The sequence below is a fragment of the Sciurus carolinensis genome, chromosome 4 (assembly GCF_902686445.1).
Source record: "Sciurus carolinensis chromosome 4, mSciCar1.2, whole genome shotgun sequence".
Taxonomy (NCBI): Eukaryota; Metazoa; Chordata; class Mammalia; order Rodentia; family Sciuridae; genus Sciurus; species Sciurus carolinensis.
The window spans coordinates 66,779,574-67,933,006 of record NC_062216.1 but is presented as its reverse complement, the minus strand read 5'-3'; the positions used below and the strand labels follow the sequence as shown (position 1 = coordinate 67,933,006).

Here is a 1,153,433-nt window from a genome sequence, read left to right as displayed (position 1 = left end):
TTTTGATTGTTTCTTCTTTTATTGAATGCACTCCATGAAATAAATTTTCTTCTAAGTACTGCTTTCATAGTGTCCCAGAGATTTTGATATGCTGTTTCTTTGTTCTCATTCACCTCTAAGAATTTTTAAATTACCTTTCTGATGTCTTGTGTTATCCATTCATCATACAATAGCGTATTATTTAATGTCCAGGTTTTGGAGTAGTTTCTGATTTTTAGTCTGTCATTTATTTCTAATTTCAATCCATTATGATCTGATAGAATACAAGGTAGTATCTCTATCTTCTTGTACTTGCTAACATTAACTTTGTGGCATAGAATATGGTCTATTTTAGAGAAGTATCCATGTGCTGCTGAGAAGAAAGTGTATTCGCTCTTTGTTGGCTTGTATATTCTATGAATGTCCATTATGTCTAAATTATTGATTGTGTTATTGAGATCTATGGTTTCTTTGTTCAATTTTTGTTTGGAGGATCTGTCCAGTGGTGAGAGAGGTTTGTTAAAATCACCTAGTATTATTGTGTTGTGGTTTATTTGATTTCTGGAATTAAGAAGCATTTGTTTGACATATATGGATGAGCCAATGTTTGCCGCACAGATATTTATGATTGTTATATCTTGCCTATTTATTCTTCCCTTAAGCTGTATGAAATGTCCTTCTTTATCCCTTCTGCATAAGAAGAGTGCCTTAGCTGACTAAATTTGCCCCATACAATGGTACATTATCACCCCTTAGTGACGTCTTTAAAAAAAAAGGGGAAGGAATAAAATAAAGGTTGAAAAATGGGTTAAAGGAGGCAAATAATGCATCTGCCATTAGAGCTATCAACTCAGGAATTTTTTCAACTATGAAATCTTTTGAAGAAGTAATTTTCTTTCTCAAAATCCAGGTGACAACAATATTCCTTACTCCAGATTTGGCATTTTTTCATCATCACTGTCTTGAAAATCATCAACTGCTCCATCTACTCTGGTAAATCTGCATCCTCATCACCACACATGTTGTTCAACATCTCAGAGAAACGATCAAAATTAGACATGTGTTCATCTGAATCATCTTCCCATTCTTTCCAATTATTGAAGTCCACACTAAGCCAATTAAGCTTTGCCCTTTCTTTTGTTAACCTAGGTCATGATTGGCCAGACTCTCCTTTTGTAAACAACATAAATTGATCTGTCCGTTCTTTTATGCTTGAAATCATTTGGATCAATACAGTGAAAAGATCAATTTCATTTAAATGTTTAAAATTATCACTTCCTCCAAGACAACTGAAAGTAAGTTTGGATTTTTCAAAATTTACATTAACATCTTTACTGACTTCAACACAAAATTCAATGAAGACACAGTCCCTTCCATCATACCACTTTGCGGAAGCAGGCTGCATTGTGAACGGGGCAGGGGGACGGGCCAAGGGGTCCGCAAGCCTCTCTAGCAGCAGCTGCTGGGGAGTTGTCTCCTCTCGATGGCGACTCTGGCTTTTCCTTCAGGTTCGCAGCCTCTAGTCGCTTCCCGTAGGCGACCATGGCTGCAGGCTAGACCTAGATCCCCAGAATTCACCGCGCAGAGAGAGTGGCTCCTGGACCAAGAAGAGGAAAGTGTAGGAAAAGGGGCGCGAGGTCGGAGGATGAACCTGCGTGCGTGCGAGGGAGGAGTGCTGAGCTCTCTAATGTTTTTACCATTATTTACAATAGAATTCACACATTTAGGTAATCCAAAGAATTTAAACAAGTGTATACTGCAACATTACCCTAATCATAATCAAGATACATACCCACCTTTCCTCACCTCCTAAAGCTTCCATGGGCCCTTTTATATGCAGCTGATATTTGGATAATGGTGATCATAAGAATGCACTTTTCAGATTTCTGACTTCTGAGAACATAACAGGCCTACAGTCCTCACTTTTGTGATCTGAAATTCACTACTACATCTGAATTGAGGTTATATTACCCACATAGACCGTTCCCAGCCAATGAATGGAGGAGCAAAAATGCTAAGGCAGGTCCATTGTGTAGAACATGAAACTGTCCCATTATTGTTCTCTGTCCAGACTGGTGAAATCTCACTCTATGAATGCATAGTTTAGGGTTCACCCAAAGACTCAAGGTAACTCATGCAGATTTCTGGAGTTGTTTCTCTGCATAGCACCTGCCTCTCCGATACACAACCCACAAATTGCAGCTGCCTCAGCTTCCCTGAACTCTAACTCAACAAATTGACCTATTTGTGTGAGTTCCCTTTCCTTACTTTCTACTCCTTCCTTCAGAAAACTGGAAGAAGATCAAAGGTTGAGTTCATTTTTTTCTGCTCTCAATGATGAAAGTTCTATTATGGTTTAGATATGAGTAACCTCCCAAATCTCATGTGTAAGACAGTGCAAAAGTTTTTTGAGGTGAAATCATTAGATTACTAGAGGTGTAACCTGATCATTGAATTAATTCACTGATGTACTCTAATTGGGAAATAACTGTAGGCAGGAAGGAAGTATATCACTGGGGGTATATCTTTGGGATTTATATTTTGTCCCTGGTGAATAAAGCTATCTAGTCAGCCAACCATGGACTGAAACTCTGAAACTGTGAGTCAAAATATACTCATATCTAAACCATAGTAGGACTCTCATCCTGAGAGTGTAGAAACAAATGAACTCAACCTTTGACCTTCCAGTTTTCTGAGGAAAGGTAATTTTCCTCCTCTAGGTTGTCTTATCAGGTCTTTTGGTCACATTAATAAAAACTGACTAAAACAAAACCTGTACAGCCCATCATTTAATCTCTACAAATTTTAAATGCATTTTGTCCAGTTCAATAGTTATCTATGACAGTATGTTCAATCTGTTACAAGCTAATCATCAGAGCTTATAGCAGGAAGTTCCACAAATAATAGCAACAAATATTTATAACCCTACAAATAACACTTGGAATATCAATAAGAGTAATTAATATTTATTGAGATTCTCTCTACACTGTTTGCTAACCAGAGTGCTTTACATGTACTAAGTCACTTAATCTTCGCAACACCATATCAGGTTGATACTATTATCCCATTCAACTGATGAGAAAACTCAAATTTAGAGAGGTTAAGTAATGACTACCAGATGGATTGTAGAATATCCAATTAAATTTCTGTTTCAGATAAGTAATAATTTTTAGTATAAGCTTATCATATGCAATATTTGGGACATACTTATACTAAATAATTGTTATCTGAAATTCAATTTTAATTGTTATCTTACATTTTTGCTAATTCTGGCCATGGTAAACTTAACCAAGTTCCCGAAGCTAATCACTTTCATAGGAGGACTTGGAAACCAGAAGTTTGACTCCAAAACTCACATCCTTTATTACAGTGATGCTCTATCGTTAGAAAAAATTAACTACTTGGTAAGGCTTATAGATCTTTTTTCAAATCAGGTTTCTAAATTCAGGATTAGAAATGGCTTGCTGTATTCATTAAAAGAGAATTATCAGGTGGCTCCCATGTTATACCAGAGAAGAGGGGAGTGATGAGGCTCACCCATAGTAATGTTAGTGATACGAATTCCATCATTTGAACCCTCCCAGTTTTAAAATTAATATCAAAAGTTATCATCAGCCAGAATGTTGACTGTAACTATACCTACTTTTACAGGGTACTTTCAGAATACCTCTAATACTTGAGGTCCTATGTTTAGGACTAAAAAGGAGGAAAAACCAAGACATGAATCTTTGACCTTATGCACCTTACAATCTATAGACAAGACAGTTATAAACACATGATAATAGCCATAGCAATATTTAATACATGCTGGTTACTTCATACTTATTATAATCTTGACATTATAACTATTTACATATTCCATATGTAAAATAGAAATAGTAGTAGAGGTTTAAATAATCTGCCCAAAGTTAATTTATGAGACTGGGATTCAAACTTAGTTCTGTTTTATTCCAGAGGATAGGCTTTTCAAAAATAATTACATACTGCCTACACGAAACTTGACTAAGCCTCAAATGACAACTGCTGTAGCAAAGCTGTCAACTGAGTTAGGGAAACATTCAAAACTAGAACAACCTTCTTAATACTTAATAGAGGAATTATTCATCTTCATTACTGCTGATAAGTGACTATTAATTGTTGATGTTGTATTTATTAAAGCTATTATTTTTAAGATCTTCTGATGAGTAAACTGGTAACAGCATGACCCTATCACCATAACATAGTGGTAAAAGTCATTCAGATATGTGTAATTTCATTTAAATGGGTATTGATGATAGTAGTTATATTGTAAAATACTAACATCATAGTCACATAAAAATAATACTGTTGAAGAATAATTCTATGCCAATAAATCAGTCCAAAATAAATTGAAATACAAAACCACAAACTCAATAGCAACAGGTGTATTTTAAATTAAGAGTACAGGTGAAAAGAGGGGGCCTGATGGAGTAGTTCAACAGTGCCGTTTCATCCAGGATACTCCAGAGAAAACACATCAGCCAGGATATTGAATTACATGTGTGTGGACCTACTCCAGCTCTAGGGATATGGGAACTTTCCATTAAAGGTAAGTGAATGAAATATCAATAAAAATTGTGGCACTGAAAGCACAGTGAGAATCTGAGATGTCTATGAAAGGATTGAATACAGAGGAGAAGTTTGTATACCTGTATGTTCGGCATAGGGATAAAAATTTGTAATTAATAAAAAATGGGTTAAATATCTGCTGCTTACCGCCGACCAGCGGGACAAACGACATGTACTCTTCAGAAGTTCATGAAGCAGCTTCCACTTTATTCGGATAACACCCTCAATATATAAGCAGTCTCATGCATAAGCAATTGTAACCAGATATGTCCATCCAATCCTATTAAAGGTCAAGCGATCACAAGCTCAAGCATACATGTAAAATATATCTGTCCACGCGCTAGGCGGCTGAACTAATTATCATACAGCCAATGGTAAACGCTTCCTGTTTTTCTCAAGGCACATTCAGCATGCCCTTTGGCTCTCTGTCAGACGCCATCTTGGATGCATGTGGCGTAACCCTGGGCCCCGGGTCTTGCCCGCCACATTTCCCCCTTTCTGTTTATAAAAGAGACTGTGCCTGTCTTAGGTTGTCCACAGCAGAGCAACATCCTTACCCGTCATTGGACAATGAGGCTCTAGCCCTCATTTCCTGTCTTAGGTCGGTATGAGCTCCCCATGAATCTTACCCGTCTTTGACTACCAGTCCAGCATATTTAACCAGACTTGGGGGGATGAGCCAGCATCAATTGTGACGAGAGCTTGGCGAATAATGGCTGTTTCTCTGCGCCGATGTATATGCATTTTGTATAAACACTATATGCACAGAACAGATACAACACACAATAAACCTCCCACGGACAAAAACCCAAACCATTCTTTTCCCCATTGAACAGCGGACTGGAGAAATGTGGCCAATTGTTGTAAAAATAGGAGGATATAGAATAGAAGAGTTGTTAAGGGGTACAGGATAGGGCCACGTCTTTACTATCCCCCGTAGTTCACGCGAACTTGGTGAGAAATCGCCAACACCATCAGCGGGAGAAGCCTCCTCATCTTCTTCCTGTTTTTGGGTCTCTGTTGAGGCCTTGACCAATCTCTCCGGCACCAAAATTGGTGATTGTGCGTCCTGTGGGAAAACACAAACAGATCCTCGGGTCCAGATTAACACCGGATCTGGGCCTTTCCATTGTCCTGATAGAATGTCCTTCCAGAGCACTTGAGGTAGATGTTTCTTATTAGGCTCTGAATGATGGTCAGCAGCCGATAGGCCCTCAGAATCGAGATTCAAAAAATTTAGAAGAACAAGGCAACAGATAATTTGTCTTTTGGGGATCTGTATGATGCCCCTATTTCCCATTTTTGTTTAAAAAGCATGTTTTTAAGCGTTAAATGGGTGTGCTCAACAATGCTTTGTCCAGTAGGATTATAGGGAATTCCTGTGACATGTTGAATACCAAAGGTGGAACAAAACTGTTTAAAGACCTGAGACATATATCCAGGACCATTATCTGTTTTAATTTGTTTGGGAACTCCCAGGATGGAGAAAGAGTGTAAACAGTGTGTTATTACATCTTTGGTTTTTTTCTTCAGTATGAACAGAGGTCATAACAAATCCTGAAAAGGTATCAATAGACACATGAATGAATTGTAGTTTTCTAAATTCTGAATAATGAGTTACATCCATTTGCCAAATATGATTGGGCTGAAGCCCTTTTGGATTTACTCCTAATGAGAGGTTAGGAATAAGTGCGGCACATTTAGCACAAGACTTGACTATGTCCCGAGCTGTTGCCTTGGTAATTTTATAGTGTGTACATAGAGTGGAAGCATTTACATGAAACTTTGAATGAAAATTTTTTGCATTTTCAAGTGCATCAAAGATATGTGGGTCTCTGGTGGTCGTGTCTGTTAAATCATTGTGTAAACTTAGAGGACCTGGAAGGCCAGTATGAGCCTGAACATGCCCAATAAAAAAAGAATCTTTTCTGTCCCAGATAAGTTTTTGTAAGCATTGTAAATATTTAGTAATAGTGGAGGTGAGGGAAATCAGATCAGTTAATTCTAAATTTTGAACAGCATTAACAACGTATTTGCTATCAGAGAATAGGTTAAAAGGCTCATGGTGGGTTTTGAATACTTCTATAGCTACTAATAGTTCTGTTTGTTGTGCAGATAGAGTATTAAACAGCAATGTTTCTGTAACATTATCTATAGTAATAGCACCCATATCATTTTTTGATCCATCAGTATAAGGGTAACTCCTATAATAGGTTCTTTTCCGGTGACTTTAGGGAAAATTATAGGATGTTGACTCCAAAATTGGAGAAGAGGATCAGATGGCAAATGATTGTCAAACACAGCAGAAGTACTAGTAAAGACTATAGCCCATGAATTTGAAATATTAATAAGATATTGATACCCTGGAACCTAATAGACAATGTTGCCTTTTTGGCATCTCTTGTACGTTGCTGTGAAGTTCTTTATTACCAGTTATCTTTCCCTCTCCCTACCCCGACTGTCACAGAAGCTCAGTGGTATCATATGTGAACCCAAATCCAACACTGTGTTGGCACACCTGGGTTGGTCCCATCTCTATGGTGTTTGGCATAACAGAAATTGCTTCCCCCCTTCCAGTATAATAGGAACTTCTAACTCCCAACTCGTTATTGCTAGGATCTATGAAGTATATTATCCAAAAAACTCTCCTCACTGAAGTAATTAATACAATATTATTATTAAACATTTTGTTTAAATTCAGGTTAAATTTCTTAACAAGATAAATCAAATACTAAGGAAAAAATTTGCCATGTAAGGTTGAACCTTGGAAGGTCACAAATCATTGTTATATCTAATATATTTTTCAATCCCTAAGAATGAACTTTTGCCCCTTTAAGGGCAATAATGCTCCTCCAAAAATGCATTTTTAGAAGGAGATGCTTTCTTTTAAAATCAAACCGGGATGATAATCTTCCTGATTTGGGGGAGTGAGTATGTGCATATGAGATTTCCCTATATTTTTAGGTTCTTTTCAACCCTGAATTTCCATGATACTGTTTCCCAGATTCATGAAGATCCAAATGAAGATTCAAATCTCTTTTCCCTAAGCTAAACTTTTCCTACTTAGCAGGTTCTACATTTTCCAAGCCTAAGAGAACAATTATGAAATATCAGTAGTAAATCATAAAGAATGGCAAACAAAACAGTTTAGTGTAGGTTCAAATAACATTTGCACAATGTTTATCTGACCCAGTTAGTGATATTCATAACCACTGTCTGGTAATGTACTAGGTATAAATGACCTTACATTGTTTACAGTGAAACTTATTCAGGGAGTGTTAGATGAATTCAGGATCTTAAGTCAATTGAAGGTGCGACTCTATATTAAGCCATTGCCAAAGTTACCCGATGTCTGCCCCAGGCCATTTTCTCTTACTTTGGACTGAGTGAGCTGATAGCAGGAACTCTCAATTAGTCCTTCCATTAGGAAAACAGGGCTACCAAAGAAAGTCAGTCCTTAAGAGATTGAAAGACTCTGGTTTTAGTTCCTGGTCCTAATGACTATGGGAATAATTTTTTTTTTAATTTTTGAAAAAAAAATGGTCAAGAGATAAAGTTTTAAAGAAAGATCATTTAACTCACCTTTATCTAATTTTTTAATCTCTACAATACCATAATCAGTATCATTAAGCACTCAATGTGCCCTAACTAATAATGTGCCAAACTGTAACTTAAGCTCTAGTTACATGTAATGTAATAACATTAATTACATTAATTAATGTAATAACATTAATTCCCACAATTATTATCCTTATTTATAAATCAAGAAATGGAAGCTAAAGGATACTAAGAATGTGCCCATGTTCAAACTTTCTTGTAATTCTCTATATTAGACTACAGTTGTACCCCTCCTTTCACAAAGTACCTCTAGAGAAAAACTCCTTATCTCCTGAGGAGTTTTATTTCATGGTGTGATAGTGAAGAGAAAGGACTTTGAGGTCAACTGGGCCCATGTGAGAATTCTGTCCTACCTCCTATTGTTTATGAGCAAGTTAATTAATCTAAGTGTTCTCATTTAGAAAACAAGAATAAAAATGTCTTCATACTGGAATGTGAAGATTAAATGTGATCTTGCTTATAAGAGCCCTTATATTTAAATAGCACACATTAAAATAAGAGCTATTCACATAATGATACAGATAGTATCTCTCTACAAATGTACGTGATAATCATTAATTTTAAAAAAGGAACTAAAACAACTGGGAACAGGGAGTAAATAGGAACTTGGTCCTTTCCATTCAACTTTGCTGTGAGCCTAAAAATAAAGTTTATTAATTATAAAAAAATAGCCACAAAAATTTCATACATTAAAATAATTAAAGCCATCAGGTGCCAATTTTCACCTATTCAGTTATTAATGTTTTCAGAAATTGATTATTTCCACTATGAGTAGGATGAGATTAATTATTTCACAGAATATCATGAACATTGGACAATAAGTATCAAGAATCTTCAAAATGCATCAAGATAAGTATGTACTATATATGGTGTATATATATACATATTTGTATGAGTGTGCATGGTATAAATATGTCAACTATGTACATCAAATGTTTCTTCAAGCAAGGTTTATGATAGCAAAAAAATAGAAATAGCCCATATCTGTTTACAGGAGGATGCAGAACTATATTAATATGAAAAGAGGATCATGATATCTAAATTGTAGGAAAAAAGACGTGTATATCTACATTCAGAAAGCTATTTTTGTTTTGAAGAAAATGCAGCTTTATGTTCTAAAAGCAGTCATGGCCATGCATGGTATGAGGGTCAGGAAAACTTAAATGAATGGGAAGGCTTTGGATCTAAACAACTTTTATTTATAAAATCAATAACAAAAAGACAAACACAAAATAAAAGACAAGTATGTCCTTTCACTGCAATAACCACATGTAATCAGAGTGCTTCTTAAAGATCTTACCAAAGTAATGCTCTCCTTTTCAACCACTTCAGCTTTCTGAGGTCCATAAACTAGGAAGTCTCTGAGAAAATCTAGTATTTGTTCCTCCATAGAGGATAATTTAGATAGAAGATTCTCAATTTCCCAGAAACTGAGGTATTCTTTTTCTATAAAGTGTAATGAGATAGATAATAAGAATCAGAACCTACAGCAAACTGAATCCTTCATTATTTGAACATGCTTATCTGTGGGGAAGGAAAAGGCATTGGGGTATAGTTCAAAAAATATCAAATGGTACTTTTCCCTCTCTAGGAGGCAGGTATTTGAGGGCTATCTATAACTAGAAATGAGGTTACCTCATCAGTTCATAGTTTTTGAATAGAACATAGTTCCTTTCAATTTAAATACATAATAAAATGAGTAAAGGATTGTTGTTTCTACACTGTGAAAACAAATACATCTCATAGAGGTAGACACAGTCTAAAACTTCATTACAGATGCTCATGTTTTATGTACCATGATCGTTCCTTGAGCTCTGATATCTGCAGATGTAATGAATTTGCCTAATAAATTATTTATGGTATTTTCTCTGAAGGTAAACTAGACTACTAGATGCACAGAGTTTGGATACCGTGGGTCCCCCCTGCTGCTGCCACCACCCCCATCCCCAAGATCACACACCTGATTAGCTGTGAAAGGGAAGCCTTGAAGAAGAGGAGTCAGGTATACAAAACTTTTTTATGGAATGACCTTTATATGATTTATGTGATATTCTGTCAAGTTTGCTTGGTTTCCTGATTGACTGATTAGCATCACAACTTTTTAAAAATTGCCTTTATGGCAGAGGACTTCCCTATCCCATCCTCTACCCTTGGCAGGAATTGAAAAAGCCCCCATACTCAAGGTTTTCCTTCCCAACCAGCCCTAACTAGGCTCACATGAAAACCAGTTCCTTCATCTGTAAGATCACATATTACAGATGCTTTCAGTTAAAGGGCTTGAGGTTTTAGAGTTGTTCTCCCCTTCTTATTTTCACTTTGGTTATATCATTCTGTCCCTAAACAAGGACCTGTACAGATATGTGTGAGCCACTCTCTAGACAAACAATCTTTAAATCTGAGTACCAGATCAAAGAGTCTCTTGGAATGACATCATAACAAATCAACCTTCAGGATTTTTTAAAGATATTAAAATTCTACATATTCAATGCTTACAACTTTGTGAAAAGTACATTCCAAAAAAAGGGACTAAACAAAAACCAACAAAGAAAACAACTGTGTAAAATATACAGATGGGACTTTCTAAAATTATCTCAGGACTATAGTGCATTTTGGGGAGAAACAGTAATTACAAGTTTTTTAGTGATTATATGGCTATCAAATCTTCAATTTCTTTTTCAGTCAGTTTTGGTTATTTTTATTTTTCTAAGAATTTCCCAAGATTTCAAGTTTTGTTGTCATGAAGTTGTTCCTCATATTTCCTTCACTATGTTTCTGTTTTATTAATTTTGTCAAAGAACAAATGTTTAACAATATTATTCATTTATAATTTTAGTTTTTATTATATTAAATTGCAAATATATATATCTTTATTTTTCCCTTCTACTTGCTTCATTTTATTGATTTTTAAAACTTAAAAATTGTATGACTCATTAATTGAGTTTTCTTTTCCAATGTAAACATTTTAAGGATATAAAATTCCCTTTTTACTTCTGTCCCAAAACTCATTTCTGAATTATACTTAAACTTAACATGCCCTCCAACCTGGATCTTTTCCCACATATCTTTTTTGCAGTCACTGGTCTTATCAATCGGGACCAAACACTTGAGGCCATCCTTGACTTTCTTTGACTTTTCACCCTCCCTCCCACTCTATCCCCTTTCTTTCTGGGAATTGAATCCAGGGGAACTTTACTGTGGAGATATGTCTCCAGCCCTATTTATTTATTTGTTTATTCATTTATTTTTTGAGTCTGGGTATCACTAAGTTACTAAGAGTCTCACTCAGTTTCTAAGGTTAGCTTCAAACCTGCAATGCTCATACCTCAGACTCCTAAATCGCTAGGATTATAGATGTATGCCACCAAGTCCAGGCTTGACTTCTCTGTCATACCCTTTGTCCAATCAAGCCACAAATCCTATCATCAAAACCTTCAATTAATACAAACCCAACCACTCTCTCCTCACATCCTTTGCTAGCACTCTGCTCTACATGGCCACCAGTTCTCACTCAGGTACTGCAATAGCCTCCTAACTGATCTCCTTATCTTTAACCCTTTAAAGTCTGTCTATTTTCAACACAGGATCAGAGATATCCATTCACTACTTGGTGTCAAATAATCTATTGACTTCCCTTAATATTCAAGAGAAAAATCTCAATTCTGTAGAATGGCCTACAAAGTCCTGTCTGACTTAGCCACTTGCTACTTCTCTGACTCATTCTCTTACAGCTCTGCTCCAGTCAAATTGCTGGGATCTAACTCACAGTTCACCTCTTTAGCGAGGCCTTTCCTGATAGTTTGTTTTACAATTGCAGTCCACATACCTCACCACCCAATACTCCCTGAGCCCCTTCCCTGCTTCTCCTTCATGGTACATATCATTACTTGACATAGTTTACCTACTTATTTACATATTGTTTCTTTCACTCTAATGTAAACCCTATAATGCTATGGATTTTTGTGTGTGTGCATATGTCTGTTTCATTCATTGCTATCTTTGTAGTTATAATGATAGTGCATGTGGCATTTGGTAATTAATTGTGGAGTAAACAAAATTAACCCTTTGAAATCCTCATGAATTTTGTGGCCTAGAATATGGTCAATTTACATAAGTGTTTATTCATGAAAGAAAATATGGTCTACACCTCTTGTATATGGAACTCCATGTCCATTACACCACTGCCTCTGGAAACAAACTTTTAATTATTTTGTTCAAATCTTTTATTTCTTTATTGATATTTTATTTGCTCAATCTATCTATACAAAAGGAATTAAAAATCTCTTAACTGTGACAGCAGATTTGTCAGTTTTTGCTTTGTGTATATTGAGCTATGCTATACACATTTAAAATTGTTATATTTTTCCAGTGAATGGGCTTTTCTGTCAATATTTATCTCCAGTAATCTCTACTAATGATTCCTTAAAGACCATTTGCATAACATTACTATAACTACATTAGGTCTCTTTTGAGTATTCATTCTCATCTGGCATAAATTTTTTTCCTCTCTTCTCTGGTTGATACTTTCTGTATTTTAGGTACCTTGTAAAAACTTAAGAGGAAAATCTGTTACAATAATTTAAGATTTTGCAAAAGAAAAATCAAGCACACTTACATTGACAATAATTATTGGCTTTGGAGATTGACTTTTACTTCCTCTTTTAATGTTAACTATTTTCCATCTCTTTTTTCCATCCCTCTTCCTCTGCATGCTGCATCTTTCCCTAATTCTTGCCATTCTGGGGGATATGTTTTTCCTTAGCAAATTTTCCCTCTACTTGTATGAAAGTTATATACGCTATTTCTTTTCTTTTAGTGATTATCCCAGAAAGTCTACCACATATATTTTACGTAATAAAATCTAGAATTAGTAAGTATTTTTATCTTCCTCTTCAAAAATATAAGAACCTTCTAATACTTTACCTTTTTTTATCTCACACTTTCCTTCTTTCTGTTTTTATCAGAAAGGATGTTGCCCTTCAAGGGTCCAGGTTTCTATAGGATCAATGATCCAAACTCCCCTATTGCTTTCAGTTTGGTCTCCTGTCTTCTGAGTACACAATCTTTGTACACCAAGCACCTCACAGACAGGTGCCAGCAGTGCCCTAAGACAAACCTTGGGTTTGCTCACGCTTATGGAATCAAGCTTCTTTAACTTTACAACCTCTGAGCATGTTTCTTAGTTTCCTAAGAGATCAACCATGCTTTAAATAAATATTTTAAATGTATTATTTAGGAAGTTTTTCTCTGTAGATCATTCTATGTTGTTGCCTGACTGTCCTTAGTTAACATTGTATTCATATTCTTTGAATTGATTTCATACAAGTATTCCATTTACCAGGAATGTTCCACTAGAGCAAAGTGTAAGTGAAAATGCCTTCTAGAAATGGAGTTGGTTAACAACATTTTTAGTCACATAATTTTTGGGGGGCCTATCATACACTTCACACAACCTGAGAACCATTTCCAAAAGACTACTCTTAGTTTCTCCCAACAACTTATTATTAAAATTTTCAAACATGTAGCAAAGACAACAAAATAGACACATACTTCTGGATTGTATCATTATATTTTATAATATTGTTTCATCACATCTCTCCACCTATCTATTCTTCTATACATCCATCAGTTCATTTGTATTGTTTTTACATTGCAAAGAAAATATAAACATCAGTACATTTTCCCATAATGATTTCATAAATATAACGTTTTTAGTTCCAGGTAACAAAGCTTCCTTTCCCAAAATTCTGCCTACTATTTTCTAAGCATTTTCTTTTTTTTCTTTTTTTTATTATTGTAAACAAATGGGATACATGTTGATTCTCTATTTGTACATGGAGTCAAGGCATACCATTTGTGTAATCATAAATTTACATAGGACAATGTTGTTTGATTCATTCTGTTATTTTCCCTTCCCCCCACCCCTCCCACCCCTCTTTTCCCTCTATACAGTCCTTCCTTCCTCCATTCTTACCACCCTCCTTATCCCTAACCCTAAACCTAACCCTCACCCTAACGCTAACCCCTCCCACCCCCATTATATGTCCTCATCTGCTTATCAGCGAGATCATTCGTCCTTTAGTTTTTTAGGATTGGCTTATCTCACTTAGCATGATATTCTCCAATTTCATCCATTTGCCTGCAAATGCCATAATTTTATCATTCTTCATGGCAGAGTAATATTCCATTGTATATATATGCCACAGTTTTTTTATCCATTCATCAACTGAAGGGCATCTAGGTTGGTTCCACAATCTGGCTATGGTGAATTAAGCAACAATGAACATTGATGTGGCTGTATCTCTGTAGTATGCTGATTTTAAGTCCTTTGGGTATAGGCCAAGGAGTGGGATAGCTGGGTCAAATGGTGGTTCAATTCAATCATTCTGAGAAATCTCCATACTGTTTTCCAGAGTGGCTGCACTAATTTGCAACCCCACCAGCAATGTATGAGTGTTCCTGTTTCACCACATCCTCGCCAACACCTATTGTTGCTTGTGTTCTTGATAATCGCCATTCGAATTGGGGTGAGAGAAATCTTAGGGTAGTTGTGATTTGCATTTCTCTTATTACATGAGATGTTGAACATTTTTTCATATATCTGTTGATTGCTTATGTATCTTCTTCTGTGAAGTGTCGGTTCATTTCCTTAGCCCATTTGTTGATTGGGTTATTTGTATTCTTAGTGTAGAGTTTTTTGAGTTCTTTATAGATTCTGGAAATTAGCGCTCAATCAGAACTATGGCTGGAGAAGATATTTTCCCGCTCTGTAGGCTCTCTCTTCACATTACTGATAGTTTCCTTTGCTGAGAGAAAGCTTTTTAGTTTGAATCTATCCCAGTTGTTGATTCTTGCTTTTATTTCTTGTGCTATGGGAGTCCTGTTAAGGAAGTCTGATCCTAAGCCAACAAGTTCAAGGTTTGGACCTACTTTTTCTTCTTTAAGATGCAGGGTCTCCAATATCCTTAATGAACATCGACGCAAAAATTCTAAACAAAATTTTAGCAAATCGCATACAAAAACATATTAAAAAGATAGTGCACCATGATCAAGTGGGTTTCATCCCAGGGATGCAAGGTTGGTTCAACATCAGAAAATCAATAAATGTCATTCACCATATCAATAGACTTAAAGTCAAGAATCACATGATTATTTCGATAGATGCAGAAAAAGCATTTGATAAAATACAGCACCCCTTCATGCTCAAAACACTAGGAAAAATAGGGATAGTGGGAACATTCCTTAACATTGTAAAGGCCATCTACGCTAAACCCATTGCTAATATCATTCTAAATGGTGAAAAACTGAAAGCATTCCCTCTAAAAACTGGAACAAGGCAGGGATGCCCTCTTTCACCACTTCTATTCAATATCGTCCTTGAAACTCTAGCCAGAGCAATTAGACAGACCAAAGAAATTAAAGGGATACGAATAGGAAAAGAAGAACTCAAACTATCCCTGTTGGCTGATGATATGATGGTATACTTAGAGGAACCAGGAAATTCCACCAGAAAACTTTGAGATCTCATAAGTGAATTCAGTAAAGTAGTGGGATATAAGATCAATGCACATAAATCGAAGGCATTTTTATATATAAGTGATGAATCTTCAGAAAGAGAAATTAGGAAAACTACCCCATTCACAATAGCATCGAAAAAAATAAAGTATTTGGGAATCAATCTCACAAAAGAGGTGAAAGACCTCTACAATGAGAACTACAGAACACTAAAGAAAGAAATTCAAGAAAACCTTAGAAGATGGAAAGATCTCCCATGTTCTTGGATAGGAAGAATTAATATTGTCAAAATGGCCATACTACCAAAAGTGCTAAACAGATTCAATGCAATTCCAATTAAAATCCCAATGATGTACCTTACAGAAATAGAGCAAGCAATTATGAAATTCATCTGGAAGAATAAAAAAACCCAGAATAGCTAAAGCAATCCTTGGCAGAAAGAGTGAAGCAGGGGGTATCGCAATACCAGATCTTCAACTCTACTACAAAGCAATAGTAACAAAAACGGCATGGTATTGGTACCAAAATAGAAAGGTGGATCAATGGTACAGACACAAATCCAAATAAATACAATTTTCTCATACTAGACAAAGGGGCCAAAAATATGCAATGGAGAAAAGATAGCCACTTCAACAAATGGTGCTGGGAGAATTGGAAATCCATATGCAACAGAATGAAACTAAACCTATATCTCTCACCATGCACGAAACTAAACTCAAAATGGATTAAGGATCTCGGAATCAGACCAGAGACCTTGCATCTTATAGAAGAAAAAGTAGGTCCAGAGCTTCAACATGTCGGCTTAGGACCAGACTTCCTCAACAGGACTCCCATAGCACAAGAAATAAAAGCAAGAATTAATAACTGGGATAGATTCAAACTAAAAAGCTTTCTCTCAGCAAAGGAAACTATCAGCAATGCAAAGAAAGAGCCTACAGAGTGGGAGAAAATCTTTGCCAATCATACTTCAGATAGAGCGCTAATCTCCAGAATCTATAAAGAACTCAAAAAACTCTACACCAAGAATGTAAATAATCCAATTGACAAATGGGCTAAGGAAATGAATAGACACTTCACAGAAGAAGATATACAAGCAATCAACAAACATATGGAAAAATGTTCAACATCTCTAGTAATAAGAGAAATGCAAATCAAAACCACCCTAAGATTCCATCTCACCCCAATTAGAATGGCAATTATCAAGAATACAACCAACAACAGGTGTTGGCGAGGATGTGGGGAGAAAGGTACACTCTTACATTGCTGGTGGGGCTGCAAATTAGTGCAGCCACTCTCGAAAGCAGTGTGGAGATTCCTTAGAAAACTTGGAATGGAACCACCATTTGACCCAGCTATCCCACTCCTTGGCCTATACCCAAAGGACTTAAAATCAGCATATTACAGAGATACAGCCACATCAATGTTCATAGCTGCTCAGTTCACAATAGCCAGATTGTGGAACCAACCTAGATGTCCTTCAATTGATGAATGGATAAAGAAAATGTGGTATATATATACAATGGAATATTACTCAGCCATAAAGAACGATAAAATTATGGCATTTGCAGGCAAATGGATGAAACTGGAGAATATCATGCTAAGTGAGATAAGCCAATCTCAAAAAATCAAAGGAAGAATGATATCGCTAATAAGTGGATGATGACACATAATGGATGGTGGGAAGGGTTAGTGTTGGGGTTGGAGTTGGGTTTAGGGAGGGGGGCAGGAATGGAGGAAGGAAGGACTGTATAGATGGAGGGGAAGGGTGGGAGGGGACGGGGGAAGGGAAAAAATGGCAGAATGAATCAAACAACATTACCCTATGTAAATTTATGATTACACAAATGGTATGCCTTTACGCCATGTACAGACAGAGAAACAACATGTATCCCATTTGTTTACAATAAAAAAAAAAAAAAAAAAACGATGCAGGGTCTCTGGTCTGATCCCGAGGTCCTTGATCCATTGTGAATTGAGTTTTGTGTAGGCAGAGAGATAGGGTTTTAATTTCATTCTGTTGCATATGGTTTTCCAGTTTTCCCAGCACCATTTGTTGAAGAGGCTATCTTTTCTCCATTGCATATTTTTGGCACCTTGTCTAGTATGAGAAAATTACATTTATTTGGGTTTGTGTCCATGTCCTCTATTCTGTACCATTGATCTACCTGTCTATTTTGGTACCAATACCATGCCATTTTTGTTACTATTGCTTTGTAATAGAGTTGAAGATCTGGTATTGTGATACCCCCTGCTTTGCTCTTTCTACTGAGGATTGCTTTAGCTATTCTGGGTTTTTTATTCTTCCAGATGAATTTCATAATTGCTTGCTCTATTTCTGTAAGGTACTTCATTGGGATTTTAATTGGAATTGCATTGAATCTGTTTAGCACTTTAGGTAGTATGGCCATTTTCACAATATTAATTCTTCCTATCCAAGAACATGGGAGATCTTTCCATCTTCTAAGGTTTTCTTGAATTTCTTTCTTTAGTGTTCTGTAGTTCTCATTGTAGAGGTCTTTCACCTCTTTTGTGAGATTGATTCCCAAGTATTTTATTTTTTTCGATGCTATTGTGAATGGGGTAGTTTTCCTAATTTCTCTTTCTGAAGATTCATCACTTATGTATAAAAATGCATTGGATTTATGAGCATTGATCTTGTAACCTGCTACTTTACTGAATTCACTTATGTGTTATAAAAGTTTTCTGGTGGAATTTCCTGGTTCCTCTAAATATATAATCATGTCATCAGCCAACAGGGATAGTTTGAGTTCTTCTTTTCCAATTCGTATTCCTTTAATTTCTTTGGTTTGTATAATTGCTCTGGCTTGAGTCTCAAGGACAATGTTGAATAGAAGTGGTGAAAGAGGGCATCCCTGCCTTGTTCCAGTTGTTAGGGGGAAATGCTTTCACTTTTTCACAATTTAGAATGATACTGGTCACAGACTTCGTATAGATGGCCTTTACAATGTTAAGGAATGTTCCCACTATCCCAATTTTTTGTAGTGTTTTGAGCATGAAGGGATGCTATATTTTATCAAATGCTTTTTCTGCATCTATTGAAATAATCATGTGATTCTTACCTTTAAGTCTGTTCATATGGTGAATGACATTTATTGATTTCTGGATGTTGAACCAACCTTGCATCCCTGGGATAAAACCCACTTGATCATGGTGCACTATCTTTTTAATATATTTTTGTATGCGATTTGCTAAAATTTTGTTGAGAAGTTTTGCATTGATGTTCATTAAGGATATTGGTCTAAAATTTTCTTTCCTCGATGTGTCTCTGTCTGGTTTAAGTATCAGGGTGATGTTGACTTCATAGAATGAGTTTGGAAGGGTTCCTTCCTCTTCTATTTCATGGAATACTTTGAGGAGTATTGGAATGAGCTCTTCTGTGAAGGTCTTGTAGAACTCGGCTGAGAACCCATCTGGTCCTGGACTTTTCTTTGTTGGTAGGCTTTTGATGACCTCTTCTATTTCATTGCTTGAAATTGATTTATTTAAGTTGTGTATGTCCTCCTCGTTCAGTTTAGGTAATTCATATGTCTCTAGAAACTTGTTGATGTCTTCGAGGTTTTCTGTTTTGTTGGAGTATAGATTTTCAAAATAGCTTCTAATTATGTTTTGTATTTCAGTCGTGTCTGTGGTGATATTCCCTTGTTCATTCCGAATTTTAGTAATTTGAGTTTTCTTCCTCTTTCTCTCTGTTAGTGTTCCTAAGGGTTTATCAATTTTGTTTATTTTTTAAAGAACCAACTATTTATTTTGTTAATTTTTCCAATTGTATCTTTTGCTTCAATTTCATTGATTTCGGCTCTGATTTTAACTATTTCCTGTCTTCTACTACTTCTGGTATTGATCTGCTCTTCTTTTTCTAGGGCTTTGAGCTGTAGTATTAAATCCTTTATTTGTTGATCTCTACTTCTTTTGTTGAATGCGCCCCATGAAATAAATCTTCCTCTAAGTACTGCTTTCATAGTGTCCCAGAGATTTTGATATGATGTGTTATTGTTCTTGTTTACTTCTAAGAATTTTTTAATTTCCTTCATGATGTCTTCTGTTATCCATTCATCATATAATAGTGTATTATTTAATCTCCAGGTATTGGAGAAGTTTCTGTTTTTTATTCTGTCATTTATTTCTAATTTCAATCCATTATGATTTGATAGAGTACAAGGTAGTATCTCTATCTTCTTGTATTTGCTAACAGTAGCTTTGTGGCATAAAATATGGTCTATTTTAGAGAAGGATCCATGTGCTGCTGAGAAAAAAGTGTATTCACTCTTTGTTGGATGGTATATTCTATATATGTCAGTTAAGTCTAAATTGTTGATTGTGTTATTGAGATCTATGGTTTCTTTATTCAATTTTTGTTTGGAAGATCTATCCAGTGGTGAGAGAGGTGTGTTCAAATTGCCTAGTATTATTGTGTTGTGGTCTATTTGGTTTCTGGAATTGAGAAGGATTTGTTTGACATACATGGATGAGTCAAGATTCAGGGCATATATATTTATGATTGTTATGTCTTGCTGATTTATGCTTCCTTTAAGCAGTATGAAATGTCCTTCTTTATCCCTTCTGACTAGTTTTGGCTTGAAGTCCACATTATCTGAAATGAGGATGGATACTCCAGCTTTTTTGCTGTGTCCGTGTGCATGGTATGTTTTTTCCCATCCTTTCACCTTTAGTCTATGGGTATCTCTTTCTATGAGATGAGTCTCTTGCAGGCAGCATATTGTTGGATTTTTCTTTTTAATCCAATCTGCCAGTCTATGTCTTTTGATTGATGAGTTCAGGCCATTAACATTCAGGGTTATTATTGTGATATGATTTGTATTCCCAGTCATTTGACTCATTTTTATTTTTTGACATGATTTGGTTTCTCCTTTATTTGGCTATTCCTTTAGGCTAGTGCCTCCCATTGCTGATTTGCATTGTTGTTTTTCATCTCTTCCTCATGCAATATTTTGCTAAGAATGTTCTGTAATGCTGGCTTTCTTTTTGTAAATTCCTTTAGCTTTCGTTTATCATAGAAGGATCTTATTTCGTCATCAAATCTGAAAGTAAGTTTTGCTGGGTATAAGATTCTTGGTTGGCATCCATTTTCTTTCAGGGCTTGGTAAATGTTGTTCAGGCCCTTCTAGCTTTTAGGGTCTGGATTGAAAAATCTGCTGATATTCTTATTGGTTTCCCCCGAATGTAATTTGATTCTTTTTTCTTGCGGCCTTTAAAATTCTGTCGTTATTTTGTATGTTAGGTATTTTCATAATAATGTGCCTTGGTGTGGGTCTGCTGTAATTTTGTATATTTGGAGTTCTATAAGCCTCTTTTACTTGGTTTTCCATTTCATTCTTCGTAATTGGGAAATTTTCTGATATCATTTCCTTGAATAGATTGTTCATTCCTTTGGTTTGTTTCTCTAAGCGTTCCTCAATCCCAATAATTCTTAAATTTGGCCTTTTCATGATATCCCATAATTCTTGTAGATTCTGTTCATGATTTCTTACCATCTTCTCTGTTTGGTCAACTTTATTTTCAATATTAAATACTTTTTCTTCAATATCTGAGGTTCTGTCTTCCAGGTGTTCTATCCTATCGGTTATGCTTTCTATGGAGTTTTTAATTTGGTTTATGTTTCCTTCATTTCAAGGATTTCTGTTTTTTTTTTTTTCAGTATTTCTAACTCTTTATTGAATTGATCTCTTGCTTCCCGTATTTGCTCTTTTAACTGTTGATTGGTGCGATCATTTAATGCCTGCATTTGCTCTTTCATCTCCTCCTTCAATGCCTGCATTTGCTCTTTCATCTCCTCGTTTGCTTCCCTGATTGTTTTAATTATGTACATTCTGAACTCCCTTTCTGACATTTCTTCTGCTGTGCTGTCATTGGGTTTTATTGATATAGTATCTAGGTTTGTTTGGGACATTTTCTTCCCTTGTTTTCTCATATTGGTCAGATGTCAGTGGGACTCTGAGATATTGCAGATTTCCTCTATTGACTTATAGTGTCCCTGTAGATTTCCAGTGTATCACCTCCCAGCCTTCAGTAGCCTGAAGTCTTGGAGGAAGTTGATAATGCAGTGCTTCCGAAGAAATCCGCCCCTTGCCCACTACTGGTTCCAGGGCTTGGAGCTGGCTCGGTGTGGAAAGGCTCTCACTGGGGGGCCATCTCCGAGAAGCTGGAGAAGCTGACCGTGTGGGAGGAGCCCACTGCTGGAGTGCGTAGGGCTGCCTGGAGAAGACTCTAGCTGCCCTGCCCTACTCTGATAAGCCACCTCTATCCGGGCCTGCCACCCAGGCCGAGCTTCACCCGGTGGGGGAGACTCACCCGTGGCTCTATTTTAGTCCAAGTCTCTCAATGCCTCCCCTTCTTGAATCCTGGGTTCTGGTATGACTGGAGATGCAGTCACCCTCTAGTCCGCTATCTTGGATCGCCTTCTAAGCATTTTAAAAGCATGATTCTCTATGCCACAGTTGCGTTACATCATTGTGTCAGAAAACTATAATATTATAGTTAAGCAAAAAATAAATTTAAATCAGTTAATTACTAACTTTATAATACTTTGCTTTCATATGAGTAATATAAGCTTCATATGTGGCACACTCATTTGAGATGTTTCCACTTTCATCAAAATTTACACATTTTCATTATAGTTCCTATTTATTTATGATGAAAAACTCTAAATGTTTAGTACTTTTGGGATACTATTCAATTTAACTAAAGAGGAAAGGTGAACAATTACCTTCTACACTTATTTCAAACAAAGAAGGCTTTCTGTATTGTGTTTTTCAGCTTAATAATTTCTTAAAATCAGACTACTGTATCATCTCTTTACATTTGATTATAATAAACACTTTACCATATCAAGGCTTTGTTTCTGCTGCTTTCTATCTTTAATGTTAAGAACAAAGATTTACATATCTAGGGAACATTTTTTTTTTTTGAAACTGATAAACTTTACAAAATATTTAAAATGAGGAAGAGGTATATCTTACAGAATTATTTAGTTATATCATAAGGCAATCAAAGAAGACAGAAATTTTCCTATCATAAATTTGACATATAACATGACACTCTCCATAAATCTGAAAGCTCGTTGGTTATAGCAATATGATCATGCCATGTTGTCACTGTCACTGAACTTCAATGAGTAGATTGAATGAGAAAGGAACAAATTTGGTGACTGCACCAAGGTAGAATTTGTCCTGAAATTCTACCAAGTGAAGGCATATGGCATGAAGAAATGAAGAAAGCCCTTCCATGATCAAAAGGATAAAAATCATCAAAACTGCAGAGAGCAATCTCCAGGAACAACAGCAGGCTGCAGTAGGTCATGTCCACTTGCAGGCCCACTCACATCAGCATGGCCCACGGGACATCAGAGAGCTGTGCATGAGCCAAGCTGAGAGCCCAGAGTCACAGGTTGGATGTAGTATTTGATGGAGTGAATCACTTGTGTCATCAGTATATCTCCAAAATTAAACTCTTCACAGGTCATTTCTCAGCATCCATCTTCCATTTGGTTATTTCCCTCTTCTATATCCTGGTTTCCCAGAAAAGAAACTTCTTCTTTGCTATCTTTCCTTACAAGTGTGTAACCACTCTGGTTTACTCCAAAGCAGCTGTGCCCATTGTGCAACCATAACAAAAACAGTGGTTTTCCCAAGAAAAGAACAAGAACAGACAACACTGTGACAACCAGCAGCACTTTCTGCACGAAGTCCTGCCCTGGGTAGAGGCCACTTTGCTGAGAATATAAACATGTTGATGAATTCAATCAGGATGCTGAGAGCCTCCCTGGAAGTTTCTGCCAAAAACATGAACCACTTATAAACAATAATGAGGATAAGGTATCTGAAAATGCAGAGCATGAAAAGGAGCTCAGGGATGGAAGCCAGGAAAATACTGAATTTCTTTCTGAGGTGCTGTGTTGCCACCCGCAGCAACAATCCTGCGGGAATTTATCGGAGGTGGACATGAACTACTTTTATTATCTTTATCTGGGCTACTTCCTTGCTTGTTTGCTTGTTCGCTAGTTTATAGAGGAAGAGAGGTTTTGCTTAATTTTAGAGGTGCTACTCTTTCAGAGAGGCTACGCTTATCAAAGGTCTACTGCTTCTTAAAGGTGGGTCGCTTCTTGGAGATGGGGGGTGCGGCGTGCGGTGTGCGTCTCACAACCTGCGACCTAGAAGTGTGTTCTTGATCCTGCATTCTGTGAACTATCAGAGGTGCTGCTTATCCTCCGTCCTGCGATCTGCGATCTAGAGTTGTCTGCTTAGTCCTGCGTTCTGCGATCTAGAGGTGTGCCCTTAGTTCTCCATCCTGCGATCTGTGATCTGCGATCTCCTCACAGGCAAAGAGAATGTCTTATATACCTAAGGCAGCCAATCAGCTTAGGATTAAGTAGCACGGTTGGAGCATGCACCACGGTACCAATCAAGAAAGAATGAGGAATATCTGTTGACCACTAGCACAGAGGAGACATTAACTAATCAGGTAAAAGTAGATCACGCCGTGTTAACTCTAATTATGCGCCACCTCTTGGCCCAATGCCAGCCGCCATCTTAGGGCTACTTTAACATGTCTCTGCAGTGCTGGGTCAATCCCAAAGGGCTAAGGGCCTCAGAATGCTCCAGGAATGGCTGGGTCCAACTGCAAAATACTGTTGTGCCTCACGACGCTGTCATTCCAGAGCACTATCTTCTCATGCTCTTGAGGAGTGCTACTGGAGATGTATATGGCAGGTCACGCAGATCCACCTCAGGACAGCAGACCTCGGTGATGAAGCACTTGTTGGTCACATCAAAGCTGCACATGTTCAGCATGTGGTAAATGCCTTTCATCTTCACCTGGATGACGTGGCTGTACACCGACTCAGCGGCTTTACACAGCACTTGCCATCAATAATCCTCAGTTTTGTGCAGCACAGTGTAGAGATCCTGAATCTGAGTATTCAGCTCCTGCTGAATCTCTTTTCGCTCCTCAGCAGTGTTTGGATAGGGGTAGATGTGGCAGTGTTAACAGGCACATATCTTCTTGACCATGTGGCCAATCTGCTCTCCCCAAAAGGATATGAAGAACACGTAACATTTTATGACTTCTTCTTTTTCAGAATCTTCCAGGGACTTGTGCAGCTCTGCATGGTGTACCCTTTGTAGACCCTCCACAGCTCTTCTTCAAATGCGTCCACTTTTCCTTGGAGAATTAGGCCAGACACAAACCCCAGCTTTACCCCCAGCCTCTGCATACTGCTATAGTCCAGGGAAGAGTCATTCTCCAAGGACAGGAATTCTTCACAGGTGGGCTCAAACTCGACATTTTATTTAAGGAAGGTCCTTGTCACCCGAAGTATGTGAGTGTACTCGATCAGTTCAAGCAAGTTCATTCTCAGTTTCTCCCTGTTCTTGGTGACTTCTTTCAGTTCAACCTCGAGCTTCTGCAACTGCTCCTACATTTCTAGAACCTGTTTTGGAGAGGGTGCAGGAGGACTGGCCTCTCCCTCAGGCAGGGGAATATTAGCTCTAGCAATTTCCTGCACCAGATAACAGTCTCAGAACTAGACCAGGTGCTTCTCGCCCAGCGTGCTGAGGCACTCACAGGTCACAGGTCGTACCCGACCGCAGAAGAGCTGCACTAGGATGTGGGTTCCCTCAGGTACAGGGATCCCATGGCCTGCAGCCTGTGGCTGGAGGGACCCGGCAGAGGCTGCAGCTCTGGCCCCATGAGCACGCATGGTCAGCCTGGGAGGCCCAGGCCTCTGGCTCCTCCTGTAGCCTGCCATGGCCAGTCAGCATGGGCTGAGCTACAGGGGCCGCCTGTGTCTTGCCACTGCGGCCACCATGGCCACTGCTCCAGACGCCGCCTAGGGAACTTTTCTTTATGAAAATCAATCACTTTAAAAAGATTTTAGGGAAAGACATGAGAAATAAGTTTTAAAGTTCAGATTTGTTTGAATTTGGAGGAAAGCTTTCAGGTAAATTTTTATACTTGCTAAAACAAAAGAGGTCAAAAACCATAAAAACATGCTTGTGGAATTCCTTTACTGTCACAACAAAACCAAAACTATCTTCAGAACACTTACTTTAATAATCTACACAATATACTTGACCATTATCACAAATTCATACTATGGCTTTACCCTTTCCATTCTGAATGAAATTAATATCAATCTAATATTTTCTTCTTCCTTATCAGAAGAGTCCGGTTTGGACTCAGGCAATCTGAATCCCATGTGAGTGATCCTAGGTACCTCCCCAATCTCCACAAGGCTCCTTTTCTTCACCTTTAATTCCATATTCTGTATGATAATCTTTACTGATTAAGACTTATTTCATCATTTAATAACCTTTTAAAAAGGATATTAAGGGACTGGGGTTGTAGTCAGTGGTAGAGCAGTTGCCTGCCTAGCATGTGTGAGGCACTGAATTTGAACCTCAGCCCCACATACAAATAAATAAAATAAACGTTCATTGACAACTAAAAAAAAATTTTTTTAAAAGGTATTAAAATGACTAACCAAAGTACATGGAGTAATACAATTCTAGCCCTTCCCAAGTACAAAAAAGCCTTGGGTCTGTTTCTCTACCTGTAAGCAGGAGAACTTCTTGGCAGCAGATTAAACAAAAGAATGAGTCCAACTTAAGCTATCTCATTTAATTTCTTCTAAACTTGCTTTTCTTTTCTCATAATGCTATGTCTAGCCTACTATCAAAAGAAGAAATTATAAATATTTATTATAAATGAAATAGTAGAGAAGCATTAAAAAAATGAAACATGAAAAAGCAAGTACCCCACAAGGGAAAACATCTGATTTCAGATGTAACTACACAGAAAGCTAAAGTCTAATAATACTGATAGCATCGAGTCACTTTATCAAAAGTAGTTCCAAAAAACAATTAGAAAACTGCATTTGAGGAAAAAACAGGAAACAAAAAAATTTCACATTTGTAGAAAATGAGCATCCTAGGGTCAGCTGCATGGTTGCATAATAGAACATTTAGGCAAAAACCAAACAACTGCATAAAGTCAGAGGCCAAAGATACAGTAAGGCCATCAAAACCATCTCCAAAATATATGCTCCAAAAACATCTATTTCATTCATGCTCATCTTTTTAGACTCTTCAGGCAACAGCTTAACTAATTAAAATTACCCAGAAATGGGAAAAACAAAATAGCAATAAGAGCCAAGTCCTAAGTTCAAATAAATGTGACATCATCTCCAACAGTTTGGGCATATGCTCATTTATGGAAGCCAGCCTCATGCAGGTTGAAGAATCTCTCCAATATGCTAGTTATACAGATAAAAAGGCAAGATTCAATTACAGATATAATGCTTGCAATATATTTATACTTCAGCATATAAAAATACTGTTTCTAAAATCTTAACTGCTTTGTAAAGTTCAAAGTGTCACATTATATATAGAAAATTAATTGTAGAATATGAACATGTACACAACAAAACACCTCCTCAAGTCCTGACCAATCTGAACTTTCTCCCCCTTAGGGCAGTCAATCATATTTATCAACCATTTCCAGTTATTTTACAAGGTAGCATCTAAAATCTACATAGGAAATGACAGAAAAAAATGGTCTTAAGAGTAAGGAGCAGGGGATCAAGAAAACCAGTTCAAGATCTGGATAATCAGCAACCTGTTATTTGATCTAATCAAACCATTTACCATCTCTGACTCAGTTTATTCATTTGTCAAATGTGCTGAGGGAAAAAATGAGGGAATATGTTTCTAAGTGTTTGAAAGAGTAAAAGGCACTATAACAGATTCATTATTAGTAAAATTTTAAAACTCCAAAATCAATCGCTTAACATAATCTTTCTTTTGGTACACAGAATTGAAAATTCTATTATATTCTATTTTAAAATATACTGTATACAAAATTATAATATATATAGATATATATACACACAAACACACACACATATATATGCATATGTATATAGACACACACACACACACAAAAGAGTAACCATTTTTAACAGACCCTGATATGTACCACTCACCTTAAGAAATGGAACATTACTAATACCTTAGAGGATCCCTTGTGCCTGCCTTTTCTACCACATTTATTTTCTACTCTACACCATTCTAAATTTTGTGGCAATCACTTTCTTTTATTTATGGTATCACATCTATATACTTTAATCTCTTCTTCCATATGCATCCATTTATATTCCTTCCATCCATCCTTTCTGTTTTTTGAACTATATATATATGTGAAAAATATATACATATTATACTAAATATATTTGTCCTTCAACTTCTACAGTATTTTTCTCAGAGCAATTTTTTCACATTATCTTCTAATTTGTAGCGTATCTCAAGGTTAAAGGAACATATTACACCCAGAGAAAGCAGAGAAAATGAGGTACAGTAAAGTTAGTAATTTGCCCCATTATTTGACAATGAATGGACCTTTCTATAGTCATTCTGAAAGTAAATCAAACCAATAACTGTTGCAGAAATTCATAGTATATGCACATATTTTAATTTAAATGAAAACATTTCTCTAGTGCTAGGAAGAAAATTAGTTAATATTTTTATATTGATTTTACATAACTGGTATTTTTTGTTTAATATTGAAGGGGAAAGAATATTAAGGAATACTGATGATGTAAAAATCCCAAACAATACTCAAATATTTCCTTAAAAGGAAAATAAGAACAGATTAAATAAAAAATATCAAGAGAAGTGTTTTCTTTTAAGAGATGGACTACCAGAAAATAACCATATTATGGAATGTTCTAATTAAAGAAGATAGCTCCTGAAATTGGTAATCAGTTTGACAAAAATCAGTCTGAATATATCATTCACCTGAGCAAGTGGTGGAAGGCTCTCTTTGCACATCTGCTGATTTGGTCTCTACATTCCAAAACAGTTGTATCCAGCAGTGGTCATGTTGGAGCATAGAGCTCGCCTCAAGCTGGGCTGTGGAATTCATGCATAGCAGCACTAAAACAAGAGAAACTCCTTCAATTACAACAGAATACTCCTGTTTGCAGTCAGTCAGGTTTTGCAAACTTGAATCACATGTGAGCTTGTTGCAGGAAAGATGAAAGTAAACTATGACAACTGGTAGAAAAACAAACCTGTGTATAAACTTCCACTTGAGGCAAAACTGACAATGACTGAGCAACAAGCTGTCAATACTGAAGAAATCCATAGTGAACCAACTCTCACCACAAATGGGTAATGAAAACAGTGACTCATCAAAGTATCACGCTTTGAATTAGTGTTTCCTGTAAAATCAACTTGCAATGTGCTCAACATTTACTCTCTTCAGCTGAAAGGAGAAAACTAACCTTTTCACATGGGAAATTGAAATCAGTTGGGTAGAAATGTTTTTTAAAATGATACAAATAAAAATAGCTACAGGGAAGGAAGCATCTCTACAGCAATTTTAAGAGGGCAGTGAAAGTCCCTATATCTTTCTAAATCCTTCCCTAAGCAACAAGATTCTTGGTTTTGTCAATATGTAAAAGCTAACACCCTGGGAGAATAAAAGAGGACTGAAAAGCAGGTTTTGATAAACAAGTGGGATTGAGATGAGGGGGAATGCAAAAAATGTCTTGGTCTTCTATGGAGACATGCCTATGGGAGGGTGCTTCAGCCCAGAAACACCTGAAAGTTAAGCAGTTACCAATATGGTAAGAGTATGCATATGTAGGAGAACACTACAGTCCGTAGTTAGACTCCTCTGGTTTTTATGCTGCCAGTGCTGGGTTGAATAAACAATTCATTATTTAGCAAAGTTCTTTAGTTGTAGACACATTTGGGTTTGGAAGTATTAAATTGTCAGGGACCAAGAAGAAGTTCTCATTCTGAGGACGTTCTGACCTTTATGATAAGCAGCAGCCCAGGGAGCATTTTGCGGTTGCCTCCCCTGCACAAACACCCTGCAGCTGACTCAGGCATCCTGCAGCTGAAGGCTGATGGATTCCCGGAGCGCGCCCCCTCCCCACTCCCGGCTGATAGTTTTGCCTATGGCCCGCCCCCGCTTCTCTTCCGGGATTTCACCTTCCCGCCGGCGTGAACTTGCACCTTATCAGGAGCCCAAAAGAAAAACACAGCCAACCAGCCTGTGTCTCATCATACCCCTCATTCCCTCAGCATAAATACCCTTGAGAACAATAAAAATTTGCAGCTTGATCAGAATTCCTGTCTTGCTGTCACTCCCTGTGTCTCTTGTCCCTTCATTCCTTCTCTCTTAGGTTTGCCGTCCTGCGTTGATGTCCCGTGGGTCGGGACAGTTGGCGCCCAACGTGGTTGATTGGAACCTTTGCCAGAGAAGCGAACGCCGCCCTCCGGGGAAGACTTGGCCAAGCGGGATTCGGGATCGCCTCGGTAAACGCGACCGGGAGTCAGATCCAGGAGGAGAGTGAGGCCGGCGCAAGGTGAGTGACACACCATGGGACAAGCAGTTTCGTCACATGATTTGTTTCTGTCGGGTCTCCAGGAGGCCCTCAAGACTCGGGGAGCGCGTGTTAAGAAAAAGGACTTAAAATTATTCTTTTCATACATAGAGGATTTGTGTCCTTGGTTTCCCCTCGAGGGGTCAATTGATGGTAAAAGGTGGCTCAGAGTAGGAGACTGCCTCAAAGATTATTATGAGACTTTTGGTCCTCAAAAGGTGCCTGTCACTGCCTTTTCTTATTGGAATTTAATTAATGAGATTCTTAAAAGTTCACCCTTTAACAGTGGTACTTTAAAACTTGTAAAAATTGGGGAGCAGGCAATACAATCCACCTCTCGCCCCCCCCTCAGCATGCCCTTCAGTTAGTATTCAAATGCCCCCTACTCAGCCTTCTCAGGACCCTGGGACCCTCCCAGACCCCGGGACCCTCTCAGACCCCACCTTACCAAAAGAGTCCCCTAAAAATCCCCCTAAGATTTATCCGGTTTTAAATCCCTATGATGACGTGACCCCAGAGGAGGAGGCTACCCTGGAGGAGGCAGCAGCTCAACACCATTCTCCAGACCTGCCACCTCTTAAAAATCCACTTCCCACTTATACACCCCCTGCCTTTCGTGCTCCGGCCCTTCAGGGACCTACTGTCCCCCCCCCCCGATATTTTTTCCCCGCTTCCCTTGCCTAATCTAACCCCTTTACGTGAGTCTCTCCAACATAGGCGGGAACAAATCCAACTTTTAAAAGAACTAAAAGCCCTTGATGCCGAACTTCGCTCACTGGCCTTGGGCACGGAGTTAACACAAACTGGCCCCAAACCCCTTAATACTCGTAAGGTGAAGCCACGTGGTCAGCCTGTTCTTGCCTTTCCAGTCACTCGCAGTCAAGCAGATCAGCTCGCACAGACTAAAGCAGAGGGTCTAGAAGGAGGTCAGGAAAAGGAATCAGGGGAGGAACAAGAGGTAGAACCAGAGGGAGAACAAGAGGAGGACCAGGAATCAGGGGATGAGGAGGAGCCCACCTCTGGACAGAGTGGAGCCCTTGGTTCTTATAAAAGGCTGAGCCTCCGTTTTCTTGAAAGACTTAAAAAGGCTTGTGCTCAGTATGGTCCCACTGCACCTTATACACTGGCCTTGCTAGAGAACCATAGTACACAATGGCTCACCCCTAATGATTGGAAATTTTTGGCCCGAGCCACCCTCAGTGCAGGTGACTTCCTGTTGTGGAACGCAGACTTTAAGGAATACTGTCGGGAAACTGCCCAAAAAAATTCAACCAAGGCTTCCTCTAAATCCTGGACCTATGTTAAACTGGTGGGTAATGCGCCATTTGATACTAACCCTAAACAGGCACGCTTCCCTACTGGGCTCCTAGCACAGGTTCAAACTGCTGGTTTGCACGCTTGGAGACGGCTCCCTCAAAAGGGCTCGGCCACCACCTCCCTAGCAAAAATTCGTCAGGGTCCTGACGAGCCTTACAGTGACTTTGTTGCCCAGCTTAATCTACCTGCGGAGCGCTTACTTGGACCAAGTGAAAGCGAGAGCTCCTTTGTAAAATATCTTGCCTTTGAAAATGCCAACCCAATATGTCAAGATGTTCTTCGGCCCCATAAAGATAAAGGGGACCTTTCTGACTTCATTAGGCTGTGTGCTGGGGTAGGAACGGCCCATGCCATGGGTCTCGCTATTGGCGCCGCCTTCACCAAGGCCCTTCACAACCCTGGCCCACGTACTTGCTTTACTTGCAAACAACCTGGCCATTTTGCGCGAGAGTGCCCAACAGGGAGACTGGGTCAAGGACCCATATCTCCTCAAACAGGGGCTAAACCACCTCTGCTCATCCTTTGCCCTAAATGTGGTAAAGGTTGCCACTGGTCCAAGGAGTGTAGATCCAAGACCAATGTCCTTGGACAGCCTATTCCCTCTAACTTCTCGGGAAACTCCTCTCAGGGCCAGCCCCTGACCCCGACTGCCCCCAGAACAAACCCAGGGGCAATAAGGTTTGTTCCCTCTCAGACTCCCAACCCAATCCAGGCCCCCTGTCCTTCTCCACAAACACCTCCCTCCATCGCGCTACCCCAGGCAGCGCAGGATTGGACCTCTGTGCCTCCACCGATACAATATTAGACTCTATGCAAGGACCCCAAATAATACCCACTGGGGTTGTAGGCCCCCCTCCACCTCATATGTGTGCTCTTATTCTTGGGAGAGCTTCTACCACCTTACAAGGTGTTCAGGTCTTCCCTGGCATCATTGATAATGATTATACTGGAGAAATTAAAATACTGGCCACAGCTATTAACGGAATAGCGGCCATCCCTGCAGGAACAAGAATTGCACAATTAATACTCCTTCCCCTCAATTCAGGAAATACTCCCGCCGCCCAAAATTCACCACGAAACATGGCCTCTTTAGGTTCCTCTGATGTGTATTGGGTCCAACCTATCTCCCACAAAAGACCCACTCTTACCTTATTTATTGAAGGAAAGAAATTCCAAGGGATCCTAGATACTGGTGCGGATGCCACAGTTATTTCTCAAAAATATTGGCCATCAGAATGGCCCCTCACCTCATCACTAACTGACCTTAAAGGAATAGGGCAATCAAAAAACCCCTTAGTTAGCTCCAGGGTGCTCAATTGGACTGACACAAAAGATAACACAGGAAATAAAGGAACTGTTACCCACTTCATTGTTCCTGATCTCCCTGTCAACCTTTGGGGACGAGACATTCTAAGCCAAATGAAAGTTATTCTTGCTAGTCCCGACTCTTTAGTCACTCATCAAATGCTTCGTATGGGCTTTATCCCTGGTACAGGCCTTGGGAGGCTAGGACAAGGACAGGTTGAGCCTGTACAGCCCATACAAAAAACAGACAAATTTGGACTTGGGTATTTGGATTTTTAGTGTAGGTCCCTGACCCTCCTGTACCCCATGCAGACAAAATTATTTAGGAAACTCAAACTCCTGTGTGGGTGGATCAGTGGCCCCTTACCCAAGAAAAATTAGAGGCTGCCTCCATGTTAGTGCAGGAACAGTTGACAGCCGGCCATGTGGAACCCTCAACCTCACCCTGGAACACTCCTATTTTTGTTATTAAGAAGAAATCAGGCAAATGGCGCCTTTTACAGGATTTGCGCGCTATCAATAAGGTTATGCGCCCGATGGGGGCACTACAGTCAGGCATCTCTACACCGGTAGCTATTCCTAGGGACTATTATAAAATGGTCATTGACTTAAAAGATTGCTTTTTTACTATTCCTTTACATCCTGATGACAGACCCTATTTTGCTTTCAGCCTCCCCCGCATCAATTTTCAGGGCCCTATGCAAAGATTTCAATGGAAGGTCCTTCCCCAGGGTATGGCTAACAGCCCTAGTCTTTGCCAAAAATATGTTGCTCAAGCAGTAGACCCTGTGAGAGAGCAGTGGCCACAAGTTTATATATTACATTATATGGATGATTTGTTAATCGCTGCACCTAATACCTATGATCTTAACAATTGTTATTAGATCAAGAACAAGCAGCCCCAAGATGGTTACCAGAATGCCTGGTCAAACAGGTCAATGATTTACCACAACCCAGGGACGGAAACCTTCCCCCTGAGGATGAATCTTCCTCTCTTACAGATGCAGCCGACAATCTATGTGAAAAATCCCCTGAATGGCCAACCCTGTGACTGCACACCATTGCTTCTCTGGATAATGGCTGCCTGTTCACTGCTCTCCCACAGCCATGCAGGACTTGAGGACCCTGCTAAGGTCCCCTCCTTTGCTTGCTGCTTATCATATCTATAGGTCCTTTGATATTCAATGAGATCATGGCTTTTCTTAGAGCTCATATTGAGGCTATACTGGCGAAACCTATTCAGGTTCATTACCATCAACTGGAGATGATGAATCGTGATGGTGATCTTAAAAGACCATCACCCCTGTGAGCTGAACTGGACAGCCAATGACGGGTAAGATTCGTGAGAGCTCATACCAACCTAAGACAGGAAATGAGGGCTAGAGCCTCATTATCCAATGACGGGTAAGGATGTTGCTCTGTCACGGACAACCTAAGACAGGCGCAGTTCCCGAGGGATTGTCACTCCAGCGCTGTACCTGTACGGGCAAGTCACGCCCATGCCTCGCCACATAACCTTTATCACCCCTTTAAAATATGGCTCTCAGAATATGGTCAATAATTTTATATAAGAAAGGGGGAAATGTCAGGGACCAAGAAGAAGTTCTCATTCTGAGGACGTTCTGACCTTTATGATAAGCAGCAGCCCAGGGAGCATTTTGCGGTTGCCTCCCCTGCACAAACACCCTGCAGCTGACTCAGGCACCCTGCAGCTGAAGGCTGATGGATTCCCGGAGCGCGCCCCCTCCCCACTCCCGGCTGATAGTTTTGCCTATGGCCCGCCCCCGCTTCTCTTCCGGGATTTCACCTTCCCGCCGGCGTGAACTTGCACCTTATCAGGAGCCCAAAAGAAAAACACAGCCAACCAGCCTGTGTCTCATCATACCCCTCATTCCCTCAGCATAAATACCCTTGAGAACAATAAAAATTTGCAGCTTGATCAGAATTCCTGTCTTGCTGTCACTCCCTGTGTCTCTTGTCCCTTCATTCCTTCTCTCTTAGGTTTGCCGTCCTGCGTTGATGTCCCGCGGGTCGGGACATTAAATTCCTCATCAGAGTAATTGCTATGGACTTGGTTAAGCTGTTAGTAATTTTTTTAATCATAAATATAGACAGTAAAGTAAGATTAACTTTAGAGGCATTTTCTTTCAAAGCAGCAATTTAGATTAAAATCGAGTATAGCAATGCTATTGTGAAAACAAGCCAGATTCTCTTGCCATTGCTTGTTTTCTTGACAACATGTTTCATTCATCTGAAATGTTCCAACATACATGGAATACTTATAACTCCCAGCACAGTTATAGATTCATTAGATAGCCCAGTTTGATGTTTAAGGGAGAAATGAATATCTGAAAGATATCCACAACATGGCTCCAAATAAAAGAGCTCACTGAGTTTCACTAATAGAAGGAAAACAAAATACCATGTCAAATTTGTTAGCTTCAGATAGAATAGATCTCAACAGAGAAGAACTCTGAATGTTTCAGAAATGTGTTTTGCAAGGGGGATGCACATGTCTACTTAAAATGCATATATACTAATCCAGCACCATGCAAGCATTTTATTTTAATAGGCTACTATTATAAGAGTTCTTTTTATTTCCCTGTCTCAATATGGCTCCTTGAAAATATCCTTTTTAGAGCAAAACTCTGATAATGCTCATTTGTATATTCCCTAACGGTCTTTCTTACAACACAGTAAACTTACAACATAAATTCACTAAGGTGCTAGCTATTTCTCAGTGTCCTGAGAGTCAATATTTCATCTTTTCTATATTTCTTCTTAATGTGTAAATTTAGGATCTCTTATATAGATTTTATGTATCATTATAGGCTTTCTTTAGGGACTCTGCTTTTGTTTTTGTTATTTTTGGTTATGTACCCAATTTTGAGATCTTGAGTGTATCAATACTAACAAATAATTACTTGAGAGAGTTCTGCAGGCAGAAATATTACAGCAATATATTATACTTTAATAAACTTGAAGTTAAACTTTATTTTTATTGTTAACCAATATTCATTGAGTATCTACTGTGTGCCAAACATTGCAGAAGGCAGTGAGAGTGCACCAGTTCAGGGGTGAGGGGCAGCGGGGAAGCTGTGCAGGGATGGAACCCAGGGCCTCACACATGCCACACAAGCAAGCACTCTACCACTGGGCTACATCTCCAGCCCTTTTGCCAAATTTTGTTTGAGGCAGGAACTGGCTAAATTGTCCAGGAGGGCCTCAAACTTTCAATCCTCCTACTTCAGTATCCCCGGACCATCTCAACTGGCTTGTGGAAGGCATTTTCTTAGTGCAGAAACACTGAAATCTTCATGTATGGGCTTGTACTACCTCTAAAAATTCATTCAATTAATATCAAATGAATCATTATTATGGGATTTCTGTGAGTTGGGCCAAAACACATGATACAGACTTCTTGAAGGAGTATGTTATTACTGATTACTATTCTCTAAAATTACTAAAGTGAAGATTATCTATAGAACACTATCAAAACAACTTGCTTACTTTGGAAATGTAATAACAATGTAGTAAGGCCGGGCATGGTTGCACATGCCTATAATTCCAGCAGCTCAGGAGGCTGAGAAAGAAGGATCAAGAGTTCAAAATCAGCCTCAGCAATGGTGAGGAGCTAAGCAACTCAGTGAGACCTTATTTCTAAATTAAAAAAAAAAATACAAAATATGGCTGGGGATAGGGCTCAGTTGTTGAGTGCCCCTAAGTTCAATCTCCAGTACAAAAAAAAAATGTAATAAGGAAATCTATAAAAATGCACAGAAAATACTACAAAAGAAAATGTAAAGGACCTTTGGACATATATCTTGTTTTTTTCTATCTTATTTCCCATGGTCAATTTCTGGCCATGATTTCCCACCATTAATATCATTGCTTATCTCAAATATATAAAATGAAGTTGCAAATGTTTAGATGCAATTTACATTACATAAATGAATACCTCACAAAAGATTTAGTTGCATTATTGTATGTGATATATCTTGTGGGGTTTTTCTTCTTTTTATCTCTCTTTTGACAAACATGTAGGATCCCTGTTGGCAAAATTATTTATTGAGTAAAGGTGGGAAAAATCCAAGTAGACAGAATGGAGAGATGTATCAAAAGCATAAGTTAGGATAATGAAAATGTGATGGACTGACAGATCTGACTCCATGAGAATGTTATAGGCCAGACTCGAAGGGAAATGACTAAACAGACTCCATTTTGCTCTGAGGCTCCATGTTATGTAGGAAATAAGCTTCTCCCATGGGAACACCCTGCCTCTGTGCCCTTCATCAGTTACTTGGTGTGACATGTTTAATAATATACAATGGCAACTCCTATGTAGTAAAGAATTGCTCTCTTTTGATTCCTATTGCTCCTAAACAATGTACCATGTGAATAGTGACTGTGTGGATGATAGCAACCATTCTTTAGTTTGTACCTAGGTAAGGGTCATTCTGACCCACTTCCCCCTCTGTCGATGATCTCATGTTAATATGTAATTTTGAATCATAGCAACAGACACTTATGATTAATGTGATTTTTGGTATAAGAACCCCTACAACCCTGTGGTCAGGGCTGTTCTCCCAATAGCCATTTTTTGGGACATTGTGTGAGACAGTCAGCTGGTCAGCTTAATAAAGCCTATCAAATTTGGATTTCTCAGTGGTGATCGGTCTGTTCTTAAGTTGCGCCCCATAACAGAAAACAAGAAACAGCAACCTGGACTACAACTCTGACACACACAAAATGTGAGTGTTAAGGACTACTGTTTGGACAGAGAACTTGGATGTGACAAAAAAGGTATTGATGTCTAATGTGAAGGAGTAATAAAGGTCTTTGTTTGAGGCCCTTTGTCTACAGAACTGAGTACATGAAATTTCTCATCAAAGTTTGAAATCTGAGCATATTTTACACTGGCTGAATTGTACAGTGGCCGCATTGTGAATTCCAACACAAGTTATACCGAAAAGTTGTTCTTTATGTTGACAAATACTACACAATAAGCACTATTTGGGCAATTATCTGCTATCTGTTCCTTTCAGTTTTAACAGAGCATTAATGTTTTTGCCTTTCAATCTCCAATAACATCATTCAAAAACATCCTAAAAAAACTGACTCAAAAAAAGTACTCATGTATATACAAAACCAATTTATGAAACATATTTAGGTCTGACCTTCTCTCTCTGGAGTAAGCCTTTGTCTAAGGAGATGGTTCACAGTGGCACTCATGGTGATAAAGCACTGTGGGCCCAGAGTGTCCTCGTTTCTGCTGCTCAGGATGTTTATTGCTTCAAAGATCTCATCACAGTGAATGAATTGGCAGATGATGTCTACTAACCCCAGTTGTTCCTGAGTGAGGCTAACTGCCACAAAACATATAAAATTAGGTGAATCTTTCAAAATACAGAGTAACAAAAGCAAACAACTTTTCCATAAGGGAAAATGTTTTTTTTAAAAAACAATTATTACTTGCATTAAGTGCTAGTATATGGGTTTGGTCCCCTTCTCAACTAATACTTTCTATAAAATATCTTGGTACAACAGGAACACATTTATCCTTTTAAAATGAAAGAAAATCTACTTTTAATCTTAGAGGACCAAGAACATAAAAAGAAAAGTTCAGGGAAAGGCCTTCTCTTCTAGTTGTCTTCTACAGTCTTTAAAAAAACACTGATCTCATTTGAAACTAACAATTTCTGAGTGTTAAATGACAATAAATATGAGACCTTTAAAGCATGTTTCTGTTTTGTTTTTCATATTTTAAAAATGGCTAGCTATCTTGTTTGTCTTCATCCAGTGTTTACTGAGTCTACAAAAACTTTTCAGTACAAATAATCATAAAGCCAAATGAGAAAATGTGTGTGGAATTACTTTGTAAGTTATAAAGTACTATAGAATATTACTGCAAATCTTTTTATTACCATCATCATATATATCATATATTACTATCATCATTATAACCTTTTTATAGGTTATAGGATTTTTAAAAAGAAATTAGTTAATGAAAAAAATGAAATTCTTCACACTGAAGACAGAATTGGGGACGGCAATTAATGTAGAAATAGGGGAGCCCGTCAAATTGAGGAAACAGAGGCCATAAGAGTCATCTGCCTCTGGAAGTTAGAGACTGCCCCTGGGAGAATGGAATGTCAAGGATCTCCGGAGTCCATTGATTACCAAATTTACCTGCCCTTGTCAAGAATTGCAGGCAAGGAGCTGTGAATTAATGCACCCTGGGCCCTTGCCTGGCTGAATCACTTTGGCCCTCCCCCTGCCCCATCTTCTCACTTTTTATCTCACCTGCAAAACAGGGCCTAGTCACATAGGCAGGAAGGAGAGATAAGGGGGGAGAGAACTGGAGAACAAAAGAGACCTTAATCTGTAAAAGATGTAGGGTGTGCTCACATCTGGAGAATCTAGAACATGAGCCATGGCCCCCTTCTCCCTCCTAGGAGAAGTCTGTATTATTACTGCCTTTAAATAAAACCTGCTTAATATGCTTGCCTTGGCATGCTTCTCTGGTGTTCAAACTTCAACATTAGAGAGAGCAGAACTTGTCACCGATAAATAGCAGTATCAACACCAACTTCGGGTGCCATCAAAATAAACACTTGTGCTATATCTAACAGGATTTAAGTTGATAGGGAATTGCCCTAACTATAGTAAGCAGTAAAACCTGACTATTTCTTCTGGGTTGGTGCAATCAACAAAAGTGACTATCCAAGTCTTCATGAGCCTACAGTCAACACTGGAAGTCTTCTCCTTGGCAGTAGATATTAATGCACAAAACTTTGCAGGAAGCTGAAAATATTTGAGATTTGTTGATTCTATCCCTAAGCAATGTAAGCTCAAAGGCAGAACTGGTGGCCAAACAAAAATGGACAGAAAGCTGCAGAAGCAAGCTTTATTGGAATTTGGCTCTCGGGAGAAATTCCCAGCCCCCCAGGATACAGATCAGGGTGGAGAACTGGAGAAAACTGCACAGGGCCCCGGCTGCCCAGGGTCTTTGTAGGCTGGAATAGGTGGGGGTTCTGCTGAGTGATAGGTGGACGTAAGGGTCTGCCCCCATTTGATTGGTTGCTGTTTGGCACACTGCCCTCTGCCTCAGTCTTTTTGTTCTCCCTCATATAGCAGTTCAAATTCCAACCTAACATCCCGACCTTTTTGGCAATAGGGCACCAGAGTCCATCTGGCTACTTTCTGCATGTTAGGGTATATTGTGGAGAAAAAAAATGTTAGGGTTCTAGGTTGGTGGGGAGGCAGGTATAAGAGTGTAGGAGCATCTGGATGTATGTCACCCTGGCAACCTCACTCATGCAGTTCCGGGCAAACCTGAGAAGACAGGGAGCAATCATTAGTATAAATCCTATCACAAATAGGGGAGTAAGGATAGGGGTCATCCAGGTACCAGAGTGGAGTTCAGTCATTCTGGTCAGGGGTCATTTGATTCTTGTTGCTTCAACCTTTCATTTAGATGTCTGAGAATTTCAAATTTTTTTCATCAGATGGGTTTCACTGATGTAGTAATAACATTCTTCTCTTAAGAACAGACATGTTCCCCCTGTGTCCGCTGTCAGAAGATCTAGCGCTAGGCGGTTCTGTAAGGAAACTTGAGCAATAAATGTTCTCTTGTATGGATGCAGTGGGGGGGGGGGGCAACAGATGCCTCTACTGCCTTCTGAAGTTGCTGTTCTAGCTTTTGGGTGGCAGAGACTGCATAACCACGTCCTCTTATTGGTATAACCTGTGTTTAGTACAGATATCTATATTTCTGTGATTTAGGGCTAGATAATCATACTGGCAAGCATACACTAAGCCTACCTGTGTAACTTAGGAGGATCTTTAGATCTTAAAGTGATTAAAAACTGCTAACTCTGGCATTTTCTCTTTATAGTTATCAGGTACATCTGCCTAAGAATCTCACTTTTGTAGTTTCCAGTCTTTATTTATTCTATGGGGTTAACACAAGTGTACATCTTAGGTTGCATTTAACTATTGTTTCTTTTAAATGACCAAGAATGGCTATATTTCAGTTTTAACTGTTTTGCTAGGTGTTTAAGACCAAACTGGTCAAAATGACCTCTTCCTGTCAAAGAGTCAACTGAGTTCTTGCAGGAGTCACTCATAGGGAACTTGAGAGCAGTTTCTTAGCTCCGTTAGTCCTGTTCATTAGGCAGGGTCTCCTTGATGAGGTGGCTTCCCTTGGAAGCATCATGGATGTCTTCCTTTTCCAATGACCCTTCTCTGCAGCAGGTACACTCATTGGCTTTTCATCCTCCAGTGGTCTCATAAATCTCCTGGATCAAGAGGTCGTGTGGCCCAGAGTTGCAAAGCTCCTTAGAGAAGTTCTCTTGTTCCCTGGATTCAGGCTGACTCCGAGGGCAAGAGCCAAATACTGGTTTTCTTGACTCATTTGTTTTAATCTCAGTCTCGAAGTTTGATTTTAAACATCCAGCAAGCTAGTCTCACCAGTCATAAAGTAAGAGTACTGGGCTTTTAACTTCACTGTCTATAATTTTACAGTTATTCATCCCCTTTTATCTAATTGGGGTCTATATTATTTGTCCTATTGGTGATGGCTTACTATTTCAAGTTAATTTACATTGTTTGCTCTTGAAGCAGTACTTCTGCAAAAAATTAATCAGGCAACAGTTATAGAGTTTATAAGGAAAATACAAAATGGAATCACCAACAGTAAACCAGTTTGTGTAATAGCTATCTTGAATTTTGGCTGAGTTATTCATTATATCCCCTGTTTGAGATCATAGTAATCTTTACAATAAACATCAAACTTTTGAACACAACTGTAAATGAGCTAAAGTCTGGCTTATTTTGGAGCCATTCTAACATGCAGCAGGGTAGGAGGCAGGGCCTTATCTCAGGCAAGGTGGGGCTCCTCACAATGCTCAGGTAAAGTGTTCTAAATCTGAAGATGATTTTTGCCTCTTTTGCCATGACCACATGACCAAATTCTTAAGTTCAGTGAGGGGCAAAGGAGGACTGGAAAATAAAGATTTATAAACACAGATTTTAAAGATTAAGCTGAGGTCAGATGGAGCTCTGTCCTCTGAAGGAAATGCAGATCTAAAGAGTTATGTCAGCAATCTTTATATGTCTTATTATCAGGTTAAAGACTATGTAAGCATTATTTTTTGTTTTCAGGAAAAAGTTACACAGACTAGGACATCTATGTAACTTTTCCACAGCTGCAAAGTGCAATGTTAGGAGCTCTGTGTAGCTCTCAAGAAAGTCCACTGTCCAAAGTTACTGTAAGGCAGGCAGGAACCAGAGAAGAGAGCTGATGAAACACTGGTTATCTAGCAAAAGAATTCCTTCCTGCCCAAGAGCTGTGTGCCTGAGATCAAAGTCAGAGTTGATAGGACTCCTGCACAGAGCCTCCTTAGGGAGGGTACTGCCACAGCAGTTAGGAATCTTGTGCCCCTCTATAGAAACACTCCCAGGAACTAGGCATGCCACAGCCATGAGGTCATCAGACTCCAATCTTGGTCACTATTGTCCCATTTTTTGCTGTCGCCCTTCAAACTCTTTCTTAAATGTCATTTTAAGAAGTTTCTAAAGAATAAAACTTAACAGACACAATGTCAAGAGTAAATTAGTGTTTTTAAAAGAATCCTTGTCATTTTAACATATAGATTAAACTTTGGTTTATATCATTACCTTAGTATTTGACCTTAAGGAAAACCTTAAATAGCTTTAACTGATTGTCTCATGTACATATAACCAACTTAGTTACATGCAAACTCATTGAAATTTGCTCTTTGCTTACACACAGGGTTTAAGTGTTAAGAAAGTCTGTGTGTAAGCAAAGGACAAATTTCAACAAGTTTTATCACACAAAGACTTTCTTACCCAGAAACATTTTCTTTTCCCTTCTACTGAATTATTTCCATACTTAGAACACTCTATTTTTCTTTCCTCTCTGGTGACCCCTTTGTGGTGAGAAATTTGTGCTTCTTCCAATTAGGCAAATGTGAGTGAGCAATCAAGAAGGCATATTTGGAATTGTGTAGATTGTTAACCTGTTTACCATTGGATAGAATTAGGACCCTAATCAGAGCAAAGAGTTTGGCCTTTTGGGAAGTGGTCCCTTCTGGAAGGCAAATGGCTTCCAAAACTGAGGCACTGGTGACTACTGCATAAGTGGCTCTATGGTGTCCATCAGGACCCAGCACAGAACTGCCACCTACAAAAATGGTTAGGTCAGGTGAGCGGAGTGGGTAATCAAAGAGGTCTTCACAATGTGAATATAGGACCTCCAGCACCTGTGGACAGGAATGGCTGATGGCTGAAGGAGGAGAGTACAGTGGGAGAAGTGTAGTAGGGATCAGAGAAGAACAGAGTAATGGTCGAGTTTTCTATAAAAAGGAGATGAAATTCTTGAATCTGTGATGGGCTCAGGAGTGGAAGGGATTTATGGCTTAAGAGGTCCTGTAGTTGATGGGTGGAGAACACAGTTATTGGTTTGAGTAGGGTGAGTTTTAGATATTCCTTAGTTAATTCAGGTGCTGCCACCAGTCCTCAGAGACATGGGAGCTACCCATGAATGGTAGAATCAAGCTGCTTGGAGAGATATGCCATGGGTCTGTAGGAAGGTCTGGTTGGTTGGAGACCAGTGGCAACACCTTGTAAATTAATTAGATGTTTCCAAGAAACACATTTGAGTAATCCCACACATTAAATCCTTATTTTACTGTAAAAACCAAGATAATCAGATAGGTATCTTGAACATTATTTGTGGCCTCTTTTCTGTTGGAGAAAAGTTCTAGAAACAATTCATTAATATCAATTAACATTTTTAAACTTGACCACCTGGAGACTTGTGAGTTAAGTCATGATATTATGTACACGATTTATGAACCCACAACAGACAACACGATATACACAGAACACAAAAACAAAGCCCTTGTAGTTTTTATAGGTGAAATTTCCATTGCAATGTAACAGATGTTCAAAAACTGGAGTTCAATAAAAATAGGACTGATCAAAACATCAATGTTATAAGCTCAAAAAATATAGAATTTAAGAAAAAAAAAGAATCCTGGAAAAATGACAGGGCCGTTAATTATTACTTTGTTGGAATTCTGATAAAAGGCTTTTTTTTTTTTTTTTTTTGGACCTGTGGGGACAGTAATGAATGTTATGTGGACTTGGTCAGCAAGATCTTGTGGTGCCTGTTGGATGCAGGGTCGTTAGTCTGGGGTGAGAGCAGAAGAAAGACATGCTAAGTGAGATTATAAGTCTGGGAAAGATATCTAAATTCCTTAATATAAGCAGAGGAGTCAGCAGAAAAAGACCCTAAGCATTTCTCTAACTGGGAAAGATTCTGTAGTAAGAATGGAACATGGATTCACACAATGCCCTCTGCACCAGCCACCTCAGGAGGAGAAAGCAGCTCTTGGTTAGGCTGTAGGAGGGTCTGATGAAATCATGTGTTCAAGCACTAACAGGGGAGGAGGGAATGTAGTGGGTGGAGGGACGTTCTGGAGAAGGAGGGGAGGTGGGAGAGCTCTGAGGAGGAAAAGGAGGAGGAACTGCACCTGCAGGAGGAGGGGGTGGGTTTTCAGGAGGAGGACAGAAAGAGGAAGCAGAATTCTGGCCAGAGCATGAAGAGGGTGGGGTTTGGAACTGGCCCCAGTGATGATAACTTGGATGGTGGAACAGGTAGAAGAAAGGGCAGGGCGAGCGTCAAATTCCAAAAAGAAAAGCTTGCAAATGGTTGTGAGTGCCCTTTGGTGGCCATCTTGAGATCTAAAACATTTGGTGCCAAAACCCGAGATGCTGAGGCCAGGCCATGGTTGAATAAAAAACTAGCTGTTTACAGCTTAAGTCTTGGGGGAGTCCCAGTTTAGTAAAATTATGTTAGAGACAGTCCAAAGGAGTTTTGGGGTCCAATGAGCTACTGGTATTTCCCATTAGCCATCCAACTTTACCCAGATAGATGTACAGAAGCCAGAAAAAGGCTTGTGTACACTGGAAAAACAGCGGACAGGCCAAAAGCCAAAATGTCTTTCGACTTGGGGGTCCGGAACAGAAACGGGGGGCTAACTGGAGGCCAGAACGTCTCCACGGCAACCAGAGCTGAAAAGGAACAGATGGGGGGGGGTGTCTGTGGTGCGCGCAATGGACAGACCCCGTCTGAATCAGATGGTAAGATTGGGAATGTCAACAGGAAAAACCCCAGGGAACTTACCATCTGTTGCCGAATAAAGGGAAACGGGATGGAGCAGAACAGAGCAGAACTGAGCAGAATGGAACTTAATCTCCTGGTTCACCTGAGGGAGGGTGTGGACCTCAACTCCTGTGGGGGAAGCCCGAAAAACCTCCTGGGTTTCAGCACCAAATGTAGCTCCGGGGCATAGTTAGTGGCCAAATAAAATCAGACAGAAAGTGTCCGAAGCAAGTTTTATTGGAATTTGGCTCTCGGGTGAAATTCCAGGCCCCCAGCATACAGGTCAGGGTAGGGAGCTGGAGAAAACTGCACATGGCCCCGGGCTGCCCGTGTCTTTATAGGCCGGAATGGGCAGGGGTCCTACTGAGTGACAGGTGGAGATAAGGATCAGTGGAGTTTTCCTGCCTGTTTGATTGGTCTCCCGTGTGGCACGCTGCCTTTGCCTCAGTTGCTCTGCTCTCCCTCATATAGTCGCCCAAATTCCAACTTATCAAGACACTTCCACAATTCCTCTCCACCTGTGAGGCAGCCAAATTATGTGCTTCCAGAAATAATCACTGTGAAATATAGATACTTCCATTCCAAAAGTGAGAGACTGGAAAGAAAGAAAGACAGGTCCCAAGCAAGTTCAGAATCTAGTAAGGAAAATTCCATTTGACTTTAAGGTTGAGATGAGAGAGGTCTTGAAAAATAGTCAAAGAATGGCTTTTCCTGGGTAAGTACCTGGATATCCAAGAAATGAAATATTTCAGAGCACTTGTCCCATGGTAGCTATACAATAACGTAGTCTGTCAACACATCATCTAAGAATTGGTCATCATATTGAAAGTACAAAGGGGGAGACTGTACAGCAGTCTCAGGAACTGCAATGATCCAAGTGTATCCTGGGAGGAAAATATTAGAGAACCGTGGAATTTCCTGAGTGAGTGAAGGTGAATACTGAATAGAGACAGGGAAAACGTTAATGGGATTGTGAGGGAGTGTAAACTGTTTCATTATGGTGGTGGGATGTTAGTGTTCACAAAATGATAACTCTCAACTCCTCTCATTTCAAAGGCATTTAAAACTATGTTAACAAACACTAGGAGGTGGGGAATGAAGATAATTCGGACCACTTTTTCTCCGTTTAGAGACAGTCTATCTATATCCTTAAATGAATGGCTGCTGTTACCTCTTTTCAGGGCTTTTACAAAAAGAAACTCGACTGCAATTCAGGAGAAAGTTGGGTTACCTGAAACAAGGTGCCGGTTGTCCCTTAGATTCACCTTGTACAGCAAACGGATTGCATGCAGATATTAACATGCTTTTTCTCCTGTCCTGCTATAATCTCCATAGGAAAACGACCTACAGTGGCACAGGGTTTTTGCAATACTCCTGTGGGTAGCGACAGTGTTTCAGATCAAAGTGCTGCCTCGCACCCACGTTTCTTCGCACCATTTCTTCACAAAGCTAAGAGCAAGGGGAAAATTCAACTTAACTTTGGAGAAAGGCTGCCCACTGCATCCGCCACTCCAGTGACAACCCCAAGTACTCCCCATGACGGTGGCCCTCCTCGGATTTCGATAACCCGCAGCGAAGGAGAAGGCGAAAAACTGTAAGGTTTGGGAAGGAGGCGACTCCGCCCCTCCAGTCTCCAGCAGTCCACTTCCTAGGGCGAGCGTAGTCCAAGCGACTCTGCTCACTCTCACCTACAGTGCCCTCGCCAGAGCGGCCCTGGCGCTCCCCTCTCTGACCGCAGGCCTGTGCCTACGCCCCGCGCCTTCGACTAGGCTTGGGCACCGAGTTACCACTGAAGCTCTGAGTCATCCCGCTCTGACTCTGAACTGGCATCCCTTAAGAAGCACAGTGAGAATGCGGGACTTGGAACCCGCTCCCAGGCCGGAAGGCGGAGTCGCGCAGCAGGGTCTGGGGGCGGGTCTGGCAGGCGCGGCGTGATGACGCCAGGGGCGCCCGGCGCGTGGTGGCTGCTCCGGCGGCGGTTGTGGTAGTTGCGCAAGCGGCAGCGGCTCCAACGGCTGCCGCTTTCCCGGGGAGCTGACGGCCGAGATGGCTGCAGCTCGGAAGTCGGGCGGAACCTCACGCCTCGCTCCAGTCCCTGGCGCTGAGGCGACTGCCTTTCCCGCCCGACTCCTCCTCGCCCCCGGGGCCAGAGCGCAGGGCAGAGAGAACCCAGGAGGGTCGGAGCTGTAGGTGAGGCGTCAGGACCCCTCCGCGTCCATTGCCCGAACTAAGCCTTGTTCCATCTTCCACTTGTATTTATACCCACTTAAAATCAGGCCTCCCATCGCAGACGTCTGTAATACCTGGTCTGGGAGCTCAGAAATGAGCGGGGAGGGAAAAAGCGAAGGATTATTTTTCCCGTAGATCTTACCTTTGTTAATATTGTAACTGGTAAGTATAAAATAGAAAAAAAGTACAGTTAAAACATTTGCTCTATAATTTGTTAACCTTTAAAATTGAGTTCTTACACTTTGGGAAGATGGGTGTGGGTTTGAAAATGAGATCTACCGGAAACGCAGCTGAGCTAAATACAAACGTTCACAAATGAATGCTTTCAACAGAATCAGTAAATTAGAAAAACTTATCTAACCAATGACGTTTCATGCTACATTATGTAGTGTGATCAAACGTGATCATCCAAACTTTTCAAATTTACCGCTCTTATGAGAAAAAGCCCACATTTTCAGACTGTAAATAGCTGAATCTGCTAAAGATAATAAATAATGCCCCCTATCTGAAATTTTGCAGCCCTGTGAGACTGGCATTTGTGTGAGGCAGTGGAATAAAATTTTTCAGTTCCATGTCCTTCCTAAATAAAAAGCAGAAAATAAGCGGTTATTGTAAATTAACTGGAAGACAAAGTAGAAACTTTGCAAATACCTGCATGTTGTTTTCATAAAGAGATGACATTTTCCAACCATGGAGATGCCAGCCAATTTTCTGCTATTGTATGAAGTTGTTAAAACCGAAAGGAAGAATTGCCTCTTACACATACTGAAGTGCTTTGCATCATCTCATTTGAGGTAATTGGTGTAAGCATTTTGACATTTTTGCTGGGCACAGTGGCACACACCTGTAATCCCAGTGATTTCGGATGCTAAGGCAGGAGGATCAACAGTTCGGGGCCAGCCTCAACCACTTTGAAAGACCCTAAACAACTTAGTGAAAACCCATCTCAAAATTTTAAAAAAATTAAAAGAGCTGGGGATGTAGCTCAGTGGCTAGTGTCCTTGAGTCAGAGGACTGGAAAGTGCGATTAATAAAGATTATTTACCTGCATGGACTCTAACATTTGCTTGGGATCATTTTCTATTCTAGACGCTATTGTATTTTATTGGTTTCATTTAGGGGGGAATTTACTGTCATGCTAGGCAAGTTCTCCACTTCTGAGCTACACCCCAGCCCTATTTTGTGCTATTTTTAGACAGGATCTCACTTAGCTGCCCAGGCTGACCTCAAACTTGTGATCCTCTTGCTTCAGTCTTCCAAGTCATAGGGATTACAGAAAGGCACTACTGCACCTTGTCATAACTCCTGGTCATAACTCCCCCACCCTCAATTGAAGATTCAACCCATGTATCATGCTCCATGTAGAGCTTTTCTTGACTGCTGTTTTGAATTCAATGATTTCTGATCACTTGGTCAAAAGCTAGGGAAGGTTTCATGAGAAAAATGCCAGAATTAAAGAATGTCAACTTATTTCTTTCTACTTATATGCTAATTCTGGACTCATGATCATTATGAAACAGATTGAAATTAAGGACAACATTCTGCATCCCCCATCCTTCTAAAAACTGAAGGGCTGTACCCACCCCAGGCCTGGGGACACCAAGGAAGTTGGGAGTGCAGATTGCCCTCTGCCCCCACCTATCTAGCACAGGCTCACTAGACCTATGTCAGTGTAATACCTCGTTTTGGTTTATAAATTTTTAAGAGTTTCTGTGGGACCAGCAGGGGAAGGATCATAGCTGCTTCTCCCCAGTTTCACGAAATTGCATACAATTTATTTTTTTCTGTTTCCATCCTATTTTGTTATGCATGCAGGTGGTGGAATCCAGCTAGCCAAGATCTAGACAGGGTCTCTGGTCCATTCTGTGAACAATAATTCCTGCCCTGTAGAGAATATTCTAGATAAAGAAATACCCTGCTGACCTGATTCAACATTCCCCACCCAAAGTCATCCTGATTCCTCCTCTTGCCTGTGTCCCTGTCATATCTCATATCAAATGCAGCCCTAGGTTTGTCATAGAAAACAAATCAGAGATGCATTTGAGACACAACTGCCACTCATTTCCTCAGTCTTTGTGTTAATTCCCTCAGTACTATGAAGCACTGCCTTCTTGACCTTTTCCTTGTGTGACATGTGAACATTTGATTTTTCTAATTTTAAGAGCTGTTGTAAAGGAAAGGTTTTATAGGTAAGAAACTTCATCCCCTCTCATTTCTCTTTATGCCTTTTCTCACAAACTTCTCTTATGATGTGGTCATATGCAGCAAGAAGACCAGGGACTGTTGGATCACTAAAAATATCAGCTCTCAGCTCATGAACAAATCTTCACCCAACAGATGTCATTTGAAGTCTCAGTAGTATGGTATATGCCAGAACTGAGACCTGACATCATCACTAACCTCCCAACTGTGAGATCCATGAAGGTAGAAGGTGTATTTTTCAGATTAGAATGTCCTTTTCCTATGGAAAAAAACTGCATGGGTAGCCATAATTTTTGCAAATATTAGTTGGGCTTTTGCAACATATCAGAGCTTGTTCCAGTGCCCTCATGTTCCTTCCTGTGCCATCGATAGTTCTAATGGCTCTTTGTATCTATTGCTTCCCACATTATCAACTGTGGAAACCTTTTCAGAATTTATAACTTTCCTACAGTCTTGCTTGTGAGAAGCAAGACAATAATTTGCATTTTCTGACTCCACATCTAGTGATTTCCCAACTTCTTCCTGTTTTTTTGATCCTGAAAAATAGTCTCAACAGGCTCTCTGCACATGGCTGTGTCAGTTGTTTGTAGCAAAAGGGCAGACTAGGGCAGGAGGCCACATGTGGCAGGATATGTCCTGTACTCAGCTCAACACAATCTTTTTCTAATTTCTATAAAAGTTCCATATAGGCTTGGCTGAGAACCAAGTATGTTCCACCTCTGAAAAATAAGAAATTTAACATCCAGAGGTTTCTAATTGTAACTGATACTGACTGAGATGTTTTGTGGGTGCAGAATAGCTATCACTGCTCATGATCTTTCATTAACTTTCTTAGTTAATAAATGTTTATGCTTGTAATCATCACCAAGTGCTGTCCACATTTTTGGTTCTTTCTGTTCCTTCTACCCTGCTCAGGTCATAGGCCTTAGGTGTGGATGTGGACACATGATGGGGAATACCTGTTGGCATTGCTTAGCATCTCCACACTCAAGATGTCTTCATCAGTAGGATTGACCAGGCATTATCTTGCTTAACTGACCCATGTCTTCCCAAGAGGCTCTGTGGAGAGTTGGAAACTGTCATCTTCCTCCCTTCTCCACATGAGACTATTTAGTGCGCACCTGGCTTGTGTATTTCCTGCATTCTCCCCACCCAAAGTGGACCCTGTTCTTAGGTCTGTGCTGATGTTTATTCCACAGAACTCCAACCAGACAGCAGTTTCATTGTACCTGGGTTGGGAGTTGTTCTCAGGGATGTTTGTAAGTTCTTATCATAGGTGCAAAGTAGCAGCTGCTCAGATGGTTCCACCTCTCCTAAGGGGATCTTTTATAGTGATATTGCTCACCTCAGTGGGTGTTTGCACCAGAGAATAAACCATAGTTCAGTTTAAACAAAAGTTTTGACATTTTAACATTACTGGTTTGCTGCCTCTTTCCCCAGAAAAAGGAAGTTGAAGTATATCTTCCTGTGCAGAGTCTAGAGTAATGCATTTTTTAAAGTGTATTTGTTTCTGATGATTTCTTGAAAGAGAATTGTATTATGCATATGAGCTATTGACCAGCACCAAAGGAAAAGAAGGAATTGATTGTTACAATAGCATTTTTCCTGCTACTGTAAATTTCCATTTCTTTTTTCCTTTAGATTAAAAGTTCCTCTTTCAAGAAGACTTTGGTTTGGGCAGTCTGGGACCCCCACCCTTGGTAGGAGGACTAGCAGGAGCAGTGATGGAGATGTGGGGAAGAAGGGGAAAGATTAGGATGGTTCACTTGCCTGTTGCCCGTTGCTCCAGTGTAGTCTAGGTGGATAGATTCCCAGTGTGGCAGAGAACAGGGTTTCCTGAGGTGTCCCTTGAGTATGGCACAGTCTCTCATGAAGGAATGGGCTTAAGTTTCTCTCTTCAAATGAGGAAAGACTCCTGTGCCCAGGTTCCATCTTGCTGCTGCTTGACTGTTACTGGCCTGATGAAGGTTACGAGAAGCATCAACCTTCGCAGGCTCTCCAGATATATTCTTTGTCCTAAATTTGCACTCCAAGTCAGTTATTTGACTTATGCCATTGTACTTTGAAACCACCTGACAGTAATTGTCGGTGCTGCTGTTATGCACCAAACAGCAACCTTTAAGCCATCTGGATATATATTTTACTTTCACAATTCAGTGGTAATCCTTTCTTCTTTTAGATACTTGGAGTGTTAGGCTATTGAAATTGCAATAAATTCTTGAGATTTTTAGACATTTTAGGTGCTTGTCTGCTTCAGTTTACATGCTTTATTACATCATCTTGTTTGTGTTTACCAAGAATATTACAAGAATATGTAATGTCTAATAAAACAAATATGATGTGAAGTAAAAGTATCTGACTTGGCTTAGCCTAACACTGCCCAATCAGGCATACCCTTTAAACTTTTAATGGTTAAAAATTACTTGGAGTCCTGTTTTCAGTAAACTGAATAACCAATTCATTTGATGGAGACAGTTTTGACTAAGATGGTATGTTTTTATACTAGTTTTCCTTGAAGCTGTTGAGCATTTGGAGACAAAAATTTGAATAAATAGAATATTTATGGATCTCAGTATGAGAGTTGTAAAAAATGACTTGTGAGATCAGTTACTATCACACACTTAGGATAAATTTGATTGTCTTCTTTTAAGACAATTAAGTGGCAGTAAGTCTTTCTAAATAGTGTAAGAGCTGGTTGAGATGATGCTTGGAGTTTGCTATTATATCTTGCCAATTTTGTTTCACAATTGGTAACACAGGGAAAGAGGGATGTTACACAGGCCAGTTGGAATATGTGGATTCTATTACAGGATCAAAAAACATAGTCAAGAGAAACCCCTTGATTTACCCTGGGTCTGAAGTACTTTTGAACTTTAAAATCTTTTAATGTAAGTGATTTGAATGATTTTCCCAGTCACTTTTGTGTCTTATTCTGTTGAAGTTGGTGTTTTGATGGTTTATCAGAATTTGTCAGATTGTTCTGATTTTATAGATAATTATGCTGATTTAGTGGGAGGAGGCTGGGGGATTTTAAAACAGTTCCTTTCAAGTAATGTGGCTAGAGGTTTGAAATATTTTTAAAAAATATTTTAGAGGTTTTGTAGGTAGATGACATAATGCACACTTTACTGGAATGTGATTAAACTTTTAGTACTCTTGTGCTTATTAATTGAGTGAGTTCAATACTACTCCCTCATAGGAACGTTTGTGGGCCCATAATTAGGGTCAAGCCAAATAGTAGTAGTTGTCATGTTGACATTTCAGTTCAGGAACTGACTGGAAGTTCAGATAATCCCTGAAAAGTGTAGATAGAGGTGCATGTGTTCACTCAGTGTTTGTTGTGAGCTAACCACTGGGCTGATCTCTTTAATTATGATCTCGTTCTCCCATTACTCCTAAGAGGTAGGTGCTGTTCTGTTCTTCTAACTACACAGGAGGAGTAGGAGTCACACAGGTGTTGCCATTGCTGTGAAGCATGGAGTCAGGATCTGAAGGCAAACAGTCTGATGTGGAGCCTGTGTCCTTAACTCTTCCTCTAGACTGTCTGACATCTGGACATGCTCAGGGGTTTTTGGGTGTTGTTGAAGTTCAACCCTGCCCAGTGTTGATTTTAAAAGCCAATTGACCAGTCTAGTCCTCAGGAAATCTTCCTGTCCCTCATTCTTTGACTCCCTAGTAGACTCACACCAAGAGTGTTCTTGTGCAGGTTTAGTCTGTGTTTGTTTACCATGGTCACGCTCTAAACACACCAGTTGGTGTTCATAATGGACCATAGATCATGGCCAAATGGGCTGGTGGTTTTAAAAATACTACGTTTAATGTAGGAGAAAAGGTGGGGTGAGTTCACTCCTTCTTGGAGCAGTGGATTTGGGGGCTAAGGTGGGCAGGCCTCAGAGACAGGATGAGTGGTTTTAGGAACTCTCCAGAGTGTTTTGCTCACTTTCTCTCCTTGGAGATACAATCCCAATCCCAGAGATACAATCACTTTCTATAGTTGTTTTGAAATATTTATTACCTTGTGAAGTAACCTTATGTTAAAACCTACTGTTAGTCTCTAATCTGTGGCTTATGGCTAGGATCAGATGTTCAGAAACCTGTACCTGCTATTTAGAAAAAAAAAAAATCCTGGGGGATGGGGAGAGTGAGAATGAGGAGGTAGTGCGTATACCAGCTGAGTGTGTCATTGCTATCAGAGTTCACTTTTGGCTCTCCATACCCAGTTTGTGTGAAGAATGTTACTAGGACCTGAGGATCCTAATGTGTTTTTTATCAAAGTCGAATTAAGTAATTTTGATCAACCTAGTGCTAATGTGTAAACTCCTCAGGAGTTCTAATTGCTTAGTATTGCTTCTGTATCATTGTATGTAGTAGATGTTAAATGAATGCTGGTTAAGTCAGTAAATCTCCATTTTGTTAAATTAATGAAAGTGTATTAGTTTAGGTACTTTATTTCCAGTTTCTTTCAAAACATACCCATAACCACCAACTACTAGAGACAATCAGTTTTTCAGTTGAGTTACAAATAATAAAAATTGAGCTCTTAAATTTTGAATAACAATATAAAAAAGTGAAGCACTTATGACAGCAAAGAATACAAAATCAGTTTGATATCCCTAGTCTTCATCATAACTGCCATGGTCATACATTGTCAGAACCTGTTTCTTGTAAGCTCAGAGTCTGGGTGCTAGGTGAATGTGTTCAGTGATTTTGGTTTTAGAAGTGTTGGGAAGTTGTTAAAAGAGGTGTTTAGGGCTGGGGATATAGCTCAGCTGGTAGTGTGCTTGCCTCATAAGCACAAGGCCCTGGGTTCAATCCCCAGCACCGCAAAAAAAAAAAAAAAAAAAAAAAAGGTGTTTAAAAAGTTCTTCTTTTTTTTTTTTTCTTATTCCCTCTAGGTAGCACTGATTGAAACTAAACTGTACTGTCTTCCCAAAATTCCTAAAGAAATCTTGTCTGCACAGTTTACTATAATGCTGCTGGAGTAAGCAGTGGTTGCTTAATACATTTGAATGCCTAAGATTTCTTCATTAACTTTAATAATCTATAGCTTGCAGTTTAATTTTGTTATAGGTCTTTGGACAATAGTTGGTTTTTTCCCCAAGAAAGATTATTATTTGTTAAAGTGTTCAGCCATTGTGACATGTGGCCTGCAAGCAAACCAATATTTAAATGTAATAAGAGGAAGCCCTGGTGCACTAGTGTGGAAGGTCCTTCAAGCCCTGCAGAGCCTTCTGAATGGCACTTGCCTACTTGTTTGGGTAAATTTCTGTAGAAAATAAGACTACCTCTATAGAGGGGCATGGCCAGCTTCATTTTGGTTATGTGGGAGTTAGTGAAATAGCTGCAAATGGTGTGAGCCCTAAATGCAGTTTCAATTCCTGGAGGGCCTGAGTCTTTGCATTGCTGGTCCTATGAACTTGAGTGAAATTGGTTGAATTTTGGACTAATTTCTTAATCCCTTTCTAAAACTCCTGTTTAGGAAAAAACTATCACAGAAGTATGTGGGACAGGAAAGGGATTTTTAAGGGCACAATGTATATATGTATTAAATTGTGAGCTAAAAGTGATTTACCAAAATAGAGGTTCATAATGTTTGTAGTGTCTTCAGTGCTTTTTCTCAGTTAAAATTTTTATTGGGATGAAGTATCAACATGGAAATTTACAATTTTAACCATTTAAAAGTAGACAATCCAGTGGTTTTTAGTATATTCACAATGATATGCAACCATAACTGCTATGTAATTTCTGAACATGTTTATTGTCCCACAGATAAACTTCATACCCATTAAGTAGTCACTTTTCATTCTCCTTCCTCCTATGAAACCTTTGGCAACCACTAATTTATATCTGGACTTGTCTACTCTGGATGTTTTATGTAAATGAATAGCTTAATAAATAAATAGCATCTGTTCCTATCTAATTCCTTGACTAAGATCAACATATTAATGGGTCTAATGCTCTCATTAATCCCCCCAAATGCTGTATGTAATTAAATGATAATTAAGTGAACATAAGCATTTACTTAAATAGCAGGTATTTCCTTTTTCCAAATGAAGTCCTTTTTGATAATGAAAACTCAGTCCTTGTTGCCCACACCTATCCAATAATGGGTACAAGGTTTTGAGAAAAAGGAAAAAGGAGTTGGGTGTAGTGGTGTACACCTATAATCACAGTGACTTGGAGACTGAGGCAGAGTTGTAAACTAGAGGACTAGCAACTTAGTGAGACCCTGGGTTCAATTCCTAGTACTTCTCCCCACAAACACAGAAAAGAGCGGGTTTGGAGGGAAAGAAGTTATATTGTTAGCAAAGGAGAAACACAGGGTTCTCCTGTCCCAGCTATTATAATTCTGCCAGGGGAGAAGAATGGGTCTTTATTTCTTTTTGGTTGTTTAATTTGTTCTTTTTAGATATAAATTAAGTTTTTTGACATATTGTAATTATATATGGAGTATAACCTATTCTAATTAGGATCCCATTCTTGTGGTTGTACATGATGTGGAGTTTCACAGGTGGTGTAAGGAATGGGTTTTTAAAGAGGGGATTCAAAGGCTATGCTCCAGCTGTGCTCTGTTGGGAGTCATCCATTTGTAGCCATGAGAGATAGCTGTTTCTTGGATCTGCAAATGTTGACCCTGAAGTCTCGATTTCTTCATTCCTCTGGTCTGTTAGCCAAAGGACAGATAACTTGGCCTAGGATGGGAAGAAGGTTAATCTTGTTTTCCCCATAGTTAGGGAAGGGGAAGGGAGAAAAGGAAGGAAAAAACAAGTCAATTTTAAAATAAGTTGCAGTGACAGAGCAGCAAGGGTTGTATGCAAAGCAAGAGTTGGACCAGTTACACTTTAGCTCTGCTTGCTACAGCTGTGGTTTGCTTAGTTTATCATTGTGAGTTGTTCCAACTCCTCCTTTTTCCCTCCTGTTGTCTACCTTTCAGCCAATCTACTCTTCATCAGGGGAGAGGATCAAAATTCAGATCTATGAATGTGCTTTTCTCCAGAAGCAATACACGTGATGGGGGAGAACATATTGAAGGTGGCAAGAAAGGGAGACTCAAAGATAAGCATCTACTCATCTTCCTAGTCACGTGGCAACCTGATGAATTTGACTTCAGGGGGATCATTTCAGATCGTCAGTTTTATCACTTTGTAAGTACAAACTATTTGACTTGCTCCAGGTTCTGCAAACCTGATCATCACATTGAAAGGACACTCCATGTTCTAGGTCCCAGTCAGCACAGCTAATGATGCTGCTGGAAATGAACCCAGGAGTGGGAGTTGAGGTTCTCTGAGGCATCCTGAAGCACCTTAGAAGGTGATGTTGGATCCTGAGAGCTGAGGGCAGGGAGGATCAGACCTGCTGAGTGTCTGAAATATTCCATGACACCTTGATGTGCCAAGTATATTTTAGATAAGGAAACTTTTCCTCTTTAGCAGAGGCGTTTCTATCACTTACAACAATGGGGAAACATCCTCTGAATTGAAGTCACCCCTCAGTTATATCCACACTTGGACTATGTTATTTGAATAAAATCTGCCAACTTCCAGGGTATGCCCAGTTCCCATGGCTGGGATGTGTTCAACATTGGGAACTTTGTTTCTGATACAATGGACTATTTTCAGGTTAGCTTGGAGAGAGAGAGTGATAACCTTGCTTTTTACTCAAGAGAGTGTATCAGGCTGTTATGGGCTGTATCAGGATGGCAGTGGAAGGTAAAGATGCCATGAATGATTACATATATGATAAAAAATAATTTGGGAATACTTGCTGTTTGAGATGTCTTTTTCATTTAGATTTCACTATTGTATTCATGCCCTGCACCCCACCATGGCCAGGTGACTTGTCTTCTCCATAGGGACCAGGCTCTGAAACTAACACCTGTGATGGATTCAAGGGTGCCCTCACCATTCACAGCTGGATTTGCCACTTGCAGGTGGAAAAACAACCTACTGTCATCCTGCCCCCTCATCCAGTTAAATCATGCTGTTCCCTTCAGTGAAGACCATCAATTGCCTCTGTCCTGATTGTATCAAAAACTTATCTTCTACTTTATTTTTTTTTCTCATTTACTCATTGAGCAATATGTATTCATTTTATGCAGTTTTGGAAACATTTCAACTTTTGTTTCCTCTTTAAGGGAGATAATCTGAGAATCTGCTTAGTATAGAGAAGCTAAACTACCTTTTGTATCTACTTTTAATCAGTTTAAATGGGCACAGCAGATGTGAAGCTGCCTGGCAATGGGTGGTTTTTGAGGAAGCTTGGAAATAAGAGAGAAGAAAATTCTGTACAGTCCTGCCGGGTCTGGGCCATAACTGAAGCGAAGGGAGTAGAAGGAACTGTCAAGACAATCTGCTGCAAAGGAAGCAGGTGTTCTGCATTCTGCAATGGCCTTGAGCTCTGGATGGCCATTGCTTTTGCTGATTCCTCAGAAAGAGATTTTCCCCATTTCATTCAGTAAAACTAACAGCAATGGCACCTCAATGAGGCCACAGAGGAGGGTGTTGGGAACTGTGATGGACATGGCATAATCCCAGTTTCTTAATGAGAAGCAGCAGCCAATAGAAGTGGGAAATCAGCCTCCAGTCCAGCAAGGAAGCACATATGCCAGTGAGAAATGGGTAAGGGACCCCTGCAGCTCCAAGAAGGGCCTGCATGTGAACCCAAGTTTTAGGGCTTTCTTTCTTTCTCTCTTCCATTCTCTTCTGGAACTCTAATTATGTGCAGTGAACTTCCTTGTATGTATGTAGCTTGTTAGTGGAAAATCTGAAGATTGGCTCATATTAGGAAGGGATGAGACTTATTTTAACCCATGTAAAGAACCATGACTCAAATACACTCATTTTTAAAATAGAAAGTGAAGAAAAAAACTGAAATTTCACAATCAATTAGCAGAGTGCATTATTTTTCCTTTTTACAAGTCCTATATGAAAAAAGCACCAAGAATCAAAAGTGGAAATGAACAACTTGGTTCAGGTTGACTTTCTAGAGAGCAGTATGCCTCAGTTAAGAATGAAAACCATCATGCAAATAAGCATGTCACAAAGTGGGGTCTTCTGTTTGGAGGTGTAAAGGGGTAAATACAAGCCTGCCAATCATCAAGTCCTGTCTGTCTGTGCCATTTTCTGCAGGGTCAGGAACTCTTGTCAGTGATGAAGGCCAAGACACCTTGAGACCTTTAGTACAGAGGCATTGACAGTATTTGACTTTAACATCAAGAATGCCTCCTCTTGCTTCATGTCAGAAATAAATGTATAGTAATTTTTAAAACAACAGGAAGAGCTTATATACATGGTCATTTAGCATCAACTGAATTTGGCCAGGGCTGGTCTTTCATGTGGGCAGAACTGTAGCTCCCTGTGTGCCCAGTGATCTGAAGACCCTCTCACTCATCTCCCTGATACCCTTATTGTCTCCATTAAATCTGCTTCTTTGGTCAAGTTATTCATCTCAGGTTTTCCACTGAAGTGAACATTATCTCCTTAGGAAGAATAATGTGTTAACATGTTAGCGCCAAGTCCCATGAGCACATGGGGTAACAAAATGCATGAAAATAAACTTTCTGTTTTGAATAGTAAGGGATTAGATAACAATACCATAGCTGATTCTTTAGGGAAACCGAATGGCCTAATTGTTGAAAGTTTGAAATTATAAATGCTGGATACTTATCCTATGGATGAGATGGAAAGCCTGCTCCCCCACTGGCCACTCAACTGAGGTGGTTGAGGTGCCCAAGGGCAGCTTTTCCCTAAAGACTACCTACTCCAGTACCCTTGGAAATAAAGGCTGATTGTCTGCTCATCTGTAGGCAATGTCAGGATAACATGCCTTGTGGATTTTGGAAGGAGATGTATTTTGCAAGGAGAATGCTGAATAAGAGAAGTAGACAGGAAGCTTGTTTTCTGACTTTCTGGTTTCACTGTTACCAGGTACTGTGGACCAAATGGGGGTCTGTGGACTGTCCTGCCCCTGGAGTTCTGATGAGAAGATTCAAAAAGACCAACCCCCCCCACCAAAAAAGAAAGAGAGATTTCTTTGAAAGAGTAAGTAGCAACTATCATTGCAAGGGATAAATAACATTGTGCTGTTAGTCATATCCATGACCACAATGAGTTGTATATATTTTATCTTTTTCCATTTTTTTCCTTTTTTATTTAACAAACAGGGTCTTGCTATGTTGCCCAGGCTGGCCCCATATTCCTGGGCTCAAGTGAGCCTCCCTAATCACTGGGAGCCACCATGCTCAACAGAAACTCCTTCTTGCCAAAAGTTGATTACATCCTTAAATTAATGTACCCCCCCACCCCAAACATCTACCTTTGTGACCATTCTTGCTTGAATCATGCTTATTTAAGGCTATTGCTACAGAAATAGGGGGGCGCAACTTTTGTCTCTTCCCCTGGCCTGCTTGGAGAGCATTTGTGGGGATACTACTGATCTCTAGACACTGGAAACCACACAAATTACATCGTGGGAGGAGCATTAGCTCTAGGCATGGTCAAGTTTGGCATTCCTTGGTATATTTTGGGTCTGTAAGTCCTGAGAGTTTATACACCCAATTGTGGGCATTTGCCATGAAACACCAGGCAATGATTTGAGAGCTCAGTTGGGCTGGTTGTCTGCAGCTGTGGTCACCAGAGAAAGAGACTCACAGAACACCATCCTTTTTTCCCCAAAGGAACTGAACTCACCATAAAACTAAAGACTATTTCTGGACATCTCCTTCTATTAAAACATCCCCATGTCATGGATCTGCTCCAGGCTGAGCCAGTATGTCAACACTCAGGTTTTTTTTTTTTTTTTTTGCGGTGCTGGGGATTGAACCCAGGGCATTGTGCTTGGGAGGCAGGCACTCTACCAACTGAGCTATATCCCCAGCCCAACACTCAGTTTTTCTTAAAAATAAATCAGGTCTCACTTAACCCCCATGAGGCCCACATGATATAAGATGTGTATCCAAAGACAGTCAAACCCATCTTGTGAATAACAAATGACTCTAGAAGGGGTTTTGGTAAGCATTTGAGAGTCAGAGCAATTTGAATTTTGATAATGAAGAAAAAGGTCACAAGTTTACCTGGCAAAAAATCCACAAAGGAAATAGCAAACAAAATCTTCTTAGGCAATCCTCCCTTTTCTCTTCCTTCCTCCCTTTCTTTTTTACCATCCTGGAAGCTGCGGGGATAAGTAGAGAATCATCCACATCTGAAATCTGGGCCTGCCATGTCTTTCTGTATCCTGACTCACTGAGAGGCATCACAGCAAAGTTCCATTTGTGAAAAGGAGGAATGAATTTGAGGTGAGGTGGTGAAATCTGCATGGTTCTGACTGGGCATTAGGAGGTTTTCCTGGGACAATCAGCAGGAATCTTAATGAGATTTGCTAAGAGAAATGCACAATCTTCGTTATGCACCACAACTGGTATCCTGTTACTCAAGCTCAGAACTTCCACTACCATCTATCTTGTATCTCCCCTGTTGGGAGGGGGTTGAGGCATCAGGACCAGGCATCCATGGCAGCAGCTGGAGTTGGAAGCTGAAGGAGATGAAGGTGTTTCTGACACAATATGTACATCCATGGTGTGTGATAGATGCTGTAAGAAACCAAAAGCTAAGTCCTGGACACCCAGCCTGCTGGGACCCTATTGCCTAGACTGCTGAGCACTCCTGATGAAATCTTGGCCAGATATCCATTTTATATGAATGGTATAACTAGTTTTTTTTCTCAAATTACTAATCAGAAATATGACCAATAAACAGAAAAATTCTTATTTCCCGCCTCCCTGACTCTGATCTAGAATCTAAAACTCCCTTTAATTTGGCTATCCTTTCTGTTTTGGGTTGAATTATGTCCTCCAGAAATTCACATGCTGATATCCTAAACCCCTATACCTCAGAATGTGTCTGTATTTGAAGATAGTGTCTGAAAAAAAAAATAAACAAAAATGATTTCATGCAGATGGGCTCTTACTTCAATACAACTGATTGGTATCCTTATAAGAAGAATAAATTTGGACAGAGACACATACAGAAGGAAGACTACATGAAGAAGACAGCCGTCTGCAAGTCAAGAACTCAGGCCTAGAACTGATCCTTCCCTCATGGCTTATAAGGAACCAACCTCACCTACACCTCAATCTCAGATTTCTGCCTCCAGGACTGTGAAAAAATCATTATCCGTTGTTGAAGTCTGTGGTACTGTGTCAGGGAGCCCCAGGGGACTAAAATGTTATCTCTTCTCCCTCATTTCCTGTTGTTTCCTGCAGAAACTCTCCAACCAAGTCAGGCTGCCCTCCTCATTGTCCCTTGACTGTGCCATCTTTATGCCAACTCTGGGCTTTGGTCCATATGGTGTCATATACTGTGCCTTCTCCCTGGAGTACCTGATGACCTCCCCTCATCTATCAGGGGTCAGCAAAACACAGTGCATAAGCCAAACCCAACTTACCCTCTAGTTTTTAAACAAAGTTTTCCTGGGCATATCCATGGCCATCCATCTGCCATTGTGTGGCTGCTTCCATTTTACAGAGCAGAGCTGTATACCTGCAGAACTGCAGAGTTGCAGAGCTGCAGGAGAGACCATGTGGAGCCTGCAAAGCCTAAAATATTTACTGTCTGACCCTTCATGGAAAGAGTCAGCTAATCCCTGATCCATTTAAATATCATCCATTCCTGGAGGCTTCCAGGACTCTCTACTGCCCACCATGTTTCCTCTTCTGATCTCCTGCAACACTGAGCCTGAGAATTTTTAATAAAATCCTGAATTTAAGTTTTAGATCCACTCTATCGGAGGCCAAATGACTCTGGGTAATATTTAAACTTTCTGAGCCTACTTTCTTCACCTATAAAAAGGCAATGATATTATTCATTCAAAGAGTTTTGGGGGCTGGGGAGATAACTGGTAGAGTGCTTGCCTCTCAAGCACAAGGCCCTGAGTTTGATCCCCAGTACCGCAAAAAAATGCTTAAAAAAGAGTTTTGCTTAAGGGTTAAGTAGAATAATATTTGTAAAAAAAATTTGTAATATGGTAAATATATAAATATACTAATATCAAAACTAATATTAAACTGTTTTTCTTAAACTTTGGTTTATTTCACAAGTATTAGGCTTGTCTCCCTGACTAAACTTTAACTTTCTCAAGTCCAGAGGCTTTACCTTAGAATTCTGTGGATTCCTTTTCTGATCCTATGGAACTATCAGCACAGTTATCTTTGGGAAGTTTTATGTGTGCTCCTATATGCTCTTTATGTCTTTCCTCAGTCTCCATCCTTCTTCACCATGCCCTGTACCCTGAGATTTGACTTCTGTAAACTGTTTCAAGGAATACTCCTTCACTGGGCCTCCTGCTGGGGCTAGCCAAGGAGTAGCACTAACAAGGCACAGAAGGACTATTTTTGAGTCCAGGGCTCTTCTGGTCTCATCAGGCAACTTTTGAAATAGCTTTGCTCAAGCCCATATCTGTAGGGCTAATGATAACAACTGGTGATGTAGGTACTACAACAGGGCTGCCTTAGCCCTGTGGCAGGTGGAATTAGACATTCTGATTGTAGTTACTGCCCCAGGAGACTCTTTTAGGAGGAACTATGGTATGTTCCATCTGATTTACTTTTCTCTTGCAAAAAAACCAGCATGGGAACTTATTGCTCATTATTTATTTTTATATTATATATGTTATATAATATTATGTTACATATCATATTATATGTATATAATATAATAAAAGGGTAGACTTGGCATCAGGTATACCTGGGTTCAGATCCTGTATCTTATTAACTGCTTATTTTTAAAAAGTCAATGAATTCTCCAAGTCTCAATTTCATCATCATAAAATGGACACATATAATATGTCCCTCATGGGGTTAAGTCAGTTAATGTTTGTGAAGTACATGAAAGAGTAGCTGGCACATTTAGTGAATGATCAAAAAAAACTATTTTTAATATTAATATTATTACTATTAAGGTATAAATGTCTGACAATACAGTTATACACTCTGAAGGGACAAGATTTTAAATGACTGGGCTGGACTGGAGAGAGATTATGGACACGCATCAACCTTGGGAGCTAAAAGAATGTCCCCTCTCCAATCTAAAAATAGTACTATCCCTAAAAAATTGGGCTTCCAAAGGAGTCCTGAACAGACAGACCACCACAGTCCATGACCAGAAGACCCCTGTCTCTATACTGGACAAATTTATAAAGCCCCTTCCTTATCACAAGAGAGAGGGAGAGAATGAAAGAGAACTGAGAATGTGCTAGGGTCACTAAAAAAAGAAGAGCACAGATTGGAGGTTGCAGTCCTGGAAAGATTCCCCTTATTTAATAATCCTGTCCAGGGCCTCCTTGCTAGTGACACTCAGAAAACAGGAATAGCAGGAAGCAGAGGAGCACGCTTAGAAGCCTGGACTCTGAGCTAGGTAGCGTGACTTTGAATCCTGCTCTTCCCATTTGGAGCTATGTGACCTTGACATGTTACTTCAATCTTCCATGGTTTAGTCAAGTCAAGAGAACCAAAAATGTGGGCCAAGAGTAAAATGTCCTCTCTCTCTGACATACTAGAAACTATGGAAAACTAGAGTTATCTGTAGAAACTGGTTTGTTGCATATACGTCAAGAGAGTTCCTTGGAATGCTGGTCACACAACAGAACAAAGTAAGCTAATGAAGTCACCGTGTAGCTTAACCTATAAAACCCTTTTCCCTGTGGTAACTGCCACAGAACAGAGCATGATGGAAAGGACAGGTGCTATTTGTCCAGTCATCTACCAATGTACTTTATGGTGAAGTGTTGTGAGGGATGGAGGCATGATTTGTCCAGTCTATTGCCATTGGACATTCTCTATAAGGAAGTTTCAGCAAAACTTATGTCTTATACACTTTTGGGGGGATATTTTCTCTGGTCTTTTTGCAGTCTGTCCTCCTGCCCTAACACAAGTTTTTTGAAGACCATATACCATGTGAATTGCATAATGAATGATTTTGTACTGTATCATGGACATTATAGATGTCATGAGATTTTGAAGCTCTTATGAAAGAGTTCTGCTGCTTTTGTTTCAGCAGGTATTGAGCCTGTTTAATTTCAGGCAGAAATTCTGACCAGACTTATGTGGCTTCTGATTCAGTACCAGTTCTGGTTCAAAGCCATTGCTATTAAGTTTGTGCCCCCAGTAGCCAGTCATTTATGTAGTCTGTTCTGTATTTCAGTTCTTAAAGGACATGGTGTGCTGTGTAGGGAGACTCTGATGAGCTCAGGAGTTCATAAATGACTTTATAAGGTCACTTTCCTGAGCTGCTCTTGGTGTGCAGAACCTCTAGTCAGAAAGCTGGGGCTCTCTTTACCTTGCAGTGGTAGGAATTTTCATGATGGTACTCCATCTGGTGCTAAGTGGCAGGAAGGCAGAGAAGGAAGAACTAAAATAGAGGTTCCCCATTCTTCATAATTTGGACTTCTTTAACTCTCATCAGTGGTCTTTTTAGTGATTACTTCAGGAGAGCCTGGAAAGTAGAGAAATGTGAATTTCTCCACTTTCTTTGAGCATTTTGGGTTCTCTAGCTGCCTCCTGAGTGTTCGTTCACTGCAGGGCTTTTTTGGGGTTGTTTGTGGCCCACTGTCACTGACTGCCTTTCCTGCAGATGAGGACCCCAGTAGACACTGAGTCTCAAGCCCCTGGGTTATTAAGACAAGTAATGCTGTCCTTCCCCAGGGACAACTACTCCCTTTTTGACCCCTGGGGATTTCTCCTACTTTCTTCAAAGTTCAGCTACTAATTAAAAATATTTTTGGAATATTTCATGTAATACTTAAATGCATTTATAATGGTATTAATGCTGGGCTTGGATGTCAGTATTTATACAGTAAACAAGAAATATTAAATGATTATCATCAGCAGAGTGGCAGCCTGGTGACATGGGAAGAGGGAGTGAAGGGCTCCTGGGATCTGCATGCCTGGTGCTGCTTGACCATTTGCCAAGTCATTTGAACTGAGGCAAGTCAATGAGGCAAAGCTGTTTAGTTTTATCATCCATAAAATTTTCTTTTCTTAGTTTTTTGTTTAGTTTGTCCTCATTTCTATTCTTTTATTTTTTCTTCTTTATAATATCTTTGCACTTATTCTCCAGGTTTCTTTTTTTCTGGATATATATATCCACTTTTTTATCCATTGTGGATGAATTCCTGGTATGACTCTCCTCTTATATACCCTTTTAGCTGTAGTTATTCTTTTCAACCCACTGAATGTTTACCTACTATTTTTTTTTATAATAAAACAAGACTTTTTATTTCTTTGTTTTGGTTGAAGGCTGTTCTCTGCTGTTCAATCATTATTAGGTTACCTTTTGGGGGCTATCATCATTCCTTTGTCTATATTGATTTATTTTATAATATCAGTGTTTGAATTTGTAAGCACTTTAGAAAATGAATTCAATAAGTTTTTTAAGAAACCTCCTGTTCCAGCAACTTGGGAGACTGAGTCAGGAGGATCACAAGTTCAAAGCCAGCCTCAGCAACAGTAAAGCACTAAGCAACTCAGTGAGACCCTGAAATACAAAATAGGGCTGAGGATGGAGCTCAGTAGTTGAATGTCTCTGAGTTCAGTCCCTGGTACCCCGGCCCCAAAAGAAAACATCTAAGGATTCAGTTATATTCTCCCTATAGTTTTGTTCAGGTTGTATTAACTGTGTCATTGGATGCTAGATTCCAGTATCATTGAATGCAGAATTTTTTGTTTGTTTCTCAAATGTGGTTCATTTCTTATTCTGTCTTGGATTTCCTAGATGTGTGCTCAATCTTGATAATAATTTCTGGCATCTTTGTACAAGAGCCACTTTTGTACTGGGCTCTGATACAAAGATGCCAGAAATCTCTACCAAGAAAGCAGTGCATATATACTGTAACATCATTTCAGTAATTACTGGAGAGCATCCAGGGAAGTGTGGCTAGTTAGATATGCCAATAGCCAGTCTTTGGACTAAGGTCTCCCTGCTCTTCCTGGTTGTTAGTAGATACCTAGAGAACTATCCTCTCTCTCTGTTCAAGTAACTCCCTGTTGTGTTGGTTTGATACAGGCCCTACTGCATGTACCTTGGCAAAGGCAGGGTACAAGAAGAAACTCATCCCTGTGGTTGAACTACAGTACCCCCAAAACAGAGTCACCTGTACTCCCTAAATTCACAGTCCCCAAGTTCAGAGCATTGCCAGAGCAGATCAGTTCTCCAAAGTTTCATGAAAATCCACCTGTCAAACTTTTTCAGAAAAATCACTCGAAATGTGGGTACCTGCTTTGAATGAACTGCCTTTTAACAATGACACAGATGCTTCCAATTAAAACCAGGCTAGCATGCTCTGAGAAGCAGTTCTTCTTCATGCTATTTTACCCAGGGACAATTGCCAGTGTGCTCACTGAGATCAAAGTTAGTTCCTGCTCATTGAAGATGACAGCACAAACTGCTTCAATTGTGCATTTCCAAACCATTCTGGGACAACACATTCAGAACACATTTCACACCCAAAATGAAAGTCTGCTTGGAAGAGAGCCTGTGTTGCTAGGATCACCAACTTTAAGGAAGGAATTGGGACTGCTGAGGAGACCAATTCCCCAATGTAGTTTGGAAATCCATCTGTCAAAATGTTACAGAAAACTCACTTGAATTGCAGTGCCTGCATGGAACCAACTGCCATATACCAAAGGCAAAGATGCATCCAAGTGAAAACAGGCCTGCGGACAAAGTGAGTTCCTGCAAGACAAACCTGCCTGCACAAACTGCTTCAGTTCTGCACTTCTACACTTTTCTAGAAAAAGTGGCGTTGGGCATGGGTTTACTAATTAATGTAGTGGGAAAAACTTCAAGGCATTACAACTTCAGGCAGTGATATGGATATTGCTAGCAGCTTCTATCCTGTTTTTTTTGTAACCATGAGAGCAGACAGCAGAGGGTAAATTTGTAGTTAGGTCAGAGAAGTGGGAGTAAAACTGGGTCTCAGGGAGCTGTCTCTGTTAAAGCATTACAATCACCAAAGAGATGTTAAACCATTTACTCAGAGAGATGGCTTGAGGGTTTCTCAGGAATTGGGGACACCAAAGCCAACTCAAGCTCAAAGTGTATCCAAGTAAAAATTCCTTTGAGACATGAGCATGGAGGCACCCTGGTGGCACAAAGTTCCTAGGAAGTGGTTTTCCATGCTCAGTATAACAGGCATGCAAATGCTGCAACAGCCATGGTCCCCAGATGCTTGGCTACTGCTTGAGATGGTGGCTGACCTTGGTATCAACCACGGGGTGCTGGTTCTGCAGAAAGCAGGATGCTGGAGTTAGGTGGTCACGGTATGCTTCCACCAAGATTTAGAAATAGAGCTCTGGCAGTTCAAAAAATTACAAGATCAGAATCCCTGTAAGTAGGCCCTGACAGGGTAATGCAGGAGGCTGTGGGATGGAAGTTGAAGCTGCCATGGAGATCCCTGGGATTAAGAGATGCCAGTAACTGTGGATCATGTGCCCAGGAATGTTGCTGCCTGGGGATAGAGTGAGGCCATGGGACCAGGCTGCCCATGACCTTCAGAGCACACTGTGCGCAACCTTAAGTCCCAGATGCTGGATACGCAGATACAAGACTTGTTGGCCCAGCTGGGTTTTAATCTTGTTTTGGTCCCATCTCTTCTTTCTATGTACCTATTTCTCCCCTTTAAAATGGGAATATTTAATGTGTTCTGATGTATATTGGAGATATATGTTGATTTGGATTTTTACAAGGACTCATAACCAAGAATTTGACTTGAGACTCGAAGGAGACTTTTGAAGTTTTTGGCAATGAAAGCATTGTTAAGATTAGGGGGACTCTTGGAGATGCAGTGAGTGTATTATGCAAGGTGAAACAGACATAACTTTTTGGGGATCAGGTGTGGCATGTGATGGTTTGGAGATTAGGTGTTCCTCAAAAGCTCATGTGCAGAAATGTTCAGAGGCAAAAGTATTTGATTATCAGCATGGTTACCTAATCAATCAATCCATAAATCCTTTGGGTGGGTTAATAATTAGAAAGAACTACTGTATCAGGTTGTAACTGTGGGAAGGTGGGGCATGACTAGAAGATGGAGGTCACTAGTGGCATGTCCTTGGAGAAAATATTTTCTCATTATCCTTTTCTTACTCTGTGCTTTGTGGCTGCATGAGGTGAGCAGCTTTCCTTCAAAATGACCTTGTATCATGGTGGTGTTCTATACCTCAGGCCCAGAGCAATGGGACTGGGGCCCATGGACTGACACCTCTGAAACAAGGTGTTATGCATCACCCTGGGCCCAGAGCAATGCAGTCAGCTAAACATGGACTGAGACCTCTGAGAAATGTGATGCTGGGCAACAGGCAGAACATTGCATACCCTCAGTAAGGTTTAGAGAAATGGATATGCATATGTTTTAGTTAGGAGGAAAGGGTATTCGTCCCAAAAAAACTTATTTTACCTGAAGTGCTATCAAAGAGTCAGGCACTGGTAGTGGCTCAAGAATCCTGTGGGACAGTTCCAGGGTCATTCTAATGGTTTTCCAAATTGATAGTATAGTGGGAAACTATGGAAGAAAAATCAAGTAGAGTTATTTGGGGAAAATTGATGGTGGTTTCACTCTAGACGGATGTAGTCATGTCAAGCAGAATCCATACAGATATTATTTGGAGTCATATAGAATGACTGCCTAAATAACCAGAAGGAAAGCAGCCTCAGAATAACACTCTGAAGTGGTAAGAACAATTGTGTGGCAGGTGTGGGGAAAAAAGCAGAGTCCTGAGGAGCCTTAAGCTCAGACCAGTAGTGGAGAATGGGGGTGGTGCGACCTTCCTTTGACCACCCTGCTTGGCCCCAAGTCCTTTCTCCTTCACATGTTTCAGCCTGATGTCACAAGGGCTAAAGTCAACGGAGCACCTTTGGTCTCCAGAGGGGCTGGTGTCTCCGCCGAGCTCCTTTGGTCGTCTAACTAGTATCCGATCAGACGAGCAACAGGTGCCCAGAATGGGCAGCTTTTTTAATAAAAAAAAGTTTTGGGGCCTCACCATCTGGCCCTGTTGTGCCATCAGGCCCCATCTGCCTGTGACGTGATGCACTTACTCCTCACAGGGACCACTCTGCTGTTCCTGCCTCTGCTACCAGGCCTGTCTGCAGGAACTTCCACCAAGATCCCCGACCTCAGGTGCCTCACGCAGCTGGCTGCCAAAGAGGCCCTCTCCTGCAGGCAGTGTGTTCCAGTGTGGGGATCCTGCTGCCAGTGTCCTGGGGGTCCTCCTGCCAAAAACCAGTGTTATCATCTAGGGACTCGCGGATGTTTGGACCCTCGAGAACCGTAAGGATCCCTCCTCCTGCTCGGCGCAGCCCAGTCCTTCTGCCTTCATTTGCTCAGCAGTTCCACCAGGCTGAGGAGCCCATGACACCAGCTCATTTCCCTGTAGTTCCTTCGGAGGAAATAGAGCTCAGGACCCAAGAACAACTTGAAGAAGGCATGGTCCACCAAGAGAAAGAGGAGCAGGAGGAGGAGGGGGAGGTGGAGGAAGACCAGGAGGAGGAGAAGGTGGAGGTGGAGGAGCAGCAGGAGGAGGAGCAGGAATAGGAAGAGGAGGAGGAATGGAAGGAGGAGGGAAAAAGCTGTGACCCACAAGACAGACTGGAGGAGCAGGAAACAGGTGCCCTGAGCAAAGGGGAAGTAACCCCAGCAGATCCTGTGGAGACTCAGGGAGACCTCCATGTCCTGGAACCCAGTCCTGGGCCTCTGGAAGGAACCACCATTCCAGAGAGGGCCCAGGTGTCTCCCAAGAACTTGTCTTGTGGGAGCCCTACCATCTACATCTCCCAGGGCCCTATATCTCCCAGGGCCCTGACCCTGGTTAAAGCTGAGGCAGAGGCAGACCTGGGCTGCTCCTCAGTGCCAGACAAAAGGGCCAAGGAGAGCCTAGATGAACTCCATCCAGCCCATCTCAAGAGGCTCTAAGACATCCAGCAAGGGAGTTCAGGGCCAAAAACCTCCATGTGGTCCACCCCAGAGCTGTCCTCCACAAAGGGCTGCTACCTGGAGGTCCAAGAAAAGAAAACAACCCATGCCTGTGGCACTGCCATTGTTGATTCCTTGGCATGAAGATGGGCTGCCCCCACCTGCAAAGCGGCCACACCTGTGTTTTGAGGAGAGCTTAGGCCCCCTGTTGAGGGAGGTGCAGGGTCCAAACAGGAAGAATTTGGAGGACGATACAGATGTCTCCCAGGCGTCCAGCAAGGGAGTTTGGGCTAAACACCTTTCTGTTGTCCACCCCTTAGCTTTCCTCCACAAAGGGCTGCTACCTGGAGGCTGAGGAAAAGAAAACAACCCATACTGATGGCACTGCCATTGTTGGTGCCCTGGTCTCAAGATGAGCTGCCCCCACCTGCAAAGTGGCTACATCTGTGTTTTGAGGAGAGCTTATGCAGCCTGCTGAGGGAGGTGCAGGGTCCAAATAGGAAGAACTTGGGGGATGATTTGGAGTTCTCTCAGATATCCAGCAAGGGAGTTCAGGGCCAAAAGCCTTCCTGTGGCCCACCACAGAGCTGTCTTCCACAAAGGACTGCTACCTGGAGGCCCAGGAAAAGAAAAAAACCCATGCAGGTGGCCCTGCCATTGTTGATCCCCTGGCATGAACATGGGCTGCCCCCACCTGCTAAGCAACCACATCAGTGTCTTGAGAGGGCCTCAGGCACCCTGCTGATGGAGGTTCAGGGTTTAAAGAGAAAGAACTTGGGGGGTAGAAGAGAGGCTCTGGAGGCCCAAACCACCACTCAGTCGGTTCATTCTTTCTTCCCACCTGCAGTCCCTGCCTGGAATGCACACTCAGTGACCCCACTCAATGACCCCTCCCAGATGCCCCATATTCTTTCCAGCAACCAGGTGGAATTCCAGCTAGCTGGTCCCCTTAACCTATCTCTACCTCTACCTTCCCCTGTGTCAAATAAAGATGAGGGGGAAATCCCAAGTTCAATTCCACTGAATTGGGGTAGGTTGGTCACCTACCCCAACCCCAATCTCTACCCTTCTCTTGTCCTGCAACCCACACCTCTTCCCACTAACCCTCCTCCTCCTTTGAAGCCCAGTACCAAAGTGGGAGATGCTCCTAATGAGTTTCACCAAGCTACACACCTGCCAAGACCTGTGGCACCTCCCAGTTCCTACCTCCCCACACCTCATATCCCCTCCAACCCTAACCCCCCCCTGCAGATTGACATCCCCAATCCCTATGTGTATTGATTCTCCTCCTCCTCCTCCTCTTCCTATTCCTCTTCTTTCTCCTCATCCTCCTCCTCTTCCTCCTCCCCTTCTATTCCTCTTCTTATTCCTTTTCCTCCTCCTCTTCCTCCTCCTCTTCTTCCTCTTCTTTCTCCTCCTCCAGCTGCTCTTCTTCATCCTCTTCCCATCTTTCTCCTCTTTCTCCTCCTCTTTCTAACTCTTCTTTCTCTTCCTCCTCCTGTTCTTCCTCCTCCTAATGCCCCTTCTTATTTGACTGCTCCTTCTCCTCTTCCTCCTTCTCCTACATCTCCTCTTGTTCCTCCTCCTCTCCCTCCTCTTCCTCTCCCTCCTCTTCCTCCTCTTTCTCCTCCTCTTCCCCCTCCATATCTTCCTCCTGTTCTTTTTCCTCTTCCTCCTACTCTTTGTTCTCCTAATGCCCCTTCTCTTTTACCTGCTCCTCCTGCTCCTCTTATTCCTCCTCTTCCTTCTCCTCCTCGTTCCTTCCCAAGCCCTACTCTTGTCCCTTCCACACGCAACCTTGCTAGCCAGGGCCAGAATATAACTGCTACAACATCTCTACAACCACCAGAGGCAAATCATCAGCTCACCTTACCCAGCATCCCACTGTGCAGCCTGAGGACCTTGAGATGGACACTACCCCCTCTTTTATGGCAGTGATTTTTTCATTTTCTCCTGCTTCCTGTGACTGCTCCTGCCCACACCCCAGATTCGTGGCCCTAGGCAACACAGGCAGGCAGCTAGAGGAACTATCCCCACGGGCCCCCTAGTACCGTAGGTCACCTACCCCAACCCCAATCTCTACCCTTCTCTTGTCCTGCAACCCATACCTCAGGCTGCATCTAGGAGCCCTCAGCAAAGCAGAGCCTCTCTTAATGCCTCTATCCTTCTCATGCTGCCAGTTGTGACCCATTCACCCGGCAAAGAGGAGCTCTACACCTTCAGTCTCCAAGGCTGCCAGTGAAGAACCTATGGATACCACCCCTCCTTCATGGGTTGTTCTCTTCTAGTCACCTCCTTTTTCCAAAGCTTTTATACTGACTCAATTTGGTAAGCATGGCAGACACATTGACAGCTATTTCTATATTGTAGACATGGTGGCACTTATTTGATATTCTGATTTCTCTCAGCATTACTTTGGAGGTGAAGTGTGCTTTGCAAATGTTGGCTTTCAAGGTAATAGCTGGACATATAATCACCAATGAAGCAGTGGGTGCACACACACACATATACACATACACATACATGCACACACATACACACACACACACACACACACAGGAATGCCACAGTCTTTGACTCTAAATTTCAGAAGTAGGCAAACTTGAAAATTTTCTAAAACTATAAAGGAGACTAAAGAGATGTGATAAGTGTATGAACTAGGTGATTCTGGACTTAAACCAAGCATGGAGGATGCAAAATATTATTGAGAATTTTCTTAGGACAACTAACAAACCTGGGCTATACATTGAAGGAATGCATTGTATCTATGGTGGTTTCCTGAATTTAGGAAGGTTCCAGGGTTATGAGAGACAATGTGTTTTCCTGGACTATTCACAGCAGAGTAAAGGCATTAAAGTGTTCGGGGGTATGAGACACAAATATTCTTCTCAAACTGTTCAGAAAAATTGAATTAGGGAAAGAGGCAATGATAAAGGCTATGTGAAAAATCTGTGACTCATTGTAGCCATTCAAAATAATTCTCATGGGAAGACACCAACCAAATTTTGTCTAGGCAGTTTCAATGGTCTTCCCAACTATGAAGAAAAGTTTTGCATTCATTTGCAAATTTACTTCAATATTTCACATGTATAGATGAATCTTTCAGCTATTATTGTGCATGTCTTCTTCACTAATGATATGTTAAAACCTTTAAAATCTGTTTGTTCGACAAGATTGGTTTGACAAGATCGATTAGAAAATTTAGGACAGGCCATATAGGAATTCTCTTAACCAGTCTTATGACAGTTCTATAAACTTAAAATTATTGCAGAATAATCAATTTCTAGAAATTTCTAAAAATACTACAATGAACAAATAACAGTGGATTAGAATTGATGTAAGAATGAATGCATATTATGTCTATTTATAAAGAAGCATTGAGCTTTACAGGAGGGAATATGGCCAGTCCAGAAACAGGGCAGACATAAAGTTATGTAAGTCATCAGGAGTCTGACAGTACCATGATTTTGATCATAATGCAGCTCCATGATGTGTGTCCTCATGAGAACCCCGAGATACCCATTTAGATGCCCCTGTACATGATGCCTTGATTTTCTTCATATTCTTTATATTTAAGAAGTCTGAAGTAAAGCAGTTTTAATTTTCTCAGAAAGATTAAATTTTACCTTATTGGAGTAAGATATTTCTAACATGTGGGAGAGGAGAAGATACAGGGCATCTGGCCTAGTGACCCCAGTTGGGGATATTTGTCCAGAAATATACCAGTTATCCTTAGGGAGGTTCAGTATTCAGGGGCAAGCAGCAGAGAATTCAGTCCATCACATGTGAAAGCAGATCATTGCAGCACCCAGGAAATAAGGACCCTGCACTGCTCTGTCTTTTACATCCACACCCCTACACTTTTCATTTTAAACAGGACTATTTAAGTATGCCTGATTGAATTTTCTTCCAACAGTAATATCCAGTTTTTCTTTTTCTCAAGAGCAATGCATACCATTTTAGGATGAAAACAACTATTTTGTCAATAGTTCTTGTATTATGTTGAGCCTTTATAGTGTGTCTTATGCTCTGTGCAGAGCATCACATCATTTTCTGTAAGTTTCACAATTCTCCAAACCAGATATTATGAGCCCCATTTTAGGTTTGTGAAATGAGCCTTATGGAGGCTTAATTACTTTTCCAAGAAATACCAGAAGTGATTTCATTGGATTTGAAATCTGACTCAAATCTATAATTATTAACCTGTATACTAAACAAACTCTACAACATGAACTGCTTTATTAAGTGTTTGTTATAGGAAACATCACTAATTATGTATCATCCATGTGGTGATCACATGAACCAACTGTATTATAGTACCGTGACCATAAAATAACTAGTTTAAATAAATCATTCAATCTATTGAAAGCAGATAATGCAAAGCAGAGATATTTTCACAGATTATCTAACCTTACTAAGGAAAGAAAATTTAAAAAGAAAATACACTTTAGAAATCCCTTTTGAAAATTTAAAACTCTTGACAGGGCATGTACTTCTTAAGACTACAAAAGGAAATTCACTCCCAAATTGTGATAAATTTTAAAATGCAAGCTTTAAGTCCTGTTTGCCCTTAGCAATGCCAAAACATTATATCAAAGTTTTCTTTCCAAATACAATAATTTTTATGAGGAAAAATTTGAACTTATTATTGTTATTGTTAGTCAGATCATAGCTTCATTTGGAGTCAGATATTTCAAATTAGCTGGTTGCATCTTAAACTCTACCCCTTGTCCCTTACTTTCCTGATTGCATGTTAAGCAGTAACCCTGTCCCTTCATTTAAGGGAAGTTCAATTTCCCTAAATTATTGAAAAATATCAAGTTTCATTATTGGAGTTTTAAAAGACCTGAAAGAACATTAGTTTAATAACATGCTGAGCTTGGTTTCTGTTTCACTCATCATCTCCATGAAGGTTCTTCCCTGAGCTAACTGTTGTTGCATTAGGCTAAGACTTGTTGAACATTTGTTGACACTTGCCCTCAAAAAACTTGGAATTAAGCATAAGATATACATGAGCGGCTAGCTCTGACTGAGGGCAAGATGAAAGCACCCAACAGAGATGAAAATGAACGAAATGTACTTTTCCCTGGAAGTGTCTTTCTGACTCTAATTGATTTTTTTTCCTGCTCATTATCTGGCCATGCCTGCTTTGCATTAGGATGAGCTTACAACCTAGACCGGCCAATCAAATAACTCAGAGTTTCCCAATGTAACAAAGGACTCAACGTGGACACATGCTTCATTTGGAGACTATCCAAGTCCTGTGGTGGGTGACTGCTGCAAAAGTCAATTTCTCTCCCTCTCAGATCAAGAACTTAACATACTGTGAAAATCTGGGATTCCTGAGGACTGCTTTTCCACCTTGCTTGTGTGGAGGGTTTCTTTGAGACTGAAACAACTTGGAGGAAATCAGAGCCAAGACCTCGTATAAGAGAGAGATCCTTGAGGACTTTTGCCCTAGCACTGTTTTCAAGCAGTTCAAGTACTGAGTTTCCAATTACATGAGCTATTTTTTTTGTTTTAAAAATTCTCTTTTTAATAATAAGGTAACTCCAGTTTACTGTAACATGTATACTTTGAAAGTTTTTTAACCTTTTGATTCCATTAGAATAACCCTTATAGGATTTTCAAGATGGCGGACTAGAGGGTGACTGCATCTCCTGTCGCTCCAGAACTCAGAATTCAAGAAGGGGAGGTATTGAGAGACTCAGATTAACTCAGAGGAACCAGGAAGAGTGAAGAAGAAGGGGGTATCGCAATACAAGATCTTCAACTACACTACAAAGCAATAGTAACAAAAATGACATGGTACTGGCACCAAAATAGACAGGTAGATCAATGGTACAGAATAGAGGACATGGGCACACACCCAAATAAATACAATTTTCTCATACTAGACAAAGGGGCCAAAAATGTGCAATGGAGAAAAGATAGCCTCTTCAACAAATGGTGCTGGGAAAACTGGAAATGCATATGCAGCAGAATGAAACTAAAATCCTATCTCTCACCCTGCACAAAAATCAACTCAAAATGGATCAAGCACCTTGGAATCAGACCAGAGACCCTTCATCTTATGGAAGAAAAAGTAGGTTCAAATCTTCAACATGTTGGTCCAGGATCAGACTTCCTTAACAGGACTCCCATAGCACAAGAAATAAAAGCAAGAATCAATAATTGGGATAGATTCAAATTAAAAGCTTTCTCTCAGCAAAGGAAACTCTCAGCAATATGGAGAGAATGTCTACAGAGTGGGAGAAAATCTTTGCCACTCATACTTCAGATAGAGCACTAATGTCCAGAATATATAAAGAACTCATACAACTCTAAACCAAGAATATAAATAATCCAATCAACAAATGGGCTAAGGAAATGAACAGACGCTTCACAGAAGAAGATCTACAAGCAATCAACAGATACATTGAAAAAAATGTTCAAATTCTCTAGTAATAAGAGAAATGCAAATCAAAACCACCCTATGATTCCATGTCACCCAATTATAATGGCGATTATCAAGAATACAAGCAAAAATAGGTCTTGGCGAGGATGTGGGGAAAAAGGTACACTCATACATTGCTGGTGGGGTTACAAATAGTGCAGCCACTCTGGAAAGCAGTGTGGAGATTCCTCAGAAAGCTTGGAATGGAACCACCATTTGACCCAGCTATCCCACTCCTTGGCCTATACCCAAAGGACTTAAAATCAGCATACTACAAAGATGCAGCCACATCAATGTTCTTAGCTGCTCAATTCACTTTAGCCAGATTGTGGAACCAACCTATGCCCTTCAATTGATGAATGGATAAAGAAACTGTGGTATATATATACAATGGAATATTACTCAGCCATAAAGAATAAAAAAATTATGGCATTTGCAGGCAAATGGATGAAATTGGAAAATATGCTAAGTGAGAAAGTCAATCTCAAAAAACCAAAGGAAGAATGATCTCACTGATAAGCAGATGTTGACATATAATGGGGGGTAGGGGGCAAAAATGGAGGAAGAAGGGACTGTATGGAGGGAAAAGAGGGTGGGAGGGGTGGGGGAAGGGAAAAAAGAACAGAATGAATCAAACAACATTACCCCATGTAAATATATGATTACACAAATGGTATGCCTTTACTACAAACACAGAAAAAACATATATTCCATTTGTTTACAATAAACATTAATTAAAAAAAGAATAACCCTTAGCTTAAAACATCAATACATGTACAGTATAAAAAAAAATTTTTGTTTATACCCTTATTGGTAGTTTTATTAAATGTTTTGTTTTATTTTGATTTTTACTTTTGAAAAATTTCTCTTAAAAAATAAGAAAAAGTAGGGAAAGGTGAAGAACAAGAACCATGTTCTCCTTGCTGTTCTGGGCCTGGGCAGCAGGTGTCACCAACCTGTGAGGAAGACATATTAGGAATTTTCATAAGACAGCTGTGCAGAGTGTTGATAGAGGAACCTTATTTGTGCACAGGGATACTCCTCAGTATAACACAGATATCCCATTTGATTTCACAGCAGAAAACTATAAGAGGATAAAGGTGATTATAAAAAACTATCCAAAAGTGCATTAAGCAGCAGCTGTGCTTCCAGTCCAGGATATGGCTCAAAGGCAGAATGGGTGGTTGCCCATCTGTGCTCTGAACAATGTTGCAGAAGTTTTACAAGTACCTCCAATGAGAGTATATGAAGTAGCAACTTTTTTTTAATTTTAATTTCTTTTTATTGTAAACAAATGGGATACATGTTGTTTCTGTTTGTACATGGAGTAACAGCATACCATTTGCGTAATCACACATTTACATAGGGTAATGATGTTTGATTCATTCTGTTCTTTTTTCCTTCCCCCACCCCTCCATCCCTTTTTCCCTCTATACAGTCGCTCCTTCCTATATTCTTGCCTCTCTCCACCCCCCATGTGTCATCATCTGCTTATCAGTGAGATTATTCGCCTTTTGGAATTTTGAGATAGGCTTATCTCACTTAGCATGATTCTCCAATTTCATCCATTTGCCTGCAAATGCCATAATTTTGTTATTATTTATAGCTGAGTAATATTCCATTGTATGTGTATATATATATGTATATATACATATATACATATATATATATGTATATATATACATATACATACCACAGTTTCTTTATACATTCATCAATTGAAGGACATCTAGGTTGGTTCCACAGTCTGGCTATTGTGAATTGAGCAACTATGAACATTGATGTGGCTGTATCTCTGTAGTATGATGATTTAAAGTCCTTTGGGTATAGGCCAAGGAGTGGGATAGCTGGGTCAAATGGTGGTTCCATTCCAAGTTTTCTAAGGAATCTCCACACTGCTTTCCAGAGTGGCTGCACTAATTTGCAGTCCTACCAGCAATGTATGAGTGTACCTTTTTCCCCACATCCTCTACCACACCTATTGTTGCTTGTATTCTTGATAATTGCCATTCTAATTGGGGTGAGATGGAATCTTAGTGTAGTTTTGATTTGCATTTCTCTTATTACTGAAGATGTTGAACATTTTTTCATATGTTTGTTGATTGCTTGCAGATCTTCTGTGAAGCGTCTGTTCATATCCTTAGCCCATTTGTTGATTGGGTTATTTGTATTCTTCGTGTACAGTTTTTTGACTTTATAGATTCTGGAAATTAGTGCTCTATCTGAAGTATGAGTGGCAAAGATATTCTCCCACTCTGTAGGCTCTCTCTTCACATTGCTGATAGTTTCCTTTGCTGAGAGAAAGCTTTTTAGTTTGAATCTATCCCAGTTACTGATTCTTGCTTTTATTTCTTGTGCTATGGGAGTCCTCTTAAGGAAGTCTGATCCTAAACCAAAAGGTGAAGATTTGGACATACTTTTTCTTCTATTAGATGCAAGGTCTCTGGTCTGATTTCCAGGTACTTGATCTATTGTGAGTTGATTTTTGTGCAGGGTGAGAGATAGGGGTTTATTTCATTCTGTTGCATATGGATTTCCAGTTTTCCCAGCACCATTTGAAGAGGTTATCTTTTCTCCATTGCATATTTTTGGCATCTTTGTCTACTATGAGAAGATTGTATTTATGTGGATTTGTGTCCATGTCCTCTATTCTGTAACATTGATCTACCTGTCTATTTTGGTGCCAATACCATGGGGTTCTTCTTACTATTGCTTTGTAGTACAGTTGAAGTTCTGGTATTGCGATACCCCCTGCTTCATTCTTCCTGCTAAGGATTGCTTTAGCTATTCTGGGTTTTTTATTCTTCCAGATGAATTTCATGATTTTTTGCTCTATTTCTGCAAGGTACATCATTGGGATTTTAATTGGAATTGCATTGAATCTGTATAGCACTTTTGGTAGTATGGCCATTTTGAGAACATTACTTCTGCCCATCCAAGAACATGGGAGATCTTTCCATCTTCTAAGGTCTTCCTCAATTTCTTTCTTCAATGTTTTGTAGTTTTCATTGTAGACATTTTTTTTACCTCTTTGGTTAGATTGATGCCCAAGTATTTTTTTTTTTGAGGCTATTGCAAATGGAGTTGTTTTCCTCATTTCCCTTTCAGATGTTTCATCGCTTGCGTAAAAAAAAATGCTTTAGATTTATGCGTGTTGATTTTATAGCCTGATATTTTGCTGAATTCATTGATGAGGTCTAGAAGTTTTCTGGAGGAGTTTTTTGGATCCTCTAAATATAGAATCATGTCATCAGGAAATACTGACAGCTTAAGTTCCTCTTTTCCTATTTGTATCCCTTTAATTTCTTTAGTCTGCCTAACTGCTCTGGCTAGAGTTTTGAGGACAATGTTGAATAGAAATGGTGAAAGAGGACATCCCTGTCTTGTTCCCATTTTTAAAGGGAATGGTTTCAGTTTTTCTCCATTAAGAATGATGTTGGCCATGGGCTTAGCATAAATAGCCTTTACAAGGTTCAGGTATGTTCCTACTATCCCTATTTTTTCTAGTGTTTTGAGCATGAAGGGGTGTTGTATTTTGTCAAACGCTTTTTCTGCATCATTTGAAATTACCATATGATTCTTATCCTTAAGTCTATTGACATGATGGATTACGTTTATTGATTTACGGATGTTAAACCATCCTTGCATTCCAGGGATGAACCCCACTTGATCGTGGTGCATGATTTTCTTAATATGTTTTTGGATACGGTTTGCCAAAATTTTGTTAAGGATCTTTGCATCTATATTCATCAAGGATATTGGTCTAAAATGTTCCTTCCTTGATGTGTCTTTGCCTGGTTTGGGTATGAGGGTGATATTAGCTTCATAGAATGAGTTTGGTAGGGTACCCTCTTTTTCTATTTCCTGGAATACTTTGAGAAGTATTGGAATGAGATCTTCTTTGAAGGTCTTGTAGAACTCAGCTGAGAATCTGTCTGGTCCTGGCTTTCCTTGGATGGTAGGTTTTTAATGGCTTCTTCTATTTCATTGCTTAATATTGAACTGTTTATATTGTGTATATCCTCATGGTTCAGTTTGGGTGGAGCATATGTCTCTAGAAATTTGTCAATGTCTTTGGTAGTTTCTATTTTGTTGGAATACAGATTGTCAAAGTAGCTTCTAATTATGTTGTGTATCTCAGTGGTGTCTGTCGTGAGATTTCCTTTTTCATCACAAATTTTAGTAATTTGAATTTTCTCTCTCCTTCTCTTTGTTAGTGTGGCTAAGGGTTTGTCTATTTTGTTTACTTTTTCAAAGAACCAACTTTTTGTTTTGTCAATTTTTTGAATAGTTTCTTTTGTTCAATTTCATTGACTTCAGCTCTGATTTCAATTATTTCCTCTCTTCTACTACTTTTGCTGTTATTCTGTTCTTCTTTTTCTAGGGCTTTGAGCTGTAATTTTAGGTCATTTAGTTGTTGACTATTCATTCTTTTTTGGAATGCACTCCATGCAATGAATTTTCCTCGTAGTACTGCTTTCATAGTGTCCCAGAGATTTTGATATGTTGTATCGTCATTCTCATTGACCTCTAAGAATTTTTTATCTGCTCCCTGATGTTTTCTTTTATCCATGTTTCATTCAGTAGCATATTATTTAGTCTCCAGGTGTTGGAGTAATTTCTGTTTTTTTTTTTTTATTTTGTCATGATTCCTACTCTCAGTCCATTATGATCTGATAGAACACAAGGCAGTATCTCTATTTTTTTGCATTTCCTAAGGGCTGCTTTGTGGCATAACATATGATCTATTTTCGAGAAGGTTCCATGTGCTGCTGAGAAGAAGGTGAATCCACTTGTTGATGGATGGAATATTCTATATGTGTCTATTAAGTGTAGGTTATTGATTGTGTTATTGAGTTCTATGGTTTCTTTGGTTGGTTTATGTTGGAAGATCTATCTAGTGGTGACAGTGGTGCGTTAAAGTCACCCAGAATTATTGTGTTGTGGTCTATGTGATTGCCGAAATTGAGAAGGGTTTGTTTGATGTACAGGGAGGCACCATTGTTTGGGGCATAAATATTTACTATCGTTATGTCTTCCTGATTTATGGTTCCCTTAAGCAGTATGAAATGTCCTTCTTTATCCCTTCTGACTAACTTTGGCTTCAATTCCACTTTATCTGATATAAGGATGGAAACCCCTACTTTTTTACTGAGTCCATGTACATGGTAGGTTTTTTCCCCATCCTTTCACCTTTAGTCTGTGGATGTCTTTTTCTATGAGATGAGTCTCTTACAGGCAGCATATTGTTGGGTCTTTCTTTTTAATCCATTCTGCCAGTCTATGTCTTTTGATTGATGAGTTTAGGCCATTAATATGCAGTGTTATTATTGAGATATGATTTGTATTCCCATTCATTTGGCTTATTTTTGGTTTTTAAGTTGGCTTGGTTTCTCCTTTGAGTGGTTTTTCTGTAAGGTAGTTCCTCCCTTTGCTGACCTCCATTGTTGTTTTTCATTTCCTTCTCATGGAATATTTTGTTAAGAACATTCTGTAGTGCAGGCTTTCTATTTGTAAGTTCTTTTAACTTTTGTTTATCATGGAAGGATTTTATTTCATCTTCAAATCTGAAGGTTAGTTTTGCTGGGTATAGGATTCTTGGTTGGCAACAATGTTCTTTCAGAGCTTGAAATATGTTGTTCCAGGCCTTTCTAGCTTATGAACCCATCAGGGCAGGTAGAAACCTGAGCAGTATGGGATGGATCCCTCCCCAATTACCTCAGGGTGTCAGCTATGAGGGGATAAGGATGTGAGGGGTTGCACAAATGAGTTTCAATAAAGTAATGCCAACCTCTAAGATTAGGACTTCACAGCCAGGAGCAGTGAGGCTGGCCCACTGGGACAGTCCCTGTCAGTCAAACTCCTTATCAACCAATTAGGGGAGTATCAAATAACATGATAGACATGGTCTTGCCTTAGGAAAATCACTTTCTAAACCGTAGGACAAACCCTACCAAGGCAAGGAGAAAGCTCAAACATCTGCCAAAGAAATATGTGGATGATGTTACAGTAGAGCAAGCTGTACAGGAAATCATCTCCCTGGGAACCCCAAGTGGCTACCTGTTATGGTTTAGATATTACATGTCCCACAAAAGCTCATGTGTGAGACAATGCAAGAAATGATTGGGCTACAAAATGATTGGGCTATGAAAGCCTTAACCCAATCAGTGAATTAATTCCTTGATGGGATTAACTGAGTGGGAACTAAAGGTAAATGAAGGGTGTGGCTAGAGGAGGTGGACACTGGGGGTGTGACTTTGGGATATATATTTTGTATCTGGCAAGTGCATTCTCTCTCTCTCTCTGCTTTCTGATCATCATGTGAATCACTTCCCTCTGCTGCACTCTTCCTCCATGATGTTCTGCCTCACCCTGAGCCCCAAGGAATTCATTCCAGTCTTCTATGGACTGAGACTTCTGATACCATGAGCCCTCAAATAAACTTTTCTTCCTCTAAATTTGTTCTTATCATGTCTCTGGTCACAGCAATGAAAAAGCTGACTAAAACACAACCTCTGCAAAGATGCAAAGTGCAAAGTCAGAAAAGCATGACTCCCTGAGCAAAGACTCTATGGCTCCTAGGAAATTTACATTTCCAAAGGCAGATCCTCAGGGGTGTTGACTTGGAATGGAAGAAAATTGTATCCAAAAGGGTTCTCAGAGATCAGATAAATGAATCCCTCATTTGAACAGATGAAAAAGGGAAAGGGCAGAGGAAAAACCATGACTATGTGCCAAGCTGGTACCGTGTTGTCTAATCCTCACAAAAATTCCTAGGAGCAGATAGCATAAGCACCTTCCAGATCACTTGCCCAAAGTCACACAGCTGAAACATTGGAGGAGGAACTCAGGAGTGGTGAACCAGCATCCAAGCTCCTTCCAGCTGCTGGAAACCACCTCCTGCTGGGAGAATGCCCTCATCCCAGGTGACAAAGGGAAGGAGTGGCACATCTTGGTATCTTGACTGAATCCAGGGTGCTTCCTACTTCACATATACTTCTCCTGACAGGGTTCTGAGGGCACCTAAAGCAATATTTCATTAAAAGTCCCCAAGGCATAAATTTACTGTGATCTCTCTTTACAAAAAAATCTCAGATATGAATCATATCAACCCCCTCTCAGTACATTTCCAGGTATTCTCCAAATTCCTCTGTTGCATCAGAGTTGTTTGTCTTAACCACAGGTAGACAAATACAAGGCTCAGGTCTGGTCAGATTTCACAGTCAGCTTTTGGTTCATTCTTTTAAAGAATGAGGGTTGGTTCAGTAATACACCTGTGTGTTTGTTTCCTTTCAGATGTATAAAGGTAATGCTCAGCCAGTTGGCATGGGTGTGAGGAACCAAGAACTCTTATATTCTGCTGTTCAGAATCGGGATTCTTAAACACCTTTTGGCAAAATACAGCAAAAAGCATGATTTTCACCTATAAATCCCACAACTAGAATTCATCCTCAAGAATAATATTTCCAAAAAGGTGTATGTAGAATGAAGCTATTTATTATGCATATGCTACAAGGGTATATGTAGAAGAATAAAGTCATTCTTCACAATGCTATTGAATAACAGGGAACGCAACCTCAATGCATTTAAAATAGGGATTTAATGATGGTGTCTTCATAATACTCAGTATTACTGAGGAGATCCATATTTAATATTACAGGAGTATATTTGTGGTATATCATTAAAGAAAAAGTATGTGAAGTAACAGTATTTTTTAAAAATATACACTTCTATATTTCTATATCTGCATTGTAAACACAGGAAGAACATACACATGAAAGACATAGTGTCCCTGACATCTGAGATTATAAATGATTTATTTCTTTTTTCTCTTTTGCTTTTAAAAATCTTCCTTTTAATTTTTCTATAATGATTATATGTGATTTGTGTAATTTATGATTTCAAAATTATTCTTTAAATTAAAGCAAAAGCTATTACTCATATCCAGGGGAGAAACAATGGAAGAAAGCATTTTTTCATAAAATGATTTATAACTCATAGTCAGATGATCAGGTGAGTCCATAAAACCTGTTAAAGAGTTCAGAGTGATCAGTGTACTAGCTCTGTGGAAGGGAAGAGACAGGCAGAGGGTGGTCCCTGTCAAGTCTTTGGGCCTAGGAGGAGCCCTCACCGCCCCTATTTCACTTCCGGACGACCCCCCAAGGCCTCATACTCTCACGCCTTCCTGACCCTGGCCCCCCCCATATAGGTGCACCACATCAAAGCTACCTATTTCAAGCTCCCCTTCCCGGCCCAAACCCTATGCCCTCAGGCCTCACCCAGTGTCTGAGGACAACAGAAAGGCATCTGCCAGGAGAACAGCTCAGAGCAACCATCTGTGGTCACTGAGGAGACTGGCAGAAGAGTGACCATGCTCCTGCTGTACCAACTCCCATGGGATGGAGTGGGGCATGTCTGGCACACAGGCCATTTTGGGCTCCAAGGTACCCTGAGCATCACAGTCAGGACCCACTGACAGACATCCCTTTTCCCCCTCGGCATCTATTTCAGACTGTTCCTATCCTGCAAGGTATTCGTGATGGGGCCTCTTCTTGCTTTTGGCTTCATGGTAATGCTGTTATGTCCACACAGATACCCACTTCACTCATTTACAGACCCTGAAATCCAAATTCAGAAGGGGGTTGCTGCCAACTTAACTAGTCCCTTGAGAATCTATCTTAGAGTCTACAGTAGAAAAGACAAAAAAAAAAGGAGTTGTGCTTTTCCTGCTTTCCATCTGGCCAAGCAACCCCTGGACATAAAGTCAGTCAAGGCATGCTTGAATCAAGTCCAGCCTTGCTATAGAGAAGAGAATGTATGTTGGTGGTAGTGAAGGGAGGTCTGGGATGGTGAGAGGACCAGGCTGTGCAGAGGGGACTTCGGTACTGACAGCCTGCAACTTAGCCCTGAAACAGCCATTCTAGGTGCTAAAGTGGAGAAGTGGCATGATTAAGGAGATTTAGCTTGTGGCCTCATATGGGACATACTACAGAGAGTTAAGACCAGAAGCAGAGATCAAACCAGGGATCAAAGGACAAGTGAACTCATTGAAGAAAATTTCAGGACCTGGAATCAAAAGAACTGCAATTGGCCTTCCTCACCTGCTGTGGGTCCTGGAGAATGTGGTTTAGCTCCTCTAGGTAGCCTGTGGTTTCTGGGTGACACAGCCATGATAACCTGTCCTCAGATCTCAAATGTCTGCTGCCATGAGCCATGAGACTGGGCGCATTAAAAGTGCTTTGTTAAACTGTAGAGTGCTATGCAAATGTTAGCTATTATTATTGAATGGGTGAGACAGTATTTTGTCAGCAGCTTAGTTCCACACGGTTGAACACTGTGCTCCAAACATTTCACCAAATACCAAACAGGACTTTGTTATTTAGGGAAGAGATTCAGGAGCTTTCATGGAACACTGGAAAATCTAAACAGCAACCAAAAACGCAACTATCATAGCTTTCTGTGATAAGCATCTTCACTCTGGTGGGGTTGGGGAGTTAACAATCACTGGGACCCTCAGGCCCACACACCAGGAGGACTTGACTCCAAAAGAAGTCTAGGTCTAAAGGGAACAGCAAAGGAAAAGGAGAGTGCTCACATGGCCAAAACAAAAATCCTGACTTTGTGTGTTGTTTCTTGTGGTATACTCTGAATGCTCATCTATCTCCACAGGAGAAGAGACCCACGGAGACTACTGTGAAGAAGTACTGGTTCATTGCAATCTTGAGACCTTAACCTTGGAAGGGATCTTGTAGCAAGATTGTCTATCTGTCTTCCTCCTGCCAGTCTATAGGTTTCTTGGGAGTGGGTAGTATTCCCCTAGTATCTAGCAAAGGCCCTCATGCATAATTAGCCTTCTATACATATATTGGATGTTTTTATGGATGGATGAATGAATGATGGCTGGCTGGCTGGATGGATGGACAGGTGGATGGGTAGGATGGGCAGGTGGGTGGACAGATAGATAGGTAGTTAGATGGTGAATGAATAGAACATTTCTGATCCAATCTCTCATCAAGAAAATACCAACTTTTGCTTCCTCACTTTCAGAGGAAGTAACCTTTCCTTCCAGTTTCTTACACCAAAAGAAGCAAAATCTCCTCCTTGTATCCCTCACCTTTTACAACACATGTTCTCCATTGACTTCTCTGATCCATCATTTCTGCCCTTGAGGAGGTTGTTATGTTAATTCTTAAGGCTGACCCACCCAGAACCCTCTCTTGCAGAATGCCTTGGATGGCTCTTAAAAAGGAGGAACTGGCTAATGAGTTGGCCCTATTCCCATTTCAGCAGCACCAGCTCCTCCCTGGGTATGAGATGAAGACTTTCAGGGAAGAGAGGAAAAAACATTTCCATAGATTTCTATATAAAGATTTGTTTTCATTTACTTTTTCACTGAGCACAAAAGCTCCCCTTTAAGCCCTCCTCTCCTGGTGAACAGACTAGACTATTCCTGCCCATCAGGGTCACATATCTCTGGGCAGCAACTCACTGGGGGTTGAAAAATCTCAGATTCACAGTACCACAAAGCTGCTAAAAATAGGAATCATGTACCTGGGCCCCAAAACAGAACAGAGACAAACAAGGCTATTTAATAGAACCACTGCCCTATCTATCACACAAAAATCAAATAGGGGCTGTCCTTGTCCTCATTCATTTTGTCTTCAACTTATTAAAAACATCCCTAATCCTTTGGAAATTGGCGAGGTAGATGAACAGATGCAACACACAGAAAGACAGAGTCCAGAATAATCATGCCTAACACATTCTGGTTGTTTTTATTAGAAAATCCTATAGCTTAAAATTAGCATAAGGGTATTTTCACAGCAGTGGTAGAGAAATGAAACATCTCCATCCTTGCTTTGGTACTGGTTTCTCCCTTGAGAATCAATGTGGATTAGAATAGTTTGGGAAATTGTCACTGAGAAACAAAGAGAATGCTTAAGGGATTTTTGTGTTTTTGTTTTGTTTTTGTTTTCTTGGAGTGGTTTTGTATTTCCTTTTAAAGCTTTCGAGGTCTTCTTATGTTAAAGTTTGAAAAACCTTTTCCGGTACTTACAAACTATTTCTATTTGAGCAGCCTTAAGGATAAGTTTTGATTTTTTTTTCAACCTTACTTTTTTTGGGGAAAAACAGCTCCATGACTGCCAAGTATTCTTTTTGGTAAGAACTGTGAGAACTTACTTCATTCTGAATCTCCACTATAGAATTTACCATGAGATTCTACTTGTCATGCCTCATGACCCCAAAAGGAGCTTAAACAAGGTGGAGCAGATATTTTCAGGTGAGACACTGGGGCTCTAGGAGTAAATGCTCAGAGACAGTAGGTCCCAAGCAGACCCTCACCCAGGATTTCTGACTCCTTGCCCTGCCATACATGTGGAGAGGCCAGGAGGAAATGTATCTGAAAAAAGAGACTGGGGCTGACATGCTTTCCAGGGACAGGAGGCAGACCAAGGCGTAGATCCCCATTTCATCTCATGAACTGCTAAACTACTAGTCACAAAAAAATACCTGTCTTCTATACCTAAACTTCGTTCCACATTTCAGATGATATTTAGCTAATCTGCTCAACATAGAGTATATGACCTGAAGAAAAATACGTCTGGGGCTGGGGTTGTGGCTCAGTGGTAGAGGGGCAGGGGGATTACAAGTTTGAGATCAACCTCAGCCACTTAGCAAGACCCTCGATAACCTAGTAAGGTCCTGTCGAAAAATAAAAATGAAAAGGTAGCTCAGTGTCAGAGCACACCTGGGTTCAATCTCCAGAACCACCACCCCTTCCAAAACAAGAAAAAATAAAGATTGAAGGTCTCTAATCACAGTGTACTTTCAGTAGAATTGGGGGGAAGAGAATACTTGGGATGAACCCAGGGTTCTTGACCACTGAGCTACATTTCCAACTCTTTCTCATTTTGAGAGAGGGTCCTGCAACATTGCTGAGGGTCTCCCTGAGTTGCTGCAGCTGGCCTTGAACTTTAATCTTCCTATCTCTGTCTCCTGAATTACTGAGCTTACAGGTGTGCACCACTGTGCCTGGCTGACACTAGGAATTTTAAACAAGATTCAAAATGCCCTTCCTTCTAGAAATTTTTATGATTTCTATTAAACAACTCAGGTAAAAGAGAAAATATAACATGAAATTCTAAAAGTAATATTTAAAATAACGAGTTAATAGAGGAAAACTGATGGTGCTAAGCATTTTTTTTTAAGAAGCCAACACCACTTCCATTGGAACTTTTATAAAATTAGAGCTTTATAGTTACACGTAGCAAGTTGGGTTCATCTGGACAAACTCATATCTACATGGAAATCAATAGTGCTAAATATTTTTATCAAGAAACAAATGAAAGAATAAATGAAGTGCAACTCAAAGACATTAAAAATCATGAAACCAAACTAAAATAAATCACAAGGAAAGAATTAATAATGATAAAGGCAGAAATTAATGAGACAGAGCAAGGACTGGCAAACTTTTCCTAAATGACTAGTGTAAATATTTTAAGTTGTGGACCGTATGTTCTATGCAGCAACCACTCAACTCTTCTGCACCACCAAGGCAGCCAAGGACAATTTATAAATGAACAGATGCAGTTGTGGGTCAATAAAACTTTATTTACAAAAACAAGCAACTAGCCTGTCAGCCAGAGTTTACTAACGTATTAGGTAGAAGACAAACACAAACAAAAAAAAACTATAGCCCTGACTATCAAATAGAGATGTTTTTGAAAAAACATTAGTACCTTGACAGAAAATATAAATACTAAAATGCAGAAAAGGAAACGGCATAGGTAAAGTAATTAAACATTTAAACCACAGAGTTTTAAAAAATTATGAGACTACTTTTAAAATTTCTTTGCAATTAAAATAATGTCCTAGGCAAATACATATTTCCCAAAGTGGCTACTATTCAATTTAGAAATCTGAAGCACACGAAATTCCACAAATTAATCAACAAAGTTATTTAGGAATTACCCTGTGAAAAAGCAACTGGCCCAATTGGTTTGATAGGAGAATACTACCAAGCCTTCAAAGATCAGGTGTTCCCAATATTCCACAAATAATACCAAAGGATTGAAAATAAAGAACTTTTTATAATACAGAAAAACTAAAAAACAATATCATTCATGAATACCAATGGTGAAACATTAACAAACAAAATCTAACACCTGAATCTATCCTGGGAATACAAAGTTAGTTCATTTTATCAAATCCATTAATGTCATACATCAAACTAAGAGATCTAAAATGAATAAAATCCAAATGATTATAGATGTTTAAAACATTTTGACAGAATTCAACACCTATTCCTTATTGAAATACTCAAGAAAATGAAACTGGAGGATACTTTCTTAACATAAGAAAAAATATATAACTTATTCTTAATACTAGTATCTCTCTTAATGGGACATCGATGAGACCATTTCCACTAAGATCAGAAAGAACACAAGGATATCATTGTTTCTACTATTTTCATTGCTGCACTAGAGGCAAACTTTTGATACAACTTGATAAGTCAATACAACTTGATAAGTCAACTGAAGCAAGGGTTGGCAAACAATGCCTCATGGGCCAAATTGAACCTGCTGCCTGTTTCTGTAAATAAAGTTGACTGATTATTGCCTGTGGTTTAATATAGTCAGATTGTGATGGGCTGACAGATCTGGCTCCATGAGAATATTATAGGCCAGACTCTAAGGGAAATGACTAAACAGACTCCATTTTGCTCTGAGACTCCATGTTATGTAGGAAATAAGCTTCTCCCATGGGAACACCCTGCCTCTGTGCCCATCATCAGTTACTTAGGGTGACATGTTTAGCAATACAAAAATGAAAATTCCTATGTAAAGAAAAATTGCTCTCTTTTGATTCCTATTGCTCCTAAACAATGTACCATGTGAACAGTGATTGTGTGGATGTTAGTAACCATTCTTTAGTTTGTACCTAGGTAAGGATCATTTTGACCCACTTCCCCCTCTGTTGATGATCTCATGATGATAGTTTGTAATTTTGAATCACAGCAACAGACATTTATGATTGATATGATTTTTGATGTAAGAACCCCTACAACCCTATGGTTGGGGCTGTTCTCCCAATAGCCATTTTTGGGGGGCATTGTGTGAAACAGTCAGCTGGCCAGCTTAATAAAGACTTTCAAATTTGGACTTCTCAGTGGTGATGGGTCTATTCTTAAGTTGCGCCCCATAACACGGATCATATGGCCTGCAAAGATATGTTTCATATCTATCCAAATTTGCTACTTTCTGAACTTAGAGGCATAAAAGCTAATAAGTAAATGAAACTATCTCCAAGCCAGGCACGGTGGCACATGCCTATAATCCCAGAAACTTGGGAACCTGAGGCAGGAAGATGGCAAGTTTGAGGTCATCCCCAGCAACTTAGTGGTATCCTGTCTCAAAAGTAATAAATAAAAGAACTGGAGATGTAGCATGGGAGTAAAATGCCTCTGGGTTCAAAACAGTGCTTAGGAACAAAAAAACAACAACAAAAACAAAACCTATCTCCATTTTGCAGAAAGACAATGATAAAATCAATAATAATGCAATCAATGATAAAACTAATTCAAATATTTTAGAAGTTTAGTAAGGTGGATAATATAAAATTGACACACAGAAGTCAATAACATTCACATATACAAGCAATAATCAGTTAGTGGACAAAAGTGTTAATGAAAAACTAAATTCCCATTTACAATTTTAATAAGATGAAAATTGAATACTTAGTATTAAACATAACAAACTTGTAAAATTTATATGCCAGAAACTTTAAGACACTGAAACATAAAATAGCCTTGAACAAGTGGAATTCTTAGATCACTCAACATTATTAACATGTCAATTCTCCCTATATTAATTTATATCTTTGGGCTGGGGCTGTGGCTCAGTGCTGGAGTGCTCATCTCGCTTGTGTGGGGCACTGGGTTCAGTCCTTAACACCACATAAAAATAAACAAATAAATATTGTGTCCATCCACAACTAAAAACATATATATTAAAAAATTTATAAGTTTAATGTAATCCCAATAAAAATGCATGCTTTTATGGAGTTAGAAAATTTGATATTAAAGTTCATACATAAAAAAGCATATAAAAATATCCAAGGAAACTCTAAAAAAGAGAAACTATAGGGAGGTACTAGTTCCAATAGATGCTAAAACACACTACAAAGCCTTTAAAACTGTCATATTTGTAATTTCATTACATGGTTATTCGATTAATATCTGCTTTCTCATTAATCTGTAAACTTTGTGAAGGTAGGAACACCATGACTATCTTAGATATTATAATTTCTCCAAGCCACATCACGATGCCTGTGATGGTGGATGATGTAGTTAACACATAATAGGTAGGCAATATATTGGGGTACCAGTCCCACTGTTCTCTTGGAGTTCTCACTTGTATTGGGAACAGAAATGATATAGATAAAAAATAAGCAAAATGATGTGAAAAAGTCTTTTGATTAATGGTAAATATTAGGAAAAATGTAAAGAGTTGGTAATCATGGAAATCTGCCCTGGAAGGTTGTATTTGAGACCAGAGGGACAAGGTTAGTCATTTATGTGAAGATATTGTAAGGTGACAGAATACTCCGTGGGAAGTAAACTGTACATACAAAGGCCCAAGGGTGGAAACAAGTTTGAGAGGTTCAGGTAAGAGACAACCAATATAGATCTACTGTAAAAGGGGTCAGCAGGGGGAGGAGGTTTAATTATGTAGAACTTTAGTAGGCCATGCAATTAGGTCTTCATTCTAATTGTAGATAGAAGCCATTTTAGGGATTAGAGTATATGGTAGGCAGAATGACCTTCTAGAGATGTCCATGTCCTAATCTCTAGAATTTATGAATATGTTAAATTACATGGCAAAGGGGGAATTAAGGTAGCAGATAGAATTTAGACTGCTAATCACATCACTTTGAAATAGGGAATATTAACCTGGATATCAAGGTAGGTCTACTATAATCCTTAAATGTAGATAACAGAGAAAAATTGAGGTCAGAGTGATTCAGTGTGAAAAGGACTGAAATCACCACTGCTGGAAATGAACGAAGAAGACATGATCCAAAGAATACAGGTGATCTCTAGAAGTCTGAAAAGGGTGTAAAGTAGGCAATGAACATACAAAAGAATTAGGAGTTCCAAAATAAAGCAGTTACAACACCTAAGGGTTTAAATGAGATTTTTATACCATTATGTGAATGGACTAGCCATTATGTTTTTATTTTTAGACTTCATTCTTTTAATTTCATTAATAATTTAAATGGTAGGTTTTCATCTTTTCAACCTGGCTGACTGAGACTTTATTTGTTATATGTCATTAATATTTATTCAAATGTCTGGTTTCTTATATAAAAGCCACACAATTCAAAGCACAGCTTACAAAAAAATTCCCTCAGGATGAGAAGGGCATAATTACCTTTGGACTTGGTATTACCCTAAGCTAATTGTTATATTTCCAATAAATCAACTTCTCTAGTTGCCTCAATTTTCTCATTTGTGTTAGATTCTATATATTCAAGGTCTAAAATTCCTTATTATAGAGCAACTGAAGATTGTACTTACAGCAAATTTATCTACTTTGATGTTTACTATCATAAATTCTTTATAATACTGATTAGTTTGCTATTTATTTTATCTGAGTTCATATCTAAGAAACTCCAAATGAAATACTATCCTGTTAAAAATTGTTAAATTTTGGCTTGATTTACTTGATTCTCATCTAAGCAATTTTCCTTTAAGTAGGAACAAGAGAAAAAATATCCATGCATTCAGAATCTTGTGTGTCTGTAAAAAATATAACTGAATAAAATTTTCAGGGTTTATAAAACAAAGAAATTGTCAACAGAATGCCTGGCAATAGACCTACCAGAAAAAAAAAAATTACAGCCTATAATATGTGAGATTGGCTCAAAACAAACTGTCCCTGCCAACAGAAAATCTGACAATTATTCTGTTGTCTAATTTGACTTAGCCTAAATTGACCTTATTTATTCATCTCAGTCTTTTAATTCTTGTTAACTTGGCCTGAGAGGAAAACATATGGCACATGTGTAGGAAGTTCACTTCTGCATCTTACTGAAATAAATGTAGAGTAGACTGAGCATTTACATGTGTTGAGCTCTTAAGCTAGATTTAATGTGTATTAGGTAGAACTGGTTAAGCTCAGATTAGGCCCACCAGGTGTTTTCAGTTTCCTGCCTATAAACTAGAAATTCCCTAGAGACACATTTTTTTTTCTAAGTCTTAGTCTATTACTAAAATCCACAAATTTTAAATATTTCCAAAGAAGATAGTTTTAAGCTCTTTTAGAACATGAAAATGAAAATGTTATCAGCAACTTGGTAACTGAAGATATTTACAGGTTTCCACTGAATTTAAGGTTATGTTTAAGAAAGCTAGTGGAGATAATTTGAGATAGATAATACAAGTGGAAGAACAAAAAGTCTATTTCCATTGTCTCCATCCTAACATAGTCTACTTTTTAAAATTTTTTTCTAACCTACTGATGCTTATTGTGAAAGAAAAATTACATTTTATTATGGCTTTATGTGTCAAACATTGTGAGGAAATAAGTTCTTTATATATTCATAGCTCTTTTATGGAATTATAGTTCTCTAGTACTAGAACTAGTAAAACATAAACCTTACAAAATTCAGAATCCCAAAGTGTATGTATTTTAAAGAATAGTGTCTGAGCAAGGAGTATGATTTTCTTAACTAAGTCAAATTAAAAAACATAAAAGTATAATTTCATATATAAAGATTTATTCATATTGTATCTTCTGAAACCATTAAATCTTTATTAATGGACTTTATGTTGCATTACTGTTTGCTTGGTATCTGTCCTGTTCAAAGCTCAGATCATTCACACTTTATAAATTGTGATCAAAGATAAAATTTCAGGTATAGGAAGTTCTTATTAACCAAATACTTACTATGAGAACCTGAAGTTATGAGTTTATATGGAGCAACCAAAATCTTCATAACATGAAATATTTTTAAGAATTAGTTAACTATTGTAAACTCAATCCTATTTAAATACCACTCTCCAGAGAATAACTAGCATTTATTTCCATCTATGAAGTGCTAGTTCATCAGTATTTCCACTGATGATCAGCTAGCTAAATATTCAACACATTAATACAAACATTTCAAAACTGAACATCATACCAAATTTTTTTAATGAAATTGATAAAAAGATGTTGGAAAAATGTTCAGATGTCTGAAAACCACTGATAAATGAAAATATGATGTTTATACCAATTAATTGAAAAAGAAATTCCATGAGGATAATGAAATAAAATGAACTGCAAATGAGTACATCAAAGTATTAGTAGAAGTCCTCAAGAAAAATGAGGAAGATCTTGTATAATTATTTTTTTAAAAGTGACCATGAATACTGTGAAATTAAATAAGAAGGTAAAGATACCACATCATGCTACTAAACAATTTGGTCAGGAAAATAAGGACTACTCCCTACTCCCTACTCCCCAAATCAAGTAGATTTACTCTTTGTTCCTTGTAAGAATTTACACTGAGAAGAAATTTTATGTAGAAAATAAGTGTGTTTACTTATTTATTTTTGCAGATGCTGGGAATTGAAACCTGGGTCTCATATATGCTAAGCAAGCACTCTACCACTGAGCTATATTCCCAAACTCATATTTTATTAGTATAAGATAAAATAAGCTTTTCCATTTTTATCTTTTATTTTTTAATCAACTTAAGTTTTTTTCTTTTTCTTCCTGAAAGTAATTATCCTCAGATATGGACCTCCCATAAGTTCTTTAAGATGTCATCAATGTGCATTTTCAAAATCATGATATATATTCCATTGTGAACCAGGCAGAAATATCTATTTACATTTACTGTTCTTCACCATTTCCTTGGTCTAACTTTAATCTCTCTGACATATTCTTTCAAACTAGATTTGCACAATTTTCTGTGTTAAGAAAGAAAGTAAAACGTTAGGAAGTGAAGACTTTCAGGAGCTGGGAATATAGTGGTGGTAGAGCTTAGCATGCATGAGGCCCTGGGTTTGACCCCCAGTACTCTGAAAAGAAAAACTGAACAACTATGCTAATTTTGTACAAAGTGAATTTCAGAGCAAAGTAAATTAACTAACAAAGCACACTGACAATGATAAAAGAGATAATTTTACTGAGTAGGCATAACAATTCTAAACATGCATGTATCTGACAACACAGTGCATGAATCAAAAAAATTATGGAAGACACAATAGAAATATGCAAATCCAGTTTGAAACTGTATCACACTCCTCTAAGAATTTCTAGGAATATTGTGCATGCTAGTGCTAGTGCACTCTCTCTTTCTATAACTTCTGGGTGATCTAATCCAATTGTAAGGCATTAATTCTTAATTGTATTCACCTGACATTTTTTTTTGGTTGGGAGGGGTACCAGGGATTGAACTCAGGGGCACTCAATCATTAAGCTACATCCCCAACCTTATTTTGTATTTTATTTAGAGACAGGGTCCAACTGAGTTGGTTAGCCCCTAGCTTTTGTTGAATCTGGTTTTAAACTCTCCATCCTTCTGGCTCAGCCTTATAAACTGCTGGGATTACAGGCATGTACCACTGCACCCAGCTCTACCTCCAATTTTCTCTCCACCCGAATCATATTATAACTGCATCCAGCATTTTCTGACTTTCATGTGATGGAAAATAACCCTACCCCAAAATCTCGCTGTTCTCTCTTGACTTAGGATCTGTATTTGGCTCTTCTTCCCTTTTTAAACAGCAGCAATACAACACAACATGATCCTCACATACTTGTGCAATTGAAGAATTTTTATGTTCTTTTTAGACACCTCTAAAACCTAGGGTAGAGGATATCCTTTCTGTTGTAAGATAAATTGCTCTTTGTATTTATTTATTTTGATTCATTGTACGCAAATGGGTTACAACTGTTGTTTCTCTGGTTGTACATGAAGTAAAGTCGCACCACTTGTGTAATCATACATGTACATAGGGTAATGTTTGTCCCATTCTGTTATTTTTCCTTCACCCCACCCCCTCCCACCCTCTTTTTCCTCTATACAATCCATCCTTCCTCTATTCTTGCCTCCCTCCCATCCCCCATTATGTGTCATCATCCACTTATCAGAGAGATCATTCCACCTTTGGTTTTTTGGGATTGGCTTATCTCACTTAGCATGATATTTTCCAACTGCATCCATTTACCTGCAATTGCCATAATTTTATTATTCTTTATGGCCAAGTAATATTCCATTGTGTATATATACCACAGTTTCTTTATTCATTAATCAATTGAAGGGCATCTAGGTTGGTTCCACAATCTGGCTATTGTGAATTGAGCAGCTATGAACATTGATGTGGCTGCATCACTGTAGTATGCTGATTTCAGTTCCTTTGGGTATAGTCCAAGGAGTGGGATAGCTGGGTCAAATGGTGGTTCCATTCCAAGTTTTCTAAGGAATCTTCACACTGCTTTCCAGAGTGGCTGCACTAATTTGCAACCCCACCAGCAATGTATGAGTGTACCTTTTTCCCCACATCCTCGCCAACACCTGTTGTTGCTTGTATTCTTGATAATAGCCATTCTAATTGGGGTGAGATAGAATCTTAGGGTAGTTTTGATTTTCATTTCTCTTATTATTAGAGATTTTGAACATTTTTTTCACATATCTGTTGAGTGCTTATAGATCTTCTGTGAATTGTCTGCTTGTTTCCTTAGCCCATTTAATGAATGGGTTATTTGTATTCTTGGTGTAAAGTTTTTTAAGTTCTTTATAGATTCTGGAGATTAACGCTTTACCTGAAGTTTGTGTGGCAAAGATTTTCTCCCACTCTGTAGGCTCTCTCTTCACATTTTTGATAGTTTCCTTTGCTGAGAAAAAGTTTTTCTGTTTGAATCTATCCCAGCTAAATGGTTCTTCAAGGAAGAGAAAATAGAGTGAATCAGAGATGATTTCCACTTCAGATCCAGTGTCTACTCATTCCATGAAAAATGAATAAGCTTCTGTGAAATGAAAACCAAAAATCATTAATTTTTTTAACCTAAAGAAATTTCCACATAGCAAATTGTTCCACTAAACAACAGAATATATGTCCTTTGGAAGTGCACATGAACATTCATCATGAGAGACCATATCCTGGGTCACAAATTTAACATCTTTCATGGAATTAAACTAAGAATCAGGGGAATAAAAACAAAAATCTCTGAACACATGTAGATTTAAAACCACACTTATAAATAATACAGTGGTCAAAGAGGGAGTCTGAAGGAGATCAGAAAATATTATAAACAACAACAAAAATCGCAACTTATCAAAATTCATAGGATGCACCTTAATGCTTAGTGGAAATTTTTTATTAAATGCACACGTTAGAAAAAAGAGCTGTGTCTCAATCAATAATCTAAGCTTCTCATGAAAACTAGAATAAGAAATGCAAAATAAACTTATAGCAAACAGAAGGAAATAATAGGAACATACATAATTGAATTTGAAACCAGAAAAATAACATCATTGAAAGTAAAAGCTTATTTGAAAAATCAGTGAATATTATAAAACTAGTGAGACTGACAAAGAGAAAGAAGACAGGTTATTGATATCAGCAATGAAAGGGGATGTCATAATAGACCTCACAAATGTTAAATAGATGAATAATGTGAAGTACTCTGTATATAAATTTTATAAAGTTAGGATGAAATAATTCTTTGAAAAACCACAAACTTCAAAACTTGCCAAAAATTAAATAGATAACTTAAATACTTGTGTGACTATTAAATGAATTAAACTTATGGAGGTTTTTTTGTTTCTGTTTTTTGTTTTTTAATGGGGCTGGAGATGTAGCTCATGGTAGAGCACTTGCCTAGCATGGAAGAGGCCTGGATTCAATCCCCAGCACCATAAAAATAAAACGAAAAACAGTTCAGAAAAAAATATCTTTGGGTCCAGATGATTTCACTGGTTAATGCTTCCAAATATTTAGAGGAAACAATACCATCAATCTCTTTCAAGAAATATAAGGCAAGGACATGTACCCTACCCTATTTTCTGAAACTACCATCACCCAAACAATAAAATACAAAAATAGAAAATTAGACTGCTATCTCTCAAAAATATAGGAGCAAAAATACTACACAAAAGATTAGGAAATCTAATTCAGTAATAAATGTTGAACATTCCTAATCCACATATTTGAATTTCAAATACTCCAAAACACAACACTTTTTGAGTGTCAACATGATGCCACAAGTGTAAGATTCCACACCTGACCTCATTTTGGCAAGTCATGGTCAAAATGCAGGCACACTGAAGATATTTTATAAAATTACCTTTGTTCTATGTGTATGAGGTATATATGAAACATAAATGAATTCGGTTTAGCCTTGTGTTCATTCCCAAGATATCTCATTATGTATATGCAATTATTTAAAAAACTCCAAACACTTCTAATATTTTGGATAAGGAATATTCAATCTGTGTATAAAAACAATAATATACCACAATCAGTTGGGGTTTATCTTAGGAATGCAAGGCTCATTAATTATTCAAAAAAATCAAAGCAATGCACTGTATTTTTAATCTAAAAAAGAAAATTCAACTGATGAGATTACCTGGTACATAAAGACCATGACAAAATTTAGTACCCAGACATCGTTTAAAAAAGAAACTCAGAAAACTAGAAATACAAGGGAAATTATTGCAACCTTTATAGAGGATCTACAAGAAAGAAAAACAAAAACCCTATTGCTACAATCGTTCTTGATTTCTTGATAGAAAAAACTGAATGCTTTCCTCCTAAGATTGGAAACATTGTAAAAATGTCCTTTGTCCCCATACTTATTTTTTTCTATTACAGTCTGCATTTTGATTCATTGTACATAAATGGGGTATATCGTTTCATTTCTATGGTTGTGCATGATGTCGATTCATACCACTCGTGTAATCATACATGTATGCAGGGTAATCATCTCTCTCTCATTCCCCATACTTATTGAACACCATAATGAAAGTCTTTGCCAATGCAGTAAGGCAAGAAAAAAAGAAGGAAAACATACATTTCAAAAAAGAAGAAAAGAAATGATACCAGTTTGCAGACAAAATGCTTTTCTCATAGAATATTCCAAGGAATCTACAAGAAAAAAAGAAAAACTCCTACTGTCAGTGAGTTTAGCAAAGTTATAAGTTCAGGACAGAATAATCAACTATTTCTATATAATAGTAATATGCAATTGAAAACCAAATAGTTCTTTTAAATTACACTAGTTCTAAAATAAATGAAAGCAATTAGGAAAGGAGCACTCTGAATCATTAGATTATGTTATTATTATGTTAATTTTAGGTTTTCTACATTAATAGCAGATTATTTTTTAAATTAGGAAAGTAAAGTTTATTTGATAAGAAACTTTTACCACTCACATTAATTTCTTAATACCCAGGAGTACATAGCATCACATTTTGTTTCCACGAGTATTTCTCTTTAAAACTACAAATATAAAATATATTTTCTGTACAATAAAGTTTAACCTTAGTGCTTTTCAAAATGTCTTACAAAATACTTAATGGTGGAATACTTGAAAGTGACTTTCCATGTTTTTAAAATAGTGGTATTAAAATTATTAGGTTGTTGAAAGTGTCCAGAGAAATATTTAATTACATTTTTAAACATAGAAATTTGAAATAGTTAATACTTTGCTCATATTAAGCTTTATAGTATTATATCCACAACTTTCATCTAACCTTGAAAGTTTCTTTCTTAATTACTTGACTCATACCCTACAGACAAGACATTGACAGAAGGAATGAACCTGAAAAAGGCATCTGTGCTGGACCTTTGATGACTCCTGCCTGTAATGCAGAAGGTAATATTATTCAAGGTACTTAGAACATTCAAACTATAAGCCCTCAAAAAGTTATAAGTCATAAGAGTTTTCTACAAATGAGTGAAAATAAGAAAACCCAGAGCATTTCAAAACTCAGTATACGACTGCTTTTTGTTGATGTGATATAAAATGCCAAGCCACCTGATTATAACTAAGTCTATTTTTTAATAAGTATACAAATTCATACAGATGGATTTGAGAATCTTGTTAAAATGTTGATTCCTCCTTAGTAGATCTGGAGTGGGATCCATGATTCTGCATTTCTAATAAGTTCTCAAATTGATACATACTCAGCTAATCTGGAGACTACACTTTGAGTGGGCAAGCTCTAAGGATCACTGATAAAAATGGCATGATTCTTGCTCTGTTTAGTGGAAAATAAAGAAATGTACATATAAGTACTATAATTCAAGACAGTGGTATCCTTCTCACTCTCCTCTAGAGATGAATATGGCATGGTATACTCTTTCTTTTCGAATCCCTTGAAGAAGAGGTTACTCTGATAAACTATTACCTTAATTCATGTTCTGTTGCTCTAAACAGAATTCCTGAGACTAGGTAACTAGCAAAGGAAAGATGTTTATTCAGTGCTGTGTCTGGAGGACAGAGTTTCAAGATCTAGCAGCTACATCTGGGGAGGGCCTCATGCTTCAAGGGGCAGTCTCACTTGATAAAACCTGCTTTCATGGTAACTAATCCAGTCCCAAGCAAAAACTACATGATTCCATCTTAACAACCTGATTACCTTTTAAAGGTCCCACCACCTCTCGACACTGTTATCCTGAGCACCAAATTTCATTATGAGTTTCAGAAGAGACAAACCACATTCATTTTGAAATGCAAAATGGGGAAGACAGATGGAGAAGGACAAAGGAAACAAGTGAAATTAAGATGTTTTGTGTGGACTTTTTCTTCTGGAGAGTTTAGGAGAGAAATATATGAAAGCAACTTCAGCATCTGAAGCAGATAGCAGAGAAAATGAATTTTAAGAAGTATCATATAGGGACTGGGGTTGTGGCTCAGTGGTAGAGTGCTCACCTAGCACGTGTGAGGCACTGGGTTCAATCCTCAGCACCTCTTAAAAAATAATAATAAAGTTATTGTGTCCATGTACAACTAAAAAATATTTTAAAAAAGAAGTATCATATAGTACCAGGCATAGAATGACTAATCATATTTTTTCCCTTAAACTGAGGTCTACCAACTATTTGTCAGAAAGCCTATATACCACAGTCCCTACTGTGACCTAAAATATTGTCACTTCAACTTCTCAGATAATCCTCACCTGTAAAATCAAAATTTCACTAGAATGATTCTTACGTAGATAGGCAGGTAAATGAACAATTAAAAGAATTTTTTAAATTACTATAATATTTAAAATTTTTAATTTTTAATAATTTAAAATATATGATATTTAGTAGTAAAAAATGATATTTTACCTTTTTGAGTTTCTATTTTTCCTTGAGGAAAATAAGGAGATCATAGGTCAAGAGGAAAGTTGAAATTAGAAAGTTAGTGGTGCCTATGATATAACCAGAAGAATTACCTTCAAAAAGAAATAAAAATTTAGAAGAAAAAGCATCAGTGTGGTCAATATAGTTTCCTTCATGGTATTTAAGAAATGTGATTGAAAACCTGAGTTATTTCAAAACTACTTTTGGTTACTGGATTTTGTCTTTTTCACAGGTTTAAATGTTGTATAAGGCTAATGGTGCTAAGTTTTAAAAAAAGGTAGTGGAAGATGAGGATTGAAATGAAGGTTATGGGCCAGAGTGTAAACAGGCTTTGGTGTAAGGCTAAAGAGTTTATATTTATTTCAGTTATTAATGTTATTGCTTTGAAAGTTATGAAGCAGGTAAGTGAAATTATCAAAATCATAAGAATATTAATGCAATGGCCTTATCCCAAATTGATTGAAATGAGAAATGAAAAGGAAAAACTAAATAGCAAGTTTGTTATAATAAAGTAATAAAGGCCTCAAGTGAAAATTGAGATAGTGGGAACATCAAAGGATAAATTTGAGAGACATGATGATAAAAAAAATAGAAACAATATGACTTCTTGGATTCCTTTATCCAATACTTCATTAAATATTTATTGAATACCGATTATATGCTAGAAACTATGTTATACAATAGAATAGAAAGCATAGTCCTTTCCTACAAAGTATTCAGGGTAAATGATAGAAATGTAGTAAAATTCTTTAAGGCATTCTCCAAACTGCCCATAAAGTGGCTTTAAACTGTTTAGACCATTTATAATTTGTCTGCATTATCTCCATCCAGTATTATTTTGCACTACTCCACAATTCTTAGCATTTTTACTTTCTCATCATCTAAAACATAATATCTGCATGATTATATTTTCTCCCCATCACCTCTAGTAGCATTTGACATCGTTAATTATTTCTTCTTATAATATTCTCTTTGCCTTCTTTGTGCTCTAACCCACTGAATCCTCTTATCCCTTTTGACAGCCCCAATAATAACCATTTTGGAAACAGTAGACAAATAAAAGGAATTCTTTTAAGCCATCTAAAATAGGTGGAGAGTTAACAAATCTTATCCTGTCTTTCTGCCCTACTATATGTGAGCTGCAACACTTAAGCACCAAAGGATAAATGTAGTAAAAAAATAAATTTGATAAATATGGGTGATATTAGTAAAGGATATTCGAAGGAAGAGAACTAATGGGAAGGGAGTGTGTATGTGTGTGCATGCACATAAAAGTACAGACAAAGACAGAGAGACTGATTGTAAGAAATTGGCTTACACAATTAAGAACACTAACAAGTCCCAATATCTGCAGTTGGTAAGCTGGAAACCCAGGAGAGTCAATAGTGTAGTTAGCCAATTGTGCAGTGAAGGACAGTAGATTTGAGGCCCAGGAAAAGTAAAAAGGGATAACCCATGTCCTAGCTCAAAAGAAGTCAGACAGGGGTTCTCTTTCAGTCAAGGGTGATAGTAGCTGGACATGAAAATGTACAGAGGCAGGACAGGTTGGAATCTGTTGGCACTCAGTCGCTTTCCATAAAAATATTCAAAAAGAGTAACGGCTGATATTTCTCTTCCTCCTCCCAAATCTTGCACAAATTTCCCTTGACCATTTCTAACATGGAAATACACAGGGAAGGATACTCTGGGAAACATGGATCTAGCTTAGCCAAATTTATTTACACAGTATAATTATCAAGATGGTCATATTTTGTAACACAAAATAATAGGCAAGAATAATATAGAGGTAATATATGATGAGGAAGCTATGGAAACTAAATTAATACTATACACAGAAAAGTAAAAATAAACAAAAACCCTTATTGTTGATCAAGTTTGTTGAATTGAAAGTTAAACTGAAAACTAACAGTCAAAAGAGTAAGTGGAAATTAGCCCAAAGAGAAAACAGAAAACAAGCCTAAAGACAGAAACTTTTAATAGTTCTTCCCTTCTATCTTTGCAGAAATCATATATGAAACCAAATATCTGTGGAGGAGAACCAGTTTTGTTCTGCTTTATTTTTTAAATTTCTAATCCAATATGGATCAATACTTTGTAAAATATATGAAAAACAAAATTAAAATGCAAAATAATGTCCAAAAATATTTTAGATTAAATTACATAAAATTATCCCGTGAAACTGCCATAAAAATTCTTGTTTTTTTACCAATGTTTAGTTCTTTTTAACCACAAATAATCAGTTCACAGACCAGTAATAATGATTTGCAGACCAGTTATTGGTCTTTATTCCACAATTTGAGTAACACCAAACTAAGAGTAACTTTTACTGAATTTAGGCAGGAAGCTCAAGTAATACATTTGAGAAGAAATAATATAAACTGGATGAGTTTAAACCAAAGTGACCTAATGGGTATGAATTGTAAGGAACCTCAGAGACTAACGCTTACAATTATTATCTCTAAAACATCATAAGATGAACCCTGTGGCACAGGACTAAAATTCCAGGGACTCAGGAGGCTGAGACTACAGGATCACAAGTTTGAGACCAGCCTCAGCAATATAGCAATATCCTCAGCAACTCAGCAAGACCCTTTCTCAAATTTTTTCAAAGTTTCTTGAAAAGTGCCTGGATTGAGTCCCAAGTTTTGAAGGGTCTTTCTGTTTTGTTTTGTTTTTGTTTGTGATGCTATTGTGAATGGGATAGTTTTTCTAATTTCTCTTTCCATTAATTCATCATTGAGGTATAGGAACACAATTGATTTATGGGTATTCATTTTATATCCTGCTAATTTTTCTGAATTCATTTATGAGTTATAGAAATTTTATGGTGGATTTTTTGGAGTCTTCTAAATATAGAATCATGTTTTTGGCAAATAGTTTGAGTTCTTTTATTCCTATTCCAATCCCTTTAAATTTCTTTCTTTTGCCTAATTGCTCTGGCTAGATTTTCAAGGACATTGTTGAATAGAAGTGGTGAAAGAGGGCATCCTTGTCTTCTTCCAGTTTTTAGAGGAAATGCTTTCAATTTTCTCCATTTGGAATAATGTTGGTCTTGGGTTTAACATACATCTGTGTGTGTCTGTGTGTGTCTGTGTGTGTGTGTGTGTGTGTGTCTTCTACAATGTTGAGCTATGTTATAACTATTCCTAGTTTTTCTAGAGTTTTGAACATGAATGAATGTGGTATTTTGTCAAATGCTTTTTCTGCATTTATTGAAATAATCATGTAATTCTTGTCTTTAAATCTGTTGATGTGATGATGAATTACATTTATTGATTCCCCCATGTTGAACTGAAATTACTTTGTGGTGTGCTATATTTTTAATATGTTTTTTAATGTGATTCAAAACATCCTAAAGTAATTTGCCAGTATTTTATTAACAAAATTTGCATCTATGTTCATTAGGGATATTGGTCTGAAGTTTTCTTTCCTTGATGTGTCTTTCTCTGGTTTTGGTATCAAGGTGAGACTAGCTTCATAGAATGAGTTCATAGAATGGTTCCCTCCTTCTCTATTTCATAGAATAATTTGAGGAGGATTGGTGTGAATTCTTCTTTGAAGATCTGGTAGAACTCAACTGAGAATCAATCTGCTCCTGGGTGTTTCTTTATTGGTAGGCTTTTGATGGTGTCTTCAATTTCATTGCTTGAAATTGATGTTTTAAAATTTTCTATGTCCTCCTGATTCAATATGCATAGGTCATACATCTCTAGAAATTTGTCAATGTTTTTAAGATATTCTATTTTAATAGAGTATAAATATTCAAAATTGTTTCTGATTATCATCTGTATTTAAGTAATGTCCATTGTGATAGTTTCTTTTTCATCACAAATTTTAATAATTTGAGTTTTCTCTCTCTTATTCTTTGTTAGCTTGGCTAAGAGTTTATCAATTTTATTTATTTTTTCAAAGAACAAACTTTTGATTCCATTAATTTTTTTGAATTATTTTGTCTCAATTTCATTGATTTTGGTTCTGATTTTAGTTGTTTCCTGGCTTCTACAGTTACAATGAAAACTACAGAACTCTAAAGAAAGAAATTTAAGAAGACCTTAGAAAATGAAAATATTTCCCATGTTCTTGGATAGGCAGAGTTAATATTGTCAAAACGGCCATACTACCAAACGTGGTATACATATTTAAGGCCAGTCCTAATAAAATTCCAATGAAATTCTTCATAGAAATGAATAAAGTCACAAAATTCATTTGCAAAAATAAGAGGTCCAGAATAGCTGAAGCAAGCCTTAGCAAGAAAAATGGCACAGGAGGCATTATGATACCAGACCTCAAATTATACTACAAAAATGTAGTAACAAAAATGGCATGGTATTGGCACAAAAACAGACATGAAGACCAATGGAACAGAATAGAAGACACAGTGTCATACCAACATAAATGCAGTTATCTGACACTAGATAAAAGCACCATAAACATACATTGGAGAAAAGATAGCCTCTTTAACAAATGGTGCTGGGAAAACTGGAAATCCACATTTAGCAAAATAAAATTAAACCCCCATCTCTACCCCTGAACAAAACTCAATATGGATCAAGGACCTGGGCATTAGAACAGAGATCCTGTACCTTCTAGAAGAAAATGTAGGCCTAAATCTCCATCATGTCAGCTTAGGAACCAACTTCCTCAACAATACTCCTAAAGCACAAGCATGAGAAGTAAAATCAAGAATAAGAAAATGGGATGGTATCAACCTATAGTTTCTTTACAGCAAAGAAAACAGTAGAGAATGTTAAGTGAGAGCCTACAGAATGGGAGAAAATCTTTGCTACCAGCACCTCAGATAGAGCATTTATCTCCAGGATATACAAAGAACCTAAAAAACTTAACACCAAAAAACCCAACCAACCAAACAAACAAATCCTCAAATAACCCAATCAGTAAATAGGCTAAGGAACTGAATAGGACTTTGCCACACTTATAAAGCACAATATAGTGGTTTGTTTTGTCACAGAATTATATGGCAAAGTATTGTGTTTACTGTGCAATGACAACTTGACTATGCTTAAAAGAATTCATCATTATTATCACACAAAAGATTTTTTACATTATGCCCAGCCCACATGCAAATTATGGTCATAAAACTAGAAAATTTATAATGGAGTATAATTTATAATAGCTTTATTTCTTCACATCAACACACACAAAATGAACAGGATGCTACACCAAAAGCAAGTCTCTGAGTGGCTCATTTGGTAGTCAAGCAAGAAAAACCAATTGTTGAGTTAATTAAATAACATTTGGCTCAAATAACTGAAGAAATGTGCCCAGAGAAAATAAACATCAAAGACTATTATCTTTTTAGTGAATATGGTAACTCAAAAAGTTAAGGATATTAGAAGCAATATCAAGAACTGATTAGATATGCAGCAAAAAATCAAACAATGAAACATACAAAATCAAAGTAAATGATTTCAAGTGATCTGATCAACAGGTGTTAATGATTCTGCTCAACTGTTTTTCATTTGAGTAGTCCTAAGTGGCAAATTTGAAATAACTAAAGACTCAGTGTCATTGAAATGGTCTGTTTAAGAGAATGTTAAAAAAGAAAAAAGGCAAGACTATTAAAAAAAATAACTAAAAGAATAATCAAAGGCAAGAATATTAAAGGAGAAAAAGAAGGAAACTTATTATCCTAAAGCAGAATCTGATAAGATGTTTTACAATTGATGATGAAATATTTGCGGAGGAAAAAAGACTGTTGAACAAACTTACAATGTTTCTGAAATTTAAGATGCTTAAATCCTATGGTTCTTCACTATATTTGTTCCTCATCATTATGTACTTTGCAGGAAATATTTTACCCTGTTATATGTTACTGAACCAGCAGTGTTAATAGTGAACTTCATTCACTTTGATGGGTTTAACTGTTATCAGTTTTGATGACTTTTGTCAAAAATAGAGTTTGACTCTCTGGAGTTTCTCTACCACACAGAAGTTCAAAACCTTGACAAAATTTGGTTGTGATTTAGTTTTATTAAGTTCAGTGCCAAGACTGAAATTTTTCTGAATGAGAAGCACCATTAACCTCTTATTATCACAGTAAATGGCTCTAGAAATTAGACTCTGATGCAAACATGTAATATTTCTTAATCCATTTCATTGTTAATTGAGGTTTTTTAAATCACAATATGAAATAGTAGTGTCAAGAGTTAAAACAACAAATGAGATCTATATTCCTACAAGTTTAAAGTAGGTATATATACTGAGCTCAAACTATGGTTTGTGACTTCCTCACTACTACAACCTCTATGTCAGTTCATAATCTAAGTATAATTTTTAAAAATAATATCTCATGATTGTTACATCAAAATAGGTAATGGCAAAGCATTTTATAAACTCCAAAGTTATAATTGTTCTTTTTGACTTAATTTTTTAAAATATTCAAATAATAAATTTGTTTGAGGAAATGGTTTTCTAGCACATTCACACTCAAGAATGCTTATGTCAGAAAACTGAAAAACTAAACAGGTTTTTGTATAGAGTTTTGAAAAAGACAATTCCTATTCACAGAGATGTTTCTTATGATACCTCTTCTATAAATTAAATCATGATCCCCTGAAGGTATTTCTGTGGAAAGGTGAATGACATGTTCCAAATGAATTCCTTTCTGATAGTAATGCAGAAGAAGTTAGGAAGTTAGAGAGTTAGCTTATCTATTATCCTGTCTCTCTTAAGAGCCTCAAACCAACCTTTGGCAAATGGCAAACTGACAATAGTCAGTTTGAGTCTGCATTTCCTAGAAATGATGAGTACTAAAACTTGGCAATGTTAACTAAAATGAAATCTCATTATGATATCAACTGACCTTGTTCTTATCTGTTGTTAAGGGTCAGATGATTTCATACAGGGTTTACTGGTGGAGAACTTGAAAGCAACTTCTTAGCTCCTTTAGTGCCATTTGTTAGTTAGGGTCTCCTTGATGAGGTGAGTTCCTTTGGAAGCATGAGGGATGTCTCCCTTCTTCAATGACCCTCCTCTTTGCAGCAGGAGCATTGATTGGCTTCTCATCCTCTAGTGGTCTCATCAACATCCCTGGTCTGTGGCCCAGAGTTGCAAAGCTCCTTAGAGAAGCTATCCCATTCCCTGAGTTCAGGCTGACTCAGAGGGCAAGAGCTAAATACTGGTTTTCTTGACCCTTTTGTGTTAATCTTGATCTTAAACTTGATCTTAAACATCACAAAGCCAGTCTCACCAGTCATAAAGTAAGTATACTGGGCTTTAACTCTAATGTTTATGACTTTACAGTCATTTATTCCCTTTTATTTAATTGGGGCCTATATTATCTGTCCAATAGGATATGGCTTATTATCTCAAATTAATTTAGGTTGTTTGTTCTTGAAGTAGTAGTCTAATTGAAACACAGTTGAAACTCTTTGTATATAGAATTGTACCTGTTAGAACATAAGTCTTAGTAACCTCGTTTTTAGTGAAGACACAAAGCAATTTTTTAAGGAGTTAGCATTTTAACTTTGTAAATTAATCAGATGTCTCTAACAAACACTTTTGAGTAATCCCATACATGTCAAATCAAATTCATTCATCCTATTGTAAAAAAACCAAGATATAAGACAAGTGTATTGAACAGAATCTGACATCTCTTTCCTGTGGAAGAAAAGTTCTAGAAACAATGAATATTAGACATTTTATAGATATCAACATTTTACTAATTTGACCACTTAGAGACTTTTGAGGTACGTAATTTTAAAGACATTTACCTTTATTTGTTTACCCAATTTTAAATTGACCCTTCTTAAATCATGTGAATTAAAGGTATCTGGATCCATTTTTTAATTTTAATCCATGAGCACCATGTGTGGACACACATATATAGACAAACAACACTATATCAGACAACAGGATATACACATAACACCAAAGTAAAGATCTTATAGGCTTTTGTAGGTGAATCTCCATTGCAATGTGATAGATGTTGACGAGCTGGCTGGTTGACTGGCTAGGATGTTCGCAGACTGAAGATCTGGATTGTAAAATGGTGTGGCAGGGGGCAGAATACTGGCAGCAGCAAAATAGCGAATCTGATGCCAATAAGGTTATTTATTAAAAAAAAAAAAGAACCATTTAGAAACAACAAAAATTTCGCCAAAAAAATGATTAAAGTTGCAATATTTGATGGAATAAAATTCAATCATTAGAAACAAAGACTATGGGAGCACTGAAAAATGTTCAAATAGAAGCCAAAAATAAGAAAACAAAAGATGTGGAATCTTATATACAAAATTTTAGCTAGACTTAAAATAAGTAAATGTAGAAAAAAGATAACTGGAAGGAAATAATCTTAGCCATATTTTATGTGAGTGGTAAGACTGAGTAAATTTTTGTACTTCCAAATTTTGTGCTTCCCAAATTTTATTTAATGCATATGCTTTATTTTTAATAATGAATAAAAACTGAATACAAGACACTTTTTTTTTCACTGATTTTCAAAATATCCTTCTAAGGTAAACTGAGTATGAGTCAAGGTTATTTAGCATGGTAAAACCTATCATGGAAACCTTGGAAATGCCTTAAAGTCTTTTCAGTGGAATTTAAAGGAAAAGTTTGTGGCTTTTTAAAATAAGTTCTGTGATCACTGGAAAGAAAGAAGGGAAGGAATTAGGGAGGGAAAACACAAGGGAAGAAGGTAGAAGGGAAGAAAAGAGGGGGAAATAACTAAACCACATAACACTTCATGGTCTTACAGCTGTAATTATTTCCAGATACCAGGAAAATAAAATAATTTACCTAGAAATTCTGCCAGTTGAGAAACAAGACCAAAACCTAGATACAGGTTCCTTGATGACCATTCTAATGGTGTAGAAATTAGACTTTGATATGGCAGCTTATAGGCCAAGAGTTAGAGCTTGTGTTTAAAATGACAGCGCTTTTAATGTTTTGTTTTGTTTTTAAACAGAAAGAAAACCAAGATGGCAGACTAGAGAGTGACTGCATCTCATATTGCTCCAGAACTCAGGATTCAAGGAGGTATTGAGAGACTCAGGACCAACTCAGAGCTGCTGGGTGAGTCTCTCCCATTGGGCAAGGCTCGGCCTGGGCAGCAAGCCCAGACAGCGGGCAGCTTCTCGGAGCAGGGCCAGGCAGCAAGAGGCCTTCATGAACAGACAGCCTCCCACTTGCACACACAACCAGCCCCCACCCCCGGAAACAGCAGCGGGCCTGGTCCACAGGCAGATTCTCAGAACAGGGCCAGGCAGCGAGAGGCTTCTGCGAGCAGCCAGGCTCTCCCTTCTTGGCATGGACAGGCTCCCTCCGGCGGTAGGCCCGGTCCACAGGCAGCTTCTCAGAGCAGGACCGCCCAGTGAGAGGCTTTCAACACAGCCAGCCCCCACCCTGGACCCAGTGGCAGGCCCCCACAGCAGGCAGCTTCTTGGAACAGGGCTGGCCAGCTAGAGGCTTAGCGCACAACTAGGCTCCCCTGGCCAGGGCAGCACGCCAGACACAGGCCCAGACCAGCCATGCCCCAGCCCGCAGTCTAGCTCCTCTTTGGCAGACCATCTGTCAACAAGTGGAGGCACCTCTGCCCACTAGCAGGGAATATACCCCACCAGAAGGCCACCACCCCTAGAGGGGCAGCTTTCTTGGGGAGCACTGCATTATCAAGTTCCTCCAAGACTTCAGACTACTGAAGGCTGGGAGGTGATATCCAGGGAATATACAGGGACACTATAAGCCAATAGAGGAAATCTGTAATATTTCAGAGTTCCAATGATACCTGACCAATATGAGAAAACAAGGGAAGAAAATGTCCCAAACAAACCTAGATACTATATCAATAAAACCCAATGACAGCACAGCAGAACAAATGTCAGAAAGGGAATTCAGAATGTACATAATAAAAATGATCAGGGAAGCAAATGAGGAGATGAAAGAGCAAATGCAGACACTGAATAATGAGATGAAAGAGCAAATGCAGGCATTGAATGATCCCACCAATCAACAGTTAAAAGAGCAAATATGGGAAGCAAAAGATCATTTCAATAAAGAGTTACAGATACTGAAAAAAACCCAAACAGAAATCCTTGAAATGAAGGAAACAATAAATCAAATTAAAAACTCCATAGAAAACATAACCAATAGGATAGAACACATGGAAGACAGAACCTCAGACATTGAAGAAAAAATACTTAATCTTGAAATCAAAGTTGACCAAACAGAGAAGATGGTAAGAAATCATGAACAAAATCTACAAGAATTATGGGATATCGTGAAAAGGCCAAATTTAAGAATTATTGGGATTGAGGAAGGCTCAGAGAAACAAACCGAAGGAATGAACAATCTATTCAAGGAAATAGTATCAGAAAATTTCCTAAATCTGAAGAATGAAATGGAAAACCAAGTGCAAGAGGCTTATAGGACTCCAAATACACAAAATTACAACAGACCCACACCAAGGCACATTATAATGAAAATACATAACAGGCAAAATAAAGACAGAATTTTAAAGGCTGCGAGATAAAAGAATCAAAGTACATTCGGGGGAAACCAATACGGATGTCACCAGATTTTTGAAAGCTATAAGGGCCTGGAACAACATTTTTCAAACCCTGAAAGAAAACAGATGCCAAAAAAGAATCTTATATCCACCAAAACTTACTTTCAGATTTGACGATGAAATAAAATCCTTCCATGATAAACAAAAGCTAAAGGAATTTACAAAAAGAAAGCCAGCATTACCGAACATTCACGGGAAAAAATTCCATGAGGAAGAGATGAAAAACAAGAGCAGCAAAGGGGGGAACTATCCTAAAGGAACAACAAAATAAAGGAGAAACCAAGTTGTGCCAAAAAAAAAAAAAAATGAGCCAAATGACTGGGAATACAAATCATATCACAATAATAACCCTGAATGTTAATGGCCAGAACTCATCAATCAAAAAACATAGACTGGCAGATTGGATTAAAAAGAAAGATCCAACAATATGTTGCTTGCAAGAGACTCATCTCATAGAAAGAGATACCCATAGACTAAAGGTGAAAGGATGGGGAAAAACATACCATGCACATGGACTCAGCAAAAAACAGGAGTATCCATCCTTATATCAGATAAAGTGGAATTGAAGCCAAAGTTAGTCAGAAGGGATAAAGAAGGACATTACATACTTAAGGGAAGCATAAATCAGCAAGACATAACAATCATAAATATATATGCCCCGAACATTGGCTCATCCATGTACGTCAAACAAATCCTTCTTAATTCCAGAAATCAAATAGACCACAACACAATAATACTAGGAGATTTTAACACACCTCTCTCACCACTGGATAGATCTTCCAAACAAAAATTGAATAAAGAAACCATAGATCTCAATAACACAATCAATAATTTAGACATAACAGACATATATATAATGTATCATCCAACAAAGAGTGAATACACCTTCTTCTCAGCAGCACATGGATCCTTCTCTAAAATAGACCATATTTTATGCCATAAAGCGAATGTTAGCAAATACAAGAAGATAGAGATACTACCTTGTATTCTATCAGATCATAATGGATTGATATTAGAAATAAATGACAGAATAAAAATCAGAAACTACTCCAATACCTGGAGAATAAATAATACGTTATTGTATGATGAATGGACAATAGAAGACATCAGAGGGAAATAAAAATTCTTAGAAGTAAACCAGAACAAAGACACATCATATCAAAATATCTGGGACACTATGAAAGCAGTACTTAGAGGAAAATTTATTTCATGGAGCACATTCAATAAAAGAAGAAAAAAATAAACAAATAAATGACTTAACACTACAGCTCAAAGCCCTAGAAAAAGAAGAACAGAGCAACACCAAAATTAGTGGAAGGCAGGAAATATTTAAAATCAGAGCTGAAATCAATGAAATTGAAACAAAAGAAACAATACAAAAAATTGACAAAATAAATAGTTGGTTCTTTGAAAAAATAAACAAAATTGATAAACCCTTAGCCACACTAAAAGAGAAGGAGAGAGAAAACTCAAATTACTAAAATTCGGAATGAACAAGGAAATATCACAACAGATACAAGTGAAATACAAAACATAATTAGAAGCTATTTTGAAAATCTATACTCCAACAAAATAGAAAATCTCAAAGACATTAACAGGTTTCTAGAGACATATGAATTACCTAAACTGAACCAGGAGGACATACACAACATAAATAAATCAATTTCAAGCAATGAAATAGAAGAGGTCATCAAAAGCCTACCAAAAAAGAAAAGTCCGGGACCAGCCGGTTCTCAGCCGAGTTCTACAAAACCTTTAAAGAAGAGCTCATTCCAATACTCCTCAAAGTATTCCATGAAATAGAAGAGGAGGGAACCCTCCCAAACTCATTCTATGAAGTCAATATCACCCTGATACCTAAACCAGAGACACATCGAGGAAAGAAAATTTCAGACCAATATCCTTAATGAACATCGACGCAAAAATTCTCAACAAAATTTTAGCAAATCGCATACAAAAATAAATTATAAAGATAGTGCACCATGATCAAATGGGTTTTATCCCAGGGATGCAAGGTTGGTTCAACAACAGGAAATCAATAAATGTCATTCACCCTATCAACAGACTTAAAGTCAGAATCACATGATTATTTCAATAGATGCAGAAAAAGCATTAGATAAAATACAGCATCCCTTCATGTTCAAAACACTAGAAAAAATAGGGATAGTGGGAACATTCCTTAACATTGTAAGGCCATCTATGGGACTCCCATGGTCAATATCATTCTAAATGGTGAAAAACAAAGCATTTTCCCTAAAAACTGGAACAAGGCAGGGATGCCCTCTTTCACCACTTCTATTCAACATTGTCCTTGAAAATCTAGCCAGAGCAATTAGACCAAAGAAATTAAAGGGATACGAATTGGAAAGGAAGAACTCAAACTATCCCTATTTGCTGATGACATGATTATATATTTAGAGGAACCTGGAAATTCCACCAGAAAGCTTTTAGAACTCAAAAGTGAATTCAGTAAAGTAGCAGGTTATACGACTGATACTCATAAATCTAATGCATTTTTATACATAAATGATGAATCTTCAGAAAGAGAAGTTAGGAAAACTACCCCATGCACAATAGCTTTGAAAAAAATAAAATACTTGGGAATCAATCTAACAAAAGAGGTGAAAAACCTCTACAATGAGAACTACAGAACACTAAAGAAAGAAATTAAAGAAAACCTTAGAAGATGGAAAGATCTCCCATGTTCTTGGGTAGGCAGAATTAATATTGTCAAAATGGCCATACTACCAAAAGTGCTATACAGATTCAATGCAATTCCAATTAAAATCCCAATGACGTACCTTACAGAAATAGAGCAAGCAATCATGAAATTCATGAGGAAGAATAAGAAACCCAGAATAGCTAAAGCAGTCCTTAGCACAAACAGTGAAGCAGGAGGCATTGCAATACCAGATCTTCAACTATACTACAAAGCAATAGTAACAAAAACGACATGGTATTGGTACCAAAATAGACAGGTAGATCAATGGTACAGAATAGAGGACATGGACACAAACCCAAATAAATACAATTTTCTCATTCTAGACGAAGGTGCCAAAAATATGCAATTGAGAAAAGATAGCCTCTTCATCAAATGGTACTGGGAAAACTGGAAATGAATATGCAGCAGAATGAAAATAAACCCCTATTCTCACCCTGCTCAAAACACAACTCAAAATGGATCAAGGACCTCAGGATCAGACCAGAGACCCTGCATCTTATAGAAGAAAAAGTAGGTCCAAATCTTCAACTTGTTGGCTTAGGATCAGACTTCCTTAACAGGACTCCCGTAGCACAAGAAATAAAAGCAAGAATCAGTAACTGGTATAGATTCAAACTAAAAAGCTTTCTCTCAGCAAAGGAAAGTATCAGCAATGCGTAGAGAGAGCCTAAAGAGTGGGAGAAAATCTTTGCTACTCATACTTCAGATAGAGCACTAATCTCCAGAATCTATAAAGAACTCAAAAAACTGTACATGAAGAATACAAATAACCCAATCAACAAATGGGCTAAGGAAATTAACAGACACTTCAAAGAGGATCTACAAGCAATCAACAGATATATGAAAAAATGTTCAACATCTCTAGTAATAGGAAAATTGCAAATCAAATCCACCCTAAGATTCCATCTTGCCCCAATTAGAATGGCAATTATCAAGAAATCAAGCAACAATAGGTGTTGGAGAGGATGTGGGGAAAAAGGTACACTCATACATTGCTGGTGGGGCTGCAAATTAGTGCAGCCACTCTGGAAAGCAGTATGGAAATTCCTCAGATAGCTTGGAATGGAACCACCATTTGACCCAGCTATCCCACTCCTTGGCCAAAAGACTTAAAATCAGCATATTACAGAGATACAGCCACATCAATGTTCATAGCTGCTCAATTCACATTAGCCAGATTGTGGAACCAACCTAAATGTCCTTCAGTTGATGAATGAATAGAGAAACTGTGGTATATATATATATATATATATATATATATATATATACACACATACATATATATATATATGTTATATATATGGTATAACATATATATATATGTTATATATACACACAATGGAATATTACTCAGCCATAAAGAATGCTAAAAATATGGCATTTGCAGGCAAATGGATGAAATTTGAGAATATCATGCTAAAGTGAGATAAGCCAATCTTAAAAAACCAAAGGACGAATGATCTCGCTGATAAGTGGATGATGACACATAATGGGGGGTCAGAGGGGGGCAAGAATGGAGGAAGGAGGGACTGTATAGAGGGAAAAGAAGGGTGGGAAGGGTGGGGGGAAAGAAAAAATAGCAGAATGAATCAAACACCATTACCCTATGTAAATGTATGATTACACAAATGGTATTCCTTTACTTCATGTACAACCATAGAAACAACATGTATCCTATTTGTTTACAATAAAAAAGATAGAGAGAAGACAAAAATAAATAAATAAATAAATAAAAATAAAGGAAAAAAAAAGAAAAAAAGAAAGATACCTAAAACCGCTGAACATGCCAGCACACAAACAGAAACCGGGGCAGTATTAAATTATTCATTCTTCTTGTTACTTGCTTTTCCAGGGTCTTTTTTTTTGGGGGGGGTATGTGTACCTTATCATCTAAAGAGCTCCCACCGTGCGTGCGCGCACACACACACACACACACACACACACACACAAATGCACATGACTCTCCTACTTTCCACTCCATACCCATTTTCCTTGAGCTGTGACCATGTAAAATACTATGAATGCAGAGTTTATGAAGGTCTTCTTAGAAAAAAGAACTTTAAAGATAAAACTTAAGAAATACCTTTTTTTAAGCAGTGGTAGGGATCAAACCCATATATGTTAGGCATGCACTCTACCACTGGGATTCACACACAGCCTTTTATTATTTTAAATATTCTAAAACAATCACAAAAAATATTTTTAGATAAATTATTTTCACCTATACTGTAAGAAAAATATGTTTAATTAAGATGTGAATGCCTACTGTTATCTCTTCTCTCTTCACCTTTCATCTGTATGATTTCAGCTGCAAGTAGGTTACCCTCAAATTTTCAAAAAATGTTTGTATTGTATTATTTTTTAAATTATATTACTGTTCTTTAGTCTTGCCTTTAAACATACTCTAATTGCATTATTAAATCTGAATTTTCTGTACCTGATGATACTGATGGTGGTACATGGGAGGTTTTAAACATGGAAAGAATAATAAATGGGAAACAAATGAAGTTCTTGTTAATAGTTCTTTATGCCTTCATAACATGTTATAAGAGGCTTATGACAGTATAAATCTTTTCTATTTGATTCTTACCTCTGGAGTCACTATCAATTATTTGGTTAAAAAAATTTAAGACATGCATTTTATTTAGAACCTTTTAGAACACATAGTATTTTAAAATCTAATAAGGCAGAATCACAATTAACTGAAGTTTGTCGTTTTTTGTTGTACAAGTCCTCAGATGCTTCCATATTTCAACTATCATCTTGTCCTTCCTTCCTTGTCTTTTTATGCTTCATACATTTCTTGATTAATTTTTTTGAATACTATATAAGAATTTTAATAATGAATTAAGATATAAATCTTGTATATATATTTACAGTACATTTTAAGTAATTTTATTTCACTCTTTATATACTTGAAAATAGTAAAGATTTAAATGTGAAGTCTACATTTTGCTCTGCTTAAACATGATTTCAATTTAACTTAATTATTTTTGTCTATTTACTTGCAGGACAGTGGAGATGGTGATTCTCTCAGAATGGTTCACTATTCTACTTTCTGGTCAACTTCAAAAATTTTCCAGAGGAGAGAGAATATGTGATATTTTTCTTTCTGTGTCTTGCTTATTTCACTTCACATGATGTCTTTCTGTTTCATTAATTTTCCTGAAAATGACAGAATTCATTCTACTTTATGGCTAGGTAATTCTCCAATGTGTATATGTACCATATTTCTTTATTGAGTCATCTGTTGAGAGGCAACTAAGCTGATTCCATTCCTTGGTTATTGTGAATAATGCTGCAAAACATGAGTATGCAGGTATCATATTTGTATGCCAAATTCATCACCTTCACATATGTACCAAAGAGTGTTCACAGATCATATGGTAGTTCTATTTTTAGGTTGTGAAAAACCTCCATTATGTTTTCCATAACTGCTGTGCTAATTTATTTTCCCACCAACAATCTAGTTTTTATTTTTATTTTTCTTTTTCACAGTCCTGGGGACCAAACCTAGGCCCTCACACGTACTAGGCAATTGCTTTGCAACAGAGCTATATCCTTAACATCCAACCAACATTTATAAAGTTTCCTTTCCTTTTTTTAACTTGCTTGTCATTTTAAAAATTCATTCCTTTTCCCTCCTTATTTTGCTCTAGCATAGGGAGAAAATATTTTACCCTTGACATTCTAATTCTGGCTTATTTCACTTACCATGATTTTCTCCACTTCCAACCACCTATTGGCAAATGCCATAATTTCATTCTTTTATTTTTAGAAATATTGATCATCTTTAATAACATAATGATTTCATAATTCAACATGAAGCATTTTTGAAAACATACGAACATATATGGAGTTTCTTCTGAACCCAGAACTGAGAACTTCTAATGAAGTAGGACAAGCCTATAAGAAACCATTTCAGACCTGAGGACTCTAAAATGAAACCTGAGCCTCACTCACCAATAGGGTTACCAGCTCAAATTAAAAGAACTCTCTGATGGATCGGTGATGTTTATAAAAGAAATCATAATTTCATTCTTGCTTATGATTGAGTAAAATTCCATTGTGTACATACATTAGAGTTTCTTAATCCATTCATCTGGGCACGTGCTGCCCTTTCTTTTCCATTTTTTGGGAAGGGCTACTGCAGATTGAACCCAAGGGAACTTTACCACTGAGCTTTGTCCCCCATCTACAAACACACACATGCACACACACACATACACACTTACATATTTTTATTACACATTTTTAATTATGCATAGCATTTGTGTTCACTCAACAAACTCATATATGCATGGAAGTCAGTTCATGATTCCCCCTTTTCCCACACCCTTTCCCTCTCATTCTCCCTCCCCTCCTCTCCTATTCTCTTTCCTCTACTAAACTTTCTTTCACCCATCTATTTGTTTATATTTGATTGGTTAAATTTACTTATGCATAAAGGTGAAATTCCCTGGGGTGTATTATATATGTATACAACACAATTTTTTAAGAATTCATTCTGCATTGGCTCCCCTTATCTAGCCCTTCACTCTTCCTTGACCTCCTTCTACATCACTGATCTTCCCTTTATTTTTAGGATATCTTATACTTACCTCCCCCAATTCTTTATTTTAATTTAACTTTCACATATGAGAGAAAACATTTGACTTTTGGTTTATTTCACTTACCATGATATTCTCCATTTCCATTCATTTACCAGTAAATACCATAACTTCTTTTTTTATAATGGAGTGGAATTTATATATATAAATATATAGGCATATATGTATGTGCATATATATCTATACACACACACACATATTACACAATTTCTGAATCCATTCTTCTATTGAAGGGAACCTGGGTTGATTCCATAATTTAGCTATTGTAAACATTAGCTACATTTAGCTACTGTAAACATTGAGGTGTCTGTATCACTGTAGTACGCCTATTTTAGGTCACTTGGGAAACTACCAAGGAGTGATATAGCTGATTCTGATGGAGGCTTCAGTATGGAGGACTCTCCATTCTGCTTCCAAGAGTGTTGTACTAGTCTGCAGTCCCATCAACAATGTACAAGTATACCTTTTCCCCTACTACCTCAAAAGCATTATTATAGTTTATGTTGTTGATCATTGACATTCTGACTGGAGTTAAGATGAAATCTTAGTGTAGTTTTTAGTTGTATTCCCTGATTGCTAGAGATGTTGAACATTTTCAAAAAAATATTTTTGGGGCTTTTGTATTTCTTATTTTTTTCAGATAGGGAAAAATCAGCAGTTATTGCTGATAAAATTGGTTGGAAAGGACCAACTTTAGATTCTAGGGCCTTAGGAGTGTACATACAAGGTTTGTCCTGAATCATGATTAAGTTTGGTGCAAGTACACAATAATAGTAGCTTAAACAAAGGCAAGACTATTTCTCATCTACAAGTGCAAAGGGTCATCTTAGAGTACAGGATGGCTTCCCCTGCCCCAGTCATCATGTATACATTCCAGCTTAGAGGATAAAAGGGGGAAGAACAGGATATCTCCACTTAAAGACACACCATTTTTACTTTTATTCTATTATCTAGAACGGTCACTTAACTACATATAAGTAGGAAGAAAAGTATTCTGGTCAGTTTTGTACCTAGGTAAGAGTGAGAATTCTATTACAAAAAGAAAGGACAACTTACAGTCTCTGACACAATCCTAAATTAAACTCATTACAGCCAGGCAGACAACCATTGGCCTTGCCATAGGGAGGGGCGAGTTGCTTAACCCTGAGCAGACTTATTCAAGCCTAAATTGCTTGCAGGAGGGGAATATAGAAGTAGGGTCTGCGAGCCACACATGCTTGGTGGCCTCTGATTCCTCCCAAAGAGAGAGGCTAGAGAGTAGGAGTTACCTTCTTAATTGGTGTCTGGCTTTTCTAAGGTACAGTACAGTGAACTGTCATAAGGTAAGAAGGCAGTACATGACTTGGTGCCACAGTAACAAGGTTTCTGAGCTTCTCACCATCTAGTCTTTCTTTGTCTTTACAGTTCATTAGATTAAGAAATCTTCCCGAATAGTCATAAAAGAGCTCTCCTGGAAAAATGTCTTTGGCTGCAAAAAGTGCCAACCTAGGTACCATTGAGTCAATCTGGAAGAGAATCAACAGGCTTGGCTTATGAGAATGATGAAGGAACCTATCAGCATTCCCTACATAGGGAGGACTAAGGTAGGTCTCCATTACCTGCCTATTATAAACATGTTCACTGATGGCTATCATGTAATTTGAGTCATGTATTTTTCGTAAGTGAACTCTGTACTTCAGAAAATCCTAAAATCTCAACAGCATACTCATAGACAAAACTTCATTTTGGTATAAATTCCAAGGTACAAAGTCCCCAGTCTTTTTTCTCCATCCTGAATACCTGGAAGAGGAACTGAAGACCCCTCTGTATCACTGTTTCCGCAGTGGTCACCATGCTGGCACAGGACATTACATTAAAAAACAGGCATGGCATACTTGGTTTCTGATCCCATGTCCCTAAGATACCAACTGTCATCATAGTTATCATGGTGGAGATAGAAGCAAGTGCCAAAGAAGGTTATTCAAGTGGGATCAGTGTCTGCTCCAGGTCTGACTACATGACCAGGAGTATACTGGAAGGCTGCTGGCCCTGCCTCTGGGGGTCATGCACTGACAGGCAGGTTGTGAGCCACATCCAGCTATTCTGTCTAGGACTCAGTCTCTTTCTCAGACTCTGCGATCCCAACAGGCCTCTTCTCCACAACTTCTGTGAACACTTAACAGCCTCATTCTGAGCTACCTGCCCCAACTGTGTTTCTTCCTTTGAAAAATTTATGTTTAGTCATTTTGTCCATTTATTGGTCATGTTCTTTTCTTTTCTTTTCTTTTTTTGGTGTTAAGTTTTTTTGTGCTCTTTATATATTCTAGCTATTAATCCTCTATTGTCAAAGGACTAGCTGGTCAAGACTTTCTCCCATTCTGTAGGCTCTTTCTTTATGATCTTAATCATTTCTTTTGCCATTAAGAAGCTTTTTAGTTTGGTTACATCCCACTTATTTCTTCTTGCTTTTGTTTCTTGCATTTTGGGGTTCTTGCTAAACAAGTTGGTGTCAGCACATATATGATGGTGTGTTGAGGCTATGTTTTCTTTGATCCATTTTTTAATTTATTTTAAAAATTTTTTTTAGTTTTTACAGATTGCATTTTGATTCATTGTACACAAATGGGACACAACTTTTCATTTCCATAGTTGTACACAATGTATATTCACATAATTCATGTAATCATACATATACATAGAGTAATAATGTTTGTCTCAACTATCTTTCCTTCCCCACCCCCTCACACCCCATTTCCCTTTATACAACCCAAAGTTCCTCCATTCTTCTATTGCACCCTACCACTTCCCCTCATTATGTATCATCATTCACTTACAAAGAAAACATTTTGCCTTTAGATTTTGGGGACTTGGCTTATTTTACTTAGCATGATATTCTCCAACTCCATCCATTTAATAGCAAATGCCATAATTTTATTCTTTTTTATGGCTGCATAATATTCCATTGTGTATATGTACATTTTCTTTATTCATTCATCAATTGAAGGGCATCTTATGTTGGTTCCATAGTTTAGCTATTGTGAAGTGAGCTGCTATAAGCATTAATATGCCCGAGTCACTGAAGTATGCTCATTTTAAGACCTTTGGGTATAGATCGAGGAGTGGGATAGCTGAGTCAAAAGGTTCCATCCAACTTTAAGAATGTGATCATTTTATTGCAATGAAACAGAGTTCCCTAAATATCCAGTGTGAATTTTGTATAAAACTTCCTCTGGAACCTCCCTAAAACTATTATTGCTAGCCTATTAAGAAAAGCAGTTTACATGTTGCACATAATCTTCAAACCTGAGATCTAGGTCTAAAAACACCAAGTGAAAAATGGGATGCTGATAGTTCATTAAGGGATGACTCCCCTCCATAATGGAGAATTCAGTTTGATTCTGCATGTGGAACCTGTCTAAATTCCATTTAAAAAAAAATTAGTTGTAGATGGACACAATACCTGGATTTTATTTATTTATGCAGTGCTGAGGATTGAACCCAGTGTTCCACACATGTGAGGCAAGCACGCTACTACTGAGACACACCCCCAGCCCCTACAGAAAATTCTTCACTCCTTTTCTTTCTAGATGCATTCCCAAATCAGGTACTCGACCCAATTGAGCAGTGCACCTAATAACTCCTAGGAAGATAATGGACTTTGTGGTACAGCAGGGGTCAATTCTGTAATAGGACTTTGTTCCTCTGGAACCTTCCTGCCACAATACTTTCTGTGCTGCTCTAATAAGCTGTTTCCAATAATGCACATATTCTCCCATGTGGTGCACTGGCCCTAAGCTGCACATAGGAAGAATTTGATCAGGGTTCTGCAATGAAAAACAATTCCTATAAACCTTTGTGAGAATTACATATGAAAATTTATCTGGAATTCCCTAAACCACTATTCCCCTTCTTCTGTGAGAAACAGTTTGCAAATTGCACATAGGGTAAATATCTGAGAAATGGGCCTAAAAACCCAAGGGAAAAGTGAGATCCTTGGAGTTCATCAAGTCATGGCACTCAATGACAAAACTGAGGATTCAGTTTGATCATGCATGTGGAATCTGTCTGCAGAAACTGTTTCACTGCTGCTTTTTCTGCATGTTTTCCAAATGCAAATATTTGTCCTTTTTGAGAACTGTACCTATTAAACCCTTAGGTAGAAAGTGAACCTAGTGTTGCAGCAGGAGTCAATTCTGAGGAGCCTCTTGTGAATGAAGTTTGAATCTGCCACAGAAAGTACCCCACCCCTTGTGTTTCTCTGCTGCTTCAGTAAGCTGTTTCCAATAATCACATATTGACCTTGTTGTGAACCAGCCCTTAGCGTCCCATATTAATAAATATGACCCTGGTGCCACCACAAAAGGCAATTCCCTAAAGTAACATTGAGAACTATGTATAAAACATCCCCTGGAAGATTGCTGCAACTACATCTTTCCATTTCCTATGAAAAGAAGTTTGCAAATAGAACATTGGTTTGAAATATGAGAACTTGGCCTAAGAAGCCCAAGTGAAAAATGGGATCCATTTTTAATAGTTCCTCAAAGGAGAACTCCAAAGCAGAACTGAGAATTCAGTTTGATCCTGTGTGTGGATATTCTGTGGCTGTACCATCTCATTCCTGCTTTTCCTGTTTTCCACTATGAGATATTTATCCCTCTTGAGAAATGTACCTAATAAGGAGCTAGGAAGAAAGTGAACCTGAAGTTTCAACAGGAGTCAATTCCATAATATCCTCTTATGAATTAAGTTTGAATCTGCCACAGGAACTTCCCTGCCACTTGCCTTTAACTGGTGCTCCTATCAACCATTTCCAATAAGCACATATTCAACCTTGTTATGCACTGACCCATATAAAGAATGTGATCCAGTTGCTGCAATGAAGGATTATTCCCTAACATTCCATTGAAAATTATGGTTGAACCTTCCTTGGGACCTCTCTACAACTATTGTTTCCTGTCTCCAACAGAAAGAAGTTTACAAATTGCTCATAGTCTTTAAAGGTAATAACTGGAACAAAAAGTCTGAATAAAAGATATGATACACATGGTCCATCAAGGGATGACACCCTATGCCACAACTGAGAAATCAGTTTTGTTCTGTTTCTTGAACCTGTTTTCAAGGACCCTTCCACTCCTGCTCTTTCCATTTTCCAAATAAAGATATTTGCCATCATTGGGCACTGCACCTAATAAGTGTCTAAGGAGAAAGTGACCTGGTGTTTCTGGGCATGGTAGCAGATGCCTGTAATCCCAGTGACTTGGGGGGCTGAGACAGGTGTATCACAAATTCAAAGTCATCCACAGCTATTTAGTGAGGTCATAAGGAACTTAGTAAGACCCTGCCTCAAAAATAAAGATGGGCTTGGGATGTGACTCAGTGGTTAAGTGCCCCTGAGTTCAATCTCTAGTATCACTGTTCCCCCCAAAAGAAAGTGACCTTGTTTTGTAGCAGAAGTCAATTCTGTAAAAGTTCTATTTGAGGTAAGTTGGAATCTGCCACAGGAACCTCCTTACCACATGTTTTCATCTGAGACCCAGTAATTTGTTTCCAATAAGCACATATTTGGCCTTGTACACTGGACTAAAAATGCCCAGAGGAGGAATGTAACCATAATGCAGCAATGAAAGACAGTTCCATAGTTCCCTGTTGCAAATTATGGATGAAAATTCCTCTGTAGCATCCCTAAAATGACTCTTTCCCATCTCCTTGAAAAGCATTAAAAAAAAAGTGCATAGGACTGGGTGTAAAAACCCCAAGTGAAAAATGGGATCCTGATATTTCATCAAGGCACAATTCCCAATGACAGAATGGAGTTTTCAGTTTGATCCTAAATGTGGAATCTGTCTGCAGGAACCATTTCACTCCTGCTCTTTCTAGCTGTTTTCCAAATGCAGATATTTGGCAATGTTGGCCACTGTACATAATAAGCCCCAAGGAAGAAAATGAACCTGGTGTTGCCTCAGAAATCAGTTGTGTAAGAGCCTCTGTGAATTAACTTTGAATTGCCAAAGGAACCTCTCTGCCCCTTGCATTTCTCTGCTACTGCTATAAGCTGTTAACAAGAAGCACATATTGGGCCTTGGAGTACAATGTCCTTAAGTTGCACATATGAAGAATATGAGACAGATGCTGTCATGAAAGGCAATTCTCTAAAGTTTTATTGAGATTTATGGATGAAACTTCATTTGGAACCTCTGTATAAACTACAGCTTCCCATCTCTAAGAAAAGAAATTTACAATTTGCACATAGGCTTCAAATCTGAGAATTGGGCCGAAAAAGCAAGGGAAAGTGGGATCCTTATATTTCATCGAGGAGTAATTCCCAAAGCCATAACTGCACATTCAGTTTAATACTGCCTGTGAATACTCTTTGACTGTACCATTTCACTCCTGCTCTTTCTACCATTTGAACAATTTTAGATATGGGGCCTGTCGAGCACTGTAATTAATCAAACCCTTGAAGAAAGTGAGCTTGGTGTTTGAAATGGAGTCAATTTTTGTAAAAGCCTATTGTGAATTAAGTTTGAATCTACCACTGAAACCTCACTGTTACTTTCATTTTTCTGTTGTTTCAATAAACATTTTCCTACAGGACATATTCAGTCTTGAACTACATTGTTCCTAAGGCGCCCATAAGAATATGATTCCTGGGCTGCAATTAGAACAATTCCCTAAAACCCCAATAGTATTTACGTATAAAACTTCCTCTTGATCTTTCCTACAAGTACCATTTCCTATGTCCTTTAAAAAGTAGTTTTCAAATAGCACATAGGCTTCAAATCTGAGAACTGGGCCTGAAGATACAAGTAAAAGATGTGATCCAGATAGTTTATGGAGGGATGACTCACAAAGTCAGAATTGAAAATTCATTTCAATCCTCTATGTGAATACTCTGTGGCTGTACCAGTTCACACCTGCTCTGTTTCCCAGTGGCTAATGGTGAACACTGTTGAGTACTGTACACAAAAACTCCTACATACAAAGTGAACCAGGTGTTGCAGTAGGAATCATTTCTGCAAGAGCCCTCTGTGAATTAAGTTTAAATCTGAAACTTGAAACTCTCTGCCACTTTCATGTCTTTATCCAGTAAACCTTTTCCAAAAAGCACATATGCAGCCTTGTTGTATACTGGCACTAAGTTGCCCATAGATATAATGGGACCCTGGTTCTGCAACAAAAGATGAATCCCTCAGGTCCCATAGCAAATTATTTATAAAACTTCCTCTGGAACCTCCATTCAACTACATTTCCTGTCTCTATGAAAAGCAGTTTACAAATAGATGTGCCCAATCTACAAACAGACTTGAAGACCATGTGGTCTTCAATTTTGATAACTGTGTCTGAGAAGTTCAATTAAAAAATGAACTCCTGATAATCAAACAAAAGACGACTCCAGATGCCAGAATTGACAGTGCAGATTGATCCTTCATGTGAAAAATCTGTAGCTATACCATTTCACTCTTGGTCTTTCTAGCTATTTTCCTATTGCATATGTTGGGCCCTCTTGTGTACTGTAACTAATAAACCCCTAGGAAGAACATAAATCTGGTGCTGCAGCAGGAATCAATTCTGCTAGTGCTCTTTGTTAAGTTTGAATTTTCCACTGGAAACTACCTGCCACTTGCATTTCTCTGCTGCTCCCATAAGCCATTTCTAATAAGCATGCATTCAGAAAGGTGCATTGGGTCTCAGATGTCCGTAGGAAAACTGTGACCCTGGTGGTGCAATGAAAGACAGTTCCTAAAGATCCATTGTGAAATGGGTATAAAACTTCCTTCAGTACCTCCTGACAACTATCACTACCTGTCTCCTGTGAAAGTCAGTTTAGTAACTATACAGGTATCAAATCTGGGAACTGTGTCAAAAAATATCCAATGAAAACTGGGATCCTGATAGTTCATCAAACGACCACTCCCATTGCCAGAATTTAGATTTCAGTTGATCATAAGTGTGGAATATATCTGCAGGAAGCATTCACCACTCATGGTCTTTCTAGGTGTATTCCTAATGCAGATAATCAGTCATGTTGAGTTTGTACCTAATAAGTCTCTAGGGTAAAGGCAACCTGGTGTTTCAGCAGTAGTCATTTCTATAAAAGCCCTTGGTGAGTTAAGTTTGAATCTGCCTGTCACTTGCATTTGTCTGTATCTCCAATAAGCTACCTCTAATAAGCACATATTCAGCCTTATTGTGCTTTGTGCACTGGTCCTAAGGTGCACATACAAAGAATATGAACATGATTCTGAAATGATAATCTATTCACTAAATCCCCATTGTGAATTATGTAGAAACTTTCATCTGGAACCTCCCTACCACTTCCAGTATCCTATGAAAAACAGTTTACAAATTGTGTACAGGCTTCAAATCTAAGGACTCAGCAATTCAAAAAAGTTCAATTCAAAAATGGAGTCCTCATATTTCATCAAGGGGTGACTCCCAATGCCAGAATTGAGAATTCAGTTTGATCCTGCATGTGAAAATTCTGTGACTGTACCATTTCTTCCTTTTCTTTCTAGCTTCCCAAATGCAGATATTCTTCCAGGATGATCAGGTACCTAAAAATCCGCTAGGAAGAAACCAAACATTGTGTTGCAGCACAAGTCAATTCTGAAAAGCCTTTTGTGAATTAAGTTTTAATATGCCATGCCACTCTCAATTATCTGCTTACTCTGTAAATTTTTTGCAAATAGCCCATATTCAGCCTTGTTTTGCACTGCCCAGGTTCCCATAGAAGGAATTTTACCATGGTGATGCAAGGAAATAGAATTAGCTAATGTCTCACTAAGAATTACAGAACCTCTCTAAAACTATTATTTTCCATGTCCTATTAAAAGCAGTTAATGTAGTGAGCATAGGCTTTAAATCTGAGAACTAGATCTAAAAAACCCAACTGAAAAATTGAATCCTAAAAGTTCATTAAAAACTACTCATGAGGGCATTTCAAGATGGTGGACTAGAGGGTGGCTGCATTTCATGTTGCTCCAGGACTCAGGATTCAAGAAGAGGAGATATTGAGAGACTTGGGACCAACTCAAAGCTGTGGGGTGAGTCTCTCCCATTGAGGAGGCGTCCCGGATGGGGCGGTAGTCCCGGGATGCAGGGAACTTTGTGAAGTAGAGTTGCCCAACGAGACATCCCTCCCCCCATGGGAGCGCTGAACACGGAAAACTGGGAGCATCGTAGAGGAGGCCGCTCAGCATGACGCTGGGACTCGGAGCAACCACTGGGGCTCCGGGTGGTTGCCTAGAGGAGGATCTGTGCAACGAGCTGTTTAGACTCAGAGCGACCGCTCCTGAACACCGGGGGCCTGCCCGGAGGAGGAGGAGGAACGCTGCGGGTCGCTTGGACTTGGAGTGACTGCCTAGGGCTACGGGCAGTTGTCAGGAGGAGGAGGTGTGCAGTCAGTTGCTAGGACTCCTAGTGACCGCACCGGAACACCGGGTGGCTGCCCGGAGGAAGAGGCGTGCAGTGGGTCACTGGGACTCGGAGCGACTGTACGGGGCTCCAGGTGGCTGCTCAGAGGAGGGGCCACATAGCCAGGCGATTAGATGCAGAGCAAGGTCCCAGGACCTAGGAGGCTTCTAGGTGGAAGAGCCGCACAGAGACAAGCTGAGGGGCAGAGCGAAGGTTCCAGGACTGCGGGCAGATTCTCTGAGGAGAGGCAACCTAAGGAGACTCGTCTGCGAAGGGTGAGGCTTCCAGGCCCAGGAGGTAGGTCCGGACCCCTGGGAATGTTGCAGAGGAAGACAGCCCAGCCCAGGCAGTAGTTGTGGATTGTGGGGAACCTCTAGGAGGGGAACTGACTAGCAAGATCTCCCCACCGGGTGAGTCTTCCCTGATGGGTGAGGTTTTCCCACAAAGATGGTAAAACCAAAGACAAAGGAACAAACAGACCTTGCCTCAGCCCGCAGCCTAGTTCCACTTTGAATGACCATTGGTCAACAAGTGAAGGCACCTCTGCCCACTTGCAGGGAATATATCCCACGCGAAGGCCACCACCCATAGAGAGGCAGCTTCCTTGCGGAGCACCTTGTGGAGCATTATCAGCTTCCTCCAAGACTTCAGGCTACTGAAGGCTGGGAGGTGATATACTGGAAATCTACAGGGACACTATAAGTCAATAGAGGAAATCTGCAATATCTCAGAGTCCCACTGATACCTGACCAATATGAGAAAACAAGGGAAGAAAATGTCCCAAACAAACCAAGATACTATATAAATAAAACCCAAAGACAGCACAGCAGAAGAAATGTCAGAAAGGGAGTTCAGAATGTACATAATTAAAACAATCAGGGAAGCAAATGAGGAGATGAAAGAGCAAATGCAGACATTGAGGATGAGATGAAAGAGCAAATGCAGGCATTGAATAATCGCACCAATCAACAGTTAAAAGAGCAAATACGGGAAGCAAGAGATCAATAAACAGTTAGAGATACTGAAAAAAAAAAAAGCAAACAGAAATCCTTGAAATGAAGGAAACAATAATCCAAGTTAAAAACTCCATAGAAAGCATAACCAATAGGATAGAACACCTGGAAGACAGGACCTCAGATATTGAAGACAAAATATTTAATCTTGAAATCAAAGTTGAGCAAACAGAGAAGATGGTAAGAAATCATGAACAGAATCTACAAGAATTATAGGATATCATGAAAAGGCCAAATTAAAGAATTATTGGGATAGAGGAAGGCTTAGAGAAAGAAACCAAAGGAATGAACAATCTATTCAAGGAAATAATATCAGAAAATTTCCCAAATCTGAAGAATGAAATGGAAAACCAAGTATAAGAGGCCTATAGGACTCCAAATATACAAAATCACAACAAACCCACACCAAGGCACATTATTATGAAAATACCTAACATACAGAATTTTAAAGGCTGAGAGAGAAAAGAATCAAATTACATTCAGGGGGAAACCAATACGAATATCAGCAGATTTTTCAGTCCAGACCCTAAAAGCTAGAAGGGCCTGGAACAACATTTTTCAAGCCCTGAAAGAAAATGGATGACAACCAAGAATCTTACATCCAGGAAAACTTACCTTCAAGTTTGATGATGAAATAAAATCCTTCCATGATAAACAAAAGCTAAAGGAATTTACAAAAAGAAAGCCAGCATTACAGATATTAATAATATCTGTAATATTCCATGAGGAAGAGATGAAAAACAAAGAAGTAAATCAGCAAAGGGAGGAATATTCCATGAGGAAGAGATGAAAAACAAAGTAGTAAATCAGCAAAGGGAGGAATTATCCTAAAGGAATTGTCAAATAAAGGAAGAACCAAATAGTGTCAAAAAAATAAATAAATAAAATTTAAAAAGTGAACCAAATGACTGGGAATACAAATCATATCTAAATAATAACCCTGAATGTTAATGGCCTGAACTCATCAATCAAAAGACATAGACTGGCAGATTGGATTAAAAAGAAAGATCCAACAATATGTTGCCTGCAAGAGACTCACCTCATAGAAAGAGATTCCCATAGACTAAAGGTGAAAGGATGGGGAAAAACATACCATGCACATAGACTCAGCAGAAAAACTGGAGTATCCATCCTCATTTCAGATAATGTGGACTTCAAGCCAAAGTTAGTCAGAAGGGATAAAGAAGGACATTTCATACTGCCTAAGGGAAGCATAAATCAGCAAGACATAACAATCATAAACATCTATGCCCCAAAGAGTGGCTCATCCATGTATGTCAAACAAATCCTTCTCAATTTCAGAAACCAAATAGACCATAACACAATAATACTACGTGATTTTAACATGCCTCTCTCACCACTGGATAGATCTTCCAAACAAAAATTGAACAAAGAAACCATAGATCTCAATAACACAATCAATAATTTAGACTTAATGGACATATATAGATACCGTCCAACCAAGAGCGAATACACTTTCTTCTCAGCAGCACATGGATCCTTCTCTAAAATAGACCATATATTATGCCACAAAGCTAATATTAGCAAATACAAGAAGATAGAGACACTGCCTTGTATTCTATCAGATCATAATGGATTGAAGTTAGAAATAAATGAAAGAGTAAACAACAGAAACTACTCCAACACCTGGAGATTAAACAATATGCTATTATATGATGAATGGATAACAGAAGATATTAGGAAGGAAATTAAAAAATTCTTAGAGATAAATGAGAACAAAGAAACATCATATCAAAATCTCTGGGACACTATGAAAGCAGTACTTAGAGGAAAATTTATTTCATGGAGTGCATTCAATAAAAGAAGTAAAACTCATAAACGAATAATACAACAGCCCAAAGCCCTAGAAAAAGAAGAACAGACCAACACCAAAAGTACTAGAAGTCAGGTAATAGTTAAAATCAGAGATGAAATCAATGAAATTGAAACAAAAGAAACAATACAAAAAATTGACAAAATAAATAGTTGGTACTTTGAAAAAATAAACAAAATTGATAAACCTTTAGTCACACTAAGAAGATGAGAGAAAACACAAATTACTAAAATTCGGAATGAACAAGGAAATATCCCAACTGACACGATTGAAATACAAAACATAATTAGAAGCTATTTTGAAAATCTATACTCCAACAAAATAGAAAATTTCAAAGACATCAACAGGTTTCTAGAGACATATGAATTGCCTAAACTGAACAAGGAGGACATACACAATTTAAATAGAACAATTTCAATTAATGAAACAGAAGAAGTCATCAAAAGCCTACCAACAAAGAAAAGTCCAAGACCAGAAGAGTTCTCAGCCGAGTTCTACAAAACCTTTAAAGAAGAGCTCATTCCAATACTTTTCAAAGTATTCCATGAAATAGAAGAGGAGTGAATCCTCCCAAACTCGTTCTATGAAGCCAATAATACCCTGATACCTAAACCAGACAGAGACACATTGAGAAAGAAAATTTCAGACCAATATCCTTAATGAACATCGACGCAAAAATTCTCAACAAAATTATAGCAAATCGCACACAAAAACATATTAAAAAGATAGTACACCATGATCAAGTGGGTTTCATCCAAGGGAAGGAAGGTTGGTCCAACATCAGGAAATCAATAAATGTAATTCACCATATCAATAGACTTAAAGTCAAGAATCACATGATTATTTCAATAGATTCAGAAAAAGCATTGGATAAAATACAGCACCCCTTCATGCTCAAAACACTACAAAAAATAGGGATAGTGGGAATATTCCTTAACATTGTAAAGGACATCTATGCTCAGCCCATGGCTAATATCATTCTAAATGGTGAAAAACTGAAAGCATTCTCCCTAAAAAATGGAACAAGGCAGGGATGGCCTCTTTCAGCACTTCTATTCAACATTGTCCTTGAAACTCTAGCCAGAGCACTTAGACAATCCAAAGAAATTAAAGGGATACAAATAGGAAAAGAAGAACTCAAACTATCCCTATTTGCTGATGATATGATTATATATAGAGAGGAACCAGGAAATTCTACCAGAAAACTTTAGAACTCATAAGTGAATTCAGTAAAGTAGCAGGTTACAAGATCAATGCTCATAAATCCAATGCATTTTTATACATAAGTCATGAATATTCAGAAAGAGAAGTTAGGAAAACTACCCCATTCACAATAGCCTTGAAAAAAATAAAATACTTGGGAATGAATCTCACAAAAGAGGTGAAAGACCTCTACAATGAAAACTACAGAACACTAAAGAAAGAAATTAAAGAAAACCTTAGAAGATGAAAAGATCTCCCATGTTCTTGGATAGGCAGAAAAAATACTGTCAAAATGGCCATACTACCAAAAGTACTATACAGATTCAATGCAATTCCAATTAAAATCCCAATGACGTACCTTTCAGAAACAGAGCAAGCAATTATGAAATTCATCTGGAAGAATAAGAAACCCAGAATAGCTAAAAACAATCCTCAGTAGAAAGAGCGAAGCAGGGGATATCACAATACCAGATCTTCAACTCCACTACAAAGCAATAATAACAAAAACGGCATGGTATTGTTACCAAAATACAAAGGTAGATCAATGGTACAGAATGGAGGACACAGACACAAACCTAAGTAAATACAATTTTCTCATACTAGATAAAGGGGCCAAAAATATGCATTGGAGAAAAGATAGCCTCTTCAACAAATGATGCTGGGAAAACTGGAAAACCATATGCAACAGAATGCAATTAAACCCCTATCTCTCACCCTGCACAAAATTCAACTCAAAATGGATCAAGGACCTCGGAATCAGACCAGAGACCTGCATCTTACAGAAGAAAAAAGTAGGTTCAAATCTTCAACTTGTTGGCTTAGGATCAGACTTCCTTAACAGGACTCCCATAGCACAAGAAATAAAAGCAAGAATCAACAACTGGGATAGATTCAAACTAAAAAGCTTTCTCTCAGCAAAGGAAACTCTCAGTAATGTGAAGAGAGATCCTACAGAGTGGGAGAATATCTTTGCCACTCATACTTCAGATAGAGCACTAATTTCCAGAATATATAAAGAACTCATAAAACTCTACACCAAGAATACAAATAATCCAATCAACAAATGGGCTTCTTCTTCACAGAAGAAGATGTACAAGCAATCAATAGATATATGAAAAAATGTTCAACATCTTCAGTAATAAGAGAAATGCAAATCAAAACCACCCTAAGATTCCATCTCACCCCAATTAGAATCGCGATTATCAAGAACAGAAGCAACAATAGGTGTTGGCGAGGATGTGGGGAAAAAGGTACACTCATACATTGCTGGTGGGGTTGCAAATTAGTGCAGCCACTCTGGAAAGCAGTGTGAAGATTCCTTAGAAAACTTGGACTGGAACCACCATTTGACCTAGCTATCCCACTCCTTGGACTATACCCAAAGGAACTGAAATCAGCATACTACAGTGATGTAGCCACATCAATGTTCATAGCTGCTCAATTCACAATAGCCAGAATGTGGAACCAACCTAGATGCCCTTCAATTGATGAATGCATAAAGAAACTGTGGTATATATACACAATGAAATATTACTCGGCCATAAAGAATAATAAAATTATGGCAATTGCAGGTAAATGGATGCAGTTTGAAAATATCATGGTAAGTGAGATAAGCCAATCTCAGAAAACCAAAGGATGAAATATCTTGCTGATAAGTGGATGATGACATATAATGGGGGTGGGAGGGGTTAGTGTTAGGGTTAGAGTTAGGGTTAGGGAGGGGGGCAAGAATGGAGGAAGGAAGGACTATATAGAGGGAAAAGAGGGGTGGGAGGGGTGGGGGGAAGGGAAAAAATAACAGAATGAATCAAACAACATTACCCTATGTAAATTTATGATTACACAAATGGTATGCCTTTACTCCATGTACAGAGAAACAACATGTATCCCATTTGTTTACAATAAAAAAAAAACTACTCATGAGCCAGGCACCATGGATTACACCTTTAATCCCAGTGACTTGGGAAGCTGAGGCAGGAGGATAGAGAGTTCAAAGCCAGCCTCATTGATGGTGAGTGTAAAGCAATTCAGTGAGACCCTGTCTCTAAATAAATACCAAATAGGGCTGGGGATGTGGCTCAGTGGTTGAGTACCCCTGAGTTTAATCTCTGGTACCAAAAAAAACAAATAAACTAACAAAAAGCAAAACAAAACAAACATACAAAAAACTACCCATGACATTTGCTGGTAAATGAACGGATCTGGAGATTATAATGCTAAGTGAAATAAACCAATCTCAGAAAAACAAAGGTTGAATGTTCTCTCTGATATATGGATGCTAACGCACAACAAGGAAGGTGGGAAGGAGAAGAATAGAAGTTCAGTGGATTAGGCCAAGAAGAATGAAGGGAAGGGAGGAGAAAAGGAATAGGAAAGACAGTGAAATAAATCTGTGATGTAACTTTCCTGTGTACTTATATGAATATACCACAGTGAATCACCACATCATGTACAATCACAAGAGGAATCCTAATTAGAATAATATACTCGAATTTGCGATCCAAGATGGCGGACTAGAGGGTGACTGTACCTCCTGTCGCTCCAGAACCCAGGATTCAAGAAGGGGAGGCATTGAGAGACTCGGACTAACATAGAGGCATGGGGTGAGTATCCCCCACTGGGTGAGGCTTGGCCCAGGTGGCAGGCCCAGACAGGGGCGGCTTCTCAGAGCAGGGCAGGGCAGCTAGAGTCTTCCCCAGGCAGCCCTGATCCCTTCGGCGGCAGGCTTCTTTCATGGCCAGCTCCTCGGGCAGGCTGCCCAGTGAGAGCCTTTCTGCACAGAGCCAGCTCCATGTCCTGGAGCCAGCGAGCTCCAGCCCGCAGGCAGCCTCTGGGACCAGGGCAGGGCAGCCAGAGACTTCTCCAAGCAGCCCTGCTCCCTCCGGTGGTAGGCACCTTTCAAGGCTAGCTTCTCGGAGCAGACAGCCCAGTGAGAGCCTTTCCGCACAGAGCCAGCTCCAAGCCCTGGAACCAGTAGTGGCTAGGGGCAGCTTTCTTCGGAAGCACTGCATTATCAAGTTCCTCCAAGACTTCAGGCTACTGAAGGCTGGGAGGTGATATACTGGAAATCTACAGGGACACTATAAGTCAATAGAGGAAATCTGCAATATCTCAGAGTCCCACTGATACCTGACCAATATGAGAAAACAAGGGAAGAAAATGTCCCAAACAAACCTAGATACTATATAAATAAAACCCAAAGACAGCACAGCAGAAGAAATGTCAGAAAGGGAGTTCAGAATGTACATAATTAAAACAATCAGGGAAGCAAATGAGGAGATGAAAGAGCAAATGCAGACATTGAGGATGAGATGAAAGAGCAAATGCAGGCATTAAATGATCGCACCAATCAACAGTTAAAAGAGCAAATACGGGAAGCAAGAGATCAATTCAATAAACAGTTAGAGATACTGAAAAAAAAAAAAGCAAACAGAAATCCTTGAAATGAAGGAAACAATAAACCAAGTTGAAAACTCCATAGAAGGCATAACCAATAGGATAGAACACCTGGAAGACAAGACCTCAGATATTGAAGACAAAATATTTAATCTTGAAATCAAAGTTGAGCAAACAGAGAAGATGGTAAGAAATCATGAACAGAATCTACAAGAATTATGGGATATCATGAAAAGGCCAAATTAAAGAATTATTGGGATTGAGGAAGGCTTAGAGAAAGAAACCAAAGGAATGAACAATCTATTCAAGGAAATAATATCAGAAAATTTCCCAAATCTGAAGAATGAAATGGAAAACCAAGTATAAGAGGCCTATAGGACTCCAAATATACAAAATCACAACAGACCCACACCAAGGCACATTATTATGAAAATACCTAACATACAAAATACCTAACATACAAAATAAAGACAGAATTTTAAAGGCCGCGAGAGAAAAGAATCAAATTACATTTAGGGGAAACCAATAAGAATATCAGCAGATTTTTCAATCCAGACCCTAAAAGCTAGAAGGGCCTGGAACAACATTTTCAAGCCCTGAAAGAAAACAGATGCCAACCAAGAATCTTATACCCAGCAAAACTTACTTTCAGATATGACGACGAAATAAGATCCTTCCATGATAAAAAAAAAGCTAAAGGAATTTACAAAAAGAAAGCAGGCATTACAGAACATTGTCAGCAAAATATTCCATGAGGAAGAGATGAAAAACAAAGAAGCAAATCAGCAATGAGAGGAACTAGCCTAAAGGAATAGCCAAATAAAGGAGAAACCAAATCATGTCAAAAAACAAAAATGAGTCAAATGACTGGGAATACAAAGCATATGAGAATAATAACCCTGAATGCTTATGGTCTGAACTCATCAATCAAAAGACATAGACTGGCAGATGGGATTAAAAAGAAAAATCCAACAATATGCTGCCTGCAAGAGACTCATCTCATAGAAAGAGATACCCATAGACTAAAGGTGAAAGGATGCGGAAAAACATACCATGCACATGGACACAGCAAAAAAGCTGGAGTATCCATCCTCATTTCAGATAATGTGGACTTCAAGCCAAAACTAGTCAGAAGGGATAAAGAAGGACATTAAATACTGATTTCCAAGATGGGTATCAGAGTTTTATCCCTTCTCTGAAGCTCTTACTATATTTACATTGTAAACATTTCTCACCAGGCCTACAAGAAGATCCTAATTTGCTTTCTATCCCCATATTTCCTAATTTAATTATTTCTTTGATGATTAAAATCTCCTTCTATAAAACGTCTTTAGGCCACCTGGCAAACCTTCAAGCTCTTTCAACAGTCCCTCTCAAATATCTTTCTGCCTCAGCTTCTTGACAATCTTGGGTATTGTATTTCTGCACCAATGGGTTGTAGGGATGCACCAAATACTATCACATTTGTCTCTGTTCTTGCTCTTCCTCCTCTGGAAAGTCCTTAGTCCTTCACAGGTTTGGAAACCCTAGCACAGTACAAACTCAGTTTCCTTCATGACAACTTGTGTATGTTCCCAGCTAAAGGTAATTATTCTTTTCTCTATCCTTCAAATAGAGAAAATTCATATATGAGAGATGGAAAAAGATTCACCCTCAAATCCAAATCCATTCAGGAATCATGGTGATGTTAGAGGAAATTTAGGATTCAATAAAGCAAACAAATTAAAGAAAAGAAATATTTATTGGCTCAAGTGTTTTTTTTTTCTTGTTTTTTAATGTAGATAATATTTTATTCCTGAAATAATATATTTACAGTTGAATATAAATTAAGGGCCTGATTGCCCACCAAAGCCAGGTCCTTTGGTTGGTTCAGTCAAAGAGGTAAGACCTCCAGCTGGTCACAACAGAAATGTCCACTCCTTGGCCCAGGATTTGGAATTTTGCCCACTTTGTGCTGATCAATAATTTCTTCAATATCCTTTAGTGTCAGATACTCATAGTAGTTGTCATTTATTTGAACCATTGGTGCATTCACACAGGCCCCAAACATCCCAGGTCTCTAAGGGTGAAACGTTTGTCAGGAGTAGTTTCACCTATCTTTATTCCAAGCTTATTCTGAATGGCCTCCAGTATGCTGTCAGAGTTTTGAAGCATGCAAGGTGTGGTAGTGCAAACCTGAAAGTGATACTTTCCAACTGGCTTTTGATTATATATTGTATAAAAAGTTGCTACTTCATATACTCTCCTTGGAGGTATTTGTAAAACTTCTGCAACCTTGTTCACAGCAGAGATGAGCAACCACCCATTCTGCCTTTGGGCCAAATCCAGGACTAGAATTACAGCTGCTGCTTTATGCCCTTCTGGATAGTTTTTTATAATTGCCTCTATCCTCTTATAGATTTCTGGTGTGAAATCAAGTGGGATATCTGGGTTATTCTCAGGAGTATCCCTGTGCACAAACAAGTCTCCTCCAGCACCATTCTGCACAGCTGTCTTATGCAAATTCCTTATATGTCTTCCCCACAGGTTGGTGAGGGTTGCCACTCAGGCCCAGAACACCAAGGAGAAGAATTTGGCAGACTAAATTGTTTGCCTTTCCCTGTTTTTTCTTGGTTTTTAACAGAGATTTTTCAAAAGTAAAAATCAAAATAAAACATTTAACAAAACTATCAAATAAGGGTATAATGAAAAAAATGTTTTTATACAACTGTACATATATATATATGTTTTAAGCTAAGGGTTATTTTAACAGAATCAAAAGGTCAAAAAACTTTCAAAGTAAACATGTTATACTGAACTGGGGTTACCTTATTATTAAACTAAGAATTTTTTAAACTAAAAAAAAAATTAGCTCATGTAATTGAAAACTCAGTACTTGAGCTGCTTGAACACAGTGCTGGGGCAAATGTCCTCAAGGATCTCTCTCTCTCATTTGATGTCTTGGCTCTGATATCCTCCATGTTGACTCAGTCTCAAGGAAACCCTCCACACAAGCATTGTGGGAAAGCAGTTCTCAGGAACCCCAGATTTTCACAGTATGTTAAGTTCTTGATCTCAGAAGGAGAGAAATTATCTTTTGCAGCAGTCAGTCACCACAGGACTTGGATAGTCTCCATATGGAGTATGTGTCCACCTTGAGCCCTTTGTTACCTTGGGAAACTTTGAGTTATTTGATGGGCCGTTCTAGGTGGTAAGCTCATTCCTAAGGCAAAGGAGGTAGGGCCAGGTAATGAGAAGGAAAATAAAAATCATTTAGAGTCAGAAAGACACTTCCAGGGGAGAGTACATTTGGTTCATTGTCATCTCTGTTGGGGGCTTTCATCTTGCCCTCAGTCAGAGCTAGCCGCTCATGTATATCTTAAGCTTAATACCAAGATTGTTGAGGGCAAGTGTCAACAATGTTCAACAAGTCTTAGCCTAATGCAACAAAGGTACACTGAGTAAAGAACCTTCATGGAGACGATGAGTGAAACAGACTTGCCTCAGTTCAAATGACTTGGCAAACTGTCAAGCAGCACCAGGCATGTAGATCCCAGGAGCCCTGCACTCACTCTTCCCACATCACCAAGCTGCCACTCTGCTGATGATAATCACTTAGTATTTATTTTTCAGGTGTATAAATCCGGACATCCAAGTCCAGTATTATCCCATTAGAAATGCATTTAAGTACTACATGAAATATTCCAAAAATATTTTTAATTAGTAGTTGAGCTTTGAAGAAAGTAGGAGAAATCCCCAGGGGTCAAAAAATGAGTAGTTGTCCCTGGGGAAGGAGCGCATTACTCATCTTAATGACCCACGGACCTGAGCCTCAGTGTCTACTGGGATTCCCATTTGCAGGCAATGCAGTCAGTGATAGTGGACCACAAACAGCTCCAAAAGAATCCCTGCAGTGAACAAACACTCAGGAGACAGCAAGAGAACCCAAAATGCTCAAAGTGGGGAAATTTACATTTCTCTTCTTTCCAGTCTCTCCTAAAGTAGCCTCTAAAAAGACCCCTGATTAGAGTTATAGGAGCCCAAACTCTGAAGAATGGGGAGCCCTTATTCTAGTTCTTCCCTCTCTACGTTCCTGCCACTTAGCACCAGATGTGGTACCATCATGAAAATGCCTGCCACTTCAGGGTAAATAGAGTCCCAGTTTTCTGGTCAGAGGGCTGGAGAAAGGGAGTCTGGGAAACTGTGAGGTGCCGGGAGGTTGCACACCAAGAGCAGCTCAGGAAAGTGACTCTGTAAAGTCATTTACGAACTCCTGAGCTTACCAGAGTCTCCTTAAACAGCACACCCTGTCCTTTAAGAACTGAAATATAGAACAGACCACATAAATGACTGGCCACTGAGGGCACAAACTCAATAGCAAAGACTTTGAACCAGACCTGGTATAGAATCACAAGCCACAGAAGTCTGGTCAGACTTGCAGCCTGAAATTAAACAGGCTCATCAGCTGCTGAAACAAAAGCATCAGAACTCTTTCATAGGAGCTTCAAAGTCTCATGATATCTATAATGCCCATGATACAGTACAAAATCACTCATTATGCAATTCACATGGTATATGGTCTTCAGCACAGTTGTGCTAGGGTAGGAGGACAAACTGCAAAAAGACTAAAGAAAATATCCCCCAAAACTGTAGAAGACATAAGTTTTGCTGAAACTTTCTTATAGAAAAGGTCCAGTGGCAATGGACTGAATAAGTCATGCCTCCACCCCTCACAACAGTTCACCATAAAGTCCAGTGGTGGATGACTGGACAAATAGCACCTGTCCTTTCCACTGTGCTCTGTTGTGTGGCATTTACCACAGGGAAAAGGGTTTTATAGGTTAAGCTACACAGTGACTTCATTAACTTGCTTTGTTCTGTTGTATGACCAGCATTCCAAGGAACAACTGTCTTGGTGTATATGCAACAAACCAGTTTCTACAGATAACACCAGCTTTCCATAGTTTCTAGTATGGCAGAGAGAGAGAGGACCAGTGTCCTCTAAGATTATACTTATCTGGACATTTCAGTCTGGGCCCACATTCTTTGTTCCCTTGACGTGACTAAGCCATGGAGGTTTGAAGTAATATATGCCAAGGTTACATAGCTCCAAAGGGGAAGAGTCTAGATCAGAGTCCATGCTCCTAAGCATGTTGCTCTGCTTCCTGCTCTTCCTGTCTTCTGAGAGTCACTTGCAAGGAGGCCCTGGATAGGATTATTAAATAAGGGGAATCTTTCCAGGACTGCAACCTCCAATCTGTGTTCTTCTTTTCTTAGTGACCCTACCACATTCTCAGTTCTCTTTGATTCCCTCCTTCTCTCTTGTGATTAGAAAGGGCTTTATAAATTTGTCCAGTATAGAGACAGGGATCTTCTGGTCATGGACTATGGTGGCCTGTCTGTTCAGGACTCCTTTGGAAGCCCAATTTTTTAGGCCTAGTACTATTTTTAGATTGGAGAGGGGACATTCTTTTAGCTCCCAAGGTTGATGTGTGTCCCTAATCCCTCTCCAGTCCAGCCCAGTCATTTAAAATCTTGTCCCCTCAGAGTGTATAACAGTATTATCAGACATTTATACCTTGATAATATTAATATTAATAATAGTTTTGTTTTTGATTATTCACTACATGTACCAGCTACCCTCTCATGTAATTTACATACATTAACTGACTTGACCCCATGAGGGACATAGTATATGTGCCCATTTTATGATGATGAAAACAAGCAGCTAACAAGATCCAGGATCTGAATCCAGGTAGACCTGATGCCAAGTCTACCCTTTTATTATAATATATTATATACATATAATATGATATGTAACATAATATTATATAACATATATAATATAATAATAAATAGTGAGGAATAAGTTCCCATGCTGTTTTTTCTGCAAGAGAAAAGTAAATCAGATGAAACATATCATAGTTCCTCCTAAAAGAGTTTTCTGGGGCAGTAACTGCAATCAGAATGTCTAATTCCACCTGCCACAGGGCTAAGGCAGCCCTGTTGTAGTACCTACATCACTAGTTGTTATCATTAGCCCTATAGATATGGGCTTGAGCAAAGCTATTTCAGTAGTTGCCTGATGAGGCCAGAGAGCCCTGGACTCAAGACTAGTCCTTCTCTGCCATGTTAGTGCTACCCCTTGGCCAACCACAGCAGGAGGCCCAGTGAAGGAGAATTCCTTGATAGGGTTTACAGAAGTCAAATCTCAGGGTACCGGGCATGGTGGAGAAGGATGGAGATTGAGGAAAGACAAAAAGAGAGCATATAGGAGCACACTTAAAACTTGCCAAAGATAAAAAGTGTAACTATAGTTCCATAGTATCAGAATCAGAATCCACAGAATTCTACAGTACAGCCTCTGGACTTGAGAAAGTTAAAGTTTAGTCAGGGAGACAAACCTAATACTTGTGAAATAGAACAAAGTTTAAGAAAAACAGTTTAAATTTAGTTTTCATATTAGCATATTTATATGCTTATAATTTTGCAAAGTTCTTTTACAAATATTATTCCTTTTACCCAAAGCTCTTTGAGTGAATAATATCATTGTCTTTTGATAGGTGAAGAAACTTGGCTCAGAAATTTAAATATTACCCAGAGTCATTTGGCCGGAATAGAGTGGATCTAAAACTTGAATTCAGGTTTTTACTCACTCACGGTGTTGCAGGAGATCGGAAGAAGGAACTTGGTGGGCAGTAGAGAGTTCTGGAAGCCTCCAGGAATGGATGAGATTTTCATGGATCAGGGATTAGCTGCCTCTTTCTATGAAGGGTCAGGCAGTAAATATTTTAGGCTTTGCAGGCACCACGTGATCTCTCCTGCAGCTCAGCTCTGTAACATGGAAGCAGCCATACAATGCCAGATGGATGGCCATGGATATGCCCAGTAAAACTTTATTTACAAAACTAGAGGGCAAGCTGGATGTGGCTTAAGGTCTGTGCTTTGCTGACCCCTGATAGGTGAGGGTAGGAGGTCTGGCACTTCAGGGAGAAGGCATGGTATGTGACACCATATGGACCAAAGCCCAGAGTTGGCATAAAGATGGCACAGTCAAAGGACATGAGAAGTGCAGCCTGACATGGTTGGAGAGTTTCTGCAGGAAGCAACAGGAAATAAGGGTGAAGAGATAACATTTTGGTCCCCTGGGGCTGCCTGACACAGTACCACAGACTTCAACAACAATAATTTTCTCACAGTCCTGGAGGCAGAAGTCTTAGATCAAGGTGTAGGTGAGGTTGGTTCCTTATAAGTCATGAGGGAAGGATCAGTTCTAGGCCTGAGTTCTTGACTTGCAGATGGCTGTCTTCTTCATATGGTCTTACTTCTATATGTGCGTCTGTCCAAATTTATTCTTCTTATAAGAATACCAATCAGTTGTACTGAATTAAGGGCCCACTCCCATGACGTCATTTTAGTTTAATTATTTCTTTCAGACACTATTTTCAAATTCAGTCACATTCTGAGGTATAGGGGTTTAGGATATTAGCATATGAATTTTCTGGAGGACATAATTCAACCCATAATAGACAGGATAGCCAAATAATAGGGAGTTTTAGATTCTAGATCAGAGTCAGGGAGGTAAGAAATAAGAATTTTTTGGTTTGTTCATTATAATTCTGATTAGTAATTTGAGAAAAAGTACTAGTTATATCACTCATATAAAATGGGCATCTGGCCAATTAAACAACAGGCCAGGTTTCACTGGGAGTGCTTAGGAGCTATGCAATAAGGTCCCAGCAGGCTGGTTGTCCCAGGACTCAGCCCTTGGTTCCTTACAGCATCTACCACACACCATGTATGTTCAGGTTGTGTCAGAAACATCTTCAGTTCCTTCAGCTGCTTCCAAGGATGCCTGGTCCTGATGCCTCAACACCTTCCCAACACGGGAGATAAAAGATGGACAGTAGTACAAGTTCAGAGCTTGGGTAACAGGCTACCACTTGTGGTGCATAATAAAGACTGACATTTCTCTTAGCAAATCTCAGTAAGAGGCTAGCTATTCCTGTTGATTGTCCCAGGATAACCTCCCAATGGCCCATCCAGGACAACATCAAAGCTGTTTTGGGCAACCAAAAGATTCAGAACAAGGTAGATTTGGCCATCTCTCCTCAAATTCATTCCTCCTTTTCACACATGGAACTTTGCTGTGATGCCTCTCAGTAAGTCAGGATACAGAAAGATAGGGCAGGCCCAGATTTCAGATGTGGATGATTCTCTACTTATCTCCCCCAGCTTCCGGCATGGTATGAAAGAAAGGGAGGAAGGGAAAGATAAGGGAGGATTGCCTAAGAAGATTCTGTTTGCTATTTTCTTTATGTATTTATTGCCAGGTAAACTTGTGACCTTTTTCTTCATTATCAAAACTCAAATTGCTCTGATTCTCAAATGCTTACCAAAACCCCTTCTAGGGTCATTTGTTATTCACATGATGGATTTGGCTGTCTTTGGACACACACCTTATATCATGTGGGTGTCCTGGGGGTTAAGTGAGACCTCTTTTATTTTTAAGGAAAACATGAGTGTTGATGTACTGGCCTAACCTGGAGCAGATCCATGACATGGGGATTTGTTTTAATAGAAGAAGCTGTCCAGAGACAGTCTTTAGTTTTATAGAGAGCTCAGTTCCTTTGGGGAAAAAAAAGGAAAATGTTCTGTGAGACTCTCCCTCTAATGACCACAGCTGCAGACATCCAGGCCAACTGAGCTCTCATATCATTGCCTGGTGTTTCATGGCAGATGCCCACAATTGGGTGTATAAATCCTCAGGAATTACAGACCCAAATATACCAAGGAATGTCAAACTTGACCATGCCTAGAGTTAATGCTCCTCCCACAGGGTGATTTGTGTGGTTTCCAGTGTCAGGAGTGTCCTAAGTTGGAGAGGTCTTTTCTAATTGATAATCAAGCATACGTTAAGTCATAGACTTTGTATCTTCCATGTCCTTGAACTGAGTCTCTTCTCACCCATCTGGCTTGTCTTCATCCAAAAGAAAAGAAACTGAGAAAAGTCCATCCCTATTGTATTATCTATATAATCACCAGAAGTCATTTCCTGGACTATGGAAGGCCTGTGGAGACTTTTCTTCCAATTTCAGATTCTGTGACTGTGAGGGCTAGTGCTTTTTCTTAGCAGATGAGAAAATCTGGAAGAGCTAAACCAGTCACCCTTATGAACAAGCACTGGCTAAAATAAGAAACTTATGTCATATTAAAAGGGTGACAGAATTCTTTGACTTAAACTTTTATTTAGAATAATAAGCAACAACAAAAGAAATTGCTTCTTCTAAGCTACCAAGCTAGGTTCCAAGCTGGAAGACTCTCTTTTTGGGAAATGTAGCCCACTGTTGCCTTGGGAAGAGGCTAGATATTGACTGGACAGGTTGGCTCTTGTGGAATTAGATGGTTTATGTATAAGTCAACCTATTGAGATGAGGATTATCAGAATTGCTGGAAGAATGGTGGGGGATGGTATCCCTGCAGGCTTTCCCTCAGGTCACACTTAAACCTAATTTGGTAGATGTCACAGTCCAGCGCCTCCATTCTTATGTCTACAGTGCTAGTGTGAGTCTCAGCACATGACTGGTAGTGGCCATCCACTTAAAATTTGCCATTTCAGGTATCATCCTATGTGTCATTGAGGGAGGACCAGTGTGCACTGCCAGAATGTCCTCAGATCCATCTGGTAGTTCATGAAGGCATCAAAAATATTCTTTCTAGATCTGGGCTTGTGACTCAGTGGTGGCACACTTGCCTAGCATGTGTGAGACCCTGGGTTTGATCTCCATAAAATAAGTGTATTATGTCTACCTACAACTAAAAAATAAATTTAAAAAAAAAGTGGTATCAGTGGGCTATCATCTTAAAAAAAAAAAAAAAAGTCCTTTCTACAAATAAATCTGGACCCTGATCTTGAATGGAGTTCCTTAGAATTGGTGGGTGGAAAGTGGAGGGTTAAAGCCTTTTCAGGAAAACTCCTCTTCTTATAGTGAGTAACAGATGCCAATGGAAAGCTTCCACAGCTTTTCTGGGGCCACAGGGTTGAGGGTAGAGAAAAGACTCGATGGTCAGTGTTTTCCAGATGTGTCTTATAAGGTAAAATGATTGACAGATGCCCTCCCACATTCCAATTAGTTTACCATGTCTTTGGCAGTAAAATACTCTCTAGGTAGTCAGTCAAGAAAAGTCCTGAACTTGGCCTGGATCCCACAGATGGGCCAGCAGAGGCTCTGGCTACTTCATCCCAGCCAGTCCTCAGTATCAAGATTGTGGGTCACACACTAATGCTCTTCTGTTCCCCTTTCTCTTCCCACCCCCAATGCCTTGCCCAGTGTCCTTTGTCTCTTTCTGTGAGCATGCACACAAGTAAGACTGAATCTGTCAACACTGAAAATGTGGCTGGAGTTGCATGGAAGGAGAAAACTGTGGGGCCAGGCTGGCATGAGTAGGCATGGCAAACCCAGGTGCCTGCAGCTGTTCCTGGGGTGTGGGCAGGGAAGCTGGGTCCTGAAGTCAAGATGGATGGGCTCATCACTGGAGGGCAGATACTAGAAATAGAAGCAAGACACCTGAACCTCATGGGACAGCCTATGTGGAGAGAAGAGGTCCCTGGGATGAAGTATGACCCCAGACATGGGTTGAATCCTAAAACTGAAGCAAGTTTCAATGAGAAGTTTAAAAAGTGGGGAGCTCAAGCTGTGGAGGGCACAGTGGTTGGTGCACTGCCCTCTGTAGTAGAGACAAAGGGTGGGTCTGATAGTACTAAGACCAAGGTAGGCATGTTCCTATTTGATTTTTTTCTTTCTTTCTTTCTTTCTTTCTTTTTTTTTTTTTTTTTTTTGGTGTTGAAGAGTAGTAGGAAAGATTTTCTCCCATTGTTTAGCTTCTTTCTTTACAATTTAAAATTGTTTCCTTTGCTATGAAGATTTTTACTCATTTATTAAACTCTTAGCATTATTTCTGAGCTTTAGGGGTCCTATTGAAAAGTTGTTGCCTGTGTCTATATTCTGGAGAGTTGACCTTATATTTTATTTTACTAGTTGCATAGTTTCTGGTCTAATTCCAAGGACTTTGATCCATTTTGAGTTGATTTTTGTGCTGAACTAGATGATAATCTAGTCTCATTCTTCTACACATGGATAACCAGTTTTTCCAGAGCCATTTTTTAAAGGCTATCTTTTCTCCAATGAATATTTTTTGGCACCTTTATCAAGGATCAGATGCTATGACTGTGTCTGTGTGTTTGTCTCTGTGTCTTCTATTCTGTACCACTGATCAATGTATCTTGAAAAGACATTTCTCAAAAGAAGTACAAATGGCCAATAAACATATGAAAAAGTGTTCAACATCTTTAACTATCAGAGAATTGCAGGTCAAAACTTCATTGAGATTCCACCTTAACCCAGTCATGATGGCCATTATCAAGAAAACAAAAAGTAACAAATGCTGGGGAGGATACAGGGAAAAGCAAACTTTTATACACTGTTGGTGGGATTGTAAATTAGTACAGTCACTAAGGAAATCAGTATGGAGCTTCTTTAAAAACCAAAACTATATAACTACAACATGATCCAGTTATACCACTCCTGGGTATGTACTTGAAGAAATCAAAATCAGCATGCAATATAAATACATATATAGCCATGTTAATGAAGTACTATACACAATAACCAAGTTATGAAATCAGTCAATCAACAAATGAATTAAGAATATGTGATATATATATACATAATGGAGTATTACTGAGTCATATGGAAGAATAAAATCATGACATTCCCAGAAAAATGGATGGAACTAGAGATCTTCATATTAAGTGAAATAAGCCAGACTCTAAAAGACAAATATTACATGTTTTCTCTCATATGTAGAATCTAGGAGAAAAAAAAAGAAAACAGATGGGGGACTATCAGGAAAGAGAGAGGGGGAGGAGAGTCAAAAAAGGGTAATAAGGAGGGTGGATATGGTCAAAGTATATTATTCAAAGTATATTATATGCATGTACGAAAAATGTCACAAAGTAGCTCATTATTTTATAAAACTAATATTCACTAATAATTATAATTTTAAATGACTGTGTAAGTTGAAAAATAAAAAATGGTTGCTGTTATTTCTATCCATGCTGTTATGCATATCCATGTTGATGCATCTACTCTGTGCATACAAAATAAAATGCCCAATCACAGTGCTAGTATTATAATAGGCACTAAATATATTATGGTCTTTCCCCATCCCCTGCCTCCCTAACCCATCCCATACAGTGTTGGCATATGGGAGAAACAACATGGGTAGGAAGTTGAAGAGACAGTGAGAGACCAGCATTTTTAAAACTTAGAGTTAAGTCTCATGTAATAAGATGAGATCAGGAGGAGAAATTCTATGTGGTGAGAAGGCCTGGGTAAGGCAGGGGGGCAGACAGAAAAGAACTGCAAAACTTTATTGGGAAGGAACCACTGAGCAGGGAGTTGATGAAAGGAAAGAGCCATCAATCTTTGAAAAGAAAAAAATGATAATAAGGCTGGGTAAAATAGAAATTAACATCAAAATTTTAAAAATCAAAATAGAAAAAAATTTTAAAAGGACTGGATATGTAGTTCAGTGGTAAAACACCTCTGGGCTGCAACCCCATCTCAAATAATTAATAATAATAATAATAAAGCTTCTTTAGGTAATTCTATGTATAGCCAGGTTTGAGAATCACTGACAAAATATCCTAACCAAGAAACCAAAGGAACACAATTACAAATGAACCATAGATGAGCTTCAAGGTGTTTGTGTACTGCATGAACTTTTATGTAAATGTGTGTGCATGTGGGCTGTGCCCATTTTCTATACATAGGACTTAAACATTCATCAGATTCTTAAAAAGATTCTATGACCCCATAAAAGCAAAGATCCTCTGATCCAGAGTGGTCCTTATACTGAATGATAAGGCCACATGCAGTAAGGGGTCAAACTCTTAATATTTGGGACATTCAACATTCAAACTACAGAAATTGACTTAAATCATAATCAGAGGCAAGTTATCTGAAGTCACTGCTTTTATTTTCTTCTCTATCCTTTCTGTCTCTGACTGGTTGGTGGGTTGATCTTTCCGTTGAGCAGCTTTGCTTTTTCATTGTGGTTGATGTTCCCAACTTCTTCATTTTTGTTTCCCTCACATCTCCATGGAAAATGAACTTACTCAAGTAAATCCTTGCCCTAAATTCAATGTCCAACCCCTTAAATTCATACTCTATTCACATACACACAAAAAAAATTTCACAAAAAACCTAGAGATGAATATAAACTAGTTTAGAAAAATTCAGCACCCCACAAATGTTAAGAATCTGTGGGAATGTTCTGAAGAAGGTGGGATGGATAACAGTAGTATTTATTTGAATATCTAATAGCAAGCCAGAGGAAATTCCTCTCTTAGAAGTAGAAGATAGAGTACTAGGTAACATGGTACTTGGGCTCTACAAAATTAGGAAGACCAACCTGGTCAGCATGAAAAAGGTTGGGTTCAACTAATCTAAAAGTAACTAAATAGATAGCCCGACCAACATGAGCTGAAAAATGTCCACTGCCTAGAAATAAAACTTACAAAAATTGAGATCTCTACAGAGAAAACCGTAAAATTTTATAGAGAGGAAGTGAATATAAACTAGAGAGGTATTACATGAATTAGAAAACTCAGCATTATTCAGATGTCATTTCTCCTCAAACTGATCCATAAATTCAATACAATATTGAACTGAACTAGAATTCAAATTGACCTTTTACCCAAGGTGAGAAAGTGAAAAAAGTTACCTGTTTTATAGATTAGATGGTAGGGAAGGCACTAGTTTGAGCCCTGGAGATTGAAAAGGAACCAGAAGAAGATTATTTCAGACAGGGAAGAGCAAAGGTTCTATGGTAGGGACCAACTGTTTTGGGAACTGACAGTAATGAATTAGAAGGGGGAGTGGGCAGAGGCCCTTCAACATCAAAGGATGGGATGTGAATTGACTCTGACTGCGCTTGGAAGCTGCAGAGAACCAGGAATTAAGTGGGGGACTTATATAATCTGTGAACCAACATGTTGGCTGCTTATTGAAGGATGCTGTGTTGTGGGGTAAGAGAATAAGCTGTTAGGAACTTGCTAGAAAAACAGGTGAGCAGTAGAGATGAAGAGAGGTTGGCATCGTGGTGACATTATTTGATGGTGAATCAGATACAAGGATAGAGAAGGGGTATCCAGGATGGCTCAAAGGCTGTAGGCTTGTCCCTGGGTGGATGCACTGATGCTGAAATTTAGGAGGCTAAGAAGAAACCAGCCTAATGGGGGAACTAGAAGATCTATTTGGTTTTAAACTATCATGTAGGCTATTAAAATCTGGAGTTCATACTGGACATATATTTTAGGAGTGAGTGCCATATATTTCCCCCTGAAGTATAAACTCCAAGAATATTGTCCAAAAGCCTCCTTGTCCTGGGAAAGATGTTGAAAAATGGGCAGAATAGGCAGGAAAGTGGAGAAGGGAAGGAAAAGGAAAGGAGTCTGGAGGTTGAGATCCAGGAAAGGCCAAAATGAGAAATGAATAGGCAAATACTATTTTTTAGGATGACAGTCTGAGTGAGCAAATCCCAGCTATGGAGAAGAAACAGAGGAAGGATAGAGAGAGGTCAGAATGCTACCCTGCCATCCAGGGAGGGAGAAGGGTTCTGAAATGTGTTTGGTTTTTCCCTTATTTACATCTCATGAGCAGTACAGAGGATTGCATGGTTTTGTATTTCCTCACTGACCTAGAAAATCCAACTTACCAAAAAACCCTCAAGATTGGAAAGCAAGACTATTTCCTTTTAAAAATTGTATGTGGGGAGGCTGAAGAAGGAGGATGGCAAGTTCAAGTTCAGCCTCAGTAAATTAGTGAGACCCTAAGCAACTAAGTCAGACCCTGTCTCAAAATAGCACTTCTGGGTTCAATTCATAGTATCAAAAAATTAAAAATTAAAATTAAAATTATATGAAGGTTTAGACATCTTTTTAGGCTAGTGGTCTGAAATCCTTTTTGGACCCAAGGTCCCCATTTTTGCGACAAATACTTTATAATACCTCCTTAATTTTCCTGACATAAAATTTACAATTATGCACATAGTACAAAAATATGTAATTTCTTAACTGCAATGCAATTGGAAAAGTTTATGTTTAATAGGAGTAAGACTCCATTTCCCACAAAATTAGAAGACAAAGGAAGAACAAAGATAAGAGATCTTATACTAAAAGCTAAATATTATGAGTGAGCTATGCCGTTAAAGTAAACTGGACATGTTTGTGTCTTTCCACAATGTTGAAGCTGATTGACTAATATTTCATCAGCTTTAATTCACTCAGTATTCATGATTCACTTGGCAGCCATGAGCATAGCAATTACAAGTTCTTTTATTCCATACCAACTTTAATTGATAATGTCTATATCACTCAAGTCACACCTCACAGTTTAAACAATGATATATAGGTTATAAAACAGCTCAGAGAATGTTAAGAGTGGTCACAGAGTTTAAGAGGCAGAACTGAAAGCCAAAGGAGATAGGTGTTATATATAATAAAGAGGAAAGAGTCATAGCAGGTGGTCAGAGAAGATTTTAAAAACCCACAGAACATGTTTGAGGTGTGGAACTTGTTCAAGGCAAGGCACTGTTCAGGGTAAGGAGCCATTCCAGGTGAGGGTTCCAACAGCAGGCAGTTTCAAAGTGGGCCAGGTCAACCAGGAAGACCAAGGAGCCCTGGAGCCTGGGAAGTTAGTTAGGTACCTCTCCTTTTATGTTTATGCAAGAGGTTTGCATCATTTGTTGGCCTGATTTCCCTGACATGGGTTTGATATACCAATGCATCCATGTGCTTCCAATTTAATTCAAGAAGTTCAGAGATGATAATTTTTATTAGTGTTATTTATTTTTCTGTTTGTGCCTTATGATAGTGTTGTGAATGTTCTTTTTTTTTAAAGGCACTATTTTTTTTAAAATTGTAAACAAATGGGATACATGTTGCTTCTCTGTTTGTACATGGAATGTTCTTTTTTCTATGGTCTTAATGTTCAACATATCGTAGCTACTTGCCCAGATAAATAGGCAAGTCATTCTGCCTTAGAGCTTACACTCAAAATGGAATATCTCAAAGAAAACTTTATAAAATGGGGCAACTCAGGGCTACTCACAGTCTGAAAGCTGCTCTTCTATAAAATATGGAGTAACTCAGACCAGGTCACATCCTGCTCTCCATGCTGAAATTATACCCAGTGAGCCTTATTTGCCTTATAGCACCCTACATAAATCTTTCAAAAGTCATATGGGACATACCACACTTCACTGGGCAGAGATGTCCCACACACTGCATCCTTGTCCCTGCCCACTAAACACTAAATACCAGTTTTTCCCTCAAGGAATCATTGCAGTGCTTCTACTGAGTTCCAAGATGCCCCATGGAGGCCAGTGCTATCCCCACACTGGGAACCACTGCCTTAGGCTAAAGTGCAACTTCAGATTCAGCTTCCTACTGAATCTTAGTTAAAACCTACTTATCTAATTATTAGGAAACCACAATGTCTCTCAGAAATCCCTTAGGCCCAGAAACTCACCACACAAGTTAGTTAAAAGAAGCAGAAAAGAGAAGGAAGGGAGGTGCCTGGGCAAGGGACACAGCTACTCCTCCCACTCCTCAGGGACTCCAACATCAGCACAGAACCAGGAGGCCTGTGCTGTGTGGGTGCAGCTCCTGCCATTTCTTAGGACTTGATTGGAGAGTTGGCATTGCCCTGGAGATTATTTATTTGTGGAAGGCCTGCAGGGTACAGGAAGCACACAGTGCAGAGCAGACAGGCACAAATGTGTACGTCACGGACAGTCCTCCTCACTGCAGCTCCTACACCCAGAGATTTGCATATTGTTACAACATTGTGACAGGTTTCTTTCCTGCCTGGAGCTTGAGCACTGCAGAGTTACTATGAATGATAAAAGAATAATTATATGATGTGCACAAAGCCTTTGTGTAGGAAGGGTAGTATTAGTTACTACATTTAAATATTTAATGTGGAAAGTTATTCACTTTGTGTGAAAAAGCCTTGTGGGAAAGTACATGTAGTTCCCTGACTCTGTCCCTGCCACTGGGAAAGAAACTGGAACATACAGGGTCCAGTAGGGAAAATAGGGATTCCCAAGTCTCTAGGATGCTATGACATTAACCCATTCAAATGAGAGGCACTGCCAGGACACCTTGCCACTGCACTGGATCTGACTATTTTAGGGGCAGGAAGAGTCTTTTGTGATGTGAGGGGCTGCCAGGCAATGCAGAAAGACAGTCAGCAAAGCCAGGACCAAGTGACTTCCCAGGGATGATTCAAATATCCACAGTAAGAGTAACAATGGCAACAGACAGAAGGCACTAAGTACTTCCTCAGTGGCCAGAACCTGCAGGTGCTTTTCACATATGAACTCACATGATCCTATTCCTGTTTTTCAGGTAAGGAAGCTGAGGCATAGAGAGGTTAGGTAACATGCCTGTGCTACTCAAGTTGCATTCCTTGAAGTGAGAGCAATAGATCCTTTCATTCACATCTTAGTCACAGAAGTAGTGTAAGTCACTGACTCTAATGACTTCAGTTGGGTCATACTTGCCCCTTAGCAAAGGAGCAACTGGTTAGGTCAAAGAGGACATGGGATGGGGAACAAGGGAACAAAAAGGATGGGTAGTGGGAGCTGCTGAAAGTGTCAAACAGGAAGGGACCCATTTGATCTGGGTTTGGAATGCTCCCTCCAGGGCCCACAGGACCAAGTTCATTCCCATAATGAAGGGGTGAGCCTGTTCCACCCATTCACAAACACTCTCTGTTTCCTGCTTTCCCTTCTTCATATACATATACATTTGAACTTTAAGTTGCCTGATTCCTTCCATAGCAACATGTCTGCCCTGGTCCAGGGATACATCTATTCAATATTCTAGTCCAAGAGGAGTCCTTGGAAGAAATTAGTTAATTTATTACAGCATGAGTAATGAGAAGCAGACACTGAGATCCCCCAATCTGCCCAGCTGCACTGAAGCAGAGAAAGAACTTCCTGAGGCTCCCAAAGTGATCTTGGCTCATATCCCCCACCAGGTTTCTTCTGCTCCAGTGGGCAGGCCTCCATGTTTCAAAGGCCTAAAGGTAAAGAATCCCAGTGTTGGTGAGATAAATAAATGAATGTGTGAATAAATAAGTGAAGTCCTTCAAAACTGTTCCAGAGCAGTAAAAAGCTTATTTCCAAAGAAAAGGGTGAACCAAATTTATCCAGTTAAGTGTACAGGGCTGGGGGTGTAACTCAAAGGTTTGGCACGTACCTTGCATACCCAAGCATCAATTTCTTGGATGGATTTCCAACATCACCAAAAAAAAAAAAAAAAAAAGCATTGTTCAAAATCATGAGTTCAACCTACACTGCCACCATCTACTTGGGGCCTCCCCCAGTCCTTGTCCCAAATCCCCCAAACTGTCTCTCTTGCAGAATGTTCCTCCAGATGTTTCTGGATTAATACATCAGAGTATGGGACAGACTGAAATCAAGAGCCCTGGGTTAGGGTCCAGAAACCTTATCTTTGTAAGTTAGTCAGATATTCTTTCTATATTGTAGTTGATGGCATAGCTCAGAAAAGTTAAATGATAAACTTTGAGGTGATAAAGGACATAAAGTAAGAAAGAGCAAGAACCCATGCAGGACTGGGAAGATGATAAACATCCCATACTCTCCTATGACCTCAGCCTTGTGTCTCTGGCCCCAGTGTTGCTCCTCACAAAGGGAAGCCACTGCAGGGATAGTGCACCATCTGTTTAAAATCAGGGTGGGAGCCAGACATCATGGCACATACAAATAATCCCAGTGACTGGAAAGGCTGGGGCAGGAGGATTCCAAGTTCAAGGTCAACCTGGGCAACTTAGACCCTGTCTCAAAATAAAAAATAAAAAGGGCTGGGGTATGGGTCAGCAGTAGAGCACTCCTAAGTTCAATCCCCAGTATCACAAAAAATAATTAATTTTAAAAAATTTCTGGGCAGGTAAGTCTAGGGGTAGGACTTGAAGGTTGGATCAGGAGTGAAAGTGGTCTTGGTCATGGGGGCCAGAGCTGCCTTGATAGATGAGAAAGCAGAAGACAAAGAGGAAGTCTCCCTTTTCTCTTCTCTACCCACCTAAACTAGAGCACAAGGTTCAAGTCCCTCAGGTCCAGTCCCCTTGACTCTATCTAACTGGGAGCTGGATTTTTATACTACAGATTTTATAACTTTTTATATACTTCAAGACTATCAGAGTTGGAAGGGATCCTGGAGGTCACTAGTACCATCCATCCTCCTTTATAGGTCAAATTCTGAAGCCCCCCAAAATTGAAATAATGACATAGTCAGGTAGAATCAGGACAAGAACTAGAAGAAAAATCTCAACTCCCAAATTCAGTGTTCTTTGCATTATACCACACTGCCTCCCAATCTCTGGTAAATTCTTAAATTTTCTCTCATCATTAGCTCTATTGAGGGTTGGCATGTTTTGGGTACTGCAGGCTGTCACAATCACAGTGCACTTGTAATTCCTCAGCACTGGACTTCCTTGGAAAGGGGTGCTGAGCTCTTGGAAAGGGGCAGTTCTCTCCAATACAGGCCTCAGCTGGGAAGTATACGCTACAGCTTCCTCATCAGACCTCAAGGTGGACCCACTGCCCCTAGCCCAAGGACTCCCCAGAACAAGACTCTGGCTTTGTGTACTTTGTTGTTGAGACCATTAGGAATTTGGGCATGGGGCTGTCCATGACCAAAAAGTGACTTTCTAGTGAGTTTGGCCTCCCAGAATTTTTGAGACAGTGTAAAAATATTGAGAACAGAGATAATGGATGACAGCAGGCTGGGCACTGCCATTCTTTTACTCTCATTTCTGAATATTATTTTCAAACCCAAAATAAGTATTCTACCACTTTTTCTACACTGTCTGTCTATTCAAAAATACTAGGCAAATTGGGTTAATTGATTATAATCACTCAAGTCCACTGCTAAAATTCAGATAAGTCAGGGCAGGGAGCAGGTTAGGAATGGTTCTCCCACCCCTTAAAAGGCAGAAAGAGACCTTAGGACAGGAGTGGATGTCTTCTCTAAGGCAGCCCTAAGCACTCAAGACCCCAAGGCTTCCAAAGTGTGGCTCCCAGATCTGCATCATCTTAGGCATTTGCTAGAGATATAAATTTGAGAGCCCATCCTGGGCTTGCTGGATATATCAGAAACTGGGGTTGGACCCATTTTGATAAGCCCTCCAGTGATCCTGATGCAGCTGGAGTACTGATGCCATGATCTGGGAAGTGCCAAGATAGCAATTCCTACTAAGACTGGAGAAATGGGTTCACAGAAATTGATACTGAGAAGTGGGGTCCTTGCCACAATTAACCTGACCATGTTGTTCAGAAGCCTTTGAGACAGTTTGTGGGAGGAGTTTAGAAAGGTTTAGAGGTGCAGGCTGGGAAAGCTTTAGCATGTTATAAGAGGAGCTTAGTGGACAATTCTGGTGGGAGTTCAGAAATCTAGAATGCTGATAGGAATGCAGATGATACTCGTAGTGTTTCCCTAATGGAGGGAATTAAGTACTCTATTGGGGTGAACTAGGGTCATTTGTTACTTTCTGGCAGATGAAATTTCAAGGCTGAACAGCATTTAGGAATTGCCATAGATATTGCTATCTTTTAGCAGCTTTACTGTGAGAATCAGGAGCAGAAAGAAGAGCTGAAGGATTATAAAAACTTTGTCCAGAAAAGTGCATGTAAAACTGGGGCCAAGAAAATTGTGATTATAGCCACTAAAGAGACATTAAGTACTTTGCACAGAGACGAAAGGAAAATAATGGCTTGAGGGTATCTCTGAAAATTGCAAGGCCATCCCCATTTGAAAGCTCAAGGATGTAAAAAGGAAAATTTCTTTGAGAAAAGACTGTGGGGCATCTTGCTCATACAGGGGGCCTAGGAAGTTTTTTCAGCATGCTCAGCTGCACAGGCCCCCATGATTTCAGGGGGCTCAGCTACTGTGTGAGTTGGCAGCAGATATTAGAGTCATCAACATGGTGATGAGTCTGCAGGAGCGCAGGATGATAAGGTAAGGGGACATGAAGACTTCCACCAAGATTTCAGGCAAAGTGCACCAAGGTCAGAATTCCTGCAGGCTGTCCCTGAGGTCAAAGTTAAAAATGGAGACCCTGGGAATTAAGAGACGTCAGTAATGTGGACTGCCTGCTGAGTCAGGTTGAAAGAAAGCCCATGTGCACTACAACCAGCAAGGCTAAAGGGGTGGAATTGCCCATGCCCTATAGAGAGCATATCTCACCACCATGTGTCCTACATGCTGTATGTGGAGTTACAGGACCTATTTGCTCGGTTGGTTTTCTGTATTGTTTTGGTTCCAGTCCTTCTTTCTATCATCCTATTCCTCCCTTTTGGAATGGGAATGTTTACTCTATGTCATTGTATACTGGGCCTATGTAACTTACTTTTGATTTTATAGGAGCTTAGAGTCAAGAATTTGCCTTGAGTCTCAGATGTTACTTTGGACTTGGATTGTGGGGTAATGCTGAAACTGTTAAGACTATGAGACTACTGGAGACTACTAAGTACATTTTGCATTGTTTGATGGACATGAGCTTTTGGGGACCAGGGGTAGGATGTTATGGTCTGATATGAGATATCTCCCTAAAAGTTCCTGCTACAATGCAGGAATGATCAAAGGTGAAATGATTGTATTGTGAGAGCTATAACCCAATCAGTCCATCCTAGTTTGAATGGACTAACTGTAGGCATGTGGAGCATGACTGAAGGAGGTGCACTACTTGGGAGCATGCCCTGGAAGGGTTCTGGCTGCCAAGAATGGAGCAGCACTACTCCACCACATTCTTCCACCTACCATGTGTTGCCTCACATTAGACCCAAAGTCTAAACTGGCAATCTGTGGACTGAGACCTTGGAAACCAAGAGCACCAGATAAACTTTTCCTTCTCTATGTTGTTCTCAGGTATTTTGGTTACAGTTATGAAAAGCTGACTAACATACCATGATACCTAGTGACATAATTCAAACATCTGTATGAGTATTTATGAAGTTATATGTTATTTAAAAAATGTTTTGGCCTAAGTTTTTTAAGAAGTACGTTGAATTAAATTTTTTTTAAAAATCCAGGTTGAGTCACAGCAGCCTAAGTTTTGGGGAAGAGAAATTCATAGGTGAGAATTTCTTCAAAGACCTAATTGGGGTTATTGACTCAATTTCAGTGCTTTGTGGCTACATATGGTTTATAGGCTGCTTCTTGTTGCAAGTGGGGTACACTTCCAGACTTATTTGAGGCTGAAACTGGGCCAATAGATTCTGCTGCTGGCCCCCTCCATTCTCATCCTCTTCTTTTTTCAGTGCTGGGGGCCTCCTGCATGCTAGGCAAGTGCTCTGCCACTAAGCCATACCCCCAGTCCCACATTATCTATCTCCTAAGCTCACCTCTTAAAGTATTTATTTTCTTTCTTCTGAAAATGCACAGCTGTGCTCTACACTATGGAAATTCTGCAATCTTGGAAACTCATAAGTTCTTTGGTAAAACCTCCAAAGTGAAATGATGATGGGGGGAGTAGAAGAAAGCTTTATTCAGTTATTACTAAATACAAACTGTGAATAAAGAATAATGATAACAGAATGACCACACACACACACACACACACACACACACACACACAGACACACGCAAATTCAAAGTGATCACATCACATCTTAATCTCAATAAGAGTTCTTCTTAGTCAGTACAAAGGAAGTAACACCCTAATGTACAAAGAGAACAATCACAAAACGTGGGTCATAAAAAGCATAATTATATGCAAAAATCCAAAAAGCATTTATCCTAGCCATTTCTGTTCAAACATTAGGTATTAAAATATTATTTTTCTCTCTGCAAACCCTGACTAAATGCATCACCCCATTCCAGCAGATATGGCTGCCAGACCTTCCTTCTCTGTGGGTTTTTTAACTACTTCACACAGAGAGTTAGGCAGTTTGTTTCACTCTGATGTTGTGTTCAAGTGGTGAAAACCTGTATGTTCCCTGTGGAAATCATACTACAGACTTGATATAACACATACCACATCATGTAGTGACATGCTTTTCTTCTGCAATGCTTTTAAGTGCTTGCCAATGCAGTGTTCAAAAAAGGACCTTAGAGGTGATTCATGGTGACTTCTTGAATCAAAGAACACATCTGTACTGATTAGCAGAAAAACAGTATCTTGGTTTTAAATGAAAACAAATGGACAGCTTAAACTTAACAATGTGAAAAACAGATTGGACATAGCTAAAAACATTTTAAATATTGATGAACTTACTACGCATACAGTAGTTCTTTGTTTTTAGCATAAATATTTGAGTTGAATCAAATAATTACTTTCTAACAAATTTTAATCACAAAATTTAAGGTACTACATCATAATAAAACAATAAAGAAAAAAACACATAACATTCTTCTGAGTTTTTATTCCTTTTTTGTAAACCACCATTGTGGCGGGCGAGACCCGGGGCCCAAGGTTACACCACATGCATCCAAGATGGCAACTGGCAGAGAGCCAAAGGGCGTGCTGAATGCGCCTTGAGAAAAACAGGAAGCGTTTACCATTGGCTGTATGATAATTAGTTCAGCCGCCTAGCGCGTGGACAGATATATCTTACATGTATGCTTGAGCTCGTGATCACTTGACCTTTAATAGGATTGGATGGACATATCTGATTACAATTGCTTATGCATGAGATTGCTCATATATTGAGGGTGTTATCTGAATAAAGCAGAAGCTGCTTCATGAACTTCTGAAGAGTACATGTCGTTTGTCCCGCTGGTCGGCGGCAAGCAGCACACCATACAGGCTAACTGGCTATTGATTTGAGAAGTCTCCTGGCTCTCACACAAAACAACTATATTGGCAAAGGGAAAATAGAGCACCACAATAGGAAAAAAGTAGTTTTGATTTTATGAATAGTGTAAAAATATTTTTATTTTCCTACAAATGCTCAGCATTTCATTCATTAAGCATTTACCAAATAGATAACAATATACTCTACATTAGCTCATATATTACTTCTCATTCTTTTTGCTGATTCAAATCCTTAGATTCATAGTGGCAAAAAAGCAAATATCCATATTTTATGAAAACTATTTTCACTACAAAATCACTAATATTGGATAAACACAGCTTTTTCAGAAACATAAGTTTTTTCAAAAATTATTTCTAGGGGTTTGCAGGTGTGACTCAGTGATAAAGCACAGGGTAGTATACATAAAGCCCTGAGTTACATCCTCAGTACCACCTCAAAATCAAAAAGCCAAAATGCAAAATGCAAAAAAAAAAAAAAAAAAATTCACAAGCTAAAAGAATGAGAAAACTCTACTTGTAGGGTAATTGTAGGATAAGAATGGAAAAGAAGAGAATATGGCAATAAACAGTGAGATGAAACCAGGAGAGAAGCAATCTTTGCTGAATTGGCATTTTCTCAGTGAGGTCTCTTGATTAATATAAAAATGTCAAGCATGTAGATTTTCCTGTCTTACTTTTTATTCACAGTATGTAACTACCAAACAAACTACATCTTGATTGTTTGTCTAATTCCATTAGAATTTAAATTCCTTTGGGTCAAGGACTTTCTTCATTCATAGCAATCTACTCTAGAATAGAGCATGGTGTGTAATAAGAAATAAATATATATTTGAATGATGAATAATTGCTTGGTACAACCGGGTTGAATAAAAAGAAAATTTAGAGAAATGCTAGGATGGACAATTTTTTTTTTCAATACTGCAGAGTGAACCCAGGGCAACATGCATGCTAGAAAAGCACTCTACTCCTGAGCTATAACCCTAACCCAGGAATCTTTATTGCTGACAGAATACAAGTTGTCCTCCAGTGCAAACATCTTCAGTATTCACATCTATGAATATTACAAATGTATTCACCCTTTGATTTGGTAGTCCCAATTCAAGGGATTCAATTTATACAGAAACCTCTACATTTCACACGTGGATAGTGTTATTCACCACAGCCTTCCTTAGAGCAAATGCTAGAAACAACCCAATTTCCTCATGTAGCTTTCTGGTTAAATGAAAGAAGACCATACACATGATGAAAAGCATTGAAGTTGAGGGAGAAAGATCTGTGGTAGGCCCCAAATGTTCACTGAACCACTGCGGGTCTGTGAAGTCACATGACCAGTGCACTGTCAATGCCTGGGTCATCATGGCCACTGAGGACTAGACCCAGGACCTCCACCCAGATCAGTCATTGTCCAGAAACGGGGACTCTAGCTAATCTCTGGGGACACAGCCCTATTGCCGAGTGAACTCAAACCCTGCTCTACAGGGTTATCTAGAAAGGGACAAAACACAGGGAATTCTTTGTCCACACCAACTTCATTAGGAACCAAGGGAAAGACTTTTCCCACGAGAACATTTCACAGATGGGAAAACTGAGGACCAGTGAGGAGACAGTCAATGGGGATCATGAGTTGCAGGGCTATTCAGAGCATGAATTCCACATCCGGTCCTCCACAGGTCCCACCTGGGTTAATCATAAGCTGCTGGACTTGAACTTCTGCATGACCCTCATCCAAGCACCTGCTCCCAGCTGTCAGGCCACAGGCCTGTGACCTGCATTCCCTCATTTAATCTTTTCTTAAGTCAATGTATTATGAAGGGGGCCTGTGCATGTTCAGTGCTGCATTTCCAAGCCTCTAGAACAGATTCTGGCACACAGAAAGCACTTACTGTTTATTGAATAAATCAGTGTGATCCTCTCAAAAGCTCAACAAGTCAGGTGATCTTATGTTACACACAAGAAAATGGAGACACAAAGAATTATTGGGTTTATCCACCCATGCATTCATTCATTCCTCAGGCTCCTGTGTTCTCCCTGTTCCATGTTAGAATATAACCATGAACCCCTGACATGTTCCCTATCCTCAGAGCTCACAATCCAACAGGTGGGACAGCATCTCACCCCTGGGCCATGGTGGGGTTTTAAGATGGAGCCTCCCCATCTAAGATCTAGTACTGCCACAGACCCACAGGCACCTCCACCTCCAGAGCCAAAGATACCTCCATACAGCTGTGTACTTTCTGACACCAAACTATAGTGAGAATCAGTCCCAGGGAAGGAGTTAATTCTAGAACTGCCCCAACACTACTGGGTGAGATAGAGCCAGTTCCAGCACTTTCCCAGACACCATCTTTTGTTCTAATTCCACAGTTAGAGCACCAGATACTCTAGCATCCCCCACAGCACCAGTTCCAGAGCTACAGCCAACCAGTGCACCCTCCAGTACCGGCCCCTGAGTTATCACCAGGGCCAGATCCAGCACCAGAGACTTACAGCCATTCCTTTGACAACAGCCTTTTTGCTTTAATTTTCTTTTTCTCTTTCATATTCTTTATGGTTTATTATATTTTATGCTTAAAATGTAAACAAAAATTTAGTCTTCAAATCATTTTAAATCATTTCCAACTATACCATTCATGGGTATCAACTATATTCAAAAGCTCTGTGCTGTCATCAGTTCTATCCTCAGCATAAGTTCTGGAAAAATTTCAAATGTCAGATCCAGTTGCAGAAGTAGTGACAGAAAAAATAGTCACATTTTTGTCTAGAGACATTCTTGTCATTAGATGTGGTGCCAAGTGTCAGCAGTCACAGAGCTGTCAGCAGTCACAGACAACAGCCGTGTATAGCTGCAAATCAGGACAGGAACCAGCTCTGTAGCAGCTTCAGAAGATAGCTAGTGCCAGCACAGGATCATCTGCCTCCTATGGAGCTCAAGTCAGCTCTCCTCCCAGCATCATTGCTAGAGGCAGCACCACCTATAAAGCTAGAACCAAGTCTAGCACCAGCCATGTCAGCAGCTGTGGAGCTCCAGCCAGCTCTGCACCAATTACACAGGAGTGCCTCATGCCAGCAGAGTGTGCTTTGGGAAGGAACCCAATATCATGGGGATCCCTGTCTGCCCTTCCATGTGGGGCCCTTTCCTCTTCCACTTACTAGATTCATTCAGAATACAATGTCACAAACACAAACACACATGTACTCACACACACAACAGTGACTTGCTGAGGGAGGAGTTCAGAGGAGAAAAGGATACTGGGAAGGTGATGGGGAAATAAGGAAGATATATAGGCAGCTCTTCCATGGGGTAGGGGTGTACACTCTCATAGCAACAAGCCCAACAACAAGGGCATTGCATGAGAGGAGGGATATGCCAAGCTCATGGTGGGGGACCACCAGGTTCTCAGGGTCTGATAGGGTTGGGGAAAACCCCAGAGCACCCTCAAGAGGATGGACTGTGGGGTTTGGTGCTTACCAACCTGGTAAAGAGAAGTAGGATGAGACATCCTTTGTGTGGAGGGGGCCATCACCTCTCAGGAACCTCAATTTCCTGCTCTAAAAATTAGAGTTCTTGGATTGGGTGACCTAAGGGTCCCAAAAGCTGCTGGCAGTTTCTGGTGTCCTGTTTTTCATTGATGATCCATGGCCCACCAACATCCTTGGAAGATGCTATGATCTCTGCACATCTTCTGAGTAGAGAGCAGTCTAGGTCTTTGGGCACTGGGAACCTGGTCTTGAACAGCAGGAAGAACACTGGACCACTCCTCCAGGGTCAAGGTAAAACACTAAACTCATTGGAGCCTTGGGGTCCTCATTTGGAAATGGGGCCTGCATCATTGCCCTGGCTGAGATGAGTAACTTGGACACCCCAAGTCCAGCCAGTGTGGTAGGGGTACAAACTTGACTCTGCTGTCCCTCCATTACCCCTGGAAATGGAAGATTTGGCTCCTTTGCTTCCAGGGCCCTGGGGCCCACAGTATATCTGCACAACTAAGGTGAGGGTTGTGACACTGAGTTTCCTGCCTGGCTTTAGTGTTAACATTGGCCACTGGGGGCAGTAGTACCCACCATGCTCAATGGAACAAATGGAACCAGGGAACAGTCCCCAGGTCATGCTGTGTGCCCTGCCTCCCACTCAACCTCCCATCAATAGCATCTTATACTGCACACAGTACAAGCTGTTCAGGGGTATAATCAACTCTCAACTCTCCATTCAGCACTACGTCCTAGCACTAACCCGGCAGGGACCATACAGGCCCGGGTATGGCTCTGGAATGGACCACCATAGGCCCCACCTTCCAGGAGTTGCCAGTCTGTAGGTGGAGATGACCAAAAGCTCAAATCAAAAGTACATTAAAGAGCCAAGTCCTGTAGTGAAAATATAGCCTGTTGGTCAAGGTAACCCTGGGGTCACTAAGTATGAATCTGAGAATCTCAGTGAGGTGGCACTTCCGCTGAAAGCACAACAACAAGAGGGAGCCAATCTTGCTCAATTCTTGGAGCAATATTCCTGGAAAGGCTTGGCAGTGCTAAGACCAGCAGGCAAAGTGAGTTTGACCACAGAGAAGATAGGTGTGGCTGGAGAAGACCAGTGTGGCTGGAGAAAGCCTGGAAAGAGGGAGGAGGGGAAGGGCAGATGCTAGGGCCTAGACACCTCAGGAGCTATCCATTGCTGCAAGACAGCATTCACCTAACTCAACACTGACATTCACAGACAGTAATGATGTCACAGTTTCTGGCACCTGATCCAAGCCTGCTCAGCTCATGCCTTTGCCTCCAGGCCTCTCAAAATCCTGCAGTGAGGCTCAGCTGAGGTTATTGTCCTCCGAGCTAACTCCTCTGCTAATGGCAGGATCCAGTTTGGCTGAGCCCCAGTGATTTTTCTGTGTGTGTGTGTGTGGTCCAGGATATTATAGAATTTTTACCCCTGGGGTCATCCATAGGGCAGCTCAAAATATCTTAGCTTGATTCCCTATGAGGATGAGAGAGAGAGAGAAAGAGAGAAGAAGAACACAAGACAGAAATCAGACTTCCCATGATTCAGTCTTGGAAATGATATCCCATGACCTTTGCTAATATCCGTTCTTTAGAAGCCAGACACCAAGTCTAATCCACCTAGTTGGGAGGGAACTAAAAGCCTTCAGTACCAGGAGGCTGTGGCCACTGGAAGACCTTGTGGGGTGCACAATTTATGGGAGGAGACACATGTTCAGGGAAGCCATTAGAAGATCTATATCAGAGAGGAGTAATTTCTGAATCTCACTCACTTCAAACTTCCCATGGTGCAGAGTAGGAAATGTGGCCAAGAAGGAAAGTGACTTCCTTTAGACCTGTGTGGGAGCCAGATTTAACTGTGTTATGATGTCAATCTTTTCCCCTCCCCTTCTACTGACTGTCCCTTCTCTAAATCTCTGTGCATTATAGACATGTGACTCCAGGCTTAGGGTTTCATGGGTAATAAAGGTACTGATGGGCCATATATACTTGATGACATCCTCAGAAGAAGATGCTAGAATGACCCCCAGGGAGCAAGTGGGAAGTCTGGGGAGGACCTGAGAGGCACAATGACTTGTCCAAGGTCACAAAACTGGAAAAAGGGGGCAAGGTCTAAACCCAGCTCTGTCTACCCAAAGCTGGGTAACTGGGTATATCGAGGCTGCCTGAGGGATGATGGGCCAGGGTGTGCTGGTTTAACTGTGCCCACTTGTGCATGTATCATGGTGATACAGCCAACATCACAGGTGAACTTTGGAACAATCTTGTGTGAGGAAGAGGATCTGGTAAAGGACCCCATGAAGTAACCTCACTTCCTTGACACTGAACCAAACAGAACTTGGGACCATGGCAGCCAGGCACCCATATTGCAGAGCACCTACTGCAGGGAGCAGGGAGCTCAACTGTCTGGAGACCTCTGAGAAAGAGCAAAGATCTCTCATTGTCTTCCCAGTTGCCAAAGTTCAGGCCTCAGGAAACTACTGAGTAGGGACTTCACCCATGTCTGGAGATGCTGGGTAGGCCCTCTCCCCCATTGCCTCTGGAAATTTTCCTGGAAAAAGCCAGAAGTGACACAGGACAGCCCAGAGCAGGTTAGCATGATCTAGCCCACTACTCTGATCCCCCCACACCATGGATAGTCACAGATGCTCCCCGTGTGTGTGTGTGAGCAACTATGGAGGAAAATACTTTTGGAGCTCTTTTACTTCACTGTATGGACATTAGTCATTTTGCCCCTTCTTGGTTCCATCCAAGGGCAAAAATGAGTCAGTCCAAACACTGAATGAGTGTAGCAGGATGAGGACACTGGAGACAGGCATGGTGGAGAAGCTTGTGAACCACCTCGTACCTGCTCTATAGAGTGGGGACCCCTTCTTCATCCCTGCCCTCTTACACACCTACCAGTTTTATTAACACCCAGTAGGTGCTATGCAGAGAGCCCTAGGATGGCAGCTGGCACTGGGCCAAGAGGTGGCGCATAATTAGTGTTAACACGGCGTGATCTACTTTTGCCTGATTAATGTCTCCTCTGCGCTAGTGGTCAACAGATGTTCCTCATTCTTTCTTGATTGGTACCATGGTGCATGCTCCAACCATGCTACTTAATCCTAAGCTGATTGACTGCCTTAGGTATATAAGACATTCTCTTCGCCTGGGAAGAGATCGCAGATCACAGGACAGGGAACTAAGAACACACCTCTAGGTCGCTAGATCGCAGAATGAAGGTTGCAGTTCGCAGAATGCAGGACTAAGCAGACAACTCTAGGTCACAGATCGCAGAATGAAGGTTGCAGGCCGCAGGCCGCATGCCGCACACCACACCCAGCACCTCCAAGAAGCGACCCACCTTTAAAAAGCAGTAGACCTTTGATAAGCGTAGCCTCTCTGAAAGAGGAGCATCTCTAAAATTAAGCAAAGTCTCTCTTCCTCTAACCAAAGTCTCTCTTCCTCCAAGCAAAGCCTCTCTTCCTCTAAAACTAAAAGTAAGCAAAGCCTCTCTTCCTCTATAAACTAGCGAACAAGCAAGTAAGCAAGAAAGCAGCCCACTACAGATAAAGATAGTAGAAGTAGTTCAGTTCCAGTCCACCTCCGATAAATTACCACGGGATTGTTGCTGTGGGCGGCAACAGTGCTAGACCTGCTATACAAAAGGTGCACCACCACCAAGCCCAGCGGTACTTGCCCCTCCTGTCTGGGTCTTGGGAATGCCCTACAGTGCTCTGAGCCCCAGTCAGCTCAGTGGAAACTGGGGGTTTCAGAGGAACACCTTCCTAGGGTGTTTTGAGGATCAAGTGGGATGAGCCCTACAAGTGCTTGCTTCAGGCTTAGCTCTGTGCAATGGGTTGCCTGGGGGTGTGAGCTTCTCTGTGTGACTGCCCCTCCTCCATAAAGCAGCTCTATGCCTTAGGCCTTACTTCCTTGAGGTCTTGGGTAAAGCAGTTTCCCCACTTGGGAAAGAGGTTGAGGACTACCTCTGGGAGGGACCCCAATCTAGATATAGCTAGATATAGCCAGAGCAGGGCCCTCCTGGGGTGAACTGAGGGGAGCCTGGGTCACAGTGAGATTGAAGGAGCTGGTTGGCTTAATTCATTGCGTGAACTTATGAAACACCTACTATATGCAGGCACATTTCTAGGCATTGAGCATATCATTCAGGGATCTGTGTAGACAAACTTCCCAGCCCTCCTGGGCTTTAATTTCTGTCAGGAAATCAGCTAGTCCCACTAGGTATCCTGGCAGGTGAGGAGCACAGGACATCAAAGGAAACACCCTCCTGTTCTCCTCTAGGTGTGAGGGGGATGAACAAGAAGTGGGTAGGTTTTGGGTCTTCCAGAGTGAGGACACTTGGGAGTCTGGGGTAGAGGACAGCTGGGTTGTTTGGATTCACACTAGAGGGTTGAGTTCTGGGTCTTCACCTGCAGGAGGAGGAGAGAGACAGCTGTAGGTTGGATCCTGGGCACCCAGGGAGAAGCAGAGGGGAAGCTGGTGGCTCAGACCAGGGGCCCTGTGAGGATTCATCCCCACCACAGTCCATCCCAGTGAGACTTGGACAGGATATGCCAGAAAAAGCCTGTCCACACATGGAACTCACAATTCTGCTCTCTGTGCCCATCTGCACATGGGTATGTTACCCTGTAGGGGGCCTTGGAAGTGTCTAAGGGAAGGCCAGACCAGGTCCCTGATTGTTGTTTGTCTCTCTGCCCCCAGTGCTCCATCCTGCAACCATGGCTGAACAAACACCCTCAGAATTTCCTATGGTTCCCCAGACCTGGCAAATTTAAGACAACTCATGGCCTATTTGCTACCCAGTTCACTATTTGCTCACTCCAAGTTCACAGACTCCTGACCAAATAGGAGGACCTATATTTCAGTTAGGCTGAGCCATACAGTGGGGAGGCTCAGGATGGGTGACTGAAAGCATGTGAGGAGGGGGTCAGTGCTGGGCCCCAGAAGGTGTAAGTTTCAGGAGTTGACATTTAGTTAGGAACAGGACCACCCTGGACCCTGTAGGGAGGGCACCCTAGTCTGGGAAGACATCCTGTTGTGGGGACAGGGGCCAGGGCTTCTCTTGGGGGCAGGGGCCTTCTAGGAATGGGAAAGACTCAGGGAAAGGCAGTCATGTTTCAGATATAGAGCTGTCTCTGTCAGCAGCTTTCCTAATTCAATCCTTATATTTTGGGTAGCCCACAGACAGAGCCCCTGATCTTCAAGAAGAAGAACAATCAGTGCTATCATCAACACTGAAGGAAAGGTCAGCTCCAACACCATCACCAAAGAGAACCATGAGTCACAAGTCCAGCTACAAAGTAGGAGAAGCTCAGTACCAAGAAGACAGATCAGAGGACATTCTACCTCTGGCAGCACATATTCCAGCTGTAGATATGTGGCAGCTTGGGCCACCTCAGTGGAGGTACATCCACCTCCCCTTCCAGCAGCTGATCTTCAAGCCATGGGGGATTTAGAGGTTGCAGGTCCAGAAGGAGCCAAACCAGATTCTATTCCAACTCTGACAGCACATAGTCTGGATGCTCTAGATCCTGTGGTAACTGGGACAATATTTATTGGGGTAGAGCCCCCTTCTCCTAGGACAGCAGACCTTCCAGCCAATATGAAACAAGAGCTGGCAGGTTTCTACCTTTGACAGCATGTGGCCCAGCAGCTAAGGATCCTGGACAGGATTGGGTCACATCTATGGAGATACAGAAATCTTGCCTTGTGGCAGCAATTCTTCCGTCATTGGGAATCTAGAGCTTGCAGGTCCAGAAGCTGTTAAGCTACATTCCAACTCTGGCAGCACATGGTCTGGATGCCGTGGATCCTGATACAGTTGGAGAAACATTCATTGGGGTAAACCCAATACTCCTGGGGCAACAGACCTTCTAGACAATATGGAATAAGAGCTGGTGGGTTTATGTGAGGCTGAGTCAGAACTCATTTCACCTCTGGTAGCACATGGTCCAGCAGCTGAGGATCCCAGGAAATGGAGACACAGCCATCATCTCTCCTTCTGGAAGCTGATCTTCCAGTCATGGGAAAACTAGAGCTTGCAGGTCTAGAACCAGTCAAACCAGACTCAATTCCACTTATGGAAACACACCTCTGGCTGCCATGGATCAAGAGACCTTTCAGGCATCTTCCTCGGTGTCAGTTCCTGATCTTCACTCAGTGTCAGTTCCCCTACCACTTATATTCTTCCCTTCCCCTAAAATTTGTCCTGTTTATTTTTTCTTACACTCCTTTTTTTCCCATGCTTTATTTATTCTTAATAAAATTTAACCATTTTCTCATTTCAATTTGCATCCTGAATCCTCTCAGGACACTGCATAACCACCAGCATTGTCTGACTGCAGTCCAGGTCCTAAGCAGAGCACATGGGTCCTGTGGAGAGGATATGCACAGGTCTCCTGGAGGAGGTGAGACAGAAACTCCTTTGTATGGGGAAGACACATGTCAGGGTGTCCTAGAGGCAGGTGTCAGCACTCAGAACAGTTAATATATGTGACCATGTCAACTACTGTGTCAAAAATCAAGCAGCTAAATGCACTTTTTACAAGAATGGAAGACTTTGATAACAATGATAAGTTTATGGAATACCAGATGCCACTAAGTATGTCCTATTAATATCCTTATAGTTTCAATTTTTACATACATACACCCAACTCATCCATGCCTGGAATCTGCCTTAGAATAGAACAGGCCTCTGGGCATAAAGATGATCACAGAATTAGTGGTTCCCCTTCTGAAGAACACACTCAAAGTAAATACAAGTAGTGTCAAATTCAGCTCACTTAGGTAGAACCAAAACAAACAAGGAAAATCTTCAGTTTAGCAATGACATAGTACTGACCTGTTCTCCCATGGAAACCACTGCCTAGGGCTTCAGTTCAGAAGTGTGGCATTGGGTGTTGGGTCCATATTCGTGTGTCAATTTAACTGTTCTTTTGACTGTAAAAGTGATGCTTTGTGCTGGGTATGCTGGCACATACCTGAAATCTCAGCAACATGGGAGGTTGAAGCAGGAGGATAACAATTTCAATGCCAGCCTCAGCCACTTAGTCAGACTCTGTCTCAAAATAAAAAAAAAATGGATTGAGAAGTAGCTCAGCAAATTCAATCCCCATGACTGGGGAAAAATTTTTTAAAAACTTAAAAGTTTTTCACCATTTAGAATGATATTGGCCATGGGCTTCACATGGATGGCCTTTAAAATGTTAAGGAATGTTCCTACTATCCCTATTTTTTCTACTGTTTTGACCATGAAGGGATGCTGTATTTTATCTAATGCTTTTTCTCCATCTATTGAAATAATCGTGTGATTCTTAACTTTAAGTCTGTTGATATGCTGAATGACATTTATTGATTTCCAAATGTTGAACCAACCTTGCATCCCTGGGATAAATCCCACTTGATTGTGGTGCACTATCTTTTTAATATATTTTTGTATGCGATTTGCTAAAATTTTGTTGAGAATTTTTGCGTCAATGTTCATTAAGGATATTGGTCTGAAATTTTCTTTCCTAGATGTGTATCTGTCTGGTTTAGGAATCAGGGTGATATTGGCTTCATAGAATGAGTTTGGGAGGGTTCCCTCCTCTTCTATTTCATGGAATACTTTGAGGAGTATTAGAATGAGCTCTTCTTTAAAGCCTTTGTAGAACTCAGCTGAGAACCCATCTGGTCCCAGACTGTTCTTTGTTGGTAGGCTTTTGATGACCTCTTCTATTTCATTGCTTGAAATTGATTTATTTATGTTGTGTATGTTCTCCTGGTTCAGTTTAGGTAATTCATATGTCTCTAGAAACTTGTTGATGTCTTTGATGTTTTTTGTTTTATTGGAGTATAGATTTTCAAAATAGTTTCTAATTATGTTTTGTATTTCACTCGTGTGTGTTGTGATACTTCCTTGTTCATTCCGAATTTTAGTAATTTGAGTTTTCTCTCTCTTTCTCTTTGTTAGTATGGCTAAGCATTTATCAATTTTGTTTATTTTTTCAAAGAACAAACTCTTTTTTTGTCAATTTTTTTGATTTTTTTTCTTTCAATTTCGTTGATTTCAGCTCTGATTTTAACTATTTCCTGTCTTCTACTACTTTTGGCGTTGGTCTGCTCTTCTTTTTCTAGGGCTTTGTTCTGTAGCATTAAGCTGTCTATTTCTTAATTTTTTCTTCTTTTGTTGAATACGCTCTATGAAATAAATCTTCCTCTAAGTACTGCTTTCATAGTGTCCCAGAGATTTTGATATGATATGTCTTTGTTCTCGTTTACTTCTAAGAATTTTTTTTATTTCCCTCCTGATGTCTTCTGTTATCCATTCATCATGTAATAGCATATTATTTAATCTCCAGGTATTGGAGAAGTTTCTGTTTTTTATTCCCATGGCCAATATCATTCTAAATGGTGAAAAACTGAAAGCATTCCCTCTAAAAACTGGAACAAGGCAAGGATGCCCTCTTTCACCACTTCTATTCAACATCATCCTTGAAACTCTAGCCAGAGCAATTAGAAAAACCAAAGAAATTAAAGGGATATGAATAGGAAAAGAAGAACTCAAAATATCCCTGTTTGCTGATGATATGATTATATATTTAGAGGAACCTGGAAATTCCACCAGAAAACTTTTAGAACTCATAAGTGAATTCAGTAAAGTAGCAGGTTACAAGATCAATGCTCATAAATCCAGTGCATTTTTATACATAAGTGATGAATCTTCAGAAAGAGAAGTTTTGAAAATTACCCCATTCACAATAGCATCGAAAAAAATAAAATACTTGGTAATCAATTTCACTAAAGAGGTGAAAGACCTCTACAATGAGAATTACAGAACACTAAAGAAAGAAATTAAAGAAAATCTTAGATGGAAAGATCTACCATGTTCTTGGGTAGGCAGAATTAATATTGTCAAAATGGCCATACTACCAAAAGTGCTATACAGATTCAATGCAATTCCAATTAAAATTCCAATGACGTAATTACAGAAATAGAGCAAGGAATGATGAAATTCATATGGAAGAAGAAGAAACTCAGAATAGCTAAAGCAATCCTTAGCAGAAAGAGTGAAGCAGGGGGTATCACAATACCAGATCTTCAACTTTACTACAAAGCAATAGTAACAAAAACAGCATGATATTGGTACCAAAATAGATGGTAAATCAATGGTACAGAATAGAGGACATGGACACAAACCCAAATAAATACAATTTTCTCAGACTAGACAAGGTACCAAAAATATGCAATGGAGAAAAGATAGCCTCTTCAACAAATGGTGCTGGGAAAATTGGAAATCCATATGCAACAGAATGCAATTAAACCCCTATCTCTCATCCTGCAGAAAAATCAACGCATATTGGATCAAGGACCTCAGAATCAGACCAGAGACCCTGCATCTTACAGAAGAAAAAGTAGGTCCAAATCTTCAACTTGTTGGCTTAGGATCAGACTTCCTTAACAGGGCTCCCATAGCACAAGAAATAAAAGCAAGAATCAACAACCGGGATAGATTCAAACTAAAAAGCTTTCGCTCAGCAAAGGAAACTCTCAGTAATGTGAAGAGAGAGCCTACAGAGTGGGAGAATATGTTTGCCACTCATACTTCAGATAGAGCACTAATTTCCAGAATATACAAAGAACTCAAAAAACACTACATCAAGAATACAAATAATCCAATCAACAAATGGGCTAAGGAAATGAACAGACACTTCACAGAAGAAGATGTACAAGCAATCAACAGATACATGAAAAAATGTTCAACATCTCTAATAATAAGAGAAATGCAAATGAGAACTACCCTAAGATTCCATCTCACCCCAATTAGAATGGCAATTATCAAAAACACAAACAACAATAGGTGTTGGCGAGGATGTGGGGGAAAAGGTATACTCATGTCGCCACCCGTGGCAATAATTACATGGGTATTTATCGAAAGTGGACTGAAAATAAACCACTTTTCTTATATTCACTAATTTATAGAGGAAGAGAGACTTTGAGAGAAAGATAGGCTTTGCTTATAGAGAAAGTTTTAGAGAAAGACAGGCTTCTACGCTTATCAGAGATCTATTTCTTCTTAGAGTTTTGTTGCTTCTTCTTAGAGGTAAGTCCCGCATCCTGTGAACTAAGTGCTATCTATCTGCGATCTACGACCTAGAGGTGTGTTCTCAGTTTTCCGCTCTACCATCTGCCTTCTGCCGCTGCCTGCTTCTCTCTGCTAGCTGCTTTTTCTAGCTGCTTCTTCTCTTTGCTTCTTCTTACTGCTAGCTGCTTCTTCTCTGCTAGCTGCTTCTTTTCCCTGCTAGCTGTTTCTTCTGCTTCTTCTTACTGCTAGCTGCTGCTGCTTTTTGCCTTCTGCCTACTGCCCGATTATATTCCCTTCAGGAGGTGGAGGGTGGGGCCACACCAGTTGAGATCAGTCGAGGAGCCAGCTGCCCAATCACGGCAAGGTCAAAACAGGCAGGCCCGAGCAGGAGCACTCGGGAACACCTGTGCATGCGTTGTGTGCGTGGACTTAATTGAATACAGCCAATGATAAATCACCTGAGTGTGCTTATGTCAATTAACCTCCTCACTGCCGATGTGATCAAAACAACCTCTGGCTGGCCGCCAGGCGCCATCTCAGCACAGCCCACATGGCACAGCCCCCAACCCACTCATACATTGCTGGTGGGGTTGCAAATTAGTGCAGCCACTCTAGAAAGCAGTATGGAGATTCCTCAGAAAGCTTGGAATGGAACCACCATTTGACCCAGCTATCCCACTCCTTGGCTTATACCCAAAGGACTTACAATCAGCATATTACAGAGATACAACCACATCAATGTTCATAGCTGCTCAATTCACAATAGCCAGATTGTGAAACCAATCTAGATGTCCCTCAATTGATGAATGGATAAAGAAACTGTGGTATATATATACAATGGAATATTACTCAGTCATAAAGATGATAAAATTATGGCATTTGCAGGCAAATGGATGAAATTTGAGAATATCATGCTAAGTGAGATAAGTCAATCCCAAAAAAACCAAAGGACGAACGATCTCGCTGATAAGCGAGGATGACACATAATGGGGGGTGGGAGGGGTTAGTGTTAGGGTTAGGGTTAGGGTTAGGGTTAGGGAGGGGGCAAGAATGGAGGAAGGAAGGACTGTATAGAGGGAAAAGAGGGGTGGGGGTGGGGGGAAGGGAAAAAATAACAAAATGAATCAAACAACATTACCGTATGTAAATTTATGATTACACAAATGGTAAGCCTTTACTCCATGTACAGAGAAACAACATGTATCCCATTTGTTTACAATAAAAAAAAAAAAAACTTAAAAGGTTTGGGACAACAGCTCCGTTTAGAGCACCCAGACTTCAATCCTTACTACCTCAAAACAAAACAAAACAACAAAACAATGGGATGCTTTCTGGAAATCCCTTACATAAGAGAAATTATGATACTAACATATAATTTCTTCTTACCAAAACAGTTTTCTGTTCCTTAAGAGTTTAAATTCATCAGAAAAGAAAAACCTTTCTGCATTGGTCAGCATTCAGCACATACCACTCCAGGGCTGGGTATCATTTTGATGTGGGCAAAGGTTACAAACACTAAAACTAAATGGATGTTGACCATAGTATAAAGGTTGCCATATAAACTAAATCTTCCTGTGATGTATTATTTTCAATGTTTTTGAGTGAACTTTTTAAAAATAAAGACACATATCACAGGACAAACAAATTGAATCACACATACACCTACATCTACACTCACTCAAACATGCATTGATTATTACAATCAGATTCTCACTAAGGGAGAGAGTGTCATGCAAAAAGATTATTTGAATACAATAGTGAAATCTAAATGAAAAAGACATCTCAAACAGCAAGTACTCCTGAACTATTTTTTATTATATATGTAAACATGAATGGCATCTTTACCTTTCACTGTTAAATGAACACACTCAGCTGCCATCTTGATACAGCCCATAACAGCCTGATACACTCTTGAGTAAAAAGCAAGGTTATCACTCCCTCTCTCCAAGCTAACCTGAAAATAGTCCACTGTATCAAAAAACAAAGTTCCCAATAGTGAACACATCCCAGCCATGGGAACTGGGCATACCCTGCAGGTTGGTGGATTTTACTCAAATAACGTAATCCAAGTGTGGCTGTAACTGAGGAGTGACTTCAATTCAGAGGATGTTTCCCCATTGTTTTCAAAATGTTTGTTGTGAGTGATAGAAACGCCTCTGCTAAATATGGAAAACTTCCTCCTCTAAAAGACACTTGGCACATCAAGTTCTCATGGAATATTCCAGGCACTGAGCAGGTCTGCTCCTCCCTGCCCTCAGCTCTCAGGATCCAACATCACCTGCTAAGGTGCTTCAGGATGCCTCAGAGAACCTCAGCTCCCGCCCCTGGGTTCATTTCCAGCAGCATCATTAGCTGTGCTGACTGAGACCTAGAACATGGAGTGTCCTTTCAATGTGATGATCAGGTTTGCAGAACCTGGAGCAAATCAAACAGTGTGTACTTACAAAGATGATAAGACTGACGACCTGAAATGATCCACCTGAAGTCAAATTCATCAGGTTACCACGTGAATAAGAAGATGAGTAGATGCTTATCTTTGAGTCTCTCTTTCTTGCTACCTTCAATATGTTCTCCCCATCATGTGTGTGTTGCTTCTGGAGAAAAGTACAATTCACAAACCTGAATTTTTGACTCACCCTGATGAAGAGTAAATTGGTTGAAAGGTAGAAAACAGGAGGGAAAATGAGGAGCCAGAATAGTTCACATGATAAACTGAGCAAACCACAGCTGTAGCAAGCAAAGCTTAAGTTTAACAGGTTCAATTCTTGCTGCTCTGCCACTGCAGCTTATTTTAAAATTGTCCTGTTTTTTTCTTCCCTTTCTCCCTTTCCCCTTCCCTAATCATGGGGAAAGCAAGATTAACCTTTTTCTCATCCTAGGCCAAGTTATCTGTCCTTTGGCTAACAGACCAGAGGAATGGGTAGACATTTGCAGATCCAAGAAACAACTATCTCTCATGGCTACAAATGGATGACTCCCAACAGGGCACAGCTGGAGCATAGCCTTTGCATCCCCTCTTTAAAAACCCATTCCTTACACCACCTGTGAAACTCCACATCATGTACAACCACAAGAATGGGATCCTAATTAGAATAGGTTATACTCCATATATATATATATATATATATATATATATATATATGTATATATGTATATATGTGTATATATATATGTAATATGTCAAAACACAATTTATATCTAAAAAGAACAAATTTAAAAAGCAAAAAATTAATAAAATAAAAACCCACTCTACTCCCCTAACAGAATTACAGTAGCTGGGACAGGAGAATCCTGTGTTTCTTATTTGCTAACAATACAACTCCTTTCCCTCCAATTCCCCTCCTTTCTGTGTGTGGAGGGAAGTACTAGGGATTGAACCCAGGGGTACCCTACCACTGAGTCACATCTCTACTTCTTTTTATTTTTTGAGCCAGGGTCTCACTAAGTTGCCAGTCCTTGAGTTTACAGTTCTCCTACCTCAGTCTCCAGAGTCACTGGGATTACAGGTGTGCACCACCACAATGAACTTCTTTTTCCTTTTTCTCAAAATCTTGTCCTCATTATTGGATAGGTGTGGGCAACAAGGACTGAGCTGTCATTATCAAAAAGCACATCATTTGGAAAAAGGAAATACCTGCTGCTTAAGTAAATGCTTATATTCACTTAATTATCATTTAATTACATACAGCATTTGGGGGGTTAATGAGAGCATTAGACCCATTAATATGTTGATCTTAGTCAAGGAATTAGTTAGATAGGAACAGATGCTATTTATTTATTAAGCTATTCATTTACATAAAACATTCAGAGTAGACAAATCCAGACATAAGTTAGTGATTGCCAAAGGTTTAAGAGGAGGGAGGAGAATGAAAAGTGACTTCTTAATGGGTATGAAGTTTATCTGGGAGACAATAAACATGTTCAGAAATTGCATAGCACTTATGGTTGCATATCATTGTGAATATACTAAAAACCACTGAATTGTCTATTTTTAAATGGTTAAAATTGGGAATTTCCATGTTGATACTTCATCCCAATAAAAATTTTAACTGAGAAAAAGCACTGAAGACACTACAAACATTATGAACCTCTATTTTGATAAATCATTTGTAGCTTACCATTTAATATATACATTGTGTCCTTAAAAATCCCTTTCCTGTCCCACATACTTCTGTGATAGTTTTTTCCTGTAACAGGAGTTTCAGAAAGGGATTAAGAAATTGGTCCAAAATTCAACTGATTTCACTCAAGTTCATAGGACCAGCAATGCAGAGACTCAGGCCCTTCAGGAATGGACACTGCATTAGGGTTCACATCATTTCCTGCTATTTCAATAACTCCCATATAACCAAAATGAAGCTGGTCATGCCCCTCTATAGAGGTAGTCTCATTTTCTACAGAAATTTACCCAAAACAAGTAAGCAAGTGCCATTCACAAGGCTCTGCAGGACCCAAAGGACCTTCTACACTTAGTGTACCAGGGCTTCCTCTTATAACATTTAAATATTGGTTTGCTTGCAGGTCTCAGGTCACAATGGCTGAACACATTAACAAATAATAATCTTTCTTGGGAAAAAAACAACTATTGTCCAAAGACCTATAACAAAATTAAACTGCAAGCTATTGATTATTAAAGTCAATGAAGAAATCTTAGGCATTCAAATGTATTAAGCAACTACTGCTTACTCCAGCAGCATTATAGCAAACTGTGCAGACAATATTTCCTTAGGAATTTTGGGAAGAATACAGTTTAGTTTCAATCCGTGCTACCTAGAGGGATTAAGAAAAAAAAAAGAACTTTTTTAACACCTCTTTTAACAATCTCCCCACCTTCTAAAACCAAAATCACTCAATACATTCACAGCAATCACCTGGCACCCAGACTCTGAGCCTGCTAGAAAGTAACAGGTTCTGACAATGTATGACCATGGCAGTTATGATGAAGACTAGGAACTATCAACATTATTTTGTTTCCTTTGCTGTCATAAGTACTTCACTTTTTATACTGTTATTCAAAATGTAACAGCTCAATTCTTGTTATTTTTAACTCAACTGAAAAACTGATTGTCTCTAGTAGTTGGTGGTTATGGGTATGTTTTGAAAGTCTAGTAAGATATTGGAAATAGAGTAGCTAAACTAATACTCTTTCATTAATTTAAGAAAATGGAGATTTACTGACTTAACCAACATTCATTTAACATCTACTACATACAGTGATACAGAAGCAATACTAAGCAATTAGGACGTCTGAGGAGTTTACACATTAGCACTAGGTTGATCAAAATTACTTAATTTGACTTTGAAAAAAACACATTAGGATCCTCAGGTCCGAATAACATTCTTCACACAAACTGGGTATGGAGAGCCAAAAGTGAACTCTGATGGCAATGACACACTCAGCTGGTATACGTACTACCTCCTCATTCTCACTCTCCCCATCCCCCAGGATTTTTTTTTTCTAAATAGCAGGTACAGGTTTCTGAACATCTGATCCTAGCCATTAAGCCACAGATTAGAGACTAACAGTAGGTTTTAACATAAAGTTACTTCACAAGGTGATAAATATTTCAAAACAACTATAGAAAGTGATTGTATCTCTGGGATTGGGATTGTATCTCCAAGGAGAGAAAGTGAGCAAAACACTCTGGAGAGTTCCTAAAACCACTCATCCTGTCTCTGAGGCCTGCCCACCTTAGCCCCCAAATCCACTGCTCCAAGAAGAAGTGAACTCACCCCACCTTTTCTCCTACATTAAATGTAGTATTTTTAAAACCACCAGCCCATTTGGCCATGATCTATAGTCCATTATGAACACCAATTGTGTGTTTAGAGCGTGACCATGGTAAACAAACACAGACTAAACCTGCACAAGAACACTCTTGGGGAGTGAGTCTACTAGAGAGTCAAAGAATGAGGGACAGGAAGATTTCCTGAGGACTAGACTGGTCAGTTGGCTTTTAAAATCAACACTGGGCAGGGTTGAACTTCAACAACACCCAAAAACCCCTGAGCATGTCCAGATGTCAGACAGTCTAGAGGAAGAGTTAAGGACACAGGCTCCACATCAGACTGTTTGCCTTCAGATCCTGACTCCATGCTTCACAGCAATGGCAACACCTGTGTGACTCCTACTCCTCCTGTGTAGTTAGAAGAACAGAACAGCACCTACCTCTTAGGAGTAATGGGAGAACGAGATCATAATTAAAGAGATCAGTCCAGTGGTTAGCTCACAACAAACACTGAGTGAACACATGCACCTCTGTCTACACTTTTCAGGGATTATCTGAACTTCCAGTCAGTTCCTGAACTGAAATGTCAACATGACAACTACTACTATTTGGCTTGACCCTAATTATGGGCCCAAAAACGTTCCTATGAGGGAGTAGTATTGAACTCACTCAATTAATAAGCACAAGAGTACTAAAAGTTTAATCACATCCCAGTAAAGTGTGCATTATGTCATCTACCTACAAAACCTCTAAAATATTTTTTAAAAATATTTCAAACCTCTAGCAACACTACTTGAAAGGAATTGTTTTAAAATCCCCCAGCCTCCTCCCACTAAATCAGCATAATTATCTATAAAATCAGAACAATCTGACAAATTCTGATAAACCATCAAAAACACCAACTTCAACAGAATAAGACACAAAAGTGACTGGGAAAATCATTCAAATCACTTATTAAAAGGTTTTAAAGTTCAAAAGTACTTCAGACCCAGGGTAAATCAAGTAGTTTCTCTTGACTATTTGTTTTTTGATCCTGCACTAGCATCCACATATTATATTCCAATGGCCTGTGTAACATCTCTCTTTCCTATGTTACCAATTGTGAAACAAAATTGGCAAGAAATAATAGTGAACGCCAAGCATCATCTCAACCAGCTCTTACACTATTTAGAAGGACTTACTGCCACTTAATTGCCTTAAAAGAAGACAATCAAATTTATCCTAAGTGTGTGATAGTAACTGATCTCACAATCATTTTTTACAACTCTCATACTGAGATCCATAAATATTCTATTTATTCAAATTTTTGTCTCCAAATGCTCAACAGCTTCAAGGAAAACTAGTATAAAAACATACCATCTTAGTCAAAACTGTCTCCATCAAATGAATTGATTATTCAGTTTACTGAAAACAGGACTCCAAGTAATTTTTAACCATTAAAAGTTTAAAGGGTATGCCTGATTGGGGAAAAGCAGTGTTAGGCTAAGCCAAGTCAGATACTTTTACTTCACATCATATTTGTTTTATCAGACATTACATATTCTTGTAATATTCTTGGTAAACACAAACAAGATGATGTAATAAAGCATGTAAACTGAAGCAGACAAGCACCTAAAATGTCTAAAAATCTCAAGAATTTATTGCAATTTCAATAGCCTAACACTCCAAGTATCTAAAAGAAGAAAGGATTACCACTGAATTGTGAAAGTAAAATATATATCCAGATGGCTTAAAGGCTGCTGTTTGGTGCATAACAGCAGCACCGACAATTACTGTCAGGTGGTTTCAAAGTACAACAGCATAAGTCAAATAACTGGCTTGGAGTGCAACTTTATGACAAAGAATACATCTGGAGAGCCTGCGAAGGTTGATGCTTCTCATTAATTTCATCAGGCCAGCAACAGACAGTCAAGCAGCAGCAAGATGGAACCTGGGCACAGGAGTCTTTTTCTCATTTGAAGAGGGAATCTTAAGCCCATTCCTTCATGAGAGACTGGGCCATACTCAAGGGACACCTCAGGAAACCCTGTTCTCTGCCACACTGGGAATCTATCCACCTAGACTACACTGGAGCAAGCCGGGCAACAGGCAAATGAACCATCCTAATCTTTCCCCTTCTTCCCCACATCTCCATCACTGCTCCTGCTAGTCCTCCTACCAAGGGTGGGGGTCCCAGACTGCCCAAACCAAAGTCTTCTTGAAAGAGGAACTTTTAATCTAAAGGAAAAAAGAAATGGAAATTTACAATAGCAGGAAAAATGCTATTGTAACAATCAATTCCTTCTTTTCCTTTGGTGCTGGTCAATAGCTCATATGCATAGTACAATTCTCTTTCGAGAAATCATCAGAAACAAATGCACTTTTAAAAAAATACATTACTCTAAACTCTGCACAGGGAAGATATACTTCAACTTCCTTTTTCTGGGGAAAGAGGCAGCAAACCAGTAATGTTAAAATGTCAAAACTTTTGTTTAAACTGAACTATGGTTTATTCTACTGGTGCGAACAACACCCACTGAGGTGAGCAATATCACTATAAGAGATCCCCTTAGGAGAGGTGGAATCATGGGAGCAGCTGCTACTTTGCACCTATGACAAGACCTTACTAACATCCCTGAGAACAACTCCCACCCAAGCTATAATGTAACTGCTGTCTTGTTGGAGTTCTGTAGAATAAACATCAGCACAGACCTACAAACAGGTACCACTTTGGGTGGAGAGAATGCAGGAAATACACAGGCTAGGTGCACACTAAATAGTCTCATGTGGAGAAGGGAGGAACATGACAGTTTCCAACTCTCACTGGAGCCTCTTGGTAAAGGAGGTTACTACAACACAGCAACTGAATTTCACTCTTCCCTAATAGAGTCAGACTGTATTAATAAGGCAAGAATTAACGTCATTTTGTCATGATTGTCAAGGGAAGGGTTTATACTAGGAAGTTATGGATCAATTAAGCAAGATGTGCCTGGTCAATCCTACTGATCATGACATCTGAGTGTGGAGAGGCCAAGATATGCCAACAGGTATTCCCCACTGTGCTCCACATCCACACCAAAGGCCTATCACCTGAGAAGGGTAGAAGGAACAGAAAGGACCAAAAATGTGGAAGAGGAAAAACATGTCATGAGGACACATGTACTCAGCACTTAGTGATGATTATGAGCATAAACATTCATTAACTATGAAAGCTAAGGTAAGACTACCAGCAGTGATAGCTATTCTGCACCCACAAAACATCTCAGTCAGCATCTAAGTGGAAGACATCAGTTATAATTAGAAGCCTCTGGATGTTAAATTTCTTATTTTTCAGAGGTGGAACATACTTGGTTCTCAGTCAAGCCTATACAGTACTTTATAGAAATTAGAAAAGATTGTGTTGAGCAGAGTACAGGACATATCCTGCCATATGTGGCCTCCTGCCCCTGTCTGCCCTTTTGCTACAAACAATTGACACAACCATGTACAGAGAGCCTGTCAAGACTATTTTTCAGGGTCTAAAGAACAGTAAGAAGTTGGGAAAAGCACTAGATGTAGAGTCAGAAAATTCAAATTATTGTCTTGCTTCTCATGAGCAAGACTGTAGGAAAGTTATAAATTCTGAAAAGGTGTCCACAGTTGAAAATGTGAGAAGCAGTAGATACAAAGAGCCATTAGAACTATTGATGGCACAGGAAGGAACATGAAGGCACTGGAACAAGCTCTGATATGTTGCAAAAGTCCAACTAATATTTGCAAAAATTATGGCTACCTATGCAGTTTTTATCCTTAGGAAAAGGACATTCTAATCTGAAAAATACACCTTCTACCTTCATGGTTCTCACTGTTGGGAGGTTAGCAATGATGTCAGGTCTCAGTTTTGGCATATACCATACTACTGAGACTTCCAATGAGATTTGTTGGGTGAAGTTTTGTTCATGAACTGAGAGTTGATCTTATTAGTGATCCAACAGCCTCTGCTCTTCTTGTTGCATATGATCATATCATAAGAGAAGTTTCTCAGAAAAGGCATAAAGAGGAACGAGAGGGGATGAAGTTTCTTACCTATAAAAAGTTTTCTTTAAAATAGCTCTCAAAATTAGAAAAGTCAAATGTTCACATGTCAACTTATAAGGAAAAGGTCAAGAAGGCAGTATTTCATAGTATTGAGGGAATTAGCACAAAGACTGAGGAAATTAGTGGCAGTTGTGGCTGAAATGCGTCTCTGGTTTCATCGTTTTCTATGACAAATCTAGGGCTGCATTTATATTGAGATATGACAGGGACACAGGCAAGAGGAGGAATCAGGATGACTTTGGGTGGGGAATGCTGAATCAGGTCAGCAGGGTATTTCTTTATCTAGAATATTCTCCACAGGGCAGGAATTATTGTTCATGGCATAGACCAGAGACCCTGTCTAGATCTTAGCTAGCTGGATTCCACCACCTGCATGCATAACAAAATAGAACAGAAACAGAATAAAGTAAATTGTATGCAATTTGGTGAAACTGGGGAGAAGCAGCTATGATCCTTCCCCTGCTGGTCCCACAGAAACTCTTAAAAATTTATAAACCAAAACGAGGTATTACACTCTCATACATCTAGTGAGCCTGTGCTAGACAGGTGGGGGCAGAGGGCAATCTGCACTCCCAACTTCCTTGGTGTTCCCAGGCTAGGGGTGGGTACAGTCCTTCAGTTTTTAAAAGGATGTGGGATGCAGAAAGTTGTCCTTAATTTCAATCTGTTTCATAATGACCATGAGAGTCCATAATTAGCACATAAGTAGAAAGAAATAAGTTGACATTCTTTAATTCTGGCATTTTTCTCATGAAACCTTCCCTAGCTTTTGACCAAGTGATCAGAAATCATTGAATTCAAAACAGCAGTTAAGAAGAACTCTACATGGAGCATGATACATGGGTTGAATCTTCAATTGGGGGTCGGAGAGTTATGACCAGAATTATGACAAGGTGCAGTAGTGCCTTTCTGTAATCCCTATGACTTGGAAGACTGAAGCAAGAGGATCACAAGTTTGAGGTCAGCCTGGGCAGCTAAGTGAGATCCTGTCTAAAAATAACACAAAATAGAAAGGGTTGGGGCGTAGCTCAGTAGTGGAGCACTTGCCTAGCATGCCAGTAAATGACCCCCCTCCAAATGAAACCAATAAAATACAATAGCATGGAGAATAGAAAATGATTCCAAGCACATGTGAGAGTCCATGCAGGTAAGTAATCTTCATTAATCTCACTTTCCAGTCCTCTGACCTCCAACAACATAAATCAAGGTCCAACAAAACACAAACATACCTCCCAAAATGGGACCCTGAAAATCAGAATGTGGAGACACAGTGGATGGGCTGGGGCTGCAGCTCAGTGGTATAGCACTTGCTAGTGTGCTCCAGTCCCTGGGATCAACCACCTCCACTGTTAAAGATACAGTCCATAATAAAGCTGAAGACAAAGAAACACACTTGGATCTCTTCTTGATCAACCTCTAAAGGTATTTCTTTCAGAAAATTTTATTTTACAAAAGAAACTTCAAAAAGAAACCCATTGAAAACATACGATCCCAACTAGGCATAGTGGCACACACCTGTAATCCCAGCTACTTGGGAAACCGAGGCAGTAGCACTGCAAGTTTAAGATCAACCTTGCTAACTTAGCAAGACTCTATCTAAAAAAAAAAAAAAAGCTTAGATAGATGAAGGGATAAAATCCCCCTGGGTTCATTTCCAGTACCACAAAAAGGGGGGAAGAAAAACAAAACAGGTTGGTAATCACGGCAAAGTTTTTTTTTTTTTTTTTTTTATAAATTTCCATATTTACAAAGTAATTTGTTACATTGACTGAGGTAAATCTGAGATGACTTCTTATCAGCATGGGTGCCCTGCAGAGTGACACTGTGGCCCTCAAGCATGAAAGGACACAGTTGTACCCAATTAGCCTGAAAATGATGCTGATTCTCAACTGGCACCACCTGCTTTGGGTCTTTCTGGTTTCTTTCCCTGGCACTTAGGTTGTGAGTTATTCAGGTGAAGAAGCTTCCATTCTTGACCTCTGAAGGCCAAACTAGAACTTCGACAGCATCCTCAGTCTTGAGAGCTTCCAACTTTTTATTTCAGTGATATTTAGGATTAAGCAATAATATGTAACATTTTATTTCAGTGATAGTGTACTTAATTGCCCAAGAGCAATGATCCTCACCACATGGCAAGAAACACACAGTGGAGCTGGATGATCACTGCGAAGATTGAGGTCAGATATTGGGAAAAAAATGTGTCAGCCTAGGGGAATACAGTGAGCTTGTTATGAGAGGTGCTGCTGGCAAGTCACCATAGGGAAGCAGGGTGACCACTAACTAAACAGTCATCCTCCAATAGCCGGTACCTGCATTGCACTCCCAGGTTAGGGGACCCAAGGTCTCTGTGATGTATTTTCAAAGGTGCCTAAAGGTAGCATCTCTGCAAGCAGGAGCTATGGAAGCTTCAGGGGCTTGTCAGAGGTGGCAGGAGCCTCAGGGGTGCCCTTCCCTTGGAAATGAGATCAAAGAGTGTGGGAGAGAGAAGTGACGGTTTGATACCTGGGAGGTGGTGGGATGAGAGGAAGGGAGTCAGGGGGGGCGGGGAAGAGCCAAAAAGGAGCAGCTCTGAAACATCATGGCCATTGGGAAAGAGGAAACTCCACAGGATGAACGACTGAAAAGTTTGCAGCAGTGGAGCCCACAGCTAAATCATCTGCACTGGAATTTTCTACCCCTCCGTTTTCTAAATGAATCCCCTCCCTCTACAGTCATTGCCTTCAATGGAAGATGATGTTGCCTACAGTGGACATTTGGCAATGTCAGAGGCATTCTGAATTGTCCTCACTGGGAAGGGGCATCTGATGCGTGGGGACTGGAATGTTGCTGACCATCCTACCATGCACAAAATGCCCATAGCACCAAGGCAGAGAAACCCTGTTAGAGGGAATACTTTACTCACAAGAGTCTGAATCTAGCATGAGTCTAGGTCCTTGGAATTGACAATCAGACCAAGGAGAATGCCCCCTATGTCCAGCCCTAACATGTGGATCCCACTGCTGCCTAGTTGAAGGGTCACCCCCAATCCTCCCAGAGTGTTCCACAAATGTCCCACTGGCAGCTTCCAGTTCGAATTCAGCAAGAACAACTCAACCTTAGACCCTCTTTTCTTCTTTCTCTTCTGAAGCAGCAGCCACTTATTTTTCAAAGCCAGTTAAGACTCCAGCTGTCACTGCCAGCATGTCCGCAGCAGTAGCCCCTTCATACAGCAGCACCAACTTGCCAGATGACAGGACAGCCACTGCTTCTGTAGAGGGGATGGAGGGCCCCTTGCTAAGATTCTGCTTCCTCACAGGGATCTCCTTGTCACTTGGCAGTGCAGAGGGCTGTCAAACAGTTATCACGGTTGGAGACTCTAGGGGTCTGACCTGACCAGAGTTGTCACTGCACAAGATATTGCTATCTTCTGCAATGACTCCAGGGTATTCCTTCTCCTCAGACTCAAGACTAAAGATGGTGCCGCAGGAAAGGAGAAAAGTCATTACAAAGAATGGCCAATATTGTAAAAATATATGTCAAGTTGGAAAATAAATTATTTCCTGAAGTTTCCAGGAATAAATACATTGTATATATCTGCACAGTTTATGGACTGAATGCATTTATCTGTAGGCCATGCTGAGGAAGAATGTTTGACAGTCCTCTGGAGGGTTTCCTGAAAACTATGAACTACAAGATCACATACATTCAGTGTGATTCATATAACTGTTTCATTGATTAATGCAGGACAGCAGAAGAAACAAGGCAAGTTCCTGTACTCAGAGAACCTATCACTTTGTACAGTATGAAAATAACGTCATATTCAAAAGGCTACTTAAGACTTCAGATGAGAAGAATGAGTTCTTTTGGTGCAGGTGAGAGAACATGGGGGATAAACGAAAGCTCCACAGAGGAACCAGCACTTATACTGCACTCTGGAAGGTGGGAAGATTTTTTGATTATTTATTTGTGGTACTGGGGACTGAACCAGGAGCATTCCCACTGAACCACATCCCTGGCCTGCTTTTTGTTTTGAGATAGGGTCTCACTAAATTGCCCATGCAATCCTCCTTCCTCAGTCTCAAAAGTCATTGGGATTACAGGATTGTACCACTATACCCCAGGAAATGTCATGAAAAGGGTGGGAAGATTTTGATGGCAAAGGTCATGTGGAAGACACAATACCAGCAAAAGCATAGAGCTGTGGAAAAGTGGGGAGTGTAAGTAGACCTGTTTAATTACTGCAGAAGTGTATATGAAGTGTAGAAAGCTCAGCTGGGACAGGACCACAGAGGAAACTGAATGACAGAGAGCTAAACCTCTGAGACTTTATTCAATAGTCAATGGTTAGTCACTCAAATCTTTGCAATACAAAAGTAAAACAGTACTTGCCTGGCATGTAGAGGCACTGAATTCCATCCCTAGCACCCAATAACCCAAAGCAAATAATTTTTAAAATGAAGAAAATGTGTATGGTTTTCTGATAGGCACACAGGTAGGAACCCATAGACCCAGAAGGCATGAGGATCATTTGGAAGATCACTTGAGCCCAGGAGTTCAGGTAACAGAGACAACCTATCTCAAAAATTAAATAAAAATGAAATAAACTTCAAAAATTTATTTTTTAAAAAAATAGAACAATCAAAAAATAAAAATTTTAACCAAAACTTTTTTTTTTAAGTACTGGGGAAGGAACCTAGCACTTTGAACATGATAGGCAAGTGCTCTGGTCCTAAGGTACATCCCCAACCCTGCCCCACTTTTTAAATTTTATCATGGGGTCTAAATTGCCCTGAGTTGCATAGAACTCTGAATCCTACCTGAGCTTCCTGACTAAATGGGTTTACAGGTGTGCTATTTTGTCATTCTAATGCCAGAAGTACAATGACACAAAGTTACACACCACTCTTAGCTCTGAAATGCTAATTATAGTTAAGATGTGTAGTCCTAATTCAATCAATATTTCTAATCGCACATCAATTATTCCCTTCTTCTGCCTTCCCATTGCACTTTAAACATAACCTCCATCACTGATTGCACACAGTTATTCTCTTCATATAGGTCTGAAGCTTAAAAGGGCCTATGTTTTATTCAATGTGTGTATACTCAGCATCAAGCATGGTGCGTAACACAGCATATACCATCAATTAAAGCTCACTGTATACTACAACTTATCTCTGAGGAGCTTAAACAGAACTATATGCATCACCCATTAACCTTTAGAAAATTTTTATAAAATGAGCAGATACTATTACTGATTTAATTAGTAAGTTAGACCTTATAGATAATCTGAAGAATATGTGGGAAAGTGATTTCTCTAAGACCATGTCATTAGGGAAAAATAAACACTAGTGTGTCCCTTTCTACTTAAACAGGAAAATGAAGAGAAACAATATGAGTTGGGCTAGATGGAGTAGTACACACCTATAGTCCCAGCTACTCAGGAGGCTGAGGCAGGATGATCACTTGAGACCAGGAGGTCAAGACCAGCCTGGGCAACATAGAGACTCCATGCCAAAAACAGAAAAAGAACATGAGTTTGTGCTACCAATCACTACTCCATAAACCAGAACTCCACCTTTGATTGATAATCCACACAGATGTTTAAAGGGCATACAGAACTAACTCACCCTCATATGACAGGGGAAGATCAGTGGTTATGACTGAGACGCTTTCAGACTTAAAATATGGAGTTGGAACTATAAGACCAAGTTCAAGTTTGATGAATAGTGTCCATGGTTGAAATAATTAAGGCAAATTAGGATAAAATCACTTTTTTTTTTCATTTGTTTCCATTTTTGGTGTTGAGGATTGAACCCAAGGACACTATGCCACTGAGCTGCAACCCCAGCTCTTTTTTAAGACTTTTAAATTTTGAGAAGGGTTTTCACTAAGTTGTTTGTTTATCTTGCAAAATGGTTGAGGCTGGCCTCGAACTTTTGATCCTTCTGCCTTAGCATCCGAAATCACTGGGATTACAGGTGTGTGCCACTGTGCCCAGCAAGAAAGTCAAGATGCTTACACCAATCACCTCAAATGAAATGATGCAAAGCACTTCAGTATGTATAACAGGCATTTCTTCCCTTCAGTTTTAACTACTTCATACAATAGCAGAAAATTGGCTGGCACCTCCACGGTTGGAAAATGTCATCTCTTTATGAAAACAACATGCAGGACAGTTTCTACTTTGTCTGCCAGTTAATTTACAATAACCACTTATTTTATACTTTTTATTTAGGAAGGACATGGAACTGAAAAACTTAGTTACCCAGTTTTATTCAACTGCCTCACAAATAAGCACAAATGCCAGTCTCAAAGTGCTGCAAACTTTCAGATAAGAGACATTATTTACTATCTTTAGCAGATTCAGCTATTCACAGTCTGAAAATGTGGGCTTTTCCTTTTAAGAGCGATAAATTTGAAAAGTTTGGATGATCACGTTTGACACACTACATATTGTAGCGTGAAACGTCATTGGTTAGATAAGTTTTCCTAATTTACTCATTCTGTTGAAAGTATTAGTTTGTGAACGTTTGTATTTAGTTCAGCTGCGTTTACGGCAGATCTCATTTTCAAACCCACACCCATCTTCCCGAAGTGTAAGAACTCAATTTTAAAGGTTAACAAATTATAGAGCAAATGTTTTAACTGTACTTTTTTTCTACTTTATACTTACCAGTTACAATATTAACAAAGGTAAGGTCTACGGGAAAAATAATCCTTCGCTTTTCCCCTCCCCGCTCATTTCTGAGCTCCCAGACCAGGTATTACAGACGTCTGCGATGGGAGGCCTGATTTTAAGTGGGTATAAATACAAGTGGAAGATGGAACAAGGCTTAGTTCGGGCAATGGACGCGGAGGGGTCCTGACGCCTCACCTACAGCTCCGCCCCTCCCGGGTCCTCTCTGCCCTGCGCACTGGCCCCGGGGGCGAGGAGTCGGGCGTGAAAGGCAGAAGCCTCAGCGCCAGGGACTGGAGGGAGACGTGAGGTTCCGCCCGACTTCTGAGCGGCACCCATTACCGCCATCCCACGCTCCCGCGAACGCGGCAGCCTTTGGGACCCCTGCTGCCTGGGTGCAGCCACCAAGCGCTGGGCGCCCGTGGCGTCATCACGCCGCGCCTGCCAGACCCGCCCCCAGACCCTGCCGCGCGACTCCGCCTTTCGGCTTGGGAGCGAGTTCCAAGTCCCGCATTCTCACTGTGCTTCCTAAAGGGGCGCCAGTTCAGAGCCAGAGCGGGATGACTCGGAGCTTCAGTGGTAACTCGGTGCCCAAGCCTAGTCGAAGGCGCGGAGCGAGGCACAGGCCTGCGGTCAGAGAGGGGAGCGGCAGGGCCGCTCTGGCGAGGGCACTGTAGGTGAGAGTGAGCAGAGTCGCTTGGACTCTGCTCGCCCTAGGAACTTCTGCTCGCCTTGGACTGCTGGAGGTTGGAGGAGCCAAGTCGCCTCTTCCCAAACCTTAGTTTTTCACCTTCTCCTTCGCTGCGAGTTATCGAAATCAGTGGACGGCCACCGCCATGGGGAGTACTTGGTGTTGTCACTGGAGTGGCAGATGCAGTGGGCAGCCTTTCTTGAAATTTAGGTTGAATTTTCCTCTTGCCCTTAGCTTTGCGAAGAAATGTGGGCGCAAGGCAGCACTTTGGAACACTGTGGCTGCCCACACAAGAATCGCAAAAGCCCTCACCACTGTAGGTCGTTTTCCTGTGGAGATTATAAGAGGACAGGAGAAAAAGCATGTTAATGTCCGCATGCAATCCGTTTACTGTGCAAGGTGAATCTACCAGGCAACCGGTACCTTGTTTCAGGTAACCCAACTTTCTCCTTCTGAATTGCAGTCGAGTTTCTTTTGGACACTGTCGGCCCTGAAAAGAGGGTAACAGCAGCCATTCAATTAAGGATATAGGTAGACTGTCTCTAATAGGAGAAAAAGTAGTCTGAATTATCTTCATTCCACTCCTCCTAGTGTTTGTTAACATAGTTTTAAATGCCTTCGAAATGAGAGGAGTTGAGAGTTATCGTTTTGCAAACACTAACCTTCCACCACCGTAATTAAACAGTTTACACTCCCTCAAAATTCCATTCACGTTTTCCCTGGCTCTCTTCAGTGTTCACCTTCACTCATTCAGGAAATTCCATGGTTTCATTTCGTTCAGGTTCTCTAATTTTTTCCTCCCAGGAAACAGTTGGATCATTGCTCCTGGGACTGCTGTACAGTCTCCACCTTTGTACTTCCAATATGATGACCAATTCTTAGATGATGTGCTGCCAGACAAGGTGACTATATACCTACCATGGGACAAGCACCCTGAAATATTTCATTTCTTGGATATCCAGGTACTTACACAGGAAAAGCCACTCTTTGACTATTTTTTCAGGACCTCTCTCATCTCAGCCTTAAAGTCAAATGAAATTTTCCTTACTAGATTCTGGACTTTCTTGGGACCTATCCTTCTTTCTTCTTTCCAGTCTCTGACCTTTGGAATGGAAGTATCTATAGTGCACAGTGATTGTTTCTGGAAGCACATAATTTGTCTGCCTCACAGGTGGAGAGGAATCATGGAAGTGTCTTACTCCACTATGTTCATTCATTGCATGAATGTTACACATGCAATGTCATGTTAAAAAATACAGAAACATATGTAGAATATGATTTCATGAATACTACATACTTCAAAAATCAGTAAAACTGAATAATGTGTACAGGGAGGCACATATACATGGTAAAACTCTAAAGAAAATGAAGGACATTATTACCATAAAATCCAGGGTGAAGTCCAGCATTGTGGTGTGGACTGTAAGTGTAGCTCCAGTTACTAGAGAGCTGAGGCAGGAGAAACTCTTGAGCCCAGGAATTGGAGACTAGCCTGGACAACATAGCAAGACCCCCATCTCAAAAAAAGGAACTAAATCCAGGGCAGTGCTTCACTAATAGGATTGGAAAGGGATACATGCTAGTTTTCTGGGGCCCCATCAACTTTTCTTTCTTGACTTAGGTGATGAACACACGAAGAGTAATTTCACAATTTGTGAAGTTGTAGTTACGTGTTTTGTGAATATTTCTGGCCCTCCTTTTCCCTCCATGCCCTTCTATTCCTGCCTTCCTTCCCCTCCCATCTTGTGCTGGGTATGGAACCCAGGGCCTTGCCCATACTAGGGAAACACTCTACCATTAAGCTGTACTCCCAACCCCCATGTACCTACTTTTTTTCCTTTTGTTTTTCTTTTTTTTTTCTTTCTCTTTCTCTTCACTTCTCTCTCTCTCTCTCTCTCTCTCTCTCTCTCTCTCTCTCTCTCTCGGGGATTGAACCCCAGGGGACTCACTCTACCACTAAGTTGCATCTTCACCCATTTTATTTTTCTTTTGAGGAAAGGATCTTGCTAAATTAATTGCCCAGGGAAAACATAACAGGGGAAGGAGGAGAGAGAGAGAGGGAGAAAGAGAGAGGGAGAAAGAAAGGAAGGAAAGAAAAATGAAGGAAGGAAGAAAAGAAAAGCAGGAGGGAATGTGCCAGAAGAAAATCAGACTTTGCATAACTCAAATCTTGGAGTTGATATCCAATGACTTTTGCTGATTTCTGTTCCTCAGAAACCACATGTGAGTCCAATCCACGTAGATGAGCAGGGGCTACAGGACTTAGGCACCAGGAGTCTGCAGGCACTAGGACATTTATGGGCTGCCCATCTCATGAGAGGAGGCACTTGGGCCAATTTTAAATGTCCTAGGGAGTCATTAGAAGATTTATACTGGAGGAGGACAATCTCGGAATCTCAGTCACTTCAAACTTCCTGTGATACAGAGGGAAAAACAGCCAAGAGGGTAAGTGACTTTCCCTAGATCTCACTGTGACCCAGGGTTGAATTATGTGTCAATCTTTGTCTTTCCCATTCTAATGACTATTTCATCCCTAAGTTTTTGTGTTAGAGACTTGTGACTCCAGCCTTAGGGTACAATGACTTGCCTAAGGTCACACACCTAGAAAGAACAAGGGGCTGGGTCTGAACCCAGCTGTGTTTCCCTGAAGGTACATCCAGACCTGCCAGGGGGAAAGTGGGCCAGGCGTAACAGTGTCCACTTATGCATGTGTCATGGGGAGAGCAGGGCAAACCAGCATCCTAGGAGTCCTTTGGGGGCAGTCTTGTCTGAGGAATAGAATCAGGTAAGGGGACCCAAGGAAGTAACCTTACTTCTTTGACAATTGACCAAATAGACTTGGAACCTTGGCAGTCAGACACCCCCATTGCAGAGCCAGCCCCAACTAGCTCACTTGTCAAGAGGACAGAGGGTGATATTCTCTTTTTGTCTCCCGAATCACCAAGGCTCAGGCCTCAGAAAACCATTGGGGGGGACCTCACCCATATTGAGACACTGGGTCAGTTCTTGCCTGTGACACCTCTAGAGATTTTCCTGGAGGAGCCCAGAACAGAAGGGACACAGAAGAGCCCAGGGCAGGTCAGCACAGGCCAGCCTACCACTCTATTCCCTGCAACATCCCCAGAGCCATTCTAGGTGTGTGTGTGCAAGTGCGTGATTATGGACAAAACATTTTTGGTGCTATTTTCACTTCACCAGCGTTTTGCAGTTTGCTACTGTTTACATGGTAGAGCTATCCCTTCTTGGTCCTACCCTAGGAAAAAAGCAAACCAACTCCAACCCTGGTTGAGCCTATCAGGGTGAGGATCCTGGAGGCAGGTGTAGTGGAGAAGCTTGCAAACCTCTTGGTACCTAAGCTCTGGATCAAGGATCCCTTCTTCATTCCCAACTTTCTGAATACCTTCTGAAGATTCACCATCACCCAGCAGGTGCTAGACCTGCTGTACAAAAGATGCACACCACCTCCAAGCCCAGGAGAACTTGCCCCCTCCTGACTGGGTCTTGGGAAAGCCCTGCAGTGCTTGGAGCCCCAGTCAACTCTGGAAACAGGTTTCAGAAGAATACCATTCAAGGTTGTTTTCAGTACCCTACAAGTTGAATGAGCCCTACAAGTTCTTTTCCCAGGCCTAGCTAGCCCTATGGAATGTGCTCCCTGGGCTGTGTGGGCTTCTCTGTGTGACTGTCCCCTTACCTGTTCCCTGAGGCCCAAAGCAGAGAGCTTCCCCAGTTGGAAAGAAGGTTGAGAACTCCATTGAGGGACCTAACCTAGATGTAGCCAGAACAGGGATCTTTGGGGTGGACTAAGAGGCCCTGGGCCCAGTGAGATATCTGGGAAGGACCTGGTTGACTTCACAAACATATATGAAGCACCTACTATGTGCAAACACATATCCAGGCACCTAGTATATCATTCTGGGAGGAGTACAACTACACTGCCCAGCACTCCTGGGTTTCCATTCCTGTTGGGAAGTCAACCAGTCTCAGTAGGCATCCTGGCAGGTAAGGGGCAAAGGACATTTAAGGTGACACTTCTGGTCTCCTCTAGGTATGGAAACTTCCGCCTAGATTGTGAGGAGAATGATGAATAAGTAAAGCAGTGGATGGCCTTGGAGTCAGTAGGGAGGGCTCCTGTCTCCAGAGTGGAGATACTTGGGAGGCTGGGTTGGAGGACATCTGGGCAAACCCAGGGCTCCCACACTTGTTTGAATTCATACTAAAGGGCTGAGGTCTGAGGCTCCACCTGCAGGAAGAGGATAGAAACAGCTATAGGTGGGGCCCTGGGCACACAGTGAGCAAAGGGGAGGCTGGGACTCAGAGCCATGCCCTGTGAGGATCCATCCCCACCATAGCCCATCCCAGCCATGCTTGCTCACATCCTGGATTGAGGCTGGACAGGAGATATAGGCCTCACACCTCTGCCCTCCATGATGTCCTCCTATAGGGATAAGGGCTGGGGCTTCTTTGGGAGGCAGGGGTCTTCTGTAAATGGGAAAGGCTCAAGGAAAGTGAATTATGTTCAGGACCTTTTCTTATGCAGCTCTAGTGCCATCTCCAGATATAGAGCTGCCCCTGACAGCAGCCTTCCCAATTCAATTCTTAGATTTGAAGCAGCCCAGAGACAGAGCACTTGAGCTTGAGAAAAAGGAATAGTCATTGATACCAGCAACACTGGAGGAAGGGTTAGCTATGGCACCATCACCAGAGGGACAGCATGACAGCCTGAGCCATGAGAGGCCATGAGGCCACCTGTGAATCAGGCAGCTCAGTCCCAAGCAGCCAGGCCAGAGGACATGCCATATCTGGCAGCACATATTCTAACAGCTGTGGATAAAGAAGCAGCTGGGGCCACCTCTGTGGAGACAGCAATTTCTCCTTTTGGTAGCTGATCTTCCAGCTATGGGGGATCTAGAGCTTGCAGGTATAGAAGCACCCAAGCCAGACCCATTTCCACCTAGGGCAGCACACCTGGATGTAGAACCCTTTCAGGTGCCTCCCTTGGTGTTGGTTTCTGATCTTGGCTCAGTGCTAACCTCTTCACCACTGCTGTCCTCCTCTCCTGGAAAATTGTATTTTTAATTGTTTTCTTACACTCCTTTTTCCATGCTTGGAATATCCTTTTAAGTATTCTTAATAAAATTTAATTATTTTTTCATTTCAATTTGCATCCTGAACCCTCAGCATGCTGTGTAACCACCAGCACTGTCTAACTGCAGCCTGGAGCCCCAAGAAGATCACATGGATTCTGTGGGGAGGACATACACAGGCATCCTGGAGCAGATGACACAGAAGTTCCTTTGTATGGAGAAGACACATGTCAGGGTAACCTAGAGGCAGGTGTCAGCACTCAGGATAGTTGATGTCACAGGCCTGAGAAAGTGAGCTCAGGTTCTGTGCAGTCCCAGAGGTAGCGGGTCTGGATGACAGGTTGATGGACTCCCCATACCAACAGGGGGTAGAGACAGGCTTCCTGAAGAAACTTCCTGAAGAGTGCAACTGGACCTGCTCGTCATAGGGAACAGAGTGGACAGAGGCCAGAGCCCATAGCAGAAAAGGGCTGGTAGCATGGTGATATCAGCAGGAATGACTTAGGGTCGTTTTCCCTGCAGCAGCCTCTGTTCCCTGCCCCCATGTGACTTACGACATTGAGTCTTCTGAAGACTCTCTAATAAAGATGGAATGAGCACCCCATTACACTGATGGAGAAACTAAGGGTTTATGAACAACCCTCCTCTGCCCTATACGGTGGCAGAACCAGGATCTGAACTCAAGCCTGTGAGACTGTGGAGCCTGCATGACAAGTGGGATGCACTGAATGTCACAGGACTGACTTCTTGACTGTACTTCCTGAACCTTTGCTTCCGATGCCCAGAGAAAAGCCTTTTCCTGCCCTCAGAGAGGCTGCTGCTGGTACTGGAAGAGTCCAGGACCTAGGACCAGCCTTTTCCCACCCAGCTCTCAGTTCAGGCAGTGGGGATGGCTCTGTCCTCTGAGTTCACTGAGTGCAGAAGAAAAAACACACTAGTGCTCTTTTGTTAAAGAAAAAATAGTAATACATACAGTTTATTAAAGTGCACCCTTGGAGCATGGTGTTTACAGCAAGCAGCATCCTGTTTAAGAAAGGTTTGGTAAAGAACTACACGTATACCCTGGATGTAAAAACTTCCACTCAAAACAGGACTTCTTAATACCAAGGAAGTAACAGTTTGTGCAAAAGCCTGGCTAAATGGCCCAAAGGTTCTGGTCTAAGGTGCTGTTCTCAGACTAGCAAACTCTCGCCTCAATACATAGGTGTTTAGCTTTTTCAATGTGATTTCCTTTGTATTTGAGTCAAGAAGAATCATAGGCAATTAAAAGGTATGATGGTGACATAAGGGCCCATGTCAACCATTGTGACCAGAATCAAGTGGTTAAATGCACTTTTCCTCTTTCCAAGAAGTCAAGGCTTTGATAACACTTGGAAGTTCATGAAATGCCAGAAGCCACTGCATATGTTCCTATTAGTAGCCTTCTCTACTGAGCTCATACATGCCTTGAATTGGCCTCAGGAAAGAACAGACATCAGGGCATAAGACATGAATGCACAGTTAGACTTTTAAAATTCAGCAAATGAAGTGGTTTCCCTTTGGAGGACATGGTGAAAATAAATACAGTTACTGTCAGCCGAGCTCACTTAGGTAGAACTAAAACAAGGAAAAGTTTCAGATTATCAATGGCTCAACACTGGCCTGTTCTCACCGGAAAGCCATTGCCTGGAATAGTTTGAAAGTGTGGTGATAGGCATTGGGTCCATTTCATTTAGAACAGTAACTATATTATGGTTGCAAATGTGATTTTTTTTCTGGGTGCAGTGGTGCACACCTGGAAACCCAGCTACTTAGGAGGCTAAGACAGGAGGATCTCAAGTTCAAGGCTGAACTTAGTTCGAGGCCAACCTTGGAAACTCAGCCTGCTGAGTTTAGCAGGCTGAACTTAGTTCGAGACCAACCTTGGAAACTCAGCCTGTTCCAGTCTCAACATAAAATATGAAAAGAGCTAGGGATGTAGCTCAGTGGTAAAGTATCCCTGAATTCAATCACCAGTACCAAAAATAATAAAGTGCTGCAATTGCAGTTCAGTGGTGGACCATTCCTGGTTTCAATCCCTCCTACCTGAAAAAGAAAATGAAAAAAAAAAATAAATAAAAATAAACCTAATGTGATGCTTTGGGGGAACCATGTACACAGAACAATAAGATACTAACATATAATTTCTTCTTACCAAAACAGATTTCTGTTCTTAAGAGTTTAAATTCATCAGAAAAGAAAAACTTCTCTGCATTGGTCAGCATTCAGCACGTGCCAGTCCAGGGCTGGGTATCATTTTGATGTGACCAAAATGTTGCAAACACTAAAACTAAATGGATGTTGACCACATTATAAAGGTTGCCACCTAAAATAAATCTTCCAGTGATGTATTATTTTCAATGTTTTGGAGTGAAATTTTTAAAAATAAAGACACATATCACAGGACAAACAAGTTGAATCACACACCTACATCTACACTCACTCAAACATGCATTGGTTATTACAATCAGATTCTCACTAGGGGAGAGAGTGTCATGCAAAAAGACTATTTGAATACAATAGTGAAATCTAAATGAAAAAGACATCTCAAACAGCAAGTATTCCCAAACTATTTTTTATTATATATGTAATCATTCATGGCATCTTTACCTTCCATTGTTAAATGAACACACTCAGCTGCCAGATTGATACAGCCCATAATAGCATGATACACTCTTGAGTAAAAAGCAAGGTTATCACTCCCTCTCTCCAAGCTAACCTGAAAATAGTCCACTGTATCAAAAAACAAAGTTCCCAATAGTGAACACATCCCAGCCATGGGAACTGGGCATACCCTGCAGGTTGGTGGATTTTACTCAAATAACGTAATCCAAGTGTGGCTGTAACTGAGGAGTGACTTCAATTCAGAGGATGTTTCCCCATTGTTTTCAAAATGTTTGTTGTGAGTGATAGAAATGCCTCTGCTAAATATTGAAAACTTCTTCCTCTAAAAGACACTTGGCACATCAAGTTCTCATGGAATATTCCAGGCACTGAGCAGGTCTGCTCCTCCCTGCCCTCAGCTCTCAGGATCCAACATCACCTGCTAAGGTGCTTCAGGATGCCTCGGAGGGCCTCAGCTCCCACCCCTGGGTTCATTTCCAGCAGCATCATTAGCTGTGCTGACTGAGACCTAGAACATGGAGTGTCCTTTCAATGTGATGATCAGGTTTGCAGAACCTGGAGCAAATCAAACAGTGTGTACTTACAAAGATGATAAGACTGACGACCTGAAATGATCCACCTGAAGTCAAATTCATCAGGTTACCACGTGAATAAGATGAGTAGATGCTTATCTTTGAGTCTCCCTTTCTTGCTACCTTCAATATGTTCTCCCCATCATGTGTGTGTTGCTTCTGGAGAAAAGCACAATGCATAGACCTGAATTTTCTTCTCCCTGATGAAGAGTAAATTGGCTGAAAGGTAGACAACAGGAGGGAAAATGAGGAGCCAGAATAGTTCACAATGATAAACTGAGCAAACCACAGCCGTAGCAAGCAGAGCTAAAGGAACTTCATCTAGAAAAACCTGATGCTTAATAAAATGCTTATTTAACTTAATTACCATTTAATTCCAGCATTTGGGGGAGATGAAAGCATTGGAGTTGATAATAAACAGCTTAATCAAGGAATGAGGTATCAGTGTGCACTTTTAACCTGAAGAAAAAATAAATGGAAGGCTACAAAGCAGGAAAAATACAGGGCTAAGCAAGAGTAAATTCTTAATTCCTTTGGAGCTTCTCCATGGTTAATGTGCATAACACAATTTTCTTGCTAAAAATCATCAGAAACAAATGCACTTACTCTAGACTCTTCACAGAGAAGACATACTTCAACTTCCTTTTCCTGGGGAAGAAGGCAGCAAACCAATAACCTTAAAATGTCAAAATTTTTGTTTAAAATGCAAATTCAGTTTCTTCTAGTGTACCAAGAACACCCACCTAGGTGACCAATATCACTATAAAAGTTCTCCTCAGGAGAGGTGGGAACAGGGTAAGAGTCATCCGAGCAGCTGCTACTCTGAACCTATGACAAAGCCTTGAAAATATCCCTGAGACCAATCTCATTGGAGCTACAGTGAAGCCGCTGTCTGGTTGGGGTCTGTGGCATAAACATCCCCATGGGGAGGACTCCAATGGAGTGAACCAGGAAACATGCAAGCCAGGTAGGGGCCTAATAGTCTTGTGTAGAAAGGGAAGATGGGATGTAGTGGTATTTTAGGAACGTGACAGTTTCCAGCTCTTCATGGAACCTCTTGGAAAAGGAGGGAACTACAACACAGCAACTGAATTTTACCCTTTCTAGCTTTAGAGCCAGACTCTATTAGCAAGGCAAGAATTGACATGACATTGTGCTGTGGATGGAAAGGGAAGGGTTTACACTGGGAAGTCATAGGTCGGCTGAGCAAGATTGCGCTCAGTCAATCCTGTTCATGACCTCTCAGTGTGGAGAGGCCAAGCAATGCCTACAGGTATTCCCCACCTTACTCCACAGTCCCAGCACAAGGCTGATGGTCTCAGCAGGGGAGAAGGAACCGAGGAAGAAAAACTGCTCTGCTCATCACAGTCTTTTTCTAATTCCTATAAAGTACTGTGCAGGCTCTTCTGAAAGCCCAGCATGTTTCACTACAGAAAAACAAGGAGGGTGTCCAGGGCCTCTAATCACAGCTGATGTCTTTCCTTTAGATGCTGAATGAGATGTCTTGTGGGTGCTGAAGAGCTGTCAGTGCTGCTGGCCTCTCATTGGCTTTCTTGGTTAATGTGTTGAGTGGGAAAGGGAAGAGAGAAAAATGTGTTATGGTGCCACATGGCCCTGGCTCCCTTAGCACTGGTCATGACTCCACGTCAGGTTGTCCAACTTTGCTTATGAGCAAAACCACTCAACACATTAACCAAGAAAGCCAATGAGAGGCCAGCAGCACTGACAGCTCTTCAGCACCCACAAGGCATCTCATTCAGCACCTAAAGGAAAGACATCAGCTGCGATTAGAGACCCTGGACATCACCCTCCTTATTTTTCTGTAGTGAAACATGCTGGGCTTTCAGAAGAGCCTGCACAGTACCTTAGAGGAATCAGAAAAGAACTGTGATGAGCAGAGCACAGGCTGCCCTCTGACATTTTCAGCCTCTGCCACAGTCTACCCTTGTGCAGTAAGCAACTGGTAAAACTGTGTGCAGAGAGCCTGTCAAGACTGCTTTGCAGGATCATAAATCAGAACTTGGAAAAAAACACACTGAACTTTGAATAATTCAAATTATTGCCTTGCTTCTCACACAGAAGACTTTAGGAAAATTACAATTTCTTATGAGTTTTCCACAATCAGTAATATGGGAAGCTGGGCATATGAGTAGCCATCAGAACCATGACAGGGTTTGAAGGCACCTGAGGGCACTGGAACAAGCTCTGGCATGTTGCAAAAGCTCAACTAATATTTGCAAAAATTATGGCTCTGCAAAGTGTTTTTGTTTTCATTAGGAAGCAGACATTCTAATATGGAAAACACACCTCCTATGCACACAGACCTCACAGTTAGGAGGTTATCAGTAATGCCAGGTCTTTGTTCTGACATAGAGCATTTTGCTAAGACTTGCTGTGAGATAAGGTTGGGTGAAGGTTTGTTCATGGTCTGAAAGTTGATCCTTTTATTGATCAGATGGTCTCTGGCCCTCTTGCTGGCTATGACTCTCATGGGCCAGGCTATATGGGCAATGACAAGACTCCATTTTACCCTGAGACTCCATATCATGTAAGAAATGCTTCTCCTGTGGGAAAACCCACCTCTGTACACACCAGCAATTACTTAGCATAGCATATTAGCTACAAAAAGTGGCAACATTGTTCCTTCTGTTCTTATACACTGTATTTGTGCAATGTGCTCAAACTGCATAGAATGTTAATGTTTGTATAGGTGTTAGTAACCATTCTTTAATTGTACTCAACTAGGGTCATTTTGACCCAGTTCCCCTCTGCTTATGATTTTAGATCTCATGATTTTTGTTTATGGTTTTGAATCATAGCAATAGCCACTTATGATTCATGTACTGACATGCCTTACTTGTGGTATAAAAGGTGTAGACTTGCAGCATGCCCCTGAGTCCCACCAGCTAGTGAATCTAGACTGCCAGCTGGTGAATAAAGATGTTCCATCTCCTCTTTAAGATCAACTTGGTCTTGCTTTTCTCTCTCCTACTCACTTGCTTTCTCTCTCCTTGCTTTTCCACTCTCTCTAGTGCACGCCCTTTCTCTTTCCTTTCTCTTTTCCTCTCATTTTCTCTCTTACCCTGCAGGGAGTCACTGTTAGCTTAATAAACCCTCTTGTGTGATTTCCCATGTGTGGCTTGGTTTTCATGGGATTTCTTACATTGGTGCCGAAACCCAGAATGGGCTCTTCCACTGTCTCTTAAGCAAGTGGAACCCCATCTGATGCCTCAGTGCCCCCCAGACACAGCCTCACCTTCCATTTTTCCTGGACGCTCTGCTCTGCATCCATCACTGGACTTCAGATTGGTGAGTCCCCTAGGCGGGTTCCCCTAGGCCAATTTAAACACTCCTCTGCCAGCCTGAGAAGCGACCATTGATCCGGGACCCTCGAGGCGGTTGAGGGGTGGGGGTACCCCAGCCACAACTTTCATAGTTATGGCTGGCCCCTTAGTCGGTCTTATCTGCTGGGTGGATTCCTGATTTTATGGTGGAGATTCTCCCTCAGGGTTGAGGCTCATCTCGCGCTCACACTCACACTCGCACTCGTACTCGAAAACCCTGATATCAGGTCCTCAACCCTTCTCGGCTTTTGCCTGGCCCCACATTGATGCTTGTGTGATGACACCATCTATGTGCTGCCTTCTCGTCTCCAGTCAACTACTCTGGCCTCGGGAAGCCCTGGTCACAGACTTGGCTGTATCAATCTCCACCATGGGATCTGGGTCCTCCATTCCAGCAGATTCAGCCCTGGGAACCCTTCACCTGACCCCCGGATTAAAGCCATCAAAACTTAATGATATTTGGCTACAGTACCCTTTAGATAATCAATCCAAAACGGCGCGTAATGGCACACAGCTTCCATGAGCGAGCGGGCAAATGGAAAGGGATTCCTTATCTTCAGGTCTCTTCTTTCTTGCGCTTCTGTTCTCTTCCTGCAAACTTAAATGCCTCCTTCTTCTCCTCCTCTTAATCCCTCCTCCTCCTCCAACTTCGACTCAGCTGTTTCTGCTTCCATTCCCTGGCCCAGCCCACTTAGTCCTCCTGCCACGAGGTCCCACATATGCTGGTGTGGAGGGAGTTACCAGCCCAATAGTCAGTGTCATGTCCTGGTAAGGAGTATGATCTAGCAGCTCCATTCCTCACAAGTAGTGGGAGATAATGTTTCACAGTTTTCTGCATCCAAACCTGAATTGATAACTAACCCGGAAAAAGGGTTGAAATGCCCTAGGCTTCAAGTTTCTGCTAGAACCTGTTAGCTCCTTTCAGATTCAGATCCCAGTCAAGGCTTACATTGAAATGTAAATGGAGGAAGCCAGAATGCTCAGTGGGAGACCAGTCTCAAACCCAAGGAAAAAAGTGTCCATTTTAAATTTCTCCTGGGCTGCAACATAGATCACTTTATCTCTCCTTCTCATCTTTTCTCTCTGCCCTTCTCTTTCTCATTTTCTCATGCTATAATTAATGGCCATTATCATTTTTCTTCTAGGACTCTTGTTTTTCTTAAATGCTATATTTTTGAGCTCACAATTTTGATCCTACATATCTAGGTTAATGATTTTTTGATCAGTTCTTTTTATCCAACTCAAGTTATTTTTGAACATCTGTTACATTGCAATGGAGATAAACATTACAAGGCCTTTGATTTTGTGTTAAATATAAGTGCACATAAAATTAAAATTTTTAAAATGGATCCAAATACTTTTAATTCACATGATTTAAAAAGGTTCCATTTAAATTGGGTAAACTAATAGAAGTAAAATGTCCTTAAAATTAACTCACAAGTCTCTAGGTGGTCAAACTAATAAAATGTTGATGTTTATAAAATGTCTAACATCAATTTTTCTAGGACTTTTCTTCAACAGGAAAGAGACGGCAAATACTGTTGGTACACTTGTCTGATATCTTGTTTTTTTTACACTTGTCTGATATCTTTGTTTTTTTACAATAAGATGAGTGAATTAGAGTTGACATGTATGGGATTACTCAAATGTGTTTGTTACAGACATCTGATTAATTTATAAAGTTATTCCATGGAGTAACATACTTAAACTTTATTCTTTGTATATTAAATGTGTTCATATTTTCCAGGTATACAAGCCTTTAAAGCAGAAAATTTATCAAGCTGCTATTCTCCAAATTCTTTCATTCATGTTTAAGATATAATGTTAAATTGTTTTAACTAATGTTCATATAGACTCAGGCGTCAATATATGTAAACTTCTTAAAATGACATTTAAGAAAGAGTGTAATGTGCAGTAGCAAAAATAGGACAACAGTGATGAGATTGGAGTCTCTGACCTCATGACTGTGGCATGCCTGGTGCTTGGGAGTGTTCCTGAGCAGGGACACAAGATGCCTAACTGCTGTGGCAGTACTTTCCGTGGGGAGGCTTTATACAGGAGTCCTATCAGCTCTGACATTGATCTCAGTACACAGCTCTTGGGCAGGAAGGAATTCTTTTGCTAGATAACCAGTGTTTCATCAGCTCCCTTCTCTGGTTCCTGCCCACCTTACAGTAACTTTGGACAGTGGACTTCCTCGAGAGCTACACAGAGCTTCTAACATTGCACTTTGCAGCTCTGAGAAAAAAAAGTTACATTAATGTCCTAGTCTCTGTAACTTTCCTGAAAACAAATAATAATGCTTACATACATACATAAAGATTGCTGACATACCTCTTTAGATCTGCATTTCCATCAGAGAACAGAGCTCCATTTGATCTCAGCTTAATCTTCAAAATCTGGTGTTTATAAACCTTTATTTTCTAATACTCCTTTGCCCCTCACTGAACTTAATTTGGTCATGCTGGTCATGGCAAAAGAGGAAAAAATTAGCTTCAGGATTAGAACATTTTACCTACGATTTGTGAAAAACCCCGCCTTACCTGAGATAAGGCTCTGCCTCACAACCCTGCTGCACGTTAGAATGGCTCCAAAGTAAGCCATTTAACTCATTTAAAGTTGTGTTCAGAAGTTCGATGATTGTTGTAAAGATTACTGTGGTCTCAAACAGAGGATATAATGAATAACTCAGTCAAAATTCAAGATAGCTATTGCACAAACTGAATGTTTTACTGTTGGTGATTCCATTTTGTATTTTCCTTGTAAACTCTAATTGTTGCCTGATCAATATTTTGCAGAAGTACTGCTTCAAGAGCGAATGCCATAAATTAACTTGGAGTAATAAGCCATCATCTGTGGACAGATAATATAAACCCCAATTAGATAAAAGGGAGTAAATACTGTAAAGTCATAGACATTGAAATTAAAGCCCAGCACTCTTACTTTATGACTGGTGAGACTGGCTTGCTAGATGGTTAAGATCAAACTTAGAGATTGAGATTAAATACAGAGGCCAAGAAAAGCCAGTATTTGGGTCTTTCCCTCAGTCAGCCTGAATCCAGGCAACAAGAGGACTTCTCTAAGGAGTTTTGCAACTCTGGGTCACATGACCTCCCAATCAGGGAGATTGATGAGGCCACTAGAGGATGAAAAGCCAATCAGTGCACCTGCTGTAGAGGAGGATCAAGGAAAAAGGGAGACATTCCTGGTGCTTTCAAATGAAGCCACCTCATTGAGAAGACCTTGCCTAACGGACAGCACTAAAGCTAAGGCTCTCAAGTTTTCTACGAGACCCCTGTGGAACTCAGCTGACTCTTTAACAGACAGGAATAGGTCATTTTGACCAGCTTGATCTTAGACACCTAGAAAAACAGTTAAAATCAAAATAAAGCCATTCTTGGGCATTTAAAAGAAATAATAGTTAAATGTAACTTAAGATGTACACTTGTGTTAGCCCATTAGGGTAAAGACTAAAAGCTACAAAAGAGAGATTCTTAGGCAAATGTGCCTGATAACTATCAAGAGAAACTGCCAGAGTCAGAATTTTTTTAGTCAGTTTAAGGCCTACTGACCTTCCTAAGCTACATAGGTACATTTAATCTATGTTTGCTTGTATGATTATTTAGCCCTAAGTAACAGAAGTATAGAGATCTCTACTAAACACAGGTTAACTATATTTTCTGGGGACATCAATGACATTAAGATTTAAATGTTGTGTTTACATTCCTGATAACCTGGACAATGTTAAAGTTCCCAAATAAAGGCCTTGTCCTCTCCAGCCTTTGCTAGGCCTTGTTATGGGAACCTCTCAGTTCTTCCACCCCCTGCTGAGGAATTATTGACTTCTGTCATCTTTGTGATTTTCATTGGCATGTTCCAGATTCTGTAACATTTATATTGTATTAATCTCATTTCAGTACTTATGTCTTTCTGTTCTTCTCTCATAGAAGCACCCATCCCCAGATGCCTTTACAACCTGCTCTTCCCCAACCAGACTTCTACCATGGACCCCTCAATTAACCCGATTTCTAAAAAGGGAACTCCAAACTGCTTGCCCCACACTGCCCCCTTCCAGCTTGAAGAAGTCAGAGCGGTCATCGACCCCCCTTTCCCTACAGCAGTAAAGGAGTTCCTAAAATTAGAGGGGTGAATGAAGCCAGAATTTGGGACAGGCAGTTAGTGTAGAAATACGGGATCAGTCAAATCGAGGAAATGAAGTCCATGAAAACCATCTGCCTCTGGAAGTCTGAAAGTTGAAGACTGCCCCTGGGAGAATGCACTTTTTACATCTCACCTGCAAAACCAGGCCTAGTCACGTAGGCAGGAAGGAGAGATAAGCGGGGGAAAGAACTGGAGAAAAATAGATTTTCTTATAAAAACAGAAATGGGGAAACGTAATACAAAGTTGCTCCCTCGCCTTTCCACTGCATCACAACCTAGCTTGTTAGTCTGAAAGCTGCTCTCCCCACCCTTTATGCTGCACCCATATCCCCACCTCCCAACTACTTGTCAGTCTGTGAACATCCTAGCTAGCTATTGGTTCATCAGTCAGCTTGCAAGTATCTTTCTCTGTTATTGATCCCATGTTAGCCCGCCGGAATTAGGCTGCTTAAGGATAGCTTCCCCGCAATCTTTTCTTTTGCTTTTCTCTCTCCTACTCACTTGCTTTCTCTCTCCTCCTCACTTTTCCACTCTCTCTAGCGTGCGCCCTTTCTCTTTTCCTCTCATTTTCTCTCTTACCCTGCAGGGAGACACTCTGTTAGCTTAATAAACCCTCTTATGTGAAAAAAATAAATAAATAAATGATCAACTGGGTGAAGTGATCAACAAATATATGAAAAAGTGCTCATCATCCCTAGTAATGCATATTAAAACCACCCTAAGACTTCATCTAACTCCAATTAGAATGGCTATTATAAAGAACACAAGCAATAATAAGTGTTGGCATGGATGTGAGGAAAAAGGTACACTCATACATTGCTGGTGGGGCTGCAAATTGATATAGCCACACTGGAAAGCAGCATGGAGAATCCTCAGAAAGCTTAGAATGGACCCACCATTTGACCCAGCTATTCCACTCCTTGGCCTATACCCAAAGGACTTAAAATCAGCATACTACAGTGATGCAGCCACATCAATGTTCATAGCAGCTCAATTCACAATACCTAGATTGTGGAACCAACCTAGATGCCCTTCAATTGATGAATGGATAAACAAACTGTGGTATATATACACAATGGAATATTATTCAGTCATAAAGAAGAATAAAATTATGGCATTTGCAGGCAAATGAATGAAGTTGGAGAATATCATGCTAAGTAAGATAAGCAAATCACAAAAAACCAAAGGCTGAATGATCTCTCTGATAAGCAGATGATGATACATAATGGGGGATGGGAGGGAGGCAAAAATGGAGGAAGGACGGATTGTATAGAGGAAAGAGGGGTGGGAGAGATGGGGGAAGAGAACAATAACAGATTCAGAGAAACATCATTACTCTATGTACATGTATGATTACACAAATGGTATGACTCTACTTCATGAACAACCAAAGAAGTAAGTTTTACCCCATTTTTTTACAATGAATCAAAATAAATAAATTATAAAAAAAGAAATTACCCAATCCAAGAAGTAGAGTGAAAAATGGATTTAAAAAAACAAACTCAATAATGAGTAGGACAATTACGAATGATCAAAAACATAAATCAAAAATTCATTTTTGTGCTTTATTAGATCATTGTACATGCAGAGGTAAATTTTCCATCTACAAGTTGTTTCATTCATTTAAAAACATTGTTGTTGACATAATCATCAGATTTTTACCTATGAATAAATGTTTCATACCAAAAAAAATGAATACACCCATCACAACTACTGCAACTGTCATTGTTTTATGATAAAAATAGTTACAAATCAATGTTAATTTAGATAAAATAAAATGATTTTGTTTTTAAATTCTACCACAATTAAGAAAAATGGATTAATCTTCCAAAATGCAAATAAAGCCAATTTGAGCTCTAATGCTGAAAACTGAATAATTTTTTCTTGTCATTATTAATTTTTCTTAGTTTATTTATAGAATAATTTTGGTTTTGTAATTAAATTATCCAGTGAAGGCCACCATAATGATTAAACAAACAGAAAACTCCTACTACATTAGATTACATGTTTAATTATTTTCCCACACTCTGAAAATATTTTAAATACAATCACCTTTTGACTTAATTTTATCTAAAATTATTAAGGTCAGCAAATATCAAAATTAGTGAATGTACAGATTTCAATTAACCTACATGGCTTACATTCCACTTATATAAACAACTCATTTGCATGCATGCTATTTTCTACGTGCCAAGTCTTAAGTCTTAAGTGAAAAATAAAGTATTTAGGGCAAAAATTTCTGAAAATATTTTTTCATCACTAAAGGACAGACAAGACGTTTTTCAATATCTATCCTATATTTTCATAATGAGGAGGAATTGTTTATTGTGACCACAAATTTAAAAAATTTTTAAACTGTATGACACAACACTATGACAGAAATACACTTTAATTCAAAGCAATTAAAGTAATGCCCTTGGAGCTACAATCCAAATTGAAGTTGAGTTAATCCAGTACGTAGTCATTAAATTAATTGGGGACATAGGGAGAGTAAGAAATACCAGAAACCCCTGTTATCAAGACCCCCCCAAGTTACAGCTCCTCAGACGCTTTCAACCCATTTTTCACTGTTTAAAGATAATAAAATAAAACATAAAGCACCGTATGAAGTTGCATCATTTGCCTTCAGATATGATTTTCATGTCAGTAGGTTCATCCTAAGCAGTATTCCTTTTTCAGTCCAGAAACATGGGATTGAACAGTTAACTTAAAATTCCATTATGGAATTCCTCCTTCATTGGCCTTTCCAGGAAGATGTCCTGATTCGTTCTCTTTGCTCCATTTTAAATCTCACTTGAAAGCCAACTATTCCCTTGAATTGTTACAGTGGCAAACTTGATTAAGCATAAATACAATACGAAAGTAAGCATGACAATGATGAACAGCAAAGTGTCAGGATGATCCATTATATTAGAGATTAAATCTTCTGACTAATCACTGTCGTTCCTCAAAAGCATTTCTTTTTTAAAAAAATTTTTTAGTTGTAGAAGGACACAATACCTTTTTAAAATTTTGTTCTAATTAGTTATATATTACAGTAGAATGCATTTATGCATTTTGAGATATCATAAATAAGTAGAGTATAATTGCTCTTTTTTCTGATTGTACATGTTGTAGGATCACATCAGTCATGCAGTCATACATGTACAAAGTAAATAATGTCTGTTTCATTCCACTCTCCTTTCTACCCTCATACACCCTCCCCTCCCTTCACTCCCCTCTACCTAATCTAAAGTAACTCTATTAGCATTGCATATCAGAGAAAACATTTAGCCTTTGGTTTGAGGGGATTGGCTTCTTGCACTTAGCATGATGTTCTCCAACTCCATTCATTTACTGGCAAATGCCATATATTCATTCTTCTTTAAGGCTGAGTAATATTTCATTATATATATATATATATATATATATATATATATATATAAATATATGCCACATTCTATTATATATAATAGAATATATATAAATATATATATAAGTATATATATTTATATGTATAAAAATTTATACGTATATTTATATGTAAAAAATATATTTTACGTATAAATATATATAAATATATAATATATAATATATATTAATATATATATAAATATATGCCATATTCTATTATAATATGCCACATTTTCTTTATTCACTCATCTCTTGATGTTGGTTCCATAGTTTAGCAATTGTGAATTGAGCTGATCTAAACATTGATGTGGCTGCATCACTGTAGTATGCTGATTTTAAGTCCTTTGGGGATAAACCAAGGAGTGGGATGGCTGGGTCAAATAGTGGTTCCATTCCAGATTTTCTGAGGAATCTCCATACTGCTTTCCAGAGTGGTTACACCAATTTGCAGTCCCACCAGCAATGTATGTGTGAACATTTTCCCCCAAATTCTTGCCAACACTTATTGTTACTTGTATTCTTGATAATTGCCATTCTGACTGGAGTGAGATGAAATCTTAGAGTCATTTTGCATTTCTCTAATTCCTAGTGATGTTGAACCTTTTTTCCATATATATTTTTTCATTGTATTTCTTCTTCTGTGAAGTGTCTGTTCAGTTCCTTAGCCAATTTATTGATTGGGCTATTTGGGTTTTTTTTTTTTTTTTTTTTTGGTGTTTTTTGAGTTCTTTATGTATCCTATAGATTAATGCTTTATCTGAGGTGCATGTGGTGAAGATTTTCTCCCAATCTGTAGGCACTCTTATCACATTACTGATTGTTTCTTTTGCTGAGAAGAGGCTTTTTAGTTTGAATCCATCCCATTTATTGATTCTTGATTTTACTTCTTGCACTTGAGGGGCCTTGTTAAGGAAGTAAGATCCTAGACTGACATGGTGAAGGTTTTGGCCTGCCTTTTCTTCTATTAGTGCAGGGACTCTATTCTAGTGCCTAAGTCTTTGATCTATGTTGAGTTGAGTTTCATGCAAGGTGAGAGATAGAGGTTTAATTTTATTTTGTTACATGTGGCTTTCCATTTTTCCCACCACCATTTGTTGAATAGACTATCTTTTCTCCAATGAATGTTTTTGGTCCCTTTGTCTAGTATGAGATAACTGTATTTATGTGGGTTTGTATTTGTGGTCTTCTATTCTGCATCTTTGGTGTACAAGTCTGTTTTGATGCCAATATCATGTTATTTTTGTTACTATAGCCCTATAGTATAGTTTTAGAACTTGTTCAATACCTTTATTTTTATTTATTTATTTTTATGTGGTGCTGAGGATTTAACTCAGTGCCTCACACATGTATGTAAGTGCGCTACCACTGAGCTACAACCCCAGCCCTTGAAATCATTTATTTAGTCAAACTTAGTGTAATAAATGCTGTTATTTTGCAACAGCACATCATTGTAGGCTTTGCTTCAGATTTCAGAATAATTGGTTATCAGGGGGTTGTCCAAGCATTAATGGTGTGTGGCTCTTGGGTTTACAAGCCAAGATCCTAGACATGGCTTCTATTTTATCATTATCATTGAGATTTTCAGCAGAGGTTTTGAACAAAAGTATACTGTGTGTTTCGGCAAATTTTTGTGCCAAGTCTGTGGGCACCTGAATGGCATTTCTCAAGTCACATGCTCTCTCCCAATCAGTTGAACTGATGTGTTCTTATCAGCCTGACTCTCCCTGATTAGAAACCCTTATCTTCTCCCCTTCCCAACCGACGTCCCCTCCCTCAGCCTCTTGCCCCCTTCCTGCTGACCCAATAGCTCCAGATTCAATTGCCCCTCTATCACCAAGAACCACTGTGGGTTGTCTTTGAGAATGTATATGGGGTCGGATGGGAGGTGTATACACTGTGCTTTGACTTTGTCCAGTAAATCTTCAGATTATTTTTAAAAATCATGTTTCCTACAAAAGACTCTGGACCTCCTCCCTTCTTGAGTGGACTCTAGGTTTGCAGGCTGAACAAACCCTAAGATGTTTCCCTGGTGCTATTCCACACCATGAGTTTCAAGGCCAGACCTCTGTGCTTAGAACTTGTGTCATGCAGTTCTTGGCACTGGAGGCACTGTGGGGACAGCAACAAGGAAAAAATAGCAGTGGTGGGCTCTGCCTTCTACAGACCCATACAAAAGTCTGTGCAGGGGCACAGAGCCCTGTGACAGGAAAGTACAGGAAGGACAGCAAGCTGCTTCCCAGAATGGCAAAGAGAACCCATTGCAGTCCCAGGGGCTCCTTTGTGGAGTCAAATGCTGGTAAAACCTATATCACCAACCTGCCATGCTATCCCAAAATATTCATATTTTCAAAGAAAAACAAAAGATAAATATGTATTGTGTACATATATGTGTCCCAGGATGTAAAATTTCCATAGGAAAAGTGACTATATTTGGGGGGTAAGGAGGTAGGATACAGGAAAAGGAAGGAGCCTGAAACCACCAAGCAGATCCTTTCATTTATACAATGGTTTTCTATTTATGGTTCACTTTGCATTTATCTCATTTTTTTCTTCTTTTTTTAATTTGTTCTAATTAGTTATACATGATAATATAATGCATTTCAACACATTGTTCACAAATAGAGCACAACTTCTCTTTCCTCTGGATGTACATGATGCAGAGTCACATGGGTCATGCAATTATACATGTATATAGGGTAATAATGTCTGTCTCATTCCATCATTCTTCATACCCCAACACCCTCTCCCCTCACTACCCTCTGCTCAATCCAGTTCCTCCCTTCTTCCCTAACCACCCCCATTATATATCAGCATCCACTTATCAGAGAAAACATCCTGCCTTTGTTTCCTTTTGGGATTGGCTTATTTTGTTAAGCATGATATTCTCCAGCTTTATCCATTTACTAGTAAATGCCATAATATCATTCTTCTTTAAGGCTGGGTAATATTCCATCATGTATATATGCCACATTTTCTTTATCCATTTCATTTGTTGAAGAACACCTATGTTGGTTCCATAGTTTAACAATTGTGAATTGAGCTGATCTAAACATTGATGTGGCTGCATCACTGTGGTATGCTGATTTTAAGTCCTTTGGGTATAAACTGAGGAATGGGATAACTGGGTCAAATGGTGCTTCCATTCCAAGTTTTCTGAGGAATCTCCATACTGCTTTCCAGAGTGGTTACACCAATTTTCAGTCCCACTGGCAATGTATATGTGAACATTTTCCCCCAAATTCTTGCCAACATTTATTGTTATTTGTACTCTTGATAATTGCCATTCTGACTGGAGTGAGATGAAATCTTAGAGTCCTTTTGATTTGTATTTCTCTAATTGCTAGAGATGTTGAATATTTATTTTTCCCATATATTTGTTGATCAATTGTATTCTTCTGTGAAGTGTCTGTTCAGTTCCTTAGCCCATTTAATGGGGTTATTTTTTCTTTTTCTTTTTTTCCTTTTCTTTTTTGTTGTTGAGTTTTTTAAATTCTTTATATATCCTGGAGATTAGTGCTCTTTCTGTGGTGTGTGTTTTAAATATTTTCCCCCATTCTGTAGACTTTCTCTTCACATTATTGAATTTTTTTTAGTTATAAATGGACACAATACATTTATTTTATTGATTTATTTTTATGTGGTGCTGATGATTGAAGCCAGAGTCTCACACATACTAGGCAAGCACTCTACCTCTGAGCCAAAACACCAGCCCTGCATTTATCTCATTTAATTCTTAACTACCCTATAAATTTAACAGGCCAAAAAAAAAATCTCACTCCCAAATTGCTGATGCTAAAGGTAGCAATGGAGAGATTATGTATTTTTCCTGCCCCAGAGCTGGAATCCAGGCCTCTTATGTGTGGCCAGTTCACCTTGGCATAGTCCAGAGTTCCTCTATTTCTTAGTTCATGGTGCCCTTTGTTAAACATACAAATCTCACACATCTCCCCTTGGGTCCTCCCACTACCCATACTCTGAATCTAAAGGGGTATTTCAACTGCATGTGGGTTACAAAAATACAAGAATGGCCCTTCTCGCTAAAATTCCACTCTGGAGAATGGGGAAGGAAGCCAGTGAACTTTGTGGACTGGCTATGGGAACAGGCTGCTATTCCCCTTCCATCTCTCCACACTTTGGCTTTGTCCTTACTTGCTCTCTGCCTTTTCCTGCCCAGTCCTTTCCCCTCATCTCTTCCCACCATTCCTCCTCCACAAATCCATGTCCATCTCCCTTCGCACCAAAACCAAAATGGAAATTCTGTGACGAAATTTCTTTCAAAAAACAATATTTCCTTAATTTGCTCTTAAATCTGAAAACCACTGACACTTGCCCTCAGCTTTTGTATATCCCAGTTGACTTGTGCTTATTGGAACTTTGAACCTCTCATGACAAGAAACCTCTTCTTTCATCTTTATGAGACTCACTTTGACCTCCTTAAAATTCCTTCCTCCTTCACCATCTCCAGTGCCTCTGAGATTCGGCTTCTGATGACCTCTCCACAGCTGGCAGGCCACACTATAGTTACTGGGATGTGCAAATCTCCAGGTGGAAAAGGAGACAAATAGAGAGTAAGAACCCTACACACCCTGAGCCTGACATCCTAGCTCTTGGCCATGAACTTGGTGTCCAGAATCCACATGCTCATTTCTCTGTGCATAAATGATATTGTCCTCTGCCCTAGGTGACCTCCAGGTCTCCTCACAAAAACCCCAAACTCTCAGTCTTCAGCCACACTATGACATTGTCCCAACAGAACTAGCTGTCCTGTCCTGCAGATCAAAGAGAGATGAGACAGCAGGTGGAGAAGGCAGAGAAGCAGAGCTTGAGTGGGCAAAGGGGGCTGCCAGTTGGACCTGGACCTTCAGGTGGCTTTGAGTGGAATTTATATCATATCCTCCTACTAAGTTCTTGAAGAGAGATTAAAAAAAAAAAGAGTAAGTGTTCCTATGGCACAGCAGCCAGTAAAATATTCATATATCCCCATGACATTTCTTTGACCCCTGTTTCAAAGGAATAGGAAATCTCAGTGACCCTGTTGTCATGGTCATTATCTCAGTGGCAGTCCTTGGGATGCAGCAGTCCTTTTCTGCACAACCAAGGATCAGACTTCCCTGGAGGATATCAGAAGGACATCTGCCCCTTTCAAAGTTGTTCAACCCTGTGAATCACAAAAGCCCCATCATATTCTTTTCTGATACTAAAGATAGAACTTGGAGGACTCAACAGAGGTTTTGGTGTTTGTATTAGTCACACACTCCTGGGCAACAGCAGGCCAGGAAACAATGGAGGGCCTCACCATACCCACAAGCAGGGGAAATACATATGGGATAGGTTGCATGCTCACTGGGCAGGTAGATTTCTTCAGATGTTTTATGAGTACATTCTTTGACTTTACAACACGGTCATTTTGCTTGGATTCTCACATAAAATTGGAGATAAAGAAAGTGACCAGCTTACCCTCTCTTTTTCCTTCATTATCACATTCTTTAGAGAACTTCTTATCTTACTACAAGCTTTCCTAGGTATTAATCAGTGTTTGCCCCAACAAAAATCAACATGTTAAGGAAAGTGCAGCTGTGACCCATGACCCTGTCAAAATGCTAACACCCTGATCTCAAGAGAATGTCCTGGAAGACAACTTGGCTGCTATTCTAGCCTACCTACCTGCTGCTCAGCCCTGAATTCCTAGTAATTCTTGTCTCCTGACTATGCTTTAAAAATAATTTTTAAAAACTTTTTTATATTATGAAAAGCTATTTTTCAACTACCTCTTAAATCTCCATAGAGTGTGATGTGACAGATGGGAAAAAATTGCATGGATCCTCACACCATCCTCCTGGGAAAAATCCCCTCCACCTAGGAGAATCTCTCTCCCTGGCCTCTGGCATTCTCTGGGCTTCATCCCTCAGCCTCCTTGGTGAGGATAGAGCTTGTACTCAATGACAAGTAATAGTGGATAAATCCAGAAACAAAGACTTCATCTACTGAGTTGATGCTTCCAATATGACCCTGAACTTAATTTAGAAAAGGTTTTCCAGGGAAGATCTCCTGTTAGCAACCCAGAGCCATTCCATCATCACTGCCAGTTACACCACACCAAGGCAATTGGAATGAGGATACTGAAATGTGGTATTGGCTTTTGTTTTCTGTTTGCCCCAAGCTTGGAACCATTTGTGGGGACTCTGAAAATGTCCCACCTCTGCCTCAGCTATGAAAAAATTATCTCATTCCAATTATAACAACTGAAACAAACAAATTAAGTTAATTGCTCCAATATTTAAAATCCCTTGAATATTATCAGATCATTGTAAAACCAAGCTGAACAAATTGGCTGCTCAAAATTTTACTCCTTGCCTCTCATTAGTGCAGACAATGTCAGAATGTGGGGAAAGCAGCTCTGTTGGCTCCTCACAAAAGTGGAATGCTGGAAGGGTCTGCAACCTTATACGGTGAGTCTTCAGGGAAACTTATCAGCCCTTTCTTCGCCAGGAAGACCAACTATAGTTCAACTATAGTTAGAAAAACTATAAGCTAATCCAAAGGAACTGGGAGAAATTCAGGAGAGGGGCAGAGATTTGATGCACAAATATTCCAGGCTGCCAAGTGAGGCAAATGTAGATTCAAAAGCAGAACTCCTGCGTGGTAGTTTCTCAGAGCACCATCCCAGGTGCACATGAAGCTAAACAGTGCAAATCCTTCCCTGGGTCAAGCTTGGGACACACTGATGCCCAGTGCCAGTGAGTCCAAGCTCCCCTTCAGCTCACCAAGGAATCCCACTTGCAGGTAGGCAGTCACCAAAGACTCACATGACTGTAGAGATCATCTAGGAAGTGTCCTGCAGGGCTGCCTGGGTATCAGCAGATGGGGGTTCTCAGAGGACAAGGGCTTTCTTAGGCTTCTTCATTGTTCCCACATAGAACTCACACAGTGATTGCCTTCTGAGTGACTATGAATAGCTATTTATTTCTGAGACCATGGATCTTGTAAACAGTTTGTGTGAGATGTTAAAGGTAACAGAGCTCCAGCAGGTCAAAAGCATCCTCTGAACTGCATGGTTTTTATATTAATCTATGAGTTTCCAGATTCTTCCAAAGTGAAGCTCTTTGTAAAATTGTCCCTACTACCTGTTAGCTGCCCTTATATTCTACTGACTCTTCTTGCCTTCTATTACAGAGACACTCATAAGGATTGTCCACTAATATTTATTTTTAAAATAATGGGCCAGGCACAGTAGTACATGCCTCTAACCCCAGCAACTCAGGAGGATAAAGAAAGAGGATTGCAAGCTCAAGGTCAGCCTTGGCAACTTAGTGAGTCTCTTGGCAACTTAGCAAGATGCCATCTTAAATTTAAAAAAAAAACTTTGTAAAAGACAGTATGGCCAGGCATGATGGTGAATACCTATAATTCCATTGGCTCCAGAAGCTGAAGCAGGAAGAACACAAGTTCAAAGCCAGCCTCAGCAACTTATCAAGGTCCTAAGCAACTCAGAAAGAACCTGTCTCTAAATAAAATATTAAAAGGGCTGGGGATTTGACTCAGTGGTTCAATCCTGGGTTCAAATTCCAGCACATAAAACAAACAAACAAACAACAACAAAAATGGGTATGTAGTTCAGTAGTAAATTGCCCCTAGTTTCAATTTCCAGTACCAAGAAAAAATAATAATAATCAAGACAATTAGGTCTAAAGATAAATCTTAAAGTAAAATCTGATTAAATAGATGAGATTTTAATAGGAGCTATAAAAGACCAACAACAAGAACAAAATGAGAGAAAAGATAGCTGAGATGAAAGTTTACAAATTTAAATTAAGGATTCTAAGTGTCTAAGAGATAAAAATAAAGTTTTTTGTTTTGTTTTGTTTTGTTTTGTTTTAGTGGCCCAGTGAGGCCAGGTGAACCAGTAGGTTCTCTGAATTGTCTCCGTTTTGGTCCTATTCAGGAAGGGATTGCCCAGAGTTCTTAGCACCTATGTTGGTTTTTCAGGTAAATCTAAAAGGAAACAAAAGTCCACACCTTCTGGGAACTCTGCCTTATCCCCTGGCACTATAGGTAGTGCAGAATTCTTCCCTCTGCCCTCTCAGTTTCCATCCCACTGGATCCCAGAAACACAGACTCCTTATTTATCAACACAGGGAAGCTGGGAGTGCAGGAAGATGCCAGAAGATACCTAGACCTGACCATCATCTGTCATACACCTAGGGAAAAGGAAGTTGGGTGCTTTGATAAACAATTTCCTGTGTGGTGTGTGTGTACACATGTTTGTGTTTGTGTGTGTATGTGTCTGTGTGTGTGTGTGTGTGTGTGTGTGAGAGAGAGAGAGAGAGAGAGAAAGAGAGACTCTGCCTGTCTACCTGTGTTTCTATGTCCACTAGCCAAATCCTAGTTACCGCACTCCTTCTAGGCGTGAGGACTGACCCAGCAGCTGGTATTCTTCATGAAACAGAAGCTGAGATTTAGAATATTTCTGTAAATGACTAGAGGAGCATCCTTTGCTTCCTCTTCCCTAATCTCACCCTATATCACCACCATTCCCCCAAAACAGGAAATTCTACTAACTTTCTATGGGAAAATTTTTAAAAGAATTTGCTGAGAAATCTGTCACCAGGAAAGTATTTTCAGGTTGCAAGTAAATGTCTATTTAATGCAAATTTTTGTTCTTCAAAAATTTGATTACACATTTTCCTTGTTTGTGCCTTAAAAACAGAAATTCAAGGGGAACCAGCTGAAAGTGGGTGGTAAGAGAAGAATGAAGGCTCTGAAGAAAGGGAGTTCAGATGGTCAAGATCAGAAGGGGTTGGGCTCTGTGATGAATCCCAAGAAGCAGGGTCATCTTCCCAGAGATAGGCCCAGGGAAACTGGGAAGCGGCCCAGCCTGGGATAAGAACCTGAGCTCCTGCCCCCAAATGGGCTCAGCAGTCAGACCCAAGAGGGCAACTTCATTCCTGGGTGTTAATAATAATGTCCTAAATTGTGAGCAATTTAACACTAATTATTTCATGCCAGTTACCAAGGTTCTCCACACCTATGGACCTACAGCCAAGCAAGGCCTCCACCTTGAAAACAGCCCCTGCTGGGGAGAGGGCTGAGAGCCACCTCCTGGGTCCTCCTTCATGATACCTAGAACTAGTCTTCCCTTAAGGCTAAGAGCCTCTTTACTTAACCAAGATGGGCAAGACAGGCAAGGGGTGTGAGTAGGTGTTGCCTTGAACCAGCACTGCCCTGCCTGAGCTGAAGTGCAGAAGGCAGAAGGTAGAAGCCCTTGGAAGTTATCTTAGAATACAAGGCAGATTAAAAACAAAGTCCCAACTCAAAGTTCAGAAAACTGCATCTGCTTATCTATTATGGGTGTAAGTTGTTTAGATCATGCAGAGACAAATGCCTTGTGAGGCCTTGTTAGACAAGAGGTCCAGTAATGCACAGCCTGCATGCATTGTGGTGTCCCAGAGCCTGTCAGCCCACGCTTTTGTATTTCTTTCACTTGTTTCCTTGTACCCTCTCCTGCCACTGTGTTGCTCCTGTATTAGCCAAGACCTAGAATACTGGGCCATTTTGACCCATTACAGCTTATCTCTGTCTACCTTTCTTTAAAGCCAGCTGAACATACCCAATGCTCTCCCTCTATGGTAAGACCCACTCTCCAGACCATATGCCCAGTTTCTGTGAACCCTCTAACTCCCCCACTCTTACCCACTCCAACCTCCAGAGTCTCTGGGAGCCCAGCCTGCTCCCCTGCATGTAACCACTGTGTTCGTCATGTGCCTTGTCCTGCCTGTGCTCACATAAACTGGGAAAAGTCTATGTTTGTAATGATGTTCTGCCTCCCTGAGCTTCCTTTGGGAAGCTATGAATAAGTTTAAGTGGGGAACTTCAGCTGTGGGTGTTAAGAGTTTGATTTTCTCTATCTAATTAGCCACGGGGAGAGAACTCCTTTTCTCTCCCCCTGAGCTGCAGGGCCATTTCCTGTTGAACGCCCTGAGGACTAAGATGAAGCTTAATCTGACATGGGAAATTTGCACCTATGAGGACCACCATAGGAATTCCAGGAAAGAGGGGAAGAGACATATGATCTAGCCAAGAAACTTAGAGGAGGAAGAAGAGTTCCTACACTGGCATTTATGCCTGAGAGGGCTGTTGATCTACTAGTCATTCCAACCTGGTGCCCCTCTCATCTTTCTAAATTCCTGACGTTCATTTCTATCAAGCTAAACCCACATTTCTGCAGCAGACTGGATGCAGAAAAACAAACTCAGTCAATTGGACCACTCCTGATGTAGGAGTCTATGATCCCCTTTGGTTAAAGTGGAGGAGATGCCACTCAGTGTGACCTTGAAGTCTCCCTGTACAGACCCTTCTAAAAGGCTGCCATCAAACACTTCAAACTGAGCCAAGTGTGAGTTTTTTGAAAGAACAGTGCATAGATTCTGCAAATCCCAAATGTCAGCAGACAGGAGGCAAGGTTGAGTGGTGTGGTGGTGACCCCCATGTAGCCCATCAGAACCTGCCCAAAGGCTGCCAGGGAAAGGCTGAGCCGTGGACATCCTGCCCCACTTTGCAGGGACAGAACTTGGATCTGCCTTCTCATTGCCCTGTCATTCCATTTGCTATGGGAAATTGTCCTGACCTGAAGATAATGCGTTTATCCTTCTAGAGCAGCATTGGGAAGCTGCAGCTCAGGGGCAGGCTCTGATCATCTCAGTGGAAATCAAATGGCAAGCTTGGGTTTTGGGGTCCCAGTGGTTTTGTTTTAACTCATCAGATCCAGCTGTCCTGGACTTCTCAAACTCTTGACACCCACAGCTGAGTTTCCCCACTTAAACTAGTTCTTTCTTCCTTTTTCTTCTTTCCCAAACACAGTGGAACTGACAGCTGGGTTATAAAACCCTAGCCTCCTCTGTGTGCTCCTCTGGGGCAACAAATCCTTCTAAGGAAAGAAATAGAATTTCAAGCAGATACACAGGTGATAGAAATAGAGGTGGAAGACCATTGAAGACCTCAAAACACACTGGCAGTGGCTGGCCTAGGGACAGGACAAGTGATGTTGCTTGCAAGTCCCTCTCCAGGGCCTCTGAGTGCCCATGTAGCAGGCACCCAACATCCACTGTCTGCCACCTGCCTTGAAGGAGACAGGAGCACGAGCAGGAACCAATGCAACTCGGATTTTCAAACCTAAGAAATATTTTGACTCTTCTCCTTTGACTCTTCTCAGACCCTCTGGCTTGGTTTCTGTGTAGCAACCCCAGGGTGGAAATGAGCGTGCTATAAAATCTGCCTCTCAATTTCCCTGTCCTTGGATCTCCAGATCTGAGTAGGAGAATGGGTGGCTCCTGAAGCCATCCTGCCAGGTCAGGTTAGAGTGGAAGGACCTGTGGAGCCCTCAAGGGTTTGGGGCTAGTGGGATGTTCAGGGAGTGCAATCGGGCTTGGACAATGTTGGGGGAACAATGTAAAATAAAGGAAGAGGAAAAGAAAGGTGGAGTGGGCCGCCAGAGATGCCCCCTTCCTTGAGGGGAACCTGGAATGGGAACAGTAACAGGAAACTCGAGGGCCGGTTCTCTGCTGGTGCTGGCAGGGCTGGGTGAGCTGCACTAGCTCTGGGAAGTGGGAAGTGGCTCGCTTGAGGGTTGCCCAGCACCAGCTCTCCAGGCTCTGCAGCACAGCCTGCTGCTCCTGTGGGCAGGGAAGTTCGGGAAGGGGGAGGTCAGTTTCTGTTGTTCTTGGGACTGGAGGCAGAAGGAGACAGAGCACTCTGTCCTGCCTTTGGAGCCCTGGCCATGCATGTACCCACACCCTCAGGTTCCTCCAGGTCCCACAGCTGAAGGTGAGTCTTCAGCCAGTTGAGACCCCATCAACCCAATGTTGAAAACCCACCGCAGCTTGCCTTGGCCTCCATGCCAATTCCTTCCCTTCCCCTTCCCTCCAGGACTCTATGGAGGGAGATGATCCAACCTAAACAGATCCCTTGGTCCTCATAGAGAAAGGCCCAGATATTTCCAGGGTTCACTTCAAGTGACACCTTCCTACCTCCCCTGTCCTGTGTCCCCACCCCTTCCAGAGTCTTCCTCAGCCTGGGCAGGGTGAGAGCCTCCTAGAAGCCCCAGGGAAGAGGGGAGTAGAAGGTTGTCAGCTTCCTTCCTGTGAGGAAGGCAAATTCTGCAAGCCAGACCCTTGACAGCACCAGTAGCACCGCATTCTCCATTCTCTTCCCCTGTATCCACTCAGGGGCAAGGGCTGTGGGAAGCATGAGGAGGTGACACAAGAGAATGGCTGGAATCCAAAGAAGCCAGGGCTTGAAAACCCTCTAGTGGGCAGTCCACCCCACCCATCATGATTCCTGAATGCAATGATAGGGACAGCTACCACCCAGCCACCTGGCAAGCGCCAAAACCCACTCAGGATTTAGGATCCTCAGCAGAGCCAGACAAAGGAGAGCCAGGAACTCCAAGGGCAGTCGTCTATGGGCCTAGATTCCAAAGTATGTGATAGCTCCTTCTGGAACTTTCTGTTGCTCCAATCAGAGCATCACAACGTAGGAATGAAGGGGAACAGACGGGGATGGGATATCAGGACCTCTGTCTCAGGGCCTAGGCACAGCCTGACTCTGCAGAGACCACATGACTAGCTATTGACCCAGAAAGCTGGACACTGACCTCCCACTTGTGACCAGGGAGTGGGAACCTCAGGGAAGAGTCCAGTGCAGCTGACCCACCCTGGCCTGCCTCCCCTCAGTCAGACTGTTTCTCAGAGCACCCGCTCCTGTCCCACATTCTCTTACTGTGTTAACTGCACCTCCTGTTGCCAATGGCTTCCAGAATGCAGAAGAGAACTCCCGCATCTCCATCACCTTCTTCCGCCTCTTCTGGGACATGCACCTGGTCAAGTTGCTAAGTCGTGGGGAGGGAATCCTGACCCTGCTGTGGAACTTCATCAAGTCCCTCCAGGTAACAAGGCTACCTTACCAATGAGAGGAGAAAACCATCTGGCATCCTGGGCTGAGGTGGAGCTACCCTGCCCTCTCCTCTGGGGCTCCCTGGACCAAAGTTAGCACAGAAAGCTAGTGGCCTAGGGCTGGCCCTTCCTCTGCTGCTTAGCAGTTGTGGGAGCACAATGTCCATGGGGCACCTTGCTCTCCTCATTTCTGAGATGAGACAATGAAACTAGATCTGTGGTTTTCAAAAGCTGACTCCTGGAGCCCCACATTTCCCTGAAGGCAGGGTACAGACAGGGGAAGGACAGGGGAGGTTGAAGTGGTTCTGCTGTTGCCTTTCTCCTCAACTGGACAAAGGGGTTATGTGGGATGGAACAAATCAGAAAAACACAGGCTTAGATCATCTGCTACCCTCTCTGGCCCCCTCCAATTCCTGGAGTTTGGGAATATCCTTGCTGTCCGTACCTGGTTACGTCAGTAACCAAAGTCTAAGGGACCCTGCTATCACTCTACTCCAGGAAAGCAGCCCCCTTGAGGGACCCCAGGATTGCCTAACTACTGCATGGTTAATTTCCTTTTCTCGATCATCATTTTCCACCTGTAAAAACAGGCTCACAATCATACCTGGCAGCCCTGAGGAGTGTTATATAAGTGTGAAGTTAAAGAGAAGCACAGCTTTTAGGTCCCTGGGATTCCTTGGAGGTGACTGCAGAAGTCCCTAAGTGCTCCCCTGGCTTGGCACAAGTATCAATGTACAAGTACCACTCTCAGAGTCTCCAGGATGTGGACAATCATCATCTCTAAAGATCTATCTCCAGGTCCCCTGCCCTGGCCAGTCCAGGCCTCAGACAGGACATGAAGTTGGTCTCTGGTCCACGTGTGTCTCTAGCTGTGATTGCAGCCAGAGGACAGGTGCTCTGGAGCCCCATGCTTCCCTGCTTTGGAGACCCCTCCCAAAGTCACTCCCCCCAAGGCAGGGCCACAGGGACCATCTGCTGGACCAGCAGGCAAGGCCCCAGCCTGTTGTGCTCTGGGAACCACTGCTCCTCCAGACAAGCCCAGGCTGACTCCCCAACCCCCAGGTCGGGGAGGGGCAGCGCTCTGGGAATTTGAATCATCAATCCTAAGGGGAGCAGGAACAGGTCTGACCTGGTCACTGATCCCTGGGGTCTGACCTAGTCACTGATCCCTGGGGTCCAAAGCTGTGAGTGGCCATAGAGCACTCCCACCCCCATGTTTCCTTGGACTAGAAAGAGGCAACAGGCTGGATTGACTGTGAGGAATGGCACTTGATGAGGAGCCCAGTGTGGCTTGGTGGGAAAAGCATTGAGTGATCTTGCAGTGCCGTCTAGTGGTGCACGGCGGCTGGCGATGCATTTCCTTAGGATCCTGCATGGTGGACTCCAGGATCCCACAAAAGGAATTGGTGTGGAGGCCCATGGTGCCCACCCCCCGGGGAGATGGCTGTTGCTCTGGAACATTAAGTTGTTACATAATATGTCCAGTGAATAAAATGTGTGGCGCGTGACTTTGTGAGGTAGTGCACTAAGTACTCTGTAAGCCTCGAGTCATTTAAATGCCACAGAGTTTCCCAGAGGCCATTGTTGTCCCACACATCAGATGAGAAAACTGCACTTCGGAGAGGTTTGGTAACTTGCCCAAGCTCTGGGATCTGGAAAGTATTTTTAAAACAGTAAAACCTGCTCCCACAACTAGTGGAGCAAAGTCAGCTGAATAAAGAGGGGCCCGACCTGCCTCCTCCACCTCTCCATGGGTGTCAATGGTCTGGGTTTCAGTGCCAGTGTGGTGTGCATCTTCCACCACTCTCTCCTTCCTCGTGCAAATATTTATGCACAGTTGGAGAAGGTTCTGCTCCACCTCGACTCTTCTTACCTAAGCAGTATCACACTGCAGCCTGCTTTTAAAACAAAGCTAGGAGCCCAGATGGAACTCAGTAATAGAGCATTGCCTGCTGAGTTTCATCCCCAGCACCACAAAAAGTAAATAAAAACTAAAATGAGACGTCAGTGCCCATTTCTCAAGCTCTCCCCCAGGTGCCCAGTTCTTCTGTAGGGCTCTTGTAAGTGCCCTCTGCCCCAAGTCAGGCAGCAGCTGATGGCTGAAGAGATGGGGACCCAGTGCTCCCAGGACAGGGATCAAGCCTGCCTCTCCCCTGGGCCTAATGGTGTGCTCTATTCTTCCTTCCAGGCCCTGCCCTATGTGGCCCTTCTGATAGTGATGCTGTTCTTCATCTACGCAGTTATTGGGTTGCAGGTAGGAAGAGCGCCTCACCCAGCTCCTCCGCCAGGGTCCCAGGTCTGGGTTCTACAACTGGTAAGGGAAACTCAGATTTATGCAGTTGGCCTCATCAAAAAACAGCCCCTTCTCAGAAGCAGCAAGAAGGCCTCTGACCAGCAACCCCTGCTTTGTCCATGTCTGAAGAGCCTGAGAATTACCCTCTACCCAATGGCATTGACACACTGAGGACTGAGAGGCAAGAAGAGAGAGGGAAGGGAGGAAGGGAGGAAGGTAGTGTCTCCTCAAACACACAGTAATTACTGGGGCCTCCCTCACAGATGCCCACAGCTCCTTCTCCTTCCCCAATCCAGACTTCTCCAGCCTCTTTGGAGCTCCTGCATTCCCCTTCAGACTGAGCAGCACTTCCCCAGCCCAGCACTGCACACTGGCCAGGAGCCTAAGCAAACTCCCCACTTGCTCACTGCAGAAAGACTGAAGGTTCATAGGTCCAAACCTTTGTGATGAAAAGAGTTCCCCTGACTCCTGATTAAAGGGCCCAGTCTCCAGGATTGGCATAGCTTTAAAAGGCCAGGAAAAATAAAATAAAATAAAATAAAAGAGGAAGCCTCTTCTTGGGGGGAATCAATTAAGCTTGTCCAAGTCCCTGATCATCCATTCAATATCACTCTAATCCAAGAACCTATATTTGGACATAGGAGCTAAAATGGCAAAGGAAAGAAGGCAGTGAGCCCTGCATCCCTGCACAGGAGCAGGTCCTGGTCACAGCCTCCACTGCTGTCAGCCACAGCTCCTGCTGCCTGTGGGGAGTTATGCTGAGGTCCAAGGGCACAATTCTATTTACATGTGTCCATGGAGAACTGGGACCAAGAATGGGTGTGGCCGCAGGTACTGGCCAGGTCACATCATGAGACCCTGTTTGGGGTACAGGTCAGGCAATCCCTGAGTTCTGTAAAGAGACCATTGAAAAAGTGTTGGAAATCAGGGTCCTCTTTCTCACAGGTCACCGAATTTCTCTTCCTTTCTTCTGCTAGGTATTTGGAAAAATTGCCCTGAATGACACCACAGAGATCAACCGGAACAACAATTTTCAGACCTTCCCCCAAGCCGTGCTGCTGCTCTTCAGGTAGGCGTCCGAGGACACAGGTGCACACATACACACCTGCATGATGACCTGTGGCCTGGGTTAGAAGTAGAGCGAAGTGAGTAGGGAGAGGGAAAGGACAGAGTGGGCGCTACCCTCACTAACCCTCCCTGACTTGGAAGCCACTGCTTTCATTGTTATTCCTATTAACTTTCCATGAGCAACGTGTTGGACAACCTGTTGGACACTGACACCTGCTGGTTACCACCCAAAGTCATTTGGGATCAAAGTCAAATACTGAAAGCACCCTCACTTGAAATCTGAACAGCTTCAAAACCAAGTTTGCAACATGCTGATTTTGTGACCCAGAGCAGGACATCTACCTTCTCTGAGCCTCAGTTTCCCCATAAAACAAATATAGATGTTGATCACTATGCTAGTGTGTGTGCCATCTGCTGAGTTAGGTGGTTATATCCGCCTGCACTTACTTTTCATTTGTTTTAATTAGTTATACGTGCCAGTAGAATGCACTTTGACATGTCATATACAATGGAGTATAATTTCTTACATTCTTCTGATTATACATTATGTAGAATACCAACAGTCATATAGATTTATATACACTTTTAACCACACTGAAGTCAAACTTCAGCCTCCACACTTTTTGGAAGGCCACCACCTCTGGAAGTCTGGGAAGGGGTTGTTTCTCACAGTGCCCCTGAGTGACTCCATTCTGCAGCATGCTTCTCCTTCTCATTCAGGTCATGACAATTCCTGGACCAGATGATTTCTAAAGTCTATGATAGCTCATCTATTCTACATGTGGCACTAGGAGAGGTAGGGATTCCTGGAGTCCCCTTACCAAAGGGTCTGGGGACCCTGTAATCAGGTAATTCTCCCTTTCCATCTCTCACAGGACCCATTCCCCAAGCCTGAGTATCATAATTGCTCAAAAATGTAGTATAGCATACTAATGGACTCCCTAAATATCAGTCTGACATCACCACCTCCCTCAGTGTAAACTATCAGAATAGAAGGGCTGTAGTAAGCTGCCACTCAATAGTAGCACTCAAGCCAGTGCCACATTTAAAGGCAGAGTTGTACACAGATTTCAGCATGATCAACCTCAGCCCTTCTCCTCTCCTTTCCTAATGTTCTGGAAGACAGAAGACATTTCTTAAAAGAATAAATCCATAACAGTACTGAGGTTAGAAAAATAAACATAAACATGAGTTGCTTAGGTTCACCAGAATGTTAAGGGATTCTTAAATGGAAGAAAGCCAGTGAGATTCAACTGACAAAGGAACAAGACCTGAGGAGCACACACCTTCACAAGGGTTGAAACCATGGAGAAGTGAGAGCACCCTGGGGAATCTCTAAGCTCAGGGTTAACAGATACAAGGCACAGGAGAGTCCTGGGGTCATGGCCTTGAACCCCTGGTTCCTTAGTGACTAACTCTATTGGGGATAATTTGCTAGTTCTTGCAAGCTGGAAGCAGTGGCTCTTGACATTTCATCCCTGAACTTTGGAGTCTGTAGAGGCAGAGTGTGCCTCTCCCCTCAGGAAACCCACATCAGAAAAGATGCCACCTGCCCAGTCTACCTCCAGCACATCTTGTCTTTCTTTCCTGATTCCCAGAGAGGATCCTGGGAGGAGGACTTATCCAGAGAGGTATGAACCGAGTTCTCGATCACAAAGAGAAATCAACAATAATCAAAAGTATGTGGATGAAAACTACATCAAGAAAGAGAGGTTTCACACTTGACCCACAGATGAATGAGGAAAAGGAATAAATGGAATTTGTTCTATTTATTGAAATAAATATAATTCTCTTATGTCTAATATAAATACAATAAATAAAATTATATCTTTCAAGAGATCATAGAACATAACTCATCTGTTAAACTAGAAGTAGTAGCAGGAGCAGGAACAGCAGCCCTCACAAAAAAGAGCAAAGTCAGCTGGGCACAATGTAGCATGCCTATAGTCCCAGTGACATGGCATGCTGAAGCAGGAGGATCACAAGTACAAAGATGATCTCTGCAATTTAGTGAGGTCCAAGCTAGTCAATGAGACTCTGTCTTAAAATTAAAAAAATTAAAATAAAAGTAAAAAGGACTGGGGATATAGTTCAGGGGTAAAGTGCCCCCTGGACAAATCCAAAGTGGAGAGAGAGAGAAGTAAACTGTGTACTAAAAAGAGAAAAATACAAAGTTTGAAATATTTTTAAAAAGTAGGACGCATAAGAGAGGGGACACAGTTGAAGAATAAATTAATACACTGACAGATTAACCAGAGCATTCTCTTTTAATATATCCAAAGGATAAAGAAAATATGAAATGAAAGTTAAAACATGAAGGGTAAGGCCACAAAAATTCTATCTCTGTAAGATAAATTCCAGACAAAAAGAACAGAAGTAATGGAGAGAGTGAAATTAAAAAATGATCAATTAGAATTTTATATAAAACTATGTACCTTTAGTTTAAAATGGTCTACTATGTACAGAAGAGGGTAATTTTAAAAATCCTTAACTAGACACATTATGATTACTTTTTAGAATATGAACAGTAAAGAAGATGTTCTAAAATCTTACCAAGTGGAAAAACATCAACAAATTGAAGTTTTACAAGACCAGCATTACTCTGATATCAAAGTCAGAAAAAGATGCTACAGGGAACCAAAACCACAGATCAATACCCTTGATGAGCATATTTGCAAAAATCCTCAACAAAATACAAGCAAACTGAATTAAACCATACATTAAAAGCATCATTCCCACAATCAAGTGGGATTTAAACCACCAATGCAGGATTGGTTCAACATATGTAAATCAATAAATATGATACAGCACATTAACAAAATGAAGGATGAAAACCTTCTGATACTCTCCAAGATGCAGAAAAAGCATTTGACAAAGTTCAACCTCCATTCCTGATGAAACCTTTCAACAAATCAGGCATAGAAGTAAGTTAGTTACCTGAACCCAATAAATGCCATGTGTGTAAAGCCCGAAGTTACATCTACTCAATAGGCAAAAGATCAGGAACAGGGCAAGAATGCCTCCTCTCAGCTCTTCCATTCAACATAGTTTTCTAAGTTCTATCCTGAAATAAAAGACAGTCAAGTAGGACAGAGAGAAGTGAAAGTATCCTTTACTGATAACATGATCTCGTATAGAAAACCCTAAAGATTCCATACCAAGAAAACAGAAACAAAACAACACTGTTAGAACTCATAAATAAATTCAGTAATTTTCAGGCTACAAAATCAACACACAAAAATCAGTAGCATTTCTTTGCACTAACACTACCTGAAAAAGAAATTAACAAGCCAATAGCATTCACTAAAGCATGCAGAAATAAAAGTAAACTTAAACTAGGAGATGAAAGATCTGTATACTGAAAACTGTAAAACACTGATGGATTTAAAAAAAAAAAAAAACAGCTGGAGGCATCACACTACCTGACTTCAAAACCATTACAAAGCTACAGTAATCAAAACAGCCTGGTAGTCACATAAAGACAGACATAGTGGAGCAGGACAGAGATCCCAGAAGTAAACCCAACATTTATGGTCAATAGATTTTTGACACAAGTGCCAAGATCACTCAATGAAGAAAGAAGAGTCTTTCCAGTCTCTCCAGAATGGTGTTGCCAAAGAGAAGGAAGACTGCTTTGAAAGGCATCCACTGGTCTTGGACTTCTCTTCAACAGAAATGCACACTTGAAGCTAAAGGAATAATGCATTCAAAATTATAAGGAAAATGTACTTTTGAGTTGAGACTCCTATATGCAGTCCAATCAGTATTCAAGTAGCAATACAAAATCAACATTTCCGAAAATATAAATACCTCAGAAGCTTACTCTCTCGCATAAGCCTGCCTCATGGCAATTATACAAGGATGTACATTCACAGAATGAACAATAATCTAGAAAGAGAATGAGCAGAATCAAAATATGAGCTATAACATTTATAGTTATAAACATAGAAATTGTAAAATTTATATGAAGATTTTTGTAGTGCTAGAGAATGCGCCAAAAAAATTGATAAAGTTCAAAATCTTAATAACAATTTGGAGTAAAATTCCATATTATCTCAACAAGTTAGGAATGAGATAGTAGAAAATTGAGAACCATGAAACCATGCCGGGATTCTTCTCTGGTATCAGGAGAAGTAGATACTGTGTGACACTTTATACAACTAAGGAGAAAGTGTGTACAAACATATATAATAAATATTGAAAGTCAAAAACTAGAAAAATGGTACATTCCAAGCCACAAATGGAAAAAATGGACAAAGAAAACCTTAGCAATTTATGAAAAGGAAGGATGGGCAAAAGTACCAAAAAATAAAATAAAATGTGAAAATTGAAAAAATAAGAAGGCCAAACAAAGACAATAAGAATAAGGACATTAATGATTACCAAAAATTAAAAGAGTTAAATTTCTCCATAAAAGAACAATACTCTACTATTCACTTTAAGAAATCAACCAGTGCCTTGGGAGGCTGAGGAAGGAGGATCACAAGTTCCAAGCCAGCCTTAGCAACTTAGTGAGGCCCTAAAGCAATTTAGGGAGAACCTGTCTCAAAATACAAAAAAGGGAATAGGGCTGGGAATGTGGCTCACTGGTTAAGGGCTCCTGGGTTCAATCCCCAGTACAAAAAAAGGAAAATAAAGAAAAAGAAATTCTAGCTCTAGCCTATTTCTGAGAGAGACAGTAAAACAAAATGATCTAAAGAGGATGAAAATAAAGGGGTAGAGGAGGCAAAGCAGTGTTCAAAGTGCTGGTGTGACAACAGCAGAACCAGAACAAACAGAATCCCAGGGGAAGGCCTGGTACGAAGGGGGCGTTCGGCATTGAGGAAGGAATGATCCACCAAGGTCATTCCACCACATGACAGTCACAAAAACCACAGGAGCCTAACCGTGCAGGTTGCAAATGTGTCCAGTAGACCGGAATAGAACTCGAAGGAGAAAATAAGTACACACACACACACACACACACACACACATACACACATACACACACATACACACACACACACACACACATACACACACAATACACACACACACACACACACATACACACATACACACACACACACACACACACACATACACATATACACACACACACACACACACACACACACAGAGTGAGAGCTGAATGCTGGTCACAGAAAGTGACAGATCAGACAGGTCAAAGTAGAAGAAGGGTAAAGAAAAGCCAAATAATGCAGTTAACAGATTAGTAAATTCTACTATTTAAATGGTAAAAGACACATCCTTTATAAACACCTAGAAATAGTCACAAAAATTAGCCATAACTTAAGTCACAAAGCAGACTTTAACAAATACTAAAGTTCCTCTGACTTCAATATAGAAAATTAGAATTTAACCCTAAAAGCAATAGTCCCCCTGAAACCTCTCCATTAAAATATTTAATTTATTCTTCTAAATAGCTCAAAGTTGAAACTACAGCCACATAGCAATCATTGATAGTGTTGTATTCAGTATATGAGATGACCCATGGATACCAATGGAAAATTCAGAATGTAGACTTTATTCATTTTAAAAATTAAACTGATAGATGCCAAAAGAAAAGTGAAAAAATAGGAAGACTGAATTCATAAAATAAAAGCATGAATCACTGAAATATGAAATGAAAATAGATTTTATCAATAAACACTAAAGCTGAATTGCAAAACCCAATAAGTAAGACCTTTATCAAACCCAGATTTTTGTAAAAAGACACAACAATATCAGGCATACAAAAAGCAACATAATTATGGATGCAGAAGTGATTTTTAGAATGATAAGAGAGTTTTATGCTTTTTAAAAGGGCACCTCAGAGGTGATCAGCTTCTTGAAGATGCTGAACATCTTTCCAGCCACTAACTGGTAGAAACTCATTAAAACAGACCATGAACACAAACTTGGTACCTTTTATGAGAAGTGAATGGCCACAGAAGTTACTCCTGCCCTCTGAGAAGAGAATGGAAGGGTTATGTGTTTTGATTCAATGGTAGGAGTGACAAGGAGGTTTTCCTATGAAGCACAGCTATGTGCACCTCCAACTGAGTAAGGGCTATTCCTGTTACAGACCAAGGGGAACTGGAGGAAAACAAGTGCTGCTCTACTCAGGGTTGCACGGTGTTGAATGTTCTCCATTTGGTTATTGTGAGAAAGAATCTTCTTGGTTAGGCTGATACTACTGTGTTTCATCACCTGGGACTCAAAATAGCTAGCAAAACGCACAGATTTTCAAATATCTCTAAAGCATATGAAATCCACCAGTTTTTTTTTTTTTTTTTTTTGTGCGTGTGTGTGTGTGTGCGCGCGTGCATGCTTGCATAAACGCATGTTAGTTAGATTCATCACTTTGCCTAAATACCTGAGAGAATTCACTTAAAAAGAGAAAAAGGGGTTGGGTTGTAGTTGAGTGGTAGAACACTTGCCTAGCATGTGTGAGCACTGGATTTGATTCTCAGCATCACATAAAAATAAATAAATAAAATAAAGTTTAAAAAATGGGAGAAGAAGGTTTGTTTTGGCCCAGGGTTTCAGGGATTTCCATCCAGGGTTATTTGATGCCATTTCTTTGAGCCTGTGGTGAGGCAGAACATCATGATAGGAAGCTCATGGTGGAACAGAGTTGCTCACCTCGAGGTTCCAGGAAGCAAAGAAAGTGAGGAAGGGGACATGTTTCCAATATCTTCTTCAAGTGTATTTCCCCAATAACTTAACTTCCTTCCACTAGTCCCTACCTCCTCAAGGTTCCACCACCTCCCAACAGAGACACAGACCAGGGACCAAACCTTCAACATGTGTGCCCTCTGGGGACATCCCTGACCTGAACTACAGCAAAGGCCTCAACAAAGAATGTCAGAAACCTGGAACCAAAGTGTCCACAATTCAGCTTCTTGCTACTCCACCTGTATTGCAACACAGACACTACATGTCATCCTAAAGAATCAGGATGCTAAGAAAAATAAGCAAGAGGCCAAGAATATGCTAGACTCTGGGCCAAGAAAATGAAGTGGTCCAAGTAAAATGCCAGGAACAGACTTTCCAAATGGTAGAGGATGTACTCTCTGAGACTTGTCTGCCTCTGAGTTTGAGTCCAGTCAAAAACGAGATTTTCCAAGTCTAACAAATAAGATTGGACCTTAAAAAGGGGGTGTGGATATTATGAGCAAATTTATGTCAATATATTTAAAAATCTAAGTAAGGCTCTTATATAAGAAATATGAATTTTAAAAACTCCTAAGAAAAAAATCTTTTTGAAACAATACCTGGTAAATGTGTTAATCAGAGAAAATGAAAGTTTAGAAAATGAAATACTCATTTAAAAAGTTTCCCATGAATAAAACAATAAAAAAAAAACTGTCACAGATTCAATATAGATTCAACATAAGCATAGCCATCTCATATATGATGGAGGTTGGCGCCACTGCTACATTGAAATGCTCTAAATAAATAAATAATTAGCATTGATGACAATAGAAATTGAAAGGATAGTCAAAATTTTAGCCTCCAAAGAAGGCCAAGCTTCAATATTTTTATTTGTGAGTTCTAACAAACTTTACAAGAATAGATTGTTCCTATATTATAAAAAACTTTCCAGGACTAGAAAGAGGTGGGAAAGCTCCACATTCACCCCATAATATGAACATAAAGCTAATACTAATAAGAGAAGGAGAAAAGAAACAAGAAGTTTTAAAATTGAAAATATGAATGGTGATGGAGCTGTAGCTCAGTGATAGAGTACTTACACAGAATGAGTGTGTCCCTGGGTTCAAGCCCCAGAACAGGAAGAAGAGAAGAGAAGAGAAATACGTTGACATGACTGCCATTGTTTGAAAACAACAGACTAATCAAAGTAGAAAATACAAGCAAATCAATTAAAAATCTCTATAACAATGAATAGGATTAGTCAGGTGGGAAATAAACAAAGAGAAAGAATCACTATCATATACTTGAAATAACCAATTGGTAACTATCATAGATAAGAGCCTACATGCTATCTCTCTTTATAATACATATTATATTTCAAGTTTTATCCAATGCAATAAGAATAAATTGAAGGGCAAGACTGAGAGCAGAAACAAACAAACAAACAAAAAAAAAACAAAAAAATTTGCATATGCAGAATGTACAAGAGAAACTACAGATAAATTGTTCTAACTAGAAAGAAAGTTCAGCAAAAATCTGTATATAATCAAATATTTTGCACTATAGCAAACTGATATAAATTTTAAACTCTACCATTTTTTTTTAATGAGTCACTATGTTGCCCAGACTAGCATCAAAATCCTAGGATTCAGTGATTATCCTGCTTCAAACTCCCAAGTGGCTGGGACTGTTCGCTTATAATGCCATGCCAGACAAAAGGTACCATTTTAACTATGCAAGAAAATAAAGAAGGTACCTAGAAATAATGTAACAAGGATGTATGTAGGGGAATCATAAAATTTAATTGAAGACATTAAATAAGGACTACATAAATGGATGCCCTGTTGATGGTTGAAAGAATTTATATCCTAAAGATGTCAAGATTTTTCAATCTAAATTTTAGTGCAGTTTCATCAAGATTCTCAATAGAACTATTCCTAGAACTTGATAAAGTGTCTAAGGAATAGAAAAGGAAAGTGAACAATCAAGACAAATGAAAAAAAACAAACTGGAACTCACTCCCTCTGAGAGGACAAGACTCACTATCAACTATAATAATTAGGACAATGTGGTTACCGATGCTCCTAGGCAAGTCAGCCTACATAATAGAATGAAAAGGCTAGCACAAGACCCACACATCTAGGGAAACAGAATTTATGTCAGAAGGTCTCTTTCAAATCAGTAGGTAAGTAACATGAAGAAAATTTGTTATCTCTGCAGAAAAAGACGAAAACATATTCCAACCCACATCAAAAGAAAATTTGAATTAATGCATTATTGTGAAAAGGAAACTTAAGATGCTTGAGGAGGAGAATATCTTGATGCCTAGAATAGGAAAGGATTTATTAAAGGAGATGCAAAATCATAAAACATAGCACAAAAATTATAAATTTGACCAGACTAAAGTCAAATACTTAGATTTATCAAAACATACCATAAAAAAACCTAGAGGTAAGCCCCAGGCTGGAGGAGGATACTTGCAATACATATGCAAAACAAAGGATGATGATAAAAACCATCTACAGGAGGCAACAAATGAACAGGAAGACAATTCATGAAGCAAAAAGCAAAAACATGAAGTACAATTCAACATAAGGGAAAAGTAAACTTCTCAACCCACTGACCATGTTAAAACAAAAACAGCAATGAAATATCATTACACACCCATCCTGTGGGCAACACTCTTTAAAATTCACTAAACGCTAAGTGTTGATGCGTCTGAGGGGAATGGCATTGCTCCTACAGGGATGAGAGGGGTCTGAACTGGACAACACTTGGAGAGCATGCGCCACCTAGTAAAAATGAAGATATGTGTGTCTTCATCTGGCAGTCCCACCTCTTGGGCAGATATCCCAGATGTGGACATGCCTGGTCATCGCTGTGTTCATTTTAATAGAAAAAACTATTGAAAAACCTGGATGTCCCTTAAGAGCACGGTGATTTTTTAATGGCAGGTTCATGAAATGTACTCCCATAGAGCAGTTAAAATAAACTAGAGCAAAAATATATCCAAATGGTTAAAATCTCAAAACTTTGCAAAAGGGTTCCATTTGTTACACCTTTGTATAAATCTTTAGAACTTTCAAAATGATGTTGAATGTTTTCATATTTGGTGAGTATGTCTGAGCACTCAGGGAGTGATAAATACCAAATTGGTTTTACTAGTTCCTTTGGGGGAAGGATGCCGAAAGAGTTTCAGTTGCATGTGCGAGATTGGCTACATGGGTGCTGGGGCCTCTCGTCTCTCCTCCAGGTGTGCCACGGGGGAGGCCTGGCAGGACATCATGTTGGCCTGCATGCCAGGCAAGAAGTGTGCCCCAGAATCTGAGCCCAGTAACAGCACAGAAGGAGAGGCGCCCTGTGGCAGCAGCTTCGTAGTCTTCTACTTCATCAGTTTCTACATGCTCTGTGCCTTCCTGGTAAGGTGGGGGAACTAGGGAACTAGGAGAGTTTCAGGGCAGACAAAGCCCTTGACTGCAGCTCACTGTCAGCTGTCAAGAAACTGACTTAGGGAGACTGAGTCAGTGGTAATGTCCAGCCACACTGAGAGAAGAGCAGCAAGGCTGGGCCAGGGCACACTCAGCCATCCTCTTTCTTGTCCACATCCCCAGAGGACAAAGGGAATGTGTTGAGGCTCAGCAGAACTTACACATTTGGCACCTTGCTGAGGAGTGAAAGAAAGGTGGCAGATAAAGCCGCCCTCTGTCCTGGGCAGCCCTTCATGGCACCTTGGTACAAGGGATACTGTCCAGCCCACATGTAGGTTTCACCCCACACAATGCTCAGGGAAGTGGAGTCATGCTCATATGCAAGAGAACCAAGTTTTTGGAGCCAGTATTTTAAATGCTGACATATTGCTGGTATTTAGGAATGCTGGCTTCTGCCATGCCTGGGCTAAAAGTTGTATTCAAGTGGAAGAAAGTTCTTGTGGAGTTCCTCATGGTACCAACTGTTCCCTGCAGATCATCAACCTCTTTGTAGCTGTCATCATGGACAACTTTGACTACCTGACAAGGGACTGGTCCATCCTTGGTCCCCACCACCTGGATGAATTTAAGAGAATCTGGGCCGAGTATGATCCTGAGGCCAAGTAAGTTGCCACAGGGAAATCTTGACTCCCTGAGTTGAAAGGGGCATGTGTGACCATACCTGTGGAGGAGGTCATGATAGGTCAGCATCGGGTGGATCAGAGGGAAACAGTGAGCTGTAGGTGCCAGACCACAGGATAAAGGGTCGAGCGCCTGCAAGAGGAGACCAAAACCATTTGACTAGGTTGAGAATTTGTTCAGTGGAATGGAAGGACCTGACAGCCCAGCATCAGGAATAACTAGTAAATACTCACTTTAGGATATTTAGAGCCAAGACAACTGTGACTCTATTCCTGACTTAGGTCTAAGATACCCTCATCTGTTGATCATCTTTGATTGACATCCCATAAATTCCTCTTGGTCAGATGGTTAGTGTGTTGAAGTAGTAAGTACATATTGAGAATTTAATTGCAGTACTAAAATCCCTTCCACCTGGAACATAGCACTGACAGAAAATTGTCCATTAAAATCTGAACAGGTGCATATTGGTTTTGATACTATTTTTGGAATTTTACCTTGTGATTCTAAGGTCTGTCCTATTTGATCAGCAGGGCCACCCTATGGAGAGTACCCTCTGTGGGTGGACCCCCACCTCCCTGGTACATGAATCCTGGGCTGCAGACAGGAATTGTGGCCCTGAAGTTTCCTCCCCTCCTCTCCTTCCTCCTGCAGGGGTCGCATCAAACACCTAGATGTGGTGACCCTTCTCCGGCGTATTCAGCCCCCACTGGGGTTTGGGAAGCTGTGTCCTCACCGTGTAGCCTGCAAAGTAAGAGAAGATCTGGGTTCTGGCTCGTGGGAGAAAGAGAAACTATGGGGGGCAAGATGCCTGTTTATGTTGTGACTTTAGTCAGGCCAGAGATCCGTAAGGGAATAAAGATAGTAATGTATGTGCCTAAAGAAATGAGCCTGAGCAGATCATCTTGTAAGTATCCATCCAGCTCTAAGTTCTCAGATTCAATAAAGAACAACAGGGTGAAGCCTCATGTCCTACTGAGCCCTGTGCCCTGTCTGAATAAGGGACTTGCTCCACCCAGCAGGCTATAGCACCCTGGTCTCCTACAGAACCTCCAGCCTGGGGTGATGGGTAAGATCTTTCCCAGGAACCAGGGGCCAACAGAGGCCAGGCCTTGGTTTTAGGGATATGTAAAGCCCTAATATTGTAAGTAAAATTACTCAAACACTCACAAGGAGAGGCTCTGTCACTTTTACTAGATTTCTAAGTGAGTCTATGAAATAAGTTAAGACAAAAATGCTAAATTCTGTCAGACACACCTCCTATTTGACCCTAAGAGTGAGCATCCCCTAAGTTTGTGAGCTCCTGACCCTTCTCTTACTTCATTGTAGCTCCAACCATGCAGCCCAGCAATTGCTGAGGAATGTCACTCCCACTCTTATCCCTCTTCTTTCAACTCCCTGGACACTACCACTCTCACCACTCTGTATTCCCTGCTGGAATAATAAAGAGCTAAGAAAGATCTGGAGGGAAATGAGGTCAGAGAGCTACAGAGAGGAAAATCACAAATAGCAGAAAGATTCAGTTTTGTGGATAATCCACTCATAGAAAATGGAAAAGAGAGAGATTATAGAAACGTCTGCTTTGCTGGGTTTCATTCATATTATACAAAAATATGAGAGTTAAAGAGCCCTCTGTTAGTCTGCTTTCCATCACTGTGACAAAATAACAGAGAAAAGACTTATTATGAAGAAAATTTTATTTTGGCTCACAGTTTCTACCTGTGGTCACTTGGCCTTAATAACTTTGGACTGTGGTGGCACAGTACATCATGGCAGGAGCCCTTGGTGGATGAACACTCTTTACCCCATAGTGGCCAGGAAGAAAAGACCAAGACAGGAAGTTGCTAGGGTCCCAATATCCCCCAATGACTTAACTTCTTTCCACTAGGTCCCACATCCTAAAAGTTCTGCCATTTCCCAATAGTGCTGCAGACTGGCAACCAATCCTTCAGTACATGGGCCTGTGGGAGCTTTTGAAATTTGAACCATAACAAGCACAAATGAAATGTAAAGTAGAATCACAATGAGAAAAGAATATGCCCATCCATTTCAGGGGGCTGAAATGAACCCATGGAACCTCCAGACAGGACTGAGAGGACTGAGTACCAGACTTAAAATTTTCCAATTCACGCTACCCAAAAAGAGCCAATGTCTACAGAAAGGACAATCTTTCCTTTCCCAGCACAAGGTTAATAGGAGGACCCATGTGGTCTGAGAAGCAGCCCCCTGACCACACCCTAGTGTGGACACCATGATGAACATCGCACTGCTCTTTCTCATGAGGACCTGCTGTGTGCATACAGCTCTGTACCCAAGCAAGGGCAATGGAAGCACATTTGGGTGGGGGAGGGAAGAAGGGAAGAAGGTAATACTATCCCATCTAGAGTCAAGGAAGCTTCTGATCTGGTTTGATGGAGAGATAAAATTTTCAACACACAAAAAGAGGATGCTCTGCATCTCCCCCAAGCAAACCTCCCTCATCATTCACTTTCCTGGGATTTGGATGAATGCTGTCTATCTAGCAGGTGGCCACACAGCAGTACCTATGCACAGATGTTCTTCATGGCCAGCAGAAGCACACCCATAGGCCTGAGCTACACTGGAAGGGCCAGCAGGTAGGGTGAGATTAGCATCATTTTGTGGATCTTAGGTTCCAAAGAGGACAAAATTCCATCTGTCCCCCACTCTGTGGAGAAGGACAAGAGTCCTCACAGCAAAGCACAGATTCTCCCCAGAAAAGGTTTTGAGTACATTGCAAAAACTCACATTCACACCCAGTGTCTCCCAGCAGCACCCACACAAGTACCAGACACCCAGCATTTGTGCCATGGTGGTTCTTTAGGGCTTTTGAGAACCATCCTCTAACCTCTGTCTTTGACTCTCCTCCCCTCCAGCATCTGGTCTCCATGAACATGCCTCTGAACACTGATGGGACAGTCATGTTCAATGCCACTTGCTTGCCGTGGTCAGGACAGCCCTGAGAATCAAAACAGAAGGTAAGGATCATTCATGGACCACTGAAAAAGTCACTTGGAAGATCCAGACAACCAACCAGAGCAGAGTTCAACAGCATGCAAAGTGCCCACAGGACCTTTTCATCCAGTACAGCACAGAGCAGTGACACATAATAACATACATTCTGAAATTCTGTGACTAAAAGACCTGACCACAGCAATTGTCAAGGAGGAAATGTTTAATTGGGGGTTCATGTTTTCAGAGCTCTTAGTCCATAGAAAGCCAACTTCATTCTTTGGGGCTTGAGGAGAGGTAAAGCATCATAGCAGAAGAGTGTGGTGGACCCAAGTGGCTCACATGATGATCAGGAAGCAGAGAGAGACTCCACTTACTGATATAAAGTATGTACCCAAAGGTACACCCCCAATGCCCACCTCCTCCAGCCATGCCTTAACTGCCTCAGTTACCTCCCACTTAATCCCATCAGGGTGATTAATTCACTGATTGGGTTAAGGCTCTCATAACCCAATCACTGGTCCTCTAAACCTTCTTGCATTGTCTCAAACATGAGCTTTGGGGATACATCACATCCAAACCATAGCACTGAATCTTCAAGAAACCATGCTTACTCATATTTTCTTTGCTTTTGAATGACCTCCTGGCCTCTAGTTTATTTATTTTGAACTCTCCCTCTCCATCAAAGCCTAGAAATCATTCTGGGTGTTGTCTTAAGCTCGTAGGGTATAGTTCAAAATAGCAAAGGGGATGATTATTACCTGAAGCAGGACACAGCCCCAGCACCATCTCAAGGGATTTGCACTGAATACAGCTGGGTCTCTCAAATGCTCAACTCTCTTTTAAGTTAAAATGACCCATGTTGGGAAAGGGACAAATGACAGGTGCTGACTATGGTGGATTTCATCATATACCATTGTGCACACTGCACCTGACACAAGGTAAATAAACCCTTTGACAAGAAGGGGTTAAGGTCCTACCTGTGCTATACTACTCAGACAATGCCTCACCACAAAGACACTTCCACTGTTTCCCTTCTAGTTTGCAAGAGTTCAGGAGACCAGAGGTCTAAAAGTAAGGTGCAGGCAGGTGGGTTCCACCTGGAGGCTGGGAGAAGCTGTGCCTGCCACTCTCAGAGCTTCTGGTGGTGGCAAGTGACGCTTACTCTCCTGGGCTCACAGCCGAGTTACTGCATCTCTACCTCCCTCTTCACCTGGCCTTCCCCATGTTTTCCTATGTGCCCCCTCTGCTTTGTGTAAAGACACCATGAACATTGGACATAGGGCCCATGCTTATTCAATGTGACCTCATCTTAACAATTTACATCTGCTAGGACTCTTTTTCCAGTGAAGTCCTCATTACAAGCAGCCAGGTGGACATGAATTTTGGGGGGATGCTCTTTAGCCCAGTACAGAAGTTGATATCAGCACTGTTTTAATTAGGACTCAGATTGTGTATGTCAAAACCTCTGACTTCCTTCACCATGAAGAAAACTGATGGCCTCCATCAGAAACCCAGAAATTGTCCTCTGGCTTCAGTTACTGTTTGAATCTGACCTTCCACAAGGAACTCAAAAGTCCTCACTTCCTCTCCATGGTCACATCTGCTTGTTCTCCTAGGTGGCTTCAAACCTGGGTTTGAACACAGTCAATCTGGCTCCAGAGCTCTCCAACACACCCTACAGCCTACAGCTCTCCACGTGATAGCAGTGTCCATCACCTGTACTGCCTTCCTACCCCTGTTTAAAATGTTACACACTTTTTTTTTTTTTTACTTAAAACAACACCCAGTTTTAACTCACAGTTCCATAAATCAGAAGTTCAGTCAAGGATTAGCTGGGTTCTCTTCTCAGGATCTTGGGAGACCAAATCAGAGTATTAATCATGCTCTGCACCCTTCTGGAGGCTCTGGGGAAGACACCACCTCCAAGCTCATTCAGGTTGTTGATTCAGGATTTCATGTCCTGCCATTGTGAGTGTGCAGTCCTCACACACTTGCTGTCAGCTAGGAACCATTCTCAGTTTCTGGAAACTCAGTGCATTCTGTAGCATGGGCATTTGTGCTCTTCTAGTTAACCCAGGGTCCACCTCTCTCATTTTTCTCTCTGCTCCCAGCTGGTGAGAACCCTGGACTTTTAAAGGGCTCCTATGATTAGGTCAGGTCAGAGAGATCATCTCCCTGGCTGAAGGTCATAGGTGCCATTTGACATAACCAAATTTCAGGAGTATAATATATCCTATCCTCAATCCCAGGGATCATGCATCATGTGTATGATATTTTGGTGGGGCAGGTATCTCGCATAGCATCTAGAAGCCTGCTAGCATATCACTGTAATGGTCACATGCCTCAATTTTTCTTTCCCTCCACTATAATGTCTGTGTCCTGTGTCTCAACCCTGTAATCTCAGTCACTCAGGAGCCTGGGGCAGGAGGTTGATAAGTTTGAAGCCAGCCTCAGCAATTTAACAAGGCCTTAAGCAACTTAGTGAGACTCTGTTTCAATTTGTTTTTAAAAGAAAGATGTGCCTTAGTGGATAACCACCCCAGGTTTCAATCCTTTGTACAAAAAAAAAAAAAAAAAAAAAAGTATCTTGTCCCAGAATCATCTCATTAAGCCTGTTTTAGAAGTGGAGAAAGTAAGTCCAAAGAAAATGCAAAATTGCAGAACCCAATGATATCTGATTTCTTCTTCCACTGTTATGTGTCTACCTCCTCTCTGTGGGAGGCTGAGGAGGCAGAGCTTCCACTGAACCAGATGTGCACCCTACTGTACTTCCCTCCCATCCTGTTTCCCTTGGCAGCCCAGGGAGGTCCGTGAGAAATACCACTTGGTTCAGGGGAAAAAAAGCAAAAGCAAAGTTGGAAGTAATTTTGACAATAGATTACTTTTTCTGTAAATAAACAAATAAGTAAATAAGCCAAGGAACCAGTGGTAGCATCAGGTGTGGTGGTATGCATCTATAGTCCAGTGACTCCCTAAAGAAGGAATATTGTTTGAGTCCAGGAGTTCGAGATCAGATTGGTGTTAATGTATTAAAACCTTATATCCAAAAAGAAGAAGAGAGAAAGGAGAATAATAAGTAAGAATAAGAATATATTTCCTTATTTGCATGAAGAATTTCTAGAAAATTACTCAAAACGAAAATGTTTAGCTGCTAGAAGGAAGTAACAAGGCAGATAGGAATGTGGTGGAAGAGAGTCTGCACCATATTCCTTTTTATTTGTTTTTTCTCTATTAAACCTAAAAAATGAAATGGAAAAAGTAATTTTGTTTTCTGAAAAGTAAGTTACTGAGGTTTAATTGAATTCTTATTTTTCCCCAATTCTACTCTCTCTCTGTCTCAGATGATGAAGTCACTGTTGGCAAATTTTATGTCACCTTCCTGATCCAAGAATACTTCCAGAAATTCAAGAAGTGCAAGAGCTGGGACTTGTGGGAAAGCTCTCCTAGTGGAACACCCTGTCACTGCAGGAGCGGGGCTGGTGGGAAGGATCCACACCCAAGGATGGTACTGGTTGACTTCCTCAGTCCCTGGCCAGGGCCCAGATCTCTTAGCAGGGGGCTAAGTAAAAAATTTCCTGAGAGTGCTAAGCCTTTCTGAAGGCAGATATGAGGGGGGTGACAAACCCCTTTCCCTCCCAGTGTTCTTCCACACACACTCTGCCCTCCACTGTCCTGCCTGTACTCCCAGCACCCCCAGAGCTCCCATGCACTCTGCTGAGTTCCAGACAAGCCCCTGATCACTGGTGGTCTTCTGAGCATGACTCCACTCCTCCCAGATAGATGAATGGGATCTTCCAACCTAGGTGACAATAGGGAGTCCAGGGAAGCCCATCACCTGGTTCAGAGGTCCACCTGTTGGGTGGAGTAGCTGGGTAGAGGAGAACTAGGATCATGGCTAACTGTGAAGCTCAGTGGAAAAGCACCAGGTTTGTCATGTGTCCCTCTAGGTTCCAGGCTGAATTGCATACACTGTATGACACTGGGCTTGAGATCTGACGGGTTGTCTCTGGAGAGCTGACTGCTGAGGAGGAGCTGGACAAGGCCATGAAGGAGGCTATGTCCATTGTCTCTGAAGATGACATCTTCAGGGTAGTCACTCCTTTCCCAAATTCAGTTTGAGGCAAAAGAAGGGTGGGCCAAGAAAATCCAAGTGGAAAGGCTTAACTCTGTGGTGGCTCCAAGCCCTTCTGCTCAGCTGTCTTCTCATCCTCCACCCTCTGCAAGCTGACTCCTTGTCACATCAGTTCTCCCAGGACATGGCAGCTCTGAGCATCACTGGCTGTCAGAGACCTGGGGGAGACATGTTCCTAAGGGAAATGTTTCCTGGGAAGAACTTCCACAGTAAGAGTTGCAGAATGGTAGGCCGTGAGCCACTTCTAATCTGCTGACCTCTTTTACTGGCTGATACTTGAACATCTGGCACATTCAAGTAAAAATTTGGACTTCTGGCTTTAAATGGAAAAAGTCAGAGGATCTGGCCATATTTTGCTTGAGTTCCCACATAATGATAGAAGCTAGAACAGGTGGTGGTTGCGCTGTAGAGATGGGCATGTGCTGTCTAGTTTACCAAGTTTCCCTGAAGGCCTCTCATCCTCACTCTCATCACATACTGAATGGCACCAGGGACACAGGGCCGTGTTAACCCTGCCCCACCCAGACCCAGAAACTTGACTCTATAGTGGAAAAACAATGTTCTGATGGCCTGCTCTTCTCTGCCCTGCCTGTCCACTGATTCTCCCTCAAAGAAGGAGAGATAGTCAGGGTCTTTTCCTCCATCCTCTCTCCCATTTTGCATACAGAGGGCAGGAGGCCTGCTTGTCAACCACATCAACTACTACCAAAGTGACAATCAGAGTGCCTTCCACCAGAACTTCACTATCCAGCACCCTCTGCATATCAACAAAGCTGGTAACAACCAAGGTGACACTGAATCACCCTCCCATGAGAAACTCATAGACTCCACTTTCACCCCCAGCAGCTACTCATTCACTGGTGCCAATGCCAACATCAACAAGGCCAACAACACCACCCCGAGCTGCTTACCCACTCCATTGGACACCCCAGCACATGACCCCCTGGTCTCCTGCCATCCAGGTTCAGGAAGGCACATGTAAGTTCAATTTTAGGAGGAAATCAGGAAGATGGGCATTGTCGCCCATGATGAAGTCTCATGCACCCTAGCCTAGGGCACATCGCTGTGGAGAAGAGTTTTACCCTTAGGCCACAACCCCTTCTTCAAGCTTTAACAGAGGCTGCTATCCCAGAAGTCAGTGAGAGAGGTAGGAGCCAGGCTGCAACTCTGCACAGTCTATGCTCTGGGTCCCAGAAGTGCAGTATGGACTGTGCAGGTTTCCTGCTGCTTCCATCTGTAGCCCAGGCTCCCCAAGGCCAGGGAGGGAGAGGATACTGCTCTGCATCTTGCCACGTCATCCTTGATTGTGCTGCTCTTCCAGAGTAGTATAGTGAGGCACCAGCAGGGTGGACAGATCCCCAGCATGCCAGGTTCTTGGGCACATCACCTTTTTCCTGCCCTCCAGCTCACATACTCATCAAGAAATGTGAGTTTCTAGCGAAACCCCTGGACATGTGTCCTAAAGCTGCTTCCACACAAGGAGCAGCATACTTGCCCACTGGTTTTCCTGTGCCTTCATAACACCCATTTTCAAGTGACCATTCAGCCAGGCATGGTGGTGCACACCTGAATTCCCAGCAACTTGGGATGCTGAGGCAGGAGGATCACAAGCTCAAGGCCAGTCTCAGCAGCTTAGCAAACCCTTAAACAACTTATTGAGACCCTGCCTCAAAATAAAATATAGAAAGAGATGGTGTTGTGTCTCAGTGATAAAGTACACTTGGGTTCAATCCACACTACAAAAAACATCCAGTGGCCACTTGATCTGGGCACTTACCAGTGTCTGATACAGGCAAGTCACATTGGCCATCCATCCAATCTACTGTAGTCTCTGGAAGACTGGCTTCTTTTACCACCCAACAGCAGTGTTGGGTGTGTCTGGGGCTCAGGAGACACACTGACACCTTCTATGCTCAGGTGCCCAGCCTTGATCTGTGTGCTGATCTGGAAAGCTGGCTTCGCATAGAAGATCAAGTTTAAGGGCCTACCTGAGCTGACTTGATGGCCCTCTCCCTTTTCTGCATCCCAGCTCCTCCTCCACAATCTTCAAGGACTCAGTTTGGGGTACCACATTCTCCCCTGTGCACCTTGTCACAACCTCTTCTTGAAGAGGCTCATTTTTCCATCTTGGCCTCCCAGTTTAAATTAAATTACCTCCCTTGAGGAGTATTTTCATATTAAATTTTATTCCAGAAAATGTCCTCGATATGGTCATCTGTGTGGATTGTGCCTGTTGGTATTGTTCAGCACCCAGGACAAGCTTCTGTATGTGATAATGAGCTGAGCTTTCTTCGCTCCTTCCTCCCTTTTTACTTACCTACCTCTCTTCCTTCTTCCTGCATCTTCTCTTGAGAATCCACTCATGACATCACGGTAGTCAGTGTGATTAGACTGGTACATTCTTACCCTCCTAGAAGCATAGCTGAAGTTTATTATTCTTGGTCTGCCCAGAGTGAGAATTCCTCTAGGTCAGGGAAGAGCAAATGTCTGCTGCTTTTATACTGTGTTTAGGTTCATAAGGTCAGGAACCCAGAACCTTCCATTTTGTACCACTGTCTAGAGACTATGCTTCTTCATTCATACACCAGTAAGTCACCCTTCCACTCTGCAGACCACGGGGATGTGTAGATGTTTACAGTAAGAGCCTCTGTGACCCAGGCAATGACTCTCTGGCCTGCCTTTGTAGTTGTCTGAGTTCCTCCAAGTGTCCCTTGGCATCATTTCTTCCAATCCCAGGTAGTTCATTGAGTGTTCCTAGCCAAACCCCACTAAGCCTGGCTCATAGATCATGCTCTTATGTCTTCCGAGCTACCTGTGGAATTCATTGCCCACCTCTGGACACTGCCACAGCAAGACTATCACCAGGAGTACATTGGCACCAGGATGCCAGTGTGAGCCTTCTCCTCCTCCCTGGCACTTTGTCCTCAGGGCAATGTTTTATCGTGGTAGCTGTGGGATTGCATTCTCCCCTTGCAGCAATTTCATCATTGGGTTGAAATTTTTCATGTCCTTGGACTTTCTCTGCCACCCACTTACATTCACTGTTTTCTTTGGAGTTACCTATCTCTCCCTGTCTGCCCATCCTTGGGTCAGGTATTACCTGACTATATATTTACCTAGGCACAAAAGAGACTCAGATTAATGTGGGCTTAAAACAGGAGAATTGGATTCTTTGTTTGTATGAGTTCAAGTCCATATGAGGTTGTGTTCCACAAGGTCATCAGCAGGTCAGGCTCCTGTCTTTTTATTCCACCATCCTGGGCTAGTGTCCTTGTCTACATTTGGGGGTGGAATTTCAGCCAGTAGAGGTAGGAAAGTGAAAATGAAAGATGAGTCTTTGCCACAGAAAGGTACAATAATCTACCTTATCCGCAATTTCACTCTTCCAGGTTTCAGTTATCTGTAGTCAACTGTGAGCCAAAAATACTACACAGAAAATCCCAGAAACAAAAGAATTCATCGGTTTAATTAATTTTCAATAAAGTAGATTGTTATAGTTGTTCAATTTTATTACTAGTTTTTGTTGTGAATCTCTTACTCTGCTTTATTTGGTTTCTTATTTATTTTCCAGTAGTAGGGATTGAACCCAGGGGCATTCTACCACTAAGCCGCATCCCTAACCCTTATAATTTTTTATCATGAGGCCAGGTCTTGCTTATGCTGGCCTCAAACTTGTTATCCTTCTGTCTCAGCCTCTCAAGTTGCTGGTATTACAGGAATGCATCACCGTACCTGGCTTATTTTGTTTAATTGCTAACCTTCCTCATAGGTACAAATGTCCAGGAAAATACATGGCACACATAGGATTAGTACCAGCTGAGGTTTCAGGCATTCACTGGGAGTCTTAGAACATATGCCTTCAGATGACTTAGAAGGTACACATGTCACTTCTGCTCACATCTTATTAACCAGAATACTGTGGCTTCTGTAGAGACTGTGGAAGTGGCCTTATTCAGGGCAACCATGTGTCCAGCCAATGATTCTGGAAAAGAGCAGGATGGCTGTCTCTGCCATAAGCCAGTTCCATGGTGTGGGGAGCTCCCTTTCCACAGGGCTCTAGGCTCCCCTCATTGAAAAACAACAGTACCACCTCCTCCTGACAATCTGGATGCCTCTCCTCCCACAAAGATTCTCTCGTTGACTAAACTCTAGACAGGTCCCTCTGAGCCCTCTCCCCACTAGGCCTTAGCTTGGTCTGTGAGGATTTGAATGAGCATTAATGGGTTCACACATCCCTTCGATGTTGCTGGGCAAGATTCTAGTGAGCCCCAGCTCAGTCCTTCCCTGCTTCCTCATTCTCTCTTCACAGTCTCCAGAAACCTCCTTAGAGGTCAAAGTTGGGTTCAGTTCATGCTGGACTCTTCCCTATTGCAACAGTGTATCACTGGTTAAAATCTGCCCTTATCACTTTAGGGTCCAGCTTTGTTCATATTTGACACCAACCACCTTCCTTCCCTTGGTGGGGCTGGATTTCAAGATTCCCCTAACCCTTCCAGAGGGAAGGTGACTTTGAGGCTGTGGGATGCCTAAGACTGTCCAGAGTCCACTTGCTTCAAATGGGGCACAGAGCCCCAGCTTCACAGATTCCACAGCGACTGCTGCAAAATAATGGAAAAAGAATCGAATGGAGTAATGTCCACATCCAGCCCCTCGTGTACGGGCACTAAGGCGAGGCTGAATTGATGCTGCCCCTTTGCCTCCTTGTGGCTCTTGTCTGCTCCTCCTGCTTTAGTTAGAATGTGTGTCTCCTGCTTTAGGTGGGGGTGGTGCTGTGTGTTTCCTTTTCTGGAAGTAGTCCATCTTCCACTGACTCCTGCTGCCTCCTACAGATGGTATAATGGGGAGGAAGTCCAGAATGAGTCCTGAGAGGAGGGAGGATTGAGTTTTTTGATCAAAGCAATAGCGGCAGTTTTCCACATGCCAACCCTACCCTTCACGGAGGGTGCATTGAGTTTTTTGATTGAAGCAATAGCTGTAGTTTTCCACATGCCAAGACACAGTGATTGGAAAGGACCCCCACAATTGTAGCATCAGTACCCATTCAAATAAGACAGTGGCACCGTGATGTGAAAAGATTCTCTCTGGGTTATGGTGTGCTGTTTGTGTGTATACTGGCCATTTCTGGCATAGTGTTGCTCATGCCTCATATACACCTGTGAGGCCCATAAGTTACCCAGGGTTCAGATGAAAGTCACTGGGCCTCACTGGCTGTTGTACCTAGGATGTGTCCTGGCACTGCCATTGCCTCATCCTTTGGTGTTGAATTCTGGTCACATCCCCAGGGCAGTGTGGGCACATGCCTTCAGTGTCCTGATTCCTTAAAAGCCCCTAAATCCACCAGATGATATGATTGACTGGATCATTTCTGAGACTGGCTGGGCATCCTTCTTAGGGGAAGACTGCCATGGTTTTAAGTTTAGGGTATTCATTAGCTCTTCACAGCTCCCACCCCATAAAGAATGAAATGAGGTTCATAAATTTGGGAGAAAAATGAGGGAGTTTCCACAATGGCAATTATGTTTTTTTCAGTTAAAAGTCTGAGAGGAAAGTGTGGGAGAGAGGGGTTAGAATTTTGAACTAGTTGGAGAAGTTACAAATTCTATTTATTGAATATGCTTAGTCTATTCAAGAATCAGATGTTGGAACATCTGGATCCAGGAGTGCAAGAAGGAAAAAAATCCAGGCGGGAATGTCACCAGGGTTGCCCCTGCCCTAGCCCCTCCAGAGCAGGGTCTTAACCCCAGGAAAATCCCCCTTGGTAAACTAGAGGAGGCTGGATCTGTAGATTCTCCTCCCTCTGCTGCATGAACTTGGTGATTTGTAGAGCCCATAGAATGACAGGTGACACAGTCAGTGGGGCAGCCCTGTGAGAGATTCCAAAGCAGAAGGCAGTTGGTGGAAAGAACAGAGCTTTCCAGTTGAGGGAGAGGCCTCATGGAGGAAAGGCAAGAAATGGGACTCAGAGCTGTGGCCACAGTGGTACAGACTGGATCCAGACCTGCAGAAATTGGGCTGCAGCATGAGATCCCTGACTCTTACTCACCATTAGACTCATGGTATTGGGACTTTTGCACTTCAACCTAACTGGCGTTTTCAGCCACAAAACTGTTGTTGAAAGAAGAAAAACAAAAATCGTTGGAACACCAACGAGTTCATTGTCTATGAGAGAAGGCAGGTGAGGATGGGAGGATCCAGTGTGGTGGTCCCCCTTTTTCCCTGTGGTCGTTGTGCCATAGAGAGGAGTTATGACCATGTGAAGCAGGAGAGGTCCCACATTCCGGCTGCTGAGTTAGACAATTCTGGTTTCTAATCTTGGTACCTGTGTTCACTCAACTGTATAATTGTGGGGGAGTTGCTTAACCATTCTAAATCTGCATTTCCTTATTTGTAAAATAAGAATAATTAAGATTGTCTAAGGACTAGATGTGACAATGATCTTATAATTATCAGTTTGTAGAAAAGTGCCTGGCACCTAGTAAATACCAAATAAATGTATTGTTTTTTCCCTGTCCCCATTTACTTCTTTGGCACTTTTCTCTGTTCTTTACCCTCTTGGCGAGTGGATAGGGTCTCCACCAGTTCACTTTGAAGGCTTCCTCTCACAGTTCCTATGTATGATCTGCTAGAATGTGATCTGATTCTTAGGGGGTAATTTTTAAATATTGCTGAAAGAATGTAACTTCAAAGAATGTAACTTCAAAGCACTAATCATTCAATGAAAACAATATTATTTTTTAAAAATCCACAACACAATCAGAAAACATCCAAGTGTTGACAAGGATGTGGTGAACTCAGAATCCCTCACATGGTTAATGGGAATGTGAAATGGTGCAGCTACTCTGGTAAAGGTTATGACAATTCTTCAAGAAATGAGACGTGAATTTACTCTATTAGTCAGAAATTTCATTTCTGGTTATATACCCCAAACAAATACAGGAACTTGAACAGATACTTGTGCACTCATGTTCATAGAAGCTGTAATATTCATAATAGCCAAAAGGTGAGAAAAACTCAAGTATCCAATGACAGGTGAATAAGAGGAATAGACAAATAGAATGTGATCTATTTATACACTGGAATATTATTCAGCTCTTAAAGGAAACTCTGACATATGCTCTATCATGAATGAACCTTGAAGATATGCGAAGTGAATAGTCACAAAAGAACAACTACTGAGTAATTTCATTACAATATGTACTAGAATAGTCTAATTTGACTACTAAAAAGAGAATGGTGGTTTTCAGGGGCTGAGAAGGGAGTGGGGATGGAGAGTTGCTATTTAATGGGGACAGAGTTTCCATTTGAGAAGATGAAAAATTTCTGAAGATGGATGGTGGGAATGATTATATACTTAATGCCACGGAACTGTACATTTTAAAATGGTTCAAATGATAAATTTTACATTCTTCACATTTTACCACAATAGAAAAAAAGCACTTATTTAAAGTACTTTAAGCCTCACCTTTAATGACTGGGTTCTATCCTATATGAGAAATTAAGCTAATAAACACATTGCAAAGGCTTCCCCTTCTGTAGAGATGGTCTATCTAACCCACCAGCACTAGGCTTGCAGTTTCTGGGCCATCCACAGTGGTCAACATTGTTGTTACTGTAGATGAAGAATGGTCATGCGTCCGCTCTGTAGAACTGTGCACGGAAGTGGTGTGCACCATCAAGAAAGATGAGGGGATGTTGAGCTTCTTTTCTCTTCACTGTTAGGAAATTTTCTGGCAAAAATGCAAAGTATAGATTGCCACAGGGCACCTAGAACAGCCAAAGGAGAATTCTAAAATTTGTTTGTTCCTTCCACAGGGACTTGGTACTTTTTTACTTCATCTTCCTAACCCTCTTCTTCCTTATGGAAATCTTTTTTGGCTCAGATTCATCATAAGCATGTCAAGGAGAAGTCTGTGGAGTCAGCTGCAGGGGGAGTAGAGGAGGGATCTATGGTGGGAATCAGGAGGATGTCACCTGTTCAAAGAAACCCTGAACTTCCATTGGGAGAAGATGCTATTGCTGTTGTATCTCCTTCACTTCCTCCTGCAGATCGGCATCCAGTGTGTGCTTTTATTCTTTCTCGTGTATCAACACCTGCCCATGGAGAAAGAGAAACATCATTTACTGTGGCTCAGATGACTGCTCTGGCCCCTATCTCTATCTTATCATAGACAATCAGATATCCATCTACACCCTCCTCACCTTGTCTATGATGAACTTCCTTCTTTGCTTCACGTACAGTATTAACCATTACCTGATGAAGGCCTTACCATTACCAAGCTTTGGAATGATTAACAATTGGAAGAAACTGTGTGCTTCTCATGTAAAGCTTCTTCTCCCTCCTCTAAATTTTATGTTTGGGTTAGGGGCCCCTCCTTTTAATTTTTTTGGTTTTTCTCTTGTAAATAATAAGCATTCGCTGTTCTTATTTCCTCTCTCTACATCCAGGCTGACACTAACTATGGGGTGGGTGGTGGTATGCAACTGATAACATGGATGAGATATTTAGAATTTGCTGTCTAATGGGTCCTGCTCCAAAGTCTGACAGTGAACTTGGGACTTCATTCTTCATCTTCCAATTGCTTTAACTTGATATGTGTACCCTGGTCTCTCCAGTATTGGTTCTTCTCTAAAGGAAAATTATTAGCTGGACTTGCAGGGTGAGTTCATGCTGAGGTTCCCCAAGCTCCTAGCTCAGTCCTGCCACCTTACACTGGTCTCCAATGAGAATAAATTTGGATGATTTCTGTGGAAGAGAGGACAGGTGTGGCCAAGATGGGGTGAATTTTGATGGGAGCAATCCTCTGGATTTCAGTTTACTAGAATTGTGCCTTCCTTCCAGACCTGGCCCACCTATCTAGAGACACACCGGCTCAGCCCACATGGGTATATTAACCATCTATAGGACTCCCTGCTATGTCCTGTCATTTGCAAGCACAGGGGTTTAACCAGACCCAGCTGAAGTTCTTCTTGTTTGGGGGAGGGCAAAGATGAGGATCAGAGTGAGGACTCTGCAGTGGAGGTATGGTTAGTTGCCTCATCCTGTGCTAAGTGTATCAACCCAAAAGTTTGAGTGACCATTCTTTGCCTGAGGCTTGGGCTCCCTAGGGGCTGAGTATGAGATGTGGAGCCATTCCAAGAGCCACCCTTGATGGCTAGGCAAGTGACATGTGTGGTGTTCCCATGTCACCTAGTTGAAGGTGGTTGGGATTCTCCTCTGGCGTGGTCTTGGTCCCGAAGGATAACTGTGGTGTATAGACCCCAAGAAGGTCCCCAAGATTCCTCCTGATATCTTTGTCTCTGTGCGGTTCCTTCCCTTTATGTTGAGGCAGGGACTGTGGCTTGCTTGTAACTCAAAGAATATGATAAAGGATATCGCTCCTGTTATTATTATTAGCAGACTCTCCTTTGATGATTTTGAAAGAATAATTTGCCGTGTTCTGAGGACCTATAGAAGGAGTCACATGGTATGGAGTGGCAGGCCCCATAGGTTAAGGGCCCCCTCACCAGCACAACTGACAACCAGTCACACAACTGCAAAGAAAAAGGCTTCTGACCAAAACTTTGAAGTGGATTCTTCCCCAGACAATCCTCCAGATGAGAATATAGCCAAGCTTAGGACTTTGTTTAACATTGGGAGGCCATAAGCATTGGGAGGTTCATGCTTGGGTTCCTGACCCACGAAAACTATGACATGATATATGTATGTTGTTTTAAGTTTCTAAGTTTGTGGAAACCTCTTGTACATCAATAGAGAACTAACACACTGACTCTGAGACTCCCACAATGGTCCAGGAGCCAAGGGAGATTGGTGGTCTGGGCATTAAGCATCTGTGGAGAGGCTGTTCCTGTATCCCAACAATTCTCCTTTGCCTTCTCTGGCAGTTGACCCAGTCACATTGTAAGAGCCCTGAGCAAGTCTTAGCAGAGAGTGCCAGAGACTGAGACCACTGCTGCTCCAGCCCTTCCCCCAGGTTAGAATGCTCCTGTGAAAGTCAGTCCCAGGGCAATGTTCACCTTCCAGCCTGCTCTGCATTTGGGGTCAGCAAAGGGGACCTGAGATTCCAGAACCATACAAACATGTTATCCACTAGATCCACCAACACCTCTGGACACAAGGCTCAGCAGTTGGAACCTCATGATGCCACCTTTGGTGCTCATCTTGTGATGGCCTCGTTATGCACCAAATCACAGTTGCGCAGGACCCTATGAGTCCTGCTTTTGAAACTCAGTCAGGTTTTCAGGAAGACCAGCATCCTATAGAACCCCAATGCACTTCTGAAGATATGAGGAAGAGGGGTTACCTCTCAGATCTGAAGGATATTTCAGGGGTGAATCATAGCCAAGTGTTGCTTTATACCCAGGGCGTATGAAGAGTTGTTGGCACATAACAGGCTCAGTGAACACTTTGGGGGCATAAAGAGTAGAACCACATGCTTCTAGGATAATCTGATGAAAAATCCCAGCATCAGGTCCTCTGGCAAAGGAGAACAATTGACTGAATCCAGCTCCATTATCCAGTACAGTTGGAGAAAGGGTGGATTTAGAGCCGGGAACCAATAAATAGATAATTTGCACAGTCTACCCTTTTGGCTACTCATATGAATTCTTATAAACATATCTGCACTCCCAAATGACAATGAAGCAACTCTATTTCCACCTTACATGTTGCAGGTGTCCTTAGTACACGTGACAAAGCCTTTGCATTCTCCCATAAAGGAGATAAACCAGTTCCAAAAGACATTACATCCATTGCTGGCTATATTCGGTACTTTCAAGTTTAGTCACACTCCTATTGAAAACTTTGTTAGCTAATAACTATTGCAAAGTTCATCTTCAACAACTCATCTATAAAATAATAAAGAAAAGAACAGAGAAGAAAATAATTACTGTATAAAATACATGTGTACAAACAAAAAGCATGCAAAGCTTCTACCATCCTTGTGATTAGTCTTAAGGTCGTAGTTGATCTCTACATTTTCCTTCTCTGCTCTCCAATTTGCTCTTTGTCCTCAGTCTGAAGTTTAACTAGATGGGGTTTTTATTCTGGTGGTGTGATTCAAGCCCTCATTCTGAAGGGTCTGAATCCTCAAGTCTTGAATTTTTCTTTGGTTTATTTGCTATAGTTTGCAGGTAGCCTTTAACGTTGGGCATGGAAAACATGTGGGGTTCCAGATGCATTTCTCCTTGTTCCCCACCTGTGGCGCAACACGATGATCCATTGTGGATCAGTCACTCCTGCCACAGAAGTAACTCCCTTATGTCTGGTGGTTTGGTGGCATAGGAGCCCCACGTGGCCAAGTGACGGTCTCAGTTCCCGCATACATAGAATGATTGTTGTGCCCTTCAGTTTCCATGGGGAACTATGACTGCCCAACCAGAAGAGCTTAAGGTTGGTGGATGGGAAGAAAAAAAATCTGCTAATGTCTTATTAGGTGTAATAGTGAGAGGAGCTTCTCTGACTTTCAACCTTTTATACCCAGAAAAATATATTCTGTGTGATAAAAATACATTCAGCACCATATAGTGATCTTTGATTCAGAGCATATGCTGAAGCCCAAAAGCCATTCTTCCAGGGTACTGTCTTACCATCTACACTGTCACAGTGTTTTTAGTAAGCTAACTGCCACTGGTTTCTAGGTGAGGAGGACTGTGGTAAGATTCCATGGTCATGAGCTATTGCCACACTTGCTTTGCTCTAAGTTTTATTTTTTCTTTATTAGACACAATTCTATGGGGATAACCATGATGGTGAATGGGACAGTCCATGAGTCCACTGAGGGTCCTGGCAGAAACATTTAGGAAAATTCATATTCATAAAATGCATCTGCTCTAGTGAGGACAAATCTCCATTATCTCAATGAGGAAAGAGGTTCGGTGAAATAACTTGCCATCAGTTGACTGACTGGTTTCCTGGAGAAATGACTTCACTGGGCCTAAGTGTTGGTATCTTCCCTTGGTTGATGAGGCACTCAATGGGAGCAGGTCCCAGTTCAGTGGGGAGGCCCATATTGTTGGGCCCATGAGTAGCCAACATAGAGTATCATGGCCACTTTGTTCGTGAGTCCACTGAGCAATTAACAGATACCTGGGAAAAGAAGCTGACATGCACAAAGTGTGCCATCTTGTCCACTTGATTATTTAGAATTTTGCAGTGAATGGCCTTTGGTGTGCATCCATGTGGGACAATGTCCATGCCAATTCTGAGAAGACCTTCCATATTCTGTTCCTTCCAAGTCCCTGATCATCCATTTAGGCTGTTAGCAACTGCTTGTGAGACAAATAAATCTTTACTTTGGATCACCTTTCAGTCTAGCTAAGTGAATAAATATATGGGTTAAAATTCTGCCCACTTGAAGATTTTGTTTTATCCCTTCTCTCTCTACCCACAGGGTCATCCCTGAACGAGCCTCTTACGCTACAGATGCCTACTTTTGTGCAGTCAGTATATCTTACAAACCTATCTGCCTCTAGTTCTTCATTCCTTAGTAAATAGGTCTTATGGAATTCCCTATGAGGCCTTTGACCTGAATTGAAGAAGAAGACAATGTAGGAGGTGTTAGTTTTCAAGGAATCAGTCACTGACTCAAGTAACTTAACTGTATTTCATAGTTCCTTGAGTACTTGTACACTGTACTTTTATATAGCATCCCACTTGATAGATTGCTGCCATGCACACCCAACCTTAAGATTAACATAAGATGACACAGGATTCCTCTGGGAAGCTCAGCCTGCATGGCCACCTAACATTATTTGAATGGATGTTTAATCTCTTTCAAGAGCCTGTTGCAAGCCTGAAAGTGTTCTCAAAAGGAGAATAACTATGCACAGAAAAGGATATAAATGTACATTTGTAAATATCTGAGAGGATTACATAGTGATTATTCTACTGGTGCTTGACAGAGACTCCAAGGACATTATCATTTGCCATAGACACTTAGGAAATCATAGTATCAGTAGGAAAATAAGTAGAAGAGTAGGTTGCATTGCAGCCTGAATTTCTACAGGACTCTCCCTTACTCTAATCCTTATTCAACTCAATAATGTTGGCTTTATGGGCAACTTGGATAAAAGTCAGGACATATATTGCCTCCAAAATACACAAGTAGACTACCAACAATTAAGCCTCTTTTCTGTGTGTGTGTGGTTAAATGTTATAAAATGAAGCAACTTGCCTTTAATAATGAAGGGGATATCTCAATATTGCCCAGACAGAAATTTCACCAAGCTGGTGGGCTCCTAATTTTTGTGATGCTTATTTTCTACCATCTGGATATCATATGCCTTACTAAGGCATCTAAATTATTTTTTACTTCCTTCTTGTCATATGCAATCAGCATTATGTAATAATGTTAAAAATGTAGTAGACCAGTGTGATGTTTCATGAATTGACAACATGATTGGGATTTCTCTAGGCTGTGTTATGGTAGAGAGCAGGAGAGTTGATGGGGCTCTGAGACAAGGCTGTTAAAGTATTCCAGTGGTTCTTCTAGGTCAAAGCAGTGTACTTCTAGCTAGCTTTTACAAATTGCTGTGGAGGAAAAAAAAAACCATCAGCTAAGTCTGTTGATTTGCTCCAGTAAAGATACCACATCTGGAATAACAGTTACAATCAAATAACAACTGATTAACTTTATGATAACCCCCAGTCATTCTCTAACCCACATCCAACTTTGTACAAGACTCCAAAAGACATTTAAATGAAAATGTGACAGATATCACCACTTCCATTTCTCTCAAGTTTTTGATGTTGATGGTGATTTCTGTATTTCTTCTAGGGATGTGATATTCCTTGTAGCTTAATATCTTGGTAGAGGATAGAAGTTCTAGAAGCTTCCACTAGGCCCTCAATATCAAAAAATCACCCTTGTTATAGGAGTCTGAGAGCTAAGCTGAGGATTATTCCAGAATTTAAGTACATTTATTCCTGTTATATGTTCAGGAACTGAGTTAATAACCACAGAATGAGTCTATAGACCAACCAGGGTGGCTGGAAGTGGGATTGAGACTGACTCCATAAACTCAATAGGTGCCCACTTTGGTGGGAATATGTGGTGTCTTGGATTCTTAGAATAAGCATTAATTCAGAGCCAGGGTCTAATAATTTCTTAGTAATCCGAGTACTTCTTTTCTCTCAGTACTTGTACACTGTACTAAATGACTGCAGATCTCTTCAGGGAAGTCTTAGAGGAATATTTATTGTATATATACTTTGGCAATTCTGCATAGTCCTGCCTCTCAACCAAATCACTCTCACTCTTTAAACTGGCTTAGGTCTGGCCACTGGGTGAGAGGCCATAACTCTTCATGGCAGTGACTCAAACCAGTTCTTTAACCACCAGACCTGAACATTTTCCAGATGTATAAATCAGTTTGGCAAAACTTTCCTGTAAAGGGGCAGATCGTGAATATTTGGTCTCTTTGGCAATTTCTCAACTTTCCTGTTGTAGAGAAGTAGCCATAGACAATCTATAAGTAAACAGGTGTGATTGTGTTCCAGTAAAATTTCACTTACAAAATAAGCAGATGGTTGGACATGGGTCATAGTTTTTGATTTCTTATACAGACACAGCAATAATTTAGTAGGCTCCCAATTTATTTTATTACTTCACAATAAGTTAACTACTATGTGAGATCCATGTGAGTCAAAGCAATCCAAATAGCCACATGATAATGATGATCTTTATGACAAACATATTTCCTTAGGACACCCTATCTTGGCTGCTTTTTAGCCTCTGTTATTCTAGAATTCCATTAACCCTGCTTCAATCACAATAGTTTCCCCAATGTTATACATACTTGCTAAATGACAGTAGCCATAGAGTTTTGAAGTATGCAGGTGGCCCTTCTCTACTTTATTTTCAACATCTTACTGAATGAGGGCCTTCTGATCCTTCCCAGAGGATGTGGATGGGAGGTAGGTATGCATTTGACACAGCAGGATTTCCATCTTCCTAAGCCTTTGGATTTCTTTCTTCACAGCATGCTATGGAAACTCTGTCATCTCATCTCTGTTAAATGAAGGGCATAGCTGAGTCCAAATTTCAACCAACATGCCAACTGAGATCTCAGAACCACTTCCAACTGCACAATGTATAATATGGCATGTGGAATCTCTCTTCACTTCACCCATATAAATGAATCTGGTCAGACAGGGTTATATTGCACTCTCCTTAGTCTAACTCGCTTAAAATTCACTCAGACCCATATGCCCAAAGTTTTCTCTCACCATATATATTAGAAAAGTATTGCAATAATTTTAGTGAGTAAGCTATGTACCCCTGGGTCACACCACATTTGTGAGTTCCTGGAACATTCTGAGATTTGACCCATGTTATGGGTCCAGTGCATGGTGAATCATGAAGAGAGTGAGCATCTATTACCAAAAATCTGCCAAGATGAAGTTATCACAGGACATTCAAGCAAAGAAAGGCCAGTCATGCCCTACTTCCACCATGAAAGGGTGCTCAGAGTTGGAGATTTGGGATTTTTCAATTTTATTTGAATTCTAACCAGATTTCCCAATTTCAAGTTTCAGGGTCTCATTATTTCTCAATCCTGCCCTAATACTCACATAAAAATCTTGTAAAACCTATGATTTTGACTGCTGTTTTTACAGTCATTTGCAAAGTTAGATTTTTTGTTTAATTTTCAGCAATAATTCCCTATGGTTATAATAAATGAGATTATGTTAGGGTTGACTCCGAATATATCTGATTCTCAGACTCTGAACTTGAGCTTGTCTTTTCCTTTTTAGAAGTGATGCAATGCACTCAGAAAAGCTGATTCTATACCACAGTCCTGTTGCCATCACTATTGCCATAACAAAGTTCAGCAGTCATTGGTACTGCCAAGGCATTTAGCACTTTAATTATAATCAACCACAGATGGCAATTTAATTGATTGGAATGTTACTGTATGTCACATACAACTAGCATCTTGTTTCTTATTGGCGAGGAACTTAACACTACCCTCAAACCCAAACACATGATCAAACCCATTTCCAAATCTCATCTCTAAGAGTTTATCTCTTTAGATCACTCCTAGTACTAATTCTGTATCAGGGTCCAGGATCACACTGCCTTGGTGGTAAAGTAAATTGTCAAAGAAGATGGGTCTGAATTGGTCACAGGAATGGCCTACTGGGTGGAGGATAAATTTATTGGAAGGCATTATAGACTGGAACTGGTCTGCAAGGGCTATTAAGAAGAGCATGACCAGGATTTTAACACACCACTCTTCTGCTACCTGCCTAAAAACAGCACACCTACATTGGGAAGGAAGTCCCTTTATTCTGCAATGGCCTTGCAGTGTCCCTTCTGTATGCTGTATTGACAAATTCCCTATTAACAATGAACTGATAAAAGGAGAAATATATATAGGGTCAAACTCTGGTATCACAAAGCAATGAAAAGTATGGATTTAGAGTGGAAAAGCAATAAATCAATAACTGACAAGTGAATAAGTATGTCAATTTAATGGATGATAAGCTGGGGTAAGGAATGGAACAGGGACAATGTGGGAAATTTAGTCTGAGAGGTTGAGAGGTAGACAGGGTCAGCTCACTTAGGGCATGATAGATTCAAGTGCGATGGCAACACAAGAAACAGTGTAGAGAAGGGGTGCAATGTAATTCTTTCAAAAAGGTGAGTCTGATAATTATGTGGATTCTTAACTTTAGGGGACAAAAGGGGAGACAAGGGAATATCAAGTGCTCGTGCACATTCTTTCTTCACCCCTAACCAGGGTGAATGTGCAAATGTCTTATTGACTTGGAACAATGAAAGGCCAATGCACTCTACTCTCAAAAGTTCTAGTTCGAGACAACATATTATATTGTCACCCTATTTCTAACATGACTCCAAGTCTCTCCTTTCTTGAAAACAAGCCTGAAATTTCAAGATTATTGGTAAAACTTCTAGATAGGAAGGCATGTCATCACTCTTTTTGGAGAAAGATGAAGTACAGGGAATGTCTCAGGCCCCTTTCCTACCTCCAACACTAAGAATCCTCTCTTCCTTGCTTTTCTTATGGTGTTAAGCCCCAGCCCAAGATGCTCTGGAGGACTGGGGAGTGTCCCATTGACAATAGTCCTGTTCTGCAGAGCCTGAAACCCTCAAAGGGGTTTGCAGAAGTCCTTGTAGTTTTCTAATAAGACACCCACGATGGCAGCCATGTGCAGAAGATCAAGTGATCTTTATTTCCTCTGGACCTTGGAACAGAGGCGAGATCATCCACCTCAGGTGACTTCATTGCTTCCCTGCCAAATCAAAACTTCTAGGTAGGTGAAACAGGAGACACTTGCTTCATGATGCCTCTGTTCATTGTGCCTAACCCACTGCCCTCTTGCACCTTTGTCATACTTTCCCTCCCTTCTCCATGTCTCTCCCAGTGCTGTGTGACAGCTTTTGCCCCATTTCCCATCAAGCTCTGCTCTTGAATCTTTTATTTATACCTTCAGAACTTTCGTGGCCACTATGATGTTATGAAGTCATAGAAATATTTTGTCTCCCAGTGACCTTTGCATTTTAACAGGAGTCAAAGTCTAATATCTCTAATTCCCGATATTTGCTGTGCAGTTTGAATAAAATACACAGTGATGGGCTTCAATCTCCATGAAGTGGATTTAATCATCTTGGGCCCAGGGCTCTGTGTTTTATTTTTGTCCAAATATTCATTGTTGCATTATAATTATACACAGTACTGGGATTTGTTATTACATATTAATACATGCACATGGGGTAAGAATATAATTTAGGTGATATCATTCCCCAGTATTTCCCATTGCCTTCCCCTCCTATCTCCCCACTAATCTCTTTCTTCTAATCTGCTGGTATCCCTTCTATCTTCATGAGAATTCCTGCCATCACCTTATTTTTCTGTTTTGTTTTGTTTTGTTTTTTCTTTTTGCTCTCTAACTTCTACTAGGAGAGAAAAAATAACCCTTGACTTTAAGGTTGACTTATTTTGCTTAGCATATTGTTCTCAAGTTTCTTTCATTTTCACACAAATATTAGTTTCATTCTTTTATATGGCAAAATAAAACTCCATTCTGTGTGTGTGTGTGTGTGTGTGTGTGGGTGTGTGTTCCATAATTTGTCTATTGTGAATTTCCTGCTATAAACAGGAAGGCATGCTTTGCTATAATATGATGACTTCAATTCTTTACAATAAATATCAAGGAGTGGTATAGCTAAATTATATGGTGGTTCCATTTCTAGTGTTTTGAAGAGCCTCGATACTGATTTCTATGGTGGTTATACTAATTTAAAATTTCACTAAAAGTCTAAAAATACTTCTTTTCCCCCTGCCATTCTCCTCAGTATTTATGAGTGTTTGTATTCTGGATGATTGCCATTCTAACTGGTATGAGATGAAATCTCATGGTAGTTTTTACTTGCAATTCCCTAAGTTCTAAAAATGTTAAACACTTTTGTAAGCAAAAATAACCAAGGATGGGAGCAGATCTTGGAGCAGCAAACTGTCTTTATTAAGCAGGGGTGGAATGACACATTTTCAGGGTAGAAAATAGTGACTGATTACAAGAGGGGTCTGTGATTTATAGGTCTTAATGGGAGTTAATCATAGCAGAATGTTCAGTGTGACTTAATCATTAAAGACCTAGGACGTCCCAGCTGGGCAGTCAGGAAACTAGTTGTGCAGGTTCAAAGCTTCAATCAGGAAAACAGCTGTAAAAACTTAGACCCATTAATACTGGGATGAAAGTCCAGCACGCAGAGCAGATCCTTTGCCTTCTCCACCAGGGACTCAGTGTTTCTGGGAAAGGATGAAGACCCAGAGCCCAGAGTCCATTGTTTGCCTTCCTCTCCTTCTGTCATGGATCACACTGTTCGACCTTTCTCCCTAGGGACTGTCATTCCCCTTTTCTTGGGGGATGTTATTTTCCATATCCTTCAACTTTTGCATATATTTGTTGACTATTTGTACTTCTTTTGATAAGTGTCTGTTTAGTTCATTTGCTCAATTATTAATTGGTCTGTTTGTGGTTTTGGTATTAAGTTTATTGTGTTATTTATATAATCTGTATATTAACCCTTTGTCTGAACAGAAGCTAGAAAATATTTTCTCCCATTCTGTAGGTTCCTTCTTCGCATTTTTAATAGTTTCTGTTGCTGTGCAGAAGTTTATTAATTTGATAACATCCCATTTATTAATTTTTGGTATTATTTGGTGAACTTAGGGGTCCTGTTGAGAAAGTTGTTGCTTGTACTTATGTGCTGGAGTGTTCACCCTACATTTTCATCTAGGAGTTGCATAGTTCCTGGTCAAATTCCTAGTCCTTTGATCCATTTCGAGTTGACTTTTTTGTGCAGGGTGAGAGATAGAGATCTATTCTCATTCTTCTACATATGAATAATCAGTTTTCCTAGCACTACTTGTTAAAAAGGTTATCCTTTCTCCAACATGTGTTTGGCACTTCATCAAAGAACTGATGACTGTAGATGTGTGGACTTATCTCTGTCTTCTATTCTGTTCCATTGGTCTATGTGTCTGTTTTTATGCCAGTACTATGCTGTTTTGTTACTGTATCTCTGCAGTATAATTTGAAGTTGGGTATGGTGATGCCTTTTAGCATTGCTTTTTGGCTTAGATTGACTTTGGCAATTCTAGATCTGTTATTCTTCCAAATGAATTTTAGGACTCTTTTTTTCTAGTTCTGTGAAGAATGTTGTTGAAATTGATGGAGATTGATTCAATTTGTAGATTGCTTTTGGCAATATATATACTTTAACAATATTAATTCTGCCTGTCTGTGAACATGGGAGATCTTTCTGTCTTCTGAGGTCTTCTTCAATTTCTTTCTTCAGTGTTCTGTAATTTTAACCAATTCCTTGGTTAAATTTATCACTAAATTTTTGTTTTATTTTTGTGAAATTATTGTGAATGAGATGGTTTTCCTGATTTCTTTCTCAGCAGACTCATTATTGGTGTATAGAGAAGCTATTGATTTTTGTATGTTTATTTTGTATTCTGTTACTTTGCTAAATTTGTTTGTTAGATCTAGTAATCTTCTGGTGGAGCTTTTTGCATCTTCTAGGCATAGGGTTATATTATCTGCAAACAGGGAAAATTTGACTTTTTCTTTCATGTTTGTATTCCCTTTATTTCCTTCTCTTGCCTAATTGCTCTGGTTAGAATTTCTAGTTCTAAATTAAATAGGAGTGGTGAAAGTGAATGTCCTTGTCTTGTTCCTGATTTTGGAGGAAATGATGTTAGTTTTTTCCTATTCATTGTGATGTTGGTTTGGGGTTTGTCTTACACAAGTTTTATGATGGAGGTAAGTTCTTTCTATCCTTAAATTTTTCCTTGTTTTCTACCATTAATAGGAGCTGAATTTTGTCAAATGCCTTCCCTGCATCTTTTGAGATGATGACATGATTTTTTACTTTAATTCTATTTATATAGTGAATTATATTTACTGATTTGAACATGTTAAATCATCCTTGCATCTCTAAAATAAAATCAACTTGGTTATGGTGTTCAATCATCTCAATACTGTTGATGAATATGATTTATTAATGTTTTATTAAGGATCTTTGCATTTATGTTCATCAGGGTTATTGGCCTGTAGTTTTCTTTTCTTGATGTGTTCTTGTCTAGTTATCAGTATCAGGGAGATACTAGTTTCACAAAATTAACTTGGGAGTGTTCCTTACCTTTGTATTTAAGGAATAATTTGGGAATCATTGACATTAGTTCTTCTTTAAAGATATGGTAGAATTTGACTAAGAATCCATCTGATCCTGGACTTAATTTTGTTGGATGACTTTTTATAATTACTTAAATCTCATTGCATGTTATTGACATGTTTAGGGTTTCTATATCCACTTGGTTCTTTTCTGGCAGGACATATGTGTCCATTTTTAGTTGGTTTTCCAAGTAATTGGAGTATAAGTTTTCAAAATAATACCATATGATCCTCTGAAGTTCTGTGATGTCTGTGGGGATATTTTCCTTTTTTATCTCTTATTTGAATAACTTAGGGCTTCTCTCTTTTGGGGGATAGATTGCCTAAAGGTCTATCAATCTTTTTTATCTTTTCAAAGAGCCAATTCCTCACTTCATTGATTTTTTTTGTGCTTTTAAAATCCTCTATTTTATTAATTTTGTCTCTGACCTTAATAATTTCCTCCTTCTACTAGTTTTGGAATGAATTTGTTCTTGTTTGTCTAGGGCCTTGAGATACATCAATAAATTGCTTATTTGGAATCCTTATGCCTTTCTTATGTTGGTTCTCATAGCTATACACATTCCTCTTCGAACTGCCTTCATAGTGTCTCAGAGGTTCTGGTATGTTGTATCACTATTCTATGTGTTTCTAAGAATATTTTAATTACTCCCCTGATTTTTTTCTTTTACCCATTTATCATTCATAAGTGTGGTGATTATCAACAATATGCTGTCGACAAGAGACTCACATCTTAGGCAAAGTCATCCACAGACTGAATTGAAAGGATGGAAAAAATATAGCAGTCAAGTGGATGTTGTAAACAAGATCTTGTATCCTCATATCAGATAAAGTGGACTTCGAATCAAAGTTAATCAGAGGGACAAAGAAGGACATTTTAGACTCCTTAAGGGAATTATACAACAAGACATAACAATCATAAGTATTTATGCCCCAGACAATGGAGCATCTACTTACATCAAACAAACCCTTCTCAGTTTCAAGAAGCAAAAAGACCACCACACAATAATATGGATAATATGGGAGGACTATAACACAACTGTCTCCCCACTGGATAGATTTTCCAAACAAAAGCTAAATAAAGAAGCTATAGAATGAAAAAATGCAATTAATAATTTAGACTTGACACACATGTAGAGAACATTTCATCCATCAAAGACTGAATACAATTTTTTCCCATAGTACATGGATCCTTCTCTAAAATAGACCATATCTTAGGTCACAAAGCAACTCCTAGCGAATAGAAAAAAAATAGTTTTAATACCTTGCATTCCATCAGCTCATAATGGAAATTAGAAATCAAAAATAGAGGATACTCTAACACTTGGAGACTGAACAATATGCAATTTAATGATGAATTGATGGCAGAAGAAATCAGGGATGAAATAAAATATACTCAGAAGAAATGAGAATAGTGGCACAATATCAAAACCTCTGGGAGACTATGAAGGCAGTGCTAAGAGGAAAGTTCATTGCATTGAGCTCATTCATTAAAAGAATAGAAAACCAACAAATAAAAAAACTAACATTACATCCCAAAGTCCTAGAAAAGACAGGAAGTAACTGAAATCAGAGCTGAAATCAATGAAACTTAGACAAAAGAAAAATATCCAAAAAATTGACAAAACAGAAATTTGGTTCTTTGAAAAAAATCAATAAAATTGATAAACCTTTAGCCAAGCCAACAAAGAGAAAGAGACAGAGAACTCAACTTACTAATATTCAGGATGAAAAAGGAAATATCACAATGGACACTACTGAAATACAGATTATAATCAGAAACTATATTGAAAATTTATTGTCTAATAAAATAGAAAACCTCAAAGACATCAACACATTTCTAGAGACATATGACCCACCTAAATTGAATCAGGAGGACATAGAAAATTTAAACAGATCAATTTCAAGTGAAGAAATTGAAGACGTCATCATAAGCCTACCAAAAAGGAAAAGTGCTGGACCAGATGGTTTCTCGAATGAGTTCTACCTGACCTTCAAAGAAGAGCAAACACCAATGAAATAGAAAATGAGGGAACGCTTCCAAACTCATTCTGTGAGGCTAGTATTGCCCTGATACCCAAATAGACAAAGATACAACATGAAAGAAAACTGCAGACCAATATCCCTGATGAAGACTGATGCAAAAAATCTCAATAAAATACTGACAAATCACATACAAAAATACATATTTAAAAGAGAGTGCATCATGATCAAGTGGGATTCATCCCAGGAATGCAACTTTGCTCAACATATGGAAATCGATAAACATAATTCATCACATCAATAGAGTTAAGGACAAGAATTATATTATTATCACAACAGATGCAGAAAGAGCAGTTAATGAAATTTTGCACCCCTTCATGTTCAAAACACTAGAAAAACCAGCAATAGTAGGAACATACGTCAACATTGTAAAAACTATCTATGTTAAACAAAAGGTCAACATCATTCTAAATGGGGAAAATTGAAAGCCTTCCCTCCACAAACTGGAACAAGACAAGGATGCCCTCTTTTACCACTTCTATTCAACATCATCCTTGAAACTTTAGCTAGAGCAATTACAAGAAAGAAATTAAAGGATACAAATAGGAAAAAAGAACTCAAAACTATCACTATTTGCCAATGACATGATTCTATATTTAGAAGACCCAAAAAATTCCACCAGAAAACTTCTAGAACTAATAAATGAATTCATCAAAGTAGTAGGATATAAAATTAACACCCATAAATCAATTGTGTTCCTATATATCAGTGATGAATAAACTGAAAGAGAAATTAGGAAAACAATCCTGTTCACAATAGCCTCAAAAAACAAATTCTTAGGAATCAACCTAACAAAAGAGGTGAAAGACCTCTACAATGAAAACTACAGAAAACTAAAGAAAGAAATTGAAAACCATCTTACAAGATGGAAAGATCTCCCAGAAGTGCTATACAGATTTAATGCAATTCCTGTTAAAATTCCAATGATATTCTTCACAGAAATAGAAAAAAAGTCATGAAATTCATTTGGAAAAATAAGAAGTCTAAAATAGTCAAAGTGATCCCCAGTCAGAAAAATGAAGCAGGAAGCATCACAATACCAAACCTTAAGTTTTACTACAGAGCTATAGTAACAAAAACAACATGGTATTGGCACCAAAACAGACATGAAGACCAATGGTACAGAATAGAAGACCCAAAGACAAACCCACATAAATATCATTTTCTCATAATAGACAAAGGTACCATAAAATATATATTGGAGAAAAGATAGTTCCTTCAGCAAATGGTGCTGGGAAAACTGGAAATCCATATGTAACAAAATGAAATTAGACCCCTATCACTCACTCCTCACAAAAATGAACTCAAAGTGGATCAAGGAACTAGGTACTACACTAGAGAACCTGCATTACACTAGAAGAAAAAGTAGACCCAAATCTCCATCATGACAGCTTAGGAACAAAATTTCTTGACACGACTCCTAAAGCACAAGAAGTAAAATCAAAAACAGTAAATGAGGTGGTATCAAACTAAAAGATTTCTTCTCAGCAAGGAAATAACCAATAATGTGAAGAGAGAGCCTACAAAATGGGAGAAAACCCACATGTGCCTCAGATAGAGCATTATTCTCCAGGATATATAAAGAACTCAAAAAACTTAACACCAAAAATACAAATAACCCAGCAAATAAATGGGCAAAGAACCTGAACAGACACTTCCCAGAAAAAGAAGAACAATCAGTCAACAAATATATGAAAAAAAGTTCAACATCACTAGGAATTAGAAAAATGCAAATTAAAACTACACTGAGATTTCATCTTACTCTAGTCAGAATTGTAATTATCAAGGATACAAGTAAAAAAATGTTGGCAAGGATGTGGGGAAATGGTACACTCATACAATGCTTAGGGGCAGGGATTGCAAATTAGTGCAACAACTCTAGAAAGCAGTATGGAGATTCCTCAGAAAACTTGCAATGGAACCACCATTTGATCAGTCATCCCACTGCTGGGCATATACCCAAGGGATTTAAAATGTGCATATTATAGTTCCACAAGCCATATCAATGTTCATAGAAGCTTTATTCACAATAGCTATACTATGGAACCAACCTAGGTTCCCTTCAACAGAAAGGTGGTATATATACACAATGGAATGAATATATTACTCAGACATAAAGAAGAAGGAAATTATGGCACTAGCTGGTAAATGGATGGAACTGGAGACTATTATGCTAAGTGAAATAAGCCAATCCTACAAAACCAAAGGCCAGATATTCTCTCTGATAAGGGGACCTTGACTCATAATAGGCAGGGGTGAGTGAGGAGTGGAGGTTCGCTGGATTGGACAGGAAGGAGGTGGGGGACTGGAAGTAGGATGGGAATGGGAAAGAGAGTAGAATTAATCAGATATAAATTTCCTTTGTTCATATATGAATGCACAACCTTTGTTACTCCACATTATGTACAACCACAAGAATGGGAAGTTATACTCTATGTATGTATGATATGTCAAAATACATCCTACTGTAATGTACAAATAAAAAGAACAAATAAAAATAAGTGTAATGTTCAATCTCCATATGTTTACATTGTTTCAATAGTTTTTCTTGGTGTTGGTTTCTCATTTTGTTTCAATATAATCTGATAAAATGCAAGGGATTATACTTTTTTTTTTTACTTGCTCAGAGTGCCTGGTGGCTTAAAATATGGACAACTTTGTGAAGTTTCCATGAACAGCTGAGAAAAAAATGACTTTAACTCTTTTTGGATGAAATAGCCTCTAGATGTTTGCTAAGTCCATTTGATTTATAATACTTTTTTATGTCTCAAGAGTTTAATGAGTTTATGTCTGAATGATCTGTTGGTAAGAGAGGTGTGTGTTTAATTCAAATAGTGCCTGTTTTATGCAATTAGGTCCAGTGACATTTGGGGCATGAATATTTACTATCATTATATCTTCTTGTTGATTTGTTCCCTTTACCAGTACAAAGTGATCTTTGTGTCTTCTGATTAATTCTGGCTTGAAGCCTGCTTTGTTGCATATGAGAATACCTACTGCTGCTTGTCTTTAGGCTCTGTTTGCATGAAATATAATTTTCCATCTTTTATCTTTCAGTCCCTGACTGTCTGTGACTTTAAGGTGAGACTTTGCAAACAACATAACCAGGGTTTTATTTTTTAATGCATTCTAGCAGCCTATATGTGTGTGTGTGTGTGTGTGTGTGTGTGTGTGTGTGTGTGCATGTGTGTGTTTGTGTTTGTGTTTCACACCTGGGATTGAGCCAAGGGAGCACTTAACCTCTGAGTCACATCCCCAGCCCTTTTTAATCTTTTTATTTTGAGGCAGGGTATCACTAAAGTTGCTCCAAGTTGCTGAGTCTGGCTTTGAACTTATCATCCTTCTGCCTCAGCTTCCCAAGCATGTGCCACCGCACCTGGCAATCTAGGTGGTTTTTTGGGGGGGTGTGCCAGGGATTGAACTCAGGAGTGCACAACCACTGAGCAATATCCTCAGCCCTATTAGAGTCAGGGTCTCACTGAGTTGCTTAGTGCCTCACTTTTGCTGAGGCTGGGTTTGAACTCACTATCATCCTGTCTCAGCCTCCTGAGCTGCTGAGATTACAGGTGTGTGCCACCATGCCCAGCAGCATATGTATTTTGATAGTTGATTTTTAAATTAATTCCTGACATTTTGGTATATTTTTCTGTTTATTTCTCCTTTGCTTAGCTATTCTTCAAATGTGACTTGTTCATTTGCATGCTCTGGAGTTTTCTTTTTTTTTAATTCTTCTGTTTGTAAGGTTTAAGTATTTAACATAGCCCTGGTATAGTAGTACTCTCATATCCATTCCCCTGTTGTTGTTATTATTATCATTATTATTATTCCAAGGAGTGCTTAACAACTCAGTCACACTCCTAGGTCTTTTTTATTTTGAGACAGGATCTAAGTTGCTTAGGGCTTCACTAATGAATTTCTCTTCCACTTTTTTGTGTGGGTCTTTTGAGGGCATAGAATTCTTTTGGTAAAGTATTCTGGAATATCAGGTCACCATGATTTTTTTCCCAACATATTTCCAAATGGGTTTTGTAGTATAGTCTCCCTATAAGTTCTTTTGTGATGATTAGTGTATTTTGATGTCAGAACTTGAGGATTCCAATATCACAGTAGGTCTCATCAAAGTTAAATCATTTTTGTAGCTCGGGCAATTGTGTTATATATAGGGTATGTGGGATATATCCTCTGTAATTGATCTTATAGACTAAAATTCTGTTATGGGAGTGGCCTAGAGGCATAAGGAAGTGACCTATACTGAGACCTTTCATAGGAGTTCACAAACTTTGTGTTTTTTCTCTTTATTTTGTTGTGGAGCAATATCTATGAATAGGACCTGAGTATCCCCCACACATACACCAGTCATTCCTACTTGTGGCCTGGTTGTCAGTTGAGGACTTTTTTCCTACCCTATTCTTTTTACTAAAATGTAATTAAAGTTTGAGTGTAGTCAGTGCGTGGAATTGTGGGTGAAGCTCATCAGTTGAGTCTCTGCCCTCTGAACTCACAATATCCCAGTGGATTCCCAGTGCCCCGCAGAAAATGGGAAAACAAACAATAGTAACAACAGCAGTGAACAGCATACAGCATTAAGATGAGTACCTGGTGTCTACGATGTCACCTACAACACTACCACAAAAACAGGAATGGAACTGTCAGCAATTGCCAATAGCAACAATAATAAACTGCTGTGAACTAGACTGGTATTCAGTATGTTGCAGCAGGTGTCCACTATGCCACCACAGCACTAGAAACCACAACATGAATGGTGGGCGCAGGAATTATGTAAACAAAATAGTTTTAAAAGACGGTGAAAATATGTTTCATTAAGAGAAAAGACAATGGGGTAGCAAGTAAAAGAATGTTCAAAATGTGAGCAGAGAGAAAGCAGAAGTGACGTAGCAAGTGACAGCCATAGAAGAAAAGCTTAAGTAAGAAAAAAAAAATGAGAAAGCAAGAGACAGAGAGAGAGAGAGAGAGAGAGAGAGAGAGAGAGAGAGAGAGAGAGTCCTCTGAGAAAACACTCATCTGGACATTCCAGTCTGGGCCACTCTCATTGCTCCCTGACTTGGCAGGTTCTGGGGAATGGAAAGGGGTGTTTCAGGGACATGGCATTTTATTGTCCTCATTTCTTTTAAGGATGACACATGAGGAGACGGATTCCTAGTACTGCCTAGTCTGTAATTTTTCCAGAATCCCCTGGAACAAATTATTTTCACATAGAGAACGATTCTGGAAAATTTGTCTGAGTCAGTTTAAGTTATAAGAACAATAACAAAAGTATGTTGCATTTTGTAGACTTCAAAGCACTTTATACATGATCTTATCTCCCTCTTCCTTTCTTCCCGGCCTCCTGCCTTCTTTCCTTCCTTCATTCTAACCAGTTTAGTTTTCCCAGCTCTCCCATTCTATGGATCATCCATTTCATTCCTCCCATTCTGCCCACTTATCAGTCTTTGGCCAGTTTTCCATTAACACTTTCACTGCAGGGAGGAAGTGGATAGTAAGATTAAATGCTGACATGAAGTGAGGTGTTATCATTGGATTCAGATTTTCTGTTTGTTCCAACCTTCCTTCTTTTTGGAGGATCTGAGAAAATTGAGTATTAATACACTTTTGTGAATTCTAAGAACCAGTAATAAAGAAGGGATATGGAAAAACCAAAGCCTGAATGTTTTCTCTGATATGCAGATGCCAATTCACAATAAGGGAGCGTGTTAGGAAATAACAGAGTTACTTGAGATTAGGTAGAGGGGAGTGAAGGGAGGGGAAGGGGTATGAGGGTAGGAAGGACAGTAGAATGAAACAGACATTACTACCTCATGTACATATGTGACTGCATGACCAATGTAATCCCACAACATGTACAATCAGAAAAATGAGAAATTATTCTCTATGTATGATTTATCAAAATTAACAAATGTATTCTACTGTCATGAATAACTAATTAGAACAAATTAAAAAACTAATAAAAAAAAGAAGGGATACGGAAGAGGGAAGGAAACAAACCAAGGTTGACATTGTTAAGAAATTTATTTGCAATTCTTATTTTTTGTGTTTTTTGTTTGTTTTTTAAATAACATCATTCCGTAGATAAAAATGCAATCTTACAGGAATATACAATAGCTTCTCACACAGAGATGACCCTGAAGCTCTTCTGGAAAGGTTTCCCCTTCTAGATCCCTGGCCTTGCTCAAGGGCGAGAAGGCGTGGCAGGCGAGACCTTTAACAACGGGATGGTCTGATTACAGACTGTACAGCAATATTTAACCCAGGCAGACTGTGAAGTCCTTGAGACTGGAGGGGCAGGAGTGGGGGTGTGCAGGTGTGTGTGTGGGATGGTGACACAGAGGCACTGTCCACCTCTCGGCATCCCTCTCTCTGAACAGGTATGATACAGGTTGGGTTGGGGGCATGAAGGCGGTCCGAGCAGGAGGATGTGAGGACAGGATGGACAGGCTTCATCTGGACCCTCTTACATGGGGGGGCATTTTGCTCAGTAGCTCTGGCATGTTGAAGTAAAAGAGCAATGTTATGAAGGTAATAGTCATTCCAGTGCTTCAACCACTGGGATGTGTCACCCCAGATCTTAATGAACTTGTTCGTTTTTTTTCACTGGTTTTTCCAGATGATTACCATCACAGATATTTCCAAACCTGGTTATTCCTTTGTCACCCCTGGCCTATTTCAGTGCAGAACCTCTGTCCCACTATGGCATAGGAGAATCGCATGTGTTCTGGGAGGGTAGGACTCAGCTACAGAGTGGTGCCTGGACCATGGGTAGGGAAGCCGAGGGATGGATTCCGAACTCGGGTGGTGGGATGCAGCTGACGCAGGGTCGGGATGGTGTGGGGAAGCAGGGAAGTGCTCACAGCATTTGGACCTCTGAGATGCCTTCTCAAGGAGCCCTTTGCACAGCATTGTTAATTTACAAACCATCTGTCCTTGATTCTCAAGTCCCTGCCTGACTTTGTGTAGTTTCTCCATGTTGGGAAGTCTTGGGGGAGCATCTGGTGATCTATCCTTTTTTGTCCCTTTTACGCTCTACAGAAAGGAGACTTCTCTCTTCTCCTCTCGACAATTCAGGAGACACTTCTTCAAGGGGGTCTGAAACCTGCACCCTCAGGTTCCATGATAATTGAACCCCTGCTTACCCGGTGCCTGCTCACCCTCCTCTTCCTTACCCTCCTGCATATAATCCTGAGGGCTCTAAGAACACCAGGCAGGAATTCTCCAGACCCACGGAGTCACCAAGAACCATTCAGTCCATTTCTGCATGTCTTCACATAGAAATTACCTCTCTTAAAACCTACACCCTCTTCCACCAGAGCTTCCACCAGATAATGACCTTGAGGAAGACCATGAGTGATATTTTGAATGGAAAGTTGATATAAATGGCATGTTATCCATTCTGGAAGGTTCACACAAGTCAAATTATTTAGATTCTGAAAATTGGGGTGCACAGGATGCCCCACACAGGGGGCACACCCCTGAAGGAACAAGTACCTGATCTGAAGGGAGAGAATTTGGCTCTGGTGACATGACATATGAAACTTTTCTCTAATACCTGGCCTTTTTCCTGTGTTCCTTTTTGTTAGCAGAAATTTCAGAGAATTTTCCTGGGAAATCTCAACTCTGACTCCTCTCGAGGTTGCACTGTTTCATCATGCTGGGCACATCCAGCTACAATCTCCACTCCGGCTTCAGAAATGGATTAAAAGCGTTTTCTGATACACCCGAGTCCCAAGTCTTTACCAGCTCATGTGCTGTGGGTGAAACTTCTTCAGGTCATTGCAGGACAAAGTGTCAATTTAGGAGTGTTAGTATTTTCTCAGTGCAGGTAAATAATATTTATTCCATGATAATAATAGGTTCAGATGGCACCATTTCCACCCAAGGAAGTTGCTCTGGTTCTCTCAGTGTCCCCTCTACAGGGTCCTCACCCTTCTATGGAAAAGTCACTGATCAGGAGCTCAACCTCATGCTGGTACCTTATGGTGTGTGTGTGTGTGTGTGCATGAGAGATGAGAGACAGAGAGAGACAAAGAGAGACAAAGAGATATTGATTCAAGTGTCTCCCCAACACTGGGAATCTGGTAGAAAACTGCTTACTTGTTGTGTTGGTATCTGGTGCCACGAAACAATGTTTTGTTGCTTTGAAAAATAATAAATAAATAATATATAAAGTTAAAACAAAAAACTATAAAAATCTGCACAGGGACTCCTTTCAACTCTGACCCTCTTCTAGGCTGAGTGGAGGAGGACAGCAGGGAGTTGGGGAGGAAGGGAGAAGAAAGGACTTCCAAGAAGAGGCAGAAGTGCACCATCCCTGAACCCTGACAATCCTAGGTTACTTCCAGCTTCACAGCCTTCCCTTATATCACCACAACAAGCAGCTTCTGAAGAACCTGGCCTTAGGTGACTGAGATGGGGTTTCTCTGGTCTTTGACAGGAGCCTGCTACAGCCTGTCACTGGCTAACGCAGGGTAGGGGCGTCTGCCAGGTGACCTGACTCGGTGGGGAAGACAACCCCGGGTTGGAATTGTAATTTTCTCATTTTCTAAAGTAGATCCTTGAGGCTCTGGCCTCTCCATGGTGCTGGTCATTATGGGTGGCTGAACTGAGCACTTCTTTCCATCAAATGGGAACAGACACCTGGGGAGTCAACACCTGCCCTTCTCTTGCCTCAACGTCCCCTCTGGTTTTTTGTGCTGACATTTCTCTCAGAGGCAGGTCTTTAAAAGGCAGAATTTGCCTGCACTCTAAGAGCAAGTTTTGACTTCCTGAGTTTTAAGCATCTCTTCTGGAAGTCAGATGACCCTTTCTTAGCCACTTTGCTAAAGGGTTTCTAACCCCTAGACAATAAGATTTCAATTATTCTAGGTCCCTAGGTATAGAGATGCCATTTTCCTCGTTGGCAACATTTTCAATATGGGTTCATGAGGCTATCACCCTGACCACGAGGGTTCCACTCACACCTAGCCTAAATCCTCTATTTCTCTGCCTGTGGGCTCTGGGGGGTGGATCAACTGTCCCCTGTAGAGCAGCCACCATCCTCTGCTGACTTCCAGTCCCCTCCTTCTCAGGGTGTTCTAATCCTCACAAGGACATGGCTTTGCCATGGGAAGGCACACTCAGCAGATGCCCTCCTGTCTTCAACTGGTCAGTCCTGGATGGAGAAGGGCTATGAGAAAGTGACAGGCACCTGGAATTTAGAACCAGGGAAACAGGAGGGAGAATGACAGTCTTGCACCTGAACTTGATTATTCTAGTCAAAGGGAAGATTGAGGTTAGGAAGTGGGAATGGGGTATGCCTAACAGCTGCTGAACCAAAGCAGGGGAAATTTCATGAATCAAGCAGAAATCTAGGAAAAAGTCTCCTAGAATAAGGCAGAAAGGAGACAGCTGGCATCTTTCTCTGTTTGATGTGTGCATGCACTTGAAAAACTTTTAAAGATCAAGGTGTGGAAATAGAAAAGAAAGGGCTAGTCAGAGGAAAAACGAAGTTTTCCAAACTGCAGAATGTAACTGCACTCCTTCAAGTTCCTTGGTCCTCAGTCACTGGACACTTTTATCCTGGCACTCAGGGGCTGTCAGAAGGGCTGCAGAAGATGCCACTCTTTTTTTGGGTTTTGGTAGTACTGGGGATTGATTGAACCCAGGGATGCTCTATCACTGAACTACAACCCCCAGCCCCAGTCCTTTTTATTTTTTTTTTATTTTGAGACCAAGTTTTGATAAGTTAAGGAGGAGGCCGTGATCTTCCTACCTCAGCCTCCCAAGTTGCTGGGATTACAACCCTGTGCCACCACACCTAGCTTTGCTGATGCTATTCTTGTCAGGTGCAGGGAGAAGACCATTCTGGTCTTTTTCCCTGTGTTGGCTATGGAGAAGACAGCCCATGGAGGTGAGGGTGTACGACACTGAGGAGCTGTCATGAGCCCAGCCTGCAGTCCATGCCATTGCACAATGGCACTTGGTGATGCAGAGTGGAAGTTCAAAAGGAAAAGAGAAGCAGAATGAAAAGTATGAGTGTGTATGTGTGTGTGGGTGCAAGTGCATGCATATGTAAAAGCAATCAAAATTCCAAATTTCTTTCTAGGGTCCAAATGTAAGCAAGAATCAAATATCAATTCAAAAGGACTCCCCTCTCCTTCATAACCAAAATCTCAGCAGCACAGTGGTAGAAATTTTGGGAAACTGGATAAAGAATGACAACTAATCTTAATTTCTAAAAGACCTTGTCAGTACTGAAAGAAACCATGAGTGTCTGGGTGGGTTGAACATGGAAAACCATGAAGAAACACTGTTTCTAGACTCTGGTTAACTCAGGAGTATTGGGTATATTTTTCCATGTTTCCATGAATCAGTTCATGGAAGTGAAACTCATCTTCACCAAGGAATGGACAGTCCCCTACTGTAATTTCTAACCAACTGGAACTGGAAGAGATCCAGTGGGTAAATTCTGGGTAAACTGTTGGGTGCTAATTTCTCCCAAACAGTACTTTTTCAACTGTCATTAGTGTAATTGAAGGACACAGCACTAACAAGGTGATGTTCCAATGAACATAAGATATGCCCCCATAAAACCTGTTGCCTCCACCATTGTGAATTCCTGATACTCTCTCTCTTGTTGGGGTCCCACTCACTGACACATACATTAGTGTGGGTCTGGAGGGAATTCTGCTGTAGAGTGAGGAAAGGATGACCTGAGTCTGACAGTGTGACTTCTGTAAGGATCAGGGGTTCACCCAGTTTCCTCTCTCTAGCAGAACTAGCTCCATTTGGGTAGACCAGTTGTCTGAAGGTAGGCTACCCCACCCCTCCCATCAGTTTGAACTTAATTTCATCCTCTGCCAGTGTGGGAGTTACTGAGGAACCCAAACCTTTGTGCTGTGGGAGTGACCAGAAAAGACAGTCACCTCTTCCTAGGGGGATGCTCATGCCTCACTGCACCTCATGGAAAGGCTGCTCTTGGACAAGTACTGAGTCAGAGAACCACAGCAGAGAGGAGAGAGTGAAGACCTGAATGAAACATGTCCTGGTCTCTGAAAATAAGACGTGGTACACATATACCCTATCACAGGGGTTTGGAAGAATTGAGGGAAAAGGAAGTGAACACAAGATATGCAAAACAGTCATGTCTGAACCTGTTTGTGGATAGAAGAGTAATGACTTTCGCTGGGGATACCTTTGTGCATTGTACAAGTGAAAAGAAATATCCTTCCTTTCCCCCAACCACATATAGAAAAGCACTTGAGTTCAAAGGTAAAGCTTGTCACACTCCAAATACAAAATGGTTTACTTTACATGCAGCAAAATATACAAGAAGTGAATTCAAAAACAAACTTAATTCATTATATTCGCTTGGCACAATTGCAATTCAGTTTTAAAAAAATATTTGAAAAATACTGAAACTGACCTGAATTCAAGTATAACGGTTTCTTCAACAGAAACATTATCAATGCAATAAAACATTACACGGAATATATCGAAGCAAAATGCCTTCTTGAGTTTTTTTTTCTTAAATTTCTGTGTGTTTTTTAAATACAGTTCTAATGCCAACACGACTCACAATTGTATTTTTAAAATGAATATTATTGCATTGTTTTTGCATATCTTGTGGGACAGAAAATGCAAAGAGTTACTGATTCCCGTTTCAGAAGCAGAGAAAGTGGTTTGTTTTTGCTTTCAAATGGCCCTAGATTCAGATCTCCCCACAGTGAAGCCAGAAAGGGGAAACTCTGCACTCATCTGTGTGCATGGGCACACTGCGTGGGTGCATATACGCTCTCACAACATAGACATGCACACAAACAACCCACTACACACACACACACACACACACACACACACACACACTCTCGCTCAACACACACTCACGCTTCCTCTCGCCTGCACCCACCCACACACCCAGCATAAGAAGGAAACTAACCCAATCGCCCTTATGTGCAAGACTTATCAAGTGCATTCATTGCCAATTACCTTTAAATTATAAAACCAAACCAAACCAGAAAGAAAAGTTGTTACTACCTAAGGAAATTAACAAATTATAGAGCATACACGATGGCTGGTAAAACTCTCCTACAGCAGCTACTGAACCGTCCCTCCGTAGAAAAAGGAAACCGCAACTGTTTAAAGAATACAGTAAAACCAAACCTGGTTTACGTATGAAAAGTGAAAACAGTAAGGTGGGTGGATACAAAATTTGTAAACGCTCTTCTTCCTTCCCTCCCCCTGGGAAAACAAAAAATAAAATAAACCAGGAGGAAAAAAAAAAAAAGGAAAAAAGAAAACTGCAACATGCTGTCAAGAAAAAAATGTCAAACCACAAAACAAAAGAGCGCTCAAGGGAAGCTCAGCACCACCTCCTTCGGTGAGAGCCAGCGGCTCCTTCCCCGGGCAGCGCCAGCTCGGTCCTGTCCTGGCTCGCGCTGACGCTGGCCGGACTCTGATCTGCAGCTCTTGTGCCTCCTGCAGGCAAAAGGATCCTGTCGCGGCGAGCGGAGGTGGCTGGGGTTGCAGCCGCGGGACTCGGGGTGAAGACACCACGCTGCCCGAGACCCGGGCTCTGTGCGCCTGTCCTCCAGCGCTGCTTCCTCCTCCACCTTTCCTCGTCCTTCTCTGGTGGACTGGGCTCCTGCTGGAAGTCAGCTCCTCTTTCTTCTCCAAATGCACAGGGCCTGGCTTTATGGGGACAGTGAGGCTCATACAGAATGTGTGCAAATGATTTTTTACAAGCGAAGTTGAAAGACACCCGTTTACTCGAGGGTCCTTTCTGAGCGAGCCGCCGCAGGGAGCGTAGGTCCTTTCTGGCCGGAGGCGACGCCGACCCGGCGCAGGGCTGACAGCGCAGGACGTGCACCCGGGCCTCGCTCTTCGCCGAGATCTTCCGCCCGCTTCTCGCCCGTCGCTCGGTGGACACACTGCCTCGCAGCTTCTCTTGCCCCTGAAAAGCGGGCTCTCACACCACCCAGCTCTGCGTCTTGTCCCGACAGAAATGAATGAAGACGCTGTTCCGGTTAACTCCAGGTCACGAGAACAGTGAGGCACTTCTGAAACGAACCCATTAGGAACATTGAAACAAATAAAAAACCCGGCGTCTCCCAGCCCTGCGACTACAGGCTGCTGACGTAGACCCTGCTGTCCTGGAGCTCCTCCTCGCTCCGGCCTCGCCCCAGGGCGCGCGCACAGCTCCCGTCCTCCTCGCCGCCCGCCCTGTCCTGCCCCGGGTCCCTGCAGTTCACAAAAGGTAGTAGGGTGCCGTTGGGGCTCTGCTGGGCGCCCCCACTGAGGATGCTGTCGGCCGCGTTCTCCATCTCCTCTATTGTCATGTCGCAGGCGTCCGCCAGCTCCTGGGTCGTAACCTCGATGAACTTGGGATCTTGAGCAAACTGCCCCAGTCCTTCTGAAATCAAGACCTGCAGGGGAGGGTATGGAGAGAAGCAGAGCTGCCATTAGAGGGTGGAGACACTGTCGCAGCCTCTTGCTCTACCTCCCCGGGATTTCTCTAATTCCCTCCAGCACTTTTCCTTTGAAAAGGTTCCTAGGAAGCTTGTCATTCTGGTCACTCTGCTTTGGTTTGTTCCAGTATGTTAAAGGTCCCCTAAGATGTGCCAGACAGAGGAGAGCGGAATTGAGATTCTGGTTCTAAACCAGTGACTCTCAATTCTGGTTGTACATTAGAATCATTAAAGAGCTTGGCAAAATCTGTTTAATTTGTCATGGGTTTCCAGAGCTCTGCCAGTCATCCTGAACAGTCAGGGCTGAGAAACACAGATCTTGACATTCTATGCACAAAAGCAGTGGGAGCTCATATCTGTGGGGTGAGTAGTCACAGCATGCTGCTAGTTTTCTTAGGATTCGCTTCCTGTGACAGGACCCCATCACTCAGTGGTTTCTTTTTCCCTCTGCATGGCCCAGCCTCAGTAAGGCCAGCAGTATTTTGTGGGCTCAAAATGATATGCACCCCGGATCATTTTACAGACCCTGAGTGTGAAGGTCTTTCTCTCAGAAACTTGACATCCAGTTGATCTGGGAAAGAACCAATTCTTCATGGCAAGACCCTTTGCTGCCCTTGGCCTCTCCCTCCCCTGTTGGCAGTGCCACTTGGAGTCACCTACCGCTTCTACCAGGCTGCTGGCACTGCCATGGAACTGCCTCCCGGGGGCCCCAGCCTGAGTGGGCACCGTGAGGGAGACCGGCCGGGCTCTCCTGATAGTGCTGCTGCCCCCGCCGCAGGAGACGGTCTCCTCAGACCAGGAGCTACAGTGGATGGACGGGAAGCTGCTGTTGAGTTTCTCACTGGACTCGGCCCCTTCCAGCCGTAGGGTGGGGATGGGCTGTGGGGGCCAGGCTCGGCTACCAGGCGTGGCAGGTGGGGTGGCGCATGGCCTGGGGAACGTGGTGGGGGAATGGCTTCTCTGGAGGAGGGGGCTCAGGCCTGCCACTGCCAATGCCTGTGGACACAAAAAAGCAGTGTTACCCGGAGTGGTCAGGACTTGAGTAAGCTTTCTGAGCAGCTTTGCAACTATTATTTTTCAGTGAGTTCTGCCTGCTTGGAATTAACACTACCTCCATCTTTACCCATTGAAGTCTATCTCTCTGAGACCTGAGGTAAGTTTCAGCAATTTCAAGATATGTTTTAAGAGCACATCAGTCTGAACTGATAGGAGCAATTGTGTTGAATCAAGATTAACCGCTATCTAGTCCATCCCTGTCACCTCTTAGGTTTGAATTCTCTTGCTCTTGGTTTTCTCATCAGTAGAATATAGAGAATAATGATGATTGTATCATCTTGTATCATCTCTATCCATCTGCCTATGGGGTCAGTGTGAAGTTCAAGTGAAATAATAACCAGTAGGTTTCTTTTTTTTTTTATTTTTCCCATGACTTAGGTCATTAACAATGCTCTGCCACTGAATTATTGTTTAAATCTTCTACTGCATCATAACCAAATGATTGCATCCTCTGTCCCCAAGGCTCATGAGCATCCAGAGGGCAGGGCTCATGGCCTACACTGTTGCTGCCACCATGACTTACTCAGCAGTGTCAGCTGCTTGAATGTGAAGCATTCATGGGAGAGCATGACACCGTGGTGGGAAAGCCCAGCTCTGAGAGGCAAAGAAGATGAGAACATCACCACATAGGTGGAGGTAGCAGAAAGGCACAAAGAGGAGTCTACAAATAAGGAAGAGCTTCTCTCCTACTAGCATGATGAGAACATGGGTGAAACCAACTCCTAGAAATCATAAAATAGCACTCACAGGATCCCCACATCCTGCCATCCTCTCCTCCACAGCTCACATGGTCCCCAGCCTGGGGTTTCTGGGTCACTGAAGAACTAAGGGAAGTATAAGTCTGTACTCAATATTGCAGAAAGCCCAGTGGAAACCATCCTTTTAAGGCAATGCAACAGGCTAAGCAAAAGTAGCTTTGAGCTGAAATAATAACTTAGCTGAGCCACACCGGTCATCTTCTGATTATAAGCTCTGATTGGCAGTTGAATGCCTCTGGGTACAAAAAATGTCATTGAAAGCATAGGTTCAAGGTAAGGGAGTCTAGAATTAAAAACCTAAAGAGGTTAAGGAACTCAGGTTTAGTTCCCACTTTCCATGGAGGTGACAGACTGGCCTTGATCGCTCTTTGAAGTTTTTATAACTGGCAATATACTTTATACTGGTGCCTTGGATTTTGCCAGCTCAGTTCAAGCCAGCCACACCAAGAGTCCTTTTATATAGAGAATCTCCCTGGTTCTGTTCTCCTTGGATACCATTCCTACTCTTGATTGTGCTGCTGGCAGGTGCTTTGATTATTTCCATGTATCGGTGGATGGATTTCTGTGCAGTCCACTTTATAGGTGTATTCAGATCCTAGGGATGGCAACATCTGCCTGAGTGCATGTAATGTAAGCCAGTATCTGAGGGTGGGAACACTGGTGGCACCAAAAGGAGAATGCTTAGGAGGGATCCTGCAGCTCCTGGTCCCTCAGGATCATGAGAGGAGTTCCTGCCTACCACAGTTTCCTAGGTTTCTTAGATAAGGCATGAAAGAATTTGCTAAGGCTCTGCAGAGGAGTGGGTGGCCCTACTTCGAGTTGTTAGGGCCTGGGGTAGGATGTACCAGTGGTCTCAGACAGGGAAGACTGATGTGTATCTTGAGGATTCACCCACCTTTCTAGGGACTATCTGTCATGCGAAGTGCTGGCCAGTGGCCTGTCTAAAAGTGTGTGTACCTGATGATGGACCAGATGCAAGGGTAGGACTGTCTTCTGAGAGATGTCTCCCCCTTGATTCTTCTGTCGCTTCAGACACTCTAGGTGGAAGGAGGCCCTTCGACCTGCAAAGGCAGTCAAAGAACCAGGATCAGGGCAGCAAGAGGGGACATTGTCTTGGGACAATTCTGCTATAGTTTGGATCTTGAATGTCTCCCAAAGACTCAGACCCCAGTTAGGCAGCTTTGGGAGGTGGCAGAAACTTGAAGAGGTGGTGCGAGAGGGTTTACGTCAGTGGTGGTATGCCTTTGAAGGGGTTTATGGGATGGTTGTCTCTTTCTCTTTCTCTCTTTCCTTTCCCAGCCAGGAGGTGAATGAGATTCCACCATAATGTATGGCCTTACTCCAGGCCCAAAATCATTGGGATCAATTGTCCATGAACTGTCCTCTAAAACTGTGAGCCAGCATGAATTTTTCTTCTTTTTAATTTTTATTGTCTCAGGTATTTTGTTGCACCAAAAGAAAGCTGACTAACACAGACTCATGCCCAGGTGGTACAAGGAGTAGTGTCAGTGGCCCTGGATACACTCCTCTTCACCCCTTGCCTTATCTCTGAGACAGACAGAGTAGCATACGTGTAAATCCCATCCCAGCATGCCCTGCCTTTGGAATTCTGTCTTATTGCTTTGGAAATCTGCCCAGATCACTGCATGAAGATTGTCTAGGCCAGACCTCCACAGTTTCTCAATTATCCCTGGGTACCTGACAATGTCATCTTGGGAGTGACCGCTGGCCATATCTGGAGAGCAAGGCATGTCTTTACCTAGTGAGGCAGAGCGGAGGAAACCCCTCTTTGGAGATTGTCGGATGTCCCTCTTGTCCTCCTCTGGGGGTGTCAGCTGTCGATTTTCATCATCCTGGTAGGAGAACCTGGAACAGAATTCTTGGGGCTTGTTCCTGGAGGCTGAGCACCACGATGCATAGGCACAGCTGCCACCCCCACAAAGCAGTTTGCAGTTTTCCTAGTGAAGGAGCCATTGCACCCTTGTGCTTCCATACAGGTTTAGGGAAGGGGCATCAGGGACTTGCCACCCCACGACATTCTGCCCTGCTCTTGGCATCATAGGCCTGTTTGCTCTTTATGTACAGCTGTCTATCTCATGAGCCTTGTCTTTTTTTTTTGGAGGCGGGCAGTGCTCACATTAGGAATCAGAGCCAGGACCTGGCACATGCTAGGCCAGTGCTCTAGCACTGAGCTACACCCCCAGCCCTGAGTCTTGCATGTCTGATTTGAGGCAGTGGAATCACTCTTTGGTCAAAGGTATTGAGAAAGTTGGAAAAAATTCTAGGCTCACAGATTTCCTCAGGAGTGGCCTAGGCTTCAGATTTTACATGTGCTCATGCTGTTGACCTTGGCTATGCTCAGTGTTAGCCCAAACTTATCTCTCACTCCCCAGTTCCTTCCTGTCTTGGTAACGGTTCATCTACTTTGGTCAGTTTTTTTAATTTTTAATTTTAATGCTGATTCAACCCACTGAAGGGATTTCACAATCCCTAGTGGGCCAGCCTACAATCAGATGAGGCCACTGACTCTGTCCCTCATGTTATCCCTCACATCTTTTTAAAAGAATTTATTTTTTCATTTATTTATTGGTGCTGGAGACATGAACCAGGACCTTTCATGTGTTAGGTACCACTGAGCCTCCAGTACCTCTCACATCTGGAGGGCAGAGACTGCACAGCCCTCATTTCTTTGGATCCACCCTCTTCCTAGCAGTGACTGAGCCCTTGTAGATGTACAGGGAAGTTTGTTGAGGGCAAACCTGTTTTTATGCCTCCAAACCTTTCTCTCATTCTCAACTAGGTAAGCCCTCCTCCTCACACTTTCTTCTTATCCAAATCACCCCCACTCTTGCAGACAGAGCTCTGTTTGACCTATGTATGGAGCATGTTACAGTCACCCAGCCCTTGACCTTCTCTGAATGCCTGTATCCCTCAGCATTTGAACTACTCTGTGGGCAGTTAGTTACAAAACCTCCATGTTATTTCCCTCTTCTGAGTTCCTCTGAGCTTCCTAACTAGTTGGTAAAATAGCCTTGAGTTCCAAGCTGGTTTTCATGACCAGTAGAGCAGCCAGATGTACCAAGCACTTAGTAAGAGCCATAGAGATTAGAGAAATTGCTTTTCCTTATCTCTAGGATAATTGATCATGTATCCATTTGCATTCTCTAAAAGTCAACTTAGAGAATGCTATCGCTCAAGGAGCTTCTGGTTATTTCTTTAGGTTTTATACCTTGTGCCATTGAGTCAAAAAAGCAGAAGGCATCTCACTCCCCACCCCACATTTGCTGAGGGGGCCATGAAGGTGCAGGGAGGTTAACTGATTAGCCAAGTCACTAATCTTGACCAGTACTTCCATGTTCTCTTCACTCCTTCAATCCTTCTGTTAGCCAGGGAGAAAGGAGAGACCTTTGCCACTGTTCAACACAGTTCTCTGGACAGAAAGTCCTGGAGCCCAGGAAGCCACACAGGGAGCTGGCTGTGCCTGTGCCTATTTCAATGTCAAAGGGGTTGCAACCCCTTCCACTACCTGTCTCTTCAGCCACAATTTGCTGTTCTTCAAAACCTTAAGAGGCTAGTCCTTCCTCAGAGTAAAGTGTTTTCAGGAAAGTTTCTAAGACAGGGGATCTGAAACTGTTCAGAATGCAACCCACAGTCCCCAAAACACTTTACAAGGAGAACTGGTAGATACATGCATAACTAGTTAAGGAAATGTTTCACGAAATAATACTTACCCTCATGACATTTGATATATGCTATTATCTATACTAATGCTATTATCTATGCCAAGCTATCCTTTTATTTGTACTTATTTTTGTTTATTATTATTTTAATTTGCACATATTTATGTGATGATTTGATACGTATAGAATGTGTAATGATCAAATCAGGTCATTAATATTTTCTTCTCCTTAAACATTTAAAACTTTTTTCTTGATTGACATGGAATCATTGTACATATCCGTGGGGCCTGTGTTATATATTTCAGTACATGTGTACGGATGTACTGATCAAATCAGGATAATTAATTTTTCCATCTCCTTAGCTTTACTCTGTTTGGATCCTTCAAAGTTCCTCTCTTCAAGTTATTCATAAGTGTATTCACAAGTGTATAATTAGGCTATTTTTCTAAAAGAGAAGGGCATTGCAACCTTCTAATGGATCTAGATCTGCATTTTTAAAGCCCTTCTCCATACATTCCAGCAAGGGCGAACCCAGCAGCCCTAGATTTGCCAACAGTGCCCTCTTCTGGGCCGCTTTATTATAAACAGTTTCCTGAAACATTAGAGTGTCAATATACATTTGTGTGTACCAAGTCTCACTAGAAAATACATTTATGACTGCTGGTTGCAGCCAAAAATGTTTAAGAAACAATGATGAGAAGTTCTCCTGGAAGTATTTTATGGTGAGGAAAGGCCAAGCTGAAAGGGCTTCTGTGTGTGGGAGATGTGGGACTTCCTGTCCCTTTGCAGAGATCACAGATGTCGTGCAGATGTTTTACTGATGTGCAATCTCCTCCCCTCCCCAAATAATGTGCAGAGGAGAGATTTTGGTGACCTGCCCTGTATCCCCAGATTCTTCCTTCCACCCAGGGTGGCTGAGCAGGAGACGCAGGGCTTACATCTCTGTGGAGAGGAGGCTGGGCTCGCTGCAATACTCAGCGTCTTCGCTCATCTTCACGTTGTAGGTCTCATATCGGGACACCTCCTCTTGACACACCATGGCTATCTGGCTCTCCCGGGAGGGGCACCTGAGTGTGCAGGATGGAGAAAATTATAAGGAACTGCCACCCTTCCCCTCTGTCCTCAGCAAGCAAGGTGTCACCCATGCACATGCAGGCACACAGACACAATGGCTGAGGCCTCTGCTTCCTGCAGCTGCTGCTGAAGGCTTTTAAAGAAGGCCCTGGGCTGTACTACACAGGGTCAGGAGGGCCAACTATAGATGGCATGTCCCCGGCTCCGTGGAGTAAAGGCACAGAAAAGAAACCTCATGTAGAGAGGTTTGTTCTCTTGAGCTAAGGGGAATAGGCCTGAGTCTAACCCCTGCTGAGGCTCAGTCCCTGTTGAGTCTGAGTCCTACCTGAGCCCCACACCCTCCCACACCTGGAGGTTCCTTGGATTAGAATGCTTCCCCCTCTGGGACAGGGTTTTCTGCTTATTTGGTCACACCTTCTATAGCTCTGGGCTAAGTGTTCTTCCTCTCCTGTGGGTATGTAGCTCAGTACTTCCTGCCAGCTCTCTTTCTATGGATGCTGTATGCCTCAGACCCATAAAGTCACCTGAGAAAGCTTCCACTTTATCCTCTTAGAACTCAGAGCTTCTTACTTTGACCTTGACCCTGAGCAACACAGGGTCACCTGGTGAACAGCTGCAGATTGCCAAGGACCCCCCAGTCAGAGAGAATGATGACATGCTGGAAGATTTCCATGGAATGGGGAAAGAGGAGTGTGGAATGTGCTTTGGAGCTCAATGGGATGGGCTGAGGGAGGAGAATGGTAGCAGGCAGGCAACACTGCTCCTTTCAGGTCTGTGTGCAGGACATGGGGGCCTGTTCTTAGCAAAAGCAATGCCAGAACTGTGGCTGCCCTTAGCCTTGTGCTGAGACATAAAGGACAGGGCCCAGAGCTGGAACTCTGGCTGTGTTTACCTCTTCATCTGGTTAAGATTTAACACCTGTAGTTTTTATCAACTGTCATGGGAAAAGAGGCAACTGACATTTATGAGCACTTACTATTTGCTAGGCACAGTGTGTGTGTCATACGCCATTGATAGATACATCAGGGGGAGAAGAAAACCCCCTGATGACTGCTCCACAGCTCCTCTCTAAAAATCTCCCCTTATTTAATCTGTATCAAAATTTCATATGGAAATACTCTTCAAGGGAGGTAAGTTAGTTTAGACTGGGAGGCCAATGATGGAAAAATGAGCCTCTTCAAGAAGAGGTTGAGACAAGGTGCACAGGGGAGAATGTAGTACTCCAACTGAGTCCTTGAAGATTGTGGAGGAGGAGCTGGGAGGCAGAAAAGGGAGAGGGCCATCAAGTCAGCTCAGGTAGGCACTTAAACTTGATCTTCTATGCAAAGCCAGCCTTTCAGGTCAGCACATAGATCCAGTGCTGGGCACCTGAGCATAGAAGGTGTCAGTGTGTCTCCTGAGCCCCAGGACACACCCAACACTGCTGTTGGGTGGTAAAAGAAGCCAGTCTTCCAGAGACTACAGTAGATTGGATGGATGGCCAATGTGACTTGCCTGTATCAGACACTGGTAAGTGCCCAGATCAAGTGGCCACTGGACGTTTTTCGTAGTGGGGGTTGAACCCAAGTGCACTTTATCACTGAGACACATCCCCATCTCTTTTTATATTTTATTTCGAGGCAGGGTCTCAATAAGTTGTTTAAGGGTTTGCTAAGCTGCTGAGACTGGCCTTGAGCTTGTGATCCTCCTGCCTCAGCATCCCAAGTTGCTGGGAATTCAGATGTGCACCACCATGCCTGACTGCATGGCCACTTGAAAATGGGTGTTATGAAGGCACAGGAAAACCAGTGGGCAAGTATGCTGCTCCTTGTGTGGAAGCAGCTTTAGGACACATGTCCAGGGGTTTCGCTAGAAACTCACATTTCTTGATGAGTATGTGAGCTGGAGGGCAGGAAAAAGGTGATGTGCCCAAGAACCTGGCATGCTGGGAACCTGTCCAGCCTGCTGGTGCCTCACTATACTACTCTGGAAGAGCAGCACAATCAAGGATGACGTGGCAAGATGCAGAGCAGTGTCCTCTCCCTCCCTGGCCTTGGGGAGCCTGGGCTACAGATGGAAGCAGGCAGGAAACCTGCACAACCCAGGCTGCACTTCTGGGGCCCAGAGCACAGAAGCAGGCACCTACCATCCCAGTGTTTCATAGCAGTGCGTCCTACAGCACAGGGCCAGGTGGGGAGAAAAGAGTGAGTCAGGAGGGGGGAGTTGCAGTCAAGACCTCCAGGAGTGATTCTACCCTGGGGCAGATAGGTTGATGCTACACAAAAGGGCCACCTGCCCCCGGAAAAATCCCTGCCCAGGGGGTGGAGGAGGGGGTCTGAAGAAAAGGTGATCATACCTTTCCTGACTCGAGTGGGTGAAAGACCAGGTTTGGGCAGAGGTTTGGGAAAGGGCAGAGGGGATGGTTTCAGTCACATAGCCTGAATTCACATGTCTCAGAAGACCACAGGCCAGCATGCATTCACTCAGGAAGAATGAGGGGAGAGGGGCTCTGTCAGAGGCTTGGCAGCTCAGGACACAGCTGGCCCACTGGATGATGCCGACTTATCCTGCGTGTGGCTGCCATGTTGAATCAAGAGCGTGACTTGGGTGGAAGCCTGGCTCCGACCTCTCTTGCTGAGTTCTGGGGTAGCAGCCTCAACTGAAGCTTGAAGAGTGGTTGGGGGCCTGAGGGTGAAACTCTTCTCCATCTGGTGTGCCCTAGGCTAGGGTGCATGAGACCCCATCATGGGCTGCTTACCTCCTAGAGTTGAGCTTCCACGTGGACTCCTGCACCCGGATAGCAGGAGACAAGGGGGGCCCATGGCCCTCCACAGTGCTGACTGTGCTGGGGTAGCCGGTGGAGGGGGGGAAGCGGCCCAGGGCTGTGTTGTTGGCATTGTTGATGTTGGCATTGGAGCCAGTGGATGAGTAGCTGCTGGGAGTGAAAGTGGAGTCCACCAGTTTCTCATGGGAGGGTGATTCAGTGTCGCCTTGGTTGTTACCAGCTTTGTTGATATGCAGTGGGCGTTGGGTAGTGAAGGTCTGGGGGAAAGCGCTCCGGCTGTCGCTTTGGTAGTAGTTGACGTGATTGACAAGCAGGCCTCCTGCCCTCTGTAGGTAAGATGGGAGAGAAGGTGGAGGAAAAGACCCCTGACTGCCTCTCCTTCTTTGAGGGAGAAGCACTGGACAGGTAGGGCAGAGAAGTGCAGACTGTCAGAACATTGTTTTCCCACTATAGAGTCAAGTTTCTGGGTTTTGGGGCAGTGTTAGCATGGCACTGTGTCCCTGATGCCATTCGATATGTATAAGAGTGAGGATGATAAGTCATGGGCTAGATGGACTGATTTTACCTCACTGTGTGCTCTATAGCCCAGGAGATAGGCATGGGGCCGGGGAACAGGTGGAATAGGGACCTGGTTCCACAATGGTTGGTAGCTTCCTCTTTGCTATAGAAGGAATTTTAGCCAAACACCTTTGGGATGAAGCAGGTAGCTCAAATGACTGAAGAGAGCCCAAAGTAAGAGCTGTGGTCTTTTGGCCCAGCCAGGTTTAATTGCTACCAATGATCAGCCTTGGTCTCCAAGAGAGGAGAGACAGGCCTGGAGGGGAACTTGGTGATCCAGACAGCACATACCCATTCCACAGGGCAGCCACCACCTGTTCTAGCCTCTGCCACTATGTGGGAACACAAATACAACATGGCCAGGTCCTCTGGCTTTTTCTATGAAAAGCCAGAAGTCCAGATTTTTACTTGGACATACCAGATGTTGAGGTATCAGCAAGCAAAAGGGGTTGGCAGATTAGATGTGACCCATGGGCTACCACTTTGTAACTCTTACTGTAGAAGTTCTTCCCAGGAAACAGTTCTCTTAGGAACATGTCTACTCCCCAGTTCCCTGAGAGACAGTGACACTCAGAGTTGAAATGTCCTGGGAGGACTGATGTGACAAGGAGTCAGCTTGTAAAGGGTGGAGGATGAGGAGACAGCTGAGCAGAAGGGCTTGGAGCCAACACAGAGTTAAGCCTTTCTGTCTGGGTTTTCTTGGAAGAACCCTAGCCCACCCTTCTTTTGCTCCAAACTGAATTTGGTAAAGAAACACCTACCCTAAAGATGTCATCTTCGGAGGCAGCAGACACAGCCTCCTTCATGGCCTTGTCCAACTCCTCCTCAGCAGTCAGATCTCCAGAGATGGCCCGTCGGATCTCAGGCCCAATGTCATGCAGCGTACGCAAGCCAGCCTGGAACCCAGAGGGAACCGTGAGGATCCTGGTCCATTTGCACTGAGCTTCACAATTAGCCAAGACCCTAGTTCTCCTCCACCCAGTCACTCCACCGTGCAGGTGGACCTCTGAACCAGGTGATGGGCTTCCGTGGACCCCTTTTTGTCACCTAGGATGGAAGACTCCATTCATCTATCTGGAAGGAGTGGAGTCATGCTCAGAAGACCACCAGTGATCAGGGGTTGTCTGGAACTCAGCAGAGTGCATGGGAGCTCTGGAGATGCTGGGAGTACAGGCAGGACAGTGGAGGGCAGTGTGTGGGGAAGAATGCTGGGAGGAAAAGGGTTTGTCACCCCACCTCATATCTGCCTTCAGAAAGGCTTAGCACTCTCAGGAAGTTTCCTGCTCAGCCCCCTGGTAAGAGATCTGGGCCCCCAGTGCCTGAGGAGGGAAACCAGGGCCATCCTTGGGGTAAGGATCCTTCCTGCCAGCCCCTCACCTGCAGTGACAGGGCGTTCCTCTGGGAGGGCTTTCCCACGAGTCCCTGCTCTTTGCGCTTCTTGAATTTCCGGAAGTATTCTTGGATCAGGAAGGTGGCATAAAATTTGCCAACAGTGACTTCATCATCTGAGACACAGAGAGAGAGGAGAATTCGGGGGAAATGGGGATTCAGTTAAACTTCAGTAACTTACTTTTCAGCATCCAAAATTTCTTTAGTTTTTCAATTTAATTTTTTTAGCATAAAAAGAGAAAAAAAACAATAAAAAGGAATATGGTAAAAAGTCTCTTCCACCACATTCCTATCTGTTTAGTTACTTCCTTCTGTTTAGTTACTTCATTTTTATTAGTTTCTTGACTATTTTTCTAGAAATTCTTCATGCAAATAAGCGAATATATTCTTATTCTTACTTATTATTATCCTCTCTTTCTCTTTTACTTTTTTTGGAAACAAGGTCTCACTATGTTAAAACCTGGCTGATCTTGAATCCTGGCTCAAACAATCTTCCTTCCTCAGCCTGCTGTGAAGCTGGGACTATAGATGCATATCACCACACCTGGATGCTAACCAAGGCCCCTTGCCTTAGTTTTTTTTTTAACAGAAAAAGTAGCCTATTGTCAAAATTGCTTCCCTCCTTGCTTTTGGTTTTTCTCCCTGAACTGGCATTGCTAACCCTTATTTGATTCCACCCATGGTCGAATGGTGTCTCCTAAATCCAAACGTTTCTGCTTCAAGATTGGAGGGGGGGCAGTTTTGGAAGCAACACCTTCCCCTTGTTGAAGTTTGTTTTTTCTTCAAACCAGACAGATTGGGTTATCATACCATGTGTTCCTGCTGGCTAGGTACCTGAGATCATTCAGGATTAAATCACTGTCTGTCTTGGGCATGAGCCAGATGGTAGGGAAGCTGTAAGTACCAAAGGGAAATGTTTCATGTCCAGCAAGTGGGCCTTTTGCCCTGTCTCCTGTCCTTTGTGGTTGGGTTAGGCCTCTGGGCTTGTGATGGCACACCTGTTCCTAGCTGTCCTTGAGAATGACCAACTCCACAAAACTGATGGGCCTCCATCTGGCAGGGCCTCATCTCCACATGGGAGGGGAACCCTGGTGATCTCAGTCAGGGAAGTCAGAAGCCCATGTGGGGTCCCAGGTTTCCTCATCCTGGGTGTCTGCTCTGGATGCACCATGCAACCTTGGCTAGCTAATTAACCTCCAAGAATGTCAATTCCTTGAGCAAACTTCACAGAAATGTTATAAACATTAAATAAACAAAGTATGTACGATTTCAAATGGCATTTGACCTGTTCAGGATTCTTAGCCCATCTTGCTTTCCCTTTGGGAGGTGGTTCTCAACAGGGGTGTCACCACTTCAAGAAGCTTTGGAAATGTGTGGGTGCATGTGAGTACATTTCATCAGTTGATTTTAACTTCTTTCAGAGTTGTCTCTTAGCATTTAACTATTGAAAATATTTATTTTAATATACTTTATCTTGGAGTTAAAGCACCTTATTAACAAATATAAGAAGGTTATATATGATTTTCATTTGGGATCATAGTAGGGGCAGTCTCAACCATTTGTTATAAAAGGGACTTCTGCTTAGTAGAGATGAGGAGTACTGCTCTAGGATGAATGAGACAAATTTCAAAAGAGAGGAGGGATGTCAGGGGATTCTTCTTCCAGGGTTCTAGAATAATCCTAGAGCAATCAGTCCAGTGGCTAAGGGGAAACCTATAGTTTGCGGGGTTCCCTTAAAGTTCTACCAAACCTCTATGCATCACAGGGCTTCCCTGTCCCCATAATGCAAAATGAGAATTGCAGCAGACTTCTAAAATGACAGTCTATATCCTAGTTTGTGAAGGGCATTGCACCCTACTATCTTCTAAGCAATTGGACATTTGAGCTCCACAAGATGGGTCAGAAAAAAGGAAGTCCAAGAGAGCCCAGTGGCCTCAAGACATAGGTCTCAGGCTGTGGCCATGTTTCTAATGGTACCACAGCTGGAGTAGAGGAAGGCAGAGAAATCATGTGGGCTGGCAGGTGGCTGAGATGCGGGCATCCAGGGCACTTACCACCCGCAGGGGGCACTACTTGGTCCAGCAGCTTCATGCTGGTCCTCTTCCAGATCTTCTTGATAATGGCCCGCAGCTCCTCGTTGGCTTGCTCCAGGTTCCCTGAAGGAAAGGGTATATGAGGCTGAAAATGATCATCAGCCCCTTGTGGCCCCCTCCCAGGAAGTGGGTCTCTCCAAATATAGAGGGAAGCTGCTTCTGGGGCCTTTGCCCCACACCTCGCCCTGACTCATCAGTTTCTCTTCCTTTGTCAAGGCTACTTTTCTCCCCAGTCTTCACATTTCCACCTCCTTCCTCTTTCCATTTCCCTCTCTCTGTGTTTCCTTCTTTCTTCCTTTCCTCCGTAGCCCCATCCAGTGCCTGGACTGAGCTGTAGCCCCCCAACCCCGAGAGCTGCAGCAGCAACACTCACTCATCACCCCACCAGGATTGCAGTGGGCTGCTCCTCATGGGTGGTGTTTCATGGACCTCCCTGGGCTGCCACAGGAAACAGAGGATGGGAAGGAAGTACAGGGAAGGAAATACAGTGCAGGGGCACATCTGGGTCAGTGGGACGTCTGACTCCTAAGCCTCCCACAGGGCAGTGGTGGCAACACCTAACAGTGGAAGCAGAAATCTGAAGACATTGGGTTCTACAGTTCTGCATTTTCTTTGGGCTTTCTTTCTCCACAGGTAAAACAGGCTTAATGAGATGACTCTGGGAAAAGGGTCTTTTATTTTTTAACCAGGGATTCAACCCTGGGGTGCTTAACCACTGAGGAACATCCCCAGGCCTTTTTCTTTAAAAAAAAAAAAAAAAAAATCAAAACAGAGTCTCACTAAGTTGCTTAAGGTCTTGTGAAATTGCTGAGGCTGGTCTCAAACTTATCAGCCTCCTGCCCCAGCCTCCTGAGTGGATGAGATTACAGAGTTGAGCCACAGGACACAGGACTTTAGTGGGGGAAAGAAAAATTGAGACCTGTAGCAATTAGAGTGGTGTGCTAGGCAGGCTTCTAGATGCTATGCAAGATACTTTCCCCACCCCAATACCATACACATGATACATGATCCCTGAGACTGAGAATATGATACAATTTTACTCCTGATATTTGGGTATGTCAAATGGCACCTATGACCTTCAGCCAGGGAGATGATCTCTGTGACCTGACTTAAACACAGGAGCCCTTTAAAAGTCCAGGGTTCTCACCAGCTGGGAACAGAGAAAAAATGAGAGGTGGACCCTGGGTTAACTAGAAGAGCACAAATGCCCATGCTACAGAATGCACTGTTTCCAGGCTGAGAATGGTTCCCAGCTGACAACAAGTGTGTGAGGACTGCACACTCACAATGGCAGGACATGAAATCCTGAATCAACAACCTGAATGAGCTTGGAGGTGGTGTCTTCCCCAGAGCCTCCAGAAGGGTGCAGAGCATGATTAATACTCTGATTTGGTCTCCCAAGATCCTGAGAAGAGAACTCCCTGGCTGGTCTTCAGATTTATGGAACTGTGAGTTAAACTGGGTGTTGTTTTAAGTGAAAAAAAAGTGGAACATTTTAAACAGGGTTAGGAAGGCAGTACAGGTGATGGACACTGCTATCACATGGAGAGCTGTAGACTGTAGGGTGTGTTGGAGAGCTCTGGAGCCAGACTGACTGTGTTCAAACCCAGGTTTGAAGCCACCCAGGAGAACAAGCAGATGTGGCCATGGAGAGGACGTGAGGACTTTTGAGTTCCTTGTGGGAAGGTCAGATTCAAACAGTAACTGAAGCCAGAGGACAATTTCTGGGTTTCTGATGGAGGCCATCAGTTTTCTTCATGGTGAAGGAAGTCAGAGGTTTTGACATACACAATCTGAGTCCTAATTAAAACAGTGCTGATATCAACTTCTGTACTGGGCTAAAGAGCATCCCCCCAAAATTCATGTCCACCTGGCTGCTTGTAATGAGGACTTCACTGGAAAAAGAGTCCTAGCAGATGTAAATTGTTAAGATGAGGTCACATTGAATAAGCATGGGCCCTATGTCCAATGTTCATGGTGTCCTTACACAAAGCAGAGGGGGCACATAGGAAAACATGGGGAAGGCCAGGTGAAGAGGGAGGTAGAGATGCAGTAACTCGGCTGTGAGCCCAGGAGAGTAAGTGTCACTTGCCACCACCAGAAGCTCTGAGAGTGGCAGGCACAGCTTCTCCCAGCCTCCAGGTGGAACCCACCTGCCTGTACCTTACTTTTAGACCTCTGGTCTCCTGAACTGACTCTTGTTTTGAGGCATAATTTTTTATGGGAGATCCAGAAAACAAATAAGTCTTACAAAAGAATTTTTCATGTTTTTTTCCAGGCCTTCATTTATTCATAAGATCATAAGATCATAAGATCTATGTAACTGTGCAACATCACTGATCATTGCTTTATATTATCAAAGTATTTTTAAGGTTTTTCACTGGAAACAGAGAAGATCCTCTGAACTTGGTGTGAATTTCTCTCACTTCCTTCCACTCACAAAAGCCTGAAGGGTCAAGGCTACTATAAGTCTCATCCTCACAAATTTATATGTTTTCTCACATTTCTTTCTTTTGCCTCCAAGTCCTATGATTTTAACAAGTTCATGGAGAGCCTGGAGGCTCACCCTTTACTGGAGCATGACAGGTGCTTTGGTGGCTATTCTGAAATGTCTGGTTGCAAAGCTTTTCTTGAATTCTTGACTTGCCTATCATTCCCAGAGGCTGGCTTCTCCCTTTATCTCTGGACAAGTTTGACTACAGCAGACTTGCTGCTATTGCTGGTGGTACTTTGTTGGGACCTGGTTTGCTTGGACAGTGCAGCTTCAACATTGCTCAGTCAGTAAGTTTTGCTTCTCTATGGAACCCAAACTTATGAGCTTAGTTTACACCAAGGTTTCAATATCACAGTGTATTCCTTCCAGCAGTCACAGTGTCTTTCCTTCTTGGAGGAGAAAACCCCTCCAATGAACATAAACGAACTAATAGACATGGTAGAAAATATGGAAAGAACAAAACCAAAGGAAGAAGATTCCACCACTCAATATCCATATTAATATTCCATATTACTGTACTAACAAACTTTCTTCTGATTTCCTTCTGTTGTACAACACATGTTCATTACATGTCTGTCTAATTCTTTTTTGTCAGAAATAGGCTTACTGACCACCATTTTGGATTGAATTATTGCCGTGTTACTGATGGCATAGTTTTTAGCCTTTGCTTTCTTTTTTCATTTTATCAGCAGAACTTGGCCTATATTTATTTTTAAAGATTAGCTTATAATATTGACAGGCATCCTGCTGGACAGGTCCTCATTTCCCTTCCTTTCAGTGGTTTCAGCTATTCTCTGGAAGGACTTAACTGAAAGGAGGCACCTCTCCTGGTTATGCAGTAATCTAAATTCCCAGATGCCATTATCTTTCTTTATTTTACAAGTGAAGAGACAGAAATGAGACAGAATAAAGACTTACATGTATGCTGGTGAGAGAGCTGGGACACAGACAGGAACCTACCATCTCCCTGTATAGTGCTCCTTCTGTGGCACCAAAGGAAAACACTGCCTGGCAACGTGGGCTCCAGGGTGAGATGTAAGAAGGGGAAGAAAACACACTGCTCGTCTTGTGTGTATTTTCTCTTGTTACTGTACCAGTTGGTGTCAATCTACAGTTCACATATCAATCATCCACACAGCTGGTTCACAGTGCAGAACCCTGGCCCCACTCTCAGACACTCAGGATTGGTGAATTTGAGCTGGTACCAGGACTCAGCCTTTTGAACAGGTCCCAAGAGCTGATCCTGTATCTCATGGTCTTTTGACCACACTCTAAGAAGCACTATGAATGGCCAGAAGCTCTTAGAGAGCAAGGGCATCTTCTGAGGCATGCTTTATACAGATTTTGCAGAGTGGCTCAGAGAGCCTTTGTGAAAAAGACAGCAGATGACCTAAGATGGGGTCACTGTTAACACACATGGTGCCTCTTTGCAAACTAGAAGGGAACAGTGGAAGTGTCTTTGGGGTGAGGCATTGTCTGAGTAGTGTAGCACAGGTAGGACCTTAACTCCTTCTTATCAAAGGGCGTATTTACCTTGTGTCAGGTGCAGTGTGCACAATGGTATATGATGAAATCCACCATAGTCAGCACCTGTCATTTGTCCCTTTCCCAACATGGGTCATTTTAACTTAAAAGAGAGTTGAGCATTTGAGAGACCCAGCTGTATTCAGTGCAAATCCCTTGAGATGGTGCTGGGGCTGTGTCCTGCTTCAGGTAACAATCATCCCCTTTGCTATTTTGAACTATACCCTATGAGCTTAAGACAACACCCAGAATAATTTCTAGGCTTTGATGGAGAGGGAGAGTTCAAAATACATAAACTAGAGGCCAGGAGGTCATTCAAAAGCAAAGAAAACATGAGCAAGCATGGCTTCTTGAAGATTCAGTGCTATGGTTTGGATGTGATGTATCCCCAAAAGCTCATGTTTGAGACAATGCAAGGTTTAGAGGACCAGTGATTGGGTTATGAGAGCCTTAACCCAATCAGTGAATTAATCACCCTGATGGGATTAACTGGGAAGTAACTGAGGTAGGGAGTATATGGCTGAGGTAGGTAGGTATTGGGGGTGTGGCTTTGAGGTACCTATTTTATATCAGGCAAGTGGAGTCTTTCTCTGCTTCCTGATCATCATGTGAGCCACTTGCGTCTACCACACTCTTCTGCTATGATGCTCTGCCTCTCCTCAACTCCCAAGGAATGAAGTTGGCTTTCAATGGACTGAGACCTCTGAAAACATGAGCCCCCAAGTAAACATTTCCTCCTTTACAATTGCTGTGGTCAGGTCTTTTAGTCACAGAAATTCAGAATGTAGGTTATCTGTTGCTCTGTGCTGTATGGTGTGGGTAGGTCAAGTGAGCACTTTGCATGCTGCTGAGCTCCCCTTTGGTTGGTCAGCTGGATCTTCCAAGTGGATTTTCCAGTGGTCCATGGATGATCCTTACCTTCTGTTTTGATCCTCAGGGCTGTCCTGACCAGAGCAAACAAGGTGGCATTGAACATTACTGTCCCATCACTGTTCAGAGGCATGTTCATGGAGACCAGACGCTGGAGGGGAGGGAAGGCAAAGCCAGAGATTAGAGAATGGTTTTGAAAGGCCCTACAACCACCATGGCACAAATGCTGAGTGCCTGGTACTTGTGTGGGTGTTGCTGGGAGTCAGTGAGTGTGAAATGTGGGTTGTTGCAATGTACTCAAAACCTTTTCTGGGGAGAATCTGTGCTTTGCTGTGAGGACTCTTGCCTTCTCCATAGAGTGGGGGACAGATGGAATTTGTCCTCCTTGGACGTGCGCTTCCACAAAATGATGCTAAGCTCACCCTTCCTGCCGGCCCACCCAGTGTAGCCTAGGCCTATGGGTGTGCTTCTACTGGCCATGAAGAACAGCTGTGCAACAGGCACTGCTGGGTGGCCACCCTCTAGATAGACAGCATCCATCTGAATGCCAGGAAAGAGAATGATGAGGGAGGTTTGCTTGGGGGAAATGCAAAGCATCCTCTTTCTGTGTGTTGAAAGATTATCTCCACATCTAGCCAGATCAGAAGTTTGCTGACTCCAGATAGGATGGTATTACCTTCTCTCCTCCTCCCCACCTCCACCCCTGCAATGTGCTTCCATGGCCCTTGCTTGGGTGCATAGCAGTCAACACACAGGAGGTCCTCATGAGAAAGAGCAGTGTGATGCTCATCATGGTGTTCACACTAGGGTGTGGTCAGGGAGGCTGCTTCTCAGACCACATGGGGTCCTCCTATTAACCTTGTGCCAGGAAGGGTTGTCCTTTCCTGAGACACTGGATCTTTCTGAATCTCATGGGCAGTGTGAATAGGAAAGCTTCAGGTTCGGTACTCAGTTCCCCCCAACCCAGTTCTGTCTGGAGGTTTCCAAGGGTGCATTTCAGCCCCCTTTGGGAATATTCTTTTCCCATTGTGCTTCTACTTTACATTTGATTTGTGCTTGTTATGGTTTGGATCTCAAATGCTCCCAAAGTCCCATGTGCAGAAGGATTGGTCACCAGTCTATGGCACTATTGGGAAATGGCAGAACTTTTAGGACCTAGTGGAAGGAAGTGAGGTCATTGGGGGTATGCTCTTGAAGGGGATATTGGGAACCTAGCACTTTACTGTCTCTTTTCTTCCTGACCACCATGGGGTGAATAGTGTTCCTCCAACATGGGCTCTTGCCATTATGTAGTGTGCCACCACAGGCCGAAATTATTAAGGCCAAGTGACCACAGACTGAAACTGTGAGCCAAAATAAAATTTTCTTCATAATAAATGTTTTCTCTATTATTTTGTCAGTGATGGAAAGCAGACTAACAGAGTGCTCTTTATTTCTTATATTTTCTATAATCTGAATAAAACACACTAATGCATAAGGTTCTATAATCTCTCTATTTTCCATTATCTGAGTGGATTATCCACAGAACTGAAGCTTTCTGCCATTTGTGCTTTTCCTCTATGCAGCTCTCCAGTCTCATTTCCCCCCAGCTTTTTTCAGCTCATTATTATTCCAACAGGGAGTACAGAGTAATGAGAATGGAGGTGTCCAGGTAGTTGAAAGAAAAGGGACAAGAGTGGGAGTGACATACCTCAGCAATTGCTAGGCTGCATGGTTGAAGCTACAATAAGGTAAGAGAGGAGTCAGGGGCTCACAAATGTAGGGGATATTCACTATCAGGGTCAAGTAGGAGGTGTGTCTTATAGAACATAGCATTTTTGTCTTAACTTATAGATTAACTTAGAAATCTGGTGAAAGTGACAGAGCCTCTCCTTGTGAGTGTTTGCATAATTTTACTTACAATATTAGGGCTTTGCAGATCCCAGAAGCCAAAATGGACTCTCTAGTGGCCCCTGGCTCCTGGGAAAGATCTCCTTACCCATCACCCCAGGCTGGGGGTTCTGCAGGAGACCAGGGTGCTACAGCCTGCAATGTGGAGCAAGTCCTTTATTCAGACAGGGCTCAAGGCTCAGTAAGACATGAGGCTTCACCCTGTTGTTCCCTTACTCTGTCTGAGAACTTCCTTCTGGAAGAATCCTTACAATACAATCTGCTCAGGCTCATTTCTTTAGGTATATATATATATATATATATATTATTATCCTTATTTCTTTAAGGAGCTCTGGCCTGACTAAAGTCACAAAGTAAACAGGCATCTTGCCCCCCATAGTTTCTCTTTCTCCCACGACCCAGAACCCAGATCTTCTCTTACTTTGCAGGCTACACGGTGAGGACACAGCTTCCCAAACCCCAGTGGGGGCTGAATACGCCGGAGAAGGGTCACCACATCTAGGTGTTTGATGCGACCCCTGCAGGAGGAAGGAGAGGAGGGGAGGAAACTTCAGGGCCACAATTCCTGTCTGCAGCCCAGGATTCATGTACCAGGGAGGTGGGGGTCCACCCACAGAGGGTACTCTCCATAGGGTGGCCCTGCTGATCAAATAGGACAGACCTTAGAATCACAAGGTAAAATTCCAAAAACAGTATCAAAACCAATATGCACCTGTTCAGATTTTAATGGACAATTTTCTGTCAGTGCTATGTTCCAGGTGGAAGGGATTTTAGTACTGCAATTAAATTCTCAATATGTACTTACTACTTCAACACACTAACCATCTGACCAAGAGGAATTTATGGGATGTCAATCAAAGATCATCAACAGATGAGGGTATCTTAGACCTAAGTCAGGAATAGAGTCACAGTTGTCTTGGCTCTAAATATCCTAAAGTGAGTATTTACTAGTTATTCCTGATGCTGGGCTGTCAGGTCCTTCCATTCCACTGAACAAATTCTCAACCTAGTCAAATGGTTTTGGTCTCCTCTTGCAGGCGCTCGACCCTTTATCCTGTGGTCTGGCACCTACAGCTCACTGTTTCCCTCTGATCCACCCGATGCTGACCTATCATGACCTCCTCCACAGGTATGGTCACACATGCCCCTTTCAGCTCAGGGAGTCAAGATTTCCCTGTGGCAACTTACTTGGCCTCAGGATCATACTCGGCCCAGATTCTCTTAAATTCATCCAGGTGGTGGGGACCAAGGATTGACCAGTCCCTTGTCAGGTAGTCAAAGTTGTCCATGATGACAGCTACAAAGAGGTTGATGATCTGCAGGGAACAGTTGGTACCATGAGGAACTCCACAAGAACTTTCTTCCACTTGAATACAACTTTTAGCCCAGGCATGGCAGAAGCCAGCATTCCTAAATACCAGTAATATGTCAGCATTTAAAATACTGGCTCCAAAAACTTGGTTCTCTTGCATATGAGCATGACTCCACTTCCCTGAGCATTGTGTGGGGTGAAACCTACATGTGGGCTGGACAGTATCCCTTGTACCAAGGTGCCATGAAGGGCTGCCCAGGACAGAGGGCGGCTTTATCTGCCACCTTTCTTTCACTCCTCAGCAAGGTGCCAAATGTGTAAGTTCTGCTGAGCCTCAACACATCCCCTTTGTCCTCTGGGGATGTGGACAAGAAAGAGGATGGCTGAGTGTGCCCTGGCCCAACCTTGCTGCTCTTCTCTCAGTGTGGCTGGACATTACCACTGACTCAGTCTCCCTAAGTCAGTTTCTTGACAGCTGACAGTGAGCTGCAGTCAAGGGCTTTGTCTGCCCTGAAACTCTCCTAGTTCCCTAGTTCCCCCACCTTACCAGGAAGGCACAGAGCATGTAGAAACTGATGAAGTAGAAGACTGCGAAGCTGCTGCCACAGGGCGCCTCTCCTTCTGTGCTGTTACTGGGCTCAGATTCTGGGGCACACTTCTTGCCTGGCATGCAGGCCAACATGATGTCCTGCCAGGCCTCCCCCGTGGCACACCTGGAGGAGAGACGAGAGGCCCCAGCACCCATGTAGCCAATCTCGCACATGCAACTGAAACTCTTTCGGCATCCTTCCCCCAAAGGAACTAGTAAAACCAATTTGGTATTTATCACTCCCTGAGTGCTCAGACATATTCACCAAATATGAAAACATTCAGCATCATTTTGAAAGTTCTAAAGATTTATACAAAGGTGTAACAAATGGAACCCTTTTGCAAAGTTTTGAGATTTTAACCATTTGGATATATTTTTGCTCTAGTTTATTTTAACTGCTCTATGGGAGTACATTTCATGAACCTGCCATTAAAAAATCACCGTGCTCTTAAGGGACATCCAGGTTTTTCAATAGTTTTTTCTATTAAAATGAACACAGCGATGACCAGGCATGTCCACATCTGGGATATCTGCCCAAGAGGTGGGACTGCCAGATGAAGACACACATATCTTCATTTTTACTAGGTGGCGCATGCTCTCCAAGTGTTGTCCAGTTCAGACCCCTCTCATCCCTGTAGGAGCAATGCCATTCCCCTCAGACGCATCAACACTTAGCGTTCAGTGAATTTTAAAGAGTGTTGCCCACAGGATGGGTGTGTAATGATATTTCATTGCTGTTTTTGTTTTAACATGGTCAGTGGGTTGAGAAGTTTACATTTCCCTTATGTTGAATTGTACTTCATGTTTTTGCTTTTTGCTTCATGAATTGTCTTCCTGTTCATTTGTTGCCTCCTGTAGATGGTTTTTATCATCATCCTTTGTTTTGCATATGTATTGCAAGTATCCTCCTCCAGCCTGGGGCTTACCTCTAGGTTTTTTTATGGTATGTTTTGATAAATCTAAGTATTTGACTTTAGTCTGGTCAAATTTATAATTTTTGTGCTATGTTTTATGATTTTGCATCTCCTTTAATAAATCCTTTCCTATTCTAGGCATCAAGATATTCTCCTCCTCAAGCATCTTAAGTTTCCTTTTCACAATAATGCATTAATTCAAATTTTCTTTTGATGTGGGTTGGAATATGTTTTCGTCTTTTTCTGCAGAGATAACAAATTTTCTTCATGTTACTTACCTACTGATTTGAAAGAGACCTTCTGACATAAATTCTGTTTCCCTAGATGTGTGGGTCTTGTGCTAGCCTTTTCATTCTATTATGTAGGCTGACTTGCCTAGGAGCATCGGTAACCACATTGTCCTAATTATTATAGTTGATAGTGAGTCTTGTCCTCTCAGAGGGAGTGAGTTCCAGTTTGTTTTTTTTTCATTTGTCTTGATTGTTCACTTTCCTTTTCTATTCCTTAGACACTTTATCAAGTTCTAGGAATAGTTCTATTGAGAATCTTGATGAAACTGCACTAAAATTTAGATTGAAAAATCTTGACATCTTTAGGATATAAATTCTTTCAACCATCAACAGGGCATCCATTTATGTAGTCCTTATTTAATGTCTTCAATTAAATTTTATGATTCCCCTACATACATCCTTGTTACATTATTTCTAGGTACCTTCTTTATTTTCTTGTATAGTTAAAATGGTACCTTTTGTCTGGCATGGCATTATAAGCGAACAGTCCCAGCCACTTGGGAGTTTGAAGCAGGATAATCACTGAATCCTAGGATTTTGATGCTAGTCTGGGCAACATAGTGACTCATTAAAAAAAAAAATGGTAGAGTTTAAAATTTATATCAGTTTGCTATAGTGCAAAATATTTGATTATATACAGATTTTTGCTGAACTTTCTTTCTAGTTAGAACAATTTATCTGTAGTTTCTCTTGTACATTCTGCATATGCAAATTTTTTTGTTTTTTTTTTGTTTGTTTGTTTGTTTCTGCTCTCAGTCTTGCCCTTCAATTTATTCTTATTGCATTGGATAAAACTTGAAATATGTATTATAAAGAGAGATAGCATGTAGGCTCTTATCTATGATAGTTACCAATTGGTTATTTCAAGTATATGATAGTGATTCTTTCTCTTTGTTTATTTCCCACCTGACTAATCCTATTCATTGTTATAGAGATTTTTAATTGATTTGCTTGTATTTTCTACTTTGATTAGTCTGTTGTTTTCAAACAATGGCAGTCATGTCAACGTATTTCTCTTCTCTTCTCTTCTTCCTGTTCTGGGGCTTGAACCCAGGGACACACTCATTCTGTGTAAGTACTCTATCACTGAGCTACAGCTCCATCACCATTCATATTTTCAATTTTAAAACTTCTTGTTTCTTTTCTCCTTCTCTTATTAGTATTAGCTTTATGTTCATATTATGGGGTGAATGTGGAGCTTTCCCACCTCTTTCTAGTCCTGGAAAGTTTTTTATAATATAGGAACAATCTATTCTTGTAAAGTTTGTTAGAACTCACAAATAAAAATATTGAAGCTTGGCCTTCTTTGGAGGCTAAAATTTTGACTATCCTTTCAATTTCTATTGTCATCAATGCTAATTATTTATTTATTTAGAGCATTTCAATGTAGCAGTGGCGCCAACCTCCATCATATATGAGATGGCTATGCTTATGTTGAATCTATATTGAATCTGTGACAGTTTTTTTTTTTATTGTTTTATTCATGGGAAACTTTTTAAATGAGTATTTCATTTTCTAAACTTTCATTTTCTCTGATTAACACATTTACCAGGTATTGTTTCAAAAAGATTTTTTTCTTAGGAGTTTTTAAAATTCATATTTCTTATATAAGAGCCTTACTTAGATTTTTAAATATATTGACATAAATTTGCTCATAATATCCACACCCCCTTTTTAAGGTCCAATCTTATTTGTTAGACTTGGAAAATCTCGTTTTTGACTGGACTCAAACTCAGAGGCAGACAAGTCTCAGAGAGTACATCCTCTACCATTTGGAAAGTCTGTTCCTGGCATTTTACTTGGACCACTTCATTTTCTTGGCCCAGAGTCTAGCATATTCTTGGCCTCTTGCTTATTTTTCTTAGCATCCTGATTCTTTAGGATGACATGTAGTGTCTGTGTTGCAATACAGGTGGAGTAGCAAGAAGCTGAATTGTGGACACTTTGGTTCCAGGTTTCTGACATTCTTTGTTGAGGCCTTTGCTGTAGTTCAGGTCAGGGATGTCCCCAGAGGGCACACATGTTGAAGGTTTGGTCCCTGGTCTGTGTCTCTGTTGGGAGGTGGTGGAACCTTGAGGAGGTAGGGACTAGTGGAAGGAAGTTAAGTTATTGGGGAAATACACTTGAAGAAGATATTGGAAACATGTCCCCTTCCTCACTTTCTTTGCTTCCTGGAACCTCGAGGTGAGCAACTCTGTTCCACCATGAGCTTCCTATCATGATGTTCTGCCTCACCACAGGCTCAAAGAAATGGCATCAAATAACCCTGGATGGAAATCCCTGAAACCCTGGGCCAAAACAAACCTTCTTCTCCCATTTTTTAAACTTTATTTTATTTATTTATTTTTATGTGATGCTGAGAATCAAATCCAGTGCTCACACATGCTAGGCAAGTGTTCTACCACTCAACTACAACCCAACCCCTTTTTCTCTTTTTAAGTGAATTCTCTCAGGTATTTAGGCAAAGTGATGAATCTAACTAACATGCGTTTATGCAAGCATGCACGCGCGCACACACACACGCACAAAAAAAAAAAAAAAAAAACTGGTGGATTTCATATGCTTTAGAGATATTTGAAAATCTGTGCGTTTTGCTAGCTATTTTGAGTCCCAGGTGATGAAACACAGTAGTATCAGCCCAACCAAGAAGATTCTTTCTCACAATAACCAAATGGAGAACATTCAACACCGTGCAACCCTGAGTAGAGCAGCACTTGTTTTCCTCCAGTTCCCCTTGGTCTGTAACAGGAATAGCCCTTACTCAGTTGGAGGTGCACATAGCTGTGCTTCATAGGAAAACCTCCTTGTCACTCCTACCACTGAATCAAAACACATAACCCTTCCATTCTCTTCTCAGAGGGCAGGAGTAACTTCTGTGGCCATTCACTTCTCATAAAAGGTACCAAGTTTGTGTTCATGGTCTGTTTTAATGAGTTTCTACCAGTTAGTGGCTGGAAAGATGTTCAGCATCTTCAAGAAGCTGATCACCTCTGAGGTGCCCTTTTAAAAAGCATAAAACTCTCTTATCATTCTAAAAATCACTTCTGCATCCATAATTATGTTGCTTTTTGTATGCCTGATATTGTTGTGTCTTTTTACAAAAATCTGGGTTTGATAAAGGTCTTACTTATTGGGTTTTGCAATTCAGCTTTAGTGTTTATTGATAAAATCTATTTTCATTTCATATTTCAGTGATTCATGCTTTTATTTTATGAATTCAGTCTTCCTATTTTTTCACTTTTCTTTTGGCATCTATCAGTTTAATTTTTAAAATGAATAAAGTCTACATTCTGAATTTTCCATTGGTATCCATGGGTCATCTCATATACTGAATACAACACTATCAATGATTGCTATGTGGCTGTAGTTTCAACTTTGAGCTATTTAGAAGAATAAATTAAATATTTTAATGGAGAGGTTTCAGGGGGACTATTGCTTTTAGGGTTAAATTCTAATTTTCTATATTGAAGTCAGAGGAACTTTAGTATTTGTTAAAGTCTGCTTTGTGACTTAAGTTATGGCTAATTTTTGTGACTATTTCTAGGTGTTTATAAAGGATGTGTCTTTTACCATTTAAATAGTAGAATTTACTAATCTGTTAACTGCATTATTTGGCTTTTCTTTACCCTTCTTCTACTTTGACCTGTCTGATCTGTCACTTTCTGTGACCAGCATTCAGCTCTCACTCTGTGTGTGTGTGTGTATGTGTGTGTGTGTGTGTGTGTGTGTATGTGTGTGTGTGTGTGTGTATGTGTGTGTGTGTGTGTGTACTTATTTTCTCCTTCGAGTTCTATTCCGGTCTACTGGACACATTTCCAACCTGCACGGTTAGGCTCCTGTGGTTTTTGTGACTGTCATGTGGTGGAATGACCTTGGTGGATCATTCCTTCCTCAATGCCGAACGCCCCCTTCGTACCAGGCCTTCCCCTGGGATTCTGTTTGTTCTGGTTCTGCTGTTGTCACACCAGCACTTTGAACACTGCTTTGCCTCCTCTACCCCTTTATTTTCATCCTCTTTAGATCATTTTGTTTTACTGTCTCTCTCAGAAATAGGCTAGAGCTAGAATTTCTTTTTCTTTATTTTCCTTTTTTTGTACTGGGGATTGAACCCAGGAGCCCTTAACCAGTGAGCCACATTCCCAGTCCTATTCCCTTTTTTGTATTTTGAGACAGGTTCTCCCTAAATTGCTTTAGGGCCTCACTAAGTTGCTAAGGCTGGCTTTGAACTTGTGATCCTCCTTCCTCAGCCTCCCAAGGCACTGATTGATTTCTTAAAGTGAATAGTAGATATTGATCTTTTACGGAGAAATTTAACTTATTTAATTTTTAGTAATCATTAATGTCCTTATTGTTATTGTCTTTGTTTGGCCTTCTTATTTTATTTTTTCAATTTCCACATTTTACTTTAATTTTTGGTATTTTTGCCTGTCCTTCCTTTCCATAAATTGCTAAGGTTTTCTTTGTCCATTTTTTTCCATTTGTGTCTTGGAATGTACACATTCCACTTCCATTTTTCTAGTGTTTGACCTTTCAATATTCATTACATGTGTTTGTACACACTTTCCCCTTCACAGAGTATCCACTTCTCCTGATACAAGAGAAAAACCCTGGCATGGTTTCATGGTTCTCAATTTTCTAGTATCGCATTCCTAACTTGTTGAGATAATATGCAATTTTACTCCAAATTGTTATAAAGATTTTGACATTTCCCTTTATCAATTTTTTTGGTGCATTCTCTAGCACTATAAAAATCTTCATATAAATTTTATAATTTCTGTATTTATAAGTCATAACTATAAATGTCACAGCGTTTTTTAACTCATATCTTGATTCTGCTCATTCTCTTTCTAGATTCTTCTTCGTTCTGTGGATGCACATCCTTGTATAATTGCCATAGGCAATCTTATGTGAGAGAGTAAACTTCTGAGGTATTTATATTTTTGGAAATGTTGATTTTGTATTGCTACTTGAATACTGACTGGACTGTATTTAGGAATCTCAATTCAAAAGTACATTGTCCTTACAGTTTTGAACACATTATTCCATTAGCTTCAAGTGTGCACTTCTGTTGAGGAAAAATCCAAGGCCAGTTGATGCTTTTCAAAGCAGTCTTCCTTCTCTTTGGGAACACCATTCACTGGAGAGACTCTTCTTTCTCTATTGTGTGATCTTGGCACTTGTGTCAAAAATCTATTGACCATAAATGTTGGGTTTACTTCTGGGATCTCTGTCCTGCTCCATTAGTCAATGTGTCTGTCTTTATGTGACTACCAGGCTGTTTTGATTACTGTAGCTTTGTAATGGTTTTGAAGTCAGGTAGTGTGAGGCCTCCAGCTGTGCTGTTTTTTTTTTTTTTTTAATCCAGATTGCTGTGGCTATTCAGGGTCCTTGGGGGTTCCATAGACATTTTGTTTCTATTTCTGTGAACAATGACATTAGCATTTTGATAGGGATCGCAGTAAATTTGTAGACTACATTGGGTAGTATGGACATAATAATATTAAATCATAATCCATGCACACAGGACACCTTTCCATGCATTTGTGTTGCCAACAATTTCTTTCATCAGTGTTTTACAGTTTTCAGTATACAGATCTTTCATCTCCTAGTTTAAGTTTACTTTTATTTCTGCATGCTTTAGTGAATGCTATTGGTTTGTTAATTTCTTTTTCAGGTAGTGTTAGTGCAAAGAAATGCTACTGATTTTTGTGTGTTGATTTTGTAGCCTGAAAATTACTGAATTTATTTATGAGTTCTAACAGTGTTGTTTTGTTTCTGTTTTCTTGGTATGGAATCTTTAGGGTTTTCTATACGAGATCATGTTATCAGTAAAGGATACTTTCACTTCTCTCTGTCCTACTTGACTGTCTTTTATTTCAGGATAGAACTTAGAAAACTATGTTGAATGGAAGAGCTGAGAGGAGGCATTCTTGCCCTGTTCCTGATCTTTTGCCTATTGAGTAGATGTAACTTGGGGCTTTACACACATGGCATTTATTGGGTTCAGGTAACTAACTTACTTCTATGCCTGATTTGTTGAAAGGTTTCATCATGAATGGAGGTTGAACTTTGTCAAATGCTTTTTCTGCATCTTTGAGAGTATCAGAAGGTTTGGTTTTCTTCCTTCATTTTGTTAATGTGCTGTATCACATTTATTGATTTACATGTCGAACCAACCCTGCATTCCTGGTTTAAATCCCACTTGACTGTGGTAATGATGCTTTTAATGTATGGTTTAATTCAGTTTGCTTGTATTTTGTTGAGGATTTTTGCAAATATGCTCATCAAGGGTATTGATCTGTAGTTTTGGTTCCCTGTAGCATCTTTTTCTGACTTTGATATCAGAGTAATGCTGGTCTTGTGTAACTTCAATTTGTTGATATTTTCCCATTTTGTAAGATTTTAGAACATTTTCTTTACTGTTCACATTCTAAAACATACTCATAATGTGACCAGTTAAGGATTTTTAAAATTAACCTCCTCTGCACTTAGTAGGTCATTTCAAACTGAAGGTGCCTAGTTTTATTTAAAATTCTAATTGATCATTTTTTATTTCACTCTCTCCGTTCCTTCTGCCTTTTATCTCGAATTTCTCTTACAGAGATAGGATTTTTCTGGCCTTACTCTTCATGTTTTAACTTTCATTTCATATTTTCTTTATCCTTTGGATATATTAAAAGAGAATGCTCTGGTTAATCTGTCAGTGTATTAATTTATTCTTCAATGTGTCCCCTCTTTTATGCATCCTACTTTTTAAAAATATTTCAACCTTTGTATTTTTCTCTTTTTAGTACACAGTTTACTTCTCTCTCTCTCTACTTTGGATTTGTCCAGGGGGCACTTTACCCCTGAACTATATCCCCAGTCCTTTTTACTTTTATTTTAATTTTAAGACAGGGTCTCATTGACTAGCTTGGACCTCACTAAATTGCAGAGATCATCTTTGTACTTGTGATCTTCCTGCTTCAGCATGCCATGTCACTGGGACTATAGGCACGCTACATTGTGCCCAGCTGACTTTGCTCTTTTTTGTGAGGGCTGCTGTTCCTGCTCCTGCTACTACTTCTAGTTTAACAGATGAGTTATGTTCTATGACCTCTTGAAAGATATTAATTATATTTATTGTATTTATATTAGATATAAGAGAATTATATTTATTTCAATAAATAGAACAAATTCCATTTATTCCTTTTCCTCATTCATCTGTGGGTCAAGTGTGAGACCTCTATTGATGTAGTTTTCATCCACATACTTTTGATTATTGTTGATTTCTCTTTGTGATCGAGAACTCGGTTCATAGCTCTCTGGATAAGTCCTCCTCCCAGGATCCTCTCTGGGAATCAGGAAAGAAAGACAAGATGCGCTGGAGGTAGACTGGGCAGGTGGCATCTTTTCTGATGTGGGTTTCCTGAGGGGAGAGGCACACTCTGCCTCTACAGACTCCAAAGTTCAGGGATGAAATGTCAAGAGCCACTGCTTCCAGCTTGCCAGAACTAGCAAATTATCCCCAATAGAGTTAGTCACTAAGGAACCAGGGGTCCAAGGCCATGACTCCAGGTCTCTCCTGTGCCTTGTATCTGTTAACCTTGAGCTTAGAGATTCCCCAGGGTGCTCTCACTTCTCCATGGTTTCAACCCGTGTGAAGGTGTGTGCTCCTCAGGTCTTGTTCCTTTGTCAGTTGAATCCCACTGGCTTTCTTTCATTTAAGAATCCCTTAACATTCTGGTGAACCTAAGCAACTCATGTTTATTTTTCTAACCTCAGTACTGTTATGGATTTATTCTTTTAAGAAATGTCTTCTGTCTTCCAGAACATTAGGAAAGGAGAGGAGAAGGGCTGAGGTTGATCATGCTGAGATCTGTGTACAACTCTGCCTTTAAATGTGGCACTGGCTTGAGTGCTACTATTGAGTGGCAGCTTACTACAGCCCTTCTATTCTGATAGTTTACACTGAGGGAGGTGGTGATGTCAGACTGATATTTAGGGAGTCCATTAGTATGCTATACTACATTTTTGAGCAATTATGATACTCAGGCTTGGGGAATGGGTCCTGTGAGATATGAAAAGGGAGAATTATCTGATAGAGGGTCCCCAGACGCCTTGGTAAGGGGACTCCAGGAATCCCTACCTCTCCTAGTGCCACATGTAGAATAGATGAGCTATCATAGACTTTAGAAATCATCTGGTCCAGGAATTGTCATGACCTGAATGAGAAGGAGAAGCATGCTGCAGAATGGAGTCACTCAGGGGCACTGTGAGAAACAACCCCTTCCCAGACTTCCAGAGGTGGTGGCCTTCCAAGAAGTGTGGAGGCTGAAGGTTGACTTCAGTGTGGTTAAAAGTGTATATAAATCTATATGACTGTTGGTATTCTACATAATGTATAATCAGAAGAATGAAAGAAATTATACTCCATTGTATATGACATGTCAAAGTGCATTCTACTGGCACGTATAACTAATTAAAACAAATGAAAAGTAAGTGCAGGCGGATATAACCACCTAACTCAGCAGATGGCACACACGCTAGCATAGTGATCAACATCTATATTTGTTTTATGGGGAAACTGAGGCTCAGAGAAGGTAGATGTCCTGCTCTGGGTCACAAAGTCAGCATGCTGCAAACTAGGCTTTGAAGCTGTTCAGATTTCAAGTGAGGGTGCTTTCAGTATTTGACTTTGATCCCATAATGGCTTTGGGTGGTAACCAGCAGGTGTCAGTGTCCAACAGGTTGTCTAACACGTTGCTCATGGAAAGTTAATAGGAATAACAATGAAACCAGCGGCTTCTAAGTCAGGGAGGGGTAGTGAGGGGAGCACCCACTCTGTCCTTTCCCTCTCCCTACTCACTTCGCTCTACTTCTAACCCAGGCCACAGGTCATCATGCAGGTGTGTATGTGTGCACCTGTGTCCTCAGACGCCTACCTGAAGAGCAGCAGCACGGCTTGGGGGAAGGTCTGAAAATTGTTGTTCCGGTTGATCTCTGTGGTGTCATTCAGGGCAATTTTTCCAAACACCTAGCAGAAGAAAGGAAGAGAAATTCGGCCACCTGTGAGAAGAGGACCCTGATTTCCAACACTTTTTCAGTGTTGTCTTTATAGAACAAAGTGACTCAGGGATTGCCTGTCCAGTACCCCAAACAGAGTCTCCTGATGTGACCTGGCCAGCACCTGTGGCCACATCCATTCTTGGTCCCAGTTCTCCATGGACACATGTAAACAGAATTGTGTCCTTGGCCCTCAGCAAAGCTCCCCACAGGCAGCAGGAGCTGGGGCTGACAGCAGTGGAGGCTGTGACCAGGACCTGCTCCTGTGCAGGGATGCAGGGCTCACTGCCTTCTTTCCTTTGCCATTTTAGCTCCTATGTCCAAATATAGGTTCTTGGACCAGAGTGATATTGAAAGGATGATCAGGGGCTTGGACAACTTAATTGATTCCCCCCAAGAAGAGGCTTCCTCTTTTATTTTATTTTTTTTTCCTGGCTGTTTAAAGTTATGTCAATCCTGGAAACCGGTCCCTTTAATCAGGAGTCAGGGGAACTCTTTTCATCACAAAGGTTTGGACCTATGAACCTTCAGTCTTTCTGCAGTGAGCAAGTGCGGAGTTTGCTTAGGCTCCTGGCCAGTGTGCAGTGCTGGGCTGGGAAAGTGCTACCCAGTCTGAAGGGGAACTCAGAAGGAGCTCCAAAGAGGCTGGAGAAGTCTGGATTGGGGAAGGAGAAGGAGCTGTGGGCATCTGTGAGGGAGACCCCAGGAACTGCTGCATGTTTGAAGAGACACTACCTTCCTCCCTTCCCTCTCTCTTCTTGCCTCTCAGTCCTCAGTGTGTGAATGCCATTGGGTAGAGGGTAATTCTCAGGCTCTTCAGACATGGACAAAGCAGGGGTTGCTGGTCAGAGGCCTTCTTGCTGTTTCTGAGAAGGGGCTATTTTTTGATGAGGCCAACTGCATAAATCTGAGTTTCCCTTACCAGTTGTAGAACCCAGACCTGGGACCCTGGCGGAGGAGCTGGGTGAGGCGCTCTTCCTACCTGCATCCCAATAACTGCGTAGATGAAGAACAGCATCACTATCAGAAGGGCCACATAGGGCAGGGCCTGGAAGGAAGAATAGAGCACACCAATTAGGCGCAGGGGAGAGGCAGGCTGGATCCCTGTCCTGGGAGCACTGGGTCCCCATCTCTTCAGCCATCAGCTGCTGCCTGACTTGGGGCAGAGGGCACTTACAAGAGCCCTACAGAAGAACTGGGCACCTGGGAGAGAGCTTGAGAAATGGGCACTGACGTCTCATTTTAGTTTTTATTTACTTTTTGTGGTGCTGGGGATGAAACTCAGCAGGCAATGCTCTATTACTGAGTTCCATCTGGGCTCCTAGCTTTGTTTTAAAAGCAGGCTGCAGTGTGATGGATGCAGTGTGATACTGCTTATGCTTAGGTAAGAAGAGTCGAGGTGGAGCAGAACCTCCTCCAACTGTGCATAAATATTTGCACGAGGAAGGAGAGAGTGGTGGAAGATGCACACCACACTGGCCATTGACACCCAGGTCATTGACACCCATGGAGAGGTGGAGGAGGCAGGTCGGGCCCCTCTTTATTTGGCCTACTTTTGGTCCACTGGTTGTGGGAGCAGGTTTTACTGTTTTAAAAATACTTTCCAGATCCCAGAGCTTGGGCAAGTTACCAAACCTCTCCGAAGTGCAGTTTTCTCATCTGATGTTTGGGACAACAATGGCCTCTGGGAAACTCTGTAGCATTTAAATGACTCGAGGCTTACAGAGTGCTTAGTGCACTACCTCACAAAGTCACACGCCACACATTTTATTCTCTCAACATATTATGTAACAACTTAATGTTCCTGAGCAAAGGCCATCTCTCCGGGGGGCTGGGGGGGGGGCACCATGGGCCTCCACACCAATTCCTTTTGTGGGATCCTGGAGCCCAACATGCAGGATCCTAACGAAATGCATCGCCAGCCGCTGCACACCACTAGAGGGCACTGCAAGATCACTCAATACTTTTCCCACCAAGCCACACTGGGCTCCTCATCAAGTGCCATTCCTCACAGTCAATCCAGCCTGTTGCCTTTTTCTAGTCCAAGGAAACATGGGGGTGGGGGTGCTCTATGGCCACTCACAGCTTTGGACCCCAGGGATCAGTGACCAGGTCAGACCTCGTCCTGCTCCCATTAGGACTGATGATTCAAGTCCCCAGAGAGCTGCCCCTCCCCCAGCTCCTTGTTAGGTGGGGAGTCAGCCTGGGCTTGGCTGGAGGAGCAGTGGTTCCCAGAGTGCAATATGGGGCCTTGCCTGCTGGTCCAGCAGATGGTCTCTGTGGCCCTGCCTGGCAGGGAGTGACTTTGGGAGGGGACTTCAAAGTAGGAAAGCACTGGGCCCCAGAGCACCTGTCCTCTGGCTGCAACCACAGCTAGAGACACACGTGGACCAGAGACCAACTTCATTCCCTATCTGAGGCCTGGACTGGACAGGGCAGGGGACATGGAGATAGATCTTTAGAGATGATGATTCTCCACATCCTGGGAACTCTGAGAGTGGTACTTGCACAGGAGGAGGGAGGTCTGCCTTCTGTGCTAGGCCAGGGGAGCAGTTAGTGGCTTCTGCAGTCATCTCCAAGGAATCCCAGGGGCCTAACAGCTGTGCTTCTCTTTAACTTCATGCTTACATAACACTCCTCAGGGCTGCCAGGGGTGATCGTGAGCGTGTTTTTACAGGTGGAAAATGATGACCGAGAAAAGGAAATTAACCATGCAGTTGTTAGGCAATTCTGGGGCCCTTCAATGGGGCTGCTTTCCTGGAGTCGAGTGACACCAGGGTCCCTTAGAATTTGGCTACTGACATAACCAGGTAGGGTCAGCAGAGAGATTCCCAAAATGTAGGAATTGGAGGAGGCCAGAGAGGTTAGCAGATGATCTAGGCCTGTGCTTTTTTGATTTGCTCCACCCCATGTAATCCCTTTGTCCAGTAAATTCTTGAGGAGAAATACATAAATGAGAGGAGACAGCAGAACCACCTCAACCTCCCCTCTCCTCCCACCCTCCATACGCTGCCTTCAGGGAAATGTGGGGCTCTAGGAGTTGACTTTTGAAAACCACAGATCTAGTTTCATCCTCTCATCTAAGAAAAGAGGAGAGCAAGGTGCCCCGTGGGAAGTTGTGCTCACACTGCTGCTGGGCAGCAGAGGAAGGGCCAGTCCCAGGCTCCTTGCTTCCTTTGCCAGCTCTGGTCCAGGGAGCCCCAGAAGAGGGGGTAGGGGACCCAAGCTCAGCTCAGGATCCTAGAAGATTATCTCTGTATTGGAAAGGTGGCCTGGTTACCTGGAAGGACTTGATGAAGGTCCACAGCAGGGTCCGGATTCCCTCCCCACGGCTCAGCAGCTTGACCAGGCGCATGACCCGGAAGAGGCGGAAGAAGGTGATGGAGATGCGGGAGTTCTCTTCTGCATTCTGGAAGCCATTGGCAACAGGAGGTGCAGTTAACACAGCAAAAGAGGTGTGGGACAGAAGGGGGTGCTCTGAGAAATAGTCTCTGGCTGAGGAGAGTCAGGCTGGGTGGGTCAGCTGCACTGGACTCATCCCTCCGGTCCCCACTCCCTGGTCAAGAGGGGAGGTCAGTATCCAGCTTTCTGGGTCAACAGCCAGTCATGTGGTCTCTGCAGTCAGGCTGTGCCTAGGTCCTGAGCCTGAGGTCCTGATGCCCCACCTCTCTCTCTTCCCCTTCATACCTATTTTGTGATGCCCTGCATGGAGCAACAGAAAGTTCCAGAAGGAGCTACCACATACTTTGGAATCTAGGCCCAGAGCTGGCTGCCCTTGGAGTTTCTGGCTGTGCTCTGTCTGGATCTGCTGAGGGTCCTAAATCCTGAGTTGGACCCAGAACTCTGCAAGGAGGCTGGGTGGTAGCTGTCCCTGTGATTGCATTTAGGGTTCCAGAAGGGTGGTATGGGCTGCTCACAGAAGGGGTCTCAAACCCTGGATACTCTAGACTCCAGCAGTTCTCTCATGTCACCAACCCCTGCTACCCACAGCTCTTGCCCCTGAGTGGCTACAGGGGAACGGGCTGGGGAGTGCAGTACTGCGGGTGCTGGGCAAGGGTCTGGCTTGCAGTGCCTGACTTCCTTGCAGGAAGGAAGCTGACAGCCTTCTATTCCTCTCTTCTCTGGCCCTTGTGGGAGGCTCCAAACCTGTCCAGGTCATGGAAGACCCTGGGAGGGATCAGGGCACAGGACAGGGGAGGTAGGAAGGTGTCACTTGCAGTGAACCCTGGAAAAGTCTGGGCCTTTCTCTGTGAGGACCAAGGGATCTGTTTAGGTTGGATCATCTCCCTCCATAGAGTCCTGGAGGGAAGGGGAAAAGAAGCGGTCGGTCTCAAGGCCAAGGGAGACTGGGGTGGGCTTCTGACACTTGGGTTGCTGGGGGCTCAACTGGGTGAAGACTCACCTTCAGCTGTGGGACCTGGAGGAACCTGAGGGTGTGGGCACATGCCTGACCAGGGCTCCAAAGACAGGACAGACTGCCCTGTCTCCTTCTGCCTCCAGACCCAAGAACAACAGAAACTGACCTCCCCCTTCCCGTAACCCCCTGCCCAATGTAGCAGTAGGCTGTGCTGCAGAGCCTGGAGAGCTGGTGCTGGGCAACCCTCAAGCGAGCCACTTCCCACTTCCCAGAGCTAGTGCAGCTCACCCAGCCCTGCCAGCACCAGCAGAGAACCGGCCCTCGAGTTTCCTGTTACTGTTCCCATTCTAGGTTCACCTAAAGGAAGGAGGGGTCTCTGGTGGCCCCCTCCACCTCCCTTTTCCTATTCCTTTATTTTAAATTGTTCTCCTGACACCATCCAAGCCCAGTTACACTCCATGAACATCCCACTAGCCCAAAACCCTTGAGGGCTCCACAGGTCCTTTCAGTCTAGCCTGACCTGGCAGGATGGCTTCAGGAGCCACCCATCTCCTACTCAGATCTGGAGATCCAAGGGACAGGGAAATTCAGAGGCAGATTTTATAGCACGCTCATTTCCAACCTGGGGTTGCTACACAGAAACCAAGCCAGAGTGTCTGTCCTGGCTCTTGGCCCCTCCAAATAGGAGAAGAGTCAAAATATTTCTTAGGTTTCAAAATCCGAGCTGCATTGGTTCCTGCTCATGCTCCTGCCTCCTTCAAGGCAGGGGCAGACAGTGGATGTTGGGGGCTTGCTACATGGGCACTCAGAGGCCTTGGAGAGGGACCTGCAGGCAGCAGTCCTTGTCCTATCCCTAGGCCAGTACCTGCCTGTGTATTAAGGTCTTTGATCATCTCCACCTCTATTTCTATCACCTGTGTATCTGCTTGAAATTCTATTTCTCTCCTTAGAAGGATTTGTTGCCCCAGAGGAGCACACAGAGGAGGCTAGGGTTTTATAACCCAGCTGTCAGTTCCACTGTGTTTGGGAAAGGAGAAAAAGAAGAAAGAACAAACTTAAGTGGGAAACTTCAGCTGTGGGGGTCAAGAGTTTGAGAAGTTGGTGCCACCAGGACAGCTGGATCTGATGAGTTAAACCTGAGTTGCAGCTTCCCAATGCTGCTCTAGAAGGATAAGCACATTGCCTTCAGGTCAGGACAATTTCCCATAGCAAATGGAATGACAGGGCAATGAGAAGGCAGATCCAAGTTCTGTCCCTGCAAAGTGGGGCAGGATGTCCACGGCTCAGCCTTTCCCTGGCAGCCTTTGGCCAGGTTCTGATGGGCTACATGGGGGTCACCACCACACCACTCAACCTTGCCTTCTGTCTGCTGACATTTGGGATTTGCAGAATCTATGCACTGTTCTTTCAAAAAACTCACACTTGGCTCAGTTTGAAGTGTTTGATGGCAGCCTTTTAGAAGGGGCTGTACAGGGAAACTTCAAGGTCACACTGAGCGGCATCTCCTCCACTTTAACCAAAGGGGATCATAGACTCCTACATCAGGAGTGGTCCAATTGACTGAGTTTGTTTTTCCGTATCCAGTCTGCTGCAGAAATGTGGGTTTAGCTTGATAGAAATGAACATCAGGAATTTAGAAAGAGGAGAGGGGCACCATGGTTGGAATGACTAGTAGATCAACAGCCCTCTCAGGAACAAATGCCAGTGTAAAGCTACAGTTTTTGTGGTGGCCTTACACTCAGAGCCAAGGGAGGCTGGTAGTTGCAGACTTGGATAATAGGAACTCATCTTCCTCCTCTAAGTTTCTTGGCTAATCTCTGGAATCTCTATGGCAGTTCTTGCAGATGCACGCTGCAAATTTCCCATGTCAGATTAAGCTTTATCTTAGTTTCAAGGTGTTTAACAGGAAGTGACCCTTGGAACCAGTTCTCTCCCAGTGGCTTACTAGATAGACAAGATCACAAGGAATTACCACCCAAAGGAAGCTTGGAGAGGCAGAACACCATTACACACGCAGGCTTTACACAGCTCACGTGAGCACAGGCAGGGCAAGGCACATGACGAACACAGTGGTTACATGCAGGGGAGCAGGCTGGGCTCCCAGAGACTCTGGAGGTTGGAGTGGGTAAGAGTGGGGGAGTTAGAGGGTTCACAGAAACTGGGCACATGGTCTGGAGAGTGGGTCTTACCATAGAGGGAGAGCATTGGGTATGTTCAGCTGGCTTTAAAGAAAGGCAGACAGAGATAAGCTGTAATGAGTCTCCAACGAAGATGCCCGGTATTCTAGGTCTTGGCTAACACAGGAGCGACACAGTGGCAGGAGAGGGTACAAGGAAACAAGTGAAAGAAATACAAAAGCGTGGGCCTGGCAGGCTCTGGGACACCACAATGCGTGCAGGCTGTGCATTGCTGGGCCTTATGTCTAACAGGGCCTCACAAGGCATTCGTCATTGAGTAGAAACTAAACAACTCACGCCCATGATAGATGAGCAGATACAGTCTTCTGGACTTTGAGGATGGAGGTGTGGCTTTGTTTTCAATCTGCCTTGTATTCTAAGACAACCTCCGAGGATTTCTGCCTTCTGCCTTCAGCACTTCAGCTCATGCCAGGCAGTGCTGGTTGAAGGCAGCACCTGCTCGCACCCTGTGCCTGTCTTGCCCACCCTGGTTAAGCAAAGAGGCTCTTAGCCTTAAGGGAAGACTAGTTCTAGTTATCATGAAGGAGGACCCAGGAGGTGGCTCTCAGCCTTCTCCCCAGCAGGGGCTGTTCTCAAGGCAAAGACTCAGGCAGGACCTGGCCTTGCTTGGTTGGAGGCCCATAGGTGTGGAGAACCTTGGCCACTGGCATGAAATAATGAATTGCTCTTTCATCTTGAAAGCCCTACACACCATTTAGGATATTATTATTAACACCCCAGGAAGGAAGTTGCCCTCTTTGGTCTGACTGCTAAGCTCATTTAGGGACAGAAGCACAGGTGCATATTCCAGGCTGGGCCACTTCCTGGTTCCCTGTCCTTGTCCCTGTGAAGATGACTCTGTTTTTTGGAATCCAGCATACAGAGCTCAGCCCCTTCTAATCTTGACCATCTGAGCTGTAACTCTTTCTACAAAGTCGTCAGCCTGCTCTTACCCTGTCCCCACTTTCAGTTGGTTTCCTTTGTATTTCTGTTTTAAAGGTACAAATGAGGAAAATGTAGAACAGCACTTTTTAATATGTATGTGTGTGTGTGTGTATATATATATATACATATATATGTATATATATATATATATATATATATATATATATTAGTTGTAGGTGAACACAATACCTTTATTTTATTTTTGTGTGGTGCTGAGGATCAAACCCAGTGCCCCACGTATTCCAAGTGAGCGTTCTACCATTGAGCCACAACCCCAGCCCCTATAACAGTATTTTTGAAGGATAGAAAATGTGCCTAAGTAGACATTTGCTTGCAGCCTGAAAATACTTCTTTGGTAACAGATTTCTCAGAAAATTCTTTTTTAAAAAAATTTTCCCATAGAAAGTTAGTAGGATTTACTTTTGTGGGGAATGGTGGTGATATAGAGCGAGGTTAGGGAAGAGGAGGCAAGGGATGCTCCTTTAGTCAATGTACAGAACACATTCTAGATCTCAGCTTCTGTTTAGTGAAGATTACCAGCTGCCGGATCAATCCTCATGCCTGGAAGGTGTGGGGTCACTAGGATTTGGCTAGTGGGCTGATATTGGACATGGCAACAGACAGACATAGACGCACACACATACATACACACTCACACAAAGGAAATTTCTTGTCAAAGCACCCAACTTCCTTTTCCCTAGATGTGTGACAGGTTTAGATATCTTCTGGCATCTTCCTGCACCCCAGGCTCGTCTAGTGAGCGTTCCCTATGTGGATGGATGAGGAGTTCTGCATTTCTGGGATCCAGTGGGATGGGACCTGAGAGGGCAGAGGGAGGTATTCTGCACTATCTATAATATTGGGGAATAAGGCAGAGTTCCCAGAAGTTGTGGGCTCTTGCTTCTCTCTTAGATTCATCTGAAAACCAACACAGGTAGCTACTACTGCTCAGAACCCTGGGTGACCCTTCCTGAAGAGGACCAAAATGGAGACAATTCAGAGAGCCTACTGGTCCACCTGACCCACTGATTTACTAAAACACAACACAAAACAAAACCTTTATTTTACCTCTTAAACATTCAAAATTCTTAGATTTTTAAACTTTCATCTTTAGCCATCTTTTCTCCTGTTTCTTTTTATTTAGCCCTTTATATTTCCAATTAAATCTCATCTATTTAAATCCTATTTTACTTCAAGATTTAACTTGAAGTTGCAGGAGTTCTGCTTTTGAATCTACATTTGCCTCACTCAGCAGCCTGGAATACTTGTGCATCAAATCTCTGCCCCTCTCCCAGATTTCTCCCAGTTCCTTTGGATTAGCTTATAGTTTTCCTAACTATGGTCTTCCTGGGGAAGAAAGGGGTGGTAAGAGTCCCTGAAGACTTGCCCCCATATGCTTGTGGACCCTTCCAGGAGCCAACAAAGCTGCTTTTCCAGGCTGAACATTCTGGCTGATTTTTAATATGGCACTGTCTGCCCTGTTGGGAAGCAAGCAATAAAGTTTTGAGCAGTCAATTTGTTCAGTTTTGTTCTCCAATGATCTGGTAATTTAGGATTTCAAGATATTGGGGCAATTAACTTAATCTGTTCATGTCATCTGTATAAATGGAATACAATCATTTTTTCATAGCTGAGGCAGAGGTGGGACATTTTCAGAGGCCTCATGAGTGGTTCCAGGCTCAGAGCAAACAAAAAGCAAAAGCTGATACCACATTTCAATATTCTCATGCCGATTGCCTTGGTTTGGTGTAACTGGCAGTGATGGTGGAATAGCTCTGGCTTGCTAATGGGAGGTCTTCCCTGGAAAACCTTTTCTGAATTAAATTCAGAGTCAAATTTAAAAGCATCACCTCCATAGATGTAGTCTTTGTTTCTGGAATTATCCACTGTTTCCTTGTCATTGAGTACAAGCTCTAGACCTCACCGAGGAGACTGAAGGATAAAGTCCAGGGAACGCCAGAGGCCGGAAAGGGAGAGAATCCTAGGTGGAGGTGATTCCTAGGAGGATGGTGTGAGGATTCATGGAATTGTTTCCCAATTGTCACATTACACACTCTGGAGAGTTAAAAGGTAGTTGAAAAATATAATAATGTTCATAATATAAACATGATTAAAAATATTTTTAAAGTATACCCAAGGGGTAAGGTGTACTAGGAATTTAGGGAAGGGAAGCAGGTGGGTAGGCTAGAATACCCAGTCAAGTTGTCTTCCAGGACATCCTCTTGAGATCAGGGGGCTAAAGAGCATTTTGAAGGGGTCATGGGTCATGTCTGCACTGGCCTTGGTGTGTTGACTTTGAAAGGGGCAACCTTCTAATGCCCTCCAGGAAAGGATAGCTCTTGGCCATGCAGAGGATACCCCATCCCAAGGGCTATCATCGAGAAGCAATGGCCATGACACCAGGATCCCAGAGATTCCTTGTTCCTCTGAAATAGGGGTCAAGCAATGTCATGGGAATATGTGAGTCTTTTACTGACTGCTCTGCTGCAGAACACTTACTTTATTTACTTATTTTTAAATCTCTGATATAAATTCCATTCCAAGTCACCTGAAGGTCTGGGTCCAGCAGGCAGCCCTCTTCCCCCAAACACGCTCTGCTTCTCTGTCTACAATCACATCTCTGTTTGATCTGCAAGACAGGACTGCTGGTTCTGTTGGGGACACTGTCATGGTTTGGCAGAGGACTGAGGGGTTGGGGTTTTGTTGGTGAGAACTGTAGATCACCTAAGGAAGAGGACAATAATTTATGCTGTACACAGAGAAACCAGCATGTGGTAACAGACACCAAGTTCAAGGCCAGCAGTCAGGAGGTGCCAGTTCATGGTGTTTGGGGTTCTTACTATATTTTTGCCTCCTTTTCCACCAGGAGACTTGCATATCCCAGTAACTAGAGTGTGACCTACCAGGTGTGGAAGAGTCATTAGGGGCTGAATCTCAGAGGCACTGGAGATGGTGAAGGAGGAAGGAATTTTAAGAAGGCCAAAGTGAGCCTCATAAAGATGAGGTTACTTGTCATGAGAGATGCAAACTTCCAATAAGCACAAGTCAACTGGAATATATAGAAGCTGAGGGCAGTGTCAGGGGCTTTCATATTTAAGAGCAAATGAAGAAAAGATGGCTACTTGAAAGCCATGTTGCTACAAAATTCCCATTTTGGTTCTGGTGTGAATGGAGAGATGGACATGGATCTGTGGAGGAGGAGTGCTGGGCAGAGAAAGATGAGGGGAAAGGACTGGGCAGGGAAGAGCAGAGGGCAAGTAAGGACAAAGTCAAAGAGTGGGGAGAGGGGAGGGGAAGAGCACCCATTCCCCACAGCCAGCTCATGAAATCCACCGGCTTTCTCCTCTTTGTCCAGAGTGGCATTTCAGTGAGAAGGGTCCTTCTTGTATTTTTGTGGTGACTGCATGCAGTTGAAATGGCCCTTCATGTACAGAGCATGGAGATTGCTGGTTCCTGGCTCTCTCTGTCTTTTCATGCTGAATTAAGGAAGGGGGGACAGTTGTGACCAGCTTGTGCTATTAGCTATACAGTGGCTAGCTTAGGTGGCTATAGGAGGTTTAAGCCAGGAGTCACTCTGCTATTCATCTGCAACCAGATGGCTCCCTGGGTGCCATGACCTGCCAGAAACGCATACCAAACAAAACTGTTTACAAAATGGTCAGGGTGGTTTTATCCCTGCTGGGAAGGATAGCCAGTATCCGGTCATTCAAACAAACAGTCCCAATAAGAATAAATGAATGGAATCATCTCATCAGCGGTGTTACCAGTGTCAAAGAATTAGAGAGAGGGAGAGATAGAGATAGAGATAGAGATAGATAGATAGATAGATAGAGAGAGAGAGAGAGAGAGAGAGAGAAAGAAGAAGGAGGAGGAGGAGGAGGAGGAAGAAGAGGAGGAGGAGGGAGAGAGATTGAGAAGGGAAACAGCTGTACAGTAGGAAGGCAGAGATTCAATAAAGAAACAAACAACAAAAACAGGTTTCCCAGGTTTGAAACACTAAGTGTGAGGGTAGATGGGTGTCAACAGAAGTGGCTACACTTGAAGGTGCTGTGGACATTTCTGAGCCTGTCCATGATCAGCTCTCCTCACTACTAGCTCATGGAGTCAACTAGGTCCTCTTGCTTTAGAGGGTGCTGGCAAATGCACTGGCAGTAGCTTGCTGAGCCTGCAAGGACTAAATGACAGGCATTGGTGAGGCAAAACCAGGGAGGCTTCCTGGCTTCACTGAGGGCTGTGGGTGACCGCTTCTCTCCACTCTTCTATTTTTTGGGGGAAGGAGAGTATAAGTCAAAACAATGAGAAGAGGGAAGGAAAGGAAATAAAACGAGAAGGGGTCTTGACAAGAAGGCAGAGGGTAAGGGGAACAACTGGCAAGTCACGCCTGTGTCAGGACACTCAGGCCATCTAACAGTTGAATTAAGAACCCTGATCAGAATGTACATAAAACATGTTCCCAGGAACCTTTCAGGTCAAGCCTGCAGGATACTTCTCAAAACAACAGCTTTGGGGACAACTTCCTGTATCAGGCCACTTTACCAGGGCCATCTCTGTGTCCTTCTTCTCTGTCTGACCTCATAGTGCTCCAAAGCTGCTGCCCACACAGCAAGCCTCACCCTAGAGAGGCTTGGAGGTTCTTGCTTCCTCCATTTCCAACTGAACCACTGATGATGAGATGCATTGTCTCATTTCTAGCACTGAGTGTGGCTCTGCTAAATCCATCACGGGCCAGCTTTGTTTCTAAGCAGATTAGAAAACTGCCTTTAGGAACTCCTAGAAGGGTGGAGGATGGGGAAATACCCAAATAAAAATATCCCACCCACTCTGGTGGGATGTTGCTGGTATTATCTTTGTTAGATGTGCTAACAATTCAACCTACTGGTTGAACATGACTTTCCTCTCTTTAAAGTTAAAATTATTTTTGGAAAGGCAGCTTATTGAGTCACTACCACCTTAGTATGAATTAGTGTGCTGGAATCACTTCCTTTTGAAACAAAACACCTTGGTGGCATTTGTCTATTGGAGGGGCCACAGATGGTGCTGATAGTGGCAGGAAGTTGGAAGGGAGCCTCAAGGGCAACAGAAGGGGGGATCCAGCATTGGGAAAAAGGGATATAGGGAGATGGTCCAACCTATCAAGCTGTCCTGAGAACACCAATTTTATTTAATCCAGAACTAGCTCAGGTCACACCAAACACTGGTATCTAGACAAAGTCTGGCAATGGCACCATCTGAGTCCTCTACTAAACACAGGATTGGGACTCAGGGCCAGGTTCTAGGTTGGCCTTGATATGAAAATAAGCAAGGTATTTCCTGCTTTTGGTTTTGCATCCTTACCTATAAAATTATTCCCAGGCTCAAGTGCACAGTACATTCTCAAGTCACAGGTGAAGAACACATAGTTGGTATGGTCTGAGCTAGATCTAGGCCTCCAAAGTTGCTTCCACCCCACACTGGGATGAGTGCATTCTCTGACAATCTGCCACATTTGGTCCTCGTCACAGGTCTGGGGAGCCCTGGTCAGTCTTGTCCTCCTGGTGCCTGTTCTGACCCCTTTCTCTGCTCTGACAGGGAATAGAGAGGGGTGGTTTGGGCCACAGGCAGGCTCAGAGATGGCAGGGCCTCCTGCCCCACATCAGCATGGAGGATGGGACACAGGACTGGAGCAGTGAAGACTGAGTCTCCTGACTCAGTTCTGAGTGGGTGGGTGTGCAGGCAGAAGCAATTCTGACTCAGAATCTACCACTTTTCTCCATCATTCAGGACCCAAAGTCAGGGCAGGAGTCAACTTGCTCTATGATTTTTATGAGGAGCCAGTAAAGGGCAATTAACTTGGTAGAAAGATGCCAAGGTGGAAAGGGGTGAGGGATGAGGGTAAGGGAGATTTGGGGCCAGCATCTGACATGTCTATCCCTGAACACTTCCTTGCAGCAGAGCCCAGTGTGCCCCTGCCTCATTATTGTCCCCTCCATGTTATCCCTCCTCCCATTATCATTCTCAAGCTGCAGTTATCAATCAAGCAAGGGGAGTCCATGCTGCCTTATTCTTCTTTGGCCCTTGTCTCCTGGGCCCTACTGGTCAGGCACATGGGTGCTGGCTCAGAGTGCTTTCTCTCAAGGGCATCTGATCTTCTTTGGTTCAGTATCAGCAGAATCAACAGACACAGCGAAGTTAAGACAAGCAGCTCTGCCTAGTCAGACAGCATTCAGGAGGACCTCTGAGGGGCAGGAGCCACTGATGCCTACCCCTTGGCAATGCCACACATAGGCCAGCTTGGCTCAGGGATTTAGTCAATGGGCTCTGTGGAGATGCAAGAGTCAATTCTCTGACGGAAATGGCTTTGTCATCCATTAGCTGTATGATTTTGGGCAGATAGCAAACCCTGTCTGTGCCTTGATTTCCTGGTGCAGAGGGTCAGTCAGTCCCCGAGGATTTAATCCCATCTCGTGTGTCATGTCCTGGGCATGATGCCTGATCTGAACTCTCTGATCAGAGACTAGCTCTCATGTTGCCCTTCTCCTCTTCTCCTTCTCCTTTTCCACATTCTTCTCATCAGTTGAAGTCACAACACCATAATTATTTAGCTTCATTTTCCTGTTCTGGTCACTTTCATGCCTAACACCTTGCACTTAAGTAAATCCTTCAGTGTTTCCTCCTTTGAATTTTCCCAGAAGCCCCCTAGAGGCAGTGTTCTTTCTGCTCACACCATCTCTCTGCCTGCCCATACTTCTTTCCTGCCCCTTCTCTCTGATCCCCACATGAGCCACATCAAAGCCAAGGGATCTGGTCCCATAGGCATCAAAGCTCTAGGAAAGGAGAAAGGAAACATCCACCTCAAGCTATTGGAAAACGCCCGCTCAGTGCTGGCGTTGCAAGAGACCTGTCTTTCCTCCATTCCTTGGCACCCTCTTCCCATCCCATGGTTTGATGCCATCTATTTACCAATGACTCCATGATGGGACCTCAGATTGGTGTGTCCAGCTGTCTTTCTGATGCTTCCAGTCTAACAGACATGCCCAAGCTGAGCTCTGCTCTCTCTCATCCAAATGTGCTCCACCTCCAGTCTTTCCCAGCTCAAATCAACTCCATCCTTCTGCTGCTCAGCCAAAACCATATAGTCATCCTTATCTGTGTCTTGTCCCCCTACACCCACATCCAGTGTGACAGGAAACACTGTTAGTTCTTCTTTCCAAAGAGACCCAGAGTTTGGCCATTTTTCATAATGCTTCTGTTACTGCCTCATGCTTCCAGTCCCCCACCTGGATTACTGACTGCATTTGCCTTGTAAATGGTCTTCTGACTTCTGCCTTGACTCCTATAGACAACCACATGGTCCTTTAAATAACTGATTCAGATCATATGATACCTCTGCTCACAGCCACTAGGACATGCCCTTCTTGCCTAGGCCTGGCCCTTGTTCCCTCTACCAATCACCCCTACCCTTGCTCAGACTGCATTATCCACACTGGCTGCAGGACCCCCTCTCACAGTGGAAGTTCTTCTCCCAGATATCTGCATGGATAACTCCTCATATCCTTCACATCTTTGCTTGTTGACATGACACTTTCTTAAGAAAGTCTCTCTTATTTAAAATAGCACTTGCCTCCACTTCTCCCCAACAACTCTGGCCCTCTTATCTGGTGCTGTGCTTTTTTCCCAAAGCACTTGACATCTTCGAATATATTGTTTGGTTTCCTTATTTTCTGTGATTACTCTTGATTGTCTGTTGAGTCCTCTCTAGAGAGCCTGAGGAGGGAAGGTCCTTTTTGTTTTGACCACCCATGTATCACAGGTCCCTAATATAGTGCCTAACACATGGAACGTGAGACTGTAAATACTCTGGAATGAATGACTGATTGATGATTCCTGGAATTGGTGGGAAATCCATTTGCTGAGAGGGAGGTGCACCATAGCCTGGTAAAGGCAAAGAGGAAAGAAGAGATGGGTTTCAATGTAGGAAATATTTGGAGGAATACTGGGATAAATGAGGCATCTGGTGAGGGAAAGGAGAGTTGATTCCTAAGGCTTAAAGGAGTCAGACATGATGAATCACAGGTGGAAAAACCCTCATGGATTCCTCTGAAACTCAAGTGTGGATGAGTGTGGTTTGTATGCAAATAGAACACAAGTCAGATAATCCATGTCTTGTGATAACTGGATATCTAGAAAAATCTGGGAAGGCCTGGAGCAGAACCCAGGCAAACAAGAATTTCTAAAGGATCCTGTGTGACTGGGAAGAAGATCCTAGAGCTACCAACAGCTGCTAATAAACTGAAAGCAGAAGGGTGTGGGTAAAGGGAGCTACCTCCAGGACAAGGAACTATTGCTCAATAAATTGCCATCTGTAACATTGGCTGTTATCTGAGTGTAGGGTTACACCAGAACTCTGCTTCTGGCATAGGCCTGCTGAAGCTTCAGAGCTGTGGGCCATGGTCAATAGCCTGTGCTTGCTGTCATTGGGTTGTTCCTATTGGTTGTTACCATGAGCCTAATCATATCTGGGGAAGGAGTGCTTTAACAATGTCTGTGGGCTGTGAGTTACAATTGACTAGGGAGATGGTCTTGGACAGAGGCTAGGTCCTCCAAGTTATACCAGCAGGGGTTTCAGAAAGAATGTCATTGGCTTGGGTGCCACATTGGTCTAATCTTCCACAGGACTTTACAGTTTACATAGAGCTTACAAATAGATGCTCTTATGTGAGCTTCAAAAGCCACTGCTGGAAAGGTCATATTTTTCTGAAAGATGAGGAAGTTAAGTCTTAGGGCATTTTGGTAACTGAAGAAGCAAAATTCAAACACTTGCCAGTTTTCTGACTTCAAATCCAGCTCTTACTTTCCCCAATCACCCTTGGGTAATGTTACGTTTGCTCCTATTCAAAGACATTATTTGTGTGGGAGAAGGGAGAAAGTAACCCAGAAATAAGTGTTGTGTTTTGGACATCCTCTCTGGCTCTGCATCACTGACACTACTGCCATCTTCTCATAGAGGATCCTTCAGTGTGACTTTAAACACCCAAGGTCCTCAACAAGGGAGCAAGCAGAGCATGTCAGTGTGGGAGGGAGGCTGGGAGCAGAGAGAGGTGCACAAGGGTGCTGAGAAGTAATACCTTATTCAGAAAATGAAAAAAATTCTCTATGATTATTTAAAGTATGAATTACAGAAAGTAAAGTTTGAATAAGTCCTAGCAGGTGGGAGTATGCCAGGGGGTACATGTAAGAGTTGTACGTTTATCAAGGGCACAATGAGTAAGAACTATAGGGACTGTGGCTTAGGACCAGCTGAATTGGCCACACACAGGAGGCCTGGATTCTAGTTCTGGGGCAGCAAAGAGACAAAATCTCTCCATTATGACCTTTAGCACCAGCAACCTGGGGATGATATTTCCTTTTTTTTTTTTTTTTTTCTTTTTTTTTCTCCAGTCAAACTCACAGCATACTTAAGAATAAAATGCCATAAATGCAGACATGAACTATAAATAGAAAACCACTGAACACGTAGAAGGATCTGCCTCATGGTTTCAGGCTCCTCCCTTCTCCTGCACCCTACCTCCCTACTCCCTAAATATAACCAATTTTCCTATAGAAATTTTATATCTTAAGACATAGACAAATGTATACAGAGACACAAACAAAACATTTACCTTTTGTTTTTCCTTTGAAAGTATGAATAGTTTGAGATAGCATGGCAGATTGATACTATAGGTTTTGTCAGTATTTTACTCCACAAAGGAGCCCCTGGACTGCAATGGGTTCTCTTTGCCATCTTGGGAAGCAGTTCGCTGTCCTTCCTGCATTTTCCTATCATGGGGCTTTGAGCCCCTCTGCACAGACTTTTATATGAGTCTGTAAAAGGCCAAGCCCACCACTGCTATTTCTTTCCTGTTGATGTCCCCCAGTCCCTCCAGTGCCAAGCACTACAAGGCACAATTTTGGTCTTTAAACTCATGGTCTAGAATAGCACCAAGGAAACAACATAGGACTCATCAAGCCTGCAAAACTGGAAGTCCACTCAGGAAGGGAGAAGGTAGCAGCATTTGCAGGAAACCTGATTTTTAAAAAAAATAATCTGAAGATTTACTGGAAGAAATCAAGGTAAAGTGTACACAAACACGTGCACACGTGCACACACACATGCACACACACATGATAAAGACAGTCTAAGGCTCTTGGAGATAAAGGGGCAATCATTCTGAAGCTATAGGATGAGCAGGGCAGGGGCAAGAGGCTATGGAAGGATTAGGGAAGTATAACAGCCTCTTTCCAAGTCCACTGGCTAGAAGGGAGCAGACAGAGACTTCTAATCTGGGGGAATTAGGGCAATAAAATAACACATCAATTCAACTGATAGAGAGAGGGTAAGGATACACGACAGATGGGGCCTGGAGGGACTGAGTTTCAAACACTTTACATCAAAACTCTAGAGCATCTGCTCTGTGCTGTTATTCAATGATTCAGAGCATCAAAGTGTTAGGCAAACATTATCAAGTCTCTTAATAAAGGGAAAATAATGACAAAAAAATTTAAACAACACACGTTAAAGACTGACTGCAAGAGGGCTTGCCTATAGATAAAGAGAGAAGATTTAAACATGCCAAGTAACAAAAAGACATGTGCAGGAATTGGTAGGAATTGTATAGGAGGAGGCAACTCTTGAGAGGAGGAGGAGATAGGAGGCCTTACAGTGCAGGGGCTGGGGTTCTGTCTGAGGCCAAGGAGCCAGGGTAGGTTATAAGAGAGGGTGGTTTGAAGGAGGAAAAACTAGGCAGGTGCACCATTCAGTTCTCTGTGTAGGTTCATGTGGGAGTGAGATGCCCACACGCAGCCTGCTTCCACTGCAACCCAGAGAAAAAGTCTACCCAGAAGGGCTCTCAGTGGATCATCCAACCACCTGGCTCCTTAGTTTTTCCAGAGAAGTGGGTAACAGCAAGCAGTGGAATGTGATTGGTTCTCTTCTCCCAAATGAGCCTGGAGGGGACCAGGCTGGCTGCATGGGCTGCTCATGTTAAATGATAACAGAATCCATTCAACATGAAGATAAGCATGTGGTCTTGGGAGAAGGCAGGCTATGGCTGACAATGCAGGCAGAGTCATAGCCCCAACTCGGGGTGCTCTACTTTGAGAGAGCTCCTTTCCAAGATGCTAAAAGGATGGAAAGGAGAAAGCAGATGCAGTGGTCTGGAGGTGAGGATGGGGGTTAGAAGAGGTTTGGATCCTGGCCCAAGCAGTTACCCAGAAGTCATAAACAATCCTTCATTTTCTCACTCCATGATTCACATAGCTGCATCCTCCTATACAGTGTGAGGCATGCCAGGCTGATTGTAAAGGAAGAGAGAAAAAGATGCAGCAATCAACACTTAAAAGGAAAGGGGAAGTCCTAATGCGTTCCAAAAGTTAAAAAAAACAAAAAACAAAAATAAAAAAATCTCAAAACAAAGCAACAAGAAAAAAATTCTTTAAACAAGTTTAAATAAACAAAAATGAAATAAAAATAAGAAGGTGGGGAGGAGAAAATAAAAATGAAGGACAAAAACAAACCAGGGAGAGACAAATGGATGTTAGAGCAGGCACGGACAGTTAGGTTACAGACGCCATGTACTTACGTTTACCTCGGTGATTGCTATATCAACAATGCTACCCACAACAATCAAGGCGTCAAATGTATTCCATGCATCACAGAAATAGTGCTGCATGGGGCAGAGAAGCCGAGGAAAAGAGAGAGGAGGGGGAAAAAAACAAACCAACAACAAAGGAGAAAAACAAAACAAAAAGGGAAGAGGGAAAATGAAAAAAAAAAAAAGGTATGAAAGAAAGGAGAGAAGAGAAAAAAATGAGAAAAGAAAGAGGTTACGTGGGCATATTAAATACTCTCTTACCACTCTATAGTTCTGGCGGATCAAACCTGGGCAACCTGGTTTTCACGGGTGGAGAGGCCTGACAGAGCTGGGTTAGTTCCAGGGTGACGCAGGCTGGGGCCACCTGGGAGGGGAGCTGGGAGGTGCCTTTGGCCACACCACCTGCTCCCTCCACTCAGCTTGCTCGGAGCTCTCAGGCCCAGCACAGCCAGGCAGAGCTGGGACCAGTGGAAAAAAAGGAGGACAAACTCCCACTTTTTTTCCCCCACAGGACGACGGCAGTTTCAATAAAAAGCATGACTGGAGGCGGGTAAAAACAGGGAATTAAAAAAAAAAAAACATAAAAGGAGGTAGAGAGTGAGAAAGAGAAAGACAGAGGAACAGAGGAGGCAGAAGAGGTGGAAGGAAGAGGTTTCCTGGGGAGGGCAGAGTAATACTCACATTAGTTTCACTGAGAATGACATCAATTATGCTCCCAATCACGATGAGGAAGTCAAAAACATTCCAGGGATCACTAAAGTAACCCTACATGAGGGAGGGGCAGGCAGGATGGGGATTAAAAAGGAATATTAGACAGACAAGAACAGAGCAACATCACCATCAGAATCATTGTCCAGGCACCTCAGTGTCGCTGCTGTGGGTTCTGAACACCCTCACTCTGGCCAGAAACCCAGGAGCTCAGCAGGGGAGGAACATAAAAAAGACATCTAGACTAACTTTCTGTCCCACCTTCCCTTGGTCACAGAGTATATCCTACAGTTATCCACCTCTTGGCCTTCTTCACAGAGGGCTTCCCACCTCCCAGCAGGGGCAGGAGTGGGCATGGGCAGCAAGACCTTGCAAACCACAGTGGTGCGGTGACATGGCCAGACTCTTTTCAGTCCCTGTTTCAGCCTCTCCTACACCTCTGATTCTTTCTATTCAAAGGGTCTGTTGGGAGGAGGGGACACAGGAGGAGAATGGGCCAATGGGTCTATGTTCCTGTGGTGATAATGGACATGAAAAGCACCCTGAAAACCTCAGTAATCAGTGTGGCCAAATGAGTGACCAGGTTATCTGGGCTCAGACGTGACTCAAGGAAAGCTCAGGAACAAATCTATAGTAAGCTGGCCTCTATGGAGATCAAATCGGGCTGAACTTGTTGCTATGTTGGACATGCCCAAGGTCTCCAGGTGCAGTTCTGCCCTGGCAAAGGCTTAACTAAGTGGAAGGAGACAGAGCTGAGATCAGTCGTACAGTCCAGAAATGTCTTACATGGCTCTAGACAGTGCTATCAGGGCTGTCTCCTGAGGACCTCCCCAGGTTCCTTCCCTAACATTAGCATTCTGATATAAGGTCCCACCAAATGCAAATGCCACCCATAGTGAGTGAAGTTATCAAACACTTTCCTTGCAACAGTTTTGATACAGATGGGCTAAGAACATCTTAGAACATCTAAGCCAGGTCTAAGATACTGGCTTCTTAGAAAGGGAACAAAGGCATTAAAGCCATGGAGGGGAGATTCTGGCACAGAAGGGGAGGATCAATGTCTCTGTTTTACTACTTCACCTGTTAACATGATTTTGGGAGAAGGAAAACAATGAATATTTATGAAAGACTAGTTGGAGGAATTTGGACAACTGGTCAACCAAGGAATAGGTTCCACTCTATAGTTCTGGCGGATCAAACCTGAGCAACCTGGTTTTCACAGGTGGAGAGGCCTGATAGAGCTGGAGGAATAGTTTGTTCCAGATGCCACAGAATGTCATACGGATGGGTGAGTATTTTAAAAAGACCAGAAGAGGTTTATGGGTTTGTACCATTTACCTCTCTGGGGGCCTAAAGAGCAATGCATGATCTGTGACTACAGAGGACATACAGCCACAGTTCAGGAAACTCCGGTAGTAGGACAGTCATGTACCCCAGGGATGGAGTGAAAGGGCCTAGTACTGAAGAGATCTGTCTTCCTTAATAAGGGACATTTGCTCCTTTCATTTTGGAGGGAATATTCTGTAAAAGGAAAAGACATGGCTGGCCACATTTTTTCAGCAGGCCCAGCGTTTCCCTGTTCTCTGGGCTTCTAGGAGATAGAAATCTGGAGTTTGATTGGTGAGAGGGTATGAAACAGGAAGTATACTCTGAAGGGTTCCCAGATCTTGCCCTAGTTGTCTTGAAAGTTGTCAACTCTCCCTTTTTATTTCTCAAACACAAGAGCCAAGCCTCTGTGTTCTTCTGTTTCCTCCTGACTCCATCCAGTTCCCTTAACTTCTTCACTTCCCAACCATGCCCTCTGTCCAGAAAGATGGCAAGTCATGCTGTTCTAGGGCAGTAATTCTTAGAGTGGGAGGTCAGGTCATGGGGATGTGGCCGTTTGATTCCCAGGCTTTTCTGCCAAAAGAAAATAAATGCCACCTCAGAGATTTTGAACAGCTAGACCCAGGAAGCAGAGGCTGGCCAGGGCTGGGTCAAGGGAAGTTTGGCTTGAAGCTGTGGTTTTCGTCCTCGGTTTTCCAGAGTATTTTCTGAATATACTGGGGCCTTTAGGTAGACAGGGATTTCTTTCTCCCTGATAAGTCATATGCTATGAGCAGAAAGCAACAAAGTCCCTCCCAGGTTCTCAACTAACATTCACAGGGCAAATGGGGTACATTGAATTTGTTGGGGAGGGAGGTTGAGAATTAAGGCCCCAAATGAACTAAACACGTGTGTGCTTTAAAATTAGATTTTGCAAAACCCTGGGGTCTATCTCTAGATGTGAATACCATGTTCATGGGTGGAGATGTTTCAGAAAAGAGAGCAGAGAGGTCAGGAAAGAGAAGGGAGAGAGACAGGAACAAGAGAAGAATCCATGGATGCTCAGCACCAACCTAGAAAACATGGTAACCAAACATTATTAGGGTGCAGGGTCCAGAAAAGAGTTAGGAGGTTGGACATCTCAGTGCTGAAGAAAGGAGGATGAGTTGAAGACTTTCCAACCACCAAAGACACCTGAAACAAAATGGGTAAGTTGGCCATGGTCTGCAGCATCTCTGAGAGAGGAGAGAGGGGAGGGAAGAAAGGCAGAGAACACAGCAAAAGCTACATGTTGAAAACCAGATATACACACAAAGTTAATCTTTTGGTACATACCAGAGGGAGGGGTCAAGACATAAAGGGACCCTGTCACCCTCCAGGTTGTGCACCCCTTGGATTTCTTTGAGTACATGCAGACAGAAGGAAATATGAGATAGTCAATTCCTTCTTGATCACAACCCTCTCCCAAATATGGCCCTATACCAGCTTCCATTGAATCTGCTGAAATCTGCTGGGATCAGTGTTTCATGGTCAGCCATGCCCTCCCCAGGCTGTACCACTGGAGTTTTTGATTGACTTCTCTGTCCTGTGACCAGCTACCTGGTGATACTCCACTGGCAGCAGAAACCAATCAGTCCCCTTGTCGTTCAGGGATCCTCAGGGACGTAGCCCTGAGGAGAGTCACACAGCTGAAATGAAGCGGTGGGGAACATGTCTAGGAGGGTGAACAGAGTCCCTTTAAGCGGTAGCTTTTCACCTGGACCCATCCATCTACCTTCCCATCCCTCATCCCAGAGCCCATCAGTCCTCTAAGATGGGCCTTGACCAGGTTTCAGATCCAGTTTTTAGGTCTCTGCTCCCTTTGTTATTCTCTTCCTCCCACTATTTCAACATCCTCTTCTTCCAACCTCTTCCATGCCCAATTCCAGAAACAAAGCCCATGTCTGAAATTTTGCTCAACAGGATTCCAGGGACAACACCTGGTCAACTCCCTGTGGTTGGAGCCTGGGAGGAATATTTTTTCCCTGTACTCTGGAGTATAAGAGCCTGATGTCTCTCTTATTCTCTGTCACACACACCCACACGAACACACCCACATGCATATTCACACACTCACCTGTTTTGACCTGCCCCCTCATTTCCTGGAAAGCACTGGTAATTGGGGCTTGGGGTATAATAGAGAAGGGAGGGTGGGAAAAACTGTAAGACTTTTTCTTTTATGAAATCACTTTGATTTGGGCCCAGGTATTCCCTTTACCACTGGTGACTAGGTTCCAAACAGTGGGGAAGTCAGGATTGGTCCATAATAGGTTTTTCTGACTTTCCTTGAAGTGGCAAACCAAACCATACTATCCAACTCCTCAGAACACCTCAGAGTCACACAGGGTGAATCAGTCAGAAGGGATGGTGTTTATCACAGCTGCAAGTCTTCCCCTTGCCATCCTCAATCCTACGGATTGAGTGGATTTCCCCTTTCAGTCTCCAGCCTCTGGTCATACTAGGTAAGGTCACATTCAGCCAGACTTACAAGTAGCCACCATACAGGGCAGAATCCATTCTTTGATTAGGACTGACTGGTGTGGGCTGAGAAAATGTAGACCAAATGATATTAATTTCCCCAAATCATTATTAGGAAAAAATGTGACTGCAAATCATCCTGTGATGCATTCCATATGCACAAGAATTTTGGATTTTCTTCTTCTATTGTTTTGAATCTGTGCCTGGATTTGACTCTAGTCACTGGAGATATACCAAGTTGAAAGGGGCAGTATAGTGTTTAAGAGTATTATCTTTGAGGTAGATTGGTTCACATTCTGCTCTGCCACTTAATAGCTGGGTAACTTATTCAGTTTTCTGTTACTGTGACAAAATACTTGAGATAATAAACTTAATAGGGGGAAAGATTTATTTGATCTCATGGTTTTAAAGGTTTCAGTCCATGTTTGCTTAGTCATGTTTCTTTGGGCCTATGGTGTCACATTGATTATGGTAGAGAAGACCTGTTCTCCTTATGGTAGCTGGGAAAAAAATGGGGAGGGCTAGACTGGGGTCCTAGTATTCCCTTCAAGAACACACCTTCAATGGCCTAACTTCTTTCCCTTACACCCCCACTTCTTAAAAATTTCACCACCACCCAATAACACCATGGGTTTGTGATTGAGCCTCAACACATGTAACTTGGAGAACAGTCAAGATTCAAATTATAGTAGTCACTTTGAGCAAATAACTAAGCCTTCCTAGGCCTCTGTTTCCCCACCTAGCAAATGGGGTCAACCATAGGGTTAAGGTAAGGATTACATAAGGTCATACATCTAGCACTTAGAACTGTGCCTAATCTAAAATAAGCTTTACATTAAGTATTAGTTATGGTTGTGATTAACTAGAGTTGATCTGCTTCCCTCCTAGTTAGGTAAGATTCACAGTTCCAGTTTGGGGTATGGGATTGAGCAAAGGGAAAAGGAAAACCACGTGGATGAAAACAGGAGGAATGAGGTTTTAGGTTCTGGAATCTTGAACTCTCCTTTAGTCTGTCTCTAAGGTCTTTTTTGCCTATTCTCTGGGTCACTAGCATTAGGACACTCTTGAATGAATTCTGGCTGTTACTACTGGAGATGGATGATGGTATGTAGGTGGTCAAGGGTATATTTTGTTAGGTTTAAGTTCATGTACATGGTTAAATGCTAGGTTCTTAGAAATGCTATTGGACCAGGGAAAACATGAATTACTCTCCCTTTGGTTAGAGTGCTGGGAGGTGGGGTGGGCTGTCAGGGGTTCCCCACTTCCATTTCTGATGCCAGAGAGCAGAACTTCTGTGGGAGAGGTTATGGGCATAGGCTCCATAGGCTTCTGCCTAGAGCAGAAGCTTCCTCTGAGACGGTCTCAGAAGTAACAGGAGCCTTACAGCAGTTTGGCTGAAGAAAATCTGCACACAGTTTCATTTATAGCCTGGATTTGTGTGGTTTACTCTTAGGAATTCCAAAGTGAAAAGTTATTTTCCTGCCATTATCTGCTTTGTTTTGTTTTGTTTTTCTGTTCCTTCCTGTCCACCTTCATTATCTATCCAGATTGTTCTGGTAAAGAGAAAGGAAAGGAAATAAGCACAGAGGAGGAAACCAAGACACTTTTTCTGGCCCCTAAAGGGGATGCTGACTCGAATTTCAGTCTGTCCAGGGCACCTGTCTTGGGTTCTTCTTTGCCCAGGCTACACAGAGCATCAGAGAACTGAGGGGTAGTTGAGATTAGATGTGGAGCTGTTCACATTGAGACAGAGAAGGGGAAAGCAGAGAGACAGGCAAGGACAGGCTGAGCCTATGAGAGGGAGAGAAGACCCAGCTTCCAAGAAATGGAGATGGCACAGATGCAAAGGAATGACAGTTATTGATGAGAGGAAGAGATGGGGAAGGGGATTTGAGAAAGGCTGCTTAAGGTAGATGGCAGGAGAAGAGGAATTGGAGGAGGAGAGGGTGAAGAGGGGCAAAGACAGAGGGTGGAAAGTGGGGAGAAGTAGAGAGAGGAAGATAAAAGGGGTGAGGGGTGGAGAGAATGGGAGGAGAACAAGCAGGAAAAGAAATTGGGAGTGGGGCAGGGACATCAACTCCCCAGAGTTGGGTCCCAGGCCTCTAAAGTGAGCCTGCAACTCAGGAGAAAGAAACATCAGCCAACATGAAAGGAGAGGAAGTGACCACAGCCTCCTGGTGGAGGGAGGCCCTAAATGAGAGGGGACAGAGATGGCTTGTGCTCGACCTAGGACAGGGGTCCCTGAAAGAAAGCCAACCCTGACTTGAATGAGCATGCATCTGAGAGCAGGTCTGTGAGGCTGGTGCAGAGCAGAGATGGTTGGTGGTGAAGTGGAGTGGGAACCCTGATCTTTCCTGGGTTTCCAGGCTGTGGAGTCAGAGGTGGGGGCTGAATGAGCACGAAAGGCACTGAGTCTGCTGGAAGCAGCAGCAGCAAAGAAGCTGGAGTGTGTGTGTGAAGAGTTGATCCCATGGAACATCATGAACACAATGGTAACTGACACCAAGCAGAGATAATATCAATCGCATTACTTAGGATGCCATTTAGACAGAACAGCAATCATGGAAATTAGTGGCGTCTAGTGGGAAGGCATAACTGGGGTGCAGAGCTGCTTGCAGCCCAGTTTGGTAGGCAGTGCAGACTTCTGCCTTCACTCAGCCCATTCTGTAATATGTTAATTCCTGGGCCTGGAGCAACATCCTGCACAGATAGCTAGGGACTGTGGGACAAAGAGCAGCAGCAGGCAGGGGCCTGGGCCTTGTCCTAGTGAGAGGAGGCCCCAGGCAGTGGGAGTTCTTTCATGATTGTTGGAGAAATGCACTTGTGTGTGTGAGAGAGGGAGAGATCCTGGGATGGAACCCAGATCCTTGTGCATTTTAGGTAAGTGCTCCAACACTGAGCTATATCTGCCACCCCTGCAGAATATTAACTGGATACTTTTCTGCTCCCATTTTTCTTTGGAAATAAGTTTTTTTTCCTGCTCTGGGACACTTTTGCATGACTTCATTTTGGTATTCACATGTTAGTGCATTTATCTCACCAACACTAGGATCCTGGAACTGTGCAAGGTTGGGGTACAAAGGCCCAAATCAAACCTCCTGAAGCCTGGAGACCTGCCGACCAGAGCAGATGAAACCTGGGTTGGGGTCTGAGCTAAGCTCCTTTGGGGAGCCTCAGGAAGCTCTTTCTCTGCCTCAGTGTAGCTGGGCAGATTGGGGGATCTCAGTAGCTGCTTCTTATTACTTATGCTGTAATAAATGAGTTAATTTCTCAAAGGACTCCTCCTGGACTAGGGATTTGATGGATGTATTCTTGGAGCAGGGATATGTGTTGCCACGTAATCAGGCAACTTCAAGTTCAAATGCACATCACCATGTAATCTTTGAAGAAGGGAAAGCAGGGAACAGGGAGGGTCTCGAGTGGGTAGAAGAGGAGTAGGTTCACCCTTTAATTATGGGAATGAGCTTGGACCTGTGGCAGCCCTCTTCTAGGCCCTGGAGGGAACATTCTCCAAACCAGATCAGACAGGTCCCTTCCTGCTTGACACATGTCAATTGCTCCCACTAGCCATCCTTTTCATTCCCTTCTTCCCCGACCCCATGTCCTCCCTGACCTCACCAGTTAGTTGCTCCTTTGCAAAGGGGCAAGTAGGACCCACCTGAGGTCATTAGAGTCAGTTACCTGGACCACTTTCATGAATAAGATGCGAGTGAAATGATTGACTGCTCTCACTTCAAGGAGGAACCTTGAGTAGCACAGGCAAGTTACCTAACCTCTCTATGCCTCGGCTTCCTTACCTGCAAAGTGGGAGTAATAAAAGAACATGCCCTTGGGGGTGTGAGAATCATGTGAGTTCATAAGTAAAAGCACCTGTAAGTTCTGGCACTGAGGAAGTACTCAGTGATTTCTGTCCACTGCCATTGTTACTATTACTGGGGATGTTTGAATCATCCCTGGTTGCCTTCCTGCACTGCCTGGCAGCCCCTCACATTACAGAAGGATCCTGCCCCTAAAACAGTCAGATCCAGTGCAGTGGCTGGGTTTGCTGGCAGTGCCTCTGGTTTGAGTGGGTTAATGACATAGCATCCTAGAGACTTAGGAATCCTTCTTTTCCCTACTGGACCCTGAGTGTTCCAGTTTCTTTCCCAGTGACAGGGACAGATTCAGGGATCCACAGTGTACTTTCCCATTAGGTATTTTTTTAATGGAGTGAATGATTTTCCACATTAAATAATTAAATGTAATAGCTAATACTACCCTTCCCACATGAAGGCTTTATGCAAGTCATATAATTATTTTTTATCATTCATGGTAACTTTAAAATGCTCAAGCACCAGGCAGGAAAGAAACCTGTCACAATGTTGTAACAATACGCAAATCTCTGGGTGTAGGAGCTGCAGTGAGGAGGACTGTCCCCGACAAGCCCATTTGTGCCTGTCTGCTCTGCACTGTGTGCTTCCTGTACCCTGCAGGCCCTCCACAAATAAATAATCTCCAGGGCAATGCCAACTCTCCAATCAAGTCCTAAGAAATGGCAGGAGCTGCACCCACACAGCACAGGCCTCCTGGTTCTGTGCTGATGTTGGAGTCCCTGAGGGGTGGGAGGAGGAGGTGCTTTCCATGCACAGGCACCTCCCTCCCTTTTCCTCTTTTCTGCTCCTTTTTTTCCCCCTCCCCCCCCACCCCTCCCACCTCTCTTTTCCCTCTATACAGTCCCTCCTTCCTCCACTCTTGCCCCCCTCCCACCCCCTATTATGTGTCATCATCAGCTTATCAGTGAGATCATTCGTCTTTTGGATTTTTAAGATTGGCTTATCTCACTTAATATGATATGCTCCTTTTAAATAACATGTGTGGTGAGTTTCTGGGCCCAGGGGTTCTGCTGATGGTGGGAGACTCGGTGGTTTCTTAATAGTTTAGGGAAGCAGGTTTCAACTGATTCTATAGGAGGCTGAATTGAAGTTGCACGGACAGTGCTTCCCTGTGTGGAGAGAGCACTGGCCTCCAGGGGGCGACTTGGAGCTCACTAGGAGTATCAGTGATTCCTGGAGGCAAAACTAGTATTTAGTATTCAGTGGGTTGGGACAAGGATGCTGTATGTCCTGTAATGCGTGGGGCAGCTGTGTGTGTGTGTGTGTGTGTGTGTGTGAGTGTATATGACATTTGAAAGACCTTTAGGCAGGTTATCATATGCAAATAAGACTCACCAGTTATAACTTCAGTTTTTATTCTAAGGTCTCCTATCTTTGCTCTTCTATTTTCCTCTACTTTGGTGGAAAATGAATTCTTTCTTTTACTAAAATTTTCAACTGCATTATTGTTAAGAAACTATGTATATACATTGACATTATGTCTATGGATGTGAATTTTATGTCAGGAAAATTAAGTAGGTATTATAAAGGAACTTTCCAAAAAGGGAACTTTGGGTCCAGAAAGGATTGAAGACCAGTAGCCTTAAAGGATGTCCAGCCCTGCATACAGTTTTCAAGAGAAAATATTGCGCTTGCCTCTGAGGCTTTTAAAGTTGGATTTTCCAGGTCAGTGAGGAAATACAAATCCTCTGTACCACTCATCTAGGGAGGATGTGGATGGGGGGGAACCACACATTTCAGAGCTCTCTTCCCTCCCCAGATGCCAGGAAAGCACTCTGGCCTCTCTGTCCTTTCTGTTTCTTCTCCACAGCTGGATTTGCTCACTCAGACTCTTGTCCTAAGAAACACCACTTCCTTTCTCATTTTTCATTTTGGCCTTTTTGGTTCTCAACCTCCAGAATGCTTCTCCTTTTCTTCTTCCCTTCCCCTCTAGTTTCCTGCCTATTCTGCCCATTTTCCAACTTCTCTCCTAGGACCAGTGGCTCATGGACACTATTCTCAGAGCTGGACTCCTAAGTAGATTTCCAGTCCAGACTGCCCATCTGAACTCCAGATTTAAATAGGCAATGTGCCCTTTAAAAACCAAACAGATCTCTAAGATCCCCCTTTCTTCTGGTATCTTCCTAGTCTTCTCAATTTCAGCAAATTGAAGCACAAGTCCATCCACCCAGGGACAAGCCTGGAGCCTTTGAGCCCTTCTTAATATCTTTTCTCCATTCTTGTATCTGATTCACCATCAAATAATGTCACCACAGTGCCAACCTCTCTTCATCTCTACAGCTCACCTGTTTTTCCACCAGACTTCTAACAGCTTTTCTTCAACTTGGCATCCTTCCCTAAGCAGGCAACATGTTGGTTCAGAATGCAATCAGACTATATACATCCCCCACTCAATGCCCCTGTGGCTTCCAAGGGCTGTCCGAGTCAATCCACACCCCTTCCTTTGATCTTGAAGGACCTCCACCCACTCCCCCCCCCTCCTCACTCATTGTACTCAATTCCCAGAGAAAGCAGAGGAGGTCCCTACCACAGGGCCTTTGCTCTTTCTTTCTGCCTGAAATGCTCTTTTTCTGGTTCCTTCCCAATATGCAGGGCTCATGAATTAGATGTCCCATTACTCTTCTGGGTTATCCTATTTCCTGATCTATAACTTCTTCGTCATATCTCCTCTACAGGGCACCCTGCTATTGTGAGCCCTATAAAGATGGTGCTATGTCTCAACATCTTCACTGAGGTGCTCAGAAATGATTTATAGAAAGAAAAGATGAGAAAAGAAGAATGGATAAGTAGAAGTACACAGGGGTACATGTCAGTTATAAAGATACTGTACAGAGCTGCCTCTAGAAATAAGAGTCTCTTAAGGCAGGAAACGGGTTTTGAGTAGGGATTTCTGCACTGATTAAAGATCAATGATCTTAATGTTTTTTGACATTAATATTCTGATTCTTTTCATTATTTTCAGTTCTTTAGTTCTCATTCTTTCACTCATTCCTGTGGCTTTTGAGTTTCTTATATTTGTATTAAAACTCAAGAGTTTTTGGGAAGATTAAATGAATTAACATTTTTTAGGGTGCTTAGAGGTGTGGCATATCATACACAAACAACAACAACAACAACAACAACAACGAAACTACCCCTGCAATCATGGGGATGTTACAAAGACTATCTCTGACCTTCTGCTTCCTTAGACGTAAAATAGGAGACCATCATACTTGTCTTGTGGATGGAATGAGATAAGGGAAGTAAAGCATCTAGCTCAACATCTGGTTCTTCATAGATGCCTAGAATATATTACTTTCTTTCTTAACTTCCAAATGCCACTTAACCTCAGGCATAGAAACTGACACAAAATGAGTGAATATGTTTATCAATGGCTTATTTTTAAGCTGGACTATGAACGCTGGGTGGGACAGTTAATTTTCTAGTAATGAATTAGATGGTGAACTGGAGAGTGTACAAGAGCTAAGAGTAGACCAAAATCAGAAATTTCTGTTCTTTCAAAGTCAGTCTGGGCAAGTTTGAGCTCACCAGCATGACTTGTGTTCAATCGTGCCTTCCTGGTACCAATCACACTGCCTAGCATGTCAGGTGCTCAATAAATATTTGTTGGTTTTTTGGTAATTTTGGCTTGCAGCAAAATCGGCAAACATGACCTAGGTAAAGTGTCTTGAAATAAATGATATGAAGAATGAAAAGGCATAGGAAATAGAGAAAGAGAAGAAATACTGAAAAACTGAACTGAAATCTGGTGAGTCCAGTAATGAGTTGCATTAGCTTCAGGAAAGGGTGGGGATCATTTGAGATGGTCATAGCATGGTTGATGCTATATCTGACACATTAAGATGAACCCAGAAATTACATTAAGATGTACTGTAGTTTGAACCTTCAGTGTCCCTCAAAGGACCATGTGTTAAAGGCTTGGCCCCCAGCCAATGGCACTATTGGGAGATGGTGGAACCTACAGCAGGTGGGGCCTAGTGGGAAGAAGTAAGGTCAGTGAGGGTGTGCTCCTGAAGGGGATATTGGGTCCTAGTCCCTTCTCGTTTTGTCTTTTGCTTCTCAGTTGCCACAAGGTAAGCAGAATCCTCTGTTCCATGCTCCTGCCATAATGCACAACCTCATTACAGGCCCTGTTATGGTTTGGATATGAGGTGTCCCACAAAACTCCTATGTTAATGCATGAGCTTAATTAGATCGCCAGAGCTGTACCTCAGTTAATTAGATCATGAGAGCTGTAACTTAATCAATCCACCCTTATTTGAATGGACTAACTGTGTGGCAACTTTAGGCAGGTAGGATATGACTAGAGGAGGTGGGTCATTGGAGGTGTGCTGTGGAAGGGTTCATCTTTCCCACAGCCCCTTCCCTTACCTCTCTGCTTCCTGAATGTCATGAACAGAGCCACATTCCTCTGCCACGCCCTTCCACCATGATGTTCTGCCTCACCTCAGGCCCAGAGCGATAGAGTTGTCTGACCTTGGACTGAAACTTCTGAATCTTTGACCCCCAAATAAACTTTTCCTCCCTTAGGTTGTTTTTTTTCAGGTGTTTGGTCACAGAAATGAAAAGCTAACTAACATATGGTCCAAAAGCAATGGGGCCATTAGACCATGGACTGGAAGAAACTTCCAAAACTGTGAGGCAAAATAAACCTTTCCCACTTTTAAGTTGATTACCTCAGGAATTTTATCACAGAGATTGAAAGTGACCTAACACATGGCATCAGGCAGAAATCTGGGTGAAAATATAGAATAAATGAACTCTGGATGATAGATGAAAGACCACCAGAACAAAAAGGGATCCATTCAAAAAGGAATATGGACCAAAAAGAGCACAATAGGGCTGGAGGTTAATTTCCTTTGTACTGAGTTGGAGGTGTGGGTCCCCAGGCTATGGGATCCTGCTGCGTTTCATCTGGGTGGACCTGTCTTAGTTACTTTGTAGGCATGACCTTGCTGAGGATCACCAAGGCCTGCTCAGCAAGTCTTCCTATTTCATAGAGAAACTGAGAAAGGGAGGGAGTAAGTGCTTCCATGAGCTTCTTATCCCCTCTCCACTCACTCATTTAATATGAAGTGGGGGAGGGATTTAGGCTCCCCAGGTCTCAATCAACCAGAATCTTTTTTATAGTGGGATCTGGCAGCAGCAGATGACTAAGAAAAGAAATAATGCAACATTTCCTTTGTAAAAAATTAAAACCTCACAATAATTATTGCATCATGCAGAAATGTACAGTTAACTTAAAATTGTTAGAAGGCGGCAATTATTAGTGTGTGGTGCATTTATAGGCAGACAGGAAGTTGGAGAGAAAGTAAGTTTCAGCTGGCAATGCCATTATCTGGTAAAATCAAACCAAATTTCTAGAAGATTCTCAATTTCATAAAGAGAAAATGCCCCAACTTCATCCTTTTCTATTGGTCATCTCCTTTCCCTTTCCTTCTTGTGGTCCTTTACTGGGCTCTAAATACAGAGTCTTGAAATTTCTTTCAACAGTCCATGGAAGAGTGTGGAAATCACTCTCCTGCCCTCCTGCCCTCTAGGAAGGCTGGCGCAGGTCTGAGAGCATTGTGGAAGCAGAGTCCTCCTGGCCCTCAGGTTGCCATACTGTTGCAGAGCTGCTGTGTGTCAGTGTGCAAAAGCACACCCTGTCAGCTCTTAAATTGCTGAAGTTTCCATTCTGTCCTACCACAGTGCATTTAGTGGAACTCTGGCCCTGCCATTCTTCTCCCTGCATCTGTTGCCAAGGCTCCTGTGAGCTAGATTAGAGTCTTGCTGGCACTTTCTAGGTTTCTCCTGGAAACAATCAGTCTCCAGAGCAAAGACTATTTCTAAGAACAAGAGTATACAGAGAAAAGATGCTCTGGAAACCACTGGAGTTTGGGAAATCCCTGCACCACACAAGTGCAGAAAGAGGTAAGCTTTCTTACAGTTAACTGTACGGAAATGTACAGTTTGGGGGGGCAGGAGTTTGGGGGAGGCAGGAGTCACAGCTCCAATTTAGAGGGCCTTCTGCAAGGCAAGGTGGGGCCTAGGCAGAGAGGCAAGTGGATATTTAGATAGAAGAGGAAGGCTGCTTTTGTGCATAGAAAGTCCAAGGTCACAATTTCTCTCAGGCTCAAACACTTTCAAGAGCAGATGGGCCTTCAGATCTCTATAATGGCAATCATTAGAAAGACCATTCTAGAGTCTTCTGGTTCTTTCCTCTCATATCTCAGCTATTGGGTATGTGGGTGAGACCAAAGCAATGCTGTGCCCAGCACTGTGCTACAGGGAGTGGCCCAAGCAGACAGTGCACTTGACCTCCACAGTCCTGAGTAATTCTGATTCTGGAAGCCAGACCTCCTTCCAGTTATGACTCATCTCACTTCCAACCAGCAGAAGTCAACTGTTGGACTCCTCAGGATAACTGAGTGAAGATGGGAGGAGTTATCTTTTTTGTCAGCATCCATGATTGCTGCCAAGCTTACCTCTTTCTGCCCTATGAGAAGAAGCAAGGCTTCATTTCCATCTTTTCCTCTTTCCTAAAAGATAACTGGGGTTTCGAGTAAACCCCCAAAGCAGAGAATATATAGTAGCAGCTGAATTACTGTTCCAGGTTTAACTGATACTCTAGAAATGTCAGCCAAATTCTCTGTGTTTGGGGGAGGCAGGAGTCACAGCTCCAATTTAGAGGGGCTTCTGCAAGGCAAGGTGGAGCCTAGGCAGAGAGGCAGTGGTCAGGATGAGGATGCCAGGTGCAGCCAGGGTGGGGATACACACGGTAAGAAGTTCCTTCCACTCTGGAAGTGGCATCAAGGTCATCTGGCAGTGAGTCTTCAGTCAATCACTAGGATGGACAATGACAACGTTCTGTACCCAGGGGAAAGGGTCAGTTACAACCAGGTATGAGATTAGGGTTCTCAGATTTCAGTGTCACTAGGGTACTAAAATGCTAATTGGGAAACCTACTCAGAAGTCCCATGGCCTGGGAAAGAGTAGCTGGGTGCCTACCAGGAATAAACCCTGTACTGGGTTACAGAAGTAAGACAAATTCCAGACCATATCTTTAAGTATGGATCTCCTAAGGAACTTAGCATTCGTTAGGACCAGCTTAGAGTCTGGGTGGGACAAATTCTACAGGGAAGGGGCCTTGGTGCTTGAGCTACTCAAGAGCTGAGTAATCCAGAGATGACTGGATGAACTGACAGAGTCAAGAGAACAGCCACACTGGAAGATCTCAGGGAAAGAGATGACCTTACAGGTCACAAGGGTTTCCACTACTTCTGAGTCAATTTCTGGCAGAAAACAGCCAGATGGAAAGAGAGCGGGGAGGATGAACCATCTGGTTTCATGAAGCTGGAGCAGCTGGGATGACGATGCCAGGACAGATATAGGAGAGCAGAACCTGGGATGTCATGGGAAAGAAGCAGGACCAGAGCTTGGCTACCCAACATAGCAGTTGGCCACATATGGCTCTATAAATGTAAATTTAAATTAGTCTAAATGAAAAAAAATTAAGAATGATTTCTACAATGTGGCTACTACAGTAGCCACATTTCAAGTGTTCAACAGCCACAAGAGGCTAGTGGCTACATCATACATGGTGTATATAGAACATCTTTATTGTTGTGGAACATTCTGTGAGATATTGCTGCTCTAGAGGTTTCAATTCATCCTTTTGGTTTGAAATGCCTTTGAGTTCTAATTTGTACTGAAACATGAAAGGCTTGAGTTGCTTTTATTCAAGAAAGCTGGAGCCAGGAGGGTCAATGATTATCTTTACTCTGTTTCCATTGCCCTCTCTGGACTCTTCTTAGGCTAGGAGAAAGCTGAAAGTGAGGCCAAGGTTTTGATAACAGAGAGCTGCCAGGGACAAATCCCCTCTGGGGTCTTCCCACTGGGGAGGTAGTGAGAGGCAATGGGTACCAATTAGTTCTATGCAGGCAAAAGCCCAATAGGATGCTTCCAGTCAAGGGAGATGAGATGACTCTTAGAATTAGCAACAGTTGTTTCCCCACCCCTCCATGACCCACATGGGAGCTTAAGGGAAGGGGAATAGTTAGGAACCATCCATTTGGAGTGAGCGTCTGCCTTCCGGGAAAGATCTACTTTCGGTAAGCAGGAGAAGCATGCAGCCAGCCCCACCACTAGTTCATCATCAACTCCACTCTTCCTCTCTTTGTTGTTTTTGCTGAGACATTGTCAACAACAAGTTCCAGGAAACGAAGTGACATCATCTTGCCTTCTGGTACCCAAACCTGTGAGCTGAGAGTGGAGCTTCTGTGGCTAACACTACTTGCTCTACCAGGCTCCTGCACTCTTCCTCCATGGTGACCTCAGAGCTGCCAAAATGGGCAGAAACCTTGGGTCCATGCAGGGTCATCTTATTGGCCAAAAGTATCTGCTTGTGGCTCCCTTTTCTCCTCCCCTTCTCACCTTGGGAAAGGTCAATTTGGGAATTTTAATTTGTATTATCTTGAATCTATGGATTAGTTTGAGGAGAAATGAGATCTTAATAATATTGAGTTTTCCAATTCACAAACATCTCTCTCCATTTCAGTTTTTCCTCATTGGCTCTCTGTAAAATTTTATGATTTTCTCTATAGGATCTCAGCCACTGTTTCTTAGATTTATTCCTTGGCACTGGACATTTTTCAGTGCTTATCATAAAAGGTATCTTAAATTTTTCCCTGTCTTTGTTGATAAATTCCAGTTCATGTCAGGAAGACAATCTAGCTTGTCCAACCATTCCAACCTAACCTTTCTTCTTGCTGACCAGCTTGGTCTTGATAATCCTGTAGGGCTCTGGTACCATCCAGATATCTCCAGTTAGTTATCTTCTACTTCTAGGGAAGGAATTTTCTCTGGCTTGCTATTAGTCATTCAAATCAATACTACTACTATCCATTCCACTTTCTTCAGACCATCCCCACAGATTCCTAAAATTTGTGGGGGGCAGAATTTTTCTATACTAGTTTATGTTCATAGTTTTTTTGTGAAAATTTTTTAGTGTGAACAAAGTATGAATTTAGAGTTGGGCAGTTGGAGTTAGGGCAGGGATTTACTTGAGTAAATTCATTTTCCAAGGAGTGGTGGAGAGAACATGTAGAAATGAAGAAAATGGGAACATCAAGCACTGTGAAGACAATAAAAGAAGGAAGCAATAGTACAAACTGTCCTTCTGATAGATCATCCCACCAATCAGGCAGAGAGACAGGAAGGGGAGAGATGAAAATCCAAGTATTCACCCCTCAATTTCCTTCTGACTATGCTTAATGTCAACTGCGACAGTTTGGATATTGAATATCCCCTAAAGATCCTTGTGTTTGAAACTTAGTCCCCAGGGTGGCACTATTGGTGGCTGGTGGAATTGCTGGGGTTAGCAGGAGGTCCTTAGATCAAAGGGCTGTTCCCTTGAAAGGGACTATGAGAGCTTAGTCTGTTCTTTCTCTGCATTCTGGCTGCGCATGTGACTATTTTGCTCCTATACATCCTCTTGCCATGATACGCCACCGTATACCACTCTCACCAGATGTAGGCACCCTGCCTATACTTCCCAAACTATAAATAAATAACTCCTTTTCTCTTTATAAATTATTTTCTCCTGGTAGTCTGTAGTAGTATAGTGAAGCTGACTAATACATCAGTTTTCTACATTCTTACTGCTTAATTATCCTTTTCAGTAAGCTCATTTGTATGATATATCAACAATCATGCCATGTGAAATAGAAAGTTTGGAACAGGATTTTACTTAATGGTGGGATATGAATGTTTTTATGTATTTCAGATACACTGTTGGAAGTCATTGATTCTTAAGCAGGATTCTTAAGAATAGATATTTCTATCAGTTTCAAGGGGTTTCTGTTTTGGTTTTCTTCCTAAAAATTTGAGGATACTCTTCCTGGAATATATTCCTTTGTAAAGAACATTGCACAGTGACCTGACACTCCTCAATCCCCCTCCCAACTGGTCAACCTCTGCTCAGCTAGAGCCAGTGGCCTTTGTCCCTCTATTGTTACAAGTCACTTTAGTGGAATGTGTAGAAAAGATCCATTCTCTTTCTTTCCTTCCTGTACTGGAGACTGAATCCAGAGCCTCACACTAAGCTACATCCCTATATATCCCTAGCCATTTTTTAATTTGTTTTTTTTTACCACTAGGGATTGAACTCAGGGGCACTTGACCACTAAGCCATATCCCCAGCCCTATTGTTTTGTATTTTAGCTAGAGACAAGGTCTCCCTGAGTTGCTTAACCCCTCACTGTTGCTGAGGCTAGCTTTGAACTCACGATCCTCCTATCTCAACCTCTTGAGCTGCTGGGATCACAGGCATGTGCCACTGCACCCGGCTCCTAGTCTTTTTTATATTATGAGATAGAGTCTTGCCAAGTTGCCTAGGCGAGTCTTAAACTTGCAATCCTTCTGCTTCAGGCTCCCAAATAGCTAGGATTTCAGGTGTACACAACTGTGCCAGGCTCTTTTGTCTCTCCACCACAGGTTGACCTTCTTATGTGTGAAATGTAGATGGCTTCAAGATGCTCTCTTCCTTTGGGAATAGTGTCTCATGTTTTGCCATGTTTTTTTCATGATAGAAAACCAGGCTCTGAGGAAACTAGGAGGTACTTTATAATTCAGGATGCTCCAACTGGTTACTAGGAACCTAGTGGTTCCTTGATCTGCAGGACTTAGGTACGGTGTCTTTCAGGTTGAGACCCTTGAAAAGGTCAATTTCTTGTGTTTCCTAGGGCAGATTACCTAATCCACCACCTTGCTCATGAGACATAATTCAGGAAGTCCATTGTGCAGGGCTCTGCAGACTGCCTCAGACATCATCAGGAACACATCTGAGTCAACTGTGGGATGACTCAAGGCTTTGAAATATTTAAAGCATATGTCTCATGCCACCAGATAAAAATGATGCCAGTTTCCCTACTGAGAGGCTATCATCTGAGACTAAAGCTCAGCTTGGCAGTGATCCTATATCCCAGCCTTACCTTGTCATGCTGCTGTGGTAGTGAACCTGTCAGTACTCCTGGACCCCAGGGTTTAGAATAGGGCCATATGTGGGCAGAGATACTGTGGGTCCCACAGAAGAAAGTCAGGGCAATTTTCTGGTTATTTCTAGGTTAGGATATAATTTATCCCCTAAGTGGGACTGAACTTGGAAGTCAAAGTGATAAAGAATATAGTTATTTCTTTGAAAGAGGTGTGGAAACATCATTACTATTATCAAATGATGCTCTTTAGGAGTCTTGTTCTCTGAAGATTAGGCAAGATCCCTGGGAATTCTTTGAGCAAGAGGAAGAATCAGCACTGTAAGAATATTTTTGGTCTTATTTTTTTAAGTTATCCAAAGACTGTTTCCTTCTTTCTGAAAAGTACTCAGCTCAACACCTGACATGGAAAAATGTGTGTTCACAGTTTAGAAAACACCAACTATAAAGTCAGAGGTGCTAGATTCCAATAACAGTTCTGCTGCTTACGAGTAGCGTATCTGATATTGTGCACATCGCTTCTCTTCTCCCTGTTGAGTTTGTTAATACCTATTTTATGGGGATGTTTTAAGGACTACATACAATAATGTGTATGTAGCACATGGGACATTATAAAAAATGTTAGGTGACTGTTAATTCAAAGATGGTTATGGATATCCCATTAATGAATACAGATCTAATATCAAAGTTATTAGTTAATCCTGGAACAAGTAAAAACTTGAATAAACAGAAGATACGGACAGAGACTCATTCTTTTTGCTTCCTGTTGATCTGTGCTACATCTGGGGAAATTAGTGAAGAGGGAAAAAGAAGGCTCAGAAAACTGGAAAGTTTTTCTCAAGTCTGTCATTGTGCAATTCTCCAAACTTTCCTCCTCATCACTCTCCAAAAGATGTTGTGGTAGCCATGGGGGTCCCTAAGATGTTGTTAGAGCCTCCCTCAGAATTAACTGCTCAAGTTGTGAAGCCAAGGCTAGCAAATTCCTATGATTCTGACCTGTCTACAGGAGCCAAGGATGGAAGGCACTGCTCACACCAACCTGTCCTGTATCTTTCAGGACAATGGGGGCAGTGCTGGCTAGGAAGAGCACATGGCAGGTAATCCAATGTCCACATTGTCCATTCAGTCAGTGGTTCTAACATTCTATTTCTTTTAGGGAGATGCCTACAAGAGCAACACAAAAATTTACAGGTAACTACTCTTTCTATGCTGGAGGGAGTAAGGGAGCAATGACAAAGCCTCTGAGGGAGGGAACAGGAGGTATCTGTAGGCTGGAGCCCAGACTGCTAAATGAATGCAGCCCTGGTTGCATTTTTCACATGAGGTTGATTTGTATCACCAATTAAATGGGAGGAGGGTAGAACAGAGACCTGAGCAGATCTGGGGCTCTGATCTCAGAGAGGTTTGGTTTGCCAGTCCAAGGAATGGGAGAAGTGCCATGGCTCAGTTCATGGAAGAATCTGCTTCCTGTGGATCCCAGTCATGAGCTGAAATCCTGGTTCAGGGAGTTGACTTGGTTCAACTCTTGGCAGGTATATGAGTTGGGGCACTTATTGCTGGAGAAGCAATGGTTCTTCAGTGAAAATTTCTGTCCTTCACTCTCCTTCTTTAAGCACGTGAGCTCCCACACCCCATTTTCATCCTTTCCCTGATGCCTGTAAACCAGCCTTTTCTCAGAGGCCTACCTTGGGTTTGAAGGCAATGAGCTTCAGGATCATCTCCACAGTGAAGAGGCCGGTGAAGAGCATGTTGAGGATGTTCATGGCGATTTTGAACAGGCAGCTCTGGCCATAGTGCTGAATGAAGGGAAGATGAAAGGAATTATGAACATGAGAGAGGGATCAACTGCCTCCTTACCACCTTTGCCCAGACTTCCTGGAAACCCTCAACTCATCAGAGATCTTCCTGGAAACAATCCCCCAGAAGGACATCTACCTTTCCTTGGGCAGCCAGGTGGACTCAGGAGAGTCTCTAACTTCTTTGTCTCTCTACCATCTCTGAAAATAAGGGTTGGCAAAGTTCTGTACCCATTTTGATTGGGTGTGATGACTTTGTGGGGGCTTCTGGCACTCAAAAGCCCTGTCATGAGCTGACCTCCTTGCAGACAAGTGGGTACAGAATCCAACTCCACACCCATGCCATTCTGATACCAATGACTGCTTCAAGCTCACTCTCTTGGTTTTTCATTTCTTTCACTCTCTTCATTTTATAACCCAAGTACCCCATGGATTCGTTCATAAGGTCCCTGAGGGGATACTTTTCTATTTTCATATGGGAGAAGAGGATAGCTCTTTTGGTCTGTCTCTTTCCCTTGGATACTGGGAAAGTGAGCAGCGAGAAGGTATGCAGCTCTTTTACACTTTGCATCCTCTTATACCATCCTCTCTGTAAAGGACCAGGTTCCCCTTTGGACTGACCTGCATGGCCAAGCAGATGGTGTTGAGCAGGATGAGGACGAACATCAGGTACTCAAAGTAGGTGGAGTTGACCACATACCACACTTTGTACTGGTGCTGGTTCTTGGGGATGTACCTCCGCAGGGGGCGGGCCTTGAGTGCATATTCCACACACTGTCGCTGGGAGGGGGAAAAGGGAGGACAGGGATGGGAATGGGGAGAGAGTGGGGTTAGTTACCTGGATGATGTGGGGGGTGAAGGCAGAGAAAGGTGGGATGTACATGAAACCACATGCCTTGTAGTGGAGTTGGTCTTTAGAAGTCAGGAAAATAATCTATTGTTCTAGCTCACACACAGATTTCGGATGTAATTTGGGGAATGTTTTCATTTTCCATCATCACCTAATCAAGGAGAGAGTCCCTTCTTGTCAAATCTATCTAGATATTAAGCAAGGAACATGCATCTTCTTTCCTATATAGTAATGGCTGGTATACTGCTTAGCAGGTAGCTGGCACCTGATAAACAATGATTGACTCATTCTTGATCTTCTCCTTAATTTTTCCCACACTGAAGATTCCTGCTTCCATTTTTCTTTCCTATCCTAAATCAATCTTCCTTATTTAAAATGTCTAAGGATCAGAAGACATAGTTCACTGATGGGGAAGAGATTCTGGGCTAACTAGATTCTTGGGTTTCCAGCAATAATCAGTGTACTCCTCTACACAGATTCCCAAATCAGGAACCAGGAAGTCACTCCAATGTCAACCCTCAGTCGCCATGTCTAGTCCCCATGCCTTATAACTTTCCCTCCTTCTACTCTTCCCTTCTCTGCTATCATTAACCTCTCACGTACATTTTCTAATTGGCCTCCCTCCTCCCTGTCTTCCTTTCAATCCAAATTCCATATAGCCACTAGAATGATGAGTTCAAACCTAAGATATAGATATCAATATAAGATATAGATATAGATATAGATATCAAAACCTATGAGCTGTTCAGCTCTCCTAATTTGGATAGAGCTGACCATGCTGTGCTTGCTGGGCTCCCTCCTATAAGCAAAGATAGGAATGTATTTTCATTCTACTTTTCCCACTGGGAACAATGAGGAACTGTCCTTGGTGGCTATACCTACTTCCCACCTTGACTGCCTCATTATTCACCAGCAGAGCTGCCAGCTCTTTCTCACTGTCTAACAGAACATGTTTAAGTAGTTGTAATGACTGTCTCACTCCCACGTAACTCTACTTCCTGTCCTCACCTCCTGCACAGCCCTCTGTGTTTCATTTAAGAAACCATATAAGAGTGGTTTCCTAAAACTGTTCTCTGGCTCACCCCAAAGCTCTAGCTGCTTCATTGTTTTAATTTGTCTCCTTTCTTATCAATGGGGCCAACCCACTTGGGTACCTTCTAATTTGTCAATTTCTAGATAGGGTATAAGACATTTTTCACCCCATAGAGCTTAACATATATTTGTTGGCTACATATATCTGTCAGATCCTATATGGGCAAGGATTTGCACTCCCTTTGCATAGACCCCCTCAAAATGGAAAGCCATGTTCTTATTAGCTGAATACTTTTTCCAGGTCTGGAATTTGCAGGATCTGCATTTCTTTGACAAGAAGAGCAAGAACCCTGTACTGGTTGAGGAGAGGAAGGAGGACCTGGGGATCCAGAGATCTATCCTGAACTTTCACCTCTCTTCTGGGTAGGCCACAGGCTATTACCTGCTGCCATTCCTCACCTAGACCCTGCTTCCCTCCTTGCATTCCTCCTTTCCTTCCTAGAAAGCTACCTGGTTCTTGTCCAGCTCACAGTTCTTGTACTCTTGTTCTCCCTGCTCCTGGAATGTGACGATGACGAAACCCACGAAGATGTTCATCATGAAGAAGGCAATGATGATGATGTAGATGATGAAAAAGATGGAGATCTCCACGCGGTAGTTGTAGATGGGGCCCTTGTCTTCCGTGTGGGAGTCGATGGAGCGGTACAGCAGCCTGCAGGAGGAGACAGGCCCCACAGAGGGAACTGGAGAAGCAGTGTCACCTCTGTGGAATGATGGCAACTCGATTCCTAGGAATCCCTGGGATCAAGGGAAATGGCTCTGGGCTGGGAGGCAGAGGTCTGGATTCAAGTCTCAGTTCTGCCACTTCCTGGCCATGTGGCCTTGAGTAAATCACTTAATCTCTTGAGACTCAGATTCTTCATCTGTAAAATGGAGACAATTAATTCCCAACTTTCCTAACTTGTGGGGCAGTTGACATAATGTGTATGAAGGCATGTTGAAACTGTCAAGAACTATTTAAATGTAACGTGAATCATGGATATTGATTGCAAATTCAGAATTGTGGGTAAATACTGAAACAACTTTGCTAATTGGCATGGGCTCAGATGAGATTAGAGTGAATATAAAATAAATTGGAGAGAAAATATCCACTTAGATAAAAATACTAACATGACCCATGCTTCAGATCATCCAGAATGGTTTGGTTTTATACTTAAGTGGTTTACACATGTATGCCATTCATTTCGACCTAGGTTACATGTCTCATTAAGTTTGCTGTTCTGTGTGGACAGGGATTATTTCCTTCCTTTCCTTTGTAACCCTGTGAGTACTTGGTTGTACTCTAGGTCTCACCTATATTTTGCCATATAATGGCAAAATAATAATAATAATAATAATAATAATATAATGGTGAGAAACTCTCACCACATCTCACTCCCAGATGCCATGAGGGTAATGACAAAGACTTCTGACCTGGTGGCTCACGCTGAGGTTGGGAAGGGGGGCTAAAAAAGTACTAATTTTTGGTTGGAGTTTCTAAAATTTTGACTTCATGGGCTGTGACTGTAGCTCACTGGTAGAGTGCTTACTTAGCACATGCAAGACCCTGATTTTGACACCCAGGACCATGAAATAAGCAAAATAAAATAAAACATTGACATTTTCTAGAATGTTTCATTAGTGACTATGATTTATTGATTATTCTAGAAACATACTCTTATTTCAGGGAGAGGACACAAGTATGATCTCTGGGAAGGATTGAGGGACATTAACAAAACTTGGGCCACGGTGGACAGTCAGTGACTTGGGCCTCCAGTATCAGGGCAGATGGAACTTGGTTTTTGTACTCACTCTGGCCATCCCTCAAAGGTTGAGACAGTGAAGAGAGCCATCATGGCTGCCAGAACATTGTCGAAGTCAAACTTGCTGTTCTCCCAGCTACGGGGCTGGATGATGGGGTGGTCAACCTCTCCGTCTTTGTACGTGATGTAGTTACCCCTGAGAGAAGAGGAGAAAAAGTGATTCTGGCTTCTCCAACTCCCTTCACACTTGACCTGCTGCCAATGACTCCTGGCATGCGAGGTAGGATGGAGCTATCTAGAATGAAACCACACAATCCCAGTTATTGGGAAGAACTTCAGTAGGTAGAACCTTCAGGAAGAGATACTCTCATGTGTCACACAAGAATGAGATTACAAGTGGGTAATGGCCTAGCTATCCCTCCTCGGAGACCAAGTCCCCATGTCTCCAAGTGAGGCAGCCTGGGCACCCATTGCCCTCTGGCATATACTTACTTGCATTCTGCCTCAGTCTGTTTGGAACTATCTGAGCAGGTATAGAGCTTTCCCTAGAAGGCAAAAGAACAAGGTGATTAGAGATGTTCCTTAATCAATGAATCAGTCACAAAATGATTAATGAGCATCTCTATAGCCTAGCAGTGAGCTAGGATAGTGGGATAAAACATTCAAGAAGAACAGATTCCAGAAGAGGTAGATGTGACTCACATACATAGTGTAGCCAGAGAATAGAGACACTCAATGCTGCAAGTACCACTGGAATTCAAAAATAGGGAGCTCAAATCCAAGAAAGTTGAACTCTCAAGGAAGGTCTTGAGAAGAAGGAAAAAGTGGAGCTGGGGTTGGATGGGGGAGTTAGATGGGAGGAAATCAGTGAAAGTTTATGTGCTGGGTGGGGGAGGGCAGAGGAAGAATGCTTGGTGTGGGAAAATAACAGAACTAAAGAGATGAAGGCAGAAAAGAGAAGAAACTGTGAAGGACCCTGGCCTAGAACTAGGGGGTGAAGGTCGTATGTGATGCTACTGACAATAAGTAACTGCTGTAGGGTCTTAGTAAGTGACTGACTCCATTTCCAGACAGTGAAAAGTCCCTATTTTGTTCTGGCTGGGAAGAAGGGCAATGAACTAAAGAGTAGACAAAGCTGAGAGGGCAGGAGGACTTTAGTCTGGTGGAGTGATGCCTCCTTCCGGTTCCTCCCTCCTCTATTCTGGGAAGCTTGCGTGGGGTTGTGGATGGATATCACATTCACCCCAGTCTGACCTGGGCTGCTGTCCTCCTCTTGCTGTATCCACCAGTTCCCCTTCCCAGGAATGCTGATGGGGAGGGAAAGAGGCAGGAGAGCTCAGAACCAAGACTTTACCTTGAAGAGCTGGACCCCGATACAGGCAAACATGAACTGCAGCAGTGTGGTGACAATGACAATGTTCCCGATGGTCCGGATGGCGACAAACACACACTGAACCACGTGCTGCAGGGGGAAGAGGGGAAAGGGAAAGGGGACACAGTTTTAGGAGATTCCTGAAACATGAGCCTCCTTCAGTCAAGCCATGAGCCTCTCCTTGGAGGTAGCAGAAGCAGCCCTTGTGCCTCATGTGAGAAAAAACATGCTCAAAGAAGTAAAGTAACCTTCCCAAAGTCACATGGTGAGTGATGGAATTCAACAGAACATGAAGTCCCCCTTGGAGATTCACTTTCTAGGTGACTACCACGGCACAAGTCCCACAAACCTCTTTTTGATAGTGGTAGGCACACAGGGACCTCACCACCCAGTAATTCTAAGTTTCTGTTCCCTTTTGCAAAATTTTACTTAGGAACTCAGATTTCAAATTGTTGCTTGTTACTATTCCAGTCCTCATGGAAACAGGATTTGGAGTGGGACCAGTGTCTAAGCTCCAACATGGCAGACTCTAGGCCTGATCACTATCTCCTCCTTCCATCCCACCCCTCACCTCAGCTGAGATTCTACCAAGCAACAAGCCCATTGATGCTTCTTAGGTTGAAGGTTTTCCACCCAGGTTACACCCATCTCACCTTTAGCCCTTTGGCCCTGTTGATGGCCCTCAGGGGCCTGAGTACTCGCAGGACTCGCAAGATCTTCACAACATTGATTGCACTAGACCTGGAAGGAAAAAAGGGCATGTGGTAATTTCCCATGCTTCTGAAATGATGTGGACAGGTGGTGTCCTGACAGGCTGATCCCAGGCAAACTTGAATGTGAACTGGAGTCTGTCTGGAATATGTTTTACTTCTCTTTCACCTCTAAGAACCTGGGGCTTGCTGTGACTCTGGGACTTTCCTATTGGTGAGAGAATAGGGAAAGTAGGTTGTGGGTATAGGCCTGGGTTTTATCCCCAGCATGGAGACACAATAGAAAGTAGACATCAGTCATTAGCAATATAATGTGCTACTCAGGGAGACATCCTGAATTCAAGCCCCACTGTGTCCATTGACAACCAAATCACCTCAAGTCACATTTCCTAATTCTGTTGAGCCCTAGTTTCTCACCTGAAAAATGAGGCAGTGCTTAGCTCATAGGGATGCTGCAGGGATTAAATGAGAATTTTATGTGCATCATCTAGCCATGTGCTTGGCACTTAGGAACTGAATAAGTGGTGGCTTTTATTACCATGCCTGCTGAAGACATCAGTGTACATAAAGAAAGACAACAGTGGTGCAACATCAGGTCTCCGGTTAGAGGTGGTGGGGATGGAGAGTGGATTTTGGGGTGTAGATCTACCAACTCATAACAGTAGCCATACCCTACATATATATGTATGGCCCATTCTGGTTTCTGGAATGACTCCAAGAAAGCATGGCTTCCCCATGCCTAGGATAGCAAGACCAAGTCAGAGCTACCAGGAGCATCAGGCTGCTGCCACTCTCTGGTGGGAAGGACACAGGAGTGGCAGGTCCCCTCACAAGCCCATGGCAAGATGCCCAGATGGTTTATAGTTGTCCATCCAACCCAAGGAGAGGTTATGAAACACACCAGTTGCTGAGCAACTCTGAAGGATGTCCCAACTGTCCCTTGTTAACTCTGTGACTGAGATTTTTTTGAGCATTAGGAGAAGAGGCCTCATAATCTGCCTTGGGCACTAAAAAGCATATGATGCTTTGGCAAGTGCTAGTTTTATTCTTCACAGTTCAGAATGATGTACACAGGATCTATAGAAAGATCCAATTTCTCTAGTTCATGGACCTTTTATTCCCAAAGATTCAAAGGGCATTCCTATCTATCACTGCATCTTTTCCCCCAGTATCTCTAAAAGGAAGTCAGTATGTACTGAATCACAATGGAAAGGATTTAAAGGTCAGATAGAGAAAAAAAACTCAAAGGAGAAATTCTTAGTTCAAGGTGAACCAGTTATTTTAATGGTAGTGCCAGGATTAGAATCTAGATCTTTAGACTCCCAGGCAGAAAATTTTGAGTAATGTAATTGATATTACAAAAGAGGGCCTCACTTCCATGACCTCCATCTCATCCTAGAGGTTGACCAGGAAACAACCTTGTGATGGGAGACTCAGGATCCCTGGAATTTATACTTTCTCTGCCATTGGCATGAACTTTAGCAAGTTTCCTGATGTCCTGAATGTCGTATTTTCTATTTATAAGTTGATAACAGCACTTGCACTGTCTACCTCATAGATTTTTTTTTAGAGGACCATGGAAAAAGGTGTATGTGAAAATGTTTTGAAATTTACAGTACAGAACTGATAAGCTCAGCCTTTAGAATGTGGTAGAAACCTGTAATCATATCCTTTCAGACCTGAGGAAGGTTTGCAAACTTGACTGTACAGGGAAATCACCTGGAGAGTTTTCAAAACTCATGACACCAGACTGTACCCCAATCCAATAAAGTAAATCATTCTGAGGGTGGGATCCAGGTACATGTCATTATTTTAAATTTCCCAGTTGATTCGTCTGTGCATCCACGATCAAGAATCAGTAATTTATCTCTCTGTCCCTTTTCACCACACACATCAGGCACTTTGACTGAAGAGAGAGGCAAGAGGAAGGTAGAGAGGGGATGGTTCAGAAGGTCAGGGGCAGTTCATGGCAAGGGCACGATCTTGGCAGTGAAAGGGAAGCCAAGAGTCCCAGCATACAGTGGAGGAGGTAGGAAGGTAAGGGGGACACTTGTTTCTTTATAATGGAGCCTGGCCCTACCTGTTGTGGCAAAATATAGACATTTAAGCATATTTCTGAGGATCAACATATCTTCAAGTGTCACACCATTGAGCATATGGACACAAGAATCCAAAGCCATCATGTTGTGTGGCCTCAGAGGCCCTATGCTATTCACATCATAGTCCCACTGTGGTGACCCTGCAGAAAGGCTCTCCAGGGTTTGATATCTTTTCTGACACCCATTCCTAGTTGCATGCCCTCATCACGGGCTGAGGGAGATATACTCACTGAATGCCAAAGGAGATGAGGGACACGCTGACCACCAGCAGGTCCAAGATGTTGAAGTAGTTCCGGCAGAAAGAGCCCTTATGTAGGAAAGCCCCATAAGCAGTCATCTGCGGTAAGGGACAGAGAAACAGGGGTGTGAGTGACCTTAGTTCAGGTTCCACAGACCACCCACACCCCTCTTCACCCTTTCCTCCCAGGGTATCCCTTGAGCAAGTCACAAGCCCTGCCCAAGGGAACAGGAAGGACTGAGGAAGGAGACATAGTGACCAGAATTGGTTCTGCAAACATTCACTCAACCACCAAAGAATCCCACAGCTCAGGCTTTGTAAGGGCTCTTACTCTTACTAGACATCAGACTCTTACTATGGTGCTCAGAGCACTATTTTCAAATGCCCCCCCATCCCTCTCTGATTTTCCTGTTCCTTATCACAAGTCCATGATGGCTCCAGCACTTTAGGGCTCCTGAGTGATGCTATTTAGGCCAGGTATACCCTGTATACACATTTTCCATCCTCTTAACTTCAGGGCCATCTAGAATAATAGTCTCATCTGGGGGAAGGAGAGAGCATGTGCAAAAGGGTGACCAACTGTCACCCTTGCCCTGGGACTTAATCACATCACTAAAAAGTCCTGCATCCTATACAATAACTCTGGTCATTAGCAACCTTCTCCTTGGCCCTCAATAGTGCTTAGGATCTATGTCAAATGTTCTAAGCAAACGTAACTGTTTCCCTTCTAGACAGAATCTGGAGCTCTTTAAGGAAGGGCATGAGCCACGTGTTCAGAGAAGGTAATGTGGGACAAGGGTGAAGAATGCAAGTTCTGGAGCCAGACCACCTGGTCTGAATCCCAACCCTCCTGAATTTTATTTGTGTGGCCCTGAACAAGATTCTTAACTTCTCTGTGCCTTATTTTCCTCATCAAAAAATGAGGATGATGATAATATGTACCCCACTGGGTTGTTAGTATCAATGGAGTTAATGTATAAAAAATACTTAGGACACTCTCCTGCAGATGTTCTGCTCCATTTGTGTCACCTGTCACTGTGTCTTGGACTTGAATTCTGGATTCTCCCTGTTAAAGGAAGTTGAGTTTCCTTATCTATAAAATGGGGATGTGAGTCCCTTGTCTTTGTGAGGTTCATATAGGAAAACAAGGCAGGCCTTTGAACACTTTGAAAAAAGAGAACACATGAGATAATGATTATCATTTCAGGACCTGGCTATGATTACCTCCCTCAGAGCTGGAAGAAAGCTGTTCACTGTAGGTGCTCAACCAACAGCTTTACCATTTTGACTTGAATAAGGTGTCTGTGGATATACAGGATAAGGGCTGTGAAAGGCCATGGGCCATGAAGCATCAGCCAAAGAAAAAATTTGGAGTTGACGGCTGAGAGCAGCTCCCTGGTCATCTGGGGTCCAGTTTATCTCTTTGGAATCAGAGCAAGCCCAGGGTGGCATGTCTGCAGAACAATTCAAAAGTGAACACTGGGGGAAATTGGCAAAAATAGCTCTTGCAACCTAATTCTTTCTATTTATCTCCTGCAGCAGGGGATCACAGGGGATTCGGGCACCTGTGTTCTGCAACAGTTTTTAGAAGTAGGGAGATTATATAAAAGGTTGCAGGGGAATACAGTTGCCCCTCTCTCCTGAAGGCCTGCCATCTGGAAGGCACACTTTGTCTTGGTGAAGCCCTGGGACCACAGAGATTGAACTCAGGTGACTCCTGTAGCTTACATTCACCACAGAGACCCCTGTGCCTGCAGAAGGCTGAGCACCTTCCTCACCAACCTCACTTTTAGTCTTAGGTGATGTGGCTGGTCTCTCCTTGCTCTGGTTCCAGCAGAGCCCTCTGCATGTGAGAATAAGCATTCCTTAGATAGGTGAGCAACAGGGCTCAGAGAGCCAACTTCTGTCTTTTGGAGAAGACCAACCTTTTGGAAAGTATGCATGTGCATGTGGGTTGGGGACAAAGTAAGAGTAGCTGTGGGACAAGTGGGTGCTATAGAAAGGGGACATTTATCTGAAAGTCACGTGTGGCATTGAGGACACCAGAAAAGCCAGGTTATGGGATTCAGTGCAAGTTTTCCTTCTACCTTGATTTGCTGATTGCCCTCCTCCAAGTCCCTGGCTTCTAAAAGTTCTAAGTCATTAACCAGGAAAGGCCTCTTGCCAGGTAGTTCCACCCTGAGGAGGGAAAAGGGACAGGATGTAAGCTCACTAACTCTCTGAGCTGGAAGGGGAGCAATACCCTCCTCAGTCATAGGCAATTGCTGGTTCTCTAGGCAGCCCTTCCAATAACTAAATGTATCTTCTCTCTTCTCATTCCTATGCATTGGTTCTGGTTCTACTTTCTCTCTTTTCTCTATGACAGTCCTTTGCATTATCAAGGTAGCTGGTGTGGTTTGACATATGTTTTGTTTTCAAGGCCAAATCATCCTAGGTGCTCCCTGGTTCCTTAGGGTAAATGAGCCTCATGGATGGCCATCACAGCCGTGGGTTGGTGCAATGCTGGACCTTCAGGCTGGGCAGAGAGACCCAGTGAAAGGGACGTGCAGGAAGTGTACTGGGCATGGGGGTCGGTTGATACTCAGAAGCCGTGCGCATAAAAGAGACCAGAAGAGGAAGGAAGAGGAAGGGGAAGGAAGGTTGCCATGACAAAGCTTGCAGAGAGACTTTCAATTCTGCTTGTATGGCAACCTTGAAGGAGAAATGAGACCATTGAAATTCATGAGGGAAACTCTGTGGGGACCATGGGTCGTGAGAATGGGGGCCTTGGCGTTTTTCTTGTCCTGGGAAAGAACTTTAGGTGTCTGTGTGCCTCTTTGTATCTGAAGTTCAGGAAAAAAGCAACTCTCCATGGGAATATGGTTCCCAGCAGTGTCTTAATGCTGCACTATGACACTTGGTTCCTACTCCCTGACTCCAGGAACTAGGGTCCATCCAGATCTATTCTCCCAGAGCAGAAAGAAAAATTCAGAGTAACTTTCTTGGTGAGAAACAGAAGTGGCACAACTGGGCTACCAGAGGTCAAGGACACCATGGCAGGCACACAGAAACCACCACACTTCAAACTGTATCAGGACATGACAAAGTGTAAAAGGGTTGTACAGGATGGACCTTCATCAGGAAAGGAAGGTCTGCAGCTGTCAGAGGCACACTGCTGGGGTGGACATCAGTTGTGTCCAGCTATAGTGATAGATTGGAAGGGGGCCTGAGCTCCTTGGGAGGGGCACCCCAGATCAGCTTCCCAGAAAAATGATCCTCTAGCTGAAGCTCAGAGTCTGTAGTCCTTCTATTTGGGGTGAGGATCAAACTGGCCCCTTGCTCAGAGAGAAGCACACCTTACCCAAAGGTCTCAGTAGTTACATCCTGCATCTCAGGTAAATTGGCTTTGCAAGGCATTGGTTTAGAGGCTCTTAAGTATACTGCGAAAACTTAGAAATAAACTTGCTCATCCTGCTATTGTTCAGACATGGGCTCTATGTGTTTTGGGGGTAACCATGTAGGAGCAACTCCACAGATTTGAGCTGGGCCAGTAGCAGGCAGAGATGGGGCCTAGGTACTCAGGCTCCTTCCAACATTGGTCATCACTCCTTGTACTTTGCTCTGTAGGACAACTCTCCCTCTCCTGTGCTTGGGGCAAGGGCACTGTAACAAAAACTTTTCAGTGGCTCACTAAAGGGTCAGAAGTAATCTACAGCTGTCTGCTGAAAGGCCTTAGCTGGAAGACTGGCTCCCAGTCTTGATAATTTATGCGGTCCAACTCCAGCTTAGCCCTGATGTCTACTGCAAATACTGAGGAAGGTCTTGATAGACAGGCATCCAAAGAGAGCATCCAACATGACTCCTTTGTGCCCCAGAGCTTTTCCAGTTCTGGATTTTATGATGGTCTTTCTACTGGGCAGGAGGAGGGTGGGAGAATTCTAAGCAGGTCTCAGTCACCAACTGACTAGAGATGGTGCACGTGAGCATGTGTATGGGCACTGCTGATGGCCACAGTGCCAACCAGTGAGGGGATAGTATCAGTCATGACACAGCCAAAACTGCTTATTGGTGGTCAGAGGGGGTGCAGCCATGGGGTGGGTACTTCTCATTTCTGAAACTGGGTAAAGTGCATGGCACAAAGTGAGAGGCAGTAATTCTTCCAACTGCAGGCTTGACAGTCAAAAAGGGAGAGTGAAGGAAACAGAAGAGAGAAAAAGAGTCAGCCAGGGCAGAGGGAGATAAGGAAAGAAATGGACAGAGTGCATTGCTCAGGGTGCATTACCTTAAGGATAATTTCTAATGTAAAGATACTAGTGAAGACATAGTCTGCATTGCCTAGGATCTGAAAAATAAGCAGAATAGGATTAGTGGCTCCAAGAGTGAACCCAAAACCAACAGGAACATGTGTGTTAGCAGCAGACAGCAGCAGAGAACAAAGGCAGGCCAAAGGGAGGGAGGAAGAGGAGGAAAGAGGGTCATGGGCCTTTACCTTTAGAGCGATTTCAATGGTGAAAATGGTAGTAAAAACAATATCAAAATAAAACAGAATCTGCAAAACAAAAAGAAACAAGGATGGATGGAGAGGGGGTGGGAGGAAAGCAGGTTGGGAGGCCAGGTCAGCAGATGTTCACCAGAAAAGGAACTTCACTTCAAAACCACGTGGATGGCATGGAGCCTTTCCACACAGGGACAGATGCAAGGACTTGGAGAACAAGTGGCACAAAGTTAACACTGCATCTCAATGTGGGGCTAGCAGGTGGCTCAGGGTGGAGACACCAGGCAGGTGAGGGGAGCTTCAGGGAGGGTCTCAGCAGGTACTGGGTCTAGGCAGCTTCTGGCTGAACATTTTTCTCATTAACCCAACTTATTTACAAACCCAAATCCAACCAATGTGATTTTGTTAAAAGAGCAGAGAATGGGGTTTGTTTTTTTGTAGGGGGATTCAAATGCTTAATTCACATTGGTGTGAATGAATTAGCTAGCTTCCTACATTGGTGGAAATTTATGTGATTGTCCACCCTTTGGGGCATGAGCAGGTATCCCCCAGGTCTACCCTGGCTGAGGACAGACTACAGGATTTCATGCCTTCTTTATATCTCAGGGGATGGATCAGAGGTAGGGTCAATACCAGTCAACCACAGGGACATCCTGGACCAAGTGAGCTCCAGGAACAAGAGTTTTGGCATATGTATAGCTTCAGATCTGTGGGCCCTTTTCTTAATGCCCATCTGGTTGGGCTTGATGAAATTCTTATTCTATTCTAGTTTTTGATGTTCTAGTTTCTTAATTCTTATTCTAGTTTTTGATGTTCACCAGAGTCTTGGGTGGGTCTTCATATTTAGATCACCTCTGCAAAAGATCATGGAAACTATTACATTGGCACTTGTCATGGGCTCCTGTCTACCAATGCTTCTCAGGGAACACTGAGAGCAGGGTAGAAAGTCAGTGGCCAAGTTTTACTGAGTTTCCAGGTTAATAGAGTTTCCTGGGGAACATTCACAGGTAATCAAGGCCTGACCTTTGCCAGTTGTCAAAACAGCCTGAGACATTGGGCGCATGCTCTCTTACTTGCTTGTGGTCCCAAGATGGGTTTTTCTCAAAGCCCTAATCTCTTAAATCACTGTTTATTGTGCATCTGTTTAGGAGGTTTGGACCTGGGCTCCTGATAAAAAATGAAGTCAGCAACAGAAGTTGTGGGCCCAGTCACACTCCCAGAAGGAAGGGGTGCAGAGAACAAAAGGGAGTACATACATGGTTCCTGAAGGAGGTGTGCTGGACGGGGTCCTCAGCAGCTAGGGAAATGCTGCTGAGCAGAATGAAGAAGAGGATCAGGTTGGTGAAGATTGTGTCATTGACAATGCGGTGACACTGGAGGCGAAACCTGAATGGGAAGGAGGAGAGGAGAGAGACATGAGAGGAAAGATGTGGATATAGTTCCTTAGGTCTCAGGAGCTGTTCCCCTTAATTCCTTTCACCACCTTGCAAAAGGTGCTTACTGGTTTGGGGAGTGGTCTTCTCAGTCTGAAGTCTTACTGTTGCTGGGAATAACATCTCTGCATAATTTAGTTCTGAAACACCTTCACAGGTTGAAATATTTGACATTTTGGAGGGTTATATTGGAAATACCCAGGAATTTCTGGATTTTCAAGTATTGCTGTGACATTAACAACTAGTCTTTTCTTGGAGACTTCTTTTCCTCATCATTTGGAAAAAAATCACTCTATGATAACTATTTCATATTTTTTGGCCCAGGGAGAGCTACCTGGTTAGGGTATTTGCTCTTGTGTAACAGTTTCATGTGTGCAACTTGATTCCACATCTCAGCACAATTGCAAAGAACTGCCCACCCAGACCTGTAGACATTCATAGATACCTAAGTACCACAAATACCTAGAATGTGTTACATACAATCTCATCTTGACAACAGCACAGAAAGAAAAGTATAACTGTTATCACCTCCATTTCACAGACAACAGTCATGAAAACCAAGGAGTCTTGCCCACAAACATGGCCTATACTGTTGGGAAGACTGGGCTTGGTTCCAAGCCTTCAGACTTCCACCATGGGCATCATGGTTGACTTAATCCTGTGTTTTGGTCAGTTTTTTTGCTGCTGTGATGAAAAGATCTGACTAGAAAAATTTTAAAGGAGGAAAAGTTTATTTGAGGGTTTATGGCTCAGAGGTCTTACTCCATAGAAGGCCGGCTCGATTCCTTGGGCCTCAAGGTGAGGCAGAATATCATGGTGAAGGTATAGCACAGGGAAGCAGCTCACATCATCAGGAATCAGAGAGAGAGAGAGAGAGAGAGAGAGAGAGACTCCACTCTCCAGATACAAAATATACACCCCAAAGCCATGCCCCAATTCCAATCTCCTCCAGCCACACCCTACCATTTCAATTAATCCCATCAGGAATTAATCCATTGATTGGGTTAAGTCTCTTACAACCCAATCATTTCTCCTCTGAACCTTCTTGCATTGTCTCATGTGAGCTTTTGGGGGATACCTTACACCCAAACCATAACATCCTATAAGAGACCCACCTGCTGCAGAAGTACCAAGACCACTGGGAAGGACAAACTCTGAGACAGTGCTGGTTTCATGCAAATTAGACCATTTTCTTCAAACCAGCTAGCTAACCAACCAACCTGTCAGTCAACCAACCGACAAAATAATCAACCAGTCAGGCAACAGACCAACCAAGCAACCAGTCAATTCACCCACTAAACTGAGATCTGTGTATGGGCAGCTGGGAAGGGCTGAGAGGAACTGCCTGAGGATAGATTACCATACCAGGGAACTAAATTGTAAAGCAGTCTTGAGTTGGGGCTGGGAAGCCTGGGATTCAGAAACTGAGCCCTCAAGGGACATCTGGAAGAAAACTTCCCCAACCCCAATTTATACATTCAGAATTCTCACCAATGAACAGATCATGGAACACACAAAAAGACAAAACTATTAGGAGGGAAACCAGAAAGAACAACAAATAAGTGATTTAGACTCCAAAAGACTGGGCATTGTACATATCAATTATAAAATACAGAATAATTATATTTGAAACAATGGAATAAAAGACTCAACCACAAATATGATGAACCAACAGAAACTATTAGATATAGACAAATGGATCTAAAAAAACAAGTAACAAATGGAAGTAACCAGAATGCAAGAATATAATGGTAATGTAAAACACCTGGTTTAAACAGTAATAAATTTAAGACAAGCATCAGCAACCAGGAAAATAAATCAGAAGAAATCAGCCAGATTACTGAAAGAGAGGCAAGGACATGTAAGGCATGTTAAGAGAGAGGGAAGAGTGAGACAGGGACAGAATGAGAAGATCTAACACATGTCTAATTGGAGTACAAGGTGAAGGAACAGAGAATTGAGCAGAGGCAATAAAGATATGGCTGCTGATTTTTAAGAACTGAAGAATACAAATCCACAGAGTGAGGAAGCATAACATATTCTAAGCAAGACAAGAGACATCTATACCTAGACACAAGGTAGAAAAGGATTGGTTATTTACCAAGGAATAATAATTGGAATTCCAGCTGACTTCACAGTGAAATTACACTCTGATGGACCAAAACTATTGGTTGAAAGTTACATCCCCAGCAAAGTTATCTTTTAAGAACAAGAAATGAAAAAATTACAGATGAATACAGTCCAAGTAGGACCTTAAAGAACTAAAGGATAGAATGTGCCTTAGAAGGAAAAATGAGCTGAGCATGGTGGCACACACCTGTAATTCTAGTGGCTCAGGAGACTGAGGCAGGAGGATGGCAAGTTCAAAGTCAGCCTCAGCAAAATCGAGGTGCTAAGCAACTCAGTAAGACCCTGTCTCTAAATAAAATATGAAATAGGGCTGGGGATGTGACTCAGTGGCCGAGTGCCCCTGAGTTCAATTCTTGGTAACTCCCAACCCACAAAGAAAAGAAAGAAAGAAAACGTTTGCAGAATAGACTGACATGCATAAAAATGATCAACAAATAAAATAGTAAGCTATATGTAAATCTAAATACACTTTCCTAAATGATAATAATAATGATGACAATGCCTAACTTGTTGGGTTCTAAATAAAGTTAGGACTAAAAAATAACATGTAACTCAGGAAGAAATTAGTGAGTTAAAATACTCTAAAGTCCTTCCATTGTACAAGAGGAGGCTTAAGATATTGGTTAAGCTTTACATTTTGTTTAAACATAGTAAAGCATCAAAGGTGACCATTGGCCCATAGTAAAGCATCAAAGGTGACCATCTGAAGCACAAGACCCTGGGTTCAAATATCCAGCACTGCAAAAAACAAACAAACAAAAAACAATGAATAGTAATAAAGTTTACACATTTCAAAACCTGGAGAGAGTTCCACATTGTGGTGCACACCTGTAAGCCTAGAGACTTGGGAGACTGAAACAGGAGGATAGCAAGTTACAGGCTGACCTTAGTAATTTAGTGAGAACTTAAGAAACTTAGAAAGACCCCGAGACCCTGTCTTGATATAACATAAAAAGGGCTAGGGATGTAGCTCAGCAGTAAAGCACCCCTGCATTAAATCCCCAGAACCAGAACAAAAACAAAACGAGAAACAAACACACAAAACCTGTGAAAAACAATAAATGCAGAGACTTGGAGTGCAGCTCAATAGCACAGCATGTGGTCAGCATGTACTGAGACTCTGAGTTCAATCTCCAGCACCAACAAGTAAATAAGTGAAATAACATAAATATAGATATGCAAATATAAATAAATAAATGTAGATATCTAATTTGGAGTCCAGGACTCTCTTCCCTAACTCAGAGTCTGTTTACACAAATTGAAGGAGTTGGGAGAGCCCCAGGCTCCATGCACAGGTACAGGTAAGACATAGGCCTCTCCTCCGAAAGCAAAGGGAGCAGAGGGAGCAGAGTCCATCCTCCCCACCATTCCCACACACCTGTTGTTGGGACTGAAGATGAAAAATGCACTGGCTTCTGGCATGGGCACTGCCTTTTCCTTAAGGTGCAGCTCAGAGAGTGGTCGTGGGCGTGGCCCAACAGGCATTTCAGGCTCCTCCTCATCCTCTTCTCCTGTAAGAAAAAAAAAAAAAACCATTCTAAATTACTACCACTTCCACTGATTCTTATGACTGTGCAGCTCTTTCCAGAGACCTTCCTACTGGCAGGAATCAAGTCTTCACTTGTAGCTCTGAACATGTAGAGTGTCAATCAAGACAGACATTCTGGGGACTACTGGAACTCACGTCTGATAGGGACAGATTTCCCTATCAGTATGTATTGAGGGGTTGTAAGTAAAATAGCCAACTTGTCCTAGTTTGCTTCAACAGTCCTGGTTTTCCAGCTGAAGTTTCCACAGTCCAAGAAACCACCCCAGTCTTGTGCAAATGGGCATGCTTGGTCATCCTGGTTGAAAGGCACTGAAAGGGAACCAGATAAGACCAGACATTGCCATCTTGGCTGCAACCAGGAAAGGGAATGGCTTAGATTGTAAAACCTTATAAACAAGTTCATTCTTGAAAGTTCCAGGAATTTAAAACCAACACTTTCCCATTTCTGAAATTCCAACAGAAATCATGTGCTCTAAGGATAATAGGGCAACAGTGCTGACTGCAAAGTCCCCTCCACTAGATTCTATCCATGGCATTCCTTTGTGCTCCAGGTCAGTGTCCACATTAATGTAGACTGAAGTCAAAAAGCTTGCTCCTTTGCTTGCAGTCCCTTGCCCATAGGAAGAACCACTGTATGCCATGTTCTGACACATTCATGGTGTGATGGGCTGACAGATCTGACTCCATGAGAATGTCATAGGCCAGACTCGAAGGGAAATGACTAAACAGACTCCATTTTGCTCTGAGGCTCCATGTTATGTAGGAAATAAGCTTCTCCCATGGGAACACCCCGCCTCTGTGCCCATCATCAATTACTTGGTGTGACATGTTTAATAATATACAATGGCAGCTCCTATGTAGTGAAAATTGCTCTCTTTTGATTCCTATTGCTCCTAAGCAATGTACCATGTGAACAGTGATTGTGTGGATGTTAGTAACCATTCTTTAATTTGTACCTAGGTAAGCGTCATTTTGACCCACTTCCCCCTCTGTCGATGATCTCATTATGTTAATATGTAATTTTGAATCACAGCAACAGACACTTATGATTAATGTGATTTTTGGTATAAGAACCCCTACAACCCTGTGGTTGGGGCTGTTCTCCCAATAGCCATTTTTTGGGGCCTTGTGTGAGACAGTCAGCCGGCCGGCTTAATAAAGACTCTCAAATTTGGACTTCTCAGTGGTGATCGGACTGTTCTTAAGTTGTGCACCATAACAATGGTCAAATGCACTTAGACATGTATGGCATGGGAGAAGAAACTGTGTGAGTTAAGAACATGGTTCTCCAGCCAACTGTCTCCTACAAATTGTGACTGTTTCTTTCTAGCTATGAAGGTGTTCTTTAGTCTCCCTGTGTCTCAGTTTCTCCATCTAAGTCAGAACAATAATAATATATAGGTACCTCAGAATGGTGCCTGGCACACAGAGACCACTGTATAAGGTCAGTACTTTCATTGCCATCTCCATCCACAGAACAGACTTTAAGCCTGAGAATTAGTGCTCAACATCTTAACTTGGTTTGATCTTTAGCTACTGCTATGCTCTGTCAAATTGTCTACTCCCATTCAACTATTTTCTGAACACTCACTGCACTGGGCTGGCTAGTGTCCCCACAAAACCTCAGAATGTGCCCTTATTTGCAAATAGGGTCTTTGTGAATGTAATTAGCTATGATGAAGTCACATTGGACTAGAGCAGGTCCTAAATCTAATGATGGCTTTCCTTTGTGTTTCCTCAGAGACACAAAGGCACATTCAGGGGAAAAGACCACATGAAGACAGAGGCAGAGATTGGAGTGGTTCCTCTATAAGCTGAGGGCTGCTGGCAACCACAAGAAGTGGGGAAGAAGCAAGCCAGAATTCTTCCATAGAGCCTTCCAGAAGGAGCATGGCCCTGTTGATACCTTGCTTTCAGACTTTAAGCTTTTAGACCTGTGAGACTTGTTTGAGCTGTCCTTCATCTCCTTCTCTGCAGAGTCAATAAGTACCCCCCATCTTCAAACAGTGTCCTTTTTCTGGTTCTCCTGAGTACCTGGGCTCTGGGGAACAATCTTCATGTGAATTCAAGCAGCACCTTGGGTCTCTCACATTCACCCAGCACTGAGCACACAAAACCTTGGCTGACTGGCTTTTAGTGTGTCTACCCCATCTTTCTATGTGCTGAAAACTGTAGAAGGAGGAGCCACACCCTTATTTTTGTTGATGATTAAACTTCCACACCTTCATAAGGAAGAGAACTTGGCAGAAGAAGAGGGACAGGTGGAGACTGATCTGTTTGGAAAATTAGAGTTGTGGGAAGAGCATCTTGGGAACCCTGTCATGCCCTGCATACTCTAGTCTTCTGGTCAAATTGAATCCAGGGAGACATGTCGCTCAGAGGTATAGCACTTGTCTAGCACTTGGGAGGTCCTGGGTTCCATTCCCAGCACTTGGGGGTAGGGGAAGTCAAGTGATACAGAGGCAAAAATGCCTGGCACAAAAATAGTTCTTTATCAAGCAAGAAGCTTCTAGGCACCAAGGCTTTTTTGGGGAACCAGCAGAATACATGCATAAATCAGATCCTATCCCTAGGTCATTAGAGTTGACCAGCAAGACAATTAATATTTTCAGAGGAGAGGGGAAAGATAAAAAATTGTGTGAAAGCAAAGAATTGAAGCTTTCTGACACCCAAACCTTGCTGTGTAAAAGAAAAGTAGAATAAGTAAAACTGGAGTTGGTCTAAATCATATTCACAAGTGAAATTTAATGGGGAAAGATTTAAAATTTCTGCCCAGGTGTTCATGTTCTTTTCAGTTTTGCTCTAAATGGGCCAACATGTTCTTGTTCATGACAATTTGATAACAGGCCATTTAATGCTCATTTAAATCAAGCATGTTTATAGAAAACCATATTTACTGGCATTGTGCCAGTTTGATGTCCTAAGGAATGACTTTGCATACTCATTCATCAGCATAGACTGCCTCGCTGCTTAGGAAGCTCTACACTGATTTCCTTTCCTGGGGGTAAGCAAGGTAGTTGCTCCATCAGACACACCTGCTAAACGGCAGGCATCATTTTTAAGAGGACATGATTTCTGAAGGACAAACTCAAATTTGTAAAGAGACAGAAATTTGACAGCATGTGATGCCAGCAGGTATCATGGATAAGGAGGAAGACTGACACATCAGGAAAGGTCAGATGAAGTTCACTTTGAGGCTGGCGGCTGAACCACCTGGACCCTGACTCCTGAATGCCAGTGGAATCCCTTCAAGATCTTTATTTTCTCTTCCATTCTTGCAGTTTTGGAAAAAGTGTGATGAGTCAGGTAATGCTGATGCTTTTCTGAATGGCAGGTTATCATATTCAAAAGTGAAAGTGGGGGCTGGGACTGTGGCTCAGTGGTAGAGCCCTTGCCCAGCATGTGCAAGGTCCTGGGTTTAACCCCAGCACTGCAGAAACAAACCAAACAAGCAAGAAAACAGGAAGCACTGGAGAGCTGAACACCCCATCTTGAACTTTGGTACCCCTTGCCCCCTCCCCATTTGATACTCATGTTTGCCCCTGCAATTTTTCTCAAGGCCAACTGGAATAAAAAATATTATTTGCAAATACCTAGTGCCTGCAGAGCATTGAACCCAAGGTTGAGAACAAAAGCCATGGTTCTTGTACTCAAGGAGCTTACAGTTTTCAGCCCTGAGCTTGCTAGCAACCCAAGGATAATGCATGATTAGCAAGGCCCAGACATCCAGGGCAGAGGTCTGTCTGAGGATGCACTTTCTGTACTGGATATCTGCTCTATCCTGGCTCAATTGAAAAACAGGCCATACTTCATTCTTCTTTCTGTTCCTCCAACCTCTAAGCCATTAATAAATCCAGATGGCTCTATCTGCAAAAAGAACTCCAAGTCCAAGTTCTGCCCTTGACTGCCCCCCCGCCCCCGCCACCTTTCTCACATGGCATCCAGAGTGATTCCTTAAAAAGATAAGTCCTCCTCTGCCTGAGACCCCTTGGTGACTGTCCAGGCACAGGATAAGACTGAACCTCTTGCATGGTCTTTGAGGCCTGCCTGGTGTCCCATCTCATCTCCTAGTGCTCTCCCTCTGTTCTGTGCCAGGTGCACTAGCCCACTTGGGAGTCCTCTGTGACCGAGGGCATGCCACCTAAGAGATCCTGCACCCACTCCTCCCTCCACACAGAGAACTCTTCCCTCTGACTTCCATGTTCAAGTCCTTCGAGTCATTCAGATTTTGGCCCAAATGTCACACCCCAAAGATGTCTTTACTGACCACACTATCAAAGCAGCTCTACCCAACCTAGTTACTCTCCTGCATAATCCTTGATTTTATTGTCTTTGTGTCACTTCCTGTTACCTTTTGGTTGGTTGGTTTTCTTGTCTGCCTCCCCATTGAAATGTAAACACTAGGAGGGCAGGGTCCTTCCCACTGGAGTCCCTATACATGTATCGCTGGGGCCTAGAACAGTGCCTGGCATATAGTATGTGCTTGATAAGTAGTTACCAAGTGACACATTATCTTCAAGTTTCCTTCTAACTCTCGGTGTCTATGACAAGAGTATGGTTCAGATACAGTCTCTTCAACATTTCCAACTCCCCCACCAAGTCCCAGTCACAACCCCCCTTTGCCATGAAGTTCCCCACTGACTTGATCACATCTCAATGCCCTTATTTCCTTGATCCCCTTACGATGATCAGTGCCTCCCCCAGAATCTAAGGCTGTAAAACACAATTTCTGGTGTCACTTGCTTTTTTAAAAAGCAAATGTGTACTTACTTGTTCATTTTAAGTCCTTAGAGGTTCTTGGGACATCTGTGTTCTCATTCAAATAAATTAATAAAATATAATAAACATCATTACCCTATGTAAACGTAAAAAAAATAAATAAATAAATAAAAAAAAAAAAATAAAAGCAGAAAGTTGTGTTTCAGATATGAGGTGTCCCCCTAAAGTTCATGGGTGAGACAATACATGAGTTTTCAAAGGTGAAATGATTATATTATGAGGGGTGTAACCTATTAGTAGATTAATCTTCTGATATGGATTAACTGGGCAGTGATTGAGGGCAGGTAGGGTGTGGCTAGAGGAAGTTGTAAAGAGGGGCTTGACTTTGTGGTTTATATTTTGTCCTTGATGGGCAGAGCTCTCTTGCTCTCTGTTGCCATGTTTGAATCTATTTTCCTCTGTGTCCCTCCTCCATGATGTTCTGTCCCACCTCAGACCCAAAGTTATGGAGTTGGCTGACCATGGACTGAACTTCTAAAACCATGAGTCAAAATAAACTTTTCCTCCTTTAAGTTATTCTTTTCAGCTCTTTTGGTTACACCAACACAAAAACTGACTTAAACACAGAATTACCTATTTATCTTGGCACAAGGTTTTTCTTTGTGCATGAATGTATGCATCTCTCTACTATAGGTTGAGTATACCTAATCTGAAAAATCTGAAACCTGAATCCTCAATTTGAATGTTGGAGTATTTCAGATTTCAGATTTTCAGTTAGGAGTGATCAACTGATAAAGTTTATATAAACATTCTGAAATCAAAAATACTGTGAAATCTGAAACATTCCTTGTCCCTGGCATTTCAGATAAAGGATAATCAATCTGTAGTAGATGGAGATGAAAACCAACCAATAATACTTTCAAGACTGAACAGAGAGGGTAGGACTCTAGGGTCACTGGAGGCCTCTAGGGTCCCTTTGTGTGATTTAGTAACAGAGTTTCTGAGTGTAAACAGTAAAGTGCGGTCTGGAGTTCCAGCTCCCATTTAGCCACCATATTGCATGCATTTGGGTACAGCTGGATGTGCAAATGCAGCAGACCTGGTGAGAGAGCTAGTGATGGGAAGAGCAAAGGGAAAGCAGGAGGTCAGCATGGAAGTCAGCTCCAGCACTGGCCTTTGCTCTCTAGAAGTTGGGCTGAGGCTCCTTTCTGGGGATATCTGCATGACTGGGTGCAAGAGCAGCCAGCTGCCCAGAGGATGTAAAAGCAGGAGGGGTCATGGTCAGGGATCAATGGTAGATCAGGATCTTTGTCTTTCATGGTTCACAGGAAAGAGAAGCAACAGGAAGGAGAGACTGACAAGAATACAGACAACAGGCCAACCGAACTTTTCTGCTGCACATGGCACAAAATGACCCAGGAGATGATCTACAGAGGCATGAAAAGGCGGAAACAGAGGAGGTAGAGCTGGGAGACACAGCTGACTTGTCCCTCTAGAAGCCCAACTTCTAGAGAAGACAGGCCAGTGCTGGAGCACTTCCACGCTAACCTCCCACTTCTCTATCCCTCCTTCCCTCACTCACCCTCTCACCAGGTCTGCTGCATTTGTATGTCCAGCTGTACCCAAATGAATGCAATGTGGTGGTTAAATGGGAGCTGGAACTCCAGACCGCACTTTACTGTTTACACCCAGGTCTGTTTCAAGGGGTCAGGGGATGTGTGGAGTCACTAGCTTTAGGAACAGGCTGTCATTGGGTCTCCTGGGCAAGAAAATGAAAACCAGGTGTGAAGAAAATATGAGGGGCCTGGGGCTTGAACCACCTGAGCAGTAGTAGTAATGGGGTGAGGGCAGGCAGCCTCAAGAAACTATGGACCACAGGTCTCAAACTTAAGGTGCTATAGTTTGTATCTGGAAAGTCCCTCAAGTTTGATCCTCAGCCTGGCATTTTTGGGAAATGGTGGAACCTTTAGGAGGTAAGTTAGGTCACTGGAGGGGGGCCTTTGAAGGGGATATTGGGACCTTGGTCCTACCTGTTTCTTTTTCACTTTTTGGCCACCATGAGGTGAGCTATTTCCTCTGCTTTGTGCTCCCCCTATGATGTATGGCCTCACCACAGACCCAAAGCAACAGCACCATCTGATCAAGGACTGAAACCACTCTCTCTCTCTCTGTCTCTCTGAAACAGTGAGCCAAATAAAACTCCCCTTAAGTTGATTATTTCAAGTACTTTATCATAGAAATGGAAAGTTGAGTAACAGTAAAGGTAAAGAGATGCAAAGAACCAAGAGAAATGAAGGCAAAGCTCTACAGGAGATTAGAGAAGAGTGGCTCCATGATCACTCCAAAAAGTCAAAAGAATTCTGCGGAATCAGCAGAGTTTGGGAACAGTTTTTTCAGTTGCAAAGCAAAAGCATCCCTAGAATCTGCAAAGCCACCTCAGACAGTGTCATGCTGGGTCAGCAGAGAGTCATTTCTATGAAAACCCTCTTAGTGACAGTGTCCTCATTAGTGCCTTTTCTCCTTGACAGTTCTTCTTTGATTTCATTAGGGCAAGAAAAAAGAGAAAAACCAGAAGTCTACTTAGAACAGCAGAACTTGAGGTTATTGTCACAGATGCATGCATGAGGTGTATTATCCTACAACCATGTGGAATGGACAGGTCTGGGCCAGACTATATCTGGATGTGTGTGTGTGTGTCTGTGTGTGTGTGTGTGTGTCTGTGTGTGTGTGAAGACACTCAAGTTCAGAATGGGGAGGCTGAGTCTTGAAGGCCAGACAAACCTGGGATGGGATCTTCTTGGGGCCCAGAGGAATAATTTGATCTACCATTATCTTGCTCTCTCTCTCTCTCTCTCTCTCTCTCTCTCTCTCTCTCTCTCTCTCTTTTTCTCTCTCTCTGTCTCTCTCTCTCTCTCTCTCTCTCTGTGTGTGTGTGTGTGTGTGTGTGTGTTTGTGTGTTCTTTTTTCTTTTTTGCAGTGCTGGGGATGGAACCCTGGGCCTTATTCAGGTTAAGCAATTGCTCTACCACTGAATTGCACCCTCAGCCCCTATTATTGTCTTACTTTTTAAACTTTTAAAACACGAAAGTAGATTTGCCTGTTTTACATAGATTTTGCTCCATGCTCTGCCCAGAACCATATATACACTCCTAAGCTGGCACACCAAAATGGCTTTTTCTGCTATTATGCCCCTCTCCCATGGTGGGAGTTCTATCTCTTCTCACTTAAATAAATCCCACTCCATTTACTCTTGAAATAAAAAGAAAAAAACAAAGCAAAACAAAACAAAAAATCATACAAGCTGTGACTTGTATAGGGAACCTCCCTATGCCCAGTTTCAACATCTATTGCCATTTCACCGATTTTGTCTCACTTGCTTCTTCTGCTCCCCCTTTTAAGGGGGCATTTTAAAATCAGTTTCTAAATATTTCAGACATAAACACTTCAGTGTTTTAAAAACAACTACCATAATATTATTATACCAATGTGATTAACAACATTTACTCAAAATCATTTAGTTCCCAGTCCATATTCAATTCCCCCACAATTATCTAAACAAATCTCCTTTTAAAATTTAAGCTGCTTTTTCAAGATTCAGAAAAGATCCTTCCATTGCATTTATTGATACTTCTAGCAAGTTTCTGAAATTCTGTGATAGCTCTCCTCATCTCCCCTATGAGGGTTTTAAGACTTCAAAAGCCTCAGTGTCCCAACAGGAGACACTCTACTCTCCTTTGTATTTAAGTCCAAAGACACCAAATCTTACTTCCCCTGAAGGGAGAGGAGAAAAGTGATGGTGTGGTGAGCAGGGAGCCAGCTTCCAGGATTAATAGAAAACACCTTTAATGTCCTTGCAGATCTGAAAGACAACTGGTGCACGGAAAGCAACAAGGAAAATCTAACTACTCAGAATCCATAGAAGGTTTTCAGATATCCAACTTGATTACCAGCCCCAATACAGCCTAACCTACACAGAAAAAGGTCAGTAAAAGCCATTTTAGTGGTGTGTGTGGACCTCCAGCTTGAAGTTGGTGATAAATCTGCAACTCTAGATTGTAGGAAGACAAGTCCAAAGGTTGTCCCAGGGACTGGGCTTCAGGAAGCAGGAGATGTGCTTCAGGAAGCATGGGAGGGAGAAACTAGGATTCTGACATTAAAACCCTCTGTAAGGAGACTGCCTGCCAATTCACACATCTGATAGACACACAAGAAGATGGTGTCAGCAAGAGCTCTTTTTATGATAAGAGACCTGAAAGCATCTTACAGAGCAACAAGTGGGACATCTGTGGTGACAGCTGTCTTGGTACTCAGCAATATCTCCTGAGCAAGGGAAAGGTGAATTTGGGACTGGCTATTATTATTACGTCAGCATAACACTGCCACATATGCTATACCAATAAATTACATGAATTAATAATGGTCACATAGCACATGATATATTAAAACCTTAATTGGTCATATAATCCAGCTTCCAAAGGACAAAAAGAGAAGTATAGAGGGAGATGGGACAACAGGAACCCAAACTCACTTAGAAGGAAGAAGTACTATCATTCTACAGGGTAGCAATGGGGGATGGGAGGACTACAGATCCTAACCTGTTATATATTTTATGAAGAACTAGAAGAGATTAACTCCGAGGTTCCAAACACAAAGTAATGCTTTGGGGTGGAAATGTTAATTACACTGACTTAATTACTACGTATTGTATACATATATCAAAATAATTACACTGTGCCCCATAAATATGCAAAATTATTACATGTTAATAAAAATTTTAAAAGCATTTAAGGAAATGGAAATGTTAATTATTCTGAATTGATCACTACACAATGTAGGCATGTATTGAATTATTGCTTGGTATCCCATATATTTGTACAACTGAAATAATAACTTAAAAAATAATTAGAAATGATTAAATTTTTCAAAAAAGTACTGCTCAAATGTGTTCTTATTTAACTGGATATTACTATTACAAGGAAACCAGAATCAAAGTTTTCCCCAAGATGGCAATGGTAATGCTCCAATATACAGCCTAGACATTTAGCACTGCAAGGAACTTGTAGAGGGAAACTGGACCATGGGTCCCCAGGGCACAGCAATCCCGTATGGCTATAGGGTTTAGATCTCTTCTCCCAGCTTCCCAATCTCAGGGTTGGGCAGTGTGACTTTTACCTGCAGCCTCTGGGTTTGGGTAGGGACTTTTATCCTCATTCTCATTGGGTGGAAGGTCATCCATGTTGATCTAGGCAATTGAAGGAAAGAGGAGGAAGAATTAAGTCAGATATATTCCACAGTTTTGGGGGCTCAAAACAGCCTTATTATGTTCAGTGACTGACCTCAAATATATGTCCTTGTCACTGTACACACCCCCTTAACATCAGCAGAAGGCTGGTTCAACCATTGTGCCTTCTCATCACACCCCCCACCCCGTCCCCTGCTCCACCCCCAAGGATTCTCTGTCTTCTGGGTGGCTTCCTTCTTTCTCCATTTCTTGGGTGACTGGTCTTCTTTCCTCAGTGACAGTCTCCACAGCTCCTGGAAGGAGGCAGTTACTCACCTTTGTGGTGGCGGGGGACTCTCCATCAGCAGTAATGGATTTTAGCTCAATTTTCTCCTCCTTGGTCTCCTCCACCGCTGGCTTCTCTACCACCTCTTGTTTCTTCTCTGGGCTGGCAGTCCTGGCCGGTCAGCAGGAGAAAAAAACAAAAATGGATGTTTACTGCAATGACTGGAGACAGCATAGACAGGAACTACCCTGTGGTCAGTTAGGATCATTGGGCGCAGAGCCCCTGGATCTACATTCATTGGCCTTTTCCCAAGGTTTCCTGCAAGCATGGCTTAATCCCAAGTGCCACTAAGCTCGATCATGCCTGGCTCTGTCTGGCATTCTGGAGGCCTCTTATGGCTACTCAGATGCTTCAGTGCCTAAATCAGAGAATTGTTCTGGGTCTTGTTTAGGATTGGTTCTGGGAGGAACTCTACTTGGTACCCAGCAGAGGCACGGCCGAGGACAGTCCTATCTAGACAGCAATGGAGTACAATGTGGGGCCCTGTCTTGCCTCCCCAGCACTGCAAACGGTACAAAATAGTGAGGAAGCACTGCTCCTTAAGCTGGAGCTATTTCCCCTCTGAAGGCTGTCTTTCTCCCCTTCCACCCTATATTCCCATAGAAGCTCTCAAAAGCAGCTCCCCAACTTCCTAGACAGGTGGGGAAAGGCAGCAGCTTTGCAGAGACTATCATTCATGATGGTCCTTGCTTCTGAGCAATGCCCAGGCATTAGGGGAGGGAACTGACTTACTGCAGAAAGCCCCAGACCATGTCCCTTCCAAGAGGATGGTTCCTAGTGATTGGTGCCATGCCCCTTTCTCACCAGTGGAATGGCATTCCTGAACTGGGTGAGCTTAGATGGTTACCTGGCCAACTTCTTTCTTTCCTTCTCTTCTTCCTCCTCCTTTTGGGCAGAGGTGAGACTCTCGGCATCAGCCAGGTTGTCCACAGCAATGGCCAAGAATACATTCAGTAGGATATCTGTTTGTGTCCATTTTTAAAGAAAATGACCTTGGCTTTGGGGTGTTTGATGGGCACAGGGAGCAGGGAGGGCATACAACATGCAGAAGTTGAATTCCCTAGCAGAGACTCATGTTGAGGGGTTCAGAGCCCAACATGTCTCTTTACCTCTTCCTTCCCCATGACCCTGCTCACTATCTGGAGTTTTCTAGGTGGTTGAGATCAGGATAGCTTGCAGGCTGGAGCAGGGGTGGGAGTGAGGAACAGGCCCTGCCTTGCTCTTTAATTGCTGGGTTTCATTATTGGTTTCCCCACTGAGATGGCTGGCTGTAATTGATATTATAAGCAGTATTGTCTCTAGCAGAATGCAGAATGCTCATAAGAGCTATTCATTATAACTGGGAGTCGAGGAGGTGAGCTGTATCTCTGCCAACTCTTAATGTGAGCTTGTATATACAAAGACCCTTGGAGGGTCTGGCTGGAGCTGGCCAAAAACTTAGGAATTCCTAATTGAAGCAGTCATTTGTTTCTCCCCAGCCTGCCTCCCCACTTCTTACCAAAAGAAACACTGTGGGTCAGAAAACTGCAAAGGAGGTATAGCTTAAAGGTTTTAAAGTTAGTTAAGTCTGACCTTCACCCCTGAGCACCCAGAAACTCACACTATTTCTTAGACAAAGAAGCTGAAGCCCAGGCAGGTGGAGGGCTTATATAAGGAGGTTACTGAGGACCTCACCGTTGGGCCCTGGAACATGGTAGGGGCTTTGCATGCATCATCCTGTTCAAACTCACAATGACCCCTTAAGTAGTGGTTACTATATTCTGTTACAACCCGAGAATCCCTTATTTGAAATGCCTGGGACCAGAAGTATTTCTGACTTCAAATTTTAATGATTTTTTTAATATTCATACGTATATATATATATGTGTGTATATATATATATATATATATATATATATATATATATATACATACATATATAATGAAATTTCTTGGGGACAGAACCCAAGTTGAAACACAAAATACATTTTTATATATGCCTTGTCCACCTACCTGATGGCAATTTTATATAGTATCTTAAATAACTTTGTACATGAGATTTATGATGTGGAGTTTTGTACTTATGGTGACATGTTGATCAGAAAGTTTTAGATTTTGGATTTTGGGCTCCACGGTGATCCACCTGTACTGCAGTTTTCAGATACTGAGGTAGTGCTAATTTGCTGGGGCCTTGAGCTGGTAAAATGGGAACCTCTGTCTGTAGTTTTAGTGTCTGTGTTTTCTGCATTAGATGAAGGTGGGGTTTGATGCCTGAGACTTATGCCAAAGCTGTTTCTATTTACCACCCAGGCTCTGGACAAAACTCCCATGGGGTTACAACCAGGGTAGAAAAGAAGGACCTGTGTTTGAGACCCTGGGACTTGCCCAAGGTCAGGATCAGGAAGGATCTACTGGGTCTGCCTGTGACTAAAGTCCTGGAGAACAAGTTCAGAGACAGGAGTGCTGCCCAAAAAGCAGAGAGGAGAGATGAAATTCATTTCAAGGATGATAGCTCAGTCCTCCTTCTCTGAGTAGGTATGACAGCCCCAGGATTGCCAGAGCCCCCATCCCCAGGGGCTTTGTATCCTGTCTGTGAGAGTGGCTGCACACGTCACTGGGCCAAGGGGCACCATTCACCTAGCTTAGGATCAGGATATGCCTCCCAGAGCTGGGCGAGGAACTTCAAGTTCAGGAACACCAGTGTACACCCTCACCTATGCCAAAGCTGTGGGCTTCCATTCAGACCCTTCCCCACAATAAAGTGATTCTAGGCTGGGCCATGTTTTCCTCCCAGGGCAGCCTACCCCAGTTCGCCTGGGGCCCTGTGGCTGGCAACCAGTGTTCAGCCCAAGCCAGGGCCTGCAGATGACACCGGTGTGGCATCATGCTGCATGCTGAGTGTGGGGCAGCAGGGGTGGGGGCAGCAACAAAGGATACAATTTCCACAGATGAAGAGGATGATGAAGTAAATACAGACTAACATCCCTGGAAAAGAGGGGCCGCCATAAGCCATGATCCCATCATACATCACCGAATTCCAGTCCTCCCCGGTCAGGATCTGAATGACACATTCCCACCAATAAGGGACACAGTGTTAGACCAACAGCAAACCCCAAAACTCCCCTGCCCTGCCCCACTGTGTGAACACAAATCTCTTTTCCATTTGTATCCCTCCTTCAAGCCCCCAATTCTCCTCCCCAGTGTTTCTACACTATTGACCTGAGCAAGTTTGACTCTATCCTTAGACAAGATACGTGGCCACTGGCAAAGATTGCTTGAGGAGTGCTGAAAACTTTGTGGTCAAAATCTCTCCTACTGTCTATGTCCAGTGCATGAGATGATCACCATTAGCTCCTCCTTGGGGGAAGGGGCCAGGGCCCCTTAACTGTGTTCACAGATACAGGGATGTGCTACAGCCATTTGTTCCAAACATTGGCCATTGGGCATCATCCTTTGATTCTGGCAACATGCACATATTATTTAATTTTCACTAGGAGTCAATCTACTTTTAAACTTAAATAAGTGCTACTTTAGCCTTACTGTAAGCCAAAATAGGTATGATATCCCAACTCTCTGAGCTACTTATGTCATTTCCCAGGGGAAAATATGGTGGAGAGGAAAAACAGAACTCCATCACCCTCCATTCCCCAAAATAAGAAGACCCCTTTTCTTTTTTCAGTTTGGGGCTTTTATGAAGATTTCATTTGAATAAAGGTTTCTATGGCTAGGGAAGCATTTTTAAACTGCTCAACTAGATTTCTTCCATCCAATGGTTTGCCCACTAGAAGAATTCCAAGGGAGTTGGATGGAGGGGAAACTACAGAAAGACTTGAAGACACCAGGGTCATGGACCTCCCATGGCTGAGCTAGGCTGGCCTTGTTCCCAGTGAAAGGGAGACACTTTCCACCACCCTTTCCAAGTCTCCTTCTTCCCCCACCCCCAGCTCCTCCACCACAGAACCACCCTCAGAATCCTAGAAGAGAAGAGTCCATACCTGAAACACAGTGAGGAGGGACTGGGGGAAGTTATCAAATGTGCTCCTCCGAGTCTGCATCTCATCGAAGTTGAACTTTCCTCCAAAGAGCTGCATCCCCAGGAGGGAGAAGATGATGATAAAGAGGAAGAGAAGCAGAAGCAGGGAGGCAATGGACCGCACAGAGTTCAGTAAGGATGCCACCAGGTTGCTTAAGGAGTTCCAGTACCTGAGGACCAGATGAGGGAGGTCAGCCTGCTTCCCTCTGCCTTCTTTCCCATCAATCCTCATCCATGTGCCCACTTAAAGTTATAAGATGAATCTCTACTACCTGCTCTTTTTCCCTTTCCTGGGGTAGGGGTGGTGGTGGTGGTATGACCTGGACTCACAATTAGAGTGCAGAGCTAGTAAGTTCAGGTTCCAACATCAATAATGTGTAATTGAAGAGATGGGGTGCTGGGGTCAGAAGTCTGAGTTCCCACCCAGCTGGGTCAGCTGCTGGCTGCATGTCCCTTTGGACAAGCCACTTAGTGTCCCTATTTTCTGCCTCCCCATCTGAAAAAAAAATGGAGATAATAGTAGCATGTACTTCATTATGTAGGTGGGAAGTTTGCATGAGATAATCCCCTCACCCCCAAAGGTCCACAGTATAGTGCCTGGCCCACAGTTGTTCAAAGTCAGTAATTATTGTTTTTTTAAAGATTTTTAAAAATATTTTTAAGTTGTTGATGGACCTTTATTTTACTTATTTATTTATATGTGGTGCTGAGGATGGAACCCAGTGACTCACATATGCTAGGCAAGCACTCTACCACTGAGCCACAACCCCGGCTGGCTCCTAATTAATATTATTGTCACTGTTCACAGTCTTTAAACAGAAAAAAAAAATCATAATTTTTTTCTCCCAACAATGTCAATCCAAGGTAGCTGCCTCACAGAGGTATGAATTAGGTAACCTTTGGGTAAGAGAGGGTACAAGGTTTAGTGCAGTTTCCTAAGGATTACTATTTATAAAGCCTTTTCTTTGGAAATTCTGATTCAGTAGCTGTAGTTAGGGTCTCAGATATCTGCATTTTTAACAAGAATCTCACAAGACACTGATAAGCAGATGCATTTGGGGAAACATTTATCACAACAGTCCCACCATACCCACTGGGGACAGCTCAGAGCAAGTGTCCTCCATGAACAGGGTGAGGAGCTCTGCACTGACCAGAGATGGGTGTTGGGTGGGACACTTAGAAAAGAAATCCCACTCCTCATGGTCATAAGCCCCTCCACGGTTTGTACACTTGACCTTCATGGCTCAGGGAACGCTGTTCTCTTAGAAAAGTGTGAGGAGGGAATCTACCAATGGCTCCTGGTTGTGGCTTGGGCACTTTGCAATGGTTAGTTCAGGATCAGGAAATGCACGGTAGCAATAGGGACACAGCTCCACATGGGCCTGTGCCTTTCCCCAGAAGCTCTGCCTCTGGCCTGCCTGCCTTCCAAAGCACTATTCTGATTGCCTCCTAAGAGAGTCCCAGTTCATCACCAACCCCTTCAGGGAACTGCTTTTTCTACTTTGGTGCATGACATGTGAACCACCCCATTGCTGCCCCACAGCTGAACCCCAGCCCAGGTGCTTCTATCCAGAGAATGCTTTCACATTAAGTAACAAAGCAGATGGGCCAACAATTTGGATGTAAACATGAACTTGTTCCCAACCTGGGTCTTCAACGCTGTTCTCTCCCTAAAAAAATCAGCCTGTCTCCACGTTTCTTTTGCCTGCCAGTCACAGTAGCCAAATTTATGATTTGTTTTGAAGATAGAACTACAGCATTGCTGATGGAATGTGAGAGAGACATAAAGACTGAACCCTCTAGTTCTCATGTTTGCAGAGCATTCCCATACATTTGTATTTGTATCTGCTCTATAAATGCTCTTACATGTTTTTTATTTGTGGCAGTCTTATCTCACCAAAATAGATCCACCAAAATAGACCATTAGTTTTGGAGGGCAGAAATTAGAGAGTTTATTTTAATTTGTTTGCTCCTCCCCCATTTCCCCCGTCTTTGTCCTTAAATAAATTCTGTACAACCCAGTCTGTGAATTCAACTTGACATGACCATAGCCATCTTGAGTCATAACTACCATGGTTGTCCCAGAGCAGCCCTAGTGGATTTTTCCTGCATAGCTTCCCAGCAAACCATCAAGAGACAAAACCATTAGAGTCATATATGGAGCTTTATAAGACCCTGGCTTCAGGGATATACCTGACTCTTCCATATTGTCTTAAGATAACCCAGGTACATTCTAGGCAGGATAGTCACATTTGTCCTAACCCACAAATATACTACTTTTTCTGACTCAAATTGCAGGGATCCTACTGGTCTTGCTGCCACCCAGGACCATGCGTCCATCTGTAAATTCCCCAATAAACAGCACTCTGTGCAGACCTAGATCTATCTGCCACTCTGTCTTGGGTCTCAAGGTACCCTGGGGCTGGTCCTCACACTCCTGGGCTGGATTTCTCTGAATCACCCAGCAAAAGTGACAGGCTTCCAGGAGATTGTGGTGATATGCTTCAAGTGAGACATAACAGAACCTCTTTAGGGGTAGAACACCCTCCCCACTTTTATTTACACGTGTTTTCCAAACCTGCCTGGAGAGAGAACCCACTGAGTGCTTTATGACTTCCTAAACGCTGATTCTCAAGTCCCAACTAGAACCATGGAATCATACTCTGTGGTGCTGAGGTTTGATCTGCACGGAGTGCAATTTACTGGGGGACTTACAGATGGAAGTATGATCCTGGGTGGCAGCAAGACCAGTGTGATTCTTAAGCAGCTGGTTTAGCACTTGTCAATAAGCTGGAATTTAGGAACCATTAACTTCAGAGTAAATTGATAATGAAAATTTCTAGCTGTATAGAGAGGTGAGTATCTGTAGTGGATTGAGGTCATAGGTCCCTGAGAGGTCCTCTGTGTTCAACTGCCATGGAATATTCTGGAAAAGTCTCAATAGCCATAAGACATTGGAACCTTAATTTCCATGAGGTACACAGACATGTGGGAAATAATTCACCATAGGCTTGTAACTGAGGTTCAGAGACAGCCATGGGAACCCTAAAGGGAGCCAGAGAAGAAGACCCTTGACTTTGAAGAGAAAGTTACCATACATGGGGTAAGTTTGACAGAATGGAGTAGACTAGGAGGCAGAGAGGAAGGTGGGGTGGGAGGAATACTTCCTGAACCTTGGAGTGCCTGGGGCTTCAAGGAAGAGGAGTCTGAAGCAAACTGAGTCATCAGGAGAGAAGAGCTCATTGGGAGGCCTGGGCAGGAACATGGTGCCTGGTGAGTACTCTGGAGGCGCTGAAGGTGGATTTGGTGTTATGAGTGGTCATGGTCAAGAGTGGCAGACCATGAGGCAAATGCTGATTTAAAGTATTTAAAAGATCAAAAGAGAACTCTATTCCTGTGCTACCGCACACCCTCCCCCTGCCTTCTTTACCCTGAGGGCTATCCTGGAAAAGTCCTGGCTTCACATGGTGAATGCATGGTGGTTCATAACATCACTGTGGTATGACCAAAGTACCAATTCCCCACCCATCACCTTCCTCATCTCAGAACATGAGAATTGGAGGGGCCAGCCTACATGCCTCACCCTGAACCCACATCAGCAAACTCCATCCTCAAAACAAATCTTAAATTTGGCCAGCTGCCTTCACCCCTATCACTCTCACCCAGTATCTCTCATCTGAATTTATGGGATAGCCTCTTACTTGGTGGCCCTGCCTCAATCCCAGCTGCCTGTCAGTTTTCCAAACCACAGCAGCATCAGCAGCATGCTCTTGCAGCAAAAGCCACATCAAGCTTCAACTGCACTTTGGTACTCTAACCAGTGCTTTGGCTCCTTGGAGTATAAACTCCTGAGTTCTCATGAAGGTCCAACTGACCTTCAAGGTCTGGGTCCCACTGCTTCAACCACCTGCTACGCTCTTCTTCTCTTGGTAACTCAACTCACACCAGCATCCTCACTGATCCCCCAAATTCCAAATGCCCCACCTCCCTGGTCCTTGCTATTTCTGCTCTCTGTCTGCAGGGTTCTTCAGTACCCCTTAGGATCCTTGAGTTCTCTAACCTCCCAGAGAAGCTTTCCCTGACCTCCACTCTAATCCTGTATACTGCTTTCAAAAACATCACTTATTAGCACATGATAAGTCTCTTTTCCTTCTCTAGAACATAAAGTCCAAGTGAAAGGGAATTCATTTGATTTGTTTACATCCCTAGCACTTTGAACAGTGCTTGTACTCAAAAAGGTGCTCAACTAGTATTCTGTTGAATGAATGAATGAATTTTACTCAAGTGTGGCATATTTAAACTTACTGAAGGGAAAGACCAGAGGCCCTGGAGTCACAGACACCTCAGTGTGTGTGTGTGTGTGTGTGTGTGTGTGTGTGTTGAGAGGTGGTGGCAGAAGTCAGATAGTGGGACCTCTCATATATATACCTAAGTTGAACACACAGTGAGCCCACCAGTGAGGAATGGTTGTTTGTACCATCCCCCATGTCATTCCTATTCTTTTAGCTTCCCTAAACCCATGGGTAGGGAGCTCCTGATATTCCTGACTGTTCCATCCCAAGATCATGTATCTAATTTATATGGATCAGCTTTCCTACAGAAAACAGGGTAGCCATGGTATTGAGATCCTTGGATAGTATCCCTGAAAGAGAACACATGCTCTTGGAGAAGAACTTCCATTCTGGTGAGCATGTGCTGTCTCTGATTAGGAGATGACTATAGCCAGGTACACAGGCACCAGCATGCCCACCACATGAAGGACACCTGGGCTCAAAAGATACTGCACTTTGGACCAGTAATGTGGCTAAGACAAGGTTAAGACAAATGGAAATCATGGTTGTTCGTGCTGTTTGGTCTTCCACAGACAGTTGCTTCCTTTCAACAGGGCAAGATGGAGTAGTGCCCCAAGGTTGGCCTGCCACCTGTACATTCTCTTGCTTTGGAAAAGTAGTAAAAGAGACAAGCTTGAAACCAGTGGTCTGGCATTGTGAGGGGTATCCAGTTTGCTGAACTGTCATCTCTAAGCATGTAGAAAAGCACGCTCCAGGAGACAGACCAAGGCATTGCCAAAAGGATATTGAGGCAAAAAAGACTAATGGGATCCAGAGCTTCATTATCATCAATATAGATGAGATCTGCAGGTGCTCAGGTGACAGCTTGGTGGAGGGGAGGGTGAAGAAAGACCACTTAGACAAAATGGCTAGCAGCCTTGTGGTCTGCAAACTCTCTCCTCCTTATTGTCAGTCTGACTCTCATGTCCATTACTGCCATGACCTGAAGATGGGATGATGTCCTCATGTCCCAGAATAACCCTCCTTTTCAGAAAGAATAGCTGATGGTAAATGAGTGGGCTTGATGGTGTATTAACAATCAAGATAGGCTTTTATCTTAATTGATTAAAAATATGAAATGTACACACTCACACACCAAAAAAGGAAGAGCTCTGGAGAAAAGTGAGAAGAATCAGAACAAAATACTTGGTGTCTCTGGCCACAGACTTTGTAGGGAACTTGAGGACAACTGAGCATCAATCTTCAGAACAGGGCATGTGCACTTCCCCAACCACAGTGGCTCACATGCAGTGTGCAGAGGCCCATGGTCATCCTGAAGCCTCCTAGGACCCTCCCCAGACACACCACCTGCCCCACCATCCCGGCATCAACTCTCCTTCTCTGTTCTCCTGCCACTCTGGTCACCTTCTCCAAAGTGTGAGTCTTTGCCTACCCTGTTCCCCATCCAACTCAGCTTGCTGTTTTCGCTATAAACTATGGTGCATTTGAGGCTTTTGACCTGATCTAGTGTTCCACTACCTAAGTTCTCTCCTTTCCTTTCCTCTTCTCTTCCCCAGCCTTCTTCAAGACCTCTGACTTGTTGATTACCCACTTATCCATTCCCTATGGTTACCTCATCCCTCCAACTCTCCTGGTTTAAGTTACCACCCTCTGTTCAGGGACACTTTGATCCCCATCTGTTTCTCTCTGGGAGTCTGTCTTTGAGTTTGGGGCTCTGTGGAATTCTTCCTCCTCTTCTACAATACAGAGTAAACCAAGCCTTCCTTGAACTGGAACTATTTTCTAGCAAACCTTTTACTTTAAAAAGTTCAGGGCTGGGCTCTTTACCTTTCTTTTTTCTGGTATAACACAGAGCTTTGAACGTGCTATAAATAAAATAATTTCAAAACAACGGTGTCTATTGCTTTGGATGCTTTGCTAATGCCCCACATTATTCCCTCTCTGTTCCAGGGAGGGTCATAACTAAATTTATACCTGTTCCAACCATTTTTATCATGAAGGGTAAGAAAAAAAATCCTCTTAGTTTTGGTGCCAAGTGATCTATTATTGGAAGAGTATTTAAAAGCAAACATCATGTGATATTTCTGAGGTGCAGGGCTTTGGGAAGGTTCTGGAGTGAGCAGGAATGGGAGCTAGGTAGGCGCCTGGGGAAGCAGATAGAATTCAGTCAGTGAGTAGGCTCAGCTTGGCCCTCACCACTCCCTGGAGCAGCTACAGAGACGCAAGGGGTGGGTGTCCTTGAATCAGAGCTTCAGTGAAGTCGAACTCTGTTCCTTGAAGAGACAATGGGGTTGGAGGAATCAGTGTGACAGGAGGATGAAGGGACACATCTTGAGCCTGGAAGAGCCACAGAGAATTCTAGACTATCTTGGTCAGGGTCTGGTACAGTCTCAGACGCAAGGCCTTCTCTACCTCTTCAGTCCCTGCTGGTACCTGCCCCTGCCCCCTCAGTCCTAGCAAGGCTGGGAAGCCCATTTTATGTTTTCCACTTGGCTAACAAGTTCAAAGGGCTTGTCTTCCCTGTTGGCATCAGAGGCCTTGGTCACACTGAGGAAGGAACCTGCATGGGGAACTTAACCTGGCCAGAATGATAAGGCAGTCTGGATTTGTCTCTGGGATGGCCTTGGGAGGGTGCACCTCTGAGCTTTTGGACCATGAGGCTACCAGGTATTTCCTCGTTGGCCCCTACACCCGAGATGTGTCAGGGTTAGGGAGGTAGCACATTCTTCCTCACCTGTTTTCTGAATCCCCAGCAAGTGACACCAGTCAGTTACTGTCGAAGAGAATAACCACCCTTCCACTGTTAATCAGCATGCAGGCTCTTGAGTCTGAGTTTCTATCTCCACAGATCCCTTGCCTGGGAACTAGGAAAATGCTGAATACCTCTTCTAATAAAGGCCCTTAATGAGCTCAGAGGCTCCATGAGTCCTGGAGGAGAGTGAGGGTAGCAAGATGGTGGAGAGAGCTAGAGGTTGTCGGGGTGAGAGGGGTGTTCACTGCCAGACTCTGGCAGGGACATGGGGGCCTTTAGAGCCTGGAGGATTTGTGAATGGCTTTGGAGCTTGATGGTGCCCATGATTCATGTATAACTGTGGCTGTGCTGAGTCAGCCTAATCTCACATTTCTGGGCCTGGAGGGCATTGCAGGGCCTGGAGGGTGCTGCAGGGGAGGAATAAAAGAGAGTGATTCAAGCAAGTGCTACAGGAATCTTGGTGCATTTAAAAACCAATTGCGTAAAAATCGAGATGTAATTAGTAACTGAAAACATATCTGGATCTAATCTATCTATTGGAAGCCCTTTTCCTCCCCACAGAAAGATATGGACTGACAAAGAGTAAATGCACTAGGTATTGAATCTTGGCAACATTCAGGGCCCCATGAAGCCTCAAAGCAGGATAAAGAACCCAATTCATCATGTGGCTAGAAGGTCAGCTGTTATGCGTAATTTACCCTCAGATGATAAATATTTTGGCCATGTGCATGCCTCATTGTTCTGAGGTAGAAATCTTGTCTTCCTTATTCTTTCTTATTATGTAATTTCCCACTTACAGCACTGTGAACACTCAGTAATCAATTGACTTACAGTCTAGCACAGGGTTCCCAGTCTTTTTTTTTTTTCCATGAGACATCTGGATGGATGATATTCATAGGCACAATATACTCCTGAAGGTGTTCTCAGATTTTAGAGTTGGCAAAATCCCAAAAATGTAAGCACACTAATAATTCACTTTCATCATAATGATACCCTTGAGACTTCTGTTCCTTCAGGCAACATGGCTGAACTCAGTCCCTCCTGGTCTTGCCCATTTATAAAGGCAGTTGGGAATGCAAGTCACAGAGAGTGATGATGCTGCAAGGACAATGTTGAAATCCTTTTATTTTTTAAAGAATCCATTCATAAACTTTGGCACTTTAGCTCTCAGATTATATACGTTACAAGCAATATCAGACTGCTTGCTATCCATTGTTCAAAAGCTCTGGACATGGCAAGGTGTCATGACACCATGGTTGAGAACCACTGATCTAGATTAGTAGTTCCCAACTCTTGGCCCATGGGCCCTGAGAGCAGGGAGAAGGGCAGCATGGAATTATAAGAAAGGTGCATGAATCCATAATTCGAATCATCTAGCATTATAGTACTCTAGGCTGACTTGCATTTCCATTATCATATTTCAAATGCATACAGATGTGAAGAGATTCATAAAAATCAAGTTAATTTAAAAGCTTTGCTCAATTCATAGTAATTCTTACCATTGTGTGTTCTCTCGGTCAAGAACTATCAAAAGTATGATTGTTGAGTGCTAGGCAGGAACTCATAGAATTAACACCTGTGCCTTAGGTGGGGGAGGGGAAGAAGAGAAGCTGCTACATCCCTTCCAGTTATTTTTTTGTTTGTTTCAGATAAGTCTTCAGGAAAGGACCACAAGGAACCAGTTTAAACCAGCCAGATTACCCCAAATTACTCTTCTGGGTGATCCAGAGTGACCTTGTTCATCTCATTATAATGCTAAATTCTCCAGAAAGGATGTGTTCCCACCCACCATTTTCAAACACACATGCAATATATGAAGACACATGATCTCAATGCACACTTGTGCAGAAATATGTCATCCCCCACCTGTGATGGTAAGTCTCTACAGTATGAATATGCATGTGTCTCCCTGATAAAATCCCCTTGCTTCTTTTGTTTGGAAAAAACATTTTGCATTCAGTTACCTTATCTGGACAATGTTAGGGACTACAGGACAGAGAAGACAGAGGAGAAGCAAGGATCAAGGTTTTTGATTGCATATTGAAGGCCACATTTTAAGACAAATGAGTGGACAAAGGATAGCAATGGGAAATGAGGCCAGTGATCCTCAAATTAAAGTCACTGTACTATCAACACAGGACTCCCCAGGAGTTGCTGACCAATCTGTTGAGGCGAGATCTTCCGTGAGCTCCCTAAGGAGTTCTCTCAAGTTTGAGAATCATAGTTGCTGGTTTAGACTGCATTGTAAAAAACACTTCTTTTGTAGTAGTGAGACATTGCAAAATATTCTCAAGGGGTTTTAAAAGGAGAGGAGAACTATACCTGTTTGATGACAGGACCACAAAGGTGACCCACGTCAAGGCTGTTTAATGAACTATAGTGTCCACTCACAACCCACAGTGTGGACAGTCCCTGGGTTACTACAGTGATTTTTGCTTATAAGACTGGGTTGGGAGATAAGGTTCAGAGGAAGCACAGGATACTCAGCACAACCAGTATCTTTGCTGTTTTCCAGAAGTCTCCACAGAGTTTGGAGACTTCAAACAAGGAAGATGACACCTTTTGCCCAAATAACTTCCAATTAAATAATAGAATTATTCTGTTTACAAACTTTCTAGAGATTTGAAAATACTACTAATCTTTCTTGTGGAAAGGCTATGAAAATCTCTCTGTTCAAGACAAATTTCGAAAAACAGTTTCCTAGCCATATTTTTGAATTAAGAATAGATAAATTAGTGATGCAAGCAGAATGAATGCTCAGTCTCCTCAAGATGCTCTAACAATATCTAGCAGCATTTTTTGCCATAGGGAAAAAAAATTTCAAGGCGTGTACTTTTGAGCATTATTTAAAAGGCATTGAAAAGTCCAAGTTAAAATTAGATTTTATCAGACTCCAGGAGCAGTAAGTTGAATTAGCAATTAGCTAACAAGAACCCATATGCAAAAAATTCTTTAGGTCCCATCTCAGGATGCAGAAAACAATGTAGTTCAGTGCATCATGGTGGGGTCAAGAGCACATATGGTCTGAGAGAGGACCTCATTTTTACTCCCAGTTGTGTGACCTCAGGCAAGTGACTGAACTCTCTTAAATCTTACTTTTCTCATCTGCAAAATAGTAATACCAATACTTATAGTAGCCAATCCTCATCTTAGAGGTGATTGTGAGGGTTATTGGAGCTACTGGGTGTCAACATTCAGATCACCCTTTCTGGTACATAGTGAGCCCTGATGAGGGCTTGTGGTTATTACTATTGCTATCTCTACCCCTTTTATTATAAACTGGGGATTTTCAGTAATGCCAATATATTCAGGATGATCAGGAAGAGCTCTTTTGGGGGCAAAAGGGAAGGAGGTTGTTGTACTAGAGTGCTGGATGTGTAGATTTAAATTCTTCATGCCCTTGAAGTCCCTCACCAGATATTAAACCTTCCCCAGGGACTTGCCCCTGTTCCCAATTTGCCACAGCAGCTATTTCCCCCACGTGTACTTTGTCAGCTCATCATGTCCTGTCTTAGATTTTCCTTAATCTTTTCATATGCACAGTCTTCACCTCCCAGCAAGACTATAAATTTCTCCTGGGTCCACTTCATACCATCTTTTTTTTAACCTTTCAGAATTTAACATACTGTGCTCATGAGCCACATAATGATGCTTTGGTCAATGAACTGTATGAATGATGGACTCGTGGTCCTCTAAGATAATTTCTCCTGTGACATCACAGCCCTTCTATTCTGTGTGGGTTCTCTCTATAATGTGCACATGGTAGTGAAACTGCAAAATGGCAGAGTTCTCAGAACATACCTCTATCACAATGACAAAGAGTTGCATGTATGGTCGATAAATAAATGAGTATAAGCATGTGTATGTTACATTACCATTGGCCCTTTTGTCCTTCTTCCTTCTCCTGATAAGAGCAAGGAATCTCGCTAAACTAATCATAAAAACTCTGGTTATTGAGTGCTTCCTGTGTCTGGCAGTGAACTCAACATTTAAAGGCCTTGTCTTGCTGGAACCCGTGCATATTGGATGGTTCCTGAGAGAATTCTGAAGAGAACAGGAACACTCAGGGATGCTTTGCGGGGCCCTGGTGACTCACTCAGTCAAGTTTGGAATACCCTGAGCCAGCTATGATGAGCTCAGTCCTTGAAGTGGAGACACCAGACTCCGTTGCTTTCTTCCAACACAAATCAGTTGGTGGATTTAGTGCTCCTATTATCAAAGTTTCCACAGAGCAAATATCAGGGGAGTGTCTCAAAGAGATTCTTAAGGAAAGGGGCTTCTGCCTTGGGGGCGCAGTTTGAAGGGCTTTCTTCAGGTGTTCTTGACATGTCCTTCTTAGTGGACCACAACCCACATTAAGAAAGCATATTATACATGTATCAGATACATATCTCAGGGTTTTATGAAACAATGCACATGTTAGGGGATACCCTCTGATGTTTTCCCATTATATTTCATTTTTTCATTAAAAATGATGATTGTGACAGGAAGGAATGGAATCCTGTCATTTGTAGCAACATGGGTGGAACTGGAGGACATTATGTTAACTGAAATGAGTTAGGCATAGAAAGGCAAGTACTGCATAGTTTTACTGAAATGTGGAAGCTAAAAATTTGATCTCAAAGGAGTAGAGAATAGAATGGTGGTTACCAGAGGCAGGAAAGGGTGTGGGGGAAAGGGGGATAGAGACAGGATGGTTAATAGGTAAAGGGGGCAGGTGGGTAGAAGGAATAATTTATAATGTTCTGTAGCACAGTAGGATAACTATGGTTGACAACAATGAATTGATTGTTTCAAATAGCTTATAGAGAGGATTTTGAATGTACACAACACAAAGAAACAGTAAATGTCTGAGATGCCAGATGTGCCAAGTAGTCAAATGTAATCATTACATGGTGTATACATGCACTGAAATGCCATACTGTACTCCAAAAATATGCATGATTACTATATGTCAATTAAAAATAAAAATATTAAGTAACTAAAAACAAAGTAAATAAATATGAATTATCATTGTGATAATGTGGAAAAATTGGAGCCCTGATACTATATACTATTGGTAGGAATATAAAATGATCCAGTCTCTAGAAAACAGCTTGACAGTATCCTAAAATCTTAATCACAGAGTTATCAAATGACATAGAAACTTCATTCCTCGGTATACATATCCAAGAGAAATGAAAACATACAATTTATACAAAGCCTTGAATATGACTGTTCATAGCAACATTATCACAGTAGCCAAAAATGCTAACAAACTGAATCTCATCACTGATGTATGAATAAGCACAATGTGATATATCCATATAATGGAATATTATTCAGCAATAAAAAATCTTATACATGCTACAACCTGAATGAACCCTGAAAATATTACACTAAGTGAAAGAAACCAGTCATGGAAGACCACATAATACATGATTTATATGAATAGTTCACAACAGGCAAATCTATAGAGACCTAAAGTATTAGTGGTTGTCTAGGGCTGGGAAGGAAGGCAAGAGAAATGAGGAGTGATGGACATGTCCTGAGACCAGAATGTGGCGATGGTTGCAAACTCTGTGAACAGACCAAAACCCTCTGAATGATACATTTGAAAGGGTGACTACATGGCATAGGAATTATATGTCAGTACAGTTATTTAAAATGATGGTTGTGATCCAATGAGTTGGTTTCACCTCTCCAGATGGACCACACCACAGCCAAAAACTGTCTTGGAGTAGGCTCTGCCCACTCCTGTGCCCCTGTCCTGACCTCTTCATGAGAATCACACCTGCCCTGGAGCGTGATGGAGACTTCAGTCTCTGGGTGGAGGGGCTCAGCGTGTGGTAGAGGGATGAAAGCCACCTGTGCCACCATACCCATCACCTTGCTTTACAGTTAACGAATCTCCACTGGATTTGCAGCAGCCCACATCTGGCTAAAACACTCCATTTCTCAGCCTTCCTAACAGTTGTGGTGGCCAATGAGAACAGAATCCCTTGGTGAGATTTCTGGGAGAGATTTTTAATCTCCAAATTTAAAAGTTGTGCTAAAATGTATATAACAAAAAACGATCATCTAAACCCTTTTAAGTGTACATTTCAGGGCTATTAAATACACTCATAATGTTGTGTCGACACCACTACCATCTCTAGAACTTTTCATCTTGTAAAAATAAAACTTTGTACCCACTTTCTGTTCCCTTCCATACCCTGCCCTTGCACTCACTCTTCCACTTCTGCCTCTATGGTTTGACTACTCCATGTAAGTGGGGTCATGTAGCATTTGTCTATGACTGACTTATCTCACTTAATATGTTGTCTTCAGTGTTTATCCACAGTGCAGCACATTGCAGAATTTTCTTCCTTTTTAAGGTTGAGTGATATTCCATTGTAGGAACACACCATATTTTGTTTAACCAAATGTTGATGGACACTTGGTGTGCAAGGACCTTCTAGCTCTTGTGACTAATTGTGCTATAAACATGGATGTTCAAATATATTTTCATGATTCTGATTTCAATGCTATTGGGTATATACCTGAAGGAGGAATTACTGGATCATATGGTAATTCCACTTTTAAAATTTGAGGAACTGCTATACAGTGGCTATACCATTTCACACTCCCTCCCACAGTGCACAATGGTTCCAGTTTCTGCATATCCTCCCCATGCCTGTTAGTTATTTTTTAACATTATCCTTCCTAATTGGTGAGTCTGGGAGAGATTCTTGGGTGTAAGGAAGTGTCTCAGGGATTGGGTTCTCCCTTTTGCCCCTATTTTTACTTTTTGCCTTGAATTTGAACATGATGGCTCAGTCTTCAGAAGCCATCTTGTGACCTTGTGGTGGAATCTGCATAAAGCTGATGAAGGAAACGTCAGAGGAGACTGCGTCCCAGTCACCTTGGGGCCCATTTTGGGCTTCTTATGTGACTGAATCACTGACTTGCTTGAGACACTAAGTTGAGCCTCTGGTGTTAGCAACCTAACGAGATTTATAAACAATATGCCACCCAAATGACCCAAAGCTCCTCTCTGTTGCATAGGAGCTGAGGTTAGACCCTCCCAGAAACAGCAGCTATTCTTCCACCCAGGCCTGCCTATATCCCCTGCCTTCTGGAAGACTTCTCCTAAAGCCCTATTTCCAAGGGAAACTGAAGCATCACATACCTTGTGATTTTAAATATCCTCAGTAACCGGACACATCTCAGCACAGAGATGCCCAAGGGAGACATGATCTTGGTCTCCACTAGGATGGTCTCCAAGATGCCCCCACACACGATGAAACAGTCAAACCGATTGAAGAGGGACACAAAGTAGGCCTGCAGGCCCAGGCTGTACATCTTCAGGAGCATCTCTGCAGTGAAAAGGGCCAATAGGGCCTTATTGGCCGTGTCTGGCAGTTTCAGGAGAGAAGTGGGGTCCAAGCAGCAGGTGAGAGGGGAGCAAAGAGGGAAGAGGAGAACGAAAACAGTAATTATCACATCTGGAGAAAAAAGACCCAGCACTCCCTTACTCCCTTAACATTTCTCCCACCCACTCCTTTCAGAACAAACAATTAGGGCAAATCCAATAGGAAAGGGATACCTATTTAAATCATAATAAACATTTATTGAACATCTATCATGCATCAAAGGCTTTGCATGCATTATCCTGTTTACCCTTCACAGTATATTCTGTGAGACTTGGAATTCTAATCATCAAGCCCATTTCCTAGAGATGAGGAAGGAAGTTCAGAGTCCAGTAATCTGCCCAAGTCAACCAGCCAAATGTGGAAGTCTGGCTGTCCAAGTATGACCTTTCAACCACTAGACTAATTGCCTCCCAGGATTCTGGAGTGCAGCTCCCTCCCCAGGAAAGATGCTGCATGGTGGACCTCCTTCTAGTGGTCCAGAACAGGGTGATGAGTCCTAACCAGTCTTTGGGGACAGTTCCTTGGGTTCAGGTGCTATTTTCCTCTTGCCCATCCTCATAACTTCTGGGTGAGGCCACCTGGAGGCTGTAGTAAGGCCTGATGAATTCAAAATCCACTCCTGGAAGTTGGCTGATGAGGGTGTCAGAGAGTTAAGCAAGCTGCAACTTGTGTCTTTGTCACCCAGGCCCAACAGGGACTGTGAGGGCAGGCAGATGGTATGGGCCTAGTCAGGTGAGCCATGTCTATTTTAACAGGGTTGTGCATTTGACTATGTGGCATGTTAGCTGCCAGGTCTTGGTGTCTCCAGCAGGGCACTTGCTATCAACCTTTTCCCTGTGATTACCTCAGAACACAGGACTGAGTTAGCAAGAGTCAACTGGGACAGAGCCAGGGCTGTGGCTCACCTTGCACTTCTGTGAGCCAGTGAGGCTGGTTGTAATGCTCTGAGGCAATGGTGAGTGTATTGAGAAACACCAGGAAGATCACGAGCCAGTAGAAGACATTAGACTTGACCGCAGCACGGCACTTTCTTCTGCAGAATCGATTCCATCTCCGCCAGTAGCGACTGGAAAGGGGGCAAGGAGAGAAGGATGGGGTTGGCTGTGAAATGCAGATTTCTGTCACTGTGAAGCATACCACAGTGGCTTCTGTTCACTCTTAACTGGTGTGGTGTGACTAGAGTAGAAGAGCCTGGTGGCAAGGAGACAAGATCTCCATCAAGTTCCTGGGCTCACTGCTTAGTTGTGAGACCCTGAGAATGCCCTTGAACTTCTCTAAGCTTTGGTTTCTCATCTGTGAGATGGGGACAGGGCCAACCCCACAGTGCTGTTGTGGGCATGGATAGAATGCCATGTAAGGCATCTAGACCAAAGCTGAGGTGCTTCATAAATCAAAGTGACTTTGTTTTTTTTTCTTTTTAATAATGGCATTATTATAAACAGTATTGCAAATATCAAGAGGAATTAGTAATAGTGGTTGGTGGTGATAGTGATAGGACTAGTAAAGGTTACCATTAACAAAACCACCAATATGCCCAATACCATCTTAAGTGCTTCTCAAGACTTCTCTGCAATTCTTTAAATAACTCTGCAAAGCAGGCATTATTCTCCTCTTGTAGAAGAGAAAACTATGGGCCGTGGAATTTGAGCAGGTTGACCAGTGTTCTAGGAGTGAGAGCCAGGCTTGGCTTTCTCCCCAGCCTGGTATCATGGCCCTTACTTTATGCAGCCTTACCATTCAGAGCAAGGATTATCTGCATCAGAGGCTCTTGGCTTTTATGGAGTCATGGAATCTTGTGGGAATGTGATGAATATTTAGACCCTCTGTTTGAAAATGGACACACACCCATGCACACACATTTACATAAAAGTTCATGCAGTACACAGATCCCTTGATGTTCATTTTTGGTCCATATAGTGTTCCTAGTCTCTTGATTAGGGGCCTTTGTCAGTGATTCTCAAACCCAGCTACACCTAGGATTACCTGGAGAAGTTTTAAAAACCATCTGACACCCCTAGTACCCAGATCCCAACAACAAATCAGTTGAATTTGATTTTCTTGGAGCTGGGTATTTTTAAATAGTCCCAATACACCACTGGCATTTTTTACAAGTTCTCCAGCTGGTCCTAACATGTAACTATGATTGAGAAGCGTGAGGTTGGATGGTCCCAAAGACACTTTTCCATTTATGAATCTGTGACTCAGGGGCTTATAACCTATTCTTGGTTTCATCCTCTTCATTCACTGAAAACATATAGCTACATAACTAACTCAGTAGATGATGTAGTTAATAAGTGCCTACAATGCACCCAGGAGTGAAGGATGGGATGCTGAAGATGTGTTAGGAGGGAGACTGCAGAGAGCCATGCCTAGGACTTTTTCAGAAAACCCAATGTCCGACTGAAACAACTACACTGTCGACTTCTTCAGGGATGGTATGAGGAATGCTCTTCCGGTTGTCTGGGTTGGAGGCGATGAACACAGAAGCTTTATTAAGGGAAAAGACACTGAGTTGACAGTAGTGTTGAAAGCAGTACCAACAGGTGAGGGAAGGAAAAATTAACCAGGGTGGTTGAACGCCATCTCTAGTGAGCAGCCAGCCTGGCAGGTAAGGGGGCACTTACCTGCTACACTAGAGAGAAGAAACACCTTGAGAAAATTAGCCTCCAATGCACTTTGGGATGCTTGCAACCTCTAGACCAACCACCTTGGATACTAGTGAGGATACAGAGAGGGACAAAGGTATGGGACAATGAGTCCCAGGCATTGGGACTCATTGAAGGGTGAGTTTCACTGTAATTTGCCAGATTTTGATACTGAGAAGTGCTAGCATGTCAGGGCATAATTCTGATCTTTTGGCAATTATGATTATTAATATTACAGAGAAATTTGGTAATTTTTTTCCTATAAAGTGAATTTTGGGGACCAAGTCATATTTAATCTTAAATAGTTTACATTATATTTGCAAATAATATGTTTTAAATAGACACAATTTCATAATATAAAACTCAGAGATAACTGTTATTCAGAGTCCAAATCAATCAAGTTTGCTTTCTTTTATAGTATGTTGAAACTGACTTGGAGTCAGTTTAATACTAGGAACTCCACCAAGCCCCTCTCTTCTCTAGTTTGTGGGTAGCAGCTGTGGGGTGTTATAAGGTCAGACTTGTCACATGGATCTGGAACTGCTTTGCCCCAGTCCCAATAAATCAGGTTGCTCCTGCGCAGAGCTGTTCAGGAGAGTCACGTGGATTAGGGCTGGGGAGGGGGTGGGGGTAATTACTATCCAGAGAAAGTATTTAAAGATAATTATACACCTCCCACTCTTCAAAATATAGCTTTGCTTGACAACTGGTTCCCTGGCAACACTTCTTACTGTATAATAAATGTAATGGTTTATTAAATGTGTAAATTTATTTGTGTGTTTACATATGCATGGAGGTTATAGAAATTAAATGATAAAATAGGGAGGAGAAATTTGCCTTCTATTCATGTTCCTTTTGCGTTAACTGGAAGTCATTTAGTAGAGAAATAGAAGCTCCCTATGTAGACATAGGAGAAAAGGAGGGATGAGGACATGTTGAATCTGCCTCTCTAGACATCCATACTGTTGCACTCTGCTCCCTCGACCCTGGCTTACCTTGCCTTCTCCCAGTACTGGGCCTCACTCCTGCTCTACGCCACATAGAACACTCTCCCAGGGCTTCCACCTGCTGTCTCCATCCTCTAGGCCCTGCCCATCCTTTACGGCTCAACTTGAGACTTAGCTTCTCATGATGAACTTCCTAGTCTTCCCAGCCTTGGCACCCCTGTAGCACTTGTCTGCCTCACTCACTTATGCAAGAAATGTTTATTAAACACTTACTATAGATTAGATACTCAATAGTTAATACTGTAGACACAGTCCACATCTGCATGAAACCCATGCAGGAGACAGAGGAGTAAGTGAGGAGGCAACACAGCATGCCACATGCTGGGGACTCTGCAAACATGCCACTGAAGCACATAAAGCACATCCTAGCCAGCCATGGAGGAGCCAGGAGTTTGCCAGAGGAAATAACTTGCCATGACCTTGTATCATCAGTTAGTTTATATGTGTATGGTTCTTGCCTGTACAATGAGAGTAAAAGAACCATAAGAGGAAGGGACAGTGCTTACACTTTGTTACAGACACCTAGTACTTAGCAGTCTGTCCCACATAGAGGAACATTCAGCTGACAGATCACATGAGCTGCAGAGACAAACAACATAGATCTACTAATTCCCTGAGGAAGACAAGGCTTAAGATCACTGAGCCCCTGTGACCCAGGGAACAGGGTGGAGCGAGGAGAGTTCAATACTCCAAAAACAGTTTCTCAGCATGTAATTGCTGACAGCCATCGAGAAGAGCAGATGACATGAAAATAATGAACATGTCAGGCTCTCCCTAGTGACCAGAGTAAGTTCCCATCTTTTCTTTATCAAGAAGGAGAACGGACAGCAGAGGAAATCATTAATTTCAATTCTTCTATGAATTAATAACTTCAAAATGGACAGAGATTGGGGCAAATTTGGGGTTGTGCTTTGTTGCTTATGGCACAGCAGAAGTACAGGGAACCCTGGAGACAGGGCAACACAGTCCTCAGTATTAGAAACCCATGAGGTTCACTTCAGAATTCTGCAGAGTTGAGGTCCAGAACTCCAACAGGTCATCTGAGGCACACCACCAGGTTGCAAAAGACTGAATCATATGATTGTTCCAGATCTGTTTGCATCCTATGCTGAACTGTAAGCCCCACATGTTGCTCATTCTTTATTTATCTAGTTCCTTTCAGTGGAAACCTGGATTACCAAGGGAATACCCTAGTAATGCCTTAATATTATAAGTCTGCTAATCTGCCAAATTTTCCCTAAAAGCCCAGTTCTAATAATTCTTTTAAATAAACCGTGACTTTCTAGACATTGTAGCATTCAGTCTTGCATGTGGACCAGGCCAGTTTGAAGCTCAAGTTCTATGTCACTGCTAAACTCTTCCACCCAACCGAGAGAACTATTTAAGACACTGATAATTTTGGAGGCATTTCCAATCTATTGCTGGCCTCTGCTATTCCCCAACTGGACACCAACAAGAGGCTTCAGAACCTAAATTAGGTGACTGCCCATTGGTATTTACTCAGAACTTCTAGGGTCACATTGTCTGCGGCAGTGGACACTAGCAACATGTGTCTATTGTGTACTTGAAATGTGGCCAATTCAAACAGAAAAGTGCAGTAAATGTAAAATACACGCTGGATTTCAAAGGCTTAGCATAAAAAAAAGGAATGTGAACTTTCTCACTAAAAATGTGTTGAATTAATTACATGTTGAAATAATAATGTTTTGGATACACTCCTGGTTTAAATAAAAGGTATTAAGACAAATTCCTCCTGTTTCTTCATACTTTTTAAACATAGCTACTGCAAAAGCATTTTTAAATCTCCTCTGCGGCTTGCCTTATCACACCTCTAGCACAATCCATTTCATACCCAGGATATAATAAGCTGTGTGGGGACAGGGTTTAGTATTTCTGGGCAGACCTGACCAGAAGGATGACACAGAGACTTCTGATGTTGGGCTCATGCATCAGAACTCACATGGCCATATGTGAGCTGTGTGACCCTGGGCCTCTCTAAGCCTCAGTGTCCTTGTCTACAGGTAGGCTTAATGACTGTACCAAGCTACCAGTAATAGGTCATATGGGAATATAGAGTCTTTTCTCTGAGTTTCACTTGTGTTAAGAATGTGGTCACAGAGGGACAAATCCTTCAGGGATCAGGGCTGGTAGAAAGCAGACTGAGCAAAGCCTCAAAGTAGAGCAGAGATTCTCTCTTTTTCAAAAGCATGTGTTACATGCTAGACCATTGGATTAACAAAATTATTCCCAGAGAGTCCACTGAAATATTTAACCTTCTTTCTATCCTCCAGATCACATTCATTCATTATTCATTAATTCATTAATTCATGATTCATTCATTCATTCATGATCCACTTATTTGCATGTAATAACAATGACATTTTAGAAATATTCTTTAACCCTTTACTCTTACTGTGTGGGGGCTTTGGAACTGTTAAGAGCACAATATGCTTGCTCAACTTTGGCTATCAAATTAGCTATTTTGTTGAAAGAGGGTCAAATCTCTTGCCTTATTTAGGCATCATTCATTCATTCACTCAGCAAAGATTTATTAGGTCCTTATTATGTATCAGCAACTGCTCCTCATGCTGGAGATAAAGCAGGGAAAATCCATGCATTATTGAAAAAGGATTTTAAAAAAATATTTTGGAGCACTCCTTCATGTAATAAGAATGAGATTCAATAGAGTTGGCCTTAGATTTCTAAATAAAGGAGGTCTTAATTTTAGAGAAAGAGGGAGAGGAGGAGAACCTGCATTTTTCAGTCTCAGTAGCACATGGGAAAAAGAAGTTGTCAGAAGGGGAGCAGAGAGTGTGACACCAGAGTCCCCATTAAATCTTAGCCCCTGGATACTGAGACCCAGAAAGATAAAGGGGTTTGCTTTCCAAACACTGGGCAGGCAGGGGGAGGCCCAGGGACATTAGGGCTAGTGGGTAGGCTCTGCATGGAGAATGTTGGTCTTTGGCTTACAGCTCTATCTGACTAGGACTCAGGTGTGTGAGGACTTGCTACAGTGCTTCTGGCTCTCCATAGGACATTCATGGAGTTTGAGGGACCACGAAGTGTCTGTGAACTCAGATTAGGTGTGCAGGTGTTTAAGGCAGTGGAGCAATAGAGCTAGGGGACAAAGGACAGAGGTGGAGACTTCAAGGCTGGATCCAACAGGATGGGGTGTGTCCTCCATGGGTGGATGCCCAAACCAGATGAACCTGCCCAACCTCAGTGGGTGCCAGCTTAGAGCAGCTCAGACTAGCCTAATGAAGCAGAGCAAGCAAAGACCCAGAGGACTCAAGATGAGTCCTCACCAAGACCAGTTTCGGGATCTGGAATCCTCTTGCCCCCATGCATCCAGATCTGCCCTAGAGAGGAGCTGAGTCAAAGGAAATGTGAGTGACTACACATGTGATTTCAGGGGACTGGGCTACACTCACCCAGCTAGATTTTAACTTAGCATCACTGACACTTCTGCTACATAGTAGGTGATGCTAGGGAAGCAAGATTAGGTTGTGAAAAATAAAGACAACTACTTTTGGTCCATGTAATACTTGCAGGAGTCAGTTTGCATTCTCACTGCACATGTCCATCCATTCAGCACACACGGGACAGGCACTGAGTTAGACTCTCAGGAAATAATAGCTCTGAGGCATGCAGACAGGGCCTAGCGGAGACAACAGGTCTCTGAACCAGTAATTGGTAAATGTGGTGCTAGAGGCATCTGCAAAGCACTGTGAGAATGGGGGAAGGTGAGTCAGTCTCCTCTGGGAGTGTGCAGAGGGTCACAGATGCAGTAACCTTGGAGGTTCTTAACCAAAGTCTGAGTTTTACAGCTGAGGATATGGACAGGTGATTTAGGTGGAGGAAAAAATTATGCAAAGGTCTTAATGTGTAAGAGGATAGAGAATACTTGGATATCTGCAAGAAGTTGTATGTGATCAAACAAAGGGTGTTTGCCAGGGAATACAGAGGGGTGAAGCCAAAAGAGAGATCACAGCCTGAAGACCATGGTCCTCTGGAAGGTTCTGATATTGTTCAGAACAGTGATTCAGACCAGAGTCATGATTCTCCTTGCTTTTCACAATCCTCAAAGTTCACATCTCACCATATTTCATAACATAAGGTAGGTCAAGAGAGTAGCAAGTGCTCAGGTGTTTACTTTAACTGGACTTCATCTTATAAGGAAGAGAGACACATTTGAGCTCAACCTCTCAGGGACAGCAGTACTCAACAGTTCCAGAGCATTCAACAAATCTCAACCCTGAATTATTTGCCTGATCTGATCCATGAGCCTTTTCTTGACAACCCCACAAAAAGAAAGCATTACCCCTTAGAAAAATACCTCTTGCCCTACCTGCCAACTGGCAGTGGTTATCTTGGACCACCCAAAATGGTAGCTGAGGACTAAGCTGGTGGGCAGAAGGAAGGAATCGCAGTATGTTTCTCACTCACCTGAACTTCGATTTGGAGATCCGGTGGCTGAAAGAGACAAAGGAAACATTACCAAAGGACATACACTCACTTTTTTCCTTGCAGACGATATTCTACAATCACAGAGGGGTTTGGTGTCCCTAGGTAACTCTATATGGGCACTGGAAGGATGTGTAGATGAGAATTATAATTTGAAAGAAAGAACACTATTTGGGGTATTTGTATGTGGAGACGGAGGGCTGACCTAGATGACACTTACTAGTGTCCTCTAAGTACAGGTGATCCTCTCTGGAAAAGGAGAGTACCATGTCCTCAGATCATCACGATCTGCCCAGTAAGTTCCATGAGGAAAGGTTAGGAAGAGCTACCACTTGAGAAAAGCGACAGAGGACAGGAAGCCTCTCCTGCACATGGGAGAACCCCACCCCCAACAGAAAAATCACAGGCAGGACACATCGGCACAGACCTCACCAGTGTTTGCCAGAAGACCTGCCAAAGCTGGGTTATGAAGTAAAGACCAGAAAACAAGCCAGCTTGAGGTGGACAGGCCGCTATGAACCTGTTCAGCAGCTGTAAGACCATATGTGAATAGCCATGACTTCTGAGGATAAATCCAGAATGCTGATAGTCACGGGCAGCCCTGAAGACTGGGGGAATTTGGACAGAAGCACAGAGTAGGTATGCTGCGATGGCTGCCTTGAAAGATCATATCAGGGGAGTTTTATTGAAAAGTGGGACCCTGAAGGAGATGACAAAGAAAAAGAGTCCAGGGGTCACTCGGAGGAGACAGGAGGCAGGGAGAAGAATGAAAGAGAGAGATAGTAAATAAGCAGCATGGTAGAGAGGAGAGGGAGAGGCAGAGGGGCAGGAGGGGGGTGGGGAATGAGAATATGAGGGAAGGACAACGTAGGCATTTATGGCCAAAACTTCGAAGGCACATGTCAGCTTAGCTTGATGCTAAGAGAAGGGAGTGAACAACAGCAATACTATAGGTGGACTTACACTCAGATGGACAAACAGAAAGATGGTGCAAATGAAAGACAAAGAGATGGAGACAGTGGTAGGAGACAAGGAGCAATCATGCGGAGAGAAAACAGAAGAGGGGAGTTTGGAAGGCTATAGCTGCAAGTTGGTGCTGTCCCAGCCCGGCACAAAGTAAGCCAGGTCACATCACAAGAAAACACCAATCCCTCTCCTTACTTTTTATTAACAAAAATTAAACCAGAAGATGTGACAGGTGGCAAAGTCATCGTGCGTGAGATAATTATATCTCTGGGGCACTGAGAATCAGAGTCAAATGCCTTTATTGCTTGGAACCATTAACTAATAATGTTTTCCCACCCCAAAGACTGCCTGCTAGGACTGGAGGGTTTAATCACATGTTAACAAAGGCATGGAAGGGAGACCAGGAGCCAAGGGCAGCATTTTCATTTACAGCCACAGTTTAATAGGGGAAACAAATGTTTTCCAGCTGTTAATAGGGTGATGGGGAATGCAGGGCACTGTTGTCTCCATGCTGAGCTTGGGACCTTGAGCATCTTTCCCAGGCTTGCTTTTAGGCAGCTGCCTCTCCTTGCTATTAAATAAAAGTCAGTGTGTGACCAGAGTCTTCAGCCTTAAGACATCTGACCCTGGCTTTCCTGCAGAAGGGTCTCTGAGGTGTCTCTGGCATGTGTGCCAATGCAGACCACTTGCCTTCCCTGTAAGTCTCCTCCTCATTTTCAGGGGATTGTGAGTCTGTAACCTTTACCCTTTTTATAGACTGGCACATTTTATAATTGATCAGTAGAAACACTAAGCCCCAGGTTACTCATGCACCTGTGCTGAGGAAGGGGAGGGTACTGCTCAAGGGGCATTTGTCTGGACATGAAGGAAAACTTCAGCTCTTGAAGAGTTGGACTTAGAACTCTTTGAAAGTCTAAGGGCCTTGATTATTCTGTACTCCCTCTGTTCAAAGGGCAGTTAAACATGGAACCCCAGTGCATGAAAAGAGAGGGACACCACTGCTTGGCAGTATTCTGCCTCCTGGGTGATAGCCATGGGCTGGGTGTTTCAACAGCTGCTTTCTTTGTGTGGGTAACTGAGCTAGGGGCTGTGGGTGCCCTGGAATCTCTGTGCCACTCCACACCCTGGGTTGGTCTCCCTGTGGCAAAGGCTGCCTCTTACTGTCTCCCCAGGTTCCAAACAGTCCTCTGAACAGTTTCTCCAAACTCCAATGGGAAAGGTGATATGCTTAGAAGACTTCTTGATCTCTCCATCTTTAATAGTCTAGTGAGGAGTATCTCCAGCCTCGTGTTTTCAGTGGATTTGTGACGAACAAAGAGGTAGAGGAAGTCAGTAACTTACACATGAGATCAATACTCCACTGGATAGAAACTGCAGTCCATTCAATCCAAGATACTTGCTCTGTTCAGGCCTCTAAGAAAAACCTTCTAGGAGACCATGATTTTCGTCTCTGGTTTTGCGGCTCAAAATTAGGGGCAAATCCCAAGCATTTTTCTCCACCCCACTCTGAGCTTAGTTACTCAATTTGCATTTGTCATTATTTGACAACTATTTGAACTTCTCTAGAGCTATTTATATTTCCAGATTCTCTCACTTTCTTTGAGTAATGAGCACCATATGTTTACTACCTGCTGTGTGAAATACTATTTCCCTGAATTGCCCCCAGTTTGCCTTTAACTTAAGTCAGATGGCACATACACATCATCCACATGGATAGAACTCTGACTCAGCCTCCTAACTCCACAACTTTGTCACCAGCACAGCTATTATTACTAGAAGGTGCACACCTGGACCTTATGCCCTCAGAGCATTGCTTCAAATACTGGATGCTGAATTCAATAACACCACATCTCCTTTCTCTCTCCTGCCTTTTCACACCAACCTGTCTTTGCCCCATTGTTCAACCTCTTCCAAGGCTCCCCGGCTGATGTCAGTCTTGTTGTGTTCAGCTTCACATCCATATCACTCTCAATGCAAGGCCAATCCCCACACTGCCTGGCCTTTGGCTGAGTCTGAGTGGCTAAACTCCCAACCTGGTTCACCCTTCTTTGTCTCTAGTGTTTGCAGGCTACCAAGTCTGCCAAAAATATGTGGAATTGTTCTGTGAAGCCAACTCTGTATTGATGATGTTTGTCTTCACCATGTCTTTGGTGCGATTCAGTAATGTCTTAGTGATCCCTCACGACTCACAAGTTTGAATCTTCTACGCTGTCCTTAGGTCCTACAACACATAACCCCCACTCTGTGATGAGATGGTGGAGACTATTTGGTGGAGACCCCCTCACCAACCCTCTTCATCAGAGCCTGTTTCTGATTCTATAATCTTTATAGAACCTTAGGCTTCAGGGCTAGAAGGAATCTTCACCGCCACATGGACCTCTGGTATGTAATTTATCATCTGTGGAACTTCATTCATGTGAGATTTTTCAGGGAACACCAACTTGTCAGAGAAATGAAGCAGACCCTGCAGGTGGTGTCAGTCCTTCCTGGTTGTGCTGAAAGCAATGGTCCATCCAGTCCCTGTTTCCAGAGGAAGGTGCTCATACTCGGAGCAGAGTGCTTTAGCTGAGTCCACAGGGCTAGCTGGTGGCTGATGGGGACTAGAAGCAGGACTCCAGATGCCAGGTAGAGGTATTCCTCCTCTGTGTTTCATTCAGTGTCTCCAACTGTGTCTTGAAGTAAACATTCCCCTCTTCTTAAGAGATTTCTCCTACAAGTGCTCATTGCCTCTCCAGCATCTTTAGCCTTTTCCTTTCCACCAAGTTCTTCACTGGTGCCTCAATGGTCACCCCATGAAGTCAGTCCTTACTTTGCATTGCAGCCTCCTCTTTTTACTCTCTTGTCTCCTCTGTTCTTCCATGGCCTCACTTCTTGAGTGGGTGCCCCATGCTGGCACATTTCTGCCCTCCATTCCCTGAGACCAACTCCCATCATCAGTGCACCCTCAAACCCTGTAGAGCAGAGCTCCTGGACACCTTGACCACTCTGACCACCCACCTCTCTTTGCATCTCCACATTAGGACCCTGGCCTGACCCACCATCTCCTAGCATCTGCATAGCCATGGTGGCCACTTCACTGGTCTCACTCCTTCCTATTATTTTCCTAACACTGAAGTGAATATTCAAGAATGCAGAACTAACCAAATTAACCTCCCCACCCCGGCTCCACATTCACAAAATGCTTCAATGACTTCTCACATTCTTGTAAAAAGATCAAACTCATTAAGGGTTCTACCAGGCCCTGCCCTATCTCCTTCCTTGTCTCCCCTTCTTGTCCCCCTCTGTCTTCTCACCTAGGCCATGGCCCTGCCCAAGGACCTGGGAACATGCCTCTGATTGGAACACTAGTACTTACTCTTTATGTTTATCCTTCTATTCTCAACTTAAATTTTAATTATTCAGAAAGGTTTTCCTAACCTTCTACTATAAATTCCTTTTCCTTCTTAATATCTATCCCAATTTAGAACCACCCATGTATTCATTTAGTGTCCTTTATACACTAGATTGTCAGTTCCAGTGAGGTGGCATCAATATTTTCTGTGGCTACAGATCACCATTGCCCAGCATTATGCTGCACACGCTGTCAGGTAAAGGTTCGCATAGACAGCTCAAATACAAATAGGTCCTCAAATTCCTCCCGCATCGGCTCCCAGGCCAATGATGTTGCCTGTTCTAACACAAAAATGCCCATTTTTTCTTCTTCCTATTCTGTTTCCTAAGGTTTAGCCTTGGCCTCCTACTTTCTATACCTTTGTGAACCCTTGTCCTATAACCTCACTGATAACCTGCTAGCTTTACACTGATAACCTCAAATGTGTGCCTCCATCCCTGCTCAGAGTTGGGCTGTGGATCTCCATAACCTGCTGTCTATGTGAAACCTGCAAATCCTTTTGACTGGGGCTTCTGCTCCAAATTTTACTTCAGCCTCATTATCATGTTTTCAACTCTGATGGCTCCGTTCTCTTCTTCACCTCCCTTGCTTCTGGTCCCCTCCCACGAAAGTATCATCTCATGGTTCTTTTCTCTCTGGTCCTCTGCCCCCACAGGATCCATCTGAACTCAGCCCTTCTCTCCACAAAGAATTCCTCATCCTGGCCTCATCTAATTACAGGAGACTTAGCTTTAAAAATGCTGGGTTTTTGCTGTCTCTGAAGCCTCCTGCTGCTCTCAAATCACTTCTCCCATAAGAAACATTGGCAGAGTCTTACCCCACATTCTTTGTGGTGGGGTGGGAGGGGAGGCAGAGAGATGGGAAAAGACCATAATCTATTAAGTGCATATTTTAATTCTGGCACTGTGCTTGGATATTTTGTATTCGCAGAGTAAATGCCTCAATGTGGACATGCATAGGAAGAGCAACAACCATTCTACAGAGCTCTTGAAGACTGCCGAGTGCATCCTCCAAGGATGTGACAGGCTAGAGATTTCCAGCCTCCCTCTGTGGGGCTAATCATGTTCTCCTTCCACAGAGCCTCACATGCTCCTGAAATGTACTGTCAAATGACTTCCTAGTGCCAGCTTCCTGATTTCTCTTGGGCTGCAACCTGGGCCATGCCCAAAAGCCAGAGTTGCAGGGTCCTTGATCATCTCTCTCCAAACCTTCTCTTGGTATCAGATAACAGAAAGGTCTGGAATTTATGGATTTGAAGCCTTTCTCTAGTGTTGCTGTCTGGGGCCCACTTCCAAAAACTTAAGTGCTTATTTTGAATGATTCCGAAAGAAGAGAAGAGTGAAAAGGCTTGGATTGCTGCTTAAAAAATGTAATTAGCATCATATTTTAACAACATTTTGACAATAACTGCTTCCCAACAATGCTAAGAAATCTGCAGTACAGACTTTCTGGTGCCCTTGGAAACAGGCTGCAGAGCTGGACTGATCCTCAACCTTGTTTTCCCTTCCCCATCTTTGACCTGAAGACTATTCTCAAGGCTGAATTGCTGTGATCAGGGTCACCTGCAGCTCACCTTTTTAAAGGGTTGGGATTTGACCCAGCTATTGAGTCAGGCCAGAGAGGAAGGTGCTGTTCTGCTGATGGAGCAATTTAGAAAGACAGTTTATTTGGGATTGGTTCTTCTCAGAGCCTTCTGTTTGCAGTTTCTTCCAGTGACCAGGGTGAGTTTATAGCTCTTACATTCCAAGGTAAAGGAAAAGCAGTCTCCATTTCCCAAAGCAGGAGATGCCTAAATGGTCTCAGAGGCTTCATGTTCAAGTCAATGTGACTACCTGATGACATGTTTTTAATTTTCACTTGCCCTTCTGAGGTACTGGTAATTAAACCAGGAGAGGGTTTTTTGGTGCTTGTTTTTTTGTTTTGTTTTGGTTTGGTTTCTGTTTTTAGCAATTAGACCATTTCCTCCCCCGCCACTTTTTTTTTTTTTTTTTTTTTTGGTGTGGGAGGATATTGAACATGGATAACTAGTTTCTACTTTTAAGATTATGATAATCCACAAAATGAACAATGCCCCTGGATTTGCTCCATCACATATGGTCCAGTTCTCGGTCAAAGTCAGCTCCCAGAAGCCAGGGTTTGGGGTCTGACTCAGGAAGCAGGTAGGCGAACATCTAAGCACTGACTTATATTGGAGAAGGATCTGGATGCAGTCTAGGCCAAGCACAGGTGAGTTTTTACTTAAGATGGTGCTTCAGGTACCTGCTTCCCTTCACTAGAAGGATAACAGCATTGCACATGAGGACCAACAAGCTGTGTTGTCTTTTTGCTTTTCTTTCAGGCCACATTTATCAGAATGGAAAGGATGACCAGAGAGTCCCAAGGAACCTAAACTACCATCTCTGCTGTAATGGGATGAGAGGGAATGGGGAGAAACAGACTTCACTCCCTCCCAGACTCTGTATTTCTCCGATGAGATAAGATGGGGCTCAAAATCCAAGAGCCAACCCGTCACATAAGAGCTGAGCTGAAGACCTGCTTCAGTTTTAGGACTCTCCCCATGTCTGGGGTCACTGTCTCCACAAGGCTGCCACCAGAGCTTCACATTTCTTGCTGCAAGTTCTAGTCTCTGCCCCTCCAGGGATGAGCCATCCTGACTTCAAGATCCAGCTTCCCCGCCCGCACCCCAGAAAGAACCCCAAGTGCCTGGGTTCGCCGTGCCTACTCACGCCAGCCTGGCCCCGCAGTTTTCTCCTTCCATGTCACCTCCAGCCACATTTTCGGTGTTGACAGACTCGGTCTCACTGGTGGCATGCTCACTGCAAGAGCAAAGGAGACAGGGCAAGGCATTGGGGGTGGGAAGAGAAAGGAGAAGAGAAGAGCATTAGTGTGTGACCCACAATCCTGGTACTGAGCGCTGGCTGGGAGGAAGGAGTCAGTCATCTGCTGGCCCATTTGTGGGATCCAGGCCAGGTTCAGGACTTTCCTTGACCTAGGGAATATTTTGCTGCCAAGGAAACAGTAAACTAGTGGGAAGGTGGGAGGGAATCTGGTAATCATCATTTTACCTTATAAGATACATCTGAAAAAAAACTGACCATTGAGTCTTTTCTCTGCCTTCAACCCTGTGGCCCCAGGAAAGCTGTGGAAGATTACCATTGGCATCTGCTACTGCTATAAATAGAGGAGTTTTCATGAGGACTTTATCTCTCTTCTTTCTACCCACCAGTTCTAAGGGACTTCATTCTCAAGGGTCCAGTTTTGTTTGTAGAAAGGGCATTTTTGGTGCCTGCATGAACTACCTGGTGGATCTGAGGACTTCCTCGTTCTGGTATGCACACTGGTCCTGAGTCAATTACGCTTAGAATGGTACTTGAAATGGCAAACTTTAAGTGAATGGCCACTACGAGTCAAGTGCTGAGTCTCACACTAGACATTAGGAATGGAGGAACTGGAGTGTGAAATCTACCAAATTAAGTTTAAGTGTGGCCTGAGGACAGCCTGTAGGGATACCATCTCCCACCCTGCTTCCAGCAATCCTGATATCCCCATCCCAACAGGTTGACTGGGACATAACCATCTATTCCACATGAGCCAACCAGTCAATATCCAGACTCTTCCCAAGGCAACAGTGGGCTATGTTTACAGAAGAGAGTCTTTTAGTGTAGAACCCAGCTTGGTGGCTTAAAAGAAGCAATTTCTTTTATTGTTGTATATTATTCTAATAAAGTTTAACCCAAAGAATTCTCTGTTACCTTCTGTCACCCTTTTAATATGACATGAGTTCCTTAGTTTGACCAATGCTAGTTCTTCAGGGTGGCTGGTTCAGCTCTTCCAGATTTTTCATCTGGTGAGAAAATCACTAGCCCCTCGGCAGCCACAGAAACTGCAACTAGTGAGGGTGTGGCATTGGGTGACAGGTCTCCACAGGGCTGCCACAGACCAGGAAATGACTTCTGGTGGTTATATAGAGGAATACCGACAGGTATGGACTTTTCTCAGTTTCTTTTCTTTTGAATGAAGACAAACCAGGTGGGTGAGAAGAGACTCAGTTCAAGAACATGGAAAATAAAACAGAAAGCCCATGACTTACCATATGCTTGATTATCAGGAAGACCTCTCCACCCTAGGGCTCCCTTTCAATAAAGCTGGGTAAAGTGAAATCCCGACATTCCCTCATAGACATTTAGGGCTGGGTGAAGCTTTAGAAGTTATTCAGCTCTAACACATCCCCCTAACTTAACAGGAGAGGAACATGAGGCCTAGAGGAGGAATGTGATATCCAAGGTCACATGGTATGTTTGGGCAGGATTGAGACCAGGGCACAGGTGTGATGTCCTGATATCATCTTCATCTTGATTGCCCCAGAGTTGACCAACTCCCTACTCTACACCCTAGCAGTGAATAGCACCACAGTAGTGCTGAGTTATAAAGCATTTATATTCACTTTATAGTCCCAGGTCTGAGGAAGCTGGTAGAAGTAGATCTTATATCCATTTTAAAACTGAGAGCTTGGAAGACAGACCTTCAGAGTTTGGTCCATGTTATGAAAGAAGTCATAAAATTGAGGAGCCTCCAGTCTTTCTATCCATTATCTCCAGCCATCTCTAAGCACAGGTTCCTTCAACACTCCAGGTTTCACTGTTCGAAGGACTAAGCTATGTGTAGAAAGATACCTGACATTGTGGCACTTGGCTTCCAGAGAACACCTTATGTACGTGTGCAATTGTATGACAATGGTGGTGCTAGGCTTGGGAAGAAAACAACCATAGAAGTAGGCAGTCCCAGGCCTTAGGAGTAAGCGTATCATCTTCAAAACTAAGGCACTGCCTGCACCAGGGTCAACTTTGCATTTGCAGTGACCTTGATCTTGGCTGACACTATCCAAAGGAAGGGCTGGTTCCAACAAGGAATAGATCTGCTGAGTTATCTGCTGACTATAGACACAGGAAGAGGTGATGAGGCAGTGACTTTCAGAGGGACAGGTTACCATCCCTTCACAAAACCATATGCATGTACAAACACATACACACAAACACATATACACATATGTGCACACACAACTACCACATCACAAGCCATCAAGAGAAACACCCTCCCATCCACTCTAGTATGGACCAACACACACTTACATACACAGAGCACAGGGGCACATTACCATGGGTTTCCGTGGAGTGACTAAACCAAGCACACTTCCCTTTCTTCTGATCAAGTAAGCCCGCCGGAGTGCCTCCTTTCACAGACAAGATGATCAGTGTCAAGAACCAGGAACAAGACATCAATAGAGAACATGCAGTCAGCCATGGGCAAAACAAGAAACAAGGAACTCAGCTTTCACATAGAGCATCCATTTTCATCTCCAAAAATTAACCAAAAATATATAAAGGAATAAAAAGCAATAAACCAAAACACATAAGAAAATATAGCAAAATAGAACCAAAACCCCAAAACATACAAATTAACAACACAAAACAAATGATAGCCTTCATATCTACTTGAGCTTTGGTCTGCACTGGTACATCTAATAAGTGACTTGAATGTGAGAACTTCCTGAGAGGGGGCTGCCATTCACCTCTGCTGCCTGCTTAGGGAGGTGCCCCTCTCACAGGCTCAGGTGGGGCAACTGCAAACAGCAAACTGTGGCACTGGCATCCACCTTCACCCTGCCTCCCTGTGGCAAGGTGACTTGTCTTCTCCTTTACAGGGACCATGCTGTGAAACTCCCACCTGTGATGGATTCAAGGGCTCCCTCAACACCCACAGCTGAATGTGCCACTTGCAGGTGGAAAAGCAACCTGTTGACTTCCTTGCCCCTCATCCAGTTAAATCATTCTGTTTCTTTCAATGAAGACCATCAATTGCCTCTGTCCTGACTGGATCAAAAACATATCTATCTGCTTTATTTTTCTTCTCACATATACTCATTGAGCAATATGTGTTCATTTTATGCACTTTTTGAACACATAGTGCATTTCACCTCTTCTTTCCATTTAAGGGAGATAATCTGAGAGTTTGCTTAGTATAGAGTAGTTAACTACCTTTTATATCTATTTTTAATCAGTTTAAATGGGCACAGCAGATGTGAAGCTGCCTGCCAATGGGTGGTTTTTGAGGAAACTTGGAAATAAGGGAGAAGAAAATTCTGTACACTTCTGCCAGGTCTGGGTTATAGCTGAAGAGGAGGGAATGGAAGGAGCTGTCAAGACAATCTGCTGCAAAGGAAGCAGGTGTTCTGCATTCTGCAATGGCCTTGAACTCTGGATAGCCAGTGCTTTAGCTGATTCCTCAGAAAGAGATTTTCCCCATTTCATTCAGTAAAACTAACAGCATTGGCAGCTCAGTGAGGCCACAGAGGAGGGTATTGGGAACTGTGATGGACATGGCATAATCCCAGTTTATTTATGAGGATCAGCAGCCAATGGAAGTGGGAAATTGGCCTTCAGCCCAGCAAGGAAGCACATGATCCAACGAGAAGTGGCCTCAAGGTCACATGATCCAAGGAAGGGCCTGCAGGTCAACCCAAGTTTTAGGGCTTTCTTTCTTTCTCTCTTCCATCCTCTTCCAGAACTCAAATTATGTGCAGTGAACTTCCTTGAACATGGCTTGTTAGTGGGAATTCTGAATATTGGCTCATGTTAGGAAGGGGTGGAGCTTATTGTAACCCATGTGAAGAGCCATGACTCAAATACACTCATCTTTAAAATAGAAAGTGAGGAAAAAACAAAAACAATCAATCAGTACAGTGCATTTTTTTTTCCTTTTTACAAGTCCTATATGAAAAAAAGCACCAAGAGTCAAAAGCAGAAATGAACGACTTGGTTCACGTTTCCCACGAGCCTGCCAGTCACCAAGTCCTGTCTGTTCAAGCAGTTTTTTTTTTTTTTTGCAGTACTGGGGATTGAACTCAGGGCCTTGTGCTTGCGAGGCAAGCACTCTACCAGCTGAGCTATCTCCCCAGCCCTGTTCAAGCAGTTTTTCGGTGGGGACAGGGGCTCTAGTCAGTGATGGAGTCCAGGATGCCCTGAGACCTAGAGGCATTGCCAGCATTTGGCTTTAACATCAAGAATGCTTCCTCTTGCTCCATTTCAGAAAAAACTATATGGTAATTTTTAAAGCAACAGGAAGAGCTTGATACATACAAGGCCATTTCGCATTAACTGAATTTGGCCCGGGCTGGTCTTTCATGTGAGCAGAGCTGCAGCTGCCTGTGTGCCCAGTGATCTGAAGACCCTCTCACTCATCTCTCTCTGATGCCCTCAATGTCTCCGTTAAATCTGCTTCTTGGGTCAAGTTATTCATCTTAAGGTTCCTGTTGAAATGAACATTATCTCCCTGGGAAGAGCAATATGTTAACACATTAGTGCTGAGTCCCATGAGCACATGTGGGAACGAAATGATGAAAATGGAGTTTCTGTTTTGAGTAGTAAGGGATTAGGTAGCAATACCAGAGCTGATTCTTTAGGGAAACTAAATGGACAAACTGTTGAAAGTTTGAAATGATAAATGCTGAATACTTATCCTATGGATGAGATGCTCCCCCTCTGGCCACTCAACTGATGAGTTGGTTAGACTGTAAGGGAGAAAGATGGCAAAGAATTCAGGTGCCTGAGGGCACCTTTTTCCTAAAGATTACCTACTCCAATGCCCTTGGAAATGAAGGCTGATTGTCTGCTCATCTGCAGGCTATGTCACGATAACACACCTCTGTGGATTTTGGAAGAAGATGAATGTTGGAAGGAGAATGCTGAGGAAGAGAAGTAGACAGGAAGATTGTTTTCTGACTTCTGAGATTTCTTTGAAAGATTAAAGCCACCATTGCAAGTGATAGATAACATGGCATTTTTAGTAATATCATCAATGGCTAAATGAGATGTATAGACTCCATCTTTATTCTTTTTCTTTCTTTCCTTTTCATTTAACAGTTAGGGTATGTCTTTCTATGTTACCCATGCTGGCCCCCAACTTCTGACTCAAGGGATCCTCCTGACTCAGGTTTTCTAGTTGGAGGGAGACACCATGCCCTGCTGAAACTTCATCTTGCCCATAACTGATTACATTCCGTCCCTTTTCCCAAAACATCTACTCTTGGTGGCCACTCCTGCTTAAATGGTGATTAGTAAGGCTATTTCTATAGAATTAGGGGTGCACAGCTATTGTCTCTGCCCTGGCCTGCTTGGAGAGCATTTGTGTGGATACTACTGATCTCCTGACACTGGAAACCACACAAATCACCCTGTAGGAGGAGCATTAGCTCTAGGCATGGTCAAGTTTGGCATTCCTTGGTATATCTGGGTCTGTAATTCCTGAAGGTTTGTATATCCTGTTGTGGGAATCTGCCATGAAACACCAGACGATGGTTTGGCAGCCCAGCTGGCCTGGCTGTCTGCAGCTGTGGTCACCAGGCTCACAGCACACCATCCTTATTTTCTCTTATAGGAACTGAACTCTCTGTAAAACTAAAGACTGTCTCTGGACAGATCCTTCTATTAAAACGAATCTCCACCTGGTGGATGTGCTCCAGGCTGGACCAGCACATCAACACTCAAGTTTTCCTAAAAAAGTAATTAAGTCTTACTTAGCCTCCATGATGCCCACATGACATAAGGTCAAAGATGGCCAAACCCATCCGTGTAAATAAAAAAATGACTCTGAAAGGGTTTTGGTAAGTGTTTGAGAGTCAGAGCAATTTGAATGTTGATAATGATGAAAAGAGTCACTAAGGTTACCTGGCAATAAATCCACAAAGGAAATAGCAAACAAAATCTTCTTCAGCAATCTTCCCTTTTTCCCCCCTTCCTTCCTTCCTTCCCATCCTGGAAGCTGGGGGAAAATATGTGGAGAACCATCCACATCTGAAATCTGGGCCTGCTCTGTCTTTCTGTATCCTGACTCGCTGAGAGGCATCACCACAAAATTCCATGTTTAAAAGGAGGAATGAATTTGAGGAGAGGTGGTGAAATCTGCCTCATTCTGAAACCTTTGGTTGCCCAAAACAGCTTTGACTTTGTCCCAGGAATGGGGCATTGGGAGGTCATCCTGGGACAATAAGCAGGAATAGCTGGGCTCAATGAAATTTGCTAAGAGAAATGCACAGTCTTCATTATGCACCACAACTTGTAGCCTGTTACCCAAGCTCAGAACTTCCACTACTGTCCATCTTTTATCTCCCCTGTTGGGAGGGGGTAGAGGCATCAGGACCAGGCATCTCTGGCAGCAGCTGGAGTTGGAAGCTGAAGGAGCTGAAGGCATTTCTCACCCAACCTGAGCATGCATGGTATGTGGTAGATGCTATAAAGAGCTAAAGGCTGAGTCCTGGGTCAGCCCGCCTGCTGGTACCCTTTTGCCTAGGCTCCTGAGCACTCTCAGTGAAACCTGGCCTATTGTTTACTTGGCCAGATGTCCATTTTATGATATGAATGTGTAACTAGAAAACTTTGTTTTTTCAAAGTACTAATCAGAGTTATAGACAAGCAAAAGAATTTGAATTTCCTGTCTCAGACTATAATCTGGAATCCAAAACTTCCTATGATTTGGCTATCCTGTCTGTTGTGGGTTGAATTATGTCCTCCAGAAATTCACATGCTGATGTTCTAAACCCTGTACCTCAGAATGTGATTGTATTTGAAGACAGGGTCTGAAAGAAGTAATTAAACTAAAATGAGGTCATGAGGGTGGGCCCTAATCCAATATGACTGATTGGAGTCCTTATAGAAGAAATTTGGACAGAGACACATACAGAAGGAAGACCACATGAAGAAGACAGCCATCTGCAAGTCAAGAACTCAGGCCTAGAACCGATCCTTTCCTCATGGCTTATAAGGAACCAACCTCACCTACACCTTGATCTAAGACTTCTGCCTCCAGGACTGTGAGAAAATCATTGTTGTTGAAGTCTGTGGTACTGTGTCAGGCAGCCCCAGGGGACCAAAATGTTATCTCTTCACCCTTATTTCCTGTTGCTTCCTGCAGAAAGTCTCCAACCAAGTCAGGCTGCACTCCTCATTGTCCCTTGACTGTGCCATCTTTATGCCAACTCTGAGCTTTGGTCCACACAGTGTTATATACAGTGCCTTCTCCCTGGAGTGCCCAACTACCTCCCCTCCCCTATTCCAGGGGTCAGCAAAATTCCACTCTACAAAGCAAAGCTGCAGAGCTATAGGAGAGACCACATGGGGCCTGCAAAGCCTAAAATATTTACTACCTGACTCTTCATACAAAGAGTTGGCTAATCCCTAATCCATTTAAACTTATCTGTCCCTGGAGGCCCACTTCTAGTCTGTGGCAGATTCCAGGACCCTCTATTGCCTAACAAGTCCCCTCTTCTGATCTCCTAGAACACTGGGGTGGGATCATTTCTGTTTATTTTTTATTGGTTCTATTTAGTTTTACATGACAGTAGAATACATTTTGACAAAATTATACAAGCATGGAATATATCTTATTCTAATTAGGACCCCCTTCCTGTGCATCTGAGAATTTTAAATTGAAACCTGGATTCCAGTTTTACTTCCACTCTCTCCCAGCCAAATGACTCTGGGTAAGTGATTTAACCTTTCTGAGCCAAGTTTCCTCATCTATAAAAAGACAATGATATTATTTACTCCAAGTGCTTTGGGCAAGGTTAAGTGAAATAATATTTGTAAAAAGAACTTTGTAAAAGGGTCAGTATATAAATATTTGCTTATATTAAAACTAATCTATTTTTCTTAAAGTCTGTTTTATTTCACAAGTATAAGGTTTGTCTCCCTAACTAAACTTTAACTTTCTCAAGGCCAGAGACTTTACCTATGAATTCTGTGGACTCCTTTTATGATCCTATGGAACTATAGTCATAACACCTTATATCTTCATGGAATTTTAAAGGTATTTTTATGGTCCCTATATATCTTTCATTGTTCTCCATCCTTCTCCAACATGCCCTGTACCCTGAATTTGGCCTCTGTAAACAGTATCAAGGATCTCCTTCACTGGACTTCCTGCTGGGTTGGCCAATGGGTAGTGCCAGCAGGGCATCTCTGAGTGGACCTGAGAGAGGGAGGCTGGGCACTTCCCCCTGGCTCCTGCATGCAGGTTAGCATAGATCAGTGGCATCTTGCTGCCAAAGGCCAGGAGTCTGGTCACATGGCCCTCTCCCATAGCTGCCCTCTGACTCTGCAACCTGCTCCCTCTCTTTGGACCTTCAGGCCTATAGAGGTAACAGCTCCCACAGTTGCTACAACAGGGTGCTTCACTGTCCCTTGCTGACTTCCTCAAACCCTGCCTCCATCTTTATCTAACTCCCCTAACTCATCCAGTATAACAGTACCCTCTGTTTTCATGAGGACCCTGACAGAGGTGTCCCTCTGGTGCAGGAAGGCAGATGTCATTATTCTCATTCACCACCAAGTTGAAGGTAGATGCTCAAGGTTAGATCTTGTGCATGGCAGAAAACGTCTACCTCTGGGTCCAGGGCTCTTTCCAGCCACATTAGGCAGCCTTTATAATAGCTTTGCTCAAGTCCATGTCTGTGGGGCAAATGATTGACAAGAACTGCTGATGTAGGTACTACAAGAGGGCTGCCTTAGCCCTGTGGCAGGTGACATCAGATATTCTGATTGTAGTTTCTGCCCTAGGAGACTCTTTGGTGAGGAACTAAGGTATGTTCCATCTAATTTACTTTTATCTTGCACAAAAACAGCATGGGAAGTTATTCCTCACTATTTTTCTTCAGTGTGATAGAAGAAACAGATGGCCACAGTGACAGTGACAGTGAAAGAGCCCTTCATGGGTCTTTGACCAACTCAGAATCTTAAGAATGTCAGTCATCTCCCTGGTGCTGTGAGTCAAGGAAGTACTGGGATGTCTTGCCCCTGACACTCTATAGCTCCTAAGGCTTGATGAATCACATGATAATTTTGGGTCTCATTTTCTTTGCTCTTGCTTGGTTGAACTGAGCTAGATGAGGAATGGAAGGCCTTTTCTAAGGGAGCAAAAGAGAGGGAGTGGGAGAGGAGAAAACTAGGTTGTAGAAAAACAGGAAAGAGATGGGACAAGAGAGAGAGTGAAGGGGTACCCAGGAATAGCAGCCTGCCTGGGTGGAAAGGTCAGAGAGAAAGGGACCACCTGCTTCCAGAACCTTCTCAACAACTTCCTGTCAGCCCAGCCCAGCTTGGTCCCCTCCGCATAAGCAATTAAAACTAGGTTGATTTTAAGCCATCAAAAAGTAAATATAAAACAGGATTAAATATTAAGAAGCCAAACAAAGTGGCCTTATTAAAAAGGCACAATATAAGCACGATGTGCCAGCATAATTATTATTACTGCTATAAACTGGGAGGAGGCATAAGTGCCTGCCCTTGATCTGCAGCCATAATCCAAAGAAGTAAACAATGGTCGTTGTGAACTCAGCAGGCCATAAACATCCAGTGCTCCCAAACAGAAAATTTCTCTGCACCATTATGGCACCATGGGGTTGGGGCACCTCCATTAATCCAGGGGTTTGAGGGAAGGCAAGGAGAGGTGAGAAGAGTCAGAAGAGTCTGGCAGCACTGAACAGAGTTCTGGACTCTGGCACGTCCCTCACCTCCATTTCCTCACCCACCTTCACTATGGGTGACAGGGCAGCAGGGAACATATGCAGGCCCTTGGGACATCTGATCACATGGTGGAGTTAAACTCCCCAGAGGGAAAACACACATCACCTGCAACCATTAGGGATGAGACAAGATCTTCTGGTCATGAACTGTGGTGGCCTTTCTGTTCAGGACTCCTTTGGAAGCTCAATTCTTTTAGGCATAGTACAACTTTAAGATTGGAGAGGAGACATTATTCTAGCTCCCAAGGTTTAGTAGTAGATGGTCACCCACAGGATGATGTATGTCCCTAATCCCTCTCCAGTTCAGCCCAGTCATTTTAAAATCTTGTCCCCTCAGAGTATACAGGCTTATCATCATTTCTAACTTAATAATAATAGTATCTTTTGTTTTTGATCATTCACTACATGTGCCAGCTACTCTTTCATGTAATTTGCGTACATTAACTGACTTAACCCCATGAAGGACATATTATACGTGCCCATTTTATGATGATGAAATTGAGGCTTGGAGAATTCATTCACTTATTCAAAACAAGCAGCTAACAAGATCCAGGATTTGAACCCAGGTAGACCTGATGCCAAGTCTATCCTCTGGTTCCTACATATTTTGGATGGATTTACAAAGCCCATTCCTAATCACATGAGGGAGGTAGGGAAGGAAAGAGAACTGAGGATGTGCTTGGGTCACTAAGAGAAGGGCAGAGAGTGGAGGTGGCAGTCCTGGGAAGATGCTCCTCATTTAATAATCCTGCCCAGGGCCTCCTCACTAGTGACTCTCAGAAGACAGGAAGAGCAGGAAGCACAGCAGCCAGCTTAGGAGCATAAACTCTGAGCTAGGTGGCCTGAATTGAATTCTGGCTCTTACCTTTTGGAGTTGTGTGTCCTTTGGACATGTTACTTCTTCCCTCTGTGTCTAAGTTTCCCTAATATAAAGTAGAGATCTTAATCAGACTGGCAACACAGACTCAGAAGAGGTCTGTAAGGTGGTAGGCCAGCTTTCACTTTATAAGTGAGAAAGTTGAAGTCCAGAGAGGGTTAGTGACTCGCCCAGAGTGACAAGATAGAACTGTGAACCTCTTCCCACCATCCAGTGCTGCCTCCTTTTTACGCTTGCCAATGACACACATCACAGAAAGGCTGAAAGTCCATCTTTTTGTTCAGAAAGGCATTATAGTTGAGCACAGACCCTATGTTTCTTCCCTTGTCTGGAATCCAAAAGGTCGTTTGTGGATAACTTTGTACACCTTTCTTTGTTTACAGTAGTTTTGTAGGGCTCATGATTCACTCTCATTTTCTCTTCTCTAGGTTCTGTCTCCCCCTTCACTGTTTTCTGCTGCTCAGGATAATTTGACCCAGGTTGGATTTCCTGCAAGGAGTTGCCACAGGGGTACTACCTTGAAGAATGCAGGGACCCACAGAGGGGGAGCCATCTTGACCAAGGAGCAATACTTCTCCAGAAGAGCCTCAGACTTGTCTTTCCATTCAGCATGAAAGTAAATTGCTGCCTTAAATTTCTAGGCTGCCTCCATCAATGGCATTTATGTGAAATGAGTCATTTTAGCTCCCAACCCAACCCCATGGTGCCTCTTCAGCTCCATAATTTCATGAATGAGTTTAAGGGCAGCTGTCAGAGTATCAATCAGCTTGCCCCCTTCTGGGTAAGTCCTTTAATTAATCTCCCATCTTGCTGGATGCTTGCAGTTGTTCTTGTCCTCCTTGCTGGCTGTGAATGGTGTCCTCGGTCTGTCTGCTACTGCAATTGTCCACATCATTCATCAAGCAGCATTGCTTCCTGCATTTCTTCATTTGGGCACAGAACCAGGGAGGCCAAGTCTCCCTCTCTCTGGACCAGTCAGGATTAGGACAGAGGTTCAGCACTCAGGACCACAATTTAAAGGTGTGCGGTGCCAAAGGGAGTTCCAGGGTGGTGAAGGGCCTAGGAAGTCATGTTCTATGACTTACAGGGAATGGGTGAAGGAAGTTGACAAGTTGAATTTAGAAAAGATACACTAGGAGGCCTCCTCACCATCTTCCAATACCTGAAGTCTTCTCCCATGAGAGGAAGACAGTGCCTGCCACAGCGGTTCTACAGGGCATTTGCATCAGGAAGCAGACCTGGGGGAAGATTTTGCCCTATCGACAGAAACATTTCCCACATGGCCCTGCTGCCATGAGAGGTGAGGTAGTGCTCATTATTGAAGGGTTTCCAATAAAGCCTGGCTCAGCATCTGCTGGGGGGCTTGAGGGAAGATTCCTAAGGTTTCTTTTGCCTGAGAAAAAATAAATTGAGCCTTACAAAAAGGGAGTCTGTGATTTGTCGAAACACCAAGTTGTTGACTATCTGAGGGGAAGCAGGGAGGGGTCAATGGGCACAGAGAGAAGGGAAACTTCATCAATCACACCAGTCACTCGCCACAAAGAATCTTCAGGTCACCTCCCAAGGCTCTTTGTCACGTGGCCTCAGTCTGTCCATTCGGTTTCATTTTTCCATCTCTCAGCATTTGCATTCTGATTCAGGAAACTGGCCCTGTACTTTCTGCTTGCAGATGATGCCATGCACAGCTCAGCCTGCTTTGACACTGTGTGATGGGTGGCCTGACACCTGCAGTGTGCTTGCTACAGGCTGTGCACTTCCTAGGAGTCTTTGCTCTCTGTCCCCTGTTGAAAACCCCTCTGCTCCTCCACATTTACGAGAACCTTCTTTCCCACCCAGCCCTACTGCCTTCATGAAGGCTTCCCAACCCACACAGCATCATGGGATTTGCTTTCTTCTAAGGCATTCACTATTTGTGCCATGCCCATTAGGGTTCTGACAGACATACAGTTCTTTTTCTGCTCATTACAAAATGAATGCAGCAGCATATGGCATTGAAGCACTGCCATGACATTGCTTCATTCAATGCTCACGACAACCTGAGGACACAGGGATGGTGTATTCATTTATAATTGTAGATGGGAAAACTGAGGCTTTGGAGAAGCCAAGATGGGCAGGGACCTGCAGAGTACATCTCTGTTCTCTGCTCCCTGATGTTTCCTGAGCCAACTGCACCGTTGACACTCACTCTCCAAGGTCAAGGAAGAGTCCAGGCTACCCTACCCCAGCCTGCCCTTGTCTCCTTTCCTCTCCTGTCCTTCCATTTCTACAGGAGTTTCAGAGAGCATGTGCCTCGAGTGCTACAATAGGCTGGCCTCCTGGTTGGCTCGGTAGGGAATGCTCCAGGCTGGGAATGTGACCTGTAACTTCCACTGGGAAGGCCCAGGAGCCATGGCACAGCCTCGGCTAGTACCACAGGGAACACACACCAAATTCAGTTCTCTTGTTTTCCTGCTTCACCCGTGGAGAGGGTACGAGTGAGCACATCTGGAGACAGGGTCAGGGGTAGCACTATTCCTCCTGTTCACTCTTCCTTCAGAGCTGGGAATAGGATGTGCATATTTGGCCTCCCAATGGTGAACTCCTCCCTGCCTCCTCTGCTGTTTCAGGTAAGAGTGGAGAGGTGGCTACTGGTGGGCAGTGGCTATCCAAGTCCACAGCAGCTCAACCAAACACAGAGAAGGAAAAACTGACTCTACAAATAGAAGGAGAACAGATAAGGTTTTCAGGCTGGACAGTGCTGCTCCTGTGGTTCCATGGCACAGACTTCCCCTCTGGATTCTTCTGCTAAAGGATGAATCTGAACCAAAGGCCTCATTCACCCTTCATCCTTCTTCCTCTTTGCCCTATCTTAGAACTCTCCTGTGATTTCCCAGGGGAGCTGAGCTTGCTGCAGGGACCAATTGTTCTTCCCTTAGAAGATAGAAATGGTGTTTGAAACCCAGAGAACAGCAGGGTGTGGGAATGCTAATGATCCAGAAAGTGCTTTTGAATGGCAGACCGAATGGGCTACTGGGTTACTCTTTCTCCTCTGAGACTTGGATGAGGATTCATGCTGCAGGCTCAGGGTCCAGGAAACCCAGCAGGAAGGAAAAGATGCAGAGATTCTGGTTTGGGAATAGAGCCCTGGTTGAGGTGGGTGGGAGTCAGACAGGCTGCTCTGGTAAGGAAGTGGGGATCAGCTGTGTGGGCCGTACAATGTGCAGGTGTTACTGGACTTTACAGCCGGAGCCTGGGGATCTTAGGCAGATGCAAGCAGGTCTTCTGCTTTTGCCTCCTGCATTACAGTGGTGCTAACTACCTGGACAGTTGACAAAAATGGGAACTTGTCCCATTTGTTTGAGGAAAGCAGAAAGGAGACTTTTTTTTTTTTTTTTTTTTTTTTTAAAGAGATAGGGTCCTGCTATGTTGTCCAGGCTGGTCTCTAACTCCTGGGCTCAAGTGGTCCTCCTGCTTCAGCCTCCTGACTAGCTGGGACAACAGGAGTACACAACTGTCTGGCTTTTTGATCAGATCTCAATAACACTGTGGGGGGAATGGGTCCCTGGGCCCCCTGGTGGATGGAAGTGACCAAGCATGGCTGTCAACCCTGCAGACGAGAGAGAGGCTGCATGGGCAGGGATTAGAAAGGCAGGGAAAATGAGAGGCGGGCAAAGAGGTGTGCTAGGACCTGTTCACTCCAGAGCCAGGAGTGCAGCTTGTCTTCTCAGGACCCACCCACTGTTTAGAAGGTGCACTGTTTTATCAGCTCATAGGGTTACTGGGAGGACCAAGCAAAAAGAGGTGGAAAATGCTTTCAAAGGCACCAACTCCCATGGAAACATGAGGCAGGAGGGAGGGCAGAGACAGAAAAGCAATTAGCGTAAATAATTAACCATGCAAGGATAATTAACAGCCCCACTGGGAGGATGCTGGTGCACCTACCAACATTTTAGACCAGTGTGCTGAAGTTAAATAGTTGCAGGTGTCAGCTCCTGGGGGCAAAATCTTTTCCAAAAAATGGAGGTACACCAAAATGAAGGGTTTCTTGTGACATGGTAAGGCACACAGCTACCATGGAGGGTGTCTGAGAAGAGGGAGTGAGACTCTATGCTGCAGATGTTGTAGAAGAGTTTGATGCTTACAGAGGGGTGTGGGAGGTGGAGAGAACCTCTGGGGCATTTCAGCACTGAGATAGTACTGTTAGACACTTTTAAGGCAAAGATAACTGTGATCAGGATGTTGGCTCTCAGAAAAGAGCAGAAGAGGAGGAGGCTTGAAGATAAAAGACAGTTGCTGCGTGCCAGGGCAGTTGCCCTATGGTTTTGAGTAGCAGCTTTTACAGACATAGTGCTGTACCCAAAGGGGGGAGGAGCTACTGTCTACAAAATGAGGACTTCTGAGGCTGGTGGTGTAGCTCAGTGGTAGAGCACTTGCCTAGCACATGGAGGTACTGGGTTTGATCCTCAGTACACCATAAAAATAAAAATAAATAAAATAAAGGTATGGTGTCCATCTACAACTAAAAATATACAAATCTAATGCTTTAAAAGAAATGAGGACATCCTCTTCCTGGGCCAGTTACACATACCTCCTGGAAGATGGGACCCCAAGAGAAGGTTCAAAAGTTAGACATTCTTTATTTTTCTTAGTTGTTGATGGACCTTTATTTTATTCATTTATATGTGGTGCTGAGAATTGAACCTAGTGCCTCAATACATGTGAGGCAAGCACTCAACCACTGAGCCACAACCCCAACCCTGAAAACTAGAGATTCTTCAGGTGTTACTTTTACAGGTCAGGGAAGGGTTGTCTGAGGTCACAGAGCTAGTTTGTGCTTAGAAAAGAGACTAGGCCCCAGATCTCCTGACTCCTAGGGCTTCTTTCCACCATTTCTCTTCCCACCACCAGCCTCCTTATTCTGCAGGTGACCATGTCCTCCTTTCCACCTGACAAAAGAGTATGAGGATGGATTTCGGAGTCAGATGGGTTACGCCTGGGTGTGAGCCTGTGGAAGCCTCAATTAGTCATCTGGCCTTGGGCAAATGACTTGAACCTTACCTTTCTTTATTTCGTTCTTCTTTTTTATTGATTCTTTCTTGTTATATATAACATTAGGATACATTTTGACATAATCACAAAAGCATTGAATATAATTTGCTCTAATTCAGTCCCTCGCTCTTCTCCCACCCTTCCCTCCTCCACCTCCCCCACTACTCTATAGATCTTCCCACAATTTATTTATAGTTTTTTTTTTTAATTAGTGTCTTGTGGATGTAATTGTTGTTGGGATTCACTATGCTATGCTTTGCTAATCTAAAATTGGAGATAATGGTACCAATCTGAGAGGGTTGTGAGGAGTAAAGATAGTATTACTAAAATGAGGTACTTAATTAATTGTAGCTGTTGTGCATAGTCTTTGACAACAATGATCAGTGTGTGTGTGCATGTGCATGGGTGTGGAATGCCTGGACATGGTATATTTATTGGGCAATACAAAGCAAAGTGTGGATCAAAGTGGAGCAGCTCAGAATCACCTGCTTTGTATCTCAAAGGTCAGTGGAAGTCTGAAGACTTATTGGTGAAGACAAATGTGTCTCACAGCCAAGTTTTAAGGATGCCACAGTTAATGATGTTCCCTTTGGGGCCATTGGTTTCCCAGATGTGTTCATCACTGTTGGTGTTTTCATCATGAACTATTCAGGCTATCCCTACTATGTGCTAACAGCAACTTACCTGTGACATGGTTCCTGTCCTGGAAATGCTTTAAGAGCTTGTGAGAAGACAATTTGTAAAAATCTTTAACTATGGTTAATTATGAAAAAATATGTAGCAGAACAAAAAAAAAAAAAAAAAAAAGGCCGCATTAACCTCCCTATTGTGCCTCTTGAATTCTTTTTTTTTTTTTTTAACCTTACCCTAAACCAAGGCCCCTCTAGGGATAGTGTAGGTTCTCTTAATCAGCTCTCTGCCATGTCAGCAAAAGTTATTTATGACCACAATCTGGACTCTGTGGTGGTCACGTGGCCTTGCTTTGATTATTCACTGGGGTCAAGCTGAAACATAGATGGCCACTGTTATGGATTTTACCTGGAAAGAGTCTTTGCTTCTATGAACCAGGGACACCAGTAATGAAGTAATGTGGGCCTCAGGTTCAGTTTGGTTTTTAATAGATTGTGGTCTAAACATATTTTTCAATATGCAACAATTGGGTTAGACTAATGACAAATGTCATCCTGGACCACTGCCAGAGCAACATGCCATTTCCATTAGGAGTAATATTTCCTGACCAGATTAAGACATGGAAAATAATTTTTGGTTCTTAACAATTCCCTTCAGTTTCACTGATCTGATTAAACTTAGCAACGGAAAGAGGAATTTACAAATTAGATGCTGTTCTCTATTTATTACCAAAATGGTTGCTTTCCACTACATCCAGGAGATACAGTTGAGATCTCATTAAGTCTCAGCTTGTGATAACATTTACTCCATAAATCTCCATCGCAGCCAGTGAATGAAATGAGCATTATGCGAAGACCACATAATGGATGAAATCAAACCTCTGTCCTCTTTGAAGGGAAATGACCTTTTCAAGGTTTAAATGTATTCAGCTTTCCGGTCCTAAAGAAGCAACTAGGAATTTATTCTTGGTACTCTCTTAACCATTTCCTGACAGCTATTCTTAGCTGGCTAGCTGGCCTTTGTGAGATAGAACAAAATGAAGAGTATTTCCAATACTTCCCCAGACATATTTGAAGAGGAGAAGAGATGAGTATGCAAAGAAAAACATGGTGGAATAGTCCTGTCCTACCCTAGAAGTGAAAAGGAAATGTTGATAGACAAGGAATGGAAGATGAAAAATTGATTTTCAGGTCAGGTTCATTGTATGGCCTCTGCTGGATCACACCTGGTTTTCGATCTGACATAGTGACAAGGTAGGCCCAAGTCAACTGTTCCCAGTGGTGAGAGTCTAAGAACTTCCAAGCCAAGACCCCGCTCTTACCTTCCAATTTCCCACCCCTTTTGCAACCAGTATTCATTAATTGCCTATGCACCAGGCTTTGGTTTGGTGCTGGGAAGAAAAACGTCCCTACACAACTCAGCAGATGGTATGAGATAAGTCAATAAATAAATACAATAGGTCTTGTACAATAAGTATTCACTTGCAGGTATTGGATAGGTATTCTGGGAGTACTAATGAAAGAATGCAACAATGCTGGGCAGGAGGGGTGGGGAAGGCAGAAGGTGAGGGATGCCCAGGGTGAGTTGGAAGGTGGGGCAGCAGTTCATAAGGCAGATGGTAGGGTTGAGCTTTCTGTGCAGAGAGATCAGTGTATAAACAGGTGTGCACAGAATCTTTGGAAACAAACTGGCTTTCAGGATGCAGGCCATCCTCAGGAGACCCAGTACAATTCCAAGAGCCTGAGGATGTCAGGATAATAAAATCAGCTGGATTCTTCAGGGGTCTGATAGACTAGAATGATCCAGGTTTGATCCAGATTCCTAGGGCTAAAGAAAATGTATATAAATTTAGAGCTATAGAAACAAAACACCAGAGCTTCTTTATTCCACAATCCAGGGAACTGGGAGAGGCAGATTGCAGACTGGTCATTGTGTGGGGCCTAGACCAGCTACCTGTGTTTCTCAGGCTCCTATTAGTTCCACTGCAACCCAGGATTGTTCAAACTCCAAGCCCTAGCATCTTATTAGGAGATAAAGATGAGGGTCTTTCACCTCACATTTCTGTACTCTCAGTTCATCTAATCAAGGGGTATGACTTATTGGATTAATAGATCAAACTAAGGAATTATGGAAATTATAGTTAAGAGAAATGATTTTATTCCTTCTACCAGGTTCAAGAAAAAGATGTATAGATAAAGAAAAAGAGGGAATGATAGAAGTTCAGAGGAGTAGACAAAGGGAAATGAAAGGAAGGGAATGGGGATGGGAATAGGAAAGACAGTAGAATGGCTTGGACGTAACTTTCCTATTCACATATGAATACATGATCAGTGAAACTCCACATCATGTACAACTGCAAGAATGGGATCCTAATCAATTAGAATATGTTATACTCCATGTATGTACAATATGTCAAAATACACTCTACTGTCATGTATATCTTTAGGACAAATAAAAACAGAAGAAGCTTTGTAGTTTTCATTAAAGTTTGAGATTTATTGATGGAAACATAGGATCCTGCCTGATTGTTGGTGACTGACCTCTTAACTTCCTTGTCTATGCAGAGAGACAGAAGGATTTCTGTGCCAAGCAGGATAGGACCTTCAACCATTGACTGCTTTTCATGCCAAACGGATATCCTCCCTTAGTGGGGGTTGCAGGTCTTTTTCTTTTTTTTCTGCCTCTTTTGAGCAGAGCAAATTCTACACAAAGCTTCCACTCTAGCCAGATCCACCTAACTAAATTTAGCAAATAATAATAAACACAAGAATCTAACTCTGAACACTTCTGACATGAAAGTGGCCCTTCATTCTTCTTGTCCCTCTGTTTGGTGTGTGTGCAGGGGGAGTGCATGGGTGTGTGCATGCATTCTGTTCTTTTTAAAGGATTTACTTAACAAAATAACTGGCCTGACATTGGATACTGTTATCATATCTCATAAGTCATTGGCAAGACATAATGGACGGACCAACTGCTTTGAAGCTTAGAAACAAAAAGGTAAACAAAGGCTTGTCCCCTGAAAGCCAGCCTGCCAAGCATATAATTAAGGCTCTTCACCTGGTCAGTGAGTCATTGAGACAGATCTATTCTATCACTCCCAAGGAAAAGCACAGGCTAGGCCCAGTGCAGCAGCAATCATTCAACAGTTTAGGCCTGTGGTTTTGATTTCTCTTGACTTCTCATTTTGGGGTGCTGTATTCCTGCACATGCAAGTCCTCAGAATAAGACCTATGGTTTGTGGGACAAAACAGCCTCAGGCTTGGCAAATAATTTTTAGAGCATGACTTAGGAAGCAGCCAGAGCCCACCTGTCTAGACATGCAAAAATACTAAAAAATGTCTTAATGTTCCTACTTTCTTGGTAAAATAAGGCAAAACTCTAAAGAACCTTATCAGAATTCAAACATACACATTTTGGGTGGAGGATGAACCTTCAAATTTCTCTTATCAAAGCTTATCTGTCTAGCAGATCACTCCTGTAGATCTTTGACGGGAAAGAGTCTTGGTCAATCTGATGAATGAATATAATGTAAGCCTAATTCTTAGAAGTCTAGAAGAATTAATAGAATACAATATAAGTTGCAATAAATGTATATTTTTATGACTGAGTAAAGGGTTGACATCTTTTGTTTCTTCCCTTAGTTATCTGGAAATATCATGTAGAATAGGACACCATACTCTGTGGCTCTGTCCCACGGATGACCTCACTAGAGATCTTCCATCCATGGATGGAATTTGAGACTTGGGGTCTTCCATGTTTTTCCTTGCTCATCTTTTCCTTTAGAAGGAGCAGTTCTCATTGTCACTAGAGGTGATCTGGCTAGTGGACGCAAACCAGGAGCGAGAGGGGACGCATTAATGACTTTTTACTGAAATCCAACTTTTGGTTAAAGTCGGGTGTCTGGAAATGACCAAAACTCCTATTCTCTTGGGGAGGCCCTTCCCCAGCTCCCCTTGTGCCTCCTTTGAGCATGTCCTGTGATTTTTCCAGGGACAGTATTGCAATCTGCACATATCTCCATGAGAAACAGATTTGGAACATTGTTGGCTGGCAGATCAATCCAGTCTGATGGCAGATGGGACCCTGGCACAATAGCCCCGACACCTGCTTAGCTACATAACTCTGACACAGGTAAGGCATGGCTACAGGTCATGTGGGTCAACCCAGAGGTTGACGGACAGAATCAGTGACCTAGGGAACCCTATGTCTCTTAGGAGTTTAGGTCCTATGATTTTCAAATTGTAATGAAGCCAACCATGTGGTTAAAGAAGGAATTCAGGGACTGGCACAGGGATTCAGAGAGAAAATAATAGTCAATGCGCCAGCCCTCCTCTCTGCAGCTGCTCTTCCTCCTCCCAGCTATCACCCCCATCTAGCACAATCACTTGCCCTCTGCTTTGAAGCATTCCGTAGATACCTCAAGGGGCTGCCTCTCTTATAGAGCAACTCCTTTATGCAGATTCTGTTGTTTCTAACCAGGCCTTCAGTCCCTGGCCCTCTAACTGTGTGGCTTCAATACAAAGTGATCATAATGATGAATAGTCCAGTACTTACAGCAGGTATTATAGTTATTTAGGAGGAAAAAAAATATTTCCTATCACATGGGAGCATAAATCTCCCCTGAAGACACAGTGACTTTCACCAGAGGCATGCATATTTCTGTTTGATGATGTAATCCTGAAGGATGGTGCCATCAACTCCCAAATTTGGGGTTGTTTCCCAAGTTTTTTTAAAGCCACTTAATCTTGTGAGCAGGGATTAAGTGAGGTAGAATCATTTGGGTACCAGGGATTGAACTCAGAGGCACTTCACTACCAAGCCACATATTCAGTTCTTTTTGTATTTATTTAGAGACAGGGTCTCACAAAAATATGGAATGCTTCACAAATTTGCATGTCATCCTTGCATAGGGACCATGCAAATCTTCTCTGTATCCTTTGTATTTTAGTGTATGTGCTGCCGAAGCAAGCACCATTTGGGATTCTTCATATGCACTTCTATGTCAAGGGACTCGGTTGATATGTTTATAGTCAGGGATAGAAAATAGGGCCTTTGAATAGCAAGGGGCAAGGGCAGGACAGACTCCCACCATTAAGTAGACAGAACAAATCAACTTCATTAAGAGTCCTTCAGAGGGGCCATCACTGCTGAAAAAGTAGAAGCTATATATTTTAGACTCTGGAACAAATGTTCGGGAATCTGCCAACCTCGGACTCTGTCTTAGTGGGTGTACGGCATCTTTCCACCCCACATCCTGCCTTTGGTCTGCCATTCAGTCCTGATCACCTTCTGAACCAAGTTCCCTGCCTCCAGCTTCTCTCTTCTTCCAACCCATTGTCCACACCCAGCCATGCAGTGACCTTCTGATGGTGAATTGGAATCTTCCCTTCCTCTGCTTAGGTCTCTTTGGTGGACCTCTTTACCCACAGTGTAAAGTCCAGATCTGAGGCCCTTTGGACCCCACATCAGTCTTCCCCTTCTGACCTAACTTTGGCTTTGCTCTTGTGCACACTAAATTATAGTTATTCCCCACATGTGAATTTCCATGTTCTTTCATCTATTTAAACTTACTTTGCTTCTACAACTTTGGTGCACAACCCCTTCAGCTTACGACATCCTTTCTCATCTTTTTAGTTGTGTGAACTGTTGATAATCCTGGCAGAGATGTAGCTATGTGTCGATCGCTCTCTAGCTCTCTGGTTCCCTGGACATTTAGTTTCCCAGTTCCCCTGGAGTTAGGTGGAACTGCTAACTGTCCTGGGCAGTGGAGTATGGACAGGAGGAATGTCCACACTCCCAGGCCTGGTTTGTAAATCCTCCAGTACCTTCCATAGTCCCTCTTCGGCTGGCCAGATGCAGTGGGTCCACAGAGACCACTGAGGCCCAGGGTGGTAGAGTCATGAGAAAGAAGCAGCCATGGTCCCTGAAGCCATGTGGAGCTCAACTTCCCTTCCCACCAATGCCCAGCTCATACTGAACTGTGAGGTGAGTATTAAGGGACGGAGACTTGATTTTGGGAGTGCCTATTACAATAGGTTGCCAACTCTGATCAATATGGCACCACCCAGAATCATTCGTTGGGCAGGCAGTCCCTCCCTCCTCCAAACTCTTCTCTCTCCTCTGCAGTTCTCCAGTACTGGGCTCATACCTTCAATACTTTGCTGTAACCTGTCATGACAAGCATCTATCTCTTTAACTAGGCTGTAAGTTCCCTTAGGACAGATATTGTGTTTATTTATCTTGGTATTTTGAGGGCCCAACTGGTACTTAAATATGTGTTGAATGAACGTACCCATGTCCTTCTCCAGGAAATAGGAAAATCGGAAATATATATAATTCCTGGAGATTCTCCAAACACTGTCTAACACTCTGAGATCAACCATTCCTGATTCCGTGTTCTTTCCACTGGTTCCAGAGTTCTGAGTACCCCAAATCAGCCTCCCATGCCCATGTGCCTGGATGATGGAAATATAGTATGTGGCTGATCTCTCTCCATTACCAGATGACGATTTTCCACATCAGCGAGCAATGAGAAAGGCAGGGGCTGTCACTCTCCTCCACTAACGGCCTTCTGACAGATCATGCATCTTGATGTAGCATGGGCTTTTTATTCCCCCGTGTTGTGTGAAAGGGAGGAGGGATGGGTGGGAGTTAAGGGTAACTGTGTTGTGGGTGCTCTGTGTTTTGGGGCTGAGCATGGTTATTGGAGAAAATGGATCAAAGGAAAATTTAGGCTGATTCATCTCCACTTCAAGTCCTCTGCTGAGCTACTTTCAGTCCCCAGGTGTGTGGATCTGTTTGAAAAGCACCAAATTAAAATCAATTCAGCATTTCATTGAGTCCCTATCCCAGGCAAGTCAAAGAGGGCAGGGGCAGATCCATTTGTCAAAGACTCCTTTCAGTCCCTTGCTTAGGCTGTCTGTGGACAGTCCAATACGCCAATCAGGATGGATAAAGAAAAGGAGGAAAACAGAATAAGGGAGAAGGTTAGTAGGAAAACTCATCTTAAATATAATTGGACATGAATCTGATTTAATATAAGATGAGGGCCAAGGGATGGAGCTCAGTGGTTACGGGTATACTAGCATGCACAAGGTGCTGGGTTTCATGATCCCTAGCACCAAAGAAAGGTAAAAGATAGCTTTATGAATTATATGAACTATGTGTAAAGTAAGAAGAGATGGTATCTTGCTCAAAGCAAAAAAGTTCACTGAGCTCAAGGGCCATTTGTTTAGGAGTAGTCTGTTTGGAAGGAGATTATCAATTAATGGTCTCTCCTTTGGATTTGAGTAGGGAGGGTGTTGATGAACACATTTTTCCAAAATTTTTTACCAGGCCCTTGGTACCACAAGGAAGGTATAGAGTCTATCTCTGAAATATTCAGGATTGTGCAGTGCTACAAGAGAATCACCTCTGAGCTTCTGGTCACTTAGGAACCTTAGCATTGGGGTCCTTGGAGGGGATATGGAGTCAGAAGAACTGGGCTTAAGATCCTAGGCCTACCTAAGTGCAATTTACAAGCTGTATGACATAAACAAGTTAACTTTTTTGAGCTCAGTTTCCCCATTTGCCAAATAGGGCTAATGGGACCCAATGAGGCAATCTTGGAGAAGTTGAAATGAGATAACTTATGCCTTACCCTCCCTGCATTGCAAATAAGAAAGGTGTCCTCTCTCTCGCCCCTGTCCATCCTGCCTCTGACCTCTATCCTGGAAGAAACCACAGTAGCCTGTTATGTGTCTAGCCATTCAACCTCAGACCCTAAACACTGACTCCACACAGGTTACAAAACCATGCAGCTCCCGAGGAGAGGGATGCAGGAGTGAGAAAGATTTCGCCCCTTGCTTCACTGGCCACCCAGGTTTTCCTTTCTAATGGATCCATTATTTGCAATTCCTTCCCACCATTCTTCTAGGCCCACATTCCCAACCCTTAAGTAATTTCCACCCACACTGTCAACCACGATACCCTCTCTGAGAAGCACCCTGGGTATGGCTAAGATTAGACAAAGGTCAACTAGGTAAGAATGCAAGGCTACAAACACCCCAATCTTCTGGATCCAAGAGGATTCATTTCAATCCAGTGTGACTGGCAGGGGAGGGGGCCTGTTAATAAAAATCAGCATCCTGGAGACTGGCTTCAACAGTGAATAAGAAGTGAGTGAGGGCTGGGGTTGTGGCTCAGTGGTAGAGCATGTGCCTAGTACGTTTGAGGCACTGGTTTTGATTCCTCAGCACCACATATGAATAAATGAATAAAATAAAGGTCTATCAACACTTTAAAAATTTTTCCAAAAAGAAGTAAGTGAGCATGTTCTCTGCCCCTAAGAGCTTTCTATATGATGAGAGGCTAGGACATCCCCATCACACTGGCCAGGTAGCAGAAGGTTTCACAGGCTCTGGTGGTGCCTGTCCTGGGAGGGAGGGGTGGGAGTGTGGGAGAAGCAGGTGAGATGAGGTGAGAAGGGAGAGGGTTGCTCCAAACAGAGGGAGGAAAAATGAACAAAGGCCCAGAAACAAGAAGGTAGCAGGCAGGTTTGCAAAGCAGGAAGCAGACTGGTTTTGCCTGCAGGAAGAAGGGAGTGACATGGTCCAAGTTATTGGCATAGGACAGACCAGAGATGCTTGGAATATCAAGGGAAGATGTTCAAACTTTAATGTATAACCACAGAGAGACATTCATAGTTTTCTAAGCAAGGAACAACAAGGTCAGCTCTGGATATATTAACTGGACTACCACCACACAGGTTGTGTGGATGTGGATGAAGGTAGGGTTGCTAGTGAGGTAGCAACCAACTTAGGGGAAGAAAAGTAGAGGGGAGAGGAGGGAAAGGATGAGAGGGACATTTAAAATGGGCAAGTTGGATGGATAAGACTTGGTGACTGATTGACTGTAGGAGTTGGTAACTATGGGGGCATCATAGAAGCTGGAGGAGGGAAGAGAACAGGAAGGGAGGAAGAAGGAGCTGTAGCCTGGGTAACTGGGAAGATGGCAAAGCCACTGGAGAGAGAAGTGAGTCCAGGGGGATGCTGGTTTGGGCTGAGATCCTGGCTAGAAGGCAGAGAATGCTTCCTCCAGACACTGGAGAAGACAGGGCCTTCCAAACTCTGCTTCCTGTCAAGGACTTGCAGCCATAGTTGGTTCTTTGAGAGCCCACAGCCTGCTTGTTCTGTCCCCTGACAGATGGTTGGCTGGCCAATGAGTCCCAGGAACACGCTGTGCACTCTCTCCCTTTAAGCTTAGGAGAGGTCCTGGTGGCTCCCTTGTAAGCTTGTGTTCCTCAGAAATCAGTGTTATCTGCATAACACCAGGTCAGATCCTGCTGCTCCATGGCCCCCTCTATGCTGCTCCCTGCTCACCACAGACACTAGACAGCAAAAGTGAGAGCAAACCAACATAGACATCAAAAAGGATGTGAGAATCCCTCTTCTGGTAGCTTTTTCAGCTGGTGTTGACCATATTCTCCACCATAAATATAACCATTTATATCTGGAGTGTTGTTGGGTTGATTATTTTTTGACTTGGGGCATGTCCCTAAAACGCAGCCCTGTGAGCATTGACATCAGTGTCCAGACTGCCTCTCATTTTGCTCCCTGTGTCCTCATCATGTGACCCTGGGTTCTACAGGGATGCAGAGCTTCTTTCTGTCTTGAGAGCAGGTGTTTTCTTATGGGGAGCAGATGCCTTTGTTAATGAGGAACTTGGCAGACCAGTCAGGCACTGTTATTCTAATCTAATGCTGGTCCAGACAGGCCATAAAAATCTCCTGTCAAATGCTGTGTGGCTTTGACTTCCCACTCCTCCCAGAAGCATACAGTTGTCATTCAATGAGAAGATCATCATGGCATCCTGACAGCTTCAGATTAGGAAGACTTACCCAAGGCTGGTGGGTTTTCCTTAGAAATGTACAGCAGGTCCACTGATATTAGGTTGGTATTCCTACTTCTTACTGCACACTCAACATAGTCCTTCAGGTAGCTCTTCTGCCACTCTCTGGGGCCAGATAGCACATCAGCCAGATAGTACTCCAAAGACGTAGTGTCTACTTATGAAAATACACTCTCCAGGATCCTTGTCATGCATGACCCCCTGCCCCAGTGAGGTACAGCACAGAATACGAAGTCCTTGGGACCCTGCCCATGGGTATTAATTACTACCAGAAGAATCCATGAAATAGTTTCACTGCATAGCCCCCAGTGATAGTAAACCCTACTCATTAATCATCATCACTTTCAGGGTACAGCACAAAGAGTGAGTGGGGAGTGCTTTTGCCTGGAGGTGTCCAAGAAGGTTTCTTTGAGGTGCAGCAAAGTGTGGTGGACAGTCCTGGATGGGGAAATCAGAAGACCTGGGTAGAGTGCTGACTTTCTAATAATTAGCCCAGGTGGTTGTTTTTTATCTTTGCTCCAATTTCCTCACCTGATTTTGAAGACAACTTTTCAGAGCCGTAGGGCTCTGATTAGAACCAGGTGAGAGTTACGGGAGTTATAAGAGGTATATCTGAATCTGCACAAGGGTATCTGTCCTCACTGAGCGGCATGGGGTCAGAAGGGCCTTCTAAAGCACTATAGTTTAACACTGCAAGGAAGAAGAGAATGAAGGGAAACAATGAATGTTCAGTGTTTCTTCTCACGTAATCTGAGCTGGATGATTCGTGGAATTCTGTCTTAGATACCTGGACATGTGGCTACCACCAGCCAGGAGCTAGGTTCAGCAGAATGCTGACTGTACTGATTAATTTTTTTAAAAAAAGATCAAATAACTTTGCACATGCCCCTGACACACATATAATGTAAATCAGTGATATTCAGATGTCTACTTGCAAGCCATATGGGGCCTTTTCATGGGCAACCTGCAGCTCTCATAAGCCCTCAAATTTCTGTTTTTCTATAATACATTATCCTAGACTCTGCAGGGCATGCAGCAGTCATGTGGCTCTGTTGGTTAATGATGATTGCAAACGTGGCTCCCAAGTCACATGACTGAATACCACCAGTATAAATATTTAATCCTGCTTATCTATGTAGAAATTCAATGTTTTGGTCTACGTCTGTCTGTCTTTTATATGCTCATCCACATAAATGTCTGTCTTAGATTCCAAGCTTTAGAAGACTGGGGCTGCATTTAAATTGTCTAAATGACACAAAAGAGAGAGAGATTCCCATATGGATAGATATTTAATAAATGCATTTTGATCTTGAGGAGGAAAAAGAATAAATTCTCTTTTTTTACAGCATCTCCCTCTAATGCCTGGCCTTTTATCAGATTCAATATTGGAACCAGAAAATGGGCCCTGTCCCTTGGAGAAGTGATTTCTACTGATGACATTGAACCCTGGTGCCTTCAAAAGGAATGCTCCTAGCAGCTGGGAGGGAGGAGAGTGGCAACCACTAGAGAGATGTGACCCCACGTGTTCTAGTGGTTTACCCAGACAAAAAAAGGGGCTTGGAGGACAAGACCCAGTGGCTGTCCCACATTGGAAGCTGCATGGAGGGCAACAGTGACCACATGCCCTTCTCTTGCTCCTCTTCTGTCTATTTGATCCTGAATAGTCTCTTGAGTATCATGTCCTTACCTTTTTTTGTATGTGTGGGGGGGGCAGTGGTTGTCATACGACCAGTTGCAGTGGGAAGGCCCAGTGTTAATACAGTTGTAGATGGGGACAGGTTGAAGCACTAGGCTCCAGCCGCTACTTTTCTAAGGGCCACTGCATGCTGAATTGATCATATGAGTTTCCCTCTCTTCCCTGTCCCATGAGGGTCTAACTCCTCAGATGGAGGGCAGCAAAGGCCATGCCAACTGAACAGGAAGCCTGCAGAGCAATGCTTAATGCCATCCTAGGAGAAGCAACTCAAGAGACTCATGAAATGAGACCCTGACTTGCCATGAAGCTTTTACCCCAACAGTCCACAAACCAGCTCTCCTCAAGGGCCTAGGGATCCCCAGATGGCTAAATCCAATAGTTTTCAGTATTCATCCACTTGATACCTTGGCAGCACTGACAGCCATTCCTCTGTTTTTCATCCTAGCTCTCTGGACACATCTTTCCAAGTCTTTCTTGCTGATTCTTACTCATGACCCCAAATTCCAAACTTTGGTGGGGCCCTGATGTCAGTTCTTAGACTTCGTCTCATGTACTCCCTAGTGATCTCACGCAGACATATGGGTTTAAACATCTTGTGTATGTGATTGATGCCCCCAAAGTATAATCCTGTCCCAGATCTTAACTGTGGACACAGGTTCATTCCCAATCACCCACTCAACATCTTCATTTGGATGTCTCATAAGCATTTTAAACTTAAATGTCTGAGATGGCTTTCTCCATATTCATGTCCTGACAACTATTCCACTCATATCTTCCCTATGTCAAGCAACAATTCCATTCTTATATCACCTTGGGAAATGCCTGATTTCTCCCTTTCTCACATCCCAAATCTGATATGTCAGTGAATGATACTGTCCTGAATTCTGATCTCATCATCTTCATATCTGCAGAGAGAGGTCCCATCATCTCCCAAGACAGCAGCCTCCCGACTGGACCCTGCCCTTGCCACCTCCATTCTGCTCAGTGCTTCAGCACAGGTCAGCCATGGGATCCTGCGAAATGTATCTCAGATCATGTGACTTTCTGCTCAAAACCTGCAGAGGTCACATGGCTCTTTTCCAGCTAAAGTTCAAGTTCTCACAAGTTACATGATCTTCTAGGTTCCCCTGGACCTCATCTCCCATCACTCTGCCTCATGGCCTCCTGTTCAGCTTCATTAGCCTCTCTCTGTTCTCAGATGCACTAACCATGCTTCTCCCTCAAGGCCTTTTCACTGGCCTTCATTCTGCCTGGAATGTTTTCTTCACAAATATCTGTGTAGTTCCTTTCCTTACCGCCTTCAAATCTTTATTCAAATGCCACCCTCTCAGTGGGACCTTCCCTGGTCACCCCATCTGGCATTATAACCTCTTGACACTGCTGAGCCCATTCACACTTTCATCTTTCTCCATGGTGCTCATCACTCTCTGACATACTATTTAATTTATTGTCTGTTCCCCAGGACAAGGCAGGGATTTTTGAGTGCTGTGTTTTATTGGTATATCACAAGTGCCTAGAATAGTGTCTGGCAGAGAGCAGACCTTTCATGTGTAGATGGATGGATGGAAGGACAGATGGATGAAGTGTAAATTATATATAGTTATGAGCCCCTTCATTTGCTCATTTAGAAAAATGCCTCCCAACTTATAAGCTTTTTCCCTATCATCTTCCAACTCCTGTTTCTTTCACTTCCTCATTAGCTCCTGTGGCTTTTCCTAGGAAAGCTGAATGCTTGGGCTATGTTTAGGTGTGCTCAGCCACCAAGCAGTGATGTGTCCTTGGGTTGCTCCTCCACTGGAGCCAGATCCATCTCCCAGTGCTGTATGTCAGAGACATCTGGTACATGTTGACAGGGACACTGCCTGCCTGGCCAAAAGTGGAGTCACCAGAGCCACAATGAAGTGATCAGCACTTTTTTCTTAAAAGACTACTTCATTTTTGAGCTGAAAATAACTGATAAATATATCATACCGTAATCTTTTAGCAATTTTAAAGGCTAACATATTACACTAATTGAAACACACATCTCATTTGTAGCAGAATTTCTTCTCTTGTATTTATTTCAAAGGGCAAAATATGAAGTTCTGAGGCCAAAAATATCACTTCCACGCCATATCCTTGCCTTTTCTGTAAGTCTCTTAGGTTTCCGATTCCTTAATAATGAAACCGCATTGACTCTACTTTTAATTGGACTTCTCCTGTAGACACAAATTCTTTGAACACTTCTCCTGGCTCTATTCCTAAGTTTCACATTCCATTTCATCACTATGTCTACGTTACACACCTTGCTGTTTCAGAATTTCATTCCCTGTCCCTCTCCCTGGAATGGTCCCACCAGCATTTTCACTCACGAAGGAGTCAGGCTCCCATTCTAGTCCCCCTAAGACAAGGCTGGCTGAGGACAAGAAGCAGACCTGAAACGTCCTCCAGCCATAAGGAAGCCAGCAAGAGGAACAACTGCCTCCAAGTCTGACTGTATCCATATTTGGGCTTATGAAAATCTTGGCAGAGACTCTATCTATTTGGGTAAATTGTTCATTATGTTGTTCTCAGAGCCTGGTCAGAAATTTGGGTAGATAAACCTTGTTAGTGTGATCTGTTTCAGCAGCAAGGGATACTGCATGTTAGAAGCTCTCCTAATTCTTTCTTCTAGTGGGCAAGATAGAGAAGTAGCACATGTCCCTGTGGAAGCTCTGGCTTTAGGCAGAGAACAGAATAACCATGTGTCTGTGGATGGCAACTGGCTGCTAAGCAAGTCATGGATATTGCATGCTTTTAATAACACATGATAAGAAAAATGCTCATCATTAGCTACGGGTTCCACTCTGAATGTGAGGAGAGTGAGGAGCTGAGACTACAATTCCTGTGTTGGAGAGGTAAGCTTCCTTGTGGATCACTGGCCCATTTATTTATTTGCCATACCACTCAGTGCCACAAACTAATCAACTACCTTGCAGTTCCATCAACAATGTAATAGAAGCTGTCAGGCTTTTTTCCAGAAAGACCCTCAATGGCGTCATTGCGCATTGTTATAATCCATCAAAGTTCCCATCTTCCAACTTGTAAAACTACTTAGTTGAGCGTGAAGGCCTCCTTAAGTTATTAAATTATGTTGTTACCAGTCCCTTGTTGTTTATGTGTTTTAATTTTGTATTTGCACCTTCAGCAGACTTATCAGAAAGGGGTAGTTGATAGATTTATTAAATCAATCTTTGAAATGAAGGAGCAGAGATTCTGTTCTGTTAATACCTTTGCCAGTCTTTTTTCTCCCCCTTTTCCTTCTGTTGGCTGCTGGCTCCTCTCATCTCCCTTCTCGCTAAAGAAAAATTTCTGGTTTCCTGCCCTTACCTGCATGACTCCATCAAATGTCCTAGTTACCTCTTTAACTTGCTTGGTTTCTTGACTATTCTAGATGCCTTGTGTTTAGGAACTGTTTTTTGAATTACGCTGCTCAAGAGTACAGAAATGCACCTATTTAAACATGTAAAACAAAAGAGAAACTGCACATACAAAGAGCAGGAAAGAATGTTGATTAGAGTCATTGAGTTCAGGGTCAAAGGAGATACACAGAGCAGTAAGAGTTATCCCAACAGTTCTCAGACTTAATGATCATCACAATCACCTGGGGGAGGTGTTAACCAGAAGAGAGCTGCTGCTCTTCACCCCTGCAATGTCCTAGTCAGTGGGTTTGGGCAAAGGCCCAAGAGTATGCATTTCTAACAAGTTCCCAAGTGATGCTGCTGCTGCTGCTGGTGCAGGGACCACACTTTGTGAACCACTGGGCTAATCTGATAGGGGCTGAATTTCCATGATTCATCATCTTGAATATACTTGCAAGTTAATATCATCTATCACTTTCATTTCTATCCTAGCTATAGCCTATCAAACAATCTTCCACATGAAACCCCAGAGGAAAGGATTTGGCTCAATTTCTGTAATCTAATTGTATTCTGTCACATTCCTCTGAGTTTCCTCCAATCTTCTCATTTAGCACTTACCAGCTCCTTGAATCTAACCTACTTAAGAGAAACTTTTGACTCCTTTTCCTATGAGAAAGCTCAATGGTGCCTGGAAGTCTATGGCAACTTCAGAGAGAATCCTATGTTGGTATAAAGCTTACCAAGTAGCTGCTTGGGGGAAACTTGCTTTTGAACAAGCCAAGCCTGCTCCCTGCCTAAAGAGATGGAGTTGGGATGAGGTTTAAAAAAAAGACTTTTTTTAAGGAGAATTGAGAATTGTCTTAGCAGAACCTTAACTGGTTTTTCAGATCAAAGATTCTAAAAGGAATATGAGGTTTTATAGAGTAATGACAATTATCTTTCATCTGTAACTAATTCCTATGAGTAGCAATGATTGCAATCAATGACATAAATGTTGGTCCAGGAAGACCAATTAGGGTTTGTAAAGAAAGGCTGGTGGCAAACATATTTTGGTTGACCTGTTGCTTTCTCTCCCAGAACCTAACCCAAAGACAGAAGATGGCTGCTCACTGTTTCGGGGCTTCTCCTCATCCATGCCTTCATCCTCGTTCTCAGGATCAATGTCTTCTGCCTGAGTGATCCAGTCCAGGTAGCCTTTGAGATCTTCTTCCAGCTGCTGTTTCTCTCTTAGCTTCTGGAAGTCTCCCCGAGCCTTGGCCTTCTCCCTCTCTTTGGAAAACTCTCTGGTGAGAGAAGGAGGATGGGCAGGGCGGAGAGCACAGAGAAGGGTCAGGCATGGAAGGAGAGGTGGTGTCACTCTGAGAACCCTGCCCGCCTGCCCCTGCTTTCCACAGACAGCCTTCTCTAGTCACCCCAGGGTGTCTTCACTCTCACATAGATGGAAGAGACACTGAAGGGGGCATGCCTGACAAGAGTGTCTAAGGGGATGGGTGAGGTCCATTTCCCTAGAACACGATCACAGACTTTGCTTTACATAACAACTGGTCTCCAAAGACCTGAAAACCCCTTCCAAACAATAACTAAAACTTCAACAGTTATGGAATATGAATTTTTAGTATTCATCCTACCCTGTATAAGGTGGCAAATTTTTAAAAATGTCAGGGGGATCTTCAGGTGACACAAGATACTTGGACCAGTGAGGTGCCAGAGCCCACTCACTCACATGAGGTCCTGAGAATCAATTGTGCGTGTTCTTCCAAACACTGGCTTCAGTGATGTTTTCTTGGTAACTTGAGAATCACCCATGTTGGGAATATTTACACCAGGGAATTTGGCAGATGCCAAAGACCAGAACCAATTGTTAACTATTTGCCAGTACACTGCTGACATGGAATACAGATTTTCCTCCATCACTTTCTCATTGATAGGGTTCACCCTGCCACTCTTGGCATGCCTGGAAGAATTTCTAATTTAGGGAAGGTTCTTTCCCATATGGAGCCAATATAGATTCCAAACACAAGAAAATGTCCTGGGGGCTGCTCTTTTGGTTAAACAACCAAAAAAATTGAATTAAAAATATACAAAATCAAGTTGAAAAGGTAAATAATGCATTCAGTTTAATAATGAGTAGCAACTAGAAACGGATGGGGAGTTGTTGAAAGAAAGGTCTACTGGGAAAGTTCTGACACACTGGATTTTCCTTTCCTTATTTTCTCTCCTTGAACTTTCTGAGAAAAGATGGGTCTGGCAGCAGAAAGCAATGACCAACAAGGCTAGTTCTCAACTCTCAAAACAAGTTGGTGCCTTTTCTTTCAAAGAGGTAAATGGAGGATTTCAATTTATCTTAATAAGAAGTCTTTGGGAAATGAGGCCCTTGGTGGAGTGTGTGTGTGTGTGCGTGTGTGTGTGTCCAGGCGCTGTCTTGGTTGATCTCTGGGAGCCATGATACTTTCTTCCTTCTTCATCAGCAAAGGTCTGGTTCAGGGCAAGAGGCTGCTGAAAGCAACTTGATGGAGTTTCTTGCACATGTCAAATATTCTACAGAGGGACAAAAGTCTCAGCTCCTAATTTGTCATTGAGGAGCTCCTCAATCACCACTAACTGCCCAGTGTTTGCATTTTGCTTTGGAGAGCACAGATTTGAGTGCTCATCATTTTTATGGTAAAATGGGATTGGGGCTGGGGAAGGGTCTAGAAAAGTTTTTAATTGGGAGAATGTGGAGTCTCTCAAACAAATGAGTTTTTGTCAATTGTTGCCTCAATGATGTCTCAGTTTAGACTGAATTTTCTTCTTAAATGTGATTGAATCCAATTCTAGTTTAATTGAACTTGCTCTTTCTTGGGCTTCCTGCCAACTATAGGTACCCTTCATTTCCTTCCCAGGGAGTTTCATGCCAGGGACAAGGGACCAGATGAACAGCTCACAATAAATCTGGGGACTTTGCCTTGCTTTGTTCCTGCCCTGCTTTTGCTATTGGGGTGGGTAATGGCTCCTTCCTCCTCACCTCTCTAAGCCTCCTGTGGCCTTGGTCTTGCTCTCTGGAGAAACTTCAGAATGTATTTTCCTCCCTGTGCAAATGAACTATAAAACTCTGTACTTCAAGGTCACCTCACATGTCTTTCTGCCTACCCCTATTGACATTCTCTGCTCCTTCTCCCTGCAGTGGGTTTGAGGTCTTAAGGGATTGAATTGTTAAGGGGTTCATTTTAGCTATTTTGGATGATTTTGGCTGCAAAATACCTATTATACTACTTCTGGAGTTGGGAGAATAGAAACTGAATCCAAACTGGAGTCAGGATAGATGGCCCAGTTTTACAGCATTTGCCCCATGGAATGAAAGCTCATCATTTAGACCTCAAACTTCTGGGGAACTAAAATAAACGTCTTTAGTGAGAAGGGAAAAAAAGATGTGTGTGAATCTTACTGATCTTAAGACATTTTCTCTTTTAGAGCAAGGACATATTTGGGGGCTGATGGGGGCTGGAGAGGACTGGAGAACTGGCACAGAATGGGGCTCCTGTTGGATCTTGTGAAGTGTGGGCATAGCCAGGCTTTGGCAGGATGGAAGGTGAGCCAGGTTTCCCTCACCAGGCCCCTATGGTAAGAAACGTGCTGGGTGGCAGTGCCTGGCTCTCTTTATCTCCTTGCCTGGATGCCAGCCATGCGACTGCTCTGGGGACTGAGCTAATGAAGACATGAAGCCCCAGCCTGACGGGCTGTACTGGGTCCAGGGACTGAAGCCGATGAGACAATCAGTCACCACTGTGGGATTTGTCATAAGGCATGAGTGCATCTCTTGCCAGAAATGGTCAATATGAAAAATGAGGGGTACAGCGGAGGGTCAGGGTGCTGGTGCTCGGTCAGGTAAAGCATGTGACAGAAGGTAACTGGAAAATCCAATCAATACCAACCACTGGGGCTCTAGGCCTTTTGACAATCAACACAGTTGATCATCATTATTTGTGGGTCCCATATGTACAAATTCTCCTATTCAGTAAATTTATTTGTAATCCCCAAAATCAATACTCAGGGCACTTTCATGGTCATTTGTGAACATGCACAGAATGACAAAAACACTTCATGTGTTCCTAGCTAAAGTCAAACAAGGTGCTTTCTTGATTCATTTCTCATAATATAAAATAATGTCCTTTTTACAGTTTTTTTAGTGCCAAGGTTTTTTTTTTTTTTGCATTTTGTGCTTCTTGCTGGTAAATTTACTGTTTAAAATGGCCCAAGCATAATTATGAAGAGTTGTCCAGTGTTCCTAAGTACGAGAAGACTGTGATGTGCCTTATAGAGAAAATATATGTGTTAGGTAAGTTTCATTCAGACATAAGTTGCAGTGTTGGATGGGAGTTCAATGTTAATGAATCAAAGATAGGTACTAAATAAAGTGTCTTTAAACAGAAACACATGAACAAGATTATGTACTGAGTGGTTGACAAAATGTTGTAACCAGAGAGGCTCATGGGACTCTAACCCTGTATTTCCCTTTAAGGTCAATGGTTCAGTATTCATTAATTCAGTGTTTGTGGTTACATCACAGAACAAAACTATTGTGCATAATGAGAATCAAATATATGTGTGGCCAGCTCATCTGTTCCCACCCACAAGGAATGTGTGTCTGGCCTTTGTTTTCTTCTTGGCCCAGATATTTTATCTTAAATGGTGCCATGATCCAGTTATACTTTCAGTTTATAAAATGCCTATCCTCCAGGACCTCTGCTTTTCTGGGCAAGAGATGTGCCCATTTCCCAGAAGGTAAAAAGATGGGGTGATTACACATGTAAGAGATTCTGGGCCATTTGCAAACTAAAGGCATACATCTGAAGTCCTGTTCCCAATCACTTAAAGCAAAAAGTAACCGATTCCACAGTGCACACTTCCATCTGCTTATAGCTTCAAGTGCAATTTCAAGAATCTCAGTGTAACTGTTGTCATTTAATTCTAACAGGTTGGAGACTGAGGTTTGGAGAGGATTTCTATCTTGCCTTGTCATAAATAAGGTGTTCAGGAGGGAATGTTCCAGATAAAGGATGCCTAACCCTCAGTGATCAAAACATTTATTTATATTTCTACCTTTCTAATGGAAACTTTAAAGAATGTCATTCTCTATCTTCATGAGCAGAACACACCGAGCACAATTTAAACTTTCTTGACTGGATGAAGGACATAATTTATGAGGATGTGTTATTGAGCTGGGCTGCAAAATAGTATTATTCTGAATCGGTGGCTGTAGGGTTCCGCACCCTCTGTGCCCAGTCCGGAAGACTGCAGTACTACTGAGCTGGTAGCCCTGCTCTCTCAAGGCCCATTTGCAGGGCTGCAGCACCCCTCCTTCTGGGTGGTCTCTGCAGCTTCTTCCTGGGATTATTTCTGCTTCCCTGGCTACGTCCAGGACCCAGACTGTAGATTGCTTCTGCTGCCTTTCTGTCCGCCCTTCCAATTGTGGCTTTTGCTTTTCACGTCCCCATGACCTAACTGTAGTTTACAAACATTGGATTAATGGGTCAAATGAACTTGGGGCAGATATACCATGAAGGTTAGGGACAGAGACTATGGATTCACATTGTTTGGGCTCAGCCATGGATCCTCTACTTTTTACCTGTTAGAATACAGTTTCCTCTTCCAAACCTTACTCTTCCTCTTTGTAGAATGGAAATGTGAATAGGACCTAACTCATAGAGTTCTTGTGAGCAGTAAGTGAGTCTAATATACAGGAAGCACAGAGTGGAGAGCCTGATGTGGGATGGTGGCAACTACTCATGCTGTGCTAATGAATGTGATGTGCCTCTGCAACTTTTTTGAGTGCTTCTGGAAGGTTTGGTTTATAATCAGAATATTGTAAGTGATGAGTAAGTTGGTGTTTTGCTGCATTCTTGTGGTGACTATTATATCTTCTTAGGAAATCAAGATGCTTGATTCAAGACATTAACACTTTGTGGTCAGCCAACAAAAGCCTGCTTCTAACTTTTGTCACTGTGTGGGCTGGGGGTGTCCGTGAGTGGCCAGCCCTTGACATATTAGGAGAGGTCTCCCTAAACCAGAAAAGGGAGGTGTTTTATCTTAGACACCTCTCTGTCTGGGCAAAGGGCCAATCTGTGATTCTAGAGCTGCCAGGACCATACTGCAGCTTTGGGAGTGGGCAGGTGGCAGGTGCTGGGAAGCTCTCCAGCAAAGACCAACACATGGACTCAAAGACTCACAGTTTCCAAAGTCAAAGAGCCTTAATGTTCTTGTTCTCTGTTTGTATTACTAACCACAAGGTTTTGGATAAGATGTTTAATATACCCTTTCTCACTTGGACTGAGGGACACCAAGACATGGCTTCCAAATGACCTTTTCTCTGACATCAGCATCTGCTGTCATTTGATTTCCCTGCTTTGACAACATTAGGAAGATCATGCCTATGGGAGGGGACAGAGAGTCTGGTGCAGGGAAGGGTCTTGTGGTCTAGTTCTCATTCTCTACTTCAGATGCCTGCAAGAATTTTACTTCCTGGGTTTGGTTCCCAATCTCAGAGGGAAGAAAGTGTAACTACATTCTCTTAAAGGTTTGGAGCTTTGGCCTGCATTATGGTCCAAAGTCACTCAATGGACATCTAGTGATTCACCAGTGAAGATGGCAGCCAGGCCCTGACTGAGTGCTGGTCCCATCCTGTCATTTACCAGTGAAGGGACATTGTCCTAGCCACTTAATGTCTCTGGGCTCACATTCTCATCTTAAAAGGAAAGGTTAAAGTTGTTGAAACTGTGATGATTCTATTCAATAATTACAGTTATGACAGGTGCCAGGTAAATAATACTCATTAGAGTGACAGCACATTACTGAGTACTTACTAAACAGCAGTCAGTGCTGCATTTTACATGAAGGATCTCATTCTATCATCACAACTGCTTATGAATTGGTTATTATCATCTTCATTTTATTCAGAAGGGAAAACTGGTTTGAAAAGGTAAAGTTGCCTAGCATTATGCATCCAACAGGTGCAGAGTTGGGCACCCAAATTTCTGTCTTGAAAGAGGAAAATGATTTTATTTTTCAGTTATTTCCCTAGAGATTCACATATAAACCCAGGGCATTTTCTTGTGTTGGAACAATAAATAAAAAATAAATAAAATAAAATAAAAATAAAAACCCTTCTACCCTCCAGGCAACTAACTAATCAGGGGATTCCATGATTCTGCTCATCACTTTTTTTTTAATTATTTTCTGTGTTTTGTGTGTGTGTGTGTGTGTGTGTGTGTGTATGTATGCGTGTGTGGGGGTGGTGCTGGAGATGGAACCCAGGGCCTCGCTCATGCTAGACAAGTGCTCTACCACTGAGCTACACCCCTAGCCTTGCTCATTGTTTTTGAAAGACACTCCTTCCATGTGGCCTCCCCTGAGCTAAAGGTACAATGCCATCAAGGGCTCTGATGGGCCATCTCCCATGGAACAGGGTGGGGTAAGATTCTTTCCTTTACCCAGTTGCCAAGAGTGAACCCCAAGTCCCTGCATCACATTCAATTGCTGTAGGTGGGCACTGCTCTGCCCCACTTATGTACTGAATGAAAATGGACAGCAACCTCTCCCCTCAAGCCTGAACTCTCACCAGCCCCTACCCCCAGAACCCCCAGCGTTCATGTCCCTATACTTCTAGGGAAGGCTATCAAAGCAGTTGGCTTGTCTTAAGCAGAGCGGGAACAGATTAATCCTACCCCCACCCCAAGGAGAAAAGGCAGCAGAGTGGGTTGCCCATGAGTGGTCACCAGGAGCATTTAGGTGTCAGGCCTTGGCATGGCTGGTGTGGACTGGTAAAGAAGAAAGTGGCCTGAGGAAACATCCTGAGCCCCCCAGTGAAAACATGGCTGTCCACAGGGCAACGTGATGCTCCCCAAACTGTGTGCTACCTCTGTCACTTTCTTTTCTTTCTTTTTTGGGGGGAAGGGGTACTGAAGATTAAACCCAGGGGTGCTTTATCACTGAGCAATATCCCCAGCACTTTTTTGAGTCAGGGTTTCACTAAGTTGTCCAGACTGGATTCAAACTTGTGCTCCTCCTGCCTCAGCTTCCTGAGTTGCTGGAATTACAGGCATGCGCCACCACAATCAACCTCCATCACTTTTAGCTTTATATGAACAAGGGCTGAGATCAGGTAGATTTTATATTGTAGCCAACTAGGTAAATTTAAATGAAAGTAAATTCCATCCCCTCTATTCTCAAATAACCTATAATTTTAAATAGTTAAGTGTCTTTTCCATTCAGAAAGGGAAACATCAGTAATGGACTGCTCAGCCTATGAATGAGAACTGAAGTAATTAGATTTTTGGTCTGCATTTGTTTATCGTGTGTGTGTGTGTGTGTGTGTGTGTGTGTGTGTGTGTATGGATCAAATAAAACTTTCATGTGCTAGGCAAGTGTTCTACCACTGAGCTACACTGTCAGCCCTGCCTATATTTTAAACCAAACTATGTTTACGCTGGCCTGTTCAACACTGAATAAAAGTGATCTGAAATTGTTACTATTAGCCTGCAAATAGTAACTGCCCAAGAGATGAGGCAAGTCCTTACCTGCAAGCCTGCTATGTATGTTGAAATCACATCCTATATGAATCCTCCCTCAAATTCCTGCTGCAAGCCCTTTCCACTCAAGTGTCTCCCCATGCTGCTCCTGAGGTTGAGGTTACTGACATACAGGAAGCATCCTGCCTTCCTTAACAGCTACTTGGGGTTGGAAGGGGGCTGATGAAGAGAGAGGCAGGACTAGGAATCTCTTCTCCATCATCTATCACCCAAACCAATGGATTCCTTCTTGTGCATTTGACCCTTTACCCAGCCAGGCCAAGGACATTCACTTCAAAGCTCCTGAGGTAACCCCTTATCCCAGGTTCATCAGAGCCAGAAAAGGAAAGAGCCAAGAATAGCAGAAAGAATAAGTAAAAATAAATGGAAAAATCAAGACCTTTTCCTTGGTCCTGCTTACCCGCTAAGAACACCGAGAACCAAGTTAAGTACAAAAAATGACCCTATGATGATTAGTGTAACAAAATAGATCCAGGGCCAGTCCCTTCCTACGGCATCATTGACCTGGAAGAATGGAATGATAGTTAGTGAGGCACACATAGCAACCGAGCATGGCCAAGTGCCAGCCACCGGCTCCCCAAGCGCTGACCCAAGCAGCGCAGGGACCCGAGGATCCTCTAGGTGCAACTCAGAGGTCAAACAGCCTGCCTGGCCAATAGATCAGAATTTGTGGTTGAATGGAGACTTTTTTTAAAAATTTTCTGGTTTTCCTGGGCCTGTTAAGGTCCTGCCCTGAGGATCCTGGCAATGGTCATAGTTGAACCTGGGACCTTGCTCGGCTGCGTTGTAAAGAGGACATAGAAATGGTCAGCTTACCCGCTCAACACACCGAGAACCAGATTTAGAACGAAAAAGGATCCAAAGATGACCAGACTGACAAAATACACCCAGGGTAACTCATAGCCCATAGCGTCTTGCATCTGGAAAGATGAAGGAAAGTTAGGAAAAAGAAAGCAGAACTGAGTTAAAGCAAAGAGGCAGGTAGAAAGGTGTGTGAACATGTCCAGAGGAGACAATGGGGCCGAACCTGTGGATCAGGATCTACCACTACCCTCGGCTTCATCTCTATTCAGAATACTTCACTGTGACCTTGATCTGAACTGTGAAGGGCCTTCGCAGGCTCTCTCTCTTAAGAGGAATCTTGCCTTCCTCTCTCTGTTCTTTTATTTTCTGGAAAAGAAAAATTTCTCCAATGTTTTCTATCCACTTATCTAACAAGATAGGTCAACTCAAAATATAATTTCTAAGATATGGGATAGGTTTAGCTGAGTTGGGTTCATGTGGCCATCAAATCTTCCATTGTATCCTGAGGCATCCTGACCTTGGAGTATGAAGCATGTCAGCTTTTACTGACAAAGCTGGGGAATTGAAACCTTACAGGATGGGTAAGGAAAGAGATCTTCCTAAAGGCTTGCCATCCAGACCCTGGGCTGCGCCCAGAATTTGGAAGCTAAACCTCACTGCTTCTTAACAAGCTGTACAGGCCACAGGTCAGAAAAGGCAGCCATTTTGGTTCATGCATTCAGAGAAGGGTACCTGTGCCTATCACCACAGCCTAGATAGAATTGGTGTGTATAGCCAGAGGTATGCCAGAGCCAACTCCTATGGGCTGTGGAGGATTCAGTGTATCGCTTCCCAGCTCTGTGTTCAGTGACTTCACCTTGGTAGCTTGACAATGACCATGGTGGAAGTATTTACATCACAGAAATGGGCAGCCACCTCAACCCCCTCACTTGAAGCAACTGTTAAGCATTTATAAGCACAAAATTGGCTGGAGGGTGGATATGAAGATAGGTCACAGAGTAATGTTTTAATCAGAGGAAATTTATTTTGATTTTTTCTCAAAACTACTTATTCAGAGGCTTTTTGAGTAGACAAAACAGGGTTTAGTTCTAGTGTCCTAAAAGTGAACCTAATATTTTCTTTATGAAGTCAGTTTATAGAACCCCAAATTCTTAACAGCCAAGCTTCCTGAATGACTTGCATCAGTGGTTCTTAAAGAATGGTCCTAAATACCAGCAGCATCCTGCATTATGGAGACCTTGTTTAAAAATGAGCACACTTGGTCCCCACCCTGAACTCATGTTTTCACAAGTCCTGTAACCCATTCTGATGCATGATAAAGTTTGAGAACCACTGATCTATCATTCTCTCCAAAGCTGCCAACTTTATCTAAAACAACATAACAGATGTTGCGTTTGCCCTCAAATCTCCATTATATTGTAAGGCAGTGTCGCTCAAAGTGTGGTCCTAAGACCATCAGCATCAGGATCATCTGGGAGAAGTGACAAAGCAGGTTCCTGAGTCCTGTCCCAAACCCCAAGATCTCAGTGTGACTCATAAATCTTCACTGTAATCAGCCCAACTGGTTCAAAGTTGTGCTTAAGCTTGATAATCAATGCTGCAATTCCCACCTGACTTGCCTCTGTGAATTAGAGGCCTGGTGGGATATTAAGGCCCTCATCCCTCAGGGCTTCTCACACTATCAAAACCTTATCCATGAACTGAAGTATGCTGGTAAATATCATGTACTCTGTGCTGTGAACAATGAAGTTTGAGGAGTACTGAGAGATCTACCTAGTCCCATTGGTTTGAAGATTATGTCCCAATATGTTCTTTAGGAATCTATTAATACTTATTTTTGGCTTAGAGAAATTCACCAAATATAGTCACAGCACATGATGGAAAAATTGTGTCTGTGGATCCTTCGTTTGAAGTGAATTAATGAATAGAAGAAGAGTTTCCAACCTATGTCCACATAACCAGGTCACAATTAAATTCAATTTAACAAATTTATTGAGCATTCCCGTTCCCATCTACCCTGCGCTCATTTCCATAGCACTTATCACTTTACAACTGTTCAATTTATTTGTTTATGAGTTATTATTTACTGTCTTCCATGCTAGATGGTAAACTCCACAAATTTTGTGCACTGATGAATCCCACGTGCCTGGAATAGTGCCTTGCACATGGTAGATACTCAGTAAATACTTGCTGACTGAATGAATGAATTTAAGATGTGCTAGGTGGTATGTGTAAATAGCAAGCCCTTCTTAGTGGAAAGACACAAGTAAAAAGCAGTTCTAAAGACAGGGTGGTAAATGCCAATTGTAGGAGGAAATAGGGAAAACTGGCTGGATGAGGCTGAGCTGGTGAGGGAAAAATGAGGCAGAGCCAGGGCTGTGTGAACTTTGTACTGTGGAGTCACTAAAGGCAAATGGAGTTAAGAGCAGGAAGGAAGCCCAGAGTTCATGTGATCATCTGACGGGAATGGGGGTTTCCTAGGAACTTGGCCAGTGTTAAAAATAGAGTGTACAGCTGTAAAGCCTTCCTGGCTGTGGGATGGAGGATTTTCTCAGTGGTTGAACTACTAAAATATCCAGCAAAATAGCAGCTGCTAGGAGAGGCAGGGCAGAAGGTCTTTGGTGGGGATGTGTGTGTGTAGGGGGATTCTGTCCCCATCACAGGGAGCCTGGGATGACCAAAGAAGACCAAGGCAAAGGAGACCAAAGAAGGAAGACAACATCACACCAACACAACCTGGGCAGGATGAGTGAAGAGAGACCAGGGAGAGAAAGACCTGGGAGCTACAAGGCCCTGTCATGGTGGCCTTACAATACCAGAGTCTGCACATCTCATTGTGATGTGGGGACTGTGAGCTGACCCTTTGCCTATTCTCAGAAGCAGTCCCATTCGAATCCACATTTGTTCACCAAGTATTCACTGGGTGCCTACAACATGTAAGGCATGGGTTCTGTCTTGAACCCTCCGCTGCAGAGGAAGCAACGGAGTTGAAGATGGCCTGAGATGGGATCCCAGGCATCTGCCAAAGAACGGCTTCTTAGGTCAGGAGTGTCCTTGTGGTTTTTCCTTTCTCAGATTATTACATGCTGCTAACGAAGTTGACCTTACCTTTCCTCTAAATTAGTGCTTCTTTAATTTGGGGGAAGGTAGAAGGTCAGAAAACACTGATGAAAACTATGAACTGGCACCAGAAAATGTGCACATACATGCAGAATTCTGCACATAGTCCCAAAGGGCACTGACCCCCTGAAGCCCAAGCCTAGACCCCATGTTACTGACCTGCTCTAATGATCAACTGCTTATTTCATCCAAATGCCAAATGAAAGCTTTTTCTTTGTGGGGGGTCCATGGTGGCAGAGGAGGTCTGCTCTGAGCAGGTTCCCTTTTCCTGTCCCTAGATCACTCCCCTTTCCCCCACCCCCTGGCCCAGGACAGTCTGGAGCAGCCACTCCCAGGAGGCGACTGTGTGCTCACCACAGTTCACCCTTCCAGAGCTGCCTGCAGAGCCAGGGCAGATGGTGAGAGGGAGGGAGGGCTGCATGGTGCACCCTGCCTCCCCAGTATGAAATCTTTCCTCACTGGTGCCTCAATACCCCCCTAAACTTGGTAAACATTTTACTTCATCAAAAACCCTGTCCCCGGGCCATACAAACCCACAAGGCTTGGAGAGTGCCTTGGGACCTAGATTAGTGTGGGCATTCTTTCCTGTGTGCCCCACACAAGGCAGGTGGCTGCAGCATCACTATGGACCTTCAGTGAATGGAACTATGAACCTGAAGTTCATCATCCCGTAGATGGCCAGGTAGTAAGGAGGAAACTCAAGGTCTCCATCTTCCCTGTGGTCCTACAGGGAAAGACCCTGTTGGTGCCTTCCTTGGCTGTGGGCCATTTACTTTAGAGGTTCAAGGTGGGGACTAGCAGGTAAGGGTTGAGAGGGAGATGGTTGAGAAATGAAGGAACTTCTAAGGTGGTCCTGGGTCCTGTTGCTTCACTGGGTGAGCAACCCCCAGAAGGTGCTTCTCTGGTCCCCCAATCTGATAGGAAAGTGACCCTTTGGTTTTCTCTCTTTCTCCTCCTTATTCTGGGCCACCTACTTTTGGGGGGCAGGCTGGGTAGAGAGCACACAGTGTTGGGTGACTCTGAAGTAGGGCAATACCTGGAGTGATGAGACTCATGTCTTAAATCAGCCAGAATGCACTATTAAGAAGGGGAAGAATAAAGAAAGTCATATTTTAAAAAACAACCCAGATTGCTGACACCCTTATTTAGAAGCGAAAAAGGATAGTTCTTCTCAAGCCATTAAGCTAGATGTTTCTTAGGTCTATAACAAAGAAGCCGTGTGATTTCCCCAAGGAGGCACCACAGAGAGGCGTCTTGATGTCTACCATCTGCAGTTCTCAGCCCCAGGTCCAAGAACTAACAGGATGACCCCTGCTTTTGCTAAAACACACAGTCTGCTATCCCCAGAGTCTGTGGACAGAATAAAGGGAATGCTGAATGAAAACTACCAAAAAACCTTCTGAAACCAGTAGCTAATTCCTAGAAGGGGACCACAACCTTAAATCTTTAAATCCACCATTTGTTTTCCCCAAAAAATAAGAATAAAAGGAATAACACCTCCCTGACTTTTCGCCTCGGGGCATCTCCTGATGCCTGCTGAACTGGTGGGTCTCCATGTCATATGCTCCTTTTCCTATAATGTTCTTGGCACAGGTGCCATGGATCCAAAAAGACTAAATAGTTGCAGCACGTGCCAAGAGAGGCCATTTTCTGTCAAAAGGCAGGAGTACAAGCTCATAAAAGTCACAGTACTTTCCATGGGGTGTCATTAGAGTACACAATTTGCTGTTGGTGAATGCCAGTCAGCCCAGGACAATGACTCCATATGTCAGTGACTTCTTCTTGCCCCGTGTCACTGGAATGTGAGTGTCTACCTTGTGGGTCACTGAGTGAGCGACAAGTGGGAAAACAGGTTTCATCTGGTTCCCTTCCATCCCTGTACCTTTTTATTGTTTTTCACTGAAAATTCCTATCTCTGAGCACAAGTAGAAGCCTCCTTTACCTCAGAGAAGAAAACAAACCTCTAACACCAACGCAAGCCAACAATCAAACTCCTCTGTGTATTAAAAAAAAAAAAATCCCTGAACTCAGATGGGCTCTGCAGTGACACTGTGAGGGAGGTTAGGAGCCAGAGAGCATGGCAACCCTGGTCTGAGCACCTGTCCGGGGCACAGCTGGCTCAAGTCAGAGATGCTTACAGCAGGTTGAGGGGCCCAGGTTGATGCCTCCAACGGACTTTAGTGGTCTGCAGATGCCATGGGTGAGACCATTTTGGGTAGGCCCAGCGTTTCTTGGGTCTGGGGAGAACCTAAAACACAGGTTACCCTGGTGTCCCAAACTGAAGGCTTGCCATAGGCACCTGCTCTCTTGCTCCTCATTCAGTCTTGGGCCAGCAGAATCCCACTCCTCCCAGTGTTCTGTGCCTCTGCACAGCTCTCTGCACTCTGCATTAGTAAGCCACACTCCTTCAGGTGTTCTGCAGGTTAGATCCTGAACTCCTGGAGGGCAGCTCTTATTCTTTGCCCCATGCCCGCTCAGCCCTGGGAACATAGTAAATGCTCAATAATTATTGCCAAATTGAATTACTGAATATTAAGTCTTACTCATTTAAAACTAGTGAAATGAGTGAAATAAACCCTATGAATGAATGAATGAATGAATGAATGAATGAATGAACGAAAACCTCTAGAGGTGCTAATTCTCTTCATTCATGTGTTTATGAATCATCAATTTATTGTTTAACTAGTGGTTTCTCTGTTTTAATTCGCATATGTACTCAATGGTTGATACTCTGAAATTAAAAGTTGAAGACTACAGAGTCTCTTATTGGTTCCCCATGAGTTGCCCAGGAGCTGAGGCTTTTCTCTCTGATTCCTTTTGAATGGCTATTGGTTCATCAGCAGAATTCAACTCCTCCCCTTAAGATTTTTGATATGTGTTTAGACTCATGTTCTGTATTCTACAGTGAAAGATGGTGGGCTTTTGAAAGAAAGGTGGAGTGGAAAAAATTGGATCAAATACCCAAATTTAACCTGCTTGGATGTAAAAGACTTTTGTCAAAATGAGGGGAATTAGTGGCTGTGTGTTTCTGTGTGTATATGTGTGAACTTAGTAGGAGTACCTTCTCTGCATAGGTACAGAGGATGGCAACATGAAATGTGTAACTGACAAATGACTTACAAAACCTTAAATCATTAGACTTTGTTTCTCAAGGTCTCTGCAAATCAAAAGAAACCCCAATGTGGGACTACCAAAGACATTATTATGTAATTCTAAAAAAATCTTTTCTTTCTCAGTAAGAATTCTTTCTAATCTTAATTTTAAGCTCAAACTTTCATTTTTAAAAGATCTGTAGAAGAACTGATTATGGAGAAGTTGCTGAGGAAACAATGAGTGGTGTCAGGAACAGGGTGACCAATGGGGTGGGAGGGCTGGGAGTCTATAGGAAGGCACACGTGTCTACTGTGCCACACAATATTCTCGGTGTCCCTAGATCAGAAAATGGGTGAGCAGAGGCCAAAGGAATCCTCTTGATCAATATTCATGCACCTTGATACTTGCAGACTCGGGACACGCATTCTAGTGTGATGCCTGTTCTCACTGCTGCCTCCCTTTCCCATGAGTTTCACATGCCACCTTCACTGGGTATTACAAAATCCAGGTCAGTGACCATATTTTTCTATTTTCCATGAGCATGGGGCTGTATCAAGTACTGAGCACAAAGCTATTTGATTGATTGATGCTTGTGCTTCTTAGTTATGACCTGGTTACAATTTTAAAGAGATCATGCTCAGAGTTTCAGACTGATGCTCATTATCAGACCATATTTGAGAATCCTACACAGAGATCTGGAAGATCATTTAGCCTCTTCTAGCTTTTGGAAGGCACATGCCTACATCATGTAAGACAAACAGTCTTGAATTATTTGCATATAGATAGGAAAGTTGAGTTTAAGAAAAACACCTGAAAGGGAAACTAATGGTAATATTATACTATTATTATGCTTCCTTCTTTGGAGTGTCACTGCTCCTACAGAAGAAAATTGATGCTTTTAATCAGATCACATCCCCTCCCACTCCTACCCACTCTGGTTTTTAAGAGACTTGGACATTCTGAGAGTAAATGGAGAAGTCTTGGCTTAAGAGATCATTTCCCAAGAAAACTCTACCCAAATCTAAGTTTTTGTTTCATTTCTAAATCCCATACCCTCTCCTTTCCCTGTCACCTGTAGACTCTGACAACAGGTCACTTTTATTAGGTAAAAGAAATGTTGTAAGCAAACTGTTTGGCTTGTCAGGTCTCAACCCAATGGCTTTCATAGATGAGGCAATGTTCAAGTATTGTGTGACCAACTTTGATTCTATTTTTGGTTCACTAACTCTTCAATTTGAGTATAGAGTACCATAAATGATGTTAGTGAAAAAGAGATACAGACTTAGTATCATCTACAATAGGAGGCAGGAGTCTGCCCCAGGCTATCGGAGATGTCCAAGGTTCCTTCTATATGAGGTTACATATAGTCACTCAATCAATTGCTACTGAATCTCTTCCTTCTTCTTCCTCCTCAGGGGGCAGTACTGGGGTTGAACCCAGGGCCTCCTGTACAGCAGAAAAGTGCTCTGCCACTGACTGCGCCCCCAGTCCTTTTCACTTTTTATTTTTACACAAAATATTGCTACATTGCCCAAGCTGGTCTTGAACTTGTGATCCTCCTGCCTCAGTATTCCCAGTAGCTGGAATTACAGGTGTGCACCACTGTAACTGACTTAATGAATTCTTTAATACTTTAATGACTTTTTATTTTTCCCAGAAACATCTATCCGGCTGTTTGTTAGTTTAGAATAAACCTACTACCTGGATTTCCATTTATTGCTATACTTGAAACCTTGAGTACGTCTTTCCATGTACTCTGACTTGTACTTGGGACATTCTTCTGAGAAGACTCTACTTCCCCACTCTCCATAGAAGCTATCTCCCTAGACTGGTTCAAATCCAGTGGCTTCAAAGCAGCCACATATAGATTCAATAAGTGAGATTTCTAGGGTTTTCAACTCCACCTTGGGCATCAGAATGGCCTGAAGAGTTTTTTTCAGAATGCAGATACTGAGGTCCTAACTTAGGAACTTCTAATTCAAAGGCCTGGAGGTAGTTCTGGGTATTTGTATACTAAGAAATTTCTATATTTGATGCAAAAATATACTGAGATTTGAGAGTTTATGGGTTAAAGATATGGCATGGAGGCAAGGAGAAGGAATGCAGAAGAGAAAGAAAGGGGGAAAAAAGGAAGAAATGGCTACAGAAAGGTCAAAGCAATTAGAGAAATTGGCAGCAGGAGCATTGGGCTGGGAGCTGCTTCCATCATGAGTACTCCAGTAGGTGCCTCTGCTTCAGCTTCAGGTGTGTGTGTATGTGTCAGGCACACACACATAACATGGCCACTTTGTAAAGGTGCTGGAAAATCTGAGCGAGGCAAAAGCCATGAGCCTGGGATCATCTTTCACCTCCAACAATTTTTCCATTCCCAGCCTGAGTTCTATCACACACACCCCAGGGGAGAAAGCACAACACAGCTGCCGAAAATTGGTAGTTGCAGTTGTGTGCCTCTTCCCATTCCCCTGGCTGCCTGTCACTATTACAGTATTTCTTAGGTCACATCTTGTGGGTGGGGTATCAATGACTTTGATGGAGGAGATGGAGGGAGGGATGAAGGAAGATCACGAAAATACATGAGGGCCATCAGCCAAGTAAATTATACCTATTTCCTCCCACCAGACACCCACCCACCCCCTGACACCCTGACCTCAATTTGGTGCCATGGAAGACTTTTCCATAGCAACTGAAGGCATGGGTTTGAAGCTCATGTGAGGATGCTCCAAAGCACATGTATAGTCCATGAACCATGGGTGGAAATTCCCTATTTGCAGGAGGATCTTTCATCCCTAGGTTGGCCAGAGGGACTCACCCAGGTTAGAAGGATCAGTTAGAGCCACTTGGGAATTTGGTCTCCTTTGCTAAGTATAATAAAATTGCCTAAGTATAATAAACTCAAATTCTTCTCTTTGTCTTACAAATGATACAAACCCAATTTCTCAATGAACATAGCTTGAAAAATATTTTCCCAGTTTAATTTTAGTTTGAGGAAGAGGCAATACAACAATTGTCTTCTGTTCAAACTATCACAAAACAACAACTTTGCCATGATACAGGTTCCTGCTGTGTGCCATTATTCAGTTTAGAATTTAGTCTGCTTTTTAGACTGAACTGTATCTTATTTATGACTGACTCCTCAGTGCCTAAGAAGATCCCTGGCATAAAGGGACACTCAATAAATGTTTGCTGGGTACAAGGTGCTCAGGCAAGTCTCTAGTAGTCATTGACAGAGAGGTACAAATTTCATAGCAACACTGGGCTGTGGCACATCAATTATAATGCAAAAACACAGGAAGCAAGGTTTTGAATCAATAGGACATGGTGCTTATGAAAAATACTTTAGAAGATATGATACTGTGCATCACATCTCTCTACTGTTATACAACTCTTCCTTCTGATTCTGGAAGAAGTCAACACCTCTCTTGGCATTATTTCCATTCTATCTGGCAGCTCTGCTGATTGGGAAGGCATTTGCTTCCCTCTCACTCTTCCCTGCTTTAGTTTGTAGACACAGTTCCCTAAGCAGCCTCTTAAGATTGTTTTCATGATGGCCAAATAGATTTGACTATTTGAGAAACTCTGGGAGAGATGATATTTTCAAGACTGGCAACCACTTTATTCGCCCAAAATTCTGGAGAACAACACTGGATCCTGGCAAGTCATTTCTCATGCTGAAGTAGGAGACACTACAAAGAATATATTTTCTGGAGGTTTTACAAATAATGGACTTGACTCTGCCAGAATGGAGACAGCTCAAATACAGTGTATGTATTTGCTGATGGGATAGACTGTATACAAATCTGGCACTTCACCAGCTTAAATGTTGGCAAAGTAGTGACAGCTGATGGATAATAAGAGGAACATATTTAAAGTAAAAGAAAATATATTATGGATTGGTTGGCACTCAAGAAGTGGGACTTCTAAATATATAGCATACAACCAGTAGAGTGTTCCGTTAACTGTGGAAATAATGACAGTTTATTTTTCACATGGACTATCCTAATATGATAAGGTAAGATAATGAGAAATAAAAATATGATAGCATGTCACAGTGCTACCCAATTCAGTAGAAATGGCTTCTTTATAGAATTTCTTTTTGGAAGATCAGGGCTGATTTTTCTCTTTAGACCCAAGTATTCATCATTCTGCCCCATTGCTCTCTTTTGGAGAATGAGGTGGGAAAAGAATAAGAGCAAAGGGACTCCAAAATGGGAAGAGGAGTTGGACAGAATCTCTGTGCCAGGCACAGCCAATGTGTTCACAGAGCATCGGCTGCATGCAGTATTTTGCAACATAGCCAGATAAACTAAAGATGGTGTTCCTCTGAGGCTGGTGGGCAGGGAGAGGGGACTATTTAGGGTGACATTTCATGCTTCATTTCTCAGGAAAGACCCGGACCCGGAAGGACTCAAAGAAACTCATCAACCATTCCCTGAAGATGTGTGTGTGACCCAGTACCACAGGGAGGAGAGAAAGGGAGATGTGGAGGACAGGCCCACAGCTCTGTACTCCCTGCCCTGAGTGCCCGTTTCCAGGTACATACCCAATACAGCACGTCCGTCCAGCCCTCCATGGTGATACACTGGAACACCGTCAACATGGCAAAGGCAAAATTGTCAAAGTTGGTGATGCCGTGCTTGGGTCCATCCCACCCAGGCTTGCACACAGTGCCATTCTGACACTGCCGCCCATGGCCGGTCTCCAAAGCACAGGGGGAAGGATCCTCTTCTGCTGGAACATCTCCAAGGTCAGGGGAGAAGAAGAGAGAAAAGGGAGGGAGAGAAGTGGGTGGAAAAAGAAGCAAAGGTATTAGAGAGAAAAGTGACAGGAAAAGGTTGAGGGGATAACCACTGAATCATGCAGAACCAGTTTGAATTAGTCCTCTGCCCCATATATGAATCAAACATAAGGATCGAGGTATTCATTTGAGGCAAGCAGTGACTTAGAAGGTCAGTATTTTCAACTCACTGTTGCAAAAACTGGATTTTAACCTTGGCAATTGATTTAAAGGACAGTAGGACTATTGTTGATTCTGTTGTAATGAGTTGGCACCACATTCAAGTGGCCGATCAAAGAGTAACGATGGTGCAATTCGTTCAAGTGGAAATTGTTCTAGAAAATGACAGAACATCTCTTTCCCTCTGTTCCTTCCTTCTTCCTTCATTCCTTCCTTCCTTCCTCCCTCCCTTCCTTTCTTGCTTCCTTCCAAGTCAGGGCTACATTGGTTAGAAGATTCCTTCACATGGGTAGTTAACTGATCCCAGCCAGTAACGCTTTCTGACTACATGAGTTCATTACATATTACGTGGTACGTCACCAGGATTCAAGTGACTTCAGAGTGAAGCCTTCTGAGCATAAAGGGTGGACTGATGGTAGGGGAGTGGTACCACTACTGACTGCATTTTGTGCACATCAGGTGGGACCTTGTAATGTTGTCCTCCAGCATTAACACCTTTCAGAAGAGAAGAATCATTTCCTGACCCTTAATGAAGACAGAGTGGTGGTGGGTAACAGAATGAACACCTCCTAGGTATGGACAGGACTTTTTCAGAACAAAGTATGACATGTTGTCTGTGGTGAAAGGCAGTTTTGGGGGCTGGGAAGAGCTACTAGCAAATTCATGAGTTAAGATGCAATTTACAATTTCAGTGTGGAAATCACTGGTAACTTTAAACAAGACTTGACTGGTCTAAATTATAGTAAAATACTAAGTTTGTCTTGGCCCCTGTGGAAGGTGAGAGTGGGAAATTCCCTGCAGTTTGTGAAACTGAGGCTCTCATACCTATGGAAGGTAATGACAATGGCAAACAGAAGCGACCTCAGTTCTTACAGACAAAGAATTGCCTCTAACAGCAGTGAAAATACAACAGCAGAGAGAAAATTTGCTTGTAGTTCTTCATTTAAAGACAAGAGGTCACCCAGGATCTTTTCTTTTTTTGTAAGGATCAAAACAATGGCAAGAGTGATCATTTTACTCCTGGGACACAGGCTCTGCTTCAAAGATGATTGGTTGGCTGATTGTTGCTGTTTGTCACTTCAAATTTGAAACTGTTCACTTTCTAGAAGAAGTCAGAAATAGTAATTCTTCAGAGAGAATTCTTAGGAGAATGGGGTTGACTGTGGTGGTTGAAAATATATGCCTGCTGTCTCGCTGGTGGCAGTACTGGGAGTTCAGCTTCCTCTTCATCTTCCCGATCCTCACCTCTTTACCCCATACACACACCACACAGAACTTGACTGATACACAATTTACCTGCCTTTGATTTCATCAATGTAAATGTACAGTGCGATTTTTTTTAGTGCATCTACACAGTTGTGCAACCATCACCACAGTCCATTGCACTGTGCAGTCAGGCCTTGCTCCTGTCCCCAGTCCCTAACAATCTCATCTGCTTTCTGTCTCCTCAGCTTGGCCTCTTCTTGAAATCTCACATGAATAAAACCATACATTATGTGGCTCTTTGTGCTCTTCTTCTTTTACTTGGCATCATATTTTTGGGCTTATCCCTGTTGTTGCCTGTTTCAATCTAGCCTGTTCCTTTTTATTGCTGAGCAGTGTATTTCATCATACATTTATCCATTCACCAGTTGGTGGACATTTGGATTATTTCCAGGTTTTGACTATTCTGAATAAAGCTGCTTCCTGGCTTATTTGTGGCCTGGTGCTCAAAGTTGTATGTGGGTCCTCTGTTCGATGACCAAGGTGACGGGTCTTCATTACTGATCTCTGAGTTGCATGAGGGTGTCCACATCATTCCCTTAATCCAGGGTCTGGCTCCCAGGAGGGCTCCAAATATTAAGCTAACTGAACTGAACTGCCCTTTAGCCACAATTATTTTTGTATGAATTTTGATATTGTGAAATCTTTAGATTGGGGTATGAGGCTATAAAAAGGAGAGAAACTAAAAAGTGAATCCCAAACCTAAATAATACATTAAAAATAGCAGAGCACCTAAAAAAATTCAGTGTTGAGAGACTGGAAGACCAAGAACCAAACATATCATAAATTCTGTTTGGTTCTCACTCATTCTAGAAATAGCTTTCTAGAATGATGTGTTCAGTCACCATGTTAAAGTGCTGGAAGGATATGAGAGATGGGGCAAAAAGAGAGAGGGTGAAAAAAATAAAGGGAAAACTTGCATTTCTTTTTCTTCTGTTTTACTGTTTAGTGGCATGATGATGCTGTTGATCTTCACATTGTGACTGCTGATCTGACAGCTTTCCCTGTAACCTCCTTTCCTAAAACAGCAGAAATAAGGTAAAGAGGGAGGCTGCCAAGGAGAGCTCCAAGTGTCCTCAAGGAAAACATATTTGGGGATTTTTACAGATATGTTACAAAGGAAGTGGCATCAAGGGAAAGTGATCTCATTAATAAAAGAGAAAGGGATGAGACTCAGAAAGATTATCATCCACAGGCTCAAGTGCCTCTCTGCTCTTTTAAATCTGTCTTGAACAACAATAAAAAAGATTGGAGAACAATTAAGAAGCAATGATGATCCGGTAAAAATAGGAATCTATAAAAAGCACTAGAGGGAACACTCAAAAAATGTGAGCACACATAAATCAGCAGGTCCTGCAACATGTACTCCAGGGTGAGGGGAAATGAGCTTCAATGTGAAATGCTGGGAAAGTGGGAACACAAAGGCGGAGGAGCAAGTCAGACTCTATGTTTCAAAACAGAAACGGAGAAAGGCCATCATTCTAGAAAGTCTGAATTAATTTTTTGGTAAAATAATGAAGGCAAGGATTAGGAGGGACTTTAGAAATGTAGTCAATACCAACAAGAACTGAAATCCTGAGAGAGTTCCAGTTAGGGGTTCCAAGGAGAAATCACCAAAGACAAAAACAATTACTCTTTTTAGGTCCTGACTTTACCGAGTGAATAGAATGAAGGTGATTTCATTGCAGGTTTTAGCCAACCAATTCGTCGTTGGTCCCCGGGGGTAATTAGTGTGCTTGAGAGAGCTATTCAGAGTGACCTGGCTCCAAGAGTCATCAGACAGATGGGACAACCAGAAACAAAAGATATTGGCATATGGTGCTGTATCTGTTGAGGAACCAAAAAGGCGCCTTGCAGATGCCACAGGGATTAGGGGAAAATTGCCTCTTCTGAGACCATCTCCACTGGGGGCTGTCCACTGAGACGTAGCCTAAAGGCAGAGCAGTGGTTCACCTGGATGGCTCCAGATCTTTCTTGTGTGGATTTTATAGGAAACATGACTCAAAGTTCAAAATGTTCTAAAATCTAGAAGTTCATAAAATTCACAGTCTGTGAAATAATATCAAAATGTAAAAAGAAGAATTTGATGGAAATCTCATTAAAAATTAGAACAAGAATTCATAGCACTTTTGTATAATCTAAATATGCAGAAAATATGGCAATTCAATTGAAAGTCTGAAATAAAAGGGAAAAAAAAGACCACCCAATCCAAAAGTTTTCAAAACTCTTCAAAACACATTAGGATTTGTTTCAAAGATTGCAGGTTTTAGGTCTTCTACTCCATGGCTCTGTTGAGTACATCCAGATTTCTAAACAATTTTTTCATTCCTCAATGGGATTAGTCACCATGGGGTGCATGAGGCCCTGACAGTAGTTGTAGCGTGTCCTGTTGGGAGCAATGAAGTGGGTCCCTGGAGTGTCATCAGATGGCAGGTGTAGGAAGGAGGTGGTGGATGAGCTGACTGCAGTGTGTGTGCAAGGACAGGTTTCTCAGCTGAGTACCCTCGACCCCTTTCCAAGCAGGGAGTTTGGTTCCACACACAAGAGTGAGATCATCTTCTGGTGGAGCCTGGCGTGGTGACTTTCCTTGTATTACTTTTCTTGTTCCCTGATGCACTGGCCCATATTTACGTAATGGAAACCCACTTCTCTTCTGAACTCTTGGGGTAAAGATAAAACCTATCACATGAATAATCTGATGAGTTTTGTGGTAGCAAGCAGGAGACTTCTCAGGTACTTTTCCTGGTTCATTTACTATCAAGAACAATATGATCCTCAATTGGTCAGTCCAATTGGTGAGACCATGTCTATCTTCGTCCTATGAGCTGAGGAGGCCATTAAAGCTTTCAGCACTTCAGGAGGCCTATTAGTGGACCCTACGGCTGTGTCCTAGGGAAGAGGTGCCCATCCTGTGTGTTTTGTCTATGATACCCATCATTTTCTTGTTTTGGCCCCTAGGGTCTAATAACAAAGCCTGATGGTTTCCAACCATTATTCAGGGCTGCTGATTCTCAGAGGCCCTTGCAGGATCCTTGCCACCAGTAGAAAACATACATTTGCAATTTTCCCATTAGGATGATAGAAATGATGTGCAGTTTTTGGAGCAGTTCTTCTTGGCTTACTGGTGAGCAGACATTTGATGGCATGGCAGGGTTGCCATCTTGGGCTCCTTGGCAGAATTTTGCCATTTCATGCTTCCCCACTTCATTGGTGAGAGCCCCACCACCAGTCACTGACAAACTGATGAGGGGTCTTTGAGACCCCACATCTCTGTGACTGCCTGAGGAGTATGGATCAAAAAGGTCACTGATCATTTCCATACAAATGTATAAACTTTACATAGAATTCAGTCAGTTCTTAGGAAGGTCAAGAATGGAGCTCCAACAAAGTTACACCATTAATATAAACTTACTGGTTCAGGACTAGTTACAGATTAAACTGAATAAAAGTAAGGATTAGAGTTAAAGGGGAAATATTATTCATTATGCTTTGTATTTCTCTAAGCAAGGCTGAAAGTCTCACAAATTTAGTTAGAGGCCAAGAGGTTATTTTTTCAATTTAAAAAATTACATATTTTAAATCATGATAACTTATTTTATACAATTATGACCCATGTAATAATTTGGAAATTATCTCAGGAGTGAATAGTCTCTTAAACAGACTCTCCATTTAAAAAGTAAAAGCAACTGAGTGATTATGTGACTACAGTGAGGTTTTTTGTTTGTTTGTTTTAGGGGGACACTGTGACCATGTGTTAATGACCTAGGTCATTGTGAATACCCAGTCAGTTCATTCAACCAAATCATATAATTCATGCCAAGCAAACTATTTTGGTTTCTGAATTATGAATAATCCATGGCACTGCTGGTTGTATAGATGCTATCCAACCTCACTCCCCAAAGCAAGTGGGGCAAAATTTAATTTAATACCTGGACTGAATGGAAATGAGAAGCAGCTTAGATGCAAAGGGAGGAGGTATCCCTCAATACTCCAGATAGATGCCCTCCTCTCTCCACCAAGATGCCAAACACTAAGACGACATATTGTTTGAAAAAAATCATAAATTTAACACTGTTCACTGTTTTGAGGTAGAGAATATTTTTCTCAACAAGGTCTTTGTGTTAAACTGCTTTATATATCTGTTTAAAGCCTCATCAATTTCTGTTCAAATATTGTTTTAAAAGTCAAGCTGAGTTGTTAGTAACTTAAGACAGTGGTTTGTAGCATATCCTATGAGCCAAAACTCTGGTGCCACTCAGGGAAGTATTTAATGAACCAGCATTGTTTGTTAAATATATTTAATTTATGGAAGGAACACAAATAGAGGAGTCTCTGGAAGGAAAACACTGATAGCCATGAGATAGAGCTAAACTTCCTCCTTGAGAGATAGAAATTTGGCTGCTGGTAAGGGGGTGTGTTTCCATATCTGCCCTTTCATTCACCCGGGGTTAGGGGCTCGGGCTTTTGCCTATAAAAGGAGAAAAAAATTAATTGCAGAAAAGCCAGGATCAGCCCCAAGAGGGTGAAAACCATAGGGCTGTAAAGGGTGAGTATTTTGGCAGAGGGTGTTATTCTCTTCCAGAAAGGTCTTTGATGAGAAGTCATACTGACATGCTAATGGAGCAGAGACACACAGGTTAATACTGATTCTGAAAGTATTCAGAGTCAGATTCAAAAGTGATAAACTGACCAATGGTAGGTTCTTAAGTCTGTGTTTCTCAAACTGTGTAGTTCATTAAAACATGCTGGACAAAGCTTGAATTTGGCTGTTTTAATGGATCTCTTTCAGTGAAAACAGAAAGTGGACATGAGAGTAAAAGAATAAGGATCACTGCTTCTCTCTTAACCATGGTCTGGAATGTGGGCGTCTGAATGAAGGGAAGCTTCTCCAGCTTGGCTGGACAGGTGACAGCAGTGCATCCAACTGCACAATAAAGAGTTACAAGAAAATGAACAGCCTCTTGGAAACACCACCTGGAACTCTGCTCTTACCTGCTATGCCCTCCTGGTTGTAGCATGTCTTATGCATCTTCCCCATGAAGAGTTCCAGGCCAATGATGGCGTAGATGATGATGACGAAGAGCACTAGCAGGGCAATGTGCAGCAGGGGCACCATGGCCTTGATGATGGAGTTCAGGACCACCTGCAGACCTGTAAGGGCAGGATCATCAACTGTGATACTGAGAATGCTGACTTCCACTTACTGAGCCCAGCGCTGATTCGATTGCCACAAAAGCACAATCTCACGGTCTTCTTAGCAGCTCCTTGAGTTGGGATCACAAGCCCTGTTTTCTTTTGTTTTGTTTTTGAAATGAGGAAATGAAGACTCAAGGTCATATAGTCAGTGGGCCACAGAGTGGGGATCTAAATCCAGGTTGGCTTGACTCCAGATCTGTCCTGGAGGCACATCCAAAGAAAAGGACTGGCAGATGCTGTACCTCCAAGGGGAAGAACACATTATTTTCATCTATAACTCTCAAATCTGTTAATAACCCATCTTAGAGACAACCTAGCACCTTTCACTCTCAGAGCAGAGTTCAGTACAGTGAGGACTTACTTTGACCATGGACAGTCATGAAGAAGAACTTACTTATGTCTCCAGGTTTCTTCATCATGGGATTACTAGAGCCTATGGCAGACTACCTGCTATAAAACACAGGCATCCAGAGGGTAGGACTTCGGGTGCTCTAAGTGACTCACCACCAGGGTACATCTGGAAGGTGAGACCTCTGTGACAGGACTGAAGAAAGAGCTTGGAAGGCACCTTCTCTGGACTGAGCGAGTGGAGGAACCACTCTCCACTAGAGAATTCTATCAGACTGCCTTCACAGGGGCAGCTATCAGGACATTGTACCTTCCCTTCAAAAGCCCCACAGAAAGGGACTTCTTGTTTAGAAGGCATGGAGTCTCAGTTTGAGAGGCTAAAATAAGAGTTCTGGAGATGATTGATAATGGTGGTTGCACAAGAATGTGAATAGACTTAGTGACACTGAACCTGTACAATTAAAAATGATTAAAACGGTAAACTTTGTTATATACTTACTAGCACAAGCTTTTTAAAAAAAATCCAAAAACTATACAGATACCATGAGGGTGGGAAGCACACAAAAAAACCCATGGAACACCTGGGTCTTGTCAGTGTCCTGGAGGTCTGTAGGCTTGTTCTGTTGTCTCGGGGGAAGGAGGACTCACTTACTTACAGGTTTGACCTTATTGTAGTGCTTTTCATTTAAAGGGAATGCTGCAGGCTTCATTTGCCAATGGTGGAGAGGTGGTTACCAGTAGGTCACCCTCCAATTACACCCCAACAGTCACTCATAAACTTTCGGCCCATAGCAAGTGCACCAAATCTTTAAGACCCAGGGGAGAAGGGTGGAAAGGGCAGCTTCCCCTTCCTTCCATAGGACAGTTGTACAGAAAATCACCTTGTAGGTCTCTTCTGACTCATGTAAAATAGTATGCACACCTCTGAATCTGAAACAGGAGTCCCTTTAGTGTTCTTACTGACTTTCCCACCTCCCCAATGATCTCTTCCAGCCACAGAGGTCTTACTCCATTTCTCGAGGTCTGGGGAGTCCTCCTTTGTGTTTACCCACTGCCCCCTTCGCTGGGTAAACCAAGTCTGTCACCCTCTCTCAGACCCCAAGGCAGTTGCTGGTGCTTTGAGCTCTGGTGGAGTGGTTTTCACAAGGCTAATTAGAAGAATTCTTCCCAGCTATTAAGCCAAGCTGGGGAGAGGGGAAAAAAAAATAAAAAGAGAAAAGCTGGAATAATTTTACCTGTGGATTAATGAGAGTGTTTTGCAGCCTCCCATTAGAACAAGATGTTTTCGGATCCAAATGATTCCATTAATTAGCAAGTTGTACGCACATTAGTGTTAAAGTATGCGAAGCCACGAAGAAAGTTGAGCTGCAGAGCAACTTTGAGAGGCGGCTGCTGGGGGGAGAGACTTCTAAATGCTACTCACCACAGTGGGCAGGGAAACCCAATGTCCTGATGCCCAGGCCATGAGGGAGGAGTTTCATCAGGACTTTAGTGCTGTTATGGATTTGATTGAGTGTCCCCCAAAGGTTTGGACCCCAGTGCAAAGGTTTGGACCCCAATATTCAGAGGTGGGGCCCTGGAGGAGTGATTGAATCATGAGAGGTCTGACCTCATCAGAAGCTGATGGCTTTATTGGGAGCTGGTGAGAACACTAGGAGGTGGGACCTTGTTGGAGAAAGCAGGTCACTGGGGTGTCCCCTGGAAGTATATATCTCGTCCCTGGCCTCTCTGCTTCTCTGCTTCCTGGCCACCATGAGGGGAGCAGCTTTGTTCCACTACACTCCCCTTTGCCGCCATGAAGTATCTCACCACAAGCCCACAGCAATGGAGCCAGCTGACCATGGATGGAATCTGTGAGCAAAAATAAATCTTTCTTCCTTTTAAGTTGTTGACCTCAGGTATTTTGTGACAGAAGCTGATCCAAGTGCCAAGTCTGAAAGGGCAACAAATGGTAGGCAAAGTAGTAGACAAAGGAGCTGTAGGCAAGGGGCTCCGTTTCAGGCTACAGCCAGAGGCTTTGGTTCAACTGCCACCTCAGGCTTCTGAGATGTCTAAAGGCTTCCTTTGTTCTTAGGATGAAGACCAGGATTGTCTTGTGCCCCACAAGGTCCTGGATGCACCAACCTCCTCTCCCACCTTTCCACCATCCCCAGCCCCAGTTCCTCTCTCTGGTTTCTGTTTTTGTTTTTGTTTTAGCTGCAAATATGCTATACAATTACGTACCACAGGATGATATTTTAGTTAATGATGGGCCTCATATAAAATGGTGGTCCCAAAGGATTAGAATGAAGCTGAGAAATTCCTCTTGCCTAGTGACATTGTGGCTGTCATAACATTGTAGCACAAGCCATTACTCATCTGTCTATGGTGACTGGTGTTATATAAAGCTAAAGCACATGCAATTATGTACAGTATATAATACCTGATAATGATAAATGGTTATGTGTCTGGTTTATGTATTTACTAAACTGTACTTTTTATTGCTATTTTACGGTCTACTCCCACTTACAAAGGGAGTTCACTGTAAATAGTATGCTGTGTGCTCCTGGTAGCAGCTGAGAGGTCACATACAGTGACTGACTGTGCCATATAGGTTTGTGTGAGTGCACTCTAGGATGCTCACGTGTAGACAAAATCGTATAAGGGCACATTTCTCAGAATGCCACCTCCTGGTTAAGTGATGTGGTACTGTACTTCCTGCACAGGGCCGCCACACATGCTGTTCCCTCTGTCTGGAACACCTTTGCCTAATTCTTTCCTCTACATCCTTCATCTCTCAGCCCAATCATCTCCTTCCCCAGGAATCCTTCCTTCAATTCCCAGACCAGATATGTTTCTTTGGTTCTATGTCTTCTTGGAATCATTTCCTTTTCTTTGAAGCACTCACCTTGGTTTGAAATGGTATGTTTATTACAGTGATTTTAAAATGTTGATATCTGTCTCTCACATAAGGCTGAGTTTTGTGAAGATGGGGACTGTGCTTGCTCTTCTCATGATTTTCTCACTAAGGAGGTTGGGTGCACAGCACTCAGTAAATATTTACTGAAGAAGTGACAAAACTTATTTAAATAAGTATTGCTACTATGGAGCATGAGTGGGCTTTGCTGCAATAAAGTCTGCTTTACCAATTAGTGGAGAGTGGACAGGTGAGTTTTCGGACCTGCAGGGTAGGGCAGAGGCTTTGGAGAGGGATTCAAAGAGGCCAAATGGGATTCAAGGCAGCTGTGGGCTTCCTTGCAGCTGTCAGTGATGCCACCGAGTTCCTGCACAGTGCTCTGTTCCTTATGTCTTCATCTGGGCTGGTGGCTGCACCACCCACCTGAGCACTCAGGCCAGAGCAAAAGCATTCCTTAGATCCCTCCCTCCAGTCAGTTACCAAATCCTGTCAGTTTGATTTTGAACTATCTTTAGACAAGCATAAATTATTTTTACTATATAAATAATACATGCAAATTATATAGAAAATAGAAAATACTTACTAAGGGGAGATTAGAAAACACAGGGGGGAAGAAACAAGCAGTCACTCATTGTCCCACTGTGGATTTTGGTATATAATTTGGGCCCATGACTTGTTTTCCCCCTGTATCCTCTTGGTGATGGCCATTCATTTAAGCAGCCTCCCTACTTTTAGGTTTGTCCTGTCTTTATGCTGGAGTTAGAGTGCTTTTACTAAAGTACACATTTGGAAAGTGTTACTTCTGAAAGTGATCCAGTGGTTGTCACCTACAGGTCAAACTCACCCCCTCCTTCCCAGGTCTTATCTCCTATGAGTCCAGTTTCCACCTTATATCTAGCAAAGGGCTAGACCATCTGGAGGCCTCTGGCTTCTGGCCTCTGTACCTTGGCACACACCATCCTCCCTGCCTAGAATGCTATGCCCTGCCTGCCCATGAGCTCCTTGAGTCTTGCCATGTCTTTTCTTCTTTGATCTCAGTCACACAGCAGGAACTTAATGTACATGAAGCTAAATCACACCAGTAAGCACCAAATGCCTTTGGAAGAGAGAAACCACAATAATGAAGTTACTAGAGACTGTGTCATTCAATGATCATTGGAAGAAACTGAAGGTGTTTTGTTAGGAAAAGATAAGGCTCATGGATATGGTCAGGGAGGGTGATGCCAACAATTTTATTTTGATATTAAACTGCTTTTTGGAGGAAGGGGTTGTTTCACTGATTTCTCTACAACCATAGAAATGAAACTAGGATCAGCTAGGAAGTATCCAGGAATGATTTAAGTTCAACACAAATAAATGCTGTCCAAGAAACAGACCTACCTGAAGGAAGACCGAGGTGTCATAAGAGGTAGTGGGTTCCTCTCTTCAGGGGTATTTGTACACTGACTGGACAGCTCTTGAGGAAGGGCCTCGGTGGGAATTCAGCCATTGGGTGAAGGATGGCTCCAGGACGTTGAAGCCTGATAACCACATTAGCTTTCGTGTTCTGAAGACTCACCATGGGCAGGTGCACTTCTTGGTGCTCTACTTAGATTACTCCATTTCCTCTTGGCAACAATTTTATGATGTAGGTGTTGTTATTAACCACAGTTTAAAGGTGAGAAAATGAGTCCAGAGAGAAGAAATGACCTATCCATGGGTCACAGCTAGCGAGTGGCAGCATGGGTCTCCATGCTAAGTGGTCTGGCTCTGGAGCCTGTAGGCTTCACCACTGTGCTACCCTCTCTATGCCCCTTCAGAATCTGTCCATAAAGCACTAACGAATGCTTCTGGCATCTCCTGGGAAGATGAGGGAGCCAAGTGTGAAGTCCCTGCTTTCAGGAGAATCCAGAAGTTTCCAAGGCTGGTCTAGGAAAGGTTCCTAGATGCTACTTGCCTTCTCTTGGCCTCCCTGGGATGGTATAAGCCAGGCTGTTGTATGAAGGCATGGGGCCAAAATCCATTCTTTCCATTCCTTCTTCCCCGTGAGTTTGATTCTCAGGGCCTGAATGTTTAATAGTTTCTTCCTAGGACTGACTCACAGCCATCTCAGAAATAGCTTCCCCAGTTCACATCCTAATTTGGAAAACACAGTGACACTTTTTGACCCAGGTGTTCCTCCCAGGTAGTCCATGCTTATGGTTGATAAGCAATTGCTGAGACCTTCTTTCAGACTGGTTGCTCATGCTGGTGGAAGAAAATGAGTCCTAGGTAACTTTGTGAAGAAACTACTATAAAATAACTTGTGAACACATGATCATCCCTGGACCATGTGTAGGATTAGCCTATTTTCCTAGCCCTAAATCAGGATCTGAGATCTGACAAATTATGTGTACTACAGGGTACAACAGGATAGAATATTTAATATGAAAACAATCACTGGAAAAATTGGCACATACAGTTCCACACAAGATCAAACAACGTATGATCTAGAAATCTAATGTTTAATATACAGTTCATGTCAGGTGACCTATTCTTGGTGGATAGAGAGAGTCCCAAGCTACCTGGCTGCAAGAAAGACTTCAGAGAGACAGGGCTTTGGAGAATGACACCATTAAATGCTGGGATTAGGAAGAGGATAGTGATGGATTTAGTTAGCATAGGTGGCTTTTCTTTGACTTCCTCTTATCTAACTATGAAGCTCTGGACAGAGAGATGCTGCATTCTCTCTAGGGTCCAACTTGAAAATTCCATTTTAGGAAAGGTTGAGATGATCTGCATATATACACCTCCTATCTTTCCTTAAAAGATCAAGATAAATCATCAACTACAGAAGATAAAACTGAAACCTATCATTAAGGTGGTATTGAGCTTAGCCTGCACATCCTCAGGTTGGCTAAAGTTGGTGCCTCCACAACCTGTTATTGACTCACAGTCTGTAGCAGTCCACCAATGCATACAAGGCTGAGGATGGATCACATGTTCTTTTCTTTTGTAATAGAGAATCTTACTAAGCCTTGCCTTGGTGATAAATTGTTCTGCTCAAGGTTCCAGGGGTGCTATCAAGGAGTTTGAAAACAACTTTATAAGCAAAAGTCTGAGAAAAGAGGAAAATGAAATCTAACAGGGGCTGCGAGGTAATGTGCACAAGTGCCACTTGCTCCAGAACTAGATGCAAGAGCTGGCTTACAGGTCCTTTCCATGTAAACTCAACACCCATGCTTCCCTCATTTGAATTCATATTTCAAGTCACTCTGAGATCAAATGGGAGGGGGAAAGGGAGAAATAATGGAAGACCCCCCCCAAACTGGAGATCTTTACTAACATTGCTTGAATTCGTTGTTTGGACTCCACGTTGACTCATAACTTTTTCATTGGTGATAGGAATGAAGAAATGTTCATGTCCCTAACTCTTCAGACTCAATGGTTCCAGCTCAGCCTTAGGCTTGAAACCAATGAAAATGATCTAGGAGGCTCCATGACAAAATCCAAAGGGAAACAATGCTGAGATTTACTGAACTAAAAAGGAGAATGCTGGTATTTAGTGTGGTGGTGGGTACAAGTTTCTCATGGATAGACAACATTGGTCAGAACAGGAAGAGGACTTTTGGATCATCATCACTGCCACAATTTTCACTCCTACAAAGAGTATTTACTGAGCTATGTTCTATAGGCCACCCAGCATGCTAGGGATGGGAGACACAGTGGTGAATAGGAGACTCAGTCCTTCCCCTCACAGAGCTCATAATTGAAGCCAAACACTAATCAAAAATCTCACACAATCAATGTATATTTACAAACTGTGTAGGAGCCTTTAAAGAACAGAACAGGGTATCATGAGGGTCTTCCTTTTGCAGAGGGTAGAGGAAAGCTCTTTCAGGAAGTGAACCTTTAACAAAAGGTTGAACGAAGAAGAGAATGTGGTCAGGTAAGTGCAGGTGGATGGGTCTCTGCAGAGGTGCCTGGGAATCCCAGGTGAGCAAGGCAACCTGGATGACTGGGAAGGGCATCTCAGCCTTCTGCCTCTCTCTTAAAGGAAATTACTGGGTGGAGACTTGGGAAACCAGGTCAATACTTCTGTTTGAAGTAAGAGGAAACAGAAATCACTTTCAGGGAACCAATTCAGGAAGCACACGACAAAGGCCCTCCCAACAACATCCTCATTTGTAAAATGGAGGAAATAATTCCTATCTTGGGCCACAGAAGGTACATAGGAAGGAAACTAGTGAGGCCAAAAGTCCTCCACTTCTGTGCTGGAACTTTTAGGGAAACCTTGACAACAAGCTTCCAGCAAACTAAATCCAACTAAAGACAGAGTTATGGCACCATGTGGATACACCCAGTACAGAAAGCCCAGGTGAAAAAAATTCACCAGTCAACCCCAAATGCAGAGAACATTTTTCTAAATATGGTAGCCCCAACAAGATGCAGTCAGGGGTGTCCAGGGAAGCTGCTAACTCAGGACCCTGCTGTGGCTCAGGGCCAGCATGAAGATGACACATCACCATGTCAAGGACTGGGAGATGAACCAGCACCTGTTCTACCCTAGAGTTTACCTTGAACTTTTAGAAAACAACTCCTTGCTATAATCTGGCTGTCAGATCCTCATAGAATGGAGTAGAAAACCACTCTTTAATCAGAGTTCTGGTTAGCTGCATGATGACTGGTGAGTTCTTTAATCAGAATTCTGGTTAGCTGCATGGGTTGGCCCCACCAAAGCAAGTTATGCCTTCTGCATTTTCCAACAAACTTTTAATCAAATTCAAACAAAATGAGAGAGTCACTCGGTGATGAGCAAATTCTAAGCATACTTATATGAGTCCTTCAGTTCAGCATTGGATGTCATCCAGAAGGAACAGATCTTCCTTAAAACAGAGGATCAGGTAAAGGGTGCTGTCCTTGCTATGTCCATCAAACCCATACTGTCCCTGGACCTTAGTCACCTTGGACTTGGGACCCAGACTTCAAAGAAGTGTAGATGAAACGCTAATCTCTCCCAGGAGAAGAGACTGGAATAAGACTTTCCATCATCTGTTGCATCCTTTCTCAGGAAAATACTATTAGAGGAACACTCCCTTCCTAACAGAAAAAGAGGTACCTCTATAGTGTAGAACACTCTTCCCTAGGCTTAAGGTTGCCTTTCTCCAGACTTCCATGGACAGCTCTGCTGTCCCCCACCTGGGAGCACACTGAGCACCTATGAAGCACCCTTCCAATTGCTCTGGGAGGTGGGAGAGGAGGGGCAGAGCAGTGGTTAAAGAAGGAGACCCTGGAATCAAATGACCCCATTGAGTCCCGGCTCTACACTTTTCGGCCATGTGTCATTGGACAAGTTATTTGACCTCATCTTAAAGTAGGGATGATAATAGTACCTGCCTTATAAAGTTGCTGTGAGGTTTCCACATGTTCATTCACATAAAGTCTGGCCCACAGTAAATTCTATGTCAGTGATGGCTATTATTGTCATACGTCCAGGATCTCAATTGGAATCTCTGAGGTGAAAATGCACACTGCTCACCCAGGATCTTGTTAAAATGAAGATTGATTCAATCCATCTGGGACAGAATGTGAGTCTGTATTTCTAACCAGGTCCCAGCTGATACCAATGCTGCTGGTCCAGTCACTACTTTAAGAAGCAAGATCTCCAGATCACCTATTCGGCCTGGCTGGGGTCTGAGGCACTCTTGAGCAATTACTAGATTTTCATGGTCATGTTGTGATCCTGGTCATGTTACTCAGGTAATTTTTATTCAGCTAAAAATGTGAGGTCAAAGGGCTGGGGTTGTGGCTCAGTGGTAGAGTGCTTGCTTTGCATGGGTGGGACACTGGGTTTGATCCTTAACACTGTGTAAATAAAATAAAAGTATTGTGTCCCTCTACAACTAAAAATTAAAAGAAACAAAAGAATGTGAAGTCAAAGCCAGATGCAGAAAATGCCACATGCTAACTGGTATTACTGTACTACAGGGTTATTTTCAATATTTTTTATCTATTTATTAATTTCTATGAACATATGATCACTGCAGAGAGCAAGACAGGGAGACATATACCTATGCTGCACCACCAGGGAGCATAAGTGATGTATGCTGGTGCTGCTCCTTCCAGCAGCAATAGAAGCTATTCAATAGAGTTATGGAGGAGCTTGAGGACTGTGTTCCAACACTGCAGCTTTACAGGTATGAGCAGCTAATCATGAATTTCCTCCTTGACAGTGCGGCTTCCATCATTACCACACTTACCAAACTTGCATCCTCAAGGTTACTTATGACCTCTCACTGGCCGATCCATGCCTTTGCCTCCACCATCCTTTTCCTTGATGTATTTGACATTCTTGATTATGCCCTTTCTTTTTGAAACTCTCTTCTTGTCTCTGTGACAATGTACAATTTTAGTTCTCTTTCTCCCCCATAATTAATTCTTTGCCTCCTTTATTTGTTCCTGCCCTTCTGGACCTCTTTTAGTCTGGGGAATATTACAGAGATAAAAAGATGCAGTCCCTACTCATGAGGAACTTTTGGCTAGATGGGGAGGCAGATGTTGCAAAATCAGGGAATTATGTTCCTAAGAATTCTGCCCAAAGAACTGCAGAAGCATAAAGGAGAGAGAAGTTAAATAGCCTGGGAAAATGCAAAAACAGGTCCCTGAGGAATGGACATGTGAGTTGTGTCCATAGGGGAAAATTTTCTTTTTATTTGGTTAGTCTCCTACCCCTTGTGAAAGTCTCCAAATCAGCTCACTCGCTTGCTTGCTTGCTTGCTTGTATTCTTCCCCTCTCTCTCTCTCTCTCTCTCTCTCTCTCTCTCTCTCTCTCTCTCTGTCAAAAATTCATTCACTTCACTCCCTCCTAAGAGTTCAAAAGTCATTACCAAGTAGATGAGTCCAAATCTGCACTAACATTTCCTTTTCCCTCTCTTCTGAGTTCAAGCCATACTCCTCCATGAACCTACTCCATATATCTACTGGATTGTCCCACCATCTCATCACACACAAGAAATTTCAACCTCAATCCATCTCCTTCTCCCTAAAACCAGTCCCCATAAAGCTAAAACCCTGTAATCACTCTTGCTTCTTCTTCAACAAATGCAAACAGTTCTTCAAGCATAACACCCAGCTTATCATCTGCATCCCCTGTAGCTATTGCTGTTCTTACCTCTCCTACCTGGTTGGTAAGTGGGGTGTCTTGTGTTCTGTACCCTTATCTCCAACCCTTCTGACCAATTGCTCCATTACTCATCCTTAGATGCTGCTTTCATCATACTGCACAGCTCAGAAACCTGCAGTAGTTCTTATCATAGAGAGTAGACTCAAATATCCCCTCGTACATGATCTGCACATGGTAGGTAGTCAAAATTTACTTGCAGAAAGAATGAAAGGAGGTTTCTAATATCACAATAGTAGGTTCCAGTAGGAAACCAGCAATATAATCAAACTAAGTTCATTCAAGGTACTTGGCGGTTTATATGAAGGAACTGGGGTATGAGGAGAATCATAAAGGAGTGAGAGTATGATGGTCTACAGGTGGCAACAAGAGTGATCTCTTACCATACCAAGCCTGAAGAAATGAATACAGGGAGTTGTTACAGGGAGAAGGGAGGAGAGGACCTTCTGCAGAGGCTGTGAGGATGCCAGCACAAGACAACTACAGGGAAGGATCTGGGTACAAATCACCCTGACCTCCCCCTCCTCCCTCCTGGTGAGTTCCTTCTGGGCTCTCCATCAACTGAACCTATCCAGAAGCTGGAGGACAAGGCAGTCTCTTGACGTAGTCCATATGGTCAGTTCCCCCAACTAGAGAGCAGACTCAGTGGGGAAGGGTGGAGAGTCCACCAGGTGGGGCAAACCGAAGCCACCTGGCAGACAGGACACTGAGCTACAGTGCATATCTTTGGTTTCCATGTGCCACCATCATCATCTCAATGAGCCAGGAGGAGTTATCCTATTGGGAGGGTATTTGTGAATCAACAGATCTCCCCCAGAGAGGGTGACCAGATAAACATCCCCTGACTGTAACTCACTAGCCAAGTCTAGGTCCTCATCTCACAGGGCTTACCTGAGTATAAAAGTTAAGTGCTGCTACCAGCATTTGTGGTTGCAGCAATCATCATCATCATCATCATCATCATCATCATCATCACCATCATCATCATCACCATCACCATCATCAGTCTGCAACTATTGGTGTACCCTTATTTCTGACCTATGTGAACCAGTTTGCACTAGCTAGAAAATGGCGACATGATGAATCTCACAGATTGCATTCTGTGACTTCATTTGACTAATGGAGCAATAGGCACTTTTAATGGTCTCACAAGCCTAATGGCTACTAAAATAAAATGGGTCTAAAACTAAGAAGGGAGGCAGCCCTCCCTTGGGCTAAGAAGCAAGTTTGTCACAGCGAGCTTTGGGATGTCTGACACATTTTTTGTTTAAATGAAAAAGAGTCTTCCTATTAAAGGGAGAAGGACTCCTGCCTGCTGTAGTCTCAAGTTCTATGATTTTTGCATGTTCTTTTTTGAATGCCTTATTCATCAGAGAATTTCATCTATTTTTCATCTAAACCTTCCATATTAATACATTTCAGCAATCCACAAAGTGGTGTGATGAACACTAATGGAGAGTTGTCAGAGGGAATGGATGGTGGATACTCAGCTGCCTTATACATTTAAAAAACTAAGAGTAAATAAAGTATCCATCTTCAGGTTGAATTAATTTTTTGTTCAGTATTAGCAACATGGGTTGGAAAGAGAGGTTCAGAGAAAAGGACATAAAAGTCTGATTTTAGAAGAAAATTAAATATGGCAGAATGGAGACAAGCTGACTTGAAGTAAACAACAATGGTAAAGTTAGGTACCACTTCTCAAGGACTTGGCACATATGGGGTACTGTGCTAAGCATGTTAACATACATCATTTCATGGAAATCTCTATCTTTATAAATGTAAATGAATTTAAGCTTAGGCAAAACAGATAACTTGTCTAAGGCTATTCATCTAGTAAATGGTGGAGCTGAAGTCAAGACTTTAAAAGAAAACTTCCACTCCTTAGCAACTATACAGGCAAAAATGGCCAACACGCTGCACCTATGCTCCCGCTCCTTGACTCTGTAACAGAAAAAATGTTGCTATTGATCATGGCCTCTGTCTCTCTGGTCCCAAATGGGGCCTCACAATCCTCAACAGTTTATCTCTTGGGACAACTCTAATTCATTAGAAATAATTGGACCATGGTTTCCATCCCTTTATGCTGTTTCTCTATTGGTGACAAACTCTGTATCTTTCAACTACAGGAATAACAGAAGCTGATCTCTTTTGACACATAACAATGATGTAGATGCCTTGGGCCCTTTGGAAAAAAATTGTGAAATATAAAATACATACAGAACATTACATAAGATGATCACATTACAGTCTTGATTTATCACAAAACAAACAGTCATGGGACTATCATTCAAAATATAGACTATCACCAGCTCAATAGAAGCCCCACATTCATACATCAATACAAGTTAAAATATAATTCACCACATTAATTTTTAAAAATCCTGAATCTACCCATAAATGTAGAAAAAATAATTTCATAAAATTCACCATCTATTTATTACCCAATCTTTCACATTCTCTTATGTATTTCCCTTTCTTTTGATTCTCTGTGCTTGCATATCAGTAGATTTTCCTTGCCCTCTCTACAGTTCAATAAATTTGTTTTCAGCTGTGCTGAGACATCTTTCAAATTCTTTCACTGCATTTTTCATTTTAGCCATTGGAGTCCTCATTTCTAAAATTTATATTTGGTTCTTTTCTATATCTTCTGTTTCTCTGGAAAATTCAGTCTTATCTTTGATCTCTTTAAATATAAAAAATACAGTTATTTTTTAGTCCATATCTGATTAATTCCCATTTCTGGATCCCCTGTAGGTCTGTTTCTATTGTCTATGGTTTCTGTCCATTTCCATTCATTTATTCTATCTCCTCATGTGCCCAATTATTTAATGAGTAAGGCCTTATTTTCACTGTTTTTCAGAATAATTTGACAACTTTGATGATGTTGTGTTTATCCAGAGAGGATTCATATTTCTGTCAGGCATCTCTTCCACATTTCAAAAAAAGAAGATTTAGAACATATTTTCCCAGCATTTCTAATTGTCCTCAGTAGGACGGTTGATCCAAATTACCTCATCTGACATTTTTGAAAGCAAAGTATCCTGCACTTCTTAAGGGAGAAACCACATAGGGAAGTCCCCTCATTGTAGTTTTTCTTACCACCTTCACCCCCAGAACTAGAGAAGTGGGTCTTTTAATGCACAGACATATTCGACAGGGTTGTAAATCTCTGCCAGTAAAATTCTCTTAGGGTCAGACAGAGAGCTTCTTGAAGTGAAGTTTCTAGAGACTAGCTGTCTATACAGTGACCTGCCTTCTGGTAAGGTTAGAGAGCAGGACATAGTGGTTTGGTTGCATTCATCATGGATTCTTACTCCCTTTTTCAGAAATGTATAAAAGGTGCATATTTTAGATAATGTGCAAAATTTCTCTATAGTTTTGGTAACAAATGAAATTGATTCACTGCACAGTTAACAAGTTGAGTTACTAGGATAGCCCTGTTATCTCTATGTTTCCAATAAATACCTTTATCCCCAGGCAACTCACAGATTTCTCTTCTCTGGATGTCCTTGAGGAGTATAAGAAAGAACCAAGTTTGCTCATTGATGTCAACTTATGATCACTCCACACCAAAAGTTAATCTTCCTGTGAAACTCAAACAAAATGCTCATAGGATCTCAAACACTTATTTCCTCATTCAGGCTCAAATCATTAAAGCATCAATAGGGACTCTGGCCCTGATCAAAGTTTCTATAGAGAGGAAAATCCTCAAACATTAAGTTTAATTTTTAAAAAAGCATATATCTTAGATTTAGTGGAAAAAATGCCAAGCCACTACCTCTTCTGCTACTGGTATCTGTGTGACCTTAACAAATCATATCACCTTTTGGGTTTAGGTTTCAATATCTTTAAAATGAGGACACTATATGAGAAAGAACACTGTAGCTCTAAAATTTTCTGGATTTTTATTTTTCCAAATATTTTAAGTAAAGATTTTAATACCTTTCCTTCCTCCAAATACTTCTGTGCTTTTACACACAGAAAGTCCTCAGTAAATGTGTGGCAAATAAATTAATATATAACTTCTATAATAATATAGCACTATATCGTATAATATACTATATTTTATAAGATATGATATATAACATATAATATATGGGAAATACCTTACATCTACTGATTAAAATTTAGGTTCACTTCAACTTGCAGCCATTTTAGAGGAACAGTTACCAGACTAGCCCTTTTATCATAAGCATTTTTAAAACTGGACAAAAATATAGGAGGCCACTGTTTTTGTAAAGGGAACACACAAAGCAGCACAGGAGTATAATCCCTATAAGAACTGAAACTCATGGGATGAGCACAATAATCATTCTGGTTCTCTGACAGGAAACAATTTCCTAACTGCCACAGAAAGAGTGATAGTGCAAACAGACCCCTGCAGTCCCACTGATGTGAGAAGGCAGAGATCAGATCAGAATTCAGACAGCTGATGTGGTGTGGTGGGACACCAGAGAGAAACAGTTAGGTAAACAAGGGGCCCAAGAAACTTGTGTAGTGTCACTTGTATATCCATGGCTTAGGACGAGGCAGTACATGTGCAGGGTGAAATCACTACAGTGTGTCAGACAGCAGATGCTATGAGATTCAGAGGAGAAAAGAGAGACTTCAGGTTAATCAGTGCTGGGGAAAAAGGAGTGTTGGGAGTTTGGAGTTCTGGCCCTGAAATAGTGGAGAGATCTAGTTAATATCTCATTAACAACCTGAGCAAGCAACCAGGTACCAGAAAGGGCACACCATAGGAGTAAGAACTTTACAGTAAGACCTGCTCTAGTACGGGAAAGCCTAAAACCAAGTCCTGACAAGATCTGAAGGAGAAAGGGAAAGCGGAGGTTGAGGGGTTTGGGCTTTCAACTGGTCTGCACCAACAAGCAAACAACCAAGCCCACACAAGTTCATGGTGATCATCCAGCCATTTAAATGTCCACTGAGGAATTAGCATTCTAAGAAAGATGATAGAATCCAGAATCTCTAAATTCCAATATTCTCCAAAAAAATCACTAGATATGTAAATAAATGATAAAGTGTGATACATAGCCAATAACAGAGCAAGCAATAGGAAACAAAAAATGGGATCATTCTGACATGGCCCTTACAGACAAGGATTTTAAAACAGCTGCTGTGTGTGTGTGTGTGTGTGTGTGTGTGTGTGTGAGTGTGTATGTGTTTAAATTAAAGGGAAACATGTTCTATGAAATAAATGATTAGATGTTGTTAAAGAGGGAACAGGGGAATTCCACAGATAAACAGAAACTATAATAAAGAAGGAAATGGCAATTCTATAATTGAAAAGTAACTGAAATGAAAACTTCACCAAATAGGCTCAATGAAGATAGAGATAGCAGAGGAAAAAGTGAGCAAACTAGAAGGATAATCAACCAAAATTATCCAATCTGTGGAACACAGAAGAAAAGACTGAAGAACACCAAACAAAGTCTCATGGACCAATGAGATAATATCCAATGGCCAAACCAGAGTAGATGTAACCAGAGTTCCAGAAAGAGAAGAGGGAGATTTGAGCAGAAAAAAATTCTTTTGAAGAAATAATGCCAAAATCTTACTAAACCTCCAATTTTTGGGTGAATCTGAGATGCTCAGTAAATTCAAAGCAGGACAACACAATGAAAACCACAAAGAGGCACATTGTAGGCAAGCTTCTACAAACCAAAGACAGAGTATCTTGAAAGGAGTCGGAGGGGAAAAAATTGTTCATTGGTAAGAATATCAATGACTTCTCATCAGAGACAATTGAGGTCAGAAGACAATGGGATGACATATTTAAAAGTTATTGGGAAAACAGCCCTATAAACCAAGAATTTCGCATTCAACAAAAATCTTCAGAAAGAGTACAAGATAAAGACACTCTGGATAAATAAAACAAGATAATTCATTAGCAGAAGCCTGCATTATAAAAATGTTATAGGATATTCTTTAGCATGAAGGGAAATGATACCAATAGGATCTTGTATCTACAGAGAGGAGTGAACACAAAATGGTAAATATATAGGCATATGTAGAAGATTATGTTTTCTTTTTTTTCTTATAATTTACTGAAAATACAATTGATTACATCAAGTTAAAATGAAAATATTACAGGTATGGTTTGTGTTTTTTTACTTTTATAAGTAAAGGATGTGTAACAATCACAGAGGACAGGGTTGAGTAATGAAATTATACTATTTTAAGAGTGTAAGGTGACTATATACTTAAAATGTGTGAATTTTATTGAATAAAAATTGTACTTCAGTACAGTTTCTGTGGCTTAGATCTTGAATGTCCCCCAAAGGCCCATGTATTAAAGTTTCTGTCCCCAGCTTGGTGCTACTGAGAGATGGTGGAAGCTTTAGAGGTGGGGCCTAGTGGGAGGTCTTCATGTCATTGGGGGTGTTCCTTGAAGGGCATTGGGGACCAGAGTCCTTTCCACTCTCTCTGTTTCTGACCATGAGATGAACAGTTCTGCTCCACCATGTACTTCCCAAAATGATGTGCTGCTTTACCACAGGCCCCAAAGCAACAGGTCAATGGGTCATAGCCTGGAATATCTGAAATCATGAGCAGAAAGAAACCTCTACTACTTATAAGTTGATTATCTCAAGTATTTGTTACATGAATGGAAACTAACACAAAAGTTATTTTAGAAATGAAGCACAAAAAGTCCTATATCTCCTTCAGCCAACTTGGAGTCTGAGGTACGCAGACAGGAAATCAGACCCATAAAAATACCAACAGTTAATATTTGCTGAATGCTTCCTATGTGTTGAGTACAACGCACACACTTCACCAACCTTTACTTATTAATTCTCACAACTCTGTGAGGTAGATGCAATTTTAGCCCCACACCAGGAAACTGAGTGTCATAGCTAATCATGGTGGCTCTGAGAATCTGAACCTAGGTAGTGGTATTCCACCATCTATGTTCTTAATCACTGTTATAAAGAAGCATGAGAGAATACACCAAGAAGAACAGTGTCATGGGGCTCATGTTCTGTGAATTGATCACTTCATGGAACATTGACCTCACTGTATCTTTATTTCATTCTCCTCTCATTTTTCTTTCTAGCATGAAGAAAGCACTTATAAGCCTAAGTAGTCTTTATTATTATCATTATTTTACATTAGGTTATAGTCACCTTGCTATTGGCTGTTCATTCATGTTTGAGGATCTCTAGGAAAGGGCTGGGCACAAAAGGGAATCAATCATGCAGTTTTCTGAGTTTAAGAAGCTCACCTGGCTCTTGTGATTTAACACCACCTGCCATGGTCCTAGGCTCATGGTCAGTGCTTAATAAATGACTGCTGACTCATCACCTGACATATTCTCCCACCTCTGGACTGTCAGATTGCTACTACATTGACAGACTGAAAGGATTGGCCCAAGTTCACACCCTGTCAATGACTACCCCAGGTCTGGACTTAGTAACTGAAAAAGAAATTCTCAGGTTACTGCTATTCTCAATCATCACTGAAGCACAGAAAGATAATACTCAGGTTTAGGGCTAATGCAGTTCAACCCTCCCATTTCATAGAAAAGGAAAACAAAGGTCAGAAGCTAAACAACAAGGTCACAGAGCACGTCAGACATAGATACCTTCTGTCCTCACCTGCAGACCTGCAATGTCTTCTATGTCATCACAAGTCCCAGGGTGGTGATAATGCCATTTCTTATCAACCCCTGCCACAAAAGAGGTCTACGAACCTTTGAAACACAAATAAAGCAGTGTCCCAAATACCAAGTCTCCTCAGTCTCTAAAGCCAGAGAGGGTACCCTGTAGCACAAGGGCCAACATAATTATTCTCCTCTGGGGAAGCTGTGCTCTCCTCACCAAGACCCAGGCCTTGAACTGAGTACTTCCCCACTGGGGAGTAGTCTGAATTCATCTCTGCATTGCACTTGGGGCAGTACTTGCCTGTCTATAAATTAAGGATAATGTCCCTGCCTTCCTGCACCACTAGGCTGGTTAATCAGCTAATCAGGCTCTTGGAGTCTGAATGCTTTGCCAGGGTACCGTATATTGCTTCCCATTGCCAGAAGCCCTAATGCTTATCACCACCCACATTTTGTTCTCAAGTCAAATAAGGACATTTTCATCACTGGGGGGATGTCTGTAAATAGGAGACCTTACTCTGAGACGGGATGCATTCTTTGTCTTTGTTATTTTTTACCCTATATCTAGAGCACCAGATAATAGAGATTTTCCCAGTTCAGTCACATACTGTTATTGATTTACCTCTCAGTAAAACTCCATGACAGCAGAGACTAGAACTTCTGAAATATGCATATTGTGTAAATTAACTTACTTTGCTGCCTTTGGGTCATCTTTCTATTTTTACTACCTGATGCACGGGCTCATCACAATCCCTAGTCTCCTTCAAGAGGTAGATTTAAAAGAGTCTTTGTTGTTAGAGGCTATGGGGCTTTATATGTAAAAATCTCACCTTTATCCATGGTGAGATTATTGATCACACTGTGTAGAAAGAGAAACTGAGGAGAAACAGGAAGCAGGGAAATAGCAAAGTTGGCAGCTGGGCTAGGACCATCGCTGTACCCCTGGACTCCTAGTCCAGCAGTCCTGCTTCAGGGGCACCTTGCAAGGGAAAGAGAGAAGAGCTGCCTCCACAGAGGAGAAGAGGGGGCCACAAGGCAGAACTGTCTGCAGTGAAAGACCACAAATCACTGCTAGGCGATGTAGTAAAGAATGGGTGAGCATCCATTCCTAGCAGCCTGGTGGTCTGGGGCTTGGGTGTGTGGGACCCTATTCCATATTCACTTCTTTTTGATAGGCAAGCCTTGCCAACATTGGGGAGATGACAGACTCCTCACAGCAAAGCAGGCCAGCCAGGTGGACACGGCAGTTTTCTACTTTGCATCCTCTGGGAAGCCCGTTTGGAGTGTTAAGAGGGCACACTGTTTACAATTGTACTCCAGAGGGCTCTGACCTGCCTTGGGAACACCAGTTGTGAATGGCTCAAGTGGCAAGGTAGGAGAGAACTGTGACATTTCCTCATGTTTGCTTTACTCCTGGGGGGCGGATCACCAAGTGGGCCAAGGGCTCCATGAGCTCCAAAGACTGTTCAAACCAAAGACTATTCAAAGACTGTTCACACCCATTGTGATCACTGGCAGAATCCTACTCCAGTTAGTACAGAACCAAGAGTCTTTTCTGCCTCCTGCTATGCTCTTGACAAAGCTGTTTAACTTGCTGGCTGCTGTGTTCTCATCTGTTCAATGGGCCCTTGGTTGGACTAAATGTCTACAGTCACTTTTTGCTCAGACATTCTAATTCAAGAAGAGGACTGTGAGATGAATGGCAGGGTCAAAGTTCTGTTACTTCCTGTTTCCAGGAAAGAAGTGGTCGAGAGAGTGGACTGGAAGGTGGTAAAGAAAGGATTTCTGAGTAGGGTAGGCAGAGAGATTAGGGGTCTCTGGTTGTCTGAGAAGCAGAAGGAGGATTGACTAATGGGTGGCCCTCTTAACACACTTGTCCTTGCAAGCAACTTTGTAAGACTCCCCCTCGTTATTGGTATAAGACCCTATGGCATTTAAGACACTCTCAGGACAAAGAGAATGAAAAGTCAGAGGATGGAAAATGGAAAATGAAGGTCTTTTCCAAGGAGATGAAAGTGTGGGGAACAGCAGAGGGTGGGGAGGCAGGGAGTTCTTCAGAGGCAGGGGAGATGGGCCGGTGCAGACAGAATGAGCTCATGGGAGGAGGAAGGAGACCCACAGTCCAGCCCAAGTCCTTCCAGTTGCAGATGTAGGGCAGAGGTCCAAAGGGAGAATCAACCTGCCTGAGGTCACATCAACTGGGGTTAAAGGGAGGTTGCAGACGATGATGGCACAGGCAGTAGAAAGGGCAAGAGATGTGGGATAAAGCAATGTGAGTTCAAGCCTCTGCTCTAACTCAAGGATCTTCTCTGGGACTTGGTTTCCTACTTACATGTTAATTTCAGGGGCTGAACTTCATGATTTTGAGAATTCACTCCATCAAACATTCCCTCATAAAATCTGCAGATGTGAGGTATCTTTAAATACAGATATACCTCCTTTTTGCCAGGACCAGGACATCCATGCTGAGCCCTCCTCCTCCATAGTAGAGTATGTGCAACAAACCCCTGCCTGGGAGTAGCAGTGGTGACTATAAATCCACTGTGCCTCAACCTACAAAGGGCAAATGCCAGGCAGGATGACATGGCTACCTCTGAACCATCAAAGTGTGAAAACACTCAGAAAAGTTGTTTGTAGTAGTTCTAATATCACCCGATGGGTCTGATTAACTGCTAGCATTTGCTACTCAGTGTGGCTACTTTCACTGTTACTAATTCCCAGAAGGGAAGATGCCATTTTGGGTGCAAAACTGGAAACTTATCTCAGGATAAGTGTGGTTTACCTGGGCACTTGGGCATACAGGTGAGTTTTTAACTTTCATAGCAGGCGTCTTTAGGCCAAGGATTCTGTTAGACAGGTTTCCATTGCTGTGACAAACTACCTGAGATAATCAAATTAAAGGAGGAAAGATTAAGTTTGGGTTCACAATTCTGGAGGTTTTAGTCCATGGTCACTTTTGGGCTGCTGCTTTTGGGCCTGTGATGAGGCAGAACCTCATGACAGAAGGGCATGATGGAGGAAAAAGAAAAAGAGGAAGGGACACAGGATCCCAATGTTCACTTCAAGGGCATGTCCCTGATGACCTAATTTCCTACCACTAGGCCCCCACCTCCAAAAGGTTTTGATCATCTCCCAACAGTGCCACCAGCTAGGGACAAACCCTTCAACACACTGGCCTTTGGGGCATATTTAAGATCCAAACCATAACAGACTCTACCAACAATAGTAAGAAAAGAATATTTAGTTTCATGCAGTGTAAGACTGACTGGCAAGTTCTCAACAGAGCACAGGATGTCCCAGATGTGGTCTCCAGGATGGAGACCATGCCATAGGGGTGGGGCTGTGGTGGGGTGCAGAGCATGGTATGGCTGCAATCCCAGGGTCTGTCACCAGCCAGCTGAGTCCAGCATGGGCTCATGAACCTCCTGAATTCAAGATCTGCTATCCACTATGACACTCTAGTAGATTTCCAACACATTTAGCTATCTCTCTGCAGTGCAGTCTTTTGAATATTTCTACAGCAGAAGAAGCAGCAGTGACTCTTTAAAGAACTGCCTGTGACATCCAGCACCCTCCTCTGTCTGCTCCAGCTCACTTTCTCATCAGATTCTTACTGCTTCCTTCTTGGTGGTGAGACTGGTGCATGCACAGACCCCTGGGCTGGCCAGGCTGGCTTACTTGAACTCCCAACTGTCCTTCCATCTCCATTCCTACCTTTTCTCTACAAAGTCAGGCCTCATCTCCAGTGCTTCCTTCTTCATAAAACCTTCCTACCCTGTCATCACTTCTAGGAAACTTCCCTCTGGGATCCATTTTATTACCTACACTATGGAAGTCAAGTAGTTACATACAAGTCTCTGCCATCTTTTGGTCTTAGGTTGCTATTTAACTCTTGAATATTCTTTTTTTAAAATATTTTTTTAAATTGTTGATGGACCCTTATCTTATTTATTTATTTATTTATTTATTTGTGGTTTTGAGAATCAAACCCTGCCTCACACATGCCAGTCAAGCACTCAACCATTGAGCTACAACCCCAGCCCTAACTCTTGAATATTCTTTTTTTTTCTTTGCAAACATATATCTTGTTTGATCTTTTTAAATGTAATTTTTAAAATTAATTTTTGTTTGTTCTAATTGGTAATACAAGACAATAAAATGCATTTTGACACACTGTACACAGATGGAGCATAACTTCTCATTCCTCTAGCTGTACATGGTGCTGAGTCACACCAGTAGTGTGATCATACATGTATACAGGATAATAATGTCTGTCTCATTCTGCCGTCCTTCCCATCTCCACTGCCCCACCCCTCGCCTCATTCTCTCTGCACTGAATATTCTTTATCTTTTAAAATATATTTATTTTTTCTCTTGATGGTGATCTTATCATGTATTTCTAATTATATATATGTATACATATATATATATATGTATACATATATATCATAAAACCTGTAAATTTGCAGAGCACTTACTATAAGCAAGGCCCTGTTTAAGTGTTTTGCAGGCATTAACTCATTTGGTCTTTTCAGCAACATATGAAATAGGTTATTTTATTATTTCTATTTTACCGATGAGGAAACTAAGGCACAGAGAGGGTTAGTAAGTTCCCCAAAGTCACAGTGTGAGTAAGTGGCAAAAGCCAGGCAGTCTGACTCAAAAGTTCATTTGAAAACCACTGTGTATTAAGTCTTCCTCATGGATCTATATGGAATCCACTGCACAGAAACTTATTGGTGCTGATTTATCTCCAGGAAACATTTCTAAGGATCAAGAAAAACAGGGAGAATCTGACCCCACTTTGCATGGTCTTAATGCTTTATCTCACCTTTGTTTAACCAGCTGTTTTCTATTCTGCACGCTTCTAGAAGTAACTTTCATCCTCAAAAGCTAATCTTAGAAATATTCACGTTAGGAAAAATGTCTCCCAAGAAAAGTCTTTAAAGTACTCATGCATCTGGACAGATGGGCAGTGTTCCATCCACCTCTGTGTCCCAGTGTCAAGCTTAGTGCTCTGTTCACAAAAATTGCTCAATAAACTTGGTGAAAGGAGGCTGAGCAGTATAGAGGTGTACAGTACAGAGGTGACTATTCAATCCCCTTCACCAGTAGATCAAGCCCTATTTGCTCTGGTCTTGTTAAAGACCTTACAAATTTAGTAGAGACTATCTCACCTCTCTCTCTCTGCTCCTTTCACTCAATCCTCCCTTGAAAGGTCTTCTCCAGGAGGACATATGGAATTATATGGAAAGAAGGAAATGACCCTTTGCTTATTGTTCTGAAAACAAGTGTACTCTTCACACATACATTGCAAATATTTAATCACAACTCTCCATATTTATTGTTCATGTTTGTTGTGTAATGTAATGCTTATTGTCCATATGGCTTATCCTTGGGTACAATATGCATGCTTCACAGCACTTCTGCTATGGGGAAGTAGATGCCTCAGAAGCAGTGGGGACTGGTTTCCTTGATTGTGGAGGTTTCTCTATGAAACACAGTGACCACACCTTTCAGTGACATAATTTCATTGCAACTATTTGATTTTTATATCCATAGTGTAACAGACCCCTCAAACTGTGGTCTCACTATGGATGTCTCCAGGGCCACATTCATTGGTCTTTCATTTCAGAATCTTCTGGAACACCTCTCCTGCTTATCTTTAGAGATGCACTTGATCCATCCCAAATGCCACCTCCTCCAAGAAGGCTTTCCTGATTCTCTATCCTACTCCCAAAAGAACAACATCCCCAAATCTTGCAGAACTCTTCGCATCATACCTAAACATTGTTTTGGCATCTCCAATTTTTATTCTAATATCATTTTATAAGAAATATTTTTTAGTTGTAGATGGATGCAATACTTCTATTTATTTTTATATGGTGCCAAGGATCAAACCCAGTGCCTCATATGTGCTAGAAAAGCACTCTACCACTGTGCTACAACCCCAAACCCTGTATATTATTTTTATAAATATTTTTCCCTACTACATTTCAAGTTTTTTTGAGAACAGTTAGCCTCCAACTCACTTCTGCACCTGCAATAATGGATAATGGTTAGCAAAATTTTACAACTAGGTACTTAGTGGATCTTGTTGAAGAAATTGATGAATGAGTCATGGATTTGTACTCTCACTGCCAACTCTTTCTGCATAATCTGTGATTGTAGACTCCCATGGCATTTAGTACATATATGAATGTTTAAAAATAGTTGGAGTTTTATGGGCCCCCTAACACTTGGTTCAGAGTTGTGGATCTCTAAAACCACCCAATTAACCTTTGTTACTAGAAGTAACACCATGCATATCTGCATATCACTCATGCCTAGTTCTATGTAGCACATGGTTGTCATGAAGATCAAATAAGAAGTAAAGACTTTGGTAAGGCTAAAGAAAGCACCTAAACATAGACGATCTTTGAGCATTAGCATCATTTTGGTGAGCTGGGTAGCTCTCAAAAGCACTGTGTGTAGTGATGTCCCATAGCTATGAGTGCCCATGTGATGATGTCCATTCACTTTGCAAATATTCATCTTCCATTTTAGATGCCAGAGACACAGCTGGGAACACAACTACCATAAACTGTTTCCATGGAATTACATTGTAGTTTGGCTAGAGGTAGTGAACAAATGAACAAGAAAATGCTTAGTATGACACATAATGACAAGTGAGACGGGAAAAATAGAGGAGGGAAGTGGCACTGTAAGCAGGGGGTTGACTGGAATAGGTGATGATGGCACCCTAGGAGGAGCTGATATCCCAGCCAAGACTGAGGAGGTGAGCAGGAAAGCAGGCTCACGTGGCAATGGCTGTGTAAAGGGCCTTCCCAGGAGGAGGGGTAGCATGTGCAAAGGGGCTAGAGTGTTGGAGGAACAGCAAGGAGCTCACTGAAGCTGAGGAGGAGGGAGATAAGGGAGAGTGGAAAGAGGTAAGGTCAGAGAGGAGAGAGACAAGAGATTCAGGGCCTGTGGGACTTTGGCTCTCATTCTGAGGGATTCAGGGATACCTGGGAAGGTTCTGAGCAAGGCAGTGACATGATCTGACATGGATTTTAGAAGGTTCATTTTGGTTGCTGAGTGAAGTTTGGGCTGTGACAAGGGGAAGGGGTGGAAGGAGAGAATCCTGTTAGGAGGCTACATTAATATCCCAGATGAGAGATGATGGTGACTGGCAATGCAGCAAATGTGGAGGTGGGAAGAGACAGTCAGATTATTGACATATTTTGAAGGTAAAGCTGAAAGCATTTTCTGATGGACTGAGTGCAGAAGTGAGAAAAAGAAACCAATCACAGATGTTTGGCCTGAGAAGCTAGAATGGGGAGCTCACATTTACTGAGATGGGAAAGAATTTGGGAAGATGGAAAGTACTGATATGGAGATGCTCAGTTCAAGATACTTCGTAGATATCTGATAACAGGAATGGAATAGGTGATTTGTATACAAGTCTGGAGTTTAGGGAAGAGGTCTGGGCTGCTGATATATAACTGGTCATTGTTGGAAGAAAAATAGGTGATATTTAATGCCATTAGGTTGAATGAGACATGATAGCTAGGGAGTCAGTGTAGATTAAAAAAAAAAAATGGTGCAAGGATCCAGTCCTGAGCTTTCCAACTTTAAGAGGGTGAGAAGATCAAGAGGAAATCAGCAAAGATTCCAAGAAGGGAAACCAAGTGAAGTAAGGACAGGGTTAAGAAAGAATATTGTCCCAGAAGTCATTTGATGATAGTGGTTTAAAAACAAGGGACAGTCAACTACAGCAGGTAGATCCACGCTGCAGACAGATCAAACACAATGGACCTGAACATCTGGTCCCTGGGTACAGTAATGTGAGGATCACTGGTGGTCTTGACAAGAGGTGCTTTGGTGCAGCATTGGGAGCAGAATCCTGACTTGAGTGGATTCAAGAGAGGATGAGAGGACAAGCACTGGAGACAACAGGGAGAGGCAACTGTTTTGAGGAGGTTTGCTGAAACTCCCAGAAAGGAGATAAACTAAGCTTATGAGAAATGGAAGAAGGTGTTCATCTAGGTTCATAGTTGTAGGAGACATTCCTGACATTTCTGTAGTTGATGTCCACCAAACTGGTTCAGTTCCCTTATCCACCTCGATCTGTACCCTTCACTTTTTCAAAAAGCTACATAGATGCCATTCCAGTGAGAAAGGACAAAAGGCTGGATAAACCTTTCCTTAAGCTCAAAGAAAAGCTGTGATCTTTTTATTGGTGATCCACAAAATCAAGACAAAGTTCTTGGTCCTATGCATAAGTGTGGAGCTACCAGCAAGGATTCCCACCACTGCGAACCATCTCAGTGTAATCACCTTTAAGGATGAAAATATCATCTTGAACTGCATGGCAAACAAGATTATGTCCCTCTATTTGAGGTTCTCTGTCACATCTTCATCTGCTCCATAAGAATTCTGAGAAATGTTATAACCTTCTGGCTATAATATAGTTCTACATTACTTAAGCGTAGATGGAGTCAAGACACTTCCTTTAGGAAGTTCCTTCTGTAGTGGAATCCTAGCTATTCAAACTAATCTAACTCTCCTTTTTAATGCACTGATGCATGAGTAGATCTCAACCATATGCATGTCTAATTAAGAATCTCTGTACTAGAGTAATTACTGTAACTATTTCTGTTGATAATAATCCCTTCCATTTCTTTGTGACAGATTGTACTATTTGTTCAGAGTTATTTGTCCATGCTTCTTTATAGGGACAGTATACAGTTGTTCCTTACTATTCATAGGGGATTGGTTCTGGGATTTCTCACAGACACCAAAATCCCAGGATGCTCAGTTCCTTTATATAAATGGCACAGTATTTGCATATAACCTATGCATCCTCCTGTATACTTTAAATCATACCATAGATTGTTTAAGATACCAAATACAATGTAAATGCTACGCAAATAGTTGTTACACTAGTGTGTATTATTTAGGGAATAAGGACAAGACAACAAGCCTGCACATGTTCAGTACAGACACATTTTTAAAAGTATTTTTGATCAACAGTTGGTTGTATCCTTAGATGTGGGACAGTGGAGGGCTGACTATACTTCTTAGTTCCATTATATTGGGCATTAGTGATGTGACTTGCTTTGGTCACATGTGATCTAAGCTAATTGTAGCATGAGCCTGGATTGTTTGTGTGGTGTTGCTCTATGCCTCCTTTAGTGAGCATCTGTCCCTATCATGAGGACAACATGAGCTACATGGTGGCTACCCTGGCCACTATTTTCTGTGCATAGATGGCACACAGAAATTGGTCCAGCCCAGAGCCCAGCTGAATTCAAAAGAGCTGCAGCTAACCAACATCCTCATGCACCGTAAGCCAGTATAAATATATCCAGTTGCTGACTGAGAGTTTGTGATAATTTGTTCCTGCAGCAAAACTGACAGGTGTTCTCTGTCAAATTCTTCAGATTCTACATGTATCTTTATGATATGCCCAACACCTAACATAATGCTATGAAGCTTCAGGCCCCTAATAAGAACTTGCATGACAGAATAAGATTCATTATGTCCATGGTAGTTTCATTGTCTGAAGTTTGGGATTAATTTATAGTTCCTATTGCTGACATATTGGCTGTATCATCATAAGCTCCTTAAAGTCATGTTCAAAATCACTCTCACCCTCCCCTGGCATTCCCTGATGTCAATCCACTGAGTTATGGATGATTGACCAAGAAAATTCAATCACTTAGACTTCAAAACAGTGAAGTTGAGTGTTGGCTACCATATCTATTGTTCATATTACTAAGCACCCCAAGATGGTCACAGCCATGTACAGAAAATCTGTGATCGTGCTTGTGAGGCTTAGCTCTGTGTTGCTTTTGAACTTAAGATGATCCACAGGCTTTACCTAGGGAGTCCTGCAATGAAAACAGTCAACCTCCTGCTTTGTTTAGTCAGTGAATTTCCCAACCTTGTCTAGAGACCTATCTAGGCAAGACTGCAGCAATCAGAGACAATTTAAGGCACAATAATGGACTTCAAGGGGCCTTTAGTATAATTAAAGAGACAGAAGGTATGTGTAAAAACTAAGATAAGCAAGAATTACATACCCCTTCGCTCTTCACAAGAGGTAGTGTGGTAACAGAGAAACAAGATGTATCCCATTTGTTTACAATAAATATGAATTTTAAAAAAAAGAGGTAGTGTGGTATTATAGGAAAGAGAGTTGGGACTAGCAGTCAGGAGACCTGGGTCTTACCCTGGTTGGGTGGCTACTTAGAGTTACGGTGAGATTTTTCTCACTATTCTGAGCAGGTACAAAAAGGAATGTACAAGGTGATAAAGGGTTCTTTGCATTTCTATGGTGCAATTTCTATACCTATGAGATACTACCAAGCAGCATACATGTAACAGGTGCTCAGTGTGTGGCACAGGTAGGAAAGGTAGTGCTTTCAGAGGACCTTTTGTTCTCCTGTCTCTTACCCCCATCTCCAACTAGGTCTGGTTCCAGTTCAGGCTTAGGTATATCCTGTGTCTTGAATCATGGTCTGAAGGTGCTGACCTGAGAGTGTGAAGTCTCAGAAAATAAGCCCAGAATTCTCCCTAGGAGCATGTGGGCTGGGGTGTGCTGGAGCAGATTCAGGTTCCTGAAGTTGCTCTGCTCAGTGCCTGGGGTGCATCCATAGTGGATAGAAGGGGACTTGTCATGTGGACAATATTTCAAGAAGCTGAATACCACTTCTTGGGAAAAATCAGTTCTCCCAGTGACAGGTTCCTGACTATACACCAGGCTCCTGAAGCCTGGAATGCCCCATTTGACAGGAAAGAAGGATGGGAAGATAGTGCTGGGAGAAATGGCAAGAAGAACTTTTAGAACATTCAGCGATGCTTTCCTGAGATTCTTTGGAAAAATACAGAAAGTACAGATGATCTCATTGGCTGCAATAAATGCCCCTCTCCTGGCTCTTCTGCAGCAAATATATTTAAATTCCTAGCCCAGGGCCTTGTGGGGACTGCTCCAATAACCATGGGACTGTGCTCTGTATAGGTTGTCTTCCTTTGGCTATGTGTCCATTTTCCAGGTGTTTATAGGAGCTGAGACCACGTATTCATCTTCAGGTACTTGCATCAGAACTTGGATTCTTTAAACCAAGGGACTCATTTGTAAAAAAAAACCCTCCATTTATAGGAAATCAGGTTCCTTTGTGAAGTGCTCCTGGCAGTTCAGCAAAAGAAAGTAGAAGTTGGTGACAAGGTAACACAATAAATAGGAATAAAGGCTTTACTTACTTGGGACTCCAGACACCAGCCTCAGGGGACGCAGCACACGGAAAGCCCTCAGTGCCTTCACATCAAATCCAGCCCCTTTCCCTCCGAGAGCATTGGCCCCATCTGCTTTGGTTGCTTGTTCTAAAATTGCACTAAAAAGCCTAGAGGAGAGGAAAGAGAGCAGAACTGTCATTACCAGGTTTCATTGCCCTGCTGTGGCTCCAATCTCTGAATGAGCTTGGATTAGCAGGTGCTGCAGATGCTAGGTGTGTACAAGGGAGGGTCCATTGATAGTTATAAGTTGGTATTCTCTCAGGGAGTACCACCTATGCCAAAAGTGTTACCACAGCCTAGAGAGGGCTGAGTAAGGTGAGGGACAGAACACTTGCCTTGGGAACACATCTGGCTTTGTTTGAGCTTGGAGGCCCTGGACTGATGTGTCAGGTAGGTGAAGTTGGCTGTCTCTTTTGTCATGCCCTCTGCCCCCTCCATGGCATCCTGGCACACCCTCTCATGAGTGCCAACAACCATATACCTTCTGTGTCCACCTGCTTCCTCCTGGCAACCCCCTCTCTTTGACTTGTTTCTGGGTACAAATAAATAATTCTATACGAATCTACTTTGTGCTGGCACATAATGGTTGCTCAATAGATATATGTTGAACACATGGACGACTGAATGGTTAAATAAAAAATTTCAAGTGGGAGCAAATCCACACATAACGGAGACACAGAGAATTCCTTTCTAACACTTTGTGTCTGTCCTTGTACATTTATTTCTCCAATAAATATGAACAACTACTATGTGCCAGGCACCATTCTGCTGCAACAGTCCAGGCATGACATGTTGGGGACTTAGATCTGGCAGTGGTATTGGAGGCAATGAGAAGAAGTTGAATTCTATGTTTATTTTAAGATCAAGGGATTGTCTGATGGGCTAGTTGTGAGGACAGAGAGGCATGAAAAGGATTCCAATATTTTTGTCTTGAGCGACTGGAAGGATGAGATATGGTAGAATGGATATCCAGGATTCCACTGTTAACTTGTTGATGCTTGAGCAGGTGATCCGGCATCTGAATGAGTACTGTGATTTGGCTTAATGTGTCTGGGGGTCCAGAGAAGGTCCAGGCTGAAGACAAAATTTGGTAGATGTACACATTGTATTTAAAGTCAAATTATATGATCACCTAGGAGGCTAGCACAAAAGGGGAAAATGTAAAAGGAGTGAGCTGTGGGGTCCTCCAACACTGAAGGGACAAAGAGAGGAGAAGCCAACAAGAGACTGATGACAAGAGACTGATGAGGTGGCTCGTGGGATAGGAGCAGTGGGGAAAGTGGTGCCCACAAAGGAAGTAGCCTATAAGAAGGCAATGGTTACCTGTGTCAGTGCTGTAGACAACACAATGGGCAACCAGCCACTGGGTTAACAAGATTAGGACCACTGACATCTAGAAACATCTGTTTTAGCAAAGTGATGGAGCAAAAGGCTAATAGGTGAATCTATGAGAAAATGGGGGAAGGTGGAAACCATGATAAGAAAGAGCCCTATCTGAAAGAAACATAATGCAAGCCACGAATGTGAGCCTGTGTGAAACTTCACTATTCTAGAAGTCACATTAAAAAAAGCAAAAACAGGTAAAATTAACTGAGACGATATATTTTATCTGGCCCAATATTATCATTTAAATATGTAATAAATAAAAATATCATTAATGAAATATTTGTTAGTCTTTGTTTTGTACCAAATATTTGAAATATGCTGTACGTCGCATGTCTCATATAAAATTGGCTACATCTCAAGTGCAGAAAGGCTATGTGTGGCTAGTGGTTATCATATGGAAAACTATTTTTAAAATTTTTTATATTTGTTCATTTTAGATTTACATGACAGTAGAATGTATTTTGACATGTTATTTGTACATGGGGTATAACTTATCCTAATGAGGATCCCATTCCTGTGGTTGAACATGATATGAAGTTACACTGGTCATTTATTCATATATGAAAATAGGAAAGTTTTGTCCAATTCATTCACCTGTCTTTCCTAATCCTACCCCATCCCTTCCACTCATTCCCCTTTGTCTAATCCAATGAACTTCTATTCTCCCCACCTGCTTCTTGGGTGGCCTTTTGGTTTTGGGGACTGGCTTATTTCACTTAGCATGATAGTCTCCAGTTCCATCCATTTACCAGCAAATGCCATCATTTCATTCTATTTATGGCTGAGCAATAATTCCTTTATGTATATGTAATTATCAAGAATACAAGAAACAATAAATGTTGGTGAGGAGATGGGAAAAATGAACACTCATATATCGCTAGTGGGATTGCAAATTGGTGCAACCACTCTGGAAAGCAGTATGGAGAGTTCTTATAAAACTTGGAATGGAACCATTATTTGTCCCAATTATCTTGCTCCTTGGTATATACCCAAAGGACTTAAAATCAGTATACTACAGTGATGCAGCCACATCAATGTTTATACCAGCTCAATTCACAATAGAAAAGCTATGGAACCATAGCTAGGTACCCTTCAACAGATGAATGGATAAAGAAAATGTGGTATATAGACAACTCTTTTGAGCAATTTTGCTATAAAAGTGGACAGAACATAAAAGGTGGTTACCAGAAGTGGCTGTGGAATTGAGAGGTTTTGATATCACAGCATTTTTACACATGATGAGAATCACCTAATGGAGAGGAAAGTTGATGAATCAGAAGTGAGAGGGAACAATTACTGGAAGGACTGATGTCCTTCAATCAGCAGGAAGGGAATATATGGACGGGGAAGAGCAGTTGATCGTGGGTCAGGCAGGAAAGTACATTTTAAAAGTACAGATGTGACTGTGGGAACACATCAAAATTCTCTTCTGCTTGTATCTGTGTTCTCAGGGAAAGAGGTACCAAATTCATCAGCTGAAAATGTGAAAGGGGAGGGAGTACTATAAGTTTGAAGAGAGAGGCAAAGACATGAAAGAAACAGGAAAGCAGACAAGAGAATGGAATAGGGACATGTGGTCTGGTTATCAGGAGTCCCCAGGGAACGGGTTGAGGTTGCTGTTCATGAGAGGGAAGCAAGACTCATCTAGCTTTGCATATTTCTCAGCCTTTTCCAGGTACTGCGTGGACCTCCATCTTATTGGATTTGATTGGGGTGGCTGTTTTCCCAGGCGAGTAAGATAAATGGAGGGAGGAGTAAAAAACTGAGTGTAAATGCTAGTGAGTGGTTGTAACAATGGAGCCTGGCATCTACACTGGTGGAAAGGATAAGAGAGGGAGGGGAACAGAGAGAATGCGGTGGGATGAGTGATTGATGGGAGTCAGGGAACAGAAGAGAACATGCTGACAAAGTAGGCGGTGCTGGTCAGAGTAGGATGTTCTATTTGAGCTAATGGGGAGGGTGCCGTTATCAGTCATGCCAGGGAGACTGGCTATAACTATGGGAATGGGCAGCTGAGACAGGATGGAGGTCAGAATTCCTGGAGAAGTCATCAAGGAACAAGAAGGCAAATTGGCAGAGTGTTGGAGAGTGAGTGTTGGAGAGAACTGGAGTGAGCCCAGAGCGAACACCTTCCAGGTACATGGAAGAGTGACTCAAAGGTATGCAATGAGGAGTAGGAAGCAGAGGGTCTGAAGACAGAATGGCCATGCTGGAGGGTTTCAGGAAGCAGGAGCGAAGGAGGTCTGAAAACAGAAATGAAGAGAAGGCAGGGCCCCTCCCACTCACTGCCTCCAGTGGAATGAGTCTTGTGGGAGAGAGCTGAGCTGCCTCCTGAGAGGATGCAGGGAAGCTGTGTGTTTGGGGAGAGCCAGAAAGGGAAGGTAGTGACCAGACCAGAAACAAAGATGAGGATTTAGGGCAGGAGTCAGGTCACCTGCCTGGTACATAAAATTTCACTGGAATTCAGTTATACCTACCCCTTTACATATTGCTCTTTTCCTGCTACAGCAATAGACTCTTGACCAGAGTTCACATGGTTCACAAAGCTGAAAATAGCATCTGGTTCTTTACAGATGAGGTATGCTGCCCCCTTGATAGATGATGACTATGGGGACCAGAGGGCATACTGGGGTGGAAGGGTTCAGGGGTTCAGGAGTGACGTGGCAAGAGGGAAGGTTAGACCCCAGCTTCATATAATCAGATGGGAAAGCGACTCTGTGTGATGAGGGATGACTAAGGATTCTGGACTATGGGTGTTAACCAAAAAAAAAAAAAAAAAAAAAAAAAAAAATAGGGAAAAGGACAGCAAGGGCAATTTCTGTCCTTTATGCCTATCAATAAGTCATTGTCAGAATGTGCCCTGGGTTGTGTTTCTGCATTTGGGGAGCCTGTGATCATGGAGGAAGCCCAAGTATAAAACTGGGTCTCCATATCACATCTGAACAATGGCCTAGGGCAACTTTGGTTCTTGAGCTCATGCTTCAGGAAATTGGGCTCAGGCACTGAGGTCCAGGTGCAGCTGAAGGCTTGACTTGGCAGAAGCTCAGAGCCAGGCATGGCCAAGAAATGCTGGGGTTGGTTTAGATTAAGGAGTTTAAACTGTGCTCTGTGGAAGCTTTCAAGAACTTCTTGGGCAGTGAGGTCAGAACTGAGTGGCTGGGGTTCTAGTGCCACTACTCCAGACTTAACAGAACAGCTTCCCTTTTATTTTTTTTTCCAGTGCTGGGGATCAAAATCAGGGCCTTGTACTTGCTAGGGAAGCACTTGCCACTGGGCTATGTCCCTAGTCCCTTTCTGTTTTAGGTACTGGGGCCAAGTGAGACTGAACAATGTGTTCTGCACCTGAAAGAAGTTTTGCCTAGCATGCAAAAGATTCTGAGTTCAATCCCCAGCATCACCAAAGAAGGGGAAAAATATAGGCTGTGAATGTAGTTCAGTGGTAGAGCACTGCACTTGCCTAGCATATGTGAAGCCCTGAGTTCAATTCCCAGCACTGGGGGAAAAAAAAGTTTGACTACAATAGCCAGACCATATCTAAAGTCTCTTAATTCTTTGACGCTCATCTGATGGTTTTCTATGTTAGTTGGATTCCTATGCCTTGAATTCCAGGCAGAAGTTCGGGGGAGTGGACTCCTTTCTCTACAAGGGAAATGTTCTTTCCACTGAAACCTACATCACTGAAACCTGAGGAAATGGAGACCAGCTTGCAAGTTGGTCAAACAGCATTTCAAATCCAAACCATATTTTGTTCCCAGTATTTCCTGGAAGAGAGCAATATGCTTATTGGAATACAAGATGTTCACCAAATATTATTCAGTGAAGGGAGCAGAAATGAGACAACTTTCTTCTCTTTTAACCCTTACCCCAGCTTGAAACTTTCATTAAATGTTTTCCTGTAAAATTTTGAAGGGATGGACAACCTAGAAATGGGTGCAGGAAGTGTTTTTGGTGTGGAGTGCTGGGTGTGCTTCTCCTGTTAGATGTTGTGATGGCAAAACTACTATTTGGTGTCTATTGGTACCTGGGGATGGGTCCTGATGTGGATGCTTGGCTGGGGATTTCTCCAGGAGGCGTGTTGGGCAGTTCTGCAGTCAGCTATTAGAGCTTTAAGAAAGGAGGACACGGAGGTTCCAGAAGACCCAAAGAATCAGAGAGGCAGCACCACCATGCTACGAGGGACATAGTGATGTAACTAAAAGCTTTGTGGCTGGGATAGAATCTCCTGAGTGTGGGACCGACTGAGAAGGTAAGGTAGATTACAGAGGCCTTTTAAGTCCCCTCTGCATTCACTTATAGGTTCCATCTCCCCACTGCACCAAGGATACTCCTCTGCTTTAGGAAGAAAATGACTCCTGTGACATGCCACTGAATGGGAATGCAGAGATAGGGATGTACTCTGAAGTAGGCAGGCAGCCCTGACTTCTCTGATTTATAGGAGGCTAGAAGAAACCTTCCTTTAACTAGCTACAGAGGAGGAGCCCAGGAGAGCAGAGATTTCCCAAGAGACTCAGGAAAGCAGAGGGATGTTCATTTGATACTGTAAAAGGGGCAGAAAAGAAGAGTCATAGCTGGAGAGAAGGGGTGAGTTCCTCCTTCTGGGGATGGGAGATCATTTTTCCAGTTGGAAGGATGAACTGGGATTTAGACTGGGTGGAGAGCACCTAGGACCAATGCTCCTGGAGAGTATGATAAACTAGTTACTAAATATGGCCAAGTGTGAGATGATGGGAGAAAACATGCCAAAGGTCATGGTGAACTACAAGCTGAGCAAGTGTTGACTCCATAACCTCTGTGGTTTAAAACACTAAACAGAGGCATCATCTTTCAGAAGAGAGCCAAATCCAGATGCCTTCCTGTCTTCATCAGCCTCATGGCCAAAACTCCAGGGAGAAGTCACTTAGTATCTGGACCAGTTCACTGAAACGTCTGCCTCCTATGAAGGTGGGGAGGAGCAACCCTCTAAGGGATGAAGCAAGGGTCAAATAAACTGCAAACGTGCAGTGTGGGCCAGCCACGCTTGTTCTCCTGAGTGGGAAGGTACCTGCCTGCCCTCTCAGGGCTCCTGTTTGAGGGCTCCCCTGTTTTTGCCTCCACTTCTCAAGCTTCAGGTAAGGACATGAATGAGGCAGACTATATCTAGTCAAATTCATTTCTTTTCATAAACATGCAGCATCTCTGCCAAAACTTGTTCTGCAAGTCACCCCGTCTCTCCACTTGTCCCAGAGCATCAGCTCTTATTCCTGAGGCTTCTGTCTTTGTGTGTGCCACAGGTTGCCAGTAGACTGAGGCCTTGAGAAAGAGGCTGAATTTAAAAAGGATTTAGGGGTACTGGGAGCAACCCACTTTCAGGATTTCTGCTAGGATTTATTTACTGAGTTCATTCAAGGCATTTATTTAGCCACTCTGTTTATTTTGGCATAAACAGCAGCGGCAAAACCTCTCATGTAACTGCATCCTCACCCCGAGTCCTCTGCAGCTAGATCTATAAATGACTAATAACCTTAGTGCTCCTCATGTCACCCATGATGGTCATGTGGCCAAAATGCGTCATTCATTGGCCAGGCCACATGAGACAACACAGGAAAAACCCTAACACGTTCCAAACAACCATTATGAACCATCCAGATGGCCAAGGACAAGGAAATAACTTGTAAATAATCTTGATTTGCTCCTGTGTTATTTCCTGCAGTAAAGACCAGACACTCCCCCAAGATAATGAATGGCGAGTGCTGTGGAGAAGCCCGCAGTGCCCCAGGTCTGCACTGGGATAACACAAAAGGAGTCACCAAAAATAGCCTCCTGGTGTAACAGCCTCCTGATATCTTGTTCTTCACACTGAAATCTGTGGGGACTCCAAACCCATGGTAGCAGGGTGGCCACCATGGAAGCATTTGTCAGGTTCCAAGTAATACAAGGTCAGCTTAGAGGAAAAGTTGCTGAAGAGACGACCTCCCCCTTATCAACAAAACACATGAGTAATTGGAACTTCATCCACTGTGTCTTAATACACTCTGTTTTACACAGTATACATAGGCCTGTTGGGAACAAATATTTTGTGGAGAATCCTTTTGTGCCATTACTAATTTCTTGATAAGGAAATTATCACTTCCAAAATTTTACTTGGGATTCTCAACACTGCCTTTTTTAAAGCCACTATCAAGTCTGCCTCATCCTAACATGAAATAGTATTTGGAGGAAGGTACCTAGGCTAGGTTGGGTTACCCACAATTTTGACCTTTCAGAGTTTCATTTACTTCTCACCCAGCTGTCTCAAGCAGTCTGGTTTCTTGGGCCACAGAACAGGGCCCACTGTGAATTTGAGGATGGGGACAGGATGGTGTGTGTGAGCAACCTGTGGACTACAGGCACAGTCTGTCAGCTCAGCAGGCGTCCCCACATCATGCCACACGTGTGGGCTGCATACTCCCAGGCAAGCTAACTACATCTGCTCAGTGATACAGTGGGAAAATTCATCAGGGGAACTGCTGGGTTAGATACGGTTGGAGGGTAAAGAAAAGTCCTGAAACAGAGGAATCGCCTCAGCTGCACATAGGACCCTGGTTCCGTTAAGAGTACACAAATTCAAGTGTGCGAATATGTGTGTCTGCGTGTGGGTGTGCATGTGTGCATGTGCATATATATCTGCACGTGTGTGTGTGTGTGTGTGTGTGTGTGTGTGTGTGTGCATGCTGCCCCATGTGGGAGTGCTGGTGAGGGGTGCTCTTAGGTGATAGCTCCTCTCCCTTCGGAGAAAGTCTGAACTCAATGTGATTGTTAACATCCTTTCATCATGCCTGAAGGCTAGTACAGTTATGACCAAATCAAAAAGAGATATGAGTAGAGGGGGAAGGAAGTATGCATGGTTAAGGCAAGGGGCAGAAGAAAGACAGCTTTACTTACCCTACAACCACAATTATAAAATCTAGTAAATTCCATCCATTGCGGAGGTAAGCGTTGGGGTGAAAGAGAAGACCATAGGCGATTACTTTTAAAAATGCTTCCACAGTAAAAATTATGAGAAAGAGATATTCCACTCGTTCCTAAGAAACAAAAATAGAAAACAGAGAAATAGATCATTAGGTTAGGGATGTGCAAAATTCTGAACCAGCAGGTCTCACACATATGCCACATAATGGTGTTGCAGTTGACCACAGACTGCATACACAAAGGTGATTCCACAAGATTGTATTACCTAGTGACATCATAGCTATCTTAGTTTGTGTAAGTACACTCCATGATGCCATCAAAATCACCTAATATCACATTTATCAGAATGTAACCCCATCATTAAGAACACACTATAGCAGGTGTAAGAGAAAGGCTTCCCTCTCTGCAGTAGGACATATGAGGATATTGAGAGGGACCTCCAAGCCAAATTAGCAAATTCACAACTTTTCCAACCACAAAAGCTCCAATCCACGAGGGATTAAAGGATGTGTGTGTGTGTGTGTGTGTGTGTGTGTGTGTGTCTTCCAAGTTCCCTGTTGAATTGTAAATATTAGGGTTGTACACAAATTCCCATTGTTTTCATATTTAATCAATTAGCATTTTACTGTACCTTCTTAGAAGAAAACTCATAAACAACACCAAGAGAGAGGAGCATGATACTGAGAAAAGGGCTGGAGCACAACCCCATGATTTTCATCATGCCACGAGTCTGCAGTAAAAAATGGCGAAGGTCACACACACAATTCTGGGAGGGTACCCGCTGAGTTCTCCAACATAACAGCAGAAATACAGCCACAAAGAAATCAAGACACTGAAGATCTCTTCACAGCAACCAAAAGACAACCTGCTCACATACATGGATGGATCCAGAAATCTGAAATCTCTTCTTTGGGCAGATAAGACTCTGTCCAAAGACACAGACCAGGTCTGCAGAGAAAATGAGCATACTGAGAGTGGAAGCAGGCACTGGGGTGGGTGATGAATGGAAAAGGCCAGCTCTTTTCTCAAGGGGCAGAAGGTCATCTTTTCTCCCCCTGCTATCTTGAAGAAAGGCATTTAAGGATGCAGCTCCTGTCCCTGGGAGCCACAGTCCACAGGACAAACTCATTGACTCAATTAGAGCAAGCTGACTTGCTGTGCTGATTCATTCACTTCCTTCACCATTAATTGGTCTCTTCTCACCCCCCAGCACAGAGCCTTAATGCCCCCCACCACACAAAGGCTGCCTGGTAGCCTTTATGCTCCACTGCTCTGCTCTGCAGGAGCTTCAGCCCTAATCTCATTGGAACCACAAAATATTTGTCCGTGTGCATTCAGGTGCAGGTTCTCCAAAGCAGGCCTGGCTCATCCACTGTCCCCAGGAGACATTCAACTGGGAAACACCAGGACCCACTCTTCTGCCAGGTCAAGGGGGTCTCACTGAAGATATCCAGATCCTTCCACATTCTGGAGAAGGGCACTGCCTGCAAAGGCCCACCTCCTCCTGCTCAGCTGACTAGCAGGGTGCTCTAAATCTGGGGCACTTCGGAGTCCAATGGGTAATTCTGCAGGGACAGGTACCCTATGCCCCAGTCACTCTTTCTCATCCCCTAGACATTTAATGAGCTCTGGCCTCACTGTGCCCAGCTCTGGATGATGCAATTTGAAGATGCTAAGTTAAAAACTGCAGACTTCTGGGACCCATCCAGACTTAATAAATAGATCTCCTGGCTATGAAGCCTAGCAATCTGCATTATAGACAATCCCAGATGTTTCTGAGACAACTCAAAATTTAAGAGCCACCAGCCCATGTGCTGATGAAGGCCCAGATCAGGCGGGAATAGGGAAGGAGTAGATGGGTCAGATTCAGTCATCATCTCGGTAGACTCCTCTTTTACTTTCTCCCTCTTTTAGCACCAAACAACTAACTGGTCTGGGGATGTGGCTGCCTTGGGAGTTGTGACCCAGGAACAATCTATGATGTGTGAAAGCATCAAGCTTCTCGAATTAGGTGATCCTGTGTTACACTGTACATTGGGGCCATGTTAACAGAGAAGACATATTACAGAAGGGCTGGTGCAACCTGAGGATGCTTATAGAAGGTGAGAGAGGGAGGGGCTATCAAACAGCCACTCAGCCCCAGTCTTCTTGGCCCCATTCCCATGATGGCTCAGAGCTTTCATGTTTACACCAGATGACAGAGTCACCCCCTTCTGGAGCCCTGTGCATCTCCACAGGAACTCACAAAGTGAAATAAGAAGGGAAGAAAAGGAAAAGGAAACAAAGGAAAGTTTGGTATCACTAGATGCTGGGTGTGTTCATGAATTCACATGTGTGTTTACTGCTTTTATAATTTCATTCACTTGCACATCCATTCATGCAACCACTCACCCATCAACATACCCATTCATTTCACCCACACATTTATCCATCCATCTATCCATTCACCAGTCCACTCATCATCCATCCATCTATTCATCCACTCTGTCTTTTAGGACCAGTGTGGTACAACTAAGAGAGCTGTCAGAAAGTGACCTTGAGGTTCTTTTTGGGTAGCCTAGAAATGAACTTTCTGGGAAAGACAGCACTCAAGTTCAGAGTCCCTCCACCCCCTGCATCAATATCCCAAAGGCTCCAAGCGCCTTATATGCCAGGAAGCTGGCATTCCCAGACAACTTCCTATAAACAGCTGGCACCCCCAATCCAGACTGCCTGGCTCCAAGCTGTCTGTTTATTCCCTCATTGATAAGACTGCTTTTCCTGCTTACTTGCCCTATAAAAAGACAGTACTGTAGGGGATGCAGAGTCAGCAACATCTTGAACCTGCTACACAACTTTGTGAGATGGGGGGATTCATGAAAACTTGACTTCTCTTATTGAATTAGTTCCCAGTGAAGACTGTTCCTTACTCCATACAATGTGATATCTGTTCCACACCCTGGTAAATAACACACAGTGATCCAGAAGGATCCACCCCACACATCCAGTGAATCACTCAATCAAAAATTCACTCAAACATTCACAAATGTGCTTATGTATGTTGCTGGGTGCTGGAGATCTGAGACAAAGGGCTCAGAAACTGAGTGGAGAGAGAGCCCCAGTTCTAGAAATACAAAGACTGCTAAAGACTCATGGAACTCAACATGCATGAGCATGCACTATCTTAGCTTTCCATTTATCCTCCTATGTACACATCTCCCACCTATTCAGAAGCATCATAAGCTCCCAGAGGACAGAGATAACAATTTTTATAGTAATACTCAATAATCTTGATTGTGGCACCAACTGGTGTGTATGGCTTAGGCCAAGTCACTTTACTTCTCTGGGTCTGTTTCCTCATTCATAGGAGAAACTTTAAAATTACACACACACACACACACACACAGTCCTAGGCTTCCTATGGTGTTTCAGGGGAAGGCTGAGAAAATAGGGCTTAAATACCTCAACCCTCTTGAACCAGAGCAGTGCCGTGTTAATTCATAGTGGGTTGAGTTTTCCAAGAGTCCTAACCCAGTTAAATGGAGTCCAGAGAGCTAATACTACGGGATGTGAAAAGAAAATACACACAAAAAGAGAAGTGACCACCTTTACTGACCAGACCGGAAGACTTTTGTTGACTTTACTTGCTGGGTTCTGCATACAATTTTATTTGAGAAGAGGGATCACTGCTTTTGTTGTTTTTCTGATAACTTGGAATACCACTTTCAAATTGGTAGATGACTTCCGAAACCCCTCTGAAATCCTTTGGCAACTGAGAGTGTGCTCATCAGCCTGTGTGCAGATATGGCAAAGGCACAACTAGATCCCAAGACAGGAAATGGAGCTGAGAGCTCTTTTTCAGCTTCTCTCCCTCTTGTTCTGGGACTCACCCTAAGTGCAAATAAACATTACAATAAGAATATTCATCATCAATTAGATTATTAATATGTGTACTTCAGGGGAACACAAACTTCTGTGAGCAGAAGCTAGGCTAGGTTAGATCTCTTAGGACAAGGACAACCAGGGAGAAACTGATGTGTCTCTTTACATAGCTGTGTTTCTGCAGCACAGCTGCAACACACCATAGAGCCATGAAATGCCCATCTTCCTGTGTTGAGCACTATAAGTCTTCAGCTCTGCGATGTGAAAGATCCAAGGTGTGAAAATTCATACTCAGAGAGCCCATGTACCTACTTGAATTTATGTAAGTGTATTTATTGAAGCTGCCTAGAATTCTACACCAAACAATTGATGAGAAGCTCAGTTACACAATTTCATCTGGGTACAAGGTAAAAAGACAACAGACACAATAACAATACTTCACGCAGCACATTGTTTTCCAGATTGTTTCATAACTTAAGTACTGTTCAACCTGACCTCTAAAATACAGTCTCCTGTCTATTCTTCAGCTAAGAGACCTGAGCTCCTCACTCTCCAATCCTCTAGTGCAATCATCCTGCATTGCAAAAACTTCCTGAGAATCTACTCAGCCCTGGGCCACTCTGCAGCATTGCTCTCTCAGGAGATTGACAGGCTTGTAGAATACAAGAAGCTGTAAGAAGAGAGACACACAATCCCACCTCCTCATTGTGCAGAAGACAGGGGCTCGACATCTATCCCAGGGGATTGGCACTTAGGTTTCTTCAGGGCAGATCTGGGGTTCCTTTTGCTACAGTGCAGTTGTCCCTATCTATGGACCGATGAAGCCCTGGGTTAGTGTTCTTAACAGGAGTTACTAGATAGGTATGGGGTCTCCTCCTCCAAGGCATGGCTGGGAAGGTGGGCAGCAGGGATCCCACACTGCAATCCTTCCTCAACCAGGAAGCAGCCTTCCATCTACCTATCAATGGACCAACTAAATAGGGAATGTACACACAAAGGAGTATTATTTAACCTTGAAAAGAAGTGAATTCCCACACATGCTATGACATGGAAACATTGTGCTAAGTGGAAGAAGTCAGTCACAAAACAACAAATACTGTATGATTCCCCTCATATAAAATACCTAGAATAAGCAAATTCACAGGGACAGAAAGTAGAAAAGAGGTCACCAGGAGCTGGGAGGAGGGAGGGATGGGAAGTCACTATCTAATGGGTACAGAATTTCAGTTTGGTGTGGGGACAGAGGTGATGACAGCACAAAATTGTGAATATAACTGACACCTCTGAATTATCCCCTAAAAATGGCTAGAATTGTTAAATTTTATATTAATTTTACTCTACCACAATAAAAAATAGAATTCTTTGGGGTTTTAAAGGTTTTCTAGCCCCTAGGGTCTCGAGCTGAAACACTTAAGGTCAAGTTCCAACCTGTAGCAGCTAAAACAAGACTAGTTCATCAGAAAGTTGAACAGTACAGTCTTTGGTAGGAGGATCCTGGACAGATGCCTGGGCACCTGGATTGGGAAGACAGAAGCTGGGCAGAGGGTGGGAGATGGGAGGGAAGGTCCTTCCTGGAGGCTATACAAAAGGTTCATTTAGAAAGGAACTGGTGGTTCAGATGCTCTGGACTTCTTTCAGGACATTTTTGCAAAGGATGAAGGGACAGGGAAAACCATTTAATGGACTAAGAGCAAAGCAGCCTTGAAAAGAACAATTCACCTATTTAGTGAGGGCAAGGAGCAATTGCAGTTGGGAGAGTTGAAAAGCAAGCTAGAGTCACTGGGTTTACAGTTGATCAGTTAAAAACAAAACTACGGTCTATTTCTCTGTGCTTGCCCATGATGCTAAGTTGAAGTGACTTACTCACTTATCAGTTTCCTGCATTTATGTCTTCATCCCTAGGGGCCAGCCTTGCCTCAGCTGCTCCAGCATGGCAGGTGGCTCTGAACAGAGTGACACCAGACTTCTAGGTATCAGCCCTGCTCACTCCCCTTAAGCCTTCACTGTCCTCCACCCTGGCCTGTGCTGACCTCCCTCAGGCAGTTCCTGGAGACAAGAGGTCACTGCTTCACACACCCCCATGGCCTCCTCTGAGCCTATATTTCTGTAACTATAAACCCTAGAGGGCAGGCATAGCCTGTTTCATTCCTCTGCTTGATTCTAGGATTTGAACAATCATCCTTCATAATACTGCTGCCTGAGATGGAAGGAAGCCTGGATGTCACACAGGCCTGCCTACTCCCTTCTCCACTCGACCTCCTCTATCCCAGGACCTCATGTATTTATGAGCTGCCTATCTGTCATTGGGCAGCTCTGACTTTCAGAGAATGGCCACGGCCCCTTCCTCTCTGAGGTAAAAAAAAAAAAAAAAAAGATATTACATTTTCTTTGAGGGTAATGGAGTGGAGAGGGTGAGGGATATTACCAATCAGGGCTGAATTACTCCTGGGGACAATGGGCATTTGCTTAGTGACCTGTGGGCTAGTAGGTAATTTCCCAAATGAGGGGAAGGTGCAGCAGATGCCTCAAACTCTCTTCTAACTGCCCATCTTCTTTTAAGGAGCTCAACTAACACCTGGTCCAGGGAGACATGACCACCTTTCTGCCTCATCCCACTGTTCATTCCCAATCTGGTGCCATTATGAATTGTCTGGGTGTTCAAGCAGTTCCCCAAGTGTTTCCTGGACATCTAGGTGGTTCTACTGCTCCAAAGCCTTCAATGGCTCCCCTCTGCCCTTAAAACAAAGTCTAGCCTCTTTAGCTTGGCATCAACATCTGTCATGACATGACCCCCCAGCTGCATCTTTGGCTACCACCCCACACTCACCAAAGTCTCACCACACCCACATCAGACAGGCTGCCTGGTGCAACTCCCTTCTCTCTGCCCCTGCCATCCCAGATCATTCTCCACCTGGCAAACTCCTTCTCATCCCAAGATACACCTCATTCTGTATCTCTCAACCCCTACCTGCCTCCCTTGACTCTGAAGGAGTGAAATTAGCCCTCTTAGCACACATTATGGTATGCGTGGCTTCTATGTTCCTCCCCCATACAGGGACAGGGCACCAGGGGCAGAAGCAGGTGTCTTTATCACCTTTGGTTAAGAACTATCTTTAAATGAAAGGCAAAGTGTTGTGGAAAAACGCTCTGGAGTCACACATCTGGAGTCAGAATTTTCCTATGATAAGCTACATAATCTTTCTAACCTTTGGTTTCTTCACCAGTGAACTGGGGAAAGTTATGCCTACCTTGGGTTATTTTGAGAACTAGAGATCATACAGAGTTGTCACTCAAAAGGTAGATGCTGTCATTGCTATAGCCCTAGCACCTGCACCTACAGGAGCTGGCACACTCTAATTGTGCAACAAACTTTTGTGGAATGGACACATTCTTTCTGCCCTGGGGCTTTGTGTCCTCCTCACAGGTCCTGGCTCTCCCTGATACACAGGGACCCTGCTGGGCAACTGAGTGGTCAGTAGCACTAGTCCAGTTGCCTTTGTGTCCTCTCCCTCCCTGGCCACATCAGCTGTCCTCACATCAGTGGCACATTCACTGTCCTCTTTGATCCTCTTCACTTCAGCAAAAACCAGAGACCTGAGGTCCCACATCTGCTTTCTATTATGAAAGCCACTTGAAAACAAAATAAATATTCCCTCTGTATCCAGTCTGCAGGGTTCCATGTGTTCTGGACATTCGTGTCCAGCTCCCTCCTTAGCCCTTTGATCTACAGGAATAGGTTCTGTTCCAGCATCAGAAGCCCCTAGATCCACAGCGGCACACACTTTCCCTGTGTCTCTGCCAATCCAATGTCTTTTGAGGTGACATTTCAGCTATGGAGAATGAGGGTAAAGGAAGATGGGCAGTGTGCTTAGGAGGTTTGCTAATATGTGATAATCACCACTGTGCTAACTCATATGGCAGAACTTTACAGTTTACAAGGTTGTTTGTTGTTTTTCTGTTGTTGTTGTTGTTGTTGTTGTTGCTTTTTGTTTTTTGTTGTTTTTTTTTTTGAGGGATTGAACTCAGGGGTACTCAACCACTGAGCCACATCCCCAGCCCTATTTTGAATTTTATTTAGAGACAGGGTCTCACTGAGTTGCTTAGTGTCTCGCTGTTGCTGAGGCTGGCTTTGAACTACTCGCAATCCTCCTTCCTCAGCCTCCTGAGCTTCTGGGATTACAGGTATGTGCCACCGTGCCCAGCTTTTTCATACATTTTTATCTTGAGCTTCTTGACCCCCTGTGAAGAAGCAAGGGCAGGAATTTTTCTCCTCCTTTAACTCTTCTTACTTCCATGTCTTTTTTCTTCCTCTCAATCACCATCACCACCATCAATACCATTACCACCACCACCATCACTACACCATCACCATTTCCACTACCATCACTACCACCACCATCATCACCATCATGACCACAGTCATCACCACCACATCCTCCATCATAGCTGCCATTAACAACAGTCTGAGTCTGCACACTATTTTAATCCTAACAGTAATTGCATAATGGATACAAAATATTATCTCACTGACTTACATGAGCAAACCAATCAAAGAGGTTATGAAATCTTATGCAAAGCCATGCAGTTAGAAAGCAGTACAGCTCACATTCTATATTCAATGTCTTTTTCATTTTTTGTGATTATAGAAAAATCTAGACTCCATTAGTTCACCTCTCCATGACCCCAGTGCCTTGGCACTTTTATCAAAAATAGGAGGTACACTGGGCTTTGCTGGAGCTACGCCAAATACCTGGCTTTTATGTGAAACTCCGCATTAGAAGATGAATGTGATAACTTCTCTAAGTGAGGCAGATCCTTGCTCTCAGAGCCTGACCTGGCCTGGGGGACTCTTCATTTCCACAGATGATGTGTGGACACATGGCTGCAGGATTCATGTGCTGACTGCTGTATGGAGCCCACAGACTCTTCCCACTGCTAATCAAACCTGGTCACGCCCCTGTGCAGGGCACAGAAGACTGCAAATTACCCACTCATCTAATCCATTAGAAAGGATCCCATTCCTCACCACCATCCACTGACTTCAGAAGTGGCATGTAACCCAAGCCTGCTGATGTGGCATGAAGGGAAATTTCCTCATTGATTCCAAAAGGGAGAGAGGCATACAGGCAGGAAGGTACTCCCAGACCTTCTTCAGTACAACACACCCATTCTCTATAGGAAATCTGGTTTCGTGACACCTGAGACCATGAGGACTACCAGTTGACAGCACAAGCAACAAGCTAAGGATGGCAAAGAGAGACCCAGGGTCTGAGTAAAGTTGTTAAACCGGTAAATTAATCAGCTTTGATGCCACCTTAATTTGGGTCTTCCTTCCATTATATCTTTGAGACACAATGTCCTTACTGTCAAAACCATTTCAAGTTGAGTTTTCTAGCACTGGCATTGGAAAGCACCCTTATCGATGGGCTCCATTTGCTATCTCTACATGCCACTCCTCCTTTCGCATCTTTATCCCACAGTTGTTTAAGTCTGCCACCCCTTATCAGCCACTGGGGCACATTAAAACTAGGCTCAGTCTTACCAAGCCGGAAAAGGCAAGAGCTTGTAAGCACTGGAAGACAAATGCTTCTCTATCTCCCCGTTAGCTTGCAGCCTGGGTGTTAGATGCTTATTTCAGATTATGGTTTCAGACTGGATCTAAAAAGATCAGCCCAAATCCCTATCGGAGGCTAGCCCATGTAATTCTATACTTAGCTTCTCTTTATAGCACAGGACTGACGAGCCGAAGGATAAGGCTGTATGAGGCAGTAATTTACTAATGTTACAGTTCTTAAAGAGCTCCAGGTGAATAACCAGAGAAGCCCCTCTAACATTCCAGCCTCAGATGCCTGGAGATGAAGGACACAGGGATGCAGACCTGGAAATGTGGGATTTCTCTTACCTTTAAAAGATCAAGGCATATCTGAGCAAGGAACATTCCAGAATCTCACTTTAAGTATGCTAATTTCTGCCTCAAGAAATTATATGGATTCTCTATTCCCAGTTCATTGAGCCCCACTTTCGTGCTTGACTCTTTCCCTCCCCACCTATGCACCAAGGCCTATGTACCTTGTCTTCTCCCAATGCCCATCGCTCAAGTAAAAACCTACCTGCCAACCCATTTCCACCCAGCCTCTATGGCCCCTGTCTCCAAGTTTCTCTTTTCCCTCAGGGCCAGCCGTTTCTCCCCAGTTGAAAGGTTGCTTTGGCTTCTCCAGGCCTGGCGATCTCCTCTTGCTGTGGGCCACTGCAGCCTTATGGCCAGGCTGTCTGTCTGCTCATTTGGGATATCAACAGCTGGCACTATGGCATATTTGATAAGTTCTCTAAGGGTAGCAGTTGTCCCAGACCTCTCTCCCCTTCAAGAGTCCAATACACTGAGTGCAGAAACTATGTTACAATTTTAATCTGTTCCCCCATGGTGACTTGTTCAGTGCCAGGGTCTCACAGAATCCTCCAGTTGTAGCATTGACAGGATACTGAGAGTCACCAAAGTTGATTTCCAGGCCCTGGCCTCTCTCACATGCCCACAGCTCTTCATGGTGGACAATGTGCTTTCATGTGCCAGGCTGTGTCACCCAGCACTTGTGTGTGACTCTAGGGCACAGTGGCCTTCATCAGCAGTCCTTCTACAATGCCCCCACCCTGTGAATTAAAACAAGGAGTGCCCACTGGGACACAGTGGCATCATCAGCATGGAGAACATGGACTGAGGGACTCACTCCACAAACAGGGCACTAAAATGAACTGTGGTCACAAATACTGCATGTCTCACTCATACACGGAGGTTAAGAAAGATGATCTCATGGAACAGGCTAGAACAATGATGAATGAGACTAGGAAGGGGGAGGGGAAAGAGGAAGGTCAGATAATGGGTACCAACATACAGCCAGATTGGAAATTATTTCTTGCATTCTACAGCACAGTAAACTATGGTTTATAACAATCTGATATATTTCAAAATAAGCAGAAGTTTCAGAAGGTTCTCAACATTCAGGAGACAGAAATGCTAACTAATTGCATGATTTGATCATTACATTCTATATAAATGTATCAAATTTATGATACTATACCCTATAAATACATACACATACTATGTTTTAATAAAAAAAAAAAAACCTAAAGAATGTAAGATGATACCTCTGCCCTCCAGGGCCTCATACTACAGGCAAGTGGGCAGGATGGATGTGCATTATGCAGAGAAATTACAACCCAGGGTTCCATGTGCTCCTTGACAATAAGTGCTGCAGATTACAAAAAGTCAAAGGATTTGGAAAAAGGAGCAACTGCCAGGGGCTGCTGGCTGGGGTATCTGATGTGCTAGAGTGTGTCATTGCTGGTGATCGGAGGTGTGGGACGGGAGACTGCCTTCCTGCACCTTGGCCAGGGGAGAGAATCCCCTTATGGAAAATAAGGTTTCCTAGAAGAAATGAGGAACAGAACATTTTAACCAGAGTTTGCACTGCCAGAGGTAAAGCTGTATGGACAGGTAAGGTTTAAATTAAAGCAAGTCTTGAGTGACATGATAAAGAGTCCATACTTCATACTAAGGAAGTTCTACCTAGGATTTACCAGCAATGGTGAGTTGGACTGATGACGGTTTGTGATCAAAGAATGACAGGTGCCAAGCTGAGTTTTAGAAAGAAAATATAAGAAGCAATCAGTAGATGAAATGGAGAGACCATTGCAGTGGTCCAGGAATGAGGCAATGGGCCAGAGAAGAGGAGAAAAAAGACAATGACAGATTCAGGAAAAGTTATGACTCAAGGTGGGCAAGTGGGGACTGTGGAACATGGTGTTAGGACTCCATTCTGAATGGCTGGAAGAATGGGCACACTGTACACAGCAACAGACCACGGTAGGATCTGGCGAGTGGACAGCAGGCTGCCTGGCACACATCTTGCCAGATCACTGGACTCAGTTCCTTTATCCACCAAATGGGAAGTTTGACCAGAAACCTCTACTGCCCTTCCTGCATCCAGTTAGACAGCTGTGTGCTGGGAACGACATGGCACAAGGAGGCAAGCTATTTCAGATCTTCTACAACCATTGCTCCTTGGACAAGTTATTAAAGTTTGTGTGCCTCCATTTCTTTGTTTATAAATTGGAGATACCATCTATTTCTTGTAGAGAATCTTTAAGGATGGAGGGGGAAAGGTATGCTAACATGTTAAGCAGTAAATACTAAATATTTCCTTCCCCACCTCCAATGGCTCTAGAATGTAATGGGTTCTGAGATGTTCATTCCAGATATGATGAAGACATGACATGATGAAGAAAAGAACAATACCCAAAAAAGAAATGCAAATAGGTGATTAGAGATGAAGGCAGGACAGGGCTAAAGGTGAGGGGTTGAGAAATAATTTGTATAGATAAAGCGGTGACAGTTAGGTAACATCTATGACCAGATAAGAGTGAAGTGATGGGAAAGGAAGAAAAGGGCCTAGGAAGGGGGAAGGTGGCTCAATACAGCATCTCCCAAGACCAATATAACGTTTGCCATGCCCACTGTGTGCAGTTGTGTAGTACTATTTACTTAATACCTTTTATATCAACTCACTTATCTTATATAAACATTAGAGAGGAAAATTTCATCAGAAGCACCATTTTTATTGTTTTCCATGATAAAACATTCAAAATGTTTGTGTGTACATTACCTGAAAATGTCACACATGTCACACTAGGGGAAACAGTGGGCTCAAGAGCTGTCCCTTGAAAGGATCAGATATAATCCATGCAAATCCAGTAGGCAGGAGGAAGGAAGCAGGGCAAATCAGTGGAAATTAGAGGGAAGCCAATTTTATCTCAAAGGGGGAATTCTCAAAGTGTTGGAGTCCTCTAACAATGGGCAGGGCTGGCTCTGGAGGCTGTGGCCCTGGGCACAGGGGTGGGGATGTAGACTGCTGAGTCACCTGCAGTCACTGATTCCAGGGCTGAAGCCTCAGGTAGTTGGACCACATTTCCTCCAAGGTCTCATGATGGCCAACAGGCCTTGATGTCATGAGATGAACAAGAGGGAAGCAAAATGGATGAATGGGTGGATGAATGGAGTCAGAAAGGGGCTTACTCAAGGCAGGTCAGGATCCAGGACAGGGCAGGGCTTCTATTATCTTGGACAGTCCTCTCTCCTCCCACTGGGCTTTCCCAGGTCTAATTCTACTCCTGATTTGGGGAGCCCCACAAGAAGTTCTATGCCTGTGTAGGGGTGCCTCCAATTCTGTACACATTGAGATGCCAGGTTGGACCTTCCACCCAGCTCCTCAGCCTGTGTCCTGTACTGACAGGCACAGTGGCACCATCTATCCGGGCTCCATAGAAACAATAGGCAAGGAAATGAAATGCCCACCAGTTGCAGCCCATATTAGTGTGCACATCAAATTCAGTCAAGCAAGAGCCTCGTTTCAGACAGCCAAACTCTTCTAGTGCAAGTGGCTCAGTGGCAGGGACTCTCTACGGAACACACCTTCTGTCCCCAGCCTCTGTGTCCATCTTATTAGCCCTCCTAATATTCCAGTTTTTTTCTGATATTTTACCCAGAAGGCTGCAAAAGACCCACAGGCTTTGTGGGTCACAGGAATCTTGGCACAAAGCCAGAACTGGGAAGAACCTGGAAATCCCCTGGAGTATAATACCTTCATTTTCTGAATGAGGACAGCAAGGCACAAGGAAGGGGAAGGACTTGCCTAAAGTCTTGGAGCTGCACAATATAAATGATATGGTAGTGATGCTTATTTACATACTGCTATTTTAAAAAGAGGATTTCATCTATGCCTTTTTTGATCTACCATCCAGAATATGCGGTAGCTTTACTAGTTAAACTCACAACTTCTTTTCCTGATGAAACTTGTGTTGGGAGGTGCCTGTTTGGGATAATATTCTGTGTGTGCTTGTTTTAGTCAGTTTTTTCACTGCTGTGACTAAAGAACCCAACCAGAACAACTGTAGAGGATGAAAAGATTAGTTGAGGGCTCACTGTTTCAGAGGTCTCAATTCATAGACCTTTGGGGCTTGAGGTGAGACTAAACATCATGGCTGAAGAATGTGCAGAGGGAAGCAGCTCACATGATGATTAGGAAGCAGAGAGAGAACCTCCACTTGCCAGATACAAATACCTCCACTTGCCAGATACAAATATACACCCCAAAACCATGCCCCCCATTCCCACCTCCTCATAGCCTACCACTTTACTTACCACTCAGTTAATCCCTAATCAGGGGTATAATTCACTGATTCAGTTAAGACTTTCACAACCCAATGCCTTCTCCTCTGAACCTTCTTGCAGTGTCTCATATGTGAGCTTTTGGGGGAAACATCACATCCAAACCATAACAGTGCTGTAGTTCATTATGAGCATACCTTACTTCCTCATTAGATCAAGTCTTCTAGAGGCCAGGGCATGAACTTCTCCTATGTATCAGCACATCCAGAAAAGTGACAAAATATCCAACAAAGAGTCCTAATGACTTGATCTACTGCTGTTATCATGGCTTCTGAACACATCACTTTACCTTTACGAACCTCAGTTTCCTCACTGTGAAATAGGGATGATAAAACCTATGTAATAGGGAGGCAATGGATTTTACATGAAGATTTTACTTATTTTTTACATAAAGATTTTAAATAGTTTTGATAGTTTTTAATAGTTTTGAGGCCCTTTGCAGTTGTCAAAGTGCTATACAAGTATGAGTTATCACTATAAAAATAAGGAAAAGCAGAAAATGTTTCAAACATGTGAAACAAGAGGTGAGAAGTACTCATGCAGAAGAGAAATGATTTCTCAAAGGTCAAACAAGATGGTGGAGACATCTAGAGTGGAATCCACACCTGCCTGCTCTGGTCTAATGTTGACCCTATTCACATGTGTTATCAAAGTACAGGCAAAAAGTGGAAAAACAGACTTCTGAGTCAGAAGAAACTGAATCCCAGAACATTTGGGCCACTCTTCTCAAACCATTGACAACAGGTCTTCAAAGATGGCCATCCAGATGGTGGGTAAGCTACTGAGATATTAAAGGCTAACTTGGCACCATTGTGGATACCAGTGTGCTAATGATGCACAGGTACAGTCTGCTCTGAAGAAGCATCCCTCCACTTCTCATTCTGGAAGATCAGCAACTACTCCTGGCCTTCCCACTGACTATGTGCCACCTAAAAAGGGCTAATTCCCCTTCCCTTCACACAGGCTGGGCTCCTCAGGCATGAGCTCTTCTCGGAAACTGGCTAACGCCTGTACTGAAGGCAGATCTAATTTAAAAAGTGTTTCCTGTGAGCTGTAAACAGTCATAATTTTGGCTTTTGTGGGTGTCTTCTTTTCCTTGTAAAAATGGGCCTGTTCTTTTTGCTGATCAGTTCAATTATAATGATACAAAACAGAGAGCAGTAAAAACTGAGGACATGCCCTAAAAAGGGGACTTTAGTAAAAGTGATTCATGATCTTTTCCTTTGGGGATCTCAGCAGGGGTGAGCTGAGCCTTGAGTTGTCTTTCTCAGATGCAGATGAGTTTTGTGATAGGTAAGAGGGGGATGGAATCATGGGATATGGAAGACCAGGGACCATGTAGCCACGGGGTCCCTGCATTCACCCCATTTGATGATTCCTGAATCAGACTCTTTGCTGCAGAGAGGTGCAATGGCCAATTACACACTAACCTGCTCATGTGACTGCTCCACTGCAGTGCTGGTGGGTGATTGGAGTCATTGGACCCAAAAGCACTTCAAACTGGCTCCAGTTCTTGCTGCATGCCGGGTCCGTAGCTCAGTACTTTACATACATTATCTCAATCTCCAGGAGGTGGGGACAACCATTATTCTCAATTTACAGGAACTGAGGTCGGCCTGGCACCAGTGCTGGTGTCTTACCCATCACACTACACTGACCTCGCAGCATATAACAATACATTTGGGTCACTGGGTTTCACATTGCTGCTTACTGTTTTTCCTCCTCTGGAAACATAAGAAGGGCAATGCGCAAGCTGTAGCAGTAAAAGCAACATCCTGGAAGTCAGAAATCTGGGTTCCAATTTTAGTCTCATCAGTATCAAGCTGATGACCTGGAGTCACCCAACAGCCTCTATGGACCAATTTTTCCTTATCCATAAAATGAACAGGCTGGATGTCCCAGTAGATCCCAAACTTGGGTTCTGCGGCAACTACCTAGAAATGTCCTGGGGCACTGGTTAAAAATAGTCTTATGGGACCCCATCCCAGATCTGCTGAATCAGAATCTTTTGGGGAAGAAACAAGATCTGGAAAGCTCCCTAGCTTGAAGAGCACCCAGGTCTGGGGACTGCAGATCTAAATGCTCTCCTTAGCTCCTTTCACCTACAAGATTCTCTGATTCTCAAATATATCCCCACTCTCCTGAACCTATGGGAATCTCTCCAAGGAAGGAATCCCCTTCTGCCTCTGAAAGGTGCTCTGTGGGAGAACAACCTGGACTTGCCACATCTGACAGTCAGTGTGTGTGTGTGTGTGTGTGTGTGTGTGTGTGTGTATTGGAGGAAGCAAAAATGTTGCTAAATGTGCCCACAGAGGAGTGATGTGCGTGTGGAGCATGGTGACATGGAACCAGTAGTGGGAAGCTCAGGAATAGGGGGAGTAGAGTGAGTGCAAAGTTGTTGGGCCTGCTTGATGTCAATTATAATGATACAAAACAGAGAGCAGTAAAAACTGAGGACATGCCCTAAAAAGGGGTGGTGACTTCCCTATGTTCCCAGCTTTGTGTTAAGGGGTGTGGGGAACACATGGGAAGAACTTTCTATATTCCTGGTGAAATGAGACCTGCACAGTCAGACTGCTAAAATGCCCAGAGAGTATTCAGCAAGTGACAAATGAACAACAGAGACCAGGGATGCTAAAATTAAAAGCAGGGGAGGGAAAGAAAGTGATGTTTACTAAGCACTTACAAGCATTGGTCTCATACCTGCCTGGTTCCCCTGGGATAGGTCAGGGAAGGGCAGGTAAGGAAAGTATTCCAGGTAGGAAAACCAAACCCAAGGCAAGGGTAAAGATGAGTAGACCTATAGTTTTACATGAATAGTCCTAGGAACTAGTTCAAAGTTTCTACTGAACCATAAATCAAGGCATCTATGTGGTTTTTCCATCGACTAATTGCAGATAATCAGGTGAGTCATTTAGTACCTTTGGGTCCCAGTTAGAAAAAATAGAGGAAAGGGACCAGGGCGAGGGAGGAGAGGAGGGAAAGGAAAATTACTGGGGAATGATATTGGCAAGATTACATTGTGTACATGAGTGAATATGAAACAATGAATCCCACCATTATGTATAATTATAATGTACCAATAAAAATAAGGAAAAAATCATTGTCCCGCTAATACATGGGATTATGTTATATAGCGAATCTATGGAAAGATAGGACCACCGCTTATTATTATTATCTGAATGTTTGGGTACACCCCCAAATTCAATGTTGATATGCAAACCTCTCAAGGTAATGGCATTAGGCAATGGGGTCTTTGGGAAGTGAATAGGTCAGAGGAGGGAAGCCTTCATGATGGGATTAGTGCCCTTATAAAAGAGACCCAGAGAGCTAGCTGACTCTGTTCAGGTTACAGTGAAAAGACAGCCATCTAGGAAACAGATCCTCATCAGACCCAGTCTGTCAGCACCTGGATCTTGGACTTCCCAAGTTTCCTAACTGTGGGAAAGAAATTGTTGTGGCTTATAAAACCACCCCCAGTCTATTGTATTTTGTTACACCAGACTCAATGGTCTAAGACACCACTCAAATCTCAGGCCTTCACACTAACAGCCTCCTGTCCTACTCTGCAAGGTTTCTGCCTCACCATGGTTTGCCTGGATACTCAGGCTTGTGGAAGCCACTCTTTCCCACTACCTAAGATGGGCTGAGCTGGGCACAGCTGACCTCTTGTTGCATGGAAAACCATGAAGTACTTGGGAGTGAGCCAAGTGCCTGGGATCTATATCAAGTAGTTCCCAGTGCCTCTTGCAAATTTCCATACTTGACACCTCCTGATCAAGATGCACCATCGTTCATCATCTGCATGCTGCTCATGTGTTATGAAGAGGTTTTGTGTGCATTAGTAGATTTTCTTCACCTTAATCCTAGAGGGAGGAAAGAGTACTCTTCCCCATGTGAAAGATGAAGAAACTGAAGCAGTGCCAGCTGGTAAACGGTGGAGGGAAGGTTTATACCTATGTTCCCTGACTCCAAACCTGGTGCTTTCCCCCAACTCAATTTGTGTGCACCCACTGAGCAAATAATGGGCCTCAGAACTTATTCAATTAGCTGAAGAGGGCATAGACTCCTCCCCAGCCAGTTTGTCACAGACCTCAGGACTGATCTGGGATGAACAGTGTCCTCCTTCCATGTCCCACCCAGAACCTCAAAATGTGATCTTATTTGGAAATAGGGTCACTGCAAATGCAATTACTCAGGATAAAGTAAAATTGAAATAGGTAGTCCCCTAATCCAACATGCTGGGTTGCTTATAACAAGTGAGAACAAGACACACAAATGGAGAAGAAAAGTGATGTCAGAGGCGAATTTGAGTGGTTGACAAGTTACAAGGAAAGCCAACGGTAGCATGCAACAGCCAAAACTGGGGAAAAAAAGCACAGAACAGATTATCCACTGGAGAATGGCCCTGACCACATCTGGATTTCAGACTTCTGACCTCCAGGACTATGAGAGAATAGAAGCATTGCTGTTTTGAGCCATGCTATTCATGGTGTGTTGTCACTGCTGCCCTAGGAAACTAATACAAGGCCATTGCCTATGATGGTCCCAGCTCCCTTTTGTGACGAATCAGCTTGACAAGGCACAAACAGGAAAAACCTCATCCTTGTCACCCTCACTTCCACTGCAAAGTCACCACCCAGAGCAAGCAGAATGCATCTCTGGTTTGAATAAGTTCTTTCTTCTCTTGGACCTTTAATGAAATGCTCAGCCACCTGGACTGGGGGCACATTCCATTGGGTTGCGAGTTCAGTGGGATCTCACTATCAGCACCAAGAAGTAGGCGGTGCAGATGCTCACAACTGGTTGCTGTGTTGGTCCCTGCCAGGGATAGCAAAGCTCCCCTTTGAGCCAGCTCTGTTGTTCTACTACCCCAAGTACCCTATACCTACCTCACCAGCTATTAACTGGCTCTTAAACCTCGAGTCAGTGCCTTTGAAGTGCCACAGGCTGTAGGGAACACAGAGACTCTGAAGAAAAGATCTTCACCACCAAGGGAGTGACAGTTTTGATGGGTAAGATTAATACCCCTTGGAAATAGAACTAGACACAAAGTGAGTGACACAGTCAGTCAATGTGCCACTGCTTGTTGAGTCAGGCAGAGCAGGCTTCCTGGAGAAAGCAATGGGCAGTGGAGCTGAACACTGGGAAAGGGACAGGGGAGTTCCAAGGTCAGAAGAAGACAAGTTCACACAAGCACAATTATGTTAGACCTGGCTAAAGTGAGGGTTCATAGGGAAGGGACAGAGACTAAGGGTCTGATCAGGAAGGGCTTCCAATGTCTGTGGAAGGAATTTGGGCTTTATTTGGTAGGCCGTGTAGGACCAACAATGTGTAAGTTGATCTTATGAATTTAGATTCCAGGAAAATTAAAAAAGATTTTCAATTTGCAAAGCAAGTCATACAAGATAGCTTTTCCTTTGAAGGTGTTTCTCGACTTGAATTGCTGCAGTGATGGGGCCAAGTGCCTGATCTGATAAGGAGTTGCTAATAGAGTATAAACATTCCAAAGAGGACACTTTAAAAATATGCCTTGCAAAGTGCTAGCCATTCTCAGCCCAGTCAGGATGACAGCTGTGCTAGGAAGCCTTCCTGGATTGTTCAGGTCAGTGGCAAGTCATCTCTTCTCCCTCTGGACATTCTTGATTTTAACAATCTAGTGACTCCTAGGCTTTTGTCAGGATTTCATGGATCATTAAAACAGCACAAGAAACGTTAGGGAGAGACATAGGGTTGTCTACTTTTTATTCTTTCAGGTAGAAATATTAAAAATAACAATGACGTTTATTATCCCTTTCATTGCATAAAAGGAAGGAGAACAATCCCTGAATACAAAGTGGGGGCAATCAACAGGACCACCGCACTGCCATCACTTGTATATATGCCCCCAATTCTTCCTATTTTTCTCAGCTTGCTGCAGACTGATACACATGCTGCAGAGTGGCACAGTCAGCAGGCTGACCCACTCTCTAGCTCATTACATACTTCCTGTTTCCCTCTAATTAAGGTGGCCTTTGTCAGGCACACAATCCAGTCAACCCATTTGTAGAAACAGCAAAAAAAAAAAGGCCCCAGTGTTTTTCAGCTCATCAAGAATCAGTGTCTATTTCCTCACCTCTTGAATCTGAGCTGACTTGGTCACTTGTTTGACCAACAGAATACTGTGGAAGTGATCTTGGGCAACACCTAAGTCCAGGTCTCTCGGACTTTTGCATGGGGAACCTTTCTTCCACCACACAAACAAGCCCTGCTAGGGACCCTGCTAGAGAACGAGGGACCATGTGGATCAAGGACCCAGTCATCCCAGGATGACCATAAGCAGAACATAGCAATCCACCAGCAGACACTTGAGAGTTCCAGTTAAGACCAGCTATGCCCTCTGAGGTCCAGAAGAATTGCCCAGGTAAATCCAATCCAAATGCCAACCTGCAGAAATGTGAGCTAAACCAGGTATGCTGAAAGGTCCTGTGTATCAGGTTACCTGTCTTTGTTGCAGAAACCTGCATGTATCCACCTCTCCCACCATAATCTGCATGGGCTTTCTATACCCTTCTATTGCCTTCCAAATACAAGTTGGATTTTCCTATGTTGAAGAATTTACCTCAATTTCCCCTGCCCCCACTGCAGGACTATAATATCTGCTTCCTCTATTCTTAGACTTCAGTCATTCTGAAAGACTCAGTGCTCCAGTCTATGCTATTCCCTTGCCCCTTAATCACATACTAATTACTTTGTGGCATTTCTTGCTTGCTGTTGTAATTTATTTCTGATAATGTTAATTTTACATGGGTCTATTACATCTAGACTTCCCAGTCAAATTGTCAGTCGTTCATGGGCAAAGCCTTATCTTATATTTAGACTCCACAGCTTTTAACCCAGAATTTTGCACAGGGTAGGGATATTTTTTGCTCATTGATTGATGAGACTTGGAAATCCTTTGGGTATTTGAAAATAGCCCTTCCAGTCATTTCTCACTAATGCACCTCCCACTCTGCCCTGAGCTGGATCTAGTTCCTTGGGCTTTTCCACTGGGTTCAACTCATTTCCCAGTCCCACCACAGAGGCATTTGAGTACACAGAAATCGTTGCTGTCCCCCGTCCATGAGGAGCATGGAAAAATCAGAGAGGGACCCCCAAACCATAGCAAGGAAGATCACATTTGTCAAGTGATTCCTTTACTTTCCCCAAGTCTCCTGGGGATTTCTTGAACCCTCTGGAAACTTTCCTTTCTCATTCCTGTGACCTTTCATTTGTCCCAGGCACTGGCACCGGATAATCTGGGCTTCCTGTGCCTTTCAGTCTTCACTAAGGTCTTTCAAGTGAACTACAAAGCTTTGAGGGGAAAATGATAAAAAGCTTAGCATTGCAAATGAGGAAAACATTAAGCCTAGGCTGAAAAAGAGGTGAACGGATTTAAAGCAGGAGTGGCCTGGCTACTAAAGGTTAAACTGCAAAGGTAAGGGCCAGGGGGCCTTTCTCTCCCTTTAATCCCTTGGTTCACTTTTCTTAAATGGCAGATAATAAGTCAAGGACAAGCACTTTGCCCTTCTGCCTACCTCCCTCTAGATCCTGCCTACCTGAGCTACACCCTATACCCCTATGCATTCCCTCAGCTGAGACCACTTTTTCCTCTTGTAGTCTTGATCATGGTATTTTCTAATAGCAAAAGAAACAAATTTCATGTTAGAAATTTAAGAAAACTCTGAGAAGAGAGAGAGAGAGAGAGAGAGAGAGAGAGAGAGAGAGAGAGAGAGAGAGAGAGATAGAAAAGAAAAAAGAAAAGAAATAAATAAATAGCATTGCCTTTCCTTGAGGTTAGCCATGGTACCATCATTTTGGTATATGTGATTTATCTATTTCCTCTGTGAGTGTATGCGCACGCACGTGTGTGTGTGTGTCCAAAATTGCAATCATACTGTCCGTATTATTTTACATTCTGCTTTCTTTGTGCTTAACAATAGGTTTTAAACGTCTTATATATTGTTCAGTTTTATCTACAATCATTTTCAATAACTACAACATTTGAGTGACATGAATAGGTGTACTATAATTTATTTAACTAGTTCCCTGCTTTTGGTGCTGAGGTTTCCACTCCACCTGGCAGTGAGTATGGTCCTGTCCCTGTCCAGTCCCAGGGTGGCTGTGTGTTTCTTTCCCTAACCCTAGCTCCACACTCTTCCTTTCTTAGGGGCATTGAGTTAACCAGAGTCCAGACAGTCCTGAATCCTCCTGCAGAACACACTAACTACTGGTGGCCTCTAGAGGGACATCACTGTGTAACACTGCTGATGTGGGACCTGGCTCTATGAGTGTGAGGATTCCCCCTCATATCCCTGCTTTCTGCCCTCATCAGCCTCCAGGTCTACTGCCTCTGCCAGGTCATGTCCTTGGGGAGAAGTTTCCCTCACTTCCTCTTCCCCTCCCCACAAGACAGCAGTGCCCAAATAGACCTTGAGACCGAACAATGCAACCAGAAGAGGGAGGCAGGCAGGGGGACCCTGGAATTCTGGTGCTTCTTGGAGAAATGAGTTTCTGTGCCATCATGGCTCTGGGCTCCACTCTCAGCATGGCCAAGAACTCACTCCCCACCCACATGTGAGTGTAGCTCCATGCCTGGCCTCTCTGCAAATCATCACACTGCTCTGAATCTTCCTCTACCCAAGACACCATTCAGGTGACATATTTTTAGCAGAAACATTGAACTTTAAAGAAAGAAGTGATTCTAATTCATACTGTGTGAAAATAACTCCATCCTCATGTCTATACTTCTAGAATCCTTTGGTTTCTTTCTTCTTCCCTATCTCTTCTTTTTCCTCTCGCCTTCTAACCTGCATTGTTCTTTTTCCCTGCCCTTTCTCCTGTTTTCTTATTTGGCTATCTCAGATTTTCTCATATCCATCTGAGGGATGTGCAGATGTCCATATTCAGCATCCACTGGGTCACACAGGAGTTCACTAATTGAGATATTTCTTGTAAATTGCTTAAACTTTGTAAATTGCTTCCAATGAAAGTGGAAGAACTCAGAGCCATGAGCATCAGCCTGGGTTACTGATGCCATTAATGGAACACGAGACCTTGCTATGTAGGGATCAAGGGAAAATTTCCTGACCCCTATGAACCACATAATGAGGATGGGTTACTGGAGGAATACTGACATCTAATGCAGCATTACCTAAGAGAAGGGGAGAGAGGAGGAGAGAGTGCAAGCAAGAGCTTGAACTACCCCAGCCACTGTGAGCATGCAATAACAATAACTAAAATAGTTATCTTTACCTCTGGCATGACCAGAGATGGAGGAGGAAAGCTTCTAAGCTCCTCAGTTAATATTCTCAGCATTCCTATTAGTCAAGTGTCTGAAATTATAACAAAACACAAGAAATAATCAACTTATAAAAAGAAAAGTTTCATTCTGGTTCACAGTTTTGAAGTTTCCAGTTCATGACCAGGCAGACCCATTGCTTTGGGCCTCTCTGATGGGGATTCTGGACAACAATGATGCGGAATGCGTGGCAGAGCAAACTGTTCACCTTATGTCCAGAAAGCAAAAGAGGAAGAAGAATCCAGGGTCCCACAGTCCCCTTCCACATCATACCCCAATGACCTAAGGACCTCCCACAAGGCCCCACTTATTAAAGGTTCCACAACCTCCTGACAGCTCCACCCTGGGGACCAACATGGACTTCTGGGGGACACTCAACTTCCAAACTGTAAGTGTGCCAGATGGTTAGAATATCTCCTTCAGTGTTGTTTTTATTTTTCTCATTATTATAACTGCTGTTTTTGACTTGTGCATACAAATTCTAAGGTTCAATGAATTCTGAAGTCACAGCATCTGAGAACAGTTCCAGTTAGTCCATTTACCTGTTGGGCATAACAACTACCATACTATTATGACCACCACCTTTACCACTTTAATCAGCTCATTTATTATAGGCATTCTATATTCCAACCAGTGACCCAAGCAATTTGCATGAATCATTTCACTTAATCCTCACAATGGCATTGATGTAAATATATCATTATCCCTACCTTATAGATGTGGAAAGTAAGGCATTGAAAGAGTAAGCTAACTTGCTCCAACTACCTAGATTATAGGTGCTATGGCAAGTGTTTGCACTCAGGCAGTCTGAGCCCAGAGTTTCATGGCTTAACATTTCTTAGGTTTGATTTCTTCATCTTATAAAATGAAAATGAGCAAAATAATAAAGCTTGAGTCGTGTGATTGTGGTTATATACATAAAAGTGCTCTGTGAAATGTAAAGGGCACTGTGGAAATGCCAGTTGGCATCTGTCCCAAAGTATAGCTTCTCTTTGGGGCCGAGAGGAACTTCTCATAAAATTATCTAGAATCACATAATGCAAGGGTTGTAAGGGAGATCAGATGTCATCAATTTCCCACTCAATGCAAGATCAGATGAATCATGGGATTGAAAGAAACCTTACATGTAACCTGGTCTGATGTCAGATAGGGGAATTGATTCACCCAAGGTGACATCAGAAAGTAGGAGCAGAGTGGGTTCTGAAAGCTGAATCCCCTGACCTTCCTCCAGTCCCTCATTCCATGATACCAGTGTGCCTTATTCACCCCAAGGGCAGATGCTGATAATGTATCACCAGGGCTTTACTTGCTGAGACATGACATGGCTTCAGAATCTTTCTCAACACAGCACTCCAGGCAGCTACTATCAATCCATCAGTACTGTCTTATAAGTTGATGCTTTTTTACTTTTCCTCCATGAGACACAGACTGGCTATATAATTTATCATTCAAATAAGGGTCCTTTTGAGAGTGAAAAGGAGCACTATTAATAATTACATGGGGATACAAGTGTAAACTGGGATTATCTCAGGTGACCTGGAAATTACGGTCACACTAATGATATTTGGTGAGTCTCTGGAGGTATCCAAGGTAGCCCTAAGTCCTTGTGGGAGACAAATGCTATGAAACTAACTTGAAGGAAGGTTTGTGGAATCATCTTCATAAGGCATGGTGGGGAGGCATCCTTCTGGTAGGAAAGGATGAAGGCACACTCTGGCTCACAGACTTGTTTGTAGAAGTAGCTCCACCATCCCCAGGTTATTTTACATTCTTGTATTACTTTCCCTGCATTTCACTGGCCTGGAACAGCTCATTGCCTTCCCAGCCAAAAGCGATGTATGTCTGCTAATGTTCTCTCTCCTTCCCTCTTCTTTCTCCTCTTTATGTTGAATAATTGTTTCTATGGTTGTTTAATTAGCCAATTATCAATGTGTTTGGGCATCTTACAGAGGAAGAATTACTTTGTTTACTCGTTGATAATTAAGTGGGCTGCATTTGATTCCTGTTTTGGAAGATTATGAACAGTTTCTGATGCTAGATGGCAAAATTTAAAAATTAGTGTCCCATTATTGATGGATATTCCTGAACAGAGGAATAGAGAAAGATGTTTCATTCATTGCCAGGTTCATCAGATCTTAACCTGGTTGTAACAAAGGTGTAAAGAATCATAATGATGTTAAAGGTCAGCTATGAGTGAGGAAAGGAAGTTATGAGGCTCCAGGGACATAAAGTTTATCTTGTAGCAAGATGGAACTCAACAGCCGGATGATTCTAGGGGGATGTTGTCTTCTTCCTTCTCAAGTGTATGAAGTTCCTCTCAGATAACTCTATTTTCCATGATGAATCCCATTTTTTTCTGAGAAATGATTTGTAACAAAGAGATTTGATGAACAAACTGAAACTTTAAGTGCAAAAAGTTCTAACCAGGCAGTTTCTAACTTGCTGTGTGTGTGTTTTGTGCTGGGGATCAAACTCAGGGTCTCTTGCACACTTGCTGTATCACTGAGTTATATCTTGGTCCTACTAATCTGCTTTTAAACACTAACCATATCTCTTTTAGTTTTTGCCCTTTCATTGTCTCTTTTATGAAACAAGATTTTTTACATTTATCTAATTTGGGGGTCAATGAGGGTAGATTTTTCCCAAAATGGTTATGAAACCAGGTAACATCAAAAATATTACAATTATAGCATACTTTATAAATACAATATAAGTTCTCTATAAAGTATTTTGGTTAGCTTTCAATTTGATAATCCTCTGTGTTAGGAATATGAGAAAAACCATTTGAGAATTTTGTTTAATGGCAAGTGGAACTGTCTTCCTACTGCTGATTTGGACTTCAACTCTGTTAACCACTAATAGATGGTCTTCTTATCTGCTGTGGACATTTTTAATTTGATCCACAGGATCTGACTGCCATGAGAGTACATTTCATGCAACTGGTGGGGGGAACTAAAGTTTTAGTGTAACCAATAGAACATCCTTAGCTCCAGAACTGTGCGAAAAGCTTTGAATATAAAATGCCACTTAATGTGCACAACAGCTGTAGGAAAGGGGTATATTTTTCCAAATAAGGAAACTAGTCTCAGAGAATTTAAGTCACTTGCCCAAGAAATCAGCATGGGGTAGTACTTAGACTAGAATCTTGCTATACTCCTCAGTCCTGGCTCTTTCCATCACCCAAGGCAGTTCTTTAATGTGTATCAGGTTCTGTATGCCTACCCCTAATCCACACTCCAAGGTTTTGAAGTGCATACAGTTGCAGAAGCTATACTCAAAGAGACACCTATAGGAAAGAGAAAAATAACTTTTCTTCTTCATGTAGAGGATACACGTAAAGGGATATGGGTAATTTGGGTCTCAGTGGTGACACTCTCCTCCCACCTTGGTCCAATACACCTGTTCCATGACTGAGACAACCAATCACAGTATGAGAGAAGTCAGCCAGAGGACATAGTGCAGCAATGAGAAGCATCCCCTTTATCACAACATCAGCTCTATCTAATGAAGATGGCCCCAATCAACCCTCCCATCTCTCCCACTGCCTCCATCATTACAGCCCAGAAGATGGATGGGTAGTATCTCCCTGGTCTAATCTCTCACATAAATTAATACTGGCAGCTTGGAGGAAAGGAACTTCCCAGGGTGGAGGGCAGAGAGGCAGGTGGGGGAAAGAGGAAGAAGGGATAATTAGTGGGAATGGCTCCCTGTCCCTTTTGGACTCTGTAGCTTTTTATCCTCTTGTATTCACTCCCTCTATTAAATGTCCCCTGCCCCCCAGACACACACAAACACACACACATACACAACAATTTTCTGGCACCAGCTACCATATCCAGCTGTATTATCCTGGCACACAGAGACATGGGGCCATGGCCAAAGTGATACCATTAGGAAAAGCTTGGCAGTGTACAGAATAAGGCTGAATAATTTCAGTGTGGGCCAAATTGGAGCATGTGGACTATGCAGAGTTAGTTCAGAAGTGACCCTTGCACAGGGCAGACTTTGGGCCCTGGTACCCACAAATGACACCTCTATGAAGTCCTAGTCCAGCCCAGCATTGGCTGTCTTCTCTCCAGTGTGGCTGAAGTTGGACTGCAGAGTCAAGATCTCCCAAGAAGAAATGCATTATACACCCTTGAGATTCTAGTCTCTCCCATAATACTGCAAACACTATTAATTGAGCACTCTCTCTGTGGTTGCAGGGTGATATTATTCCCTTTTATTAACCCCCAAACCAGGACACATAGAAGCGCAAGTCTGTATTTATGGAAGCAGAAGTTGAGGCACCTGGACTACCTTGGAAAATTCCAGGCTGTGTGACCTCTGCACATGCCCATAAGAGTCTAGTTGGATGTGATAAGGGACTCATGGTAAATGTGGGATGATAGAAAGAAAAGGCACTGGAGTGGGTGGAGAGGGCTCTGGGCCCCAGTTTTCTAATCTATAAAACAAACACCTCTGTTCCTTCACCCTGACCCAACATTGATTTTATGATATAAAATCACTAGAGTTTTCTGTGCATGTTTGTAGGTGTTTCATAGGGCTCTGTAGCTTGCAACAGACCATAATGGGCTCTTGGCCCCAGGAGGTGAAAATCCTTCAGTTAGGTGCTGAGTCCCCTCTGCAGTTGGCTGAGCTGGAATAACCAGCATATTCCCTCTGGGTTCTGGATGGGCAGAGTCCGAGGTCAGAGCTGACTAGCAGCACTTCTCTGGTGGCTCCTCCAGCTGGCTGTTCCAGGGGTGTCAGTTCCTTCCAGGCAAAAGGCAGTTCCATAGATCTGGCTGCCTGGGTGATCTCAGAGCTCATTTTATTTACTAGAAGAGGGACCCTGAGCCCTTCCTGGGATAGTCCTGTCCTTAGGATGTGAACTGTCTGGACCATAAACCAGGAGTCTTTCTCTTCTCTTCCTGCCCACCTCCTCCCCTTCCAATCTCGTTGCTCAAATCCTGGCCTCCTCCACTTGGCTCTGGGCTACCTGAGCATAAATGTGATGTGGGCAGAATTTGTTTGCGTGGGTTCTTCCCTTGTCCTCCTCCAGCCCCTACTTTTGTTGACTCTCTCCATCTCTCAAAACCTGCTCTCAGGACATTAGGCATTTACACCTTATTAAACAATTAAATCCAGGAATTCTCTCTCCTTGAGGTAATGGAATTTGTACATTTTTGTGTTTGTATTCATCTGAAATGTAGAAGGCCCCTCACAAAGGCAAAAGAACAGCACGTATCATGCAGTGAGCAGGTGGAGCACTTTGGGGACCTCACAGAGACTCCAAAATCAAAGGCCAAATCTAACTCATGCAAAACCAGTGTTGAGTATGGGGCTATAGGGTTAAGTTGGCCAAGTAGAATTACAAACTCAGAGGGTTAAAACAGGGACCCAGACTCAGAAAAGAGGCAGCTCCTCCATTCTATATCTGTGAAAACAATTACTTAAGCAATATCTATTTCCTCACCATATGTCAGCCTTGTGTGGGCAGGAAATCATACCTAGTTTTGGTCACCACTGAAGGCCCAGGAACAAGCCTGCACATGGCTGGCCCTTCTCTGTTATTTGTTTGTTGAATAAATGACAGGAGGAAGGTCTCCCCCCAGGAAAACTTTCCCTGACATTTTTATGGCAACCTTCAGTGCAGGCAGGCAGAAGTAGCCACTGATAGGGGAATCAGGGCACAATAAAAAGTCTCCTGCCCAAAATAACTCTCCAGTTAGGTCCCTGAAATTCTCAACATTCACATCACTCACTTCTCAAGGGCCTTTTCAAGGAGATGAGATTTTTTAACTGAATTAGAACGTTCTGCTACCTGGGAGGGATGATACATTAGCACAGATTAGTGTCTGATTAACAACATCATTACTTCTCTCCTCTCATCTCCCTGGACCACCTCACCGCCAAGTCACATGCCACCAAAAGACAGAGGGGATGCAAATCCAGGGTGCCCCACTCTGAAAGGCTAAGTGGAGGCCACCAGCATTTACCTCCTCAAGAACTTTAAACAAAGTGTTGGAACCCCATCCCCAGAAATGAGGTCAACTGGGACCCAGGACTCAACATTTTGAAAAGTGCCCAACAGGACTCCAATATCAGCCAGAATTGAAATCTTCTGGATCAATTATGGGCACCTGAAGTACCACCATTTAGGGACCTGGAGGTCGAGGTCAGTAGCAGGTCACAGTGCTTTGAAGCTGACTGTCCCAGAAAAGCACTGGGCATGAATGACAGATGTAATATACATCGCAGAGTATTGATACAGTAGGCCCTTCCCAGGGGAGGTTCCATTCTCTGGAAAACGTGTTCTACATCCAAATGGCATGGGCTCTACCTGATTTCACCATCATTAGAATGTTACATAGAAATGACCTCAACCCCACATTTAGCAATGATAAACATGCATTTATAATGTGTGTCTGTGTGAATTTTTAAACAGGGGGAGAGACCACCAAACTCAAAAGGAGTGTCTTTTTTGGGGAGCATGAGAAATATGAAGAACCCTGAATCTGAGGTGAGGAGACCTGGGAGACCTTGAGTCCAGCTTCTTTGTCATCCTGGCTGTGGGAATTCTGGCCCCCAAGTCTCTCTGATTCTCCAAGATCTCATTTGTAAAGGGTGATGATGGTGACAGCTTTGTCAGAGGGCCTGGATGAAGATGAGTTGAAATCATGTATGTGACCATGACTTCCACAGTAGATGTCAAGTGAATAGTAGCTTCTCTCTTTCTTCTCATTGAGATACCCCCTGGTATAGTGCAACAAGTGCCAATCGTCTCCAACAGGACTCCAGCCAGTACCAATCCAGGCCCAGAGCACAGAGGTGGAGAACCCAGTCTCTGGAGAGACACTGCATGGACACTTACCAACCTCGGGACCTGGGGCAGGTTAATTCAATGCTGTGTCTTAGTTTTCACATCTGTAACATGGAGATGATAGTAGCTACCCCATGGGGTTGGTACGTGGATTTCATTGGTTAAAATTTGTAAATATTATAAATTATCCCTTCCTACTTTCCTTCCTTTCTTCCTTCCAAGAAAGGAAGAAAGAAGCAAGCTGAGCAACTTTTTCAAGAGAGCAAGGCAGGCCCAGAGAGGAGCAAAGAAACACACAGGGGGAGGGCGATAGCCAAAGATAACCCTTAATTAAACCTACTGTGTCCTAGAGAGACCCAACACGCTCAGCTTGGGTGGCCCAAGGCCAAGGGAGGGCCCCTGAGCACACCAGGCTTTGCCTGGGATTCTAACAGCCACCATCTGTGAAGCCTGCAGCTCCCCAGCTGCTCCCTGGGATGAAATCACAGGTGAGCTGCTGCCTCAGGCAGGCACCTTGGACACTCCACACTCAGGTCCAGTCTCCCTGGCTTCAAATGTTTCTCCTTGTGACTTCACTGTTTATCCTAATGCTACTGTAGTTTTTTAATGTTCATTCTCCCTGGCTTGAAGCAAATGCTGTAAAGTATTTCCACTTAGAAGAAAGGCTGAATATTTCATTGTAACAATTGCAACTCAGGGTGACAGTTTGCCTTGAGGGGTTCTGTGGGGGACTGATGACTTAAACATCAGGGAGTCTGCCAGGGTCTGACATGGGACGTGTGAGTAGAAAAGCATGGATGTGACTCTAGAGCAACAGGTGAGCAGGGGAGAATCCTCAGAGAGGAAGAAGTAAGACAAGAGCTAAAAAGACAAGTAAAAATTACTAGAGAGGAAAACTGAGAAATACAAAAGAGGATCGAAAGGCAAAACAGACAGGAAGGGGAAAAAAAGAGCAAGAAAGGAAAGTGTACCATTAGTCTGAGTCACATGAAGGGACGCTCAGGGTTAGGGTCCCCATGTTCACAGTACTCTCAGCACACACACACCCGGATGTCAAATGAACCCCAGCTCCCGGGATGCCTTGGTGTGCAGTTTGACTTCAGCACTTCCCTACATAACTCCTGAATCTAGAGCCCCCTCCCCTGGGAACCAGAAGTGCCAGCACTGTTTTGGTTTCTCTGGGAAATGAGTTGGCCCTCCGATACCTTCCTTGGATAAAGCAAGCCAGTGATCCCAGCTCCTCTGCCCAACAGAAGCCAGGATTCCCCACAGACATTTGGCTGCCTTCTAGATAGAACTCACACCTGTGGCTCAGGGCTGCCTATATCCTTTGCTTAAGCAAAGTCATAAGGTTTCTTTGTTGCAGGGCTTCTCAGAGCCTTGCAAAAGCTAGCATGCCCTGTGACACTCACAGGAATGGACTTCAGTGTGCACGCACAGGGACCACTGAATGCTTTCAGTTTTTTTTGTTTTTGTTTTTTGGGTTTTTTTTTTTTTTTTAAATCTCACAATGACTATTCACATCTCAAGAACACTGACTTGGAGATGGGCAGCCTAAGCTACACATAAGGACACCAGTTGAACTTGGTCACTATGCAAACCTCCCAAGGTTCTCCCTTTCCTTCAGCTATCTATACTCATGTTACCCACCAAGCACAGGTAATTAAAATTTGGTCATCTGTGAGAAGCTGGGATCTTTCCCATGGTTTACACATGACTTAACCTTCTGCCCATCTCAGTAAAACTCCTACTACCAAGCTCTGAAGTACAAAGGAACCAGAAGGTCGTGTTGCATAGGTGTTGGTCCTTTTAAAAGAAATATTGAAAGTGATGGGCCTTGGTGAAGTGAGGACAATCAAAAAACCAGAGGCAACTACCTGACTGCCAAGTGAAGAAACAAGCTCAAGTCATTCTCATAACAAAGGTGACAAGAACTACCCTACCTTATCTTACAGATAAGAAAACCAAAGCTCAGAGAAGTTAAGCAACTTATCCAAGGTCCCACAGCTAGCAAATGATGAAGATAGGATCTGAACCTGGGTTGATCCTACTCTGAATCCCATTCTCTTTGTACTACTTCCTGCCTCATCTCCTTTACCCTAGGCACTGCTTTGAGCGCAGGAACTGCAGGGGACGTGATTTAAAAACTCATCAGACTTAGCTTTTAAGGTATTTATGGTCCTGCAACAGAGGAAGTCTGTGTATTAATGACAGAACAAAGTAGAAAAGGAAAGAGGCAGGAGAGGACATGTAGCTCAGGGCAGGAGGAAGCTGCATGGAGGGCCTGCATTTGTTCTGGGCCTTAAAGGACAGTAGGGTTCCTACTGCCCAACTGGCAATAGGGGACCTTGTGGATGGAAGGAGGATTGTAAGCAAAGACACAGAGGTGGGAAAGGGAAGTGTAGCTTCAGGGACCTGGATGGCTCTTTTCTAGTTGATAGAGGGGCAGTGAGACTTGACACAGATGGTAGGGAGGAGGTTCCAGCCAGAAGCAGCCGTAAAACCTCCAACACAGCAGTTTTGCAGTGGTATGGTAAGTGGTTTCGAGACAGTGGGCTTTGGAATGGCATGTAGTTGCATTTTATCAGAGCTGTGTTGACACATGTCTGGTCCAATAAATTAACATTTCCATCTTAGCTGACTTCACTTGGCAGGTGCAATAAATTCACATGGCAATTCAAACAGCAAAGTGGAATGATGCAGGGAGGGCAAGGGAATGGGGTAGGCTAGGAGAGTCATTCATAATTTATCAAATTGTTTCCATTCATTCATTCATTCATCAAAAACATCAGGCGAGCCCAAGAGCTCACTGATTTCGTGAATCATCTTTCTACTGGCCTATTTGCTTATACTCGAAGTTTCACCTGGATTTTAAATTGTTATTTTTGAACAGAACTGCGTGTTTCAGAGTCTTTTCTCGGATGTCTCCTCCTAATTGTTCCACAATACTGTCCTGTAGGACACATACATTGGTACATACTCAACAGATCAGAGAAAGTGAAATTCAGATGCTAGATTGTCCTCCAAGGCAATAGTTTGAAAATTCATTAAATCCATTGTATAGGCTTTTGTTATTATCTATTTATTTGCGTATCTATTCAAGAAAATGTAGAATGATTTATAGAGCATTTGCTATGGGCTGGAGATGGCTGAATCAAACAGGGTAAGTGGCAGAGATGGAACCAGAAATCAAGTTTCCTTACATGCAGCTCAGTGCTCTTTCCTCTAGGCTCTCAAGGAAATGTACCGCTGAAGTCACCCAGGTCCTGCAGGGCTGTAGGTAGTGTGCTTGACCCACAGCTGTGTCCAGGGTGTGTATGTGTGTCTTACTCCCAGAGGCCCAGGCTGAAGCAGCCATGTCTGCTGGGCACTGCCTCTTGTCCCCAGAATCCTAAAAAATACAGCACTTAATGCAGTACATCGCCACAAACCTCACTGCTTGACACTAGTTTTTCTAAGAAACCTGCTGAGAGGTGACAACACCAAGTGGAGGCAGCCCCCTGGAGTGGGTGCTGTACGACCAGGCATCCTGCTTGCTCAGGGGCCTGCTTCCCAGCCTTGCAGGGACTCCATTTCCAAGCTGTTTTCCCCAACGCCATGACCAAGGACAGCAGAACCTTGTCCCCTGATGTCTCTGGGGGCAAAAAGAATGCTTTAGGGAGGAAATGGCATTTAAACACCTAAAGAAAAATGCCCGTGAATGCCAGTGTGTATCTGTCTCCAGGATGCCAGGCTCTGATGCACACTGGTGTGGGAGCCGCAGAGCCTCCTCTGCCTTCTGGTCCAGTCCCTGAGAACAACATAGAAGGATCCCTGAGTTCCTATGGGCTGGGTTAGACTGGAGAATAGAGCACAGTGATGCTGGGACAATGACCTGGATGACTGTCATGGCTGGTTTGACACACCCTGACCAGTGTGGGCCCTGAGATCATCTTGCCTGCAAAGCCTGCCCCGCAGCTGAGCTGGCTATGTGGGGATGGCCCCAGGAAAGAGCTGGCATTAGGATAGGGCAGCTGTCAAAAACTGAGGCTCTGAGCATGTCCTGAGGCAAAGCCCCAACCTGGGGCTGGGGTTCCCCAGCTGTACGTCAGGGAAAATGGCCATCATTCCACCTGGCACTCCCACCTCACTATCACCTTGCCTGGTATCTCTGCCAGCTGTGGGACCACGGGGAAGTTACTTAACCTCTCTGAGCCTTGGTTTCTGAATTTGTAAAATAAAGTAATAATCACAATAAACCATAATGATACTTACATTTCACAGTTCTGTGAGATTTAAAGGGGACCCTCTTTTCCAGGCTGGCATTCACCTGGGACATCCCAGTGTGAGCATGCCTTTTATTTCACCTCTTTTATTTCACCTCTTATGTGTTGTTCTGAATGGTCAGCAAGCATTCCATACTTGTCATAAATTTTATTATAGGTAAAATAATGAATGTATGAAATACTGAATGGATACTGAATGTGTAAAATAATAAAAATAATTAATTAAAATAATCAGTGTCTGAAATATTGAGTCTAATAAGACTTTAATGCATGGTGGTCCCTGTGGTAGTCCAGATGAAGAAAAAGACACAAAAAGTTTTGTAATGAGGACAAGGACATTCAGAAAGTTAGCAGCAGGAGGAGGAAGAGAGCTCAGGTTCTCTGACTCCTGGCTTTCCTCTCTCCCACCTACATCTATAATTTATGGATCGTTTACCAGGTTAGGGCAGGCTGCCTCCTGGAGTAGGCGCTTGCTCGGATTCCTTGCTATGCTATCTGCTGAAGCTGACATGGGTGGGAGTGGACCAAGTCACCCAAACACCCCAAGGCCCAGGGTCCCTCCTCAGAGGTGTAGTCCCCACTGCATACAGGAGGCATCAGTATTTGCCCCTGAAGCTGAGTTCTTAGGGAACTATACTCTCAATGGGCCCACCTTCTAACAGAGGCTGAGGGAGACCTGCAGAGACAGGGAGGCTGATGAACAGGGGTGGAGGGTCCCTGTCTGTGAAGCTGCTCTTTCCTCAACTCCTCTGTGGCCCTCAGCAGCAGATAGCTCAGAGGCCGTGTAGATGAGGGAACATGGAGGATGAGCAGGCAGGCCTGGGTCATGGGGAAACAGTCAGTTTGACGGAAAGATGACTCTGGGCCCCCAGAAGGCTCTTCCTGGATCCCAATGAAAGCTTCCAAAAAAACCAAAAGAGAGAGCTCTCCTTTCCTGGTCCCCATGCCTTCTGCAGACTCCCCAGATAGAAGAAAACAGACACCCTCAGTTTCTTCAGGTGACTTCAGAAGGCAGGTACAGCGACTGTCTGACACACTTTCCTCACTGAGGATGAACTTAAAGGCACAAGGGAAGAGATTATAGGTGGGAGCTGCAGCAGGATGAACCAGCACCTGGCTTGGTGAGTGTCCCCTGCCCCCACAGTCAGGGGCTCTATAATCTCATTCTCATTGGAATTCATCTCAGCAAGCTCAGGACCTCTGGGGCCACTGGCTTGAAAGGTGAAAGACATGGCTGACTTCTGAAGCAGCTGGAAGGCCCCAATTGGGGGCTGCTGGCTGCTTCCAAGGACACCTGCTACCCCAGGGCCAGGAGTTTAGGACTGGGATGGCACAAGAATATCCTCCCCTGCTCTGTTTCTCAGGGCTCTCAATGGTTCTGATCACACAGTTTGCCAACCTGTTCTAGCCCTTAGAGGGAGCAGGGCTTCTTCAGTCATTATCTACCACTTGCATCCAGCCAAACAGGAACATAATATGCTGGGGTACCAATATACTGGGGTCTCTGGTTCCACATGTCCTGATGCCTTGTCCCTAAAGGTCCCAGTGCTCTCATTGGCCTGTGATTTGTGAGTTCTTTCTTTCCAAAATAATCCAGGGAAAGGTCTTCTTTCATGCCCACCTTGCTGACAGTTCTCCAGGGGTGGGGAGCTTGTACTGGGGTTGAGAATTCTGTTCTTTCTTCTTCTCCTGCACCCAAGTGGTGGACATTCCTGACATCCCATAGAGTTTTGGAGGTTAGAAAGGGTGAGCTTTGCTGGGGAAAGCTGGAAGCATCCAGTGCACACTGCTAGGGAAGTCTTGGGGTGCATCATGATGGTGGGATTTATACTGACCAGATCCTTTCCAGTAGAACAGAACAGGACCCTGTGGAGAGTGACAGAGCCTGCCAGTCACATAGAAGGGTCTGGCAAAAAAATCCATGTCTTACTAGAAGGCAGCAAGGAGAAACGAAGGACAAGGGAACATAATTAGAGGCAACTCCTAGAAACACATACACACACACACACACACACACACATATACATGCACCTGCATGATGCATGCATGAGCACGCACATACAAACACACACACACACACACACACACACACACACACACACACACACAGCAGATGTTTTTTACTCCAGGCATATTTTTCTTACTCACTTTAAACATTGTGTCTTGGCTTCCTTTGCACAAAGGGATCCAAAGAAATCATCACCCTTTGGAAATAAAAATGTATCATGCATCAAGTTCCTAGCAGGGTGCATTTCTTGAAAAACTCTTAAGGCAAAGAGCAGGCATGGGACATGGTGAGCCTGGTTCATAATGCCCTACAATGCTGTGGATGATGGGAAGTCAGGGTCTTGTTTCCAGAAAATGGGTGGTGGAGCCGCTACATTGGACCTCACAATGAGTTAGGTAACATAGATCCTGCAATCAGTCACCAAGGGGCATGATGACTGGCCCAGTCATTCTGCCCCTGAGAATGACCCTGTCCCTCTAGCAGATTTTAACAGAAGCAGTATGCACAACCCCACCATCCTAGGCTGGCAGCTAAAAACAAACTGAAGTCTGTGAAAGGAAGGAGCTGCCAGCTTGCTGAGGCCTGGCGGCTGACAGGTGAGGATGATTCATCCCCACCCCAGTAGAAAATTCTCCTCTGTTTGCATTCCTGTCTCCATGCACCATCCTGCTCATCCATCTCTCCATTCCACTAGTTCTCCCTCGTGCTCTTCCTGCCATTTTCTTCGTAGCCTTGCTTCTCCTGCTTCCCTGTCCTGACAGGAATTCTGTGCATTGCACCTGCCTGCCCTCTTGGACGGCAGGCCCTGCATTAGTTCCTCTTTCTTGAATTTGATACGAAAGCCAGGGGAGGGATGGAGAGAGCACAGGTGAGCACTTCAGCATCAGGAAGGGAAGAGCAGAAAGGGTCTGCAGGAATCCTGAAAGGAAGAGGCAAAAGACAGAAAGAGGACCTGCAGTGAAGTCATCTAACTTCAAGGGGAAATTGCACAAAAATCACCGATGATTTGGGTATTGCTCTAAGCATAATAGTCAATGAGAATTAAAAATAATGGGCAAAGCTACAAGGTTCAATGACAATTCATAGAAGTCTCAGTGACAATTCTACACATACTGTCCACCACTGCTGGCTCATATCTATTGGCAGATGGTCATCCAGGAGATCAGGCCATGATGACACCTCTGTCTTCACTCTCCTGGTTTGCTTATGTCATTAAATTCACCGGAGAACATAAAGACAGTTGAAACACAAAGGGTCCTTAGGGATAAGCTAACTCTACTTCTTCCATTTTAATGATGATGAATCTGAGGGAATGAAATAAAGCAAAATGGAAGAACTAGGACTAGAACCCTACTTCCTACTTCACAGCCTGCTGCTTTTTTACTGCCATAGAGAGTGTGTCATCCAGGGTGTTTTAAAAATCAGCAATAACATGAGGTCCAGAGAACAAATCCAACATTTCATCACATACACTAATAAGAGTAGGAAAGGGACGAGATGAAGAAACCAATGATTAGGATAAGAACAGAAGCATCAGCACAAATAGTGTAAACTATTTTATGATTGTGGATGGGCACAAGTCAAATATACCTGGAATGCCTGTGATTGAAATGTGGACACAAGAATGAAGTGTTTAGGTGGCTGGCAATATGCTACTTATTTTATGCTATAACTGTTGCCCTGGAAATGTTTGGAAATGTTAACATCAAGATTTCTAGAAGTAGGAGCCTTTGTCTATGAAAATTGAAGATTTTTTTTTCAGGTATGAGTTATATGTGCTAAATTGGAATGAATGAGAATTCACTAGTTAGCAAATTGAAATGACACACAGACAGAATTCATAGAAAATAAAGCAGTTTTGGAGACATGCTTCTGGAAATGTAAAGCAGACATCTTTCCCCCTAACTGCAAATAAAATTCCTGGACATTAGATAAAGAACAAACACACAGGAGATTCCTTAGAAAACTTGGAATGGACCCACCATTTGACCCAGCTATCCCACTCCTCAGCCTATACCCAAAGGACTTAAAATCAGCATACTTCAGAGATACAGCCACATCAATGTTCATAGCTGCTCAATTCACAATAGCCAGACTGTGGAACCAACCTAGATGTCCTTCAATTGATGAATGGATAAAGAATCTGTGGCATATATATACAATGGAATATTACTCAGTTATAAAGAATAATAAAATTATGGTATTTGCAGGTAAATGGATGAAATTGGAGAACATCATACTAGTGAGATAAGCCAATCTCAAATATCCAAAGGACAAATTATCTCACTGATAAGCAGATGATGACACATAATGGGGGGTGGGAGGGGTGCAAGAATCGAGGAAGGAGGGACTGTATGGTGGGAAAAGAGGGGTGGGAGGGGTGGGGAGGAAGGAAAAAATAACAGAATGATTCAAACATCAATACCCTATGTAAATGTATGATTACACAAATGGTATGCTGTTACTCCATGTACCATGTATCCCATTTGTTTACAATAAAAATAAATTAAAAAAAAAAGAACAAACACACATGGCTGGGTTATAACTCAGTGGTAGAATACTTAAAAGTGCTTCCTCATGTGCAAATCCCTGGGTTCGATCCCCAGCAATGCAAAATAAAAAAATATTTAAAAGACTCTAAAAATGGTCACAAGGAAGATAATTGGTTGGCTAGGAACCTCAGAATCTAAGGAAGGACAAAGTGTTGTGTTCTCTGGGCTTCTAAGCAACCCAGAGACACCAGAGTTCACAAACAGAAAAGAATGATGCCCCAATTAATGTCTCCTCTTTAATCAAAGGACCAGGGAAGACAAGAACTATTAAGGCAGAAGTTGTTTATGAAAATTATGGTAAAATATACATAACAAAATGCATTGCTAAAACTTGATCTTGAATGTCCCCAAGATGCCCTTGTCTTGAAGGCTTGGTCCTCAGCCCATGGAGCTACAGGAAGGTGGTGGAACTTTCAGAGATGGGGCCTAGTAGGAGGAAGTTAGGTTATTGAGGGTTTGCCCATGAAGAGGACATGGGACTCTAGCCCCCTTTCTTCTCTCCCTTTCTCTCTGATTCCTGGACACCACAAGGTGCACAGGCCTCCATCATCATGTGCTCCCACCATGATGTATTGTGCTGCCACTGGTCCAAAGCAACAAGTTCAAGTGACCATGGTCTGAAATCTCTGAAACTCTGAGCCAAAATAAAACTTTCCTTCTTGTAAGCTGCTTATCTGTCTTATTTTGCCACGGTAACATAAAGCTGATCAACACATTTGTCATTAGCCATTTTTAAGTACATACTTATGACAGTAAGTACATTCACACTAATGTACAACCATCATCACTATCCATCTACCAAGGCTTTTTATCATCCCAAACTGAAACTCTGTGCCCATTAAATAATAACTTCTTGTTACCTTCTCTAGCCCCTGGTAACCACTACTCTATTCTCGAACTTCTATGCATTTAATTATTCTTGGTACCTCACATAAACGGAATCTGACAGTATTTGTCATTTTGGGTCTGACTTATTTCACTGAGCATAACGTTTTCCAGATTTATCCATGCTGCAGCATGTGTCAGAATCTCCTTCCTTTAAAGGTTAAATAATACTCCATTGTCACATTTTGTTTATCTATCACTTATCAATGGAAATGATGGACACTTGGATTGTGCTTACTTTTTAGATATTATAAATAATGCTGCTCTGGACATGGTTGTAAAAATATCTGCTCAACTCTCTGCTTCCAATTCTTTTGAGTATATACCTAGAAGTGGAATAGATGAATTAGAAGGTAATGCTATTTAATTGTCTGAGGACCTGCCATAACATTTTTCCACAGAGGCTATTTTATTTTACTATTTTACATTCCCACCAGCAATGCACAAGGGCTCTGATTCCTGTCCATCCTCTCCAGTACTGACAATTTTCTGTTCTTTGGTAGTAGTCATCCTAACAGGTGTGAAGTAGTATCTCAGTGTTGTTTTTAATCTACATTTCTCTAACGACTTATAATATTAAGCATCTTTTCACGTGCTCACAGGTCATTTGTACATCTTCTTTGGTCAAGTGTCTCTTTAAAGTCCTTTATTTTTATTTACATTTGTTTATTTATTCATTCATTCCCTTATTTTTCTCAGCAGTACCAGGAATAGAACACAAGGTTTTGCATATGCTAGGCAAGAAGTCCACCACTGAGTTACACCCCTGTCCCTTTGCCTATTTTTAAGTGAAGATGAAAAGCATTAGTCATCCTACTTCTGTCACATACCACAGGAAAAACTGTGACTCCACCCTCACCTCCTCCAGCACAGGCTGAGTGGGGAGTCTAGACTTCTCTCCTCAACAAGTTATAATTCATTCAGGACCCTACCCTCCTGTAGGGTGGTGTCAGGACAAGTAGGGAACCAGGACATCTTCCCTGCTGTGTGGTAATGAAGCTCCCCAGAATCTCCACAGACTCAGTGGAGGCCTCGTGAGTGAACTGAACTCTTCACTAGTGGAGAGTCAAGACTTTCACCACCATCCAGTGGTAATAAGGACTCTCACTCTCTGTGGAGTCAGTGAAGCAGTAATGAGGCTCCCTCTCCTTCCCAACCAGGTAGTATTAGTGGAAGACTAGCAGGAAACCTGAAGATCAGCAGTAATGAAGGGCCCCTGTCTTACTGAGTGTCAGCAGATACTGAGTGGGGAAGCTGGACTTCCACCCTCACTGAGCAGTAACAAGATGGTGCATTCCTCTTTCTGCTGTGTCAGTAGCAAAGAAAATCAGCTACAACAGATTTTAAATAATATTTAGTATCCTATAGCATAAGCATAATACTCAGAATGTCTAGGTTTCAATGGAAAATAATTCATCTTACCAAGAATCAGGAAAATGTAAACCTGAATGAGGAAAGGCAACTGACAGATACCAACACTAAGATGACCCAGTTTTTATAATTATCTGACAAGGATTTTAAAGCATCTATCATAAAAATGCTTCAAAAAGTAGTTGTAAGGGCACTTGAAGCAATGAAACAATGAAAAGCAAGAAAGTCTCAGCAAAGAAATAGGAGATATACACCTGCTGCCATGGTGCATGCCTGTAATCCCAGCTCCTCAACGATTTCAAGTTTAAATCTAATCTGCGCAATTTATCAAGACCATGTTTCAAAATTAAAAATAAAACAGGGTGAGGATGGAGCTCAGTGGCAGTGGCAGAGCATCCCTGGATGCAATATCCAGTACCGAGAAAGAAATGAATGAAGGAAGGATGGAAAGAAAAGAAATGGGGGATGTTAAGGAGATTCAATGGAAATTATGGAAATTTTAAAGCTGAAAAATACATCAAAGAAAATGGATGGATTCAATAGTGGAGTGGAGACAAGAGAAGAAGAAATCAGTAAACTTGGAAAAAGAATAATAGAAATTACCTAGTGAGAACAACAGAGAGAAAATGGTCTTTAAGAAGTAAGCAGATTGCCTTTATAATGTTTAGGAATGTTCCCACTACCCCAATTTTTTCTAGTGTTTTGAGCATGAAGGGATGCTGTATTTTATCGAATGCTTTTTCTGCATCTATTGAAATAATCATGTGATTCTTAACTTTAAGTCTGTTGATATGGTGAATGACATTTATTGATTTCCGAATGTTGAACCAACCTTGCATCCCTGGGATAAAACCCACTTGATCGTGGTGCACTATCTTTTTAATATATATTTGTATGCGATTTGCTAAAATTTTGTTGAGAATTTTTGCATCGATGTTCATTAAGGATATTGGTCTTAAATTTTCCTTCCTCGATGTGTCTCTGTCTGGTTTAGGTATCAGGGTGATATTGGCTTCATAGAACGAGTTTGGGAGGGTTCCCTCCTCTTCTATTTCATGGAATAGTTTGAGGAGTATTGGAATGAGCTCTTCTTTAAAGGTTTTGTAGAACTCGGCTGAGAACCCATCTGGTCCTGGACTTTTCTTTGTTGGTAGGCTTTTGATGACCTCTTCTATTTCATTGCTTGAAATTGGTTTATTTAGGTTGTGTATGTCCTCCTCGTTCAGTTTAGGTAATTCATATGTCTCTAGAAATTTGTTGATGTCTTCGAGGTTTTCTGTTTTGTTGGAGTATAGATTTTCGAAATAGCTTCTAATTATGTTTTGTATTTCACTCGTGTCTGTTGTGATGTTTCCTTGTTCGTTCCGAATTTTAGTAATTTGAGTTTTCTCCCTCTTTCTCTTTGTTAGTGTGGCTAAGGGTTTATCAATTTTATTTATTTTTTCAAAGAACCAACTATTATAAAGGCAATCTATGCTAAGCCCATGGCTAATATCATTCTAAATGGTGAAAAACTGAAAGCGTTCCCCCTAAAAACTGGAACAAGGCAGGGATGCCCTCTTTCACCACTTCTATTCAACATCGTCCTTGAGACTCTAGCCAGAGCAATCAGACAAACCAAAGAAATTAAAGGGATACGAATAGGAAAAGAAGAACTCAAACTATCCCTGTTCACTGATGACATGATTATATATTTAGAGGAACCTGGAAATTCCACCAGAAAACTTTTAGAACTCATAAGTGAATTCAGTAAAGTAGCAGGTTACAAGATCAATGCTCATAAATCCAATGCATTTTTATACATAAGTGATGAATCTTCAGAAAGAGAAATTAGGAAAACTACCCCATTCACAATAGCATCGAAAAAAATAAAATACTTGGGAATCAATCTCACAAAAGAGGTGAAAGACCTCTACAATGAGAACTACAGAACACTAAAGAAAGAAATTCAAGAAAACCTTAGAAGATGGAAAGATCTCCCATGTTCCTGGATAGGCAGAATTAATATCGTCAAAATGGCTATACTACCTAAAGTGCTATACAGATTCAATGCAATTCCAATTAAAATCCCAATGATGTACCTTGCAGAAATAGAGCAAGCAATTATGAAATTCATCTGGAAGAATAAAAAACCTAGAATAGCTAAAGCAATCCTCAGTAGCAAGAGCGAAGCAGGGGGTATTGCAATACCAGATCTTCAACTCTACTACAAAGCAATAGTAACAAAAACGGCATGGTATTGGTACCAAAATAGACAGGTAGATCAATGGTACAGAATAGAGGACATGGACACAAACCCAAATAAATACAATTTTCTCATACTAGACAAAGGGTCCAAAATATGCAATGGAGAAAAGATAGCCTCTTCAACAAATGGTGCTGGGAAAACTGGAAAACCATATGCAATAGAATGAAATTAAACCCCTATCTCTCACCCTACACAAAACTCAACTCAAAGTGGATCAAGGACCTTGGAATCAGACCAGAGACCCTGCATCTTATAGAAGAAAAAGTAGGTACAAATCTTCAACTTGTTGGCTTAGGATCAGACTTCCTTAACAGGACTCCCATAGCACAAGAAATAAAAGCAAGAATCAACAACTGGGATAGATTCAAACTAAAAAGCTTTCTGTCAGCAAAGGAAACTATCAGAAATGTGAAGAGAGAGCCTACAGAGTGGGAGAATATTTTTGCCAACCATACCTCAGATAGAGCACTAATTTCCAGAATCTATAAAGAACTCAAAAAACTCTACACGAAGAATACAAATAATCCAAACAACAAATGGGCTAAGGAAATGAACAGACACTTCACAGAAGAAGATATACAAGTAATCAACAGATATATGAAAAAATGTTCAACATCCCTAGTAATAAGAGAAATGCAAATCAAAACTACCCTAAGATTTCATCTCACCCCAATTAGAATGGCGATTATCAAGAACACAAGCAACAATAGGTGTTGGCGAGGATGTGGTGAAAAAGGAACACTCATACATTGCTGGTGGGGTTGCAAATTAGTGCAGCCACTCTGGAAAGCAGTGTGGAGATTCCTCAGAAAGCTTGGAATGGAAACACCATTTGACCCAGCTATCCCACTCCTTGGTCTATACCCAAAGGACTTAAAATCAGCATACTACAGAGATACAGCCACATCAATGTTCATTGCTGCTCAATTCACCATAGCCAGATTGTGGAACCAACCTAGATGCCCTTCAGTTGATGAATGGATAAAGAAACTGTGGCATATTTATACAATGGAATATTACTCCGCAATGAAGAATGATAAAATTATGGCATTTGTAGGCAAATGGTCGAAATTGGAGAATATCATGCTAAGTGAGATAAGCCAATCTCAAAAAACTAAAGGACGAATGATCTCGCTGATAAGCGGATGAGGACATATAATGGGGGTGGGAGGGGTTAGCATTAGGTTTAGGGTTAGGTTTAGAGTTAGGCTAAGGAGAGCGGTAAGAATGAAGGAAAGAAGGACTGTATAAAGGGAAAAGGGTGGGAGGGGTGGGGGGGAACGGAAAAAAAAAAAGAAACATCATTACCCTATGTAAACGTAAAAAAATAAAAAAAAAAAAAGAATAATCATCTAAAAAAAAAAAAAAAGAAGTAAGCAGAGTCCTAGAAACCTGTGAGATTATAGCAAAAGATCTAATCACCACAACATCACAGCTCCCGAAGGAGAGGAGAATGAGGATGGGGTTAAAAAGAACTCGGACAGGGCTGGGGTTGTAGCTCAGTGGTAGAGTGCTTGCCTAGCACATGTGAGGCACTGGGTTTGATTCTCAGCACCATGTAAAAATTAATAAATAAAATAAAGGTATTGTGTCCATCTACAAGTAAAAAAAAATTTTTTTAAGTGCTCAAAGAAATTTTCTCAAATTTAGCAAGACACAGACCTACAGACTCAAGAAGTTGAGTGAACTCCAAATAGGATAAAACCAAATAAATCAATACTAAGATACATCATAGTCAAACATCTGAACACTAAAGCCAAACAAACAAAAAAAAATCTTGAAGGTGAGAGAAATGATACCTACCTTTTCAGAGGGGAAAACCCATCTGAACAACAGTGGATATCTAACTGGAAACCACAGATGTCAGAACAGTGGCTTAACATTTTTCAGGTGCTGAATGAAAAGAACCATCAATTCAGATTCTATATCCAGTAGAAATATTTTTCAAGAATGAAGGAGAAATAAAAGCATTTACAGATGAAGAAAAACTAAGACACAAACAGACACCCTAAAAGAATGGCTAAAGGAGGTTCTCTAAGCAGGAAGAAAATTATTTTACAAAAAAATACAATGTATTTTCTATTTTGACTTGAGTTTTTAAAACTATGCTTAATGGTCAAAGTAAAAGTCCCAATCCTGATGTGTTTCTCATGCATGTGGAGGAAATATCTAAGAGAATTATATCACAAATGGGGGAGGGCATAGGGAGATAAAATATCTACACTTCATTTGAACTGGGAAAAAATACCAGTGGACTGATAAATTATGTATATATAATGTAATATTTAGAGCAACCACAAAAAGAGTTATTCATAGAGGCACACTCAAAAACCCTAGAGATGGAGTTCTGAAAAATATTCAAGTTATCCACAGCAAGGCAAGAAAAGCCATTCATGTAATATTCTTGAAAGTACAAAATTATAGAGATGGAGCACACATTAGTGTTTTCCAAGGGTCGTGTGTAGAAGGAAGGTGGCAGGTAAGACTGAGGCAGAAGCACAAGGGTGATCTCTGCAGTGATGGAAGGGGTCTCTATCTAGAGGGTGGCCATGTCACATACATCTACGTGTGATGAAGTGACAGAATCATACATGCAAGTACCAAGATCAGTTTCCTGGTGCTGACTATATGCCACAGATATATAAGATGTAACCATTGGGGGAAACAGGGTGAGGGGCAAAGAGGACCTCTGTGCACCATCTTTGGAACTCCCTATGAATCCACATGTTTTAAAATAAAAGCTTTTAAAAACCAAAGTGACTTGGATCAGTAGAACACATCCATACTCCCTCCCCAACTGTTCCTGATGTCTCTGAGTGAGTAGCTCAGTTCTCCTGCAAGAGATCTACACCAGAAAGCCTTGGTGGTCTGGGGAAACAGAGGCAGGGAGTTCCCACAACAAAATAAGCTAACAGTCATGTAATTAAATGTATTTATGGGAACATCTGTGCCAAGCAAATTGCGGGGAAATTAGGAATATGTACCACATGGATCCCTCTCAGTCATTCATGCTTGGCTCTTCACAAAAACACAAGCCACAAACTAATCTTTCAGGGGAAACCTCAACTGCTTCCTTTCTTCTGACATTAACAAGCAATCTCTGGAAGCTGACAAGATAGATCATTTATCTTAACGTGTTTTCATCCATTCAGTCCATTCAAACCAGGGCACTTCATTCATCAGGTGAGGATCTTGTGCCTTATTTCTCAGGTACAAGTGAAAAGTCTGCATTGGGAAGAGTGTGCCCAACAAGCTAGAGCTCTGCAAAGACTCAGGTCTTCATCTCACAAGAAGACTAATTGGTCAGGATGTACAAGGTTGGGGGTCACTGATTTAATTGTGTCTTGAAAATACTGATAATAGATACACCAGGTACCCCTTCCCTAACACAAAATACCTCCTGAGTGGCCCATCATGACTTTGGTGGGGTGATCCTGAGAAGAGAGCAGTCCTAAGAAAAGGCACACACAGAATGTTAGATCACAGGGGGTGAAACACAAAAAAATGTCCTTACCAGGAAAGAGGGTGCCAGATGACCCCTGTGAACACTGCTGGTTAATATGCAGAAGGAGTGACAGGGACCTTCTTCAGGAGCTGGAAAATGACAAGTTTGAAGAACGGAGGCCATATTTTCTGGGGCAGCTTAATTACTACCCTGGCGGCAGGCACAGGAGTGGACTAGTGGGGATTCTCAAACTTTTCCATGGCAGGCCACACAGAGAAAGTGACAGCATTCTCCTGACATTCAGAGGAGCTCATGGCTGCCCAGGAGTGACCAGCCCATGGGATCCCATGTCCCAGGCCCAGGCTGGTTGCATGAAGCCCCAGAGTATGCTCTGCAATACTAGCAAGGGAATTCTGGCCAGCGGGTTTCTAGAAGTTTTTGAGCCTGAGAATTAAACATTTGCCCCAGGTGGAAATGGACAGTTCTGGGGAAGTCCTTGGGACGGCACAGCACAGAGTGGCCCATGTGACAATGGCAGTGCCTACACACCATCATCCTCATTGTCTGGTGGCGGGGAAAGGCAAACATTCCACGTGGCCCCCAAGAGACACCTGCGTGGGGCTCGCTCAGGAGGTGGGAGGGGCCCTCCAGGTTGGGAGGGCTGTCTTCTCGTCTGCTATTTACCACCCTTGTCCTAATCATATAGTGTCAATGCATCTATAAATTATCTTGTCTCTTAGCAGCTGCCAGAAGTGATGAGAGCTGTCACTTAATCAAAAAGTTTAAATTAATTAAAGGGAAAGAAAAAGGAAAACAGCCTTGGGATGGCAAGCGGAGCTGTGCAGAGTCGTCTAAGAGGCAATGCCAGTGTGGGAGTCGCGTGCCTGCGGTCCCATGCCCGGCTCTCCGAAACCCACCTCCTCCACGTCCTCCCAATGCCACACTCATCGCTGCCTCCAGCACCATCACTGTGCAGCCCACCCCAATGCAACCACTGACACAGTCCGCTGGTCAGCCATGGTCAAGACCCATGGCCTCAAATGCAAGACGTGTCTTCAGCCTGCAGTTGGATCTACTTCACCTTGACTTTTGAGGGGACGAGACACTGGTGAGAAAGGAAATAAGTTTCAATAAACTGTTGAAAGCAGATTGACCTCCAGGAAATTTGTGGAAGACTAATAGTTTGTCCCTTGTCACTCTGGTCCTGCATCCTGGCCTTGTGTCTCTGAGCTATGACTTATATCCCCAGCTCCCTCTCCCCTTCCCCTACAATGCCATTCTTAAATCCCTGTAACTCCAAGATCTCATGATCTGGCTGTCCCTTTCAACTCCCATACCTACTGAGGAGGAAGTAAAAAAAAACAAGACAGGCACAGTGGGGCAGGCCTGAAATCCAGCTGCTCAGGAGGCTGAGGCAGCAGGATTGCAGGTTCAAATCCAGCCTCAGCAGTTTGGTGAGGCTCTAAGCAACTTAGGGAGACCCTGCCTCAAAATTAAAAATAAAAGAATAAAATGGTTGGGGATGTAGCTTAGTAGTTAAGTGCATCTGGGTTCAATCACTGATACAATAATAATAATAATAATAATAACAGCCAACCACCCCCAAAAAAGACCAAAACACTTTCATAGCAATCGATCAAATGGGTGGAAAAATATCCACCAAACTTGTCCTTCATAAGGTATTATAATTGATTATGGCTTAAATCATAACCCCAAGAATAAATCTTGAAGGGAGTGATATTCCAGTGTGCTACTAACTCAGAACCCTTCTTTTTCCCTGAGACAGGACCACTGAGGATTCTACAGATCCTGGGGTTGCACTAGGCTGGTTCAGGCAGGCCGAATAGGATCTGCTGATGGTGGTGCAGTCAGCTCTGGTGCACTGCTGCTGTCTCCGGATTAGAACACCAGCAGAACGTTGAGACTTACAAATCAATTTCACATGTGAAGTGATCAGAGCCAGTATTCAAATTCCCATTTCACAGAGAGGACCACTGAGACTCAGAGAGGTTAAATGCCTTGATTGGGATCACACAGTAGTAAGTGGCAGAGTGAGGCGTGGGGCAGCAAGCTGTCTGTTTCCACGTTCACTCTGCCTGTAGGGCAACCTCCTGCCTTACTCTCTGACTGTTGCCTTGCAATGAATACTGCCATCTTAGTGAGATAACTGAGCTAGCATTGCTCTTCCCTGCTGGGAAATGTAGACATGCAACTCTCATGCAGAAAGCAAATTCATGAGGTTCTAGGTTCTCTAGAAGCACATGGAGTTGCCCCTTCAAGCTGTGCTCCTGGGTGGAGGCCCCTGGCCAGCCACACATTGCACACCACTCTCCACTCCCACTTCATGATCATCTTTCGAGCTCCAGGAAAGAGAGGAGAGGCCTAACATAAAAGGCCTGGAGCGCTGCCAGCCAATAAGATAAACAGTCAGAAAGGGCAGGTGCTGCTTGGATAATTATCTAGCTTTGGTGGAGTCTGAAAGCTAGATTGGAAATCAAGGTGTTCTCAGGCAGCATGTTCCAGTTCTTGCAATGAATACTGCCTTCTTAGTGAGATAACTGAGCTAGCATTGCTCTTCCCTGCTGGGAAACGTAGACATGCAACTCTCATGCAGAAAGCAAATTCATGAGGTTTTAGGCAACGACTTTAAACAATGGGGTCCTCAGTCCATCTTCCTGAGGCTCACTCTACATCTGGATCCTTCTTTAAGTAGCAGAAAAAGAAGCGATCATTCCTACCTACCTTCCGTCCTACCTACCTTTTCTCCCTTCCTTCTTTCCTTTCATCTTATTGCAGAGATGCTCAGAGGTATGCAAAAGGAGAGGACATAGTGTAAAGAATTCCATATGCACTCCTAAGTCTATGTTTTTATTTAGCAAACATTCAGTGCTTATTCTGTGCCAAGAACACAAGTTGATACTTACTTTGCACAAAATAACTAGCTGAATTCTCTTAATGGTTCTACAAAATAAGTATTGTACCCATTGAAAAGATGGGAAAACTAATGCATAAGGAGATTAAGGAGACACAGCTAAAAAAACATGGAGCAGTGGGGACTCACACCCAGGCCATCTGGTTCTCAGGGCTGTGCTTGAGAGGCCCTGCCCACTCAAGGATCTGCAGTTGCTCTCCTGTCTGCCAGTGGGTCATCCTTGCACTCTGCCACAGTTTTTCCACGTGTTCAAGGGCACACCTGTCCTACTTACCCACCTGATCACAGGATGATCAGATGAGGTCACGAACCTGAAAATGTGTCCTTTATGGCAAGCGTGTGATATGAATGAGTGTAAGAAACTTTTTTTTCTTTTTTATTTGTTCTAATTAGTTATACATGACAGTAGAATGCATTTTGACACATCATATATAAATGGAGTATAACTTCTCATTCTTTTGGTTGTATATGATGTAGGATTATACTGGTCTTGTAATCATATGAACATAGGGTAATAATGTCTGATTCATTCTGCTATCCTTCCTAGCCCTCATGTTCCCCCATCCCTTCACTCCCCTCTGTCTAATCCAAACTACCTCTATTCTTCCCTAGCCACCTTTCCTCCCTTATTGTGAATTAGCATCTGCATATCAGAGAAAACATTTGGTTCTCTGGGATTGGCTTATTTCACTTAGCATGATATTCTCCCGTTCCATCTATTTATGTTATTAATTTTTAAGAACACAGCTTTAGTCCTCATTGGTGTTGGTTTTTACATCTTCACACTGTGAAGCTAGAAAATGGATATGTTAGTTTCATTTGATTCAGTGCCTACCAGAAGATCATGTGCCAATGAATATTTTGAGACGCACAGATGAATGGAACACAAAAAAAAATTTAAAAAAACAAACTTTAGCCCTTTCTTCAAAAATCAATTAACATCTTCTGACCCCTAGGTTAACTACAACCTTCATCATAAAGCCTCAACTTGATCATCAAGCAGGATCAAAGCCAAAGGTTATGGTCAGAATAAAGAAGTCCAAGGTTCAGACCACACACCCACATAAGGTCCCTGAACACGTAACTGTGAGTTCCCACTACCATCCAATAGAACATCCCTCCAGCCATCTCTGCTCAGGCTTGTACTTCACGTGCTAGCTGAAGGCAGGGAGTATGGGTTCCCCCACCTGTGAGCACCCTGACATACCCACAAATGGCTGAAAACTCAAAAGCATGCGTGCAGTAGTGCGAGAATAATCTTGTCCTGTACCAAGCCCTGTGGTGTCACCTGAAGCAGCCCAATTATTCAGAGAAGGGCGTGGGAAATGGCAGGGAGAGAATTAAAGAAGGATGTGATCCCTGAGCAGGTTCTGGGCAGAGAGACAGTACACAGAGTGAGGGAGCTGCAGTGCAGTGAGGAGGAGGTCATTGGTGAGGCCGGGCCTAGAGGAAGGAGGCGCCTGGGTGCAGGGAGGGCTGGGCATAAGGGAAGGTATTGACTGAAGTGGCCAGTGTAGTTGGTAGCTGTAGCTACTACACCTCTGTTATTTACTAGCCAGTTAGTTCAAGTATCAAAAATGTATCAATATCTGACCAGATGCCTGGAGACTGTTAGCCTGAGCTATGTGCCTGCAGTCTGCATGATCTCATTTATTCCTCTCTACACCGCCATGGGGTGGTAACATTAAACCCACTTCATAAAGGACTGCCCACACAATGGGTCACCTGGATGAGGATTCAAACGCATCCTTGATTTGGGGCCTAGGACTCAGTATTGGGCAGGTCAGCTGGGACCCCTGATCTTAGGGAACTTGAGAGGTGGCAGACACACCCAAGGGAGATTACCTCAAGTGAGAGCAGAGTGCTGTAGGGGTTCATAATGGGAGACCCTAAACTAATCTGAGGGGGTCAGAGAAGGCACTGTTCCTTATTTCATCGAGTACTCCTGATAGCTCTATGTGGTTAGCAGGGTACAGATGAGGTCACTGAGGTTCAGCGAGGTCAAGCTCACACAGAGCATGTGAATGGGGGAGTGAGCCCTCAAATACAGGTCCCTCTGCCTCCAAATCGCATGCTTTTATTTGGGTGATGGGTGGGTGGTCCATTATGGGCCACAAAGCACCTGCCCCATAGAAGCCAGCTGGATCTTTCTTAACCTTTTTTCTCTCTAGTTTCCACATATGAGAGAAAACAAACCACCACAAGACTGTGTTTGAATCTCAGTCCATAAGATACATCATTTGGGCAAATGATTTAGATTCCCCAGCCTCATTTCACCCTTCTGTGGAATGGGTTCAATGTTAACCACCTCACAGCATTATTGAGGTGGATTACATTCAGTGAAATCACACAAAGCCCAGGGACTTCATCCAGGCTCCACCACACAGTCCCAGGACCACCTCACCTATGCCTTTGCATTCACCTCTAGGAGGTGAAATTTTTAAAAATTGGGTCACAGCTGCTATAAGGATTATTGTCTAAATCTCTTGCAAGGGGGAAATCAAACCCCTGGTGGTTAAAGACAGATACTTTGACATTAAATTTCCAAGAAAACCATGAGACAGAAAAGCCAGGGTTCAGAATGCACAATGAACTTATTCCAAGTAATTAATGATCTCAGGATGCTGTGAGTGGACTCTTCAATAAAATAGACTGTAAACTGTGTGGGGAGAGGATCACATGGTACAGAAAGCTCTCTTTTTTGGGGTCTGTGGCAGGGACAGTAGCCAGGGTACTGAGATAACATCTCAGTCATTATTGATACATCCAGGTTCCCCTGTATCCAGGCTGCCCACTCAATCCCTTTATGCTCATCTCCAACTGTCCTGAGGTTTAAATGGGCTGGATCAAGAAATTCTAGGTAGGGGGCGATCCAAGATGGCGGCCTAGAGGGAGACTGCACCTCCGGTCGCTCCACAACCCAGGAGTTAAGAAGGGGAGGCATTGAGAGACTCGGACGGAAGTGGAGCCACGGGTGAGTCTGCCCACTGGGTAAAGCTCGGCCCGGGTGGCAGGCCCAGATAGAGGTGGCTTATCGGAGCCGGGCAGGGCAGCTAGAGTCATCCACAGGCAGTCCTGCACACTCCGGCGGTGGGCCCCGCCCACACAGCCAGCTTCTCCAGGTTCTCGGAACGGAACTGGCCCGCTAGTGAGAGCCTGTCTGAACAGAGCAGGCTCCGAGTCCCGGAGCCCCTGCAGTGCAGTGTACTCCTGCAAAGAACCAGCGGAGAGCCTCGATCTGCAATCAGCCTCAGGGATAAGGGCAGGGCAGCCGGAGACCTCTTCAGGCGGCTCTGCCCACTCCGGCTGCGGGCTCTCTTCACGGGGCGATCCAAGATGGCGGCCTAGAGGGAGACTGCACCCCCGGTCGCTCCACAACCCAGGAGTTAAGAAGGGGAGGCATTGAGAGACTCGGACTGAAGTGGAGCCACGGGTGAGTCTGCCCACTGGGTAAAGCTCAGCCCGGGTGGCAGGCCCAGATAGAGGTGCCTTAGCAGAGCCGGGCAGGGCAGCTTGAGTCTTCCCAAGGTAGTCTTCCACACTCCGGCAGTGGGCTCTTCCCACACGGCCAGCTGCACGGTGCAGGCCCACAGTGAGAGCATTTCCGCACAGAGCCAGTTCCAAAACGTGGAACCAGTAGGGGGCTAGGGGCAGTATTCTTCGAATGAGCTGCTTTATCAGATTCCTCCAAGACATCAGGCTACTGAAGGCTGGGAGGTGATACACTGGAAATCTACTGGGACACTATAAGCCAATAGTGGAAAACTGCAATATCTCAGGGTCCCACTGACAACTGACCATTATGAGAAAACAAGGGAAGAAAATGTCCCAAACAAACCTAGATACTACATCAATAAAACCCAATGACAGCACAGCAGAAGAAATGTCAGAAAGGGAGTTCAGAATGTACGTAATTAAAACGATCAGGGAAGCTAATGAGGAGATGAAAGAGCAAATGCAGGCATTGAAGGAGGAGATGAAAGAGCAAATGCAGGCATTAAATGATCGCACCAATCAACAGTTAAAAGACCAAATACGGGAAGCAAGAGATCATTTCAATAAAGAGTTAGAGATACTGAAAAAAAACCAAACTGAAATCCTTGAAATGAAGGAAACAATAAACCAAGTTAAAAACTCCATAGAAAGCATAACCAATAGGATAGAACACCTGGAAGACAGAACCTCAGACATTGAAGACAAAATATTTAACCTTGAAAACAAAGTGGAACAAACAGAGAAGATGGTAAGAAATCATGAACAGAATCTCCAAGAACTATGGGATATCATGAAAAGGCCAAATTTGAGAATTATTGGGATTGAGGAAGGCTTAGAGAAACAAACCAAAGGAATGAACAATCTATTCAATGAAATAATAACAGAAAATTTCCCAAATCTGAAGAACGAAATGGAAAACCAAGTACAAGAGGCTTATAGAACTCCAAACATACAAAATTACAACAGACCCACACCAAGGCACATTATTATGAAAATACCTAACATACAAAATAAAGACAGAATTTTAAAGGCCGCGAGAGAAAAGAATCAAATTACATTCAGAGGGAAACCAATAAGAATATCAGCAGATTTTTCAATCCAGACCCTAAAAGCTAGAAGGGCCTGGAACAACATATACCAAGCCCTGAAAGAAAATGGATGCCAACCAAGAATCTTATACCCAGCAAAACTTACCTTCAAATTTGACGATGAAATAAGATCCTTCCATGATAAACAAAAGCTAAAGGAATTTACAAAAAGAAAGCCAGCATTACAGAACATTCTCAGCAAAATATTCCATGAGGAAGAGATGAAAAACAACGATGCAAATCAGCAACAGGAGGCGCTAGCCTAAAGGAATAGCCAAATAAAGGAGAAACCAAATCATGTCAAAAACAAATATGAGTCAATTGACTGGGAATACAAATCATATCACAATAATAACCCTGAATGTTAATGGCCTGAATTCATCAATCAAAAGACACAGACTGGCAGATTGGATTAAAAAGAAAAATCCAACAATATGCTGCCTGCAAGAGACTCATCTCATAGAAAGAGACACCCATAGACTAAAGGTGAAAGGATGGGGAAAAACATACCATGCACACGGACACAGCAAAAAAGCTGGAGTATCCATCCTCATCTCAGATAATGTGGACTTCAAACCAAAACTAGTCAGAAGGGATAAAGAAGGACATTACATGCTGCTTAAGGGAAGCATAAATCAGCAAGACATAACAATCATAAATATCTATGCCCCGAACATTGGCTCATCCACGTACGTCAAACAAATCCTTCTCAATTCCAGAAACCAAATAGACCACAACACAATAATACTAGGCGATTTTAACACACCTCTCTCACCACTGGATAGATCGTCCAAACAAAAATTGAATAAAGAAACTATAGATCTCAACAACACAATCAGCAATTTAGACTTAACGGACATATATAGAATATACCATCCAACAAAGAATGAATACACTTTCTTCTCAGCAGCACATGGATCCTTCTCTAAAATAGACCATATTTTATGCCACAAAGCTACTGTTAGTAAATACAAGAAGATAGAGATACTACCTTGTACTCTATCAGATCATAATGGATTGAAATTAGAAATAAATGACAGAATAAAAAACAGAAACTTCTCCAATACCTGGAGACTAAATAATACACTATTATATGATGAATGGATAACAGAAGACATCAGGAGGGAAATAAAAAATTCTTAGAAGTAAACGAGAACAAAGACACATCATATCAAAATCTCTGGGACACTATGAAAGCAGTACTTAGAGGAAGATTTATTTCATGGGGTGCATTCAAAAAAAGAAGTAGAAATCAACAAATAAACGAGTTAACACTACAGCTCAAAGCACTAGAAAAAGAAGAGCAGACCAATACCAAAAGTAGTAGAAGACAGGAAATAGTTAAAATCAGAGCCGAAATCAACGAAATCGAAACAAAAGAAACAATTGGAAAAATTAATAAAATAAATAGTTGGTTCTTTGAAAAAATAAATAAAATTGATAAACCCTTAGCCACACTAACAAAGAGAAAGAGGGAGAAAACTCAAATTACTAAAATTCGGAATGAACAAGGAAACATCACAACAGACACGAGTGAAATACAAAACATAATTAGAAGCTATTTCGAAAATCTATACTCCAACAAAACAGAAAACCTTGAAGACATCAACAAATTTCTAGAGACATATGAACTACCTAAACTGAACGAGGAGGACATACACAACTTAAATAAACCAATTTCAAGCAATGAAATAGAAGAGGTCATCAAAAGCCTACCAACAAAGAAAAGTCCAGGATCAGATGGGTTCTCAGCCGAGTTCTACAAAACCTTTAAAGAAGAGCTCATTCCAATACTCCTCAAAGTATTCCATGAAATAGAAGAGGAGGGAACCCTACCAAACTCGTTCTATGAAGCCAATATCACCCTGATACCTAAACCAGACAGAGACACATCAAGGAAAGAAAATTTCAGACCAATATCCTTAATGAACATCGATGCAAAAATTCTCAACAAAATTTTAGCAAATCGCATACAAATATATATTAAAAAGATAGTGCACCACGATCAAGTGGGTTTTATCCCAGGGATGCAAGGTTGGTTCAACATCCGGAAATCAATAAATGTCATTCACCATATCAACAGACTTAAAGTTAAGAATCACATGATTATTTCAATAGATGCAGAAAAAGCATTTGATAAAATACAGCATCCCTTCATGCTCAAAACACTAGAAAAAATTGGGGTAATGGGAACATTCCTAAACATTATAAAGGCCATCTACGCTAAGCCCATGGCTAATATCATTCTAAATGGTGAAAAACTGAAAGCGTTCCCCCTAAAAACTGGAACAAGGCAGGGATGCCCTCTTTCACCGCTTCTATTCAACATCGTCCTTGAGACTCTAGCCAGAGCAATCAGACAAACCAAAGAAATTAAAGGGATACGAATAGGAAAAGAAGAACTCAAACTATCCCTGTTCGCTGATGACATGATTATATATTTAGAGGAACCTGGAAATTCCACCAGAAAACTTTTAGAACTCATAAGTGAATTCAGTAAAGTAGCAGGTTACAAGATCAATGCTCATAAATCCAATGCATTTTTATACATAAGTGATGAATCTTCAGAAAGAGAAATTAGGAAAACTACCCCATTCACAATAGCATCGAAGAAAATAAAATACTTGGGAATCAATCTCACAAAAGAGGTGAAAGACCTCTACAATGAGAACTACAGAACACTAAAGAAAGAAATTCAAGAAAACCTTAGAAGATGGAAAGATCTCCCATGTTCCTGGATAGGCAGAATTAATATCGTCAAAATGGCTATACTACCTAAAGTTCTATACAGATTCAATGCAATTCCAATTAAAATCCCAATGATGTACCTCGCAGAAATAGAGCAAGCAATTATGAAATTCATCTGGAAGAATAAAAAACCTAGAATAGCTAAAGCAATCCTCAGTAGCAAGAGCGAAGCAGGGGGTATTGCAATACCAGATCTTCAACTCTACTACAAAGCAATAGTAACAAAAACGGCATGGTATTGGTACCAAAATAGACAGGTAGATCAATGGTATAGAATAGAGGACATGGACACAAACCCAAATAAATACAATTTTCTCATACTAGACAAAGGTTCCAACAATATGCAATGGAGAAAAGATAGCCTCTTCAACAAATGGTGCTGGGAAAACTGGAAAATTATATGCAATAGAATGAAACTAAACCCCTATCTCTCACCCTACACAAAACTCAACTCAAAATGGATCAAGGACCTCGGAATCAGACCAGAGACCCTGCATCTTATAGAAGAAAAAGTAGGTCCAAATCTTCAACTTGTTGGCTCAGGATCAGATTTCCTTAACAGGACTCCCATAGCACAAGAAATAAAAGCAAGAATAAACAACTGGGATAGATTCAAACTAAAAAGCTTTCTGTCAGCAAAGGAAACTATCAGAAATGTGAAGAGAGAGCCTACAGAGTGGGAGAATATCTTTGCCAACCATACCTCAGATAGAGCGCTAATTTCCAGAATCTATAAAGAACTCAAAAAACTCTACACGAAGAATACAAATAATCCAATCAACAAATGGGCTAAGGAAATGAACAGACACTTCACAGAAGAAGATGTACAAGTAATCACCAGATATATGAAAAAATGTTCAACATCCCTAGTAATAAGGGAAATGCAAATCAAAACTACCCTAAGATTTCATCTCACCCCAATTAGAATGGCGATTATCAAGAATACAAGCAACAATAGGTGTTGGCGAGGATGTGGGGAAAAAGGAACACTCATACATTGCTGGTGGGGTTGCAAATTAGTGCAACCACTCTGGAAAGCAGTGTGGAGATTCCTCAGAAAGCTTGGAATGGAAACACCATTTGACCCAGCTATCCCACTCCTTGGCCTATACCCAAAGGACTTAAAAGCAGCATACTACAGAGATACAGCCACATCAATGTTCATTGCTGCTCAATTCACCATAGCCAGATTGTGGAACCAACCTAGATGTCCTTCGGTTGATGAATGGATAAAGAAACTGTGGCATATTTATACAATGGAATATTACTCCGCAATGAAGAATGATAAAATTATGGCATTTGTAGGCAAATGGTCGAAATTGGAGAATATCATGCTAAGTGAGATAAGCCAATCTCAAAAAACTAAAGGACGAATGATCTCGCTGATAAGCGGATGAGGACATATAATGGGGGGTGGGACGGGCTAGCATTAGGTTTAGGGTTAGGTTTAGAGTTAGGCTAAGGAGAGCAGTAAGAATGAAGGAAAGAAGGACTGTGTAGAGGGAAAAGAGGGGTGGGAGGGGTGGGAGGGGTGGGAGGGGTGGGGGGGAGGGGAAAAATATAATAAACATCATTACCCTATGTAAACGTAAAAAAAAATAATAAATAAATAAATAAAAAAAAAAAAAAAAAAAAAAAAAAGAAATTCTAGGTAGAATGCCCAATAAAGTGTGCCCTGGTGTCTAGGAGAAACCAGGGAGTTCAAAGTGGGTCCTGGAAGCCCCACAGCTGCATAGTGTTAGAAGAAATTATGGACAGGCTGTGCCCCCTACCCATCTCTGGATACTGCCTTCCTTTTTATTGGGGGTAGGGATTGAACTCAGGGGCGCTAAACCACTGGGCCACATCCTCACCCCTTTTTATTTATTTTATTTAGAGACAGGGTCTTGCTGAGTTGTTTAGGGCCTCACTAAGTTACTGAGGCTGGGTTTGAACTCACAATTCTCCTGCCTCAGCCTCCTGAGCTGAACACACCCAGCACTGCTTTCCTTTCTGAGATGCCCCTTCTTTGGAGATGCTGGTTCATTATACACTGATTCTGGGACTAAATGGAATGCTCTGGAGACCCCGATGCTTTTAAGATAGAAAGCAATGAACAGTCTCCTGATGAGGATTTTGCTGTTGACTCTGTCCAATCATGAAGGAGCCCGTAGAGGGTAGGATGAGAGGTCCTCATAACACCCTGCAGGCAGGCCCCAGCCCTCTTCACGGACTCCTGTTTCCTTCCCAGAGCACTTCCACCCCTTCTCTCCACAGTCCCTCAAATCTCCCACTTCCTCCCCAGTAAATAGATTCTTTCAGGTTAGAAAGGTCAAGGAACTCATTCAAGGTCAAACAGCAGTGCACTCTTAGATCTATGAGCTCACATCAGGCTCCAGGATGAGGGGCTGTCTGCCTTTTCATAGCAGCAGGCCTGGCTCTGCCTGGAGAAGCAGCCCAGCTTCCATTCTTCAGGGTGATGGCCCGTCCCTGTACAAAGGCACCTCTCACCCTGCAGGGCTGCAGGACCTCTGTCCACCACGCTTCTCCAGTCTGTCTGTCAGGGCCATTGCCAACTGCAAGATAAATCCCCAATCTAATCAGTTTCAACAATGACACCGCTCGCCTCCCTCTGGGTGCTGGGATAATGTATTCAATATTACTAATAACAATCCTGCTCAGGGCGACAAAAGTGGCTGAACACACCTCTGTTCTCCTGCTTCCCCAGACATTTTCCCTCGCGCAGCTTGTCCCTTGTCTATTTCTCTTATTGTAACGTTCTGTTCTTTGACAGATCCCAGAGCCAAATCGCTCTTCTCTTTGGCTCCCTTCGCTCATCCTGTCTGCCCAGATGCTCTGCACAAGTTCTTCCTGCTCTCCCAGCCCAGCTCTGATCCTTTAAGCTTTGCTCAGAGGGAAGCCATGGGGAGGCACAAGGACCTGGTCCTGCATCCTCAGGTCCTGCTGGGGAGCTCCTTCTAGTCAGCCCTCCCTTCTCTCCCTCTCCCTGAGCACATTAGCTGGGTCAAGTGAGAGAGGGCGCCACAATCAGGAATAGGGCCAGGTAATTGTTTATCAGGACAGAGAGCCAGCAGTGATGGGGGGTGAGAATGACCTGCAGGATGCAGGGACAATGAGAGGTTTTGTCCCAGTGTGGGCTACAGTCCTCTTCTTCCCCACTATTTTGGGAGAATCTTCAATCCAGGGCAGAGACTCTGTAGGCTTCATACAGCTCCACAAGATTTATCTGCAACATGCATGCTGCTTGGCCTCCAGATGTGCGCTGCTGGGCCCACCTTGACAAGCCAGGACACTGAGCACAGTGTCCAAGGGGTTAGGCTGCAGGTCTTGGCCTACCCACCCACTTAGATCCTGAGGCTCCCAGGTGCTCACTGAAGAAGTGGCTGTTTGGCCACAGAGGTGTAGGGGTTTCGGGACAGACATGGGTTGTGGAAGCCAACACTGAGCACCAGATCTCAGGGTGAGAAAAAAAGCATACTAAGTCAGTGTCAGCTGGCCAGTGGCTTATCTGTATTTCCAGGGCACTATTGGGAGCCAGGCACAGTGCTGGTGGTCAACTGTGGACCCTGTGGGATGCACTGTCTAGTCTCATGTACAGAAGCCAGGACACAGGGAAGAGCACAGATGCCCGAGTCCAAGAAGGACAGATCTACTCGTGCAGGCATAGGAAGGCAAGGGAAGATTTCATTAAGGGTGACATTTGAATTACTTCTTCAAAGGACAAGGTAGTGAAGGATACAGAAAGCTTGAGGGGAACATCTGGGAAATGGCAGTGGTTTTGAATGGCTATGAGGTAGGTGGCTTATGGGAGAAAGGCCCAGGTGAGAAGAGCCAGCCTGTGGAGGGTCTTGGAGGTTGTGCATTTGATCTATTGATGAAGATTTTAAAACAGATATTGCACAACCCAATCTGTCGTAGAAATATGACACAATTGGGCACAGGATGGCTTAGAGTGTGAAGCTTCATTGGGCAGTGGCCATGCAATCACTGACTTCCAAGTGGCCCAGGGCTGTCCAGCCTCTCCTAGGGATTTTCTTCCTATCTGCCTGCAGGACTGCTTTTCTGGCTTCCCACTAACAGCATTTTATGAATCCTTTCTATTCTTAAATCTCCAAGTAAGAATATGACTTTGGCCTCCCTCTGCTCTTTCCTAAACTGCTGAGCCTCTTTAGAGACATAAAACCCAGAAACTGTGTGGAATCTCTCTGGACCCCATAGTCAGCTTCCTCTGGTTCCTGCACATTCCCATTTCTTTCCATGGCTTTGAGCAGCATAGCCTTCTCCAGACCTGGAATTCTGGAACAGCACCATTTCAAAATGCTCCTCCTGATATAATCTCCACCAGGTGATGACAACTCAGCAGAAGGTGGGGAGGATGCATGGTGTGGAGGACCCACACTGCCCGACCTGCAGGCAAGGAAACCGGGTTCAGGGATGTCACCTGGCTTCTGAGTGCCAGGTCTCTCCAGATCTGCATGTCAGAGCTATGTCTCCCTGAATGCCACCCAGCCACATCATCCTTCCCTTCCATAGAGGCCAAGACTATGTGTTTAGAACACCACAATAAATTTGTGAGCATCTCATGGTCAGAGGAGGCTGGCAAAAGCAGCCATGCCATTCATACAGACAGTGGTAATCAGCTGTGGGTTGTTCCTGCTCAGCTGGGACTTTGATGGGGGTCAGGATGGGGCTGAAATGAAAGGTTGTGCTACACACAAGCAGGTACCCACAGCCACTCCTTCAGACCCAGTTGTTTCTGCTCCTTCCTTCCTAGGTGGATTGTTCATTGCCAAAGCACCTCAGGATGCTCAAGGGGAAGGGAGGACATATAGTTTGTAAAAGCTTATTCATTGAGATAATATTGTATTTAAAGATTTAAAACAAAAATGTCCTCTTGCTTTTATCAAACAAATTTCGCAAAGTAAGTTTTAATACTATGTCTTGCCAGGGGACTCACAGGAGACAACAGGGGTTTCCCTGGGGAGGGGGCATATGCAGATCAGGCCTTCAGAGCTCTAAGTAGGCAGGGTGAAGAGGGTTTGCCCAAGGGCAGGCAACTTGGAAGAGGCAAATAACAACTCCAAAAGAATTTTTTGAGAATAAAAGTGAGAAGTCTTCCTTCCACCCTTTGGAAGAGGCCAAATATCTCTCTTTCTCCTCACTGCCTCTCCAGTCTGCCCTGAGTTCATCTAACACTGAGTCTGCCCTTGGGTCAATGATGGAAATTCAGGAGAGGCAGTGACAGGGTTCAGCCCACTTCAAAGTCTATCTTGCTCATCTAGGGCACCAGTTTCAGTTTACCTGAGGCACAAAGCATGCTGTCATAGCCAGCCACCAAATACCTAACTGTGCGTTCTCCCCACTGTCCTTGTCTCCCCTCCCCACAGCAGGAGCTCTGATGGGGCAGGCCATGAGAGTTCTCCAAACACTCAGAGCTTGAGGAAACACATGCTAACCCTCCTCACGTGTAATAGCATGTCTTTCAATCCTCACTGGTTCTACAACTCCCACTATCTTTGACATCAGCTACTGTTTAGTTTACTGAGCTCTTACTTTGTGCCAGACCCTTTGTACCTGAACTCCCTGGAAACCACACACTTTATTACCATTTATAGAGCAGTAGTCTCCAGACTTGCCCAGAGCCATACAACTCTTAGCAATGAGTACTTGAATGCAAGTGTGTGGCCTCCAAAGCTTCTATCTTTTCCTCCTTACCTAGCTGTTGTCATTAGCACCAGCTGGAAACCACTCCTTCTCCCCTGCTGAAGTTTACTGGATTTGCCCCTAGGGCCCCAAAACTCTTATGGGCTCTGCCATTGAGTGACTGTGCCTGGGATGGGCCTGTCACTCAAATGAGCTCCCATGAAAGCTAGTAAGTCTGAAGTGACTCTAATACTCTATCCCCATTTTACAACTCATGAACTTCTGGAATTTCCAAACCAAACCAAACAAAATACTGGAGAACACACAAAACATGTTGTTTATTCTTCTTGTTGAGGTAACACTTCATAGGATCCATATCTAGTTCTAGAAGCAACTATGGTTTAGCACAGGGATTCTCAACCAGGGTCTACTGATCTTTAGAAGGTGACTTTGCAATTCTAAGCAAAATGTTGTATGTACCTGCATAGTTGTATTTTCTGGGGAGAGTCCAAACTTTCCTCAGATATGAAAAGCCATAGTTAAGAACTACTACCATCAAACTGGAGAGAGACAGATGTATGACACAAAAGCTACCAGACAGGGAAAGCATTGAGACACTGCAGCAGCCTTCCCTGGGCCTCCAGATGGACTTACAAATGACCAGATTCCTGGGTTTGGGATCCTTCAACAGTCTGGTTTTATTAAGTGTTCACGTACTTCCGAATGGAGTGGCTCAGCCAAGCTGGACCCATGCCTTTGGAAAACCACTAATGAAACACTAAATAGTCAGAGAGGCCTAGCTTTGTGCCAGAGCTCTGGGCCAGGAGGAGGCTGCTGTATGGCCACAGGCCGGGGTCTGCTGAGTCCCCAGAAAATTTAGTAGGTGGTGACAAGACTAGTCTTGGTGACAACAACTTACCCTATTCACAGGGGCCCTAGGTTACGGGATTCTCAGCTGTGTCTTGGAGGACCACAAGGCCTGGGCAGCAACCCACTGCTCAGCTGCCTCTAAGCTCAGCACATTCCCCAGGCCACAGACCCCATTAGGCCTGCCCCAAGTCACTGGTTCAGCTAAACTGCTTTTCTGTCCTTCTGTCACAGAAAGAGAAAAATAATCCCTTCTTTCCTTGGGCAGACCACTGTATCCCCAGACTAGAAAATGGAGTAAAGACAACTTTGCTGGTGATAAATACAGAGAAAATCAAGCTGCAAAATATTTCCATAATTCCCAGTGTTATGCCTCTCTTCACCTCTTTTTGTTGTTCCCCACCTCAGAAATCTTGGAAAACTGATGCATCTCACTGAAACACACAACTCAGCACAGGCAAAACCCCACCATATAGCCTGGCACCCTGGAAAGCACCATGGGTCCTACAAGCTCTAAATATTCAACTAGGGTGTTGGACACACTTCTAAGCCTATACAAAATATACCATCCACATGATTTCCTATGTCAACTAAACCCCTCCAACTGGATAGGACCATCCACTGCTGAAGTTCAATGTCAATCAAAACAGCAGATCCTGGGAATGGGCACCTGGGCTCCAGTGAGCCAAACCAGTATCTATCAATATGCAATCTTGACAATTTAGTCTCTGAAAACCCTAACACTGAATTCCAGCTTGTAGGAATTCAATAAGATTATCTCTGTCTGTACATGCTAAATTCTCAATAAAAGGCGAATTTTAGGGGCTGGGGACATGGCTTAGTGGTAGAGCACTTGCCTGACATGCATGAGGTCCTGGGCTCAAACCATAGCAGCACCACCACCACCACAAAAAAAAAAAAAAAAGCAGATATTAGTATGAGCAAGAATAGCTCTTGTGGCTCAGGTCTGTGCTAATGTAAATGCAAAAGAAAAAGGCCGAGTAAGCTCCCTGTTCACTGCCTAACTTTTCTCCAATCACAGAACTCACAGATGTGCCTGTAAGTTCTTCCATAAAAGGAAGATGTGGGAGATCTCAGAAAATAAAAAAGAAGTAGCATCTGGAAAATCTGCTTTCTCCACGAAGGTTCCAGGGGCTCTTGCTTTTCCTTAGAGCTACTCTTGACTTGCTTTCCTTGTAACTACAACCTTTGGCCACTAGGGGAGCACTGATTCCCTCTCTAAAGAGCTGTTTATTGTTTTGTTATGTTTTAAAAAAGCTTTTAGTTTTGAAGCAAAGCTAAAATAAGGCTGGGAATTCTGATATGAAAATTTCACTGGGAAACTAAGGAAAAGGAGAATGATACAAAATGCAAACATAAAACCTGCAAGTTGAATTTGGGTCCTAACTGAGGTAGTCTAGCCTCAGGTTGGTTTTACAGATGTAGCTCATAGCACATCTATCCTAGGTATAGAGCAGAAACAGAACAATACAAATTTTTAATCTGGTACAGTCATATGATTCTTGACAAAGGCACCAAAAACATGATAGAGGGAACACAGCCTTAATAAATAGTGCTGGGAAAACTGGATAAGCCATATATAGGAGAATAAAAACTGGATCCCTATCATCCAACACAAAAGTCATCTCAGAAAAAAATTAGACTAGAAACTTTGCAACTGCTAGAAGAAAGCACAAAGTCAACACTCCAACATGCAGGCAGAGGCAATAGCTTCCTCAATAGTGGTCCTAAAACTTAGGAAAATTATACCAAGAATTAATAAATGGAAGAGCATCAAATTAAAAACTTCTGCACAGCAAAGGAAACAATTAGTAATATGAAGAAAGGACTTACAGAATGGGAGGAAACCTTTCCCAGCTACTCTTCTGACCTAGGATTAATATCCAGAATATATAAAGCACTCAAAAAACTTAGCATAAAAAAAACCCAAATAACCCAATCAGTGAGGGGGCAAATTAACTGAACAGATATTTCTCAAAAGAAGAAATACAAATGGCCAATAAATATGTGAAAAAAATGTTCAACAATTTTCAAAATGTTCATCAATTTTTAAAAATGTTCAACAATCTTAGCAAACGATTTTAGCAAATCAAAACCACACTGAGAATTCACTTGATGGCAGTCATCAATAAAACAAATAATAATAAATGCTAGAGAGGATGTTTGGGAAAGGAATGATTATACACTGGTGGTGGGATTATAAATTAGTTTAACCACTATAGAAAACAGCACAGAGTCTCCTCAAAAGTCTAGGAATGGAACCACCACATGACCCAGCCCTTCCACTACCACTCCTTGATATTTACCCAAAAACATTAAGTCAGAACACTATACTGATACATTCATACCCACGTTTATAGCAGCACAATCCGCAACTTACAATAGCCAACCAGTCAACACAGACAAAGAAAATGCAATTTTATTCACAATGGAGTTTTATTCAGCCATAAGGAATAATGATGTTATGTCATTTTCAGGAAAATGGGTGGAATCTGAGAGTTTGTTTATGTTAAGCAAAATAATTGAACTGAACTCAGAAAATCAAGGGTATTATGTTTTCTCTTATATGTGAAAGCTAGAGAGGAAAAGGCAGGGGGGAAGGTGTGTGAGAGAGGAGTTCATGAAAATAGAAGTGAGAGCTGTAGAGGAAAGGGAGAAGAGGGAGAGACAGGGGAGGTACTGGGGAATGAAATTGACCGAATTATACTGTTACATTGCATGCATGTAGGAATATGTAACCATGAATTCCACTATTAGGTATAATTATAATGCACCAATTAAAAGTTTTTCCTGGTGGAAAAAAATGTTTTACTGTGAGACAGACTCTGTCCTTACTGCTTCTTGCATTCTCCATTACTGTAGCCCTTCCTGCTCAGCTCCGCAACCTCCCCAGGGCATCTCTGGAGACTGCCTTGGATGAGCCCAGGGGAGAGACCTTTCAGAGTACCATTCAGGATATTACAGTGCTGAAAGCTCTTCCCTTTTATATATACAGTAAGTGGGATAACATCACTTCCACCAATGAGAGAAGATGACCATTCTCTCCAGGCAGCAGGAGATTTTATAATTAAGTAAAAGGTTTAATATTTAAAGGTCTACTTGAAGGGTCTCAGATTTATTCAACTTCTTGCCTTTAAAATCAAGCATCAAGGAATAGAGAAATTTTGATTTTATTAGTCATACTTTTTCCAGCCCTTAGATTATAACACTTGTATTCATCATGTTCATGCCCCACTTTATCCTGTGACATTGGGGCTGGCCCTGTGTTCACACCAGAGAGAAGCCACATCAGGAGTGGGAAGAGGATCACACTGAATTGCAGGGGCCTAATTTCCAACTTGGCCCACCAATGGTCTGCCCTGGAACTTTGGAAAATTGCATAGCTTCTCTTCAAGCCTCATTTTTAAGTCTAATTTTGACATGTGGTCCCTACTCTGGAGGGTTGTTCAGATGAAAGAACTTTGGACCTTATAACCTATATAAAGAACTTTGGATAGGTAGAAAATTAAGACCCAACAAGGACTTAAGCTCAAGAGAATAAGGGAACATCTGCAGAGCATTCGTTTTGGGATTTTGACATACATTACTTAATCTCTACAACACCACCACAAAGTAAGTATTCTTAGACTCTTTTACAAATTAGAAGCTCAGAGAAGTTTAGTAGTTTGACCCAAACCACAGTTAGCAACAGGTGAAGGAGATGTGGACTGTGAGACTCCAAATCTTTTTGCACTCACTGCTTGCCCAAGATTACACAGATGGTTCATTGTACAGCCAGAAAATGAGCAGGATTCCAGTAGTCAGCCACCTTCTACTCTGGTCCCACTTCTGGATGCTGGGTCTTCCCTGGGAGGAGGAGATTTTGGAGGATCAGGCCAGATGAGGATAGGCCCGTTATCTAGGGTTAGAGCTAGAAGTCACCACATGCTGCTCACCCCTTCCTCTGCTCAGTCATTAAAAGAGGTCTCTTCCACCCAGGCTGCATTTTCTGCTCAGGTAGTCAGGCAGCTTCTATTGTGAGACAGTGCCTGGGGGCCTTGCCTCTCCTAGCAAGTCCAGATTTCAGTGAAGGTGAAGTTACATCCTTAGCTTCAGGCTATTAGGCAAACAGCACTTGCAGGAGTTGTTAGTTCAGGAGCAGCCACCAGGGTGAGCTCTGACTGAGGAGCAGGTGTGTCTGTCCAGGAACTGGGAAAGCAGACAGAACTTTGCTGTACTAACACTAGAGGGTTAACTCTAGTCACTGGTCTAGGAATGCCACAGATTCTTAAGGATGAAAGTAAGGACTCTCCTGGGAATTTAAGTAACATAGCAAAGGTCAGATGTTCCTAGAGAAAAGCTCTCTAGTGGCCACATTCTGCTGAATGTGCCTATGAACATACCCATGTAAAGTGGGACCAAGCAGAGGACATTCAGTCAAGGTGTTCTATGTACCAGATAAAGGGAACTGGGGTGATGCTCAGGTACAATCTTCTGCCTCCTCCCTGGTCGCCAGTCACATTTCTGCAGCCTGCATTGAAGTCTTGCTGCATTCAAAACAGTGCAAAGTCCTTTTTAAATATTGAAGTCTTCTGGATACAGAAAATCACCCAAAGACAAATTCCCACTGAGGGATGAAGGGGAAAGTTGCTTAGGGAGAAATGAAAACTGTGCTCTGGGTGTGGGTCCACACACCATGGCTTCTCAGAAATTCACCACCATCTGATGGATCCATCAAGGAGCTGGCAAATAGGGTGCTTTTTATTCCCACCAACCGACGGGGTCTGGTTAAGGTGCCCAGACAGGAGGAAAGCTAGTGGGGTCCCTGAAGCTTCCTGGAAGGAAGAGGTTATGTTACTAAATTTTCCTAATGATCACATGACTTTACAAAAATCAGAAATACTAAGTTTCTGTGGATGCACAAGGCTAAGAATCAGATGAAAATAGTTATGATAATAACTATGAAGACTGAAAATACATGGATCATCAGAAATAATCCACAAAGCTACATTTCTCTCTCTTTTGTTTAGTATCATGGAACAATTTATTATAGGTCAAGGTCTAGGGAAAATGTTGACTTTAACATTATCAGCAGTCTTCAGCTTATCTGATGTAAACATCAGCTGTCTTTCTTCACTTTGGAATTGGGTAGATGATGAAATGTGGCAGAGCCTTGAGCAAGGCTTCTACCACAGGTGATGGAAATCCAGATCTGTGCTGTCCAACATGGCAGCCACTAGCCAGGTGGCTATGGAGCACTCAGTATGAGGAATTGAACTTCAAATTTTACTTAATCTTAATGAATTTGAATGTAAACAGTCACACTTGGCCAGTGGTTAGTCTAACAGAAAATACCAGTTTAGTGAACCAAAAGTGAAGTATTTTTTATATTGACACCCAGAGTGGTTATTCTTTAAGAACTCACTGTAGAAACAAACGTTCTTAAAACTTCACTAACCTGAAAAGAAATTTGTTTCATTAAACTTCACTTCATCTTAAATGTTCAAACTTTCACTTTTGCCTTCACTTCAAATGTTGAAAGGAGTAAGCTATATCATTGCTGTTTCCTATGCTCCACCCTTCCATCCCACTCTAGTTATGAATTCTATCTGGTCACTTGACTAAAACCCCCAAATGAATAGTTTGCTCTGAGTTCCAGTGCCCTCTTCTTGGTTATCGCTGATGGCATTGAGCATTCTCCCCTTGATCTTTATTCTCTTCTGGCTTTCCTGGCTATCTTCCCCTTGGTCCTTTCCCACTCTACTGACTGCTCCTGTTGAAAAGCCTCCAGGATTCCACTTTCTTTGGCGTTAGATGTTTCCCAAAGATCAATGCTGGGTAATCTTGATTTTTCTTTGTGTTGGTCAGCTTTCTATTGCTGTGACAAATACCTGAGGCAAATCAACTTAAAAGGAGAAAAGGTTTATTCTGGTTCTGGTTGCAGAGGTAAGTCACAGTTGCTTGGTCCTGTTGTTTTTTTGTTTGTTTGTTTGTTTGTTTTGTTTTGTTTTTGTTTTGTTTTTTGGCATGTGGTGGCACAATACAACATAGTGGGAGCATGTGATGGAGGAGAGATTTTTTCACATCATGGTAGCCAGGAAGGAGAGAAAGGGAGGGGCGGGAAGAAAGAGAGAGAGAGAGAGGAGAGGAAGGCTGGGGTCCTACAATCCCCTTCAAGGGCACATCCCCATTGATTTAACTTCATTCTTGTAGGTCCCACCACCTAAGGGTTCTAACACCTTCTAATAGTTCCATGGGTAAATTACCAAAGCTTTAACATGTGGACCTTTGAAGGACACTTCCAAATCAAAGTATTATTCAAAGCCTAATTCTTGTGTCATATCTTCTGATTCCCAAAGTTCTTCAACCTAATCACTTTTTCTACTTTGTTCACAAAGCACTTTGTTCATAAAGCTATTACCTATTGAAACTGAAATCAAACTTATCAAATTGAATTATGGAGAATTTTGTATGTCTCTTCCCCAACAGATTTTTAAGGCAAGGACTTCACCTTGGATAATCTTTGGTTCCAGTGAGTGGAACGATGCCTATTCAGGAAATGCTCAATGATTATCTCTCTCTATTTTTTAAAGGGATCTCTTTTTAAATATATATTTTTTTTTTATTTGTCAATTGACTTTTATTTTATTTGTTTATTTATATTCCATGCTGAGAATCAAACCTCGTGCCTCACACATGCTAGGCAAGCGCTCTACCACTGAGCTACAACCCCTGCCCAAAGAGATCTCTTTTTTTTTTAATATTTCTTTAGTTGTCAATGGACCTTTATTATTTATTTATGTATAGGTGGTGCTAAGGATCAAATCCAGGGCCTCACACATGCCACACAAGTGCTACACCACTGAGCCACAACCCCAGCCCCAATGATTATCTCTTAATGTGAAACACCAATTAAAAACATTATTTCTCATCCTTTGTAGGGTGACTATGTCCTGGCTAACACAGGACAGTCCACATTTAATTCATTTGTCCTGGTGTCCTATTTGATTAGGGCCTCCTTTCATTCTTACAAGCATCCCTGTTTAAATACCAAATTATACCACTGCCCCAGTCATAAGACCTGGGCTTGTGGGGTCTTTCATGAAGAATTCTTAAAGAAGATCCATTTATAAAGAGCTTAGAAATTGAACTGCCTAGAAGTCAGGAAATGGAGATGAAGTGGAAATGACCATTTCTCCACCACTAATAAGCTTCCAGGAGTCTGATTTCTAGAACTATTCTTGAGAGAAGCTATAATAAAAAATTCAGTCGCTTTAATTTCCTCAACATGGGAATAGAAGGCACCATAGGCAGTTTTCTGTAAACTCTGATAAATGAGAAATAAGAGAGGAAGGAACGACATAAGCATATTGTAACTAGTTGGAACTTGCCCAGTAAGGAGAGAGGGAAGGAACAGAGTGACTTTGGACCAGAGGGGTTAAAGAGAACGAGGAGGGGTGGGCTTTGGAAGAGCCACAGCCCCAAGAGAGCTCCAACACAAGGACTTAACAATGCCTCCAAAGGCTAGTGACAGGAGGCTTATTTAAGAAATTTGTTAAGGAAAAGAAAACTGAAGGCCCGCAGCATGAACAATGAGGAGGAAAATCTGTAGAAACAATTATCAATGCAGTGAGGCTAAGCAAGGGACAATCTCAGATGATTCTAAATGTCTATCAGGTTAGACACAGGGGTTATTAAATGACACATGGCATTGATTGCTTTAAAAGGTCATTCTCCTTCATTCACAGAGGACAGGATAACAATCTTCCTTTTTACTTCAAATGTACCAACTCCTGCTTTAAAACAACACACACACACACACAAAAACAGCCTTTGATCCACAAACTGCTCTCTCTCTCTCTCTCTCTCTCTTTCTTTCTTTCTTTCTTTCTTCTCCTGCCCAGTCCAGGGTCTTGAAGGAGCTAAGATGCTTGACACCATGGTCTTGCCTCCCCCTGACTCAGCACAGCATTCCTCAGCCTCTGCCTCTTCCCTCCACCGACCATGCTCATGTGCTTGAAATGTCTCTGAATGCAGTGGTCACAGTCCTCATTCAACTTGGCCTCACCTCTGCACAAGGGCATGGGCATGCCTGTTCACCACGCACTCCCCCACACTGCCTTCCTCAACCTCCATGACCCCACAGGCTTCTGGCTTCCTCTCTGCCTACTCCGTCTCATCACTCTTCCTGCTATAGCCATTTATTATACCTGATGTCCTAAGAAGCCCCAACTCCTCTTATTCTAGTCAATCCTCCAGACAATGAATGTTCTTTGCTCTAGGAGTTTTGGCTACTGCCCATAAGCTCATGATCAAAACCTACACTTCTCTCCTACAACCTCAAGACCCATAAATCTAACTTCATCCTTGACAACTGTGCTGGGATACGTCATAGACACTGTCAATGTCATGAACCCAAAGATGAACCATGAATAGACCTGCTCTCCTGACCTCTCCCAGGTTCTTCAGGCCTCTCTAACCGACATCACCAAATCCAGAGATCATGTTCCATGACTCTGCTGCTTATTTTTCCCCCCAACATTATGAAGGTTTTATTGACAAATAAAAATTACATATAATTTAGGTGTACCACATGGTGTTTTGATATTCACATACATGGTGAAGGGATTATCGCAGTCAAGATAATTAACATATCCATCGCCTCATACAGTTCCCTTTGTATTTGTGGTGAGAACTCTTATAATCTACTCTCAGCAAATTTCAAATACATATTTTTATTAACTATAGTTACTATACTATATATATTTTTTCTCTGGAACTCATGCACCACATAATTGAAAGTCTGTACCCTTTGACCCATCCACGTTCCCCACCCCCAACCTTGCAACCACCTTTCTACTCTCTATTTCTATGAGTTTGACTCCTTCAGAGTCTACATGAAAGTGTGATATGATTCTGCTTCCTGAACTGATACCTTCTATCCATTCCAAGAGCTTCCTCCCTCCTAAAGTCATGGTCTCCTCCTCCTGCTTTCTGTCTCCTGGACCACTGCTTTGAGTGAGTTCTCTTAATCCTCAGTGGTGTCCCACCATTCCTAGGATACAAGCCATCCTGGAGGTGGCTTCCAAGACCCTCTTGTCCTGACTAATTTTCCAGCCTCAGCTGCCACTATTCACCCCTCGCATGCTATACACCAACTTCTTGCAGTTTCTTAAACATGCTAGGCTGTCTCTCAATCCATCACAAAGAATTTTCCAGTTGCATGGAACACCTTTCCACCTTTCTCTTTGCCTCAAGTGTCAACTCCAGACTTTACCAACTCTGGGAAGCCTTTGTGAAACTCCATAGACTAGGAGGTATCCCTGAGTCAGATGCTTTCCATTCTAAAGCACTTATCACATTTCATGGCTATTACCCGTTTAATCATCTGAGCCACCCATTAATTGAAAGATCTGTGAAGATAGGACCCTCACCTGCCTCATAATCCATGGAATCTCTAGGCCTAAAATAATGTTGGCATTATTGGATGAATAAATGGAGAGAATTCAAAACCTGGAAAAACAAAACTTAAGTCAATAAAAAAGCCTTATTATTACAAAAACCATGGGAACCATCTTCATATGTTGTGCAACAACAGTAATCACAAGCATAATTGTCACAGGTATGGAAGCTTCAACTCCTTGGGAATTTAGAAAGGCTAGGTCAGGTGGTGTGGTGGGATGGAAGAACACAGCACTGGGAGTCAGGAGACCATTCATTCATTTATCCACTCAACATATACTAAGCATCTACTATGCTAGTATTGAGCCTAGTGCAATAGTCAGGACATGGCCAATTTGTCAATTTCTGTGTAAATTTTTCCACCATGACCAATATCAAGTTACCTATGAGACACAACACAAAATACAAGGTTAGGAAGAGATGTGCAGAAGTAGCACACTATTATATATTCCACCCCATAGATTCAATTGCTATAAATAACCTCAAGACCATAGTTAGTAACAAAATTGAGTAAATTAGAGAGTGAAGAACGTTGAGTATTTATTACCATTTTTTAAAATTTATTTTGTATTTTTTTAGTTGTAGATGAACACAATACCTTTATATTTATTTATTGATTTATTTTTAATGTGATGCTGAGATCGAACTCAGTCTCACACATGCTAAGTAAGCTCTTTACCACTGAGCTAAACTCCAGCCCCTACCTTTGATTTTAATGTAATTTACCTGAATACCAGTTTATATAATTTTTAACAATAGCTAACAACCCATTTTCAAGAATTCTGAAAATTTAATCACTGGACTTTTCTGAGTTGATCAGGTCAGATTCCAGCTGTGTGTAGCACAACACCAGCATCACCCAGACGGATTATATGGAATCACCGGGGGTGAGACCCAGGCACTGGTGATTTTTTGCAAGATCCCCAGGTATTCCTATTGTGCATCCAGGGGTGAGAACCACTGATGTGTAAGCCCTGTTAAGGAGTTTGATAGTTATCCTAGGGGCAGTTGGGGCTACAGAAGGATTGCAAATTTTTGAAACAGGGGTGATTTTATCAAAAAATGCATTTTTGCAAGGTAACCTAGCTTCGAAGTGGCAGCTGAATTAAGATATGAGGGAGACAGGAAGACTAGTCATGCCAGTTTCAGTAAAAGCAAAGGACAGGAGGGACTCAACCAAGGCTAGTAAGAGAGGGTGGAGGGGGAGGGAAGTCATGGGAGACAGTAGCTGGGCCCAGGGTTGTAGAGGTGCCCCGTCAACAGGGTAAGGAAGAATGTAGGAACCAATTTATTTCTTTGGTGAAGACTGAGAAAGTTGAAATTGTTTTCTGAGGGCCCTGTTTTCCCCCTATCTAAAGAGGTGATGAGGTTCGTTTGTTTAGAGAGGGAATCAGGGAATAAGGCAGAGGTCTCTAGGACAGCAGCTTTGTCCCTAGCTTGTGTGATTAGCAAGGAGCTTACACAGGCCAGGCTTCCCTTCTATAAAATGAGGGAGTTACAGCAGATTCCCTCCAAAGTCTTTTCCAGCCTGGAGACTATGATTCTATCCCACTGGCATTTGCTCATGTTTTCTCTTTCTTAACTACCTCTGACTCACAGTACAACCTGTTATGGGTGAAAAGACTCATTTGCTCTGCAAATCCAGACTTCATCTTTATATGTCTTCAGCTGAAGAAAGCAACTTCCATCCTTGAGGAAGGAGCTCTTAGTTGTTTCTGTCTCACTCTCTTTGCAAATGGCTGACTCCCTATCCCCAGAGTTGACCATTCTAGCCCCTTTCCAGATGCTGTCCAAAATGTTCCATTTATGCCAAATAGGACACAGACATTGCTTTAGGGTAATCACTCTTGCAGTAGATTCCAAAAAGTAAAAAATATTTGCTAAGCTGAGGAGTTAACTTTCAGATTGCAAAGAATTTCTCTGAAGGTCACTGAAATGATCCTGCTATGGAGTTTATCTATCTTTGCAATGCCCCTCATTGGCACTATACAAATGCCAAGGGGAAGATTAAAGATTCAAGAGGCCAGTGACTCAGGTTTGTCCTTGCTACTCACTCTGCCTCAGCTTCCCTTACCTTTCACTCTGCTCAGAAAGGGGAAAATGCAGAAATGTCTACCAGGAAAAGAAAAAGAGTACATGCACCCCAAAGGAGAGAGACTTGGATGGAAAAATCTCTGTGCATTGCAGAGAATAATCACCAGTTTTTGTAAGGAAGAAAGAAAGGAGGGCACAGCAGGCTGCCAGAAGACCTCCTCTAATTCTACTCACTTTTGCTAAAAAGTTTTGCTAAAGTAGTTCCTGGATTCTACACCAGTTCCGGGATCCATAAGCAAAGTAGCAGAAGAACCTGGAGAAAGTTCACCACAACATGGTCAGAAATAACAACTTGTTCAGAAAGGATGAACGAAACACAATTGTGCAGCCTGGAGAAGAAAAGGCAATAGAAAGAAGATGAACAAAAAATAAGATCATCTTTGAAAATATAAGGAACTCTAACAGAAAAAGAGTGACTAGAATGCCCAGGGAGAAACCATCAGAGAGCTCTTGGGTTGGTAACTTTGTGGTTTGTGATCAATAGAGGTAAAATAAATTAGCTCACCTAGAGGGTTTGAAAAATCAGAGAGGCCCTTAACAGTTTTCTGAGGTTCTGATGAGGTCCTCCAGGTAGGGGTGGCAATCTTCTGACCTCTTAAGATTCTTGCACCTGAAGAATCTATGGTTTCCCTGCTCATTAGCACCTTTGGTAGAAAGGGAAGCCAGGGGGTGAAATCAATTGGATAGCCTGCTCATTAACAGCTTTTCTGAAGTGATTAAAGGAGGAAGTTGAAACCAATAGATAAATTTGGGACTGGACTCCTGTCTTTTCCTCTGCCCTCTTGGCCCATTCTGCAGCGGGTTGTCTCACACTGGGTTCTCTGTGAGGGCCACAGGGCAAAGGGCATTTTGCTATATTTTTGGTTCCTTCTGTTTTGACGTGGTTTGAGTGTCTAGCTGTCCCCAGGAAGGCATGGGAAAAAGGCTCTTTCCCCTGCTCTGGCTCAGAAACAAAATCCTTTCTTAGGATGATTGTTATTGCTATTAACTTTATCATTACAGATGAGGAAGTGAAAATTTCAACTTGTTGTGCTGTGTCACTGGCTTTGCCTTCTTTCTGTCTGGGAATGTAGCCTCTTCTATTTATAACTGCATGGGTTTATTCTAGAGTCACAGCTGACCCTCACTCAACTGGACACAAAGACACTATTACTTAGAAACCAAGGACACAGAGCACATTCTTACCACCCAAAGAACTGCCCCAAATGCTGATCTCTTGTCAACCAGGAAATAATGATTATGTAGATGACAGGGACACCAGATAATGATTATGTAGATGAAAGGGGAACTTCTGGCTCATCAATGAACTGTTGCCATAAAATTCCCTACTCTAGGTCCCACTGATTCCCATTCACTTTTGCTATAGTTTGGATCCTCAATGTTCCTGAAAAGCCTGTGTGTAAAAAAGTTTGGTGGTGCTACTGGAAGATGGTTGGAGCCTTTAGGAGGTGGGGCCTAGCTAAAGGAAGTTGGGTCATTGGGAGTGTGCCCTTGAAGGGGATATTGGGATCCCGGTTCCTTCCTGTCCCATTCTTTGTATCCATGAGGTGCACAGTTCTCCTCCACCGTATGCTTCCACCGTGATGCACTGTGCTTCCACAGGATCAAAGACAAAGGGATGCTGAACCACGGACTGAAGCCTTGAAACCATGAACAAAAATACACCTTGCCTCCTCCTTAGTTGATTTTCTCTGGTATTTGTTACAGTGATAGAAAACTAACACAACCTTATTCTTACCACCTCCCTCTTCCCGATTCTTCCAAGTGGTACAGGGGCTATTTGCATGGGGTAAGAGCAGTAGTTATAACTGTTTAATGATAATAGGAACCTAGATATGCCTAATGGCACACCTCACAAAATAGCTGACAGAACAACTTACTTGTATCACACACAGTTAGTTAATGATAGTGCTATGACCTGAACCCAGGACTGCAAACTAGTTCTAGCTGATTCTAGAATGCATGATCCTAACCACTAGTGTAAACTGCCCCTCTCACCTACTAGTAGCCCAGGTCTAAGTGGCTTCCTATTCCTGATGCTGATGATAAATACCAAAGGTTCCCTCCCACCCTTCCTCCCATGATACTTAAAGGAACAGCTGCAAAGGGGACTAAATAAATAAGCTGATCTCAAGATTCCTGATGGATGCTATTCTAAGTTGGTTCCACAAAGAAGCGAGTTTCTTTTTAATGCTCATGGATTACGGCCTTATTTAATGAACAGGTAAAAGAGTGCACAGGGCAAAGTACTTCCTGGAATTTGCCAAGTTGGGAACCTTTCCTTGTAGGGTATATGATTGCTTTCAATTTTTAGCACATGCAAGTTGGCTCACACATCTCTTGGAGTTCTAAGTCTCCCACAGCTGGACACTTGTTTGATCCTGGGTTTCCCTCTACAATATGATTTGGATAAGCAACACAGAATTAAAGAGACAAATTATCAATTTAGAATAAGAGTTTAAGTTTTTTGGACTTTGGATGCCTTTGGCAGTTCTGGTGATGCCTGTGGATCCATTCCCAGAATAATGTTCTTAAATGGAAATAAAGGATTGCAAATAAAACAAATTATATTGAAATACAGTTATCAAAATATTTATAAGGCAAATTTGCAATATAAAAATACACATGCTTCTTTGTCAAGGTATTAAATAACGAAAATCTAGTGGACCACCAGCATTCCAAAGTAGTGATGAAGGAAAATGGTACTTTTGAGACATCTACAACCATCCTAATGTGATATGAAAATATTCATAGTTTCAAGCAGTGGACAAAGTCATAAAACTAAAAATATTAGTGGTTTGCTGCCTCTATTCACAAAGAAATAACATGATACATTTCAGTTAGAAGACTATGAAAGTAAATATCCAGTTATTTCCCACCCACATTCTACACCCTCTGAAATTCTACCTGCAGACCTCTTGGGCCTTGGCTAAAAACTACTGATTAGAGCAAAGGAATGTTTGGGAGAACAAAAACAAAAACAAAACAGAGTGGAGACTATCTGCACCTGGCTGGAGGCAGCACATACTTGGAAGAGGGCCCTCTGACCTCTGGGCAGTTCCTGGGAATCAGTCTCCCAGAATCCTCCTGGATGCTCCAATCCTCAAATAGAACTGTTTTGATTTTGTCTTAAGATGCTTCCAAGTACTCTGGGGGAGTTTCTCAAGCATCCCCAATAGTCAAACTCTTTATTACTAATAATTCATTAGTAAAATTGAGAATGAGAAATGCTAATAATTGTCTTTCAGTGCCAGCTCTAGGACATGGACATGGAGATGGTGCTGGGGCGGGTGGAGGTCTCAGGTAGCAAGCATGGGGAGTTAGGCTTAGTTCTCTATGACAAGGAAACTACCCAGGCTGCCCAACAATAGAAGTGGTCTTCAGAGGTAACCCTAGAATTGATACGACATGGAGGGAATGACCCAGGAAAGAGAGCCAGACTTCCCAGAGCTGATACAAAAGAGGTGGGGGCACCTCAGCCACCCTGTTTGAGGATGTTATCGAGGCTACTTGGTCAATTCCTTTAAAGTAGTTACTATATAGGGCATTTCTGCCCCAAATATCCATCATCTGCCTTTGCAACCCCAATGCTGAGATTGACTGTGCTGACAAATGCAGCAGGTTTGGAAGCTCTAAAGTCATCAACTGGAAGAGCAAGATGGACAGGTGGGAAACATCTCAAGACCCTATCCTTTAGTTCAAAGACTTCTTTGAAAATCAAAGGCAAGCAATGGATTTTTGGCCCCTGAAAAATACTTCCGAAGTACACCTGACATTTTGCATGTAATTTCAGGAACTTCAAGGAAACCTGTCCAGATTAAATTTTGTTTGATGTGACCTCTTGTACCTTTATTCATAAATGAAAAAACTGAGGTCAGAGAGACAAGGGACTTTCCCATAATCACAGGCAGCCAACTTGATCATCGCTGCCACAGGGTTTTACCACGGGACCAAAGAGACAGGTGGCTGAGGACTTGGACCTTGCAAGGGGCCAAGATGGTGGAAATTGTTTCTCTTCTTCTAGTTACCTTAGTCCCCTTCCCCATCCCACACTGTGCCAGGAGAAGGCACTGGCTTAGAAGGAGGCTGCACCTTCTATAGGTCATCCTTTGGGGACTTGCCCCAGTCTCAGAACACCATCCATCTCGCTTGCTATAATGAGGACATTCCCCTTATCCCAATCGGGGCTCCCAAAGAGGCTGGCCCTGTTATTTAATGCTTTATCTCTCGACAAATTATAAATGCAGGGAGCATGGGCCTGGGAAAGTTAATTAGTATCATTAGGTCTTTAATTCTAATGTTGCTCACTATCAGAGCCCTTTCATTCCAGCTCTCAGTCCAGAACCAACCTTTGTGACACCCACTGGGAAAAATCCCTTTGAAGCAAGGGTTTCTCTTGTACTGAAAAAGGGCAGCATCTTTCCTTGGAGGTGAAGAGTCTGGCAGGCAAAGCTGCTGGGGTGAGTTCCTTGGTTTGGAAGTTCCCCAGGGTGTTCAATTCCCACTTAATGATCAGGGGTGCTGTGAATATGAAAGTTCCAGGCATCTCATTGGATTAGGATGATAACTTGGTCTGTTGGAAGCTGCCCCTAATGGTTCAGTTATTTTTTTCTCCAGGGGTGAAGTGGGGAGGGGGGCATATGGGATCTCATCAATCGATTAAGGACCCAGGGTATTAGAAAAAGGATAAAAAAAAATCCTTTGAGATAAACAAAACAATGAATGAATGCTCAATATCACATTACCATCAAGATGCACAAATTAAATGCTTACATGTCCTCCCCTTGATGATCCAATCTTCTGAAAGCCGTTTTTGTATCACAGGACCATTGTCTAGTTATGACTTTTCAGTTACATAAATTGCAAGCATTGTAAAGCAACAGGTAGGTTCACAAAAATCAAGGCCAAAAGTGATACCCAAGCACCAAAGTCTGTTCTGCACAAGGTAGAGGTTAGACCACACAGATGCCACATGAAGCGATTCACATGGGAACAGCATGTGTCTTCATGAGTACACGCTGAACCAGCAGTAACTCTGACACAGGACAGTGTGCCAGGGACATTTGGACGCTGGGCACAGTGTCAGTGTGTTTAAACTGAACAACTAGAGAGTGGGGATCCAGGTCTAATACCCAAGGAGCGCATCCTGGCATTAGGGAGGACTTTCTGTGATGGGCAAGAACTGCCATGGACACACCACATGACCATGAGCAAGTTACCGCCACCTCTTAGAGTTAGTTTTTCTCACCCATACCATGAAGCCTGAACTGAATGGTCTCTAAAACCCAGACCATCTCACATCCTGTGAGGAAAGCCAAGAAAGAGTCATCCTGGCTGGGACCGTGAAGATATTCCTACTTCCTTTCCACATTTAACAACACATCTTCTTCCTCACCCTCAACCGTGGGTGAGTAAAATTCTCAAGGTTAAAAGCTTTTTCCACTTATGCAAAAATGTGGGGGAAAAAAACGATAAAGGGATGCGAACGGTTACTTAAGATTTCTCTAAAAGGCTGAAGGAGCTAAATAAAGGGTTCCTGAGTATTAGCCAGGACAGCCTATCATCACTGTTACATGGACAAATTGCATTGCATGTCAGAGCGCACGGAAGATGCACAATAATTTATCAGTCAGGACTCAGAAAATTGTACAGTACGAGAGCCTCTGCAGCTCCACATGTCCCTGCCACACTGTCCCCTCCCTCAACTCTGTTAAAGGGACACTGCCAAGAAAGGCCCCTATTTAGGCCTTGGTTAAAAAAAGCACTTACTAAAACACAAAATGAAAAGAAATATTTCTGTGACATTTATAAGGAAACAATGAAAAAAGGAAAACAGTATTTTTCTCACTTGTTCTCCATGCCTCCTGTGGTTTCTCACCATTCTTTGGGTAGTTTCCTAAATACCACCACAGAAAAGAAAACTAAATTTGTGTAGTTGACAGGGGACTGACCAGGAAGACAAACGAAATGGACTGTGGGAGCCTGTTAGTTTAAAACAAACAAAGAAACACACCCACCAAGTGCACAACTGACCAGGAAAACACAGATTTTTTAGGGGGCCAACTTGGGGAGAAGTATTTTATCACCAACACTATTTAGAATTGCCAGGGTACAATGACATTAAACAGAAGACCCACTTTTTGTCAGTTTTATTATTTTTTTAAAATTCTCCATAGACAATGTGTCCCCCTCATTTCCTGCACAGGGCCAATGGCTCCCACTGGTCTGTTCTTGGTACAACACTGTATACATTAGTTGGCATAAATGTTGTTACGAACCTTGGGTATGGAGGTGGGGATTTCCTGGGAGGCCTTAGTCCAGCCTTGTGATGTTCTGTTGGAAAAGTTTTTGGTATTTTTTTTTTCTTTTTTTAAAACTGTAGGTTGGAGCCAGGCATGGTGGCACATACCTGTAATCATGGAGGCTTGGGAGGCTGAGGCAGGAGGATCACAAGTTCAAAGCCACTCAGTGAGACCCTGTCTCTAAATAAAAAATATGAAATAGGGCTGGGGATGTGGCTCAGTGGTCAAGTACCCCTGAGTTCAATCCCTGGTACCCATCCCCCAAGAAAAAACAAAAACAAAACTGTAGGTTGGAAAAGCCATAGAGAGAGGTGACTGATTCTGTCCATCCACTGTGACGTTCAAACCAACCAACACAGAGGGGGCTTAAGTCCCACAAAACATCCACAACCTTCTTGAAAGCGTCTGTTTTCTCAGCCTGAGTTCAAGAGGCCATTTCTACCTTGGGAATCCACTCACAAAAACTAGTGTGTCCCTCATTCCAAGAATTATAAACTTAGTTGTGGTCATTAATTATATTATTTCTTGCTATTATCATCATCATTACTGGAAGACACAGAAGTCCCAAGAAGGGCAAGCGATTTCAGTACCACCTGCTAGAGTAGAAGTTACAATGTTGTTGGAGACTGCACTCTTCAGCTGATGTCCCCTTCCATCTCTTCTCTGCTCCAGAGCACCAGAATTTGACCATCAGATCACTTACATTTATTTGCTCAAAAGCTCATCTGGAGGTCTCAGGATGATCTTTCACCATCAGGTGAGATGGTGAAACTCTCCCTTATGTCAGGGAGAACTTGTTCCTTGCTCTCAGGATGGCAAATAGAAACAGAAAGAACCCTAAAGGCCAGATGCACTTGGGTCAGTCATGAAATGCTTGTGAACCTCACTTTACCCAGCTGCAAAATGGGGCTAATATGTTCTGCTCTTAAGTGTGCAGTGTGGATGCATGAGATGAAGAACACAGCATGTGTTCAAAGGAGCAGGAGGTGGTAGGTACCTTTTCAGTATTTCCGGGCTGTCTCCCCACAGGCAGTATGGCAGTCTAAATAATGCTATATTTTTTGTTTCAATAAATGAAACAAAACCTATATCCCTATGCATTAGGGGCTTAATAAACAAGTTGGAAGCCTGTGGAACATAGGTAGAGGGCGTACTGCAAGACCATGCCAGATGGTAAACTCCCTGAGGGCTGTCCACTGGCTCTGAGTGGATCAGGGCCATGGCCTTGCTGGTGGAGTCAGCCTCATTTGCTTTCTCTCACCATGTTTGTCCTTACCACATGAGAGCCCTGGGCCTGGCTTCCTGAGCTGGGGCATATAGCATCGCATCTCAGTGGCTCTGCTGAGAGTCCTTCCAACCTCACCAGAATAAATTGCACTCACAAACAGCAGGGAACCCAGGAGAGGGAGGGTGCTGAATCCTCACGAAAGCCCTGCTTTTTGGGTGAAACCCTGCTCTCTCTGGAGTTTAAATGCTAACTGTGGGTTCCCAGGACAGCCCATTTAATTCCTCCTTTTGTTGGCAGGGTCCCAGCCTTCCCTTCTCCTCCAGGCCCCTCCTCAAATGTCACACCAGCTGGGGAGCTGCCCCACCCCTAATTATTACCCCTGGGCTGCCAAGATGCAGGCTCTGCCACTGCGGAGGATGGTAGCAGAGCACAGAACACGACAACAGCAGCAGCAGGTGGGCCCAGCAGAAAAGGCCAGATCATGGGCTCTGTGATTACTGTCATCCATCTCCAGCCAGGCAGGCAGGGTGCTGAGCAGGCTCTGCTACTCTCCGTGCCTCTGCCTTTCCCTCTCTATGGATGGGAACAGGTGCAGATTGGGTTTTCTGTGTAAAAGGTGTGCCCAGGACTCACTCTAGCCAAAGAGGGGGGTTGACTAACCCAGAGCAGTGGGTACCAAAATGCTCCTGGGGTGATCTAGCCCTCCACATGCCTCCCCCAGGGAGAAGGCTTCCATGGGCAGAAATACCCAGCAGGGCACAGCCCCTGTCCTGTTGCAAAAGTGTAGGACAACCCTTTCAAAGTGCATGAAGTTAATCTTCAGCGGCAACCAAAACATCCCTTGTATATTTATCGTCCATCTGTCTCCACAGCTATTCCTCCATCAAACCATCTGCCTAATTTTTGTTGAGAATCTCATACATGCCAGCGTTATGGGCATGTTGGGGACACGTGTTGGACAAGACCTTGCCCTTCTCTCTCCCTTCCTCCCTCCCCAAGCACTGATGCTCACAGCAGCACCATTCATATGCATTTTATGGGGAGTTTTCGACAAGTCTGAGAAGAAGGAGTGATTGTTTTCTGAGGCTCAGAGTTTGACTTGCCCTGAGTTGCATAGTAGGTCACAGGGCTGGGACTCCATGTAGCCTGGACATCTGGTCCAGTATGCTTTCTACAGCAGCATGCTTCCTAATGGCACAAAGATACCACTTCCACAAGCAACAGTTGGGTTGTAAGGGGCAGCTCCGACCTTGGGTTCAACTGCTGCTCCCTCCTGAGACAGTGTGGCCATTCCAGCAATGCTTATCAGATGCCTGCTAGCTGTGGGCCCTGTGCAAGGGGCCCAGCAATGGTGAATCACAAGTGGCCCTGCTTGCTCTATTTTCCCTACCCCTTCTAATTTGCTGACTTGGTTGTTTAGTTCCTCTCTGACAGTTTCTAGGTTGATTTAATCTTCCATCCTCCCAAATGAGAAGGCCCTCACTAGTTCCATCCCTCAGGGAGAAGACAGCTCTCAATCCAGTGACCCAGGCCAACATCTCACTCTTTGCTGTGCTATTAGCCTGAGTTACTGATGAACTCTGGGCACTGCAGAGAGCTAAAGACTCTTGTTCATTATGTCATCACTATCAGAAAGTCCTTGTCCCTAGCTTAATATATTAATAACAGAAGATATATTGTACACAAACACAAACCAAAGACTTGCTTTCGCAGCATCTACTAACAAAGACAATTAAAAAAAAATGGAGTATAATGTACAGAAAGGAGAGACAGCAAGGGCCAGCAAAAACACAGGTGACAATTCCATATTAACTATAAATGGGAAGTTGATCATGCTTCGTAAAGGAATCAAAATATTTTTTAATTCTTAGATTGACATTAGTGAATGTGACCTTGAAAACTGTAGTCCAACTCCTTCACACGGCAGCACAAAAGCCAAGGCTCAGCCTCCATATGGCAAGACTTGCTTGTGGTCCCACAGGAGCTGGAGGCGAGTCCACACCCAGAACACACATCTCCTACCTGCCATGCCAGGTCCGTTCTGTGGAGCTGGGCACTGCCTATATCCTGCATGTCTCAATCTGCCCAACCCCATTAATGGTCACAGGGAAGACACTATCCCTTCTTCTGCAGTGTCTCAGCCATGCTGTTTCCCTGGAGGCCACTCAGTACAGGCACAATGCTATCCAGAGTGAAGTGCAGCAGATGAGAAGTGAGTCTGGCACCTGAGTTCATGTTCCCACACTGAATGCTATCTGCTGACCTTGGATGACTCACTTTTCCTCTCTCACCTTGTGTCCCCATATGAAATTGGGGGTGACAATCTCATCTCCAAAAACACGTGTAATGATAGCCATAGATTGTCACCAGAGGAACTATTATTGTCACTGCCAGGTTCCCAGACAGCAACACTAAATGAGGTTCTACTGCCACTGATCCTGATGTAGAGTCACCCAGCTTTCCAAAGATAACACCTTCTAGTGGACACATGACTTCAATAAGGAAGAAATGCGTTTCAACCTTCTTACTGCTCTTCTGATTATGGTGGTTGCATGTGGCAGGACTCACGTTGACAGGAGATGGTTTATTTTTCACCTAATGCTAATGTGTCATTCCTGCAGCTGTGGTTATTACCTACTATTAAATCCTCTGATGGCTAAATGAGTGACTAGTGGATGGAGGAGGGAGGAGGAGACCCCATGGAGGTGGAGACCCCATGGAGGTGGAGACCTCTATGTGGGTGTGATCCAGAGGAGAGCCCTAACCATACTGTCAAGACCCAGGAATGGGAAAATCACCCTGGCCTTACAGCCTGGACACAGAAGGCAGTGCAGTGCAGGCCATGATATGTTGTCACGAGAGGCAGAGGGTTGTTGGTCTTAATGGTCACATTCCGACTGCCTTCCCAGTATCAGCCTGGCACACAGAGTTACCAATGGGTAAACACTAACACCCAGCTCCCCGTTCCAGGAAAATCAGCAGGGCTTAAGAAGGCATGGAGATTGTAGGAAGGCCTCCATGGAGCCACAAATACCACAAAAGCAGAAAAGGGTAAACAAAACAATGGCTACCACAATAAAAACTTCAGTATAATCAAAAGTTATGGCCATATTTCCCACATATTGTCACCAACATTCCAATAGTGGAAAATTCTAGCATACCACAGAAGACTGGCAGGACCCAGAGGAAGGCAGGGAAGATTAACCAGAAAGGGAAGAGAAGATGAATCAACTACTGGTAAGTTAAAGGACACGTGGAAAGATCACTAGACTGGGGAGGGGAGGGGGTTGGCATTGATACCAGCACCAGAGGCCCAGCTCCCAAGAAGCAATGTGATGCTGGCCAGATCACCTTATCATTTGGGCAACTGAGCTCGCTCTTCTGAAAAAAAAAATTGAATTGCGTTTTCCCTCCACAACAGAGTCCTCGTGGCTCTAGGATATTGTGAAAAGGGAATTTGGAAAGTCCTCTGACAATTGGCATAACAAAGTACACCATGCACCAGAGAAGTTCACTGAACCTGGTAAAAAGGATGAGGTGTAACCACAGAGGGCAGCAAATGGCTTTTCTTAATTGCTACTGCCATGATTTGAATGTCTCCTCCAAAACTCATGATGACACTTAAGCCCCAAATTCATATCTCACTGGTATTTGGAGGCTGGACCTTTGGGTAGTGATTAGGATTAGAAGAAGTACTGAGAGTGGAGTTCACACTATGGGATTGGTGGCTTTGTAAGAAGAGGAAGAGAAACCTGAACTGACACACAGTTGCTCTTGTTCTATTTATAAGTCAGATTTCCACTGTTGTAACAAAATACCTGAAATAAACAACTTAAAAAGGAGGAAAGGTTCGTTTTGGCTCATAGTTTTAGAGATTTTAGTCCAAGTTCGGCCCTGTTGCTCTGGGTCTATGGTGAGGCAGCACAACATGGTGAGAGCATGTGGTGAAGCAGAGTTGCTCATTTCATGGAGACGAGGAAGTAAAAAGAAAGAAAAAAGAGAGGCCAGGGTCCAATACCCTGGCCAAAGACCTACCTTCCTCCCAGGAAGCTCTACTTTTAAAGGTTCCACCACCTCCCAATAGTGCCACTGACTGGGTACCAAGCCTACAACACATGAACCTTTGGGGCACATTCAAGATTGACACTATAACACTCTGTCCCACTATGTGATGCCTCCTGCCATGTTATAATGCAGCAAAAAGGCACTCATCAGATGCTAAGCAGAAGTTGATGTCATATTTTGAATTTCCCAAGCTCCAGAATCATAAGGTAAGTAAACCTCTAGTTTTATAAATTACAAGTCTGAGATATTCAATTATAGTTAAAGAACAAGCCACCAATGGAAAGGCAAAAGTAAAATGGGCTTAAAGAGTATTAATTAGCAGCTGGGGTGATTTTAAAAATATGAATCCAATTCTGTTGCTTCTCTTCAAAAATACTTCCAAAGGCTGCCCAATCAATCACTTAAAATCCCATCTCTCCTCATTGCAGATAAGCCCTATATATGAGGTCCCTGGATCCACTCTGGCCTCCTCCCCACTCCTCCCGCCCCCAACAGGGTGCTCAACTCTGGCCTTCACTTTCTGCCTGGGATGCTCTTGCTTCAGATCATTGATGGTAGACTACTTTTTCCAATCAGAGCCCATGTCACCTCTGTGACTACATAGCTTGCAATCACCCCTATACCTCTCCCTCAAGTCTTCATGTTGATGTTCCTGATATTTCCCTTTCTTTTAACTGTCTGTTTTCCCCCACTACAATATAGGTGCCAAGAGAGAAGAAACCCTGTTTGTGCTCATCAGTGCTCAAGGTCCAGAACAGAGGTTGGCACATGGGGAAGTTCAGTGACTATTTGTTGAATAAATAAATAGTGATGTGTAAGTAATTTCACTAGGTAACATACAGATGTTTTGCAGAAGGAAACTGTAAGCATTCCAATGAAGAGTTGGGGAACTCATGGATGGCCCTTCACTGAAGATTTCCAAAGACCAGCAAGACAGTTTCACATTAGGAATGATCTAGGTTAATGTCATTTCTTGTACCAGAAATCCACATCATGAATGTGCCCCCAAACCACCAGTCAGAACCCCACTTAAAACACAGATGGGCTGACACCCTTCATTTCTTTGTATGACAAGTCAAGGTGCTTCTACAAACTGGGTTTGCTGGCTTCCTCAGGGGCCAGCATCAAAGTGTTCATGTTGCTAATGAGCCCATGGAATGAAGCCTCATGCAGAAAAGTCAGGCCCTGTCAGGACTGCTCGGAGAGCTGCCACTGCTGGTGTGACCCTGGGCCTCTACAACTGACAGGAGTTTTCCAGCAGCTGGCTGGGCCTGTGGAACAGGTCTGCAGGGACAGACAGGATGCTGATGGGTACACTGTCCTTGAAAAGAGGAGAAATAAGGAGTGGCCTTCAAAAAAATCTTAATCTGATGAAGACACTAAAATAATACTTTATTTTTATGGGTTGCCAAAGAAAGAGAGTTGCATTCATTATTATTATTACTGTGATTATTTTGGTAATGTCGAGGAGTAGAGGGCAGACAGGAAGGATGGACTGGGTTGTGCAAAAACGGACATTTTTCAGTACTACGTATGCCCATCAATCCGGGATTAACTGGGAATCGCATAAGCCACTGCTCAAGCTCTGCCTCTGGTATAAGTTACAAGGAGTCAACCTGACATTGCTATGAGAACCAGATTCCTCCCCAGCACCATGGCAACAAACTCCAAAGTGTGTGAAGCACACAGTCTGCTCACACTCCACACCATAAGCTGGGCAAGAGAGCAGCAGGAGGTAGGAAGGGGGGTGGCCGCACACAGCTATTTTCCTAAACCAATTATCTAAAAATTCAAGCACATGAGGTTCACTTTGAATGGAGCTGATCACAGGGGCTGGGCATCTTCATTAGAATTAGTGTCTTGAGACACTAAGGACGCCATCAAACTCTTGGGTACCATCTGTGATTTTATGTATCAGAAACTATGGGCTGTAACAAAGCAAGATACTTCACTGAGAAAGGCTTCCAAGGTCAAGTAAAACAACAAACCAATCACCAACAAAACAAAACCCAAAAAAGCTCATCATTGGTTATTTTGAAGCACAAGACCAGGACACCATTTCCTTCATGAACTTCTAAGGGACAATAGACTTCTACCATCTAAGAGCAACTAAAGGAAGATAGGAGAAAAAATGCCAATGCCTGCTCCCCTTATCAACTTTAAATGATTACTATCAACTGGTTTGGCCTGGCAAATAGGGCTATTCTATGGTCAGGGTAGAAACATGAGTCTGGAAAGAATGGACCCCCAAACAGCCTGCAATGTAATTCCACAAATTGCAATACTACCATCCAAGAGTTTGAGATAAGAAAGAAACTTATCCCTTAGGAATGTCTCCCACAATCCCTGTATCATTGCTTAGTTTTCTATACCACTAAACTACACTACAGGATTAAGGAAATCTCCTTATTTGTTATTGACTTAAAGCAGTAGTATCTCAAAGTTAGATTCCTGGGACAACTGCAGAAGCAGCACCTGGGAACTTGTTAAAATGCATGTTCACAGGCCCCCACCCCAGACCTGCTGAATCAAGAATTCTGGGGGTGGGGCCCAGCAGCCTGGTTGAACAAGCTTGTCAGGTGATTCTGTTGAAAAGGAAAGATTCAGAATCACTGGCCTAAAGAGTCTGCAACATTCAATGACTTTTCTGCCCACCTCAACCTCCGGGTAGTCAGATGGGACTGAAGACCCTTACAGGTGGAAGGGGCTTTTTGTGTCAATTAGTCCAATTCCTGCCCAGTGACGCCTCTCATTGTTGCTGCTTAAGGATGTGCTTTGTCCCCATGAGCTCAGCATTTTGTACGATGAGCCCTTGACTGAATCTTTCCCTTCAACTCCTACCCAAGTCCCATTTCTGAAGACACTCAGGATCAGTCTAATTTTTCAACCTTGTGACAGTCCTTCCTGTTTTTGAAACCAGCTAACACAATGCCCCTAAACATGCCTAGATCCCTCTTCAGTTCCTTATAGAAAACAATTTCAAGAAGGCTTCCTTGTGCTCCCTCACTGCATGTGACAAACATGAGATAGGAAATTCCCTGAACCTCTGCAAACATGGAGAACAGTGCCCCAGGAGCAGAGGGGACTTATGCCTTCCAAATCTGGGCATCACAAACTGCCATAAAGGGAACCCTGATCTGCCTTGGTCACTATCATAACAACCTGGCCTGGAGAACAAAATCCCTCTGATCTTCACACAAATGCAATAGTTAAATCCTCTTCAATTTCTGCTTTTTGAACACATACTCTTACATTTCTAATAATAAGTGTATCTCATTAGTTCGGGCCTAGAATTTTTATTAATATGCAATTGAATTTATTTTTCTACTGTAAAGAGAGTGTGATATTATGCATACCTATTTTCCTTTTTAACTTTTGTTATTTTGCAGGCCATATGTTTTATATTCAATTATTAATGTAAAAATGAGCATTACAACTTGTCAGTTTCAAAAGATGTAACATATTATTAGCTCATCATATGAATTATAACATGATTTATATAAACATTCTCTTTTGACATTGAATCTTTTTTTTTTTTTGGTCGTTTAAACATAATGCTGCAATGAACATCATTGCATGCAAAGGTAAATAAATATTTTAAATTATTTTCTCAGTTCATATTCCTCAAAGAAAAATTGCTAGTAAAATTTTATGAACATCAAAGATGTAAATAAATTGTTTTCAGAAAGGTTATAACTTTTTTTCTATTTTAACCAGAGTATATGAGAGCTCAATTACCACACTTTTTTGCTGGTGCATTATAGTGTAAAAATCTTTGTCAACTGAATAAGTGAAAAATGGCATCTTAATTTATAATTATCTTTTACCTGTGAGGTTGTTTTAAAAAGAAATGTACTGACCAATGTGTGGAGTACATTTTGTAAATAAATCTGTTCTTGTCCCTCATCACATTTCCTAATGGGGTGTATTTCTCCTCTTGACTTCTAGAATCTCCTTACACAACAGCAATATTGACCCTATGCCTATCATTGGATAAAAGAATATTTTCCAAGTTTGTGTTTGCCCTCCCCAAATTTCTGTAATTCTATTGCATATAAAAGTTTCGTATTTTTTATTTTTAAATATTTTGTAGTTGTAGATGGACAGAATGTATTTTAATTGTTTATTTTTATGAGGTGCTGAGAATCAAAACATGCTAGGCAAGCTCTATATCACTGAGCTACAGTCCCAGGTCAAAGTTCCACATTTTTATTATTGTATCTTTTTATCTTTCCTTTTGTGCTTTTTTCCCTTTTTTGTGTTTAAAAAATAATCCCAGCACCTTGAGAGACTAAGGCTGGAGGATTGCAAATTCAAGGCCAGCCTCAGCAACTTAGTGAGACCCTGTTTCAAAATAAAAATGAGAACAGCTGGGGAGCAGGGGATGGAGCTCTGTGCTCCAGGTTCAAATCTCAATACCGAAAAAATAAAAATGCTCTCTAATCCTGAGAACAGTTAAATATTCATTTTTCCCAATGTGTTATTTTACATTTAACTCTTTAATCCATCTGTAACTTGTTTGGGCTAAATGCATAAAGTGAATATGTAAAGTTATCTTCTTTCCAAATACTTAATAAAGCACTCTTATCCACCTTCTGTTGTACATGGTTTCCTTGATCATACAGAAGGTTCTAATCAGCCACATAAATAAATGGATAAATTTCATTTTTAAGAAATATTTTAAAGTTCTCTTTTCCCCATCTATGGGTTGGAGGAAGTTTAAAGTTGATTTCATAAAGGAAAACATTTTGTGTTCTTATTTATTTTTTATTTTTTGGTCCTTAGAATTGAATTTAGGGTCTTTTCCACTGGGCTATATCCCCAACCTTTTTTCTGTTTTATTTTGAGACAGGGTCTCACTAAGTTGCCAAGGTTGGCCTCAAACTTGTGATCCTCCTGCATTGGTCACCTGTATTAGGATGACAGGCATGCTCCAGGATGTCCTGCTAGATTCTGTTTTCTAGTACACAGTATATGCTACATTGAAGATGCACAGAATGATGCAAATTTTCTGCTGTTTTTGAATTGATCTATTATTTCAAGGCTCTGGTGTTCCACTTTTAAAATGGTACTATTATTACATGCAAGATTATTTTGAACACATTTCTTTTCAAATTTTTTTTTCTCTATACCAGCAAATATTGCTTTATTTTTTATGTATGGCTGGTGTATCATTATTCTGATGCTGCTTGAATGAATAAAAACAAAACAAAATAAACAGAGAGATGCTTTGTTAATCAGTCATAGTCTGTGTTGGTGTTCTTTCTCTCTTCCTTCAATAGCTCTCTGATGGGCTCCATCTCCTCAGCAGTGAACTTGGGGGTTTGAGCCATGTCGTCATAATCAAATTCTTCATCAGGTGAGAAGGGCTGGACTTCATCATCAAGAACCTCCTCTGTTTGTTTCTGTGTTCCCTTCACAGTGGGCTTTGGGGGCTGGGGAGATAGCTCAGTTGGTAGAGTGCTTGCCTTGTAAGCACAAAGCCCTGGGTTCGATCCCCAAACCCCCCCCCAAAAAAAAAAAAAAAAAAAAAACCACAGTGGGCTTTGGCTTTACCTCAGTAGTGAGAGGCTGGTCCACAGAAGGGCTGTAAGAACAAACACTGGTGCTTACATGCTCTTCCACTTCTCCTGGAAGCAGCAGGAAATCCTTGTTCATTTGGGGCTTAATCTCTTCATCCGTGTCCATATCTTCTAAATCTAGGAAGTTGTCTACCTTGATCTTTCCTGCCCTGTTCAGATTACCTTGAAAGGAACTGCCGACTTTTTGACCTTCATCCATCATATCTGTTCTTCTTCCAAAACACTGTGATGAAGTATGATGAAATACAGTTGTGTTTCTAAGATGGTGGTTATTTGGTTCATTTGTTTTAATTGTAAACAAATGGGATACATGCTGTTTCTCTGTACATGGAGTAAAGGCATACCATTTATGTAATCATAAATTTACATAGGGTAATATTGTTTGATTCATTCTGTTATTTTTTCCCTTCCCCCCCACCCCTCCCACCCCTCTTTTCCCTCTATACAGTCCTTCCTTCCTCCATTCTTGCCCCCTCACACCCCCCATTATGTATCATCATCCGCTTATCAGTGAGATCATTTGTCCTTTGGTTTTTTGAGATTGACTTATCTCACTTAGCATGATATTCTCCAATTTCATCCATTTGCCTGGTTCATTTTTATGAGTAAATTTTACTAAGGTAAATATTTTTCCTGAAGAATCAGTTCCAAATGCTCCTCTTTTAATCACGCATCTTCTTTTGAAAGATGAGTAAATGTGCTCCAAGATTCTTCATATGTTTGTTCATGACAATTAACAAAGTTATCCAAGACTTCTTCCATTAATTGATCTTCATCCATTATCTTCAATCCCAATGTTTGAGCAGGCATCCCAATCCACGAGGCCTCTTAACGCCCCAATCCCCAGTTGTCTGTCTTGGCTCCCATCTAGTCACTTCAAACTTTTGGTGTCTTTATTCAGAGGGACATCCTAGAAGTCTCCAGAATTATTGTTACTGGAGCCCATTTCCTGGATGTATTTTTCACTGCTCTGTTTGTGGATTCCTCTACCTGGAACCATCTGTTCCACCATAGCAGTACTGTCTCAGATAGGAACAGATCCTTTCCACACTATTTTCTTCAGGTGTTTCACTTGGCAAATTCTGCCTGTTTATTCTTCAAGATAAATGCAAAAACTCTTTTTGCCAAGTGACCTTCTTCTTCCCACTCCCCACCAAAACAAAACAAAATGAAACATAAAACAAACAAAACACCCTGGGGTGTTGATTGGGATTTCATGAAGTTAAAAATTAATTTGGGCTAAACACAGTGGCTCACACCTGTAGTACCAGCAGCTCAGGAGGTTGAAGCAGGAGGATCATGAGTTCAAAGCTAGCCTCAGAAACTTAGAGAGGGTCTAAGCAACTCAGCAAGATCCTGTCTCTAAATAAAATATAAAAAACTTCTGAAGATGTGGCTCAGTGGTTAAGTGCCCCTCGGTCTAATCCCTAGTACCCGCCCCCAAATTAATTTGGGAAGATTTAGCATCTTCACAATACTCAAATCTTTCCTATAGAAATATAATGTTTCTCTTTATTCAACCTGTTTATCTTTTAAATTTGATTAGGTCATACAGTCCCAAGAATTTCAGAATATTGCCCCTACACATATTTTGTGTGTGTGTGTGTGTGTGTGTGTGTGTGGTGCTGGGGATTGAATCTAGGGCCTAGTGCATGCAAGGCAAACGCTCGACCAACTCAGCTATATACCCAGCCCCACTAAGCATATTTTTACAGCTTATTTGTAATAATTGTAGATAGAAATTATTTTCCATTCTATTTTCTAAATGATTATTTTTAATACATAAAAAGCTATTAACTTTTAATATATTTATGTCTTATCCAGCCACCTTTTTTAGTGTTTTTATTATCCTAACCATATTTATATTTTCTAGGACTATAATAAATTTTTTTGCAAATATTGACAATTTTGTCCCTTCCTTTCTACTCCCTGCTTCACTGCATTCTCCAGACCTTTCAAAAGGACAATTAGCAGTGGTTCCAGGACCCATACCTTTTTCTGTTCTTAATTTGTAAAGGGAATGCCTCAGGACTTCATTGCTTAAATGTTTGCTGTTGGCTTGAGATAGATATTCATTATCATATTAGGTGTCATTATTTCTAGCACACTAAAAGTTTTATCTGAAGTGGATACTTTATTTTTTGGAATATGCATTTTCTTAGTTGACTTATAGATGGAACTTATTATCGTAATAAATTTCCCAGGATCAAAAGGACCTGAGAATCCATTGGTTTTAATTTTATTTTGCAGTTTTTTTTCTTTTTCCTTCTGTGTACATAAAATTGTTCTAAAACTCTGTGTGTGTATCTGTGTGTGTGTTTTGTGTGTATGTGTGTGTGAGAGAGAGAGAGAGAGACCTCTGTGTCAGGATAATGTTAGTTTTGCCAAATAAAGTTTTAACTTTAGTATTTTTTTCTGTTTTAGAACAAATTACCTAAAGTTGAACTTTACATGTTTCAAGAAAGTTTCAATTGTGATTTTGAAATTTCTTAATATATAACTATGAATAGCTTTTGTTCTCTTAGTCTTAAAATCTCCTTTGTGCATCTTACTATGTTACCTTATACATTTTGAGTCTAGATTTTGCAGAAGTCACATATCTTTTATTTCTTAGTTCTAGCTCCTTGATAAAGGAATCAAATCTAATCTTATACTGCTTCCTAATTAATTAATTTTATATTGTTTTTAGTATATCTTTCCACATCACTTTTTGTGTGGCTTTTGTACAGAGTATGGTTGGGTTTATTTTTTAATCTAAAACTTTAAGACTTAAAGTTTTTAATAGTAAGTTTTTAATAATATTAATCACAGTTAATATGTTCAAACTTATTTTGCCATTTTGTTCTGTGTGTCTGTATATTTTTGCATGGGGGTATTTTTTGTTTGTTTTATAGAGTGCATTTTGGTTTATTTTGGCTGTTTCATGATTTTGAAAGTTGAAACCCTGATTTTTAAACTTTATATTTAATAAAACATAATATATATTTAGATTACTCATTATATATTATGTTTCTTTTACATATACAACCAAATTTCTATAATTTACAAAGTTAAACAAAACTAACTCATGGCTCACCTCATTAAGAAAAGTACTTTTAAAAATACATATAATATCTACTTTTTGTCCACACCTAATATTCCTTGCTATCATTAATTAATAATCTTGTATATATGTACAGTTTCTGATATAATTATTACTCAAAATATTTTTAAGATTTAATTTTGACTTCTATTTTGTAGCCACAGTGAGCATAGGTTTTGTATTAATAATATTAATAGAGTTGATACAAGTTATAATTTATTGGGTACTTTACCTACATTTTCTGTCATTCCTATAGAAATCATAAATTTTCAGTGAAGTTCAGAAAGGTTAAATAACTCCTACATAATCCCACAATCCTTACGTGGCAGAGGTGGGGTTCATCTGCAAGTATTTCTGATTCCAGAGCCTGTTCTCTTAATTATTAAGCCCTCGTTCTATTTAATTGGTTTCAAGTTCACCACTGGTCTATTTTATACTAATCTTAGGGTCCTTGATTCTGATTCATCTCAGTCACCTGGAATATTAAGAACTAATTGATTCATTGTCTCATGAGGAAGACATGAGTGGTTTACTTGCTGAGACCTTGCATATCTTCACATGTCTTTATGAAATTTTCTATCTGAGTTACACCTTATTTAACAATATGATTCTCTGGGGCTGTCAATGGGTCATGCAGAGTGTGGGCCAGGAATGTGCCTCTCAATCCACCCATTCCCACTGGTAGCGATTCCATTTTCACTTTGACGTATGTTCTTTACTATTCCTTAATTTAATGTGTGATTGCCATTTTTAAATTTTTCAGTATATTTATGGTACTTTTTTTAAAGGTTCTTAGGTAGCATAGCAAGCATGTTTGGTTTCCAGTCATGTTAAGTAGGAAACCAGTATAGATTTTGTATATATTTTTTCTGTTTATGGCATTAGTTATTTCTCCCAAATCTGTGTCCTCAACATATCTGAATGAGTTTCACTTTGGCAATTCCAAGAGTGTTGACACTAGGCATGCTGGTAGGCTGGGGCCCCATTGGAGTCCTTTCTCTGGATTATCACCCTGCTTGTCCACGTTCTTTTCTCAGTGTTGGCTGATCAATTACAAATCTATTTATCCATATTTTTCAAGAAAAAAAATCACAATAGATGTTCCTACAACCTTCCTGAAATCAACAGTCTTCAGTGTTCTTTTGCTCTAAGCCTATAATGAAAGAAAATCTAGTTAATCTGAGCACATGCCATCTTATAAGGAATCCATCCTAAGAATCTACCAAGGATTAACATCAGGGTTACTCTTCTGGAGCCTGAGGATTCTAGAAAACCAAAATGTTTGCCTTTCTCTGGTCTTTACACACAATCCATAATTTCACAAAGATGACTGTCAGAAACTCTAAGAAAATATCAGTTTCTTTCACTATTAAAGATAAAATCAATCAAGACAGACTGGGAACCTTAAAGGATAGATACCGTGAATGCATTTGTTCAATTCTTTTGTAGTTCATAGGCCACTCTTGCAGACATAGTGAGAGACTCCCTCATTCTGATTCCCCTGAATTCGCTACAGACACCTATGTAGTGTCCTTAGTATTCTCTACACTTGTCTGCTTATAGAGAACTTGTCCTCCGTAACTGAGGGTCTCATGGAGTCACAAGACTGTTTCTCCTCTATACTGTCTGCAATCTCCTGTGCTACTCTCTTCCAGGGACTGCATTATGTATAACGGTTTCTGTTTTTGTGAACAAGCAGAACCCCAAAATGACCAGTTATTCTCCTCCAATAATTCCTCATCCCAAGACTCTTCTTTGTTCAGAGCTGAGCCCAGCACGGCCAACCCCACTGCTGCTCTTCTTTCCTGTGCACTGGAATGTACAGCAGTTCTTGCTGAGAGTATATTTAGATGCTCTGCTTTTTGCCAGATGAGACTTCTAGCAGAAGACAAGACTATTTTGACTCTGCACCTATTTTATGAACTGTATTAAGAAATCATTATTCACATCTTTGTTTATACAGGCCATCTGGGGTACATTTCCACAACATAAATCAAGTTCTTCTCTCTTTTTATCCTCACAGAGTCGTGCACCAGGATGCTACCCTCAGGTTTGTCTGTTTATATAACCACACAGACCTGGCTGACATTAAGGTCTCACTCCCAACCTCTACTCTGGAGCAGCACATTTCACATAAGATGAGCTCCGCCATTGCCACACCCAGCCTTGAACTGCATGTGCACACTCAGAGATGCCTGCAAAAATTACACTTTCCCTTTTGCATGAACATTTCTAATACAATCCCTTTGTCCTTGTATGCATCCCCCCAGGGGCCTTCAGAATCACATCAACTGTGAAAGAGAAAATGCTTAAGGGGAGGGGCAAGTGTTGGCCCTCACCCTGATCTCACCTCTCACTTGGGGTTGAGGACTCACACCAGAAGGAGTGGAACCTGGGGCTGGAGCAGGGACAGCTAACTGATGAGTGAAGGTCAACCTGGGAGCAGGAGGAGGATGCACCCACACTCTGCAGACCCATCGCTCAAGACTCTGAGGGGTTGTGGCCAGGCAAAGTGGGTAATGGCTCTGGCCTCCTTGCTTCCAGACCTGAACCACACTTGCAGCTGTCCCTAAGGAAGGAGGCAGGTGCTGACTACTAGTTGAACATCCTCAACCCTCTCCCTTCCAAACTGGTACCTCACTGGCAGTTCACACCAGGTACAGATACACAATCACTATCACTACAAGGCTCACTCAAGAAAAATAAGACTCTTTAGTTGGAAAGAGATCTGCCCAGCTACGTCCTCAACCCCCATACACGCATGCTATTTAGTCCTATACACAGACCACCTCCAGAGGAGGGAAATTCTGGAAAATTCTGGAAAAAGGAAAAGGAAAAGAAGAGATTCCAATGCTCAGCATCAGCTAGGCAGTATGTAAGTACTCTTTATGGACAGCCTGAACAGACTGGAGGAAAATTCCCTAAGAAGTGGGTGTGTGCAAACAGACACAGGTAATCCACCTCTCCTCTGATGCTAAAACTGGCTTTGTTAGTACAGTTCAGAAGGTTTTTTGGTAGGGACCATAGTGTTAGGTGAGCCATAAAATTATGAAAATTTATTTCATAAAAACAAAATTTATAAAATGAGAAATAAAGAGAACTATAAAAAGAGGAAGCTGGGAACAGGTATGCATGCCTGTCATCCCACCAATTCAAGAGACTAAGGCAGGAGGATTGCAAATTCAAACCCAGCTATGGGAACTGAGTAAGATTCTGTCTCAAAATAAAAAATATAAAGAACTGGGAATGTAGGTCAGTGATAAAGTACCCCTGAATTCAACCCCCAGTACCATAAAATGAGAAAGAAGAAAGATGACAGAGAGAGAGAGAGAGAGAGAGAGAGAGAGAGAGAGAGAGAGAGAGAGAGAGAGATAAGAGGAATACAGAAATGATACAGAGGGGAGAAGATATCCTTCCAATGGCTTCCAAGATCTCCTCACTATATTATAAAAATACAAACACAGGAATGCAGAGGCGGAAGGTATCATTCTAGTGATTCCCATGAGTCTCCTCTGTTTATTTTATTATCAGATTAGATCAAGGGCATTTCTAGGGAGGAAAAAGCCACCTGTCAGGAAGCCCTCCAAGTTGGCATGTGTCCTGGGCAAGCGGATTCAGGGTGAGACAATGGTTACTCTGAAGAACTGCGAGATGAACATGTGGGACTCCAAGAGCTCCCTCCTGATAGAAGGAGACATTCATTCCTGCTGCCTGCCACCTACACACCCCTGGGCCATTATCACATCTGACTAACAGCCTAGAACTGGCTGGGAGCATTGTGGTGAGGAAGCCTCTTTTGTGTGGAGGTTTCCTTAGGGTGAGAAACCACCTCTTACCATCCCCTTCACACCTGGGGAGGAGTTAGGTTCCCTGTGCCTGCTGGGCAGAGCTGCTGCCTCACAGCCCAGAGCGTGGGCCAGTCAGTGAGCACCTCTAAGCCCAGTTTTCCCTTGTTGGCTCTCTCCTTCCCCTTCTGCCTCACTGGGCCATCTGCAGCCATAGGAGGGAAGGAAGGCCCATCAGCCTGTTCCCAGCTCTTGAAGAAAAAATTTCTTAACCTGTCCAGCTCTGCTTTCTCCCTCAAACACTGAGTCAGCACCATATATTCCACATAAAAAGCGTGACCAGACCTGGTGTCTGCTTTCCAGGAGCACACAGTCCAGATGGAGAGGACACGCATACATGTACACACCAGCGGGGGAACAAGACCAGCCAGGGCGGGTGATCTTGAAATAAGTGTAGGAAAATGCCAGGGAACAGCTTGGATGGCTCTGTGGATAAGGAAGGACCTCAGGGACAAAACACACAAAAAAGAATTGAGGAGAGAGGAAGCATCCCAAGAAGCAGGCCCAAGAGAGTCAAGGCCCAGAAGCCCCACTCTTAAGAGAGCATCCTTCAGGATCTTGGTTCCCCAAGACCACATCACAGCACATAGACACCATTGTGATTTACACTTGGGCCCCTCTTAGGACGCCAAGTCAGTCTGCAAGCCCATGGACAGCAGGAGCTACCCAGTTTATCTATACATCCCAAGGACACAGAACGGTGGATGTACAGACTTGGGCCTAATGAACATACACATGCATGCGCAGCCACACACTTTTAAACACCTACTGTGTGCTTGATACTAAACAAGACACCTTATAAATATGACATGTAATACTTATGAATAGCCTGAGAGGTAGAGATTATTATTCTAATTTGCAAATTAAAAAAATGAGACTTGAGAGGATTATACAATCAAGGTCATGGCTAATCTGAGTCCAAGTTGTATCCTCGTCTGATGTAGAATCTGTCCTTTCCTATGCTATGTTGTAGCAGAAATCTGTGGCTCTGCACAGTTCAGCTGGGGCTTCTGCTTATCAAGGTAGTTCTTTGCCTTTGACTTTGGTTCTGACTGTTAAGCCAGCTTTCCTGGAACCTACATATATCTATTAGGATTTGGTTCTGCTGCATAAATGAAACAAACAAAAATAACATTGACTCTATTTTCTCTCAAGAAAAAACTGCCCAAAGGGAGACAGACTTAGGGTGGGATGGCAGCTCCATGGTCACTTAGTCTCAGGCTCTTATCTTTCTGTTTTGCCATGGTCAATGCTTGCCTTCATCTTATGGTCTAAAGGGGTTGCTGGAACTTGAACCATTACATCTGCATTCCAGGAAGCAGGAAAGAGGAGGGAGGGAAGGAAAGAAGGAAGGAAGGAAGGAAGGAAGGAAGGAAGGAAGGAAGGAAGGAAGGAAGGAAGGAAGGGAGGGAGGGAGGGAGGGAGGGAGGAAGGAAGGAGAGGGGAAGGGGAAAGGGTTTATCTTTTCTGTTTTAAGTAGTCTTCCTTACAGTAAAGTATAGGTACTTCAACATATATCTCATTGATCTGAACTCACTTCGGCTTGCTGAAGACTGAAAAATCTGGTGTTTCAATTTATGTAGCAATGTTTCCCAAGCAGCTACTATAACTAAGGAGGAAGGTTTGAGTATGCAGGCAACTAGAAATTTTTTCTTATGCTAAGATCATATTTCTTTTCAAGTGTCAGGGTGTGGCTGGTCCCCAACAGCTCAGAAGCAAACTTACAAATTGCCAGTGAAACTTCCTTTTTTCTTTTTGTCTTAATACCACAGTAATCTGAAACCCAACAAGGAAAAAGCAAACAAGGCTATGAAATGATTTTCCCAGCCTCTTCCCACCAAATTCCTATTATTACCATAACTAGTACTCTTTGATTACAGGCTCCACACTTAAAATATACCAGAAACTATTTTAAGGTCAAAAAACAGAATCTATAGTTGGCATGCTGTCACCCAGTGGCAGAAAAGCTTGCCTACAGTCGCATGTGGTAAACAGCAAGCTCACACATAAGCTGAGTTAACTGGAGATGGGTATACTAGTATGCTACTACTCTCTTCCTTATCCATCTCAACTACCCCCAGACAAGTTATGTAAAAAGAAAAATACCATGAAGTTTAATAATTTCACTATTAAATATTACACTGAACCTAAGACTTTCTATTCTTCAAATCACACTCAAGCCTTATAATTCTTTGAAAAGTAGAGACAGAAAGGCAGAGCTGGTAGCACTAAAGAGATGGTTTAATCCAGCTGCCTCCTTTCCCAGAGAAAGAAACTGTGAGTAGGAAGAGTAATACTCAAGGCCAAAGATGACACCAATCTTTGACTCCCAGGATTGATTCATTTAACCCCTTTGGACCCATTATGACTTCTTTGTACTGGAAAAACTCCCCACAAAGCTGCTGCTAAGATGTAAGCGTCTTTTTTTTTTTTTTTTTTTTTTTTTTTTAAGCACCTCTGTGCTCATGCCAAGAAGAGCACAGCAGCTCTGAAGAGCCCAAGGGCAGCTTTAACACACACAGGGTCCATTCCAGTGAGCCCACAGACCACCACTGGACAGATGTGCTTGTGCTCTGGAACAGCACGTGAATGGCCAACAACTCATTGGATGCAAGACACATTTGGGACAGCAAGAGACATTTGGGACATTTTCTCTTTCTTTACCCAATTAGCCCCTTGGTTCTTGTGTTTAACATCTTCATCACTATAAAGAATGCCTGAAATAATCAACTTAAACAGAGGAAAGGTTTATGTTGGCTCACAATTTTGGAGGTTCCAGGCCATGGCTGGTTGGCTCCATTGCTTTGGGCCTGTGGTAAGGCAGCACATTCTATGGGGAGTGTATGGTAGAGCAAAACCACTCAGCTCATGGTGGGAAATTAGAGAAAGAGGAAGAGACTGGGGTCCCACAATTTCCTTCAAGGAAAGCCTTCCCCAAAGTAAGAAATTAAAAATCAGCCAGGCAGGGGAAGGAGAAAGAAAGAGATAATGCAAGAATGTTTAGAGGAGAAATGATTGGGTCATGAGAACCTCATGAGAAATGAGGAGGTGGGTCATTAGGGGCATGCCTTTGGGGTATATATTTGTATCTGGAGAGTAGATGGTCATGTGGGCTGCTTCCCTCCACAACACTCTTTGGACATCATCCTTTGTTCTATTTAACAAGTCCTAAGTTGAGAAGTTCTTCCTGCAGCTGTAACTTCCCTACCTCCCACTTTAAGTGTCTTTCCTTCTCTGGTGGTAATAGGAAGCCAGCTAATCGCCAGCCTCCATATCCCAACCCTTCACAAGCTTGAAGGCTCTTACTAGGTCACCTGTCAGCCTCTCTTCTTCCAGTTAAATAATCCCCATCCCTCTCACCTCTCATCCGAGGTCCTATTTTCCATCCATCAATCATTGCCACGCTTTTCTCTAAATGTTCTCCAAGTTTTCTCCAGTCCTGAGTTGTCTTTGTTCCGAATTCTTCTCTTGAACAGTTTGTGTTTTGTGAGATAAAAAAAAAAGAAAAAAAGAAAAGAAAAGAAAAACCTGCTCCAAAAGGATTCAAAGGCTATTTTGACAGGATTAATTTAAGAAACCTCCCTGCGGCATCGCAGCAATCCAGGAAAGAGGGCAGGTTGCATAAGAAAGTCTGAGGAAGGTACTACAATAAATACTCCATTGTCACCATGACAATGCACCCCAAAAGGTCCCTGGGTGCTTGCTTAAGCAGCAAGGTGATTCTGTGCCATGAAGATATATCTGATGGTTCCTCAGACAACCAAAAAAGGACTACTGAGCTTTCCAGTTGATTCCAGTGGCAAATATCAGGACAGACTGGGACTACCCAACCGAGGAGGCAGAAACGGAATGAAATGTGTGAGCCAGAGATGGAGGGAAGATGGGTTGAAGATGGGTGGGCCATCCGCATCCCTGTGACAACACATCAGTTAATCTTTAACAGGAATTCACTCTGGCGGTACTGTGGTTTGGATGTGAGGTATCCCCCAAAAGCTCATATGTGAGATAATGCAAGAATATTTGGAGGAGAAATGATTGGGTCATGAGAACCTCATGAGAAATGAGGAGGTGGGTCATTGGGGGCATGTATCTGGAGAGTAGATCATCATGTGGGCTGCTTCCCTCCACCACACTCTTTGGACATCATGTTCTGCCTCACCTCGAGCCTCAAGGAATGGAGCCAACTGTCCCTGAAACCATGACCCCCTAAATAAACTTTCTCCTCTGTAGTTCTGGTCAGGTCTTTAAGCTGCAGCAGTGAAAAGTCTGACTAAAACAGGAGACTTTCAAGAGCTATGAAACCCTTCCCCAAAGTAAGAAATGAAAAATCAGCCAGGCAGGGAGAAGGAGAAAGAAAGAAAGAAAGCGAGACAGAGACCAAGAGAGACAAAGTTCAGTGATTGCCACAGACTTATTTTCTCTGAAAAGCAGGAAGAAAAGGAGAAGACAGCAGAGGGAAGAAGGGCAGTGGAAGGGGCAGGAAAATGGAGAAAGAATTTGCCTGTGCAGCCTCCAGGGGCCTAGAAGAACATTTACCATACCTCTCGGTGCAGAGTGACTGTAGGTTTTGCTGGGAAGTAAAGCAAGTGGGCATCAGATTCTAAATATTTCCTGAGAGGTGATCTCACAGAACAGCCCTGTGGGTGAGTACACCATTCTCCACCCACAAACTGCCCACTGCTTTATGGCTAAGCTGGACTCTGCAGCTTCCAAAAAGCCCAGTGTACTTAGTAGCTCACAACTTAGCACTTCTCTCTTTCAAAACTCTTCTTATAGCCTATTTTTTTCTTCCCAAAAAAAATAGGCATACATTAATTATAAATGCCCAACATGATGGGCACTGGATTGGAGACCACAATTAATTTCTGGTACTAGCTCCTACTAGGTATGTCCTTGAGGACATCTATAAGTCTCTTGGTCCAATAGATGGACAGAGCTGTAGTAAGATTGAAATGAAACCATGTAGTTACATGCCCACAAATGTTTGATCTCTTCTTTCTGGATATATTGGAGAGAGAGAGAGAAGGGGGGAGAGAGGGAGAGAAAGACAGAAAAGAAGGAGGAGGAGGAGGAGGAGAAGGAGGAGGAGGAGGAGGGTGAGGGAGGAGGGGGAGAGAGAAAATAGACTACCACTTCTTCTGGAACTCCCTTTAATCTTTTCTCAAATAGATGGAATATGCCGAATATGGACATTTCAGATGTGACTGATATATCACCAATGGGGATGTGTGGTATGTTTTGTTGTGATTCCCTTTTTTAAGGAAAATAAACAGCAAGTACACAGAGAGCTTTCTTTCTCCCTTTGGTTCAATCCCAAACCATGGCCCAATAGCTAATTTTGTTTATTAGCCTCTTTGTTCACTAATTACTCATTATGAACAGCTGGAGAGGGGATTACTCACCTTGAGGAGAGGGAATTGTGTGCTCCAGAGAGATGTCACTTAGGGAGAAATGAAGAACCTCTCCAGATACAAGATGAACCAAACAAAATATGCCCCAAATTAGCCACATCCTTCAGAGGGCCAAGAAAGAAAACAGCTTTATTGTCTCCGTATGGCCAACATGCCGCCCCCTGGTTTCTGGGCAGTTCTCTCTCTAGTATCTACTTTCATGGGGAAACAGAAATACCAAAGCGAGGTAATTCTCTTGTAATTTTAGATGTGCTTGAAACAGGCAGTATAGCTGGGGAACAGCAGGTTGTTCTGGATGGAACAGAAAATCTAATCTTAAAGAGAAGGAAAGCCCCGATTCTAATCTGGTCTGTGCGTAACATAAAAAGCCTAGAGATCACTGTGTATATCCCAAGCATAACTTAAAACCACCAGGAGAAGCAGTCTCGTGTTTTCAAAACTTCATGGAGAGGATGCTAGGCAGGGCAGATGCAGCACTTTTGAGACAGCAAAGAATGAAGCAGCATTCTACAATAGGCAAGACCCAGGATCAGAGCCTGGAACCAGCCTCCACCATGCTAGCTGTGTGACCCTGGGCAAGCAACACAATCTTTCTGCACCTCAATGTTCTCATCTGCTGAATGGGAATGCTGACAGAGGGAGAAATGAAGTGACGCCTGTAGAACATCACGTATGCTTCAAGGGAGGCATGCAAGATGATGAAGTACAGTCCCCTGCCTGAAAGCAGGTAAGGATTATTATTCCCATTTACAACTGAGGGAACTAAGCCCACAGGTCAGGGTCAGACCATCAGTCCTGGTGTAGAAGGAGTTGACCACAACACAGGTCATCTGACTCTTTATGCCATGTCTTTCTGCCTCACCAGAGCACCTCAAAATGGGGTGCCCCTAAGGCATTACCAGTGTGAGGAGTATCTGCCCCTGCCAGTCTCAGGGCAGAAGGGCAGGACCTGGGCCAGTTGAAGTGCCCAAGCTGATTGTCTGCCTTTCCCTAGTATGCTGTTAGAATGTGACCCTTTGCGAGTTCAAGGTGAAGAGGCTGGGAAGCTCTGCTCCACACCACACTGCCTCTCAAAACAGATTTTGGACAGTTCTGTTTTTCTGCAACTCCCTGTGAAAGAGTTGGTGCTTGTGCTAATTCTTAGTCCTGTCTTTTTGGGGGCGGGGGATGAAGAAATCAGAGAACTGTTCTGTGTCACTGAGATACATAAGAGGCTAAAACTCCTCATGGTCATAATTTACAAACCTTTACAATTGTCACACTTATCCCTAAGTCCTTGCATTCACTTTCTCAGGACCCTGGTCTCGGCCAACAGGTCAGCTGGAGCTGGACCCTGTACATTTCCTGATTGTGAAGCAAAGGAAGGATTGCACTAATGCCCAAGTAATTGGCGCATTTGCCTAATGATTGCGGAGCAGCTTAGGTTTCGATTCAATTTGATTCAATTAACTAAATGAATTCAATTCAGCCCCATTTATTGAGTGTCCATCTAAATGTAATGTCTTGCCCTGGCTCCTGTGGGGTGGGGCAGGGAGGAGTGGGTGGGGAAAGACATAAGTAGCAATGCCCTGACCTCTAGGAGCTCACCATGAGGAGTTGGGCAGTCATGGAGACACACTGGTCTCCCTAAAACAGGGCCTCTCAACCTCAGCACTATTGACAAGTATGGCCCACTAATATTTTGGGGTGGGGGAGTTGTCCCCTGTATTGTAGGACAGTTGACCGCATCACTAGCCTCTACCCACTAGATGCCAGTAGCACCTCTTTCACTTGTGACAACCAAAGCTATCTCCACATGTTCCCAAATGTCCCCTGAGAGGTAAAATTGCCTCTTTTGTAAGCCACTGCTATAATAGGAGGTTAAATTCATTGATTCCACAAAAGAGGGGTACATCAAATGTTATGTGGGCAAAGAGACAGGGAACTCATTCTGACCAGGACAGGCTTCATAGACAAAGTGACATTTGGGCAGAGCCTGAGAGAGTGAGTGGGATTTTTGACAAGTACTATTTCTATCTTAATAGGGGCAAAACAAAGCAGCATGAAATACTAGGGCCCAAATGTGAAGGAACATGGCATAAAGTACAAACTACAGGGAGATTCTCAAAATATTTAAAAACCAATGTGAAACTCACCAGGGGAAAGGAACCCTGGGAGCAGATGGAAATAGAGTCCTGTGCTAGAATTAACCTTTCATGAGGGGAGGGGAGAGGGTCTTAGCAGGGGCAGAGGCACATGGGGGGCTCAGGGCAAGACATTTTCCAATATTTTCACAACTGAGATGTCCTTGTTGCTGCATGTCAGCTGAATGCCAGGCTGCCCTTCCCCTTTGCAGGCAGCAGATTCACAAAACTTCATCCACTCCTGATCTTAAAGGAAGGCTGGAAACAGCTCTGACCAAGGTTGAAACCTGTTCCATTGTGAAGGTTCATCATGCTCATGGCATATTCAAGAAGGTAAATACAATAAATACTGCAGGGGTTGGGGGAGCAGGGCTAGTTTGGCTACTGCAGTGTAGCAGCCTAGAACCCTCCTTTCTGAAACATTACAACCCCTGATCAGTTCTCCAGCCCAGGCCTCCAGGGTTTGGTTTCATTTCTCTCGGGTTCTTGGTTCTAAGTGCACACCTGTGTTGTGCAGATTTCCTCACCAAAACAAAACCTGACACTGGGAGAAAACCACCAGCTCTAAAATGATCATTCAGACTGAGAACTGAGAGGTAGAGAATAACCCAGGGGGATGTGGACATAACCAGAAGTCAAGGTCAGCCTTCCTGTGCCTGGGGGTAGCAAAAGCAGGAGGTCAAACATGCAGGATTCTCTTGCTGTGCTCAGAAAAAAATCAATTTTATTCACCTTGTGGAAGGAGAGCCATAGCCCTCCCTGGTGACCAGGACAAAAGGAATGCACCCCAATTTCTGGTCTCATCTACACAGGTCACTATAATAGTTTCTCACAGCCCCATGCACAGCTAGGGAAGCTCAAGTTCAAACGGACATTTCTCCTCTCTTGGTTCTCTGGATCTCAAAGACAGGATGCAGTCTGGCAGCTGACTAGATGCCTGGTCCCTTTTTAAATCCATCTCCCATCCCCATCAGTGTTTCCATCATGACTGCAGCTGAGTGGGTCCCTGGTTGTTGGCTAGCTTCTCTTCTGGAGAGATTTGGCTTATCACAACTCAGAGTAGGTGGTTGGAAAAGGACCCCAAGACAATGAAGGAAGCACAAAGCCTGTTTGCTTGGACTTCTGCACGTCTAGTTCCTGCCTTGCATTGGGCTGCTGGAACAGGCCCAGGCAGGACAGCAGTGATCTGAGCACTGCAGAAGAGAGGGGTGCTGATAACCTGACTGTGCAGAGCAGATGTGGAAGGCTGGGCTTCCACTGGGTTAGGAGCTTCTGGAAAACAGATTCCATCCAGTCCTTCCCACCAACCTCCCACTCCATTCCCATTACATTCTGAAAGCAAGCTCCTAATTTTGCCATCATAGCTCCTGGACTACTGCAATTGTGGACAGTTGGGTGTCTATCTCCAGATTCGTTTCCTCTAACACCAGTGACCATAATTGCCATATCAGTGATGGCAAATCATGACTAGCATTTTATACCACTATCTTTCTGGCCACATTCACAGAGACCCCAGTGTCTGCAACACAATGTTGAAACACATACCTAGCACTCAGGAGCCACAGGTGTGGCTCCTCCACTAACCTAGCCTTACTTTTCCCTCTTCCTCCACTCAGTTCACCCTTAGCAGGCAGATCTAATCATAATCACCAACAGAGGCCAGGTCCATCCCCAGGTCTGAGACTCTGCTATATCTCACATCCCTAAAGGTTCTTCCCTTCTGGTCCTCTCCTTAGCTGAGGCACGACCCCTACTTCAACTCCTCCAGGAAGCTCTCCATCTGGAGTATTCTCCCAGACCCCCAACACCACCTGGGGGAAATTCACAATCCAAGACAGGCTCCTGACCCACCACTACTCCAGGAACCTTTTGCACTGTGACTTGATTAAAGCAAACCTCAAAGTTTTCTGCTCTCCACTTCTTTGGGGAATCACAAAGCCTCCTGAGAACTGAACACAGGTCTTCCCAGCTCTCCGAGTCCTGGTGCTGAGCATGGAAGGGTCATATGCCCAGCAAACTAATCAAAGGCAGCCGTGAAGATGCATTCTTGACAAGGTACAGGTAGGAAGTCTGAAAGGAGAGCCACAAAGACACAGGTCCTCACCGTGCCAAAAGGGACTGTAGGCTCTGGAACTGCCTGGCTCTCCAGTCTGAATCAGAGACCTGTGGGGTGGCTGAATACCTCTGCATGGACCATCATCTCAGTCAGGTTTGCTAAGAAAACAGCTCTCAGCATCCCAGCTGGAGTGACCAGGTCCTCCTCTAAACTCCCCCAACCCCGACCATCTTCCTAACCTCAATGCAGACCTCCCCACAGCACCCAGTCTTGCACATGGTGGGTGCTCTTGTCCACAAGAGCAATCTGTCCATCCCTTTGTGTATACTTAAAAGTTGAAAATGCATTTGTGTTGCAATGTTTAGTTTGACTCTTACTACTGCTCTGACAAAGTTATGTGAACATCATTATCCAATTGTACAGACTGTGCAACACTGAAGTTCAGAGAGGCTAATTGCCTTTCAGAGGTCTATATCACAACCCGAAAGTAGTTCAGGGTTATTCCTTAGTCTGTTCTCATTCCCTGACACTTACCTGTCCTCAGAATCTACTTTCCCCAACAATGATCCATTGCTCATCCATGGTCCTTGGGGGTAACAAAATCTCCCTCTAAGATAAGGAGTGGAAGCTGTTACTGGAAAAGGCCAGGGTAACACCAGCAAGGCAGAATTCACCTGGCACATCTTGGAAGGTCTTCAAATCCTACCACGTGGCAACCAAATTTTCCTGCAACCCACACACTTCAATCCAGGCAGCTTGTTTTGTATGATTGATGAAGACTTTTTTTTAACATAAGAATTTAATTACAGGGTAACTGTATTTCCAGAGGGCCTGTCAATTGAGGTCTCACCATTTAGACCTTTCTGACAACCTTGGCAGACTAGGAGACTTCATTAACTGAGCAAACAAGGGGGAGGCAGACTGGCAGAGCTACCTGGGGGTGGCATTTTCCAGTAGGGGCCTCTTGCCACAGACACACAGTGCAGGTACTAGGACATCAGGTGAGTGGCTACACTGATGATTCCCATATTGTTGACTCTCACTACACTGTTGCAGAGTAAATCAGAAGCCGATAAGGGGAAGGTTGTGGCCCTGGGACATGGGAGATTGTATTGCATCTGGGGTGAAGGTCACACATTGCAGTCAACACATTTCTGAGTGAGGTCACAGAGAATACAGCAGGTTACCCAGGCCTGCTGCATTGTGCAGGCAGAAAACCCTGATGAAACGGGGAATCCTGGGCTTCTGTTTTCAGACCTTTCTGGAGCCTACGGCCTGTCTCTTCCTTCCCCAGTTCCTTTGTTGGATAATTTGTGGACCCAGGGTGTGTGGGAAAAGTGGGTAGGCATGTATTTGGTGGTACCAGCAAGGAAAGAATCATTCAATGGAAAACAGAACTGCAGATCCTGGATGGAAAAATGCCTCTGGACACTAAGCCCAGTCAAAAAACACATGCTATGTCCAGTTCTGCACTCACCTGTGAAAAAAGAGAGGATCACTGCAGACCAGCTCTCCAGAAAGGATAAATGGAAAGAAGTCTTTGGAAATCACCAGCCCCACCACTTTGTCTTCACTCCACGCTTGCATCAGCCTTCCCAGAGAAGAGGAGAGGGGCAGAGCCATTTTTGAGAGGGTCGCCACAGAAACCAACCTGCCTCTGAGGCCAGGAGATGGCCATGAGGATGCCTGGCTTGTTGACTTTGGTCACTTCAGGAGAGGCAAGATGAATAGAGGGTCTTCTCTTCAGTAGTAGACTACTGGAGGCTGGGGTGGGGACATCCTCTGAGCACTGGACAAGCAGTGACAAGGCAGGATTAGAGTGGTAATTCTCAGTCAGGTAATGTTTTGACTCCCAGGCCCACAGGGGATATTTGGCAGTGTCTGGAGACCTTTTTGATTGTCACAACTGGGGAGGGAGGACTGCCATATCATTTTACAGGTAGAAGACAGGGATGATGCTAAACATCCTACAATACACAGGACAGCCCTGGCCACAGAACTATCCACCCCAAAATGTCAACAGGGCCAAGGTTGAGGGTTCTTGAATTATGATATCTGAAATAGTTCATTCAACAACTACCTTCAAATGGCCCAAAGGAACAGAGACTGGAACCAGTTGGCTGGAGGCCTCAATGAGGCTGCACTCGACTTGAGTTTATAAACAGGAGGCTCCTAACAATTAGATGGGCATAAAAGGAGCCTCCATCATCCTTGAATATGTTTTAAAATTCTTCCATGAAGACCACAAAGGGGCCTCCTGAGTCAGGAAGAAGAATGCATGGTGACCTGCATGGTCCTTTCCAACCCAGAAGACTCCAGCATCCAATAATTAGAAAGCTATGGAGCTAGGGGAGGAAAGACTGGGATGTCAGGGGTGCCTGGTAAAGGGAGCCAAGCTCAGCAACTGTTCAGTGAAGAAGGATTGGACAAAAGGGAGAGTGAACAACTCACCCAACAAGAGCAAGCAGCAGGGGAGATGTGTTACTCATTTAGGGAGGTAGCCAACCATCCAGCATTTGGGCTTTTCGGTTTTTCAGTTAACCCTACCCAGCATACTTCCTCTGCTGCTCACTGTCATTTGAGATGTTTGACCCCCCTTCTCTCCCTTTCATCATCTCTCTCTCCTACTTGAAAGGTGGTGTGGCATAGTAGTTATGGGCACAGATTGCCCAGTCCAAATACCAGCATAGCCATGGACTATTTTGTGAGTTTGGGCAAGTATATGACCTCTCTAATACCTCAACTTTCTCATCTATAAATGGGATAATAAGAGTGCCCTCCCTGCTAAGATGGTTAAGAAGAATTCAGTACTGTGTCTGACATGTATAAGCACTCAATCAATGTCATCTGGTATTAATACTGTCATAGCCACCCCTGGGAAAGTCTAGTTAGGGACTTCTCTGAACTTTGGATACTCAACAGATGGAAGTGACATGGAGTCACTTCAGATGGCCTCAGATGAGCCCAATAAGAGAAGGCATATACAGCAAGGAAAAAAATTTCCCATAGGCCACTAAAACAGGATGTTACTAGAAGAAAAGGCTCAACTTTTCTTTAGAGTTTCTCAGGCAAGTTACTGAATGAGCAAACATGAGTCCTAAGATGATCGTCACAGCAAGAGACCCCAAAAAGGAATCCTGGAAACTCAGACATCCTGGGGCTACCCTTCTTTCCGTGCTGTTTCTTTCTCTGGTCCTCTCTGAAACCACCACATCTACACATATCAATTCATGGAAAATTATCTTCATTTCTGTGAATGACAAAGTGAATCACAAATTTCCAGACTCCTAGTCAAAATGGCAATATCTTCAGAGCACCACTGTAAGCAGAGCCACTTACAAAGGGTACTTTGTGCAGGAACCATGCAAGACACATTACCCTCATTCAACCATCTTTCCCCAACCTCTGATGAGGAAACAGAGGCCCAGAGAACCAGAGTGGCTCAAGACTCCAAAGCCACTGAAGCAGAGCCAGGATATAAAACCAGGTCTGTGTGTTGCTGCACAACTCTTCCCAGTCCTCCCCAGGACCTCTGCTACATCCAAGCCCCACCTTTCCCAACCATGGTGATGCTAAGTACAGAGCTATGGTTTCCGAGAGGAGGAGAGCAGCGTGGAGGTATGGGAGCCCATCTTCCCCTTGCATGATGTACCCCTCTATAGATGCTCCCAGCCTGGCAGAGTCAAGCATTTTATTGTCAAAGGTTTATTCCATGCAAGTCCTTCCATTTTTCTACTTAACTCAGGGAAAAAAAAAAAAGATTACAATTGATACAGTCCTGGGGTATCTCCCTGACAGCCTATTGAAAGCTTGTATACAGTTAAAGTCAACCAGACAATGGAGCTTCATTTGGTTGCACCTCCATCCTGAGGGCATTTTCATTGTACCCTAGCAATGTTTTCCCATCCCTGGAAACATTCTATTAGAGGAAACAAGTCAGTACTCTAGAGCATTGACCCTGGTACTAAATGACTATGTGACCTGCAGTGGGTCACCATCCTTTCTCTGGGTCTCAGTTTCCCCATCTGTCAGGTAAAAGGACTGGATAAGATACTCACAGTCTTTTCTGGGACCACCATCCTTCCATGCAGTGTGGGTTGAGGAACAATCATTTTCATCACTGTTCTGAGTTAACTCAACTCCAAAGCATTAATACTGGCAGATAACGCCTATCTCTAAAGGAATTCCATTGTTGAGGCATTTAGGAACTGGGTCGACTTCAAAGGAAGACTTTTTTGCTGGAATCTGAATGCTGACATTACTGGGTCACATCTATCCACATCCCTACCTTTTTTTTCTTCTTTTTGTGGTTTTCAGGCTGAAACTCAGGGCCTCCACAGGCTAAGCAAGTGCTCTACCACTGAGCTGCACCCCCAGCCCACCTTATCCTGAGAAGTTCACGCAGAAACAAGCTTAGGAGCAATTCCACAGTGTTACCCAGTTCTGAGAAAGGAGGCTTCTCCCTGAGACACTCCCAGAACTTCTCCAGGGCACCCCACATTCTGTGTCCCTCTGGAGAAATCTTCAAGTGTGGCAGGCAGACAGAAGCATGAGTTTATATTCAGCATGCCAAACATTCTCTGGATGACTTCTAAACATAACCAGGGCCTTAATATAGTGCCTCTTCTTGTGCTGACTACTCACTTGAAATCCTTGCTCACTCACCCCCTGAGCCCTATTCCCGTAGGGAAAACTATTTGTAGCCCTAAACCAGGTGTTGTGGCTCAGTGAGAAGACACCATACCCACCAACAAGAAGGGGGTTCTTAAATATGCCAATCACCTCCATGTTTGGATTGTCTGACTAAGTTGTTGAGAAGCTGCATAACTGAGTCATGGGTTGCAAACCACTGGGAAGTCCCCCGCGTTCTGAATTGAAGAGTTCTGAATCCTTATGGCCAAGACTCAGGGTGGCTAGCCAGCCCTGGAAGGGAGGTGGGTCTGCAGGCCTGCATTCCTGCTGAGGGAACAAGTCATACACAGAGCTGAGGCTTTACCTAAGCAGTCCATTCCCCTCCCCACCTGGGTCATCATGCCCTGGCAGCCAGCATGGTGCTCTCCCACTTTTGTACAGGCAAAAAGAATACAGAGATAATTCACAGTGGGGAGTTACCTCACTGAGGTTTCTAGAACATTCTTTTCTCCATGAGACCTCACTGAGTTCCCACTGGGTTTTTCAAAGGGCACCAAAATCTGTTTTCAACAGCCCCACGGCAAAATCCTCTCACTCCAGACCCCTTATTTTGGGGTCCAGCCCCCTCTTTTAAATCTGGATGAGGCCGAAGACCTCACTCCACCCTTCCATGTACTCAGTCCCCTGGAGCAGGTGGGAGATAGGACGGGGTCTTGAACCTGCTCCTAAGGTGGGAATTTGTCCTGTAGCAGAAGATAGGACATCACTAAGGAGATCTGTACCAGAGTCCAAAGCTCAGGCATGAATCAGGACAAAGAGAAAATGGGGACTGGTATTGTGAGGTAAAGACTAGAGAATGGGGATTACAGAGGCATATCCTCCTTGGGATTCCAAAGATATGAGCTAGGAGGCTGGTCCAGTGTTCCTGGGTTCCTGTCCTCTGAAATCTCTTGTCTTAGGACCCTTCTAAGGTCAGAGAAATCCCTGGGAGAGCAGCACAAGAGCATCAGGTCCATAGCCTGCTGACTTCTGTGACCTGAGCTGGCTGCATTCACAACCTCTCTTGAGGTTTGCACTGGACTCACATAAACATGTGGGACCTAACTTCCTGTTCTCATCCATCTCCAGAGAGTATAAGTTATGCAGATGGCTGATGGCTGTCTTCAGGATGAAACAAAACATGAATTCTGTTCATGTGCCCAGCTCACAGCTCTCAGATGCTGGCTGAAATGCAAATGAAAATAAAATGATCTGGAAGACGGGTTACGTGGGTGCTTGTAAATCTCACTTCATTCATTCCTCACTGATACATGTGGAAAAAGCACAGCTTGTAGGGAGGTGAGAAAGGGTGCATTCTTTCATTCATTTGTTCTTTCATTTACTTCTGATACTAACTGCCACCCCCTGGCAGACTCTCACATCCCTAGAGAAAGCTGGAGCAAGGCCTGGTCACAGCCCTCGGGGAATGCACGGGAGTGAAGGATCACAAGTGGAAGATGGATAAGGTAGGGGTGAGATCCTTCACAAGCAGAGGTACCCACTCATCTAACCTGGATGGCATGGGGCGACTCCAAGGCCTGTGAGGTATGTGGAATGAGCTAGAGGAAGTACAGCACCTAAGGGACTAGTATTTTGAGAAAGGCGTCACAAGAAAAAATCCAGAGGTGAGCTGGTTAATCATGGGCATCCCCTGCAATCCTGGACAGTGTATGAGAAGTCAAAATGATTGTCACACCCACACTGCTTAGTGTATATTTGAGAACATGCCTGTATGTCCTTACTATAAGGTAGATACAAACTTAAGTTTCATTGTTCACATCACATTTTGACTCCTGGCTTCTAGACGTTACCTTTTAAGGTCTTCCTATCACCTCCTGCTGAGCCCCAGCCAAAATTTGCACTTTGTTATATTGTTAGATGGAAGGAGTCACTCTCAAGATTTGGGGGTCAGTGACTATGCTTCAAGGTACACACTGTGACATCTTTAGAGAACTAAGGAAGGATTTGGCAGAGCTGCAGTCACTGACCCAGAGTCAACATCTCTTCCTGGAACCACAAATTTAATCATCATCACAATAATAATAATAATCACAAGCCCAGTGTTCCAAAGCCCAGACAGTGGAAACATTTTCTCTAGGACCTGTGAGATGTTAGCTTGTCCCAGACCTAGGGAGCCACAGGTATGTCTACACAGACACACGGAGACACACATATGTGCACACATACACACCCCAGTCTTCCTCAGCTCCACCACAGAACAACCAGGCCCTGGCTATCACCTGGCAGGGGAGCCAGGCTTTGGAGAAGTTTTTGCCAGAGACCTCCCCAGTGACCCCTGAGGTCACTCTGGTGATTCTGGATGGAAAACAAAGGCAGGCCATGCATCTTACACACTCCCTTAAATTTCCTCCAATGGCCTCCAGGTGACTGAGGTTCTTTACAGACTAAGCCCAGGTATCAGAGGTGATTGATGGAGGTAGCAGGTAGCTGGGAAGGATACTAAAGGAGTAGATGGGATACTTCTTTCCTCCCTACAGGCCCTAGAGCTTGGAATTTGACCCACGGAAGATGGAAAAGTTCATGAAAGTTCAAACATATCAACATCACACTTTACTCCTTTTAGGGCCTCAGGATAGATAATCACAGGGCACAATATGACCCAACCTGCACAATCTCCTCTGTGTCATTGTTTTTGAAATGAAGTATTTCTGGTGGCCAGTCTAGATCAACCTTCAGGGAGAGTAGCAGGCAATTTGCATAAGGACACAAAAGTCACCTTGTAATTAAGAGCAAAGCCTTCAAATTAAGCTGACAGCTCCAGCCCAGCCTTGGCATTTTCTAGCTGGGATCTTAAGGAAGTTACCTGATCATTCTTTGTGCCTCCCTTTCAACATCTGGGACTATTTGTGAAGGTTTTTTAATGGGTTAAAATATGTAATCAAGCATTTAGTATAAAACTAAGTACTTAAACTATCAAAATATTTTGGAACAAGATGGTTAATAGCCATTGCTCTAGGTCCCCCAAGATCTCTTGCACCTTTGGCCCGGCCTCTGGGGTCCTAGAACCTCTCCATGATCCAGCTACTTAGGTGTTAATACCTGGAAGGCAGGTGGAGCTTGCCTGTGCCTGCAGTGATACCTGGGTCACAGCACTGTCCCATGTTTGAATGTCACACCTGCCCTGTAGACTCACATAAATTCCTTCTTAACCTCAGGACACTCAGAAGCACTTTCAGCAACACTGTCCCCAGTGGATGGAGCCTTCTACTGAATGTTAGAGTTGCTCACAGTTTACTGATGAGAAGGGGACCTGCTCAGCTTTCTCCTGGTTCTGAATACAGACTATTCAAACTCAGAGCCACACAGGCTCACAGCCAGAGAACTTGACCTTGCATGATTCCCAGCTTCATTCTAGGCCAGAGATGTTGGGAAAACTTAAATCAATGTCCACACTTCTGTGAAGCTAGGAAAACCCCAAGACCAGTAGTCCCTTGAGACCATAGCATATGCTCATCAAAGTAAATATTTCTTAAACAAACAAGAGTTAAATCCATCAAATCCCCCCACTACTATATACCACCTGCTCTCCCCTGTTCAGTAACCACTTGTTTTGGTGGGGTAGGTAGAAAGCATGGCATTTAAGTCAAAAGATGTGAGCTTGAATCTCGACCCTCCTGCTATTACTGGTGGGGCAACAGGCAAGCCCTGAAGTCCCATCTTTCAAGTGCAGTTTGCTGGAGGAATGAAGAAAGATGAAAGCCCCTCAGGGGGAGCTGCAAAGCCTTCACTTGAGAATCAGATGATAAGGGGATTTGGACTGTGCATCTTCTCGTATACCTGGTATATAATCAGCATGTAAGAAAAATTAGTCAAATGTCAATTTAAAAGGGCGTTGCTTGGTTTGTGAATTTTTGATGTAAATGCAATTCAAAAAAGAAAAGAGATAGGGAAGATACTCAGACAAGGGCGCAAGGCACATCCTTACTTCCCTGGTGGGAAGGAGGACCCAGAGCAACCTTTACATAGATTCTGTAAAAACCTGGAGTGTGAAACACTTGCTCACCTGAGAAGGTGCTCAGAAAGGATGCCCTTTCTTTCTATATCATTTCATTTCACAAGCTGGCAATTTTCAGCTTATCCCACAAACTTCCTCCACTAGGGACCATCATAGGCACATTCCCTACAAGCAGGTACCAATCAGCCTTAAAACATGACTTGTGAGATCTCACAAAGATGTTCTGAGGGGAAATGATAACTTAGATTTCAAGAAATTCTGGATTGCCTAGCAGTTGTCGTTAGTAACCTAATTCTCTGTTCAAGGAAGGGATGCTCTTTAAATTTATTGCCTGAGGGAACTGAATATTTTCAAACATTCTCTGTCAGGTCAACTTGAGTGTGTGGGGAAAGTGGCATGGTTCTCTCCACTTCCAGTACAGAAACCAAACTGATCATTACATGAAGCAGGCAATGCAATCTTGCTCTATTCAAAAATGGGTAATTTTAGTGGAAGTTTGATTTATGCAGGTGTCTCTTAGCTTCAGCCTTTATTCAGTTTACTGTTCTTTTTCAGAAGAATAGCCTTATTTAAAAAAATATATTTTTATTAACATGTTACTTGTATACATTATTGAGGTTCAGCATGATATTCCATACAAGCATGTGGTGTGCATGGATAAAATCCAATCTCTCTTTTCCCATTCCACCTGCACACCCTTCTCAATCCCTAGCTATCACTAGTCTACTTTCAGGTCAACTTTTTTCCTTAGTTTCGACATATGAGAAAAGAGTTGTATTGTCTTTCTGTATCTGGCTTATTTCACTTAACATAAGTCCTCTAGTTTCATGCATTTTCCTGCAACTACAGAATTTCCTTCTTCTTTATGGCTGCAAAATACTCCATGTTTGTAAATACCATATTTTTTTAGTCATTCATCTGTTGATGAGTACTTAGGCTGATTCGATATCTTAGCTAGTATGAGTACTGCCAAAATAACATATGTGTACAGATATTTCTTGGTATGCTGATTTCATTTCCTTTGAATATATACCCAGAAGTGAGATGGCTGGATCATGTGGGAAGTCTATTTTTAGTTTTTTGAGGAACCATCATACTGTTCTCCAGAGTGGCTGTATTAGTAGCTCCTTGTCCAGTTAGTTAGCAGCTCCAAACCAGCTTCCTACTGCTGTGTAAATAGCAGCTCAAAACCCATCTTTTTTAGGAAGCATAATCTAATTAACACCTAGATTCTTCAACCTTCCAATGTATAGCCAGCCCCAACTCTCCCTCAAAGCAGTGTAGTCATTATAGCAGATTTCAAGAAATTCTGGACCACTCCCCAGCTACAGTACTGCTTCTAGGGCTGTAAATAAAACAAAGGACACCCTCCCAGATGTTCATTTCAGATGGACAACAAATACTTTTTGTAACTATGTCCCAAATATTACATGGGATATAATTATACTAAATTATTGATTCTCTGAAATTCATATCTAACTGGGCATCTTGTGTTTGGTTTGGTTTGATTGAGTCTTTGTTTTTCCTGCTTACTTTGGCAGTTCTATCTGCTATCTACCTTCTTCACTTACACATAGGAGAAAGAAGGAAAAGATCTGTGAACAGTCAACTAGAGAGGTGGCAAAGTCCATGCTAAATCTCAAACACTCTCTCCAAAGGAAAGTCTCTCAGATCTCTACCCAGTCATTTTATACCCCATTTTACCAAGTTTTGTGGCAGATTACCAGCACCAAACTAGAAAGAAGGTAAAGATTAGTAAAGGGAGGGAAGACATTGGAACAGAAATCAGAAAACCTGGCTCTGTGCTACTGACGCCCTTTTGGCTATGTGGCCTCTGACATGTTTCTTAGCTTTTACAACTCTTTAGGTTATCTTTTCCCTCACTCTCTTTCAACCAACAAAGTGAGGTGATCCTATCTACTTTGCAGAGTTAATGTAAAGATTAAATAAACAACGCCCATGCAAAGCACTAAATAAATATGTATGTTATCACCAAGACCTACAGACAGAATAAGAAATAAGCACCCTTTGTTTCACTGCTAGGAAGGAAAAAACTATTAAAATCAAACAAAAGAACGTATAAAGACAACACCCTGGTCTTATTTCATGTAAGAACAAAGAACTCTGGATACATTGATAAAACAGAGGTGTCACATCACCCCACCATAGCACTGATGTTCAAAATGACAGCAATGAGGTATCAGGAAAAGATTAAATTATACACCATGTACTCTTTTTAAGAAGGCAGCAGAAGTGCTTCATCCAGGCAAATCTACTGAGGCCCTGGGGCTTCAGTCTATAACACAATATTTGGGATAAAGAACCCTTAGAGTTACTTTTTAAGAATGCATTCAGTACCTCAATGTGCCAAGCACCTTGCTAGACATTTTCACATACGTGAGCTTAGAGAGAGACTCTTTGTTCAAAGCCACTGGCTATTGTCCTGCTGATAAATATTTGTTGATTGAATGAGGAAGTGGATGAACAATTCTCCTGTGGTTAATTACAAAGTGCTAGAAACATGAAAAGGATTCAGGATATTCCTGTGCCCAGATTAACTCTCTTATAAGTGACAGTTCAGAGCAGGGAAAGAAAAGGTGCCAGTGTGCATATGAAATGGAAACTCAGAAAGAATGTTGCTCCATCACTGAGAAGCACGAGTTAAGAGGTAGGTACTGTGGTTGGAATTACGACTCAGCAATCACAGGCATACTGTAATACATCAGATGTTACTGCTCTATGGAACAAGCAATAAAATTATCATTCCTAAAATATAATTTTAAGTAGTTAATATTTAATGACTCATCCTACTTCTCTAATATTTGGAAATAATCTGTTTGGGTTTTTTTGCCTAATGAATGGCTGAGCCTCTTCACTCTCACTGTATGAACCCATCAGGGCAGGTAGAAACCTGAGCAGTATAGGATGGATTCCTCCCCAATTACCCCAGGGTGTCAGGGAGAGTTAAATGCAGCTATGAGGGGATAGGAATGTGAGGGGTTGCACAAATGAGCTTCAATAAAGTAATGCCAACCTCTAAGACTAGGACTTCACAGCCAGGAGCAGTGAGGCTGGCCCACTGGGACAGTCCTTGTCAGCCAAACTCCTTATCAACCAATTAGGTACCCCTTAATGTGCATTTATCACACCCAGATACACTGGTTAGAAACTTAGAGGACAGGGGAGTATCAAATAACATGATAGACATGTTAGGAAAATCACTTTCTAAACCCTAGGACAAACCTACCAAGGCAAGGAGAAAACTCAAACATCTGCCAAAGAAATATGTGGATGATGTCACAGTAGAGCAAGCTGTGCAGGAAATCATCTCCTGGGAACCCCAAGTGGCTACCCATTATGGTTTAGATATTACATGTCCCACAAAAGCTCATGTGTGAGACAATGCAAGAAATGATTGGGCTACAAAATGATTGGGCTATGAAAGCCTTAACCCAATCAGTGAATTAATTCCTTGATGGGATTAACTGAGTGGGAACTAAAGGTAAATGAAGGGTGTGGCTAGAGGAGGTGGACACTGGGGGTGTGACTTTGGGGTATATATTTTGTATCTGGCAAGTGCATTCTCTCTCTCTCTCTGCTTTCTGATCATCATGTGAATCACTTCCCTCTGCCACTCTCTTCCTCCATGATGTTCTGCCTCACCCTGAGCCCAAGGAATTCATTCCAGTCTTCTATGGACTGAGACTTCTGAAACCATGAGCCCTCAAATAACTTTTCTTCCTCTGAATTTGTTCTTATCATGTCCTCTGGTCACAGCAATGAAAAAGCTGACTAAACACTACCTCTGCAAAGATGCAAAGTGCAAAGCCAGAAAAGCATGACTCCCTGAGCAAAGACTCTATGGCTCCTTGGAAATTTACATTTCCAAGGCAGGTCCTCACAGGTACTGACTTGGAATGGAAGGAAATTGTATCCAAAAGGGTTCTCAGAGATCAGATAAATGAATCCCTCATTTGAACAGATGAAAAAGGGAAAGGGCAGAGGAAAAACCATGACTATGTGCCACGCTGGTACTGTGTTGTCTAATCCTCACAATAATTCCTAGGAGCAGATAGCATAAGCACCTTCCAAATCACTTGCCCAAAGTCACACAGCTGGTACAGTGGAGGAGGAACTCAGGAGTGGTGAACCAGCACCCCAAGCTCCTTCCAGCTGCTGGAAACCACCTCCTGCTGGGAGAATGCCCTGGTCCCAGGTGACAAAGGGAAGGAGTGGCACATCTTGGTATCTTGACTAAATCCAGGGTGCTTCCTACTTCACATATACTTCTCCTGACAGGGTTCTGAGGGCACCTAAAGCAATATTTCATTAAAAGTCCCCAAGGCATAAATTAAACTGTTGAGCATTTACTGTGATCTCTCTTTACAAAAAATCTCAGATACGAATCATATCAACCCCCTCTCACTACATTTCCAGGTATTCTCCAAATTCCTCTGTTGCATCAGAGTTGTGTTTGTCTTAACCACAGGTAGACAAATACAAGGCTCAGGTCTGGTCACATTTTGTTAGAGATTTCACAGGCAGCTTTAGGGTCATTCTTTTAAAGAATGAGGGTTGGTTCAGTAATACACCTGTGTGTTTGTTTCCTTTCAGATGTATAAAGGTAATGCTCAGCCAGTTGGCATGGGTGTGAAGGACCAAGAACTCTCATATTCTGCTGTTGAGACTCTGGATTCTTAAACACTTTTTGGCAAAATACAGCAAAAAGCATGATTTTCACCTATAAATTCCACAACTAGAATTCATCCTCAGGAATAATATTCCCAAAAAGGGTGTATGTACAATGAAGTTATTTATTATACATATGCTACAAGGGTATAGGTAGAAGAATAGAGTCATTCTTCACAATGCTATTGACTAACAGGGAACGCAACCTCAATTCAGGGAATTGATGATGGTGCCTTCATAATACTCAGTAAGCATTACTGAGTAGATTCATATTTAATACTACAGAAGTATATTCATGTTATATAATTAAAGAAAAAATAGAATACATAGTCGTATGTGTAGTAACAGTATTTTTTAAAAAGTATACATTTCTATATTTCTCTGTCTACACGGTAAATACAGGAAGAATATACACACAAAAGACATAGTGTCCCTGACATCTGAGATTGTAAATGATTTCTTTCTTTCTTCTCTTTTGCTTTTGAAAATTTTCCTTTAATTTTTCTATAATGATTATGTGTGATTTGTGTAATTATGATTTCAAAATTATTCTTTAAATTAAAGCAAAAGCTGATTACCTATTTCCAGGGGAAGAAACAATGAAAGAAAGCATTTTTTTCATAAAATGATTTATAACTCAGTCAGATGATCAGGTTAGCCCATAAAACCTGTTAAAGAGTTCAGAGTGATCAGTGTACTAGCTCTGTGGAAAGGAAGAGACCGAAAGAGAGGGTGGTCCCTGTCGAGTCTTTGGGCCTATGATGAGCCCTCGACACCCCTATTTCACTTCCCAAGGCACCCTAAAGGCTTCTGATACTCTCACGTCTTCCTGACCCTGGCCCCCATATAGGTGCACCACATCAAAGCTACCTATTTCAAGCTCCCCTTCCCGGCCCAAACCCTATGCCCTCAGGCCTCACCCAGTGTCTGAGGACAACAGAAAGGCATCTGCCAGGAGAACAGCTCAGAGCAGCCATCTATGGTCACTGAGGAGACTGGCAGAAGAGTGACCATGCTCCTGCTGTACCAACTCCCATGGGATGGAGTGGGGCATGTCTGGCACACAGGCCATTTTGGGCTCCAATGTTTCTTGAGCATCATAGTCAGGACCCACTGACAGACATCCCTTTTCCCCCTAGGCATCTATTTCAGGCTGTTCCTATCCTGCAAGGTATTCAAGCCCGGGCCTCTTCTTGCTTTTGGCTTCATGGTAATGCTGTTACGTCACACAGATGCCCACTTCACTCATTTACAGACCCTGACTTCCAGATTCAGAAGGGGGTTGCTGCCAATTTAACTAGTCCCTTGAGAGATGTCCAAGAGGCTACAGTAGAAAGGAAATACAAAAGAGTTGCCCTTTTCCTGCTATCTGGTCAACCAACCCCTAGACCTAAAGTTGACCATGGCATGTTTAGATCAAGTCCAGCCTGGCTATCAAGAAGAGAATGTATGTTGGTGGGAGTGAAGGGAAGTCTGGGATGGTGAGAGGACCAGGCTGTGCAGAGAGTACTGACACCCTGCAACTTAATCCCCAGAGAGCCATTCTAGGTGCTAAAGTGGAGAAGTGACATGATTAAGAAGAGTCAGGTGGTAGTCTAATGTGGGACATACTACAGAGAGTTAAGACCAGAAGCAAAGATCAAACCAGGGGTCAAAGGAGGGGGTAGCCATTGAAGATTTCAGAGATGGTGGCCAAAGACAATGTTTCTGGACCTGGAATCAAAAGCACTGCAACTGGCCTTCCTCACATGCTGTGGGTCCTGGAGAACATGGCTCAGCTTCTCTAGGTAGTCTATTATTTCTGGGTGACATAGCCATGATAACCCTATCCTCAGATCTCAAATGTCTGCTGCCACGAGCCATGAGACTGGGTGCATTAAAGTGCTTTGTTAAACTGTAGAGTGCTATGCAAATGTTAGCTATTATTATTAAATGGGTGAGACAGTATTTTGTCAGCAGCTTAGTTCCACTCGGTTGAACACTGTGCTTCAAACACTCCACCAAATGCCAAACAGGACTTTGTTATTTAGGGAAGAGATTCAGGAGCTTTCATGGAACACTGGGAAATCTAAACAGCAACTAAAAACACAACTATCATAGCTTCTGTGATAAGCATCTTCACTCTGGTGAGGTTGGGGAGTTAACAATCACTGGGACCCTCAGGCCCATACACCAGGAGGACTTGACTCCAAAAGAAGTCTAGGTCTAAGGGGAACAGCAAAAGAAGAGGAGGGTGCTCACATGGCCAAAACAACAATCCTGGCTTTGTGTGTTGTTTCTTGTCATGTATTCTGAATGCTCATCTACCTCCACAGGAGCAGAGCCCCTCAGAGACTACAGTGCAGAAGTACCTGGATCATTGCAACCATGAGACCTTAACCTTGAAAGGGATCTTGTAGCAAGATTGTCTCTCTACTGTCTTCCTCCTACCAGTCTATAGGCTTCTTGGGAGTGGGTACTGTCCCCCTAGTATCTAGCAAAGGAACTCTTGCATAGTCAGTCTTCTATACATATATTGAATATTTGGATGGATGGATGGATGGATGGACAGGTGGAAGGGTTGGGTGGGCAGGTGGGTGGATGAACGAACAGGTGATTAGATGGTGAATGGATAGAAAATTTCTGATCCAATCTCTCATGGAGAAAATACCAACTTGTTGCTTCCTCACATTCAGAAGAAGTCACCTTTCCTTCCAGTTTCTTATACCTGAAGAAGTAAAATCTCCTCCTGTATCCCTCACCTTTCACGACACATGCTCTCCATTGACTTCTCTGATCCATCATTTCTGCCCATGAGGAGGCTGTTATGTTAATTCTCAAGGCTGATGCAACCCAGAAACCTCTCTTGCAGGATGCCTTGAAAGGAGGAAATGGCTAATGAGTTGGCCCAGTTCCCATGCCAGCAGCACCAGCTCCTCCCTGGGTATGGGATGAAAACTTTCAGGGAAGAGAGGAAAGAACCTTCCCGGAAGGGCAACAGATTTCTATTTAAACATTTGTTTTCATTTACTTTTCATTAAGTATAAAAGCTCCCCTTTAAACCCTCCTCTCCTGGTGAACAGACTATTCCTGCCCATCTGAGTCACATATCTCTGGGCAGCCAGACCTTCTGACTCACTGGGGTTGAAATCTCAGATTCACAATACCACAAAGCTGCTAAAAATAGGAATCATGTACCTGGGCCCCAAAATAGAACAGAGACAAACATGGCTCTTTAATAGAACCAGTGCCCTATCTATCACACAAAATCAAACAAGGGCTGTCCTTGTCCTCATTCATCTTGTCTTCAATTTAAAAAAACCATCTCTAATCCTTTGTAAATTGGCAAGGTAGATGGACAGATGCAACAGACAGAAAGAGTCAAAATAATCATGCTTAACACATTCTGGTTGTTTTTATTAGAAAATCCTATAGCTTAAAATTAGCATAAGGGTATTTTCACAGCAGTGGTAGAGAAATGAAACATCTCCATCCTTGCTTTGGTACTGGTTTCTCCCTTGAGAATCAATGTGGATTAGAATAGTTTGGGAAACTGTCACTGAGAAACAAAGAGAATGCTTAAAGGATTTTTGTGTTATTGTTTTGTTTTATAGGAGTGGTTTTATATTTCCTTTCAAAGCTTCGAGGTCTTCTTATGTTAAAGTTTGAAAACCTTTTCCAGTACTTACAAACTATTTCTATTTGCGCAGGCTTAAGGATCAGTCTTGATTTTTTTTTTTTTCAGCCTTACTTTTTTTGGGAGAAAAACATCTCCATGACTGCCAAGTATCTTTTTGGTAAAAACTATGTGAACTCATTTCATTCTGAATCTCCACTACAGAATTTACCATGAGATTCTACTTGTGATGCCTCATGACCCAAAAAGGAGCTAAAACAAGGTAGAGCAGATGTTTTTAGGTGAGACACTGGGGCTCTGGGAGTACATGCTCAGAGACAGTAGGTCCCAAGCAGACCCTCACCCAGGATTTCTGACTCCTTGCCCTGCCATACATGTGGAGAGGCCAGGAAGAAATGTATCTGAAAGAAGAGACTGGGGCTGACATGCCTTCCAGGGACAGGAGGCAGACCAAGGTGTAGATCCCCATTTTCATCTCATGAACTGCTAAACTACTAGTCACAAAAAAATGCCTGTCTTCTATACCTAAACATCTTTCCACATTTCAGATGATTTTTAGCTAATCTGCTCAACATCAAGTAGATGACCTGAAAAAAATCACGTCTGAGGCTGGGGTTGTGGCTCAGTGGTAGAAAGCTTGCCTAGCATGTGTGAGGCACTGGCTTTGATCCTCAGCACAACATAAAAAATAAATAAATAAGATAAAGGTATTGTCTCCATCGACAACTAAAAATTTTTTAAAAAATAAAGAAAAATCACCTCTTTAGGAGGAAGGAAACAGCTATTGACATAATAGATTGCAGCTCTTTGTTTTCACTGGTGTTTTTAATTCCCATTGACTTCCTGCAGGTGGGAGACTGCAGGTCTGTGGGCATAGACCACTAGGTTCTGGGACATAAACCATGGGGGCCACTTGAGGAAGCCAGCCTGAAACTCCAATAACCCAGGCAAGGTTGCTGGGTGAGTGAGGGTGATGACAGGGGTTAGAGTCACACTGTGGCCACTTGGGGCAAAGGAAAATAATATGACATGTGGCTGATACTTTAGGACTGTGAACTCCTGGTTCTTCTTCAGTTTAAGGCTAGGACTCATGAGGGACCACCACTTGCTTGGAAACATGTATAAAGCCCCTGACTTGAATGCCTCGTGGCAGCCACTTCTATATGCCTTGACTTCAGGGCATTTGTATAGATCTGTAGAGGGACAGCATGAAGAAGTCCTGGAGAAACAGCTCAAGATAGTTAAAAAAGGAATTAGGGGCTTGTCTTTTTCAAAAATGCAAACCCCAAAGCATGCCATTTCCATTTAATTTAGGAGGGAAATAAAATTGCCTAGAGTTCAGTGTGTCAGTCTTTGGTGTTTGTCATCTTACTTGATCACTAAAATCATATCATGAGATCATTTATAATTATCTGTAATAATAAAGGAAATAGTTAAAGAATGTACTAGAAGTCACATAACCAAGAAGTGAAGTTAACATTGGATCCATGATTTGCCAGCTGTCAAAGCCCACTCTTGCTTCACATGGTGACTGTTCCTCTCTGGAACATTTGCCCCGTCCACCAGATGGAAATGGAGCCAACATAATGAACCAATAGCACTGTCTTTTTGAGTCTGGAATGAGTTCTTTTAACTTGACCCCAGGAAAGCTTCACTTTTAGCTCTCCTGGGTAGCAGCAGCATCATTAGTATGTGCTGCTAAATGCCTGTCAAATTGCAGTAATGCCTTCATTTAGGGTGGAATAAGACATATGAAGAGTGGCCAAGTGGGGGGCTTCCATCCTCTGTGTGCCTTGTATAAGTCTTTTTCAGTAGGTGGAGGTAAGCTGAGGGAGAAAAGTTTATAACCTTGGAGAACAAACCTATTGGAAGTAAGATTCTAGTTCATCTCTTGCCCTTAGATGGGACAACAAAGGATCTTCCTCTCTTCCCAGCATGGTGCTGTTTCTAGAAGAAATGAGGACCTAGAAGTCAGAAGACTGACCTGGATGCCAATAATTAGAGGCAAATGTCTTAATTTCTCTGAGCCTCGATTTCCTTTCCCAAGGGCAATAATTCCTGTCTTGCCTTTCTCAGGACATTCTCCTGGGAGCCCAATGAGACAGCTTGTGCCTTTGAACTCTGGAAAGAGCTACACAAACACGAGGTGGTTCCTCTCCAGGCCCTCTGGGGAGGGAATGAACAGTGTCTTTGTGTAATTTACTTCTGTGTTTGTTCACTCTTACTGTCAGGAAGGCTTCTGAATGCCCAACGACATCTCTCCCTGCAGGGTTCCCCTGTGGCTGAGGCTTCTGAGCTGAGGGAGGACCAGCGGCCAGCACCATTTTAACAACCTGGGATCCACAGCTGTTTGAAAGCTCAGTAAATTACCTTTGGAAGTAGACTGGATGATATGTTAATGTTTCCTTCACTTTAGCAAACATTCTGCCTTCCCCTCAGGTGAAGAAATCCAGAAAAGAAAGACAAAGAAGGATGCTTGGTATTTAATAACGAGTTTAAGCAGATCAAGGCAAAGAGGACCCACACAATCTGACCAGTCAGGACTGGAACATAAGGGAGCCCCAGAGTCCACTGCTGACCTGATCCAGGAGGACAGTCACGGCTGGAATGAAGAGCACAAGTTTTAGCATCCTTTCTAGGATTTGGATTTTCTGTTTCCCCCAAAGTTCTGTGTATTAGAGCTTTGGTTTCCAGCTTGGTGCTACAAGAAGGTGGTGGAACCTTTAAGAGGTGGGGCCTAGCGAGTGGTCTTCAGGTCATTCAAGGATATACACTTGGAGGGATTGTGGGGTCCCAGCCCTCCCCGCCCCCACTGCCTTAGCTTCAAGGTCATGGAGTGAGTAATTTTGCTCCACCACATTTTCCCCACTATTGCCACCCAGTACCCCCACCAGAGGCTTAAAGTGACGAGTCTGACTGATGGTGGATTAGAACCTCTGAACTTGTGAGCTAAAATTCACCTTTTCTCTTTAGAAGTTGATTATCTCAAGTATGTTACAGTCACAGAAAACTAACAAAATCATTCAACCTCGCTTTGAATTCCAGACTAACCTCTTTTAAAAAGTTGAGCTTGGACACATCAATTAATCTCTCCAATCCTCTGTTTATCCAATGGGGACTAAATGACATCTTGTAGTGCTTCTCATACAGCCCACTATGGCCCAAGAAAGGCCATACTCCACACTGCCACTGTGATATCAGCAACTCATCTTTTTCTCCCACAAAGTTTTGTCTCTTTCTCAAAGATTTGGAACTGGAATAAATCTTTGCATCTTTGTATGTTTTGTACTGGGCATAAAACTTAGGAATACTTTCAAGGTACCCAGTGTAAACTGCCATGTTGCATTCCAGAAAAATCTGGCCCCATCCTTTCTGAAGACAGGGCTCGGGAACTCCTGTTTCACCCTCGCATTCTGCTCCTCTCATTTCATGTCCTTGTTAACTCAAGAGAACATAGAGCACCTGACGGTATTTTAGTTTTGTTTGTTTGTTTGTTTTTTATATTTTGAAATAATTTCAAACTTACAGAAAAGCTGTAAGAATAGTGAAAGGTACTACCATATGCCCTTCACCCAGACAGCACAATGGTTAACATTTTGCCACATTTGCCTCATTATTTTCTAGATAGATGAATGGAGATATGCATGTGCAACACACACAAACATATCTCAGAATCATCTGAGACTAAATTTTACCCAAGGTCTGTATGTTAGAGGCTTATTCTCCAGCTTGGTGCTACTAGAAGATGGTGATGCCCCTTTATGCCTGGATTTCATAAAAACAAACACATTCGCAAATGGCAAGAATGGCATATCAAAAAACTAATATTGAGGCAATACTGTATCTATTCTGTAGGTTTTTATATCACCCCATATCCTTTAGAGCAAAAAAAAAATCTAGTCCAGAATTCAATCCAAGATTATACTGTTATATCCCTTTAGTCTTCTCTTTAATATGGTTCCCTCAGTCTTTATCTTTCATGACCATGGCATTTTGGAAAAGGACAAACCAGGGTATTTGCGGAATATCCCTCAGTCTGGGTCTGTGTGATATTTCCTCCTGATTAGATGAAGGCTGTACATTGGAGGAGGAACACCCCCAGCTGTGTTGTCGTGTCCATCTCCGGGTATCACATCAGGAGCTGCACGATGTTGGCATGTCCCACTAGTGATGAGGTTGATTTTGATCATTTGACCACTTAGAGTTTAAATTTTAATTTGACCACTCCAAGTTGTGTCCGGGTTTCTCCTGAAAGGTTACTAACTATGCAGATATCATCTTCCTCATTCAAGGTTCATCTGTTAGTTTTAGCATGCACTGAAAATTCTTTTGAAGCAATGGAATGGTGGCAGAGTGGTGACATTCTAATTCCATTACTCTGTTCACATTTGCTAGTTGGCGTTATGTCCTAAGGTGATGTTTTCCTCATTCTCCCTCATTTATTTATTCATTAACTTCCTTTTATTAGTATAGACTCATGGATTCTTACTTAATCTGTTAATGTCATTATTTATCTTGATGCTCTAATTATCTCAGACTTAGCCAGTGGGAGTTCCTTGGAACTGACTTCAGTTCTTTGACACCTCCCCATCCTTCTGTGAGTGCTACTTGGTGGCACCAGATGTTGCAAGAAGCTCTTTCGTGCTAACTTTGCCTTTGATTCCTTTTAGTGGAGAACAATATTTAGAAATCGGGGTCTGTATGATACATGTGCTTATTCCTACAGGGTTGTCGCTACTTCTAAGTCCTTCCATCAGCGATACAGGAAATGCAAGGATGGATGTACATAATCACATACATATGCATGTGTGTAATATGCATGCACAAATATAATAATATGACTTTTCTTTTCAAATTAGAATTTTAAAAATTATTACTGACAGTGAACATTTTTCCACATGTGTATTAGGGTACTGTTGAATCCTTTGCTCAATCTTTGCTTCTCTTCTTGCCTTAGACATATTTTAAATACAGATATTAAGAAAAATATTATATTTGTGGTAAGCACTTTCCCAGATTTGCTGTTTGCTTTTTAATTTCTGATATAGAGATCTCTAATTTTTTGAAGCCAAAGTTATCAACATTTGGAATTTCTTTCATTGATTTGAGCTATTTAAGTAATCCCCCAACCAGAGATTTGATACTTACTCTCATTTTCTTCTTTTTTTTTCCCCATTAACCTATTTAATCAACTTAGAATGTATTGTGGCAAACTGTATGAGATGAGGATCTAAATTGCTTTGATATTTTTCCCAAGTAGCTAACCAATTGTCCTAGCACCATTTATTATATAATCCTTCCTTTCATCACCGATTTATCATTGTTGTTTTTAGAAATTGCTTTTTGTATCTCCATCTGGCCAAGTGGTTTTTATAAAGGTTGCAGGGTAAAACTGGTTTTCTCTCCTAATCTTGCATAATTTAGAATCTTGCAAAAACCACATACTAGCTCACCATTTTGGCCTCTGGACTGCAACCTGGCTACCTGGATTCAAATCCGAAGTTCCCAGCTTTCCTCTCTTTAAAATGGGGGACAATATTAGTACCTACCTCATAGGTCGTCAAGAGGATTGAAGAGAGACAGATTTTCAAAAGTTCAAAAGAATGCAGAGCACATGGAAGAGTTCAACAAATTTTAACCCTAATTATTTTTAGAATTGCTTTGTGGTCTCTCATGTTAAAGCCTTTAATTCTCAGATTGGAAACTGAGGCTCAGAAATACAAGATGACTTTCTCAAGCTCACACATCCCAGCCCTCCTATGCTGGCACAACTCCTGATCAGGTTAAGTCCCATCACCTGTGCTTTTAACTCAGCAAATGCCACTCCCAGAGAGGGAGAAAAAAAAAGAGAGGATGTGATTCAAGACATCTGGGTGGTGCTACCCACCCTTACACTGGGTCTAAGTGCACCCTGTGTGCGTGGGGAGACCCCAATAGCTGCCCACCCAGTCTTTCTTAGTTCCTGTGAGCCTTTTAGTAAGAGAGGGTGACAGCCTCTCACCCCAGTGGGTGGGTTTCCAGTATTCAAAGGAATGTGTTTTGCAAACAACCTGGCCCCCAAATGCAAACCAACCCATGTGCTTGCGTCTGGGTCTCAAGAGTCCCAGCTGTAGACTTCTGATCCTTAGGAGCAGAAATCAGCTGCAGTGGCCTTCATGGGAAGTAGGATACCATTCTGCAGTCTGGCACTTTTCTAATGGATTTTTAGGGGAATTTATACTCACTTTAAAGACCATAACAGTAATGTCATAGCCACCTAATGGGATTCTCTTTGTTTTTGTCTTGATCTTGCCCCCCTTTCCAATTCTGTTCTCCTCCAGTGTAAACTTCATGAAGTACATATGGGATTATATCTTCCACATGCTTAAAACACTTCACCATATGCCCATCATCACACTAACTACCAGCAGTCATAGCCGGTCCACAAAAATATTTTTCTCTTGCCAAAACACTAAATTCAAGGATTATTATTATTTGGTCAATAATAATGATGATAAAATTATAATTTAGTCAATAATAATAATAATGATAAATAATTATTATCATTTAGGTTTGAAAACCTAAAGAGACAAGTCAGGATAGATGGCATGTGCAAGACAGGGCAGGCTTGCTTAATCGGAGGCATATGGGGGCCATGTTAATTCATGAGGTCAGGCACTGGTGACTCACTGCATTGATGGGTGGTGTACCATACTGCAGGGACACTTAGACTGCAGAGAGAGAGCCCTTCCTTATGAGCAAGTTTCCTCAGGCTGGAGTATGGCATACAGCCATTATAATATTAAGACAGAACACCTAATTCTGGCTAATGTATTACAGAGTTCCATGTGTTTGAAAAATTATAATAATTAAAGCAGTAGACACTGCTCATGTTATTCCACTAATCAAAAACATTCCCAAATTACATACAGGAAAAGGACATGAAAATGGGCAGACTGAAGTGCAGTCCTTTGAGTCAGTAGCAGCTATCAAGGGCTGTGGTGTTTGCACGAGCACTATGTGAGTAAAGGACCAGGAGCCAATGCACACCAACACTGCTATTCAAGGCACTGTCTTTAGTTCTCTGTCACAGAAGCAGGAGGTACTCATGGAAAACTTTGTTAATGCTCATACAATACTGTTCTTGCTTCTGAACAAATCAATCTGAGAGGTAAAAATAGAACCAGGGTGACAAGAAGCAGTACTTAATTTCACCTAACTGGTATGCAGACAAATTCCACTTGGTCCCCAATGAGACACTGCATGGTTCTTTAGTCATTCTGTGGAGCTCCATTGAGTGGTCTTGTCTACCCACATTGTCATGTGTATGTTGCAGTTGATCAATGGCACAATAGAGAAGATGCTGTAAAAATAACTTAAAATTACTTTCTAATTGGAGCTGACACAGTAAAAGCCCCCATCTAGTCATCAGGGTCTAATTGCACCAAGATGGAAAATAAATGGCCCAAGAACAGACAAAGTGGCCTTCATCAATTCCATCCCCAACTTTTGCAAAACATATCTGTTAAGCAACATGCCCATCCATGTTTCCATACCAAAGTTACTCACATTGGTTTAAAGAGTGATAATTCAATGTTCACTTTTGGGGTTCTTAAGTTCCTTCCTGGAGGAATGAAGAAGAGCAGACATTTGCTCAGATTTGAGACTCGGTTTGACTAATCTGTTCATCTCCACCTTCAGTTTTTTTCAAAACCCCTTCTGGGTTCAAAACTATGTGACCACCTCGTGCAAGTTAAAATAAAAGAAGGGGACAAAAATGCTAGAACCATAGTGACTTCCTCAGAATTTATGTTAAACCTAGGCACACAGACCCACTGGGCAGAAACGGCCCAGCATGGGGAGCTGAGTAACCCCAGGGAGGTTCTGCTACTCAGGTACCAACAAAAAAGAAGGAGAGGCCAGGTTGCTTAAGACCCTCCAAAGCTCAGGGATTACTGGGGATAGGGGTGAACAGAGCTATCACAGTAAGTTCCTCTAGGTGTCCAGAGAGAACAGTAGCAAGCAGCCTTGCCTCTCTGACAGATCTAACAAGACAACTCTTTTGGCTGAAGTTCTATTGAAATGTCCCTCTTCAAAGAACTGGTCCCCTAAGTAAGGCATCTGGAAGATGTGTCCCCTACTGGGTAATTACATGATCTCATCTTTTGAACTGGATATCCAGGATGACAGGCCATCGGTGAAGGATGAGGGAAGGTGAAAGAAACCATCCAAGTGTTTTTCACCAGTGTGCCAGACTTCGGGAACTTCACTTTCCAGTGCTTTCAAACAACCAGGTCTAGTCGTGTCTTTTTTCTTTATGAGTACTTACAATGAAGCAACTGGATTTTCATCTTGCTTTGACAAAACAACTTTTCTTCCAATTAAACTACTGCATCATCCCCAACTCCATCCATTTCCTAGTCATGCTTTAACCAGTAACTCACCAAGGTGAGTATATCCCATTGGGTCATACATAAACTTGCATGCATACCACACAAATACCTTTCAGAACTGCAGTCAGCTTCAGAGCATATTAGAAATGAATGGACTGTGGAAGCCATCCATTCAGAAACTGTCACTGCACAGTGGGCTGCAATGCTAGTTACTGACACAATCACAATTAAATCCCAGAATTCCTGACACCACCAATGAAACCCATTTTCTTTGAAGAGAAACTGGAAGATAAACAAACCAATCAATTGCTCAATCAATTGAGTATTTGCTGATTAATTGTATATGATTTATAGTGTTTTTCTCCTTGTAAGATTTGCAAAGGAAGTATCAGCATGGTGATTACTACTGCAAAGAACTTGAGAAGCTACCAAAAGAGCAAAAGAAACGCGCATCCAACATCTAGGGCCTGAATCTCAAGAGGTAGGTCTGGCTTTCTTTTTTGTGAATTAAAACAAAATAGAAATATATTTCTTCTCTTGTACACAAAACTATGAAGGGAAACAGTCTGTTCTATGCAGTTTATAGAGACTGAATGTTTCTAGTTCATTAGCGCATTAGTGCTACTGGTGGTTCAAGATGGCAGCCAGAGTTTCAGCCATTGCATTCACATTCCTGGCAGAGGAAGAAGAAGGCAAGAATGGATAATAGAGAAAAAGAATATATCTGTCACAGCACTATACAAAGAATGTTCCTCGTGTACATTTTTAGAAAGCTTCCTGAGGCTTGCTGATGCACATTCTGGTTAAAGACAATTAGACTAGATTATCTCTCAGGTAGCTTCCAGCCATGAGCCCTTCTGAGTGATGAGAAACAAGGAGAGATCAATGAAGTATCTCACCAAGCTTTGTTTTGGGCAGTAAATCCAATGGGCTGATCATGCAGTTAAGCCTTGAGAAATGAGTGAAATACAGGCTGGGCCCTCAAAAGTCGAAAAGAAAGCTAAGAGTTTCAGAGGGAATTTACTAGGAGGTTTAGCCTAAGGAGAGCAGAGGTGGGATCATGCCTGATGGCATATGTGGAAAACAGTTCTTCGAGTCTAAGGGCAACAGGAGCCCCTCTACAGAGCTGGGTATCCAGCCACCTGCTCTGAGATGACAAGTATGTTTCTCCAGGGACAGGAGTCTGAGGTTTTGAGAATCCAGCATTTCAGGGGCCCAGCTGAAGGTGCAGGACTTCTCAGTATGTGGTCCTCAAACATCTAAATCAAAATTGCTACAAGACTGTTAAAATGCATATTCCTAGGCCCTAGTTCAGACTTATTTGATCAAAGTCCTAGAATCCACACTCATGTTTTCTAGTTTACAGGTTCAACAAGGTGATGTTAATGACCAGAGCTTGGTGTGCTCTCTCTGAAGGCAGGACAACTCACAGGCTATACTTCCTTTATCCTCTCAACCAGCTCCCCATCTGCTGTTTCTATTCACTTTTGCTGCCCCCTCTCATTATCCATCTTTTTTCTCTCTTTCTGGTTCACTTGGTCCTTCCCTCAAAATCCCTTCTGAAAATTTTCTGAAAAAATTGGTAATGAAAAGCAAAAATGCTCCCCTTGAAATGAGGCCCATTTGCTGCCCCAGAGCCTCGGTAGGTCCTCTTGTGATCATCCCCCTGGTGATTCTTGGGGGTGGAGAGCCAGTTGTATGTATCAGTGGAGATGCAGGGTCCCTTCAGTAAAGCAGTCACCCTAGCCTATACCATTGTCTAAAAGGGGTCTACTTCAGTCCCCCTCTGTGTCAACCAGCTTTCTGCTACTGTGACAAAATACCTGAGATAATCAACTTGAAGGAAGGGTCTATTTGGGGTCACAGTTCTGCAGGTTTCTGCCTATACTTGATTGGCTCATCACTTTGGGGTCTGTGGCAACACAATACATGACGGCAGGGAGCATGTGGTGGAAAAGGATGCTCCACTCATGGCAGCTGGGAAACAAAGAGGGGGAGAAGCTGGAGTCCCAATATCCCCTTCAGAGACACACCAGGAAAGGCCTAACTTCTTCCACTAGGCCCTACTTCCTAAAGGCTCCACTACTTCCCAATAGCACCACTAGCTAGGGACTGAGTCTTCAACACATGGGCCTTTTGTGGGGTCCTTTCAATCCACAGCACGCTTTCCTCACTGCCCTAGAGAAAGATTTTTGCCATCCAAAGAGCCAGCAGCTTGAGAGTACCCCTAAATGAAACATACAGGGCAACACCACCCCTTCCTCCTGGCTGGGACTTGTCTGACACATAGGTGGAGTTGGCAGCTATTATATGACTTGAAGAAAAAAAATTTTTTTAAACACTCCCTTATTGAGGGTCCTTCTGTGTGCCACACTGTGCTGTGTACTTTGTGAGCATAATTTCACTTAGTCCTTGTGTTACAAATGGTACAATGAGAGTCTAGAGACTGGGTAATCTGTCAGAGTTCACAAAATTAGTAAGCAAGGATTGAGATTTGATATTTATGTGGCTTCCAGCCTTCTATTCCTTGCAATAAACTATATTCCTTGTACTGGAAAAGAAAGAAAATGCAACCACTGGATATTTACCTATTAGAACTGGCTCTAGGAGGGCTGGAGAGATAGCTCAGTTGGTAGAGTGCTTGCGTTGCAAGCCCAAGTCCCTGGGTTCGATCCCTAACACCGCAAAAAAAAAAAAAAAAAAAAAAAAAAAGAACTGGAGTCGTCCATTCCAAATGTCACCTAAGTAGTCTTGTGTACCAGGGAGCTTTTGGATAATATTCCAATGTGAGAGTAGCTTCACAGAACTAGGTCTTGACACCAGACAATACTGGTGGTGGGGAGAGGTTACTCAGGAATAGCTTCTGGTGAGGTCAGTGCCTCTGGATGCCAAGTGGCACAAAGAGGAGAGGAGGCAGGAGCTGGAGCAGGAAGTGCACTAGCCTGCTCCATAGAACCATGAAGGGCTCAGCTGGCAAAGACCTTGGGAAAGAGAGTCCACACAGGCACAAAGCTCTGGAGTTCTGGTTTGCATCCATGTGATTTAACCTCTTGGGTCAATTGCTAAACCTCCCTGACCCTTAGTTTCCTCATCTCTAAAAATAGAGATGACATTTCCCTCCTCACAGGTTGGTGGTGAAGATTCAATGACTAATGGAAAGTATCCAGCACAGTGCCTGGCACATAGTAGGTACCCAAGAGCATTTTCCTAATCAGGTTCATCAATTGGAGAGCAATTGTGGACCCAGCAGAGACATCCAGCTCAGCTCCCAGGCCCAGTGCTTTCACCTTCCCCAGCCCCTTCCACACAGGCCTGCCAAGGAGCTGATTTATGGATGCCTGTTTGCTTCCTTTCATATTTTTAATGACCTTTGGAGTCTAACAGCAAGTCTGCCCTATTTCCTATTTCAGACAGAATTGCAGAGTAGAAGGCAGCTAAAAGCATCGGCATCCTGGCGATGCTGCTTCTCCAACAGGTGCAGGCTGAAGGGGGCATTTTCTCCTGGGAGGGCAGGGCCTGAGCTGCTCTGAGTGGCGGGATGGGGAGGGAGCTGCTGTGTTTCTCACACACACATGGAATGATCTTGAACAAAAAAATGAGGTAAATCCTCTGAGTCACTTGGGTACATGCTCAGATACCAGCAGGTGAAGCTTCTGCCCCAAGTCTCTCCTTGGCCCTGAGAAATGAGAAATAACACCTCCAAAAAGCAAAATGAATAAAGACATGACACTTGTCAGGGCCTCTAAGTGTCTGTTGCCCTGACAGGGATTTTCATGCCTTGTCCATGGTAGTGCTGGGGTATCAGCCCCATTCCCAGCTCCTCAGAGGTAAACTGAGGTTAGAGTGAGTCACTTTTTAAAAAATGTTTTTTTAGATGTTGATATACCTTTACTCCATTCATCTATTTATATGTTGTGCTGAGAATCAAACCCAGTGCCCATACAATGTAAGCAAGTGCTTTACCACTGAGCCACAACCCCTGCCCTGAGAGTGAGTCACCTTTAAGCCTCCAAATGAGTTGGGACTTGACTCGGTTTCCAGACTTGGAGGAAGTTATGGCGAATTCTCTGGACATTTGGGTTATATATAGTGCCAACTGGCTTGTTCTCAGAAGAAAATACCCAGACTGACTCCATAACCCAGACTCACCAAAGAAATGGAAAGGACACTGACTGGGAGGAAGCATCTCAGATTTCATGTGCTCTGTGCCCTCCTCTCACCACCACCACCCTGCTCCAAGAGCTCTGCTGGGAATGAGGGGGAGGTTCTGATCTCAGAGAGACAGAAGGGGTCACCCTATGCTCCAGAAAGTCCAAAGGATGACTCCAGAAACTTGCCAAAAACTGACCTACAACAGTGCCCTCTGTGACTACCATTTGAGTGAATGCACAGTTTCCCAAAAGGCCCTGTTAAAATGCTCAGATACAAACTAGGGAAAGAACCCAGGATGATCCATTAGAAAATCATGGGGCCAGAGATGTAGTTCAATGGTAGAGTGCCTGCTTAGCATGTGTGAGGCTCTGGGTTCTATCCCCAGCACCATACACACACGCACACACAACACACACACACACATACACAACTGCTGCTAACCAGGTGAGCTGGTCATTACTTGTGAAACTGTGGAGGCATAATCAGCTCTGGTCTTTCAAGGGTTGTCAGGAGAAAGGTCCAGGGCCAAATGAGCATTCGTGTGGACTGTTGGGGAGTGGGTAGGTGGCTGGGCCAGCTGAGATTCTGCCTCCAGTCTGGGTTCCATCCAGTCCTGTTCTGTGTTTCTCAGGAATGCACAGAATGGTCTTGGACAAAAATGGGGCATATCCTGTGTGATATCTGCTCAGAGGCCACCCAGAGCACCCTATCATGGTCCCCTCCCCCTGGCCCCTATTCTGTCATCACTCTCCCATTCCACAAAGAGAAGCTTCCACAATGTCTCCCCATGGTCCTTGCCAAGATGGAGCTCCCAGTGGTGAGCACACAGATCTGGCCCTGGGAATACGGTGGCCCCCAAATTTTGTTACCAATTAAAGTTGCGTGGATTTTGTGTCTTTAATTTCCCAGACTGTGAGCTCACAGAACATCTCCTAAACTTCAAATTTACTTGGAGATGTGATTTGCCAGATTGAGATGAAGGGAGAAAAGTCTGCTGAGAAAGAGCTGCAGCTGTAAACATCTGGCTGCTGCTGCTGCACGTGTATGTGAGTGTGTACGTAAGTGTGGTGTGCACACACGAAGGCAAGAAAATGGGAAGGGAGGGAAAGAAAAGTGGGAAGAAGATGGAGAAGAGCTGAGGACTGAGGATAGCAACAGAGAAACGGAGATAAATGTGGATAAAGACTCAAGAGAGCAGGGCTGGACCCAGTTTGCAGGCACAGTGTTGATGACGTCAGGACAGACTGTATAAATGACAGCATGGTGCAGTGGTCAGAGTAGCCCAGAACATAACCATTCAGACAACTCCAATTTACTGAGCACTTGCTTTGGACAAACCACTGCTCTAATCACTTTGCATGATTTCCATGATAGCCTTGTGGGAGAGACTCTCAGACAACTGACTCAGTTGTAGACTGAGACTGGAGGCCAGGCAGGCTGGTTGGCCAAATGCTACTCTTAACCACCAGGCAGTCCTCCATGGTTATAGGTGCTCCCTAAAGGTTTGGGTTGAGCAGAGGAAAGGAAAGGATGTAGGATGGGCGGAACACCTGAACATGGGTCCCATCGCTACCTTAGCCAGCTCAAGTTTCTGAGCCTCACTCTTTTCATCTCTACAATAGAGATGGTGATTCTGCTCTTGCTTTCCTATGGCATTAGTGTGAGCTTAAATGAGATCATGCAGTTGGAAGCCACTTGTGTCTGTACAGGGCACCCAGGACCCATGACCATCAGTGGCCATCAGGATCCTTCTCAAGGTGGGAGGAAAATAAGATACATAATCCCTGCAGTCAGCACTGTCCCCTCCCAGTATTGCTCCTGAAGTTAGGAAAACTGTTACTACTTTAATTAAAAACAGATGACTTGGGCTGGGGTTGTGGTTCAGTGGTAGAATGCTTTCCTAGCACTGTGTTTGATCCTTAGCACCACATAAAAATAAATAAATAAAATAAAGGTATTGTGCCCATCTACAACTAAAAAAAAATTTTTTTTAAAAACAGATGTCTCAATCTGGGGGTGGCTCCTGTGATTCGTCCTGTGATTCACCTTGAGAACAGGTGTGTCCTTCCTAGGTTCTCAGGCATGGCTCTCTGTTCATCACCAGAGTGGGTACATTTGCACAGTAAAAAACTTAAAAAAAACAAAAAATGAGCACCCACAGGTGTAAGGCAACACCATTAAACAAAAGTACAGGTTAAAATGATTTTTAATAATAATCTATAAAGAAAGTAGTTTGGGTTTTTAAATAAAATAATGAGCCTCAGCAGCTGCATCTAGTTCTGATAGATATAAAAAATCTGGGGCATCTCCCAGGAACTCAGCCCTTCATTCCCAGTGGGGTTGGGAGTCTCCAGACATACACCTCCTGGGCCACCTCCAGATTTAATGCAAACTGGATCTGCACTTTTTCTTTGAGGCAAGAAACAGTTCCCCACACACAACCATCAGACCCTGCTCATTCCTGCCTCATTGCATTGGCTGTTGCCTCTGTCCAGAAAGCCCTTCCTCTAAATCTATAGAAGGCTGGTTCTTTAGCTTCATTTAAGTCTCAATCCAAATATCTTCCCAGAGAGCCCTTGTCTCCCACCCCAAGATATTTACTTCCTTCATAACACATGGGACCATCTTAAATTACCTTATTTATATATTTGTTTACCTGCTTATTATCTGTTCCCCCATCCACCACACACACACTTACACATGCCACTAAATGTAAGCTCTATCCAGTCACTGCTGTACCCCCAGAGCCTAAATAGTTCAGGTTGGACACACAGTAGATGCTCAATATTTAATAGATTACCATAACTAATTAATTAACTTATTCATGTCAACACAGGGCTGCATAGTACTGCCTTTAATTGTCCCATTTGCCTGTGAGATGGGTGAAAGTTCCCATTTTACAGATGAGAAACTGGCCTAAGATAATGCAACTTGCTAGAACTGGGACTTTGAAGCTTAAGGGGACAAAAGGCAGAAACCACCCTGTTGTACTCAGGGGACAAAAGAGGTGCCAACGTTGGGCCTGTCCCTGGCTCCTTCCCCCACTATATCTCTGGAGTCCAGGAAGAGGTTCTTCCACAGGTAAGAGGGAAACTCAGGAGTTGGTGAGTCTGCTGCAGCTGACTGGTTCTGGCCATGGATGATGCCGGCAGCCTGAGCTGAGCAAGTGGTCAGCCTGTGGCTGGAGAAGGCAAGACTTCACACACCTTTAGTCTTCAACAGACACAGTCACTGTAAACATGTGCTCACAGGCTGTGCCTCAGTCATCCATGGCCTGAACCAGCTGCTACCACAGTGATCATGGCCACCAAAGTCCTTCCTCTGAGCCCTGGGCTGCAGACGAACTAGTAGATCAGGATCTGGCCCAGGACCTGCAACTGTCCCTGAGCCATTCATGCAGGGAGTTTTGGGGAGGGTACCGTGTACAGACCACAGGTTTTAAGCACATTACAAAGTCCCTCTCTTCTGTTCCTACCCCTGGGAGCCTCAGCCTCCATGCCTGAGCCAGCTGCAAATCTTTGAGTTGCTTATTCAATACGGTACTTTCCTTGAGGGAACCTGTATTCTGGGGAGAAGAGACAGTCTCAGAGGAAAGCAATGGGGACAAAGAAATGAAGAAAGAACTGTGCAGCTTCAGAGAGAAGAAACCCCTGGGAAACCAGCACTCCTTCCTCAAACCAAAAGCCAACTGTACAGCTCCTTATAGTATCCATTAATGCCACAGACAAGGTAAACGGCAAGTCGGGCAGAAGGGTGATTAATCATGTGTTCATTTTGCTAATTACAATAATTGTTATTAATGATTTGTGTATATTTCTCAGACTGAGAGCACATATGCAGACCCTGATGGACGAGGGCACGTCAGTATTTGGTTGCTGCTTTCTTCTTTCTTTTTCACTGAAATACCCGTGTGTGTGTGTCTGTGTGTGTGTGTGTGTGTGTGTGTGTGTGTGTGTGTGTGTGTGTTCACAAATACAGGAGAAATAAATGAAAGTGAAGCCAATGGACAGTTAGTTATTTTCAAGGGCAAAACCGTAGGCTGCTCTGCCTGCCTGGGTAAAGTCCAGCAAGGGAGTCAGGGATGAGAGAGACCGGATCCCACAGGACCTGGTGTCTAGGAGTTGAGCACAGGCACTGGTTAATGACTGGGAAGCCAATTTTTCTGCTCAATTTGGGGCCAGGGTCCCAGGGGTCAGTAGCAACATGGCTTAGCCTTAGGCAGGGGACATACTGGGTCAGTTAGAAGAAGCATCCCTGGGGGTTGGGGGAGGATATGGCTCCCTGAGAAGGGAAAGGAGTTGAGAGACCATCCCAGAGCAAAACCCTCAGGGGACCACTAGGACAAACTTTAAAGGGGCAGGGAGCTGGTGTCAAGACCAGAATAGCTCATGGGGCTTCCTCAGCCCTGGGAAGCAATTTGTATTTTTCCTGAAATGTCAAAATGACTCAGGCACGAGGAATGAATTTAAGGGTCCAGACAGACCCTACTTCTGTAAGGCGAGGCCTCTGCTGAGATGTCTCCGGCCGGGGAGCCCTCTCTCAGGGCACTCCCAAAGCCTTCTTTCTTAGGGCACACTCGGCCCTCCCCAGCCCAGCATGCTCCCTAAGTCCCCAACATTTGTAGACACTCTGGATCAAATTAGAATTTATAGCCAGAGCAAACCAAAGAGTAAAGAAATGTCTAAAACAGACGAATCTGCTTGGAGGGGTATGTTGGGCACGGCAGGAACAGCAGCTGTGCCCTACTCCAGGCTCACCTGGCGGCACCCCTGTGTGGACCCCTAGCATCAGACAACCAGTGCTACCAGACCCCTGTCCCCCTGCACATCCCTTGGCTGATGTACAGTAAACATGGTGCTGGAGTTGGCAAAGGACCTGGACTGGAAGCAAGGAGCTAGAGTAGCGGGGGAGCCAGGGGTGTCAGCTGCCCACATGGCATGGAGATGTAGACCTTCCACCTGATCCAGGGCAGCTCATATCATGTAAAGCTTCTGGGATGAGGGCATGGGAGACCATGAGGTGTCACTCTTACACAGAGCTACTAACATACCACCTGTGAGACAAGGAGAGGAGCTGTGGCCTTAAAGTTTTCAGAAAGAGCTGGTAAAGACACAGCACCCCTCTGGAGACTGAGGATTGTTCCCAGGAAGTATTGCTGTTGAAAGAAAAAGGGCTCAATTCTGGGCTTCTCTGTCCTCTTCTTGAGAGAGGGACTTGCTGTAGGCCACCAGCCTCCCTCCCTCCCCTCCCCCCCTTTCCTCCTTCTCTCCCTCCTCCTTCTTTCCTTCTCTGTCTCTCTCCCTCCCTCTCTCCTCCCTCTCTTTATTTTCTTTCTTTCTTTAGCACTTACTTTGTGCCAGGCAAAGAGTGCTGCATGAGTGTCCATCTGCCAGAGGGCATCTGTAAACTCACCCAAGCTGTGGATCCCCACCCTCATTCAGGCAATCCCCTGACTCCTTTGTTTGTTGAGACCCTCAGCAAAGCTCTTTGGACTATGTATCCCTGAAAGCAGAAGGCTTGTGCTTAGGGGCACATAAACCCTGTGCCCCAGCACCATGCCTGACACGGGCTGGCCTCTAAAGAAGGAGGTGGCTGGTGGAAGGATGCAAAGGCCTCTCTTTGCCTCTGCACTCTGAGGATAAAGGCCAAAGAATCCAATGTCACTTGATCTGTCTACCTTCAATTCTTCTCCTATAAGTAAGACACTGGACCATGTGGTGCCGCTGGTTGAGCTCCACTGGGCTGACTTGCACGCAGTTCTCCACTGTCACCCTTGCTTAAAATCATTGTTTAAGTGACTGCAGAGTAAGATGTCTCCTCTGACTTGCTGTCATCCGTCAGGTCCGTAATATACTTCATGGTTCTAACAAAATATTTCTCACTTTGGGCTTGCAGGAGAAAGACAGAAACAAGGGCCTCCAGACTAGCAGAGGTCAACTGGGCTACAGCAACTCCATCCCTTCATAACCACTGGCCGGTTATCCCAAGCCACTTCTACCACTGACACCATTCCCAGGCCCAAGCACCTCTCCCATGTGTCCCAAGCCTCTGCCCCCTTGCTCTCTGTTCCCTGCCTCCATAGCAGGAGCAGGAACACATATTCCTCAGGTCCCAGTCTCCCTAAGCTTCTCTCCACTAATTAAAATGTGATGTCTGTTATTATTTCTTAGGATGAGTTTAAGTCACTGTGTTATCACCTCTCCAGGGCTGGTTTCAGTTTGATTATGAGGTGAGAGGAAGCATGCCTTTCTTTCCTGAAATCTCCTCTCCACCTTCACTGAGAGAGCTAGGGGTCTGGGGTGGCAGCCTGCTGGGCTGGCTTCTCTCCTCCCTGCCTCCCCAAATCCCATCACTAGCTTCACCCCCACAGTGCTCAAGCCTCTGCTAAGGTTGGTTTGTCCCCAGAAGTTCGTGTGTTGGAGGCTTAGTCCCTAGGGTGGCAATGTTAAGAGGTTGGTGGGACCTTTAAGGGGTGAGGCCTGGGGAGGGGAATTAGGTCACTTGACGGTGCTGCCCTCCAAGGAACTGATGTAGTTCTCCCAGAGTACAAAAGAGCAAGCCTAGTCTCTCCTCTTTCTCACCATGTGATCTTTCCCTCCTGTTCAAGCTCTCACTGATGTGATGTGATCTGTGGTAAAGCCCGGCGCAGAGCTAGCATCATTCTGTTTGGACTTTCAGCCTCCAATAAGAGTGAGCTAAATAAACCTCTTTCTTTATGCATTATGCAGCCTCAGATATTTTATTATAGCAATGCAAGACAAGACTAATACCCTCTAAGACATTTTTTTTGTTGTTAGTCAGATTCTTCAGCAAAGATTTATTTACTGAGTTCCTTGTATGTTTTTAAAAGTTTGTATTTTTAAAATTGCAGTAAAATGCACCTTACATAAAATTTACTGTCCTATCCATGTTTATGTGCTCAGTAGTGTTAAGTATGCTGTACAACCAATCTCCCTTTCACCTTGCAAAACTGAAACTGGCCCCATTAAATATCAACTTGCCATTCTCTACTCCCCACAGCTCCTGACATCACCATTCTACTCCATTACTCTATGAAGGGTTTTCCTTACTGCTAAAGCAAATTCAAAAGCAATGACTAACCCTAACTGGGCACTACGAGTCAGTACCATCTCTACTGTACATAGAGCAGATACCCAGAAGGCATATCCTGCCCACACCCATGCCTGCACATGGTAGGTACCTGACAAATATTTTCTGTAAGAACAGCAATAGCAGATGACAATTTTCAATGTTCCACCTGACCTGCACTTTACACTGACTAAATCCTCACAATGATCCAGAGAGGTAGGTATATGATTATCTCCATTTTACAGATAAGGAAATAGGTGGCAGAGAAACACAGGCACTTTCCCAAGGCCACACAGCTAGAGGTAGCAAAGATGGAATTTGACTCTTTAACTGATCTGCCCTGCCACCTCCCTGAATATGCCCAGCTTTGGGGATCATCTGACTCTAGCAGAAACTGAGCAGGCTCAGAGCCTGTTCTCTTAATGCAGCTGGTAGCAGCCTCCTCTGATGGAGCCCTGTGTCCTAATCTCTATCTACAAAAGCCTGCCCTCTGGTTGTAGCTTGTGGTTATTCCCACCCTGAGAGTTGGTTTTAGAAGGGCCAGAAGAATCTTTATAACCAAGTGACTGTAACACCAATCTATCTTTCTTTGTCCTTTTGTCTGACAAGGACAGGATTCCAGGATTTGGTGACATTAAAGAGAATTTGGCCAAAGACCCATGCCTTCTTTCTCCTAGGAGCAATCTACTTAAAAAAAAAAAAAAAAAAAAAAAAAAAAAAAAAAACTCCAAATATTATGTTCTGGAAAAGCAAGCAAAGCTCTTTTAATTGTATTTTAAAACAAATCATTCATTCATTATTTGCTCAGTCAACTGTATCTGCAACGTGTAATTAATAGACTCTTCTTCCCTCTCAAGTCTCTTCCCCACACCCTTTGGAGGAGGATGGATGGGTGGTCTGAGGACCCCTGCAGCTTCAGAACTCCATGCTAGGCATGGGTGCACAAGGGTCTATTTTCATTTCCCTTCCTTAATGAAAACTACCCATGGCCTGCAGGGCTTTAAGAGTCCATTCCTTTTCCCTCATATGTCAAGCTCACTGACAACCTGGCTTCATAATCAAGAAAGGTAGATAGCTGGAAGGGGGGAAAATCCCACCAGTGTGTGCCACATCCACCCAGGTGTTTATCACTCTGGCTGATAGAGGCTGGTCCCATATGGTCATAAATTCAATCTTAAGCAAACACTTATTTCTCTAGTTTCCAGATTATTGGCACAAAAGAAAAACAGAAGGCTGCAGACTATATCCATCAAGGGAGGGTCTAGGAGTCATGTCCCCCATATCATCTGGATAAAGAGGCAAAAGCCACTCCAATACCTGCGCTTAAAGTTTGGAGTTCAAAGGAAGTGCTTTGTCTCAGATCATCTGTGCAAAAGAAAATTGGTGGAGCATTTGAGAGAGAGATGGAGGATGCGTCCTTTCTTTCCCGTTCTTCAAAAGAAAGAGTCTTTATGGGCTTAATGGGGATGTAACTAGGTGAGGGGTCAACAGGTTAGGACCTCTTCATTTCCTTTTCTAAAAGCAGGATGAGTGGCAGCTGGAGGTGGGGTGACCCTTCTTATGTTTTTCAATTTGGAAGAAACTTCACAGTTGCACAACCACTTTGTAAAACTCTCAATAAGAAGATTCAACGCTGGCATGACCCAGTAACTCCACTCCTGGGTATTACACTGAACTGAAGTGCACACGTATGCTTACTAGTAAGACAACATCAACAAATACGGCTATAGTTTGGATTATGAATGTCCCCAAAGGATCATATTAAAGGTTTAGTCCTAAAGGAGGCACTACTGGGAGGTGGTAGAAACTTTTAGAGGTGGGAGAGTTTCTGGTTACTGGAGGTGTGACCTTGAAGGGGATAGTGGGATCCCAGCCTCCTCTTCCTCTCTCTCTCTCTCAGTTCTGATCATGAGGTGAGTGGTTCTGCTTCACCATGTGTGTGACATGCTGCCTTGCCACAGACCCAAAGCAATGGAGCCAACCAACCACTACAGACAGAACCCTCCAAAACTGTGAGCCAAAATAAACCTTTCCTCTTTATAGGTTATCTCACATGTTCAGTTACAGGAATGGAAAGCTAACAAAATATCCATCAAGAGCAGAATGAGTAAAAACCTTGTGTTATTTTTATATTTATATAAATAAATATATATATATATATTTTTTTAGAAGGGCCAGAAGAATCTTATATATTATATTATTTATATAAATAAATATTTATTTATACCAAGGTATATGAGCAAACAGTTGCAGGCAACATGTATGAAACACAAAAATAATTCTGAGTGAAGAAATCTAGGAAAACAAAAATTCATATTTTGTGAGTTTATTTATATAAAATACAATATAATCCCAGCAGCCTGGGAGGCTGAGTCAGGAGGATCACAAGTTCAAAGCCAGCCTCAGCAACTTAGTGAGGCCCTAAGCAACTTAGTGAGACCCTGTCTCTACATAAAATATAAAAAGGGTTGGGGATGTTAAATGCCCCTGACTTCAATCACTGATACAAAATAAATAAACAAATAAATACAAATACCTAAGAAAAATCGATCCATACAATTAAAGTCAGGGGAGTAGTTTCCAGGTAGGGGAGTAATGTGGAGAAGGGGACACAGGAGTGTAAACAATGTGATTTTCTGATCTGTGTACTGGTGACACAGCAGTGCCCACTGGTGGGAAGCCATCAAGCTGTACACCTGAAGTTTGCATTTTGCCACATTCATGTTCTATGTCAATAAAATTCATACTTAAAGTTTTTATTTTAAAATATCAGAACATGGGCATAGGCAATTTAGAACTCTCCAAAAAAGCCTCAGTAATATAAAACATTATCCTGAGGTCACCCCAGGGGGACCATGCTTCTGGGCATGTGAACATAGAAGCAGCACTGCTGGTCCCCAGCATAAGAGAAAGAGGGGCTCCCAGCCTGGAAAGACCATGGGCTCCTCAGAAAGAACAGGTGCCAGGGATAAGGTAAAGGCTAGATTTCCTAAGGGTGGCAGAGTGCAAAAGCATAAACATTGTCCTCAGTCTGAAAGAGAACAAGAAGTGGGAGGAGAAAGAAGAAAGAAGGGGAAAGGGAATACAGAAAGGGCTGAGTCCTCCAGAGGCATGGTACCCAGAGCTGTGAGCCCTGTGTGCACAGAGCCCCTACAGGCAGGAGGCTGCTGACTTCACCCAGCCTTCCTGGCTACGGGAAGACAAGTAGCATGTGATGGAGTTGCTTTCATGGTAATTACTTCCTGCTCAGACAGGGAGGCAATAGATCATCTCAAGGGAGGCTCCTTAATTGAAAAAGTGTCAATAGATAAAAAGCAATAAGAGCCTTCTCAGCTGACAGCTTGGTTTCCCCAGCCCTGTCTGCCTCAGTTCCCACAAGCCTGCTAATACCACTTCACCAGGAAAGACGGGGGTGCCCTGTTAGCCCCTTTCTGACAGCCTCCTCTCCTGAGGGAGGCCAGAGCAAGCCTGTTTACATCTGAGGCAAAAGGCCTCTACTTCTTTAAAGTCAGGGAAATCCACTCCCTGAATCTCCAAATTGTTGCTCTAAATGAACCAACAAAACCAAACGCTGCCCCAAACTGTCATTTAGTTGATCCACTCTGATTACAGGGGTGACCTTTCTTTGAGGGAAGATAGAATTTTCTAAGCCCTTCATCTTAGGTTATTTCTCTTTCCAAAGACCTCCAAGCTAGCTTCCTGCCGATTGTTATCTCCTTGCAGGGCACCAGGAGAAATTAAACTCAAAGTCCCACTTTATTTTGTGAGCAGATTTGAGGAAACTTCTTGGGCGGGCAGGAAGGTAAGTTTGAATCGTCACCTACAAATGAGATTTGGGGTTGACCAGTGTCTTCATTAACTCAGCCCAAGAATGTGCTGGACACCTGCCACATGTCATGTACCATGCTGTCCATTTAGGCTGCTTTAATATTTCCTGTCTGGAGTTTCTAACAATCCTTGGGAATGAAGTGGGAAAACACTGGCTGGGTGATAACCACTAAATGACTTCAGATCTGCATTACTGCACCCACAGATCTTTGACATGGTGAAAAGAAAGGATGGTGTGCTCCAGGCTGGTGCTGTACAGCACTGCTATCAAACTGTGATATACAGAATTATAACTCAGACAAAGACACAGGCATGACCAATGCTAGGGAAGAAGCATGGGACAGGGAATCAGAATTCAAAATCTCAGCAGCAAATGCACTGTTCTAACATAATTCATGATAGTGAGGTTGATGGTAAATTTCTGGGTTTGGGTTAAATAAATTTATCTAACTTCAGAATAGGGGACCTGTAGCCAGGCACCGTGGTGCATTCCTATAATCCCAGCAGCTCGAGAGGCTGAGGCAGAAGGACTGCTTGTTCAGACCAGCCTCAGCAACTTAGCGAGACCCTCTCCCTAAATAAAATATAAAAAAGGAGTGGGGATGTGGCTCAGTGGTTAAGCACCCCGGGGTTCAATCCCTGATACCAAAAATAAAAAAGAACTGGGAACCCCCTGCTGAACAATCATTCAAGTAAAAAGCATCTGGGGACTTGAGGTGATCGCAAGTTTTTTTAAAGGCAAGAGTGATGCAATGGGTGAAATTCAACCTTGGGCTGTACTGCTGTACAAAGGGAGTTACAATGGAGCAGATGATAAAATCCCACACCTCTAAGTAGACCTCAATCAGTACTGCATTTAGTTCTGGACACTGCCCTAAAAAAACTACAAGCTCAAAGAGAGTGTTCAGGATGGTAAGGGGTATAGACACCAAGCCATGTGAATAACATCTGCAGGAAATGAAGAATATCAGAGGAGATTCTGGCAGGGACTGAAAGATTACTTTCAAACACTTTAAAGAACTATTAGGACAGGAATTGGCACTTTATTCTGTATAATATGAGAGGGTAGAATAATGGTCAGTGGATATATTACAGAGCATTTTAATTTTAATTAATTTTATTGGTGCATTATAATTACACATAATCATGGGATTCATTGTGACATATTCACGCATGCACATAATGTAACTCGGTGAATTTCATTCCCTATTACAGTGTTTTGTTGTTTTCCCTAATAAGGAGGAATTTCCAACAGTTAGTTTCAACAACAGAACAGTTAGCACTTGGGCTTAGGTCTACACACGTGCCACTACCATGTTGAAAATTTAAAGTCCCTATTCTCCTTTAGCAGCCGAGTTAAACTAGATGGCCTATTCACTATTGGTTATAGCCCACCATGAATACCATAGTTTGAATCTTAAATGTCCCCTAAAGGCTCATGTGTGGAAGCCTTGGTCCCCAAGGTGGTGCTGTTGGGAAGTGGTGGAACCTGCAGGAAGTGGGGCCTACTGGAAGAAAGTTAGCTCACTGGGGGTGTGCCTTTGAAGGGGAAAGTCTCTTCCTTTTCCTTTTGACTTCCTGGCTCATAAGGTGAGTAGTTTGCTCTGCCATGAGCTCCTGCTTTGGCCCACAGCAATGGAGCCACTCAGTCATGGTCTGGAACCTACACAACTGTAAGTCAAAATAAACCCTTGTTCTTTATAAGCTAATTGCCCCAGGTACTTAATTACTGCGACAGAAAGCTAATCCAATGAATGTCACGACTTATTTAACTTTCCTTAATGTTTTCTGTCCTGAGAGTCACCACTCTAAAGACACAGGGGCAGAGGATTGAGGGATTGGTCAGAGCAAGGGGTGTGGCTTCCTGGTATTTTCCATACATGTCTCTGAAATATATTGTGTAAAACTGTTCACAGGGAGCCACCGCATCAACCTCCTGTAATGCACAGGATGAAGAAAAGAATATTCCAGGGGTTCTCATGGTTTACATAATCCCAAAGAACCTTTACTGCCTGAATGTCCTGGCTTTTTATTTAGGAGGTGAAACATACATAACATAAAATCTACTATTTTAGCCATTTTTAAGTTTACAGTTCAGTGACATTAAGTACGCTCACACTGTTATGCAACCATCACCACCATCTATCTCCAAAGCTCTCATGCTACTTTTAAATACCATCATGAAGTTTAAAAATGATTCCCAAAGGCTATTCCTAGTTGTATCAGCCAAGTACTAGATGCCTTGCTTTTCTCTGTAGGCCCACTGGGGACATGACTGTTCCTATCTATGTGTGCACTTGTATTCCTGGTTAAATAAGCTTCTGATGCCTGGCATACTTCATAAAGAGGTTCAAACCTGTCTTTGGTTCCACATGAACATGTGATGCACAGCTCTGCTTCCCAAGCATTGCCTGTCTCTGTTTGCTTTGGTAGAGAGGACAGCTTAGCAGCCTCTTAGGTTGGATTGATGACCACCCCTGGTAAAACGGGTCAGTGTGGGTCCTGCTGCACTTGGTTCTCAAGGTAAAGGGGAAAAGTGATAATCAAAGGTTCGTGAACACTCCAACTGATCTGCCTGGCTTGGTGTTAATGTAAACAGTTAATTGCAGGTTTGCAGACCTTGGAGAATACAGGGTAGCTTTAATTAATTCCAGTACATGCCTTGCAATGTTTACATTCCAAATTACCTTCAATACCATCAGAAGTATGCAGCCCAGAACGATAGTTTGGGGGCAATAAAATTCCACTGGCCACTGCTTCCAGCATCTGGAAGTCATTTGCTAAAAGAACCAGAGTTTGCTCTTCGGGAAAGTTAGTTATGCTTCAAGACAGAGACGAGGTGACACTGGTTTCCTCCAAAGCTGCTGACCTAAGGAGAGAACCAAGCTAGCTTCAGAGTAAGGGTGATGGCCTGTGAATTTTGAGCAAAGGAAAGTCTCATTGTGTGTTGCTGTTACAGTATGGATGTGAGGTGTCCCCCCCAAAGCTCACATGTGAGACAATGTTCAGGGGGAAATGACTGGGTTATGAGAGCCTTAATCCAATCAATGAATAAATTCCCTGATGGAATTAACTGAGTGGTAACTGAAGGCAGGTAGGGTGTGGCTGGAGGAGGTGGGCATTAGGGGAATATATTTTATATCTGGCGAGTGCAGTCTCTCTCTCTCTTGCTTCATGATCATCATATGAGCCGTGTCCCTCTACCACACTTTTCCTCCATGATGTTTTGCCTCACCTAGAGCCCTGAGGAATCGAGTCTGCTGGCTATGGACTGAGATCTCTGAAACTGTGAGCCCCTAAATAAGTTCTTCCTCCCCTACAATTGTTTGGTTGGGTCTTTTAGTCACAGTGGCAAAAAAGCTGATAAAACACTTGCCATTAGCATGAAAGGAAGCCTAGGACAAGGGCCTAGAGAACAGAAGTTTTGCACCTACAATCATGATTAGATTTCTAGAACTGTTTTATGTTTTTACAGACACTAGTCCTCAGTTCTGCTGAAGATGGGGCTGTCTTCCTTTTCCCAGCCCTTATCTACTTCCCACCCAAGTGTACCCTCTGGGAACCCCAGAAAACTCCATCTGCATGAAGAAGGGTGTTGAGAAGCAACAGCTGGTTACATCATGTCTCTCAAACACACTGGATCCTTGGCACTTCTTACACATTGAGAACTGAGTGAAAAACCTTGTGAGTAGAAAGGCCCTGAAGATTTCATGCAGTCCACCCTGCTGCCTTGAGACAGAGCTAAATATAAACCACTCCATACTTCCCATTACCTGCCACATTATTTCCCTCTTCAGATCTCAGGAAGGAGAGCTGGGGTATGAAAAAATACTTTGCATTTGCTCCTTTGGAAGTCAAATTTCCAAATGAGTCAACAATGCCACGGGTTTCCAAACAAATCAAAACTACATGTAAATCCTATTATTTGTCAATGTCATTTTGCTTCCTCCTCATTCAAAAGCCAACTTGCATCTGTGGGTGATGTATTTCAAGAATTTCACATTTTAACTGGGGGTGAGGGTGCAGAGGAAAGGTCACTGCCCCACTTTTCCAGTTAAGGGAACTTAAGCGAGAGAATATAGACCTTGTACTCAAACAGATGTGAGTTGAGACTCCCGACTTGAACCTCTCCAAGCCTCAGTTTACTTGCATGTAAAGTGGGGTTGCTAAAGGGTTAAATGAAGTAAAATCATTATAAAGGGTTTTGTATAACAGGTGCTCCTCACATGGTGGCCATACAGTGGGCTGATTCGTTCTGGGGACCATGCAGCAAGATATAAAGGTAGACCTCATGGACTCACAGGTTGCCAGATGTCCTGGGGTGTGCCTAGACTACTACCTGCTGAAAACTCTAGGAAGAAATGACAAATAGACCTTGAAGAAACCTCAGAAGTTCATGAAGCTCTTGGGATGAATAAGGTCTCAGTGGTCCCCTCCACATGCATTTGCTATTGGCAAGCCACAGTCCTGCTCCACCTCCCCATTCCTTCCTTCCTGGACTGTAAGTGACCAGAAGGCAGGGACCACATCTGTGGAAAGCACTGTGTGCAGTCTAGTGCCTGCAGTGCCGCCTGCAAAGTGATGTTTAATGAATACATTTTACGTATTTATCTTTACAGTTTTGGTTCCCCCCTCAGCTTTATGGAGATATAATTGACAAATAAAAAACTGTATACACAGTAGTTTCACTCTCATCTGCAGGGAATATGTTCCAAGACCACCAGTGGACTCTTGAAACTGCAGCTAGTCCCAAACATCATGTATACTGTTTTTTCTCATACTTGCACACCTACAATAAAGTTTAATTTATAAATTAGGCACAATAAGAGATTCAACTATCACGTACAGTGATGAAAAGCTAGCATACATAGTCTATATAAAAATCACATTTTCTTTATCCATTCGTCTCTTGCCAGACACTCAGGTTGTTTCCATATCTTGGCTACTGTGACTAGTGCTGCAAGAGACCTGGGAGTGCAGATACCCTTGGAGATCTTGATTTCATTTCCTTTGGATATATACCCAGAAACAGAAATGCTGTATCATATGGTCGCTCTATTTTTAAGTTTTTGAGGAATTTCCATAGTGTTTTCCATATTGACTGATTTATATTCTCACTGACAATGTGCAAGGGTTCCACTTTTCCTATATCTTCCCTAACATTTTTTATAGCTTGCTTTTTTTGATAACATTCTAACAGGTATGAGGTTATATCTCATTGTGGTTCTGATTTGCATTTTCCTAAAGTTTACTGATATTGAACACCTTTTCATATACCCATTGATCATTTATATGTCTTTTTATTTAAATGTCTATTCAGGCCTTTTGCCCATTTTTAAATCAGATTATTTGCCTGAGTAGTCAAAATGCTCTTGAAAAAGAACAAAGCAGAGGCACCACACTTCCTGATTTTAAACCACATTACAAAGCTATAGTAATCAAAACAGTATGTTACTGTCATAAAAACAGACACACAAAACAATGGAACAAAATTGCCCCAAAATAAATCCATGCACATAGACAACTAATCTTTAACAAGAGTACCAACAATTCACAATAGGGAGATGATAGCTTCTTCAATAAAGTGTATATCCAAACATAAGAGAACAAAATGGAACCCTTACCTCACACTATACACAAATGTTAACTTGAAATTGATTAAGACTTGAAAGTAAGACCCGAAATCACAAAACTCCTAGAAGAAAACATAAAGAAAAAGCTCCTTGGCACTGGTCTTGGCAATGACTTTTTGAATATGATTCCCAAAATGCAACAGAAGTAAAAATAAACTAATGGGACTATACCAAACTGAAAAAGCTTCTGCACAGCAAATATTCAACAAAATGAAAAGGCAATCTATGGACTAGGAGAAAATATTTGCAGACTAAATATCTATAAGGAAATAATATCAAAAATGTATAAGAAACTCAATAGGAAAAAAATATTTTGGGGGGAATACTGGGGATTAAACACAGGGGTGCTTAATCATTGAGCCACATCCCCACCCTTTTGATTTTATTTATTATTTTATTTTGAGATAGGATCTCACTAAGTTGTTTACAGCCTCACTAATTTGCTGAGGCTGTCTTTGAAGTTGCAATCCTCCTGTCTCAGCCTCCCAAGTCACTGGTATTATAGGCATGCACCACCACACCTGACAAACAAGAATACTTTTTTAAAATGACCATCAGGATGATGTCATTGTGTCATGATCCACATTAAAAATTAAAACGCCCTAGTTCTTTCTCTAACCCACTTGGATCTGAGTTTCTAGATTTATAACCTGGCATGTGGTTTTTGAAGTGATTCTATAATTTCACAGTTTGGGTTCTTCACTGTGTATGGTCAGCATTTCTCCCAGCATAGTCCAAAGATGAGCTATATCAAAACCACATGGGTGGGGGTGGGAAAAGTGTGTACTAGTTATAAATGCAGATTCCTGGCCTCTACTCAGACCTCCTGAATCATAAATTCTGGGAAAAGTTATGGGTTTTCCCTTAAGTCAACCCACCCAGAGTAGCCTCTGTGGATCTGACAGCTTCTATTTCTAACTTACTTTGCAGAGTCTGTAACAGTGGGCAGTCATGATAGACTTTCAGAATTGAAGTTGTGGCCAGTTCATTACATAAGTGGTCTTAGGCAAGAAAAATCTGTACCTCCTGCCCTATAAAAGAGACTATGCAAATTTACATGCACCAGAGAGTAGGCAAAGGCTTTCAGTTTCCAGATTCACTGAGACTAACAGGTAGGTAGCATATATAGTGTGGATACACTTGACAAAGAAGCAATTCACATCCCAGGCAGGACAGAGGGAGATTTCATTATGCTACTGAATGGCATACAGTATAAAACTTACCAATTGTCTATTTCTGAAATATTCTATTTAATATCTTTGAACCATGGAAACTGTGGAAAGCAAAACTGTGGACAACTATGGAAAGTAAAACCATGAAGCACAGAAAAAGGATGTTCCATCTGGAGCCTGCAAAAGATAAAGCATCTTTCCCAGGCAATGTCCTTGGGTTCATCCCACATGGTCCTGATCTTTCAAGATGAATGGTTCTTTAATTTTTAGAAAGGGCCCTGGGTGGCTATGCTGCATGGTAAAGTCTAAAATCCACAGTTGGAGGCCATCCATTTCTGCCTCAGCACCATTTGCAGAGAGGCAGAGCTATGCAGTGGGAATACCCACGAGTCCTGGGAAGTAGGCAGGTATGTTCTATCCTGGCTCTGCAGCCTTTAAGGGGCAGTGGGATCCTGCATAGGTCTCTGAGCATCTTGGAATCTTAATTTGCCTCAACTATTAAATAAGGGGATTAAACTAAATCAGCAGCTTCCAGATTTTCTTTTAGCAATGAAAATGTTTTTTTTTGCCAAAGAACATCCCCGGAAGCTGGGTATAGAAAACAAATTAAAATGGAGCAGCAAGCACTCCAGCAGCAGTCCCGGAGGATCATCTGAGGGACCAAGGATGACAGAACATCCTCTGGGTCAGTAACCTCAGTCAAGGTCAGACTTGTAGTTATGCACTTCCCAAGGCTACAACCCAGGCGTAGGTGGGAGGGAGATGTAAAGGGCTACCCAGCTTCAGAAGGTTGGCTCCATTTCAGCTGAGTGTGTGGCAGGTAGCTAGGAGAGGGCTCTGAGTGAATTGATGGTGGTCTGGCCAGACAGGTCCAGATCACCTCTAAAACTACTGGGCAATGGACACTATCCAGTCTCCTATCACTGTCATTGGCAGTACAAATTGACCTTAAAAAGTGTCTCATTTGCATGTGAGATGGAGGAAAAAGGACTACCATGACCAAGCAGTGGATTTGCCCTCCCTCCAGAGTGCATGAGTATACCAAAGGTCCTATAAAGTCCAGTGGCAGATCAACTTGTTTAGCATGGTTTTAGGTCAGCACACTTTCAACTTTTTAAAAATTTTTGACCAACAGAACCTTTTTACAAGTAAGATTTATCCAACATTCCCCGAAAGAAAACTTGTGATATACAGAGGTATAGTTTCACAAGTCCTTGACAAGTGTGGGTTTTGGGAAAAGATTGACATTTTAAGGATTTAGAGGTGGGGAGAGGCAGAAAAATCATTGTTTTTAGTTTAGGGCTTTTTCCCTTTAGTTTTATATTCCACAGAATAAAAGACCACTACTTAAGTCCTAGAATTCAAACTAGTTATCTATGAGGAGTCACCAGGGTCCCCTGAGTTTGTCTGTCTCTGTCAGGAATTCAGGGGAAGAGAGAAGACCTGTAGGGTCCCTCAGTCCTGCCTGTCACCCTCCCCTTTAAGGTTGTCTTCTGAGGGTTCTGAGGGTGTCAGAAGACCACAGGATGGGCAGGTTGAAGGTGGATCCTGTCTGTTCCTGTCAGTTCCTACCCTGGACCAGAGCCTGAGAAACAAACTTTTGCACAGCCTAGCCACAGTCTGTAAGTCCCTTTCACACCTTAGCCACTGGTCACTTGACAGAATGATCTGCACAGTTAGTTCCCCTTTATAGAAAGACATATACAATCAAGAACACCAAACCAGAACGAGACCACCCAGGCTCAAATCCTGACTTCACCACCCAGAGTTACATAATTTTCAGAAAGTTCCTTAACCTCTTGGTTCCTTAACCTCTTTATTAGGGAAAGACAAGATAAAATAAGTGAGAAAACATAAGCAGTATGCTTCAAATAGTGTGGCACATAGGGAGTACCAGAAAGGTGTCTGTCTGTTAATGTTACCCCACAACTGCACCTCCCTAGCAACCTGTTTCTGCAGGAATGGGGATGAGACCACCCAGCCTAAGTTGTGTTTGAACCTCTACAAATATGTACTGCTGGAAGAGAGGCCCAGTGATGGGGACAGCATTCAGAATACCAAAAACCAACAGCATATATGAGATGCGTTATCATATAAGTAAAGAAGCATTGGATCAGGAGCTGGGAGATTTAGCCTCCACTTGAGGCACCAGCACAAGTTATGCTTCGTGCCTAGAGACAAGTTTCAACCTCTCTGAGCCTCAATATCTTCCAAGTAAAATGATGAGATTGAGGTAAAGGATCTCAGAGACCTTCCCAGGTTCCTAGGTTCAGGTACTGGGTATAGGGAGGGTTAGGGATGACACAAAAAGCCAGATTGAGTAGAGAGACAGCCCAGCAGTGTGTGCATCTGTGCGCAGGATGGGAGATCGAGAAGATGGATGTGCAGATGCCTCCCTCAGCCCCTGCAGAGGACTCTCTGCCCAGCAGTTGTCTGAGTGGCTCAGGATGGGGCTGACGCTGAAGTAGTCATCCTGAAAATATTCTTACACAGTGGCCACACAGTTACCAAGAGCTGTGTTCCACTAGGGAAGAATTTCATATCCTAGTAAAGAATAAATCTCTATAAAAATTGAAGGTCCCTGGGTACAGATGCTTTTCTCATCCCACCCTGCTCCTCTATTCACTCAAGACCCCTTCTTTCTGTTCAGGTGCTGGTGCTATACAAACCCTATCCTTGCTCTGCATTTGTGAGCAAAGAATGTCTTTTGAATTAAAATACATTCCAGCTGTCCTAGCATATGTGGATCTCTGTGTATTGTGAATGGCTCCTTCACAAGGAGGTCTGGATGAGCCCTCTGGGAATGTGCAGAGGGGCCTGTAAAGCAGCCTGCTCTCTGTACCTTTACACAGGAGAGAGGCAGGAGCCACCTTACTTTAACCCTTGGTCATAGAAGCTGGCACATTCTTGAGGTTCTGTGAGCCCTGCTCATGGGGTAGAACAATAACAACACAGGGAACGAAACACATCACAACAAAGGTGACCTCACATGTTCAGAAAACCTGGTACTGGAGTTCTTCTTATAGTGTTGGGCTAGTACATTGAATGTGGGTTTTGTTATGTTATTGCTGCCTTAAAAACAGGACCATCTGCTTGCCTGATGAGGCCTGGTTTGAAAGGAAGGAACGGATCTGCAATTCCAAAGAGTCTCCTAGTCTGGATCACTCAACAGATTTCTTCTAGGGCCCTATACCTAGAAGAAATCTCACACACACACGCACACACTCACACACATACACACTCTGGTTGACAGCTCACTAGAACTCACCCTTTATGACTTTTCACTTTCTACCAGAGTTCAGAGCTCTTGACAGACATTCTCTCCTCTGTCCTTGTATGAACTCTAAGAGCTCTGACAGGAGAAGTGACAAAACTACCTACTCTCTCCTGTGCTCCCACAAGTGATACAGACTGGACTATGTACCCAAGCATACCCTGCAGCTCTTTTTTAGGAAAAGATCATAACTGAACAGGAAAGAATAAGGGACATTGCAAGAAGTCCTTCCACTATCTCTGTCCCTGTTGATCCACTCAACAGACCCATAGTAGCACTCGCTCATGTATGTAGGAATTGGGACAAGAAGTCAGGACCTGTCTTGACCTCAAAGCAGCTCATTTCCTCAAACCTGTGGGACATACCCTGGGTTGCAGGGGTGCCACCAGTTCATGTGGTGCCTTAGTGGGAATTCCTCTGGATTTCTGCTCATCTTGCTCTCTGCTAAGCCCCACATGGCAGCCTTGCCCATGCAGACAAAAGCATTGATAGACTCTGTTATGGGCTATGCTATGGTTTGGATCTGTGATGCCCCCAAGTGGTTAATGTGTTGAAGGCTTGGTCCCCACTGCAGTAGTGTTCAGAGGTGGGGCTTTTAGGAAGTGACTGGATCTTGAGGGCTCTAAACTCAACAGTGGATTATTCCATTAATAGATCCATAATTTGATGGCATTATTGGGAAGTAGTGAAAACTCTAGAAGCTGGGGCTTAGGTGGAGGAAGTAGGTTACTGGGGGGTGTGTCCTTAAAGGGTATCTCCTATCCCCGGCCTCTCTCTCTTTCTCTCTCTCTCTCTCCCCTTCCGGACTAACATGATGTAAGCAGTTTTGCCCTGCCATGACCTTCTGCCATGATGCGCTGCCTCACCACAGGCTTGTAGCAATTGGGTCAAGCAACCACAGACTGAAACCTCTAAAACCATGAGCCCAAATCAATCTTTTATCCTTTAAGTTGATTTTCTCAGGTATTTTGTCACACAGCAACAGAAAACTGAATAACACAGGCAGAATGTGACCCCTTGCCAAATTTCATATGCTGAAGTCCTAAATCCCAGCACCTCAGGATTTAACTGTACTAACAGAGTTTGTATAGAGATCATTAAGTTAAAATTAGGTCATTAGGGTGAAGCCTATTCAAAATGACTGGTGTCCTTTTGAAAAGAAGACATATAGGCACAAAAAGACACATTGAGAGAAGATTTTGAAGAAGTTGGCCATCTATAAACCAAGGAGAGAAGCCCCAGAAGAACTCAAACCTGCTGACACTTTATCTTACACTTGTAGCCTCCAGAACCGTGGGAAAACCAATTTCTGTGAAGTCATCTGTAGTACTTTGCAGCCTAGGCAAATTAATACAGATTCCTTCACTCATTTCAAACAGTAAAACACTTTCAGGACTGAAAGTCACATTAATGTACCAATAGAACACTGGCTCCAACACTCAACTATGCTGCCTCTGAGGCAGAAACTATGGTTCCCACCTGTTAATGCCTGAAGTTCCCACACCTGATACCTGCTTCCATCAGAGATAGAGGAGGAGGTGAGAGTGGAAACAGGTTAGAAGCCAGGATAAAGGATCCCTAGTGATGGTCCCCACATGACTTCGCTCCCAGCAGCAGGACCATCGTTCCCCTGGCACGAAAAGTCAGCTCTATGTCTTGCTCTCAGCTCCCCCTCTTTGCACTGCAATTTATGTTCTATATTTGTGAAGCCCCTGGGGACCACACAAACCCCTTACCTCTGGAAAGGCAGTGAGATCCTGCCCAAGTGCTCAGTCCTACAGCAACCAACACTAAGATGGTGCTGATGTGTTTGTTGGCCCTAAAGTAGAACGTGAAGGGCAGAGAAACAAAACAGACCAAAATACCATTCTTCTCATGAGGGAATATTTACCGAATAGTTTATATATACTGAATGAATCTTATGTAAGAGTCAACATGTTCAAAGCACTAAAAATAGGTCCGGATACATTTTGGTGAATAAGCTATTGATGTATTTAACCCTTCTAAAGAAAGAGCAGATAGCCAAGGAAAGCAAGTGGCCATTCCTTATCTGCACACCATCCCCATCCCCACCACTGGATCACTAGGGGAACCTCGAAAGACACAAGCCCCAGACACAGGAAGAACAGCATCCACGCAGCAAAGTAGAAGAGTCTTCAGGCTTGCAGGGGGCCAGAGCTTCAAGGGAGGAAATTCCAGAAATTGGTAACTTTGGAAAGGAATAGAGAGTATGTTTGAGGTGAAAGAATCTACAGCTGCCCTCTGCCTCCTCTGGGAGAGTGGCCTTGGCATTTGTTTCACACCATTTGGGCAGTCTGGCATGGTAGATGGGAGGAGGAGGGAAGACCCAGCAATTATGGCAATGCCCTGTGCTCCCATAGCTTCCTCCACGCCTAATAAGATATAGGCCAAGATTTTCATCCTAAGGCCCCTGGAGCAGAAAAGTCCCCCAGCCCAGTCAGGGCCAAGGATGATGGACAGGTTAAGCAGCCAGGAATGAGGTCTCAGTGTAGGAATTCACTGTGCACTCACTGAGTGGCAGAGGTGGCCAGATTTGAGCTCATAATCACTAGTCTGTCATGAAAATCATCCAGTCTCAAAAGCAGTATCTTTTTCAGAAACCCAAATACTTCTTCTTCTAAGCAGAAAAAAGTTTACAAATTTCTTTTCCTAATAAATCCATTGGGTTGTACTCCTTTTGTAAAATTACTGATCCAGAAACAAATCTAAAATGTCTTCAAAATAGCTTCCCATCCATGTGGATAATGTACTCAATTTCTGGGTCTGTCTGTGAGTCTCCATTCATTCTGATTTCCAGCTGGTTAACAACTAAAATATCAACCAGGCCCAGGACCCAAGGCTCCCAACTCCTTCCAGGGCCAGGCTAAGGGGTCTAGGAACCTCTATTTGGTGTCCAGGCCCTGTACCCAGGGAAAGGAAGAGCAAATGATTCTCTAGCAGGATCCCTCAGGCTCTGCTTTGCAGGCTCCTATTACTTCAGTTTCTCAGAACAGGAACAGGTGCTATGATTAAGAAGGTTTGGAAATGACAGAGGGCTCTTTTCCTGCAGGAATTCTCAGAACCTTTAAACTGCCAATGAACATGTTCCTGGTTCTCAAGGAGGGGGCTGCAGCTTTTCTTATGAACTGTGAGAACCCTGCTCATTCTCCCTGCCACCCCACAAGCAAATCAGGATCAAGGATCTCTGAAATTCCAGTCTGATCTGTGCTTAATTGTGATCCAAAATTAAGATCTTGTCTGAAAATAGAACCTAAGGCATAAAATTGAGCCATTTATTTTTAATTTAATTTTACAAGATCAGAAAGCTTTGAAGACCCATAGATAAGACAGCAAGATATGGAGTTGGTTTTCTGAAATAGGAGATTCAATATATGCCCCCTTAGGGGTGCATGAAAGTAAAAGGCCACCTGATCTTCTGCTGTCAACCCAGACCTATAGCTAAACACCTCCCCAAGACAGTATTCTATTTTGGTTTTGGTTTTGTTTTGTTTTTGTTTTTTGTTTTTGGTACTGGGGATTGAAGTCAGGAGTACTTAACCACTGAGCCAGATCCCCGGTCCTTTGTTATATTTTATTTAGAGGCAGGATCTTACTAAGTTAGTTGGAGCCTCACTAAGTTGCCAAGCTACCTTTGAACTCACAATCCTCTTGCCTCAGCCTCCTGAGCCACTGGGATTACAGGCGTGCCTGGCCCAGACAGTATTCTTGGGACATGTCAGGCACCCACAGCTTCCTGAGCAGATCCAGTCCTGAGTACCTACTCATGACAAGAAGTACCAGCAGACCACAGCAGGTGCCAGGAGACCACAGATGGAGATGACCCTAACCAGAAGTAAACATGCAGTCCTGAGGTGACAGGAACCCATGCTGTCTGTCCCAGGAAGTCAAGCTGCTCATCACCCCCCATCTAGTCTGTCACTCTCATTCCACAGCCTCTCCTTGGATGTCTCTTGTCTTTGGATTTGTCCGCAGTTTCCTGTCTGAGGTCCCTCTCCCCATCTCTCCAGAGGCTTTCTCTAGCCATTTTCAGGGCTCATTGAGTTCCAGTCCTTGAATCCTTTAGCCCGAGAAAGTCCCAATGACACAATTTAGCACTTAATTACACAGCCTCTCATCCTGCTCCTTTCTTGGAAGGGTAGTAATTGTGCTTCCCAGACCAGACTGCCCCTGCCCTAAAGGAAGGCAAAGTTGTCTGTGTTATATGTGATGCCCCAGAGCACAAAGATGAGCAAACAGTAGGCACTCAACAAATGAATGTTAATTCATTTTGAATGATAATCAGAACCTCACTGTTTTCCCAAGAAGGTCCTTTATTCTTAACAAATATGTCTTGAGCACGACACACATAATCTTACTCCAATTCTCCCCAGAGAAGTTTTTGTTCACTTTCAAGTTCAAAACTAATTTACCTCCTCTAGTCTTTAGACCTGCCTCAGCTTCAGAGTCAGAATTATTTACCTTTTTTTTTTTTTTTTTTTTGTACCAGGGATTGAACCCAAGGTGCTTAACCACTGAGCCACATACCCAGTCCTTTTTAATATTATTTTATTTAGAAACAGGGTCTTGCTGAGTTGCTGAGGCTGGCTTTGAACTTTCGATCCTCCTGCCTCAGTCTCTTGAGCCACTAGGATTACAGATGTGTGCCACTGCACCTGGCTACTTCATCCTCATTAAATCTTTAAATTTCTCTTCTAGTATGTAATTTCTATTTTGGTTACAAAATGATAACATTGATGGATGTCCTGATGATGGTCAGTACACTGAATATCTAGATGTGCCAAACACTTCCCATGTATGAACTCATTCAATATTCAAACCACTTTTATGAAGCAGGGACCTTTATGGTTCACATTTTGCAAATGGTGAAAATGAGGCTTAAAGGGTCCGGGTCCAGCTGCCCATCAGTGGTCTACCAGGTGGAGTTCAGAGCTATCAGATGACCAAAACAAAAGATATAAAATCTTGATGGAAAATAAGGACTATGACTTTCCCTCCTTGTGTTTCTGAATCTTGTTGATTACCAGAGACATTTCTGGGAAGTTGCAGCATCAATTCCTATCCCCAGAAATTCTGTTTCAGCAAATCTGGATGGGGCTTGGGAATCTGTAGTTTCCCATAGATCACTGGGTGATTGTGATGGTCATTCAGGATTGAGAAGCACTGAGCTCAGGTGTTTCTTCTGTACACAGCACCAGAATTAGACCATGCCAGGCCTCAGGTGGGAGATGTTCAGCCAGCACATGGAGCACACTATCCAGTGGGAAATGGAAAACAGCTGGCTGGCATGCCAACCCTCCTTCCCTCCTTCCTTCCCTCCCCATATACACTGGGAAATGTATTTAGTTTAGCCCAGAGCACCTCAACCCTGGCTGCACGTTAGAATCACCTGGAAAACTTTTTTTAAGAACAGCAACAACAAACCTGATGTCCAAAGAAACTAAGCAGAGCAAAGGAAGAGGTGGGGCCTGGGGCTCAACATCTATATTTTGAAAGCTCCCCGGTGAGTGTAATGAGTAGCTCATAAACCTCTCTTTTTTAGGATGAAAGACTCTGGCCATTCAACCTTGGCCTTTGAAAGCTCCTGCCACACATAAAGAAAGTAAGTGGGGACTCTCCTTAGCAGTTCCGGCTAATTTTAAAACTAATAACACTAAAATGTTTTAATGCCCTCACTAGCTCTGTTCAGCCTCATTAGGAAGAGTAAATAAAACAGGAGGTTCTCCCACACACACACATATCCCCAAATTTAGGAAGTCAAGTCCCTGGGAAACAGCATCACTGGGCTGGAGTGCCATGAGATGGCAGTGGCCAGGCACAGAGGGTGGGCCTGGGAGGACTCGAGAGCCCACTGATCAACTGTGGTTCAAAGAGGAGAGCTGACCAGTCTAGGGCCACAGAGGACTAGAAGCAGCACCAGGACCAGAACACACTCCATGACTGCAGACAGCAGCACGGCCCCACTGCAGTGAGTGCAAGGGGTTTCCCAGCTCCCCCTGTTGCTTTCCAAATGCCAGGCAGGAAAGAATGATCAGTCACTGAAGTCTACATGTGAATTTAAGACAGCATCCCCTGAGGTACACTAGCATTTTAAATCCTACCTCTAACCACAGGATGAGTGATTTTCTTTTTTGTTAAAGAAACCACCAACCCTTGCTAGACACTTACACATGGTGGGCAGGATGCTATGTTCTTTACGTGAATTTTCTCTTCAATTTAAACATTCTAACACCCCAATGGGGAAACTGAGACTTTAAGATGTTAAGTTCCTAGACCAGATTACAACAGCACCACCTGAGTACTTGAACCAAATGTCTGACTCCAAAGGCCCTGCGTGTAAACATCACATAGTCTCATCCTCTTTCGACACTGATGAGCAAGGAGAGAGGCATATTTTGAAAAGAACTGCTAAGGGACCCTCCTAAAAGAAAAAAGATAACCTCCTTCAGGCAGTTTCTTCTTCTATCTTCTTATTTGTGTGTGCGTGCACGCGCATGAATGTGTTCCTTGGCTAAGGGTAGAGTGCTGGAACACGTGTGTGTGTGTGTGTGTGTGTGTGTGTGTGTGTGTGTGTGTAAAATGGTTACATATATATATATATATATATATAATGGTTAAAAATAGATACAAGTATACACACATTATATGCATATGTATATGATGCACAGGGTACAGATAAATACTCATATATATGACATATGAATGTATATCTGCACACACATATATTTATATTTACAGAAAGCAGAGGATAGGACCCAACATTCCCAAAGATGCAATCTGAATGATTTTTATGTTACACCATCACTCATAAAATTCACAAGCATACTCTGAGGCTTAACAATGGTGGAGAAAACACATACTTGGGTGTTTGCATGCTACAGAAATGACCCCTTAGCATCTCTTTTCCCCTTGACTTTCCTTTCAGGAGGCAAGGACAACAGCCCATTTTCTAGATATCCCCTTGTATCTGGAAGAATTAAAATAAAAACCATACTAACAGTACTAGTGAATTAAGCCAGCGTCCTTGTCCACATGACAACTTTGTTATTGTGCTTATGGTTGTTTATCTATCAATAACCTCTTGGTGCAGGTGGGACTTCTCTTTCAAAGTCCAGACAATGCCGTGGATTCAATGATCAGTCTTTAAATCCCTCTGGTCAATCTGGTCAGGCTGCTCCTGTCCAGTGTACTATGTGCCCCATCTCCAGGTAGTAAACTACAGAATTTGGGGACAAGGCTGAGAAGACACCACAGCTGGAGCCTGGTTCATGATTGAGCTGTTGCCTTCCTCTCCTATATCCAGCATCTTTCTTTTTATTGTGGTTATCTGTCTCCCACAAACTGAGGGATGCATCCCCAGGGCAGGACCCTGGCCAAATGGTGATAGAGACAATGTTGGTTTCCTAAGCCCTTCTCCATTTCTTCAGTCATTTCTGTGGATTTATTTGATGTGTGGTGAAGTGATTCTGATAAAGGTGTTAGGAAGCTCGAGTTTTCTCTTTCTCTGGAGGGTCACAGAATAACGGAAGCAGAGTGAAACTATAATAGTGGAATCCCACACAGTGGGGCATTTATAAGAAAGAGAAATTTCTACCCCATGCAGGAAGATGTTTCCCTATTATTGGATCCCAGACCACCTGAGGAATTTTATATTACTATGTCCCTTGTAACCCTGGCTTCCCTTCCCTTTCCCCCACTCCATGGCTCCATACTAGAGAATTCAGAAAGTACACACCCCAAGGCAGGAGGCTGGGGTCAGAGGGCTCAGTAGAGGTGGAGGTGGTTGTGGTGGGAAGGGGTGGTCTCAGAGGATATTTTGAAAGTAGCTTTTTGGGTTGACCCTGGAAGGGAAAGAAAACTTTTGACTCTGGTAAATTTTCTCTAGCCTCCCACTTGCCCCAGGGCAGTGACACACAAGGTATTGTATACTTCCTGAAGATCCAGAGGGGAAGAGCCTGAACCCAAACACTTATCAAAGCTAGTTTTCCCAAATGTCAAATATCTTTGTTGCCTGTGACCTGTCTTTTGGACCCATGAGGCTGGTCTATTATAGAAATGCTTTAGTCATTGTTTGTGGCCAGGGGTTTTAGGTTCCTCTGTGCCTCTGCGTTTGCAGCCGGGAGATCGCTCCTCATAACCATTAGACCAGAGTGGCTATCACGTCCCCACTCCATTAGCATGAATAAACATTTGTGCTCACTCATCATCTGTCACCGTCGCTCTTTTCCCCACTCCCTTTTCATTTTTCCATCTTTACTCTAAGGCACAGGGCATAAGTCATCCATTTTTATGACACCTGCTGAGCAACCTCATTTTTCTGACCACTCTGGCATGTGATGTCGCGTCCCCTCTGCCCGCAGAGAGAGACACGGCAAATGTCTGAAGCTTTGGAAGTTTATTGTGCACAGGTTCTTTCCTACGCTTCTCTTACCCCTAGCTTCTTCGCACTTTCAGCTTTCCTTTTCCCAGCTCCTTCCACTCCCGCGTACTTCCTCCTTCCAGCTCCGCTCCCGCTGCTGCCGCGGCCGCCGTCGTCGCCGCCGGTTCTTCCGCTTCTTCCGTCCCTTCCTCAGCTTCCCCCTACTCTCCCACCCACCAGGCTTATATACACTTCAGTCAATCAGGGGAGAGTACACAAGATAAACGCGGACAGCTGCAGGCACAGGACGGGTGCACGAGGGGGGGGCATGCTCTAGTCACATCATTAACTAGCCAATTATTGGAATTCGCTGGTTGTTTACTGTATAGCTGGCCGCCTCTGGCTCAGCGTCAGGCGCCATCTTGACCATGCCCGAGGCTGGGGTTCCCGGAAAACCCCACAGATCCCCCTTCTTTAATATTAAACTAAGGCTCGGGACCGTGTCTGTCTTAGGCTGAGTGGTCAGCATATGTCCTTACCCGTCATCAGAGCCTGCAGAGCATGCTGCAGCTCCTGTCTTAGGTCGGTACACAGCCACCTACTTCATTACCCGTCTTTGACTACCGATCCAGCATCAAGAGCCATACTAATGGGGGGCTGTCGGCCTTTAGGGCGGTCATGGCCTGATGAAAAATAATTTGATCTCTCTATTGGCTAGTTTGCAGATGCATGCCAAAACGAACGAAGAGAAGAAGGCTAAGGCAGAGGGGTACCACCATAGCTCCTAAGCTTGCCCACTGTTTGACAGTTCTATAAACAGAAGAGGAACCTTATAGCCATATCAAATACAGAAACAATATACATCCCAATAGAGTTACAACATGGGTAACACAAAGCAGCTCTCAGGGAATAAACGCATCCCAGCCCCAAGAGTTCTTGCAAGGTATCCACTTGTTCTTATAATGAGTCCATTCTCTGATAGAGTCTCTATGGTCTGCAAGGCTGCAACTGCATTCTCAGCCGAATGATCGTTGTTGTGGTTGTGTCAATGCTGCTACTGCAAGGACTGTGGTGGCAGTGATCACGGCTGTTGCAATGTCAAAGCCTCTCCTGCTTCTTGATAATAGCACTGGCAATTCTATATCTGCAACAGAAACTAGGACTGGTAGGGAGATAGAAATGTGCAAATTGCACAGGTGGCAAAAGAACCATTCCAGTATTGTGAGAGATAGGACACAGTTAGTGAACAGTTAAGAGGTGTTATTAGAAATGTTAGTTGGTAGAAACATAAAAAAGAAAATACACAAGCTGACGTAGGAGGAAAAGCAATATCACAGCTAGGGTCAGCAGAACAAATTGCTCTACTCTGGGTCTGATTTGTAGCATGATTCCAACGGAAAAGTGCAGAAATTCCTCCTGTTAAGGCAAAGAAAGGCTAGAAATATCCTTGTCACCAAAAATAGCACGACCTGAAAAATCATCAGTAGAATTGACAGACTTGTAGAAGGATTGGTGAAAAACAAGAAAAGGAAGGATAAAAAATATGTTAGTCAGAAATGAAAAATATGGCCAGGCTAACAATGGCCCATAGGTTCCGGGTTTGCCTTTCCGTCTGAGTTTTCGTTATTGGAGGAAGGCTCAGACTCGCCATTGTGAAGAGGAACAGCATCACTTGCATGTTGTAAAACTCTGACCAGCCTTTCTGGAATCCAGACTGGAGTCTGTTGATCCTGTGGGAAAATACAAACAGACCCTCGGACCCAACGAAGGACTGGATCCGGTCCTTTCCAACAACCTGTCAGGACATCTTTCCATTTTGCCCATACTTGAGAAGTATAATGGGGATTATAATGTCGATCAGCTGCAGAATGGCCATCCCTATCCAGAGTTAAGAAATTTAGAATGAAAAGAACTAAATTAAGTTTATCTTTAGGAGACTTATAGGAGGCTCCTATTCCCCCTTTTTGTTTATTTAGACATTTTTTTAAAGTAAGATGTGCTCTTTCCACAATGCCCTGTCCCTGAGGATTATAGGGGATGCCAGTGACTAATTGGATGTTAAATGTTTGTAAAAACAACTGGAAGCTTTTGGAAGTATAAGCAGGACCATTATCTGTTTTAATAACTTTAGGTATGCCCCAGCCAGCAAACGCTTGTAGGCAATGTTGAATGACATCTTTTACCTTTTCTCCAGAATGAGCGGAAGCCATAATGACTCCTGAAGCAGTGTCTACTGACACATGTACATACTTAACAGTACCAAATTCAGAAATATGGGTTACATCCATCTGCCAAATATGGCCAGGCAGCAGTCCCCTAGGGTTAACTCCAAAGGATTGCACTGGGATTAAAGGAGCACAATGTTGACAATTTTTTACTATTTGTCGAGCCATACATTTGGATATAGGAAATTTTCTGCTCAAAGTAGTGGAATTTACGTGAAATTTTTCATGAAAGAGTTTTGCTTGTTCCTCTATGGAAAAAACAAAAATTGATTTGGTGGCCATATCTACCAAGTCATTAGCATTGGCCAAAGGTCCTGGTAAATTAGAATGAGCTCTAATATGTCCTACATAGAATAGATGTTTACGCTGTAGGATAAGGTTTTGTAGTGTAGTAAAGTAAGAAGCTACCGTGGATATGGAAGAAATATGGGGTACTGTTTCAAGAACCTGTAAAGCGTTAACGATATATAAGCTATCAGATAGAAGATTGAATGGCTGATTATCTGCTAATTTAAAGGCTAATATTACAGCTGCAAGTTCAGTAACCTGTGCGGAGTTAGGTGGAACTATTATGGTATGAAGTTGTTTACCGATAAGTACTGCACCTACTCCATTTTTGGAGCCATCAGTAAAAATGGTTACACAATCTTTAAGAGGCTGGACACTAGTCACTTTTGGAAAACTATGGGAGTATTTTTACAGAATTGAATCCAGGGATGTTGGGGATAATGGTTATCGAACTGAGCTGAAGTGGTACAATATAATACTGACCAATCATCATCATTATTAATTAGCCATTTAATTTGCTGAGTGGAATAAGGAGTTATAATAATAGACGGATGGATTCCAAAAACAGTAATGCAAGATTCTATTCCCTTGAATATTACCTGAGCAATAGCTTGGGGATATGATTGCAATGTTTTAGCTGGAGAGCTAGGGAGATTTATACTTTGCAGAGGTCCTCCTTGCCAAACTATGCCAAAAGGGGTATGTTTCTCCGAGATTATGATTAAACTTAATGGTTGAGTAGGATCACAACGATCAACGTAACACTGCTGAAGTCTATTCTCTACTAGCTGTAAGGATATCCGTGCTTCAGGAGTAAGTTTCCTAGGGGAATTCAAGTCAGGATTACCTTTTAATATATCGAATAAAGGTTTTAATTCCCCTGTGGATAATTTTAAATAGGATCTAATCCAGTTAATGTCACCTAAGAGTTTCTGAAAATCGTTTAAGGTATTCAATTGATCTGTTCTGATGGTCAACCTTATTGGTCTGACTGTAGTAGCAGTGAGCCTTGTACCCAGATATTCTTGGATCTCCTCTAATTGTAATTTTTCAGGGGCTATCGTTAATCCTCTCTTTTCTAATGCTTGAGTCATAAATTGTAATGCTTCTAACAAAACTTTTTTCTGGATGGCAAATAAGTATGTCGTCCATATAGTGATAAATCAACAATCTCTTAAACTTTTGTCTAGTAGTTGTTAACGCTTTATCTACGTATATTTGACATATAGTAGGACTGTTAGCCATACCTTGAGGCAACACAGTCCATTCGAATCTCTGGTCAGGCTGAGTGTGATTAAGAGAGGGCAAAGTAAAGGCAAATCTCCAACAATCATTTTTGTGTAAGGGTATAGAGAAAAAGCAATCTTTTAAATCCAGAATAATAGTAGGCCAATTTTTTGGTAGTGCAGTAACAAGAGGGAGTCCACATTGGACGGGTCCCATAGGGTACATTTGTTCGTTTATGGCTCTTAAATCATGTAATAACCTCCATCTTCCTGATTTTTTCTTTGTTAAGAATATTGGAGTATTCCAAGGAGAGGTAGAATGTTGTAAATGACCTGCTTGTACCTGCTCTTGTACTAACTTATGAGCTGCCTCTAGCTTTTCTTTTGTTAGGGGCCACTGTGGAATCCAGCGAGGCTTATCATCTTTCCATATTATAGGGATTGATGGTTTATCAGTGGCCCCTAGGAAAAACCCAATCCATGAGAATCATTTTTTGGTGGGGGTAAAGGCAGTGATTGGGTAGATCCTTGGCTATGTCTTCCTAATCCTTTTTTATCATCATAATCCATATTTTGTAACATATTTCTTACAGGAGTCCCTTGGTAAATCTGGTCAGTGGTGAGTTTCATATCCATTTGCTGCAGGACGTCTCGTCCCCATAGGCTAATAGGAACATTACAGACATATGGTTGAAATATACCTGTGTGTCCCTCTGTATCTTTCCACGATAATGAGGAAGCACTTTGATTGGGGCTCTCTGCTACTCCTAAGCCTCTCAAGCTCTGAGCTGCTGTGATCAATGGCCAGTGCTTTGGCCAGACCATTGCACTGATAATACTTTTGTCTGCTCCCGTATCTAATAAACCTGTAAATTCCATATTTCCCACTTTCAATTTTAGGAGGGGCCTCTGTCCCATATCCATAGTAAGGTTTATTAAAGTGGTTCCTGTTGATCCAAAACCTCCTTGTCTTTTATTTGTATTTTCACTGGGCCACAAGGAATGTCGACTGGGCAATATAAGCATTTGTGCAATGCGATCCCCTGGAGAGATGACCGTAATTCCTTTTGGTGAAGAGACCAAGGCTTTTATTTGTCCAGTGAAATCAGGATCAATAACCCCTGGGTGTACTATAAGTCCTTTTAGTGTTGAGGAACCTCTACCTAGTAATAGCCCTACACTGTTCTGTGGGATTTTTTCATGCCAATCAGTATCAATCATCTGCACCCCCATATCTGGGGTTAGTATGAGTCTGGAGGTGGCACAGATGTCCAATCCTGCACTCCCTGAGGTGGCCCTGCGCTCCCCTTCTCTGTGGGAGGATACCACCGTCGGGGAACTTGTTGAATCACCCCGTATATTTGTTGCGGGCCCCGGGGAGGGCCCTGTCTCCCGTTTTTTTGAAGTTTAGGATTTAAACCTAAAAAATTACCTTCCCTATCTCTAATAGACTGACAGGCACTGCTCCAATGATTTCCCTTTCTGCATCTTGGACATAACCCTGGGGCATAAAGTGTAACAGATTTTACTATAGTTATCTCTTATCTTTTGTTAGGGCATTATCTCCTTGCTGCTGATTTTGTGCATCTATTGAAACGTATTGGCCTTCTCCTATTAACATTTCTATCGGGAAACCTTGCCACTATGTTTCTGCAAGCAGTTTCAACAGCTATTTCTTGCTACTGAGCTTCCCCAATTAGCCATTGTTCTCCAGATAACACTGCTCTGCATAGCTATCTCCAAGTCTTAACTGCCTCTTTAAAGTTTTTCTAATGGTTGATGGTATCTCCATTTGCTCCTCAAATACGGGCAGGTTCTACAGATTTTGAAGCTCTTTTATTAGGCTTAGGTTTCTCCTACCTTTTCCCCTTGTTCCTAAGTTTTCACTACCACTTGGTTATTCCTTTTGGGGGTTCTTTATGTTAGACTTAGTTCTCTTTTTTCCCTTGTTCTTAGATTTTTTGAGCAATTATTTTCTAGGTCACCACCACTCAATCTTTCCTCACTTTATTCTCTTTAAGCATTCTTTTCTGTTACTATTAAACCCTGTTCATGAAGATCCCCCCTGTGGCACACTAAGCGGCTTTTCTTTACTTTAGCTGTTTTTTTTTTTCCTCAATGGCATCCCATTGTTTCCTAATGGTTCCCTGAGGGGTTGCCGCACCCAGACCCCATTGCTACTAATCTGAATAGCTTTAGTTATGGCAATTACAATAACAGTGGCCTAGCTGCCAGGAGCAAGGAGATTGCTGAAGGGAAAACTATCAAGTGCACATTAAAATTTTTATAGCGGCTTTTCACGTCGGACCGCTTCAAACATGTTTCTACTTTCACTTTAATTAGACCGCGTTCCACGCGCCAGGACCGCCGATGGCGTGTCCCGATACCGGACCACCTTCCGTGTGTCCTTATTTTTATTTTAATTGGACCGCATTCCGCGTGCCCCCAGGACCGCTGATAGCGTGTCCTGATACCCTTTAACTGGACCGCATTCCGCGTATCCGGATAGTCGCTTTACCGCGAACGTCGAGGCGCCTCTCCTTTACCTGTTTACCTTTTTTGACTTCTTTACCTGTTTACCTTTTTTGACTTCTTTACCTGTTTACCTTTTTTGACTTCTTTACCTGTTTACCTTTTTTGACTTCTTTACCTGTCTACCTTTTTTGACTTTTTTATAACCGGTTTAGCTTGTTAAAAAAAAATTTTTTTAAGATATCTTACCTTGTCCCTTTTATAGTCCCGGGTTTCGGCACCAGCTGTCGCGTCCCCTCTGCCCGCAGAGAGAGACACGGCAAATGTCTGAAGCTTTGGAAGTTTATTGTGCACAGGTTCTTTCCTACGCTTCTCTTACCCCTAGCTTCTTCGCACTTTCAGCTTTCCTTTTCCCAGCTCCTTCCACTCCCGCGTACTTCCTCCTTCCAGCTCCGCTCCCGCTGCTGCCGCGGCCGCCGTCGTCGCCGCCGGTTCTTCCGCTTCTTCCGTCCCTTCCTCAGCTTCTCCCTTCTCTCCCACCCACCAGGCTTATATACACTTCAGTCAATCAGGGGAGAGTACACAAGATAAACGCGGACAGCTGCAGGCACAGGACGGGTGCACGAGGGGGGGGGCATGCTCTAGTCACATCATTAACTAGCCAATTATTGGAATTCGCTGGTTGTTTACTGTATAGCTGGCCGCCTCTGGCTCAGCGTCAGGCGCCATCTTGACCATGCCCGAGGCTGGGGTTCCCGGAAAACCCCACAATGTGACATCCCTTTCATTCTCCTTGCTTCTTACCAAGGCTGTTTCCATATTAAAGATGAGGACAAAACCCCATCACGGGGATAAGAAAGCCACAGGGGCACAAAACAGAACAGTGAAAACACCCAGTGCAATCTGACAGAGGATGCTGGTTGAGAGATCAAAAGTATGGGCTTAGAATCAGACCACTCTCCCACTTCCCAAATTTAAGATTTAGCAGCTGTGTAACCTGAGGCAAGGTGCATCACTTCTCAGTCTCCTCCGCAACTTGGAAGTAATACCACTCCACAGAGTGGTTATATTGAATCCCACAGTGATGCAATGGGTCTAGCACTGCACCTGACCCCCTGTGGTGAGGACACAGAGGAATGGTTACTACTTTTAAACTTTAGTGTTCTTTATACCATTTGGCATCTCTTTGGTAGCCAAGGCTGAGCCAGAATTGTCCATTGAAAGGCTAGTATATTTAGGAACTTGGAATATAAAGAAATTTAAGAAAATTCCCTCCCCTGGAAAGAGAAATAAGGGTACATGGTGGGTATACCTGCCATGTGCCAGAGTTGTGTACACGTACAGTAAGGAGGGAGAGATTTCAGAGAAAGGACGCTGCATGGAGGGGTGGCTGCAGAAGGCGTCCTGAAGAAGGTCTGACGTGAATGAAACTTTGACAGAAGGGGAAGAGGCATTGTAGATGGGACTGACAGTCAGAAGGGAAAGAGGCAGGGCATGAATAAAAACCAAGGAATTAATAACTCGGTCATCTTGGAGGATAGGTTTGAAGAGGTTGCTAGGGGCCACCTGTGGGATTAACAGTGTTTATTGCTTTGGTTCCACAGAACCAAAGAAGCTTTTTAAAAAGTGGGATTAAAGAGCACAGGGATAGGAAGAAAACCCCAGCAGAGGCATGAATGAAGGCCAGCTAGGGGGAGGCTTATGCAAATGCATGAAGAATACAACAATCCAGGCCCCAGAAGACTTGGCGGAAGAGCAAAGAGGAAGGCAGGCAGGGATGGGAGACAAACATCAAATGAAACCATTCCCGGGGAAACAACTGCAAGCTCAGCTGTTGCTCACTTGACTGTGGAGCCTGCACAACTGGACAGAGGTGACACACTGAGTACCAAGGGTACACGTGGACAAACACTGTCCCATGCCACCAACTGTAGGGTTTTCTGCCTCATGGATAGTGAAAGTTACCCCGACTCTTCATCTGAGTCAATATGACCAACAATGCATTTGTAGTCCCAGGAGCCTCCAGAGATGCTCATATTAAGGTGACATAACCAATGAAGCCATTTTAACCAGCAGCTCTGTCGTACCTCTCTGGCTTGGTTGGCGCAGGCACCATGCTGTCAATGGCTTCCTCCCTTTCTGAGCCTTACTGGCACGCTTCAGGCTCTGTGATGGGCTCCAGCATCACACAGAAAAGCAATCTTCCTGCCCCCATGGAGTCACTTCTTTTTGGACCTGCTTTGTGTCTCCATTCCCACTCTCACCACAGCAGACTTGCCTCAATGACTCCGTGATGGCTCCCCTGTCCCTTCTCCCTCTTCTGGCCCACTCTTCCCCTGCTACCACATGACCTTTCCAAGGCTCATCAGGATGCTCCCCAACTGTCCCTTAGTTTCTTCCCAGGATATCCAAGGCCTTCAGGCTCTGTCCCAATCTACATCTCCATCTTTATCTCTGTGTTAGTCAGCTTTTCATCATTGTGACTAAAGCACCTGTCAATAACAACTTAGAAGAGGAAGAGTTTGTTTCAGCTCACAGTTCCAGAGGTCTCAGTCCATGGCCATTGCACTCCACCACCCTGAGCGTGAGGTGAGGCAGAACATCAAGGCAGAAGGGTGGGGCAAGGAAAGCTGCTCAGTTCATGGCATCCAGGAAGCAGAAAGAGAGTCCACGGCACCAAGGACAAAACATACAATCCCCAAGGGCACACCCCCAGTGACCTGCTTCTTCCAATCACACCCTACCTGCCTACAGTTGTCATCCAGTACAGTAGTCCTTACAAATCATTAGCCCATCAAATGGATTAATCCATGAATCAGGTGAGAACTCATGTAATCTAATCAGCCCACCTCTGAACATTCCTACATTCCCACACATGAGCTTTCCGGGGGATATCACATACCCAGACCACAACCATCTCCCTCCCTTATATTTCTCCTCAATCACAGCCATATCCGTGCCTCAGGTATGGGCCATGGTCTTCTGCCTAGAAAGTTCGTCTTCTTCCAGGACCCACCACCACCACCATTTTTCCAGCTAATCCCTACTTATCTTTAAGACCCAGCTCAAATAAATCCTCTGTCCAACTTTACCTTTTTTATACCAGGCAACACTCACTCTGTTTTAAGTTATTAATATCTGGTCTTCATTAATAAATTATCAATTGATGTTTCATTTTAAATTATGTAAAGACTGTCTTAATATGAGTGTGAATTTCTGTGTCCCCAGGTGGATGGCGAGCATCTCTCATGAAGGGCTGATATGACCTTGAATTGCTAGCATCTGACAATAGCTGGCTCATATTATTAGACAGTAAGTGGTTGAATTAACATATTAATACAAAACAAGACTTCTATCGGAGTTACTACAAGAGTTCCCCATCACCTCCACAAAAAAAAATAATAATAGTTATAATATAGTATAAGCAATGGCAGAATCTGGAAACTACTGTAATCTGTTAGTCATTCATCAAACACACACTGCTTACTACATTCAGGCACTATTACAGGCTCTCGTAAGTTCTAAATAAAAATGATAAGCATATAGTCTGACTTGAAAAATAAAGCAAGTGCACACACACCTGAACTAATAGCCAAAGAAAGCAGTTCTAAAGGTCAAGTTGTGAAAGACTCCAGGTGTGAGAGACACTCGTGGAGCCAATGGCTTGAAAAATTTTAATTATGCCAACACTAATTAAACATTCTAGACATTTAGTGCATTCCCCTGCCTGCAGATATGACCACACATCATGTCACAGTCAGATGGGACCCACTTATATTTATGAAAGCTTATTGTTAACAAGCAAAAGAGCCATTTTACCTCTACCAGGACAATTTTGCTCCTGTCGGCTCTAGCACACTTATGTGCCACATACGCAACAGTCTGAGCCCATTTGTTTCACTTTTGGTCTTAAAGGGGATTTAAGTGATTACTGATTCCTTGCAAGAGGCCTTCACAGGCAAGAAGACCATCGTTTCCACACCGCTTGCCCTCCAGGCCACACTCAGGGGACTGATGCTCAGACACAGAGGAAAAGCAAGGCGGCCAGCCAGTCAGTGGCACCCTCAGTGTCCAGACGCCGCCTCCCTTTCTCCCTTTCTACTCCTCTCCCTCCCCCACCCCCAAGCCTGAAGTGCACCCACCAGGGTCTCTGATGTTACAAGAGCCCCCACAAACAACCAAATAACACACACCAGTGCTTGTGCCTGGGTACATGAAGGAAGGCATAATGAGCTGCAGAGGGAAGTGGAACCTTCTGGGCTGCCAAGGGGCTTTTAAAACTAATAAACACACCAGGAAATAAAAGAAGGGAAGAAATTATAGAAAGCTTTTTGGCAGCACCCTTTAACCAGGCAGAACAGCCCCCCTAAGCACACGAGTCTTGAGCTGCTGGGCTCAGATGGAATGAATGAAAAGAAATACACACTGAGAACACTTTCCAACCTGGACCTTCACCAGGATCTGCCCATGTGGGGCAAGGACTAGACTGAGGACAGGAGACCTCCAGGCCACCTAAGGAAGACAACTTTCTTTAGATTTGCTCATTACCTGCCCTTCCCATCCTGATCACATGCTTCTGCACATCCTTTGAGCCTTCAGATTCCCTCAGTCCCCCTAGCCTGCCTGCTTCGGCCACTATAATATTCCAGTGTCTGTACTGTAAATACTCAACAAGTACTTGTTGACTGAATACATGAGGCTGCAGAGAGGTTCAATAACTTGGTCAAGGTCACATAGCTGGCAAGTGCTGGGGGTTTCAAACATGGGCTCATTCCTGTAATAGGGCCCCTGACCTCTGTGCTGTACCATGTAAGATGAGTGAGAAAGGGTGCCCAGCTGTAGACTCCTCCAAACCCTTGAGAGTATCCACAAACATGTTCTCTTTACATGCAGATGGGACACAAGAAATGTGCACAGAATTGAATCATCCTCTTAGAGAACGGAAGCCATGTTTAACTAAATGCATGTCTGCTTCCTTCTCTAATAGTCCACAAAAGGATGGACCTGTCCCATGGGACTCATCATTTGCTTCACGTTTGCATTCTTATTTAACATAAGCCTGTCTCGTCTCCTGAACTCTCATCTTCTTAAGGACAAGGTCAAGCCTGTGCTACTTTGCCTCCCCAGGAACTAGCACCAGGACTGGCACTTAGTAGTGTTTAATGGATGTCAGTTGATCTCCCCCATTTCCAGCCCCAGAGATGCCCTCCTGCTGGTCTCACTGACAGTGAGGTTCAGGGCAGTCCCAGATCTGGGCAGGTCTTTAAACCCAACAGAACAGTGAGAAGCCAAAATGGCCCATTCCGTTCCTGCCTTCTCAGTTGGAAAAATACTTCCGAACAAAATCTCAAAATGAAATGTGGCACCACTCCCTAATTTGGATTTCTCCCTTCTCCTAGGTCACAGAGGCTTTCTAGAAAAGATCTTCTTCCTGTATGCAAATCTCTTTTCCCACATAGTAACCAGAGGTGTCATCAATGGCAGATGAATCAACTACAGGGGGCTGGTTACCTTCACCTTTCTTGCTGTTTTTGGAAAGGGCAAAGGCAAACCAAAAGTGGCCTGGGTGTGTTCTCCAGAGAAAGCACTTCCAAAGGCTGCCGTCAGAAGTTTCTGTCACAGCCAAATCCTATGTTCTCCACTGCAGCATGATTTTGTGACAAGTTTTAATAAAACTGTATTTATGTCAAACACAAGACCAAACAAAATCTCCAGATTCTAACATCTTATTTACAAACATCTCAATTTGAAGTAATCAAAACAGTTGAAAACTACTAGTTACCTTCCTTTCCTTTCTTCCTGTGTCCTACTCAACAAGGAACTTTTCAAATCCAGGAAAAGCTTGCAGTTTCAGCAGACAACCAGTAGGTGGTGCAGGCAAATTCTACATAAGGGCTCAGGGCAGGACTGCAGAGTAGGTAAGCAAAGGGCACAGTGATAAATATCCATCTGGGCTCTATTTCTATTGTTTTGGCTGGTGTCTCTGGGTTTTGAGGGCCCCTCATTAAAAGACTGTAATGTTTCCAAACAACTTTTTTTCTTGCTTCAAAGGAGGGACTTTTTATTGTTTCAATAAGGGCTACCATTCAAGTACCTTCCATGTGCCAGACACACTATGAAGTACTTTATGTACTTTTAATCTGTGCAACAACCTGATGATATATTTATTTCTACCTCATACTACAAGGGAACTAGGACTTGGCAAATTTAAGCATCCTGCCCACATGGTGGGCAACTGGTCAAATGGGGTTTAGATCCAATCTACAGAACTCCCACATCCATGCTATAAGGTATCCACCATTTTTCCTGGATAGGTTGCCAGATTTTGACAACATATTTGAGGACGCCAAGGAAATGCTATCTTGAGCAGTCAGAAAGACATTCCTACATCCCAAAGATCTTGTAACCAGTGCTGATCCTACTGGAAACTCATTCGTGGGACCACCCCACACCACCCCCATGAATGATCAGTCTCTTCAGAAGAGATGGACATTTCACCTGGCATGAGTGCTTGACTCTCCATTCTCACTGAGAAGACCTCACTGAGTGGAACAGCTCTGGGTCCAGCAGGAGATCCCAGGTGGAAAAGCCTTGAGCATATTTCCTAACAAAGCCAATGCTCAAACTCCTCTGGTCACTTTTCATCAACAGTCTAATCGTGCTCCCACTGCAGCTTTCCCACCCTGCCTTGTGGTCATCTTCCAGGGTCTGCATGATTGGGAAAGGAAGTTAATTGACACAGAGCATTTCTTCCTTCCAAAAAGGGCATTTTCTCTGCCTACAGCCAGCTCTTTCTTACACTTACTTTCCAAAGAATCTGCCCCAAAGTTTCACCCAGGGTCTGCCACCCCACAGGGCTTTCTAGAGGGAGTCAACCCAGTCCTCTCTGAAACACGCACCTGCCCTGATGAGCCCAGGGAGGCCTGGAGGTCAGTGCCCCAGCACTGTCCCTTCCCTTTTGTCACACCCCCACCCCCAGTCCCCAATTGCCATGACATCTGCTGAAGGAGGCAGGTGCTGGCCAGAAGGCTTCTTCTGATGCTGCTTCTCCACCTGTCCACACTTACCCACCTGCAGACTTCAGCTCTGCTGGGCCAATTAAAACATTAACTCTTCAGTGTGAAGGCAACTGGCATAAGAGCCCAAGAACTTTCCCTGAATTGGCTTAATTTTTCCAAAGATGAGGGAAAGTCAAAGAAATATTAAGTAGGGCCAGGCACAGTGGCACACACCTGTAATCCCAGTGACTCAGGAGGTTGAGGTGGGAGGATTGCAAGTTCAAACCAGTCTTAGCAACTTAATGAGGCCCTAAGCAACTTAATGAGATCCTGCCTCAAAATAAAGCATAAAAATAAAAAGGGCTGAGTATGTAGCTTAGTGTGTGCCCTGGGTTCAATCCCTGGTACAAAATAATAATAATAATAACAATAATAATAATAATAGGAGAAGGAGGAAGAGCAAGGAGATCAGATTTCCATTAAACTTTATTGCAAACTAGCTGCACAACTGTGGACAAGTTCCTTAACTTCTCTGGTTTTGGTTTCCTCGTGTTCAAAGGAGAAAGGCTGGACCATGTGATTCTACAAATGAAAATATTCTAAGATTCTACTTGATGACATAAATTTCCTTTTATCAGTAAAGAGTAACTTGAGCCGAGTGTGAGCATATAAATGCCAACATAGGAGAGCTGTTTTTTTTTAATAAACAGAAAAAATAGAATGTCTGGGTTTGACCACTTCTAGTTTTAAAATGTCATCTTAGAACTAGGTATCCCCAGTATGTGTACCTTGGCCACTGCAGGTATGGCCCTGATAGATTTATCATGTAATTCCCTATTCATGTTATACCTTTCAATGGCACAGCCATCTCACCAAGGGCAAGGACTTTGTTTATCTCATTCACTGTGCCCAGTGCCATGCCAACACAATATTTGTCAATATTTGTCACATAAATGAATTTCCACTGTTCGGGTCTGATTTCCTGAATATATCAGGGACCAGGCAGAAATCACACATTTAATAGACTTTATAGCTCTCTTCTATACCTTCCCTACAGATTTTCATAGGAAATTGTTTCTGAGAATTCAGTAGCCTCTGGAGGTGGCTGGTTTTCTCTCTCCCATCCGTCCCCTACTTGGGCAATCAAGCAAACTGAGGATGACCAATGGGTACAGTGCCTTGACAGCACCATTCTCTTGAAAACTTACAGTTTTCTGATGGGCCATAATCTCTCCTTTCCCACCGCATCCTTGTTTGAACACGAAAGCTCCTGTTCTCACATTTTCCCTGCATGCTGTCTGCACCTCTGACAGGACACAAGAGGAGACCCAGTATTTCCTCAGGAAGCTTTGGCTCCTGCCAGCTCTGTTTACCACCTGGGGTGCATCTCCCCCACATGGGATGTATTTAGTGCATAATTAACCAAGTCATCCAACTTGCTCCACTTGACATGAGGGAACCCTCTTGACCTGACCACCTGACAGGCTGGCATTTCTATATCCTTAAAGGCAGCCTGAGTTGGAGAACAGAATTTTAATTAAAATTCACCTACCTATACATGCATTGCCCTGCCGTTTACATTGTACTTTTTAGGTCACACGTGCATATTAGTGCTGCCTTTTGGCTGCTGCTGCTGGCCAGCAGTCACTGCTCTACCAACAAAGCCTTCATAAAAGAATTCATCTACGGGGCAGCCAGGCCCCTGGGTAGCAAGCGCCATGCTACACAGTGATTCTTTCCTACGTTCTTCCTCACATTTCTTGTAGACATGAGCTTGGGGGCAGTGAGTGGTCCTGAGGGAAGCACAGACCTGCCAAGGACATATACAGGACACAATGGTCACTGCTCAGTCCCAAATCTAAACTGGGCAGAAAGAAACACTCCTGAAGTCCTTGGAAAACAGAGACACTATCAAGAAACACATACCCAGTAACAGAAAAGTTGCCTCAAAAAAGAAAATGGAATCAAAAACCCCCTTAATGGGGAGGAGTGGAAAGGGCACTTTTGGGGTGCCATCAATCTGTTTCAAAGCAACTGACTACACTTTCTAGATGGCTAGAGCTGGCTAGTTGACTGATTCCTAAGGTGCTTAAGAAGGCAAAATCTGCACAAGTCTCCAAACTCCAAGGTGACAGAGGCCATCATCATGTCTTTAGCAAGAAATCATCAAACCTCAGAGAGATGATGGCTGAAGAGAGTAAGGAAGCTTGGAGTTAATACCATTGCTATTGGAAGCTCACTGCACCCATGCTGAAGGAAAAGAGGTGGAGTGGGAGATACATATTTAACTTCCCTTCTCAAATAGACAAGGATAACTGCTCCCTTCCCCCTGCTGTGATGCTGGGGATGGGCTGGGGGTGGGACACAGGGCCTTGTGCATGCTAAGCTAACGCTCCACCACTGAGCTACAGCCCAAGCCCTCTCTGTTCCCTTTGATGGTTCAGTGACCTATGGAACTCAAACACAGAGCCTGGTGCACAATCTGACGAGTTAAGAGTTATCAGATGATGCAATCAACCAATGATATGAAATCTTTTTTTTTTTTTTTTTTTTTTTTTTAGCTATAGCTTTTCATTAGAACCACTAGGGAACTGGAAAATATTCTGAGGCTGAGGTCACCTCAGCAGAGATTCTGATCCCCTTCTCCATAGGTGTGATTCTCTAAGTGTGGTCTCAGGATGACAGCTCAGTATCATGCTTAAGGTGATCAGAAATGCAGATCCTCAGGCCCACCTCAGAGTTTCTGAGTCCAGGAATCAGATGCATATTAAAGTTTGAAAAACAGTGGTCTGGAGTAGACCATAGGATTCAGGCGTTTTGTTCAAAGAGTCCAGGTGGTTCCAATGTGTGACCACAACAAAAATTATTAAAGAATCACAGAATCACTCCAGTGGTCCATGACCAACTGCACCCAGAACCATAAAACTGGGGATGCCTTGTCATTAGACAAGAAAGCATCTAGACCATACTGGCTGAAACTACTCTTCAAGGTGCTGCTCTCTGTGGACTCCATCTTCCCAACACTGTGGAACAGATGAGACAAGTTCATTTTCCTTCCCTCATCTCTCTGGAACTGTGCTGTGCCTAGCACTGCCTCAAAGGACATTGGTCATTTACCCAGTGACACTCCATTTAGGGCACATGTGCAGGGACCACAATCAGGATGAGAAGTGACTCAATGCTTGCTCTTATCTCTCCCTCAAGGAGGTCAAGTGATCTCCTTGGTTCCCAGAACCTCTCTCTTCTAGAACGGTCCTTGGGAAGAAAAGAGAGGGGTTAAAATTACTCAGAAACGAAGCCTGCTGTAGCTATACAGTGCCTGTTGTTCCAGCTACACAGGAGGCTGAGGGAGGAGGATCATTTGAACCCAGGAGTTCAAGGCTGGGCTGGGCTACAGAGTAAGATACAGTCTCAAAAAAAAAGAAAAGAAAAGTACCAAGAAACCATAGGGGGAACAGAAACCATCTTATGAGATACCCAAAGGGGGTCTGAATGGCAAAAATCTCTGTGTCCACTGTGGTGGCCTCAGTGGGACTTCCCACATCTGTGCCCTGGGGCCCTGACTATGTAAGGATAATGGAGACTCATCAGCCAGACAAGGCACACAGCATCCAAATCTTTCACACACACTCCCTCCAAAATGTGGTTTTTTATCTCCAGAAAACCAGAATAAAAATCTGCTTGCAATTCTGCTAAGATTCCAGTATACTTGGGGCAGAAGGATCACTACCAATTTTTGTTTTGGCCAACTCAGCACCTGAGGCCCATACTTTGGGACAGTGAAGAAATCCTTTATACTGTTATGAGTAGTATCATTCAGTATGCAAAAATAAATAAATAAATAAATAAATAGTAAGAAGAATCCCCTGATCACATTTCCTTCTCTAGGGGAGAGGTGCTAATGGGAGCTCTAAGGACCAGGTGACATTACTTGTTTCTCAACTGTCTCCTGCCCCCATTAGCCAGCATACACCAGGGCAGAGACAATATCACCCTCATTTCTATAACTTCAGTCCTATGTCTGGCATATAATCCACACTCAACCACAAGAGAAGCTGGTGAATGGACCTCCCTGGGCCGGAGCTCCTGCAAATGAACTGAGTACTGGGTCATCAACCCCATATTACCTATGATGTCCTCCCCATGGGGTGCTTACTGCTGCCCCTTGCATACAGACCCTGCAGACATGGGCCGTGCCTATCTGGAGTCCTGCCTCAGGCATTTTCTCATCTGCTCATTCCACCTCAAAGAATTCTGTTCTAGAAATACTAGCATGTGCAAGACAGTCCATAGAGTTCCTTTATTTAAGAATACACCAGAACGTGGGAAAATCAAGAGTCTTGTTCCCTGTTTCCTTTTCATGCAAACAACCAGACCTGTTTCTCAGGCCTCACTGAGCTTTGACATCAACTCTAAATGGAAAGTCAAACAGAGTAGTCTAGTTTCAAAGCTCTTTGCAAAAAACAAACAACAACAACAACAACAACAAAAAGACAAGGAAAAAAATAGAAATGGCAAGATGCAGCTGATGAATATTGAGCTCTTGGTGATCGTTTGTTCTAATAACTCCAGCAGTCACAGGAGACCACAGTCCCTTAAAAACATGCAATGGGATCAGGAGACAGGATGGAATGGAGAGACATAGAGTTTCTAGAGAGGGAACAGGTCTGAGAGATAAGCTGCAGCCAGGACTGAGTGGCCCGCCACTACCCTAGGGAGCAGGAGAGAAGCCAGGCCAGTGCAGTATTCTGCAGATCTGCCCTGCTGCAGGCACCCAGTCACTCCAGGAGGGGTCCCACCAGAGGGCAGGCTAGAGAAATGTAGGCAGCCTGAATCCACCCAGTCATACTGTGGCTACCAGGAAGGTAAGCCAAAGGAGGCTCAGGGCAGAGAAAAACAAAGTATGGAGATTACCAATAGAAGTTAATTATTCCTGCCACCCCATACAGCAACAGGCACTGACTGCAGACTTATACTTGAGCAAGGCTGAACTGAGGGCCACTTGTAGCTCAGGGGCAAAGCCGTCTGGTCCCACTGCCAGTCAGTCAAGCAAGCAAATAAAGCGGCACCCCATAGTGTGCAAGGCTCTGAATTATGGTAAATTACAAAGCAATGATAATTGTTTGCATGTGTACATGTCTGACAGTGTGCACCTAAGGTTGGTAGAGCTTTTATTTATTTATTTATTTTTCTTTTTGGTCCTGGGAGGAAGATAGTGCAGTCAGTTATTTCCCTAAAAAGTTGACAACATACAAATGGGCAGTGTGCCCAACCTGGACGACCATTCCTCACCCTGGGGTCCTGTTCTGCCTAGGGCTCCTCCCCCAACCCCCTCACTATGTGCCTTTCAGCAGCTCTTCTCATTCATTCCATCTTGGCAGCAGCCTCTTGTGTAATTGAAACCGCAAGAAACTTTTGTTTGGCTTCTAATTCAGAAGAAATTCCAGTAACTCAGTTCCCGCTACTTAAAAAAAAAAAAAAATCCAGAATTCTGCTCTAGAGAATTCAGCTTTTTCCCGCGGGCACAAATGTTCACAGAAAAAAAAGAATTTTTGCTCCCATTCCCAGCTTGCTCCACTCTCCCCGGCCGGAGCTCAAACATCTGAAAGGCATCAGGTCCCTGTGGGTCCCTCACGCAGCCCACCAGCCCTCGGTACTTCCTGCAGACCAGGGCCAAGGAGGGCCTGTTCCTGTCTGTGGCTAGAGCCAAGCACCTTAAGAGCTGAGGAAAAATGTGCTTGGCTGGTCTTTCTCCTTGTCCAGCTATACAGCTCATTTTTGTTTCCAGCAGGCAGGGATGAGATTCCCCAGGCATCCAGGCCCCCCTATTTTGGAAGTAAGCCCAGTCTTAGCCCCTTCCTGGTGCCCCACAGGTCTGCAAGCATCCTTACAAATGGCCTCTTGCTTGTGAAATGAATAAGTGATTTCTGCCAAGTCAGGACTTTGTCCTAAGCCCTTTTCTGGAGTCTAAGATCAGTGGCAGTGGCCGCAGCTAGGACATTGCTCCAAATGCAGCATACTGGGTCCCCATCTCACATCCCCATCCTGTATCTCCTGATTCAGAAGCTGCTCATTTTAACAAGACTCACAGGGCAAAATTAAAGTAAGAGGCTCTATCTTCAGGCTGTGTGCTGGTAACACTTCTATTTAACAGACATTTACCAAGTACCTGCTGTGTGCCAGACACTAGGCTTGGTGCAGAGGCAATAAATGAATAAATTCCCTACATGGAATCCCAGCTCCAGTGAACACACAAGCTAGACTGGTTTATAGCCCTCTGTGCTGGGTTTAGACATAGTCTAAGGGGTCCATGGTCTTCCCTTGTGGAGGTAAAAGCTCCAACCATCCCAACCCAATCTTGGAACTTCAGATACTTTTGTCATATGCATTTTCAGCAGAACCCTGACTGATGTTGGTTTGCTCCCTGAACTCCCTCCTCCTGCTTTCTTCTCTTCTTTTTTGTTCCTTCCACTATAAAGACTGGAGGGTGGGGGGCAGATGCTTTGTCAGCCTCCTTTGCAGCTAGTTGCGAATAAATTCTGGTCACAGATGAAGGAGAAGTAACCTTGTCCCTTTAGTTGTTGCTGGTGGTGGTGTTGGTGATAATGGGGATTTAACCCAGGGATGCTCTACCACTGAGTTAGACCCTCAGAACTTTTTTAAATTGTTTATTTTTGAGACAGGGTCTCACTAAGTTGCTGAGACTGGCCTTGAACTTGCAATTCTGCCTCAGCCTCTTGAGTCACTGAGATTACAGGTATGTACCACTGTGCCCAATATCCTTATACCTTGTACTGTGTTCCTCAGAATGCAGTTTCCAGTGCTGCCATGTTCTGGAAACTTGGTCAAAATGCACAAATTTACATTCCACCCAAGATCTATTATATCAAACCTGTATTTTAAAAATTATTTTCCCAGCACATTGTAGTTCAAGAAATATCATCCTGGGGAGTTCCTGGGAAAATCTCTGTTTTCTGTGAAAAGGGACAGAGTGCCATTGACACCACTCCCTCATCATTCTTTCTGCCTTACATGAGGGTGGGATGTCCAGAGTTGCATCTATGTTCTTGCAACCATGAGAAAACATCCTTAAGTATGAAAAGTCAGCAAGGTTGAGATAAGGAACTAGAAAAAGAGAATGAGCATTGGTTCTCAGTGGCATCTAGAGTTGCCAGACCAATCCTAAAGTTACCTCCAGACCTCTTACATATCCTGTTACTCGAAGCTGAAAACATGCCTAACTGATGTGTACTCAAGTCCTTTAGCATAGGGTCTTGAAAAAGCTGACCAAGGCTAAAGAAAACTAAGTCTACAAGACCTTACACAGTCAGACTGCCAGTTTCCCTCTTCTTCTCAGGCAGGAGGCAGGTGATATCTTTTTGGGGCACAGCTGTCTCTGACTATGAGCACCCATATAGGAGACACCCCTGTTCCTCCTCCTCCCAGACTCCTACACAGGGCATCACTCTCCCCTCTGACACAGCTGGGAGGAAGATGAGGTCACAGTGACCTCATAAAGTCATTGCCAGAGGCAGGGATTGGCGGGATTATAGGGATGCCTTGGGGAGCTCATGTTCCCAGGGGCAGCTGAAACTACCTTACTTCTCAGAGAGACTCCCCAGGCTTCCAAGCAGGAAAGCAAATCCACGTATTACATATTATGTTCTCTTCCAGTAACGTGTGCAGGTGCTGTGTGATGCTGGGACTGTCCTAGCTTTGAGGATAGGAAAGAAGGATAGGGAGGAAGAAGGAGAAACTGGAGGTATCCCAATTTCCTCCCTCCACAACCTCCAACCAATAGTCTGGCTTTGGGGATGGAGCTCTGGATTGGTTTTAAAATAATAATAATTATGAAATTGAAAGGAAGGAAGGTAAATTATGCTTGGAAAAAATTTAAAAGATTGTAAGCTTGAAAACAATAATAGAACCTATCAGAAATGAAAAATGAAGGGGTGGGGGAGTTAAATAAGATAACAGAGCATCAGCAAGATGTTTTCCAGCTTTAAGCAGTCTCATGTTTGTGCATTTGGAATTCCCACAAGGAATGGAAAGGACAGCAAAAAGTGGCAGAAATAACAATCTGAAATTCATCACATTTAATTTTTAAAATACATGAACCCACAGACTCAAGAAGCACATAATAAAGGCCAAGCACTAGGACCATGGGGAAAAAAATTACACCAAGGTACATCATAATCAAATTGCCCAAAAACAGTGATAAAGAGAAATGTTAGAAGAAGCCAGAGCAAAAAGATACATTTGTGTATTCTTGTTGGAAGCAGCATAAGCCAAAAGACAGTAGAACAACCAGTTAAGTTACTGAAAGAAAAAACTGTCACCTTAGAATCTTATGCTAACTACAAACATCTTTCAAAAATGCACAGTCCTTTTCAGACATACAAAACCTAAATGATTTCATAGAAAAGAGACCTGTACTAAAAGAAATGTTAAAGGAACTCCTTAAAGCAGAAGGAAAATAATGCAAGGTAAAAGTGTGACTCTACATTGGTAGAATGAAGAATACCAGAAATGGCAGCCACATGGGTGAGCGTATACCATTTTCCCATTGAAAATAATTGACTACAGAAACAAATATAATAGCAATGTATTATAAGGTTTATAACAATTGCATAAGTAGAATATATGGCAACAATAGCAGAAAGGCTGGGAAGGGAGAAATTTAAGCATGCTATTTTAAAGTTCCTGTAGTATATGTGAAGTGGCATAATAACAATTGAAAGTCAATTGAGATGATTAAGAATGCATACTATGCACCTGAAAGCAACTGTTAAAATAACAAAGAATTTTAGTTAATAAGTCAACAAGGGAAAGAAAATTAAAAAAAAAAAAAATACCTAGCCAACTCAAAAGGAGGCAGAAAAAGAGGGAAAGGGGAACCAAGAACACCCAGTAATAACAGAAAACAAGAGCAGATGATAAACCTCAACCCAGCCATGTATTAATAATTGCATTCAAAGGAAATGGTCTGAACAGCCTAATAAAAGCCAGAGATTGACAGATACAAAAACAGAGCACCACTATATGCTGCTTAACAAAAATTCATTTTAAATAGAAAGCACAAATAGGTTAAAAGTAAAAGGATAGAAAAAGATACACAACACTAACATGAATCAAAAGAAAACGGCTATGGCTATGCTAATATCAGGCAAAAGAGATTTCAGAGAAAGAACATCCCCAGGGATGAAAAATGTCTTCACAACATTAAAGGAATGGCCATAGTTTGGGTGTGGGCTGAGTGTCCCCAAGGGGCCCTGTGATTGGAAGCTTGGTCCAATAACTGGATGGTACTGATGGCAAGCAATGGGAGCTTCAGTTGGCAGGGTCTAGTGGGGGGTCCTCAGGTCACTGGACATGAGCCATTTCTCAACCCCTTTGGTTATTTTCATGAGAGGGTTGTTATAAAAGGAGCAAGACTGGCCCCATATGTCCTCTTTCTCTCTTTCTGTTTGAGTGGGACTGTTTGCTCTTATAGGCACTCCTGCCATGATGCGTTGCCATCCACCGCCCTCACCAGAGGTCAACCCAATAGAGCCCCACCTCTACCCATTATTGGTCTTTGACCCTCCAAAAACTTTGAGCTAAATAAACATTTTTTCTTTGTAAGTCATCTGCCTCAGGTGACAGAAAGCTAAGTAATATGGGGGTCAATTCTTCAAGGGAACTTAATCCTAAATGTTTATGCACCTACAAACAGTGCTTCTAAATATACAAAGCAAAAATGTTTCTTTGTAGAAATAGGAGAATTGATTCTAAAATTCAAATGGGAAATACAAAAGACCTAGAATAACCAAAACAACTTTGAAAAAGAACAAGGTCAAAGGGGCAACTTGTACTACTTGATTTCAGGATTTATCATAAAATTGTAATAATCAAAACTGTGTAGTATTGATGTGAAGACAGACAAATGGATCAGTGTAACAGAACTAATGATCCAGAGATGACCCACACATATACCAACAATGATTTCCAACACAGAAAAAGAGAAAAGACAGGTCAGACTGAGATAAAATGCTTACAAAGTATATACCTAAACCCCCAAAAGAAAAACATAGCCAGAGTACTCGTAGAATGCAACAAGAAAATAATCCCCCAAAAGAAAAACATAGCCAGAGTACTCGTAGAATGCAACAAGAAAATAATCCAAGTATAAAATGGGCAAGAGATATGAACAAAGATACATGAATGGCAGACGAGCACAGGAAAGATGTGTGATAATGTTAGTCATTAAGAAAATGCAAATTGAAAACATGAGATACCACTGCATACATATTATAATGGCTAAAATGAAAATTACTGATCATATCAGATGTTGGTGAGGATGGAGAGGAATCAGCTCTCATGGAAGTTTACCTGTGTGAAGTTCCTTGATTTCTGAGTTGATGGGAACATAAAATGGCAAAACCAATTTGGAAAACAGTTTGGCGACTTCTTAGAAGGTTAATCATGGATTGGGGATATAGCTCAGAGATAGAGTGCTTGCCTAGCATGTGCAAGGCCCTGGGTTTGATCCCAAGCACCAAATACACACACAAAAAAAAGTTAATTATACAGTACCATACGATGTAACCATTACACTCCTGGATATTTACCCAAGAGAAAAAGAAAGCGGATGTCCCTACATAGGTTTGTATACAAATGTTCATAACATCTTTATTTAAATAACCTCAAACCAGAAACAACAGAACTGTCTCTCAATAGATGAATGGATTAATGAATTATAATGCATCCACACAATAAAAGACTACTCAGCAATAAAAAGAAATGAACTAGCAATACATCCAAACACATATATAGTCCTCAAAATAATTATGCTGAATGAATCAGTCAAAAAGGAATATCTGCTATATGATTCAATGTATATAAAACTATAGATAACAAACTTTCTATGGTGACAGAAGAGAGGTGGGGAGCTTGGGGAGGGATTAGTGGATTACTAGAGGGTTGCAAAAGATCAAGAGGAAATTTGGAGGGGGGATATGCTCTTTCCCTCACCATGTCAATGGTTTCAAAGGCATGCAGATAGTTTAAAACTTTATAAACTATATATCTGAAATATATGCAGCTTGTTCTATGTCAATTATACCTCAATAAAATTGTTTTAAAATTTTCACAGAACCATAGACCTAAAACGGGCAAATTTTACTGTATGTATGAAAATTGTATCTCAATCAATAAAAACATCTTTTAAAATAAATGATAGATATAAAAGCCAGGAGAAAACATCTGGATATTTGGTGACACCACCCACTGGTCTGTTCCTGTAGAATTTAAAATAAGATACACTTCTGTTCCCCGTGTGATGATACCAGAAGTCAGGACAAAGTTCCTGGAATTCATTCCCTTGGTATGAGCAGGTCTTGCAGCCTATTAGGCATCAGGGCTCTGGGTACCAGTGGCTGCGTCAGCCCCAGTTCACAGCTTTTGGTGGTGATGTTATGTCACTCCCCTTGTGATCAGACTGAAAGCTGTTTCTGCACCTAATATAAGATCTGAAGGGCCCTCCACTCTGCTCTCTCTGTGCAAGTGTAACAGGATCAAGCCCAGTAATGAAGTGTGAACATGCAATAAACAAATACCAGAAAAAACAAATCCATTTGTGGTAAGAAGTGGGGTGGGAGGGAGATGAAAAGGATAGGAGTCACCCTCTCATTAGGTAGAGGAGGCAAGGGAAAGAGGGCTCTCTCAGCCTCTTGAGATGTTGCCTGGTCAAGACCCAGAGTTGAAGGACTCAAGCCACACCACATGGTCACCTAAGAGGGACAACATTGGGAGGCCTCCTCTTGGAGACCTTCTCAGAACCCATAGCAGGGTTAGTGGGCCCCACTGTTGCTACATGAGCCTCCTTGGAATTCTGAGCAGAGCTGGAGCTTCTAAAGAGAGTTTTGTGTTACAAAGCAAAAAACAGAGAAACTGCAAGGAGTAAGAGCCTCTTCCTTCAATCCTCAAAGCACTGTGTGTGCGTGTGTGTGTGTGTGTACACCCATGTGTATGTGTCTGTGTATCTATTAGCCTGTCAACCAGGAAGAAAAATGAATTAAACTAAAATGTTTCCAGGACATGAGCTGATAGACATAACCCTTAGGATTATCTGTTAATGATGATGCTTCTGAGCAACAGCTCATTGGGGCCAGGATCCTGTGTTTCCACACCAGTAAAATGGGGATAAGAAGAATAAAAGCCACCTCGGGTGGTACTGGGAAAATCAGTTAACATGAGAATGTTATAGTTAGAGTGAAGTGCTATGCAAATGTTAGCTATCAACATTAGTTGAGGAGAGAGTCCCTGAGAGGAAAGCTTGCTGCTATAATTTTTTCAGTGACTTGTGATGTGCTGAAAAGTTAGGCCATGTCAGTGTTTGCACACTCGGAGTAATTTCATTGAATACCTAGGGTTTATGGTAAGAACCCATCTGGTCCCTCAAGCAGGCACCCAGTTTCCAGGATGCCCTGGAACCCACCCCACTCTGATCCCAATGCACTGCAGCAGAACTTGGTCCTTCCTATGCTGCAAATATTTCCTTCTCTCTGCAAATATTCCCTAGATCAAAAACTATCCTGTTGGGACCCTCATTCTTCTATAGCCCTGAACTCTTCAATCACTCTGCTAGAGTTAACACCATGTGATGGTATAGAAGCCATGAATGTCTCCATCAATTCACCCACCCTGGTTGAATATTCTCTAAGCCCTAAGTCCTAAGGTTTTCTCACTACATTCCAAGGAGCTTAGAATGTTCTAGACAGACGCCTAAGGGGCCTTCTTGGGGAATCAGAAGAAGCTCAACAGTTTCTGGATCATGCATTCCTCTTCATGTACTTAAACAAAAGCATTACTGTTCTGTGGAAGGTTTTATTAGAAGACAGGGTTCTTTGGTTACAAAGTGTTTGCTAATCCTTTACCTACTCCAAGGTAAAGCTTAAGGTAGGAATCCTAGGACAGGAATGGCAGATCCCTCAAATCCCACCACAGGTACACTGTCTTCTCTAATCAGGAAACCGGCTCAGTCCACTGTTGGATAGGATACAGTTGAATTCCTGGTTCTATCCCAGACTTACTGCTAACCAGCCATGTGTCCTAAGCACAGGCTCTTCCTGAAAATAAAGTCACTGGACTTGATAACTTCTGGGTTCCCTCTGGCTCTAAAACTCTTACTTCTTGAGGATTTGCTCTGGGTGACCACTCTCAAAGTGGACCTTTGAATGAACATCCGTCCCTGGAAGCACCAAGCCACTCACCATCCTACAGTGCTGGCTCCCTTCTCCCCAATCCATGCCTCCATTGCAAGATGGAGGCCCAGTCATGAGAGAAAAGGCCCAATGCAGTTTGACTAAGACCAGCCACCTTCCCACAGAGGGAGGCAAAGATGTGGTGGTGCTGCGGGCTGAGAGGGTTGAGGCCCAACTCTGCTCCAAGGAGGCAGGCTCCACAAGTGGGTGCAGACTGAGGCAGCAGGTCCAGGGTAGGAACTGGGGCTGCATCAGGGCTGTGAGCTGGAACTGAATGGATGGGAAGTGCATGCGGTATGTGAGGGAGAGCTGTGTGCATTTATGGATAGGGGAGATGGAGGTGGAGAACCTGACCTGGGAGGATGGGGAGAGAGCTAGATCAGAAGAGCAAAGAGCAATGTAGTTTAGGTGGTAGGTTCACAGATACTCAGAGCATGTGCCCTGAGGATCTCCAAAGACTGTCCCCTCTTGGATCACAGTGAGGAATCAGGGCAGGTAGGCAGACAGACAGTCATCTCTCAAGACACAGAGAACTTGTCACAAATTGGGAAAAGGAGAGAAAAATCACATTCGTTCGGCTTATGTTGCTGCAGATGATTGCTGGCTAGCAGGACAACGATTATATACCCAATACACTGCAGCAACTAATTTTCAAGCAGATCAAAATAAATCAGAAAACAAAACCATCCTGACAGCAGAGAAATGTGGAAACGTGTTAAGAGGTAATTACAGTTCTTTCCCCCTGTTTTACCCGCACGTCTGCTGCCACGAGTGCAGGCTTTGAATCACAGCTGTCACTCCGTCAAGAGGCAGTGCACGCGGAAGGGATGTGTAGGGCGTGTAGGGCCAGGTGTGCTGCCAGTCTGCCTGGCTGCCTGGGGACCCTGTCCACTGACAGGGACATCTGTCCCATTCCTGAAACTTGAGGACTGGAGGTCCTCAAGTGCAAGTGGACATCCTATCCCCACCAAGAGCTGTACCAGGCAGGCCCACCATTACTCCTTCAAAGCAAACTCCATTGTCTCTTGCTCTGCAAAGTACTCTTGTTCCACACTCTAGAAAAAGAGCACAGTTTTGGAATTAGACACATTTGGGTTAGAATTCCAGCTCCACTAAGTCCTACTTAGGTGACCTTGGACAAGATACTTGAGTTCTATGGGCCTCAGTTTCCCCATTTGAAGATACATATCAAATGTCTACCTTATGATGTTCTTGTGAAAATATGAAAGCATGCATGTAAGGCATCTATTATCAGCATGCTGTGCTAAGGATCACTCTGTCAGTCATTATTGTTATTGCTCCCATGTCTGAACCAAGCAGTTATAAACTGCCAAATCCTTTCACTGCAACCTACTGACTCCTTCGGAGGCTCCCTGGTTGTTGGGAATACCCTAGGACTTCTTCAGTGGGGCAAAAGGGACATAATCCCTTTTACAGATCAAGCTTCCTTCTATTACCCAGGGAAACACTCACAGCTCAGCTATATCAATAAATACCTCTGAATAAAACACAGAGGGGCTTTTCTTACTAATGCTTCTCAGGAGTTTCCATATCTTCTGGAAGGCTTTTTGAGATGGCCCTCTGGGTGTCCAGCTAGAAATGAGGCTATGTGGGCTTGAAGGAGGAAGCCAAGTAGTAAGCTGCACATGGTCTTAGATCACCACCACCATCATCGTCGTGAGACCGAGTGTGATGAAATGTCACCTCTTAAAACAACCTTTCAACACTAAGACCAAGAAAATTCCCGCTCAGTGCTATGTAGAACTCAGATGAACAAGGCCTGCCTGCTGGCAGCTGCAGTGTAAAGTCAACAGCTATGCATTAAGGGTCCACCAGGGTCAAGGAAAGAACCTGCACACAAGTGCTCTCCAGGCATTGGTTTTCAGAGAAACAGAGTACCTCCTAGACCTACTCCCAATCACCACCCCCAGTCAAGCCTGGGGCCTGCAAATGGGAGGTGCCCTCCCCTATCTCTGCAGGAGCACCTGCTAAGGGGCCCTTTCAGATTTAAAAATGTCTTCTCTTAGGCCACAGGAAATGTCCCAGAGTTCCCTGAACACCCCCAAGTCCATCTGGACTTTCTTTGCCACGTTACCCCAAGAAGTCTAGATTCTTCTTAGTTCACTCTGATTTAATTCCCCGAAGGCCAAGACCCTCTCCCCACCTCCAAAAGAAACATCATATCTCCCTGATGCCAGCTGTGCTAAGTCCCAACCAAGTTTGCAGGCTACACAAAGGCAGCTCTCAGGGCCCCATTTCTTCTATACCAGCTCCACCTCCTCCCCCAGTGACATATGCCTGGGCCCTGACTCCCCACTTTGAGCTGCTCACATTTAGACTTGAGGTAATCAAGAAAGGCATCTGAACAAATATGATTCCCAACTGAGCCTCAGGCCCTGAGCAAGGACATCACCAAGACCTGTTTCCAATAGGGACAAAATTAGAGTGGAAGACACAACATAAGACATTTCTCGGGAAGGGCCAACACCAGTCTTATTTTCCTGTAAGAGAATTTCTTTTAGCTGTGGACTGTATCATTTGGGTCCTGAGCCTATGAACACGTTTAATAAAACAGATCTGCAGCACTAGGTGTAAGATAACATGTGTCTGTTTCAGAAGAACACAGAGGCAGTGTTGCAGAAACTTCTGCTCTCACCTCACAGGCAAATGAAGTGCAGGGACACCTCCACGATATGATAATGATGTCCCAGAGCAACAAAAATGGAAGATCCCTGCCTTGAAGCAGATGTCCCCTACAAAGCCATCCTTGCAAATCCCCATAAAACAAGGCCTTAGCAACCACTTCCAGGAAGTAGCTCCTTTCTTGTTTTCTTAAGAAACTGTTAAAATATAGAGGTGAATCCATAGGTTTCCACTTTAATAATATCTGCTATCTGGATTTCTGCTCAAGGCATTGTCAGAACACGAAGCTGTAAGACTTATTTAGAGATAACTGATGAGACAAGGCAGGGAGAGTTTGGATGCCAGCTCAGGGAGGCAGAATGGGATGGCCCACCAGGAAGGGCAAGACTTCACCAGAGACCTGAAACTCAAGCTGGAATCTGAAGGCTGTGGAGGTAACAGAGAGAGTTGCAGGCAGGGGGAGGTGGAGATAAAAGCAAATAGGAATCTGGAGCCTGTGAGCAGGTTTCCCAGGTCAAACAGAGGACCTGTAAGAAGGAGTGGGTAAGGCTGGAAGCTTGATGGTAGAAAGAATTCAGACCACATCTCCAAACGCAACTCACTGAAGGTTTGTGAACAAGGAGATGACTTGAAGAAAGACATGCTTGGGGATGTTTGCTCCCTTGGTGGCCTTGTCATTGCTCCAGAATCCTATGAGGATGCTTTGCCCAGAACAGTCTTATATTAAAAAGAACAAGTGTTCCGGGCACAGTGGCACACGCCTGTAATCCCAGCAGTTCAGGAGGCTGAGGCAGGAGGATCACAAGGTCAAAGCCAACCTCAGCAACTTAGCAAGTCCCTAAGCAACTCAGCAAAATCCTGTCTCTAAATTAAAAAGGGCTGGGGATGTGGCTCAGTGGCCCCTGGGATCAATTCCCATGCCATGTTCAATGGCAAATTTATGCATTAAGCACTCATCTCTGCACTTGATACTCTTCACATCACTTAACCCTCTCATCAATTCCCTGCTGTAGATACTCTTCATTCCCCATCCCCATTTTATAGATTTCAAAATCAAGGTCTTTGATATTGAACGACGTATGCCCAGTTAGGAGTGGCAGCACCAGAGTTGAACTCTGGCTGTCTGGCTGCTATGGGAGGTTCTGTCTTGAGCACTTCCCCCAGTACTCAAGGCAGTCTCCACTTTCTGTTTTGTGACAAAAGTGAAAATACCTGCCAGGTGCAGTGGTGCACACCTGTAATCCCAGTGGCTTGGGAGGCTGAAGAAGGATGATAGCAAGTTCAAAGCCAACCTCACCAATTTAGCAAGGGCCTAAGCAACTTAACAAGAGCAATCAGACAAACCAAAGAAATTAAAGGGATACGAATAGGAAAAGAAGAACTCAAACTATCCCTGTTCGCTGATGACATGATTATATATTTAGAGGAACCTGGAAATTCCACCAGAAAACTTTAGAACTCATAAGTGAATTCAGTAAAGTAGCAGGTTACAAGATCAATGCTCATAAATCCAATGCATTTTTATACATAAGTGATGAATCTTCAGAAAGAGAAATTAGGAAAACTACTCCATTCACATAGCATCGAAAAAAATAAAATACTTGGGAATCAATCTCACAAAAGAGGTGAAAGACCTCTACAATGAGAACTACAGAACACTAAAGAAAGAAATTCAAGAAAACCTTAGAAGATGGAAAGATCTCCCATGTTCCTGGATAGGCAGAATTAATATCGTCAAAATGGCTATACTACCTAAAGTTCTATACAGATTCAATGCAATTCCAATTAAAATCCCAATGATGTACCTCGCAGAAATAGAGCAAGCAATTATGAAATTCATCTGGAAGAATAAAAAACCTAGAATAGCTAAAGCAATCCTCAGTAGCAAGAGCGAAGCAGGGGGTATTGCAATACCAGATCTTCAACTCTACTACAAAGCAATAGTAACAAAAACGGCATGGTATTGGTACCAAAATAGACAGGTAGATCAATGGTACAGAATAGAGGACATGGACACAAACCCAAATAAATACAATTTTCTCATACTAGACAAGGTTCCAACAATATGCAATGGAGAAAAGATAGCCTCTTCAACAAATGGTGCTGGAAAACTGGAAAACTATATGCAATAGAATGAAACTAAACCCCTATCTCTCACCCTACACAAAACTCAACTCAAAATGGATCAAGGACCTCGGAATCAGACCAGAGACCCTGCATCTTATAGAAGAAAAAGTAGGTCCAAATCTTCAACTTGTTGGCTCAGATCAGATTTCCTTAACAGGACTCCCATAGCACAAGAAATAAAAGCAAGAATAAACAACTGGGATAGATTCAAACTAAAAAGCTTTCTCTCAGCAAAGGAAACTATCAGAAATGTGAAGAGAGAGCCTACAGAGTGGGAGAATATCTTTGCCACCATACCTCAGATAGAGCGCTAATTTCCAGAATCTATAAACAACTCAAAAAACTCTACACGAAGAATACAAATAATCCAATCAACAAATGGGCTAAGGAAATGAACAGACACTTCACAGAAGAAGATGTACAAGTAATCACCAGATATATGAAAAAATGTTCAACATCCCTAGTAATAAGGGAAATGCAAATCAAAACTACCCTAAGATTTCATCTCACCCCAATTAGAATGGCGATTATCAAGAATACAAGCAACAATAGGTGTTGGCGAGGATGTGGGGAAAAAGGAACACTCATACATTGCTGGTGGGGTTGCAAATTAGTGCAACCACTCTGGAAAGCAGTGTGGAGATTCCTCAGAAAGCTTGGAATGGAAACACCATTTGACCCAGCTATCCCACTCCTTGGCCTATACCCAAAGGACTTAAAATCAGCATACTACAGAGATACAGCCACATCAATGTTCATTGCTGCTCAATTCACCATAGCCAGATTGTGGAACCAACCTAGATGTCCTTCAGTTGATGAATGGATAAAGAAACTGTGGCATATTTATACAATGGAATATTACTCCGCAATGAAGAATGATAAAATTATGGCATTTGTAGGCAAATGGTCGAAATTGGAGAATATCATGCTAAGTGAGATAAGCCAATCTCAAAAAACTAAAGGACGAATGATCTCGCTGATAAGCGGATGAGGACATATAATGGGGGGTGGGAGGGGCTAGCATTAGGTTTAGGGTTAGGTTTAGAGTTAGGCTAAGGAGAGCAGTAAGAATGAAGGAAAGAAGGACTGTGTAGAGGGAAAAGAGGGGTGGGAGGGGTGGGAGGGGTGGGAGGGGTGGGGGGGAGGGGAAAAATATAATAAACATCATTACCCTATGTAAACGTAAAAAAATAAATAAATAAATAAAAAAAAAAAAAAAGACCAGAGGAAAAAAAAAATAAATAAAAAATAAAATAAAATAAAATAAAAAGGGCTGGGGATGTGGCTCAGTGGTTAGGCACCCCTGGGTGTAGTCCCTGGCACCAAAAAAAAAAAAAAAAAAGTGAAAATACCTGCTCCAAGACTGTACCTCAGTCTTAAATCTATAGAATATTTTTTTTTTTCCATTTAGGACAAAACTGGGAAAGAGAAAGAGTAGAGGAAAACCTGCATTTCACCCAATTTGGCATTGGAAGTCATGAACTAGATTCCACATCCAGTCCCTCCCTGGCCCTTCCAGAGTAGCTAAGCAGGGCGGCCAGCTGCCTCTAAGGGTGGTTGAGGAAGAGGAAGCCTGTCCACCTCAGGGCCCAATGGAGGCAAAGTGCTCAGTGAGATTCAAGACAAGAAGAGGTGGCTACACGAGAAAGAGTGTCCACAACTACCCCAAACAGGTTCACAGTGCCCTGGAGAGTGAGCCTCAGGCCATCAGTGCAGTTCTCACTTCACCCACAGGCACCCACCACCACCACTGATCCTGGCTGACCCAGTCTTCTTAGCCTGGCTAGGGAGGGAGGTTGTCATCCAATCTACCCACATCTGCTAATGACTCCATGTGCCCTCCCCTTGGGCAAACTAAAACTTCACTCAAGAAAGCAATCTGCGTAGTGGCAATACGTGGCATCAGAATGGAGGAGACACTTAAGGACCAAGAGCTCTACTTGACTGACTCATGGCCAGTCTTGTGCCAGAAGGAAAGTTCAATAACTTCCCACTTCTGCTTCCATGTTCCTGCCCTCCTTGACCACAGATCCCTGCTGGGGAGCATAGCATGGTCTTTACCATGGAGGACTGTGTTATCCCCAATAGAAGACTTACGTCCCCACTCAGGCCTACTCATTTCCTCTCACCAGAGAATTCAGGGCCACTTGGCAAGATGGCCCCCTTGTTGTCAATGGCAGCCTCAAAGTGTTGGTATAGGGGTTCACTGAGTTGACGTGTTTTTAAAAGTTGCGTGCCCTGTATATAGGTGTGCTTGTGTGCAGAGGGAGATTAGAGTTAGTAAAATAAAATGGTAATAAAAGATACAGGTCTTGTCCTCAGAGAGCTGATATTTCAGAGAAGGAACATTTAGAAGTTTCATTTTGTGTTAGTTCAATGTGTTTGCAAAGTAGACATCCTAGTTCTGACAGAATAATTTCAAAGTGGGTAACCTCTTTATAAACTGCCCTTCTCAGGACAAGCTTTCCAGAATTGGCTGAACTAAGCTAATATACATATTAGCTCTTGCTCCCTCGGGATCCTTCCTCTCCCAACCCTTTCATCCCCTGGTCTGTGCTCTGCAAGGCAGATGTCTATGGACTCCATCTGCCAGGCCCCTGCCCCTCTGGCTTCAGAGCAGAGTGCTCAATGAGAGGCACCAACAAGACACCCTGGAGAGGAAGAGGAAAGAAAAGTCTGGGTGTTTTCTTTCACATACCCCCTAATTTGGTGCCATGGCAGTGACCACATCCTTCTATGACCAGAGTTTCTACCTCCCAGTTCCTGCTCCCTAACCCCAGCTCCTGCTGAACCCAATAACATTATTTCCTACCCTTGTCCCTTCAGTCTACAGGGTGGAAAGGATTTCCCTCTACCACTAGCTCTGGGCACCTTGATACTGAAATCCCTTACTAGTTTCCTTATCCCTCTGTAAATATGCCCTTCGAAAAATTCTTTTCAACAGAACCATCCATATAGGATTCTATTTCCTATTGTAAAGCCAACTGAGCACTTGATACCCATTCTTCATATTTAGTCAAGAAAGGTGTACACAGAAAACAAATCATCCATAGTTAGTTGATTCCTTGCTTCCAGAGGAGCCGTATCCACACCTGTCCTAACTAGACAACCACCATTCAAATTCTCCACAAGGCAACACATGGCCCTGTCTAGAGGGTCACATGTGATTTCGAATCCAGAACACAGGGGCTCAGAATTCCTCCCTACTAAAGCTTGCTCAGGGATGTAATTGCTCCTCCATCCACAGAGAAGAGACCTCACTGAGCACATCTCCTTGAGCACACACACAGACAACTGAATGCAGGCAGGCCTGGCCTAGCTGGTTCCTTTCAGCCAGTCTATAAATCAAACACTAATCCCTGTTACTCCCTCCTGGCTCTTGGATTAGCATTCCCTCCAGGCCTCTACGGAATGTCTTTTGCATATTGAAGTCATTTTGCTCATTGCTCACCCTTCCCTGGGTAGAAGCAGAGGCATTTCCTAACTGTCAGTGTTGCGATAAAGTGTGAAGATTTAATCATATGCCCCCCCCAAAAAAACACACACACACACACACAGAGGTTGCAGGTACCTGCCACCCAAGCAGTGCAGTGGGTAGAGAGCAGGCAAGCTCCCAGGCCCCAGAACAGGTGAAGTCAAGGAGACAGGACTCTCCCTTTTACAAGACACTTAGGACCAATTTTGCCTTCACTTCCCCTCCAGGAGAGGAATGCTCAGCCCCCAGTACCAAGAGTAAGTAGGACAGAAAGGACCATCTCGTTCTTTCCCTTCCTCTTCCGGAACTAAATCATCTTTGGCAGATGGTGTTTCTAGCCACGGTCTCCCTGGGAAACCTCCCCCAGTGCCTAGCAACCTCCAGCCCTGGGGAGTCCTGGCTACAGCCTGGACTCCATGCCCACAACACTTCTGCATGGGCTCAGGTGTCCATGCTTTTTCTGTCCACACTACACAGGCTACTTACAAGAAGAGGACCTCAGGGGAGCCCTCACCAGGCTATGGACACCATGAGTCTAACCATCCCTTCTGAGAGCCCCTGGCCACCCCACCAGTGACTAGGTAACCCCCACTCCTTTCAACGGTCCCCACAGCCCCCAGCCTGCCCAACAGCATTTCCTTTAAAGTCCACCTCAAAATTTGCTCAAAACTTTAAAAAGAAACAATTTTCCAAGGCCTGGGGAGTTAATCCATAAAATCCTCTTGAACAAAAACAGCTGACCCGGCCCTAGATAAGTCGATCCACAAACACACCAGAGCCCTGCCTGGTTCAAAGTGTTCTTTGTTCCAGCCGCTGAACATGGATCTCACCAGATCATGCTGGCCATGTCAGCTTCTCAAAGCCTCACCTTTGTGGTTCTCAGCCCACTCCTGCCAGACCCTTGAAGGTTAAACTCTTTAGAGAGACCATTATTCCCCCCCACCTCCGTCTCTCCCCCTCTTAGAAACCACCTGATTCAAGATGTTGGAGGAGCAAAGGTTCAGTGACAAATGAAACAAACTGGTCCCTTGCAAAAGGCACAGGTCGGGAAGTGAGAAGTGGAGACCCCATATGGTTGTGTTTCCTAGAGAGAATCAAAGAACCTGCAAACCTGCTCCTTAGAAAACAACATCAGGGAAGGGGAACCATGCAAAAACAAAAACAAAAACAAAAGCCCTGTTTGTAAATACCAGTTCTTCATTTTATGTGCAATTGATCCTGAATGGTGTCAGATGTTTGGCGGGTGTTCTGAGACCAAAGGAAGTCAGAGATACAGGGCTAGTGACACCAGCCAGACAGCAGGATTTCCCAAGAATCTCAGAGGGGGGAATACCCACTCCCAGATGTGCCACACAGAAGGAATTCCTGTGGCTCTTTCCTTACTGCCCTCAGCAGTTAAGACATTCCAGTCCCCCTTCCCTCTCCTCAGAGGCAGACACAGAGAAAGAGGACCTTATTCTGAGATGAGAGAATTCCAGACCAAAGGGTTTTCACTTCTTATCATTCAATTCCCCCACCTGCACACTTCCAGGCTGGAGCTGAGTATTCCTCTAAGCCCCTTCTCTCTCTGAGCCTCAATTTTTCATCTGAAAAATGGGCTCTGCAACACCAATGTTGTGAGCTGTCATGAATGACATATGATCCAGTTTATCTTCATGGGTGGTGTATGGTGCATCTATAGGTACCCCGTCTGACCACACTCTATTCCCAAACTGGCAAGGAAATGAACACATACTGCACAGCAGAGCCAATTCCTCAGTGACCTGGGGCACATCCCTGAGCCTCTCATTTTACTCATATTTTAAATAGGGATAACAATTAGTTTAGTATATCCTAATCCCCAAACCAAAAATCCAAAATGCTCTAAAATCCAAAATATTTTTAGCACTGGCATGACGCCACAAATGGAAAATTCCACACTTGACTTCATGTGATGGGCCGTGGATGAAATGGGGGTGCACAAAATATATTGCATAAAATCACCTTCAGGCTATGTGTATCAGACATATATGAAAAAAATGAATTTCATGTCAGGGCTTGGGTTCCATCCCCAAGATATCTCGTTGTGTATATGCAAATATTCCCAAATCCAAAATCCAAAAACCAAATTCTAAAACACCTCTGGACCCAGGCATTTCAGATAAGGGATGCTCAGTCTGTACCTAATGAGCTTCTTGTAGGGATCAGCAGAAAGAATATAAGTAAGGCCCTTAGGTTCCCTTCCCCTCTAAGCATTTCTTGAGCACTGATTTTGGACCAGAACTGGGCTGGGCTTTGGGAGCACAATGGTAGACAACTCCTAGCAGAGCCCTTGCTCATATGGAGTCATCAAGAAATCAGTACCAAACCAGCAAAAATCCATATGAACTCATACATAACTGCAGATTCTGCTACACTCTTCAGAGGTTTTAAGAAGAAATGGGCCAAGCACAGTGGTGCACACCTGTAATCCCAGGGCTTGAGAGGCTGAAGCAGGAGGATTGCTAGTTCAAAGCCAGACTCAGCAACTCCAAGAGGCCCTAAGAAACTCCATGAGACCCTATCTCTAAATTTAAAAATTCAGAAAAGGAATGGGGATGTGGCTCAGTGGTTAAGCGCCCCTGAGTTCAATCCCCAGTACCAAAAAAAAAGAAAAAAGAAAAAAGAAGATAGAAAGAGAGAAGGAGGAAGGAAGGAAGAAAGGAAGGAAGGAAGGAAGGAAGGAGGGAAGGAAGGAGAAAGAAGAAGAAAGAGATGAGGATCCTGGCACCTAATATGTATTCAATAAATAATAGAAGCTCTTGTTATTTTTATCAGTAACTGGTTCATGTAGCTTTGTTGCCCCTCAGTTTAAAGATAAGTAGAGAAGTTCAGAACAGTTAAGTATGTTTCCAAGACCACACAGCCTACCAGGATCCAAGCCCAAGCCTGTCCAGCTCTGGAGCCCCTGACCTTCTCTCTGCCCCATGACCTCCAGATTTGATATGTAAACTCTAAGCTTTCCTAAGAATTTTACATTATGTCACTAGAAACATGAAACATTCCTTGAAGTAGAAGGACCTCATTTTTATCTGTTTTCTGCTTAAAGGGAAACTGAGGCCCAAGGTCTCTCACTCAGTATCCCAGAGCCAGGTTTATCTTCACTATAAGACATGCTGGTTACTGCTTCTCTTGGAATTCAATGCACCTTCCAGGCTCTGGGTCCATAAAGAGAGCAGAGGCACAAACATATCATGGCATCCCTGGCTGTGCCAACCTTGAGAGTCCCAAGTTCTGGCTAACAGGTGTGCCTGGAGCATGGGGACAGGGAGCTGCAGAAGGAGCACAGGAGCAGGTGTCAGAGGTTGGAGCATGCCCAAGGCCCCTGCACCCCCCTGGATCAATATGCTCAGCTTAATTACTTCAAGTCCTGGCCAGTTACTGGTGCGTCCAACTCGGTGCTCTGTGCAGGATAACAAGGCCATATGCTCCTGGCGCCAGCCCGCCCGAGCACATTCTCAAAAGCCAACAAGCTCTGAGATCTTATTTCTGGAGATAGAGGAAGGGGACAAGTGACGGCAGCTTTGGGGAATCAGGGGTTGGGGGCAGGGACAATGTGCTTTTGCTAATGACACACATGACGGTTCACATTCCTGCCTGTCCCCCCCTGGCAGCCTGAGTTTTTGGAGCTCTTTGATAGCAGAACAGGAGAATTGCCACCCTGTGTCCACAGAGCCCAGGGATGAGCATTTATTCATCAGATTGTTGAGATTCAGTGTGGTGTTTTGATGCCATTACCGCACGGAAAGCAGTGTGCAGCGAAGGGAAGCCGAGATACTAAGATAAATAACACAACATCCCCTGAAAAACACACTGGGAAGAAGAAGCCTTCAGAAACTACAGGATGCCTGAGCCCACCAGCCCTTTCTTTGTGTATGACACTGAGGCTTAAGGAGAATGAGGAAACTCAGGTGGCACAGAGAGGGAGAACAGAGCACCCTGCACCCGGGTGACTTCCTTCTCACTTCCTGGCTGGTTCCACTGCACCCTAGTTTTGCACTCTGGCATCTCTAACAGAAAAAGAGATGATAGCAGCAAAGCCCCTGTGCAGCCCTCCCTCTCTGTATCTGCAGGCAAGATGTTCTCCTGGGAGATGCTACTCAGAAACCACAGAAGGAAAAAGGTTTGATTACCTGCAAAAAAGGGACAGAAGTGTGGGAGGAGAATGAGAACAGGGCCCAGGACTCCCTGATCCTTGCTAACATTTCACCTCTTCCACTGCCCAGTGAGGTGGAAAGCAGAGGGGGACACAATGCCAGACAGAGGGAGCACCTCTCTGCGTTGACTGGGAATGAGGACAACAAACACCCGAGGTCCAGAGACCCGGCCTAAGATTTTTTTGCCTGAAATAGGAGTGGAACAAATACCCCAGTGCTCTGGGTCCAGCTTTGCAGGATCCAGAACTATTGGTTGGGGGCAGAGGTGGAGCTCTTCACTTAGAGAGCCAGACATTCATGGCCATTCAGAGTTCCCTCCTGAAGCCTGATGCCGATCTTCAAGCTCACTGTCCTGGAATCCCTGGTATTGTTGCTTAATTTACCAGGTCACTTGAGGGTAGGAATGACCTCAGCTCATCAGGCAGGCATCCTGGAGCTGATATTTAAGGAGAAATCCAGAGGCTTAAAAACTAGTCAAGAAAAAAGGCAGTTGCAGATAATTGGCAGGGCAGAGGGATTTGCAAGGAGCAAAAGGGTCAATGTGGGATTGGGCAGGCCAGAAGGAATGGCTCTGGAGATGGACTGGAAAATGGAGAAGACCATCTTGGTACAGAGCTAACTCTGCCCCAAGGGAATGCAAAGCCAAAGAGGACCATCCATGTCAAGCAAGACATTTCTTGAGGAAGTACTGGCTGCCAAAGGAATCCATGCCTCATGCAATGAGGTGACTAGATTGCCAAAAGGACTAGGTGACCTCGGTACCGCCAATCATTCCCTAAACCCTGGTCTGGCAGCAAAATGTCTGGTTGGAGGAGGGTCAGGAAGAATCAGGATGACTATGAGCAAACAGCCATCTCTAAGTCAGAGGATTTGAAAAAATGCTGTGTGCCTGGCACATTTGCAAGGGTTAAGTGGTCTGCCCCAGGTGGTAGGGCTTCTGGTTTAGAAAACTTACTCATCTCTCTGGACCTCCACTCCCTTGTCTGTAAGAAGAGAGGGTTGAACAGGGTGTTCTCTATGGCCCTTGTCAGTTCAGACATTCTGCAGGTCTAATCAATGGCTGCTGATCTGCCAGATCCATCTCCCTGGATAACTGATCACCTGAACACAGGCCCAAGTGAACAGAGTCAGAGAGCTAGTTTGGGATAAGCAGCCCTGCTCCTCTTCAGAAAGTCCCCCTGGAACCCTAGCAGAGTCTTAGAGATAAGGAGGCAAGGTGTGTCTGTTCCCATTCCAGCAGGGCTCGCACCCTGGACCTGGGAATCATTCCCGTTTGAAGCAAGGCTTTGAACACCATGCCCACTACTGCAGAGGGATTCTGAAGCCCCAATTGGGAAGAGGAAGGAGCAGCACCCCTTGGTCACTCGCTGATCTCTGAGGTTAAGACCAGGGTTTGAGGCTGACTCTGAGCCGTCTTTCACTTGTGCTTGATCCCAGGGCTAGGACGGCTTCACAAGAGTTGCGACTGCTATTTATTTCCCCATCTCCTTTGTACTTCCCAGGTCTTCCTCCTGCTGCAGCCCAGACCTCTCCCATCAGTCTCCATGTGGACACCTCTAGCTTAACCCCAACTCCTGAACTCCCCCTTCCCCATGAGCTCCTGCCCATCTCAGATGATGGCTACGCACCAGCCTTCCAGTTACTCAAGCCAAGTTTTAGAGTTCAATCTTGACTCTTTTTTCTCTCACACCTAATTTATAATATGTCAGTCAATCATTTCAGCTTTCTTCCAACACAGATCAAGGATCTAGCAGCTTCTGTCCACCTCCACCTTTACCACCTGGTCCAAGTTATTAGCAGCTACTCCTGGTAGATCATCTTCATGTATCTACCAAACCTAGAAGCTTCCCCCATCTCCTGTTTTTTGAAATATCATCAGATCATGTCACTCCTTGGTTCACAATCCTCCATTAGCTTCCCACTTCACACTGAGGAAACACCACAGGTATCACAATGACTTCTAAGGCCCCAACTGCTCTTCCTCTTCTGTTCATTGATCACATCTCAAAAGACCCTGTGCTTCAGCCACATTTGCCTCCTCCTAGTTCCCCAAACACACTAAGCACATTTCCACCCCAGGACTTTTGCAACTGCTGTTCCCACTGCCCTTAAATGCCCTTTTCCCACATAGTTACAGAAATTACTTCTTCAGCTCCTACTGGTCTTTGCTTAAATAATCTCAATAAGACTTTCTCTGACCCCCTCTATTAAAATCGTAGCCCCAATATGAAGCAAACTTCCTCATATTTATTTCCCTTCTGTATCTTATACTACATGTTTTACTTATTTATTCCCTATTTTCTCCTTTCTTTTGTTGTCTTCCTCCTATGAAAGTCCAAGCTCCTTGAGGGCAGGAATTTTTGTCTGTTCTGTTCTCCTGATGTAACTACTGATGTAACTGATGTAACTACTGATGCATCTACAATGTTTGGGATGTTGTAGGCACTTGATAAGTATTTATTGAGATAATTTACCTACTCCCACCTGTAGCTACTTAGGTAAAATCTAAAAAGCAGGAATAAGAAGTCACCTTGCAGATCTACCACTTGCTTTCCTAATCTTCTGCTTACTCTCACCCTTTCTTGCTCCCACTAACTTTCTGAACTATTAGTATTCGTTCCACATTTTAGACATCCCCACCCCCACTCCAGCCCAGTGAAGTATCACTGGCTCCTGGCAGCCTTCTGGCCTCCTCCATCACCAGCCTCTGACTCCACCAGGCACAGACATTGGTCTGCTATGCTACAGCCTCTGGTCCCTGCTCCCTGCTCTTCCTCCTCAACCTATGACAGCACATACCAGTTGCAGTGCCAGAGACACAGGCTTGGCTATAAGCAAACCACACTATCCCAACCACAAGACAGAACTCTCACTCTCATTGGTCATTCTCTCTTTATGTTCTCCCTTGGTAGGAGATGAGGGAGGAAACAGATTGGGGACTCAAAACACACCAGGTGTTTAATAGATGGCACAGTGAAAAGGGTTTCCAAATTACATGCCAACACAGCAGCTTGCTGCAGCTTTCAGCCCACTGCTTGCATTATGGTTTCTGGACTCCAAAAAAAGGCCAAGGGAGGGGTGGTTGGGAGTGCCAGCTGATTGTCACATGGTTTACAAGTCTCCAAATGGGAGAACAAAGTCATGGACTCTGGCCCACATCTCCAGGGTGACTCTGAACCTCTGCTGGGTCCAGCTGACAGGTCCAGTTTCCAGCATCCAACGCTCCTTGGTAACTGTGAGTCCTGGAGGGACTCTGCTGTGCCCTTTGGCAAGACTCTACCTATCCCAGCCCCTCTTTTTCCTGACTCTGCTCTAGGACAGGAAACTCAGGCTCAAGCCCTAGACCTGGCACTAACTGAGTGAGCAGACTGAGTCCCTCCCCCACAGGAGCACCGAAGAGACAAACACGATGATAGAGAGGTGAGTGCTGTGCCTCCTCAGAGAAGGCACCAGGTGACATCACTTAACACCATTTGCAGATCAGTACACATGCATGCATCCTAGGGCAGCAGCCTGAAACACATCCAGACACTGCAGGGTTCCCCATGGCCAGAGGAGATGGCACCTCAAGCCTGTTTTGCAGCCGCAGTGGGGGCATCTGTTGCCTGTGTGTGATGCTCAGGGGCCCCCTATATATGTAGGAAACTTCCCCTGATGTCCTGTGTCCATGTACTGGTGGTATTTATAATAATTCTTTCTTCAGTGATCACTACAGGCAAGGCATTACACAAAAGCATTTGCTGTAGTTTCTTAACTCAGTGGTCCTCAAAGCGTGTTCCAAGAACACTAGAAGAATCCTTGAGACTCTTCCAGCATGTCTGGGAGGACAAAACTATTCTCATGATGATTCTAAGACATCATTTGCCTTTTTCACTCTAATGCCCTCGCAAACATACAATGGAGTTTCACAGAGTCTACATAAAATGCAACACAGCAATATATTAAGTGACAGAAGAGCTGAGAATCCAACTATTTTCTATCAAGCAGACATTAAAGAAACTTACAAAAATGTAAAGCCATGTCATTCTTCTTTCACTACATGATATTTTTATTTAAGAAAAGTCATTTTTCATTTAAAAATTTTATTTATGTTAACATGTAATAGGTTTATGATTATTTTCATGAATTAAGTTTTAATTAATAATACAATAAATATGGGTAGCTAACACCCACATACCTAAAAACTCTCTAGGGTCTTCAATAGTTGCCAAGTGTATAGGGAGCCCTGAGAGAGAAAGAGCTGAGAACAGCTGTGTTAACGTACTTTATTTCTCAAACAGTCCTACGAGGTATAGGAATGATCCTCATGGGAGGAATGAAAGCATTGAGGCTGAAGGAGACCACCGCCTGTCCAAGATCACACAGAGAACAAGGGGTCAAACATGACTTGAGCCAAGGCCCATGTGGCTCCCACACCCTCGCTCTTAACAATTGCACCACAGTGACTCCAAGGTGGGCCGACAGCCTCACAAGCAGAGGTGGGACCTGGCCTCGCAGGGCTGGGCAGCCTGCACTCCTCTTTGCTTCCCCAGACAGCTCTGCCAAGAACCTTCCTCAGGCCAAAATGTGCCCAGTGCAGCAGAGACCTAATGATCTCACAAAGACAGAAGGTCTGCCTTCCTTTGGCTGATTGGGGGCTGCTGGACTGTTGCTTCTGGGATGCTACTTTCTCCTGGACACCAGTAGTGCAATCTGGCAGATGCCAGCAGAGGAAGGAGAGTTCTTAGGGTGTGCCCACAAGAACACCCAGGAAACAGCAACTTTGCTTATAATGCTGTTCCTGATGCTTTGTCTACTGAAAAGAAAAATTTTTAAAGCATAAGTGACTACTTTTTAATGATAAAATGAAAAAAAAAAAGGCACAACTCTTGCTCTAAATTATATGAAGTGAGCTACGCACTTGGGTCTGACACAATGCTTAATTCCACACTGACAGGCTTCCTTGGGGTCACAGCCATATCTTCCCCAACCACAGCCTCCTGTCAAACCCTGGAGATGCTGTCAGCTCTCAGCACTCCACTTCAACACTACTGAGCAATTTTGTTCCCTAAAAGAAGTAAGGCAGCTTATTTCTGGTCTTTGACCACTAAGTAATGAGGGATGGGTTGATTGATTGGTTGCTGCTTGGTTTTAAGACAAAGGCAGTAACTTTACATTTTAATTCACTTTTTAAGTACATGCAATCAATATTTTATTTTGAAAATGTTGTAAAAGGCATGTATTCTTTTCTAAATTATCAGAGTTATTAAGAATTTTTTCAAAGCATGTCACTTCTAGATTTGTATTTTTATGTATTATTTTTAATTGACACATAATATATGTACATATTTATGGGGTACAGTATGATAATTAAATACATGTAGAAATCACATCAGGGTAATTAGTACTTCCATTTCCTCAAACATTTATCATTTCTATGTGCTGGGAATCTTTGAGCTCTTCACTCGGATATTTTAACTACCTAGTTACTATCCAAATGAAGAAGTGGCTTCCAGCTGATCTCAGAGGTTGTTAGTTAAAGAACAGATGTTGGGTCTGGTGGTGGAGGGTTCCCTGTTCTGCAGAATTTTCACTTCTAATGGGCTCCCAGGTGACGTGTGTGTGTGTGTGTGTGTGTGTGTGTGTGTGTGTGTGTATGTGTGTGTGTGTTGCTGGGGACTGAACCCTAGATAACCGTTCTACCACTGGGCTATACTCCCAGCTCATCCCAGGTGAATCCGATGCTGCCGGTTCAGGGCCAGATTCTAGTCTATCTTTCCTGGCAACCTTGTGGCCCTGAATTATATTTTTCTTCCTCCAGATGGAAAAGAAAAGCAAGTAAAGGAAATATTGAACTCTCTGATTTATTGCCTGGCCCAGGTAAACCACTTCCACTCAGGAAAAGCCTTGTTAGTAATCATGTTTAACTCACTATTGTATTGACCCACTGATGTCCTGAATTTGAAAAGGTATACAAGGTAATTTATATTGAATTCATAATATGACTTTATTCCCCCATCTCTCAAATGGATTACTTTTCCAAAGGACTTTTTCCCCCTTTCTCCTCTCTCTTCTGAAAGCTTAAATATTTCTAATCAGAAATATTCAGTGACTTTAAGGAAATGGTGCTCATGCACCTATAATAATAAGATAGAAAATATTCAAGTCTCTTAAAATACGAGTTATATGAAATTGAGAGGAGAGAGATTAGTTTGGAAAAGGGATCCTTTTTACAGTAGAAAGAGCACTAGATTGAATCTGGAACTGTGTGATAGTTTTCTCTTGCTGTGATAAAATACCTGAGAGAATCAATTTATAAAGAGGGAAGACTGGCTCATGGTTTCAAAAGTTTGAGGCCATGGTCACTTGCCCCATTGCTTTGGGCCTGTGATGAAACAGAGAATCAGGGCAGGAATATAAGGAAGAACAAAGCTGCCTACCCCATGGTGGCCAGAAAGCAAACAGAGAGAAAGGGGTTGGGTCCAAAGACTGTCATTAAGAGCACACCCCAGAAACCCAGGTTCCTCCCACTAGGCCCCGCCTAAAGGTTCTACCACCTCCCAATGCTGTTGGCTTGAGACCACACCTTCAATAAATGAACATGGAGGTGGTAATTAAGATCCATACCATGACAACCTGACACCCAGTCCCAGTTACCACAGAGTAGCCTTACAGGCTCAGAAAAATCCCTTTTTTAAAAAATTATGTTTATATTTTTGTTAATTTTTAATGGATACATAGTAATTCTACATATTTAGGAGATCCAATGTGGCATTTTAACACATGTATCCGATATGTGATGCTTAGATCAGGTCAACTGGTGTATCTACACCTCAGACATAAATCATTTCTTTGAGTTGGGAACATTCAAAATCCTATTAGCAAGTTTGAAATATTCAATTAATTATCATCAACATTAGTTGTCCTATTGTGCTAAAGAACATTAGGAATTATTCCTCCTATCTAACCTCACCCTGTACCCATTTACCCATATCTCTCCATCCATCCTGCCTCACATGCTTCCTCAGCTCTGGTAACCACTATTCTGTTCTCCCCGACACCCCACACCACCCTCCCCTGTACCAAGGATTGAACCAGGGGCACTTAATCACTGTACCACATCCCCAGCCTTTTTTACATTTTATTTAGAGACAGGTTCTCACTAGGTTGCTTAGGACCTCACTAAGTTGCTGAGGCTGGCTTTGAACTTGTGCTTTTCTTCCTCAGCCTCCGGAGCTGTTGGGATTACAAACAGGCAGGTGCCACCATGCCCAGCAATTCTCTACCTCTTCAAAATTAACTTTAGTTACGACTTCTAAGTGAGAACATATGGTATCTGTCCTTCTGTGCCTGACATTTCACTTAATTTAATGTCTTCCAGTTCAATCCATGTTACTGCAAATGACAGAATTTCATTCTCTTAATGGCCAAATAATATTCCATTGAGCAGATAAACCACATTTTTCATATCTAATCATCTGTTGATAGACACCTAGGTTGATACTGTATTTCAGTTATTACCTATAGTGGTGCAATAAATATGCAAGTGTGGGTGTCTCTCTGACTTACTGGTATTACTCGGAAAATTTTCTTAATTTTATGGACTTCAGGTTCTATGTATATAAGATGAAGATAATAGCATCCTCAAAAGATTATGATATAATTAAATTTATTTGATTTATCCATCAAAATTTGTAAAAGGACTTGAGTTTTTCAAGGTCACATTTTTAAAAACGTGCCAGTTAACAAAAATTAATAAGTAAATGGGGCTGAAGATGTAGCACAGTAGCAGAGTACTGCCTGCATTTGATCCCCAGTATCATAAACAACAATAAGAACAATAACAATAAAATATATTTTTTCAAAAAAAAAAAAACCACTAAAGCAGAGTTCCATTATTCTGATAAATCACAAATGCTGGCCTGAGTTTCCTGGCAGTTAACTTGAAGGGGGAAATTATTACATAATGCTCATTATCTCATTAGTCTAGAGGTAGAAACAAATGGATTCCATGAAGCAATAAAATGAGATAATGTAGGTGAAAACGTTTGATAAATAATCAGAAATAAGATGCCATTATTAAGTTTCAAGGAAAAGGTGGGATATGAGCTTACTCCCATGGTAAGACAAGGAAGACCAAAAACACACCCAATAGGAGGACTTAATGCAAAGAAACTCTATCTACCTCTTTTCTCTCCTTCCTTCAGCTTGATTCTCAAAGGAATCTGCTTACTACAGACTGAAAGTGCATTTGCTGAGGGCAATCTAGGGTGCGCTTAGAGAAAGTTGACATTGTAGTGTTCACTTGCATTAAAATGTCATTTTTGGGTTGCCCGAAACAATCAAATATTAGCAACATCATATGGTTAGTCTATCAGGAAAGCTAAGTGAAGCAGAGGAAGAGGAGAAGTGGGAAGGAGGGGACAGGTGTAAAGAATATACAATTTCAAGGCTGTCTTTGCAATTCTGGTCATTATAAATGAAAACCAGAAACTCATTATGAACCTCAACTCTTGAGAACCTGGGAGAACCTGGAAGAAGAAGAGATCAAGGAGAATGATTACGGAGTTGTAAAAGAAGGAAACTACTTAGGGAATGAGCTGGAGAAGAGTTAGCTATCACCATATCCCGTTCCCTTTCCTCCTAGGTACTAAAGTTTGGTGACATCTCCCAGCTTTCTCTGTAGCCAGGCCCAGCCACAAGTCTGGCTTTTGACCAGTGGAATGTCAGGGGAAGCCATAGTCCCACTTCCAGGCCTGACCCATGAGAGCCACCTTACAATGCTCTGCACTATTCTCTCTGGCTGGCTGCTGGATGTCAACACCCAAAAGCCATTTGTCAAAGATGACAAAACTTTGGTTCCTAAATAAATATGGAGCAGAGTCTGCTCCATACCCCATTTGTTATGTGAACGATAAGTATGCTTCTGTTTGTGTGAAACCACTGTGATTTCAGAACTCAACTGTTATGAAGCTAATGTAATAGAGCAGTGGATAAAAGAATAAATGTTCTTGTGCCCCCAAAAGAGAGAACTGTGTGGGAAAGAACACTGTTCACTATTTAGAAAGAGTGTGCTAGTTCCCCAAACTGGTAATACACTAGAAATACCTGGACAGTTATTTTATCAGGACAGATTCCTACACCCTACCCTGGACCTCCTGAATTTTCCTAGGATAATTTTTTTAAGTTCTTCAGTAGGTTATGACTGTGGTCATCAGACTAGAATCAGAGGACTGGAGAAGATGTGGCTGCAAGCCCAGTCTCCAGAAGGTCTTTATTTCTATGCTCCTAGAAATTCTTCTCAATCCTGGCCCTTAATCTTACTGGTCTTCTTCTCACCTCTAACTGGTTAACTAGTGCATTTTATCAATTCAAGAGCCCTGTAGGCTCATCAGGGGCCAAGGTTACAGCTTTTATGTTTCTTTTCTGAACAGCATGAAATCAGGCAGATAATAAAAGCTCAATCAACACTTTAATTCATCTGATTCAAGTAGTTATTTTCCATACTATCAGAATAAGAAAAAGAGTTTTCCTAGCAACCTAAATACAGAAAGCTAGGCTTAGTGAAACAAGTTTTGTTTTGTTTTGTTTTGTTTCTGTACCAGGGATTGAACCCAGGGTGTTCAACCACTAAAATATACCACGCCCTTTTTTTATGTTGAAACAGGATCTAAGTTGCTTAGGGGCTCCCTAAATTGCTGAGGGTGGTTTTGAACTTGGGATCCTCCTGCCTCAGCCTCCACTGGAGCCACAGGGATTATAGGTGTGCAGGTAAATCCTTGAGATAACAATTCAAGGAGGTGACTGATCATCCTTTGTTTTGGTGAAGTGACTATTCTCAAGGGTGCACACAAAGGTGAACTATGGACCTTGTTAAAAATGTACAATCCCAGGCTCAATTCCAGGGAGTCTATCAAACAGTTGTAATATAAGGCATGAGAATTCATGTGGGACATTCTCCTTCTATCCCACCCTCGATTCATATGCAAGTGGAAAGAAAACAGTGGGTGTGACTGTAACAAAGGTGAGGTCCTGTCTGGCCTATTTTGTTTAATATCACATCTGCTGAGCTGAGTATAGTACCCAGCTCTGGTAATACTGACTCCCTTAAAAAGAAGGTCACTCATCTGTCCACCTTGCCCTAAATATTACCCTTCCTTGAAGAAAGAAAATGAACTAGGTGACCCTCTGGTTCTCTGAAGGCCACCAGATCACTGTCACACACACTTGGTAAACTGGAAGTGCCCTCCTGGCTGCCTCAGACCCATCTGCTCAGAGTTCTAATTGAGGAGGCCAACCTCCTTTGATTGGCACTTCCCTCTTGTTCTGTAAGAGACCATCTGTGCCCACCACCTCCTGACAGCTCAGACATCCCTTCCTGTTTGCAGTGCAAACAGGCAAGGGCATTGGCAAATAGGCCCAGACCCAGGAGTGAAAGCCTGCCTTTCATACCCTAGAATAACCCTGGGACTGCTGGCAAACACTAAGCAGGGTCTCAGTCACCCCTCACCCAGGGAATAGATGTTTACTCCTAACCAGGGTTGGTTTCTGCAACAGAATGCTTAGCACTTCATTCTAGTGCTCTCACTGGTTCTTTCAGTAAAATTGGTAGGTAACAAATGCCTTCATCCACATTTTGCAGATGGCAAACAGAGAGGAAATATGACTTGCCCAAGGTCACACAGCAGGTCAGCCAGAAGGGCATCCAAGCTCTGTGCATCGAAGCCACTGTTTGCCATAGCCAAGGTACCTTTACGTTTATGGGGAGAGATACTGCTTTAATTTATGGCTGTTGCTCTTCTGTTTCACACTGAAGGCAAATGCTCTTCAGAAAAGAAATGCCAAGCTAAGCTTTGCCTCCCTTCACTGGAAAAAAAGATCTTTGGAACGAATCTCTTTCAGAGAGACCATCTCTCAATTGCCACCCAAGGTGAAGAGATAATGGAGAATCTTCCTCTTGACTATGAAAATGAATCTGTATTCTCAAGGGGGGGCATATCAGAATCACAGGGAACTTTCTTGACATCTATCTTCTCCCTCCCCAGAGACTGATGAGTCAACCAGCCTGACTTCAACCTGAGTCCTTACCAAATCACAAAATGCATCCCTTGAGTGGATTTTTCCTTTCCCTTCATCCTCTGGAATAGATGTTAACAGCAAAGGGGACAGAAAGTGAGTGGTGGGAAGGAGGAGAAACCCTGACCGTGGACAAGCAGTTGCCGGAGTTGCTGTGCCTCTGTGTCAGTTTACCATAGCCTGGAGGGAAAAGAAGCAAAGAGGGAACCAGAAACTGCTTTGAGCTGGCTTTCTAAGACCCCAAGCCTCCATTCCTACACTAACATATAATTAAGAAAATTCACCATTATAGACACAGTTCATAGTCCGAGCCCAAAATACAAATAAATGAAACACATGTGTAATGAAGAAATGAAGCGAAAGGGCCCCTGTAGATCATCAGGGCTCACAAGACAAATTTTAAGACTCAGCCTGGGTCCTCAAGAAGTTTTCCGATGGACAGAGTTCCATGTCTCTTTGGGTTTCTCTTCTGTCTTGACATTCTCCTCCCTGGGAGGAGGGCCATTGCTCCTTCCTGGGAGCAACTGGAGTGTGGGTACCATCTGGAAGTTCCACAGTGGTAAGCACAGTGGTGGACATGCACAGGAAATTTCTAAAAAATAAGCCACTTTTGCATTATGAGTGGAGGGAGAGAAGACCATTTATCTCAGTGACTTTCTGGACCTTGTCAATCTACGCTGCAAGTAAGGCACAGTCAACTCAGGAGTGCCCAGATGGGTCTAAAAATGGTTGCCTCAAAGCTCAGCACTATGCATTTACTTTATTAAGGATGGAACTCCTTCCGATTCACCCCTCCCCTGAATCTCTTCCACTTTTACACACATCTCACTACTCTTCATTGGTTTTGAAGTTTTCTCTCTCAAAAAATCCTATAAATCAGGTTTATGAGAAAGGACATTGTTCAACCACATATTAAGCTTATGACCTGCTCCCAACAAGGTTAAAAAAATGGTCTCCAACTGCAATAAGAAAAACATGCCTTAGGCTTCAGAATAAACTTTCTGACAATGAGTGCTAACTACTACACAGGCAACCAAGGGATGGGAAGTGAAGCACCGACATTTACAGACTGCTTCACACATGTGATGTGCACTACTTCATTGACCCCTTCACAGCCTCCTCTCAGGCAAGTATCATTTCTGAGAAGAAAGAGCTAGAGAAATGTCACTATTTTCCTCCTCTCCTCATAAATAATGATACTTGCCTAACAGGAGGGTGTCTGGGGCTCTGGGCAGTGGCCAATAAATAATAGTCCTTTCTGACCTTTACAAGTTCAGAACCAATTAAGGAATAAGATATAGGAAACACATTGAAATCAAACTAAAAGCTTTATCATGAATAAATTCTAAAATGGAGAAAGTAGTTAAGATGGACTTTGATAGGCTTCCTAATATTTCACCGAGAATTAAAACTACTCATCTAGCCAGAAAAGTGGGACCATCGTAGTTTCCCCACAGGGAAGATCAAGCCCCTGTAACTTGGTGGGCCCTTCTTTGGGGGATAAATACATTCGAACGGGAGTCCCAGAAAGGGTATTAAGCCAAACTCACCAATCAGATGAGTCATTTCTCCTCCCCCTGCTCCCCAGGACAAGGGCATGTGGAAGGCAGGGAGAAATGGGATGTGTGCTCCTAGACTTTCCCTTCTAGGGATGTGAGGTGGAAATTCCCTCTTCCCCAGTCCACAGTGACACACGGAATAGGGAATGAGTGGCACTCCTCTCTGGGGTGGAAGGTGATCATCAGAGTTTCCAAGCTAACTTGAATGCATAGGGAGGGTAGAAAAATGTCTAATCCATAGACCAGGTAAATGTACATCTGCTAAGGGATGACCTTTGGAGGAACACTAAAAAAAAATAATAAAATAAAATAAAATAAAAATGTAAATGGGGAGAGTTGGAGCTTAGAAAAAAGAAAGAAGAGGCTTGACTTACTGGGTCTGTCATATAAATGATACAGCTATCCATGTACAAATGCCTTGATATCATCTGGCATTTGCTCTAAGTAGGACCTGATAATCCCCTGGGACAAACCAGGCCTCCACCACCTACGGAGACAACCTTGGCATTCAAAGCACATCACCCTTGTCCCTGGGTCTTGATAGATAGGAGAGGCCCTGCACAGGATAAGCCATGAATCACACAGAAGCCACCAGCCCTGCTCTGCTGCCTCCCAAACTCTCTGCTCTTTGTGTTTTCCTTTTCCCTGGGACCCCTTCCACCTCCCACTCAGCACTCTGCTCTCCCTCTCTTGTCCTCTTTCCAGAACATCCTGGAGACCCAAAGGTTTGTGTATAACATCAGAGCTGATGATTTGAAGAGGCCCTCGACTGTGTCCAGATCACAGAGGCCACTCTGTATAAACCAGTCCTTTTTTGGACTTTCTGTTTCAGGCGGACAGAATATTTACACACTGGGAGGGAGCCCACTGGTGCTCCACAGCAGATAATACACTCATGCAAGCAGCTGTCCCTGGTGGGGAAAAAAAATTATTATTAATTGGGGTTACAGCACTTGTTTTAACTGCAGCAGGAGCTGAACCAACTCGATTTAGTGATGTGCAGGCTCTTTCTGAACTCCAGTGGGTACTTCACAAATAACAATAAAAATTTTAATGGTGGGACAGACATGGAGTAGGCTACACAGCTTCACTCATTAAACAACCTCCATCCAACCGGTTCAAGGATTCAAGCTGTTTTATGTGGCTGGACACTTTGCCTCAGCCTGCTGCAGATGAGAGAATAAATTTTCATGGTGTGGAGTTGCAGGAAGAAACAGGTTTCATTAGCCCTGTTTAACAGATGCAGAAACCGAAGGCCAAAGAAAGGATGTGATTTAGGATCAATCAGATGTGGTGCCAGGGCTCATTCTAAGCCCTGCCTCTCACTCCAGCCCCACATTGCTTCTGATTTTCAAAGTGTTTTCATTTTTTTAGAGCCTAGGAAGATTCCATTCTCTGGAGAAACTCAGGGCAGCTGTTTCTGATTATTTGCCCAACAGAGACACATAACCAAAAGGGCATTTTGGTTATAAAGCAACTGATTTTTCTACTCACCAGAAGCTACGTCTGTTCATTTGCATGGGACCAGAGCTAGGTTTGGTTACACTTCCATATCTAGAAGGACACTACTGAATCAGGAAGGTAAATGGTAGGGTCACTTGGGGCTATGGTAGTGCCAGCTGGATAAAAACCAAGGCACCTGGCTGCTTCCTGGTGACTTTATTGGATTACCTCAACCTCCCTGGTTTGGACACCTCTGCTGTAAATTCCTCCCCTTTTAAGTATGCAGTTCTCATACTACAGAGGGGTTTCAACAAGGTTCAGTTGTGTCCTTTTATCCTGTCTCACTGGAAAGCTGGATGTACCTCTGCCTAGCCATTGGCTGTCTGCCCACTCTGAACAGTCATCCCAATGAACCCCATTCTCCTTCAGGAACTCCACTTCCCTTTGCCCTTCACCCCTGTGACCTTATGATGACCATAAAAGCATTCCATGTTTGCTCCATGTACTCCTGCGTTCCCCAAGAAGCTTTCAGGAATGATTCTCCACTCCCTGGATATCAGTGAGATAGGAATTGAATGACGGGGGAATATGCTCATGCACGCACGCATGCACACACACAACTGTCAATCTCCAGCCTTTATCAAGTTTGTCCTTTACAGATGAGCTGAGCTGACTCAGCGTAAACTGCCCCTGCTTCTGCCTCACTCTATAAGTTGTTCTAAATGCCGCAGATGTCCCTAAGGAGAATAGGGTGGTCTCTTTCCCAGCAGACCAGCAAAGACAGAAACGCCAGCCTGGGTTGGTTAGGGAGAGAACATTTTAAGGTGGTGGCATCACAATGCTCAAGCTGGGAGGGTAGGCTGGGGACAGAGAGTGGCTGAACTCAAGCTAGGGACAAGGGCTTTATTGGCTCTGCCACTTATTTGCTAAGTGGCCTTGGGGAGGCCGTCTGTCTCCCTCAGTTTCAGCTACTGAGCACACCACCACCAACTTCATCCTCCCTGAGTGGCTGCTAGAAGGAACGAATGAGATCTTGACTATGACAGTGTTCAGCAGACATGAAACACAACCCACAGACTAATTGTCATCAGCCACACCCATGACCCTGACTAAAAGCATAGGGTTGGAGAGAGGGTCTTGGCTGTGCCTTCAAGGGTTTGGTGCTCACATGTAAGAGGTGAGCTAGTGCCATGCAATAAGCAAAGCTCTCCCAATTCCAGCAGCTAAGGAGTGAACAACCCAGAGCTGAAAATGTTCCTATATAGGGCGCTCAGTCCTGGGGGCTGGCCAGACGAGGGAATAAATGAATTCAAGACACTGAGGCCAGCCTCTCAAGGAAAGGTGGATACCAGGATGTCCTCTAAGAATCCTTAAAGTTATGGATGCAGGACCACTAGCAGAGTGAGCCCTGGACCAGATGTAAGTCCCTACCCAACCTCAGGCAGGTCACTTGAGTCCTCTGAATCCCTGATGCTTTGTCTACAAGGATATGTGAGCACCTACTTCAGAAGACTAACTTGGGGACTCGTGGGACCACAAACTCTAGAGAAACACCAGCAGTAATGATAGCAAGCACTTACAGAGCATCTGCACTGTGCTGGGTGCTGTTGAAATCTCTTACAACCAGAGGTCAGAAAACTTTTTCTATGAAGGGTCAGATAGTAAATATTGTCGGATTTGCAGGCCAGATGGTGTTTAACATTGAAGCAACCACAGATGACTCGTAAACAAACAAATGCATCTAAGTTCTGATAAAAGTTTATTTGCAAAAACAGGTGGTAGGCCAGATTGGGCCTGTTGGTCACAGATTACCAACTCCCAACTTCCAACAGAGCTTACCAATGTATATACTTTCCACTTACCATAACACTATGAAGTACATGTCACTTCACATTCATTTATACAGATGAGAAAAGTGAGGCTCAGATATGGAAATTAATTTGCTTAAAGTCACCCACTGGTACATGACAGAGCTGGGTACTGAACAAAGGCAGTCTGGTTGCAGTTTTTACCTGTCTCTTCAGTGCACTAGAAATGAAATAAAGTAATCACTAAATAAATGAAGTTGCCAATCATACACATGCCTGTAAACCCAGCAGCTCAGGAGGCTGAGGCAGGAGGATTTTAAGTTCAAAGCCAGCCTCACCAACTTAGTGAGGCACTAAACAACTCAGTGAGACCCTGTCTCTAAATAAAATACAAAAAAAAAAAAAAAAAGAGCTGGGTATGTGGCTCAGCAGTTAAGTGCCCCTGAGTTCAATACCCAGTACCAAAAAAAAAAAAAAAAAAAAAATTACAATTATAGCAGACATTTACTACATGCCAGGCACTGAGACAGTTGCTTACCACATACCATCCTTCCAGCAACCCCGTGAGAACAATATGATTACAATGTTCATTTCACAGATGGAGAAACTAAAGTTGAGGGTCAAAGTCACTTGCTCGAGGTCCAAGAATTGGTAAACATCGGAGTCACAACTGAACGTAAGTCTGTTTGCTCTCAGGGTCAGTCCTTTTCTCCTGTATACCATAAGGCATGATGACCAGGTGGCTACATCTGCTCCTGTCTGTGGTTTATTTCTCTCCAAAGTGGAGTTGGACAATCTGCTCTTCAAGAGTTTATACACATCCCCATGGTTCTGGAGGCTGAGGCAGGAGGATTGCAAGTTCAAAGCCAGACTCAGCAACTTAGTGAGGCCCTGAGCAACTTTGTGAGACCCTGTCTCAAAATAAAAAGTAAAATACAAAAAAAAAAAAAAAAAAGATTCTATATGCACTGAGACTTTAGACCCAGGAGCATCTCTGCACTCAATGCCTTGGAGTTACTCACACCTGCCAAACCCCTGGAAGAAAAGGAAGGCTCATGTTTGTCCCCGAGTTGCAGTTATTACATCTCCAGCATTCTCTCTTGCTTGTCCAGGGGGTCACTTAGCAACACACCATTTGTCAGGTTCGACGGCAGCACGGGTTTACCATTTCATTTGTAGCTGCCAACTAAAAGTATGGGGAAATGGCACACAGGGATAGGGGCCCAGTTCCTTCACAATGGGAAACCATGTTCCCTTGGGTCTCTGGCCCAGCTTCAGGGAAATGTTCCTTGGAAGGACATCATGGAGATTCCCAGCATTCCACTCCTGCACTCATCTGCTTTTCTCCTTAGCTGGTCAGGAGTTGGGCAGGGAGGAGATGTTGCTCATCATTCCTATTTGTAAAGAAGAGCCCAGCAGCCAGGAAGCGGAAATTACGGGAATGTACAGCGTAAACAGAGCACAGAAGTGCTTCTCCATTACTTTATAATGGATGTTTGAACTAAACCTTTCCACATAACCTAAGCTGCTATGATGGTTCTCAATAAAGAGAAACATACCCATATGCACTCATGCATAGAACTTCTGAATCAAAAAAGTATTGAGTGGAAAAAGATACCCACAGTCCTGCTCAGTTTTAGGCATAAGTAACTCTTCTTAAGAATGGGAAAGAAAACAAGAATTCTTTCACGTCTACAAAGGTTCTCAACCATCTGTCCACCCTCTGCAGTGGCCACAGCTCCTTCCCGCCTTTCCTTGTCTTGTTTCTCCATTTGTCCCTAAAATCCAAGTCCTCTTCCTCTCCCTTGGAGAACAAAGAGAAAGAACAGCAGGGAAGAGGGTAAATGGAGGTGAAAGAGAAGTAAAAGAGAAAGGACAAAGAGGCTTGGCAAGAGTCCAAAAATGTAGAAGAAAAAAAGAATGCATGATTAAAAACCTAAAAAGTTTTAGCAAAGTCTTCCTTTTGTCCCTTTGTGAAATCTTGCCCTCCAGCCCACAGGGAACTGAAGAAACACCAAAAACAGAAGGTCAGGAAATCTGGAATTCCGCCATGGGGATGAAATGCCAGGCAGGAAGATAAAGTCTCAAGTCACATTGCCATGGTAAACAGGGACACTCCATCACAATATGGCACAGTTGTGCTTGCTCCCAACCCAGAAATCTGTAAGGAATTTCCCTACAAATTATACCTCATTTGGCATGTGCAAATTCAGTTAATTAAAGCCCACCTGAAAGATGGAGTTCAAGGGCAAAAGAACATCAGACTTAAAGGGAAAAGGAACCAATCCTACTATATAGACAGGTCAGAGAGGGTGTGTGAAATCAAAGAGTGACCTCCTGAGAAAATGCAAGGGTGCTCCCAACCCCCACAAAATACGCCACAGCCACATAGAGAAAGCAAGTTTTAAAAAGGCCATCCCTACTACCTAAGGAAAATGTCCCAGATATTTTTAAGACAAGATTAAGATTCATTTCTGGAATATTCCAGTTGAAAACTGGAAAACACAAACTTAGAATGAATTGAAAGAAGTTAGAGATTTGCAGGAGTTAAAAGACTGAAGGAAATAAAATGATGTAGTCTTTCTTACTTTATAGTCTTAGCTTTTCTTAAATTTTTAGAATTTTAACTCTACCTCTTAGGTAGCTACTGCAGGGATCATAATACAAAAACATGTGCATGCATGGTGGAAGAATGGCCTGGGAGAGGACAGAAGGCAATTAAAGGAGTTGGTGTCCTTAAAGTTATCAAATTACATTTCTTATTGGTTGGGTCATTGCTATAGTTTGGAGCTTGACTGTCCCCCAAGGTCATGGGACCACAAGGTATTGAAGACTTGGTTTCAAGTCCATGGCCCCAGTGGGAGGCCATGTGGGGCCTAGTGGAAGGAAGTTAGGTCATTGGGGGCAAGCCCTTGAAGGGAATATACTCCAGCCCCTCCTCCCTTCCTCCTCCTTTTCCTTCTCAGCCACCATGAGGTGAACAGGCCTCCTCTGCCACACATTCCCACCATGATGTGCTGTGCCACCATAGGCACAGTGCAACAGTGCCAAGCAACCATTAACTGAAACCTCTGAAACCATGAGCCTCAATAAACCTTTCTTTAAGCTGACTGCCTTGAACATTTTGTCATAGTAATGAAAAACTAACACATCATAAACTTCAGAACATCACACCCAAACTTGTCTACTGTGCCTTGGCCATTTTTGTGTTCCACCTCACCCGCTTCTGCCACCATCACACTTTTAGGGGAAGAATAAAGTACTCACTAAAGTCCCCTGAGCTAATGGGTTCCTTCATACTCAGAAGGCAATATTAACTCAAACAAAACTTCATTTCTGGGATGTGTGGAAGAGTGGATAAAGGCAAAGGGTAGCAGTTACAAGCACAGAAACTGGGGCCATGCTGGTTGGATTCTCATTACTAACTACTTATGGGATCCAACTACCCAGTCTCTGTGCCTCAGTTTTCTCATCTATAAAATAGGGATCATAGCAGTATCTATTTCATAAGAGTTATCATAGTTTCAACAGGTAAAAGCATCAAGCAGAGTGGCTAACAGTTGTCATTATTCAAACTTGTTTTAGGAAATGAAGCATGGCTCAGAGAAGTAAGGGAAGCCTGGGACTTTGGATCTAATCCATTCTGGAAGCCACCATCCAAAAGGCCTCACCAAAGTAAACTACTTTTCTTCTCAGAATTCTTCCTTGGCTTCCTGTCTACAGAAATTGGGTCCACACTCCTCTGTTGTGCAGTCAATGCTGACAGAATCTTTCCTTTTCAGCCCAACCAGCCCCATGCTTGTCCTCCTTCTCACCTACCATGGATGCTCATCACCCTAGCTGTCATCTACACAATGCCCTATATTGTTCATGGTCAGCACTGCATAGAATCCCTTTGTTTGCTGGCCTTTCCTCTGAACAGGTGCCTGGTTCTATGCCCACCTAACTACCAGTGCATAACATAGAAGAGTAAAGGGACTGAGATTTCAAAGCAATAGCATGTAGGTAGTGCTCATTATGTGCACAGCTTTATAGAGGTCCTCATTCCCCAATCAGAAACTCTTAGGGCCAAAAGCATTTTGGAATCTTTTTAGGTTTTAGAAAAGTAATTTGTATATATATTGTATGTAATACCACAGCAGAGAGAAGGGTCTCATAAGCCAACATAGAGTCATGTGTCACTTAATACATTCTGTGAAACATGTCCTTAGACACTTTCACCATTGCACAGAAACCCAGATGGCACAGGTCAATCACTTGACGTGGCTCTGATGCAGTCAAGGGACACAGTACACATGAGGTGTCTCAGACTGCTGCCAAGGTCAAGGGCATACTGTTCACAGTGAATGTTATATAGAAATAGCAGGAACACACTCTAAGATAGTAATTACATGAGCATAATGGGAACATACTGGTTTGCTATCATCATCAAGTATTATGTACTGTATGCAATCACATGTGCTATTACACCAGCTTCACCACACAGTGAGCAATGCCTTGCACTACTAGGTGACAGGACCTTTGGGGACCACTGTCACAGATGCATTTCTTCAATGACTGAAGTGCAGTTGGTGGCATATGACTATGCTCCTGCTGTGAACATTCACTCTGAGCAAGTTGATTAAGATTGTACCTACCCTCATCTCAGCTCTGACCCACCCTGCCTGCAGGTGAGCCTGAGATAAGTCAAGTCAAAGTGATAATCAATGAACTTTTACTTTTGGAGACTTTTGAGTTTCACAATTATAGAGAAAGCACTATGGGTCTGTTGGTAGGTTCTCTCAGGAGATAAAAACACAAATTTTGAAAAGGAAACAAAATCAAACAGCTGCCTTCAGGAGGCACAAGGAAGAGAGCACAAGCTTGGGCATGCGGGACCCTTGGAGCCTCAGCTGCCTCATCTGTGAAATGGGATGGCACACTCCTGAGGAGGAGAGATTCTGTGTGTGCTGTTCCTTCTTTTTTTTTTTTTGGTGCTGGGGATCGAACCCAGGGCCTTGTGCTTGCAAGGCAAGTACTCTGCCGACTGAGCTATCTCCCCAGCCCCCCTTCTTTTTACTGCTTGGTCAGTGAAGATTTAAACATTGGGTACCTGAGTGCTAAAAGATTCTCTAAGGAAAAAGGAGCTGAGAAGGACTCACCCTAAGTGCTTTTGCTTCAGTGTTGCTATCTTCAAAATGAGAACAAAATACCATCAATTGAACCATCTTCTTCCCTATGCAAGATCCCAAGCCATGATACACATCCCATCTGCCATCACAAATGACAAGGAGCTCTTCACTTGGCCAAGCAATCTCTGCCTTGATTGCTCTTCTTTCAACACTTCCCTAAGACACTTTGATTTTGAAAGAAAGGCACAAGCACAAACAGGCAGTCATCATAGCAACAGGATAGAGTTTACAGTCCATGAGAGAAATCGAGTGGGAACGCTGGGGAAGAAGACAAGACACAGGCCTCACACTCGAATTCGGGCATACGACCGACTCTGGGTTTTGTAGATAAAAGTCTTCCCCCTGATGCCCATTATGAAGAGTTCCCTTTTGCATAAATGAATCTAATCCCCCTGTTTATTAACATTAAACTTGACATTTATAGCACAAGTGATTTGCCAGCATTAACCAATAATCCTAAAACATTCTTGCGGGAAGAGATCAACATTAGGCTCTGAATGACTCAGCCAGAGCCTCATACACACAAGAGCAAGTGTCAGTTCTGCTCTGAGGAGGAGCTTACAGAACTTACTCAGGGTCTAACTCGTGGCCCCGCATGCCCTTCTGCCTACCCCTAAACCAGGTGGGGCGTGTGTACTGCCTAGATGATGGTGGGCACAAAGCGGTTAACAGGAAAATACTAAAACTGCTGGGACTTGGGGACAGCTTCAGGAGACAGCCATGTTCAGCAGTTTTGCAGAGGTGTGTCGGGCAGTGTGCCTGTGCTGAAGGATGGAAGGATGAGGTCTGTTTTCATCTGGGGTCTCTTCTTGGGAAACACCCTTCCTCGTCTACTGAAGGACACTGATAGGCAAGGGATCAAGAGCCTGTGTTCAGGAGCCGACAGTTACTTCCTCAGCCAGTGCTGATGAGTAAAGCAGGCAGCTAACACTCCACAGAGCTACTAGGGAGACCAAGACCCTTCACAGAGGAACTAACAAAGGCCATAGCTAAAAGAATCTTGGAGCAGCCTGAGGAGGGTAAAGACCCTAGAACAAAAAAGCAGATCCTAGAAAACAACTCTGCGTGAGGAACTGCTCAGAGAGTGATCCAGAGCCCATTCTCTTCCAGGCAGGTATTAACTTAGGAAAGAGGTTCCTTAGTAAAGAGGATCTGGAACTTCACATTATAACACAGTTGTATATCCATGGTTGTACACAGCTGGCCTTAAGTTTAAGTAAATTGAAAACAGCTCTCCTTCCATAATGATCCATCTTGTCATTCTCCACTTGGCTTTACCATCTTTGTAAAATCTCGAGTCAAACCTTTCCTCTACATACAGTCAGAAAGGAGCATTTTGACAGAGTGAGTCTCACTGGACCATGGCTGGGCCACTGAGGAACGCAGGGCCCAGATAACAGGCCCTGGTGAGTACTGCTCCACAATGAAACCCCTGACTGTGCTGCGCTTAGCACTTGAGCATCGGGTCTGTGCTAGGCACTCTGCTCAACACACAAAAGGGAGGTATTATTACCCTAATCATAACTAAGGCTCAATGGAGCAACTGCTGACAGCCAGCAACAGGTCAATTCAGATCTGACTCCAAGATACCACTTCCACCATGTCATTTCATTCCTTCTCATCCCCCACCTTGGTCTTCTTTGGTGGGAACCATATCAGTGATGGCTGTCTGTCACAGATAACTATGATGCATGTTTAATCAATGGCTACTCACAGACTAAGAACTGAGGGATCAGAATTCCTGAGTCACAGACAAGCACCCGACAATCCCCAGGCATAACCTGGCTTTGACTTCAAGTTATGGCTCTCTCTCAGATGGCATCCCCACTTTCCTTTGATTTCCTTTATCAGCAGTTACTTATGGAATGCCTCTATGGGCATCTCTGCACTAGATTTCATCCCTGCCTCCAGGCACTCATGATCTGGTTAGAAAAGGAGAATCATCACACATCAAATAATCAGAACTCAATTGTCATGGTGTACAGACCAATGTTAAACTATGAACAAATGTACGGCAGGAAACATTAGTAATAGCCCATGTAACAGTAAGCTCCTTATTGTTTAAGTACCCACATTGAACTTACCAGCCTACCAAGACAGAGGACCCCATTCTATGCAACTCAAAAATGATACACCAAACCACAGGGCATACAAGAGATCCAAAAGCTTAAGGTCTGCTCTACCACTCACAAGTGGTATGATCCCCAGTAAGTCACTCTGCCTCCCTGAACTTCAAGTTCTTTCCTCTTAAATCAAGGATAACAATGTTTTCCACACAGAGTTCTTTGAGGTTCAAATGAAATAACACAAGCAAAAGCACTCTCAAATCATAAACCAAATGTATTTAGTGGACCCATCAAATAATATTGCAGAAAACAGGCCAGCAGAAGAGCAGGTCTAGAGCTGGGTCCTCAGATTCTTTGACCAGTGGTCTTACTAATATGTTATGCCACCCGCTAGGAAAAGTCGGGAAGGGGAAGATCCAGTTGAGCCTCAGTGATCTGGGAAGTAGAGGTGATCCATGAGAGGCCAGCAGGCCAATAGGACCCATAGATGTGTTTCATTTGGCTGGAATAATTCTTTTTAAAAATTCGTTTGGGGTCATCAGTTAAGAAACAATAGATTCCCTATTAAACTGAATTTCAGTCTGGACTTCCCATGTTAAAAACTCAAAAGAGACCATAACAATGGGCACACATCCCCCCATGGTTACAATCTGTTGTGGCTGCCACATTTAGGGAACAGGTGACTTTTTGTTTGTCACATCCCCCTCTTCCCCTATTATGTCTCCAACATGGAGACCAAGCTATTTACCAAGACTTCTGTTTTTATGTGACAATGAGAATGGGCAGATGCCTATGGGAAACTGAACACTCTCTCTGAACTTACGTACCTCGCTTGCCTGGCTCCAGGAGGCATCTGAGTTTGCATCCTCTGACCTAAAAAATAAAGAGAATCCCAGGAGGCCAGTGGCATGACTGCAGCAAGAGCAAAGTGTGGCTGGGAAAACTGAGCCTGGGGATGTGGCTAGGAAAACAGGTTGACTGGAAGAAGGCGACAGGCACCTGGAAAGAAGCTGGGATGGAGAAAGGCAGCTCCAAGGGAGAAGCCTGAGTGATGAGGGTGACAGTGAGGAGTTAGGTCAGCGGGAGGGACAGTCATGGTGATACTACCTTGGACAGAAGAAATGGAGACATGATGGTTAAGAACCAGGAGAAACACTTTGCAAACTCATCCATTCAACAAAAATGTTTGTGCACCCACTATGTACCAGGCATTCCACTGGGAATACAGCAAAAATCCTGCTTTCACAGCATGTGTTGCCAAGTTGAGAGGGATCTTTCCACACAGTTTCCCTGTTCTGATTAAGGACAGGTGGTGATGGTTAAGGCGTTTTTAAGCTAAGGAAGACAAGGGGCAGAGTTCATTTTAATAGGGAGAGGAGAAGGGAAGGAGGAGGGGTTAAAAAAATGATCACCTGCCACTGCTGGGCACGAGAAAGCACAAAGCAACCACAAACCCACTCATTAATCTTGGGAAGACAATGGCCGAACTTTAGAATATGAGCAGATGCAGTGGGTTCTCTCATTCCTCTGACCTATTTTTCCAGGCTGTTCATGTTTTGTGATTGATCACATACACATTCCCACACACAAGTCCTCTTTTCTGCTCGCCCGCCCTCTGGAGTATTTGTGTGTGGTGGCTGATGTGCAAGGGGAGGGGCAAAAATAAATAAAGAAAAAAATGTGATCAAATGGAAAAATCTGGAACAATGTGAATTTTAGCTCTTCTGCATGACCTTGGGCAAATTAATTCTAAGCCTCTGTTTTTTGTATATTTAAAAATGAAGATTACTAATATTTACCTGGGAAGATTTTTTATGAGGGTTAAATGACATAATCTGCAGCCGGTAAGCCTCTGAGACACAGTGGGTTTGCAGCAAATGCTGTCCTTCTCACTCTGCACTGTGCTCCCCAGCGCACAGAGGAGTCAAGCTTCTGGAGCTGCTTGCAAGTCAGAAATAAAGCTGCTGGGGGCCTTTCAGGGAAATGCCTCCCCTCTTCCCACCCTCATTGCCTCGTTTGGTTCAGAGGGACACAGCACAGGCAGCTTATGTACCTATACTTCTCTTTGGCATTATTTAAGAAATACTCTAAATGCCCCCCAGAGGTTAAGAAACACAGTAAACAATCAGAATACAAACATAACCCTGGCTGAGATCCCACATTCGTCAAGCACCAAGAAAGATGACAGGGCAAGGGGACTTTCACCCTAGAAATCCAGGCACCTGAGGCATGAGGCTTGGTCCTACTTATGGGGGCTCTACTTACGGGGGCTCTGCTGCCAGAGGCCAGGGGGTAGAAGAGAAGGTAAGAAAAATGACCAAAAGAAAAGTATAAGAGGAAGGAATGAGAAGCCAAACACAACCCTCTTTACCATTTGGTAAGGATCAGACCTGGGTGAAGAAGGCATCCTGTGCCTTTGATCAATATCCATCAGTCTCCTCCACATAGCAATCAACAGGAGGCACTCAGGAGATAGTAGACCCAACTCTGACACTGTCCTCACAAATCTTACAAAATGCCTTGCCCTTTCAGGACCATTCCAGTCGGTGTGGGCGCTTACACCTGAGTGTCCAGGCTGTACCCATCACCCCCATGACAGGCCCTGCCTCGGTATCCTGAGCCAAGTTAATGGCTTTTGTTTGAATTCTGCCTACCTTGGGGAAGTAGCGGACACTTCTTTTGTTCATTTTTTATTGGTGCATAATAATTACACCAAAGAGTGGGATTCATTATGACATTCATACATGCACATAACAATTTGGCAGATACTTTGCACATTATGGACTTTACTGGAAGATTTCTAATATATAATCCAAATTCTTTAACCTCCCTACTTATGAAGATTGTTCAATATCATTGACTTCAAGAAGGACTATATTATGTCTTTAAAAATAAAATAGGGGAAACTTTCTGCAACTACCACCCTCCTATAACTCCACTGACAAAGCCAGCAGTGGAGGGAAACTCTGTGTGTCAACAGACCACACAAGGCAATCACAGCTCCACTGCTTCTTTGAAGACTACAGAGCAAGCTGAGCAAAGAGTTATCATCCTGAGCTATTTGTGTTTCATGTAATAATGCCCTAATGATTCAATTAGCATTGATTCTTCAGCAGCAACAATATTTTCTGACTGATCTAGCAATTTAGTGCTCACTGTTGATTGGTACAATTCCTATGAGTAATAAAGCAGTTTGAAAGAAACTTAATTCTTCGTAAATCACTTTTTAAAACATTTTAATTTTAACTTTGTTCCCATTTTCCATTTTATCCCCACCCACAGAGGTCACAAGGACCCTTTATGTGGAGGCTCCATTGGTGTCATGCATCGTTTGGCCAGGTCCTCCCTGACCCTTGTCTGAGCCTCTGCAGCCTTCACCGCCCCCTGCAGATGCTTGGTGTCTCCAGCCAGAGGAACAGATGGGCACAATTGCTGAGCTTCAGTGAATGGTACCCGGGCACACAGCCTCTGTGGAAATGGCCCAGGCGAGAGCCACTGAAGCAAGCTTTCTGCAAACCTGCCCTGGTAACACCGCTAAAATTGGAAACGAGGCAGGGCGTGCAGCGGGGCAGGGTGGGAGGTTGGTGGGAGGGAAGAGGGGCAATCCAAAACAGGCAAGGGAACTAAAACAGACTGTGGGAATAAAACCTCTCACAGGCAAGGAAAAAAAAAAAAAAAAACCCACAGGCTTCCCAGGAAAGAAGTTAGCACTTAATGCTGGGGAGAGCAATCTGAGAATGAATGACCTTTAGGACATCAGGGATTGAGCAGAAGGGTCTTGAGATATGTGGCAACTGACCTGTCTGCAGGCTCCATTGTGACCCAGACCCTCAGGCAATGCCCCAACTGTGTTCCACCTTCCAGGATCAAAAGTGTGTTCAGGGAAAATGTGTGGAAGATAAGTCTCAGGGGCTGGAGAACTAGAGTTGCCCGAGTTTTGTTGTCACTCAGATGCACCACACTGGCAGTGTCACTAATGCACCACAATGGCAGTGGACCCTGGTGGATGGTACCAAATGGGTGTTCTGGAGTCCACTGCCCCTGAGCAGTTCTCCTGCTCTTTCAATGCCAACTCTAATGTCTTCCTCTACAGCCTCTTCTCCTTGCCCATTTAAATTCTCCCAGTCAGGTTCCTGTCACAGAATTAGTAAAAATAATTTCCAAAATTTCGAGAACTCTATGACAGGCATGACACTAACTAAATGGTTCTCATATATTACTTCTTTTAATCCTCTCAATGACCTTCTGGAATAAGTATTATTCCCATTTTACAGATGAGAAAGCTAAGGCTTAAGGTGGTAAAGCAATTCAGTCACAGATATTAAATAAGTCAAGGAACTAAGCTAATCAAAATGAAAATCCCTGACCTCTAAAACCAGAGTCAGGGATTCCAGAATCTCTCCGGATAACTAATTCTCATATTTTAACTATAGTCAGGGAGATTTTCTCCTAACTTCACTTCTTCCTCTCTGTTTTCTACAAGCACAATCCTTGTATTCTGCTTCTCAGAGAAAATAAAGGTGGAGAATACTTTTCTAAGAAGACTGTCCTTGAATGTAAATGACTAACTACCCAAAAGGTCAAGTAATACAAATTCCTTCCACTCCCATAGAAAGACCAATCCCTTCCTCATGCAGGGCCAAAGAGCCCATTCGAATTAACTTGACCCTTTAAAACCCTTCAGAACTACTCGTTGATTCTGCTTGGATGGAGTCAGACTGATCATTCTTCCAAAGTCTCTTAAGAGTTACTATAATTTTGGTGGACTTCTTCCCCAATTCCCAAACGTTTTACCCATCACCACCATAACCAACAAATAATGGAATATGAGCAATTTCTGAGACTGCAGCTCAGAAATCATATTTAAGGCAAGGGTGAAGAGATATACCTTCTGGCCATGCTCCAGTTCTTTCTAAATTCAGTAAAATTTATCTTTGCCTACATATGGTCCAGTGCTCTGTGGGATGATTATGTCAAAGTCAACTAGTTCCCAAGTTACCTCTTCACAGGAAATATTTCTGGGTTTATACACACATCAAGTTTGCTACCTATATTATTTACTAGGAGTGGGGAGGGGATCCTCCTGCATAATAATTTCCTAGTTTTCAATGCTAACCCTAACCTGACACTGTCTGCTTTGAATGATAACTAGAACAAAGAGTCTCTGGAAACAGCAGTACTGAGGAACACACAGGTGCAGCAATCAAAACCGCATTTATTAGTTTTAGGTTTTCAATAGTAAAACCTACTATTGTTAGTTTTGTACCACTTGAAATGTTTTGGGATAAGTACAGAGATTGGAAGAACAGAGGGAAGCAGTGCAGGTCTTAATTCGAACTGACAGAAAATTTGTTAATTAGTTTCTATCAAAGTATGCTCCTTCCTGAAGTTTTGCTTAGCAGTAAAAACAGTGCTGTTTCTTGAAACTTGGATACAAAAATGAAGAGTAAAGTAAGTCAGAACAAAATCACTGTTCCCAGTTCTTTCTCAGATCATGTCTTCTTAAGATAACATCATTAAAAATAAGATTCCATGAAAGGCAGGAGAAGCTGCCTTTCCTTCCAATTGGTAACATCTCAAAAGAGATCAGTTGTGAACCACTGAGACTTGAGTGCTCATTGTCATCTTAATGAGATTCAATGCAATCCTCTGAAATATTTCCACATCTGAAAGGTGCCTGCCAAGATATCACATGGCCAACCTAGTGCAACTTAGTTCATTGTTTGCATTCTATTGAACAAAAGCAACAGAAATCAGCATTAACATTCCCTTGGGTCATTGGTTCCATTGGATCTTTTTTTCTCAGCTCCATCAAACATTAGGTCATCTCACAGGTCTCACAGGAGAGGTACAGAGTGCTTCTCTGATGATGTCATCCAACCAAGATGAACAAAATGAACCCATACTACCATTGCCCTGAGCAAAGGAGGCTACCAGAAAGAAAGGCAGAAGAGAAGAGATGGTTCTAAGTGATAGAAGGCAGATTTTTTGCTTTAACAAATCCAGAAAACCACACTTGCGCTGGTTCCACACATTGGTATTGACTTTCCCCAGGAGGTCACCATGTGGTAGGGTCTGGTGTGCCCTAGCCCATTCACTACTGGACTTGCCATAGGCCCCACATCACCAGTAAGCAGATAAACCAAACTATTGACACATAAACACAGCAAGACTCAGAAGTGGTTATCCACCAAAACTCAAACCAGAAGAACAAGAGTATCCCAAGGCTCTGAAGCATTCTCATGGTGTCGGAAGCTGAGAATCAGAAACGCTTTGGAGACCAACTTCAGGATTCCAGGGAGATAGGGGATTTGGGGTGTCTGGAGTCTTCAGAGTCAGTGGAAGTCCCCTGCTGTAGGGCTGGAGATACAGTGGGCTAGTGTGGCCAGGGTCCCCTCCCCGCCCCCCCCCATATTCTGGAGAACAAATGAGTTCACTTCACCCATCAGCTCTGTTCACGTTGCTGGGCACACTCAAGAAACAACAGTCGCCATGGTAATTCTGCTTTTGTGATGGAATCTAACTTTGTGTCTGATCCCTTGTACCTTACTGGGGAGAACTGTGTTGGGGAGAATTGTTTATAAGGGTAACTCAGAAAAAAAGTGGGGACTGAAAATAGCCTAGAAGTGCCAAGTTAAACCCAAGCACAAAAACAACAACAACAAAATACCACTGGCTAAAATATGGGAAGGGAGAACTCACTTTTTCCATTTCCTAATGAAGTTCCCAGAAAATTAGTCTTCAAACAAAACTGATTACTCTCTGATACTGAAGTTCTTTACTTCTCTAGCTAGATCACTTATTAAATTCTTCCTGGTATTATTCTATTGCTGAAAGAGCAATACATAGTTTAGTACAATCTGACAATGAAAACCACAACATAATGGTCTACTAATGCTTTGCTACCCAATGTGGGATCCTCCGATCCAGCCACATTGACATCACGTGGAAGCCTGTCGGAAATGAGCATCTCAGGCCCTATAACTGCTGAATCAGAATCTGAATTTGACCAAGATCCCCAGGTGATTCTTGCACAAATTGAAGTTCAGTGTCCTGAGAGATACTATGAATTTTTTCTCTGAAAATCCTTGGAACTGGCATAGAATGGAACCTATATTATTGATAATATGACTCTGACGTAAAAGGGTGGACTCTGAAGCCAATCTGATTGGCCTAGCTCCAGAAGTAAATGTTAATAAGCAAAATTATAACCCTTCAATGATTCAGTATTCACATTTGTAAAACAGAGACAATAGTAATATGTACCTCATAGGATCCTGTGAGCAGGCAATGAGTTCATATATGTAATGCACTTAGAATAGCACCAGCCATGTAGTAGGCACTACAGTCATACCTCAGTATCTGAGAGGGATTGGTTCCAGAACTTCCAAGGATATCAAAATGTGTGGATGCTTAAGTCCCTCATGTAAAATGGCATAGTATTTGCATATAAGCTAAACACATCTTGCCATATATTTTTAATTATCTCTGATTACTTAAAATAACTAATACAATGTAAATGCCATGTAAATAGGTGTTAGGGCCTAATGGCAAGAAACAAAGTACATACATGTTCAGTATAGACACAAGTTTCTTCAAATACTTTCTATCCATGGTTGTTTGAATCTGAGATAGGAAACCTATGGCTATGGGAGGTCAACTGTATACCCAATAAGCAGAAAGATGGTAGGATGGATGGTGAATAGGAACTGAAGAAGAACTTGGAAGTAATTGTACAGCTTCTGTGCACCTGACTGCCTCTATCCAGTCTGACAGGCAAGCCCTTTGTTAATCATTCATCACTTTATCCCTCCATCTGATAGGGTCATACTTTGCACTCTATTCCCAAGCAGCCACATAGATATAACCTAAAGAGTACTATGCTTCACCCACCACAGCCCTAAGTAAACCTGTGTCTTAGATGGTCTAGGTATAGGAGAACAGAACCAGCAGCATGTGAAAGAGATCTCCTCTCCAGTGATTAATTGATCTCCCCATCTCCTACCAGAACAACAAAAAGCTTTGAAATAAGCCTGCAATTTTAAAATAACTAACCCATGATTTTCTGGGTGAATCAATTAGCCCTGAGTTGCTCCAGCCCTTGGCAACCCCATCCTACAATGCCGGGGTTGGTGCAGTGCCCAGCTGCTGAGCTGGGTGAGAAGGGGAGAAAATCCATGCTGGATCCAGGCCGATGGCTTCCCTGACTTGGTAGCTCCAGATGTTAGCTTGTCATTGTGAGAGCAACTGAGATAATTAGCAATTCCTGTGGAATCAGAATTCTGATTCTGAGCAGTAGAGAAAAAAACCTGAAAATAAGAAAGCAAGAATGGTTACCCTGTACCATGAACAGCATTTCCTTGCCATGTATTTCCCCAAAAGAAGCCTTCAGAGAATTCAATGCAGAGACAGAAGTGGAAAACTGGATGTTTGGGGGAAAGGAATAATGTTGCCATAGTCTTCCCCCAAGGAGAATCTGCCTAGCACAACAGCTCTGTAGCAAGGTGATATCAAGAGGCCAATTCGCAAGAACTTCAGCCATGGTGTCAAAGCTTCCATGACAACTATCCATGATGATTCCTTCCCAGAATCCCTTGTGGTTTCTAATATTTTGCCTGAGCCAAAACTCCTGGGAGGGGTTTTCTATACTCCCCCTACCCTGTCCTTCTCCTCTTGCCAATCCACACTGTTACTTTTAATTGAAATAGTTAAGCTAAGTAGGTCAGCTAATTTAAAATTCTCAAGGGCAGACCACTGCATTATAAGCAGGATGGGACCTACAAGGCTGTCTCTAAACCAAATTTCATGTATTCAAATGCACACACACAGACAATTTTTTGTGAAAAGCATCAACATAAAAACGGAGAGTGAAGATTCATTTCCATAATCTGGCCCCCGGACATCCACCAGGCTCAGAGCAAGAGCATCAGGTCGCCTTAGGGGCACGGCTCTACACTGCTGAGAAACATGCATAGAGTTGCCCATCTCTGGAAACATCTTTGACACATCTGGCAAGCAGATTCTCGGATGCCTGGACCCTTCATTACTTTTCAAGGCAAATGCAGGTGATCCCAATTGTCCTCACGTTTCCGACCACAGGGTGCATGGCAATCAACTTGACCACAGCTTGACTGTTCCCTTCCTTCCCAGAACAGGCAGTGGGTCAGCCACCATGTGTCTACTTTGCATGCTGAGAACACACATTTGTTCAGTGACACAAAAGACATAATTTAACAGATGCCAGAAAGGAACGAATGGGAAGAAAGAACAAGCCTTAGCATGAGTTTTCGCCATTCCCATCTTTTTCAAAATAAAGGAGACAATAGAGGCTTCCAGCCAACCGACTTGTTTGAAAGGGTTGCGTTGACCAGCCAGTAGAATACTCTTTGCCAGCCACACCTTTCTGGGCTGTAAAAGTAATTCTTAATCCATTTATGCTCAGAAATTTAAAGAAAATGCTAATAACTAGTCCAAGGGAAAAGCACTGGAATAATGCCAGATGAATTAAATCAAATCAGATGGGAAGCATAAGAGGCAGGAGTGAGGATAATGCTCATCCAAGTGACCTTAGGGGACATCAGTCTTAATCTCCTTCAATCTGAACCCAGATCCAACTTGATATGGAGGTAGAATAGATTAAAACCAAGCAACAGAATCTTTGAAAATACACTGTTGCTGGAGAGATGGTTTAGGGTCTAAGAGTGGTTTGAGGAGAAGTACTCCTACCCCATGCCCCAGCCTAGTGGGAGAGGGCAGCAACAGCAAGGGAGCCCTGTTCTGCTAGCAGCCTCTCTATTACATGTTGTTCAGAGTGAACAGTTAGACACCAAATGTCTGGTCAAGTCAATGTATATATATCTTCAGGCTCCTTACATGAAGTATCACAGAGTCAACCATCTAAGGATCAGAATCCAGTCATGTGCAAAAGGGTTTTCATGGCACTAATGCTATGCTAGGCAATGGTCCCTTCATATTCTAATAATTGAAAGTGAAATCAAAATTTAAAATCTTGCCAGGCACAGAGGTACATGCCTGTAATCCCAGTGGCTCAGGAGGCTGAGGAGGAAGGTTGAGGCAGGAGGATCAAAAGCTCAAAGCCAGCCTCAGGAATTTAGGTAGGCCCTAAACAACTCAGAGAGACCCTGTCTCTAAATAAAATACAAAATAGGCTGGGGATGTGGCTCAGTGGTTAAGTGCCCCTGAGTTCAATCCCTAGTAGCCCCCTACCAATTTAAAATCTCTCAGGCTGAATGATCTGAAATGAGTTCTCATAATACACAGTGATCATAAAAAGGAGCAATGTCTTCTGGATTTCATAAAAGACTGTATTATAAATTCAGCAAGGGCTAGATTTTACTCACCAATATAAAAACCAGTACCTGTCACAAGGCCAGCACATAGTGTGCATTCAACACAGAGCTGAGCAACTCACAAGTGAAAGAATAAAGCTGACTCAAGACTTCAATCCAGTAGAATTTAAAATCACCACCAAATGGACCACATGTTCATGGGAACAAAGCAAATCATAAAGTTCACTACTATTCAAAGTGGGTGAGTCTCAAACTGTTACTGGTTCATGACAAGACAAAGAACTGGTACCCAAATGTAATCACCACATTGCTTCCTGCCACAAGAAAGTCTTGACATAGAAAAGGAAGTTAAGAGCAATAAGCACACCTAGTGCCCAGATATTGGTTCAAATACCACTCTCAAATAAAAGGAGACAAGACTCCTTGAAGAAGTGGTTGATTGCAGGGTTGGGGCAGGACAGATATGTGATGAGTACCTTGTGGTCCAAAAACAAGAAAACACTTGAGAAAGATGCAGGTATGTCAGAGGGCACCTGAAAGAACTCCCAGTAGCCCAATCTAGAAGAATCTGAGCAACAAAATCGGTAATAGTAGTACTGGATTATAACCCATAGAATAAAATAAATAGGCACAATAGTGATATAAATCAGTAATGATTAAATAAAGAAATGTACAGGAGGAGCAAGTCTTCTTAACAGAAGAATTCTGGTTGATAAATATAGAATGAAAGAAGAAATCAGAGGAACCATCATCAGGAAACATCAAAGTAAGCATAACTGTTGCAGGCAAGGTCCACTGACAAATGCCACAATTATAAGCAAATGTTTGACAAGAAACAGGATATTTGAATAGTCTCAAACTATCTCCCCTAAGATATGCAATAGAAATGGGAAAACAGCAGACGCTACCTTCACCTTCAATGGAAGAAGGTTAAAAGTACCAGGAACAAGTCATCAACATCACTTTCCCATTGACAGGACACATCGTGAAGGGCATATTGGTTTTGTAATACTCAGAAGTAGGAGTTCAGTATGCAAAACATGCAAAACTTCAATCTAATCATGAGGAAACAAACCCAGATCAGATAAATTCAAATTAAGGGTAATCGACTTGGACTCTTCAAAAGAATCAGTCATGGGGGTGGGGGATGGGGAGTGAGAGAAGAATGGAGAAACTTTAGATTATGTAGAAGGAAATGAGAGGGAAGGGGGTATGAAAAATTGTGGAATGAGACAGACATCATTACCCTATGTACATGTATGATTACACAAAAGGTATGAATCTACATCATGTACAACCATAGAAACGAAATGATGTACCCCATTTGTGTACAATGTATCAAAATTCAGTCTGTAAGAAATAAATAAATAATTCTAAAAAAAAAAAAAAAAAAAAAAGAGTCAGTCATAAAAAGAACAAGGGAAGGCTGAGCAGTAGCCCAGGTGGGAAGAGACGAAGAAGGACTAGGGAGATATGAGATATGATGACTAAATGCAATGTGTCATCCTGAATTGGATCCTGAACCAGTAAAAGGACATAAGTGGGTCTCAAGTTTAAATGAAAGAATGGTACCAATGTTAATTTCTCAGTTTTGATAATTGTATTATGGTTAGGCAACATGTTAACATTAGAGGAAGCTGGGCAAATGAACTAGAGAAACTCTGTACTATTTTACAACTTTTATGTGAGTCTAAAATTATTTCAAAATTAAACAAACAAAAAAAACCCAGGTCAACCAAGTATTGGGTTTATGGACAGAGTACATCCTATCATAAGCTCCCAACCTCATCAAGAATTAGGAACTGGTACTGGTACATTAAGCAACACCGTGTGAGGTTGTTAGCAAGTTGCCAGAAAGGACAAGTAACATCAGGTCCTGTGTTCAAGCTCTGTACCTAACAGGTATACATATTACCATCACTCAAAAAATGGAAAATCAGGAGATGACAGTTCCAATGTCTACTCTGATTTTACAATCAAAATTTTTTAATATATATTGTGCCCTTAGGTAACTCACTTTTTGTCTCTGACCTTGGCTTTCACATAATTAAGATGTGTGTCCGACACCCTCACAAGTAGTGGCAGGAGGATAAATGAAATGAACTATGTGGAAGGGTTTTGAAAATCATAAAAGCATTATTCAACTGTAACTGTCTTGTGGTTCATATATTTAAATGTTCTCAATTCATTATTTTCAGAACTGAATCGCTTAAGAACTGGTTACCAACAGCACCCATTCCACTTTAGAAATTAGGTCATACTTACTGGGCATCTACTATATTCAAGGAATTGTCCTAGATACTATGGCAAATATTAAAATTGAATCCACATGTAGTTGGGTCTTTGGAGTTTGCAGCCTTTGGAAGGAGAATGACATATACGTCAATAAATTACAACATAAAACAGGAAGTGGAAATTGCCAGCTGCCAGCTGCCTGGCAGGTATCCCACATGGATATGGGGAAGAAAAAGGACTGAAGTCAGTTGTTTTTTCTCGTTGTGACCACACAGTTCCTTTCTGCATATTTGTAGAAATTATTTCCAAAACCTCCCTCACAAAATTCCACATAGTGAATAAGAAATAATTACAAGGCTGATAAAGAGAAAAGAGATAAGACTCTGGAGTCAGAAGCATGAGTTTGGATAATGGCCCCACACACTTACAAGCAATGGGTCTTTGGACAAGAGTCTGAACCTCAATTTCCTCCTCTGAAAAATGGGAATAGTAATCTACCTACCTCACAGGTCGTTGCAAAGACTAAGAGAGTTAACACAAATCAAGTCCTCAGGGTAGTACCTTGCACAAAATGAACTCTATATCAGAATTAGTTTTTTTTTTTTTTTTCTTGTTTTAGGTAAATTATATATAGCTTTGTGATTGATAGTGGGGGGAAAAACCCCACACAAATAATGGAACATTCTAGTGACAAAGATCTCCTTGCTCCAGAAAGGGCCAATTCCCCTCTGGTCACCAGGAGAAGAGGCTAAGTCAGCAGCACATGAACTGGGGTCAGCCCCCTGGGTGCTGATTATCAGGGGGGGTTGTGTAATTTCATTCACTAGTCCCATCTGTTCTTTTCTGAGCCTTTTGAACACTAGGTCATGCTCTCAGCTTTCAAGTTCTCAGACTCTTCTTGAGGGGTTGGTAGGGTTGATCCAGATTCATACTCTTTTAACATCTCACCATGGGCAGTCATGCTCCCAGACCCTGACATTGCCTACCATTCATGAGAACATCCACTGCTCCTTGTGATGGCACCATGATAAAGCCAGGGTGAGAAATCCCCTCCTTTCCTCCACATGCCCTCAAGGCTCAGCCCACCAGCTCCACTCTTGTTTCTGACACACACCAGCACACTGTGCCTTTCTTGGGCCCAGCCAACCACAATCTGGATGTGTGACCCCAGGCTGGTAGAGCAGGCCAACAGCCCCTCACTTCCTGTGCAGCCTTCCAAGCCTACAGCAATGGGAAACTATTCAGAACAGAGACAAAGAAGGGCCAAACCCACAATGCAAACCATATTTCTCCAACCTCTTCCTCCTCCTCTACTGTCCATTTGCATTTGGCCTTCTGACCAAAGGTGATCACATCGTCAGCTTACATCAGAGTTCTCCAAACTGTTGCCAAGATATGCATACACACAGAACCCCCATGTGACTTCTCCACATAGCAAACAGTTACCCTCTTATAACACATGGCAGACCATGCCATTCCTCAGCTCAAAATTTCCAATGGCTCCTATCTCATCCTAAGTAGAAGCTTCATTCTTATCATAGCCTACCAGGCCCTGCATCATCTGGTCTCTCTGCCAACTAATGGTCCCCACTCCATAAGTGCTGGCCTCACTGTCTTCCCTGAGTATGCCCAGGCTTGATCTTAACTATGGGCATCTGCTCTTGCAATTTCCTCTGCCTGAGATGCCTTTCCCCCAATATCTACCTTGCTGGTGCCTTCACTCCCACAGGACTCTATCCATACTCAAACATTGAGGGGCCTTCCCTAGTCATTTAATTTAAAATGTGTACTTCCACCCACATCCCACATTCTCCTGCTTGCTTTCTCCACAGCACTGATTGCCATTCAACAAATGTTTGTCTTATTTATGGTCTCTCCCCACGAGAATTAAAGCATTCTGTGGGCAAGGATTCAGGGCTATTTTATTACCACCAAGTTCCTGACACCTAAAATGGTACTCACTAAACATCTGATGAAGGGAGGAATTTAAAATCTATATCCATATATGCAAACACATATGTACACATGCCTGTGCAGGCATGGTAAGACTCGCAACATCCAACAGCACACCAGGCATTGGATGAGCCCCGTTAAGCACTGCACTTGACCAAATATGTACTTAATCCTTTCAATGAGGCTATGAGAAAAACATACTTCCTCACATTGTTAAGGATGAAGAGATTAAAGATTATAAGCTTAGAGTTTAGGGAAGTTTCCCAGGTGAGTCAGCAAGGAATAGCCTGGATATACCCTTGGGTAACCCAAATCCCATACTCGTTGTGCCACTCAACAGTCTCTCAGTTCTCAGGACCTGCACAGCTTGCCACCCTCATGGTGACCGGCCTGGGCCATCTTCTCTACCAGACTTGGCACTCCTGAGGCCATGGTGGTGCCTTTTTTGTCTCTATTTTTCCAGGAGATATATTATCAATCAAGATGCAGATAGAGATAGATATTTCTGTATCTTTATATATCTGTATTTATAGATATATACCTATATCTATAAACAGATACATAGCTACATAGTCACATACATATATACACACAGTAGTCCTCCCTTATCCTTGGATGTTACACTCCAAGACCTTCAGAGAATGCCTGAAACCTTGCAAGGTACCATGCTCTACATATACCATATCTCTTCCTCTACATGCATACTTAGAAGGTTTATAAATTAGGCATAGCCAAAGATTAACAACAGTAATAAAATAGCAAAGTTATAACAATATACCAGAATATAATTGTCAGCATCACTATCCTGTAATTTGTAGCCATTATTAAGTAAAATAACAGTTACTGAACACAAGCACCACAACACTCTGACAGTTGCTCTGATAACCAAGACAGTTACTGAGTGAGTAACTGGCAGGTGGTGTACACAGTGTGGATCTGCTCAATAAAAGGAGGCTGCATGGGAGCAGGATGGTGAGGGACAGCACAAAATTTTATCAAGCTACCTAGAACAACATGAAATTTAGAACTTATGTACTGTTTATTTCTGGAATTTTCCATTTAATATTTTTTGAAATGTGTTTGACGACAGGTAGTTGAAACCACAGAAAGCAAAACTGTGGCTAAAGGGTGACTATTGTACACACACACACACACACACACACACACACACACACCACAGAGTAGTTTCCTGGCATATAGTCAATTTCCTTCACTCACTGTTGGAAATGCTAATTTTCCTTCCACCTGAGTTGAGAGACCATCAGCACTCACTCTTCTTTCCCTGCAACTGGGGCATATCTGATTCAAGACAGAAGGAGAGAAAAAATCACAGGCAGGCAGAGTGGGCATTGTTTATGCTAGGCAGTCACAGTCACCCCCAGCCCATGCAGACACAATGCCAGAGGTAGAAGATGGAATGAATGCAGCTAGAAGACAGAACCTGAAAACTCAAAACTCACTTGAAAAAGCTCAGAATCTGGCATGGAGTTACCTCCTTCCATTCTCCCCTTCTGCCAAATCCATAACTTATCTCTTACATCTTTAGCACATGGCTTGTCAGCTGGATTCCGTGTACAGTAAAAATTAGACTCTACTCCTGTGTTGTTTATCATTGCCACTAGCAAAGAAGAGTGGAGAAGATGCAAGGACCACTTTGCCAAGTCAGGCTGGGAAAGAGGAAATAGGGCAGAGAGGTTCAATCATGAACTTTGGAGTGGAACAGATCTGAGTTCAAGACCTGGGCATATAAGTTAATTTCTGAGCCTCAGTTTCCTCATCTGTAAGATAAAGATACCCATTTATGGAATTATTGTATTAATTAAGAGTTTATTTTTGTCAAGTGCTTACACAGTGCCTGAGGCACAGTAAGCACTCAATTAATGTTTATAAAAAGGCCCAGCCTGAATATGACCTGATATCCCTATGCAAGATATTGGAAAGACACCCTGCAGTCAAGGAGGCAGAACTGCTGCAAACCACCTGAGGTCCAACATGAGAAAGATCCTAAGGGTCTTTTCTTCCCTATTCACAGGTGTCCCAAAAACACTTCTTCCTGCTACTCCTTCATCCAGATGGCAACCTACCACATGGATATTGGATAGATGACTCCCAACAAGGAGCTGAGCCAGGGAAGGGATGACATCAAGAATCACCAGCCAAAGCAACTATTGCCACTTGAGTTCAGGGAATGTCAGATTTTTAAAAATAACTACTGTATTTTGAACAAATAAAAGAAGTCATTGATTGTAAAACATACCCCTTATTTTATGTATCATTGAGAAAGAAAAAAAAATGCTATCAACTAACCATGACATACCATCTATTGGAAAACACATATCAATTCTAGACAAATTAAAATGTAGGGGGGAATGCAAGTCTTAGAGTCAACAGAAACAATAAAATGTAGCACAGATTGAGTCCCCCTTCTCTGGAATGCTTAGAACCAGAAGTGTATCAAATATTTTTCAGATTTTGGAATGTGTGTGTGTGTGTGTGTGCGTGTGTGTGTGTGTGTGTAAGAGAGAGAGAGAGAGAGAGAGAGAGAGAGAGATGTGAAATATCTTTGGGATGGGGTCTAAGTCAAAACACAGAATTCATGTGTTTCATATACACGTAAAGGTAATTTTACACAGTATTTTAAGTGTGCCTTTGTTTTGACCATGATCTGGGTCATCTATCATTTCCTGCTTGTTGGCACCAAAAAGTTTCATATTTTGGAGCATTCTGGATTTGAAATTTGGGGATGAGTGATGCTCAACCTGCCCATCTAACCAAAAATGAATTGACACCTGATCATATTGTCAGATAGCAATAATAACTGATGGTAAAGCAACCTTTAGCATCTCCCACTTAGTCAGCACATTGTCCAGTGATCTCCATTGGAAAGCTGTGTAAAGAAGCTTTGTGCATTCTTCAGAGAAAGAAAGAAAAGTAGAGCTGAAACACGGTGACTCTCCACAAGCTGAGTATACCCAGGTACTTCACCTGATCTTATTCAATCTTTACAACAAGACAACATCATTATCTTTGTTTTACAGACTGAGAAAGGTCTAGAAATTCATCAAAAGTTAGGAAAGGTGGAACTGGAATTCAAACTCAGTTCTCTCTGATCACAAAGTCTATAACTGAATCACTAGAATACACTACTTATCCTAGAATTCCCTGTAACTGGATAAATTCCCCCAATTAGCTCTAAAAGCTTGAAATGCTAATGTTCTTAAGAAAATTTGACACTGACATGTAAGACTCATTTTTGCAGAAAGTTGGTCTTGGTGAGAGGAAGGAGGGGAACTGAGCTGAAGTTGGGAAGAGAGGATTTCAGGGAGGAGCCCAGGCACAGAAGCATGGTGTCCCCTACCCCTAGCTGTTTGGAGTGAACTCTTAACTAGGGCTGCTCCCCTATGCACAGGTCTTAGCATCAGCAGCAAGAGCAGCAATATCTGCAATTTGGCCCAGGACAGGCATATTTTAAGCTTCAGCCACTTTAGCACCTTCCACCTGGACAGGATGTAGATGCAGTCCTTCAGATTTACTGCACACACAGTACATTCATTAGAAAAGAGTCAGAACTGCAATGGGCCATTTTTCAAGATCCCTCCTCATGCCCATAGAATACTTAAAAATTTTGCTGAAAATCAAAAGGGAGAGAGCTTGGTACCTAGAGGAAGATAGGAGTCAAGCTCCATGTATTTAATAGCCATTTAAGACCCAAGTACAATGAAGGACAAGTTCCTGGCTTGCTACCTTCCGTTTTGTATCTCCTTGGAAGAAACAATGACACTATGCAGTTATTAATAGCAGCAAGTCTGGTTTTAACCATACTGTGTGCTATGGTGACAACAAATAGTAATTTAAAACATGAGATACTGAGAAGAAATCCAGCTCTCTAGATATACTGATGTTTTTCCAGGGAGAAAGGCAGGATATTAGAGTTCAAAGAACCAATACTCTTAAATTTATACTAGTTATATGACCTTAGCCAAGTAATTTAACCAGTTTTGGTTTCCTAGTATTTTTAATCTCACTGCTATAGGATAGAATGTCCCTTCAAATCCTGTGTTTTAAAGGCTTGGCCCTCAGCGTGGTTTTATTGGGAAACGGTAGAAACTTTAAGTGGAGACTAGTAGAAAGTTTTAGGTGACTGAGGGCATGTCCTCAAAGGGGATTGTGGGACAGTGATCTCTTCCTCTCTTTGGTTCCTGGCCAAGAGATGAACAGCTTCCTCCTCCACATGCTCCCACCATGGTGTGTTACATCGTTAGAGGCCCAAAAGCAACAGAGCCAACCAACCATGGACGATGAGTTTTGAACTTCAAAACTGTGAAGTAAAATAAAGCTTTCTTCTTTTAAGTTGATTACCTTAAGAATTTTGTTACAGTAACAGAAACCCATCTACTTCAAAAACTAGTATAATGTCAAGTGAATCAAACCAGTGAAAGGATGCTATAAACTTCAAGAGAAACATAAAAAGTAGCTAATTTGATTAATTTACTGACAGTTTTCACTATCTCTCTTTGAAGAAAGCTGAGTGTATATGTTTGATCAGTACAACTAATGGGTCAACTTTTCTAAGAAAACTTAAGGAGTGATTTAGTAAGTGACCTGAGTACCATCAGCTCCTTCTCCTTGCACTGGAGAAGCAAATGGTATTCTTTTCTCTGGGGCTCACCTTTCAAAGTATTTAATTGATTGGAAGTCCTTCAGACAGCTCCGTGATGGCATTTGTATGGTTGCCTTGCTCTCTAGAGCCTCATTCGAGTACAACTTGGTTCCAATCTCATTCTGCAGAAGGTCCACAATTTCAAAAAAATCCATAGTGCAATGGCCACAATATTCACAAAATGTAAGATGGTTGCCCACTGCCCTATGATGGCCTCTCTAAAGCACAGACAACTGTTCTTACAGAATCTTTAAGCCCTAATGTCTGAGTTTTCAATGACTCAGAAGAGACAGTGGAAAGAGACAATGATAAGAATCTAAAAATACCAGAATCCCAAGCAAAACTCTCCAAAGAACTTTCCCCTTGCCCCGTCCCCAGTGGGATCTTCTTGCTTAGGTCCCTATGAGCAATGTTCAGAAATTTCATTTACATAAAACGAGGTCCCTGTCTGAGTTAGCCCCTGATAGAAGAAAGCTTCCTATTCATTTTATCTGTATATTTTCAATGCGAGCCCCATCTCGATAAGTGACTCCATTCATTATCAGTTCTTGTTAATTATGCTGCTGGTTTTTGTATGACATAAAAGATAACATCTGAGTGCTTTCTCACCTTAGTTGCCTAGTTTCTGCGTTTTTCTTAGGAAGATATTAGAATATAATCTAGCAGGCAAGGCAGGGATCTAGTCTTTATAATTCTCTTTGTGCAATACTACATAAGTGCTGAATAAATGCTTTTTAATGATGCAGCAGCTGAAAGGGTTCCGCACATTATCTTATTCATATTGAAGATATCCTGGCAAAGTGAGCAATGTCTCACAGATGGGGAAACAAAAAAGCAGAGAGGTGAAGTGACTTGCATGAGATCAGAAAGCAAATCAGAGATGGAGCCTTGACAGTCTTCACATGCTTCACTTTGGAGTGCTAATGTTTATTCATCCATTCTAAAAAGTTACAACCTTAAACCTTCAAGTTCTCCAGTCCTTCAAAATTTGGGTGTAACAAAAAGCACTTTATAAATTGTGCTAGAAGAAAAATAGCCCTAACATTTGGCTCAATACATATAATCTCTCTCAACCAAACATCAGAAAACCACTTTGTAATAAGCAAATATGACATTATCATCCCCTGGTGACAACATTGGCAATGGCACAGTGGTGTTTACATGAGACCTGCTATCTTTGGACCCCAAGGTGCTTTATAATTTAATTATCTCCAACACTGATCTGCTTGCTTATAGGAAGAAAGCCAAGTTATGTTTTCTTCATCAGGAAATTGATGGAAAATTATGCTAGTGCCCAAGATCCCAAAGTGAGCCAATAGAAGAACTTGATCTCTAAAGTCACCTTTCCAAACAGGACTCCAGGCCAACCACTCCATTCTCCCTTAATGCTAATGCACAGTGGGGCTGACCATTCCTTATACCACCATGAGGTGTCAAGTAGGACAGGTGTTGACAAGTTGGGGACTCACACAGAAGGGAGGATGGGGGGTAATGCATTCTGGTTTGGACTTAAACCTAAGAGCATACTGGATAAATTTTGATGTTCTGCCAGGTAGATGGAAGTTCAAGAGAGAGTTCTAGAATAAAATACAGATGTGTGACTCATTCACACACAAGTGGTAGCAGAGAAGAGCCTGGAAATCCACTTTTGATGTAGGTCTCTTGTGACCACCTTGTTTATTATAATAAAATTCTACTTCCGAGCTCTCAGATGTCATGGAGAAGTGTAATTACCAGGAAACAAACCAGGGGTACACAGGGTCAGTTGCAAAAATCAATCAACAAGCAGTTCCTCTTATAACCCAAAAGGCAATGTCAGCTGAGAAATAATCCTGGTCATCTCTACCTGTCAAAGGCCCTCCCACTTATGAGTCTGGTCGCAAATGTTACACCCAACTTAATTATTTTGATTTCTCCAGAGTTATTCTCTCCCTTCTTTAAACTCCCAAATGATCTCATGTGTGCAACTTTCACAGATGCATTATAATCTGGGGTCAGAGATATCTATAAAATAAGCTAAAATGCATATTTATACTATCATTTACTCAAAAAATATTTATTATAATTAAATCAAATTATTAATTATAATTAAAGTTATTATTGACCTCTTGCTATAGACTTTAAATTTATAAAAATAATTATGTATGTTCCTTAAGGGAAGGAAGCTTGGTTTATCCATCTTCTACCCAGAGCAGCACCTGGTACAGAGTAGATACTCCTTAGTATATGTGGGGTACAACTAAATTCCAAATGAATAGTGCTGAGAAAAGTAAGAAAGTGAGAGTCAGAACGATGGAGGAGTTCAGAGTAGAAGTCTGAGAGCTAGAGAGATCCAGGTTCAAATCCCAGATTAGAAAGTTTAAAACTGACCTTGGGCAAGATGTTCAAACTCAGTTTCTAATCTGTGAAGTGGGGAGAGCAAGACTTACCTCCCAGGGTTTATGTGACAATTCAAGGAGATGATGTGTGCACCACCCCGGGACTGTGTTCACCACAGAGGAAATGCCCACCAATAGTGGCTATCACTGTTATCATTACCCTTCTTGTATAACTTATCAACAAGTGGATCGGCAGGGTCACCTACTACAGGAACACCTCACAGGGAACTGCACTATGGACACACTCAGCAGCTACCAGGGCATTTGTTCAAAATGGCAAGATCCAGGTTCTTAGAGTCAGAAGACACGGCTGACCAGTAGTATTCCTTCCAATAAGGCAGTTCCACTCAGGAGCAGTTATCATTGTTGGTAACTGGCATGTGATGTATTGTCTACATCTCACTGAAGCTGGGAGTCCCCGGAGAAATAAACCTCAAAAATTGGCCAAGCTTGACTACTTCATCTTCCTTTACCCAGGGATCTCTAGCTGAAAACAGGAGTCCAAACCTTAATGATCTTTGCTGAACTCACACTCTCTATGACTTCTTTATGGAGGGCTGACACCCACTTATGGTATCTACTGTGGACAAGGCTGCAGGTCCACTGTGAGTCTCCTAAAGCCAGGCGGGCTGTCCTTGGCCACCAGCAGTTCAAGGTTCTAAAACTTAAGTGCCTGCTGAGCATGGAATGTCCATTCCAATATGTAAGCACCAGGATATTTCAGATGTCAGTGTCCAGGGTCCATTCAAAAGCAAACGTTTCCTCTAAAGCAAGAGATAGTGCATTTCCCCATTACCCTTCTTCCAATCGGTTTCTCTCAGCTCCACTCCTTTGCAGGTTCATTTCCAAAGGCTTTATGTAAACAGCACAGCTAAGCAACACAGGAAAGGGGATCCGGGTGGGGCTGCTGCTGAGATGGCATTTCATTTGCAGCTTTCCAGGGAAGGAGAAAGCACTCCTCATCTGAGAGCTGCCCACTGCTCTGCTTGCGACAAGTTGGTTGTAGTTACGTTCTGACTGCTTAATTCAGGGTATGGGATCAAAAAGAGCTGGCCTAACACTTGATCCAAGTATGCCACTTGATAGCTGAGATGCTCACTGAGGGCACTGTAGTACACCAATGATCCACCCCAAATGTATTTGTGCCAAGTCTGTGTATGAAGACTTGTGCCTTAAAGTATTAATATTTACATGGTGCTTCTCCTACAGCACACTTTCTCATTCCCTGCCATTTAACCCTCACAACTCCATGGAAACATTACTACTGACTTTACTATTACCATCATTCATTCCCATTTGCAAACTGAAGAAGTAAAGGGTCTGCAGGCACATTCGGAGTCAGATACAGAGTCCGAGATCACAAAACCAGGAAGTGGCCAAACTGGGACTTTAACTCCTCAGTTTTCTGACTCAAATCCAATGCTTTCCTCCACACAAACTTTCTGAATATGAATGACTGACCTACATATGGATGTATATTAGAAAGGGCCACAGCTCACCCATCTATTCACCACTCAGATTTATGCTCAGGCATAATAAGAACTTGTTTAAAAAACATTACTGGTTTTTAAAAAGTAATACTTTTAAAATTTTATTTCAATGTTCATTGCAGAAAATTTGAAAAAAATCACAAGAATGAAATGAATTTGTGCTTTTCTTTCCTGAATTAACTTATTGTTTTTTTTCTTTTTATTGGTTCTTTTTAGTTATACATATCATTAGGATTCATTTTGACAAAATTATGAAAGTATGGAACATAATTTGCTCTAATTTAGTTCCCAGTTCTTCCCCTTCCCTTTCCTCCTCCCTCCCCCTGTTCCCTTCCTTCTACTCCACTGATCTTTCTGCTGATTAGCTTATTCTTAACTCTAGTGTACACACTATTGGACTTTCTACACCTTATGTGAGATAGAGTTTAAATGTTTTATAAAATCGAGGGTCATAGTATATAACATCCTATTATATATATATATATATTTTTTTTTTTTTTTAACTGGCAATCCTGTTTAATATCTTACTTCATTTGAAGGCTACATAGTGTCCTATCACATGCATGCATTCTAACTTAATCAATCTCTTAGTGATGAAAGAAGAAAGGACAGAACTTATATATTCCAAGTTTGGCTTCATTATGAATAAAACTATAACCATTGTACCTGAAATAGTCTTTGTATGCATTTATGATTAATTTCATATGATAAAATCCTATAGGATCACTGGACCAAAAGGAATGAACACTTTTAAGCCTTTTGAACATTTTCCCAAATTTACCCACCAATGTGAATGCTAACTATTTACCCACCATTAGCTGTGTCTGAAATTGTCCAACTTCCCAATCCTTCATCAACACTCTCATCAACTACCCCCACTGTCTGGCATCCCCATCAGCCCCTTGCCCAGCAGCCCTGGCTCCCAGAGCATATGACATTCATCCCAATGGACAAGTCATGTCCATTTGTCTCATTCCACTGTGAGCACCTGGTTCAGCCTCTATACCTCCTTCCTGACCAGCCTCTCATCTGGTTTCTCATCTCCTTTTAAGACGATTTTCTATCCACATGCAGAAATGACCTTTTAAAAAGGAAAAAAAAAAAAAAGAGAGAAAGAGGGAAAAAAAAAAAAACAAACACTCTGCATACCTGGCATTATCTATCTATACCCTGCCTAACTCCAACCTCCTCACCTGCCACCCTCCCAGTCATTCACTGTGTTCCAGTCTTGCTTTGTTTTGCTTTTTTATACATTTTTTTTATTTTTAATTGACACATAGTAATTGTACATACTTATGGAGTACAGTATGGCAACTTAAACAATGTAGATATTGTGCAATGATCAGATGAGGGGAACTGACAGATCTTTCACTGGAGACATTTATTATTTCTTTCTGTTGATAACATTCAAAATTCTCTCTACTAGTTCTTTTGAAATATGCAACTAATTGTCCACAATGGTTACCCTTCTGTGCCATACAACATTAGGAGTTATTCTTCCTGTCCACTGCACCCCTAAGCCTTGCTTTTCTGTTCTGAAATATGCATAAGTTGTTCTGCCTTAGGGCCTTTGCACTTGCTGTTCCCTCAACCAAAAAGCTGTTCTTCTTCTTTGCAAATATAGCTCCTTCTTGTCTTCTGGGTCCCCAAGGGGCCTTTACTGGCCAGCAAATCAAAGAGACCACCTCCCTATAATCAGTTATTCAATCACCCTGTTTTGTTTCTCTTTGATTTCTTTCTCATAGCACCTACCATAAAATCGAGAACTCTTATTTACTTGCTTACATCTATATATTCTGCCCTTTTCCATCCTTCCCTCCCTTTCCCTCCCTGGACCTGCAGATGCACAGGGAATGTAGCCTCTTGCCTCTGCTGCATCATCCGTGCCTGCCAAAGAGCCCAGCACACAGAGTGCTCTCACTAAGCACTTGTTGAATAGATAAATGCACTGGAATGAGACACTAATTTCAGTACTGCCCTAACCAAGCACAAAATCAAAGCAAGGATCAGATGGAAAACACAACACCAACTGCTTTCCAGAAAAAAGGGAAAAAGACAAGGGACACCCTAAATAATGGTGATCTGAGACTGATCAGGAACTATAGATGCCAAAAAGGTCAGGTTGCAGATGCCCCTAGTTCATCGGACTAATCTAGCAGAATCTCACGAGGTTTCACACTGCAATTCTTTTGTGCCAGAAAATAAAATCCTTTTAGCAGACTCCCAAAGCTCTGTCCTTGGCAAAATCACCTCAAGAAGAAAAGAAAATTTTACTGTAAAAAATTACAACGTATTTGAAAACAACTGAGTTTCTGTTCAGGTTTTAAAGGTGTTTTGTCTGTCTGGTTGCATAAGCTATGAACAGGGCATTACAGCTGTTCCTCAGGATTTCAAGATCCAGTATATTAATAAAGACAAAAATGTAAAACACGTATATGTCAGATCTCCAGCTTACAAGAATAATAGTGGATGCCGGTGTAGCACTTTCAAGCATGTCAGCGCCCTTGGGACCTGTGCTGCCCTGCAGAAGGGCAGAGGCAGAACTTCTACCAATTACCTACCTTTCTGTGTGAAGTGCTGGCTCCCCAATGCCATGTGAAGATGCATGCATGTCGTGTATTATTAATGTGCACTATCACATATGATCCCCACCACTCCATAGTTCCATCATCCCCACTGATGGATAAGGAAACTGATGGTAAGAGTAGTCTGGTGTGGATGTGAGGTGTTCCCCAAAAGCTCATGTGTGAGACAATGTAAGGTTTAGAGGAGAAACAATTGAGTTATGAGGGCCTTAATTCAATCAGTGGATTAAAACCCTGATGGGGTTAACTGAGTGGTAACTGAAGGTAGGTAGGGTGTGGCTGGAGGAGGTGGATCCCTGAAGACATGCCTTTGAGATATATATTTTGTAGCTGGTGAATGGAGTCTTTCTTGGCTTCCTAATCATCATGTAAGCTGCTTCCCTCCTCCATGCCCTTCTACCATGATGTTCTACTTAACCTTGAGTCCTGAGGAATGAAGCCTGCTGTCCATGGATTGAGACCTCTGAAACTGTGAGCTCCCAAATACACTCTTCCTTCTCAACAATGGTTCTGGACAGATCTTTTAGTCACAACAGCACAAAAGCTGACTAAAACAGAGAGGCTATGAATTCACAGAGTCAGGATTTCAACACATCATATGCTTTTAGCATAGCGGCCCAGGGAGCCCACAGCACACCAGTTTGAGAACAGAGGTGACCTGATTCCATGGAATTCCTGATCACTTCCACCATCTTGTACATTCTGGCTGTGGGATACAAAGAAGCACTACCTTCGGTCTCCAAGAAGCAGAAAATCCTTTCTACCATGGAGAACAACTTTCTTCATATGGATTCTCATGGCAACCACAATGTCCACAAGCTCATCCAATGTCAGAGAGTGCTCTTCAAAGTCACCCCCTCCCTCAGTCCCCTTCACTGGGTCAACAAGCCCCTGGTCCCCAGGCCACATGGTGTCTTATATGCCCTCCCTCTCCCAGGGCTTCTCCTGAGACCCTGTCTCTGAAAATCCTTTTCACATATAATGAAGCCCACATTGTGTGAGAAAGTAAATGTTTCCAGGGTTTCAGGTGCTCCAAGAACAAACCTTCACAGTCATTTAAAAAAATTCATCTCTCTCTCTTTGATTTGCATTATCACCAGGGGATAAAGTCAGTAGGCTGTGGGGCAGCAGCCTTACACTCTTCCTCTGACAAGTCCCACACAGTAGGGATAGATAAGACCATTTCTATTTACAGCCACAGAAAGTGATCCCATCCTCGAAACTACCTTTTCTATATTTTTTAAAATAAATGGACAAAAAAATAAAATGCTTGGTTGAGAATTGGCCAAGTAAAACAAGAAACAGGAGTTTCCAGGGTGGAGTCAGAGCCCTATTTGTAGGTCTCTGCTTCTCTGAGACCTCTGGACAGAAAAACAAAGGCAGAAGAGTGGAAAGAGCGCTTCCTGACATCCCACCAAAAAATGACAGTGGAGTCAGGAAGCACACATGGAAGTCAGAAGGGACAGGAACAGTGTGAAAGTGAAGCTGCTCTGTGGGTTCCTTCCCCAAATCCCTGCATGGCCCATGAGCCCAAAATACACCAGGCCAACCTTAGCTAGGGGAAGTCACGTCCAAAAGCTACTGTGCTCATGATGATCACAGAGGAGACAGGAATTTTGGAAAACCAGGCTTCACCAGGCTGACACAGATTTGCTGCATCAACTCAGCACAGGTTGAGACTCAATCCTTCCCTCCCACATGTCAAGCACACAAATGCACATCACGAATTTTTTAACTGACAGCTCCCCACTGCCACACCAAGAATCCTGTTTTACGCAAAAGGCATTTCACAGACTGAACTACGGAGACATACACAATGTGCACAGGACGTCCAGGATGCTAGACACAAATCTGTCAAACCTTGGTCAGCAGCTGTCAGATGATTTAGAAACCAAATTGAAATGACCCAATTCCTGTGTACAACCTACAGCAGACATGAGGACCTCCCTTCCCTTTGTGTGTGTGTGTGTGTGTTTTTTTTTTCTGTTGTTCTAACAAAACAGATCTTCTTAAATATATTTCATGTATTGCAGTACCGTGGACATCAAATGTTTCCCGGAGTGAAATTAAATATAACATTTTATTTGGAACAAACCAGCCTAACTCGATTTTCCTTTCCAGCACTGCCACAGAGACCTTCCGTTTGGCAGCTGAAAGATGTGCTCAGCTCTGGGCTGGACGTAGGACTTCTTTCCATGCTCTTGATGATCCATCTGCTTCCTTTGCCCCAGTTCAAGCACTAGAGGAGTTACCAGGGAAGTCTGCCCCGTTGCCCTCCATGTACTGTCTTTAGGGAAAAATACCACTCTCCTTCCAGCACAGCTCTTCAAGCTCCTGCAGAACATAGTGGCTGCACCATTTCCAATTAACTTCCCAAAACAAAAAAGAGTAACTGGATTTGCAATGAAGCAGCTTTCTCTCTATGGAGGGGATGCTGTTGATGATTAACCTAACAAGACCATGGAGCAGCTAAGCAGACCAAGAATCTCAATGTAAACAGCAGTCTACTGGACGTGCACCGAGGGCTCTGCATCATCCTAGGGAGAGAAAGTTTATGCAGAAGCAAAGACTGTTATAATGGGTGGGGTGGGAGGAGTCTAGAGACCCTAAAGTCCAATATACTCACTTCACAGATGCAAAAATGGAGACCCACAAGGGATGATGGTGTTTCCAAGGTTATAGTACCAGATGGCAGTCATGATGATTTCCTCCATCTCAGATCAGGGCTTTTTTCTTAAAAGTTTATACAAAGGAGACAAGAAAAGTGCAAATACCTGTAACAAGGACACTAAACTATCAGTGAAAATCTCTGTGATTCCTCAGTAAGAGTTATGTGTCCTGAGGGCCTCAGTAGATACTTGGCACCCAAGTTATCTTCAGTTTCCAAAACAATTCTGAATGGAGGAAACTCAGGTGTAAAGTCAAGCTCAAGGTCACACAGACCATGAACATCTTGGCTGCAACTTGACCCTGGTTTTCTCTGACTTCAAACTGGACTATGTCACACTGCCTACCTAACATGACCTCACTTACCCCTCCCCTGAAATGCAGCCACCTCTGTAAAAAACAAGTGTTAAACCAAGCAGGTCCACATGGAAACCGAGGTTGCAAAGCATCACATAAAACAAGATCTGTGTATGTATGCATGCATGTATAATTCACATTTATGCAGAAAGAACGCATCTAAATACCAAGATGTGATTTTTAAATTTTCTCCTTTATAAATTTCTGTTTTTCCAAAATACTAAAATAAGCAGATGATTTTTATTAATCTGAAACTGACGTTTCAATTATGTGAAAATACATGTAATGTAAAACCCACCATCCTAACTACTCTCGGTATTTGATTTGGGAGCACTAAGTACGTTCACATAGCTGTCAACCATCACCATCATCTACTGACAGAGCACTTCCATCTTGCAAAGCAGAAACTCTGCCCATTAAACCAAACCCCTCCCTTTCCCACTTCTCCCTGTCCCTGGCAACCAGTATTCTACTTTCTGTCTACATGAATTCGTATCTTCCAGGACTTCAGTAAGTGAAATCATTTCTCCTTTTGTGACTGGCTTATTTCACTCAGCATTGTGTCCTCAAGGTTTATCCAGGTGACAGCATGTGTCAGAATTTTGTTCCTTTTTAAAGCTGAATTATATTCCATTGTACAAATGCACCACATTTTGTTTATCCATTTATCCCTGGATGAACACTTGGGTTGCACCTACTTTTTTATTATTATGAATAATATAGAAACAAACATGGGTATACAAATATTTTAAAGCACCTAAACTTTTTAAATACTAAAGTATATTTCCAGAATGCACCACTGTACACTAAAATCAGGGGATGTGTCTTCTAATGGTCCCAGCCTGGAAAATGGCAAATTTTATGCTAGGGGTCTGAATATTTTGCCTTCTGTCTCTAAACTACTGTTTCTTAACCTTGACTATATATTAGAATCACCCTGGGATACTTTAAAAACTACTGATGTCCCAGTGGCACAATGAACTCTGAATCAGAATCCCTCTGGGTGGAGGCACAGAAGTTTAGTATTTGTAAAAAGCTGCCCAGATTATTCTGATGTACTGACAGGAGTAAGGACCACTGTTTTAAACCTTCTCCTGGGGGTTCTTCTCTTGATTTAAGAAATCTCTGGCCTGTGAATAATTTCCCTCCTTTCCTCCCATCAAAACCCAGAAGGATTTGATAACCAGTCAATTACCCTAGTTGTTTGACTGATTGCATTTCAACTGCGAAAGTCGCTCCACAGCATTACCTCCTCCAGCTTAAGCTTTTTATCTCTAATTGTGCAATGAGAGCCTGCCTCTTTCTTAGAAGGAATGTGGATATGAGTAAGCAGGTAGGGAGAATTCTGAGGCCTACTCAGTCTTTCAGGTAATTGTAATTCAGTCTTTTTAAGGCAGCAGGGACAGTGAGAGGAGAGGTGGCCCAGTCCAGCCCCACAGCCCAGCTGAGGCTCTGAAGTGGCCGAAGAGTTCCTTCCATGGTGGTTTGAGGTGCAAAGGAGTCCTTGGCCATCCTCACAGTCTTCCTACTCTACCTACAGCACCCCAACCCCTTCAGTACCCCAACCCCAGCCTCCCCTCACTCTTACTCAGGACTCCCAACTACTTAATCAGGAGTTTGGAGGGGCGGGTGTTGGTGGAGTTTTGTCCAGTTATTTATCTGCTCATTTTCCCTCTGGGTTCAGCTCCCCTAATTTGACACCCTAGAACTCATATCTGTGTGGCACAGGAGCTCTGGATAGCTGAGGTGTCAATAAAAGGGGAACACTGTGATTTCAGGAGCAGGGTGAATTCTAAACACCTGTGTCAGAACCACAGATGGATGTGATGTCAGCCACCACAAGGTATGTTCTGGGGCACAGACTCACTATCACTATCAACTGACCCCAGGTAGGGCGGGCTTGCAGTTTCAAGGCCCTTTCACTCACCTGGGGGCTCCTCTGCCTCTTTGAAGAGACCCCTCCAGAGTGTCAGAAGCCACAGCAGCAGCTCCAAGATCCCACTAACTGGCCCACTTGGGACAAGAGAAATGGCCCTTCCCTCTGCCAAGTCTGCACTGGAGCTGGCATCTGAGGGGAGGGGGCATCGGGGGCATGGTATATAGGCAGGGCAACTCTGCTGCAGGAGAAGGCTCCTGGGTGCCTGTGTATCTGTGTGAATGCTAATGTAATAGAGCATCCAGCTGTGCCAAGGAGTAGGGGCTGCAGTGGGAGTTCAGAGGACATAAACAATGTGAACTAGCAGAGTCAGGCAGGCCACAGAGAGAGACAGAGCACAGGTTGGCCCCTTGGAAGGAGATGTGACACATGTGAAAGAGTCAAGCCCAGGAGGAAGGGACAGCACCCGCCACCCAGAAGTACAGGACCTTCCTGAATCATGTGGTTGGGCCTGAGCAAGGTCACCTCCTAATTCTTCTCCTGCCCTCTCAGGAATTCGCAGCCCCACAAAGTTTGTGAGTTATCGGGTTAACAGGGCACCAAACAACATGAATACTGACCAGAATCTGTCGTAGGAAGTGGACATGCTTGTATGACAAGGGAAGGGAGAGGAGGTGGGAAGGATCAGCCCTGACTCATGAGAAGAATTCAGACCCACACGTCTCTGTCACGGCTCTGAATAGGGAAGGCAAAACATGCAGCTGAACGTGGATCTGTTTCTCCACCTTGTGTAGCCAACATTGGTTGAGCACCTACTGCCCACCAGCAATTATGCAGGTCTAAACTTTTTGTTTTGTTTTGTTTTGTTTTGTCTTGTCTTCTGTGGTGCTGGGGATGGAACCCAGGGCCTCACATATGGTAGGCAAGCACTCTACCACACAGCTACTTCCCAGCCCTGCCTCCCAGTTCCTATGTCACCTTTCACCTGACTTCCCAACCACACGGGGCTCACGTTCAATCCCAGACGGAGCCCCTCTGCCACATCAGAGGGAGGAGGAAGGGAGAGGCAGGGATGGAACACTGGATGCTATTTTTATCTCCTCTTAAGTACCCTTTTGGTGGGGGTGAGACATTTCTGCACATTTCCTAGGTAAAGAAACAGAAAGAAGAGAAGAGATGGAGTTCAAATGAACCTTAAACATCAATAAACTATGTTTGCTAACCAGAAGTGCATGCCTGTGGATTAACACTGGACCTGCAGAGAAGACAGCAAGAGAGCAGGGTGTGATGGGGACTACAAAGTGATGCCATTGCCAAATTAAAATATCATGGTAACTCCCAGGGAGTAGTCAGTCCTTCAGCCCATTCCTGGGTTGCAATCCAGTTTCGAGCATATTTATGCATGAGAAGGAACATGGTGTGACTGAAAGGATATGGGGAGGTAAATTCAGACACATCTGGGTTCAAACTGCAGCTCAGGGACATTTTTAGTTCTGTGATTTAAGATTTCAGATTTTAAAACAAGAGATAAAAAACTGTTTTAGGAATGAAACAGAATCCTGATGATTGTGGTGATAACTCAGTAATTGCTCACTATTATTAATAACTTATTCCTAGTCATTAGTCTTAAGCTTATTTTACAATCACTAAAATACTTGATCTCATCTACAATAAAATTTTTGAGTTGTCTATTGAAAATAAATGATTCGTTGATCATATATTGACATGGAATAGTTTCCCAAACACATTGGTAAGGAAAACACTCTCTCTCTCTCTCTCTCTCTCTCTCTCTCTCTCTCTCTCTCTCTCTCTCTCTCTCTCTCTCTCTCTTTCTCTCTCTAGGACAGAATATACAAGTTTTGTTCCTATCAGGGGTTAAAAATATGTGTGTTCACTAATACATAGGTCTCCCTCCAGGAAAAGGTCCTAGGAGACTAGGAGCAAAGAGGAAAGGGTAATTTTTCATCATATACCCTTTGTGCAATTTTTATTTTGTACCATGTGAATGTGATACTTTTAAAAATGATACATAGAAAACTTAAAAGATCTATTACTCTGAAAGAAGAGAAGAAAATCTGTCACATGTTGTTGAAAATTTGAATGAGTAGCAGAGTACATAAGTGGCAATGTGGTTCCTTAATCCAACTGAGAGGTGGTTGCCAAAGACCCCACATTCTGAGAAATCATCTAGGAACACAGAGAAGTGGTTACATGGAGTTTTGACTACACTGCCCATTATGCAGCCCCGCAGCACCAACCTCAAGATGAGCCATGACAGCTGAGAACCACCTCTCAGGACCCAAACATGGCAAAGATGGCCACACTCTGTCCACATAGCACCTTTTATTCAGACACATTCTAAGGCCCCAAAGCATCCCTCAAAGAAGGATGCAGCTCCAGGAGGGGAGTGGAGGGAGAGCCCCCAGGCTCCCCATGCAGTGTGGTGGTTTAGGGCACACCTAGACTCTGCTTCATGTCTAGTCTATCACTACCAGTGACTGTCAGCAGATACTCAACCTCTCCATGCCTGTTTCAGAAAAATTAAGTCTTTAGTTCTCAAGAAGAGCATGAAGAATACATAATCAGACAAAATAAAAACTAATATTTATTGAATTATGATTTTATGCTAGACACTGCTTTAAGTTCTGAACACATGATGATCTCGATGGAGTCCTGCAAGAAGGCTCAAAGGCTGGTACTAATGTCATCCTTATTTATAAGTGAGGAATCTCCAAGAGGACCAGCATATCACCCACACCATGAATGGGAGAGCAAGAGACCAGAGCACCTCACATGAATCCCTCTTCAATAGCACCGACAGTAAGGACCACTGAGATTTCAGATCAGTACTACTTTAAATGGGAAACTGAGGCACAAGGAGGCTGGAACAAGCTGCCCGCTCTCTCTCTCTCATGTGTTGCTACATGCCACAAATGGCAACAGAGGTTGGGGAAAGCATGATGAGAAGTTTCAGAGGAATGGCTGATTCTCCACCTAAGGGTTGGGGTGCAAACCAGCACTCCCCTACGTGATGGCCAGTTCCCTCCCAGACCAGCAACAAATCTCTCTCTGGATAGGATTCAGGGCCCTGCTGACCAACTGCAGAAAAGGTGCCATAAAATCCTGCTCAAATCCAGAGGTGCTCTAAGCATGAGAAAACAGGTTCTTGTTCAACGATCTAGGACTGCCACTTAAAAACGTGAGGGGGCTGGACTGGACTGCTGGGAGGAGGGGCACTGTGTGAAGCCAGCAGGCCCAACCACAAATACAGAATAAGTTGGGAATGCGTACACAGAAGCATAAATCCCTTGTCAACACACTGACTCTATTCTCCTTTGTGGACAAGGCCTGGGAGGCCTGCAGAGAGGAAGAGAATCTAGCATTGAGTCTCTGATGGCCGGAAAGATAGCTCTGCACCGAGTGTCTGCCACGGAGCACTGGATAGAACAGACACACTGAGAGCTTCACTCATTAACATTGGTGTTGCCATGACAATAAGCTGTTGCCAGGTAGCAGCGAACTAGGAGAAGAGTGAGAATTAGCAAAGCCTAAAAATAAAGCTGTTATGTTTCTTCCCCCGTCTAGATGTCCATGTGTAACAGGCAATAATCTCGCCTCCTCCTCCTCACTCCAGCCCTTCTCCCCAGCCAACCCCCTCTGCTGCCCCCGACCCTGGGAGCCCACACGAGCCAGACAGCACCCAGCATGGAAGGCCCAAGATCACCTCTCTGAGGGAGGAGGGAGCCAGGTGATGCCCATCTCAAATATGAAGGCCACTGTAACCAGCAGCACAGGAAAAAAACTCAGAGCAAAACCGGGAGAAATTTTTCCTTCCCTTAGGAAGTTGCTGACCTTGAGCATTAACCTCAACTCTAGCATGAAGCAGGAAACTGCTCCAGGCTGTCACTTAACTCCTTGGCTCTGAGAGATGGGAAATGGTAGATGTTCTCCCTGACCAACCAATTTTCCCTGGGAAAATACTTAAGTGGGTCCAAGTGCCAGAGATATCTGCAGAGGTCAGGAGCCTAGATTAGGTAGCATGAGCAGCTGATGGCTTCTTGTACAATTATGCTACCAAGCAGAAGCCATGTCATAATAATTCCAAAAAACGAGATATTTTAATGATAAAGCTATTTGTAAATATCTCAGAGAGATCTGCCACAGAATTATTTTCAGAGTCTCCCAGTTTGGTTTTGATATCAAAAGATAAGATGCATAGTATCCAACTGTTATATGCTTCCTTTATCTGTCCCTCCCACTAGACTCTAAGCTCCATGAAGGCAGAAATCACATCTAACCTCAGCATCTGCTCTCACCCCAGACACATGATTGGAGCCCAATAAACACTGAAGAAAAGAGGCAGAGAGGGAAGAAGCAAATGATGCAGAGCTTCTGAATAAACAGCAAAGACATTACCAGTAATAATATCTGGCCTGGATGAAATATGTCTCTTTTTAAAATTCTAAGCTCTGCATTCTAAGAACTAAATCTAATTCCCTCTCTGGGTCTCTACTCTCAAAAAAGCAAGTTCATGTATACAGCTGTGTCATGCTTTAAAAGCAGATAAACTAAAATCCAGAATTTTGGTGGCAACAATTCCTTTATAAGCAATCTTAATAAGATTTTCTCAAATATAGAACCTGCATAATTTGTCTAAAGTATCATTTGCTTAACTCAGGTATCAGGTAATAATTTGAAGCTGTACTTAGAGTGAAGATTGCAGCAACAACTGGATTCCTGTTTCTCTTCCTGCAACCACACTTAACTTTGAGTTCTTTCTCCCAACCACTGACTGATGTGTGCTCAGAAAATGCCAGCTGTGGCTCAACTTAATACAAGTCCAGACTTAGGAAACTAAATCTATTGTTTCTCTCACCATCTCCCCATGAAAGTATAAGACCCAAAGTAAAAGATAGATAATTTCTTGGTTCTTTGACTCTTTTGGATTATTCAATTGTTAACCCAAATTCCATGATCTCCTTCTAGCCCAAGTTTGTACTACTTAACAGTAGTATTGAGAATGACAACCAAAAGAAGGAGCTGAGCCACTGGGGACTTGAGAACAAACCCTGCTCCATGCCCCGCCCCCAAACTCCAACTTCCAAGCAAGACCACACCCATGAAAGTCAACTGACACTCTTGGGAAAATAAGAATCAGCTGGTGGGGTCCTATTGAGTAAGTTATGAAGATGTGCAAGACTGCTCTAGTTAAGAATCCTCCATAAAAAATAACAGAATGAATCAAACATCATTGCCCTATGTAAATGTATGATTACACAAATGGTATGTCTCTACTTCATGTACAACCATTTGTTGTGCCCCATTTGTTTACAATGAATCAAAATAAATAAATAAATAAAAAGAATCCTCCATAGAGATTTGTATTTTTACAAAAATAAAGCAGCAACAGTCATTGCTAAAAACAAGGCAGTCTGCTGTTAGCGTAGTCTCTAAAGAAGTTGGGGTTCATGGACATATTCCATCCCTACCAGAGAAAGATATACCAGACCTCTGCCAAAGAGGCCACCTATTCACAAAACCTGATATTCTCATGGCCAGGCACAACCTGGACTAATCTGAGAATGCAGTTAAAACATGATTACTACAAGGTATAAGAAAGTGGGGTAGCAGCTTGTAAATCATAAGATCCCTGACATTCCTGGGAAGATTTCTAACCCAGTGAGATCTGTCTGACCATTGCTCTCAGTGCAGAGGTGCTGGGCAACTTCATGCCAAAATCCATTTTGACCCCTGGGTTTTCAGCAGGGCATTCCCTTGACCACAGAACACACAGAAAAGTGGGTTCTGATATTAACTAGAGAATAGAACTCTTTTGAGTGGTTTGTGTGATTTCTGATAAAATGTAACCCAAGAAACAGTCTTTCCATCATGATACCACCATATTGATACATAAAACCCCTGCTTGTTAGTAGTACCTGACTGTTTACCTTCTTTTTCTATGACATGAAATGCCAGTCACAGCTGCAAATTCAAATGGAAAGGAATTACTGGAGAGATGACACTGCACCTATCTTCAATCCACCCCAAATATCACCCCAGCAATGTGCTGGCACCTAACAGGTGATCAAGAAATACAAGTTCGATTAACTGTTGGATGGGTGGTTGGATGGATGGATGGGTAAAAAGTTAATTTGGTGCTTTTTCTGTAATACACTTTGACCAATGAAGTCTTCCCAACTTTAAGTTCTCTATGAGTGACCCCTATGGGAACTCAGCTGACTCTTTAACAGACAGGAACAGTTCAATTTGACCAGCTTGATCTTATGCACCCAGCAAAACAGTTAAACCAAAATATAGCCATTCTTGGGCATTTAAAAGAAATAGTAGTTAAATGTAACTTAAGATGTACACTTGTGTTAGTCCACTAGAATAAAGACTGGAAGCTACAAATGGAAGATTCTTAGGAAAAAGTGCCTGATAACTATCAAGAGAAACTGCCAGAGTCAGAAATTTTTAGTCAGTTTACACAGGTAGGCTTAATCTATGTTTGTTAGTATGATTATCTAGCCCTAAGTAACTGAAGTATAGAGATCTCTACTAAACACAGGTTATACCAATAAGAGGATATGTCACAAAAATCAGATGACATTAAGTAGCTTAACTATATTTTCTGGGGACATCAATAACATTAAGAGTTAAATGTTGTGTTTACATTCCTGATAACTTGGACAATGTTAAAGTCCCCAAATAAAGGCCTTGTCCTCTCCAGCCTTTGTTAGGCCGTATTATGGGAACAATTTCTCAGTTCTTCCACCTCTTGGTGAGAGATTGACTTCTGTCATCTTCACAATATTCATTGGCATGTTCCAGATGCTGCAACATTTACTTTGTACTAATCACATTTCGGTACTCGTATCTTTTTGTTCTCTCATAGAAGCACCCACCCCCAGATGACTTTACAACCTGCTCTTCCCCAACCAGACTTCTACCTTGGACCCCTTGATTGACCCGATTTTTAAAAGGGAACTCCAAACTGCTTGTCCCTTGCTGCCCCCTTCCAGCTTCAAAGCAGCCAGGTTGGCGCCCCCTTTCCTTACAGCAGTAAGGAGTTCCTAAAGCAAAAGGGGGGAATGAAGCCAGAATTAAGGACAGGCAGTTAGTGTAGAAACAGGGGATCGGGTCAAATCGGGGAAATAAAGGCCATGAAAGTCATCTGCCTCTGGAAGTTGGAGACTGCCCCTGGAAGAACAGAATGTCAAGGAACTCCGGAGCTCATTGATTACCAAATTTACCTGCCTTTATCAAGGACTGAAAGCATGGAGTTGCTATTTAATGCCCCCTGGGCCCTTACCTGCCTGAATCACCTTGGCCCTCCCCCTGCCCATTTATTCTCACTTTAAGCAAAACTGGGCCTAGTCACGTAGGCAGGAAGGAGAGATAAGCGGGGAGAGAATTGGAGAACAAAGAGACCTTAAACTATAAAAGATGTAGGGTGAGCTCACTTCTTGGAACTTTAGAACATCAGCCATGGCCCCCTTCTCCCTCTTGAGAGAAGTCTGTATTATTACCTTTAAATAAAACCTGCTTAATATGCTTGACTTGGCATGCTCCTCTAGTGTTCAAACTTCAACATCAAAGGGAGCAGAACTCGTCACCAGTCAACGGCAGTATCACAGGTTCTCCAAGACCCCCCACCAGTTGAAGTTAATAACATTTGCCCTGTTACTGACTTGCAGATCATATGGCATAAAAAGGCAATGTCAGGATTGAGGATGTGGATCAGTGGTCAAGCACTAGACTAGCAAGTATGCAATCCTGGGCTTGATCCCCAGCACTGCTAAAAGGAAAAAAAAAAAAAAAAGTCAAGGTCAACACAAGCACCATGTGGACTTGTTTGAAAGCCACCTCTAAGCTTGAGGCACCTAATATCCTAAGATGTGCCACCATCAATCCGGGGTTACTCATAGGAAAGGGAAACAAGGCAAGCTACCTGAATGCCTTCAAAGAAAGATGTCCTAAGTCCCAAAGCTGTTGTAATTGGCACAGCCATCATCATCCCAAATGATAGTATTCACAATTTCATAGGTCACTACAAACTATGTCCTCAACTCCAAACTATGTGAAGAGCTCCTATGTTCCACCATGGTCTATGTGGAAGATAGCTCTGTGGCCCTAGCAAAGCTGCCGAAACACAGGCTGAGCCCAACTCTGCATCAGCTTCCCTCATAATCCACTGAAAAAGCACTCAGATAGAAATGTATCACACCAAGCTGAAGATTAGACTCCCTCCCTGCCCTTCCTTTCTACAACAAAGAAATTTGTTTTCTTACTTTGCATCTGCCATTTTTAGAAAAGGATTGAGAGTAAAATTTAAGACTCCTAGGATATCTCCCTTCTCTCTCTCTCTCTCTTTCTCTCTCTCTTTCCCGCTCTCTTTCTCTCACTCTCTCACTCTCTCTCTCTCCATGTCCTCTCTGGCATGTGTTACTGAATTTTATATAGCTTGACTTGCTGCATCTCTGATATGAGCCACTTATAAAACACAACATAACCAGACATACACATTTTAAAAGTATGCAGCACTTAAAATAACTGGATTTTAAAGCTTCTGATTATAGTTGAGAATTTGATTTGGAGCACTGGATAGATCTTGGCTCTTGAGAAAACAAAGCAATGACAATTTTAAAGAAATGTGTGAATAACCTTTAAAAAGGCCACTAACTGAAAGACAGAGAAAATCTGACGTGCTTTTTTACCCCATCAGATCCCCCTTGGGAAGTCCAAATAATACCCTTCCATGGATGGTTTCCAGAGATGAATTTTCTGAAACTCAAGACAGTTATTTTAGACTTCAGCTCCTTAAATTGTATTTCTAAAATATAATTAGGGAGTCTTTATTCTTGGTCAAACAACTGCTAACAGAGCACAGTGTATATGATGGCACAAGTCAGTTAACCACCTTCTGAACCAATACCCAATCCACACAGCAACCCTGATGGACATGCTTCCCTTCCCCTCCTTTCTTGTTCTCCCTCTCCTTCCCCACCCCCCACGCTCTCTCTCTCTCTCTCTCTCACACACACAGATGGAATGATTTATCTTCTGAGAGTCATCAAATTTCAGGCACAAAATGACTCCTCCTAGTGAATTTCTTATTACTACAACCTTCAAACATACCATCACCAAATCTGTTGTTCACATAGATTGTTGGTTTTTATTCCCTTTGGTTTGCTTTAAAACCACACTGATTTATAGAGCAGATAGATCCTTGTAAATGTTTTAAGGTATTTGATTATTGTCTTTATGAAAACAAATTCTAACAGTCATGTGCCTCATTCAAAACCAAAACTTCAGTGTGGTATTATATGATGTGCTGCTTCTTGGCAGAGGAAGAGGAAGGTCTGAGAAGCAGGGAGTAACAGAATATTTAATACTCATCATCAGAATGGATGTTGTCACCAAAGAGAATGGACACAGCTCAGAAGCCTTATGCCCTGCATAAACCCTGTTTACTGGGTGAGGGAGGGTTCAGGAATCTGCGGTAGGAGGTCAGGTGGGGGGGGGGGAGTACCTGAATGAGTAACTAGAATGGTCAGGTAACAGTTTTCTCCATTATTTCTATGTGGGGTACTATGGTCTTTAGGTTAAGCCAGGTGGGACAACCTCAGAGAAAAATGAGACATATTGAAGGGTGTAGTAAAGGAGGGTGGATAACCACATCTCTGGCTTCATTAGCTAACCCATCTCTGGAGTTCAAATGTGGGCTGTTCTTCATCTAGTACAATAAAGACATGACATAGTCATTAAATACTAAAATTCTTCTGTATCAGTTGGTAAATAGCCATTGCCCTGGGTCTCCCAAATACCCTTACCACCTGGGCACCCTTCCAAGACCCCTGGATCCTCCTTCCCTCTAGTAAGCAGAGGGCTGGTACCTGGCAGGGCAGCTCTCCTGGTTGGGGTGTCCATTCTGATGTGCACAGCCCTTCTCAAAATCTTAAGACCATCTCAGCTACCACACCCATCCTTGGCAGAGCCCCAGCAGGCCCTCAGATACACACGCAATCTCTTCTAAACCCTATGTCATAACCCTCTTCTAAGCCATGCTTTATCTTCTTCAGTACACTATCACTTTTCTACCTTGACTTATGGGGCTGGGAGGTACACATGCTCCAATATCTTCTCTTTCCTCTTAGACTTAAAGGAAATCAGGGCAGGCATCCTGATGTGTTGTTTCTTTGCTTATCACTTTATACTTAGCACAGAACCTGGTGCATTATACGTATTTAAAGAACGTTCATTGGAAGAAATTTCCAAAGCCTGAAATTCAAATAGCCTTGACCTACAAGGTTGTTCCCATACCATCCAGGCCCTGCTGTCCTTAAAGTTCCAGCAGGAGCTGGTCTATTCCATGAAGCCTCTCTCAGTTTTCCCTCCTCACAGTAATTCTTCTTTTAAAAAAAAAATGTCCATGATAGCAACAGAGTGAACTGTGAACTTCAACACCTAATCTGACTGTATACCACTTTGTGTTGTTATGCTCCTATGTGAAAGTGCAGTTCTCACTGTTTGTCCTGTCACCCCAACTAAACCATTCATTGTTTGAAGATAGGGGTCATGACATATGCTCATAATCCCTTTCTGATGTCCTGTGGGAATGCTAACCTATTTCCCATTATTTTAAATAGGAAAAATTATAATGCATTACATGTCAACCACAAACCAATTTCCTAAAGTGTCACCAACATACAACGTAATCTATTTCCTAAAACGTGATAAAATGCAGCATTAATGCCTATCATATCATGTAACTATCACATAAATGATCATGTTGGGTATAAAGTACATAAAAGAGCATTTCCTGATCTCTCCCTTTAATGTGGAGAATCCTGTCAGCTGGTTTCATCCAGCTCTTTAAAAGGGCCCAAATGGATGAACTCTGACCAGGAAGAATGGCAGGCAGGGAAAGGAAGGCAAAAGAACATGGCGTGCTATAGGATGGGAAGGCATGCTGGCTTCGTAAATCCTCCAAAACATGTGGCCAAGACTCCTCACCTTAGGAAGCAATGGATATTCCTCAGATATGGTCACATGGCCCAGAAACATCCCCAAAGCATGGCTTCTTTATTGACACTCAGTGGGCTTTACAAAACACCACAAGTGATTCTCATGTTCTACCAATGAATTTAAAATGTAACTCAAGACTATTCTTTAATGTGCTATATTGTTTGGCAGCTGTAAATTTAAACTTTTCCTATATAAACATCAGCTTAAAATCATTTTATTCAAAACTGTAGATGAAATATGAAGCAGGGGTATTAAAAACTAAGATGTGTTCTCCCAGGAATATGTTAACTCAGGAGATTGTTTATAGGATAAATCTGTTTACAGGACAAACCTATACCACCCTCAACAGAAGGTAGAGTACTTTACATATGCATAGAATGTGTCCTATGGACTAAGTGGTTAGTACATTAAATGGTTGGCATCATCAATTACACTAAGTGGAAGAGGAGAAGGCATTTTAAACTGGCCATTTCAGAGAGAAAAAGAGCTAGGAACTCACACTGAAGTATGACTGTGGTATGCAGGAAGGCTTCTCATTTAACATTCATGTGAGAACACGGCGAGAAGACAGCCATCTGTGAATCAGGAAGCAGACCCCCACCAGACACAGAATCTGCTGGCACCTTGATCTTGGACTTCCCAGGATCCAGAATTGAGCACAATAAATTTCTGCGGTTTAACAGTCACCCAGTCTATGGTGTTCTGTCACATGTGCCCACACAGATGAATAGCACCGAGGTGGTTGCCTCCTTCCTACTCCAGAACACCAACCCAGGAAGACCTGAGCATCACTGGTTACTCATCAAGCAGTTATTTCTCACGTGCCAGCACTGCACTATATAGTGGGAACACGGCAATGACTGTAAACAAGGATCCCCACAATTTACCATCTACTGGGGGCCACAGATGATCATACAAATAAATATGCAGTAACAAATTATAAGTGCTCTAGGAGACAAGAGCACAAGAGGGTAAGATGATTCAGGATAGGAATCTAGAGAAGCCTTTCCAAATGAGGTGACAGTTAATGAAACGTGAAAAGATAGACTAATTGAGGGTAAGCACCATAGGGTGGTCCATCTCCATCCTGTATCTGGGCTACCTCAAACTTCCTAACCCTGCCTCAGCAGCCTAGTTCCCATGCTGGAAATGTGAGAACCTGGCCTCTCAGGAAGAAGGCAACTGTAACACTGCACTGCCACACACAGCTCTCCTAGTTTAATGTGCAATACCCTGTTGTATGGTTTCATCCAGCCCTTTGGATGTGCTCCTTCTAGGAAGAAAGGCAACTAGAAACGGATGGGAAGAGAACACTGGTGCATTGTGGGTTCGGAGTATGCACTGGCTTCCCAAGTCCTTCAACACATGTAGCCAAGGCCCAACCCCCCCTAGGAAGGAATGAACGTTCCTTGGGGCGGTGTGAGAGTTTTCAGCGTATGTGTGTGTGTGTGTGTGTGTGTGTGTGTGTGTGCACGTGCGTAAGGAGTTTTAAACATGCATTCTGAGAGACTGTAACTTGTCTGTTTCTAATTCATTCATAACTCACTAAATTATTATTTTGCAAGCGTTGTTTGATGTCCAAGAAACTGCCCAGCTCCCCTAACCCCACTTCCTCCTTTGAAGTGGCAGTTGTGCAGACGTCACATGCAGCCTGTGAACTGAAGAAATGAGCCTGGGGCTCTATTCCTGAGATTTGGCAAGAAGCAGATTCTTTAGGTCACAGCACCCCATTCCATCCCCTTGGACTCTATTTAGCAAGCTCTCTGGTGTGAAAATGTTTCCCAATTGCATGTGCAAAACAACTGTGGTGTGGGGGGTAGACGGGAATGAGGAGGAAGGTCAGTCAAGGTTCATATCACCAATTTGCTGGGTGAAGCCATAATGTGCTGGCAGCCAGGTGAATGTAAAGGAGAAGTGTTTTCCAACATGCACATTCTCCAGATTCACAAAACTGCCCCCAAAGAGAGGATCAGTGGAAGTTAATGGACAGGCTTGAACACATGACAAAGTCAGGTTCCAGAATTCTGACACAGTTAGTACTGAGTCTACCAGAGGTTCCTGATCTGGAAAGCATGCCCACCTACCAAGTGATGAGAAGTGGGTGCAGCCACTTCTGGTTGTCACAGAACCTGGGTGGGGAACTATAAGAGAGAAAGCCAAAGATTCTAAGGGGCAGGACAGGCCCTAATGAATAATGATTCCACAAAACTTCCCAGCTGAGAGATACTGTACCCCAACTGAGAGATATGATAAGAAGACAAATGTCTATGTCTGCTGTCTATAAGGCACTGAGGGAGGACAGAGGGCAGGTGGACACAATGTTCTACACCATCCTCCTGGTACTCTCTGTTGTTTCTGTGACTATTAGTCCAACAAGTTGGGAGGCACTTCCCTTCATGGTAAAGACACCTGGTTCACTTCAGACAAGGTATGTGTGGCCATAACCCTCAATGTGGAAATTAAGTCACTTTTTAAATACTCCAGGGAACTTTCATAGGATTCCCATGATGATTTCATTTGTATAGAAGAGAAAAGAAAGCCTTTGGAGAACAACAATCATTTCCTAGGTGTCTGTTACTAAGCACTTGAAGCTCCAGAGGTAAATCATCTTTTCATAGCAAAGACAGTCTGTCTTGGACTTTGGTGGGGATGAGGTGGACCTTTGTCAGGCAGACACCTTTGTCCATGGGGCTTGAAACATCCTCAGAGCCCAGGTCCCTTTACCCCTGAGCCTCATCTCACACTGCTCATGGGAGAGAAGACCACAGAGGTTGGAATTCACTGCAAAACTGTTTTAAACTAAGCAAAGGTTTCCAGGATCATGTGGGATATTTTTTCCCACAGGAGGCTAGGTTCATTTCTGTCCTCTGCTGAGGTCGTGATAGGACTTGCCTTACAGGAAGAAGATGTAGAAGAGGCACCACCAGATGGTGTGATTTCGAAGGGCTAGGAAGAGAATTGAAGTCCCCTAACCCCAAATAATCCCCATACCTGTTAATAAATGCTTGAAATGTTTTTAAATGATTCAAGTGAAGATTTAAAATATGAAACATCTAACACTCATCCAATATTCATGCTGAGCTATAAATGACAGCTCTGTAGCTCTTTGATTCTTGGGAAGGTTTTAACTGAGATTAAAAACTTGAAAGTTTTTAATCAACGGAACTGCTTACCTCAAGGGTAAAAGAACCAAGCATCATGAAAGTAGCAAAAAGATACCAAATGAGGGTCTTGAGCACCACAGGTACCCAGGCTTCAGCTACATAAGGTGTGAGACCCTGAGTGGGGCACTTGGCAGCTTGCACCTCAGTGTCCCCATCTGTAAAGGGAGAAGATTAAATTGGATGTTCATGAAGGCCTTCCAACTCTAAAATCCTGTAAACCAATCCAATTTATTTACACCAATGTCTATGTATCACAAAGTCCAGCTCAGGCAAGAGGAAACAAAGGGCCAAGATCTGTAACATTATTGTTTCTGTAATCATTACAATTTAAAAAGAAAAGAACCCATATTTTTACATATGATGGAGGGCTAGAAAAATATAATGGTCAATAATCTGAGTCTTTGCCAGGAAGTGATAAAATTAGAATCATTACCTCCCCTGAAGCAATTCCTCTTTCTTCCTTGCTGAGAGGGCCCAGACGTTGTTCTGGGGTCCATCTCTTTCTCCATTTCAGGGAGCCAACCTCATGCTCCTTGCCACAGAGGCATGTGACCAATCGCCAGTCAATGCAACATGGTGGAGTCTGCTGCAGGCCAAGTGGAAGGGTCTCCTCACTATTAAGGAACACTCAAAGAAGAGATGTTCTACTATTCCTTCAACTCTGCTGCTTCCCCAGTGATTCCTGAAACTGCTGTGGCCATCTATGATTTCAAGGGAAGCTCTCAGAGGACAGAGCTATCCCACTCTGAAGGTAGGAGAGCACAAAGACAAAAAGTTCCAGGATCTGGCTGACATACCTAAGCTCTTGAATCATCCAGCCCTGGAATTCCTTCCCAAAGAACTTCTTGAGGCAAGAACTTATTGTTAAGGGTGATACTACACTTGAAGTCAAGTGCAACATGACTGAAACACAAGTAGTAGAAACTACTATGTTTATATCAAGGATAAATACATTCCCAAAGTATAAAAAAAAAAAAATTAAAAAAAAAACTAAAATCTTTGACATTTCCAAGACTGGCAACAATTTACAGTTTTCTGTTCAGTCTTGGAGAACATGGAGAAGGAGGGTAAGTTTCTGGGATTCTAAACTATTAACTATTAACAGGGTACTTCCAAGAGGAACAGTAAGACTGGTCACTGAAAAACAGTGCAATGGTATTGAATTAAATGACACTTTTGGAACCTTTTAACCTAACAGATAAGAACACCAAATTACTTGTAAGGAAACAAAAATTATCTCTCAGGCTCAATTATTGAAAATCCAAACATCACCATCTGTTCTGGGCAAAGTACCTTACCTTCTCTGTGTTCCAACATCTTTACTGATTATAATATCCTATCCTACAACTACATGTGTGAGTCTCTGTGCATTAAGAAATGAAAATGTAAGCATCCCAGTGTTGAAAAAAAGGGAGATAAACCTAATAGCAAATCTCAGAAAGATAAACCACTCTTAACTTTAAAGAACTTTACTAAAGTCTGAAAAAAAAAATTGAATAAGCTTGGCTCTTCCCAAGGAACAAGATATTGCAAAAAATAAAATAATAATCTTGTGGATTTTTCAGCAGTTGTGTAGGTTATCTTTGCTGGATTAAGGTACAATTTAAGCTTCAGCATGACAACCCCTCTTTTAAGCCAACTTAAACCTCAGAGCCTTTGGAAAGCCATGCCCTACCCCCTGCTCCCTCCCCCATTAGCACTTACTATCTTCTCCAACTGGTGGGGTCCATCACATCTCCACAGCTAACCTAAGTTCATCTCTTGGGTACCAGTTCATGCACTGCCCCATTTCAGAAGGTTATCTGACCACTTAGTCCAAGTAGCTCTGCACCTACAATCACAAGACCCTCTTTTGTTTCTGTCTCAGCCCTTGTTATGATTAAAAATGACCTCATTTGCTTAATGTTGATCAACCCTCAGTTCCCCCAAGGGAACAGAAGCTTCCTGAGAGTAGAGAGTAAGGGCTTCACCCTTCTCTACCACATCCCTAGACACCAGGACTTCTCAACCTCACACTATGGACACAGTGCACCAGATTCATTCTGGCCATATCTCATGCATTGTAGAATGGTTAGCAGCATCCTGGTGGGTAGCACACCTGCTGCCCATCCTAACAACCAAACCCACTTGACTCCTGGGGAAGAGGGTGAAAAAATCATCCTCAACTAGAATCACTGCCCCAAACAGTGCCTGACAGTGTTCAGATATTTAAGACACCAAAAATAACCACTGAAGGATTTATCTCCTTACGGATTAGGGTAATACCATGCAAAGGTTGGATGAAAGTATAGCCATCCCTCAATATCTGAGAGGGGTTAGTTATAGGACCCCTCAATACCAAAATCCAAGGATGCTCAAGTCCCTTGTATAAAATGTCATAGTATTGCAAATAACCTAAACACATCCTCTCATATATATTAAATCATTTCTAGATTACTTAAATACCTACTACCACATAAATGTTATGTTAACAATTATAATGTATTACATAGGGAATAATGACAAGAAAAATATCTGTACATGCTCAGTATGAACGCATTTTTTCTCAAATATTTGCCATCTGTGGTTGGTTGGATCTGAGAATCAGAATCCACAGATAAAAAGAGACTGTAAGATAAAAAGAGACTATATTCACAGGGAGGTTTTTGTTTTTTTTTTTTTTTAACATGTTACCAATACCTTTTAAGTATATATATTGAGTAAAACTCTGGAATGTTGCTTGTATATTTAAAAAGACACACACAGGCTCAATGCTAAAGTGCTTGCCTAGCATGCATGAGATGGAGTCCCACCCTCAGCACCACCCAAAGGGGGGGCGGGGTCCTATATCCATTCATGCATTCATTAATCCTCAAACTAAGTTTTCAAGGGGCCATTACCATTTGCAGCCACTGCACTCAGTACTAGAGAAAAAGCAGTGAATACAGATAACATTCTGGCGGGGGGGCAGTGGAGAGAGACATAGACATCAATCAATCAATCAATCAATCAATAAGTTCATCTCAGATAGTAATAAGTGCTGTGAAAAAAAACAAGACAGAATAATTGAACCCTGAGCAACTACCATGAGTGAGAAGCAAGGGGGAAAATGGTGCCACTTTAGATAGGTGGCTGAAGAAGGCCTCTTGTGGTGGTGGCATGTGTTCTGAGACTTGATTGCAGGGTGGGGGTAGGGGACAGGTGTCTGTCTTCCATGGGAGGAGAATTCTAAGCAGAAAAAAACAGCAAGTGCAAAGTCCCTGAAGCCAGAACAAGCTTAACCTGATGCTGGCACCAAAAGCAACAAGAAGCTAAAGTGTGGCTAGGGGTTGGGAGGGGAGGCAGAGTATGAGACAGGCAGAGAGAGAGATACAAGGAGGATGCTATGTAATAGCTGATCAGGACACAGTAGATATGAGTAAGTAATAAAATGCCCCAGAGCCACTCGCTGCAGCTCAAAAAGGGCAAACTTGCAACAAATAGGAAAGATGAGTTCAGGCAGCCAACACTTATAAAGGTTAAAATATTTATTTGGGACAAGATTTAAAGATTTGTGGGTAACAGACCATAATATAGGATTAAGACAAATTAGGAAACATTAAAATGCATCCTAATAATAATAATAATAATAATAATAATGTAAGAAAAATGCCCTTCTCTTAATGCATGTCCCCTCTTGGTGGCCCTGGGAAATGAATGCTGGCCACAGAAGCCACTGGGTAATGCTTCGTGGGCACTTAATTTCCTGGCCCTTTTCCCTTAAGTCAGGACCGCCATCTGCCCCTGCCCTCCTCCCACATCTGCCTGCCTTACCCTGGTGGAAACTGCAAGCCACAGGGTAGAAAATCAAAAGATTTTATATCAAAGACACTGTATGAATTTGCCTTTTCCTCCCAACCTGGTTCAATTTCTGTTTTTTTAAACCTCAGGTCTTCGCAATTTGGTAATGTGGAGAAGCTCATTAACATTGTGCAACACTGAGATTACACCCCCACGTACGTGCAGTGCCTACAATATACAGAGCTGTAATTAATTGTTAAACGGGTGAGTCATCCTTAGGCCTAAAGAACACATTTAAATAGCCTCAGAGGGGAGGCCTCTGGTTCCACCATGACAAGGAATTCTCTTGGCCACAAACAGCAGCAGCCTCCTCAGAGGGAGGCAGAGGTGGGGAGAGGGACCCAGTGGGGAGGAAGTAGCATGGGCAGCTCTTCAGGTAATGAGCCCCCACTGCCAGGGGGAGGGGCTGCTAGATCTGGATATTTAGTCCCAAAGGACAAAGCACTCTCACACAGGACACCCAGAAGTTCTCTCCTTCCTGAGCAGTCTTCTGCTCCTATCCCCAGTCCGCTTTCAGCCCTGGATGGTAAACTACTACCTTCTCCATGGCCAAGGCCAGGGTCTAGCTTCAAGGCCATCTCACCCTCTGGGGCAGTCAACCACATAATGATAGAAGGCCCCCGCCAAACGAGGGCCTTCCAGTAGTAAAAATCCACTTAGAAGGAAATAAATTCAAATTAAACTTACTAAACCCAGAAAAATGTAAACCAGAGGCACATTCCTAATGGAGTCATGACGTGATGTGGAAAGAAACTTAATGCTGTAGTTGTAGGTATGGGTTCGTTTCTACGCTGAACTGTCTCAGGGTATGTTTATTGAAATACGCTCTAGTTCTTTTAAAGGGTCTCAAAACTGATTTTTCAAAATTAATAATTTATTTTCAGTTTGGTGCTTCTGGTTCAAAAATTAATTAACCTCCCTGTTTAGTTATATTCAATCACTGACTTAAATGTGGAAAACTTCATTTATCCGAACATTTTTGGAGAAGGGGGGAAGGAGGGAAATATTAACTAAATTATTGAAAAAAATTCCAAATTGCTGATTTTAGGGGAAAAAACACATGGTTTTAGTACTTGTATTGAACATATTATAAGCTGAGATTTAAATGAACACTAATAAGTAAAATTAAGTTAGTCACTGAAAAATTGCTATCCATAATAGGCTTTTATTACATAATAATGAATTACATTATATCACTGGGTCTTAATTTTTTAAATCAATGAGAAACACAGACTGTGTCAGATTTCCTGGGGTATAATTTGAATTTAAGTTGCACAGCACTTAGGATTTAATTGGGCATTCTCGATGGTCAGTGAGAGGCTTCCATGGATGCAAGGTGCAGGAGGGCTGGCGGGGAGGGAAAGGAGAAGCAGCAGCTTACCAGGAAGGAATAAATGAGTTCCCAAGTATGAAATCTCAGTTGACAAGCTTTGATAGAGAGAAGCAGCAGAAAGAGTGTTTGGGTTTAGATTTTTTTCAAGGGTGTACAGTGTGAGACCTATGCGATGGACAGGACCATAATTCTGGTTCTCATGGCTTTGGTTCCCAACCTGTATCAGGATAGTGCCCCCAGAAGGTGAGGGGTACTGGGGTCCAGTCTGTACCTAGCAGAAGGCAGGGCTCCCAAGATAGTACTGGACATGAGATTGCTGACCTAGAAAGAGTCAGAACATACTTTGCTGGGCAGGTCCAGAAAGAGTCAGAACATACTTTTCTGGGAAGGTCCAGTCCATCCATTGAGCAAAAGGCAAGCTGCTAACAGGTACTGTCTTGCTCAACCCTAAGAGCCTTTGCTTCCTATCACCCACCTTGCTCCGAAAAACCCTGCACCTGTAGGTCTGTGTGATTTTGGAAATACTCAGGAAGCAAAGTTTACAGGAGACCATAAGACCGTACAGCAGACAGCAAGGTGCCCTCAGAACGCTTAATCCTGCTGCTCTGCAGACACCCAGCGGCCTCCTGCTTCTTCCTCTCACCCCTCTTATCAGATGAAAGATTAATGGGACATCTTCTTTTACACTATGCGGTAAATGTGCTTATGTTCCAGCTACACTATGGAAGGCCTTTTATTCCAAAAGTGTTCAAGATAGAGGGAGCCCCTAGCTGCAGTTCTCGGTCATTCATCTGCAAAAATATTATCTTCCATCATGATTCATGGCAGTTCTATGTTTTGACTGACTTATAGGTTAGCCAGGTCAGGCTGAAAAATGAAATGCCAGGTGCAGTTTTCTAAGTTTGAAACACCAACTTAATAATGAATAAAATAGTGGTTCAAAAGTTGGGGATTGTCTATAAAGTACTTCTGTGTGGAAAACTCAAAATGTCTTAGCAATCAGACTTCACTCAGGTTTTCGTTACAAAAAAGCTAGGAAATTCTTCATTACAGTCTATCACTGGAGAAGTAGCAAGGAGTTCTGGATTCACTAATTCCCACTAAGAAGGTGCTTAACTGTTAGAATGAGCTGACAAATCGCAGGTCAGGTTAGACACATAAGAGGAGTTTCCTAAACCAACAGAAAGATCCCCATACTCTTTGTCCAGGCATTCTGCCTGAAACACCCTGCCCCACCTGTTTTAAGTACAAAAGTAAGTTTCAAGACAATTTTCATCAGTTACATTATAACCTCTAAAGCAGAAGTTAGCAGAAGAGAGTCTGAAAGATTCTCAAAAGTGTTACATTCCTAAAGTAAACCCTACTCTACTAGGATCTGCTTCCAAAGATATACTTGGTGGGGATGGTGAACTCGGTGAATGTGATCTGATCAGAACCATGTGATCTAAAATCTCTGTCAGTGATCCCTGGGGAGCTTGGAACATATGGCCTGGGAAATCTCTTTCTTCCAAGCCCTAGGGCCTCCACTGATACAAATACAAGATGAAGGAGTAGACTAAACCGTCTCTGGGGTCCCTCTCCAGATCTGGCATATAATTCTGAGTTTGTGGCTGACTGGAAAGACTATTATCAGTTTGGACATACCCTATTCTGAGCAGGCTTGAATTGCAGGGTACAGAATCACAGATACATGATCTTATGGCTCCCTGAACAATCAGTTCTAAAATTATTTCCCTTGTTTTGTTTAGGATGCTGGTCCATCTGTCCCTCATCCCTAACTCTAGCTTCCTGTAGAAGTAGTTTCCTAACCATCATTCAATTTGTCCAATACCAGAAGACATTTTGATAGAAGGCATTTTTTTTTCCTTACAACAATGTTTTCCAAGGGATCTATCTCTGAAGTCACAGAGACATCAAATCATAGATGTGTATACCAGAATGCTCTTAGGAACATTTAATCCAATCCCAACATTTTATCATGGGAGAAACAGTCCCAGAGACTCATCCAGTGGCAGCAGTAGTGGTCCAACCATGAGCCCATGGGCTTCCTGTTCTCGTCCTCTGTCTGTGGGAAAATACAAATTCCTAACTATGCACTGCTAGTTCCACCAGGAGGCATGTGGCGAGGTCCTTGGGTTTCACCTGGCCACTGCCCTACAGTCGTGTGATAGGGAATGTTTTGTGACCTCCCTGAGGCTCTGGGACACTAACACCTACTCCCTACAATATGCCACATAGACTAAATGACAAAGGTGTGCAGAACTCTCAGCACAATGCCTGGCACATAATGACTATTGGTCACTGTCCTCACTGCTGTTATCAGTGACTATAAACACACACACACACACACACACACACACACACACACAGTCTCTTCTTCCTTTTGGGAAGTATATTTGGTCCATTTTTGAAACAACATTAGAACACATTCTCTATTTTAGTAACTTGAGACTTTCTCTCAGATCCCATCATAGCCAAAAAGACATCCCAGTCAATGTTTGCCATTAGGAATAAAGTGTCCCCAGTGTCCTCAAAAGACCTTAGTTTAGAAAACATTCCTATTTTCTACAATGATGGAATTTTCAGATATTCCAATATAGGATGCGGGGTAATGTCCAAGGAGTGCTGTGCTCCTACACGAACAAGAAACCCACCTGAACTCCCCTTCAGGTGTTCCATGGCAGAGTCAGGACTCTGGAGACAAATGTTCTTGCATGGGACAATGGGAGAGAGCAGAGGAAGCATATGTGATGGCAGGGAAAGAAACTCAATCAACTCCTCAAGTCACTAAAACACTGAACCAACTGCAGAGAAAGTACACAAGAATATCTCAGCAGGAAGAGGGAAAGAAGGAAGACACTCAAGGGGACCCAGAGATGAAATCATGTTGGCAAAAAACTATCAATGAAAAGCATCAAGTAGAAAATATCTAAGAGAAGGAACAACCCAAGTCAGAAAAAGAATGATGAAGCTTACCAGCACTCAAGTTCAACATGAGCAAGCATGCAATATGGCTAGAAGAGGAAGAAGAGGAGCAAGGACAGGAGGAGGCAGTGGCATGTAATCTTGGGCTGCACCCATGGAAATGAGCTGCCCCTAACAGGAAGCAACAACTCCTTCTACCTGAGGTCCAGCTGGGGTTGAGATATGGGATCAAGGACAAACACCTAAGTGCAGATGAAGGCGACCAAGAGGAGAGGATGCAAAGACAAGGATGGTTAAACTAAATGAAGCTGAGCAAGAGGCACATCAATGTTGTCTTCACCACCTTTTGACCCAGTTATCCCACTCCTCGGTTTATACCCAAAAGGACTTAAAATTAGCATACTACAGTAACACAGCCACATCGATGTTTACAGCAGCTCAATTCACAATAGCTAGATTGTGGAACCAACCTAGATGCCCTTCAACAGATGAATGGATAAAGAAACTGTGATATATATTTATATATATATATATATATATATATATATATATATTCAGCCATAAAGAAGAATAATATGGCATTTGCAAATAAATGAATGGAACTGGAGAATATCATGTTAAGTGAAATAAGCCAATCCCAGAAAACCAAAGGCTGAATGTTTTCTCTGATAAGTGGAGAATGATATATAATGGGGGAAGGGGGGAGTGAAAAAAGAATGGAGGAACTTTAGATTATGTAGAAAGAAATGAGGGGGGTATGAAAAATGGTGGAATGAGACAGACATCACTACCCTATGTACATGTATGATTACATGAATGGTATGAATCTACATCGTGTACAACCATAGAAATGAAATGATATACTCCATTCGTGTACAATGAATCAAAATGCAGTCTGTAAAAAATTTAAAAATAAAAAGAAATTTTTTAAAAAATGTTGTCTTTAAGACCAAGAAAGATGTTGTAGAAGAAAGAGAACACTTCCTCCACTCCCAAGGCAAAACAAACAGCAACAGACAGAAGATGAAGGAAGGCAGCTCCAAGGGAAAACTTCCTCACAATAGTTATGCCCTAAGGGATATGGCATGCCAGGAAGGGTCTTGTGGACTTGTGGAGGCTGCTGCTGGGAAAGGCCTCCACCACTGAGTGGACTGTGGAGGCTCCTTTGGCTGTGAGACCAGGAAATGGCAGGTGAAAAGAAAGGTTTTGGTCCAAGAAGCCCTTGCACAATTCATAAGACCAGCTCACAGCTGGCCTTGAGTTCTTCCTCTTCCTGTTAAAGAAAAGTAAAAGTGAAGGTCTCCAAAAGTCAACCACCAGAAGGAACCTTCTAGCTTTGTCAGCCTTTTCCCTTTGAGATTCCTCAGGCAAACCAGTTTCTCTGAGGTGATGAGTTTCTACCAGTTCTTCCATGTTCAGTAAGCCGCAGCATGCCCGGGAGGAAACCACCGTGCACTGCCCTTATTCCAGGTGTGGACTCATAGAGCAGCTGGCCAGCTTCTCCTGGGTGCTGTGCAATTAAAACCTACTTGGAGCTACATCTTTAATCATACAGGGAAACAGACAGCTATTTGGAAAGGCTCTCCTCCAATTTGTATCTGATGTGTTCTCTTCTGACTTCTGACTGTAGAAGACAAAGGCCTGCCTCCTTGGGAAAATACGAAGCAGAAAGTTATTGGTTCCATTCACCCCTCTAGCTAAACCTCTCACCACTTCCTATAACGTACTGTACACTTGGGGCACACATGACACCTCTCAAGGATGCCTTTGGTGCTCTGTAGCTCTATGTGTATATGGTGTATGTATAGGTGTACGCAAGTGAGGTGAGATCTGCCTTTTTATTAGGATCTACTATGTTCCATGTTAACATTTTCATACATTATTCTAATTCTCATGACACCCTCCAATCTTAGTGGCAACATTCCCATTTTACAGAACCAAATGCTGAATTTCGCCAAATTAAATATAGAAAGAGAAAAAATAGATAACTCCTGATTTTGTCTTCTAAGACAATTGCAGTTATATACTTTAAAGGAATGGGGAAATAAATGTCCCAACTGCCCCCTCTCCTGTGTTGAAGGAGGCAAGGACAGGCCCACATCAGGTGGGCCACTGGGCAGGAAGGTATGTCAGTGAATATGCAGAGGGTTCTGAGCTGAGCTGAGCTGAGCTGAGCTTAGGGGCAGGGTAGGGAAAAATGCTAAACTTCTCTATATAATAAAAATAAGAGAGATGTATTAGAGTTTTTTGAAAGAAGTGGAAAGGGCAAGAAATATATAAAAACACCAAAGACTAAGTTGGCAAAAATGCCTTAGGGACTTTTTAAACACAAAAATTCCTAACATTCAATATTCATGTTACCATTATATGAATTCCCTCCTTCTTCCCCAAACTTGACCAGACTAAAATAAAAACCTTGTGTAGGAGTGGCAGGGGGTGTGCATAAATGAAAGAAAGGATCAGGTACATGCCAGGGTTAATCCAGGCCAGAAAGAAGGACACAACTAAAGACAACTTCTGATGCAACTGGATCCAGTCGTGACCATGGAAGGTATTATGGTTTAGATATGAGGTAGAAGCTCATGTGTGAGACAATGCAAGAAAGTTTACAGGTGAAATAACTAGGTTATGAGGGTCTTGAAATAATCAGTGAATTAATCCACCTGAATGGGTCAACTGAGTGATAACTGTAAGCAGGTAGAGTGTGGTTAGAAGAGGTGGGCTCCTGGATGCCTGCTTTTGCGATGTATATTTTGTCCCTGGTGAGCCCAGCTTAGTCTTTCTGCTCCTGACTGTCATGTCCTGAGCTGCTTTCCTGTGCCACACTCTTCCATTATGATGTTCTGCTTCATCTTGGATCAAGAGCAATGGAGCTAGCTCTTTATGGGCCGAGACCTCTGAAACTATGAGCCCCAAATAAACTTTTTCTCCTCTAAAATTGTTCTTGTCAGGTCTTTGGGTCACAGCAACAAAACAGTTGACTAAACAAGAAGGCAAGTCTCCAGAGATTGTCCATATCTGAAAGTGCATGGGATAAAGGGCTGAAGCTGACACCTGGGACACCTAAGCACCAGGCGTAAAGTTATAGCACTGGAAACTTTGTGCCAGCACTTAAATCCAATTTTTTAGGCAGCTGGCCTATTCCACCTGCTATGCTTAGACTGCTCTGCCAAAACCCCATGCTCAGCACCACTCTTTTTCACTTGGCAAGTTCTGCCTAGCCTTTGGTGCTCACCTCTGATGAAGCCACTCCTGACTTTCCCCAGGGTACGCAAGTGGCTCCTGGTAATGGAGACATCACTGATGTTCACCAACTCCTCTTCTCTTCATCCTAGACACACTGTTATACACACTTCCCCATCTTTCTGTAGGAGGTAGGGTCATAGAGTTCGAACCAAGGGGACATTGAGGAAATGATGAGCACCACTTCCAGGTCTGGACCCTAAAACTTGGATGCAACATTCCACACCCTCTGCCTTGTCACTCATCTGTCAGCTAGTTTCAGGGTATCCAGAGAAAGATGTCAAGGCCCAAGGGGATGGCACAGCCTCAAAATGGAAGGCACCTAGGACCCTAAATCACCCTTACTGCTACTCCCCCAATCCAGGTTGGGCTGTGATACAAACCAGAAATAACTGTTAAGCCACCAAAAGTTGGGGAGGCATTCATTACAGCAGATAGGCTGTGATGAGGCTTCCACGGTAATTTCTTCATCTCTCAACCATCCTTCTTGCCTACCAGGTCACATTTCAGCTTTCCACAGAAAAGCCCGTTTTCCCACTGGATTGATCTCCTCCAGGAAAGGAACCATATTATACTTATTTCTATTTCCTTAGTTCCTAGAATACATAGTTATATATTCAGTAAGTGTATAATTAATCAACAAATGAATGAATGACAGATCCCAGCTGAGCCCAACACATACCCAAAAATACCCTAAAAAATGAATTGAAACAATCAATAGCAAAAACTAGATCTGAGACTAGCTAAGTCCTAGATGGAGGGAATGAAGGGGTTTAGGAAACACAACAGGGTTGGGAGCATGAGATGAGGAAAGCCTTCTCTTCCCTGCCAGGATCCCACTGAGCAGGCACACCTTCAATGACAAAACCTTACCTAGGAGCATGCTGGCTGGCAGGAATTTTTCCCAGTGCTCCATCCTACGGTATTTTGAAATCTTTTGTTTCAATCGATTGGCAATGTTTAAACACACCATTTCACACAGAAGTACAATATTACTAATTAGGCAATAAGGAGTAAGACAGTGTCATTTTGTGGTAATGCATCATGCACATACAAAAAAGCCCTCCCACTTTCAAATAAATATTACAGGGTTTCACATCATCTCATTTTTAGTGCAGAAAGGGGATTCCATTCCATTAACAAAGAGCGAGTTCTGGTAGGGTATGCAATTCCCTTAATGGAGAAGCACAGGCATGACCTGAAAGATGTGTCACCTGGGTTTAAGAAGTACTGGTGCCCAACCTTGAAGATTCCAGCTCTCACCTTGATCAAAGATAGTTACTTTCAGGAGCTCCTTTGTTCTCTTCTGTCAGGATCTCTAAGGATCTGTTTACTTTTCCTGTCGTAAATCACCTCAGTTAATCTTGTGAGGTCTTTTTTCTTCTTCTCCTTTAAATATCATTAGTTATTGGAGTCCTTAATGAGTATATCACTTTAATGGGGTTCTATCAGTTCCAAACTGTTTTATGTTGGTTTTTCTTTGGTCAGGTAAATCACTGTGGTTGAGGATAGTCAAATGTCCCTTCCTTTTCCTCTTCCCCACTGGCTCCCACTCCACACTCTGGTAGTTTTCCAGATGGTTAGCAACCCTCTGCCTTGAAGTGACTCTTTGGAAGCTAAACCTGGTCCCCTTGAATTCGGCAATACAACCTGAGCCCAGCTTTGATCTTGAAATGGAAAGCTAATGTCCCCATATGATAGTGACTTTCTCTTTCCATGGAATGAACCCTTTCCACATGTCTGGGTGAGCCAGTTCCTTGGCCCAACTCTTATCCCAAGTGAGTTCTTTCCCCTGTTCCTCTGGTCACCATTTGATACTCAGTACTTATACAACCACCCTGAAAGTGTTTCTGTCCCTGCTGCATCCAGTGCAAGTTTCTCTTATAGGGGCATGGGGAGAAATCCTGCAATTAAGTCATGCTGGATCCATATAAGGGAGGCAATCCAAGTCTCCATGAAAATCATACCTTCTCTCCCATCACCACTTATTTAGCCTCCTCTTCTGAAAACCTAAGCTAAAACACTCATATTTAGAATTTATATCCTCCCTTCTTCCAAAAGATTTGAGGCAACCAATTCAGTATTATCTCTTTGGGATAGTTAACAATTTTTCATATTTCTGACAGAACACTTCTGTATTAGTCAGCAATAGAAACATTACTATGACAAAAATACTCAAGATAAATAACTTAAAAAGTAGGAAAGGTTTATTTTGTCCCATGATTTCAGAGTTAGTCTGAATGGTCAGTTTGTCCCATCACTTTGGACCTGCAGTGAGGTAGCATATAGTGGCAGGAGCACATGGAAGAGCAAATCTACTCACATCATGGCAGCTGGGAAGCAGAGAGACAGGAAGTGGGCAGGTCCCAATATCCCCTTCCAGAGCACATCCCCTATGACCAAACTTCCTCCATCTAGATGCCACTTTTCCACCACCTCCCAATAAGCACATGTGAGCCTTCAGTGTCATTTAAGATCTATACCATAAAATCTTCTTCTATCTGATAATTACAAAAACATCACCAAAGATGAGATTAGAGGACCCGAGAACCTAGTATTATCTAGGTCCCGTAATCAGTATCAATTCGCTGACGTAGTCTTTCTCTGAGGATGAGGGTTGAAGAAAGATAGAAGAGTTTCAATCCTAATGTCCTAAGTTCCATACCTATATGTACAAGCTTCTCACAGTCCTACAAAAACACTTGAAAATCAAAAATAAAAATAAAACTAGATTGGGTCCAAAATACAAAACTGCAAGATCAAAATGAATATTTAACTCAACATCTACAAAATTTAACATTGTGTCAACTAGTCAAATGCAGCTCTACTCAGAGAGTTATCTATCAGTGTAATAGAGTTTACACTGCAAGATCAAAATGAATAATTTATTCTTAATAAAACCCAACATTATAAAAAAAATACAACCATTCTCTCCAGTTTCATTGCAGCAAACATATCCTATTTGATGTGGGATACAGGTCCATTTTAAGATTTTTGATGTGCTGAGGGCAGAGTTACCAAATATTACATGGCCTTGGGCCTTTGCAGGCTTAAAGCAATGCGGGGAAGGTGGCACTGATTAGTGTGTGTGGCCCTAGGGAATCATGTTCATAATAAAAGGAATGTTTTTGTTTTAATTCTGAGTGAAAAGACACCCATACAGTCCCTTTGTTCTGCTTGGGTACTTGCTTCTCTCACAGCAGCTCTTTCCATAGACCTAAGCCAGGACTGAAGGAGAGGCAGTGGGCATCTACTACTTCTACAGGTGGAGTGACATCCTATTCAGGGGTCAACAGATTTGGCTCCAAGATCAGGACAACATGCCAGGGACCCTGGAGCCTCCTCCTCCACTACAGGTGTAAGGAATACAGCACCAGGAAGGGTCACCAAAGAAAAATCTGCTTTTGCTTCTTATTTTTCTTTAAAGGAGAGAAATGAAAACCACAAGTCATATCCCCACCCACTGTGGATCCTGCCCCTGCTTCGTCTGCCATTCCAGTTCCCTCCATGGTGCCTGCATGTTCTGCTCTGCCCTACCCTCTGGCCTGTCAATCAATGACACACACCCTGAGAAGGTGGAATTCCTCACACTGACCTAGAAGAAACACATTCTTACTTTGTGAGAGGAAGGCTTCCTAGGAACACACAGAATGAACAAACTGAGCCACTGCTCAGATGCTCAGCCTGGGGATGAGGCTTTGGCTTCCAGAGGGAAGTTTCCATATGCCCACTCTGCCCTATGCTACCTAGTATCATCTTAAGTCTGAATGCAAACCATTTCCTGGCCATGCCCCTGGCTCCATACAGAATGGCTGCTATGGAAAAGATGGCTTCTCAGAGAGGTGAACAGGAGCAAAGCGTGCTAGATTTGAACCTCTGACACTGGATTGTGTCCTTGCTGCACCACATAGAAGCTGGGCCATGTAACCAGAAGCAATCAGAAGTAATCATTTAATCTCTGAGTTTCAGTTTGCCTGTCTGTAAGATGTAGAAAATAATATCCACTCTCAGCAGGATGTGAGAGGTGTATCAGATATCACCCATAAAAGACTCTTGAAAACATAAAATGGTAGACCAATGAAAGATAAAATTTTATCATGAGTGTGTGTGTTTGGCTCTGCTGGCAACAAGAAGAGCACAAAGTGACGGCAAGCGGGAACAGGCAAGGAATGGGGCATGCTCATAGAGAGTCTGGGGGAAAGAAGACCTCAGAGAATAAAATACATGATGTATCACCAAAAAAATGGGGGGGTCACATACATTCAAAACGACTGAACAGACACTTCACAGAAGAAGAAATGCAATTGATCAACAAACATATGAAAAAATGTTCAACATCTCTAGCAATTAGAGAAATGCAAATCAAAACTACACTGAGATTCCATCTCACTCCAGTCAGAATGGCGATCATCAAGAATACAGGCAACAATAAGTGTTGGCGAGGGTGTGGGGGGAAAGGTATACTCATACATTGCCGGTGGTACTGCAGATTTGTGCAACCACTATGGAAAGAGCAGTATGGAGATTCCTCAGAAAACTTGAAATGAAACCACCATTTGACCCAGTCATCCCACTCCTAGGTTTATACCCAAAGGACTTAAAAACAGCATACTACAGTGACACACCCACATCAATGTTTATAGCAGCTCAATTCACAATAGCTGAACTATGGAACCAACCTAGATGCCCTTCAACAGATGAATGGATAAAGAAACTGTGGTATATATACACACAATGGAATATTACTCATCCTTAAAGAAGAATGAAATTATGGCATTTGCCAGTAAGTGGATGAAACTGGAGAATATTATGCTAAGTGAAATAAGCCAGTCCCAAAGAACCCAAAACTGAATGTTTTGTATTATATGTTTTGTATGCTAATTCACAATAAGGTGGGGAGAAAATAGTGGTATCTTGGACTAATCAGAGGGGAGTGAAGGGCGAGGAGGGGGCATGGGGATAAGAATGATAGTAGAATGAATCACACATTATTACCCTATGTGCATATATGATTACATAACTTGTGTTACTCTACATCGTGTACAACCAGATGAATGAGAAGTTATACTACCTTTATATATGATGTGTCAAAATGCATTCTACTGTCATGTGTAACTAACTAGAAAAAACAAAATTTTAAGAAAAAAAATGATAAGCTTCGGGGTCAGACAGATTTGAGTACCAGGTCCCAGTTCTTTCCTGGCTAGACATGTGACCTGCTCAGGACATCACTCACCTCTGCTGCAGAGTGGGGCTGACAGTCCCCTGAGGACTGTCATAAGGATTAAAGGAAGTCATGTTTATAAACGTCTTGGCACACATAGTAGCTGGCTTATGGTAGTCCTTCAAGAGATCATACCATTATTAAATTGATATCCATATTAAAAATATACTCTGGAAATTTATAAGTACTGTATCCCAGACACAAGCTATGAACAAGTTGGGGTTAATAAATGCACAAGTGATGTTGCTGCTGCATCTTCTGGGCTTCATCTCTCCCCTTCCCTGCTCTTCCTCTCCCCTAGTACTCTCTCTAGCCATTTTTCATTCTGTCATCTTTCTTCCTTTGTGGATCTTCAGGGATCCTCACTTTTTTCCTGCATGTCTGTGTATTTCTTATTCTCCAACTCTCTGTCTCCATCTCAGCTGTCTCTCAGATCCTGACCTCTAGAAATCTCTCTCTCTTCCCCTCCACCCTTCATTCTTTCAAGTAAAAACTTAGGGGCTGAGGGCACAGCCATCAACAGAGTGCCACTTGGCATGTACAAGGCTCTAGATTCAAGCCCCAGCACTGTAAAAAAGGGAAAAACTTAAATCCAAGTTCCCTAGAATAGAAGGCATATTCCTCAGAGAAAGACGCTCCCACCCCATCAGTGGGGGTCTCCCTGAGGGCTACTGCTACTTCAGGAACCCACTACACACAAACCATCTTTCCCAAGGGGGAAAGTGGGTAGCTAACCTCACCCAGCTCGCCAGATCTTCCGTTCTGTCCATAAAGAATGGCACAGGCCCACCACACAGCTGAGGGCTGTGCCCAGAAGCCCCAGAAGGAAGCCTGTGCAAGGCCATAGGTGCAGCACACGTAGGGAAAGGAAACCATCATTGCAACCATCCCATTCAAACCAGTCCTGGGCTGGGTAGGTTTCCCATAAAAATGAGAAGCCTGAAGAGCAGCTCATCAAAAACCACAGCCCACGGAGGGAGCAGCTGCTGACGTGAATCTGGCCACTGCCTCCTCCAAGTGAGGGACTGGGTGCGGTGCTGGGAACAAGGGGCCAGACTGTGGTCAGGGAAATGACTGGTGGCCTGGTCAAGAAAACCAATCCATCCAGCCATGAGCATTTGTTGGGCACTCGTCATGCCAGAAAGAGTCTAAGATGCTGCAGGAAGTCTAGGCAACTCTCAAGGAGCGCACTGGAACCCTGCTGGATAAAGAGGGCAAGGCACAGGAGAAAGGATGAGCAAGAATTCAGGGAGCTCTGCATGGGCCACAACAGGATCTATATCTCCAAATACAGTCACACTCTTATCACCAGGGGTTAGGACTCAACATATCAATTTCAGGGGGAAACAACTCAGCCAGAGGAGTTAGCCAAGAGACAGTCACCATCAGGCCAACAAGATTTGTGGGGTCAGGGTGAGGCCCTGAATGCATGGCAGGGAGTGGACAAGAGGAGGGGAGGCAGACATAGAGAAGGTGCACCAGGTCAGAGGAGGGAAGGTCACCTTCCCTGCTGCAAGACTCTCATTCCCTGTCTCTCTTGCCTGCTTGCCTCACATTAAAATAGAGAGGATCAGGGCCACTGGTAAATTGGGCATGGCAAAGAAGAGAGGAACCAGAGAGAGACAATTTGGGGGGAGGAAAGAGGGTGACATTTGAATTTTCCCACTGCTTGGCATCAGGCATGGTGAATGAGCCAAAGCTCCATCAGGTTGTAAATACAGTCATCTGGGAGCAATGAGCCCCTCAATGAGATTCTATGACTTTTAGTGGGGCCCATCCCCCTAAAAAAAGTTAGCTCCACATCCCTGAAAGACTTTAACTCTAGTTAAAAAGCAAACACTCATGGGAGGGGTAGCATTTCAATTTATCATGAGTCATTTAGATCCTAGTGCTAATTAGGACATTTGGGGATGGAGAAAGTGGGAATAGGAAGACACTGAGCCTCAGGGGGCAGGCTTAGTGAGCAAGATTCTTTGCCTGCAGCATCACACTGCCTTATTTTCCTGTCTTCTCACTAGAACATAAGCATTATAGGGGTGAGACTTAGCCTTGATCCCCACTACACTTCCAGAGCCTACAACTGTGCCTGGTACATGGGAGACAAGCAGGAAATACCTGCTGAACAAATGAGGGTGCAGATGAACACACTATGTAGAAAGACACTTGAGACATTTGCTGACTATTTCACGTTCGAGACATAGCCTCATGGTGCAGGCAAATCACACCCTCAAGCTGATGTGGTCAACTTAGCTCTGACTCAAAACAACAAAGGAACCCATGCCCTAAAGTCTTCACCAAAGACTACAAACTAACCCAAACTTATCTCAAGTTATCAGGGAACCAGATCAACCATGGTGACTGCATGTGCCTCAGAAGACACAGCAAAAAAAAAGCCCTCTCAGCTACTAAACAGGAGCAATGTCCCTTTCTGTCTGCTTTTCATACGCACACCTGAAAATCCTACAGAGAAGTTCATCCCTCTCTGGTGCACATTTGCCTTGACCAGAAGTCCGAAGTTACAGGCAGTGGTGGATGAAATGCAAAGTGATTTCTTACAGAAAAGGATTGGGCCAATCAGAAAAAATTGCAAGAGCTTTCAGACCTACCATACACAGGTCAGGTCTTGTGCACACTCAACCAAATCTCTCTCTGCCTCTGTCTTTCACTCAGATGGATGTAATTCATAACAGACTTTACATTCACTGGAAGCAAGCTGAAACATTTTCCATATTGGCTGCAACTGAATATCTTAAGAACCCCTAGGGACAGAGCTGATAAAATACCCATTTCCCCAATTGCTTATCTTCTTGCTGGAGAGTACTGCAACCAACCACCTGCTCCTATTTCCTTGAAAACCTCCTGGAGAGAGGAGCAGGGACCAGGACCCGGCAAGGCTACCAATGGAGCCTACTTCACATACTAAGCCCAAACTCTCCAAACCACTGTCCCTTCTCAGTGCACACAACACCCAAGAGCACTTTTTAATTTTTGTAGGGTCAAGAAGCACTTTAAGACTCTGATGAAAAGTAGGGTGCCCCTCTCCAGAAAAATGCATACACATATACACACACTTTTTTGTATACGGATGGTCCCCAACTTATAATGATTCAATTTAAGATTTCTTAACTTTATGATAGTGCAAAAGAATATACATTCAGTATAAATCACATTTCAGATTTTTAATTTTGGTCTTTTCCTATGCTGATGACATTTAATCTGAGCCCCTCTGAAGACACTGGGCAGCAGCAGCAAGCCACAGTTCCCAGTCATCCTCAAGATCATGAGGTGATGAGCTTACCCTAAAGTAAGCTGTATCCTTGAGCTAGGATATTCATAGGCTAGGTGTATTCAATGCATTTTTATTTACAATATTTACTTGTAAAATGGGCTTTTTGCGATGTGAGTTCATCATAAGTCAAGAAGTACCTGTATATGTTTTATCAGGTCTCCAAACCTAACTATGCATCAGAATGACTCAGGGAACTCTTCAGATTCCTGCGCAGTCCCTTCCCATACTCATTAAGACAGAATCTGTAGAGGACACACCCCAAATTTTGTCCTTTAGAAACTATTCCTTATGAGCTAGGTGTTTCCAAAATTCTGCTATAAAGACTCCTAGAGCATAAGTTAAGGATCTATATCCTTAAAACAGGAAAGGGAAGGGAGCTTTCCTTTCTTGAGTCATGGATTATGCTAAGTGGTTTCCCTACATTAACCCATTTTACTTGATTTTCACAGAAATCACATAAAGGAAGTAGTAGTATTATCCCCATTTAATAAATGAATAGCAGAGGATCAGAAAGGAACTTGCCTAAGATTACCCAGCATGTGGTGGACTGAGGATGGAACCAACATTGGTTGATTCCAACATCTTCCCTACTCTAGGACAGAAATATCTAAACCATGCCCAGGTGGCCTCTGGGCAAGTGCCCCTCCTTCATGGCACAGGGTTGTATGTGCCTTTATCACAAGGCTCAAGTATTGTGTCCCCTTAGACTTAGGGGTACATGAAAGCACATCAAAGTAACCTGAGAATCCAGCCCCTGGCACATCTCTGATCCACAGTGGGCACTAGACAAATATTTCCTGGATAAATTAGACCAAGGACAGGGGGGTGTGTGGGGTTAAACCGACCACTTCTCCCTATAAAAATTTCTGTAGAGAAGCCATTTTCCAGGGATCACTTTAGATTTTATGAACTTGGTATTATAAAATACCCCTGAGGCTCACCAATATGCAAAGAGAATGTGACACCTCCACATGTGTGAGCATATTTCAATTTAAGGTGGTGTAGGAGGGCAAAATATCCCAGTAAGGAGAAAGAGTTGGGACAGGCATTGGGAGAGGGGCCCAGCAGAAGTAGAAGCAAAAGATACCCATCAGCTAACCACCCCAGAGTGCATGAACTATCCCCATAACAATGCCCAGGTTGTGCTCTCACTAGGAGAATATGGTGCTTGGGATCTGCTTTCCCCAACGTCACCTCATGTGTGTTACCTGGTGGTGGCTCTTGTCAAGGATATCACTAAAAAAGAGCACATAGATTCACGGCAGATACATTCTTTTTTAGCAGACCCAAACTCACACATCATCTGGTCAGTTTCCTCCCAAGGTTAAAATTCCCTTCCCAATCTGAGATGGTCACCCAACTGCTGCTGGAATGCTTTCAGGGAGAGGCACTCTTTGGTGGCCTCTTCACATGTCTCATTTCTAAACAGCTCCTTATTGAAGTTCTAGCATCCATCCACCCTCTGGTCTGAATTTTTCACCAACAAGTAACCAGAGCCAGCTAATCCCCTCTCACCATGACTCTTCTTAAAGTGCATCTTTTTGCCTGGGTCTTCTGCTGTTTATTATGGGTCACAGACAAAGCATCCCTCACAATCCCATTACTTAAACTCTCTAAGCTCCAGTGCTCTCACCTATAAAATGGCAACAATAATTACAGCCACCCCATGAGGTTAGTGTAGGGATTAAATAAAAATCTGTAATTAAGTGATATGTGTGTAGGTCTCTGGGTCTATAAAAACTCCAAAATATTATCTATTGTTACTCTTAGTTTTCTTCTCCTGGTCTAGACACCATTCACTATTCATATGTGAATGTAACCTGGGATTGTGTATTATTTTTAGCAGTCTTGATCACAATAAGAATAAACTAAAATATCTGCTGCTGATGATGTTGTTGTTTTGCATGTGAGCTATCGTCAAGCTACTCTTCCCCATCATATGTTTAGGCAACAGAGTTCTGGAATATAAATATTGGGCTCAAGTGTTCTCCTGTGTGTTTCAGCTCAGCATATCGGTCTGTCATGATCATGTTAACAGTGCCCACACTAAACGCCTGGATGAGGCAACTTCTGGCTATCCGTTTGCTTATCATAGGACATGAGCTCAAAGACCAGAGGCTCAAAGACTTCCCCTTTGACAGGATTTCATTTCACCTCCATATTTTATAAAGAAACAGAGGTGCAAAGAGATTTATGGGTTTATCATAAAGGTCATCATAATCATGGTAACTGCTGTCATGTTCTGAGCCCTTCCTATTCACAGGGCACCATGCTGCACACTTTATACAGGATTTCCCCCAGTGGTGATCCCCCCAGAGGGCAGGGACTGCATGCTACATTCACTACCCTGCAGCTGGCACTGTGCCAGGTCCACATTTGTTGACTGTTGAGTCAACAAATGCATGATCTCACTTGACGCTCAAGACAGCCCTCATTTTGAAAGTGATAAAAGATGACTCTTCCAGAGATTAAACAACTCACTCGAGGACCCCAGCTGGTTCTGAGAAGCACTGTGATTGGAACTCAATCTGCCTGACTCCAAAGCCAGTCCTCTTAATCCCTCCTTTCATTTCCTCCCTATTGGCAAAGATATTCTAGAGCACAGCACTCGGACAGTTGGAGGGAAGGTTTTTGCATTCCATCTGAGAATTTATCCCCTGCAGTCATGTGCCCCAAACTTCTATCTAAATCAGACAAGTTGGGAAAAGCCTACCAAGACCTAAAATATCTTTGAGCAGCGAAGATCCTATAGTCTCTCCCCACGAAGTGACTCACTCCCTGGTTCCATTCTCCCACTGACTCATCCTGCTGGGACATTTCGCTTCCTCTGCAAGCAGAAGGGCTCCATGCCAGGCTTGCCAGTGCTCAGGTCTTGCTGGGCTTCCTAACAGATGCTGGTTCCAAGGAGGAACAAGAACTAATGCTTCTACCCTAATACTTTTCCCTCCCACTGCACCCCAGGTGGACACTTATTCTGCTCCAGGTCCCTCACCCTTGGAAGGCACCAGGGAGGAAAGGGGTTCCTTCATTCCATCTGCACTTAGGAGTGTGTGATTTCTGTATGTAGGTGTGTGTTTATACCTGTATGTTTGTTTACTCAGGAAGAGGCTTCATTCACTCATTCATCCACCATGTGTTCAACCTTCTGCTAGATACTAATAGAGGTTGCTGGGAACTGGAGGATGTCTCCCCATTCTAGCAGGCATGAGCAAAGACTAAAAGCAAGCCTGCTCAGGGGGCAGTGGGTGGACCTAACTGGTCAAAACAACATCTGGTATTGAAGGGTGGAGACAGAAGGATGGGGCCTTAAAAACAAAGCTAAGAAAATTTGACCTTTCTTCTGTGAGACAAAGAGAAACCACGGAAGTTTCATTCAACGCACAGAGGGAACATGGTAGGAGCCAGCTCTCAGGTAGTCAGGCAAGCAGGTGCACAGTGGTTAGGAGGGCAAATAAGCCAAAGGCAGGAAGGCAAGAGCCAGCATCCAATGAGCACAGAGTAAGCATGCTTCTGACTTGACTCCTCGTTGCTCATTTGTGATCATTATCATGAAGCTTTGGTTGTTCCCTTTCTTCCACAGACTGGCTCTTTGGTCATTCTCTCACTTTCTCACTTAAGTCACATCTGTTCCTTCCTCTGGATGTCCTTCTTGCTGAATCTCCTCCAATTTGTGGGTTCATGTCTGAAGCCAACATTCTAGCAGCATTCCAGTAATTATAATAATATTCTCTAACAACAATAGGGATCTGGGTCAACATTCAGTATGCAGAGCCTGGAGTGTTTGCAGCAATTACTAATCAAGCATCAGATGGGGCAATTGGCTACATGACCTTAAAGGTCCTTCTAACCTTAAAGAGTCAATGGGTCACTGAGTGTAGTGGTAAATGCCTGTAGTCCCAGCCACTGGGGAGGCTGAGAAAGGAGTATTACTTAAGCCCAGGAATTAGAGACCAGCCTGGGCAACAGTGCAAGACTCTATCTCAAAAGCAAAAAAAAAAAAAAAAAGAAAGAAAGAAAATAAACTTAAATCTAAGGATGTCCATGGTCTAGGGTGCTGAACTCACTAATAAGTTTGATTTTTTTCCTGTTGCTGGACAACTCACCTAAGCAGGAACCTGGCTAAGAACACAAGTTGACTAAAAGTAGCCCCAAGGAATGCTCCATGACTCTTTAGCAAGGCACCACCCCTGCTTCTGCGCTGCCCCAGCTCCAGCAGGCAGGATGTCTATAATGACCATGATTGCTTGTGTTACAGAAAAACACTCAGATTTTTATAAAAGACTAAATTCCAAGTCATCAAGCTTTCGTTTTAATGCTTGTTTATCCCATTAAATCAGTACAGATGCTCTTCAACTTACAATGGGGTTACATCCTGAAAAACTCACAGTAAGCTGAAAATAACACAAGTCAAAAATGCATTTAATACACTTAACCTGCCAAACATCAGAGCTTACTTAGCCCAGCCTACCTTAAATGTGCCCGAAACACTTAGATTATCTCACAATTGGACAAAATCATCTAACCATCTAACATAAAAGCTTATTTTAAGAGTTGACTATATCCTGTAATTTATTGAATACTTGTATCTGAAAAATGCCACCAACTCAGCACACTGTATAGTATAGGTTGTTCACCCTTATGATCATGGAGCTGACAGGGAGCTCCAGACCACTACCCAGCACCATGAGAAGTTCATAGTGCATATTGCTAGCCTGGGAAAAGATCAAAATTCATAAATGGAAAAAAGGTTTTCCTGAATGCATATCATTTTCACACCATTGTAGAGTTTTAAGAAATTGTAAGTCAAACCTCCTATGCAGAAGAGCATCTACGTAAGGTTATTCTAACCAATAGAAGAGACCCCCATGGCTTCTATTTTTTTCATTTTTCTCTCAGGGCCCTGAAATTCTGAAAAAAAAAAAAAAGAAAAAGAAAAAAAAGGACACCCATATGCCCTGCTAAGACTCTGATCCTGAAGGAGTCCCTAAGATGTCCCCTGGTTCTTTCTGAACCAGGATCGGAAAGAAGTCACAGAGTCTGCCCAGGAGCCAAGAAAGGAAGGCATTTTCCAGGAGCAGAGAGATGCTCACAGACTTGTGTGACAGCTCCAGAAAGGGCCCAGACTCCAGGTCTTAGTATTCAGTTTCCTAGACACAGATGTGTTCATACAACTACTTAGCTTCCAGTTTAGATTCTTTGGACTAGGGGTAGAGTGCTTGCCTAGCATGATGGGTTCCACCCTCAGCATTGGAAAAACAAAACAACTCAGATCCTTTGGCAAGTCATTTGTGCATCCCTGGGTTGTCTGAAGTACATAATTCCACACAGCATCAACTCTGAGTTAGGTTCATCACATGCAAAAAAAAAAAAAAAAAGTCTAGTTCATGCCTCCTACAGGTCTTTTTAAGAAAAACAGCTAGCAGTACATGGCCCATGCAAACATTCAGTGTATGGTAGTTCCCTTCCCAATAGCATCTGGTTCCAAATACCTGCCAGCATGAGGACTCAATTTCACTTCTGCTTCACTGAAGCTTCTGGTAGCCAGTGAACACTGTTGCCACTTCCCCAACAAGCAACTTTTAATAAGAAGCTTAGAGTCCATTTCTAAATCATGATACCACTTCCTTGGAGAATTTGCTTCCTTAGTTATGTCCTTCCTTTTTGTCATCGCATTTGAAGTTTGAGAAGAAACTTGCAGCCTGGCCTCTTGACCCCCTCCACCACCACCTCTCTTGATGTGCCTCATCTCGTGGAAAAGAATCTCAGAAGGTTGCAGAGAATCATCAGAAATGATGACAGGGACAAGAAGGGATGTTTGAAACCTTTCTTTGAGGTAAGATTTGCTTGAATTATATGCAGATAATTTTTTATTTAATAAAATCAGTTTAAGTTGAGGTTGAATGTGTCTCTAGTTGCTTATTCATTGCATATACAAACCTAGAGAACAGGAGAGGATGAGCAAGGGGGAACAGCTACTTGACAGGATGGAAGCTGCTTGTAGCATACACTCTCCTGGTTGCTAAGCACCCAGAAATTCACACGCAGCCTATGACAGGCGGGAGCTCCAAGCAAAGATAGATGCTCATCCACAAAAAGGCTCTCTGGATCCTGAGAAGGCAGCCTGATAAGAAGGTGTGCCCCAAGCTCACTAGAAAAGTTCAAATGGAAAGGAGATGGCTGGTCTGCACCTTCCAGCATCAGGAAGGCACCTCTTAGGTTAGCCAACCCTCACCATGGTGGTTACCCAAGATAGATGGATGGCATATTCCATGGCAAATGCTTACTTGATTCTGAAATAGAAATTTCCACTGGATGTACCTGATTAGCCAACACCAATTTTTCAGTGATGGTGAATATGTTCCAACAGACATGTACCTGCCGTAAAAGGAAATGGGTCAAGTGGTGGCATTTTCCCCATGCATCAAATTTTCAGTATGGAATGGAATTCCACTCCTCTGGGGTGATAGACACAGATTCATTCTGTTAGGGTGTGGGGAGGAGGGGAGGATTCTGCCCTGGGGTTTAATGTCACAAAGCACTCAATGTGCCAAGCAGAATGCTATGCCTAGGAATTTCAAATGATGAAATTAACAGGGAAGTATTGTCTCTGCCAGCTTCAGGTCAGATGCACAGCCTCCCCATGATGAAACGCCCTCCATTCCCCTTGCCAGGCATGATCTGATAAAGAGGGAAGTTTGACTGGGGCTGAAGACATTTGATTTCTAAATCTAAACTCTGTTCCATCCTTACCTGTCTATATCCTCCTCCTGAAGCAGCCAGAGGGATCTTTTAAAAAATAAGTTAGTTCATGTCATACCTCTCCTGAAAATCCTTCAGCAGTTATGCACCTTATTCAAGAGAGAAAAACTAACGTTCTTAAATGGTCTACAAGACCCTGCATGATCTGCCTCTGCCTCTGCCTCACTAGCCCCATTGCCACAAACTTCCCTCTCTCCATACCAGTCACTCTGGCCTTGTCATTGATTCCTACCCACCCCAGGCACATTCCCACCTCAAGGTCTGCTGGCATGTTCCTCATCAACATTTTTTTATCTTCTTCAGATGTTGGCCTTCTCCTGAGCCTTCCTGATCCTACTTAAAATTGCAAGCCCAAATCCTGCCCACCCCCCAGCAATCCTTATACCCATGTCCTGCTGTACTTCTCTCTGTAGCTCTTGTCACTACCTAACAATATATACATTTGCTTCTTTATTGTCTGTCTTCCCCCACTAGAATATAACTTCTAAGAAAGCAGGGATTTGTGCTGTTTTGTTCACTGCTGAGCCATCAGGATTTAGAGTAATGCCCAGCATATACTCTGAACTCAATAAATATTTGTTTAATGAATTAATTAAAAATCTATCCTCTTTTTCTAGGGCACTAATTCATTACTCTGAAAAGTGGTCAGTGATGAGAAAGCACTTGTCCTGCTTTGTCTGTCAAACTATAATTCAAGATAACCCAAGAGTTGAGGAAGCATTCTCAACTACCAAATACAAAAGGAATGAGGGAATCTCAAGATGAACACTTCACCAGCCCTAATGAAATAATGGTTCTCAGCAGCAACGGTCCATGGATACTGGAACCATTGGGGGAAAGGTTGATGGGGAACTCTCTAATGGATGAGGGATGAGGCTGACAGTCCCTGAGCCCACTCACCAGTCTCAGCTTCACTGAAAGTGCTTCCTGGTGTGATACAGGAAGAGCACACCCCCAACCAGGATAAACTTGACCTTCCCTTCCAAACAAGCAGGATCCGAATTCAACTTCTAGGTAGCAGAAAGCATAGAAGAACAAATTAAATAACAAAATGAGGAAGTAATCAACCAAATCAAAATGCAGGCCATTCTACAGAACAACTGACCCAGTTTCTTCAACAAACAAATGAGACTCTAAATGGGAGGGGAGACCATTAGAGATCAAAATAGTCACAAGACATGTGAGCAAACATCATGCTTAGATGCTTTTAGGATCCTGATTCAAATCAACCAACTGTAGAAAGATGTTCAGGGAAATTTAAATATGACCCAAGTATTAGGTGATGTTAAGGATCTTCTGGGTTTTGTTGTTGTTGTTGTTGTCTGGGATGACATAGACTTATAAAATAAATAGTACCTGTCTGCTAATGATGCAGACTAAAGTACTTACAGATGAAATTAAATAATGGCTGGAATTGGCTTTTAAATTTTCAGAAAAAAATAAATAAAAATAGTCTGAAGGGAAATAGATAAAACAAATTGGCAAGTGTTACTGAAGAATCCAAATCTAAGAGATGGAGACAGAGAAACTCAGCATGTGAATCTCTTTACTTTGATCATATTTGAAAGTTTCCATTATAAAAACATTTTTTAAAAATATAACTTCCTGTTTTATAGATGAACTTAATGAAGTAAAAATAAAATTCAAAGTACCTAAAATAGTTCTGTGAACCCCATGGCTTCTGGCTGGAGGTCAAACTAAAAGTGAAAGAGATGGTCTCTTTATGACTGTACATGTACCCAAATGCCTCATCTTCCTAATTTAGAGAGGGTCCCTCTGGTTTTTATCCTGTGACAAAGGCCAGATGCTCTGCTGCTCCTAGAGGTTTCTCTCTTGCCTGAGGGTACCAGGAAGACTGGTCCTCCATCTATCTGGGTTCCTGCTTATCTTTTCCATGTAAGGCCACACATCCCTCTCTCGACTTCCTTCCCTTTGGGCAGCTCCTCTGTCACTTCAGTGAGAAGTTCTTTAACCACATCTAAATATATTGTGTAATAAATTAGTGAACTTGCGTGGAAAGTATTAAAACTCATCCTTTGATGTCTGCTGCTGATTCTAAGGGGGGCAAGGGAGCAATTTTTATTGAATTCCAGGCCCTTAAAAGGCAGGTGTTATTGTCCCTGTTTCCCAGATGAGGAAACTAAAGCACAGAGCCATTGGGTAAGTTACCAAAGCACTGAGTTAATCACAGTAATACCCCGTGCACGCATGGTGCTTACATTGCATCAGGTGCTACGTTGAATATAAATCCAGATTCACTCCCTTCACCCTCACTACAACTGCAAGGAAGGTACTTGTGTTATATCCCCAACTCCCTGATCAGGATGCAGAAGCACAGATAGGTTAAATCACAAACCTAGTCAGGGGTTGGAGTGGTTTTTGGGCAGGAGATCAGTCTTACATCAGCCCTGACAACAAGCTCAGGTGGGGAGGAAAGGAGTCCCACTCCTGGCAAAAGATGGGAATTTCAGGGAGAAATGTGCCTGGCACATACAGCATGCTTCTCACTGCACCCAGTTTTGAATGGGGTGACTACGTGTCCCACTGATGGTCAGTCAGGGTGACCAAAGACCCCAGCTTGCCTGGGTCAGTCTGGACATGCCTATTGTCCTCACATTTTTTTAGATTCTTTTTAGTTGTTAATGGACCTTTATTTTACTTATTTATTTATTTATTTTATTTATTTATTTATATGTAGTGCTGAGGATCAAACCCAGGGCCTCACACATGCCAGGCAAGTGCTCTACCACTGAGACACAACTCCAGCCCGCCCCCAAACACATATCATTTTTAATGGTGTCTTTCCTTCTCAATGGTGGCCTGGTGTGGATGGTAAATTATATGATGATCTTAATTATAAACTCTGCTAGACTCAAGAAAAGAACATAATAGCCAATTCACTAATACCTGTTGTAAAAAAGGTTAATGAAAAAAATTTTATGGTCTCAGACTTCCTGGAAATGGAGAACTGACCAAATAATGTCTCCACAGTCTCTCTGGCAACTTTTTAAAACTCCATGACTCATGACTTTTCTAATACTCCCCTCAGATGTAAAAACCAACTCTCCTCACTGCCCCAGGTCACTCCATAGCATCTTGAGTCAAGGAAGAAGTGGGCCTATGTTAGGGCCACACGGAAATTCTTGCACGTTGTCCTCCTAAATAAGAGGCTTGTGCACACTCTTGTGCCACCCCTCACCTGGGCACACTCTCCTCCACCCTCTGCCTGGGCACATTCTTATCCCATCCTTTACCTTGCTCATGTTACTTTACCTTGCTCATGTTAAGCCCTGTCTCTCTTAGACAGATGCCAGTCTCTGTCCTCAACCATCCGCTCATTCAGAATTCAATACTCCCTGATGAATTCCTCTACTCATCACCTCTGTTGTCACCTGCCACTCCTACTCTAGCAAAGCCCTGACCATGGCTGCCCATTCCCTCCCCTACTCCCTACCCCCACCTATCAAGGATGCCCATTTCCTCACCGTAGTCCCTGTCCCCACCCTTATCCTCTCTCCAGAGACACAGTTCAGGGTAAGTCTACTCCGGCTCTCTCCAATCTTAGCAGTTTGTAATATCTAATTAACTTCAGTCCCTTATTTGTGCTTCATCCCCTTATTGTGACACTGAGATAATCCCATTTCCCTAATCCTATCACTATTCTGATTTTTTGCTAGAAAAGATTAGTTATCTTTATGGGATCAGAGATAAAAACAAGAAGAAGATTCGAAACTTCTTTTAAAATCTGAAGCCATTTTCCCAGCTTCTCTGTGGGTCTGCATTTCTTCCTAAGGTACAGTTGGTAGGCTATTTGTACATTTATTTTAATACTTGCTTTTTGAGCTCTTCTGAAGAAAAGCAGACATAAAATTGTGAGATTTTATTGTCATCATCACTAATATTAATTTTTAGAGCTAAGATAATTTGGTCTTGATTCATTGCAACCATATGGTACTTATTGGACAAGCACATTATTGCTTAATTAGAGGACCAAGAGCTCCTGGTGACGTGACAAGAGTCTGGAAATGCTGCCTTCTGAGTTGACATTACAGTGGGACAGAGCCTCTGGCTCAGACTAGCTGGAACAGCGAGCCTCAGGGGGAGGCCAGTATCCCTTTGGCTCTTCCGTGGACTCCCGCTGTTGCCGAGGTGATAATTGGCTTGTGCTCAAATTTCCACATTTGCTTCAGATCTTCTTAACTGCTACATACAATGATTCATACAGTATTAGTTAGGGTCGCACTAAGTGCTGTAACAAATAAACACCAATATTAAGATGGCTTAACACAATAGGAGTTTATTTTTTGTTCATAGTCCAAAGCATAAATAATTCTAGATCAGAATTCTTCCACATGATGATTTAGACCAGGCTTTGCTCTCCCTGAGGGCACCATGGCCACCTGTATGCTGGTCTTGCTATCTTAGACCATCATCTTTGGTATTCCCTCTGTACATAATGCCCTTCCTCACAGACCTTTATTGAGGACCTCTTTAGCACAGGGTCACGGCTCACATGGAATTCCTCTGGTGGACCCTCCCTCCTGCCTCATCTAAGATAGCCAGGCTCACCCAGACCTCTCTACCTCATTATCTCATTTTCTTCACAGCACTTACCAGTATTTGAAATACTTATTTGTTTGTCTCATATCTTTCTATTTTTATTCCTGCTATAACATCAACCTTGTCCATACTATTCACCATCTCATTTCCAGCATTTAGAACCCCCCAAGGGTACTCAAAAAATATTATAGGGACAAGGAGAAGAAAGAGGAGTAAAAGAAGGTCAAAAAGTTTAAGCAATGTCCCTAAGGTGCTCTATGTGGAGTGCGACAGGGAAGCCCCCTCTCTATCTGTGAGCTTTTCTACTACTGGCTCATCCTGACAGACTTCTCACATGGGCTGCTCATCTCTCCATGTTCCACGGGCAAAAGATGGAAGAAGAGGATGTGCATCTGGGCTTGTTCTTCAATGGGGGTGATGGCTGTGGTTAGCTGCACCCACTCCCTGCTCCAGCCTCTCATTTGCAAGTTGGCTAGAGTAGAGGGACTCATGAGAACAAAGGTTAAGGGCTGTGTCTCTCCAGAGCCAATGTGCTCAGTTCCAAAGCAAGTTCTGTTCCATCAGACACACCTCCAACTCTGACCAGATAGATACAGAACTTATTACCCTGACAGGTCATCCTGCTCCTGCTCCAGAGAAGATGTCAACTAACTTGCCAGACCTGTGTGCGGCTCACCTACTCAAGGATACCCCAGGGAAAAGACGTTCTCAGTTATCTGGCCCAGCTCTCTAAAAGCCATATGTTGAAAACTAGCCACAGAATCTGAGTCCATCTCTCCCTGCCACAGGGCACTCTGTAGCCTCATGAGTCACACCAATGGGTGAGTCCAAGACACACAGATCACCCAGCCCTTCCCCAGGCCTCCATGTGGAGATGGGAGCCACTCCCATCTAGAAAGTCAGGTCTACCAAATACCCCTCAGCAGCCCCAGTAGGCCTGGCAAGCAGTGCAAGCTGCATCCCTTTCTTCTGGACCTCCCATCTGCTTCCAAGCAGTCCATTTCAACCCAACTCTAGCTCTACTGGTGCACTGTGCCCCTCAGCTTCCTTCTCCCTGGACATGGGAGAGAGGGAGCATGGAAGGCAGAATAATGGAACTCAGGCCTCCTTGCATTCTTCACCAGCTCCTCAGGCTTCTCAGAAACACTTGGCATCCCCCAGGGAGTAAGAACAGGAGTCTCCTACCTCAGCTCCCTAACTCTCCAGTTGGAACATAATGTCTTTAAGATGGTGACTCACATTAGCAGTGAAAACTGACTAATTATTTTGATCTTCTTGAAGTCACTTGCCTCATTAGTGGATACTCTCCATCCTGGGCCAAGACCCAGTCCTGTAGCAAACTTGGCTTAGTCAACCAAACATGAAGCAGCAGGATGGGAAGGCCCCTCTCCTTTCTTTTAGGTCATGCTTCAGCAACTCTTTCTCTTGTTCCAAAATGGATTTTCCCCCTTAAAACAGGTGCTTCTTAATCTGCATCACAAAAGGTGAATCAGAGCAGAGGGCTTATCCCCTTATTGGGAAAGATACCTTTTTTCTCATATCCCTGGTCATGCCAAAGCCACATTGAAAAGAATGAGACTGAGCAAAAATTCCACTATTCAAAAATGCAAAGAATTCGTTAATGATTCAGCCCTGGTCAGACTAAAGTCAGGGTTGAAATTCACAGAGCTAACTGCCAGCCACAGCTGGACCTGGGGTTTTCATTTCCTAAGCATCTACTACATGCCAAACACTAGGCTAAGTGCCGGGGATTAAAGGAGTGGGGGTGGGGGGAATCAGGAACAGAGCCTGCCAAAACTCAAACAGGGGAGACTTCTTGTTTTCTACCCCTGCTACGCTCTGTTGGATCTCTCTCTCTCTCTCTTTTCTCTCCCCCCTCACCCGAAACTTGCCCCCCACCTCCCTCTTATGCTGTCCACAGTTCTCAGATGGAGTGGCATAAATAAGTTACTGTGATTCCTCAATCAACATCTTCGAATATAATAGCCTTCATAAGTAGGAGGATTCTGGGGGTAGCCTAAACCCATATCAGCTACACCAAGGTCAAAAATTTCAGGCAGAGAGGCAAGGAAGTACGAGACAAACTTGGAACAGGTCTTAGAGCACACTGAAATAACAGAGCAGTCCAAGCCTCAGCCAGATTCCACCAGACCCAGTAAAACAGATGCTGGCAAATGTCAACTGTGATCTAACCTGAACATCACATGCCACAAGCACATTCTCCCACTTCCTGATATTTTCACCATATCCAATTCAGTGACCACAATGTGATATGAGACAGAACCAATATGGAAAGGCACACCATGTTTACAAGTTCAGGTTGCAGAGCAGAAAATCAGACAGCCCAAGAAAAGGCTTAAGCAGGTACTCATAGTAGGGCCTCCCTGAGGACCAGTATGCTGTCTTAACCATCTGAATATCCTCAGGCCAAGCCCAGATGTCTAGTAAATAGCTGAACTATACTCACACACTCCAGACTGGGCACAAATCAGAGAAAAATTTTATAACAATTTAAGATAATATAATCAAATTCTGAGTAAAATGACATTCATTGAAATAAAAATCCGAGAAGGTAATTCACCAGTCACCACACCCCATTTTGCAATCCTAAAAGGAAACCCTTAGTTTCCAATTGTATGCAAACCAACAGTATTGTTGAATTGTGTGGCTGCCTCCCCAACACCCAAAACTTGACATTTCATGAACTGAAATGTAAGATCAATTTACCAAGGCAGTACACTCAGCTTGCCTTCAGCACTAAAAGACCTAAACTCCTACTAAAGTAAGACACATAAAAGTGTGCATGCTGAAAATGAGCTATTGGTCCCTGGACTTCCCTCTGCATCCTTGTTGCTTTTCAGTGTACTGTCACAGTCTAAGGCAGGAAGCCTTAGAAGGGGAGGGCATCCTGAGGCACAGGGAGCTCACTTCTTATTGGATCAGAACCAGGTAAGGACGGAATTGACATGCCCTTCATGCTGCCGTCAGCATCTCATGAAGTTCTTAGGAAACTGGAGTAGACACATTCCTACCCCTTCCAATTTCAGTGCCCCTAGGGTAAGAGGTTCCTACCATTGGATTCCTACAGGGCCCATCTCCTTCTCTCTGAGGACTGAAAAAAGCAAAACCAGATTAACAGTAGCTATAAAATGATGAACTTCCTGTTATGATAGAGGAAGTCTGAAGCAGAAGCTGGAGGTATACAAAGGCTGTTAACCACCTATGGTGTGTTCATATGGGATGCATTTTGACGCCATTACCTCAATCTATTCATACCACAACAAGCATTCAGAACACGACAAGCATATTTTTCTCTAAATGGCATCACTTAAAGGTGTGTGCATATAGTGCTCGCAAAACAGCCTTGCAGAAACTCCCTGCTCCATTAAGGTCAAGTGACAGCATTAATGGGAAGATCAAAATATTCAAGGTCAAAAAGATATTAACAATCAACTAGTTCAGCCCCTCATTTTACAGAGGAGAAAGCTGAATTCTATCTTACCCTTCAGTCTCCCAACTATTCTTCCATCCCTTCTAGCTCATCCTTCATACAGAGGCAAAGCAATGTTTCTGAGACCCAATTCTGATCATTTTACTGTTATGATTAAAGTTCTCTACCACAGCACTCCCGATAAAGTTCAAGTTGCTTGGCGTAACCCCTGAGGTTCTGGATGATTTGGATTCTACCTTCCTCTAAACTGTGTGTCCTTCCAGTCCCCTGGAATACACATACTCCCCCGCAACCATATTGAACTAATTGTAGTTCTTGAAATATTCTTTGTGGGAGTTTTGCTTCCAATATCTAAAAGTAGCATAATGAACATATCCTTTGCACATAACTATTACTAAATTAAAAATTAAAAATAACTGTGTATACACTAGAGAGCAACAAAATGCAGGTAAAAACTGGGAGAAGAGAGCACTGGATAAGTTTTCTGGGTTTTGAATCTTTTTTTTTTTTTTTCTTCAAGAACAGGCCAGAATCATCACTGGGGCTAAAACTAGAATGAATAGCTAAAACTAGATAGAAACCTACAGAACTGAAAGATAAAGTTTTGGGGAGCCTGAAAACAAGAGACATACCAAAAAGGAGAGAGTCTCAGAAGGGGAGCTCCAAATTCTGCATATAAATCATCCAGATCTCTGGCTGACTCTGGAGCTACAAATGCATGAAGCACATTCCAAGCAACTCAGCTAAGATTACCAGACTGATCAGAATTTTTAACATTTGCCTACCTCAGGGAAAACAGTATGTGGTTTAAGTTCTGTTCAACTAAATGCCTACTAAAATTTTAAAAATTACCATTCTGTAGAGGAATATAATAGAATTCATAGGCTCTATTACAGATCATTAACAATGTCCAGAATACAATCCAAAATTACTAGACATATAAAAAAAAACAGCCCATACTTGAAAGAATAAATAGACATTCAATGGAGACAAACCCTAAGATAACTCAGACGTCAGACTTAACAGGCAAGGATTTGACCCACGCAGTGCTCTGACATCCACACCTTTGCACATGCAGCAATCTCTACCTGGAACACCCTTATCCCTTCACTAGATAACTCTTACTCATATAACCTCAGACATCAACTCTTCCAGGAAGTCTTCCCAGTGCAATTCATTTTTCCTGATCACTCAGGAACTTGTGGTCTAATGATCTGTTTACTTGAATGGATCATTTTTCTCCTATAATATCAATCAATGTACAACACAGATTGACAATAAACATGGGTTAAATAAATGAAGTAACTGTTTATTAAAAGTTTTGGCATTGCTGACACATGGTTAGTGCCTTTGTACTGTGCTCATAGTCTTGAGAATGCACAGGTCTTTTTCCCTTACTGTGTTTGATGTATGTTATTTCTGTGGTGGGCAGATGCAGACACTTAAGGACAGAGGTCTGCTCACATCCTAAGATTCTCATAATTGGAAATCTGTTGACTAGTCTTCTTCCTGAACCTGTTTTCCAAAAAAGAATCTTTTCTTTCTTAATATCAGCTCCAAAATGCCTACTAATCCTTTTACTCAAAATGGTTTAAAATTTTAGCTAACTTATTAAGTGACTTCTTTGGCATCAGGTAGGCCTAGAGCTAAGCATTTAACAAATTTTAACCCACTTAATGCTCCCAACAACTCCAAGGAATGCTTTATTATCACTTTTATTTTATACATGACAAACTGAAGACTGTTGAGAAAGTTATTATCTATAAGACTAGTAATTGGCAAACCCTTTTGCGTACCATACTAGACAAAGAAAAGGACTTCAAGAATAGTCTTTTTTCCTCTCATTTTTGACACTTCTTAGGTATCTCACTTGTAATTTAACAAGGCATTTTAGATGGGGACAGACTGTGTATCCACCATGAAAATCCTAAATAAATACCAAAAACATACGAAGAATTGGTCAGTCAACCTTAAGAGAAACCAAGCACACATTGTCTACTCATTCCATTTAAGTTTCTCTTGCCTTCCAAAGCAATGTAAGAATCCCAAAGATTCAATACCAAGGGTGGAAGTATCTCTCTGTTCTTCACTGGGGATCACAAGGAAGGGGACAAACTAGTAGAAGATGGACAAACATAATACAAAAGTCTTTATCACCCCAAATTGTAGAGAATGTTTGCTGGGTCTAAGGGGACTAGAAACTTTGAGGATCTCTGAAGTCATTCCTCCATCTCTTGAGAAATCATTAGAGAACTAATGGGATTAATGAGTAGAAGACACTTCTTTGAAGTCTCATCCTATTCAGTTTTATCAGAAGCAATTTCATTTTTTAAATTTTTTTAATTTGTTCTTATTAATTATACATGGCAGGAGAATGCATTGTACACACATTGTACACAAATGGAACACAACTTCTCCTTCCTCTGGCTGAACATGGTGCAGAGTCAACTGGTAGTATAATCAGACATGTCCATCTCATTCCACCTTCCTTCCCATTCCCACACTCCCTGCCCTCCCCTCTCTCCCCTCTACACAATCCAAAGTCTCTTCATCCCCCCCACCACATTATGGATCATCATCTACTTATCAGAGAAAACATTTGGCCTTTGGTTTCTTGAATTTGGTTTATTTCACTTAGCATGATATTCTCCAGCTCCATCCATTTACTAGTAAATGCCATAATTTCAGTCTTCTTTAAGGATAAGTAATATTACATTGTGTATATATACTACAGTTTCTTTATCCATTTATCTATTGAAGGGCATCTAGGTTGGTTCCATAGTTTAGCTATTGTGAATTGAGCTGCTATAAATATTGATGTTGCTATGTCACTGTAGTATGCTGATTTTAAGTCCTTTGGGTATAAACCTAGGAGTGGGATGACTGAGTCAAATGGTGGGTCCATTTCAAATTTTCTGAGGAATCTTCATACTGCTTTCACAGTGGTTGCACAAATCTGCAGTCCCACCAGCAATGTATGAGTGTACCTTTTTTCCCACACCCTCGCCAACACTTATTGTTGCTTGTATTCTTCATAATTGCCATTCTGACTGGAGTGAAATGAAATTTCACAGTAGTTTTGATTTGCATTTCTCTAATCACTGGAGATGAACATTTTTTCATATGTTTGTTGATCAATTGTATTTCTTCCTCTGTGAAGTGTCTGTTCAGTTCCTTAGCCCATTTATTGATTGGGTTATGTGTTTTTTTGGTGTTAAGTTTTTTGAGTCTTTATATATCCTGGAGATTACTGCTCTATCAGAAAGATTTTCTCCCATTCTGTAGGCTCTTTCTTCACATTAATTGACTGTGATCAGAAGCAATTTCTTTACTAGCTACAGGCCCTCAGCATGTATGCTACTTCCATTAATTATTTTTCTGAGTATTTATTAAAGTTTGCCTTTTTGGTTCCCCTTTATCTTATATCATTCTTTCTGACTCAAAGAGTCAATGTAAAGCTCAGTTAAACATAAATCGCAAGCTAAGACATGGGAAATCTGGAAGTCCTAAGTCTAGCTCACCTACTACTGATAAAGACATAATTTTTATCAGATTATTCCCTGTTTCTTGAAGGCATTATGTGATGGAACCCTTCACAAGTACTTGAACTCCAGTTTAACACACACATGTACCCCTGAAGTCTGTCCAGAGGTTATCTGAAAGTTAACATTCACTGAACATATATTTTTTCACTTAAACAGTAAAGGATCATCAGAAGTTTTTAAGTTTTATTTCCTCATAAATAAGGCTATATTCATCTGGGTCTCACACACTGAAGTCTTAAGTTTATGATGCATCGATGTATTTTTTTTTCATTTGATAATATTGAGGCATCCAAGATTAGTCAGTGACACTCCCAGCCTCTCAGAGCAGGGAAAATCGTGATTCAGACTCAAAGTCTTAGTTTTAATTGCTTAGATCACTCAGCCATCCTCCAACTTTAATACTTGAGAAGGTTTCAGTTACTTAAACCCAGATCGGCTGGGAACGGCAAACAAGTACAAAGGTGGGTCTGTTGGCTTTTGGTTATTCAGGGACAAATTGAAGAATCTCTCCTTAGCAAATCACCTCAAGAATAAAGTGCCTCATTAAAACAGTTTCTTATCATTGAATTTGTTCCATTTTTCAAAATTTGGTTAAGGAACAAAGGTTTACATTTGATTTATTTGCGCTAGTAGGAAGCAAGAGTAACTGTTTGAATCACTCACCAGAAATCTGAGACTCAGAGAGTCCATCCATGTTTTCCTAAGTCTCTCCCAATTCCATAAATTATGGAACTCTATTAAAATGCTATCATGTGCATAATTAGTACTGCTAGTGTTCTTATTAGGACTGAAATGGTTTTCCTCAAATCATTACACTGCTTATTAAAATGATAAAGGCATTGTCTTAAAATACAACCTATCCATAGTGTACAAATCAGGAAGTGTTCACTAAAGGACCGGAAAACATACCTATTTTCCTCCTATCCTTTCCCCAGTTGTAACAATTGTGATTGCCACCACTGGTTTTTGAGTTTACACTATGTATGCACCATGCACCTGTTGTCTCCTATCCCTCAATTGCCTTGTGAGATTAGCATTAACTTTATGCTTATGATGAGAAAGGGTGATAATGAAGGAATTTGGTCAAGATGATACAACTGATAAGTGATAGAGCTAGGATTTAAACCCAGGTTTGTCTGACTCCCAAGACTGGTTTTAAACACTCCTCAATTCTGTCTTATTCTCCTTTGCGACCTTCCTCTGAGGATATGAAGGCAGTTTTTAAATTACATACAGCCAAATTATAGGTGCAGGTGACAAGTCAGACTAGCAGGTTGCAATGTGGGGATGACATATACACAGTTAAGGACAATGGACTCCCTTGATTAATCTATAATTAGTCCTAGGATTTAGAATTGGAATGGACCTTAGGAATCACCCAGTTCAACTCTTTCAGTTTACAAGAACTGTGAACCTAAAACATTGAAGGAGTTTGCTTTAGGTAACAAAACCAGATCTCTGGGTTCCCAGCGAATGACTCTATAAGTATTTTCTTATACCTAGCATATGCAAACACTTTGAGAGAAGAAAGAAAACAGACCCAGGGTTTGGCCCCAAAGAATGCAAGTCAAGATTATTGTCCATGCAGTAATCATAAAACAGTGCAAGGCGATATTTAATAAAGTACCAACTTGGGTGACAAACATGAAGGTAAAGTGCATTCAGGGAATGGAGACTCCCTGGAGGAAGCAGGATCTTTCAGGCAAATAGGATCAAGATAGACAAAGAAAGAGAAGAGACATCCCAAGGCCCTAGGAATGGAATGAAAATTGAGCAGCTTGATTAAACATGGAAAGGTAGTGAACAGCTTGGTCTTCCAATTTACTTGGGCAAACCTAAAGAAAAAGATGTTGTTCTTGCTATCTACCACACATAGTGATTGAACATTTTACTTCAGCTGGGTCACAGGCCCCAGAGCCAGTCTCAGACGCAGGTGGCTCCAGTTATGTTTCAGATCAGCCACAAATAGCCCTTGCTTTGTACTGGGGCCATGACCCTGACAAGCCATCATCATCCCTGGAATGCCTCAGAGGCCAAGGGAAATATACAAAGCTGCCAGAGTTGTTGCAAAATCCATCCAAAATCCAGGGAGCGGGGGAGGAAGGGCCTGACTCACCAATACTAAAGTCACTTGCCAAACTCTTCTGGCATCTGGACCAGGCTTAAAGACAGTCCTGAATCCCTCCCCCCACTTTTTTTTTTTTTCCTGTGAACCCTTACCACAAGCTGAAAGTCATTTTCCTTACCCCCTTAGAAAACAAATGACTGGGCACAGTGGTGTATGCCTGTCATCCCAGTGGCTCAGGAGGCTGAGGCAGGAGGATCACAAGTTCAAAATCAGCCTCAGCAACTTAGTGAAACCCCCGCCTCAAAATTAAAAAAAAAAAAATTAAAATGGGGGGCTGGGAATGTAGTTCAGTGATTAAGCACCCCTGAGTTCAATCCCTGCCCCCACAAAAAAAGGATGCACACAATGTCTCCCATCAAGGGGTAATAAGAAAAGTAACATATCTTTCTTCCAGGCTGTTAACAGCAGAGCCGAAGGAGCATTACAGATTTCAATAAAGGAGCACTGGATGAAGAATTCAATGGGCTTGCATTGTGCCTCAGTCATTTACTTTATGAACCCAGCACAGTGCCTACACCACTTCAATATCCATTTCCTTACCTTTATAGCAGGTCTTCTAACCCCACCAGTTTCACACGGTTCTTATGACATTCAAGACATACAGGAAACTCATTATGTTTTAAAGCATTATACAAACTTCAGTGATCCTATTTTTAAATAGAAAATGCATATCCACTGGTTTTACAGACACAGATGCAAATGAGGAGCAGCAATTATTCCAGTTTTAATAAAGATGTGTGGTCAAGAAGGACATTGCTTTGAGTTGGTTCTCAGTGAAGAGGTCCACAAAAGCAAACAAACAAGAAAATTTCATTTCAGCAAAGTTCAAAAGTTATGGCATGGATATCAATTCTGGGAATGACAAAGCCATGACAAACCCACTGCTACTAATAAGTTACCCTTCATGAATTCCTTTCACCATCTTGGGAGGCAGGGCTGTCTTCCAGGAGTCTTATATTCATCATCTCTAACTCTCCTTGCTAAGAAGGCAATTTCTCCCCTGGCCAACTTGTTGCTACTCTGCTATTAATGTAGGGCACTTCCATCCCTTTCTTGACCCCTCTTTAGTATAATTAGTTACATCCAGGGATATTCAATGGGCAGGACTGCCACACCTCCAAGATATGTCCACCTCCATTTATTTTATTTATTTATATTTTGTGTGGGGGGATGATAAGATTGGACCATCTCCCTCTGAACATTCCCTGCTCATTTTCTCAACTCTCTCTTATACTCCCAGCCTCCATGTGGAAAGTAAATTGGGTGAGGCCTATCTCCTCATAGAGGTAAAATCAACCTCCACATCCAGGCTGGAAAGATGGGTTGACTGCACCCATCAGAGTCAACTGGCTTAGACTTATTGGGAGGAAACAGGGAGACCTAAAGTGGATGAGGTGGGCATCAGGTGCTTGATGAGCTGTCTTTGAAAAGAATCATCTCTTTCCTATTTAGAAATTATTCGTGGAAAGTAAAGTCTCTTCTGCAAGAGCCCTGGAGGAGAAGCAGGGTAGGATGTTGGAATGGAGAATCAAACCTAAACCCCAAACCCCCAATACTCACAGAATACCTGAAAAACAGCAATTGTTATCCTCATTTGTCAGATGAGAAAACTGAGGCTTGCTTGTAAATAAACTGCTGCTAGTGACCTCACAATCTGGTTGGAAACACAAAATTAGAACATATCAAAACAAACCAAGAACAATCAAGCACCAAACCCTGCGGTAGCGGTTTCAAGTGCCGTAGAAGGTCAGGATGTGTTTATTGAGTGCTTCTGCTTCCAAACATCACTCCTTCAAAACAAAACAAAACAAAAACAAAAATCCCCGACAACCATTCCTGCCCCCTGAGTCACCCAAGAGGCAAATGGGCTAGCAAAATTTTATATACAGTCTCCAGCTTGGCTGTCTCTGCTGGGGCTCGAACCCCAGGACCACTGGAGGCCAGAGAGTGCCCTTTGCTTGCAGAGCGGCATTCTCACACATCTCTGTTCTACAGTGCCCAAGAGTTGAGCTGTGTCCCAGAAAAGTGCAAATGACTTTTACAAAGCAAGAAAGTAGGCCATAGTCTCCATCATTTTTCACGGTTTGAGGCTTCTATTCCCTCTGGGTTCATTTGCCTTGTTGGAGCATTTATCTCTGTTGCCAGGAGGCTGCATGATGGGTTCTGGATTACAAAGAGAGGCGACAGGTTGGGTGCCTTGCACAGTAACACTGGCACCTCGGGCCAGGTCTGAGCAAAATGACAAAGGAGGTCAATGAAGCTAATCTTTGGCACCTTCACACAGCTCTTTGCACCACTCTGGGGCCCAACAAATCCCAGGAATAAGTGAATAGCATGAGTGCTCCACATCTTCCCTGCCAAAGGTCCCCTTCATTGTCCACAGCATCACCACCATCACTGGCAAGAGGCTGCTAACCAAATGAACTGTACTGATGCTTATTATGCCCCCCATCTCATATTTATCAAAGATAAATGGCTACAACCGAGCATCTGATCATCATGGAATACCCAGAACTACCAAAACAAGTTAAGGGATGAGATATTCCCTCAGCAGAAAGTAAAGAAACTTGGCATTGGTGCTACTCTTTGCCTCATCTTGAATAAATGGGCAATTTCCAGTACATGTACTGAAATATTAAAAAGAGGTCTCTAGCCACATTATGCTCTTTAAGATGTTAGGGTGTGGGAATCACTATAACAATTCATAGTATTTTTTCCTCTTATGAACATTTGTACTTTCCTTAAGTTCCAAATACCTTTCAAGTATCCTTTGCATATTGAACCTCAAATAATTAGATCTCAGGTAGCAAAAGTGTAAATATTTGAGCATTTGGGAAGGGTTACAGCAGGGTCTCCCTAATAGCTCCACTCTGCTACAAGCCACTTTGAGGATGAGACACAGCAGAGAAAGAGTAAACACATGTCACACTACCATGTTCATTCTGCTATGTGTTAGGTACTATGCTAAGCAAATACATCATACACTGTGACCTCTAGAAATTCATGGGTGGGGCATGCTTCTCCCCATTTAGAAGAAAAAGCAAAATGTACCACCTCTGACAACAACCACCAGAAAATGAAAAAGAGGTAGAGTTCAAACTTCCTGACAACACATTAGAGCCATAGCCAAGCCCAGCAGAAACTGAGAGAGAAGACTATGGATGGGAGGGACAGTCACCACTCCCTATACTCAGGGTCCCAGCAGGATGGTCCAGAACAGGAACAAATGAGAAGAGGAGGCAACTGGTAAAAGATATTGTCTCAATGCCCAGCACAATGTTCAAAAGATTTTTAGAATAAATGAATGGATAACATTGATGTATGTGAAATAATCCCAAAGGGGATGCCAGTTACAGCAAAAAAAAAAACTATTACTTTTTTCCAGTTTTTATGTTTATCTGTTAGACATACAAAAGGAATAAGACTCATTAAGAAGAGAGAGGGAGAAAGGAAGGGAAGAAGAAAAAAATCTCCAGTTCTATTTTTTACTCTTATTTCCCCTCCTCAACTGTTTATTTTGGTATTTAATTTCATATTTCTAAATAATATGCTTCTTAGTGATTTTTTTTAGTCTCTTACCCATTATGGAAGATAAGAATTCAATTCATTCACCTCTTCCTTCCCAATAGTTATGTCATGTGTGACTTAGATCAAAGTCTTGTGTCTACATTATCATAACTAGGAAAGAGCTCTTTTCACATTTCCTATTTGCCTCTCTTCTGTGCTGAATAACCCGGAGTGATAGTTTGGTTGGATATAAAATTTTCAGTGGGAAATCATTTTCCTTCAGAATTTTGAGGGCATTGTCTTTAGGAATTTAGTCTGATTCCTAAACATCTGCAATACCTTTTTTCTTTCTAGAAACTTGTAAGATCATCCACTTGTCCTATTTTTCTGAATTTCACAATAATGCACCCTTGATATAAACCTACTCCATCCATCTGTGTGTGCAATTAATGAAGACCTTTCAACCTGGAAATTAATGCCCTTCTGTTTCAGAAAACGTGCTAGAGTTATCTCACTGATGATTTTCCTCCCCTCTGTTTTATTTTTTTATTTTTTCACTTATCTCTTTCTGAAATTCCTAGTATCCAGATATTGGACCTCTTAAACTGTTTACCTAAGTATCATATGTTTTTCCCTCCTAATTTCCATCTCTGATTTTTGCCCCTACTTTCCTGGATATTCTTCAGTTTTGTTTCTACCTATTCAGAACCCTCAGTGATCACATCTTTAATTTCCCAGGGTTCCTTTCTGTTTTCTGAATGTTCCTTTTACATAGCAATCAGTTTGTGTTTCAAGATAGTAGTATCTTCTCTGATCTTTCAAAATACAAGGGGAAAATGTTATTTTTAAGTTTTCTTCTTGCATACTCTATTTTTTAACTTTGATTCATTGTATACAAATGGGGTACAACTTTTGTTTCTCTGGTTGCACCCAAAGTAGAGGCACACCATTTGTGTCATCATACATGTACATAGAGTAATGATGTTTGTCTCACTCTATTATCTTTCCTTCCCCTACCCCAACCACACCCCTCATTTTTCTCTATACAATCCATCCTTCCTCCATCTTCCACTTATCAGAGAAATCATTTGGCCTTTGGTTTTTTTTGGGGATTGACTTATTTCACTTAGCATGATATTCTCTAACTCCATCCATTTACCTGCAAATGCCATAATTTTATTTTTCTTTATGGCTGAATAATATTCCATTGTGTTTATATGCCACAGTTTATTTATCCATTCATCTACTGAAGGGCATCTAGGTTGGTTCCACAAACTAGCTATTGTGAATTGAGCTGCTACAAACATCGATGTAGCTGCATCACTGTAGTATGCCGTTTTTAAATCCTTTGGGTATAAGCCAAGGAGTGGGATAGCTGGGTCAAATGGTGGTTCCATTCCAAGTTTTCTAAGGAATCTCCATACTGCTTTCCAGAGCAAAGCAGGTGGTACCACAATACCAGACCTTCAACTACACTACAAAAACAGCTTGGTATTGGCATCAAAATAGACAGGTAGACCAGTGGTACAGAATAGAGGACACAGAGACAAACCCACATAAATACAGTTATCTCATATTAGACAAAGGTGCCAAAAACATACAGTGGAGAAAAGATAGCCTCTTCAACAAATGGTGCTGGGAAAACTGAAAATCTATATGCAGCAAAATGAAACTAAACCCCTATCTCTCACCCTTCACAAAACTCAACTCAAAATGGATCAAGGACCTCAAATTAGACCAAAGACCCTGCACCTAATAGAAGAAAAAATAGGTCCAAATCTTCATCATGTTGGCTACATGCTCTATTTTAAAGAAGAGTTCTTTGCTGGGCATGGTAGTGCACACTTGTAATCCCAGCCACTTGGGAGGCTGAGGCAGGAAGATTACAAGTTCAAGGACAACCTGGGCAACTTAGCAAGGCCTTAAGCGACTTATTGAGACCCTGTCTCAAAAAAAAAAAAATAAAAAGGGCTACAGATAAAGCTCAGTGGTAAAGTGCCCCTGGATTCAATCCCTAGTACCAAAAATTAAAATAAAATGAATAGGCAACCTTTGCTTGTTTACTTTGGTTTCTAGTTTCATTTTAAAAGCCTTCCTCAGCTACTTAAGAAACTTTCATTGAACATATTAAATACGAAACATCAAAAACTCAAGATACTCTGAATGGTAGGTGGGATTTGTCAACTAGGCTTCATTACAGTGTTCTGTTGACTTGTTCTTTGGGGTACATCCTGATGAATCTTCAGGGCCTTCTTCTATAAACTGAGCTACTCTGCCAGAGAAGCATGTTCAAATCCCTCCCTAGAGTATATAAGGCCAACAAGTTGGCACTGTGAGAGCAAAGTGGGAGAACAGCTCAGAGGACTCAGCACTACTTAACTCCTCCTATACTGCCCTAAGTTGTGCCAGCAATGTCCCAGTCCAGGGAGCTTCTGCTTCACCCTCATTAGAGAAGAACCCTTCAATCTTCAGCCTAGTCAGGGAAGGCTGTGAAGAATGGGAGCAGGAATCCGGGGTCTTATTTCTTAAACAGACTTTAAACCAATTATCCAGTGTTTAGCCCCTTTTCACCACCATTTCCAAAAATACCTAATGGTATACAAATCCAAAATTTTCAGGGATTATGAACTTCAAGTTTAATTGTTTCAATTTCCCCCTTTGTAGCTTAGGATTCAGCTATCTTACATATGCAGTCAGTTACTACTCATTCATCTACTTTCCCATTTTCAAAATACTGTTTGTCCTCGGCTGCTGCTGCTGGGTTGCGTGGAGGAAGACCCTCTCTGGAGAGTTCAAAATTCAGCTCCAAAATTGACCTGCCACCATGGCAAGGAAGGTGTTGCTTCTGGGGTGAAATGGACATTAGGACTGCTTTAAATGAATGGCTAGAGATCACCCTTATCAACAATGGTCTTGCTTGGGGAATGTGTGCATACTTGCATCCAACTGTCATGAGTCCATGTAGAAAAATATGGCAACATATCTGGCTAAAAACGAGATCAACTTAATTGAGACTGACCAGAAAAAAAAAAAAAGAAAGAAAGAAAGAAAAGAAAAGAACACTGAAAAATCAGCAGAAAAACAAATCCCTACATCGCAAATAGTTGCAGTTGTATGGATATTAAGGACCATGGCAGAGAATCTCAGGCTAAACATGTCATCAAAGTGTATTTCAGACACAAAAAAATGAATAAAGACCAAGCCCTCAAATAAATGAAAGAGTGTGTGTGTGTGTATGTGTGTGTGCACATGTAAGTGTGCACGCGCATGCGTGTGTGATTACTGATGTCTTCCTTTCCATTCATTTTGCCTTTGTGGTTTACGCATTTTTTAAAGATTCCTTTATCATCATTTTAGTGTGATTTTGGAAGAGAGCATTCAATCTGCCATATTTATCTGCTATTCTTAAGCTACTGGGTTCTTTTTTTTTTTTTTACTGATTTCCATATCATTTTATGCTATTTCTGTAAAATATAGCATACATTGAGGAAAGTACATAAAACATATTTTTACAGTTTAATGAATGATGATAAAGCAAACCGTCATATAACCACCAACCAGATCCAGAAACAACACTGCCAGCCCACAGCAGTCCTTTCCCATAAGTCCCTCCTCATAACACCATCCTCCTCCCCATCAATGCCACTATTCCTTTGCTATAATCATTTCCTGACTTTTCCTGATGGCTTTAGTATTTATGTATGTGTACCTTAAAAGATGGCTTAGTTTTGCCTGTTTTTTTAGCTTTATGTGAATGGGAATCCTATCAAACACTCTTTTTGTCTTATTTCACCAAACTTTATATTCCTGATTTATTCTTATTGTTGTACCTGAGCCATTAATCATTTTTTTTGCCTCTTTACCCCTTCAAGGAAAAACACTAAATTAGTAAAAGTGAGAGGCGCTGGGGAGGGAGCTATGGAGGTGGCATGTAAACAAAGAAAAGTTAAATAATTTGTATAGTTTAAGAGAGAAAATCCTCAGATTAAAAAATATTTTCTCTCTAAAGTATAACTATAATTACACATTCCAAAGCAAGAGAAAAGCACCTCCACAATGGCTTTCCAGGGATGCCTGCTCATCCTCCCACCCAGGGTAGGTCTACACTAGATAACATGCCCACTTCTCCAGGAAAGGAGACATCCAGACTTTGAATTGGTGATGTCCTCTAAGAAGTGATCAGTTCCTTCTCTCAGTAATCCACTGAATTATTATAGTACTCCTTTATTATTATAACTAACACACATTAATTATACAAATTAATGGGGCTCCACTGTGTTATTTCCATACATGCACACATAGTACATTGATCATGTCCATCTACCCTTCTTCTACCCTCCTTTTCCCTTCTTCTGCCCCCTGGCTCCCTTTCTATTTCCTTTAATCCCTCTCTACCTCTTTTACTTTCAGGTCATCTTTTCCTTTTCTTTTCAGTTTCCACATATGAAAAAAAACATACAACACTTGTCTTTCTGTATCCACCTTATTTCATTTTAACATGATGCCCTCCAGTTTCATCCATTTTCCTGCAAAGGACAGATCTAATTCTTCTTTATGGTTGAATAATGCTCCCTTGCATGTATTTACCATATTTCTTTATCCATTCATTTGTTGATGTGAACCTGTGCTGATTTCACATCTTGATTACATATCTTGATTAGAATGCCACAGTAAACATTTGGGGCATACAGTTTTCTCTCCCATTTTTTTTGGTGCTAAGGGCTGAACCCAGGGGTACTTTACCACTGAGCTACATCCCTAGTTCTTTTACTTTTTACTCTGAGACAGGGTCTCACTAAGTTGCTGAGGCTGGCCTTGAACTTGGGATCCTCCTGCCTCAGTTTCCTGAGTCACTGGGATTACAGGTGTGCGCCACCACACCCAGTCAGGTTATCTCTTTTGTATGCTGACTTCACTTCCTTTGGATATATACCCAAGACTGATATAGCTGGATCATATGGTAGTTCTATTTTAGTCTTTTTAGGAACCTCCGTACTGTTTTCCATAGTGGCTGTACTAATTTACATTCCCACCAGTGTAGAAGAGTTCCTCCTTCCCCACATCCTCACCAACATTTATTTCTTACAGCACTCTTAAGTGAACCATAGCCCTCAGAGAATCGAACCTCTAAAACCGATTAATTCTTTGTATAAAGAAAGTGGGTTGAGGTCAGAAATACCTTCACAAACAATCGTTATTCTAGTCTAGTCTACAAAGGCCATCAGATGGTGAGAAAATGGTTATAAAAGCTCATTGAGTATAAAATTCTGAAAGAGACCTTAAAGATGTGTTAGGGTAATCCTTTTTTTTTTTTCCATATAAGGAAATTGAAGCCCAAGTGCCGCAAAATTGTTTGTCTGGGGCTTGGGCGTGGCTCAGTAGTAGAGCTCTGCATAGCCTGCGCAAGACCCTGAGAACCATCCTGAGCATCGCAAAAAAAGTGTCTAAGTCACAAAGCTAAATGGCCTTTTAAGTGCTCTAGGTTGTAGGTTCCTCCTCTGCAGAGGGAAGAAGCTGTACTTCATGATCACTGTACCTGAAGAACACTACCATTCTACCTCCTGTTGACTACAGGTAAATCGATCCACACCACATGAACAGCTGTCACAAAAAAATGTGTCTTCATTTTCCACATTCTCAACCCAAAACAAGGTCCATTACCCATCAGGGTAAGACAGTATGTTTACGTGTCCACATGACTGCAGGCAGAGTCACGCCTGCATTAGAAGAGTCTTCCCATAATGTCACCAAGTGAAAAACCTCTCCTCTCCTGATAACTCCAATAAGCAGAGAGAGATAGCACCTACACCCAGGAAGGCAGGATGATTCCTTAAAGAACACGGAGGCGCCTCAGGAAACAAGCCAAAGGGAACAGCCCACTTTGGAGAGCTTTGTCAACATCAATAGGGCAGTGGTGAGGCACACTCCTGCCCACTGTCCTGTGGGGAGCTGTCTTATGCACCAAACAAGGCAGATACACAAAACTGTGAGAAAACAGTAGGTAGCTGGACTTCTGATCAGAAGTCCTGTGCCTTCGGAACTGAGAGAAGGGAGGAGGCAGCTTAGGTAGAGTCACCAGAACAGGAATCTGGACAAATTCCCATCTAGAAAGGGCTTGGCGAACCTTTAGAGACTCTGCCCAGGAGCCTGGGATTCTCCACTAGGCAAATCCCAAGGTATTGGAGCTGCAGTTGCAAACATGGAGCTCCAGATCGTGAATCCCAATCCTAGGCTCTTCATTGACCCATGTTGGCCTGAGTGAGGAGTCTCCCTTCTCTGATACCTCACTGCTTATTAAGTGGGTACCAGGTTGCCACAGAGCTGACCATGACCACAACAAATGGGGCAAGGAGTGGAAAGATTCTAGGATGGAGGGGAGGAGGGAGTTCTATACTTTGAGGCATATTCTTTTAATCCAAAGCCTTGGGATTGCCTCTTGGGGTACATCATCCCTTGCTCACTCCCTGGCCAGTCTCCACAGCATGTGGGATGCAGGATTTCTCAGTTATTTGTTTTTTAAGTAGGGCCTGTCATTGAGGGGAGATGACTAAGCCTCCTTTTGTCAGGAAGAACCCAAGATTTTTAAACGGAAAAGCTATAGGAAAAAAAAAAAATCCACTGGGAGGGCCTGTTGTTGGATTTTACAGAGGAAATCACTTTAGTCAGAAAAGAAGCCTCAGGAATGTCCTTGGGGAAAAAGGTGAAGTCTTACTTTTTTCTTGACTTTAAACAAACTTCTACCTAAGAATTCAAGAGACAGGAAACAGAATTGGAGCAAGAAAAAAAGAAATTGGAAGGATGGCCAAATGTGCAATTAATATGGTGGAGTTCGGAGAAATCCCAGGATTACTGCTATTATTGTTATTATTATTATTAGCATATGGCTTTACTGAGATAGTTAATGTTTTTTTCTGTACTGGAGCTAGAACCCAGGGTCTTATACATGCTAGGCAAGTGCTCCAACACTGAGTCACATCCCCAGCCCAATATTTACTATTTTTATTCATGATCTATGCCTGTGTGCCTCCAAATGAAGACAGGTCACATTTTCTTCATCTCCCAGTAAAGAAAACTAAAAGATAAAATGGTGGCAGGCATTTTAACATAAGGCTGCCACACCCTACATTGGAGGAAGAAGTAGAATTATAGTTTGGGGTCCTTACATTCCCAATCCACACAGTCCCTGGCTCCTTTCTGCTAATTAAGAATTCATTTTCCCCTCTCCTACCTTAGTCAAAAGCAGCCTGCAGTCACTAAAAGACAATTACTGCATGATTTCACGTTTGTGAGGTACCTTGAATAGTCAGTCAAATTCATAGGGACAAAAAGCAGAATGGTGGTCACTAGAGACTAGAGGGAAGGGAATGGGGAATTATTAATGGATCCAGAGTTTTGTTTTACAAGATGAAAACCAGTTCTGGAGCTAGGTGGTGGTAATGGTTATACAACAAAATGAGTGTACTTAATGCCCCTAAACTATATACTTCAACATGGTTAAAACAGCATATATAAATATATATTATTTATATTTAATATCACAATAATAAAAAGCACTCTGCATCCTAAAGGGAAAGAGAGTTATGTAAGTAGCATGCTTCAATGAAATGAGAGCTGCCTTTCATTATTCTCAAGGACAAGGGCCATGTTTTAGTCAGTTTTCTCGCTGCTGTGACCAAAAGACCCAACCAGAACAATTGTAGAGGAGGAAAATTTTATTTGAGGGCTCACAGTTTCAGAGGTCTTAGTCTATAGAAGACCAGCTCTACTCCTCAGGGCTGGAGGTGAGGTTGAACATCATGGGGGAAAAGTGTGGGCAGAGGGAAGCGACTCATGTGATGATCAGAAAGCAGAGAGAGACTGCACTTGCCACATACAAATATATACCCCAAAGCCATGCCCCAAATCCCACTTCCTCCAGCCACACCCCACCTGCCTCCAGTTACCACTCAATTAATCCATCAGGGGATAATTCTCTGATTGGGCTAAGGCTCTCACAGCCCAAACATTTCTCCTCTGAACACTCTTGCATTGTCTCACACATGAGTTTTGGGGGGATACCTCACATCCAAACCCTAACAATCCAGTTCTTCAGGTAAGTTACAATAAGCTCTTTTAGGAAAATCAGACACTGGTAAGATTAAAAGAAGAATCAGCTGCTGTACTGTCTCACTGAATACTAAAACTGATGACTAAAGTTAGGTCAGATCTTAGAGCAAGCGTCTCCCAGTCCTACATTCTACTAGTCTGTACCACACCTATCACCAAGGGGCAACTAGATGCCCAAAACAGGTTTGGTTGTTGTTTGTTGTTGTTTCTGTTCTTGCTGTTGTTAATACGGATTGAACTGAGGGACACTTAAACACTGAGCTACATCCCAAGGCCTTTTATTTATTATTATATTTTATTTTGAGACAAGTTCTTGCTAAATTGCCTCACTAAATTGCTAAGACTGGCCTTGAATTGCAATCCTCCCACCTCAGCCTCCCAAGCCACTGGGATTATAGGCGTATTGGTTTTGTTTTTTGCTGGTACTGACTCCTTGACCTTCACCTCCCAATTTGAATTTGTCTTTCGCCACTTCAGTCTCTAGGAGGATGTAGATCCAGTGGTGTCCTTCAAAAGGTGCAGGACACTCAGTATCAGTGAAATCTATCCCTCTTTCCTACAAGCAAACCAGTCCTATGTGTAAGATGGGGCCAGAAAGAAAGGTATAGAAACAGTGTGCTTCCATTCTCTGGTCTCCTGCCTTTTTTGTGTTACTTGAACTTAGCCATCTTATCCAAATGCAATCTTTTTGTTTTATTGTTATATTTTCTTTTAAATTAAGGTTCCCAATACATAGAGTATAACTTAGGTTATAAATTGAGTTGTGCTTGACAGAGACAAAATAATAGGGACTTAAACTCAAGTCATTTGTTGGCTCTCACATGAAAATCCTTCAGCAGGCACCAGTGGTCCAGGTGCCTTCTGTATTGTTCATCTGTCATGGGGTGTGGCTTTAGTCTGCATGATCCAACATAGCTCATCACCATGCTGCACTCATGCCAGCAGGAAGGAAGGGGCAGGCATACCTGTCCCTAAAGGGTACAACGTAGAAGCTGCACACATAATCCTCTACTGACATACCACTAGCTAGAACTTGGTCATACAATCTCACAATCTCACAGGAAAGGTGATAACTGTATATTTACTCCAAGCAATCATATACTCAGCTGAAATGCCAGTAACTATGAAAGAAGCAGAAACCAGATCCTGGGGTCAGTGGAGTCTATGCCCTCTTTCATATGAACAACCCCCACTAAGATGTGCATTCCCTAATTTTTGTGACTTAGCTATGTAGAGAACTGCACGTCTGATGTTGTCCTCAGACTAAAAGTCCATGACCACAATTAGCAAGCAATGAGAGACTAAGTTCCAAAGTTCTCACACAGATCAGGGCACTAAGAACACGAGGCTTTAAAATCTGCCCAGATGGGTCAATTTCAATGGCTGATAGTCATTCCAGTGCCATTGCTTGGTTGAGGTTTCTCTGAGGTGTGCTATATCCCTGGAGCAGTACAGGTTCAGGATATATCTGGCAGGTAATAAGCTACGGAAATGGGCGTCTGCCAGGCTTTGGCTCATCCCCCACCCCATGTAGCAGAATGGATTCCAGAGAGTTCACCAGCCTGTGTATTTTGGGATGGAAGAAGACAAGCTTAATGTGTTTCCCAGAGTGGCCTGGTGTCATCTCTACTTTTCTGTAGCAGTCTCATCATGATGGAGGTCAAGACAAGGTATAAACCTCCCTTCTTTAGCAATATGATGCCATTTTTGCAAACCTGGCTCTCTGCCCGGCTTCACTACTCATTCTGACAAGCACTTGTTCTCTGGCTGGGACATACCCAGCCTCCTGGCCAGATCCCTTAGCCTGGCTACTGAAATGGATATGATAGGGACAGAGTCCAAAGCCAGCGAGTCTTTTATGCAGAGTTGCTCCTGAAAAGGGAAAGCCTATTTTTGGTTCTGCTACTCCAAACCTATACAAACATCTTATGAGAGAGAAATGCAGCTTTAAAGCCTATAAAAATGGCTCCTCAGTCAGACATCCAGCCACACCATCCCAAACTCCATTTTCCAACTACCTCCAGTCAGTTACAGGACATACAAAGAACAACCCCATGGTAAAGATGGTTTCCATTTTATTGGGACCTAAGCAAAATCTATCTCAGCCTCAGTTTCCTTATCCTATAAAGTCAGGAAATTAGATTAAATGACGTTTTAATATTTGTTTTAACTCCAATGATCCATAATCCTCGACCTCTACCACAGTTGGTTGTGACCAGGACATCATCCCACATCTTGTAGGGTCTATAGTGAGCAAAGTACAGTAGTTCAGTAAACCTCATGAAATCTGGCTATTCCTTATGCTTCTCCATAATTGTCAAAGATGGATCAACAGTGATTCCATCCAGAATAATCAACACAAAAGAAAGCAATCAGAACACAAAGATGCAGGTTGCCTCAGGCCCTTGGCACCTGCCCAGAGGAAACATTTACCACTGAGTTTTATGTGTCATATTCCCAAGAGACATACCCTAAGTGCTTTGTCCATTATGCAGAACTCAAAAAATACTGTTATAAGATGTTGCTATTAGATCAAGAAAATAAGAAATGAAGAGGCAGTTTGCCATATCTCTCTAAGAAGAAGAGAAGCAGAGAGAAACTGAACACTTAAACTTGTAAGAGAAGTTTGAGTTATTGACTTTAAAACACCCATAGAAATAACTGTCCACTGCACACCAGGTCACACACTTTTCATTGAAAGCTCTTTTCATCAGAACTGATGGAGAGAATAAAATTAGCCTTACCTATTTTCAAGCCACCTAATTTTCTAGAGGGGAGGAAATGCTGTTATCAAACCTTTCTTGTAGTCGTCTTTGTGGCCCTATGTGGATATGACGAGGTAGAAAATCACAAAATGAAAAGGGTTGTGGTCTTCTTTGTGAGTAACCACCCACTTCTGGGTGTATGAAACCCACCTTGGAACGCCTCTGCTTCCTCCACTTTGTCTTCCCCATTCCCCAGGGAATGGTTGGTGATTGGGGAACGAGGAGGACACTCATTCCTCTTGGGTAATGGGGACACCTGTTTTCTATCTCTTTCTTCCATATAGGAACAGTGCTTTCATTGACCCAGGCCAAGACCTGTCCTCTTCTGCCACTTCACTTTACACTCCAGCCAGACCCTGACTTCCTCAACCTGCAAGCTCCAGTCCTGCCCAAATCCAGACTGAGTTCTAGCTCATCATCAATATAGGAAGTGCCTGGACTAATAAAAAGAGTTGCCAGCCCCTTCCTGGGGCTGCTATTCTCACAAGTCCCATAAGCATATTGTACCTCTGTTGCTCACTCTCCTTGCTGAATCCTTAACCCCTTACTATGAGGTCTCTAGGCATGGATACCCCATCTCCAGTATCATAACCTATATCCTTATCCTGCTTCCTGCCTGTTGCCTAGCCTTGGCTTATAAAGTCAGTTTGGTTCTTTAAAACTCTGCCTGTTGATAGATTCCTGACCCTCTGACTGTGCTGTCCTTCTATGCAACCTGTACCCAAAGTTTGGACTCCCAGCTTCACCAGCAGCCCTGCCTTAGGGTTTGTCCCAACCTGGACCCCAAGAAATGCCCACAGAAAGTTGGTCCTTCTTACTTGGCACTGGTTCTTTTAAGTCTAGACCCCACTTCCTGCCCTCAGCTAAAAGAAACCTCTCTTATCCTGTGTTTCAGGCCACTGTGGCCTGTGTTTCAGGCCACTGTGTTACTCTAGCAGAGTCCTGATCTAAGAAATTCTCTGGTGTGGCAGGCAGTTATTAAGTGGTCAGGAAAATTAAGATACTGCTTGTGTTAGTCAGCTTTTCATCACTACAGCAAATAACCTGAGCTAACCAACTTAAAAAGAGGAAAGGTTTATTTTGGCTTACAGTTTTGGAGGTTTTAGTCAGTGATTTGTTTGTCCCATTGCTTTGAACCTATGGTAAAGTAGCACAGCATGTAGGAGCTCAAGGAAGAGCAAAACCACTCATCTTATGAGCCAAGGAGAAAAAGAGAGCTAAGAGGGGGCCAGGGTCCCACTATTTCCTTCAAGGGTGCACACCCAATGATCTAAATTCCTCTCTCTAGGCTCCACTTCTTAAAGGTTGTCACCTCCCAAATCACTACCCTGGAGACCAAACCTTGAACACATACAGGCCTTCAAGTTCAAATTACGGACAGTTGAAACCCTGAAAAGTCAGTAGCTTTCTCTCTGCTACTGTGAGAATCCCCATAGCCAGGATTTTCCTACATTCCAGCTTTCCAAAATGCTATCAATAGAAATAAGTCTTGCAATCTAAATATTAAATGGGTCTTGGACTTTTTGAGTCCAGGAAAAGGGAGGATAATATTTCCCATGATATTTTGCCAGGCTCTCTCTCTCTCTTTCTTTTGGCTTTGGGCCTAGAATGGATGCATACTCAGCTTGATTCTTCACACTGGCATGAGTCTGAACATGAGCATTCATCTGAGCATTTCCACAGGGTCAAAAGAACAACGCATAAGATCTCAAGATGGGTTAGAGCTGTCCTTTCTTCCTTAGCCTCAAACATCTAAATGCCCTTTGTGAGATCTGAGATCAAGCGAACTCATCAGTTTCATAGTTAATACTTCATTGGCCCCAAATGTCATCTTTCAAGTTTTCTTTGGCTGCTCAGGTAACCCCCAGGACCTCATCTTTCCAGATACAGATATTACTTCCCAAGTCTGTACAGACAGACCTAAGAAAAATCAAATTCTGTATAAAATCTCCACCGGAAAGGTCAAAAATAAATTTTAGGGATGATTCAGACAGGATGAGGCCCACAGACATCCACTGGCCTGCCCACTAAACAGCTTTTAGTTGTACACAGGGTCAAGGAAGCACAAGTATTAAGGCACATCGTGCAAAGCCCAGAGAAGGAAGGCTTTACTTACTCATTCCTGTGATCACAGACACCAGAACATCTTTCCATCTTTCTCAGATCCCTTTACACTGTTTCTGGGGTAGACATGGAAGCAGACCTTTCTGTACAATGGGAAGAACAAGGGTTTGTGTGATCTGAATCACAAAGAACTTGTCTCAATTCCTGGTTCCTCCAATTCATAGCTGTGTGATACTAGTTAGGCTACCCTGCTTCTGAATCTGCTTCTTTGATTGCAAATTAGAACTGAAAACACTTCCAGTGAAAAGCTGTTACAAGGATTAAAGATTACAAACTCAAAGTTCCTGGCACATAATACATGCTATAGAATTACAGTAGCTGTCATTATTAGAATGATTAAAGGTGCTGGCAGCTAAATGGAAGATGAGGCACTGAACCCCCAGATCCTAATGTACTCCCCTATATCGAGAGCCTGGTCTGGCTGTGGAGAGAGTTTAGTTAAATACACAAAAGGAAATATGTACAATGTTGAGCATTGGCTGTAAGTTCAGTCTCCTTGCCCATAAGTGGGATCAATATCTCCATGGCAGGTCTTTCAATGCAATATTTTAATATGAAAGGCAGAGGTAACATTTCCAAGAACCGTCGTCAGGCAGGAATTCAGTTCACAAGAGATTTATCAGAAATTTCTGCGGTTGTGTGGATGATTGGTTTGCTGCAGAGTGATGTACTTAAGGGTTTTTTTTTCCCACTTCTGCCTGTACTCTAAAGTCCCTTCAGAGATTTCTTTATGACTTTATAATGCTAATTCTTCCAAAATTTTTTGAAAGACTTTATGGGTTTTATAGAAGTATGCATATATGTGTATATATGCACATGAACATATAAACAATAAAAGAGGCTAAGAAGTCACATAAATACGTTTCCATTCCCAGCATCCTCCTAACTATTACCAGATGTATCCATAGCATGTTGCTTTCTACTGGGACTTTGCACATCTGGCAGTGGGTAATCCTAGGATTAGGAATCAAGAACCTAGAAACCCAAGTGTTAAAGGGGGAACTTTTCAAAATGATTCACCTGAGAGAAAACATGCTTCCTATTTAATTATTTTTTTAAAAGTTCCCAAAAATGCAATCATAAAACAGGAATCCTTTCACACCATAATTCACATTTCATCTTCTTTCAATCTGTTGGTGGTGTTTTCAATGATTCCCCTTTATGTTTTATTATCCGAGGACATATGCTTCCTCTCCACTTCTCTCTTTTCTCTTTCTATTCTTCCATTAATTCTGAGTCTCACTTGCTCTTTCCCCTCCCCACAATCTCACCTGTCTGCTTTCTCTATCAATCACTGAGTTGATGGAAATTAACACATCATAAAAAGGCAACACGTACCTGGAAAGTATTCAATAACGTAACATTTTTGGTGATTCCCCCAGACCAACAAAGTCAAGAGTCTGTTTGCCAGTATTTGGCATTTCGCTCCTGAAAGCTGCCTAAGGAAGTTGTCAATAATTTTCCCATTGTATTAACGTCACAGAGAAACAAGCTGTCTGAAAGGCAGCCTGGCCTGGCCAACACAGTAGAATTTATTTCCACCTTCAACCTCTGCAGTGCACTGTTTTGAACTTCCCTCTTTCTCTGGTCAGCCCCACTTCTTGAAATTCAATCTAATTTGCTGGATCATTTGGAAGCCTCTGAAACACTAAACAAGTGGATCATAACATTTGGGGGGCTGCCACCCTCTCTGGTTGTTGTAATTTCCCTGCATGCCATCCTCATCCTTCAAGCCCTAAATTTTACAGAAGAAAAAATAAAGACAGGATAGGAATAAGGATAGTGCTAGGATAGAAATGTGACTTTCAGAGAAATTAATTTGCTTTTCAGAGCTCTCAGGGAAGACTCAACTGTCTCCTCTGATTCACCCTATCTGGATGGCTACAGGCTCTCCTCCCTCTGTGTTCCTGGTCTCCCTCTGATTGCCCTCCTTATCCTACACTCAGCCTGAGCTTAGGTCACATCACTGTAAAACCCCTTCTGCAAAAGAAGAGAAGAAATGGGGAAGAGGGCTGCATATGTTTGAGTTCATGAGGTTCCCTCCACCAGAAGCAAAATAAGATATTAAGAATAGAAGGCAATCTTTTCAAGTTTAATAGAAAAGTAGATAATTAAAACCTATCAATAAGCAGTTCTGCCTGTGTCTACATCGTGCCTTCCTTAGGCCAGGGCACTTCCCCTTCAGTGCCCTTCCCACAGACTTCATGCCTGCGTGGCCCCCTCCTCTGGCTCCTGAGGTGACCGCTCCTTGCAGCTCCTCCCTCTGGCCCTGGAAGGAGGGAATTCTGTACCACTGCTCATCTTTTTTTATTGCAAGTATCCCATCTCCCCAACCAAAATGTATTTGTATATCCCTTGTCACACGCTGTTACTCAATAAACATTTGATTAATGATGACAATACAAAGATAATTCTGATTCTCGTGCTAGTGACAGCCAAGTTCAAGTGCCTCTTCCCAAGTGAAGCCTCTCCTGACTATAGCTGTAAAATTCTGGAGCAAGAAAGGCCCAGAAATTCTCTCAACTATGATTACATGGTTCCCAGATTGGGTCTTGTCTCTCGGATCTGATTATAAATTCCTCAAAGGCCCGACCTTGTCCTGCAGGTCCCACCTGTCTGAACACACCACCAGTGCCAAGCACAGTGAGGGAGCAGAATGGGGATCAGGGGGCCTCTCCTCTTTTGTCATCACCCCTGGTGTTGAATTAGTAGGCACTCGATAATAAACAGAACAATACTTGCCATTTGAATAATGTTACACAATTTTTCAGAGAGCTTTTAAAAACATTATCTCTAATGAGATAATGCTCCTCACAAAAAGCCTGTAGTTAAGTAGGTGTAATTAGCTCTAAGTACAGATGGAAACTGAGGCTCAAAAAGGTTAGTGACTTGCCCAAGAGCAGAGAGCCAGGTTAGCATTTCTGGTCTCAGATCAGCACTTTGCTCTGTCCTGCGGGGCCTCTCCAGACTCTAGGAGGCAGCATCATTAGCCTGAACTATTAGGTGGATTGAGGCAAGAGAGAGAAATGCCAGGAAATTCCACGTCTTCCACCAAATCACACACTTGGCAACACTTGACACTTCCAGTCACTGAGACCAATCCAGTGCTGTCCTCACAAGCTTGTGGCCACATGAGCTAGTAGGTACAATGTCTTTTACAAATGAACACATCTTGCCCAGGGCCTGAAACATAACAGGTACTCATAATGGTAGTTAGATGAGTGAATAATGAAAAAATAAATGAACAAGAAAACATATGAATAAACCTACAATAAGAGGTGTATTGCAACTATAAACATAACCAAGAGTATATTTTAAATCTAAAGTAATCCACAAGTTGAAGAAAAGCTGATTTCAATTTTTGCAATTACAAATGTTGAGATAAAACAGCTCTAACACAAGCAAAGGCCCACGGGATAAATAAAGATTATTTATTATTTAGTTACAAAATCCCCAAATCAAGAATTCTACATTGCAGAAAAGGAAATAGGAAAAAAATTATCCATGCAGAAAACTCTGCTGATTCCCAAAGCATAAACTGACTAAAACAACAACAACAATTACACAAATAAATAAGCTTTACTAGAAATGGCTGACTAGTGGGGGTGGGGAGCATAAGAACTCAGAATTTCAAATCTTCCTAATAGCAGGCACCCTTAGGGGCTCAGCATCTTCCTGTCCATTAAGCCCCCTTTAAAGGCATGAACTTTTTTGCTTAGTTATTGAGTTTTCTGTTTAACCATCTCTAATGGCACTCTGCCCTCCTATCTGCATCTAGAGTGGCAAGGTTGAAAATCTGCTCTATTCTTTCCTCCTGGGGTACGTTTCTCTGCTGCTAGCTCTCCTGGTCCCTAAAGATAGATGGAACCTGATTCTAGCAGTCACCATCTATCCCTCCCTGAGATTTACACTTCCTCCTCCTCCCTCTTTATCTCTCTTTTTTCAGCAAGTCTCAAGTTTTCTGATCCAGGGATCACTTTAGCAAGATGAAAAGAACTCTGCACACAACATTCTGCACTTTTTCGATCATAATTGAAGAGCAATATCATCTTCAAGAGACAGGACCCATAACCCCACCCACTGTGCTATAAAAGTGGTCAGCAGTTTGGGGTTTGCTTATTCAGTATCATAAGTAAAATATTAATTTAAAATAAATATAGTCACACCCAAAACATAAATATTTTAGAGGCCAGTTATCATTGAATAAATAATCATTTAATTAGATGCTGGCTATCAGTCTTCCTTAGATAGGACACCTTCTAAGGGGGTAACTGCACAAGTAGTGAGCACTACAGTGACTTATCTGTTGAATGAAAGAATGAACACCACCCCAAGAACATTTTCAGATTGAATTTGTAAAATTTTGTTTCTAAGCCAAAAATTCATATAAAACTTCATGGAATTATATCTCCTCTTTTCTTTTCTTCACCTGGTCCAGTCAATTCCTCCACATCCTCCAAGACCTCACTCAAGCCAAGTCCCTGCCAGGAAAACTGCTCCAACTTATGCTAATCACTTCCTTCTGGGCCTTCTAATATTCACAGTACAGTCAGAGCCTAACATTAGCCCTAAATTTTCCATAAGTCTTAGTTCTGCTTTTTCCATGTTTATACAGGGGCAATGACTCTCCTTACATACTCACGGGTTGCTGACCCAGAGACAGAGTAAGGCTCATTTCATCTCTGGGTGGACCACCTAACTAGCCTACATAGGTATTTTTTTCAGACACTGCTAATAACCAGTATTAATACACAAAATTCAAATGTCTTTAGGGAACTTAAAAGTAAACTAAAGATACAATTTACAGCACATAAATAGCACCAAGAGTTAGGAGAGGGGTGAAGAGATGAAAAGCAAATCAAAAGGGTGGGCACTGGGGATAGGCGTGGTCAGAGCAAGGTTTGGGCAAAGTCCCACAACCCAACAAAAGCCAAGAGATTCCCACACCAAAGGTCTTGTCAACACAGCCTTTAAATGTACAATTCAGGAAGGCATGGGTTGGGGATGACAACAACTGTTTTAGAGTTGCCCTCTTTCTTATTAATTCTTAAAAATAATTTTTGCACAGAAGATCTACAAGCAATCAACAAACATGAAAAAATGTTCACCATCTTTAGTAATAAGAGAAATGCAAATCAAAACTACACTAAGATTCCATCACCCCAATTAAAATGGCGATTATCAAGAATACAAGCAACAACAGGTGTTGGAGAGGATGTGGGGAAAAGGGTACACTCATACATTGCTGGTGGGGCTGCAAATTAGTGCAGCCACTCTGGAAAGCAGTGTGGAGATTCCTCGGATAGCTTGGAATGGATACACCATTTGACCCAGCTATCCCACTCCTCGGCCTATACCCAAAGGACTTAAAATCAGCATATTTCAGAGATACAGCCACATCAATGTTCATAGCTGCTCAATTCACAATAGCCAGACTGTGGAACCAACCTAGATGTCCTTCAATTGATGAATGAATAAAGAAACTATGGTATATATATATACAATGGAATATTACTCAGCTATAAAGAATAATAAAATTATGATATTTGCAGGCAAATGGATGAAATTGGAGAACATCATGCTAAGTGAGATAAGCCAATCTCAAAAATCCAAAGGACGAATGATCTCACTGATAAGTGGATGACACATAATGGGGGCTGGGAGGGGTGCAAGAATGGAGGAAGGAGGAACTGTATAGTGGGAAAAGAGGGGTGAGAGGGGTGGGGGGGAAGGAAAAAATAACAGAATGATTCAAACATCATTACCCTATGTAAATGTATGATTACTCAAATGGTATGCTGTTACTCCCTGTACAGAAAACAACATGTATCCCATTTGTTACAATAAATAAATTAAAAATAATAATAATAATAATTTTGCAGCCAGGCACCATGGTATTGGCCTTTATCCCAGTGGCTCCCTGAGGCAGGAGGATCCCAAGGTCAAATCCAGCCTCAGCAACTTTGTGAGGCCTAAGAAACTCAGTGAGACCCTGTCTCAAATATAAAATAAAAGGGCTGGGGATGTGGCTAGTGGTAAATCACCCCTGGGTTTCAATCCCAGTACCAAAAATAATAATCATAATTTTTGTGCACTGAGTATCCTCTCCTTTCTTCCTTTTGGAATGTGATCCTGGTGCTGTCAATGGCTTATAGTCATGGAATTCATGACATTAACATCAGAGAGGACTTTAAAGATCAATCTCACAACTCCAAATCAGAGACAGGAAACAGAGGCCCAGCCAGCAAAGCCACTTGCCAAAGATGTAGAGAAAAGCTCTAGAATGTGGACTCGGGTTTTGCTATCCAGGTGTAACTACAGTCCCTTGCAACCCAGGTAAGTGTGCTGGCTTTTCTCACCTGTTTCATTCTCTGGTCAAAGGGTTAGTACTTAAGTCTACCTCATGTGGTTCTGGGGAGGATTAAATGAGGTGATGCATGAAAGAAACAGAGCTGTGGCTTTTTAGCAGCATTTATGAACCTTAGGCATCACCAAGGACACACAGCCAGGTGGCAACGAACCCTGGACTAGACCAGGGACCTTTCCACTTGGTGCTGTCTTTCCTGTACCTAAGTCCTCTACCAAGACAGCAGCACTGCCCAACTGAAGGAAGATGAAGGAAAACAGTGGATACCCCTCTGATATCACCCCTTTGAAAAGCAAACCCAATTCAGACATACTTCTCAGTACAGACCTGCAGGAAATTTTGCCTATTATGTTGTCACATATGGCTATGTATGCAGAAGACAGTGGAAATAAGAGGTTCTGAGAGACTGTGCTGAGGTATATCCCTCTCTGGGCCAACACCTGAACTGCTCCTCTGATGGGTAGGGGAAATAAAAGTCACCCCAGCCTGCTCACTTGCCCTTTTAGTCTGGCAGAGGCAGTACTTGGAGCCAGGTCTTGGACCTTCAAGGCTTTCCCTGCAAGGGCCCATACCCACCAACCCTGTTCAACTTCATGGCTCAAACGCATTTTGAACTATGTACATAGCCCAGTCCTCAAGCACAAATTCCCCCACCAGTCATCTGCATCCCCCTACCAAACCACAATGTTCTGGCATAGGCTGCACTGATGTGTGTGCTCCACGGTCCCTAATAAGTCTTGCTCAGCCTTGAGCCACCGAGCCCTCTGGTTAGATCTGTAGAAGGCCTGGTATAGCCCAAGAGGTTCCTCCTGGACATGCCCCAATATCTTCTTATTCTTGAGTACGACTGTGTTCCTGAGAACACAAAGGATGCTGTGGAGAGGGTCTTTCCCAGGTCATATTTCTGTATATGTACCCAAAAGCCAAGAAAGAGAAGCTCCAGTGTTTTCCATCATTTCTGCTGTGTATTTGGATAGGCTTGCAAGTTGTTGCAGTGCTAAAGGAAATACTCAAAGCTATACTCAACCAGGTAAAAGTTAGACCAGACCCCATGAGAAAACAAGAAGTTACTGAATGAGCTCTCAGCAAGGAGCTCCCGTGTGAGGGGACAGAGTTGGCTCCAGGCCATTGCACAAAGTAAGCATCCATCTGGTCTTGCTTTCCCAGGCCTCAACAGCCCAGTCAGGCTCCAGCTCTCAGCAGCAAGCGGTTATAACCACACAGCTCACCATCCATCTTGGAAAGGTCAGAAACTAATTTGGAACTTGGCTTTTATTTCTTTTGCATCTCTAAGTTATCTTGAGGCTGAGGGAAAAGGTTCACAAAGGAATGTACTAGAAAAACAGAGTAAATATTTCAGAAGCAGAATACATCTGTGTAATTTTAACTACCACAGTAATCATAGTTACCATGATAATACCTTATGTTTGTATTGTGCTTTCTGCTTACATCCTCTCATTTGAACTTGCTAAATCACTGAGTTAACTTCACTGAGTAACTTCACTGAGTTATTATCTTTATATTACTTTATTCATAGCTGAGTAATATAAAATCCAGGAAAGTGACAAGACCTTACTGCTAGTCAGAGGCAGAACTGGAACTAGACCCCAAAATATGATACCCAGCTCAATGCTCTCTTGCTATCCATCAGAGGCCTTTTGTTTTAGGACTATGACTCTGTAATGTTTCCAACCTCCAGTAGGGCCCAAAGTGTGCTCAGGCACATCCTCTAAAGTCTTACTCCATAAAAGGGACAAGGTATAACCCTTTACACTATAAAAGGTCTAGGGGTGGACACTGTTGAGGGCTGGGTGCTACTGTAGTCTCCCACATCTGATGCTCCTGGCCCTGCCACCAGACAGGTGCTAACTGGCAGTCCCAAGAAAGTCCCAAATTCACATGCAGGCCCACATAGCTCTCGGGAACTGTTTCAGTGATTCTGGAAACAGAAGGGTTATTCTGATTCTCACCTTGTCCCAAGAAGTTGGGCTGATTCTGGGCCCCACTCACCCCAATCAGAGATTCTCACTACTTAGGAGAATTCCTAGGGCTCTGTGTAGTTGAGGAACTCAGTTACTATGAATCATTGGTCCCTGGGAAAACCGGCCTCAAAGTCAAGTCCACCTTTCAGGTAGCAATGAATTAAAAAAAAAAAATTAATTAAAAAAAAACCCTCCTCCTTGTTTAACCCCCATGTTTCCCAGGTGGGAAGGAGGGGCTCCACAGTTATATCCCTAAGATGCTTTAAAGATGACCTTAACTGCTGCTCCTCCATTGCACCCCCTTGGTAGAGAAACAACACATAAATGACATTACACTCCAGCTGAGGGCTCAAGAACTAAAGCACCCATATTCCAAGCAAACACCCTGTATTCTAGATCTCAGGGAGGCCACACAGCACAGCAGTGAAAAGCCACAGACAAAGGAATCTCACACCTGGGCCCATCCAGCGCTGCTGCTTATAAGCTGGTGACCTTGAGTAAGTTCATTTCCCTGTGCCTCTTTCTCATCTTTAAAATGGACTGACTATAATAAATATGCACAAGTATTATAGATCAATTAAATGTATTAAATAATAAAAGGATGGTGAAAATTGCAGTAGAGGTTCTCGTGGAGTTGTTGAAAAGACTAAATGAATTAACACATTGTAATGTACTTAGAACAGCGCCAGCAATGTAAGTGTTGACGTTACTGTTGCTATTATTATTAGTTGGAAGGCACGATTCCAACAACTTCAATCATATGGAAACCAGTGAGAAGAAGGAAATAAAGGGGAGAAAAGGGCTTCCAAGAAGCCCAAATCAATGTTATAAAATCCACAAGTAAAGCTAATGTACTTTTCATATGTGAGTCCCTTGATCAGAATCTATTTAATCTTACTTTGCACATAACCAGAACCAACTAGTTATCTACTTTCCTAGCCCACTGGAGAGAGGAGCAGCAAGTCAAAGACTGGGTGCTGGAGCAGGCAGAGAGTCCAACAGGGTGGGGTATGAAAAAATATGTCTAAAACCCTTTCTTAGATCCTAGCATTCTGGGACCCTCTGGGGGTTCCTTGTCTCCTGATGGCTGCATGGTATTATTGTCAGTCCAATAATTGAATCCTAATGATTGTGCACTTCCCAAAAAAGGATGAAATATGCTTATCATTTTTCTTTTAAGGATCCAGGGATTTCTATTTTATATTCCAGAAAGACTTTTCTTCAAATATATTTAAGTGCCAAGGAGTCTGATACATGAAAGGGGTTCCATTACATAAGAAGTGAATTTTATATAGAGCATTTTCCCCCCAGAATGAATAAAGATGGTAAAAATGGAGCAAGAGGTGCACCATATTTAGACTTCAAAGTATCCACCTCTTCTCCTCCCATTCATCAGGGCAGACAATGCCTCTCTGAAATATTTAGTGGATAAACACTGAGTCAAACAATTGCCCCAGGCACCCTGAGGGTTATGACCATTAGATTAGCACGAATCTATCCAGGAGCTTGCCGTCCGATTTGAAATGTCATGTTCCCGATGAGGCAGAGCCGTGATCCTTGCTGGCCTCCTTTCCTGCTCTGGCCTGGTAACATGCACTGTTCTTTCTCCTGATGGCGCGGGTGCTAAACAAGACTTTTGTCTGTAGTTTTGAACTACTGCATTCTACAGAGCAACCATTTGTCAAGAGGTGTTCTGAGGAACCCACTCCCCAAGACACGTGTTACCATCTGAGTTGGGAAGGTCATACCCCCTCTGCCTGGACAGGGAGTCACGGTACACTTTAACACTCAGGCAGGAAGCTGAAGCTCTGGGTTAGGAACACAGCTCTGGAGATCACCACCTGCGACTACACGTGCTGTCTTCATGTCATGGCTACCTCTCATAGAGCAAAACATTTACATTATCTGAGTTTCACATTCTCATCTATAAAATGGGATAACAATTGTATCCCTCTCACAGCACTATTGTGATGCTTAAATACATTAATGCATACAAAGCATTTAGGAGAGCAAGTATAGGTGTTGCAGACTCATCAACTATGCCTGTTGTTATTGTGCTAAAAGCCTGGAGATGGGGCTGAGGCTGGGGCTAAGTACCTGCCTAATATGCCCAATCCCCAGCACCACGAAAATAGAAAGGAGGCTTGGAGAAGTCTTATAATAATTTCCCTTTGGTCAATTCAGAATTTACTGAGTTTATTTTGCAATGGAATTAAGTTTTTGGGTTTTTTTGTTTGTTTGAAAATACCTGCTAACATTGCTACAGAGTGTTTCATCTTCGAAACATGTTCACATCTGCCTCATCCGGTTCTCACAGCAACCCTACACACTTCAGAGAATAAAGCAAAGAGTCCAAGCTGGGGTTTCATACAGGCCTGAGTTCAAAGTCCAGCTGTGCCACTCCCTCACCAAGTCACTTTACTTCTTGGAGATTTCACTTCCTCATCTGAAATAAAAGGACAATGCCTGGCAGCCTTCATTCATTCACCTAGTCATTCACTCAACAGATATTTATCAAGAGCTGGACAGGTTCCTGTTACCAGTTAAAACACTGGAGATATTGTTATGAATAAGATGGATAAATTCTCAACCCTGTAGGAATCAAATAAATACAGTTTATTGGGGGGGCATTAAAAATAGTATATGCAAAGCCCTGGCTCCTAGTGGAGACTCAAGGTAATTATTATGACTAAGCAGGTATTACTACTCTCACTCACCAGAGGAGACTCAAACAGAAGGTTAAGTGACTGACCACAGTCACACAGTTGAGCTCTCTCTTCCTAGGTCAGTGCCCGCAACCCTGGCTCCAGTGCAGCTTTAAGACATACCCATGTACTGGTTCCACTTGGACCAGTTTACTTGTAATCTCTAAGGGCAGACTTCACTCAGTACCCCTTCTCAATGCACTGGTCCAAGTTAATTCTCTTACCAAAAAACAGTCTCTCTGCTGCTGTCTTCAGCAATTCTGTGCCCGCTCGTTGCCTAGCACAGAAGTTGTTTGCACATGATTCAGGAACTATGTGCCTTGTTACCTGTGATTATCTATTAATATGTTTCATAATCCAGTGTATCTGCAAAGCGTGTGTGTCTGGTGCATTAGGATGACACACACAAGATAGCAATAATAAAACCCATTTTTGTTCATCATTATTGTTGATGCATGAAAACCCCATAAAAAGACTTCTCACTCACAGGCAAAGGCAACAATGAAAGAAACCACAGCCCACTGCACAAAGAAGAGTGAAAGTCAAAGGGGCAGCTTTTTTAGTCAATTCTCAGAGCATGCCCCTCTCAGAGTTTGGAAGGCAGGACTCAGACTCATGTCAGAACTTGGGTTCAAAGGAGGGACCCCCTGGTGGTGTCTTCAACCCAGCACTGCCTGGGAATCAGGAGGAGGGGAAGTGACCTTGAATTTACAGTGCCTCTGACATGCCCTGGACCCCTGAGCTGACTGGCTAGAGGCCAAAAAAACCAAAAAGGCCTGTGAGGGTGGGGAATGGAGTCACCACAGGCCACCCAGGGCTCTCCCTGAGGCGGGTTCCTCTTCCACCATTAATGAAGCTCTGTTTCCCTCCCCATGAAATCAGAAAATGAAGGTAAGCTACCCAAAGACACATACCAATCCTGCTGGATTTGGGTTGCCAGAAAACAGAGATTTGGTGTCCTCTTGCACCCTTGTGAGGCAGAAGGTAGCCTGAGGAGCATTGATCCTAATGTACCCCCAGGTACCCCCGAAGGAGAGTGACTTTCAGCCTCTGGTCTTGAGTTCTAAAGAACAGCATGCATGTTCCATTTCATGTGTTAATCTTCACAACCAGGTTATGGTGCTATCTTGCCTCAATTTCACAGTGATACATGAATACATCCAACCACCCAAGCTTCTTCCTAGTCAGTTCCAGCCCCTTTGGCAAGACCACTCTCCTCTCACAACAAGAAAAAAAGTCCAGCCCCAAAACCATGCTTTTCTGGCCCCTTCCCTTCTTCCCACTTCCACTGAAAGCCTGGCTCTTGCTCCATAAAGTATACAACACTGTTCTTTGCCCAAGGTCAAATGCCAGATATATTCTCTTAATACTCATACTCCAACTCAAGCCAAGTCTTTGTGGACCTGGAGATTTGCAGAGAACTGGGAGTTTTCCATGCACAATAGATTCTCTCTGCTGGCAGAGGTTATTCAACAAGTATCATACAATTTACCTACTGAGCAAGTTATTGACAGACTGAGTTTACAGTTGCCATATTGTAAATGATGGACTATATAACAGCTGGCATTGCCAGTACCAGGACTGTGAATAATCAAGAAGAAAACTTCATGTCATGGAACAGTTCAGGTTTCAGTATGTTTTACTAGCATGACGAAAAGATAACCAAGATAATGAGTTTGGGAGCAAAACTATATATTAGAATGGCACATAATACTTTTATTTAACAATAGGGAAGGATCTTAAAAATAAAACTCTATTCTGGAATACTTTTCAACTCTTGAAAAGGAAATGAAGTGTTAGAAAAAAGAAGTGGGGATTAAATGCAGTGGGTGGGAGAAAGCAAAGGGTCCAGGAAAGAATGGATGGGAGCTGATGGATTTGTGAGAGAAACTGAGGGCAAGAGCAAACACAGATGGGAATTTGCAAATCCTGTGATGGGGCGAGTGTGCTTTGCTAAATAGACTGTTCTTCAACCCAACAGAGTGGGAAACCTCTCGGCAGTTGACGTATGTCATCTTTCTGTTTGGATCCTAGAAAGAGCTTGTGGGTAGACAGAAGCAGAATGTGGAGAGAGCTGAAGGTGGATCTCAGACAATGGAGAACATTCTAAATCACTGCTCTCGAACAGAAGTGCATGACTCCCTGCATCAGAACCACCAGGGTAGCTTGTGTAGTGGGCACTCCAAACTCACAGTATCAGACTCTCTGGGGCAGGGCTGGAAATTTGAGCCAGCTCACCATAGGCTTCTTACACCCCAGAGGCTGAGAACCACTGATAGCACATCACTGTTTCTCTTTTGCTATTGCTCAGAGCCAGACTCTAAAATGGCAATTCTTTATTAAAATAAAAAAAAAGAAACTATGACATTAATGGGAGAATTTTCAAGCTTCATTTTAGAGGTACTAAATCATTTAAGGAGTGAGTCCAGCATGACTAGTGGAATATTTCAGTCACTGGACTTCAGTGCACAGTTGTTATGCACCTATGACCTCCCAGCCCAGGCAAGGCTACACACTCAGATCAACAGCCTCTTCTACTTTTAGCCCTAAGCTCAGCTCAGCTCCTCAAAGTCAGATTGTCAGCCTTGAATTGCCATGAAGTTCAGCTTTTGACCTACTGACCAGTCCCCTCTTTTATATTTTTTAACTGTTTCCTTAGCGTGCAAGACTTCACTCTCTGAAATTCTCCTACTTCTCAAATCAAACTTTTCCTATATCCTTTCCCAGGTCCTCTTTCTCCACCCACACTGCAAACACTGCTCTCCAGGAGCCTTCAGCTCCTCCTGCTCTCTCCTGTGGCAGGTGCTCTGGTTCATACTCATGATCTCTTCCTCTTCTTCTTCTCTTATTACCTGCTAGTCTACATCCTCATACAAAACTCTCCGAGCTCCACCCCCACCAAATACCCATTAAACATCACCTTGCATACATCCCAGGGGTTCCTCACTTAACAAAGTCCTAATCATATCCATAATCCTTAACACTTAAATGTGACCTTCCTCCTGAAGTCCTTCTCCTTGCTGATGCCACCTGGTCACCCACTCATCATGCTGGGACTCCGCCCTCTTCTTTGCCTGAAATATCCAGCTGGTCACATGTGCAGGCAAGTTCACCTTCTAAATCCACCACCCTCTCTATCCCTATTGTCACTATCATCTGCACTTTGGCAAAGTTTCCTTTTTTCTTCACAGTGAGGCTCCAACTGAGCTACTGAGTCCTTCTTGCTAGAAGAGTCCTCTCCTGCTCTTCAGGGGCTCCTCATCATTGGAAGTTAAGTCCAGTTGTTGGCATGGACCATGAAGCCGCCATCACCTGGTTCTTCTCATTCACTCAAAATCAGCACCCCATCATTCAAGGCCTTTGCACATGTGCATACCTCAACCCAAAATTCCTATTTGAGCCTGGAAATCGCCTCTTATAAGACCTTTCACTATTTGCAAGTATTTTCTTACATTTATCTTTCCTATTATTCACAGGGTCTACCTCTTGAAATATTCCAAATCCAGTGCCTGGCTGCAGGTGTGAATGCTTGCCAAGTGACTCCACAAGCATATGGTAGACAAGCAGAGGGAGAGAATGAAGGGAGAATCTCGGGAAAGAGGCTGTCACGATGGTCCAGGCAAAAAGTGATTCAGGTTTGGGTTGGGATGAGAAGGAAGATAGTGAAGATGATAAACATAATAAGGTCCTACACTACCAACACCCAACACTCAGCCCTTACTGCAGCACTGGTCCACAGCTGATGTGGGTTTTTCCATTGTTGTTCATTTTAGGAGTGGATTTCTGAATCCTTGGCTACTGCCTCACCCCACCATTCAGTTCATAGCATTGGCTACCCCAGAGAAGGTATGAGAATGCAGAGAATGAGGAGTCAATGCACAGTTTTATTGAGGTATCATTCACATACCTTAAAAAACCCCATCCTAAGTAATTGATTCAATGATTTTGTGGCAAGTTCTAGTTTTAGAATACTTCCAAAGCTCACTGGTGTGATTTAAAACAAACTGCAATCTGTCCAGCATCTTCTATGCTACCTCCAGAATAAGTCCAACCTTAACCCCTTGTTCTCTCCCATAGGCCCCTCCACCTCCCAGAGGTACAGTGTCAATGGGTCTTGAGCAGCACAGGGCTTCTCTCTAGGCATCCACACAAGCATCCCTGCTAATCCTCCTGGGAATTGTGAGAAGAGAGGGCTGTTACGTGGTCGTCTCTAGGACCTAAGGTAAAACAAATCTCCTCTGCCCACAAAGTACCCCAAAGCCTCACAGGCACTAAAACAAGACTTGGATTCTTTTTGTAACCAGTTCTCTTTTTGAAAAGTTGCAGATTGTTATGCTGCAGGGGGATTCTGGAAGGACCATACAAGGGGAGGGAGGTGGACACACAGAGAAATAATAGAACAGAAGGAGCTCCTGCTTTGGGGAGACTATTTGGCCTGTACTTATGTTGACATGGGGACAATTTCTTGCCTATTAAGAGACAAGGTCATGACTCAGATGGCTGTGTGGACTGCAGCTGATGGTCTGTCATGTCATCACTCAGCACACACTGCCCAGCTTGGGAACCTTGGGAACGTGTCCCTACCACAGGACCCCACACCAAGCCATAAGCCCCAGCAGCCCTCCACCCACTGAACACCTTAACCCATATGGGTCTGCAACTAATTGCAAAAACATGCATCAGATTTACTTTCCAAAGGGGCTAAGGGATATGTCAAAGGTTATAAGACAAAAGAATTATCCCCCAGATAGCATCAGAAGCTGGCATCGATGGAAAAGAGACTCCTATAACCCTCCTGCTTCTTCTAAAAGCAATCTCATCCAATAAACCAGTCTTACTCACGAAAGGAAGGTGTTGGCAACAGGGGAAAAATGGTGGCTTTGGTGACCAAACGCTGCTTTGGGAGACTCACATGAAAAGTTACACTGTTGTCTCCAGGGGAAAGACAAGATTGTTCTACATGCCCATCACAGAGGCATCCCCAAGTGGCCCAATTTCACCAAGTGCATTCCAGAGCTCTTTTCCTCACATGCCCAGACGGAGCAAAGGCCTTTGTAATGACTTCGCGCTCAGCCAAAAGTAAACACACTCTCCACTTTTTCCATGGACAAATCCTAACCCCAAACTGCCAGCACTGGCCTCTCCACAATCCAAATGGAAAGCCGCCTTTCCCAAGAAAATGAAACCTTTTTAACTCAATAATACATCTTGGCTGCAAAAGCAAACTTTCCTGAAAGCTTCCTAGAAATTATTTATCATGCAATCATGCAGCGAGGCTGCAGATCGCCTGAGCAAAACCTACCAATAGAACAAAGGCACTCAAAATACATAAGACAAATGATCCAAGAATAAATGCTCACTCCAGCACACCTGCACTTGCAACTTAGGCAGCACATTTTGTAACACGCACAGGATCTGCTACTCAACACACACATACACACAGCTCACTGCCTCCTAATTGGAATATTCTTTCTGAAAACAGGCTACGATAAGACAGGTGCTGATTTGAATAGAGAGCAAAATGGCACTCCAGATCTGAGCTCTGCAGCGCTTTGGTACATGTCAAACGCACATCTTACTTCTCTCTCACATTCCAACTTGAATCCACGTGATCCAAGCTCAGTTCTCCACCAAGTAGTAAGAAATGACTTGAGGACTTACCAGGTTGGAATTGGTGGCATTGGAATCATCTTCTGGAAAGGGAATATAGATTGCTAAGGCCACACAATTGGCAAAAATAGTCAGTAAAATAATTATTTCAAATGGTCTGAGGAAGGGAGTTAAGGAAATTAATGCTGCAGCAAGCCCAAGTGAAACAAATATACATCTCTTTTATTTTTTTAAAATGAATCAAAGATTGGTAAGAATTTTGTTTAAACAATGCATTCCAAGCCCCTTGTATTCTGAAAAGAAACATATGCCTTTTTAAGTGCTTCTAGTGGTGCCCCGCCAAAATTTTTCCTAATATGTCAAAAGCAGTGGAGGCCAGTCGCGTGCCAGAGTAAACACAGATTTCTAAAAACTTTTTCCCCTTCTTTTATTTATTTAGATTGCATTTGACTTCATTTTCCCTCATGCATGCTTGGGGTGGCTTTTACAGAGCAGTACCTGCCCCAGGCAGGGCTCCCTGGCACCCCGTTTCCACGTGGCTTCTGCGCTACCACCAGGAGACCCAAACACAACTGGGAAGGGAGAGCATTGGAGTGGAACTTTAAGACAAAGCCACTTTTCATGCTTTTCATTAAAATTTGGAGAATTTACTTTTTAATCTTTGAAAGTGAAAAGTGTTTTTCCTCCTCCCCTCTCCCCCTCCTCCTCCTTCTCCTCCTTCTTTTCCTCTTTCATTTTCTGACAGATTCCAGACAACCTGAAGCCTGTCTGGGATGAGGGGTTCAGACCCCCTAGAGTGTGGCAGGACGTGTGCTGTGTGTTTAGAGAAGGGCAACCATCTCCCCTTTAGGGACACCCCTGGTTCTACAAAGGCCCTGCCTCCTGTGAGCAAGGCTCCAGTTGCTAGTCCTTCTGACTTCTTCATTGATGGTGCCGGGCTCTAGAGGGACAACCCAGAGTTCACTAACCAGGAACAAGGCACTCTGAGGTTCCCAGGCCCTGACTTCTTCACCAGAATAACAGGACAGGATACACCCTCTGGAGGGCTAATGGGATAACACCCTTCCAATGAGCCCTGCCCCACACCCAAATGAAAGTCAGAAAAGGAAGCTCCACAGGAAGGGCCCAAATTGTGCACCACTTCTACCCACCTGTCCCTACCACCAACTTTCAGCTTCATTCAGAGTCTTAACAGAAGAAAGAAGAAGGGGGGTGGAACTCACTGGGGGAAAGGAGCAGTTTAATTCTTCCAGAGAAATCTCCACTCATGAAAGTACAAATTTTGAAGGAGGAAAACCTTAGAAATTATCTGGTCCAAACCTCTGAGGCCCAAAGAGCCCAAGAAACTTTTCCAAGGTTCCCTTACAGATTAATGACCAGTCAAGACTAGAACCCAGGTTTCCTGCCCACCCAGCGGAGTGCTCACCCCCTGTCACACACAGCCTTCAGAATTGTGTTCATGGGCAGCACTGGACCAGGGTCACAGAATGCTGAAACTAGGAGGAATCTGAGTAATTATCTAGTGACAGATCCCCTCAGCCCCAAGGGACAGCTGAGGATCCACTTAGCCAGCACACCTCCTACAAGGTGCCATTTTCCATGTATGCCTTGGTATCAAAGGGCAGCATGCAGTTGACCTGTCCAACCTTCCCACTGTACAGATGTGGATAGTAAAACAACCGTCCAAGATTCCAACCTGGCAAAGAACAAAACCAGGGTCAGAACACAGACCCAGTCACTAATCTCTTAGCTCATGCTGCCCTTGAGTTAGCCAAGAGTCAGTGGTGATATTGTAGGCACAGATGCTGGGGTAGGTATGGTGACAGTAAGGACAGGAGCTAACTCTCATTGAGAGTCTGCTCCATGCTAGGCACTGGTCTAACCACACAAACACCCAACATGGAAAGGATAGTTATCACTCCCATTGTTAAGGGAGGAAACTGAGGCACAGAAAGGTACATGTTAACTTATCTAAAGTCACAGAGCTGGTGGCAGGATGGGATCTAGTATGGGTCCAGACTCTGAATTTGTAAGGGCTCCTCTACACTGATCTCACCTGTGCTACCCTAGAACATTTTCAGGACGTCAGTTCTTTCAGCCCTCCTACTGCAGTACCTCTTCCTTCCCAAACCCTTTCCCACCAGCTTAGGAGAGTGACACTCAGCCCAGGGGCTGGTAAGTTTCATTCTCATCATCTGCTACCCTTGCTCTTCCCTCCAGAGCAAGGGCTCCAGAAGTCAGCCAAGCCATTCTTCATATGCCTCCATTTGTCAAATGTCAACTCTCTGTCTCCACCATGATGGGGATACCTGAGTTTGGGGTGTTTCATGTGCTGTCAGTTCCACCTCCTGCCCTGCTCAGGCTATTCATCCATCATGCTACACTAAAAGCTAGCATAACTGGGCTAATGTTGGAAACAATAATGTATAAAGAAACCAATCAGGCAGATAAGAAGAGCCATCAGCTGAAAAGCAGAGGAGAACCCAGGTAAGCCCTGGATGCACTGCATGTCACCCTGAGACAACCAGATCATTTTTTAAACTGCCTTTTTAATGACAGCATCAGATTCAACCTTTTCGTGAGCCAGCTGGCTAGTACACCAGGTTAGCTCCTTACCTGCCCAGCTATCCTTCTTAGGAGGTCTAGGAGTGCCACCCATCAAGCATTGCTGAGAAAGGCCCTCATCCCCTGCTCCAAGTGGGAAGTACATTCCCCTGGGAAGGGTGGCTGCCACACACGTGCAGTTGAGGCTTCTGACCCAGGTCCCATCCTGGTACTTGTCTAGTCCCCACCTGTGCTTGACCTGCAGGGGCCCCCAGTTCTCTCACTCCATGGTTCTGCCTCAAGCAGCTCTGGAAGCAGCCTATGGAGCTGACCAAGCCCAGTCTCTCACTCACTCATCAGGGGACTGAAACCATACTACATCGCTCAAGTCAGATCAGGCAATTCTGCAGCAGCCCCTTGATTTGAAATGCATTCTTTTGAAGTTACTTTTTAGTTGAGAGGCTCAAACATTCATAGAAAAAATACTGCTTGCTCTAAAGGAACTTTCTTTTAGCCCAGATCATCTTTTTCTACCTTCTGACCACTACCCAATATTTTTAAATCTTTCCCTAAAAAACTTACTAATGAAACCTAATACCCCTATCCTGGGCATTGAGATATATGGTGGCCCTGCCTGAATGAATTCTTATTGCAAAAATGCCCAACATCAAGATCCAGGATTCAAGTCCCATCTGTTACTGACCATACAACCAGGGAGACTCTCTTGTGTGGGACTTATTTCATCAGGGAAAATCGAGGGTAGACCTATAGATTCTGATTTTTTTCTCATCTCCACAACTCCATGATGCTTAGATGTTAAGGGCCTCAAATTCCTGGTGAGAGCCCAATCCTTTCAGTTATTTTCTCTGAGGAACCCATTCATTGGTTTCTATGTGTACAGAGAGGTCCTGTGTTTTAAACTCCAGACTAGTTTTCCCAACTTTAGCTACTTTAGAATCACTGGAGAGTGTTTTTAAGAATGCCTAGGTAGAGCTCAGGCATCTAAAGTTTGCTAAAACTTTCTAAGTAATTCTAACATGCTGCCAAGGCTGAGAACCAAAACTCCCAGGCTCTGGAACCAAGAGACTAGGCCATTGATGGCTGCATTCTTCTATCTCCTGGACTGCTTCACTCTTGAGAGAGGTGAGATCATGAAACTATTCCAGTATGGTGACAAAGGAGGGAATGCAGTTTATGAAGCTGAGCTATGTGAGTGTTCCAGATTTGGGATTTTGGGGATTATGGAATATTTGCATTCACATAATGAGAAATTATGTGAAAGGAATCCAAATCTAAACACAAAATTCATTTATGATTTATATGTATCTTATACACATAGTCTGAAAGTAATTTTATTCAGTGTATTTAGTGAGCCAGTAGTTTGACTGTTATCCATCTCATGAGGACAGGTGTGGAATCTTTCACTTGTGGCATCATGTTTCAGATTTTTGAGCAATTCAGATTTCAGATTTTAGATTAGGGATGTACGACTCATATATGGGGGAAAAATTAAAACCTGGGCATCCTGGACACTGTCCCCAGGATTCTGATTCATTGAGTCTAGGATAGGACCTCTAACTGCCTTTCCACAGGCCTCACTGATATAGACCCAGTAACCAGTTGTAGGCACAGCACCATCTACATGGCCTGCTGCCTGGTAAGCCCCAGAGGGCTGGTCTCTAGGATGCAAGTCCCAGAAGCACCCTGCCCAGGCCAAAGCACAAAGGATATTTCCATTCGACGATGCTTATACATGCTCTCCGGATGGGGTTCTTCAGGGTCAGGCAGAGCAGAGCACGGGGTGGCCGCGTAGCAGTTGTACCACCCTGCTTCTTGGGTTTCCCATACTGCTGCCGCTTCCGCTGCGTGGAGCTGACCGTGGAGATGGTAGCATTGCCAGCACTGCCCATCAGCTTGGCCTGCCGGGCTGCATCGATGGCTGCCTGCCAGGACAGGGCTGCCCCTGGGGTAGGGATGTGCTCAGGGGCAAGTCCCGCAGCTGCGTTAGCATTCATGTTGGCATGAGCTGGGCGCGGGCTCCCATAGTTGGAACCTGCAGCAAAAGAGGAAAGAGAATAACAGTTACTAGAGTGAAAATAGATGCACTTGGGACACAGATTCACATTTTTTAAAAAATTTCATTTCAAGTTATTGCATAAGATTGGGAGGTGACATATGATATGCTAAAAAACAGCCAGGAAATCGGTTCTAAGCCGAGTTTGGTCTAGTTCAGCTGGGTGACCTAGGACATGTTGCTCCCTTTCCTGATCTCACAGCTTCAATTTAGGCAGACAAGAGAAGAGATGTGTATATTAAGGTATGCATGAACCTCAGCAGCACTGTACCAATTAGAAAAGGAGGGTGCATAAAAAGACAAAACACAATGCAATATATATGTTAAAATATATTTGTAAGAACTCACACAAATAAAGGATATTCTTTAAATAGAATAGAATGGCTATTTAAGGGGGGCAAGGAAGAAAATGAGAGTAAGATGTGGGGATAAGGAGGAATAAAGAACAAATGCATGAGTGAGTGAGTATAAGAGGTCATCATGTAAATTCATAACAAATATACATTGAATTGAATTCACTGCACCTGAGTCAAAAAAACAAAAATAAATACAATAAAATGAGGGAAGCTGAACAAAAGTAAGTTCACATCCAGTGCTACAGTTTGGACCTTAAATGTCCCCCAAAGTCCCATGTGTTAAAGACCTGGTCCACAGGGAGGGGTTATTGGGAAGGGGGTGGAAACTTTGAGGTAGGGCCTAGCAAGAGGTCATTGGGGACGTGCCCTTGAATGGGACTCTGGAACCCGAATCTCTTCCTTTTCCTTTTTAACTCCTTGGCCATAATATGAGCAGTTTTTCTCCACCATGTGTTCCTGTCCTGATGTGCTGCCTCATCATAGGTCCAAAGCAACAGGACCAATTGATCATCAACTGAAACCTCCAAACCTGTGAGCCCAAACAAATCTCTTCTCTTCTTAAGATGATTATATCAGGTATCTGTCACAGTGATGGGAAGCCCACTACCACAACCAGCCCCTGAAAACACTTGCACATTAAGTTTTCGATGGGTAGGAATGGGAAGGGAGCTCTGAAGTTTTCAATTATATAGGCAAATCCCTTCACATCTGACATCCCTCTCACAGAGAAAGAAGGTCTAGGCTGCCTTCTTTTGAAATCAGTTGCCCTTTCCTGTTTCCTCTAATAAAGTACAGAAGAGACACTGTGATTTCCAAGCTCAAAAAGAGGCCAAGTTGCATCCACCTGAGTTTCTCAGGATGGATGCACTGAAGGAAAGCAAAAGTCACAATGCTGTGAGGAAGCCATACTAGCCTGCAAGGAGAGATCACGTGGAGAGACTCCAGATCAGCCCCTAGCTGCTGTAGTCACCAACTGCACTGCATGTAAGACCCCAAGCCAGAACGATGCCAAATGAAGGATTTCCTGAACTTCTGACCTATTACAACTGAGAGATAACAAGATGCTTGCTGTTGTGAGTCACTTTGGTTTGGGGTGATTTATTATATAGCGTTTAACATCTGAGGAGGGGAGCTGTGTGGCAGGGTCAAGAGGATGGAGTAGAGGGCACTGTCCAGGAGGAACCCTAGGTAGGAAACAACAAAATTCAGAGGGCCCCACCTAAGTAGACACAGCTCACTCCTCTGGTTAAAAGGCACTAAAGCCTTCAAGACAGTCCCTAAGACACCACATATGCTTAACACTCTCTAGTCTGTTAGGCCAGATGCCTTACCCTAGAATCTACAAGGTTTGCAAATGATCAACTCACCCTGGACCCAAACCTGCACCTCCCAGAACAGATGTTTGACCTTGATACTTGTAATGCCAGTCACCTTGACCTGGTGCAATGAGATCAAGAAAAGCCTCCCAGATGCCACTTCGGTCGCTTGGGAGACAGTGGCAGAGCAGCCAGACCATACATACATCAATTGAGTCCACCCACAATGACCTTCTTCTCTTCTTAGTGTACACAGGTCCTCCTAAGGCAGCTTCTGGGCCCAGAACAAACTATCTTGTTGAACCCTTTCCCTCTCCTCACCTGAGGCTCTCCAGTACACAGATGTAGTGCCTCTTCCAGTTACCTCCCCAGTTCTTGGCTTGGGCAGATCCTTCTATATTTGGGCTCCAAGATAACTTTGTTTCTAAGGTGACCTGCCTCCTGGAACCTAGTATCCCTACAACTACTCCCGTCTCCCACCAGAGCCTATTAAAGGCACTTGGCCCAGCTTAGCCAGTGTTTTGGTTAAACTTCTGGATTGAGAGATGCCTAGACTCACTTCTTAGGTGAATCTTAGGTGATGGTGTTTCCTGAGACACTTGATATGAAGGTCAGCCAACTAAGGAAGGAAGACCTGCCCTGAATGGCAGCACCATCCAATAGGCCCAGAGGGAACAAAAAACAAAAAAGAAGAGGCAAGTACACACACATGCACACTCAACTTTTCTTGAGCAGGGGTCTACTGCTACTGCCATCACCCACAGACATCAGACCCCATGTTCTTCAACCTGTCATTGTGAACTTGCACCAGCAACTGTCCAGGGACATTCCAAGTCTTCAGCCTAGGACTGGGCCTTATCATTGGTCCCTCTTGTTTTGAGGGTCCACCTTTCTAGACTGAGCAGCTACTGGTTTCTCTGGCTCTCCAGTCTGCACATGGCCAGACTGATTATGTAAGCCACCCTTAAAAAATCCCCTTTAATAACAGCATGTACATTCTATTTGTTCTGTTCTCTGGAGAATGCTAATACAACCAGACAGAATATTCTCACCCTACGGAGTCCATCCCAAAGAGAGAACCCAGGTTCACAGGATTCTTGCATGCAGTCATGCCTGAAGTTAGCCCTACTTTGAGGGACAGGAAGTAAAACAGGTGCAGCTCTGGGAGCTGGCTCCCATGAGAGCTATAGCTGAAAGTCAGCATAGCCACTCCTACTTTGAGCCATTTCCCCACTCACTGCAATGATTAAGTTATTTAGGGACTCATCTGAATTGGGTTTCTGTCTCATGCAACCAAGAAAGTCCTAATATGCTTGCTCAGTGCCCAAAACTTATACCTGACTGGGCTGTCATTTCTGTGAGATTTCATAGTCTATGTTCTCTCCATCACAAGAAGGACAGAAAATGAAGTTCAACACCTATGCCAATTGATTGACATCGTTGTCTAAAACGCTATACTTTCAGGATTCTGAGACTTTCCTGAGCAAGACAGGAAAGCACATCATGATAAATTAGTGATGCCTACCATGGGCACAAAGGGTAGGGAATGATAAATGCACAGGTGCCATGTACTTACCACCCCAGTTTGACACCAAGATAAGTACATTGGGTCTTCTTTGGTACCAGCTGGTCAGCTACACTATTATCATCCAGATTCTGTTGCATTAGAGCCCCACCCTATTCTCCAGGGCCTAGAAAATTGCCTCTTTACCGAACCAAATTCATGGCCGCACTCTCAGTGTGACACTGATTCCTATCTCAACATAGATTCCCTTTGCCCTCCTCCTTTTCTCTGCCCCAGTGGCTCCAAGCAGCCCCAGGGTAAAATATATTAACCAGAATATCAAGTTCTTGGAGAGCCCAGCACTTCCTTCAGATGAGAGGTCTCCTCAGCTCCATAGTTTGTCCCAGTCTTCCCTGTGCTCACTGTGTGGATCCTAAGCATAAAGTGAGGAAGGCCCCAAGAAAGCTGGGACCTTTCTTGTAAGACCCCAAAGGGAAAAAAATTTAAAAAGTGGATTTGAATGAATAAAGGCACCTGAAGCACAAGAACTGCTTTAATAAGCAGCAAGATGAGTATCTTCACTTAACACATAAGAAAACAAAGGAGCGTATGACTCACTAAAGGTCACAAAATGAGACAATGGAAGATTTCTGCAGTACACAGGACTCAGTGAGCTGCCAGACTATACTCCCGCCTCTTCAGATCTCTCTGTCACACAGATACAGACACACACTCCACACGCATACACACGTGTATGCTCACATGCATGGTGACAAAGAGAGCACACACCTTCTCCTGGGTTTTTTGGGCCTTGAGATGAAACACGTTGCATTCCTAAGAACATCCTTAAATTTAATAGGATCTTCACAAGACAGTATTCACTAAACTAACAGCCTCCATGAGAACCATCTGGTGGGATTATAGTGTGCCTCCAGAATGAATGACAATGGAAAGTGTCCTGCCTCTATACACCAGAGTGACCAAGTCCAAAGTACCCAAATTTTCCATCTTCTTTGGTTCCCCAGAGAGGGGTGAAACTCTAGTTTTGCTCCATTCAACATGTGGTATATAATTTTTCCTTTCTAGACTCTGTTTGGCAATGACAAAATTTAATGGACTCTATTCTGATTCCTGGACTAACTCCTCTTCCCTCACATACATAAAAACAGCCTTGTTCCCCTGCCTTCAGCCTTCCAGAACCCACTTCTCTACATATGTCAAGACCTCACACTTCATGTGAGCTGAGTGTCCTCAAACCCTCATCTTGGCACTCCCTTGACTTGTCTTGATCTCCCTCTCATCTCAGCAGCCAGTTCCAAAATCCAAGCAGTCCCAGGAACTTCCAGACAACACTTGAGAAAAAGGCAGGAAGCAACAGGCATGAGAACACTTCCAGCGCCCTGTTAAGGCTGTATGTGGGTGCATCCTGTCACCCTGATCCCTGACCATGAGACAGAGGCATCATGAGCAAGATGGTGGCTACCTCCACAGAGCCAGGAGGCAGTTCTAAATACCAGGTCTTGGTAAGCTGACTTCTGAGCACCCCCCAGCCTGCACTCCATGGGGGACCTTATTTATATTGTGAACTGTTCCCAGAACACAAGGATCTCTCTGGAGCATACCATCTGGAGAAAGCACATATGAATAGGCCCATGGGGAAAAGTGGAATGTCAACTTCTCCCTAGCCAGAGGACAAAAAACAACTAGTATTTTGGTCCAGGGAGCCCCGAGCATAGCTACAGCCCTGACGTGATTAAGGGCACTGCCATAGTAAACACAGAACCACACACAGGTGAGACAGTTAAGGCCTGTCAGGGCTGGCCTCTGTGAAGTCTGAACTCCAAGCACAGCTTAGCCTTCCCTTTTCCAAGTTATTTTCCCACCCACCATGATGATTCCCCAGCCAGACCTGAGGTTCTATGAGTATCTCCAGGTAACCCATAACAAGTGGCAAAACCATCCAATAATCCCACGAGTGGGAAACCTCCATCCATCTCTAGCACAATGGTTTTGAATCCAGAGTAGCACTGGAAGGTACGGCAGGGAGCATTGTGTCCCTGATAGCTCTTGTTAGCACAAAATCACCACCCAATGCAAAGAGACCAATTTTCAAATTAGAAAGCTGATTCAAAGCTTTGTCTCCTGGCTGCCAGCTGAAAAAATGCCACTGTTTAAGTCTGCTCTGGCTCCTGCCTTAGTCAGCCATTTCCACTGATGTTCTCATCCCCAGATGAGCCCAAGTGGCAGCTTAGCAGATCAGGTCACATACACAGGTAGGTACCACACAGCAGTGATCTTTTTTCCAGACATTAGAATATGACCCCCACCTGTCACTGGCTCAATACCCCTAAAGACAACAGCAGCTCTCTCCTCCTACATACAGGTGCTGCTTGCTTCTCAGAGAGACCAGGATGAGGACAAGACCCCAAAAAGAACTGGTCAGTCTCATGCCATTCTGCTCTTTAAGGGTCTGCCTGAGGAGTCCAAGTCAGGGGACAGGGGCTTATGCTTCCATGGTATTCTCTGTGAGTGAGGCACTGGGGACCTGCAAGATGTCTGATAATAAAACAATTTTTTTTCTTTAATCCATTTCAACCCAGTCACCTGATGCAGGGTCACATCCTAGAAGTTGCTCAACATCTATTTGCTATGATGTCATGATAAAGATGAAGGTTGCTGAAGTTTGGATCTTTAAAAAAAAAAAAATTGCAGTTGTAGATAGCAAGCCTTTATTTTATTTATTTTTATGTGGTGCTAAGGATTGAATGCAGTGCCTCACATGTGCTAGGCAAGCGCTTTGCCACTGAGCCACAACCCCAGCCCTGTAGTTTGGATCCCCCAAGACCCATGTGGCAAAGGTTTGGTCCCCAGACCATGGTACTGATGGCATCTTTAGGAGGTGGGAGATGGTGGGAGGAAGTTAGGTCACTGGATACACAACCTTGGAGGGGAAATTGGAACTCCACCCACTTCCTGTCTCTCTCTTTCACTTCCCAGCCACTATGAAGTCAACATTTTGCTGAGCCACATACTCCTGCCATAATGTTCTGCTTCACCACAGGCTCAAGGTGATAGAGTCAACTCACCATGGACTGAAACCTTTGAAATTGTGAATCAAAATTCTTTTAGGTATTTTATTACAGTGACAGAAAGTAGACTAACCCACAGGTAGACTATAGGTAAATGTTAGAAAAAACACTGTTGGAATCTGTCCTTCTATGCCCTAAAAAATAGAGCTATTCTCAAGCATCAGACTCTTTCACTTACATCTTGGATGTGGTAGTGGGGGAGAAGCACTGAGGAAAGAGCTATGAGCAATGATTTCTATCTCAGATGCCACCACCCTAGTCCAGGCCACCAACCATTTCTTGCCCAGAAATGCTGCAGTAACCCCATAACATTTCACTCATTCTTGGGCTTGCCCATCCCTAATTCAATCTCCATGTAGCAGTCAAAGTGACCTTTTAGAAACATGAGGCCATGTCATTCCCCTAGTTAGGTCCCTTCAAAATCCAAACCCTGTGCCATGACTTAGAATGAAGGCGTGTAGACTGGCCCAGGCCCACATCTCTGAGATCACTACATTCCTCTCTAGGTCTGGTCTTATGCTTTCTCAACATACTGGTATCATTTCATGCTTTAGACATGCACAATTCTTGTCTGCCACAGTGCCTTTGCATGTTCTAAGAATGTTCTTCTTTCCATTCTTTGCTTGGTGATTTCTTCTCACACTTCAAGTTTGGGCATAAAGGATTCTCCTTAAAGTCTCAACCCAAATAAGCAGAACTCAAATACAAGTTCCCAGTATTCTCCCCACCTCCCTTCCTTCATGCCACACAAACCCCTTGGTCCCATAAAAGGAACCCCAGTTAAACATGGGGTGTAGAAAATGGAATGGGGCTTCTGGCCTACTTTGAAAGTAGGGCTTCCTGCTTTGGTCTTCATGCCTTCTGCTAGGCACAAAGGAAGGTCATTCCTAATGAAGCACCTTTGTACACACAGAGCCATCCTGATGGACTTACAGAGAGCAAGAAGCAGTTGTTCACACCTAGGAAGGATATACTATCCAGTGCATCTCATAGTAATGGAATGTTCTATCATTCTGGGCTATTCATTTGCCTTTCTCTAAATAGAGAGCTGCCATGTTCAATATGGTTGTTGAGCACTCAAGCAGTTACTACAAATGAGGAAATACAATTCAAATTTTATTTAATTTCAATTAATTTACATCTAGGTAGCCACATTTGGCTAGAAGCTACATACTGGACAACAAAAGTCTATATTAAAAGGAAGGCATAATGAGAAGAGTATGATAAAGAATAAGGTGTAAGAAGTAGGAAAGGGTGAAAAACAAGCACTCGATTCTAAACTGTGAAAAATAAACTTTTTAAAAATGTAATCAAGAACTGGTCCAGATGTTGATGGGTGGGTGGATTTTTTTTTCTTGGATCATGAAATAACCACCCTAGGCAAAAAGACATATTTTCAAAGCCTAAGAGATTCTAAGCTACACAAACAATAGATAGGTCGATATCCTTTTTCAGTATCTAACCTTTTTTTCCCCCTATGCTGGGAATCAAACCCAGGACCTTGCACATGGCAGGCAAGTGTTCTACCACTGAGCTACAACCCCAGTCCAGTACTCACATTCTTGACAAATAAGTGAAAAACTAATTTTTTTCTCAATGGGCAGATGGAAAACCTAACAGTGCCCCCCAAGCTAAGTAAGGGAGAGTCCCAGGACACTCCAGCTTAGAGGGAAACCCTCTTACCAGAGAGAGCACCCAAGGGGTTTTCTGAATTTACCAAGTACATACTATATGTCTGATCCCTTTTTGCTCTTACCTGAGCAATTTTCACACTGTTTGAACAGCATTTCTACTTTCTCTTTCTTCCTCTTCTCTCACCTGCTACAGACACAGTCATAAGAGATGGGGATGCTCAGAACAGGCCCCATGACCACGGTAGTCAAATCCCCTCCGTTACAAAGAGACAGTGAGGGAGTAAGGACATCTGTGGCTATTTCCCTTACTCAATCGATCAGACTCCGCTTTAAATAAAACTGTCCCATTTCTATTCTATATCTCACCTGCCTCTGATGACCAGGGCATGGTAGAAGGGAAGGTGAGAACCTCCAGCATTTCTGAGGCCCAAGTCAGGAGGAAAAGTGGTAAAGCTACTGGCATTCCCACCTTCTAGTGATGCAGCAAACTAAGCCTCTTCTCTGTTCTTTACAGGGCAGCTAGTAAAAATAAGGCAAAAGAAAAAGGAATCCTAATAGAAAATCCCACTAGAGGCAAACCATATGCATATGACCAAAAGGCCAATATTACCTTGCCCCGAGGACCCTAATCGTAATGCCACTTACCCCTGGGTACTCAAGAGCTATCACATGGACATTAGAGACTATAAGGAAAAAAAAAAAAAAAACCTGATAGATGTATACAGCTGAATCACAATCTTCAACCAAAGAGGACAAATTACATTAATAATTAAATACTTCTACCACTTATTTCGAAGCATGGAGAGGAGGGAGATCTCGAGATCTTGACCTCTTGTTATCTGCACTGAGGCACCTCACCACCAAAGGTGACAGCACACCTAAATTATAGGCCCCAGCTGAGGACTAATTCACGTGTATTCAAAATCAGCATTTTTGGCTTTCTTAAGTGCAATAGTAGAATAGTCTTGGTAGTGAAGCAATAGATCTGACCCTGTCTGAAGACAGAAACCAGGCTAATGAAGTGGGAAATCCTTCAGATTACTAGTATGGGAAATGGGCAGCAGGTGCAGAAACCAGGGGAACAACATCACAGCAACCTGACACAATACTGATAGGACCCAACCACTGGTCAGCTCCTTTCCTTTGGATAATGCATGCCTGAGACAAGTTAAGCACTAATATTTGGGTCCTTCTCTTATATTTCTGTTAAGTCAGAGGCTCCTTGAGAGCAGAAACTGGGTCTGTGACCTCAGTAATTCTAGTACAGTGGTTGCCAGCAGGTGCTCTAAACACGTCTACTGCACAGAAGTCCTTTCACAGAATTTTAAATCAGCCTTCAAAAGTATCTGTGCAGAAGTTTACAGGGAAGCTGCTATTTTCAATTAGTATATTTGCCATTTGCTAAATTTGTCTATTACTAAGTTAAATGAATGTTTCTTATTCCCCATTAGAGGGGAAGCCCCAAGAAACAGAAATCCTGGTCTACTTTGTTCACTTCTGTATTTCCCAGAGCCCAGATCAGCCAGGAGTATGGTATGTTTGAAATAAAAAACCTGGTGAATGGATGAATGAGTATTTTGAAATGTAATTGTTCTAAAACTTTTTTTTCCCATATTAACTGCTTAGATGTCTGTCTCCATGTTGTGGGTTCAGTTGCTCTGGCCCATTTTACTACAGACTTACAGCATGTGCACCTTCCTGGGCCCTGGAGGAGGCAGTGCCACTGTGCAAGGACAGTTTCCAGTAACCTCCTTCCTGGTCCCCAACTGGGAGAATGGGGAGACAGAAAGGCCCATGGGTTAGTCCCTGATCACCCTGCACATTCTCTGTCATCCACTGAAGTAGACAGGACACTTTAGGGAACCAGTAGTACCTGCTCAAACTCTTATCTTGTGCCTCTAAACACTCAACCCTGCAGCCCCAGGGTGACTGAAACAGAGGTGTGACTCTGCTCCTGAACTGGGGCTGGGAGCTCACAGACCTCTCAGAACCAGTCACCTGGGGTGACAGGGAGCTTTTCTCTTCATGCTGTGAGCATGACTGAGCTGTGCCCACGGCTCCTCCAGCCCTTCTGATATGGGGAGGCTGAGCCCTCAACTACCCTTTCCTCTCACCTGGCCAGAGGCAAGCATGAGCTGATACATCCTGTCAGGGAAGCAAGTTAGCAGCCAGTATTAAGAGTCATTAAGAAATGGTTCCAGTCACCTATCCTTCTCAGAAGCCATCTTAAAGGACTAATCTAAGACCCAGGCAAAGTCATGCATCTGGGCACTCACTGAAGTGTGAATCATGCTAATGACAAACTAGAAATGACTTAAAAGTTCATTGTGGGGGGCCTGGTAAGATAAATCAGATCCACAAGATGCATCCATACAATAACATCTTAGGAAGCCATAAAAATAACATTCTGAAAAATATTAGAGGAAAATTGTTCGTGGCATAAGATTAAGCAAGAGAAGCAGGGTCCAAAATGATATACAATAGGACCATGATTTTTATAAAAGATTTTTTTTTCCAAAAACAAAGACTAGAGGGAAACATGAAAATATTACTAGTGTTATTTTTAGATAGTGCTATGTTTGGATAAGTAACCCCCACAGGTCCTGTGTTGAAGGCTTTGTCCCCAACCTGTGATGGTATTGGGAGGTGAGGGAACTAAAAGAGGTAGGGTCCAGATGCAGGGAGTTAGGTCCCTGGGGTTTAGGGAAAAGTAAAATGGATGATTCAAGAATTAGCAAAAACAAGCTAAATATTTCCCTTTCTTTTCATCCTCATTTTTAAAACATTCCACCTCCTATTAACATGCTTCCATGAAAGACAAAAAGGAATATGCACCTGCAGCAAAACACCAGGACTCTGAATTAGGAGACCTGGGTCCCAAACCCAGATCTGAGACAAGTCATCCATTGAACCACACACCCTTTGAAGAAGTTAGACTAGAACTGGATATCGGAGAGGGTGAGTGGCTTTCCCTAAGTCACTCACCATGCAGTATCAGGATGCAGGCCACTGACTCTGTGACCATCCCTCGAACTACTAGCAACACTGCCAACTACCCAGTAATGGACACTTCTCCAGACCTCAATTCACTCTTCTGTAAGACAGAAATAATAATACATTCCTCACAAGACAATCATAAAGACCAAATGAGTTCATGTCTGTGGAAGTACTACCCAAAGGCAAAGTATTATTTAATATGAATCATTCCACAGGTACCCACACATAAAACCTCAGGGCATGAGGGAAGAGTACAATAAAGTGAAATAAAACATGAAAGCTGATTTTAAAAAAACCTCTTTCCCTAAAGCACATCCTCCAGGTTAAACAATCACTTTTTTAAAATTGCTATATTGCACTGTTAGTTTCTGAAAAATTCCATTCTTGGAATTCGGAAAACAGAGAGTGCTAGTGATCCTGGAAAATGCTGCTCCGCTTCCCAAGGATCATCCGTAGTGCAGGGCTCGCACATTCTTCCATTGCGGGGAGGGCTATCACCCCACGTATGCACGCTAAAAACATGACACACACAAATGCATCCATGAAGGCCAATCCACTCTCCTCCTGGGTGACTCTAATTCTCATTAAGGTGGGACAAAAGAAACAGCATCTGCTTATTCCTATACACTCACAGGCCATTTAATAGTGATGCTTTGTGCAAAGTATAATGCTTCTTTCATCTAGAAAAGTCAAAGCCATTTATCTCATTAATCCTTACAAAACCTCTTCCAGACAGCAGGCAGACAAAAAGGTGGAAGGCAACAAAAAAATCTGCAAGCCTCCCCTGTGACTGTGGCTGCTTGGCAAAGGCTGCTTCATACAGAGACGGGGATACCTTGATTCTTTCCCAAGTTTGGTGGGAAAAGAACCAGGCCAGAAGTTGAGGTCCAAATTCCAGTCCCAATTCCATCACCTCAATCCCTTTTCTTCTTGGCTCTCATTCCTTCTTTAGAATGAGGAAGTTCTACCACACAGGATAAGAGGTCCTTCCAGCTCATATTCTCGGGTTCCAGAACTCTCTGGTTCAAGTATCTCACTGTTTCCCACCAACTCCTTGGTACCTAGAGCTCATGTCCATTGACCTCCAAGGTGAGAGCAGCATAAAGTGCAGCTCATCATCCCCTCCCTCTGCTCATGGGTGAGGCTCTCTCTAGGAGAGAAGTGCCCTGAGAGTACTTAGCTGTCACAAGTAGCTGCCTCCAATTTGCCTGCACTCTTGGGCCAAGTTCAACCAAAGGGGCCTCTCGGGTAGGAAGGGCAACACAGGGAAAACACCCCTGCAGCATCCATTTGTCTTCTAACTGATCCTCTCAGGTTTTCCCCAGGACTCATGGGGGCTCATCATGGTTTACACTGAAGTCCTCAAAGCCAGAGGGGCACTTCATGCCCATTAGGGTTTCTATTACCAAACATCAGAAAATAACAGTTGTTGGTGAGGATGCAGAGAAATTGGAAGCTTCATGCACTGCTGGCTGGGAATGTAAAATGGTGCAGCCACTATGGAAAACAGGTTGGAAGTTTCCCAAAAAACTAAACATAGAACCATTATGATCCAGCGATTCTACTTGTGGATATATATTCAAAAGAATTAAAGGCAAAGACTCCAACAGATGTATATATACCATTGTTCATAAGCAGCATTATTCAATAGACAAAAGATAGAAATGACCTAGGCATTTATCCATGAATGAATGGTGTTGTGGTTTAGATATTAGCTATCCCCCAAAAGCTCAGTCTATGGACTGAGACCTCTGAAATTGTGAACCAAATAAATTTTTACTCCTCTAATCTTTCTTGTCAGGACTTTTGGTCACAGCAATAAAAATGGTGACTAAAACAAATCGGTAAATAAAATGTGGCATAAACATACAAGGGAATATTATTCAGTCTTAAAAATGAAAGAAATTCTGATACATGTACAACACAGACAAAACTTGAACACATTACACTAAGTGAAAGAAGCCAGACATAAAAGGACAAATACTGTATGGTTCCACTTATGAGGTGCCTAGAATAGTCACAGAGACCAAAAACAGAATAGAGGTTGCCAGGACCTGATGTGAGAGGAAATGGGGCATCTGTTGGTAGAGAGTTCGAGTTTGGAGTATGAAAAAGTTTAGGAGATGAATAGTGATAATGAATGTATGAAAGGGCAAAGGTACTTAATGCCACAAAATTGTTCAATTAAAAATGGTTAAAATGGTAAGTTTTATGTTCTACATATTTTACCATAACAAAAAATCAATTCAATTTTTTCAAAAAGTCAAAGAGGGCTCAATGTTGGACTCAGAACACTTGGAAGAATATCCCAAGAGGAAGGAAATGTGGGGAGGGAGGCTATTCTTCTCAGGAACAGGAAGCCAGGGGATGAAGTCTTGGAATGTGAGCTACTAAGGCTGACCTTTGGGAAGGGGATGACATGAGTGAATTCAGGCCTATGAGGAGGGGAGACAGTGGCAAGACAAGGCCCTGCCCCGCACGAGTGCTTCTGCAGAGCCTTCTGCACGTGACAGTCCCAGAGAAGGATGCAAAGAATTTTGGTCATAAATTGTATTCAGATAACAAATAAATTACACACACACATGCACAAACATGCCTTCACAATAGAGTAAAACCAGACTCATGTCCAAATACATCTAGTGTTCTCAAGCACCATGAAATATCAGGCATCAGGCCCTTGCCTGGGAGAGATGGTCGATGGGAAGCTAGGTCAGCTCTGCACCTTTCCACAGTGCCCAAAAGCCCTGCTCCAGGTACCTGGAGTGCGTGCAGGGCAGGCCCTAACACCTTCATCTCTGTAGCTCTGGCACCAGCCTGGAGCTGGCCCCTATCAGATACAAAAAGAAAAGTTTTACTGATGAATGCCAATTTCAACTCAGCATCGTGACAATGTTAACTGAGGAGACAGATGGCATATTCCCATTGCTAGAGATGAAACCAACGCAGAGAGAAGCACAGGGTCCATTCGGTGAGACCCAGGCTGGGGCCAACTTATCAGCCACCCTCAACCCCACTTCAATTTCTCTGGAAATCTTGCTCCTTCCCTAGATCCTCATGTGCTCCCACATCTCCTGAGCTCTCTTCCTCCACAAGCATGAGTCTCCTGTCCTTCTTGTGCACTGAGTTACCCTTTCTCTTCTTTCCGCTCAGGTTTTTTTGATACTTTCTAGATCCAGCCATATCTGCCCCTCTTGGCCCATCTACTGCAACATCTCTTCCCCTCGGAGGACTGAGGAAACATCTGTTGGGGTCATCCTTGGCTGGAGTAGAGGTGCAGAGGGAGGAATACCACTGAGGTCAAGGGTACTCGGAAATCCAGTTTAGGCCAAGGGTAACTTCAGTGTTGTCTTGGACTCTTTCTCAGCCTCATCTGCTTGGAAAGCCTGGGTCCAAAGGGAACAAGATGGGAGAAATGAGGAAGTCCATCTTCAAGAGCCAAAAAGTAGAAGGCAGAGGTCAACAGCATTGCCATTTTTCATCTTGCAATGCAGTTACAATCCACAGTGCAGAAACCAGTGCTGTAAAAATGCTGTGAAACTCTACTATTTCTGTAACTGTCACCCTGTTTATGTTCCTCTCCTCCATAGTAATAAGGAAGGTCATAACCTTTAGAACAAATTGGACCTCATTTTGGTCTAGGACAATAGCAAAGAAAAAAGTGAGAGTGTAGAGTATGGAATCTAAAAATACTGGGTTTTAGGGGGACTGAACTGCAAGAGAATTATAACAGTAGCTGCCTATTTTCCAATAAATGGATGGGAACTGGAGAATATCATGCTAGGCAAAATAAGTCAATCCCCAAAACCCAAAGGCTGAATGTTCTCTCTGATATGCTGATGCTAACACACAATAAGGGGAGGTGGGGCAAGGGAAGAATAGAAGTTCATTGGAAAGAAAAAGGGAAATGAAGGGAAGGGAGAGAGGATGGGAATAGGAAAGACAGTAGAATGCATTGGACGTAAGTTTCCTATGTTCATATATGAATACACGACCAGTGAAACTCCACATCATGTTCAACCACAAGAATGGGAAGTTATACTCCATGAATGTATGATATGTCAAAATACGCTCTTCTGTCCCATGTGTATCTAAAAAGAATTTTAAAAATGGAAAAAAAAAACCAGCCACCTCCCCACAGAGAAAGTAGCCTAGCCTAGTGGTTGAAAGCACAGATGAGGGATCATATGAGACCAAAGTTCCCATTGTGAATTGCCACTTACTAGTCTTTGAGCCTGGGCACATTATTTGCAAGGGTTTTTAAAAACTGTATAGCACTTAGCAAGGTGTCACATCTACAAAGATCTCCATGGCATTGTTTTGTTATTGCTAAGGGGAGCAGAGTTCAGGGGCCTGTGAGAATGAAGGACAGGTTCAGGGGAGGCCTAAGCACCAGAAAGGCCTTCATAGGCACCCCAACATGGATCCTGTCCAGAGTGTCTTGCCCCCAATATTTCCACTAAAGCACAGACAGTTCCAGTTATTTCCACTTTCTGAGCAGTGCTCCATCTTGAGTCATTTCGTTGAGTAGAGATGGATGGCAGGTCTCCTCCTCCCTCCCTAAGTAGCTGTGCAACCTGGACAAATTCATCTCTCCCTCTGTGTTTCAATCCCTTCATCTGTAAAATGAAGAAGTTCACCAAATGATCTTTAATGTCCTGCATACTTTTTTGGCATTCACAGATTCTGGAATTCACAAGTAGGTGGTGGTGATGGTGGTGGAGGATGAGGAGGAGGAATTTATTGTTTGAAACATGTTGTCAAAAGAAATCAGCTTTCCAGATGGATCCTCAGACCCCCTACTCACCCACCCCCACCCCTGAATTCCTGCCTTTAATGCTGATAAAAACTTAAATTTGCAAAATGTCTGCTGAATCAGGTAGTCACTTCCTAGAGCTGTTTTCCCAAGTCTCATGTCTCATGACTAGTGGGCTAGTATCTCCACAACTCTCTGAGAGTGGGACACAGAAGACTTGTCCTCCCACAGTGCCCAGCTTCTGAAGTATCCTCTGCTTTATTCAGCTGTTCCCCACCCTCTGATGCACTTAAGATTCTGCAGTAGAATCCATGGAAAACTCAACTGCCTGCTCACTGACTTCCTCAAACAAGTTTCTTCTGCAGTCTTCCTGCCTTGGTTTCCCCAACCTGTGAAATGGGGCTAATAACAAGCTGTTTCTATCCATGAAGGCACTTGGGGTGGAGGGGACAAGAGCATAGATGCAGAGGCTTTGGAGTGACTTCAAAGTATCTTCCTAAAGTCAAGAGCACCCCAGTTTTCACAGGAGAAACAGGACATCAGCTTTGTTCTGCTGTATCCACCCAGTACACTGCTGAAGGAAAATGTCACTTCAGCACAAAGCACAGATGGACTAAGCACTGGATGGTCTCCTGGCAGCCTGAAACTGCAGACACTGGTTGCTGAACAACATGACCAAAGAGGCAGTTTGCTCTATAAAAATTTGTTCTTAGGGTTCACACTCAGGATGGCAAATGCCTGACTCAACTTCTCAGTTAAGCCAAAGAGTTATGAAGGTACCACCCACTGACCGCAAATCATCAGATAAGGGGTCCCTCACATGACCCCTTGAGCACATGCACACATGTGCAAACATACACATACAAATGTGTCAGCAATGTGGGACATGTCAGCATTGCGCATCACCAACACTGCTTTCCTTATATTCACATTAGTATATATGTGGCTTCTGCTCCCTGCTCAAGAATAACCCTGAGATCAGAGACCTGTCTCATTCTAATATGTGGCCCCCATAGTGCCTGGTACAAGGTGAGTTTTCAAGAAATTTCTGGGTATTAGTCAGTTTTTCATTGCTGTGACATATACCTGACATAACTTAAAGGAAAAAAGCCTTACTCTGGCTCATGTTTCAGAGGTTTCAGTTCACGGTCAGCAGGTTCCACTGTTTTGGACCTGACATGAGGTAGCACATCATGGCAGAAGGATGCGGTGGAGGAAAGCTGCTTAGCTCCCGGCAGCCAATAAGCAACGAGAGAAAGAAAAGAAGGGAACAGGGACAGAAACAGTACCCCAGCACACGCCCCACAGTGACCTACTTCCTCCAACCATGCCCCACCTGCCTACAGTTTCCACCACCTCCCTTCAGTCCATTCACCCATCAGTGGATTGATCCACTGAGGAGATCAGAGCCCTCATGATTCAACCACTTCCCTAACGCCCCACCTCTGAATATTGCTGCATTGGGGACCACATCTTAAACACACAAGCTTTTTGGGAGATATTCCAGATGCAAACCATAACAAGATGTATGCCTACCAGGGACCCTGCTGGTGCTGAGTTATGGGAGACACAGCTGTGCAAGTACTCCCCTGCCTCAGCAAGCCACCAGTATCCTAGGGAAAGGCAGGTCACAGTTGCACATTCACCTACACAGACATGCATACAGACACATACCCGTGCATACTCTCAGGTAACTCCACCCAGTCAGGCCCTTACTCTTTCAGGCCCAGACTGCAAGTGACATCATACAGTTATTATCTATCAGTTCATATAACACCACTTCTCTAGCCCCTGCCCTGACCTTCCTCTTTCAGAATCTATAACTAAATTTGAACCCGAAACCAAAGCAGCCAATGTGAGACTGGCCCAAAGGTTAGCTCCAGGCAGTTTGGTTTTCTGAAATGCTTGGCTGGCCTCTGCCAGAGCACACAGGTTGGGGCTGTCACCCTGTCCAGATTGCCTCAGAAACTGACAGATCCCTTTGACCCCTCACCCATGACTTCCACTCTCCATCCCAAGGGCACTGGTTCTAAGTGAAGGAAACAATTCAAGAGCTAAAAGGTGATATTTGTAGAAAGAAGATGGGTTTTGGAATTAAACACCTGATTAGACATTAGATTCATCTCTATTTGAATCTTAACTCTCCACTTTTTAGCTATGTGATCTTCACTGAATTAACTTCTTTGATCCTCAGCATTCTTATCAGTAAAATGGGAACAATATAATTATCAAATAGAATGCATGAATGTTAATGCATGCCTACTAGAGTTTAACTATTTCAAGTCAACATTTTCTTGATGACAAAGATAAAGAGAGACACAAGCAGGCATGCCCCCCTTCCCTAGTCACTAAAGGATACCAGTTGTCCTCTGGCCACCTCTCCCAGCCTATTGAAGAGCAGAGGTGGAACCCTGTCCCAAAGAGAACAAACAACCTAGGGATGTCTCCTCCTCAATGCCACATTCATGGTTGCAAATCTCTCTGTTCCTTGAATGCAGAAGTGCCCACCCGAGTCACCATGCCAACTGGTTACAGGACATCCGAGACACAAGGAGACACATTTTCCATCTGACCAGCAGTTTACAAATAGTTTACCTTATCAGGAATAAATTGGAAAAGAAAGAGAATTGAAGTTTCATTTGAAGCTCATGTACAAGTTATATATAGCCCAATTAGGTTTACAGGGCGTGTAATAGTTTCATTTGTTTGTTCCAAGGAACTTTATGTGGGGGCTGAAGAAAGGGGACAGGCAATAATGTAGTGCCTTGGTTGACCTTCACTTCTCCTATGCCTGCCTCCCTGTTGATTAACTGGTGCCCAGGGGCCACTTTCCCAAAGCCTCACATACCTTTCCTCTTCTACCCCTTCAGGGCAGCTTCCATCTTCCCCTGAGTTGAGGGGAGAATGCATTGTGAAGAAACCAAATGAGAAATGAGAAATGAGAACTGGGTGGGGAAGGGGAGCAGACTCACAATGGCAGAGCTGCGAGGGCCTGAGAGCACTTGCCCACCTCATTCCTTTAGAGCAAGGGCACTGGGGCGGAGGAAACGAGTCTCTCAACTTTGGTTCCAGTCAGGCCAATGTCGAGCCAAACTCAGTCCTAAACTTCCAAATTCCTGGATGCAGATTCTTTAACCCAGGGTGAAGTCCAAAGCAGACAGTCAGAATAAGAACCCTCCAGACAAACACTCCTGTAACCACTGCTCATTAGATAGCAAAGGCCCAGTGTCACAGATTAAATAATAACCACCAGTTCCCAAAGATGTCCATGGCATAATCCCTGGTTCCTGTGAATATGTTACCCACCATGGTAAAAGAAACTCTGCAGCTACAACTAAGTTAAGCATCTTGAGAGGGGGAGATTATCTGGATTGTCCAGGTGGGTCTGATAAAATCACTAGAATCCTTATCAGGGAGACAGGAAAGCACTGAGAAGATGTTTCTCTTTGCAGAATGGAGGAAGGGGTCCCTGAGTCAAGGAATGCAGGAAAAAGGAGGAAAGATTCTTCACCTAAAGCATTTGGAAGGAATGCAGATTTGTGAACCCATTAGAGACCTATGACCTCCAGAAGTATAAGATAATCTTATATTCGTATTCATTCGTTATAGCAGTGATAGGAAACTTACCCACCATCTCATCTGTATAAAATAATCACACACACTGAAAGCAGCAGGTTAGGGACAGAGCAAAGGGTCTCCAGAGGATCCTGGTTATTTGGCCAATGAAAATGAGTAACCCATATTTTGAGGACTTCTTGAGGGGGAAGCACCTGCTGTTCTGTTTCTGTTGGTGCAAGACTGGACTGGTCATTGGCCCATGCAGAAACAGGCCAATCCCAGGTGACTAAGAGGTATGGACAGAACATAAATAAAGCTTGAGTTTTTATTTTAAATGGGAAAAGGGACTGAGGCTGTAGCTTAGTAGTAGAGCATGCACTCAGCATATGCAGAGTCCTGGGTTCAATCCCCAGTACAAAAAGAAATTTTTTAAGGGCAAAGAACTTGAATAAACATTTCTCCAAAGATGATATACAAATGGTCGACATCACGAATCATCTGAGAAATAAAAATCAAAACTAGGACGAGCTTTCTCTCATACCCATTGGAATCAAAACAACAGAAAGCAAGTGTTGGGGAGGGTGTGGGGAGTTGGAGCCATCGTGCAGTGTTGGTAGGAATGTGAAGTGGTACAGCTGATGTGGAAAACATGGCAGTTCCTCAAACAGTTAAAAATAGAACTACTCTATGATCCAACAATCCCACTTCTGAATACGAATCTAAAAGAGCTAGAAGCAGGGTCTCAGAAAGATATTTGCACACCCACGTTCATAGTGACACCATTCACAACAGGTAATGGGTGAAAACAATCCAAATGTCTATCAATGAAAGGATAAGCAATAAAATGTGGTATATACTTACAATGGAATATTATTCAGCCTGAAAAATGAAATACTGGTAATGTGCTACAGAATGGATGAACTTGGAAGACATTACAGTAAGTGAAATAAGCCAGTCTTAACACAAATACTGCGAGATTCCACTTATGTGAGGGATCTACAGTATCACACTCAGAAACACTAAAACAGTGGTTGTCAGGGGCTGGTGGGAGAGAAGGGGAAGTTTTTTTAACGTGAAAGGTTTCTGGAGAGCTGTTTCACAACAATGTGAATATACTTAACACTACTAAACTGCACACTGGATGGTAGTTTATGTTATATGTTACTACAACAGAAAAAACTTCTTTTCAATGTGCAAGTCTCTGGATACTTAACATGCACCAGGTGAGTCCAGTGGGACCCCAGAACTCTTACAGCAGAGCAAGTGTGATAGCTTCATTCTCCCACCTCACATCTCCCACTCACCACCACCTCTTTCACTCATGTGTCCATCTCCCCAGGAGATGGGAGCTCCCTGAGGACAGGAGTCAAATCTTCCTACTCCAGAGTACCTCCCACGCCCCCAGCATGGTGCTCTACACATGGGAGGTACCCAATGAACATTTGCTGGATTAATTTTTCAGAAAAGCGTGACCTTCAACCCCCTACTAGTGAATCCTATTCTTCCAAGTAGTGCTTAATCCACTGCTCGTTCCCCCACCCTCACCCAGGCTTACCCCAGGGTCAAGGACAGGGAAGGAAATAGGGTACATGGAAGAGGCCCAGAATGCAAGTGACACTGTACATTATTATCTATCTGTTATCATATACACCACTTCTCGAGCCTCTGCCCACGACACTTCCTCATTGTACATTAAACAGGTTAAGTCCCTGGAGAACACTGAATCAGAGGTTAAGCAGAATGACTCACCAGGAAAGGGGGACGGGGCTTCCGTTTGGTTAGACTAAGACGTACAAAGTCTCAGAGCCCCAGAGATTCTCCCAGAAGTGATAACACTGGTCTGGAAAAATAGCCCTCCCTACAGTTAGCACCGTCTTGACTCATTTAAGAATACCAGCAGAGCACAAGCTCCCAGCCCTGCCTGGCACAGGGAGCCTTCTGAGGCTCCCTTGAGTGGCTGCGATTACATGTAATAACCACTTCAACCAAACCCTATAAACTGAAAAACTGCTTCTTCCGTGCATTGACAGTCCTCTCCTCACATAACCCAAGCTAGCGAAAGGGCGTGGGAATCCTTCTTGGGTCTGTAAAACATGACGTCAGCCCTGGGAACCTCGAAATACCTAAGAGGAGGTTGTTTCTCTTCAGCAAGTAACAAAGGAAAAGGGATCTAAGACAGGTATCTGGTACCATTCTGAAATTCTTGCTAAGAACATAGTTAATATTTACAGAACCATTTCCCATAGGCCAGACCCTGTCTTGTGATCTTATGCATATTAATTTGTTTAATCCTCAACATTCTCATAATGTAGGCATCATAGTTTGACCATTTCACAGATAGACAACTGAAGCACAGAGGGAGAACTAACTTGCACAAACAATTAGTTCAAACCAAACAACCTGCATCAAGGCACGACTTTAACCACCTTGTTCATTGCCTTTATTTAGAGTGAGGTCCCTAGCTTGGCGTGTTGGCTTCCAGCTTCTCCCGCTTCTCCCTACCATCCCCAACCCGCAGAGTTTTCCATTTCAGTCCTTGCCAAGAGAGGCACACAAATTTAAGGATCTACTTCTTAGAAGTGGTATTTGTAGGTTAGGGCTATACCTCAACAACAGAGTACTTGATTAGCATGCACTACACCCTGGGTTCCATCCCCAGCAGAGAAATTATAATAATAATATAATAACAACAACAACAGTATTTGGGAAAAACCTGCATGTTTCAAAACAAGAAACAAAGAACCAAGATATAGAGACATGCACCTAACAAAAGTACAATTGTATTTTGAATTCCCACAGGCATGTTATACTTGCATATCTAAAGCATGTTAGAACATGAATTATTTCTCACATGAAACCTGAAAGATCAAGTTGTCTCCATCCCCACTAAGAGAACATCCAAAGAAGGGGAAAGTGGCTTGCTCCGAGAGTAACCTGCAGAGCAAGTGTATGAGAGTGTAGAGGATGGAATTCAGGCATCATTATTCCTGAAACCTTGCAGACAATACCCCTTCTGTTTATGAAATCATTTAGCAATAAATCTGAGCATCTCTCAAAAGTGGTATGAGTCAAAAGCATAATACCCATCTCTTCTTAAAGAATCACAGAAATGAGAAAAGATTTAAGCTTGCTCATGCCATCTCCTACCCCCGCCCCCCAGTAGATTACTTCCACCTGAGATGGGATCTCCCACTCACAGTTTTTCCAGGAAAGCACATTCTTTACCCTTTCTCAGGAACCATAACAATATCTCCAGTTCTGGAAGTTGAGAATTTTGCCTTTATCTCTTACCTAAAGACATCACACTAAATGTGATGTCTTTTTTCTTTTCAGGCTTGTCTTCTTTAAGACATTCAGCCTTTCCAAGGCTGTATTTTTTTCCAGTGGCTCTTTCACTGCAATTCTTTAAGCTCCCTGTCTCTTAAAATAGAGTTCAAATCCAGATCCAAGACTCACAGGCATTGGACAAAGAGAAAGGACTTGTCTCTATCATGCTGGGACTTGGAGGCAGGGTGAGCTGTCCCCCAGCACACACCTGACAGGTACCAGGGATCTGATGGTCCACACATAGACACATGAGCAAAAGCAAAGAGGACGTCCAGGAAACTGGAGAGAGGAGGAGTAGAATTCAGACAAGTCAGCAAGCAAAGAGAAGTTAGGTACAACCGAGAGAGGGTTTGAGAGAATAGAAGGCAAAGAGCAAAGACAAAAATCCAAGGGCTCAGAGCACAGAGCCCTAGACAAGAAGGGCTCTTGAATGCAGCCTGGAAACCTGAGGCAATAACCCAAGAACAGGCGCAACGGCAGACTGTTCATAGCTCACTCATACCTGTGTCCCTCTTTCTGCTAGGGTCACAGCCAGACTACATCTTCCAGTCTCCATAGAGTTGGAGATGGACATGAAATGAAAGCAGAAGTGAAGGTGTGCAACATCCAGGCCAGGCCGTGAGACGCTCCCACACAATCTCTCCTCATGCACACTGTTTTTTCTCTTTCCATACATCAGCAGCATGGAAAGGACTCCAAAGAGAGGAACAGAGCAGAGTTGTAACATGAGAACAAACTAGGTCATTGAGTCACCATGACAAGGTCACCTGACAAGGAATACCTGACCTGAACTGTGGCATAACTGAAAAAATAAACTTCATGTGCCAAGTCAATGAGACTTGGGACTGTTTGTTATGATTAGTTGCCTTTGCTGACTAATACAGGTCAAAGAAACAAATGTAACCAAGCAATAAAAACAGTTTAACAATCCTAGTGTGAATTAGAAATCAGGTGATTTGGAACACCAATGGGGAAAAAGAAAAAAAGGGACCTAATCAACATCAAAGCACCTCTTTTTCCTTTTGTAATAGAATTATACGGTCAGTAAACCAAAGGGAGGCCATAGACACAGAATCAGAGTAGTGCTGAGAAGGGAAATTAATGGTCACTCAGTCCCCGTTAAATGGAAATGATTTTTCAGGCCATCCATTCATCCGTTTGCTCAATAAATCCTTAGTGCCCACTATATGCTAGAGTAATGGCTACAGTGATAAGCAGACACAGTCACTGCCCTAGAAGAGCCCCAACCAGTGGTAAGGGCAGACAAGCAGTTATTCTACCACACGACAAGTTATCTATGGAATGTTTATGGCAGCTCCGAAAAGGGATGCCAAACTCAGTCTGGAGCTGTGGAAAGAGTCCCAAAGGAGGGGATGCCTGGCCAGAGTCCAGGAATACAGGTTAAGTAGAAAGAGTGGAAAAGCATTCCAAGTAAAGGGAACAGCATGTGCAAACTACAAGTCAACATTCTGCTCTTGGGAACCAGCAGTAGATAGGACCTCGGCAAGTGCAGGATCAGTAAAGGACAGTGATTAGGTTGGTAAGACAAAGGCTAGACACTGAAGAACCAGTCATCATTTACAGTGGACAGGGAGCCCGTGCAAAATACAATTTGTGCTTTTGCTTTCTAGTGACATAGTAGATGATGAGCTAAGGAGTAAGCCAGCAAGAGGGAATTCAGTCATAAGGCTGTTATAATTGTAGAGGACAGACAGATCAGTCTGAGGGTTGGATTAGACACTAGTCAGAGAGGAATAATTTCAGACCAACTGGTTGGATTAGCTGTAGAGTGAGAAGAAAAACAAAGACACTGAGAATAGCTCCCAGGAATCTGAATTGACCAACTTGGGGCACTATCACTGAAATAACAGTGATCACACAGGGAGAAGGCTTGAAGGGCAGGAGATAATTAATGGACTTTTTAAAACTTAAACATTCTAGATATGTCCAGTAACAAATTAAAATGTGAACTTGAGACATATCTGAGCTGAAAAAGTAAACCTGAAAGTCGTAATCATACCAGTGATGGCTCGATAAGGGGCATGGTTGACATCACCTTAAGAATGATAAGCAGCTGGGTGCAATGGCACACGCTGTAATCCCATCAGCTCTGCAGGCTGAGGCAGGAGGATCGTGATGTTCAAGCCAGCCTTAGTAACTTAGTGAGACCCTGTCTTTAAATAAAAACACTAAAAGGACTGGAGATGTGGCTCAGAGGTTGAGCAACCCCAGTTCAATCCCTGGTGCCAAAAAAAATATATAAGCAGAAGAATTAGAAATAGAGTTGACGCAGCAGCATGGATAACGCTCTCAGGTAGTTCTGTAGTTAGCAAAGACACACTGAGGATTGATGTGTATGCTCACAGATGCACCGATTCTATGCACAGATGCCTCAGGCACTGAGTTACAAATGCATTTAAACTTGGAAGGTCTCTACTGATGTGACCCAGAGCTCTGTCTTTGACTCTCACTCTTTAACACTGAATTAAAATTTTGGATGAAGAACAATTTGTCAATATGCTGCTGACACAAATCTGGGAGAAAGAGCTAGTAAGTTGGAAGGTTGAATCAGGATTCGGATGACCTCAACATGCTGAAACCACAGTCTGAGTGACAAAGATGAAATATAATAGGCATGAACTATAAAGGACTGCACTTAGATGAAGAAAAATTGCACTGCCTAAACATAGGGTAGGAGGAACTCTGACTATATCAGCAATTTATATGACAAGGGGCTAACTCTGGGAGGGGAGCAGCTGGGGGGTTTTAGGAGACTTCAACACAAAATGAGTCAACAGGACAGCAGAGCTGCCAAAAAGGCAAATGCAGTCTTCCTTCATCTGTCTTCAAAGTCCAGGACAGGGGAAGCAGCAGGCTAAGCACTCAGCACAAATCAGCCCACAGTGAAAGCCCCAGGTCCCCTTCTGGGCAGCAGATTCCAGCAGAAAACCCTGGCAGAGTGAAAGGTGGCCAGAAGAGGTAGAAGGAAAGGGCAAAAGAGTGGGGGATAAGGCCAAAAAGAAATTGGGAAAAGAAAATGGGGACAATAGCCCAGAAAATATGCTTACAAGGAACATGGTAGCCTGCTTTATAATCTGAAGAGCTAAAGGAAATGGAGTCAATGATTTTGTTTATTCCAGATGGAAGAAGATTGCTGGGAAGACATTATTGGATGGCAGATTTCAACTTAATATTTAAAAAGACATTCAAAAGATAAAGGCTATTTAAAACTTGAATGGCTGCTTTTTTGAAGACAGTGAGGTTCCCTTCTCCAGAATCATCCACACACCAACTAAATGACACCTGGAAAGAACACTAACTTGATGCCAAGTCTGCACTGGTGAGAGACTGGGCCGGGTGAGTGGCTCCTAGGCTTTCGAATTTCAAGGACCAGTAATACCTTTTCTTATTTTTACAGTCAACTACCATCTGCTATCACCATCACTGCCCAAAAGAAAAGACATTTTAAACACCCAAAGCAGGACAATGTAAAGACCAATTCTTACTGAATAAATCTAACTTTATGAAACGACACACCTAATTCTTCTAACTTTGTGAAGGAAACGTTAATCACAATTCCACTTGTTTATTCACTGATGTATTCCCAGTGCCTGGCATTTAGTAGCTACTCAATAAATATTGCTCAATGAATGCATGCATTTAATTATAAAGCACTGGCTTCCACAATGAGTCAAACAGCTTCTCCACCTCATCATTAATCGATATTTATTGACAACTCTCATCGTTTTGGCACTGAAATATGGGACAGCAAGGGCCATTAACTTCCCACAACACATCCTCCAAGCACTGAGAATAACACTCACTGCCTTATATTTGTATTGTATTTTAAGGTTACCAAGCTTTTCCTCCTGCACTCATCTCACTCAATTCCTTTTACAATGTGAAGATAAGTACCATAAATTCCCAGTTGGAGAAACTGAGGTTCAAAGGCTTTACCAAAATCACATCTGAGATGGCTGGTTGAGATGAACATGAACCCAGCTCTTACAACTGTAAGTTGAATGCTATTTCCATCCACCTCAACTGTCCCTAGGAATGGTATAATTGATTCTCTGGCATACCCGTGGAGAAGATGAAATGCTCTTTCTTAGCCACAATACCACAGGACACAAGTCTCAACAACAGGACTGCCCTGGCAATGCTGGTATGTATAGCATTTTGGGGGAAAGCAGAGGGCTTGGAGGAGTCCATGGCTTCCATCAGCATCAAGCCAAGAGCCTGTGTTTGCTTTAAGACACCATCTGTCACAGGCCTGCTAATGGTGGTTATTTAAATCAGGAACGCTTCTAGTATGAATTTGATCTCAGGTCTGCCCAATACACCAGAAGAATCCTCAGAAGAATGATGACATTGTGTGACAAGCCAATAATAAGACACTTAAATACATCCAGAGCTTCCCTTTTATTCTATGCCAAGCCATAGCATGTGGGTTACCTGATAAGCTGTTCTAGCCTGAAATTAACTGGCAATTCAGGAAACCAAATAGCACTGTCCAGGATTAAACCAAACCAAAGGGGCAAAGGAAAACAATAGCATATATTTTTTTTTCAGACTTAACCAGTCTAATTCTACATGTGTACGTGACTATGTGTTTAAGTACACACACACGTGCGCATATGCTTAAGTGAATGTAAATATTTGTGCACACACATGTAGGTTATAAACTTGAGTAGATATAGTCCTTTTGTTCAAAAGATAGGAAACTGAATGAAAATTCCTTGGACATGGGGCATCTCACTCCTGGCACCTCTTCTTCAGTGTGTAACTAGAACAGGTTCATTGTAGCTTAGCACCCCAGTCACTGGTTTTCTCACTGATAATTCCTTGGTTAAAGAAATCCAAGTCCTACAATCTGCAGTCCATAATGCAGTGGAGCATCTCAGTATGGTAGGGTCAAGGTGCCAGAAACATCCTGAACAGATGGTAAAGGCAGGTGTGTATGGGAGGGAGAAGAGAAGACACGTGCTCCAAAATGTTACAATTGCTATTGCATTTCCTAGCAACCCGTGCGCTGATGTTGTCTGAGTACCACATAGAAACTGGGGACAGACAGTGAGCCCAGCCTCACTGAAATCAAAAACAAGGATCAAGGAGACTCAGCTGATCCATGTGACACATGTAACAAACACTGCCAGGGCACTGGGTCTGAATGGGAAAGTCCCACAGGCCAACAATGTGTGAAAGGGAAAAAAAATGGGAACCCTCCATGAACAGAAGTGCAAAACCAATTTCCTGACTCTTGCAGAAAGGCATTTGGCCAGAGAAGGGAAGAGCGAGGGGCACAGCACTGCAGAGGAAAGAGCAGGGACTTTGAGGTCAGGCAGACTTGAGTTAGAACAATGGTTTTATCCCTTTTCTAACATGGGTCATGGGCAAGTTCATTCTACTTTAACCTCAATGTGGTTTGGCTCCCCCCACATTTTTACTGACCAAGTACTGTTGCTGTACGTTATTCTGAGTGAAGAGGGTATGAAGGCAAACATGCCCCAGTTTCCCTACCTCCCAAAGTGGGAACATTCCCTTTTCCATATAGTTACTATGAGACTAAATGAAATACGTAAATGAAAGACATCGGTACACAGTAAGAACTCAGGATAGGTTAGCTGCTATGCTGTTAATGATGATGTGGTCAAGGTCAATGTCCTGGATATTTTTCTTTTTTCTTTTGAATTAAGAAATATTTTAAAATAGTAACTCATTATCCCTATGAAAAATAACAAGACCCCTCAGACTACATTAAATTCTGAACTTTGCTCCCCTCATCGGTCCCTGCCCCCTCCCTAATAGTTGCTCCATGTTGAAAACCACCTTAATTTTGAGTCAGCACACATTTTAGTCTTCTTTAAAAGACAATTAATGCTTCTTTATAAAACATGTCCCTTGTGGCTCTTTTAGCAAGGATCAATTGAGAGGTAGATATTACTGGTCTTCGTTTATATGAAAAATGTCTTTTCATCCTAACCACGATAATCTAGCTTCATCTGGAGTTTGAGTTTGATATTCACTGAGCACTTGGAAGATAGTATTTCACTGTTTTCTGACTTCTACTGTGGTTGATGGAGTCTACTGTTTGTAGAAAGATAGTCTGTTCTTTTCTCCCTGCTTGCCTTTAAGATTTTCTCATTTTCTTTGACATTTAAGTAGTTTTCTACATTGAGTGTCTAAGGTGGATGTGTTTTTAATGACCTTATTCAATACTAAGTGTGCTATTACCATCTAAAAAATCAATATCTCTCTTAAATTTTGAAAATTCTTGGCATTATCTTTTAAAGTAATGCCTTTTCATCATTCTCTCTACTGTTTCCACAAATTCTATTAACACATATAATGAATCTTTCATTCTTTCCTCCAGTTCTTCAACTGTTCTTTCATGTATGCAGTATTTTATATCTCGATGCTGCATTCTGGGCAATTTCCTTAGCTTTAACTTCCAACTCACCGATTTTATCTTCCATTATGTTTAACCTGATGTTTAACCCAAACATAAAATTGTTTTCAATGTGTTTTTTCAGTTCAACAAGTACAATCTTTCCAATCTTCTCTTTTTCATGCAATACTATTATTTTATTATGTTCTCTATTTCTTCCTCTATCTCATTAATTATTTTAAACATGTTTATTTTAGACTATCTTCAAATTGTGCTATTACTTGGGGTAGTAATTCTGCTTGTTGTACTTGCTGAGTCTTCCTCATGGGTTATTTATTTTGTTATGAGATTTTTTATTGTTAGCTCATCTGCAGCCAAGATTGCTTATTTTATGAAAGTCTGAGGGCCTGTGAGTTATAGAAGCATGAATCAAGTGTTTGTGCTTACTTTTGAAGGGCCCTATTGGTATCAGTTATCCTAGATCAATTTTTTATTTTGTTTTGCTTTGGCAAAAAAAAAAAAAAATTGCCATTGTTATGGACCAAATTTCTGTGTCCCCAAAAAGGATGTCAAAATTCTTACCCCCAAGTATGATGCATTTGTTTGTAAGCCACCCAGGCTATGATAATTTGTTATAGAAGCCAAAGTAACCAAGACAGCCATCTTAACCATTTTAAAATGTACAGTAAACTAGTGTTAACTACACATCACTGTCATGAACAGATATCTAGAACTTTTCATCTGACATGACTGAATTCAATACCCACTCAACAACTCCTCTTTATCCCTCTCCTCACTCCCTGGAGACTCCACTCTATTTCATTTGTCTATTCTAGATACCTAATATAAGTAGAATCATAGTGCATGTGTCTTTTTGTGATCAACTTACTTCACTTCACATAATGTTATCAAGGTTCAGCCATGTTGTACATATGACAATTTTTTCTTCTTTTTAAAGGCTGAATAATATTCCAGTGTAAGTGTCTCTGTCATAACAAAACACCACAGTCTGGATGGTTAAGAAGCAGAAATGTATCTTCTCACAGTTCTGGAAATGGAAGTCCAAGATCAGGATATCTGCATGGTTGGTTTCTGGTGACAGTTTCCTCCCAGTTGTAGACAACTATCTTCTTATATGGCAAGGAGAAAGACTGAGAGCAATCTCTCTGGCATCTCTTCTTATGAGGGCACTAATCTCATCATGAGGGCCTCACCCTTGTAACACTGTCTAAACCTAATATCTCCCAAAGACCCCCATCTCCAAATACCATTGCATTAAGAGCTAGGACCTCAACATATAAATTTGAGGGGACATAATTCAGCCTATAGAAGTAATGCTACACCACATTTTCATTATTCACCCATCAATACCCTAGATTTATTTGTCATGTTAACTTTTTATCCTAAATTTCCTATAATGTGTAAGTATAGTCATATTTCACTTAATGATGGGAATATGTTCTGAGAACTCTATCAGTAGATGATTTCATCCTGTGCAAACATCATAGTGTACCTACACAGACTGAGGCTACAAAGTCATTAGGCCATACAATCTGGTGGGAACCCATCATGTATGCGGTCCACTCCTGACCAAATGTTATGCAGCACACAGCTAAATATTCACACTCCATGCCCAAGAGTGCTAGGGCCTAGTACTTCTTTCTCATGAGTCTGCAAGCCCAGTTGAGATGATAAGCTTCCTTGCTGTGTACTCTAGAGGAATAAATGGTTTTCTCATCTCCCTTTCATAAACAGGAAACTCTTTTGAGGTTCTGGACTTTGTGCAAGGGCTCCGTTCCAGCTGTCCGCATTCTCAGAGGCCTGAGGCTTTAACCCTTGCCCACTCCCAACCCCAAAACTTATGCGATGATATCCAGATTCAAACTTCTAGGAGCCACCATGGCATCAGCTATTTTCACATATTCTCTATTCACTTAAAACACTCACCTCTATACACAGCACTCTTATGAGAATTTCATGATACTCACATGAAATTCCTAATTTAAGGCCTGGCATACACCACATACAATGAGTGTGGCTATTTTTATTTCCAAATCCCAACTCAGTCCTATTTAACCAAAACACTCCCTTTCCTCTTAATAAAGTAATAAAAATTTAAAACTGTAATATAAAATAATATGTACCTTGGACTAACCATACATTCATTAAAGCCTCCCTTTTCCCCACAAAAAGACAGGAGAAAAAAAAAATTTGAAGACTTACAAATGACTGCAAAGTCTGAACTCCACCATATCATTTTTTTTAATTATAATTCCCATTTTATTTTTTTTCCAGAAGACAGCTTTTCTTCACTCATTAAGGACCCTGTTCCTTACATAGGTTTTGGTGGAGGTCGTGGGGCAGCACCAGCAGGTCTAAAACGGGGTGGGGGTGTTGGGTCCTTCCTGGCTTCACGAGATCGATTCCTGACCACCTTGCTGTGAATGGCACAACTCACACAGTAATGCAGCTTCACGTAGAGCTTGGGAAGCACATAAGCGTCAAAAACACTTGCTTCAGAAATGTCCCTGATGGCTGTGGCCTCTACAATGTTTCGAATGACGAACTTCTTAATGGCCTTGTCCTTGGGCATGCACCTAGCACAGTTCATGCAACGAAGAGGCTGCACATGGCCGCCGTCCTTTTTGGCATGACCATTATTCCTTCATTTTTGGTCACCTTGGAAGTGAGGACCCAAGAGAGCCCACCATAACATTTTTATACATGAGGTACCTCAATGTATAATGTAGAAGGTTAGCTGATACTTGATGCCCAAAATTCTCACCAACCCAATATACACAAACTCATGCAGTCATTCATTGTTCCTAAATTAAATTTCCCAATTGATCATAAAAGATACACACCATAAATCAAATGTTCATTCTTCCTTCAAGTGGACAATATCTTATATTGAATACTGGTCACCCTCACTGCTAAGCATTAAGCTACAGTTAATCATAACACATAAACCCAGCTGAGCATCTGTTCCAGATTATGACAGACAGTGGTTCTGTCCCCTTCCTAGATTCTATGGGTCCTTGGCCCATGGGGTCCTTTTCAATTTCCCTTGTGGTGCAAAGTCCTGTGAGGCAGAACCCAACATCCTTCTAACACAGCTTTACATGTGCAAAAGGCAGGAGGTATCCTGGACCTTCCAAATAGGGTAGGCCACTTAAGGAGTACCATTACATCAAGTAAGAGTCATTTCAACTGGGTCACCCCAAGAAAACAGCAATGGTCCCAGTTCAAGAGTAGCCGAGTCTAGGATAACTAAGAATCAACTTGGAAGAAAAGTCAGAGGCAAATAATTTTGTGAGTGCAAAATACATGGTGTTGGAGATAAATTGCCCTTTCCCACCCCTTGGAAAACTGGTTTGTCTAATGAATGAGAACTCTATTTAGTTTAACAAGGGATGGAAGTAAGGGAGGGAGGGGAAGAGAAGGGAAGAGAGAGAGATTGGGAGGGAGAAAGGGAGAGAAAAGGAAAGGAGAGAAGGGGGAGGCTGGGGAGAGGCTGGGAGGGAGGGAAGGGAAGGAAGAAGGAGCTGGGAAGGGTGATAAAGAAATCTGGTTTGTCCCCCTAAGCAGAAGAGTCCACATGAGCCATGCAGCCACAGTGATGGAAGTGTACATGCCCCTTTATTTATTGTATTCTCTTGGAATGTATTCAAAGCGAGAACATTAAGCATGTGTAATATCCAGAAGTGAAAACAGACCCTCTTGACATCACTCTGCAAGTTTCTGCCCTAAATTAGAAGTGAATCAGAAGGTTACATCTGCGGGTGGGTTGGGGAAAGAAAATAAAGAGCCCTACAACATGAGAGCACGTTGGGGAAAGACTGCGACTCCCAGGCGAACCAGTGTGATGATCTTTTTTTTCCCCCAAGTCAGCAGAGGCAGATCCAGGCTCGTCTTTACTGCAGTGCAGACAGTGACAATTCCAAACTGATAAAGAAAGACCCTAAATAGACCCTGTGTATCAGGCTGCCCTGTGTCCCTGGGAAAGAGCCATGTGTCAACTGGATGTCAATCCTAGCATTTTCTTCCTGACCACCTCCCTGACTTTTATCTTGAGCATGCAGATAAAACACATATGACAGTCTCTGGAGATTATTTCTAAATATACCCATCCCTGTTTATATCAAAATGGATTCCCTTGGCTGTTGGCGCTCCATGGTGCAAGCAGACACCCAAGCCCAAGCCATGGCACACTCACTCCCAGGAGGGAGTTGGGGGCAGAGTACGAACCAAGACACAGGGACCCCAGCTCTCGCTGCTCTAAATCTGGGGTTGGGACAAGGACAAGTCCACCACAATGACACTACTTCCATGATGACACACATTCCTAACCCTGACTTTCCTCTGGCTGGGGGACATCTGTGCAGCATCCACAGGCTTGTTCTGCCACTGTATGGGCTGCTATTTAAGCAACCGAGAAAAATGTCAAAAGCCCAACAAGAAACCATCCACATTAGAAGAGAAACAATAAAATCATGATATGAGCAAGGGCTCATAGAAGAGGGTGCCTAGTTCAAATTCCAGCTCTGCCATCTATTGGCTGAGTAACCTCAGGCAAATTACTTAAGCTCTTGGGATCTCAGTTTTCTTTTCTGGAAAATGGGGATAACAGTAGTTCCCCCCTTCACAAATGAGGGGTGAGGATAAGATGGGATAGTGATATGAGATTGAGCCAAGTGCCCACAGAGAGGAATGAGCAGGACTCATGCTCTGTCTGCACCTGTGGAGCAGCGCCTGCCCCAGGAGTAAGGGCTCCATAAACAAGATCTAATTCTTCTCCAGAACGGCCTCCTCCCACCCTTGCATCATCAAAGTCCATGGTTACAGAAACAAATCCAAATGGAGGCCTGGGCTAAAGAGAGAGGGGGTGAGAAGATGCTGGCTGTCATAACTCTAAATTGTTTATAACCAAAGGAATGCATTAAGGCGCTCGCACTTGGAGAGCTGATTTATGTTAAGTAAATGGCCCCACATCCTTGGCTGTCTCCACTTGAGCTCTCTCCACGGCCTGTCCATTTAAATGCATGGCTTGTTCTGGGTCCCCACTTGGGTGTTGGCAGGTTGAAAGGCACTTCCAAAGTGAACACACTCTAGAAAGCCAAATATGGCCAAGCTCAGACCACTCTAGGTGGACCACAGGAAGGCCTTCTACGGGTGCCAGAAGATGGTGAGGGGTGACTCAGACAGCATTAGCTGACAACTTCAGGGTATGAATGGCTATGGGCTATTTTCATTCCCAAACAAAATTTTCCATCCTATAAACTCCAAAGTATGTTATCGAAGCAGTGGGGTCTAATTCATCGGCTCACCACTGAAAGGACAATGTCTTAAGCAGGGGACAGACAGCTATTTTGAGTCATTATACCAACATACAGTCTCTTGCCCCTGAGACAGTACATCAACAATCACCAACTGCATGGAAATTTCCACTCCTTCAGGGAGACCCCCAGAGGAGTCACAGAGAATTCACGGTGCAAAGGAGAGCAGGGTTAACCCACACCTGCTTGTGACTTGCTGTGCTACCTCCAGCAAGTCAATTCATCTCTGAGCATCAGTTTCCCCACCTACACTAGAAACAAATCTGTCACAGAGATCAAGTGAGAATAAAATGAGGCAATATGTGTGAGATGTTTTGAAAAATACTGAGAAAAAAAGTGCAATAAAACGACAAAGTACTATCTAGTGACTCCTTCAGGAAAGTTAGACCAGAAATTAGAAGCTCTTGGATTTAATTCGCCTTTAAAAATATGTCTATGATTCACCCAGTTAGCTGAATAAAAGAGGAAATAGATACTTTTTTTAAAATGGATAGGCTTTCCTACCTTGTACCAAACATATTTCAACTGATATTTACTTTCATTGACTTGCCTCTTTGAGAGAACTGACTGAATCAACTAGCTGTGTAAAATACAACTTAAGTATCTCTCTAACTCTATGAGGAATGGCCAAAATAGTAAGGATGCCGATTGCCTTTCCTTACCTCCATCCTAAGTCTGGGGCAGACATCACTAATCAATCACTGAAGATTTTTTTTTTTCCCCCTGAACTTAGGCAACAGTTCTAAACCCTATTCCAGGCATTCACGGTTGTCTTGAATCCCCCGAGATCTGAAACCTATTTGTCATCTTAGATAGATCCTTAGCCTTGTTTAATTTGGAAACACAGGCTCAGTAAAATCATTCATGGACTAATTCTTACTAATTCTTCCTGAACATAATTGCTGATCCCTGAAATTCCTGGAGAAGACACAAAATCTTTCATTTCACTATTTGAGAAAAGGCTGAACATGCAAATACTTCAGAAAAAAGGTAAAATGATATAAATTTATACAAAAATGTAAATACAATTCCAGACTCCCTTGGAAGGCTCCACCCCTCCTAGAAATTCTCTTTAGCTGCACCCTTAAAAGGAACCTTCTTCTCCCACCCTGCACTCTCCTTTGACCAAGTCAGCCTCCAGGGAGAGCAGGGCTCATCCAAGGCATGCCCAGGATTGCCAAGATGAGCAAGAATGGTACTGCAAGGGACTTTTATCTATGGGCATGTTTGACAGAGGAAAGGAGAGATAAAAGGGAAGAGCCCTTTCAACAGAAATGGGAAAGACGCAGAAAGGGAAGATGACAAAGATGAACCTCAATGGCAAAGAGATTACAACCAGATCTCATAAAAAACCATCTTTCATATTGGGTTTGACTGCTGCCCCCATTCCCAAAGTTGTTGAACTGCTGGATCAGGGAGATATTTTATGTACATATATTTGGTCCTTGATGGGATCAGGGTTATCAAAGTGGAGCTCCAAACCCAGCAAGATTTTAAAAATCTGGAGGACTTGCTCACTTCCCAAACAAGTATGGTTATAAAAGTGATATCACTGAAAAAGTCTAGTGTAGTTTCAGCCAGAGACTCAGCTGTATGCTCTAGGGTGGCAGATGCCCATCTGTTTAATTCATCAATGTATCTAGCACTGTGTCTGTCTGGTAGCTGGTAGGCACTTAATACATGGCTGTCAAAACTAGTTATGCTTGTTTATGCCCTCTGCCAAGGGGCTATTACAGTGTCAGACTCACAGTAAGCACTCATTTAGCACTGACTGATTGATTGGACTGACTGACTGAGTGACTGATGATTGATGACTGATAGTCTGTCTTATCTGGGGTTCCCTACGTGAAGACAGCAGAATAAGTCAGCCTGATATACCTGGTATATATCTAATATACTTAATTTGCAGTATCCCCCAAAGGCCCATGTGTTAAAGGCTTGGTCCCCAAAGTTGGGAACAGGGTGGAAACTTTAGAAGGTGGGGCCTAGTGGGAGATCTTAGGTCACAAGGGATATACCCTGGAAGGGGACACTGTGCCCCAAAATTGTTTTTTTTTTTTTTTTTTCTATTTGTAAGTTGATTATCTTAATTATTTGTTACAGTAACAGAAAGTTAACACACTGGATCTATCACATATATTTTATAATGTGAACCTAATGTATGTCTTTTATACCAAATGATATTTTTTAAAACTAACAATGGATTGACACCCTAAAGATTTAAAATATTCTGTAAATGAGTAAGTTCTGTCAGACTAGAACTCACTATATGCCATGAAGGGAAAGCAGTAGTAAAGGAGGTAAGCATTTAAAGATCCTCTTGGCACATTGGTTTCTGAGCTCTTATAAATATAGTTCTACTAAATGTCCAGTTCAAGGGAGAATAATTTAACAAACCAAGTAGAGGTATATTTATCATACTCCCTTCCTTGTAAATGTATCAGTTCTTTCAAAGCATGTCCACATCCATTATCTCACTTGTCTTTGCAACACCCTGGTGATAGAAGCAGAAGTATTACTAGTGGCCTATAAAACACTGATGCACATTTCCTGGTTCTGACAATATGGCAGGCCATACTTAGGAGAATTCATTCTTTTAATGAAAAACAACACTGAACAATTTGAGCTAAACACAAAGCAGAGGGAACTCCTCAGTCCCAAAAAGGAAAAGAGAAGGTAAAGTTTGAACATCAGGCTGAGGTGATAAAAAGCTGAGATGGCCCAGGGGATGTGGAGGTGGCCATGGGCCCAAGAGCCAGGACCAGGGCCGACAGATCTACACAGATGGGAGACTTAACCATGAGACACCACAAAGCAGACAGCTAGACCTGTGACTCTAGCATAAAGCCAAGAACCTGGAACAATTGCTAGATCCCAATAAAAGGGGTCTAAAACCTCTACCCACCCTGCAAAGGAAGAGAAGGAAATTTGGGTAAAAAAAAAAAAAAATGTTAATTGAGACCTTTCCCATTGTTCAGAATTCCAGGTGAAGCCCCAAACCTAAGAACAATCAATGACATACCCCTCAGGAAACAGATGCACTGGACAGAAACCTTGCTGCAGGACTAGATGAGCCAAGATGGTCCTTGAACCTCCCTCCACCACCCCACTCACTAGAAACACAGGAATCAGTGGCTCAGAGAGACAGTGATTCCCCTCTACTCTCCCAAGTGATGGGAGATGGGTCCCAAGGGGAGCATCTTTAGGGTCAGGGAATCCTACAGTAAAAAGAGACCAGCCTCTCCCCTCCTGCCTGATGTCTACTAAGTGACAGTGCCTGCACACACACCCAGTGTCCCAGAGAAAAGCCATAGATTGGGAAAGTCCTGACCTGTCTGGCCAAGTCTGGAGGGTACAAACAAACCAAGCAATGGCACCTGCTTCCTGCCTGGGGAATTCTCCAGTCAGGGGGCTAATTGGAGCAGCTGTCCTGACAGAACAAGGAGAATGGGTAACAAGGGGAAGCAGCCTGTAACTGTAACTTCTAACTAAATATGGTAGCCTCTAACAAGCCGAGTTGATGATCTCTAAAGTACCTGAATGCAAGTCACTATAAAAGTATTCCACCCAAGAAGGTTGCCTTAAGCAGAAAGAGGCTTTGAAGTTCACATGAGGTCTGACAAGGACTACCTCACCCTTAACAGGGTTTGGACAGTATGAAGGACCCCAGGGACACCAAAGAACTCACAAAGGTGCTCTAGGAAAGAACCAGTTATGGAATCCCTAGCATCATAGACAGCATGGTGGCCAGCTATGTCAGGCAAAAGTAGCACCAAGGAGAAAAACTTTAGCCTTGGTGCCTCTGGGTTCCTCTTCTCTTCCCTAATCTTGGAAAATTCAGAAGAAAAGAAAGTGTTGTGGAGAGATATGAGATATCTCCCCAAAGCTCATGTTTTAAAAAATGCAAGAAAGTTTAGACGTGAAATGATTGGGTTATGAGAGCTTTAATGGCCAATATGAATTAACTGGACAGTAACTGTAGGCAGATAGGGTGTGACTGGAGTAAGCGGTCATGGGGGCATGCCTTTGGGGTTTATATTTTGCCCCTGGTAAGCAAAGGTCTCTGCTTCCTGACTGCCATGTCCTGAGCTGCTTTCCTCTGTCACACCCTCTGCCATGATGTCCTGCTCACTTTGCAGACATGCCCAGAGCAATGGAACTGAGACCTCCAAAATCATGAGCCAAAATAAACTTTTCCTCCTTTACATCTTCCTTGTCAGGTCTTTTGGTCAAAGTGACACAAAAGCTGACTAACACAGAAGGAGAAGATTTAGGAGAAGAAAGAAAGTAAGCCCTGACCTTCTTCCCCTGTCCAAATCTGAAAGTCATGGGTAAGGCCTGAAGTAGTCTACTGAATATGAAATTAAAGCTTCCAGCAGACTAGACTGAACTTCTTTAATATCTGTAAAATGAGTCCTAATTATTGAAATGAGACTGTTCTAATAACTGGATGTGAGTGGAAAGCTAAGACAGGCCTGAGATCACAGCAAAGAATGGGAAAGGGAAGTCCATCAGAGTGGGTGTGAACACAACAGTGGCAGGACAATGGAAATGTTTTCTGATGTCCAATGAATTCAGTGCATTCCAAGTTCTCCTTGTCTCTGACTGAGATTCTGGTTGGGAAAACATTTTCTCCTGATAAATTAAAGCATCAGTATGCTATAAGCACTTCAAGTGAAGAAGCAAACATTAAAATCTGTTTCCAGACCAGGGAAACCAGCAACATTGTCCAGTGGAGGCCAATGCAAACCAGCAGTATAACAATACCTCCACAGTGCAGGGTGCTAAGAACTTCACAGGGCAGAAAAGTCTCAAGAAAGATGGAATCACACTGAAAACTTATATGCCACAGAAGGAAATGACCCACCATTAGTGAAAGTCTGTGGACAAAATCAACAGGATAACCATTCCCCAAGAGATGGAATCGGGGAAAAAAACCTAAAATATACCATAAATAAAATATATGTATTTTAAATTATTAACAATCTGAAATATGGAATAAAAATCATAAGGGGGAAAATACTGTAAGGAAAAAAACAAAATATCTGAAAAAGAACAAAATAGAACTTTTAGGACTAGAAAGTCTTTGAAAATAAATATGTATTTAAAGTTTAAATAGCAGATTCGATACAAACAAGAAGAAAAATAGTGAATTGGAAGATAATTACTTGAAATGTAGTAAAGAGTGATAGCAAAATATAGAACATGAAAGATTATTTTTAAAAAAGGTTAGAATAAGAAGATCAACATTGTTTTAATAATAGAGTTCCAGAAGAATAAAACAGAGACTGGGGTAGAGGTAGTATTTGAAAGGATATGACTGAATGTAATTTAAACACTCCACAATGTACGTAGGTATTGAAATGTCATACTACTCCATTAGTATACATTATTTTATGTTTTTATGTACCAGTTAAAAATAGATGTAATTAAAAAAAGAGATAATGACTAAGAATGTTCCAGAACTGATGAACAATATGAATTTTCAGACTAAAGTATCTCAAGTCCAAGCAAGACTTTAAAAAAAATTCTACATTTAGCACAGTATTATAAAGCTGTATAACACTAAAGACAAATAGAATATCTTTCAAAACATCAGAATAGTGATTTTTCATTAGGACAGACAGTAGACTTCTCAATAGCAACAATAGGGCCCAAAGATAATAGAAAATCTTTAAGTTGCTGAAGAAAAATAATTGCTAACAGAATTCTGTAGCCAACTAAACCATCACTCAAAGTGAAGATGGGGGGCAGTGCAATTTCAAACAGAGACTGAGGAAACTTACCATTAGTGGATCATTGCTAAAAGAACTACAAAATACCAAAATATATACTTTAGTATTATAGAAAGAAACCCAGAAGGAAGGAAAAGCACACAAAATGCAATAAAGCATTGTCCCCCAAAGAAGTGAATATGATTTATTAATCACATCTACTGCCTTAAGATAAAGTAACCCCAATCCAACACCCCCTCAGTAGTTTCATACACAAAGCCACGAAAGCATGAGACATCCCCACACCTTGAAAAACCAAAGTTCTCCTCTCAGTCATGTAGAGGATTGTTTTATAGTCTTTCTGACCCACCCCCAAGACATTCTTTCTCAGTGTAAACTTAGCTTAGAACTACTTTTGCAGCATTCAAGCCTTCACTATGATTTCCCAATGCAGCTGACAACACAAAAAGGACCAAACGCAAAGTTCCCTCCTGCTATATTTCAATCCATCCCTTGCAATTCTCAAGTAATAATCATTTATTAATAGAGTTAAAAGAATAAATGAATTCTTAATGGGGCATGTATAGGGCAGATGCTAAACTCTAGAGATAAAGCGCAATGATTCAACTAAAAAAAGCAAGAGGTAAAGGTCCCTGTAGACAGAGATGTCCTTATTCCCAAATGTGGGGTTTCAAGCTAAGTCTCATTACTCTCTCCTCTCTGCTTCTCTCTCACATACACTTTTCTAAACTCACACACAGGACGGCACATGCCCACACTCACACATACACACCACACATGTAAATCCAAGAACCTGGAAATGTTTGGCCCCCAAGTGTTAGACAAACTCGTCCCTAAGGGTCTTGGGTTTGGAATTTCTGTTCATTTATTTCTGACATTTACTGCCTTCTTATCCTCCTCTCCCTTCCAAACTGACCATGGCCTAAGCATAACCACTTAGGAAGCACTGCACAGTGCCAGTCCACAGCCAAGGGTGCATGATCATGACTACAGCCTGTGACATCCACAGGTCCCTAGGAGAGCTGTGCCCACTGCCCAGGGTTACCATCTCATCCGACTCTGTTTCACCTAACCCAAGCACTTTTGTAGGGTTCATTTTCTTCTTCAGGATTTTCTTTTTCTCCTTTGTTTTATGAAAGTCAAGCCAAACTCCAAAGAAATACCAAGGACCAGTTTTCTGGAGAATAAAGCATCTGGGGGCTGGGACTGTGGCTCAGTGGTAGAGTGCTTGCCTAGCATGTGTGAGGCACTGGGTTCGATCCTCAGTACCACATAAAAATAAACAAAGTAAATAAAATTATTGTGTCCATCTACAACTAAAAAATATTTTTTTTAAAAAAAGCAGCTGGAATGGAGGAAACCTGTTCTTCTGGACCCTAAGTTCATTCCACAACTGATACCCTCAGAGGAAAACATTTCATTCTGCCCGTTTCACTGAAATGGAAAAAAAAGGAAAAATCCCAACACTTTTTGTTGCCCAGGCCCAGCAAGGGATCGAGTTGGGGTCAGCGCTGTCCTTGAGATTCATCAGAATAAGGCCAAATTCTGCAAGTAAAATTCCAGATGAGGCCAGACCGGGTGAAGTGATGGCCACTGGGTCGGCCATGCCAACTCCCACAAGGGCTGTCACAACACACCGCTTCCGGGCAAGGCAGACAGATGACTGGGGCTACTTCCTTTGCCAAAAAGCAAAGACCTAAGGCCACTGGGCTGTCTGTACATTTCACCATGATGGGCTAACACTCCACTCCAAACCACGTGCAAATTAGCTTCTATGCTGAAAAATCAACAACTGTGCCTCTCTTTAGAACAATGCCCATATATAAGAATGACAGACACTGGCCTCTATTTGATCCAGAGGCCCTAGCCAATGCAGGGAACTTGATGCAAGTGCAGGAGCCAGCCTCCTTCACTCAGAGACATCAGACCTTGGCAGCCATTGCCCCTCCTGCTGCCTCTGGGAAAGGCCTCCAGTTCACTAACACTACTGGCCAGACCCCTCTCAACCAGAGTTCCTTGAACATGTGACATGAACTAGGGTATGGTCTAGAGGAAACTCCCTAGTTATTAACTCCTTCCTGCACCAAGAGTAAGCTCAGAGTCATCCAGCAAAGCGTATTTCCGTGGCATTCAAACAGTGATATTATCCTTGGCACCCAAAACTCAGTCTTTCATGAAGCATCCAAGATACCATATTTTTCTTGATTACAAGGAAATCTAGGCATTGCAAAGCTCAAAGGATATTCAACCTGAGATTTTCCAGTGGTATGTAACATTTTTTTGTAGGGATATGAGGGCTAGAGAATAAAGAAAAAATAATAAAATATTTCGTTCCCAGGAATTTGATGTTCTGATATAATTATAAGGACATAAAAATGACTGGGCTCAACACTCCACAGGATAACCCATTCTCTAGAGAGCCATATCATAAGCTAGGAAGCTTGGATGGTGTGGATGAAGGGTGTGGAGAGAGGTAGGCAGGGAACATGGAGATAGGACCCTAAGGTTAGTACTTCCTTTCTGCATTGCTCAGGACACTCCTTTCTACTGTCCCACCATGACTGAGGCTAGCAGTACAAGTTGTCCATGATGCTCAAGACAGTCTATGAGAAGCCTGATGTTAGGCATCCACCTCCACCCACCCATATGTCACCTGCTTCCTTCCATCCATGTCTTGAACATGACTTCAAGTCTTTGGGCCATGGACTTTCTGCTTCAGCATCAGTACCCAAAAGATTCTCAGGAGGCCAAATTGGGAAGCCAGAAGTTTGTCTTCAACTGCTCACCCTTTCATATCTACACACACACACACACACACACACACACACACACACGCAGTTCCTTCTCCACTACCCAAAGCCTACCTGTGTCTGTCAGTTTTCCATCACCATAACAAAGAGCTGAGATAATCAACTTACAAAGAGAAAAGGTTTATTTTGGTTCACAGTTTTGGAGGTTTCAGTCCATGATCAGTCAGCCCATTATTTGGAGCCTGAGGCAGAAGCATGTGGCAGAGTAAATCTGCCCAAATCATGACCAAGGAGTGAAAAGAAGAAGGAACCAGGGTCCCAATATCCCCTTGGAGGACATATTCCCAGTGACCAAAGCCCCCTGCTAGGTCCACCACCTTGCACCTGTGGAGCAAGCCTGCAGCACATGGACCACTAGAAGGATACAAACTATAACATGACCCTCCTTAAACCGCCACCAGCCCACTGGCCTAGCTTGTTCTGTTCTGTTCCCATGCTCCCTGACAAAAGCCCACTGCCCCTTTGTACAACCACTTAAAGCTCAAGAAGTCAATCAGCTATTCTATTGAATGATGGGTGGAAGCCTAAGTAGGTTGAATGATTCAGACTCCCTGACTCTACCCAAATGATGTGTCCTAGGATCTCCATTCCCACCAGTCACCTCATTTGGCTCAGGTAACTATGACCATCCCACACCAACCCTAGCTTTGTTGGTCTCCTTACCAAGCCAGAGTCCTTTGCTCCTCTTAACCTGGTTAGCTGGCACCACGGGCCCAAATGCAGTTCTGGGAAGACTTCCCCTAGAAATGCTGATCATTGCTGGTCCATAACTCCTGTCCTTGTCCTCAGCTGGGCTCACTCTGAGACTTGAGAAGCCTTAGTTCTTCTTCTAGGATGTCCCATAGAGGCCCTCTGACAGTTACATCTGGTCTCCTCACACTTAGACTCTATTCGAGCTGCCTCTTTTCCCTGAGGACTTGGCACCCTCTCCTGAGACCCCTGACATAGCTCTCAACTTCCCACCCTCCTCCAATAATATTCTACATTCTCTCATCCTCTGCTTATCTTGAGGCTTTGTCTGAAGACAGAATCTACTTCCTTTGCTGGGATTAGACCTTCTGCTCTAGTCCCTGACCGTCTGCTGCATTCTTTTGCATCTGCTTCATCCACAGCCCCTCATCTTGCCTTTCCAACCTCTCCCAGGCCAACCTACTCCGCTCTTCTCTTCTTATTCACAGACAAAATCCTTGAATGGCTCCTGTGTGCCACGCTCTACACCTCAGTATCATGTAGTCATCACCACTCTGAATCCAGAGTGCACGGAGGTTACCCAACTTATCAAATCCAGGATTTTTTCCTTAGTCTCCTCTTCCCTCCCTACATGCCATTCAGCCTATAAGGATGGGTTCCTTGTCTCCCACTCTGATCTCCTACCCTGCAGGAGTAAGGTGCTCCTCCTGTCCCCTGATAGCTCCATCTACATCTCTGCCATTTGTAAGGGCTCTATCTTTAGACCCTCATCATTCTGCCACTCCATTTTCTCTCCCTAATAATTCCATCATTTCCATGGCTTCAGATATCACCTTCTTAAGCAAAACTCTACTCTGCATGTATACCAGGTATCTCTTATTTGTCCTCCAAATAGATTCTCTACTCTCTCCATCTAGAGAATATCAAAAGCGTTCCCTTGCCTTCTGGCTTTGTGTTAGAAAAACCACTCCTTCCCTCTCTTGCTTGGATGATCACAAAAGCCTCAAACTGTCCTCCACCTGCAGCCTTAGCTCCCCTGCCTCACACCAGTCCCTTGCTCAAACACTTAAATGGCCCTCCACCACCCCCACGTTGGAGTGAACTCTTTAGCCCCACAGAGGGCTTTCTACATGTTATCCCCTTCCTGCCACCCCAGATTCCTCTCCCACTTCTCCCACATACATAGCCTGTGCTCCATACAAACCAACTCACTATTGCTCTAAAATCAATGCATGTGCCATCAACACATTATTGGTAGCCCATTGTTTCTGCTGGAAATGTCCACCCCATCACTACCACTTTTCTGTCCACACTTCAAGGTTTATCTACCACCACTTTCGTATATGTTTTGTGCATTTATTCCACCTAACCACATCACCCTCCTGTTTAAATCTGGGAGTGCTTTTTTTTTTTTTTTATTTGGTCCTGGGAATTTAATCCAGGGGTACTTTATTTACACTGAGTTACATATTTGATTTCTTTTTATTTTATTTTATTTTATTTTTGGACATGGTCTCACTAAGTTGTTAAGGCTGGCTTTAAACTTGGAATTCTCCTATCATAGCCTCTGGAGTAGGTGGGATTACAGGTATGCACCACCACACCCAGTTGTGAGCCCTTTATCTTTATCCTCTTATAACATCAAGGAGCTGGGCACAGTGGCACACACCTCTAATCCCAGTGGCTCAGGAGGCTGAGGCAGGAGGATCACAAGTTCAAAGCCAGCCTCAGCAACTTAGGGAAGCCCTAACCAACTCAGTGAAACCCTGTCTCTAAATAAAATACAAAAAAGGGCTAGGGATGTGGGTCAGTGGTTAAGGGTCCTGGGTTCAATCCCTAGTACCAAAAACAAACAAAACAAATCAAGGATATTCTGCCATTTCTAATAGCTGTTGAGTATATGTGGGTACATATCTTCCCTCTACTAGACTATACATTCTTAAAAGAAAGGATAATTGAAGGTCTGCAACCTTGAAGGTCCCCTTAAATTCAGAGAGCCTCTGAACAAACTGCCTTACAGAAAGCAGATGCTCAATAACTTTTTGTAATGACTAAACATTCTAATTTGGGGGCAGGGCAGTGGAAGGAGGAGAGTTATTTAGGATTGTTGTCATCACCATTGGCATGAGATACCTCATTTTCAGAAACATTTCACAGTCAATTTATCCTGAAAAGCCTTCTTATCTCCTAGTCTTTCAGACAGCTGGGCATAGGTCAAATTTTTTGCCTTTTAAATAACTGAAAAACAGAAGTACTAGATCCTATCCACTACAGACAGAATATGAGATCTGAATCACCACAATCCACTTGGATGTGGAGCTCAGATCCCCAGGATGTCTTTGGCAGTCAGACATGGTGACAGAAGCATCCACCTTGCAAAAACCCTGAACAACATTCTAGTTTTGGACAGTGGCCAAGAAGCACCTGCAAGCAGGATTAGGGAGTGGATGTGAAGGCAGAGCCCACATAAGAAGAATTTACTAGTAGCTAGATTAAATAAAGTACGCTAGCCTTCAGAGTATGAAGTCAGCTGAGACTCTTTTCATCCATACCCAGGTCTCAGATTGGGTAGGTTCGGCTAAGGCAGCAATATGTGTTTACTTCTTCCTCATATTAGAGTTCAGAATACTCAGATAGATATGATATTAATAATTTTTAGGAAAATGATTACTGAAAATAACCATCCCAAGTTGGGAAAGTAGCGTCCAGTCATTTAATTGAGTTGCCAATCCATGGCAAGGGGCCTTTCTCTTCTTTTTCTCCTCCCTTTTTTCTGATTCTCTCCTCCTCCTGTTTACTTTCCTCCTCCTGTTTTCTGCTTTCTTTATCTAGTCCTTAGTTGTGTAAGGATCAGGTGGTAGGTCTCAGGTGCTCTTTTTTCCCCAAAGTCTGCATTAAGCCTGGAAGCAGAGACCCCTTGTGAACTTGGCCATGCTTTGCCCCTCAGACAAGCAGACACAGTCCACTGAGGACTCCACCCAACCACGTGTCGGGAAATCATCCTCTCCCATAATCCAGGTGATTGTCAGGCTGAATCTCTCTGTCCATAGGCCTGGATGCTTCTGGATTGAACAGGCAGAGGGAGACAGAGACAGACTAAATAGCTGTGTCTTGCCAAACACCCACTTCCTGTCAAGTTACAAAACCCAGTCGGCATGGAGGTGAAAGCTAAACTGGATGTAGAGACTTTCATTATTTCTGGAGCAAGGGCAGGATTAGTCACTCCTCAATAAAAGGCAGCTGCTAGGCTGTTAAACACCTAATTAAAATCAAATCTCTGATAGAGAAACAGAGAGCACGGAGAAAATCTAAGACCCTTACTACTGACACAACAGGATTTCCAAAGGCTGTATTCTCATCTGCATGAGATTCTAACTTGGGGAGCCACCACAGGAAGCAGACTCTTGGAAAAAAAGTCATATTTCAGACCCAGAAATTCCACTTCTAGGTAGAGACCTAAAAGAACTGAAAACAGGGACTCAAACATATCCCTGTATTCCAATATTCATTGAAGCATTATCACAAGAGTCAAAGGTGGGAACAACCCAGTGTCCACCAACAGATGAATGGATAAAATGTGATATATACTTACAAAGGAATATTATTCAGAAGTAAAAAGGAACAAAGTTCTGACACATGATATAATATGAAGGAATGTAGAAAACACGCTAAGTGAAGTGAGTTGGACATTTAATACTCTTACATGAAGTCTCTTATACGAAGTATTTAGAATAGGCAAATTCATACAAAGTACAAAGTTAGATGCTATTCACCACTGAAGGAAGGAATTGGGGAATTATTGTTTAATGGTTACAGAGATTTTGTTTAGGGTAATGAAAAAGTTTTAGAAATAGTGGTGATGATTGTAAAACACTGTGAATATACTTAATGCCACTGAATTAATACACTTAAAATAGTATACACATTTCCCATTATATAATTTTGCCATAATGAAAAAAGTTTAAAAGATCATAATTCATGTCTTCTTCAACAATCATAGGAGGTCTGACTTTCAGACCTAGCTTTACTGAGATACTTAGAAAATAAATCTTTAAACCATTTTTTGTGAAACTGGAAGTTCTTAATCCCACCTCCAAATGACACCCAGGTCCCTAACTAATTTTAAAAGCTTCCTTCTAATTCTGTGTAGATTGACAACATACCTGGGTCTGAAATTCATGAGATGTGTTGCAAACAGACTACATGGCAAACTCCAATTGTAGAATTATTATTGCTGTCAATTACGCATGAAAAGCCACAGAGACAAAAGTAACTTCTTGGCTGCCAAGGGCTGGAGAGAGGAGGGAACGAAAAGTGACTGCCAGCAGGTACAGGGTTTCTTTTGGGGGTAATAAAGATGTTTGAGAACAAGATAGTGGTGATTATTTTACAATACTGTAAACATCCTAAAAACCACTGAATTGTACACTTTAAAATGGTGAGTTTTGTGGCATTTGAATTACATCTCATCAAAGCTACTATTTAAAAATAAATCAATCAATAAATAATGCATGAAGTCCGGGGAGCTCAGCTGGCAAGAATGATCCCCTGAACTCATCAGAACCTTGCTGGAGTACAGAAAGTGCCTATTTTCCAGGAGGGAGTTACTCAGAAGACTTTCCAGGAATAGGTTGGATAGCTAGGTCACACCATGACCAGGCTTACTGATCTGATGAACCAGAGAGTTTTGGTGAAACCAGGGGAATATATTAAGAGTAAGAGTTTGGGACTAGAAAGGGAGACTGTGTAAATGACCACACAGTAGCCATCAAATAAAAAAATCATTCTGCTCCTTGTCCACAACACCTTCCCAGCAGCAGCAGAAGTTTCCACAAAACAAATCTAAGCAAGGTCGAGGCTAGGATAGGGTAGTTTTCCCAAGATAGAAGGATAGTAGGCTCCTCTTTCTATTCTTTCTCAAATGAAGAGCTATGGTTTGGATCTGTGATGTCCACCAAAGGCCCATATGCTGAAGGCATGGTCCCCAGCCTGTGGTTTCACTGGGAGGTGGTAGAACCTTTAGGAGGTGTGGCCTGATGGAAGAGGTTAGGTAATTGAGGGTGTGCCTTGAAGGGGATATTGGGACCCCAGTCCCTTTCTCTCTTTGCTTCCCCACCACTATCAGGTAACAGTTTTGCTCCTTCACATACTCCCCCCCCATGATGTTCTGCCTTGCTACAGGCCCAAAAGCAATGGAGCCAATAGACCATCGACTGAAATCTCTAAAACCATGAGACAAAAAAAATCTTGACCTCTTATAAGTTGATTATCTCAGATTTTTTGTTACAGCAACAGAAAGTTGATTAATATATGGAGAAATAAGAGAACAAATGTTTTTTAAAAATTCAATAGACACACCAATTAGAACAAATTTAAAAAAACAACTTAATAAAACAAGATTAAAAAATAAAATTCAACAAACCTGAATTGAATTCCTAGCTCCAAAACTATCTAGGAGAACTTTGCCACATTTCTTAATATCTTTTGGTCTTCAGTTTCCTCATCTGAAAATATTAATACTCAATTTGCAGGATTAGCGTAAGGATGAAATTATATTAAGCACACAAAGCACCAAGAACATTGCCTGAAAAATGCTAGAAATTAACACATGATAGATATTACTCTTGGCCCATTCTAAAACTATAAAAACAAAGATGTTATATTCAGTATAGGGGTTTTCCTACATTAAATAAAAATTCAAACATGATGGCTCTACAGATCATAGGAACCAGTGGCTAGAAGAAGGGCAAGGTGCTAAGTGAAGTCCAGAAGTTTTACAGGGTACTTTTTAATGACTGGGATCATTTTTGTTTTGGGAAATTAAAAACTAATCCTGCCACTTACAATGGGATATCAAAGTCCTTTCCTATTTTGGTAAGTGTATCAAGGAGTCATATGGAACTATTCCTTCTCTTTATCTACAAACACCCATCATTTTTGCTATTAAAAAAATAGTTTATTTTCCAAAGCCAACATTTATTTTTGAAGACAAGTTTTCTTTTCCATGCAGACTGACCTCTTGTACTGGGAAGTTGTGTCAAGGTTTGGAAAATTCAAGTTAAAAAGGAAGATGATGTTCATTTGCCCAGATGGTGTCCTTTTTGTTCTCAATGGCCCAAATATCAAATGTGCAGATATTCTGTCCATCAAAGGACTGCTGACCAGTTTGGCTCTGGATCTGAAGCTGAAGGTAAGGAGCTTTATGCCACAGCTGAGAAGATAGCAGCACTGCAGGGGTGTAAGGAAACCTGCATCCCTGGCCCTGCCCTTCAGGTTGGAATCAACTGCAGATGGAGCTACAGTCCTGGGATACTACTGGCCACGGGGTGGATGACAAGCTGTACAGAAAACCACTCAAGATTCTGTATGTCAAAATACCAGGCTTGACTGAATTCCCAAGAGAACTTGACTGATTTTTCACTTCATCCTTGATTGTTCTGATTTCAGCCAGCCCATCTTAGACTCTCCTGTTTGTTTTTACATTTTCATCTTTAAATTTTGAATAACATTGTTTCTTCCCCGACACCTACAAAGTTGTCTGAAATGCTGTGAAAATCGTCCCATGGTATCGCCTTTTCAAACTCTGATGCTCTGCTTCCTGGGTGGGGAATAAGAATCACTGTTCCTAGCAGTGATCTCCACTCATCCTCCCGCATGAAGCATCATAGCTACCCCTGAATTCAACTGGCTAAAAATTATCATCTCCATTTTATGGATGAAAAAAATGAGACCTGATTCCTTCAAAACAGAGAAAGAGATCAAGTCTTAGATTATGCTCCAAGTCGTCCTTTAAGCTACAACCGTCTTTATTTCTATTTAGTTATTTATTTTGCTACTTTAGCTAACTAATGTCTTTGAAAGGTTTTAGCCCAATGTGGATTATTTGGAAGGGGGGAAACAAGATAAATGACTGAACATGACACAATGGTTATAAAGTAAATAGAGCTTAATTGAGTAATCAAGTCAACATTTCTGCCCACAGGCAATACGGGGAAGAACATTCATTTACTGTCTGGATTTTGGCTTGGTTCTCCAAAGGACAGGAGACAATATTATTTTATTTTCCTTTTAGCTAGGTTCAAGCGGGCAGCACCAAGTGTAGCCAAGTGTATTAAAAGAAACCCCTGTTGGCAAATTGGCAGCTTGAATATTTCATGGAATTATCGCAACGCTATGTTCTGAAATGGTGGCTTCCTCCAGGGAGCTCAAAGGCCATATCTCCAAGCATGAGTTTGGCTCATGCTTCTGTCTTCAAGTTAAACCAAATCAGCCTCAAAAGCCTTCCAATTTCTCAGAGATGCCAATGAACACGTCAAGAATGATGGGAATGTCAGAGGCAAGTCCTAAGTGAATTCTCTTCTACGCACCTGATCTAATCCCCCTCCCTAGGGAATGTCTCCTGGGAACAATTAGGGGATCCTAGGATCCAACTCTGACAAGGGAGCAGGAAGAAGCCTTTGTTCACTCAACTGAAGCAGAATTCATGGCAGCCTGAGCTCTGGCCAGCGTCCACTTAAACATCCCCATGGTTTCTACCCTGCAGCTAATCTTGTGTCCATGCTCTGGCCAATAGCGAAGACAGTCCACAAAGAATCCCCAACAGTTCGCCAAGGGGAATCCTACATCCCAGACTGCCTTCTCATCTCCACCCTACTCCCTGAAGGGGCCGAAACGAACTGAGATTGGGACCAAAAGGAAGCAGGCAAATAAGAAAGGCTTAGAGGCAGATTTGTTTGCAGACAAAATAGTGAGCTGAAATTTTTTTTTCACAAATAAACCAACTTTAATATTATTTAGTATTTATATAGTGCCTACTTCAAGAACCTTAAATGCTTTACAGACATTATCTCTAATTAATCCCCACAACAACCCTGTGAGGTAGGTATCACTCTCATTTTACAAGACAGGGAGACTGAAGCACAGAGAGGTTAAGTGACTTGCCCAAGGTCACACAGTTAAGTTCACTGAAGAGCCAGGACCCAAGCGCCTTAGCCTCCCAGCTCCCAGCCAAACACCTCATGAGAGAATCTTTAATGAAAAGTATCTTTAAAGAAAGTATCAAGGGTAGTATGTTATGAAAATGAGGTCTTACTACTGCCATCAAAGAAAGTAAAAAACCCTACACTGATGGTTAGAGGCCACAAGACCCATATAGTACATTTCCTTCCCTTTTCCTAAAGTCTTCTGGTTCCTGTCTTAAAAGTACTTCTAAAAGTAAAATTTCTAAGAAGCCATGTGACTTGGAAGTGGGACTCAATTCAGAATATTTACTTTTAGTTATAATTTATAGAAATTTTTATTCCAATATACAAAATATGGGACAGCTATCCCAACAAACATGTACAGTTATATAGCAATTAGCCCCATTTACAGCTTGAACCGGCCCCTCATTTTAATCACAGCCAACCAATGGACAAACTCACACTGCTTTCTAGGTGGGTCATTTTTCTTACTTATTATATACCTTTTTTCTTTTTCCCCCAATCTAAACCCTAAATGTTCTTCTAAAAGTATACTGAGTTTCTGATAAGCTTCAAAACATTTTACTTAGATCCAGCTGCACCAATATTAAAAAGTAAATTTAGCACCATCACCCCATACTCACTCCCCCTACAAATCATACTATGAAAAACGTTGTAAATGTGAACAAAGTGTGTGACTGCCATTAAACCCAACACAAACTCTAGAACTCGCTTTACCATGAAATTTAACTCGGTTTTTCCTGCATGTTTTTAATCCAAAGACATAAAAGCAAACATGACACAGTATTTTGATGCTGTACCTTTATGCAAATGACTTCATCTATCTTTCTTATACATGTTGTGTCCTAGCTGATGGTAAAACTGACTCTGCTTCACTTTACCCTTCTTCTCTGTACAGAAAACTGTAAAAGTACAGTTTTAAGTCCCAACACAATTTGGTTTAAGCCCTTAAAATACAAGCACTCAGACTTCCTTCACATTCTTGGTTGTGATTCTCTGTGCAATGTCAGTAGATCGGGCAGGCTATATATAATTTATATAAAACATCTCCAGCCAGGGTAAGGCATTAGAAACTGCATCTTAAACATGAATTTGTCAAAATATTTTTGATATTTAGTATGAATACTAAATACTAAATATCATAATTTTCCTCCAGCACATCTGTCTAAGTAACCCAATTAGCTAAGTGACCCTGTTAAAGATCTGTTTATGGGATGAATAGGTGAAGTCATTTCCTGAGCTAAAAGATACAGATAATAACAGTTAAAATAGCAGCACAAAAAACACTCTCTCTTGTTATTTTTCCATAGTCAACAGTTTTAGTAAAATAACTTTAGAAAATTTAGAGAATTTTAAAAAATTTATGTCTGAAAAGAGTTCGATTAAAAAAATTGAATGCCTGATTACTATTATTTTGAATATAATTTTCAATTGTTTCCTGCAAGTTACATTCAACCACTGTCAGACAACTTACTGATGCATGGGAAGATGCCAACTGCAATGGTTTACATACATTTTACATTACATTTATTACTTCTTAAAACCCTCAATGAACAAATTTTAATTTCTGAACACTCAGATTTGTAAGGTTGGTGGGGGGGCTTGTTTTTGGATTACTGGTCTATTTCTTCAAAATGTAATCTTGAAAAGTATTTTAGCTACTATCCAGGTTTCTAGAGTTACAAAGAATATATTACTTCTTTCCAAGGTAAAAGAAAAGACATTTGAAAATAATATAACTGCAATGACATGAATTTTTCCCAAGTGTGGCTCAACTTGGAACATTAAAATATTCAAGAATTCTAAAGACTGGTATATCACCACAACACCAGAATTACTTTTTTCATTCCAAGAACTACAAGGAATTTTTAAGTTTTTTATTTTAGTGAAATTAAAGCAGAATAAAATAACCGACTTATAAACTATGACAAAAGAATAAATATTTAGCCAGAGATATCAGTTCCAGTGAGCTGAATTTGATAGGAGTTTCTTGCAGACATTTATGAACTTTCATTCTGTAGTTTAAGAAATTATTTTTAAACCTTTCCAATGATAGAATCCCCTAGCCCTTACTCTTTCAACTATGTTCCTAAATCTAATATCTCAGAAATTAGTTTGAAGCAGTACAAAGGTAGGGGCAGTGGGAGGGAAAACAGGGAGAGGTAAATAAGTTTATTAGGCAAAATTTAATCAGAAACACTAAGCAATTCTCTCTCAGGGGCCTAACCTATATGAAGAGTGGTCAAGCAAAAGCAGGAGGATAAAGAGACCAGAGATCCTATTTCTAGTCACTTCCCTGCTTGAGAAACCCTTTCGGAGCTTCCATTTTCTCAAACAGAAATGGAATTTGTCCCTAAGATTCCTTTACCCACAAAATGTTCTGATCCTGGAAAGTAAATTCACAAAAAGGCATTACATTTATTCTGATAAGCCTTTCAAGAACTTGGGTCTAGAAGCCCTCCCTGATACACACAGTCTAGAAAATCCCCCACCCCAATACAACACCAGAAGTCCATCTCAAAGTGAACATATCATGGAGACTGCTATTTATTGGGACTTCTGGAACTGGAGGTGTGGAGGTGTTTGGGTCTCAACCCAGTTAATGCCCCTTTCCTTTATCCTCTGTTCAAAGCTAAACCAACTATTCCTGTGGTTCCTTGGTCTCTGGGAAAGCAAGGGCCTATGTTCAACTTTTCTTTGACTCTTAGCTCCAGGCCCAAACTTCCCTCCTCAAATCCCTACTTAAATTGAGTTAAAGTCCACAAGCAGTGAGTACCCCTATGACCTGTAACCTTATTCTCCAAGCTTCCCCCAACTCTTCCAACATTCCCACACTTTCTGCGACCCCAGTTCTCTGAAGCGCCAGCCAATTCACAACTGCACCTCTCTGTGAAGTCATCCTGGGCTCCAGGTCTCCCAGTGAGGCTCCTATCCCCACAGAACACATGGCTAGAACTGAAGCAAAGTTCTTGAGGATCCCAAGGCTCCAGCCTGAATTCAGCAGGGACAAGGGACAACGCAGGAAGTGCTCTGCTCCTCTTCTTGCTGTTATAAGCATTTGTCTCCAAAGGTTCCCAACCTGTAGAAGTGACTGGGGTCTGCTGAAGCACTCCTGGTCTGTGTCTACACTGGATCAGCAAAGCCCAGTGCCCCATGTAGAGATTAAAACACACAGGAGACCTCTTCTGTAGTACCTGGGTCTGGGTTCCAATCAGGACATTAATTGTTTGACCCCTCCATTTTGCTTTGTCCACCATGAGTTCAGTTGAAGTGTCAGGCTTTGAAACTGTACTGAAAAACATTGCATTTTCCCCCAGGGATCCTGTCACTGCTACTTGTATTACACAGTATCTAACCCTGAGGTACATGTAAACAGGTGTTTACTACATTATTTTAATACTGACAGTCATGACTCGAGTGCTATTTCATTATCGGAATGTTTAGCACTTACATCGCTAAATATTTAGCACCTGATATTTTGTAAAACAATTCCCCATGCCTTTTTTTTTTTTTTTTTAATTTTTAATCACTCTTCTGCTCTTCTCCACAGTACACAACATTAACCCAGAAGACGATGAGGACAAAATCTAGAAATAGATTAAATCGATATGATTATTTTGCTAATCAGTCTTGGTAAGTCCCCAGGTGTTTCCCAAATCATCACTGGGCTTTCTTTAGTCCAAATGGAAAATAAAATTATCTCCTGAATCTGGAAACTGACCCATCAGTGTCCAGCAAGGAGGAGTTGGCATGAGGCAGGCTGACCTGCAAGGCCTGCATCACTGACAGCCGCGACATCAGGCAGGATTACTGTAAAAGGAAGAAAGTGCAGCCAGCCACTCACCCCTTCTTAACAGTGGCAGGATTTCCAGAACTCGTAGAACCGTCCACAACAACTCAGAAAACCAAGGAAAATGGGGATAAGAAAGAAAAAGTCCAGGAGTTAGAAAACAACACTAAAAATTAGAACAAATCTCAGTGGCTTACTAACTCAGGTCTCCAGAGTTTTTGTGCTATTACCCAGCAGGAGACCCAGGCAGACTTATAAACAGAAATCAGCTGAAATATATGCCCACTTGTTTTTCTGGGAGTTTTCTCCCAAATAAAGTTAGGTAAATGTCTCACCTTTGAGCTAATGAGCTTTATAACCCTACAGGTTAATATTTCCAGATCCCAAATTTCAGTTCCTCTCAGGCTGGATCAGGCTTGGGAACCACTGGGACCCTCTGGCTCCTAAATCATCCATAGTAAATCAGGGGGAAAATCAATATGCAGCCATGACAAATTCAGCTAAAACTTGTCCCAAAGGCGCCCTTGAAGCCCTGTAGGATGCTGTCTGTGCTAAAGATAAACACAAGTCTGAGGTAAAACAGAAGAAATCCAAAGTGGGTTATCATGATGACCAAGGAGTGAAAAGGTCACTGAGGGACTTGGGTTCCTCCCTCATTCTGGTGTGTGTGGTGCCATGGAAATAAATTGGTCTTTCGGATCCTCTGCACTGGGCAGGTGTGGGCCTGGTGAAATTGATACATCACCTACAGGAAACTGCCTTCAAGTTCCTCTTCACATCTTTCCTCACCTGACTGGCCCTGGAGACCCTCAACTGACTCCTAAGCCCTGTAGCGCCACCTACTGGAAGAGGCAGAAGCCACATCCACTGCTGGTCCTACAGGGTCTGCCTTCATTCACTCGTTCCTTCATTGTAGGCATTGGATCATGTGTCCAGCCCCTAGAATGAGCCAAGACCTGTACTTAAGAAGTGGGGATCCAAAAATCAGCAAGGCCTCAAAACCTTCATTCAATATGCTCCTTGAAACCCTTTGGTAGGTCTTATTCAAAGAAAAAATAAAACACCTTCAGTAGTTTTAAGTGGAAAAGAAAATTGAAGACATCTAACTAAAGTCATCACCAAGACTAAGAAACAGGTCCAGGGGACAAATGGCTCACTATTGCATTTATAAGTACCATCTATACCTGTAGCTTCTACCTGCCAAAACAAGTCTCTACTTATCACGAAATGTCCAAAACTATGGAAATGTCCAAACCGTCTTAGATGACTGCATTATCATTAATCCTCTGCAAAACCCCAGGTCAGTGGGGTGCTTTAGGTTCTGTGTAATCTACTTAAAGTAGCTTTTTCTTAGTGGTGTGCACATGTGTGCATGCATACAGGCACACATTTAAATGCTGTTAGCATGCATCTGTGGAAATAATAATTCTTCTAAATATATTCTATTATATCATATTCTGATACACTGAAAAGTACCTCAGCAATACTAGGAACAACATTTCAAACCCCAGTGCCCTTTTCCTCCCATTCCCTCCAAGTAGCATCCAGAGAAAGAGAAGCTAAAGTCAAGCCTTCTTTAACCTACATAAGCTGAGGGGCAAGCAACATTGTTCTGATCATTTGTAAAGAGAGTTAATTGTGATCATTACTTTATTATGATGATTACTAGTCTGCTGTATGGTTAAGTAGTTAAAAGAAAAGCACAGTGTGTCTTCCACTCCCAGAACACATGTTTCTCCCCTCTTCCTTGTCTCCAGCAGATAAGGGACATTCTGATGTTTTATTTGTTAAATGGTTGACTATTAAGAAACTCATTTGCTAGCTGGAGACTGCAATGGAAAATCAGCCCAGAAAAGTGGGAAGCTGGCATGGGACCAGAGCAGATAGGGCCCCAGAGGTGAGGCACATTTTATATATGCCACCCCCAGCCTGAAACCCAGAGTCAGAAGCCAGTCTTTCTGTGAACTTCCAGGCTCTTGAGTGAACTTCTGGCCTCCATAGCCTAACCCTCAAAACATATTCCACAGAAAAACTGGGTGTGGGGAATCTGGTACAATCAGTGTTTTCAAGGGTTGGGAAGAAATCACAATCCCAGTCACCTGGCAACTTTTTGGTTCTCCTCTCTGGTTCATCACCACCATTACTGATCTGAGGTAATCACTTCGCTCCTCTTCTCTGTCTCCTGAAACTCTAACCTCCACTGTTTCATGGCCCCATGGGTTATTAAGCAAGTCACCTCTTCCTTGTAAATACGCAAGCTCTTCCAAATCCTCCTCACCTCTGCCACTTTCCCCCATCCCCCCTCAAAAAAAGAAACCTGGGTGATGCCAACCAATCAAGGAAGAGGGTATGGAAAGCAGATGGGGGACAAGGATCCTGGTGCTCTTTCACCTGAGAACCGCATCTAGGAATGGAGGCAAAGTTGCTCCTGTGAATTATATAACCACTGCAGCTTCCAGAGAGAGAACTGGAATTCAGGTTGCTATAGTGTTTGCTGGTATGTTGCTGGAAAGGTAGCGCTTCCAGTCACCAGCTCACTCGCTCCCTTCCCCTCCACCTTTCTTGGGAAGCTCACAGAGGTTGGTGCTCCTACTTTTAATGCCTGCCTCCTGCACAGCAGGTAGGGGGTGTTGAAGAGCAGAGAGGCAAAAGAAAAGAATCAGAGTAAGGAAATGGCTAAGAAAGGGTTTATCCTACCCTAGAACAGAGACCTTATAAACCATTTAAGATAATCATTATGTGAATAATAACTATTATTACTGCATTATATTACCACTGGTAGTAATAGTTGGGACTACTGAGCTTCCCTCTGCAAGGTTGCTTAGATTGAGGATGTGGGTAGAATCTCTAGGTGGGGAGGAGGATCCATCCCCGCTCTTCAAAAATATCACCCTTTCTTTTGTGTCTCATTCCCTCTCTCCTAATTCATTTATGACTCCATTGACAAAGAAAGGGATAGGGGGACAGATGAGGAGTTGGAGCACTGGGTAGAGAAATCCAGAGATAGAAGTTGCCCTTGTGACTCCAAAGCCCTGTCTCACCCTGGAACCCATGACCCTTGACTTTCTTCCCAAGAAGGCCAAAATCCCCACACTGCAACCCAAGCTGGAAAGCACAGAGACAACTGGATCCAAAGTCAGCTTCAGGATGGAGGAAGACCAGGCAGGCAGGCCAGAGGGCAGCTCTGGTCTGGAAAGGTCAATGGCCCTGTCCCCAGATGATGGAGATGAGGGCAAAAGGAGGGAGGAGACTGGACAAAAAAGACGTGGAGACTACTCCTTTCACCAGATCTATCTTTGGGGGATCACTTGGAAGTACCCTGGGAAGGAACAGAGACCAATAGCGACAAGCACTCAGAGGAAAGAAAAGGAAGGAAAAGAGATAGATGGAGACTGGGGAGTAGGACAGGAAAGGAAGACTACACCCAAGGGACAGATAAAGAGAAGTACCTGGAGGATGCAGGACACTCCAGCAGGACCAATATCTGTCTACACCCCACCAGAGCCTTAATTGTTGAGAAATGCCAAAAATAATAACTTGTTAATATGGGGGAAGGGGCGGTGAGGGAGAAAGTTTCCAGGAAGTGGGGAGTTACCTAAATGTCTTTCACCATCACAAGGGGAGCTGGTGACACTTGATGCCCAGAATGGAGATGCTCAGAAAACACTGGCAATAGTATGGAGCCGCGTGAGCTAGTCACACCCTTTCATTATTTCCTTAAAACAAGAAAAAGCAAAGCCCACACATCGATCGGATTCTAACCGCTTGCATCCTCAGGTGCTAGCCCACACCGGGGTGAAAATCCGAACACGAGGCGTGGGCGCGCTCGGGGTCAATGGCAGTGGAGAAGTGGGTGGGTGTAGGTGAGCCGAGGAGGAGGGAAAGAGAAGGGAGAGATGGAGAGAGTGAGGGAGGCCCGCTGAGACTCACATCTGCATCCCCCGCTCCCACCCGCCACCTGGAGAGCGCTGCCCAGGGAAGGGGCGCCAGCAAGAGTGGACACCCGGCAGCCGGAGGGCGCGGGGCGGCCTGGTGCGGGGTGTGCGCGCGCGCGCTCCTCGCCCCGCGGTTGCAGGGCCAGGGACCCCAGGCCGCGGAGCTCTTGGGCCGCGGGTCTCAGCGGCACCGGCGCCCCCTGCCCCAGGCGCAGCCGGCCGGGCAGTTGGGCTTTCAAGGCAAACGCGAGAAAGCGAGGCAGCAGCAGTCACTTGGGGAACTTTTCCCCCCTCGCCTGGAATTTCATAGGAAACACATGCTCTGGAGAAGCCGGGGAGGGGTGGGGGGAGGGGCGGGAATTTTCCGCTCCGTCTCGCTCGGCGGTTCGGGCCCCGGGTTCCGCCGGGCTCTCGCGCGCTCGGGTGCGATAGAGGCGCCCCTCGAGGACGCAGCCCCCGGCCACTCCGCAGGGACCAGCCCCGGAGCCGCGGGGAGCGCGCGGAGAGAGCAAGAACAGGGTGGAGAAGGCGGGTGCCTGGGCTGGAGCCCAGCGAGGCGGCGGAGTCCAGCCTTACCTTGGTGGTTTTCCTCTGGAATGTACATCCTCGTATTTTCATTGACCATTGACCAAAAATTGTTTGAAAAAGGAGAAGAAGCCACAAAGAGGAAGAAATGTGAAAACACCCGCAAGCGGGTCTGGATTAATCCCTCCTCCGAGGTCGGCGGCTTTCGTGCATTCAAGGAAGCCGTGGATCCGCAGTATTTCTTCTTCCCTTCTGATGATTACCTGATTCCCATTATTGCATCGAACACCAAAAACTGCTCCTTTCCACTACTGCCTCCTTTAGTGAGATTGTAATGCATCCTCAGTACATCCGGGCCCCTTCCAAGAATTTAGCACCGCACCTCTGGCGGCTACACCATTTGAAAAAATAAATCGAGAGAGGCAGAGCGAGAAGAGGCGGAAAGGAGGGGCAAGCGAAAGCAATGGACCCCAACACGGGGGGCAAAGGGGGTCTGCCCGGGCCACCAGGGAGCTGAGATGTCTCTGCCCGCTCTTGGCGAGTCCTCCCCGAGGCCCCTTCCCGGTTTTTTTCTGTCAAAAAGAGCCACCAACTCCTGAGGGCGAGGAGGCAGGAAGAGCCGCCGTCGCCGCTCCGGGCCGTGCCGCGCCGCGCCGAGCGCCGTTCTGGCAGGGAGCTGTTTCTGCAGAGGCAGAGAGAGGGAGACACCGGGCGCGCGAGAGAGCGCCGCGCTCACTCCCTCCCAGCCAAGCCCCGCCGCGCCCGCGCCCTCCCCTGCCCGCGCCCGCCCGCCCGGCGCGCTGGAGGCAGACGCGCTGAACGCTTCCAGATGTGGCGGCGGCGGCGGCGGCGGCGGCGGTGGCGCGCAGGGAGCGGGCGCACAGCGCAGGGCGCACGGCGGCGGACTTGAACCCGAAGTTGAGAAGCTGCGACCGCACCGCGGGAGAAAGCCCTCTACCCACATGACGTAAAGAAGAGCTAGCCCCGGCCTCGAAAGGGTCTGCGGGAGGAGCCACGTGGGAAGCCCCTGGGGAGGCCGGGACGCGCGGGGGGCCGCACGCGGACCGCGACGCGGACACACCCCCTGGCGCCCCGCCGCTGGTGTCTCTCACCCTGGCTCCGGCCTACAGCCCCCCGCCCTCCTTCTCCTCCGCAGCAGTGACTTGTCCCTGCGGGGCCCGCCACGCCGGGAAGGCCTCTGTGAGCAGAATTCCAAGAAGAGGGAATACAGATTGCCCAACTACCAGTCTCTTTTCAGATCGGGCTACTGAACAAAACGGCAAAATGAGCCGTGATTCCGTGATTCTGTTTGATCAATTATAATCAGAGCGGTTGTAGAAGTGACATACAGAGGCGAGGATGGGAGGAAGGGAGGGGGATGAGAGAAGGAGCCCGAGAGGCGGAGACTCGTGGGCAAGGCAGTGGTGCCCAGATGTCTGAACAGATTAATAGACCCAGGTTTTCTGATTCCTTGGAGGCAGCCGAGCACGTGTTCTACTAGGATATCCTTAGCTACTTCTCTTAATTATTTCTGCCACTCTGGCAGGAATCTGCGGAACACCTCTCCTTTCTAGAGAAGCAAATGCTTCTTTTCATCACTGGAAGCTACAGCAAGTTCCACGGCACCCCCTGCAGGCCCGGGCTCCCTAGTGTGGGGTTTACGGAGCCTGTTTTGGGGGCTACAACTCCCTCTCCAGGAAACCGTCGACCAACCTGCTCTTAGACTTCGCCTTCCCATCCACCCTCATCTCTGGGTGATCTTAACCATTCCCATTGCTTTAAGCAGCTGTCTTTATCAAATGTAGAAGGGTGGGTGAACATGATTAATGCATAATATATACATGTATGGAAATGTCACTGTGAAACCCATAAAATTGTACAATTAATATGTGTAAATGGTAAAAATAAAATATTAAAAATAAATGAATAAAACATTCTCAGGTTTTCTTTTAAATCTCCAGGCTAGTCCTTTCTTCTGAATTCCAGACTCCAGTCCAAAACTGCTCCTTGAGCATCTCAAACCCAGTATATCTAAACCTGCTCCTTGTACAGCCTTTCCCTGGGGTTCTGCGGTAGCTGTTCTGCTGGTCTACCTTCCTTGTCCTTTTCTTGGATATTTTCTCAGTAGAACAGTCAGAGCAGTCCATTTAAAAGGCAATTATGGCCCCTCTCTGTTCAAAACCTTCCTCTAGTGGTTCCTCATTTCACCTAGTAAAAGTCAAGGTCCTTAAAAGGAATGGTCATGGGCAACTTCATTACTTCATCTCCTACTGCCTCCCTATGGCTCCCCTAGCCTCCTTACTGTTCCCTAAACACTCCAGGAGTAATTCTTCCCCTCCTCCACGCACACCTGGGGCCCCTGCACAGAATATCCTTACCAAACATCCACTTAGCAGACTCCTTCCTCTTTGGAGACCTTGCTCAAATCTCACCTCATTGAGCCCACCAAGGCCAACTGCCCACCCTCACAGCACTCCCACTTTTCCCTTAGGCTACCTTTTACGTGGCATCCAATCACTGGCTAACACACTTACATATTCTTTAATTTTATTGATTAGTGTTGATAACCCCCACTAAAATGTAAACAACTGAAAGTAGGCATCTTGTCCATTTTGTTTACCAGTGCACAGAGCAATATCTGGCAGATAGTGAGTATGTAATAAACATGTTGAATGAATAAGTGCCCAAGATGCTAACAGGAATGCTGCAATGCACTGTATTGAATCAAAATGCCTCCTTTCAGTTATTATCTGAAACCTCACCACTCCTGCCTCATTCCTTTGGGCAGTAGTTTTGGCTCCAGATGAAAACACAAGAGCCCCTGTGAGAGGTATTAAGGTTTATCAATCATCTTGATTCTAATATGAGTAGCAGTCTAGATTTTGTTAATTACAAGAGAAATCTGGTCTCTTTGGCATTGTGGTGCGTTCATACTCAACTTTTAACCTCATAGACAAAAGGTAAAATGATGCAAATTCAAATATTTCCCATTTGCTTTAAGATATATCTTAGGACCATGTTTCCAAGACTGATGTGTGATTATTTCATTAAATGAATAATGGTTTGCATTCCTTTACACACTGTAGTACAGGGATAATAATAATAAAAGCTAACAAACTCAAATGATTTGTGCCAGGTGCTCTGATCGGTGTTTCACAGGCATTATCTCATTTGATCCACATTGCAGCACTGCATACAGGTTAATGTTATTGATGCTATTATCCCCATTTCACAGATGTGGAAATTGAGGCTTAGAGTCATCCAGCTGGTAAAATGTAGAGCTTGAAACTTAGCCCAGGAGGATCTGACATGAAACTCACACTTCTACCATTATCCAGCTCTCTCTTCTAAGGTGATGATTGAAGGTGAGCTGGCAAGGGTAGGGCTACAGGGAGATGGAAGTTTTAAATGGCAGCAAAATGATTGCTAATGTGCTTCACAGAGAGCCAGGTAACAGAACAGATTGTATATGTGTTAGGGGGTCACAGGCTGGATTTATAGCCCAGCTTTTCTAAAGGTAGGCACTGTATAAATCTAGCAAGTAAATATTACCTTCATGCTTCTTTAGTTTCATTTTTCACTTCTCTTTTCAGCTGTGAAATGTGTTCTTTCCTTTCCAGAAAAAGGTATTTCCTAAATATTTGGTCTTGCAATGAACACCCATATCCCTGCTTCTAACTTTGGAACTCAGCCCTGGGTGTTCTCTTTAAAGGTAACAAATTCTCAACGTGCCAGAGACCATTTGGAAATCTGATTTGGGGATTGTGGAGGTGGTGAGAGCAGAGGAGGGAGTCTGTTTCTCTCTTTTATTGAAGGATTTGATTATCCAGCTATAGGTACTCTCCCTTCTACTCCCCATTTCATAATCCTTCATTCATGCCCCTTTTCCTACCTGATGTTAGACCTGTTTGTGCATGTGTCTCTTCTCCCCTCTGACACACAGTTTTAATGTCTTAAGAAAGAGAAGTGTCCTCATTCCTCCTTGTGCATAACATGATGCTTTGCATATGGTTATTCAATGTCTTTTTAGTGCATGATTTATTTATTCTGTAAAAGATTTCTTACTGTAATCACAAATATTTCCTTTGGAAGCAATTAATAGTGTACTGAATTTGTTAATTACAGTGTATTTGTGAGAGTGAAAAACTTAGAAACTAAACAGTCGACAAAAATATTGGTTAAATAATAACGTTGAAAGAATATTCCAAGTACCTCTCACATTTGAAGTCATTTGCTCCTCTGAATAACCCTATGAAGAAAGTACTGTTGTCCCCTTTTACAGGTGAGTAAACTAAAGCAGAGAAAGGTTGATTCTCTTGGTCCTGTTTGCAGAGACAACAAATGTTGGAAGACCTAGGATTTACCCCAGAAGCCTGCTTCAAAGTCTATTCTCTTAGCCAGTGCATAGATAAACTAAGGTGCATTCATACAAGGAAATCTAGCACAGATGTAAATAATGCTAAGTGACAAGGGAAAAGACTACTTCAAAAACAAAAATAGGTTACAAAATATTATATAAGGTGTGATTCCATATTTCATAAGAACAGATGTATACTTGAACTAAGAAAAAGACTACAAAAGGTCACACCAAAGTGTGGATGGGAACTTTCTCTGAGAGGTTGATTTTTCTTCTTTTGTTTCCTTGTTAGACTTGGGAAACCAGGTTACAAAGCAGGCTCTTTCTCTTCCATAGGCACCTACACTTTGAGTGCAGAGAACTCACCCTACCTCCTAGCCAGGGATAATACTTCACCAAATGTCCCCTGAATTAGCTCTCCCATCAAAACCCCAAAGTGTCCCAGCCCCTCCTCTCTGGCAGCCACTCAGCACTAAATGCTGCCACCCACCTGCAAAAATTACCTGTCCAGTTTCTCAAGTCCAAATGCACTGCATTTTCCTTATTGCATTCCAAGGTGCATAGTTAAAGTTTCAGTCACTCTGTGCTGATGGTACAGATTTAGTGCCACCAAGGTAATGGCTATATTTTAATACTGACCTTCTGGGAACATATTTCATTCTTTAATTCCTAACCCATAGGATTGCCCACATATAAGGTGGACATTTCAAATCGGGTAAAAGTGGTTGGCAAACCAAGAATTGGAAGTGATGAACCAGAAGGCTCAGCTTAATCGTGCTTTCCTGCAGGCCTCCTCCTTTACCTCTTTCTAAGGCCCATAGGACCATTCCTTCTCAGAAGCCAGGGATTGGAACATCACTGCAGTGATTTTGCATTGGGTCAACTTAACTGAATGAGTGTCGTATTTTCTAGAATTGCTTTCCTTCTGTGGCCTTGGGTTGAGGTTATCCACAAAAAGGATTTGGGGAGCATTTGCAAGGTAGAAGTGAAACAGCTGCCTTTCTACTGTGAAGGTCAGCATGCACACATTGTCACCCATCAGCTGGCTTATCCTGTTGGGTTGTCCACAGATCCTCTAGCTCCTGCAGGATCTCCTTTAGCTACTCTTGAGTCCTGAGAAAATCACAAGTCAGTTCTGCAGTAAAACATTACAGCTTTATGTTTCATTGTCAAGGCTAGAAACTAATGGGGATTCTGTTTGTCCTTGTGGAATCTACTTTGGCCTCACTTCTCCCAAATCTCTCTGGCTTTTTTTGTTCTTACCTTGTGACCCTGTTAATCTACAGCAACTTTAGACTCATCATTGGAGGCAGAGGCAAAACCTTCCATAGATTCTTCACCAGCCCCCAAACAATGGGTACAAGGTCTAATCCCTGTTATTAACCCTTTACTCCTTGTCACTTATGATAGGACTGCTTCCTTGATCAAACCTAACTGATGTGTCAGCATAGTGTTCTCCCATTTTACTGAGCAACTTGCTTAGATGTTCTTATGAGTAGTTAGTGCCTGGCACATAGTTCTTCTCAATATATGTTTGTTAAATCCATACTGGTTAATAAACCTAGTAATTATCAGATATTATGATAAGCATTTTCAACCCAGCTAACGGCTCGTCTTTGGAGTCATGCCAAGCATACAGCCAAGCTCTCCCCACTATGAGCTATTGGAATTTGGACACCTAATTTATTTTCTAACACTCTGTTCCTGCAAAATGAAGCTCATCATAGTACCTACCTTCAGGGTGGTTGTAAGAATTAAATGAGGGTCTGGGGTTGTGGCTCAGTGGTAGAGTGCTTGCCTAGCATGTTTGAGGCACTGGGTTCAATTCTTAGCACCACATATAAATAGATAAAATGAAAGTCCATCAACAACAAAAACATTTTTAAATGAATTATAAAAAATAATTAAATGAAATAATCCAGGTAAAACATGTGGCACATGCAATGTATTCACTTAATGTTAACTGTTAACATCATTTATCCTCACAAAAAAAGATTTGTTGAGCAGCTACTGTGGATCTGGAACTGAACACAGACATATCAATGAGAACAACCACCCCCATTTTACAGGTTCAAAATGGTGGCTAAGACATTAACTTTCTTGCCCAAGATTGCTTGCTTAATAAATGATAAACCTGGGATTTGAACTCAAGTCTAGACAAATTGGAGGTCATACATAACCCATTACTACACAAGCCACTTCAGGTTCTAAAACTAATGTGGAAGGGAGAGAAAGGATTTGGGAAAAGTCCCCCAACTCACAGTTCAGAGAACAGACTGAAGAGGGTGCAGAATAACCCTTCTTCTTTTGAAAGACCCATCATAACAGCAATGCCTTCACAAACCATGTCAATATTTAAGAATCTTTACTGACCAACTTCTCCCTTTTATCACATCTAAATCTTGCCTTCTCGTCCCTTCATCTGGAAGCCGAATCCTGCTAACCCACAGGCCATCTTTATATACTGCATTTAAGGAAACGCAGCTCAGTCCCAATTTCTCCTTGCAGCTCAGCCCCAATTTCAGTCCCAAGGGAAAGCCAGAGTGTTTGGAGTGTGAGAAGAATTCAATCCTCATTCTATAGCAGCTTAAATTGCTAGATAACTGCACTGTGGTTACATGACTACCCTAGCAATTTTCAGCAATACTTAACCCTCAAAGATAGAAAGCAGCAGGACAGCTTCTGACCTGCTCCTGGGGACCGGTTCTCCTGCTGGGAGAATTCATACACCATGTGTGAATTCAAATTAGGGTGCCCCCTTTCTACCTCAGCAATTTCGTGGTCCACACTAATCAGATAACTAGCCTATACTCCTGTTTTCTCACCTGAAAAATTGGAACATGTGGCTTCATCTCCTGTGATTCTTTGCAAAGGGGAACTGATACCAAGGGAAGGGTTAAGTCATTAAAATTATATTCTAATTACATGTGTAGGCCCTTAGAAAGATTGTTTCATATTAGGTATTCTACTGACCTCCAGAAAGAACCCTTCCATGAGGATTCAGTCCAGTACTTTATCCACTTTTTGAGGTGCTCAAGGACCATCACAAAGTGGAAGCTATTCCCACAAGTGTTCGTCTCCTAGGACTGCCATAACAGATTACCACTGAGTGGTTTAAACAACAGAAATTTATTTTTTCACATCTTTAAAAGCTAGAAGTTCAAAGTCAGGCAGGATCTTCCTCCCTTCACAAGCTCTGGGAGGGAATCTCTTCTCTGCTTCTTCCAGCTTCTGGTGATTGGCAGCATTCTTGACTTGTGGCACATCACCATCTCTGTGGTCACATTGCCTTCTCCTCTTTTGGTTGCCAAATCTCCTTCTTCTTCACTGTTACAGGGACACTTGTCATTGGATTTAGAGCTCACCAAGCAGATTTCTTCATCTCATGATCCTTAAGTTAATTACATCTGCAAAGATCCTTTATCTAAATAAGCTAGCATTCACACATTCTGGGGATTCAGATATGGATGTATGTATTTGGGGGACAATCAAACAATTCATTGAACCACCTTAATCTGCACTAACATTCTTTCACTCACTTTTGTTTGAACCTCAAATCTAACATTTAGTGGTTCCTGAAACCCTGACTCTCTTCAAGGCTCAGTTTCTTCATTAATGCAATAGAAATTATGATCATATGCTAAGATTTAAATGAGGGGTAAATAAGTACAGCATAGTCACTGGACTGAAAGAAGGTAATCTTTTCTCTCAGTATTCAGTCTCACGCACATAATAACTTTTAGGTTGAACATTAGCATTAGTTTTTTAATTGGGGAACTGGAAACCTTGGAGAAGTTAAGTGACTTGGCCAAACCAATTCAACTAGGTAGGAGTATACCTGACTTTAAACCCCAAAGGTTATTCTGCTCTATGGTTTCCCTAGTCCCTTTCCTTCTAACTGTTCCAGTCCAGTTCAAAAGGTCTTCACTAGAGCTAGACAGAAAATGTTTTCTCAAAGGAAGCAGGAAAATGATCTCTTTGGTAGGCCTTCTAAAACCTTCCTTTACTGACCTGTTTAATCGACATTCTCACCTCTCCTTCTGCCCTTCTTTGAATGCATTCTCAGTTCTCTGCCATCTTCAAAACACAGTCCTGAGAGTAAATGCATTTCTCTGGTCATCAGAAATCAACCATCAATTCTCTTGTTCTAGTCATAACCCTCTTGTTAATATAGCTCTTGGTAATTTCAGCTTTTCTTCAATATTTCAGGTGGCATTCAATCTATGTCTTCTCTTTCTGACCCTTTATTCTTCTCTTTATCACCCAAGGATGATAATAAATGATGGCTCAGACCATATTTGTGCTTGGGATTCTCTTTCCAAAAATTTTGCATGCACTCCTCCTAAAATTCCATGACATTTATTTCTAGCTTCCTTTCCTACAGTCCTGGAAATCATCTTAAGTCAGAGTTCTGCAGTCTTGAAAATTTTTCGTTCCTAGTCTGACATAGGTCAGATTGCTCTTTGCCTGATAGAACATTTAGAGTCAGATCACCTCATTAGACAGAAAAGCATATTTGTTCCCAAAGATCTCTTTTTAAAGGATGCCCCTCAGTTATGATTCTAGATTCCAACGATTTTTTATAAGGATACTCTTGGGTCAACCTGCAATAGTCCTGTCCTTCTATTAAATCTAAAAAAATATAGGCTACGCCAATGGAATAGTTCCAAATAGTTACATTATCAGAACATTAGTTATGACCTATAACTAATTAATATTTTGATACTAGTTCACTCTTTTAAGTTGCTGGTTAGGCCATTTTCCAACTCCATGGTGGGGGGCGGGTGTTTACAGGTAATCACCACCAGCCTCAGAGTGAAGTTTATGCTCCATAATGCATCTAGATAAAAACAGGCAAAGCAAAATCAAGGGTCTCACATGACTAACAAAAGAGATATCTTCTTAAAGGTGACTATCAATAACTTGACAAAAGACTTCCAATCAGTGGCCAGGTGGTGCATGGTGAAACCAAGAACTTAAAGGGGTTTTCAAGTATGGCAGGACACTTCCAACCATCTCTTGGTATCAACCTACAGAAGTAACTCTACTGCTCCAGAGATCTGAGGTCAGTCATACTTGAATGCACATTTCTTTCTTCCAAAGTTTATTATTTTTGCTTTTTTCCATAGAAGATTTCAAAGGTCTGCCTTTCTCATATTGACTACTGCTTATGTAATCATTTTTGTAATGAATATCACTTCTATATTTTATTATTTATCACCAACGCTTGGTTATCATTTTTTTTTCAAATAGAACAATGCCATGTAAAAAGTGCCACCTATATCAAGTTCTAATGGTTTAATTAATAAGAATATTTTTCTTTCCTCATTTTTTGGGCCCATGGAAGAGTGCACTTCTCAACCACTCTGCATTTGGACACAACTATTTGGACAACTTCTAATTAATGAAATGTATATAGAAGTGACATATCACTTCCAGCTGAGGTGGTGAAAAACCTGTTGCAATTCTTTCTCTTCTGCCACCTAATCCAGATGATGCAACTACAAGATGGAGAGGCATCCATCAGCCTAGATCCCTGAGTGACTTTGTGAAGCAAAAACTCCTACTGATCCCCCTCTGGACATGATAAAGAAAGAACTTTTACTGTGTTAAGCCTCAAGAATTTGGAAGTAATTGCCATGGCACAATGGTAAATATCCTAACAGACTGCTATAAATCAACAACTCTGTGTGTGTGACCCATGTGCAACGAGGGATTTGCCAAGTTCTGATTAGCTGAATTGACTTCTGTTCCAACTAGCATAATATCAGTCAATGTTTCTCATTTGTAAGAGGGCAGGTTATAACCATAATGATCTTGTAATGGAATAATATTGACAGCATTTGTAATTTATGTAGCATATAATAGTTTTTATTTGTTCTAGATAAATCCATGAGTGTATCCATTGCAACTGATTCTACAGATGAAATACCCCAAGATGCATTTCCCTTTGCTGAAAATCTGCTGAAATTATAAGCATATTTATGCCTCTATTTATGTTGAAAAGCTTATGCAAACTGTTCCTATGTGGATGAATTGAGAGCATGTTAACAATTTCCCAAGTGGACTTGGAAAGTGTTTGGAGTAGTTTAGGGCATCTTCAAACTGGTGTACAAGTAATCCTCTTGGGACATAGATAGTCTAATAGAATCCGTTTCCAAAACCCCAACCTTCAAATATACTCAATCTTAACCCTGGGTGAAGGACAACCTAAGGAAGAGGTCATAGACCACTTGCTACTTCTCCTTTCTCTCACAGTCATCCATCTCCTATCTGCAGAAGAGAAGCACACCTGCCACTCACCCCACTTGCTTTCATCATGCACATATATGTCTATATAGATAACTCTAGACACCAACCAAAGAGACATTTGAAATACTGGTCTCCAGAATACTGCTTTAATCAGACATCACACCCCTCCAATCATGTCTTTTTTTAAAGATATATTTATAATACTATCTTAACTTTATATTAATAATCACTTTGTGAAGTTTATAATATAACTACATTGTTTTGCTCAATTATACATTAATTATATTTGTAAGGAAATAGTAATCACTAGAGACTTGGAAAGAAGACAGAGAATAAAGGCAAGTTAGAAAATGAGTATCAAGGGCTGGGGGTGTAGTTTAGTGGTAGAGCACTTACCTAGCACATGTGAGGCACTGGGTTTTATCCTCAGCATCACATACAAACAAATCAATAAAATAAAGGTATTGTGTCCATCTATGACTAAAAATATTTTTTAAAAAAGAAAATATAGAAGCAATTAGTATCACTATAAAAATGTTTTTTAAAAAAAGAAAATATAGAAGCAATTTGTATCAAATTATAGTTAGAAGCAATTAGTTCTAGTATTCTACAATATGGCAGGGTACCTAATAGTCTACAACAACTTATGATATAATCCAAAATAACTATAAAAGAGAGGTCCAGAAATTCCCAACATATAGATATGGCAAATGTTTGAAGGGATGGAAATGCTAATTACCCTGATTTGATCATTATGTATAACATATATGTACCTATCATACTGTACCCCATACATATGTACTAACATGATATGTCAATTAAAAATCAAAATATTTTAAATAGAAAAAGTTGTAAAGGCCTTTATCAAAAAATATGTAAACACAAAGACTTAATGTCATAGAAAAAAATTTAATTTATATTTCTATTTACATACCACTTTTTGTTCCAAGCTGTATAACAATATGATCAATGAAAGACCTTCAAGCATAAAATGCATTATATTAGGGTGAAACTGTAAGGAGGAAATGGAATATAAACATGTTTCCAAGGAGAAAAAGACATGACGCAAAATCTTTGCTAAAAACATGGCTTTTATACAATTTTGAAAGGATAATAGGAGGTATCAAATAGCTATGGTGTTTATATTTCATTGGAAACTTTTTAAAGAATGATGCAACAATTTTATTTTAAACTGTCAAGATTTACAAAGCACTAGAAATTGCATCATTTGCAACCATTTAAACTTACCATGAAAATTTGGGGATGTCAACTTGAAAATGTATGAGAAGTCATGTGCTTTTTTCAAAACTCTTTTTGGGGGATATGCAAGCAAAGCAATGTGGACGACGCTGGTTCAGCACAGGCTGAGACCCTCGAAGGCCCAAGCTCAACAGCCTGATTTATGGCTAGTGCTATCTCTGAGCACTGTCCAAGCTGCCGTTCTGCATAAGGAAGTCAGATTTATGGACCTTGGCATATGACTACATGTTTGTGAAACAAATGAACACCTCTGGTTTTTCATTCTCACTATGTCTTCCATCCCCAACATGATCTTGAACAATTTTCCTCCCTTCTTAAGGCTTATAATCTTTTTGAGATTCTTGTAGAAAGGAACTTGAGATGTCATGTGGTCACATTATCCCAAAGGACATAGAGAACATCCTCAGAACACCACAGTCCATTCTATCCTGAGCAGGTTTTTTGAACCCAGATTATTTGTATGTTATTCCATGACATAATCATTCCATTTGAAGTATGTTTTTAATTCAGAAAGGCCAAACGGAGCAGACACTGGGGTGTCCCTGCCTCTCTTTACCTTTTCAAGTAGTCTGAGATTGAATTTTCTCAATCTCAGAAGAAATTATTTCAGGTCTATTTTTCCATCAGTGTTCCTTGGACAGATCTGAAGGTGCTATATTTTTATTTACAGTGAAGAAGGGAAAGGGTTAGGTACAAGAATGAATACTGCGTTCAAAGCTTGTATCTAATACTGCCTGGCTTATGTCCTTTTGAATATCAGTTCCCTCAGCCATAAACTGGGGAACTTCTAAGGGCAGGATTCTGGGTGAAAAATAAAATACTAAGTAAAAAAATAATGCTTGGTAAATCAAAGTATAGAGACAGCAGGGTATTTATTAACTGGAAGATGGAAATTTCCATCCTCTTTGACAACCTCTCATAGCATCCAATAATCTCTCCAGGTCCCGCTTGAGTATCACTAACCACAATTCCAACCATTGTCATTTTGCCTTTGTTCCCCTTTTGGAAAGTGAACAGTTGGTCACTATTTCTTATTTAAGAGCCCTCTACCTATTTGCAGAGAAGGTATTTGAAACAAACTCCTAAGAATTAGAAGACAGGGCATATGCCTGTAATCCCAGCAGCTCAGGAGGCTGAGGCAGGAAGATTTCAAGTTCAAAATCAGCCTCAGCAACTTAGTGAGGCCCTAAGCAACTCAGCAAGACCCTGTCTCTAAATAAAATGTAAAGAAGGTCTGGGGATGTGGCTCAGTGGAAAAGCACCCCTGGGTTCAATACCTGGTACCTAAAAATAAAAAATTAAGAAGTGGAAGTCAAGGGTATTCAACACCTCCACATTGCCCAGTCTACCACTTAGACTTTGATAACCAAATTCTACCAAATTTCTCATAAAAGTCAAATAAAATTTCAACAATTTTATCCAAGTAACCATTTGATGCTCAAAATATTCTTTTAAAACCCCAGAAATAAACCTATAGTGGTATCAGTTAAGTTAGCTAAATTATTTGCTTTCATGTCTATGCATTTAGCTAAGGCCCACCAGAATGAATGTTATGCAGAGAGCAGAGTTATAAGCTTCATTTCCTGGGACTGATCAATGTTATAGAAGTTTGAGAAGCATGGAACTAAAAACATTTTCCATTACACAAAGAAAGCCATCTTCAGGGTTGTGGCTCAGTGGTACAGCGCTTGCCTAGTATGTGTGAGGTACTGCGTTTGATTCTCAGCACCACATATAAACAAATGAATAAAATAAAGGTCTGTCAACATCCAAAAAATATTTTAAAAAAAGGAAAACCATCTTCAGAAGTTTTTTTAACTGCCCAAATTATGAATGTTAAAAACAAAAACAAACAAAAACCCAGATTTGCTATACAATCTCAAAAATCTGCAGGTTAACTCTTTTACTGCCAAAGTCATTGCGTGAACAACCAAGAGGTGGCAAAGCATCTAGATGACCAAGCAAGTTGAATGAAGAGATGACAACTTGAAAGAAAAAATTGGTACTGCCATGCTTTCCACAGTGTCCAAGTAGACAAACTGGTCTTTGCCAGTCTCCAGCTCCTCTTTTCATAAAACCTGCCCCCAGCTTCAGAACTCTCTCTGCACATCCAATTTCTACATGATATTCCATGGGAACCCAAGAGCTATAATCCCCAACCCAGGAACAGGGATGCTTATCCCCTGCCTATGGGGCCTCATGGTCCAAAATCATCCCTTGTTCTTTCTCCCTGCCCACACCCTAATTGCCATCTTTAGTCTTTTGCATCTGTCAGGCAGGCTCCCACTCATTCTTCAAGATCCAGTCTTGGATCATGGATCTGGATCCTCTTCCTCCAGTTCTCAAAGACTTATAGTTACTTTAATCAAAGCACAAGTTATATTGTTACAGTAATTTGTTTACCCCTCTATCCCCAACTAGACTTTGAATTTTCATTACCAAGAATAGTGTTTGGATCATAAGAAGTGCTTAATAATATTTGAAAAATGAATGAATCAATGTTTATTAATCTTTGGAGATAATAGGGAGTTAATTCAAAGGAATATATTGCTAATAGTGTGATTTCAGGCATATTGGTAGAGGACAGATTTTGGAACCAAGAGACCTGCCCTACTTCCCTCCATCATTTCACAAAAGTATCTACATGAAAGGCTGGGATTGAGCTGGTACCTAATGTTCCTGAAAATCTCCCTGGTAGGTTCCCCAGGGAGAATAGTTCAAAGGGAGGTCACCTCACTTGTCCTCTCAGTATTGTTTAGTGAGTTACTTAGTGAAACAGATCCTCTACTAGGAGGCTGGAACTCTGTATGAAAGTTTTGTTTTTAATTTTTTTCCATTAAGGGCTCCATGTTGTGTGCAAGGGGTTGACTATTGGCCCCATAGACCATCTTTCATAGTATCTGTCTTTTGCAATTTCCCACCCACAAAAGATGTGTTTGCTTATATAATATTTGCAGTTCTTGCATTTGCCAAGGTCCCATCTGTAACACCTGGATTTATCCATTTCATTCTCCTTGCATCTGTCTTTTACAAGTTCCTTCTGACAAAATTCATGTCAAGGGATCTTCCCTCTGAAAACTCCTGACCCAGAACTATCAGGGCCTTGCTCTGATGGTGGATTGGATCTCTAGGAAGTGACTTAGATGAGAAAAAATCAGATCAAGCAATAAAAAGGAGAAATAGCATGCAAGCTGGATCTGTCCCTACAATAAGTGGAAATAAAATGGACACTTGATGCTGTATTAGTAACTCATCATGTGTCAAAGCTGCCCTAGCACACTGTTAATCCTGTGTTCAGCTATCTCCAGAAATAGTTCCTAAGTCATATCTCAACAATTCTCTTCTTTTATGCTTCTTAGGCTTATCAAAAACTCTCCTAAAATACATTGCTTATTTTGAAAATGGGACTTTGTATCTTAAGTGGCCAAGCATATCAAAATAATAAAGATAAGAAAGAAGTATATGAGAAGCTGCTGTAAGAATTTAGTGTTCATGAACAATAAGGAGGACATACTGAGTTGCAAAGTTTGGGGGTCAACCTTTCAGTAAAGGGCAGACTATTATGTAATTGAATTAAGAGGTCACCTATACAGTGTCATATGCATGGTTAGAAAATCTCCCTATCCCTCAGTTATCAAAATCTCCACCAGAGTACCACAGTGACTCAAATTCCATGAATGGAAATGGAAACTTTAAGTTAAACAGTGATTAATTAAGTATACTATTTTGGAGCATAATATTCCCAGGAGAAAGAACCCTTAGCTTTCTAAGTCCCTAACAAGTCAGTATGAATTGTTTTATCATGTCTCTTCTCCCCAATATGTAGGGAGCTTGGACCATATTGGGAACACAGTCTTTGTTACTATTTATCTGTCTTTTTTTTTTTTATTTTTATTTTGTGGGGAGGGGAAATGGGAATGGAGGGAAAAGAACACTAAAGTGAGAGAAGAATATCAGAAGCTAGAGTCAGAAGTCTCAAAGAAAACTCACAATTTTGAGTAGGACCATGCACATAGACTCAAAGGATCCTATTTAACAGTGAATTAGCCCAGTCAGCCTCAGATTTTAATGTACATAGGAATCCACTGGGGATCTTCTTAAACCACAGGGGGGTTTTGTTTGTTTGTTGTTGTTCTTTTGGTTTTGGGTTTTTGTTTTGTTTGGTTTGGTTTGGTGATGGGGATGGAATTTAGGGCCTCATGCAAGCTAGGCAAATGCTCTAATGTCAAGCTGCACTCCCAGCCTTAAAATACAGACACAGATTCAGCAGATCTGGATGCTGAGATCCTATACTTCTTACAAACTCTCAGGTGAGATGGATGCTGACCCCCAAACCATATTTTGCAAAATGGAGGGCTACATAGGAATATCTTCAAAATGTTTTCTTTTCATCCAGTGGGGGCGTAATTAGAATCCTGAGTCAAAGTAAATCCTTCCCTGGCTGGTACAATGGTGAGAACCCATTCAGCAATGCACTAGCTCATTTGTACAGAGTAGAGAGCACTGTCCCTTCCCAGGAAAGTGGTGTCTGGGTTGGGACCATCCCATCCTCCCATCTCCCTTCAAAAAGCCCAAGGTCATTTTTGGTGTCCCTAGTGCCATTTAACAAACAATTTCAAGACTGAGTTTAATCCTAGTTACACTTTAACTCCCAGCTCACTCTGAAATAACAATACAAGAATTGTTGTCGGCAGACAAGGAGCCCTGTGCACTGCTTGACCATACCACTAATAAAGGCAAGAGAAATTCTACCACTTCACACTGACATGTGCAGAAGATTAAAATTCCTCGTAAGCCTACCCAACAACGAAGTCTTTTTTTCTCTCCTTTTAAAGAGCTCGAGGAGGTAAGAGTATACCAATGACTAGCAGATTCATCTGTCTCATGATGTGATCCAATCATTGGCAGAAGCTGTATTTACTCCTATGTACAGATGAGGACGGATGCTTGGGGAGTTTTGACTGGAGGAACTTTAGTTCATCCTAGGTAACTCTCCCATAAAGTGAGGTAATCAAATGCTGCCTGGATCAAGAATGGTTCCTCAGGACATACATACCATAGGAAGCAAATGAGAACATTAAAAAAAGGGGGGGGGGGGGATAAGTTAACTTTTCTTCTGCATCCTCTTGCTTCTTTGTGTTGGACCCTTTGTGTGTTGTTGGTCCTTGACAAACCTGTCTCCAGGGGCCCCCTAAATCCTGCTGTGTTAACCCCTCCTGTCAGTAAGCCAAGTAGCTCTTCTGTGGCCTGTTTTCTTTCTCCTGGTGAACTGATTATTGGAAAGGTACCTGATAATGGTTTACAGTATTCCCTGTCCTAGGCAGTTGATTTTTAAAGATAGGAAAGTAGAGAGGGTGAAAATCTAACCCTCCTCTGGGTCTTCCTTTTCTGAGCTCTCTGGAGGTAGAAGCTGGGGCAGCATTCCTAAAATATGGTATCCCTTTTCTGTTCAATAAATGACTAGAGGGCCTCCTTGCAGTGACAACTGTAAGGTTCAACTGAGAGTGGGTTTCTCTCCCAGTTCCCAGATGTTCATTCCTTCCTATAGTCCCATTCCATATCACTAAAAGAAATGTGGTTTTCTGGACAAGGTCTATGTGGTATCACTTCAAATTTCAGCTACAAGCTTTTCATGTGACCAGGCATTATTATTTCCATGAAGAATTGACTTGCACAGCATATCTATGAAACACTTTTAATTTGAAAAGTGATAGGTTTTAGAGCTAGAAGAGTCCTTGAGAACCACCCACTCAACCCCCCTGTTTACCAATAAAGGAAACAAATTCCAAAGGGTGTTAAAATAAATGATTCCCAAGGCAGCGAAATTAGGACCAGAATCCTCCCCTCCCCAGAAACACAAGATCCATGGTGTCTACCCTCAAGGAAAAATACTTAAATCACAACCAAAGAGATTTAGATTCGGCATGAAGAAGAACTCGCTGGTAATGAAGATGATTAAATACTAGAACAGACAGCCATGGGGAATTGTGAAATCGTCCTCCCAAGAGATCTTTTAAAATAGGACAGTTAACCATCTGTCTGAGATGGTTTAAGTACAGTCCTGCCTTGGAGGTAGGAAAATAATGAGATGATTCCCTCACCTGTCACATTTTGGGGTTCTACCCTCATACCTGGATGTAAGTGCATGTGTTATGGGGATTCAGATTGAATCTGGGTTGTGTCCCCCAGTGGGATTCAGAGAAGTCCAAGTTATTGAGAGGGTGGGAAGTCATGGGACTCTGTTTGGATGAGGTGGGAAGGTGCCTGCCTGGCAGAGGTTTGTGCTGAGTTTCAGGGGAAGAATGAGTTGGGAGAAATGGAAAGGTCTGTTTCCCAGGACCCCACCTAGGGAAGGGCCCTTGTGACATCACCCTACCCATGCCCTGACATGTGACAATGGACTGCAACTGATGCAGGCAAAACCAAGGTAGACCCACAAACACAGGGACACAAACACCCTACTAGGTTTTCAGTGATGAAGCATAATACCCAACAAGAGCAAAAAAGTTTTCCCATTTCTAAAAAAAAAAAAAAAAAAAAAAAAAAAATAGGGAAGCAGTCCCCTTTCAAGACATCAACACTGGACATTTTGGAGCAACAACAGACATTGCCTTGGAACAGCCATCTGCATTTGTTGTTGTTGTTTTGTTTTGTTTGGAGTTCCTGTATCCGTGGTAGGGCAGAGGGGAGGCCCTGCCCTCTGGGTGATTCGGCCTTTGTGCACCAGCAGGGGACGCTCACTCCTGAAGTGGACACCCCAGCAACTTAAAATTTCTCATCTGAGCCACTGTTATGCCTTTAAGGCTTTTAATTGCTTTAACTGCCTATAGGAGAAAGATTTCTTCATCCTTAACTTCCCTAACTCCTAAATCTTCTTCCCCTTTCCCACAAAGTTGCATTAGGTATCCCATAGCATCCAGTACTTTCCTAATTATATTTACACACAGAATTAAAATTACCTGTTCGTACATCTCTCTGTCCTTCCAATCCATAGATTCCTTGAGGACCAGGGACTATGTGTTATTCACAACTGTATCTCTAGAACCTGGCACATAGAAGACACTTAGAAAAATATTTGTCGAATGAATGAATGAGTGGTTTAACATTTTACACTGACCTTCTCTTTGAGCTTTAGTGGGTTTACTCTAGAGTAATTTTAAAAAAGGATCCCTAGGGGTTATCTAGGAACCCTGTCTTATAAAATCAAAATAACCCTGGTTCACCCTCCCTATTAGTCTCTCAGTCCCTGCCTGAAGACCCTGAAGAGACTGGCAGCTCAGCTCCAGTTGGGGGTCTTCATTCCATCTCCTGACAATTCCATGAGAAAGCTCTTCCTTAGATTGAGCTGAGGATCTGTTCCTTTGAAGTATGCCCTGCAGTTCTAATTCAGCTCTGTGGCATCACTCATAGAAAGTGCACTCTCTCTTCCACTCACTGGGGAGACGGAAGAAATGGCCTTTGGATCTCAAAGGACTGGGCCATGAATCCTAACTTTGCCACTTACTAGGTGTGTGAATTTGGGCAAGTTATGGAACCTCTCTAAGCCTCAGCATCATCATCTATATGATGGGAACAAAAATACCCAGTAGGACAGGTAATGAGTCCCACTAACATGAGTTAATATGTTCCAAAGGTCTAAGACATAGTAGATATTCAAAAGGTGGTTGTTGTTATTATTAATAAGTGTTTTAATATAGTTAATATATCTTTCTCCCCTTACCATGACTTGCTTCTTCTTCAGGCCAAAACATGAGCTAATTTCACATCCTCTACCATCCTCATCTCTCATTCTTTATCAGTGTTTTTCTTAAAATATGCCACCAGAGTCAAGCATGGCTTCCTGGGTTGTGTGACCAGGATAATGTAAATATTTTATCACCACTCTCGCTTTAGACTCTATGCTTGTATTAATGGTGCCTATGGTTACTTTAGTTTTATTGCAACTATTTCTCTTGAGGTTATAGGGCATTTAGACCATGTTGCTCTCATTTCTCTCATGGGACCATTGCTGGAAATTTGACCTGGAAGAGGGTGATTCAAAATGAGGGGGAGCTGGAATTTTGTTCTGGTTGTTTTTCTTGTCTGTTTTAGCATGAGATGACCGGAAAAACTTTGTCCTTTGGATTACAGTATGAGTCATAGTTAAAGTCCTAAAGATAATGTTCTGCACCCACAAGGACAATGTGAGACCCTGGGAGATTTTTACCCTGGAGGAAGGCGAGGAAGTTCAATTTCCAAGAAAGAGGGTATAGTTGGACTTTCCTGTTTTAATGGTATAAAGTAGCCTGGTTGTGGAGGGGGGAAAAGGATCAGTATTCTGGGGTCCAGGGGTGTCAGATGCCAACTCCCCACTCAGCATTCCAGGCCAGGTTGCAGCCCAGGCAGCAGCTAAGCATGTGAAGGGGATTGAAGACGTGGAGAGTGGCATCATGCAAGCTCCTACACCAGGAAACAGGAAGAGGACCCAGCTTGACACAGATTGAGCTCCACTAATTATGGGAGGTCCTGCTCACCCAGCCCTCAGGGTTCTCGGAAGTCAAGGATCAGGAAGCCCAACCATTGGGAAGTCAACAGAACTCCCAAGGATGGTTTAGCAACATAGCCATGGCAAGCCAATGCGCCTGGTCAAAACCATAGGATTTTGCTTGGCATTCTCCTCTGTCCCCATCTGCAGTATGAAACCAGTTTGATCATATTGACAACTCTTGATTCCTCACAAAAAAGCTACCCCAAAACCAAACAAGCCATTGGGTGAGGGTGTTTTATAGGGCAGGAGCCTCTCTCTCTCTCTCTCTCTCTCTCTCTCTCTCTCTCTCTCTCTCTCTCTCTCTCTCTCCTGACTTGTGTTATTATTTCCAGCACAAGGGCTTTACAGAGATTGTTCAATCAGACCTAGTTCTATAAATATTTCTGATTTGAAAAGCCATATTCACATCCTCTACTTCAAAATCCAAGCCCGAGATGGCAGCAGCATCCCAGAGATGTGGAATACAAAGAAAACACTGCACAGTTGTTCACTCCAGCCCCCAACGTTCTGAGCCTCCTGTCCATAATTCAGAGGACAAGGTCACTAATAAACACCAGTGAACTGTGTCTCCATCCATAGGTTCTACATAAAAATATTGCAACCCCAACAAACACTAAACAAGTGTAATGGATTGGTCTAATTCACATCTGAACATCTTCAAACACAGTCGCCTAATAATATTCCCGTTCCCAGCAGGTTCTTATGCTTGTCAGTTATTCTGAAGCATCAACTGTCTTTCCTTTGACTTCAGCTAAAGATGCTTTTGGCAGGATGTTAGAAAGAAATAAAAAAACAAGAATGTCTCTTTTTTTAATCTTTTTTTTCCCAAGAGCAGCAGAGGCCATTCTCAACACGTACCACCCACAAACAGGGACATGAGGCTTCAAGCCAGTGTACTAAATGTAGCAAGGGTAGACCTAAAATGCTGTGATACTATGATTGACATTAATTTTAGAGATCACTCATGATACTAAGGCCAATGTAAGTCATAATGATAAAAACATGTATATGAAACCTGAAAGGCAAAGAACTCAAGTAGAAATGGATGGACATTTGGGACCACAGACATTTCTTCAGACTATACCACAGAACATGTCCATCATCTCCAGTTAAAGGAACTCCAGCAGGCAGTGCCCATCACGTACATCTGTGTCAGCCCTCCACAGCCTTGCAGCACAGAGGAGCTCCAGATGGGAGCTTGTGGTGACACTACTCTCACCCTGTGCCAAACATACATAAACAGAGAGAGAGAGAGAGAGAGAGAGAGAGACAGGCAGATAGACAGACATCTATCCCAGGATGGAGACATATCAAACATGACTATTACGTATAAATGGTAACTCTATATAGAAGCTGCCCACTGCCGCCCTGTCTCTCCATGCCAACCTGCTTTGGTCTGGGAGGCCAGTATTCTCAGGACATCTCAGGAAGGATTGAACAGAATTGGGAGGACTCTATAAGGAAGCTTAGAAAACAAAAAGGTGCCCCCCCAAAAAGTCTCTGACCCATCTGTATTCAAAACGGCACCAAAACGTTCCTTACTGTATAATAAAATCTAGTGATTAAATGGATGTGGGGTATAGCCTGGGCATGAGGATTTTAAAATCTCCCCAGCAATTCATTTTGCATTCAGAAACTTTGCTCTAGGGTAAAAAGGGAGGCAGGAGAGGTAGAGATAGGGGACACAAGCTCAATGCTTTTAAAGCTTTACCTCCATAGGAAATAAGGGTGGAAATTAAAACAAAAACACATTCTTTAATCCTCTTTGATTCAAACAAAAGACATGGGACAAGGAAGGAAGGAGAGGAAACAGGAAAGAATTGTGTTTGGGAAGCAATTGCCTGGAGGGTTCCACTCCCTCGGGTCAAGCTTAGGTGCCTAGATCATGCCCACCCACCTTTGGAGGAATCAGACCCTCCATTTAGCTGGTGTAAACTCATCTCATACAAAGGGCTCTGAGAAGGGAAGCATGGACAAGGTCTTATGTGGCATGAATCTTGGTTTCCTCAAACTGAGACCATATTGCTGAGAAAGACTAAATCCAAAATGGTTCTCTAGAGCACAACTAGATGCTGCAAATGTGAGGAGGAAGAGAGGGTTTATGTGACAGCAAAGGACCAAGAACAACCATGGGCAGTTAAGCAGCAGGTCTCAGCACCCCTTTGTTATAACAGAACAAAATTTTGCTAGTAACTTACATCAGCTGACTTCTGAGAAGGTCTAGGCTACTGCCCATCCTTAATCAGAGATAAATTACACCTGCAGAGACATGACTTACCTTCCAGCACCAATACATATCTGTGGATTCTTGCACAACACCAGAACAAAAGAGAAGGTCCAAGAAGTCAGGACAAAGTTCACTTCTGACTCAACCTGTACTCATGGACCTCCCAAAACTGTCACTGGCTCTCCGGCTTTCACCTATCTCACTTTTGGTACCCATTTCATCATTTTTGGTAAGTTCCCTAACGTCAAGAGTCTGGACCTAGGGTACCACCTGACCCTTCAGACCCACAGAATGTGGACTTAAGCCTGCCTGACCTCTGTTGCCCATCAGGTCTCTTGCTACCAGCCCTGACCCCTTTCAGGCGGTTTTGCCCTGCTGTGGCCTGGTGCCCATGCTTTATAAAGATGAGCACAAAAAAACCCATCAGCAAGACACACAGCATTTCACAAGCACTCAAGGAACTAGGACACGGTCCCCTGCATTTGGACAAAGTGCAGCCTTGAGGGCACATCTGGGAACCATAGAAGGGACCCAAGCAGCACAACTTCCTAGTGAGGGATCGAGATCACCAGAGCCCAAATAAAGACAGCTCATCAATTTAGCTCACAAAGTGTGTTTTGCCAAAATAATCTATTAAGTCTTGCATTTATGAGAGTAAGGAAATTAAAACAAAAAAATCCATGTTGGGCAAGATTTTATCTTGACAGTATTCCTCTAAATGATGTAAAATGTGAGAAAATTGACTGTAATTGATTCTAAGGAAGAATGGCAGGGATTCCTCAGCATTAGATCCGAGCTTAAAAGAGGAATTATTTGACCTGATTTGTGTGGTGGGTTTTTTTGTTTGTTTGTTTTTCTTTTTTCTTTTCTTTTTTTTTTTTTTTTAGTGTCTGCTCTGCAGTTCAGATGTTCATCTTTACAGACAAGGATTCACCCCATTAACAAATGAAATACCTTAATATCTCAAACTGAAACTGTGACATATTGCTCTGGTGATATGCATTGTGACGTTGCATTGAGCCCAGTGGGCCCATGTATGCTCAGGACACCCTGTTCAGACTATACAGGTGCGACTACTGCTATCGATGGCATCAATGAGGAGACAGCCACTCTGCTACCACATGGGTTCTGCACAAAACCCTGTCATCCAGTCCCTGAAGTTCCTTCTTCATGCTGTAGTCACAAGTGACTAAGCAAAAGCACATGTCTAAATGACAGACAGTGAGGCCTAATGAAGTAGATGTCACAAGAATAGAGGTGACTTTCCTGAGACAAGGGACAGCCTTACCATAAGAAATGGAGTTGCAAAGCTGGTCATGATGGTACATGCCTGTAATCCCAGTTATACAGGAGGCTGAGGCAAGAGGATCACAAGTTCAAGTGCAGACTCAGAAACTTAGTGAGGCCCTAAGCAATGTAGTGATACCCTGTCTCAAAATAAAACATAAAAAAAGGGGTCTAGGGTTGTAGCTCCATAGAGCACTTGCCTAGCACGTATGAGGCACTGAATTCAATCCTTGGTACCATAAAAATAAATACATAAAAAAAGGTATTGTGTCTATCTATAACTAAAAAAAAAAATGTTTCTGGGAAAAAAGGTCTGGGGATGAGGCTCAGTGGTTGAACCCTGGGTTCAATCCCCGGTACCAAAAAATGGGATGGGGATGTACCTCAGTGGTAGAGCACTTGCTTAGCATGTGCAAGGTCCTGGGTTTGACCCCCAGTACTGCAAAAGAAAAAAGGAGTCACAGTATTTCCTCATCAATGACTGAAGTTTGGTGTGGAAGGAGAGACAGAAACAATACAACAGAAAACTGTATTAAAGTCAGTCTCATTTCAGGAGATGGTGGAAGACAAAAGGTGAGAAGAAATTCTTTAACCAAAATGCATCATAAAAGCCATAAGAAATAACGAAGCATTGATTTATGCCACAATGTAGATGAACCTTGAAAACAGTAAGCTAAGTGAAAGAAACCAGATACAAAAGTTCACGTATTTTATGATTCCATTTATATGAAAAATCCAGAATAGGTAAATCCACAGAGACAGAGAGCAGAGTAATGGTTGACAGAGGCTAGGGCAAGAGGGGACTAGAGAGTAAGTTCATAAGGGGTACAGGGTTTCCTCTGGGGTTGATTAAAAAGTTTTGAAAATAGTGATAGTTGGTCAACATTATGAACATACCTTTGTGTTTTGTACTGTAAACTAGATAATTTTACATTAAGTGAATTTCTCTTCCAAATTTTTTTAATGCAACATAAACATATTGGTCCAAAGAATGAGAAAAGTTTTTTGGTAAAATAAGTCTCCCCAGGATTGTGTTGGGTGTCTCTTCTTCCCTGCCCTCCATATGGAAAGCCCCATAAGATTGAGCAAGTAATTTCCAATCAGAGGGCTTTAGTTCTCAGTCAGTTACGTGTAACATAAGGCAAACTTCCAGTTCAAACTCTGTCATCCTATTATTTCTCCTATCCTGGTGATAAAAGTTTTAACAGACAGGGGGGATCGGGTCATTCACAGCACAGTCTACAATGCATCTAAGGAAAAGTTACAGAAAACCCAGATCCCAAAAACAATACAAACTTTTAAATAAAAACTAATATTTACTACTTGCAACACACTGCTCTCAGCATTGTATGTGCATTGACTATTTTATGATAGCAGTCATTTGCAGACAAGAAACGAAGCTACTAAAAGTTTCAGTAACTTATGCAAAGTCAAACAGCTAATGCTGTGCACAGTGGTGTAAGCTGTAATCCCAGCAGCTCAGAAGGCTGAGGCAGAAGGATTGCAAGTTCAAAGTCAACCTCAGCAACTTAGTGAGACCCTGTCTGGTTAAGTACCCCTGGATTCAATCCCTGGTGCCAAAAAAAACCATACTGTTAACAAGTGGTGAGCCCAGAAAGTCCAAGTTCAGAACCCAAATGCTTAATCTCTATTCTCCACAGCCTCTCCATAGACAGGATCCATTTTATTTTAGTTCTGAGATTGGTGCAGAAAGATCCCTATTGGTCCTGGCTAAACCAAAGAATCCAATAGTTCATGGAATAAATTAAGAGTACTGAACCGGGAGACAGAAGATCGTGCCCTGGGTCCATCTTGGTCACTAGTATTGCATATTGTAGAATGTCTTTGACCCTCAGTATCATCTACAAAATAAGAAGCTGTATTATATCAATAGTTTTCCAATTATTTAAGCAGCAGAATTCATTCTTCAAACTCAACCTTACGTAGAGGTCCCTTTTCTAAAACAGAGCAAAATGTGAAGTTTTTCTGGCTTAAAGTGGAGTAGGGAAAATCTAGGACCCCCCTCCTAGTCAAAGTAGTTTCTGAGATATTGTTCTGGAATCTCTGTGAATCTGGGGAACACAGTTTGAAAAACACTTGACTACTTAGTACTCTTAGGGTTCTTTTACAAATAAAACCGAAAAATCTTAAATTCAAATACTGCATCCTGAGGTATTCTTTAACCCTGGGGGAAAACTTATACTATTCTAGTCACTTTGCCCAGAGACATTTGTTTGGACTGATGGTTTGGTGCTGACGAGGTAAAGGTTTCAGGTAAGACGGGCAAGGGGATCCCTCTGAGGATATAGAAGGCTGGTCAAAGCCTAAACCTTCCCAGGGACTCAGGATTCCTCTTAACAGACTGTTAAATGTTACCAACCCAATGGACCCCTCTGGGGAGACAAGCTGTTCAATTCTGAATCTGTGTTTTCCCTAAATAACTCTAAAATTATTAAGCTAGATCATTTCTTTGAAGTTTACATCCATCAATGTAGTACCACATCACTGTAATGTAATACTGATATCTCATCCAGTTCCCATAATTAAACTTAGTCACAAGTAACTGGACAAGAAATGTCAGAGAAAGTATGAATTTCTTGGATTTGTTCTAGAAAGATGCACAGACAGAGACCTCCAGGGAAGGGATATTCTAGAAAGATCCACTGACAGAGACCTCCAGGGAAGGGAATGTGTGTTTTCAATGTCCATAGTCAGTTCAACCCTGCTCTCTTTTCTCATTCCACAGGCATTTACAGATTGAAGTTTGCTGCAGTGCTAGGAGAGGTTATACAATTCTTCTGATGCAATGCCCTAGGCAGACAGCTACCCAGAACACGGAGGCCAAGACAAACAGGAATATATTAATAGCAGCCATAACATAAAGATAATTTATTTTCAGTATCTGGGAACTGAGAAGATCAGCAGATAGACCATTAAGCATTTAAGCATTAAAGTAAAAGAGCCGAACAAATACAGGGAGGAAAAAGGCAGTCAGAGAGAGGAGAGAAGAAAGATTGGTCTCCTTTGGAAACAATGCAGCATCTGAACCAATTAACTAAAAAACGATTATCGGCAAGACTGGGTAAAAGGAAAAAGATGTTCCCCTAACCTCCCTTATGCTGTCATTTGGGTGGCATACACTACCCAAGGGGCAAAATATTTTTCAGAGATTATACCAAGAAGTATTTTTCTTTCCTTTACTGCCCCCACATCAATCATTGTTTGTATTGCTGGCCTGACAGCAGAAAACAACAAAAATAACACAGATTGAATTTAGTAAAATATCACAGTACCTTTCTTTGCAGAATGACCAGAAAGAATTAGAAAGCTACTCTTTGCTGATTTTTAAACCCACAAAACCTAAAGGAAAAACAACATTTTGCACCCCAACTTCTTCTTTTAAAACATGGCTAGTATAAATTTTGATTGTGCACTCCCAGAACATAGACTGTGTACTCCCCAAAATTGTCCCAAATAGTATTAATAAGAAAATGCTCTAACCACCAACTGTGCTGATGATCAGCACTGCAGAGTCTTGGACTCACACAGTAAACTCTAATATGAAATCTTAATAATCAAGCTAAAAGAAGAAAAAAGGATATCCATGTGGTTCTTTTTTTAATTTTTTTAGTTGTACATAGACACAATACCTTTATTCTATTTATTTGTTTTTTTTAAATGGTGCTGAGGATCGAACCCAGTGCCTCACATGCGCTAGGCAAGTGCTCCACCACTGAGTCACAACCCCAGCCCCAAGTGTGTGGTTCTTAACTCTTAGGAGTTAACATCAAAAAGCAAAGGTTCAAAAAGCATACACATTTGTATATAATGTTTAAGATCCAGCTGATGTCTATTGATTGTTTATCAAAGACATGATCTTCTGCAGAAGAACGAAGACTTCTGGCAGTTGCCACTTCCCCTGCATCTAATTAGTCACTTTCAGTGTCTCTCTAATGTGCGCCTTCCTTCATTCCTATCCACTGCTTATCATTCAGACTTTGCCAATGTCATTGTCGGGCAGGAATTTGCGTCTAATTGATCCATCTGTCTAGAGGCTCACTCCCCAACCCCAATCAACCTATATTTTACCCCAAATCCAATCATCATTGTTCTAAAACTCACGTCTGACTATGCCACTCCCCTTCTTAAGAACATCCAAGGCTCCCTGTTACCTACAGGATATTCCAAAATCTTTAGCAGAAACTGTAAGTAACTCATTTTGCCCAATGACCTTTTCAGACTTGTCTCCTGTTCAGTCTCCTCTTCTGTCTCTCCTTCCCTCACCCCAACACCTAGGCCTTCTTCTCACTTCCCTCAGTCCATTGAGTATTTACACTCATGCCTCCCTCAGCCACTTTTCTCTACAATCTTATAGACCAACGAATCTACCCACTCCTTCATGGAATTCTACATCCCCAGGCAGTTGGTTTGACTTTGGTCTTTGGAAGCATTTTGCATCTACTAGAAAAATAATAGTATGTTCTGATCTTGTTGCCCATAGCAGCCTTCCCTCAGTTACCATCAGGAGGTGGCAGGGAGGGAACATATTTGTCTTTGTGTGCCCTGTGCTAAGGACAGTGCCAAGCACAGAGCAGACCCCAGGAAAAGACTGATAAAGACTGATAAAGTCAGGCATTTACAATCTGAGGAAAAAAGAAAAAAATATGTGAAGCTGAATGTTTAACAATAGAGATAAGCAATACTTTGATTTGACCTATTAAAGAAATACAAGGGAGAACCAACATGTCTCATACATTCAGAGACTGGTATTTTGGAGACAAGCTTCTCTAGTCAGAGACATTTGAGTCTACAAAGGAAAAAGAGGATTTGAATCGGAAGACAGAAGGAACAGCATTCTGGAAGGGTGGAATGGAAGAGAAGAAAGGGAAGAAGTAGAAAGACTCATGCTGAGTTTGGAAGTCAAAGGCAAAACGATCTTTGAACTATTTTGGAGGCTTTGCATAAACTGGCCCTCAACAAGAAAATGCCTGCCCCTTTATTCTGTGGAGTGCAGTTAGGAGGAGAAAAGCTTACCACCACACTCACTTCTAGAGCCCCTAACTGAACAACACTCAGTGTCACTCACCTATCAGATGTTGGCCATAGAGGGAATAGAGAATACTGCCCCAGTTGTGCTGAGACAGATCTGCCTCAATCACCTCTTCCAGATGTTGCATGGAACATGGAACCATGGAATATGTTTCTGCACAGTAGTAGGAAGTAACTCTTCCCATCAAAAGAGGCCTCCTTCCTTTAACTATAGCCACAGAATCCCAAAAAGACTTGCGGAAATTAGACAGACCAAAGAAATTAAAGGGATACGAATAGGAAAAGAAGAACTCAAACTATCCCTATCTGCTGATGATATGATTATATACTTAGAGGAACCAGGAAATTCCACCAGAAAACTCTTAGAACTCATACGTGAATTTAGTAAAGTAGCGGGATATAAGATCAATGCTCATAAATCTAATGCATTTTTATACATAAGTGATGAATCTTCAGAAAGAGAAGTTAGGAAAACTACCCCATTCACAATAGCCTCGAAAAAAATAAAATACTTGGGAATCAATCTCACAAAAGAGGTGAAAGACCTCTACAATGAGAACTACAGAACACTAAAGAAAGAAATTAAAGAACACCTTAGAAGATGGAAAGATCTCCCATGTTCCTGGATAGGCAGAATTAATATTGTCAAAATGGCCATACTACCAAAAGTGCTATACAGATTCAATGCAATTCCAATTAAAATCCCAACGACGTACCTTACAGAAATAGAACAAGCAATCATAAAATTCATCTGGAAGAATAAGAAACCCAGAATTGCTAAAGCAATCCTTCACAGGAAAAAATGAAGCAGGGGGTATTGCAATACCAGAACTTCAACTATACTACAAAGCAATAGTAACAAAAACGGCATGGTATTGGTACCAAAATAGACAGGTAGATCAATGGTACAGAATAGAGGACACGGACACAAACCCAAATACATATAATTTTCTCATACTAGACAAAGGGGCCAAAAATATGCAATGGAGAAAAGATAGCCTCTTCAACAAATGGTGCTGGGAAAATTGGAAATCCATATGCAACAGAATGAAACTAAACCCATATCTCTCACCGTGCACGAAACTAAACTCAAAATGGATTAAGGACCTCAGAATCAGACCAGAGACCCTGCATCTTATAGAAGAAAAAGTAGGTCCAGATCTTCAACATGTCGACTTAGGACCAGACTTCCTCAACAGGACTCCCATAGCACAAGAAATAAAAGCAAGAATCAACAACTGGGATAGATTCAAACTAAAAAGCTTTCTCTCAGCAAAGGAAACTATCAGCAATGCGAAGAAAGAGCCTACAGAGTGGGAGAAAATCTTTGCCAATCATACTTCAGATAGAGCACTAATCTCCAGAATCTATAAAGAACTCAAAAAACTCAACACCAAGACTACAAATAACCCAATCGACAAATGGTCTAAGGAAATGAACAGACACTTCACAGAAGAAGACCTACAAACAATCAACAAACATATGGAAAAATGTTCAACATCTCTAGTAATAAGAGAAATGCAAATCAAAACCACTCTAAGATTCCATCTCACCCCAATTAGAATGGCGATTATCAAGAATACAAGCAACAACAGGTGTTGGCGAGGATGTGGGGAGAAAGGTACACTCATACATTGCTGGTGGGGCTGCAAATTAGTGCAGCCACTCTGGAAAGCAGTGTGGAGATTCCTTAGAAAACTTGGAATGGAACTACCATTTGACCCAGCTATCCCACTCCTTGGCCTATACCCAAAGGACTTACAATCAGCATACTACAGAGATACAGCCACATCAATGTTCATTGCTGCTCAATTCACCATAGCCAGATTGTGGAACCAACCTAGATGCCCTTCAGTTGATGAATGGATAAAGAAACTGTGGCATATATATACAATGGAATATTACTCAGCCATAAAGAATGATAAAATTATGGCATTTGCAGGCAAATGGATGAAATTGGAGAATATCATGCTAAGTGAGATAAGCCAAACTCAAAAAACCAAAGGAAGAATGATCTCGCTGATAAGTGGATGATGATACATAATGGGGCGTGGGAGGGGTTAGTTTTAGGGTTAGAGTGAGGGTTAGGGAGGGGGGCAAGAATGGGGGAAGGAAGGACTGTATGTATAGAGGGAAAAGAGGGATGGGAGGGGTGGGGGGAAGGGAAAAATAACAGAATGAATCAACCAACATTACCCTATGTAAATTTATGATTACACAAATGGTATGCCTTTACTCTATGTACAAACAGAGAAACAACATGTATCCATTTGTTTACAATAAAAAAAAAAAGACTTGCAGAAATTGCAGGTTAGATGCTACAGTTTGGATGTGATGTGTCTGAATGACCCATGTGTTAAAGGCTTAGCCCCCAGCTGGGTGCTTTTGGGGATGGTGGAAACTTTAAGAGGTAGAGTCCAGTGGGAATTCTTCAGGTCATTGTAGGTATGTATACCCTTGAAGGGAGGATGAGACCCCCAAGTTCATTTTTTTCTCTCTTTTACTTCTTGGCCATGAGATGAATGACTGCTCTACCACATGCTCCCTGCCATGATGCACTACCTTGCCACAAGCCCAAAAATGATGGGGTCAATCGATAATGACTGGAACCACCCACTGTGAGCCAAAATAAGGTACAAGTTGGTTATCTTAAATGTTTGTTATAAACACAAAGCTAGCTAAGACATTAGTATAGTAGCTGAATCTATACACTCATCTAAGGATGTCATATACAAACACCTGACCCAGGTGGGTCTTGTCTGATGGTCAAAGACAAGACTCCACGGCCTTAAGTAGAAGTCAGAAAACTAGCCTTTTATGCAATTTTCTCATAATGAGCCTCCAGTGTGCCTGGGCAGGCTGCATATCACTCTGACACAGTGCTCATGGTGCAATCAATGAAAAGACCTCCTATATCTCCTACTGATTGAAAACCTATTCACTTCGAGCCAAGAGAAGGGAATCCAAGCTCAACATCTGTCCATTCCCCAAACACAAAGCCTCTCATTAAAAATTCCTAAATTGGATACTGAGTGCAGGAGTTGCCTAGTTGACCTCATTTATCTGGAAAGATTAAACTGGATGGAAACTCAGGTTCCCTAACTCCATCCACTGCTCTTTCCCAGATACCTCACAGCTACTTGGAAGAAATTTGTAATCTAACCAAAGCTTATTAAGCAGGGACTAATGTTATAAAGAAAGGTGTTGATGCCAGGCATTGTGGTGCACACCTGTAATCCCAGCAGTTTGGGATTACTCTCTTGGAAGACTGAGGCATGAGGATTGCAAAAAGTTCAAAGCCATCCCCAGTAACTTAGCAAGGCCCTATGCAACTCAGTGAGACTCTGCCTCTGCTTAGTGGTTAAACCCCCAGGGTTCAATGCATAGGAAGAAGAAGAAGAAACAAGAAACAAGAAAGAAGAAGAAGAAGAAGAAGAAGAAGAAGAAGAAGAAGAAGAAGAAGAAGAAGAAGAAGAAGAAGAAGAAGAAGAAGAGGAGGAGGAGGAGGAGGAGGAGGAGGAGGAGGAGGAGGAGGAGGAGGAGGAGGAGGAGGAGGAGGAGGAGGAGGAGGAGGAGGAGGAGGAGGAGGAAGGGCATTAGGTGGATATGTATTTCTGGGGGCTGCACCAAATTCACCAAGAAAAGCACATTTTTGTTAAGCTGGACTTACTGAGATGAGTGGAAGCAGACATCTAAGGAACACTGTCATGACCTGTCCCAACTGACTTTCCTGGAACAGTTACTACAAGGTCCAGCTGCAGTTTCACACCACACCTACGCCTACTTGTGTGAAGTCTGCATTCCTGGCATTTCCAACAGGATGAGGAAGTAATGAGAATGAGAGAGCTCCCACGTTAGCTAAGAGGAGGAAGCACTCACTGAACAGGTGGAAGTTTCTCCCAGGGAAATCCTGGAGGCTCACTGTCAACCACTATCATGTGTCTATAAATTTCATTTGACAGGAGACATGGTGTCAAAGGAGTAGAAGGTGACAAAAACCAAAAATATAAAAGGATTCCTGCCAAACTCAGTCCGGCCTCCATGTGTGACATTAAAGATACAAAAAAGGAGCCACCCCTACCCCTTGCACGGCAGTCTGTGCAGCTGCCCTTGGGATGTTCCTCCATGGTAAGATCATGAGCCAAGAAGTGGGGAGTGGGTTCTAAAGATTATTCAAAAACATATTAACCTGTAGGACTACAAACACTACATGCACCATGACACGAAAAAGATGGTTGATTTGCCAGCTTGGTTGTTTTCTTTCTTTTGTTTTTTATGGTAGACCCAGAGCAATTTAATCACTGGGACTCAGTACAAAATGAAAAGCAGGGTTCCCTGTTAAAAATTTTAAGATTTCAAGATTTTGACAGGATACTAAACCAAGTCCTTTTTACAGGGGGGACTGTACAAATTGCATATTCATGAAACAAGTGCTGGGTACACCTTACTCTCCATAGCAATTTTTTTTGATACCAGGGATTAAACACAGGGGCACTCAACCACTGAGCCACATCCCCAGCTCTTTTTAGTTTTTATTTTGAGACAGGGTCTCACTAAATTACTGAGGCTGACTTTGAACTTACAATCCTACTGCCTCAACCTCCCCAGCTGCTGGGATTATAGGTGTGCACATCACAGTCAGCAACATTCTCTTTTTATACCAGGTAGAATGAATAGTTTATTTGTCAGGTAATTGCTATGGTCTGAACATTCTTCCCAAAATCCATGTGTTGGAAAATTAACCCATTCCACAGTGTTGGGTGGTGAGGCATTTGGAGGTTCTAGGTCATGAGGATAGAGCTCTCCTGAATGAATTAATGTCACTATAAAAGAGCTTGCGGGAGCAGGTTTGCTTTCTTGCTCTTCCATCTTTCACTATGTGATAGAATACTAAGAAGATCCACACCTGCCTTGATCTTGGACTCTGCAGCCTCCAGAACTGTGAGAGGAAAAAATATTTTTTTTCTGTTCTTTGTAAATTAGTCTCAAAAATTTTTATTGCAAGACAAAACAAACCAAGACACCACTCCACCTCAATAGTCAAGCTGTCTATACGCAAATTTCACTTCTCTGCTTAAAGCCTGGGTGGTCCTAAGCAAGTTATTTATGCTTTCTGAGCCTCAGATTTCTCAAATATAAGACAGAAATGACAATATAGAAAACAACATTTACAAAGCTACCGGTATAAAGTAAACAAAATTGGCTATTATTAGCTATTTTTATTACCTAGCAGGAAGGCAGTAGGTTAAGAAATGCATTGAATGGTCGTCAGTGATTAGGGAGCATTTGAAAACTCAGTATTTAGGAATAATATTACCACTGGGGAAGAGTAGTCAAATGTGTGGGTAATTCCATATTTACCCTTGAAATGATTCTGTGAAAGACTTGTGTATCATCCCATGAAGTCAGTTCCTGGCTAGTGAGTAGAAGTCACTGGTAGGCAAATTTGGGTTCCACAAAGAGAAGAATTTTCTATTATACCATATGTAGAGAGAATCTAACGAGTTCTCCATTTCCAAGGACATCCAAGGAGGCTGAACCACCACCTCGTCAAGATGCAGAGTAAATTTATGTATTAGGCAGATGGCATTCAAGTTCTCTCCCATCCCCAAGATTCTATAGATTCAGTGTAGTTTCAGTGCTTCTATTCTGCAGCTACAAAGTCTAATTTTATTCCTTCCCATGGCCCTCCACCAAATCAGCCCTTCTGTCTTCCCTTCTTTCCTGCTCAACCATTTTTCTGTAGCCAAGTGCACTTATAGATTCAGGAAGCTCAACAGCATCCAGAGCCTTTATTCTCCTTCCCACCAAACACTCTGTTGTCCTTTGCCCATTCTCTAGTCCTCCTATTTTCTTTCCTTCCTTCTTATGTTGTCTCCTATCTTCCCACTTTAGGAAACCCACCCTGATTAGGAGATTAGAGAAAGGAGTTGCTAGAGCATAAATGGAGCAGAGCACTGGCATGGAGAAAATAGTTCTAGGTACCTGTACCAGACTTCCTGCTTATGGGGTAAGAGCCTGGGCAACTTATTCAATCTACTGCACCCTCATTAGTTTATCTGATAAATCTGTATAATATTAGTAACTGCTTCATAGAGTTATTCTGAAATTTAAATTTTAATGCAGAAAAGTATTTAGCATGTAGGCAGTCCTCAATGGATGTTAGCAATTATCATTATTGATGCTCACCCAAAGACAGTTGCAGATGGGATCCTATTCTTGCTTTTTATTCAACTTCTAAAAGGTGTATGTGTGTGCATACATGTATATAAGAGAGAGAGAGGTTGAGAAAGCTCTCTGAAATAATTATATGCATTTTTATGTCTATCTTCAACACAATTTTAAAGATTTTCCTCCATGTTCATGGCACCATGCTGCATATATAGCAGTAACATAAAAAGATATTTAATAAATTATTTCTCCCAGCAGAAAGTTCAAGAACACAAGAAATAAATAGAAACTAGAAAACATTCTACCACTGATATCTTAAGGATACCATTAAATGGTAAGTATTAAATACATATAGGTGCATATTTCATATCAAATATATTTAACATATCATGGGCACTATGCATTAAATCATCTATGAGCAATTCAAATGACCATTGTAGTTAAGAATACCCCCTCACAAAAATATGAGGTTACATAAGAAGCCACTGGGGTGTCATTCCTTTCTTTATTTTTTAATTTTTTAGTGGGTCTGGGGATTGAACCCAGGGCCTTGTGCATTCTAGACAAGTACTCTACCACTGAGCTACACACCCAGCTCTGAATCCAGTTATGAACCTTAACCACCTCACTCTTTGCTTTCCCCTTTTCCCCTATTTATCAAACCATTTCATCCACACCCCCCGGGGCACCTGACACACACACAGTTGACACCCTAAGTAAAGTCAGTGAGTGTTTCGTTCACCTTCTGCTTTTTCCCCACTTTAATAGCATCCATAAGAATCTCATCTGTCAAGTGGAGAGTGATACATTTCACTCCTTTGTCAGACAATGTTTAAGGGAGAGTAAGACTGTAAAAAATTAAGGACTAGGGATCACTGCTTTCACTGGTTTCATTTATTTGCATGTTGGTAAGAGAGCTAGATTAGGAAAGCAACCCCAACATTACTGTAAGGGAAAACCTCTATCTTTTCCTTTGCCTCCTGTAGTTCTATTCAAATGTAAATTTTGAGTGCTGTATTTTTAAAATCAGATTTACCATATATTAAGTCAAGTCCTCCTCTCTGCCAGATACTGGTCAAATGGAGCTGAGATCTCTAGTCAATTGAATTGTGCTTATCATGATAGAAGACCCAAACTAGCTCTTGTCTTTGGCAAGACTGTGCTTGTCTGTGTCTCAAGTGATGGACCTCATGTTTGTCCATGGCCACGAACTTCATCTTTCCTCACTCCTTTGCTTTGATCCCAGCTGCCTCTGCACATTCCAACTTCCTTTCTCCTTGCAGTAGCGTTCTGGCACCAGCTCATACTAGCTTGTGAGAGAAGATTGTTAAATTTTCAGAAATGTTGTGAGCCAATTGTTAAACACAGCCAATATGAAAACTAAATTATGTAAACTCACAATTAAATGAATTCTATTAGAAACAAAGGGAAGAACTACTCAAAAACTTATCACTCTCTAATTATTTTACTACATTTTACTATCATCTTTGTTCTCAGAGTTGTTTACATCTTCTGTTATTGAAAGGGTGGGAAAATTATATGACTGTTTGCTTCTGCACTTCCCTTTCTAACTTCACATTCAGTAACGTTCATGTTGGGTTTGTTGTTGTTGCTGTTGTTGTTTTGGTACCGGGGATTAAACCCAGGGCACTTAACCACTGAGCCACGTTCCCAGTTCTTTTTAACTTTTTTATTTCAAGACAGGGTCTCACTAAGTTGCTAAGGCTGGCTTTTCATGTTGGTGTTTTGGGACCAAGTCACAGACTATTTACAACAGAGAGGTCAGCAAATACTACACACATGGGGGCTTCCTTCATTATTGTATCCATTGATTAGACCCAGGGTCCGCCTATTCTGACCAAGGGCCTGTTTTTTGTAAGTCCCCGGAGCTAAGAATGTTTTTGTGTTTTAAAGGGTTGCAAAAAATAATATTCAGAATCTCTCTTTGGTAGAGAACATTATATTGTACTCAGTCAGTTTAGAAGGCAAACGATTTCTCTAATTTATCGTGCTATGCCTTTGAGCCAAACTGTGAGCCTCCAGTTGGGCTCTTCTTGCCTTCTTCTACCTCCTTACTGACGATGATACGCCTGGTGTTAGAACTGCACTGACAATTGAACTTGATGGAACACACGGCAAATGGAATCCAATCATCTCACCACCAGAGTTACATGAACACCACAGAACCAATAACAGTGAAAATGTTTTGATCAGTAGAAGCATTAGATGAGGGGGGGCACAGAAAAAAGATGAATTGACTGAAACCATCTTCATATCACAAAATTAAGTGGATAGTTGGCAATTATCCCGGTTATCGGATCAATATAAGTGGACAGACCACCCCTTCTCTTTCCTTGCCTGTGAAAAATCTATGTTGGAGCTTAATGATCTACATTGCCAAAATTAACTGGGTAATTATAAAATCTAACTGTATCTTTTTATTTTTAAGCAATTTCACCTCTGTGTCATTCTGAAAGTAATAAATGATTGGAAGGGGCTGTCCTCATTTAAGGACAATCTTGTAAGAATCACTGGAATTCTTTGGATGTTTACCAAGAAGGCAACAATTAAATTTCAAAGCTAAAAACCAGCAGAAGCAGAACATTTTAGTTGTCCTTATTCCCTTTCTTTTCTCCAGTGTGCCAGGTACCCTGCTGACACCTGTCATTGGAGCGCCCGATGTCATCTAAGTTAGGCCCCGGATGTATGTCATTGCTTTCTCTCAGTGATTTACCCTGTCACAATTCTTACCCATTTTCTACATTGCAACTAGAATTAAATTTCTGAAACTTAGATGTCACATCCCTCTTTTAAAATCCTTCCACTGCACTCTCTTTTTCCTAGAGAAAAAGATGCAAATTCCCATAGCTCAAGATCCCAGAAGACTCTTAACTACCCAACTTCAAAGTTAGTTATATCCTTAATGAACAAGAAACTTCTAAGTCTGTGATTCCCAAACTTTGATGTACATTATAATTATGAGGGAGCTTTAAAAAAAACTTCATTCCCAGCTCACATCCCATATCAAATAAGTTGGATTATCTGGGGGTGAAGAAGCACTTGGCATCTTAGGTTATACTAAAAACACTGTAATAGTGTTTTGGTCACCCAGATTGCCTGGCATACAAGAGAGCATTTTTTAGACTTTTTTTTTAAAAAGAAGCCTATTATCATACTAAGTGTATGGTGCAATAGCTTTAGTCTTTCTCCTCCATTAAACTTTTTTTTTTCTTTTTGCAATGCTGGGTTTGAACCCAGGGTCTTGCACATGCTACACAAGCGCTCTGCCCCTCATCTACATCCCCACACCTCCTCCATTCAACTTTAAGATCCTAAAAGGTAGGATCTGTATTTTTGTTGTACTGATGATATTTAGATAGTACTTGGCACCTAATGGGCACTCAACAAATGAGTGAACATATAAATAAACAAATGATATTAAACAGGAGACACTGAATAAGAGTTAAGTTTAAGGGGCCTTAAAAGGAAATATTCTCCCTAATTTAAGAAACAAAGTCATTCATGTCTGTTTTTTATAAAGAGAAGCAAGGAGCACCCCATGTTTCACTGAATTCATCCCATAGACCCTCATTAACAATCAGGGGGGAAAAGTCTTGCCCGGAAATGGGAGGCCTGAAGTCCAGTCCTGTCTGTCATTCCCAAATAACAAAGTCACTCACTTGTATTTATTAAGGACTTGATACAACCATTGTGCTTTAATTGCATTTTATTATTTAATCCTCAACAACAATCCTGTAAAGGATTATAGGATTATAATCCAATAAGGCCTGTTATAAAGTAGGCCTTATTAGCATCCTCATTTAGTAAAGAAGCAAATAGAAGTTTGCATAGACATGTGAATTGCCCAAGTTTCCTCACCAGCTGGGCCAGATTCAAACCCAAGAAGCTTGTTCTTGACACACAGGCTGCCAAGAATTCCTGTCTACTGGTTCTCCATCCTCGATGCAGTTGGAATCAACTTGGTCCAACTTCAGAATTTTATTGACTCATCTGCATAAGCCCTGGTCATTAGTGTTTCTTTTAAAATGCCTTCCAGCAATTCCAGTATTCCTGAGAACTTCGACTCCAGGTGCTCTCTACCACAAGCTGATGTGGCTACTCAAAATTCACTTCTCTGGGTTTCTTTGTTCTGTACAAAGAGATAACTGAAACCATTTATGTTGACCACAATTCTGACTTGAACGCTAGAAATTATCCCTGTTTTTCCTCCACCCTAAAACTTAGGCCCAGGCAAAGAGGGGGCTCCTGGAATCTCAATATGTGGCTTCATCCAACCTTCCCCTGGATTTTTTCAGCCTCTGATAAAAAGAACTTGGAGGCTATGATAAACTAGCACTATCTTAATTTGTGAGAGACTGTAAAGGAAACAAGTTATATAGCTTCTTTGGAAATATAAGGCGTAATAAATAGCTCAATGGATAAACCTTGGCAGTCATGCTTGAAGATCAGCTTTCAGCTCTGGGAAAGGAGATAGAGAGCACAGGAGAACTCGCTGACTGTCAAACAAGCCCTTTCATAGACTGACCTGGTCTTTTCCCTGCCTCAGAATGACAGGTTGAAGAAGTAGGGAATTCAGTTTATGTTTTTCTTACGAAAGGAAATTCCAAGGAGACCGACAGAAGGTTGAGTAGGTGAAAGTTGCTAGTGGTTCAGGTATGTATGCTTCACATAAGTGAATACCTGGGTCAAGACCCAATAGTTCCTCTATTCCATGTGCTCTTGGGAGAATCTTACTTAGTCTGGTTTGCTCCAATGCCAGTGGGGACCAAAGTGGCTTTAGGATGATACCTATGACTCAGAGCCTATAAGACCTAAAGCCCAAGACAAATCTGACTTCCAAGAATAACCAGGACTAGCCCCACACCCTTAGTACCATTCTCCCTGGTCAGGATGCACAGTGTCTTCATTTTGTTATCCTTGGTAATTCCTCTGAAGAGACTGAGGCCTCTCTTTTTGTCTCCACCATTCTTACAGATCATGCCAAACTTTTCACATAGCACTCACCCCAATTACTGCAATTACCTGTCCATATTGTCAGTTTTCGCAGGGAGACTCTAAGCTCCAGGCGGTAGGGAATGTGCCTATCTTGCTCAATGTCTTGCCTGTTCCACCATAACAGCTTCATAAATGTGCATCTGGTGAACAAATGACTGCATGTAAAGGTGATTAACAAATGAATACAGCAATACTTGCTACCTACTTCGAGGGGAAGTAGTGAGATGTGAGTTGCTATGTGTATCATAAGAGTTCTCTCAGTGTAGAGTAAATATGACTTATTGGGCTAAAAAGGGATGTCTGCTTTTCTGACAGCTTCTTATTTTCTTTTATAATTTCATGTTATTCTTAATAAGAGTGATCAAAACCAAACAATGGTTTTGGTGTTTGGGGTTCTTAATAAATATATTAGCTAAAGACCCTGACAGGGAGTAACCCTGTTAGCAGTGTGAGCCCTGCTTGCCGGAATCATGGTCACTGCTCCTAGGAGTCTCCATGACAGCGGTGAAGGTCAAAGCGTTGGGGAAGGGCCATTTATTAGCACCAGGAAATGTGGAAAACACCCTGCCCTTTAATCTTCAAATTACCTCAAGGAAAACAGAAAACAATGCTGGCATCAGACATTATCCACAGAGAAAGCAGAGCCTTCTCTGTACTCTCAGACCCTGCTTTTAAAGCCTCATATTTTATGATTATATCAAAACACTTAAAGTGTTTCAAAGAGCTCTTTCAGCAATACTCACAACAGTCACAAAATAAATGTTATTATCTCCTTATTACAGATTAGGAGAACTGGTCTGGTTTCTTCATGATTTCTTCCATAACCACAGAGATGGGGGATGAGCTACAGAGCCCGTCTCCCAACCCAAAGGCTAGGGCAACTACCAACAGCCTCCCCTCCAAAGACTGTCACTGAAAAGACTGATTCCTGCAGCAACGTTGCATATACTTCTCTAGTTGCACTTTTTTTTTTCTTTTGTTACTGAGGATTGAACCCAGGGGTGCTTTACCACTGAGCTACATTCCCAACCTTATTATTTTTTATTTTGAGACAGGGTCTCTCTAAATTGCCCAAACTGATCTTGAACTTGTGATCCTCCTGCCTCAGCTTCCCAGCTGGTTGGAATTACGTGTGTACACCACCATATTGGGCTATATTTGCACTTTTTATATACAGCACTCTGTCCCAAGATGTCCAAGGACATCACAGAAATGAAAGTCAGAGTCTGGCAATGACAATAATGTTGAAAAATAAAAATTACAATCATTAGTAAACTAAAAGATAGGAGACAATAATTCTGTACTTTACATTATGATATTTTGTTACTACACAAATAAACTACTAATTTTAGTTCTAGAAGTAAGTGAGACCCTCTTGTACAGGATATATATCTTGCTATTATTGGGAGCAATGGTCAATTAGTAAATATTTATGGAGATGTCTCTGTATACCAATCACTTTCTATTCTAAACACTTCACAGACTTTATATTATTTAGTTCTAGCAAAATCCTAAGAGGTTGAAACTCTTTTTGTCTCAATTTTATAAGAAACCGAGGCCTAGAAATTTGCAGACACCTCCCACCTCACCCAGGTTACACAGGTGGGAGGAGGTGGAACTAAGATGTGGACCTGGATCCCTTTGAGTCCAAAGCTCATGCTCTTAATCATTATGCTATGTTTTCTCCACAAAAGAAAGACATTGTGCTAGATTAAACTCTGTGTAGTGTAGGGAGATTGAAGGAATCCTAAATCCCAGAAAAATCAGTCAGCTAAAATTACTCAGAAATAGTTCTGGTCATTAAAGTATCCCCTAAACACAAGGTCAGAAATACCATGACTTAAATGACACTGGAGTAGAAATACAGGTCAAATTCAATTACAATGAATCTGAAGGGAGGATCCAAGTTCTTATTGTGTCCTGGAACTTTATCATATTAAATGTTGCCTAATACCAACTATTTGTGGCCTTGTTGATCCTTTCTTTTCTCTGAATTCTGGCACTTGCTTGTTCATTATATATTACCATTTATTATTCACTACATTTTTTCATGTATGCTAGTTTTTGTCTCCTCAACTAGATTTTAAATTCATTGAGAGTAGAAACTGGGCTTCATATTTGTCACCCTTTCCAACCTATTATGTGTTTACACTGTGCCCAAACTGGATGCCTACTAAGTGTGCAGAAGATTCTCAGTATAATTTATTTATTAACTTGTTTATATAATATGAATCAGCAAACTGTTTTCTCCAAAGAACAAGATAGTAAATATTTTAGGTTTTGCAGGTGATATGGCTTCTATTGCAACTACTAAACTCTTGCTGTTTGGAGAAAACGGACAATACAATGAGAATAGCTGTTTTCCAATAAAACTTTATTTACAAAACAGAAAGAGGGTCAGATTTAGCCTGTAGGTTATAGTTGAACAAGCCAGTACAGACTACTTATAATAGACTCAAAGGACCAGGCATTGTAGCAGGTAGATACATGCCTCCCCTTTATCCGTTCAGTCCCCAGTTCCCACTGTGAGAGTCCTAGCTTCTGACCAAGCCATGTATTTTTCCAAAGCCTGTCCCCTTGGACTTAAATTTAGGTTCAGCACAATATTTTGCAGTTCAATTTCCTCTAGGGCCTCATACATCAGTTTAAACAGAGAAGAATCAATCACAAAGTAAAAAGCTAACATAGTAGGTTTTAACAATAACCAGTAATTAGAAAATCTTTCAAAAGCATTCTACCTAAGCCTCTGACATTCTTTTTGACTGCTTCTTATAGACTGCCATATAAATCATCACAGACAATTTGAAATATGCTCTCACCTGGATTAAAAATCCATGGAGAGGACCAATCACCCTGGCAGAAAGCCACCCAAAGCATGGCCCGGTAAATGTTTCTTCCTCCCAAGAGTAACTGCTTTCCTTATACAAGGAGGGAGCACAACAAATGAAAGAGGAAAACCTATTTTTTCTTGATCAAAGTACTTAGCCCTCAGTTTTGATAGCACATTAAAAACTCTTTAATGGGTTGCCACGCTGACCTAATTTCTTTGTGGGATGCTTCTTTGAACAGATTGTTCAGCATTGTTTCTGGATTTATCTATATGTTTGTAAAGATTTGATATGCATTTGATGTGAACAGAAGTGGTTCAATAGAGAACCACAGAATGTGGAGCTGAGAAGCACCCTTCTAATTCAATCCCTTTATTCCACAGAGAAGTGTAGTGACATGCCCCACAATGTGGATTATTTGCTCAAGTCAGATAATTACACAGCCCATCCCTACATGATGATCATATTATGATGATCATATCAGGTAGTACATACCTAGTTAGTAGGAGAGGCAATCTAGTGAGGACCCCTAACACTACCCCATTCCAGAACAGGACTCCCGCAGGTACTAAATCACCCACACTAAGTCATATCTTCCTCATGTGTTTTCAGAGACATGGCAGGTGACCTTTATACACCTTCCATTGTCCCTTTCTTGGTGCACTGATAATTACATATCGCAATTTGTCTTCTACAGTCTTGACTGGTCCTTTCCACATTTTCCCTTCCTCTTAATAATTATTAAGTCACTTAATTAAGTGACTGATTACTTTGACTAAGACTCATAGACATTAGTTACCAACATCAGGTCTTTGTAGTTTAAGCCAATTATCACTTCATGTGGACTTAAAGGTACTTCCTTATGTCTTGGTGTGTTTGGGTCATTAAGGAGACAACTAAAAAGGTGTTAATATAGAGACCCCTAGGCCCATGAATCTTTTATCTAACTGATCCTTGACAATGACAGTAAAATTAATACATTTTGTGGGACTGGTGAAGAGAAGCGAAGAGAGATCAAAAGAGAACATGTGTGTCTGGTCTCCTGCTCCAAAGAGCTCTGATTAGCCCAGTCCTTCTCCAAGTCCAAGGATAAGAGAAGTCAAGTCCAGGGAGGAGCTGGGTTCAGAATGGAGAAGTTCCAATTCTTTCCACAGCTTACCTGCTACGCTGGCCAAAGTCCACCCTGCCGGTCTCTTCCTTCCTCATGGTCCCCAACTTTCATCCTACATCTGCACCTTCTCATTCCACTCCATTGCCCAAGTGATTATTTCAATCTTAATCCCTTTGGACAACCTCCTAAAACACAGAACTATGTCTCCTATCTTATTTCTTCTTTAGTGAAGTTCTGATAAATATGTTTTAGCTCACGTCCTACATCTCATAAAATTATTGGGAATGAGCTACTCTGGGATTTATGTGTTCCTTGTCATTTATGCAGAACTTTGTTGAGATGATCTGAGTATTGACTGAGTAATGGGACTAGAAGTATCCCTTCTGGGCTTCTATTAGAAATAATAATAGTACATAACTTATATCTCAATAAAACTGCTTTTAAGAAGTAATAATGATGATGAAACTAATAATAATGATGATGTGGTGAAGCTACTAGTAGTAGTAATAATAGTTTTTTTTTTTTTTTCACTTGCAGAGCAGTTTACAGATTGCAAAGCTTTTTCAGGAACATTTTCTCTCTTGATCATATTCATACCCCAAAATTGGTAGGGCACCTATTATGACCACCAAGGTACAAGTGAGGTCATTTGTTGAAGATCACATAGACAGAAAGGGTAAACTAAACTATATTCCCTTTCTAGGGGGTGCTTTTCTACAATGCTCTGCTACTTAAAAAATGAACTGCGCATTGAAAACAACTGATAACACACTGCTTCCAACTGTGTCTCATCACTGGGAGAGGGAGTTAATTCTTCATTTCCATCATCCTTTGGAATAAAATTCCTAGCAAAAAGGGAAGCTCAGACAGATAGTACAAGCAAAGCCTCAGAAGCCGTTGAAGTTGCTTTAGAATCACAAACTCTCAGGGGCATCCTGGAAGCTCTTCTTCTCCCCTTCATACTAACACATGCTACTTTAGGACAAACGCAAACCTTAGAGGTTAATTACACAACAAAGAAAAGAGTACTAATAAAGCATGCTTTGCATTTGTATTTTAAGATTATTATCACATAAAGAGTTGATCAATATTTGTATACAAATATTCACACATAGCTATAAAACCAAATATTTTTCAGTCTTATCCCTGTTTTCAAATAATTTCAACATCTCTGCTTATGTTACCTCAATTGATTAGGTGGTGAATTTTGCCTTAGTCATTGCAATGGTATAAAAATCCTAGATCCAGTAATGATTTTTTTTATTGTATCAGAAACTCATTTAAAATTGCAGTATCTAACTTTATAAAAACAGGTGCTACCACATATTTAATCTCATAATGACAATTATAAAGTAATCATGAAACCCAAAGGCACCAATGTTTGTCTAAGGTATCATGACGAGGCTTATGGAAACAGTGGAAGGATGTCAATCCCACAGAAGCCAATAGAAATGGCAGTGATGTGGATTAGAGAAGAATTTGCCTATTTGAAATAGTCTTTTACTAATGTCAAGTTTGCAACGTAGACTATTTGGATATATGGTGATGAATTGGTTCTACGAACAAAGATTATTCAAGTAGAAAGTAGGCAGAAGTCTGGTGTCATCCTAGAAGGTCAGAGATTTGGGCATTGAGAGGGAAAAAAAAAGAATGAAAAGAAAAATAATGAAGATTTGTGGGCCACAGACAAAAATAATATGGCTATGCTAAAGTCACTGCAACATTATTTCTTTTCCAAGTATGACTTTTAGTCTTTTAAGTCTTTATAAATGATATTTAAAGGCAAAGAATAACAAAATAAAAACTTTTCTATTTCTTTCTATCCCCTTCAGAATGTAAACACAAAAAGACCAGGATTTACTAATTGTTCTTTTATCCCAGCTTGAATTTCAGCATTCTATAAATCAAGAGCTCTTCTTAAAAAAAATAAAGACTGATATTTAATGAGTTAACTAATTCCTGGTTTAATTCAATAGAATAAGCATTTATTGAATCTGTTATGCACAAAGCATTGAACTAAGTACTAGGGAGTCTGCAAGGGCATAAAAAATAAACAAGCATATATAAAATTTTTTAAATTACTGTATGGAATTTATTATTTGTCCCCTTTCTGCTTATCTGTCAAGAAAAGCAAACAATTCTTTTGCTATTATGGTGACTTTTTTTGTTCAAAAAAAATTTATTGGTGCATTAAAGTCATACAAAATGATGGGAACTGTTGTTACATATTTGTACTTGCACACAACATAACAATATAATTTGACCAGTATCACTCCCAGCACTTGCCTTCCCTCCCTTTCTCTCACTCTCTGGTTGGTGACTCTTATTTTCATCCTTTTTAGAACTGAGGAAAATAAATGAACATATTAATTAATTAAATAAATCCTGTAATTCCAGAGAAAGAGAGTTAAGTACCCCAAGAAAAACAGCAACAACAACAGAGTTCACTGAGGAGTTAAAGGGGAAAAAGAGATTGTATGAGAGAAAGAGGCAGCAGGTGAGTTTTCTGGGAAAAGTTCATTCTAGGCTAACAGGACAAATGCACAAAGGAACTGAGGGCAATGTGTAAGATCATCGGGAGAAAACAGTTCAGACACAAAATGACAGAAACAGGAGACAGGGTCATTTCCTTCACTAATTCTAAACAGAACAAAACCCAATACCTTTTAATAAGAATTGCATTGGTGTGGTATTCACATATGTTAATCTACCAATAAGCAAGGTAGCAGGATGTAAATCATACTCTTCTGTGAGATGAGGGTCTGGGAGGGACATCACCCTGTGATTTTAGCACAGACACAGCAAGCAATGATAAATCATGGAGAATGAATGAATGGATTTTGTTCAGTGGGCTCTCAGTAAGGGCTTTGTGACTGTAATCACACAGGTAACTCAGGCTATAGGGCATTTTTTAAAATGAACTTTTAAGATACTATAATGGTTCCCAGTATTGCCTACCTTCTCTTTTGAGCCTGAAGCAATTTGTTCTTTGGGGGCAGAATTTGTTCTGAAAATTTAAAAGGAAAATTATCTGCCTAAGGATCATGAAACCTAAGGGACAGAAGCTGAGGAAAAAAGAAAGAAATACCCCATTGTATGTGTGAGAGAAATGCAAAGTAGAAGCTGTGGGTTCATGCTGAATAATCAAAATTAGAAGAGCTAATGAAGTGAGAGAGAATCAGATTAGTCCAAGAGTTAAGCATAAAATTCCCCATTGTCCATATGACAAATTAAGCTTGATTTTAGAAGTGTGTGATCAAGGGCAAAGAAAGCTCAGAGATACTCCAAACAAGCCAGCAGACTATCATGGGACGTTGTCTAGTCAGATCTTTATGGTTTCTTAGTTGTCATAGTCCTAGGGTCTTCAACTTCAAGTCACAATGCATTAGGTAACAAAAAAAAAAATCAATTTAAAGAGTCAAAAACAGTACTTTAAAAAATGAAATATATGTAACTATATATGCATGCACATATAAATATCTATATTAGTATTATTTTATGAAACTTTTTTCAATTAATATCAGATATAAATATATAAATGTATGTTCTAGGTCAGATTGAAACTGAGCACCAGCCCATCAAAAAAAATGTTTGGAAATCCCTACAGCATTCTTCACCACTGGGAAGTCAGGATTGATGTTGATAGCAGAGGATCCAAAATGGAGCTTAACCAAGAATTTCAATAAAATTAAAATTGTGACTAAAAAGATTATATTGCAATTAATTGAGAGACCACATGTCCCCTATCTGTATCTAATAAGTAAGAGTTCATGAATGTGGGTAAGAATTTCTTAGTGCTAAATAAATGACTTACATCAATGTTTCTCAACTTTTTTAGTCTCAAGCCCTCTTTATACTCTTTCACATTTTACATTTCTTGCAAATATTTTTAATTTCTAGCTTAATAGAAGACAACTAGATTCTCATATCAGTTTCTGCTTATAATCTTGTCATTTAAATTTCTGCTTATATTCTATCACTGTTCCAGTTGAAATATATGATGAAACTCTAGCCTCACACAGATTATGTAGTTGAAAAGGGGATGATTATTTTAATAGTCTTTTCAAAAAATTGTGGATATTCTTCTTTGATAATACAGAAAAACTTGGCATGTGGCAGTTTCTCAAAAGTTGGTTGCAAAGTGCTATCTGGAATCCTATCTATTAATTTTTGATATTTTGGTACATTAAAATCCATGACTCCACCTTGTCCTTGAATGGATCTTTTACCTATACATGATTATGTAACATGAGACATTTGGTCATTTGGGAAATATTAGGTCGCTGATTTAAGGAGATCTTTCAAATGCTGACACTTTTCATTATATAATATTTGTAAAAATTACACTCAATATCACCTCTGATCTCATCAGAAAAGGCTTAATTATTGAGAAACTCTCATGTTCATGGCAGTAGATACATATATTCATTCCCACTTGAAGGCTCAAAAATTATCACTGGCAACAATAATTGTTTTCCTGGAAGTGACAGGTGAACTTTATTTCTGAAAAATGTATGTCAAACACCTACCTGAATAACTGTAGCTGGTCCATCTTTCAAGTAAAAATAGTGCTCCAGGAAAGTAAAAATTGTGCTCCAGGAAAGTAAAAATGATAACACTAATTCAGCTCACAACTCAAGCACGGGAGAATTTTCCTGAAGACAAATAGGGCACTTTGTATGCAGTAGAACTGCCTTAGACATGCTTACTATTTTTTCACACAGAACATTAAGAAGTATACCCAACAATTGAACTTTCAAAATTAATATATTTTACTGCTTTATCAAGAGACATTTGACTCAAACTTCTTTCCTTTTTCTTTTTCTTTTTGACTGAGAATACATTCACGGGCGGCAACAGTTTGATGGCCCTGCCTTGGTTCAAGTTGAGCTATCAGCACTTTTACCAATCATTGTTTTTGCACTATTGGTGCAAATGTCATCATAGTGAACAAATCAAGTAAGTCTTAGTATTGTCATAAACGTTGTTTTGACCTTGCAGAAGAACCCCTAAAAGGGTCTCAAAGACCAACCCCCACTCTCGCCAGGAGGGTTGGGGGCCGCAGTAAGAGAACCACAGGGTGTAGCACATTCAGAAATCACAGTTCTCTTAGTTTTCTGAATTATTAATGCTTGAAGCTTCTGTATTTGTTATATGTCTGATGCCTAAGTGCCAAAGAAGAGACATGACAAGTCGTCGAACATATCCAAGAGGGAAACCCTACCGCACCAATTCAAAGGTTCAAGTAGGAAGAAATCAGCTTAGAGGGGATAAAACAAAAAACACAAAACACACCGGGATCCAGAGGGCAGGTTTCAGCTTGTAGTTGCCAGTGGCAACGATCCTCGGTGGGTCATCGATTAGTGATGCCTTGCGACGGGCGGCGGGAGGAAAAGGCGGGGGGCGGTGGCTGGAGCCGGAAGGCCTCCCCGGGACTTGTGGTCGCCAGGGGTTTTTAGTTGCGAGGCCGCTCGCTCGTTCCGCGATCTATTGAGAGTGGCTTCGCAGAGCCCCTGTTGATGTCGGGGAGGGAGGGAAGATGGCGGCCGTGGCGGCGGGCGGCCTGGTGGGGAAGGGGCGCGACATCAGCCTAGCGGCCCTGCAGCGCCACGACCCCTATATCAACCGCATCGTGGACGTGGCTAGCCAGGTGGCCCTGTACACTTTCGGCCATCGGGCCAACGAGTGGGTGCGTGCGGACGCGACGGGGCGGTGCAGACTAGGGCTGGGGCGGGACCGGGAGATCCGACTCCGGACTCCAGGAGCTGGTGAGGGGAGGAGACGGGATGGTGGTAGATCGGGGCCTGAGGCCGAAGTTGTGGAGGTTGGACCCCTGGGCCCCGGGTTTTGCGGGGAATGGAGGTGGATCCGCGAATCCACCTGGAGTTGGGGGAAAGACTTAAATATCTGAAGTACCCCACGTTGGGAGACCAGAGCGATCGGGTGCGAGACCCTGAGAGCCGAAGGAGAGAGCACCTGATGCAGTGAGGCCGGAAGACTGATGTGCTCCGAGAAAATGATACTGTAAAACGCTGGCTATGGAGGATACAGGATAGGAGGCGAATCGAGGATACAGGATAGGAGGCCAATCGAAGAGTTTGGGAGCCTCAGTCCTAGATGGGGCTAAGAGAAACAAACCTTGACAGAAGGGGAGAATTTGAAGTTATGAACTCAGGGGAAACTCGAAGCAAAGAGGGGGGAAATAAAAGACAAACTCTGACTGGGTCCAATACTTAGACGGAGACTGACGGTTCTCAGGAAGATTAATATATTGCAGCCTTTGATATTGGAGTCCTTGTGGGAGCCGAATTATTTTAGTGTTCTCATAGCGGAGCCCCAGTAAATAGTAATGCAGTGCAATTTAATTTTCCTCACAATTAGAAGGGGGTAGGAGTACGAGACATTTTGAGGAGTTATTTTTGCGGGAATTGCCTCATGTAATTTTATAACTCATCCTTTGAACGTAGACACGTACTTTTCTGCTTCCTCACACTGATTTTCCGACCAAATAATATTCATATGCCCATTATATAACCATCCATCATTTTTTAAAAGTTACAAAACGGTATAAAGAACTTATTTTGAAAGGATTTCTGATGAATTTTTTGATGTGTTCTTCAAGTGAGAAACAAACATCAAAACTGAAGCAAAGAAAACGTCCATATTGAGCAAATCTATATTTTTCAACACTCACATTCATTAGCCTACATGTCTCCAGTATGGATCTTCAACTGCCTTAATAAAAACACACGTGGAAATGATTAACATAAAAAGACACTGGAAGGGCTGGCAGGAAATTAGGCTTGCCAGCCATGTGCATGGCCCTGGGTTCAATCCCCAGCACCACAAAAATAAATATGGAAATAAAGAAACTAAAATAGGAGGACAGTTTTGCCCTAACGTGTGTGTGTGTGTGTGTGTGTGTGTGTGTGTGTATGAGTGCGCATGGGCTGTACTGAGGATCCAACCTAGGGCCTCACCAATGCTAGGCCACCACTCTACCATTGAGTTACATCCTGGGCCCATTGCTCTAAGTTCATCACAAAATTCTTGAGAGTTTTGCCAAAAGTTCTTAACTGAAATGAGACAATTTAAGATCTGTTCTACGACTGGCTAAATCTAGAAGAAAAACATGGAGACCACTGTATTCATTGTTCTGTAATAGGAAGTGTACCACTAGATCAGGAGAGGGACTATTCTTTCCTAGTTCCCAGGTGAATTTATCACCTGGGTCTTTATATAAAAGGATTGAGCAATGTGGACAGTTTCCTCCATGGTAATTATTAAAAATGCATAAAGTTACATATGGCTCTTCTATTGCTCTATTAAAAAAAATGCCAAAGGCATAATGTAATTCTGTAATAGTAATTCTGTGGTAAATAAGGACAGTTAGTACTGTAAGCTGACTTGACATTAGGCCTAGAAATTGTTAACATATATAGTAGAGCATTGCTTTTGAATAACAATAGTTGCCTAAAGGCCCTTGACAGTTATCTGTGTGATAGAGACCTTTTAAAATCCTTGCAGAGATCCACTAGATATCCAGTGAAGCCTATCAACAAAAGCCTCATCAAAAGGCAGAAGTGTCACAATGCATTATTTACAGGAGTTATGTTTTCCTGCTTCCTGGACTTGTTGCCTTCAGACAGGGCGTAATTCATTCAGTAAAAGGTCATTCTTTCAAAGTACTAATCTTCAAGGCTGTGGTAGCCAGGCAAAAGGGAGAGACCTAGGTTCAGCTGCAAATAGTGACTGGAGGCAAGCAAATTGTCACTACTCTCTCCAGATGGCATCACTCACATCTCTGGATGGGAACCTTCTGATGCAAACCTAATAAAAGTATAAAGAACACTCTTGAGAATGGGCGAAAACTGGTGAGATATAAAGAAGGGGAATTCTTACTATACTGGAAATAGATGAAGAATGACAACAGACATTTAGAGGAGGAGAAATTAGAAATGAAGGATAGACAAAGAATGAACTGCCTTTAAAAAGACTGGGGAATGGAACTCAGTGGTAGATTATGTGCTTAGCATGCTCAAGGCCCAGGGTTTGATCCCCAGCACCAATTAAAAAAAAAAAAATGAGGGTTAAAAAAGGTTATATCGTGATTCGGAATTTTAGAGCTAGTCCTCCCCATTGCCAAGGACTGCCCCGCCCAATACCCTTATGTCAATTTAAGGCTATAGCCCTGTATTTTTTATGTTCTCCGTCCTTGGAGCAGTGGTTCTTTGCTGGAGTTGATTTTGCCTCCAGGTGGCATTTGGCAATGTGAAGAGACTTCTTTGTCACACTGAGGGGCAGGGAGGCTGCTAAACATTCTGCAACATACAGGCATTATTGTGCACCCCATAACAAAAATATGTCTGCTCCAAAACCTCAAAAGTGCTAAGCTTTAGAAACTATCTTGAGTGACTGTTGTCCTGTGTTTCTAGCTAATGGTTTTCCAAGATTATATGTATCAGAATGATGTGGAGTTTTTAGAAGTACAACCCACCAAATCTGAACCTCTGAATAATGAGGCCCAGACATTTGATACTGTTGAAATCTTCAAAGGAGACTGAAGTGCTACATGTATGACAGAGATTTGGAAAGATAAATGGAGACCTGCATTTTCCATATTTTAACTTAGAATAATGAGTAAAATAGAGATTGCTTCAAGTTGTTTGAAAAGTGCCATGCATGTGCTGAGTCCCAATAGTTTGTAAAATAGCATTACTTTACATTCCATTGTTATTTTTTGTTTTGAAATTTGTACTCCTTATTCTTTAACACTTAGATTTCATAATAGAGTATAATATCACATCATTAAATTGTACCCTTCAAATTTAAGTTAAAATATCCCAGGACTGTGAGCTAATGCTTTAACATAAAAGTCCTCCTTACTTGGAGGATCTAAGGAAAATCTAATAAAATTCTGTTTTAACCCCCAGTCTTACACTTTGCCCAGAAAGAAAAAAGAAAAAGAAAAAAGCCTGGTTGCCCTTGGATAATGGTGGAAGGATCAGGAAAATACATGAATTTGAGTTGACTCTGCTATAATAGAATAGAAATTTACATTTCTAGAACCTCTTTTATCCAGGTATCATAGAGCTCTTAAAATGTCTTTTTTTTTTTTTTCTTTTTCATTAAAAGATCTGAGTGGTGTAGGCCAGTTCTCTTTTTTTTCCAGTGGAAAAGCTGAAGCTAGAACAATAAACTACTTAGCCTAACCTGACCTGTTGAGAATCCCACTCCATATTGTAATTATTGAAACACAATTCCTTTCCATGAACAAACTTGGAGAACAACTCTCAGGTTTAAGAATTGCTTGTTATGAGTTAGAGAATAATTCCAGGAGAAACACGCCTTTTCTGATTTTGGATTTTGCAAAGCTAAAGTGTCATGAAAGTTTTGTTTTTAAAGGAAAGGGAATTTCCTTTAGGTCAAGGAAGAAAGGAAAGAAGTTGGAAACAATTAGCTTGGTGTGCTGATACATATGAAACCCCAGTTTGCCTCTCTAAGGTTAAAATAGTCCCACATCCCCAAGACAGTGAAGTGTTTTGGCCTTGTGGCAAGTGATCCTGACAATCCACATAGGTTTCTTGGAGTCCTGGTTCCATCGTCTTAGCTTTAGTTTCCTCTCAATGTAATGAATAATACCAAATCTTTAGTTTTTGCAAATGTATTTTTAAAGGCATTGTGGACTAGTAAATACTTACCAACTGTTAAACTTTAAGGACACTCATAAATTCTTAGACTGGATAACTTTTATTGTACTCTAGTGACCCTTTTCTTCTCAGTGATGTGCACTGTTGTGGTTTAAGTTTTAATTAATTCTTAGTGCTTAAAGTGCACTTAGAGTATAGATTTCTCAACAGATAGAAATTAACCATGTTTGTTTACGAAGAAAAATAATGTTTCTGTGTATTTATATTTTTTCATTTTGACTAAGGGTATTTTTCAAAGCACAGTGTTCTATGAGCAGAGAATATGTTATTGAAGTTAGGCAGTTATTTGCAAACTACCATGCCTTAAAATCACCTGGATAGCTTAATAAAAAGCAGATTGCTGGGTACTACCCTGAGTTTTTGATTCGGTGGGTTTGAACTGGAGCCCAAGAATGTGCATTTCTAACAAGTTCCCAGGTGGTGCTTGCTGCTGCTGCTGAGCTGTGAATCATACTTTGAGACCCACCAAACTAAGGTGACTATGAAAATTACTGCAATTATCTTAGCATGTGAAAGCCTCAAGTTTTCAGTTTTTGTATGACTTTTAAAACTTCTTGGGCTGGGGAGATAGCTCAGTCAGTACAGTGCTTGCCTTGCAAGCACAAAGCCCTGGGTTCGATCCCCGGCACCGAAAAAAAAAAAAAAAAAAACTTCTTAATATTGGCAACTTTTTTCTTTAATGAGTGCATATTAAACCAGAATTAAACTGCTTAATTTGGAATCATTATGGAAATGGATATTAATAATAAAATATTGGGGTTGGGGGACTGTTGAGATAGCTCAGTTGGTAGACTGCTTGCCTGGCATGCACAAGGCTCTGGGTTCAATCCCCAGCACCACCAAAAGCAAAACAAAACAAAAATAATAACATTTTTGGAGTTTAAATAGAATTCTAAAATTAAGCCATGTAAATAACAAAAAGCACATTTTTAAGATCAGAATTAAAATAGTCTGATTGCTAGTTAAACAGAAGAAAATTATGTGCATTTTATTCATAACCATTATCTCAGGGATCTGGGTTCTTGCCTTTGGAAAAATGGAAGAGAAATGTCAGTTAACTAACCAAACTATCATTTTAATTTTACCACCTCCCCAGAGTTTCTCAGGCAATTCTTGAGTCCTAACTTGCTAATACTTCTAACTTTATTTCAAAGGTCTTGGATCAGAATTTGCCTCTAAATATTGCACATCAAGTAGGTAATTTATTCATCTGAAAAGTATAGCATCCTTGCCCTCTTCTTCCTAGCAGTCACAGCAGTTATTGGCAGGTCATCTCCTCCTCTAGGTGACAGATATGGCAAAAGAAGATGAACCCAAAAAAATGAAGTGAAGGATAACAAAATGCAGACACCAGTGATTTCTGTGGCTTGCTCTATGCCCAGTTTTATAGGTAGAGGAAAAGGCAGCACACTTATTATAACCTCTTCTTTTTAATGAAGTCCATGGAACACACTTAACCTTTTTATTGTTTTAGACAGCGATGTGTTGCTAACCATGTGATTGGGAAAGAGATAATGGTATAAGATTGAGCACTTCCTGCTACTTAGCAGAGCCACAGTTAGGACAGAGGATCTGTTCTCTCCTTTTCCTAAGAATAACTCCAAAGGTTACAGTTTCACCAATTTGAAATGAGATGTTATTCCTATAGTATTCTATAAGAATTTGATGTTCTTTCTGCCTCTATGAATGAAGAGAATATACACATTGTGGTTTTTGCCTTTTAGGAGAAGACTGATGTGGAAGGAACTTTATTTGTGTACACAAGGTAAGAGTATTTTACTTTTAGAAAGAAACTGCCAATCTTCAAAATAATATTTTTGCTCAATTATGTCACTCTTCTTCAAGTGCAGTTTTATTTCAAAGAGAAGCGAAACAACTGAATCTTGGTTTGAAATCATTAATTGACAGGAGGAAGGTAATACTACATAAAGTTGCCTCATATATTCCAGGGAATACTAATTTTAGGACATAATTAAAACTTCAATGTAGATGAACTTAAATCTTGTTCTGTTTAGAATAGTATTAAGTAATTACCCTTTGACTCAAATGAATGATACAGAGTTCTTGAATATAATGCATTGGCAAGGAACTAGAAGTACACTTTTAGGAATATTAGATTATTTAATCAATATTTGGAAAAGGGCTTTATAGATCACCTTTCTCAACCCTTGACTGTTTAAAAAACCATGGTCCAAAACCGAAGGTGTCTTCCATCCTCCATTGTCTAGTTAGCAATATGCATCAGGATAGAGTAATAAACTTATGCTTTTAATCATTCTTTTTTCTCAGGTATTGTTAACATCACTCACAAAGAGACTTATAGTATGTATGTTGTCTTAATAGCTAAAATTTTTATTCACATAAACATTCATATGAAATGTCTTAGCTAAATTCCATCTACCTTCAGTGAGGAATGCAAAGATAAAATACGAAAGCCAGTGCAAACCCTTTTTGGGGTAGCAATTTCATTGAAGAAAAAGGAAATACAAGTATATTTTCTTTATACATATATTCACATTTGCGATAAACCAAGAGTCTGAGGGTATAGCTCAGGTAGAGTGCTTTCCCTAGCATGTGTGAGGCCCTGGGTTCCATTCCAGCACCACAACACACACACACAAACAATACAGGATAGACTATGGTGAGTTCCACTTAATAGGTTATAAGCAATGAGTAGGATGCTCTGATGATAGGTTTTATAGAATTGGTAAGAAATGAGGTAGAACTGAACTTGTGTGGGGGAAAGGGACAGCCATTCTTCAATGGTGAAAGCAGAGGCATAGAACCTAATAGATGAAAGGGACAGTGGGGAAAATTATTATTTTGGTGGGGTACTGGGGATTGAAGCTAAAGGCGCTTAATCACTGAGCCACATGCCCAGCCCTTTTTTATTTTGAGACAGGGTCTCGCTGAGTTGCTTTGGGACTCACTAAATTGCTGAGGCTGGCTTTGAACTTGGGATTCTCCTGAGCTGCTCGGATTACAGGAGTGTGCCACTGCGCCTAGGAGAAAAAGTAATTCTTTATTGCAAAGGGTTTATATTTGGACAGGTAAAGAGATTTTTCTGGCATGGAATGGCTCTGAGAATTTTGCCATTTATTTTCGTAGCAGTGGGGAGTCATTGAAGGTTTATAAACGAGAGTATCAGAGGAAATAAGGGGAAAGCAAATGTATTAACATTGTTAGGAGGAATAGGTTCTAGAAGAAATTGGAGTTAGGGAGGACTAGGATTAGGATTAGGTTAGGATTATTGCTGTGGAGTAAACATGGTGAGACTTGGGACTAGAATGACCAAAATTGAAATGGAAAGGTATTGAAGGCCTGCATGAATAGAGGGAATGGCAAAGTTAATATTAACATTAATATTTTGAATATGGAATACAAAGACAAAGTCATTGGCAGAATAGAAAGACCAGAGGTCAAGAATCTGTTTTGAAGATACGTTTTTTGTTTGTTTGTGGAGTTGGAGATGCAGGGCCTCATACATTCTAAGCACATGCTCTACCTCTGAGCTACCACTCCAGTTCTTAGGCTTTAGTTTTTTGAGGTAATGCTTTTTTTTGGAATGGTAGCAGGACATTCAAAGGGAGGTATCCAGCCACTTGGGTTAGGGTGGTGGCTGGAGGTGGAGAGTTTAGAGTTGTGTGAAATAATTTGGTAGTTGAAATTGTGAGAGGAGTGAGTGTAAAGAGGAAATTGATAAGGACTAATGGTAGGGTTTTAGGGCCAGTAAGGACACAGAAGAATTAACCATAACAATAAAAGCAGAACAGGAAGAGTACGGAGAGGCCAGTTGTGGGCACAGAGCAATAACAGTGGCAGTCTCTGGGGGGGGGGGGGGGGTGGAGAAGGAAGGTCTGTACAAGTGGAGGCAGCAGAACAGTAGGAAGGAAGGAAGGAATGGCCAGGACTACAATATGGAGGTCAGATTGTCTCAGAAAGGTGGCAGAAACATGTAAAAATTATTGGCATATTAGGTTACCTTATGTTCTAAAACATTCCAGAAGCACCAGAGCATGTTACCAGATGAGTTTATTCAGTACAGTGTGACTTCTCCCGAGAATTTTGAAGTGTGAAGAGAAAACAAAATGATTGAACTCTACTGTGTGCCAATACACAGTATGCATTCTCTTTCATTTTTCACAAGTGTTGTATTTTGAGAAAGAAAGATTTGTTAATGATTGATTTTAGGGATTATTAGTGGTTTTTTTTTTTTAAAGCACGGAAGAGTAACACATTATACAAATATTTTCTCTTGTATCTAAACCAAATGTAGCTTTGTATTTTCAAGTACCTCTTACTATACCCCCAAGTCTTAATTGAGCTGTAATTAAACACACTATTAAATTGAGGGAGGAAATCCTACCATTACTTAATCTCTTGCCCGAATCTAACTCTTCTAGAATAGGTACCTGCAGCCTCCACACACCCAACACCCCCACTGCTGTCATTTCCCAGCTCCCAGATTCTGGTATGTTGAGGACTTTCCTTTGCAGAAAAGGACAGAAAAACCCAAAGGGAGTTTAGGGCCTAAGTAATAGAGCCGCTAAGTGATATAATTTGACTTCTTTTCCAAAAATTTTCTTTAGAGCAACTGGCATCTGTATCCCTGAGCTTATTTTATAAACTGCAAAATGGTATAGTACCCACACTACTAATAGTATGTATGTAATAATTTTGTAGTAATGAAATATTATAAAATTTTATAATAATGAAATACATGAAGAATCAAGTTCTGATTCTTGTATAGAAACACCTAATCTCGCTTTAAGAATGATTTCTTCATGTCCACCTGTGTCTTCCTACCTGTAATAACAGTTCACAGAGACCCACTGGTGATTGATTTCTGGAGTTAACTTTCTAGACGATCCTCTGTCAAAGCTCTTTTTTTTTTTTTTTTTTTTTTTTTTAAGTCATCAATGGACCTTTACTTTATTTATTTATATGTGGTGCTGAGAATCAAACCCAGTGCCTCACACATGTTAGGCAATTGCTCTATCACTGCACTATGACCCCATCCCTGTCAGAGCTCTTAAGGATTACATTTTCATCCTTCCTCTGAATCTAAGTCTAAATGATTATCATGATTATTTCTGGTATCGAGTATATACCTACCACCATTTTACCTCTTTTTAAAATAAGCTGGACAAAGATTGCCTTCCATCAATTTTTAAATTGGAGGTTTTAAAAAATTTTTGAAAGTGGTAATATAGCTGTGTTTTTCTTCTTTATCAGCATCAAATGGTTAGAAGTGAAATGAGGCTAAGATATAAACATTTTTTCCTTCCTGTTGCTCATAACATTTCTGTGGGTTTGTTAATAACAACCCTAGAACCGTAGTTTAAAATAAATAAATGAATTCTGCTTGCTTCAGTTTCATTGTGTAAGTATGTGGCATTTCATTTGTCACCAGAAGTTGCACAGTTGAATTACTATATGGCTGTCACCCAAGGGTAAACAAATGCACATGTAGTTGTTAGAGTTTATGCTCTGAATAATTTGGGTTCTGCCTGATAGTATAGGCAGTCAAGATTTATTGAATGAAATGAAAAGTAACAAGTCACTAAATGCCACATTTTTATTGAGAAAAACTTGTATCCATGAAGCTGTTTGCTTTAGATTGAAGAAAACAAAATATCTGCCCTTTGGAACAGTACCTAAATTTTTAGTTTATACTATATCTCTTCACAAGTTCATTGACCACAATTGCTTCATTTCTCTAAGAGATTTTGTAGTTCTCAATTTCAGACCAACACTAATTTTTTCTATGAAAGATTTCTTTGTATAATTGTGAGGTATGCTATATGAACTACAAGATCCTTTCAAAGCATCTGTCTATAAGGTTTTTAGAAGTCACCATGTCTGTCTTAAAGGAATTTACACCATAGGTCAGGAGACAAGACATATGTATTGACACGCAAGATACACATACACACACACAAAGTACAACTATTTTACCAAGGACTGATCATGACAGTTGTGATGTTTTACATATGAATTAATACATATGATGTCAATTGTACAGAAGTGTTGCTTTGTATGGGTACAGTCTGCTTGTGTAAAGCTGTATATACATATAGAAAGGTTGAAAGAGACAACAGAATGTAGTTACAGTGCAAGTGTAATATACTAAGCAACTTCGTTTTTGACTCCCCACAACCTCCACCACTCTTTGTGATTTTCAGGTCTGCTTCTCCAAAGCATGGATTCACCATTATGAATAGGCTGAGCATGGAAAATAGAACAGAACCCATTACTAAAGACCTGGATTTCCAACTCCAGGACCCATTCCTTCTCTACAGAAATGCCAGATGTGAGTTTCTTAATACATTGGGTAGTTTTACTTCTGAAGTTTGACCAAGTGTTTAAAATTGTGCAAAGTATGCCTTTATGTTTGTGTTTAGTATCAGTGACTGTAGGGGTCAGCATTTGTTAGCTGGGGAAATGGGTGTCTCATATTCACCAGGAAAACTTCAAGTAATAAGTTGGTCAGCCCTGTGTTGAGCAGCTATATTGCTATGTAGTGTGAGCTCATCAGTGATCTTAAGCCTGATCAGGGCTATGGGAGACAGATGCTTGGTCAAAAGACTGCAGAGGGACACATGGTAGGAGCCACCAAATGTAGAAGTAACAGTTCAGTGAGTGATACTTTTTCTCCTCATGTATTATCTCTGCCTGAATTCACTGATAAAAATGTTTGAGGGAAAGGGCCTATATTCTAGAATGACTGTCTTTTGAATACATAGTAAGTGAAAAATGAAAATCTAAAGAGTTTCAGACCTTAAAAATTTCATATCCTTTGTTATGCTGAAATTATAGTAGGTAATCAAAACGTCCTTGTCAGATTTGAAATGAGGTAGCAGTCATCTATCTAATATTCTATCCTCATTTTATTCTTGTGTCTTGTCTGACCACTTGTGATGGACCAGAGAAAGATCGATGAAACTATATCAATTTCAGGGGCATCTCCTTACCTAGAAAACAAGAACATAGTACTCAATATATAACTATATATGGATGTGTGTTTGTGTACATACACATGCACTTGTACTTTGTAGGTAGCGTCAAAATGGTCTTGAAGTTAAGAAATGTTTTCTGTATATTTTCCATTCTACTTTTTGTTTATAAGAATTTACTGTGTACTATTCAGTGTAATTTTAATAATAAATATAAGTAATATTTGATAATCCTAATAACTTATATTATCCCATCATTTTAATGCATTAAATATGATGGTATATTTGCTTATAATTACATTTGTACATAATTAAGTCATGATAGGTGGTAATGCTAAGATGTAGAGAATAGTTAAATTTTTATGAGAGAAAAAATATTAAAGGTATTAAAACTGACATGACCACCAATGAGAGGTCCAATAAAATTAAAAGTTTTGCATTATAGAGAAATTTTCTGAGATATTATATTTTCTATAGCTGTTTCTTTGCCATCTAATATACTTTATTAATCATAGCATATAATTTGAATTGTATATGTGCTTATAGTTATATAAGGCTTTCTTTTTTGAGATTATTAGATTCTGTGTCAAATTAATGTATGATTCAAATCCCAATAAAATAACCAGAAAAATATAGAATAAATAAATATTTAGTGACCTATCAAAATCATTTTTTGTTTCTTTTATTTTTGATAAATACTTGGTCTAGTCAGTACAGATCATATTTTATTTTAAATTCTTATTATATATCATATCACATACTATACTAAAAATATAAAAATACAAAATCTCTTTAATGTATTGATTTTTAAACAATTTCCCTCAGTCCCACAGGGATTATCTGATAGGAAATACTGTTTGAATCTAATTCACCTCACCTTGGTTCTAAATGTATGCTGTCCCCTGTAATAGTCTATAGCTACATAGTCTGTGACTGTGGAGCTCTTGAAATGTGCCTAGTATGAATTGGGCTGTGCTGTCCTTGTAAAATGCACATCATTTTTCAGACACTTGGGACAGAAAGAAAAGGAATGTAATAAAATCTCATTAATTTTATATTGATCGACATGCTGAAATGATATTTTGGGTATATTGGGTTAAATAAAATGTATTATTAAACTTACTTTCACCTGCTTCTTTGTATTTTTTAATTTAAGATTACATATGTGGCTCACATCTGTGGTTCACCTTACATTTCTATCAAATAGTACTGTTTTATTTCCATTTATTCATTTTTCCATATTTTCATTTGTTTTTCATATTAATAATTATAACTTCATAGGGTAGACATTTTTACTGCCATTTTACAGGTGGAAAAACTGAGACTCAATGAAGTGACAGATCCATATACAAACCTACAAATTCTCATTTTCTTTTCATTGCATTTTCTATAACCCCTGGACTACTCCCTCTACTATTAAACATGAATGCAGATTGAAAGCAGCTTTTGGGATGCATATTTAATTGTTTCTAATAATTTTCATACAAAAGCATTGAAATCAGTTGAACACAGAATGGAAGGAAATGGATCTACTTACTCTTCTGTGTTCATTTTCCTCTTTTTTCCCCCCTCTTAATATCCGATACTGATTACCTCTGTAGCCAGAGTCATTTGGTTTTAGTTTTACTTATTTATAAAAGCCTTTTCAGTCTCTGGCATCACAGGTACACAGAAAGGTAAACACAGGTGCTGTCAGAGTCTCAGATGCCTCTTAAATGTTTTTATAATTCAAATATTTTATATAGTAATTACATATGGTTTTCATATTCTCTGATGGCAGATTATTTTCTTCTTTCTTTCTTTTTTTCTTTCTTTCTTTCTCTTTCTCTCTCTTTTTTAAGACAGGGTCTTGCTAAGTTGCTCAGGCTAGACTTGGATTTGTGATCCTCCTAACTCAGCCTCCTGAGTAGCTAGGATTACAGGAAAGCTTCATGGTACTTGGCTCTCTAGGATTGGTTTTTCAAGAAGACTCTATCCCCTCAAAATCTCTACCACATAAATTATACTCATATTTCAAGAATCTCACTTGAGGGTCCTGGCATTTCTCTTTCGTCTATGTATATCATAGACCATATTTAGGCATTTTAGGTAAACAGTAGTGGAGCTGATACAGGTTCATAGTGAGTTTTCTCAGTTTTTTAGATTAATTAGGTATGAAAAAAATGAGTGTCTAAAAATCAGCATACTACAGAGATACAGCCACATCAATGTTCATTGCTGCTCAATTCACCATAGCCAGATTGTGGAACCAACCTAGATGCCCTTCAGTTGATGAATGGATAAAGAAACTGTGGCATATTTATACAATGGAATATTACTCCGCAATGAAGAATGATAAAATTATGGCATTTGTAGGCAAATGGACGAAATTGGAGAATATCATGCTAAGTGAGATAAGCCAATCTCAAAAAACTAAAGGACGAATGATCTCGCTGATAAGCGGATGAGGACATATAATGGGGGGTGGGAGGGGTTAGAATTAGGTTTAGGGTTAGGTTTAGGGTTAGGGATAAGGAGAGCGGTAAGAATGAAGGAAAGAAGGACTGTATAGAGGGAAAAGAGGGGCGGGAGGGATGGGGGGGAAGGGAAAAAAAAATAAACATCATTGCCCTATGTAAACGTATGATTACACAAATGGTATGCCTTGACTCTATGTACAAATAGAGAAACAACATGTATCCCATTTGTATACAATTAAAAAAAAAAATGAGTGTCTAAAGCTATAGCTCTCCTTCTCTTGAATTGGATGAATTTAGAAGAGCAAAATTTTAAAAATTCAAAAATTCCAAATTATCCTCATTTAATTAGTCAAAAAAAGATATTTGATGAATAAAGATATTTTGAATTTTGATCAAATACAAAGTAAATGATTTTGTTATAGAAGAGAGTTTGTAGCCCTTAAATTTTGCTGTAATGATATTTGAACTAAACAAAAAGTAAAGGAGATAAGGTGAAAATTCATAAAGTCAGGGTAAAATTTCATTCATTCAGCAAACATTTACTGAATCTTTTACTGTCTGCCAGGTATTATGTTACATTTACATGGGCTATCTCATTTAATTCTCATAACTTTTTCTTGGAAACACTGTTATTCCTGTTTTATAACTGAGGATACTGAGGTTAAAGGGATTAGGTGGTATACCATGACCTATGATATTTTGAGATGGAAACATCATTTGAATAGGGAAAACCAACTTCAAGATCCCAGGCTCAGCTGGGCATGGGGGCACACATGTGTAATCACAGCTGCTTGGGAGGCTGAGGCAGGAGGATCATGAGTTCAAGGCCAGACTAGGAAATATGAGACCCTTTCTCAAAAAAAAAGAAAAAGACCCCCATGCCTGAGCAGTGAAAATACTAGCAGTGAATAATGCATTCAAATAAAGTTTATCTTCTAAGAATACTTAATTCTTTTTAGTGTATGCTCCAAAGTTTAAAATAACTTCCTTTTAAAGTTGACAATCTTTTGTCTTGGTTCTTGAGAGGAGACTCTCAAATAAAACTAATTTAACAAAGCTGAATTTGACCACATCTTTTATATTTTTCCCCTAGCATAACTCTTTACTGTGTTTTCCATTTCACAACAAATAAAATTTTAATATGTGGATATATACTTTAGAGGTATATTTTCTCAAATATAATACTTAAATTGTGGTGAGAAATGACAAATTTCATAGCCAAGACAGCATGTTGAGTTTTTTTCTTGTCTATGATTATGAGATTAGAGTGAAGTTTTTAGATGCTCTATTTCATTGCAGACATAAGCCTGAAAATCAGACCAAATCAGGAAAGGAAATTAGAAAATAGTTGACATAAACAGAACTTTTAAGATGCAACCAAAGGAGATTTATAACATCAAATTCTTATTAAGAGAAAGGGCTCAAAGCACTAATTCAAGCTTCTACCTTAAGAAAATAAAAAGATAAGAAAATTAAACCCAAAATAAGCAGAAGAAATTAAATAAGAGCAGAATGAATGAATTAGGAAACAGAAAAACAAGAGAAAAATCAGTGAAACCAAAAGCTGATTCTTTGAAAGTAGTCAATAAAATCAATAAGCCCCTGACAAGACTGATCAAGGGAAAAAGTGAGAAAGAGAGAGAGAGAGGACTGTGCAAATTAACAACAGCAGGAATGAAAGAAGTACCTGCAGACTGTCAAAGGATAATAAGGGAATACTGTAAACTATTCTCTGCACATAGATTCAGCAACTTAGATGAACTGATTTGTGGTTGTGAAAAAGAAATAATCATAAAACTCACTCAAAAAGAATTAGCCAACCTGAATAGTTCCGTATCTATTAAGGAAATTCAATTTGTAAAACAAACAAACAACAAAAAACTTCACAGAAGCTTTCATTGGTGAATTCTACCAATCTTTCAAGGAAGGAATAATACCAATTCTAAACACTATCATTCAAAAAGTAGAAGAGGAGGGAATATTTCCCAGTTCATCTCATCAGGGTAGCATTACCATGCTATCAAAACAAGATGAAGACATTACAAGAAAAGAATATTGTGGACCAATATCCCTTTTGAATATAAATACAAATGTACTCAACAAATGATAGCTAAATAATGTTCACAACAGCGTCATTCACTATAGCCAAATGGTGGAAAATACCCAGTGTCCATCAATATATAAAAATGTGATAGATTCATATAATGTATTTAACCTTAAGAAATAAAATTATTATTATGCTCCAACATGGATGAACAGTGAAGTGAAATAAGCCAGGCACAAAAAGATAAGTGTTGTATGGCTCCACTTTTATGAGGTACCTAGAGTATTCAAATTCATAGTCAGAAGTAGAATGGTCATTATAAAGGTTATGAAGAAGGGGAGAATGAGAACTCCTCATTTAATGGGTATAGAGTTTTAGTTTGGATGAGGAAAAAAGTTTGGTGATGGATAGTGGTGATAATTGCATTATATTGTGAATTCACTTAATGCCACTGGACTATACACTTTAAAATGGTGAATTTTATGTTTTTAAATATTCTACCACAATAAAAAAGGAAAAAATACAGATAGGGCATTCCTAATCCAAAAATCTAAAATACCCTGAAATCCAAAACTTTGAGCACTAACGTGATACTATTTTAGATTTCAGAGCATTTCAGATTTAGATTTTCAGGTTTGAGATTTGTAACTGGTGAAGTCTAAGCAAATATTCCCAAATCAAAAAAGTTTCAAAATCTGAAACACTTCTAATCATTTCAAATAAAGATGAAGTTTTTAGATGATTGATTTATTTGAAAGTAGTCGGTAAAACCAGTAAGCCCCTGGCAAGACTGATCAAGGAAGAAAGGGTGGCCAGGTGTGGAGTGGGTAGAGAGAGAGAGAGAGAACCCTGCAAATTAGCAACATCAGGAATGAAAGGATTACCTGCAGTGTCATCTACCCGCACACTGAATCCAGTACCTAATAAAAAGACTGTTATTGACCTTATAATTTGCTAGTTCAGCTCCTCCATACAAAATCACTGCTAAATTTGTTTTCCTAAAGCACTAACATAAGTCACTGTCCTGAAGATCTTCAGTGTCTACCAAGTCAACTTTTTCACCTGATATTCAAAGCTTGCTATAATCAGGTCACAATTTACTTTTCTGATCAAGTCTACTTACCACTCTTGCACATTTGTGTGATGTTCTAACACAACTGTAGTCTTTCCCAGAATGCTTTTCTCTCCATGCTTTTACATGTCTTCTTTTATTCCTCCTTGAATTCTGTCCTTCCTCCTGACCATCTCTGCCAGATAAATTGTACTCATATTTCAGAATCCAACTAAATATTCCCTCTCCTGGATGTTTTTGTTATTTCCCTATCTGATTATCTGTTTTATCTCTCCACAACATATACCTCTTTTCTTTCGCTCTTTCTACACACACACATACACACACACACACTCTCTCTCTCTCTCTCTCTCTCTCTCTCTCTCTCTCTCTCTCATTTTTATTTATTTATTATTTATTTTGCAGTGCTGGGGACTGAACCCAGACCTGTGTGTGCCATACAAGGGCTGTACTACTGAACTATACCTCGAGCCCTGTATTGTACATCTCTTAACTTTCCCAAGCATTTATTCTACACTTGCCTATTGATAATGATTCTATGCTGGAACTTAGAAGTTCAAGAGAGAATAAAATACATCCCTTCCTCCTTTGAGTTTACCTTCCTAGCACAAAAGACAGGCATATAAACATATGTGTTCCAAATGACATGCTAAATGCTGAACCAGACATAAATAAAAGGTACTTTCTAGTTGTACTTCTATTTTACCTTATATATAGCATTTGTCCTAGTTTCCCTATTAAGAGTACAAACACCTTCAGGACAAGGTATCTCTGTATTCACCTCTAGCACTTAATTTCTTGTATTAAGTGTGCATAATTAAATACTTGCAATTAGTGCCAAGTTGTTTTTAATGGATTTCTTTATTCAAGATAACTAATAAATCTTAACTAAAAATTTCACAACTATTTCTTTGGTCGTTTTTCTTATTGAACACTACCAACAGGCATTAAGCAACCTTAAAATCTTGTGCGGTTCCTATATAGAAACTCAAAGCACTAAATAATTTTAGCATCTTACACAGGAACTAACCTGCTTCTTAAGGTTAATTTCACATAGATAGTAGTAACCACTAAAAGTTGCTGGAAATCATTATGAGTTGTGAGAATGCCATCTATCCTATTAGGTAAATGAGAAGTATCTGATAGTTATAGGATGAAACATAAAGTGGAAAAATGTTTGTTTCATCTATGTGAATAAGATGATGCACAATGCGTGTATGTGTGTATATACATATATATGTAATATGTGTTCTTTGTAATATTTTACTTAAGTTCTAAAACTCTAGGGATGTGTCCTTAAAATTATTAGACTCTCATTGAAATATTATGATTTGAGAAGTTTATTCACTACAAACTTGATATTTTAAGTATCATACATGAAAACCAATCATGTCCCTGTTTTCCTATGGCTCAGTTAAACCATGGCCATGAAGTTCAAATAGTAAGGCTTATGTTACAGATATTTTATCTTCAAATGAAATAAGAATTTTTTTCTTTCTTATAGAAACAACCAAATATACAGCTCTTTATTTTTTAAAAAAGAGGTAGTATTGTCAAATACTAGATTTAAATAGACTCTTGTGAGCATTTATTATAAAAGAAAAAATAATAAATAGTACCTCACCAGAAGTAACAATTTCATCAAATTAAAAACTTCTGTTCTTTGAAAGATACCTTTTTAAAAATGAAAAGGTAAAACACAGACTGGGAAAAAGTATTGGGAATGCATATATCTGACATAGCACTTATATTGAGGATATATAAATAGCACTTAGAGGTTAATAATAATAAGACCAACAAGCTAATTTAAAAATTGGCAAAATATTGGAAGACATACTTTTTAAAGGAAGTTATACAAATAGTCGGGTTATACAAATTTCCAGGTTTGAGTTGTTCTAAGTAAAATTGCCATAAACATTCTAGTTTATGTTTTTTAGGTTCTGATTTGTCTTGGGTTTCTATCTAGGAGTGGAATTGGTGGGGTTATAATGTAGGCATTTGTTTAGCTTTAGCAGATAATGCCGAATGGTTTCTAAAGTTGTGTGCCTAGTTATATTCTCACCAACAATGTGAAAGAGTTCCAGTTGCTCCATATCTTTGTCAACCCTTGATATTGTTGGTCCTTTTAATTTCACTTTTCTGGAAATTCTGAAATGTCAGTTTATTATGGTTTTAGTTGGCATTTTTCCATACCTGATCATGTTGAGCATTTCTTTTATGCTTATTGGACATTATAGAAGCAACAAAATACATAATTTTTATTAGAAACAGGTAGTATTATCAAATACTATATTTGAATATATAGATTAAAGCTGAAGTAAGAATACCTCATATTCCCTAGAATGGCTAAAATTTAATAAGACTGGCATTACCAAGTATTAATGGAGATGGAGAGCAAGTGAAACTCCAACAAGTGAAACTCTCACACATCCCTGGTGAGAGGGTAATACGCTACAACCATTTGGGAGTTATCAATTTCTTATGTACTTAAATATATAATTGCCATGCAATCCAGCAAGTGCCACTCAGGTATTTACTGAAGAGAAATGAAATGAAAACTATGTCCACAGACTCTTACACAAATGTTCATGGCAGTTTCATGCATAATAGCAGAAAGGGAGTAACCCAAATGGCTATCAGTAAGTAAGTGGACGAACAAATTTTGGTACACTCATATAATGGAACACTACTCAGCAATAGGAATAATTGAACTATTGATATATTCAGTGACATAGATGAGTTTCAAAAGCATGCTGAAGAAGCCATCCTCAAAGAAGTATATATAACATGATACCATTTATATGATATCTAAGAATAGGCAAAACTAATCTGTGGTGATAAAAGTGTGGTGGTGAAAGTGAGGGTTGCAGGTGTTGACTGGAAAAGGATAATAAAAATGTTTCAATCTTGTTTTGAGTTGCAGTATTATGAGAGTGTATTATTGTTAAAAACTCACTGAACAGAGAACATTTTAGGATCTGTACATTTTATTGTATTTAAATTATTTCCCAGTTTTAAAAAGTAGAAATAATTGAACCTTATAAAATAAGATTTCAAAGAAATGAATAGTCAAGTATAGCTTGTTATCTTTCTTTTCTTTTTGCCATGGGGGGATGGAACCCAGGGCCTCCTAGGCAAGCACTCTACCACTGAACTACATCCCCAACCCTTAATATTTCTTTTTTTTTTTAAATATTTTTTTAGTTGTAGGTGGACACAATACCCTTATTTTATTTATTTTTATGTGGTGCTGAAGATTGAACCCAGTGTCTCACACATGCTGGGCAAGTGCTCCAGCCCCTATCTTTCTTTTTTATCCTGACATATATTAACCACTATTTCATCTAACCCCAATTTCCTCTTATAGGTTAATTAGGATATTATGTCACTCTCCTAGATTTGCATCTTGGCTTCCTCAACCTGGAAATATAACAATACTTGTTCTAAAACATATCCGCAGTACTTTTAACCAGTGTGATATTGAAAGCCTTTTATGTAGCTTGACTCAACTGAAAGTTTGAGCTAATGTGAAGTAACAGACATAGTTTAGTTTGCATTTCTAGTTTCTGGGTCACTTAAAGTACACCCCCTTACCCTGGCTTGAGACATCTGCTTTCTTCACAGGGTCAGAGAAGAAAGGCTTCTATTTGTAGAAAATATGAAAACCAATACAACTTAATCTTTTTCTTGAGTATAAAAAAATTGATCTTCCATTTCTGTCTTAAGAGTCAATTTTTCAAAAAGTCAGTTTTGTAGCATCTAGTCTGCAATTCTATCCCTAAAGCAAAATCTATAACATAATTAATGAAGTTTTAAAATGTAATTGTAGGTATTTTCTTGATAACTTAAGTTATAAAGTATAAACATTAATTTCTTCCACAGGTCCAGTTAAAATATTCCTTTATACACCCTTAATAAATAATAGCAATGAGTCAAATTTGCAAACAATGATAGATCATAATTTGGAAGCAACATTGTTCACTGTACTTAGAATGCATTTTATGAAATCTTTACTTTGCTATTATACTACCATTAATTAATTGGTTACTGATGATTATGTAGGCATGAGTAATAAATTATAGGCCCCTTGAGGGCAGATGTTTGTGTTCTCTGATACCAAATAAGCACAGAAAGCAAATAGATCTGGATATGAAAGTAATTCCCAAATCATTTACATTAATTCTAGAATTGTTATATATGTATGTATGTATAACAATTTTGTTCAGCATTTTGAAACATCAGTATGCTTAAGATAAAGCTTTGAAAATATTGTACTTGGAGTGATTGATTCAAAAGAACTGAAAATTTGCCCAGCTTTCAGAAATTCCTCCCAATTCCCCACTTCATGGTAGAGATTGAAAATACCACCTCTTAAACTATTACCAAGCAGTAACCAAAACTGAACTGTATACTTTGCCCTTTCCATGGCTGAGGGTAGCAACCAATCTGTGCTTTTTAAGTCTTCCAGATTTCAGGCTACACGGAACAAAAAAATTTTTCCAATATAACAAATCTAAGGCCCTAAGATTTTATCACCTCTTTTTTTAATCTTGGAATCAATTCAAAGGGTTATTACAAAAGCAATTTGAAAGATTAATAGTGAACACGTGTAAATATATTACTAAGAGAATGAAAGCCACACTATCTGCCCATAGATAATTGATAGGTTATTTTTCCATTTGAAGATATTTATCATATGTTGATAGCCTCAAATAGTTCTTAGTCTTCATTAGGCCATAAATGCCTTTGAGAATCTGATAAATTTTTTTCCACCCTCCCCCTTCTTTCCCTCCTCCTTTCTTTCCTTTTTTCCTCCCTCCCCCTTATCCTCCTTTCCTCAAATATTTTTTTAATACCCTACCATGTAATGGGTATTATTCTAGGGGTCTATGCTTTGTACTTCTCCAACCTCCAAAATATCTATTTGCATATATACACACCATTTTACGAACTATTTTAGAGATTTTATTGAACTCCTAAAGTGCTGTAGGGTCAAGAAACATCTTAAATGAAATTTTACAGCTAAAATACTTGACATTCTTGCTAGGCAGAAACTTAGTATTTGCAGGAATAACAATAGGATGCCTTTCTTTTTAGAATTTACCCAGCAATATAGATTTTCAAAATAAACTCATTCAAATTATGAATACTGTGGAATGGGAGACAAGGAATTTAATGTGTCATATCCAATCAGACTAGGCAACCTGTACAATCCTGAAGTTCTTTTGCCCTGTGTGAGAGGAGTAAGTTGGTTGCCCCAGGTGTAACCTTCAAGAACCCTGTGCTTCTTAATGAGAAGTCTTAATGAGAAGTCTGTGCTGCTTAATGAGAAAGAAAAGAAGGCCACTAAAATTTAAAAATTATAATGTGATCACTGAATTCACTTTGTGTCTTTAATCTTCCTTTACCATTCTAACTGAAAAGTAGACCTACTTATTATGCCCCATTGCTTGGAGATCTAGTGTGTTTTAATATATATTAAGGTTTACACACCTCCTGTGACTTGAGTGATGGAACTTGTCACTCTGACTTTAAATCCAGAATTACTTTTTGTTCTCTGTCAGTACTCCACTCTTGCTGAAAAGAAGGGATCTAAACTCTGAAGAAGATAATTTATCTAAAGAACTGCCATGCTGTCAATTAAAGAAGTCTCTGTCAGGCATAGTGGTACACGTCTATAAATTCCAGTGACTTGGGAGGATGAGGCAAGCTCGAGACCAGCCTCAGCAACTTAGCAAAACCCCTGTCTCAAAATAAAAAATGAAAAGGGCTTAGTGGTAAAATATCCTGGGTTCAATCCCCAGTACAAAAAAAAAAAAAGCTCTGAAAGACTCCAAGTAAAATTTCACTTTTGAGCCTGTGGTATCTCTGGATTTCATAGTTTTGTTTTTCCATGTGTTGAGTGGTGATAACTGATAGCTCTTTGAAACACACACACAAGCGTGTACATGATAATGGGTAAACCACACTTCTCTTCACCCTGACCACACAACTTACACAACTTTTATACTTTCATCATAAATGATTAGGGCACTCGCATGTAGGATATTCACCTTAATGGAAAAAAATATGCACGCACACACACACACATATAAACTTATTTAACATAACAACCTGGTATGCTTAGATGAAGAGGAACCCATGTGGCAAAATCATATATGGTGAGACATATATATATATATATATATATATATATATATATATATATATAAAGAAGATAATTTATCTAAAGAACTGCCATATATATGACTAAAATCAAAGTGGAGTCCCTTCTACTTTATCCCGAACCATGAAGATTTAAGATTCTTGGCTTTACCAAGGAAATATCCATGTAGTAATGCTATTTGGATTCATACACTGGAGTTGTGGCTTGGCATTGTGTAATATTTTATATTTTTGTTTGAGAGAGCCCAGTTTTGGGCATAGAAGAAGTCTAAATATTGGCAGAGAAAGTTTGAATTCCAAAACGTCTTCTTCAGTGCTTAAGGAGTGAAGCGTCTTTAGTCTCCCTGCCCTACACAGTACTTTGCGTATGGTCATTATGGCTACACTGAGTTGCTCATGTATATTTTTTTAAATCTATAATTTTAGATGTTGATGGACTTTATTTTCTTCATTTATTTATATATGGTGCTGGGACTCGAACCCAGTGCCTCACACATGCTAGGCAAGCACGCTACCACTGAGCCACAACCCCAGCCCCATGTATATTCTTTTACATTCTGATTTTTGTTACTGGTGTTTGTGCAGAACTCACTTAGAAATGGTTTCAAATAATCTAGGTCAGTAATCAAGTTTAATTTACTTCTTAACCCACAGAAGGAAAAGTTATAATTGTTCCATGTTCTTACAGGTTTTGGAGGAAGAAAAGCTATTTTGACCAGGAACTCATATTAGAATTATTCCATATACAATCTAAGGGCTTTTTTTTTTTTTCAGAGTAGAACCAAGCATGATTTAACTGCTTACAACATAAGAGGTTTTTGGAAAAGTGGTATTTCCTATATCCATATTAATGGATTAAAGTCAAAATTTTAAAAGTACAGAAACTCTGAGTCACTTTTCTTCTATTAGAAAGTAGCAATAAACTCCTCTGATTAGACCAGTACTATGTAAAATCTTAGAAATTTTTCAGTGATCATGTGTTTTATAGTTAGGCTATTTTCAGCAAAGCTATTTCTATCATTGTTAAACACTTGATTAAATCATCTGATTCAAATATGAGGAAGTCTGTTCTTCATTGGAACAAATCTTTTACCTGTAGAAATACTTTGTTTTATATTTAGTTTAAACATACTTTTCTAACAAATTACAATTATGTGAGACTGGATTTATTTCCTTACATTAAGATTCACTTAAAAGATTTTCAGAGTGTTGCTGGAATAATTGACACTGCATATAAATCTCATCTTTTTAAGACAATTTAGGTACTTGTACATGTAAGCTTGAGATTACTATTATCTGGCATGACTGGAATATAAACAGTAGTTTTCTGCTAGATCAGTTACTATTGGTTACTCTGTGTGTGTTCTTTCAAAATGAAGAGAAATGCATTTGACTTTAGAGATTCATTGCATACTCTGAGCTCTTCCTTGCTGGTGCCTGACAAGTAGTCTGGAAGAATGATATATGGTAGAATTGTTGTAATAATAAACACACATAAAATGAGTATATTAGTGCCTACACAGTGCTAGACCAAGAGAAATATATAATCTCTGGAAACTCATATCCTAATGGCAAAATCCAACATTACTTATGCCTAGAGATGTGAAGTGTTTGAGGCAAAAGAAACCCATAGTGAAGTTACAAGAAAAATAGAAGGGACATTAGTAGGTGAATCCCCATGCTGTAATCTCTGGTAGAAGGTGTCATTGATTAGTAGAGGAGTCTAACACATGTAGGCCACAATACTTAATGAACCCAGAATTGAAATTAGCAAGGATTGTTGATGATCTGAGCTTTAAGTCTTTGCTTGCAATTTAACTCAGCAGATATTTGTTGACTCTCTACCACAGGCTAGTTGCTGTGCTAGATGCATTAACCAAGCCCTACCCTCCAGGAGTTTATAGTCTAATGAAAGGAAAAGATATGTAAATACTTAATTATAATTTGTTTAGAACATGAATGTACAAAAAAAAAGCGATGAGAACAGAGTAGAAGTTGGGAGTTAGAGTGAGGAAGACTGGGTCTTCAAGGATGAAAAGGAGCTCAAAGAAATAAGATGTTTTAGGGAATCCGTGTTTGGTATTTGTGCCCTAGGAAATTTTGAATTAACCAGCAAGATTATGAACAAAGTGAAAATATAAACTTATGTGTCCAAGATAGTAGAATAAGTTATTCATATTTCTATTTATTACTAACTGTGGGTTTTCCTGCTTCCCAATTTTTTCAGAAGTTTCTTTACTCTCTTAAATCTCTTAGAGAGGTTTCCCCTAAAACAAATAAAATTATGAATCAGTATGTAAGGTAGAAGATTCCATCTGACTTTTTGTGACCCTGAAGGTAATAGCAGAATCAACATTCCCAGTTAGCGAGGGTATGGCTTCTGTGGGGATTAGAAGACCTAATGACATAACATGCATTTGCTATAAATGAAAACTTTCTAAAAGATAAATCCATCTTTTACTAGTACATTTAAAGTCAAGAGTACATATTAATTTAATCAAAATTAGCATAATACTTTAGTTACAAGGTTGTTTACCTGTTTGTTTTTAATGCATTAACTTTCTAATGAAGTTAATTTATTTAGAAAGGGAAGGGTTGTTTTTACTGTTCAGGTTTTCTACTGTTCCCTCCCCTGCCCCAATACTCACGAGTATTAGTCACCCATAAAATAAAAACTGCTTCTCATCTGCTGTGAACCTTCCAATCCAGAGATCATGGGATCCCTGATTTGTGAGGTGCAGTAAAACTATGTCACATGAAAAGAACCAGACCCAGGACCAAAGATAACAGTGCTATGTAGACTCTCTGTGGCCAGTGGAGATTTTGTTTTACAAGATGTGTCCGTGTTTGGTTAGTAAAGCCAAAGCAGAAGGTGAATGAAAGAACATTACTTTAAAGGCATTAAAGAACACACCAAAGGAAAGCATTTTTTAGTGCAGACATTCCAAACCGGGTAGAAGTACAGAGTTCACACAGAGCCAGCCAAGCATGGCCTGTTTCCCATCTGCATATGCCAGTTACATAGGCAACGGTGGAATTGCTGCTCCAACACTAACTGCTGTAAAAATACTGCCCCTACTAGAAATCTCCATTCCCTTGCTTTTTCTTCCTCCTTCCTTCTTCCTCTCCCATCCTTCCTTCCTTCCTTATTCGTCCTTTCCTCTATCTTTCATTTTTTTCCTTTTGAGAGTCCACATGAACCTTAGTTTAAAGAAGACTGATTTCCAGTCTTACAGTCAAACCTAGAACATTAAAAATGATTTTTTGCTTCATTTATTTCTCTTGGAAGCCTGGGGTGGGGCACATATTTTAAAGAAAACAAAATCAAGAAAATGACTGTCCAACTCGTTGAGTCTTTTTAGATCACAGGTTCTTCCTTAGCAAAACTGTTACTGAACTGCACACTTCTTAATTGGCTTCCAGTTCTGAAATTTCATGGTTCTAGCTTTCTAACTTTTAAAGTATCTTTCAGTCCTTCAGAAGGGTGAGACTGCATGCACATGCTGCTTACCACCAAATCCTAGTAACTAGTCATCATTAGTGTCATTAAACTTATAAAAGCTTGAACTAAATAAATGGTATAATAAATCAAGAAATACTATATTTAAACAAAGTCTCAAAAGCAGGCATTTATGCCAATTATATTATTATATGCCTTCATTTTTACATTGAGATTATTATTCCACTCATTTGAGAAAGACTTCATGAAAAGAATAGAATTTCAAGCAAATTCTTAGAATTTTGGTCTATTCTGAAATGCCCAGAAGAGATTTGTGTAACTTGTCACTACCATGTTTCCATGGCCTTTCACGAAAAACACGTTTCCCTGTCCTTTTGACAGGAATAAGTGTGAAGGGAAGAAGCGAAGCAAGAAAGGAGAAAAAGAGTGAGCCCAAGCCTCACCAGAGCAGATATCCTGCATATTTAAACTTTACCAAGGCATTATTTAGACTAACTATATGAATATGTGCCTTCTTTTAAAAATTTATACAAATATTAGCCCAAATCCTTGTTAAATGATTACAAGCTACCTTTTATGAGTTAGAGTAGAAAGGTATTTGGGGTAAAATATAGAACAATGCTAAATATCTTGGGCAGATTGAATAGAAATATTTATTAGAAACATAGACAAGACGGGGTAAATCCCCAAGGAACATCCAAAGTAAACTAATGCACCATGCTAATGAGAATCTAAGGATTCCAAACAAAAATGTGCATTTAAGTGATGTTTGATGTTGGCTGTAATGACCTCTTAACTCGCCTCTTAAAATTAGATCAGCTTGTTATTTTTCCACTAAAGAAATTGAAAAGAAGAAAATTCCATTATTGAATATAATCAGCTTGCTCTCTATCTAGTCTGTGTGTACCCACAAAGTTCAAACATGAAATCTAATATGGAAATTTTCATCTCCCTGATCTTTCTCACAGAATTTAAAGGAAAGTAGAAGATAGGTGTTTTACTATATAAAGGCAGTGTTACATTGCCTGGTACCTGAAATATCATCTTTTTTCAGCTGAAAATTTTCAAATAGCATCAACTAGGATAGTGCAATTTTAGGCAAAATTTCACAACTGTGCTGCTGAAGTCCCTATTAAATACAAAAAATATTGCCAAAGAGATGAGTCCTTAGAGTGGAAAGTCACATTCTGAGTATCATTAGACTATGAAGAGTAAATTTCAACATGTTCTTTCTATTCTTTACTTCACTTTTGATTTCTTACCTCCAGGAGAGATGTAGAAGCAGTTGAGTTGAGCTTCATGCACCAATGTACCCTTGAACTTCACCTCTGTTTCAGCAGACAGGTGACTGGAGAGTGGCTGATATGCAGGTGTAGTGGGCTGAACAAATGCTCGGAGCATTGCAAATTTCCAGATGTGTACTAATACATTGATTTTAAAACTAACCAAAGTCCTGCTTGTGCTCTTTTCTCGTAATTTTTGAAAACTCAAACTATTCCTGTAGTGACATTTTGGGGCCACAAAAATTTATAGAGTCCATACGATGGCTACAAATTTGGACTAAAAAAAGTTTTAGAATTCTAAAAACACACCTTTCTTGTTTCTTGTCTTTTCCAACTTCCCTGCTGTGCTCACTGCCTGTGTCTGGACAGGCCTCTCACCCAGTGGTTTTACAGGAAACCTTGGATTGAAATGTGAAGTTAATGGTTTCTGTCAGCCTGTCAGCTCATCACCTCCAGAAGGCATGATGATCTCTGGTTTTTGTATATCACCACGAGCTGTTCTGATATACCCTCTTGTGTAGAAGAGTGATAGGTTTGTACAGAGGTTGGTAGACCTTGGGCAGAAAACTTCAGTTGGAATGTGCACTTTAATGGAATTCACAACCCCTTTCCCAGTGGAATGCCTCTCAAGTCACAAAACTATTTTAGGGAGAAAAAAAATTTAGACCCAGTTCTAAATTTTATCTTGGTTCTGCCTTTCAGTGGCCAACACAGTTGATAAACCTATTTTTTATCCCCTACCCTGACACACACACTGACTATTTAAACTTTATGTTCAAACTAAGTTTTAACTGGGTTGAGAAGAGTTCTTTCAAAATGATCCCATGTTATGAATTTTAAAACCATGTTGCTTCAGAGATAAATGGTTGGGTCCTAAAGTAGTCTCCATGGTGTCTTAAATAATTACTACAAACCCATACTTTTTTTTCACTCTGAGTTGACATTTGAAAGATGTTTTTCCAGCATTTTCCCTCCATAAATCTGAATTTCAGTTATCTCATGGTAATGTCAATGTCAAGCTGCTTTTCTGTTTCTATCAACAGTTTCCTTGGCATCCTACCCTTGTGAAAATCTAGTTCCTTATGTCGAATGCCACAAGTGTCTAATATCAAGAAGAATGACACCCATTCTGTTTCTACTAATAGAGTTAACTAACGATACTGATGGCTGGCTTTTCCTCTGCCATTGGGCCTTAGTTTTGGAAAATTCAGTATTCAAGAAAAGAATATTTTCCCTGTAGCCCAAAAAAAAAAAAAAAAAAAAAGCAAGATTCTAGTATTGTAACTAAATTTAAGCCACCAAAACACACAAAATAATTCTGATTTATTAAGTGGTTGAACATCAATGTTCCAATCTGCTTTTACATACAGGAACAGGAGGGTAGAAGGATGGCGTGTAGAAATCTGTGTAGGGAATCAGGAGTGGGGGATGAGTGCTGATGGACTGGAAACAACCTTGAATGTAAAGTTTCCGGATATGCATTTAAAGATCTTGAGATGAAAGAATTTTGTCTTGATACAAAAACTCTCACATGTCACATGGTGGTGCACACATGAAATCCCAGCAGCTAGGGGCTGAGGCAGGAGGATGGTAAGGTCAAATCCACCCTCAGCAATTTAGCTAGGCCCTAAGCAACTCAGTGAGACCTTGTCTCTAAATAAAATATTAAAAAGGGCTGAGGATGTGGCTCAGTGGTTATGTACTCAGTGGTTATGTGCTCAGTGGTTAGTGTTCGGAAAAAAAAAAAGGAACACAACTTCAGAACTCAGATGTTCTTATTTTCCTTAAAAGATTGTCAGTGTAATAAGAAGAACATGTGTCTGAATTTTGTCTAAGAGGTTAACATGCCTCAAGAAAAATCTGGGATTTTTGTGTCCACTTTTTTCCCCTTCACGTGTGGGTAGGTGGATAAGATAAAGATTCCTCTTACACTGAGAATTACACAAAGTTTAAAACTTCATTGCCAACTTTCATCAAGTTAATAATTCAGATTCATAAGTTTCCTCTTTAAAATCCCTGCTTAAAATAGCACTCACAAGACATTTTAATAACTTTTGATGTCTGAGTCTTTACTGTCAAGAAGCAGAAGTTTCATACCTGGGCATTGACCAGGTAAGAGGTAGGGGAGAATGGTATAGTTAGAATATCCCAGCTGTTTTAATGAAAAAACAATATTAATATAAATAAATGTTTTGAAACTTTTATTTTAAAAATGTTTTCCTTTAAATTTTTATTTTGTTGGTCTTCATTGTTCTATCATAATATTGTTTCTGTTTTAAATGGAGATTTCAAAAATGCATATGTAGTTAATGAGTTACTTACATGATTAATACCACCAGATTCCCAACTAGATATTTATAAATGTATTTTGGAACTGTTTTAACCTTTACTACAAAGATGGTGGAGATAGGCATATATTGAATTTACTGTACAACTCATTTAAAAAATGATTGAAGGAATAAGCAGCAGCTATGTTATATATTCTTTTAGTACTAAATGATTAAATTATATTCCTATCTAATCTTTCAACAGTTATAAATTTTCCATACAGACATTTCAAAGTCAGATTTGTAATTAAGTTTTATTTTTTCCAGTATCTTATTCTAACAGCTCACAAAGCTAGTTTTTTAGTTAGCATATTCCTGGGAGAAGAGAAAGGGAGGGAGGTTTCTAGGCATAATTTGAGCATCAGGTTTCTGAATATTTAAAAATAAAAATGAAATTTGTTTATGAAATATGCAAATGGAGGACAGAAACAATGATGTCTCGAAGCCAGGAAGTTTAGAAATCCTAATTTCATTTTCAATCTGTATTCATTTGTGTAAGAAGCATTTACCAAATGTCTGTTGTGTTAAGGTGCTATATTTCTAAGGAAAACACTTTATTTAGACTGTGTGTATGTGTGTGCAGAGGGCTACTACACATTTCTCCATGGACTTAAAGAATTCCAATGTTAGTTTTATTTTTTTTTACTTTTTTCTTTACACATTTTTATTGGTGCTTTATAGTTGTACATAATGATGGGATTTGTTGTTATATATTCACACATGTACAAAATTTAACAATGTAATTTGACCAATGTCATTCCCCAGCATTTCCCCTTCCCTCCCTGCTCCCACCCCTGGTCCCTTTCTTCTGCTGATTTCCCTTTGATTTTCATCAGAGTCCTCCAACCCCTTGCACCTTTCTTTTCCTTTTTCTTCTCTAGCTTCTACATATGAAAGAAAATATAACGAACCTTGACCTTCTGAGTTTGGCTTATTTTGCTTAATAGAATGGTATTAAGTTCCATTCATTTTCCTGAAAATGACATAATTCCATTTTTCTTTATGGCTAAATTAAACTCCACTGTGTACATATACCACATTTTCTTTATCCATTCATCTGTTGATGGACACCTAGGCTGGTTCCATAGTTTGGCTATTAGGAATTGTGATGCTAGAAACATGGGTATGCATATATAACTATAATATGATGACTTTAATTCTTTAGGATAAATGCTGAGGACTGATACAGCTACCTTGTATGGTGGTCCCATGCCTCGTCTTTTGAGGAACCTCCATACTGATTTCCATTGTGGTTATACTAATTTACTGTCCACCAAGAGTACAAAAATGTTCCTTTTTCTCCATATCCTCTCCAGCATTTAATATTGTTTGTATTCTTTTTTTTTAACCTTTATTTTGTTTATTTAGTTTTTGTTTGTTTGTTTGTTTGTTTGTTTGTTTTTTAATGTGGTGCTAAGGATCAAACCCAGTGCCTCAGTACTGCTAGGCAAGTGCTCTACCACTGAGCCACAACCCCAACCCTTATTGCTTGTATTCTTGATGACAGCCATTTTGACTGATTTGAGATGAAATCTCAGTGTAGTTTTGATTTTCATTTCCCTAATTTCTAAAAATGTTAAACATTTTTTCATATATTTATTGGCCACTTGCATTTCATCTTTTTAGAAGTGTCTGTTTAGTTCATTTGCCCAATTATTAATTGGGTTATTTGTTTGGTGTAAAGTTTTTTGAGCTCTTAGATATTAATCCTTTGTCAGAAGAGTAGCTAGCAAAGATTTTTCTCCCATTCTATAGGTTCTCTCTTCATATTCCTAATTGTTTCCTTTGCTGGCGGAAGCTTTTTAATTTGATGCCATTCCCTTTGTTAACTTTTGGCATTATTTCCTAAACTTTAGGGATCTTATTGAGAAAGTCATTGCCTGTGCCTTTGTCCTAGGGTGTTGACCCTAGGTTCTCTTCTAGGAGTTGCATATTTTCTTGTTTAACTTTGATCCATTTTGAGTTGGTTTTTATGCAGGTTAAGAGATAGGGTGTAGTTTCATTCTTCTATATAGGGATAACCAGTTTCCCAGTGCCATTTTTTTAAAAAGCCTGTCTTTTCTCCAATGTATGTTTTTGGCACTTTTGTCAAGGATCTGATGACTATGGATATGTGGATTTGTCTCTGTCTTTTATTCTGTTCCATTGGTCTATGTGTCTGTTTTTATGCCCATACCATGCAGTGTTTGTTACTATAGCTCTGTAGTATAATTTGAAGTTAGGTATTGTGATGCCTCCCAGTGCTAGATTTTTAAGCTTCTCTTCAATATTGGCTTCATTTCATAATTGAATAAATTAATTTAATACATAAATTATTAGGTGTTTTGATATAGAAAGGAAATTTTTTGCTTTTTTCAGTTTTGAGGATGCTCATACTTTGTTCAATGTGTTTTTTACAGTGTCCATTTATGGAATTTGGTTTTATGATAAGGAAGAATGCCAAAGAATTGCAGAACTTATGAAAAAGTAAGTGTTGAGAAGCTAAACATTTTTCAGGACCTGATGCTTTTGTTGTATTTCTAAGTGTTTGCAACTACACCATAATCTTAACAGGATACATCTCTTATAGCACTCATTTTCACAGTGGTCAGGAAAACATTTATTACTACTTAATGAATGAAAAGTAGACATAAGAAATGATTTGCTACATTTTCATTAGATTTATCATTTGAGAATGACTCAACTCTTTTTATTCTGCCTATGTGAAATACATGAAATGTGAGTTGTTCCAGATGGCAGTTTTCCTTAATATTTTCGTTTGTAAATTTGCATTTTTTTTCTTTGAAAAGTTATCAATGTGTCTATCAGTAAAAAGAACATTCAGAGCTGTCCTAAAAGGCTGCTCCAGATTCTCTAACATTTTCCATTTCCTTTCTTCCTTAAAATACTTTGCATCATCTGTGTGTCCATGTTTGTAGGAGCTCTGAATATCCTCCTATCTCAAGTGTCAAACACCAAGTACTTAGGATAGTCTTCATGTTCCATCTGTGGGAAACTTTTTACATTATTATTGCCTGACTTCCCACTCTTGACTTCCCTGATTGCATTGAAAGGAAGGCACAGATCATGCAGGCCTGTAATCCCAGCAATTTTGGAGGCTGAGACAGAGGATTGCAAGTTTGAAGCCAGCCGCAGCCACTTAGTGACACCCTCAGCAACTTAGTGAGACCCTGCCTCAAAATAAAAAAATAAATAAATAAAAAAGAACTGGGGATGTAGCTCAGTGGTAAAGTACTCCTGGATTAGATCCCCAGTATCAAAAAAAAAAAAGGAAAAGAAAAAGAGAGAAGGGCCCAAGTAAGCGTGCTCTCTGCTCCGATTGGTCCATTTTGATCAGTTCTTGAGCACTAGGGCTGCTTACTGTGAGGCAGTTATTTCCCTGATATTTATGAGGATGGGTAAGAATGAAATAAGTTTCCTACCAGTGCTGACTCTCAGCCTGGGACTGGACTCAGTCAAGCACATAGGACAGCTGCTGCCCATGTGGATATGATGCTGCAGCTTTGTCTGCAAAAGTACTAATTTCCATTTTAAAATCCTGAGGCAGTAAAATGATTAAAAGTTGACCCCAAGGAAATGAAAAATGGGGAACACTTTTTTTAAATAAAAAAAAATTGATTACTGAAAATCTAGCTTGCAAGAGCTAATTTTAGATAACTAGCTCAAGTTGCAGATGGTGATTAAGTATTTTCAAACTGGTATTTAACACTATAACAATGAGTTCCTAGAACATTCATGTTATTGTAAATCGTGCAGTGGATAATAATAGCAGGATTTTTCATATAGATTAAAAAATACCCTGTAGCTCAGCCAAGAAGCGATGGTAAAATTGTCAGCATTTTGCAGTAATTACTTAACAGCTCGGTCAGGAAATTGATTATTTACTAGCAATAAGCAGCCAACTTGTGCAGAGAGACCCCTGCCCCAGTTAGAATTAAATCTTTCAGTAACTTCTCAGATCTCTTTTTACTGTAAACTTCATAACAATAATAAAAGAATTTGAACTGAAAGTCAAAGCACACAAAGGAAAAGGCATTTTTCTCAACATTGCCTTGCAACACATAGAAGCAATCTGGTCTCCCTCTGTGTTGTTTTCAGGGCAGCAAAATGCACTCTTCATATCATTGCTGTAAATGGCTTTTAAAATGCTCCTGTTTCAAAATTAGGATGGATTCTGCACTGTGTCTGTACTGCCAAGGAACTTCAAGATTTGAGTCGCTACTCTCAAACTTGCTTTGGCTTCAAGGCACTCTGGGACAAGAAAGGGAGAAAAAAATTCTCTGTCATGCATTTCCCTCACTGCTTGAAAACTCTAATTAGGGCTTTCTTAGCAGTGAATGACTGAGTCCTTTCAAGTGCTCTAAACTAGGAGTTGGCAAACTAACTTCTGAAAGAGACCAGATAGTGAATATTTTAGGCTTTGCAGGCCATATGATCTCTGTTGCAGCTACTCAACTCTGCCACAGTCCTATGCATAAACAAATAAGTCAGGGCTGATTCTAATTTTCTTTTCAAAAGCAGGTGGAGCACTGGCTTTGACCTGCTCCTTATAGTTTGTTGACCCCTACTTGAGATTCATAGATGTAGTCAATCAACTCAAGACCTCTCCTCTCATTTGAGGTATCATTTGAGGTGAGGTCTTCTTTCAATTCCTAAAGTGTATTTTTAATATGGTTGTAACAGAATGAAAACATTTGGGTAAGAACTGGGATGGTTTTTAAAGCCATGTGTGTTGAATTGTTTTTTCTTGTGTGGCTCTTCCCCTCTCTTTTTCTAGCCTAACTCAATATGAACAGTTGAAAGCCCATCGGGGAGCTGGAGCAGGAATCTCCCCAGTGATGCCCAATTCTGGAGAGGGCAAAGAAGTAGATATCTTAAGAATGCTTACCAAAGCCAAAGATGAATACACAAAGGTGAGCTTTTGCCCTTTCTTGTGATACATACTTAAATTCCATTGTGGGAATATTGTCATTGAGAAAGACTGGTTACTATTCCAAGCAAAATTGTATGGAAACAAAATGTTTATTTGCTTTTAGTAGGCTAAAGGAAACTGCTTGTAAACAAATTAAAAGGTAGCCTGAGAAATCAATAGTCTTCATATAAACAAACAGTATACAGTTAGAAGATGTACTAGGAAAGAAGATGCCATTAATAGTAGTGACAAACTGCATAAAATCCTTTGTAATAAAATTCACACACACACAAAAAAAATGGGCAAAACCCATAGAGGAAAACTTAATAATTCTTGGAAGGCATAAAAATAGACTTGAACAGATGTAATTATATGCCCTGTTTTCAGATGAGAAGATTCAACATAATGCTCTCAGTTCTCCTTAAATTCATAAATTTGAAATGATCCCTAAACAAATACCACTGGTTTCTTTTCTTCTTCTTCTTCTTCTTTTCCTAGAGCTAAACAAGTTGACTGTAAGGTTCATGTAAAGAAATGTACAATGAATAACAGTTGGGAAATCCCTAGCAAAAAACAATAATATTAGCATGCATAGGGGCGAAGGGACACAAAGGGGTAGGGGTGAGAGGCAAGGGCAGAACAATCTCTACCTGATATTAAAGTGTGATGTTAAAAATTGAATTCTAAACTTTTAAAACAGTGCAAATTGATGTCATTGATATATAAACAGTCAGATGAACCAATGGAATAGATGAAAAGGTCCAGAATTAGATCCAAGCCTCTGTGAAATTTAGGATATGATAAAGGTAATTATTTCAGCTATTTGAATAGATTTTTAAATAAAACGTTTTTAGGCAGCTGGTATAAATTGGAATAGTACAAAATTGAATCTGTACTTCATACCATATACCAGGGTACATTCCAAGTGTATTAGAAATTCATATAACAAAAGATAACTTACAAGGATTTCTTTGCAATCTAGGAAAAGAGAAATCTTACAAACTATGCCTTAAAAGCAGTTAATTTCAACTACATAAAAATAAACAGTGGGTATTTTTTCAAAGTTTAAAAAAAGAAACAAAGTGAAAAGTTATGAAAACAACTGAGAAAAAAAATTTGCACCTAAAATATAGGAAGTGGGCTAATTTCCCTATTTTATAAAGAGTTTCCAAAAATTGAGAAGTAAAAGATTAACACTCTGTAGAAAAATGGGCAAAAAATAAAGTTAAGAAGAAAGAAAATAAAAATCTTAGAATTGGAAACTAGCTAAAATAAGTATATGTAACTGAATATCATATTGTGACATAATTATTTAGAAAAAAGAAGAATGACTTCAAAATAAAGTGTTTGAACCAAACAGTCTTAGTGGGTTATATTTTAAGGGTAAAAGAATTACAAAGAAATTATGAATGTAAGTGGTTTTATTGTTAGTAGGAATATTAGTATTATAATTTCTCAACTGTTATGAATATAATAAATAAGAAATTATATTAATGTGTCTGGACCCAAATCCTCAGTGGAAGAATAAAAAAAAAGGAAATCAAATAAAATTGTATAATGTTAAATATTAAGTGGAAATATCAATATTAGTTTTCACATTTTGTTTCTTAACTATAGAAACAAAAAATACAGAGTTCCCTGAAAAGATTTAGAAATAAGTGACAACCCCGTAGCAATAAGCACTTCTATCATCCAGATTGTTCTTTCTAAGTATTATTTGACCCTAAAAGGTATCGGGGGTCTTTGGAGAAATTTCAAATTGCAGTTCTGTGATATTAAAGTCACACTGAAGTATCTTGTGAAACATGCATGGTTTTGGAGATTTAATTTAGCCCATCACTTTATACTATACCCATGGTTTGGACTATTTCCTCCCTCATTTTGTTTGCCTTTCAGAATCCACATATCCTTCCAGGTCACTCTTTACATGGAATTTTCCAGATTTCTTCAGTCAAATTACTGTCCCTGTAAACCTTTCTTCTATCCGTGTTGTCCCCTCTCCCACACACAGTCTGCTTCTATTTAAACTTATTTTGTTCTTCCTCACTTATTACATTTAAGTCAGCTTCTCCCACAACACTATAAATTCGTTGAGATCAAAATAGTGTTATATTCATCTTTATATCCCCATAGTTTTGTTGTTATAGTGTTGACATGAAATGAAGATGTTTAATTAGACAGCATAGACTGTTTTTCTATAAAAATCAAATACATATTATATCATTTTCTCTAACTGTGAGATAAATAGTAGAAGAAATTATTCCTTACTCCATTAACAGCCATATGATATAATGTAACTTTCTGGAAGCACCTGCACAATCGTGTACTTTCCTGGTTTAAATGCTTGGTATTTCATTGCCTGGCGTATGAACCCTTGGGCTCTTTAGGCCTCCAAAAACATGGCCTCAGGTTATTCTTAACCCCACTATCTTCTACAAATATTTGAAACTCCTGCCAAACAGAATAGCAATTTCACTTCCTAAAAATGCCTTCTTGCCTTTTCTCATGCTGTCCCCTCCCTTTCTTCACCCAGCCACATATGATCAGCCTTCCAAGGCCCATTTCAATTGTTCTTTCTCCATAATTTAATCTGACCTACTCAAATGGAGGTATGTGTCCTCTGTTGACTGTCCCTGTAAACCCTTCTTCTATCTGTGCTGTCCCCTTTCCCACACACAGATGTTTCGGAAAATCAGATTGTGAGTAAAGTGGTTCTGAGGTGTAATGAAAGGTGGGAAAGGGAAAGAGGGTAAGAGAGAAAGAAAACAAAGATTTTCCTCAGAACTCTTGTGGGGAAATGAGTCTCCATTACTGGAAGTGTCTAAAAAGAGATCGAAAGATTATCTATTAGGGATGTTATAAAAGAATTTCATTTTTCTAGATAAGTATTAAACTAAGATTTCTGAGATCCTTTTCAATTCTAGAATTCTTTTTTGGTCAGTTTTATTTTTAAAATTAGTTTTTATTATTTTAAATTTTTAACTGAAAAATAAAATTACATATATTACGGTGTGTCTCAAGATTTTGTACATGTATACATTATGGAATGACTAAATCAAACTTAATCAACACATGCACTACCCCACATGTAATATTTTTTTGTATGTGGTAAGAACACTTAAAATCTACTTTCTTAGCAACTTTCAAGTATACAGTGTATAGTTATTAATTATAGTCACCATGATACATTCTCGATCTCTTGAGTTTATATCTTCCTTTCTAATTTTATATCCTTTAGGCAACATCTCCCCAATCTCCCCACCCTCAGCCTCTGATAGTCACCATTCTACTCTCTGCTTCTATGAGTTCTATTTTTTTAAATTCCACATAAAAGTGAGATCATGTGACCTTTGTCTCTCTGTGCCTGGTTGATTTCACTTGATGTAAGCCCTCAGGGTTCATCCATGTTTTCACAAATGACAGGATTTCCTTCTTAATATCCCATTATGAATATATACCACATTTTCTTTATCTGATTGTCTGTTAATGGACACTTAGGTTGATTCCATATATTTCCTATTGTGAATAATGCTGTGATGAACTTGGGAGTGTGATATTTCTTTGACATTTTGATTTCATATTCTCTGGATATATACCCATAAGTTGGATAGCTGGATTTTATGGTAGTTCTATTTTTGACTTTTTGAGGAACCTCCATATTGTTTTTCATAATGGTTGTACTAATTTACATTCCTACCAACAATGTAAGGGTTCCCTTTTCTCCACATCTTTACCAACACTTGTTATGTTTTGTCTTTTTGTGGGGTTGGAGGATTCCAGGTATTGAACTCAGGGGCACTCAACCACTGAGCCACATCCCCAGCCCTATTTTATATTTTATTTAGAGACAGGGTCTCACTGAACTGCTTAGCAACTCGCCATTGCTGAGGCTGACTTTGAACTCTCCTCCTCCTGCCTCAGCCTTTCAAGCCACTGGGATTACAGGCAGGGGACGCCTTGTCTGGCATGTTCTGTCTTTTGGATAGTAGCCATTCTAACTGGAGTGAGGTGATATTGTGGTTTTCATTTGTATTTCCACACATGCCGGGCAAGGTTTTACCACAGAGCTACACCCCAATCTGAGCACTTTTTAAATATGCTTGTTGGCCATTTGTATATCTTCTTTTGAAAAATGTTTCCTCAGGTCCTTTGCCCATTTTTAAAATCAGGTTATGTTTTCTTACTTTTGAGTTGTTTGAGTTCCTAATGTATTTTGGATATTAAGCCCTTAGCACATGTAGAGTTTGCAGAATATTTTCTCCCGTTCCACAAGTTATCTCTTTACTCTGTTGTTTCATTGCTATACAGAAACTTTTCAATTTGATGCAATACTAGTTGCCTATTTTCAGTTTTATTGCCTGTCCTTTGGGGTCACAGCCAAAAAAAATAATTGTCCAGACCAATGTCATAAAGCTGTTTCCATATATTTTTTTCTAGTAGTTTTGAAGTTTTAAGTTTTAAACTTAAGTCCCTCTAAAATTCTTCACTTCATGAAAATCCCAAGAAGTAAAAGAGGAAAAGTTTTGAGCTATATGTAAATATATGATATTGGTGAAGTAAGGCCTAGTAACACAACTTTTTATAGGAAGCTAATAAAATAATATAAAAATTTAATTTTTGCTAGTATTTTATGCTTTCTCTCTTTAGGAACAACTTTCTGTGAATATGCTTTAAAGTATAGTATTAATTTGTGCACCATCTCCCTTTATCTCCTCATTTAACTTGTAGTTGAAATCCAAGTGTGCAGTAAAATAACCATTATAAAGTTCAGTAAGAAAAAGAACCAGGGCCAGCAATGATGTGTAGGCTGCATAGCGAGGTTCTGAATATTCAGTAGTGGACTGTGTTTGTTGACTTAAGACAAGAATGCTTCTTTTTTACATATAGTGGTGATTTATTTAAGAAATTGTCTTTTGATGTTCAACGAGGAAATTCTAAAAAGTGTAAAAATAAGAAAAGGTACATATACATAATAGAATACTATTCAGCCATAAATATAGATGACATCCTTTTTTGGATGGATCTGAAAGAGATTACGTTAAGTGAAACAAGTCAGACGTAGAAAGACAAATACTACATGATCTCACTCATTTGGAATCTAAAAACGTTAACCTCAGAAAATAGAATAGTGGTTACCAGAGACTGAGGTTGGGAGGGAGGTTGAGGATGGGGAGAGATTAGTCAATGGGTTCAGTGTTACAGTTAAGAGAAATCAGTTCTAGTGTCCTGTGACACAGTCTGGTGACTATAGTTAACAATAATGGACATCTCAAAATAGCTAGAAGAGAGGTTTTTGTATGTTCTTGCCACAAGGAAGTGGTAAATCTATGAAGGATAGATACATTAATTAACCTGATTTGATCATTAAACAATATGTAGCATATCAAAGCATCACATTGTATCGCACAGATATGCACAATTGTTATGTATCAATTTTTAAATCTTTAATTAATAAAAGAAAAAGTACCTATAGTCCATAACCCCCAATTGTCTACTTTTGACACTTTCAGTTTATTTTCTTTCAGACATTTCTCTTGGCATAGACACATATATTTGTGTATGTGTGCTTGATAAAATGGGATTATGTGACATAGTTTTTTTGGTTTTAAAGAAATGCTTCAGGTTCTCCATGAAGAATCCATTACATTTGTTTTCAAAAGATATGCTTTTTCTCAAGTATTTTAAAGTTATTTGGATTGAAAGGAGCATAGAAAATTAAACTGGAAAATTAGCTACAAAGCATTGAGGTGAATGATGTTTAATTCTGAGAAATTTGATTAAAACCAAGTTTTACAAAGCAGGGCCTCTCAGAGAGGTAGACAGTTGTAGTGACACAGAAAATAGCTTCTAGAGACACAGTATAAGTGGAAAAAGCTACCTGCAAGTATAAGGAGAGGCAAAACCACCTCTTGGCCCATCTAGATATCAGCATGGGGAAGGTGGGGAAAATGTGTTTTCTTTATTTGAAATTTAGTGCATAGAAAATGAAGAGGTATAGAAAGGGTTATCAGGTGAAAGTAAATACCTACTTTATTTTAAATAGCAGAAGTGAAAGGCACTTCATACTAAAATCTTGTAAGTGACTATATCTCAGTATATTCTCGTCTTGCCTTATCTTGGTTATCCATGTCGTAGGACACTCAGGTCAGCTATCCATACAGCCATACCATCATCACCATCATTCACCTAAGAATGAGAAATAACACTTTATGACTCATAAAGTGATTTTACATCCCACTTAATATTAGTACCACACACCCAAATGATTGACAGAATTCTTGAAAGAAAATAGATTGTTGTATGGTTAACCCTACAAATGTTAAGTATACACCGTGGTAATAGATCTCATGCCTCTATATCCTTGAAAATAAAAGTATACCCCAATAACTGGAAAAAAGCATTGGGAAGCTTGGGCTCCTGAGGGACAAGATTGTGTTTATAGCTCATTCTATGTCAGGTACAGTGTGAAATGTTTTGTAGCCTGAGGCCTGGACTGTATAGTTGAAACTAGTGATGCTATAGAGAATCTGTAGTACAGAAGGTGGTGTTTTATAGTGTTTTATTTGATGTTTTAACAAAATAGACACCAACATCATTGCTGTTCTTTTGTTATGAATCCCACTGTGTTAGCAATTGCATGGTTGGTTAGATTAATGGATGTTAATGAGTCAGCATTTGAAATGATGAGGCTTGTCTCTTGTCTCTTTCTCTATGAAATTCTAATTTGTAGTGAGTGGCTCAGAACACTCAGATTTGAATTATTATGTTTATGCAAGAAGTCATTTATTAAATAAAGATGACATTAGTAATTTTTAAATCAGTGATTTGACTCAGCTCTTATTTCTGAGTTTGTAGACCAAAAAGGTTTAGTTGCTTTGATGCAATATATTCAGTAACTCTGTCACAAATGAAGGGACAAACCTGTACTCTAGTCCAGATATGTTATTTAAGGAATTGTTTCTGTAATTATCATTGAAAAGCATTAGACTACATCTTTTAAGACTTATTACTTAAGCAATAGATACTGTTTCAATTATCCAAGTGTTTGAGAACTCTAGACCCTTCAGGCTGGTGGGGTTGGCAATATTTTAGGGCATTGATTTGTAGAACTAAGAAAAATCAAATTTAAATTTGATTTATACCCAAATATACTCAAACCACAGAAATTTAAGGAATTATCCCTTGTTCATGAAACTATCCAGAAGAAAAAAAACAAGTAATCACCTACCAATTAGATAAGAAGCAGAAGGTGTTTGTTTTTTCCATTTCAGTGTAAAACCTGTTCTGAGCCAAAACAGATAACTAGTTCATCTGCTATCTATGACAACCCCAATCTCATCAAACCAATCCCAGTAAAACCCAGTGACAACCAGCAGCAGCGCATACCTCAGCCCAACCAGGTGAGTTTTTATACTCAGCCTCTCTGTAGAATTCCTACAGAACTTTTACCCAGAGTGTATCAGCAGAGGGCCTGGTGCTATTGAAGAATGCTTAAGGTCAATCTAAGAAAGATTTCAAATTAGAGATTTTTTTTTTATTATTAATGATTCATTTTTCCTAGACCAAGGGTTAAAGTTTTTACTTTGGGTATTTACCACCTTCTGTGCTTATGTCTTGTGGACTTGAACTCCTTAGAAGATACGTTTTAAAAGCCACCATCAGATGACCAATAACATTGTCCAAGGTAACAGAAACATTTCCCACTGGTTCTATTTCTTTCGGGGGTAGGTGGTTTCCAAGACCACTGAAAGAACAACCACCAAGGCCACAAAACTGAATTTAACATTTCTGAGCACTTTCTTTATGCCCAGTACACGGCTAGGTAGGCACCATGTATATAGAATGGGCTATCTATTCTCAGGGAGCTCACAGTCTAAAGGAGTAGTTTAAAAATCCCCTGTAGAAAGAGGAAGGGAGGGAAAATGAAGGAAATGAAAAAGGAGGGAGACAATAAAGTTGTATATGTATATATATGAATATGGCATAATGAATCCCAACATTATATATAATTACAATACACCATAAACTTTTTTAAAAATAAAAATCCCTGTGAACCTGATGACTGTCACTGTATTTGCAATTTAAAACATAAAAGTATAGCAGCTTTTTTGTCAGTGTATGTTTATATATTATATATATACATACATATATGTATATTTCAGAATAAGATAGCAATAACAAAACTCACTAATCTGAAGTTCCCATTATTGATTGCAAATATAATGTGTCTGTCATTTTGTCATGGTTATTCCTGATTAGGGCTTTTTTCAAGGAATTAATTTAAACCAATTCTGAAAATGAACATGGAACCAAAGATGAAGACTAGCTAATGAAAGTCTTATTTGGATTTTTCAAAACAAGAAATCCTTTCTCATTTTTTTTAGCTTTCTTTTTATTGCTTCCCATGGAAAATTTTATTATATTTTAATAGAGAAACCAGAATATGGAATATTGACTTTAGAATGGAGTTTACGTTTTCTTAGTGCAACATTGCAGAAGGTGACTGAAAGAGGTAGAGTCGATCCAAAGAGGAGGAGAAGAGCTCTCTAGCTGGCTGGCCAAAACAGAGTGTACATATCTGATAACCTTTTTTATAAAGTTGAAAAGATCAAGTTATATTAAATGACTTATGTTTCTTTCCAGCCCTAGATTTCTATAATTCCATGAAAAGCTATCAGGAACCCTGAACTCCTCATATTCCTGTGTATTCTCAATACCTCTTGTACTCTGCAGGCTAGGGTGGACTTCCTGTTGTAAAGATTGTTTATCTGTTAGTATATGTAATTTTGTACCATAGTTGTCTCTAATCTATGAACCCCAGGCCCCTCAAGGATCACATGCCTACTTTATCAATTAGCACACATGAAAATATATTGACTATTTTAGGAGCAGGAGGGGAAAATGCTATGAAAGTATTTGACATTAAAAAGTAAGTCTCAAATTTTTCATGTTTATAATTTTTTCATTCTCTGATTGATCCTTTGTAAATAGGATGAATTATCAGTTAGGTAAGTTATGTTTCATAACCCCCCTTCCATAATTGTATGTGAACCCATTTTCAGATATCTGTATTTTTTCCAGACTTTAGAACCTGAACCCCAACACTTATCCTTGACAGCTCTGTTTGGGAAGCAAGACAAAGCTACCTACCAGGAAACTATAGAGCTCCCCCATACTGTCCAGCAGCAACAGCAGCAGCAGCAGCAGCAAGAAAAGTTTCCAATTAGGCAGGGAGTTGTACGCTCTCTGTCCTATGAGGAGCCCAGAAGGCAGTCACCTCTCATGGAGAAACAGCTCTGTCCAGCCATTCAAAAACTCATGGTCAGGAGCACAGACCTGCAACCACTGTCAGAGTTGCCTGAACAGAGGCCCTGTGGAAATGGAAGCTCCCATTCTGCTGGGGAAATTGTTCCTGGGCCTCTCCAGCCAGGGTCTCCCCATAACATCAGGACTTTGCATGCTGGACACAGTGCTTCCAGAACCCAGAACCTGTTAGAGAAGCTCCAGAGTGCCCCAGGGGCAGCAAACAAGTACAACATTAGTACACCAGCACCTGCAAGCCCAGTTGCCCCCAACAGCAGCAGAACCTTCTCTGCTGCCACTCCCGTGACTCCAGGCAAGGGTCTAGCCCAGCCACAACTGGTGTATTTCAATGGCTCCCTTCCGCCTCAGATGCCAGGACAACAGGCCCACGGAAAGGGACAGTCCACACTGCCAAGACAAAGACTCCCAGTCTCTGGCAGTCAGACGAGCAGCCCTGGGGTGATCTCCCCTCAGGAGTTATTGAGAAAGCTCCAGGTTGTACAGCAGGAGCAGCAGCTACAGACCTCTCACCGTCCAGCCTTGGCAGCCAAGTTCCCTGTGGTGACCCAGAGCTCTAGGACAGGGAAACCCTTGGAGTCCTGGATCAACAAGACATCCAGCACAGAGAAGCAGGCTCCTCTTTTGCAGGTCAGTATCTACCAGCCCCCCAAAAATGTGGTGTTACTATGATGCAGTGGAATTTATAATCTGTTTCAGTGCCATAGGAGCCAGGTATCACACATATTTCTGTTTAAAGCCACCCCTGTGCATCTTGTCATAGACTCTCCTCTCTGCCTAGAAGAAGAAACTTTCCTTTGCTTAGCAGTGTGGGAGCTCCCTCCACCCAAGTATTTTAAAAATGGATTATTTGTAGAGTTAAATCTTCATAAAACTATAAGGCCTAAAGACCAGCACAGACATGGAAAATAACCCATCATTAACTATGGAAACTTACAATTACCTGGTTTAAAATAATTCTGAAATATCAAACATCTGACTTGTTGTTTTTCTCTCCACAGTTAGTTATTGCTTGTTCATTGATTCAGTCAATGATTTTGAGCACTTCCTATATGTTAGGCATTGTGCTATACAATGATAGAGAAAACAAACTCCCTACCCCTACAAAGCCCACAGTCATGTAGTTTCTTGAAGTAAGCAGAAAACACCTAATAAAAGTAACAGCCTATTTTATGACCTCTAGATTATTGGTAGAGCTAAATGCCCATTAGGCGAGGGTTAAGTGTGCCACCTACCTCTGCCCTCCATATTTTAATTGCCAGAGAGAGGAGAATATTGTAATTTAACTGGAAACAGTGAGAAAAACCACAAGCTGTTGATCATCTGCCTATGGTGATATCTGGAGATCTGGTTTGGGATCATTTTCTCTTTGGATGGCCATAAATTCACTGAAAATATACTGATTTAAAAATCAAAAAATTCCCCCTACTTATTACACATATTACCACTGGTCTTTTTGACATGTTGTGTAACGTAACTGAAAACAGTTCCTCAGAAATCTTTTGCTTTTTTGAAAGCAAAGATGTTGGGCATGTGCCATAACTCTGTCCAGATGTTTATAACTCACCCTCACCCTCATTTCAGTGTGATATCGTCCCCCTTTTTTAAAATGTCTGTTTTTTTTCTCTTTGATAGCCTAGAATTAGAAAAGTGGGATTAATAGTCTGATTTAGATTTCTGCATATATAATTCTCTCTTCAGTACTCACAAATGTCAAGAGCCAAGTAAGGAAAGTGTACATTCTGGCAGCCCACGCTGTGCTCTTCCTAATGTGTGACTCCTTCCCTGGGGAGCATCAGCTCTCAGCACCTCTCCTCAAAATATCAAATAGGGACAAGTTAAAAGAAACAAACAGCCCATCTTCCTCTAGACCAGTTTCTGCTAAAAAGATGCCAAGGGAGTTATTATAAAATTACAGCAATTTCTATATTGCTGGCTTCTCTACCCCTTCTCATGAGCTCTTTGGGGTATTCGGAAGCTGAGAAATAACATTCCTTTTTCTTACCTGAGTTAGAAACACATAATAGCTGTAGGAGTTAGTCAGACAGGGATCAGAATGTCACTTGCATAACTGGAAAAGCCATTGGGGAACTTGGAACTTGGTTTTAGGTCTATAGCCAAGTGAGTTAGACAGACTTACCCACACAGACAGGTCACCAGCAATGCCGCCAGCACATCAGCCTGGAGAAACAGAAAATGCTCTGCAAACAGGCAGGTCCTATCGGGAGGGGACCTAGAGGGGTGAACGCCACAAATCACAGTCCCTCCTTGTGACAAATGAGGCAACAGAAGAGGTAGAAGAAGTGCTCTCAGAGGGAGCAGTCCCTCTCCTTGTTGGAGAACCTGGACTGGGAAATGTATATGCCTCAAATAAATACATGCAGCAACTCGCATGGGTGCTTGGTCCTTTAGTTTGGGGTAGTGGACAGCATCCCTGAGTAATACCAGCATTCCTAAATGCATGTTATCAATAATAATAAGAAGCCCCCAAAATAAAATATTACCCAGAGGTCAAGCTTCATATGCAATGGAAACACAACAGCTGGCAGAGTGATTGTTCCAGAGCTGCTTAGTAATGACAAAGGAAAACACATGAAGAATTGAGCAGACATCAGTTGTTTCTTAAGCTTTTCCCACCTGGTGGAGCTTTGAACAATTAATACTGAAATTCACCTGTACCCACCATTGTAAGCGAAAAGCCTCTCCACTTCTACATCTTGCATTTCAGTGGGCTGCTCCTTAATCCTGCCTCTGTGTATGTCTTTGCTGTGAGCAGGTCATCTCACCTCAGCGCACTCCTACTACAGTGGCTCCTTCTCTGCTCATGTCCCCCATGGTGTTCACTCAAGCCTCCTGCACTCCACCAAGGGAGAGGGATAATGGACTCTTGCTCCTGGGAGGCCAAGAATCACCTGCTGCACCCACCAGCCTCCTCCTGCCCCTGCAGAACCCAGAGCCCTCTGTGGTAGCCAGCAGCCCTCTCACCAGGCTGCAGCTCCAAGAAGCCCTGCTGTACCTAGTTCAGGTAAGAGGGCCCTGTCATCTCTCTTCCTTCCTTACCCAACCTGTGGACATACCTGCTGGTTGTGGCCATAAGACATAAGTGGATGCCTACTTAGTACTCCCAAGAATAAGAAGAGAGCATGTAACAACTCAGCCTGCACCCCACCAGCTTCTGAACTCAGCCAGCTAGACAATATTGATAATACTAATTGTGACACTGGATATCTTTACCCCTCAAGGGATTTGTGACTTGAAGGATTGACTAAGTCCTCCAAGCTTTCACCTGTCAGAAAAGAAGGAAGTGGTCACTGGTGAATAAACCATCACTGAGGGGACCTGGGCACTGCAGGGTGCTCAGAGAGCTTGCTGTGGAAAACAACGTAAGGCCCATCTCAGAAGTCACAATCATGAGTCCAGTAGACTATTGAACATGTAGGGAATAGATAGGGAAGCGAGTACTGACTGTGACTGCTTCAGGCACATTTTATAAATGGCTTTGAGACCTACTAATTAGGACAGGTGGTATGATTGTCTCACTTGTCTCTATGAAATAACAATGACCAAGTATAATAGCTGAAACTCATATAGAGCATTGTGCTGGGCACTGTTTTAAGTGCTTTACATATACAGACTCATTCAGTCTTTATACAAAACCCTATTATTTGTCCCATTTTACAGACATAACTGGCCTGAGGTCACATAGACAGTAAATAAGCAGAACTGGGATTCCACCGTGATCTGTCTCCAAGTGCTCCATGCCCTGTGTTATGCATGGGCATGCTAATAACAGGAGTGTTGTAAGAGACCAACTTCTGGAAGAGCATTTAGCACCCCACCTAGCAAAATGCACCCAAATATAAAGGATAGCTCTTGGAAAAGGGGATGGATACTTTTATCCAGGCAGTCTTCAGACATCTCAATTAACATATTTCATGTATTTAGGTATCTTTTTCTTGAGTAGTCTTTAAGAAAAATGTTTGTGGTACTTTGTTTAAGCACAAGATGACTTTTAAAGAGCAGACTAGGACATTGTAGTTGCCTCATTCTACTTAAAGAGACAAGAGTCTCTATTAGTGAAAAGCATTTAAAAAAAAAAAACACATTTTAGAGAGAATGAAAACAATGGAAAAAAAAAAAAAGAAAACAATGGGGCTAGAAATCAGCATCTGAGCGCAAAAGCCCAATAGCAAACTGATATTAAATAAGATCAATAAAAAATGATTGAGACTTGCTAATTTCATAAGTATCAGGATAAGAACATTTTTGCACCTTATTAAACTATCCATGACAAGTTCATGAGAATTTAGAGAGAATAAACTTCTTTACTGTGAACAATAAAGAAAAATAAATTTAAATTTGAATTTCAAAGATCTGTACTTTTCTGACCCATTTCATTTACGTCACATTGTCCCAAGACTCTACATTACTACTTAGAAATTCTGTTCCTGTTCCTTCTACTCTTTGTACATATTTCACTTCTTCCTGTGTTCTAGGCATCACCTTCCTAATGCGCTTCTAGAAGTCACTCAGGCATTCTGATTTTAGTCTCGTGTGTTAGGACACAATCTCATACATAGAACTTTGTTTTGAAGGAAAAACAGGAATAACATTACTGCTTTCATTTCATGAGAATAGTGCTATGTATGTGGTGTGAACAGGGGATAAAGGGTAGATGTGAAATGTGTATGAGTTGCTAAAGCTTTAAAGGGTTTGAGTGGGAGGGAGATGTCTCTAGAATTAAAAATCAAGGAAGCCACTAATTAGACCTGTGGTTCTTTCTCACCCATTAGCCAGACAAAAGAATTCAGAGACTCATCAGTCTAACTGCTGCCTACTTGCCAAGGCCAGAAACTTTCCACAACTTATGGGAAGATTTATACTGGCTTTGGTAAGGGACCAATGAAGTATATTGCAGATAAAATGCTAATTAATGCCTCAAACACAGTATACATATTGTGGGCAACTTGGAGAACCTTTACGAACTATCAACAGCTGGGTGTGATAGCACACACCTTAATCCCAGCGACTTGGGAGGCTGAGGTAGAAGGATCAAAAGTTCAAAGCCAGCCTCAGCAATTTAGTGATGCCCTAAGCAACTTAGTGAGACCCTGTCTCAAATTAAAAAATAAAAAGGGCTGAGGATGTGGCTAAGCACCCCTGAGTTCAATTTCCGTACAAAAAAAACAAAACAAAACAAAAAAAGAACTACCAGCAGGCTCCTAATGCAACTTTAAAACTTTCTAACCTAGATCATTTCCTTTCAGACCTGTTTTTTTTTTTTTTTTTTTTTTTGGAAGAGGGGTAGGGAGTGGTGGTGGGTCCTGGGTACTGGGTACTGAGTTTCAACATGCTAGGCAAGCACCACTAACTACACTTCCAGTTCTTTAAAAAAAAAAAAAGTTTTTTTGTGACATCCCATTAATTTGCCCAGGCTAGTCTTGAACTTGCAATCTTCTTGCCTCAGTCTCCTGAGTAGCTGAGATTACAGGCATATGCTACCAATCTGGCTGAAATCTGTCTTTTCATGCAGCTGACTCAGGCTTTTCATGGTAAACCTTGTTCACGATGCTGTGTGGCTGTGTTGCCCATGAGCACTTACTACCTCAGATACTGACTTAAAAGCCAGCAGCTCTATCCCTATCTTGCCCTCAGCTCCTTTTATCAACCTCACATAGTTAAACCCTGTGAACAGCAGAAGTGAACATCTTAGTATCTGATGCTAGTTCTGTTCCAAGATAGGAAGTCTTAGTTTCTGCCACCCAAATTACATTCCCTTGTGCCTTTTGATTTTGTTTTTCAGAATGATGACAACTTCTTAAATATAATCTATGAAGCCTATCTCTTCAGCATGACACAAGCAGCCATGAAAAAGACTATGTGAAAGCAAATCATTTTAAAATTGATTTCCAAGGTCCTTCTAGAACTCCAGCACAAGGTTCTTTTGTGTGAAGTGGTGTAAACTAAAATGTTTCTGCCTTTTTTAAAAAAGTGTGTGTAATATGAAGTAAAACGTTTTTGTATAGTTAAGTGTGTTTTGGTTTTTTTTTTTTTTTTTTTTTTTTTTTTAAGAATCGCATTCTTCAGTACACCTGGTATTAAGAAATGAATGGGTAGAAAAAGTCTTCGCCCAGGTCACACAGAAAATGCCACGCCTTTTTTTTCTTACATTTATGGGACCTTTTTAAGAATCTGGCTCTCCCTCCCTGGGAAGGGCTATTCTCTGGGCTGTTTCTTTGTTAACAGGTCTGGCTATTCAGAGCGCCATTTCCTGGTGCTGAACTCTGTTTGCTGCGGCACCTGCGGACCACCAGGTGGCAGTAAACCCCCACAAGTTAACCTACAAAACTGTTCATGAGCCTTTGGAAGTAATGATTGTTTTCTTTTACCAAAGTCAACCTGTCATTTGCAGAAATCCAGTTAGCATGTGTTACCCAGACCTTTAAAGGGAAATTATTTCTGAAGGTATTTATAGCTAGTTTCTAGAGGATGGTTGTTCTAGGATACAACAAATGGCCCAGATTCCCAGCATCACTTCATTTATCCCAGCTCCTATTGTTTCTTTTGGGCCCAAGCAGCAAGATATGCCTGCCTGTGCTTCCAAAGGAACATTCTATCATTTTTAGCAATATGTGCTGAGGGAGAGGTCATGGGAGATCGCAAAGCCTTTTCTTAGCCTTGAAGAATAGGTGGTGGATGTACAAGGGCATAACGATAAGGATTCTTCAAGCTCTGCAGCAGATTGATTTCTGTTTTCACAGAGACGAGGAAGGAGCTTAATCTTGGAAGGAGGCAGAAGAGCCCTTGCCAAGCTGTTCAGGCCCAATAGGGTCCACATGGGAATTAGTCCCTGCTGAGTATTAGTAATAAATAAAGTTTTGCATTTCTATAGTCCTTTTTATTCTTGGATCATAAAAGATCTTTAGATTACTGCTCAGCAGACAGGTTTTATTCTCATTTTGTAGATCATAAATGGAAGCCTAGGAAGAAAATAGGTTTCCTCATGGGTTCTGATACAGACTTGAACTTGAGGCTTTAGAGCTTTGTTCAGACAAATGTTAGGCAAAAATGTCTATTAGAACAACACCTCCCCCCTCTTCTGCATGGGAGGACTTTTCTTCTAAGGAGAAAAGGTGGGCGGAGAAGGAGTTGACTTTTACTAAACCCTTGTTCTGCCCTGTGCTTTGAGGAGTCTACTGTGTTACCTTCCAATATGAGGGAGAGATGGCGTCTTTGTTTTTTGATATTTCCTATAACATCTGATATAGTGATAAATCCATGTGAAGCTCTCTTAAAATACTTGAAATAATTAATTGCATCTATATCTCATATTCTCATGTGAGACTGGGGCAAGGAAAGAGGCATACATGAATCGGTTATCCCCAAATCAATGCTAAGAGTGTTGCTTTGGCGACATATCCACTAAAATTGGAACAAAATCAATGATATGCTTACTTGCTGGCCAATCTTTAAAAATAATTTCTTTAAGGACTGAGGATGTAGCTCAATGGTAGAGTGCCTGCTTACCATGCATGATGTTCTGGGTTCCATCCCCAACACCACAAAAATAAGTAAATGAAATAAAAATAAAAGTAATAAAAATTTTTAATTCTCTTTGATTGTAATGACTGTCGGGGATTGTAGGGAGAGGTTAATTTCAATCTCAATCTTTCTAATATATTTGCAGTGGTAAATGGATAATTTCATGAAATATTTCTTTTACTTCAGCACTGAATAATATACAAAGAAATAGCAGTTGCAGCATCTCATATGAAACAGCGCCCATGTGCTGATGTGAGAGAGGAATGAGCCCAAGCCCAGTGTGCTCAGACACATGCAGGCTTCACTTGGGCCTTTTTAGGTCAACACCACAGTGGTCTGTTTTGAAAAATAATACGTTCTCCATCCTTGACTGGAATGAATCACTTTAAAAGTGACAGCCCCAATTCATCTAGACCAAAGACTGTCACCCTTTTAAAGGGCAGTTAAGGATTGAGTGCTTATTTCTTCTATACTGCAAAGCAGATGAGAGTGTCTTTGTACAAAGAGCTTTCTCTAGAGAGTTCAAGAAATAGATCAAAAGGGTTATCTGAGGCACCCAAAGTTAGATTTCATATCTAAATTAACTTTTCCTCTTCCCAAATTCAGAGACCATCATGGATGCCACTCCTAGGTGTCTCTGGCTTCCAAGCAGCACTTTTAATCTAACTGAATTTCAGGTGGAGCCCTGAGATACTTGTCAGTAAAAGTAGCATTGTCCAGTGCAGTGATAACCCTGTAGTGACAGAAATCAAGCTGCCTGGAGTAGAAGACAGAGCACTGAGCCTTGGAGTCACACAGATCTGCTTTTAGGTCCTGGACAAGTGTACCTCCTGAGACATTGTTTCTGGTTTATGAAACAAAAGGCCCTCATGGTGTCTGTATGAGCACTAAATAGGAACAAATATGTGTCAAACAGGTCCTCCATGCCAGGTACTCTGGAGCTGTGGGTTCCCCCTGCCCCCTCTGCAAGATTTGTTGTGCTCCAGTACTCCAACCATTGAGAAGGCAACAGCCGCAGGAGGGACTTTGACATCCACCATGACCCGAGTGTTAAATATGATACTGACACGTCTATATCAGGGGTCATTTTGCTATACTGTTTTTATAGTTTGGATCTGGAATGTCTCCCAAAGGCTCATGTGTTGACAACTTGGTCCCCAGGGAATCAGTATTCAGAGGCAGGACTTTGGGGAAGTGATAAGCTTATGAGTGCTCTGATCTTATAAGTTGGTTCATAATCCAATGGACTATTGGAGATGGTAGAAACTATAGGAAGGGAGGCCTAGTAGGAGGAAGTGGGTCACACTGGGAGTGTGACCTGGAAGGGTTTATCTTGTGTACTGTCTCTCTTACTTCCCAACTGTGATTAGTTAAGCAGCTTTGCTCCACCATGCCCTTCTGCCATGATGTTCTACCTTACCATAGGCCCAGAAACAATGGAGTTAATCAACCATGGACTGAAATCTCTGAAACTGTAGCCAAAATAAATCTTTCCTTTTTAAGTTGTTTTTCTCAGGTATTTTGTCATAGCAACAAAAAGCTAACTAACACACTATATTCTCCCCTTCATCGATAAAAAGAAAACAGTAACACTAATTCCTTCCCAACAAGAAATGTCATGAACTCTTAAGACAAAGATGTCAGCGCAATCCAAGATAGAATTAGTGTTACTGCCCATGCATTTATGGGTAAAACTCTGTGTTAGGTTTCTCTTGCTGTAACAAAATACCTGAGATAAGTCATCCTAAAGGAGGAAATGTTTATTTTGGCTCATTGTGTCAGAGGTCTCAGTTCATGGTCACTTAGCCCTGTTGTATCACAGTACATAGTGGTGAGAACACATGGTAGAGCAAAGCTGCTCACCTTGAAATGGTGGAAAGCAAAGAGAGAGACAGAAAGGGGCTGGTGTCCTAATATCCCCTTCAAAGACACACCCTGACCTAACTTCCTTCCACTAGGCCCCACATTCTAAAGGTTCCACCAGCTCCCAATAGCACCAGAGGCTGGGGACCCAGCCTTTAGCATATAGCCCTTTGAGGACACTTAAGATGTAAACTCCAGCAAGCAGCATTTTATCTGCAAGCTAGAGAAGGCAGTGTTATTCAGTAAGATTGGTAGGACCTCAACAGTCTTCTCAAGATGCAATGGTACTGCTCAGTCTCCCCATTTAGTAGGCCACGCATGGCAATAATTTCAGTGTGAGAAACCTTTGTTAGCATCTTCAAGAACTTCCTGGTGTGTATACGCAGCCCTATTGGTATATAGCCACCCACAACTGACTTCTTCCAGATCTTTCAAAAGGCAGTCCCAGGACAAAATATCCACCAAAGGATCACCCATGAAGGCAGAAATTGTTGGCATCTTGTAAGTTCCTTCAAACTTCATATCCCTGTTCTTTTAATATCATATACCTGGCAGGACTGCTTTCTTCTCCTTGAATGATAAAGGTGCAAATCAGAGAAGAAAGAAATCCTCCTAAAGAAATCCCAGCTATTGAGTACATCAGCCCTCTTCTATTCTGTTGGGTGTTAAAGAGAAAACCAACAGTTCCTACCCGTGAAATCCTTTTGCCTGGTGAGTGCGATACTGAGGGTGGGAGGTGTCGCATCAAAAACAAGTGCTCTGACCACCGGTTTTTGCTTGGGTTCAACCATATGTCAGTGTAGCTGCAGAGAAGGTGAAAAGCTCAGAACTGTAATGACAGCTTTTTGTTTGTAGAGATGGGGCAGGCGGGGGTGGAGGTGTAGGAGAGAGTTTTAGGAATTAGTTCTCCAGACTCTATGGACAACGTGGCTGCTCACTCCTACTTTGAGGGAGCAATCCTTTTTTCAAACAATGACTTCTCTACCCAGACATTGCCTCTTTCCCTCTTTTTAGAGAAATCAGTTTGCTTCCCAGCTTTGGAACGCCGAGTCATCTTTAAGGTTAAATTTATCATTTGCAGCCAGCAGGTTGTTGCAACGCTTCGTCATGTCAAGTTGGCTGGCTGCACATATTGGTGAGCCTCCCTGGTGTTTTGCTGAATGCTTGATTTTCAGATTCCAAATGCTATACTCCCCACTCCCTCTCACAATTAGGGGAGTGAGGGAGGCACATACAAATCCTTGGTATATTTAACTCAAAACTTGGGTATCCTGATAGATTTTCACCAAATTGAATTATGAGTAATGGCCTCCCAATAGATAAGAGCTTTGAGAAAAGTACACAAATAAAAACTGTATGTTCAGATTGCAGTCTTAAAGCATCGGAAGGGCAGTGAAAAGCAGATCACTGTTGGTAGCTAATATTCTCCAGGGCTTAGGTGGCGCAGAAAGTGCCAAGTCCCCATAATTGCTGAAGAAGGGAAGTGCAAGAAATCCAAACCATGACAGGTTAACTAAGGACATAACAGGAAGATGTTCTAAACAGACAAGAAAGTGTGGGAGACCCTAGAGTCGTGAGCCCAAATTTACAAATCTCTCCTGAAGTCTGAGGACCAAGACAAAAGGCACTTAGTCCCTGGAGAAAAGTCAAGGTAGAACATCACACTAAGGTGGACTGGCTTTGGAATGGATGCTCAAGGGACATGATGGGAGATCCAGCTTTTAGGGATAGTGAGCAACACAAAGCAGTCTAGACAGTCTCAGTGGTCTCAAGATGGAAACTGCCAGATCTGTCCAACCTTAGCTCCTCTGAGTGAGTCACTCTCACTCCCCACCAGCTGTCTGACTGGTAATGGTAGACTTGTCTTTTGGCAACACATCTAGTACCTACTTCATTTAAGGGCTCAGAAGACCAAGACGGCAATCCCAGGATGTAAGCCGCCATGAACTCCTTATCCCATGTGTGAGAGTGCAAAGAACACTGTACCTAAGTGTAGTTGCAAAGATCTGAATTCTAATCCCTCCCTCTCCTGTATTTCTCTACCACTTATCAAGGGAAATTTTTTTTTTCTGTAGTGTTTTTCATAGGAGCTTAGAAATTAGCTCAGAACCAGACACAGTCCCCAGTGTATTTCTTGATGAATGGCAGTCCTGTGGAATGTGCCATACTCAGCCTCAGAAAGAAACTGTAGCCCTGTTTTGCTTTTCCTTTTTTCTTTCCTTCTTTCTTTCTTTCTTTCTTTCTTTCTTTCTTTCTTTCTTTTTGGTACTGGGGATTGAACCCAGGGGCACTTAAGCAGTGAGCCACATCCCCAATCCTTTTATTATTATTATTGTTGTTGTTGTTGTTGTTGTTGTTATTATTATTTATTTTGAGACAGGGTCTTGCTGAGTTGCTCAGGGCCTCACTAAGTTACTAAGGCTGGCTTCGAACTAGTGATCCTCCTGTCTCAGCCTCTCAAGTCACTGGGATTATAGGTGTGCACCACCACACCTGGCTCCAGCTTCTCTTTATTACTGTCATAAATTTTTCTGGAATAATTTTTGATGCTTTCACATTTTCTGCCCATGCCACTTTTCCAGGGTCATGAGTTCCTTAAGTTTGATTCCCCACTGTGGAAACAGTAGTTCCCCCAGTATTCCCAGAGGCTAAGAAATCGTGACTTGACAGAAATTCCATAAAGAATGAAACCCCTCCCCCCCAAAAAAAGGACAAGGGACTCTGCTCTGCAGCAAAATGTGCCATCTGTGTACAAATGTCTGTATCCTGCCTGATGCTGTTCTCTTACCTAGGTCAAACTCAGTAATGTCAGTTGAAAGGGAGCTACCCCTAGCTTTGGGTTCCTGGAAGTTTTTTTTATCTTCCTCAGTGCTTTTCCCAACCCTCTTTATCATCTTTCATTCTGAAGATGTCAGAAGAGCATGCCTTGTTCAATTTCATGTATCCAGAAAGCGTGTCTTTATTTGCCATTCATTGGAAATGAGTTACTTTTCCCCAAACTCTTTACCACATGCCAAGTTTGGAGTCACTTTATTCATTCATTGAGTAAAAATACATCAAGCCCTGTGTACATGGGATGTGGATGGCACTGGAGACACCAAGATGATCAAGAACTGGTCCCTGCCCCTAGGATCTCACAGTCCAGTTTGGAGGTAGTTTGATTATAAGAGAACATTATGAGAGTGATTGATTAGCATAGAATATTGCAGGGCACCTAATGCAAATATTGCAGGGCACCTAATCCAGAGAAGGCTTCCATAATGGAGCGATGCCTAAACAGTTCTCAAGGATCTATGAGAATCTATGACAAAGTAAGAGAGGCATGTGTTCAAGGCGAGAAATAAATAGCATAAGCAAAGAAAGGAAGACAAGGAACAGTCAGCCATGGGGTGTGTGTGGGTAATTGGCAGGGAGTAACTGGGTAGAAATTAGGTCAGAATATAAGCCATTTATTGTGCTGTAACTTGAAAGATAGAGACTGGTAGAGATGTAGCCAGAAAAAACAAAATTTAGACTGAGTAAACAATGGGGAGTCATTATTTGATTTAATCAAAGGAATATGGTCAGATCTTATTCCTATAGGTCTCTGGAAGCTCAGTAAAGGAGGGGAATATAAGAGAGGATGGGCAGTTGTTTTAGTTTTCTGTCATTGCCAGAAAATACCTAAGAAAATCAACTCATCAGGAGGAAAGTTTCACATTACTTCATGATTTCAGTGGTTTCAGTCCATAGTCAGTTGGCTCTTTGCCTCTGGGCCTGTTGGCTCTTTGCCTTCTCTGGGCCTACATCATGGCAGGAGCATGTGGCAGAGCAAACTCTTCACCTCAAGGCAGCCAGGAAGCAAAGGAAGGAATAGGGAGAGGAGGCTGGGGGCCTGATATCCCCTTTACAGGCACACCTCCAGTGACCTAACTTTCTTCTATTGAACCCACCTCTTAAAGGTTCCACCACCTCCCATTTGTACCACAGGCTGGGAACCATGCCTTCAACATATGACCTTTTGGGGACATTCAATATCCAAATTATAACAGAAACGGAGACACTACTGGGAGTTTGGGCCAGTAATCAGGAAGGAACTGATGATGATGGCCTGATCCAAGGGAGATAAGAACCAACAAAAAAGGGCCAGATTTTTTAAAAGGTGTAGCAATCAAAATTGGTAAGATTCCATTATGAATCATCTGTGCATAGTAAAGAAAAAGTCAAGGGTGATCACCAGGTTTCTTGCCTGGTTGACTAGGTTCATGATAATGAGATTAAATGAGGAAATGCAGACTAGAGTTAAAAATAATAATAGTAGTAGCAGTAGCAATAATAATAATAACAAATATACTGATTAAACTCTTCATATGTACAGATAGTATTATCAGACTTTATTGTTTCCTTTGACCCTCACTAAAACCCTGCAAGGCATATTTTATTTCTCCTCATTTTATAGCTGAGTAACCTGAAATTCAAAAAAGTTTATTTTCTTTCTTTTTCTTCTTCTTTTTTTTTTTTTTTTTTTTTTTTTTTTTTGTACTGGGGATTGAACCCAGGGATGCTTAACCACTGAGCTATATTCCAAGGCCTTTTTAATGTTTTAATTTTGAGACAGGGTCTCTCTACATTGCTTAGGGTTTCACTAAGTTGCTAAGTCTGGCCTCAAACTTGCAAACTTGCAAGCCTCCTGAGTTGCTGAGATTATAAGCATGTAGCACCACACTCAGCCAGAAGTTGATTTCTTAATTTCGCCATTTCATTAAGTGCCTATGGTTCCTACAGGCCTGAGATGCACCCTAGAAGGGGAAGCAGGAGGCAAAATGGCCAAGGTTGCAGGTTCATGCAGAATTGGAAAAGAACCTACAGCAAGTATTTCCCCAAATCCAGATCCTTACCTGAAGCTGATGACAGCAGAACAGGGTTTGTCTCAGGAATAAGGGGGTCTGGGTCCCACGGGCCCAGGTACAACTTTCCAAGGTCTGATCCAACACTGTGAACATAATTCTGTTGTGTCCTGGGTCCCACAGCTCATGATGGCCTATGGCTCTCAGCAAAGCCTCTGCTAGACTCTCCCTGTCTCCTCGGGTGAATGGGGCTATGTGTCTGCCCATGTTTTCCAGACAGGTACCTCCATGAGCCCTGAACCCCTCCACCTGCTCCAGGTTCCAATCTCTGTTCTCCTTTGCATGTGGATCTGCAGGTGTTCACCTGGTTTACTGGAATGACACAGGGCAGGGAGGGGAAGTACTGAGAACCAGGGACCATTCCCCTCTTCTCCCAACTGCCTGGCCTGGCTGCCAGTAGAGCCCTGCCCTATCTGCTTGTGAAAAGCCAGGCACAGAGTCAGCCTCCTGGGAAAGAAAAGCAAGACCCAGGAGAACTGGGGTCTAATTCATCTAGCTTTGCAGATGACCTATTATGTGACCTCCCCTCCTCCCCATTCCCCTTTCTCTGGATGTCAGTTTCTCTATTTATAGAAAAAGGTGGTAGAACTTGATAATAAAAATAGTCTCAGGGCTGGGTTTGTAGCTCAGTGGTACAGCACTTGCCTAGCACATGTGAGGCACTGGGTTTGATCCTCAGCACCACATAAAAATTAATAAATAGAATAAAGATATTATGTTCATCTACAACTAAAAATTTTTAAATAAATACAGTCTCATTATAACTTCAGACTCAATGACCCTGGAATTGGCTACTACTTGGATATTTCTTGGGTGACAACCTTAGACAGTTGCTGGTCCAGTGGAGACCCTGATTTGAGGATCTTGGGGAAATTTCTTCAGCTCAAACACTGCCATTGCACCCACCCTAATGGAGGAAAATACAAAACAATTTTCCATAACACAACTTCAGCTGAAGCCTGCAGAAAAATTTTGGAGGGATTTTGTAGTTCTTTTCTGTTCTATAAGTTAAGGATCCTGGAGATTCAAGTCCTCTTTCTTCTTTGGTGCCATCCTTTTGTCTATCAATGGGCTGACCACATAATTCATCCTAACTGGGATACTTCTGTATGTGAACTATTAATAATTCCACCAGACAATAGATATAAACTTGGACCGTCCTTGGAAAATGGGACAAATGGCCACCATATATATCACTGTAGATTGCCAGCCAAACATTCAGCCCCAGGGATCCCCTTTGTTCAACTGTGCAATTAATGCACCAGCCTTAGACTAAACACCTAAAAGAAATCAGGCTGCAGACAAGTAGCTACCCTAAGGGCAGGAGCCTGCATTCTGGGGGGTTAGGCTCTGTCATTGCTGCATGTGACAAAAGCCTTGTCATGTGAACACTCCAAGCCACAGCTTCCCCTACCAAATGAAAGAATGCACCAGATGTGGTTTCTTTCCATCTCAACATTCAGCTCCCTTTTTCCTTTTGAGTCTTTCCTTTTTGGTTAGGATATGAGGTCAGGGGAGGCCACTGCCAAAGGCGGTGGGCAGCCTCAAGTGGAAAATGGTCATGACTTTCTCTGTCTTCACCACCTGGAGATAGGCCCCTACAGGACCAGGACAGAGATACTTTTCAGCATAGGGGGATGACTTTGTAGTCCTATTGTGGTTCTGCCATCAACCAGATCTGAATTATTCACCCTTCCTAAACCTCCCTTAGAGAGCCTAGTACTGGCCTTCCACAAACAGGTCACTGTGTGGGTGGTTCCAGGTCAGGGAAGCCCATCTTGCAAGGATCAGCCACGTGGCCCCTGCCTGCTTCTCTTGAATAGCCTTTGTACTCAGCTTGACGCATCTCTGTGGCCTTGGCCAAGAGCATGAGAAAGGATTTGGTGAGGTCACAATCGAACACTTTCAGCTCACTGAGCCCAGGGAGGCGTGCAACCTGCCCAAGGAGAAGTAACTAGTTAATGGTAGAACTGGGCCTCAAAACTTGGTACCTCTACTGCCTTTGCCTCCTTTGACTCGGGGGCCCCTTCCCCCAACATAGCACAGCTCTTTTCTCCCTCCTGAGGGGCAAAGGCATTAGTCAACCTTTAGAAGTCTGTGTTTATTTATAAAGTTGCTGCTGCTGCTGCTTCCAGCATCTGAAAGCCTACTGCAGGCATTAATTAAGGAAGGTTCATAGCAAACCCAGGAGGGAAAGGAGGAGTTTGGGGGGATTTATTAAAGGACCAGATACTCCTGCTGGATGCCTCCACTAGTTTTTCTTTAATTTCTCAATATCTTTAGAGCACACACACACACACATACATGCACACACAAATTCAGGCACATTTGCACACTTAAACACACATGCACCTGCTTATACATACACTAACAACACACAAACACACACTCCCCAGCCTCTTCTTGCATCCTTCACAACAAACCTCTGCCAACTCCATCCTGAGCATCCCTGAACCTTGTTCTCTATGGTTTGGCTCTCACCAGCTATGCCCAGTGGATGCTTGGCAGAACCTCTTCATGACACTTGACTTGACTCTCACTCCACACACTCCTCTCCACCTCCATTCTCTAAAAACAATCCCGAATGTTCTGCATGCTCATTGGAAGTCATCTCCATACTGCAGAGAAAGAACCCTTTACTTTTTTCTCCTTTTGGGGTGGAGAGGGATCCATAAGAGAAGGCTGGGACCAAGAAGGAAGGCAGTTCAGGATCTGCATTAGAGCACAGCCTCCATTTCCTAGACTGTCCTAACAAAGTGCCACCAGCAGGGGGCCTTAAACAACACAGAAATGTGTATCCTCATAGTTCTAGAGGCCGGAAATCCAAGGCGTCAGCAGGGTTGAATCCATTTGAGGTCAATGAGGAAGAATCTGCTACAGGTCTCTGTCCCCCTGCTGGTGGTTTGCTGGCAATTTTTGGTGTTCCTTGGCCTGGCAAAGCTTCACTCTTGATCTCTACCTCCATCACTACATGTTGCTCTCCCTCTATTCAAGTTTCTCCTTTCTGAAAGAACACCAGTCATGTGGGAATAGGGGCCTGCTCTACTTCGCTAATAACATATGCAATAACCCTATTCCCAAACAAGGTCACAGTCTGAAGTACTGGAGATTAAGACTTAAACATAAGAATTTGGGAGGGGACACAATTCAACTCAAAGCAGTATTGTTACTGAAATTCTACAAAGTGGGAGTCCTTGTTGATCCAACAATTGTTCTGGTGCCACACAAAAATGATTCTGATGGGACACCAGGTTTATGACCCACGAAGCAGGGTGATGGTTTCTTAGCAGGAGAACCTAAACCATACTTGAAGTTTGCTATGTATGAGTTTCCTCCAAACTGGACTTGACAGGGTGGTGTATTAACCAATAAACACATGGACACAGGTTTAGACTGGCTTACATGCTAGGTTCTCACCAACATGGGAAGCTTTGGCCCTGAATGATGAGACTTGAAAACTCTGTCTTGTTTTGGTTTGTCACTCCCTTGGATCCCATTCTTGACACTGAGCAGACCAGGGTGGGCTGCTTTTGGTAATGGGCTGCTATAGTTTATATGGGTGTCCTCAAAGGTTTATATGTAAAAGCCTGGGCCCAAGGGGGCAATAGTGGAAGACACTATGGACCTTTAAGAGGTAGGATCTCATGGGAAGTCCTAAGGTCTTGGGGGTGTGCCTTGAAGGGGACTGTGTGGCCCTGAGCTCTTGGTCTCTGCTTCCTGACTCATGATGTAAGCACTTGCTTTGACATATGCTCTTGACACGGCATGCCACCCCGGCCAGAGACCCAAACCAATAGGACCACCCAATCTTTGACCTGAACCTCCAGAACCATGAGCCAAAAAAACCTCTTTACTTCATAAGTAACCCATGTCAGGCATTTTGTTATATGATGTAAAACTGTCTAATATATGAGCAAGGGAAGAAGAGTCACTGGATTACAACGATCCCACGATTCTCTCCGTGTTCATCTACCTCAAGTTACTAAAGCCCTGTACTTTCTGCCTTAACTTCCACCTCCCCTATTCTGCTGCTATTGCTTTTGCACCCCTCCCCCACCTTGGGTACACAGAAAATTGAATTAATCACACTCCTTAGTTTCTACAAACTTTCATCATTGTTTTGGACAAGGGCCCTTTTTGGTTTTCTTCATTTCCTCCCTTTATGTCCATCCCCTCCCATTCTCCAACAACCCCTGACAACGGCTCCATTCTGTTCAGTGTATTCCTTTTTGTTTCTAGGTATTCTCGCAAAATGTGTATTGTTTCCTGTCCACGAATTTGTTTCAATTTTTATGGAGGTAAAACACATCACAGTAAAGTATGCAGAATCCTACATGTATGTTTTAGTCAGTTTTTTCACTGCTGTGTCTAAATGACCCGACCAGAACAATTTTAAGGAGTAAAGGTCTATTGAGGGCTCACGGTTTCAGTCTCAGAAGGACAGCCCAAGTCCTCAGGACTTGAGGTGAGGCAGAACATCATGGTGGAAAAGTACGGCAGAGGGAAGCAGCTCACACAATGATCTGGAAGCAGAGAGAGGTTTCCACTTGCAGATACAAATATATACCCCAAAGCCGCACCCCAATTCCCACCTCTTCCAGTCACACCCTACCACTTCAGTTACCACTCAGTTAATCCCTATGAGGGTATTAAATCACTGATTGGGTTAAGACTCTCACAAACCAATCACTTCTCCTCTGAACCTTCTTGCATTGTCTCACACGTGAGCTGTTGGGGGACACCTCACATCCAAACCCTAACAGTGTACAATTCAATGATTTCATTAGTAGCTGTGTAGTGTGTCGGGCACATGTGTTAACCCACCACTCAGATGAAGGCATAGAACACCTCCAGCCCTCCAGTAGATCCTTTCTGATCCTTCCTAGTCAAAACTAATCCCCAGAGATATCACTATTCTGATTCTTACCATCATAGATTCCTTTCTTGGAGTTCACATAAATGGAGTTATGTAGTCTTTTTAAGTCTTCTTCTCTCTTTCACTAATCATTATGTTCTTCTTTAATTGCTGTGCAGTATTCACAGCAATGAACCTTGGAATTGCTGGATTTACTGGTAGACCTCGGATTTTCCCAAGCTTTTGACACTGATGAATGAAGTGACAACGAACACTTTCTGGTGCATGTCTGTGGTGACCAAGGAGTTTAGCGCCCTGGGGTATGTACAAGGGCAATACTATGGGTCATGGAGTAGCAGACACTTCTCCTCCCGAATGTGCCACCTCTTGTGCCCTTTGACACTTCCTCCAGCAGCATTTGTGGGTTCCAGTGGATATGCATCCAAAGTGAGACACTGTCAGTCTTATTTTTCACCCATTCTGCTGGTAGGGAGTGTGGCTTCCTGTTATGTCTTTTGTCTGCATTTCCCAGATAACAAAGGTGTTGAGCACACAGCCTGTCGATGTGTTTGCTGCTTATTCATATCTGGTCTTCTGTGAGATACTTGATCCAGTTTTTCCCCATTTTAAAATTGGGCTATTGCTTTTCTATGTGGATTGTCTTAGTTATTTTTATGTTCTCATATGAATCATTTATAGGACACAGGAAGAAATACTCCCTGTATATTGTTGGTCTTTTCACTCTCTTAATGGTGTCTTAACACCATCACAAATGTTCTTCATTTAAATGAAATACATATTATTTTTTCTTGTATTATTAGTGATTTTTGCATTTTAAGACATCGTTGCCTAGCCTCAAGCATATATTTTAAAGTTATGTTAATGGTATTGTGTTATGAATCCGATTCTATTTTTTCCCTCACCAAATGCTGCACTTTTACTTTTTATTCTGGTTGCCATGCAAATATCTAATCTGCCATTTCTCATCACTGTGTAATACTCCAGGGCTGCATCCACCTGCTCCTCTCAAAGCAGACACTGCTCCCTCATCCCCCCCATGACTGTCCTTTTCCTACACACTCATCCTGTGTCACCCTATGTTGTGCTGGGGGTGGGAAAATGTGCAATCCAATAAACCCACGACTTTAAAAAACCTTTGTCCTCACATTTGATCACATCCCAGTCGATGCACTCACCCACGGTTTGCCAGTTCCCGGATGTGGCAGCCTTCACCTCTTATTTGTGCTTCTCCTAGGCATCTCTGACTCAAGGCAGAATGCTCTTATACCTAATCTGCACAGGGAGCCAGGAGGCATGGCCCCCAGCACCAGCCAGGACACTGGGGTCACCCGAGGAGATGTGGGGCCCCACACCTCAGGATTGCGTTCAGTAGGTCTGGAACAAGGCCTAGGTATGTGTGTTTTCCACAAACTCCCCAGGTAAGTGTACAGGAAAAGCCAACTTTTTCCCAGGACACTCACATTACTTTCAACATTTCCAGAACACTTTACTTCTGACACCAGATGTGTGTGGGGTTTTCCACACCTGTCAGTTTTACTCTCTGCACACCATCAGTGAGTGTGCTGCTATTCAGTTATGACACTATCTGGAGTGACACAGACCCATAAGACTGTTCCCACCTCAAATGCCAATCATAAGCAGTGGGTCCTCAGGTTACCCACACTTCCACACTTCTGACTTGGCTACAAATCAGAGATTCCTATGACTATTTCTTCAAGTTTGATAATTTTCCATGACAGCTTCTGGAACTCAGGGAAACATATGTGCTATATGAGAAAGGATACAGAAGAACAGCTAAATACAGAGGTCTACAGAGTGAGTTTTGGGAGGGTCCCAAGCTCAGGAGCTTTTGTCTGCGTTGAATTGGGGCCCACCACCTCCTGGGCACATGGATGTGTTCACTAACCTATATGCTCTTGGAACCTTGTACTTCAGGGATTTTTATGGGATCTTCATCCCATAGGCATGATCATTAACTCAATCTCTAGCCCCTCCCTCTTGGTTCCTGGGGATGTGGAGTGGGGCTGGAAGTTTCAAACTCCTAATCCTGGCTTGGGTCTTCCTGTGACTCCCCAGGACCCCACCAAGAGTTGCCGTGTTGCAATGTAAGACACTCCCAGGGAATTCCAGGGCATCCAGGAGATCTGTGGCAGGAACGGAAGTCAGAGGTCAACATCAGAACAAATGATGCTCTTAGCGTGGCATCTCTAGAAAATTCCCAGGGTTTTAGGAGCTCAGAGCCAGGAGCTGGGGATGGACTCCAAATATATATGTCTTATTACAGCTCGTGAAGAATCAGGTGTCCTTTATTCAGTGAGTATGGAGTGCTTACTCCATGCCAAGTACTGATCTAGGCAGTGGAAATGGAGCCGTGAACAAAGCAAATGGTCCAGGCTTGCAGAGAAGATGGACACCAAATAAGAGGGGTGACACGTGTGGGGAAGCCGAGGAGGGAACTCAGCAGCGAAGGGCAAAGAGGCGCCTAGCACAGATGACACGTTGGACACGGCCACGGGGAAGGTCTCCCCCGGAGGGGAACAAGTGAAAAAGACCTGAGGGGGCTTCAGGAGGGGCCCTGTGAGTATGTGGGAAAGAGATTCCAGGCAGAGGAAGCCGCTGCTTCCCCCTTTCCTGTGACTGCCTTATGACATGGGCATCAGGGAGTATCACCGTCTCCGCCAAGAGTCCCCGATATCCCCTGTGCAGGTGGCACCCACTCACTGGACACAGGCCTCCAAGCACATGCTGCAGGCATTCCATAACCATCCACCACGCCCCACCTCCATGCCATCAGACCTTACGTTTTCAGGTGTCCCTTATATGACCATTTTTATTTGGTGATGCAGGCCCCAGCCCCAGCCCAGGAAGGAAACCACAATTGGTTTAAGCTAGATATAATGGTTGCCATTCTCATGCCTCCTTCAGGCTTGGTCATAGAATGCTGTGTGGCTGTGAATAAGAAAAAGAAAGTCTGCTGGGGGGCTTCTGCAATGGATGCTTTTCACAGATAAAATGAGAGATCTACAGAAAAACATCAATCTCTTCTCCATCAAGATAATATTATGTTATGTCTGGGTGCAATGTCTAGAACAGTGGCAGCCATCATGTGACCATGAGGGGAACTGACTTGAGCACAATCCAAAATACTGAGAATGATAGGGAAGAAAGGTGGAAAGAACTTGGATCTTCACTGATATCTGTGCCCAACTGCATTAACCATTTCTGGGATCATCTTCCTCTAGCCTTCTAATGAGCTATTAAATTCTTCATATTATTATTATTTGTACTCAGTATTTACCCCAATGTTGCTTTTACCACTGAGCTACACCCCTTGTCCTTTTTTATTTTTTGAAACCGGGTTTCACTAGTTGCTGAGGGCTTTATTGAATTGCTGAGACTGGTCTCAAATTTGTGATCCTCCTGTCTCAGTCTCCCATCACACCCAGCTAAATTGATTTTATTATTTAAATCAGTTGAGTAGTGGTTTTCTGTTACTTTCAGCCAGAAGCCCTTACCGATATTCCCTATACCTCACATGCCCGCTGCGTTTGGGAAACTCTTGGGATGGCTCTAAGCTCCTTAAAGAGAGGAGCGATGCACAGTCTACACTCTATTCTTTAGACTGAGAGGACCCCGGTGTTTGGAATATACTTGGGCTTACCTTCAGACTTAACCCACCTTTACAAGAGCACAAGGCAAGTTTTGTGAAGACCCAGAGAGTGAGCTGCTCCCTCTCTGGCCTTTTGGGTTGAGTTTCCGTGTGTCTTCTCAGCAGCCTGTGAGCCCCTTCAGTGTCCTCTGAGGCTCTGAGTCTGTACGACCTGCACAGTTCCAGGTACACAGTGGGCACCCAACAAAGGTTTTCTGGGTGCAGGCTGTAGAAGGGTTTCAAGAAGTGGATAAACCAGAGAGGGGGAGAAGCAGGAGGGGGAGAAAGAGAAGTGAATGTGTTGCCAAAGCTTGGTCCTTGTCTCCTAGGCCAATCCAATAACAAGGACATGGTTTTGAGAAAAATGAAAAAGAAGGTTTATTGCTTTGCTAGCAAAGGAGAAACAAGGGACTCCTGTCCCAGAGGCTGTGATACCGTCCATTATCAGGAACAGGGTGCTTTTAAAGAGGTGACTCAAAGGCTACATTCCAGGTGTTCTCTGCTGGAGTTGTAATGTACTTGTTAATGTGGGAGACAGTCATTCTGGTACCATTGCCAAAGTCTGGGTTGCTTCCTTCCCTGGTGAGTGTGTACTCAAGGATGGGGAAGAAAGCTAATCCTGTTTCCCCTGAGATTAGGTAGGGAGAGATTAGGAGCAGGGAGAGAGGAAGAGAAACATGTCCATTTTAAAAATCAGTTGCAGTGGCAGAGTATCAAGGGCTAATTCAAAGCATAAAGTGGACCATGGTTACAAACAGGGACAAGAAAAAGGAGAAAATGAGGCGCAGGTCCCAGAGAACAGTTTATAGAGAAGTGTGTGGAGTGTGGCTTCTTTGTGGGACCAATGGAGGCCCCATGAAGGGAGAGACGGAGGTGTGACACAGAGGGGTTGTGGCCCAGAGGACCCAGAGGCCACTGGTCACAGATAGGTAACCAGAAAGGACAGACCCCCAGTTATCAGCATGCCTATCTTGTCCCCTCCACGGCCCCTGAAACAGGACACATCTTAGACTTGTCACAGAGGCATCCCCTTCCCTCCTGTTTTCAGTGATATTTCAGGAAAAAAAAAAAAAAAAAGGCTGGCCTCAGCTGTCTCCAGAAGCCCCTTTGAGCATCATCATCCGAGGGCTCCAACTCCCACTGGCTGCTCCTCCTTCTGTCCCTGTTTCTGAGGCAAGCCAGGAGCTCTTCACCAAGCCCCCTGGGTGCACCCAGGGGTTCTCTGAACTGGAACACAAGGAGCCCAACCAAGGTAGGCCACAGGGCCACTCCACTGGGCATGGCAGGCCAGGGGAACACAAGGTCCTGGGAAGACAAGCACTATCACAAGATGTTGGTTTCCTTTAATGCAATTTCTTTCCTGGAAAACCTCTGCAATATTCTGAAACATTGCAGGCTGGACTTGTGGCTCAGCACTAGAGCGCTTGCCTAGCACGCATGAGGCACTGGGTTCCAGTCTTGGCACCACATATAAATAAATAAACATCCATTGATAACTAAAAAATATATTTAAAAAATATTCTGGAACACTCCCCCTTCTGGATGAAGTAGATGAACCCTTCCTAAGGGCCACAGGATTTGTGTCAACCTCCATCTGTACTGTTTGTAAGCAGTTTTCTCTATAGATTGCTTCAAGGAAAACCTAGACAGCATCCCTCGGCTCCCAGCTTGTCTTAATTTCTTGGCCCTGGATGTGCCAACCCTGGAGGTTTCCCACAGTTAGACAAGTGCCCTTTCTGGCCTTTCAAGGATGCTGTCACGCAGAAGCTCAGAACAACAACTTCTGAGCAAGCAGCTGCCTGGACCAGGACCTGGCTGGGTCTCTGGGGAAACCTCCACTCCTTCCCCAGGCCAAGCAATCGCTGCTGGTCCTACCCTCCGGCCTCCGTGGCTGTCACCACCATGTTTCAGCACCTGTTTCCAGAGCCTCACTCTCGCTCACCAGGGCCCCAGCCTTCTTACCGACAGGGCGAGAATTTTAAGACCTGCACTGCCAGGATATTGGCAAGTGATTCTAAATTTAAGTATCTGCCATTTTTCAGGCCTGGGTAGTGGTGGCCTGTGGGATTTATTTCCACTGCAGTCTTGGTCACCTGGCCAGGTGCTCATTGCAACGTTCCTGGTGTGCACTGTCACCTGCAGGGCGCCCCCACCTCTTCATGGTTCTGATCATTTTTGGCTGCAGAAGTGTAAGTTCAAGGTAAGGTAGGGAGCAAGGAGAAGGTGGCAGGACTCTGATTTTGAGGGAATTCTCCCAGAATTCCTCTCCCTCCTCACCTGCTGGGGTGCCCATAGGTCTCTCCCAGAGGGCTCCCCAATCCTCTCTGCCTCTTCGGACCTCCATCTGGAATGGAAATACTGCAAGTGCAAGTGACCTGGACTTGCCAGTGACATGACCCAATGAGGCAGTTTACAAGGAGAATGGATGTAGTTCACACCTTTCCATATGCACGGAGGACCTTGGGAACTGTCGGTCTGATGTGACAGGAGCCACCAAGACCAGCAGATCTCAGCCCCAGTCGGTCCTTCATCTTTCCCCCGGCTTCAACAAGCCCTTCATGCTGTATCACCGGGCCCTTCTTGGCAGACAGTTTAATGGGCACAGAATTTGCATCCATCTGTGTGCTGCATACGTGTGTTTGAAGTGACACTGTGCAGTGTATGCATGTGTGTGTGCGCGTGCACACACTTACTGCCCACTCCCAATCACTAAGCACACTCTGTCCCCGGAGACTCTCACCTTGCTTCCTCCTCCTGGATTCAAATGTCTTGATTTTCATAGAACACCGTGAGCTCACATCCACCACTCAGACCATCTTCTCCACCAATTCTTGCATATAGATGACAAAATTAAGAAATGAAAGACCAAAGTCACACAGGTGATTAGTATCACAGTGTGGACTAGCAGCCGGGTCTTCCACTGCACCAAACCAAAAAGCCGTGCCAGTTCAGGCTCCGGTGGGCTCCGATGTTCTGCAGCTGAGTCCTTCCCCCGTCTCTGCCCTTTCTTGCAAAGCTCTGTTTTTCCCTCTGAAAAGAAGGGCGTACCCTTTGCCAGCTCCCTTTAAAGAGCCCTGGGAATAAAGATTTGCCCATCAGTCCTTATATAGGAAGAGAACTTACATGTAAATGATAATTGAGAATGTTTTTGAATGCCAGACCCTGTGCTAAGAGTTTTATATGCAGAATCCCCTTAACTGCTCAGGAGAGTGAGGTAGACATAGTTGGCAACGTAACACCCACCCTCTGGTTCTTCCTTGATAACAATACCCAGCCCCAAGTGATTTAGGTAATCCTGTTCCTGTCTTTACAGCCTACTTTGCAGCTCATGGTGACCACCCAGCCCACTTCTGGCCAATGGCTCAGAAACATACATATGCTGGTTGAGTGGGTAAGGCATGGTTCTTCTCCTGTCTCCCATGGTGAACTTGAATGTGATAGTTAGAATAGCAGCATCCATTTTGTGATAATGAGGTGGCAAACATGAGGATAAAAGCCAGAACACAAAGGAGGGAAGGGTAGAAAGAAGGGTCTGCAGGCATCACAGAGCAGTTGAACCAAATGAGCTATTACTAGAACTGCCTATTGAGATTTCTTGCTTAGTTTTAACAAATCCCTGTAAGTCAGTTGGGTCTTTTGTTACTTGAAGCTGAATACATTGATGCCTGATACAGACAGGTTGTATCATCCCTGTTTTACAAGTAAGAAAAATGAGATGCCTTCAACTACAGAGTTAGGAAAGAATAGTGCTAGTGTTCAAACCAGATCCCCTGAGGCCAGAGCCTGAGTTTGTGTTTTCCAAAGTTGTTGAGCAAATAATAAATATGAATAACACTGCAAGGAGAATGTTTATTCTATTTAAAAGGCTAATTAATAACAGCTGACCCTCATCTTCATAGTATATCAAGCACAGTGGCCTTCGATCTCAGTACTGCTGGTGACCTCCCCCTGGCCACCGTCACTTGGATTAGCCCCTCCTGAGAAGATCTGTGACTTACAAGAGCTGAGCAAATGCAAACCTTCCTTAGATGTAAGGTCACCAGAAGCAGGGCAGGGTGGTCAAGGCCACCTGTGGAAGACTCCAGCACACAGGTCCCTCCAACCTACAGATCAGGAAACAGGCCCAGAGAGGGCTGCACTTTGCCTAAAGTCACACTAGAGTTAACAGTGGAGCTGAGACTTGGTGTCAGGAGCGCTGCCAATGGCTCTATCTTCCCTGTGCTGCGACTCCAAACCCACTTGGTTGGACCTGGACCTGGGCTTGGGAACAAGCCTTCCCAGTTCTCACAGTGTCCCCACCGTGAAGTTGCTGGTCTGTCTCTGGCATGGACATGTCACATTGCCACAGGCCTCCACTCCCTGTCTGTACAGGCCCACCCACGACAGGTCAGGACCTGGAGTACAGGGTCAGGGCTCACTTGTGGGTTAAATGGGGAGCTACGGGTTTGTGGCCAGTGCCTCCCAGCATCTCTGGCCTTCCCCCTCAAAGCCCACTCATGGAAGCCTGGGTTCCCTCTTCAGGAGTTCTCCCTGCGCTACTGCTGGCCTGTGAGCGGAGGGCATAAAGAGAGCTATGGAAATTCACCAGCTCCTTTGCACCCCCCAGGTCCTCCCCTAACCCCTATGTCCCCTCTTCCTCCCCTCTTTGCATTGCCTCAGGCCTCAGTTTTCCCCCCTCTCATTCCTTCCCGTGAGCGCATGCGCGCCCCTCTTCCTCTAAGGGGCTACTTCTGCGTATTTATAGATCCGCCCCCAGGGAAGCCTCTCCTTGGCAGCCAGCCTCTGCCTGCAGCAGCTGCAGACCTGGGCCACCTCTAAGTAACCCCCTGCCGACTGCTCCCGGACTTTGATGTGCCTCAGACTCTCCAGGCAGAAGGGACAAGTCAGAGGCTTCTGTCCCGCAGGCTACTGCACCACAGGCCACTGCACCCGCAAATCTAGGTTGATGCCAGCTGATGTGCTTGTTTATCACCTGAATCCAGGCTCTGCTGCTTTTTGATTGGTGGGGAGGCAACGCGCACAGGAGGCCCATGTTCAAGCTAGACCACTGTGTTTTGCTTAATGGCCTTATTTGCTCTTTCCTCCTCCTTTGTTAATAGTAAAAATTGGCTGAGTCATGATTTAAAGGCATTCGAAATCTGAAAATGTGCTTTCTCTTTCAAACTGTGCTAGAACCAGACAGATCAAGTATTTTGTCGTGATCAATGTTTGAAAAATGGGAATCAGGCTCTGGGAGACAGAGCAGGGGTCCCGACTGGGCAGCTATACATCCATCCACCCCCGCCCCCTGCTTCTTCTTAAAAGTTGCATACATACAACATACATACAACCCAAAATACATATAACATAAGATTTATGTGTACAGTGCAGTAGTATTTGGGGGGTGGTGCTGGGGATTTAACCCAGGGACTCTTAACCACATCCCCAGTCCTTTTTTTTTTTTTTTTTTTTTTTTAAATTTTGAGATAGAGTCTCACTTAGTTGCTTAGGGCCTTGCTAAGTTGCAGAGGCTGGCCTTGAACTTGAGATCATTGTGCCTCAGCCTCCCAGGTCACTGGGATTTAGTAAATAGTAAATAGTCTTTCTAGTAAATTCCTAACAGGTTACCATATCCAAGTATGCCATCTCTTCTGGCAGGGACTCAGCCATGGTTGGTCCCTATTAAAACTCAAGTTGAGGCCAGATTGGGAGGTGAAGTCTAATAGGTGGTGTTTGGGTCATAGGTGTGATGCTTCCAGGAATGGGTTATGCCAGTTCTCAGGTGTGAGATCTCACTCTTACAGGACTGGATTACCTGAGTGGGTTGTTAGAAGGAAAAGTTACCCCTAATGTTTTGCATGCCCCCACTGTCCCTTCTTCTTTCCTCCATGAGTTGAAGCAGTATGAGACCCTCACCAAAGGCCAATCAGATGCCAGCACCATAATCGTGGACTCCCCAACCTCTAGAACTAGGAGCCCAACTAAATCTTTTCTCTCCATAAATCACCTAGTCTTGGGTATTCTGTTATAGGAACAGAAAGTGGACTAAGACAGACTCTGACTTACAGACACATGCTTGAAATGAGGAAGCCTTCCATTTAGGAGGAAGCAGGGCACTGCAAGCTCCAAGGTCAAGGTCCTGAGGTGGAGCATGCCTGCCATGCCCAAGGAGCAGCAAGGAGCCATTGAGGGTGGTGGCCTCTGAGTAAGGGCAGGTAGCAGGAGACCAGGCCAGGGAGGAAGCCAGGTTCAGCTGGTGTAGGAACTTGTGGGCCACAGTAAAATTCTTTGTCTTTTCTTCTAAGTCAGTTGGGCAACCACTGGGGACTTCTGAGCAGAGGAGCAACAGGAGCAATTCTTGGGTTTTTAAAGGAGCCTTCAGTTGCTGCACTAAAAATCAGATTGCTCAAGGGCAAGGGCAGGGGCAAGGATATCAGCTATTAGACAGGGTCCAGCAGGAAATAGCAGAACCCTCATAATGAGATAATTTGAGCAAAACTGATTGATGAAGCAGCTCTTTGGGAAGGCACAGAGGCAGGGGAAGTGCAGAAGTGGCCCAGAACTGAAGGGTAGCTGGGCCATTCCCACTATCCATGTCAAAGGAAAAGAAGCCTAAAGGGGGGAAGTGGTGCAGTTGTAGCTTCCTGAAAGGGAGAAGTGACATTGGGTTGAGGGACGCAGCTAGGGGAGGTGGCCACATTTGCACTCCTCTTTCTTGGCTGCTGCTGGGGCTCCCTATTGACTGAGCTCATTGGAAGCCAGAGGACAGTGGACTCCAAGGAGGCGGCCCATATAGATGAGCCTCCAGAGGTGCAGAGGGAAGAGCCTTGACCTGGAGGGGCAAGCAGAAGACCCTCAGTTTAGGCTGTGGGAAGGCCATTTTCATGGTCCTGGGAAGAAACTAGGGTGGCTTGATGGTGGACCAGGTGTCCACCTGGAATGAATTGACAAGAAAAATGTGATATATACACAGTGGAATATTATCCAGACTTAAAAAGGAAGAGAATTCTAACACATGCTACCACAGGCGTGAACCTTGAGGATATTATGCTACAGTAACCACAAAAGGACAATATATGATTTCACTTATAAGAGATAGAGTAGTCAGAATCTTAGAGACAGAAAGTAGAACGGTATGCCAGGTGCGGTGGAGCACACCTGAAATCCTAGCAGCTCAGGAGACTGAGGCAGGAGGATCTAGAGTTCAAAGCCAGCCTTAGTTACTTAGCTAGGCCCTAAGTAACTCAGCAAGACTCTGTCTCTAAATAAAATATTAAAAAGGGCTGGGGGATGTGGCTCTGTGGTTAAGTGATCCTGGGTTCAATCCCTGGTACCAAAAAAAAAAAAAAAAAAAAAAAAAAAGGTAGAATGGTGATTTGGTGATTTCAGGGGCTAGCAGGGAATGGGGAGTTCTTGTTTAAGGGGTATAGCATTTCAGTTTCATATGGAACAGGTCAAAATTCACATGTGGATCAATAGTGAGAATAGACTGCAAATAATAGCCCCTGTATTCCAGCATGGGCAACATAGAAAGACCCTCTTAAAAAAAAAAAAAAAAAAAAAAAAGATACAGCCGGGTTTGGTGGTATACACTTGTAATCCATGCATCTTGGGAGGCTGTGGAAGGCAGATGCAAGTTCAAGGCCAGCCTCAGCAACTCACCAAGGCTTAGAGCAACTGAGTGAGACCCTGTCTCAAAATAAAACTAAAAGGGCTGGGATGTAGCTCAGTGGTGGTGCCCCTGGGTTCAATCTCCAGTACCAAAATACACACACACACACAATACGTATACATGCACACAGTTTCAGTTTTATAAGGTGAAAGAGTTTGGAAATGGATGGTGATAATGCTTGCACAATAATGTGAATGTATTTAATAATACTGCACTATACACTTAAAGTGATTAATAATGACAAATTTTATGTTATGTAATTTTGCTATAATAAATAAATTGAAAAGGTGAAGATTTATTTCAAATTTTAAAAATCACTCCCAATTACAAATCTTGAGAAGCTGACAAAGTCCACAAAAATCACAAAGCCTAGAAACATTACATATTCTTTTTATATACAAACCGCCCAACACACCTCTAGTATTTTTACTAAATGTGCATCATTTGTAGTCCTGAGACATGTTAATGTTATACAACATTAATCTGAAATGAAGGCGTTCATGGGAACAATTCAAATGCATTTAAAAAATCACTGCCACATTGTATTGAGCCACATAACTGTGTAACCAGATTCCTCTGATACTACAACATTGACTTATTGATGAATATGTGTAGGAGTTTTGTCACTAGAACACTTGCTTCTTCAAGCATTTTACTGCGTTGGTGGCAATTTTGCGTACCATTTTGCTGGAACCACCAGATTTCCTCAAGACAAGACAAATCAGTCACTCGGAGAAGCAATCCAACACATGGGATGTATAGTGTGTGGCTCCACTTCACACAAGTACCACCACCAGTTTGTATCCACAAACATGAAAAAGTTGATCAATTCTATTTTGCATAATTGCCATCAGAGAAGAAACCAATGTACGGTGTGTTTGCAATTACATTCATTCAATATTAACTTTTTTCCTAACAGGAGAGAACTCCTGTTTTGGTCAGACCTTTATGAGAACCAGATCCTTTGATTATTTGTCCGACCTTTGGATGAATTTCTGCACACTAGCTTCTGCTCTGGACCAGGAGCCTTATTTTCCCCTGCCCTACCACATATCACCAGGGATAGGCGCTGTAGAACACATTCACATTGCAATGCAACCTACCCTGGTGGCGGTGCGCATGTTCTGAGATGTACTTCCTGGCCCTGGGTGGCTCCAGATGACTTGTTTACAAGGAAGTGACTGTGAGTAGCTGAAATATATCCTACTAAGCCCAAATTAAATGTTTCCTCCTCTCAACTTTCACTGAACTGGATCGTCCAAGTGACCACAGCCATTCAAACAAACATCACCCAACTCAAGGACAATCAAAGAAGTCAGCATGCAGAGACAGGGGGTTTCACCCATTGTGACTAAACTGTCTTTTGCAAATTTTACAAAAACACTTGATGGTAGGAACTCCCTGGAATTGGAGGAGTTCATGCAAGTGGGAGGCCCTAAAACACCATCAACTTCACATAAACCTGTCCCTTACCCAGAGCCAGGAGCAGGTGAGATGTGGGTGATGGGGGCCCATAGATTACCTTATCTGTTACCCAGCCCAAAGGCAACAGGCCTGGAAACATGAACTGACCCCCACCTCCCGCTGCCAGAGCCTCAGGAGGCTCAGCCAAGCAGGCTGATGCTCTGTCCTCCTAGGAGGATTGCTCTGAAGTCAGAGAGGGTTTGCTACTGTCTCAGCCACTCAGAGCACTGTACAAACCCAGTTATCCTTCCTTTGTCCCCTGTCCGGGTTCACAGCATCCTGGTCCCCTTGGGTCCCGAGGCTATTCTGTTAGTACAGGTCTGCCTCTTTAAAGCAGAAAGATATGCTGCAGCCCCTAATAGAATGAGCTGAGATCAGGGTAATCCTGCTGAGGTCACTGCCCACACCTCCTGCTCACCCTCCCCCGCTGCTGTCAGATGGGGATTAGAGGAGAGGCCAGAGGATTAAAGGGGCCCATTTTGTCACAACCTCTCCAGGGAGACCTGCTGGTCAGGTGTGCCACTCCTCTGCAGCAGTGGGGCAGCCCACCCCCTGCCAGGACCCAGCTGAGAGGCTGGAGACCTCCCGGCTTGCAAGGCCCTACAGGCAGAAGACTCTGGACCTCCCAGGGATCTGGGTGGCAGGCAAGAGAGCTGATGGGCTGGGGCTGCTCCTTCCTCTCCCCTTACCCTGACCCCAGCAGGATCACCATGCCTGGCTTACCCAGGTTCTACCCAAACCCTGGCTCCACCCACAACCAGGCCCCCTGCTATCAGCAGCCAGGAGCCTGGGCCTTCCTGCGGAAGACCACAGTCATCCTGTGGCTGCTGCTGTCCAGCACCTCCCTGGCCCCCACATGGGGTCAGACCAAGATTCCTCTGGAAACGTAAGCATCAAGTTCAGCCTCACCCCATAAAACCCTTTATGCTTCCCTCTTCCCCATCCTCTACTCTCTTCCCTCCCTCCTCCTGGGGGCTGCACCTGTCCACTGTCTTGCTCTAAAGGCCTTTTCTTCCCTGGCCTCCATTCCTCCCCAAATCTCTGCTGATTTTGGAGTCCCACCTGCCCATCCCCAGAGTCTGATGGCTTTAAGCAGCATGATCTTTGGGCTCTGTCCTTGTTACCATAGCAAGTCTCAGGTCCAGCCCCTGCAGGACTGATGAAAGGGCCACCTGATGAGGCAGTGTGGAGGGGTGCTGTGTTGGCTCTTAAAGGAATCATTGTGACTGCCCAGAGGATTTGTTGGGAAACTTGTATTTTGCCATCCTGAAAGGGTAAAGCAGTTCGAAAGTCACAGAATGGCTCATGCAAACAGTAGGTGGCTTGTTCAGGATCTGGCATCTCTCACAGATCTTTTTATGCTATACATTCTCCTTGAGAGAGCCCATCTACCCTCAGAATGTCAATTTCTGCTCATGTGCTGACTCACACCCCTGTCTCTGACCTCATTCTCTCCTTCTTGACCTTTCTGCCTCCTTACAGGCCTTAATTCTATACCCCACCACAAATACCAGCTCCAGGAGAGACTCTTGTATCGGTCATTTAAACTTTGGTACAAATTACTGTGTCATATCCCTGGAGTATTTATTTTTCAGTCCTAGGCTCTGGTGCTCCCCTCGAAGAAATTCCTACTACATGTGGGGAGCAGAGCATTCTAGATTAAATGTGTTACCTGCTCAGTTCACAGCTATATCCAGCCACCAGAGCCCAGCATGACAGCCAGGTTGCAGTACATCCAGTTGCCAAATACATTTCTGAGCAAAGATGGGGATTGAAAAGCCCAGACAATGCACAGAGTTTGTACTTGACCTTGCATAGCAGTGGATTTGGTTTCCCTCAACTAGTATCCCCCTCCTTGTTCTCAGCCCAGTTCTGTACTAGGTGCTTCACCCATCACTCCTGTAATCCATGCCGCAATTCAGAGAGAGGAGTGATATGATTTCTATTTTGCTTTTGAGGAAACAGAGGCTCAAAGAGGTTAGGTGACTCCTGTAAGTTCACAAGTCCAGTTAAATCCAAGTGCAGGAATTTGAACTCAGCCTGGGTTTGCTTTTATCATGACACCCACTGCCAGGATATACAACTTTGAGTTGCTGAGGGAGATGTTGAGAATACTTTGAGTCCTCAGAACACACACCAATTAATAGTAGAAGGCAAACTCCAGGAACAGGCTGAGGGCCAAGTCCAGATGGCTGGAATCCAGGTCTCTGCAGAGGAGAACCCAAGGGCAGGCGATCTATGCAGAAAGCTCCACAGCTGGCTGAGATCTCAGCCTGCGAACACAGCCCCCTCCAGGCCCTCACCCCAGCCCTCTTCTCCCCCATGCCTCCTCTCTCTCCTGCCGAGTTCTTCTTTTAAGTCTTTGCCACCCCAAAGACCCCTCGCCCCTCTCATGTCAAGCTCCACTCAGCCTCCAGTCTTCACCACCGCCCTCTCAAATCTGTTCTCTCCACGTTTGCAAAAAACCTCCTCATTGCCCGGTCCAGTAGATGTTTCTCGTCTGGTCTCCCTGGACCCTGTTGCTATCCCCTTTTCTTGAATCCCAATACCCAAACTTCTGTAACCTTACATTCTCCTGGGTTCCTGTGGGCTTCTGAGTTACTCACTGTCTTCTTCAAGTGCTCCTTTTCTTCTGCATGCAATTATTGGTACTCCCCAATATTTGGCATCTCTCACAGACCTTTTTATACTATACATTCTCCTTGAGAGGGTAATCTGTCCTTAGAATTTCAATTTCTGCTCATGTACTGACTCACAGTCCTATTTCTGTGAGACTCACATTTCCAATGCCTGTGGACATCTCTTTCTGAACGTCACGTGAGGTTTTAAACCTCAAGTTCATGTCTTTAAATATACAACATGATTGGTGCCTTCTGGAGTTGCTTGGTAATGGGATTCTCACATTCGATATCACCCGAGTCACACCATCCATCCTTCCCAACTTGCTCCTGATCTTCCCAGTGTTTTTAATTTTATTTGATAATACCACTATGAGCTCAACTACCCAAGCTGGAAACCTGGAAATCATTTTTTATTCTTCCAAGCTCTTCTGTACTGTCTACCTAGAATCCTCTTCCAATCTCTTTGCCAGGCTAAGTTCTATCAAGTTTCTAATGCTGACCTCAGATCCCCCTCCCCCAGGAAACCTTCCCTCACCACCACTGCCACTCCCCAAGTTCCATGGGCCTCCCTTCAAATTTGTATTATGTCATCTACATGGGAAGAGGTGTCCCCTGACTGAGGGTTTTGCAAAGATGAGGACTGTGGTGTGGCTCTAGGCTGTGCATAATCATTGGTTGCCCCTGAATGAATGCTGATCTTGAAATGATCACACAGACCAATCACATTTGCTCCTCCTGGAACCTCAGGACCCCTGGACCCTCCCAGATATCAGGATCTCTGTGTACTTCTGGGAAGTGGAGGATAGGTAGGGTTTCCCACCCCCAGCTGCCTACCCAAGACCTAGGTGCGGCCTCCTCTTCCACTCCCATCCTGCCCCTCCCTGGACCTCAAGAAAGCCACTCAGAGCCTTTCCCCCAGCCCCTCACCTCATGCTATCTCTGCAGAAGGCTCAGTGGTCCCCAGTGACCTTGAGTAGGTAAACACAGGCACAAATGCCTCAGTGAGACATGCGACCATGGAAAGGGAGTTCCAGTTTTGTTCTTGGGGTCTTCCTCACCCTGCCTGGACCTGTGCATCACCTCTTCCCTTCCTCTCCTCTCCTTTTTCTACTCACAACCCAGAGCCCTAGAGAACTTGGGGTCAAACTTGGTTCTAGATTTATTAACCCCATGACTACAGCAGGAGACCCAGCCAAGTGGCAGTCACTGAACCCTGGTGCAACTGCTGAGCCCCTGGTGGGCTCTCTGAGTCTCTTGCCTTGACCAGGGCTGCAGTTTCAGGGACAGGAAGAGGGATAAGAACTCTCTGTGTTTCTGGATGTGTGTATGTATGTGTGTACTCATACCTGCATGTGGATTTCTGTGTGTATCATGTGTATTTCTGTGTGCTTGTGTGCCTCGTGGGTGTCCATGTGTGAGACACTTGCTTTGCACATGCATGCACCTGGATGCATGTGTATCTGTGTACACACACTAACTTTGATCCCCTGGCAGAGTGAAGCTCTGGGCAGAAACCTTCGGCAGGGGCTTATATGACACTGTGACCAAATATTCTGGCTCCCTCTTGCTGCAGAAGGTCAGTAACCCTGTTCCAGGAAATCATGGGGTGGTCAAGGTCCGAGGACAATCAGTCAGATCTCCTCCCTGGTAGAGAAGCAGAGTGAGTCCCCAAATGTCAGTACATTGAAGGGTCTCGGAGACCATCTATTCCAAATTACTCATTTTCAGATAGGGAAACTGAAGCCCAGGGAGGTGAATAATTTGCTCAACTCCAGAGCAAGTCATTGGGGACAGTTTGGTGGCATGGCCAAGAGTGTGGTGTCATTTTAGCTCCTTGGGAGGTTGATGCCAACATGGGACTAGACCTGCAAGAGCATCATTGGGTGGGCAGAAGCGGGGCACTGTTCAAAACAAAGGGGAGCGTGTGTGGACAGACTCGGACGCCAGCCTTACACACGACAGAAGGGGGCAGGCAGGAGAAGCAGGCAGCGGAGCCTGGAAGGATAGTGCAAGGGCCCTAGGTAGAAGCAGGTGGGCAGAGAGAGTTGTCCTTACCTCCTGCCCTCAGCCCTGCAGCATGTCCAGGGGCTGGAGTGCCCACGTGGTTACCCTAGCAGCCATCTGAGTCCACAGCTCGGCTCCTGGCAGAAGCAAGTCCTGGCGAAGGAGGCGGTGCTACAGCGCCTCCACCCCCTTATCTATTCAGTTCTTTTTGTGCAGATGTATGGCTAGCCTGTCCTTGTGCCAGATAATAAGAAACTTCATTTTTCCCTAGGAGTTAAAACTCCCAGAGCAGTTTTAATAATAGCTCGCCTTCTCTTTGATTCCCATGCAGTAAGAGCTTTATGTTCACAATGTATTTCTCTCCACAATTCCATAGGCATCTTCTCCCTCTCATAAATGATGCCAAATCTCAGCTTCCATGCCTGCTCATGACCACACCGAAGCCCTCACTCCCTTGTCTCCCCTTCCCTATAGCACTTCGTCCTCCCCCACTTGTCACCCCACAATGACAGCTAAGACCAGCTTCCACTCACAATACCTATATTGCAAACACCAACTCATTTGATTTTCTCATTTTCACCCTCCGGCTCATTTGCAGCCTCCAGGTGAAGAAAATAGAGCAGTAATGCTGTGGCGGTTCTGGGGTAAAAGCATTTTGTAGAATCTACACATTCTGGAGCATTCTCTAAGGCATGGAAACATCAATCTTACAGATGAGGAAACTGAGTGATTTGCCTAAATTCATAGGGCCGATGGACTGCAGAGCTGGTTAAACAGGCATTCATGATACACTCAGTGGGAAATGATCTCCCCTGGGCTCAGAAAGTGAATTTGAACCCAGTTCTCCAGGCTCTCCTGAGCTCACTGGCAGTTTGTCAGTGGGCATGGATTTCTGGGAGCCTTGGTCCCATCTAGGCTGCCCTGCCCAGGCTGTTGACCTTGGTCAAGTTCATTGACTGAGCTGCAGTCTGCTACCCATTAAGGATATTAACTGCAAGGTGTCTAGAGTATTTGAATAGAAGCAGCTATTATCATTATTGGAGCTATTATGCAAGGAAGAGAGGGCCTGTCCTTCCCTCTAGTTGAGTGAACCAGGCTTTGCATGTTGTGAATATGCTTGCCAAGGGGATGGTTGGGTGCAAGCATCCTGGTACAAAACAAAGTGTGCCCATGGCTCTCCCTTTGCCCTGCACAGAAATACAAGGATGTGGAGTCCAGTCTGAAGATCGAGGAGGTGGATGGGCTGGAACTGGTGAGGAAGTTCTCAGAGGACATGGAGAACATGTTACGGAGGAAGGTCGAGGCTGTCAAGGTTTGCCAGTCCACCATCCAGCCCCATGTCCTCTCTCCTTGTTCTCAGGGTTTCCCAAAGGGTGTGGCTGGTCTTATAAGTACTTTTATAGGCTGCCCCGGTCTTGGATGGTCTGATTCCTGTCTGGGTGGAGTGTGGGCCTGTGCCTCTCAAGCCACGCTGTATCTATTGGTTTACACCAATCAGAATTCCATAAGTAGACACTTCATACCAGGGTTGGAGACAGTCTGTCCTACCTGGTCCAGCTAAGCCTGATGGATGTCCAGTGACAAAGTCACCTAAGCACAGGGCCCATGAGTATAAGCACCTCTGCTCCCAGGGGCTCTCAGATCACTTGAGGAGCATGAAGATGGTTCCTCATGGCCAAAGGTATGAGGGAAAGGGAGGGAAGAGGAGAGGAGGAGAGCAAGGGTGCCTGACTTTGGGTAGTAACTAGGAATGGAATTGCTGGGTCATATGGTGATCCTATGTTGAACTTACTGGGGACCCATGACCCCCTTTACCCATTCTCTGTCCCCTTTGCCTTTCCATCTCTTAGAGTCTGGTGGAGGCTGCTGAGGAGGCTGACTTGAACCATGAATTCAATGCATCTCTGGTGGTGAGTCCTCTCCCAGAGTTGGTGCAGGGAGCTTTTAACAACTGCATGCCCAGTTGCCACCAAGGGCAACTATATTCAGTTGCCTGAGTACTAGATAAGGGCATGTGAGTGTAGAGTAGCAATCCACTCATTCCGTGAACACATACTAACACCCCCATGGGTAAAGTCATGCCCTGAGCTCAAGAGAGGGACATATTCTTGACCTCAAGAAGTTCACAAACCAAATTGCTCTCATAGAAGGCATGTGACCAGTCCATTTGTGTGGGTCAACCAAGCAATAGGAGAATGAGGACTAGATAAGGGAAGGGTCACTAGAAACCCTGCAGGCAGGGCTGCGTGAGGGCTGGGCCACAGGTTGTGTGCATTTGGGCAGGCAAGGCATGCAGGAGAGTCTGTAGGCTGAGGGAAAAGAGAAGACAGAAAAGAAGCAGCGAGTGGCCCAGTTTGTGTCCAGAGGAAGATGAAGCAGAACATGGCCTTGGAGAGGTGATGGAGGGTATGATAGGAACCTAGAATGCCAGGGTCAGGATCTGGTTTTCCTTCTGCAAGGAATGGTAAGAATAGAAGGAAGGGAGCTGAGGGAGGGGGACACAGTTGCGCATGTCCTTTATAAAGTTAATGCTGGCTGCAGTGTTGGGAGGTGGAGCTTGGAGGGATGTGGGGGTGTTGCAGTAACAGCCCTGGTGGTAGGGTGTGACCTCTGTAGCATGGAAGAAATGGGGAAGTCAGTCTGGTTATGGATCCAAGCGGACTCTTCTACATTGTGTAGAAGAGACAGAAATAAGACCATTCTGGTTTCTAGCACCCTTCCCACCCTGCAGGAAACTGATGGTGCTAATGAGGGTCTTTGTCTCTGACTCTCCCTGAATCTACATCTGTCTGTCTCTGACTCTGTCTCTGGCACACACTAAATCAAATAGACAACCCGGCAATAATAGACAAGTTACATGGAAAACCAACCTGAAGAGTCCTCAGTTCCAGTTATCTGGACATGTGGTGTTCCCACATCACCCTGAACTTTGCTAGCAGTTCGTCCAATCCTCTTTCACATCAGAATACTCTGACTTAAGCCATTTCCTTCTCCCTCTCACTCCGTGTCCCTCATGTCTTCTGTCTCTCTGGGGCTTATTCCCCTCTGTCCCTAGTTTGACTACTACAACTCAGTCTTGATCAATGAAAGGGACGAGAATGGCGACTACGTGGAGCTGGGAGCTGAGTTTGTCCTTGAGTCCAACGCACACTTCAGCAACCTGCGGGTGAACACCTCCATCAGCAGTGTGCAGCTGCCAACCAATGTGTACAACAAAGGTTGCCACCATAGCCCCATGGGCTATCGTTCTCTTGTAACTGCCGTGAGGGTGGGGGTGGTGATACTGGTGGTTATTAATGAATTCACCTCCATTTTCCTGAGTAGCACGACAAGCTATGAACTGTCTCTCCAATTTCCTTAACTAAGGATGAGGAAAGAAATTATTCTACACAGTATGGTGTATTACTCTGTTTCCATTGGTATAACAAAATATCTGAGGCTGAGTAACTTATAAAGAAAAGAGGTTAATGAGCTCACAGTTTTGAAGACTAAAAGCCCAAATAGCATAGTGCTGTCACTGGGATGGGTGGCCTCACATCATGGTGGATGTCATCATGGTGGATGGCATCATGGTGGAAGTGCCCATAGCAGGGTAGATATCACATAGTGAAACTGGAAGTCAAAAGTGGGAGGAGCCAGGCATGGTGGTGCATGCCTGTAATCCCAGAGACTTGGGAGGTTGAGGCAGGAGGATTGCAATTTTAAGAAAAGTCTCAGCAACTTAGTGAGGCCCTGAACAACTTGAAAAGACCCTGTCTCAAAGTAAAATAAAATAAAATGGGCTGGGAAGATAACTCAGCTGGTAGAGTGCTTGCCTCGCAAACACAAGGCCCTGAGTTCGATCCCCAGTACCGCAAAAAAAATAAGTAAATAAATAAATAAATAAAATGAAAAGGGTAGAGGGTGTAGCTCAGTGGTAGAACATCCCTGGGTTCAACCCAGGACCAAGAAAAAAAAAAAAAAGGAATGGGGAGGAGCCAATCTTGCTCTTTTATAACAACCCTCTCTGGAGAACCATCCAGGGTCATATAAAAACTACAAAAATTCCTTCCCAGGACAGTGCCCTCAATAACCCAATTGCTTCCCACCAAACTCTACCACCTCTCATATTGCTGCACTGAAGACCAGACCTGTAGCATATGAACCTTCGAGGACCCTCAATACATCCCAACCATAGTAGGGAGAAAACTCAGTTTCTGAACAAGCGTGTGTGTGTGTGTGTGTGTGTGTGTGTGTGTTTAGCACGTGAAGATTTGACCATTTCTGCTGCAACTTAGTCTCCCCTGAAGTTCCTTTCATCATCTCACTCTTTAGACCCAGATATTTTAAATGGAGTCTACATGTCTGAAGCCCTGAACCCTGTTTTTGTGGAGAATTTTCAGAGAGACCCTACACTGACCTGGCAGTATTTTGGCAGTTCAACTGGATTCTTCAGGATCTATCCAGGTGAGGACATTGGTGGCATTTCCATGATCATCTGAACTTATTCTCCCAAACCCTAGTGGTCAGGCCCTCCATGATGGCATTGTGTGGCCATCCACCCTTCATCTCCAGCCCTCCATCTTGCAAAACAGAAACTCAGGACACCCATTACTGGGAACTCTCCATTCTCTCTTCCCTAACCCAGCCACCAGCTACCATCACTCTCCTTTCTGTCCCTATGATTTGGATGACTCTAGGTGCTTCACAAAAGTGAAATCACATAGTACCTGTCTTTTCGTGACGATTTATTTCATTTAGCATAACGCCCTCAGGATTTATCCATGTTGTAGCATGTGTCAGAATTCTTTTCCTTTTTAAAGCTGAATAAGAGTCCATTGTCCGTATGTGATACATTTTGTTTGTACATTCATCCTTCAATGTACACTTGGGCTGCTTCAGCCTTTCAGCTATTGTGACTAATGCTGATAAGAACATGGTGTACAAATACCTCTTTGAGACGCTAATTTCAATTCTTTTGGGTATATACCCAAATAGAAAGGGCTGGGGATGTGGCTCCAGAAGAGGAATTGCTAGGTCATATGGCAATTCTATTTTTAATTTTTTGAGGAACCATCCTACTGTTTTCTATAAAGCAGTACTGTTTTATATTCCTACCGACAGTGTGCAAGGGTTTTAATTTCTCCATATCCATGCTAACAATTGTTATATATATCAGGATGACATGGATAATAGATGTGAGATGGTATCACATTGTGGTTTTGATTTGCAGTTCCTTAATGATTGGTGCCCTGGTCAAAAAGGATTAATGTGCTTATTAGTCATTTGTATATCTTCTTTCTTTAGATAAATACAAAACTTTAGTTCTAGGCTCATTAAATAATAAATTTCTATTACTTCTTCCCCCTAGCCTCTGGCAACTGTCACTCTACTTTTTTCTTCTGTACTGGGTGGCAAGCAGGGTGTGACTAGAGGAAGTGGGTTTCTGGGATCTCTCTCTCCCTCTCTCCCTCTCTCTTCTTTCTCACTGCCTAAGCTGAGCAGTTTACCTCTGCCATGATATCCTGCCTTATCTCAGGCTCAGAGCACTGCAGTCAGCTGACCGTAGACTGACTCTCTGAAACCATGAGCTGAAATAAACTTCTCCTCTAAGTTGTTCTGGTCAGGTATTTTGGTCACAGAAATGAAAAACTGACTAAAATAATATTGACTAAATTGTCTATGCCTTTGCTAATTTTTTGTCTGCTTCGTCTCATTAGCCCTTGTGACACTTCATTTTAAGTCTCTTTTGTCTGATTTTCACAGAGGGACACCAGCATGCTCTGCCCATTGTGTTTACCTATAAATGCTTTCTTTTGTCCTCATTCTTTTTTAAAAAAACATTTTTAGTTGTCGATGGACCTTTATTTAATTTATTTATTTATATGTGATGCTCAGGATCAAACCCAGTGTCTCCCACATGCCAGGCAAGTGCTCCACCATTGAGCCACAACCCCAGCCCCTGTCCGCATTCTTGAATGGTGTTTTTGATGGGAATGCAATTTTAAATTAACTTCTTTTCTCTCAACGCTTAAGAACTGTTTTTTGTTGGTTTTGGGGCGGGGGGTTCTTGTTTTTTGTTTTTGTTTTTGTTTTTTGCTGTTTTTTTGGCTTCCACCAGTGTTGAGAAAATCTGCTATTGTTTCTTCGAAGTGCTTTGGTCTTCCTAGATATTTTCAAGGTATATATTTATTTGCCTTTGAAGTTCTGCAGTTTCACTACTACGTGTCTGCATGTTAATATCTTTTTGTTTGTTCTGCTTGGGATCTACGTGGTTCTGGATCTGAGGAGTTGTGTTTTTATCTGTTCTGAAATATTCACCCACATAATATGTTTAACCTTTGTCTTTCTCAACCTTTTCTCTTTCTGTGTCTCCAATCAGACATGCATTAGAGCTTTTCATTCTAGCCTTTATACTATTCTAGATAACTCCTTCAACTGTGTGAATTGTATTTACCTATGAATAATTCACTAGCCACTTAATTTTTTTTACCTCAATATTTTTCTTCATTTCTAAAAATTCCATATTTTGAAACCTATTTCTTCATTCCTGATCTTCTCTGGTTGACTTTTCTTTGTGATTTCTCAAACACACCTATCCTTTTATTTTGGCAGTTTCAACTTCTAGAATTCCTGGGCTCTTGGTTCTATTGCTCCTCACTTAAAGGGGCCTGCTCCTTGTGCTTTTGGTAATCCTTTCTGTTGAGGCCAGTGCTACTTGTAATTTCTGGGAATCCTACAGGTCTGATGTAGGAGTTCTCAAGAGGATTCACTTCTGTTTCTGCTTGGACTTGAGGGTACCCCACTCAGGACTGCCAAAGGTTTTGATTCACAACCAAGAACATCAGACTCAGCTTTTCCTCCTCATTGCTGTTACAGATTAAATTCCCCTTGATCATGTTGCTCTGAGGGGGTGCTGCTCATGGCTGCCTGTAGGTCTAGGTCAGGGCCATGCTACTCAAACTCCCACCATGCCTACCCTGCCCATGGCTCTGTCCTGCTTCCCACCTTCAAGGCCTTGATCCCTGGCTGTCCTGACCTTTATCCTTCACCCTTGGGACTCTGTTCTTATTTATTTGGTTTTAGGGGCATGGTCCCTGAATCCTCTTTCTATCCTTGAGAGTCCAGCAGTGTCTGAAAGGGCACATCTCATTTAAAGTCAAACTGCTGGGAAACTAGAAGGTCCCTTGAAGCTTCTAGATGTTCATGATACCACCACATTTTCTTTTCTAGCCCAAGCACAATATATTACAGTTTCCATAATTATATTTTTAACCTTATTTTGAACCCTCTGTTGCAAACCATGAAAGTCTCTTCAAATAGAGATTTTTATTGTGAATCACATTAATGTTTTCTGAGCTTCGTGTGTATTTATTCAAATGCTTGATTAGATGAGAACAAAATTTACTCCTAGTATTCTACTAGTGGTCAAAGCAATGACTTTCATATCCTTTCATTCATTTTTTGATTCAGGTAACAGACATTACTGAGCTTCTACTCCACACAGTGCCAGGAATCCCTGGCCTCATTTTGCTTATAATTATACAGCCAGATCATTTCTCCCAGTCCAGGGGGGAACTGGGAGTGCTGATGAGCTTAACCTGAATACCAAACAGAAGTCAGAACACTTGGCTCTTTCTTCTCTTTGTCCATACTTTGCTAGATGGTAATGGATGTTAAAATCATACCATTCCAAAGCTTCCCCTTCCACTATTTGATATGAGGGTTAGTCTTGCAAAAGGTCCCAGGCACCCCATATAGGGGTCCTTTCCACCTGTGAACTTACTCCCCACTCTGACTCTGTACATTTGGGGTGGTAGTTGTCTCTCCATAGAGATGGTTTCCCTCTTTGCCAGTTGCCTCAGTTTACAGGATGTGGTCAAGTGTACCTCACGCTGCTGCCCATGTCCAAGCAGGTCCTGCCCTGGGGATCATAACTCCCCTGGGATTTAGCACGCAGCCAGGGGCTCTGGGGTAACCTCATTGAGCTAGTGAAAGAACCAGCCTTGATTTCCCCAGGTATAAAATGGACACCGGATGAAAATGGAGTCATTACCTTCGACTGCCGAAACCGTGGCTGGTAAGAGCTCATAGGGGAAGTGCCTCTGGTCCTGAGATTTATCTCAAAATCTTTGGTTTTGCCTAGTCCTCCTATTCTTCTGGTCCCCGTTCCTGCGCACCACCTTGGACATGTAGAGCCTAATCCAACACAAGAGCAGGAGGAGCTGCTGTTCCTCCTTCCACTGCCCTTTGTGCTCCTGCACGGATCCTAGTGTCTCTCCCAAATCAGACCTCTTTCCAGGACACTGTGGGGCTGCCCCAACTCCACCCTGAGTTAAGCTCTCCTCTCCCTCAACACCTGCTTTCTGGCAGATCTGTAACCTAGTGGAGGCTGGAATCTAGCCCTCTCCTTTCCCTCTGCCAGCCCCTCAGGGACCCTACCTAGCTGGTCTAAGTCAAAAAGGACAAGGGACTTGACCAGTCCCATTAGGTGGACACATTTCAGTTATTGCTTCCCTAAATGACTTCAGAGTCCAGAGGTTGTAGAGCATGATAAAACCTGTCACTGATGGGACATTGACCTAAACTTTGGGTACACTTGGGGCAGAATCTGAATAGAAATAACTGAAGGCCCTGGGTCTAGTGGTTGTTCTGGCTTTGGTTTTTCCATCTTTGGTCTGTCCCTTTCTTTCTGCTAAAGGTACATACAAGCTGCCACTTCTCCCAAGGACATAGTGATCTTGGTGGACATGAGTGGCAGCATGAAGGGGCTGAGGATGGCTATTGCCAAGCACACCATCACCACCATCTTGGACACCCTTGGAGAGAATGACTTTGTTAATATCATTGCGGTAAATATGGCTTCCTATTCTGGAGTAGCTCTCACTTGCTCTAGAAAAACTTTCTTTCAGCTGTATCAAGACCTATACTTATAGCCAGTGGATGCCTCTTACTGAGGAAAGATTATTTCCTCTAAATCTGGGGCTCCCAACTTAAGGTGCATGGTTTGCCTGAGGATGGGCTTCAAGAAGTCCATAAAGTTTCTGAACTCTTATGTAAAATGTGCACATCTGGTTTTCTAGAGTCCATATCTTTCATCAGCTTCTCAGAGGGGTCTGGACCCAATACTGGTTAAGAACCACTGGCCAAGTTATAATTACCTTATTCACATCCACATGCTCTTGTCTAACACCTGTCTCTGAACAGCTTCTCCATGCTACAGTAGGACAAATGATCCCTGGTTCTTCCTCTCTGACAATTCCAGTTCTCCCACTTCCTTTATCCCACCAAATCCAGACACATTGGGAGAAAGGAGGAACAAAGAAGAAATAAAAGGGGAGATATAAGTGAGGCAAATGATTTAAAAACCCAGTGAAAGGGTGAGCCAGCTCAGCCCTCCACAGAAGCACAGTGGATAGTCCACCAGTCTACCACATGGCTGGCATTTCTCTTCTTTATTAGAGTTGACTTAGTAAAGAAATGCCAAGGGCTGGGGAGATAGCTCAGTTGGTAGAGTGCTGGCCTTGCAAGCACAAGGCCCTGGGTTCAATCCCCAGCACCACAAAAAAAAAAAAAAAAAAAAAAAAAAGAAATGCCAAGACAAAATTGTCTAACTTCTCAATGATCATGTTGGGGTGTGAAGATGCCCCCAGTCCCTGAGTTGTTCCCCAGAGGCCTCAGCTTACCCACCTACATGACTCCTAACCCCCACCCTCCCCTTGTTAGTCTTCTCTCCATCCTGACCCCAGACCTGCAGCAGTGGCAAGGAGGCCACATAACATAGGTTCCACCTTCCACAGGAGAGGGACAGCAACCTTGTCCCTCACAGCCTGTCCCGCCCTTCTCTCCCACCTCCTACCCTGCTTCCCCAGCTGGAGGCAAGTAGCTAGAGAGGGAAGCATCCCTCCCAGTGTCCTAGAACCTAAGCAGCTCTGCTGTGATGTCATTACAGTCTCTTATTAAAGCAGAAGATAGATTAGGGACACCTTGAAAATTTGTATTCCAACTGTAGGGAAGTAGGGTGATTCAGAAAAAGGGAGCAGTAATAATTCATTTTTCTTCTTACTCCTACCCATTGCTGATAGCATAAATACAGAGTAAAGATAAAAACAGCACTAATCCCCCACTCAGGTCTGTTAAGGAAGGACTGCATAGGGGATTCTGGTGGAAGATCAGCACCTCATCTGGTTTTAGGGGCAGAGAACAAATAAATTCTTTCAGTAACTTCGGGGTCTCTATAGGCTCATGAAGGTATCACTTAGGCAGCCAACTGAGAAAATGTACCAGGGCCGGATTTGAGGGAGAATTTTTAAAGTCAAGGCTCTGCTGTTACTCTGGTCAGAAAAATTGCAAAAAGCATAGAATACCCCAGGATACTACACAGGTGCCTACGTGAACCCTGCTCCAGAGCAGCAGGGAGCTTCCCGAGCCTTGTTGCTGGGCCCTGACCTCCCACACTGATCCGTCTGTTCTCTCCTCCTGCCTTCTCACCGTGACTGCAGTACAATGACTACGTCCATTATATCGAGCCCTGTTTTAAAGGGATCCTTGTCCAGGCGGATCGAGACAACCGAGAGGTGAGTGTCCGTGCATGGTCCCATGCCCTTGTCAGGACAGGACAGGTGTCTGTGTGGATTTCTTCGTGGCTCCTTTTGGAAAGCAGGATGGTAGTCCCTGGTCATAGACATCCCGGAAATCACTCTGATCAATGTACTGCTGCTTATCAGATCAAAGTGTGAACAAGCAGACCTCACATCCAAAGGGTCTCACTTCCTTGGGGAAGAAGGTCTCACTCTGTGGAGGATCCAGAGCTCAGTTTCCCCTTTGGTTCCTGTGGGAGCCTTTCTCCATATCAGTCTCCATGAGCAGTTTCCCTGAAAGAAGGACAAATTCAAATCCATAGAGTTGAGTCCTTTTCTCTGATAAAAAGGCCAAAGATAAAAGGACATGGCAACAATTAGGGTTAGGGAGAATTTGCATGTCCATCTGTGGGGAATCTGGGTTTAGCTTCCTCTTGAGTCTGGGTCTCAGCCTCTGGTACCTCCACACTCTTCCTTTGACATGCTGGCAACTGAGTCAAGGGCTCAATGCTGAGGTTATTCCTTTCCTCTGTTCCTGGACTGTCCTCCTCTATCTCGTTGGCCTCATGCTTGCACTTGCTTCCAGTGGGAGAATGGGTTCGTGCCATGCCACTCACTCTCAGTTTATCAAGAGATACTTCTGTCGTAGGGGTCCAATCCATGTGATTAGCTGCATCACACAGCTAGGACCCCACAATCATGCCCTTCTGACGATAGTTCCAAATAGCCACCTCAATTAAGACCAGAGACAAAGATTCTCTAGTCCACTCAATCCACTGAGCCTTCTCTGCTGTTTACCTTAACAGCATTTCAAACAGCTGGTGGACGAGCTGGCGGTCAAAGGTGTGGGGATTGTGGATCAGGCCCTGAGTGAGGCCTTCCAGATCCTGAAGAAGGTACCTGCAGGTGGTGAGGCCTGGGAGAGCGAAGGGATTAGGAGGGAGCATGGAGGTAGGGGGGGGGCAGTCCTGCCTTTAGTGACTGAACCCTCTCCTGCCCTACACAGTTCCAAGAGGCCAGACAAGGAAGTGTCTGCAATCAGGCCATCATGCTGATCACCGATGGGGCCGTGGAGGGCTATGAGCCAGTGTTCGAGAAGTATAACTGGCCAGACCGCAAGGTGATTGTGCTGCTGGAGGTCATGGGGGAGGAGGGTGCTTGTCCATGGCAGGACAGCCTCAAATTCATAAATTCATAAATTCAGATATGTCCTAAGTGGATGTTCCAAAATATGGTCACTTTGGGCCTATAGGACTGGTGTGAAGGGCTTCGGGGACCAGAATGTGGTTTTGAGACAAGAATGGCCAAACTGTTTGGCCTTGAACCTGCTCCACATTTACCATGGCCCATGGAAAGTCATGTTGCCTGGGCCTCAGGACCTTCTCTGACTGAAAGTGGGTGTGACTGGAGAACCCCAAACTGAGAGTGACTTGACCCAACATCTAAGCCTCACAAAAGTGAAGGTAACACTACTTATGTCTGCTGAGCCCATGCATCTTGTGGATTAGGTCCGAGTTTTCACTTACCTCATTGGAAGAGAAGTGTCTTTTGCTGACCGATTGAAGTGGATCGCCTGCAACAACAAAGGTGAGTGACATATGAGCAGAGTGCTTTGCTGCTGACGTGCAAATGAAACCATCCATGCTAAAGGAAAAACCAGAGGGTCGCCATGTTCTTAGGGAAAATGTTTTGTGTAGTCCTGGATCTCTGACCAGAACCCAATACCTAGGCTTTTCAGTGTTAGGCTCTGTTGATTCGACAAGAATGTATTGAGCATCTACTGTACACTCAATGCTATTTCCAGGAGCTAGGGAATCAGGAGTGATCAGGGTGGATTCAGAATCTGATATAATCTGAAATGTGCTGTGATGGTGGAAAGGCACAGATTCTCTGGTCTGTTATTGGGGTGCAATAGAAGAAACACTTCCCCAAGTTTGGGAGGTGAAAAAAAAGGTGTTCCAGACAGAGGGAATTATATGCGCAAATGGTCTGAGACAAGAGGCGTGCTGGAAACTGAGAACTGTTTCTTTTTATTGGCATCTAGAATGAAGGTTTGGTGCAAAGTAATGAGCAATGAGACCAGAGAGGTAAACATGTACTAAACTATTTGTAGCCTTATCAGCCATTTGCTCTTTTAAATATCACTATGGCAACTACAGTGAAGAGGCTGTAGGAGCCCACTCCATAACCCCAGAGACCTGAGGAAGGATAGTGATCAGGGAAACTAAGAGGTTATTTAGAGTAGAGGAGGACAAGAGTCACCATCTTTGGGGTCCTGAAAACAGACCCTAAGATGAAATGACTAGGTAGAAGACTTAATGGGGAGCATTGCCATTGAATTCGAGGCCCTGGGTACTCCTGTGGGGGCTCTGGCACTGGGAAGCCCCTCTGATATCTTCCAATTTGAGGTAGAATGGGCCTTTGTCTCCCATTGGCCTCCAGCTGTCCCTGGTGGACAGGATGTAACCTTGGAAGCAGTTTCCTGTGACCTGGGCTGTCCCAGGAGGGGCTCAGATGTGAGCCATCAATTGCTGGGGGAGGGCATGTGGGTCCTGCCCAGAGACTCCAAGTGACATTCCCCGCCTGGCTCCACAACCATGGAACCCCACCCCTACCAGGCTACTACACACAGATCTCCACGCTGGCCGACGCCCAGGAGAACGTGATGGAATATCTGCATGTGCTCAGCCGCCCCATGGTCATTAACCATGACCACGACATCATCTGGACTGAGGCCTACATGGACAGCAAGGTGGGCCCTGAGGGTGGCTCCAGACTCAGGGGAGCCCAGATTTGGGGAACCCCCAAGAGCAAGAGGTAACTTCCTGGGTCAGAAGAGGGGTGAGCATGCCTCCCTGCATCGGGAAGCATCATGAAGGGTGAACGGAAGCCCTTGGTGAATCTTTTCTTCCCCTGACAGCAATGTAGCCCACCAACAGGGCCACTGCCCAGGTGTTGCTGCCCCAGAGGCCCTGAGAGCACCCAGCAGGCCAGCCCAGGACCGCCCTCCACAGCCGTTGGAGTCCCCTGCTCCAGAGTTGTTGGTTCTTCCTTCCTGTCCTGTCTTCCCACCTCCCCCATTGTCCTCTCCCACCTGTTATGGGAAGAAAGCTGTCACACCAGTAATCACCATCCTACAGCTTAATCATGTACATTCCCTTCCAGGGCCCTGAGTTTCAGAGGGTGTGGGAAGCAGTGTCTTACACAAGGGAATAGCTATCAAAGGTAGAGCTTCAGATGAGATGTGTCAAGGGAGGGGGCCTTCCTGCCACTCCTCAAATAACATCGCGTATGCAGCCGCCAGTTTCCGTGATGATTTATCAGACTGGGGTTAAGAGAGACCTGAAAACAGTGGTTTAAATAAGATGGAAGTGTATTTCTTCCTTATGCAAAAGAGGCTTAGAGGTGGACATCAGGGACCTGGTGTCTCTTCCTGCTGTCACCTTTACTGTGCCTAGGATGTGACCTTTGTCCTAGTGGCTACTGGAACTCCAGTCAGCTGAAATGACATTCTAAGCATCAAGATGGTGGGCCCACCCCTTTAAAGGGACTTCTCAGGAGTTTTCGCTGACACATGAACACACATTTCATTGACCTGAACTCAATGAGGCCACAGTCCCATGTTGGCTCCCGATGACAAAGGAGGCTAGGAAGGCACACCTTTTCTTCTGACTTGCCCCATGTCTGAGGACAGAAGCACACTTTACCTCTTAATATCTATAAGCCATCTTGCCAAGTTTGGGATGAAAACCCCAGGAATCCACTTCAGAGGGTCTCCACTAATAATGTCATGCAGTGCTCGGGACACATCATCCATCCCTCACCAACTGCTGCTCCCAACGCTGATGCTTAGAGGGCAGAGCTTGCAAATTCCTTGGGGTGGGTTTTGCCTTTCATTGTCCAGGTGGTCATTGTTCATAGGGTCCTGTCTGTCCAAGGTCCACTAGAGAAATGGGAGAGGGATGAAGGGGCGGGAAGAGATGGGGATTGTGGGGGCTGCCTTGGTCTTCTCTTGCAGGGCACTGCGTCCCATGCTTTTCACTCTCTCACTGTTGCTTTATCTGTCACTCTCCACCCAGGCCTTCCAGCAGCCAGCACAGGCTGAGGGAGCTGCCTCCCCAGTGTGTGCGCTTCCCTCATGTGTGTGCTGAGGTCAGGTCAAGGGAGAGGGAAAGCTTTCAGAACTCTGAAATCCACTGAGGGGAGCCCAGGCCCCAAATAACCATAGCCACCCCTGGGACTGGTTGCATGTATGTGTGTGTGTGTGTGTGTGTGTGTGTGTAAAAACAAAGGTGGGCAGAGGTAAAAATCTTACTTCCCTGTAACATTATTAAAATGATTTCAGGCAGGTTGTACCTGGTGGTCCTTGGGCATTTCATGAACAATTTGATCTTCCAGGGTCTCTGTTTCCCTCACACAGATGTGGTCACAGCTTTATCTTCACTTTAAAAAGTGACACCGACCTCCCCACTCCATTGTTCCAGTCTCTACATGGCCAGTCTTCCTCCTTCCCTCACCTTCTCGGTGACTTTAGATTTCCTGAAGTCAGATCTCACCTGTACTCTCCTAGACCCACTCCTGGACTCTCTGAATGGAGGATGTTTCTCTACTGAGTGGACAAGTGTTCCTCAGTGTCCACAGACTAGGGCCCAGGGGCCTCTGTGTACTGCACTGGGACCCACCTTGAGTGTGAGATAACTCCTAAAGAGGGCGGGGAAGGTGGGACCTGCCAAGACCTGGGGAGCAGCTTCCCTGAAGATGCACCACCGAGTTCATCAATTCTCAACTCCAGGAGACTCACAGCCATCATTTAACCCACAAAGATGTGTCCGGGTGCAGAACAATATTCAATGGCAGCGTGGTCACTTTCAGAAAAACTTACTTCCAAACTCTACATCAAAAAATCAGATGAGGAAGGGCAAGAGAGTTGACGGTCAAATTCTTCCTTGTTCTAAGAAGGTTGACGGTAGAGGTCCATGACCCAGCAGCTACCTTTAGTTGATCTGAATGAGGGTCAGGCTCCAGTATCAGCACACATACATTTCATCTCTGCTACCCAGCCAGGCACTTGTGTGGAGCCCATGAGTCAAGGTAGCTGAGGGATCCAGCACAGGGAGATGAGACCCGGGTGGAGCGATCTCTGGGCCAGGGCGTGACTCCAACTCTGGTGTTCTGAGTGGAGAGCGTTGTCCGCAGTGTGTCAGGGTTTACCTAAGGTAGATAACAGCTGCAACGCACCCTGTCCCTAAGCTGGGCTTCTCATATACATGTTTTTGAGAGTGGCTGGTTAATGTCCTTCTTACCCTTAACTGGCCTGGGCTATGGTTTATAGCAACCTCAAGTCTGTATCAGAGGTTTCTGGGAAAACTCATGCTCTCCTAAGCTTCTTTGCTTCTGGTCTGTTTCCTGTGCTCATGTTCATCCTTGGTCTGCCTCAGATGAGACAGCTTAGTGAGTGTGCCGGTAGCTGGGCTATAGGCTCAGGACTCTGCTATATGACATGGGCCTGGTCCTCCTCTCCAGTCACCTCTCCCCAGCATTCCTGCCAGCTTCCCTTTTTGCACAGAGGAGAAAACTCACCCGGGGTTTCTTCCTTCCTGTTGGAAGGTGATGCTGGGTAGTTGGCCTCAATGACTGATTCTCCATATTGCTCTGAGTAGTGCAAACCAGTGGGCCCCCAGCCTCCCCATTGACCTCTGCCTTTTTCACCCTGCCAGCTCTCTACCTCAAAGGCACAGAGCCTGATGCTTCTCACAACCGTGGCCATGCCCGTCTTCAGTAAAAAGAATGAAACGGTGAGTGGTGGCTCCCCATGTGGCGGCTCCCCATGAGGCAGCAGCAGGGACTAGAACCCGGCCCACTGACTGACATCTTAAACCAGCACGTCCTGTCTCGGCTGAATATGAGGGCCACCTGGGAGTGTTTCAATGCACAGTCCCATGCCCTGTCCCAGAGTAGTCACATCCAAATCTTTTAGTCAGAGGTAGGGCCAGGAGTCTGTCCTTCTCAAAGCTCCCTCAGCAATCCTGCTCAGCTGCTTGGGTCAGTTCCCCTGCTTTGCCCTGGAACCTGCATTGGGGATAAAAGGTTAGAGGGGTCTTCTGCCAGCCTTCCAGCAAAAACACACTTCCTGCCATGTTGGACAGACTCTAACTTGTGTTTAAAGTCTCTGGTGGGAGAATTTCTGGAGACTTCCCTCCTCTGTCTAGCCAGGAGATACTTTCTTACAGGTACCTGTAGAGCTCCTGTAAGTTATGGTTCCTAAGATCCCAGTACTTCAGCCTCTGCTGTGAAGATTAATATTTCATTCAACTTTGGATTTCATTTAAATATTATCACTTAAATATTAATGTTGGGCATTAGTCTTCCAGCAGCTGAGGTTGCTCCTGGGGTTTTTCCTGATGGGTTCTAAATTTTTATTCCAAAGAGCTCAGCCTAAAATCTAACTGCAGAGGGAGATTCACTTAAGTCCTAAACGGCTTCCTCTCTGGAGATCTGGAGAGGCCTAGGGTTCAATCTGGCCTCATTTATAAGAAATCCCCTTAACCCTCCTGTTTTTCCTTCTAGAGGTCCCATGGCATTCTCCTGGGTGTGGTGGGCTCTGATGTAACCCTGAAAGAGCTGATGAAGCTGGCACCCAGGTATAAGGTGAGCATAGGTCAAGGCCCTGAGGGAGATGTTTAAAATTTCCATTGCTATGACAAATTACCTGAGAAAATCAACTTATAAGGAGGAAAGGTTTATCTAGGTTTATGATTTCAGAGGTGTTAGTCTGTGGTCACTTGGTCTTATTGCTTTGCCAAGGTAATATATCATGGTAGAAGTGTGCAGTGGAGGAAAAACATTCACTTCATGATAGCTGGGAAAAAAGAAAGAATAGAAGTGACTAGGGTCCCAATATCCCCTTCAAGGACACACCTCCAATGACTTAACTTCCTCCCACTAGGCCCTACCTCCTGAAGGTTCCACTACTTTCCAGTAGTGCCACAGGCTAGCAAACAAACCCTTCAACACGTGGCCCTTTGGGGGACATTTAAGATACAAATATAGCAGGAGGCAGGTACAGATTCCCCAGGAGCTTCCCCACCCAGGCTGGGAGCCTCTCTCCAGGCCATGGCAACCAAGCCCAGAGCTGGGATGAGGCCCCTCCATTCCAGCTCTGGACAAGTGCAGCTGTGGGCATTGCAGCAGCAGCTTGTCCTCTTGGAGCCCTTTGTCACCACTAGCTATTGACTTGTTCTATGGCCTTCAGCAAGTTCTTTCCCTACCTGGTTTTCCCAATCTGCTCCTCCATGCCACATAGACATGTTTTGAGAGTGAATGAGAAGGCATCATCAAAGCACCTAGAGGATGTGGTGGAAGAGTCAGGAAGTAAAGTGCATTGTCACAGTTGTTCCAAACAGTAGAAGCTGGAAAGGACTTCATGATCAATGGTCAGAAGCATGCCATTGGTTCATTTCCATTCCTATTTGAAAAACTCCTGTGAGCTGCCATCTTTAACTATCCTGCAGCCCCAAACCCCTTCCCAACTTCAGTCATCCAACACAACAGTCTAACGCCCTTTCTTCCCTGACTTTGGCAGCTTGGAGTACATGGATATGCCTTTATGAACACTAACAATGGCTACATTCTCTCACATCCTGACCTCCGGCCATTGGTAGGTACAGATCTTATTTGCCTTGGGATCCTGATGATATGGGACTTGGGGGTAGTTCATAAAAATAGTTAACACAGTGAACATGCATTGGGCTCCATTTAAGAACCTAGAGGGTAATAGAAGAAAAAAATACATTTTTGTCTTTGCTTTCAAATTATTTGTAATCTGCAGGAGAGACAACACAGAAATATGCAAAATGATTGATGTGCTGTCCAAAGAGCATGTAATGAAGGCTTGCAATTCTGAGGCTAAAGAGCCCTGTAGGACAGGGTGTTAATTAGTTTTTCATTACTATAACAAAAGTCCTGAGATAATGAAATTAGAGAGGAAAGGTTTATTTTTCCTTGGTTTTGGAGGTTTCAGTCCATAGTTGGTTGAACCTATTGCTTTTAGGTCTCTGATGGGTGAGGGCAGCACCATCATGGTGAACCAAACCTGTTCACTTCATGGTTGTGAAGTAAAAGAGAGAAAGAAGAATCCAGGGTCTCATAAATTACCTTCAAGGGCACACCCCTAGTGACCTCCATCTCTTAAAGGTTCCACCATGTCCCAATGAGTGCCATATCTGGAACCAAACCTTTGCCACATGGACCTTTAGTGGACATTTAAGGTTCAACCCATAGCAGACATTGGTTTATGTTCCCCTCACTACCTCAGTAGCTGTACTGCATCTTGTACTGACAGATATGTGAGCAGAGTACCAGGGGCCCATCAAACAGGGTGTGAGTTCACAATAAAAATGGCAGAGGGCCCTCTCAGGAGAGCTTGTGGGGGCAGCAGTGCAAGGTCCCCCTAAGTTTTTCTCAGGATATTCCTGAGTCCCCCTGTCTCCTTCCTAGTTCTCCCCACGCTGATAAAGGAACTGAGGTTATTTTCACATGGACTTAACTGAGCAACTGGTGGCCGAGAAAGAAAGTTGCATCATTGTATCTGAAAACTCTGCCTCCAGGGATAAGGGCTCCCTGCTGCCTCTGGTCATGGCACATGGGCACAGTCCAGAGCAATAATGGCCACACCTCTCAGTGTGATGGTTGTGGGTAGGGGGAGTTAAAGTTGTAGAAGAATCTTAACCTCTCCTCCTCCCAGTCTTCTTTGGAGTAGTGAATGCATCTCAGGGCAACAGAGAATAGGAGAACCTACTAAGGGGCTCCTCTGCCCCAGGTGTCTAAGCCATATTCCATTCCATTTGGTTCAAATGGATTCAGACTGTCCATGAGGTGACTAACCAGCTACTTAAGGGTTTAGGGTAGAGAGAGATCGGGACACACTGGAGACCACCATGGCCCCTCTTTCTTCACAATTCAGGCTCTGAAGGGCAAGTACCTGAATCCATGATATGTCACGATCTTGGACAGGTGGGTTCCGCAGAGCACCATACCCAGTACTAACAAATGATTTGGGGGTAGGGAGACCACATATGTTGATCCTGGCACTGACCTGTGGAATTAAGGGGCACTTATCAGAAACCCACCTATCACCATCTATTATGTAATCAAGATGAATATAAGACTTCCATCACTCGGTTCATGCTGTGGACCTACTGTGTGTCTGGCCTTATGATGCTTTGAAGAATTCTAGAAGCAGTGATGTATATCTAATTAAGGAAATACGATGTGCATTAATGAAACAAATAGAGGATGATAGCACGTGGGACACGATTATACAACAAAAGATGTGCATGGTGAAGCCAGTGTCATCTCTTGGAAGACACTCAGGAATGTCCCGAAGGGTATGCCTAGTAATGTAGTCAAGGAAGTCAGAAGCCATACTGTCGACCTGAAGTCATTCTGTATCAGTGCCCCTAAGAAAGCAGAATCATGGTTTTAAGATGAGGGACTACGGCAATCTTTCAGGTGCCATCAGGATTTAGGACATGGAGGTGGCCTATGGCCAAAGAAACAGATTCCTTGGAAGAGAGATAGGGACAGTGCTGTTTAATAAGTGTGAATGTCAACAAAGCCAGGAACAGGAGCATTGTGCAGGCCAGGGTGAGGAGAAAAGGAGAAAATGGAAGGGGGACACCATTGTGACAGACTACAGATATAGGAAGGCTGAGACAGGAGGATCGCCAAGTTCAAAGCCAACCAAGGTGCTAAGCAACTCAGTGAGGCCCTGTCTCTAAATAAAATACAAAAAAGGGTTGGGGTTGTGGCTCAGTAGTTAAGTGTCCCTGAGTTCAATTCCAAGTACCAAAAGAAAAAAGAAAAAGAAAGAAAGAAAGAGGAATGATGACTTCCTGAAGAAACTAAGTGAATGATTAAAAAAAAAAAAAAAAAAAAAAGAGTCTGGCAGAAGCAAGATACACAATGACAAGGACTTCAACCACCCAAGTATCCACTGGGGGCCTCATCCTACCGAAGCAGATACTCTAGTTTTTAATTTACCCCAATGACAAACTATCTTCTCTTCTTTATTTGATGGGATTACTAAACTAAATCGGGGAAGCATTGCAGACATAATTGCAGATAACTTGACAATATCTGTCTTGGCAGAGAAGGAGAGAGAGTGTCAATGCTAGAAAATAATGACACTCAGAGTGTTGATTAATGGCACGATGTCAAGTTGGAGAGAGGTCGTAATTAAGCACTGCCGATCTGTCTTTGACTCGTTAGCATTCAAAAATCCTATCAACAAGATGAAAATGCAGAAGGCAGATGCCATAAAGTCTGGAAGGTATGGCTAATACATTAAGTGAGAAAATCAGTACTCAGAAGGCATTTTTCTCAAACAGTGGGCTTAAATTCATGAGATTAAATATATTAAGGATCACAGAAAGCTCTGTGAAAGACCCGAGTGTTAGACCGTGAAGGTGCCAGATGTGGCGGCTCACACCTGTAATCCCAGCAGGTCGGGAGACTGAGGCAAGGAGCCTGAATTTGAGGCCAGCCTCAACAACTCTGTGAGGCCCTAAGGCAACTTAACAAGAACCCATCTCAAAAGAAAAAAAATAAATAAAAAGGGCCTGGGGATGTGGCTCAGTGGTTAAGCGCCCCTTGTTTCAATTCTTAGTACCAAAAATAAAAAACCAAAAAAACAAAAAAACACCAAAAAGACTTTGAAGGTGTAAGTTAACAGTAGTTTGTCACATAAGGAAGACCAAAGGGATTTGACTGACTGAAGTCACCCTCATTCTGTCAGGAAGCCCAGCAGCAGAATCCTAGGCAGGGGTCAGAGCTGCACCATGCTGGTTCCAGAACACGCCCCCTCCACATTGACCAGATCCTAGGTAGACTGTTGACTTTTGTCTTGGGGGTCCACCACGGGAGTGACACTGACCGTAAAGCGTATTCAGAGGGAGCTAACGCATCTACCAACTGGGAACATTCAGCTTGGAGAAGTCTTGGGAGTGACAAGTGCCTGTAAAAATCTCGAGGGTTGCCAGAAGGAACACATCTGTGTGGCTCCAGGGGAGAGAACTGAGATCAATGGGTAAAAGTTGCAGGGAGACAGATTTCAGCTCGGTAGGAGGAAGAACTTTCTAACAATTAGAGCTGTCCAAACCGTGACAAGCTGGCTCACAAAGTAGGGAGTGCCTCATCTTGGGACATATTCACCCAGAGGCTATGAGACCATCTGTCACAATGTGGTTGGCAGGGGAAGCTCTATGCTGGATAGAAGTTTGGTAGAAATAAAACTTAAGGAATTGCTGAGACTCTTTGATTTCTTGAGCATACTAGACAGGCTTTACAGGGGAGAGGAAATGGAAGCAGAGCCAGATGCTAACTTCCTGTTTTTATTCCTGGCTGGCCCACTCCAGTACAGAGAGGGGAAGAAATTGAAACCCAAACCCAACTACAATAGCGTGGATCTCTCTGAAGTGGAGTGGGAAGACCAAGCTGAAATCGTGAGTGGGGAAACCCGGGGAAAGAGAAAATCGTTTATTCAACTTTATATCCACAGAGTGAGTGGCTGTTAGCTTTGGGGTCATTGTTCCTTGCACACAGAGCAGTTGGGTCCCAGAGTCTTTCCAAGTCCAAGCCAGGAGCAATTCCCATAATGGGCATTTCTGTTAACAACAATGAAAATATAACATTATCTTCCTGAGTAACGAGGATCAGTGAGGTTGAACAAAATCATATCTATAAGCGACAGAGTTTGTTTTAGCCTGGCTTTCTGTCTCAACATCTCATCCTAGAGGAAATTCTGTCTCAGCAGCATGACCTGGTGCACCCCAATGCCTCAGTACCCCTCAGAGCACTGCCTTGGTGCACAGTTAGAATGACAAGCTTAACAACTCCCAGAATCAAGTCTCTCTTCCTTCCTGGTATTCTGCTCAGAGGACAAATGGGAGAAGTCAGTGTCCCAAGGGATCAGTAAAGTTCAACACTTTCTCCACACCATTGTGGGCCAAGGAACTAATGCTATTGTCTTTCCTCTCCCAGCTGAGAACGGCCATGATCAACAGGGAGACAGGTTCTTTCACTATGGACGTGAAGGTTCCACTGGACAAAGGGGTAAGAAGCTAGAGCTGGAGCCAGGATGGGGTCTGAGAAGGGTGCTTCTTGGCATTTCACTGAGGTTTTCCTTGGACTTAGCTTAATTAGATCTTGGGACTTGGGTGCTCGCTGTAGCCTGGAGGACTTGATCAGGGGGCTGCAGCCTCAGGCCTGTCCAAGGCCTGCACTACTGCTCGCACCCACGCTTGGTTCTTTAGAGGCTACTGAGTGGGGTGGGTTAGCCCAAGTCACTTACAGCTTTTCTTTCTCCTTATGCTGCCTGCTATTTGGCCCTTTGGTTGTTTATGATGGAAAGGGGAAATGTGACAGTTCATTTTGCAAATTGTCACCAGCTCTGCTACAACGTGTTTTATGGGAAGAGATTGAACATATTCTCTACTTCTTTTAGCTGATTTTCATCCACTCTCACTACCGAGAATCAAGGACCAATACCTTCATTGATACCATTACTGTTTTTACAGACCTGCACATCATTTACAAAAGACCATTTCATTTTCTCACTTAGAAGGTTTCAAAGCATCCACTGAATTCATATTGTCCCTTGACATATTTACAAATGTCACCTCCTCCCACACAGCCACCCCCACCTCCTCCTCCTGCTGCCCATCTGCCTCAGCTGAGAGAACACAGCATCTGTCTGCAACAATTAGACCCAAGTTCTTCCACAAACGCAGACATCCGTGGAGGCCAAACAAGAAAGCACTGGGAAGGGCAAGCCATTCAAGTGTCCCTTTTAGGTCCTGCACTGATTTTCACTGGGACTATCTGATTTCTGTGGCATCTGTCTGGCTTTTTATAAGCTCTGAACTCAGAAGGGTCTCCTTCCCTCAGGCAAGGCAATATCCGTGATGTCAGGCTACCTGTTACAGCTGACCCCCAAGACACTGAGGTTTCTTTCATGCACCCCACCCTCATCTCAGACTCCCCTTCACATGCACCTGGGCTCTCATTTAGTTCAGGCCTGCCAGAGTATTTAACCAATAATGAAAATGTCAGTGTGCACATGGCACGAGGTGACTTAAAGAGAGACTGGAGAGTGGCTGTGCTGTGCCCAGTGCACAGTGATTTATGCCATGGGGGTAGTGCTGCCACACCTCCAAGATACCAAGGCAGAGGCCCAACCGGACCCAGTGCTCCAAACTTCTCCTGCAACCACTGCCCACCCCTTTGATATTTGTTCATAGCTGCCAATGAACCATCCAGGCAGTTTTACCACCTTCCTGACCTATGGGTGCTTTGACATAAAGTAGGACGACTGCCATGACAACGATGATGATGGACATTCCATAGCACACAGACGTTCACGTCTTGCTACTATACTACTACTGATGTTGGTGACCCACATTTATCAGGAACTAGGCTGAACTATCCTATTCCCAGTTTACAGATGAAGATATGCAGGGAGGCCAAAAACTTGCCTGGGTCACCTAAATGTTAAATTGCAAGTTCTAGACAACCCCCGCCCCCAACCACTGCCGCATACGGGCCTTCCTGAAGGACGGGTCCAGAATTAACTCTCCAGTCTTCAAGGTTTCCCCAAAGCCTCTTTGGAATAGCATTTCTATTCTGTCTTAAAATCCACTGTCCTGGGGGGCGGGGGTGTGACTCAGGGGGAGAGCACTTGCCTACTGTGTGAGAATCCAGGCTCAATCCACAGGGCTGAAACAAAGGAAGGCTCACTGTCCTGTCTCCCTCTGCCTCATCGGATCTCACTCAGCCCTCTCTAACATTTCATCTCTTCACTTCATCCCTGGAAGCTCCTGAGCCTACACTGTGTGGGGGACATTTTGCTGGTATGTGGCCAGCACAGTGGCAGCCAGCCTTCAGCTACTCTGATCTATTGTGATGCCACTCTTCCCTGGTATTGCTGCATTGTGTTCACCACCAACTGCTCTGCCTCCCCCACGTCTTCCCTAACAGTCAGCAGACAGTGTCATTATTTTCTTGCTGCCAGTCAATCCCAACCTCTCTCCCAGCTCGTGGTGTGTCTCGACTTACAAGCTTGTTCCTCCATAGAAACGTCCTTCAGGTCCAGGTCTCAGCCAAGGAAAGCTTTCTTAAAGCTTTGTGGGAACATCAATTATGGTTCAAGCCACCCTCCTTGCATGTGGTCACCGGCTCTGTTGTTTTCTCCTGTGGACTTTACAGACATACATCCCACACATCAATTCAGACCTTTCTCCATCTGCAGACATGCAGCCACGGTGGCATTACCAAGAACAGTATTAGCAACCACAGCATGATCGAGAGTAGGACTTGCAAACTTAAAAGCTTGCAGGGCCAAATAGGTCAGTTAAGAAATGTGAATGAGAGAAGCACATGGGTGTCAGGGCTGGGATGCTGAGACTACGGCAAACTGGAGGGGTCTGTGCTATCTAAAGAGTCAAAAACGGAATTTGAGATATGTCCAACTAATTCCAAAAATGTTAAAAACACAGCATGGGCCAGAATCTAGGATATCAAACTTGTCAGGAGTCCAGTTTCAGCCTGTATTCTTTTTTCTCCAAAATGCAGACCAATAACAGGTGTCATACCTTTGACCTATCAGCAGCATCCTGGCCAGGTATCTTTGGGCTCATGTTTAAAAAGAACAATCCAGAAAAGCAAAAGTATCCTAGTGCATCTAACTTAGCGCATCTAACCTACGACCCTTTTAATCTTTTCACATTGTTGATCATTTGGATTGAATAATTAGCAATGGGGAAAGGAGAGAGGCAGGCATAATGTTCTTTACTAGCTCTTGGGTTCTTCCAAATTCATGACCCTATTAACCTGGGTGCATGTGTGTACACACATATAACACAGCAGCACCGGGCACTTCCAGATCAGAGCTATACAGTGCTGGTGGACTGTACCTACTCTCAGTGTATGTAACAGTTGCCACTTCGCCTCTGTCTACAAATCTCATGCAGACTTCACTTTGGTTACCCCCAACTTTGAACCATGCAGGGAGCTCAGTTTGGGGAAATGTAGTTTCAGCTCAGCTATTTGACACAATACAAATTCTCTCAAGAACCAAATGGAAAGTTATTTTTACATTAGACTGTTGTTTATTTATTGAAGGTGTACAAATAATGCCTCGATACGCATACATAGCAAAGAAATTACTGCAGTCAAGCAAATCACCGTGCCCACCATCTCATACATAGATACCTTTCATTTTTAACAACTTTTGCTATGGTAAGGATATCTAAAATCTACTCTCTTGGACAATTACTGGTATACAGTTTTGTTTTAGTCAGCTTTTTCACTGCTGTGACTAAAAGATTTGACCAGAAAATTATAGAGTAGGAAAAGTTTATCTGGAGGCTCATGGTTTCAGAGGTCTCAATTCACAGACAACCGGCTCCATCCCTGGGGCTCAAGGTGAGACTGAACATCATGGAAGAAGAGTGTGGTGGAGGGAAGCAGCTCACGGTGATGATCAGGAAGCAGAGAGAGGGAGAGAGATCACCACCCTTCAGATACAAAATATATACCCAAAGCCCAATGACCCACCTCCTCCAGCCACACCCTACCCACCTTCAGTTAATCCCATCAGGATTAACATTATCCTCTCATAACCCAATCATCTCTTCCTCTAAACCTTCTTGCATTGTCTCACACATGAGCTTTTGGGGGACACTTCACATCCAAACCACAAGTATAATATTATTCACTATAGATCTCTAGACTTATGCATCCTACAAAACTGCTACTTTGTAGCTTTTGACCTACATCTCCTTATTTTCCACCCACCCATCCCTCAGCTGCTAGTAACCACCCTTTAATTCTCTGTTTCTATGTATTTGGCTGTTTATTATAGGATTCCACGTGATTCCATTGAGATCATGTAGTACTTGTCTTTCTGCGTCCAGTTTATTTCACTTAGCATAATGCCCTCTAGTTTCTTTCACTTCATTGCAAATGGCAGGATCTCCTTTTTAAAGGCTGAATAATATTCCATTACATATATAACAATATATATTCTCACAATTTCTTTATTCATTCATCCATTGATAGGCACTTTGGTCCTTTCGATATCTTGGCTATTGTGAATAATAGAGCAGTGAGCATGAGTTTTCAGATAATTTTCCAAGGTGGTGAATTCTTTTCTTTTACACATATATCCAGCAGAGTGTTTGCAAGATCATATGGTAGTTCTATTTTTTATTCTTTTAGGAACTTCCATACTGTTTTCCACAGTGACTGCACCAATCTACATGCCTACCAACAGTGCTTGAAGGTTCCTTTTTCTCCACATCCTCATCAACACTTGTTATCTCTTGTCTTTTTGACAGGAAGCATCCCAAAATGCTTGTTGGCATTTTCATGTCTTTTGATAAGTATCTGTTCAGGCCCTTTACCTATTTTTAAATTGGGTTATTTGGCTTTTTGTTATTGAATTGTGTGAATTCTTTACATATTTACTCCTTATCAAATATTTGACTTGCAAACTCTTTCTCCCAATCTGTAGGTTACCTTTTCATTTTGTTGATCATTTCCTTTGATGTGCAGAAGCTTTTTCGTTATCTGTGGTACTGCTTGTTTATTTTTGCTTTTGTTGCTTGTGCTTCCAGATGGAAGTTTTAAAATCACAAAATACAATAACCAAAATGAAATTTTACCAAGTGGGTTTACTAGCAGAGTAGAGGGGAAAGGACAGTAAACTTGAAGAAGGATTAATTGAAATTTCTCAATTTGAAGAACAGGGGGGAAATAGAAAGGAAGAAAAGAAGCAAAGGAGGACATTTAGTGACCCATGGGACAATAACAAGTGATGTATGTTCCCATTGTCCCAGAAGGAAAGGATACAGATGGTGCAAAGAAAGAACTTGAAAAACAAATAGACAAAAATGTCCTAAATTTGGTGAAAATATCAACCTAAGGATCCAATAACATCAACAAATCCTATGCAGGACAAAAAGAAAAAGAAAACCACATCTGGGCACATCATGGTCCAGCTATGGAAAATCAAAGCTAAGAGACAATTTCCAGTGAAGCTAGAAGAAAAAAAAAGATGCATGATAGAGAGGAAATAATAAGAACTATGTTAACTTCTCATTCAGAAACAATGAAATACATCTTTGAAGTACTGAAAGGAAAAAATATTCTGCCAATTCAAATTTATGTATGTAGAGAAATAGCCTTCAAAAATAAGGTGAAATAAAGACATTTTCAGATAAAGGAAATAGAGGCTTCATGGCCATGAAACCTGTACTACAAGAAATGCTTAAGGATATTCCTCAGGCTGAAGAAAAATGAAACCAGATGGAAACAGACCTACAGAAGAGAATGAACCATACTGGAAATGGCAAATAATGTAGTTTAATATAAGACTATCTGTTACTCATTCTCTTAATTTCTTAATTTCTCAAAAGACAATTGACTATTTAAAGCAAGAGTTTTGGTATTGTATTTAGCATTTACACATGGAAATGTAAAATGTATATGTGGTTATCCCAATAAAGTAAGGTTAATCTGACTTAGAAAAAAATCAACCAATCAATGTAATTCATCACATTAACAGAATAAAGGAGAAAAATATATGATCATCTCAATAGATACCAAAGGAGCACCTAAAAAAATTAAACTGGGAACAGAAAGAAACTTCCTCAATCTCATAAAAAGCACCATGAAAAACCGAAAGCTAACTGTAATGATGAAACGCTTAATACTTACTCCCTAAAACTGAGAATACAGCAAACATGTCTGCTTACCTCTTCCATTCAGTATTGTACCATAGATCCTAGTCAGTGAAATAAGTCAAGAAAACAAAGGCAAATATTAGAAAAAGAGTAAAATTATCCTCATTAACAGACAAGATTATTATATACCTAGAAAATATCAGTAATGTACAAAATGACTACTAGAACTGATAGATAAATTTAGAATGTTCAGGGGGCACAAGGCCAATTTTGTAAAATTCAATTTTATTTTGATAGCAGTAAATAATTGGAAAATGAAATTATTTTAAGTTATAGTGTCATCAAATAATATAAAATGCTTTGGGATAAATGTGACAAAATTTATAATGACCTCTACACTAAAACTACCAAACATTGTTAAAAGAATATCAAAGAAAAATTAGACAAATAGAAAACTATAACTTTGTTTATGAGTTGTTAAGATAGATGTTTGTTCTCCCCAAATTGGCCTATAGATTCAACATAGTCCCAATCAAAATTTTAAGACTTCTGGAAATATACAAGGTGATTCTAAAATTGATGTGATAAAATGCAAAATATCTAGAATAGACAAACTATCTTGAAATAGAAGAACAAGTTTGAATGATTCATACAACCTAGCTTCATAAATTACTATAGAGCTACAGTAGCCAAGCAGGGTAGTATTAACAAAAGAATAGATAAATGGATTAATGGAGAATCCAGAAATAGCACCTCACACAACTATAAATTAATTTTCAATGAAGACACTTTGGCAAATCAGTAGAGAAAGGAATTTCTCTTCAACAAATGTTGCTACAACAACTGAATAAATGGGGGAAAAACACTAAGCTGCATCTCAGACCTCACACAAAAATTAATTCAAGATGGATTCTAGCCCTCAGTGTCAAAGTTAAAACTATAAAACTTTTTACAAGAAAATGTAAAAAAGGAACTTCTTAACCTGATGATATGCAAAGATTTCTTAGGCAAAAATATTAACTAGAAAATCAAATTTGAAAAACTGCACTTCATCAATGCAAAAAGTTCTGCTCATCAAAAAACACCCATAAGAAATTGAAAAAGCAAGCACAGATTGTTCCACAATATGTAAAGAACTCCTATTAAGCAATAACAAGAAGATTCAGAATGCAGTAAAAAATCAACAAAGTACTTGAGTAGACACATGACCAATAATCACTTGAAAAGATGCTTAACATTATAAACCATTAGAGAAATGCCAATTAAAACTACAAGATTCTATTTCACACCCTCCGTAATAGCTAAAATTTAAAAGACTAATAAAACAAAATGCTGGCAAAGATGTGGAGAAATTGGAACTCTCATACATTGTTAGTAGGAGTATAAAATAATAAAACAACTTTGGGAAATTGGCAATTTTTTTTTAAAAAGAGGTAGTTATTATATTTACCATATGACCCAGCAATTCCATTCCTAGGTATTTATCAAAAGAAATGAAAACACAAGTCCATAAGATTTGTCCCCGAGGTTTACAGAAGCTTTATTCATTATAGCTCTAAACTGGAACCAACCCAAATATTCATCAATAGGTGAATGTAAAAGCTAACTATGGTGTATCCATACATTGGCATTCCACTCGGCAGTTGAACAAACAATCTAGCAATACACACAACATGACCTTAAAAACATGTCAATCACAAAATAGTATGATGAACAGGTCAAACAGAAATCTATGGTGATAGAATTCAGAGCATTCAGTTGCCTTCGGAGGGGTGGGGTAGGGATTGACTAGAAGGGGAGGCAAAGAGATCATAGAAGATACGAAGATTCCATATCTTGACAGGGAGTCATTTCTTAGCTGTGTACAAACTAATCAAAAACTAATTGAGGGGCTCAGTTAAGATCTGTGCAATTCACTTTTGTTCTTCCATTTAAAAAGAAGAAGGATGCCGGGCGCAGTGGTGCATGCCTGTAATCCCAGTGGCTTGGGAGACTGAGGCAGGAGGATCCCGAGTTCAAAGCCAGTCTCAGCAATAGAGAGGTGCTAAACAACTCAGTGAGATCCTGTCTTTAAATTAAAAAAAAAAAAAAAATAGGGTTGGGGACGTGGCTCAGTGGTTGAATGCCCCTGAGTTCAATTCCTGGTATCCTCCACAAAAAGAAGGAAAAATTTAAAAGGTGATCTCCAATTCTGACACTCACGTCAGCCCACCTTGGAGCACAGAGCTCCTGAGCCCGTCATCATCTGTGCTGGTCCCTGTGCTGGACATCTCCCAGGACATCCCCATGACTGCAGTTTTGAAGGGACTCTAAGGGAGGAACCATCTGATTCAGAAGAGGCAGGGGGCGCTTTCCAGTCAATGAGTCCAGGGCTAGAGAACCATTCCTCTGGTTTGTTCGAAAACCAGTTTCCTACCAAAAGCAAACCTTTTTTTGGTGTCTCTCTCCCTCTGTGTTCCTTCCAACATCTCACTCCAATTTCCAAAGTGAAAGAAGAAAAGTCAGAAAGAAGAGAAAGGAATAGAACAGGTCCTGAGCCAACTGCAAAATGTAGCTTTCCCAATGACATCGACTTCTGTCCACAGAGCCCAGAATGCAACTTCACAGCAACCTCATGCAAGCAATATGAACGTAATCATGATCTATAAATGAGAACACTGACGCTTTGAGAAATGAAGTAATTTTTCCAGCAACACACAACTTGCCCATTGTGGTCTTAAATCCAGATTTTTCTCAGCCCAGCCCATGCTCTTGGCCACTGTATGCATCGTCTAATTATACAAATTAAACTGCAACCTAGACCTAGCAGCTCAGCGGAAAGAGAAGTTGTAAAGGATGATGGGATTGGGGGTACAATGGGGAAGGAATGGTGTCCCCCTTCTTTCTTTCATAGATATATCAAGAGAAGGAAGGTTGTAAGTGGACTGTGTATTTTTGAGCTCCAGAAGTTTTCTGTCTGGATGGACAGCTTCTCTCTGATCCCACAGGATCCCCAGAGTCACCATCTGTTTGCATTGCCCAATATGGCAGCCAATAGCCAGACTGGACTTCTAAATTTAAACCCATGTTAATTAAGGTTAACTAAAATTTGAATATTCATCTCGTCAGTTGCACATTTCAAGTGCTCTATAGCCACATGCAGCTATCACAGACAGGGTAGGTCCAGGTCCACACCTTGGTCTTTAAAGCCAAGCACCCGCCAAGAGGCTGCAGACTGCTGGACCTTGAGATGATTCTAACTGTGGATATCAACTCGATGGGGAGGGGGGGCGTCAGGGGAGCGGTATGGAGTGATGGAAGTGTACAGAGTGACACAAACCCCAAGGGCATCCGGTGAGAAGCTAGGTGACCCAAGAGGCCATTCTCCTCTCCAACAAGCACCCTTCTCTCTTCTGCTCTTTTCAGAAGCGAGTTCTTTTCCTGACCAATGACTACTTCTTCACAGACATCAGTGACACACCTTTCAGGTGAGAGACCCCATGCCTTATTAGCAGGGGGTTAATGGATGGATCATGAATACCAACAACTCCAGGTAAAACTTCCATTAGGGGATGGATTTTCTCATATTCAGTTGACAGTTTTGTGGTTATAGTGAAAGACCCTGGTCAGCATTCAATGAAAGGGGTCTAGACCTGTTTTGCCAGTATCGCCAAGTATGCTGGTTCTGCAAACTCCTGGTTTGAATCCCAGCTCCACCACTTACAAACTGTGTGACCTTAACCAACTTACTTAACCTCTCTGTGTCTTAGATTCCTCATCTGTGACATGAGGGTAATAATAATAGCTACTTCTTGGCAGTGTTGTGAGGATGAAATGACATGATCTACTTAGAAGATCAAAGCAGTAACTTCTTGTAAGATGAAAGCATCCATTTGAAATATCTCTTAGGTTCCCTCCCACTGTACAAAAATCTGACTCCAAGCATTATACAAATTGATAAACAAACGATCCTTACCTCTGAATTGCTTCCTTTCTCAGTAAAGTCTTGTCACCCTGCCCTGACTGCTCATTAGAATACCCAAGGAATTTTGCAAAATGGCCAATGCTCAGGCCTCACAATGTAATCAAAATCTCTGGGGTGGAGCCCTGTTATTATATCTTTTAAAGCTCCCAAGATTCAGATCTGACTTCTATCAGGAGAGGTGGGCATGATAGGACTCACCAGGTGGAAAAGGAATCCTCTAGTGAGACATACAGACCTATCCACATTTCAGGGTGCAGGGCTTATAGCGGGGCAGCGTGGGGGGACTGTGAGGTTCAGAATGTGCCTTCCTTAAAATGGGATCTGAGGGGCTTCTGGTCTATGGCACTTCCAGGGCCTTCTCAGGAAGTAAGCCCGATTTAAAAGTAGTGGTACTGTCTCAGTTCTCAAGGGGACAACCTGTGAGGCCAGGGCCAAAGAAGGGAATTTGACTTGCATGCTACTTGTTGGGGTTCCAAAAGCTCATAACCTAAGCTAAGAACCAGCTGATGAAGTAGGACATTGACGGGCACATGCTTCTGTGTGTCTTCTCTTCTTTCTGCAGCTTGGGAGTGGTGCTGTCCCAGGGCCACGGGGAATACGTCCTCCTGGGGAACACATCTGTGGAAGAAGGTGGGTCAGGTCAAGGACCAATGGGCCAGAGAGTGGAAAAAATGGATTCTCCCAGGTTGGAGCCAGTTTGACCACCTCCCCATCCTCCAGCTTGAGAGCAGCCCCTGAGAGCAATACCACCAGGTGGAGAAGGCATGTGTGCCCCTGATGCCCAGGACACACAGAATCTGCCAGTTAGCTGTCAAACGGTCAAAGCCAAAGACTTGCCACCCATGCACTGTCAGATCAGGGAGGCCTTGCTGGACCAGAGGAGGAGGAGGAGGGCAGCCCAGGGAATGCATTTTACCAGTCAGCAGAGAAGAGCAGGGGATGGCAAAGGAGGCTGGGAAGAATGCAGGAGCAGCTGGGCTCACCTGTGCTCCTGGCTATGGGTGAGTCTGAGACAGGAGGAACCCAACCTGATCATGACCTTCAGCTGCGGGGACCCCTGGAGAGAACAAAACCTATATCCCCAGGTGGAGTGTCTCAGGGAGTCCTTGGAAGATATGGGCACGGTGCTATTTAACACCCACATTCTGTCCTTTCTTCCTGATGAACTCTTTAATGCATTCATTGCTCCATCATTCTGCCACCACCCCAGTCCCCTCTCCCCTGGACAACCACAGTGGCTTCTAACTGGTCTCTCTGCCTCTTCCTTTCTCTGACCTTCACCCCAAGGGATCTTTCCAGAACTACCAAATCTGACAGCATCACTGCTAACCACCTCTGAATTCTCAGTCTGCCTGCGCTAAGCGTATAGACCCTGCTGCTTGCTGTGCTGTCTCCTGGAATGCTCTCCTCTCTGGCCGCCCTCTTCTCCCAGCTCACTTCAACCCACTAACAGATCCCAGCTTAGATGACTCTTTTCTGGGAGCTGCCCTGGGCAGACCCTGCCCCTGCCCCAGCCGGTGTGAGGTTTCCAGCTCTTTGCTCTCCTGGAGCTCTGCAGGGCCTTCCACTTCACATGTCTTTGATGTTGGAACGCCCTCCTTGTCTGTCTTCCACAGTCCCCCAAGTCATCAAGCTCCCCAGGTCTCCACTGTGCCTTCTTCTTCCCTAAGCTCATCTGCCTCTACCTAGATATTCCCAGATTACATTGCTGCAGGAGACAGAGAGAGCAATCCCGCACCCACTTCTGGGTCCCAGGAGCTTGGCATCTTGGAGTCAACTGGGCCTCTGTGGGTGAAGGAGTTCCCCTCTTTAAATATTTGCAGTTATTTATGGTCTGAGTCAGTCCAGTATCCCTTCAAATGGCTCCCACATGTCCTGTTGGCCTTTTTGTCATTGTTTCCTAAAATAAAATTTTTTAAAAATGCTTATTGAGCACCTATTTATGTTGAGCACTGGCAGGTCCCAGGAGGGCATTTGCTCATTTGTTCATTCAAAAGCACAGACTGGGCTCAGATGCTGAGCTAGGTAGATAAGAGGCTCCTGAGAGCACACAAAACAGACATGGTCCACTTCTGGGCTCATCTCTAGTGGTCACTGAGCTCAGCCAATTCCAGTGGAGCCAATGAAGACCAAATCACTGGTTTCAAAATATTAGTTTCTTGGAGGGAGATGCTAAGAGGGATTAGACATGGCTTCCTCAAGGACCTGCTGTCTAGTGGAAGCATTCCGACTTGTCTATAGTAACTAAAATTCCACCTGGAAAGGGCAGAGTGATGTAAAAGTTGAAGGAGAAGGAAAAGGTGACATCTGGCTGGCCGGGTAGCTCATGGAAGATGTGGCATTCATCCTGAACCTTGAAAAATAGAATTCAGACATGAGGCCATAGGTAGAAAAAGCATTCCAGGAAGCAGGACCCACATACGCAAAGATATGTCCTATGCAAACCCAGCCCTGTTCTACTGATTGAGTTCCTCCTCTGGCTAAGAATGAGAAAGACCAGAGTCCAGTTCCTCCTTCAGAAGCACATAGGCCAGTCATTTCTAAACACTCTGGGTGCCCCTAACACCGTGGGGCATCGTTCTGAACGTGGACTCTGGTTTCAGGCCTGCATGACTTGCTTCACCCAGATCTGACCGTGGCCAGCGACTGGTAAGCAGGGAGTAGAGGATGGGATGGAAGAAGGGGGAATTTTATTTTGAAGTAATACAGACTCTCTGAGGTTCCAGGATCTACTGCATCACGGATATTGATCCAGACCACCGGAAGCTCAGCCAGCTGGAGGCCATGGTCCGCTTCTTGACCGGGGAGGATCCAGACCTAGAGTGTGAGTAGGGCCTGCCCATGCCCATGGAGGCCAGCTAGTCCTCTGGGATCCCACAGTTCAGGGCTGCAAGGGAGGGGAGGGAGCTAAGGGGAAGAGGAAGCTGCCACTTGGGTCTATCCCTGAAGCACATGAATGACTGAGGGAGATTCCCATAGAAAGGGGCACAACCATCCTTACCATAGGGCCAAGCTGGAGTCTAAATGCTCTGGGAACTGTGGTAACATGAGGGTATCCCCATGTCATGAACTGGGATCCTTTTCAAGCTTCTATCAACTGGACACTGTTAAGGGCTGTCAGATTTGTCCCTATTGCCACCTAACAGCATTCCCAGCAAGTGAAGTCCTCAACTCCACAGAGGAAAATGTTTGGCCAGATGGTTCATAAAGCCTGTGGCCTATGGGCATTTTCTAAACCTTTAAGTCTGAGGACTGACTGAAGTTCCCCTGCACAAAAGCACCTGGAGAGCTCACTGGGCAGCTCTCTCAGCAAGTTCCTCCATCCTCTTGCCTGGTCATCCTGCTACCTAAGTGTTATCCCATCTGCCTCTCAAACCTGCCCACCAGGAAGCTTTTGTTCATTCATTCATTCATTCATTCATTCATTCTATAAAAAAATCTGAATCGAGACTGCACTTTGCTTCAGAGACAACCCAGACAATAATGGCCTTGTCAGAGTTTAATTTAGTGGCAAAACCAGACATTAAACAAGTAGGCACATATATGTAACTGTAGGTTGTTAGAATTGCGCTAAGCACCTTGAATGGGTGTTGCATGGGAGAGAAATGGGGCCTGTTTAAATGAATGGGCAAGGCAGGCCACCTCATCAGGTGGTGTCTCTTAGGCTAAGGATGAAAAAGAGCCCCTGAGTATCTTAGTAGGATCTCCTTTGGGGGTGACAAAAATATATGAACCTAGCTAGAGACAGTGGTTGTATAACATTGTGAATGCACTAAACACCACTAAATCACATACTATCAGTTGGTTAGTTTTGTACTATGTGAATTTCATGTCAATAAAAATAACTTTTAAAAAGAGAGGAAAAGAAAGAGCAGCCCATGCAGAGTCAGACCAAGGGAACAAAATGTGCAGAGGTGCTTAGACAGGGAAGAGTTTGGCAAGATCGGCTTCACAGACTGACAAAAGGCCAAGGTGTCCTGCCAGTCAAGGAGCTGAGAGGTGGGAACCTAGATGAGGGGGAAGGGAGGCAGATCCAAGCTGATGTCATTGAGGGAGTCTCCTAATTTCATAGAATGTCCAAGTTAGAAAGAACCTTCAACATCAGTCAGTTCTGCTAACATCTGTCCTGCAGTTGAAGACAAGAAGGCTGAAAGGGGTGAATTCACTTCCTCAAACTCACATGGTGGTTTTGTGCATCCCAAATACATGTTCATGAAGCACATCTCGCTCTCTGAACTTCAGAAGGGTATTCGAGCTGAGGTCATAATAAGGGGCAACAAGTGGCTTGGTCTCCTTTGATTTTGCTCCCAGGTGATGAAGAGCTGGTGCGGGAGGTGCTGTTTGATGCAGTGGTGACAGCCCCCATGGAAGCCTACTGGACAGCGCTGGCTCTCAACATCTCTGAGTAAGTACCAGGAGGGGCTCACAGTTCCCAGGAGGAAAAGCAGCCGGGCCTGTTCAGGCCCCCAGCATTCCCTTGGCTGAGTCAGGGCCCCTCCTACCACCTCGCTGGCAGCTCAGGAGCACCCACAGGGTCTGACCCAAGATGAACATGAACGATGAGGACAGGAACACATGGGGAGGGGTGCGGGGTGAGGGTAACCTTCGCCCAGCCTCAGGAAAGCAGGGGCTCTGCAAAGCTTCCACACACAGCCCACGTCTGCTACCTGCTCCTCACTTTGAAAAAACACTGATTTCAGGTCCCCAGGGGCACAGGTTCATGTCCCTGCCCAGGACAGCCCCATTCCAAGAACCCCTCTCTCTCTGGGTTGGGGTCTAACCATCAGACCCCCATTAACCAAAGTGCCCTGGTGAAAGCAGTTCAAATAGGTCAGAGCTTTTTTTCCTCAGTCCTTAGGTTTCTGATTAGAAAATAGGGAACTAAAACATGAATGGAAAGGGCACTTTTCACTGTATATCTTTTTGGGTAAAATTTTGAACCATTTAAACATATGACCCATACACAATTAGACCTAAAATAAAGAAAGAAAAAGAATTCAGTAGGCCAGGCACTAAGAACTTCCTGTTAACCCATTTGCTCCTCACAAACCTCAGATATAGCTGCTATCATTACTCTCATTTCACAGGTCATATTGAGCAACTTGACCAGGGTATTATGCCTCATAAACAATGAGCTGGAATCCAGAGTTCAGAGGCTTCTGCAAAAAGACTGGACCCCTAGGTTTGGAGAGGAGGAGCATGATCTTCCTCTTTCCAAGTTGAGAGATGAATCACAGATGTTTTTTAATGTTGAGAAACATTGAGAAGCAAATGTTCTTAACCAGGTTGTGCATTAGGGAAGATGACCTGGGAAATGAATATAAAATAATATAAAACTAAGGCAAAAGATTATGTAACTGTCTCTGTAGATGCAGAAAAGGGATTTGAACAAATATTAGTATCCATTCATGGTTTCAAAAAACACTTGCTGAAAACAAAGTGGGCCTGCACCTGAAAGTCAAGATGTTAATGAGGCTTGAGGCTCTTCCTCTGAAAAGAACAGGAGAAAGGAATCCCTCCCCCACTACTGAGCCACAAGGTCAGAGGTGTCAGTGCCATCAGACAAGAGGAAGAAGCACTTAGAGGCAATGAGACCTAAAAAGGAAAAGGTACAATCATCTCTATTTAAAGATGGTATGATTAGGGCTGGAGATGTAGCTCAGCGGCAGAGTACTTGCTTACTATGCACGAGCACCATCCCCAGCACTGCAAAATCAATCAATCGATCAATAAAGATAACAAGATCATATACTTGGAAACTCCAAAAGAGTTAACAGGAAAACTACCATAGCCAACAAAAGAATTTAGTAAAGTAGCAGATTAGAATATCAACATTCAAAAATGAAAGAAGATATAATATGAAAAGACAAATTTAAAACAGCAAGAAATAAAATATAATAAAGTTATAAGAGTGTAAGAATATATAAAGCAAGTACTATACGAACTATCCAAAAGCCTATATAAAGAAAATTATGAAACACTCCTGTAAGACACAAAAGTAGACTTGAACACATGGAAAGACATACGGTGTTTTTGAACAGGAGGACACAACATCATAAAGACGTGAATCCTCCTAAGTTAATTTATAAACTTAATGCAATCCCAATGGAAATGCCATCAATATTTTTCTGCATCCATATAAGTGGATTATAAAGTTTTTTAGAAGAACAGTCAAGAATAGGCAAAAATCTCTGGAAAATAAAAAGCAATGAAGCAAGAAGAGCCCTGCCAAGGTATTAAAACGTATTACAGAACCTCTACAGTATACGAAGTGTGGTGCTGGCATGCGAAATGACAGGCAGACCCAGGGGACAGAATAGAAAATTCAAAAATTCGTCTGCATGCATGTGGAAATTTAGTCTATGACAAAGCATCACGTCAAATCAGTGAGGGGAAAATAGTTTTTCATAACTGGTTTGAAAGCCATATGGAGAATGATAAAATTGTGTTCTTTTCTTGCACATACACCTGGATAAAGTCCAAGTGACTCAGAGATTTAAATGTAAAAAAAAAAAAAAAAAAGAAACTATATAAGCTCTAAAAGAAAACATGAACCAGTTGCTCTAAAATCTAAGAGTGGGGAAACCTTTCCCAACAATGACTCAAAATTCAGAAGCAATAAAGGAATGACTGATAAATTTAACAACATAAAAATGTTTGTATGGCAGAAATAAAAACATGAGCAAGGTAAAAAGAGAAATGATAAACTGGAAAAATGTTTATGATTATAAAACAGATAACGGGTTGGTTATGTTATATATTCATGTTAAATAAAGAACTTCAAAAATAGAGAAGTGAAAGACCAACCATTGCATAAGAAAAGTGGTGAAGAGATATGAACAGTTCATAGAGAAAAAATGCATATAATCCTTACACAGATGAACGATACTCAACCTAGGTAATGATAAAAGAATTGCATTTTAGGACTAGAGTTGTGGCTCAGAGGTAGAGTGCTTGCCTGGCATGTATGAGGCCCTGAGTTTAATACTCAGCACAACATGTAAATAAATAAAATAAAAGATCCATTGACAACTAAAAATATAAATATTTAAAAAAAGAATTGCATTTTAAAACTGTTCCAAGGTGGTACTTCTCATCCATTAAATAGATAACCATCTAAGATTATCAACATGCACTGTGTTTGAGATAGTTGGCAAAATTATGCATGCATTTAGCTTATAAACCCAGCAATCCCAAAGACACAGGAGGTTATCCCAAAAATACACTGACAAAGATATGAAAAGTTGTACACATAAATACCACTCATAGCAATAAGAGATTGGAAACAACCTAAATGCACACCATAGGAGGCTAGTTAAATAAACCATAGTAGATCCACCCAGTGGAATACTGTGCAACTGTAAGAAATGATAAATTTGTCTACATGCTCTATGAAATTATTTCCAGCAAGACAAAGGTGTATATATTCCCCTACCATTTATCTAAAGAGAAAAAATAAAATTTTATTTTCAAAATTATTTACACATACATGCATAGACATGTATGTATGAACGAACGCATTCATTTTTTTGTTTGTGTTTTACTTCTTTCTCTAGATTTTTTAATTTAAAAATTTTTGTACTGGAGATTGAACCCTGAGGCACTTTACCACTAAGCCACATGCTCAGACATTTTTATTTTTTATTTTGAGACAAGGTTTTGCAAAATTGCTTAGGGCTTCACTAAGTTGCTGAGGCTGGCCTTGAACTTGTGATTCTTCTGCCTCAGCCTCCCACCACAGGCATGCACCACCACACCCACCTAAATTTATTTTTTAACTGACACAGAAAAACTATAGAAATTTATGGAATACCATGTGATGTTTTGAAACATTCATACATTGTGTAATGTTTAAATCAGGTTAAGCATATCCATTGCTCAAATACTTATAATTTCCCTCTGGTGAAAACATTCAAAATAATTTCTTCTAACTTTTGAAACATAGAGAACATTGTTGTTTTCTGTAGTCACCTCCCTGCCAGAACTTCTTACTCTTAACTATAACTTCATACCCACTGACCAACCTCTCCCCTTTTCTCCCCACAACTCTCCCTCATAACTACCACTGTACTCTTCACAAACACATTTTTTAATGAAATGAAAAACCAAGTAGAAGATGTTATGTACAGGAAGAGTAAAAGAATATACATAGAACATCTCCTCTGTATATGCCTTATTTTTCATCTGAACTTTGGAACCATACAAAGCTTTATATAATTATAAAACATTAAATTTAAAAAGTAATCTCTAAAAAAATCAAAAGCAAGTAAAACTAATAAACCTAACTGTGGATCAAGTTCATGAAATAACTACACATGGAAATTCTTTCAAGGGGCATTAGAACTGTAAACCCTAAATAAATGAAATCTTAAACTTTGTTAAGTGGTCACATTGTTAGAAATGGTATTGGCATGGTTATTCAAAATAGGTAGGGCAAATCTTATTATGTTGCTGTCATTAGAAACCAAGACTTGCAGCAAAAGAAAAAAGAGATGCAAATTTTAAAAATTCAAGGAGTTTAGATATAATATTAAATATGAATTGGAAATATCATTTTGAACTCGTGACATGTTTTCTCTTAGAGAATTAGAAAGAATATCTTTGCCCTTTACCTGAAATGCTTGCTAAAGCTCTCTCCACTGAGAGGACCAGTGTCAGTGAGCACCTCTAGCCCCAAACTGGATTCAAACTAGTCCTCATTAAGATGAGGGGAAGTAAATATATAAATAAACCCAGAACATCTTGACATGCTAGGAAGTGAACCATTACCAGAGACTAATGAGATCGTGCCAAAAAGATCTCAGAGCCAACTTGAAGAGGCCTACCAGGCTAAGAATGGGATCATGAGAGTGGCAAAAGGAGTAGTCATAGTAGGTCAAACACATTGATATGTTCAGATCCCTGGGTTCATAATCATACTGGAAAAGAAAAGGAACCTCAATGATCAACCTCGGAAGATGTTAGGGAAAAAACTCATTCTAAAAACTGGTAAATAAACAAAAAGTAACAATTATTTATTCTGCCTCTACACAAATTATACTACAGGACAACCAAATATTGATATGTGGAAGTTTTTCCCCATATCAGAAAAAAATACAGAAAAAATAAAAATGCATACCTATTTTGCAACCCTTTATCACTCAGATAGCATGTGTCTTGGATAGGGAAGGCACCACTTGTATACCCAAGGCAATTAATTTATAAAGAGAAAAGGTCTATTTAGCTCATGATTTTGGATGTTCCAGTTAATCAGGCAGCCCCATTGCTTCCAGGTCTCTGGTGAGGGCAGCACATCATGGCAGAGCAAACTACTTACATAATGAGCCAGAAAGCAGAAAGAAAGAGACATCAGGGTGCCACAGTCCCCTTAAAGGCACACCCCCAATGACTGAATGTCCTCCTACTAGGCCCCACCTCTTAAAGGTCCACTGCACCTCCCAGTTCTGCCACCCTGGGTCATTCACTCAAACCATAGCAACCTATAAAAACTCAAACCTGAATCTAAGCAGGCCCCCAGGTTTAAATGCCAGTTCATAAGAAACCCAAGGTAGAGAAGAGCATGCTAAATAATACCAAAGCATCTCAGTGTGAGAAACTCCACAAGACAATGACCTCATATGTTCAGAAAAGAAATTACAAAGAAAAGAAAGGCCGGGGACGAGAAAGGAAAGAGAAAGGGAATCAGGTTAAAAGAGACTAATGACCGTTAATGGGTATAGGGTTTCTTTTGGGGGTGATAATAATGTTGTAAAGTTCACAGCGGTGATGGTTACATCAGCACTGAATTGTACACTTGAAACAGGCAAATTGTGTGGTATGTGAATTATATCTCAATAAAGACAGACGGATGACCGAAGAAAGAGATCAGTCAATTGTAAAAACATGAACCTTAGTCAGATCCTGATTTAACCAAACTTCATTTGGATTATCTGATGATATTAAGCAGTTATAGGGCCAGGCACAGTGGCCCACAACTGTAATCCCAGTGGCTTGGAAGGCTGAGGCAGGAGGATTGCAAATTCAAGATCAGCCTCAGCAACTTAGCAAGGCCCTAAGCAACTTAGCAAGACTGTCTCTAAATAAAATATAAAAAGGGCAGGGAATGTGGTTCAGTGGTTAAGCGCCCCTGGGTTTAACTCACAGTACCAAAAAAAGAAAGAAAGAAACTATAGACTTTTTAAAAAGGTATGATAATGACATTGAAGGTTTTTAAATTTTTCTTTTATTTTAACAACAAAAATTAAAATACTGATGAAATATCTGGGATTTTCTTCAAAGTAATGTAGTCAATTGGAAGGGGCTATAGATGAAACAAGATTGACATGGTTTGGTGACTTTTGAAACTGAATTATGGGTAAAGAACTCATTAGACTTTTAAATAGAGAGCTCCATCAGGATGCTTTTTGGAGACACCCTAAGGGTCTAACTCAGTGAGTCTATTGCCAGGCACTGGTATCTGTGATGTTTAAGACCCACAAAATACCCAAGCAAAACCTGCAGGAGCCTCTCTCAGCAGCCCTAGAGTCAGAGAGAGAAGTTTCCAGATCCTTCTACCCAGTGACTTTCCACACTTGAGCCCATCGAGTTCTAAATACCACCCATGGACACTGCATGGTGCCACCTCTTCCCACAACCTCCTAGCCTTGAGGAAAAGTGCTGCCCTTGCCAATAGTTTAGCATTGTCCACCCTGATGATCAGGAAATCCACAGACCCGGGCACGGAAGAGAAACTGGGTCATAGCCTCCTAGAAGTTGGGCTAAGGACAAGAATATTAACAGAGTCAGAAGTGCCCCCCCGCCGTGGCATTCACTTTCAAGCTCCTACTGTTATTGTCTTTGCCTGATGGTATGAAATAAATAATTCCATTGCAACCACTTAATGGAACTTTCTTTTTTCCAATCTTTTTTCCTTGATTTTTAAATTTGTTCTCTTTAGTTGTACACGACAGTAGAACGTAGTTTGACGTATCATACATACATGGAGTATAACTTCCATGCTTGTGGTTATACACAATGTGGAGTTTCACTGGTATATTCATATATGAACATAGGAAAGTTGTGTCTGATTCATTCTACTGTCTTTCCCATTCCCATCCACCTCCCTTACTTTCATTCCCCTTTGTCTAATCCAATGAACTTCTTTTCTTCCCTACCCCATCCCCTTATTGTGTGTTAGAATCTGCATATCAGAGAGAATATTCAGCCTTTGGTTTTTTTGGATTGGCTTATTTCACCTAATATGATAGTCTCCAGTTCTATCCATTTACCAGCAAATGCCATAATTTCACTCTTCCTTATGACTAAGTAACATTTCATTGCCAAGTTAGAAAATCCACTGGAACTTCTCTTGTGTTGATGTAGAAAGTGCCTGCTCTTCCTTCCCTCACATTCCAATCTCACAGGTAATAAGCGGGAAAGGCTTTGCAACTGGAAGGAGCAATGGATGTGCTGCTCATGAGAAGTTACCGTTCCATAGATCCCAAGATGAAATCTTTCTTTCTGGGTTCCTCTGCTTTCCAGGCCCAACTCTCCCAAAGCTAGAGGAGCCAGATTTGACAAAGCAGAGACAGACTCAGTAGGACCACCTAAAGGAGAGCAATGTTGCCTAGAAGCTGGGGGACCTGATGTAACAGGGGGACAAGGGGCCCCCACAGTGGACTGGAGCTGAGGACATGTCATGCAACTCCCCAAGAACTCAGCCTTCCTAGAAAGTTCCCCCTAAGCCAAGTTGGGCACAAGCTAGGAGAGATCCAGAAAGTCCTGCAGGTCTTCCCTGAGCTCTCTCTGTGACCTCCTTGGGGACCTGCTGTAACAGCATCTGTATGGTCATTTCTCCTGCTTTGTCTACCTCACAGTGAGTCAGAGCAAGGAGTGGATGTGGCCTTCCTGGGCACCCGGGCTGGCCTCCTTAGAAGCAGCTTCTTCGTGGGCTCTGAGAAGGTCTCCGACAGGTGAGTATTGCTGTCCACCCAGTGAATATGATCCCCACAGGGTGGAAAGGACAAAATTCGTGGGTGTTCCATGGCATAGGGATGGATAGAGAAAAGACCTGGTCTCAAAATGCTGGGCCCTGGGAGTCCAGGGTGGACAGAAGGGTTGGATTTACACACTGGGAAAATAAGAAAAGTTACTACTCTACTCCAGCTTGGACACACCTGGAGGACAAAAGGTGGTCTAGTTAAGGAAGAAAGCAGCCATGCCCTTGAACTTGGGAAAGTTGAGCAGAGATTCCACTTAGAGGAATCTCTAAGAGGGAAACCCCAAATCGTTTTCCTCTCTAAGACCAGTCTCTGTGTGTGGACATAGTCTCCGGCTGTGTCTCCTCCTTTGTAAACATTTTCCCCACCTAAGAGGAGAGGGGCTATTCCTGGGGCCCTAGAAGTAGAGTGCTCCCCTATGGCAGTTTTCTGTACAACCTACCCCCGAGCTCTGTGAGTATATCTTTAGATTCTTACTCTAATCTGGTGGACTTCCAGGAGGAACACCTTGGGGGTCATGGAAGGCTAAGGATTCTAAGCCAGCAATTTTCAACTGGGGGTGATTTTGCCCCCACTGCAGGGGGCATTCAGCAATGTATATAGATATTTTGGGTTTTCATAACTAGTAGAGGTGGGGATATTGCTTCTAGCATCTAATAGGTAGAAGCCAGGGATATTGCTAAATGTCCCACAATGCACAGGATGGCCCCTACAACAATTATCTGGTTCCCAGTGTCACTAGTACCAAGGTTGAGAAACCCTATTTTTAAAAAGCCAGATTCTGGGAAAATCCTATCTGCAGGGGCCCAGGTACTGCCCCCACAGCAGGGCCGCTTCCCATTGTGCTGCTGCAAAGGGAGGGTGGGAGCCCAGAGCCTGGGTGGGAGTGGAGGTGAAGGAGCAGCGCCACCTACTGCTCTGCAAACCAGGAGACAGACAGGTGAGGGCCACCAGGCACCTGGAGAGCAACAGAAACTTAACCTCCCCATCCAGGCTTCCCACCCACTCCCTGCTCCTCCTGCTAGTTTCAAGCACACTCAGGCACCAAGCGCCATCTTTGAGCTTCTTCCAGGACTGGGTGACAAATCCACACTTGCTAAGCAAAGCTGAGGCTTTCTAGGAAAACAAATTAAGTTGCTCTTCCCTCTCCCTTCCTCCTTCCTTCTCTTCCCACTCCCCTCATTCTGATCGAGTTAGAAAGAGGACAACGACTGTCTCGATGACTCCCAGCACCCCTCTAAAGGGCGTCTAAGGATGGAAAAAGGAGCTCTCAATACAGACAGGATTTTCCTAAGTGGCAGAGTAGCTTTGCCTCCTGTAGACAGTCACCACGAATGGCTGCAGGTGCACTGCACTATCCCAGAGGACTCCCTTCACTTAGACCGTGATGTGATCGGCAGCCCAGGAACCGCAACAAAGCAGATCCGCTTCTGGAATATGTTACCCTTCACTCTCAAAGTCAAATCTCAGTTCCCCACCTTGTGGATTAGCCATGGCCATTTTACTCTCCCACCCCCACCCAGCTTCTTTCAGCTTCCCAGGCTGATCTGGACCAATACTCCCTTCTGTAGGCTGCTGTGCATTCAGGGAATGCAAAGCCATAATTCGCAAGGTAAAGCTGCTCAGAAAAAGAAAACCAAAGCATTCTAATACCTAAAGGCAATAACTTTTGAAGTAACCATTTTGGGGTAACTTATGCTCCTGTTATTGGAGCGGTGATAGAGGTGACCATACGACTATGCAACCATGTCAGTGAAAGGCTATATCCAGAAGAAACAAACCCTGCAGGCAAAAGGGTCTGCATATTTCCTCCTAGGACAGACCCCATGCTTCTTCTAATTACTAATGGACCATCAGATGCAACTTCGTTTTTACTTCTGGACAAAGCAGGAATTGCTGGGGAACAGTATCTGGGGCAATAATAATTTAGGGGACTAATGCTTCCTGACTGTCTACCTGTCACTCTGCCAAAACAGAAGAATTGCTATCTTGGCTCAGTCAAGGTGACCTTTATGGAAAAGAGGAAGAGAAATGAATATATTCTCAGATTTGTAGCAAGTACCAAATCTTCCCCCTTACAGGATGTTCCTGATGCCTGATGATGAGACCAGTGTGTTCACTATGGACAACTTCCCTCTGTGGTATCGCCAGGCCTCTGAGCAGCCTGCTGGTAGCTTTGTCTTCAACCTGCGCTGGGTAGAGGGACCAGGTAATCCATACCCCTGTGCTCTGGAGCTGAGACCAGGATGAGAATGTTCCTCCACTGCTGTGCCCTTAGTGGAAAATAAGAACAAAATATGGGACAGAACATCCAGATTACCAGGGTTCCCTTCCTACCTTCCCTCCTGACCCACATTAGCAACTTGAGAAAACTCCCTTATGCCTTCCCATGTTTGGTCCCTATGCAGAATGTAGGCTGGTCATTCCCGGGCCAGCAGTCAAAGTTGGCATTTAAAACTCCAGCATGGAATAAGGAAAAAAGATTTAACCCAAAAGTCAAGAGAACTGGATTCTAACCCAGATTCCAAATATGAGATCAGAAGAGTTGATCACTAAGATTCTTCTATTTCTAAAAATCTGAGTATCTTTGAAAGTTCCTCAAACTACTCAGATGAAAGTGCCAGCCTTTGTCTCATTGGAAAGCAGCTGTACTTAGCAAGTCTACAGAGCCACCATAGCTCCTTCTAAACAAACAAGAAGCAACTGGATCTCTACCCTCTTGAGATCACCCAGGAGCAGCAAGGCAGGTGTCCGGGGTATAAGGAAGGTGGTCAGGATAGGTCTTCACAGAGCAAGTTCCAATGAGGATGAGGACTAGGTGGATTCTAAGAGCTACCGATACCCAACTCCCAGCTACTCCTCTAGAAAATGGCCAAGAAAAGAAAAATTAAGTGACTTTCACAAAACATAAGGAAAGCACAAAATGTTTAGAACTAAGAAGGACCTTACAATCTGCCTTTCCTTAGCCTTTTGATTGACACTTGAAGAAACTGTGTGGCCTGGGGAGAATGAAGGGCTTGTCAGAAGTCTAAGTGTTTGTGGCAGAGCAAGCTCTCTGCCAGGTTCAGCTGGGGAAGCTGAGCTCAGCACAGTGGAACCCGGGGCCTGGCAAATCTCCACAGTGTGGATGGGGTGAGTAGGAGGTGGAGGGAGATAGAAAGAGATAACTGAAAGAAGATGGTGGACTGGGAGTCACCTCAGAAAGAAGTGTCATACCTCCCCTTCAAGGATGCCCTTTTACCAAAGGTCTTCTAACCAGCCTCCTGCCAAACAATCCTCAGGTCTCGTGATGAGAGCTGCCCTGGAGCTGAAGGTTAGGGAGACCCAGGTTCCCAGGGGCTCCTCCTGGGGACTGCAGATTGGAAATGTGTACAGTAAGGAGTCTGCCTCTGTGCAGAAGGCCTCCTCACCCTGCTCTGTGCCCGCCTCTCCATCCTATGCCTGGCCTCTCTACCCATGTACCAGTAACTAATGTGCTTTACAAAACATTTTCCCACACATAACTCATTCAAACTGTATAACTCCATGAAATAAGAGCTGTTATTATCCCTTGTCTTACAAGAGAAGCACCTAGTCCCTGTGATTGCCTAGATCACGCAGCAAGGAAGCCACAGAGCAGACTGGAACCCGGGTCTGCCTCACCAAAGTCCAGGCTCTTCAACCACAATGACTATAAGGCAGGGAGTAGAGAGGGGGATGGAGTGTTTTTATTCCCAATGCAAGCCCCTGAGGGAGGTTCTCAAAGCCAAGGTGAAGGTCCCCCTTCCCTCGGTGCCCACCCCAAAGCAGAGAGAAGAGTTCCCTGCCCTGCACAATGGGCTCCCTCAAGAGGGGCTCCTGGGGAGGGTCTCAGTGAGGCCCTGACTGCCTGTAGCCACTGTGACAGGCTCCCTCCTGCATGCATTGTCACTGGGGGACTATGACTGCTGACTGATCGGGGAACTTTATGTGTCAGTGAGGTAGGAGGGTGGGTGGGTGGGTGGGGAGCTGAGCCACATGAAGAAGGAAGCTGGCAACTCAAAAAGGGGGACTGTTGATGGGGGAGGTGGAGCTCCCTTCCTCTTCACACCATTGCATTCTTGCTGGGCCCATGCACATGCATCAAGTCACGTGGACACCTGTGTGCTGGCCCATTCACCCCCAGAAAGAAAACAATTTCATTCTAATGAGGCAGAGGAGAAGGAAAGAGCTGGTTTGGGGGCAGTAGAGGCTCTCCGTCTCTCCAGGATGACACAGGTACCCTTTGCCTGGGGCCTAGTGGGCTAAGCTCTGCCCACATGGAACTGCCTTTTGCAACCAGCGCCTGCAAGAAGCTGCCAGCACACAGCAGTCTCACCAGTGCCCAGGTGGTTCAGGCCCATTATTCCCCCTTCCATGTTCCACCTCTCCCAGAGCCAACCTCAGGTACCCTGCTCCTTCACCCAGGCATAGACCAGGTAGCCACTGTGACCCAGGCAATGATATTCCTGAGGTCCCCAGAGACAGGGTCATGAGGGCCACCACACCCACACTTGGGTGTTTCCTATAAGCCTATGCTGGCTAAAGTGTATTTCAATAGAAGCTCTAGAAACCCAGCTACAGAGCCCAGGGAATACTGTAGGGGGTCAGGCACATTGGCATCTTCTAGATGTTTCTAGAAGCAAGATGAGGAAGGCTGCTTCTGTGTCTCCTGGGATCCTTCTGACTTTGTTATGGCCAATTTCCAGAATCAAGAACAGCTTTGTGTATTGTAAGTTCCTAGAATCAGAGTGTAATTTTAGATATCTGTGAGATATTTGGTGACAGAGAGGTGTGATGGGTAATCGTAACAATTCAGCAGATACAAGAAACCAGTGGTTAAGTCCCGTTGGGACTGACACTGTTGCAGTAACAGCCTCCACACGAGGCTCCCAGGGGCTGTTTGTTGGAGGCAGCATTTGCTACCAAGACATTCTGACAAAATAGGATAGCATGTGATAAACTCTTACCCTGTCCTTGGAACTCTTAATAATGAAATTTGACCTGTAGAAAAAGAGTGCTTCGGAAAGCTAGTCCAGAGTTCTGAACAGATGAAATTAAGAAGTTCAAAGTCATATAGTAGCCACCCCATCCCAGAGCTAGAAAGCTGTATTTTTTATTTTATTTTTTGCAATGCTGGGGATTGAACCCAGGGCCTTGTGCTTGCAAGGCAAGCACTCTACCAACTGAGCTATCTCCCCAGCCCAAGAAAGCTGTATTTTAATGTAGAACTGAAGTTGCCCTCTAAATTCCACACCTGCAGTGGCCTTCTCAAAGAAGTGGGAAAAGCAATTCAAAGAATGCTTTCTTGCCTTCAGGAGACTGGCAGAATGCTCCAGAAATGTAGTAACAAGACAGAGAATGGTGGTGGCAGCTTGGTCACCACTAACCAAGATTTACAGAGCACCTCGAATGTGCCAGACGCCACATTCGAGCCTGTGTTGCTCTTCCCAGGCACTGTGCCTCCTGAACAGGACTGTGAGCATCACCTCTGATTCATGAGACTCATAAAGGACAAGTCAGGATCACCAAGCACCCAGTTCCGGATACAATCTGTCCCTTCACTCAGAAGAAGCATTTGATGCAAGTCAAGTCTTCCAAGGAAGACATGTGCTGAGAGGAGGGGCCATGGCAGGGTCCCTAAGCAGGTGCTACCCAGAGCTTAGGAGGGCAGCAGGCAGCCAGGTTTGTGCCCCAAGACAGAGCAAATATCACTGTGTCATAGTGACGCTGACAGTATGCCATTTTTCAAGCAGTCAGAGGCCACGTGTTGATCTAGCAAGTTCAGATCTGCACAGAGGTAAACCTTAGAGGTACCCCGCAAAGACAGGTGATGAGTGGCAACCTCCCGTCATAGCAAGGAGATCACATGCAACCCTCCCCTCCCACCTCAATTATTCAAGCAGTGTCCCAGCAGAATGTGTATATTTATCTTCTATTCCTAGACTGGTAGGGATCAGCCTACCCCACTGCTCATCCCTGAATGCTGAGAAAGTGACTCAATAATTTTCATTTCTCCAGAAAGCCCCCGTGAGCCAGTGGCAGTTACGGCCAGCACAGCTGTAACCGTGACAGTGGACAAGAAGACAGCCATTGCTGCAGGTAGGAGCTGCCATTAGTGTGGCTAAGGCCAGAAAGTTATGAGTCAATGTGAAAAATATGTACACAGTGATAGCAGGAGGACCCTGCGTGTGATTGGCGGGGTCACTGTGCTCCAGCTGTAAGTTTTCCCAGGTGAAATGTGAGGAGGATGGAAATGGAATCTTCCCAAGTCATTTTGTTTATAAAACCATAAAACCATAGATCCTAAAGAATTCATGAAGCAAGTAAAATGAAGCACAGAGAGGTTAAGAGATGTGTTCAAGGTCCCACAGGACAGAGACTGCAATCCTGACCTCCTTTCCACCTTTCACAGGTTGCTTCCCTCTTCCATTACCTTGAGTTCCAGAACTGAGCTTATGACTCAGATCCCTAAAGCTCAATGTTATGCTCAACGTATACCAGACACCATGGAAACACCTCCCAAGCACTTCCTCATTTAGTCCTCAGGGTGATCCCATGACAGCAATGTTTTTTGCTCCATTTTACAGATGAGGAAACTGAGACCCAGAAAAGTTATTTGCCCAAAGTCCCACAGCTAAGAATTAATGAAGCTAGAATTTGAACTCAGACTGCCTCTCTTTAAAGACCAAGGTCACTATATAGTGTTGTAGTTTGTCCCAACTTATGGAACAAGAGCACCCCATGACTTTGACAAGCTTCTCCTGACTTTGTAGTTTCTGGTGCTTAAAAAAGTCGTTGGTGTCTCTGCCTCATCTGAAACTATCAGGCCTCTGTGATGAAACCCTCCTTGCCATGATTGCAGCTTCCATGTCCCTGACCCAACTGTGTTCTGAAAAGTTTTGTGATCCATTGGTCACTTGGTGCTTGTGGCATTGGCTTCCAAGGCTCCATCAACCTGGCTACAGGGTGTCTGACCTGGCCAGGTGGGAGGCCCCTGCAGTAGGGCTGGGGCTGGGCAGGTTGGGCTGGTGCATCTATCTGGTCCTCAGTCTGAGTTCAGGGCAGAAAGCAGGGCCTCTATCTTCCTGCCTCACAGAGGGTGCAGGGCTGTCCTGAGTCAGGTCCTGGACTGCTTTCCACTCTGGACTAAGAGATGGGGAGAGGATGGCTCACTCTGACATTGCTCGGTACCATCAGTAGGAAATTCATGCATCACTGGTCATCTGCAAGATGCCCCCGACTGTGGCCCTCAGAAGGGACTCAGGAAAGTTCAGTGCCTTTCTTCCTGTAGCTCTGGCACACCAGCCCCAGACCTACTTCCAGACCAAATGTTAAACTCCAACTTTTTTCCCTAAAGACCATCCTGTGGTCCCAGTAGGGCCTGTATCTGCCCCTCCCCCCGCATGTGGCCTTCTCTGCTCCTGCACCCCCAAAGACCTGGGAAGGAGAGGGGGCATGGGTCCTGGCTGCTGGCTGTGCTTTCCTGCACTCTCCAATTATTTGATATCATTTTTAACTCAGGGCTGAATTAGAGCCGTGAGGGGTTGCCATAGAAACCGTGTCCCAGTGCCTCTAGTTTAACTCACTGCAGACAATCGCTCTGACGCTCTGGGTTGCACGGATGTAATGGGGAAAGGATGAGGCGCTGGCGAACTGACACTGCAGGTTTTTTGTTTTGTTTTGTTTTTGTGTTTTGGTTTTGTTTTTTTTTGTTTTTTTTTTTTTTTTAAATCTCATTTTGTAATTTCCTCTCCCCGACCTGTGGCTCAACCTCCCTGATCCTGAGGCCAGCCGGGTCCTATTGCTCAAGGAGGGGTAGGTAGTTTATCATTGTCCCTAGAAGCTAGTGGTCCTGAGTGCATGTGAGCTCTGGGAGTGGGTGAGCACAGTGTCTGTGATGGGTGCTGAGATGGGGGATGCATTGTGGTATCTGTGCACTGAGTGAGGAGAGCAGACAGGGGAAGGGTGTTCAGCTGCAGTGGCTCTGTGCATCTGCAGCCTACGAAGCCATGGGCCTATACAGGAGGACAGGCAGAGGTCCTTCCTTCACATTCCTCAGTAAGTGATTTAGCAGCAGCTCATGCAAAATTTCTAGAAAGAGCTTTTAGTGAGTCTCCATTTTCCACTCCCCATGTCCTCGAAGCCCCAGGTGAGGAACATGGTCAAGCACTGTGACAGTTACAGGAGTGCCTTGATATGTAGAAATGTGTTTCTCCTGCTGCTGGGTTTCCAGCATGTCCTGCAAGACATACATGCCCCAGTGCAAAGGCCTTTCCTGCTATCTGGAGATGCGCAATGTCTCCTTCCTCAGGGGTCCACCTCAGTATGGACCTAGCCTTCAGACCCCCAGGAACTCCGACACCTGAATAACAGGTCTTCACGAAGACCTGTGTGGGGTTCATGGGAGCCTGGTCCTCCCTTGGGCATTGGGGCCTGGGAAAGACCTGTATCAGGTCCACTACAATGATTAGGGCTAGAGGGTGACACCCCACACCCCACACTGACCACCCCCTAGGAAAAGTGGGCCACCCAGTTCTGCCACAGAGTAGAGAGGGAGGGGACCCTGATGGTTCACTTCTGCCTGGGTTTGCTCCTAGCTTGCTGACTTGTCATCCAATGGAAGTTCCCAGAAGGAGGAAATTCCCTCTTAGTCTTTGAAGACTGATGTGTCATACAGCCCAGACCCACTCAGCCAGAGGCCAGTACAGCCCCAGAGGTAGCCAGCCAAGTAAGAATTCCAGAGGCCTTGTTCTTCCACTCATGCCCTCTCCTCAGTCCCCTGCCTCCAGCCTTCCAGTCCCTGATTCTGACTCCCTCCTGCTGTGTCCTATGGAGGGATCATGCTTGTAAGCTTGGAGTGTGATCTGCTTGTGTTTAATTCACTTCTGAAAAGCCAAGACGCTGGTAATGGGTTAAACAGGACTCCAACAAATCCCATCAGTCTCAGGTGAGTTAATAAGACCCAGTCAGCGGAGAAGCCCCTTAAACTGCCCTCCCCGCCTCCTGGTACCCAGCGGGATCCTCTGGGCAAAAACAGGACTCTCCCACGTGGGCCCATCTGACCTTGACTGCCAAGACGAATTCCGTCAAGCCAGGGTGGATAAGCACCCCAGGGCACAGAGCCATGGCGGACCTCCATTACCTTCTTCACTCCACAAGCTGTGATGCTGCCCAGTGAAGCCACCCGAGGCTCTTTCAGCCAGACCATCAGGCCAGAGCGTGGGTGGATTTAAAATCCCAGTTCAGCCATGCCTGGAGCTTGCTGCCCTCAGCCACAGAGCCGCCTCCTAACTCAAGACCCCGCCTCCACTTGACTCCCAGGGAAGCTGTGAGGCCCTGGGGCCTGGGTGGGAATCACCCATCTGTCACCTAGAGCTCAGTGTGTCAGGGTAATGGCCCTCAGCATTTTGTTCCTCTGCCTGGGGAGGTGAGGGGGCAGGAAGCAAGTCTCCCAGCATCCATCTCCCCTTCCCACCCAATGAAACCAGGAAGTACATAGGAAAATACAGTCTTTATTGGTCTTCTGAAACAACAAACCAGAAATATAATTTTGCCTTTAAAAATCTTCTGTCTCAGGCTAAAGATACCACCACTGACAAGGCCCTCCCCTCCCCCGACTCCCTTTAGAAAATCCCCAGCTCTGATTTCAGTCCACAAGCCAAAAGAGGAAGGAAGACTGTGCCCCCAGCCTGGGGCAGGCATGTAATCTGATAAGTAGCCCACGCCTTGTGCTGGGGTGTCCTCTGTCCACCTGCTGGAGAATGACCTTCTTGAAGGCTCTCCACGCCCTCCACCCCCCACACTCTTGGAGTAAGGAGGAGTGGGAGGCAAGCTGGGCCTGCCCTGTCCTGCCCTGATCCCCTCCATGGACCCTTCCTTCCAGGTTGGCCTCTTTCTGTGCTAGTCCCAAGGCTCTGACCACAGAGTCAGAAGCCAGCGTGGCATTTCCTGGTCCTCTCTGAGCATGAGGAACCCAGATTCCAGCAGAGGGAGACCTAGGTACTCACCACACACCAGACTTCCAAGGACAGGGCAGGCTACAACAGGGAACAGTGACCCTGAAAACTCGCACAGCCCCGGAGGCAGGTGCGTCTGTCCCAGACAGGACCCCTGGCACACTCCCTACTTTGGACCCTAGTCTAGTGCAATTAGAAGCGCTAGGGAATCAGACTGAGTAGACATACCCCTGGGATAGGAAGTCCCAGCCCTGAGGAATCTGAATAGAATGTGACTGCCTGTCCCTTGTCCTGTCCCTGAAGTCTTATAAGGATATGTTGGCAGTCACTGAGCCTCTGCGAGGGCCAGTGTGCCGTCTGCCCGCCACCTGCTTTCCCTTCGGGGGGCCGCCACTCCTAGAGCACAGCCCAGTCCCAGCCCCAAGGTCACAGGTGAAATATGCTGGAGATGGAGGGGGTGGAGGGTGAGGAACAGCAGTGCTGAGGTTGCAGGCATGGAACTGATGGGTGTCCCCGCTGGCCTGGCAGTGAGGATGCACTCACAGTTCATGAGGGAACACTCAGCGTGTGGCTGGGCTCTCAGGAGGCTGCTGTCCACACATGCAGCAGCTTCCAGGCCTTCCGGCCTTGTCCCTGGAAAACCCAGTAGGAGAGGTGTGAGCAGGTTACCATGGTGACGGCAGGCTCATCCAGCAGCACCACTTTGGCCCATTTTAGGGGATCTCAAAAGAATCCTGTGTCATTGGTTTGTGTTCCTCCCCGAGCCCCATCGACTTGAGAAGACTGCGGTCAGTGAGCAGCTCTGTGGTCAGGGCTAGCTAGAGACCTGAGGGGGAGAGCCTGTCTGCCACTCAAGTTGGTATGGCCTCTGTCTCCATGTGACCTCTGTGTGTGTGTGAGTGTGTGTGTGTGTGTGATTTTAATACATGAGACTATGCTGGTGATGCTGTGAGTGTGTGTGAGGGAATTTCAGTGAATCCTGGAACAGTGTGGTCAGAGTGGTCCATAGCAGATACAGGGACATACTGGCATGTGCCAGGACAGGATGCTGTAATCACAGCGTTGTGTTTCTAAGTGCTGTGTCCAGATCACAGGGTTGGTGCCTTTGCACATTAGTACCAGCCACTGAAAGCAGGACTCAGCTTTCACACTACAGAGGGGCTAACAATACCTTTCTGGCTTAGAAAAGACTCACAGAAATCTATCCCTGGCTCCCATATCACTCCCTCCCTGCCCCCTAAATGCAGTTAAGGTGGGAATGAGCAAGAGATAGGGAGAGTCACCCAGCTGTGACCACCCCCAGGGCAGGAGGGGTGATGGGCGGGCTCAGTCCAGAAGGCTCCTCTTGCACATATGTTCTTTTTTCCAGTGGTCAGAAGCTTAGGGAGAACCCCCAGGTGTTCCAAAGATGTGGTGACCCTAAGAGGAGCACACGCAGGAGCCTTCAGCACAATGTCAGCTTCCAGGGAGACCTGGAAGTCCATGGAGATGGTGACACTATGGCTACACTGCTGGAGGGCTGGGGAGGAGAACGTCATTGGGGAAGCAGTGGCCAGTGTCAGGCTAAGGCAGGGACCATGATGGGGGGAAGAGCCAGCCCTTTCCAGAGCCATCTCTGATGAGCTCTCCTGCCCTTCCTACCTGGGCTAGGTGGGGTGGGCTCTCAGGCCACAGAAGAGATCTGCTTCTGGTCTTCGTGCTCGCCCTCAGGGTCCCCCATCAGGGGCTGGCGCTTCTTGAGCTCCCGGTGGTACTTGGCCATGAGGGAGGCATAGATGCAGCCATAGGCAGCCGCCACCACCATCATGATGCAGACAATGCCGCAGACGACGCCTGCAATGATCACTGTGCCGATGGCTCGCCGCACGCTCACTGGTCGGTACCTCTGCTTCTGGGGGCAGGCTGTGCTGGGCTCTGGCTCAGGCTCAGCCCCAGGCTTGGGCTTAGCGGGTTCTGGGCTGGCCTTAGTGCAGGGTGGCCCAGGAACATCCAGCCCGGCTGAGCTGTTCTCGTCCTCCAGTTGGGAGCAGTAGTTGAACATCTCCATGGGGACCATGCGCATGTCCTTCCCCCTCAGCTCTTTGGGTAGTGTGCAGGCCAGCTGGTCCAGGCGCCCCCCTGCATCCAGGGGAGAAGAGAGGAGGGGCTGAGTAGATATCCAGAACCTGGGATCCCTCTCTCCATCCCTAGGACCCCAAAATGGAAGGCCCAGATTATAGTTCAAGCAATGCAGTTAATCTTGGAATCACTATCTAAAGAATAGGAAGGGGAGGAGAGAAACCCACATTGATTGAGCCAAGTACCACAGTGGATGAGTTACAGACATCATGCCTTCTCAGCCCCAAGAAGCCAATGGGAAATGGATATTATCATTATTACCATTTTATAGAGAAGCTCAAGCACCCCCCTCCTGGGTCAAATTGACCCACAGGACGATAGCAGTGCCAACCTGGGGAAGATGCGCAGGAAATGTCAATGTAAGGAGAGTCAGGGTCCCTGCTCAGACTCCAGCTCTGCTTTCTCTACCCCTGAATCTGCCTGCTCATGCCCATCTGAGAACCCATAACACCATACTCAGCACAGTATCTTATCCCTCCCTCTCACAAAAGGGACAAATGTCAAAAGCCGCTGCCTCAGCCCCTTATCCGAAGCCCCTGATCCTCTATACAGGACTTTCGGTTGCCTGAGATGAACTCCCTAGCAGGGAAGGAAAACATCGAGCAAGAAAGTTCTCCTGTCCTTTGTTAGAACAGTCCAGTGTTCCCACCACAGTGACTCTGGTGCAAGAGCATCTTGGGAGGGAATCCCAGAGACAGGAGGCTGCTGCTGCTGAGGATGCGTGGGTGGTGACGGGCAGGCTCTCCATGCCATCCTCCTGATGGTGGTGAAGCCAGAGAGGACCACAGGGAATATAAATGCAGAGCGGGGTGAGATGCAAGAGACAGTCGCTAGGGAGACTAAGCTGCCTAGATGTCCCTTAGGAAGCAAAAGCTGGATTTTGGCCTCTTTTCAGCTTCCAGTGAAATCTAGATGCAGGCAATAGACACCCTGCTGAATGCTGAATGGACTTGGGCTCCAGCCACTCCGTCACTGCCAGCTCCCTCTCCTAGCTCAGCTGCCACAAGTCTCCTCATTCCATAGACATCAGTCTTACCCCAGGATGCTGACGAAAAGATCCCAGGATTTTTTTTTTTTTTTGAAGGAGTGCGAGGTTGAAAACAATTCAACTATTGAAAGAGTCTGAAAAATGTGCGTTCTCGCTCCAGACCCTTTTGTGTTGGGAATTCCATTCTTAATTACTGCGTGAAAGGGCAAGGATGTTTCCTCGGGGTGGTGCATTGGTCTGGATGTGCAGACACCTTGTCTCTAGCTGCCCTGTGCCACCAAACCCCTGGGTCACTCAAGTCCAGTGAGCATGCACACAGTGCCACCTCTGCACATGAGCTGGTGACTGAGAGGAGAGCCACCTGGTTCTCCTGCTCAGGAGAACTGAGGTTGGAACTTGTTTGTATCTTGTGAAAATTACTCAATTACATATGAGTCTTCGTTTTCTTAACTGTAAAATAAGAATCTATCTCAATTAAGCTGCTAGCGGGATTAAGATAGATAAAGGACATGAAAAAGTATTTGCAAACTGGAAACTATACAACAGTATTAATCATTATTTCTCCACTTATAAAAACAAGAGAAATTATCATAGTGACTAACATTTCACAGCACTCCATAGTTTGTAAAATGTTTTTAATTAACTGACACATCAGAATTGTTTGGGAAAAATTTAGTTAGTGACTGGATAAAAAACAAATAGTAAGGCTGGTGAAATGCATTAGCATTCTTTTCACACAGTTCAATGTTGATTCATTCAGCAAACATTCATTGAGCATCTACTTTGTGCTGGGCACCAAATTGCATCTTACCAGTATTAGCAGAAAATGAGCAAATAAATGAGAGTATGCTGGGCACTTTTCAAGATATTTTATATGCATGGCTTTTTTAAATCTTCACAATGATTCCATAAGAATCATTCCGTAAGATAAGTACTGCTTTTCTCCTCATTTTACAGATGATGCACTACCACAGAGAGGTTAATCAACTTTCTCAATGTCACACAGTTAGTAGGTGGCAGGGTCAAAATCCAAACCCAGATCTAGCACTTTAACCACTGTGCTTACTTATTTGTCCTCCCTTTCCATTTTATTTTATTATTTTATTGAATCATTTCATAGGTCATTGCAAAATTTTCCCAGATTAAATAAAGGCAGAAGGGAAACAAAGTAAAACCAACTATTTGGCTTTTTCCCTCCATGCTAGAGATAGAACCCAGAACGTTGCACATGCTAGGCAAGTGCTCTATACTGAGCAATTCCCCCAGCTCTCACTTGGCTTCTTCTTCTTTTTAAATATTTTTTTAGTTGTCACTGGATCTCTTATTTTATTTATTTATATGTGGTGCTGAATACCGAACCCAGGGCTTCACACATGCCAGGCAAGTGCTCTACCACTTAGCCACAACTCCAGTCCCCACTTGGCTTTTTTTTTTTTAGTTGTAGATGGATACAATACCTTTATTTTGTTTATTTATTTATTCGTTTATGTGTGGTGCTGAGGATGGGACCCAGTGCCTCACACATGCTAGGCAAGTGCTCTACCACTGAGCCACAACCCCAGCACCCTCACTTGGCTTCTTATTAACAGTTTTGATAACAAAATTTCATGGGAGAGGAAGCTGGCATCATCGTCCAGAGGACAACTGGCTGTGCCTGTAGATTTGTTTCATTTCACCTTTCTGTAAAAAGTGGCTACTGAAGAGGCAGCAAGCAGTGTTATTGGGAAGAAAGGTGCGTTTTTGAGTTTCTTCTGTGGCGTCAGGGAAACACAGAGGCAGGCCTGGTGGGATACAGAGCCCAAAGAAAAGCATCCTCTGTTCCTTATTAAAACGACAAAAGTGAGATCAATTACAGTGAGAAAGAAAAATGAAAGCTGGACGCAGAGAGGGGGACTCAGGAGAAAGGGGTGCAGTGGGGGAGGGGAGAAGCGGCCTCTACTTACTGGTAGGGAGAGTAATGGCTTCGCATTTGGGGGTAAGGTTTGTGACTCTTCTAGACTAGGGTCTCTCTCTTCTTTCCCCTGACCTCATCCCAGCCACCAGGAAAGACTCCGGCCAGGGGTGACTCCCCCCAGTCTCTGGTGCCCGAGCAGCACGGGCTGTGCTCACCTCGGTAGGAGAACCATTCCATCCAGTGTTTGAATTCTCGAAGGTTACAGTCGCACTCCCAGGGGTTGTCCCCAACCTGCAGCAGTTGAAGGCTTGCCAGGGGCTCAAACGTCAGTCGGTCCAGGTTCTGCAGGCGGTTAGAGCGGAGAGACAGAGAGCGCAGAGCCGGGAGTCCATCGAAAAGCCCAGGGGGCAGCTGGGCCAGGCCGTTGATGGACAGGTCCAGGTGGCGGAGCAGCGGGCAGTGCTGCAGCAGGTCCCTGTCCAGGGTCCTGATGCTGTTATTGCGTAGCTGCAGCTCCGTCAGATTCGTCAGGTCTTCAAAAATGGAGCGGGGCAACTGGTCCAGGAAGTTGTTGGACAGGTCCAACCGCTGCAGGCTGGACAGGTTGGCAAAAGCCCAGCTTGGCAGGGCACTCAGCTTATTGTTCAGGAGCAGGAGGGTTCGGGTGGCAGCGGGCACATCCGGAGGCACAGCAGTGAGACCCAGGCCGCTGCAATCCACCTCCAGGCTGCGACTGTCACACTTACAGGAGAAAGGGCAGGTGGGGAGGGCCTCCACAGCATATAGGGCGATCCAGCAGGTGATCCCTTTGGGGAGGAGGACCAGACAGGTGGGAAAAAGCAACAGGCTGGGAGTTATGATTCCAGCTCCTATTCCCTCTTTCCCAGTTCATACCATAATGGCCTCTTGGCTTTATCTCCTTTGGCACAAACCAAAGCCGATGCACAAACATTTATTAACCACACAAAAAGGTAATTAACAAATCTGGAGACACTTGTATGCTAATGGACATCACACAGTGCCAGCAGGTCTTTGCCTTGCCGCACATCAGACAAAAGCCACTTCAGTGGAGTGTGATGCTGCTGACTCACAGGCCTGAGCCCAGAGGACAAGCCATACTGTCCATAGTGATGGCCTTGCTCACAGACCTCTGCTGGTTGACTTACTTGGGAGCAGTGATCTCTGACACCATAGATGTTGGCAAAATAAAGGACATGAGGATGTCAGAGAAGGCTGCTCCCATGTTCCTCTCTTTCCAAAAGACAAGAGCCATGCTGGGTCATTGTCCTCTGCACCTCACCCCTACCTGGAACTGCATGAGGGAGGCTAAGGCATTCTGTGCATGGAAAGGGAGATCACAAAAGGGCACTCCTAACTCTGCCCCCATTTATTGGAATCCCACAACCAAGATGGGGCCAATATGAGGATTAGGAACCAAGCCCACCTAGGGTCCTGTTCCAGACAGCATCATAGGAAAGGATAAGATGCACAACCCCACTGCAGTATTGGCAAGTCATGGGACCCAGGACAGGTTCCACACTTATTTTTATCCTAAAGTTACCCATGCTTGTAGCCTGGGTTTCTGTTCCTAGCAGCCTCAGGGCAGCATTTCTGAATGATGAATCAATTGACAGAATTCCTTTCATGATCCCATCTTTTGCTCAAGACTCCTTTGAGTGGCAAGTATGGGGTCTGGGCTGTGGAAGAACTGGGAGAAAAAATCCTCAGAGAACAATCCAACAGAACATCGCATTCTATTGTGGAGCAGGCCTTTTCTAACAGTGACCTTGAAACCTCCCTAACTGTCCTCCTGAATATCAGAGAAATATGCTCACAGTGAAGAAAAAAGGATGAGCCCAAAATAGTTCAGCCACAGGAGGTCAGCTTCAGCAAGCCAGAGGAAAGACCCCAGCTAGAGAACTGGTGAGGTGTGGACCCAGCACATAGCCCTGTTGGTACCACCCAGAGAGCTAACACCACAACCTGGGTGCCTGGATGGGACAATCTTGAGTCTCTGGTAGGTCACCCAGGGTCCCAAAGGGCAGGACTTGAAAGAACAAGATGACCCTGTCCCCCACTGAGGATCAGTGACAGCCCAGAGATGCCCTGCGAGACTGACACCTGAGCCTCTCTGTTCTTGATGAGAAATGGGCCCTGGCTTGGTCACAAAAGCCAACTGAAGACCTCTCCCAGCTACATGAGGTCACCACCCACCTGTCAACTCTCTGAACCCAGGTCAACCTGCCATACCCCACCCCCTCCATGCCATTTGAACATCAAAGAAAAAATATTCAACCCCTCTGACTTCCCTCTTGGAAGGATGAACATAACTATCCCCCTCCCAAAGAAGGAACTGGCAGCAGGACAAGGTGGGAGCCTTTAGAAAAGAGCGACTCCTTTCCTTCTCCCCACCCCCACCCCAGAAACTCATAAAAGCTCTAGTGACAAGAAAACATAATCCTGCATTGCAAGGTGTTGAGTGATCCTAGAATGAGGTTGAAAAGGGATCTGAGTTGCTCAGGGATCAGCCACTCTCACCTGGTGAATAATTCAGGCTGCTTATGTCGCAGGGCAGCTGGATCACAGGCTTATTGAGGCTGGGGAGAAGTCAGGCAGAATAATGTCCCTCGGGGCCATTTGTTACCTCTTACCACGTAGCCTGGGGCAAACCAGGCCTTGCAGACCTTGTCCCTTTCCCTCAGATGAAGAGAATGCTCAGGTTTTCTTTTCCCCTGAAATCCTATGAGGGTCGTCATCGTTAACATTTACACCTCAGTGTGCCCAAGCTCAGGAGAATGAATCCAGTCCCCAAAGACCCCTCCAACACCACACCCCAAGAGCCCAGTAGTTCTTCTATTTAGAATTGGGAAGACTGAGGCATAAAGAGCCTAAGGCGTGTCCCCAGGTTCATCCAGTTGGTGACTGGGGAGGACAGCTCCCCATTAGATATCACAGCTCAGCCTGAGCGGGTGCTTGTGGGTAGGGTGGGGCAGACTTCTAATCCAGGCACAGTCTGGACACACTCAGGTACCATCCATGCTATTTAAAACTCAGAAAGCCTGACCATTCTCCAGCAGAGTTCTTCTCTTATTTACTCTCAGAGAACCCAAAGCATTGGGAAGGATTCAACAGACCTACCTAGGGAGACAAAACCAAAGGTCATGACTTCCAGCTCCTGGTCCAACCACCAAAGCTCTCAGCAGTGGCTCTTTCTTTGACTTCCCTGGATGCCGTTATCATGGGCATAGCCTGGTTTCCCAGTGCAAAGGCTTAGGCATCATGGGAAGGTATGTCTGCAACCTCTCTGCAGCCTCCGAAGTCTCCCTCCATGCTGGGCTAAGCCCCCACCCCACCCCGACTGTGCCCTTACCCTGTGGCTGGGACATACTCACAGGAGACCTGCCTCCACTGCAGGGCAAGCCTGGTCCTCTGCTCAGGGCCACTACCCGGTGCCAGCATGGTGAACCCCACGGCTCTCTAGGCCCGGCAGCTCTGGGGAGAGAGGAGCCCCTCAGGGTGCTCTGCCTGTCAGTCCTGAGAGAAAGAAAGAGAGCTGGACCCAGGCAGGTGTTGGAGGCCCCGTTCCAACCCAGGGGTTAGGAAGAGGGCCCAGGTGTCTCTTTACACTTCTTGTTCCCTCTCCTATTCCCTTAGCTATGACTCCCTAGGTGTGGGGAAAGAGAGGAACAAAAAAACCAGAAAAAGAGAAGGCAGGAAACCTTCAGCCTCCCTGGGGTGATGGGCAGGGGCAGCCTTGGGCTTCCTTGAGAGCCCTCAGACCAGGCTTCAGGTTGGAGGATGCAGGAATTGCCACCTGAACTCCCCAACGTCCCCACCAGCCTCTCCTTGCCTCTTCTTGACCTAGAATGGTAACCTCTAAAATGTTTTCATTGCAATATGGTCTCCTCTGTCTGGGCTTTCCCACATCACAAGTGGGGAAATTGAGGCACATCTCTCCTAGGTGAGCAGAGTGAGGTTTCAGGACACAGCCCCCACCTATGCTTCTGGCTTCCCTCACCCCAGTCCCAGTCTCACCAGTTCCCCCACCCAACCCTATCACTGCTTACCATGGCCCAGGAGACAGAGGCCAGACCCTTTCAGTGTCTGCTGGCAGGTCAGGTGTGAGCTGTTGGGTGGGCCCCTGCTTCCGCCTCCACAGTCGCCTTGGAGGTGAATTGCAGTGCTCCCTCTTCCGCCAGCCAGTCTATAATAAGACTCATCAGCTCAGGGGTTCATGCTGCAACAGCTGCTGGCGCAGGAGAGACAGGGCCATGGAGGAGATGGTGAGATCACAGAGGGCTGGGAACAGGCCAGGTGTGCAGACAGCAGCTTGCTCTTCTAGGGGGAAGAGGAGGCATTCACCCTTTCTAGGGTCTGCCCCAACCCTGTGTCTCTGAATGGGACACTGGCCTCCTCTGCATTCCCCTTGCTTCTAGATGTGGCCAAGAACTGTTATAAGGGAGGCCAGAGCCTCCATCCTGCCAGCCCCATCAGAGGCAGAATCTCCCAACTGGTGGTGGGAACCAGTGGGGGCTTGGTTGTGAAGACTGTGCCAACACCTCAGCTCCCTTTGGGTGCCCAAAGAGCACGGTTGTGTCATGTTCCCAGAATTTGACCTTCCTTGTTTGCCAAATTCATCACCCCTGGTAATTCCTGGTTGCAGCCTCCCCCTCCCACCTCCCGTAGGCTAGTTTAATTCTGGGAGCCTGAGAACCAATGGCAGAGGAGATGATAGCTGAGGAGGTGGATGGAGCCGTCAGGACGCTGGCTTGCCTGCTCAGCTGGGAAGCATGCTGTGGTTTCCCCTCAGGCATTAGGATCTTGCTGAGGTTCCTGTTGCCTCCCCCGTCCCAGTTCCCCATCTTCTCCTCCCACGTCCCCCAACCCTCCTTCCACCTCTGGCGGTCCTCAGGTCCCTGCAGTGGGTCCTCAGGAGGTCCCTATGCTTCTATGGCTTGTGTGGCCCCTGCAGCATGGCAGCTTCTCAGGAGTTAGCAGCCTTCAGCATCAGTTCGGGCTTTGTCTTTCCTCCCCACTTCCTCCATACAGTGAGGACCAGTTGTGAAGGGCCCAGCAGGGGAAGACAGAGTAGGTCACCTTACAGCTCAGGTGTGGGGTTTGGGGAGCAGGTCATCCTCACGCTGCTTTTTTGGGTGGGTCCTGCTCACTCAACAGGTGGAGCAGCTAGGTTGTCATTCTCCAACTGCTCTCTCAAGGCCACGTTCCTATAGCCTCAAGCAGGGAGGCTCTGGGTGTGAATCCTGTCTGGTCATTCCTTCAAACACACTCCTTACACTCTACAGGTCTCTGCTTTCTTAACTTTAAAAGCCATGGCCTTGACATTTACTGGGTGGAATTTTAGAGTTAACATGTACTAAATACACATCACCTTGGACTTAAGCCATGATAGATGTGAGAAATGTCCCTTCCTCATTGGGAGGGGTCAGCAGCAGGTCCATGGGACACCTGTCTTCCCTGGTCCCAGCAACTTCACACTCTGGGTTATCTCTTATTCCTGAGTACGTGGCACCTGAGCTTATGCCAAGGCTGTGAATTGTCATGTGTGCTCATTGTGTGACATGCTCACACACACAACCCTCACGGACTTGCCTTCATAGGTGGCAGCACCCATTCCCACTGTGTCCCTCAAGCTCCACCCTTCAGAACACCAATCAAGAACCTTGCAGCATCTGTGAAATAGTAGGCAGGTCAATGGCCACCCAAGGTACAGACGTGATGACCAATGTGCCCAAGGTCATATAGTATGTCAGGGACCAGATTGCAGGCTTCTGAGTCAGGCTGTTCAACCACTCCCTGGTGACTGTCGCCCAGCAAAGACCCTCACAGGGAGATGCTTATGTTTGCATAGAGTAGGCTGTGCACCCACAGCCTCCCAGACACGTGCTTGGAGCTCTGTCCACAGCACGTGATGCAAACACAGACGGTGTGGTTGGGCATGTGTTAACACGCATGCCTGCACAGGTGCACCCACATGTGCCACCAAACACATGCGCACACACACGTATACAAATGCAGGCCTTGCTGGCAGCATTCCAACTCTTCTCAGATGCCAACACCCAGGCAGCAGAGTGAGATGCCTCCCTGAGTGCCCTCAGCAGGCGGAGGTACAGGGACACTGCCTGCCTAGAGGAAAGACCTGGAGAGATGGCCCCCCTCTGGACAGTCCCCAACCCAGGACATTTTCTATGCACAGCCCCATATGGCACCTGGAGAGTCAATCCAGTTTCTGTCCCCCCTCCTTCTGATTTCCTGAAGGAACCAGGCCATGGAGAAAGTCTGAAGCTACACTCAGGCCTGACTTCTGCCTGAGGCTCCTGCCCTCCCCCAGCAGGTTCCTCTTTCCCACCCAACTCCACTCAGGGTCACCCCAACAAATGAGCCAAGGGGGTGACCAGCAAAAAGGCATTCAGTGGAGAAGGGACCTTGAGTACAGGGCCTGAAGCCCCATCTCCAGACTTGAATAGGATGTCCATGCACAAACCAGGGTAAACAAGTCTCACAACACAGACCCTTATCATTGTCTGGCAAGGTGGCAGGACACTGTGACTAGTATGCTTTGGAGAAATGTGATGCAAACAAGCTCCCGATCCATGAGGACACACCCGGTGCTCTTCATGTAGCTGATCCTGCATTTTTGGGTCCCCTGGGCTTTTTTTCTGGACTTCAGAGACTCCCTGACCCACAGGGAAATGTGGGGGGAACCAGCACTTTCCTAGGCCCTTAATCCTCTGCCCACACACACACTTCCAAGCAAAGGACCCCTTTCTGCCCCCAGAAGAGCACAGTCTCCTCAGGAAAGGGGTGACCTACATTACAAGACTGGAAAACAGCTGCAGCAGGAACTGGCCGGCTGCTGGAATAAATTAACAGTCTTCCAGGGGAGTCCCAACCTGGGTGGGGAATGGGGGACAGAAAAGCACTGGGGTCCTGCCAGAAGAATCCCCTCTGGCAGTCTCACAGCCTCGCCATCTTGGAGCACTAGGCCTGCTCTGACTGCTCACCTGGGTTTTGTCCCAGAGACAGAGACCAGAAAGGAGCTGGGACCCAGTAGGACCCCTGGGACTCCCTCAGTGGGTTCCTGATTTGAGAATATGGGGTTGAGGACCCCAAGAACTCCCATGAAACATGGGTCTTTGTCTCTAACCCCTTGTTACTCAAAGTGTGGTCCATGGACCTACAGCACTAGTCTAGCCTGGAAGTCTTAGAAATACAGATTCTCAGATTCCACCCAAGCAGATGGAATGAGAATTTGCATTTTAACAAGATCCCAGACAATTTTTATGCATATTTAAGTTTGAGGAGTATTAGGCTGGTACCTCCCAGACAGGGACAAACAGTCACCCAGGAAGTAAGTCTGGTGTGTCTCTGGGGCCAGACACCAGGCAGGGAATGGCATGGGCCTGAGTGAGCCTGGAGGACCCACCAGGCAGCTACCTAGTGCCGAAGCCAGGGCCAGGGCAAGGGCACCGACTTTAGTATCTCTTTCAAGAAGGCTTTGCCTAGAGAGAAACAGTAACCAGAGTCAAACACCAACCCAGTGTCCTTAATGCTCACACAACTCTCTCTGATTATTATTAGTAACACCATTTTGTAGATATGGAAAACTGAGGCACAGGAAATTAAGTGGACTTGAGCCCAGAAAGGTATGAGGAAACATTTACCTAAGCTTATGTAAATGGGCTCTGTTTCTGAGCCATCTGGTGACAAAGTGACTGACTTGGTTGCCCTTATAAGCTCCTAGGTTCATCCTGTTCTCATCTGCTCACACGTGGAAACTTCTGGTACAGAAAGGTAGAGGCAGGAACAGGGAGGTTTGTACGGAACTTTACTGTGTACCTGGCATTTCCTCATCCACTGTCTCAATGGAGCTGTGTATGTCCCCATCCTACCCATGGAGAAACAAGCTTTGTGGCTTGCTGAACTAAGATGCAAGCCAGATCACCCTTGCCAACCTCCCCTCTTTCAGTAATGTCGACAAGTCCTGGGAAGCCAAGATCTTTCGAGAGACGGTGCCCTCTAGAAACCTTTCTGGTCAGGATTGGGTGCTAAGGTGAGAGGGGGTAGGCTGGAAGCTCAAGGAATGCCAGCACTGGGGGAGGTATTGAGGGAACCGGAGGCAGCAGGAGGAGCAGAAGGCTCCACGTGCTCCAGCCCAACTGAGTGGGCTGCTGCATCCCCTGGAGACTTGGAAGGTGGGAGCTGCTTCCCCCTGGAGCACCTGCCTCAGCCACCACCACCACCCCTCCCCCAGCTTGGAGTAGTCTGCAAGTACTCATTCACTGCAGAGAGTCAGGGTTAGGGTGGCAGGGGTGCACTGGCCCTTTTCATTTCTCCTACACATGGAGAGTATCCCTCCAGGTAGGGTTGGCTCAGACAGCTAGAAACCAACCAACATGCCCAGGTCTGGTGTCCTTCCTCTGTCATCATCCCTCAAGTCAAGCATCCAAGCCATGCAGTCATCGTGCCCCTCGGGTCTCCTGGGCAGGTGTGTGGACCTTGCTGTGTGCTCCCTCCCCTTATATCTCCCCTGGCTCAAGTGTCAAAGGTCAAGGACTCAGGACAAGACCTATGCACCCCCTCAGAATAGAAGACCCACAGAACTCAGAAGCAAAAAGAGTCTTCACAGTCTACTCTGCCACATCCTTTGTTCTGCAGAGACAAAGATTCCAGGGCTAGTGAGAGGCAAAGACAGGGCCAGGAGCCTGCAAGGGCAGTGCCCGCCCATCCCTCAGAGGGTTACAAGGGAGGCTGGGCAGCAGGTTTGAGCCCTGAGCAGAAGAGGCATGGGTTTCTCTATGGTAGGGACTATAGGGAGGTTGCAAGTGTCCCTTAGGCTGCTGCCACCTGTCTGGCCATCAGGCCCTTCTAGGAAACATTCCAGCTCTCTTCCCTGCCCATCACCCCCTAACACACGCTGCCCAGGCAGAAGGAAGCTGGTTCTAAAACAATCTCTATATTTGTAGTTGGAACAGATACATACCCTCCTAGTTCATTTCAGAACACCTGCCCCCTTCTCACTCCCAGCTTCCTACACCCTCATTTCCTTGTCAAAATTCTCTATTCCCAAAGGGCACCCTGGGGAGTGGAACAGGGAAGCCCCCTGAGTCACCTGGGCTGAGATGTGAATGAGCTGGAGTCTATTGAAGCCCTGGAGCCAGCTCCTGCCATTGGTTGCCTGAGGTCCCTAGCAGGGGCAGGGGAAACCTGATCTAGGGTTAGAAGGAGGGAGAACCATAGAGGGGACACACTGCCTCTGACTGGAATCCTTCCTCCTCTCCCCACCCACAGAGCTCCCCAAATACCCCAGTCATTGCATGAACACCCCTCCTCCACTCCCGAGCTGCAGCACCCCCCACCCCATGTGGCCTCTTGGCCCTGGTGCCTGGGAAATGGGAAGAGCATTGGCTCAGACTGGGCCTTAGACCCTGCTTCCAGGCAAACCCCAGAGAAACCAGATCGGTTTCTTAAGAAGCCTCCCCTCCTTCTCCTGCCGCCCCCAGGCCTGGCTTTCCTGGGCTCCCTCTTTCGGTGGTGCCAGAGACTTTCTGCCAGTGGAGAGGTGGGGGTGGGAAGAGCTGGGCTCTTCTTGGCGGCACCTAAGCTGCTGTTGGGTTTCCCTACCAGCTGGACTTCCCCCGCCCCTCACCACGTGCTCAGCTCCCTCCCTTCCCCCACCTGCTGTAGTTATCTAAGCTGCAGCCCTGTCAATCTGAGTCACACGAGGCAATGCCCAACAAGCCCCGACAGCCTGGTGCCAACATCACCACCGCCACCCCTGGTAATGCAGACAGCTGGGGGTGAGGGGCAGAGCAGCCAATTGGAACCCAACCCCAGGCCTGCCATGCAGGGGCTGCATTTGAACCACAGTTTTCTGGTCAGAAGCCAGCAAAATTGAAATGGTTCTCAGGGGTACTGAGAACCACTGTCCTGCTCCAAGTCTGAGTATCCATCCCCTGAGAATGAGGCAGCCAGGTAGTCATGGCCTCACTGCACACGGTTCTCCTAAGGCACCTGATCCTTCTGCAGCAAAAGGCAGGCATGCAGCCATGGGACACCAAGCGGGTTCTCACAAGCCTGGCTTCCCTGTCTGACCCTCAAGTGGGATAGAAGCAGCACCTGGGCTTGCAAAGAAGGGCTGTAACATTCTTCCTCCTTGCCCACTTCCAGCCACACCCCCACCAGTGAGGCTTCACCCATAGCTGCCCAGTCTAGTGTCCAGTTGGGGAAGAACCCTTTGTACCATGTCCAAGGACAGTCACCTGAAGGCCAAAAACCCGACTCAAGGCAACCTGTAAAGAGGCACAGGTCCTGTGATCTCTTCCCATGCCTCACTCAGAGTGGCCCTCCACCCTGCCACCCTCCACCCCAAGACTTCCTCTACCAGCCTGTCACCAGCACCTGACTGCCGTCCCACCCATCTTCCTATAGCACCCAAGTTCCTTGGGGCTGCCTGCATGGAACCAGGCATGCAGACAGCACAAGGCTCTTGGCTGCTGCTCCTCGTGCTGCAGGGACCGGTTTCTATGCCACCCAGGGTTGATATCTGGCACCAGCATTGTCCTCCTCCCCCTTTCCCTTCCCTCCCTGCCCGCCTTTCTGGCAGAATACACAGCTCAAGTCCCCAACACTGTGGGGTCAGAGTTTCCAGTGTTCTGTACCTTTGGGATGCCTGGGTGTCTGGCTCTGAGCAGCTTCCCCAGCCCCAGCAAGTGCCCCAGGCAGGAGGCACCCGTTGCTAATTGTGTAGGGCCAAGAGACCCAGCAAAGATGGTCCCCAGTTCCCATGCCCAACCACCGTGCATCCCCCTGACCCCCATTCCTTCCCACCAAGTGCTCACACTCACCTTTCCTCGTTGGGACCCTAAGCCCCTTAGATCAGGCAGCTCTAAAATCCAGACATGAGCGCCAAGCGAGCCCGGTGGGCTCCGGATGCAGAGTCCCGGAGTCCCCGGTTCATCGGGAGCAGGGAGCAGGCACGCAGCACCCAGTACCGGCGGCGGAGTGCCGGCGGCACTGCGTTGAAAGGGGATGGGGCTGCTGGGTCAATAACAAACTGAGAAGGAAAGAGGGAGGGACTGAGGGAGACTGATAAGAGAGAGGGAAGAGAAGGGAAAGGGAGGAGAGCGCGCGCGTGTGCGCAGAGCAGAGAGCCAGAGCAATGGAGTGACAGCTGGGGGTACATCTGTGATGACAGCGGCAGCGGCACACACAGGCGCGCGCGCGCCCAGGCGCTCACGGCCGCGAGGGCAGCGCTCACCCTTGCAATGCTCACATTTCAGTGGAATAAAAAAGCGCCTGTGGATTAATCGGTTCGAACTCCGGGGAAGAGGAAAGCTGTTTTATCATGTACCTCCATTTTACTTCCCAGGGCTCCCCCTGGCTGTCCCTCTCCCCTGGCTGTCCCTTTCTTCTGTCTCTCGCTCTTCCCCCTTTGATTTGGTGGAAGAAGGGCAAGACCCAGACGACAGTCAGCGGATTGATTTTGGTCCCTGAGGCCTCCTAGGAAGCTGTGTCTGTCTCCTGTTTCAAAGTCATGCAGGGCAGTGCCTCCCATCCTGCCTGTGGGAGAAGGAAAAATCCACCCCTCTCTCAGTGGAGTCTGATTCGTTCTGCAAGAGGACCCCTGAGGGTGCGCAGGGATGCTGAGGCACCAGAGGATCTTCCACAAAAGGCTCCTGAGCCCCACAAAGTCAGGTCATATGGTCACACAGAGGTCAGAGAGCCTCAAAGCATGACTACCCAGGCCAGGACTATTTAGAGGAGCACAATACCAGAGCAGGCAGGCTGGGAGCCTTGGGGCCCGGGCTGCCTAGTGAGCACACCAGCAGCCTCAGTGCCCTGGACAGAGCATTGTGGGAACGGGAGGCAAGTTCAGTCCCTGGCTTCACCCTGCTTCTCCAGGATTCTCGCTTTTTTTTTTTTTTTTTAATATATTTTATTGCTTCTTTTTGGTTATATCTAATGTAGGATTCATTTTGATACAATTTTAAAAGCATGGAATATCATTTGCTCAAATTCAGTCCCCAGTATTTCCCCTTTCCCTTTCCTCCTCCCTACCCTGTTCCCTTCCTACTAATCTTTCTGCTATTTACCTTTAGATTTTCTTTTATTTTTTTGTTGGTGTCTTGTGTGTACACATAATGGTGAGATGCAGTGTGGTGTATTTATGTATGCACGGAGAAAAATCAGGTTAGAGTCTGTCCTCTGTGCTTCCCTCATCCCATCTCAGTCCCCTTCATCTAACCCACTGCTCTTCCTTCTTTTTCCATGAAACCCCCCACACTCTTTTCCCTCCCCCCACCCTCTCTTTTCCTCCTATTTTGGACTAGTTCATGCTAAGTGGAATAAGCCAGACTCAGAAAGCCAAAGGTGGAATGTTTTCTCTGACATGTGGAAGCTACTCCTTGCTCTTATCCAGAAGGGGAGAGGCCTGCAAAGGGAGAAGATGGTAATTCAAGAGCTCAGAGGCCTCTCTCCTGACCAATCAGGACAAAGCAAGTCAGAGAAACTGATATTCCAAGAGAGAAGGAAGGCGACCGATCTGAAGGCAAAGTAAGGCAAAGACTAAATCAGAAGAGGAGCCAGGACCTACTTCCCAGCTGGAGCATGGACCTCCAAGTGACACTTCATCAGCTCTCTGAGAGCCTCCTAACCAGCAGATGGCTCAGCATGGGGCATCTTGGGTGTCCCCATATCCTTCTTTTGTTTCACCATTAGGACTGGGGCTGGGGGTGAAGGACCCACCTTGACTCAGGATGCTCCTGTACCACCTTTTCTGTTCCCTCTGTCAGGTGACCCCCCGCACAGGCAGGACTACTGTCCCTGGACAAGTTGAGAACCTCCTTCACCTCCTGGGAAGTCCCTGCTTCTCACCGTGCATCCTGTCCTTCAAGCAAGGCAGGCTGCCACCTCTCCCAACACTCCCCATCTCCCCATCTCATGAAAGTAGGTCTTCCCTGAGTCTCAGTGCTCTTCCTGCCCATGGGTGGCCTCATCCTTCCTTAAAAACCTCAACCAGAATGTCACCTCTGTTACAAAGTGTCCCTGCTGATTTCCCAGGTCTCAACCTTCTTCTCTGATCTGGGTATTTTCTCTGGGCCACCCTCGTGGTTCCTTTTACTTTTACTTTTACTTTTCTCTTTTTTGGTTCTTTTTAGTTGTATGTGACAGTAGAATCCATTTTGATACAATTAAACAAGCATAGAATATTCTAATTAGGACCCCATTCGTGTTGATTCACATGATGGTGGGATTCTATATGGGGTATTCATATGAGTGCACGGGAAAATAATTTCAGATTCATTTCACTCTTTCCTTTCCCTATCCCCTCCCTTCCCTTCATTCCCCTTTATCTAATCTACTGAATATCTTTACTTCCCTCTCCCCCTTACTGTGCACTAGCATTGTGAGGTGGTTTTCTCTGGTGTGGTTTCTTCTCCATTCCTGTATTGTGTCCTGTTCCAGAAGAGGGACCCTGCCTCACCCAGTCCTCATCCATGCCAGTGCCTTCTTGTCTTAACTCTCAAGTAGATAATAATAGCTAGGTGTTTGGCTCCGCAGCCCTGGGTCTCCTCATTTCCTGGAATGAGCAGGTGGATTGAGGTACCTGGTGTCCCCTAGCCCTGGCATTCTTGACTCAGGTATTGACTGAGCATCTGCTTGTGTTTTAGAAGGCAGGCCTCTCCCACCCTGCCATTGGGGTCCAGTTGACCACACAGGGCTGGGTTAAGAGGATGAAGATCAAAGCAGATGCAAAGGCTAGGAGGGAAGAGAGCGAGTGTCTGACTCTTGGAGATCATGGCCCTCCACAGAGGTCATTCTGCATGCGTGAACTTGTGTATGCATGCGTGTGTGGTCATGCATGTGTGGTCGTGCCCGTGCGTGGGGGTGGCTGTTTTGTTCTCCTGTCCTGATGACAAAGCAGCACTGAGGTGCCAGCCAGAACGTGGAGTGAAGATGCACAGCTTGATAAGCCGTCTGCCGCCTGAGGCCTTATTGAGATGCTTTGCTAGGTCGTGGTGAGGCACAAGATCAGCACCCTGGAGAGACAGGGAGAGAGGGAGGGGATCCAGGCAGACTGAGGCAGGAGGCTGGGATCTGTCCTTCTCTATAAGGCTGTAGCCAGCTCCCTGGGAACCAAGGTCAAGGTCTAAAACAGCCAGGCACAGAGCTGGAACCCTGGGGGAACCCACCTGGAAAGGTCTAGAACTCCCTGTCTCTCCTCACCAAGAGTTCTGTGCTCCTCTGCATACACAGTAACAGCACAACTCCTGCAGACTAGTGGGAGACGCCCAGGGTGATCTTCCTCCCAGGTGAGGCTCCAGCAAGGACAAAGGGTTAAGCTCTCTCTGTGCCTGGGGAGGAAAAGCACCTTGTGGTGTGGGGCAGGGCTTAAACAGAAGGATTTGAAATGACTAGAGGCTGAGGTAGGAGGATCATGGGTTTGAGGTCAGTCCCTGCAATTTAGCCAGGCCCTATGCATCTTAGCGAGATCCTGACTCTAAAGAAAAAATTAAAAGAGGTCGGGATAGTTAAATGCCCCTGAGTTCAATCCCCAGTACCAAAAAAAAAAAAAAGATGAATAATTATTTGAAAAAGGAAAGAGGTGCAGGCCCATGGGCATGGCGAGCACAGCTGACCCAATGCCAAAGAGATTTCCATGTTCCCTAATCACTATCTTCCCTCCTCTACACCAAGTCCTGTTTTCAGCATCTTATAGTTTTTACCAGGAGGAATTTCTTCTTCACGTCTCACTTAAATCTCCCATTTCATTGTTGATTGCCTCCAAGTCTTCAAGAAATTCTGAGCATGACTTCATCTTTAAGATTACCAGTCCAGTAGTAGCAACAGGGCAGGGCTCAGTAGGGAGGAAGGAAGTCCAGAACCTCAGAGGCAAGGGACAGTGAGTCTTGTAGAATTTTGCTTCCTAGTCAAGTGACTGACTCAAATTGACTTTATTTATTTAGCCCAAGAAATGTGTATTGATCCCCACTATATGATAGATATTGTACTCGGTGCTCAGAATGAGAACTCAATCCTTTTGCCTGCCATAAGCTCCATTCCAATGGAAGGTGAGATAGATGATAACAGAGAAATCAGATAAATCATGTCACTGAGAAAATAAAAAGAAGGACAAGACAGAAAATGAATGGTGAAGAGAAGTGCTGCTCTATCTGGGAAGGCCAGGGAAGCCTATGCCAGGAAATGATGTTTGAGCTGAGATCTGATGATAAGAAGGAGCCATGTACAGTTCAAGGGGAACAGCATTCCAGGGAAAGGGAACAGTTGGTGCAGGTGCCCTGGGGTGGGAATAATCTCAACATGTTTGAGGAAGAAAGTGATTCATGCTGAAATCAGAGACACCAGCAAGGCTGGTTCATGTGGGGTCTTGTAGATCATATTACATAGGAGTTTAGATTTTGTTTTAGGGGTAATGGAAGGCATTTAAGCAAAGAAGTGGTACAATTTGATCTTCAGAAAGATCACTTTCATTGCTGTGTGGAGAATGGATCACAGAGAGGCCAGATTTTGAAGCAGGGAGACTTCTATTGCGTTAATCCAAGCAGGAGAGAGATTGGCTTGACCAAGGGTGATAACAATGGAGGTGGAGAGAGATGAACAAATTTACAGGGTTCTGAAACCACGGTCAGCTGAAGTTGGGTGGAATAAGGGGAAATGATTGGGTGGAGAATATGTCTTGAAATGGCAAAGTCTCAGGGAGGGCCAGGGTTTGGGAAGAAAGCCCAGAGTTTGTTTTTGAGCATGTTAACTTTGAAATGCCCATGGGTGACCCAGGTGGAGATAACATGTCAGTAGGCAGTTGGAATGTTCCAAATTTTGCAAAGGATTCCCAGGTACAGGGGACATAGAGCTTGCTTTGGAGGAGCTGATGATCCAGCCCAGGAGATGGAACCTTGTAGGAAGAACCAGTCCTGTGCCCCATTTCCCCCATTTCTGCCCACGAAGTTAAAAATCTGACCTTCATTTGGGAAGAATTAGCCCCCACCTTCTCCAGGCTCCTTATGTTAAAGCCATACAACTTCATTCAGCTCAGAAACTTCATGATTCTGTAAGACTTGACCCTGAGCCACCTGAGGATAAAGGTAGAGCCTCATTCCAGGAATAATCGGAGACCTCTTTGACCATGGAGTGTAAGGATGGGGTCAAATATGCTTCCTTATGGTTTTAAGCATTAGTACAATTCCCCTCTGACAATGTTTAGAAGGGTCATCCTCTTTCACTCCGCCTGTTTCTATAGAGAAAGGAATTTGTGTAAATGAATATCAAGAGGAGAGAGAGGTGGCAGCCTTAGGGAGACATTAAGTGGCAGGAAAGTCCCCAAGCATCCCCTCACCTGCTGGAGTGTGCCCTGTCTGCATCCCTCCTTATTGTCATGAGCCAACAAATAGGTCCCCTATCCCCTTCACCCCCAGCCCTATCAGCCACCTGGACTTTGAAGCAACAAAGAAAACCCCGAAGAACTCAGATTCTCCCACGTCACTGGAACCGACCAAGTTGGCTGGCCAGGACCAGCTATGGGATTGCCTGAGATTCAAGGGAGCAGAGAGGCCTCTGAGAACATTGGTTTCTTCATCTGCAAACTCAGATTAGCTCTGGCACCACACTGTCCAACGAGGTGACCATCAACTTCATGTGGCTATTTACATTTACATGAATTAAAATTAAATAACATTTTAAAAATTCACCTCCTTGGTCTCACTAGCCACATTTCAAGTTCTCAGGAATGCACCCTGTGGCTCCTGTTTGGGACTGCACAGATAGAGAGGATCTCCATCATCTTAGAAAGTTCCATGACACAAAGATGCTTCTGAACAGGGTTTCCAAAATATAATCCCACGATCTGCAGTGCAGCATCACCTGTGAACACACTAGAAATGTAAATTCTCAAGCCCTACCCCAGACCTCCCAAATGAGAACTCTGGGATGGGGTTTTAACAAGCCTTCCAGGTGATTCTGATGCACACAAACTTTGAAAAACAATGCTCCAGTCTGGAATAGTGGACTCACACATCATCTCTCTTGATCTAATTCTACCTTTTTCTAGGGTAACTATAATCATGACTCAGTTTACACCTGAAGAAATAAATCCAGAGATCACAAACCTGAAAAATCCAGCCAGAACGCTGGCCCTTTGTCCTTCCCCTGGTCTCTCCCCCACCTTACCATTATGTTTCTCTAGGCTCTTTCCAGCCTGAAGATCAAACTGAGGCAATTCTGCATCTTGTATAGTACTGGAACTCCAGTGCATTGTGGAAGAGCCAGCTGGGTGCCAGGGAAGTCAGGATGATGGCGATGGAAAATCTCTCCCATGGCCTCTGGGGTGACTTGAGAATTTCTCATGCACGTGGTATAATGGTTGAGAACCCAGATCTATGTGCACGATACAGAAGAGAATAACAAAGTTCAGAGTGGAAGAGAGGCTTGTCCGTGTTCTGCAGCCCAGTCCTGACTGTCAGGACTGGAATCCAGGTGCAGAGAGTAGAGAGATCACGAACCTTAGAGACAGCTGGGCATGGGGGTCACACCTGTAATTCCAGCAGCTTGGAAGACTGAGGCAGGAGTGATCATGATTTCAAGGCCAGCCTCAGCAATTTAGCAAGACCCTGAGCAACTTAGTAACCTTAGTGACCCTGTCTCTAAATAAAATATTTTTAAAAGATCTGGGGATGTGACTCAGTAGTTATTTAAGTGTCCCTGGTTCAATTCCTGGTACCAATAAAACAAACCTTAGAGACAGACAGGGTTAGAGCCTGGTTCTGTTATTTTCTAGCTGGGTGACCCAGGCAAGTGATATAACTGCTGCACAGCCTCTGTTTCCTTTGCTTGGAAAGTCTGAATAATAGTCCAGGTCTGCTGGGGGGATTAAAGAAGCGCATGCCTGTAAAGTGTCTGACACAGCCCAAGTACCCAACTCATTTTTATATTGTTATACCAGACACCAAGAAGTTGGCCTACTTTTTAAATTCTTTTTCTGTTCAATATAACCTGCCTTTTCTGTCTATTTGGCCCCAAGTTTTCCTGGAGCTCTTTGTCCTGGATTTCTCTTAGTGTGTGAGCAGCTGCTTGGATTCTCCGAGCCTACTTGGAAATCAAAGAGGCAGGGATGGCCCAGGTACAAGGTGTCATCAAAAGAGTAATATTTGTGCACTGAGAGCATCCATAGTTTCCTGGGAACTGCCTGTAAATCTGGGTAAATCTGATCAGGATTTTCAGCAAAAAGAGTTTTTATCCAATATGGTGAAGACCCTGAGCAGGAATTGGATGTAAAAGAGGTTGTTACAGGAGTAAAATCTAAGTAATCCTATGAGGTGCCAACTCAGAATGGACTTGAGCTCCAGTCTCTGTCACTTTTGGTCGCATGATCTTGCACAGTTGGCCTCTGTCGTTCCATCTATGAGAATGAGGTGAATGGAACTGCCCACTGTGTGTACCTAGCATTCCCAGGACAAGTCCATCCTGACTATTCTCTGAACTGGGAGCCTCGTCTCTCTCTCTCTCTCTCTCAGGACATTTTCTGGCATTGTTCTTCCTGTGGGGAAGACAGACACTGCCAACCTGTCTTCTTTTCTCCCCCCACCCCTCCCACTCCCCAAGAGCCTCAGATTCACACTCTGCCGTCTGACTCAGCCCTCCATCCGTTCCCTGCCTGCCCGGGTGCTATCCCCCCCTCAGTTCCTGCTGATGCGTCTTCTCTCTCTAACTTGATTCTATTTTTTTCTCTCACTCTCTCTTCCCTCCCACCACCCCCTCCCCAAAAAACACTCCTCTGGCCTTGCCCTCCTTCCTGCTTCCCTATAGCGGTAGGTATCCAAATGAAGGTGGAATTCCTCCAGCGCCAGTTCTGGGCAGCCACGGAGCAGGTAGGTGATCCTTCTGGGCCAGGCCAGGTATAGTGGATGCAACAAGATCTCCATGTGAGGCAGGGCCTGCCTCTCACCCACTGCCTGGACCCTTCCTCAGCTCCATCAGGAGCCACCATGGGGTGTATCTGGATTCTTCCTTCTCTACTCCTTGCAGCTCCCCCGGTGTGCAGGCCAGGCCTCCATCTCCGGTCCCAGCCCTCCTCACCCCAGTGCCCTCTCACAGCTCAGACCCAGTGGCAAAGGGCAAGTCACGGCATCCCTCTGGGCATGGCATCCCCCCAACCCCCACTGCCCCAGAGCCACACAGCATGCCCACCTGTGCAATAGGGGCTTTGTCTCCGTCCTCCCTTTCAAGGCCCAGACCCACTGCTGTCCAGGCCCGGAGAAGCTAGATGCCTCAGGCCTTCCTCTTCCCACTGCCCTTCTCCTCTCCCTCCCCAGAGCTCTCAGCTTCTCTGGGCTCCCCAATTGTCCTCCACACATTCCTCCATTATGAGGCCTCCTCCATTCCTCCATTCCCCATGCACTGGCTGCTGGGTTCTCACCTCAGGCACGTTTAGGGTGAGCCACCAGGAGACCCAGGGCCACCCACCCCGTGAAGGTCCCATGAAGCCATCTCAGGAGGCTTCCAGTGATGCTGCCCACCCTCTCCCCACACTAAGTACAGCAGGCCTGTGGGCTGCAAGGCCACCTTAGAAGAGCCTGACCTCCTCACATGGAGATCAGGCTGGGTCTACCTCTCAGTGCCACACACCACACACACCACATGTAGGCCCTCCACATGCAATACACACACAACACACAGCACCCATGCACACAGACCACATATATACCACACACGTGTGCTCTCCCATACCCCACACATGCCACATGTAGACACTCCATACACAACACACATGCCACATACACACCACACACGGTGTAGTACAAATACACACAACACATACATTGCACATGTATACCACACACAGCACATTCATGCTCCACACATACACATGTGAATCCTCCACATACGACACACACCAATCATACTATACACACACGCACACACATGCCTCACACCACAGACATGCACACACACCACAGTAAACACACTTGTACCTCTACCCATGTATCCACATGCCACAAATGCACCACACAATACAACATTCACAAATATAACACACCTGCCATGCACACACACACATGCACACTCGCCACACACACAACACACACACAGTCGTTTGCCATTTACAGTTTCTCTTCTTCCTTCCAGTGCAGTGCTGTGGGTGGTCCATGCCCAAAGAGCTGCGGGGACAGCGTGAGTTCTTCCCAGTGAAGAGGGCGGGGTGGGAGCTGTGGCCCTCACCCAGTGCCCTCTGTAGGCTGGCTTCCCTCCGTCCCAAGTGCCCTCCTTCCTTCCCAGCAGTCCTGGGCTCCAAAAAGGGTCGTTTTCATCCAAAACTGAGGCCAGCCTTCCCAAACCTGAAAGACAGGCAGGAGGAGGCGGTCTGTGGCACGGTTGGGCCATGACCTCCCTCCTGACCACTCCCCCAGGACCTGGACTGCTTCGTCATAGACAACAATGGCTTCATTCTGATCTCGGAGAGGTCACAGGAGGTGAGTTGCTGGGGAGATAGAACTGGGGAGAAAGAGCAGGAGGAAGAATCAAGACCGCCAGCAGTCACTTCAGCCAAGAGAAGGCTGGTTAACTCTGCCTTTGAGGGAATTGGAGTACAGTGTCTGAAGGGCAAGGGTTTCCTGAACCCAAAGTCAACTTAGCAAGACTACAACATCTGGAACACTTTCCAGTTCAAGTGATCTGAGGACATATTACCTCTTTATTTCATCTGTAACTATCTGGACTGGCTGTGGTTAGTAGGGAAAGTGTTGCCACCACACACACTTGAGACCACTCATCATAGCATCACTCAGGGCCTGCTGGGTGGCACTGCACCATGTTTTCTTTCTTTCCTTTATTTTTTTGTTTTTCAGTTGTAGATGGACACAATACTTTTATTATTTATTTTTACGAGATGCTGAGACTCGAACCCAGTGCCTCACACGTGCTAGGCAAGCACTCTACAACCCCAGCCCATGCACCATGTTTTCTGAGGGTCCTCCAACCACAGTCGTAAGCAGCCCTCTACTCACCATTCACCTGTCCCTCCTTCCACCTCTTCTACCATTATGGCTCCAGAAAGGCTGGGCCTGCCGACCCTGCATTCTTCTCCTTTCTGGATTTCCTTTATAGAAAATTATATTCTAGACACCAAGCCTGACCCTTAGTATGTTATAGGGAAAGTGAGGAAATGGGGGTAATCCTTTCTCACCCAACAACCTGCTTTACACCCCTCAATCTTCCCTGTGGCCTGGATCACTCCCTGGACCCAGCATGCATTCATAAAGGCATATTTGCTGAGCCCCAAATTGGGTCCTAAAATTAAATATTAATTTAATCAAGAATCAAACTAAGGTTGAAACCTGAACCAAATCTGAATATATTCACCTGAAGTATTTCCATAAAATACTTGTTTCCATGAAACAAGCCCAGAAGCCTCCGTATGGCCTCTAAGCTGAACCTCAGTGGAAGGGATATGGTGTCTGGTTCAGCATGGGGTTTGCCACTAATTTAAAACATTATTTGAGCAAGCAACTTTCATTATCTATGCCTCAGTTCCCCCCTCAGAAAAATCAGGGTAATGCCTAAGGTCACCTTGAGCCTAAGAGTCTAGGTGCTGGGTTCTGACAGAACTGAAGGAATTGGAGATGATGTTGACCGAGGTCATGGCTAAGGCTGTCTCTGTGCCCTGCAAGGCAGTGGTTTGGCCCCAATGGAATGGGGCTTAGGGCCCAGAGAAGGTGTCAGATATGGCAGGAATCAGAGCCAGGGCATCTGAAGGAGATGGAGAAAAGTGGCAGCTAGGGAAGGTGTGGAGCCCAAGGATCATGGAATCTGATTCATTGAGGATAGTTTTTCAATGGCCCTCAGCAGCAAGAATAGTAGAGAAAAAGATGGTTTTGTTGGCTTTCCTCTGGCCGGGGTGGGGGCTGGGTTGAGGCGCAGGATGATTCACAGGACCCCTGCTGCTCATTGAGCATTGGGGTCCCCTGGCTTCCTCCCTCTGCTTGACCCTCTTTCCCCTTTCCCTTTCCCTGCCTCTTTTTGACCTCTTCCCTAGACAGGCACCAGTTCATCTTAGAATTTCTCACTTGCTCTGACAGAAAAATGGGTGATGACAGAAGTTGAAATCAAGTGGTTGGAACAAGACTTGGGGACTATCTGATGCCCTCAGTCACTCATGCTCTGGTCCCTGCTACCTGGGCAACGGAGACTGAGAGTGTCTCCAGGTCATGTGGTAACTGGCTTTCAAGGGCCTAAGGACCAACCCTGGGCCTAAAGAGTTTCCAAGAGTGCAGGGAAGTTGGGACATTGGGATGGAAGGGTGGCAAGAACAGGAGAGGTCGGTCACATCCAAGAGACTGTGTTCCAGAGCAGGGGTCGGTCAGGGGACGCTGTCTGTGAAGGGACATACAGTACACATTTGGGGACTACTTAGCTCTGCTAGTGCAGGGAGACAGTAGTCACAGGCAGCACATAAATGAATGTGGCATTGTTCCAATAAAATCTTATCATGGACACTGAAATTCAAATTTCATATAATTTCCATGTGTCATAAACCGTTATTAATCTTCTGATTTTTAAGAACCATTGAAAATAGACCATTCTTAGATCAAGGGCCCACATAAACCAGCAGTGAGCCACATTTGGCCCTTGGGCCCTCATAGGCCAACCCTGATCTAGAAGCTATAGAGATAACCTCCCAGCTAGGCCCTGAGAAGCACACTGCCCCAACCTGGGGCCAACCTCAAGAGACACTGGCAAGAGCAGAGACAGCTCAGCTCACTCATATGGCTGCTGGCAGGAGTCTGTTCCCCCAGGGTTGTTAGCCTGAAGCCATCTCAGTTCCTGGCCTCGCAGGCCCTTACAGGGCAGATTACACAACAGAGCAGCCTGCTTCATCAGAGCAGCAAGTCCATGAGCCCCACCAGCCTGAGGGCAGGGGAAGCAACAGAGGAGTCACTTGCCTTTGAGACCTGATCTCAGAAGTGACATCCCATCACTTTCCCATCTTCCATTAGCTAGAAGTCAGTCGCTTGGTCCAGGGCACACTCAACCTCACATGCCAGTGTGACTACTAGGAGGCTGGAGTCACTGTGAACCATTTCAGAATCTTCTACCACACGCTCCTAGCCCGACCCAACCTGCCCCATCCCCCAAACGCACACAAGCCCCTCCTCACTTCACCCTCTCCTCCCCTCTCCTCCCACTTATCCCTGGAACTCAAAGCATCAGTGTCTAGGAGCTTGCCCGAGGGCCCCACCCCAGACCCAGGGACTTGTTCAGGCAGTCTGTGCTTTAATGAGCCCTCCGGGGAGTGATTCCGAGCAGGATGAAGTTTCAGAAGCAGTGCCCAGGCCCTGCTGCCAGCTGCTGTGGATCTGGAGACTTTTCAGCTGGCTGCTCCTGCCTTCCTGGCTGGGTAACGAGTTTCAAGAGTTTCAGGCTGCTCCTCGTCCCTGCCAAGGTCCATCAGGAGCTTGGGGAACAAAGCCTGTTGCTGCTCTACGTGCAGAAATTCTTCCCAAAGTCCTGTCTAGCCCTTCCTCATCCTGGGCGCTCCTACCCCAGGGGAGCCATCTGCAGTCCACCCACCAGTCCAAGAGAGCGGCTGTTGCAAGATGCTCTCCTGCTCCTGGGGGTGTTCCAGGCTGGCTGATCAGATGTTTGGCCCCACGAGGCCTCTTCCAGCTCAGGGCTCATTCTTTTAATAAAGAACCAGGAATGACAGGACTACAGTCCTCAATTTGGGGTATAGAAAGAGAAGCACATAACTAGGGTCAGGGGAGTGCCAGGGTCTCTATGGAGTGTCATAATGCTTCCAGTGATCTGCCACCAGGGGCCTGGGGACTCAGATTCCTATCATTTGTTTGTGAGCCACACGTATCCACGGAACTTCAAAACAGTCCTCACAGGGCAACATAGACAAGACAATGGGAGGCTTCATTCCAGCACCTTCCTCTGAGGGACCTGGATTCTCAGAGGCACAGCGCTATCCTCCCTCCCTGGCCCCTTCTGCCATCACAGATGTGCCTGTCCTGGGCCTGGGCTCCCCGTCTCCTTCCCTGCTCGACAGTCCCCCTGCCTCTGAATCTTTGTGGCTCTCCTGTACTTAGCAGCAGCCCCCCTCCCTCCTGGCTTCCTAAATGGCCCTGCCCCACTGAGTGCTTCAGGAATAAAACCCTGGACCTCCCAACCTGGCAGAGGCAGGCTCTCTGGGTACCAAAGGCACTTGTCAAGGAACTCAAACTCAGCTGCTAGGTGTGGAAGGGACTGAAGGACACTGATCCCTGTGGAAACCAGTCACAGAGGTTTCACATGTAGTGACTCATCTGACCCTCACAACTCTTAAGAGCATGCTTGTTCCCATTTTTGGAGAAGAAACTGAGCCTGTCCCTAGGTAAGGAGGTCATGTGGCATTTTTTCCATTCTGTCACCAGAGTCAAGACCACCCCTTCTCCCTAGGGGACAGGGGACATTTGAGCAACAGCCTCACAAATTAGCCCAGGTTCAGGGGCAATCACCCAACCAGCAGGAATCTAATTAGTTCTGCTTCTTTGCTGCCTGGAGCCCATCTGCTTCCTGCTCCAGGCTCCTGGGTGGTACCTCAAAGGACCTCACCTCCCTCCCAACCTCTCTCTGAGACTTAAACTCAGGAAGCCCCAGGCCCTTTAGATGCATCAGCCCAAGGACCATGACTTATGCATGGATTACCCCCAGTGAAAGAGGCACCACTGGGTAGCCAGACCCCCCATAGGGCTGTTCTGTGGGTGCAGCTCCATATTCCAACCCCGGTCCTTTACCCAAAGTCAATTTTTGGACCCTGGTTTTCCAGGCTCAGAAATTTGATCTGAGGCACTAATTCACTCCAACAAAGGTCAAAAGAAACTATCAGTTAGGTATTGTGTTCTGTAGCCTAGAGCCCCCACTACAGTAGCTTAGGCAAAGAACACATTGATTCTCTCAGAAGAATCAATGAAGGCAGTCCAGGCCTGGCATGGCTTCCTGGAGTTCCCAGCTGTCCACACCCTCAAGATGACAACATATTAGGGAAGGTCCTGCCTTCTACTCCATTTCCTAGACAAGGGGGAGTATATTTAAGGACTGGGGGATGCCTCTTAGCAGAGTCCTCTCCCTTTAAGTGGATTCCGGAAGTTCTTCCCTGTGATTGCTCATGTTTCATTGGCCAGACCTCAGTGCAGGGGCTTCTGGGAAATGTAGTCTTTTAGCTGAGCACAAAACTAGGTTTGTTAAAGTCAGGCTACTTTACTAAATAAGGAGAAGAAAATGGACACCTTCTGCTGAGTGACGTGTTTTGGGAAATGCAGCAGTGGATACATTTTACCAGTGTCCAAGATACATTGATCAGAGACCTCCCTTCTCAGAAGCAAGTGTTTGAACAATTGGGTTACTGATGAATAAGCCTAGAGTTAGAAAAGAGACTAGGACAGGCCTGTAGCAATTTTGGCCATCCTCTTTAAAAGTCTGGTCTCCATACCACTACCATGTCCCAGGGAGCAGGATACTTATGTCGTTTATTCATTCTCTCTCGTTCATTCCCCAAGTGTGGATAATAAACATGAACAGGACCCTGATCAGAGGGATCAGAGGTAGGTCTTTGTCCTAACCCTAGGATCTTGCTGTCCAGTGATGGAGGTTTGATGCATACAGAGCAACTAGAATAGAAAAGAGCAAACCAGCTGAGAGGAGTCACTCAAGCTGGAGGGATCAGGAAGAGCTTAAGTTGACCTTATGACAGGACCTTGAAGAGCAGTAGGATTTGAAAGCCTCCTGTCTTCCCACATGTTTGTCCCTGGAATTCCCTCGACTCCTCCCTGCTGTTCCCTGCTCTGTCCACTGTCTCTTCAGTGATGCCTGTCCCTGTCAGGCTTCCTAATCTGAACAAAAGGAAACCCACTTCTTTATACCACCACTGGAGGTACCAGTCATCAGCTTTCTTGTGTGAAAGCAAATGCACCCTTGTCTGTCCAAACTGGTCTGTGCTTTTGGTTATTGTCCATTTATTTTGTTTTTTTGCATCATACTCAACTAATGAGTAAGCATTTCATGAGTGAAACATGTTAAACATTTGTTTTGGTGGTCAGGCATTCAGGTCACGAGACAGTAGAGCTCAGACAAGTCTTTGTCTCCAACTCCAGTTTGTCTCCTGTTTACTCTTGTCATTAACCTGTTAGTTTCTGAGATTATAATTTTGGCATACATTTTTGGTGGCTTGTATCATTACGATTTAATTTTATGAATAAGAAATACCATAGGAGCTGGGTGAGGTAGCACATACCTGTAGTCCCAGCAATTCAGGAAGGAGGGAGGAAGATTGCAATTTCAAGGCCAGTCAGCGCAACTTAATGAGACCCTGTCTGAAAATTTAAAAAATTAAAAAGGGCTGGAACTGTAGCTCACTGGTAGAATACCCTGGCTTTAATCTCCAGTACTAAAAAAGAAAAAAAAAAAAAAAAGAAAGAAAAAGAAAAAGAAGAATAAGGGGGAAAAATAACAAAGAGGGTGAAAGAAAAAAAGGAAGGAAGGAGGGAAGGAAGGCAGGCGGGCAAGGAGGCTGGCTGGCTGTAGAATGCAAGGGCTATACTTTATTTAATTCCAATTTACAGAGTGACATTTCTTGACTTCATCCCAGTTTCAAAAGTTGGCCCATTTGGTGACCCAGGGCCCCTATTTTCTGGTTATAATTAAGGGAGCATCACTGAGATTGTTGTCCAATACGGCACCATGGTCTCTTATTTGGAAGAGAATTCCTCTGACTGCTGATCAGGTGTATAGAAGCCCTGCATTCCCACTGACCCTTGTCACCAAAATATCTGTTTCCTTCAGAAGAGTTACTGGAGTTTCCTCAACTACACAGCACAGGCCCTGGGTGGGCTCCTGGACGATGCTGGCTCTCCTTGAGGTCAGCCAGGCCCATGTGCCTCTGTCCTGTGCCAGGGTGGAGTTTCTTGATACTAGTAGCCTTAACACACATTACTGTTTTAGGCTGTGTACTACTGGCTGTGAAGGAAATTTCACAGAAGCAGGGACTTCAGGTGTGACAGGGGTCCCATCATTACCTGGCCTACTCTCCTCCTCACTCCTCACCCCTCCTTCAGTTGACCTGGTTTTCTTCTCCAAGCCATCTCCTGTCCTTCCAGCCAACCTGTGGCCCGTGGGAAGAGTTCCCCTCACAAAGGCCTGGGATGCCAGGCCCAGGGGCCAAGAAAGCGCTCTACCAAGAACCTGATATGGTCGTGGGCTCAGGCTCCCCGTCCCTTCCCTACCCCAATTCCACACTATGTCCAGGTACCAGGCATCTTGGGGAATTGAGACAGATGAGCAAGTGATGGTCCCTAACCCTGAACAGTTTTCATTGCAATGAAGGCCTAAGACGACTGAATGTATGCCCAGAGAGGACGATGACAGGACTAGGAGGATGTGCAGCCACATGAAGTTGAACTGCTTCTCAGAGAAGGAAGAAAAGGAAAGTTCCTTGAGGACTGGGAAAGGGTACTTGAGGCAGGGACAACGACCCAGCTGGACACATGCATCTTCATGTAATAACGGCTGCCATTCCCTGAGTGCCACAAGCTTGGCACATATTATCCCTAGTCTTTAAAACAACCTGCATTCCAATCAAAATCCAACACCAATGACCAAGCTCTTTCCACCCTGCCATGCTGAGAGAATGTCAGAATCAAGAGGCCAGAGAAGGCTGGAGCCAGGTGTGGGAGTCGGGTCGGAGGGCAGTGCCAGGCCAGGTCTCGAAAAATGCCCCAGAGTTTTGCTGCCTTGAGGGGTGCTGCGAGGCCACAGTCATAGGTGCCCCCAGATATTGGTTGATTGGATCATGAAAGGAGAGGCGGAGTGGAAATGGGAGGATCCTATCTTTTATTTGTTTGTTTATTTATTTATTTATTTATTTTGAAATAACAAAGAGCACGACAAAAATCAGGTTGTGTCTGAGGAGACTGTTCTGGCAGCACACTGGGGACTGGGAGAGGGATCAGTCAGGGTAGAGTGGGCAGCTCAGGGCACGGCAGGGCAGATTGGGTCTAATAGAGTCCAGAAATGAATGACAAGCCCACAGGACAATCGATGCCACTGCCTACCTGAGGTGACGGAGGGAACCTGAAGTCGACACCAGAGCTCCTCACACATTTTTGGCTGGAGGATGAAGATGCCCTTGAGGATGAGGCAGATGCGCTTTGCACTTTCTGACCACAATCTCCAGGAAGAAATGCATTCACATCTGACTCAACTGTGCATACCCGCCACATAAAACAAACCAGGTTTCACAAAAACTTTTACCTTAAGGTAAAATAATTCTCACTGAATTATTCTGAGGAATCCCGTACAGTTTTTTAAAAAATCTTATTACAAACTCCAGGCTGATTTCATAGCCAACCACTGGATTACACCTTAGAGATTAGAAAGCGCTGAGGTAGACAATATGGCAGGGGGCAGGCTAACGGCAAGGGAAGTGAGGGCCTTCTTGATTCCCTGGAAGGGCATCCACAGGTAACCCAGGTCCAGATGAGCTCAGAGGTCTTCAGCTGCTCACTCTTTCTCTCCTCTTCTCCCTCCTTCCCTCACAGACAGGAAGATTTCTGGGGGAGGTGGACGGCGCGGTCATGACCCAGCTGCTCAACATGGGGGTGTTTAAGCAGTAAGTGGGGCACAGACAGATCTCAGGATCTGAACCCAAAAACCCTCAATGAAAGCCCCAGAAGCAATCTTTCTGGATCCAGGGGCTCAACATGAGGCAGAGTGGGGCATATGGCACCCAGGACATTCCTAGGAGGAACCCTCCAGCCCCCACTCAGCCCTCAAAGGGAAAACCACCCACTTAAAAGAGCAGGCCACACGCTGTTCTTTTCTCAAAGCCATTCAGAGTGCAAAAGCAGCATTTCAGTATGTGCCGTCTGCACGTCTGCTGTCCTACCTCAGGCACCCTCGTGGATCCTGGTGAACGGAAGCTCCTCTAGTAACACCCATCTCACCCCGCCCCTGGCAGGGACAAGGCATAGTGGGTGGTCTTGGCATTGACCCACCTTGGTTCTGATTTTCAGGGTGACTATGTATGACTACCAGGCCATGTGCAAGCTTCCGGATCACCACCCCAGCGCAGCCCAGCCCCTGGTCAGCGTGAGTGTCACCCCAGACCTTCCCTCCCCCACATGCACATCCTCTGCCCTGTCATCCAGAGTCACCTGGTCACTCTTCCCACCCAGTTGCAAGCCATCAGGCCCCAGGGCTACTCTTGGCTCTACCATTCTACCTGGCATCCCATGCCCAGTATTCAGCCCAGTCAAGCCCCAGGTCTGTGGGTCTCATTCTTTCAAAGACCAGCTCACTAGATAATGATTAAGCCTCAGGAATGGAACAGACTGTCCCCCACCTCGCTGCCCGGTGCCCCACAAAAATCTCAGGGATCCTTGGCGGCCGGATCCATCAGGATAAGAACTTGACCAGAATTCTGGAAGGCCACGTCTAACCCTGCCAGAGACGTCTGACCCACAAAAGGCATTTCCCACACAAGTCAGCTTTGGGATGCTTCCTCTGCAAGGAGAGGCGGGAGGTGATGGGTCAGGAGGGCACTTGGGCAGCCACGCAGCTGGTCCAAAGGTAGCTGAGACGAGCAAGCACCCTCCCCTTGGACCTGCTACAAAAGTGTGTCCTTTCTCTCTGCTCCCCAGCCAATCTCTGCACTCCTGATGGCGACCAGGTGGCTGATGAGTGAGCTCTTACTGTGAGTGGGGCTTGAGGTTGGGGCCAGGACAGGGCTTCATGCAGGTGTAGCTCACGAGGGAGTCCTTTGGCTGCTGAGGAGGTGGAGGGCTGGGGCCCCGGGTGTGTATGGTGCCTCCTCACTAAGTGCTGCTACTCGCAGGACCTCTACTCACCCAGAGCCCTCCAGTAGGGAAGAGGGTGTCCTGGAGGAGTGAGGATAGAGGAACAGGGGTGCACTAGAGAGATCCAGCCCCCTCAAGGACCAGCGGGGGAGGGCAGGTAGGTCCCCGAGACTTGGTTCTGTGTCTGGCAGGTTCCTGTTGGAGTGGAGTGCCTGGGGCTCCTGGCATGACAGAGGGGCAGAGGGTGAGTACCAAGACTGGGTAGCCAGCGGGTTTTGGTCAGCTCCTTGGATGCCTTTCTCCTGGGGTGGGTGAGAGTGGGGCGGTGGCTCTAAGGCATTTGTCATCATCATCTCACCCTGCCTGGCCTTCTCTCATCACTGCCCCTCACTCCTGTCTCCCTCACCTCTCTGTGTGACACCACATCATCTTGGGACACCACCCCTGTATGTGACATCATCACCATCCTGTGACATCCTGCCCTCATGTGACATCATGCCCTTCCTGTGCCATGTCCACCCTGTGCTGGGCCCACATCCTGGGCAGCCAAAACCGTCTTCCATCACTGTAAGTAGCATCAGCTGGGGAGATCCTGGTGGCCACGTGGTTTGGGGAACTAAGAAGGGCCTGCCCTCAACTCTACATCCCAGGAATGATCCCAAGCAGGGCTGAATGACACCCCCGTCTCTGAACCCCTCATCCAGTTGAAAGTACCATTCCTGGGGGCCCAGATCTCTTCCCACACAAGCATGGTCATGCCGCAGGGAACATAAGAGGCTCCAGGAGGAAAAGGGGATGTGGTCCAGTGTCTCTGACCAAGTGCAGCTGAGCGGCCACCAGGTCTCCTCTGGGCCCTCCAGCCCAGGTGTCAATTAGCCCTCCGTAGTGCTCTGGGTTCCAGATAGTGGTCACCAGGAGGCCCTGGGGATGACACCCTTCCCATGAGCTCCAAAGGTCCCCCTGACACAGAGCCAAGAATAGCTTCTCTCACCTGGTGTGACATGCTCGACCATAGCCAAGGAGAGTGAGGACACCCAGGCTTGAATGTGAAAGCAGACAGATTGAGCTCTCCCTCTGGGGACTCAAAGCTCCCACAACTACACAAGGCCACCTCCCTTCAGCAGGATTCGCTCCACTTGTCCATGTTAATAGGATCTTTTCCATGGGGCTCTGGAACTTCCCCGTTGCCTGGACAGCTCCTCAGCCCATCCCCATCTTTTCCTCAGCATTAGGTTTCCTGATAAGAAATAATGTCTGTGGCTGTCGTCTCTCTGGTTTGCTGGACCCTCTCCCTTTCCTGCTGCCCCCTAAGGCCCACTACCTTTGGCCCAGGAGTTGACCTCTGACCTGCAGGTCACATGGTCTATGCCTTGCCACATTTCCAGGCTGCTTTGGGAGATCACAGGCACACTCATAACAGGACTGCTCTGGGGGCAGTTCACAGTCACTTGGTGTTGGTAACAGGAGCCAGGAACCATGTTTAACAGCCCATTCAGAAACGGCTCCCTCCTCCCTCTTCCTAGAACACAGGACCTCATTATAGGGTGGGAACACAGTCTCTGTCATCTGGCAAGTTGAGAATGGTCCCTTCGTTTACTTGCTCAGAGTTTCACTTCTTCAGGACAGCTGTTTCCTGGGGCTTCTTGGAGCCCACGGCCCCAGCCAGGTGACCTTGGAGAAGCCACCCACATCCATCATTGCTGTGGCTGCGGGTGGTGTTACCACTGACATGCCTCACCCACCAAAGCAGCTCAGGTGACAGGCAGACAGGCCCAATCCTGAGTCAGCACCCCACAGGTGGAGAGGAGCCAGGTCTAGAGACTTCCAGGGGCCTCCCAGCTCCATCCTTGAAGGGTTAGCTCAGGAAGGAGACTGTGCGGATGTTTCCTGTCCCTGAGGACTCTTCTCGATGCAGACTGGACTTGCCTCTTTTGGCTTCAAGGTCTGGAGGGAACTTCTGGGTCCAGAAGTTTTAAGGAGACCAATAGTCCTCCTGCTAAACCTTAGGAGCTCCTATCACAACTCTACCTATTTCCAGTCACCTGCCCAAACTATTTCACCCCTCGCTTATGAGAAGCAAAGGAAATGCCTGCGAGAGCATTGAAGAAATAGGAGTGCAGCTGACAACCCTGGGCCCAAGCAGGCCTGCTCTGCTCTCTGCTCATCTGTCAGGAGTTGACATGGGTCTCCAAAGCAGGGCTTTCCAGACTATACTGCTCCTTTTACTGAGTCCTGTTTGCTCTACCCCCTGCCTTTGTCTTAGTGAACTAAGATGCTTCACACTCACCTGACATCCACCAAGGAGCCCCAATAGCTGGAAACTGTGCCTCCAGACTCAGGTCCACTGCTCAGTGACAGGAGCTGGGGCCTGGTGGCAAGGGTGGGTCAGTAGAGCCTGGCTTGTCTAGGAAATGTCCTTGCATAGTGTTTTAGCTACCTGAGAGTTTGGGCACAGGTGTGTCCACAAGGAAGGGGTCAGGTCTCAGAATGAAGGGACTACAGTTCACCCACCAATCTACCCCTTCTGCCTCTCCTCCCCGCTCAGAACCTCAGGCTGTGCATGCTGGAAGAAACCTTTGAGATGGGGCCCTTCGCTTACGATGAGGACATAGGCTTCCAAAGAGCTTCCCCAAGATCAGGGGCTAGTGTCACACCTGAGACCCACAGCCCCCGACACCCAGGCTGCTTCAGTTGATCTCTGTTCTCCCTGCCTTTTATCCCCCACCTCTCCCCTCCTGCACAGTTCTGAGACCTTTCTAACTAGAGAGCATCTGCAATGGACCAGGTCTAGGGGGCTCACTGTGGGTGCTAAGGCCCCTTGGGTTGCTGTGGTGCCCTTCCTCACACAGGCACCTCTGTCTACCACAGCCCACAAGCATAAGAAGCAGGACCTGCTGCATCCCTGTGACACAGAGTACCCCGTGTTTGTGCACCAGACAGCCATCCAAGAGACCAACGGCATCATTGACTGTGGGGGCTGCCAGAAGTAAGACCCCTGGGCAGCATGGCCTGTCCCCAGGCAAGGGGCATGCTGCTCCCACCCCTGGCCAAACGGCAGGTCCTCATCACCCCCAGGGAGGTCACTACAGTAAGGAGAGAGGAAGGGGTGACGCCTGAAAGGGAAAGGTCACACTCCCGGGGGTCTTCTTCCTGCTTTTCTTAGTGTAGTAAACAGGCAAGGCAGAAGGAATGAGGTGAAGAGACAATTGGGGACAGCAAGTGGCTTGGTGGGCTGCATTAGGGAAATGCAGAAAGGCAATGCAGAGACCATAATCCATGTGTGCAAATCACCCCCAGCCCAAGGCCCCATAGCCTCTCACAGTGACCCCTGCAATCTTTGTCCCTCACACTTAGGCACAGGCCAGGCCACAGCAGGGCCATGTACATTTAACACCACAGATCTGAGAAAAGAAGCAATAAATCAACCTAGGTCTGCCCTAGACTATGTCTTGTGCAGAGAAGAGGGTCTTAATCCTACCTTCCAATCACTGTTCCCGTCTGTGGGGCATCCCACCCCCAGGCTCTGGCCTCCAGGCAGGAGCCCCATCAGGCTTGCTCCAGGGTCAAGACCCCTAGATCCCACCAACTCTGGCCCAGGAAGGCAGGGAAGCCACCTGAAGTTTCTCTCGACAGGCTTCCTGCTCCCAAACCTTGGAGGACCCCCCACCTCCTGGGCCGGGAGGAATAGCCTCCTCCAGACTGCTCTCTGGGCCAGGCTCCCAGTTCCCCAGGGACCACCCAGGAGGTCCCTTAGACAGCCAGATCCAAGCAAACTATTTTATAGTGTAAAGCCTCGTTCTTTGGCCTCTGAAAAACTCAGTTTTCCATCTCTTCCAACTGTGTAATGTTAGGTAAGATTTTATCCTCACAAAGCAATTTTCTTGGAACAATTACTATTTGTGCATTTATCTCCAAGCCTTGTTGTAGGGACAGAGTCAATGGGGAGATTTCAAGCAAAGGCTTTCGAGTAGACAGACGAGTTTAAAAACTCGCTCTGCTACACACTAGCTGTGAAACCTTGGGGAAAATTACTTCTTCTAGTCTCCATTTTGTCATCTATAACATGGCCACATCAACCTCACGTAGTGCTCTTAAGGTTAAACATATAAATATGTGTGCGTAGACGCACATGCAAACAAATGTGTTTGTATAACTTCACCCAGCCCATAGGAAACACTCAGTGAGTGGCAGCAATCATTGTTATGTAACACCCTGGGACCTTGTGCCTACCCGGCTTTCCCAGGTCCTTCTCTGTCCTCTCAGCACTCCTGAGCTGTGCAGTGGCATTGTGCCACCTAGTGGCTAATCCTTGCACTGCAAATACCCCACACCCCAAGCAAGGGTAGCCCTACAGCCCAATCTGCTCAGTAATGTCCTAATGTTCCTGCATATTAACAACAACTCCTTCCTCACATTCTCCAATCTTCTAGGGAAGGAGAAATGTAACTTTGAAAGCTTGTGGTTCAGTAATTCAATAAGGCGGGTCATTTTCCCAGGGCTATTCCTGGAGCCGCCCGGGATTTGACCTGCCTCACGATTCTGCCCTTTCCCCTGCACCCCTACTTCACACTCCAAGCCTCCAGTTCTCTCCTCAGAGCCCTTCTTGTGGTGGTTGCCATGCTTTCCTGGGGAAGCCCATGACCCCCCACTCTATGCTGTAGGATATTTGTGATGCAGCAGATTCCCAAGAGCAACCTGCTCCTGCTGGTGACAGACCCCACCTGTGACTGCAGCGTCTTCCCACCAGTTCTGCAGGAGGCCACAGAAGTCAAATATATCCTTTTCATCCTTCAGGATGTGCAGGATGGGGAGGGGGTACCACAGATGTCACTAAGGGCTCAGATTTTGAGGGCTGAGGCCAGCCTTCCTCCCCCACCCCTGGCAGCTCCGTCTACCAGGGGCAGGTTCTTCCAGACCTTGCTCTCTAGAACTGGCTGGGTCCTGTGTGGTTAACCTTGACCTTGTGAGTTCTGTACATAATGCCTCTGTCAAGTGTGACAGGATGCGCTCCCAAAAGCCCCGTCGGAGACCGGATTCCTGCCACGCCTTCCATCCAGAGGTGCGAGGGTGGTGGGCTGCAGGGTGGGGCTTGGTCTTTGCCCCCACATTCTCTGCCAGTGTGCATGCCCTTGTAGATGCCAGTGTGTCTGGACCCTGATGAAAACAACCGCACATGTATGTCTTATTGGGAAATGTTCATACCTGTGCATTTGTATTTATATCATGTGAAACGAGGATACAAGAAGAAATCTTTGTACAGTTCCTGGCACAGAGCTTCTAAAACCCTTATAACTTCCTGGGTGACATGGGTGAGAGGGACATCCTTTGTTATAATACTTGGCCTAAGTCCCTGGGTTCCTGAAACAATGCTCCTAAGATCTTTGGAATAAGAATGACTTTATGTTCTAATGAGATGACTGGTGTCTGGGACCCTGAGGTAGCTCCAGCATAGGGGCTGGTCACCAAAAGACCAAGGCATAATTAGAGAATTGGGACTTCCAGTCCCATCCTGACTTCTGGGCAAGGGAGGGGTGTTGGATATGGGTTGGCACCAGTGACAAATGATTTAATCAATTATGCTACATAATGAACACACCATGAACCCCCTAAGCCGTAGACCTGAGTCCAGGCTTCTAGTCTGAATGTGTAACCTCTACTTTTCCCCTGAAAGGTCTAAGGAAGAAAGCAGCTTCACTTTCTGAAACTTCCTTCTCTCCCGGGTTTTGTTCCTGGTTAATGCCAGGGCCCCCTGCCCATCCTTGCCCCTCTGGATGGGAAGGTTACCTCTACTGTGGATGCCACCCTCTCATCTCTGCTCTGGGTTCACAGGAGAATGCTCAGGACTGTGGCGGCGCCTCGGACACAACAGCCTGGCTCCCCCTGTTCCTGCTGCCTCTGGGTGCCTGGGTGCTGCCGCCTCAGCTTCTGTGGTGACACTCACTGCAAGGGAATGTTTTGGCAAGGGGATCCTTCCAGAGACATTCTAAGAAGTTAGCCTCTGATATGGGGCTCAGTTCACTATAGCCAGGTTACCTCTCAGGCCTGTGCTTATCTCAATCCTGGGCTAATGGTCCCTGCTTTCAGAGATTGCTGGAAGAACAAGAAAACAACATCCCAGAAGCCATTTTCTAAAGACCCTCCAGGGTGCCTGGTACCATCCACCCCAATCTCAATGGGCTTCTTCTTCCTGTGCTGCTTCTCTCCTCTTCAGGAGTCCAGCATGAGCCAAACTTGGACCAAGACAAGAGTTTAGTTCCACCTATTCTCCAGGAGATCAGACCTGTTTCTCATGTACCAGGCTGGTCTTCAGAACCCAAGGACCCACGGTGCTGAGCAGGAGGAGTAGAATGAAGCCAAGGGCAGAGAGGAGACTAAGGCTGAAACAAGAGGACAGTTGGATTTCCTAGACGTTGCTGCTGGTGTGTGTGTGTGTGTGTGTGTGTGAGAGAGAGAGAAAGAGAGAGAGAGAGAGAGAGAGAGAGAGAGGGAGAGAAGAGGGGAAATAATAAAAGGAAGACCGAGAGAGAGAGAGAGAGAGAGGGAGAGAAGCAAGAGGGGAAATAATAAAAGGAAGACCAAGAACAGGACAGGAATATGTATTAAACCCTTTTAGGAAATCATCAACATGACTATGTGTGATGTCCTCAAGACTGTTGCTAATGAAGAACTTATGAAAGTTTTTGTTTGTTTGTTTGTTTTTACAAATTCCTAGTTAAAGGAAATTTTGCATCTAATAAAAAATCAGGCTGTACGTGGTGGTACACGCCTGAAACCCCAGCGGCTCGGGAGGCTGAGACAGGAGGACTGCAAGTTCAAGACCAAACTAGGCAACTTAGCAAGACCCTAAAGACTTAGTGAGACCCTGTCTCAAAATAAAGCATTGAAAAGGGCTAGGGATGTGGTTCAGTGGTAAAACGCCCCTGGGTTCAATCCCAGGTTCAAAAAAAAAGTGCAGCTGCCACATGGGACAATGGTGTACTTAGAGAGGTAGGGGCAGGAATCAGGGCAGCCAAACTGAGGTCTCAGTGTGACCCATAGTCCTCCACAGAGGCATGGTGAGGGATCTCCTGAGCATTAACTCCAGACTCCCCATGAGGTCCAGGTCCCATCATGGGCTTTTTCTTGCCAGGGATCTACAGAAAAATTACTTGATTTTGTCCCAAGTCCTTGAGGTTGGAACTTTGGGGAACATTTCAGTGTACAAAGCAGAGTCCACTGGGAAGGCAGCTGTATCTGGAAACACCCCTCACACTCACATCTCCCCCAGGTCCCAACATTTTGGAGCTTCCTCTACTGCAAACCTGAATCCCAAGAGGCAGCAGACTTCATTGTGAGAGCAATAATAAGGGCAGAACCCATGTAGAAATTCTAGGGTGCCTCAGATCCTGTAAGTTAAAACAATCTCAGATGAGGAGGCCCAGCCCCACAAGGACTGGCATGGCTTGCATGTAGGGACTCAGAGGACACTTCTTCCCTATCCTCTGCCACCCTCAGCCTCCATGATTTGAAGTACTATCTGGCCCAATTTCCCACCAGCAAACAGCTGATTTCTGTCTTAGGCAGGCCAACTTCACAAAACACGTTCATTATAACATTTGAAAGTGCCTTACATTATAAAATATCACAATGTTACTTTCACTGTCATTTAAGTCTCACACCAATCCTGTGAGGAAGGGATCAATGACCTATTTACAGTTGAAAGCACTGACATTTGCAGAAGCCAGTTTAAGTAGCAGGAAAATATTAGTAATGGTTAAGATTTATGTGTACCAGGAAAATAACATGCATTTACTCATTTACTCCTTTGCAGCAACCCTTTGAAGTAGGTATTATGTTTACCTTATCTTATGGATGAGGAACTATAAGTTCAGAGAGCTGAAAACTGGCTCCAAATTACCTGCAGATCAAATGTGATGTTGCCTAAAAATGCAACTTGCCTGAAACTGCCTAGGCAGTTAACTATGATTACTCTACTACCTTGTGTCATGGAGGTGATGACATCCTGAAAACCAGGAATAACTGCCAAATGTCATACATAGGTGCCCACCTGGCCCATGTGGGATAGGAACAGCAGAGAGACCTTTCCCCAGCTGCCGTGGTGCCTTAGCCCAGAGCCTCCCCGCTGCATCATGATCTAATTGCAGCAGGTGTGGCAGGATGAGCATCTCCCGAATCCCTACTATGGCCAGTGACCACACACGGCCTCTGGTCTCTCTCCAGGGCAGTGTTGTCTAGTGCTGTCCTTAGAAGGGCTTGTCTTCACCACCCAACCAGGGAGAGTACTTTCAGGCAAATTTACCAACTATCTTGGCAACAGAGTGAAAAAGGCAAGCAGAAGGAGTGCCGGCCTTGCTGTCCGCTTTCTCAGAGTCTCTAACCAACACACAGCCAAGGGTGGAGATGTGGAACCCTCTCAGAACCAGCGGAATCATTTCCCATTAACCAGCACTGCTCTTCTCTGCCTTGGAGGACAGGACATTCTCCTAAAGGTTTGCCTTTGAAGGTCAGAGTTATTCCTCTCTCCACTTTTAACAACAATGAAGGGACAGCAGATGGCAGCCTGGCTCACACTGCAGAGCCATCAACTTGACTTCAGAGAAACAAAGTTGGTATCTCGGTTATTTAATAAAGGGGTACAGACCTTGACATCTTTTCTTATCACTGCTGTACACCTTTGTGCAAACAAGAGCTCAAGGCTGCTGTCAGATTCCCCTTCCTCAGCACCATGAATACATTAATTACTAAATCCACCTAACAAGTGTATGTTTTAATAACAGCACTTTCAATAAAATGCTTCAACAACCACTTTATGATGCCAAGTAAAATTCTGACTCAGAAGGGTTAGTGAGTGGCATATCTTTAGGTCAGTTAAGTAAGTATGAGGATGGCTGGGGCTCAAAGACCACAAAAGGAAGGGTTAGAGCAAGGGTCTGGCAGAAACACTGGGGAATGGTATCTTAAGAGCAGCGGCATCTCAGTGAAGGATGCAAAGAATATACCCTCAGTTCTCTTGATAGGTCAGAACACAGGGACTAGGAAGTGAAGACTTCTTGCTCACATGACATGGCAAATGGCAGAACTGGGACATGAGCCTGCCTTCTTTCATCCTAGGCTGGCATGAAGAGGGGGCGATGGTAGGGTACGGTCCAGAGCTGCCTGAGCATGCAGCCTAATTCCCTGCCCCGAGATTCCCACTCCATGATCCAGCCATCCCAAGTAGCAGCTAAGAATGAGCCAGACTAGCCTTGTTTTCAAGTCAAATAGCTGAAGGCAGACACTCAGATCAAGGGTTGCATGTTTTTGCTAACATTCAAGTTAGGGAGGAAAAGGAAAATAAAGGGGGTATGTTTTATGAAAATTGAAGGGATATCAGTAAAGGGACTAGGGGAGAGAGGAAGGGACATAAAGGGGAAATACCGGGGAATGATATTGGTCAAATTCTAGTGTTATGTATTCATGTACAAACATGTAACAATAAATGCCATCATTATGTACAATCATGATGCACCAATAAAAAAAAAGAAAAAACTGAAGGCATGGAGTGGGTGTGCCCCGGGAGGGAATAAGGAAATGCAACATACTGCACAAAAGGGGGGTGAAGTATTCAAGAAAAGGATGTTTCTAGGGTAAGTTTAAAGCAACACTGTCCATGGGCTTCTCTAGGGCAGAGTCCTGGCACTCCACCAAATCAAAATTCAGATTTGTCCTCATCCATCTCCCCTTTATCCACGGGACATCACCTGAGAAATGGAAAGCACAAAGACAGCTGGTAGCCAGGAACCAGGAAAAAGCAATGGAGGCTTTCTGTGGGCTTGTCTAGTTTTTGTGAAGAGCCAAACAGTCACGTGCTACATCTGGATAATACAACCTTAAGTTGTATCTATACTTTAAAGTGAGAATTCAGAATGGAAAAAAACAAATACTGGAAATTCCCCAGCAAATACTAATTTACCTAAGGCAAAAGGGTTGATTTCCTCACCTTTAATGAGGAGAGATTAGGTTAACAAACACCCAAACCTTTAATATACCTGAGACAAACTGATTAACTGATATAGCAGATTCAACTACAGAGAAGAGATAATTTTCTCAAAAATTTTTTTTTCCACTTTTTCTCCCGTGAACACTGCTGGCATCAGTCAGAAAGAAGTTTGTTTTCTCACATATAAAATGAGTATGACTAGCCCATAAGGTTGTTATTATGGGTTAGATCTAAAACGTCCCCCAAAGGACATTTGCTCAACACTTAGTCTCCAGAGGTGGTAGAAACTAGAAGTGGGGCCTAGCTGAAAGAGGTGGGTCACTGGAGGTTTGCCTTTGAAGGGTATATTCTGTCCCTCTCTGCTCCAAGCCATAAGGTGAGCAGCTTTGTTCTCCTACACCTCCCACCATGATGTTCTGCCTCACCACAGGCCCAGAAACAACAGAGCCAATAGACCATAGACTGAATCCTCTCAGTGAGTTGAAATAAATCTTTTTCTCCTTTCTCAGGTATTTTGTCACAGCAACCAAAAGCTAACAGTTATATGATGAGGCTATAGGTATTAGGTTTTTGTTGTTGTTATTCTGGGTAGTGCTGCAGTTCAAACCCATGCTAGGCAACTCCTCTACCACTGATTACATCCCGAGCCCCTAGGTATTATTTTTATAAACTTTAATAATTAAGAA

At 42.7% G+C, this 1,153,433-nt stretch overlaps 6 protein-coding genes, 1 long non-coding RNA gene, 1 other non-coding gene and 6 pseudogenes across 16 annotated transcripts; 5 read left to right on the top strand and 9 right to left on the bottom strand.

Moving 5' to 3' along the window:
* Positions 1-905: 905 nt before the first annotated feature.
* Positions 906-1,399, bottom strand: LOC124983003 (prostaglandin E synthase 3-like; annotated as a pseudogene).
* Positions 1,400-22,813: 21,414 nt separating this feature from the next.
* On the bottom strand, positions 22,814-25,480 carry LOC124982735 (V-type proton ATPase 116 kDa subunit a 2-like; annotated as a pseudogene).
* Positions 25,481-46,925: 21,445 nt separating this feature from the next.
* Positions 46,926-100,628, top strand: LOC124983001 (uncharacterized). Of its 6 annotated transcripts, XR_007108337.1 has the most exons (6): positions 46,926-47,129; positions 56,305-56,515; positions 59,297-59,410; positions 69,461-69,683; positions 72,506-72,653; positions 75,484-76,032. XR_007108337.1 is itself a non-coding variant. In XM_047549845.1 (5 exons), the coding sequence occupies exons 2-5, from the start codon at positions 47,859-47,861 to the stop codon at positions 100,561-100,563; spliced, it is 441 nt and encodes a 146-aa protein (XP_047405801.1). In that variant the 5' UTR covers positions 46,926-47,129; positions 47,841-47,858; the 3' UTR covers positions 100,564-100,628. The 6 variants fall into 6 exon arrangements, 5 of the variants coding, with proteins under 5 accessions (XP_047405801.1, XP_047405799.1, XP_047405797.1 ...); XM_047549845.1 differs by lacking the exons at positions 69,461-69,683; positions 72,506-72,653; positions 75,484-76,032 and adding exons at positions 47,841-47,962; positions 100,552-100,628; XM_047549843.1 differs by lacking the exons at positions 69,461-69,683; positions 72,506-72,653 and adding an exon at positions 47,841-47,962.
* A 20,610-nt stretch (positions 100,629-121,238) lies between these two features.
* LOC124982734 (histone-lysine N-methyltransferase SETMAR-like) lies at positions 121,239-127,596 on the bottom strand (annotated as a pseudogene).
* An 11,035-nt stretch (positions 127,597-138,631) lies between these two features.
* Positions 138,632-143,525, bottom strand: LOC124982733 (NADH dehydrogenase [ubiquinone] flavoprotein 2, mitochondrial-like; annotated as a pseudogene).
* Positions 143,526-191,193: 47,668 nt separating this feature from the next.
* Positions 191,194-197,649, top strand: LOC124983004 (uncharacterized). The gene is made up of 4 exons (XR_007108338.1): positions 191,194-191,812; positions 192,184-192,341; positions 193,594-193,824; positions 196,558-197,649. It is a non-coding gene; the product is annotated as an uncharacterized LOC124983004 (long non-coding RNA).
* Positions 197,650-217,550: 19,901 nt separating this feature from the next.
* LOC124982732 (voltage-dependent L-type calcium channel subunit alpha-1C-like) lies at positions 217,551-245,716 on the top strand (annotated as a pseudogene).
* Positions 245,717-273,491: 27,775 nt separating this feature from the next.
* Cacna1c (calcium voltage-gated channel subunit alpha1 C) lies at positions 273,492-924,083 on the bottom strand. The gene is made up of 49 exons (XM_047548297.1): positions 923,408-924,083; positions 863,289-863,610; positions 859,065-859,170; positions 511,017-511,156; positions 502,698-502,837; positions 473,259-473,417; positions 466,590-466,786; positions 455,433-455,536; positions 447,562-447,751; positions 415,125-415,210; positions 408,024-408,050; positions 400,831-400,991; positions 399,682-399,907; positions 385,450-385,657; positions 384,392-384,512; positions 382,323-382,437; positions 381,466-381,586; positions 381,081-381,150; positions 371,019-371,151; positions 367,334-367,463; positions 366,072-366,131; positions 365,865-365,924; positions 361,596-361,702; positions 359,210-359,297; positions 358,539-358,646; positions 357,677-357,729; positions 357,234-357,380; positions 355,893-356,094; positions 354,122-354,280; positions 353,390-353,500; positions 333,011-333,094; positions 332,318-332,401; positions 319,788-319,820; positions 316,522-316,650; positions 314,224-314,289; positions 313,121-313,212; positions 302,951-303,116; positions 302,280-302,407; positions 301,513-301,609; positions 299,250-299,352; positions 294,275-294,376; positions 292,209-292,336; positions 291,593-291,727; positions 290,247-290,599; positions 287,374-287,502; positions 284,515-284,621; positions 283,713-283,816; positions 281,602-281,937; positions 273,492-280,899 (listed from the first exon to the last, which is right to left on the bottom strand). The coding sequence occupies exons 1-49, from the start codon at positions 923,454-923,456 to the stop codon at positions 280,597-280,599; spliced, it is 6,579 nt and encodes a 2,192-aa protein (XP_047404253.1). The 5' UTR covers positions 923,457-924,083; the 3' UTR covers positions 273,492-280,596.
* LOC124984183 (U6 spliceosomal RNA) lies at positions 436,370-436,476 on the bottom strand. Its single transcript, XR_007108637.1, has one exon. It is a non-coding gene; the product is annotated as a U6 spliceosomal RNA (small nuclear RNA).
* On the bottom strand, positions 603,183-604,337 carry LOC124982144 (intraflagellar transport-associated protein-like). The gene is given in 5 exon segments (XM_047548412.1): positions 603,183-603,371; positions 603,484-603,676; positions 603,752-603,800; positions 604,116-604,199; positions 604,202-604,337. Coding segments are annotated over 5 exon segments (651 nt in total).
* LOC124982143 (40S ribosomal protein S26-like) lies at positions 894,884-897,390 on the bottom strand (annotated as a pseudogene).
* Positions 924,084-972,972: 48,889 nt separating the features above from the next.
* Positions 972,973-1,023,175, top strand: Dcp1b (decapping mRNA 1B). Of its 3 annotated transcripts, XM_047548296.1 has the most exons (10): positions 972,994-973,130; positions 977,562-977,626; positions 978,876-978,916; positions 983,337-983,464; positions 1,005,317-1,005,383; positions 1,007,695-1,007,830; positions 1,015,101-1,015,229; positions 1,016,911-1,017,780; positions 1,019,927-1,020,175; positions 1,022,954-1,023,175. In XM_047548296.1, exons 4-10 carry the CDS (start codon positions 983,368-983,370, stop codon positions 1,023,032-1,023,034), a joined length of 1,629 nt encoding a protein of 542 aa, XP_047404252.1. In that variant the 5' UTR covers positions 972,994-973,130; positions 977,562-977,626; positions 978,876-978,916; positions 983,337-983,367; the 3' UTR covers positions 1,023,035-1,023,175. The 3 variants fall into 3 exon arrangements, with proteins under 3 accessions (XP_047404249.1, XP_047404250.1, XP_047404252.1); XM_047548293.1 differs by lacking the exon at positions 977,562-977,626 and having other exon boundaries at positions 972,973-973,130; XM_047548294.1 differs by lacking the exons at positions 977,562-977,626; positions 1,015,101-1,015,229 and having other exon boundaries at positions 972,973-973,130.
* Positions 1,023,176-1,049,791: 26,616 nt separating this feature from the next.
* On the top strand, positions 1,049,792-1,148,715 carry Cacna2d4 (calcium voltage-gated channel auxiliary subunit alpha2delta 4). The gene is made up of 38 exons (XM_047549684.1): positions 1,049,792-1,049,967; positions 1,053,197-1,053,278; positions 1,054,902-1,055,018; positions 1,055,557-1,055,616; positions 1,056,762-1,056,924; positions 1,058,021-1,058,152; positions 1,061,705-1,061,765; positions 1,062,387-1,062,537; positions 1,064,188-1,064,262; positions 1,065,072-1,065,161; positions 1,065,272-1,065,385; positions 1,065,774-1,065,852; positions 1,066,884-1,067,017; positions 1,069,983-1,070,060; positions 1,070,833-1,070,913; positions 1,071,848-1,071,922; positions 1,075,680-1,075,766; positions 1,076,305-1,076,376; positions 1,085,412-1,085,473; positions 1,086,533-1,086,600; positions 1,088,574-1,088,619; positions 1,088,697-1,088,794; positions 1,090,282-1,090,375; positions 1,097,826-1,097,921; positions 1,100,030-1,100,157; positions 1,103,967-1,104,047; positions 1,131,745-1,131,806; positions 1,133,065-1,133,109; positions 1,133,346-1,133,408; positions 1,141,512-1,141,582; positions 1,141,986-1,142,061; positions 1,142,613-1,142,665; positions 1,142,960-1,143,012; positions 1,143,315-1,143,335; positions 1,145,637-1,145,754; positions 1,147,430-1,147,542; positions 1,147,745-1,147,827; positions 1,148,598-1,148,715. The coding sequence occupies exons 1-38, from the start codon at positions 1,049,792-1,049,794 to the stop codon at positions 1,148,700-1,148,702; spliced, it is 3,363 nt and encodes a 1,120-aa protein (XP_047405640.1). The 3' UTR covers positions 1,148,703-1,148,715.
* Lrtm2 (leucine rich repeats and transmembrane domains 2) lies at positions 1,107,506-1,124,096 on the bottom strand. Of its 2 annotated transcripts, none has more exons than XM_047549416.1 (5): positions 1,123,770-1,124,096; positions 1,116,972-1,117,242; positions 1,116,297-1,116,438; positions 1,113,120-1,113,710; positions 1,107,506-1,110,022 (listed from the first exon to the last, which is right to left on the bottom strand). In XM_047549416.1, exons 3-5 carry the CDS (start codon positions 1,116,361-1,116,363, stop codon positions 1,109,568-1,109,570), a joined length of 1,113 nt encoding a protein of 370 aa, XP_047405372.1. In that variant the 5' UTR covers positions 1,116,364-1,116,438; positions 1,116,972-1,117,242; positions 1,123,770-1,124,096; the 3' UTR covers positions 1,107,506-1,109,567. The 2 variants fall into 2 exon arrangements, with proteins under 2 accessions (XP_047405372.1, XP_047405371.1); XM_047549415.1 differs by having other exon boundaries at positions 1,116,972-1,117,150.
* Positions 1,148,716-1,153,433: the final 4,718 nt, after the last annotated feature.

What these genes read in the sequence shown, in the direction of transcription:
- LOC124983001 (XM_047549841.1), top strand. Translation starts at nt 47,859, where the DNA reads ATGGAGATGCCAGCCAATTTTCTGCTATTGTATGAAGTTGTTAAAACC. An exon ending in TTTGCATCATCTCATTTGAG is followed by an intron (nt 47,963 to 56,304) that starts GTAATTGGTGTA and finishes TCTACCTTTCAG; the next exon opens with CCAATCTACTCTTCATCAGG. An exon ending in ATCGTCAGTTTTATCACTTT is followed by an intron (nt 56,516 to 59,296) that starts GTAAGTACAAAC and finishes CACTGTTACCAG; the next exon opens with GTACTGTGGACCAAATGGGG.
- Dcp1b (XM_047548293.1), top strand. Translation starts at nt 972,981, where the DNA reads ATGGCGGCCGTGGCGGCGGGCGGCCTGGTGGGGAAGGGGCGCGACATC. An exon ending in ATTGCAGAACTTATGAAAAA is followed by an intron (nt 1,005,384 to 1,007,694) that starts GTAAGTGTTGAG and finishes CTCTTTTTCTAG; the next exon opens with CCTAACTCAATATGAACAGT. An exon ending in CCAAAGATGAATACACAAAG is followed by an intron (nt 1,007,831 to 1,015,100) that starts GTGAGCTTTTGC and finishes TTTCCATTTCAG; the next exon opens with TGTAAAACCTGTTCTGAGCC.
- Cacna1c (XM_047548297.1), bottom strand. Translation starts at nt 923,456, where the DNA reads ATGGTCAATGAAAATACGAGGATGTACATTCCAGAGGAAAACCACCAA. An exon ending in GGACGGACGTGCTGTATTGG is followed by an intron (nt 455,537 to 466,589) that starts GTATGTACCTGG and finishes CCATTCTTCCAG; the next exon opens with GTCAATGATGCCGTAGGAAG. An exon ending in ATCTCCAAATCGAAGTTCAG is followed by an intron (nt 400,992 to 408,023) that starts GTGAGTGAGAAA and finishes CCCCCTTTCCAG; the next exon opens with TCGCTACTGGCGGAGATGGA.
- Cacna2d4 (XM_047549684.1), top strand. Translation starts at nt 1,049,792, where the DNA reads ATGCCTGGCTTACCCAGGTTCTACCCAAACCCTGGCTCCACCCACAAC. An exon ending in CTGACCGTGGCCAGCGACTG is followed by an intron (nt 1,088,620 to 1,088,696) that starts GTAAGCAGGGAG and finishes CTGAGGTTCCAG; the next exon opens with GATCTACTGCATCACGGATA. An exon ending in GGAGGATCCAGACCTAGAGT is followed by an intron (nt 1,088,795 to 1,090,281) that starts GTGAGTAGGGCC and finishes TTTTGCTCCCAG; the next exon opens with GTGATGAAGAGCTGGTGCGG.
- Lrtm2 (XM_047549416.1), bottom strand. Translation starts at nt 1,116,363, where the DNA reads ATGCTGGCACCGGGTAGTGGCCCTGAGCAGAGGACCAGGCTTGCCCTG. An exon ending in GCAGTGGAGGCAGGTCTCCT is followed by an intron (nt 1,113,711 to 1,116,296) that starts GTGAGTATGTCC and finishes TCCTCCCCAAAG; the next exon opens with GGATCACCTGCTGGATCGCC. An exon ending in GGAATGGTTCTCCTACCGAG is followed by an intron (nt 1,110,023 to 1,113,119) that starts GTGAGCACAGCC and finishes CCCTGGATGCAG; the next exon opens with GGGGGCGCCTGGACCAGCTG.